The 1,153,433-nt window shown below is 43.5% G+C and overlaps 4 protein-coding genes and 2 pseudogenes across 26 annotated transcripts; 2 read left to right on the top strand and 4 right to left on the bottom strand.

Moving 5' to 3' along the window:
• Positions 1 to 30,138: 30,138 nt before the first annotated feature.
• On the bottom strand, positions 30,139 to 77,381 carry PROSER2 (proline and serine rich 2). The gene is given in 5 exon segments (XM_010366576.2): positions 30,139 to 31,452; positions 33,815 to 33,929; positions 33,931 to 34,068; positions 48,951 to 49,169; positions 77,206 to 77,381. Coding segments are annotated over 4 exon segments (1,308 nt in total). The 5' UTR covers positions 49,089 to 49,169; positions 77,206 to 77,381; the 3' UTR covers positions 30,139 to 30,535.
• A 63,893-nt stretch (positions 77,382 to 141,274) lies between these two features.
• On the bottom strand, positions 141,275 to 164,225 carry ECHDC3 (enoyl-CoA hydratase domain containing 3). Of its 2 annotated transcripts, none has more exons than XM_010366578.2 (5): positions 163,831 to 164,225; positions 158,155 to 158,276; positions 156,027 to 156,124; positions 149,705 to 149,905; positions 141,275 to 142,131 (listed from the first exon to the last, which is right to left on the bottom strand). In XM_010366578.2, the coding sequence occupies exons 1-5, from the start codon at positions 163,998 to 164,000 to the stop codon at positions 141,811 to 141,813; spliced, it is 912 nt and encodes a 303-aa protein (XP_010364880.2). In that variant the 5' UTR covers positions 164,001 to 164,225; the 3' UTR covers positions 141,275 to 141,810. The 2 variants fall into 2 exon arrangements, with proteins under 2 accessions (XP_010364880.2, XP_010364881.2); XM_010366579.2 differs by lacking the exon at positions 163,831 to 164,225 and adding an exon at positions 160,480 to 161,421.
• Positions 164,226 to 296,128: 131,903 nt separating this feature from the next.
• LOC115900429 lies at positions 296,129 to 296,766 on the bottom strand (annotated as a pseudogene).
• Positions 296,470 to 455,585, top strand: USP6NL (USP6 N-terminal like). Its single transcript, XM_030941165.1, has 15 exons — positions 296,470 to 296,652; positions 309,015 to 309,101; positions 378,068 to 378,135; positions 380,143 to 380,225; positions 387,198 to 387,237; positions 396,166 to 396,246; positions 404,295 to 404,402; positions 414,710 to 414,819; positions 417,049 to 417,097; positions 418,697 to 418,817; positions 428,440 to 428,534; positions 429,125 to 429,190; positions 429,289 to 429,388; positions 432,307 to 432,459; positions 452,267 to 455,585. The coding sequence occupies exons 2-15, from the start codon at positions 309,098 to 309,100 to the stop codon at positions 453,673 to 453,675; spliced, it is 2,487 nt and encodes an 828-aa protein (XP_030797025.1). The 5' UTR covers positions 296,470 to 296,652; positions 309,015 to 309,097; the 3' UTR covers positions 453,676 to 455,585.
• Positions 455,586 to 577,360: 121,775 nt separating this feature from the next.
• On the bottom strand, positions 577,361 to 1,121,214 carry CELF2 (CUGBP Elav-like family member 2). 22 transcript variants are annotated; one of them, XM_030940451.1, is made up of 15 exons: positions 1,121,029 to 1,121,214; positions 995,336 to 995,371; positions 747,478 to 747,674; positions 695,000 to 695,082; positions 664,275 to 664,323; positions 655,710 to 655,844; positions 646,902 to 646,981; positions 642,701 to 642,859; positions 638,415 to 638,478; positions 625,417 to 625,551; positions 599,883 to 600,014; positions 592,791 to 592,970; positions 587,894 to 588,037; positions 584,751 to 584,922; positions 577,362 to 583,398 (listed from the first exon to the last, which is right to left on the bottom strand). In XM_030940451.1, the coding sequence occupies exons 1-14, from the start codon at positions 1,121,079 to 1,121,081 to the stop codon at positions 584,795 to 584,797; spliced, it is 1,575 nt and encodes a 524-aa protein (XP_030796311.1). In that variant the 5' UTR covers positions 1,121,082 to 1,121,214; the 3' UTR covers positions 577,362 to 583,398; positions 584,751 to 584,794. The 22 variants fall into 22 exon arrangements, with proteins under 22 accessions (XP_030796313.1, XP_030796320.1, XP_030796319.1 ...); XM_030940449.1 differs by having other exon boundaries at positions 592,791 to 592,988; positions 599,895 to 600,014; XM_030940455.1 differs by having other exon boundaries at positions 599,895 to 600,014.
• A 16,491-nt stretch (positions 1,121,215 to 1,137,705) lies between these two features.
• On the top strand, positions 1,137,706 to 1,144,303 carry LOC115900315 (annotated as a pseudogene).
• Positions 1,144,304 to 1,153,433: the final 9,130 nt, after the last annotated feature.

Below are 1,153,433 nucleotides of genomic sequence, written 5' to 3'. Positions count from 1 at the left end.
GACGGTTGAGTTGGGAGACGTGGACAGTAGGCTTCATTCTGCAGGCACTGGGCTCACTCAGGAAATGAGTCTTTAAGAACTGAATGGCCGGCTGGCATGGTGGTTCATGCCTGTAATCCCAGTACTCTGGGAGGCCGAAGCGGGTGGAGCATGGGGTCAGGAGATCGAGACCATCCTGGCCAACATGATGAAACCCTGTCTCTACTGAAAATACAAAAATTAGCTGGGCGTGGTGGCGGCATGCACCTGTGGTCCCAGCTACTCAGGAGGCTGAGGCAGGAGAATTGCTTGAACCCAGGAGGCGGAGGTTGCAGTGAGCTGAGATAGCGCTACTGTATTCCAGCCTGGCAACAGAGCAAGACTCCATCTCAAAAAAAAAAAAAAAAAAAGAACCGAATGGTCTTGTAGAAGGCAGCCTATCTCTCTCCTGGTGCGGCAGGATCTGCTCCTGTTCTTAGGATGGACTTGCCGTGGATGTGGGCTCCATGCGGATGCTTTAGGACTTGCAGGCTCCCGTGAGTCCCTGAGTCTTCACCTCCCTGTTGGGGTGCTGGCTGCAGGTCACGGGCTGTGACGGTGGAGAGCGGGATGGCTTCTCATCACCTCTTCAGTGCCCTGCCCAGATGAGCACAGGGCATGTGGACGATTCCAGGGACCCCGCTGTCTGGGCTGGGCAGTGGCCATGCGGCTCACCAATGCAGTGGGCTTCAGCCTACCGCGTGGCCCCGAGGCATGCTTGCTGCACCTGGCTGGCTCTAGATGGTCTAGATGGGGTGGGGCACAGTAGAGTGGGGCCCCTGGTTTGTGCCTTCTCTCTGTGGCCTCTGACCTTCAGCTTCTTCATCCTGCAGCCATAACAATGGGAGCTACTTCATAAACTTGTCATGCGAATGAATTGGTAATTAGCATACGGCCCTAGGCGAGGTGACTGTTGCATAGAGGCCCACATGTGTTTGCCCCTATTGACTGTCAGTCTTGAGCCTCCCTCTTTGCCCATCCTGAGGTGGAGTTCCGCCGGAGGGGGTACCAGAGGCCGTCCCAGAGGCCCGCTGTTTTCCTTGGTGATGAAAACAGTGAGTGTGCATTGACTGGGGCTGTTGGATGTGAGGGGGCCACAATGTCTTGTCAAGTTGAGTCACACGGACTTGGCTTTGTCACCATCTTACCTTACCGAGAGCTTCATTTTCCCTAAGGGATAAACACAGCTTGAATCTGTGGACTCCATGGCCACAACTTCAGCAGACAGAGGCCGTGTGGCGTTAGGGAAAGCCCACCAGTTCCCCACAGGCTCAAAGACGCCCTCGGCCGAATGCTCCCCAGGGTCTCGGCTGCTCTCAACTCAGACAAACCCTGGGCAGAGCCTGTTTGACCCACTTCCCTAAGACGCCTCCAAACAGAATGCAGACAGCCCCCAGGGAGGTGCCGGGGGCGGGCAGAGGTGATGCCGGTGCACAGATAGGGGAGACACACTCGGGCTTCCCCTCCTCCAGGCCTTAGTGGGTCTTGGTGTCTGGGCCTTGGATAAGGTGAGGATGGGAGTGGGAGACCACGAATTCACAAGGCCAGTGACCATGATGCCATTTCCGGCCTGGCCTGTAAGTCACCTCCTGGTGCCCCATCCTAGGGCCTCTTCCTCTCCCAAGGTGGAGTCCAGGCAGCTGTTGGGGTTGGACTGAGGAGCCGAAGAGCCTGGAGAAGGCAGATGAGAGATAAAGGCAGCCCTCAGAGGAAGCCGCCCAGCCGGGTGATTACAGTGGCACGAACTCCCGCCAGGTCCCAGTGGGGTCTCTGTCTCCCTGGGGCTTCATTCCCGGCCAGAGAATGCAGTCCTTTCCCGGCAACGGGACTCGGAATGGAATGTTGTGGAACCAACAGGTGTGTAATGAGTGCTACAAATGCTTACTCAGTGAGGTCAGAGCTGGCCCTGGGCCAGGCGCACACAGGTGAAGGCTGAGTTTGCTAATCCCAGCTTTTTCCCTCCCTTTCATCTGCTGCTGCCCTCACTCATCCTGGTCTTTCTCCTCTCCCCTCATCTCAAACCTTTCTTTAGGAAAGGGGGTGCGTTTAGACTGTAGTGTAAATGACTGGCAGCACTTCGCTGCTCTGCCATCCCTTTTCTTGTTCTTTTAACAAGCTTGACATGGCCTTTGTCTTGGGCTTCTGAAACTAGGATCACAAATCTCTAGGGTTACCTGGTGATGTGCTGGGGGCTAGAAAAAGCCATAGGATACCATGGTGCACCTTTCTGAACATCAATTTTATTAGGTAAGACAACAGTTATCAAAACAAACACAAGCAGGTTATAGAGGAGAGAGAAGTTGCTATCATCATAAAGACAAAACAAAGTCTTCTCTCTGTATGCCGGTTAAATCTGCTTCCTCCAGGCTGGGAGGAACACAGCTCCCCGACGATTACTCCAGATCATGTCAACCCCTGATGGGTAGAAGTATCCTCTGATCCTATGACAATCCCCTAGGTCACTTATAATGTTTTTTTTTTGAGACAGAGTTTCGCTCTTGTCGCCCAGGCTGGAGTCCAGTGGTGCCACCTCTGCTCACTGTAACCTCCGCCTCCCAGGTTCAGGTGATTTTCCTGCCTCAGCCTCCCAAGTGGCTGGGACTACAGGCGTGCACCACCATGCCCAGCTAATTTTTGTATTTTTAGTAGAGACGGGGTTTCACCATCTTGGCCAGGCTGGTCTTGACCTCCTGACCTCAGGTGATTTGCCTGCTTCAGCCTCCCAAAGTTCTTGAATTAGAGGTGATGGTTTGGTAGCGACTGCTGGTATACCAGACATAACGTTTTTCTAAACACTAACATCATATTTTTGAAATTAAGGTTAAAATTTCTTTTTAAAATTAATTAAATTTTTTTTTTTTTGCTTACCTCACAGTAAACGAAGATCAAATGTTAGAATTTCTATCAGTGTTACCACCCCATGTTACTCATTATGAACCTAACCCGAAGCAAAGGGCATTCAGCAGAATGTTCTGCATGCCTTTACCTAAAAGATTCAAAGTTTTAAGAAGTAAAGACAGGACTGAACCAAGTATAAAACTCTGAGAAATCACAAGAAAAAGTCAATGAAATATACTGGGGGAGAACCCAGGCTACAAGGACGAAATTTTACAAAGACTGTAGAGTGGGACTAAGAATATTTTATTAAAAAAAAAAAAAATGCCTGGAAGCCAGGAGAAATGCACATCAGATAGGTCACGCCCAGGAGCTAATGGGAGGGTCCAGCAGCTGTCACAGACACTGTGGAGCCCGCTTCACCACCAGGGACCCTGTGCTGACCCTTGCTTGAGGCCTCATTCTGCACCCTTATCTGCTCCAAGCTACTTCTCATATTTAGAAGGAGAAATAAACGGGCAGAGGTCACAAAGAGGCGCTTCTCAAAAGAACACACACATGCGGCCAACACATATAAGAAAAAATGCTCAACAGAGAAATGCCAATCATAACCACAATGAGATACCATCTCATACCAGTCGGAAGACCTATTATTAAAAAGCCAAAAAATGACATGCTGGGGAGGTTATGGAGAAAAGCGTACACGTATACACTGCTGGTGGGAATGCAAACTCGTTTAGTTACTATGGAAAGCAGATTAAAAATTTCACAAAGAATTTAAAGCAGAGCTACCATTCGACCCAGCAATCCCATTACTGGGTATATACCCAAAGGAATATAAATCCATCTGCCAAAAGACATGCAGCCACGGGCAGTGGCTCACACCTGTAATCCCAGCACTTTGGGAGGCTGAGGTGTGTGGCTCACCTGAGGCCAGGAGTTTGAGACAAGCCTGGCCAACATGGTGAAACTCTGTCTCTACTAAAAGCACAGAAAATTAGCTGGGCATGGTAGTGGTTACCTGTAGTCCCAGCTACTTGGGAGGGTGAAGCAGGAGAATGGCTTCAACCCGGGAGGTGGAGGTTGCAGCGAGCCAAGGTTGTGCCACAGCACTCCAGCCTGGGCAACGAGTGAAACTCGGTCTCAAAAAGAAAAAAAAAAAAGAGGTCAGGCACGGCGGCTCATGCCTGTAATCCTAGCACTTGGGGAGGCCAAGGCAGGTGGATCACGAGGTCAGGAGATCAAGACCACCCTGGCTAACATGGTGAAACCCCGTCTCCACTAAAACTACAAAAAAAATTAGCCGGGCGTGGTAGTGGACGCCTGTAGTCCCAGCAACTCGGAAGGCTGAGGCAGGAGAGTGGCGTGAACCCGCGAGGCGGAGCTTGCAGTGAGCCGTGATCGCGCCACTGCACTCTAGCCTGGGCAACAGAGCGAAACTGTCTCTAAAAAAAAAAAAAAAAAAAAACCCAGATGCACACTTGCTCTCATCGCAGCAGTATTCACAATAGCAGGGACTTGGAATCCACTTAAATGCCCATCAATGGTGGACTGGATAAAGAACATGCAGTACATATATGCCATGGAATACTATGCAGCCATAAAAAGAATGGAGTCCTGTCCTTTGCAGCAACGTGGTTGGAGGTGGAGGCCATTATCCTAAGTGAATAACACAGGAACACAGGAAGGGGAAAAACCAAATACTGCATGTTCTCACTTATAAGTGGGAGCTAAATGATGAGAACACATGGACGCAAAGAAGGGAACAGCAGACACTAGGGATTACTTAAGGGTGGAGGGTGGGAGGAGGGAGAGGATCGAGAAACTATCGGGTACCATCGGGTACCATGCTCTTACCTGGGTGACAAAATTATCTGTGCACCTAATTCCCATGTAACAAGCCCACACATTTAACCCCTGAACCTAAAATAACATTTGAAAAGAAAATACATAAAAATAAAAACACAAAGGTCCTTAATGTCTGATAGTATCAAAGACACCTCAACAGACTTTTGACAGAATCAGCTTCTGTTTTCTGAGACTTCCATTTGCTGTTAGGCAGTTGTCTCTTGCTCTGAGACCTCAGACCCCACAGTTCCTAACTGTACCCTGGACTGTGAGCTGAGCAGTGATGGGGAATAGCGGGCCAGACGCGCTGTGGCTTTGCTGGGGATCCCGCCTCTCGCTGGTCATGGGGGCCCTGTTTCTGGAAGGTGGCCAGTCACTGGACCATTGCTATATAGGGTGACTGTTGTGTTATCCTTTTGAATTCTCCTTCCCCTGTAAGTCCCCTAGCTTCTTGAGGTGCTCCTTCTTTCTGGACATGCTCCCCACTTCTGGTGGGTGTGCTCCTCCCCATTGCCCCGTTTTGGCGGCATCCTCTCCCTTCTGGCTGGTGTGCTCCGCTTTCCGGCGGGTATGCCCCGCCTTACCCCACTTTCTGCTGGGCCTCCTCCCTCCCTTCCAGTGGGCATGCTCCCCTCACTTCTGGCAGGCCTTCTCCCCCTCTTTCCAGCAGGTGTGCTCTCCCCATTTCCAGCGGGCCTCCTCGCCAGCTTTCTGAACGACAAGCTCCCCCCTCTTCCGGTGGGCATCCTCCCCCACTTCCGGTGGGCGGCCTCCTCCTCCTTCCGGCGGACTGCCTGCATCCCCTTACGCTAAAGTGCTCCCTGCTTCCGGTGCGCCTCAGTCGCATGCAGGACAGCACCACGTGCAGTTGCTGGGGTGGTGTCCTCCTGCTGTGCCGGCCCTCCAGTGCCAGAAGCCTTTGCCGTTAGCACGGAGGGCGGCGCCGTGCCTCGGCCTTTCGGCTCTGCCTCCCCTGCCCGTCACGGCGGGTCACGACATCGGCCAGGGCCCAGCAGAAGGGACAAGACACGCAAAGAGGATGGCGCAGCCACCTCGGCACCGAAGGCCAGTGCGACCTCCCGGGAGCAGGCGGGCCAGCGCGGGCCTCCCCGCTGGAGACAGCTAAGCCGAGACCTGGGACCGCAGAGGAGCAGCAAGGAGGAGGCAGGCGGGGCCCGGTGTCCTCGTCTGCCTTGCTGGGTGGACAGTCCGCTTACCTGTCTGCGTGAGGAAACTGAGGCACAGAGATGCGCTATGCCAGCGGCGGGTGTAGCAAGGGCTCCCTCCGTGCCACGTGTTGCCATCCACCACACAGGAACGACCGTTTCCGTGTCATACATGGGAAACCAGGACGTGTAGGTATCAGGTAACTCGCCCGTCACCACAAGCTACCCAGTCTGGTGACTCGGACACTGAAGCCCTGTGTTATCACCAGGCTCCGTGGCCCCTTCCAGGCCTCAGAGCTGTTAGATGCGTGGGCTGAGTTCCCTGTCCCTGCCTCCTGCTGAAGCTGCCAGAATACCCAGGCCACATGGCCCCTCCTGTGGGCCCTGGAGCTGCTTTAAGCCGGCTGGGTTGAAAGGAGCCGCAGGGATGCCGCTGCCAGCCACGCGTGCAGCCTGACTACTGGAGGACCCTATCCCAGTCTCTCGGGACTCCAGCATTGGGTCTGCTGGCGGGCATGGGGCATTTTTGCCTTTTGTCTCAGGCTAGGCCTGCAGCCCGGGCCGCCCTCGCCTCCGCGTCTGTAGGTAATACTAAGGCTGGTTGATGAGCTTGAAAATTCACCTTAGCCAGGGGAGCCTTGGTTCTCCTGGGGGCCCACTGCTTCTTCCTGCCCCCATTTCTCATCCTCCCTGGCCAGACTGAGGCTCACTGTGTAGAGGTGGATGCCCAGGAGCGTGACTCCCCAGTGACAGAGCAGGAGGCTGGGAGGCCTGATCCTCCAGCAGAAGGGACGGACCCAGCCAACAGGCAAGAGAGTGTGGAATAGTAGATTCTGGGCCAGGTGCGGCAGCGGCTCACACCTGTAATCCTGGTACTTCGGGAGGCTGAGGCGGGCGAATCATCTGAGGTCAGGAGTTCGAGACTAGCCTGTGCAGCATGACGAAAACCCTTGTCTCCTAAAACTACAAAAATTAGCCAGATGTGCTGATAGGCGCCTGTAATCCCAGCTACTCAGGAGGCTGAGGCCAGAGAATTGCTTGAACGTGGGAGGCGGAGGTTGCAGTGAGCCGAGATCATGTCACTACACTCCAGTCCAGGAAACAGACTTTTTTTTTTTTTTTAATTAAAAAAAAAAAAAAGATTGAAGAGAGTTCGAGGGGACGCTCTGGTCTAGTCTGGCTCAGGTCCAGCGTGCGCTTCTTAGCCAAGAAAATTGGCTCCAGTTTAGACCTGGTTGTGCTAGGGTGGCAGAAAAAGAAGTTCTTGATGCTAAGAGCTAAAATGCACAACCCAGCCAGGGCGCGGTGGCTCACGCCTGTAATCCCAGCACTCTGGGAGGCCAAGGTGGGCAGATCATGAGGTCAGGAGATCGAGACCATCCTGGCTAACACGGTGAAACCCCGTTTCTACTAAAAATACGAAAAATTAGCCAGGCATGGTGGCGGGAGCCTGTAGTCCCCACTACTCCGAAGGCGGAGGCAGGAGAATGGTGTGAACCCGGGAGGCGGAGCTTGCAGTGAGCGCCCAGCCTGGGCGACAGAGCAAGACTCTGTCTCAAAATAAATAAGTAAATAAAATGCACAGCTCTTGTGCTGGAATTTGCTAACTGATGCCCTACTGTGCATTTGTTTTCCTTCTTTTTTTTTTTTTTTTTTTTTTTTGAGAGATGGAGTCTTGCTCTGCCGCCCAGGCTGGAGTGCAGTGGCGCGATCTCGGCTCACTGCAAGCTCTGTCTCCCGGGTTCCCGCCATTCTCCTGCCTCAGCCTCCCGAGTAGCTGGGGCTACAGGCGCCGCCACCTCACCCGGCTAATTTTTTGTATTTTTAATAGAGACGGGATTTCACCGTGTTAGTCAGGATGGTCTCGATCTCCTGACCTCGTGATCCACCCGTCTCGGCCTCCCAAAGTGCTGGGATTACAGGCGTGAGCCACCGCGCCCGGCTAGAGATGGGGTTTCACCGTGTTAGCCAGGATGGTCTCGATCTCCTGACCTCCTGATCCACCTGCCTTGGCCTCTCAGAGTGCTGGGATTACAGGCGTGAGCCACCACGCCCGGTTCTGCTGTGCATTTTCACCTTTTCACTTAGTACTAGAGTTGCTAGGTGCCCAGCCTCATCTTTCGCTGGCCGTGACTATGTGACGGAAATCCTGGCTCATGGAGTAGGAATGAAAACAAGACGTGTACGAATTCTAGGTTGTGTGTTTGAAAGGAAGTGGTGTGCCTTCACCTTTTTCCAGGCTGCTTTCCTTTTGGCTCTACTGTGAATATGATGACAGGAACTGGAACAGCTATTTTGGGTCCCAACATGGAAGTTCGTGTTGAGGATGGCAGAGAAAATAAGGTCACACCTCACTTAATGACGAAGATACGTTCTGAGAAATGAGTCACCAGGCGATCTTCTTGCTGTGAGGACATCATAGAATGTATTTACACACGTAGACCGGGGAGCCTGCTACACACCCAGGCTATATGGCGGAGTATTGCTCTTGGGCTCAAAACCTGGGCAGTGTGTGACTGCACTGAATACCGGAGGCAGTTGTAACACAGTGGTGTTTGTGTATCTAGACATAGAAAAGGTACAGTAAAAATACGGTATTCTCATGTTAGGGGACCTCCGTTGTATATGCAGTCTGTCGCCAGTGTGCCATCGGTATGCAGCCCATGACTGTAATTTGAGGGGCTCTGAGTCCCTGGTGGCTGTGGAGCTGCCATACTGGCTCTGTCCACCATTGGAACTTCGGCATGGCCGCGGTACCGATTCTGTCTAAGCCAGTGTTGTTCGGGTCTGTTTATTACAGAGGTTAGTTGATGCTACTACTGCAGCTCAGGGCTCAGCGGGGCTCCCTATGTCCACCCTTTGGGTGCGATGGTTTTGTAATTCCTCATGCATATGGAACACCATGCTACAGGGCTCAGCATACGCTGGGCCTCACCCGCCTGGGGTCACAGGGACTACATCTTGGGGTTAGTTTGTAGGAAAACAGAAAAGAAAGCTACTCCAGGCAGCCTCCTTCCTTGCAGGCCTGTGGCCACTTGAAGGTGGGCATACTAGCCAATACTTCTAGAAAGGGGAACTGATCCTGGTTATTTCATTCAGACTGAGGGCAGGGGGAAAAGATTCTGTTCACCAGTCACGGAGGGAGTGGCTCTAGACCGGTTTCCCTGTTTGTAAAAACACATGTCACTGTCCTTCCATAATGCTCTGTCACCCCAGGAACCTTGGGGAAACTTTTAAATTCAAGTCTGTGGTGGATTGCATTTCTCAGAGATGGCGACCATCTTTGATTTGATGTCTCGTAGTTTGACTTAAGTGGAAAATCACCCAGTTGGCATCACTTCTGTGTCCCAAGGGACAGCCCGACACAGTCCTGGAGCCAGCCTGCCTACGCTTAGGCCCTGGTGCTGCCACACACCCACCAGGGAGCTTGGCACCTTTCATGACTTCTCACCTTAGTGATGAGCTTGGCCTTCTAGTGTCCGGCTGGGCCTGGGCTGTGCTGTAGGGGGCGGGTGGGTGGTCCCCTGGGGCCTGACCTGTCCAGACACAGACGAAAGCATCTCGCATGACCTTCAAGGGCAAGAATAAGGGCTGCTTCTGCTTCCCACAGAACTCCTGCTCTTACCTTCCATTTCTTCATCTTCGCATCTTTGAGCAAGGGACCCGCTCCCTTAAAATGAATGTTTTTGTCTCATCGTCCTTTCACGAGTGGCCGCTGCCCGTCTCCTGGGGAAAGCTTACTTGTGAATTCCTTCTCCACCTGCCCTGCCCTCTCCCCTCAGGGGACCTGAAGGGGCTTCGAGGGAGGATTTTGTTGTTGAGAGGACTTTATAAATGGACGGGCCCAGCTATCCCAGTTTAGCTCTGATCATCAAGTCCATGCCTAACACTCGATGGCTTTTTCTTTTCTGCGTGGGATGGCATTGAATTTTTTTTTTTTTTTTTTTTTTTTTGAGACAAAATTTCACTGTTGCCAAGGTTGGAGAGCAGTGGCACAGTCTTGGCTCACTGCAACCTCCACCTCCTGGATTCAAGCGATTCTCCTGCTTCAGCCTCCTGAGTAGCTGGGATTACAGGCATGCACCACCACACCTGGCTCATTTTTGTATTTTTAGTACAGACAGGGTTTCGCCATGTTGGCCAGGCTGGTCTCGATCTCCTGACCTCAGGTGATCTACCCGCCTCGGCTTCCCAGAATGCTGGGATTACAGGCATGAGCCACCGTGCCCGGCCAGCATTGATCTTTCAAGGTGGAAATGACCTAATTGGGAATGGCCTCCACTGCAGAAGCACCAGGTCCTGGTGGGAGGTGTACCTGCAGAGGGCTAGCTGGGAACCTGTGCTGCTCTATGCCAGGCTCCTGCCAGCTCCACCTTCAGCCCACTTATTAAATAGGTGGCCAAAGGCCTGCTGCATTACCCACTCTGTCTCAACAATCTCTCCTGTAAAATGGGAATAACAAAACCCTTCCATGCCCGAAGGTTCTCCTGAGTTCCCGGCCATCTCTGAGACCTAGAATTTGATGGGAGACTGATAGATGGATTTAGAAACAACCTCGGAACTTTTACAGAGAAGTTACAAGTACAGCGAACATTCCCTCACCCCCCAATCATTTGGGAAATAATTGCTGAAATGGTGCCTCAGCACCTCCAACTATTTTGGTGTGTTTTTTCTACAAAGAAGGACATTCTGTAGAACCACAATACCAGTATAAAAACCGACAGAAATGGTGGGCGCCTGGAGGGAACACAATCAGGACGTAACAGCACTTGCTGCTGTTCCTACCAGAGACAAAACCTGTGCTGTCGTGCTTGGAGGCAGGTTTTGTCTTTGGTAGGAAGTTAGTGTTGCTCGATCACCAGCACTCCTCACAGCCTAGTCAAGGTTCCCCAATCTTCTCCATGATGTCCTTTGTCACAACAGAATCCACTGTAGAAAACCTGTTGCCTATAGTTTCATGTAGATGTATCTCCTTAGACGCCTTCAGTCTGGGAGAGGGCGCCAGTCTGTTATTAACTTGGATGATATTTTTTTTATTATTATTTTTATTTTGTTTTTTGAGATGGAGTCTCACTCTGTTGCCCAGGCTGGAGTGCAGTGGTGCAATCTCAGCTCACTACAGCCGCTGCCTCCTGGGTTCAAGCAATTCGCCTGCCTCAGCCTACCAAGTAGCTGGGATTATAGGTGCACACCACCACGTCCAGCTAATATTCAAATTTTTTTTTTTTCTTTTTTTTTTTAGTAGAGACGGGGTTTTACCATGTTGGTCAGGCTGGTCTTGAACTCCTAACCCCAGGTGAGATGCCTGCCTTAGCCATCCAAAGTGCTGAGATTACAGTCATGAGCCACCACGCCCAGCCAACTTGCATGATCTTATTCTAAAGCTTTGCAGATTTGGGTGTTGATGGGATGCCCCTCAAGTGGGTTTTTCTGGGGTCTTCTCGTGCTTGGAGGCAGGTTTCGTCTGTGGTAGGAATAGCAGGAAGTGCTGTTGTCATGGTGCTCTCTCCATGGGCACACCATTTTTTTTTTTTTTTTTTTTTTTTTTGAGACAGTCTGGCTCTGTCACCCAGGCTGGAGTGCAGTGGCGTGATCTCTGCTCACTGCAAGCTCCACCTCCTGGGTTCACGCCATTCTCCTGCCTCAGCCTCCTGAGTAGCTGGGACTACAGACGCCTGCCACCACGCCTGGCTAATTTTTTGTATTTTTAGTAGAGACAGGGTTTCACCGTGTTAGCCAGGATGGTCTCAATCTCCTGACCTCGTGATCCACCCGCCTCGGCCTCCCAAAATGCTGGGATTATAGGCATGAGCCACCATGCCTGGCCAGGCACACCATTTTCATCTGCCCCTTCTCTGGTGTCAATTGAGTCACTTGATGAAGGTAGAATTGGCCAGGCTTCTCCAGGTGAGGTGATTTTTCCTTTGTAATTAAATATTTCAAGAAGAGTTGCTCTGGAACTATATAAATATCTCATTACTCATGAAATAATTATAGTTAATATAACTAATGGATATAATTAATACAGGTGTGGCCTTATGTGGTTTCCCATTTTCAATGGGTTGTAATGGGTTACAATCTATTTGTATTATATTATTTATGTTATGCTCAAATTAGGCCAGATTTGGTTAGTGAGGGTCCCTTCAAGCTGACTTCTGTGTTATTTTGACCTGTCTCCATCATTCTTTGAGCACTTCCTTACCTGTGGCCCAAAAATATATGTCCCAGGCTCATCTTGTCATTTCCCTGCCTAAGCTCTGGAGTCAGCCATCTCTCTCGGGAGCTATGATTCTTTTCATTTTAATTTTATATTTATTCAGAGACAGGGTCTTGTTCTGTTGCCCAGGCTGGAGTGCAGTGGTGCAATCCTGGGCTCAAGCAATCCTCCTACTTCAGCCTCCGAAGTCGCTGGGACTGTAGGTGTACACCACTATGCCCGGCTAATTTCTTCATCTTTTATAGAGATGGAGTCCCACTGTATTGCCCTGCTGGTCTCAAACTCCTAGGTTCAAGTGATCCTCCTGTCTCGGCCTCCCAAAGTGCTGGGATGACAGGCATGAGCCACCACGCCTGGCCTCCATGACTCTTTTTTTAGTGGGGAATGGAAATTCAGAAGTTAGTGTTTGGGTGCTGTTTGTGCTCGTGGATGTTGGGTATCCCAGCCCTCAGCCCTGAGTGGACTGAGCTGGGGATACACATGCATGTACGTGCTTTACATCCATGCTTGCTTCTGTATCTATCAGTGTCCCACCTGTAGCTGGGACTGCAGGTGTGCACCATCACGCCCAGCTAATTTTTCATTTTTTTGTGTGTTTGTTTTTTTGTGAAGACAGGATTTCTCCATGTTGGCCAGGCTGGTCTCAAACTTCTGAGTTCAAGCGATCCCTCCGTCTCAGCCTTCCAGAGTGCTGGGATGACAGGCGTGAGCGGCTGCTGCACCCGGTGAGCTCATTGGTTCTTCTGGACGTGTTGGGTCCCTCCCTTCATCTGTGACTGGCCTCATCCCATGCTGCCTCCTCCCTGGGAGCACTGCCTTCCCCCCACTGCCCCCAGCTCTGAGACTCAGCATCAGGCCCCCTGCTGCCCAGTAGCTCTCCTCACCCCACCTGGACTCTGCCACGCCGCCCCGGGCCTCTGGACCCAGGACGCAGGCTTCCCTCACTTGGGCCCTGATGCCTTCCTCTGCAGAGGCCACCCTGCCCCACAGACCTCAGCCTTGCCCAGCTGTCTTGTTAGGGAAGCAAGAGGGGCGTGGCCAGTGAGGGGCCTTCGATGGCAGAGAACATTCTCTGTAGTCGGTGGTTCTGGTGGTGTTTGAATCTTCGAAACCCAAGATAGGGCCTGCAGCGGACTGGTCCCTCCACACCCAGACATCTCCCTGGGGCCGTCTGTGTCCCTGTCTATGCCTCTTAAAAGGGAAAAGCCATTGGCGGTGCCAGGAAGGAAATGGGCCCTTTTCTCCTGCAGGGCTTCTGCTTTGGCTTCAGGCCATGTTCCTGACCCTGGGTGGGTTAAACTTCAATGCTCGCACCGGTTTCGGGTCCGGTCAGGGGGTTTTCCACATCTTGCCCTGGTTACTGAAGCGTCTGAGGGCAGGCGGGCTGCCAGGGCCTCCCCTGAATCAGTCGGCATCTGGGCCCCACCCGGGAGTCAGCCTCAGTGGTGCGTGACAAGAGGCCGGGCTGCTTGTGAATTTCCCCTCAGACCCTTCCTGCGGGGCTTTCGGGACATGGCTTCTCTTGCCTGGAGGAGAAAGGGCTCCAGGAAGCCCTGGCGTAGATCATCGGGGACGTCCTCTGGGGCAGGGCCCATCCACCACGAGGCTCGAGAAGCCTCCAGCTCTGCCTCCCTGGCTGGCCCGGGCCGCTTTGAAGCCTGAGCTCTTCACAGTCACCGTTTTATAGTCTTTACCTTAAGAGGTGTCTCTCGAAGCATCTAAGCTGTGTGCCCTGTGACCTGGGCCGGCTGTGGCTCTGATGTCACATACGGTGTAACTTCCAGGCTCCAAGTTCCCACAGTGGCAGGAAAGGACCGAGAACAAGGCCCTTGTGCAGGGGTCGGCTCAGCGTCGCAGCTGAGAGAGGGGCAGCCTGGGTCCATGTCGCAGCTGTGACATTCATCAGCTACGGGATCTGGAAGTTACCCACCTGCTCCGTGCCTCCGTTTCCTGCAGTAGAACCTACTCCACAGGCTCAAGGTGAAGATGAAATAACCTGATACTGATATTCAAAGAGGGGGTCTTCAGAGCAGCACTTAGCTGTATTCTGTTTCTCTCTTTATAAAATGCTGTCATCCAAGGCAACTGCCCCGTATCCTGGAGAGCTCTCGACCTTCTCGTCTTTCAAGGCCAAAGACTGTTCCCTAGCTCCTTTGCCTTGTTGAGCCAAAGTTTGAAAGCCTGGAAAAGATTTCAGAACATTTGGGTTTGGGGATCTTCTGTCTTTGGCTGGTTTGCCAGAGTGGCTTGGTTTTGGACGCCACACACGGGTGTGTTTGCACGTTGGCAGCGGAGGAAGGGCCTGCTGGCCTGGTCCTGGCTCTGTCCTCCAGGAGATGGGCCAGCTATGCCCTGTCCCCACTGCGGGGAAAAGGAGGCCCAGAGAGATTCGGGATTTGGGCGTTTGGGAGGCTGCTGGTTGGGGGAGAGAGTGATGGGAACTGGCTGTTGGAACAACCCCACCCCCTTGCCAGTCTCTGAGGGGATGCTTAAGCCGGGGCACTCCGGCTGAGACCTAGGAGCCCCAGGCCTCCCACAGGTAGGGGATTCTGACCCCATCCTGCCATCTCCTCCCATGTGTTGGAAAGCTAGGTGCGAAGCGCTTGAACTTTGTGTGCATTTTTTTTCTTGTTCCCTTGCCAGCTTTGTGAGGCCAACAATGAATGACAGACACCCTAGTTGATCAGGGACGGGGGGCACCCTTGTTCCCCTGGAGAAGCCGCCCACCCAGCCCCTGGCTCTGGAGACAGCTGAGTTCAGCTTCTTGTAATGGAACTCTCCCTGGCACCAGCGGCTGGCTCCCAGTGCCTTCCCTTATTCCAGTTTCCCAGAAAGTGCCTGCCACGCTTGTTACCACCTTTTCCTTCCCTTGGCTCCCTCCATCTCCACCTACTCCTGCCCTCCCGGCCCGGCCTCCTCCATCTCCACCCACTCCTGGCCCCCTCAGCTCAGCCTCTTCCATCTCCCCCCACCCCTGCCCTCCCAGCCTGGCCTCCTCCATCTGCACTCACCTCTGCCCTCCCAGCCTGTCCTCCATCTGCACTCACCCCTGCCCTCCCAGCCTGGCCTTCTCCATCTGCACTCACCCCTGCCCTCCCAGCCTGGCCTCCTCCATCTGCACTCACCCCTGCCCTCCCAGCCTGTCCTCCATCTGCACTCACCCCTGCCCTCCCAGCCTGTCCTCCATCTGCACTCACCCCTGCCCTCCCAGCCTGGCCTTCTCCATCTGCACTCACCCCTGCCCTCCCAGCCTGGCCTCCTCCATCTGCACTCACCCCTGCCCTCCCAGCCTGGCCTCCTCCATCTGCACTCACCTCTGCCCTCCCAGCCTGTCCTCCATCTGCACTCACCCCTGCCCTCCCAGCCTGGCCTTCTCCATCTGCACTCACCCCTGCCCTCCCAGCCTGGCCTCCTCCATCTGCACTCACCCCTGCCCTCCCAGCCTGTCCTCCATCTGCACTCACCCCTGCCCTCCCAGCCTGTCCTCCATCTGCACTCACCCCTGCCCTCCCAGCCTGGCCTCCTCCATCTGCACTCACCTCTGCCCTCCCAGCCTGTCCTCCATCTGCACTCACCCCTGCCCTCCCAGCCTGGCCTCCTCCATCTGCACTCACCCCTGCCCTCCCAGCCTGGCCTTCTCCATCTGCACTCACCCCTGCCCTCCCAGCCTGGCCTCTGCTCACCAGCCCTGCCCACCCCAGTTCTTTAGCCAGTTCTAGGGACCCACAGGGCCATGGCTCTGCAAGTGTCACAAGGAAAGTATGTAATGTCCACCCTAAACAGGTGCTTTTGAAACTAAAATGGGCTGGGGGACACCAAGCATCACCAGGACTGCCCTGGCCAGTCTGTGGTAGGCTGTGTGGTCACCCTGTTCAACCCTGTTCAAGCCTGGGACATTTTGCCCTTCAGCTTAGTCCTGGCTGCTGGCTCTGCACTGGCCTGCCTTTTCCTTCTGGAATCACTAACTCCAAGGCATCCAGTCACTCAGTGTAGGCTGGGCCCTGTCTTCTCTGACTGCTGGAGCTGGCTTGTCCAGGCTAGCCAGACTGATGGGTACAATTTCAGGAATTTTACAAGCCAGGTGTTAAACACAGCCATCATTTTAAAATTAGGCAAACGTACAATCACATAAGACAAAGGTAATAAGTACTCTAAATTCATGACTTCCTAATCATACCACTTTTTTTTCTTTCTTCTTTTTTTTTGCAATGCAGTCTCCCTCTGTTGCCCAGGCTGGAGTGCAATGGTGTGATCTCGGCTCACTGCAGCCTCCACGTCCTGGGTTCAAACAATTCTCCTACCTCAGCTTCCTGAGTAGCTGGGATTACAGGTGTGCACCACCACACCCGGCTAATTTTTATGTATTTTTAGCGGAGATGGGGTTTCACCATGTTGGACAGGCTGGTTTTTTTTTTTTTTTTTTTTTTTTTTTTTTTTTTTTTTTTTTTGAGACGGAGTCTCGCTCTGTCGCCCGGGCTGGAGTGCAGTGGCCGGATCTCAGCTCACTGCAAGCTCTGCCTCCCAGGTTTACGCCATTCTCCTGCCTCAGCCTCCCGAGTAGCTGGGACTACAGACGCCCGCCACCTCGCCCGGCTAGTTTTTTTGTATTTTTTAGTAGAGACGGGGTTTCACCGTGTTAGCCAGGATGGTCTCGATCTCCTGACCTCGTGATCCGCCCGTCTCGGCCTCCCAAAGTGCTGGGATTACAGGCTTGAGCCACCGTGCCCGGCCCAGGCTGGTCTTAAACTCCTGACCTCAAGTGATCTGCCTGCCTTGGCTTCCCAAAGTGCTGGGATTATAGGCGTGAGCCACCGTGCCTGGCTCATATCACTATTTTTTATACTTTTGATGTTATTTATGTCCACTGTGTCTGTATGGAGGGAGACCACCATGTGACAGTTTGCTCATGCGTGTTTCTTTCCGACTCGGAGCTCGACACCGTCAGATTGGTAGCTGGAAATGGGCCGTGGTGGGAATATTTGCACCATTGCAATTGGCAAATGCTATAAATCAAGGCTTGATTTATGGTTCTGTTGATTATTCTTCGCAGTGATGTTAGTAATACAGATTAAACTTAACAGTGCATTGTACCTGAAACCATTCCATTGTGAATAACACAAAAAGTGGAGGAAATATTTTTCTCGCATTTGGAAATTATTCTGTGATTCAGCAAAGAAGCTGCTCGTGTCATTGACAAGTTCAGAAATACATGCTGCCAAAGCCAAAAAGAGGCTTCCGTTTAATACAAATAACCCGAAGGGGAGAAATGGTTTACCACCTGTTCACTTACTGGATTTAAGGACACTTGTTGGGGAAAGAGCAGAGTAAGATGCAACTCTGTCAAATCATGGCTGAATACGTTTGGCAAAAAATCAGTAAAAACTCTGAGCATCAGTCTGTTATGTAAAATGGAATGTTCTAACATTATTTGTAAGTTGTGTGCTCTGTGTCCTTTGTATCATTAGAATTCATAAATTTATAAGGAAACATGTACACATTACATGTTTCTTCAGAGAGCCAGTTGCCGAACAGCACACCGCTGCCCACCTTCTTTGCCTGGGCTGGGTCGGTGCCTCTCTTTGCTGCTCCCACAGAAACCTGTCCAGAACTCAAATGCGACACCTCTTCATGTGTCTCACTTACCGAACTTCTTGAGGACAGAGTGGTCTTTGTGGCTCCAGCACTTAACATGATGCCTGGCACATACTAGGTGCCTTCCCCAAACTGAGTGAATAAAGGGGTTGAACAGTTGAGTGGGGGAGGACTGGATCATGCTTTCCTCATGGCATTGCTGCTTCCTGGAGAGGTGGCTGCATTTCCTGGTCCCTCTGCAGTGGGTGTGGCCATGTGGTGAGTGATACGTGGAAGGAGGATGTCAGTCAGCTTCAGGCCTGCCCTCTAGTGAATCCATGAGACCCTCCAGATCCCTCTACTTCCCTGCAGCCTCTGGGAGCGTCAGGGGCCACCTGTTCCTACTAGTGTAGCTACAGGGTAGAAAAGGGATGCCTGGCCCACAAAGTGTGAGTAAAATAAGCTTATTTTGTTAAGCCACTGCATAGCCTCACGCATCCTGACTCATCTGATGAGGATGCTGAAGCCCAGCCATAGAGGTGATTGGGCCAGGCTGTGCCTTCTGTGAAGTGGCAGGCCCAGCCCAGAGCCCATCTTCATTGTCACTCTACCTCCTACCTCTGCTCATTTCTTCCCTCCTGAACACTTCTTTGGAAATACAGAATAAAGTGTGAATCTGAGGTGGGTTTTGTTCTAAGCCCTATTTGAGACAATACCTGGTTAGGACCCACGCATGGTGACGTCTCCAATGGCAGCCAACCCAGGAGGCACACTCACCACACAGCCTGTCATTAGAGGATCAGCCGGGGCGGCTGATGTCTGGGATTCAGGCTCCCGTTCAGTGTTACTAGCCTTAGCCTCGGTGTGGTTTCACCCACAAGCAACCTCCCCGGCCTCATCATTTCCCACTTCCTTTGGCTTATCGAGACCAGATCTGGTACTTGGGCAGATGGAAAACCAGCTTTGGATGCGACACTCTCGGGCCCCAAATGCCAAGCAGGACAAACGGCTCCTTACTCTCAGCTGAAAAAAAACCTCAGCATAGTTGCACGAACATTTCAATGTGGATTATGAGTCGGGCATTAGGCTGTTTACTGTAGTACAGTACATACAGTGTAGCCTAGTATAGGGCAATGTGTGTAGCATAATTATAGTATAAGTCTAATACATGTCCAGTATAATGTCATGGATCAGTACAATGTGCATAATATTCATGGTATGATATGACGGTACAGTATAATAAGCATAATAACACATAGTCTTCTCTGTCTTGTTCCTTCCTCTCCTGAAAGCCTGGCTACCTTCCCATTGATTGCAAACGGGGAGGCTGAAACCATCAGGTTGAAGTCACAGAGGCCAGACTGTGACTTGGGTGAGGTGGCACATTCCTAACTCCTGATTACCTGGTGATGACACCGGCCTTCAACTTCCTTGGCCCCACTCAGTCTCTCCAGGGCAGAGATTCCATCCATGACTTCTGCTTGACCCTGAAACACCATTCTTGGCTTTGCTTTCTGTCTTTACCACGAGAGTCTGCAAGCTCCAGAGGAGAAGAGTCTCGCTTCATGTTTTGCTTTTGTTATACTGTATCCCTAGTGTCTAGGATGGTGCCCGAGTGTTTGTTGAATGACTGCTAGACTGCAAGGCCTATGTGGGCAGCGTGCCCCCACTCATGGCACAGTGCTCTATCCAGGGACTGTGGAGACTGACAGCGCCACATGGGAGCCCCCCGACTGCCTTCCTCACACCTCTGACTCCTAACTGGCTCTAGGTCTCTGCACAGGCTGTGCCCTCTGCCTAGAATATTCCCCTTGGCGTCCTTCCAGCCTTCCCTGACTACTGCCCCATACTCAGTCTCCCAGCCCCATGTCTCCCCTGTCACAGTGCTGCCACAACCTTCTTGCAAGTAGCTTGATCGCTTGCCTGTCCTCTGCCCTCCCCTGGACTGCGAGCCTGGGGAGTGTGGGGCTGTGTCTGTCCTGCTCCCCACCGTATCCTCAGGACGGCCACAGACACGCATACGCATAACAGGTGCCACATGCTAGAAGGATGAATCGAGGAATAGCTGGCCACAGCCTTGTGAGCTACTTGAGGGACACCTGGAGGTCATGTGCGGGGATGCAGGAGGTGTGGCCTGGCTCTGTGTCAGGGTGAAGCTGCCGCGGTCATTGGCGGTCGTGCTCAGGACCAAGAAAGTGGCCTGGGTCTACTATTCTCTTATCTGAGCTGGACTCCCTGCTTCCTAAATTGTGACATACACTCATGGTGATGCTTCTGAGCCACTCCTGTTTATCAGTGTTCACACAGTGATTCACTTTAAAAGCTACTTATTAAACACCTGCTGTGTGCCAGATGCCCTGCTAGGTACTGGGGGTGCAGAGATTAGCACTGTGGGGCCCCACCTCCAGGAGGTCATAGCCCCATGCCTGTGCTGCGCCTGAGCGAGCATCTCCTATTGTGCACCTCAGGGCAGCGTGCCGGATTCTGTTTGCCAGCCCAGTACGTTGAGATCCCACCTCCCTGGGGCCCACCCCAGAGTTTCTGATCCATCAGGCGTGAGGCAAGTGTGATCATGTGTGTGTCTCACAGATTCCCCGGTGCGTGCTCTGCCGTCAGGGGCCTGCACTCAGAAGCCCTGCCCTAGACTGTCCTAGGCTGGCAGTTTTCACGAGTCCTGCACATCCATGACCTCATCATTTAGTCTTTCAGCCTCCCTCTTCTCGGGAACTTCAGTGCACACAGCAGGGGAGAGTCGGCGTTGTGTCTCGGGCCCAGGTCTTCCTGTTGGACGCTGCCCTCTCCTAGTGGCACCGGCTGGTACAGGAACAGTTTCCGGTGCCATCGGAGTTCTAGGAGAGCTGCGGGGCCCGGCCAGGGGAAGCTGTGGGGAATTGGTGGAGGCTTTCTGGAGAAAGGCCAGAGGAGGCCATGTCTGGGAGGCAGGGTGGCGGGTCGCCTTTCCGTTCTGGAAGGAGACTGGCTTGGCAGGATGGGCGGAGGCAGAGCAGCTGGTGGGCGGGGCCCCAGGCCCCTACCTAGAAGGCAGAGGAGGGGCAGGTGGTGTTCCTTCCTGGGCGGGCCTCCTCTCCCTCGGCAGTTGGGACTTGGGCCTCAGTCATCCCACCTCCGTACAGGCCCCAGCGGGAGGTCAGGGCAGCCTTGGCCTGAGAGTGCTGTGCGTGATGGCCAGGCTGGGGTCTGTGGCCCTGCAGTTCACGCAATCATCCCCTCTGTGTCAGCCCAGGTGGCCATGGGACTCTGGGCCTCATAGTTTCCAGTGTCCCTGGACTGGGTCAGGCTAGTCCGGGTTCAGTGCTGTCTCATTAGAAGGAGGCTGGGAGGGAGGCGCAGGGAGGGGCCGGCTCCAAGAAGAGCTCCATATTTCCACGGGCAAGGAAGAGAACGTGGAAAAACCTGCGCTGGGGTGAGCTGCTTCCTCCACGTGTTGTCTCTGAGCACGAAGCCAGGCCTGCCCAGCCCCGGGGAAGGAAAATAAACTCTAGACACGTATTTGTAGAAAGTGAGAAAGCCCTGTTTCTCAGGGGGCGGTGAAAATTTAAATGTAAAACTGGCTGCTCTGCTGAAGTCCCCACTGACTATCAGGGAGGGGCTCAGGATGCAGTAGTGGCCGGGGTGGCTTGTACCTGGTTGGGGCTGCCTGTCCCTGGTAGGAGCTGCCTGTTCTGGTGGGGGCTGGTTGGTTGTCTCTGGTTGGAGCTGGTGGGTTCTCCCTGGTCCGGGCTGGTTGGCTGTGCCTGGCTGGGGCTGGTGGGTTGTCCCTGGCTGGGGCTGGTGGGTTGTCCCTGGCTGGGGCTGGTTTCGTCCCTGGCTAGGGCTGGTTGGTTGTGCCTGGCTGGGGCTGGTCGGTTGTGCCTGGCTGGGGCTGGTTTTGTCCCTGGCTGGGGCTGGTTGGTTGTCCCTGGCTGGGGCTGGTTGGTTGTCCCTGGCTGGGGCTGGTTTTGTCCCTGGCTGGAGCTGGTTGGTTGTGCCTGGCTGGGGCTGATTGGTTGTCCCTCGCTGGGGCTGCCAGGCCTGTGGGCTTTCCCTCCTGTATCTGGTCTTGCTCCTGAGTTCCCAGGGCCATGTAAGAATTCCCTGCGGTGATGACGGGGATGAGGAAGGTGTGAGCCAGCCACATGCCAAGCACCTGACACTGGTGTCGCTAAGGCCCGTCCTTGATGACAGTCTCTCTCCCCAGCTCTGGCCCTGCCTCTGCACACCATGGGGAGGGGAGACCATGTTCTTATGAATATCTCTTTCCATCCCAGGCAGTCTGAGTGCTCTACAGTTCCCCGGACTGAGTCAAAATCTCTCCACCTGTCCTCTCTGTGGCCACACAGAATGATCTAGCATGACGGCCCCTCAGCCTTTAGAACCTCCCAGCTGTCTGTACTTCCTGGGTCAGTGTGCTCCATGCTTTCCACCGGCTCTGGGCTCCTCTGGAAGCTGCAGGCTTCGATGTGGAATTGAAAATCTAGCAGGGTACACTTACAGCAAAATGTACCTTTGAAATCTGGTACATTTTGGAGGATCTGGTTTTTAGAAACAGCAAGCAGTCCCTTGGAATCAAAACTGTATGAGGTGGATGAGTGAGCTGAGAAAAAAACAAAAATCTGGTTCAAAAGGAAAACTTGAGTGATTTTAAAAACCTGGCCTAGCCGGCGCGGTGGCTCACGCCTGTAATCCCAGCACTTTGGGAGGCCAAGGCAGGCGGATCAAGAGGTCAGAAGATGGAGACCATCCTGGCTAACAAGGTGAAACCCTGTCTCTACTAAAAATACAAAAATTAGCCTAGGCATGGTGGCAGGCACCTATTAGTACCAGCTACTCAGGAGACGGAGGCAGGAGAAGGGCGTGAACCCGGGAGGCGGAGCTTGCAGTGAGCCAAGATCGCGCCACTGCACTCCAGCCTGGGCGACAGAGCGAGACTCCGTCTCAAAAACAAAACAAAAACAAAACAAAATTAAAAACCTGGCCTAAACTGGCACTGAAAGTAGTTATTCCTAGATAAATTTACAAAAGATAATTGAAATGATAGCAAGGTTACCAAAGTGTGGGGACTCCCAAGGCAAGGAGACCTCAGTTCCTTGAGAGCCGGCACACCCAATAAACAGAGACAAAAATGTCAGCAGTGCCACTGAGGAATATTGGCAGAATTGTGATAATTTGTGACAGGGCAGGAGGGGCCAACAGTTTGTAGGGTACCTGTGTCACAATGGAGCTGCAGCTGGAAACGTGTAAGGCGAAATACCACCTGGTCCCTGCTGTTCCCTGTGCTGGGGCCGGGGTGGAGGTGGAGGCAGGCCTGGGCAGCACAGTGCTGCCCAGATGCTGGGTTGGAGCCAGGCCCCTGGACTTTCCACGGAAGCCTCCTTGCCTTTCTAGCAACAACCATGGCTTCAAAGGCCTGCCAAGGAGCGGATTGGGCAACCCCAGGAGCTTGTGTAGCCATGTTGTGTGTAGCAGTCCTGCACGTCAGGGCGCTGGAAACTCCTACAGGCAATTCTAGGTTCTAGAACCAGCTCCTAAGTGGGGGAAGGGAGACAGGGCCATCAAAGGACCTGCCTGGAGCTGGGAGCTGGATCCCCAAGGTCAAGGTCACAGGCACCAGATTCAAGGACCCCCCCATCCGCTGTCTTGGAGGCCCTTCTCAGGCCCAGACTCACCATCCACCTCCCTTTCCTCATGGAAGCTGCCCTTTGCCCCTGCTCCCTCTTCCTGCCAAGCCTGCCCTCAACTGGCCCAGCCTTCAGTTGCCTTTTCTTGTCACCCCTCTAAGTGGCCATGTCCCTATTATTATGCCTCTGAAGCCTATCTAAGGAGGAGCCATGGGGAGAAGGGGGCCAAGTTCGTTGAGGAAGTGACTGTGGGTGGCAAGGAAAGAAGGCAAGCAAGAGGGCAGGACACACTGGAGGGAGCAGCCTGGCTGCTAGGGCAGGCCACCTGCGGCAGCCCCCAGAGGCCCCCGAGGAGAGAAGCGAAGCCTCCCTGTTCCATGTGTAAGCTGCTGGGACAGCCCCACCTGTCAGGTGGCCGTAGGGAGAAAGGAGCTACCATCTAGCACCACACAGTGTCGGCATATGGCAGGGACACAAAGATTGGTTGAATGCGTGAATGAATGAATGAGACTCTCATATCTGGCACCTCCCCACTGCCATCAACCGTTTTACATGATAGATGTTTAAATTCAGTTCTTGTGGCTTTTAAGATTAGACTGAAGGGCCAGGCACAGTGGCTCACACCTATAATCCCAGCACTTTGGGAGGCCGAGGCGGGTGAATCACCTGAGGTCAGGAGTTCGAGACAAGCCTGGCCAACATGGTGAAACCCCGTCTCTACTAAAAATACAAAAATTAGCTGGGCGTGGTGGCGGGCACCTGGAGTCCCAGCTACTAGGGAGGCTGAGGCAGAATTGCTTGAACCCAGGAGGCAGAGGTTGTAGTGAGCTGAGATGGTGCCACTGTGCTCCAGCCTGCACGGCAGAGCGAAACTCCATCTCAAAAAGAAAAGAAAAGAAAAAAGATTGGACTGACGAATGAAGAGCCTCACAGAAAGCTTTACAGTCACATGGTGATGAATTAGGGAAGTCACGGTCATGTGAGCCCCTCAGCCCTGAGTTGGGAAGGCGGGCGCAGGAGATGGGGCACCTCGGCTGCTCCGACATCTGGGCACGGCCAGGGCTTCTTAAGACTTCTTACTCTTTGAAAACCGTCTTTCCAAGCAGAGGTTATTTTCCCCAAATTCAGAACGCCAGACGCCAAGTGAATAGTCACGTAAAAGGGATACAGTCTGTCTGATTTCAAGGACCAGGAAACTTGTAGAGTCCAAGAACCGGTTGGAAACTGAAGGTGGCCAGGTGGCATTGCTGGCTCCATAATCTGTCAGGGACATGGGTTGTATGAGGACTTAGGCCATTGCATAAGGGCCACAGAGGGCCAGGGCATCTTCAGAAACAAGGGCAGGTCCCTTGCTGCCATCCTCACACTCAGGCAGTTCATGGGGGGAAACGCGCCAGCCCCGCAGTCAAAGGGGCCTGGGCCTGAATGGGAGCTGTCGTTGAGTCGTGTGCACAGGCTGTGCAGGCCCGGCATGCAGCTCCCTTGTTCATTCAGCCCCACCCCTGAAAGGCATTTCCAGAATTTAGGTCACTACTGTTGGCAGTGTTGCTTCATGTACAAACACTCTGAGGTTAAAGTTTATGAAGGGTGACCTGTTTATCAACCACTGAGTTCCAGCAGCCTCCGCTTGCAAATGTGAATTCTTATCTGGGGTTGGGGTGGGCTGGTCATAGTGACTGCTCTGACTGTAGCAGGGGACGTGGGGGTGGGGATCGCATGCTGGCCTGGGGTTCCTGCCATCTGCCCAGCCCGCAGCAGAGAGGCCTGGGGCTTTGAGCATGCTTACAGCGGGTTGCACTTCCAGATGCTCCTGAACCTCAGAAGCAAGGGGCAGTGAGGAACAGGGTGACCAGGGCTTTAAAGCAGCCTCAGGAGCCAGGAAAACCGGCATGAAACCTAAGCAGTGAAGCAGGAGGGGACCCAGCCCGACCCCGCCTTGCTCCAGATCCTCCTGGGCCCAGGACAGAGGGCTCTGGCTGTGGACCCCACACTCAGATCTGGGGATTGCAGTGGGATCCAGGCAATGCTGGGGCACTGCGACCCCGCTGCACTCTGCAGGGTGTTTTGGGTGCTTCTCTCATAGGCTGGAGTTTGCCGTTTAGGTCATTACTGGGAGTCACCATGAAGCTCCTTCTTAGCTGGTTGTTGCATAGGAAGCTCCTACAGTCTACATAAGAAGCAAGCCTGGGCCGGGCGCAGTGGCTCAAGCCTGTAATTCCAGCACTTTGGGAGGCCGAGGCGGGCGGATCATGAGGTCAGGAGATCAAGACCATCCTGGCTAACACGGTGAAACCCTGTGTCTACTAAAAATACAAAAAAATTAGCCAGGCGTGGTGGCGGGCACCTGTAGTCCCAGCTACTCGGGAGGCTGAGGCAGGAGAATGGCGTGAACCCGGGAGGCGGAGCTTGCAGTGAGCCGAGATCGTGCCACTGCACTCCAGCCTGGGCGACAGAGCGAGACTCCGTCTCAAAAAAAAAAAAAAAAAAAGCAGGCCTGGAGGGCACCCTTTCGGGCTCCTGGGTGTTGGCTTCCCCCCTCCCCCAAGGACAATACCCAGGAGGAAGCACGAAGCCTGCTTTGCTGAGTGATGGGCATTTCATAAGTCTTGTGAATGTGGAATGCAGAGGGCTGAGTTCTGCTGTCTTGTTTGGAAGAGGCCTTTCAGAAAGCCTTCATCTGTCAAACTCCAGGGCGGACTGTTGCCATGGTGAAAAGTGTGGGGTGGGAGGGCCCCTGGGCCTTTTCTTCTGTGGATGGCTGGATCCCCCCACAAGGCTTTCATGCCGAGAGAAAGTGGTGATTCTGGCAGTGAGGGAGAAGCCCCAGAGGCCTGGGGGAGGTGGGGGAGGTGGACCACGTGGAGTTGGGTTCCCAGCCACGCCTCCGCTTCACATTCAATGACAGAGCACGTGATTTCCCAGAGCGGCTTGCAGCTCCCTCTTCTTTCCTCAGCTATTTGAAAGCGGGGCTCGTCCAACTAGCAGATTAGAAAAGGAGATGGGACTTGTTCCCCCTACTTAAAAGCAGGGGAGAAAAGCCTTGTGAAGAGAAGACACAAAACCTGTTTGGTGACTTGTTTCAATGAAAACACAAGCCTCTCCAGGTGAGCACTCCCAACTCCTCCCCTTCCTCCTCCCCCAGCAGCCCTGGCAGGGACCACAGGCATGATGAGAACAAACAAGAAAAACGAGGCCACTGCTCACTCAGAGTTCACCATTCTTTGATGGCAGAAGTTTAAACCCAAGGAAGCAGGTTAGGGGAAAACAAGTTTATTAATCTCGCCACGTCACAGCGAGAAATACACGCAGAGAAAGTGCCTTCCTGAGGGAAGTCGCCATCAGGAAGACAGCACAGCAGTTAGGAGTTTCTTGATAAGTAAACTGTTGTCATATTTTATCTTTCTCTTTCATTCCTCTTTATTAGCCATTAAATAACTAATTTCCTTAGATTACCTATTGTATATTAAAAAAAAACACCAAATCACTCTGACAAGTCAGAATCCTCACAGCCAGAGGTGTGGACATTTAAAGAGAATCCTTTTCTTTTTCTTTTTTTGAGAAAAGGGCTCGCTCTGTTGCCCGGGTTGGAGTGCAGTGGCAAGATCTCGGCTAACTGCAACCTTGACCTCCCAGACTCAAGCGATACTGCCACCTCTGCCTCCTGAGTAACTGGGACTACAGGTGCATGCCACCTGGCCAGGCTATTTTTTTTTTTTTTTGTAGAGATAGGGACTCACTATATAGCCCAGGCTGGTCTCGAGCTCCTGGACTCAATTGATCCCCCCACCTTAACCTCCCAAAGTTCTGGCATGAGCCACCAGCCAAGAGAATATATTTCCGATTTTTTGTTTTTTAATAAGACAGTCAGTCCTAAGGTTTCCGTAAGGCCTTGCTCATCACCTCTGCTCAGCTCTTTACAATAGCTAGTTTCAGATGGGCATCCTACAGTGGAACTCTGCACCAGGAATTTTGAGTGAGGGATCCCAGATTCAGAAAACAGCTTGTATAGCCCAGGAGGTGCTGAAGAGCAGGCAGGCAGCGTAGGCTGTGAGCACCATGCCTGGGGCCGCCCTCAGATGCCTGTGAGTTTGGTCAAAATGCATGAAGCCGAGGGCTCTATCATTAAACATGTGGAGAAGACGTCCTCCAAATTCTTGATGAAAGCATCCCAGGATTGGTGTCTCTGTCTTTCCTGTCCCTTCTCTCCTCAGCCAGCCTTATAGGAGAATGCGGGCAGGGGAGAAGCAAAGATCAACATTTCTGCCAATCTCGTGAAGTTGGGTATGCATGCTAGGAACCAAGTATCAGAAAGGGGAGGAGGAGGAGGAGAGGACTGCAGCAGATGCTGTGATCCTGTGTTTGGTGTTGCCATCCGCCCACAGGACTCTGGTTTGGTCATTTGCACACAGCTTTTGGAATGCAAAGGATATGACTGGGGTAGTGGCTCACGCCTGTAATCCCAGCACTTTGGGAGGCCGAGGCGGGTGGATCACATGAGGTCAGGAGTTCGAGACCAGCCTGGCTAACATAGTGAAACCCCATCTCTACTAAAAATACAAAAATTAGCCCGGCATGGTGGCGCGTTCCTTTAATCCCAGCTACTCGGGAGGCGGAGGTTGCAGTGAGCTGAGATCACGCCACTGCATTCCAGCCTGGGCGAAGGTTATTCTCTCTCTCAGTTCTTGGGAAAAGGGAGACAAGACTGTCTCGAAAAGAAAAGGATAATTTTTTTTTTTTCGGATTTAAGCATTAAGATAAATAGTTTTGTAAAAGTGGAGAATGATTTACAAGCATCACTTGGGGGAAAAAGTGGGGCATTTAGGATTCATCTTTCCATTACGATTTTGCTTTGAGGTATGTTTGGTCCTTCAAATTACCGTGAACCAGATGACCTTTAAGAAATCACATCATATAATTACGGCAAGGAAACTAATGCCTCTCCACAAACTGGGTTTGCCAACATAAGTACACCTACGGGTTAGTTTAGCAGCAGCTACAATTTGAACTTTGTACAAAACATGGCTTTAATTAGTAGGGTTTCAGACACAAGAAATGACCAGAGTGATAGTGTAACCATGAACAAACAGAAGAAATTATGAATAAATAGAAGGAAAGAGTATAACCATTTAAAAGAAAGTAACTGAGAATATAGCATGCAATGCAAAAACAAGCTTAAGAAAAAACTCTTAAATTTATTTTTCAAAAATGGGATTATGGCAACGAATAAACTAATATGCAGTCCAGTTCACCCTACTCACAGTGAAATCATGGGGTCAGTGAAAAATACACCGTCCTCATCTATAGAGTATTTAAAATGCCGGATGTATCAGGACCTTCTGTTACTGAACACTGTATGGCATCTCGCTTTGTAAAGAGGAAACACGGCCCTTATAAATCCTTTAAACCAACACAGCATTAACAGGAGTAAAATTTACAGTTTAACTACTTTTGAAAATTGTAAAATTAAAGCACCTATTTAAATTAAGATCATCAAGAATCGATGAGGTTTTTTTTTTTTTTTTGAGACGGAGTCTCGCTCTGTCGCCCGGGCTGGAGTGCAGTGGCCAGATCTCAGCTCACTGCAAGCTCCACCTCCCGGGTTTACGCCATTCTCCTGCCTCAGCCTCCCGAGTAGCTGGGACTACAGGCGCCGCCACCTCGCCCGGCTAGTTTTTGTTTTGTATTTTTAGTAGAGACGGGGTTTCACCGTGTTAGCCAGGATGGTCTCGATCTCCTGACCTCGTGATCCGCCCGTCTCGGCCTCCCAAAGTGCTGGGATTACAGGCTTGAGCCACCGCGCCCGGCCGAATCTATGAGGTTATTATTCATGAGAATAAGAGCTGGATGAGACTAAATATTGCATTTCTAAGGAAAAAATTATAATCATGCACTTTATGTAATTTACAAGGCAAATGGAATCCTATGAAAAATGCCCTCCACAGCACATTTAAGTCTGAATTTAAGTAATACTCAATGGGAAAGAAACAGGCGCTGTTACGGTGCTGGCGGAGACATAAAAACACAAGGGTGTGACTGCTCAGGGCAGCCCGTCCTGTCTATTTTTAGAGGTCTAGGACTCCAGCCTTAAATAGTTTTGATAATAACGCTTGTGGCATAACTCAGCGTGTAAGACACAGTCTGGGAGGAAACCGGTTCTTTTCCTGCTAACCTCCGTCACTGGTTTTTCCCTATTAATTCTGAGGTCTTGCTTGTGGAACATGACAGTCGGGTGGATCTCGAAGAATCTTTTCCTTCCTTCTGTTGACCTCAGAACTCGCAAAACTAAAAGTAGATGATAAAGGAGATTAGTTTTCTAAAAAGTTCCATCTTTAGTGAACAGTCTTGCTTACTTGGAAGCAGGGAATATTACTTTAATTGGGAACTGAGGAACATTTTGTTTAGGAAAAAGCACTTTGGGTTCACCAAATATCATGGAGACGTGCCCTTAAGACACTTCCATACTAGGAAGTAAGTTTCTTGTATCATCAGTCAGGATGCTGAGGTGGCTCTGTCTGCCCAAGAATAGGAAGCGCTGGTATCCTGTAGTGACTTAGAAGGGTGTTCAGAAGTTTCTATTTAATAATGATGCATGTGGACACACAGGATACCTATGCATGTATATGCTGACACATATGTATCTAAAAACATACACACAGGCTCGGGCAAACATGTCCCAAACCGCAGAGTCTGATGAGACTTGCTTTCTTAAAATTACCCTTCCATTTCACTCCCCAAACTCGAAAGGTTTCATTGCAGCTTTCAGTAAAAAACAAAACTGGGCAGACTAAATTACGTGAAGAAACAAAAGCAAAATACCATGATGCCTCACCCTTCGAAAACAAAAGCAAGTATATTAAGACATGACAAAATGTAACAAGCATTTTTTTTTTAATTATTATTTTCTTAGAAAAGGCGGGGAGAATCCTGAGTGGAAGGGATCTGAACTGACTTTCACGTCATGTACTTCGAGAAAAGAGTAGATGAGACTCAAGAATGATAATCAGACCAGTCCTGCTCCTCCCAACCCCCAAAAGATGGCATTTACACATCACGGAAACCCCTGGGTCTAAGGTTCTTGGGTTCTCAGTTCTTGGGAAAAGGGAGACAAGCCCCCGGCCAGATGCACCTCCAGACTCTGATGCGCCGCAGAGGGCAGGGGGTCCCCTGCCACTTCCGTTTTAGGCCAAACAGCTCCTGCGTGCAGCGACTCTCACCCTCTCTTCAGGGTGGGGAGAAACAGTGGCCCGGAGCCCGCGCGGCCCTCACGAGCTCTCCCTGAGCAGCCCCAGCTTCCGCAGGGCCTCCCTGCGCGCCGCCTCCGAGGAGCCGCGGCCTGCGAACTGCACGGTGACGCCCTGCGGCCGGGGCAGGGAGTCCGCGAGGCGCCAGTCCGGGACCCCGTCGGGCTGCCGGGGCCCGGGGAAGCTCTGGCGGGCCCGGGCGCTGGGCAGGGCCGGGCCGGGGCGGAAGCAGAGGGACTTCCCGGTGGGCACGAAGGCGCTGGGTGCGCTCTTCAGGGCCTCGTGCGCACTCGGGAAGCCGTTGGCCAGCGCCGGGCCCCGCGGAGCCTGACCCCCTGCCCGGAGACTCTCAGCGGGCCCCGGCAGGCCCTGGCCACGTGCCACCTGCTCCGGGGAGGAGCCGCCCCCCGGGGCCCCCTCGCCCACATCCCCTGCGGCGGGGAAGGCGCCAGGGTGGCCGTGGATGGTGGCCAGCACCTGCGCCCTGCGCTCCTGCACGCTGACGGCCGCCCTGGACAGGGTCCTGCGGGGCTCCCGGGCCGCGCCGTTGGTGACGATGATGTTGCTGGGGAAGCGGGGGGCCTTGGGCTGCGCCGGGCGACTGGGCCCCGGGCCGGGGTCTCTGCTGCGGGGCCCCCAGGCGGCCGGTGTCCTCCACTCCTCAGGCCGGCCCTCCCTGGACGGGGAGGTGGGCGAGAGGGCTTCGTTTCCCCCCAACCTCTCAGAAATCTTCTGCGCAATAACGAGGGGCGTGGGAACGGAGCGCAGGAGTCTGGGGTGCTCCGCTGGCGGGGAAGGGGCGCGCAGCTCCCTCCTGGGGGGGTCAGGGATGCTGGGCACGGGCGGTGGTGCAGGAAGGGTCTCGGGAGCTGGGGGGTCCGGAGGTGGAGGAGTCTCAGAATCTTGTTTCCTGTGCTCCTTCCCGGCAGGTGCAGGCCCTGGAAGACGAGGGAGGAGTCTGTGAGCTACCAGCCCACGTGAAAGTAAATGCATGAAGTTCCCTCTCGCTGAACCTGGACCTGACACCAACTTCCCCAGTGCTGCCTGTGAGTCAACTCCTCTCTCCCTGTTCCCGGGACTAGGGAAGCAGAAGGTGGTATGTCATGCGCATGACCTCGCTTTGAGAAGGGACAAATCACGATAGCCCTGCGAGTCAGACTGTCGGCACCTAGGAGACATCCCCTCCATGTGGGCTGCTGAGGCTCCAGCCCCTGAGGCGAGGACAGGACCCAAGTAGTGACCAACTCATCAGGGGAGTTTACAAAGGGGAAGCTGAGGCTAGAAAGTGTGTGGCACACACTGACACCAGCAGGTCTTTCTGGATGAAGGACATGTAACTGTGTCGCTTTCCTCTACGACAGAGAACTTAGCAGGCCTGCCTCTGAGTCCTTACATAGCATGTATCAATCACAGATCACCTGGCACTGCCGTACTTACACACCTCCCAATACAACACTGGGCCGGGTGCAGTAGCTCATACCTGTAATCCCAGCACTTTGGGAGGCCGAGGCAGGTGGATCACTTGAGGCCAGAAGTTCAAGACCATCCTGGCCAATGTGGTGAAACCCTGTCTCTACTAAAAATACAACAATTAGCGGGGCGTGGTGGTGTGTGCCTATAGTCCCAGCTACTCCGGAGGCTGAGGCAGGAGAATCACTTGAACCTGGGAGGTGGAGGCTGCAGTGAGCTGAGATGGCACCACTGAACTCTAGCCTGAGCAACACAGTGAGACTCTGTCTCAGGAAAAAAACAAAACAAAACAAAAAAACACCCTGAAATTCATAACTTGTTATGTTCATATCTTCAGAATCTCACAATGTATACTCTGTGGGCACTTACAATTGTTATGAATATGCCAGGTGAGGTGGCTCACACCTGTAATCCCAGCAATCTGGGAGTCTGAGGTGGGAGGATCACTTGAGCCCAAGAGTTCGAGACCAGCCTGGGCTGGATAGTGAGACCCCATCACTATAAAAAAAAATTAGCCAGTCATGGTGGCACACACCTGTAGTGCCAGCTACTTGGGAGGCTGAGGTGGGAGGATCATCTGAACCCAGGAGTTGGAGGGTGCGGAGAGCCAGGACTGTGCCATTGCACTCCAGCCTGGGTGACAGAGTGAGTTCCTGTCCCACAAAAACGAAAGAAAAATTGTTATGAAAATATAATGTTAGAGAACTGATGGATAGGTGTAGCTGATTTTTCAAAGAGTGTTTTCCTTGGCATGACTATGTGATCTCACATTTTATACAGTAAAAATGTACAGTACATTACTTCTCTTCTCTGAAGAGATGGCTGCAAACCAAGCTCCGTATTTACATGGAATCCATAACTGTAGTATATGAAGTTCTGAGTAATACATAGCCTTGCTTAAAAGACGTATGGGTACACATGTGCACACAATTTATTTCTAGTGGCTTAAGACAAATGACAGTATTTTACCCTTACCAGAGCAAAAATAATTTTTTCCTCATCCCTTCCAACGTTAACCTCTTGGCCACATTTGTTTCCAGTATCCTTTCCAATCAGGGAAAAAAAACTGGAAGATATTTTTCTCTGCCCATTTCCCTGCAGCTCAGGGATCCCCAACACCCCTGGTACTGGTCTGTGGCCTGTTAGGAACTGGGGCGCACAGCAGGATGTGAGCAGTGAGCGAGGGAAGCTTCATTTGTATTTAGAGCCACTCCCCATGGCTCGCATTACCAAGCTCCACCTCCAGCCACGTCAGCAGTGGTATTAGATTCTCTTTCTGTTTTTGAGACAGGGTCTTGCTCTGCCACCCAGGCTGGAGTGCAGTGGCACAGTCTCGGCTCACTGCAACCTCTGCTTCCTGGTTCAAGCGATTCTCGTGCCTCAGCCTCCGGACCAGCTGGGACTACAGGCGGGCGCCACCACGCCCAGCGGACTTTTCTATTTTTAGTAGAGATGAGGTTTCACCATGTTGGCCAGGCTGGTCTTGAATTCCTGGCCTCAAGTGATCCCCGGTGCCCAGCCTGTAAAATAGAATAATTACCTGGAAGCCATTTCCAGTTTTCCTTCTTTCTGTGCGTGTGTATGCATTGTGTATTAAAAAAAAAAGTAAACTCCGCTCATGTGCCCAGTTCATTCCATTCTTTATTCTAGTCCTTCTGGCATTTCCCTTTGCTGGACAACGAAACTGCCGAGGATTCTTTTCCCCTGTAAGAATCTGGTAAGACTCAACAGCTTCTACTGGCAAGCATAGGGGAACACAAAAGAAGTATCTCTGGGTCTCACAGACACCAGCAAACTATGTTCCAGGGCTGGCCTGTGCTTCCCCCTCACCTGCTGCCTGCGTCTCCTCTGGGAGGCCCTTGGCTTCCCCGGCGCCAGGTGCTGGCTGCACTAAGTCGATGACATCTTCAGGTTCGGAGGGACTGGAGGTGCTCTCCTCCAGAGACTGGAGAGCAGAGGCAGCACACTCCCCCATCACACAGCACTGGCTCCTCAAAGTCCTCGTCCAGGGAGTCAATTGTCTCCTCAAAAAACAGGAGGACGTCCTTTTCCTCGTGGGTGAGGTACTTCAGGCTCTCATCATCCTAGAGTACAGGTTTGGGGATTGGGAACAGAAGAGAGAAAAACAAACAGTGGCTTCACTAAAGAGACAAAAGCCGAAGCAAAGTTGGGATCGGTCCGTAGCCCAGGGTGGAACTCACTGTGTCCTGAGAATGCCCTGCCATGCGGGGTGCCCCTGCCACACAGTGCCTGCATGTGCCTCTCCATCGCCCAGACAGAAGAGAACGCGCTCCGAAAGGCAGAGCAAATAACCGCCACAAAGCTGTTAGAACGGGCCCTCCCCTTGCGGTTCCTAGCAAGTCAATGACAAAAAGCAGCCGTTCGGGGCACACTGGAGAGCTGCTGTCAGCCTACTGCTATCCCACACACTTGCTTTTCCATAACACGGGAAACCTCTGCTTAAACATGGTGGACTGAACTCACATATTTATCTCCTTTCTCACCAGAAACCTTACTAAAACAAAGGGATTTTTTTTTTTTAAAGGCACAAATCACAACGACAAAATAACAGGAAGAGAGATGGTGGAGCACGCGTCATCTTTGGGGAATCTGAAGAATTCAAGAGCCAAAAGCAGAGCAGGTGGAGGGCAGGACAGGTGGAAACTGACTGAGAAGGCCCAGGAAAGCCAGTGACCCACCTGCTGTGTCCCACAGAACTGCCCAGAAGCTCAGGTCCTGGAGGTGCTGAGCAGCTCTGGAAGTGTGGGCAAGGTGATGGTGAAGACAGCCCAACTGTTTGAAAGTCTCTTTCAGAAGCAGCAAGCTCATCCTGGCACAAAACTAGCCACTTACTCTCGAAAAAGGTGACAGAGGAACCCTGAAGTGGGGCCATGGAGCAAAGCTGACGGTGCAACGCCGTGTTAACAGTGTGGGCCATGGGTGCAGCCAGGTGACCACCCTCCAGATGGAGGACTGTGCACAGCATCTCTGGGGAACCTGAGGAATCCAAGAGCCAAAAAAGGCTGATCCCAAGGGTTCCCCAGCAAGGTCAATCCACAGGTAAAGACTACAGTCAACGAATCCCAATGGAGAATTGCTCAGCAGTTTCTGACTGTCCTACTCTGGAGTATGTGCAGATATCTAATAACCACCGAGCATCTGAGGAAAACTGACCGTGAAAGAGCTACCAAAACCAAAGGACAAAAAAGCAACTTACAGGAAACGAACTATGTGGAGGGATGGAAAACTTCAAAAAGGCTATCGTCATCAGTTGTCAGGTAAGAGGGGATACTGATTCCATACACAGCATGATGTTTTCTTTACAGGACAAAAGAAGACTGTTAGAAATTAAAAAAAAAAATACAGCAGAGAACAATGAAAAACTAAATAAAAGCCTAAAAGATAAAGTTGTGAAATCAGAAAACTACGAAAAGAAGGGGTAAGAAAATCAAAGGATAGATCTGGGAGGGCCACTATGTGAATAATGAGAGTTCCAGAAAGAGAAATCAGCGAAAATGAGAGGAAGAAATTATAAAATAAACAAAATAATTAAGGGGGCCGGGCGCGGTGGCTCAAGCCTGTAATCCCAGCACTTTGGGAGGCCGAGACGGGCGGATCACGAAGTCAGGAGATCAAGACCATCCTGACTAACATGGTGAAACCCCGTCTCTACTAAAAATACAAAAAAAAACTAGCCGGGCGAGGTGGTGGGCGCCTGTAGTCCCAGCTACTCGGGAGGCTGCGGCAGGAGAACTGGCATAAACCCGGGAGGCGGAGCTTGCAGTGAGCTGAGATCCGGCCACCGTACTCCAGTCCGGGTGACAGAGCGAGACTCTGCCTCAAAAAAAAAAAAAAAAAAAAAATTCAGGGAAACGCCCCTAAAGAGGAGCACACAAGTTTCCAAATTGAAAGGGGTCCTTAGTGTACAAACTAATGAATAAAATCAAACAGACCCACGCGGAGGTATGCATCATTGTGACATTTCAGAATATTGAAAGCCAAGAAAAGATCGGGGAAGCTTCCCCAAGTGAAAAAGCAGGTCATATACAGAAGATCAGAAATCAGAGGCCAGGTGCGGTGGCTTACACCTGTAATCCCCGTACTGTGGGAGGCTGAGGTGGGTGGATCACTCGAGCTCAGGAGTTCAAGACCAGGCTGGCTAACATGGTGAAACCCTGTCTCTACTAAAAATACAAAAATTAGCTGCACCCGTAATCCCAGCTACTCAGGAGGCTGAGGCAGGAGAATCACTAGAACCTGGGAGGCAGAGGTTGCAGTGAGCCAAGATGGCACCACTGCACTCCAGCCTGGGTGACAGAGCAAGACTCTATCTCAAAAAAAGAAAAAAATCAGAAATCAGAATTTGATAACTCCCTGTGTAAGTTATGTAAGAGAATATCCTTGTTTTTAAAATGTACTTCAGTATTAAGGGGAGCATTATGTAGCAACTACATTCAAATGGTTCAGAAAAAAAGTGTGTGTATGTGTGGAGAGAGCGCATGTTAAAATGTGGAAAAAATTTAAAAATTGGTGAATCTGGCCGGGCGCTGTGGCTCAAGCCTGTAATCCCAGCACTTTGGGAGGCCGAGGCGGGTGGATCACGAGGTCAGGAGATCGAAACCATCCTGGCTAACACGGTGAAACCCCGTCTCTACTAAAAATACAAAAAACTAGCCAGGCAAGGTGGTGGGCGCCTGTAGTCCCAGCTACTCGGGAGGCTGAGGCAGGAGAATGGCGTGAACCTGGGAGGCGGGGCTCGCAGTGAGCCGAGATGGTGCCACTGCACTCCAGCCTGGGCGACAGAGCGTGACTCCTCCTCAAAAAAACAAAAAAAAAAAAAACAAAAAAAAACACATGCAAGGTCTACAATCTGATCTCCCATGCCAGCCTTTCTGAGGAAGCCACTGCAGGGTAGTCAGGAAGGGTAGCTGTTCGTCTCAACATGGAGTAAACCCAGACAGAAGTCACAGAGCCAGGTAACAGGAGCATCCATATGAGAAAGCTGCAGGGAATCCCAGAATAATGGGGGGTCCCTGGGAAGCCACCTGTGCACTCAGCAAGTAGTCCAGTTCACAGCAAGCCTGAGGGCAACACAGGAAACCACGCAAGCAAAGAAAACTGAAACCACGATCAACCACAGAAAAACTAATGTGAGAGAAAGCATTATCATCTATGTACAGCAATATACACACCTATACCATAACCGAGTTGTCTCAGATTAAAATTATGCATACTTAATACACACGAAAAAAGAAAACTGAAAGGATATACAGCAATATGTCAATAGTGGAGTTAAATAACAAATTAGGTAGAGTTAAGAGTTGTTACCTCCCGTGAGTATGAAATGGAGGTGGTACATGTGGACTGATGCTTTTATAAACCTTAGAGACTATTTGACTCTCTAATACTAGGAGCGTGGACTCTGCTTCTGCTGTGTTGCTTTTGTTTTGTTTTGTTTTTGTAGGGGGATGGTTTCACTCCTGCTGCCAGGCTGTTGAGTGCAGTGGCACGATCTTGACTCACTGCAACCTCTGCCCCAGGGCTCAAGCGATTCTCCGGCCTCAGCCTCCTGAGTAGCCGGGACTACAGGTGCACGTCTGTGTCCTACTAATGTATTTTTTTGTCTTATCAAAAATGATTAAGAGCTGATCCATGTGGTGTAGACTGATGCTTTCCACACTGTGATCTGCGAGATACTCAAATGCCCACCTACCCAAAGCATCTAACTCCCAGGCCCATACAGAGCCTGTGGTCTATACAATTTCAGAGGCTGTAGTTGAAGGCATAGTATACTGTTGTTCTGGGGATGAAAACACAAGAACACATGCAAATTTCTCAAGCTAGCCTGGTCTTATTAGCTTACTCCTGAGAGAAGGATGGCTCAGGAAAAGGAGAAATACCTAGGCACGGCAGGCAGGCCAAACACTGTAGGTAGGCAGGCAGAACATTAGGTAGGCAGGCAGAACATTGCTAGGGAGGATAAGCAATGCGCACCTGTTGGATATAAACCTACGCACAATCGCTGGGTCTGAAGACGTGTGTCTGCCTGGGTGGGCGGACACAGCTTTCTGAAGTGGTTGTACTGACTGACACTTGCTTTCAGCAGGGCTGGTTGCTCTAGCGCCCCAAAGGAGAGACATGCAGTCATATTTCACTGGGATTTTCAATGTCATTTCCATGAAGACTAATGATGTGGAACTTTTTTTTCTCCATAATACAGGTGAGTACTCCTCCTCTAAAATGCTTGGGATAAGAAGTGTTCTGAAGTTTTTCACATTTTGACATATTTGCATATACATAATGAAATATTTATGTTTCACATATGCCTTTTGTTGATTTTTTGGAGACCACGTTTTGCTCTGTTGCCCGAGCTACAGTGCAGTGGCATGGTCATGGCTCACTTCAGCCTCGGTCTCCCCAGCTCAACTGATCCTCCCACCTTAGCCTCCCCAGTAGCTGGAACTACAGGCAAACACTGCCATGCCCAGCTAATACATATATATTTTTTGTAGAGACAAAGTCTCACTCTATTGCCCAGGCTGGTCTTGAACTCCTGGGCTCAGGCGATCCTCTGGCCTCAGCTTCCCAAAGTGGTGTTATTGTAGGCATAAGCCACTGTGCCCAGTCTATAATAAGTCTTGATATCGGGCAAAGTTCTCCAGTTTTGTTGGAGTTCTTAAAGTCTTCCTTCTTTAAGTCTGTTCAGCTTTCTTAGTCCTTTTTTATTTCCATATAAATTTTAGTATCAGCTTGTCAATTTCCATATTCACATAAACACACACATACCCCTGTTATGACTTTAATTGGGATTTGCATAGAAGTTTCTCAAATTGGAGAGAACTGATGTCTTTGCAATCTTTTCTTGATCCATGAATATGGCACATGGCTTCATTTATTTAGATGTGTGGTTCTCAGCGTGTGGTCTTTGGACCAGCAGCAGCATCTGTGAACTTGTCAGAAACATTCTTGGGTCCAATCCCAGATCTGCTGCATTAGGAACCCTCAGGCACTGGGCCTGTCAGTCTGTGTTGGACGCAGCCTCCTGGGAGTCTGATGCGCTGACGTTTCAGATGCACAGATCTGGCCCTTTAATTTCTCTCAATGATTTCTCATAGTTTCCAGCATAGACATCTTGCACGTTTTCTGCCCTATGTCTTCCTAGGTATTTGCTATGGCTCCGCCTACCCTTCACAGTTAACTTTCCACCATTCTCTCCTTTATATTCCTCGGGAGGCATGGCCAACTCTTTGGTAAAGGGTCAGGTAATAAATATTCTGGGCTGTGCAGGCTTTAGGGTAGCAACTACTCAACTCTACCAAGGTGAGGAATGAGCCTCACTTTTGTTACATTGAACTTTATTTATAAAAGCAAGGAGTGGGGGCAGCTATGGGCCACAGGCTATGGTTTGTCGCTTCTTGCTCCCTGCTCAGGTCCATCACTGGCTCTTCCTAGGTCAGCTTCTAAGGCAGCGACGCCCACCTGTGCACGGCTGCATCTCACCTACTTTCACGGCTGGATTTCAAACCTTAGCCCACCCCCACGGCATCCCCTGAATCACAGCCACACACATGCACCTGCTAAGCACACAACCCAATACAACAGTATAAATCATGCTCCTGCTGTCTACAGCTTACCACCCAACGAGGGCTTCAGGTAAGAACATCAGCAACTGCCCTAGAGTGTGGAACTCCTACGACAAGGTAAGCCTGGGGTGTGATGGAAACACAGCGTGTATGGTTACCAAGCCACACTTCCGGGGAAAGGGGTCTGTGCAGGAAAAAATTCAGAGAGGAAATGACATGTCAGTCAATAACCTGGAAGAAGTGGATGAGAGTTAAGAAGGAACAATGCACAGTCATCCACGCAGCATTTTGGAACGATCATGTTGGTTATAGTGCAGAAAATACTGAATATGGGAAACAATTTATTATTATTATTTTTAGGAGTCTCGCTGTCGCCCAGGCTGGAGTGCAGTGGCACGATCTCAGCTCACTGCAGCCTCCACCTCCTAGGTTCAAGCAATTCTCCTGCCTCAGCCTCTGGGGTAGGTGGGACTACAGGTGCATACCACCATGCCTGGCTAATTTTTGTATTTTTAGTAGAGATAGGATTTCGCCATGTTGGCCAGCCTGGTCTCGAACTCCTGACCTCAAGTGATTCACCCACCTTGGCCTCCCAAAGTGCTGGGATTATAAGCATGAGCCACTGTGCCTGGCCTCAACCCAGCCGCATACTTGTTTTTGGTTTTGCTCTGTTGTTTCCCATCACACACTAACACACATCAATGGACCCTTGCTTGGTTCCCCACGCAGGCCTCATACATTTCATCCCAGAGTTCCTCCGCTCACAGTCTCACCTCAGGGTTCTTTCTGCCTCTGCTTACTTATTATTTGTATAAAACGAGACAAAAATCCATTTTCTTTTTTTTTTTTTGCGACAGAGTCTCACTCTGTCACCCAGGCTGGAGTGCAGTGGCATGATCTTGGCTCACTGCAATCTCCACCTCCTGGGTTCAAGCAGTTCTCTGCCTCAGGATCCCAAGTAGCTGGGATTACAGGTGTCCGCCACCACACCTGGCTAATTTTTGTATTTTTAGTAGAGGTGGGGTTTCACCATGTTGGCCAGGCTGGTCTCGAACTCCTGACCTTGTGATCCACCCACCTTGGCCTCCCAAAGTGCTGGGATTACAGGTGTGAGCCACCGCACCCGGCCCAAAAATCCATTTTCACTGAGCCAGTCGGTGAGCAACTTCCCAGGTCCTGGGAGGCTGAGATTCTCACATCCTCAACCTACCCGAGCCCCTCTACGATGAGGGGCTGGAGTGAGTGCTGGGCACCTGGTGTGTATCCCAAGCACCTTCTCTGTGGTCAGCCTGGCCCTGTGCCCTGAGTCCTGAGGCAGGGCCAGCCATGCTGTGGGCTCCGTCTGCTGCCTAATCCTGGGGGACACGAAGCTGCCCTCCACAGTGAACCTGGATCTGCCTTCTCTGGGAGGGGTGGAGAGGAGAGGCAGAAGCAGACCGAGCTGGTGGGGAAGGGATCAGGGCCTCAGGGTCAGAAAGGAGGCTTGTAGCCCTTGGCAGGGAGATGCCTGGAAGAAAGAGATGGCCTGGGGGAGCAGGTCACGGTGGCGAGGGCAGGGATGGGCGGTGACTGCAAATGGGTAAGGATTTCTGTTCAGGAGATGAAAACATTCTAAAATTGACTGTGCTGATGTTAATACACTAAATGCCATTGAATATATAATTTAAACAGGTGAACTGTATGCTATGTGACTTATATCCCGATAAAGCTGTTATAGTAAAAAACCCCAAAGCACAAGGCATCGCCTGGTGGTCCGCAGAGGTGGCAGAGAGCTGGAGCCCGCAGTGGAGGCTCCGGCAGGACTGGGTGCTACTGGAAGAGGTGTTTGCTAATGACTCAGGTCCTTAAGAACTACGTATATAGGAAATGAGGAAAAGCAAAAATAGCCGCTTTCCTGGGCAAGAGTGAGTTGGAGAAAGCATAAGTTTGTCCCTACTAGTTGGAAAGGTAGAAGAAGGCTGAGAGCAGAAAATTCCCTTCTCAAAAAAAAAAAATTTTTTTTTGAGATGGAGTCTCACTCTGTAGCCCAGGTTGGAGTGCAGTGGTGTGATCTTGGCTCACTGCAACCTCCACCTCCTGGTTCATGTGATTCTCCTACCTCAGCCTCCCAAGTCGCTGGGATTACAGGCTGCACCACCACACTCGGCATTTTTTTTTTTTTTTTTGGTATTTTTAGCAGAGATGGGGTTTCACCATGTTGGCCAAGCTGGTCTCAAGCTCCTGCCCTCAGATGGTCTGCCCGCCTCAGCCTCCCAGAGTACTGGGATTACGGGCATGAGCCACCGTGCTTGGCCCAAATGACGTTTTTAATGTACTGGTCTGGGCTGTGGAGTAAATGGCAGTCCTTTAAGGCTACAAATCTTCAGATGTTAAAAGAACAGGCTAGAAAACCATCCCTCACTTTTTTTTTTTTGAGAGGGAGTCTCACTCTGTTGCCCAGGCTGGAGTGCAGTGGTGCAATCTCGGCTCACTGCAACCTCCACTTCCCGGGTTCAAGCGGTTCTCCTGCCTCAGCTTCCTGAGTAGCTGAGACTATAGGTGCCTGCCAACATTCCCGGCTAACTTTTTTTAGTAGAGACGGCGTTTCACCACATTGGCCAGGCTGGTCTCGAACTCCTGAACTTGTGATCTGCCTGCCTCAGCCTCCCAAAGTGCTGGGATAATAGGCGTGAGCCACTGCGCCCGGCCCATTCCTCACATATTCTATCCTACCATGCTGACTTCAACAAATGACAAGTCTCTGAAGGAAATATTGCTTTGCTTCGAGAATGTGAACAATGTATTTTTACCCTAATATGTATGTTATGATTTTGAAGAGATAATTTCTAGCGCATTCGAACCAGAAAATTCAAAATGCTGAACATACTAAGGTAATTATAATTAATGCACCAGAACAAGCCCCCACGAAGAGAACAAAGTCCCAGTCTAGCTGATCTCTGTTGACTCCTGCACAGAGATAACAGAAAAAAGGTCTATCCAAGCTCCATTCAACCTCTGAGGGCAGCAGCCCAATAAAAAGCTAGATGATAATTTTTTAAAAAACTGCTAGCAACAGGTCCAAAAGTCAACAATCCTAGCTATTCCTATGCCAGCACAGATTTGGGACAGGAGTTTTGTTTTTAGAGAAACGGTAGAATAAAATCTTTGGTTGGTTGAACAAAAATGCTGAGAAGGCTTAAAATACGTGTACTGAAGTAACCTCTACCTAAAAAACAGCTGAATCGGCCAGGCGTGGTGGCTCATGCCTGTAATCCCAGCACTTTGAGAGGCCAAATCACTTGAGGCCAAGAGTTCGAGACCAGCCTGGCCAACATGGCGAAACCCCGTTTCTACTAAAAATACAAAAATATTAGCCAGACGTGATGGCATGCACCTGTAATCCCAGCTACTCCGGAGTCTGAGGCAGGATAATTGCTGGAACACAGGAGGCAGAGGTTGCATTGAGCTGAGACTGTGCCATTACACTCCAGCTCTGGGTAACAGAGCAACACTCCGTCCTGGGGGGGAAAAAAATTGCCGGGCGCAGTGGCTCATGCCTGTAATCCCAGCACTTCGGGAGGCCGAGGCAGGTGGATCACCTGAGGTCAGGAGTTCGAGACCAGCCTCAACATGGAGAAACCCCGTCTCTACTAAAAATACAAAATTAGCCGGGCATGGTGGTGCATGCCTGTAATCTCAGCTACTCGGGAGGCTGAGGCAGGAGAACTGCTTGAACCTGGGAGGCGGAGGTTGCAGTGAGCACCACTGCACTCCAGCCTAGGCAACAAGAGCGAAACGCCATCTAAAAAAAAAAGAAATTTGGTTTAACTGCAGACTAAGACAATTGTGGTGACTCTTTGTGAGGGATTAAAAAAAAATGAGCAGCAGAACTCATCTTGAGTCTAGACCAAAAAAATGATAAAAAAGCTGCTGATGGCTAAGAAAATGTCTGGAGATGAGCCAGGCGTCTCTGAACCCCCCATGTCCTTGGTCAGCAGTCTGGGCTAGCTGGTACTGGGGTATTGGGCAGACTGTGATCTGATGTCTTCTTACAAACACTACAGTTGGCTCTCTGACACTCGAGCAATACTTTATTGATTTAATAATCCAGCCTGATGAGAGCTGAAACCCCCTCGGAGGTGAGACAGAATAGGGACAGAGAGAAGAAAATGCAGGCAGCTGCTTCCTGCGCAGCTTTGAGTGCCGCGCCCGCTTCGGCAACCTCAGAAAGAGACTGGAAGTGCAGGTGGAGCGTTCCACGGTTTTGGGACAAAGGTTTTATTGTGTGTGTGTGGGTTTTTTTTGTTTTTTTTAGATGGAGTCTCCCTCTGTCGCCCAGGCTGGTGTGCAGTGGTGCGATCTTGGCTCACTGCAACCTCTGCCTCCCGGGTTCAAGTGATTTTCCTGCCTCAGCCTCCGGAGCAGCTGGGATTATAATAGGCACGCGTCACCATGCCTGGCTAATTTTTGTATTTTTCGTAGAGACAGGGTTTTACCACGTTGGCCAGGCTGGTCTCCAAATCTTGACCTCAGGTGATCCACCCACCTGAGCCTCCCAAAGTGCTGGGATGACAGGCGTGAGCCACCGCGCCTGGCCAATTATGGTTATTTCTAGCTAGACCCTGTTGTCGTGTTTGAAGATGGCTCACTTAAACCTGTACTTCTGGCAGGAGAGAGACACAAATCCGTGAAGAATGAGATGCGTGTCCAGTTTTGACTATAAAACCAAAGAATAATGGCTTCAAAAGATGACAGCTGGGCTCCGGGGCCGCCTTACATGTCTTTAAACTGGTAATACAGATCTTGCTCTCTTCTCTCTCTCTCTCATAGAGAGATCTTGACTGAGACAGACACACCCCAAGTGTGCGGCATTTGAGGCGCTCCGAGACCCTCATGAGCTCGGGTCCTCCATGGCTGCCTCGCCACTATATTGTGAGTTCCTGAAAGGGGGCAAACTGAGTCTTATCCCATCACCTCTCAGTTCTTATATGCAGTAGGCATTTATGACATGTTGACTGAATTGGCCTTTTAGAAAAGCTACTGAGTTATGTTTTAAAGCAGTTGTTTGACCTGGATCATTTGGATTCCAGCTGGGTGAGACGGCAGGATGAAAGGGCGGGATTATCGCTGACCGGGTGGCTTCTCCCTCCTGGCTCCTTTGGTTTAGTGTCCCCTCCTGAAGTCACAGAGCAAACAGCACACTGGATTTCTAGTGCACTCCTCAGACTTTGCTCCAGCCCGGCCATGTGGGAAGTCCCCCAGTGTTTGCCACGCCTTCTTAGCCCATGAGCCATGTGTGGGGCCAAAGGTGTCAAGTGCTGTGGAGGAACAGGGTGGCTCAGAAGCTGTCGGCAGATGCCTGGTCACAGACCACTGTGTGACTTCAGCGCCACAGCACTTGTTCATCAAATATTAAATCCTAAAAACTCATAAATTTGGATCATTGTTTTTGCCCAAGCCAGAGGTAAAAACGAGTAAGAGGCAGACTTGGGATCCCCAGCCACCCTCACAAAAGCAACCATGGTGTTGGAGCTCCGCTCCTTGGGAATGGTGCCAATGGAGAGCTCTCTGCCCTTTCCGAGCAGCCAAATCCTATTTTCTTCTAGAGGAAGCTTCGGGATGCGTGAAGGCAGACCCGACTTCAGGACCTCATTCAGAGCGAGAGCCTGGGAACACTGGTGTGAGGCAGCCCCGTGCCCTCGCCGTGCACCCAGGGGGTTTTGTGAGACGAGGTGAGCCCTGGAGACACTGGCCTTAGAGGGTGACGTTGGTAACCAAACACCCAGAGCCGCCTACAGGAGCCACGGAGAGGAGAGCTGCCACATATGGACGTCTCCAGCCCTTCTCGGGCCTTTTATTTTGTGCCTGCATCACCTCTCGAGGTAGGAATCTCCACAAGCACGCTCCCGACGTTGTAAGGAAGCACCGCCTTGTGCACACATCAAAGCCACCCTCTTACGTTTCAAAGGAAAAGACATAATTCAAGGGACACATTCGTAGCCACATATTGTAGGATTTGGACAACTAATTCTAGTTCTACCTATACCTTTCATTAAAAAAAGTTCACAGGCAGGATTCTTTACCAAAAAAATGCACGCACACGACCAGCCTCTTGAGAAATAAAGACTTCATGTTCACTGCCCTCTTACAGCAGCCTCAGTCATAACTGTGGCCATACGGATAGCCTCAACAATCCTATTTAAGTGGCTATTTTAACTTTAAAAAATATTTGAGATCATCTTCTAGAATTTGTTTTATGTAGAAATAGGGGTCTTGCTGTGTTGCCCAGGCTGGCCTTTAACTCCTGGGCTGAAGTGATCCTGCTGCCTCAGGCCTCCCAAGTAGCTAGGACTACAGTTGTACATCACCAAACCTAGACACGTTTTAAATTTTTAACTTGCACTGTCTCAGGAGAAAAGTTTCTAATAAGCAAAGATCTGTTATATACCAGGTGACACTCCAACTAGCACTGAAAACTTCAGGGTACTCTCAATTCAAATCAGGTGTTCATCTTTTATCCTCTTTTAAGAATAACGTTTGCTAAAAAAAAAAAAATCCTCTATAAATGAGAACGAGGTTTTCTTTCTTTCTTAAGAAACCCACGGACTAACTAGGTTATGTTTTACTTAAAGAGCCCTTTAAGAGGTGCATTTACATGTCGTACAGCCTAGAGGCCTAAAAACGCTGTTGACTGACTTATCTTTCATGACCTTGGAAATTAAAGGACACCGCTTAATTAAGAAACCGCTATGGTTGATTTTTGTTTTAAAGAGAAAAGTCACATTAGAAAAAAAGACCCGATGAGTTAGAATAAAATTTACAGCTCCTCTTAGAATTTACACTTCCAAAAAAGTGGAGTATGACATTTAAAGACGCTGTAATGCTGTGATAGGGACTGGCTGCTAAGTGCGGCTCTGTGAAAAGTGTCATGTGACTGTTTAAGAAACTTTAGTAGGAAAAACACAAAAATTAGTCGGGGATGGTGGCACATGCCTGTAATCCCAGCTACTTGGTGGCTGAGGCAGGAAAATCGCTTGAACCGGGGAGGCGGAGGTTGAAAAAAAAAAAAAAAAAACTTTTAGTAGGCTGGGCGTGGCGGCTCATGCCTATGATCCCAGCACTTGGGAAGGCTGAGGCAGGAGGATTGTTTGAGGTCAGGAATTCTAAAACAGCCTGTTCAACATAGCAAGACCTCATCTCTACAAAAAAATTTTAAAAATTAGCCAGGTGCGGTGCTGCCGCACCCGTTATCCCAGCTACTTGGGAGGCTGAGGCAGGAGGCTCACTTGAGCCTAGGAGGTCACGGCCGCAGTGAGCTATGATTGTGCCACTGCACTCCCACCTGGGTAACAGAGCAAGACCTTGTCTTAAAAACAAAAATCCACTTTAGTTGTCATTTAAAGTTAAATGCCATATTCTCTCATTTTGCTAGTTCTAAAAGGAAGTGCACAACTGTGCAATGACAAACTTAGCTCAATAACTGTCCCTGGAGGAAAACGCCTGAAAACAGTTAACAGGCCTGAGGGAAAGGCAAGGAAACACGACCAGAACATTCCTCCAACATCCGGAGGAGAACAGATCTAAGGCAGGATACAGCAGAATTGTGTGATCCCAAACACACACCATGCAGACGTAACTTCATTATGAGTGGGCTTTACAATGCTGTTTCCATTATTCTACCCTATGATATACAGGGACAGGCACGGCAGGGAACAGAACATCACATATACCACAGGAGTGCGACTGGATGATTTAACGGATAGGAAAGAACTGGGTAGAACAGGAATCCTTTAATTTAAAATCAAACTCATGCCCATAAAACTGACAGAATTAAGAAATGTGTGCAATACAGAGGAGGAAGGAATGTTTCCTGTTAACACCTCACCTTTAGCGATCAAAGAACCTCTACAAAGAAGAGAAGGAGGCGGAAGGAGGAGCTCGGATCCAAACAGGATGGGGCGGCAGGATGAAGGGGAATGGCGCCCCCCGTGGACACTAACAGGACACCAGGGAAGGAGAAGCCGGCACCAGCGCTGCTCAGGGTGCTGGGCATTTCTTTGAGACAGAGTCTTGTTCTGTCACTCAAGCTGGAGTGTGGTGGTGCGATCTCAGCTCACTACAACTTCCACTTCCTGGTTCAAGTGATTCTCCTGCCTCAGCCTCCTGAGTAGCTGGGATTACAGGTGTGCACCACCACACCCAGCTAATTTTTGTATTTTTAGTAGAGATGGGGTTTTGCCATGTTGGCTGGGCTGGTCTCCAACTCCTGACCTCAGGTGATCCACCCGCCTTGGCCTCCCAAAGTGCTGGGATTACAGGCGTGAGCCACCGTGCCTGGCCAATCAAATAATATTTATCGCATATTACCATAATGGTTTTAAAAAAGAAAATATGTAAGTGGGGGTCTAGAAAATTCCGTCATTACTAGTAACTACCCCATACCAAGTATATCTAGCTTCAGCATAACTGGGGCTAATTTTATGGCACAGTGTATCTGAGGGAAACTGGTGCTCCCACTGGAGGAGAGGACCCAAGAGGCGCCCCCAGTGGTTCCTAGTGAGGCCCGGGGGGTCGATTCTCTCCTGTGTTCCTCCCTCTAGGAGTGAGTGTCATGGTCTCCCCTCTCCTGAAAGATGAATGTCCTCACCATGGAAAGTACGAGATCCTCTCAACTTTACAAACTCTTTTTGTAAAGTTCCCAAAGCTATGCAAGGGTCTGGATTCTGAGAAGGATACAAAAGCATCTTTACTTGCACAGAAGTGAAACATCTGCTTGAGCGGGCCGGGCGTGGTGGCTCAACGCCTGTAATCCCAGCACTTTGAGAAGCCAAGGCAGGCAGATCACCTGAGGTCAGGAGTTCAAGATCAGCCTGGCCAACATGGTGAAACCCTGCCTCTACTAAAAATACAAAAAAAAAAAAAAACAATTAGCCAGATGTGGTGGCACGTGCCTGTAATCCCAGCTACTCGGGAGGCTGAGGCAGGAGAATTGCTTGAACTTGGGAAGCAGAGGTTACAGTGAGCCAAGATCGTGCCACTGGACGACAGAGCGAGACTCTGTCTCAAACAAACAAACAAAAAAAGAGTGAACTGTGTTTATCTTGTGAGCTCTTGACCAGCACTCCTGCCTGGGTTGGTTTCTGCCTGGGGCCTGGTCCTGCCTAGGTCTAAGCAGCCATGAGTTACTGACCATAGCGAGGGATTTGCCCCATGACTATAGGTAATGCTCTGTATTTGTGCAAAATTTAAGATGATTAAAAATAACCATTTCACAAAGAAGTATTCCCAAACATCAAGCTATTGACCCAAAAAGATCTGTTAAGATATTCCCTCAAGGGAGAGGGACTGAGGCAAAATCCACCAACCGAGGCGCAAGAAAGCATGAAAAAAAAACTGTCACTCACCAAAGTGAAGCTTCTGGAGCGAGAGCTGCTGCTTCGACTCTCCAGGCTGCCGCCTCTGCTGAAGGCTCGGAGCCTGCAGCTGGGGGACGTGTCCGAGTTCATGTCAGATGCGTCTGATTTCTGGTGGGTTACAGGCATCTCCACAGAGTCATCAGGGCTGGCTCGATCACAGGAAGCAGGGCAGGAGCCAGCAGCCCGTTCTGCGGCAACAGCTCACTCCTAGAGACACCAAACACGAATGACAATGGTCAGTGAGCCTAGACTGGAAAACGTCTCCATCCCTCAAAACCATGGCTTAGATGCATCTCCACTCTCAGACTCAACCATTAGGGTAAAGGGGATTGGGAAACGCGAAGTCAACCAGTTTGAGGATGCTGACTGCCACTTCTCTTTTATATTAACCATTCTGAAGACAGAAGAATAATTTTTAAAAAATTTTTTTTCAGAGATAGTCTTGCTATGTTGTCCAGGCTGGCATTGAACTCCTCGGCTCCAATGATCCTCCTGCCTTGGCCTCCTGAGTAGCTGGGATTACAGGCACGAGTCACCATGCCCAGCCAGAATAATCTGAAGGAAAGATGGGTGTATTCAAGATGACTTTGCTGCTGGAAATATGACAGAATAATGCGGCATCTTCCTCTGCACTTCCAAGCTCTTTCACACTCAGGAACTCCCTGGCTTCTGTCTCAGACACCATAAACTGTGGTTGCTTCTCCAGCTCCATTACAGTTCAGACTTGAGGGGAGGTGACAAGAGCTAACGTGTTACCACTGGGAGCCTGGCTGACATCTCCGAAACTGAAGACTCGACAGAAACCTCATGCTATTGCAATGTTTTCAGAATAAGTAAAGTACCCCAGGTTAATACTGTGAGGAATTCACATCTTTACTTCCAGGAGCAAAGACACTGAAACTGTCCCCTGTAAGCCGCTTAATTTCATGTAGTCCTCTGACCGCTCCCCAACCGCAGCTACCTTTTTTTTGAGATAAGGTCTTACTCTGCCAACCAGGCTGGAGTGCAGTGGTAAAATCACAACACACTGCAGCCTTGACCTCATGGGCTCAAGCAGTCTTCCCACCTCAGCCTCCTGGGTAGCTGGGACTACAGGCATGCACGACCACACCCAGCTTATTTTTTGTAGAGGCAGGGTTTTGTCATGTTGCCCAGGTTGGTTTTGAGCTCCTGAGCTTAAGTGATCCACCTGCCTTGGCCTCATACAGGCGTGAGCCACCAGGCCTGGTCCTCTGACCCTTTTAGCAGGAAATCCAGCCCAGCCCCTGAATGGCATGTTAAGACAGTTCAACAGAACCTTCTAGAAGAGCAAAGAAGACTCATAGGAATAAGCCTCTTGCTGATTAATAGAAACATGACCATTTGTGGAGAAAGTGCAATCTGCATTGAACACTTTTAGGGGACCCTGTCATTTAAGACTTCAAGCATTACCATGAAAACCTCCTCTGAGAAACCTTACAGACAACTCTGTAAAACAGATTAAAAAAGAAACACATTTCTGCTCAATCGGTACACATCAAATGGCAGTTAAGAGCAAGGCTAGGAAACCAGAAGATGATATGCATATACATAAATTTGCCACTACTCCAAATAGTAAAAAAAAAAAAAAAAAAAAAAAAAAAAGATAAAATCAATGGTCCTAGGAGAGCTGGTGGGCTGTGGAGCCAGGAGAGAAAGGCAGCTCCCTTCCTTCATCTTCTCCGTACATTCCCAGAGGCCCTGGAATGACCTAGATGGTGTCACACACAACGCCCTCCTTTCCCCATCCCACCACTGGGATGGGAGCAAACGGCCACACTCGGGTGTACAGAGCAGCTCAAGTAAACAGGTCTTTCTGCCATTCCCCTGAAAGGGCTGGTTTTGCCAAACGCCAGAGCCACATTATGTTAATCAGCGCCCATCCCTAGACACAGGGGCTTGCAGCCTCGTCACACAAATGAGCCATGGAGACATCTCCGATGCCTCCCCTCCCTGCCACTCACAGGCGCCCAGCTGCTGAGCCCTGCAGACTCTTCCTTTAACAACGTCAGTTGTACCCACTTCCCTTCTGGTCGCACATCCAAGTTCAGGACCATTTTAGCACACGCCTACGTGATTGCCACAGCCATTGTCTTCATCTGTTTTGTGCTGCTGTACAAGAAACAAACTTATTTGGCTTGTGGTTTGGGAGGTTGGGAAATCCAAGATCCAGGGCCACATCTGCTGAAGGCCTTCCTGCTATGTCCTGCTGTACCCTAACATAACGGAAGGCATCACTGGAGACAGCACAAGAAAGGGCCAAACTGGCTTTTATAGTGAACCCACTCCTGCAATAACAACGTGAAAATGTTCATCACCTCTTCCTGTCCCCGCCCCTTAACATGGCCATGCTGGGGATTAAGTTTCCAACACATGAGCTTTGGGATACACATTCCCACTACAGCTGCCACCTGCTCTCCTCCTTACCTTCTCCCTCTTCTCTACACTTCTGCCGGATTCTCCAGTTGGATTAATCTTGAAACACCACTTAATTGTTACCACTCTCCCAAAAGCAGTCAACTTTAACCCATTCCCAACAGGCTTGAGAACGAAAGTTTCAGCCTATCAGTCATCACCTGCTTCCATCTGAACCCTATCTTCCTTTCTAGCCTAAGCATATTCTTTGATGCTTACTGTCTTCCTACCTCACCTTGGGGAGATTCCAGGTACTAGAGAAAGGCAGATGAATCAGGCTTCCCTTCCTGATAGAGGAGCCCATCTATGCACTGATGCTTCACCCAGGCAATGGATCAGAAGCTCTTTGGGACTCAGACCCAGACCTACAGAATACATTTATGGGGGTAAAGGCTGGGAGTGTGTGTTTAAGGAGTTCCACAAGTGATTCTGCCACATAGCACCAACTCTAAGGGAAGACAGATACATAACAATGTTCGGTGCCATTACAGGGGGTCCAGGAGTGCCCAGGAAGGAGTGCCCATGGCTCCAGGGAGGGTTCAGAGACTTCACAGCAAAGGTGACAACTCAGCCAAGCCCTAAGATTGAAGGAGACGGCTAACTTTTTTTTTTTTTTTTTTTTTTTTTGGAGACAGAGTTGTGCTGTGTTGTCCAGGCTGAAGTGCAATGATGCAATCTTGGCTTACTACAACCTCTGCCTCCTGGGTTCAAGTGATTCTCCTGCCTCAGCCGCCCGAGTAGCTGGGATTATAGGTGCCTGCCACCACGCCCGGCTAATTTTTGTATTTTTTTTTTTTTTTTTTTTTGAGACGGAGTCTCGCTCTGTTGCCAGGCTGGAGTGCAGTGGCACGATCTTGGCTCACTGCAACCTCTACCTCCCAGGTTCAAGCGATCCTCCTGCCTCAGCCTCCCAAGTAGCTGGGACTACAGGCGTGCGCCACCACTCTCAGCTAATTTTTTTTATCTTCAGTAGAGACGGGGTTTCACCATGCTGGCCAGGATGGTCTTGATCTCTTGACCTTGTGATCCACCTGCCTCGGCTTCCCTAAGTGCTGGAATTACAGGTGTGAGCCACCGTGCCCAGCCTAATTTTTGCATTTTTTAGCAGAGACGGGGTGTCACCATGTTGTTGGTCAGGCTGGTCTCAAACTCCTGACCTCAGGTGATCCACCCGCCTCGGCCTCCCAAAGTGCTGCGATTACAGGCATGAGCCACCGCGCCTAGCCCATTAAACAAACTCTTGAAACAACACTTTGACATCGCCCACTCCTCTGGGCATTCCTAACAGAGAAAAAACAATCAACAAAGATGTGGAAATGGCCGGGCGCGGTGGCTCAAGCCTGTAATCCCAGCACTTTGGGAGGCCGAGGCGGGCGGATCACGAGGTCAGGAGATCGAGACTATCCTGGCTAACACGGTGAAACCCCGTCTCTACTAAAAAAATACAAAAAACTAGCCGGGCGAGGTGGCGGGCGCCTGTAGTCCCAGCTACTCGGGAGGCTGAGGCAGGAGAATGGCGTAAACCCGGGAGGCGGAGTTTGCAGTGAGCTGAGATCTGGCCACTGCACTCCAGCCTGGGTGACAGAGCGAGACTCCGTCTCAAAAAAAAAAAAAAAAAAAAAAAAAAAAAGATGTGGAAATATACGCCTGTTTGAAAAATGGTGAGTGCTCAGGAGAAAGCAGTGAACTCAGCTCAAGCTCAAGATACAACACGGGTTGCAAAACAGGTAGAGAGAGGTGCACACTGGGGGGATGAGGTCAACTGGACCCCAGCAAATGCAGCTTTGATTTCTGAACTTTGCCTACAGGTGGGGGGCACCAAGGGAGTTTTACACCCCACAGAGGGACAGAATCCACTTACAGTTTAGAAAGGCGACTCTGGCCATGGTCTGAAGCGTGGGCAGAACCAGGAGAAGGCCTTGAAAGCAGTGAGGCTAACTGAACACCACACACTGTTTAAAAAAGAATGAGGTGGCCCTTCCATCTCCATGACATTCTGTGAGTGGAAAAAAGCAAGGGAAAGAACAGAGTGGGGGGCCGGGCGCGGTGGCTCACGCCTGTAACCCCAGCACTCTGGGAGGCCGAGGCGGGCAGATCACTTGACATCAGGAGTTTCAGACCAGCCTGGCCAACATGGTGAAAACCCGTCTCTACTAAAAACACAAAAAATTAGCCGGGTGTGGTGGCAGGCACCCGTAATGCTAGTTACTTGGGAGGCTGAGGCAGGAGAATCGCTTGAATGTGGGAGGCAGAGGTTGCAGTGAGCCGAGGTGGCGCCATTGCACTCCAGCCTGGGTGACAGAGCAAGACTCCGGCTCAAAACAACAACAAACCAGAATAAAGACTAAAAACCAGCCACTGACTCCATCAACTAAGGTGACCTTGTGAAGGCGGGTTAGAAATCACAATACAGTGGGCTGTGCCGGGAACAGCAATCCTGGAAGCAGATGGTTAGTGGTTTCTGAATTTGGGTTAAAAAGAGAAACAGAAAAGAGACGAGCCAATAGCTGTAGAGGAAAATGGGGTTAAAGAAAAGCATTTTGGAGTCTATATATATATATATATATATATTTTCTTTTTTTTTTCTTTAAGAATAGGAGATACTTAAGCCTAGTCATGAGCTACAGGAAAAAGTAGGGGACAAGGGAAGGTAAAACCCTGGAAAGGCTGGGAGTGGTGGCTCACACCTGTAACCCCAACACTTTGGGAGGCTGATGTGGGAGGACTGCTTCAGGCCAGGAGTTTGAGACCAGCCTGGGCAACACAGAGGTACCCCTCTCAACCCCAACTCTACCAAAAATAGCAAAATTAGCCAGGCGTCGTGGTGTATGCCTGTATTCTCGTGAGGTGGGTAGATGGCTCGAGCCCAGGAATCTGAGGCTGTAGTGAGCTATGATTACACAACTGCACTCCGGCCTGCGTGACACAGCTGGCTATCTCTAAAACAAACAGAACAAAATCAAATCCCAGAAACCTTCCTCTCTGGCAGTTAGATAGACTCCATAGCCTGGCCAGAGTCTATCTAACTGTTCAAAGCTGTTTCGGTGCTGGATGAAATATAAAACACCTGTGACTGCCCACGTCCAGGGACAGGCAGGAGGAAATGCTATCATCCTAAAAAATAACCAGAGTAATGTGGAAACCAACCAAATAGAACTTTTTAGGAAGAAAAAATTGATAACAAACTTGACAGACGGGGTAAACAGAAGATCAAATATTCAAATATAGCTAGACAGAGAATGTAAGAAAGAAAGTGATCTGAAGAAACCTATCATTGGTCCAGACTGTAGCACAGAGAGATGTGAAAACCAATGAGAGGTTAAGAGACCCAGCATAGGTTGAGAAGGGTTATGTCTACGTCTAAGGTTTGTGTTTAACTGGAATTTCTCAGAGGGGAGGACAGCAGATGGGGCGGAAGTAATGTTCGAGGCCGGGTGCGGAGGCTCACGCCTGTAATGCCAGCACTTTGGGAGGCCGAGGCAGGCGAATCACTTGAGGTCAGGATTTCGAGACCACCTGGCCAACATGGTAAAACCTCGTCTCTACTAAAAATACAAAAATTAGCCAGGCGTAGGCATGCCTGTAATCCCAGCTACTTGGGAGGTTGAGGCAGGAGAGTGGCTTGAACCCGGGAAGTGGAGGATGCAGTGAGCTGAGATCGTGCCACTGCACTCCAGCCTGGGCAACAGAGTGAGAATCCATCTTCAGAATGAATGAATGAATGACTAAGGTAATGTTCAAGGAGACAACGGCTAAGCGTGTTTTGCAACGGATGAAAGACACTGTGTGGTACAGCTTCAGTCTGAGAGTCCCCCCATCAGAACCATTCTCCATCTTTCTCCAGCCTCACTCTCCTGGCTCAGGAGCAGGAAGGTATCAGCTGGGCACCCTTGCTGTGGGGCTGCCAGTTCAGTCCAGCCAATGAGACCCCGGCATGAAAGGCAGGCTGCCAGCTCCCTGTAGGCCGGTGGGTCCTGCCGAGGACCCCAGCCTCTGCCCTTCCTCTCAGCTCCCTCCCCAGGTTCCACGGCTCCCTCCCTTTCCCCCAGGGCCCAGGGGTGCTAACAGCTACTGAGTGTCGCTGTCCTCTAGGTACCAAACCATCCTCTGCTGCTTTCCCTAACCCTGCCTATATTTTTTGTAAATAATCTATTAATTAAACTTTCCTAAATTATTCATTTCTGTGTGTATCCTCTGTATCCCGCTGACTGACATCAATCCACAGACAGAGGAATTCTCATGAATCCCACACAGAATAAAAATTTGAAATGTACTATTAGACAATCACAATTAGACCACAGAACACCGAAAACAAGAAACAGTTAAAAGCAGCTACAAATCTCGAAAGCAGTCTCGAAACAGCCAGTTACAAGGCTGTGGGGAAACAAGACGCTCTGAGGCTCCGCTGGTGGGAGTGTAAACAGGCAGAACCCTCCGGGGGCAACGGCACAATATCTATCAAAATGTAAAACATATTCCCACGCACCTAGCAAGTCCATTTGGGGAAATTTATCCTGCTGAGAAATTGCACACACACAGGGACATATGTATTAGGTTGCTAAAAAAGTAATCAGGTTTTTTTCCGTTATTTTCAATGGCAAAAGTCATGATTACTTTTGCACCAACCTTATAACGTTACTCACTGTAGAACTGTCTGTAATAACAAAAATCCCCAAAATAACCTAAGTGTCTAACATAAGGGGCTGGTTAAATAGAGTACATCCATGTAACTGAATACTAATCAGCTGTATGAAGAACAGGGAAGGTTGGGCGTGGTAGCTCACGCCTGTAATCCCAGAACTTTGGGAGGCCCAGGTGGGTGGATCACTTGAGGTCAGGAGTTTGAGACCAGCCTGGCCAACATGGTGAAATCCTGACTCTAGTAAAAACACAAGTGTTAGCCGGACGTGGTGGCTCATGCCTGTAATCCCAGCTACAGGAGAGGCTGGGGTGGGAGAATCGCTTGAACCCGGGAGGCAGAGGATGCAGTGAGCTGAGATCATGCCACTGCACTGCAGCCTGGGTGACAGAGCGAGACTCCGTCCCAAAAAAAAAAAGAGGAAGCTCTCCATGTACTGAGAGTAAAGATCTCTGGGTATATTACTGAGCAAAAAAATACAAAGTCTAGGACTATATATAAAATATTCTGCATTGTGTAAAACCAAGAGATTACAGATTAAGAATGTATATTTGTATTTGTTGTTATATGCATAAGAAAGTTTGGAAGGATATACAAGTCAACAACAATTGTTGGGTGTGAGGGGTAGAAGTGAATTAAGGACAAGAGTTAAATGGAGAATTTTTAGAAATATAATATCCTTTTCTTTCTTAACCATATGAATGTATTACCTTTTGAAAAACTTAAAGATATTGTAACAATATGCAAAGTGGCTGGGTGCAGTGGCTCATACCTGTAATCCCGGTGCTTTGGGAGGCTGAGGTGGGAGCATTTCTTGAGGTTGGGAGTTGAAGACCAGCCTGGGCAGCACAGTGAGACCTTATCTCTATAAGAAATTTTAAAAATAGCCAGGCATGGCGGCACATGCCTGTAGTCCTAGCTGCTGGGGAGGCTGCGGTGGAAGGATCACTTGAGCCCAGGAGTTGGAGGTGGCAGTGAGCTGTGATCATGCCACTGGACTCCAACCTGGGTGGCAGGGCAAAGACCCTGTCTCAAACAATTAAATGCACTCAAAGAAAAGACAGATTATTTTCAAAGAAGTGATAATTAGACTGACTTATTCAAACAGCAGCAATGGAAACAATAATATTGCAAAAAATAAAAATAAAAAACCCTCAACCTAAACCTGTATGTACTATAAAAACATTCTTTTTTTTGGGATGGAGTCTCGCTCTGTCGCCCAGGCTAGAGTGCAGTGGCATGATCTTGGCTCACTGCAACCTCTGCCTCCCAGGTTCAAGCGATTCCCCTGCCTTGGCCTTCTGAGTAGCTGGGATTACAGGAGCCCACCACCGCAGCAGGCTAATTTTTTTTTTTTTTTTTTTTTTTTGAGACGGAGTCTTGCTCTGTCGCCCAGGCTGGAGTGCAGTGGCTGGATCTCAGCTCACTGCAACCTCCGCCTCCCGGGTTCACGCCATTCTCCCGCCTCAGCCTCCTGAGTAGCTGGGACGACAGGCGCCGCCACCTCGCCCGGCTAATTTTTTGTATTTTTAGTAGAGACGGGGTTTCGCCATGTTAGCCAGGATGGTCTCGATCTCCTGACCTCGTGATCCGCCCGTCTCGGCCTCCCAAAGTGCTGGGATTACAGGCCTGAGCCACCGCGCCCGGCCAGCAGGCTAATTTTTAAAAATTTTTTTTCATCTTTTTTTTTTTCTGTTGCCCAGGCTGGAGTGCGGTGGTGTGATCTCGGCTCACAGCAACCTCCGTCTCCCAGGTTCAAGCGATTCTCCTGCCTCAGCCTCCCGAGTAGCTGGGACTACAGGCATGTGCTACCATGCCCAGCTAATTTTTGTATCTTTAGTAGAGATGGGGTTTCACCATGTTAGCCAGGCTGGTCTTGAACTCCTGACCTCAGGTGATCTGCCCACCTCCGCCTCCCGACGTGCTGGGATTACAGGCGTGAGCCACCGCACCTGGCCTATAAAAATACTCTTTCAAGAACGATGGCAAAATAGTATAGAAAATGCAAATTTCTAGAAGTTCGTTTCATCTGAAACCAAGACAGGCTGAAAAACACACACATTGACACACATATAGGTATATGTATAAAAACATATATTCATGAAAAATTGCTAAAGGTTTTAACTGCTGAAAACCTGTACCTCAGATTAAAAAAATGTTTGTGGAAAAAAAGACCAAGGGAAAATGTTATAAATTTCTATATAAATAAAAACAGAGTTTTAAAAAGGCTCTATTTCAGGGAGGAAAGATGTGGACTAAATAGGCGAGTAAATGTCAACAAACACTGAGTGTATCAAACAGTCCTGTTTTCTACGACAAGGCAGAGCTGAAACACGCCACAGTGACAGCACACACGGGAGGGAGGGGATCAGAGTTCTGAAGGAAGTTAAAATATTGACCAACTTTAAAATTGTATAAGCATTCATGTTAAAATTTCTAGAGAAGGCCGGGCGCGGTGGCTCAAGCCTGTAATCCCAGCACTTTGGGAGGCCAAGACGGGCGGATCACGAGGTCAGGAGATCGAGACCATCCTGGCTAACACGGTGAAACCCCGTCTCTACTAAAAATACAAAAAATTAGCCGGGCGAGGTGGCGGGCGCCTGTGGTCCCAGCTACTCGGGAGGCTGAGGCAGGAGAATGGCGTGAACCCGGGAGGCGGAGGCGGAGGTTGCAGTGAGCTGAGATCCGGCCACTGCACTCCAGCCTGGGCGACAGAGCAAGACTCCGTCTCAAAAAAAAAAAAAAAAAAAAAAAAAAAGAAAATGAATCAGCAGATAAAAGTCTTTCAACAGTGAAGAGCCAATCAGAAAGTTTTGCTGGAGAGTTCTACCAAACATTCAAGGAACAAATAACTCCAACCTTAAACTTTTCCAGAGAAGAGAAAAAGAAGAAACAACCCCCACCATCATATATATATATATATATTTTTTTTAAGACAGTCTCACTCTGATGCCCAGGCTGGAGTGCAGTGGTACAATCTTGGCTCACTGTAACCTCTGCCTCCCAGGTTCAAGCGATTCTCCTGCCTCAGCCTCCCAAGTAGCTGGGATTACAGGTGTGAGCCACCGCACCTGGCTAATTTTTGTATTTTTAGTAGAGACAGGTTTCGCCATGTTGGCCAGGCTGGTCTCAAACCCCTGACCTCACGGTGATCCAGCTGCCTTGGCCTCCCAAAGTGCTAGGATTATAGGTGTGAACCACCGCACCCGGCCCCCGCTATCTAATTTTGAGGCTACTAAAACCTTGACACCAAAACCCAAAGAACATATGAGAAAGAAAAAATGACAAGCCAGTCATTTCAGAATGCAGACGCAAAAAGTCCCAAATAAAATTATTAGTAAACTGGGTCTATAAACCAAATAATGACAAAGAAGAGTTAATCCCAAGATTGTAAGGCTGGCATCACATTAATTTTCCAATGTGATGTACGACATTAACAGGTTAAATGAGAAAAGCCATTCAATCGTCTCAAAAGATGATGAAAGAAGCATTTGAGAAACTTAAAACTATGCAGAAGTGTGTTTAAAACTTCACAAATTAGGAGGAATTTTTTTTTGTTAACTAAATAGAGTTTTTTTTAAATGACAGCAAATGATGATGGGTGTGGTGGCTCACACCTATAATCCCAGCACTTTGGGAGGCCAAGACAGGAGGATCACCTGAGGACAGGCTTTTGAAACCAGCCTGGCAAACATGGCGAAACCCCATCTCTACTAAAAATACAAAAATTAGCCAGGCATGTAGGAGTGCGCCTATAGTCCCAGCTACTTGGGAGGCTGAAGCAGGAGAATCGCTTGAGACTGGGAGGCAGAGGTTGCAGCGAGCTGAAATTGTGGCCACTGTACTCCAGCCTGGAAGGCAGAGCTAGACCTTGTCTCAAAATAAATAAATAAATAAATAAATAAATAAATAAATAAATAAATAAATTGAAAATAAAAATAAATGACAGCTAACACCATACTTAATGGAAAATATTAAAAACCATTTCTGTTTTCACCACTGCTATTGCATATTTTTTTTTTTTTTTTTGAGAGCGGAGTCTCGCTGTGTTGCCCAGGCTGGAGTGCGGTGGCGCCATCTCAGCTCACTGCAAGCTCCGCCTCCCGGGTTCCCGCCATTCTCCTGCCTCAGCCTCCTGAGTAGCTGGGACTACAGGCGCCCGCCTCGTCGCCCGGCTAGTTTTTTGTATTTTTTAGTAGAGACGGGGTTTCACCATGTTAGCCAGGATGGTCTCGATCTCCTGACCTCGTGATCCGCCCGTCTCGGCCTCCCAAAGTTCTGGGATTACAGGCTTGAGCCACCGCGCCCGGCCGCATATTGTATTTTAAGTCTTTTTTTTTTTTTTTTTTTGAGACAGAGTCTCACTCTGTTGCCCAGGCTGGACTGCAGTGGCATGATCTCAGCTCACTGCAACCTCTGCCTCCCAGGTTCAAGCGATTCTTCTGCCTCAGCCTCCCAAGTAGCTGGGATTACAGGTGCCCCCCACCACACCTAGCTAATTTTTGTGTTTTTAGTAGAGATGGGGTTTCGCCATGTTGCCCACGCTGGTCTTGAACTTCTGACCTCATGATCCGCTCACCTTGGCCTTTCAAAGTGCTGGGATTACAGGCGTGAGCCACCACACCCAGTCAAGGAGTTAATATATAGTAGTACGTAAAACACAAGGCACTGGTACTAGGATAGACAGAGCAATGAAACAGACTGGAAAGTTTTATTTCTATCCTACAGAAATCATTTGATATAAATTGCAAGTATTTTTTTTTTAATTTGTAATACAACCTAAAGAATTTATTTTTATGTAGTTGAATTGATCAATCTTTTTGTTTATAGCTCGTGTTTTTGCAAATTTAGGCCTTTCCTATTCTAAGAATATAGAACACACCTCTCGAATTTCTACTAGCATTTTTATGGTTTCATTTTTCATATTTAAATATCTGATCTGCCTTGGATTTATGTCAGTGTCATGTGTGGAGCAGAGACCTGTTCCCTGCCCTCAAGCCAAGGTTACCTGACAGCTCCAGTGCCAAGTACTGAAGGATCCATCTCTTACCACTATTTTGAAATACTAATGTTATTTGTACTAAATGTTTATATGATTTTGGTTCTATTTCTGAATTTCCTATTTTGCTCTATTAATCTTTCTATTCATTAGGACTCAAAAAATACAAGTTATAAGATGAAAATTTCAATGCATCTGTCTACATAAAAATTAAGGACGCCATAGACAATATTAAGAGAAAAGCTGCCAGCTGGTAGAAGATATGTACTATGTCTAATACGCATAAGGAACTGATAGCTAGAATGTAAGAAAATCTTCTAAATTAATAAGAAACTCAGAAAAAAAAATGAACAAGGAATATGATTAGACAGTGTACAAAAGAGAAAACCAGATGATGACAAAGTACCAGACCGATGTTCAACCTCACTAGTGAACAAAAAAAGTGCAAAATTTAAGCGAAAACTACAATTCATTTTTTCATACCTACTGGAGCGGCAAAAATTAGACAAACAATAACAAGTGTCAGCAAGAACATGGGGCAACCTTTGTGAACCTGCTGGGAGTGAATTCACACAACCGTTCTGTAGGGCAACTGGGCAGTACTTAGAGAAACTAAGTGTGTCCTGTGAGCCACACATCCCACTGCTCAGCCTTCACTCCAGGGGAGCTCTCTACTAGGAACAAATGGAAACACTTGCTGGGATGGGTATACAGTGTTGCTTGCTGTTGAGAAGAGTTGGTGGCAGTCCAGGTTCTTCGCCTACCATGAACTTTCTATAAGTAGAGACGTGGTAAATGCTTACTATGGAATCCTGCACATCAGTTAGATCAGCGGGATGAGGCCATGCACAGACCTTCAAAGCACTCAAGGAAAAGTCAGAGTTAGATTCTTAGCACAATTCTATTCATGTACATTTAAAACCCAGCGCTGTGTTTCACACACATATCCAGGCTCCCACGCCAGTGGTGAGTTGGGGGGTGAGTGTGGGGGGGGGAAGACCTGATTGTTCCAAAACAGACACCTGCCCGCCTCACTCACCGGAGGCACCCGTGTGTGTCCTTCAGGCCGCTGAGTCTGGCTGCCACCAACACAGAAAAGGAAGGTTTCCTGGAGGCTAAAGAAATGATTTATCAGGTCATTTTGGCACCTTGGAGCCTTTGAAAGACCCACTATGTCAGGAGATGACACAGGCAGATAAGTTATGGTTTAATGACCGCCTAGAAACCCCAGGGCAATTCAGGAGGGAAGCCCAAAGACGGCAAGGGTGTAGCAACAGAAGAGGAAAAACCCCAAAGGCAGTAACCTTTTCTACCACCACAGTGCAGCTCAAAACTAACCAGGGAAAGGTTAACCCGATGCACTTTACTGAAGAATATAAGCTGGAACAAATAACATGAAGTTTCCCACATTCCACTATCAGGTTTTGCACCGAGTAAATGTGGGGGAAGGAAATCGTGTCGTGTAAGGCTTGGATTCCCTACAGACAGCTTCAACCAAATCACAAGGTAATTACTGTCTCTGGTAGTTCTGAACGCGAATGGAAAAAGCATTCTCCTCAGTCAAGTCACGTAGAACCAATCTTGCTTAGCGAGTCTATGTTACAGAGACTGTCTATGTTAAGAGAACTGTCCCAACTCATTGCCATTGCAAACACTTCACAAAAACAGGTCCAGGCTGGGTCTGAAGACTCAACCCCATGCGCCTGTATTGCTGCAGTTCTCCTTTATCTGAGGGGGTATGTTCCAAGAGCAACAGTGGATGCTTGAAACTGCAGACAGCACCAATCCCAACCCATCTGCCAGCAATCGGAGCTTGTTTGTGTTCATGTCTTCTACCTACAAAGGTAACTAAGCACTTGTCACACAGTGGCCATAACTTGTACAGTATGAAGTGTGACAGCAGAACTAATATAAATTTCTTTTTCCTTCTGCACCACTGATAGAAGATCATGTGTTCTTACAGTAGGTCTTAGCAACCTCAGCATTTGATTTTTTTTTCTTCTCTAAGTTGAGAACTCTCACCCTTTTCAGTTAAAGGAAGCACTGGGTAGCTTCTTTACAGCATATACAAATTGCCAGCCAGCATCATGCCTCTTCTGCTTCAGGGCCATTACTCAATAAAAGTGACTTGAACATAAGCACTGTGACACAGAGAGCTGACCTGAGAACTGAGGTGGCTACTAAGTAAGTGACGGGCAGGTGAGGACGCCCGGCAAAGGAGGATTCGCATGCAGGAGGCGATGGATCAGAACGACATTTCATCCCACTACTCAGAATGGTGCACAATTTAAAACTTATGAAGGATTTATTTCTGGAATTTTCCATCGAATATTTCTGTACCACGGTTGACTGCAAATAACTGAAACCATGGAAAGCAAAACCGTGTGTAAGAGAGGACGACTTTGGTATAGGTTTATAGACTCTCCTACCTTGTCTAGACACCCACCATTAACCAGCACTTTTAAGATACAGTCAAGACAAGCACAGGTGAGCTGGGAAAGAGGTAGAAATGAGCTTCTAAAAGACGTCCCCCTTCCTGTGTCAGGATATGCAGTAGGGCAGAGGTCAGTGGGCACACTTACACACTACAGCAGGGTTGAAGTGCACATCTACACACTAGGAAGGGGCTGGCGTGCACACCATGAGTTATGTAAAGATTTGTTCCAAAATAGAGAATAAACATATCTTAGGCAAGAAATTGTCTTTAAAGCTATATCCTGGCCAGGCGCGGTGGCTCACGCCTATAATCCCAGCACTTTGGGAGGCCGAGGTGGAAGGATCACCTGAGGCCAGGAGTTCGAGACCAGCCTGGCTAACATGGTGAAACCCCGTCTCTACCAAAAATACAAAAATTAGCCAGACATGGTGGTATGAGCCTGTAATCCCAACTACTGGGGAAGCTGAGATGGGAGAATCACTTGAACCTGGAAGGTGGAGGCTGCAGTGAGCGGAGATCACACCACTGTACACCAGCCTGGCCAACAGAGTGAGACTCTGTCTCAAAAAAATAAACAAAAAAAAATTAGCCGGGCATAGTGGTGGACGCCTATAATCCCAACTACTCGGGAGACTGAGGCAGGAGAATCGCTTGAACCCGGAAGGCAGAGGTTGCAGTGAGCCAAGATCGTGCTACTGCACTGCAGCCTGGGCAACAGAGCGAGACTCCATCTCTAAATAAATAAATAAATAAAGCCACATCCCTAAAAAATCCCTATATGGTGACTTAACAGCGAAGCCCTTTTCAAAAAGCTGTGTTTTCCTTGACCTTCAAGAGCACCATGAATGAGAGCGTGTCACAGTGGGAAGTCTTTCTGGATCACCCCGCTCATCACCATGAGTGGGCTTCTTCATACGGGTAAGTGGTGGGTGAAAATAAAGATCGTAAACACAAAACAGCCATTGTTGGCCCTAATGCTAGTGGCTCTTGACAACACTCATCCATGTGAACAGGCATCAGTGTCTTTTATGTGATAGGCACTTTGCTTTGATTTTACTCAAACGAAGAAGAGAGTCCTGCTTTTTCATCGTTTCTATCTGGTTCTGTGTTACTTCCTATTTTTATGTAATTGTGTATTAACAAAAATGAGTTTTATAATAAGAAACGTACTAGAAGAGGAAGCAATGAATGATGTCAAGACTCTTCTATGGTTTTTTAAAATCAATTCATAAATTAAAGGAAACTGAGTCCATACATTCTATTTTCTATTATTCAACTTAAGTAGGGCTTTAAAAAACAAACTCTTAGACTAAAGTAACCATTTCCTTTTCACTCTGAAAATAATGTATAGACTACTTTCGTAAAAATAGGATTTTACCCCAGTTATCGTGACACACCAGAGAGCTCTGAGCACAGGCCTGGTTCCTCCTCTACGTTCACACACCAAGCCCAATGTCCATGTCATCCCTGTCCCTGCCGCACCAAAGCTGCACATTCAAACACGAGTGCACAGAGCCGACCTCAGGCAGAGGTAAGAGGAAAAGGGGCTCCTACAGCGTTTTCTTCCTCCAAGGTCAAAAGAAACCAACACTCATATCACACTCACCTGTAAACTGCCAGATATTTTAATAACTAACATTTCTTTTCTTTTCTTTCTTTCTTTTTTTTTTTTAAGACAGATTCTCACTCTGTTGCCCAGGCTGGAGTGCACTGGCACCATCTTAGCTCACTGCAACTTCTGCCTCCCGGGTTCAAACGATTCTCCTGCCTCAGCCTCCCAAGTAGCTGAGACTATAGGCGGCCACCACCATGCCTGGCTAATTTTTGTGTTTTTAGTAGAGACAGGGTTTCACCATGTTGGCCAGGCTGGTCTCGAACTCCTGACCTCAGGTGATCCTCCCACCTCGGCCTCACAAAGTGCTGGGATTGATTATAGGAGTAAGCCACGGCATCCAGCCTCGATAACTAACATTTCTAAAATCCCAGTTTACCCTTGATACCACAGGCTAGGCAAGGTGGCCGAGTGTTATTTATATATTTTTTTGAGAAGAAATCTTGCTCTGTCACCTAGACTGGAGTGCAATGGTGCGATCTCGGGTCACTGCAACCTCCACCACCCGGGTTCAAGTGATTCTCCTGCCTCAGCTTCCTGAGTAGCTGGGATTACAGGCACCCGCCACCATGCCCAGCTAAGTTTGGTATTTTTAGTAGAGATGGGGTTTCACCAGGTTGGCCAGGCTGGTCTCAGCCTCAGGTGATCCACCAGCCTCATCAGCCTCCCAAAGTGCTGAGATTACAGACGTGAGCCACCGCGCCCTGCCAGCTGACCGAGTTTTCATTCTCCTCATCTGTACCGCCAAGGAGCCGATCTGTAAGAAGGTGAGGCTTTAAAAAGTATCTCTCTAGAATCTGGCCTAGCCTTGTCTCCTCCACATTCCTTTCCACAATTTGAACCAGGTCTCCTACGAAAGTGCTATTCATGGCCGGGCGTGGTGGCTCACGCCTATAATTCCAGCACTTTGGGACCCGAGATGGGTGGGTCATGAGGTCAAGAGATCTAAATCATTCTGGCTAACATGGTGAAATCCCGTCTCTACTAAAAATACAAAAATTAGCTGGGCATGGTGGCGGGTGCCTGTAGTCCCAGCTACTTGGGAGCCTGAGGCAGGAGAATCGCTTGAACCCGAGAAGCAGAGGTTGCAGTGAGCTGAGATCGCACCACCGCACTCCAGCCTGGGAGACAGAGCGAGACTCTGTCTCAAAAAAAAAAAACAAAATGCTACTCACTTGGGAACCCCTTCCCACTGCCTCCCTGCTGCCCTCCTCCCAGGCTTCAAAAGCTTAGCTCAAAAGTGCTACCGAACCCAGTCAAGCCTTCGTGACTCCCTCATCACTGGCCTCCCCGCTGGACTCCCGTGCCTGCTGTTGATTCCCGCTGCTGGTTCACTCTGTGCGCCATTTTTCCCATTTGGGTACAATTGATCCCGTAAGATTTCTGTATATAATTCTTATTTTCCTCCATTAGATGATACACTCCTTGTAGGCAAAGCATTTTTTTTTTTTTTTGAGATGGAGTCTCACTCTTGTCACCCAGGCTGGAGTGCAATGGCATGATCTCGGCTCACTACAACCTCCGCCTCCCGGGTTCAAGCGATTCTCCTGCCTCACCCTCCAGAGTAACTGGGATTATAGACGCCAGCCACCACACCTGGCTAATTTTTGTATTTTGAATAGCGATGGGGTTTCACCACGTTGGCCAGGCTAGTCTCAAATTCCTGATCTTGGCCTCCCAAAGTGCTAGGATTACAGGCATGAGCCACCGCACCCAGCCAGCAAAGCTTTTTTCTTTTTTTTTTTTTTTCTTTTTTTTTTTTTTTTGAGACGGAGTCTTGCTCTGCCACCCAGGCTGGAGTGCAGTGGCCGGATCTCAGCTCACTGCAAGCTCCGCCTCCCGGGTTTTGTACGCCATTCTCCTGCCTCAGCCTCCCGAGTAGCTGGGACTACAGGCACCCACCTCGTCGCCCAGCTAGTTTTTTTTGTATTTTTAAGTAGAGACAGGGTTTCACCATATTAGCCAGGATGGTCTCGATCTCCTGACCTCGTGATCCGCCCGTCTCGGCCTCCCAAAGTGCTGGGATTACAGGCTTGAGCCACCGCGCCCGGCCAGCTTTTTTCATTAAAAAAATTTTTTTTGGAGATGGGGGTCTCACTATGTTACCCAGGCTGGCCTGGACCACCTGGACTCAAACAATCCTCCTGCCTCAGCCTCCTGAGTTGGGACTACAGGTGTGAGCCACTGTACCCAGCAAAGACTTAAAAAAAAAAGAAAGCCACAACATTTTGTATAATACTTGTCACACAAAATACAGACTTATTCACTATTTATTACTTAACCAAAACTCGTATTTAAAAACTCTAAAACCAGCCAGGCACTTTGGGAGGCTGAGGTGGGCGGATCACCTGAGGTCAGGAGTTTGAGACCAGCCTGGCCAACATGGTGAAACCTGTCTCTACGAAAAAATACAAAAATTAGCCGGGTATGGTGGCGTGTGCCTGTAATCCCAGCTACTCAGGAGGCTGAGGCAGGAGAATCACTTGAACCCGGGAGGTAGAGGATGCCCTAAGCAAAGACCCAGCCACTGCACTCCAGCCTGGGTGACAGAGTGACACCCTGTCTCAAAAACAAAACAAAACTCTAAAACCATCTTATAAAAAAAAAAAAAAAAAAGATAGAGTACCCTAAAAACAGACCTTGGACCTAAAAGAAAAGCTTAAATACTTGAGTAGTTTCAAACATATTAACATCAGTGTGGTTATCATCCTTCCCCCTCCACCATATTTATAGATCAAATCCTTCCAATTTAAGATAAATTAATCTCATCCAATCTGTACATTTACATCGGGAAATGGGGCAGATGAGGGGAGTGACTTTAAACACAGCAGTAGAAAGGATGCTCAACCCAGCTTCATAAATAACGATGTATTCAAAAGCTGACATCAATACACATTACACACGCTAACCCAGTAACACCTCCCAATATTAACAGGTAATCCATGTCAATATGAATGTGTATGCATCTACGAGTGTAATCCATGACCAAAATTAATCTTAAAAATGGGCCTCCACAGAAATACAGAGGCTGCAGTAAAATAAATACGAAGCACATGAAGAAGCAACTACTCTTTAGTCTGCGCTACTTCTCAATTTCAAGAAAAAAAACCTTGGAAAGAAAAGAATGCTTCCAAAACTTCTCCCTAAGTAAACTAGGACTGTATCCCAGCACTGAAGATCAAAGAAAGATCCAGGTGGAAGCTGGCTCCTGGGAGTGTAGGCAGTTTTGTTTTGGAGTTTGAAAACGTTGATGCGGTCACGGTTTAGCACCCTTTTCATATGACTCTGCTTTTCCTCCGAACTGGGATTTCCCTTACTTCTGAAATGCCTTACGTAAGAACTTAGAACCTGAAACACAGATTTAAAAAGCCTAGTAATTCTACTTCCTGGAAGATTAATCATGCTTTCACTTAGTTTTTCTTTTTTTTTTTTTTAAAGTTATTTCTGAACAACTCTTTCTGAACAACAGAAACAAGGTTGATTTCAAACTGTCTCTGTTGTGAATAGTTTCAGCTGTGTTAATAGGAGCAGTGATTTACTCCCAGCCACACATCACATGGAAGTAATTGATTCGCCCACACTTAAAGCAAACAAGTTCACCAGGTCGCCTTACCTAGAGAGGCTGGGTTAACAGGCCCTGAGGGAAAACGTTTCCTACTGCCAGTTCACCATCGCTGAAGAAGATACCAAAACCAGATGCTCCTCAAGTGAAATCTCACCTGAACACAATCTTGACCAGATGTCTGATTGGGTCCTAGTAACAAAAAGGAATGACCCAGAACGCAGGCGAGGGGAGGTCAACCAGAGCAAAGTCTAGCTGGGGGAACAGTTCTAGCTGACGCAATGTTTGCAAACTGGTATCCATCTCCAAGGTTTTGGAAAATAATGAAAACTGAAAAAAATGTTTGTGAAGACAGACACTGCACATTTTTACTCAGTTCATTTTTGAAAAACGGACAGTTGGCGTGTCTATTACGTTTCTGGATTCCTGAGCAAATTATTTATGGATAGAAGAAAATTCCAGTTGAAGTGATTCTTCTTTTGTGACACAAGCTTGTGTGCTTTGTCTTTATTTGCTTAGCAAATATTACCGAGCACCCAACATGTGCTTCACTAATGAGATAAATGTAGTACTTCTTGCTAGGAAGGAATTGTTACACCTTATTGTTTTACAGGGTTCTATAGTGCCCTCCCAACACCCCCACCCCAAGAAGCTCAAAATTCTTGGCTGAATTTTTCATCCATGCTCCCAGTGAAAAGAAAACTGGCTTAGAGCATGTTCATTTAGCACTGGTATTTATAACACCTGGTTAGACTGGCAGCCGGGGTCTGATTTACATATCTTATCTCAAGTTGAACAGATTTAAATCTACAACAGGGTGGAACAAGCTCACACAAGACCTCCTGCTGGGAATCCAACGCATGAAACTTTTAACCTCATCTTCCAAAGTCCCTTTGCGAGCCGGATGATGGATGATGTTAGTAAGGTAAGGCGAGTAACAACCTCCTCCCTGCGAAGGAGCTAGAGGCTGCTTCTCCTCCCGCTCTTCCTACACCTCCGGGGAACCTGCTCGCAAATTCCTCAAGTCAATCCTAGTCTGTGGGCACAAAGGCATTTCCCAGTTTTAACAGGGCGGGGAGAAACAAGGGGTTTTTAGCACATTTTTAAGCAATGGGGACCACCAAATGTTTGTTGAAAAACCTAGAAGACTCCAACTAACAGTTTCCATGTTACTATTTTCAGAAGTCCAAGGAATGCCTATGAACCTCTCTCAGAGAATTCAGGATGCCTTTAAGTAGCTCAAGGGTAGCGTCTGCTATGGAAGACAGATGGAGATGTCTCAGGGACTAAATAGTAGAGTCAGCTATGGAAAACAAATGGAGATTTCTAAACCTAGAACTACCACTGGACCCAGCAATCTCACTGCTGGTTATCTACCTACAGGGAGAGAAATGATTACTTCAAAAGTAATCATTTACTTGCACCTCTACCGTGGCGCTGCTCGCACTTGCACCTCTACCGTGGCGCCGTTTGCACTTGCATCTTCACCGTGATGCTGTTCGCACTTGCACCTTCACCGCGGCGCTGTTCACAGTAACCATCACGGAATCAATCTAGCGGTCCATCGAGAGATGACAGGATAAAGAAAACGTGATATATAAACACCGCGGATGACTACTCAGCCATAAAAATGAATGCAATCATGTCTTTTGCAGCAACGTGGATGGAACTGAAGGCATTATCCTAAGTGAAAGTCTAACTCTGAAAGTCAAATGCTGCATGTTCTCACAAGTGGGAACTAAATGATGGGTCTCACAAGTGGGAACATAAATGCACAGAGTGAAATAATGGACACGGGAGACTCCAAAAGGTGGGAAGGTCCATGGAGAGGGGATAGGAGGGCTGAAAAACTGCCTATTGCGGCTGGCACAGTGGCTCACATCTGTAATCCCAGCACTTTGGGAGGCTGAGGTAAGGGGATTGCTTGAGCTCAGGAGTTCGAGGCCAACATGGCAAAACCCTGTCTCTACTAAATGCAAAAATTAGCCAGGCATGGAGGCACATGCCTGTAGTCCCAGATACTCCAGAGGCTGAAGTGGGAGAACTGCTTGAGCCCAGGAGGTGAAGGCTGCGGTGCGCCAAGATCACGCCACTGCACTCCAGCCGGGTGACAGAGCGAGACTCGGTTAAAAAAAAAAAATCAGGAGTCAAGAAAAATAAAGAAAATTAACAGAGCAGACTCACCTCATGTACATTTTGGTGCCACCTCATTCTTAAAGTAATATTGCTGGCATTAGCAGGAGCTCATGCAACAAATTCATTGGTTACCTAGTGTAGATGGAGGGCAATTTGTGGCATATGAAGAAACTGAGGTACAGCACCTCTAAGTCAGTTTGGCAAGTCTGACAGAGCTGGTTCTAGTTTTCTACTCTAGCACAATACTTTATTTATTTATTTATTTTTGAGACAGAGTCTCGGTCTGTCTTCTAGGCTAGAGTGCAGCGGCACTATCTCGGCTCACTGCAGCCTCAACCTCCTGGGCTCAAGCAATTCTCCTGCCTCAGCCTCCTGCATAGCTGGGTCTACAGGTACATACTACCACACCTGGCTAATTCTTACATTTTTTGTAGATGGGGGTCTCCCTATGTTGCCCAGGCTGGTCTCAAACTCCTGGGTTCAAGCAATCCTCCCACCTTGGCCTCCCAAAGTGTTGGGATTACAGGCATGATCTAGCATGCCTGGGTATGTAATACTTTTAAAAAACTTTTTTTTTGCACCTAAAATTCAATTCGACAATTGACATCCCTGGTGTCTTCCCCTTGTTCACATCATCTTATATCTTCCTATTTCTATGCTGCCTGCCTCAGTCCCTAATATCCTGTTCAACTTCAAGTTAATCCCTCCATGTGTAAATGTCTCCTCTACGGGAGAGCCGAGAAACAAGATCTACCACTGCAACCTACTCAGCAACCTTCGCTGGCCCATGCCCCCAGCTGGAAGGCTAATCCCTTTTAGCGTAATAACTGACTCCTCAATTCTACCGTGTTGGCCTAAATTTTCCCCTATGCTGCCCTTGTCGGCCCAGCTCAAATGCTACGTTCTCCAGCTGGTGGTTCCGACACCCCTGACAGAAAGACTCTCTCTGCTCTGCTCCCAAAACACCTGTGGGTCTCTGTTATCAATTCACATTGGACAGTGAATGTCTCCTTTACCCAAGCAAAGCTTCATGGGAGCAGGGTCCACGCTGCCTTAGTCACCACTGTATTCCCAGCGTGTTAGGAACTCAAATCTTCACTACAACTCTTAACATTCTCTGCATGTTTGTTTGTTTATTTTGGAGACAGGGTCTCGCTGTGTTGTCCAGGCTGGAGTGCAGTGGTGCACTCTCAGCTCACTGCAACCTCCGCCTCCCGAGTTCAAGTGATTCACCTGCTTCAGCCTCCCAGGTAGCTGGAATTACAGGCACGCACCACTGTGCCCAGCTAATTTTTTGTATTTTTAGTAGAGATGGGGTTTCACCATGTTGACCAGGGTGGTCTAGAACTCCTGACCTCAGGTGATCCACTCGCCTTGGCCTCCCAAAGTGCTGGGATTACAGGTGTGAGCCACCGTGCCTGGCCAAAATGCTCTGAATATTTATAGAAAATGCCAAATGCACCATTTTTAGAGGCAGCATTAGACCCAACTCAACTGTTTATAGTCTAGTACAAAAGAGTATAGACATATATATATATTTTTTCACACAGAGAGTTCCTTTAAGTAATATGTGCAAACTAAATGGTTTGAAATACGCTCAGAATCAGGTTTGTAAAGGAAAGCTATGGTGAATCTCCAGTTTCAAGGTCTGAGAAGGGCCTGAGAAGTCATTCAGTCTTACCCCACATTTTACAGACCAGGAGACCGAGTTCCAGAAGGGAGAAGGGTGAACCTTGAGGCCACACAGCTATCGGGGGCTGAAACCTGATGCAGATCCCCCTAAATTCCAGTGTAGTACCGTTCTTTCCCCCTATATGCCCATTAACCTAATTTTAAAAAATAAAATGTAATCTGTGTACATCACAAAAAGACATATATCAAAAAGAGAAGGTGGCTCATGCCTGTAATCCCAGCATTTTAGGGGGCTAAGGTTGGGGGACTGCTTGAACCCAGGAGTTCAAGACCATCCTGTGCAACACAGCAAGACCTATCTCTATCAAAAATACAAAAATTAGCCAGGCATGGTGGCATGCACCTGTAGTCCCAGCTACTCTGGAGGCTGAGGTGGGAGGATCATCTGAGCCTGGGAGGTTGAGGCTGCAGTGAGCTGTGATTGTGCCACTGCACTCCAGTCTGGGTGACAGAGTGAGACCATGTCTCAAAAAAAAAAAAAAAAAAAAGGAGGACTTCCATGTGTGTATGTACAATGACCAGCCCAACAGCTTGGCACATTGTACAGGATCAATCCAGAAATACTGTACTGCCAGACAAACTGATCAATACCCCAGGCTTGGGGGCAAGAACTACCACAGTCAGAAGATTAAAAATGTCAAGGCCCAAGTCAGACAACTGGCTTCCCAGGAGAAGGAGAAGCAGCTGAAAGACAAAGCAAAAGCAGGAAAAACCCCACAACAGAATGAAGCATTGGGAAGGAACCTAAATATACAAACCAAGCCCTATACACATAACCGCACTTACGGCACATGCAAAATTTCACAATACAAAAATAACACAAAAAGAGAATCAAGTTCTCGCCAGACATTTCTCTAAAGATGTGGCCAATAAGCATCTGAAGAGATGTCCAGAATTGAAGTCGTTCGGGAAATGCACCAAAACCACCGCGAGATACTACTTCATACCCACTAGGAGGACCGGGATTTTTTTCTTTTCTTTTTTTTTTTTGTAAAGGAAGGTCAAGTGTGGTCACTCATGCCTGTAATACCAGCACTTTGGAAGGCAGATGTGGGCAGATCGCTTGAGCCCAGGAGTTTGAGACTAGCCTGGGTAACATGGCAAAACCCAGTCTCTACAAAAAACACAAAAACACAGCTGGACGTGGTGGCACATGCCTGTAGTCCTACCTACCTTGGAGGCTGAGGTGGGAGGATCACTTGAGCTTGGAAGGTGGAGGCTGCAGTGAGCTGAGATCATGCCATTGCACTCCAGCCTGGGCAAGAGAGTGAAATCCTGTCTCAGACAAAAAAAAAAAAAAAAAAAAAAAAAAAAAAGGCCAGGTGTGGTGGCTCATGCCTATAATCCCAGCACTTTGGGAGGCCGAGGCAGGTGGATCACGAGGTCAGGAGATCCAGACCATCCTGGCTAACACGGTGAAACCCTGTCTCTAACTAAAAATACAAAATATTAGCTGGGCGTGGTGGCGAGTGTCTGTGGTCCCAGCTATGGGGGAGGCTGAAGCGGGAGAATGGCGTGAACCTGGGAGGTGGAGCTTGCAGTGAGCCGAGATCGCACCACTGCACTCCAGCCTGGGTGACAGAGTGAGACTCCGTCTCAAAAAAAATAAATAAATAAAAATAAAAATAAATAAATAAATAAATAAAAAGGTGGGGAGAAATAACAAGTGGTTGACAAGGATGTCGACAAACTGGAACCTTCACACATTGCTAGTGGGAACACAAAATGGCACAGCTGCTATCGAAGACAGTTGGAAGCTCCTCAGCAAGTTAATCACAGAATTACCATATGACCCGGGGAATTCTACTTTCAGATACAGACCCAAAAGAATGACAACAGGTGTTCAAACAAAAACTTGTACACAACGGTTCATAGCAGTACTATTCACAATAGCCAAAAGGTGGAAAGAACCCAAAGTCATTCATCTGATGAATGGGCGAATAGAATGCGATCTGTCCACACAATGGAACATTATTCAGCCATCAAAAGGAGGGAAGCAACGATGCACGCCGCGACATGGACAGACCTTGAAAACATTGTGCTAAGTCAAAGACACCAGACACAAGAGGCCACAGATTTTAAGATTCCACGTGTATAAACATCCAGAAGGCGCAAGTCTACCAAGACAGAAGGAGATCAGTGGTTGCCAGGGCTTGGGAGAGGGGAACGGGAATCGTCTGCTTAATGGGTTTCCTTTTGGAGGGATGAAAAAGTTCTGGAACTCGACAGTGGTGATGATTGCCTAACATTGGGAATGGAATGTACTTAATGCCACTGATTTGTGCACTTTAAAGTGGTAAATTTTATGTTCTATGTATTTGACTATAATAAAAAAGATAAACAGCATCAAGTCTTCACAGTGCTAGAGTTTCTGGCAATAGCCAGTCCGAAGACACACGTTCACGAAGGGCTCTCCCATCCCCGTCCCACAAGGCAGAATGCTCTCCCCATATGGTCCTTTCCTGCCCATCCTGAATGCACAAATTAGAAACCCAGCACCAACTTTCTTAAAATACTCTTGGTTTGCAAGATGAATGCTGCCAGTCTAGAAAGGGGACAAGGGCATTATGGACAGGGGCGGCTTCACTGTGGGTTCCGCAGACAGAGGCTGTTGTTGCCACTGGCTGGACATAACCTGTGCAGAGGGCAGCGCCTCCGTGAACACAGGCTTTCCTATGGTGGCCAGGAGACCCCTAAGAGTGGAGCAGGGATGGCTGCAGTCTATCAGGGGCGGAGTTGCAAGGCCCTCTTCTCAGAGCACACAGGGAGCTAGGAAGCCACCAAGTGCAAAGGAAGGTGAAACGCAGCGATGGCCTTCACCGTCAAAGGAAAGAGCTCGAGTTCCGGGATGCTCCTAGGGTTCCCCTGGCACCTCCCAAATGGCCTCTGTGCCACTGGCAGCCGTCCCACAACACTGCAGATAAGATGCACTTGAACTTCTAGTTCTAGAGGCTCCCCTGTTCTCAGCTCTGCTCTACCCAGGCCCTTCCTCTCTCCCCCTTCAGGTTTCCAGGCTCCACTCCTGGAGTTATCTGAGATGATCTTTCAAATCAACACACAGTGCCAACTCTGGGCGCCTCGGGTGTCTGAGAACTTTGGAACCAAGGCCAGGTATCTCTTCAGCTGCTGATGAAGGCTTGCTTGATCTGGTTTTAATCAGTTTGGGCCATGTGGCTGTTATCTAGAAATGACTGTATGCTGGATGACCAGTCATGGCTCTGCGCGCTGTAAGTGGTCAGTCTACAAATATTCCTGAATGAATTAACGAGCAAATCCCCCCGTGACACCCCCTCCCCCGGCAACCACAGATTGAAACACGCTCAAACTTTCCTAAAAGCATCGCTCCTCTTTCCAGCTTTCGCTCCACTATCACTCTAATTTTGGATTTCTGATTTCTAGTAATGCAGAAAATGTGTTACTTTTAAATCATCAGCATCTAAAATTTTCAAAGAAAGCTCATCTGAAGTGCTGTTACCAAGGGATATAATCCAATCGCATTAAAATGGCTATTACTAGTCTGGACAAGAAAACACACAAGATTCCATACATACGCTGTCAACTTTGGCAAGAAAGATTTTAGACAACTTCCATCCTTCCCACCCAATCCCAAGTCAATAGGGCATTTGTTTGTATTTCCACATTGGCTTCATGAACGAAAATACCTCCTCCACCTAGAAAAACAACCAGTAAAATTCAGACCCAGAACTTGGAGGGCAAACTTTTTAGTGCATGCTGGGACACTTTTATGTAGTGTTTTAAAAAAATAACGTAGAAAAGTATTTTTAATAAAGTTTTCTCCTATGAGTATTTCCCTCAAGTTTCCACATATGCCTGGTTTGGTCTTTTGATACCTTTCAGAAATACAGATTTTTAAAAATGTTCTCCGTTAAAACTGGAGCCAGAAAGAACCTTCTTCCCACAGATCTGAACGTTTTACTCTGTTTAGGGTGGAAAAAGACACACACAGTCATTTTCCTTCAATCACTTTTAACTTTTCTGCTCTGCACGCACTAGGTTCTGGTAAAGAGTTAAAAGTTTTCTGAGGTTAGTTCCTGCGGTTAAGGAAAAAAAAAATACACCAAACAACTAGATGCTTAAATTTAGACTCCATAAAACAATACTGGGAAACTTTCAAAGCCTTGGAGAAATACTGGAGTTTATTTTACTGCCTTTTGTTCAATTTCATCACACGGGTCACATTTTCTCCTCTATTTTAGTCCCTCCCGCCGGCTGGGTTGGGCAGACCCTGCACATTCCCGCGTGATTCCAGGACCTGGGGGCCCGGGTGGAACAGGTGGCTCCGCCTGCCGTGTCGGACCCGCACCCTCTCCGCGAGGCCGCATGGGGGTCCCACAGCGCAAGGGATAGGGGTCCCGGGCAGGGGGACAGGCGTTGGGGACAGCGGGGACGCTCTGCGCCCAAGGCTGGGAAACCCGCCGCCACCCCTGCGCCCCCAGGACAGCCCCAGACTCGGAACCCAGCGCGCTTCCCGCCGCGCCCCGACTCAGAGGTCCCCGAGGAGGCAGCGACGCCCCGGGGTCAGGGTTCGGGCACTGGGTGGCCTCTGCGGCGGCGCCGGGCTCCCCTAGTCGGAGCGAGGAGCGCGCAAGGCAGGGTCCGGCGCCCCCTCTGCCCGAGCCGCCGGCGTCCCAGCCAGACCCCAGTGCCGCCACCGCCGCCAGGACGCCCTCCCGTCGTTCCAGCCCTGCCCGGAGTCCTAGGGCCGCACTCACCTCGCGGGAGAGCCCTACTCCGGGACTCAGGTGTCCACGCCGCCAGCGACCCGGAGCCCTCACGCCGCCGCCCGTCCGGCGCAGATTGTCTCTGGCCGCCCCGCCGCGCGCTCTCCCCCGTGCGCGCCCACCCGTGCGCGCTCCACCGCCCACCGCGCGCTCGCGCCGCCGGGACTTGCGATCCTCAGGCACGCACTGCGCGCCCCCGCGGCGCTTAAAGGGCCAGGCCCCGCCGCCCTGCGGGACCCCGCGGCCGCCTCCCGGGTGCCCTCGGTCAAGGTGTGAAGTTCGAGTTGGGGGACATCACCGTGAAAATCCCCAACCCCATCGCCGAGCAACCCAGGCGCAGAAAAGCAATAGGGATGTGTGTTTGAAACTTGCAAGAGATGGGACATTAATTTAACCTAATTTTTCTTGAGACAGGGTCTTGCTATGTTGCCCAGGCTGGAGTGCACGTTGTGCGATCTTGGCTTACTGCAACCTCAACCTCCCAAGCTCAAGTGATCCTCCCAACTCAGCCTCCCAAGTAACTGGTAGCACAGGTGCACGCCACCACATCCAGCTAATTTTAAAATTTTTTGTAGAGATGGGTGGGGGGGGGGGTCTCATTATATTGCCCAGGCTGGTCTCGAACTCCTGGGCTCAAGCGATCCTTTCACTTCAGCCTCCCAAAGTGCTGGGATTACAGGCCTGAGCCACTGCACTTGGCCTTTAATTTTTTCTTTTCTTTTTTATTATCATCAGCTTGGAGAGGCTATTTTATACTTAATAATGCTGATGCAATTTATTGCATATCTGTACCCTCAGACACAGCATTTAATGTGCATACACCAAATACATTATTTCATCTAATCCTTAAAATGTTTTTCTGGTTCTTAACCCCATTTTACAGAGCAGGAAAGCTGAGGTTCAGACAGCTGAAGAAACTCATGGGAGAATTTTTGACCCCATGGTTCATTGCATTTTCTTCTTTAGGCTATCACTGTGGAAATATCTCCCAAGGTTAATAGCTGGTTGTGGAAGGCTTTTGTAAGTTGATGGAAGTTAATGTTACTGGGTTTAATTCAGTAGGCAGGGAGAAAGCAAGGGTTATGGGGTTGTATTAATTGTAGGGTTTGTTATATACTCAAATGGCAAATGTTAAAACAATCTAGATTCCCAAAATGTTTGTGTTGACTCCCATTTTACAGAAAACTAAGAAGGAAGTGGTTGCACAGAATGACTGAGTCACTGGCCCCACTCAGGGTTGAGCCCCAATGCCTTAGTCCTGAGGTCATTTCTTTGCCCTCCCCAGAAAGAGATACCTGATTAAAGGGAAGAAAACTTTTCCTCTAATAACACATTGGCCTCACCTAACTCCCTGCATCTTTAATTAATGTTTACAAAGCACTTTAATCTACCCAACATGCTACTTAATTGGGTCAATATTATTATCCTATCTTTCTGAACAAAATCCAGGAGACAATCAACTCTGACAGTCCTTAATCCTCAGTGGATAATAAACCTAAGCTTTCTGGTTATGTTCTTCTATTTTCCTTCTCACATTTTTGTCTCATGTTGTGTTAAATATGAACGCATTTGTCATGAAGTGACATAATAAATGATAATATTAAACACCTACCTATAGGTGACAGGTAATATGGCAGCTGCTGTCTTTAAGGAATTTATTTTATTTTATTTTTTGAGACAGGGCCTTATTCTGTTGCCCAGACTAGAGTGCAGTGGCGAGATTGTAGCTTACTGCAGCCTCCAACTCCTGGGCTGAAGTGATTCTCCTGCCTCAGCCTCCCAAGCTGGGACTACTGGCACAAACCATTATGCCTGGCTAATTTTTTATTTTTCTTTTTGTAGAGATAGGGTCTCACTCCCACAGTAGTCTCAAACTTCTGGACTCAAGCGTTCCTCTCCCCTGGGCCGCTCAAACTGCTGGGATTAAAAGCATGAGCCACCACACCCGGCCCTTTAAGGAAATCAGATCAAGAGAAAAAAACTTTTTTTCCCTTGATTTTGGTAAATGATAAATAATTTTGATAAATGTTGATAAATGCTTCCTAGAATTATTTTTCTTTTTATTATTATTCTTTTTGCTTGGTTAAACTTTTATGGTGCCTTTTTTCACAGGTGAAAAATGAGAAGGATGAGACTGAAGGATGAGGGGGTTAGAAAGGAAGAAGGGGAAAAGAAAAAGGCAGAAAAATAGCAGAAAATGAACAAGGAAGAAAATGAGACTGAGAAGGCTTCAACCAACAGGCAGTTAGGGACGTGAGGCCAGCCCCTGCTAGCATGTCCCAAATCTTTATCAGAATCATGGTCAGGTGGCCCTCGGGTGGCCTGGCACAGACCTGGCCAGAAAGTTAACTCAGGCTGCCCTACCGCCCTGATGCTCCCCTGGCCTAGGCACCTTTGTGACAACTGAACACACAAAGGGACTAAAAAGTGAGAAAGGACAGTGAAGCCAGGTCAGAGGAAAAGAAATAGTTTACAGGGGAAATTTAAAGATGGTTATTTGGCCGGGTACAGTGGCTCATGCCTGTAATCCCATCACTTTGGAGAGGCCAAGGTAAGCAGATCGCCCAAGGTCAGGAGTTTGAGACCAGCCTGGCCAACACAGCAAAATCCCATCTCTATCAAAAATACAAAAATTAACTGGGCATGGTGGCACATGCCTGTAATACCAGCTCCTCAGGAGGCTGAGTTAGGAGAGTTGCTTGAACCCAGGAGGTGGAGGTTGCAGTGAGCCGAGATTGCGCCACTGCACTCCAGACTAGGTGACAGGGACTGTCTCAAAAATAACTAAATAAAGATAGTTATTTGTGAAAGTACTTAGATAATGTCCATAGGAAAAGAAATGAATAAAGAAATATCTGGAGGGTCTTTGTACTGTTACAGTTTTAAAACCTATGAAATTTTAAAAATTTCACTGTAATGTCACTTGACTTTTTCATAAATGTTTTCTGAGGCTGGTCTTTGCTCAGAAAATCTGATAATACATAACCCCCAAATATTAAAGAAATATTAATGAACTTTATATAGGTTAAAAATTTTAAAGTAAGCTAAAAAATAAGCTAGGTCTTTTTATGTTATAAAGGAGTATATTAATTACTGTATAAAATTGACTTCAGGGCCGGGTGCAGTGGCTCACGCCTATAATCCCAGCACTTTGGGAGGCCCAGGCGGGCGGATCACGAGGTCAGGAGATCGAGACCATCCTGGCTAACACGGTGAAACCCCTTCTCTACTAAAAATACAAAAAATTAGCTGGGCGTGGTGGTGGGCGCCTGTAGTCCCAGCTACTCCGGAGGCTGAGGCAGAAGAATGGTGTGAACCCAGGAGGCGCAGCTTGCAGTGAGCAGAGATTGCGCCACTGCACTCCAGCCTGGGCAACAGAGCGAGACTCCATCTCAAAAAAAAAAAAAAAAAAAAAAATTGACTTCAGAAACTGTAATATATTGTAATATTTATCATGACCACTAGAGGGAGGCAGGCAGGAAAGGAGAAAGAAAAGTAAGAAAATTTCATAACTTTACTAAAAAGTCAACAGCAATTTGGATCTGACAAGGGAGATGTAAAAGACATGATTTGTTATTACCTTAAGCTGTTTATCCTTTTTGAGTCTCAGTTCCTCATCCATATAATGAGGCTATTAACACCTACCCTATAAGACCAAAATAAAATTATTTTAAAGTGTGTCTGAACAAATTGAACAAATAATAGGCAAGAAAAGTTAACAAAATTAAGAAAATGAAGAAAAATATGGGAAATTGGCCCACTTATTATTGAAGCATAGTCTAAGGCTATACTGATGAAATGTATCATAATAGAACAATATAACCCAGGAAAAGCTAGTGTACACTTTCATATGTGATAAAAGTCATCAAAAATAAATGAAAAAGAGATGGAGTCTCAATAAATGGAGGTAAGAAATGTAGTAATTTGAAAAGATAATCAAGTTAAGCCCTTACCTATCATTATATGCTGAAAGATGTTCTAGCTACATTACATAATTTTAAGGTTGATCGGGGTATCTCGCGCCTGTAATCCCAGCACTTTGGGAGGCTGAGGCAGGAGGATTGCTTGAGCCCAGAAATTCAAGACCAGCTTGAGCAACATAGTGAGACCCCCGTTTCTACAAAAAATACAAAAATTAGCCAGTGTGGTAGTGCATATCTGTAGTCTCAGCAGCTCACAAGGCTGAGATGGGAGGATCACCTAAGCCTGAGGGGGTTGAGGCTGCAGTGAGCTGTGATCGCACCACTGCACTCCAGCTTGGAGGTACAGAGAGACCCTGTCTCAAAAAAACAACAACAAAAAAAATTTTTAAGTTAGGGGAACATATAGGCAAATATTTATGTGATCTCAAGGTGAGCAAAGAAAAGAAATGGAATACTAAGAAAGGAAATGACCATTAGACTAGGTTGCATAAAATTTAAAAAATTCTGGTAACTAAAAATATTGCAAACAGAATCCTAAAAGACAAAAAAAATCTGAAACGATAAAACTCTGCATAACAAATCCAAGAGTTAATTTCATCTTCAGGAGCACACATAGATTGATAAGAAAACCCTAATAACTCTGTGGGGAAATTTCCTCAAAGAGAAAATTAAAGTGGTTAGTAATTAGCCATGTGTATATCTGTGTAAGTGTGGGTTATTATATTTTAAAGGGTTTTGGTTACCTAGTAATTTCAAAAATAAAAAATGTTAAATAATATACAATATTTTCACCTTATAAATTAGAAAATATATTTTAGGTTCTAATATTCAATGCTGGCAGGAGTGCAAAGAAATGGGCAATTTTATTTATTTATTTATTTAGAGATGGAGTCTTGCTCTGTTGCCCAGGCTGGAGTGCAATAGTGCCATCTCAGCTCACTACAACCTCGGCCTCCCAGGTTCAAGTGATTCTTCTGTCTCAGCCTCCCAAGTAGCTGGGACGACAGGCATGCACCACCACGCCCGGCTAATTTTTTGTATTTTTAGTAGAGATGGGGTTTCACCATGTTGGCTAGGCTGGTCTTGAACTCCTAACCTCAAGTGATCCGCCTGCCTCAGCCTCCCAAAGTGCTCGGATTACAGGTGTGAGCCACAATGCCTAGCCAATGGGCAATTTTATTTCTTTTTATTTATTTATTTGTAGATGGAGTCTTGCTCTGTCGCCCAGGCTGGAAAGCAGTGGCATGATCTTGGCTCACTGCAACCTCCGCCTCTCAAGTTCAAGCTATTCTCCTGCCTCAGTCTCCCGAGTAGCTGGGACTATAGGCACGTGCCACCACGCCTGGCTAATTTTTTGTATTTTTAGTAGAGATGGGGTTTTACCATGTTAGCTAGGATGGTTTCAATCTCCTGACCTCGTGATTCGCCCACCTTGGCCTCCCAAAGTGCTGGGATTACAGGCATGAGCCACCGCGCCCGGCTCCAGTGGGTAATTTTACATACAATTAGTGGGAACATAAGTTGATATAACTTTACTGAAAAGCAATTTTGTAAAATATTTCAAGAGCTTAAAATGTTTATGTTTTGACCCTATAATTCCATATCTAGGGCTTCTATGGAAAAAATAAAAAATGATCACAAAGATTTATGCATAAATATATATATATACACTGTCTCCATTTTCTATACTATCAGGAAATTAGAGACAAACCAAAATATCCCAGATCAGGGAGAAGTTTAAATAAATATTATGCAGCTGTTAAAATGAGGAATTTTGGCCGGGCATGGTGGCTCACGCCTGTAATCCCAGCACTTTGGGAGGCTGAGGCGGGCATATCACCTGAGGTCAGGAGTTCAAGCCCAGCCTGGCCAACATGGTGAAACCCCATCTCTGGTAAAAATACAAAATTTAGCCAGGTGTGGTGGCAGGTGCCTGTAGTCCCAGTTACTCAGGAGGCTGAGACAGGAAAATCTCTAGAACCTGGGAGGTGGAGGTTGCAGTGAGCTGAGATTGCACCACTGCACTCCAGTCTGGGCAACAGAGTGAAACTCTGTCGGAAAAAAAAAAAAAAAGGAATTTTTTATGAACTACAGGAAAAAACCTAAATGTATTATTAAGAGAGAAAAAAGAACATTACGAAATTGAATGTAAATTATTACTTCAGCTATGGAAAACGCATGTATATACAGAAAACCCAGACAGAAATATCTTAAGAGGGTAACAGTCACTCTTTCTGGATGTAATTATGTGTAATTCTTATTTATAGCATTGTGTGTGTTTCAGACTTCCTATTGTGACTTCACATTCTTTCTGTTTTTCTTTTTTGACACAGTTTTGCTCTTGTTGCCCAGGCTGGCTGGCAATGGTGTGATCTCAGCTCACTGCAGCCTCTGCCCCCTGGATTCCAGCAATTCTCCTGCCTCAGCCTCCCAAGTAGCCGGGATTACAGGCATGCACCACCACACCCAGCTAATTTTGTACGTTTAGTAGAGACAGGGTTTCACCATGTTGGTCAAGCTAGTCTTGAACTCCTGACCTCAGGTAATCTGTCCACCTTGGCCTCCCAAAGTGCTGGGATTATAGGCGTGAGCCACCACTCCAGCTTCATAGTCTTTTTATAATGAACAAACACTAATATATTTCATTTTTTTAGATGAGACAATAAATGCCAGTGTGCACAACACAGAATCTGGCGTACTAGCAAACTTTTTTTTTTTTTTTTTTTTTTTTTTTTTGGCAAAGTCTCACTCTGTGCCCCAAGCTGGAGTACAGTGGGGGGATCATGGCTCACTGCAGCCTCTGTCCCCTGGGCTTAGGTGGTCCTCCCACCTCAGTCTCCTGAACAGCTAGGATTACAGGCAAGTGGCACCACGCCCAGTCACAAACTTCCAATAAATATTTAGTAGGTGTATGGAAGGAAGAGGAGATTGATGCATCTCAGGGATAACTCAGTGAAGTTTCCTGATAAAAAAATAAAAATAAAAAAATAAAAAACCAGGTAAGGTGGCTCACGCCTATAATCCTAGCACTTTAGGAGGCCAAGGCAGGAGGATAACCTGAGATCAGGAGTTTGGGACCAGCCTGGCCAACATGGAGAAACCCCGTTCCTACTAAAAATACAAAAATCAGCCAGGCATAGTGGTGGACGCCTGCAATCCCAGCTACTCTGGAGGCTGAGGCAGGAGAGTCACTTGAACCCAGGAGGTGGAGGTTGCAGTGAGCCGAGATCAAGCCACTGCACTCCAGCCTGGGCGACAGAGCCAGAGCAAAACTCCGTCTCAAAAAACAAACAAAAAGCAAGTTAAAAAGTTATTCTATTTCGGCCGGGCGCGGTGGCTCAAGCCTGTAATCCCAGCACTTTGGGAGGCCGAGATGGGCGGATCACGAGGTCAGGAGATCGAGACCAGCCTGTCTAACACGGTGAAACCCCGTCTCTACTAAAAATACAAAAAAACTAGCCGGGCGAGGTGGCGGCGCCTGTAGTCCCAGCTACTCGGGAGGCTGAGGCAGGAGAATGGCGGGAACCCGGGAGGGGGAGCTTGCAGTGAGCTGAGATCCGGCCACTGCACTCCAGCCTGGGCGACAGAGCGAGACTCCATCTCAAAAAAAAAAAAAAAAAAGTTATTCTATTTCTACAGATGAGGAAATTATGACCTGGAGACTTTTTGGTGACAAGTTTAGAGAAAAGCTATGAAAAGATAAACTAGTTTCACACACCCAACAAAAGAGTGATGTGCCGCCTTGTCCATATTCCAGGCCGATATTTTGAAAGAGAAACACATTTCTTGTTTAGTTTGACTGTGGAAGAAAATAGTGAGTGATGTCTAAGGTTGATGATAAGGGATCTGAAAGAGAAGCAGGTCTCCCAGTGGTCTCTGGTAAGAAACAAGTGTTGTTTGTGGAAACTTCAGGAACTGCAAGTGACTGATCCAGACAGGACCAAGGGTATATGGCACCCATTTATTCTTTATTCAAAAATGATTTGTGAGGACAGGCATGGTGGCTCATGACTGTAATCTAGCACTCTGGGAGGCCAAGGTGGGTGGATCACTTGAGGCCAGGAGTTCGAGATCAGCCTGGCCAACATGGTGAAACCCTGTCTGTAATTAAAAAAAAAAAAAAAAATTAGCTGGGCATGGTGGTGCACCCCTGTAATCCCAGCTACTTGGGAGGCTGAGGCAGGAGAATCACTTGAACTCAGGAATCAGAGGTTGCAGTGAGCTAAGATCGTGCCATTGCCGCCGAGCCTAGATAACAAGAGTGAGACTCTAAAAAAAAAAAAAAATTGCGGTCTGTTCTGTGATGTTTGTGCGTAAGGTCCGAGAGATGCCACCATGAGCAGCAGAGATAAACTCTCTTGCCTGCATGGAACTTATAGTCCAGGAGGGGTTGGGGGCTATAGGCAAGAATCAGATGGGAAGCCATTCACGGCTAACAATGAATTAATCCACAGATAGAATGTAAGTGATTCTGCAAATGAAGCAACAGGTAGGATGATTTCCCTGAAGATAAACCTGAGAAGTGACTGGAGTTAAAATATTGCTGAGGACAACATGTCTTGCTTCTGCTGACCTCTGGCTAGTTTTCAGTTTGCAGATGGAGCAGGCCACTCTGGCAGGATGGTGAGACTGGCTTGGGAACCCTGCAGTATCTGGGGAGACCAAGGTAAGGCAGCTGCTGAGAGAAAGTGAGGCTTGCTTTTACTGATTGATTGGTTGATTGAGATGGAGTCTCAGTCTGTGCCCCAGGCTGGAGTGCAGTGGTGCGATCTTGGCTCACTGCAACCTCTGCCTCCTGTGTTGGAGCAATTCTCCTGCCTCAGCCTCCCGAGTAGCTGGGATTATGGGTGTGTACCACCATGCCTGGCTAATTTTTGTATTTTTAGTAGAGATGAGGTTTCACCATGTTGGCCAGGCTAGTCTTGAACTCCTGACCTCAGGTGATCCACCCACCTCAGCCTCCTAGACTGCTGGGATTACAGGCGTGAGCCACCGCGCTTGGCCAAGGCTTTCTTTTAAAGAAGAGCTTCAGGAAGTTTCCTAGGTAAGGCATCCTTTAACCTCCAGCTTCCCGCCAAACCTCCAGTAAAACCTACATTCCCCCTGAGTGCTTTGCGGGTGAACTTTGTTTTCAGGAGATTTGAATATGAGTGACATTGGCCTCAGGTGAGTGCCAGGTAACAGCAGGGATCCCCCCTGAGACCCAGTCCTGTTCATGTTACCGACACAGGAGGCGGCCCGTTGGACAGGGAAGATGGGCACTGTATGGAGAGGACCTGGTGCATGCTAGGAGCTGGTGTTACCCTTCTGCGAAGTTGATTGTTGTCGAGCCTTTTCAGTTCGGGTGTTTAATAATACCAGATTTCTAATCTTCCCATGCGATGAATTCAGTGGTGACTCATCACTTCCTTTCCCATCTGCCCCTGAACTGAAGGGTGTTCATTTCCTGAATTCTGAATTCTGAATTGAGCTCTTTATCCCACTTGCAGGGACAGGATAGAGGAGTCAGCAGCAGGAGAGCTGCCCGCCTAGTGTGGCAGCAGACCCAGCTGTGTCCCTGAGCCTTACAGATCCAACGCGGGGTTCTGGGGAGGGGCCCTTAGATTGAGCGGGCTCTCAGGCACGCGGTCTCCGTGGTATTTCCGGGTTGCAAGGTTGGTGGAGGGAGGACTGGAGGACCCTCACTGACAATTCCTGGAAACACTTAACATATTTTATTTCAATTTCTAAATTGGTAAGTAGGATTAAAAAACAAAAACAAAAACAAAACAAAAAAACTCTTCCTACAGAGAACTACAACAGGAAAAGAAAGGAGAAACACACCAAATGCTGCCATCCACTGTCTGTCATAAAATGTGAAGTGGGATGTTTCCCGTTGTCCTAAAATTGCAACACAGGTCCAAACCTCAGGGCCAAAGGTTCTCATTAGCTCTTACAGTCCAAGTTCAAGATGTCACCAGGAGCTTACCGCATCTCAGGGCTTCCTGAGATCTACAGGCCTGAACTGACTCTACCACCAATGACACCCCAACCCCACCCCCATTTCCACACTAAGGAGGTTTTCGGGTCCTAAGCCATGTGGAGGTCCAGTCAGTGTTCCTGGTGACAGGAGCCGAGAAGGAGGTATTCCTCCTTGTCCATCTACCCAGGGCAATCTCCCTTCTGACGGTCACACAGTCAGCTGAATAGGACTTCACATCCTTGCTATCCCTTGGCCAGGTGATGTAATATCATCATGGAAGCGAAATCCATTACGGATATTCACAGGCTCCTTCCACACTCAAGGGGAAGGATTATATGATTATACCAGGGTGGGGAGTGGGGATCGTGAAGACTCTCTTAGAATTCTTCCTAACACAAAGGAGAAGGGGTCCCTTCAGTCCCTGAATCTAAGTAAGGAGCTGTGTCCTGAGACAATAACTCACAAAGAGTTCAGCAAGATGGGGCTCCAGCATCTCTCTCCAGCTGGACTCTTGCTAAGATGCAGATGCTACAGATGTTCCCAGGTCACACAGAGCCGGTCCTGGTAAGAGACGTTCAGCGCAAATGCTCTGGGATCTAGGAAGATGGTGCCATGTCTGGTTCTGTCCCTCTCCCACTGAGGTTAGGGGCAGACCTGTAAGACTTGTGCCCATCTCCAGGCTGTGGAGTTCATGGAGTGATCTGTTCCTTTGAGGTCTGAAGGGCTGGAAGCTCAGTGAATCTGGGAAGAGGATGGCACAGCTCTACCCACCCCAGTTCTCCAAGTCCCTCCAAGGAAATGGAAGGGGATCCTTCGCTTCCCAGGGCTCTACATGGAAGAGCACAGAAAGTTCTGGTGGGAGGGGCAGAGCGAGAAGGTGAGGGGCTGATGGGCGGGCAGTTGAGTTTGAGATGGAAGCTCTCAAATGCCTAGGACTGAATCTTTAAATTTTGTTTTATTGTGGTAAAATACACATAACATAGAATATACTATTTTACCCATGTTTCAGGATACAATTCAGTGGCATTGAGTGCATTCACAATGGTGTGCGACCGTCGCCACCACCCATCTCTAGGACTTTTTCAACTTCCCCAGCTGAGGCTCCTGCACCCTTAAACACTAACTCCCCATTATCCCCTCTGACAGCCCCTGACATCCACTGTTCTACTTTGTCTATGAATTTGCCTATTTTAGGCAACTTACCTTTTGTGATTGGCTGCTTTTTCTTCTGCCTTTTTCTTTTTTTGAGACAGTCTTGCTCTGTTGCCCAGACTGGAGTGCAGTGGCACAATTTTGGCTCACTGCAACCTGGGCCTCCTGGGTTCAAGCAATTCTCCTGCCTCAGCCTCCCGAGTAGCTGGGATTACAGGTGCACGCCACCACACCCTGCTGATTTTTGTATTTTTAGTAGAGACAGGGTTTCTCTATGTTGGCCAGGCTGGTCTTGAACTCCCGACCTCAGGTGATCCGCCCGCCTTGGCCTCCCAAAGTGCTGGGATTACAGGCGTGAGCCCCTGCACCTGGCCTGTGACTGGCTTCTTTCACTTAGCCTAATGTTTTCAAGGTTCATTCACACTGTAACATGTAGCAGGATCTCATGTTTTAAAACTGAATACGATCCCACTGTCTGTAGAGATCTCATTTTGTTTGTCCATTCTTCTGCCAATGGACATTGCAGTTGTGGCCACCTTTTGGTATTGCGAATAATGCTGCTATGAACACAAGTGTGCAAATATCTGTTTGAGTCCCTGCTTTCAGTGGTTTGGGGTATTCATCCAGAAGCAGAATTGCTGAATTCAATGCTAATTCTGTAAGAATTCTATGTTGAACTTTTTGGGAAACCACCATACTGTCTTCCACAGTGGGTGTACTATCTGATAGATATTCCCACCAGCAATGTATGAAGGTCCCAGCTTCTCCACTTCTTTGCCAACATTTGTTATTTTCCTTTAAAAAAAAAAAAATAGGCCGGGCGCGGTGGCTCAAGCCTGTAATCCCAGCACTTTGGGAGGCCGACACGGGCGGATCACGAGGTCAGGAGATCGAGACCATCCTGGCGAACATGGTGAAACCTCGTCTCTACTAAAAAATACAAAAAACTAGCCAGGCGAGGTGGCGGGCGCCTGTAGTCCCAGCTATTCGGGAGGCTGAGGCAGGAGAATGGCGTGAACCCGGGAGATGGAGCTTGCAGTGAGCTGAGATCCGGCCACTGCACTCCAGCCTGGGTGACAGAGCGAGACCCCGTCTCAAAAAATAAATAAATAAATAAATAAATAAATAAATAAATAAATAAATAAAAATAAGTAGGGGCCAGGCACAGTGACTCACGCCTGTAATCCCAGCACTTTGGGAGGCTGAGGCAGGTGGATCACTTGAGGTCAGGACCAGCCTGACCAACATGGTGAAACTCCGTTTCTACTAAAAATACAAAATTAGGCATGGTGGCAGGTACCTGTAATCCCAGCTACTGGGGAGGCTGAGGCAGGAGAATTGCTTGAACCCGGGAGGCGGAGGTTGCAGTGAGCCAAGATTGCACCACTGCACTTCAGCCTGGGCGACAGAGTGAGACTTCATCTCAAAAAAAAAAAAAAAAAAAAAAAGGACTGAATCTTAGCTATAAAAATGAGACTGGTTATTAGGCTAGTATAATTTAATTTGATTGTTAAGTAAAAAATGTTAGATGTTAGGAAAATTATTCAATCTGGCCCATCTGATCACTGATGTACTGCCACTCTGTGGAAAATGGAAATGCAACGAAGAAGCACTGGGGACAGATACTGACGGCAATAAAACCATTTCATGTTTATACCCCATTAAGTTGAGAGTCCTGAATAAACCAGTTACGGGAATATAAAGCAATAAGTAAAAGAGAGTTTTTTTCTCCTTGGCTTTTCTTAAAATGCTTCCTAACTTTCAAAATGGTTCACATGAGATTGCAGCCGGCCAAATCTATTTATTGCCTTCACTATCTCATCTCTCATTTATTTTCTAAACGCTTGGTGTCTCGGTTCTATTCCCACCACGATTCTAAAGCTGTATTCTCGTACATCTTATCCACTTCTCAGGCATCTGGCTGTTTTGGATGATTCATTAAATGTAAGTATTTTTCCCAAAATTGAATCTTCAGCCCAGGGTTCAGACAGCTCTCCTTCGGCAAAAGATTCATCATCCTGGCCTCAAATATTACCTTGATGATGATGACCTGAGAAATCACCACCGCTGGGCATTATTTGTTTTGTTTAACAAGCTGAGCACTGACTCTGGTTCCACTCGGGAACCTTGTTTTAAACCATCTGCTGGGCATCTCACTTATTAAATGCGTTCATCCATCCATCACCTCTATCTGATTGTGAAAGGCCAGGTTCTCTTTTCGGAGTGCTTGAGATGGGAGAGTATAAACAAAAAAGGAGTTAAATCACTGCCTGATACAGAAACAGGAGTGATCCACTGGAGTCTCAGAGGGGGACTGGGGCCCTGAAGACGGAAACAGAAGGGTCTATGGGGGGAAGGGGAGGGAGGGCTACGTGGCAATGTGATAGGAGACCAGGATCTATGTATGGAGAGACGTGGAAGTAAAGCGTTCTCTATGTGGGAAATGACCTGGACGTTAACAGAGTGATGATGTCGGGCGTTCACTTTGAAGTGTTTGCAAATCGTGTGGTCATTCAGCACTCCCAGAGCTTCAGTGACACCAGCCTGGTGCTAGCAGGTCTTAGGTCACATCCTATCATTTCCAGGAAAGCACGTGGAGGCTGAAATAGAGTTGAGCGTGATGGTTTGGAGGAATGCAAAGATGTCGGTGATTATGAGTAAGAAAACAAAGCCAACTGGGTGTGGTGGCTCATTCCTGTAATCCCAGCACCTTCAGAGGCCAAGGTGGGTGGATTGCATGAGCTCAGGAATTTGAGAGCAGCCTGGGCAATGTGGTGAAACCTCGCCTCTAACAAAAATTACAAAAATAAGCTGGGCGTGGTGGCATGCACCTGTAGCCCCAGCTACTTGGGAGGCTGAGGTGGAAGGATCGCTTGAGCTTGGGAGGTTGAGGCTGCAGTGAGCCATGTTTGTGCCATTGCACTCCAGCCTTGGTGACAGATCGAGACCCTGTCTCAACAACAACAACAACAACAACCAAAGCAAACCCCCTTGCTCTTGAATATGTTAAAGAAACAGGCCGGGCGCGGTGGTTCAAGCCTGTAATCCCAGCACTTTGGGAGGCTGAGACGGGCGGATCACGAGGTCAGGAGATCGAGACCATCCTGGCTAACACGGTGAAACCCCGTCTCTACTAAAAAAATACAAAAAACTAGCCGGGCGAGGTGGCGGGCGCCTGTAGTCCCAGCCACTCGGGAGGCTGAGGCAGGAGAATGGCGTGAACCCGGGAGGCGGAGCTTGCAGTGAGCTGAGATCTGGCCACTGCACTCCAGCCTGGGCAACACAGCGAGACTCCGTCTCAAAAAAAAAAAAAAAAAAAAAAAGGAACAGGAGTGAGTGTTCTAGATGCTCCTATTATAACTACTTAAGGCATTTTATTTTGATGTTAAATAAAATAGTGACCTCAAGAAGTTGGAGATCAGCTGGGGATGGTGGCTCACACCTGTAATCCCAGTACTTTGGGAGGCCGAGGTGGGTGGATCATGAGGGCAGGAGATCGAGACCATCCTGGCTAGCATGGTGAAACCCCGTCTCTACTAAAAATACAAAAAATTAGCCGGGTGAGGTGGCAGGTGCCTGTGGTCACAGCTGCTCAGGAGGCTGAGGCAGGAGAATGGCATGAATCCGGGAGGCAGAGCTTGCAGTGAGCTGAGATCACGCCACTGCACTCCAGCCTGGGCGACAGAGCAACACTCCATCTCAAAAAAAAAAAAAAAAAAAAAAGTTGGAGATCATGGAGATGCTTGAATTATATATTCACGTACATGGCCGGGTGCAGTGGTCCATGCCTGTAATTCCACACTTAGGGAGGCCAAGGCAGGTGGATCACTTGAGGTCTGGAGTTTGAGACCAGCCTGGCTAACATGGTGAAACCCATCTCTACTAAAAATACAAAATTAGGTGGGCGTGGTGGTGGGCGCCTGTAATCCCAGCTACTCGGGAGGCTGAGGCATGAGAATCACTTGAAACCAGGAGGTGGAGGTTGCAGTGAGCCAAGATCATGCCACTGTACTCCAGCCTAGGCGATAGAGCGAGACTCAGTCTCAAAAAAAAAAAAAAAAAAAAAAAAAAAAAAAAAAAAAAATTCATGTGCATGCCATTGCCCTGTGGCACTAGGTGCTTAGTCTCCATATATGTGAGAGAACTCATCAGGTAAATATGTTTACTATTGTAAAGTGCTGGGTCCTCACCTTCCCTTTGGGCTCATCATCTTCTGTCTCAGCCTCTGCCCCGTCCTCTTCCTTAAGCTCTTTAAAAAGCCTAGACACCCTCTTTCTCATATTTCAGGTGTATAAATAATACCACCTTATATCTTTATACCATTTCATAGCCTCCAAAACTGATTCACACACGTTTCATTGTCACGACAGCCTTGCAAGGTGTTGTTATTCCCATTGCATAGATGAGGAAACTGAGGCTCAAAAGGATTCAATGTTTTGCTCTATCTCACTCATGTAGGAAGTGGCAGAGTGATCATTCTAGGTCTACTGCTGTCTCCTTTTCACCGGGGCTGCTGTTCCCGAGTTTCTGGTTGCCTGGTGTAGCAGGACCTCTTCCATGAATTTGCTCTCCATAAAGCCAACTAAGGAACTTATGCTCACATTGTTGACCATTTTCAAGGTTATTAAATTAGTATTGGGGAAAAGCACAACCTTTATGAGAGTTTAAGGAATTGTAATAAACATGAGTAATGTGGAAATCTCATTAGAAATGTGGAAATCTCACCTTATTAAATATTCATCTAAGTAGAGAGACCTGATAGATATGAAGAGGGAGGGCTACAGGGAGAATAATAACAAAATAGAAGCTGTGTTTCCTAGCAAAAGGTTGAAAACTTCATAAAAATCCATTAAGCGTTTGATGGAATGCATCAAAATCTTTCTCAAGTGCCCATAAAGAATTACTAAATGCCAACCACAAAGTGCTGTTTTAGGCATATGAAAAGATTCGGTGCTTCCATATATCAACGAAACCCCAAACAGAAGAATGCCATGGGCACAGCGGACATAGATTAAAGCATCATCTCTGCCGGAGACAGACAAAAGCCCTACATCCAAGCAAAACTTAGAAGCCAAAAAGAGATCATGCCATGCGATTCATACTACACAGACGTCGTTATTTTGCACATTGTCACGTCGTTCTTCCGTCTTCTTTGGAAGCCTTTAGCTAGAATTGTCAGAAGTGACAGAGGAAAGTCAAGGCCATACAGGTGAGAGGCCGACCTGGCCACAGGATACAGGCTGCTCCTCTCTCTGACACCCCCAGGCGGAGCAGATGGGCCATCCTTGTAAACTGTGTATTATGCTGGGGGAATAATTATTGTCAGTGGGGTTTTTCCATATGCCCATTTTCAAGCAACTATGTCAGGAGAGCAGGGATAATTGATATACAGACATAATTCCATAATAGGTTTGAGCTTCATCTTTCATGAGTCTGTTTCCCAAGTCTACTAACGATAACAAAATTAACTCTAATTTTCATTGACTTTCTGTTCTCCTTCCTCTCCTGGGAAGAAGTGTTTACAAGCTCCAAAGAGGAACAGGTCTGGTTAGATTCAGCAATTGAACAGACTAAGCAATTAAGATCTGACGCTCACACACACTATGATATATGAGCAAGAAGTCATCTAATTTAATAAGTAGAATTACAGAATGAAGAAGTCATTCTAGCTTACATTGCATTAAAAGTTGTTCTGGCCGGGCGCGGTGGCTCACACTTGTAATCCCAGCACTTTGGGAGGCCAAGGTGGGCGGATCATGAGGTCAAGGAGATGGAGACCATCCTGGCTAACACAGTGAAACCCCGTCTCTACTAAAAATACAAAAAATTAGTCGGGCATGGCAGCGGGCGCCTGTCGTCCCAGCTATTTGGGAGGCTGAGGCAGGAGAATGGTGTGAACCCGGGAGGTGGAGCTTGCAGTGAGCCGAGATCACGCCACTGCACTCCAGCCTGGGCAATGAAGCGAGACTCCATCTCAAAAAAAAAAAAAAAAAAAAAAAGTTATTCTAAGAAAACACAAAAGTTTGAAGTGTTTCTAAGAGGGCAAAATAATTCTTCATTTCATAAATGCATTTGCTAAAAGGTATCTTTCAATAGTGAGCTCCTTTGGTATTCAGGTTACAGCTGGGCATGGTGGCTCACACCTGTAATCTCAGCAATTTGGGAGGCCGAGGGGGGTGAATCACCTGAGGTCAGGAGTTTGAGACCAGCCTGGCCAACATAGTGAAACCCCGTCTCTACTAAAAATAAAAAAAATTAGCTGGACATGGTGGCGGGCACCTGTAATCCCAGCTACTTCAGAGGCTGAGGCAGGAGAATTGCTTGAATCCAGGAGGTGGAGGTTGCAGTGAGCTGAGATTGTGCCATTGCACTCCAGCCTGGGTGACAAGAGCGAACTCAGTCAAGAAGGAGGAGGAGGAGGAGGAGGAGGAGGAAGAGGACAAGGAGGAGGAGAAGGAGGAGAAGGAAATTCCGGTTACACACAACTCTGAAGGAATGCTTCTTTCTGTTGTTTAAGCTTAGCTATAATCTGTAGCTCTAGGCTGGGTGTGGTGGCTCATACCTGTAATGCTACCACTTTGGGAGGCCAAGGTGGGAGGATGGCTTGAGTCCAGGAGTTCAAGACCAGCCCAGACAACATGGCAAAACTCTATCTCTACCAAAAAATACAAAAAAAATTAGTCGGGCGTGGTGGTGCATGCCTGTGGTCCCAGCTACTTGGGAGGCTGAGGTGGGAGGATCACTTGAGCCCAGAAGGGTGAGGTTGCAGTGAGCTGTGATCACACCACTGCACTCCACCCTGAGGGTCAGAGTGAGACCCTGTCTCAACAACAACAACAACAACAACAACAACAACAACAACAACAAGATTAGCTATAATCTGTAGCTCTGGAACTAGAGTATTTTCAAGCTTGGGTCTCAAAATAAAACATTATATATCCCACTTTCAAAAGGAGAAACTAAAGACCCAGGAGAACCAGGAGAAGGTTTTGACCTTCAGGAGAAAGTTCCTGATCCCAGTTTGCAGCTTTTTTTTTTTTTTTTCCGTTTTGAGATGGAGTTTTGTTCTTGTTGCCCAGGCTGCAGTGCAATGGCATGATCTCGGCTCACCACAACCTCCGCCTCCCAGGTTCAGGCGATTCTCCTGCCTCAGCCTCCCAAGTAGCTGGGATTACAGGCATGCACCACCACACCCGGCTAATTTTACGTATTTTTAGTAGAGACGGGGTTTCTCCATGTTCGTCAGGCTAGTCCTGAACTCCCGACCTCAGGTGATCTGCCCGCCTTGGCCTCCTAAAGTGCTGGGATTATAGGCGTGAGCCACCGTGCCCGGCCCCCAGTCTGTAGTTTTTTTCAATAAAACACCTTTTCAGTCCAGGTATAGTGGCTCATGCCTGTAATTCGGCACTTCAGGAGGTTGGGGCAGGAGGATCGCTTGAGGCTGGGAGGTTGAAACCAACCTGGGCAACATATTGAGATGAAGTCTTTACAAAAAGTTTAAAAATTAGTTGGGTGTTATGGCATGTCCCTGGAGTCACAGCTACTTGGGAGGCTGAGGTGGGAGAATGGCTTGAGCCTAGTAGATGGGGGCTTCAGGGAGCTATAATCACATCAGTGCACTCCAGCCTGGGCAACACAGCGAGACCCTGTCTATAAAAAAGAAAAAAAAAAAGACTTTTCCACATTTAGCAATACTGACAGGTAGGGTAGGTAGGGTTGCTATGAAAGCAGTGTATTATCAAAACAAGACAGGCCAGGCATGGTGGCTCATGCCTGTAATTTCAGCACTTTGGGAGGCCAAGGCAGGTAGATCACCTGAGGTCAGGAGTTTGAGACCAGCCTGGCCAACATGCTGAGACCCTGTCTCTACCAAAAATACAAAAATTATCCAGGTGTGGTGGCGCGTGCCTGAAACCCCAGCTACTTGGGAGGCTGAGGCAGAGTCACTCAAACCCGGGAGGTGGAGGTTGCGGTGAGCTGAGGTCACACCACTGCACTCCAGCCTGGGTGACAGAGCGAGACTCCATCCCCTACCCCCCTAGAAAAATCAGCTGGGCACAGTGCTCACGCCTGTAATCCCAGCACTTTGGGAGGCTGAGGCAGACAGATCACCTGAGGTCAGGAGTTCGAGACCAACCTGGCCAACACAGTGAAACCGTGTCTCTACTAAAAATACAAAAATTAGCTGGGCATGGTGGCGGGCACCTGTAATCCCAGCTACTTGGGAGGCTGAGGCAGGAGAATCGCTTGACCCCAGGAGGTGGAAGGTCAGTGAGCTGAGATCATGCCGTTGCACTCCAGCCTGGGCGGCAGAGTGAGACTCCTTCTCAAACAAAACAAAACAAAACAAGGCAGTGGTGGAATAACACTATGATTTTTTATTTATTTATTTATTTTTTTTTTAGCAAAATAGTTTTCAGTTATTTGAAAAAAAGCCATCAACATTGGATCGGGGGAAAATATTTAAATATATTTTGTAAACCTATAGGCTTTCTTTTCTTGCCCGTCGAAGAGATGTCGTAGGGTGGCTTTGGCCAGATATCTTTAAATAAGTGAAAAAGTATCTCGTAACTGAAACAGGAGGATGGGCATGCGCCAGGGCAGTGTGACATTTCAGCACTAGCCTGACCACCCTCTCCAGGGTCTGATCACTATCTGCAGACAGCATTGTGTGCTATCTCCAAGGCCTTCATTTCACCTGGGCTTGCTGCAGGTACTCTGGAGAAGGAGCCTTCTTGGCAGGCATTTCCAGATGGTTTTGTGATGACCCAGTTCTCACAATAAAAGCCACACTGCGAGAGAGCAGAAGCTGAGAGGTCGAAGTGGGAAGCCCAGGTTCCTTTAATCCTGCTGGAGCAGCTTCTGAATTTCAGAGAGGGGCAGAGCTGTGACCTGTCCTTCACCCCAAGGTTTGATTTGTTGGTTAGCACATTTGAGAAGGAAAGAGGTCAGTTTGTCAAGCTTTATTCGCGGGAGGCTCAAAGTGGAAACTTCTGATGCTTTTCACATTAAGGCTCTGAAATCAATTACTGCTGATGAGGCTGTTGAGTTCTTTTTCCTTCATTAGTGGAAAAGGTCCGGGAGGCTTGGCATATGTGAATTTCAGAGACACGTTGCAGCCGTAATAATGACTCCATTCCTTTGTTGCTAGTAAGTGGGAAAGTAGGAATTGAGCCCGTTTCTAGGTGTTGGGGTGCCTGAGAAACCCCTCCCAGCCAAGTCCTACTCAAAAACACTCAATGGCTTCCCAAATTCAGCCCCTCCAGTGCTGTATTCTTCCACCTGGCCCCCAAATGACCACCTGCCCCCTAGTCCCTTGCTGTTTCTCTTGCTTTAATAATTGCAGTTCTGTTGTTTCCTGAACACTTTCTGTACTTCCCGGTCCTGCGTCTTTGCTTGGGTTGTCCCCTGCCCTGGTAAAAATCTGGCTGCTCCTTGAAGCTCAGCTTCAACTTCAGTTTTTTCATGAAGGTTTTCAAGTGTCCCCAACTATTTCTCATGCCTCCTTCTTTCTCTCTTTCTTAAAACAATAGTTTTAAAGACAGGGACTTGTGCTGTCACCCATGCTGGAGTGCAGTGGTGCGATCATAGCTCACTGCAGCCTTGACCTCCTGGGCTCAAGTGAACCTCCAGCTTCAGCCTCTTGAGTAGCTGGGATGACAAGTGCACGCCCCTGCACCCCGCTGGTATTGCTCATCTATGTATGTATGCATGTAGGTATATATGCATGTATTTGAGACAGGGTCGCACTTTCACCCAGGCTGGAGTGTAGTGGTGTGATCATAGCTTATTTCAGCCCCAAACTCCTGGGCTCAAGTGATCTTCCTGCCTCAGCCTCCCAAGTAGCTGGGATGACAGGCATGCACCACCACGCCCAACTATGTTGCTCCCCAACGGGGCTCACGGAAACTCAAGGAACACTCCAGATGGCCCAGAGGATTCACATCTCAGAGAAGACAGCACAACCCATGGGTCCCTCCGAGCACAGCACATGGGCCCTATTCCCAGGGCAGCTCAATCTTAATTTTAGTTGGGTGGGGAAAATGTCAAAGTGCTCAGGGCCGTCCTGACCTAGGGGTATGGCTGGTGGCCAGTCCACCCTGTTGAGATGACCAGTGCCACTCAGACCACTCAGCACGGGACTGAGTGGGGCAGCGGACAGCACTGGTTGGCGGAGACGTTTCTCTGGGCAGTTCTCCAGCTCTAATAGATGCACTTCTCACTTATTTTTAGAAATTGCCAGAAAAGGAGGTCTCATTCTTTTCTTGCATGGGGAAAGGGAGAGAGCATGGGTTAGCAAAGGGTGCGTCTGGGAAACTCTGGAAACTGTTTTTTGGGAGGGCCCTGATGTGAAGAAGGCGTCCTGGAGGGCTGCTCCGTCCTGGTTCTGCAGGCGTCGGGCAGGAAAAGGGGGAAGGGACACTCCAGCTTGCTGCGGCCACCAAGGGCAGGTGATCGCGTGCATAGGGTACCCTGCGCTTTCTGGACTCGGAGAAAAGCCCAGTGTCGAGGGTGGTGGGTGAGGAAAGGGGTGGGGTGTTGCAGGGGGCAGCGGGGACGTCTCCCATTTCAGCGCTGAGGGCTGAACTCTGCGGTTCCCAGAATCAGGGTATAAGTCAGGTGGCTGGGGAAGGTTCCCAGAATGAGGCTGTAAGTCACAAGCCAGGGAAAGAGGGGATGGAAGGCCCTGCGTTGCCGGGCGGAGTGGGGCCTCGGAGTGACGCGTGTGGGGAGAGCCAGGAGGGTTCCGCACAGACCCTGACCACCGGCCACCCTTTCGGGAAGGTGCGCACGGCCGATGATGAAACCTGCACGGGGGCCTGGAGGGCTGCCTGCATCACAGATGCCGCCACGGCTGCCAAGACGGGCCTTCTCCAACCCCCGGGATCCAGCCAGGAGAGGAAACAAGGACTTGGGTTTTGATGGCTGTGGGGGGTGTCATTTTTTCCCTTTAATTCTGAGATGCTTTAACTGAGAGTTGGCTGCATAGGTTGGCGGCTCCTCCCAGGGCCTGGAGTCGCTCAGGAAATCCAGGAGAAGTCACTCCCGGGGGCCTTGCAAGGTGCCCCACTCTGCGCACAGAACCCATTCCCGCCCTCCAACATCGAACTCCAAGTTCTTCAGCTTTTGGACTCTTGGGCTTACACCAGCGATCTGCCGGGGGCTCTCGGGCCTTCAGCCACAGACTGAAGGCTGCACTGTCAGCTTCCCTGCTTTTGGGGTTTGGGGACTGGGACTGGCTTCCTTGCTCCTCAGCTTGCAGACAGCCTATTGTGGGACTTCACCTTGTGATCGTGTGAGTCAGTGTCCTTAATATACTCCCCGATGAACATATATCTATCCTATTAGTTCTGCCCCTCTAGAGAACCCTAATACAAGAATTACTAGAATATGTAAGATAGCACATTTTCTGGTGACAGAATCAATACACAATGTCAACTGTATTTCTCTACACCAGCAACCAACAGAAATTCAGTTTTTTATATATATACATATATATATATAAGTAACAATGACAAAAAATAGGGTACTAAGGATACATCTAAATAAAAGACCTTTATGGAGAAAATTATTAAATTATTTGTAAGACATTAAAGAAAGCTCAAATAGATACCATGTTTATAAAAAGAAATACTTAATGTCATAAAGATGTCCTTTCTTAACTTATAGATTTAATGTAATTTCTTTTGAAGTTTCAGTAAGAATTTTTTCTGAAATTGGACAAGATGAATCTCAAATTTAAAATAGAAGGGAAAAGTGCCAAGAATAATCTAAACAAAGGGTCCCCAACCCCTGGTACTGCTCCATGGCCTGTTAGGGACCGGGCCTCACAGCAGGAGGTGAGTGGCAGGTGACTGGGTGAAGCTTCCTTTGTACTCTCAGCCGTGCCTCATCACTCTCATCATCACCTGAGCTCCGCCTTCCCTCAGATCAGCAGCGGCATTAGATTCTCATAGGAGTGAGCCCTATTGTGAACTCTGCATGCTGGAGATCTGGGTTGCAGGCTCCTTATGAGAATCTAATGCCTGATGATCTGTCACCGTCTCCCATCACACCCAGGTGGGACCATCTAGTTGCAGGAAAACAAACTCAGGGTCCCACTGATTCTACATTATGGCGAGTTGTATAATTATTTCCTCACATATTACAATGCAATAATAATGGAAATAAAGTGCACAATAAATGTAATGCACTGGAACCACCCCAAAACCATCCCCCACCCTCCTCCCTAGAAAAATTGTCTTCCATGAAACTGGTCCCTGGTGCCAAAAATGTTGGGGACCACTGGTCTAGACCTCTTCTTCCGCAAAGGAAATACTCAGGCAGGGGCCACACTCTGGAGAACAAGACTTATGACAGAGCCGTAGTCAATTAGAGCTGTGGAATTAGCCAGGTGGTGCGGTGGCTCACACCTGTAACCCCCGCACTTTGGGAGGCCAAGGCAGGCGGATCTTTTGAGGTTAGGAGTTTGAGACCAGCCTGGACAATATGGCGAAACCCCATCTCTACTCAAGATACAAAAATTAGTCAGGCATGGTGGCGGGTGGCTATAATCCCAGTTACTCGGGAAGGTGAGGCAGGAGAGTCGCTGGAACCTGGGAGGCGGAGGTTGCAGTGAGCTGAGATTGCGCCACTGCACTCCTTCTGTTCATCAAAAAGTGCATAAAGAGGGCAGAAAGACTAGGCATGCACTTGGAGAGATATTCGCATACACATACCTGTCAGTGGGTTAGAATCTAGGACATACGAACTCCTAAAAAGTAATGCAAAAGTCTCAAACAACATGCATAGGCATTTCTAAGAAGGAAAACAAGTGACTCATAAACAAATGAATATACGATCTGTGATCAGCGTCATCAATAATCAGAAAAATGCAGCTTGAAACCACCATGAGAGACCTTTCACCTCCACCCAGTTGGCAAAAACGGACGAATCACTTGGAGAAGGTGCGGAGCCGCTGGAATGCATGTGGATTGCGGGAAGGAGATGGCTCAGTTTGGCTTAGCTGCCACAACAAAGCACCTCGGACCACATAGCTTAAACAATAGATATGTGTTGTCTCACAGTTCTGGAAGCTAAGAAATCTGAGATGATGGTGTTGGCAGTGCTGGCTTCTCCTGAGGCCTCTCTCCTTCTGTAGTTGGCTGCCTTTGCCCTGTGACTTCCCATGGCCTTCCCTCCGTGTCTGTGTTTTTTTAGGAGGACACTCGTCCTATTGGCTTAGGGCCACCCTAAGACCTCTCTTTAACGACCTCTTTATTAGGTTGGTGCAAAAGTAACTGCAGTTTTGACATTTTAAATGGCAATTACTTTTGCACCAACCCAATATTTTAGTACTTATTTATTTTTAAATGTTATTCTATTTATTGAATATATATTTTTTTATTTCAATAGCTTTTGGAATACAACTGGTTTCTGGTTACACAGGTGAACTGTCTCGTGGTGAAGTCTGAGATCTTAGTGCACCCATCACCTGAGGGGCATACATTGTACCCAGTAGATAGTTTGTTCACCCACCTCGCACGGTCCCTCCTTCTGAGTCTCCAGTGTCCACTGTCCCACTCCATAGGCCTTTGCGTTCCACGGCTTAGCGCCCACTTCTAAGTGAGAACGTGCGGTATTCGCTTTTCATTCCTGAGTTACTTCACTTAGGATAATGGGCTCCAGCTCCATCCAAGTTGCTGCAAAAGACATAATTTCATTCTTTTTCATGGCTGGGTAGTATTCCGTGGTGTTTATGATGTACCACATTTTCTTAACCCACTCATTGCATGATGGGCACTTTAGTTGGTTCCATATCTCTGCATCAATTACCTCTTTAAAGGCTTATCTCCAGCCGGGAGCCATGGTTCACACCTGTAATCCCAGTACTTTGGGAGGCTGAGGCGGGTGGATCACCTGAAATGTGGTGCTTGAGACCAGCCTGACCAACATGGTGAAACCTGGTCTCTACTAAAAATTCAAAATTAGCCGGGCATGGTGATGCATGCCTGTAATCCCAGCTACTCGGGAGGCTGAGGCAGGAGAATCACTTGGACCTGGGAAGCAGAGGTTATAGTGAGCCAAGATCGCGCCATTGCACACCAGCCTGTCAACAAGAGTGAAACTCATCTCAAAAAAAAAAAAAAAAGGTCACATCCCGAGGTCCTGGAGATGAGGGTTTCAACATATGACTTTTGGGGAGACTAATTCCACCCACAAGAGGAGGGTACATTTGTACTGTCACTTTGGACTTTTGGGCATTAGCTATAAACCTGAGCTCTAAAAATTCCATTCCCACAGAAGTCTTGCCTTGTGGACCAGGACACATTCAAACTACGTGTATGGCACTATTATTTGTAATAATAAGGGGGAAAAGCTAGAAATGGGAACAGATAAACTGACTTATATTCATAAATACAATACTACAGGAGTGGAAATGAACCGCAGCTGCATGCTTCAATATGGGTGAAACATAATTCTCAAAAACTTAAGAATTGATTGTATATAGAAGTTAGAGAAAAATGAACACAATATCATTCCAGTTATAGAAAGTTCAAAAATAGGCAAGACTAAGAGCTGGGCATGGTGTGCAGGACTATAGTCCCAGCTACTCGGGAGGCTGGGGTGGGAGGATCACTTGAGCCCAGGAGTTCGAGTTTAACCTGGGCAGAGTGAGACCCTGCCTCTAAATAAAAAAGGCCAGGCTCGGTGGCTCACATCTGTAATCCCAGCACTTTGGGAGGCTGAAGCAGGCCTCCTTCACGAAGTCAGGAGTTCAATACCAGCCTGGCCAACATAGTGAAACCCTGTCTCTACTAAAAATACAAAAAATTAGCTGGGCATGGTGGCAGGAGCCTGTAATCCCAGCTACTTGGGAGGCTGAGGCGGGAGAATCGCTTGAACCTGGGAGGTGGAGGCTGCAGTGAGCCAAAATCGGGCCACTGCATTGCAGCCTGGGTGACAGTGCAAGTCTCTATCAAAAAAAAAAAAAAAAAAAGCAAGACTCAGTTCCTGCAGCAGTTGGATGTACAATGTAGAATTCAGGGAACACCCGTCAGTGTTTAGAGTAGCTTCGTTCAGCTTTACCATTGGTTATCCTATCAGTGACTGGTGGAAAAGAAAAAAAATAGTAAGGAAAATGGATGAAAACTTTATAATTACCAAGGGTCTTTCCTACAATGCCCAAAACATAGTGCCTCTAATACTTCAAAGGCAGCTGCCTCAAGTGGACCCATTTTGTATTTGATCAGGGAACGGTGCCACTGGGGGAGAGAAAATGGATGTGAGAGAAACTCTGAGAAGCACTCCTGGTGTGGTACGACTCAAACCGAGCTGCCACACTGCGGGCTTCGGCAAGCCTGTCCACAGCCAAAAGCACAGGCCTGGGCACACAGGGTGGTTGGCTGCGTTGGATTTTGTCTTCTCCAAAGTCCTTTCAGTGCTATAGAGTCCATCCTCTGCGTCTGATGCCATCGTCCCTGCTGAGTGACTTGGGGGCTCATAAACACGGCAGTGGCATCGAGAGATGATAATAGTCACAGCCTGTGACTGTGGAATGTGAGAGTTGCCAGCCTGGGTGCTTGGTAACCCTGGTAACCTAGGTCTCTCCATCCTCTTGCTCCAGGCGGCATAAGCACATTAAGCATGAGGCCAGCCAGTTGAGGTGGCTCATGCCTGTAATCCCAGCACTCTGGGAGGCCAAGGTGGGGGGGGGGCCGACAGCTTGAGCCTAGGAGTTGGAGAGCAGCTTGGGCAACACAGAGAAACCCCTCTCTACAAAAAATACAAAAATTAGCCGGGCATGGTGGCGCACGCCTGTAATCCCAGCTACAGGGAGGCTGAGGTGGGAGGATCACTTGAGCCCAGGAGGTTGAAGCTGAAAGACCCTGTTGGCCACTGGGCCCTGCCTCTTCTATCCTTGGCACAGGTGCCTGTCAGGCACGTTGCTACCTTAGCCCCGCTGGGGCTGCTTCTTGGTAAAATGCTTTAATTTCAAAATGAACACCAAACACAAATGTTTTAGAAGTTCAAATAAAAATGCTCACTCATCCTGGGTGGATTCCTTCTCCACCTTCCGAGAGAGAGCATAAGAAAGAGGCCCGCCTGAGAGAGCTTCAATAACTCCTCCATGATCTCCAAGGGCCCTTCCTATGCAGGGATTAAGGACTCCCTGGAGGCACACAGGAAACATCCCCTGTACTTTTGCATTCAAATTAGCTAATGAGATAAGCCTCCTGCTTCAGCTTCCTGTCTTTGGTTATAATTGGTCTTGCAGGCTTGTTAATCATTTCCTGCAGTTTTTCCTTCTTTGGCTATGATAAATATGAATGCCTTTAATCTGCCATTACTTCTTCAGGCCTGGGATTCTGTTAAGAGTGACATTTTCTTGTTTTCTAGTCTGCCTTTCTTAGTGTGGAACCATTTTGTTTTCTTTTTTTTTTTATTTTAGTTTTTGAGACAGAGTCTCTCTCTCCCACCCAGGCTGGAATGCAGTGGCGTGATCTCGGCTCACTGCAACCTCCGTCTCCCAGGTTCAAGCGATTCTCCTGCCTCAGCCTCCCAAGTAGCTGGGATTACAGGCTCCCACCACCATGCCCGGCTAATTTTTTGTAGTTTAGTAGAGATGGTTTTCACCATTTTGGCTAGGCTGGTCTCAAACTCCTGATCTCAAGTGATCTGTCCAACTCGGCCTCCCAAAATGCTGGGATTACAGGTGTGAGCCACTGCACCCAGCTCCTTTTTGTTTTCTGTAACACATTTGTAGGTCTAGTTTTTTTGTTTTGTTTTGTTTTGTTTGAGACAGTGTCTTGCTTTGTTGCCTAGGCTGGAGTGCAGTGGCGCAATCTTGGCTTACCTGCAGCCTTGAACTCCTGAGCTCAAGCGATCCTCCCACATCACCCTCTGGAGTAGCTGGGATTATAGGCATGCACCAGCACCACCCGACTAATTTTTAAATTTTGTGTTTTTTGTAGAGGCAGGTTCTTGATATGTTGCTCAGTCTGGTCTCGAACTCCTAGGCTCGAGTGATCCTCCTGCTTCGGCCTCCTAAAGTGCTGGGATTACAGGCGTGAGCCACCATGCTCAGCTGTATGTCTAGTTTGTAATCCAAACGTTCACTTTTCTCCCTCTGACTGTTCTAAAAGGAATGAGAAGCCCGCTGGCAGAGCCGAATCCTAGAATCCAAAGCCCCCTGTGGTCTCTTTTTCTGTGTTTGCCCTTGAGAGTCCTTAACGTGGGTTTCTGAGTGGTGCCGGTTCCCTGAGGTTGTGCACAGCATTTTGTATGTAGGGGAGAACGTGACTTTTTCCGAGATCAATGTCATAACTTTCATCAGGTTTTCAAAACAGTACACTAAAATAAATGTTAAAACGTTCAGCTTCCCCATTCTGGGGATTAGCTGCTTTGGGACACTCTGGGTGTCCAAGCTTGCCCACACGTGGTAACATCAAAGGTCATCATATGGCTCGGCGCAGTGGCTTACATCTGTAATCCCAGCACTTTGGGAGGCCAAGGCGGGTGGATCACTTGGAACCAGCTTGGCCAAGATGGAGAAATCCCATCTCTACTAAAAATATAAAAATTAACTGGGCGTGGTAGCCTGCACCTGTAGTCCCAGCTACTTGGGAGGCTGAGGCAAGAGAATTGCTTGAACCCGGGAGGTGGAGGCTGCAGTGGGCCGAAATTGCGCCATTGCACTCCAGCCTGGGTGACAGTGAAACCGTGTCTCAAAAAAAAAAAAAGGATCATCGTATCTTCTAGGGACCGTATGATGCAGCAAAAAGGTTACCTTCTGCTCCCTAAGAACACAGAGTATTTGAACTAAAAACGATTTCCTCTTTCCCCACCTCTTCCTTATTCTTTTCTAAAAAATTTATTTAGTTATTTTAAAGACAGGGTCTGACTCCATTGTCCAGGTTGGAGTGCAGTCCTGCAATCACGGCTCATTGCAACCTTGAACTCCTGGGCTCAAGCATTCCTCCCGCCTCAACCTCTCAAGTAGCTGGGACTACAGGCACTTACCACCATACATACCAGTTAATTTACGTTTTGTACAGAGGGTGGGTGGTTGGGGGGTGTCTTGAAATGTTCCCCAGTCTGGTGTAACTATCCAACAGGTTCTTCCTGCCCACTGCACAAATAAAGACCACGGCATTGACGTAAAGAAAGAGCTTAATTGATGTGGGCCGGGAGATGGAGCTATTAATCAAATCAACTCACTGAAGGCTCGTAGGTTAGGTGTTTTTCAAAGGCAGTTTGGGGCTGGGTGTGGTGGCTCAGGCTTGTAATCCCAGCACTTTGAGAGCCCAAGGCAGGTGGATCGCTTGAGCTCAGGAGTCTGAGACCAGCCAGCCTGGGCAACATGGTGAGACCCCGTTTCTGCAAAAAAAAAAAAAAAAAATTAGCTGGCTGTTGGGGTGCACGCCTGTGGTCCCAGATCACTTTACCCCAGGGGCTGAAGGTTGCAGTGAGCTGTGACTGTGGCACTGTACTCCCTCCAGCCTGGGCAACAGAGTGAGACCCTATCACACACAAAAAATAAAAATACAAATAAAAGCAAAGGCAGTTTGGGGGAAGGGGTGGGAGTGGTTAGGCCTTGCTGCTGATTGGTTGGGGTGGAGATGAAATCATAGGGGTCAAAGCTGTCCTCCAACCTGGACCTCCCAAAGTGCTGGGATTACAGGCAGGAGCCACTACACTTGGCCTCACCTCTTCCTTATTGTACAGATGCAAAAGCTGATTTCTCAGAACGGTAGATGATCTGCTCAAAGTCAGGTAGCATCATCGTGGCAGTGCTAGGACCAAACCCCACGTCTTTGGGTTCTCGATCCAGTATTCTTTTCACTCTCTACCTTCAACCAACAAGATGCCGTCTAGCCGTCCAGAGCATTCCGCACCTCAAATTCTCTCTTTTGTAGGATGCACCTATTTATTTTCTCTAACGGAAGCGATATCATCCCACGTGTTTAAGTACCTAATTCATGTTTAGTATTTGGAAAGGAACCTTCCAAGCCATTCGCAGGGTCTGTACGTATTCACCGGAAGAATCTCATCCTTCCCCACCCACAGAGAACACACGTGTGCCGACCACACGCTGCAGGCATTGCACTCAGTTATGGCTATGTGTTCCCGCCCCTCATTTCCCCCAGAATTTCAGAGGCCTTGAAGACAAGGATCTTCTATGCTTTTCTCTGTGCGGGGATCTAGCACAAAGGCCTTGGAGAATGGTGGATGTTCGTGGAAGGATTATCGCTAATTTCAAATTCCAGTACAGTTTTTTTTTTTTTTTTTTTTTTTTTTTTGAGACGGAGTCTCGCTCTGTCGCCCAGGCTGGAGTGCAATGGCCAGATCTCGGCTCACTGCAAGCTCCGCCTCCCGGGTTCACGCCATTCTCCTGCCTCAGCCTCCGAAGTAGCTGGGACTACAGGCACCGCCACCTCGCCCGGCTAGTTTTTTGTATTTTTTAAATAGAGACGGGGTTTCACCGTGTTAGCCAGGATGGTCTCGATCTCCTGACCTCGTGATCCACCCGTCTCGGCCTCCCAAAGTGCTGGGATTACAGGCTTGAACCACTGCGCCCGGCCTCCAGTAGAGTTTTAAGACAATGTCCTGGTGCTGCTCCTGTCGGCCACGGTTCAGAAGCTCAAAAGCCTTCCAGGGCCGGGCAGGTAATGTACATTAAAGATGCAAGACAAGGGTAGTGCCAGAGGGGTGGTGGAAACAGTGAAAAACTGGGAAGTTCATGCCTGATCACATTAAAAAATGTAGAAAGCCCACCAGCTGCAGTGGCTCACACCTGTGACCCCAGTGCTTTGGGAGGCCAAGGCAGGAGGATCGCTGAAGCCCTGGAGTTCAAGACCAGCTTGGGCAACATAGTGAGACCCCATGTCTACAAAATGTTTTTAAAAAATTAGTTGGACATGGTGGTGCATGTCTGTGGTCCCAGCTACTCTGGAGGCTGAGGTGGGAGGATCACTTGAGCCCTGGAGGTTGAGGTTGCAGTGAGCTATGATCACGCCATTGCACTCCAGCCTGGGTGACAGCGTCAGACCTCTCCACCCTAAAATAAAAAAAAAACCCTTAGCAGCCAAATATACAGCTATGGAGACATGAAAATGTCAGCAAGTCCTTCCCCCTTCCCCAAAAAGACTAGGATCAAATTGCAAAAAAAAAAAAAAAAAAAAAAAAAGTCCAAAACGACCATTTCAGGGTTTTGGAGATTGGCCAAAAGCAGAAAACAAATTGAGAAGCGTTTACTCATGAAAACGAGCTCAAGCTTCAGGCGGGGGCAGCAGGAGTCTGCAGCCTTTGCTCTGCTCTGTTCCTAGCCCCTCCCTCTTCCCCGGTTCTGGCAGTGGTTTTATTAGCAAGGGGCTGACCTGGAAAAAAGTACCAACTTTGCTGCTGAAGGGGGCACATTGATTTGGGGCACAGTGTTGACAGTGAAAGAGAGGACTCAGTAGGAAACAAGCAGGAGGAGCCCATGGCTCTGGGAGTCTGCTCTTGGGGGAGTCAGTGGTGGGCCAGCCATACATTTAACAGAACCTCCTGGGATGAAGGGGCCTCCAGGGGACCGAGGGGGCTCTCCCCACATCCTTGTGTGCTGGTACTGTCATAACGGTGGTGGCTGGGGCTGCTAAAGAACTTAATTCCCAATATTCAAACTAGTTTTGAAGTTCAGCTCTTTTTTGGGGAGAGGGTGCGGAGATACAGTGTCTCATTCTGTTGCCCAGGCTGGATTGCAGTGGTAAGATCACAGCTCACTGAAGCCTCCAACTCCTGGGCTCAAGCAATCCTCCTGCCTCAGCCTTCCCAGCAGGTGGAACCAGAGGCATGCCACCACACCTGGCTAACTTTTTTGCACAGATGGGCTCTTCCTATGTTGCCCAGCCTAGTCTCAAACTCCTGGGCTCAAGTGATCCTCCCTGCTCAGCCTCCCAAAGGGCTGAGATTACAGGTGTGGGCCACCTTGCCTGGCCTCAGCTCTTTTCTTGAGTTCACTGAGCCATGGTAGAAATGAATAGGAGCCCATCACCTGAGTACCAAATTATTTCCCTGAAATGTGATGAAATTCCCTCGAGCAACTCTCAGTCATGGCCTGATCCCACCTACATGCATCACTGAACTTGTTTGGTGTGATGTTGAGTACATATGTGTGAGCATCTGTGTGAGCATCTGTGTGTGTGTGTTGTGTATGTGGGCATGTAGGTGGGTGTGTATGTGTGAGCGTGTGTGGGTGCCTGTGTGCGTGCAAATGGGTGCGTGTCACTGTGCACATATGTGAGTGCATGTGTGTGTATGTATGTGGGTGTGTGTGCATATGTGGGTTTGTGTGTGCGTATGTGTGTGCGTATGTGGGTGTGTGTGCATATGTGGGTTCGTGTGTGTAGGTGGATATGTGTGTATGTGGGTGCGTGTGTGTGCGTATGTGTGCGTGTATGTGGGTGCGTATGTGGGTGCATGCGTGCACGCCTGTGATGCGCATGTGTGCACGTGTATGCGCATATGTGTGCGCGAGTGAGCATGTGTGGGTTTGTGTGTGTGCGTATGTGGGGATGTGTGTATGTGGGTATGTGTGTAAGTGGGTGCCTGTGTGTGTGCATATGTGAGTGTATGTGTGCACGTGAGTGCGCACATGTGGGTGCGTGTGTGGGTGCGTCTGTGTGTGCATATGTGGGTGCATATGTAGGGTGAGTGGGTGGGAGGGAGTTATCTGCCAAGAGTAATCTGATTTCATGACTAGATGAGCGATCTGCCTTGGAAGCTGAGAGACTGGGCATTTCACTGCCTTCCTAACCCTCAGTCCCATACAAACACAGCGATGACAGACCTGTAGAACCGGCTACATAATTTGTGGGGCCCAGTGCAAAATGCAAATGCTGAGCCTCTTGTTCAAAATTGATTACTGGCCGGGTGCAGTGTGGCTCATGCCCATAGTCCCAGCACTTTGGGAGGCCAAGGCGGAAGGATCACCTGAGGCCAGGAGTTGGAGCCCAGCCTGGGCAACATGGTGAGACCCCATCTCTGCAAATACTAAATAACTAGCCAGGTGTGGTGGTGCACGCCTGTAGTCCCAGCTACTCGTGAGGCTGAGGCAGGAGAATAGTTTGAGCCTGGGAGGTCGAGGCTGTAGTGAGCTGTGATCACGCCACTGCACTCCAGCCTGGGTATTGAGCAAGACCCTGTGTTTAAAAACAAACAAAATGACTGATTACTTCAAGATGACAACAGCAGACTATTAAACCAAGCTTGAGGCCCTGTGACTGCGTGGGTCACAAGCCCCTGAAACCGGCCCTTGGAACCCGCTAGTGCCCCTCCAGGGCTAAGACTGAAGAGGACCTCTCTTGGTTCATTATCACTCCTCTCCTAGATGACTAACGAGTCTTCATTAACCTCTAGTTATCATCAAGCCTTTTCTCAACTGGCTTTGGCAGAGACTTCCTCCGTGCTCTCAGGAAGCTCCGACTTCAGGCTCTGCCATTATTCTTTTTTTTTTAATTTTTGAGTTGGAGTCTTGCTCTTGTCGCTCAGGCTGGAGTGCAGTGGCACGATCTCCACTCACTGCAACCTCTGCCTCCAGGGTTCAAGCAGATTCTCCTGCCTCAGTCTCCCAAGTAGCTGGGACTAAGGGTGCCCGCCACTATGCCCAGCTAATTTTTTTTTATTTTTAGTAAAGACAGGGTTTCACCATATTGGCCAGGCCAGGAGTCTCAAACTCCACCCGCCTCAGCCTGCCAAAGTGCTGCTGACATTATTCTTGTCAGTTTGCCCAGCGCTGGGGAGGGACAGGGGAGGCTTGGCTCAGGGGTCACAGTTCACGCGCTCTGGCATCGCTTCTCCCACCTGGCTCTTCTCGGAGGCTCACAGCCTTCTTGGCCCCTGCTGGTTGTAGGACAGTGGTCAGTGACACCTCTGGAATGTTATCATTCCAGCAGGGAGGACAGTCATTCTCTCTGGAGGGAGAATGACTCTCAGGCACACCCACCAAGGCATGCAGGAATTCCTGGTGCATGTATCTTTAGTCGGAAGCCCCTTGCGTTTCCTCTTGAATTCATCCTTGTTGGCCTAGTGGGCTCTGAAGTGTGACGGAGGTGACTCAGCTGGGTGGTGCTGGATGCCAGCCCTTCACTGCTCCTGGGAGCCCTGGCCTGTCCCTGCAGCCTCCCTGATCCTGGTATCAGACAGACCCACGGACACCAGCGGCCCAGCCTGCCTTCCTCTTCCCATCCTGATTCCTGTGTTTGCTGATTTCTGATCAACACAAGTGGTGGGGATTTGTACCAAGCCTTGGGGTTGTGAAAGGAAAATAAATCTTGGACCCGTCATCACTAAGCCAAAGGGAAACTGTCAAGCTGGGAACTGCAGTCAGGCAAACCTGCCTCTCATTTTATTTCTAAAGGAGGTAGCTACAGAAGAAGGAGAAGGAGAAGGAGGAGAAGGAGAAGGAGAAGGAGAAGGAGGAGAAGGAGGAGAAGGAGAAGGAGGAGAAGGAGAAGGAGGAGAAGAAGCTGCCTACCTCTCTCACAGTTTGCCCACTAGAAATCCCCCGTGGCCCCGAGGTCTTCACCCTGAAACAGTTGTTTTCACCCTGATCATGTAAATGGATAGCTTATCTACACAGGTGTGGGACAAAGGACTGAACTCAAAGTCATGCCCCTGCTCATCCGAGACAAACGCATATCTGATTGCTTCCTCTGCCCTGTTTATTTTATAATCTCTTATGTAAAAATGCAGATTCACTGAGCTAGATGAATGCCTAAGACTGTTCCTCTATCCCTCCTCACATGTGAATGGCTGACCAAAGACCCCCCAAAATGCAACCATTTGCCTCTTGTCTACCCACATTTTTTAAAAGTTCTTACTCTTTCCCCAATATACACCCTTTTTCCTTTAAATATATATATGTTGAGACAGTCTTGCTCTGTCACCCAGGCTAGAGTGCAGTGGCATGATCTCGGCTCACTGCCTCCTGGGTTCAAGCTCTTCTCCTGCCTCAGCCTCCTGAGTAGCTGGGATTACAGGCACCCGCCAACACGCACAGCTAATTTTTGAATTTTTAGTAGAGGTGGGGTTTCACCATGTTGGCCAGGTTGGTCTGAAACTCCTGACGTCAAGTGATCCGCCTGCGTCGATCTCCCAAAGTGCTGGGATTACACATGTGAGCCACCTTGCCCGGCCCCCTTTAAATATTGAAACCCTCAAAATCATCTTTGGAGAAAGGCACAGTCCTGCTTCCTGAGCACGTGTCTTTAACCTCAGTAAAACAAACATGCAAACTGATTGAGACCTGTCTCAGACACTTTTTCATTTACAGGCTGCACTCAGGGACTCATGGACACTGGGGTGGTTCGTCCCCCCTTCCCTAGGTTCCCAAGAAGTCACCAGCAGGTGAGCAGCACTTGCTTCATTCCTGGATACAAAGTCTTCACCCTAACCCTTCTCAGTGGATCACCAAGATGCACTCTGACCCCAAGGGGCAAACCCCCCTGCCTTCTGAGGAGTTAGGTAATATGGGGCGGGGTGGGTGCTATGGAGTCTCTGGCGGTACATGCACTACACACAATCCAAACCACCGCTTCAAGGGGCGATTCTCTGCTGCTGTCTCTGAGCCACAGAGGTGACCTTGAACTCCGAGGGGCCCAAGACGACAAATGGGGCAGTGAGGACCTGAGAGCCGTAGGGATACCTGGGTTGGGGGCCAACAGACCTGGATTCTGGTTCTACGTGGTAAGCAGAGTAACGGTTCCCTGAAGATGCCGATGTCCCAATTCCCAAAACCCGTGAGTAGCTTGACTCACGTAGCCAAAGGCTCTCTGCACACGTGATTAAGTGAAGGCTCGTCAGCTGGGGGAAATTGCTTGGATTTGCCAGGTGAATTCAATGGAATCACCAGCGCCATTGCAAGAGGGAGGCAGAGAGCCAGAGAACAAGCAGCTGTGAGTGAGGAGAACACTGGCTGGGACCACAGGTCAAAACCACCTGGGCAGCAGCAGGAAGCTGGTAGAGACGAGGAAACAGGTTCTCCCCTCGAGCTTCCAGAAGGAATGCAGCCCCGCCAACACCTTGATTTTAGCCCATTTGGAGACCCATTTTGGATTTCTGTTTTTTGAGATGAGGTCTCACTCTTGTTGCCCAGGCTAGAGTGCGGTGGTGCAATCATAGCTCACTGCATCCTCGACCTCCTGGGCTCAAGTGATCTTCCCATCTCAGCCTCCCAGGTAGCTGGGACCATAGGCGTGCACCACCATACCTGCCTAATTTTTTGTAAAGCTGGAGTCTATGATGGTCAGGCTGGTCTCGAACTCCCGACCTCAGGTGATCTGCCCAGCTTGGCCTCCCAAAGTGCCGGGATTGCAGGCATGAGCCACTGAGCCTGGCCCCATTTTCGGCTTCTGATCTCCAAAGCTGTTAGGTACCACATCTGCATTGCTGGAAGCCACTGCATGGGTGGTAATTTGTTACAAGAACCCTGGGAAGCTAACAAGTCCCACCTCTGACATGGATGAGCTGCGTGACCCCTGGGCAGGTCATTCTTCTTGGCCTAAGATGCTCCTCTTTACTCTGGAAAGTGCTACACACAATGGCTTTCAAACTTTTCCTTTTTTTTTTTTTTTTGAGCCGGAGTCTCGTTCTGTGGCCCAGGCTGGAGTGCAGTGGCCGGATCTCAGCTCACTGCAAGCTCCGCCTTTCAGGTTCACGCCATTCTCCTGCCTCAGCCTCCCGAGTAGCTGGGACTACAGGCGCCCGCCGCCTCGCCCGGCTAGTTTTTTCCGTTTTTTATAGAGACGGGGTTTCACTGTGTTCGCCAGGATGGTCTCCATCTCCTGCCCTCGTGATCCGCCCGTCTCGGCCTCCCAAAGTGCAGGGATTACAGGCTTGAGCCACCGCGCCCGGCCCACTTTTCCTTCTTTTGAGACGGGTTCTCATCCCCATTGTCTAGGCTGGAGCGCAGTAGCACAATCATAGCTCACTGCAGCCTCTACCTCCCGGGCTCAAGCCATCCTCTTGCCTCATTTTTTGATTTTTTTTGTAGAGACAAGGTCTCACTATGTTGCCCAGGCTGGTCTTGAAGTCCTGGGCTCAAGTGATCCTCTCACCTTGGCCTCCCAAAGTGCTGGGATTACAGGAATGAGCCACGGGACCTGGTTGGCTTTCAAATATTTAAGAAAATTGAAAGCAGCAGGATGCTTCCATCAGCGGAAATCACTTGTGGAAGTCCAACGTGAAGCAGAGGAAAGCGGGGGTTCGTTGAAGCTGGGGATCCGCTGCTGAGCAGAGCAGGCAGGGGCGGCACTGGCAGAGGTGGGGCTGGGTTCCCAGGCTATTGCTGCCAGCTTTCTTTTTGAGAGGGAAGGTGGGCACGGCGTATTTGATTGCTTGGCACCTTCTGGCCCACAAAGAGTCCATTGGAACGGAGTAGAATTTAATCTGCTGTTCTTAGGAATGAGGCTTTATCGGTGCATTTTATTTGGGGTGTTCTACACAACTCCTAGGAATGGACCTCATCTTCAAGACATTTATGTTGTTTCCAGGATGTTCTTTTCATGTCTCTTTGCCTCTGGGAGCTTAAGCAGGGAGGCAGCGTTCCTGTCTCTCGCGGACAGCCACGAATACCGCAAGCTGGTTTTAACATCTAGCAAGATCCAGATGTTATTGAAAATGACTTTCATAGCTCCTTGAGACCTCAAAGTGTCCTTGGTGAAGGTCCTCTTTGCATGGACTTTTCCTTTTGATTTTCTCCTGTTGCTCTTGAAGTCTAGCCAGGGTGTAGACTCACGGATCTCTACACAGCTCTGAGTTCAGATGTCTGAAGCTGAGGACATCCTAAGACATCCTGCTCACATCATCCAAGGGTAAAATAAGGAGGGCGGCAGACACCCAGATTTTCTTATTGGCACTAAAATTCTCTGGGAGGATGCCAAGGGTAACATCAAGCCAGCCTGCCTGAGAAATCAAAGCATCGTTTATAAAACAAATAAGCTCAATGGGCTAGGATCACTACTCCCTTATTAAAAGCAACTTTAGGACTAGACAAAACAAACTCAGAACTGGAGGAGGATTATTAAATGTGAATTTGTGCTGTACAGGAAAGTTTTTTTTCCTTGCTCACTTCGTGAAGGATTGCATAGAGCAAAATGAAAGGATATGTATGTGTGTGTGTATATATACATATATATATATATAGTTTCTCCTTAGTGCTAATGTACTAAGCATCAAGGAAGAGCTTGTTAAAAATGCAAATGCCGGTATTTCTCCAAACCCAGAGATTCTACTGCAGCAGAGCAGGCCTGAGACTTTCCAGCTGGTTCTAATACGAATGGTTCCAGAGAGAAATTTTGAAAAGCACTGAGGCTTGTATTTGAGCTGCCAAAGTGAAGACAGGAGTATTCCAGGGACTTAATGCTTTTTATTTTCTGCAATGCCTTCCCTCCACAAAGTTTTATGAAGTTAATACATAATCGTTCTCTCATCACAACAAAAGTAATTATTGTTAGTGTTGTGTAGTGTTATGTGGCGTTAGCTCTCAACATATTGTAATCCAATTAAATCATTTATTTCTGAAATTAATAAGCCCTCTGTTTTCTCTGCCTGTATCAAATTGCTTGAGGAGGGCTGGGCGTGATTGCTCACGCCTGTAATCCCAACACTTTGGGAGGCCGAGGTGCGAGGGTTGCTTGCATTCAAAAGTTTGAGACCACCATGGGCAATATAGTAAAATCCTGTCTCTACAAAAAGTCAAAAAGTCAAAAAAAAAAAAAAAAAAAAAACAAAAGCCAGGTGTGGTGGCACGTGCCTGTAGTCCTAGCTACTCAGGAGACTGAGGTGGGGGGATCATTAGGGTCTCGGAGGTTGAGGCTGCAGGGAGCTGTGATCGTGCCACTGTACTCCAGTGTGGGCAACAAAGTCAGACTATCTCCAAAACGAATGAATAAAAATAAAAATTGCTTGAGGAGTCACAGGTTCACATATTTCTCAGATGCCAGCATAGGTGAGGTTGAGAGGACAGTCAGATTTTTCACTTGTCCTTTGACTATTCCAGAGCCTCTCCTCCCATGGCTCCTTCATGTCCTCCCGCAGCCCACCCTACGCAGGGTGGCCGGAACTTGACCACTGGTGCACCAGGCTGCACGGGACACATTCTGAGTTTGCAGCAAGTGGCTTACGTTCTGGTAATAAACCTTGGTCTCTCCAGGCTTACGCCCCCTGCCCCCCCATTACTCACCCTCTCCAGCCCGGGAGCTCTTTTCGTTCGGCGTCTTCTCTGGCTCCTCTTGCTGTCAGTCCCCCATGTCTGTGGGGTTCTCCATGTTGCTGGGTTACATGGAGGAAGCGGCTGGTGTTGCAGAGCTGACCCACTGGGCAAAGGCCCTGGGCTCGCGGCATTCCCTCCTCTGAGCAGGTGCAGCTCTGTGCCAGGGCGCGAGATCGGCTGGAGCGGCAGGTGGGACCTGTCTCTGTGTCCCTCTATCTCTGTCTTTCAGAGCCAGGTGCACCTGGGCAGGGCACACACCACACTGCCCCAGCCTTGCTGCCTCCCAGCCCTGTCCATGCACTCAGCCTCTTTCTCTGCAGTCTTTCTTACATTCTGTTGGAATAACTAATCAGTGGGCTGAGACTGAGGCTGCACCAGGGCCCTGGGTTCCTATGTCAGCAAACCCAAAACCAACTCAGCATTCAGGGCTGTGTTCTAGGCCCATCAGAAACTGCCTGCTGCCCCGTAACTAGGGACTGTGCGCTGGGACGCTTGTATAAGGCTCCGCTCTGCTGTGATCAATCAATATACTCTTTGCTTCTGTGTTCAACTCAGGGAACCTTTCCTGTGCGCTCCTTCCTCAGACCTCAAACCACTTGCCGTCTGGGGCTGCCCGATTCACGAATCACCATTTGCTCAAATAATCTCTTTAATATTTTCATGGGCCTCAGTTTACCTTCTGGCAGTTCCCATGCTAATTCTGGGCTCGCTCCACCTTCCTGGTAGGAAAGAAACTCCCTTCTTCCCTGCGGATGGGCTCCCCATCCAGCCCTTCAACAAGGAGAAGGGGTTGCTTCCCCACCTTGGGGTCCAGGAAAAGGGAACTGGGGTTCTCCCATCTTCATGATCACTTCGAAAGCATTCCTTTTATTTTTTATTATTTTTTATTTTTTTGAGATGGAGTCTCACTCTGTCACCCAGGCTGGAGAGCAGTGGCGCCATCCTGGAGTCTTGCTTTGTCATTCCTTTTATATTAAAAAAAAAAAAATTGAACATCTTTCTTTGTAACATGTGGCTTCGGCATGTGATGAGATGCAGGAGGTCTCTGTCTTCCTCCTCTGCCTTCTCCCCACAGGATGCTTCCTGCTTCACCCCAAGATTCTTCCGCCTGCTCAGCTGTCCTTTTTTTTTTTTTTTTTTTTTTTTTTTTTGAGACAGAGTGTTGCTCTGTTGCCCAGGCTGGAGTGCAGTGGCGCAATCTCTGCTCACTGCAAACTCCTCCTGGGTTCAAGCGATTCTCCTGCCTCAGCCTCCTAACTGGAATTACAAGCATGCGCCACCACACCCGGCTAATTTTTGTGTTTTTAGTAGAGATGGGGTTTCACCATGTTGGTCAGGCTGGTCTCGAACTCCTGACCTTGTGATCCGCCCAGCTCAGCCTCCCAAAGTGCTGGGATTACAGGAGTGAGCCACCGCGCCCGGCCCATCAGCCGTCCTCTTTCATGGGGACCCGATTCATTCTTTCCACTTCTGCTCCTGCCATAGTCCTAGGAGCCCATCTGCAAAGGCAGCCCAGTTCATAACCCTGAACTCCTTATCCCCAAAGACCTTCATGTCCACACCACTTCCCAGTCACACCCAGAATCCCACCATCTCCTAGACCTTCTATTCCACCTGAGAAATTCAAATTACCACCACCCTAAGCTGGTCCCATGGTTCTGTGGTCCCGGCTGTCCTGGACCTAATGAGTGAAAAATGTGATGGGAGTGGGCAGGGCGCGCGGTGGGTCACACCTGTAATCCCAGCACTTTGGGAGGCTGAGGTAGGCGGATCGCCTAAGGTCAGGAGTTCGAGACCAACCTGGCCCAGCATGGTGAAACCCCATCTCTATTAAAAATACAAAAATTAGCCACGAGTGGAGGCGTGCGCCTGTAATCCCAGCTATTCGGGAGACTGAGGCAGGAGAATTGCTTTCACTTGAACTCAGGAGGCGGAGCTTGCAGTGAGCCAAGATCGAGCCATTGCACTCCAGCCTGGGCAACAGAGTGAAACTCCGTCCCCCCCCGCCAAAAAAAGAAAAATGTGATGGGGTGACCAAATGATTTTACACTGGGCCACTAGGCAAGCAAGGGCTGTCCCAGATTAAATATCTGAGCTCTGAATGTCAAGAAATCATGAACACGAATATTGGAAGGCAGAGGGTTTTCAGGCAAGAGGGAAGATGTGCTCAGGGGATAGAAATTCAAGATCCAACCAAACATAATGTAATTAGCAGTATAGTTTTGTGCCCTGCCAAATAGATTTTTAAGAAATGTTATTATTCATATCTTCACTCAATGGACTATTTAAAATCAGAGTCGACTGTGGAGAGATACAGCTTAGGGGTGACAGACGGGACTGAGGGATGTTAAGCTGCTGAATGGAAGAGTCAGCGCAGATGACATTTCTTTCCTAGGCAATTAATTTGCCATCGAGGGTGGGTGAGGCCTGTAATCTCAGCACTTCGGGAGGCCAAAGTGGGCAGATCACCTGAGGTCAGGAGTTCAAGATCAGCCTGGCCAACATGGTGAAACACAGTCTCTACCGAAAATACAAAAAGCTATCCAGGCTTGGTGGTGTGCACCTGTAATCCCAGCTACTCAGGATGCTGAAGCAGGAGAATTGCTTGAACCTGGGAGGCAGAGGATACAGTGAGCCAAGATCACGCCACTGCACTTCAGCCTGGGTGACAGAGCAAGACTGTCTCAAAAAAACAAAAAAAAAACCTTGCCATCTTCTCCAGGCAGGAATCATTCCTCTTCCTATTCTCAGGGTAGGAAAGAAGAAGAAAAAACCAAACGCATCAAATCCAAACTAAGAAACTGAACCAAACTCCAAATATCCACCTCACCTCAAACAAATAACCACTGTTACTCACCCGTTCCAGCTATTAGAGGAGCAATGGCCATCAGGCTATCACGTCATCATAGTCTGCAGTCACTGGAGCAAAAGATCAACGAGGAGGTGAGGTCTAGGAATGAATACTCACAGGACTCCACCCTTCCTCCTTGATTGTTTTTTCAGACCAGCCTTGCAATTAAAGGCTAAAAATATGCCATTGTTTGGCCAACTCACCTTCTATGGACTGAATTGTGTCCTGCCCCAAATTCATAAGTTGAAGCCATGACCCCTCATGTGGCTGTGTTGGAAATGGGGCCTTTCAGGAGATGGTTATGGTTAAATGAGGTCAAAAGAGTGGAGCATTGATCCCATAAAACTGCTATCCCTATGAAAAGAGGAAGAGCATCAATGAACTCTCTACCACGTGAAGACACACGGGGAAGGTGGCTGTCTGCAAGCCTACGTGAGAGCCCTCACCAGAAGCCAACCATGCTGGCACCTTGATCTTGGACTTCCAGCCTCTAGAACTGTGAGAAAATAAATGTCTGTTGTTTTAGTGACGTAGTCTATGGTATTTTGTTTTGACAGCCCAAGCTGACTAAGATGTCACCTCATCTCTAGTTGTCACAGAGAGGCTGCAGTAAGATGAGGAAAGAAAGGAGCTTGATTTCTTCCCTCACCTCCAAATCCAGTGTGGGAAAAGTAGCTGTGGTGGCTTAAGGATTTAACATAGAATTAAAAACAATTCTCCCTTTTTCATGATTTGGAATTAAGGTATTATTTAAACCCAAAGTTGAGCAATATATTTAAAATTTTTATCTTTTTTCTTTCATGTATACCTGGCTATTTGAATGTTTGATGAGTGAATAAATGAATATATGGAAATGATGCAATGGACCCCGTAACAGAGAAGACCTGTGCTTTGCCAGTTTTCCCTGGTGTTGAGGTTAGCTCTATATTTAACCAATCAAGACTGGGCCTGTATGAAGTGTGTGTGTAACACCTAGACCCTCACCCAAAAGGCAGTGCAGCACAGTTATCAGGGCTGAAGGGTGACTTTAGTGGGCCTTGGGAACCTTTGCCTTTAAGGGCTCCTTCCTCCATTAAAAAAATTAAAAATGATCTTCTGACGACTGCATTCTTCTGATTGGAAAAGAAACATGAAAACGTCTTCAGGCCGGGCGCGGTGGCTCAAGCCTGTAATCCCAGCACTTTGGGAGGCCGAGACGGGCGGATCACGAGGTCAGGAGATCGAGACCATCCTGGTGAACACGGTGAAACCCCGTCTCTACTAAAAAATACAAAAAAACTAGCCGGGCGAGGTGGCGGGCGCCTGTAGTCCTAGCTACTCCGGAGGCTGAGGCAGGAGAATGGCGTGAACCCGGGAGGCGGAGCTTGTAGTGAGCTGAGATCCGGCCACTGCACTCCAGCCCGGGCGACAGAGCAAGACTCCGTCTCAAAAAAAAAAAAAACAAAAAAACAAAAAAAAACGTCTTCAGGAGCCCATGAAAGTATCAGGAGCCCTGGGCACTGTGCCTCAGGGCCTGCGGGGAGGTCGACCCAGCCAGAGGTCAGCTCCCTGCTTCTGGGGCCTGAGTCCTGCTTGAAATCATAGCAGGATCCGGCATTATGCGTTGCCTGTGAGATGTGGGGACAATCACTTAGTATTCTTAGCTATAAAAAATGACAGAAATGCAGCAAAACACACTTGAGAGAGCCTCCTTGTTAGCCAGAAACTTCTTTGAATGAGGGGGGAGCTTGCTAAGCTTCTTAAGATGGGATGTGCCCGAGGAACACGAGGGTGGCTTGTGGGCGGGGCAGGGTGAGCAGGGTCTGAAGGAAGGTGGTCGAATTCCTCCACCCCGCCCTGCCAGAGGCTGGGCGGAATCGTGGGCGTTGAGAACAGAAATGTACGAGGGAGAATCTTATTAAGAGGCCTCTCTCCTGTCCCAGGACATCCTGAGTCATACACCCGTTGCTTCCTGAGAGTGGGGTCTTCTCAGCGAAGCTTCCAGGTGCTGATTCTGCCCTGAGGTGGCCTTGGGTCTAGAACACATGTGATTGATTGCACCTGAGTTTTGTGAGCAGCTCTTGGCTCAGGGCTTGAGAACTCCCCAAAACAGCCCAAGGCAGGAATACAGCGGGACTCCAGCAACACCTGCGTGTTCTATGCAATGTTTAACAGTAAACTCACCTGCCCAGATAATCATCTAGGACAGTGGTCTCACCTGCGGGGGAGCCTTTCTCTCCTAGGGGACGTATCTCAATGTCTGGAGACATTTGTGGCTGTCATGGCTGGTGAGGGGAGAGGCCAGGGGCGCTGCTCAGCATCCTGCCAGGCCTGGGACAGCCCCCACAACAAGCAACCATCCGGCCTAAAAGGTCCACGGGGCCAAGGTTGAGAAACCCTGCCCTGGAGCCCAGGACTGAGCAATCAGCGATTTCATAGCAGGCTAGGAGGTCAGCCGGCTCTATTTCAAAAAATAAAAAGCAAACAATTATATTTATGAACTTCTTTCTCCCCGCTGACTCAGCTGAACTGACATCTAACTAACTTTGCTGTGTAAGTTGCTAAACGAGTTACTTTTAGTTTCAGGGCTGAAAAGCCAGTATCATTTTACAGTCAAAGGAACCAGCAGCTAACTTTACACAGCTAACTTTTTTATCTAGAGATAAATACCTATTGCCCTCTGCTGGAGAATTTTATAACTGCTGCATTAAGTGTTGAGAAAAGAAAGAATTGTTCCAGATCATTCTAACTTAACAGAATGTCTGGGACCACTGACTTTTTCCTTTGAACATGTGATTGATTACAAGGGTGGGGAGTACATTGGCTTATATGACCAATTTCCTTCTGTTGTGGTACCCTATACATTCAGAGGTTATTCGATAATGATGAGTTATTCCTGTTCCTTCTCTATAAGCACAGAAGTCATGAAACAAGAGCAAAGCTTAATGAGAGAAACAACAGAAGCAGATCCTAGGCAGTGCTTTTTAGATTTTTGATTACTTAGGAATTATGGGCCATGGTGGGTGTGGTGGCTCACGCCTGTAACCCCTCACTTTGGGAGGCCAAGGCGGGCAGATCACCTGCAGTCAGGAGTTCGAGCCCAGCCTGGTCAACATGGCGAAACCCCGTCTTTACTAAAATACAAAAATTAGCCAGGCATGGTGGCAGCAGCCTGCAATCCCAGCTACTCAGGAGGCTGAGGCAGGAGAATTGCTTGAACCTGGGGGCAGAGGTTTCAGTGAATTAAGATTATGCCACTGCACTCCAGCCTGGGCGACAGAGCAAAACTCAGTCTTAAAAAAAGTATAGACCAGGCACAGTGGACAGTGACTCATGCCTGTAATCCAGCACCTTTGGGAGGCTGAGGTGGGAGGATCGTTTGAGGCCACCCCAGGATACAAAGTGAGACCCCTGTCTCTAAAAAAGTTTTTAAAAAAATTAGCCGGGAGTGGTAGCTCACTCCTATAGTCCCAGCTACTCTGGAGGCTGAGTCAGGAGGAATGCTTGAGCCCAGGAGTTTGAGGCTACATTGAGCTATGATCCCACCACTGCACTCTAGACCGGGTGACAGAGCAAGACCCCATCTCTAAAATATAAATAAATAAATAAATAAATAAAATTATGGAATATATTTTGTATGATTTTTAAGACTTTGTTTCACATCATCATTATTGTACTATAGATAAACATGTGCTCTGCTGGCCAGGCATGGTGGTGGCTCACACCTGTAATCCCAGCACTTTGGGAGGCTGAGGTGGGTGGACCACCCGAGGTCAGGAGTTCGAGACCAGCTTGGGCAACATGGTGAAACCCCCATCTCTACTAAAAATACAAAAATTTAGCCGGGTGTGGTGGCGGGCACCTGTAGTCCCAGCTACTCAGGAGGCTGAGGCAGGAGAATCACTTGAACCCAGGAGGCAGAGGTTGCACTGAACGGAGATCACACCATTGCACTTGAGCCTGGGCGACAGAATGAGACACCGTCTCCTCACCGCGGCCAAAAAAATATGTGTTCTTGTTTTTCTCTCTAACCTTCTCTCCATGTTATCATGGGCATTCTTTTGTTACTTTGAGGGGTGCACTGATGCCTTTTAGGGGAGGACTTGTGAGCCCAGCTGCTGCCTCAGCTGCCACCCCTCAGGGATTATCTCCGTGCCACAGAGGCCGGGGATGGAGGCCTGGTCATTCCGGCCCAATATGGAGGCATTCCAATGGGCCGTTTCAGCTCCAGCACTCAGGGGTGCGCTTCCCAGAGGTGAGCGCCACTATCTATCTTGTGTGACTCTTTCCAGAGCTTGGCTGTGCCTCTCCCAGCATGGATACTGTGCCAGTTCATTTTATGTGACAACTTGACTGTGCCACAGGATGCCCAGCAACAAGCTGGGCTCACTGCAACCTCCACCTCCCGAGTTCAAGTGATTCTTGTGCCTCAGCCTCCCGAACACCTGGGATTACAGATTTCTAAGTGTGTCTGGGAGGGTGTTTCTGGAAGTGCTTGGCATTTGAATCAGTGAGCTCCTAAAGCAGAGGGCCCTCCCCACTGCGGCTGGGTGTCATGCAATCCACTGAGGGCCTGAAAGGAACAAAAAGGCAGAGGATGGAGGAACTTGCTCTCTGCCTGGCTGCTGAAGCTGGGACATGGATCTTTTGCTTCAGTTCTCCTGGTTCCCAGACACTCAGACCCCAACTGGAATCTACACCATAGGCTCTCAGGCCTGTAAATGACACTGCTGGCTTTTCTGGGTCTCTAGTTTGCGGATGGCAGATTGTGAGATTTCTCTGCTCCTATAATCCCATTTTTTTGGGGTATTTGTTAGAGAGATGAGGTCTTGCTATGTTGCCCAGGCTGGTCTTGGACTCCTGGGCTCAAGCCATCCACCCGCTTTGGCCTCCTATAGTGCTGGGATTATAGGTGTGAGCCACCACGCCCGGCCTCACACATCACTTTTAGTGGCTGCGTGGTAATTGGTAATACCCCTTCCAGTAGATGTCCTGGAATCGCCCCTACACTTGTGTTGGACTCAAAGCAGTACTGCTTTTATCTTCTTCTTTTGAGACAGAGTCTCGCTCTGTTGCCCAGGCTGGAATGCACTGGTGTAATCTTGGCTCACTGTAACCTCCACCTCCCAGGTTCAAGTGATTCTTGTGCCTCAGCCTCCCGAATAGCTGGGATTACAGGTACCTGCCACCATGCCTGGCTAATTTTTGTATTTTCAGTAGAGACAGGGTTTCACCATGTTGGCCAGGCTGGCCTCGAACTCCTGACCTCAGGTGATCTGCCCATCTTGGCCTGCTAAAGTGCTGGGATTACAGGTGAAAACAGTACTTCTTTTAAAATTTGATAAAAGAAAAAATTTAAGAGACTGTCTCCCCATATTGCCCAGGCTGGGGACAGTGGTACGATCATAGCTTGCTGCACCCTTGAACTCCTGGACTCAAGTGATTGTCCCACCGCAGGCTCCTGAGTGGCAGGGACGAGAGGCGCATGCCACCACAACTGGCTGTTTTTTAATGTTTATTTTATAGAGATGGGGGTCTCACTATGTTGCCCAGACGGAATTACTGTCTTTTTTTGAGACAGAGTCTCACTCTGTCGCCTAGCATGGAGTGCAGTGGCGTGATCTCGGTTCACTGCAACCTCTGCCTCCTGGGTTCAAGCGATTCTTCTGCCTCAGCCTCCCAAGAAGCTGGGACTACAAGTGTGCGCTACCACGCCCAGCTAATTTTTGTATTTTTTAGTAGAGACAGGGTTTCAGCATATTGGCCAGGCTGGTCTTGAACTCCTGACCTTATGATCCGCCCACCTCGGCCTCCCAAAGTGCTGGGATTACAGGCGTGAGCCACCGTGCCCAACCTTTTTTTTTTTTTTAATGCTAATAAAATATTACCTGATTCAGTTTTTTGTGAAGTTCTCTCTCAATTTCAGATTCTTTCCTAAGAGTACGGAGGACAGCCACTTTTAAGTCTACTGATTTATGTGACCAGATCTCTCTCCTACAGAGCTGGGCCTTCCACCAGGAGCACATCCCCGGGCCGCCTTGTCGGCAGGATGATCTTTGGTTCAGCCTAAATAGGTCGTGTGCTATTCTAGTCCCCTTTCCCCGCCGCCTCTCAGGACAACCCTCCACAAGCTCAGTTATGTCCGATGTCAAATCTGCGAGTGTCTGTTTATTTCTTGGAGACATCTCCTGGCCTCCCTCTTCCTCCTTCCGGGGCTGGTCACTGTCCAAGCCTCCTGCCCCAGGGCCACCCTTTGCCCCTCTCCCGGGTTGGTACCTGATATGGTTTGGCTGTGTCCCCACCCAAGTCTCACCTTGAATTGTAATAATCCTCACGTGTCAAGGGTGGTGACAGGTGGAGATAATTGAGTCATGGGTGCTGTTTCCACCATACTGTTCTCGTGGTAGTAAACAAGTCTCATGAGATTTCATGGTTTCATAAATGGGAGTTCCCCACACAAGTTCTCTTGCCTGCCACCATGTAAGACATGCCTTCTGTCATGATTGTAAGGCCTCCCTGGCCATTTGGAACTGTGAGTTCATTGAACTTCTTTTCTTTATGCATTACTCAGTCTCAGGTATGATGTGGCCTTGCTGTGAGTCAGTGTTTTGTTTTTGTTTTTGTTTTGGTAGAGTTTCACTCTTGTTGCCCAGGCTAGAGTGCAATGGTGTGGTCTCAGCTCACTGCAACCTCCGCCTCCTAGGTTCAAGCAGTTCTCCTGCTTCAGCCTCCCAAGTAGCTGGGATTACAGGCATGCGCCACCACACCTGGCTAATTTTCCTATTTTTATTAGAGATGGAGTTTCACCATGTTGGCCAGGCTGATCTCGAACTCCTGACCTCAGGGGATTCACCCACCTCGGCCTCCCAAAGTGCTGAGATTACAGGCGTGAGCCACCAGGCCTGGCCCATGAGCCCCTTTCATCTGGAAACACCTTTCTGTTCTGAGACATTTCCTTGAATTATTTCATTAATGCTTTCTTCCCTTCTCTTTTCTCCGCTCTTTCTTCTGGGAATTCCTGTTATTTAGCCGTTGGTTCTCTTGATCTCGTTCTTTAAAATACTTCTCTTCCGTGGTGTCTGTTTCTGCTTTATTTTCTAGGAGATTTTCCTCAGTTTTAACACAAATTCCTTTATTGAGTTTATGCCCTAAAAGCTCTTTGTTTGTATATGTACATACATATATTATATATAACAGATAACATATGAAATGTATTATATGTAACTTATACGATTATATATACATACATATGCATACTCATGTGTATGGTCACACATATGTGTATGTCAACCTGTTCGTGTTTCATGAATGCCATTTCTTATATCTTTGAGAATATTCCAATGATAGTTGTTTTTTAAGTTTACACTGGGTGCAGTGGCTCATGCCTGTAATTCCAGTGCTTTGGGAGGCAATGCAGGAGGATCGTTTGAGCTCAGGAGTTCAAGACCAGCCTGGGCAACACAGTGAGACCCTGTCTCTACAAAAAGTAAAAAATTAGCTGAGCATGGTGGTGCGCACCTGTAGTCTCAGCTACTTGTGAGGCTGACGGGGGAGGACTGTTTGCGCCTAGGAGTTCAAGGGTGCAGTGAGCTGTGATTGTGCCACTGCGTGAGCCCCTGTCTCTGAAAAGAAAAGGTTCTTTTTTCCTTGTGTAGTTTCTGCTTCTTCCAGATCACTTTGTTTTGATACCTACCTTCCACGTTAGAGACTTTCCTCAAATGTCTGGCAATTCTTGGTTGACTGGGACCCTCGGAGTCCTTGAGAAATGAAGGAAAGTATCATAGAATACTGTATAATGTGTAACGTACAGTAATGTGTGTTTCAATATGTAACTGATTGCATATGACTAGAGGAGAAATGACGTAGTCAGATGCTATTCCTACATGGACTATCCCTGTGAATCTAGAACTACAAACGCAGATGGGTGGGATGTTTTAGGTGAAACACACTTTAGCAGGAAAGGCATGTCTCAATGAAGCAGTAGTACTGCTTGCTAAATAAACAGCTTAGGCAAGAAGTATTCTATGAATCAAGAGGGGGCCTGGTGTAGTGGCTCATATCTGTAATCCCAGCACTGTGTGGGGTGGAGGCAGGTGGATCGCTTGAGCTCAGGGGTTCAAGACCAGCCTGGGCAACATAGTGAAACCCCGTCTCTACCAAAAATACAAAAATTAGCCAGGTGTGGTGGTGCATGCTTGTAGCTACTTGGGAGGCTAAGGTGGGAGGATCGCTTGAGCCTGGAAGGCAGAGGTTGCAGTGAGCCGAGATTGCACCACTGCAGTCCAGCCTGGGTGACAGAGTGAGACTCTGCCCGTAGCTCCCCACCCCGCCCACCAAAAAAAAAAAAAAAAAAAGAAGAGGAAAAAAATATGCGTTTGACTCAGTGAGCAGAAGCTTTTGGGGACACAGTTTTCCAAATGGTGAACAATTCTTGGTCAAGTTCTGAACAACAAGAAGAACCATTTTCTTTCAACTTATGGAGTTAAATTGCTGAAACATTTTTGTACAGCACAACTGTGCAAATACACATTGTGTTTATTTGCCAAATGGAGTGACTTTCTAGGCTTACGTCATTATAAGCAGGTTTTCGTCTACCTGAGTACACAGTCCTGTAGAATGTGAGATACTCACGTTTGCAGAACTGTCTCATGGCTTATGAGACATCTGACATTCCTGGCCCCTGACTGCTAAGTGCCCGCAGTGTTTCCAATTCTTTTTGACCATAAATAATGCTCCCACAAAGTTTCAAAATGGCCCCTAGCATTGGTATTCCCCCAGCAAGAACTCTGGGTATCAGATCTGGTAGATAAAAATGAAGCCTACCTCTCAGGGCGCTGATGGCACAGGTAAAGTTCTAATTGGATGTTATTGATGTGGATCTCCTTAGGTATAAAAGGAGACAATGTCACTTGGGAGAGAAACCATGATTAGACTGGGTCTGTTCATCAACCTCATCCTCATAGGGCTGAGAAACCAGGGCAGGTAATAGGATTATTACTTAAAGCTGCTTGAGTGGAAAATAAACTGTCTTTGCTGAAAACTCTTTGACCTACATCTTTAGGGTCCTGAATCTTTCAGTTGCTGACCTATAAAACATAACTTATCTGGGTTCCTGGCCGAAGGAGTCCCCCAGGTCCTCAGCCAAAATTATTGTCCAAACAATGACATAATTTGAATGTCTCAAGGCCTCCACAGGCAGCCCTGTGGGAAACTGTTTCTGGTAGAGACTTATTGTTAAGCTGTACTCGAAGAGTGGTAAAGAGTTAGTTTCCTCTTATAACTAACATTAAGATGTCATCTGGGATTCACTTCAAAATAGTCTAGAGAGTGAGGAGGCGTGGACCGGTGGGGCAGATGAACCCAGATTGGCCATAAATTGATAATTGTTCAAGCTGGGTAATGTATAAGTGGTTATTACACTTTTGAATTTCCCATATTTTTAAAATTGTTTACAATAAAAAGTCTTTGAAAATGTGCCATTCTAGGCTGAGCGCGGTGGCTCATGCCTGTAATCCCAACACTTTAGGAGGCCAAGGTGGGTGGATCACTTGAGGCTAGGAGTTCGAAACCAGCCTGGCCAACATGGGGAAACCTCATGTCTACCAAAAATACAAAAATTAGCTGGGCATGCTGGCACATGCCTGTAATCCTAGCTACTTGGGAAGCTGAGGCAGAAGAATCACTTGAACCCAGAAAGCAGAGATTGCAGTGAGCCGAGATCGCACCACTGCACTACAGCCTGGATGACAGAGTGACATTCTGTCTCAAAAAAAAAAAAAAAAAGTGTCATTCTAGGTTATATTCCTTTGTCTGATGTCAAGGTGGAGGAGGGCATATTAATTGATATGATGCTAAAGAATTGGCCGGGTGCAGTGGTTCACACCTGTAATCCCGACACTTGGGGAGGCTGAGGCAGGCAGATCACCTGAGGTCGGGAGTTTGAGACCAGCCTGACCAACATGGAAAAACCCCGTCTCTACTAAAAATACAAAATTAACCAGGCGTGGTGGCGCATGCCTGTAATCCCAGCTACTCAGGGGGCTGAGACAGGAGAATCACTTGAACCCGGGAGGCGGAGGTTGTGGTGAGCCGAGATCGCGCCATTGCACTCCAGCCTGGGCAACAAGAGCAAAACTCTGTCTCAAAAAAAAAAAAAAAAAAAAAAAAAAAGAAGGAAAGAATTGATGATACCTGTAATGCGAGCACTTTGGGAGGCTGAAGTGGGTGGATCGCTTGAGCCCAGCAGTTTGAGACCAGCCTAGGCAACATGGTGAAACTCCATCTCTACAAAAAATAAGAATATGAGTGGGGCATGGTAGTGTGCATCTGCAGTCTCAGCTACTCAGGAGGCTGAGGTGGGAGGATCACTTGAGCCTGGGAGGTTGAGGCTACAGTTATTATGCCACTGCAGTCCAGCCTGGGCGACAAAGCAAGACCCTGTCTCCAAAACAAAAAGAAAGAATTGATGATATTGAGAAGAGTTGACATTGATGCTAAAGATGCTAATAACTTCAGGATACCCTCTATACACTCTCTGTACCATAGCTGTTTTAAGACAGTGCATCTGAGAGCTGAAATAAACAGCCCATTAAGGCAACTGGACATGTCCTTCCAGTACCTGCTAGCTCCAGACTCTTCCAAGGCAGGCTTGTCATTTGTCATAAGCATCTGTCATCTCTAAAAAGTAAGTTTTAGCGATTACTTCACCAACAAGTTCCCTATAACTTATTTTAAAAAGAAACAGAATCAAACTTGAAATAGGTCTTTAAAGGAACAGCGCTGCACACTGCCTGCCGACAAGCCCTTCATTAGGGTCCTGCATCTGTCTGAGCACTCAGTGTGTGCCCCAGGGCAGCTGTCGGAGCAGGAGTATTGGAGTGGGATTATCTGGGCCTTTGCTGTTGTGAAGATGAATGGTTTCTAAGTGGAACCTCTTCTCCTCACAGTGACCAGGCATGATATTGAGTAAAATAATGGTCAGAAAGAACATCACCAGGCCCCTAATGAGAAGCTGTTGACAGAAAAATTGCTCTAACATTCATCAAAAAGCCAATAAATGCCAAAGAAGGAAACAGAGATGCAGCGGCTCATAAATCCCTTCTCCAGGCACCTCTGCAGGGGAGTTTTTGGGAAATGCACCTGCTCGGCCTATTCCCTGAATGCTGCTAAATGCAATTCCGGAAATCCTAGAACATATATGGGGCGGCTCATGCAGGGAGTTGTTGGGGAGTGTCAATAGAGGCCACTCCAGCCTTTGGTCAGGGCGGCCTGGGCTTGGTACCAGGACTGGCTGGGTCTAAGTCTTTCTAGTCATTTTCCACTCTGTAGTGTCTCAATTTGTAAGTTAACTGAGAGCTGAGATCCGCAATGGCTTAAAAAGTCAAAGCTTTCCATGGATGGTGCCATTTGCTTGCTAATGAGCCAAAATGGATTTTTCCCCTCTTGATTCCTGCAATACTTACGGCCTGTGCTCTTCACTTAGCAACCAATCCCGTCACTTCATGGGAGCATCTTCTGCGGCTAAAGCTTGTTTCACTTCTTTGCTGAGGCAGGGGATGTCTACTGAGTGCCAAATGCGAACCAGTGTCTCCACTTAGTTTGGGTTCCCCGAACAGCAGACATTGGATGGAGGACTGGTGGGAAGGTGGTTAATTTGGAAAGTGGGATGGGGGGAAGGAAGGGAAGGAGGAAAGCCAGTCAAGCCTGCATGCACCAACAGGTCATGGCTGTGGGCGAAGAGGCTTGGTCCTGCTGGGGACCTTCTGAGAAAACACAAGCAACACCTCAGTGTTGCTCCCTCAGCGCACTGGAGGCAGGGCGCCATCCATGGACGCTGTCTTCTGCTGCCTGGGGGTGCCCCTGGGGGCCTCACCTCCTCCCTCCGCTGAGTGGGCCTGGTCTGAAGCCCTGCAAGGAACACAAAACACCTTTCAGAGTCAGAAAGACAGAAGCTCAGAGGAGGAAGAGCTGCCACCTGGGGAAGGTGCAGGTGAACTTGGATGTGGCCAAGGAGCTCTGAGCAGGTCACCAACATCTGCTACACATATCACTTCATCTTGTCTCATTTAACCCTCACACCCGCTTAGGAGAGAGGCATTACCATCATCCAGAGTGCAACTGTGAAGAGGCTGAGACGCAGAGAGGGTCAACGACTCACCCCACGTCACACAGCTAGTCCTTAGCACAGGCTTGGAGGGTAATCCTGTCTCTGTCTCAGGACGACTGTTTTGAATTTGAATTTGAATGTGGGCATGATTTATTTCGCCTACTCAACTATGTTCTGGAGGGTCGGAATTGTCTTATACTTAAAAACAAAACAAAACAAACAAAAAAAACCATCCCATAGTGCCCAGCACATTGCTTTGCAATGTAGTAGACACTCCATAAATATGTGGTTTTACATTTGAAAAATCGTCTCGGGACTGTTTCTTTTGGAAACAGACCAGAAAAAAAAAAAATTGCATGTAACGAACATAAAGGAAATTAAATTTGCTTTCATGGGAACATAACAGCCCGTGGGTCACAGGTCCCCAATGGGGTCAGCAGGGGGAGGGGAGTGAGGGCCCCTGTGGGGTGAAGGCTGAGGTGGGGAGCACAAAGACCCAGGCAGGCCGGGCACGGTGGCTCCAGCCTGTAATCCCAGCACTTTGGGAGGCCGAGACGGGCGGATCATGAGGTCAGGAGATCGAGACCATCCTGGCTAATACGGTGAAACCCCGTCTCTACTAAAAAATACAAAAAACTAGCCGGGCGAGGTGGCGGGCGCCTGTAGTCCCAGCTACTCGGGAGGCTGAGGCAGGAGAATGGCGTAAACCCGGGGGGCGGAGCTTGCAGTGAGCTGAGATCTGGCCACTGCACTCCAGCCTGGGCGACAGAGCAAGACTCCATCTCAAAAAAAAAAAAAAAAAAAAAAAAAAAGACCCAGGCAACTGTCCATCCCTTGGGCCTTAAAGACTTGGTGAGCTGGCTGGGCGCGGTGGCTCACACCTGGAACCTCAGCAGTTTGGGAGGCCGAGGCAGGTGGATCACTTGAGGTCAGGAGTTCGAGGCCAACATGGAAACCCCATCTCTACTAAAAATTTAAAAAATCAGTAGGGTGTGATGGTGCATGCCTGTAGTCTCAGCCACTTGGGAGGCAGAGGCACTAGAATCCCTTGAACCCCGGGGGCGGAGGTTGCAGTGAGCCAGGATCGCATCGTTGCACTCCAGCTTGGGCGACAGACTGTCTCAAAAAAAAAAGACTAAGGTGAGATTCAAGGATCCTTTATTAAAATACTATCCCAGGGACAGTGTTTCTCAAACTTCAGGTCTTTGCATGCCACCTTCATCATATTTTGGTCATATCTATGTAATGCTTATATATATATGCGCATATATATATATATATATATTTTTTTTTTTTTTTTTGAGACAGAGTCTAGCTCTGTCGCCCAGGCTGGAGTGCAGTGGTGCAATCTCGGCTCACTGCAAGCCGCCTCCTGGGTTTACGCCATTCTCCTGCCTCAGCCTCTTGAGTAGCTGGGACTACAGGGGCCCATCACCATGCCCGGCTAGTTTTTTTGTATTTTTTGTAGAGATGGGATTTCACCGTGTTAGCCGGGGTGGTCTCGATCTCCTGACCTCGTGATCTGCCCGTCTCGGCCTCCCAAAGTGCTGGGATTACAGGCATGAGCCACTGCGCCCAGCCTTATATTTTTATTTATAATATTTTTTCCTTAAATTGACCCACTTATAAAAGCTTCATTTGCAAGAAATTAGAGCTGTATAATCATGAGTTTGATGTGTTAGTTGATTTTTCTGATTGTGTTAAAATAATTAGAAAATGTTTTATAAAAAGATTCTCCTCTGTGCCACCTAAGGTTGTTGTGTGCCTCAGAGTTGGAACCCCAGGCTGGGAAACACTGGCCTGAGAGATGTGGGTATATTATCAGATGGTACCCAGTTTTCAGCTTCAATCTGCAAATATTTGGCTTTTAGTTGTTAACTATTTAATTCATCCACGATTCCTCTTGGTCTTTACCTTCCCTGAGCATTCTGGAGCTTTGATACCATCAAAAAATACTGTAAAAAACAGTCTGGGTGGGCTGGGCGCGGTGGCTCACGCCTGTAATCCCAGCACTTTGGGAGGCCCAGGCCGGCGGATCACAAGGTCAGGAGATCAAGACCATCTTGGCTAACATGGTGAAACCCCGTCTCTACTAAAAATACAAAAAATTAGCTGGGCGTGGTGGCGGGCGCCTGTAGTCCCAGCTACTTGGGAGGCTGAGGCAGGAGAATGGTGTGAACCCGGGAGGCAGAGCCTGCAGTGAGTCAAGATCGTGCCACTGCACTCCAGCCTGGGCGACAGAGCGAGACTCCATCTCAAAAACAACAACAACAGCAACAACAACAAACAGCCTGGGTGTAGAAATGGTATCTATTTAATTTAAGAAAAATGTAAACATTTGAGCACATAAAGAAAATAAAAAGCACCAGCGCAGCCACTTTGGAAAACAGTCTGGCGTCTCCTCAAAATGTTAAACATGGAGTCACCCTATGACAATGAATCCTCTCCTAGGCATTTACCCAAGAGAAAGCAGAACTTACATCCACACAGAAACCTATGCATGAGTGTTCACGGCAGCATTACTCATAGGAGGCAAAAAATGGAAACAACCCAAATGTCCATCAACCGATTAATAACGAAATCTGGAATAGCCATGCAATCAAATAGGATTTGGCAATAAAAAGGAATGAACTGTGGATTCATGCTCCAACATGGATGAATCTTGAGCACTATGCCAAGTGAAAGAAGCCAGACACACAAGGACATGTACGGCATGATCCTGTTTATGTGAAATGTCCAGAAGAGGTAAATTTAGAGAGACAGGGAGTAGATGAATGGTTGCCTGGGGCTGGGCGGCTTGGGAGGAAATGGGGAGCGACTGACTGCTCGTGGGTAGAGAGTTTCATCTGGGGGTGATGACAATGTTCTAATTTTTTGTTGTTGTTATTGAGACAGAATCTCCCTCTGTCACCCAGGCTGGAGTGCAGTGGCACAATTCCAGCTCACCACAACCTCTGCCTCGGGTTCAAGTAATTCTCCTGCTTCAGCCTCCCAGGTAGCTGGGACTACAGACGTGCACCACTACACCTGGCTAATTTTTGTATTTTTAGCAGAGATGGGGTTTCACCATGCTGGCCAGGCTGGTCTTGAACTCCTGACCTCAGTTGTTCTACCTGCCTTGGCCTCCCAAAGTGCTAGGATTATAGGTGTGAGTCACTGTGCCCGGTAGTAATGTTCTAAAATTGATTGTGGTAAATCACATAGCTCCACAAATAAACTAAAAACCACTGAATTGTATACCTCAGGTGGGTACATTGTATGGTATTTGAATTATATCTCAATAAAGCTATTATTTTGAAAAAAAAAAAGCACCAGTAATTCCTTCACCCAGAGTAATCCCATCACCCAAATGATAGTAGTTAAAACCCTTTTCTCCACCCATATCCCCACTCTCTTACCCAGAGATAGTACCAACATATTGCAGTAAATTACATGACCTGATTTTATAAACAATCCTTTCATTCATAAGGCAAACCTGGCGCCTGTCTTCACATGAGATTCTAGTTCATCATGTGCTCTTGCCTGTTTGTTTCATAAAGGTTTTCTAGAACTTACTGTTAAGACAAGCGAGGCCTCATGTGTTTTGCATCACTTTGACACACTTTTCTTCTGTGATATTGGTCTATTTATATTTTCTAATTCTTCTTGTACCACCAAAATTAGAATTTATTCCCCTAGGAAAGCATCTGTTTCATTCAGATTATCAAATATATACATACATATATATATACACACACACACACATACATAATTTGAGATGGAGTCTCGCTCTGTTGCCTAGGCTGGAGTGCAGTGGCACAATCTCGGCTCACTGCAACCCCCGTCTCCTGGGTTTAAGCGATTCTTCTGCCTCAGCCTCCCAAGTAGCTGGGACTATAGTCTAGCTACCACCATGCCCGGCTGATTTGTTGTATTTTTAGTAGAGATGGGGTGTCAGCATGCTGGCAAGGCTCGTCTCCAACTCCTGACCTCAGACACTTTTTATTTCAAAATGATGAAGCCATAAGCCTCCTGTCTGTTGGGTTGAGGGAAAGTAGTCCTCCTCTCAAACACTGAGATTCCCACCTTTTGATTCCAACTCATTAACAAATCTCAGGCAGCTCCCTACTACTTAGCAGTTGGCTTCAACTCCCTGGCTTTTGCCTTGGAAATCTGGCCCCAGTGTAATTTTTTCTCACTGCCCATCGTGTATCAAACACACCAGCAACCCCTTCTCACCTCTGTCTTCCATGGCCTTCTTCCCTTGGAACATCCTTTCACATCTTCCCTCATCTAGACTTACCTTTTCTTTTTTTTTTTTTTTTTGAGACGGAGTCTCGCTCTGTCGCCCAGGCTGGAGTGCAGTGGCCGGATCTCAGCTCACTGCAAGCTCCGCCTCCTGGGTTCACGCCATTCTCCTGCCTCAGCCTCCTGAGTAGCTGGGACTACAGGCGTCCGCCAGGTCGCCCGGCTAGATTTTTGTATTTTTAGTAGAGACGGGGTTTCACCATGTTAGCCAGGATGGTCTTGATCTCCTGACCTCGTGATCCGCCCGTCTCGGCCTCCCAAAGTGCTGGGATTACAGGCTTGAGCCACCGCGCCCGGCCTAGACTTACCTTTTCTTCAAAATGTCCTTCATGAAGTTTCTTCTGGCTCTCCAGCTGGAAGGAAACTCCTCCTTGTCTGGACTCAGACAGCACTGTGTACCTCTTTGCATCTGAGGACATTCTAATGGGTTCATTAGTTATTTATTATTTTATTACCTCCACCAAAATCATCTATGATAGAAAATGCTTTACGTTGAAAATACAAAAAACGCCATTCAAAATGGCTTAAGCCATAAGGATTATCTCATGTAATTAGGAGTCCAAAGATAGAGTGGTTTAGTCACATTATCAAAGACCTGGCTTCTTTCCATCTTTCCACTCTGCCATCTTCATTGGGAAGGCTTTTGCCCTCTGCCTTGTCTTCTTTTGAGTACAGATGTCTGCAGCCACAACTCCAGAGAGAAGCCATTACTTCTATAGAGGACAGCGTCTAAGGTGGGCTTCATGAGCTCTTGAATCATCCCTTGTTGTGATGATGCTCTTGGCATCATCCCTTGTTGTGATATGGAACCTGTGACTTGCTTCTCATCAGTGGAATATGGCAAAGGTGATGGGCTCTCTGCGATTACACACATGTGCTCATGATACATACAATTGTAACAGCCATGTCACTAGGAGACCCTCTCTCTCCCTTGCTGGCTTTGGTGAAGCAGCTTCTATGTTGTGAGCTGCCACATGGAGAGAGTCACATGTCAGGGAACTGAGTGTGGCTTCTGCTCAGCAGCCAGTGTGACACTGAGGCCTCAGTCTGGCAGCCTGCAAGGAACTGAATGCTGCCCACGGCCATGTGAGACTGGAATTGAGCCCTTCCTCAGTCAAGTCTTGGATGAGACTGTCGCATTGGCTGACCCTGGGATTCCATCTTTGTGAGACCCTGAAGCAGAGGATCCAGCTAAGCTCTCCCTGGACTCCCGATCCCCAAAAATTGTAAGATTAAAGAACTGGTGGGGCCGGGTGCAGTGGCTCACGTCTGTAATCCCAGCACTTCGGGAGGCTGAGGCGGGCAGATAATGAGGTCAGATGATCAAGACCATCCTGGCTAACACGGTGAAACCCTGTCTCTACTAAAAATACAAAAAATTAGCCAGGCTTGGTGGCTCGCACCTGTAGTCCCAGCTACTCAGGAGGCTGAGGCAGGAGAATCGCTTGAACCTGGGAGGTGGAGGTTGCAGTGAGCCGAGATCGCACCATTGCACTTCAGCCTGGGTGACAGAGCAAGACTCTGTCTCAACAAAACCCAAAAACCAAAAACCCAGTCTCACATGGCCGTGGGCTGCATTCAGTTCCTTGCAGGCTGCCAGACTGAGGGCCTCAGTGTCACACTGGCTGCTGAGCAGAAGCCACACTCAGTGCAATCTTTGCTCACTGCAGCCTTCGTCTCCTGGACTCAAGCAATCCTCCTGCCTCAGCCTCCCAGGTAGCAGGGACCACAGGTATGCACCACCACACCCAGGTAATTTTTTTTTCATGTTTTTTGTAGAGACGGGGTTTTGCCACGGTGCAAAACGGCACTCATCCCTCCCATGTTGCCCAAACTGGGAGTAATTTTTTCAAGAAGCCTCCCAGTCATCTTTTTGGAATTATATCATGTGGTCATTCTTAATCTAACCACTGGGAAAGGGAATAGAATTACCGAATTTGGCATAAATGAATCAAGGTTTACTTCTAAAAATAAATACATAGGGAAAATAGTTAAGTGTTACTATGACAAATAGGCAAATCCAAAAACTTGTACATTTACAAAACAACTGGCCTGGTCACTTTAAATAGCCAATATCATTGAAAAAGTGAATTGGACTCTTCTGAATTTTTTAACACTAACACATTTTTTAAAAGGTACTTAACAACCAAATGCAATGTGTGGACCTTGATTGAATCTTGGTTCAAAAATCTAGCATAAAGTCTATTTCAGGAACAATTGGAGAAATTTGAACAAGGATTAGATAATTAATATTAAGGAACTATTTTAAATTTTCGTAGTTGAGACAGAAGTATTACAGCTATGTGAGAGAACATCCTTATACTTTAGAAGATGTATACTGAAGTATTTAGGACTAAGGCATCGTGATTTCAACAACTTATTTTTGAATAGTTTAGCCAAAAACGATTTCAACACACACACAGAAAGATTAGAGCAAATATGGAAAAATGTTAAATGTTAACTGACTCTAGATGGTGGCTATGGTTGACAGTTGCACTATTTTTTTTTCAACCTTTCTAACATTTTTGATCATAAAAATGTGGACACAGACTCACCTCCTGGGGCTGGTATCTTGGTCTATAGATTCAATGCAATCCCAATCAACATCCCAGCAAGTTACTGTGTGGATATCAACAAACTGATTCTAGGGTGGGCACAGTGGCTCACACCTGTAATCCCAGCACCATGGGAGGCTGAGGCAGGAGGATTGCTTGAGCTCAGGAGTTTGAGACCAGCCTGGGCAACACAGTGAGACCTTGTCTTTACTAAAAATAAAAAATTAGCCAGGCGTGGTGGCATGCACCTGTAGTCCCAACTACTTGGGAGGTTGAAGTGGGAGGATCACTTGAGCCTAGGAGGTGGAGGTTACAGTGAACTATGATCATGACACTGCACTCCAAATTGGGTGACAGAGCAAGACCCTGTCTCAAAAATAAATAAATAAATAAATAAAAATAAAAAAAAAAGAAGGCGGCCAGGTGTGGTGGCTCACGCCTGTAATCCCAGCACTTTGGGAGGCTGAGGCGGGCAGATCACGAGGTCAGGAGATCAAGACCATCCTGGCTAACACAGTGAAAACCCGTCTCTACCGAAAATACAAAAACGTAGCCGGGAGTGGCAGCGGGCGCCTGTAGTCCCAGCTACTGGGGAGGCTGAGGCAGGAGAATGGCATAAACCCGGGAGGCGGAGCTTGCAGTGAGCTGAGATCATGCCACTGTACTCCAGCCTGGGCGACAGAGCGAGACTCCGTCTCAAAAAAAAAAAAAAAAAAGAAGACCACCTACTAGGCCTACTTCCTAGGGCTGCCTGGATAGTTTCAGGCTCACTCAATCACCATGTGCTTTTGCCTGGTAACCGACCTCAAGTCACTGGTGTACAATTGGTCAGGGAGCTGGTGTTCTCTCATTCGCTGCGTCTATGTTTTCCAGGGTCAAGCCAGCTCTCCAAGGATCTTTCAGCCAGGGCGGACAGAAACGAATACCCATGTCACCACGTAGCCCCTGAACCTGCTGGGGTATGACCTGCTGGATGGAGCTCAGCTCAGCTACCCCAAGGAGTAAACAGCGCAGAGGGAAAGATAAACACTAGGCTTTCCAAAAGCAATTATCATGTGTGGTTATTAGAAAACTTGTAGTCACTATCCCGGGGGAAGGAAGCAGAGATACAAATAAACCCAGAATTGACATTTGCCTGGGGATAAATTATATGACATTGCAGAGTGGGGAGCAGATTTTGTTTCTGGATTACTTTCTGCACAGGCAGCCATTAAAATGTATAGCTAGTCCCTGAGTGCGCATCAGCTTGGGGCCGGGAAGCCAAACTGGAGGCCAGGGGAGTTCACGGTTTGAGGGCACAGCGCTCATAAGGAAACGGGAAAGTCAACTTTTGATTTTCTTTTGTCACGTGTTTGAGAAGAGTTTGTTACTTTCTCCAAGGCCCTGAGAGGTGATATCACCCTCTCCCCTACGTGGTGTGAGCTGGCAACCACGAGGTGGTGACTTCCATAGCAGATCCCCTGAAGGGGAACAGACAGCGGGTGGCCCCACGGACCCGCAGGGTTCTTGAGCTGCCCACGACAGCCAGTGTATCACGTCCTCGTCTAGAAGCTGCAGCCGGGTGTCTACGAGCTTAGCAGTAAAAACTCCACTGGTGGTCTGAGGATAAGCAAAGTTGGTGCCCCTTCCCTTGCACACTGGCAGTGTTCTGTTGCAAGGGGTTCAGTGCTGAGGCCATTCCTTTCTCTTGGGAAACTGTCACGGGTAGGGCGGCCATTTCTTCAGGCTCGCTGACCCCAGGCTAGCCTCACACCAGCCCAGCGGCCCCCTTCGGCGCAGTGTGGCCGGGGGAAGATTATCTGTGGCTTTATCAGACAGATGGTGTCTGGAATCCGCAATCTACCATCTCAGCTGTTTGACCTTGGACAAAGGTGGCCTCAACTACTCGCCCATGAGCTGGAGGTCACTGCGGTACCTACGGCACTGGGCTGTCATGAGGATGAAATGAGAATGTACAGAGGGTACCCAGCACACAGCGATCGTCCAGGAAGTGGCAGCGCTCATAGTTTTCTGCACGTGAGTAGCGGTAACAAACTCCTCTTTTTCAAGAGCACACTTTGTGGTTTCTAAAATCTAGGAATGAAAGAAATTGCCTTTCTCAGCAGAAACCTGTGAAAACAACTCAGGGACACCCATACCATGAGACCCTTGTCCCGGCTATTTGAATAAGCGCAGGTTAGAGCCTTACAGCTCATCATCCCCAGCGTGGTACTACTCATCCCGTGAATGGGCACGTTCTACTTGCAGGTGAAATAAACTGGTTTTAAACAATCAGCCTTACGACAATCTTGAGGACAAGAGATTTGGGACATTTCTTGGGCCGCATTAGACCTGAAGCCAGCAGGTCATAGACTTAGGACCCAAGTCAAACCCTTGCTCAGGTGGGAAACCTGTGCACCTGGTTCTGGTCTGTGATCTCTCCTGGAAGCCGAGCATCATTTGCAAGTGTGTCCGTAGGAGGTGTTGCTTTTTTGGTGGTTGTTGTTGAGGCAGAGTCTTGCTCTATTGCCCCAGAGCTGGAGTGCAGTGGCACCATCTTGGCTCACTGCAACCTCCTCCTCCCGGGTTCAAGCGATTCTCCTGCCTCAGCCTCCTAAGTATCGGGGATTACAGGCACGTGCCACTGCACCTGGCTAATTTTTGTATTTTTAGTAGAGATGGGGTTTCACCATATTGGCCAGGCTGGTCTTGAACTCCTGACCTCAGGTGATCCACCTGCCTCAGCCCCCCAGAGTGCTGGGATTATAGGCAGGAGCCACCACCCAGCCAGGAGGAGGTGCTCTTAATGCGTAGGACGTGTCCACTGCCTCCCGCCTCCTCTTCCCAGTGTTTTCATCCTCAGGTTGAGCCTGGAGTCTGGGTTTCACAGAAACGTGGATAACAACGACATTGGTTATAGAAACAGGAGGCACCTACTCTATGTCCATCAGCGTGAGCATATAAAAACAGTTGATTTTTTTTTTCTTTTCTTAGACAGTTTGCAGTATAGCTTGGGAGATAAAACATACCAGTCTCTGTAAAGATTACATTTATTTAAATCACATAAGATTATTCAAAGCCATAGGCATGATTACATCGCTATAGAATCAAGAAGATTTTCTGCGTGGAGAATATCTCATGGAGATTTGAAATGTGTTGCCTCTTCTGAGCAGCCAGGATTAACTCCGCCTAGGAGGAGGTTTTGGATAAGGGTCAGGCTGGTGTCCTTCTTTCCTGCCTCCATGGGTTGTCACCTTCTTATATGTCAGGGGGGTCGCTTGCGTAAGATGTTGTAAGGAGCACCCCAAATGCCAGGCTTCCCGCCATAGCTGGCCCGCTGCAGGGCTCACCAGCCTTGCACTGAGGTCAACAGCTCAGTCACTCCCCCTTTTGTCTTTCACCATGAAAGCGTGGCTTTTAATGTAGGCCAAATGCTGTGACACCAGTATCAAGTCACAAAAGCCGCTCGTCTGTTGCCTGTTGAAGCTGAGAGGCAGTGTGGGGTTGGGGTCAGAGGGGAGGGTGGGGTCCTGGGCGCTGCCCATGGGCCTCATTCCTCTGCCTCCGCTCACGCGGGCTCGTGTGACCAGATGGGTTTTCTCTTCTGGAGGAAGGCCGTGATGCCCTCCTGCCCGTCCCGCAGGGCCAGGTTGTCCACCATGGCCTGCGAGGTGAGGTAGTAAGCCGTCCCCAGGTCCTGGGGCAGCTGCTTGTAGAAGGTGGCTTTGCCCAGGGACACCACTGGGCGGCTCAATGACGCGATCTTCCTCGCGATCCGCATGGTCTCCTCCTGCAGCTCTGCCTCTGGCACCACTTTGCTGAGCAGCCCGTGGAGCAGGGCCTGCTGGGCAGAAATGGGCTCTCCAGTAAAGAGCATCTCCAAGGCCACCTACGGGGAGACACGGGAGGTCACTGAGGTGCTCTCCTGTGATTCACCCCCCCCCCAACCTGAGTCCCACCTCAGCTCAATGACCTGCTTCCTCAAATACCACGTCACCTGCCAGCCCTGATGTCTTCAGCGCCCTAACTCCTGCCTGGGAGGAGAGCGGATCTTTCCAAGAGCGAAGAAACCACACCAGCCCCAGGGGCAGTGACTGTCCGGTGTTGTCTTGCTCCTGCACAGATCTGGTCACTGAGCCCTGCCATGGCTGGGGATTTTGTCTACCTCTTTTGAGGGCCAAGCACAGGATGGAATCCACATCAGCTGGGATGACCCACAGACACTGCAGCGTGGGGGTGATGGGGGCGGAGTGGGGGTTCCAGTACCTCTCAGAACCCACTGGGGCCACTTCCCACAAGCACTCACGGGGCTGCCACCTCGGCTTGATTGGAGAGAGCAGCCCCGGCCTCCTGGAGAAGTGAGGATTTACAGACAATGTCTTCAGGGACCAGACGTAGAGCCCAGCGTGGTTTTAACTCACCAATGGGTAAGAAGTGGCAAGGAGAGGCTGCCCTCTCCCCTCCTACAACTCTCCCCCGAGGTTCCAGGGCTGGTGAAAAGCGGGGAGCCCAGCTCCCTCCCTCCCCACTGTGTCCCCTGCTTCAACAACGCTGCACCAACCAATTCGGTTGCGCTAGCAAGCCGGCTCCTCTAAAGTCAAATTTACGATGGAAAAGAGGGATCCCCAGGGGCACAAGGACCCACAGGCAGGGGCCTTCCCTCCCCCACCCCTCACTCAGGCTCTCACAGTCCTGGTGGCATCCCTGATGTGCCTCAAACACGCCGGTGCGCAGTCACCTCAGGGTCCTCGCACTCGCTGGTCCCTCTGCCTGGAGTGACTTTTCCCTGGCTGTTCTCCTGGCACACGCCCTCACCGCAGGCCTCTAGTCCTGCGTCCCTATCACTGAGGTCTTCCATGGCCGCCCTGCTCCAAGTGTAAAACAAACTCTGAAGCGACCCCGCCTGGTTACATTTTAAATCATTTGCGCTTCTCTCCATTTAACACCCTATATATTTCATGTTTGTTTACAGTATATGTCCTTTGTAGCACATAAAGTCCAGTAGGACAGGATTTCTTTTTTTTCCCCAAGATGGCGTCTCACTATATTACGCTGGCTGGTCATGAACTCCTGGGCACAAGTGACCCTCCAGCCTTGGCCTCTCAAAGTGCTAGGATTACAGGCATGAGCCACCATGCCTGGCCATATTTTTAGTCTTCTGTTGATTTCTCCAGCACTGGAAGACTATCTTGCACATAGCAAGCAACCTATTAAATGTTTATGAAGGAGGGAAGAGAGGGAAGAAGAGAGGGAGGAAAGCAGGTAGGCAGGAAAATAGAGTACAGCACAAGTGGCAGGCTGGTTCCTTTGAGAAGAGGGCAAGGAGGTGATACAGCTTCCCGCTGGCTGTGTCTCTTGCTCTTGGGACCTGGCCTCCATGCTATGAGGAAGCCCAAGCCACACTGAGAGGCCAGGTGCGGTGTGCTGCCAACCACCCTTTGGGGGGCCCAGCTCAGAGGCAGCCTCCACAGCCAGACACGTGAGCAAGCAGCCTTCAGATGAGTCCCCAGCTGAGGCTGCTGATCCTGTGGAGCAGAGAGAAGCCTTCCTCACTGAGCCCTGTCCAAATTGCAAATTCTGTTGTCTTTTGCTATGATACTGTGGGTGACCTGTTGCCTGGTAATAGATAGCTGCACTAGCTGGAGACAGACACAGGAGAGGCATCAGCATGTAGAGTAGGGTTTCTCAATCCTGGTGATACTGACGTTCGGATAACTTTTTTTGGGTGGGGGGCTGAGGGCTGTCCTGTGTATTGCAGGACGTTTTGCAGCATCCTTGACCTCCACCCTCTAGTTATCGGTAGTACCCATGCCCCCATACCAAGCTGTGACAATCAAGAATGTCTGCAGGTATCGCCACATATCCCTGGGCCAATACTGCTCTCAGTTTAGAACCATGGATCTAGAAGGTTTTTAAGTCATAGGACTAGATTGGATCCCCCTGGATTGAGCTTGGATAAAGGAGAGACCAGACGCCTGGCCTGAGGCCCCTCCTGCCACCATGGGTGGAGATGGAGCCCACAGGCACTGGGCTGGCAGCCAGGGACAGGTGATGCAGAGCTTCCTTTTCTCCTCTCTAAAGTTAAAGGCATGGACTAAATCGTCACCTCTGTTTTGGAACTGTACTGATTTTACGTTGGAGGGAGCAGGAATATGACAGCTATGGGGGTTTCAGGGCAGACCATTTTTAGTTGACCAGGAAGAGCACTTCACGCCAAAGTGTGTCTGAAGCCCTGGTTGAACCAGGAGCTAAAAAGCAGATCCTGTTGTGAACAGCTGTGAAATAGGACCCTGCTGAAGACACCTAGCGGGTCACAGCATGGGGCCAGGAAGGTGCTCTGCTCCATCTCTGCCCCTGAACCGCATGTCAGCTGGGATCAGAAGCCAAGGTGGAGACGGTGTCACGGCTCCTCCCAGCCACTTTCCCTCTACTGATACAGGCAGCCCTTGGGGAACTCACAGGGACCAAATGTCAGGAAGTGGCCAAGCCTGAAAAACTGATGCAGCATGAAAAAACAAAAGCCACCCAAGTCAACCTTATCGATCTCTTTGTCACTTGCAATGATCAAGTCCTAGATGACTTTCAGAGTTGTTAAGAATGGAGTCAGAGCTGGAAGGAGGAAAGAGTAAATCCAAAGTAGTAAATGTTCCTTCCTGGCCGGCTCAGCAGATGGACATGTATTCATCCCAGGTGGGGGACTTGCGGCCTGGGCCGGCGGTGTGTGGGTGCAGAACTGCATGGAATTCCAAATGCCCCAGATGTTTTGGGGCCAACTCCTTTGGAGTTCAAGCTTCACAGGCGGGGCCTGGTCCCAGGCCTGCTGGGCACTGGTCCTCCTGGGACCAGTTTCTCACCTCTCACTTCTGCAGCCAGCATGCTCAGGTACAAATGACTGTCACCAAGGGACACAGCGAAGAAGCCACTAACTACTGACAGCTGGGGACACATTGAGTACAATGGAAAGGCTGGGGAAAAAATGGTCCATCTGAGCCAGACATAAATCAGGGAAGTCACTATGAAGATTTTGCTTGCAGAAGAAAAGCTCAGGGACCTGGTTTGAGCTCAAGGGACCTGGCTGAGCCAGATGTACCTGAGTTCCAACCCCAGCTCTGCCACTTACTAACCACAAGACCTTCAACTATTTAATGCCTTGGAGTTAGTTTCATCTGGAAAACAAAAATGAGCATCTCCTGCAGTATTGCAAGGATTAGAGATAGCAGGTGCGAGGCTCGTATAGTAACAGTCCTGGGCACTCAGTAGGCACCTAGTGAATGCAATGCCTATTTTTAACACACCTAGGCCAACTACAGATGGTTCATGATCTCTAATGCTGGCTTTTAAATGGTCACCCCAGCCTTGGAATGGGGGCGATTATTTAAAGCAGAGGGGTCTTCTGGATCTCACAGGCCACCCAAGTGGCAAGAACCGTGTGCCACAGCCCACAGGGGACTCTCCCCACGTCATGCCCCTTTGCATGGGTGTGCTGTCTTAGTCCATTCAGCCTGCTGGAACACAGCACCGTAGCCCAGTGGCTTATGAACAACAGACATTTATATCTCACAGTTCTGGAGGCTGCAAAATCCAAGGTGAGGGTGCCAGCTCTGCGACTGCTGAGGGCCCGCTTCCTGGTTCATAAACGGGGCCTTCTAGCTGTGTCCTCACATGGAGGAAAAGGGTTGCGGCAGCTCTCTGGGGCCGTTTTTCTGATTTTTGTTGTTGTTCTTTTTGAGATGGAGTTTCGCTCTTGTTGCCCAGGCCGGAGTGCAATGGCACGATCTCGGCTCACTGCTACCCCCACCTCCCGGGTTCAAGGGATTCTCCTGCTTCAACCTCCCAAGTAGCTGGGATTACAGGCATGCGCCACCATACCCAGCTCATTTCTGTATTTTTAGTAGAGACGGGGTTTCGCCATGTTGGCCAGGTTGGTCTCGAACTCCTGACCTCAGGTGATCCGCCTGCCTCGGCCTCCCACAGTGCTGGGATTACAGGCATAAGACACCACGCCCAGCCTGGGGCTGTTTTTATGAAGTCACTGATCCCATTCACAAGGGCTCCATGCTCATGATCTCATCACCCCCAGAGGCCCCACCTTCCAACACCATCACCTTGGGGGTGAGGATTCAACACAGGAATTTGGGGAGGACACAGCATTGAGACCGCAGCACACGGCATCTGTCTCCCAGGGAGCACCAGCAGCAGGGTGAAGAGCTGCAGGAGGAGCACTATGGAAAGAGTCAGGCCGGAGCAGAACCCATGGCGTTCTTGTGCACACACATCATCGAGGCACCGGCAGGGTCTGTCCCTGGGGCTGCCACGTGGCCAGGCTCTGAGGGAAGCACACTGGAGTGAGGGTCATGGGTCCCATCTCACTGGCCGGACACAGGACACAAGGCCCTGAAACTCCCAGGCCCTCTTGCAAACTGGGTGTGGAACTGCGCTTCCTCTAAAACTGCACTCCCAACCTCTGGCCACACAAATCACTGCTAAAACACAGCCCGTCTGGGGCAGGCTGGAGACCCAGCCTTTCTCCCAGGCTCTCTAACGTCTGCACCAGTTTGAGCAGCGGGCTTTAACCATCTTTCCAGCTTAGAAACCCCACTCTGTTCTCATTAGCTGATTGGAAATCAGAGTCCGCCTGCCTCAGCAAAATGACTGTTCTGGGAGGAGGGGCTTCTCATTTCCCACGTGCTCTCCAGTGAGGCCGGCTGCTTGAGGCACTGGCTTGGGGTCTGAGCAAGGCCAGCTCTGCCTGGGAACGGAGCAGCTGCACCAGGCAGGGTGTTTTATAGGGTGCTGGGAACATGCATTATTTAGAGCATGCCCAAGGAGAGAAGCTATTTACAAATGGGGAATATTATTCATGTCCAGACTTGGTCTGGAATGAAGAGACAGGCTTGATTCCATTGTTTCTGCCTGTCTCCAGCACAGTCAAGCAGGTCCCTGTGGCGGCCGGGAGAGGGCACTAGTGACCCACACATGTTGTCTTAGCCAGCGTGAGACAAGCCCAACTTCCTGTCCAGGCCAGTTTGCAGAAGTACCTGCTAGCTTCCCTATAGGTGTACGAGGAACACGCACCCATCCCCAAAATACTCGGTGGGCCTGTGCATGGATGTCCACGGATGGGTTCACATGCACGCAATCGGCAAAGACAACGGGCAGGTGGTTTGGGTCAGGTTTATTAGATTGTTATGAATCCTAGTTTTTCCTCCTAAAGCAGGCCCACACAATTAGATCTGCAAATCCAGAAACCTAACAAAGGCCTTAAGTTCCAAAAGACTTTTTCTTCCTACAAAATTCCCTTCATCAGTACTGTGATTTCTGCTTTTCAGTGTTGACCCCAAACCACGTTCCTGAGTCATGGCTCCGAGTGGCCCAGCATTAATAAGCCCAGCATGCAAGGACTTGTTGACAGAACTCTGAACCGCTTTCAGGCACCTGATTAGAAAAAACTGGCGAGTCTCCAGTCGAGTGATTTAGAGGCCTTCTGGGGGTCAGAACATGAGAACAGAGACCAGGAACCTGAGCAGGGCCGTCCGGAGATTTTTTGCCCCATTTTCTGAGGTCTGTCCTTGGGAGGTAAAAGCTACTTTGGTTCATCCAACTAGGCGATTATGAAATGGGGTTTCTGAAGACTGGACTTCCTTGGAACTTAAGGCCTCTTTTTTGTCATATTTTCCCCTTTTTCTTCTCAAAAACTTTAAATTTTATCAATTTAAAACTTGATAAATATAGTCTAGCATTAAGTTTCTAGGAATCAAATCTAATAAGCCTTGATTTCAAAAGTTTAAGAGAGAATGGGTTCTTATCCAGACAGTAGGGCTGACTTCAAGGTTTCAAGTGCTTTACTGTGGAACCTTCCAGCATGTCAAGTGTTGAAGAGGACAAGCAGCTGTCAGCACAGCTGTCTTTTATTAAACAAAGGCCTTGTGATTTGATTTGCACAGTTATAAGATAGTTTATGAACAAGCTCTGACAATCAATTTGTAATACACAAAGTAGAGTCTTAAGAAATATTTACTGAATGGTGGCTCACACCTGTAATTCCAGCATTTTGGGAGGCCGAGGGGGATGGATCACTTGAGGTCAGGAGTTTGAGGCCAGCCTGGCTAACATGGTGAAACACCATCTCTACTAAAAATACAAAATTAGCCGGGCATGGTGGCACGTGCCTGTAATCCCAGTTACTATGGAGGCTGAGGCAGGAGAATCCCTTGAACGTTGCAGTAAGCTGAGATTGCGCTTCTGTACTCCAGCCTGGGTGACAGAGCGAGACTCCCGTCTCAAAAAAAAAAAAAAAAAAAAAAAAAAAAAAAAAAAATTACTGAATGAGTTTAACGTAAGTGTCGATCTTGACAGAGTCGAAAACATCCTCTTAGTCTGAAGACACTTTAGCCAGCCGTCACCTACTGTAGTGCGGAGCCCACTTCCAGCCCACTGTCCTAAGTGTGTGTGTTCACAAGTATCTGTCTTCTTCACAATTTCCCCACAAACACACATATCTGCAAAAACTAACAAAGGGGCACTGCAAAAGAAAGGAATACTTCCCTAAACTTCTTCGTCCTACTACTGGATTTCCCTTGGATCTTATTTCTCTTGCGTCGTAGGCATGTGAGCAACTGCTAATTTTCATAGTTGATGCTAAAGTAGATCATATACATTAGAAAGCAATAGCTTCTTTACTTGGTGTGGTCTAAGACTCTGCCCCCCTTTTTACAGATTTCCAATTAAGAACAAGGAGGCACTTTTTCTGCAACAAGAACACTGTTGGTTTACACTTAAGGAAGGCTTAGGAGATATTATTTTATGATGTTACAGGAAGGAAGAAAGTTTTGTGACAGAAACAGACTTCACTGTAGTTAACAAAACCACTTTGCAACACGGCTCCTTCTTGGGCAGATTCAACATACCACGCACAGGAGATTCATGTTCTTGAAATGCAACCATTGTAAACCCAAGACACTCCAAAAATCACCTACTCTAAATCCGTTCTAGAACAAGACAGACTGTTGACAAGGAGTGAGCCAGCGACACTACTATCCTAGGCTCTTGATACTGGCATTATGTCAGCACGCTATTCTATCTCACGGGCAACCATTCAGTGCAACAAAACTGAGTCTCAATTGTGTTTCAAATAAGATTACAAAATATGTGCCATTAGGAAGACAAACAAAACCAATCGGCAAACCTACCCAGTGGTACTGAGGGTACACATGATGGAAATGCAGTGATTTCACAAATTGACGCCCTGCGTCAGAAGCTACAGAGGAACAGGCAGGCGGTTGGCTCTTCCCTCCCTGCCATTAGAGGGAAAGTCATGGCCCATTTAGCCAGAGGCGCTCTGGGCAGAACGTCCTAATATGAAAGGCCCTTTTAACAAGTGGGATCTTGAATCCTCGCATGCATTGGAGGAGGAACTCCAGAGAAGGCTGGGAGGCAGAGGTGGGTGGGGGAAGTTAAATTACCTTTCTAGGCACTGCTCTTGCCAAGGCAACCCCAGGGGTAGAACAGAAGAGCCCGATGTTCACTCCAGGAGTGGCAAAAGAGGACTTGTCGCTGGCCACGGCAATGTCGCAGCTGGCAACCAGTTGACAGCCGGCAGCTGTGGCCAGGCCATTGACCATGGCAATGACGGGGACAGGGTGGTTCCGGATGAGCATCATGACCTGCGGGACAAACACACCCACTTCACTTCCACCCAGAGGGAGGCACGACATTAATGCCTATCTCTTTTTAGACAGAGTCTCGCTCTGTTGCCCAGGAAGGAGTGCAGTGGTGAGATCTTGGCTCACTGCAACCTCCTCCTCCCGGGTTCAAGCGATCCTCCTGCCTCAGTCTCCTGAGTATCTGGGACTACAGGCATGGGCCACCACACCCAGCTAAATTTTTTTGGTACTTTTAGTAAAGATGGGGTTTTACTATGTTGGCCAGGCTGGTCTGGAATTCTTGACCTCAAGTGATCCACCCACCTTGGCCTCCCAAAGTGCTCAGATCACAGGCGTGAGCCACCACGCCCAGCCAACGCCTATCCTTTTATATGACTTTCCTGTTTCCAGAGCACTTTTCATATGTGTGAGTTTATCAGATTCTATGGAAAAAGGGTCAGAAAAGGCACAGAAAGCACTAACTCCTATTAAATATCTACTCTGAACCAGGCAGTGTCATTTGGTCTTTCTGAGAGCCTCATGGAGACAGAGCCCTATTGCACAACAAGGACACGAAGCTTGGTGGGGGCTGCTGCAGGGGGTGGCCCCAAGCTTAGCTCTTGAGAAGTGACAGACTCCCACCTGCCTTCCTGGCAAACGTGCTGAAGAACAGTGTGGATGTTTATCTCTGGGGAGCAAATCGAACCCTTCAGAGACAGTTCTGTTTTCACCGCGCCTGTGTGAGGCTCTTGTGTTCAAAGTCTGAAGCTGGTATTTGGTGCTTCCTTGAAAAATTAAGGTGGAAAGGACCCTTGAAGGCAGTTTTCTTAATAATTACTTCTCAAATTACCACCATGAAGACTCTCTGAATTCTATTAAAATGGGGACGGGGGGACTCTGCTGTCATCAAAGTAAACAAAATTCCTAAAATAGAGCCATTGGCACAGAGAGGAGAGACAGAAATGTGCTAATATGACCCCTCCAACCAATACATTTCCAGAACTTTAACTTATTTTTGCAGCTTATGTTTTCATGCCACAGAGTGTGTTGCTATGGTAACTGCAATTTCTAAAGTGCTGCTCTTTGAACCTTGGCAGGGAGAGAGGATGGGAATGAAATTTGGGTTCCTTTCCCCAAGGCCGGGATTCAAAGACAAGCGACCTTCATTGATTTGAAGACTCTGTCTAAGAAGCTTATCTTTTATATCCATAAACATTTGATATTCGTTAGCTTTCTTCTAAAATAACCAATTGTATATTTAAGGCTATGGTATCCTATCCTATAGTAGTGCTTTTTGACTTTTTTGGGGGGAGGTTTCCTTTAGAGAACCTGATAAACACTAATGACATTCCCTAGGATAAATGAGGAAATGCATCCTCCTCAGAAGAACACAGACGGGTGGATCACCTGAGGTCAAGAGTTTGAGACCAGCCTGGCCAATATCATGAAACCCTGTCTCTACTAAAAAAAAAAATACAAAAATTAGCTCGGCGTGGTGGCGTGTGCCGGTAATCCCAGCCTACTTGGGAGGCTGAGGCAGGAGAATTGCTTGAACTTGGGAAGTGGAGGTTGCAGTGAGCTGAGATCGCACCATTGCACTGTAGCCTGGGTGACACAGTGAGACTCTGTCTCAAAAAAAAAAAAAAAAAAAAAAAAGAAAAAGAAGAAGCAGAAGAAGAATGCACAGATAAGTAAACACCTGTACACAACACTGTTCGTGGATTTAGGGGGTTCATGCACTGTAAGGTGAGGCTGGGGATGGGCCAGCGAGTGCTCATTACCAGTGAATTGGAATGAATAAAAAGGGGAAGAACTCCCAAGAACTTCTAAAGTCCTGCTGCAAAGAAAGAAAAGATTTTGTTTTTGTTCTGAGCATTGTTGCACCACTCAAGGAACTGAAGTTACTGATGAAAAGCCAATTGACTGGGATTAGAGGTGAACAGTCTACCTGTCCTGTCCACCATCTGTGAATGGCTAGGATTTCATAAAACTTGGCAGAAAAATAGGTAATACAGTATATATTCAGCATAAAAAACACATATAATTATTAATATTTTTTTTTGAAACAGAGACTCGTTCTGTCAAGCTGGAGTGCAGTGGCGCGATCCTGGCTCACTGCAACCTCCGCCTCCCGGGTTCAAGTGACTCTCCTGCCTCAGCCTCCCAAGTACCTGGGGTTACAAGTGTGCACCACCACATCCAGCTAACTTTTTTGTATTTTTAGTAGAGAGAGAGTTTCACCATGTTGGCCAGGTTGGTCTCAAACTCCTGACCTCAAGTGATCCGCCCGCCTCGGCCTCCCAAAGTGCTGGGATTACAGATGTGAGTCACCGCGTCCGGCCTAAAAATGCATATTCACCTTTGATCTAGGAATTCTACTTCTAAGAAATAATGTGAAATAGGTAAAAAGCTCTATGCCAAAGATGCTCACCAAATCATTATAATAGTAAAAAAAACTATAAATAATATAAATACACAAAATAAATAAATGGCAATGGAAACTAAACTACATCCATTGACTAGGATGCTGTATTGTCACCGAAATGAAAATTTCCAAGAGAAATACCAGCATAGCACTCTGGAGCTTATGCAGTGGTCTGAAACCAGGCTGCCAGGGTTTGACGCTCAGTCTGTCACTTACTCACTGCGTAATCCTGGACAAGTCATTTAACCCCTCAGTTTTCACATCTGTAAAATGGGCATGGTAACAGCACCATCCTTATAGAACATGACAGTTATATCAATTAACATATCTAAAGTACTTAAAATATTACCTGGCATATAGTAAGCATTCAATGCTATAATCACATTATATAATTTTATACTGTAATCTCATCTATATATGATTATTTAGGAAAACAGGTTCACATGAAAAAATGATCTAAAAGGAAATATAGCAAAATATTAATCACAGTTCTCTCTGGGAGGTATGAATATGGTATAACATAGGTAATCCTTTATTTTTCTAGACTTTCAAAACTGTTTATAAGTACTTATTACTTTCATGATTAAGACTGTGTTAGGCCGGGCACTGTGGCTCATGCCTGTAATCCTAGCACTTTGGGAGGCCAAGGTGGGCGGATCATTTTGAGGTCAGGAGTTTGAGACCAGCCTGGGCAACATGGTGCAACCCCGTTTCTACTAAAAAAACATAAAACCAAAAAAAGTTAGCCAGGCATGGTGGCGCATGCCTGTAGTCCCAGCTACTCGGGAGGCTGAGGCAGGAGAATTGCTTGAACCCGGGAGGCAGAGGTTGCAGTAAGCCGAGATCGGGCCACTGCACTCTAGCCTGGGCGACAGAGCGAGACTCTATCTCAAGAAAAAAAAAAAAAAAAAAAAAAAAGACTATTTAAAATATAAAGTTAGAGAGAAGTTCAGAAAATACAAAGGGAATTTAAATAATCAACAGGTTAGAATAATCAAACACTTGATGGTCAAGAACTGATTATACCTATTTGACTTGCCTGAATTAGGTACTGTTTTGGGTCTGCTGACCCCAAAATGTGACATAAATAGGACTCTGCCCTAACCTCCTTTAACAGCATCGCTAAGGGTTTCGCGTTATTTCCCAAAGCAAGAAACCTTGTCCCATTGTCACGTGATTGACAGGGTATGACAGCAAAGAGCAGACTCTTCTCCTGAAATAGAGTTCCATCTCCAAACTTCCACAGGATATAAGCAGAGAGACAAAGAAGAAGTCTCTAATATGAGCGCCATGGAAGGTCATTTTCACTCTTCCAGAGTCAAGTTCTTCTCATTCTCATTCTACTCATTCTTAATTTGCCCTGCTCCTGATTTGTATATAATTAACTATCATGCAGTACTTGTGGTCTGTAACAAATTGGTATAGTTTTTAGATGCTTAGCTAATTCAGATACCTCTATCCTCCTTTCTAAAATCAAATTTTCTCATGCATGAACTGAACAATGAAATATCTAGCTCATTCTGTTCCAATCTACCTGTTGATTTCACTTGGAAATTGAAATCTTGCACAAGTCCATGACACTCATATTTAGCCAACACAATGTGATTTTCTTAGAAATGGTTTACAGAAATCAGTACACTTTCAGTCCTATTTTACTACTTTGGGGTAGGCCCTGTTTATGCACTGAGTCTTTTTCAGGAAGTCAGAGGCCTCCAAGGGTTAGGGGCTTCCAAGAAATCTGGGCTTTATCCTCTGAAGAAGGCCTGCTCCCCTGTGGCCCATGGCTACGCTGTTTAGATCCCAGTTCATGAAGTTGCCAGAGCAGAGTGATAAAAGCAGACCCTTAGGGAGGATAACAGGGCTTTACTGGTTCTCTTTGATGCTTTTCAACTTTAGCCAAACATACTGGGTACTGGTAGAAAAAAACTTTTTTTTTTTTTTTGAGACGGAGTCTGGCTCTGTCTCTCAGGCTGGAGTGCAGTGGTCGGATCTCAGCTCACTGCAAGCTCCGCCTCCCGGGTCTACGCCATTCTCCTGCCTCAGCCTCCCGAATAGCTGGGACTACAGGCGCCCGCCACCTCGCCCGGCTAGTTTTTTGTATTTTTAGTAGAGACGGGGTTTCACCGTGTTAGCCAGGATGGTCTCGATCTCCTGACCTCGTGATCCGCCCGTCTCGGCCTCCCAAAGTGCTGGGATTACAGGCTGGAGCCACCGTGCCCGGCCGAAAAAAACTTTTAAAGCACCAAGCCTTGGCAAACCTAAGAGTGGAATGTTACATAAACATCATTAATGTAGGAAACAAAAGACCCAGGTCTCGGCTCTAACTTGCTCCCACTTCCCCATGAAGCTTCAAGTAAATTGCTTTTCCTGTTTGTCCTTCCATGGAGTGAGAAAAATATAACCTGATCTCTTTATGGGTTTCTGGAAGGGCAAGGAAAACAAATGGGGATGTCTTCATCATCTTCCCATTCACATCCCTGTTGCTCACTTGTGTCTTGTATCATTAAATATCTGTGAAATCATTAATGACCAAATACATGAATGAGTAAGTCGATGAATGAATACAAAGTTAGGTTAAACCATCTTAGAGGCAGGTTATGAAATCGTTTTATAGGTGTCGTTTCCCAAACAGATTTTCAGTTTCAGTTCGGCAGAAAGCAATTTTTTCTTATGTTTCCCTCAACGCCTCGCAGGTATTATAATAGGTGCTCAATAAACGGTCATTAGATGAACAATGTATTACTTAAAGCTGGATTCTCTATTCAATTTTTCATTACCCAAGGGGTTGATTTCATGCATTTATAAATCATCCAGAACTTTTTGTACCTCTTCTTCCTCTGTGGCTGTTGCTATTTTTCCTCCTTAATATGGTGAAAGAGGCAGAAAAGAAGCAACAACGAAGAGGTTAATTTTCCTACTTGGAGGTGGTGATTATAAAGGCTGGTTGAAAGAAGCATTTGAAAACAATTTAAAAAACCATCATTGTTATTCCACTTATTAATATTCTTTCCCATTTAACAGAGTTGTTTTAGTTTAAATTTTTAAAAAAATTATTATAATCTTAGATTATTCCTCTCTAAAGACACACATTTTCACCTTTTTCCTCTTACTCCAAACTTCTACATGAAGACATACTCCCACAATGCTAGACATGGCAACCATGAGTACCATCCTATATTCCACTTTCTTTGGTACAAAACAAAATCAATAGCAAATTATAGTCGCTTCTTAAAAGTCTAAACTAGGCCGTGCACGGTGGCTCACGTCCGTAATCCCAGCGCTTTGGAAGGTCGAGGCGGGAGGATCACCTGAGATCAGGAGTTTGAGACCTGCCTGGCCAATATGGTGAAACCTCATCTCTACTAAAAACACAAAAATTAGCCAGGTGTGGTGGCGCATGCCTGCTAGTCCCAGCTACTCAAGAAGCTGAGGCAGGAGAATCGCTTGAACCTGGGAGGCAGAGGTTGCAGTGAGCCAAGATTGCACCACTGCACTTCAGCCTGGGTGACAGAGAGAGACTCTGTCTGGAAAAAAAAAAAAAAAAGGTCTAAACCAAATAATTGCTTGGATAAATGATCTGATGACCAAACAGTTTCCAGTTGCTCTGGGTGGTTGGGTCTCATGGATAAAATCTTATCCATAAGCTAGAAGGCGAACTCAACATTTAATATAATGATCATTTGCAGGTTTGCACTGTCGACTGTCGTCCCGGCTTACCTTGGAACAGGTCTGAAATACTTCGGCATGGTAATCACAGCCTTGTTCCTCTGTCAGCTCCTTTAAATCATGCCCAGAAGAAAACACAGGCCCCTCAGCTGCAAATGTTTCCAGTTGAGAAAAGAAAACAAAAAGATGTAAACACCCAGAGTTGGACAGTTAGTTCCCTTCCTTGTCTACTGAATAACTTCAGCAAACTTTCACTTAGAGCAAGTTAATGGCCTAATTTTGAGAAGAATAATTCCAGTTTGATTGAAAAGTTCCAGCCAGAATTTTGTGATGAAAAATGCAAGGTGAGGCCTTTTTTAGGTGCCTCTGTGTCCTAAAAGTCCTTGATGGAAAATGATAGAAATACACAATTACATAAGGAGAAGGTTCAGTTACCAAGGCAAAGATATTTTATACAGAGCCTTTATTTGGGGACTCGCTCTGGCCTGAGTGTATTGAGTCACACAAGCTCATCAAAATCCCCCATGCCGAAGGCAGTGTCCAAGTCATTTCGTCTACAAGTGGTGGCCAACCATCATGGCTGAACTGGGAAGGTGAGGGTAGGGGAGACCTCGGAAGCCTTCTGGTCTTCATTTTACAGATGAGGGATCATAGGATGTGGCTGCTATCACTGCTGTCATCAACAAGAAAATGTCATCCTACTGATGAGCTGATAACATTTCCTCATACTTCCCTTTTGTTGCTATTGTTGTTGCAGGAGACAGAGTCTTGCTCTGTTGCCCAGGCTGGAGTACGGAGGCAAGATCTTGGCTCACTGCAACCTCTGCCTCCTGGGTTCAAGCAATTCTTGTGCCTCAGCCTCCTGAGTAGCTGGGATTACAGGCGCCTGCCACCACGCCTGGCTAATTTTTGTAGTTTTAGTACAGATGGAGTTTTGCCACGTTGGCCAGGCTGGTCTCGAACTCTTAGCCTCAAGTGATCTGCATGCCTTGGCCTCCCAAAGTGCTGGGATTACAAGCATGAGCCACCATGCCTGGCTGTTGTAGTTACCTTGATTGATAGGCAATATTATTGTCTTTTTGTAAGTGAGGTAATTGTGTAGTTAAGAAGCTATAGTGAGACCCTGTCTCTGCAAAACAAAACCTTAAAAATTAGCCAGGCACAGTGGTGGCAGTGTTGCTTGAAGCTAGGAGTTCGAGACCAGCCTGGGCAACATAGCAAGTCGCTAGCTCCACAAAAAATAAAAAATTAGCTGAGTGTAGCGGCACATACCTATAGTCCCAGCTACTCAGGGGACTGAGGCTGGAGATCACTTGAGCCCAGAAGTTTGAGGCTGCAGTGAGCTATAATCATGCCACTGCACTCCAGCCTGGGCAACAGAGCAAGACTATGTGTCAAAAAAAAAAAAAAAAAAAAAAAAAGAAGTTAACTGCCTTTGTTGTATCCAGGTGACATCCCACATGGCTGCTGGATTGTACTAGTTCTAATTTCTTTTCTCTTCACCATATAAAACAGTTGAACACTTCTGATTAACCATGGATAAGATGGTAACATTCTGAGTTTCTGCCTCCGGAAACCCTGATGCTTGATTTGTCAAACAAACATAGCATCACAGAGTATCATTGTCATATTTTTTTGTGCACACTTTAAAATGCTAATATTACTAATATTCATACCAGTCCCATCATCACAAGAAAAAATAATTCTGTAAAAATTCTTTTCGGAGCAAGCAAACAAATGAGCAGAATATGGCATCCTTTCCAGCACCATTAAAGGCACTGCAGATATCAGTTCAAAAGCTTGGTAAGAAAAGAAAAGTCAAACCAATCAAATGCCCCAAAGGATTAGTGGTTAAAGCCATTTTATAAGGTCCATGAAGAAATCAATTCTCTGACTTTGAGGGGAAGACCAGTATAGCCAAGAATAGAAATGTTTTAGTATCTAACAAAAAGGAAAAGACAGATTTTCACTGAACAGTCACCTCTGCTATATATTCTGCAGTTAATAGTGTTAGGACCAAATCACCAACTACACAGGTGTTTTCTATAATTAATGTTCTTGTAAAGGAGCTTCAAAACAATTCTCCAGTTAAATGAAGGGATGCCCCAGTTAACTAAAGACTCTCAAGAAAGCTCTTCTGGGCACTGCAGAATACTAAGGACAGATATCAGATACATACCCGAGATGATAATGACTTTCAGATCGTTGCTGTCAGCGTCATGAAGAATGTCACTCTGCAGAGACTTCAGCATTGCAAGTGACAACGCGTTCCTCTTCTTGGGATTGCTCAAGATGATGTTCCTGTGAAGCACATTTTACAATCACAGGGTCACGCACCAGTCAAAACAAGTGAGGACCCCTGCGACTCCTGTCTAATTTAGGAGCTACTTTTAAAAGGCAAGAAAAGAGAATTGCTGGGGCTTAGTGCCAATTTAGAGGGTCTGTCAACTCTCTGGAGTTATAGCCAAGTCAAAACAAGAAAAAGGCGACCTGAAATGCAGGCTGGGTTTCCTCCCTCTTCCCTTGATTTGTTTCTCTTTTTCTCCATGTTTGCTGTCAGAAACATGACTGCCACCTCCACAGAGAGGGCAACGCACAGCAGTTCCAAAATCAACACCACCCAGAGACGCTGCAAGCTTAGCATGACAGCAGCAGGCGCCGGAGAAATCTGACAAACAGTGGCTACCTTCCACTGCTTTCTTTCCCTTGTTTCTTAGAAAAAAGTTAGAAAAGAAACCCAGAATGAAAATAACGTCCCAGATCTCGGCTCATTGCAACCTCCACCTCCCGGGTTGAAGCGAGTCTCCTGCTTCGGTGTCCCGAATAGCTGGGACTACAGGCGCCCACCACCATGCCCAGCTAATTTTGTATCTTTAGTAGAGATGAGGTTTCACCATGTTGGCTAGGCTGGTCTTGAACTCCTGATCTCAGGTGATCCGCTTGCCTCAGCCTCCCAAAGTGTTGGGATTCTATAATCATGGCATGAGCCACCGTGTCTGACCCAATATTTTATATTTAATTTTTGTGAGTACATATAGTAGGTGTATATATATTTATGGGGTACCTGGGATGTTTTGGCACAGGCAAGCAATGCGCAATGATCACATCATGGAAAATGGGGTATCCATCCCCTCAAGCATTTATCCTTTGTGGATAACAAAGGATAAATCAACAATCCAATGATACTCTTTTAGTTAGTTTCAAATCTACAATTAAATTATTATTGACTATAGTCACCTTGTTGTGCTATAGAATTGTCAGTCTTATTCATTCATTCAATTTTTCTGTACCCAGTCCATCTTTTTTTTTTTTTTTGAGATGGAGTTTCACTCTTGCTGCCCAGGCTGGAATACAATGGCATAATCTCGGCTCACTGCAACCTCTGCCTCCTGGGTTCAAGTGATTCTTTTGCCTCAGGCTCCCAAGTAGCTGGGATTGCAGGTGTGTGCCACCACACCCAGCTAATTTTTGTATTTTTAGTAGAGCTGAGGTTTCACTATGTTGGCCAGGCTGGTCTCGAACTCTTGACCTCAGGTGATCCACCTGCCTTGGCCTCCCAAAGTGCTGGGATTACAGACGTAAGCTACTGCGCCTAGGCCCATCTTTTCTTACAGTGGCATCCTGTAAGTCTACAAAACAATTCGTGCTGTCTGCGAATGGGATAATACATGAAGAATAAAAGTACAAGTCACACAGCAAGAGGGCTCTTCTGGACATATCCTGTCACAAAAAGCTGCTGTCCAAAGGGTCTGCTCGCTCTTTTGAGGCATCCCATGTGCTGAATAAAATAATCTGTATTGTCATCTTGCTGCCTGTACACAGAAATGTCTTATTTTTGGCTGCTATAAGAAATGGGCAAAGAGCCAAACACCAGATTGTTATTATGTATTTTATGTGTTTCCTATCAGTTTTCACCTACATGTTTCCTGCCTTCCTCAATCTTTTTTGAATCTGATATTCCTTCCACGGTACAGCCAACTTGGATCTTCCATAAATAGTATTCTGTGTCATGTTTCTCTGGAAAACAACTTTGATGACTGAATTTATTTCAATAAGAATAACCACTTTCTTTGGAATACCGTTTCAAGGTTGCTGCAGTCTTCAGGTGGCTGCGCTATTCATCTTGTTTCTTATAAACATTGTTCTCTCCTAAGTACAAAATTACTTGTGCTGATTTGCTGATAGACTTCAAAACTTATATTTGGTGGGGGTGGTGGGAGAACGGCTTATAAACCTCTCCATGAAATAATGAGGGTGCTTCTTGTAGCAAATATAAAAAGCTGCCATCCCATCGGTGACATATGCTTAAACTAAATGCTAAGGTCTCAGGCAAAATTGTATAAAAAGATTCCAGCCCCCAAGGCCATCGTGCACTGCGGAATCTGTTCATGCATCCCGTTAGCTGTTTGACTCCAACACTGTGAGTGTTCTAAACCGCAGAGTCCACTCTCCAACCCAGAGGAACCAGGCTCAACTCCTCCCGCTCCACCCAAGCTCTTCTCACCGACCGTCTCCTAATTGCCAGATCCAAATCCACTGGCCATCTCGATCATTCCCTCCTTCTGGAGACAGACTTCTTCTCTCCTGGTTGTTTTGTACTTCTCTGGCCGGTCCTTCTTTGTAGGGTCCAGCCCCACAGAGTCGGTGGGTTTTTCTCCCCATGTGCGGAGAGGAGAGATTGTAGGAATAAAGACACAAGACAAAGAGATAAAAGAAAAGACAGCTGGGCCCGGGGGACCACCACCACCAAGACGCGGAGACCAGTAGTGCCCTGAATGCCAGGCCGTGCTGTTATTTATTGAGTACAAGGCAAAAGGGGCAGGGTAAGGAGTGTGAGTTATCTCCAATGATTGACACGGTCACATCAATCACGTGTCCACTGGACAGGGGGCCCTTCCCTGTTTGGCAGCCGAGGTGGAGAGACAGAGAGAGAGAGGACACAGCCTATGCCATTATTTCTTCATATCAGAGGTTTTTAGTACTTTCACTAATTTGCTACTGCTATCTAGAAGGCAGAGCCAGGTGTACAGGATGGAACATGAAGGCGGACTAGGAGCGTGACCGCTGAAGCACAGCATCACAGTGAGATGGTCAGGCCTCCGGATAACTGTGGGAGGGCCTGACTGATGTCACGCCCTCCACAAGAGGTGGAGGAGTAGGGTTTTCTCTGAACTACTCTGGGGAAAGGGAGACTCCCTTCCCCAGTTGGCTAAGTAGCGGGTGTTTTTCCTTGACACTGACGCTACTGCTAGACCATGGTCTGCTTGGCAATGGGCATCTTCCCAGACGCTGGCGTTACCGCTAGACCAAGGAGCCCTCTGGTGGCCCTACCCGCGCATAGGCTCACACTCTAGTCTTCTGGTCACTTCTCACTATGTCCCCTCAGCTCCTATCTCTGTATGGCTTGGTTTTTCCTAGGTTATAATTATAGAGCAAGGATAATTATAATATTGGAATAAAGAGTAATTGCTACAAGCTAATGATTAATGATATTCATATATAATCATATCTATTATCTATATCTAGTATAACTATTCTTATTTTATATATTTTATTACACTGGAAGAGCTCGTGTCCTCGATCTCTTGCCTCGGCACCTGGGTAGCTTGACGCCCACACTTCTTGATTTCTTTCGTGGGCTACTAGCCCTCTGTTAACCCCTGAATGCCAGCCATCCTGAATTCTGTCCTCCGCACTCTTCCCAGGCAACTTCACCAATGACCTTGACGTCAACAGCCACCTCTGAGCTGAGCTCCAGGTGCACACGTTCATCCCGATGTCCACTGGCCTTCTCCATCTAGGTGTCCTTGGGCATCCCACCATTCTCAAACCTGCCCCTCTTATCTCTTCCTTATTTGAGTGGTGTCACTCAGCTGCCTGAATCAGAGAAAAAGTCATTCTAGTTTTTTATCTCTTCCTAATTCAACTGGCACCAAAGCCTGTTAATAATACCTCCTAAAAAATCTCATCACTGAACCCTCCCAACGGCCATCTTGGTTCAAAACATGTGGTGTCTTGCATTGAGAGCTTCACCAGTATCACCTATCCGAAGAGGAAAATTTTAAGAATGAGGTTACCACCAGAGCATGTGATAAGTATCAAGGTAAGAGATGGTCCTTATAAATGCCCCCATGAGCTGTCTGAAGATCATTACCGTAAACCACAAGAAGGTCCCTGAAGTGAGGGACTGTCATGTTCTCACACAGAGAAGACACTCAATATCTGTTCTAATGACAAAAAATAGCATTTCTATTTTTTCACAGCCAATTCCACCGAATGCAGTGGAATGACATTGCATCCAGTTTTTTTGCCATCTCTTTTCAAACCAAGTGGTGAGTAGAAACAGAGTAGAAACCACTTTGGGGCAGAGGGACCTCTCTCAACCCTGGTGAGACCTACTGGCTGTGTGGCCCTGAACAGGCTGTCACCTCTCTGAACTTGCTTCCTCACTGTAAAGTGGGCATAAAATTATCCACCTTGCAGGCCATTGCTAAGAATTAGGGATCATAGATGCCGGGAGCCCAGCACAGAGCTGGCCCTGGGTCCATGACAGCAGTGCTGCTGGGAGGAGCATGGAAAAGGGACACCTGAAGAGTGACGCGTGCTCAAGTTCTTGCACAAGTTGACCTGCTTAGTGCCTAACATAGTGCTGCTTTAATGCTTGGTTAATAAGTTTCCTTTCCTACTAAACAACCCCTAGCATTCGTGCGAGAGTGTTTCAGTCACCACCTTTGCTGATTCATGTTTAATTCTTGAGAACGCGACCAGCCTCCTTTTTGTCATCTGGCCTGCCCAGAAGTCAGGCTTCCAACCAGATGTGACCTGATTTACAGAAGCGGAAACTTAGCAATGGGCAAGAAAGGCCCTGGCCTGGGCCCTGCTCTGGCCTGTGCTCCTGTAGATGATGAGCAAGGGGTCCACAGGGAAGGGAACCATCCCCTTTCTAAACCCTGGGGCCATTACTGAGACCCTAGAATTCCCTGGCCATGCTGTGGGCACCCCAAGCCCAAAGGCGGCCAAGAGCAGTTGTCTTGGGGACAGACAATCCGGGCATGCAAGGGTGTCTGCAGATCTGTGCACCCAGTCCCCTGCAGAGCAGCAGAAAGGATGGGTGCAAAGGTGGGAAAGGATGAGAGGAGGGTGAGGAGAAAAGGAAAACGCTGAAGCCAGGGGCTGGCTCTCCACCCCTGCGGGAAACCACCCGGTCATCTGATTATCAGTTCACCCGTGGCCTTCTAGGTCTTCTTCAGAAGGTAAACATCTCAGGGTAGGAGAAAACGACGTTTTATTTAACAGCTTGATTTAGAACTGAAATATGCTGAAACATGGTACTCAGGCCTCCCTTTGCACCCTTGCCCGGGCCAGGCAAGCACCCGGCTCAGGCCTGAAGTGGGCAGGGCCCTCCACCTTCATGGCTCTATCGCCCAGTTTCCAGTTGGCACACAAGCACATTTTTAAGAGTTTTGGGCCTGTAGCCACAAGGGCAGCGCTCAGGACGCTGTGTCCTTAGTACTATTTACTGTCCCGCCTCCAGCCCCGCGCCTCTGGGTGAGGGCCAAGGAGCAGCTCGGCCGTGCCCACACTCCCCCTGGAGCCGGGTCTGGGGCCCAGAGCCCTCCTCTCCAGACCTCTCCGCAGGCCCAGCGGCTGGAGGCCCAGTGATCCCGCAGGCGGCCCTGAGGGCTTCGGAGCCCCGGGCAGTCCCACCGACTCGCTGCCAGGCCCGGGTCCGGGACACGGGGGGTTCCCTCCCCAGGGGCGTAAACGGGGCTCCGGCTCCCCGAGTCCTCGCGGCGTCAGTGGCGGCACCCCGACCCGGCCCCAACGCGAGGAGCCCGTGCGGCCCGGGGCTGACCTTATGCCGTCCAGCTGCCGCGCGCTGGTGGGCCGCGGCTCCGACTCCCGCCGCCCCGCTCCGGCCGGGTCCCGGCTGCAGAAGCGGGCGGACAGCTGGGCCCAGGGACCGCGCCGGAGACACATGGGCCCCCTCGCCCCGAAGGCCCGCAAGACGGCGACGGCTGCCATGGCATCCGGGACGGCCAGGCGCCGCAGGATCGCGCTGTCTGACCGGCCGCAGGTGCTGGGCGCTCCGAGGGCGCTGCTGTGAGCAGAGCCGGGACGAAACTCGACGGAACTCGACTGTGGCCGAGACCCGGGCGGAACCGCCTGACAGGCCCAGGCTTCGCGAGGACGTCCCAGGCCGGGCCTAGTCCCCACTACGCTCCGCCCCGGCACGCCCCGCCCCCACGAGGCCCTCCCCCGGCTCGCCCCGCCCCCACGACGCCCCGCCCCGGCACGCCCCGTCCCTACTACGCCACGCCCCGGCACGCCACGCCCCCACGAGGCCCTACCCCGGCTCGCCCCGCCCCCCAGGGTGAAAGGCGCGCATTGAAAACCCGCAGGCCGGCTCCTGGGGTTGTTTGACATGGCCTGTGGGAAAGTTTAAGCGAGGGGAGAAGTAGGATGATTTCTTTTTGCACCAACACCAGGAATGTGGCGTTTGCCTGCATTGGGAAAACGAGCATCAGGGTGAGTGGCGCTGCACTGTTAGCAACCGCTCCCCTACCTGCCTAGGAAACGCCTGGGGCCTGGAGGGCGAGCAGGTGGGGGGCCTGGCTGCCCCGACGTTGACTTTTTAATGCTTTGTATCCTCTCATGCAGACGCTGGGGTCCACACTTTCAGTTTCTGCCACCAGGTGGCTGCAAATGGAAAATAAGTTCATAAACAAAATAAAGTTAAATTTCTAGAACACCTGAGCCTGACCTCGCAGTCATGCCAAGTGCCACCAAAGAGGCCAAGCACGGGGGTCGCAGAGCCTGGTCAAAGTGACCGCCCTCAGGGCCTAGGGTTACCGCTGGTCTCTTACCGAGATGACTTTCGCTAGCTAGGAGGAGATGAGGAGGCCCCGCTCCACAGGGGAGCTGGCGCAAGAGGGAACTGATACACGGGGTTTGGGGAAGACCAGAGCACTCCAAACCTGGACTGCGCAGATGAAAATGGAAAGGCGGCCGGGCCCGGTGGCTCACGCCTGTAATCCCAACACCTTGGGAGGTCGAGGCAGGTGGATCACCTGAGGTCAGGAGTTCGGGAACAGCCTGACCAACATGGTGAAACCCGTCTCTAGTAAAAACATAAAAAATTAGCTGGGCGTGGTGGCGGGCGCCTGTAGTCCAAGCTACTCGAGAGGCTCAGACACGAGAATCGCTTGAACCCGGGAGGCGGAGCTTGCAGTGAGCCGAGATTGTGCCACTGCACTCCAGCCTGGGCGACAGAGCGAGACTCCGTCTCCAAAAAAAAAATGGAAAGGCTCAGAGGCCACTTCCACCTGCTGCTTCATATGATTTAATAATAACAGGTCACTCTATGGAGCCCCAGTCTGCCAGTGCCTGTACCTATGCTGTCTCTTTCAACGTTCAGGGTAGTCCAGGCAGGTATTATTTTTCCAGTTCCCACCAATTTCACCAGCCCTGTTTGCACCAGGCCCAGAGTCAGGACGGGGTGGAGGTCAGATGAAGGACGGCACTGTGGATGGAGGGTACCCTCTCATCTGAAGTCCTAGGCCTGCGTTCCCATTCCTTTCATGTCTGGCTGCTCCCTGGATTTCTTTCAGAGCCTGCAGCCCCAGTTTGAGCATGGTTAGCAAAGAGGGACATGCAGGTGGACGGCCACCGCGTTACCCGGGTAGAAGTCGATATAACTTACTGAATCTTGAGTCCTTCCTCAAGCAGTGCAGGACTCTTTCCAAATTCAGGCTGCTTTTCAAATTCTGGCCTCCTCTGCTTCTAATGAACTTTTGTAGGGGCTGCCTTTCTTTCCTCTCTCTTGTTCACTGCCCTTCTAATCTATTTTCCACGCAGGCCTTCTCCCTGACACAATTTGATTTCCAGGTGGCTAGCAGGCTTCTCTCTGGCTTTGATTTGTGCACTTCTTTCCTGTGCCACATGTCTTTGCTGCACAGATGCGTCTTTGCTACCTTTTCACATTTCCTTTAAAGACCCGCAGATGCCTGATGGAACATTGCAGAAATAATGCAGGATGAAAACACGGTTCTGGGGAGGCTGGTGTCTCAGGCTTGATGTGGGAATGAATGAAGGAAGACTTAGACCCCCTCAGGGCTCAGGGAAAGAAATGTGAAGTACAGATTTTCAGCTTCTTATGGAGTGGTTACTTTTATTTATTTATTTACTTTTTACTACTTTTTTAAAATTTTATTTTAGGCCCTTCTAAAGTAGACATGTAATGACATGGTTCAGCGGTGCAATGGGGAAGATGGAGGGGCTTACTTTCAGTGAGAGCCCTGGGGCATGTAACATGATCAAATTCCAGCTTCCCACCCTCATCCTCCACTCCACATCTGTCCCCCCAAGCCCCGCAAAGCCAAAGGAGGATCAAGTACCCATAAACCAGAAAGGTTTCACATTTTCATTGGTCCACACAGCTGCAGATGCTTGGCCATGTCCTGGTTTTATTATTCTGTATTTTATTAATAATCCACCAGTCATTACCCAAGTGCCTCTTGCAAACTTAAATGTCTTCACAAGGAGTTGGGTGAAAATTAGTTTAGAAGCTAAATGGAGGTGTGGGGGTGAAATGAACGTCCTTTGCTCCCCACTTGGCATGGAGTTTTGAGTTTACTCATATCCCTTAAACAAAACAGACTCGGCCGGGTGTGGTGGCTCACACCTGTAATCCCAGCACTTTGGGAGGCTGAGGTGGGCGGATCACCTGAGGTCAGGAATTCGAGAACAGCCTGGCCAACATGGTGAAACCCCGACTCTACTAAAAACACAAAAATTAGCCATGTGTGGGGGCCCGCGCTTGTAATCCCAGCTACTTGGGAGGCTGAGGCAGGAGAATCGCTTGAACCTGGGAGGCAGAGGTTGCAGTGAGCCGAGATTGCGCCACTGCGCTCCAGCCTAAGTGACAGTGCAAGACTCTGTCTCAAGAAAAAAAAAAAAAATCAAAACAGTAACTTCAGGTAAGGTCTGGAAGAGCTGTGTAAACTGATGAAGAGGTACACGTTTCATGGGATCCTGGTTACAGATAACACTTTAAATGAGCTTGGAAAGTTAAAGGATGTTGATAGTGATAGTGATAGAGACTGTCCTGGGGGCAAACAAGTCGCTTGGCAGAGGAATGTTTAATGTTGGATTCATTAACTGCTGTTAAAGAAGGACAGCTGTGGGGCAGCTGCAGAAACCAGACCGCTAATCACCATTCATGGTCCCTCAATGAGGACAGAGTAGGAGACCAAGGATCAAGCCAAGTCCCAAAGCCACAGCAGGGGCTGGTACCCACTCACCCCTATCTTCTGCACCTCCTGCATCTGCATCTGATGTGATTTCGCTCTATGTCTCCACCCAATCTCATCTTGAATTGTTGCTCCCATAATTCCCATGTGTTGTGGGAGGGACCCAGTGGGAGATAATTGAATCATGGGGGCAGTTCCCTCATACTGTTCTCATGTTAGTGAATAAGTCTCACAAGATCTGATGGTTTTATAAGGGGAAACCCCTTTTGCTTGGTTCTCATTCTCTCTTGTCTGCCACCATGTAAGATGTGCCTTTTGCCTTCTGACATGATTGTGAGGCCTCTCCAGCCACGTGGAATTGTGAGTCCATTAAACCTCTTTTTGTTTATAAATTACCCATTCTTGGGCATATCTTCATTAGCAGCATGAAAACAGACTAATACAGCATCTTAGCTACATGCCCCACATCTCATAATAATTTTAATCCTGCAACACAAAGAGAAGGTTCAGTTACATTTCAATAATTCAGGAAGAGGCCACACATGATGGCTCACACCTGTAATCCCAGTGCTTCAGGAGTGTCAGGAGGGAGGCTCACTTGATGCCAGGAGTTTGAGACCAGCCTGGGCAATACAGCAAGACCCCAACTCTACAAAATACAAAAAAAAATTTGCTGGGCATGGTGGCCTGTGCCTGTAATACCACCTACTTGGGAGGCTGTGTGAGGAGGATGGCTTGAGCCCAGGAGTTTGAGGTTACAGTGAGCTGTGATTGTGCCACTGCACTCCAGCCTGGGTGACAGAGCAAGGCCCTATCTCTAAAAAATAATAATTCAAGAAGAAAGGACAAGTAGTTGCCATTCTGACATTGATCAGGTTAACCTTCAGTCAAATGGAACATTCCACCATAAAGAGTGATACTTGCTTGAACATTCCAGAGAGCCTCTTCAGAAGAGTTCCTGTAGTGGTGGTGGGGTGGGGAGATGGGAGGGGATTTTGCTTGACTGGAAGGAGGGGAATGACTTCATACTTGGTCAGTGAGAGAAGGGGATGGGACAGGTTCAGCTCTTGGTAGTTACTATATTGCTAGGTTGATGACCTTAGCACGTTACCTCTGAGCCTGTTGCCTTGTCTGTCAAATGAGAATAAAAATACTATCATTCATTTCAAAGAATATTTCTTGAGCCTATTATGTGCCAGGTACAGATCTACACACTGGGGTTATTGCAGGGACAAAAACAAGTCCTTGCTCTCAGAAGGCTTGAGTTCTAGTGCAGGGAAGCAGAAAATAAGCAGAGTGGATGATGTGTCGGATGGTGAGGGATGCTCTGAAGAACCATGGAGCAGGTCAGGGGCACAGGGAGGGGGATGCGACCCTATTGCAAGGTGGGGGAGTTGGGGAAGTGTTGATAAATTGATGGCTGAGCAGAGACCAGAGGAAGCAAGGGAGTGAGTCACACAAGTATCTAGGGCCAGAGCCACCCAAGCAGCAGGAAGGAGCACAGATGCTGAGAAGCAGGAGGACTCAGTAAGGTCAGGGAACAGCGAGAGGTCAGGGTGGGTGAGCAGAGGGAAGGAGGATGGGTATTTGACCTGTTCACTCTGAGCAAGAGAGGGAACTACAGGAAGTTTTAGCAAGGGTGGGACATGACCCGACTTAACATGTTCAAATTATTCTCCTGAATGCCTTGTTAAAAATAAACTGTAGGTGGCAAAGAGCTGAAACCAAGAGACGATCTGCACGGAAATGGCACTCATCCACATGACAGTTGATGGTCTTGGATAGAGTGGCATTGGTGGGGTGCATGTGAGTAGTCGATTCTAGATATACTTTGAAGGTGGAGTCGACAGGATTTGTAGATGGATTGGGTCTAGAGTGGAAGGAGAGGAGTCAAGGATGGACTCTAAGTATTTTGACCTGAGCTACTTATTTTTGCCACAGGATCCTTGGGGTGTTGCTTTGCCATCCAGAAACCTCTGTGGCAAGTGACACCTTTGCCTGAGTTTTTCTCAGGCCTGCAGAGCTCTTTCTGCTCACTCAGCCTGGCAGGCTGCACTCAGCTCATGCTACTGGCCTGGATCCCACACCTGCCAAGGGCAGTCCAGGTGTGAAGCAGCAAGGGGTGCATGAACGAGCATGCACAGGGTCCGGCCATTGTGCACAGCCAAGCACGCTGGCTACTGCAGTGGGGTGGGCAGCTCCAGGCACCAGCACAGGTGCCAGCTCCCTGTGAGGCTGTGGCTAGACTAGGCGTAACATAGGTGGCTTCCACTGTAAGCATCAGGAAACATGGTGGCATCTGGAAGCTTGGAGACACCAGGAACTGCAGAGCCCCAAGGAGGATATCACAGCCCCGGCCTAGGGAGCTCCTAGGTCTGAGCTTCCTGAAGGGCCGCAGATGGTCTCACCTTCTTTCGTCTCTCCTTCTTGTTGCCTGCAATATGGTGAACGGGAGTACGGGGGCAGCAGGGGTGTGTGTTTCAGCCTTGTTTGTGTCACAGCTCTTTCAGTCCTGCCATTCAGTGGGTCCTGAGTTCTTGTCTCGTGCTCAGGAAGAGTGAGGTACGTGGACAACTAGAGGGTGAACAAAGCAAAGAGGTGCTTTATTGAGCATCAGTATACCTCTCAGGAGACTTGAAGTGGGTAGCTCCTTTCCGCAGACAGGTTAACCCGTTGTTTGTGAAGCTCTCAGCAGAGAGGAGACCTGGAGTGAGTAGCTCCTATCTGCAGGAAGATTGTCCTGTGATCTGCTGGGGCCTGGCTGAGTCTGGGGTTTTTATGGACTTCAGAGGGGAGGAAGTGTGTGCTGAGTGGTCCATGGGCGGCCACGGGTAGGCCCAGAAAAAGCACCATAAGTTCTCACTCCCATCCACAGAACGGATAGCCTGGGCCCCAGGCTTTAGGCCATCCCTGGCTTGAAAGTGGGGTTTCACCAGGGACCCACTCATTTCCACCCAGGAACCTGCCTGTCTCCTGCTGCCATCAACCTGCCATCCATTGCATCCACAACACCCCGACTGTTTGTGCTAAGGGGCGCCTGCCAGCCTGCATTGAGCTGCCCTCAGCCCTCCTTAGCCTCCTTCCCAAACCCTGTCAGTGCTCAAAGTCTGGAGGAGGCTGAGGTGGCAGGAGGCTGGCATGTCAGCACTGCCCTGAGCACTCACACACTTGGCCAGGTCATGACAGTGCCTGGGCTTGGTCTCAACTTTGCTCCAAAATTGAAGTGGGCACCAGGAGCAGGGAAAAGCCAGGCAGCAGCAGCAGGCACTTTTGAGCCTGCGGGAGCAGGGAGCTTCCCAGGCTCCTGAGAGCACAGGGATGCCTGGGTCTGCAGCTGTGGCTGGGCAGATGCAGCTGTGCCCAGGAGGGCAGGGCCCTTGCCCCTTCAGCTTGGAAGGGGGCGTGGCTCCCACCTGTTCCCAGCTCCCGCTGGCTCTGTGGAGCATGCAGGCCCAGCTGCACATCCCCTGCTGCAGCCAGCATCTTAGCAGCAGCTGCTCCAGGTGGGCCGCTGCTGCCATCATTTTTATACCAAGAGTTACGATTATTATATGATGTGTAAAGTGAGATAGAATCGTGTTGATGAGCCAGGCTCAGATCCTGGCCTCACCATTTAGTTGCTTTGTGATCTTGAGCATTTTACTTAACCTCTCTGTCTCAGGTTTTTTTGCCTGTAAGATGGTGATAGTAACACCACCTACCTCATGAGTGAGTTAATAAATGTAAGTAGCTTAGAACTGTGCCAGGGCAAGTTCGATAGAAATGTTTGCTATCGTAACCTAACCCATGTTGGTCTGCTTACTGCTCAAAAGCCAGACTCGAGAGACAAGGGTTGGTGGGGGGAAAGGCAGGTTTATTCAGAGAGCCAGCAAAATCAAGAAGATGGTGGACTAGCGTCCTAAAGTACCATCTTAAGTCAGTGCAACTTTGGGGCTCTTTTTATGTTAAGGGCAGAGGGAAGAGGAAGGGGTTGGTACCAAGGTGTGACTGACAACCACAGACATCTGGGTATAAGCAAGGGTCCCAGGAGGTTGGGAACTTCTTTGTCCTTGGTCAGGTCACAATGCTCCTATAAATTTTTAATAAAACTTAGTTGTTTATGACCTTTCCCTTTAATTTCAGTGTTAGTTTCGAAAACAACATGACTGCTGTTTTTGCATATTATCTCAGTGCTTCAAAATCATCCTAGACTATGTGCAGGAAAGGATGAAGGCCTGTTAAACAAAGTAGAGTTAGTTATGTTAGCTCTTTCGCTGTTTCACTGTTATGCTATTGTTATATTAAATGTTACATAATGTATGCATGTACATTGATATAGTTTGGATATTTGTCCCCACCCAAATCTCATGTTGAAATGTAATACCCGGCCGGGCGCGGTGGCTCATGCCTGTAATCCCAGCACTTTGGGAGGCCGAGGCGGGCAGATCACGAGGTCAGGAGATCGAGACCATCCTGGCTAACACGGTGAAACCCCGTCTCTCCTAAAAATACAAAAAGTTGGCCGGGCGCGGTGGCTCAAGCCTGCAATCCCAGCACTTTGGGAGGCCGAGGCGGGCAGATCACGAGGTCAGGAGATCGAGACCATCCTGGCTAACACGGTGAAACCCTGTCTCTACTAAAAATACAAAAACTTAGCTAGGCCTGGTGGCGGGCGCTTATAGTCCCAGCTACTTGGGAGGCCGAGGCAGGAGAATGGCGTGAACCCGGGAGGCGGAGCTTGCAGTGAGCCGAGATCCGGCCACTGCACTCCAGCCTGGGCGATAGAGCAAGATTCAGTCTCAAAAAAAAAAAGAAATGTAATACCCAATGTGGGAGGTGGGACCATGGTGTGGGTCCCTCACGAATGGCTTGGGCCATCCCCTTGGTGATGCGTGAGCTCTCACTCAGAGTTCACACAAGAATGGGTTGTTTAAAAGCGTGTGGCACCTCCTCCCCAAGTCTCTCTCTCTTGCTTCTGCTTTCACCAGGTGACATGCCTACTCTCCCTCACCTTCTGCCATGATTGGAAGCTTCCTGAGGCCTCCCTAGAAGCTGAGCAGATGCCAGCATCATGCTTCCTGTACAGCCTGCAGAACGGTGAGCCAATTAAACCTCTTTTCTTCACAAAATACCCTACCGCGGGTATTTCTTTATTGCAGTGCAAGAACAGCCTAGTACATACATGGATACATAATATGAGTTGGCACATCAAAGAAACTGAGAAAATGTTTATCTGTTATTATGATGATTATAAAACAATTTAATACAGTGTCGAAACAGGTAGAAGTTGTTTTAGGTAACCTCCCTGTGCATTTCTGTGTGTCTTAGTTGGAACTTCCCTGGGCTCTGGATGACTTTATGTTGCATTTCCCCTCCTCAATCCCCTCCCCACCCCCAGTGATATCCTCAGTCCTTCCTCTGCAGCCCCACCCCAGCAGGGGCGTCTTCTCTTCCATTCCCCAAGTGAAATGCAGCTTGGTCGGGAGTTGGAGAATCGCAGTCTAATGAACCCCTGCGTCTGGACTGAGTTCTTCCTCCTGCATTTCTCTGTCTGAGTCATGTCTTTACTCCCCAAAGTTGAGAGGTCCCAGTGCAAACCCACCCTCTGGCCTCACCTGTTCACACTTTGATCCTGTGGTCAGCTAAAGCCATGCAGGCTCAAAGCTTTTGTGTCCCCCTGAGTGCCTTTCTGACTCATGCCTTCCCCCTCAACAGGGGGGGCCTCACCACCCTAGGAGTTGGCTGGGGTGTTTTCCAAACAACATGCGGCCCTCCTTCCTTCTAGTGTCTCGCTTCTGTATCCCATTAAGACAATTGCCATGGCCTCCTAATTTGGCCTCTCTGTGTCCAGCCTCTCTCCTCGAAGCCCTGCTGTGACCACATTCACCTTCTGGGAGCATTTCTCTCCCCCCCATTGATGCCTGCCTTGCTGCAGCCACCACAGTCTCACCTGGCAGCTGCAGAAGCCTCTTGATGGATATCCCAGAGCTACCCTTGTCCCCTCCAGGGCATCCTCCGTGCTGTGCCCAGAGTGTTGTTTCTAAATTGCAGATGGGATCAAGTTGTTCCCTAGCCCCCTACGGCACTGAACGCCCAGGCTCCTTGCCATGCACGTGACAGGGGCCCTTTTGTCTCTGAGCATCCCCTGCCACCCTCTTCCTTGCTCCTACCCTCTCCCCTTACACCAGCCTTCTTCTAGTCCTTTTTTTTTTTTTTTGGCTTTATTGAGATATAATTGACAAACAAAAATGACACAGATTCAAGGAGTACAGTGTGTGTGTGCGTTTTTTTTTTGGCAGGGTCTCACTCTGTCACCCAGGCTGGAGTGCAGGGATTGCAATTTCAGCTCACTGCAACTTCTACCTCCCGGGTTCAAACAATCCTCCCACCTCAGCCTCCAGAGTAGCTGGGACCACAGGCATATGCCACCACGCCTGGCTAATTTTTGTATTTTTTGTAGAGATGGAGTCTTGCTATGTTGCCCAGGCTGGTCTCAAACTCCTGGCCTCAAGCAATCCACCTGCTTCGGCCTCCCAAAATGCTGGGATTATAGGTATGAGCCACCGCACCCAGCCACAGTGTGACATTTTGATAAATTGTATAACCACAATCAGGCTAATTAACATACCCATCACCTTGTGTAGTTGCTATGTTTTGTGTGTTATGAGAACACTTAAGATCTCTTCTCTTAGCAAATTTCAAGTGTACCATTCAATATTATTCACTGTGGTCACTGGGCTGCATGTTAGATCTTCAGAACTTATTCATCCTGTGTAACTGGGACTTTGTACCCTTTGACCAACATCTCCCAACCCCTCGTTCCTAGCTCCTGGCAACAATTTCCAGTCTTCTGAGCTCTGCATACTCCTTCCTTCTTCAGGGCCTTCACACAAGCAGGGAAGGTTCATCTCCCAAGACTTTACTCCACATCACTCATGTACCTTTTGGGTCTCAGTTCCAATGTCATTTTCTTGGCGAGGACTTCTCTAACTTCCAATCTCAATTAAGTTCCCAGCCCCTCATTATTCCCTAATAGGATTCTGGTTTTTTTTTCCTTCCTCTGTCTAATTATTATTTTAAAACAGGTATTAATTTTTTTTTTTTTTTGAGATGGAGTTTCACTTTTGTCGCCCAGGCTGGAGTGCAGTGGCTCAATCTCGGCCCACTGCAACCTCTGCCTCCCGGGTTCAAGCCATTCTGCTACCTCAGTCTCCCGAGTAGCTGGGACTACGGGAACCCACCACCATGCTTGGCTAATTTTTTGTATTTTTAGTAGAGATGGGGTTCACCATGTTGGCCAGGCTGGTCTTGAACTCCTGACCTCAGGTGATCCACCCATCTTGGCCTGCCAAAGTGCCGGGATTACAGGCGTGAGCCACTGTGCGCTGCCAGGTATTGCTTTGTATGTGTGCATATTTCTTTATCGTCTGTCTCCTGACTCTGCTGTAAGTTCTGTGGCAGCAGGACCCATGTGTGTTTTTCTCACCACTGTGTACCCAACGCCTTGCACCTGGCACAGATAGCCACACTCCTACGTGTTGAATGACACTGTTGAATACATAAAAGAATATGTGGGCAGGGCACGGTGGCTCAAGCCTGTAATCCCAGCACTTTGGGAGGCCGAGACGGGCGGATCACGAGGTTAGGAGATCGAGACCATCCTGGCTAACACGGTGAAACCCCGTCTCTACTAAAAAAAATACAAAAAGCTAGCTGGGCAAGGTGGCGGGCGCCTGTACTACTTGGGAGGTTGAGGCAGGAGAATGGCATAAACCTGGGAGGCGGAGCTTGCAGTGAGCCGAGATCTGGCCACTGCACTCCAGCCTGGGTGACAGAGCGAGACTCCGTCTCAAAAAAAAAAAAAAAAAAAAACGTGAGCTCACTTCTCTGCTCAAACACCCTCTCTGGCTCCTGCTATGTCACCTGGAGAAGCACAGATTGTTTAGTTTGATACACAAGGCCCCCACCTTTCTTTCAAATCCAGATTCACATTATCACCCTTCACAGCTCCCCGCTTCGGAAACACAAACCTCCTTATATTTTATCTGTAGGTCCTGCACTTTTCTGCCTTGATGACATGATTTTGCTGCTGCTTAAACTATTTCATGAATGAATGAATGGCCCTAAATCAGGCCCAGTGTTCAGCCCACATCAAACGCCACATCCAGGGAGCCTCTTCAGACGCTCTCCCTGCTGGAATTAATTCTACCTTCTTCCCCGTTCCTAACACGTTTGCTGTGGCAAGGAAAGGCATTTGTTGCTTTCTGCCATCTTTACGTTTCTTTCTGCATGTCTCTTCTTCCCTGTTAAACCACAAGTTTCTTGAGGGCAGGATCAATGCTCTAGTCACTTTTGTGTCTGCCACCGCGGTGCTTCAGACGCAGCAGGTGCTGTTTGTAAGTAGACAAAAATTGCTTATGCAGTGTGGATTCAAAGTGATAGTGATGTTTCAAAGACCTGAAATAGTAGTTCCCTCTAGAGACACACGGGGGTGGCCTAAACAAGCAAGCTGCATTGGACTCTACCCGTGTGGATTCATGTCTAAGCTGTTTTGAAGATGATGGGGCCTCTTTGAATTCTGTCTCACTGGTCGTACTGACCAGCTGTGGATGACACAGGAAAGAAATGTAAAGGATGATTTAATGGGCCACATAAGAGAGTAAGTACCTCAAATGCAGAGACAATCTCCGTTCAGAGAGAAAAGGCAACACGTGCTTTCTCTGAGCCAGGGCCCTGTGACCACAGATGTGGATGTAGTACTGCAATCCTGGACCTCCCAGGGAGGAAGGGCTGGAGGAGGAAGGGCTGGAGGAGGAAGGGCTGGGGGCCGCAGGGCGTGCCTTTCCAGCTCTCCCCGCCGACCCTATTCGCGGAGAAATTGCCATTCAGATGAGAACATGCTGACATGTATGTTGGGAACAGGCAATAGGATTTCAATTCCCCCATCAGATCCTCTGATTTTTTTTTTTTTTCTTAAAAGTACATGTGGTATTTTGAAGATATGTCTTACATGTAATAAAAACTCTTACCGGCCGGGCGCAGTGACTCAGCACTTTGGGAGGCCCAGGCGGATGGATCACCAGGTCAGGAGATCGAGACCATCCTGGCTCACACGGTGAAACCCGGTATCTACTAAAAATACAGACATTAGCCGGGCGAGATGGCGGGCACCTGGAGTCCCAGCTACTCGGGAGGCTGAGGCAGGAGAATGGCATAAACCCAGGAGGCAGAGCTTGCAGTGAGCTGAGATCCGGCCACTGCACTCCAGCCTGGGCGACAGAGCGAGACTCCGTCTCAAAAACAAAAACAAAAACAAAAGCAAACAAACAAACAATCTCTTACCATTCTCTTTTAATTGCAGGTGGGTTGGTGGCAAATCTCTTTCATTGGTCTGCTTGAATTAGAGTTTTATTTCTTTTTTTTTTTTTTTTGAGATGGAGTCTCGCTCTGTGGCCCAGGCTGGAGTGCAGTGGCGTGATCTTGGCTCACTGCAAGCTCCGCCTCCCGGGTTCAAGCGATTCTCCTGCCTCAGCCTCCCGAGTAGCTGGGACTACAGGCGCCCGCCACCTCGCCAGGCCAGGTTTTTGTATTTTTTAGTAGAGACGGGGTTTCACTGGGTTAGCCAGGATGGTCTCGATCTCCTGACCTCATGATCCGCCCATCTCGGCCTCCCAAAGTGCTGGGATTACAGGCTTGAGCCACCTTAGAGTTTTCTTTCTATTTTTGAATGTAATCTTTCTTTGTTTCTTTTTTTGTTCGTTTGTTTTTGGAGACAGGGTCTCATTCCGTCGCCCAGGTTGGAGTGCAGTGGCATGATCATGGCTCACTGCAGCCTTGACCTCCTGGACTCAGGTGATCCTCCCACCTCAGCCTCCTGAGTAACTGGGGCTATAGGCATTGACCACCATGCCTCGCTAATTTTTAAATTATTTTTGCAGAGAGGAGATTCTCACTATGTTGCCCAGGCAAGTCTCGAACTCCTGGGCTTAAGCAATCCTGTCATCTCAGCCTCCCAAAGTGCTGGGATTACAAGCATGAGCCACTGCGCCCGGTCATCTTTCTCTTTGTAATGATGGGACATTATGTGGGAAATGGGCTGTGACAGCTTCATCAGCTGGGCTAAATGGAGTTTTAAAAATTCTCGGTCTAAATTTGCAAAGCAGTAAATATAATTAACACAAGGCTGTCTGTACAACAGTAGCCACATATGCTGCTACCTGGGGCACTCTGACAGGCTGAATTTACATGTGTCAAGCCATGACTTTCCTGACACCTGTTTGCTTTCCTGCGCTCCTGTAAGACATTTACATTTTAGAATTTCCATGTTTATTCATTTGAACAAACTGAAACTTCGTGTCAAATAAACTGAAGAAGTTGGCGAAATTCAAAGGCATGTAGTGAACAAGTGTAAGGTGAAATTTCAAGTGGCTTACAGGGTTGAAATATAAACTCCTTCTTTCTTTTCTCCACCTGTCCACCCACTCAGATGCTTCGTGCTTGAGTGTGTGTGTCTGTACATAATCGTATATTTGTGTAAGTTAAAGACGGGGCTGAGTTTTATGTCTCGGTCAACACAGTACAGCCATAATAACGTGTCTTCTCTCCAATCCCCACACGTGCAAATCATGGGCATCCCCAGAAAGTCTTTGAACTTGCACAATCCAGGGAATTGATCAGGAGGGATGGACCAAGTATAACTAGATTTGGAAAACAGAGAGGCTCCAGTTTCGATGTAAATTCCACATATGTTCTAAATGTATATATTTTATAACATATAATATAAATGTGGAATAAATTCCACATATGTTCTGAAAGTACATATTTTATAACATATAATATAAACGTGGAATAAGATAGCATAGTGCTTTGTAACCTGCTTTTCCCCCAGTGCATTATTAATCCTTCCATGACACTAAATGGTACAACTGTGTGATAAAATAGTGTGATGCCTTTCAGGACATTTGTAGGAAATATTTCCTACCTCAGTGGACAAACTGTTACATAAATCTCTCTGCACGTCTCTGATCTTTCTCTTGGATGAATTCCTGGAAGTGGTGTTGCTGGGTAAAAGGATAGGAACACAGTTGATAGCTTCTAAGTGTTTTTAAGAGAAAAGGTGTGACTGGCTTAGAAATTACCTATTGGGCGGGTGTGATGGCTCACACTTGTAATCCTAGCACTTTGGGAGGCTGAGGTAGGAGGATCACTTGAACCCAGAAGTTCGAGACCAGCCTTGGCAACATGGCGAAACCTTGACTGCATAAAAAAATACAAAAATTAGCCGGATATGATGCATGCACCTGTGCTCCCAGCTACCCAGGAGGCTGAGGTGGGAGAATCACCTGAAACCAGGGAGGTCGAGGCTGTAGTGAGCTGTGATCGTGCCACTGCACTCCAGGTTGGGTGACAGAGTGAGATCTTGTTTCAAAAAATAAAATAACCTATTGATGTGGTTGAATTTGCTCCATGAAGATGTCAGTACCCACCGGATGCCTTACACTGTACACGCACGCACAGCCTTTACAATGAACAGCTTTTCAGGCAATTTCAAGACCTCCTCTGCATTTGCAATTATAACTAAGGGAAATGTGGCTACATTAGTCAGGGTTCTCCAGAGAAACAACCAATAGGAAATGTTGGTATAAAAATATCAAAATATGTTACAAATGTAGAGAAGGAGATTTATTATGGGGAATGTGTTCATGTGATTATGGAAGCTGAGAAATCCCCCAACTGGCCATGTGGGAGCTGGAGACCCAGGCAGACTGGTACCGGCGTTCAGCCCAGGTCCAAAGGCCTGAGGGAGCCGGTGGCCTAAGTCCCAGTGGGGGAAATTCCAGGCCGAGGGCAGGAGGAGAGGAAAGAGGACAGCCCAGTTCAAGAAGTGAGGCAGGAAACAAGGGGTGCGTTTTTTCTTCCTCTGTTCTATTTAGGTCCTCAACAGATTGGACGAGGCCCGCCCACGTCGGGGAGACAAATCTAGTTTCCTGAGCCCACTGACTTAAATGCTGGTTTCTTCCAGAAATATCCTCGCAGACACACCCAGAAATAGTGTCAAATCTGGGCACCTAGGCCCAGTCAAACTTATACGTAAAATTAACCATCACGTGGCAGAGATGAGGATGGGCAGAGGGAACAGAACAGGAGAATCTCAGAATCACTGCAGCAGTGCTGGGCTGGTTAACCTTTCCCGGCACTCCACAGATTGGTGAGCAACAACTCCAGCGAAAGACCCATGCATGGCAACACTAAGGTCAGATCACCAATGAATTGAGAAATAGCACCTTACAAAATGCCTCTTTCAGTATTATCCAATCTCAGTTCATTTAAGTCCTTTCATAACATAAGAAATGCGGTCTGTAATCCCAACATTTTGGGAGGTCAAGGCAGGAGGATCTTTTAGCCCAGGAGTTAAAGACCAGCCTGGACAATGTAGTAAGACCTCATCTCTATAGAAAATAAAAAAGATAACTTGGCGTAGTGGTGCATACCTGTGACCCCAGCTACCTGGGAGGCTGAGGTGGGAGGATCACTTGAGCCCAGGAGGTAGAGGCTGCAGTGAGCTATGATCATGCCACTGTACTCCAGCCTGGGGGACAGAGTGAGACCCTGTGTCTCTCTCTCTCTCTCACACACACACAGACACACACACACACACACACACACACTCAGAAATATGTTCCTCTTGTCCAAGGGACTGAAGCAGAACGTGGTGTCATCTCCCCTCTCCCAGCTCGGAAGAAAGAGGTCTCCTTGCTTGGTTTGCACTATCCTTTGTCTATGAGGAAACTACCTCTGACCTCCATCAGTTAGAAACACCTGCCCTTTTTTCTTTCAGAAGTGTTGCTCATATCCCTCTTTTGCACTGCATCTGTCTTCCTGCCTGCCCACCTTGATTCCCTCATCACCACCACCATCACTGGACCATATAGTGAGATCTCGCCTCTACCAATGACTCTGCCATTCTTGGCATGGAGGAAGGGGAAATGAACTGAGCCTGGAATCCAGACATCTAGATCTGTCTAGATTTGTCTAGAATTGTCTCTAGATTTGTCTACTCACCTGTCAAATGGGAGAGTTAAGCTTCTTGAGATGTTTTCACACAGTGTGAAGTCCTGGGGCTTCTAAGGAGAAGGCTTAGAACCATGAATTGGAAGGAGGTGGTGCTAAGAGGCCCGAAGGGACAGGTGCCAACCTCAGAGCTGGCCTCAACAGTCCGCCCCTTACCTTTCTGATATATTGAGTTCTGTCCATTTTTTTTTTTTTTTTTGAGATGGGGGTCTCGCTATGTTGCTCAAGCTGGTCTCAAACTCCTGGCCTCAGACAATCCTCCTGACTCAGCCTCCCAAGTAGCTGGAATCACAGGCACACACCACCACACTGTCCAAAATTTGTTTGAAGCCTGAGTTCTACCAATTAAATACAAACCAATTTTGAAGGTCATTAAACAAGAAGTGTGGCAGAGGTGGAGGAAGGGCTTTTAGATACAACATTTTAAGATTTTGCGTCAGCCTAAAGAAAGCGAAGAGCTTAATTTTTCACCCAGGGAACTTCTCATGAGGAGGAAGGAGAGATTTTATGAATGACAGAAACTTACTACGCTGAGTCACTTCTTTCTTTTGTCAGAGATGCATCCTTCAAGGAGAGCTTTCAGCGCTTGTGCACAGCCACGGCTGCGGCTTGGTGTCTGAACGCGTCTCCCCCACTTCCCAGTGATCAGTATTCACTGCCACTCCTGACTTCGCATTTTGGGGCATTCGTCCTCTGTGGGAGGCCCTGATTATTCATCCATTTCCACGACACATGGTGTAGTATGATTAGTGCCTGTTCCGCAGAAGCGGAAACTGGGGCGCAGAAAGGATGAGCCACTGACCTCAAATGGCCCACATTGTCTCTCTGAGCCAGTGCATCAGGATCTGAGCTTCCTAAAAGCAGTTCCCTTCTGCCAAGTGCTCCCCTGCCACAGAGAGACTTAGTTCTCTTTTCTGATCTCTTGGTGGCCCCCGGACTGCTTCTTTCTCTTTCTGTTTTCTTTTTCTGGGAAACCAGTGCATTATCATTTGTCAGGCTGTGGGCTGGGAAAGGCGGGGCCTCCGAGTCCAAAGCCCACCTTGTGGGTGCAGGTGAGAGGGTGAGGACACCAGTCCTGTGCGGCTGGAGAAAATGAGGAGGCGGTTGTTAAGGTTCACCCTTGTTGCCTGACCCGCATCTCATCGAGCCTAGAGCCCTTTGTTGCCCTGGGGCGTCCATATGTTGAAGCAAATGGCATAAAGAATGTTACAGAATAATCTAGGAAGAACAAAGCAGGCAGTTGAGTTTCAAGATAATATTTAAACCTATAGGAGAGTTCACGACGTGCTAGCCCAGGTCTATTTCATTTGCAAGACTTGAGCTTTTAGGAAAGGAAAAGGATTTTCAAGTTCCAGAGTCTTAACTCTGAATGCTAATAGGGAAAGGCCGCCCAAAGCTTATACCATAAGCCGAGCTTCCCAGCCGAGGGGCGATGACAGCACCGCGTTTGTCAAGCACACCGAGTCACGCTCTGCCTCCACCCAGGGTGAGTGTCCACTGTGCCCTGCCTGGCCACCTGAGGCTGAAGGGGTCAACATCCTTGTTGCTACTCAACATGGTGTAGTTCTGTCAAATAAACCACAAAATGCAAAGAATCCACGATGTGAGAGCTGTGTTTCCCATAAATAAGAGATAAAAATACCATCTAGGCTGGGCCCGGTGGCTCATACTTGTAATCCCAGCACTTTGGGAGGCCGAGGGGGCAGGTTGCTTGAGGTCAGGAGTTTGAGAGCAGCCTGGCCAACATGGTGAAACTCCATCTCTACTAAAAATACAAAAATTAGCTAGGTGTGGTGGCGCATGCCTATAATCCCAGTTACTCGGGAGGCTGAGGCAGAAGAATAGCTTGAACCTGGAAGGTGGAGGTTTTAGTGAGCTAAGACTGTGCCACTGCACTTAAGCCTGGGTGACAGAGTGAGACTCCATCTCAAAAAATAAACATTAAAAAACTTTTAGACTGCAGAGAACAGAGCGAGACTCTGATGTGGATACCCTACAAAGGGCTTTTCCTCTGGTAGAGTCTGGAAGGGACTAGAAATAAATTTTTAAAAAATTCAAGATAGAATCGTGATGAGAAGCCGCTGCACACTCATGAGGATGGTTACTACCAAAAAGACAGAAAATAACAAGTGTTGGTGAGGAAGCAGAGAAACTGGAACTCTCACGCAGTGGTGTTGGGAAGGTAAAATAGTGCAGCCCCTGTGGAAAACAGCACAGCTCTTCCTCAGAAAACTGCACATGGAATTACCACGTGATCCAGCAATTCCGCTTCTGGGTATGGACCCAAAAGAACTGAAAGCAGAGACTCAAAGGGATATTTGTGCCCTGATGTTCATAGCAGCATTATCTACAATAGTGAAAAGGTGAAGGCAACCCAAATGTTCATTGACAGATGAATGGATAAACAAGCTGTGGTCTAGCCATACAATGGAATATGATTCAACTTTAGAAGAGGAAGAAATTCTGCCTCGTGTTACAGCATGGATGAACCCTGAGGACATTATGCTAAGTGAAATAAGCCAACACAAAAAGACAAATGCTATACCATTCCACTTACTGGTTCCCATTCTTGTGGCTGTACCTAAAGTGGTCAAATTCATAGAAACAGAAAGTAGAATGGTGTTGGCCAGCGGCTGTGGGCGGGGGAAATGGAGAGTTGTAGTTTGTTTTTGATGGAGGAGTTTCGCTCTTGTTGCCCAGGCTGGAGTGCGATGGCGCAACCTTGGCCCACTGCAACCTCTGCCTCCCAGGTTCAAGCCATCCTCCTGCCTCAGCCTCCTGAGTAGCTGGAATTACAGGCGCCCGCCACCATGCCCAGCTAATTTTTGTATTTGTAGTAGAGACGGGGTTTCACCATATTGGCCAGGCTGGTCTCAAACTCCTGACCTCAGGTGATCCGCCTGCCTCATCCTCCCAAAGTGCTGGGATTACAGGCGTGAGCCACTGCGTCCAGCCAAGAGTTGTAGTTTAATGGGTACAGAGTTTCGGTTTTGCAAGATGAAAAGTTTCTGGAGATGGGTGATGGCGAAGGCGGCACCACGGTGTGAATGTGCTTCGTGCCACTGAACTGTAGACCTCAAAATGGCTGAGATGGTAAATTTTATGCACTATGTGCATTTTACCACAATTTAAAAACAATTCAACACTTACGATTTTTAAAAATTTCAAAAGAGATTTGGGAGGATCTGGGAAAAGCTCAAGTCTTGGAGAAGTCACCTCTGCCACAGCCAGTGGCATCTGTGCAGATGCCTGGAGGACAGAAGATGGCCCCTCCTCACCCCACCCCTGCAGCAATGACTTGCCCTTCTGGGAGAGAAGTGGGGACAGGAAAACCCTGATCTGACTAATTCAAAATGACTGGGAAGTCAGTAATATGACTTGGGTTTTCCTGGAAGTGACAAGATTAATTTCTGCTGTCAAGACAGAAATGACATTATCATTTCTACATCTGCATGCTTGAGGTTTGTGACCATAAAACTCACACTCCAGGAGAAAATAGAAGAACACAGAACTGTGGAAACAGTATGGCTTTTCCTCAAACAATTAAACAGAATTACTATATGATCCAGCAACTCCACTTCTGGGTACAGACAGAGAAGAATTGAAAGTAGAGGGTCAAGGAGATATTTGTACCCTGATGTTCATAGCAGCATTATTCACAGTAGCCAAAAGGCGGAAGCAACCCAGATGTTCATTGACAGATGAACGGATAAACAAAATGTGGTCTATCCTTACAATGCACTATTACTCAACCTTAAAAAAGAAGGAAATTCTGCCACATGCTACACCATGGACGATCATAAAACCCACACTTCAGGAGAAACAGAACACATACCAGAAGACAGAGCCACGGCTGGATTTGCCCCCAGCACTCAGGCTTCCTCACAAGATGGCGGCAGCTCAGCCATCTGGCCACTACTTTGAGAGTCACTTCCTTTCTTCAGCTGGTCTCACCCAGGCTGACTTCCTCAGGAAAGCTAACTGGTAAAAAGGAGGTCAGTGCAAACAACGTTCTGAGTCACCTGCCAGTACAGACCCTTCCGCATTTTACAGGGTTCAAGTGTTGTAGATTTATCTGTGATGGATCCTGACATAAAGTTTGAGAGTTTTTGAAATTTGGTCAGAATGTAAGTTTTAAAAAACGTATTGTATTTGACTGTATTGCTCGTCCCCTCGTCCCCTCTCCTGTTCCTTCTGAAACAAATCATCCTGTTTGTTACTGCAACTGTATCCCACTTATCACTGAGTGGGGCCGCATGTATGTTCATACTGACACTGCTGCTTGGCTATGTTTTTATCTTGCTTTACTATAAAAGTAAGTAAGCCCCTTTCCTGGGGTCACCTCCTGAGTGTTTCTGGGACTATTCAAGGATGCCAGTGTGTCTCACACCCCTATCCTGGCTGTTGCTCACCCTGCTGTTTGCTCCAGCACTCTGAGGTGTGCCTTGGCCACGACCAGCCACGGCTCCCTCCCCTTCCCGTGGGAATGCCTCCCACAGTTTCTGGAACAAGGAATTCCAGGGCTCTCGCCCAAGTGTGGGCACGGTTCAAGTCAGTGGTAACTTTCAGTGAGACTTTATTTTTAAGAGAATGTTCCACAGAGAATGACAGCACAGAGACTGGCCCGGAGCAGTGCTGGGTAAATATTTGCTGAATAAATGAACTACGCTGTCAGCCCACAGGCCTAGAGTGAATGACTCTTTGTCTATCAGGCTTCTGTGAGGCAAGAACCAACTCACCCTTGAACTGTCCTAACTTTGACCTAGCAGTTCAGCTCCACTTTCTCACCTGGCGGGGACCAGAAGAAGGAAACTGTTTTGCTGTTTCTCTTCCTCCCACCTCCCTCTCTGCCTTTGCTTCCTAGCCCCAGCATGGGTCTCTTCTAGAATGATAGATGGGGAAGGGCCACCCCTTACTCATGACCAGTGGGCTGCCAAGTAGACACTAAGAGGATTCAGTGGCCCAAACTTGGCCCATTCCAAGTAATTCACTTGTGTGCACACCGTGGCACCTGCCAGCCAGGCACGGCCAGCCCAGGAGCTTCCACAGACTCCGGGGTAGCAGGAGGTGAGGCTCCTTCCCCCAGGGAGAATCAACAACTCACATAACAAAACTCATCGCAACAACAACAACAAACAGAAATGACCTCCTCCCCCATTCATCACCAAAACATTGTGCTTTGGTTCCTGCCAAGTGTCCTTCAAACCCAGGCAAAGAAAAGAGGCACTCTTGGAGACTCAGAGCCTCAGAGAACCCTCTGAAGTTTTAAACCACGAAAGTCAGCTTCTCAGCGAACAGCATCTCCCAAACAAGGGGGCATGTTTTAGCTTTAGACAGTTTTCTTTTGTATAGAGATCGGGGGGTGGGAGGGGCAGGGGTTCTTGCCTTGTTCCCCAGGCTGGTCTCGAACTCCTGACCTCAGGTGATCTGATCCTCCCGCCACAGCCTCCCAAAGTGCTGATTGCAGGCGTGAGCCACCATGTTGACTGAGCTTCCCACTTTGCATACCAGGCACCACAAGGTGATTTTCCCAAAGCAGAGGCAGTTCTGCCTGGAAGGGAGGATTCCATTGTCTCTCCAGGATGTTCAGTGACAGTTTAGCCCTCACTGGGCCCCTTCTTTCTCCCTCTTTCCCTCCTGTGGGCACTTTGCTGCTGTCTTTGTGCGGTGGGGTGCAGGCACACTGCAGAGAAGCTGCAGCTCCCTGTCTGGTCCCGTGAAGTGGGCCCTGCTGTGTCTTTGATCTTGACTGGCTCCTCCTACCCCAGTTCCCCAGATCAGTTCAGCTCAGGGTCCAGATTGAGCTATGACCTGCCCCTCTCACTGGCTCCCCGCAACTCCTGCCTGCCTTCCCTCCATTCTGATGGGACCTCCATGTCCTCTGCACCTGACACACTCTCTTGCATCCAGCCTGTTCTTTCTGGGCACGGGTGTCAACAACATCCCCCTACTTTTTTTTGAAACAGAGTCTTACTCTTTCGCCTGGGCCGGAGTGCAGTGGTATGATCTCGGCTCACTACAACCTCTACCTCCTGGATTCAAGTGATGCTCTTGCCTCAGCCTCCTGGTAGCTGGGATTACAGGCATGCACCACCACGCCCAGCTAACTTTTGTATTTTTAGTAGAGACAGGATTTCGCCATGCTGGCCCAGCTGGTCTAGAACTCCTGACTCCTTGGTCTCCCAAAGTGAACAGCCCCTTTCTTAATCTGGGCTCCATCCACTGTCTGGAGTTTTCTCTGCAGGCGTCCTGTGTGGTTCCAACCACTCTCCTGAACCAGCTGGAGAGAGAAAACAAGTTATTTGCCATATATTTTCCCTTTCCTGTCCATCTTTCCCAGTCCCTTTCTTTCTCTCTCTCTCTGAGGTGGGACAAGTAGCTTCCAGCAGGCTGAATGCATCTTTTGCATTGAAACAGACAGCGTGCATTGCTGCTGTGAGTTTGGATGGCCGAGGTCCCAAGCAGCCTCCCCTTTCGCTTCTCGTAGGCTCTGACCCTTGGTCAGCCTGTCCCACAAGGGAGGGAAACAGGGTCCCCGGGGGAGGTGACGGATACAAAGATGGCCCTTCTGTCCAGCCAGACATTCTGGGCCTGCTGGCAGCAGGGATTGGAGCATAGAGGTCCCTCCCTGTCCTCAGCGCCAGCGGGGCTTTTGCCTCCCTCGCCCCCCTCGCTCCCTGCCGTGTTTATAAAAGGACAGTTCTTCATTCAGGTCCAAATGTCGCTTCCACTTCACCCATCCTCAGAGGCGCTTCTTAGTCTCGAGCATGTCTGTGATGCAAAGGCATCACCCCCGTAGCTGTGGGTGAATTTTCAAGCACATTTGCAGGGGGGACTGGGACCAGAGCCCGGGGTTCTGCATGGCTTCTGTCCTTGAACTGAGGTTTCCTCCTGGGGACGGGCGCTCGGTGCTGGGCTGAGGCTGGCCTTACCAGCCCCTATGTTTGGGATTCCAGAGAAGGCTTTCCAGACTTTCCGGGGCCATCATGGCAGAGGAGAAGATCTGCCCCGTGTCATTCAGAGGCTGGGACATAAGGCTCCTGATGAATCAGCATCTTTATTCTCTAAAACTCCCCCCTCCTGAACTGGCCCCTGCAAAACCCAGCAGGGATTTTTCCCAATCAAGACCTTCAAGTCTTTCAAAACGTCCATACTTTCTTTCTCCACCACACCCAATAGTAGATGCCTGCTGTCTCCTGTGACTTTTGCAACAGTTCCTCATGAGGATAAGGGAATTCCAGAGGGCTAAGAACAGGCTTGGGGTGCCCACGCCTTATCCCAGGCAAACACCCTTGGCTCTCTGGGTTCCCTTCTCCCCAGGCGTGGCTGGAGTCTGGCAGATTCTTCGAAACATGCGTGTGGTCCTGGTGCACGGGAGTGCGTGGGAATGCATGGGCGTCCTTTTATCTAGATTGCCATGGCTACCCAGGTTTCCTTTCACTCATGCATGTACACTCAGCGAGAGAGAGTTCAAACACATCCCCTCCCAGCTGAGGCTTCTCGCCAATTCCACTTCTGTTTCTTGTGATTTCATACAAGCAGGGCGCATACTGGCTCTTTGTGCCTGGAGTTCTGGAAACACCCACACCTTCACCATAGTAGACTTCTCATGGGAGTTCAGCAGAGAGAAAGAACCGGAGCTGCAGGGTGCCTGGGGATGCCCCAAATGAGAGATGTTTCTCAAAGGCAACAAAAGCAGCAAGGATTCTGTGAGTTTAAGGTGTCTTTTTGGGATGAAAGGAAACATATGTTGATGTTTATAGTGATTCAGTGGCGGAGATGCCTCCATGCAAATGGAAAAAAAATGCACGAACACAGCCTTGTCCCACGTGTTCTTGGAGTTACACTGAAGTGGGTGAGAAAGTGACCAGCCTCCTGGGAGAGCCCCGAGGTCCTGATTGGAGCAGACCCTCCCTCGTAAGGGACAAACCGCATGGTGCTGGCCTCTCTGCTGGAGCAGCTCTGGGTGTGGGATGCAGAGAAGCTGTTCATGTTCAGAGATCTCCTAAGACGTTCCTAAGGGTCTCCCCAGACATAGGTGGATCCACGAGCTGCCCTGCCCACCGCTCTACACCTGCCTTTCTTTCTCGGGGTGTCAGAATCCACTCTTACCTCCCACCCCTCACCCCTGCAGAAAATGTGGGGGCAGGGAGATGGTGACTGTGGAACACCAAGGGGCCTCTGTATAGGAGTCACAGGACTCCATCATACTAACAAGATGTGATGACACAGTGGACAACTTTTCTTCCAGCTGGTGCAGGTTTGGGGGATCAGGAGTTCTCCCTGGGGGTCCCAGCAGTCCTGAGACTTTTCCTCTGATCCTCAGGTGTCTTAGTCCACTTCGTGTTGCCGTAAAGGAATGCCTGAGACTGGGCACTTTAGAAGGAAAAGAGGTGTATTTTTGGCTCACAGCTCTGCAGGCTGTACGAGAAGCATGGCGCCAACATCTGCTTCTGAGGAGGCCTCAGGAGGCTTTTACTCAGGGTGGAAGGCGAAGGGGAAGCCGTAACTTCGTGGTGAGACAGGGAGCGAGAGAGAGAGAGAGAGCGCGCGAGGTGGGGGGTACATTCCAGACTCATTCAATCTCATGGTAACTGATTACTAGTGGGGGATAAAAGGGTGGGGACACCAAGCCATTCATGAGGAATTGGGCCCCATCAGACCCCACCTTCAACACTGGGGATTACACTTCAACATGAGACTTGGAGAAGACAGACATCCAAACCATGTCACCAGGGCAGGCTTCTGCTGTGGAGTTCCCCTCTCTCGTGTCCTCTTTTCTCCCACCATAAATAATAACGATAGCAGAGATTTTTCTCTCACTGGGTGGATACTGAGTGATGACTTGCTAGGCACCAGGGACGGCCTACGTCTGGGATGTGTCAGTCACCTTGTATGTGTAGCGTGCCTTCCAGTTTACAAAGCACTTGCTGTTCAACCGCCTCAGCTTTTTTTGTTGTGGTTAAAAAAAAAAAACACATGAAATTTGCCAGCTTAGGCCAGGCATGATGGCTCACACCTGTAATCTCAGCACTTTCGGAGGTGGAGGCAGGAGGATCACTCGAGCTCAGGAGTTCTAGACCAGCCTCGGCAACATGGCGAAACCCCATCTCTACTAAAAATACAAAAAATTAGCTGGGCGTGGTGGTGGGCGCCTATAGTCCCAGTTACTTGGGAGGCTGAGGTAGGAGGATCACTGGAACCCAGGAGGTACAGATTGCACCACCATACTCAAGCCTGGGTAGACAGAGAAAGATTGTGTCTTAAAAAAACAAAAAAATGCCAGCTTAACCTTTCTTTTTTTTTGAGACAGAGTCTTACTCTGTTGCCCAGGCTGGAGTGCAGTGACATGATCTCAGCTCACTGTAGCCTCCACCTTCCAGGTTCCAGTGATTCTCCTGCCTCAGCCTCCTGGGTAGCTGAGATTACAGGCATGTGCCATCATGCTCAGCTAATTTTTGTATTTTTAGTAGAAACAGGGTTTCACCATGTTGTCCAGGCTGGTCTTGAACTCCTGGCCTCAGGTGATCCACCCGCCTCAGCCTCCCAAAGTGCTAGGATTACAGGCATGAGCCACCATGCCCTGCCGGGCTTAACCATTTTTAAGTGTACAGTTCAGTAGTGTTAAGCACATTCACATTGCAAACAATCTCTACAAGTTTTTCAAAAAAACTGAAAAACTTGCAAAACTGAAACTTTATACCCACTAAGTGGTAACTCCCCATTCTAGTGGTTACCCTAGCCCCTGGTAACCACCATTCTCCTTTCTGTTTCTGTGAATTTGACTACTCTGGGAAGCTTAGATAAGGGAAATCATACAGTTCTTGTTTTTTTGTGGCTAGCTTCTTTCACAGCATGATGTCTAAGGTTCATCCCCATAGTACCATGTGATCCTAATGTTTTTAAACCTCTACAGCAACATTTTCAAGTTAGAGTTCACATTTTACAGGTGAGAAAATAGAGACTCAAAAAGAAAAAGCAATTGTCCATAGGTAGTGTCGTGGGTTGACACTAGCTTTGAAGGTTGGTCCCCACCTCCAAAGACATGTCCAAGTCCCAAGTCCCAGTACCGTGAATGTGGCGTTATGTGGAAATAGGTCTTTGCAGATGTAATTAAGTTATGGATCTCGATATGAGATCTTCCTGAGTTTGGGGTGGACTCTAAATTTTATGACTGATGTCCTCATAAGAGAAGGGAGGGGGAGGTCAGGCGCCGTGGCTCACACCTGTAATCCCAGCACTTTGGGAGGCTGAGGCGGGCAGATCACCTGAGGTCGGGAGTTTGAGACCAGCCTTACCAACATGGAGAAACCCCGTCTCTACTAAAAATTCAAAATTAGCTGGGTGTGGTGGGGCATGCCCGTAGTCCCAGCTACTCAGGACACTGAGGCAGGAGAATTGCTTGAACCCTGGAGGCGGAGGTTTCGGTGAGCCAAGATCGCACCATTGAACTCCAGCCTGGGCAACAAGAGCGAAACTCTATCGCAGGAAAAAAATAAATAAATAGAAAAAGAGAGAAGGGAGGGGGAGATTTGAGATACCTTGACAAAGTTTTTCAGGGAAGGAGAGCATGTGGTTATAGAGGTAAGTTATGCTACCATCAGCCAAGGACTAGCATGGTCCACTAGAAGCTGGAAGCGCCAGGAAACATCCTCCCCTGAAGCCCTGGGAGGGAGCCTGGCCCTGCTCATGCCTTGATTTCAGACTTCTGCCCTCTAGAACCATGAGACCACACATTTCGGTTGTTTTAAGCCTCCCAGTGTGTGAGAATTTGCGACGGCAGCCCAAGCAGAAGAACACAGCGAGCAGGTTGGGCACAGAGGCTCGCACCTGTAATCTCAGCATTTGGGGAGGCCAAGGTGGGAGGATTGCTTGAGCCCAGGAGTTTGAGACCAGCCTGGGCAATATAGGAAGACCCTGATTCAATCAATCAATAAGTAAAAGTAAAGAGCGCAGCTAGTGAGCTGAAAAAAAAAAAAAAAAAAAAAAAAGACTAAAATCCATATGCTGCGACTTCTAGTCTAGAGTTCTTTCTATGAACGTGGGTCAGGAGAGAACTCTGGCTGGGGTACGAGGGTTCCTGCAAGATCATGTTTGTAGGAGAGAAAACAACTAGTTTGTGAGACTGTTCCTCCCAGCTCCCATCTCCCTTCCATACCCAGCCATCCTCCTCTCTTTTCCCCACGCTTCCTAAACTTGCAGGGGCTCCAGAATTTAAGCTGTGTGAAAGTACCACGTGCCAGACAGCTTTTGTCTGCGCCTGCAGACCCCTCTCTCCCTTGTCCACCAGGATCTCTGAAATGAGCAACAGACTCTCTGGCCTGCTGGCTTCCAGGTGAGGCCAAGGAGTGTGAGGTCAGGGGGCTTATTACTCCAGCTGGCTCCCCTCCTAGCAGGGGATGTCTTTGGGTAGTCTGGGTCCCTTAGCTGGAGGCCACCGCTCCTCTGAGCCTTTTCCCGGGGTCCCTAAGCAGTCCCTGCCTTCTCCCTTGCACCTTGGCAGATAATCCTTTCATCATTCCTACTGGGCACGTACAGCTATTTCTTGCTGGAATCCACTGGAATGTAAACCCCACGGGAGCACCGATGTTGGTCTATTTTTGTTTACTGCTGTATCCCTGGTGCTTAGAATAGTTCCTAGAAAATATTTCAACAGGAAATATTTGTTGGGGCTGGGTGTGGTGGCTCACACCTGTAATCCCAGCACTTTGAGAGGCCAAGGCAGGTGGATCACTTGAGATCAGGAGTTCAAAACCAGCCTGGCCAACATAGTGCAACCCCATCTCTACTAAAAAAATAAAATAAAATAAAATAAAATACAAAAATTAGCCAGGCATGGTGGCAGGTGCCTGTAATCCCAGCTACTTAGCTACTTGGGAGGCTGAAGCATGAGAATTGCTTGAACCTGGGAGGCAGAGGTTGCAGTGAGCAGAGATTGCACCACTGCAATCCAGCCTGGGTGACAGAGCGAGACTCTGTCTAAAAAAAAAAAAAAAAAGAAAAAAGAAAAAGAGAAATATTTGTTGAATAAATGGAATGAAATACCCAGGTAGGCTCTAGGTCTGTCTGTGTTATCAATTCCTAGCATTAATTTTTCTCTTCACCGAGATAACACTTTTAGGCAACCACCAATTAAAAATATTACTTAAGTATTGTTTTTCTATTATTATGAATGATTACTCATCAACTGTAAGGTCATTTTGTGAGGCTCCTCCACCTCACCCCACATTTGGGTCAGACAGCAGGACCCACAAGAAACCTGGTGGGTCCATATCATTTGTCTGGAGAACATTGGGCATCTCCCTAATATGAAAACAATCTGCCCCTCTGCCTTCTGCCCTTGTCTCTTCTTCCTCTGCAGCCGGAGCGGATGGCATCGGCTATGCTTGTCACCTCTCTGCCCTTTCCTCAATGTCCTTCCTGTTTCCACGCTCGGCAGCAGCAACGTCTTCTGCTTCCAAAGGTCACAGATGGTGCCTTTATTGGCAGAGCCAGCCAGCTGTCTTCCTCCGCCCCCTCCCCCTGAGCCGGGTGTTCACCGTCGATCCACTTTCCACTTCTTGGACAGCTCTGTTCGATGAGCTTCCTTCAGGCTCTGCTCCTGGTCCAGGTGCTGCAGCTGCAGCCGGCAAAGACATCAGACAGACACAAACCACCTGCTGGCCAAGAAGCAGCTGGCGTTTCCTGGGCACCCCCGCCCCTCTAGCAGGGTCTGATTTCCTAGGCAATGCCAGAGATGGGTATTCCTTCTGGCTCTCCTCCCCGCTCTGCCGTGTTCCTCCCGGTTTCACGTTGCTGCAGGCTGGTCCCCCCCCTGAACCCTACTCTTTGACTTTGTTTCATCTCCCATGCATAAGCGAATCATCCAGGCACTGTCTGGCGCCCCGATACTGATCCAACTCTCATGATCACTTCCAATATCTGCCTTCCTCCTCCGTGCTGATTGAGAGCCTGACCCTGCCCTGGCCTTAAGGAATTCATGATCAATGCTAATTTCACTGTCTGCCCTCTTTGGAAGAGCTGCAGGAACCCAGGGAGGCTGAGGCAGGAGGATTGCTTGAGCCCAGGAATTTGAGGCTGCAGTGAGCTATGATCACACCACTGCACTTCAGCCTGGGTGACAGAGTAAGGTGAAACCCTGTCTGTAAAAAAATAAAAAATAAAAATAAATGAATAAATAAAATGAGATGTGACCATACGCACACACCAGGAGGAGCACCTCCTGCTGGCCACACAGCGTCGGACCTGCCTGGGTATGTCTGTGTCTGGTAGCTGCCTCTGAAACCGGACGTTCTGCACACCTGTTTCTGCGACCACCTTATTGTTGAGTCCTAAATTCTGCAGATCTATGAGATCTGAGAGTGCAGATCAGGGAAGGAAGGTCCTGCACTTTCTTTTCTCGGGCGGCCATGGGAACTGTGGTTCAAATTTGTTTCCATTCCTGATGCAGAAGCCACGTGCAGTGCTCTCTGGGATGAGGGACAGGGAGCGCCAGCAGTGTTTTGTGTTTTGCTTTTGTTTATTTTTTGGCAGTCTGCAACTAGTCCAGCACAGCATTTTCCAAAGCGTGTCCTTGTTCTATGAATAGATCTAGCTCCTCAGACTGTCACTGTTTCTCAGGAAAAGTGATATGGTTTGGCTGTGTCCCCACCCAAATCTCAAATCGTAGCTCCCATAATTCCCATGTGTTGTGGGAGGGACCTGGTGGGAGATAATTGAATCATGGGGGTGGGTCTTTCCTGTGCTGTTCTCTGATAGTAAGTCTCATGAGAGCTGAAGGTTTTTTATTTTCTTTTCTGTTTTTGAGACGGAGTCTTGCTCTGTTGCCAGGCTGGAGTGCAGTCGCACAATCTCAGCTCACTGCAACCTCCAACTCCCGGGTTCAAGTGATTCTCCTGCCTCAGCCTCCCGAGTAGCTGGGACTACAGGCACACACCACCACACCCAGCTAATTTTTCTATTTTTAGTAAAGGCGGGGTTTCCCCATGTTGGCCAGGATGGTCTCGATTTCTTGACCTCATGGTCTGCCCTCCTTGACCTCCCAAAGTGCTGGGATTACAGGTGTGAGCCACCATGCCCGGCACCCGGTTTTATACAGGGGAGTACCCCTGCACATGCTCTCTTGCCTGCCACCATGTAAGATGTGCCTTTGCTTCTTTGCCTTCCACTATGATTGTGAGGCCTCCCCAGCCATGTGGAACGGTGAGCCCATTAAACCTCTTTTCTTTATGAATTACCCAGTCTCAGGTATGTCTTTATTAGCAGTGTGAGAACAGACTAATACAAAAAAGTGTATTAGTAAGTCTGGGAAGTGTTAAGTCTGGGAAATGTGAAATTAAAGCAAAGTTACGTAGGCTTTACTTTTTTTTTTTTTTGAGATAGGGTCTTGCAGTGGTGCAATCATAGTTTACTGCAGTGTTGAATTCCTGGCCTCAAGCCATCCTCCTGTCTCAGCTTCCCAAAGCACCAGGATCATGGGCATAAGCCACCAGCACTGCCCTCTTGCAGAACTTCTTTCAGTCCTTAATATGCAAGTTCAGCCATCAAATCAGCACGCATTGATGAACTGCCTGCTGTATGCATAGTACTCTTGGGGTGCTGGGAACAGAGGCATGGGAAAGATGTGGCTCCAGCCTGGAGTTTATAAGTTAGCAGCAGATGGACATTAACAACTAAGTACTCATTAATGATGCAATTATATGTGCTCCAAAAGAGAAAGCGGGTGTTGAGGGAACATTCATCATTAGGTCCTGCTCAAGTCTGGGGAATCACAAATGGCTTTTCTGGGGAAATGATGTTCAAGTTCAGATCTGAAGAAGAGAGCCATGTTTCCTAAGTGAAAGGGGCATGGATTTGAAGGATTTCAGGCAGGGGGACAGTGCATGCAAAGGCCCTGAAAAGGAAAGTTTTTGGAGTCTCTGCTCTGTTTCTAACCAGGAAACCCTTTCCTCATACCCCTTCCAAGTCTCCAGCCTGTTGGGGAACTAGAATTTGGCTTTGGTATCATAGAAAAACCTGCGCAGGGACTTGAGACTGTCACTGATTGTCTGGGTGACAATGGAGCTGCATTTTTTGAGCCTTGTTTTTCTTATCAGTAAAACTAGGGGTAGACAACAGTAAGATGGCTAAGACTCCCTCCAGCTGCGGCAGGCTAGGATTTCATGCGAATCCTCTTCCATTTCTTAGGGTAGGGAGAGGGAAGTAGATCTAATTGTAAACGGGAATTTTTAGTCTGGAAGGGAAGTAATTCAGCTCGCGGAGGGTGGGGTAGAAAAATGCAGTGTGGCTGCCATCCTAAAGCCTTAGGTGACCCAGTTAGAAGCTGTGTATTCACGGCGTCCGCACATCAATACACAGTTACTCACCAGCTGTTATTGACTAAGAGCTAAGGGCAGGGGACTTGGGGCTCCTGCCCCGAGCCCGGCAAGAAACCTGGAGACAGCACCCCACACTGAAGTTGCTCTCTCCTTTCGAAGACAGGACTTCCAGGGCCTGGAGCCTCAAGGCCTCTGCGGAGGGGACAAAGGGCTCTTGAGGTCACTGGAGAGGTCAGAAGGTGGCTCTTTAAGTGGCTGGCATCACTTTCTGCAACCCCTGCCCCGTTTTAGGGACACAGAGTAGGGACAGCAGCCTGGAATCTTGGAGAACCCAGAGGACACTCGCTGGAATATAGGACCCCTTCAGAGGCACATTGATTTTATAAAGTAACTCGCTCGCTCAGAATACCAACAAAAGGTCCTATGTTTGAAAGTCCTGCAAGTAGAGAAAAGAAGACCCCCGCCCCGCATAGCCAGCCAGTAAGTTAGGAACAAATAATGAATGAAAACTATTATCTCCTGAGATCCCAGGTTCTCCCCCTGCTTTTTTTTTTTTTTCTTTCTTTTTTTTTTTTTGAGACGGAGTCTCGCTCTGTCACCCGGGCTAGAGTGCAGTGGCCGGATCTCAGCTCACTGCAAGCTCCGTCTCCTGGGTTCAAGTGATTCTCCTGCCTCAGCCTCCCGAGTAGCTGGGATTACAGGCACGTGCCACCACGCCCAGCTGATTTTTGTGTTTTTAGTAGAGACGGCATTTCCCCATACTGGCCAGGCTGGTCTTGAACTCCTGACCTCATGTCATCCGCCCACACTGGCCTCCCAAAGGGCTGGAATTATAGGCATGAACCACCATGCCTGGCTGCTATTAGGTTTTTGCCCTCAAACATGTTGCTATAGACCATTCTAGTTCATTCCTTTTGTCACCTACATAGTATTCTGTCGCATGGCCATGCTACATTTTACTTACCCATTCCCCTACTGATGGACACATAGGTTACTCCAAACTCTTTGTTACCATGAATGGCACTGCAAGGATCATCCTTAGACAGGCCACCTGTGCCTGTGTGCAAAGCTTCTCTGGGGACAGATAACCTTTGCACCATCCTCACAGTCATCAGCCATTGCCTCTCCCTATATCTCTTCCAAAATATTTAGTGACCCAGTCAGTGTTGTCCCAGAAAATACATGCAGGAGTAAGATCTGAAGCCAACACTCCCTGTTTTCTTCATAACATGTTATTTCATCTTGTGGCCTGTGAGTTTAATAAGTGGAAGAAGATAGTCACTTTCTCACTTCGTCCTCACATGATCTTTCCTCTGTGTGTGCCCCTGGTGTCTCTGTGTGTCCAAATTCTCTTCTTATAAGGACACCAGACTGGATTAGGGCCCACCCTAACTGCCCCATATTAACTTTATCCCCTCTGTAAAGGCCCTGGCTCCAAATACAGTCACATTCTAATGTACTGGGGTTTAGGACTCTAACATATGAATTTTGGGGAGACATAGTTCAATCCATAACAGCCTTTTGCTTTTTTTTTTTTTTTTGAGACAGAGTCTCACTCTGTTGCCCAGGGTGGAGTTCAGTGGTGCAATCTTGGCTCACTGCAACCTCCACCTCCCGGGTTCAAGTGAATCTCCTGCCTCAGCCTCCTGAGTAGCTGGGGTTACGGGCACCACCATCAGGCCCGGCTAATATTTGTATTGTTGGTAGACACAGGGTCTGGTCATGTTGCCCAGGCTGGTCTTGAACTCCTGACTTCAGGTGATCGGTCCGCCTCAGCCTCCCAAAGTGCTGTGATTACAGGTGTGAGCCACTGCACCAAGGCACGCCTCTTGCTTTTGATCCTCTTCCCGTCTGGTATCTCTGGGTTAGAGCTTGAACTTGTCTGCAAACAAAAGACTTCTAAAAGGTGAGTGGTTAGGCCATGTGGTCCCTCCAGTTTCAGTGTGGGCTCCCGGGAGCCCAACCCCGTATCATCTGCTGTCTCGTGCCTCAGAGGCCAAGGGCATGGTAGTTAAAATATAACAAGCTCTGGAGTCCAACAATCTGAGGTAGTGTCTCTGATCCTGACATTTATTCACGTATGACCCTGGCGAGTTTATCTCACTGAGCCTTTTTTTCCCATCAGCAAATTGAGATGATCGGCTACCTTGTAGCGTTGTTTTAAAAATTAAATTAAGGAACTAGAAGAACAAGACTACTTCCCTGCTCGATGCCACTTCTGGACAGAGGACTGGAGGGAAGATGACCCTCCAGGAACTCTCAAGTTACTCCGACCCTTACAAAGAAGTACTTCTACATTTTAGCAGAATATCCTAGTCTGGCTGCATCTAATCCAGTAGTCACTAAGCCTGTTCTTGATGTGTAGCAGGTACAGGAGCTTGATTGACATGGAGTGGGGAAGAAATAGAATGTGTGCCCTGCTCCAGTGTGAAGGGCAATACTGCAAATTACGGATGCCATTAGGAAAATGTCACTTCCTCATTGTGAGTTTACACATATTACTTCTGAGAATTAATATTTGTCATTAGGGATGTGTTTGGGTAAAACCCTGATTGTCAACGCAAGCTGCACATGAAAATAACCTAGGAAGTGTAAAGAAAAAGATACTGATGTTCAGACCTCACTACCAGATATTCTATTTGTTACTGTCCTTGAGATCAGGGTTTTGTTTTGTTTTGTTTCGAGACAGGGTCACGCTCTGTCACGGGCTGGAGTGCAATGGTATGATCACAGCTCATTGCAGTCTTGACCTCCCTGGCTCAAGCAATCCTCCTGCCTTGACCTTCCAAAATGTTGAGATTACAGGCATGAGCCACCATGCCTGGCCTGAAGTTAGTTTAAAAAAAATTCATTTGACTGGGCATGATGGCTCATGCCTGTAATCCCAGCATTTTGGGAGGCTGAGATGGGAGGATCAGTTGAGCCCAGGAGTTCAAGACCAACCTGGGTAACCCATCCAGACTCCATCTCTACATAAAAATAATTTTCCTAGGTGATGGCGCTGTGTAGCTAGGGCTAGAGAACCGTTCATCCTAGGTTCATACCAACAGCTTCCCATACATTCAGTAACTCAGCCAACAAATACTTATTGTGTGCCTACTGTGTGCCAGGCACGGTTCTGGGCTCTGGGATACAGTAGTGAATATGTCAGGCAAAATCCTTATCTTTATGGAGGACTTACTAGAATTTAAGAGGAGATCCTCAATAAACAAAACAAGTACATGACGTGGCATGTTATATACTTTCCAAATGATGAGTGCTTAGAAAAAAATTAAGTGGGAAAAGGCTCTTTGTGCCTGGAGTTCTGGAAACACCCACACCTTCACCATAGTAGACTTCTCATGGGAGTTCAGCAGAGAGAAAGAACCGGAGCTGCAGGGTGCCTGGGGATGCCCCAAATGAGAGATGTTTCTCAAAGGCAACAAAAGCAGCAAGGATTCTGTGAGTTTAAGGTGTCTTTTTGGGATGAAAGGAAACATATGTTGATGTTTATAGTGATTCAGTGGCGGAGATGCCTCCATGCAAATGGAAAAAAAATGCACGAACACAGCCTTGTCCCACGTGTTCTTGGAGTTACACTGAAGTGGGTGAGAAAGTGACCAGCCTCCTGGGAGAGCCCCGAGGTCCTGATTGGAGCAGACCCTCCCTCGTAAGGGACAAACCGCATGGTGCTGGCCTCTCTGCTGGAGCAGCTCTGGGTGTGGGATGCAGAGAAGCTGTTCATGTTCAGAGATCTCCTAAGACGTTCCTAAGGGTCTCCCCAGACATAGGTGGATCCACGAGCTGCCCTGCCCACCGCTCTACACCTGCCTTTCTTTCTCGGGGTGTCAGAATCCACTCTTACCTCCCACCCCTCACCCCTGCAGAAAATGTGGGGGCAGGGAGATGGTGACTGTGGAACACCAAGGGGCCTCTGTATAGGAGTCACAGGACTCCATCATACTAACAAGATGTGATGACACAGTGGACAACTTTTCTTCCAGCTGGTGCAGGTTTGGGGGATCAGGAGTTCTCCCTGGGGGTCCCAGCAGTCCTGAGACTTTTCCTCTGATCCTCAGGTGTCTTAGTCCACTTCGTGTTGCCGTAAAGGAATGCCTGAGACTGGGCACTTTAGAAGGAAAAGAGGTGTATTTTTGGCTCACAGCTCTGCAGGCTGTACGAGAAGCATGGCGCCAACATCTGCTTCTGAGGAGGCCTCAGGAGGCTTTTACTCAGGGTGGAAGGCGAAGGGGAAGCCGTAACTTCGTGGTGAGACAGGGAGCGAGAGAGAGAGAGAGAGCGCGCGAGGTGGGGGGTACATTCCAGACTCATTCAATCTCATGGTAACTGATTACTAGTGGGGGATAAAAGGGTGGGGACACCAAGCCATTCATGAGGAATTGGGCCCCATCAGACCCCACCTTCAACACTGGGGATTACACTTCAACATGAGACTTGGAGAAGACAGACATCCAAACCATGTCACCAGGGCAGGCTTCTGCTGTGGAGTTCCCCTCTCTCGTGTCCTCTTTTCTCCCACCATAAATAATAACGATAGCAGAGATTTTTCTCTCACTGGGTGGATACTGAGTGATGACTTGCTAGGCACCAGGGACGGCCTACGTCTGGGATGTGTCAGTCACCTTGTATGTGTAGCGTGCCTTCCAGTTTACAAAGCACTTGCTGTTCAACCGCCTCAGCTTTTTTTGTTGTGGTTAAAAAAAAAAAACACATGAAATTTGCCAGCTTAGGCCAGGCATGATGGCTCACACCTGTAATCTCAGCACTTTCGGAGGTGGAGGCAGGAGGATCACTCGAGCTCAGGAGTTCTAGACCAGCCTCGGCAACATGGCGAAACCCCATCTCTACTAAAAATACAAAAAATTAGCTGGGCGTGGTGGTGGGCGCCTATAGTCCCAGTTACTTGGGAGGCTGAGGTAGGAGGATCACTGGAACCCAGGAGGTACAGATTGCACCACCATACTCAAGCCTGGGTAGACAGAGAAAGATTGTGTCTTAAAAAAACAAAAAAATGCCAGCTTAACCTTTCTTTTTTTTTGAGACAGAGTCTTACTCTGTTGCCCAGGCTGGAGTGCAGTGACATGATCTCAGCTCACTGTAGCCTCCACCTTCCAGGTTCCAGTGATTCTCCTGCCTCAGCCTCCTGGGTAGCTGAGATTACAGGCATGTGCCATCATGCTCAGCTAATTTTTGTATTTTTAGTAGAAACAGGGTTTCACCATGTTGTCCAGGCTGGTCTTGAACTCCTGGCCTCAGGTGATCCACCCGCCTCAGCCTCCCAAAGTGCTAGGATTACAGGCATGAGCCACCATGCCCTGCCGGGCTTAACCATTTTTAAGTGTACAGTTCAGTAGTGTTAAGCACATTCACATTGCAAACAATCTCTACAAGTTTTTCAAAAAAACTGAAAAACTTGCAAAACTGAAACTTTATACCCACTAAGTGGTAACTCCCCATTCTAGTGGTTACCCTAGCCCCTGGTAACCACCATTCTCCTTTCTGTTTCTGTGAATTTGACTACTCTGGGAAGCTTAGATAAGGGAAATCATACAGTTCTTGTTTTTTTGTGGCTAGCTTCTTTCACAGCATGATGTCTAAGGTTCATCCCCATAGTACCATGTGATCCTAATGTTTTTAAACCTCTACAGCAACATTTTCAAGTTAGAGTTCACATTTTACAGGTGAGAAAATAGAGACTCAAAAAGAAAAAGCAATTGTCCATAGGTAGTGTCGTGGGTTGACACTAGCTTTGAAGGTTGGTCCCCACCTCCAAAGACATGTCCAAGTCCCAAGTCCCAGTACCGTGAATGTGGCGTTATGTGGAAATAGGTCTTTGCAGATGTAATTAAGTTATGGATCTCGATATGAGATCTTCCTGAGTTTGGGGTGGACTCTAAATTTTATGACTGATGTCCTCATAAGAGAAGGGAGGGGGAGGTCAGGCGCCGTGGCTCACACCTGTAATCCCAGCACTTTGGGAGGCTGAGGCGGGCAGATCACCTGAGGTCGGGAGTTTGAGACCAGCCTTACCAACATGGAGAAACCCCGTCTCTACTAAAAATTCAAAATTAGCTGGGTGTGGTGGGGCATGCCCGTAGTCCCAGCTACTCAGGACACTGAGGCAGGAGAATTGCTTGAACCCTGGAGGCGGAGGTTTCGGTGAGCCAAGATCGCACCATTGAACTCCAGCCTGGGCAACAAGAGCGAAACTCTATCGCAGGAAAAAAATAAATAAATAGAAAAAGAGAGAAGGGAGGGGGAGATTTGAGATACCTTGACAAAGTTTTTCAGGGAAGGAGAGCATGTGGTTATAGAGGTAAGTTATGCTACCATCAGCCAAGGACTAGCATGGTCCACTAGAAGCTGGAAGCGCCAGGAAACATCCTCCCCTGAAGCCCTGGGAGGGAGCCTGGCCCTGCTCATGCCTTGATTTCAGACTTCTGCCCTCTAGAACCATGAGACCACACATTTCGGTTGTTTTAAGCCTCCCAGTGTGTGAGAATTTGCGACGGCAGCCCAAGCAGAAGAACACAGCGAGCAGGTTGGGCACAGAGGCTCGCACCTGTAATCTCAGCATTTGGGGAGGCCAAGGTGGGAGGATTGCTTGAGCCCAGGAGTTTGAGACCAGCCTGGGCAATATAGGAAGACCCTGATTCAATCAATCAATAAGTAAAAGTAAAGAGCGCAGCTAGTGAGCTGAAAAAAAAAAAAAAAAAAAAAAAGACTAAAATCCATATGCTGCGACTTCTAGTCTAGAGTTCTTTCTATGAACGTGGGTCAGGAGAGAACTCTGGCTGGGGTACGAGGGTTCCTGCAAGATCATGTTTGTAGGAGAGAAAACAACTAGTTTGTGAGACTGTTCCTCCCAGCTCCCATCTCCCTTCCATACCCAGCCATCCTCCTCTCTTTTCCCCACGCTTCCTAAACTTGCAGGGGCTCCAGAATTTAAGCTGTGTGAAAGTACCACGTGCCAGACAGCTTTTGTCTGCGCCTGCAGACCCCTCTCTCCCTTGTCCACCAGGATCTCTGAAATGAGCAACAGACTCTCTGGCCTGCTGGCTTCCAGGTGAGGCCAAGGAGTGTGAGGTCAGGGGGCTTATTACTCCAGCTGGCTCCCCTCCTAGCAGGGGATGTCTTTGGGTAGTCTGGGTCCCTTAGCTGGAGGCCACCGCTCCTCTGAGCCTTTTCCCGGGGTCCCTAAGCAGTCCCTGCCTTCTCCCTTGCACCTTGGCAGATAATCCTTTCATCATTCCTACTGGGCACGTACAGCTATTTCTTGCTGGAATCCACTGGAATGTAAACCCCACGGGAGCACCGATGTTGGTCTATTTTTGTTTACTGCTGTATCCCTGGTGCTTAGAATAGTTCCTAGAAAATATTTCAACAGGAAATATTTGTTGGGGCTGGGTGTGGTGGCTCACACCTGTAATCCCAGCACTTTGAGAGGCCAAGGCAGGTGGATCACTTGAGATCAGGAGTTCAAAACCAGCCTGGCCAACATAGTGCAACCCCATCTCTACTAAAAAAATAAAATAAAATAAAATAAAATACAAAAATTAGCCAGGCATGGTGGCAGGTGCCTGTAATCCCAGCTACTTAGCTACTTGGGAGGCTGAAGCATGAGAATTGCTTGAACCTGGGAGGCAGAGGTTGCAGTGAGCAGAGATTGCACCACTGCAATCCAGCCTGGGTGACAGAGCGAGACTCTGTCTAAAAAAAAAAAAAAAAAGAAAAAAGAAAAAGAGAAATATTTGTTGAATAAATGGAATGAAATACCCAGGTAGGCTCTAGGTCTGTCTGTGTTATCAATTCCTAGCATTAATTTTTCTCTTCACCGAGATAACACTTTTAGGCAACCACCAATTAAAAATATTACTTAAGTATTGTTTTTCTATTATTATGAATGATTACTCATCAACTGTAAGGTCATTTTGTGAGGCTCCTCCACCTCACCCCACATTTGGGTCAGACAGCAGGACCCACAAGAAACCTGGTGGGTCCATATCATTTGTCTGGAGAACATTGGGCATCTCCCTAATATGAAAACAATCTGCCCCTCTGCCTTCTGCCCTTGTCTCTTCTTCCTCTGCAGCCGGAGCGGATGGCATCGGCTATGCTTGTCACCTCTCTGCCCTTTCCTCAATGTCCTTCCTGTTTCCACGCTCGGCAGCAGCAACGTCTTCTGCTTCCAAAGGTCACAGATGGTGCCTTTATTGGCAGAGCCAGCCAGCTGTCTTCCTCCGCCCCCTCCCCCTGAGCCGGGTGTTCACCGTCGATCCACTTTCCACTTCTTGGACAAGCTCTGTTCGATGAGCTTCCTTCAGGCTCTGCTCCTGGTCCAGGTGCTGCAGCTGCAGCCGGCAAAGACATCAGACAGACACAAACCACCTGCTGGCCAAGAAGCAGCTGGCGTTTCCTGGGCACCCCCGCCCCTCTAGCAGGGTCTGATTTCCTAGGCAATGCCAGAGATGGGTATTCCTTCTGGCTCTCCTCCCCGCTCTGCCGTGTTCCTCCCGGTTTCACGTTGCTGCAGGCTGGTCCCCCCCCTGAACCCTACTCTTTGACTTTGTTTCATCTCCCATGCATAAGCGAATCATCCAGGCACTGTCTGGCGCCCCGATACTGATCCAACTCTCATGATCACTTCCAATATCTGCCTTCCTCCTCCGTGCTGATTGAGAGCCTGACCCTGCCCTGGCCTTAAGGAATTCATGATCAATGCTAATTTCACTGTCTGCCCTCTTTGGAAGAGCTGCAGGAACCCAGGGAGGCTGAGGCTCCAGGAGGATTGCTTGAGCCCAGGAATTTGAGGCTGCAGTGAGCTATGATCACACCACTGCACTTCAGCCTGGGTGACAGAGTAAGGTGAAACCCTGTCTGTAAAAAAATAAAAAATAAAAATAAATGAATAAATAAAATGAGATGTGACCATACGCACACACCAGGAGGAGCACCTCCTGCTGGCCACACAACGTCGGACCTGCCTGGGTATGTCTGTGTCTGGTAGCTGCCTCTGAAACCGGACGTTCTGCACACCTGTTTCTGCGACCACCTTATTGTTGAGTCCTAAATTCTGCAGATCTATGAGATCTGAGAGTGCAGATCAGGGAAGGAAGGTCCTGCACTTTCTTTTCTCGGGCGGCCATGGGAACTGTGGTTCAAATTTGTTTCCATTCCTGATGCAGAAGCCACGTGCAGTGCTCTCTGGGATGAGGGACAGGGAGCGCCAGCAGTGTTTTGTGTTTTGCTTTTGTTTATTTTTTGGCAGTCTGCAACTAGTCCAGCACAGCATTTTCCAAAGCGTGTCCTTGTTCTATGAATAGATCTAGCTCCTCAGACTGTCACTGTTTCTCAGGAAAAGTGATATGGTTTGGCTGTGTCCCCACCCAAATCTCAAATCGTAGCTCCCATAATTCCCATGTGTTGTGGGAGGGACCTGGTGGGAGATAATTGAATCATGGGGGTGGGTCTTTCCTGTGCTGTTCTCTGATAGTAAGTCTCATGAGAGCTGAAGGTTTTTTATTTTCTTTTCTGTTTTTGAGACGGAGTCTTGCTCTGTTGCCAGGCTGGAGTGCAGTCGCACAATCTCAGCTCACTGCAACCTCCAACTCCCGGGTTCAAGTGATTCTCCTGCCTCAGCCTCCCGAGTAGCTGGGACTACAGGCACACACCACCACACCCAGCTAATTTTTCTATTTTTAGTAAAGGCGGGGTTTCCCCATGTTGGCCAGGATGGTCTCGATTTCTTGACCTCATGGTCTGCCCTCCTTGACCTCCCAAAGTGCTGGGATTACAGGTGTGAGCCACCATGCCCGGCACCCGGTTTTATACAGGGGAGTACCCCTGCACATGCTCTCTTGCCTGCCACCATGTAAGATGTGCCTTTGCTTCTTTGCCTTCCACTATGATTGTGAGGCCTCCCCAGCCATGTGGAACGGTGAGCCCATTAAACCTCTTTTCTTTATGAATTACCCAGTCTCAGGTATGTCTTTATTAGCAGTGTGAGAACAGACTAATACAAAAAAGTGTATTAGTAAGTCTGGGAAGTGTTAAGTCTGGGAAATGTGAAATTAAAGCAAAGTTACGTAGGCTTTACTTTTTTTTTTTTTTGAGATAGGGTCTTGCAGTGGTGCAATCATAGTTTACTGCAGTGTTGAATTCCTGGCCTCAAGCCATCCTCCTGTCTCAGCTTCCCAAAGCACCAGGATCATGGGCATAAGCCACCAGCACTGCCCTCTTGCAGAACTTCTTTCAGTCCTTAATATGCAAGTTCAGCCATCAAATCAGCACGCATTGATGAACTGCCTGCTGTATGCATAGTACTCTTGGGGTGCTGGGAACAGAGGCATGGGAAAGATGTGGCTCCAGCCTGGAGTTTATAAGTTAGCAGCAGATGGACATTAACAACTAAGTACTCATTAATGATGCAATTATATGTGCTCCAAAAGAGAAAGCGGGTGTTGAGGGAACATTCATCATTAGGTCCTGCTCAAGTCTGGGGAATCACAAATGGCTTTTCTGGGGAAATGATGTTCAAGTTCAGATCTGAAGAAGAGAGCCATGTTTCCTAAGTGAAAGGGGCATGGATTTGAAGGATTTCAGGCAGGGGGACAGTGCATGCAAAGGCCCTGAAAAGGAAAGTTTTTGGAGTCTCTGCTCTGTTTCTAACCAGGAAACCCTTTCCTCATACCCCTTCCAAGTCTCCAGCCTGTTGGGGAACTAGAATTTGGCTTTGGTATCATAGAAAAACCTGCGCAGGGACTTGAGACTGTCACTGATTGTCTGGGTGACAATGGAGCTGCATTTTTTGAGCCTTGTTTTTCTTATCAGTAAAACTAGGGGTAGACAACAGTAAGATGGCTAAGACTCCCTCCAGCTGCGGCAGGCTAGGATTTCATGCGAATCCTCTTCCATTTCTTAGGGTAGGGAGAGGGAAGTAGATCTAATTGTAAACGGGAATTTTTAGTCTGGAAGGGAAGTAATTCAGCTCGCGGAGGGTGGGGTAGAAAAATGCAGTGTGGCTGCCATCCTAAAGCCTTAGGTGACCCAGTTAGAAGCTGTGTATTCACGGCGTCCGCACATCAATACACAGTTACTCACCAGCTGTTATTGACTAAGAGCTAAGGGCAGGGGACTTGGGGCTCCTGCCCCGAGCCCGGCAAGAAACCTGGAGACAGCACCCCACACTGAAGTTGCTCTCTCCTTTCGAAGACAGGACTTCCAGGGCCTGGAGCCTCAAGGCCTCTGCGGAGGGGACAAAGGGCTCTTGAGGTCACTGGAGAGGTCAGAAGGTGGCTCTTTAAGTGGCTGGCATCACTTTCTGCAACCCCTGCCCCGTTTTAGGGACACAGAGTAGGGACAGCAGCCTGGAATCTTGGAGAACCCAGAGGACACTCGCTGGAATATAGGACCCCTTCAGAGGCACATTGATTTTATAAAGTAACTCGCTCGCTCAGAATACCAACAAAAGGTCCTATGTTTGAAAGTCCTGCAAGTAGAGAAAAGAAGACCCCCGCCCCGCATAGCCAGCCAGTAAGTTAGGAACAAATAATGAATGAAAACTATTATCTCCTGAGATCCCAGGTTCTCCCCCTGCTTTTTTTTTTTTTTCTTTCTTTTTTTTTTTTTGAGACGGAGTCTCGCTCTGTCACCCGGGCTAGAGTGCAGTGGCCGGATCTCAGCTCACTGCAAGCTCCGTCTCCTGGGTTCAAGTGATTCTCCTGCCTCAGCCTCCCGAGTAGCTGGGATTACAGGCACGTGCCACCACGCCCAGCTGATTTTTGTGTTTTTAGTAGAGACGGCATTTCCCCATACTGGCCAGGCTGGTCTTGAACTCCTGACCTCATGTCATCCGCCCACACTGGCCTCCCAAAGGGCTGGAATTATAGGCATGAACCACCATGCCTGGCTGCTATTAGGTTTTTGCCCTCAAACATGTTGCTATAGACCATTCTAGTTCATTCCTTTTGTCACCTACATAGTATTCTGTCGCATGGCCATGCTACATTTTACTTACCCATTCCCCTACTGATGGACACATAGGTTACTCCAAACTCTTTGTTACCATGAATGGCACTGCAAGGATCATCCTTAGACAGGCCACCTGTGCCTGTGTGCAAAGCTTCTCTGGGGACAGATAACCTTTGCACCATCCTCACAGTCATCAGCCATTGCCTCTCCCTATATCTCTTCCAAAATATTTAGTGACCCAGTCAGTGTTGTCCCAGAAAATACATGCAGGAGTAAGATCTGAAGCCAACACTCCCTGTTTTCTTCATAACATGTTATTTCATCTTGTGGCCTGTGAGTTTAATAAGTGGAAGAAGATAGTCACTTTCTCACTTCGTCCTCACATGATCTTTCCTCTGTGTGTGCCCCTGGTGTCTCTGTGTGTCCAAATCTTCTCTTCTTATAAGGACACCAGACTGGATTAGGGCCCACCCTAACTGCCCCATATTAACTTTATCCCCTCTGTAAAGGCCCTGGCTCCAAATACAGTCACATTCTAATGTACTGGGGTTTAGGACTCTAACATATGAATTTTGGGGAGACATAGTTCAATCCATAACAGCCTTTTGCTTTTTTTTTTTTTTTTTGAGACAGAGTCTCACTCTGTTGCCCAGGGTGGAGTTCAGTGGTGCAATCTTGGCTCACTGCAACCTCCACCTCCCGGGTTCAAGTGAATCTCCTGCCTCAGCCTCCTGAGTAGCTGGGGTTACGGGCACCACCATCAGGCCCGGCTAATATTTGTATTGTTGGTAGACACAGGGTCTGGTCATGTTGCCCAGGCTGGTCTTGAACTCCTGACTTCAGGTGATCGGTCCGCCTCAGCCTCCCAAAGTGCTGTGATTACAGGTGTGAGCCACTGCACCAAGGCACGCCTCTTGCTTTTGATCCTCTTCCCGTCTGGTATCTCTGGGTTAGAGCTTGAACTTGTCTGCAAACAAAAGACTTCTAAAAGGTGAGTGGTTAGGCCATGTGGTCCCTCCAGTTTCAGTGTGGGCTCCCGGGAGCCCAACCCCGTATCATCTGCTGTCTCGTGCCTCAGAGGCCAAGGGCATGGTAGTTAAAATATAACAAGCTCTGGAGTCCAACAATCTGAGGTAGTGTCTCTGATCCTGACATTTATTCACGTATGACCCTGGCGAGTTTATCTCACTGAGCCTTTTTTTCCCATCAGCAAATTGAGATGATCGGCTACCTTGTAGCGTTGTTTTAAAAATTAAATTAAGGAACTAGAAGAACAAGACTACTTCCCTGCTCGATGCCACTTCTGGACAGAGGACTGGAGGGAAGATGACCCTCCAGGAACTCTCAAGTTACTCCGACCCTTACAAAGAAGTACTTCTACATTTTAGCAGAATATCCTAGTCTGGCTGCATCTAATCCAGTAGTCACTAAGCCTGTTCTTGATGTGTAGCAGGTACAGGAGCTTGATTGACATGGAGTGGGGAAGAAATAGAATGTGTGCCCTGCTCCAGTGTGAAGGGCAATACTGCAAATTACGGATGCCATTAGGAAAATGTCACTTCCTCATTGTGAGTTTACACATATTACTTCTGAGAATTAATATTTGTCATTAGGGATGTGTTTGGGTAAAACCCTGATTGTCAACGCAAGCTGCACATGAAAATAACCTAGGAAGTGTAAAGAAAAAGATACTGATGTTCAGACCTCACTACCAGATATTCTATTTGTTACTGTCCTTGAGATCAGGGTTTTGTTTTGTTTTGTTTCGAGACAGGGTCACGCTCTGTCACGGGCTGGAGTGCAATGGTATGATCACAGCTCATTGCAGTCTTGACCTCCCTGGCTCAAGCAATCCTCCTGCCTTGACCTTCCAAAATGTTGAGATTACAGGCATGAGCCACCATGCCTGGCCTGAAGTTAGTTTAAAAAAAATTCATTTGACTGGGCATGATGGCTCATGCCTGTAATCCCAGCATTTTGGGAGGCTGAGATGGGAGGATCAGTTGAGCCCAGGAGTTCAAGACCAACCTGGGTAACCCATCCAGACTCCATCTCTACATAAAAATAATTTTCCTAGGTGATGGCGCTGTGTAGCTAGGGCTAGAGAACCGTTCATCCTAGGTTCATACCAACAGCTTCCCATACATTCAGTAACTCAGCCAACAAATACTTATTGTGTGCCTACTGTGTGCCAGGCACGGTTCTGGGCTCTGGGATACAGTAGTGAATATGTCAGGCAAAATCCTTATCTTTATGGAGGACTTACTAGAATTTAAGAGGAGATCCTCAATAAACAAAACAAGTACATGACGTGGCATGTTATATACTTTCCAAATGATGAGTGCTTAGAAAAAAATTAAGTGGGAAAAGGAGATAGGGAGTCGGGTGGGGGCACCCAGGTGCCAACTAAGCAGAGGCTAGCAGGTGAGATGAAGTCATACAGCCATCTAGAGGAAGACAGGGAGTCCCAGGCAGAGGGCACTGCCCGTGCAAAGGTCCCGAGGTCAGCATGCATCCTGTGTGTTTGAGTGACGCAAGGAGGCCACTGTGGATAAAAAGAGGGAGCCGGGGCAGCAGAGCAGATGAGTTCGTGATAGTGTGACTGGATTTTACTCTAAGGGAGCTGAGAAGCCACTGGCAGATGCGGGCAGAGCAGTGAGAAGTTCTGACCTGCATTTTCAAAGGATTGCTCTGGCAGTTTTGTTGAAAATGAACTTAGGAGGGAAAAGCTGGAAGGAAGCAGGGAGACCAGTAAAGAGGCTGTTGCACATTTCGCTAAGGGAAATTAGCCAGACGCAAAAGGTCAACTATTGCACGATTCCGTTTACATGAGGTGTGTACCCAGAACAGGCCAATCCATGGAGATAGAAAGCAGAAGCTACGTTACCAGGGCATGGGGAGGGGAGAATGGGAGGTTAATGTTTAATGGGTACAGAGTTTCTGTTTGAAAAGATGAGAAAGTTCTGGAAACAGGAATGATGTTTGCCCAATACTGTGAATGCACTTAATGCTACTAAACTGTATACTTCAAAACGGCTACAATTATAAATTTTATGTTATTTTACTGCAATAAAAAATTAAATTAAAAAAAGAGCACTGGGTGCGGTGACTCATGCCTGTAATCACAACACTTTGGGAGGCCAAGGTGAGCGGATCACTTGAGGTCAGGAGTTTGAGACCAGCCTTGCCAACATGGCAAAACCCCGACTCTACTAAAAATACAAAAAAATGAGCCGGGCGTGGGACAGGCACCTGTAATCCCAGCTACTTAAGAGGCTGAGGCAGGAGAATTACTTGAACCCGGGAGGCAGAGGTTGCAGATCGAGCCACTGCACTCCAGCCTAGGAGACAGAGTGAGACTCAAAAAAAAAAAAAAAAAAAAAAAAAAAGGGACTATTGCAACTATCCAAGTGAGAGATTATGAAGGCTTGGAACAGGATGTTGGCAAGAAGCCGGAGGTGGTGGGGGTGATAGACGTGGTAAGGGTACAGCTGTGTTTTGTAGGCAGCACACACAGAATTTGCTGATGCATTGGAGGCAGGGTGTGGGGGAGAGGAGTCAAGTTCAAGGCCAAGGTTTTGGAGCTGAACAACCAGAAGGATGAAGGGTACATTCACTGAGAAAAGTAAGGCTGGGAGCACAGCAGGTGTCATTGGTGGCGAGATGAGGAGTCTGGTCTTGGCCGTGGTCAGCTTGCGATGTCAGGTTCACCATCCGCATGGACAGGCTGGAGTGGCAACTGAGCCCTGGGTAGAGGCTGGCTGGAGGCATTCTTTGGGGAGTGACCTGTGTGTGGATGGTGTTCTAGGCATAGAAGGACTCTCAAGCATTAGGCTCTGGGGATAGTCCTAAGATACAGGGAGGAGAGAAATTAGCAAGGACAGAAGGATGGGGTAGAGAGAGAAAGGTGAAGACAGAGAGTGTAGTGGCCTGGGAGTCAACTGTAGAAAGTATTTCAGGCAGGGCGCGGTGGCTTAAGCCTGTAATCCCAGCACTTTGGGAGGCTGAGGCTGGCAGATCACTTGAGGTCAGGAGTTGGAGACCAGCCTGGCCAATATGGTGAAACCCCGTCTCTACTAAGAATACAAAAATTACCTGGGCATGCTGGCATGAGCCTGTAATCCCAGCTACTTGGGAGGCTGAGGCAAGAGAATTGCTTGAATCCAAGAGGCGGAGGTTGCAGTGAGCCGAGATCGTGCCACTGCACTCCAGCCTGGGTGACAGAGTCAGACTCTGTTTCAAAAAAAACAAAAGAAAGTGTTTCAAGGATCTATTGGGTGAAACGCTGCGGATAGGCCAAGTAAGATGAAGACTGAGAATTCACCATTGGTTCTGCAACCAGGAGGTTGCAGTTTAAATGACGTGCAGAGCAGGTGAGGGCAGAGCCTGGCTGGAGTGGGCATAGTAGACAATTGTAAGAATAATGAAGTGTGTTGGGGTCCACACTCATGGAAAGATCCCAAAGGGTACAGGACAAAGTGGCCTATGGCCACTCTGGACTGTTCTGGCTTGGAATGTCTTGCTGGAGGCTGGGGTATTATTAAAAATGGAGTAACTCTTATTTGAGGAAATTATACTAGATTGGAGGATGCTGAACCCAGAAGACCATTGTGCATTGGTGGAGTGGGGAGGGTTTTACCAAGCAGGGCAGAAGGGTCATACGCTGGAATCTGTGAGAAGAGGGTCCTCTTGTAGAAAGGGCCCCTGCCAGTAGGCAACAAGCCAGAACTGCAGCCCAGGGAGGCATGTTCATTTCTTCTGGCTCTGTAACGAATTACCACAGGTTTAGTGGCTTCAAACAACACTCATTTATAACTCTGTAGGTCAGAAGTCCACACAGCTGGGCTGGATGGGTGGCTGAGGGTCTCCCAGGCTGAAATCAAGGTGTTGACTGTGCTGGGCTTTAATCTGAAGGCTATGGGGAGAAGCTACTTCCAGGCTCATTGCAATTCTTGGCAGAATTCAATTCTGTGCAACTGTGGAAGCGAAACCCCCATCTTGGTTTGCTGTCAGCCTAGGTAGGGCCAGTCTCCGCACCAAGAGGCCACCTGTGTTCCTTCTCGTGTGGACTCTTCCATTCTAAAGCTAGCAGAGGCACATCCAGGCCTTCTTGTGCTTTGAATTTCTCTGATTTCCTCTTCTGCCTCTGCTTATCTGGGTGGGCCAGTATAACACAACAACGTAACATTAACATAACATACTGGGCCCGCCCGGATAATCCAGGATAATCTCCCTATTTGAAGTTCAACTGATTACATCTGCAAAGTCCCTTTTGCCCCATTAAAGTAACATGTTCAGGGGCACCATAGCATATGGACAGTCCCAGAAATTAGGGCGTGGAATTTCCTTGGCGGGGGCCATACTTCTGGCCACAACAAGGGTATTCCTTAAAGCATCTCCCCCTGGATCACCGGACAAGGCATATTTTACATACATACAATTTTCCTTTCATGTTGTCATTAGACTTTGTTTGCTCCACCCCTCCCCCCAACGAAATCTCGTAACTCGTGTGGTGAACGACAAAGCTGAGCTCCCGACATCTGTGTCAAGTTGCTTCGTGGCGCAAGTCTTCAAGCAATCACGTGGTTCTGGGTGGGGCGGAGATTCTACCGCCACCCTCCAGCTCCAGAAAGGGGTCCTTGTTTTTCTGAGTCATTGGGGTGGTCCCACCTTATCCACAGCCACACTGATTGGTTCAGAGATGAACATGTGACCAAAGATGGTCCAATCAGAGGCATGCATGCTGAGGACTGCTGACCCAGACGGGAGAAGGCTATTCTAGCTTAATCAACAAGACGCCAGCGGCCATCTTGTAACCAAAGACGGGAGAGAGCCTTTGTAGGAAACCAATACCAGGAAAACAGGGACAAGAGATGGAAAGAAAGGTGAATTCCTATCCCACTATCCATGATGCGATTATTACTCATTGCATCCCTGTATCAAAAGCAACTCATGTCGGCCTGGCGCAGCGGCTCACCCCTGTAGTCCCAGCACTCTGGGAGGCCGACACAGGTGGATCACCTGAGGTCAGGAGTGACCAGCCTGGCCAATATGGCCAAACCCCGTCTCTACAAAAAAAGTTAGCCGGGCATGATAGCGGGTGCCTGTAATCCCAGCTACTCGGGAGGCTGAGGTGGGAGAATGGCTTCAATCCGGGAGGTGGAGGTTGCAGTGAGCAGAGATTCCACCACTGCACTCCAGCCTGGGTGACACAGCGAGACTGTCTCAAACAAACAAACAAAACCTCATGTGCCCCACGAATATATATACCTACAATGTACCTACAAAAATTAATTAATTAATTTTTTTTTTTTTTAGATGGAGCCTCGCTCTGTTGCCCAGGCTGGAGTGCAGTGGCCCGATCTTGGCTCACTGCAACCTCCGCCCCTCCAGGTTTAAGCAATTCTCTGCCTCAGCCTCTGGAGTAGCTGGGATTACAGGCACGTGCCACCACGCCCGGCTAATTTTTTTGTATTTTTAGTAGAGACGGGGTTTCACCATCTTGGCCAGGCTGGTTTTGAACTCCTGACCTCAGGTGATCCACCTGCATCGGCCTCCCAAAGTGCTGGGATTACAGGCGTGAGCCACCGTGCCCAGCCAAAAAAACATTAATTTTTTTAAAAAAAGCAAATGGAGCAAAGATTTGTAGTTGATGAAAAAAATAGTTTTTCGGCCGGACGCGGTGGCTCAAGCCTGTAATCCCAGCACTTTGGGAGGCTGAGACGGGCGGATCACGAGGTCAGGAGATCGAGACCATCCTGGCTAACATGGTGAAACCCCTTCTCTACTAAAAATACAAAAAACTAGCCGGGCGAGGTGGCAGGCGCCTGTAGTCCCAGCTACTTGGGAGGCTGAGGCAGGAGAATGGCGTGAACCCGGGAGGCGGAGCTTGCAGTGAGCGGAGATTGCACCACTGCACTCCAGTCTGGGCGACAGAGCGAGACTCCGTCTCAAAAAAAGAAAAAAAGTTTTTCATCAATAAATAATACTTTTTAAAATGTGAAGATTAAAGACATTTTCACATAAGAAAAGTGAGTTCCAAGTGGCATTGTTGAACAGCTGGATCAACCCTTGCCTAAAGCCCACTCCATCTGCAGGCTTTTCATTTATGTCAGCCAATACATTCCTCTTATTATTGAAGCCATTTTGACTTTGATTTGCTCTTACTTGCCACCAAAATTACCCCAACAGACAGAACTTGTTTAACAAGGTGATGATTTTACAGAGCGGAGTCATGGATGGGGCCACAAAGACAGGTGTGGTCTGCCCTATATCCACCTCCCCCTCTGCAAAGCCTTCTAAAAAAGCAGGCATATGGTACTAAGAGGACTTCAGCCCAGGGTTTCTCTGGATCATGGTCAACAGCAAAGCGAAGAGTGGCCCTGGCAGAGCAGGAGGAACAACTGGTGTGAGGAGGAGTGGTAAGATAGGGACCTTGGGAACAGTTGTGGGAAAACCTATCGCCCTTTCTCAAACACACTGAAGAGAGGTGACATGTAAGAGGGGAGGAAAGACTGATGTTGGTGAATATATGCGAAGTGCTGAACAGTGGCTGGTGCATGGTAGCCCTTGGTACAGAGTGCCACTTCGCACCCAGGCCCTTCAAGGTGGGAAGGAACCCCAGGATGGGAGATGAATCACTAGAGGATAAATGTGTGTTTCTTCTCTTCTTTAGCAAAGGCTGTGCTTGAAAATAACCTTCACTCATTGTTATGGCCTGAACTGGCTCCCACCTAAATTCGTAGATTGAGGTCCTAACCCCCTAGCACCTCAGAATGTGACTTTATTTGGAGGTAGGGTCTTTACAGAGGTAATCAAGTTATACTGACATCGTTAGGCTGGACCCTTGTTCAACATGACTGGTGTCCTTATAAGAAGAGGAAATGTTTGCTGGGTACAGTGGCTCACACGTGTAGTCCCAGCACTTTGGGAGGCTGAGGCAGGAGAATCACTTGCTAATTTCTCTCCTCCCTGTATCTTAGGACTATCCCCAGAGCCTAATGCTTGAGAGTCCTTTTATGCCTAGAACACCATCCACACACAGGTCACTCCTCAAAAAATGCCTCCAGCCAGCCTCTACCCAGGGCTCAGTTGCCACTCCAGCTGGTCCATGCGGATGGTCAACTTGACATCGCAAGCTGACCACGGCCAAGACCAGACTCCTCATCTCGCCACCAATGACACCTGCTGTGCTCCCAGCCTTACTTTTCTCAGTGAATGTACCCTTCATCCTTCTGGTTGTTCAGCTCCAAAACCTTGGCCTTGAACTTGACTCCTCTCCCCCACACCCTGCCTCCAGTGCATCAGCAAATTCTGTATGTGCTGCCTACCAGCCTGGCCAACATGGCAAGACTCCATCTCTATAAATAATTAAAAAATTAGCAGGGGCATGGTGGCGTGCACCTATAGTCCCAGCTACTCAGGAGGCTGAGGTGGGAGGATCACTTGTGCCCAGGAGAGTGAATCTGCAGTGAGCCATGACTGCGCCACTGCACTCCTGTCTGGGTGATAGAGCAAGACCCCGTCTCTTAAAAAAGAGAGAGAGAGAGAGAATTCGAGCAGACAGAGGCAGCAGGGGCACACACCCACAGAGCCCACAGAGGAAAGGCCACGCGAGGACACAGGGAGAAGGTGACAACCCGCAAGACAAAGAAGAAACCAAGTCTGCCAACACCTTGATGGTGGACTTTTCACTTCCAGAACTGCGAAAAGATAAATGTCTGTTATTTAAGCCCTCCAGTCTGTGGCATTTTGTCACAGCAGCCTGAACAGACTGGGACGCCTGGGTTCAGTGGCGCCCCTTCCTGAAAGATCTGTCCACCAGCACTTGTGAATGGTCCCTGATTGGGAACAAGTGTCTTTGCAGATGTAATTACATTTAGGATCTGGAGATGAGAGCATTCTGGGTGAACTGAGTGGGCCTTAAACTCAATGACAACTATCCATGTAAGACACAGAAGAGAAGAGAAGAAACAGAGAAGGCCAGGTGAGGAGGGAGGCTGAAACTGAAATGAGGAAGATCGCCAGTGGCCGCCAGAAGCCAGGATAGAGGCACAGGATGGAGCCTCCTCAGAGCCCCCAGAAGGGGCCGGCCCTGCCCACATCTTAATTCCACACCTCTGGCCTTAAGAACTGCAAAAAATTAATTTCTGTTGTTTTGGCCGGGCACAGTGGCTCGCACCTGTAATCCCAGCACTTTGTGAGGCCGAGGCAGGTGGATCACCTGAGATCAGGAGCTCAAGACCAGCCTGGCCAACATCTCTACTAAAAACACAAAAATTACCCAGGCCTGGTGGCAGGTGCCTGTGATCCCAGCTACTCGGGAGGCTGAGGCAGGAGAATCGCTTGAACCAGGGAGGCAGAAGTTGTAGTGAGCCGAGATCGCGCCACTGCACTCCAGCCTGGGTGACAGAGCAAGACCCTGTCTCTAAAAAATACAAAATAAAAATAAAGTGAAATGTGACCACATGCGCATGCTGGAAGGAGCATCTCCTACTGGCCGCACAGGGCTGGACCTGCCGAGATATGTCTGTGTCTGGCAGGGCCGAAACTGCCGGGATATGTCTGTGTCAGGCAGCTGCCTCTGAAAGTGGAGATTCTGCATATTTCTGTTTCTGCGACCACCTCTCAGACAAAGCCTTATTCCAATGCAGGAATTCTGTTGTTTAAAATAAAACAGTTATAATTTCAGCCAGAGATGGAGCGGTGGAATACAGTGGTGTCCCCTCCCCCAGCCCCCACAGCACGTGCCCTCCCTGAGAGCCCTGAGCCCCGAACCCCACACATACCACATGTGCAGAGCCAGGTGGCTCCCAGGGCAGCAGGTGGAGGAGCCATGGCTTGTTACAGGAGCACCTGTGGTGGCGAGTCGGGTGAGGAATTCCTTCCATCTCTGGCAGACAGGAGTGGGGTTGCCAAATAGCGGCTCTCCTTCCTCCTAGCCTTCCCTCTGGCTCCCAGAGCATGACAGCCCCAGGTCTGTTCAGCACATTCTTCCTTGGCTGTCTCTGCTCCCATTTCCAATTTGGGAATCCGCGATAAGCCTCCAGAAGCGGAGGCCTGGTGCCCAGAAAGGCTGGCGCCGACCCAGCCACACACAGGAGTAAGCCGAGAGCCTTCCTTGGAAAGTGGAAAGTCCAAATCAGGACAGGGATACTGTGTTTTGCCGCAGTACGCCACACTGTAGAGGGGGCTGAGTTTTGAAAGCGATTTTCAAAGACTGTGCATAGTTGTCAGTTGACTCCCAAAGAAATACCCTACCATGCTTCTCCCCATCCTGTCCCCACCCTGAGGGGAGCTCTCTGGTAGGGGTGGCAAGGGAACCCCTGTCCCCGAGTCAGCCACTTTGGATGTCAGGGTGCTTGAAAAGCGTTGTGCCCGTGCAGGGGCCACTCACACCTCCCCATGCTCTTCAACGGACTCGAGGGACTCTTTAACTCTTTGTTTTGTTTTGTTTGTTTGCTTGTTTTTGATTTTTGAGATGGAGTCTTGTTCTGTCGACCAGGCTGGAGTGCAGTGGCACAATCTCAGTTCACTGCAACCTCTGCCTCCCGGGTTCAAATGCTGCTTCTGCCTCAGCCTTCCGAATAGCTTGGATTACAGGCACCCACCACCCTGCCCGGCTAATTTTTGTATTTTTTAGTAGAGATAGGGTTTTACCATGTTGTCCAGGTTGGTCTCGAAGTCCTGACCTCAAGTGATCTGCCCACCTCGGCCTCCCAAAGTGCTGGGATTACAGGCATGAGCCACCGTGCCCAGCCACTCTTTATTTATGTTCAGACACAGGGTCTTGCTCTGTCGCCCAGGCTGGAGTGCAGTGGAGTGGAGTAGAATGCAGTGGCGCAGTCATGACTCACTGCAGCCTCAAACTCTCAGACTACCTTCCCACCTCAGCTTCCTGAGTAGCTGGTACTACAGGTGTGCACCACCACGCCCAGCTAACTTTCTAAATTTTTCGTAGAGATAAGGGTCTTGCTCTTTTGCCCAGGCTGGTTTTGAATTCCTGACCCCAAGCAATCATCCCACCTCGGCCTCCCAAAGCACTAAGATTACAGATGTGAGCCACTGCACCTGGCCCCCAAAGGTACTCTTCATATTCCTACCCCTAGACACCAAAGTCGGGAGTTACTGTCTTAGGAAAGGATTCTGAGAGGAGATAGACTCCTGAGTGCCTGGAGAAGGGAATGGCAGAGGAATCGGGGAATGTGGGTTCCTCACAAGGTCACACTGAGGGGATGGCCAGTGAAGTCATTCCTGTGGGTAGAGTGTGTGCAGAGAGATCAGTGGCCAGGGCAGAGGCTTCTGAAAGAAATGGAGGGACTTCTTATTCTCCAATGTCAATTCCATCGAAAACTGGGCCTGTATCTTCTGGCTCTGGCTGGGGGCGAAGTCCAAGGCTATCTCCAGGTTGGGGAGGAAAGGCTCGTGAAGGAGTTATGTGGATGGCTGAGCTGCTCGCTCCTCCAGAACCACGAGGCAACCCCACAGCCTGCTGCTGCCCACACCCTACCAGGCAACGCTGGCTGCTGTATCCATGGGTCTGTATTTTCTCAAGAGTAAATAACGCCAGAGCACAGCTCTCTCTCTCCCCAAAGCCTAATAAATTCAGCAAAACATGGTCATGTCCAGCAAAGAAGATCACTGTCAACGGCCGAACGTGGAAACAAGTACAAGTCCACATTAAAAATGTTGAAAATCGGTCTAGTGCGGTGGCTCACACCTGTAATCCCAGCACTTTGGGAAGCCAAGGTGGGAGGATCACTTGAGCCCAGGAGTTTGAGACCAGCCTGGGCAACATGGTGAAACCCCGTCTACAAAAATTACAAAATATTAGCTGGGCATGGTGGTACACACCTGTAGTTCCAGCTACTCATGGGGCTGAGGCAAGAGCATTGCTTGAGTCCAGGAGGTCGAGGCTGCAGTGGGCTATGTTTGTGCCACTGCCCTCCAGCCTGGGTGACAAAACGAGATCTTGTCTCAAAAAAAAAAAAAAAAAAAAAATTGAAAAGTGTTGTCGAAGAAAGAAACACGATTCTGGCATAACCCAGAGTGGCTCTGGACTCCACTTTCATTAGCCCCCTCCAATAAAGCAGGGCTATATATAGGAAGGTTAAACCCCCACTCCAATAAAGGAAGATTAATCCATAAAATCCTGAGATTTCTCACGAACTCTCTGGAACAAATGAAGCAGCCTCATGAGATAGGAAATGTCATAGGATAAAAGCTCTGACATACCCCCAGGCTGTCAGGATCCTGGCCCCTTTTCAGAGTTCCACAAAGTGTAAAGCAATGACTGGAAGACTTGAGGCCTCCATATGGCAGTAAGAATGCCCTAATTAAGTAGAGTGAAATCTGGAACAAGACATTTCACAAAGTCTCAGCCGGAAAGGCAGGACGCAGCTTCTCCAGCAAAGGCAACGCCAGCCTCCAGTCGAATCTCTCTGAGATTTCTTCCTGCCAAGTTACTAGGTAGAGGAAAGTTCAAAATCCCTGTCCCCCAACTGTCGTTCAGAAGGGTAGGCACAACAGCAACAAGATAAGGAGTGAAGTATGTCAAGGAGAATCCAACTTCCCTCTAAGACAGAAACAGAAGATTGGGACCCCACTGCAGACCTGCAGGCATAATAATGAGAAAAAGGGCCGGTGCGGGGACTCATGCCTGTAATCCCAGCACTTTGAGTGGCCGAGGCCGGTGGATCACTTGAGCCCAGGGGTTTGAGATCAGCCTGGCCAACATGACGAAACTCCATCTCTACTAAAAATACAAAAATTAGCCAGATGTGGCGGTGGGCATCTGTAATCTCAGATACTCAGAAGGCTGATGCAGGAAAATCTCTTGCGCCCAGGAGGCGGAGGGTGCAGTGAGCCGAGATTGTGCCACTGCACAACAGAGTGAGACTCTGTTGGAAGGAAGGGAGGGAAGGAGGGAGGGAGGGAGGAGGGAGGGAGGGAAAAAGGAAGGAAGAAAGAAACACCCATGCCAGTGACAGATGCAGAAACCTGCCTGAAGGAAAACCTGACCCTGAAGTCACTTGCAGTGCAGTGCCCTATGGCGTGTCATGCTGCCACAGATACTGCTGACCCCCAGAGCTCCTTGGACAGACAGCATCGCTACTGACAACTTAGCTGCCCACCTGCCTGGGAGGCATCCCTGCCACAGGGACATTCTGCAGCCAAGGATGGCTGAGGGCAGACGGCTGGCCGCTGGCCCTAAGGTGGGACTGAGCCTCCAGCATGGCTCAGGCCCTAAGTGCTAACTTTTGGGGTCTGCAACTTGGGGAACCACTTTGTGAGCAAGCTAGAGGAGGAAATGGAAAAGATTGTCCCTACAGCTCATCTATTTTGCATTCTTTCCCCATCCAAGATAAAATATTTCAGAGGCCTTGGTGTGGCTGTCCAGGGAGGCATTTCTGCCCAGGAATTGGGTCTCACTGAGGCTTTTCCTGGGCCTGCCCTCCAAACAACTGCAAGCAGTGGGCAGGTGGAACTGGTTCTCCAGGCAAGGCTGGTGATGAGACATCTTCCTGTGTGTTTACATGGCACAAGCCCAGAACACCTGCAGACGGGGCCACGTTGGGTGCCTTCTGATGGCGTTTTCTATCCCCAAATACTCCCCTTGACCCTATGTCTGGATTGTTTTTGGAGGGAAGAGTTCTCTTCTGTGAGTCAGAACCCCCCGCTTCCAACCTGAGGCCACATCGGAAGAGCTGGCAGCGGTCGGGGTCACTCTTGTCCACTAGATAAGTAGTCAGTCAAAGGGGTTTAAGGAGACAGATCCATGGTCTTGAACAGCGGTTTCTCCTGAGCAACTGGTCTACCCCCTGCACTGGCCTGGTCTCACATTAGGCCGCACTGTGACTTCATTCTGTTACCTTTCTTCCCCATCAAAAGGTGAGGTTTTGCCCAGTGCCTCCCTTTCTTCTGACATCTGAAATTCCAGTTAGAGCGCATTCCATGTCCTGAAGTAGCAAGATGCAGCTGCTGCTCAGAGAGGCATGGCCACATTCCTCCTCAGTGTCTGGCTTCTAGGAGGACGCAGGACTGGGAGGACCTGTGGGAAGAAGGAAAGAGTGAGACAGCGACCAGGGAGGGAAGGCTGAGGAAGCTAAGGGTCGCTTTATCTGCTTTACAGTTTGGCCCTGGGCTTTCATCCTGCTTTGGGCCAGATATGGGAAAGAGGGTGACTAGAAACAGGGGTCCACAAGGACCCTCTGCTCCTCTTTCTCTGCCTATGCCAAGTCTAAACCTCACTTTAAATATTAGATCAAAATAAGACTAGACTCTGTGGAGTCTAGTCAGATGCATAGAAGCAGGGTGTCAAATGGTGGTCACCGGGGGTGGGGCAATGGCTAAATGATACAAAGCTTCAGTTATGCAACATAAACAAGTTCTAGGGATTTACTATACAGTATAGTTCCTAGAGCTAACCCTCCTGTATTGCATACATAAATGTGCAGAGGGTAGATCTTAAGTTGCGTTCTTTTTTTTTTTTGAGATGGAGTCTCTCTCTGTCAGCAGGCTGGAGTGCAGTGGCGCAATCTCGGCTCACTGCAACCTCTGCCTCTCGGGTTTAAGTGATTCCCCTGCCTCAGCCTCCTGAGTAGCTGGGACTACAGGCGCCCACCACCATGTCCAGCTAATTTTTGTATTTTTAGTAGAGATGGGGTTTCACCATGTTGGCCAGGGTGGTCTTGATCTCTTGACCTTGTGATCCATCCGCCTTGGCCTCCCAAAGTGCTGGGATTACAGGCCTGAGCCACTGCACGTGGCCCTGTGTTCTTTCCTTTTTGGAGACAGGGTCTTGCTTGGTTGCCTAGGCTGGAGTACAGTGGTGCAGTCATAGCTCACTGCAGTCTGGAACTCTTGGGCTCAAGCGATCCTCCCATCTCAGCCTCCTGAGTAGCTGGGACTACATGTGTGCACCACCATGTCCAGCTAATTTTTATATATTTTTTCGTAGAAATAGGATGTTGTCCAGGCATGTCTTGAACCCCTGAGCTCAAGCGATCTTCCCATCTCAGCCTCCCGAGTAGCTGGGACTACCTGTGTGCACCACCATGTCCAGCTAATTTTTATATATTTTTTCGTAGAAATAGGATGTTGTCCAGGCAGGTCTCGAACCCCTGAGCTCAAGTGATCCTCCCACCTCGGGCTCCCAAAGTACTGAGATTACAGGCATGTAATCACTGCGCCCAGTCTTGCGCTGTGCTTTTAACACAGAGATGTGTGCACACAAAATAATAATAAACAGGGCAGGAGGAGTCTTTGGGAGGTGATGGATGTGTTCATAGATTTGAGGTGGTATTGGTTTCACCATTGTATACTTTATCCCCAAACTTGTGTTGAAATGTAGACATGAAATACATACAGCTTTTTTTTTCTTTTTTAACATGCCAACCAGACTTCAGTAAAGTGGTTTTAAAAAATAAGATCAACCCAGTGGTAAACGTGGTGAACCCAACCCCCGCCTCTCCAGCTTGCTGAGCTATGAAAGAGGAAGAAGCCAGGAGCACAGCCGCTGTTGGCTCTGTGCCTAATGACTGAAGCCTTCTATGAGTTGGGTTTGTTATCATGTTTGGCTCCTGGACTGGATTGTTTTCTTTCCTTTCTAAGACATTTGAAGTCCTTTGATGAGCTGGTGTTTATAGTTCATGTTCTTTCATGCCAAACGAGCACTTATTATTATCTAGAATTACAAAAGCATTTGGTGTTTTCCAAGCTTAGGTGGCCAGCTTCAGAATCCAAGAAGGGATGACTTTATACCGTACAGGGGGGTTGGAAAAAGTCAGAAGTAAATCAGACTTCTGACAGTTTAGTCATATTTAAAATTTATTAGAGAAGAGACCAAAAGGAAACTTCTGATGAATTTTCTTTCTTTTTTTTTCTTGGTAAAATGAAATCATTCACATTCTGCCATGAGTATAATTGCCTCTATTCTAGGCAATTTCTGTATTGTAAATTGAGATTTTGTGTTGGTGATTTTAGAATAAGGCATGCCTGTAACATAAATGAATACTTGCTTTGGATCCTCTGCCTAGTTTTCCTGTCTTTTCCTTCGATTATTTTTCCTTGGCCACTTTTATTTTAATTGGACAGTGACTCATAAAGCAAGTGCATTCGAAGCTAGACCAAGATATTCAGGGACTGTCCCAAGAAACCCGGGGCTGGCAGCCTCCCCAGCTGTAGGGGAAGCCATCGGTTTCCTCAACCAGTCCAACTGGCAAAAGGTAATGATAGTCTGCAGTGCTTTTTACGCAGTGGCGCGGTGAGAACGGGTTGTACGTCCCTTTGTTGCCAGCCCCCAGCAAATGAAACGATCTCTGCTCACAGCCTCATCCTACAGAGCATTCAGAAACCACTTCCCCCAGAGATCTTTAAAAATAGACCTGAAAACAGGCCTCTACTGCCTTGAGGGCTTTGGGGTGGGTCCTGCCCGGAAGCTGAGGAGGACCTGACCGAGCGGGGGCTTCTCTATCTTGGACAGCAGTCTCAGAACTCTCCCTTCAAGATACCATCAGATCCTGAGGGCAGCTGGAGCCACCGAATCCTGAATGACTTGGCCGGGAAGAAGCGATGACTCGATGACACTCCATCGTAAGATTAGGCAGGACTTAAATGTGTGAGGCTGTTGGCTCATTGAGATGAAAGGTAGCCTCCTTCTGTCTCCCTTGAGAGGTTTCACGTGGGCCTCCCTTGCCCAGAAGAACTAGGTGCACCGGCTGTAGATCTGGCTTTCATGCTGCTTGCGCAAATGGCCAGGCAGGGCCACTCCCAGGTCTTGGGGCCCAGCCCTCCCCGCATGCTTGTCCCGATGGTCACTAAGGATGTGCATCTCCAACTATAAGGCAGGCCTGGAATATCAAGGGCAGATTTTTTTTTTTTTGGTTTTTCTTTAAAGTAATATGTACAGGATGTGCAGGTTTGTTACGTAGGTACACAAACATATGTCATGGTTGTTTGCTGCACCTAATGACCTAGGTATGAAGCCCGGCATGCATTAGCTCTTTTCCCTAATGCTCTCCCCTGCCCTGCCCTCCCGCAACGGGCCCCAGTGTGTGATGTTCCCCTCCCTGTGTCCATGTGTTCTCATTGTTCAGCTCCCACTTATAAGAGAACATGCGGTGTTTAGCTTCCTGTTCCTGGGTTGGTTGGCTGAGGATAATGGCTTCCAGCTTCATCCATGTCCCTGCAAAGGACATGATCTCCTTCCTTTTTATGGCTGCGTGATATGCCATAGTGTATATGTACGATAGTTTCTTCATCTAGTCTATCATTGACGGGCATTTGGGTTGATTCCATGTCTTTGGTATTGTGAATAGTGCTGCAGTGAACCTACGTGTGCATGTCTCTGTGGCGATTCCTCGAAGGCTGAGAATCGGAAATACCATTTGACCCAGCAATCCCATTACTGGGTATATACCCCAGGGCAGATTCCTTTCCTTATGTGATTCTGGGAGGTGCCAAGCAGAGGGGCTCTGATCGGAGGGTTCTAGAAGTGAGAGGGCTTCTGGATTTCCACGCAGGACATGAATATGAAGGAAGGCTTACCAGGGACCCCATTCTGGAGACGGGACATTTTGGGTCCTGGGATCCAACTTTCCCCACCTTCCTAGCCCACCACTCCTTAGTGTTTATCTTCTACCATTCATGTTCTTGTCTCCACATTTCCAGGGCCCCACTGAGAAAGGCAGGGGCCACTCCAACAGCAAATTCACAATTAAAGGGGAACCGAAGTTCACATTCCTGTTCAGAGGTGGATGTCTTTTCTGCTTCTCTGTGCATTGTCATCCATGGATGCATTTACTCAACAAACAGCTATTAAACACCTACTGTGTGTACAGCCCAGACTCTGGGAGGGCGGCTGGGAGTCCACACCCCTGCCACTGGATGTGTGCGTGTGTGTCCGTCTGTCTGTCTGTCTGAGAGAGAGAGGAGAGAGGAGGGGTGTGCAATAAATGCACCATTTGAATCTGGTTTTAGAGGCAGTGGGTGCTGCCTACAAATAGTGTGGGTTCAATAAGTCCCCCTGGGCACATCCCTTCCTTGGCTGACCATTGAAGTTGAAGGTCGCCATAGATACCGCTGCCTTTGGAAAGGAAGAAGTCCCTGAAGGACGCGGTATATTTACAAGTCGCATGTGGAACACAGTGGGGCGGTGAGAGTTCTTTAAGGATTTATTGTACAAATTTACCTACCTAGGTCCGTGTACATGTTTCTGTATGTACACCGAGCTCTAAAGGAGTCTTTCTCAGTAGCAATAAATAGCAACACCTCCCTGTTTAGTCCCAGGGCCTCCAGGATCCCCTGGAAGGGAGGCCGGAGTGGGGCTAAGGGAACAGAGCTCTGTCCTGAGAACAGAGCTTGTTCCATCTGGCTGTGACGTACGTTTTAATAGCTCTGTTTCCTGCTGTCCTCAATCCGGTAGGTTAGGCTTCCCCTGTGGGCTGCCTGTCCTACATGGAAGCGCCTTGTACCTCGTTCTCGGCGGTATTTCAGGCTGAAGTATCACCCTTCGCAAAGAATGTAAATGCTAGCATGAGAGGACGCAGAGTTAGACAGATTGTGGATTTAAGTAGTGATTATACCACTTCTCAGAAATGCCTGCGCAATGATTAGTACCACATATATATTGTATGGGGGTGGCTTAAATCTCTTGGGAAGAGAGACTTCAAATGCGGCGGCACTGGTTTTCGAACAAGATTAGTTTAATGTCTGAGGGCCCATTCTAGCACTGGGAAGTCAAAGCTATTGTGACATGGATTGAACCATTTAACCCTGAAGTCATGGGCAGACACTTTTTCTGTTTCTAGAATGATTGAAAAGGAGGAGGAGGAGGTGGTGGAGGAGGAGAAGAGGAGGGGGAGGAGGAGGAAGAAGAAGAAAGAGAGAAGAAAAATCATACAAGGCCCTGCGACTGTTTTGCCAGGAGGAAAGAACTTCCCTTGGCCTCTTTATACCCTCTAGTTGAGCCCAGAAGAGACAGAGCTCTCCGGAACTGGAGTTTTTTGTGGCTGGGCCAGCCCTGCTAGGGTCCTCTGTGCTGGCTCACATTTTGTTTAAAGTCCCACCCCAGCTGGGATTTGATTTGCAACGTGTGTCGCCCCTAATGTGATAATAAACACCCCAAAGTCATAACAACTGTTCCCACGATATTTGTTTTCTCCGTTCTTTTTTTTTTTTTTTCTTTTCCTGAGACAGAGTCTTGCTCTGTCACCCAGGCTGGAGTGCAATGATGCATTCACAGCTCACTGCAACCTCTGCATGCCAGGCTCAAGCCATCCTCCCACCCTGGGCCTCCCGAGTAGCTGGGACCACAGGCGCACATCACCACATCTGGCTATATTTTTTGGTATTTTTGCTAGAGACAGGATCTTGCTATATTGCCCAGGCTGGTCTCGAACTCCTGAGCTCAAGCAATCCACCCACCTTGGCCTCCCGAAGTGCTGGGATTATAGGCATGAACCACCGTGCCTGGCCTTCCCCTGCATTCTTTATTCTGCCTGGTGTCTGCCTTAGGAAGTTCACCGACTAATGGAACAAACATGCACAATCATACAAGGAAGCTGGGGGTGCCAGGAGGGCTGCACTAAGGCCTTGAGGCCCCCCACATCGGGAGTCTGCCCAGACCCTGCATGGCCTCCGACTGGGTGGGTAAATCCAATCTGGGGTTGGTATTAGGAAACCACTTGTTTGCAAGTATTGTATGCCGTATTCTCCAATATCAATTTTGTAAAGAATAGAGCTGATGCATTTGGTCTCCATCTGTCTAGATTCTTTGTCTCATCTCTCAGTGGGCTCAGAACTTAAAATGGCAGGGTGCTCTTTTGGGGGCCACATTGAACTCCAGTAGTGACAGTTAGGTCAGCCCTGAAGTCTGACAGTTAAAAGAAAAGGAATGTCAGGCCAATGCAATGTATCCAAAATGGCGGCCTCCGAAGTTGGGAAACGGTGGGTGAACTTTCCTGGCACAGGGAACCGAAAACACAGAGGCTTAGAAGTGGGAAGGCACAAGAGTGTTTGAAGACTATGAAACCCTGAAGCTGCTGGAATACCAGGTGAGGAAAGAGGGGTTGAGAAGAAGCTGGAGAAATAGCCAGACCAATTCACGCAGGGATTGCAAGGCCACAGAAAAGTTTGCACTGTATTCTAAGTGCTATGGGAAGTCACTGAAGGATCTTAAGCAGGGCAATGATGTGGGTTTATTCACTCCTTCAGAAGTCATTCTTTTTAACTCTGTAGAGAATGGTCTGGCTGTGGGCCTTGAGAATAGACGAAGAGAGAACACTCAGGAGACTTTTGCAGTAGTCCAGGGCAAGTCTAGATGATGCTAATACAGACTATGATAGCCGGAATGAACCACTACAGGGAAATCCTCAGACGGGAGAGATCACTGGGAGAGCGAAGGCCCAGAATCTGCTGATGAATTGGATGTCAGGGGAGAGGGAAGAACTGGGGATGAATCCTAAGTTCTGGCTTGATGAGTGGATGGATGTTGATGCCATTGATAGGGATGTGAAGACAGGGAGAAGCCTGGGGAAGACCTTTACATTTCAGGCGTTCTAAGACTTCTTGGAGGCAAGGTCAGGTAAGCAGTTGGATACAGGAGCCGACACTCAGGGGGTCTTGAGGAACCTTGGCATTGAGAGGCATGTGTGGGAGGACACCCACGCAGAGGGGACAAGTGACCACATCCATGTCATCCTGCCTGGACAGTCATTTGGCTAGAGGACACTAATGACGCAGCTATTGTGTATTATTCAGCAGGGCTTGGGGCTGGATGGTATAGACAGCTTCCTTTGGAAAATTCTGTCTAGCAAGCCTAGCATTATAAAGGATTATTGCATGATTTCATTTTGGGGAAATTTTTATAACTTCTAGGATATTTTTCCTTCTCTGTACCATAAGTAGTTGTCAATCATTTTCTCATTGAGGGCAAAAGTCGTGGAAGGCTTTTTATTCATTATAATTAATGTCCTTTGAGAAAAGACCCTTTAATTAATATTCCTATCGGGCACAGAGCTTTTTAAAGACCCATTCCCTCCCTAACACACACACAGCTGTGTTTTATAGTCTAATTGTCACCTAGCCAAGGGACCCCACAGGGATCTGCAATTTGTCCCACCTCTGCCCTGCCACGCTTCCCTGCAGCGCTCCTAACTGCTGAATCCCATTCAGCCCCATGAAAGGGGTGGCCGATATTTAAAGTTCATTTCAGGAAGGTTTCATAATAAGAACTGGGGAAAATAACATAATCTCGTTTTAAAACATTTCCTTCCTCTGTTCTGCTGATAGAATCAAACAATCCAGAGTTCCATCTGTCCTGTCACAGGTCCAGATTTTAGGATGTGGTTTTGAAGTTATTTGTTTTCTTTGTTTCTGGGCCCCTCTGGTGGGATTCCCTCCCCTTCTGGATGGGCACAGGCTGTACCACTTGACCCTTGGATTTACAATTCCAGGAGGAAAATAATGAGCCAGCACTGTCGGAAAATGTCACTCTGTCCCAATGATCAGTCCCTAAGACTGGAGAGGGAAGTCAAGCTTGAAACAGCAGAGTGGATTTTCTCTTCAAGGAGCACTTTCAAAGGTAATAGAGGCCGGGCACTGTGGTTCATGCCTGTAATCCCAGCACTTTGGGAGGCCGAGGCAGGTGGATTGCTTGAGGTCAGGAGTTTGAGACCAGCCTGACCAATATGGTGAAACCCCATCTCTACTAAAAATACAGTAATTAGCCAGGCATGGTGGCACGCGTCTGTGATCCTAGCTACTCAGGAGGCTGAGGCAGGAGAATCGCTTGAACCTGGGAGGCAGAGGTTGCAGTAAGCTGAGATCACACCACTTCACTCCACTCCAGCCTGGGTGACAGAGCAAGACTCCATCTCAAAATAAATAAATAAATAAATAAATAAATAAATAAATAAATAAATGTAATAAGGAAACACACAAACATACAATGAAGCAACAACCATAATAAAAATCAAAATGTGCCAAATCTGTAAGTAACGTGCCAACGTGCACTGCGGTTCGTTGGTCTTACCATACAAAAGCCTTACCAGGGCTTTTGTATGACGTGATCTCAGTGCTGGGTGAAGGTGGGAAGGGATTGCCCCCTGCAGCTCTGTCAATTGCTCCTTTCCTGGTTTCCAACAAGCCCATCTCTTTCCCTCCTGCTTTCAGTGCAAGGGTAGGCACACTTTTTCTGAAAGGAGCCAGATAGAAAATACTTTATTTTGTTTTATTTTGAGACAGGGTCTCACTGTATCACCCCGACTGGAGTGCAGTGGCACAATCACAGCTCACTGCAGCCTCAACCGTGGGGTGTGAGCCATCCTCTCAACTCAGTCCTCTGTGTAGCTGGGATTACAGGAATGCACCACCATGCCCAGCTAATTAAAAGATTTTTTTTGTCCAGCCTGGCCAACATGGCAAAACCCCATCTCTACTAAAAATACAAGAATAGCTGGGCGTGGTCGCGCGCACCTGTAGTCCCTGCTACTTGGGAGGCTGAGGCAGGAGAATCACTTGAACCCAGGAGACAGAGGCTGCAGTGAGCTGAGATTGCACCACTGCACTCCAGCCTGGGTGACAGAGCAAGACTCTGTCTCCAAAAAAAAAAAAAAAAGAAGAAGAAGGCTGGGTGTGGTGGCTCATGCCTGAAATCCCAGCACTTTGGGAGGCCCAGGTGGGTGGATCACGAGGTCAAGAGATCGAGACCATCCTGGCCAACATTGGGAAACGCTGCCTGCTATTTTTCGTATGCTCCTAATTTTGTACTAAAAGTATAAAAATTAGCTGGGCATGGTGGTGGGTGCCTGTAGTCCCAGCTACTTAAGAGGCTAAGGCAGAAGAATCACTTGAACACTGGAGGCAGAGGTTGCAGTGAGTTGAGATCACGCCATTGCACTCTGGCCTGGCGACAGAGCAAGACTTCATCTCAAAAAAAATTTTTCTTTTTTTGTAGAGACGAAGTCTTGCTGTGTTGCCCAGGCTGGTCTCGAACTCCTGGGCTGAAATGATCCTCCCTCCTCAGTCTCCCAAAGTGCTTAGATTACAGGTGTGAGCCATGGCGCCCGGCCAGGAAATATTTTAGACTCTGTGGACCACACGGTCTCTTTCACGCTGACTCAACTCCGTCCTGCAGCCAGAAAGCAGCCACAGACAATATGTGAACAGCTGAGGGTGACTGCGCTCCAGTGAAACTATTTCTGGGTGTTGAAATTTGAATTTCAAATAATTTTCACATGTCATGAAGTAGTGTTCTTCTTTTGGTTTTTTTTTTAACCATTTCAAAATGTAAAAACATTCTTAGCCCATGTGTTGCACAAAACCGGGCAGCAGGCGGGATGGATCTGGCTCACGGGCTGCGGTTTCCCGACTCTTCCTTTTTTTTTTTTTTTTTGAGACAGAGTCTCGCTCTGTCACCCAGGCTGGAATGCAGTGGCGCGATCTCAGCTCCCTGCAATCCCGCCTCCCGGGTTCAAGCCATTCTCCTGTCTCAGCCTCCTGAGTAGCTGGGATTATAGGTGCGCGCCACCGCACCTGGTTAATTTTTGTATTTTTAGTAGAAACAGGGTTTCACCATGTTGGCCAGGCTGGTGTCAAACTCCTGGCCTCAAGTGATCCTCCTGTCTCGGCCTCCCAAAATGCTGGGATTACAGGCGTGGGCCACCGCGCCTGGTCTTGACACTTCTTAGTTTGTGGCTTTTGTGCAAATTTCCCCCTGGCAATTGGGATCTTGTGGCTTCATCTTTGCCACCCTGATCAAAATCCCCTCTCTACCAGAGTCTCACTCTGTTGCCCAGGCTGGAGTGCAGTGGCACAATCTCGGCTTACCGCAGCCTCTGCCTCCCGGGTTCAAGCAGGGATACGAGTGCCAGTTTCTACCAGAGTGTGATAGAAAGTGGGGAGGACCCTTCTCATTCCTATTTTTTTATTTGTCACTGATTTTCCTCCACTGCTTCTGCCTCTGTGCTCATCTCCTCTGCTAGATGTTGACTTCCTAAGGTTCCACTTTCTTTCATATGCTCCATCATCCCTGTGAGCAATAAATGCCTTTACAAGTGTCTCGTCAGATCTCATGGTTGGCCGGGCTTTGTGGCTCAGGCCTGTTATCCCAGCACTTGGGAGGCCAACGTAGGAGGACTGCTTGAGGCAGGAGTTTGAGACCAGCCTGGGCAACATAGTGAGACCTCATCGCTACAAAAATTATAGCCAGGTGTGGTGGTGCACACCTCTGGCCCCAGCTACTTGGGAGGCTGAGGCAGGCAGATCCCTTGAGCCCAGGGGTTTGAGGCTGCAGTGAGCCATGATTGTGCCACCGCACTCCAGCCTGGGCAACAGAGTGAGATTCTGTCTCTAAAAAACAAACAAACAAAAGAACTCACAGTTTTGTTCCCACCATGTCTCAAACCCATGGTGGCCAAATGCAACCCAAACTGTCTGTGGGACACAGGTTTGCAGCAAAATGAGAAACATGGGGATGACGGAGGAAGTTTTCCATAAGGCTAAATTTATTCTCTTTAAAGGAGTACCTTTTATTCTAAGATGATGCCTTTTATACCTTTTGGGAATTACAGTGTCTGATTCTTCATGAAAGTGGATGGTGGTAATTCACAAACAAAAAAGTCACTTGTGCAAACTGCCTTTTTTCTTTTGAGAATTTTACTAAATTTTGAAATCCAAAAGACTGAGAACATCGTTCTGATTATGACTTCCAAGCCTGCATTTCCAACCTCAACTTCTCTCCTGGATTCCAGACCCATAGATCTTAACTACCCAGTGGACATCTTACCTGGATACGTGGTAAGCACCTCCAATGCAGCATAGCTAACTGGAAATGTTTTATCTTCCTGGTCCTCCTTCCTCTCATCTCTCCTTCCCACCCCTCCTTGAAGTAAGCCCAGATTTCTGCCTTCTACCTGTATCCCCCAGCAAAGTCCAGAATATTCCTCTGCCCATAATCACTCAGGCTAGAACCGTGGAGTTCCATTTCACTCTTTCTGCTTTCTCTCCATGTCTGATCGGTTGTGGAGTTGTGTTGATTTGACCTCAGATGAGTCTATTGTATGTGTTCTCTCCCCTGTATCTCCACCACCTGTTCCTCTTTCAGTGTTTAATGGTTTCTTCCCAAGTGCTCTCTGCTCTATCAGCATTCTCTCCGGCGCCCAATCCACTATCATCAGTAGTCATTGTTCTTGCGCTGCTATAAAGAAATACCTGAGACTGGGTAATTTATAAGAAGAGAAGTTTAATTGGCTCACGGTTCTGCAGCCTGTACAGGAAGCATGGCAGCATCTGCTTCTGGTGAGGCCTCAGGAAGCTTCCAATCACGGTGGAAGGAAAATGGGGAGCCAGCACTTCACATGGCCGGAACAGGAGGAAGAGAGCGAGGCAGGAGGTGCCACACTCTTTTAAACAGCCAGATCTCATGAAAACTCATTGACTATCACCAAGACAATCCCCAAGAGGGTAGCACTAGAACATTCATGAGAAATCTGCCCCCACGATCCAGTTACCTCCCACCAGGCCCCGCCTCTGGCATTGGGGATTACATTTCAACATGAGATTTGAGGGGGGACACAGATCCAAACCATATCAGTCGTCTTCCTAAAAGAGACTTGATATGTCAATCACCTGCTCAAAGAAACCATCAAGTTCGATAGAATGGAGCTATGGGTTCCTCATCCTAGTACTCAAGGCCTTCTGTGATTCTCCCCCAGCCACCTTGCTATGCTCATTTTAGATTCCTCCTCCGCTGACTTTCCGTATTCCTGTCATTCAAGATGCTTTCATCGTTTGAATATCCTTGGCTGCCATCTTTCTTCCTTAGCTAATGTATTTCTCTTATTTAGAATTCCCTTACTCTCTCCAAGTAACTGAATCCTTCTCCATCTTCAAGACCTAACCTAAATGTCAGTGTTCCTTGAATTTGTCCAGACCTGTCTCTTCCCCGAGCAACAATCAAAGCAATCTTTTCCCAGTACTAAGTGGAGTATTTCTTGCCTTGTCTTGAAGCCCTGTACTGGCTGCCCATTGCTCTTATAATAAAGATAAACACTCTCAGCATTGCCTGCAAGGCCCTGGTACATCTGCCCACATTGCACTTTCCAACCTCATTCCTCACCACCCCTGTGATGGTTAATTTTTTGTGTCAACTTGACTGGGCCTGGATATTTGATCAAACATGATTTCTGGTGTGCCTGCAAGGGTGTTTTTGCATGAGATTAATTTTTTTTTTTTTTTGAGACAGAATCTTGCTCTGTCTCCCAGGCTAGAGTGCAGTGGTGGGATCTCAGCTCATTGCAACCTCTGCCTCCTGGGTTCAAGTGATTCTCCTGCTTCAGCTTCCTAAGTAGCTGGGATTACAGGCACCAGCCACCATGCCTGGTTAACTTTGTATTTTTAATAGAGATGGGGTTTCACTGTGTTAGCCAGGCTGGTCTTTAACTCTTGGCCTCAGGTGATCCACCCACCTCAGCCTCCCAAAGTGCTGGGATTACAGGCATGAGCTACCGTGCCTGGCCTGAAATTACATTTTTAATGCCTGTGTCCCTTTCCAGACTCTAAACTTCTTGAGGGCAGAGTCCTTGACTGTCTTGTTCCTCCCTGTAGCCTCAGCACATAGCACAGGGCCATGAATGTGATTCAAGGATTTTTGCTCCTTAGTTCAGCTTAATCCGAGTTCTTGTCTCACAGCCTGCAGACACACTGAAGGGTGAGGAGGGGCGGAATTGATTAAGCAAAAGGAAAGCTCTCAGTCAAGGAGGGGTCCTGCCTGCAGGCTTCCGCCTCACAAATTAAATACCAGGCTGCCACCCAGGACTTCTAAAGGCCAGGCTCCTCCCCTGCTTAAGGGGAATTCCTGGTGGGTCCACCCCATTCTTCCAGTGGGCAGGTGGGCCCTTAGTCTGCGCCACTCCTCATGGTTTATTTCCCTTACTGCGCAGGAGTGAAGGGATGGAATTTTTCACCGTGGGCATGTTTAGATAAGCCCCCTGTGCACAATGACCTGTGCAGGTCGGGGGTTCTCTGGAGACCCTTCCCTATTGGCCTGGCCATTTGACTGTCTCCTGCCTCTATCAAATGGCGGAACGAATGAGTGACTAGATCCTGTGCTTGTGGCTGGAATGACACTGAAGTGATTACTTTCTGCAGAAGATAACAAAATCGTCAGGGTCAGAAAAGAAGTCTACTGCCTGCCTGCTGTCATCTGTGTTAAGAAATGTCAGTCCTGAAGAAAAAGATGTTTTTCATCTTTTCCTTCCAGTTAAAAAAAAAAAATCACTATTACTGTATCACAGCTAAGATAAAATTCAATCTAATTAAGGCGACAAGGTGTTTCCGGTTGGGTAATCTTGCTTGTCGTGGTTCTTAAAGTGTGTGCCCAGCTGGATGGTAATAAATGACTAAGAATCAGGGCAGATGAAATCCTAATTTTCGTTTCTTCATGTCTATTTGTCTCCCACTTTCCATAATGACTTCCATATGGTGATAAACATGATTTATAGCTGTGTTTTTTAGTTAAATGTGCGAATTGTGGCTCTCTGACATGCCTCCTTGTTTTTACTTGGCAATTTTCATAGGAAGCAGGTTGTTCTCCGGCACTGAGCGCCCCCCGAACGCTGGGCAAAATGAAGCTGAATTCACAGCCGCTGAGTTTCCCACAGGCTCCGAAAGACCTTGAAGTTCCCTCCTTCCACCTCCTCCACTTCTTACCTTCCTTCTTCCTCCCACACGCTGACTTGGCCAGTCTCCATCAGAGGTTTGGAATGGGATATTTCTCTCATTCACCTACGGCGTAAGAAGTTCCGTTTGCAGTATTACAAAGGACACCGGAGGAACTTAACTGCAGAAGTGGGTCCCCATATAGGAGGCTTTGTTCCTCCCTGTAGCCTCAGCACACAGCACAGGGCCACATAGGAGGCCATCGATTTGTTGACAAATGTATCTTGTGGGTCTTCTTGAGATCTGTGCTGTGGTAGATGCTAGAGAGCTACAGAGGCACAGCATCGTCTGTCTGTTTCTAATGAATGAATATTTAGTGGATACTTGTCATGTGCAATGCAGAAGACAGCCGAGGGAGCTGGAAAAGTCATCCATTGAAGTGGGGCATATTGGGAAGAAAGGGAGGAAGGAAGGAAGAAAGGGAGGAAGGAAGGAAGGAAGAAAGGGAGGAAGGAAGGAAGGAAGAAAGGGAGGAAGGAAGGAAGGAAGAAAGGAAGGAAGGAGGGAGGGAGGGAGGGAAGGAAGGAGGGAGGCAGAGAAGCCAGGTAGGAAACTTGCTGTTTTCTGGTGTGAGTATGCAGTGTCCACATTGATAAATTGTAAAGAAAACACAAAACCCTCACAGGACCCTTTTCTGCTTGGGGTCCCTGTGCCTGGCTGCCCAGATGTCTGGGGTAGCACTGTTCCGCCAGTATCTTCAGTGCCTACTCCCTTACCTTCTTCAAGTCTTTCCTCAAATATTACCTCCTCCATGAAGCCTCTCTGATTATGCTATTTAAAATTGCAATCCAGCTGGGCATGGTGGCTCACGCCTGTGATCCCAGCACTTTGGGAGGCCGAGGTGGGCAGATCGCTTGAGGCCAGGAGTTCAAGATCAGTCTGACCAACATGGTGAAACACTGTCCCTTCTAAAAGTACAAAAATCAGCCAGGCGCGGTGGTGTGCACCTGTAGTCCCAGCTACTCAGGAGACTGAGGCAGGAGAATCGCTTGATCCCAGGAGGCGGAGGCTGCAGTGAGCCGAGATCGTGCCACTGCACTCCACCCTGGGTGAAGAGCGAGACTCCATCTAAAAAAAAGAAAAAAATTGCAATCCCCACCCCAAAACGTGTCCTGCTTTGCATTTGCAAATCCTCTTTGACCTTCCCAACTGTTTCTTCTTTTATAGACTTACCATCTTCCCACATACTACAGGCACACTTAGTTTTTTTTTTTTTTTTTTTGAGACAGAGTCTCGCTCTGTCACCCAGGCTGGAGTGCAGTGGCACGATCTCGACTCACTGCAACCTCTACCTCCTGGGTTCAAGCAATTCTCCTGCCTCAGCCTCCCTCATACCTGGGATTATAGGCACATGCCACCATGCCCGGCTAATTTTTTGTATTTTAGTAGAGACAGGGTTTCACTGTGTTGCCCAGGCTGGTCTCGAACTCCTGAGCTTAGGCAATCTGCCCACCTCAGCCTCCCAAAGTTCTGGGATTACAGGTGTGAGCCACTGCGCCCCGCCAGGCCCACCTTGTTTTACTGTGCGTCCCTTTATTGTGCTTTTCAGATATTGTACTTTTTACAAATGGAAGGTTTGTGGCAATCCTGCATGGAGCGAGCCTATTGGTGCCGTTTTTCCAAGACCCATGTGCTCACTTCGTGTCCCTGTGTCCCATTTTGGTAATTGTCACGATATTTTAAGCTTTTTCATCATCGTTATATCTGTAATGGTGATGTGTGATCTCTGCTGTGACTATCGTAATTGTTTCGGGGCACCAAGAATCGTGCTCATAAAATGGGGAACTTAATCGATACATGGTGTGTGTGTTCTGACTGTCCCACTGATGGCCGCTCCCTGTCTGTCTCCCTCTCCTTACACCTGCCTATTCCTGAGATACAGAAAAATTGAATCAGGCCAGTTAGTACCCTACGATGACCTCTAAGTGTTCAAGTGAAAGGAAGAGCGTTGCATATCTGTCACTTTAAATCGCAAGCTGGACATGATGAAGCGTAGTGAGGAAGGCATGTCCAAAGCCAAGATAGGCTGAAAGCTAGGCCTCTTGAACCAGTGAGCTGAGTTATGCATGAAAAAAGTTTATGGGGTTGGGTGCGATGGCTCACGCCTGTAACCCCAGCACTTTGGGAGGCCGAGGTGGCCTTGAGGCCAGGAGTTTGAGACCAGCCTAGCCAACATAGTGAAACCCCCATCTCTACTAAAAATACAAAAATTAGCTGGGCATAGTGACACATGCCTATAGTCCCAGCTACTCAGGAGGCTGAGGCAGGAAGATTGCTTGAATCTGGAAGGCAGAGGCTGCAGTGAACCAAGATTGCGCCACTGCACTCCAGCCTGGGCGACAGAGTAAGACTCCGTCTCAAAAAAAAAAAAAAAAAGTTCTTGAAGGAAATTAAAAGTGCTACTCCAGTGAACCCATGAGTGATCAGAAAGCAAAACAACCTTACTGCGGATTATGGAGAAATCAGTGATCAGTCAGTAGCCGTCAACATCGAGGCACAGCCCTCCTTGCTGAAGGTTTAGATGATGGTTAGCATTTTTTTTTTTTTTTTTTTTTTTTTTTTTTAGCAGTAAGTTATTTTAAAAATTAAGATAGGGCCAGGCGTGGTGGTTCACGCCTGTAATCCCTTTGGGATTTGGGAGGCCTTTGGGAGGCCGAGGCGGGCGGATCACGAGGTCAGGAGATCGAGACCATCCTGGCTAACATGGTGGAACCACGTCTCTACTAAAAAATACAAAAAATTAGCCTGGCGTGGGTGGCAGGCGCCTGTAGTCCCAGCTACTTGGGAGGCTGAGGCAGGAGAATGGCGTTAACCCAGGAGGCAGAGCTTGCAGTGAGTAAAATTGCGCCACTGCACTCCAGCCTGGGCAACACAGCGAGACTCCATCTCAAAAAAAAAAAAAAAAAGTTAAGATAGTATGTATATTGTTTTTTAGACATAATACTATTGCACACTTAATAGATGCTAGTAAAGCATCAACATGATTCTTATATGCACTGGGAAACCAAAAAAATTGAGTGGCTTGCTTTATCATGATACTCACTTTAATACAGTGACCTAGAACTGCAATATCTCCGAGGTCTGCTTGTATATAATACACTTATTTATTGTGGATATGAGTTATGTTTGTTCCCATCCCCACTAGAGTGTAAGCTCTGCAAAGGTTTATCTGTCTTATTCGCTGGTGTATCTTAAGTGCCTAGAACAGTGCCTGGCATGTGATAGATGCCATTTGCATCCAAGTGGCAGGAGTTTGGATGATTGTGGTCTGGGCTTCCCATGCTGAAATCAGGGAATGAATGGAGGAAGTGAGACTCTGGCTGGAACAGGAGTAGGTCAAATTTAGACAACGGAAGGGCATAGGGATGCATACCCGCAGTGGGGTACCCTACAGGCAGAGGTGCAAATAAAATGTAGGAGAGAAGCCCAGCCCATGGGTCCTGGAGAACTAGATTGAAGTGGGAGGGAAGGGGCGGGAGGCTGAGAACCGGGAAAGCTGGGGAAAGGCGTGCGGACTCTTTGTGGTGAGCTGCGAAGAGACTTGGGAATGGCAGGATAAAAGCTTTGTTTTAGAAGAGCTATGCAGCTGCTAAATATAGGCTGGACTGCAAAGTGGAGTCAGAGAAAGCCAGAGATGTCTGCTGGGAAGTTGTTAGCCAGAGGCCAGAGAAGGTCTGAACAAGGTGATCATAAAAGATCATCTGAAATAGATTTTGGAAGAAGCAACAGATTTTTTTTCTAACTTTTTATTATGAAAAGTTTCAAGCATACAAGAATATGTAATAGTTACCACCATTCATATCCATATGTACGTATATACATACGTGTGTGTGATTCAATAGCTCCAACAACTGAATTTTAATTGGATTTTGCTTCATTTACCAAGAACCTACAAATGGTGGGTCACAGTAGGTACATTCTATCTACAGAAAACATTTGTCCAATTGTTACAAGACCTAGGATTCAACATCGGATCATATTTTCTTATTATAATTTCAGTAGAGTCAAGACTATAACAGCATTTTAAGCATTCTAGGTCCTTGAATACAAAACTCTGTGCAAAGGCACCATTCATTAAATTACTGATTAAGGGAATGGGATGCTGTTTGGCTTAGTGTGCCTGTGATTGTAATTTTTGCCAGCAAAACAGGTTTTGTTGGTTGGTTTTTGAGATAGGGTCTCTGCTTGTCACCCAAGCTGGCGTGCAATGGCACCATCTTAGCTCAGTTTAGCCTCCACCTCCCGGGCTCGAGGGATCCTCCTACCGCAGCCTGCTGAATAGCTGGGAACACAGGCACTCACCATCATGCCGGCTGATTTTGTTTATTTTTTGCAGAGATGAGGTCTCACTATATTGCCTAGGCTGGTCTTGAGTGCCTGAGCTCAAGCGATCCTCCCACCTCAGCCTCCCAAAGTGCTGGGATTACAGGCAGGAGCCGCTGCACCTGGCCACAGCTACTGCGCTCGGCCAAGCAAAATAGTTTTTAAACATTCATGTTTGCTGCAGAGAGATGAAAAAATACTGTTTTGTTCCCCTTTACAGAAAACAAAAGCTTCTGTGATCAATATTTTATGCCAAACATTCTCTGAGGATGAAGAGCCCTTCTATGCTTCCCCATTCTCACCTCTCATTTGGAAAAGGAAAAAGGTGAAAGAGTGAAATTGAAGGCGAAACTACTGAGGAAAATGATACTTAGCCTGATGTGTTGTTACTTTGTATTTCCGGCTTTCTTCCTTTCTCTAGTTTTCTGGTTTTTTTGTTTGTTTGTTTGGTTTCTCAGCCTGACCCAGTGTTCTTTCTATGTCAATTCTAGGCCCGGGAGAAGCTGCGTTTCTCCTGGATGACTTGTTCAGAAGCCAATTCAGTAAATTCAAACTGTTCCAGAGTCCCTGTTTTAAAACCGCAGATGCCGTGGACCCACTAGGGTTGAGCTGTGCTGTAGTAAAGTGCTTTGTGTTCTTTGCATAATGAAACTCCCCAGATAAACGACTTGGCATTGAGCTTTTGAACTATAGATGGTCGTGTTCCAGTGAGGATCCTGGCCACTTAGTTCCCAGAATCCTTGACCCTGGGCTTGTGAATTCCTCATTCTGAGAGGGTCTGGATGGTGTTTGTGAGTACTACGCTGTTTCCAAGTAGATGGCTGGAGCCTCCAGCTAATAGACCCAAAGGGCCAAACGGTCTGAAAGTGGAGTGCGTGAGGGAGAGGACTGGCCCATTCTTTGGGAAGATGTTCCATCCTTCTTCACTTACGATCCCTCATTCTATTTATTTGTCTGGCTCATGAGAGGACAGATGTTCTTGTTCCTTTTTCCCATTCTTTTAAAATTCATTTTTAATGGAACGTTTAACACATGAATACACTCTCGTTGTAAAAAAAATTCAATCAGATAAAGACAAAAATCTCCCTTGATTCTTGCTGTAGTCTGAAACTGTCCCCCAAGGTTCTTCTTCTTCTTTTTTTTTTTTATAGGATCTCAGAATTGAAAGGGCCTTGAGAATTATTTAGTCTTTCTTTCTTTTTTTTTTTGCATATTATTATTATTATTATTATTTTTTGAGACGGAGTCTCGCTCTGTCACCCAGGCTGGAGTGCAGTGGCCGGATCTCAGCTCACTGCAAGCTCCGCCTCCCGGGTTCACGCCATTCTCCTGCCTCAGCCTCCCAAGTAGCTGGGACTATAGGCGCCCACCACCATGCCCAGCTAATTTTTTTTTGTATTTTAGTAGAGACGGGGTTTCACCGTGTTAGCCAGGATGGTCTCGATCTCCTGACCTCGTGATCCGACCGTCTCGGCCTCCCAAAGTGCTGGGATTACAGGCTTGAGCCACCGCACCCAGCCTTTTATTATTATACTTTAAGTTCTAGGGTACATATGTACAACGTGCAGATTTGTTACATATGTATACATGTGCCATGTTGGTGTGCTGCACCCATTAACTCGTCATTTACATTAGGTATATCTCCTAATGCTATCCCTCCTCCCTCCCCCCTCCCCACAATAGGACCAGGTGTGTGATGTTCCCCTTCCTGTGTCCAAGTGATCTCATTGTTCAGTTCCCACCTATGAGTGAGAACATGCGGTATTTGGTTTTCTGTTCTTGCGATAGTTTGCTGAGAATGATGGTTTCCAGCTGCATCCATGTCCCTACAAAGGACACAATCTCATCCTTTTTTATGGCTGCATAGTATTCCATGGTGTATATGTGCCACATTTTCTTAATCCAGTCTGTCACTGATGGACATTTGGGTTGATTCCAAGTCTTTGCTATTGTGAATAGTGCCACAATAAACATACGTGTGCATGTGTCTTTATAGCAGCATGACTTATAATCCTTTGGGTATATCCCCAGTAATGGGATGGCTGGGTCAAATGGTATTTCTATTCTAGATCCTTGAGGAATTGCCACACTGTTTTCCATAACGGTTGAACTAGTTTACAGTCCCACCAACAGTGTAAAAGTGTTCCTATTTCTCCACATCCTCTCCAGCACCTGTTGCTTCCTGATTTTTTAATGATTGCCATTCTAACTGGTGTGAGATGGTATCTCTCTGTGGTTTTGATTTGCATTTCTCTGATGGCCAGTGATGATGAGCATTTTTTCATGTGTCTGTTTGCTGTATGAATGTCTTCTTTTGAGAAGTGTCTGTTCATATCCTTTGCCCACTTTTTGATGGGGTTATTTGTTTTTTCTTGTAACAAGGTTCTTATGTAGAATCTTTTCTTTTTTTTTTTGAGACAAGGTCTTGCTCTGTTGCCCAGGCTGGAATGCAGTGGCTCAATCACAGCTCAGTACAGCCTTGAACTGGGCTCAAGCAATCTTTCCACCTTTGCCTCCCAAGTAGCTGGGACCACAGGCATGCACCACATGGTGCGTGGGTAATTTTTAAAATTTTCTGTAGAGACAGGGTCTCCCTATATTACCCAGGCTGGTCTCAGCAGTCCTCCTGCCTCAGCCTCCCAAAGTGCTGGGATTACAGCACTCATGACCACTGTGCTCATGTCTTATGTAGACACTTACTAGCCAATGTGATAGTATTAAAGAATGGTGCCTTTAGGAGGTGATCTGATCATTTAGGGCCCTTAGAAAAGGGTGTGAAGGAGTGGATTCATTCCCTTTTCCATCCCTTCCTCCCAGTGAGGATGCAGTGTTTGTCCCCTCCAGGAGACACAGTGTTCAAGGTGCCATCTTGGAAGCAGAGACCAAGCCCTTGCCATACTAAACTGGCTAGCACTGTGATCTTGGACTTGCCAGCCTCCACAACGGTGAGAAATAAATTTCTATTGTTTATAATTTACCCATTCTGTGGTATTTTGCTCTAGCAGCTCAAATGGACTTAGACACTTCCCCAGCTACCAGCTCACTTCCTCCTAATTCTATTTTCAGTTTGGTATAATCTGTCCAGATTTTCTTGTCTGCATTTACATGACCATATTTATATACAGATGTATATAGTTTTGTGCAGACATTTGCATAAATAATGTCATGCTTTCTGTGGTGTTCTACAACTTACAGTTTTCAGTTAACAGTATGTCTTTCCCTAAAACCATTTATGTGGTCTTTTCCATATATATCTTCATTCTTTTTTTTTTTTTTTACACAGAGTCTCCCTCTGTCATCAGGCTGGAGTGCAGTGGCACAATCTCGGATCCCTGCAACCTCTGCCTCCCAAGTTCAAGCGATTCTCCTGTCTCAGCCTCCCAAGTAGCTGGGACTATAGGTGCACACCACCACACTCAGCTAAATTTTGTAATTTTAGTAGGGACGGGGTTTCACCATGTTGGCCAGGATGGTCTCGATCTCTTGATCTCGTGATCTGCCTGCCTCAGCCTCCCAAAGTGCAGGGATTACAGGCGTGAGCCACCATGCCTGGCCTAAATTTTCATTCTTTATTTTACTGCTGGAATTTAACCAGTCTCCCTAATGGTGGCTATGTAAGTTGTTTCTATTTTTGTTTGTATTTTAAACATTGTTGTAATAAACATTTTTTGCTGGTTTGTGCACACACCTGAGTAGTTCTCTAGGACAGATGGAAACCAGGACAGATACCTGGCAGTGAATTGCTGGTTAAAGGCATAGACTTTTAATAAAGATGGATAGTGCCCAGTTGCCATCCAAAACAAGTGATATAAGTATAGACCAACAGTGCATAGGAGAGAGCATATTTCTCTACCTTGGATATGGACAATGTTGAAATCTTTACCCCTCTGTTTTGCACAAACATCATATCCCATTATTTACTATAATTGGAATTTCCGTAGGAATTAGTGGGATTGAACAACTTCATTCACCATTAGTATTTTGTCGTGTGAATTGCCATGATGTTCTTAAATCTGTGTTGACTTTCAAAACACATCCCCTCTATCTTTTATTTCTCACTAAGATTGCCTGTTTTTTTATTTCAGCAAATATATGCGTGCATAATTGCAGAAATATGTGTGTTGTTTGAGGGAGTTGGAATGGAAATGCTTCTAGGACCAGCCCCCTCCTAAAAGGGGCTTTTTCCCTGGGTGTCTCACCGAGGGTAAATTCTGACGGGGCCAGCCTACAGGCTGAGGGCATGTTTCATTTAGACCTGATGCCTCTTTTTTGGGGTCTAGACTACAGTGGAACTGGGGGCCTGTCCCTGATCTAAAATGGTTTGGAAAGCTTGTAGTCATTAACCAAGAAATGGGATGACTTTTGCTGTCCTTTTTCTCTTTGTTTTTCCGTTTGGGAGGTTTCTATCACCGTGTCCTGAAGTTCAGAGATTCTTTCCTTGGCTGTGTCCATTCTACTCATGAACCCATCCAAGCAGTCTTCGTGTCTGTTTTGGTGTCTTTGATCTCTAGCATTTCTTTTTGGCGGTTTTCCAGATTTTTCCATCTCTCTGCTTGCATTACCGTCTGTTCTTCCACTTTGCCTACTTTTTTCCATTAGAGCCCTTTGCATATTAATCCTGGTGGTTTTAAATTCCTGGTCTGATAATTCCAACATCACTGCCATATCTGACTCTGGTTCTGTTGCTTATTCAGTCTCTTCAGGCTGTGTTTGTTTGTTTGTTGGATCTTTTGGGATGCCTCATAATTCTTGGTTGAGAGGTGGACGTGATGTAAAGGAACATGGATAAACGGGCATTTAGTAATGCAATGGTGTTAAAGAGGGGAAGTGGTCATATGGTCCTGTATGGGGTCTTGGTCTTTTGGTGAGCCTGTGCCCCTGGACTTTACAAGTGTTTTTCAGTTTGGGTTGTTCCCCCAACCTTAGAGGGGACAGGATGGCTAGAAGGGGCTGGAGTTGGGTATTTCCCTTCCTCTAGGTAGGTTAGGCTCTGGCTATCTAGTTTCTTCTAAGGGCAGATGTTGTTAAGAACAGAACACAGCTGGGTATGGTGGCTCATACCTATAATCCTTGCATTTTGGGTGGCCGAGGCAGGAGGGTCGCTTGAGGCCTGGAGTTTGAGACCAGCTGGGGCAACATAATCAGACCCCATTTCTTTAAAAAAGTTAAAAAATTAGCTAGGCTTGGAGGTGCATGCCTGTGGTCCCAGCTACCTGGGAGGCTAAGGTGAGAAGATTCCTTGAGCCCAGGATATTGAGGCTGCAGTGAGCGATGATAAAGAGCCAGACCTCGTCTGAAGGAAGAAGAAGAAGAAGGAGAAGGAGAGGAAGAAAGAAGAAGAAAGAAGAAGAGGGAGAAGGAGAAGAAGGAGAAAGAAGCAGGAAGAAGAAGGAATAAGGAAGAAGGAAGAAGAAAGAAGCAGAAGGAGAAGAAGGAGAAGAAGGAGGAGGAGGAGAAGGCCGGGCGCCGTGGCTCACACCTGTAATCCCAGCACTTTGGGAGGCTGAGGTGGGTGGATCACAAGGTCAGGAGTTGAGAGACCAGCCTGGCCAACATGCTGAAACCCCGTCTTTACTAAAAATACAAAATTAGCCAGGCGTGGTGGTACGTGCCTGTAAATCCCAGCTACTCAGGAGGCTGAGGCAGGAGAGTTGCTTGAACCTGGGAGGTGGAGATTGCAGTGAGCCAAGATCACGCCATTGCACTCAAGCCGGGGCGATAGAGTGAGACTCCGTCCCAAAAAAATAAGCAGAAAAAAAAAAAAAAAAAAAAAAAGGCAGAGGAGGAGGAAGAAGAAGGGCAAGAAGGGGAAGAAGAAGAAGTGGCAGCTCTGTTGTGTTTATGACTCCTTTCTCCCTCTCCCTCCTGGAAGCATGCGGAAATTTTCTCCAGTATTCCCCGTGAGAACCTGGCCACGCTCCAGGAAGTAAACTCACAAAAGTGTGGGGATTCCCCTGGGACCGGGTCCCCAGAGCTTGAACCCTTAGGCTTGTCCATGCCGAGCCTCCAGCAATTCATCCATCGCAGTTTCGGTTTTCCTGCTTCTGCTCCTGGGCTTCCGCAGTGGTCAGTTGCAATTCTCTGTATTCTCCTGTCTCTCCAATTGTGGGGCAGTGGTTTGCCCTGCGACCTTACTTTTCTTACAGATCTAAGAAGAGCTGCTGCTTTTTTGATGGCTTTTTAATGACAGAATTCCTTTTTGCTTTTGAGGCAGGATGATGGTAAGTCAGGTTTCACCACTCGCCCCAATCGCTTTTACAAGGCCTGATTCTAAAGGAAAGTCAGTGCGCTGCTCAGCAGCAGTTCAGAGCATTCGGGTTCCCTTCTGTGTGGTTTTCATTCATCTGCAGAAATGCCAAGGGCTTCCCTGAGGTCTTCTCCTCCAGAGCAGATCTAAGGATGTGTTCTCCCCTGTGCCTCTGATACTGTCGTTTGCCAGCCCTCCCTCTGCGCAGGACGGGCCGTCATGCTCTGCCCTCTTGTTTTCCAGTCGGAATGTTTTCACCCTTACCTAGACCCTCTGCTCCCCACTCACACCAAGCATCAGTCTTCCAGAACCCACTTATGTCTCCGAGCACCATGGGACGGCTTGAGAAAGCCCTTGGGTTGGAGGCTAGGGCGGGGCTGCCCACAACAGCTGCCCTCCACGCTGTCCCCTTTCTGTCTCCTGGGCAAGGGCCATCTCTGCTTGCTGTTCTCTCCTGGCCACACCCTTGCCACCTGCCCTCTGCCTCCCCCCACTCCAGTCCAGCTGTTTACCCCTAAGCCTCCTCCCTCCTTTCTGCAACCTAACCCCCCACCGCAGCCTTCCCTGCCTGGGGATCTTCCCAGAGGCGTGGGGAGTACTGTGCTTGAGCCCAAGCGGCCCTAGGAAACCCAGCAGCTACTCCTGTGTTCTTCCCTGGCTCCCCATCCTGAAATGCTCTGACATTGATCAGGTAAACGCTTCAGTGTCTAGTCACTGGGATGCTTTAAGTCCCCATATGTTCTCGTTATGTCCTGAACCTGTTTGTCCAGGTGACTGTTGTCTGTCTTACAAGGGAGGGTCTTGAAAGCCACAGAGAGAGAGACTGAGACCAGTTCTACGCAGTTCTATTTCTACAGTGATTAGCACAGAACCATGAGCAATTAGGTACCTAATAAATGCTTCCTGGTGGTGTAATACGACAGGAAATCATTCCTTCATGTGTTTCTGGTACTTATGCCTTGAACTTGGTGAAAGATGGATGGAGTAGGGGTGAGATTAAATTGAAAGTATTTTTTAAAACCTTTCCAGAAGTTGAATGTTTACTTTTTCATGGGCATGATTCCTTAGGGGATCTGAGTTGATGGAGAGTGCTGGAAATGCAGATCCTATTTACAAAGCCAGGTAGGTCACTGTGAGTCCTCTATGAGTTGCCATGGCACATATCTGAATGAATAGGAGTGAAGTCACCCCTTTAGTGGTGTCGAGTCATCACAGTTCTGTTTGGGAGACTTGTCATCCAAAACCAAATAAAACATTAAGAATGAAGAGTCTTTTCCCATCCCTGGGCCCTCCTGGACTCTCAGAAGTCTTTATATGGCCAGTGCACCTTGCCTCATGTCAGAGTTTTCTTTTAAAAGGTGAATTTACACCATTTAGAGTTCCTTTGTAAGAAAAAAGTCTGGGCCGGGCGCGGTGGCTCATGCCTATAATCCCGGCACTTTGGGAGGCTGATGCAGGAGGATCACTTGAGGTCAGGAGTTTGAGACCAGCCTGGCCAACATGAGGAAACCCCCATCTCAACTAAAAATTCCAAAAAAAAAAAAAAAAAAAAAAAAAATTAGCCAGGCACGGTGTCACTGGCGTGCACCTGTGATCCCAGCTACTGGGGAGGCTGAGGCAGGAGAATTGCTTGAACCCAGGAGGCAGAGGTTGCAGTAAGCCAAGATGGCGCCACAGCACTCCAGCCTGGGCAACAGAGCCAGACTCCATCTCACACACAAAAAAGCAAAGCTGAGTAGACAATTATGTTACCTTTTGTAGCCTGATGTTCTTCCTCCAAGCCCTTCACAAGGCACTATCAAAGTGTCACCCTGACAATTCCCCTGTGTCTATTTGATAAGGCCTGGGTCAGGGGGCTGGCTGAGACGTAGGCTCTCCACTCGACCTGACCCAGGCACTCACTTTGTGACTGGGAGATTCTGGAGACAAGGACACGTGGGGTTCCCCGTTCAAGTTTAAGCATCATAAGATGGGAATCCGCCCCAGTGAGCATGAGGTCTGCCGGGCTGAGCAACCCAGAAGAAAAAGTTGCTGCATGAATACAGATGGGAAGTAGGCCCTGGGTTTAGAGGATCTGCCCCAGACCACATGTCAGAGCTGAAAAATAGAGCTCAGACTTCCTGCTCAGGGTCTCGGGCCCCAGCCAGCTGTGTTGGGGGCAGGAGGGAGGAAGTGGAAGAAGCCGGCTTCAAGACACTGTCTGTCTTTGTAAGTCACCGAGTGGCCTATGCCAAGGAGCTTTTCCCAGTAGCACTGTGAAGGTTTCCTCTCTCTCTCTCTCTCTCTCTCTCTCTCTCTCTCTCTCTCTCTCTCTCTCTCTCTCTCTCTCTCTCTCTTTCTTTCTTAGAAGGAATCTCTCTCTGTCACCCAGGCTGGAGTGTAGTGCGCAATCTCTTTGTTTTGTTTTGTTTTGTTTTTAGTAGACATGGGGTTTCACCATGTTGACCAGGCTGCTCTTAAACTCCTGACCTCAGGTGATCCACCGGCATCAGCCTCCCAAAGTGTTGGGATTACAGGCATGAGCCACTGTGCCCGGCAATTTTTTTTTTTTTGGATACCTAGTCTCGCTCTGTCAGCCAGAGTGCAGTGGGGCAATCTCAGCTCACTGCAACCTCTGCCTCTCAGGTTCAAGCGATTCTCCTGCTTCAGCCTCTCAAGTAGCTGGGATCACAGGTGCGCATCACCATACCCAGCTGTTTTTTTTTTTTTTTTTTTTTTTTTGATTTTTAGTAGAGACGGGGTTTTGCCATGGAAGGTGCTTTCTTGCTGACTGCATCCATGAGTCGCCCTGTCTTTGGACTGCTGGCCCTTCTGGCGGGGTGCTGGGACAGGTGCTGAGTGCTGGTGGTGGTGGAAGCTTGTGCCAGTCCCTAGGGCCGCTGCTGACCCGCTGTATGGGTTCCCGGGGCTGTCATGTCCTGAGCCTGTCAGTCAGAACAGGGGAGGTGGGCTCTCTGGGAAGACTGCTTGGGTGGTCCCTGGTGGACAGCAAGGGTCAGGGCCAGAATAGGGGTAATGAGGGCAGAGAGAGAATGGAGGAGAGGAGAGGGGAAGAGGCTTGTGTGTACTGGGAAGGAAAAAAAGGGGAGGCCAGGAGAAAGAGAGTGGGCTCCCTCATCCTGTTTCATTTTTATTTCAAAATGATTTTCCTGCCCCTCTGTCCCTGGCTGCTTCTGCTCTGCTTCCTGGTGCTTGACGGCTCACTCTGGTGTGTTTGATTTCATTGTTGGCTCTGCCCTTTGTCCATGTTCTACTTTTCCAGCATTGAGCACTGAGCTAGGCTTTCCTATTTCCCCCCTGCTCCTGCTGGTTCCTGCCATTTCCAGAATACACTTTAGACACAGCTCTCTTCTTAGGAATTGGGTGGGAAGCCTTATTTTTACAAGAACATTTTTTCCCTTTTTCTGAAAAATATCCCTTTCTCTGCTTTCTCTAGGTCTCACGGTTTATTTCCTCTTCCCACCGACTTCTTCCTTTCCCTCTTTCCCCTCAGCCAGAGGTATTTTTGTGTGTAACAGTTTTTTTGAGATAAAAGTCACATACCTTATATTCACCCATTTAAAGTGCACTATTCGACTGGTGTGGTGGCTCACATCTGTGATCCCAGCGCTTTGGGAGGCCGAAGCAGGCAGATCGCTTGAGGTCAGGAGTTTGAGAATAGCCTGGCCAACATGACGAAACCCCATCTTTACTAAAAATACAAAAAAAATTAGCTGGGCATGGTGGTAGGCATCTGTAATTCCAGCTACTCGGGGGTCTGATTGCAGGAGAATCATTTGAACCCATGAGGCGGAGGTTGCAGTGAGTTGAGATCACCCCGCTGCACTCTAGCCCGGGCATCAGAGTGAGACTCCATCTCAAAAAAAAAAAAAAAAAAAAAAAAAAAAAGGCTGGGCGCGGTGGCTCACGCCTGTAATCCCAGCACTTTGGGAGGCTGAGACAGGCGGATCACGAGGTCAGGAGATCGAGACCATCCTGGCTAACATGGTGAAACCCCGTCTCTACTAAAAATACAAAAAACTAGCCGGGCGAGGTGGCGGACGCCTGTAGTCCCAGCTACTCAGGAGGCTGAGGCAGGAGAATGGCGTAAACCCAGGAGGCGGAGCTTGCAGTGAGCTGAGATCCGGCCACTGCACTCCAGCCCGGTCGACAGAGCAAGACTCCGTCTCAAAAAAAAAAAAAAAAAAAAGATAAAGTCTGTAATTAATGGTTTTACTGTATTCACAAGATTGTGCAACCATCATCACAATCAATTTTAGAACATTTTTATCAACCCAAAAAGGCATCTTCTCCCCATTAGCAGTCATCTTCCCATTCCTCCCCTCCCCAAGCCCCTGGCAACTGCCAATCTGTTTTCTGCCTCTATGGATTTGCCCATTCTGGACATTTCATATCAATGGGATCATATAATATTGAGTCTTTTGTGTCTGCCTTCTTTCACATAGTCTAATGTTTGCAAGAGTCATGGTGTTGCAGCGTATGCCAGTATGCCAGTCCTTTTTATTAAGAAAACCTGGAGATTTTGTGTGTTCAGAAGCACAGATCCGGGTTGGGGCAGGAGGCAGATGTGATGAACAGGAGCATGTGGCACATAGAGAATGATGCAAAGTGATATGTTATTGAAATACAATGTGGTGTTTTTGCCACAATAGCACTGCAATCATACTGAAGAGCATTAGCCACACCTTGGAGGAGACATTGCAAATCTGGAATTCAGGAGGATCCCCGTCCAGGAAGTTCCTTCTATGCAAAACTCAATGGCCCCGTACACTGTCCGCTTGTCTCAGTCTCCTTCCTTCCTCTAGTCTCCCTGTGGAAGGAGCAGCTCCATCCTGTGTGAAGTGGTGTGCTTGGATACCATGCCCATTAGGTTGAGCCCAGGCGTGAGTATTTCAGTGTTTGAGTCTTGGTCAACAAGGAGGGAAATAATTTCATTATTGGAAATTTACAACAGTCCAAGTGAGAAAGTAAGAGGCAAGAAGTAAATGGAGTTGGCTTTTTAAAACTAAAAAAGGCCGGGCACAGTGGCTCAAGCCTGTAATCCCAGCACTTTGGGAGGCCGAGACGGGTGGATCGCGAACTCAGGAGATCGAGACCATCCTGGCTAACACGGTGAAACCCCGTCTCTACTAAAAAAATACAAAAAACTAGCCGGGCGAGGTGGCGGGCGCCTGTAGTCCCAGCTACTCGGGAGGCTGAGGCAGGAGAATGGCATGAACCCGGGAGGCGGAGCTTGCAGTGAGCTGAGATCCGGCCACTGCACTCCAGCCTGGGCGACAGAGCGAGACTCCGTCTCAAAAAAAAAAAAAAAAAGATATTGTCAAGTCAGCAGGAGATGAAAAGAGCTCCAAGTCATTGATAAGAGAGAGCTTTGAGACTAATTGACATTGAAGCCTGATGCTGTAACAAAATCAGAGGAGAGCCAGCAAGCACAGACATCAGGAGTGCATTTGGGTACAGTGTGTGTGGTGAGGGGATCATAATTAGGGTCTCTAAGTTTGCCTTCATTATCCCAACAGAGGTCAGAAACCTTCCTGAGTGCCTACTGGATACCACTCATTTTGCAAACCAGGTAGTGATATTACAACAGAAACAGCTGACTGTGTTTGAGGTCAAGAATTATAAACCACTGGCATCAACATGAACCATGAGCTAAGAAAGGAATACCTGAGTGGAATGGAAAGTTCTCCTCTTGCAAAGATATCTCAAGAATTAGATTAATAGTTACAAAATCCATTAAAGTTAAATATGGTGAATTTGATGAACGCAGCTCCAAAATACGAATATAGGAAAATGGAGAAAAGTCATTGCAGAACTTCAAAATGGCTGACATTAGGATAGACTGAGGTAGTCGGAAGGACAAGAAAGCCAGAGAATGCTTTGCCATGGCCCACAACCAAGGGGATTTGCTGCTGTGAATTCTGAAGTTCTGAGACAAAAGTGAAACCTGAATAGCCGTCATCTCCCTGGTATGTTCTCTAAAGGTTGTAAAGCAGTGTTGCCTATGCCCTCGAGTCTTACAGAATTCACAGCAGCAGTTATTTTATTTACAATCTTCTATAACCCTAAGATCCAGACACGTTTCCACGGGGCTAGATAGAAACATACTATGCTGAACTCAGACTCTATCCATTCATTCAAATACTGGACGAACAGGTATGACTGCCCGGGTGATGAAGCTGGGTACTGGTGACAAAGCCATGCATCCAATAGCCACGATCCTGCTCATGGAGTTTTCAGTCTATGGGCGAACAGGTATCACATGTATTTATTTGTGATGGCAGAAGTGCTGTGAAGATTTTAAAAGTGTTTGAGGGTGTATCACAGGAGACCCTGTGTGAATTGGAAAATCGCTCTGATCCTCTGAGCAAGACTTTGTTCCTTTATCAGGCTCCTGGTACCTGCATCTTTCTTCCTTTAAAAATGAGTTCTCAGCCCTTTTGCAAATAAACCTCTTTCAGGCCACCACACCATTTTTCCAGGTCTGCCCAATATGCCCCGTCACAGGACATGGTCATAGTCTGAACTCAAGCTGAGATCCCTTCATTGTGACAGGAATTTCAAAACCTTTTTCTTTTTCTTTTCTCTTTATCTTGAGACAGGGTCCTGCTCTGTCACCCAGGCTGGAGTGCAGTGGCAGGATCTCAGCTCACTGCAACCTCCCCATCTCAGGCTCAAGTGATCCCCCACCCCAGCCTCCCGAGTAGCTGGGCTCACAGGCATGCACCACCATGCCCAGATAATTTTTGTGTTTTTTGTAGAGCTGGGGTTTCGCCGTATTGCCTGGGCTGGTCTTGAACTCTGGGCTCAATCTACCTTCCTTAGCTCCTCAAAGTGCTGGGATTACAGGCACCAAGCCTGGCCTTTTTTTCTTTTTTATTGTGATAAATATATTATGCAAAATATAAATGTACTAAAATTCACCATCTTAGTCTTTTTTTTTTGAGACAAGTGATTCTCCTGCCTCAGCTTCCTGAGTAGCTGGGACTATAGTCGTGCATCACTATGCCTGGATAATTTTTAGTATTTTTAGTAGAGATAGGGCATTGCCATTTTGGCTAGGCTGGTCTCGAACTCCTGACCTCAGGTGATCCACCCGCCCTGACCTCCCAATGTGCTAGCATTACAGGTGTGAGCCACCATGCCCAGCCTCCACCAGACAAAGGTTCTGCTGTTCTTTGTGGCTGGCCTCTTTTTTGCTGGCGTGGATGCTCATTGAGTCTTACTGGACACACATACACAGCAAACTCATGGTGGGAAGGATTAAAAGACCGGCCTTCTGGCAATAGACAATACCCACAGACACAGGCCTTCCAATCTCAGGCACTTGTAACAGGCACTTGAATGTTTTCACAGCTGAAAGAACACCGTCAGGCATTTCTGACAAGAGCGCAAAATGGTGCAGCTTCTATGGAGGAGAACTTGGCAATAGTTAACAAAACAAATGCAAATGAGTCTCACTGGACTAAAATCAAGGGGTCAGTAGGATTGTATTCCTTTTGATTCTGCAATCCAATTTCAATTATTATTATTATTATTATTTGAGATGGAGTTTTGTTCTTGTCACCCAGGCTGCAGTGCAGCGGGACCATCTTGACTCACTGCAACCTCTGCCTCCTGGATTCAAGCAATTCTCCTTCCTCAGCTTCCTGAGTAGCTGGGATTACAGGTGTCCACCACCACGCCCAGCTAATTTTTGTATTTTTAGTAGAGATGGGGTTTCAGCATGTTGGCCAGGCTGGTCTTGAAATCCTGACCTCAGGGGATCCACCTGCCTTGGCCTCCCAAAGTGCTGGGATTACAGGCGTGAACCACCGTGCCTGGCCTCAGTGAATTTATTATAAAGAAATGCCCTCGGCCGGGTGCAGTGGCTCACGCCTGTAATCCCAGCACTTTGGGAGGCCGAGACGGGCGGATCATGAGGTCAGGAGATCGAGACCATCCTGGCTAACACGGTGAAACCCCGTCTCTACTAAAAAATACAAAAAACTAGCCGGGCGTGGTGGCGGGCGCCTGTAGTCCCAGCTACTCTGGAGGCTGAGGCAGGAGAATGGTGTGAACCCGGGAGGCGGAGCTTGCAGTGAGCCGAGATTGGGCCACAGCACTCCAGCCTGGGAGACAGAGCGAGACTCGGCGTCTCAAAAAAAAAAAAAAAAAAAAGCCCTCTAAAATGCAAAACAATATCTCAAAAAGCTGACTGATAAGACATTTTAAAAATTTTTTTTTTTTTTTTTTTTTTTTTTTTTTTTTTGAGACAGGAGAGCATGAAGCCAAGTAGAAAGTTTTCCTAAGTGCAGGATGTTGTGCCTTTGCACGGGGTCACAAGCCCATGAAGCTAGTCCTGATGACAGGAGATGTGTTAAAAGTTCAGAGGAGGCAGGCTGGGTGCAGTGGCTCACGCCTGTAAACCCAACACTTTGGGAGGCCAAGGCAGGCAGATCACTTGAGGCCATGAGTTCAAGACCAACCTGGCCAACACAGAGACACCCTGTCTCTACTAAAAATACAAAAAATTATTTTGGTGTGGTGGTGCACACCTATAATCCCAGCTACTCGGGAGTCTGAGACTCTGAGGCACGAGAATCACTTGAACCCAGGAGGCAGAGATTGCAGTGAGGCAGAGATTGCAGTGAGCCGAGATCACGCCTCTGCACTCCAGCCTGGGCGACAGAGCGAGACTTTGTCTCAACGACAACAACCACAAAAGTTCAGAGGAGCCTGCTTGTGGGACTCCGCTGGCTAATTGTGGTACAATTTGATCACCAAAAAAGAATAAATGACAGTGGTTTATAACACACTGAATAAAACAGGGATTCCTGAGTTTCTAGGGATACGGTTTATAGTGATACTACACCACTATAGATACTATGTAGTAATACTTAAAAAAAATTAATAATAAAAAAAAAACCTTTTTTTTTTTTGAGACAATTTAGCAAGTGGCATGATCTCAGCTCTTTGCAACCTCTGCTTCCCAGGTTCAAGCGATTCTCCTGCCTCAGCTTCCTGTTTATATATATACACTTTTTAAAATCACTTTTTCCCCCTTTTCCCACAGAAAGAACTTAATAGTAATGCTTTATAAAAGTAGGTATGCAGGGGAGGGAAAACTTCTTTATGAAGAGTGCTAGCTAATGAATGTAGACAGAATGGTAGAATTAGAAAAATTACATTTTGCAGCCATTTAGTAATAACGACAAAACCACTGGCAATATTTAACAAAACAAGCGCAAATGAGTCTCACTGGACTAAAATCAAGGTGTCAGTAGGGAAGATTGCTGGGAAATAGGACAGTCACGTGATTTATAAAGTCTTACTTTATCACTCAAGTGATCTTGGCATGACCGAGGCAGTCTGTTATTGTGTGCTCCCTGCTGTGACAGAGTGGGAAGCACACTGTGTCGTATTTTGCCAAAAATGTTTAACTCATATCTAGACATGAGGAAACAATCAGACAAATATGGATTCCGGGGGGCGTTCTACAAGGCAGCTGGCCGAAACTCTTCCAAAATATCATTTAAAAAACAAAAAAGAAAAAGGGAGAATGTTTTAGATAAAAGAAAGCTAAAGAAACATGAGAACCAAATGAGTTGTAAGACCCTTGATTGGTCTCAGATTGAAAAAGACCATGAGAAACATTTAGTGGACAACGAAGGAAGCTGGAATTTGGACTTCTTGTTAGGTAGTGTCACTGTACCGTGTTCGTTGTCTTGGATGTGATGGTGTTGGTGATGGTTTTGGGCAGGGTTTTGTAGGAGAACCTCTTTGTTTTCAGAAGATACAGGCAAAAGGTTACAGGGTGAAATACCCTGGTGTCTTGCAACTTAGTTTCAAATGTGGAGGTGGAGAGAGGGTGGGGGTGGGGGGGAAGGGAAGGAACAAATGACACACAATGATAACAATTATTTGAACCTGGATGAGGGTATACAGCTATCCTTGTACGATGTTTCTTTCTTTTTTTTTTTGAGACGGAATTTCCCTATCCCAGTCTGGGGTGCAATGGCGAGATCTCCCTTGCTCACTGCAACCTCTGCCTCCCGAGTTGAAGCGATTCTCGTTTCTCAGCCTCCCAAGTAGCTGGGATTACGGGCGCACACCACCACACCCGGCTAATTTCTGTAGTTTAGTGGAGATGGGGTTTCACCATGTTGGCCAGGCTGGTCTCAAAACTCCTGTCCTCAGGTGATCTGCCCACCGCAGCCTCCTAAAGTGCTGAGATTATAGGCGTGAGCCACCGTGCCTGGCCCCTTGTACTATTCTTCAGCTTCTCTCTAGGAAAGCCATTTTAAAAAAACAAAAAGGTAGCGGGGAGAAAAAAAAGTTTTCCTAGCTAAAATCACGTGTCAAGGAGTCATGCAGTGGCACATGAAAGCAGACAAGCCTCTCGGGCTGATTGGCAGTTCCCCCGGAGCAGCAGAGATGCCACCTGGCACTTCAACATCGTTAGCTCCATGTCCCTGTCTGTGTGTACCGCACAATCCATCATGGTGAGCACAGCAGCCAGCAGGCACCGCAGTGTGAGATTGGCGCCTGTCCTGGTGCGGCATAAAGAGAAGAGCTGAGACCAGGATTCATGGAGCAGCTAGCCAGGCGCTGAGGTTTCCTCTGTACTAAGAGAAGGCAGGGAGTTTGGTGTCAGTTCAGGCCTGGACAACTTCTGTGGGTCTTATTTGAAAACGGGGGAACATATACCTGGCTTTATTTATGCAATAGAGGTCAAATATTATATGAGACAGTATCGTTATTTTGTGGATATGTCTCACTTTATAGATGATCTCATTATATTTTATGTAGTAATATTCTGAAAATAGAGATAGGTGTTTTCACATATGAGCTGTTACAGATGTACTTGCTGTTGGTAGTTCTACTAGTGTCCTATAAACCCAGAATTTAGAATGAGTCTGTTTCTTATTATTACCATCAAAAGAGAGAGAGAGAAAAAGCAGTGCATCTGAAATGGTCTCTGCTGTGTTACTGAGTACTTCTGACACGAGAGGACTTCTTTTCTTATTGGGCTTCAGTGAAAACTGATTGCACATCTCCCTCCCTCCCTCCCTCCCTCCTTCCCTCCTTCCCTCCTTCTCTCTCTTCCCTCCTTCCTTCCCTCCCTCCCTCCTTCCTTCCCTTCCCTCCCTCCCTCACCTCCCTCCTTCCTTCCCTCCTTTCCTCCCTTCCCTCCCTCCCTCCTTCCCTCCCTTTCCTCCTTCCCTCCCTCCTTCCCTCACCTCCCTCCTTCCCTCCCTTCCCTCCCTCCTTCCTTCCTTCCTTACCTCCCTCCCTCCTTCCTTACCTCCCTCCCTCCTTCCCTCCTTACTTACCTCCCTCCTTCCCTCCCTTCCCTCCCTCCCTCACCTCCCTCCTTCCCTCCTTCCCTCCCTTCCTCCTTCCCTCCTTTCTTCCCTCCTTCCCTCCCTCCTTCCCTCCTTTCCTCCCTTCCCTCCCTCCCTTTCCTCATTCCCTCCCTCCCTTCTTCCTTCCTTCCCTTCTTCCCTCCCTCCTTCCCTCCCTCCTTTCTCCCTTCTTCTTCCCTCCCTCCCTCCTTCCCACCTTCCCTCCCTTCCTTCCCTCCCTCCTTCCCTCCCTCCCTCCTTCCCTCCCTTCCCTCCTTCCTTCCCTCCTTCCCTCCCTCCTTCCTTCCTTCCTCCTTCCTTCCCTCCTTCCCTCCCTCCTTCCTCCTTCCTTCCCTCCCTCCCTCCCTCCTTCCATCCTTCCTTCCCTCCCTCCCTCCTTCCCTCCTTCTATCCTTCCCTCCCTCCCTCCTTCCCTCTCTCCCTCCCTCCCTCCTTCCCTCTCTCCCTCCCTCCTTCCCTCTTTCCCTCCTTCCTCCCTTTCTCCCTCCTCCCTCCCTCCCCTTCCCTCCCTCCCTCCCTCCCTCCCTCCCTCCCTCCCTCCCTCCCTCCCTCCCTCCTTCCTTCCTTCCTTCCTTCCTTCCTTCCTTCCTTCCTTCCTTCCTTCCTTCCTTCCTTCCTCCCTTTCTTCCTTCCTCTTCTCCTCCTCCTTTTTCTTCTTCTTCTGTTAGAGATGGGATCTTACTATGTTACCCAGGCTGGTCTCCAACTCCTGGCTTCAAGCAGTCCTCCCCACCCAGCCTCCCAAAGTGCTGGGATTACCACCACTTTGGGAGCCACTGCACTTGGCCTCATTGCACATTTCACACTTGCTTTTCTTCCACTCCCTGAATCTCTTTGGCCCTGGGTGCAATAGGTCACGTCATGGCATGACACGCCTTCTGGTCCTGCACCCTTGTGTCACAAAGCAGGGTGCATCACCTTCATGCACAGTAGGGACATTTCTGGAAGACATTCCTACACCAGGATGGCTGGTGGTAACCATAGACAGAGGGATTGCAAACCATGTGGATACATGTGGCCAAACACAGTAAGATACATCCCTAACTTTTAACTTGCCCTTAGCTGGAATCCAAAATGACACAGCCATTCCAGTGGTACCTGTTCCAGGGGAAGTATGATGGAGGGAAAATCCGAGGGGAAAGAGACAGCAGTCTGTAATTAAAATATCCACTTTTGCAAAACAAGAGGGAAAAAAAAAAGAAGGGACAGAGGGAGGGAGGGAGAGGGAATGGATTCTAGTGCTTTTTAGGAGCCAGTTCAAGGGCGGAGGGTGGGGGCTGAAGCTTAGGTAGGCTCTGTTAGCATCACGAGAAATCTGCCAGGAGGTAGAGATGACCATTGGACAATCAGAATTGTAGGTTTGAAGAAGTGGTGGGCGCTGTTGTAGAGATCAGGGAGTCATTCCACAATAATTACAGCTGTGTGAGCAGATGAGTTCCCCTAAAGGAAAGTGCAAAAGGTGGAAGAAAAGAGGGCGGGGCGGGGCGGCTCCCTCCTGCAATTCCAGCCCTTGGGGTGGCAGAGTGGGCGGATCACTTGAGCCCAGGAGTTTGAGACCAGCCTGGGCAACATGGCGAAACCCCACCTCTACAAAAAATTTAGCTGGGCATAGTGGTGTGCACCTATAGGCCTAGCTACTTGGGAGACTTGGGAGGCTTAGGTGGGAGGATTGCCTGAGCCTAAGGAGGTCGAGGCTTCAGTGAGCCATGATTGCACCACTGCACTCCAGCTTGAATCTCAAAAAAAAGAAAAGAAAAAGAAAAAAAAGAAAAGAAAAGAGGACTGAGAACAGAATCTTGGGTAATATTTAGCTATGGGGTTTAGGTAAGGAGATGGCTACAAAGTTTTAGGTCAAGCAACTGATTAGAGCCAGGATACAAAGGTGGGATGTGAGGGATGACCACAACCAGGTTGGTTTGAGATTTTTGTCACTTAAAACTGAAAGAATTCTGATAATACCTGTATTTAAATATTTAAAACCAGATATAAGCTTAGACTTGTAGCTCTTGTACAACTGTAAAATCAAAACATATTAAGTACCAGCAAAATTGTAAAACTCATAAAATAGAAATTAGCATTTAGTGTGACAGATGGTATTGTTTTGCTGAAATAAAATCACTTCTATTGGCATTTATAGTAGAAAAAATTATTTCTGTGGTTGAGACTTCACTTGCTGGTTTGGTGATTTTGATTTTGAGTACTGTGTCCATCATAATGCTTGTCATTATCTCTGTTGATAAGTTTCCTTTTTAGCAAAGATGATTTTATATCATCTATCCATTATGTAGAAGAGACCGTCTAATAGTACATTCCAAATATGATAGCAAAAAGCTTAAAACACATCATTTGACAGGGCGCAGTGGCTCACGCCTGTAATCCCAGCACTTTGGGAGGCCGAGGTAGGTGGATCACTTGAGGTCGGGAGTTCGAGACCATCCTGGCCAACATGGTGAAACACTGTCTGTGCTAAAAATACAAAAATTAGCCAGGCGAGGTGGCGGCGCCTGTAGTCCCAGCTACTCGGGAGGCTGAGGCAGGAGAATCACTTGAACCGGGGAGGCAGAGGTTGCAGTGAGCCGAGATCACACCACTGCACTTCAGCCTGGGCGACAGAGCGAGACTCTGTCTCAAAAAAAAAAGAAAAAAAAAATCATTTAACAAAGTTTGTTAATTGATTGTTGGCTGCGCCCATTCATGATCTGCTGCAAGCTGCTGTGTGTTCCCACCCTGGGATTCTTACACTACACTCACTCACATGTGAGTGTGGATTTGAAGGGTAGAACACACTCTTTTGAGTTTTGTATGCTTGTACCACCCTGTGTATTTTGATAATGCAATTTCCCACCTTTTTTCTCCAATCAGACTCCTGCAAGGGCTTTATTTCTATGCTGCAATTTCAAATGACCTACAAATTCTTAGAAGTATAAAGAATTAAAAATATGTAACCAACTAAAATTGGGTTGTGGGAGGCTGGAGAAAGGAGAGAGAGACTGATTCACCATTGCTCAAAATAAGGTGTCAATACTGTCTAAAAAACGTACTCTCTGAACTTTTCACATCAAACTTTTTTGGGATGCAGTGCGATGTGGTACAGAGTAACGGGTTTTGGATTCCGATGGCTCTGAGTTGGTTGACACTCTTACTAGCTTGGACATTGCAAAGTTATTTAATCACTTATTTTCCTCATCTGTAGAGAAAGGTTATGGTAGTGAAATGAGATCATGAAGCTAAAATGCCCAAAGGTAGGCCTGGGGCACAGTTGGTTATCAGTAATAATAGTTATTATCAGTTGTAGAAACTTAGGAGAACTAAAATAAATAGGGAACTCAATATCCTAGTAGATGAGTAAGAGAGAGTTTGCAGACCTTGTGGGTGTGAACGTAGGGAGGGTTATGTGGAATCAGACCAACCAAACAAAGGGAGGTGGCATTTGGGGTCAGTCAGATTTTGTGCAGCCAGGTTACTGCTGGCTCTGGATGGTTGACACACAGTGTGATGTTCCACTGCATTTGTATCAAGATAATGCCCCAACTGTCCCCCCAAAATCCAGCATTATTCATAATTGCATCTTTCATTATCAATTTGGGGAAGGTCTTAGGTACACAGTCAGTTCCTGGGGATGAAAATGATGATTTCTTCCTTTTTTTTTTGAGATGGAGTTTTGCTCTTGTTGCCCAGGCTGAAGAGCAGTGGCGCAATATCAACTCCACACAACCTCCGCCTCCCAGGTTCAAGCAGTTCTCCTGCCTTAGCCTCTCCAGTAGCTGGGATTACAGGCATGCGCCACCATGCCCAGCTAATTTTGTATTTTTTTAGTAGAGAGAGGTTTCTCCATGTTGGTCAGACTGGTCTCAAACTCCCGACCTCAGGTGATCCGCCCACCTAAGCCTCCCAAAGTGCTGGGATTACAGGTGTGAGCCACTGCGCCTGGCCGATTTCTTCCATTTTCGAGTATTCAAAAAAATTTTTTTTTTTCTGTTTGTGATGGCGTCTCACTCTATTGCCCAGGCTGGAGTGTAATGGTGAGATCTTGGCTCACTGCAACCTCTGCCACCCAGTTCAAGCTATTCTCCTGTCTCAGCCTCCTGAGTAGCTGGAATTACAGGCATGAGCCACCACACTTCCTATTTTTCTGTTTGAAATTTTCACGCCGGGCACAGTGGCTCACGCCTGTAATCCCAACACTTTGGGAGGCCAAGGCAGCTGGATCATCTGAAGTCAGGAGTTCAAGCCCAGCCTGGCCGATGTGGTGAAACCCTGTCTCTACTAAAAATACAAAAAATTAGCTAGGCGTGGTGGCAGGCACCTGTAATCCCAGCTACTCGGGAGGCTGAAGCAGGAGAATCACATGAACCTGAGAGGTCTGGAGGCTGCGGTGAGCTGAGATTGCACCACTGCACTCCAGCCTGAGCGACAGAGTGAGACTGCATCTCAAAAAAAAAAAAAAAGAAAGAAATAACAGTAGAATGATTTACCTCAAACTCATCACAGTAAATTCCTGTGGGAGAAGGGAGCTGTGTTCTTTCAGCCTGTAACTAAAGTGGGGTCTTAACGTTTCATTCTTCACACCACTGTATTGTTTGACAGTAAGCATATTCTAAATTATTACATCTGGTGATGTTGGTAACATCCTGTGTCCTTTCAGTGCCACTGTTGCTGTGTCTTACTTAACACTCAAGGTGGGGGTAAATATCCCACGGCTTATGTCTCTGGTTTGATAAGATGGAATTAGGATGTGAAACCAGGGCATGCTGGTGGCAGAGGACAGCGGGCAGGAGTGAGGAAATGAGTGAGAAGCGTTTCTCATCTGGGCCCCAGGCCCAGCAGTCCTGTGAGCTCACACTTCAAAAAAGGGCCCACCACCGGCTGACCTGAGAACTAGAGAAGTAACTGTCAGTCCAGAGATGGAGTTGGGGACACTTGGACCTAAGAGGTCCTGGAGACCCTCAGCTTCCTCTTCCCTTTCCCTTTAAGATAGAAGCTGTTCTTCTGCACCCCACCCTGCCATCATTTCCAAATGAAAGTGGAGTCAAAGGCTTCAAGTGTGAAATACAACTTTTTTTTTTGAGACGGAGTTTGCTTTTGTTGCCCAGGCTGGAGTGCAATGGCGTGATCTTGGTTCACTGCAATCTCCGCCTCCTCAATTCAAGGGATCCTCCTGCCTCAGCCTCCCAAGTAACTGGGATTACAGGCGTGCGCCACCATGCCGGGTTTTAGTATTTTTGGTAGAGATGGGGTTTCACCATGTTAGCCAGGCTGTTCTCAAACTCCTCACCTCAAGTGATCCACCCGCCTCAGCCTCCCAAAGTGCTGGGATTACAGGCGTGAGCCACTGTGCCCGGACGAATATACAACTTTAAATTGGTTCACCTGGAATGTGTCCATCCTCTTATTCAAAGCCCACCTCCCCTCATTCATTGACTGGCTGCGCTTTTACCTTTGTAGGCCTCTGTCAGATAAAACATGTAACAGAATAGGCTTCATTCACCATCAACCAGCAAAGGCTTAGAGTTCTGCATCCATATCTCAACAATGTACAAACAATGGAGATGAATATGAGAGTAACACATATGATGAAGGAAATGGAAAGTTTGATGTGTGCATAAAACAATGAACTGTACAGATATATAATAAACTGTACAGAAATAATAAACAAGATCCAAAGACTACAAACAGAAAAACAGGCCGGGTGTGGTGGCTCATGCCTGTAATCCCAGCACTTTGGGAGGCCAAGGCAGGCAGATCACGAGTCAAGAGATCGAGACCATCCTGGCCAACATGGTGAAACCCCATCTCTGCTAAAAATACAAAAATTAGCTGGGCGTGGTGGCACACGCCTGTAGTCCCACCTACTCGGGAGGCTGAGGCAGGAGAATCACTTGAACCCGGGAGGCAGAGGTTGCAGTTAGCCAAGATCACGCCACTGCACTCCAGCCTGGCGACAGAGAGAGACTGTTTCAAAAAAAAATAAAATCAAAAATAAAGAAACTAAAGCAAAAAGAAAAAAAGAGAGGGAGAGGAAAGAAGCAGATTTTTAAAGACTTGGTTGATCACGGCCGGGTGTAGTGGCTCACACCTGTAATCCCAGCACTTTGGGAGGCCAAGGCAGGTGAATCACGAGGCCAGGAGTTCAAGACCAACCTGGCTAAATGGTGAAACCCCATCTCTACTAAAAATACAAAAAAATTAGCCAGGTGCGGTGGCAGGTGCCTGTAGTCCCAGCTACTCGGGAGGCTGAGGCAGGAGAATTGCTTGAACCCGGGCGGAAGAGGTTGCCGTGAGCTGAGATCGTGCCACTGCACTCCAGCCTGGATGACAGAGACTCTGTCTCAAAAAAAAAAAAAAAAAAGACTTGGTTGATCACTTGCCTGTCATATTTGTAAAATATCACACTTTATATTTATGTTGTATGGAAACTCAAACTACTATCAAGATGCCCTTTTGTTTGGGGGTTTGTTACAAACAACATTTGTTCAAGATTTAGCCTGAGAGATTGCTTTTTCCTCTCAATCTACAAACATGTTGCTTAGGGCAGGAAATGTACATTCAACGAATAACTCTGTTGAAAATACAATGCATAAAAGAATAGACACGCTTTACTTTTTTTCTCTTTTGTGTAGAATTAAATCGCTGGAAGGAAGCCAAGGAAGTTACACATCTAACCTCCTGTTTCTGGCAGAACAGCCCTTAATTTGTTGATATTTGGTAATCAAGTTCTTTTGGACCTTAGATGTTATGGATTGATTTATTTTCCAGCCAACCAATTTTAATTGTTTTCATATTTCCATAAGGAAAGGAGATAAAGTGCTTTTATATAGATTATAAATGTATTCTACTTTTTGTTAAAACCTGTGAATAAATATTCTTTTTTATTATCTACCTGAACATCAGTGTACCTCCTGCATAGGCATATGTTGATTTTTATTTAAGTCTTTTCTGTCCAACCAAGTCATGGCACGGAATGAATCATTTGTTTCTTTCGTGTTTTTTGGAATGTAGTAGAATTTTAATTTTACTGAGTCTTAGTTTCTTCATCTGTAACATACAAGCATTTGCTGTACGAGTCACATGTATACATTATATACATTATCCTATAAACACACACGTACAGAGATGAAAACGCTTTGTCTATAAAGTGCCAGAAAAATGTTAGCTACTTTGTTCCCAATTCAATATAAGGGGTTGAATTTTTTTTTCAAAATATAGGTTAGGATAAGTGTGTACATATAAGAAACATATGCAGCCAGGCGCGGTGGCTCACGCCTGTAATCCCAGCACTTTGGGAGGCCGAGGTGGGTGGATCACCTGAAGTCAGGAGCTTGAAAACAGCCTGGCCAACATGGTAAAACCCCATCTCTACTAAAAATACAAAAGTTAGCCAGGTGTGGTGGCGCACACCTGTAATCCCAGTTACTCCAGAGGCTGAGGCAGCAGAATCGATTGAACCCGGGAGGCAGACGTTGCAGTGAGCTGAGATCGTGCCACTGCACTCCAGCCTGGGAGACAGAGCAAGACTCTGTCTCAACCAAAAAAAAAAAAAAAAAAAGAAGAAAGAAAGAAAGCATGTCCATTCTAACTCAGAAAAGTGGAAAGTGAAGATGTTGAATGGCCAGTTGGATGTGTGGCTGTTAGACTCAGGATAGAGGTCTGAGCTGGAGAAAAGAGATTTGGGAGTTATCAGCCTATCTATGGAATTGAAGCCGAAGGTATGGATCAAGTCACATAAGGACAGTGTGGAGAAGTAGAAGCGATGAAGAGGACCTGGAGCTGAATCTGAACACATACTAGCTGTTTAAGGCAGAGGCCTTGACACTGGGGTCAAGCGCTGTAGGCATGTCTGAAGACTGCAAGGCATATGTGAGCATGCAGGTTTTAAGAATCCATTTTGAGATTCTCACTTCCGTTTGTAACTTCCCTCCACTTGCTCTGCCTGAGAGCACGCCTGTGCTGGGGAGGTGGGGAGTGGGCTGGTGTCTCTGTTCTTATCTATTCACTATTGTCTTTCTTCCACTTTCCAAGAGAAAGGTAATACTCTTCGTAGCACCATATTGCGTTTTATTGGACTGTGGAAAACCGCTGGGGCCCCAAACAAAGCGGCAATTAGGAACATTGATATTGGTTCTGAGACAGCAAATGAGTCCAGCGCCAGGTGACAGACCCTCTGTCAGCCAAGTGGCCTCCAGCTCTGCGTTCAACAAAGCTGAAGTAGGACCTTACTGAATTGTCAGCTGTTAAATCCCTATACATTGCTTGTGCTCATAAATCACTCTGTGATTTTTGGCTTAAACTCAAAAGGAGTTCAAACAATCGAAAGAAATTGCTATTAAAAAGATCTTCCTTTCCCTTCCACCATTTATGTGAATAAAGTATCTCAGAGCTTCCATCTATAAAAATGAAAAAATAGGAATAAAATGGATGCCGAATCCTGCTTCACTCTAGCAAAAGGTCATATTTACCAACAGATAACTAAACGATAAGGGAAAAGACATATATATTTCCAGCCTCATCTATTAAATGATACATTTCCCGTAAAAATTTTTTATGGCAAGACGATAGTGACAGAAACCAGATCAGTGATTGCTCGGAACTAGGTATTAGGGGATTGCTTGCAAAGAGGCAAAAGGAAAATTTGGGGTTGAGGAAATGTTTTATATCTTGTTTTTTTTTTTTTTTTCTTTGAGACAGAGTCTCACTCTGTATCCCAGGCTGGAGTGCAATGGCATGATCTCAGCCCACTGCAAACTCCGTCTCCGGAGTTCAAGTGATTCTCCTGCCTCAGCCTCCCAAGTGGCGGGGATTGCAAGCATGTGCCAACATGCCTGGCTAATTTTTGTACTTTTTGTAGAAAAGGGTTTTGCCGTGTAGGCCAGGCTGGTCTGAAACTCCTGACCTCAAGTGATCTGCCTGCCTTGGCTTCTCAAAGGGCTGGGATTACAGGCACAAGCTACTGTGCCCAGCAAATATCTTAATCTTGATTGTGGTTTTGGTTATATAACTGAACACAGTTGCCCATATTCACCAAAATGTGCACTTAAAATGGGTGAATTTGGGGGTGATGTAAATTACACCTCAATAAAGCTGAGGGGAAGGCTTTTTTAATAATTATGTATCAAATTTATATTTAATCGTGTACCAGTGATCATTGTAATAATACAATCCAGAGGAAATCTTTAATACTTAGAGGCCTGTAGCTATGGGAAATGCAGACAATTTTAATTTATACCTATTTTCAGAGAAGTAAAGATAGTGAACGATAAAAGACTATAAAGTATAAAACATATTTCATAAAGGTTCAATTCTGTGGGAAAATAAATGGGATATCAAAGAGAAAAATAAACTATATATTAATAAAATGCCAACTGTTAAAAACGTTTTTAAAATATGCAGTAGGCTATAACAAACCACCGTGTATTTTAGATTTCATTAGATCTATTTTGAAGAACGATATGATAGTTTTATTTTAAATATTGGTACTGACCAGGCACAGTGGCTCATGCTTGTCGTTCCAATGCTTGGGGAGGCTGAGGCAGGAGGATCGCTTGAGCCCAGGAGTTTGAGACCAGCCTAGGCAACATACTCAACAACAAAAAGCTGGGCATGGTGGTGCATGTCTGTAGTCCCATCTCTTTGGGAGGCTGAGGAGCACATGAGCTCAAGAGTATGAGGCTGTAGTGAGCTATGATCACACCACTGCACACCAGTTGCAGTGGTGTGATCATAGCTCACTACAGCCTCATACTCTTGCTGGGCAACACAGCAAGACCCTGTCTTTAAAATGAAATAAAATAAAACAGAATATTGATACTTATAATATACTATAAAATTTATTCTTTGCAGCTATTTAGACTTAGGTTGCTTTTTTATGTCAACTTAGAAAATGTACAAGGAGAATACATATTTGTTCAAAATATTTTTGGGAATAAAAAAAAAAGCGGTCTAAGAAAGAATACCAGAAAGAGGCCAGGTGCAGTGGCTCTCACCTGTAATCCCAGCACTTTGAGAGGCCGAGGTGGGTGGGTCACAAGGTCAGGAGTTCGAGACCAGCCTGGCCAACCCATGGTGAAACCCCGTCTCTAATAAAAATACAAAAATTAACTGGGCGTGGTGGCAGGCACCTATAATCCCAGCTGCTCGGAAGGCTGAGGCAGGAGAATCGCTTGAACCTGGGAGGTGGAGGTTGCAGTGAGCCAAGATAGCACCATTGTACTCCAGTCTGGGCGACAGAGTGAGACTCTGTCTCAAAAAAGAAAAAAAAAAAAATTAAAATAACCAGAAAGAAAGAAAGAAAACGATCTCAGAGAGAATGTTCATATAATTCTAAGAAGAGGAGCTGCGCAGTGAAGGTACATTGTTTCAAGCCTCAGAGAGATCAAGGTAGAGCCCCAAGGTAACCTACTGAGGCTTTAATTTATGAGCGAATGTGTTGGGAGAGATATTCTCACCTTTCCCCAGACCAAGAAGAGATTTTGAGTTTGGAGATGAAAGATTCCCTTGGCCTCTGGGACCTCAAAAAAAAAAAAAAAAAAAGGCTGAGTTGCTTCAAGGCAAAAAAGGTGTCCAAGGAGATTGCAAAATTGTGAGTGAGATAGTGAGAGAAGTGTTTTAAAGAATGGGGAACTGGCCGGGTGCAGTGGCTTGCACCTGTAATCCCAGCACTTTAGGAGGCAGAGGTGGGCGGATCCTTTGAGGTTAGGAGTTGGAGAACAGCCTGGCCAACGTGGTGAAACCCTGCCTCTACCAAAAATACAAAAATCAGCCGGGCATGGTGGTGGATGCCTGTAATCCCAGCTACTGGGGAGGTTGAGGCAGGAGAATTGCTTGAACCCAGGAGGCAGAGGTTGCAGTGAGCTGAGATTGCACCACTGCACTCCAGCCTGGGTCACAGAGCATGACTCCGTCTCAAAAAAAAAAAAAAGAATGTGGAAATGAATGGAGGCCTGTGGATTCTCCTGATAACCCCCTGGGTAGGTGGCAGTGCTGCGTCTATCCAGGGAGGCGTCAGGTTTTCCAGCCTATGTAGATACTGGCTTAGAACAGATGAAGGAGAGCCACTCACTTCCAAGGGAAGCAAATGGCTGGACAAGAAGCGTATCACTCCAGCCTTCAAGCACCAAAGACCCAGCAGCCTACGATGTTCCATGCCGTCTAAAGCCTTCCTGAAACTTGCACGGCCCTGGGCCTGGGACAAAAGCCCCAGTAATGGCTAAGATGGGATTTCCTCCTTACCCAGAGGGACAGGAAGCTCGGAAGCAGATGAATGTTTTAAGAAACATAGAAATGTAATATTTTTTGAAGTCTGTTGTTGCATATTAAAAGCCACTCCATAAGGAATGAAAAGTGTTAGGTTGGATTTGATAGCCGGGAGGTCATAGGCGCAGTTTCAGTAGGGTGTGGGGCATGATCTGGATTCTATGAAGCGAGGAATGAGTGGGAGAAGAGGAAGTGGAGAAATACATGCAGACTGCTATTTCAAGAAGCTTGGCTATGAATAGAAGGTGAGATGAAGGGCAGATACAGAGTGGAAGATTCAGCCGGGGCTGCTTGACAGCAATGTTGTGATGTGCAAGGCTGCACCGGAGACCAACCTGTTTGGTCATCTTTTGGTTGTTTTCTTGGTATTTATAAAGGTAATTGCAAAGTAAGGCAAGCCATTGCAATAGTTGAACTCCCAAATCTCAGCGGCTGTGTGCCACACAAGAGAGTTTGATTTCTCATGAAGATAAGGTCCGAGTGGTTGATCCTACTCGGTGAGCACGTTCAGCAGCAGAGATACGGAGACCCAGGCTCATCCCATCCGTGCCATCTTCCAAACGTGGCTCCCAAAGTTGCTCTGGAAAGGGGAAAGAGCACAGAGAATGGCCTTTGGGAGGTTTACCTGGGTGTGGACTGGAAGTGGTGCTCATCACTTCCGCCCACTTTGAGTAGAACTCAGTCCCATGACCACACCTGCCTGCAAAGGAGCTGGAAATGAAACGTAACTGTGCAGCCGGTCAGGACAGGAGGTGTATCTGATGGATGCATAGCTAGTCTGTGCCACATCGTTCTACCCACTCGTTACTATGACCCGATTAGCTTGTATCTTAGCCTGGAGACCCCACCATCAGTTTAGATGGTATCTTGACTATGTTACTGCTCAAATACCTGTTCTAAGCTGTTTCCTGCCTGATCTATTCAAGTCTGGACTTCTAGAGACTGTAAGGGAACCATCCCTGTTTATGACACAAGTCACAAAACCCCTAAATTCTTAGCTTGGGAAGGATCAGAGGGGAAGGTTTAGGGGGTTGGGGGTATGGCAAGCAATAGGATCAGTCTCCCTGAAACACTTCTTTCTTGGGGTTTTCCTTTGGGGTTCTCCACTGTGATGACCATTGGCCCCAGGGACTTTCTCCAGTAACAATGTACCCCCAGTGTAAACAAAGTGTCCCTCTCACATCTGTGCAGGATGGCATTTTCAAAAAGACTGAGTTCTAAGGAAGGACAAATGAAAAATTAAGAAGTATTATATGTAAGCCAGAGGACCCTTAGTCACACATAGCCATAGAATTCCTCACTGTTAGCCAGGCGCGGTGGCTCACACCTGTAATCCCGGCACTTTGGGAGGTCGAGGCAGGCGGATCACCTGAGGTCAGGAGTTCCAGACCAGCCTGGTCAACGTGGTGAGACCCCGTTTCTACTAAAAATACAAAAAAAAAAAAACTGGCAGGGTGTGATGGCTCACGCCTGTAGTCCCGGCACTTTGGGAGGCTGAGGCGGGCAGATCAGGAATTCAAGAGTTTGAAACCATCCTGGCCAAGCCAACATGGTGAAACCCTGTCTCTACTAAAAATACAAAAATTAGCTGGGTGTGGTGGCGCGTGCCTGCAGTCCCAGCCAGTTGGAAGGCTGAGGCAGGAAAATCACTTGAACCTGGGAGGTGGAGGTTGCAGTGAGCTGAGATCGCACCACTGTACTCTAGCCTAGGCAACAAAACAAGACTCTGTCTCATTAAAAAAAAAAAAATTACTCCCTGTCTACTGTCTCTCTTTTTTTTTGAGACAGAGTCTCAGTCTGTCACCCAGGCTGGAGTGCAGTGACACGATCTTGTCTCACTGCAGCCTTCGCCCGCTGGGTTCAAATGATTCTCGTGCCTCAGCCTCCCGAGCAAGTGGGATTACAGGCACACACACCACCACACCCAGCTAATTTTTTGGTATTTTTAGTAGAGACAGGTTTCACCATGTTGGCCAGGCTGCTCTTGAACTCCTGACCTTAGGTGATCCACCTGCCTTGGCCTCCTAAACTGTTGGGATTACAGGCGTGAGCCACTGCTCCCAGCTTGTCTCCTTTTTAAGTGCTGCAGGACTTCTTAATGTGGACAGCTGGGTTTATCCCTGACCTGAGACAGTCTTCTAGACTTGGATATCTGACTCTTTGTCTCAGTGTTGTATCAGCTTGGCTTACTGATGTGCCATCTTGCTTAGTCAGTTTGGACTGCCTCTGATGCCCTGGGTTTTGGAATGTGTTTCTTGGCCCTGGGCCTTGGTGTGTGTTTGTATGTGGATGTGTATTTGTGATAGTTCCAATCTGGACTATGTTTTCTGCTTTGGCCACTGAGCCTGTACCATGGTTAGACTTACCCGGTGCCTCAAGCCTCATTGTGTTCCTCCAAGTTACTCTTTTGACAGCCTGTCTACAGACACCACAGCAGGACCCAACCCCCGTTCCCTCTCCTGTACTTTTAGTTCCTGAGTGACCCAGTTCTATCTTGGGTAATTAGCAGACCAGGGACTGACCTCAACCTTCAAATGAGCTTAATCTCTCTATAACGAGGGTGTAGAATTATGCAACGTTTGAACAACACACACAAATTGTGTTTACCCTGGTATTTAGCAAGCCCACAAGAGAGCCAGAAATCCACAAGGAAAGTTATCTTAATGGAAGGGGGAGTCAAAGGGCACATGGTGGTCAAAGACAATGGGTGCTAGGAATTGAATGTTTGTGTCCCTCACAAATTCATATGTTGAAGTCCTTACCCTTAATTGATGGTCTTAGGAGATGGGGCCTTTGGGAGACAATTAGGTCATGAAGACGGAGCTCTCATGAATAGGAGTAGTGTCCTTATAAAAGGGACCCCAGAGAGCTCTCTCTGCACTTTTTGGCACCTGAGGACAGAACAAGAAGGTGGCCATATGCAACGCGGAAGAGAGTCCTCGCTAGAACCCAATGATGCTGCTGCCCTGATCTTGGATTTCCGGCCTCCAGAACTGTGAGGAAGAAGTTTCTGTTGTTTATAAGTCACCCAGTCTATGATACTCTGTTAGAGCAGCCCACCCTAACACACTGGGCAAGCGGGGGTGACTCCTGTGCTCATCACCTTGCCTCTGGCTTGGCTCTCAGAGATTCCATTTTTAAGACAGAGTTTTGCTCTTGTTGCCTAGGCTGGAGTGCAATGGCACGATCTTGGCTCACCACAGCCTCTGCCTCTGGGGTTCAAGGGGTTCTCCTGCCTCAGTCTCCTGAGTAGCTGGGATTGCAGACATGAACCACCATGCCCAGCTAATTTTTTTGCACTTTTAATAGTGACGGAGTTTCTCCATTTTGGTCAGGCTGATCTCAAACTCCCGATCTCAGGTGATCCGCCCACCTTGGCCTCCCAAAGTGCTGAGATTACAGGCGTGAGCCACCATGCCCAGCTGGCTCTCAAGAGATTCTTGCTTGGGCCCTAAGGAGAAGGGACTCTAATAAAAAAGCAACAATAAAAGGAGTCTTTTACAAAATTTCCTTGGGTCATTAGGGGGCCCAGGTGACACTTCAGGGGAGAGATAAGCCAAGTGAGCTAGACCCTAGGAGGAATATGGTGGGTACCAGGCTATAGATGAAAGAGGATAAGACATGAGGGACTGGTGCCATTTGGGGAGGGCTGGAGTTTCTGTAATTCTGAGTGACGTGGCTTGTGGAGATATGGGTTGCACATATCCTAGTAGGCACATCTGCACACACATGTTGCTACATACAGGACTTTAAAAGGAGAGGCAGCAGAATGCTATTCTGGAAGCTTTTTTCCCTCTGTATTACCCAAGCCAGAACAGAATTCTGGAACGTCATCATGAAGATTTCATCCAGATTAAGCAAGATAACAATATTAAGAGTAAACAGATAAACAGAAACTTGAATTAGAATAAGAATATGATCAAGGTGTGAGGTTTTCTTACAGGAAATACTTTTCTGTTTTATGAAAAATATTAATAAGTGATCTAAATGTATAAGGTCTTAACCTATGAATATGAGAGGGACAGACAGAATCTTTCCATTGAAGAATCTCCCAAGCTACATGAAAAAATCAAGATAATGCTTGTATGAGCTTTAAAAAAGTCAACTTGTACACAAGAACTTGAAATGAAAACCAAGCTCTGGAATCCATTTCTCCATACCTTACTGGCCCATCTTCTACTATTTCTAGTATTTTTTTTTCCCATAGCTCTAAATAATATGCATATACAGTGATTTCTTGATTTATAAATGTTAGGCACTGTATTTTAACTTCCTTATATCATAGTGGAGTATGTAACTTAAGATTAGCATCCTCTCCCATTTTCTTTCCAGTACAGTTAGAAAAAAACTTCCATTTATCTCTTAATTTCTATTTCCAAGCTAAAAAATGATACCCAACCCTCCATTTTTATTTTATAGATGGTATCTTTCAATTCCTCACTTAGGCAGACGAAAATCTTGCCTCTTCCTCTCTTTTCTTTACTACTCATCAGCATCATCATCCTTTTCTTCTTCCCATCTCTATCAGCTGCATCTTTATTTTTTTATTGTGAATGCTAATATTTAAAGTCTGATCAAGTTAACTGCAGTTAACTTTCCTATGATTTGTTGATAGATTGATTTTAAAAGTTGATAATCAATGTGCAGTCAATTTTCTGCTATCTAGAACTTGAAATTTTTCATATATTTGAGGCATTTTCCACCTAATCAGTCCTGGGGGAGGCAGAGCTCTTCTACTATTACAGGAAATAGAAAATGCAAATACTTTTAGCCTCCCAGCTCCCCTTGCTGGTATTGGGTAGGCATTTAACCCAGGCAGAGCCAATCTTATGCATCAGTATGTTTTAAATTGGGAGCAGCTCATGAAAAGAGTCATGGATATTGAGAATTTCTGGGCAGTGGTGGTGGTAGCAATGACATCCAGGTTCAGGGGCAGGAGAATGATGGGGAAGGGACTCAGTGGTGCCGTACAACACCCACTGTCCAATGTGATTGGTTGGACAGCATCAACTATGTCATCTGTTGCTTAGCAATGGTGGTAATAGTGGGATTCTCCCTGGACAGCCTCATTGTGGCTGTGGGCCCCACTGGGTAACTAATGAGCCTCCAGCAGTTCCCAGAGTCACTGATACCTTTCAAGAAATTCATTTTCTGTTCAAATCAGTTAGGGTTGATTTTCATAGTTTCTGATTAAGAGTCTTGATTAATGAGCAATTGAAGAACTATCTTCTTATGTTTGTGAAAGTGTTATTCACTGTCAATTCATGTTCTTTTTTGTTTATGAATTTAATATTACATATCTATGTCATTCTATAGAGAAAGTTCCAGTTATGAAGTTCAAATGCATTTTCTGGCTGGCCACAGTGGCTCATGCCTACAGTCCCAGCACTTTGGTAGGCTAAGGCGGGACAATCACTTGAGCCCGAGAATTTGAGACCAGTCTGGGCAACATAGTGAGATTGCATCTTTACTAAAAATAAAAAATCAGGTGTGCTGGTGTGCACCTGTGATGCCAGCTATTTGGGGAGCTGAGGTTGGAAGATCACTTGAGCCTGGGAGGTCAAGGCTGCAGTGAGCTGTGATCATGACACTGCACTCCAACCTGAGTGATAGATCGTGACCCTGTCTCAAGCAACAGCAACAACAACAACAACAACACAAATGCATATCCTCAAGTATATCCAAACTTGAAGTCTCCCGTCTATTCCATCCTCTCCCTTCTACTGTCAAGGACTTGCCCTGTGGGAACTTGGCTTGTTTGTCCTCAGGCTGCTTGCTCCCCAGGTCTGTGGAACAGCTCTGAGCCTGCACCTCCCATTCACTGTCCCCTGATTTGGATTCACCATTTCTAGATCCTGCATTTCTCTCTTTCTTGGTTTCCTTCTTCACGTGATTGAATTTCATCTTCAATTAGTTTCCTAAGAGAGAGTACATGGAAATAAAAATTCTTTCTTGAATTTTTATTTGATTGAATGTCCATTTGATTGATAGTTTTACTGTAGATAGAATTCTAGAATGTGGCAGTTATTCATGCAATCCATTTTCTTCTCTTCCTAGGCTCACAGTTAGACTACATTCCTAGCCTCCTGAAGAGTTAGGTACGGCTGTGTGACTGAATTCCTGCCAATGAAATGTGGTGAGAACCACTTTCAAGCCTGGCCCACAAAAACCTCCCATAGACAATTCTTCATTCTCTTCCTTTTGCATCAGGCCTGATACAGAAGAGCATGGTAACTTTGGAACCCCTGTGTGGAAAGTGGAGAGGCCACAAGTTGAGGAGCCTCTAGATTCTTCTAGCAGTCTTTCCAATTTTAGCTCTAGATTTTGTTCAAATGAGAAACAAATCCCAACATTTACAAAGCAGTAATATTGTACAATCATAGGTCATTCCAAAATCACAGGGAAAAGCAACATCTTTCCAAAAATTAAGAAAGTCTGCTAGGCCACAAAACAATTAGTTTGGAAGGTTTCCTTCCTGTTCAATTTTTTTGCAGAGTTTGAGGAGAATTGGTGTTAATTCTTCTTTAACTGTTTGGTTGAATTCACCAGCGAAGGCATTTGGTCCTGGACTTTTCTTTTTGGGGAGGTTTTTTGATACTGATGCAATCTCTTTATTAAGGTCTGTTCACATTTTCTGTGTATTCATTATTCAGTCTTGATAGGTTGTGTGTTTCTAGAATTTATCCATTTCATTCAGGTTATTGAAATTTTTGGCACACAGTTGATCACAGTATGCTCTTAAAAGACTGTCTATCTCTGTAAGATTGGTTATAATGTCCCTCTTTCATTTCTGATTTAGTCATTTGAGTCTTCTCTCTCTTTTTTTTTTTTCTAAGTTAATGTAGATAAAGGTTGGTCAATTTTGTTGATTTTTTTCAGAGAAAAGACTCTTGGTTTCATTCATTTTCTCTATTGTTTTTCTAGTCTCTACTTGCTTACCTCTGTCCTAGTCTCATTATTTCCTTCCTTCTGCTAGCTTTGAGGTTAGTTTGTTCTTCTTTCTCTAGATCTATAAGGTGTAAAGTGAACTTGTGGTCTTCCTTTTTGAAGCTGAATAATATTTCATTGTATGAATAGATCACATTTTGTTTTATCTGTTCATCTGTCAACGGCCATTTGGGTTTTATCCACCTTTTGGCTATTGTGAATAATGTTGCTATGGGCCGGGCGCAGTGGCTGATGCCTGAAATCCCAACACTTTGGGAGGCTGAGGCAGGCAGATCACTCAAAGTCAGGAGTTCGAGGCCAGGCTGGCCAACATGGTGAAACCCTGTCCCTACTAAAAATACAAAAATTAGCCGGGTGTGGTCATGCATGCCTGTAGTCGCAGCTACTTGGGAGGCTGAGGCAGGGGGATCACTTGAACCCGGGAGGCAGAGGTTGCAGTGAGCCTAGATCGCACCACAGCACTCCAGCCACAGTGATAGAGCAAGACTCCATCTCAATAATAATAATAATAATAATAATAATAATAATGCTATGAAGTTGACTGTACAAATATCTGCTCGACACCCTACTTTCAATTCTTTGCTGGATGGTATGGTAATTTTATTTTTAATTTTGTGAGGATCCACCATAGTGTTTTCCATAGTAGCTGCACCATTTTACATTTCCACCAACAATGCACAGTCTTCCAGTTTCCCCACATCCTTTGCCAACACTTATTTCTATTTTTTTTCATAGTGTCCTTCCTCACGGGTATGAGGTGGCATCTCATGTTTTGTTTTGACGGAGTCTCGCTCTGTTGCCAGGCTGGAGTGTGGTGGCGTGATCTCAGCTCACTGCAAACTCTGCCTCCCAGATTCAAGTGATTCTCCTCCCTCACCCTCCTGAGTAGCTGGGACTATAGGCGCCCGCCACCATGCCCGGCTAAATTTTGTATTTTTAGTAGAGATGGGGTTTCACCATGTTGGCCAGGCTGGTCTCAAACTCCTGACTTCAAATGATCCACCCACCTCAGCCTCCCAAAGTGCTGGGATTACAGGTGTGAGCTACCGCACCTGGCCTCTTCCTCTTCTTATAAGGACATCAGTCCTAAGCTGGACACAGTGGCTCATGCCTATAATCCCAGCTGACAATGATTTCTTGGCTGTGACATCAACATCACAGGCAACAAAAGAAAAAACAGATGAATTAGATCCATCAAAATAAAAAACCTTCTGTTTATCAAATAAACCAACAAAAAAACCCCCAAACTGCTAGAACTTATAAACAAATTTTAAAAAGTAGCAAGATACAACATCAACACACACAATAACATTGTTTTTCTATGCAGGAACAATGAACAATCTGAAAAGAAAATTAAGAAAATGGTTCTAGAAATAGTCATATCGAATCTGATGTCATGGATGTTTTTCCCTATGCTTTCTCCTGAGAGTTTTATAATTTTTTTTTTTTTTTTTTTTTTGAGGCGGAGTCTCGCTCTGTCGCCCGGACTGGAGTGCAGTGGCCGGATCTCAGCTCACTGCAAGCTCCGCCTCCCGGGTTTACGCCATTCTCCTGCCTCAGCCTCCCGAGTAGCTGGGACTACAGGCGCCGCCACCTCGCCCGGCTGGTTTTTGTATTTTTTTAGTAGAGACGGGGTTTCACCGGGTTAGACAGGCTGGTCTCGATCTCCTGACCTCGTGATCCGCCCGTCTCGGCCTCCCAAAGTGCTGGGATTACAGGCTTGAGCCCCCGCGCCCGGCCGAGAGTTTTATAATTTAAGCCCTTATATTAAGGTCTTTGATCCATTTTGAGTTAATTTTTGTGTATGGTGTGAGGTAAGGGTCCAACTTCATTATTTTGCAAGCAGATACCCAGTTTCCTGCACTATTTGTTGAAAAAGTTGTCCTTTCCGTTGAATGATCTTGGCACTCTTCTCAAAAGCCATTCGGCTATACATGCAAGGATTTATTTCTGGGCTCTCTATTCTATTGGTCCATGTGTCTGTCTTTATGCCAGTACCACACTGTTTTAATTACTGTTGTTTTGTAATAAAATTTGAATTCAGGAATTGTGAGACCTACAGCTGTTTTTTTTTCAAGATTGTTTTGGCTATTTGGGGTCCCCTGACATTCCATATTAATTGTAGAATGGACTTTTCTATTTCTGAAAAAATATATATTTGGGATTTTGATAGGGATTACATCAAAAATAATAAAATACGCAGGAATAAGCTTCTCCAAAGAGGCAAATGACTTGCACACTGAAAACTACAAAATATTGCTGAAAGAAATTTAAAAACACACAAAAAAGGAAAGGTGTCTCATGTTCTGGACTGGAAGACTTAATAGCATTTAGATGTCAATACTACTTAAAAAGAAAACAGACACATGGACACATGATTCTATTAAAATATATGGTTAATCTACTTCACTGTCTAAATTCAAGCCTCCATCACTTAAAAAGCAGAAATTCTTACAGCTTTAAAATGGTCGTTTTCCAGTTGTGGAAAGTCAAAGAGCCCATCCTCAGCTAACGTATGCTGCCACAAAGGCATTTTACAAAGTTACTAAATAATTTATATATCTTGAACCTTTACTAATAGATCTTAAATGTTACTAAAATGCGAACAAATATGTTGCAGTTTAAAAGTATATATCAAAACACTAAACCCAAGTTTAAATAATTGTATCTGAACGGAGGAAATGAGCTCTGGAAATATTTTTAAGCAAAAAGGTGGCATAGACCTAGTAATGGAATTGTAAGCAACTTAATCATGAGCAGCAGCCATCTACCCCTGGCCTTGTTATCTAAGGAAAAGCTGCTGTTTTTATTTGTCACTATTAATGGGAGAGTCAAAAGCTTTCGTAACTGATACAGAGCCACCTCACCTAATCAAGTTCCCTTTGGGTACTGGGATTTGTCCTCATATACTCAATTTTTTCAGTTCACTCAGGAGTGACTGAGGGCTTATGAGTAGAAAAATGAGTAACTGACACCATTGTATCCATGAGCAGGTATTTTTATTAACTTAAAATGCAAATAGAAGGTCTTTAATGATTTAAAATTTTTTGTCTTCCATTCAAAGTACTTCTTTTGGTGAGAATTTCTCTCAGAAGCCTAATTAATAGCAACCAGGAAGTTGGAGACTGTGGAGTCAGAGTAAAGGGAGTTTAAGAATTTTTTTTTCTTTTTTCAAGACGGAGTCTCACTCTGTCGCCCAGGCTGGAGTGCAGTGGCGCAGTCTCAGCTCACTGAAACCTCTGCCTCCTGGGTTCAAGTGATTCTCCTGCCTCAGCCTCCCGAGTAGCTGGGATTACAGGTGTAATCCCACTATGCCCAGCTAAGTTTTTGTATTTTTAGTAGATATGGGGTTTTACCATATTGTCCAGGCTGGTCTCAAATTCCTGACCTCGTGATTCACCACTGCACCTGGCGGAGTTTAAGAATTTCTAGTGATGGTTCATCCAGGCCATGATAGGATTTGGAGAATCATCTCTGTAGGACAAGGAAGCATACCTTTTGCTTGTAGAAATACTCATGTCTACTAGGTGCAGCGTTTCCTTTTGATGAAAAGGGTTGGACAATGACAAATTCTTGTCATTTGACTCTTCTTCAAGACTTGATGGAGACTACTTCCGTTGTATTTTGAGGACTCTTTGTCTATTAAATGGTAACTTAGTTTGGATTGGTTACATTTAGTCAACTTGAGATTTAGCTCGCACTCTAACTTCCACAGTATTGCTTTGGGTAAGTTAATATTTCTGGGAAGCTATTTCCTTTTATATTTTTCCTTCTAATGTTTTTGAGATATGAATCACAAAATTTAAAATCCACTTTTTTGAAGTGGCTTATAGTATATTCACAAGTTGGTGCGACCATCACCACTGTGTCATTCTAGAACACTTTCATCATTTTTAAAGGAAACCCCTATGGATTTGCCTATTCTGGATATGTCACATAAATGGGACCACACAATACGTGGTCTTTAGCATTTGGTGTTTTTCAATTAGCATCATGTTCAGTCCTCTTTATGGCTGAATAATATTCCATTGTATGAATAGATCACATTTTGTTTATTGATTCATCAGCTGATGGACATTTGTGTCGTTTCCACCATCTGGCTATTATGAACAGTGCTGCGATGAACATTCACATACAAGTTGTCGTGTGGACATTTGTTTTTATTTCTTTTGGGCATATACCCAAGGGGTGAAATTGCTGGGTCACGTGGTAACTCTATGCTTAACTTTTTTAGAAACCACCAGCCTGTTTTCCAAAGTGGCTGCACCATTTTATGTTTCTATCAGCAATGCACAAAGATTCCAGTTTTTTCATGTCCTGGCTAACACTATTTTCTGTTTTTTTTTTTTTTTTTTTTTTTAATTTTATTTTGGTTGTGGTTTTTATTTGCATTTTCATTCTAAATCTCGTGGCTCTGGGGAAGCTTCAAATCACAGAAGCCAAATTCTGACCACCGAGGTGAGAATGTTAACTAAGCAGAGCCCATCAAAGTCTTTTCTGATTTTTATTTTCAAAATTGGAACTATAGAGAAAGGAGGTCTTCTTAGATTGTGAATCTGGGAAGAGAAGAGTCTGGACTTAAGGGTATAGTTTACTGGAGAAAGCATAAAAAAGTGAAGTCAACATATCAGGAAAAACAAAGAGAAGAAGAAAAAGGAGAAAGAGATGGAGGAGGAGGAAAGGAAGAAAAATGAGGAGAAGGAGGAAAAGAACAATAATGAGGCCGGGCACTATGGCTTACACCTGTAATCCCAGCACTTTAGAGGCTGAGGCAGGCAGATCGCCTGAGGTCAGGATTTTGAGACCAGCCTGGCCAACATGGTGAAACCCTGTCTCTACTGAAAATACAAAAAAAAAAAAAAAAAAAAAAAAAAAAAAAAAAAATGACTGGGTATGGTGACGCATGCTTGTAGTCCCAGCTACTCAGGAGGCTGAGATGGGAGGATCACTTGAACCTGGGAGGCAGAGGCTGCAGTGAGCTGAGATCGCTCCACTGCACTCCAGCCTGGGTGACAGAGGGAGACTCTGTCTCGGAAAAAAAAAAAAAAAAAAAAAAAGCCAGGTGTAGTGGCTCAGGCCTGTAATCCTAGTACTTTGGGAGGCTGAGGCGGGTGGATCACTGAGGTCAGGAGTTCAAGACTAGCCTGAACAACATGGAGAAACCCCATCTCTACTAAAAATACAAAATTAGCTGGGTGTGGTGGCGCATGCCTGTAATCCCAGCTGCTTGGGAGGCTGAGGCAAGAGAATTGCTTGAAACTAGGAGGCGGAGGTTGCAGTGAGCCGAGATCACACCATTGCACTTCAGCCTGGGTAACAAGAACGAAACTCCTTCTCAATAGTAATAATAATAATAATAAGATAAGTGGGGGGGCAGGGGAGAGGAGTTGGAAGACAGTGAGGAATTGCTTTCTTACCATAGTGTGAAGTTGGACGAGCAGGAGCTCCTGGGGGGTGGGGAGTGGTAAATGTGGTCCTTCATCGGAGCTAGATGAGGAGTTGGGAAGGAAAGACCCTGGGTGCTGCCAGGCATACGTCAATCACTTGGGGTTAGAGTTTAGGTGTGGCAAGAGACAGGGGGGACTAGGGTCCTGAGAGTAGCTACTTAGGACAAGGGTCCGAGCTTTGTACTTAGATAACAACCACGTTTGATAATAACAATCTGTTGATATATGCTTTACCAACTGAATCTAACCATGACAGAACCTCAAACGAATCTAAATTAAGGGAACTTTCTACAAAATAACAAGCCTGTACTCTTCAATAATGTCATTGTCGTAAAAGATAAAGCAAGGCTCAGCAACGATTCCAGATGAAAAAGACCAAAGGGACAGAACCACTAAATGCATTGTGTGATTATGGATTGAGTCATGAGTTAGGGAATTTTGCCATAAAAGGCATTATTGGGACAATTGACAAAATTTGAATTTGTTTCTTGATTTTTATAATCATCTCATGGTTATGTTCAAGCACGTGCTTACGTTCATGTATTTGAGACAAGAGGAACGTGATATTTACAGATTACTGTCAACTGGTTCAGAGAGAGAGAGGGAGAATGATAAAGGTAACATGCTAAAACATGAACGATGGTGAATCTGGGTAAAATGTATGTAGGAGTTCTTTGTGCTTTTTTCTGCAGATTTTCTGTAAGTTTGAAATTATATAAAAATAAATAGTTAAAAAAATAATATTGGCAGGGCACAGTGGCTCATGCCTGTTACCCCAGTACTTTGAGAGACTGCAGCAGGTGGATCGCTTGAGGCCAGGAGTTCGAGCCCAGTCTGGTCAACATGGCGAATCTCCATCTCTATTAAAAATACAAAAATTAGCCGGGTGTGGTGGAACATGCTTGTAAACCCAGCTACTTGGGAGGCTGAGGCCGAAGAATCACTTGAACCTGGGAGGTGGAGGTTGCAGTGAGCCATGATTACACCACTGCACTCCAGCCTGGGCGACATAGCAAGACACTGTCTCAAAAATAAAAAATGATAAGAATAATATTTAGGGAGGACCTACTATGTGCCAGAGACTGCTTTAAGCACTTGAGCACTGAATATCTGCTTATTTTAAAATTTGTAGTTCAAGTGCTTTGCTTAAAATGCCTTTTCGGACTTTTAATGTTTTTTTTTTTTTTTTTTTTTTTTTGAGACAGGGTCTCACTCCATTACTCTGTGTAACAAACACACTTTGATGTTACAATTTTTTGCCTTCAAGGGGTTTACGTTCTAGTAGGGTAGAGGAAGACAGAATACATGAAATAAGGAAAATATATTGTAGATTGGATGGTGAGGCAGGAAAATAAGCAGGGTAGGAGGATGAGAAATTCCACAGTGAGGTGTTTGCAATTTCTCTCTCTCTCTCTCTCTTTCTTTTCGTTTCTTTTTTTTTTTTTTTTTTTTTTTTTGACACAGTCTTGTTCTCTCACCCAGGCTGGAATGCAATGGAGTGATCTCAGCTCCCTGCAACCTCTGCCTCCCAGGTTCAAGCAATTCTCCTGCCTCAGCCTCTCGAGTAGCTGGGATTACAGGTGCCCACCACCACGCCCAGCTGATTCTTCATATTTTTAGTAGAGACAGGATTTTGCCATATTGGCCAGGCTGGTCTTGAACTCCTAACCTCAGGTAATCTGCCTGCCTCGGCCTCCCAAAGTGCTGGGATTATAGGCGTGAGCCACCGCGCCTGACCAATGCTTGCAATTTTAAACAGGTGGTGGGCTGGACGCCTCTTTTGTATGCTTCAGTCCTCAGCCTCACCTGTCACTTATTGCAGACATCAATAAGGTAAAAAGTTGACTCTGACCAGCTTGACGTAGGTGCAACCTGAGTGCACCCCATGCCTTTCGGCTCCCATCTCGGGGCTCTTCTGGAGATGACAAGGTGTGGGCCACACCTCTCAGTGCCACTGCCTGTGCAACCCAGAAGTGCAGGTCACCTGACACCTCCCTGAGGCTAACCTGTGGCCAGTGTGGGACAGGAGCTGACATGCCTCCTCCTTCCTCCTCCCATCTGCCTTTACATGGAGTATATTTTGAAAGGTTTCTCCATGGGTCCTGTGGGACCAGTCACCCCCTTCCTAATGCCACCTCACATCCTTGGTAGGCTCTTCCATCTCCCCTGTACTGCTCTCCTTCTCCCTCCCTTCTGGTCCCTCTCATGAACTCACACATAAACATTTGACTCGGATTCTGTTTTCTGGGGAACTGAAGCTAAGACAGTGGGCAGTTAAGAGCTCATCAAGAAGAATACGTTTCAAATGGAGATTTATTGGGCATTTAAAACAATGCAGTGGGATGGGTTCCATTATTATCATCTCTCTTTTCATTGTTAAGGAAGTGAGTTTTGGGGAGATGGTGTAACTTGCCCAAGATCACGCAGTGTAGAAGGGGCAGAACCCAGTTAGTCTGATTCCTGCTTATTCTCCAAGCCTGTGCTCTCTTAGCCTCCCGTCTCTCCTCGTATTTATTAACGCCATTTTGAAAGTTCCAGTGTCTATCAGCCATGGCAACGGACACTTAAGAAAGGGTTTTTATTGTCAATGTTGGGGTCTCCGTGTTAAGAGAAGGTTAATAACTAGGGTCCTGGTGCTGGTGATACTATTCTTACTGTATCAGTCAGAACAGGCTAGGTTTTGCTGCTCTAACAAACAGTCACAATGTTTCAGTGGCAAAAAATAAGACATAGTTCTTGCCATTGCTACATTTCCACTGCCAGACAATGGGGGGTTTCTACTTCACAGTAATCCAGGCTGATGGAGCAGGCACCGCCAGGAACATGGCTGGTTGTCGTGGCAGAGGAATGAAAAGGTGCTCTGCACGGTCTCACACCAGCAGCTTAGTGCTCTACTCTGCACAGAAGTTACCAATGCCACATTTGGTCATTGGATTACCCCACCCAACCCAAGGGGGCGAGGAAGCAATCCCACCATACGTCTGGAAGGCAGAAAGCCAGAAATATTCTGTTGAGCAGCACAGATGACTGTCACACCCCCTGGGAAAACCCCAAGGGGAAATGAAACTCAGGTGACAGAGGCAAATTCTCTATGGTCAACATCTTGTCCTTGTACAGAAAATCTCTTAGATTTGAGAGAGACAGAGTATCTCTTAGTGTGTGTTTATACATATATATATATGTCTTTTTTTTTTTTTTTTTTTTTTTTTTGAGGCAGGGTCTCTCTCTGTCGCCCAGACTGGAGTGCAGTGGCACCATCTCAGCTCACCACAACCTCCACCTCCCAGGCTCAAGCTAGTCTCCTGCCTCAGCATTTCAAGTAGCTGGCCACCCACACCTGGCTAATCTTTATATTTTTAGTAGAGATGGAGTTTCACCATGTTGGCCAGGCTGGTCTTGAGCTCCTGACTCCAAATGATCCATTTGCCTCAGCCTCCCAAAGTACTGAGATTATAGGTGTGAGCCACCATGTCTGGCCATAAATGTACTTTTTAACTGAATATTTGCTTATTTTTAAAATTGTCATCCAAGTATTTTGCTTAAAATGCCTTTTCAGACTTTTATTTTATTTTATTTTTTGAGACAGGGTCTTACTCTGTCGCCCAGGCTGGAGAGCAGTGGCACAATCTTGGTTTACCACAACCTCCACCTCCTGAGTTCAAGGGATTCTCGTGCCTCAGCTTCCCGAGTAGCTGGGATTACAGGCTTGCACCACCACACCTGGCTAATATTTGTATTTTTGGTAGAGACTGGGTTTCCCCATGTTGGTCAGGCTGGTCTCGAACTCCTGGCCCCAAGTAATCCACCTCCCTTGGTCTCCCAAAGTGCTGGGATTACAGGTGTGAACCACCAAGCCCAGTCTAGACTTTTAATTATTTTTTTAGGAAGGGTGGCAATAACTCCAAGATTGAAAACACAGGCTTGAACACTGCCTAAATAAATGTTGACATTCTTTTTGATGTCAACATACTTTTATTCGTGTTTCCCCCATTTACTATAAGACACAGTTTACACATTACCTAAATAAGAACACAATGTGAAAGGGTCACCACTAGCCATTATCTATACTATCAAATGCTGGCTTAAGTCTGTCCACCAGCACAAATTTTGTTATATTTTAGTCCACTGATACCATGAAAATGAAAAGAGGGTTCTTGTATTGACTTGCTTCTTTGCTCTAGATTTTGCAACTTCAGAAAAGGTGAACCCTAAAATTTTATTTGTCAAAAAAAGTATATTTCCTATTCTCTGAGAAATGCCTTGATACTGGTATGACACATATGTCTGAAATTGGCCATTCTTCAACTGGACTGCATCCTCCCAGGTTATTGATGATAACATCACATTGGAATCTTTATTGAAGAGAATAGAGGATAGCTTTTGCCTTCTTCTTATCAGCATTGTCTGATATTTTGTTATAGAAGGAAATTCACTTGCTCCTGCAGAGTTTGCTCCTTTCAAAGCTCTGCTAGCTGCCCTTCAGTACTTTAAATTTTGTTCCTCTGGTTACTTGGGAGGGAATTATTTCATAGTTTATCTTAGTATCTCCGGGGTAGCAGAGTTAAATGGATGATATGTAATCACCACAGCTGTCTTTTATTTTTCCACTTTAAAAGTGCCCCCTTCCCAGTCTTAGGCACTATGGGTCCTCCAGAAATGCCACAAAATTCCACAGTGACCTTATAATATATACCAGTCCCCCCCCTTTAGCTGCTTGTTGCCAGATAGTAAAAATATGAACAAAGTCATATGTAACAAAACCTAAGAAAAGCACTAACAGCCAAGAGACACATGCATTGAGTCTTTGCCTGAAGACCAACAGGGGTTAGGGGATTATAAAAAATGATGATTAACCCACAGTTATCCTGGATTGGGAAGGGACCAGCAATCTCACTCTAAATCCAATCATTCATTTGTTGTCTGTCAATCATTTGTTGTGTACTTACCATGGACTGTATTTTGAAGTTCTGAATGGACAGGTAAATGACACAGTCAGATTTAAGTTTTAGGAAAATCATGTTGTTAATAGTGGGAGCACAGCTATGTATGACCCAGAGGAGCAGATTGGAGATAAGAAAAAAATCTGTAGCAATCCAAACGTGAAGGGATAAGAGATTAAATTAAAACAGTGGTAGTGGGGCTGATGGGGAGGAAACACATTCAAGAGCTATCTGGGGATAGAATTTACACGTGCTGATTTGTTGGATGTGGGCAGAGATGAGAAGGAGGCACTAGAAGGTGTCCAGGTAGTTATTCCTCAGTATTATTGTCCACTGAGAGAGGGAATACCTTCCTTGAGGAAGGGCGGTGTGTGTGGTGTTAAGCTAGTAGTGAAGGTATTGCTGAGAGGGATATGATGAATTAATTATGTAGGTCTGGAGGTCAGAGAAAATTTTATTTATTTATTTATTTTTGAGACAGAGTTTCACTCTGTCACCCGGGCTGGAGTGCAGTGGTACAATCTCAGTTCACTGCAACCTTCACCTCCTGCCAGGTTCAAGCAATTATCCTGCCTCAGCCTCCTGTGTAGCTGGGACTTCAGGCATGCATCACCATGCCCAGCTAATTTTTATGTTTTTAGTAGAGACAGAGTTTCACCATGTTGGCCAGGCTGGTCTTGAACTCATGACCTTGAGTGACCTGCCCGTCTCGGCCTCCTAAAGTCCTGGGAATACAGGTGTGAGCCACTGTGCCTGGTCAAACATAATTTTTAAGGGCCATTTTTTTTTTTTTTTGAGACAGTGTCTTGCTCTGTTGCCCAGACTATAGTGTGGTGGTATGACCGTGGCTCACTGTAGCCTCCACCTCCTGGGTTCGAGTGATCTTCTCACCTCAGCCTCCTGAGTAGCTGGGATTATGGGTATGTACCACCATGCCTGGCTAATCTTTTATTTTTATTTTTGCAGAGACCAGGTTTCACCACGTTTCCCGGCTGGTCTCGAACTCCTGGACTCAAGTGATCCTCCAGCCTTGGCCTCCCAAAGTGCTGGGACTACAGGAATGAGCCACTGCACCTGGCCTTGAATTCCATTAAATGGACTACTCTAATTTAACTAATACTTTATTGACAGGTATGTTGCTTCCAATTTTTTTATCTTGTAAACAAGGATGTGGCAAACAGAGTTATCATAGACCTTTGGGCTTTTTGGTATTATTTGCTTAGAAAACACTCCTAGAAATTAAATTACCAAATCGAAGTACTTACATTATAAAGTCTAGTTCATATTACCAAACTGCTCTTTAGTTAAATTCTACCAATTTATACTCCTGTTGTTACCGGGGTCCTTGCTCCCAGAGCTCCCAAGATGGTGGCTGACTGCTTCCAAAATGGTGGCGGGCCACTTCCAAGATGGTGGCAAGCCTCATGTTCTCTGACTTGGGGTTCTTGGCCTCAGGGATTCCAAGGAATGGAATCTTGGGCCATGCGGTGAGTGTTATAGCTCTGCTAGAAGCTGTGGGTCATGGAAGAGAACCGTGGAACCCAGTGACTGGTGTTCATCTCGATTAGGACGAACCTAGGCCTTAGCCATGTAGGAACAATGGCAAACCTTTAGTCCGATTGGGAGCAGCAATGGGCGCCTCACTGGATCAGGAGCACAGCGGACACCCTGCCGGATCTGGAGGGATGGAAGTCAGCAGTGGGTCTGCTACAGCGGCAAACGGCAGCAGTGGATAGCCAGCGAAAGCTCAGCTCCAGCCGTAACATTCATGGACCAGAAGAGTGCAGGTGCAAGATTTAATAGAGCGAAATAGAGTGAAGACAGAGCTCCCATAGAAGGGGAGGGGACCCAAAGGGGGTTGCTGTAGCCGGCTCAAATGCCTGGATTTATATCCTGATCCTTGTCCCTACCACTGTGCTCTCAGTCAATAGATGATTGGCTATTTCTTTACCTCCTGTTTTTGCCTAATTAGCATTTTAGTGAGCTCTCTGATTGGTCGGGTGTGAGCTAAGTTGCAAGCCCCGTGTTTAAAGGTGGAAGCGGTCATCTTCCCAGCTAGGCTTAGGGATTCTTAGTCAGCCTAGGAAATCCAGCTAGTCCTGTCTCTCACTGTTAGTAATGTATGGTAGTGCCTGTTTCACCACATTTTGGGTGTTAATTGATCTTTCCAAAAATACCTAATGTACTTTATTTACCTTCTTTTTAAAATGTTACTGTGGTAAGAACTGTTAACATGCTATCTACCCTCTTGGCAGATTTTCATATGTACGATACAGGGACGTGACTAAATTTTTAAATCTTTGACAATGACAGATGAATAATTATATTCCACTGGCCTTCACTGAGATTCATTTGATTATTTATGAAGCTGAACAGATGTTTATCACTTGTATTTGTATTTTTCGTAAACTTCCTTGTCATGAACTTTGGTAGTTGTCTGGTTTTCTTTTGGAGTTTTTAAAGCAAAACAATATATTAAGACAGGACAACAACTATTACTGTTATTAATATTATTATTTTGAGACAGAGTCTCCCTCTATTGCCCAGGCTGGAGTGCAGGGGCGTGATCTCGGCTCACCGCAACGTCTGCCTCCCGGGTTCAAGCAATTTTCCTGCATCAGCCTCCTGAGTAGCTGGGACTACAGGCGCCCACTACCATGCCCAGGTAATTCTTGTATTTTTAGTAGAGACAGGGTTTCACTATATTGACCAGGTCTTGAACTCCTGACCTCGTGATCCACCCACCTTGGTCTCCCAAAGTGATGGGATTACAGGGGTGAGCCATCACGCCTGGCCAACTTTGTTTTCATAGAACTTACTATAGACTTCCCACTGGTATATAGGAATAATATACTAATAAACATACAAATGTATTTATATGTTGCTGTAGAGTCTAGTACAGTGGTTTTTTCCACAGTCTGGCTAAAGAAACTCATTTATTAAAGAAAATGAGTCTTTTGAGGGTAGGTCGATTTCAGTGATTATAGAGTTAACCTGGGTCAATAAATCTAGCTTATTTCTATGGAAATTTTATAGTATAGTTACTTTCATCTTCCATTTATGCAGCAAAACAGTTTTGTGATTTGCATTATACTTTATGATGCAAAATTTCCTCTTCATTTACACAGAAATGTGAGTCAACTTAAAGAAAAACAATAAACAATAATATAAATGGTTATGAAGATTTGGGGGGGAAGTGGAACTCGGATGATTAAATAGGACACACTGACATAAAAAAAAGTACACCCTAGATTTGAGATATGAGGATCTAAGTCTCTTGCCAGTCTTGCAACTTTGAGCTACAGTTCCTGCCTACCTCACAGAGCTTTTATGGAAAGTGCTATACAATGTAAATTACTATTATTATGAAATGACTATTTGTTTAGGGTGTTATGTGTATCACAGAGGCTGGGAGGCCTGGAGCTGCATTTCCCAGAGTCTCCTCCCAGCACAGTTCCGATAAGGTTTAGTTGTGCTGGTGAGGTGCACTCAAGCATTTGGAAGACGCAAGGAGCATGTCATTCTTCCTGTGACAGGGGCAGCTGACACAAGGGGTTTGACAAATAGAAACTTTTTTTTTTTTTGAGACAGAGTCTCGCTCTGTTGCACAGGCTGGAGTGCGGTGGTGTGATCTTGGCTCACTGCAACCGCTCCTCCTGGGTTCAAGCAATTCTCTTGCCTCAGCCTCCCGAGTAGCTGGGATTATAGGCACACGCTGCCATACCTGGCTAGTTTTTTAGTAGAGACAGGGTTTCACCGTGTTGCCCAGGCTGGTCACGAACTCCTGAGCTCAGGCAATCTGCCCACCTTGGCTTGTGAAAGTGCTAGGATTACAGGCATGAGCCACCGAGCCTAACCAACCAGTATAAACTTTGGTAGTGAGGCTAGACCCCAAAGACCATCCCTGGCTGTCCCCAGCTTCTGAGCTGCAAGGAGAGCAGTTGTGACATGGACAGTGATTGATTACCTGTCATTTATTGCAATTTCTGCTCTCTGGGTACAGCAGCTTCCTGACATTGGCTCCACAGCTGATGTGGAATAACCTGAAATTAGTAGTGCTACCTTCTCAACTTTTGCCTATTCACTCCTTCCAAATACTTTGTATACATCTGATTCCCTATATTGAATATCTTCCTGTTGGTGATGCCTTGAGTAGTTTTTCTTTTTTCCTGTCTGAACTCTCATTTAAATATTATTTGTTTCATTGAATTTACAAAATACTGACATTTTTTCTGCGTCCATTGGCTCATTCTTGTAATCCTAGCACTTTGGGCGGCCAAAGTGTGAAGATTGCTTGAGGCCAGGAGTTTGAGACTAGTCTGAGCAATAAAGCAAGACCCAATTTCTACCAAAAAAAAAAAAAATAAATAAAATAAAAATAAATAAATAAATTGCCAGGCATGGTGGCACACACCTGTACTCCTAGCTACTTGGCAGGCTGAGGCAGGAGGATTGTTTGAGCCCAGGAGTTTGAGATGACAGTGAGCTTCAGTGTACTCCAGTCAGGGCAACAGAGTGAGACCATGTCTCTAAAAGCAAAAACAAAAACAAAAATGAACAACTGACATTTTAATAATAATACGATAATAATGTTTGTTGAATGTTTACTAACTATTAGTTATTGCGCTAAGCATTTTATATGCATAATCTCATTTGGTTCTCATAAGAACCCTATGAAGTCATTTCTTTTACTCTATTTTGCAGAAGAATAAACTGAGGTAGAGGGTTTTGCAACCAATCCAAGTGTCAGAGCTGGCAAGCCGCAGATCCAGGATTTCACCTCTGGTGGTCTAATTCCAGAGACTGCTTGATTACTCTACACTCTACTGTCCTCCCTGTACAATAAAGTTCACTTCAGGTCTATGATAGAGTCTTCTTTAGGTCTAAACCAGAAGTGTCTCAGATATCAGAAGTTTTGATTTTTAGGAGGGTGACACAGCACATGCACTGTATACTGTTTACAGGTGTCATAAGTGGGATCTGTGCCAGCAGCTTGTCATGAAACAAAGACTTCTGCAACAAAATGAGTGTTCATATTAAATAAGATAAAGACCCTAAATAGCCAAAGGAAAGTTCCATTGCTACCAAAATAGTTTAGGTGCCCAGCTTATGAAAAACACTTTTGGTTTTCAGAGTTTTGTGGATGAGGAATTGCGGACCTGTCATTTTTGTGAAGTGTAAACAAACAGAAAAGCAAAGCTGAGCATATACCTATGCATATATATATTCTCATCTATTGTCTCATTTTCATTGATTCTTTAGCCTGGCTACTTGTGACCACCACTTCTTTCCCTTTTTTAGCCAAAGTATGTGGGCAAGGACTTATTTCATATCAAAGTCAAATGCAATTTCAAGTATATTTACTTTACAGACTCCAAGAGATGGAAGTCATTATGTTGTTTCACAAAGTGTTGACCCCCTCAAAGAAAAGACTTAGACAAAAGTAGCAATTTAGTGGAAAAAAAATGCCCTTGAATACCCTAGGATCTGCTACACTTCACTCCATTCTTCTATAACTTGACATTTTTATACATCACTTCTGTTAATTTTGATTAAATTATTTACTGAAGTTTTAGCTAAACCATGCTAAAGGCCTTAGCATTGTATTTTTAATCAATGCATTCCAGTTGTCTGCAGGTGTGTAACAAACCACCCTAAGCTCAGAAGCCTCACACGGCAATTTATTATGACATTCATGGTTCCACGGGGTTGACTGGGCTCACCTGAGACATCCTCACTTGGGATTTCTCATGGGGTCACACAGCTGGGGCTTGAGGTATCTGAAGACTTAATTGTGCTGGACATTCAGGATGCCCAACAGCAGTGAATGCTGGTTGTTGGCTGAGGACTCAGCTGAGGTTGTCATCCAGACCAGCTACACGTGGCTTCTCCATGTGACTTGGGCTTCTTTCAGTATGGCACCTGAGTTGCTGGAGTGAGTGCACTAAGTGTTTCAGAGGCCCAGGTGGAAGCCACAAAACTTAGGATCTAGCCTTAGAAATCACTCAGCATCGCTTCCCCCACAATCTTGTGAAAAATGAGTCACAGAGCTGGCCCAGATTCAAGAGGAGGGTGATGTAAAAGCGGGTGAATATTGGAAGGCACAGTTCACTGGGAGGCCATTCGTGAAAACTGTTGCCACACAATTTATAAAGACTTATGAGCACAAGGGTTTAAAGGTTAATTCAAAGGTCATATACACAGAGGCAAGAGTTTTATCCCTCTAAAACAGAGACAAAAATGCCATCAACTTCTACTTCATTTTTAAAGTATCTTATAATACTTTTTAGTACAACTCTGCTTGATTAGACTTAACAAAAAATAAATAAATGGCATGACGTCTAAGAGATGGCCAAATGGATGGTTGTAGAATGGTAACTGTAAGTTGAGCAGGCAGAAGAAATCCTTTAAAGCTGTAAAAACATATGGAGACACTTTTTAAACGATACAACATCATTACAGATTTCTGGCAAACCATGATGACTATTTTGGTATGTAATGAGGAACAGGGTGTCTTGTGAGCAAAAGAGCAGAGGAGAGCACGAGAGGCAGCTTTTGTAGTTGAAAAGCAGTCAGTCCTTTTTTTTTTTTTTTTTTTTTTTTTTTGAGTCACAGACCCCTCTGAGCATATGAAAAAGTTAGGAACTTTCTGCCTAGAAAACATACATGTTTGCATATTTTTGTTCTTTCCTTCTTTCAGTCATTCTTTCCTCCCTCCTTCCTTCCTTCTTTCCCTCCCTTTTACCTTCCTTCCTTTCATTTTTTCTAGAAATATTTATAGGGAGCTAATTCTGTATTAGATACTGATCTGGACCAAGGAATAGAGAAGGCAGAAGACAGATAAGCTTCCCAGTCTCCTGGAATGTACATTCTAAAGACAGGAGTCAGAAAGAAACTCAGCCCACCAATAAATAATACAACCTCAGAGTTACAGGTAACAAACTGTGTTATTTACAATGTTAAGGGGTTCACAGTTCTTCACGGGTTCCTCTTTTTCACACTGCAATCAATAACGTCTCTTTTAAACTAAAGGCTTTGGGCCAGGCGCGGTGGCTCACGCCTGTAATCCCAGCACTTTGGGAGGCCGAGGTGGATGAATCACCTGAGGTCAGGAGTTCCAGACCAGCCTAGCCAACATAGTGAAACCCTGTCTCTACTAAAAATACAAAAAATTAGCCAGGCAGGATGGCACACGCCTGTAGTCTCAGCTACTTGGGAGGCTGAAACAGAAGAATCGCTTGAACTCAGGAGGCAGAGGTTGCAATGTGCCCAGATTGTGCCACTGCACTCCAGCCTGGGTGACAGAGCGAGACTCTATTAAAAAAAACAAACAAAAACCCCCCAAAACCCCAAAAAGCTTTGTGTATGAGCAGTGTGGATGTGGCTATTGGTTACCCATTGTTTTTTCACTTATACACAGATGTTGACTGATCTTTTTTTTTTAACCTTAAAGAATAGTTATATGCAGTGTCATTGGAGCTGACTTTTCTAGTCAATAGAAGAGCATTGGCTTCTCATGAGATTTCAGAAATTACCATGGCTGGTGAGCATGAATATGAGCATTGCAATGCTTTCCACAGCCTTATTTAAAATAAAAAAATATCCCTCCCTTAGGGAACTACCTCTCTTTAAAAAATTAAATGGATCAAATGGCCATGGATTCACATTTCAAAGTCTCAATTTACAGGAGACTCAAAGAACTGACCCTTTCATCCATATTTTGAAGATGACAGTGAAGGATATGGATAATTTGCTTTGGAGAATTTTTTTCCTCCATGTTCTATGTTCGTATGTCCGCACCACAAATTGTACTTCTGGCCTTAGTTATTATGGGAGCCTGTGGGGGATTTAAACCTGTACTTTTACCACTGGCAACATTTTAAATATTGTCATTAGCATAACACATAACTTTTGCAAAAATGAAATGCAAATATCCATCTCTCTTATTCCATGATGATGGATGAGAGGTGGTCCTAACCTTTGGTATTGTGAAATATTTTAAATGGTAACACAAATCATTAGACCACACTTCTTTTTACTTTTTGGTACGTTCCTGCTATACAGCTTTCACCCTCCCTTCAGTTGAAGGGTATTTTAATATCTGGCATGTCATGTTAGAGTAAATATAATCAGAGAGTGAATATAATCTAGCTATAATTGTTTAGAGCAGGGATTGACGAAGTACAAGTGAGGTGACACTGTTGACACTTTGACTTGGGGAAAAAAATTGGGGTATTTCTGAATATGTAATAATACCATAGAGTCAGAGTGCTATTATGAAAGTATAAAATTGAGACGGGGGTGCTCATAATGAAGTCCAAAACAGTGTTTTTAAAATTAGCCATATAATTTATGGAAAAAATGTATCCAAAATTTCCAGTTTATTTTGCCAAGTAAGCCTGGGGCCAGGGTTGTTGGGGTTCTCATCCATGATGTTTGCAATCGTGTCCCTTGACTGATGTCTTTTTTTTTTTTTTTTGAGACAGGGTCTCTCTCTGTCACTCAGGCTGGCGTGCAGGGGTGCGATCTCAGCTCACTGCACTGTAGCCTCTGCCTCCCAGGTTCAAGTGATTCTCCCATCACAGCCTCCTGAGTAGCTGGGACTACAGGGACACATCACCACCCCCAGCTAATTTTTGTATTTTTTGGTAGAGACGGGGTTTCGCCATGTTGTCCAGGCTGGTCTTGAACTCCTGACCTCAAGTGATCCGCCCACCTTGGCCTCCCAAGATTGATGTCTCTTGAGCATCTCTGTGGTTCCAAGGTCTCCTTTAGTGATGGGAGACCACAATCATAGCAATTTCATTCAGTAAGCATTTGCTGAGGACTTTCTATGTGCAAAGCAATCTGCTGGGTCCAGCAGGGGCTACAAAGAGATACGAGTGAGGGCTCTTTCCTGTCAGGAATTGAGAATAGTCCAATCTAGGTGACTGCTAATCTGGGAGTCCTATAACTTTTGGAAAGTATTTGGTTGTTGAAAATAACTAGTCTGCTTTTAGCCCCTCAATTCATATGTTAAATGAGTTATGCCATTTTTGTATCAGGATCATAAAAATAAATACTAGTCTTTACAAACCCGCTTTAAATGAGTGAAAGAAGCCCCAAAGGGAAGTATACATTTGTATTTTCGTAAACAGCGTATACACAGTCATGTGCCATGTCACAACGTTTTGATCAACGATGGACTGACTGCACATACAATGGTGGTCCCACAAGGTTATAATGGAGCTGGCCTAGTGATGTCATAGCCATTGTAACATTATAGCCCAATGTGTTACCTTGTCTATGTTGAAATACACAAATTCTTCCCATTGTGTTGCACTTGCCTACAGTATTCAGTATAGTCACATGCTGAACAGGTTTGTAGCCCAGGAGCGATAAGTCACACCTTATGGCCTAGGTGTGTAGGAGGCTTTACTATCTAGGTTTGTGTAAATGTACTCTATGATGTTCACACAATGACGAAATTGCCTAAGGATGAATTTCTCAGACTGTATTGCTGGGTATCCCTGTGGTCAAGTTTACCACACTTGAGAGCTAGAAGGAGCCTTAGAGACCAACTAAAACCTAATCTGAGTCACAGTTCCTAAAGTTTGGGTGCTAGCAAAGGGCCTGTGACCCTGTCTCCTCCTTCCACCCCTCCTGTGAGATACTGGGCACAGCATTCAGTGTCTTCGTGTCAGTTTTCACCAGCTGGAAAAGAGAGAAAAGGCACAGTGCAGGGTTGCCAGGTTCAGTAATTCTAGTTCCTGGAATCAAGGACAGGAAGCCTTTTAGTTACTTGCACACCCTAACTTTTCTAGCTTCGATTGAATCAATCATTTAACTGTCAGCTAATTACGGCTTTGGGAAGTTTACATCATATATCTTTTTATGGCACCCCTTAATGGGAGGCTTTGGAGATTAAAACTCTTGACAATTTCCACGATGTAAAAAAGGAAAGTTGACCTACAGAAAGATGGGACAGTGATGAACATTTGAGAAGCTTGAAGCAGCAATGGGATCTACACAGTAGCCTACTTAAAGTAGTGCTGATGTGAACGCTTAGCCTAAGTTCCTGAAAAATGACAGCAGTGAGACCTGTGTCCGTAGCAATGGCACTTTATTGAGCAGATGATTGCTTTGCACTTACTACCAAGCACTCGCTTGTTCCAGGACAGCCCCATGAAGCAGGTCCTATTATCATTCCACTTAACAGATGAAGAAACTGAGGCATAGAGAAACGTGTCCAAGGGCTGACACCTGGTAAGCAGTTGAGTCAGAAATGAAGAAAAAAAAAAAATGCCAGGCTGGCTGCGCAATCCTGTCGCTCCCTACTCAGCTGACCTCCCTACGTCTCTGCTATCCTCTGACCTGCCGGCTGGGCACGCCAATGTCGCTCGTTTGCGTGCCTCGAAACCCCGCTTTGGCTCCCGGGCTTCCAGCGCCCGCTTCCCGCCGAGTGGCTCCGGGCACCTGCAGTCCTGGGAGCGCGTCCCCGAGGCGGGCGGGAGCGCGCACGGCGGGAGGGCGGGAGCGGCGCGCACGTGCCGCCAGGAAGGGGCCGCGCCAAGATGGCGGCGGCCGCGGCCGCTGTGGTGACGGTTGGCGGCGGCCGGTGAGGCGGGCGGGGCCGGCGACGCGGAGGCGGGGTCCCGGGCGAGCCGCCCTGGGAGGCGGGGGCCGTTTCCATAGCGGCGGCAGGAGGTGTCGCGCCGGGGAACTTCCTGGTTCCCGGGCTCGGCTTCGCCGGGATCCTCCTGGAAGGGAAACAATGGGGCGGAGGGCACTGCGGTAGCCGCTGCCGCCGCGCTGGACCTGCTCGGCCGCCCGGGACCTCCCGCTCTGCCCGCTGCCTACAGCCTCGCAGTCGGGACCGTACTGAGGTAACTTCCATTCCTCAGCTCCCGCCGCGAGGGGCTGGCGGCGGCGGCGGGCTCCGCGGGCGTCCTCCCCGGGCCGGGACTCGGAGTTGGCCCCGGGGAGCCGGACGCCGCCATTCCCGGCCCCGGGAGGAGGGGACGCGGCTGCGGTTCGCGGCTCGGCCCTGGGGGGCGGCTCGGGCACAGTGCGGGGGCTGCCCGTGTGTCCCCGCGCCCGGAGCGTGGGGTCCGCGGGGCGATGGGCGGGCTGGGGGCGCCGCGCAGGGTGTGGGGCGGCCCGGGGGTGGAACCCGGCGACGGCCTCCCAGAGCGAGCCGCGGTCCCGGCCAGGCGCGTCTCCCTCGCAAGTTTCAGTCGCGTCTCCCGAGCCCCAGGGGGCAGGACCCGAGCAAACTTCGTGCCTTTAAATGACTGCCTTGATGCCGCGGAACTTTGTTCGGACCAGGCGAGGGGAGGATGGGGCGAATGAGGGGTTTGCAAGTCTTGAAAATCCGTGCGCCTTTGCAAAGTTTGCAAAATAGTTTGGCGCTCACAACCGTAGGCTGGTGCGGCATTTGTACTGCGTGAGAACGGTTCCTCGCAGGTGTTTCACTGCCAGAAAATGCGGGAAGCGTATGAATCCATGGGTGCACGTTTCTGTAATTTGAAAATGTTGTTTTTCCCCACCCCCCACCCTTATCCCTTTCTTTCCTGACATTTAATCCGCAGATAGATGCTTTTTGGACAGTAGACTTCAGCATGCTTCCTTTGGACTGGGGGGAAGGCTTGTTGAACTGGGGCCATACCTAGTCATTGGAAATAATGCAAGACGAATGGAAAAAAAAAGTGAGGACGCCGTCTTAAGTATGTTGCTTGTTGGAAGAAAATGGTTTCAATCCTATATTAATCCTTTTAAAAAAATAATTACATCTTTGGGATATTTAATATTTCAGAGCTTAGGAAAGTTACACAGAACTTTAGAGATCACCCTGGCCAACTCCCTCCCATATTGAGTCTCTGGGAAGTTCCTTCAGGGGGAAGTCAGTGTTCTTTTTTCTTTCCTGAAGTCATCTTAATAGGAATAAATTAGCCAACAGCAAGTGAACGGTGGTTTATTTGCTTTTGTTTCTGGTTCAGTCATACCCTAAAATTAACAAAAATATTTCGTGGCTTGTCATTCTTTTATAACAACATTTGTAAACATAGTGTAGTTCATTACTTAAAATGGATGTTGATGCCATGTTGTATTCTACATAGGCAATTACAATATGTCCAAACAGAAAAAAAAATTACACTAATGAAAGTATAAGTTAACTTTTAAAGGAAGAAATGCTAATTGCAAGTACAAGTATCCTTAGTTAACAGAAATTCCTTTGCTGATTTTATATATATATATATATATATATATTATATACACAATGAGTTGTTGCAAAGGCACTCAAAGAAACATCGTTTGCCAATTATTAAGAATTTGGGCCCTGAGCCTCAGTTTTGGTGCCTACTTAGTTTTTAGCTATGCAGCCAGACTTTCTGTTGTATTTGTTTCTGGTAAGACTAGTCCATTACCAGTTTTAATAGTGTTTTGACATGCAAATAGCTCCCATTGGGGACTGACTTTGGTTAAACAAGCCAGTAAGTAGAAGTGTCAGATTTGGCACTGTCTGTTAGTTTTGTTTAATCATCTTCTAGCATTATAGGGAACCAAGGGAACTATCCAGCCCAGCAGATCCAGCCTGAGTCCCCAATGCCAACCAAGCGTTGCCTTGGTCCATCTTCGCCACTGTGTGCGCATCTGTGTCAAGTTCTTGTTACATTTTGTAGCTATCTAAGATGGGTGAAACAGAGGCCAATGAGTTCAAGCTAGTAGCAAATTGAAAACAAACAAAATTACTCTGATTGGAAAGTGGGAGGAATGTTAATGTAGAATAGGATAGCTTTGGGAATTGCTACTTTAGGTAGAGAGAACGAGACAAGTGATTGCAATTCTGGTGTATGTTCACAATTTCACTGTAACGATTTTTTTTTTTTTAACCACTCTTTCTTTGTAACCAGTGCAATGCAGACCTCTAATTACCAGAAAGTTATAGTTTGTTCCTTCAATGTGATTTTCGGAAAGCATAGACTGGCGGGTTGCAGTGGCTCATGCCTGTAATCTCAGCACTTTGGGAGGCCGAGGCGGGTGGATCATTTGAGGTCAGGAGTTCAAGACCAACCTGGCCAATATGCTGAAACCCCCGTTTCTACTAAAAATACAAAAATTAGCTGGGCGGTAGTGGTGCATGACTGTAATTCCAGCTACCCGGGGGCTGAGACAGGAGAATCATTTGAGCCTGGGAGGCAGATGCTGCAGTGAGCGGAGATCGCGCCACTGCACTCCAGCCTGGGCGACAGAGTGAGACTCTGTCTCAAAAAAAAAGGAAAAAAAAAAAAAAAAGCATAGTTCATTTTCAGATATGATTTCATTATATTGAGAGACTCATTTTTCCCCTGAAAAGATGATGCCTGTATTTACAGTGGAAGTCACTATAAGAATAATATTTGGAAAGAAATCCAACTTGTAGCCCACGTCCATGTAGTACATGAGATTTAAGCATGGAAATTGGAGCCACAGAGACTTGGATTCTCAGCTGGTCTATGCCAGTTTCAGGTTGTATCACCTCATGCAAATGACTCAATTTTTAAAAAGCTCATTTCTTTGTAAAATTGGGGAGGATCGTAAATTCAAACATGTTTAGTCAACCATTATTTTTTGAGTGCCTTCTGTGTACCCCAGGACTTTGTGTTAGGTACTTCGTTTTCAGCACGTGGGATGAGTCCTTTGATGTGAAGTACAGGGAGCTATAAAACCCATACCTAGGGAACCTGACTTGGTTTTGAGGGAGTCAGGGCAAGTTCCCTGAGGAAGCGACTTGTAAGACCTGAAGATGAGGAGGAGATAGCTGGCTGAAAAAAAGAGGCAGGTGTGTGGGAAGCTTTGAGGGTGGTGGAAGAACTTGCTCACAGTCTCTGAAGAGATTGGGAAGGTTAAATAAGATGCTTCTGTATGAGTTCCCTCCATAGCACATGAGCAGTCGCTGTTGGTTATGTAGAGAAGGCTCTCGGCACTGTTCTTGGATCATCTGAATGAAGCAGCTCAGCTTCGTTCCATAGCCATTAGAGAAGGGGAGTCATTCTACTTCTGTGTCCATACCAGACCTGCAAGTGACTCTTGACACACTTTGATGTCCACTTTTGTAACTCTACATTGGATTACTTGTTAGTTTCGATAGCTGTAAGACTGGGATTAAATGTTAAATGAAATATTCTTTGATTTACTTACAGGTATGCTTTGTAATATCAGGATAGTCTTGGTTTCATTTTGATTCTATTTTCTCTTTGAAGAGCTTGGACCACCTCTCACAAAACTGTAGTAGCAATCTACCCTAAAATACAAATCTTCAGTAAGTGGCAGGTAATTTTCATTTGCTTACAGAAAGATCAAGAGTTACTCTGGAGTTTCATATGTTGGTTTTAAGTGTTCTTAGCTCTAAAGAGATTATTTAGTTATTCTGTGATAGAGGTACACATTGCACCTGGGTCTTGCTGACATGAGTGTAGAAAAACTTACAATATTATCTTGGAATTTTCCTTTCATTGAGTCAGCCAGTGAATTAAAAATTTAAATTAACATTTTAAATGAACTAAATGAAAGAATATTATTTTTGATCTTCTTAATGTATTAGTTTTGCTGTTAGTAATGTTATGTAGATCAGTGATGGCAAATTATTATTATTATTATTTTTTCCTTTTCCTGAGACAGGGTTTCGCCCTGTCACCCAGGTTGGCCTGCGGTAGAGCAGTCTCAGCTCACTGCAGCCTTCGCTTTCCAGGCTCAAGCAATTCTCCCACCTCAGCCTCCCAAGTAACTGGGACTACAGGCATGTGCCACCATGAATAGATGTGCAGGCTAAAATTTATAAAAGTTAGGTATATATGTATGAGCTAAATGCTTTTTGTGTATTTTCCTGTTGCCCATATTAAAAATTAATGAATTGGCTTATAATAACTTTATTGACAATAGTGCTTAAAAATTAATTTTGGCCAGGTGTGATAGCTCACTCCTATAATCCCAGCACTTTGGAGGCCCAGGTGGGTGGATCACATGAGGCCAGGAGTTTGAGGCCAGCCTGGCCAACTTGGTGAAACCCCATGTCTACCAGAAATGCAAAAATTAGTGGGGCATGGTGGTATACGCCTGTGGTCCCAGTTACTCCAGAGGCTGAGGCACAAGAATCACTTGAACTCGGGAAGTGGAGGTTGCACTGAGCTGAGATCGTGCCACTGCACTCCAGCCTGGCAACAGAGCAAACTCTGTGTCAAAAAAAAAAAAAAAAAAAAATTTCAAAATCTATTTGTCTTCACCTCTTCTATGTTCGTTTTTAATTTTTTAGCTTTATTTTGAATTGATTTCTTAAAAATAAGTTTTCTGTTTTTTCATTTTTTAGCTTGGGATTACATATTCTTGTACTATTCCTTTAGTGTTTACTTAAATTTCAGTATATATTCTTGATTTATCAAAGTGTAATGTTGAGACTTTTACCCTTTTTCTAGATAATGCAATAAATAATGCAAGACCTTTAAAAACATTTACATTCAATTTCCTTTCTTATTTCATTATTGCCTTGTTTTAAGATGCATGTGTATTTTAAACCCCACAGATGTATTTCTGTTGTTTTATGCTGTTATTATTTAATTAGACTTACTGCATTTCATTTTCCTCATATTTTCTTACATTACCTGACCTTCCATCTGAAATAATTATCTTTCTGCCTAAAGATACCATTTAGTGTTTCTTCAGAGTGGATCTAGTATTGACAAGTTTTCTAACTTGTTTGTTTGAGAGTATCTTTATTTCACCTACATTCTTGAAAGATATATTTTGCTGGATGTAGAATTGTAGATAAGTTTTCTGGAGAGATCCTTTAATATTTTGGCTTGTTTCTATTCAGAAGTCAGCTGCAGTTTATTCCTTCTTTGTTGGTCGTTTGTTTCTTTCTCAGGCTGTTTTTATGGTTTTCATTTTGTCTTTGGCTTTTAGATGATTGTCTGTCTCTTTCTGTTTCTATTTTCCTCCTTCTCTTCCTCTTGCACCATTTCTTGTTTGGGGTATATAGGGCATTTTCATACTGTGACTTGATGTCTTTAGTCAGTTTTGACAAGTTCTCTGCCACTCTCTTCAGATACTGCTTTTCCCTATTCTCTTGCTTAATCTTTCTGGGAGCTCAGTTACACAACGTTAGATTTTCTCCCTGAATCCTCTGTGTATTTTGCCTCTCTGGTGTTTTTTTCATCTTTTTGTATCTTTTTTGTTCTGAATATTTTCTTCAGGCTACCTTCCAGAACTAAGTTAGTCTTCATTTCTAATCTGTTCTTCCCTGGGTTTTAAATTTTTGTTATTAGATTTTTCATTTTTATTTAGACTTTCAATTTAGTTATTTTTCAGATATGCTTTGCCACTTTTCTAGTTTCTAGTTCCCTATCAAAAGTTTTAGATTTTGCATATATTTCTTTGGATGCAGTAAGCATAGTGACTATACCCCAGAGTGCTATAACATTTTTATGGTCTGTTTTATTTCTCAAGGAGTTTCATCTCCTTGTATGCCTGCTTATCTTTGATTTTGTGCTGGTCATTGTGTTTGAAAAAGTGTTTATAGCAGTCATTATAGGTTAGGCAAGGATTTTTTTCATTGCTTTTGCCAGACACTTGGGATCACTTTTATTTAAATAAAAAGTCGAGAGTCTATGCAAGAATTGGTTTAGTTTACTTCTATGTTTTTCTTTCTCATGGGATTCAGTTTTTTGCTTATTCTGAAGCAGAGATGGCTCCCTTGGTGGATCTTGTACTCTGGCATTTTGTCTTCCTAGCCTTCAAGGGTGCCAAAGTGCGGTTTAGACTCTTAGGCACCTCTTTGATTAGGCAAACATTTACCTGAAGAATCCCCAAGGTGCCTTGCTTTCTAGTTCAGATTTCTGTCTTTTCTTTGGATGGTGGCTGGTAATTTCTCACTGTCTTGTTATCTTCCTCCTTTTATTAAATAAGGAATACAAATATAATGTACACTAATTTTAAATGTATACTCTGAAGAATTTTTATAAATGTAATTGACTGTGTAATCACTCACATAACATACAGTAGTCCTCCTTATCTGCAGTTTCACTTTCCTTGGTTTCAGTTACTGCAATATAGTATGAGAAGATATTTTGAGAAACAGAGAGACTACCTTTTATTACAGCATATTATTATTTATTTTATTTTATTTTATTTTATTTTTTTTGAGATGGAGTTTCACTTTTGTTGCCCAGGCTGGAGTGCAATGGCACAATCTCGGCTCACTGCAACCTCCGCCTCCCAGGTTCAAGCAATTCTCCTGCCTCAGCCTCCCTAGTAGCTGGGATTATAGGCATGTGCCACCATGCCCAGCTAATTTTGTATTTTTTTTAGTAGAGATGGGGTTTCTCCATGTTGATCAGGCTGGTCTCAAACTCCTGACCTCAGGTGATCCACCCGCCTTGGCCTCCCAAAGGGCTGGGATTATAGGCGTGAGCCACCGCACCCGGCTACAGCATATTATTATAATTATTTTATTAGTTATTATTTATCTCTTAGGTAGAAGGGTCTGATTGTGAAGCAGTACACTACTTTTTAAAGCAGAATTTTAGAATACGTTTTCAAAGTAGTGCTAAGATTCTGTTGCTCTGATTGCTGAAGATAAATTTCTGGGATTTTTTTAGACATTGTTTTTTTGAGATACTGAGTTATATGCCTTATCAATTTATATCACGTTTTGATCCAGTGTTTTATTATCAGTTTGAATTCTGAGCTCATTCACCAGACTTGCTTGGGAAACATTTTATCTGACTACTACAAAAAAGTTTTTTCCTCCAAGAGTTGATGATTTGCCCTCAGTGAGGCTTGCGAAAAGAATGCCATCCAGATTCTCCCCTGAAACTGAGGGTTACCTGTGACTATTTCACTGTCAGCAGTCACTTTGACATTCTTTTAAGTGATAGTTGGATCTGCTCCATTAAAAAATACATATAACCAACATTTTATACCAGCTTGTTTTAGCTGGTTTACTGTAATGATTTAGGTTGATATTACTTATACCGCTAAGGAAATTAGAATCTAAGTTACCCATTGAATTAAAATTAGTTTTAAGATAATAAATCATACAGTGCTAGAAAGAGAACTTAAAAATTGTATTTCAGTTTTCTTATTTTATGAGACCAAAAATGGATCAGTACGAGCATGTGTGAACCAATTAAGATATTTAGTTTACCAACACACTCTTTTATGCATAATTCCACAGCAACTCTGAGTGGTAGGTAGGCTGAAAATTTTAACTCTCATTTTACACACAAAGAAACTGAGGGTCAGGGAAGTGAAGTGTCTTGGTCTGAATTCCTAGAGCTGGTTAATGGCAGAGTTGTAACACATTTACATTGAGGACTTCCTATGTGGTGAGTGATTTCCCTGCAAGGCTTATAGTCCACCATTGTATTGCTGAATTCCAGTTTTATTGACATCCTACAGGAATTTTCCTCTCTTCACCTGTGTGTATTTACACCTCTTGGTCCATGAGTTTTCCCATTTTAACTAAGCACAGGGCCTTTGAATGAGCTATAGCCTTGGCTGTCACTCTGGTTGCCCTTAGCACTTTTATTCTGAATATATTCTGTTAGTTACACATGGCTGGAACCAAGCTTGTCTTGATTGTTTTATCCCAAGGCCCTTGAGCAGTTTTTGCATGTTGCGGAGCTGAATTAATATCTATTAAATGAATAGATGAATACATTCTTATATTTAGAATCCAATTAGATATAGATTTTTGAAGATAGGGCCTGGAGTTTTTACTGTTTTCTTTATAATTCTTCATGGTGTCTGCTATAGTGCTTATTGTTATGGTTGGCAGTCTGGAATTTTTAACTGACTTTTAAAATGATGTCGGACTCCGGAAAACCAGATATATTGTATCCTTCATTTTGACTTTTATCTGTAGAGCACAGGCATTATGTGCAGTTCTGATATGATGTATCAAGTACATTAGACACATATACCATGTAAACAAATTATAGGTCATTTTTGAAAGGCCCTGACTCTGATGGAAGTAGGGAAGACTTTGAATGGACATTTGTTTTCCTAAATACCTGGAAGTTGTCATGTTGACCAGTATAAACCTACTAGAATTTGATAAGTCTGTCTGGAAACCTACCTGTGGAAGGGGAAATTTGACCTCATTCTTATCTCATGACTCATTAACATACAAGTGTAAAGAAACTGATGAAACCAAATGATTGCTCATTTTGCTCTTAGGCCCATCTCATTCTTTGATCTTATTAGCAGGAAGTACTTTGTTGATTTAGTGAGTAGGATAAACAAACCTCCTTTCTCTCCAGCAATGACAGAAGATTTGCTTTACTTTTGTGCAGAGAAAATACTTAAAGCTGTAGAAATGTGAGGTTGTGTTTCACGGGGTTGCAGCAAGAGCATTCTTCAGGGAAAGCATAAGAACTGTGAAAGTACAGTGTAGAGACTTTCTGTCTTAGTGAATAATGACTTTAATGTTAACTGAAGTCATTTCTAATGAGAAGATATGACAGGTTGAGTATCTCTTACCTAAAATGCTTGGGACCAGAAGCAATGTGTAATGGGACACACATTACATGTGTATATCTCTTAACAACATATTGTTAATTTTACATATTTTGGACAGTTATGTAAGTGGTATCTTTACATGTGTGTATATATGTGTGTACAGTATATATAGTATGTCAATACTTGTGATATTTGTTGATGTGCACACCCATATTTCATTCTTTTCACCACTTCATAGTACGTGATTGTATAAACATGATATCATTACCTACCCTTTTGTTGATGGAAATTTCGGTTTTCTTGCTATTATGAATAGCATTGCTATAAACATTTTTCAGTATATCTCTTAGCACACATGAAAGACTTTCTGTAGCCACATATCTCTCCTTTGGTTAGTGTTTGCCTGATAAGCCTTTTTTTTTTTTGAGATGGAGTCTTGCTCTGTCGCCCAAGCTGGAGTGCAGTGGCGTGATCTTGGCTCACTGCAGCCTCCACCTCCCAGGCTGAAGCGATTCTCTTGCCTCAGCCCCGCTAGTGGTTGTCATTACAGACGCCCGCCACCACACCCAGCTAATTTTTATATTTTTAGTAGAGACAGAGTTTCACCATGTTGGCCAGGCTGGTCTTGAACTCCTGACCTTGTGATCCACCTGCCTCGGCCTCCCAAAGTGCTGAGATTACAGGCGTGAGCCACCGTGCCCCGCCTGATAAACATTTTTAGTGCTTATTTTGTGCCTTTATGTGTTCTGCTGATTTAGGTGTATTTCTTATGAAATGTGGCTAGGCTTTTAAAATACAGTCTTTTTAACTTGAAAATTTTTAAATTTGGATTTAAAATTACTATCTTTACTGTCTGTATTAATCATCTTTGGTTGTAATAATGCTGTGTAACGACTGCAAACTTTCAGCGCACAACAGATGTTTCTTTCTAGCTCATGGGTCTGCACTCTGTTGAGTTTGGCTGGGTTTGACTGTAAGCTGCAGGTTGGCTTCAGTTACATGTCAGGTATTTATTCATCGTGGACCACCGCTACATGGGGCATATGTTTCTTGTGCTGCACGTAGGTGCACAAGGGAAGGCAGGTTGCCTAAGTGCTCCTCAAGCCTCCAGTTAGAACCATTCCAGCAAGTCAGAGGCCACACTCTTAGAGTAACTGGAAAATGAGATGAAAGGCCAGTTTTTGCAGAAATATCCCAGTATAATTTGATGTGAAATTGTGGGTTTAAGACATTACTTTTTCCCTGTTGGATGGTGTGAAAAACAGAAAGTAAGGTTTTTCTTCTTTCACTTCTGTATGTTTAGTGCAAAGGTAGCATTTAGGGGAGGAGAGAGGGAGTCTGAACATCTTATCCTGTGTGGTGCTCAACTACCTTGTTGCATATAGAATTGGTAGACTCCTTACTTTGAAAGTAGGTCGGAGGGACCGGGTGTGGTGGCTCATGCCTGTAATCCCAGCACTTTGGGAGGCCGAGGCGGGCGGATCAGGAGGTCAGGAGATTGAGACCATTCTGGCTAACATGGTGAAACGCTGTCTCTACGAAAAATACAGAAAATTAGCCAGGCTTGGTGGCAGGTGCCTGTAGTCCCAGCTAATTGGGAGGCTGAGGCAGGGGAACGGCGTGAACCCGGGAGGTGGAGCTTGCAGTGAGCAGAGATGGCGCCACTGTACTCCAGCCTGGGTGACAGAGCGAGACTCTGTCTCAAAAAAAAAAAAAAAAAAAAAAAAAAAGAAGGTCAGAGGATCTACATTTTAAAGCTATGATTAGTGTAAATAAAGAATCCTGAATGTGTGACTTCAGTTATGTCATTTATAAATGTTTCTAAGAACTACTCCATGACATTAATTCCAAAACATTCATATAACTGTATAGTTTTGTAAACTATAAAATTTGTGTACATTTATTACCTCAGATGGTAAGATTGTAAGTCTAGTGTTTTTAGGTTTTATTATACTGGTGTTTTTGAGGTTGCTATTTTTGGTGCTGAGAAAACTCTTGATGTCTTAAGAGCTGAAATCCTTGAATAAGTATTTCTTTGGCTCCTTTTGGTTATAGGCAGGAGGCAGGGTGCTACATAGCACAAGGTGCTTTAATGTTACCATTTAGGAGTTTTAAATTTAAGATTAAAAAATTTATATAAACATAAGGAGAAAAGTCCCTGGTCAAAGAGACTAGACTCTACAAGTATAAATTTAAGTGGACTCTAGGGTCATATGTGAACATTTAATCCTGCTTTATTTGTAACACGGTACTGTCTTTCCTTGTCAGCGGTCAGCATGCTCTGGGTCCACATGTCCTACCTCAGAGTTTCCTAGGCAGGAAAACAAATCTAAATAGAGTCAGTTAAGCATCATTAAGAAAGTATATTTCTTGTGAGAAACTTTCAGTTTAGAATACATTTCATGTATTCTAAAACTTAACATGTGGGTTATATGTTTTAGATTTTCCATACAACTTCTCATTTCCTTTGGGATAATTGCATTTTCTGGAAATGGAAATCACTTAAGTGGACAGATAAAGAGGAAAGCATGTGGAATGGGGTCCAGGGTATTAAATGGCAGCACTGTGATTCTATGTCATGCCAATTACAGTGTGCGGGCCATGCTGCGCACATAAGTGCTGATACAATCTGTTTTCATTCTGCAAATGAAATACTTCCTCACGTAAAATGACACAAGTACGGTATATAGATGTGGCAAGCAGTATTTCTTCAAAAAGTATTTCCCTAACTTTGATTCTAAAGCAGAGGTCTCTAGTAGTAGTATACTGTTTTCTTAATTGATTTAGAAAATAACCATTACCTATTGTGATTGGAAGAAGTAGCTTATTTGTTTATGAAGCTACATATGAGGTAGCACAGGTGTACATTTTGTATTGAGTCGGATCTTATCTGTGGAATTTTTGTTAGATTTAGGTAGGCATTTGTGCATCCATGGTTGTTTAAATATAGCATTAATATTTATGCCTATATTGATATTTTAGAAATACAGTAATTAAGAGAAGAAGATTTATAATGTAAATCTTAGCAAAGGGTTAAATTTGTATTAATACTAACACAAGTTGATCTTTTATGTTTTACTCTTAAGTGGAAAGGAACAAGTACAAAATTTTATATGTAGTATCAAGTATATTTTTAAAATACTTAGAAAAAAATGGCTTGAAAGGAAATATGTCCCAAATGATTGGGTAGATGTAGGGGTAAGGATAATGTATTATGAGAGAAGTTTACCTTATTGTTACTCTTTTTTTTTTAAACAATGAACCCATATTTTATAATGAAGAAAATATTCATTACTAGAGAAAGTCTATAGCAATAACTTTGCTGATCCTTATTTGATGTCTTACATTAATCATTTATGTGCAATCAAAATATACTCAGCAGGTATGATGTGGGCTGTATTTACCCTAGATGGATTGCTTTCTACCTATGATTTAGTTGGGAATGGGGAAGAACTGTTTTTAGTGTTGAAGACAAAGGACACCTGTTAGTAAGTTTCTCCATGATGATTACTTAATACATATCGTTTACATTTGAAGTAACTTATTTCAAAAAAGGAAAACATGAATTCAACAGGATGTTCTAGAGGTTGATTAATGATCTTTTATATTTAATAGGTGATCACAGGAGTTCTTTTGGACATAGTAGAACATTTTTGAAACAAAATGATTTTCTTTATTTTCTTTAAGAAAACTTTATTTTAAATATTGACCTATAGAAAATACTATTTCTTTCTCTTTGTTTCCTGACTAGGACATGTATTCCTCTGAGAAACCTTGGACAGCAGATTTTGGTTTAATATCTGATTGGGACAACATTCAGCGCCATTTCCAGTCATGAGTAAGTGCGCTGCTTCCTTTCCTTCCAGCCATCTCAGGAGCGTTTGCAGTATTGTGCTTAGAAAAAGAAAAACGGTTACTGAATAAATTGGAATTATGTCACTTATTCAGAGATTGAATAATCTGGTTCCACTCAGCACTCTGCGCTTATGTGTATTAAGACAAGGAGATACTTTCTGATGTTTGATTTATTCTAACAAGTTTCATGTGATGAGGAAATCTGGTCATTAACTCCTTGGCTGATTTAGTTCTGTTATCTAAAATTTTATATTGACTTGCCATTGGAAAATGGTTCTTCAGAAATATGAATAGGGAACATTGCAGTTGACCATAATTAGTAGAGGTTTTATAGTGAACATTGCAGCTGACCATAATTAGTAGAGGTTTTATTGTGTGAAATGTAATCATTGAGTAACATGGGTTACATTGTATTTAAGGGAAAAAACTCTCTAACAATCTATCAATGTCTCTGATAGAACAAAGAACCAAGGCTATCCTGGGCTTAACCACATTTGATAATTTTATCTTCTTAGTTGTAAGGGGATAGTATGTGTAATATTTTCTCTCTATTCCTATATACTTCTGCTTGTGAATAAGAGAACTGGATTTTATTTTTTTGTGTTAACTGTTTCCTTTTAGAGGGTGGGAAAAGAATTGAGATTTTACCCTAACTGGGATTATATGGAGGTTTGAAGTACAGATTTCCTGACTATGGAATCTTTGGGATGGAATGAGCATTTTCTTATTGGAAGATAATATTAGAGTTTAAATGTTTTCACATATTATTTGTATTGATTATATTTACCTTAATATGAAATAGGGCAGCTTTTCTCATCAACAATTCAAATAATTAGGCAGTTGATAAGTGAAAATGAAGCTGCTATTGTAAAATCTTGGAGTGCTTTCTACTAAGAATAATATCGTAAGGAATGGTCTTTGATTTTCGACTTTTCAGTGCTATACTTTTTGGTAGTGTACTTTGAAGAAACAAGGATAGTGGCTAGATGCGTTCAATACAGATTAAGAAAGAGTTTTTTTTTTGTTTGTTTTTGAGAGGGAGTCGCGCTCTGTTGCCCAGGCTGGAGTGCAGTGGTGCCATCTCCGCTCACTGCAAGCTCTGCCTCCCAGATTCATGCCATTCTCCTGCCTCAGCCTTGCAAGTAGCTGGGACTACAGGCGCCGGCCACCACACCCAACAAATATTTTTTTGTATTTTTAGTAGATATGGGGTTTCGCGTGTTAGTCAGGATGCTCTCGATCTCCTGACCTCGTGATCCGCCCACCCCTGCCTCCCATAGTGCTAGGATTACAGGTGTGAGCCACTGCGCCCGGCCAAGAAAGAGCTTTTGTTGTTTCAGCTTCAATCATGACATTTTGTGAGAATGTTTATCTAATGTAAAGTGCTAACTCTATTGAAGATGATAATTAGTTCACAAAAATTAAAATAAATGGCAAGCATTTTAACTTAAAAACGGTTACATTTTTGGAAAGTAAAATGAATTTCCTTCTACTTTGCAATTTTTGGGTTCTGTTAGGATCAGTGTTGCAGATGCAAGTTTTTTTGAAGACAGGTAGCCTGTGCCTTTCATGTTTGAATCTCGGTGTTTGACAGTGTCTTGTACACTGCTTACCCTACAAAACAAAGATCACAGTCCTGTGAGGATGAAGGCAGAGGGGAGGAGTGGCTTGTCAAGCACCTAATAGTATTTGAACCACATAACATTTTTCATCTTTAAATTACAATGTTTATATTTTATTTGCAAGATTTTTAACTGGTTCTTCTTTATATCCACTAATAATTTTCCATTTCTACTTAAAACAATTGGTTCTGTCATTCTTCTGTCTCTTTGTGGATCTTTTACATGCTTATTTTAAAGTCTTTTTCAGATCATTTGATAATTTAAAAATTTTGTCTTCGGTGAATTTATGTTGTGATTGTTGATGTTTTCATCATGTTTTGTAATTTGCAGGCACATTCCAATGGAAGTTTTTTTTGCTCCTATGTCTCTCTCTCTTTTTGTGATTTTTGTTTTTTTCCTGCTAGTCTAGCAGATTCACAGTTGTCTCTGCCTGGCTTTGGAGTTCCCAGATCAGAATCAGGTCTGTGTTAGTGGGTCAGAGCCCTGGTCTCATGGTGACGTTAGGGACATCACAGATTCAGTCACTCAGTCAGCTGGCATTAGGTCAGCAACTTCCTGTAAGCCGTAGCCTCAACACAGTTAGCAGAAACATTTTCAATCTAGTTTCATAATTAAGGAAGAGTGCCACCCCAGTCTCTGGCTTTAGGCACAGAGCCTGACTCTTGACCCTGATTCCTAGGGAAATCTTTTCTTTACAGTTACCCCACAGGACAAAACTTCCTGCTGCTTTGTCCTACTCTGGGCCCAGAGTCCGGCTGACCTTGTGCCTTCAGTGTGCCTCACACTTTACGCTCCTGTTAGATTTCTGAACTGTGGAGATGTTTGGGGCATAGCTATGCCATTTTAGTGACTTGTGCTTCTCTTTCATCTGTTATTTCTGTGTGTTTGTGTGAAGAAGGGGAAGCTACAGAGAAAGAACAATGCCATTGGGGACTTAACACCTTACTTCACACTTCAGATTCTTTTTAAAAAAAATCAGCTTCTAAGTAGTCTGCTAGTTCCTAGAGCCACTGCCTGTCACCCACATAGCACTCCAGCTGGTAGGTGAGCCCTGTGTGCTGCTTCTCCATAGCACTCTGCCTGCCTCGTTCTGGGACCCATGAAGCTGTATTCAAATCATCTGCTTATTTGCTTGTATCTTTCTCTAATCTGTGTGCTCCTGGAGGGGCAAAGATGATTCATTCCTAGAGCCAAACACTGTTCCTGGCACTTAATAGGTGTTCAATAAATATTGCACTACCTTGGGTGTTTGTAAGTAATGTCCTTAGTATGCAGGAGCTATTCTGTGTTTTATTATTATTATTTTTATATTATGTTTTATTATTATTATTTTTTATTATTATTTTTAGGTGAAATTAGAGCTGTTGCCATGAGAAGAGTGTATGTGTAGAGTTTCGCCTGAGACAAAGCATTCCAGGCTGGTGGAGCAGTGTGAGAAAGGTGTGATGTTCTGACTCCACATAGGTGTTGCTAGCGAATTGAACATTCTGGAGTCTAGAGATAGGAAGGGGGATTGTAAAGGTGGAGGAGACGAAATTGGGGTCCAGGTCATTTACGTTCTAGGAAGTTTGGACTTGATCCTATAGGGCTTAAGGAGCTATTAAAGGATTTCAGTTAGAGGAGCAACTTAATGAGTTTTAATTCTGGAAAAAATTACCCTGACAAACATATTTTGTTAGATGTCAGTTAAAAAGATTGGTTACACAGACAGTATTCACCCTTTCTTGCCTTGTTTTTAGTTTTCAGTTCTTTCCAAGTTCCCTTTGAATCAGACTGAGTTACATTTCTTTTTCTTGTCAATTTGATGATTTTCTCCAGCAAAAGAAATTGTTCTTGAGTAGACCACTGTACCAAAGGGTAGGGAATATTAGAGCGATCTGTCTTGTGCTGCAGTTTCTAGGGGGTTGTAAGTCTTCCAAATGGTCGTGATCAAGTGTGTCAGAGTTCTTGTTTTTGAAAAAAAAAAAATTATGGATGCATGGTACAGGCTAAAAAATAGCAATATATGTCATTGAAGTTTAGATAGAATTTCCAAACTTAGATTTGGGTGGGAATGATGGGTTAACTTTTTCCCCCCAATATTTTTCTGGAGATTAAAATAAAGATTGGATATTTGTGTGTCTGGGTAGGTTTATCTATGCAGTATTTCCCAGCCCTTTCCATGTTATCAAGAGCTAGAACATGGTCGGCCGGGCGCGGTGGCTCAAGCCTGTAATCCCAGCACTTTGGGAGGCCGAGGCGGGCGGATCACAAGGTCAGGAGATCATCCAGGCTAACACGGTGAAACCCCGTCTCTACTAAAAAATACAAAAAACTAGCTGGGCGAGGTGGCGGGCGCCTGTAGTCCCAGCTACTCGGGAGGCTGAGGCAGGAGAATGGCGTGAACCCGGGAGGCGGAGCTTGCAGTGAGCTGAGATCCGGCCACTGCACTCCAGCCTGGGCGACAGAGCGAGACTCCGTCTCAAAAAAAAAAAAAAAAAAAAAAAAAAGAGCTAGAACATGGTCATAGCTATACATCACGTGGGATAAACTGAAGAAACTGTTTAGGGTGTAGAGGCACCTGGCTCTAATGTCTCAGCCCAGGCAGCCAGGCATGGCTTGCTGCCATGGCACCCTCTTGGCACAGTAGTTGGAATGCCCTATCTAGAATCTTCATGATGTTTTTCAGCTTTTATCTGGTGGATATATAGGCTATCACGTTCTGAGGCTGAATATCTATTTTGTGGAAAATGTACTATATGATGCTATTATGATGTGTATTTCATTGTGGATTGTACTTAGTTACAATCCACAAAAAGCCTTTTGATTTTTAGTACATAAATTTTTGTTGTTTTTCTGTATTTACATATTTAACATTTATCGTACTTGCCTATTTGGTTTTTCTCGGATGGTACCAAATATTAAATTAAGTTGTTATACTCAGACTGTGACTATGATTTGAAAAGGAGCTCTCAGGATCCATAATATAAAGGGTCACAAGAGAAACTTGTACGCCAGGCACAAAGTAGTGATTATTTTGGTAGAATATGTTAAAAAAAAAAAAAAAAAACTAAGTGAAAACACCACAACACAAAAGTAATTAGAGTATTACTTAATTTCCTTTTCCAAAGCTTTAAGTAAAAACAAAAACCAAAAACAAAACAAAAACAACACTTAACTAGCTTATTTGCTCTGTTTTAAAATTTTTATGTTCTGTATTTTATTTCAGTTTCTTCAGGCAAGTTTTGCTCTGCGACTAATTACGTGATAGGTTTCCTAAGAGTTTTTCTCTTCTGGCTAGGTAATACAGGAGTGAATCTATGACATTGGAGGTGTTTGATTCTGCCCTTTGTTCTGAATAATGAAATGAGTTTTTTGAGGTCATTTTTCGATATGAAATGTTTCTCTTTCACCTGAGGAAGAGTAATGGCAGTGAGTAATTTGTGGGGTAGTGTATTTGTGGTTTTCTAGTAGTGTAGGAGTAAAGATCTTCATTCACTGGAGCAGGGAACTAAGCGTTCATGCTGAAGTGAAGAACAATTTGTTTGAACATTTGTTAGAGCAGATAATATTATAAATTATTGAATAGATTACTAAATCTCTCGGTGGTAGTAGAAGGATCCTTTTGAGTCTTACTAAGTAAAAAAATTGTGCTCCAAGTAGCAGAAAACTTCCCATAAGTACTGGCTAAAACTCTCTAGGACAGTAGCCTATCTAGGTAGATAAACTGTGGAATAGCTGTGTGCTTCCGAAGTTGGGTAGAAGTTAAAAGAAAATTTAAGTTGAATTGTATTTGAAATGCCAGCATGTCTGTTATTTAATGGAATCTTAAATCCCTTTACAAAGTTTAACAGGTATCCTTTTGTTATATTAAGACTCATTTATGTTTGATAAATTTAGATTTGGGAATATAAAGTTCTAAATGTTAGTTATTCTTAAAATGTATATATAAACAGTGTTTCTTAATGGAGGAGAGGGATTTGGAAATGTATGGAGACTTTGTGGAGACTTTGTGGCTGACAGTTACTGGGGAACCTGATGGCATTTAGTGGGCCGGGGTCACTGTCAGACCTGTGACAGCCTTCAACTGTAGTCCGTTGGTGAAGGATGCCAGCAGAAATTGCTTCTCAGAAAATGTGTGTGATCAATTTCTTAGTTTAGTGAATTTCGTTGTTGTTAATACTGACTATTTAAAGTGGAATATACTGTGCTTTTAGCTAATTTATCATCTTTTGACCACTTGCTGTAGAAAAGTGATTCTGAGGCCGAGTGTGGTGGCTCATGGCTGTAATCCCAGCACTTTGGGAGGCTGAGGTGGGCGGATCACCTGAGGTCAGGAGTTGAAGACCAGCCTGGCCAACATGGTGAAACCCCGTCTCTACTAAAAATACTAAAAAATTAGCTGGGCATGGTGGCAGGTGCCTGTAATTTCAACAACTCGGGAGGCTGAGGCAGGAGAATAGCTTGAACCAGGAAGGTGGAGGTTGCAGTGAGCTGAGATTGAGCCACTGCACTCCAGCCCAGGTGACAGAGTGAGCCTGTCTCAAAAAAATAAAAAGAGTAAGTCTTGGTTTGATACTATGGGAAATTAAATATGAATTTAATATAGGCTTTTCTTATTTATAGAGTATATTTTAATATTTTAAGTTAAAACTTTTTGGGAGGTGGTTTACATTTTTTCTTATATATTTTCTTTTGATATTTTTTCAAACTTACAACAAGAAAAGTTGTAAAAATAGTACTCCAAATTTCCACATACCTTTTGGTCAGATTTATCAAATATTTACATTTTGCCCATTTGATTTTCCCTCTCCCTTTCCCTCTCTCACACACATCTCTATCAAGAAATTAAAATGTTTAAACAAAACATTTTCTGTGAAAGTCTGTTTTCCTTTTATTAAGTGATTTAATTTTTTGCATAAATGTAAATTACTGTAGTAGTATAAGCTTAGTAAAGCTTCTAAATGGTTTTTACTAGTTAAATCTTAAAATTTCAAATTATATACCTACTATTATATTTTTAATTCTTCAAAAGCTGTATCTATCTAGTTTTTATAGACCTGTTATTAAACATTTTCTTTTAAATCTACAACGTATTACATAATATAGATAAATTTTATATGTAAACCAACTTTAATGAAATTTTTTTTAGTACAACACAAACCAGTGTGCTCCAAATGACTTCTTTATAATAGTTTCAAGATACTCCATTCTTAAGAGAACTATTTAGAATTCCATTCTGAAAGCAGTAAGTTTTCCAATGGCAGGCCTCTTTATGTTCCCAGAGTCCCAGAGACTTGAGTTGGAACCCTGGCTTTGCTGCTGGTAGCCACGTTATTATGTATGGCCAGTGGCTTGACTTCTTTAACCGCCTCCCCACACATCCTTTACTCATTTGTAAATGTAGGTACCAGATAGATCATCTGGAAGCCTTCTTCTAACTCTTAAAATTTACTGTTAAGTCAGTGAGAAAATTTTCATTTCTTATTTTGCCTTATAGGCGTACATCTATTGGGTAAAACAAGGAATTCCTGTATTAGTTATGCAATATCCTAAATTACAAGAAATGCACTTTTCAGGGTTTGGGGGCCTGCTATGTTGCTCTGAGTCGGATTTTCCGAAGTACCATCGTTCCAAATGTAGGCGCGTGCTCTCTGCTTCCTTCTGCTTGTTCTCCTGACAGCCAGAGTTCAGAGGGGAATTATGTTTCAAATTGATGCTCTTAAATATTCGTCTTGTTATCTCTTTCATTAATTTTAGAAAATAGAGCTTGATTTTTACAGTTTTCTTCTTGAATCTGTGTTATTAGAATTGATGTACCGGTTGGAAAAAATCTATATCTCTTTTACATTAACTTCTCCAAAACTGGATTTCTATATGAAAATATTATATGTATGATTTTTAATATTTTTTATTTGTGAAAAGACATAGTGGAAAGCACAGCTTAGTGAGATTTGTTACATGGTCTGAATAAAATTCCACCTAATTAACATCCAGTTTTTACAGTGGTATCTGGACAACTATATATTATCATGTTTTGCATTAAACACAAATAGACGTCTTCTACTAAGGGAATTTGAGGCTATCAGTGTATGTGATGGGTGCCATTGTACAGAAATCTCATTTCCTGGAGTGAGAAATTGATATTAGAAATTTTCAAGCCTCTGTCTCTCTTCCTCAAAATTGATCTAAAATAGTATTTTGGTGTGACTTTTTTTTGGAGATAGACAAGGTGACTGTGAAAGTAATTCTTTTCAGCTTCTCTTTAAAGCTATGGGTTAGAAAGGTCAGACCTAGAGTGAAAATATCTTCCCAGTTCCTCCCCTTATCCCAGTCTCCCACTCCTACTTTTAAGCACTGAGCTATAAATTAATTCTTTTTTAAAACTGAAATGCATTGTATGTTTGTATCATGAATGTGGCCCAGAAGTTAGGAGGTCAGGTGAAAACGAAAACTTCTCCTATGGGTTATTCTTATTCATGTTCAGAGATAGTGGTCGTTGTACAGGCAGTTAGTAGTAGAGTGCTGTCTTTTCCCTCTGACTTTAGAAACTGACTTCCCCTGGCATTGCCTTGGAAGCATACCTGGAGCGGCACTGGTTTGATTTTGTTCTCACACATTAGTACCATTCAGGTGTTAAACTTTAAACAATAAAATATAAAAAGATTATAGTCAGCGACTAATAGATATTCATTAACATTTATATTAAGTTGTGGGGCATATGGAGTCACAATGTCTTTTTAAAACTACAGTTGCCTGTTTTAGATGTTAAACGAATGGAATAGAAATGGAATTTATAAAATGCATTAGTAAAGGTTTGGACACTGTACAGTAAACCACCATGATCTCTTCACTGGTAAACCTTGTTATGTTCTAGTACTTGCAAGGTAAGGGAGAATATATTTGCTTGATTATAACTTGAGAGAAATTTGTAAAAGCTAACATGTATATATGTATTAAGTTTTTATGTAAATTATAATTGTTGGTCTTGTGTGTTTTCTTTTGGTAACAATTATACATTATTGTCTTTCTATGATATGTGATGCAGGTGATGTGTGAAGTGTTCAGGATTAGAAGAGGAGGAACCAGCTATTACCAGTGTTGGAAGAGCATTGCAAACTATTTACTTTTGACAATTATGGTACAGCAGAGATTGAATTTAATTTTCAAACCTGCTTAAATTTGTTGTTTTAACTAACATAACAGCAATTTACATGCTAAGTGGTTAATTCAGGCCACTATAATATGACTACTAGAATGTATTTTTTGGCATGCTTTATTATAAAAAATATTTCTGCTGATAGATGTGACCTAGAAGCTATGTAAAGCAGGTTGTCTTACTGCTATTGGGAAACCTTTACTGCTGTTACAGTGTCTCCTCTGGATAAGAAAAGGCGCTTCTCCATTGCCATTATCTTATCCGGGTTTCCATACATGGGGGCAATGGGGCCATTGTAGTTTTTTAAAAAATCAGTCTTAATGAGACCTTGTATAGAAACTTTGTACCTATAGGTATATTATATACATCTGTACATGGGGGTCTTTGCACAGAACAGAAGAAAAACTCTACTTCTACTATCTGGGTATCTAAACTGACTTTGTTAAAAGGAATTTGATTCTTACATGATTCCTTACCAGTATCTCTGTGCTTAAAAACGAAAGCTACTTAAAAATGTTTGATTTGTATTATAAAAATGGAGTTATTACTCTTTTCCCCACAGTGTGATGTAAAAATTGTTAGACACCAGACATTTTATTCTAACTGAAAAGATATGCTTTTCTAGCTCAGTGCTGGCTGCATTCTGATGAAATATAATAATGTCTAGATCTACAGTTTTCCTTCATTGTTTTTTCTTTCATTAGTGTGTATCTCTTCTCAGCAGATGAAATTCTTACATCTACTCCTTGCCAACCAGTCCAACTTTATTTTTTCAGTAGTATCAATTCTTTATTTTTAAATATTATTTCTGAAAATGTATTTAAAAATACCACTGATTTATTTTTGAACAATTTGAGAGTAGGTTGCATGTATCAAGCTCCTTTTCCCGTATGTACTTCAGTGTGTGGTTCCGAAAAACAATGCCATTCTCTTGCATAACCACAGTAAAATAATCACATAAATGAATTAGACTTATCTAATATATGATCTTTATTCCAGTGTTGACAGTTTCCCCAATGATGTGCTTTACAGCATTTTGCTCCTCCGATACAGGATTCACCTGAGTGTTATTCACACATTGCCTTTAGTCTTCCAGTCTCTTTAATCTCCTCTAATCTGGAATAGTTCCTCAGATTTTCTTTACCTTTTGTGATATGGATGTTTTTGAAGACAACAGACCAGTTGTTTTATAGACTGTTCCTCAGATGATGGATGATGGAGGGTTCCTGTAATGGGATCTGACCTAACAGGTGTGACTGGTTAGGGGCCATTCTGTCAGGAAGCCTGCCTTGAAGAGAAAGGAAGACTGCTTGGTGAGCTCTAGATTTCCTTCACGTTTAGCTGTTTAGTAGAAAATTCCCCATTTCTACTTGAATTGAAATAGGATTCAAATCTTTTGCATAAGTACAGGATTTATTGTTCTGCTTTACTAGTTTCTATTTTACTTTTATTACAAAGGCTTGAGAAAAAAATGATAATGAAATATTTTCTAGAATATGAGATGGCCGTGAAATGAGACAGCCTTTGCCTTTTATGGAGAGATCCCTTTTTAGCAGAATTCCTGTTCTGAATTATCTGATAAAATCTCAAGATGCTACTGAACAAATACAATGAAGGTATAAAGTATAGCAGTATTGATTTTAATTGTTTTATAATAATAAAACAGCTATAGCTATTCATATATAAATCAAGATTGCTTCACTAAAGATTAGCTGTTCTCATAACCTGGTGCCTCTTTTGTCCTGATACATTTTCTTTAGCCAAAAATAGAATAAATGAACATTTCAGGACTCTGATTCTCATTAGGCTGTAGAGATTTATGGGTCATATTAGATTTTAATATGAAATGTCAGAATACTTATCATCTTATAGTTATGACTGTTAAAAGTTTAATAATTGCAAGGTATAGTGAAAGCTAGAAGATTAACTTGGAATATTGCAAAGGATAGGAAATTCAAAGTTAGACAACTTTGAGACACATGATACTATAAATTAATTTCTTAAAATATTTTAGGGGTCATAGTGTTTGAATCTTTGATTTTAAAACACGTTTTAAGAAAGAAAATTGTAATTTTGAATAAATAATAATTGTTTTAATTTTAGTATGAACAGATACTTAATGAGCCCCTATGTATGTACTGCTTCTGTGGTGGTCTTTGATGATACAGCCAAGAACAAGACAGACAGGGCCCTTGGCCTTGTATAGCATAGAACTGGTGGGGAGGCCAGACATTCAGCAAGTAGTACATTCTTAGTAATACCAAAAGGGACATCCAGGGAGTCTTTGCTCCTACAGGAGCAAGGGAATCTGTCCTCACAGGGAGATTGGGAGGAACACTTTAAGGAAATGTTCCAGCTGAGACCTAGTGAAGAGGAAGAGGAGAGTGTTCTAAACAGAAAGAACAACGTATGTGAAGACCCAGCATTGAGAGATTGAGACTGACATTAAGAAATTAGGGAAAGCTTGGTATTGGGAGAACAGGTGGGTTAGAGGGGGTTTTAAGTTTAGTTTAGGTAAGCACTCCCCTCTTGCCTCTATTTATACTTTTGTTTAAATTCATTTAAACTAATCAGGTTTCTTCATTTTCCACAACCCCCTTTTCTTGTTGTTAACCACAACATTAAAATAAATATATTTTGAAAATGGGGGAAAAAGATTACTGGTAACCTCACTATGTTAAAGAAGCCATTTACATTTCTGCTTATGATCTTCTAGTACTGTTTAGTTTTTTTTTTTATATATAATCACATTCATAGTGTATATGCAATTTTATGTTTGGCTTTCTAACATTGAATTGTATTTAAAACAGATTTCTTATTGTTTTCATGGTTAGAATTCACAATTATATTCCTTAAAGGTAATGATGCATCATAACTTATTTAACCATTTCCTTTTTTTTTTTGGTCATTTAAGATGGCTCAGTTTTTAAAAATGTTTATAGAATGAGTGTCACTGATGAATTTGCCGTTTTTTTCATTAAACTGGAATTAATTCCACAGGCTAGATTTATAATGTAGAACTTTTTATGCCTAATTCTTTTGCCTTTCTGGAAAAGATTGCACCCATTTACAATTACTCTGGTAATTGTATACAAGGATATCAGTTTCACCATAACTAGCCTAGTAGGCTCAAAATGACATCACATAGTTGCTATCTGTTGTATTATTTGATTTCTAGACAGGATAACTTAAAAAATTATGGTAAAATACACATACCATTTACCGTCTTAGCCATTTTAAGTGTGTAGTTCAGTAGTGTTAAGTACATTCGTATTGTTGTGCAACCTTGAATCTCTTCACCTCCTTTCATTTTGAAAAACTGGAGGCTGTGTACCCATTAAACACTAAATGCTCTTATTTCTTCCTCTTCCCGGCCTCTTGCTACTCTAGGTACCTCATACAAGTGGAATAATTCAGTGTTTGTATTTTTGTAACTGGTTTATTTAACTCAGCACAGTGTCTTCAAGGCTCATCCATGTTGTAGCATGTGTCAGAATCGCCTTCCTTTTTTTTTTTTTTTTTTTTTTGAGACGGAGTCTCGCTCTGTCGCCCAGGCTCTGGAGTGCAGTGGCGCAATCTCGGCTCACTGGAAGCTCCGCCTCCCAGGTTTACGCCATTCTCCTGCCTCAGCCTCCCGAGAAGCTGGGACTACAGGCGTCCGCCATCTCGCCCGGCTAGTTTTTTGTATTTTTTAGTAGAGACGGGGTTTCACCGTGTAGACCAGGATGGTCTCGATCTCCTGACCTCGTGATCCACCCGTCTCGGCCTCCCAAAGTGCTGGGATTACAGGCTTGAGCCACCGCGCCCGGCCACGCCTTCCTTTTTAAGGCGGAGTAATATTCCCTTGTATGTCTAGAACACGTTTTGTTTATCCATTCTTTTGTCAGTGGACACTTGGGTTGCTTCCACCTTTTGGCTGTTGTGAATTATGCTGCTGTGAACAGGGGTGTACAAATACGTCTTCGGAACCCTGCTTTCAATTCTTCTGGGTCTATACCAAGAAGTGGAGTTGATGGATCATATGGTAACTCTTTTTGTAATTTTGCAAGAAACTGCCATACTGTTTTCCATAGCGGTTGCACCAGCTTACATTGTGCAAGGATTCCATTTTCTCCACATCCTCCTAGCCCTTATTATTTTCTGTTTCATTGATAGTAGCCATCCTAGTGAGGTGGTATTTCCTCGTTAGACAAGGTAACTTTTTCATGGACTCACTGTTTACATTTTCTCTTTCATCATATCCTTCTAAAACAGTCTTTTCTTCCGAAATGATTATTGAAAAGTCACAGATTTTAACTTTGAATGCTTCTTTTGCACCTTCCAAAAATTTTATTATGAAGCAGTGTAGCATTTATATATTTACTGGAGTTTCATATGGTTTTTTGTTTGTTTCTTTGATTTTTTGAGACAGGGGTCTTGCTGTGTCATCCAGGCTGGAGTGCAGTGGCACAATCTTGGCTCACTACAGCCTCTGCCTCCCGGGCTCAAGCGATTCTCCCACCTCAGCCTCTCGTGTAGCTGGGACTACAGGTGTGTTCCACCACACCCGGCCAATTTTTGTCTTTTTTTGTAGAGGTGGGGTTTTGCCATGTTGGCCAGGCTGGTCTTGAACTCCTGGGCTCAAGTGATCTGCCCACCTCGGCCTCCCAGAGTGCTGGGATTACAGTTTGTGAGCTGCTGTGCCCAGCCTCATATGGTTTTATTTTGAGACATGGACCATTTTGTGATGGTCAAAGGAGAGATAATGTATAATATACCAAAAAAGCAGAAGTAGTAAAAGGTTTCAGAAAGGGAGGAAGAATGGAGAATAATAAGTACCAAAGATGAGTTTTGCCTAAGGTACTGTTCCGTCAAGGACACTGTTGGCAGCCTTCCATCACTGTTGTAATTAATGTGTCATGTTGATTACAGATTTCATACTGGGGGAAATCTCTACAAAAATCTCTTTGAATGTTAGAGGGACATCTGTGTTTAAATACTCAAGTGCTTCTGTGAATTCTTTGGCAATACGTTTGTCTTTATATTTACGTGTTTTATGTGTATGTGCACATATGAACCTTTTATCTTAATTGTGATGTTATGTTGAATTAACATTTATTCCAAGGCTATACACATAGAGCTAAATGTGTTTTTTTGGAGACAGGGTCTTGCTCTGTCACCCAGGCGGGAGTGCAGGGGCGTGGTCTTGGCTCACTGAAATTCCTCCTGGGCTCAAGTGGTGATCCTCCCACCTCAGCCTCCTGAGTAGCTGGGACTACAGGCACCCGCCACCACACTTGGCTGATTTTTGTAATTTTAGTAGTTTCTGGGGTTTTGCCATGTTGGCCAGGCTGGTCTCAAACTCCTGACCTCAGTGGATCTGCCCGCTTCAGCCTCCCAAAGTACTGGGATTACAGGCATGAGTCACTGTGCCTGGCCAATAATGAATTTTTTAAAACTAATAATGTTATTTGATAGCTTTGTTGGAATCTAGAGTAGGTCAAAATTAGTTGAATGCTCTGTTTTCTTGAATTTTTGATTTTGAAAATGAAGTCATATTTAAATTTCCATATTATGACTAAATCTCTTTTCTTCCATATTTCTGTGTCCATTTGCACGTGGCTTTGCAAAGTTAAAAGAAAAGTTAGTTCTACGCAACGGGAGACTTCCTTAAAAAATTGAAAATGTAATGTGTAAATTAGAATATGTTCAGTTATAGTATATTATGTATGGCTTTTAATTAACACTGTTTTTCCATATAAGGGCACAACTCTCCTGTCATCCTTTACTTGCAAGAGTCACCTCAATTGTAATTTAATCATTAATTTTGTAATTATTTATTTAATGCCAGTTTCTCTTTGTAGAATGGAAGGAGGTTGATTACCTCTGTAGAACAGCAGTTGACATGGTACCTCTTACATACTAGGTACATAAGAAACCTTGTATGAATGAACAGGATTTTATTGCCTTTAGAATACACTTTGTATAGTCAGTAGATTAAGAGTTTCTCAATGTTGTGAAGATGAATTGGAATAATATATTTTTATTTCCCATGTTTGTGAAAGCTTTGAACATGTTTATGGTAGTGTCCACTGAGCTAGTTTCTTGTCTGCTGTTTATAAGCAAAATGAATTATCATTTGATAAAGTATTTTTAAAGACTGATTTTCAATGAATTGCTAAGTTAATTCTATTAATACAAATACTTCTGTTCAAAAACAATTACTATCATATAATCTGCCTTGAAATTATATGAGAGAAGGATAATGTTGTCATCCACAAACACATATTCTGTGGCTCTTTCCACATCTGCCAATTTCAAGTTGTCAATGAGTTTTTATTTTTTGTAATAATGTGCTGTGTTTTATATTGTAGAAGTTTGTAGAGGTTGATTTTCTACATTCTAGAATGAAGTGACTGTATTTTTCCTCCTTTAAAACTTAAGTAGAGGCTGGGTGTGGTGGCTCACACCTGTAATTCCAGCACTTTGGGAGACTGAGGCGGGCGGATCACCTGAGGTCCAGAGTTCGAGACTAACCTGGCCAACATGGCGAAACCCTGTCTCTATTAAAAATACAAAAATTGTCTGGGCGTGTTGGCTCCTGCCTGTAATCCCACCACTTTGGGAGGCCGAGGCAGGCAGATCACTTGAGGTCAGGAGTTGGAGAACAACCTGGCCAACATGGTGAAACCCTGTCTCTACCAAAAATACAAAAATTAGCTGGGCATGGTGGCGGGCACCTGTAATTCCAGCTACTCAGGAGGCAGGACAGTTGCTTGAACCCAGGAGGCGGAGGTTGTGGTGAGCCGAGATTGCGCCACTGTACTCCAGCTTGGGAGACAAGAGCGAAACTCCATCTCAAAAACAGCAACAACAACAACAACAGCAACCACCACCAAAAATTAGCCGGGCAGGGTGGCGGGCGCCTGTAATCCCATCTACTGGGAAGGCTGAGGCAGGGAAGGTTGCTTGAACCTGGGAAGCGGAGGTTGCATGAGCTGAGATCGAGCCACCGCACTCCAGCCTGGGCGACAGAGTGAGACTCTGTCTCAAAAAAACACAAAACAAAACAAAACAACTCAAAAACAAACCAAACTTAAGTAGAATGACAAATAAATGAAGGAAGCTGATTTCTTAACCCAAAAAAGAGAGAAGAGTTAGAAATGGTTTATAGTTTAATATCCTACAGTCTTTTTATATTTTCAGGCCAGTGGACATCTTGAATATTTACAGATTATGTTTGTCACAATAAAATTATCTCTCACGTTTTTTTCATCTCATTTATCTCCATGTTCTGAAAAGGATGACAGTAGTTCAATTCTGAAATGTATTTCCAGGAAAGCCAAAAAAGTTTTCTGAAAAGTGGGTTAAAAAAAGTCTGAATCATTGCCAAGAATGAAAAGATGCTGCTGGGTTGTTATTCGTATGATCAAAAGAATTTGTAGGCTTAGAGCACAGTCCAAATATTCTTCTCTATGTTTTTTGCATAAAAATGATGTTGATGACACATATGAAAGTGTGAAAACATGTTAGTTCCAAAAAATATGCATAATAGTACCTCATTTTTGTAAAATGAGTAACAAAAAAGTACAAAGTAAGTCTAAAAGATTGTCAGTAGTGCTTATCTCTATATGTGGGACCTAAGACAGATTTTTATTTTCTTTTGGCTTAGTTTTAGATTCTTGTTTTTCTATACTGAACATGCATTATTATTATTATAATAAGAAAAACTATTAAAGATGTGTATTGACAAAAAGAAGAAAATAGAGACCTATTAGTTTGTAATTCTTTAAGAGTCTAGGGTGTTGGTTTGAATTACTTATAACATTATTTGCTCTGAATAGCAGTATAATTTTGCTTTAGAATTATACCAGTTCTCTTGTACTTTTTATATTTAGGGCCAAACAAGATTTTGATATTTTTCCTTTGTGTGCCTCCCCCATCCATCCATCCATCCATCCATCCATCCATCCATCCATCCATCCATCCATCATCTATCCGTTTGTCATTCATCCATTCATCCCTCCATCATCGATCCATCCATCCGACAAGAGTGAAATCATGATATTTTATACCGTTCATGTTTACATAGTCATTTATAGTTAGCTTTTCCTATGTCATTCTTCTAGAACGGTGGTTCTGAACCATGGCTGAAGGATCATTTAGGGAAGCTTTTAAACTTTGTGGTGCCCAGGCTGCACCCTAGCACAATGCAGTCACAGTCCCTGTGGATGGGTTCAGGTATCAGTCCTCTTTGAAACTCCCCAGGTGATTTCACTGCAGATTGACAATCACTCGTCTAGAGTCCAGTTTTTTTAATGCTATCTAGTATTCCATGGTGTGCACTCACTGAAACTTCATTAAGTTCTTATTGTCGGACTTTTCGATTATTTCCCTTTTTTTTTTTTTTTGCAATTACAAACAATACACATTGCAAACATCCTTGTAACTAAATTTGTGTGCATGACTATATTTGTTAATATAAAATTCCTGTCATAATGTTACTGTTCAGATAGTATGCAAAAGGTTAAGGCTTTTGATTCTTTCTGCCACAATGGATATCATGATTTTGATTTGTCTAATTCGGAAATTTTTAGAAATTCTATTGTTTAACTATTCATATACCCAAATATTTATTAAATAACAACTAATGAGTCTAAAGCTATAATAGGAAAGCTTCAGATGTTACTTAAGACAAGGTCACTATCCATGAGGAACATGGTCTGGGGCAGGGTTTGTCAACTCATCACTACTGACTTTTGGGACTAGATAATTCTTGTGGAGGTTGTTCTATAAATTGTAGGATGTTAGCCAGCATCTTTGGCTTCTATGCACTAGATGCCATAGTATTCCACCTCCTCTTGTGACAATCAAAAATGTCTTTAGACATTGCTGCCTCCCCAACCCCCATTGGTGGTTTGTAGTCTGCAAACTACAGCTTGTGGGTCATATTTGGACACACATTCACGTGTGTATTGTCTGTGTGTATTGTACAATAGCAGAGTTGAGTAGTTACGACAGTGACCACGTGATGGCTTACAAAATAGAAAACATTTACTATCTAGCTTTTATAGAAAATGTTTGCAGACCATAGATCCAGTCTATCTCCGCCATGAGGGACATGGTCTGGGGCAGGAAAGTAACTTGTAAATAGCTAAAATTCACTGGGATAAGGGTTCTGATAGATTTAGGTATGTATAGGGTGTTGTAGGTATGGGAAGAGAGGGAACAGCTAATTAATGCCCTGAGAAGATTGGGAAGACCTCTCTAAGGAGATAACAAAAATTAGGTCTTGAAAATCTTGAGTAGAGAAAAATGGGGAAGTTCCTGTAGGCAGGGGGCATGGAATATACAAAGGCAATGGTGTTGTATTCAGGGAATGGAGGAAAGTGTCATGCGCCTACTGCGTGTAATTGAAGTAGTACTGGCAAGAAACTTCAGGAATCGTATCTGCAGTGATAGATGGGGACTAAATTATAAATGAGGCTATACTCTATGCTAAGGAATTTAGACTTATCTGTGTGCAAATGGAAAGCCATTAATGTTTTTAGACAGGGGAGTGATTATCAATTTGTGATTGGAAAGATTTTTTCATATGGTATTCTGATGTTACATTCCCTGGTTCCTGATGCTCTATTGAAACCTGCCCTGCCAACTCAAAATTGGTTTTAGCGCTACTTTGCCACTTAGCACATTCTTCTTGGTTATGAGCGTCTTAAGTCTCTAATTCCCAGTGCCTACCTAGCACATAGTAAATATTCAATGAATGCTTGTCGAATGAATGTAAATATTACTTACAGGATCTTCAAACTCTTTCTCCCCCTGCACCTAGCATTGTGCCGGTAAATGTTTAACAACCAGCTGCTGGGCAGTGTGGGAGGGAGAAAACCCTGATTGTAGTGTTTGCTAATTTCTGTGGTATAAAAACACCCACCACAGCCAATTTTAAAACTTCAAGCTACCAGTGAGATGGTACAAACGAGATGTAGCTCATCACTGCATGTACCTAGCAAGTACCTAGTAAAATGAGATGAAGTGATCCCTTGCGTTTTTAAGTTGAAATAGAAAGATTTTTATTGTAAGTTTTGAATTCTGTAGTTACAAAAGATGATATTTTCATATATTGTAAGTATTGACATTTAAAAATAATATTCTCAAATCACTCTTCTAAATCAGGAATGGAAGGGGATTTCCCTAACCTGATGAAGGGTATCTATATCTGAATTCTTTAAAAATGCTAAAATTTTTTTTTTTTTTTTTAAGAGATGAAGTCTCACTCTGTTGCCCAGGCTAGAGCTGGAGTGCAGTGGTACAATCATAGCTCATTGTAGACTCAAACTCCTGGGCTCAAGGGATCCTTCCGCCTTAGCCTCTTGAGTGGCCTGATAGAGTATCTATAAAAGGCTTAAAGCAAGCATCATCTTAAATTGGAAAATGTTGAAAGCATCCCTTTAAAGTTAAAAAAGTAGAAAAGTATGCTGGTTAGAACCACTTCTATTAAATATTGTGTTGATGGTCTTAGCCAGTGCAGTAAAACAAGAAAAATGGATTAGAAGTATAAGGATTGGAAGGAAGCAATGAAGTGTTCATTTCAGATGAGGTTGGGTATGGTGGCTCATGCTTATAATCCCAGCACTTTGGGAGGCTAAGGTGGGCGGATTGCTTCAGCTCAGGGGTTCGAGACCAGCCTCAGCAACATAGTGAAACCCTGTCTCTATAAAGAATATAAAAAATTAGCTGTGCGTGGTGGCACACCCTGAGTAGCTGGTGGTCCCAGCTACTTGGGAGGCTGAGGTGGGAGGATCACTTGAGCCTGGGAGGCAGAGATTGCAGTGAGGATTGTGCCACGGCACTCTAGCCTGGGCGACAGAAAATAAAAAAGAAAAAAAAATACAAATGATATTATTATTAGGTAGAGAAAACCAGAAGAATTTACAGATAAATTGTTAGAAATAAGGAAGATGTTAACAGTGTAGCTACAGGTACTAAGGTACAAGGCCAGGCATGGTGGCTCATGCCTGTGACCTAGCACTTTGGCCTGGTGGCTCACACCTGTAATCCCAGTAATTTGGGGGGCGGAGGCAGGTGGATCACCTGAGGTCAGGAGTTTGAGACCAGCCTGGCCAACCAACATGGTGAAACCCTGTCTTTACTAAAAATACAAAGATTAGGTGTGGTGGCAAGGCACCTATAATCCCAGCTACTCGAGAGGCTGAGGCAGGAGAATTGCTTGAACCCAGGAGGCAGAGGTTGCGGTGAGCTGAGATCGTGCCATTGCCCTCCAGCTTGGCTGACAGAGGGAGACTCTGTCCCCCCGCAAGACAAACAAACAAAAAAACAACTAATGTACAGAAGTTAGTTGCATGCTTATGTATCAGCAGTTAAAAGTAATTAAGAGACTCCGTTTTCAATAGTATCAGAAAAAATAGAAATAAATCTAAGGAAAGATGTGTAAGAATTCTAAGCTGGGCGTGGTGGTTTACGCCTGTAATCCCAGCACTTTGGGAGGCCGAGGTGGGTGGATCACGAGGTCAGGAGATCGAGACCATCCTGACTAACATGGTGAAACCTGACTAACATGGTGAAACCTCATCTCTAATAAAAATACAAAAAAATCAGCCTGGCGTGGTGGTGGGCGCCGGTAGTCCCAGCTACCTGGGAGGCTGAGGCAGGAGAAGGGCGTGAACCCGGGAGGCGGAGCTTGCAGTGAGCTGAGATCCTGCCGCTGTACTCCAGCCTGGGCGACAGAGCGAGACTCCATCTCAAAAAGAAAACAAACAAACAAAAAAGAATGCTAAGGGAAAATCATAAAGTTTTAAAAAAGGATATTAGGAGGACCTAGAAATAGGGAAATATGCTATGTTTTTGTACAGGAAAACTTTGTATCAGAAAAATATCATTTCTCCCTAGTTGACATATAAGACCAATGAAATTCAAATCGTATCACAATCAGGCTTACTAGGGAACTTATTAGGTGATTTTAAATTTTATATGGAAAGAATGGAAAGGTAAAGAGCCAAAAGTAGCTAGGACATTTCCAAATAATATCAGAGAGGGAGGATTTTTTTTTCTGTCAGATATCAGGACTTATTATGAAGTTACAGTCAAATTAACCAATGGGATGTAGCACTTGTGTTATTCTATTTGGGCTGCTCTAACGAAATATCATAAGCTGGATGGCTTACAAACAATAGAAATTTATTTTTTTGCAGTTCTGGAGCTGGGAAGTCCAAGATAAGGCATATTTAATGTCTGTTGGGGGCCTGCTTTCTGGTTCATAGATGGTGCCTTCTGGCTTCTCACGTGGTAGAAAGTCAGGGCAGCTCTGTGGGATTATCTCTTACAAGGGCACTAAGCCCATTAATGAAAGCTGTGCCCCCATGATTTAATCAACTCTCAAAGGCCCTGCTTCATGATACCATCACCTTGGGGGTTAGGTTTAACACAAGAATTTTGGGGGAACTTAGATATTCAGATCATGGCATGGAGGAAATTGACCAGTGGGATATATTGAAGTGAGAAGACCCACCTGTGTTGTCCCACAGCTCCACCGTGCCTCTTTTGGATGGATACATTCCGTAGAGTGAGTGAGTCAGGATCTAATTTTTTATTTTGAAATAATTTCCGACTTAAGAAAATGTTGCAAGAATAGTATAGACAATTCTCATATTTTTTTACCTGGATTTCCCAAGTGTTAACATTTTATGACATTTGTTTTCTCATCCTGTGTTAATAGTATTGCTTTTTTTTTTTTTTTCTGAAGTGTTAGTGAGTTGAAGTATTTACCCTTAACTATTTTAGAGTATAGATCCTAAAATCCAAAATGTTCTGTTACATAACTACAGTGCAGTGGTCATAATCAGGAAATTAACTGATAAATCTATAGACCATGTTCATATTTCACCACTTCTCCCAAAATGTCCCATATTTCCCCTCAACCCTTTTTGGCCACTATGTAATCTGGGATCCTGTGTTGCATTTTGTTATCCTGACTCGACTCTCCTCTAACCTGTAACATTTCTTCAGTCTGTCTTTGTCTTCTATGACTTTGGCATTTTAAAGAGTTCAGCTCAGTTATATGTATCAGAGTATGTGATCAAATATTTTTACTAATGCAATGTGTGATGAAAAATGAGGAAAGAAACAAGAAAAAGCTATTGATTGCTTAGCAGAAGCTAAGCATTGACAGTAGTGAACCAGTGTGTTCAAAGTGATTGCTATGTGATTTTCATTTTCAAAACCAGTGAGATAATACCAGTGAGATAAGGAAGATGAAGATTGAAATTTATGAGACATGAATTTAGATATGCCTCCATGCCTGGCCAGGTATGGAGGAAAAGTTGTCCTGCATACCTCCTTCCTTGCGGAACCAGAGAGACTGGGAGAGAGGAAAGCTAATGGAAAGTTACGTGTCAAAACAGTACCTTCCGAAGATCTTCTCCAGAAGAGAGGAAGTAATTTCTCAAGAGCTGGAAACATGATTGGAAAACAAAGGCAGCAGATGCTTAACACTTACTACGTGTCCCAAACTGCCCTAGGAATTGGGATGAGGCACAGAAAGAATTGGGGAAACTTGAATTGAGGAGTTAGATTTCCACCTTTATTTGTTTAAATTTACATCTTCAGAGGGATTCATTCAAGATCACAGTTTTGGCTTGAGGTTTAAAACTTGGTCTTTGACCCATCTGAACTCTTACTTCAATTTAGGTTGTGAGTACAAACATGTTCTTTAAAGATAATAGGGAATTAGGAGAGTGGTCCTTTTTTGTCCTCCCTTTCCAAGTGTTTTCTCACTGTCATGGCTTGGAGCACTGATTTCTGAACCTAACACCCATATGGAGCATACATTATGGGTGATATATATGTACATGTTGTAGCATGTCGTGTCTGAAGAGCTGAAAACGTCACCTTGAATTTTAAAACTAGACATTTGTACAGTGGGCGCTTGCTGGAGAGAAAGCAGAAGGCTGAGTTTTGGATCAGTTTTCTTATAACCTTGGTTGATTCACTGTGCTCAGTTGTCCAGCTGAAAAATGGGAAAATAACAAATAAGCCTTTAACTGTCTGAAGGCAAAGGAACTGCCTCTGACTTACTCTGGGATCTAATATTTTATGATATGTTAAAAATGTCAAAATAATTCATGGGAAGGAAAGAAAAATAGGAGAGGAAAATTGGCAGTACAGTAAGAGGAACAAATTGCTGGTGGAGAATCAGTTTAATAAACATAGCATTTAGCCATGTTCACCTGAATATCATTTTTCTCTTTTAGTTAACTCTGTAGGTTTACTTTGAGAAGGGCTGCTGTGGGATAAATAGAACATATAACAAAGGTATTAAATATTAATTCATCATTTGTTAAAACTTGGCTATTAAAAATCATATGGAAGGATTAGTGGTTATACTTGTTTTGAAATTATCTGGTCCATGCCGCTGGATGTTGAGACCATTGAATTTACAGACTCTTATGGGAATTTCTAGTATGCATGTGAATTTAGACTTCTATTCATGGACTGGGATGTCAGAGGTGTATATGTGAGGAGGAGGACAAGGAATTTATAGGATATTTTTGAGGCACCATATCTTTTATGCAAATCTGGGAGCTTAGAGTTAGCAAGATAGATTTTATTTTTATCCACATTTTATTTTCTGTTTCAAATATAAGGTTTTTGAGAAATTGGAAAAAAGTATTAAGGCTTTCGACAGTGCAGGGTATTTTGGTTGACTACTTAAAAACTTGCACATAGCATCTGTGATGCACTGTGTGAGAATTTATAGCAGAGCACTTTATTTTTTCTGTCATGGCTTTTGTGAGAAAATGTTTTCACTTTGCTTAGTGATTTACGGAAGATTTACCCACATTTTGTTTTGTTTTGTTTATAACTAGTTAAGGCTGTGCATAGTAATACATTTTGGACTTTGAGGATGGGGCTTTCACATGTGCTGAAATCACTTTGAATCCATCATTTCAAGAAGATACAGCCTATCCTTTCGTTGTTTCTTATTAACTGCTTCAGAGCCTTCGTGGATAGCTAGGCAAAGCATTCATTTCTCTGAAGTTCAACTGTGTTCGTGCTTGAGCTTTCTGAAAGCAGAAATGAGCTTCTGGTGATGAAACCTGTTGGATTTCTAGAGGAAGCAGCTGGAGTCTTTGGCTTGTTAACTAGCAATGATTCAAGTCTTGCAGATTGTAAAGGAGCTGGTGACACCATCAAGGCAAAAAGCAGCCACAGTGAAGGAAGGTAGGATCGTTAGCAGAATGAACAATCAAGCACTTTCAAGGCACTCAGATTTTGCTAAGTATCGACCTAAGGATGTGCTATAAAAAGGGGTTTTGAGTTTCTGGGTTTGCTTTTGCATTTCTGATATATTATGGTATCTGAAAAGGATCAGGTAATGGCATAATTGTTAACATGCCTCATTATTACTGTTTTTGAACAAAAATTAGGGGCATATTATTAAGAGGTACAGAGAGTAAGGAGAGGTTATTGCATTGCTGCTGTAATAGTACTTTTCACGTTGTAAGATCCTCTTGCATTATGTATTTTGGAGGTTGAAGAATAATTTTTGTAATCCTCATTCCTTTTAATTTTAAAATATAAATATTCATAGCAGACATCAGAAGAGAACAAGCTAGGATTCTGCCTATGGCAGAACATAAGAACTACATGATTTTTATTTGTGTGAATAGCTGATAAAATAATAGTTATAAATATGAATTTAGCCAGTGAAAAGTAGATTTTATTGCCTTTTTAAGTAAATAATTCTGTTTATGATTATATGCTTAATGTTATTTATATTAAAAACAGTCATGTTCATAGCATGTGTCTAGAATGTGCTGAAATACATTTTTGAAAACATTTTAAAATTGCATGTCTAACTTATAGATCTTAAATGAGCTAATGTAGATACATCTTTAAAGATAGACTTGTATATTTTACTTTTTAAGCATTTAAAATAGTACATTTCTAAAATGATAATTAGGAATTGATTTTCAAAAATCACAGGCCACCAACTCAGTTGATTATATTGGCAATTTCACTAAATTATGGTTTAAAATCAGTTGGTAAATTGATATATCAGCCTTTTCACATGTAAGCACGTGTATTAAACATTCTATCTTTATATGATTTGAAGAGTGTACATATAACTCAGATGATATAAAATGTAGATTATTTTATATTTTTTCTTTAATGTGATATAATCTTTGTTTTAAAGTAAAGCTTATGAGATTCCGTAAGTCTTATGTAAAATGATTTAGCATGATAGTATGAGTTGTGATACATAAAATAGTCAACCATATAAAGAATATTAGAGCTGAAAGAAATCTTAGCATCTCGTCTTTTTTTTTTTTTTTTTTCATTTTGTGGAAGAATGTGGTATTTAATGATTGAACAGATATGCATCTCAAAAAGAGAGACTGTTGTCATTTACCTTTAAAAATGTGGCAGTATTATTTAGGATACTTTACAGTTATTTACCTCCTGCTTTCTACTTTATTTCTGCTCCCCTTCTGAAATAGAAAACTACATTCCCGTCTCTAAGTAGCAGGATTCTAACTATTAGGTGTCTAAAGACAATACTGCTTTTACTATTTCAGGAGAATATAAATTAGTTAATTTAATCCCATCTGTTTGAAAATGTCAGATTTATGTAGTTTGACCTTTACAGTCAGAATTTTTTATTGGAAATTTTTTTTAGTTTTTGTTTTCATTCACAATCACAGTTACTTGGAATATACCCAGGGAGAAGAAGGATATTTTTTGTGCCTTTTCAAATACACATATATAGATATATCTCATATATTACAGGAAACATGAGATATAAAAAATACTGCCAAAAGATACTTATATATTAAATAAGATACTTATATTAAAGTAGTAGTAGCAGTATATTAAAGTAGTAGAATGGCTTTTGTTCTCAGACTTTTGTTTAAAATTTTTCAGACATAATTTTTTTTTGTGACAAGCAGGAAGTATATACATACATTTTTTTTCTTAGAAGCTTGCTTTTTCAAACCTCTTCTTATAGTGTTCTTAATCATTAACCAATTTACTATTTTATCCTTTTGCAGAATATTGTTACATTTTACCAATTTTTCATATTGACAGACTCCTTGAAAAAAACAAAGTCATTCAGACAAATATAAAACACTGACCCCTAAGAAGAGAGTTTTTTTAATCAGTTATTTAAAATATAATATGAATTTGGATGGATGTAGAGAGAATGCAGCATTTCTAAGTATTGTATTCATATTAATATTATAGATAGTATGAAATTTATTTGTGAAGAGAAAATTATCCAGAAGTATCAAAGTTTGGGATAAAATTACGATAAATGGTTTGAGAGAAGTTTTTATCAAATAGTTTTCCTTGGTATGAGATAGAAACAAACTTATGCTAAGTAAGAGTCAAGGATATGGTTAAAAATTATTTTGGGGGCCAGGTGCGGTGGCTCATGCCTGTAATCCCAGCACTTTGGGAGGCCGAGGTAGGCAGATCACCTGAGGTAGGGAGTTCGAGACCAGCCTGACCAACATGAAGAAACCATGTCTCTACTAAAAAAAAATACAAAATTAGCTGGGTGTGGTGGCACATGCCTGTAATCCCAGCTACTCGGGAGGCTGAGGTGGGAGAACTGCTTGAACCCGGGAGGCAGAGGTTGCCGTGAGCTGAGATTGCACCATTGTATTCCAGCCTGGGCAGAAGAGTGAAACTTTGTCTCAAAAAAAAAAAAAAAAAAAAAAAAAAATATATATATATATATATATATATATATATAGATAGATAGATATATTTATTTATTTATTTTGGGTAGGGAGGGAAATTATAAAATGAATGAAAGAATAGATGAATGGTGTAACATGCGTTCGTTAAGACAGTCTTGTCTAATAAGTGTTTGTGTAGTTAGGCAACATAGTCTAGTGGGTTAGTGTGTTTTGACATGTGGCTGTCATGGGCAGAGTTAAGACAATGTAACCTGGTGGACCAGGGAAAAGGATGGGATGAGTGATAACTATGCAAATTGGAAAAACAAACTTTCACAGTTTTCCCTTCAAATGTCCTCACTGGCCTGCATCTCTAGGGCCACGCTCCACTAGATGGGCAAGGTGAGACACCACTGAGCCGACTGAAAAGTAAAGCTGCACCATCTCTTCAGATGTGTATAAGGCGTAAGTGTAAGCATAAGAGCTGTGTGTTACTAAAGATCCTGGTTTTCTCCTTTAAAAGCCTCATGTTTATTTGAATTAAAAAAACTTTTGAAAAACAGTGCATGTTTCTCTATCTTGTTAAACAGAAGTGTGCTGAGTATGATTGAATTTTTCTTAATAATTCAAATTCTTCATTTTGCACTTTTTGTAGGTTAGAGAACTTGATGACCAAGGTTATTAAAATTAATTCTAAAGTAAGAGTAGATTTGGAATAAGGGCCTTGAAGGTCTTTCTTGTTATTAAGACATACGAGCTTTGGTATCTGTCCTGACCTTTTCATTCCCATGTTCATTCCTTCATACTTTTCCTTTAGATTATGACAGTGGCCTCCCCATTCATTTTATTCAATAAACATACATTGAATACTTGCCACATCTTAGATTCAAGGGTGTAGAGATGTATCCTCAAGGAGCTCAGATGCAAGTGGTCAGAGACAAAAGTCAGTGATTACAGTGGTATGACAGGCGTTGTAATAGACAAGGTTATGGAACCTCGAGCGGGGAGGTCCTTAACTGACCCTCTTAACTTTCCCTCATTTGGTGATGAGAGGACTGAAGGAATTAAATTGTTCGTTGAGGTGACTGATGCTGTCAGTTGAGCCAAGTCTGAAGGCATGCATAAAGGCTAGCTAGCGTAGGGAAAAAGAGAGTTTGTGTGAGCATGCTGAAGAAAGAGTCATGAAGGTAAGAGAGGGCACAAAATGTTGGGAAACTGCAAATTGTTACGTACGGCAAGAAAATAGGTGAAGGAGGTGCGCAAACGTGAAGAATCCTCTTACGGTGATGGGGGAGGATGCGTGAAGAAGCCTGATCATTTAACTCTGTGTGCCACCCTTCCACTGCTGTCTGAAATAGCTTTCTGAAACAATTTGCCATAAAACCTAGAATTTGGGCTTAACCTATGTGGTATTTCTGGCTGTATCACTAAATCTCTCCATGCATCCTCTGTGCCAGCTACATCAGAATACTTGCTGCTTCCCAAATGTGCTGCTCCATCTGGATGGCGAGTTTTTCCCTCCTTCTCCAGCAGTCACACTCCTTATCAGATCAGCCTTCAGGTTCCAGTACCACACCTGCCAAAAAGCATGTTCCCTGACTTGTTCTCCCCTCACTTCTCTGGGTTAGACTGAATCATTTCTTTCTTTATATTCTCTTAGCATTTTTGCTTTTGCTTCTATTACTACACTTTAAAAATTCTATACATGAAGATTATATTTATTAAATTGATCAATAAATGTTAATTGCAATACATTTGTTGGTTTGACTTACTGAACATTTCTACTTCCATTCTGTTTTTTTAGTTGTGTTTTAGATGGTTAAGATTGTCATAATATGGTCTTAGATAAGCAAAATATTGTAACTAGTAACTTAAGCAATGGACAGATAAATACATAAATGAACCCTTTCAGATTATTTTGTAGATATTTCAGATATATTAGATATTTTATAGATGGATAATCGTTTTCAGCTTGTTATTTAAAATGTACTCATTTTGCTATATATGTTGACAATTTAAGCTTATGAAACTAAAGTTATAACATCTAATTTATTTAGTTGTAGGTTTGTAGTTCTTTATGATTTACAAAGGTTTCATGCACTTGACCAAAAAAGAAGATACCACGACAAGAATTATTGAATGAGAACTTGAGAAGTGGCTGCTTGTGACAGTGTTCATTGTCCACCCAATCTCCATTCTCTCGTTTAGAGTGTTAGTGCCCTCAGTTAAAAAACAAACCAGCAAATGAACTCTCTTTCTTAAGATGTAAGCAAAAGCCTTGCTGAGGATTTCTGGAAAGGTTTTACCTTCTGAGACAGTTGTCACCTCTGCTTTTCTGTTACATCCTTCTTTCTACCTGGAATGTGAGTGCAATTCGTGGAGTTATAGCAGCCATGATGTGACCATAAGGACAAAAGCAATATGGGGTAGAAGAAATAGAGAAGGCTAGTCTTTTGTGACACCAGTGACACTAAGGAACCTTTGTACCAACCCCTAGTTACCTTTAGACTTTTTTGGCCTGTTACTTGTAGTCAAACTGATCCTCACTAGTATGGTATCTAATGTGATAAAGAATAAGACTAGAAGTAAAAGCATGTCATTTAAATATATAACTTAAACACTGTTACAAAGTACTTCGTTCTGTACTGGGATTTGGCAGTCTTATTTAGAAGTAGCATATATCCTAAGGTGAAACGTGGATATGGCTATTAGAATGTGGTGAGAGGGATATTGATTTGGGAGCTGGAAGACCTGCGATCTAGTTTTACTACCATATGACTTTAAGTAAGTCAGTGAATGTCTTTGTGTCATGGTGTTTACTATCTATTATGTGATTAGATGTTCTCTAAGATCTTACAGAACATTGACATTCATATTCTAATTAGTTTCTTGAAGGCATTTTTGTTTTTTATGGTAACCTCTTGAATTACAATGTCAATTCATAATGCCTACCTATGTTTACTCTTTGCATACAAGCGCGCACGCGCACACACACACGCACACACAACTACCCCCCGACATACACATTGATACATCAGGTAACAGTAGTCTTAGAAAGTTGTGCATTCGACTTAGTTATGACTAACTTTTAGAGATTTTCATGTGACCACTAGGCTGATCCACAGTTACGTGAGTGATTTAATGAAGAGGAAAGGCAGCAAGAGGTGGTTAGCTAAGAGTGTGGGAGTTAATCAGAGGTCTTGATCCTGGATTTGCTCACTCATTTGCTGTGTAACCTTGAGCAAGTTATGGAACTTCCCTGTGCACTAGATTCTTTATCTGAAAAGTAGAGATAATAATAGTGTGTATTTCCCCAGGCGTTATAAGGGCTGTGTGAGATCATGTGTATGAGGGACTCACACAATGCCTACCACACTGTAAGGAATAAAGGTAAGCTGCTGTTGATGTTTTTGTTATTTTTATTGTTGTTGTTATTCTATTGCTGATGTTGCTCTTCTTACCTCTTAGATGGCTAATAATTTGTTTGTAGGTGTTTATGTCTGGAACAGAATACAGGGCTCTGTGGATAGCAGTCTGCTTCAATATAGTGATGTTTGTTAATTTTTATAACAGTGTTCCCTCATTTGTACTTGGAAAACTATAAGCAGTGTATTTATTCCTTAAATTTAGATATGTCATATTTGAAGTCAAAATTGTGTGTGTATTGTGGGTAGAGTTGATGAAAGTTTTGTCAGGACTTTGTTTTAGTGAGGAGATATGTTTAGTACAGATTGTAATTAGTTTAATAATGTTTTAAAGAAAACTGAGTCCATTTTATTTAGCTCGTTGACCCAGTGTACCATTGTCTTAACTATGGAAAGGAGTTTTTGAAGTAAGTTGGTAAATTTTACAGTCAGTTGTTACTTGAAACTTGAAATGACCTTGAAAGGTTTTCTTTGAATTATTTAAACCATTAAATTTGTAAACATATACAATTATTTGTCAATTAAAAATAAAATGAAATTTAAAGAATAAAATTGACTACAATGGACTATTTAAGCACCATTCCTTCCCCTCCCCCATTTTAAAATTTTTGAGACAAGGTCAGGCTCTGTCAGCCAGGCTGGAGTATAGTGGTGAGATCATAGCTCACTGCAGCCTTGAACTCCTGGGCTCAAGTGATTCTCCTGCCTTGGCCTCCCAAGTAGCTGGGACTACAGGCATGTGCCACCATGCCTGGCTAACTTTTTTTTATATTTGGTAGAGATGAAGTCTTACTGTGTTGCCCAGGCTGGTCTCAAATGCCTGAGTTCAAGCAGTCCTCCTGCCTTGGCCTCCCAAAGTTTTGGAATTACAGGCGTGAGCCACTGTGCCCCGCACCATTCCTCTCTTGCTTGTCACTGAGTCTCTTAGTAAAGCAGGACTGTGTATTAAGTAAGAATATGGTCTGAACTCTCCAGCGTGGTGGCCAGTAGCCACATGTGGTTGAATAATTAACATTAAGTAAAATAAAAAATTTAGTTCCTCATTCTAGCCACATATTAAGTGCTCCCTAACCACATTGCAGCAAGCTCTATCGGACAGTATTGGATAGATTGTGTAGCCAGATTGCCTGAGTTCAGCTCTCGAATCCACTACTTACTAGTCTTATGACCTTGAGCAACTTAGTTTCTCTGTGCCTCAGTTTCTTCATATGTAAAATTAGATTAATAACCTCAGACAAAAGTTCTCATAAGTTTGTGAATGTGGATTAAAGGAGGCAGCATTTGTAAAGTGCTTAGAATGGCCCCTATTTAAGCACATGGTAAATATGTGGTGTTTGGTAAATAAACAAATGTGCGTGGTGTTCAGATTTATTATGCTTTGTAGGTGTACTGATTTTTTTTGTCCTTTCTGTATCTTTTATTGCCCTTTGAGAAACTATTTATATATGCCAACCTGCTGAATGCATTTTTCATATTTCTCTTTTACCACAATTTAGACTCATGTTTCTGCCACACACTCTAGCTTAAAAATGTATTATGAGTGCTCACTGCTTTCAGGGTGAAGCACAGCCTACTTCATCAGGCATCTCGAAGAGTACAGCCTGCCCTTCCCAGCTCATTTTCGCAGCTATCCGGCTCTAGCCCTGTGTTTTATTCTTCCATTAATCACTGCCTTTGTTGTTAAAAATATTTAGTGGTGATGACCATCTCTTCCAATGGCATATAAACTCTCGTGGCATGTGGAGCGCTATTATCTGTGCATATGATAAATGCTCGACATATGCTGGTTGAAGAAAAGACTCTTCAATATTTGAATTGCAATCAGTATTGCTATTAATATCAAAACTACATTTGTTCAAGTAATCTCTGAAGTAAAGGGAATCCAAAACCCATTCTGCCATCTGTGATGTCAGCATCAGAAATGTGCTACTCCTTACCAGCCTCTCCACTTCTGTGCATAGTGGCCTCAATGGTGAGGGGCTGGATAGTAGCTCTGATCACTGCAGTTTACTACCCTACACCATGGTGACATGTAAATCACCATTGCAGATGCTTTCTGGATGATACATTCTCTTTTTTTTTTTTTTTTTTGAGACGAAGTCTTGCTCTGTCGCCCAGGCTGGAGTACAGTGGCACGATCTCGGCTCGCTGCAAGTTCCGCCTCCTGGGTTGATGCCATTCTCCTGTCTCAGGCTCCCAAGTAACTGGGACTACAGGCACTGGCCACCAAGCCCGGCTCATTTTTCTGTATATGTAATAGAGATGGGGTTTCACCATGTTAGCCAGGATGGTGTCGATCTCCTGACCTCGTGATCTGCCCGCCTCGGCCTCCCAAAGTACTGGGATTACAGGCATGAGCCACCGCGCCTGTCCTGGATGATACATTCTTAAAGAATGCTGATTTTATCTTGGTTTCTTGCTTCTTTAAATTATCTCCCATGTTCTTTGATTTGCTCCATGTTGCTTCTTTCTGCGGTCTTCCTGGGTATACTCAAGTGCGTATCGCATATGTTTAACAAAGGAAAAATAGTGTTAAAAGAAAAAATACCACCTAATATAAGAAGCAAAACATAGTTTTTATGTTTCTGTGATAATGACATCCAGGTATGATTTAGGTTATTTTTCACTTTAAATGAGCTATTAACTTCACATGAAAAAAAACCTGTAGAAACGTTAACTCCTGTAAAATGATGTCTATTTGTGGTGTAGTAAGATCATACTGCTTCTCTACTTGTTACTGTGAGTTGCTTAATAAACGGCAGTACAAGTGGCAAATCCGTAATTAGTCAGTAGCAAGAGCTGCATTTTGGATTGCATGTACTATCCCAAATATATGTTGTGCAAGTTACCTTGTATCATGATAATGGAGAAAAGAGTGGATACTATAAAATCAGCAATATGAATCAAATTTATATGTGGTCCTGCAGTGTAATTGAAGGTACTCAGTATTCTCAGACACTGGTGCAATATCTTGTGTTGCTTTCTCATATTTTTTAGAAGTATCATAGGGAATAGCTGGGAACTGGTAGAGCAGAGGTACTAAGTTCCACTTGGAAATGATTTAGAGTAGCTCTTTGAATATATCTTTACTTGCTATCTTACAGCATATGTGTATATGATTATTTTCTAGAGGGTTGTACCCTTTATTAAGCTGCCAGCTTCTTGAGGGCAGGGACTGCAATTTATTAATCATTTTGGAGAAAAGTGAAAAACTCTGAAGAATTTGGTGGTTCATGAGCTTGCCTGGTATTTGTTTCTGTATGGCTTATCATCTAAGTGAGATAACAGATAGTATATAATTGATAAATTTAATCAATTACCTAATTACTGAGAGGATTCAATTCTTGCTTTGTATTATTACTGAAACAGACTGCCCAGTAAACATTATGAATGTTCTCTAGAGAACAATTAGGTTTGCAATGAGTTATTTTATTGAGAATGCTACTTGGAATTAAATGTTTATACCACTATCTTGATATAATTTAAATGTAATTTAAATGTGCTGAAGTATCTTCATTCAGATAACTTGTTACTCCACAAAAGGCTGCTGAGTATTGTTCCTCTCCCATTTGGCAGACACCATATGCAGTGATTAATAAAAGGTCATTATGCTACTTAGTCATGGAGAGCCTTTAATGACTGTTACCTGAACATCTGCTAGATTCATGACAGCAGTTAACAGATACATCTAACAAAATATACATGCTGTGCTTTGAAAATCTGGCTTGGACTAATCTAAATGACTACCTAAGAACATTTGAATATTCCCTTAAGTTTTATATAATTGTGAGAAAGCCCTTATCTTTCTGTAATGTGAACAATCCAAAATGCCAACAAAATGCTGTTTTGGAATGGCTGTCCTTGGTAATCCCAGCTTCCTGAGGGCTGCATGCTCAGGGACTGGGAGTCGTCTGTGCCGAATCGATGGAGGCAGTGGCTCTCTTGCACTTCTGATTATCATGTTAAGCCTCGCCTTGGAAATGTGGGACTGGAGTTGAGCTGAAAAGAGGGAAAAACTTTACCTAGACTCTGCAGGGAGCAAGTTGAAAAGCAGAGAATGGGTATATAAATTACGGGTTTTTTGAAAACAGCACCAAGTACTTTTTAGAAAAACGTATTTTGAAATAATTATGGATTCATAGGAAGTTGCAAAACAGTACAGAGAGATCCCATGTACTTTATACTCAGTTTCCTCCATTTTTACATAACTTTTAGTTAAATATCAAACCAGGATATTGACATTGGTACAATCCACAGACTTTATTCAGATTTCATTAGTTTTACATGCATGTGTGTGGTGTGTGTGTGACAGGCATGTGTGCATGTGTGTGTGTGTGTGGTGGGTCCTCAGCAATTTTATGTGTAGATTTGTGTAACCATCATCAGAGCCAAGGTTACAGAACAGTTTCATCACCCCAGGTTTCCCTAATGCTACGCCCTTTCTATCATGCCTTTCCCCACACCTCCCTGTCCTTCCCTAACCCCTTGCAACCAATTTGTTCTCCATCTCTTTAATTTTATCATCTTGAGAATGCTATATAAATGGAATCATAGATTATATTATCTTTGGGGATTTTTAAAAACTTAGTATCCTTGAAATTGTTTCATATATCAATGGTTTGTCTCTTTTTTATTGATTAGTAGTATTCCACAGTATAGATGTACCCAGTTGGTTTAACCATTTACACACTGAAGGATATTTGGATTGTTTCAGGTTTTTTATTTATTTTATTTTTAATTTTTTTTACTATTACAAATAAAGCTACTATGAACATTGAGATTTTTGTGTAGACATAAATAGAAATTTTTATTTCTCTGGGATAGATACCCAGGAATGTGATTCATAGATTGCATGATAAATGGATGTCTACTTTTTCAAGAAACTACCAAAAGACCCTTACTGTTATTCTTCCAAAACTTATTTACTAATGCCTAATAAAACTAGAATACTGAGAAATTAGTCAATTCATATATGATTGTACTGTGTGGAATTCCATGCTTTTAGATCAAGAAACAAGTGAAAATTTGGCAGATGAAATAGACAAGACACAGAAATGCGAATTGCTAATAACATATGAATGTTGAGTGTCATAAATAATCAGAGAACTGTTCAGTGTTAGAATTACATTTAGATGCAAGTAATTTAAAACCTGGCTGAGTGGCTGAAACAGTCCAGGCTAGCTAGACTCAAGAGTAGTCACGGTGGCCAAGCAATGTCTTGAGTGATCCAGCTCTTCTCACTTTTCTCCTCAGCCACACTTAGTCCTTGTCCTCAAAGATACGTGATGACGGCTGCATCTTCATCCTTAGGTCTAAGAGCCAAGCCAGAAGAAAAAGGAAAAGGGGAAATCTGAAGTGGGTGTCACCTGTGTAAGGAAATCAAAAGCTTTTCCTTAAGCCATCAGCTGGAACTGTGTCACATGGCTGCTGCTAGCTGCAAGCGGTCCTGGGAATGCATTTTTTTTTTTTTTGGACTCAGAACATTTTTGCTAAAAAGATCTGGCATTCTCTTAGGAAGATGGGCAAATACTGGATAGGAACTTGCATTGTTTGAGAATGCATATATAAGCAATAATGAAATACTGTTTCAAAACTGGCTAAAATTAATAAATGGGACCAATGTTCAGTGTGATGAAAAAGGTGCTCACACATTGTTGGTAAGAGAACAAATCGGTATTCTTTATCAAAATTAAAAGTTGTGTTTCATCTGGCCTACTAATTCTAGTCTGCAAGTCAGTGTTCTATAGAAATACCATTTCTGCACCTGGGCAAAAGATAACATGCACAAAGATCTTCACTGTAGCATTGTTTACAATACCCAAACCAGTAGAACTTACCTGTCAGTAGAAGAAAGGTTGGTACATTATGGCAAATCCATATGGTGAAGTATAATAGTATTAAAAAGAATAAGTTTGATTTATCTGAAAAGACCTGAAAAAATGTCTATGAAATATATTTGAGTAGAAAAATAATTGCAAAACAATGTGCGTAGTATGGTTCTGTTGCGTGCCCTCTTATAAATACGTGTGTGTTCATGTATGTTCTTGTGCATGTATGCACATGTGTATGTGTATGGCATGATTAAATCTGTTTTAGAATGTGCAGAGGAGAAAGACTTTATGGAAACACACCAAAAAAGTTAGCATTAGAGAGTTCATTTGGGAAGGGGTGTAGAGGAAGAGAGTTCACTTTTCTTAATGCGTTTCTGTATTGCTTGAATATTTTATAAGCATGTAATAAGTGTTCAGTTAGGAAATGAGGTATTCTACAATGTGAATTTTTTTGGATGTATAAAGCACAAACATATTTTAGCTATTCTGCATGAAACTACTTAAAATGTAATTTTACCGTCTTATGATTTAGAGTATACTAAATGTTTTTTCTTTGCAACTCAGGGCCTAATGAGATATTCAGGGCTGCTTGAGTGTGCTCAAAATAGATGTAGATTAACTATTTTAATTCTTCCTATATACATTTCTTTAAACTTTCTTACTCCTTAGGTTGGCAGTTACTTCTTGTACATTATTAGTGTATCTGCTTTTAATAGCTCTTTTCCTATTTCAAATTTTCTGCTTCTAGTCTTCCTTGACTTGGGAATGAAGCAACCATCAACCTGGTTTTAATTGTATCTAAAAATTGTTCTTAATAAAAACAGGATAAATTAGTTCTGAGTAAAGATTTTGAGAGACTTGATTATGGATAAAATAATGAACTTTATTGTTGTTTGAATATATATATATATTTTACTGTTTAGAGGCCTTTTTTCCTTCTTTGTTTACTTTTGAGTCTCATCTGTGTTGTAGTTACTTGAGTCAGTGATGTATTGCCAAATCTAGGAATCTTTTAAAAACAGATAACCCAAAAGTGTTGCTTCCTCTTTTAGAGAAATTTTTGATGGTACTAAGGAAAGGAGGGGTAGCGTGTTTTAGGCTAGAGTTATATAAGAAAAAAAAGCCCTGAGCCTTAAAATATTCTGCTCCTTAGTAGTAAGATGATTCTTGACTTTGCTGACAAGTTGGTCATTAACCCTGAGTAATGTGGTGTGTAAAGCATGCAAGTTAGACTGGGATTTGAATCCTGGTGTCGTCTTGTACCTGCTGAGTGACGTTTCTGATCCTTGGTTTTCTTATGTTTAAAAGCTTATTTTGCTTAATATTCGTACGTGTTTTATAATTGCCTAGATGGCACTTTCAGAAATTGCTATGAACATTAAGTGGAGATAGTTTATGTAATATATCTGGCATAGAGCAAGTACTCAGTGACTATTATTATAGAAGATAATGGGAAATTAGGAATTTGCAATGTATTGTGCTTTTTTGAATGAAATGAGACTTTATTATTTTATTTTTATGGAATTATTATTCTCAGTGTAGAAAACTTGGACAACATAGAACAAGTAAGGTTAAGATTTTTTAAAAAAATCCTTTATAATCGCCTTATTCAGAGAAGACCTCTGTTAATATTTTATTGCCTGATCAATCTTTTTTTCATGTACAAATACTACTTGCTGTATAGCCTCCAACCTAAATCCTTAAAACAAGACTTATATGGTGTGATGGTATCCCAGTTTTGTAAATAGGGTAAATGAAGCTTAGAGAAGTTAAGGTCAAAGAGTTAACAAGTTGTAGGACTAGTAGTCATCATCAGCGTGCACCATTGGAACAAAACGGGACACTCCTTCCCAAGCAGTTGAAAGCAGCCATCTATCTCCATGATCAGTTAACAACAATTTATGTTTGGAAGATGTTAGATCCAGGCTTAGGTTGTACTTTGTGATTGTTTAAGAAAGCGAAGTAGGTTTGGGCTTAGTGCATTGCTTTTCCATTTATTACTGTAGTATAATGTTACTTAGATTTTATGTATGTATATGTTTGGAGCTCCATAAATGTTAAATTTCAATAATAAAGGCCAAATGAGACTATATACGATCCTAAAGTGATTATAACTCTCCAAGCTATACTGTCTTACTAGTGTGCGTGGGTACCCTGCGTGTAAATTTTGGGTGTTAAATCACTTAATAGTTTGGAAAGTGACCTTAAAGTTGCTGTTTTGTTTGTACTAAAAAATGACGAAGTAGACTACATCCTTATTTTTATGATATTTTTGAAATTCTAATTTTTCTGTTTATATGACTTCAAGGTGAGAAGTAGAAATTGTTATTTAGGTCAATAAATATTACCTTTAAACATCCTAAAGCATTTACACATTTATTTATAATCTTCAGAACCTCCCGGAGAAACTAGTTTGTATATCATACATACTGCATATGTAGTACCTGGGTACACACACACCCCTACCTGGTTTTAGAAAAGACTTACCTTTGTTGCTCTGTTACACAACCTGGACCTGTAGCTTAGAGAATTTTGCAGGGTCTCATTTCTGATATTTTGAAAATTGTATTGTCATGATTATAGAAATCTGTAACCAAACTGGACTTAATGGCTTATACTGCTTTTCAATGTTTTGTTTTTCAAAAGTAGGTTAAAAATTGTTAGCAGTTAATCTAAATATATCATCTAGGCAGTTACCAAATATGTACTAATATTAAGCAAAGTAAACTATGGTTAGTTGTTATTATACTTCCATATTGGCATTGTCAAAAACTCCAGGAAAAAAAAATCCCTGTATTTGCTCTTTGTAGCAAAGGAGGGATGGATCTGTTTGAGTTCTTTAGATATTTATATGTAATTTCAGTATGAGTTTACTTTAAATTTGATTAGGATTAAATGGATATAGTTTATATTGAGGTAAATAGATGTGATAATCTTTAGAGGCATGGAGGTTTTAAGGAGCCAAGTGTGTTTGAGGAAAAAGTACAGTGTGGTTTGATTATGGGTTCCATGGATGGGGAGTGGTAGGAGATATGTTTGGAATTCTGCAACCACGAATGAGGGCCAGACCATCAAGGGTTGTTTTGACACATTTGGATTTATCCTGTAGGTATTCAGGTGTAGACATCCAGATTAGCAGTCAGGGAATATAAGGGTAGAGGGACATATTAAATAGATAAAGGATTCACCATTTTGGGAATGGATGTAATCACTCATGGGAGAACTTGTTGACAAGGAGAGAAAACTGGAGGAACTCTTTTTAGGAAGGGCCAGAACTTCGGAATATTGCTGTGGAATGATGGTCCTGAGATGATGGTGTCATGGGCATTTTGGAGATTAGTGTGTATACTTGTTGCACATACTTGTAGGAGTGGCATTTAGTTGGGAGTCAAAGAAGCAGGGAAGAAGAGGCTAGGGCTCTAAAGTTGTTTTGGACCCACCTGTCACTGTTTTGGTACCACCTGTCACTTCTCAAATAGGGTCTTGTCAACTTTACAGCCGCTTTGTACCTGTGCATGTGAATGTGACTGGAGAATTCTCCACAACCTTCCTTTAAATTCGAGATTGTGAACCTCAGGTAGGCTTTTGATGCTACCTGACAGTCATACTGTATACTTCATTCATTTAGATGACTGTTTCAGTTTTCCCTTTTTTCTCAGACCTTCAGCGTTTCTTCTCCATACCTATTCTCAGCTGGTTATCTTGCTTCTGTATGGAGAAACTTGAAGCCAATGGCCTCATGGACCAGCAGACTAATACTGTTGGAGCTCCCTGCGTTTCATCAACTGAACCCATGTATTCTACCTGTTCCAGCTACAGTTGAGCCCGCCCGTGTAGTATCCCGTGTGTGCACTGCCCTGTGTGGCGCCAGCCTCTTTCCTCGTGCACTAGAGTCTCTGTGCTCTCATGCCCTCATGAACATTGCTTACTCAGCTGTCTCGTTCTTTCTTTTGTGTCATCAGTGTTCTCCCCTAATGGGTCATTCCTGTCATTATACAAAATGCTGTTATTTCTCCCATAAAATATAAAAATACTTCATTGGACCCTACTTCCCTTGTCAGCCACTATTTGATTTGTCTTCTCCCCTTTGCAATATTGTTTCTTCAAGGAGTTGTCTATACTCACTCCAATTCTTTCTCTTCCATTGTCCTGTAAATCCACTCTAGTCAGGTTTCAGCCCCATGACTCTGATTTAATGTTGGAGATAATCCAATTTAAAATTTGTGCTTAAAGTCATGTAATCTTTGAACTAAAGTATGTTATTCACACTGCTTTCTGTGGTAAGTATATTTGGAAAAATACGTAGATCCTACTGTCCATCTGTAGTTGTGGTTTTATCGTAAAAAGGCACTAAAAATGGTAACAAATCTTAATTGCTATTAACTGTTGGGTATTGTACTTGCTTCCTTTGCTGTATTGGGCTCTATTTGTCTCTTTTTATGACTATCCCTTAATCCTTTCTATTAATAAGAAGTTATCTAGTTTTAATTAAGCAGACAGTTTCAAGTTCTCTAATATGTTGAATAAAATGGTGATTGAATGAGCTGATTGAGCATGAAAACAGCACGTAGAAATTTAGAGGTTTAGACAGCAAAATATCCAGCAAAGTTAATCTGATGTATAATTAATGACATTTATAATTAATAATAAATTGTATGCTTTAGCTTTTAGTGATCTATTAAAAATGCTGTTGAGGATATGGAGTTGTTCTAGACTTCTTCTGAAATTCTCTGTGATCCAAAGCGAAGTGGTCGGTGGGCTTTTCATCTGTGCATCAAGGAATACAAAAAAAACAGGTCCTCAGTTGGCTGGTACCCTTGAAATTGAGAGCCAGATTGATAGACTGAAAAGATTGGATGTGATTGATTTGTTGTTAGAGGTCTAAGTGTCTCTCTGACTTCTCTATATATTACAATCTCCCATTATGGTATGAACTTGTCTACTTTTTCTTTTAATTTTGCCAATTTTTGCTTTATGTGTGTTGAAACTATGTTACTAGGTCCATACTTAGGTCTTCCTCATGGGTTGATTGTTTTGTTGCAATAAAATGTTGCTTTATATGTCTTATAATGATTATTGCCTAAGTCTGCTTTTTCTAAGTACAGTGTTATCAGATCTCTTTAGTTTCATGCTTACTTGGTATATATCTTTCCCATTCTTTTACTTTCAAATTTGCTGAATGATTGTATTTATGATCTCTTTTCTAAATAGCATAAGTGTATTTTTTTTACGTTTAATCTGATTGCCTTTGTCTTTTACTTGGTGTGTTTAGTCTGTTTACATATGTTATTGTCATGTTTGGGTCTAAATCTGACTTTCTGTTTTTATCTTTCTACATGTTTTAAATTCTTTTTCTCCTGTAATTTCTTGTCATCTTTTGGATTATTAGAATAGTTTTTATTATGTATTCTCATACCTGTTATAAATCATTTTGTTATTATTTAGTGTTACCCTAGATTACATTATTAATCCCTTTATAACAGATTAGTACTGATATCTGTTTTCCAGAAAAATGTAAGAACCTCAAGGTAGTTAACTCTATTTGTGCCCTGTCTGCCTTTAGGGTTGTTGTTGCTTTATGTTTTAATTGTATGTAGATAGTAAACCCCATGTGTTTAGTATCCATACATTTACCCTTTCCTTTTCTCTGTGTTTCTTCCTTCGTGACTGTTTGTCCATCAGTGCTCATGTTTTTCTTCTCGTAGAACCCCTTTTATTATTTTATTGTATGTGTACTCACCATTAAATATCTCAGGCATTATCTGGAAATGTCTTTATTTTTGCCTTCAGTTTTGAAGGAAACTTTCAGAATGTCTTGAAATCCTAAGTTGCTGGTTATTTTAGCATTTTAAGAGTGTAATTTCATTATCTTCTGACTCTCAAAGTTTCTGTTTAGAAATTTGCAGTTGATCTTACTGCTGCCCATTTGAAGGTTATCTTTTTCTCGGACTGCTATTTTAAGATTTCTTCTTTGTTTTTAATTTTAGGAAGTTTTACTCTGACATGTCCAGGTACGTTTTTCTTATATTCTGCTTGGGGTTTGTTGTGCCTCTTGAACTGGTGAGCTCCCCTTCTTGCTTATTAGCTGTTCAGAATCTGCTTCTGTACCAGTCTGTCTGTCCTCTCTTTCTAGGACTCTTAACTGCATGCACATTAGACCATTTCCTTGTGTTTCATATGTCTCCTAAGCTCTTTCATGTATTTTCTATCTTTTATTCCTCTTCTGTGTGTGTGTGTGTGTGTGTGTGTGTGTGTGTATATATATATATATATATATTTTTTTTTTTTCCAAGACTGAGTTTCGCTCTTGTTGCCCCAGGCTGGAGTGCAGTGGCACAATCTCGGCTTACTGCAACCTCCACTTCCTGTGTTCAATCTATTCTCCTGCCTCAGCCTCCTGAGTAGCTGGGATTACAGGTGCCTGCCACCAGGCCCGGCTAATCTTTTGTACTTTTAGTAGAGATGGGGTTTCTCCATCTTGGCGAGGCTGGTCTCAAACTGGTGATCCACCCTCCTTGGCCTCCCAAAGTGCTGGGATTACAGCCGTGGGCACAGCACCTGGCCTCATATGATTCTTGAAAAAAAAAAAAAAAACAAAAACAAAAAAAAAAACAGGCCCCGTGCAGTGGCTCATGACTGTAATCACAGCACTTTGGGAGGCCAAGGCGGGCGGGTCAGGAGGTCGAGACCATCCTGGCTAACATGGTGAAACCCCGTCTCTACTAAAAATACAAAAAAAAAAATTAGCAGGGCGTGGTGGCGGGTGCCTGTAGTCCCAGCTACTGGGGAGGCTGAGGCAGGAGAATAGCGTGAACTGGGGAGGCGGAGCTTGCAGTGAGTGGAGATCACGCCACTACACTCCAGCCTGGGCGACAGAGCGAGATTCTGCCTCAAAAAAAAAAAAAAAAAAAAAACAAAAAACAAAAAAACAAAAAAACTATCTTACCTTGTGGGTCTATCTCTGTATCCTTTTTCCTTTTTCTTTTTTTTCTTGGTATTATGTCTTCATATGCCCAGTACTTTTTTATTGAACATCAGCTAGTACGTATGAAAAACTTGTAGAGGTTTTGGATAAGCTGTTAACTTCTTGCAGGTAGCAAAATAAAAGGCAAAACAACTTAGTCCAATCATGTTTGAGCTGTCTGAATTTCAGTATTTATAAGGCTTTGCTTATTTCTGGTTCTCTGTTGATCCTAGGGCATAGTCATTCAGGGGCTTGAACTGGAGTCTGGGTGCTTACCAGGTTCCTGCCCCTTTAGTGGATCCTGAACTCTGATTTTTATTTTCTCAGGACTGTCAGAAGTTCTGTTTAGCTTTTACATTTTTTGTTGCTACTTTCTGCCTGGTTTCTCTCAGTCTGTGATGCTTGTGAATGGGCAGATGCTTTGAGGAGTTAAGGGGCTCAGATTTTGGGTTCTGCTTTCTTTCTCTGTGGGATCTTTGTCCCTCATGCTTTGTGCCCTGAGCTCTAGTTTTGTCTCCCAGCCACGTGAAACTGAAAACTCTTGAATTTACTTCCTCTGAGCAGTTTCTTTTTGGGGCAGCATCGTTGCTCTTCTGTGTGTACTCTGCTCTCTTGCACCCGCCTTCCTTCACTCCTGCTGTCTGCAGTACAAATGTGATGGCTGGAGAACCAGCAACTGCCTTTACCTAATGAGGTGGCTTTAAGAATGGAGGCCTTCAAGAGGATAGAGGAGAAGAAGATGGAAGGAGCCTAGATCTTTGTAGACTCTAGAGTCCCCATATCATACCTGGATGAATTGCATCTAGATTTCTTAGACATCAGGAGAGACATAAACATCTTGTCTTGTTTTAATCTTGCCTTTTTTTTTTTTTTTTTTTTTGGGATGGAGTCTCACTCTGTCACCCAGGCTGGAGTGCAATCTCACTGCAACCTCTGCCTCCCGGGTTTGAGTGATTCTCTTGCCTCAGCCTCCTGAGTCGTTGGGATTACAGGCACCCACCACCATGCCTGGCTAATTTCTGTATTTTTAGTAGAGACGGGGTTTCATCATGTTGGTCAGGCTGCTCTCAAACTCCTGACCTCAGATGATCCACCCACCTCGGCCTCCTCAAGTACTGGGATTACAGGTGTGAGCCACCGTGCCCGGCCTAGTCTTTCTGTTTTTTGTTATACTGAGACAAATCTAATACTGATGAATGGAGTGGGGGTTCAATGAACGGATGTAAGTATATATTCCCATAATATGTGAAGGAACATTGATTTTCAGCCGTTTATTTAGTTGTGGCATACATAACAGGTCACCTGAGTGAATAGTCTCATGAATGAATTATATATTATTTCTGGTATACTTGCTGAAATGTCATCTGTACAAGGAAACGTGGAAGCTGAAGTTAGTGAGAGGAGTATTATTTTAGAGAAAGATTTGAATTTCAGTGTTGTTAGTTGTCATTATTAGCAAGTTACTTGTGACATGGCTACCAAATGATCCCAATAGACCACACTTGGGATTATTGTACACTGTCTTAAAACAGCTTTTTCTTTTCATTCAACAATGCAGTAGCCAAAATATGGTTGTGGACTAATGTGGTAGTGGAGCAAATGAAAAAGGAAGGGATGATTGAAAAGAATATTAAAAACTTAGTGAGAAATTACAGGTAGAGGGGTGAAGGAAAAATAAAGTGTTAAAAATGATGCCAATGTTCTCATTTATAAGTAGGAGTGAAATAATAGGTACACATGGACGTACTGAGTGGAACAGGCATTGGAGACTCCAAAAGGTGGGAGGTGGGAAGGGGGTGAGGTTTGAAAATTACCTGTTGGATACAGTGTCCTTTACTGGGGTAAAGCATACACCAAAAGCCCAGACTTCACCACTACACAATATATCCATGTAACAAAACTGTGCTTCAACCGCCCCCCCCCCCCCCCCGCCAAATCTATAAAAAAAAATTATAAAGCTGCAAAGCTTTTGAAGTTAAGGCCTGAGATAGTGTGATGGTGTTGGTAGAAACAGGTAAATTAGAAAGGGGTTCCTTGTAAGGAAATAAGTGTTTCATTACTTAAAGCTAAGAATATGTTTAGTGGACATGTTTCCCATTGGTGCGTATGAATCTTCTGCAAAATGTGAATTGTGTTACACCAATATAAAAGAGTTTCCTTGATCTTATTCGCACCCTAAAGGATGTTATAGACCTTCACGAAACCTGTGGTTGCAGTTAGTTACACTCTTACACGTTCCACAGCCACCCCTATCCATGGGCAGGATTTCAAGGACTAATCTTAAAACCACTTATCAGTTATTATGCATGTGACAAAACTATGACCGCATTGAAAACAGGAATTCAACATAAAGCAGCTTTATTTCCTGATTTTGAAAAGGATTATCATTAACATTGTAGGACTTAGGGTAGTATCTGTTCACATTTTTGAGGCATGCACTGAAGGATGACTCACTATCCTGACTCACTTGTTTAAGTTCACTGTCATTCAGAAGCTCTTTCATTCTGCTTTTCTTTTTCTGGTTTTCATTTTTTCCCCCAATGAATAGAATTATTGTAGTAAGTCTCACATGCTGAATATAACCTTTGTTTTTTCTTAATTGGTGTGTGTATGCCACGCCTCTAAGCACATTCAAATCTTTTACTAAAGATGGCTGTCACTTCAATGTTTAGTCTTGGCAGGAAGTATAGCATAGTGAGAGTTAGTAATGTTTAAGAGTAGTGAAACAGCAGACTTTCTTGTTAGTAAGATGAATATATAAATACTGTATTATTTACTTTAGTGGAAATATGCACCTGTTACTTAGGTATGTGCTATAAATTTAGTTGTAACCAACCAACTAAAGCCCATTTTAGGAAGTACCATCAGGCCTAGTAACTATCTCTGCTTTACAAAACAATTGAGCTGACCCAACTATTTCAAAGAATTATTTGATAAAAAATGACAGTGAAATAATTGGAATAGTCCTTAAAATTTATGATGGAATCTGACCACTAACTTAAGATCCTAGGTGAATCAACTTTAAGTTGTAGAATGTCAGTGAGCTTTGCTTCACTATATAGACATTAAACATAGTTAAGTGAACAGGACTTGGAGTCAGAGAGGCCTGAGTTTGATCTGTGGCACCCCTACTCAGTAGCCATATAATCTTGGGCCAACATTGATCTCTCTAAGTCTCAGTTTTCTCATGCTATGACGGTATCTATATCACTACGGTTGTGATTAGGATTAAACTAGATAATTCTTGTTCATTCAGTCTTTTAGTAAGTTTATCGAGCTACCAATTAGGTGTCAGGCACTATCCTGAGCACTGGTTACAGTGGTAAATAAAATGACATGGACTGATCTGTGGGTCCAGTGGACCAAAATAAGCAAGTAAGCAAACATATATTTTCTAGCATTTCATAGAAATGAAGTTCTACAGTATGAGGTCTTTTATGTTTGACTTCTTTTATTTACATTGTTCCGTGTTATCAGCAGTTTTTTTCCTTTTTGTTATTGAATAGTATTCCAAAGTATGAATTAACCAAAATTTGCTTACCTTTTCACCAATTGCTGGATATTTAGGTTGTTTCTAGTTTTGAGCCGTATGAACTTTCACATAAAAATTTTTATAAATAAATGTTTTTGTTTCTTTTGGGTAAATACCTAGGAGTGAGATTGCTGGTCAGTATGATACAGTTTTATATCTAGCTTTATAACATACATGCTCTCTTTTCTAACATGGCTGTACCATTTTGTATTTTCATGCATGCTGCAGGAGAGTTCTAGATGTTCCGTATCCTTAGCAGCACTTGATGTTTTCAGTATTTTTAACTTTGACCATAGTGGGACCTCAGTCTTGGTATCTCAGTGTGATTTTAATTTACATTTCTCTAATTATTAGTGGTTTTGGGCATCTTGTAGTGTATTTTCTGGCCATTCATATATCCATGTGTCTTTTGTGAAGTGTCTGTTCAAATCTCTTGTCTGTTTTTTTTTTTTTTTTTTTTTTTGGGGAGACAGAGTCTCACTCTGTTGCCTAGGCTGGAGTGCAGTGGTGCAATCACAGCTCACTGCATCTCCGCCTCCAAGGTTCAGGGGATTCTCCTGCCTCAGCCTCCCTGAGTAGCTGGGACTACAGGTGTGTGCCATCACACCTGGCTACTTTTTGTATTTTTAGTAGAGATGGGGTTTCACCATGTTGGCTGGCTGGTCTTGAACTCCTGACCTCAGGTGAGCTGCCCACCTTGGCCTCCCAAAGTGCTGGGATTACAGGCGTGAGCCACAGCACCCGGCCTCTTTTGCTCTTTTTTTTTTTAAATAAAAAACACAAAACAGGCTGTTTGTTTTCTTCTTACTGGGTTGTAAGAATTCTTTAATCTGGATATAAACCTTCTGTCCGATACATATTTTACAGATTTTTCTCCCAGTCTTGCCTTTTCATTTTCTTATTTATATCCCTTGAAGAGCAAGAGTGTTTAATTTTGATGAGCTCATTTTTGTCAGCTTTTCTAGTTTGTGCTTATTTTTGGTTATAACAAATATTTGGCTAACACAGTATCATTGAGATTATCTCCTATATTTTCTTCTAAATAGTTTTTACACTTTCATATGTGTTTGTGGTTTATTTCAAGTTAATTTTTGAATACTGTTGAGGTAAAGGCCAAGGTTTAATATAGATATAGATACCATATAGATACCTAGTTATTTCAGCACCATTTGTTTAAAAGACTATCTTTTCCCCCTTCAATTATGTTGACAACTTTGAGCCTATGAAATCTTGCTATCATTTGTAACCATCATTTTTTCAGCAAGAATCTAAGGGCAACAACAGAGCTTATTCAAATATAAATAAATCCATTTTATAATCTCACTGTTGAGTACTATATATTTTAGGAGGTTGCGGCAATAATGAAGGGAACTGCTTTTGGGGGCTAATTCTAACTAATAAAGAGGTATGTGTTGGTAAAGTAGAAGAGATGGTATCTACAAGTAGAAATTCTAGGTATCTTCGTAGTATTTCTACTTGTAAAGGAAGAAAATTTCATACCCAGTTAGTGATATGTGATTTACTTTAGCATATTAAATGTAGGCTTGATTACCACAGACTGAAAGGAAATTTGGATCGATAGAAGAAAAATCTGCAGCAACTACTTATACTCATGAGAAAGAAAAGGTAAAGAACTGTACATAAAATAAAGTAGCTGCTTAGGGTGCTCTTTGAGTTCACATTTAAAAAGAGTTTGGGTGAAAAGTGGGAGAAAATGCTTATCATGAACAGGGAGTGAAAAAAGTATTAGATACTTGAACATAGCATCAGGAAAAGTCAAGACTGAATGAGTTGACATCTGTGAATAGTGTGGAGTCTGATAAAACACCTTCAAAAGCTTATTTTGGATTCTACAGATCAGTAATAACTAGATAGGCTTGCTGTTTGGAACATATCATATAATGTAAACATAAAGAAAGCATATATATCCTGGACTGTTTTGCTTCCATCTGTTTTTGTTGTTGCTGTTGTTCTTTTTATAGTAGAATTATAAACAGAAAAGAGAATGGACAGAAATGAGAGGTCATTGAAGCTCAAGGTCGGTTAGGAGATTATAAACCATTTAAATTTAGGTCTTTAGGATTAGATGAGCTGTTGTCTTAGACTGTCTATTTTGGAGTAATTTAATAGTCTTTTAAGGGTAGTAAAACATGGAAAAGGTACCAGAAGACAAGACTCCGAAGAGAAGCATGGAGATAAGTTTTATTTGGGTATTAGAAAGGTATTTATGTCTTCTATGATCCTACCGTAGACTAGAAGAAGAAATGATGGTTGGAGGATTTAGATTTTATAATTGATTGATAGACCATAGTTAAACTAATTTGTTGATGTTTATCAGAATGAGTCTTTGCCGGTGGGTCCTAGGATCTTAGCTTATTCAGCAGTTTTTCAGTGGCTAGGGTGAAAGTTTAGTTATTGGATTTATGAAGGGAAGGAGAAAGGTACAAAGTTGATAGAGATAGCTAAAGTAAGGTTATGAAATTAAGATTTACAAATATCTTTATAGGATAGTCATGGACCAAAATGAAAAATGAGTTAATTAAAAATAATAAAATATCAAGTTCTGTATTGAGATTGAGAAAGCTTCTAAGAGAGGTGTGAGAGATTTTAATTAAGTGTATGCTAATATGAACTCATTAAGTTGACTTAACAGCCAGAAAATAAAAGTGGATATTTGCAGATCAAAGGAGGTAATAGTGCTGCTGTTCTTCCACCAAACTTTTTCTGGGGTATCATGTTGAATTTGGGGCATCAAATTTCAAAGGGGATTTTAGTAAATGTCATGTGTTGGACAGTGTGAATATGTAAGAGATTTGTATTTACAGGCCTCTCATGTGGAAAAGCCTGATTTTGTTTAGAACTAAAAGGAGGACATTTCTAAAAATAATTAGAACACTTCAAGCTGGAATGAGTTGACTTGCGAGATTTTCATTTCTGGAAGCCTTAAGGAGAAATTGAGTGACGACTTATTAAGAGATGTTATTGAGGGGACATCATCATTTATGAGAGGTTGAGCTTTAAGTTTCCTTCCAATTTTTTAACTTTTTAAAAATTAATTTTTAAAATTATTTTTTAACTTTAACTTTTTAAAAATCCAGTCAGTCTTGTCCTTAAGACTTTGCTCCTAACAAATACCTTATATTTATATAGCACTTAAAAGTTTTAAAATGCTTTATGAGCTTGATTAAATGTGATCTTCACAAGAATTTTATGAGCTGGGCAGGAAATATTTTATAATTATCAGGCAGCTGTAGCATAATGATTTTGAGAATGGGTTCTGGATCTCAACTGTGTTCACATCCCACTCTGCCGCCTGCTGTGAGACATTTGGAAACTTCAGAGCGCCTCCCTATCCTCATCTGTAATTTGGCAACAATAATAGTGACTACATCATAGGGTTGTTTGAGTTTACATATGATAATATGCTTGAGAAAATATGCTTAGAACACTCCAGCCTGCTCCAAACAGTGCCTGACTCAGTGGACATTGAGCCCCTGTGAGTTCATGCTCTTATGATGTTGTCATCATGTTTCTTTTTTAGATGATGAGACTGAAACTTGTGCAGGTTGTGACGTGCCCAAGTTTACATCAATAATAAGTGGTAGAGAAGTTATTAGGAATTCTTTTGAATCAAACAAAAACAAAATGGAGTAAAGTTAATGGTATATGGAATAATTTTGTGAAACAGTATTGATTTGTTAAATGAATCAGTCAGATTGTGAAATTATTGACTGTTGATTTCGGGAAAGCTAAAGTTTGCATGTGTTTACAGATATCTACACATTCCAGACATAATTTGTTAGAAAAGTTGTTTCTAAAGCATATATCAATAAAGAAACCACATTTTCCAAAAGATTTTTGGTGCTTTATAGTGTTCAAAAGGAAGTAGACAATTAACTTTGGCTTCTGTTTGCATTCCATCATACTTGCCAGGCAGTTTAAGCTTCTGATTTCTAGATATGGTTAGATTTCTAGAAGAACAGAAAGCCAACTGAAGGCAAGTCCTTTAAGAAAAATCCAAATTGCTTTGGGAGGCCTAACTGGACGGATCATGAGGTTAGGTGTTCGAGACCAGCCTGGGCAATATGATGAAACCCTGTCTTTACTAAACAAACAAACAATAAATAGTCCGGTGTGGTGGCACCCTCCTGTAGTCCCAGCTACTTGGGAAGCTGAGGCAGAAGAATCGCTTGAACCTGGAAAGCGGAGGTTGCAGTGAGCCTAGATTGTGCCACTTCACTTCAGCCTAGGCGACACAGTAAGACTCTGTCTCAAAAAAATAAAATAAAAATACAGATTAGCTTTTATTTATGATATTACAATAAACAAAGAATGATCTTGCTGAAATTCTGTCCTTACTTCAGATAATCACCTTTTCTAATTAAGTCATTAATTGCTCTTTAGTTTTCTATTCATGTTAGAAACAGTTTGCAGTTTACCTTTCTCTCACTGCTCGTATGGTCCTGTGGTGAACACATCTCTTATGGTAAGGATTTAAAAATTCATTTGCGAGGTTATAAGCATCTTGAAGGCATATCTTGTCTTGATAAACTGTTTCTCAGTACTTAAAAAGAGCCTTGCACATAGAGAGTTTGTGAAATTGTAAAGTGTTGATGGTTTTAGTGGAAAGCAAAGGATCTACCCGATCGATGGTATTAAAAATGGTCAATTAAAGTAATTTACTGTTCACAAGGATAGTAATGTAAGCAGTTTGTCAGTAAGTTTATTAAAGTCTTTTGTGTATGTTAATCCCTCATCAATCTTGGAAGTTATGTTCTTGAAAAGGACTATTGGGCAAAGTGTCGCTGGCAAAAGTATAGTCAGCAAGATCAGTGTCATATTCAAATACAAGTTCACAGGAGAAGATACCCTCTAAGAGGCTTTACAAGCATTTTTAAAAACACAATAAATGAACGTCCTACAAGACGTTCATTTCAAAACAGTCCAGATTTGTTAGCAATAAAAAAACTCATCTGGTAGGTACATTGATCAGGAAAGTTGTAGTATGGTGTACTGAGGCAGATTCTTCTGTACATTTTGTTACTTGTATTTATATTTTTAAAGATATTTGAGCCAGTTCTGAAAAGCATAAAATGTAATGCCTTTAGCGTTTGTATTATCCTTTATTTAAGTTTTGCAGCTCTCAGCACAATGCTGACCCTTTTACAGATTACTGTGGTGGTAAAGAGTATGTTTCTCTGGGCTGGTCTGCTATTCACGTGTGGAGAAGGTGGAACACAGCAGCTTCACCTCTTTTCGCTCAGCACCCCTACTTGCATGGCCTGCTGGGGGAGAAAGTGTTAATTAGTTTTCTTTTGGCCACAGGAGAGTAGTATTAGCTCTTTGGATAACTTTTCTTTTAGAGCAGTGAAGAAGCTAGAGGACCTTCTCCCCAGAAAGGCTGAGGGGACCTTACCCCAAAACCTCCCAACTGTCAGATCACTGGAGGCTGAGGGAGGGTGGGGCAGAGAAGGGAGGATTTGCCTGTGTGGGAGAAGCTGTGTTGCAGTGGTCTTTTCCTTAGGAGGGATTTTTTTGCTAACGTTAATTATATTTACAATTGTTTAAAAATTTATGTTTGTATTCTGACAAGGTGGTATGTGTACGTAACAAAAAGTTCAAGGTGTACTAAATATGATAGAGTGAAAAATAAGTGTCCTTGCTGTTCAGCCACCTTGATTTAATCTCCCCAGGACAACCACTGTTAACTGTGTGTAACTATTCTGAGCCTCGCCCTGTGTTTTTTGTTTACTTTAGTTTAGTTTTTGCTTACAATATATCTTGGAGACTAATCGAAATCAGTACATATAATTTTGCTTCATGATTTTTAATAACTGAATTGATGGACTTCTATGCTGCATTGTGAAGTTGGTCCTGCTTACCTACTTAGAAAATTTAGATTACTGGCCAGGTGCAGTGGCTCACACCTGTAATCCCAGCACTTTGGGAGGCTGAGGTGGGCGGATCACCTGAGGTCAGGAGTTCGAGACCAGCCTGGCCAACATGGCGAAACCCCATCTCTACTAAAAATACAAAAGATTAGCCAGGTATGGTGGCAGGTGCCTGTAATCCCAGCTACTTGGGAGGCTGAGGCAGGAGAATGGCTTGAACCTGGGAGGTCGAGGTTGCAGTGAGCCGAGATCGTGCAGCTACACTTAAGCCTGGGTGACAAGAGTGAAATTCTGTTACTTACACACACACACACACACACACACACACACACACACACACACAAAGAGAAAATTTGGATTACTGTTATAAATGGATTCTGTAATTTCAGGTAGTTTACTGAATGACTTCAAGATAATGCTTTCTAAGAAATATTTTCCACAGTGAGAAGGATGGCAGATCTTTCATGTAAAATGTTTTTATAGTCAGTCTCCATTGAGTGTGTTGGTATTTTATGTGGAAATTGTCATAAATCATAAAGGGCAGCATTGGGGAAGAGGCTCCCCTCCCCTTGTGACTTCTTAATAGAGTTTAACTCTTTGACTGCTATGTAAAAAATCCATTTATGATCTGATTGAACTTGTGTTTAAGGTTTTGGCCAGGTGAATTGAGGGTGGGACATTGGGTTGGGTTACAGTAAAGAAACCTAAGTATTTTTCAGGATCCCCCAGACAATATGTTACCTGGAGCCCAGTAGCAGCCCCTTTCCCTTTTTCTCACGAATCAGTTGTATTTAAGAGTATTGTTTCTTTTAATATCTGGAACGTGATTGTGCAAGTTTCTCTGGAAATTTACATTCTACTACTGTTATTTTTCTCATATATATTCACTATTAGGAGGGTAATATATATTTGGTAGATTACATAGATGTTTCTTTTTTAAATTTTTAAAATTTTATTTTTTTATTTTTTGAGATAGAGTCTCGCTCTGTCGGCTAAGCACGGTCTCAGCTCACTGCAAGCTCCGCCTCCCGGGTTCACGCCATTCTCCTGCCTCAACCTCCTGAGTAGCTGGGACTACAGGTGCCCGCCATCACGCCTGGCTAATTTTTTGTGTTTTTTAGTAGAGACGGGGTTTCACTGTGTTAGCCAGGATGGTCTAGATCTCCTGACCTCATGCTCCACCCGCCTTGGCCTCCCAAAGTGGTGGGATTACAGGCGTGAGCCACTGTGCCTGGCCAATTATATAGATGTTTCTTAATATTGAAGAAATAAGTATTTGGATGTGATTAGATTTGGTTTTAAAATTTGCTTTTTGAGTAAAATTTGCATAATTAAAAAAGCTTACAGTTACCCTTATTTTGGTCATTGAAATATGAATGACCTAGGTAATAATGATTGAATACCTAGGTAATAATGATACGTTAGTAGTATCAAAATATTAATTAAACTTTTACTAAGTTATTTAGCTTTCTTGATGACCTCAAACTAATTTCTAATCTCTAAATATTTTTCTTGTTTTCCTATATATACTTCTGCTTCTGGGGTGGATTATCCAGTTGTTGGGGGTGAGTATTGTGAAAAAGGAGGTGAAGGAGATATGTTAGAAGTTTGGGGCCCTGTCTTTGCTACACCACGTTACTGTTGATGTAGCTGCTGTTGAAATAGCCGTTCCTGTTGCTGGGAGCCTCTGGCTATTTATTGTGACATTGTAGCTTTCTCTCCTTGTCCACATGGTGAGTTTCTACCATGCTTTTGTTTTATTATTACTATTTTTTGAGACAAGAGTCTCATTCTGTTGTCCAGGCTGGAGTGCAGTGGCCTGATGTCAGCTCCTTGCAACCTCAGTCTTCCGGGTTCAAGCAGTTCTCCCGCCTCTGCCTCCTGACTAGCTGGGACTACAGGCACCCATCACCATGCCTGGCTAACTTTTGTATTTTTAGTAGACACGGAGTTTCGCCATGTTGGCTATGCTGGTCTCAAACTCCTGGCCTTAAGTGATCCATCTCCCTTGGCCTCCCAAAGTGCTGGGATTACAGGCATGAGCCACTGTGCCCAGCCTCTACCATGCTTTTAGGACCTGGATCAAATGTCATTTTGTACCTAAAACTTTTTTCTGACTTTGCTTTTTTTCTATCAGCTTTTTTGTAGCATTTAAAAAGCACATCTATTGAAGAGCATTTATCACATGATTTACAGTTGGTCTTTATGTGTCTGATTCCCTCAAGAATGTGATCTTTTTGAGAAACTGTTTTATCTGTATTTGTATTAATGATAGCTAGGTACAGTGGCAGTAAATGGTGTTCAGTACTTTCTGAATTAATGAATATTAGAAAGTTTAATTCATCTCATTTCTCCAAGGAAAAGCTGGTTTTTATATTATTCATCTGATTGTCATTCACTTAATGATTGGCTACTTGGTATTCCAAGTGGAACTTTTAGGTATCCATAGAGATGGGGCAGAATTATTTTGATTATATGATTTTCTTTAAAAATTGTCCTACAGCTTTCCATCTGAAACCTTATAAGACCACTGAGGAGGAAGTTTTCCGTTCTAGTCACAATACTGTGTTATAGAAAAGGTAAAAATGTATTTGGAAAATTAAAAAAAAATTTTTTTTCTAACTTACAGTATCAGTGTCATCTGTCTTTAGTGCATTTCATTCCAGTGTTTCTTCTGTCTGTGGCTTTTGTTGTTTAATTTTGTTTTGTTTTCCACAGTAGATAGATGATTTATTGTTTGGTATTGGAGTAACTTTAGGCTTCACATGGCGCAGTTCTGGTGAAATCCATTATTTCAGATCTGTGCACATCTAGGGAGGTTGCTGTGTCTTACAGTGGTGAAACACTGACGGCTTTCTATTGACTTGAAGGCATTTCCTTGCCTCTTGCCCTTTTTTAATGCTAGAGGATCCTTGTTGACAGATTCTCTTGATAAGCTTTTGTTCATTTGCTTGCCATTTTATTTATTCAAAGCCTTCTTGCATTGTTCCAAGTGCCACTTCTCTAACTGAAGAACTGTGTGATCTTTGCAGTTAACCTACCAGTGTTCTCATTTGTTTGATGAGCAATAATGATACCTACCTCATAGTTTTGATGTGGGGAGAATAAATGAGATAATATACATAAAGCATTTAGATTGTACAGAATAAATGCTAGTTACGACTTAGAGTCGGGTTCTTAGTTGCTACTTAATTCATCTGATTGCCTGAAGAGTGACTACCATATATATATATAGCACTATTGATGTTTGTTATATAAAATGAATCTTATTATATGTTACCCTAACACAACATTATTAGCACAATAACAGTAACAGAATGTAAGGAATATATATTAAACACATATGCATACATGAGATATTTACATATAATGCCGTTTAGGATTTGTTAAGTGAAATGTGTGGAATGCAACTGTGTCTTGTGAGAATTCTGTGATTCTGTGCTTGGAGTTTAGGGTACTTTAAAAAAATGATTGAATGAGTGACAGTTTTAATGTGATATGAGCACTTTTACTTAAATCTCATTCAGTGTTACCAAATTGCTGGCTTTTGATGGCCTTGTGGTCAAATTTGAACCCAAGGGCCATTCAGGGACCCAGTATTACTTACATAACTCAAAAGATGATAATAGAGTTCTTCCTGTGTGCTTCTCAGTTGTTCTAGGCAATATCTCGTTCTTGTTTTTGAGTGTCATTTTAGGCACAGTTTGGCTTTTGCACATCATTTTTTATTTAAAGGGTAGCAATGTTACCATTGGGTTGACCATTATCACTGTCTGTGGCATTAGTTATTAATCATCAGAGTGGGCAGTATATGAGTTATCTTCTTGTATCTGGTCTGCAAGAATTTGTTGTAATTAGAACATTTCTTGTTAATGCCTATTGGGCCAAATTCAACACAAACTTTTATTGTAGTGCACATAACTGCACATACTTGCAATTCTGAATGAGCTGGGAAAAAAGCTGTTAAAACTAAGTGAATAAAGTAGATTCAGTAGAGCCCTTTCCATAATCATGGGAATTAATCGTGAAGGCAGCTGCTTTAGTAACACTAAAGCATAAAGTGTTTTAGTAAAGTTCAGTATCATTTGGTGATTATTGTGTCAAATTTTTACATATTTCTTGATCATTTCTTGTTATTATCCTAAAACACACAACTTAAAACATAATATAGCAGGTCCAGTTGCTTATGAAAACAAAGAATATTTCATATAAATTGTTCTTGGATTCTTCAAAACACCATTCATCTCCATTTTGCACAAATAATTGACAATTTCATGTCATGAGATTAGAAGACTACTAGAATCCAGAAAATACAGCTGTTAAGAATTCACAGGAATCACATAGATTTGTTTCTGTGGGAAGAAATGTAAGGACTAGCAGAAGTGAGCAGAAATGTAGTAAGATCATCTATTAATACTTACACTTCAACAAAAGCGCTTGGTGGTTAGAAACATGGCTTTGAAGTTGAAATTGGACAGCCTGGCTTTTAAGTCCTGCTCTGTCACTTACTTCCCATGTGGCCTGAATTGCTTAACCTTTCCATACCTCAGTCTCCACGTATGTAAAGTGGGGATAGTCATAAAACTAACATAGGCTTTTGTGAGGTTTATTATGCATGTTAAATGCTCAGCACAGTGTCTGGCACATAGTAACCTCTCAATAAAGAGTTTATAAAATATCCATAAGCAAGGAGTTGTTACAAATCAGTCTTGTGTCATCTGTTGAAACAATTATACTGCTGCAAAAGCAGCTAAAATATAATCTTGACTTTGTCAGCAACTGTAGGCGGGTTGAAGTGAGTAAAATGACTCATTATGTTTGTCTTGGTTCTAAATATCTGTTGTTGGCAATTTTGTCATTCAACCCTGTCCCCAAATGTGGGATTGCACTCATATGCAACAGCTAGTAATTATGTTTCTCTTCAGTAGTAATGGTATTTTAAATATTGTTACATCACTTCATATCCTTTTAAGCTGTGACTCATCTTACACATAAATGTAGGAGTTACTAGTCTGATTTGGGGGATTCCAGGGAGTCACTGATACTGTTTCTTTTCCTTGAGAAGTAAGGCACATGGAGATCAAATTCTCTCCTCTGTTGGCTGATTGGAGGACATGGCGTCAGATCTGGAGTGAAAAGGGCTTATTAGCCTGCTTGACTTAGACCTGCCCACTGGGTGACTGACACAGCCAACAAGCCTGGGTGTCAAAGGGCACCTTCCTCCATGGAGAGCCCTTTAGAGAGACCAGACCAGGGGACACCCAGGGACAGAAGGCTGCACCCAGGGACAGGGGTTGAGAGAGAGCAGGAGGTGATCCTGTCTTGCCCAGGTGCTTCTTTCAGAGCATTGACTCCTACATGTCCTTCGGCACCTTGGAGAGGAGAGTTGGAGAGTTCAGGAGCACTGCCCTCGCTGCATTTCCTCCATGTGACTTGAAGCGTGATGGAAGCACACCCAGCCACATGAGCAGAGCCTTTCCACAATGAAAGGGAGCCTGTGCAACTCTGCTAGTAGAAGGAGAGATGAAGAGCAGAGTGAAGAGAGGGTTGGAGCACGCTAAACACGGCAGACGAGTCTCTTGAGCCCTTCATCTTCCCGGAGCCCTCTATATTATTTAAAATGCAGGTGAAGGACTTTTAGATAACCAGAAGCACAAATTTAGATAGATTGTGACTTCTCATGTCTGAATTTTAGTCTTCATAAAAATTTAAATGCTATCTTGAAATGGAATAAATGGAATAAATATGTAAGAGAAAGCTAAGAATCTTCAGCAAAAGTATACTTTTTTGTAGTGAAGGTGTATATGAAAATTAGCTTGTGAGTCTGATTTTCAGCATACATTGATAAATTTTTAATTGGTTGGATAATTCACTTTAGTAATTAATTTTTAGTAATTTTTTTATGCTTCTCAAGAAATATTTAATGAGCATCTACCGTGGGCTAGGCACTGATAGATACCAGAGATACCAGGATGGATGAGAAACTGTCCTCTTTTGATGGAAATCATAGTTTAGTAGAAGAGACATGTAATACATATATTCAGTAAAGAATTACAGGTAACAGATGTGGAAACACAGTAGGTCAGAAGCAGCAGTGGCTAGTTCTGGCTTACTGGCGGTAAGATGGGGCATATACAAGCAGCCTACAATTCTAGTTTTGATTAAATTTGAGAAAAAAAAATCTTCTCTGTTACAATGAAATCTTGTCAGCATTTGTTTCTAGGACTTTGAAATTGTTTTGTTTCCTATCTTTCTAGAAATTAGGAAGCAAGTAATAGAAGCCTACCCAGGATTTGGTGTGAGAAAAAATTTTAACTTAATTAAAACCATAATTTAAATATTTTATTAGTTATAGAAATATTAAGTATCTCCCTGATGCAAGGTGCTCTATGTATAAAAGACTGGCAATTTGTCCTGTTCCCAATGATCTTGAAAATATGTGCTTACAAAACAAAACAACCTACCAATTATATAGACACTGTTGATCTTTTTATTTGCAGAATCAGGGGCAAGCCATGGAGAATCATGGGGACTCCCTGAAGGGAGGCTGAGTGGCAACTGGGAAGGGAAGTTATTTGGGCAATAGCATTACAAGTGGGCACACCCAGAGGCCGGCAGGTGCAGTGTGTGTGCCTGGTCCTTCCACCCCGGCAATGCTCACCATAGGGAGAGGGGAGGCCAAGCTAGCAGAGCTTTGCTGCATCCTCCGCAGCCCCATTCACCCTACTTGCTTGGCAATTGGGCATTTATGGAATTTGTTTGAATGTATTCTGGAAATTTAATGAAAAAAATAAAAAAGTATTACTTTGAAGCATGATACAGTGGAAATAATGGTAATAATGCTATTGACGATGTAAGAAATATTTTGAGTGGGAAGGTATAAATCATATTTGTGCTGATAATGAAAAGTTAAAATTGAAGAACATTTAGGTTTATTTCTTTTGAACACTTTTATTGTATCAGGTAATGCATACTTAAACTGGAGGAGTAGGCCGGGCTTTGTGACTCATGCCTATAATCCTAGCACTTTGGGAGGCCAAGGCGGGTGGGTTACCCCAGCCCAGGGGTTCAAGACCATCCAGGGCAACTTGGCAAAATCCTGTCTCAACAAAAAATACAAATATTAGCTAGACATGGTGGCATGCACCTGTAGTCCCAGCTACTTAGGACTCAGGAGGCTGTGGTGGGAGGATCACCTGAGCCCTGGGAGATTGACGCTGCAGTGAACTGTGATTGTGCTACTGCACTCCAGTTGGGGTGGCTGAGTGAGACAGTCTCAAAACAAACAAAACCCCCCAAAAACAAAGCCTGGAGGAATATGAAGATATATGTGGAACTTGTGTGGCTCTTTTGAAGAGAAACTCTGGGCATTTTTGAGGACTTTGTGGGTTGATGGCACTGTGTCTTTCGTGTATATTGCTTTCACTGGCTGTCCCTTTCCTTGTTCCTTGATGGTGATTATTTATACTGTTCTATAATTGTGGCTGTGTTCTGTCTCTTTTCTTGTTGTTCCCAAGTAAACATAAGAAAGAGGGAAGGAAGCCAAATGATTTTTCTAAGATTATATGCTAATAGGGGGAGCAAGAGGGAGATAAATGGGTTTTTGAGGTTGTGCAGTTTTTGAAGAGACATTTGTTTAATGTGGAATTAATGTAGTTATGAGAGATGCAAGTGGGATTGGGTTGGACCACAGGGAAGTATAGGATTGGACTGTCAACCTTAAATAACGGAAATATGATTAAATAGAGTTAATTTGAGTCCAGAGCTTGAGGATGGCCACCCGGGTGCATAGATTCAAGTTGCCCTGAATATACACTCCATTTAGCAACAGTTACAAGCGGGCTTTTAAGAAAAAAAGAAGGGACCATTTCTAAGATTTTACCAAGAATTTGCATCAAAATAACATAAGCTATTGATTGTCTAAACCTTGTGCTTTGTGTCACAAATTCCAAGAACATGAAGATAGTGGAAGGCAGCTAGCCAGGCACAAAATGCCCGTCAGTGGTTTTCCCCAGGCATGGCAGGATCCATAACTGAAGTCCCATATGCACATCTCTCTGGGCCTGATAGATTTTGTGGACCTCACAGAGGTCAGACTGCTCCAGGCTATTTTTCTTAGGATTCCAGGTGATCTCCCAATAAAGGGAAATAAAGGGGTCAGGAGGAGGTACTGGAGCACTTCTTCCCACGGGACCACCAGTGATAGGGTGGCTTAGGCTATCTGAGGGTGCTATTTCAGAACAAGCTGTTTTAGGGGGAGAGCTGGTATATGTAGCCTTTAGGTTCCCATATTTCATCTTGACCAGAGTGACCAGTCAGAGTAAGTGGTATTTCAGACTCTTGTTACAGATGTACCGTCCTTTATTTTTTGTGTTTTTAGTTGTGCTTTGATGTTAATTTGCTTCACTGCTCATTCCTCCTCTGAGCATTCCTTCCAGCCTTGGATTTAGAGCATGGCAAAATTATAATGACATTTTTATCAATGGTGTTTATTAAGATTTCCAAATGTAAAATAATCTTTATTCTTAATATATCTTAGTCTATGGTACAGTGAAGAAGTGATCACAAATATGTTTATTAAGATTTCAGCATTTAAAAATAATCTTTTTTCTTGATGTATCTTAGTCCATGGTTCAGTGAGAAAGTGATCACAACTAAAACCGTAACTAAGAGGCACCAGTGAATCTGGTTGAAAGACACAAATAATTTATTCAGATTATTTTAAGGAAGGAAGAACATTTGCTGTCTGAATCCATTATACTAGAAATGAAAGCCATCAGGAACTGAAGCATGAAGCAGCTTCGGGGTGGGCTATTCAGTCTCTTTTGGGCTAAAAGGTCTCTGGTGGTGACTGCTTTGTTCTGCATCTCAGGTGCTGTTTCCTTCTTTGTACCAGCTACTTTTCTCTGCTTACTGGTAGTTTTTGCTTCCTCATTTTTTCAGCTTACCTTTGGTCATCATTGCCTATTAAGCCCTTTATTGCATGGCGCTTCATCTTTAACTTCCATTGCAGATTGATCCATTTTTTAAGTTTCTCTTAGTTCATTCCCACAGAGAAGGGCTCGTTGAATAAATTATACTCATACTTTAGGATGCTGTAAAGCTGTGGAAAAGGTTGGGGTAGATCCACTGGAGTACTGGAGAAACTGCGTTCAGTGACATCACTTTGGCAGCTTGGAAACTGGCCACCATAGCATGAGTATTTGCCACATGGAAATCTGCAGATGCCACAAATGGGGCCCATTGTCTCTGCCTCTTCCTGCAGAAATGGTTGTTAACTTTTAGGGGCACTGCCGGGTAGATCTATAGGTGTTAACAGTACAAGATGTACTGTTAAGTGAAAAAGAGGTGTATATTTTAGAACGATCCTAGTTTTTTAATAAAATGGAAGATTTAATATTTGTGGGTGTTCATGAATACATGCAGATTCTTGAATAGTGTGGAGAATATTTTTGGCAGCTAACAGTGATTGCTTCTAGAAAGTGGGGGCTTAGGTTTGGAGTGGGGAGTGTGTGTGCAGATCAGGGTTCAGTTTTAGACATTGTCTATATTTTATTGTGAACATTAATAGCCAATACAATTCTTACATAATCATAATAGTGTCAATATCATTTACTTCAATTTCAAGTATTATGATGAGGTATGTAGGGAAGGAAACATAATCCTAATGTTGAAGATGTCAAGGTCAAATGAATTCACTTTTCTCATATACTATCAAGGTCACAGCCATGTCCCTTTGTATATTTTATGTCATATCACACTGACTTTTCTCACTCTATTAATTGCTTGTCTTCAGATTTCTAATAGCCCCCTTACACTCTGTTTGATGTCTTTATGTGTAAGCTTTTACTGTATCACTACTATACTCATGATCTATGTGTTGCCTGGAATCCACTTTCTTCTAAGACACCTTATGTTTCTTGCTCTAATGTAGACAGGTTGCTCTCTATGCAGCTACACAGTTGGCATTTGGAAATGTCTAATTTTGGCCTGCGGCAATGTTACAGATCCTGTTTTTGCCTCTCTTTCTTATTTTGTTTAAAAGAATTATTCTGACTCTTGCTGAAAAGAGAAAGTGGACTTTATTCAGGACCATTGCAGTCGGTATCAGGACTATTAAAATAGTGGAGAGTTCAGGCTCAACTCTGCACGCACCAAGGACAAGTGGAGATGGATAGCCAATGGGCGGAGCAAGAAGGTAGGTGATGGAAAATCACTAAGAGGAGAGACGTCAAGTGTAGGGGGATTCTGGCTCAACCGACATAACGAGATTCTTGCTGAAGACCGGCCAGGGTGACCAGATATCAAGGGTGAGGGATGAGGAATCTGTTCAGATATCTAGGCTAATCAGATATGAAGGGTGGGGGGATTCTTGCTAAACTGACTTAGCAGGATTCTTGCTACAGCTGGGCTAGGCAGGCTGAAGACAGGACAAGGCTGACGTAGAGGCCTAGTCAAGAAGAGGGCTCAAAGGAGCCTGCCCAAAGTTTGGTCAAGGAGCGTCTTTGTTAGTTCTTCCTGTTGCTGTTTTGTTTTTCTATAGAAACTCTCAAATTCTTTTTCAAGAGACATTTCATGGGCAATAAACTTGAATCCTTGTGTTTTCCTGCCGCTGTAACAGCTTACTACAAACTCGGTGGCTTAAACAGCACAGATGTATCATTTAATGGGTTCTGGAGGTCAGAAGTCTGAAATGAAGTTTCTCTGGGCCAAAGTCAGCAGGGCTGGTTCCTTCTGGAGCCGCTAGGGGAGAATCCATTTCCTTGCCTTTTCTTGCTTCTGAAGGCTGCCTGCTTTCCTTAGCTGGTGGCGTCTGGCTTCCACCATCACACGGCCTGCCCCTCCTTTAACCACCTTGCTTCCTGTTCAGAAGGATTCTTGTGACCGCACTGGGCCCACTTGCATGATCCAGGGCAATCTCCTAAACTCAAGATCCTTAGCTGAATTATATCTGTAATCACTTTTGCAATCTGAGGCAACATTTACAGGATTCCAGGGGTTAGGATGCAGACATCCTTGGCGGGGCAGAAGGTCAGTCTTCAGCTACCACACCTTGTGATATCTAAATTTTTTTTTATTTTTTCTCATGATTGGTATAGAATTCCAAGTACATAATTTTTTGCTCATAACTTTGGAAATAGTGTTTCATTATCTTCTAACTGATTAGAAGTTTGACACCAGTCTAATTCTTATTCCTTGTTATATGGCTTGAGAAATTTTCCCCCTCTAAACTTCTGAGATCTTTTGCTTTAGTTGAATGTTACACCTGGCTTAAGCTGAGCATAAACTTAATTTATTAGTGTCCAGTTAAGTGTGATTAATGTTCATAGGCATGCCTCTAACGGGGATGTTACTTTTGCAAAATGGTTTCCAAATTGTATACCCATTTAAGAGAAAGGGAGAAACAATGAAAGGAAGAAGGAAGGAATAAATAAAACAGAATGGAAAAATTCATAGTGCCATCTTCCAGTACTTGTAGTACATATTGTTTCATGAAACATTTGTTTTACTTGTATGTGTGTGTGGTTTGTTAAAAATGTCCAAAACCACTACTTTAGCATGTATTTTGCTTCCTGTCTGAAATAAGGGCTGAAACAGAGGCTACAATTTTTACATTAAGAATTATTATTAAAAATTACATTAAGATATAAAATGTATTTGAGGAGAGGAGCATTTCTGGTTAGCTTTAGTTTAATGTTTTAAATAAAATTTTTTTTGTTGCTCTATGACAGGTTTTATTTTTAATAAGAAATAAGAAAGTGGCTAATATTGAGACACAAGATGAAGGCACATTATGAAGCTGCTTGTTTCAAGCCGCTGTTTGTTAATCAGATGGAATGCTGGTGTAGGCTGGTGTGCCTCATAGTTGGGATGTAGCCTGAAAGGCGTATTTTCACCCTCAACAATGATCAGCTTTGTTTGAAAATATATAGTCTGTGTAACCACAGCAAGGTTTTTTTTCTCCCTTAGAAGAAGACAGAATGCATCTCAAACTTTTTCTTCTTGTGCTTGTTTCACAGATAGTTTAAAGTAGAGCTGCCTCTGCCTTTCTTTGTTTTAATTAGTTGCAGAATGTGTGAGGTACCACCTAGCAGCACTCTTGGTGTGTTCGAGAACTATAAAATAATAATGAAATCTTGGAATAGATAAGTTACTCTATGAGGACTGAAGCTGTTGTTAACTCCCAGGGCCAGACTGATTATCTCACAAAGGGTAAAGTACTTTAAAAATTGATGTTGTTTATATTTTTAACATTCATCTGTCAAAATGTACTCTAGGAAAAATGGTCTGCTGTAAATTTTGTTTTATTGGAAATGAAATTTAGTAACTTTGTATGAATTTTTTCATTGCAACTTTGGTGTTAATTTAGTGACATTAAGATACAATGCCTGCTTTTAAAGCATATAATTCAGGAGGATACTGGATTCTTAAAAGTTGTTGGCAGATTAAATGGAAAAAGAGGTCATATTAGAATTGTATAGTTGTGAATTTTTAAAATGCTTCTTAAAAAATGTGATTATTTTCTCCCATAAATTGTGCTGAGATATTTTCCTGTATACTTGAGTATTTCCTGCACATTTGAGTATCCAAGTATCTTCTGATCCTTATTGCTTAAAATATGCCTCTTTTACTTTGAAACTTTGTTACATTACATATAAAAATCATAAAAATATTTTGATTTAATTTGGCTTGGATAATGTAATTTTTTTTTTTTTTTTTAAACAAACATCCTGGTGAAATGAGGGGACTGATATTTAAAGCAGTTAATCTAAGCCGGGTGCGGTGGCTCACTCCAGTAATCTCAGCACTTTGGGAGGCTGAGGTGGGTGGATCACCTGAGGTCAAGAGCTTGAGACCAGCCTGGCCAACATGGTGAAACCCCATGTTGTACTAAAAATACAAAATTTAGTTAGGTGAGTGGCTCACGCCTGTAGTCCCAGCTGCTTGAGAGGCTGAGGCAGGAGAATCGCTTGAACCCGGGAGGTGGAGGTTGCAGTGAGCTGAGATCATACCACTGCATTCCAGTCTGGGTAACAGAGTGAGAAAAGAAAAAAAAAAAAAAAAAAAAAAAAAAAAAAAGAAAAGAAAAAAATAAAATAGTTGATCTACATATTTCTGCACATGGTTTTATTTTTAATAATAGGAACTTTTTCTTCAGCTACAATTATTTTAACACTCATTACTCTTTAATTACTGTAATATTTTGGCAACAAGTGGTATTGTATTTCAAACCACATTTTTCCAAGTAAACTTTTATTTATGGATTTATCATACAAACTTTTATTTATGGATTTATCATACAAACTTTTATTTATGGATTTATCATACAAGGAGAGCGTAAACATGGGGTGTGAATTGTTGGGATAATGTCCTGATTAAATTTTTATTTGATAATGATGTGACGTAAGTACCAACCAACACAGCTGCCGTTGTTTATAGGTGCCTGGAACTTTGTTCACATTTGCACACAGACACAAGACAACTTTTGATAATCATTTGCAGTCACTGTTTTGGGGCACACTGTTGACTCTTTCAACAGAATTTCTAAATAAGTAATCAGAATGAAACCAAAGGAAGTATTCTAGTGTAATTCTTAATAAACTTCAGACCGGATAGTATAAGCCACAATTATAGCAAACCCTACCTAAGGATATTGCTTATTACTGTGTGCCTTGCAATGCAGATTTTAAAATAATGTCTCTAAACTGAATATTGGCTAAGATTAACATTTTCATTTAGTTTCCTCAAAGAAACAGATTTGGCTATATTTTCTAAACTGCGTTTGGCTTTAAATTCACTCTCCTTTTAGAATACATACATTAATATTATAAAATTTTCTCCCCATGGGAAAACTCAGGGATAAGAAATTTCTAAGGGAGTTTAAAGATTGAGAATTTATTTATTTGCTTTAGAGTTAACTGTTCTGATCATTTTAAAGTACATCATACTTCTCCCAAAAAATCAGGATACAATTTCATCCGATTCCAATAAGAAGTCCAGTATTTCCGGAAGTCTCTATAGACTGACAGTGATCTATGTAAAGCTTTATATTTTATAGTTTGCCACAATGACATTTTCTTGGGATATGTTGTGTCTTCACCTCCCAAGCCCAGCCCTTGCCTTTACACTTTTAAACTTTTCATTGTTATGTTGGAAATATACTTGTGATGCCTAGGACTGGTAGCAGGAATAAGAGACTGGTATAAAAGACATTTCAGTAAAGCATTCATCTATTGAATTTGGCCTAATTACCAAAGAAATTAATGCTTTGCAGTTCTGATAATAGAAATGGAGTTTCATAAGTAGTCAGATTCTCTTAATTTGAATTTAATTTTTTTTTTTTTTTTTTTTTTTTGAGCCAGGGTTTCATTCTGTCACCCAGGCTGGAGTGCAGTGGCACGATCTCAGCTCATTGCAACCTCTGCCTCCTGGGTTCAGGCGATTCTCCTGCCTCAGCCTCCCAACTAGCTGGGACCACAGGCAGGCATCACTATGCCCAGCTAATTTTTGTAGTTTTAGTAGAGACGAGGTTTCGCCATGTAGGCCAGGCTGGTCTCAAACTCCTGGCCTCAAGTGTTCTCCCTGCCATGGGATTACAGGTGTGAGCCACCACACCCAGCTTGATTTTAATTTCTGTTAATTTGCTTTCCCCATGCTTTGGTAGATGTGTGAGTATCATGTTTTAAAATTGGGCAACAGAAGAGGAAAAAAGGAATTGACAAAGGCTTGTAAGTCTAAAGTAGGATAGTGAATGTGTATGTAATTGAGTTGATTATCTCAGACTTCTGTTTGCATTAATTCACGGTGAAAATCTGAATAACTCATCTGTATTTTTCTTTTACTGAATCACTCTGTTTAGTTATCCACATATCCCCCCAAAGGAAAGCATATTCACATTTTGTAGTTTAACTGGGAAAAGCAGTGACATAAACATTTTTTTTTCAAATAAGCTTTTACAAATTTACAACTTCCCACTCTGCTATTTTTGCTATTATAAACAACCTTGTGCTTGTTTGATGATCTCATTGGCATAAATCTATAGAGGCGGTAGTGCTGGCTTAAGGATATGTCTGTTTTCAGATTTTTTTATACTTATCACATTACTTTCCAGAAAGATTTTATATATTTATATGTTTATCTTCATTGTAAGGAACTGCGATGTCCTCACATTGTTGTCAACATTGAGTATTATCAGTGCATTTTTTGGTTAGTCTGAATAGGTGCAAAGTGATATTTTGAAACTTGTATTTCTTTAGTTATTAATGAGGTTGATTTTTTTTCTATGTCTTGATTTCATTTTAGATTTTATTTTTATCAGACCGATATTTGGCTTAAAGATTCAGCAATCTGTAAGACTTACTTTGAAAATAGCAGACTCCTGTATTTTTCACTGCCTGCTCCATAGAAGTAAGCACTCTCCACTGCCCTGGCTGATTCTTTTCCTGTGTGCCTCCATTGCACTAGGTAACATGCCAGTATTGCTGCTTTGTGCATCTTCTGTTTTTGGCATTTCTGTTGGTTTCCTGCTTTGGAGAATGAGGATTTGGTTTTCCACCCTGCACCTGGCTCTGCTACACACATGCATGTCCCTTCAACTTTAAGGGATTTGACTTCCTTTACTCAGCTCCCTTGGTTTTAACCCCACCTCTCCTTAGGAACCACCATTTGCTTTGAGGAGGGGATTTCAAGAATCCCTATAGTTGCCATTTTAGTGGGGTTTTAGGAGAAATGGAGGTAAAAGCATGTGTTCCATCTGCCATCTGTAACTGGAAGTCCTTTTTCATGTAATCATATTTATAAAGTAGTAATTAAAATTGTGGGCTGTGGAGTCAAGACTGTCTGGATTTGAAAACTGTCTTTGCTGTTTACTAGCTTTATGCCTGTGGACAAGTTGCTTAAAATCTCTAAGCCTCTTTTTTATCATTGGTGTAGGATTCATAATGATGCCTACCTTAGAGTGTCATGTGATAAGGCAGGGTAAAGTGCTTAGCACAGTATTTGCCGCCTGGCAGCATCTTACTGTCTACCAGGCACTTAATAAGAATGCAATATAGTTGCTACAGTTGTTACTGCTGTTGCTACTTTTGGGAATTTCTTGCTCATAACCTTTGCCTAATTTTCTCTTAGAATGCTTTTTTTTTTTTTTGGTAAGAGATGCCTTTTATGTAGTCTGTTATTGATCTTTTTAAAAAGCTTATGGTATATATTCATACTATTTCATGTTACGATCTAGACTTTTGTTGTCAGATTTATGTTTTTGAAAGTCTCCTAGTGTTAATAAGGATGAAGGGTGTGTGTGTGTGTCTGTGTGTGTGTACACACACATGATAAAACCAGAGGCCTAGAGACCGGTTAGGAGATTGTTATAGCAGTTGAGGCTGTTGATAAAGAGAACTAAAAGGCCAAAGACATATTTGATTCATGTAAAATAAATATTGTATCTTGTGCTAATTTATTTTGTGGAGATCCAATTTCCTTTACTTTTTAAAAGCCTTTTTGAATGTTCGTCTCTTCTACCCAAGTGGGCTTCATCTGAAAACTTAGAGCTTTCAGTTTCAGTTTCTACTTAACATCAATTTCTATGAAATTTTAGATCCAGTATTGATTCATGAAGGATAAGATTTATCGTGTGCCAAGTTTATGCCTTAATAAACTTGCTTTTTTATTGAATATTACATGTATTGCTATTACAAAGTTGTAGTTACAAATACTTAACTTATCCTTTTATTTGATTTTGTTGATTTGTCATTTTAGGCAGTATTCATTTTTTGTTTTATTTTTATTATGTCTTAGTTTCATAATTAATTAGCTTTATGATTCTTTCAATAACAGTTCATCTAAATTTGATGTCTTCTCTGCAGATTCAGACCAGGATGTAGCACTCAAACTTGCCCAGGAGCGAGCTGAAATAGTTGCTAAATATGACAGAGTAAGTATCCATATTTACACTTTGAGTGAGTTTTATTAGAAAAACCATATAAATAGAAATGGATTTGCTTTTTGGAGAGCTTAAATTACAGAAGCAGTTTGTTTACTTCATGGGGACATAGAAGTCATCTTTCTTCTCTGACTTCATCTCCTTTCTTCCACCTTTTTCCACTTCAGTTTGTTGCTGTTCCTCCAGCACACCAGGCTTGCTCCTCCTGCCTCAAGGCCTTTGCACTGGCTGTTGCCTCTGCCTCTGACACTTGTGTCCCAGATATCCTCATGCCTCATTGCCTCACATCTTTCGGATCTTCACCCAGATGCTACTGTCTTACTGAGATCTCTGACCTCCCACCTCCCTGTTTAATGCCCCTGAACCCCAGCACTCTGTACACCTGCCAAGACTCTACATTCTAGGCAGGAATTTCTTTTGTTTGATTTACTTTTGTATCCTAAATGCCTAGGACATTACCTGATTTACACTAGGCACTTAATAAATACTTGACTAAGTTAAGTGTATGGAATTACATATCCATTGCGTTCATAATTTACATCTATTATAAATTTGCCATGGATCTTAGATTTATACAAGCATGTAGAATTTCCTTTAGCATTTTATCCTTATGTTGGTATGGAATCTGTTTTTTGATATTATAGAAAATCACAGTTATTGACAATTGACATACCTCCTTATAACTTACCTCCTGAGGTTTATAATGAGTCCTAGCAGTGATTTATAAATGTCATGTTTTGTATTTGTTTCACTTGCTTGTAATTATATATTTGTTCCTTTTGATTATTTGTGAGGATAACAGGAGATTAAATCATAGAAAGCCACCTGCACTGTGCCCTGCTTCCATGAGGCATACAGGTGGTGCTCAGCAGTTATGTTCCCAGAGTTCATTTTTGGAACATCAAACACAGTTTCCTTCATTGTGATGAGGTTTTATTTTAGTCCATGAAAAACTTAGTTAACTTATTTAACTGCTTCACTCATTTAGAACCAGTGTCACTGTCATTCAAATGCTTGTGTGCAGTTTTTTCCCCACACAGTTAACACAGGCCAGGCATCATGCTAGGCCTTGGGGATTCATAGAAGTGAGTGGCAGCACTCCTTGCCTTGCCTACAGGATGCTCACAGTGTACTGAGAGGAGAACACACAAGCAGACAGATGGAGGTGTCCACAAGACAGTTGGGAGTTTGAGTCTGAAATTTGAGGGACTTGTATAGATAGTTATATTTGGGGTTTCTGCACTGATCAGTGTTAGTTAATAGTCTAAGAGTAAATGATACCTTGATTAAGAAGAGCAGCAGGCTGTGGACTGAACTCTGAGCACACCATCAATGACGAGTTACCCATGAAAAAGCCATTAGAAGAGTTGGCGGGGCACGAGGAGACTGTGAGAGCACGACGTCACAGGAGTTGGGAAGAGGGAGTGAGCGACACTGACAAGTACGCTTCAGAGATCCATTAGATGAGGCTTGAAGAGCGTCCAGCAGATCTGACAGCTGGAAGGTCATTTTTGACCTTGGCAAGAGTAGTTTCAGGCTGGCATAGCTGTGAAGTAAAGAAATAGACGAGGAGCTTCTCTGCCTGCTTCTCTGGGGAGTTGACATAAAAAGGCCAAAAAAAAAAAAAAAATCTCTTTTTCTGAGACGTTTGGTCTAGAACCGTAAGGTTCGGCAGTTTCTTCTTGAGTGGCTTCTCATCCCCATCGCTCTTCTTTCCTCATCAGCTTCCCCAAGGAACCCTGGCCTGATCCCGGCTCAGCTCCGCATCAGCTGCTGCTGACACACAGCACCTTCCAGAGTCATAACTAGGAAATAGTGTTTATCTTGTCAAAAATAGTTGGGTTTAAAGGGGGGAAGAAGTTAAGGCTTGTAATGCCTCACTTCCAACTCTTATTTTTAATAATACGTTAAAAATAGCTTTTATTTCTTCGTCCTTTTATTTTAAAAAATTATACAGTTTTGTAAACTGATTAACACCTATTTTGTGCCTTATTTTAGGGACGAGAAGGTGCAGAGATTGAACCTTGGGAAGATGCTGATTACCTTGTTTACAAAGTCACAGATAGATTTGGCTTTTTACAGTAAGTCGCATAGATTGAAAGCTTGCTTTTTTGATTATAATGTTTCTGTGGTCACCTATTATACTGATTTTCTTTATTTTTAATATAATTGCTGTGAATAAGGAATAGTCTTACAATATGCTTTTTGGTACTAAATTCCTGGGTTTTTAAACAACTCTGTGATTAAAATTTAACTATGTTTAAGAATATAATTTTTAATATTTTTTGCAATTTAGTAAGAACATTAAGTGCAGTAGATGATATTAATAATTCAACAGAGTTAAATGCAAATGGATAATTTGTATTTAAAAATAATTATAAAACATTTCATTCTGTACCAGTGCATTTTAAAAATAAATAGCAATTCGAACTTTAGTGTTATGCAGCCTAAAAATTAGCCTTGTAAAGAAATGCCATTCGTCTTCCTTATAGTTATAAATGTATTCATAATATTGCTTCTGAAAATTAATTCCATTCATCCTGCATATGTTGTATAAAGAGTTGAGAGAGGCCTAGATCACATAAAGGAAAGCAGTTAAAATAATTTGGATCCTTAAAAACATCCTGCACATGATATGAATCTGTCTGTTCTGGTTCTGGTATTGTTTAATCAGATTCCTACAGGCTAGAGACTTCTAGTCATCTTTATACTTTGGTTCCATACAATTTAAAGATTAACTAAATTTTCATTCAACTGTGCTCTTTTCCAATTTCATTTATTATCAATAGGAAAAAAAAGCCAGGGCTGCTTATTTTATACTAAATAATTAAAGTTTGAAGGAAAAACATTCATTTTTTTGTATAGTTCACAGTAATGTACAGTCCTCTGACCTTATTTTCTCCTTTTTTTTTTCTTTGAGTCTAGAATTTATTTTGTTGTATTATGTTTTTCTGACAGTAAAACCAACCAGCCAACAAACAGAAACAGTTCCTGGAGCTGGAGAATGTGTGCTCTTCTTGTGGCTTTACTGTTTTCTGGTCATGTAGCCATTTTGTGCTTCATTTTTAAAACAGGAATTAGTTTATATACCTTTTTTTATGTACCTTCAGGTGTACTTGAGGCTTTGAAAAAGTAAAATATAAGAATACTTTATAAAGTTCTGGACAAATATTAAGTGTTATTATACCTAATGACATTAGCTATCTGAAATGTTCTTCTGAGTAGTTATAATCAGAAAACTTTGTTTTATTTTTGTAGAGACAGGTCTCGCCCTGTTTCTCAAACTCCTGGCCTCAAGCAATCCTCCCACCTCTATAATCAGAAGGCTTTGAACTTCACTAGACTAACAGCAATATTTAACTGTGATGGAAATACTGTTCTTAAATTAAACCTCCACCCCTACTTTTTTAAAAAATCAAACTTGGCTACAAATGTGACAAGAAATGATTGCATATTTGTGTGGGTTAGTGTTTAGATCTGGGGTATGAAGACAATTTAAGCGTTAAGACTAGTAACACCAGTGGGTCCCAGACTTGCCTGCACATTAGAATCAGCTGAGAAATTGTTTAAATAGATTTCCAGGTCTTTCCTAGATTTTGATTCAAAAGATAGGAGACACCTCAGCTGATTTTGACCTTCCCAAGTGATTTTGTTGGGAATGAACAACTATACCAGATTTTTTATTTTTATTTTTTAAATCGTAAGATGGTCCAGTATGGTTTAAAATACATATGGAAACCCGTGCATTCCAAAAAGGATCTATTAATTACCTAACTTTTCTTTTCTTAATTGCTTAAAACAACATGAGCTGGGCCCTAGAAACAAGAGGTAGTTTTTTTTTTTTTTTTTAACTGGCAAATGCTATATTTGGCTTTTTAGCATTCTGGATTCCAATGTAAAATTCTAATTGCACAAGTACATTATTAACATTTAAACACACCCATGTGATCACACATACACAGTCCATTAATTTGGGGGAATTGAAAACATACCATCAAGTTAAAATGAATTTTAAGAAAAAACTGCATTCACAAATCTGAAAGGCATACAAAAATGAAATTGTAAGATAATGAATATAGGTGCCGGTGAAATTTCATGAAATATGCCTGCAAATGTGGATCCACTGATTTGTCCACACTTGTGATAGTTGGGTGGGAAGACATTCCCCAGTGAAAGCATCCGGTCTCTCTGACTCTTGTCTACTGAGAAGCATTTCTGGGTATAAAACCGTATTTGAACTATTACAATCGTGAAATAAGTGGTTCTGACCCAGGAGCCTAGTCTGTATTTGGCAATCTGAATATTGCAGTCAGTTCTTTTGTATTTGTTTTTTCACTGTCTGTGCTAAGGTCCATTTGGGTCTAGTGGGGAAAAAGTGCTAATATTTATTGTACACTTACCGTGTGCTGAGCACTGTTCTGTGCTCTTTACATGGAATAATTCAGTTATTCCCCTGAAAAGCTCTTTGGGGTAGGTACTGTTTTTGTCTTCCTCTTTTTAGGTGATGAAACTGAAGCACAGAGTTCAAGTAACTTGCCCACGTTGTATTGACAGTGAGTGTCAGCTCTAGGGTGTGGACCTTGGCAGTCTTCCTGCAGAGCTTGCGTTCTGAACTGCTACAGTATGCTGCCTGTTGCTGCTTTCTTGTATTTTAAATAAGAGAAATACAGAACAAGTGCTTTGAAATTCCTAGAAAGAAAGTTAAAGGGGGAAAACGAGGGAAAAAGAGAAGGATGCTGTTTGAAATGAACACTGCTATTGAGATATGCACTAAGATAGCTAAGCTCACTGCTTTTTTAAAAATAAAGTAGATTGGTACTCGTTCTTATACTATCACACTAATTTAATTTACTCCCTGATGTGGTCCTAAAACAGGCAACACAAATGAACATAATGAAGCATAGAAATAGATATTAGGGTAATATCAAGCCTTAATACATTTCACCAAAATCAGTGATTTTTAGTACAATGAGTAGTTTAAGTAAAACATTTTCTCCAGATACTGTTACTAGTGGTTTTTATTGCTTGTCACCACAGACTGGAGTTTTATGCACTATTGAATAAAATCACTTGGTGTAAGCATTTAGATATTATTCCCTGTCACACCTTGATCAAAAGAGCATTTTTTCCCTACTGTCTTAGTTCTTTGGACTTTTTGATTCATTCTGCAATGAAATTGGGTTTTAAGTGTCAATGTTAATACAATAAAATGGCAAAAATAACTTTGTAATATTTGTTGCCTGAGTTTATATCTAATTACAGTTTTAGAAGCTTAAATTACCTGTTATTATATGTGGAGTGACAGTAATTAACAAATATAGAACAACTTGGTTTTGGAATAGATTACACAATAAATATGAAGGCTGTTACCAAACCAACTGAGCTCTGCTAGATGAGCAACCTGTTTGTTTAGTACTCAACAGTGAGGCGTTCTCCCCAGTGTGTGCCATGATGGAGGTAAAGCTGGAGAATGGAGAAACAGAGCTTGTTTAAGGAAGAAGTTGGAGAACTAACATTTTAATCAAAAATAGTCACTGCTAGTCTACTTAACAAAGAATGTTTGGTATGTGGATGATGAAAGATAATGTATTTAGATCACAAATTATTAATAGAAGAATTAGAAGGAAGTCATACCAGAAATAAAGAAGATAAAAATTAATACCAAACTTCAGATTTTCAGCTACTTATCAAAATGTGTATATTTATAAAATATAAATGTAGTTTACTATGACTGTATAAAATGACTGTATATGATATGCAGAATAAAGTTGTGTTTGTTTTTAAAGAATATCATTGGCCGGGCACGGTGACTCACGCCTGTAATCCCAGCACTTTGGGAGGCTAAGGCAGGCAGATCACGAGATCAGGAGTTCGAGACCAGCCTGGCCAACATGGTGAAACCCCGTCTCTACTAAGAATACAAAAAATTAGCCGGGCGTGGTGGCACACGCTTGTAATCCCAGCTACTTGGAAGGCTGAGGCAGGAGAGTCACATGAACCCAGGAGATGGAGGTTGTGGTGAGCGGAGATTGTACCATTGCACTCCAGCCTGGGTGACAGAGCAAGGCTCCGTCTAAAAAAAAAAAAAAAAAAAAATATATATATATATATATATAATTTTGATTACAAAGACTTGAGAACTCTTTCTACCAATCCTAAAAATTTTGACTGGGTTAAATTTAAACTTAGATAAAATTTACTTTAAAAACAAAAATAAAATTTAGTCAATATAGCAATATAGTCAACTTATTAATTTTAACAAGTTAACTTTTATGTTTCCCAATGAAAGTTCATCTTATAGTTAACATGAATACTCCACCTAGCTGTTGAGAGGTTATAGGCACATAAACTCTAATTAGTAATACTTTCAAAGTTTAAGAGTAGATAAACAATGTATCTAGTTAAGGTCTCTCTCTTTCTAGGGATGACTGTCTTATGGTTTTCCCTTACTGTATTTCTTTTTTTTTTTTTTTTTTTAAGAGACGGAGTCTCGCTCTGTCACCCGGGCTGGAGTGCAGTGGCCGGATCTCAGCTCACTGCAAGCTCCGCCTCCTGGGTTCACGCCATTCTCCTGCCTCAGCCTCCCGAGTAGCTGGGACTACAGGCGGCCGCCACCTCGCCCGGCTAGTTTTTTGTATTTCTGTGAGATATAGGTACTTGCTATCAGCTTGGTGTTTTCTTAAAGCAGCCTTTAGGTGCCCTTAAGCTCTTGTTCTCTAAGGCAGGGTTTGTCAAACATTTTCTGTAAAGAGCCAGATATGAAGAATCTTTGGCTTTGTAGGTCATACAGTCTTTGTCACAACTGCTCGACTCTGCTGTTGCAGCATGAAAACAACCAGAGACAACACATTCATGGCCGAATGTGACAACGTTCCATTAAAACTTTACAAAAACACACAGTGGGCCAGATTTGGCCTATGCACCATAGTTTGCTGACCTAAAGGAATTCTGTGCATTCGCCCAGATTGTGGTCCTTCTTTTTTCTCCTTCACTTGGAGGATATTTAGGAGGCACGGTAAGGATGCATCCATGCCTGCAGGCATGTGTTCATCCTCCTGTTCATACCTTCATTCAGCACCATTTACTGAACTCTTCCCGCATGCCAACGTGCGTGTTCTGGACATTACAGGGAGCTCTTGGTAAGCAGCAGCAGTGTCGTCCTCAGAAGGGTGTGAAAGTTAAGCCTGTGCTGGCGCAGAGTCTTGAGGGGGAAAAGCTCTGTGGAGATTGGTATGCACACAGCAGATTCTTCACGAAAAGTTTTAGACATGGAGAAATCATGCCAGAACATCTATATAGGAAAGCTGGACCACATACTTACTCTGTCATCCATCTATGAGGTCTGAAGACTTTTTTATTTTTAATCAGTTTTGTTTCTTCTTGAGAATTGTTTTCTCAGCCTCCATCCCTTTTCTTCATATACTTCTGCATGGTCTAAGATCTTGTCTGTCTGAAGTTGAACCCACTGAATTAGTGCTAAACATCTCTCTGTTAGGCTGAGTGACTAAGTGAAAATATTAGTTTTACTATCTGTGAAATGAGAGATTTGGACTCTCTAAGATCTCTTTTGGCTGTTACTCTTTTTTGTTAGTTTTGTGGCAGTTGTAATCGTTCACCTAAGGACTCCTCATAGTAGAAAAAGAATGCCTTTGAAAATACCGAACTGGTGAATACTGCTGTATCATGCTCTTCAAGGTAGTATATTATTTGATCTCACGAGAAACTAAGGCAAGAATATAAACATAGTGTTGCCAAAACAGTACTACTGAGAAGGCTACTCAAAGTGCATAGCTTTGTTTGTGAATAGCATGTGGTTTTTATATTACTGACAGTTAATACAAGAATCTCAGAATATTTTATATTAGAGATAATATCACAAATATATCAGAAATGAATTTGATCTTTTAGTGTATATTTAAAAAATAATCTCTTGAAATTTTGACAGTGAAGCATTCTTCTTCCTTTTTTTTTTTTTTTTTTTTTTTTTTTTTTGAGATCGAATTTTGCTCTTCTTGCCCAGGCTGGAGTGCAGTGTGCGCGGTCTCAGCTCACTGCAACCTCCACCTTCTGGGTTCAAGCGATTCTCCTGTCTCGGTCTCCCAGGTAGCTGGGAATACAGGTACCTGCCACCATGCCTGTTTAATTTTTGTATTTTTAGCAGGGATGGTGTTTCACCATATTGGGCAGGTTGGTCTTGAACTTCTGACCTCAAGTGATCCGCCTGCCTCAGCCTCCCAAAGTGTTGGGATTACAGGTGTGAGCCACCACACCCAGCCAAGCCTTCTTTATTGTACTGAATAAAGTTTTCTCTTTAAATTCACAAGTCTATTGGAGGCAGTTTGTTCCTTATGCTATTTTTTTAAACAATCATTGGTTATAGACCGTAGTTTGAACCAAGAGTGGAGGTGGTGGTCTAAAGCAGAGGGTGGCAAGCTGTGGCCTGTGGACCAGATCCAGCTCACCACCTATTTTTGTAAAAGTTTTGTGGGAACAGGGCCACACTTGATTTACGTAGAGTCTGTGGTTGCTTTTGTACTATGACATCAGAGCTGAATAGTTGTGAAAAAGATGGTATGGCCCAGAAAGCCTCAAATACTTACTGTTTAAATATTTATCCTGCTAGAAGAAGTTTGCTCACTCCTAGTCTGGAGCATTGCTGTCCAGTGGACCTTTCTGCAGTGATGGAAATGTTCTATATCTGTACTGTTCAATATGGTAGCTTTTAGCTACGTGACATTCATGCACTTGAACTGTGCCTAGTGAGACTAACTCAGTGTTAAAGTAAATTAAATTTTAATGTTAGTTTTTTCTTTTATTAATAAATGTGTCTTGTGGCTACTGTATTTGACAGTTCAGCGCTGGATTTTGAAGATGGGGGTGCCCTGTGGTTCTAGAGTAGCTATTGTTTCATAATGAATTCAGCGAATGGAAACTTATGTACCTCTTGTGATGACAAATAAGTATTGTATATCTTATATACCTATAAGTGTATGAGCTTTTAAAAGTTTGTTTTGATTTCAACAATTTCATATAATACTGTTTTTCCTCTGCAGTGAGGAGGCGCTCCCAGATCATAATGCAGCTGTGGAACGGGTAAGTCCCGCTCTTGATTTATTTACAGTTACTGGTGAATTGCCTTTGTTAGAAGAATAGAATTGACCACGTTTGTGATTTTAAGTGCCATATTATATGGAAATGGTACAGTCATTGTTAGATTTTGGACCTCATTATGTCACTGTAAGATAGTAATAATGGTAAAATAATTTTAGGAGATTTTAGGAGATTCTGATAGGTGCTTGAAAGACTTCATTCTAGACTGGCAGGTCCCAATCTAGGTGTGCTTCAGAACAGAGAGGCTTTGAGGGCACAGCTGGCCAGGTCCCCCCTCAGTCTATGAAATCAGCCTCTCTGGGGAGGAGCCTCTCAGTAGGTAATTTTTAAAGGCTTCACAAGTGATTCTCATGTACCCTGTGGCAAATAAAGCACCATTCTAGACCAGCAGCTCTTTGAAACATGACTGTTCGATGAGATTGTAGTAAATTTCTTACAAGAACCAAAATCATTTTCTGTGGGTCAGTATTTTAGTATTTTAAGTACTTAGAGAAGTGTTACATAGTAAACTTGTCAACATTTTAAAATCTTTCCTTGTTATACATAGCAAGGAACTGGTTTCACACCCAGGCATGCCTTTGAAGTAGTGACAGAATGTTTTAAGGTTGCTTGAAATCTCCCTTCTTCTCCCCACTTTTTCTGTACCAAAAAATGAACTGTAGAATGAAAGTGGGGGTATTGACTGGGATTTTTATCAGTTCATATATGTTTGATAAGGACAAGGGGCTGAATTTCAGATAATGAAGGTGAAATTGGAATTGGAATTTGAAAAATATTTTAGAAAATCTTCCTGATATCAAACTTTTCTGAAAATCAAAACTGTAGCAAAACCTTAAGATGTAGATGAAATTGCCATTTTACGTATATAGAGAACCCTATAGGCAGACCTGCAGTTGAATTCTTTTGTGACTGCTTGGTTCTCTCTCAGTATCATGACCTAGAGGTTTCAGCAAATGAATATCTTTCTTTTAATATCTACATTATTGAATAGCAACTGTGTATCAAGCACTGGCCTAGTTCTGTATAGAATGCTAGGATTAAATAAGACATAGTTTCTGCCTTGGAGAAGCTCACATCCAGTGACTACAGGAAAATCCAGTATGACAACAGGTAGGAGATGACTGGTGGCTTGGTGGGGCCATAGTATATGTGAAATGCAGTGGTAGTGCAGGTGGAGGGGAAAGGCAGATTCTTTGTTGCTGAGGAATGACTGAGAAGGAAGTAATGACTAAGGGTGAGAACTTAGTAATGCTGCCCCTGTGAACTTTGTGGCAGTCCACCTTGAATAGGAACATAAGGATTTGTTCCCACCCTCTGACTGTGATCTCTCTTTTGGGCTGAATTAATGTAATGAATTCTTTATAAAACTAAATATATTGACATAAAGACTGCCAGAGATTGTCCCTTCAAGTGTTACAGTGTCTTTTATTTGAGAAATCAGGAAGAGTTGGAAGATATCTTTAACAAAAGATATCCACATTTGGCAAAATAAAAATCTGGCAATCCAGTATTGACTTCTCTCTCCAACACTCCCCTCCCCCTTTTGTGATTTCCTGGTCCAGAAAGTTTGAAAGTCTTCAGATCAGTGATTTAAATGATTCAATAAATGCGGCAGTAAAGAAAAGAAGAAATACCAGACACAGAAGGATGCAAGCTTGAGGAATATTGTTTTTCAAAATTTTTTATTAGTTTTTTAAGAGACGTGCCTATACAGTAAATGACCTCTTAATGCAGTTAGTCTTATAATTAATTGATTGTTTTCTCCAAAAAGTTTAATTTAATGAGAAATCACTAAAAAATGATCTATGCATACCTTAGTAATTTATTTTAAAATAAGATATAACTTTATATTCACTTATCAATCTTTTATTTGGGGGTGGGGACAGGATTCAGAGGCTGTTGATTGGGTTTCCCTAAGGCCTTTTGTATGGAAACTGCACTAATATGACATACTGCCTTTTACAATTTCAGTTTCTTTAAAGTGGAATGAGAACTTAGCCACATGCAAAACAGTCTAAGACTGGAAACCTCTTAGTTTATCAGGATTTCCCCCAAGTTCTTCAGGTTTGAGTTAAGTTCTTGTGTTCTATGGTGACTGCCTAGTCCTAGTAGCCAAGTTCTGCTATTTCCAGGAAATGAATTAAAAAAAAGTTTACATTTTAAAAATGGAATAAAATCTAGAAATGATAGTCTTGCTGCATTCAAGTGTATGCTCTTGAAGCATGCTCTTATTTCCATTGGGGAAGACTTGTACACTAGTACATAGTCGGGTAATCACAGCTTTCCTTCCAGCTTTGCCAATGTGTTATTTTACATAAGGCAGTTCTCTGTTTAAAATAAGAAGAGTAGTATACAGTCCTTCCTAAGAGGATTAGTATTGGTGTTTACTAAGTGCTTTGGTTTCCCCCAAACAGGCACTTAAGCACATAAACAAACATTATATTTACTCTGTAGAGAACAGTATTAATAATGGATTATATTGTTTCATTGAGCTTATTGATGATTTTAATAAGGAGGAACAGATACGTAAAACTATGTATTTTCATAGATTCAGCTATCCCTTCATGTAGTGCAATCTTTTGCATTGTGTATAGAATATTGGAACCTATTTATATCTTAAAAAAATCTTAATATAATGTAATATGAAATCTTATTCAAGATACGTGACTGACAGACTTTCCAATGTCAGGGTGTTCTGTAAAAACAGACACATTTCTTTTTGTGCTTCCTGTCTTCTTCTGACCTCTGCTGGTGAGGTCTAGGCATGCCTGACTCCCATCAACTTTGTCCTCACTCACGAGTCCTAACTGAAACAAAAAACAAACTGTAAGATAGGGAAAAACCAAACTGTTTTTCCTACTCTCATACTTGACACAGCACAGAATACTTCTGGTTACCAAGATATGTGTTGGTTTTTCCCCAAGTGTACATAAATGTATTTTCTACAATTTAACTCAATTCTGCCACTAACCAGAGTAGGTGCAGATCTCACAGGTTAAGAGCTCACTTCCGTAAGATTGCCTGTCACATCCGAAGCCAGTTGAAAGCCTCAGGTTATCACCTGTGAGGGGCTATAAATTAGAGGTTCCCACGACCTCCAAGAGGGAACTGGGGTAGAGATCATATAGTTCTTATTATATCGCAATACACACTAATGTTCAAATAGATCCATTAAAGCATCTGAAGACTTGAATCTGAGCAAATCCCAAGATTTCTTATTCTACAGAGAAGGCTATGTAATATCCATCCATGAATTGTGTATGTGCCTAGCCTTTACTATCTGAATTATTAGCCATGTTAATAGTGGGAAGGGCCTGGGACCAGATAGAAGACAAAGCCATGTAGATGATTCAACAAACAATTATTGAGTACTTACTGTTCAGCTGGTCCTGTACAGGGTTGAAAATGTAGTTTCGGATCACTGGAGGTTGAGAGGTAACAAAGAAGATATTGGTCCCAGTTTTAATCCTTCCACCCTCCTTGCCCCAGTAGGAGAGGCCAGTTCTGACTTAGAGGCAACATCAACTTAAGACAATAGGGTATGATATCATAAACTTTAAACAGAAGTTGAGCTCTTCCCTGGAATCAGCTCATGTGAAGAAAAGTATACAGCAGTGTAGCATGTTCTTAGCCAGAAGAGGTAATGGAGAGATAGCAGAGGGAGTAGAGTGGAGATGATGGCCTTTGCATTATTTTCCTTGGCTGTGTGTTAGCTCTGACATTCTGAGAGAAGTAGAACTTTCTTATGTCAGGATCTTCTATACAATTTTAAAAATTTCATTGGTGAGAAGCACATCCAGTGCGCAAAATTTAGTTTTGAACATCCTCTCCACTAAAGGGAATCCCAGATTCTTGAACTGATGGCTGATTCCAGGTTGAGATAGGGAGAGTATAAGGTGGGCCAAAAATCATTTTGTACCAGAACACTAAAAACTGATAAAAGACAGATAGGGCATATCAAAAGGACAAATTTGAAGGGGAGAAATTACCACTCAGACGGGAAGTAGTCTAACCCACCTCCCAGGGGACAGTTTGAGGTTCAAAAAGAATAATAATGATAATGGATTATAATACATGAAATCAAATAATTCTTTAGACTATAGCGATATTGAAAGGGGAGAAGCTAGAAAAGAAACTTTTTAATGTCCAAAGTTAATAATGTCATTTAATAATATAGAAGGAGTGATAGAAAAAAAACCCAAACACCATTTTACCACCATCACAGTCATAATTGATTCAGGTAGGGATCATCAATGGATGATGAGACCATTGGGTAGAGTTGTTAAGGAACACGACATGCACCCTGTCTCAAAGTATATCACATGGATTATTTATTAGCTACAAAAGGGAATTTCTCTATTAATGGAAAAATTGGGCAAATACCTTTACTGAATGATGAAACTGGAGCATCATCATTGAAAGTGGTACAGCTTGGCATCATGTGCATCTGATATGATGTGGTGGGAAAGACAACATAATTGGGTGATAATCCTGCTAAAATCCAGAGGAGCCAATCACACCACGCCAGATAGTGTGGCCTGGACTCTTCAAAACGTCAGTGTCATCGAAGACAAAGGCCAGGGCACTTTGGGGACATGGCAGCAAAGGCAATGCAGAATGCATGATTGGATTCCGAGTTGCCCACACCACAGAAAAAAACAGCTTACTGTAAAGGACAGTCTTGGGACAAGTGGGGAGTTTGGTGTATGGGCTCTTTATGAGGTAATAATCAGTTTTAAATTTCTTGGGTATAATGGTACTGGAATCATGTAGGGATAATGTGTTTTCGTTCTTAGGCAATACGTACTTGAAATATTTAGGGATGAACTTCATGTCGTGATTTTCTAATGATCAGTTACTCCTAAAAACCCAAACAGTATAAATGAAATCTAGCAAAAGGTTAATAATCTGTGAATCTCATGAAGCATTTATAAGTATGTGACATGCTATTCTCTCAACTTTTCTGTAGGTTTGAAATATTTCAAAATACAAATTGAGAGAAGTAAGATGTTTGTGTATGAAGCCAACAGAATTATTTAATATCAGTTTCACATAGGCTGTTAACATCAGCAGCTCTGCCTTTTGGCAACACTTTGAAAAGTGTTACCCACATGATGGAATAATTCCATTTCTACCGTTCTGCCACATACGGGATATTATTAACTTCTGGTTACTTCTGTATTACAGCGATCACATTGCTATCAGAAATAACATTCTGGCTTCAATCTGTCTGTTCATATTCATTCTACTTCCCACCCCTCCACCTTGAGACCACAGAATGTTATTAATTCCTTCATAGTGTTCAGTTTTTTTTTCTTATGTAAATTCTGTTTAATTTTTAAATGTTTAACTTTTCTTATATAACAACCACTGTATTAGGTGATAAAAACACGAACATACCCAGTCTCTATAGTCAAGGAGTTCATACATTGATAATACAGTTTGGGCATTTAGGCCAACTAGAACACAGATGTTAGGTGCTGTAACAATGATCAAAATAATTCTCATTTTATAGATGAGACAATTAAGGTGCAGAAGGATTAAGTAGTTTGCCCCCAAATGAAACAGCATGGGACAGAACTCAGATTTGAACCCAGGTCGTCTGGGTCTTGAATCCATGCCATGGAATGCTAAGGGAACAGTTGGTTTTGTTCCTTGGAACATGCTTGGAACATGGGGAGAACTGGGAATGTTTCCAGGCATTGGACATTTGACCTAGGTCTTGAGAGGATGCGTAGGATTTTACCAAATGATGGTGAGAAAATCACAGGGAGACAAATAGGAAACATTTGTCACAAAAGCTGAAAATGCATTGTGTATGGGAATGACAAATAGTTCAGGGTGGCCAGATCACAGAAGTAGCAGGAGATAGAACTAGAAGGTAAATTGGGGCTACATTCTGAAAGGCTACTCATATGTGCTATGCTAAGAAATTTGAACTTTACTTCTAGAAAATGGGTAGCCATTGAAGGGTTGTGGGACATGTGTGAAGGGTTGTGGTAGCGGTGTGGAAGCCGGAGTGAAGACAAGGATCCCAGCAGGGAGTTTCTGTTTTCATCTGGGAACTCTGATTACCTGAACGGGGCAGAGGACAGGATGGAAGCAGGAGACACAACATGGACCCAGCAGAGTGTGATTTGGGGGTGGGAAGTGAGAGAAAAGGAGGACTTATTGGGTAGTGATGGTGTTAGTTCATGTCAGGGACAGAAGCATACTAGCAGCATGTTTGGGAAAATAGTTTCAGTTACTGTCGACTTTAAAGTCTCTGTTGAACTTGAAGTGGAGTTTCTAATACGCTATTATATTCCAGTTTTGTCTTGTTGTGATTGAGTCTGTGGCAAGATGACATTTCTTAGCTTATTTTTCTGGGGCACTTAAGTTCACATTTGTCACATGTAAATATGTTTTCAGTTACTTCTTCAAAATAGTTGCTAGAATAGTTAGCTTCAACATCTTTGGTGAGAAAGTATATTTCATCTATGAATTATAGATTCATGGTTGGGGGAAAAAGACTGTCATGTGCATTCAAGTTTGGTATTGTTAAATGGACAACATTATGGAGTTAACACTTAAATTTGATTGAATACTGATACATAATTTTAGAATTCTGTAGCTTCCCAAGGGGTGTGTGTGTATATATATAATATATATTTTATGTATTATATATTATATCATATATTTCATATAAGATATATATAATTATATATAATATATAAGATACAATTATATATAATATATAGATATTATATGTAATATGTATTATATATTATATAATATATATATTATTTTATTTTATTTTATTTTTTTCCTGTAGGGGAAAGAAAGCATACTTAATGATCCTTAAATTTTTTTTTTGTATGTGTGTGTTTTGTTCTTGCAGTGTGGGAATGTATAGCATTTAAAGTAATCTGTATATATAATAATCATCAGAATGCAAAAGTGTGCCTTTAAAAAAATGACTACTTCCTAAAGTTATTCATTGGTAATTCATGGTCATAGAAATGAAGGATAGTAAGAGACCTACAAGATCTCAGCAGGGTTGTTCCTGGCAAAGTGTATGTTATTATACTCTTGGGTTGGCTTGAACTATTTGGTGTTTTCCTGTTGGTGGAAAAAAGGATTATGCTTTGAAGAAGTCAGGGGAGAAAGTGCAGAAGAACAAAAAATACCAAATGGCAATTTAGATCAATCTTAATTTTTCACAGCTTGGCCTTCTCTAAAGTCACATTTAGCAGAAACATTAATTAGATTTCAGTGCCCTACTGAGTTTTAAAATTAAACATATTTCTGGAACCATCTGCAACATTTTATCACTAATAATATAATGAGGAATATGCTTAGCCTTTTGAAAAATGTGAATTCTAAAATAATATCTTTTGCTCATGAGTGCTCATCTTTTGTGAGAAACCCATAAAAAATTGTAAAAAAGAGATAATTTAAGAGTTTTAAGAATATGCCTAAAATTGAAATTCTATAAAAATGTTCTCATTGGTGAGATACTTTTCCTAAATTCAGGATTTTCTTTGGAATTTTCTGCTGCTTTTAGGTCTAAAAATATTAGTGGTGAGGCATATATGCCATCTGCCAGCATAATGCCTGCCTGTTTGAGGCTGGATTGCAGACAGTCAGTAAGGAGCTGCTGCTTCCATCCAGGAATGATGATTGCCTGAACTAGGGCAGAGGACAGGATGGGAGCCAGAGATGTGGTGGCTCGGAGTGTATGTCCTGGAGCCAGGCTGTCTGGCTTTGAATCCGTCTTCTGCCACTTACTAGAGGGGTGACTTGGGACAAATCCCTTAAGCCCTTTGTGCCTCTGTTTCCTCATTGTACAATGGTGACGATCATACCTACCTCGTGGGGTGGCAGTGAGCGTGCATCCTTGAGCATAAAATGATTTCCTTTTCTGGGTAGACTTGTATTTCCATTGCTTTTTATTCATATACTTACTACACTCTTGGGCCCAGGTACTTAGGAAAAAATATTCCTTCTCTTGGAAGCCAAAGAAGTGAAGAGCGAGCATTTTCCATCTCACTTTCCCTGTTCCTCAGCCTTGCCCCTGAATTTCACTTGAGTGGGCACACAAGAGACCTCCCCCAAGTTTGGCAGCCTGGTGTCCTGATGCTTTTGTAAACCGTTTGGAGCTGCTGTCAGCCCCTGCTGTCTCAAAAATACACGCATTCTCATGGCCGCCTAGAACATTCTTTCGCACATTGCATTTGATTAAAAATCCTAATAATCTCTCTGTTCCTCATTTTGGGATCATTTTCTCTGGCATGCCTAGGTGGATTTGACTGCCCCTTCTGCGTGGCCCTTCCTGCCAGTACCAGTGCCTGCTACAATGCAGCGTGTTCCTTGTCCATTGTCCTTAGCACCTGGTCAAATTTCCTTAGGGCAGCAACTAGTACTTAGTATTTTTTTAATAGTTTTCCTTTAGCATAAGGCTCGTTACACATTAATCTTTCCATAAATAAATAAACAACCACTTTTGCTTTTAAAAAACTAACTCTCACTAAAAACATCAATATACTAGAGTTCAGTAAAATAAGATAGAGAATTAAATTTCAAAGTTGTATTTTTGTTCCTTTGTAAAATATTTCAAAACATTAAAAAAATTTTTTTTGTTTAAATTTGTAGAATACACAGTATTTTGGTTACTTTTAAAGTCTTGGAAAATTTAAATAATATCTTTATCTTTTTACCTAGATAGAGCATTTCCTATTAATCTTAACTTTAGCTATGGACTAGTATTGATACAGTTCTGAGATTATCCAACTTTTTAAAAGTTAGATAAGGTATCTGCTAATATAGCGTAACTTTTTAGTTCTTTTTTTAGCAGCATTTTCTTTGAAGTGTTTTATAATTTGTAAGTAAAGAAACGAACCACAACAATGAATTTCAATTTTATTTTAGCAAAAGCACCTGGAAATTGAAAGAACTACCAAATGGCTGAAAATGCTGAAAGGATGGGAAAAATACAAGAACACTGAAAAGGTAATTTAAAATAATGTTATTTCCATATGAAACTATATAAACTCAATGTGGATTTTCCTAGTAGAAGTTCTTCTTTAATTATAGGAGTATTACATTCATACTTGGTTTTGAAATTTTGGTTTAATTTAGCAGTATGCCTCAAATTAGGAGTTTTTATATTGTAAGTAACATAATACCCGATTCAAATTGGTTTCAACATTTGAGAGTGTGTATTGGATGGTTCAGAGGTGGGATGGGTTTCAGGAGTGATTTAATTCAGCTGCTTATTGAAGTTGCCTGTGCCATAATTTCTTCCATCTCTTCTCTGCCTTCTGCACTGTCAGCTCTATCTTGAGGTTGGCTTCCCTTTGAGGTCAGAATCATTGGAGCAGTTCCAGGCTTTATATCCACAGGTCATACTGCTCAGAAAGAGAGAGGGTTAGCCTCTGGAAGCATTCCCTCAAGTAGAAGCAATCTTCTTTTTCAAAAGCTTCTAGCGAACCTCCCTTTTAATCTTTCTGTCTTGCATTGAGTTTGTGCTAAGTTAATTAGAGAAAATTACTGACATATATTAATATCACCAGGCGTCTCATCAGAAAAGTCTTTAAACAGTGGGAAGATGTCAAGCTCCTGGTGGTGGAAGTTTTCCAAAGCTGTAAGTTTTATTTGAAAGGTCAGATATCATCAGTGGCAGTAAATACTCTTATCAGTTATCTTCCTTCAAGTGACAGGCTCATTTAAGATATTTTTGAGAAAATGCCTGCCAAATACCCAATGCTGAGTGACAGTTGCTTAGTTATTCTTTCAAGTAATAACAGTGTTTTGTGAAAATGTTCATGATTCAAACAATTTCATCGTAAGCGCTTTTTCTTGAGACAATCATTGCACTTGGTTGTGCAGCACAGAGCTCCGTATGCACCTCCCGTGTCATCACTCCTCGTTATGTTAATGAGACCTCTATCAAAGGTTGATATTTAATCAAGTTAACACTTTTTACTGCATCATCGAAGGCATTCTTAATTTAAACTGATTTTTTAAAACATGGAGTGGGGAATCACTGATTCTATAGTACAGCATTACTGCTGCCTTCATTTGTGCCAAGAGCTGGCAGTTTTTACCACCATAGCTTTTCTATGATCAGTGCAAAAGTTTCACCATAGCTTTTTTATGATCAGTGCGAAAGCCAGCACTGTAAAAAGAAATAGTTTTATTATGAAAATCGTTTTTATTTCATGGGCTGTATTTTAACACTGACATCTAAGCCTCAGTTTCCTCATCTGCAGAATGGAGATAATAGTGTCCCATTTCAAAGGGACAAAAAGATTTCATGATTTAATGCATGTAAAGCACTTAGCATTGTACCTTACATAGAATAAGCATTCAGTAAATGTTAACTACCCCTATTAATTTCTCAAAGGAAGGGCTGAACAATAAAAACATTTTAAAGGAAAAAAAGAAATCTTACTTAGTCCTGCCAGCAAAACACAACTGAGTTAACTGTTGGGATTTTTGTCCATTTCCTCACACTTTTTTCAATGTAATCCTTTCTTTTCCCTTTTTGTATAGGTACAAATTATCTTATGTCAACATTTGCCAATAAGAATTCCAAGGAGCATGAGTTTCTTGGGTTCTGCTAGTTCAACAGAAGCAGTAGTATAGCCTGATGGTGAAGAGGCAAATTCTGGAGGCAGACTATCACGGGTCAAACCCCAGCTCTGCTACTTCCTAGCCACGTGACATTGGGAAAGGCATTTAACTTTTTTCTGCTCTACTACCTACCCCATTAGGCTTGTTGTGAGGATTAAATAAATTAGTTTATGTAGAGCATAGAATAGTGCTAGGCACTTAGTATGCAGTCAGTATGTGTTGCTTATTATTAAATGAGGAAAGGGCTCTCTGGTTAAATAAAGTTGGGAAAACCTGAGCTAAACAAAATTAAGCGACATTTCTTTCTTTACTGTAGGATTATTTGGTCTTTAATATGAGGTATGAATTTTTAAGAGGGATCTTAAATCACATGAAACTTAACCATGGGAATCTTTTTGACATGGGTATCTTACAGAGCTAATGAACCTTTTCTTTTTGAGCATACTAAATATCCTTAGTCAGGCTCTTATTACTTTATTTTCGTCAGGAGTGAGTTCATTTGGGGTTGTTGATTTTATTAACTGGCTGTTATTAGCATAAGGTTTGAACTCAGGATGTTTCTAAGGACTGGGTTCAAAGTAGAATATTAGTTACAACATCTGTTCTCTTGTTTAATATTTTGCAGTCTCACATTGGCCTACATTTGACAACTACTTTACATCTTTGTGGAAAGATTGCTCAAGTGGTAATTACAGGGTAGATTTCAATGCATTGCACCTATCCTTTAATCTCACATTCATTCTAATAAAATATTTGTAGAATTATATGGCTTTATGTTCTTCTCTGGTATACATATGCCTATGAAAGTATGTAAGCCTCTCTAAAAATGAGCAATTCTACTGGGCTGTTATTCTGACAGCAGCTCTGGCTAATGCAGTTCCCATTAAGAGAGATTTTAGCAGTGCCATTTCTTTGAAGTATAATTTTGAAGCACTCTCCCATAACTATAATGCTAGAATCATTTGATGATATATATGGCCCAATTTGGTGTGAAACAGAATGAACCTTCTAAAAGAATTACTGCTTTCAATTCACACCTAGTTTTAAATTGCATTCAAGTAAAAAAACTAGCATTTTTTTCCTTGTCTTTCAAGGAGAAGTGTGTTTTCTCTCCACAGATTACTTACTTATATAGTAGTAATACAGAGAAATTCTAAAAACATTTGAAATAAAAATATAGCTCTGGTAGGGAATATTTGGATTTTTAGAACCCAAGCTTTAATGAAAAAAAAAAAAAATTCCATTAAGGTTGTTTATGTTGCCCCTGTTCTCACAGTGACTGCCTCCCTATGTACAGTAGTATTGTATTGTTAATTTTTTGTTTGTTTGTTTGTTTGTTTTTGAGAGACAGGGTCTCTGTTGCCCAGGCTGGGGTGCAGTTGCGCAATTACAGTTCTCTGCAGCCTGCAGCTCCTGGGCGTAAGTGATTGTCCTACCTCAGCCTCCCAAGTAGCTGGGACCATAGGCAAGCACCACCATGCCTGCTAATTGGAAAAAAAAAAAGTTTTTTATTTGTTTGTTTGTTTTGTGGAGACAGAGTCTTGCTATGTTGCTCAAGCCGGTCTCAAATTCCTGGCGTCAAATGATTATCCTGCCTCAGCCTCCAAAAGCATTGGAATTACAGGCAGGAGCCACTGTGCCCAGCCTGTATTTTAAAAATACAGTCTATGAAGTGAAGTTATCTCTGTTAAGTGGAGACCATTATGATTTAACTGGTCATGATATACTTGAAATGGAGGCATATTGCTTAGAAATAAATTTCTTAAGGTTACACAGCTTGTTAGCAACAAGCAAAAGAATGTCCAGGCTTAGAACTTATTTAACTGTACCATCTTTTGTGCCAGATTTCCCTTTTGGTGTCTGTCAGGGAAGTAGAATGTAGTTAACACAGTAGGGCCTTGTGGATGGTTTAAAACTTTTTTAGATGCAGATTTGGGAGACTTGTTGCTGTTTGAAGGCAGAAACAAAGGAGCCAGTGGAGCAGGGATGATTAGAGAAAATGGAGAGGCAGTAAAAGGCATAAGCAGCTCGAGTGAGCCTCTGTTTCATGGCGCACACTCGCACAAAACTCAGCCAGACTTGCTGGGCTGAAAAGTTTACTCACTGGCAGTCATAATGATGTGGATTGCACGCTTGTCACTGAATCACCAAGGTTTAGAAAAAGGTACTGAAAACATTAGTCATTTGTTGGAATTTTTTTTTAAGTTGATAGATTTTTAAATGTTTCTGGGAGACTACTGTAGACTTTTTAAAGATTTTATGTATCATATCTATGAAATAAATTTGTAGAAGAATCTTAAAAGTAATACTTTTCAAATTGGAATACTGAAATGTTGTTACAATTCAATATGTAGAAGTTCTTTATCATGGTTGTTAAGAGTATGGATTCTGAAGTCAGACTCAGACTGAATTTGAGTCCTTGTGATGCAGTTTCTTTTGAGCTAGTTACCTAACCTTTCTATGTCTTAATTTTTTCATTTGTGAAATGGATATGTAAATAATAGTACCTACCTCTTTAGGGATGCAGTAATATTACAATGAATAAATTAATTTAGAAACACATAGCATAGTGTCAGCTCATAATAAATAAAGTGTTCTTTAACTATTGTTATTATTACTGTTGGACTCATCATTATCCACATCCCTGCTCCCACCCCCACTTTTCCCTTCCTGGCACATTCTTATTCAGTTTTGAGTTTATTGTCATTTTCTCTAAAGGAAATCCTTTCCACCTCTCACAGGATTAGTTCCTCCTTTCTTCTGTTATCTCTACGATAGGCTCAGGATGACAGTGCCTGTGTTGGACCCATAAGAAGTGATCATCACAGCAGATTCATGGCGCTCACCCCAGCAACTTTGTCCCTAACCTTTTTCTAGTTCTCTCTTTGAATTGTATGTATCCTTTTGTAGAAGGGCTAGCCACTCCCTGATAGCTTCTCTCGCAGATCCAGACAGTGTGATGCCCACCATTCTTCTTTGAACACTCAGGCTCACTGGGGAGTCTGTCTCTACCACCACCTCCTCCGTCAGCACTATTAGCAGTTCATGCATGTGACTGTATTTTATGATAAAAGATTCTCTGTTTAAGTTAAATTATCAGCTTATGTATTTCTCTTCCCACTACACTGTGAGCTCCACAGATCTTTTTCATGTTTGTAGCCACAGGACCTCGTAAGCGTTGGCCGCAAAGCAGGCATTCATTATAAGTATCATTTTAGAATGAATGAATGAATGACGTTCGTTTATGAGTTGAGGACAACCAGCTATCACTTTTTACTGATAAATTCTGCCACTTTAATAAAGCAGTAATTTTTAGAAGACAGTGTGATTTGGCAGAAAGTCCCCGAATTTGTAATAAGATGGAACTTTTTGACCTAGGGCAGATACTTTTTTTCTCTATCTTGTTTTACTTCCATTGTAAGTGGAACCTGTGCACTGAACCTACATTATGGGGCTGATGTGGAGAAGATGAAATGCCGCTCTGTAGTTGAAGGATTATCAACAACTGTAAACTGGACTACTGTTCTGAGGAATAAGCAGATTTCATCCAAACTGTTGTGCTTCTATGATAGTTGAAAATTTGTGAAGAAAGATGTGTAGCTGTAATAAGTTAGTAATAGTACAAGTATTTGAAAAACAATCAGCATAATTAGAAAATTTTTATTTTAGGGTCTTATAATTTCTTTTTCTGCTATATGTGATTTTGTGTACATATTTTGTTTTGTCACCTCCTACTGCTTGGATTCCAAAGACATCCTTTTTATATTCCTTTTAAGTTTTTGGTGTAATTATATTATCATTATTTTAGTGCTTTCTGCTCTTGGGCTTTCTTAACACTTTCCTGTTCACTATTCCATGTATTTCAGTAAGTCCAGTGGGGCAAAACCATGTACCATGTACACAGGGAGATGATCTTTGTTCCATGTGCGGTGGACACAGGGAGATGGTCTTTGTTCCATGTGCCATGGACATTGGGAGATGGTCCTTGTTTTTTTATGAACTGTAAAATCAGTCATCTTTTATAACATCTTATGCTTATTACTTTTGGGCAAGTTATTTAACCTCTTTGTGATTCACTTTCTCCATCGGTAAAATTGAGTTGTTGGTATAATTAAAGTTATAGAATTGTTGGTATAATTAAATGAGGTAAATATCCATATATAGCTTAAAGGGAAGGGATAAAATAAAAGTTTAACTAGTTAAATAGTTTCTTATTTAAATGGTTGTTAAATAGTTTCTAATAGTTGTTAAATAGTTTCTTAAAATAGTTTCTTGTGCATGGGAAATGCCCAGTAAAAGTTTGGGTTAATTGTTGCCATGGGTGATAATAATGACACTGTATCAGTGTTTTTTTCTTAGCCTTTCCCATATGTGCTTGATTTTTAATTTTAGCTCTGTACTAGTATAGGGGCCATTAATTTTTTATTTCTACCCCCAAATTTCCTACTTTTTAGTGTAATCACATCTATTTGATGGAGTTTTTTTCCTAAATCTAGATTTAACTTTAGGATAAATGGTGGACAGTAACTTAGGTGCAATTATTGAGTACAGAATTGAGCAATAGCAACAGAATAATGTCTGAAGGCTTTTCAAGTAATATAGCTTAAGAAGTGTCAGAGCTCTTATGTTACTCATTAAAAATGTCATTTTACTTGTTCGGTCATATTACGCTTTCCTATTAAATTTTACTTTTAGCATTTGCAGTGATTTCTACACTTTCTGATACTCAAATCAGTTGCCTGTGGTATAACATCTTTACTCTAGAAATTTAGAAGATAATTTGAAGTGACTTTTTGTGGATGATGTTACTTTAAAATCACAGTTTACTATAATTGTGAAGTGGTATAGATCATAAACTTCCTTTGGGAAAACAAGTCTTAAATTCACTTGTTTTTAACCACACTCAGTTTGCAATTAATGGTTGTAAATGTCGAGCACGTGGCAAATGTTTCGAGTCTAGTTTTATCATCAGCATGAAGCCTTCCTGTACATACTCCTCCAGTTAAAGTGATCGCCTGGGATTAAAATTTATATGACTGTAGTCACTATCAGCTGAAATTTCAAATTTGAAGCATACTGTATTTATAACAAAAGAACAAAACAAATTTTATAAGTCCTTATTTGAATCAACTTTACAGTATTCACTGTTTTTTAATAAAAGTTGTTCGACTTTGTCACTCACCTTCAACCACGTGATTGAAGTTTCTTAAAGCTGCCTAATGACTTAGTCACTAAAGCTTTAGTTTAAAAAAATCTAAGTAGTGTAATAGAAGTTAAAGCCTTGTGTACTGGTTATTGTAGCTCTTCAATATTTCAGTTATTAGAACTGGCATCTTATTTTCTGAGCCATAACATTCAACTATGTTATGGTGATAATAAGAGTACCAATTCTTACCTGAAGGGCTTCTGCTGTAATTTATTTAATTACTTCCCTGTTTGGACATCTATTTTTAAGTTTCAAAGTGTTATGCATAACATTGTGATGACCGTAATAGGTTTTATGTTATTCTGAGTAATTAGACTTGAGGAAAAAATTAATTACAAGAAGATGGAGAGGTATATTGAACTTAAGATTCTTAGGGCAATAGCAGTACACTTTCAAGGATGGAGGGAGTTGATGATACTGTTGTTTTATGCCTAATTTCATTCAAAAGTGATGTCTTTATGGAGATTTATCATTTTTGTCTTATCAGATAGCATCAGTGTCATTTAAGAAAAAGAAAAAGGTTTTCCTGAAGAAATAGCAAGAACTGAAAAGAGGAGAGAAAAGAAGGAGAAAGGGCAGCCGGTGGTAGGGGGGGAGGTGTGTGTGTGTGTGGCGGGGGTGGGGTGGGGGATGAGAGTGTCTGAGAGAGAGAGAGAACACTGAAGATTGCCGATAGGATTAACTGAGGTTTCAGATAGATGAGGAGAAGCTTGGTATCTTCTAGAGAGACCAGTGAGAAGGTGGTAGGAAAGAGATTAGGACTTAGCACTCTACATTCCATGAAGACATTTTGGGGACAAGGCAACCCTTTTGCTGTTTGGAGCATCTTTTAGGTGTGTGGGATAAAAGGAAGAAAGTGTGTAAGAAGTTAATTATACCATCAGGGAATGTGTAAATCAGATGTTCACACCTTTAAAAAGAGCAGTGACTACTTTCGTGCCACTTAAGGGACACTTCCGTAATGGCCTGAACATGCTCATGCATTGGGCATTCTTAACAATTTCTTGTTATACTCTCTCCTTCTTTGTCTGTGTCTCCTGTTAGAATCTTAAAAATAGAGATGACAGTATCTCAGTGTGCCATGTTGAAATGTATTAATTAATTGCCATAAATGCTTTGGAAATACAATGTTAACAAATATTAGCAAGATTGACTATAGAGACTAGTCTAAGTTTTTGTCAGTTTGTAACCTTCAATTTATTTTTCTTTTAATAAGTTTCATAGGCGAATTTACAAAGGAATACCACTCCAGCTCAGAGGTGAAGTCTGGGCCCTCCTTCTTGAGATCCCTAAAATGAAAGAAGAAACGAGGGACCTGTATAGTGTGAGTAGCTAAAGCTAACTTGTTATTTTGAAATTAAAAAGTAAAATCCATTTCTTTTAGCATTCAAGGTGACATGAGATATTCATATGATCACTTAAAATTATATTAAAATTAAATTGCATTGGAGGTTTTGGAGGTCTGTTTGTTTTCTGGATTGCAGAATACTTCTTAAATTTTAAATAGATACTTCAGTAAAAATGTTATTGTTTGTATCAGTAAGTATCAAGTGCTTTTCAAATACATAAATCAATTAAAGTAATTAAATGATCAATGTTGGGACATGATTGCATGGAAAATGGACTAACACCTGATTATAGCTGCTTGTTTGCCACATGGTGTTAATGAAGTGATTTGCGGCATCACTTTGAGAGTTTGTGGGAAACAGCAGCAGAGTTCAGTTTAACCAACACCTGCTGTGTACGATTCTTTTCTTCTAGCATGAAAAAAAGATGACTTTGCCCCAAGATTATTAGGGTATCTCTAGGTTGTTAAACTTTTGAGTGAGTAATAATTTTTTTCTTAAATTAGGTAATGCATTAAATGTTATCTCCTTGTCATCTTGCAGCTATACCCTTTCTGAACCTAAATTTTCTGTTAACCTTTGAAAGGAGTAAAAGATTTACATCTAAGAATCTTAGACTCATAGATTTTGAAATATGTTTCTTAGGAAATATGTACAAAAAAATTAATATGGAATAAATGGGAAAAAATTAAAATTGCTATCTTTTTGGGAAGGTCAACACTTTGTTTTTTCTTCAACTTTTATTTTAAGTTCAGGGGTACACCTGTGCGAGACTTGCAGATTTGTTACATGGGTAAATGTGTGCCATGGTGGTTTGCTGTGTAGATCATCCCATCACCTAGGTATTCAGCCTTAGCACCCATTGGCTATTCTTCCTGATGCTCTTCCCTCCCACCACCACCCCTTGCTGACATGCCCCACTGTGTTTTGTTCCTCCTCATGTGCCCGTGTAGTCTCATCATTCAGCTCCCATTTATAAGCGAGAACATGCAGTATCTGGTTTTCTGTTCTTGTGTTGGTTTGCTGAGGATAATGGCTTCCAAGTCCATCCATGTCCTGGCAAAGGACATGATCTTGTTCCTTTTTATGGCTGCGTAGTATTCCGTGATGTCTATGTACCACATTTTCTTTATTCAGTCTATCTGTCTATCATTGATGGGCATTTAGGTTGATTCCATGTCTTTGCTATTGTAAATAGTGAATGTGTGCATGCATGTATCTTTATAACAGAATGATTTATATTCCTGTGGGTATGTATCCAGTAATGAGATTGCTGAGTCAAATGGTATTTCTGCCTCTAGGTCTTTGAGGAATCGTCACACTGTCTCCACAATGGGTGAACTAATTTATGCTCCCACCAACAGCGTTAAAGCATTCCTTTTTTTTCTGCAACCTTGCCAGTATCTGTTGTTTTTTGACTTTTGAATAATCGCCATCAAAGATGGTATCTTGTGGTTTTGATTTGCATTTCTCTAATCAGTGTTGTTGAGTTTTGTTTCATATGTTTGTTGGCCTCATGTATGTCTTCCTTTGAGAAGCATCTGTTCATGTCCTTTGCCCTCTTTTTTAATGGTATTTTTTTTTTCTTGTAAATTTGTTTAAGTTCCCTGTAGACTTTGGATATTAGACTTGTCAGATGGATAGATTGCAAAAATTGTCTCCCATTCTGTAGGCTCTCTGTTCACTCTAATGATAGTTTCTTTTGCTGTGCAGAAGTGCTTTAGTTTAATTAGATCCCATTTGACAATTTTTGCTTTTGTTGCAATTGCTTTTGGTGTTTTCGTCATGAAAACTTTGCCTGTGCCTATGTCCTGAAAGGTATTGCCTAGATTTTCTTCTAGAATTTTTATAGTTTTGGGTTTTATATTTAAGTCTTTAATCCATCTTGAGTTAATTTTTATATAGTTTTCATATAAAAATGTATATAGTATAAGGAAGGGGATCCAGTTTCAGTTTTCTGCACATGGCTAGCCAATTAATCCCAGCACCATTTGTTAAATAGGGAGTCCTTTCCCCATTGCTCGTTTTTGTCAAGTTTGTCAAAGATCAGATGGTTGTAGGTGTGTGGTCTTATATTTGAGTTCTCTGTTCTGTTCCATTGGTCTGTGTGTCTGTTCTTATACCAGTACCATGCTGTTTTGGTTATTGTAGCCTTGTAGTAAAGTTTGAAGTCGGGTAGTGTGATGCCTCCAGCTTTGTTCTTTTTCCTTAGGATTGTCTTGACTTTTCGGGCTTTTTTGTTATTGTTCCATATGAATTAAAATATATATCTTTTAATTCTATTAAGAATATCAGTGGTAGTTTAATAGGAATAGCATTGAATCTATAAATTACTCAGGCAGTATGGCCATTTTCACGATATTGACTCTTCTTATCCATGAGCATGGAATGTTTCTCCTTTTGTTTGTTCCTCTCTGATTTCTTTGAGCAGTGGTTTGTAGTTCTCCTTGAAGAGGTCCTTAACTTGCTTGTTAACTTATTCCTAGGTATTTTACTCTTTTTGTAGCAATTGTGAATGGGAATTCATTCATGATTTGGCTCTCTGCTTGCCTGTTGTTGGGATATAGGAGTGCTAGTGGTTTTTGCGCACTGATTTTTATATCCTGAGACTTTGCTGAAGTTGCTTATCATCTAAAGAAGCTTTTGGGGGATCTCAAGTTAACAACTTAACATCTCAACTAAAAGAACTAGAGAATCAAGAGCAAACAAACCCCAAAGCTAGCAGAAGACAAGAAATAACCAAGATCAGAGCTGAACCGAACAAGACAGAGACATGTAAAACTCTTCAAAAAATCAATGAATCCAGGAGCTGGTTTGTTGAAAAAATTAATAAAATAGACCACTAGCTAGACTAATAAAGAAGAAAAGAGAGAAGAATCAAATACAATCAGAAATGATAAGGAAGATATCACCACTGACCCCACAGAAATACAACCAACCACCAGAGAATGTTAGAAACACCTCTGTGCACATAAACTAGAAGATCTAGAAGAAATGGATATATCCTTGGACACATACATCCTCCCAAGACTGAACCAGGAAGAAATTGAATCTCTGAATAGGCAAATAATGAGTTCTGAAATTGAGATAGTAATAACTAGCCTACGAACCAATAAAAGCCCAGGACCAGATGGATGCACAGCTGAATTCTACCAGAGGTACAAAGAAGAGCTGGTACCATTTCTACTAAAACTATTCTAAAAAATTAAAAAGGAGGGATTCCTCCTTGACTTATTCTATGAGGCCAGCATCATCCAATACCAAAACCTGGCATCGATACAACCAACAAAGAAAACTTCAGGCCAATATCCTTGATCAATGCAAAAACTCTCAATGAAGTACTGGCAAACTGAATCCAGCAGCACATGCAAAAGCTTAGTTACCACAGTCCAGTTGGCTTCATCCTCGGGATGCAAGATTGGTTCAACATACATACATGGATCAATAAATGTGATTCATCACATAAACAGAACTAAAGACAAAAATCACTTGATTATCTCAATAGATGCAGAAAAGGCCTTTGGTAAAATTCAGCATCCCTTCATGTTAAAAACTCTCAATAAACTCGGCACTAAAGGAACATACCTCAAAATATATGACAAACCTACAGCCGATATCATACTGAATGGGCAAAAGCTGGAAGCATTCCCCTTGAAAACTGGCACAAGACAAGGATGTTCTGGAACATCCTCTGAAAGTTCTGACCAGGGCAATCAGGCAAGAGAAAGAAATCAAGGATATTCAAGTAGGAAGAGAGGAAGTTAAATTACTTTTGTTTGCAGATAACATGATCCTATATCCAGAAATAAAAATTATTTATGGTTTAAACCTAAAGCCTATTCTAAAAGGTACTTTGGTGCTCTTTTGATTGTTTTTTCATATATATATATATAATTGTGTGTGTGTGTGTGTGTATGTGTATGTGTATGCATTCAGGTAAAATTTCATCCAGATGACAAGGAAACCTACTGGATAATTTAAAGAGTTAATTCATTTTAAATGTAGCCATTCAGACCCTACACAGAGTTTATATTTCAGGATTTTAGCGTTCCAAATTATTTTAGACTGTTGATTAGCTATTTGCTCTTAGTGTCATAGTTTTACAGTGTTCAAAATGATGTCTGAGAGAACATAATATGAAATATAACCCCAGCACCTACTACAGTGTGCCTAGCATATGGTAGGTGCTCTGTTAGTATTTGTTTAAATAATGAAAGTAGAAAATGAAAGAAAAAGCAATTTACATGTTGTATTCATTTCCTAGGGCTGCTGTAACCAAGTACCACAAACTAAGTGGCTTAAAACAACAGAACTGTCTCTCTCACAGTTTTCAAGGACAGAAGTCCAAAACTAAGGTGTCAGCAGGACAACACTTTCTCTCAGGGCTCTAAGGAAGCATCCTTCCTGGCCTCTTCCAGCCTCCAGTGGTAGCCTGCCATCCTTAGTGCATCTTGGCATCACTCTGTCCCTGTCTTCCTTACCACCTGGCCGTCCTCCCTTCTATGAGTGTGTGTCTCTCTTTCCTGATAGGGACAATAGTTACTGCATGTAGGGTCCACCCTTATCCAGGATGACCTCATCTTAACTTGATTACCCCGGCAGAGGCCCTATTTCCAGATGAGGTCACATTCACAGGTTCTTGGTAGACATGAGTTTTGGAGGGATACTATTCAACCCAGCTTGCCTGCTAATAGGACTCTAGTTTTCATGTTATATTTTAGACTTTTTCTATGTAGAGTAAAATTATCAGATGGCCAGTTAATACGGGAGAACCATTTAGTAAAAACTGACAGCAACTACAACAAAAGAATGACTTGCCTGCTGGTGCCTTCAAGCCTGTAATTTTCAACACTCATCAATATTATTTTTACTATTTGAATTTCCCCCAGCATCATTATTTAGCCAACTTTTTTTTCCTTTCTCATCCACTCTTTCGCTCTCTCTCCACACATCCTCCATGAACTGGAACTTCAGTAGGAATAAAACTACGACTTTCTCTTAATCTGCCGAGCCTTTTCTCAGATGGGTGAAATTATTTGGACCCAGCATATTATGAGCATTCAGTCCTTCAAGTTCCCCGGTGGCCTGTTTGTCCTTTCTTGTCCCCATAAAGCTCTGTGGGTGGTATTGAAGAACGTTTGAAGATGAATAGGTACAGTGGCAAGAATCTTTTCTTCTAGGTTGGAGGAGTTGTGGTTGCATAGAAATATTTAATAATAGTCTGTGATAAATACTGTAAAAGTAGGAGTGGAAAAGAAGGTAAAAAAAGAAATCACCTTTATGATCCAGGAAGAAGACTTCATGGAGTAGGAGGTGTCTTGGTGGGGCTTTGTTTCCCACAGGCAGGAAGAAGATTAGTGAGTTTCAAAGCACATTGCAAAGACCTTCCCTGATCTCCTCCCTCCAACTTGGATCTGATTAGTTTTAACTTGAGGCTTCATGTTGCCGTATTTTAAAAATAAAGTACCTACTTTACCATGAGGAGAGCTGACATTGTTTGAGTACTTTTATGTCTAAGTGCTCTATGGGAATTACCTCATTTAATTCCTACAACAATGCCAAGATGCAGGTTTTGTCATTATTATTGTATTTATCTTACACATGAGGAAACTGAGCTTAGCGAGGCTAAGTGACTTTTCACCCCAGGGTTAGCAAGTGGCAGGGGTAGGATTTATGATCGAAGTTGTCTTGGCTGCTCTCATCTAATATGTTTTTCTCTTCTTTTATCTCATTTTTATTTTTCTCTCTTGCATTTAGCAGTGTAACTTACAGGTGGTATAGGATCAGACCATAGTGGAAAACAGCCTCATCCACAGCCTTAGTGTGGCTCAGTAATCTCGTAGACCAAACTCACAATGATAATGCTTTTTTTTTTTTTTTTTTTTTTTTTTGAGACGGAGTGTCACTCTGTTGCCCAGGCTGGAGTGCAGTGGTGTGATCTTGGCTCACTGCAACCTCCACCTCCTGGGTTCAAGCAGTTCTCTGCTTCAACCTACTGAGTAGCTGGGATTACAGGTGCCCACCACCATGCCCTGCTAATTTTTGTATTTTTAGTAGAGATGGGGTTTCACCGTGCTGGCCAGGCTAGTCTTGAACTCCCTGACCTCGTGATCCACCTGCCTTGGCCTCCCAAAGTGCTGGGATTACAGGCGTGAGCCACCGTGCCTGGCCAATAATGCTAATTTTTAATCTAAATGCTTTCCACTGTACTTCTGCCCTCAGGTTTATGGGTTCATTTGATCTCAATTTTTAAAATAAAATTTTATCTTTATATTACTGTGACACTCATAGATCTCAACCCACCTAATCTCAGAGGTAACTAGAAACTGTTTACCTCTTTTCATTCAGGAGTAAAAAAATATGTTTGATTCCTGCATTCCATGCATTAGCTTATTTCTGACCTGTTGTTGTTTACATACTTACCCAGGCTTTTCTTCCATCACGAGGCCTTTTTTATGATAGATTTTCTTGTCCTCTGGAGGAACTGATATTATAGATGCGTTTGCATCTTTTCTGCCTTCCTGTTAACTTTTAAGGCATTTTCTTTTATCATATCTTGTCAAACATTTTCTTCTTTGTTTTGACATCCCATCTTTTACAAGGAGGCCTGTAGAACAATAATTTAAACCTCTTTACTTGCCCATTATCTTTTTTTTTTTTTTTTTTTGAGACAGTCTTGCTCTGTCGCCCAGGCTGTAGTGCTGTGGCTCTATCTTGGCTCACTGCAAGCTCCGCCTCCTGGGTTCATGCCATTCTCCTGCCTCAGCTTCCTGAGTAGCTGGGACTACAGGTGCCTGCCACCATGCCAAGCTATTTTTTTTTTTTTTAATATTGTTAGTAGAGACAGGGTTTCACCGTGTTAGCCAGGATGATGCTGATCTCCTGACCTTGTGATTCCCCCGCCTCGGCCTCCCAAAGTGCTGGGATTACAGGCGTGAGCCACTGTGCCTGGCCTTGCCCATTATCTTTAAAAAAAAAAAAAAAGATGGAAGAGAACAAATATGTACAGATTTATTTTTCAAGCTAAATTTTTATAATATCTTCTGAACCACCTTTTTCAGAAATAACATACGATGATGTTTTAGTGGCCGTATGATTCTAATACGATACTCTAAATGTCTTCCTCTCTCTTGAGAATTCTGAAGCATACTGTGGCTGCTCTTCCTGTTTTAAAAAGCTGCAGAAGCCCCTTCTCTGAACTTCAATACACAAAAATACACAGACTCATAAAACACTTAACACACACACTTATTCTAGACATGCCCAGATAGCCTTCTTTCCACTTCTAGCTGAAGTCAGGAACAGTTATGTTTTTATATATATTTATTGGAATTGATTCAAGCAGAAGTCCATATCACCAGTACATGGTAAATGGGTCAATATAACGTAGTATATAAATTGTTATTTATATTAAACATGGTTAAATTTTAATCTCCCATCTGTTTAAACATGGGAGATTCAAGATACTCATTTAGCTCCCTTTCCCTTGAAATGCCACTAAATTGACAGAGTTTTTATCATAAAAAGGCAAACCCACAGAAATGAGAAAATGGGAGATGCTTAACAGCTACCAGTTTTGGAAAACGAGATTGCAGACAGACATTTAGTAAACTTAGCAAGCCTGAGGAAGCTCAGTCCTAGGCTGGCAGTGGGAATTGAAGAAGCAACCTGATTAACAGCTCAGAATCTCCGTAAGGCTTGGTAATTGCCAACTGCAGGAAACTCTGGAAGTGGAGGTGAAGCTAAACACAGAAGTGGTTGAAAGTCTGTTTCAGAAGCAGTTAGAGCTCCTTAGGCCCCTCAGTGCTGGCCCAAGACTGGAGGTTTGTTATTTGGCGAGGATGAAACAGAGGGCCTCTGGACTGGGGAAAACACAGACCTTGCTGCGGGTGAACTGCTGTCATGAAAGCAGAGGAGTTGAGTAGTTCAGATTTTGGACAGTCCAGCCTTTTTCCTCAACTCACCTCCCAGATCACTGGCAGCCAGGTGCTTGTCTTCCTGACAGGAGATTGGAAGAGCCTTCTCTGGGGGATGTGATCAGCATAAGAAAATAAGCTCAAAGGTACTGACTTCAGGGAACCCTAGTCCAGCTGCCTGGCCAGATCCCTCCACAAGCAGGATCACAGTCAGGAAGCCTTACCCAGGCATGCAACTTTTTTGTGTCCCACTTTTAAGTAAAAACAGAAAACGAAGTATCGCCATTCATTTGAAGAAGGGAGCTAACGTGAAAGACAAGCTGAAGCAAACGAAGAAAGCAGCTTATAAGAAACAGATTATAGTGTAAAGAAGAGAAACTAAAAAACAAATTTTTTTTTTTTGAGACAGAGTCTCACTCTGTTGCCCAGGCTGGAGTGCAGTGGCGCGATCTCGGCTCACTGCAAGCTCCGCCTCCCAGGCTCATGCCATTCTCCTGGCTCAGCCTCCCGAGTAGCTGGGACTACAGGCGCCCGCCACCACGCCTGGCTAATTTTTTGTATTTTTAGTAGAGACGAGGTTTCACTGTATTAACCAGGATGTTCTCCATCTCCTGACCTTGTGATCCGCCTGCCTCGGCCTCCCAAAGTGCGGGGATTACAGGCATGAGCCACTGCGCCTGGCCTAAAAAACTGTTGTTTTTTTTTTTTTTTTTTTTTGAGACGAAGTCTCGCTCTGTCACCCGGGCTGGAGTGCAGTGGCCGGATCTCAGCTCACTGCAAGCTCCGCCTCCCGGGTTTATGCCATTCTTCTGCCTCAGCCTCCTGAGTAGCTGGGACTACAGGCGCCTGCCACCTCGCCCGGCTAGTTTTTTGTGTTTTTTAGTAGAGACGGGGTTTCACCATGTTAGCCAGGATGGTCTCGATCTCCTGACCTCGTGATCCGCCCGTGTCGGCCTCCCAAAGTGCTGGGATTACAGGCTTGAGCCACCGCGCCTGGCCCTAAAAAACTATTTTTAATATCTTCAGAGAAAAATAGATACTGCATCCATAAAACAAGTATAGAATGCTATGAAAAGGAACACTCAAAAACAACAGAGCTTATGAATACAAAAATACTAGAAACGAAAAACTTAATTGAAAATGACAATTGAGGAAATTCCCAGAATATCAGTTATAAAAGCAAAGAGATACAAAATAATACAGAAAAATACAAGAAAAGTAGATGATAGCCTAGGAGTTCCCAGACTGTAATAATAAGAGTTTCAGAAAAAGAAAATGGGAATAGAGGGAGGGGAAGATGAAGAAATTGACAAATGAATTGTTGAAGATGTCTGAGAGCTGAAAGATGTAGGTAGGAGTTTTTAAAATTGGAAGGATTCACTAAGTGCCCAACCCTGTGGATAAAAATAGATCCAAACCCAGTACTGAAATGTGAAGTTTCAAAACATGAGATAGAAACTCCTTCAAGCTTCTAGAGAGAAAAAGCAGATTGCACGTAAAGAAACACAAATTAGAATAGCAACACTGGAAGCCAGAAGACAGTGAAGCTGTGCCTTTTGAGCAAAAATATTTTCCAGCTTAGAATTCTAAAACAGCCAAACAGTTAAATAAGAGGGTAGAATGATCAGATATTCAAAGTTTCAAAAACTTTATCTTCCATACAGCCTTTCACAGGAGCTACTAAAGAATGTGTTCCTGCAGAGCAAGGGAAGAACCTGAGAAAAAAAGATATGAGATCAGGAAACAGGGGGCCCAACATGGGAGATAACCACCCCAGCAGGTGGAGAAGGGAGGCTCCAGGACCTAGGCTGTGCAGCAGGCCCAGAGGTCAGGCCGCACAGGCAGGAGCAGCAGACAGCAAGATGAAGCTGGTGGAACACCTACTCTACTTGAACATCACCTGAGGAGATTATACCATTTATAGTGAGCTTGGGATTGAATTAGCTGGGAAACGAAGCACATTGAGAAACAAGGCAATGATTAGCTTCAAGGGAAACAAAAGCATCATCATGGAAAGAAACAAGAAATCATAACAGACTGCATGGCTTAGCCATGAAGAGCTTTCACATAGTTCAGTAGTGCAAACTCTGAAAAGTTCTCTATCCTAAATTAAAATCTAACTAGATAGGATGGAAGAGAAGGAAGGTAGGGGAAGAAGGAGAAGCAGGGAGTAGGAGAAATGGGGGAATGGAGGGGAGGGAAAGTTTCTATTCTGTACCTTTTTATATATATAGTTTTGATTTTTTTAACCATTGAGTGATTTTTTTAAACCAAAAAGTTTTTAATGAGAATTATTTTATTATTTGTCATAGACTTTTCAACAACTAATTTCCATAAAAATCTGTTCTCCTGTCTCTTTTTTTCTTCAGAAATTAAAACACAGAGCACGGGGCTGTTCACCTGACATCAGACAAATAGACCTGGATGTCAACCGCACGTTTCGGGACCACATTATGTTTAGAGACAGATATGGTGTTAAGTAAGCAAAGTTTAATATTATGAAATGTTAATCGCATTTATAAATAGTCTTTATTAACTTAAAATTAGAGTGCCTTATAGACTGTGATTTCGATTTAGGTCCTAAAGGTTTAAGCTTTTGCAGATCATTTGCGTCCATGTTGTGTGAAACTTAAGATCTAATATAACTTAAAATTTTTAACCTTTGACACAGCATGTGCTATAAAATTGGTAAAGACTCACTTTATAATCTGGGAATTCTTAGAAATTTAGTAGATACTTTCATTAGAAGTCATAGAAGAATGACAGTGTGTAAAAACTTCGTCAGTGATAAATATATCTCTATAACCTTGACCCCCACGCATAAATGAAACTTTTTTTTAAAAAAGGGAAATGAAATGAAATGAGAAATTAATGAATTGATTTATCATTGCTATGACAACTTATAAATGAAAAGTACAGTTTTTGCTGATCTCTATGTCAGTCAGAGAGTCTCACCAGGAAACAGAAACCAGTAGGAGATATATGCTAGGGCATTTCAAGGTATTGACTTCTCCAGCTGTCGGGGGTGATTAGGCCAGGCCAAAATCCACAGGGCAGGCCATCGGAAAGGACAGCCTGGGCCTCGGGCATGAGCTGAAGCTGCTGGCCACAGGCAGAGATGCCCCTTCAGAAAAGCCTCAAATCTGCCCTTACGGCCTTTCAACGGATTGAATGAGGCCTGCCCAGGTCTTCTAGGATAATCTCTCCTACTTAAAGATGACAGATCATGGATTTTCATCAATCTACAAAATACGTTCCCAGTGACACCTAGATTAGTGTTTTGGATATCTGGGGATTGTTGTTTAGCCAAGTTGACACCCAGAGCCAACCACTGCAGTCCATCCTTGGCAACTTGGCACTCACACACACCACATTAAAAAATTTCCAGGTAAGATAGTAACCAAGTCTTCCTTCCACCTAACATGATACCACTATTCTGCTCACAACTGAGATGTTCGAATTCTTTCCCCACATGAGGATGCCAAGTCCTTGGGAGATGATCACACTTCTGCTTTAGTATCCTGTAACTTACACACTGTGGTATAAAGTTGACTATTATTAAGATACCTTATGTTAGATGATAAGGGAAAAGAGAAGGAAGAAGAAAATATTTGTTGGTATATATACAAACATATTTACACCAAAATAAGGAAGAAATACTCATAACAATTGTAGTGATCATTTCTGTGACTGGTCCTGTGGTCACAGGTGGTATTTTTAATGGCCCATTTCACTGCCCATTCTATATTCCCTTTGCCCTCAGCAAGCACCTTAGATGGTTGTGGTTCTTTACCTAGAGGGATGGCTCAAACCTTCCTTCCTGAAAATCTGGCCTTAGCGGTTCTGCCTGAATTGGTAGTTTTCCATTGACTTTCATCACAGGGCTCAGTAATACTAGTAAGAGATGCCCCAAGTCTTCTGCATTCCAAGTGTACTCCTCCTTGTGTCTGTTGTGTCATAACAACCCATGTTCCCCTTAGTAATCAGGAGAATCCCCCCAGCCCGCACAGCCACGTCCTTCTTTGCCTGTTGGTTCAGAGGCATAAGGAGCCCAAAGTGGTTGGGTGGTGGTTTCAGCTTCCAGGTCAGTGGAATCACTGTTATGTCTCATGGTGGAAGCATTCTTCCTTTTGGAACTAAGATCTCTAGACCAGCAGAACTCAAGCTTGGAAGGGCAAGAAGCAAACGCTTTGCTAGTGGATCTTTAGCGAGAATGATGAGTGGAGCCACTCCTACTTCCAGCCTTTGAATCTTGGACCCCTGAATCCTGGCTTTGGGAAAAACAGCACCTCGTATTGGAGCCTGGTATGGAGCATATTCAGCATCCCAAGGACATCGCCCCAGCCCTGCGGGGTATTGTACCTTGCTGGCAGTGTCACTGAGCCCTCAAAAGGACGTTCCACCATTCTGTCAAGCCAGCTGCTTCTGTCAGAAGGGTCTCAAAGTGAGATAGATCAGCAAAAGAGGGCAGCACATTTAAGGAATGTTGAAGTCTTTTGTGTTTTCTTGGTATAAACCCTTTCAGAATGAATATTATCTAGTCTTGAATTTAGACTTTTTAGAGTCTTTGAATTTGAACTTGGGATAATTTATTACATTACTAATTTTATCTGGATTATCTGTTTTCAGTCTTTATTTTTTTAAGTTTGTCATGTTTAAAATATGTGAAATTACTATATTGTATTTAATGTAAATATTTTTTCTCTAGGCAACAATCCTTATTCCATGTTCTTGCTGCCTATTCTATTTATAATACGGTAAGTTGGGGCCTGCCCGCCCAAGGTCTTTGATTTGTATTCTGAGGCCCTCCCTACCTAACAGGGCCCTGTGGGCACATTTCTGTATCTCAGAGCTAGGTGGTTCCACAGTCTCTTTAGCTCTATGGATCTTTTTAAGCTGAAACGCTGCGATAACCCTAGGGCCTTAGAGCAGAGCTGATTCTGAAGTGGAAGAACCTAAATATGACCACAGTATGCCAGTGAGTCTCACCTTTTCTCTTTCCCTCCATATTGTTTTGCTTGGTAATGTTTTGTGTTGTTTTGTTTTTATTTTTAAGCAGACATACAGGGTAGAAGGACAGGAAGTGGGTGGCTTGGTTAATTTTTGTTTGACTTTTTATAACTCTCTTTGCTCTTGGGAGGTTACCTTTCACAATCACATTTATCTGTTAGGTGAGGTCCAAACAAGATAACTGTGCCCTTACTGGCTATACCCCGGAGGAGGCTAAACTCCTTGGTAATAGACATGCTCTTCTTAAGGCATTCAGCATTGTTGGGAAGAAGATAATCTGGGATAGATTAATTTGTGTTGGACTTAATGTGGGTGTTAAATGAATACTTGCGGACTAGGTCCCAGGGAGGACCTTTGAACCTTGGGATGTATAATTTCTATTGTAGTTAAAACCTTTAAATTAAAAGAACAGAAATTCACTCAAACTAGGAAAAGTTAAAAAGGGGTTATTAAAGGGACATCTCATAAGAAGGAAGCACTAGTTAGGCCTCATTGGAATTGGAGCTGGAAGGTGGGAAGCGTCTGGTGAGAAGGGAAACTGCACCTTCCATCTCTCTCATTCTGGGGTCGCTCAGTATCCCAGATGATCTCTGTGAACTGTTCAGTTCACTGTTTCTCTCTCCAGGTGGCTTCCTTTGCCTACTGGCCACTTACTCTTTGGCTCAAATTGCACGCACAGACTCAGTGTGAGCATTCTGTTCCAGTACATAGCCCCATCTGATTACAGTCTCTGGCTTTGTTCACATTTCCTAGAGAAAGTGTCTGATGAGTCAGTGCAACCAACTAACTCTTCCCCTGGGGTCAGCTCTCCTCTTCTGGTCCATTAGCTGTGGTTCCTGTGGCACAAGCATGAATCCCTAAGGCCACATCATAAGCAGGGACTATGGGGAGAGTGGGTATTTCTTAGAGAGGAGGCATAGACTGTGCATGGGCATCCCAAAGTGTGTCTGCTTAAGGGTTCAGAAATCTAGAGGAGACAAGACAGCATACTGGGTATTGTAGGAGGAGAGACTTTGCCAGCCACTGAGCAAAGAAGAGATATAGTGAGCTAAGAATCATACATAAAGTGAAATAAATATTAACACTCTTTAAAGGAAGTGTGACAGTGTTGAACAGAGTCCAATAAAAGTATGTAGCAATTTACACTTTGTACCTGTACATTTATTTTTGAGCACAATTTTATTATGTGGCATAATACTGTAAAGAGTATAGTATTTGTCTCTAGAATGGACTATTAAATGATGTGTGTAGGAATTTTCTGGTTTTTATAGAGTAGCTTTTTCTCTGTACATATGTATGTAATTCGGCTAAACTCCCCAGCTTCTGTGTTCCTCTTTGCTCCCCAGGAAGTCGGGTATTGTCAGGGGATGAGCCAGATCACAGCTTTACTCCTCATGTATATGAACGAGGAAGACGCCTTCTGGGCCCTGGTCAAACTCTTCTCAGGCCCTAAACATGCCATGCATGGTAAGAAAACCCTGTGCTTTATCTAAACAATCAAGGTAGGGAAAAAGGTAGATTAAAACAAAACCAAAGATGCTTGCAAGAGTTACATACAACAAATTTAATGTCTCAGGGCTCGTTGAGTTCATTAGTATTTGTTACTAGTTTCTTCTTTCATTTTTCATTATTGAACTTTTCTAAAATGTTTACATTTATTTTCCTTTGTCTTTATTCCAAAGTATATTGTTGGCATTTTGAAATTCTTTCTTACTTGCCCTTGGTCAAAAGAAACTAATTTAGGATTGGAGGAATTTAAGAACAGGTATATTATTGGGAGAAATAAAATATGCCTTTTAATCAGAACTTTTCGATGGTCATGAAATTATCATTTCAGTGAAATGTTTACCATTGACCGGATATTGTGATGTATAACACCTTGTCAAAAAACAGTCATTGAGAAATGGCACTTAGGTTTTTAAAGGAAAGGTAATAATTAAGTAGTTTTATATTTCAAGTGTAGTTTTTAGTTTTTTCGCATAAAATTGGTTCCACTTTAAATAAAAGGTTGATAACATGTTCTAGGCACTCGATTATTTAATATCTCAGAACCTGCTGATTTTTTGGTTTTCAAGTTAACACTGTTTATAATAACTTTTTCTTTGTTTTTGCCAAATTAAGCATGTTTATAATAACTTTTTCTTTGTTTTTGCCAAATTAAGCAATAGACTTTATTTCGGAGAATTTAGATTACAACTGTTGAGACAGGGTCTTGCTCTGTCACCCAAGCTGGAGTGCAGTGGCATGATTGTGACTTATTGCAGTCTTGACCTCCTGAGCAAAGAAGAGATATAGTGAGCTAAGAATCATACATAAAGTGAAATAAATATTAACACTCTTTAAAGGAAGTGTGACAGTGTTGAACAGAGTCCAATAAAAGTATGTAGCAATTTACACTTTGTACCTGTACATTTATTTTTGAGATAAAGCCTGGGATCAAGCCATCCTCCCGCCTCATTAGCCTCTCTAGATTCTGGAACCACACAGGCATGTGCCTCCATGCCTGGCTAATTTTTTAAATTTTTTGTAGAGATGAGGTCTCCTTATGTTGACTAGGCTGGTCTCAGTCTCCTGGACTCAAGTGAACCTCCCACCTCAGCCTCTCAAAATACTGGGATTACAGGTGTGAGCCACAGCCCCCGCCCTTAGATCAAAACTTATCTTGGAAATAAAAGTGGCATTTGTTCATATAATGCAAAATTATTTTCCCAGTGCCATCAAATTTAAATAATTTTAACACTAGTTATTCTAAGTTAATATCAAATTTAAAATAATTTTAACACTAGCTATTCTAAGAATGAATCTTCCAAGTTCAGTTTGTGAATAAGCTTTGTGTGGTGGGGAACCTGCTGTATATTCAAAATACTGTTGTAATATTTTCAAAATTATGACTTTCTATAGCTCATTGTTACTGAAATCTCACACTCTGACCATGTGAGGATATTATGTGTGTGTGGAAGAGTGAGGGGGGTATGTATGTGTTTGCATTTGTCTTTCTCCCTTAGTGTTCCTTGCCAATTACTTAACAAATATCATCTGCATGTTAACTGGGTCTGGGCACTTTGCATCTAGTAAATAGACTCTTTTTAAAAGTAAGACATGTTATTATATTGAGTTACCTTCCAGTAGGTAGTACCATTCCAAAAGGCATCTTGAAGAAAGCCGCTCTTCCCTGTCAGTCTTTATTTTGCTTTCCCATGGGGTTGTGTTGCTGATCTGTCTTGAGGTACAATAGAATGCAGATTTAAGTGGTATGTAATTATGTGCAAGACTGTCCAATTTTAGGAAATGGTCATTTAAACCTATTTGATAGCTTACCTTCAGCAATTATTGTCACTAGACTAATCTATAAAATAATATTAATTCTACTATCCTAACATTTACACTTAGAATGCAGTTTGGCTCATTATTAAGGGTAAGTTTATACTCAGAGATGTTTGTTTCTGTGTCTGCCTGTGAGATTTGATAACTAAAGTTACCTCAGTACTTTGCATTTCCAGTGTGAACACGGTGGTTTCACTTATAAATGTATGGAATTGAAGCTAAGGCTGGAAATATAAAATATGAGATCTGGAACATCAGTGGAAAATGAAGAAATGTTAGGCTTCTTAGCATTCTTGAGCTAGTTATTACTGAACTGTATTGACTTTTTCGAAATCAGACTTCCTATCCTATCCTACCAAATTGGCCATGAAAGTAGCACTGATAGAGAGAGATGGATTTTTTTTTTCCTTTCTTTCTTTTTTTTTTTATTATACTTTAAGTTCTAGGGTACATGTGCATAACGTGCAGGTTTGTTACATATGTATATTTGTGCCATGTTGGTGTGCTGCACCCATCAACTCGTCAGCACCCATCAATTCATCATTTATATCATGTATAACTCCCCAGTGCAATCCCTCCCCCCTCCCCCCTCCCCATGATAGGCCCCAGTGTGTGATGTTCCCCTTCCCGAGTCCAAGTGATCTCATTGTTCAGTTCCCACCTATGAGTGAGAACATGCGGTGTTTGGTTTTCTCTTCTTGTGATAGTTTGCTAAGAATGATGGTTTCCAGCTGCATCCATGTCCCTACAAAGGACGCAAACTCATCCTTTTTTATGGCTGCATAGTATTCCATGGTGTATATGTGCCACATTTTCTTAATCCAGTCTGTCACTGATGGACATTTGGGTTGATTCCAAGTCTTTGCTATTGTGAATAGTGCCGCAATAAACATACGTGTGCATGTGTCTTTGTAGTAGACTAATTTATAATCCTTTGGGTATATACCCAGTAGTGGGATGGCTGGGTCGTATGGTACATCTAGTTCTAGATCCTTGAGGAATTGCCATACTGTTCTCCATAATGGTTGAACTAGTTTACAATCCCACCAACAGTGTAAAAGTGTTCCTATTTCTCCACATACTCTCCAACAACTGTTGTTTCCTGACTTCTTAATGATTGCCATTCTAACTGGTGTGAGATGGTATCTCATTGTGGTTTTGATTTGCATTTCTCTGATGGCGAGTGATGATGAGCATTTTTTCATGTGTCTGTTGGCTGTATGAATGTCTTCTTTTGAGAAATGTCTGTTCATATCCTTTCCCCACTTTTTGATGGGGTTGTTTGTTTTTTTCTTGTATATTTGTTTGAGTTCTTTGTAGATTCTGGATATTAGCCCTTTGTCAGATGAGTAGATTGCAAAAATTTTCTCCCATTCTGTAGGTTGCCTGTTCACTCTGATGGTAGTTTCTTTTGCTGTGCAGAAGCTCTTTAGTTTAATTAGATCTCATTTGTCAATTTTGGCTTTTGCTGCCGTTGCTTTTGGTGTTTTAGACATGAAGTCCTTGCCCATGCCTATGTCCTGAATGGTACTACCTAGATTTTCTTCTAGGGTTTTTATGGTATTAGGTCTAACATTTAAGTCTCTAATCCATCTTGAATTAATCTTCGTATAAGGAGTAAGGAAAGGATCCAGTTTCAGCTTTCTACTTATGGCTAGCCAATTTTCCCAGCACCATTTATTAAATAGGGAATCCTTTCCCCATTTCTTGTTTCTCTCAGGTTTGTCAAAGATCAGATGGCTGTAGATGTGTGGTATTATTTCTGAGGACTCTGTTCTGTTCCATTGGTCTATAGCTCTGTTTTGGTACCAGTACCATGCTGTTTTGGTTACTGTAGCCTTGTAGCATAGTTTGAAGTCAGGTAGCGTGACGCCTCCAGCTTTGTCCTTTTGACTTAGGATTGTCTTGGCAATGTGGGCTCTTTTTTGGTTCCATATGAACTTTAAAGCAGTTTTTTCCAATTCTGTGAAGAAACTCATTGGTAGCTTGATGGGGATGGCATTGAATCTATAAATAACCTTGGGCAGTATGGGCATTTTCACGATATTGATTCTTCCTATCCATGAGCATGGTATGTTCTTCCATTTGTTTGTGTCCTCTTTGATTTCACTGAGCAGTGGTTTGTAGTTCTCCTTGAAGAGGTCCTTTACATCCCTTGTAAGTTGGATTCCTAGGTATTTGATTCTCTTTGAAGCAATTGTGAATGGAAGTTCATTCCTGATTTGGCTCTCTGCTTGTCTGTTACTGGTGTATAAGAATGCTTGTGATTTTTGCACATTAATTTTGTATCCTGAGACTTTGCTGAAGTTGCTTATCAGCTTAAGGAGATTTTGGGCTGAGACGATGGGGTTTTCTAAATATACAATCATGTCATCTGCAAACAGGGACAATTTGACTTCTTCTTTTCCTAACTGGATACCCTTGATTTCTTTCTCTTGCCTGATTGCCCTAGCCAGAACTTCCAACACTATGTTGAATAGGAGTGGTGAGAGAGGGCATCCCTGTCTTGTACCAGTTTTCAAAGGGAATTTTTCCAGTTTTTGCCCATTCAGTATGATATTAGCTGTGGGTTTGTCGTAAATAGCTCTTATTATTTTGAGGTACGTTCCATCAATACCGAATTTATTGAGCGTTTTTAGCATGAAGGGCTGTTGAATTTTGTCAAAAGCCTTTTCTGCATCTATTGAGATAATCATGTGGTTCTTGACTTTGGTTCTGTTTATATGCTGGATTACATTTATTGATTTGCGAATGTTGAACCAGCCTTGCATCCCAGGGATGAAGCCCACTTGATCATGGTGGATAAGCTTTTTGATGTGCTGCTGAATCCGGTTTGCCAGTATTTTATTGAGGATTTTTGCATCGATGTTCATCAGGGATATTGGTCTAAAATTCTCTTTTTTTGTTGTGTCTCTGCCAGGTTTTGGTATCAGGATGATGTTGGCCTCATAAAATGAGTTAGGGAGGATTCCCTCTTTTTCTATTGATTGGAGTAGTTTCAGAAGGAATGGTACCAGCTCCTCCTTGTACCTCTGGTAGAATTCAGCTGTGAATCCATCTGGTCCTGGACTTTTTTTGGTGGGTAGGCTATTAATTGTTGCCTCAATTTCAGAGCCTGCTATTGGTCTATTCAGGGATTCAACTTCTTCCTGGTTTAGCCTTGGGAGAGTGTAAGTGTCCAGGAAATTATCCATTTCTTCTAGATTTTCTAGTTGATTTGCGTAGAGGTGTTTATAGTATTCTCTGATGGTAGTTTATATTTCTGTGGGGTCGGTGGTGATATCCCCTTTATCATTTTTTATTGAATCTATTTGATTCCTCTCTCTTTTCTTCTTTATTAGTCTTGCTAGCGGTCTGTCAATTTTGTTGATCTTTTCAAAAAACCAACTCCTGGATTCATTGATTTTTTGGAGGGTTTTTTGTGTCTCTATCTCCTTCAGTTCTGCTCTGATCTTAGTTATTTCTTGCCTTCTGCTAGCTTTTGAATGTGTTTGCTCTTGCCTCTCTAGTTCTTTTAATTGTGATGTTAGAGTGTCAATTTTAGATCTTTCCTGCTTTCTCTTGTGGGCATTTAGTGCTATAAATTTCTCTCTACACACTGCTTTAAATGTGTCCCAGAGATTCTGGTATGTTGTATCTTTGTTCTCATTGGTTTCAAAGAACATCTTTATTTCTGCCTTCATTTCATTATGTACCCAGTAGTCATTCAGGAGCAGGTTGTTCAGTTTCCATGTAGTTGAGCGGTTTTGATTGAGTTTCTTAGTCCTGAGTTCTAGTTTGATTGCACTGTGGTCTGAGAGACAGTTTGTTATAATTTCTGTTCTTGTACATTTGCTGAGGAGTGCTTTACTTCCAATTATGTGGTCAATTTTGGAATAAGTGCGATGTGGTGCTGAGAAGAATGTATATTCTGTTGATTTGGGTTGGAGAGTTCTATAGATGTCTATTAGGTCCGCTTGGTGCAGAGATGAGTTCAATTCCTGGATATCCTTGTTAACTTTCTGTCTCGTTGATCTGTCTAATGTTGACAGTGGAGTGTTGAAGTCTCCCATTATTATTGTATGGGAGTCTAAGTCTCTTTGTAAGTCTCTAAGGACTTGCTTTATGAATCTGGGTGCTCCTGTATTGGGTGCATATATATTTAGGAGAGTTAGCTCTTCCTGTTGAATTGATCCCTTTACCATTATGTAATGGCCTTCTTTGTCTCTTTTGATCTTTGATGGTTTAAAGTCTGTTTTATCAGAGACTAGGATTGCAACGCCTGCTTTTTTTTTGTTCTCCATTTGCTTGGTAGATCTTCCTCCATCCCTTTATTTTGAGCCTATGTATGTCTGCATGTAAGATGGGTCTCCTGAATACAGCAGACTGATGGGTCTTGACTCTTTATCCAGTTTGCCAGTCTGTGTCTTTTAATTGGAGCATTTAGTCCATTTACATTGAAGGTTAATATTGTTATGTGTGAACTTGAGCCTGCCATTATGATATTAACTGGTTATTTTGCTCGTTAGTTGATGCAGTTTCTTCCTAGCCTCGATGGTCTTTACATTTTGGCATGTTTTTGCAATGGCTGGTACCGGTTGTTCCTTTCCATGTTTAGGGCTTCCTTCAGGGTCTCTTGTAAGGCAGGCCTGGTGGTGACAAAATCTCTAAGCATTTGCTTATCTGTAAAGGATTTTATTTCTCCTTCACTTATGAAACATAGTTTGGCTGGATATGAAATTCTGGGTTGAAAATTCTTTTCTTTAAGAACGTTGAATATTGGCCCCCACTCTCTTCTGGCTTGTAGAGTTTCTGCCGAGAGATCTGCTGTTAGTCTGATGGGCTTCCCTTTGTGGGTAACCCGACCTTTCTCTCTGGTTGCCCTTAAGATTTTTTCCTTCATTTCAACTTTGGTGAATCTGGCAATTATGTGTCTTGGAGTTGCTCTTCTGGAGGAGTATCTTTGTGGCGTTCTCTGTATTTCCTGAATTTGAATGTTGGCCTGCCCTACTAGGTTGGGGAAGTTCTCCTGGATGATATCCTGAAGAGTGTTTTCCAACTTGGATCCATTTTCCCCCTCACTTTCAGGCACCCCAATCAGACGTAGATTTGGTCTTTTTACATAATCCCATACTTCTTGCAGGCTTTGTTCATTTCTTTTTCTTCTTTTTTCTTTTGGTTTCTCTTCTCGCTTCATTTCATTCATTTGATCCTCAATCGCTGATACTCTTTCTTCCAGTTGATCGAGTCGGTTACTGAAGCTTGTGGATTTGTCACGTATTTCTCGTGTCATGGTTTTCATCTCTGTCATTTCGTTTATGACCTTCTCTGCATTAATTAGTCTAGCTGTCAATTCTTCCACTCTGTTTTCAAGATTTTTAGTTTCTTTGCGCTGGGTACGTAACTCCTCCTTTATCTCTGAGAAGTTTGATGGACTGAAGCCTTCTTCTCTCATCTCCTCAAAGTCATTCTCTGACCAGCTTCGATCCGTTGCTGGCGATGGGCTGCGCTCCTTTGCAGGGGGAGATGCGCTCTTATTTTTTGAATTTCCAGCTTTTCTGCCCTGCTTTTTCCCCATCTTTGTGGTTTTATCTGTCTCTGGTCTTTGATGATGGTGACGTACTGATGGGGTTTTGGTATAGGTGTCCTTCCTGTTTGATAGTTTTCCTTCTGACAGTCAGGACCCTCAGCTATAGGTCTGTTGGAGATTGCTTGAGGTCCACTCCAGACCCTGTTTGCCTGGGTATCAGCAGCAGAGGTTGCAGAAGATAGAATATTGCTGAACAGCGAGTGTACCTGTCTGATTCTTACTTTGGGAGCTTCCTCTCAGGGGTGTACTCCACCCTGTGAGGTGTGGGGTGTCAGACTGCCCCTAGTGGGGGATGTCTCCCAGCTAGGCTACTCAGGGGTCAGTGACCCACTTGAGCAGGCAGTCTGTCCGTTCTCAGATCTCAGCCTCCGTGTTGGGAGATCCACTGCTCTCTTCAAAGCTGTCAGAGTGGTTCCTGTCTGCTCAGGCCTTTGCTGCTTCCCCAGTTGTTTTTTTAGCTGAGCCCTGTCCCCAGAGGTGGAGTCTATCGAGACAGGCAGGTTTCCTTGAGCTGCTGTGAGCTCCACCCAGTTCGAGCTTCCCAGCGGCTTTGTTTACCTACTTAAGCCTCAGCAATGGCGGGCGCCCCTCCCCCAGCCTCCCTGCTGCCTTGCGGTTAGATCGCAGCAGACTGCTGTGTTAACAATGAGGGAGGCTCCGTGGGCCTGGGACCCTCCTGGCCAGGTGAGGGATACATTCTTCTGGTGTGCCCGTTTGCTTAAAGCGCGGTATTGGGGTGGGAGTTACCCGATTTTCCAGGTGTTGTGTGTCTCAGGTCCCCTGGTTAGGAAAAGGGATTCCCTTCCCCCTTGCACTTCCCAGGTGAGGCGATGCCTCGCCCTGCTTCAGCTCTCGCTGGTCAGGCTGCAGCAGCTGACCAGCACCGATTGTCCGGCACTCCCTAGTGAGATGACCCCAGTACCTCAGTTGAAAATGCAGAAATCACCAGTCTTCTGTGTCGCTCCCGCTGGGAGTTGGAGACTGGAGCTGTTCCTATTCGGCCATCTTGCTCCGCCCCCCCCCCCCCCCTTTTTTTTAATGAAACAATTTCACTGAAAAACACTACTAAAGTAGGAGTAGAACCTCTGTCTGTCTCTGGAAATTTTTACACACACCCTAGAAAACTGAGAACTAGTTAAGAAATAATCCTGCCCAGTAGATTGTAAAGCACCACTGCCCAATAGCGTGCGCCTCAGGTTCTTGGTGGAACAGAGTTTCATTTTGGGGCAACAGACTTTCTAGGGGGAATGTGGCCTCCAAAATCACATAAGTGTGGGAGACTGAGTGAAAGAAAAACAAGTTTCATTAAGTCTAAAAGGCAAGAAGATTAATAAGCTAAAATGCCTCATGAATATCTAAGGATATAAATGTGTCCTCTGGTTTCTTTTTGAAAAGCGTAGAACGTCTATAGAACGTCTATTAACATCTTTCAAAGTTGCATGGAACCTCGGTTAGAAAATCCTAATGTAGAAGAATCATCAAGTCTGTTGAGTGGACTTTCTTTTTAATGGATTATATAGAATACCAGGAAGAAAAATACATGTAAAGTTCAGTGAGTTAAATATACAAAATTAATGCTAACCATTTGTAATTTGTTACTTCTTAGATATAGATTATATTGTGTAGTCACTCGGGATAAAATACCATTTTTGATACAACATTGATCATCTAGCACCTGTATTTTTAGCAGATATTAAATACAGCTTTTTCGGAAAGGATTAAAAGGCGATTTAAAACTTTGGAAATGTTATACTAATGAAATTCTTATCGAGTAAGCCTGAAAAAAGTAATAAATTGTTTGTTAGCGTATTAAGAGTAAAACAAAATAACTAGTCAGGGTTGGAATAAAATGTTAAAAATATATGCATTTAAGATATGGCCCAATATCTTAAAAGAACAGATAATCTTGATAAATGGCTTCAGTGTCCTTTTTTTTTTTTTTTTTAAGGTTTCCCTTTAAATTCAAAAATACAAAGTTATAGAAGATCTTTAGCAAACAAATCCTAGGCTCAAAGTTTCATTACCGAAAGCTTATATACAGTTACTTCCTGGGTGGGGAGAAAAAATATTTTGGTAACTACTGGATGTTTCTTTTTATTTTTGACAGTTACAAATGAAAGAAATATGTTGCATTTTAAGATTGGAGGGTTTTGTTGGTATTGTTTATGAAGTGTTGTTTTTATGTTTGTATTCTAGGCTTTTTTGTCCAAGGTTTTCCTAAACTCTTAAGGTTTCAAGAACATCATGAAAAAATACTGAACAAATTTCTGTCCAAGCTTAAGCAACACTTGGTAGGTAGATGTGACACTGACTTACACCCACCTACCCCCCCCCCCCCCAAAAAAGCTGGGATATTAAATTGTCTTTGGTCCCAATTACCTTATTAATTTATAGTGTCATCCATTTCATTTACTATGCAGTTATAATTCCCAGTTGTTTACAAAACATTAGATTTGTAAAATTTAATATTGATAGGCTATCACAGTTCCTACTGAGGGATTTGAATTTCTTTGAAGCTAATAATACAAACAATGTGATAATTTAAAGATACAAGATCTCCCTGTTGTTTTGGAGGTTTTTTCATTATACAGAAAGTATTTTTTTCAGGGTCACAGAAACTCATTGTTAGTGAACTATATGTATGCCTTACTATAAAACACAGTAGTTTAGTAAAAGAAAGATAGCTCACTGTAAAATATATTAAAGAGAATCTAAGTGTTGTATTAGAGTCCCGTATAAGAGGAATTTATTCTTGGAGTGATTTTGAGAAGTAAATATATTTAGCTTTGATAGCTGCACCCAACAGCCTTCGTAACTTCGTATTATTTTGTTAAATTTAGTTTACTACAATCCGGAAATTGTGAGCTCTTTGTTTTTTCAGGATTCTCAAGAAATCTACACAAGTTTTTACACAATGAAGTGGTTTTTTCAGTGTTTCCTTGATCGTGTAAGTATTTATTTACAAAACTCAGTCATAAAATTATAAATACAAGGTGAGGGGAAGCTGTTAACCTTATTTTTGTTTTGTTTTGCTTTTAATTATAGACTCCCTTTACACTAAACCTCAGAATATGGGATATCTACATCTTTGAAGGAGAACGAGTTCTTACTGCTATGTCTTACACAATCTTAAAATTACACAAAAGTAAGAAAATGCTTAAACTCTAAAATTTCATAAAAAATTGAGGCTTATTTAACCTTGATTTCTCATTCCGCACCCTACTTCAAATTCATTGTTTTTTAATAGTGGTTTAAATTTTTTTTGAAAATCACTGGAGAAATTATCATCAATTGGTCACATACTTTTATAAGTTCTTTCTCATGACTAGAAGCTTACTTCACTGCAAAGGTCTTTGGTTCTTTTCTGTTTATATCAGTGTCATTTTCACACTTTTTACAGAGTGCAGTTAGTTGGTTTCACTAGTAATATTTTTCGTCAAGTATTTGTTTCCACTGGGACCCCTTGTTCTTTTCATCAGTCTGAATCTCAAGTTTGCAGTAAGAGAAGGAAGACCAAAGAAACCAGGTCTCTTAGTTCAAAGGGCTGGAGGAAACATTTTCTATTACTGTTTCCTTCACCCAGGGAGAAGAGCACCCAGCTCTGAACTGTGGGCGGGAGCACACAGACCCATTTCTCTGCCTGAGTGCATTATGGCCTCTGGGGCAAGTTCAGCCAGTGTCTTTAGGCAGATAAATGCAGCAAGGTTTAAAAAAAAAAAAATTGGAAAATTTTTAGTCTTCAGTTGCAATATTTTCAGGGCTCTATAAATTTGATATGTTATGCCTTACTTTAAAATAAAGACATGAGGTTTTTTTCGTGAAGAACCTTATTCATCTTTAAAGTCTCAATTCAGCCTTAAAAATCATGTGACTTCTCTTGTAGCTATGCAGAAAAGAAAACCATTGAAAGCTCTAGAGCTTCATATAGTACGTACTTCTAATCTAGGTCATACCACATAGTTTCATGTTCATTGTACACTCAACTCTCTTATGTTATTGAATGATCTGTCCCACTTCCCAACTAAATTATAAACTAATTGAGTGCACAGGGTCTTGTTTGTAGTTTTTCTCTCTGCTGTGCTTGGCATTGTTCTAAGTACGTGTTACGGACTTTACTATAAGATTGTTTGGTTGCTTACTTGAAAAGCATGGACTGTAGGAGTGCCAGATTATCCATACTTTAGATAGGAATGAAAATGCCCTTTAGAAGCACTTTTGTTATGTTTAGTTTTTTCAAGAAAAGGACTCAGAATTGTTGTGGTTCACTTCCCTTATACTCAGTTCTTCTTTCCCCAACTAGTGCACCAAAACAAAACAATTGACTATGAATTATCTTCCAGGATTCAAGTCTGTCATCTGATCTTGTGAAATCTCTTTTCCTTCCTCCCTGCACCTGCCCCCTACACTGCCTTTCGCCTCCCTGCCCCTCTTCCCCTCTCCTCCTGTCCCCCTCTCTCCCTCTCTCTCTCCCTGTCCTCCCTCCGACTTTCTTTCTGGATTGTTAATGGATCAAAATAGAGAACAGAAGTACATTTTAATTAAGAGATATTAGCTTAATGTTCCCTCAAGAATGAGGAAGTCGAAACATAATGTATTTCTTTGTAGCTCTCATCTCCTTCTTAAGCTGTTACTTATATGACCCTTGATTAATTCTGACAAGTAAAAAGTTTCTTCACCCTTGTAAATAAACGTTAAGCATAGCAACTACTTTACGTTCTACCGTATCATTGGACTAAATGAGCTGTGGACAAATCTGTCTGCTGCTGTGTATTTTTCTTGGTTAGAGAGACAAAGCTCAAGTGAAGTTCCATCCCCACCATATAAAGCTTCCGAAATGGAAGGATAGCTGCAGGATGGGAGGAGATGCTGGTTCAAGTTTCAGTTAGACAGGAAGAATAAGTTCTGGAGAGCTATCGTACAGCATGGTGACTATAATTTATAATAATATACCGTATACTTGAAAATTGCTGAGAGCTTAAATGTTCTCACTACAAAAAGATAAGTATGTGAGGTAATGATGTGTCAATTAGCTTGATTTAGTCATTCCACAGTGTATACATGTATCAAAACATATTGTCTACCACAGATATATACAATTTGTCATTAGCCAATTAAAAAAAAAAGAAAAACTCTGGGCATATTAATCAATAGTTAGCTAAAGCTCATAATAAGTTTTTTCCTTCCTTTTTCTTTTTTTTCTTACTGATTGTCTTAAAAATATGTTGTTACTGGAGGTTCATCACAGTGGTTTTAAATAATAAAAAATAAAAACCACCTAAATGGCCATTACTAGAAGACTAATTAAGTCAATTATAATGCATACATATAGTACACTCTTCTACAGCTGTTAATGATGATGTAAAATCATATTTGTTGAAATGAGGTATCAGCGATACATTATTAAATGGAAAAAAAAAGCAAAAAGGGGAATAACTTGAAAAGTATAATTTGGATTCTTCAATTGATATACATAAACACTTGTAAATACCCGGATCTATCTGTAGGGTATTATGTAATGAGATCTTAGCAGATTTTCACTTTCTGCTTTGTGTTCATATTTAATTTGAATGTCTTTTTCCAAGAAAATGAATTTCATAAGTAGAAATAAAACTCACAAAATTAAAATCCAGATGTTCTGGGAAATTCTGAAGCAGTAAGAAGTACAGACTTAAAATGGGGCTTGCGTATAGCAGTTGGAGCTCCATATCAATAAAAGAAAGGCCTCATGCTGGCTGAGATAGTCTTTCTGTCTCTGTCTCTAAGAAGCTCTTGCCCTGGGGTAATACTAATGCCTAGGTGTAGTTATTCCAATGAGTAAGTATTAGGCAGTATTCTCCTCCTTTCCTTTCTCTCAGTGAACTTTCCTACTTTTCTGTGTGGCTGCTTTAATATCAGGCAGTATTTTTGTCTTACTGAGTTTTAATGATATCCTCAATGCCATATGTAAGTTGTATGCTGTTTGTACCCTTTTTAATGCCCTTTTACACTACACCTGAATATAACAGAATATCTTCCCACCTAAAGTATTGACTTGGCATTTTCATTTCTCTTATCCTTTCTTAGAACATCTAATGAAATTGTCCATGGAAGAACTTGTAGAATTTTTTCAGGAGACCCTGGCAAAGGATTTTTTCTTTGAAGATGATTTTGTGATAGAGCAACTTCAGATTTCTATGGCAGAACTAAAGCGGGCAAAGTTAGACCTTCCAGAACCTGGTAAGAATTACCCCAATACTTTATATCTACATTGTGATTAAGATTGGAAGACATGGCACAATTAACATGGGCTGTTTCTTGCCCACAGCGTAAGCATTATACTTGTGATGACATAACCTGGATGAGCCTTACTAGCTCAGCTGCTTTGGCTCTTTTCTTATTTTAGGAAAAGGCAAGTAAACATATTAATCATATCTGCCTCTCCTAATTAGATGACTGTACTATTCCTGCTTACATTTAGAAATTTGGTTGGCAAATACTATTGTTCAACAGAAGTAGCCATGGTGCTTTAAACTAGCATAACAATAAGCTTTTTTTGCTTTCTTCATCTCATTTCGTGAAACTATATATAATAGTAAGTAGAGCAAGTAAAAGCCCCATCTTATAGATGAGGAAATTGATACTTAAGTGCCTTAAATATGAAGCCACAGAACCACCAAATAGCATTACTGAGACTGGAGGCCAGTTTTTCTGACTACTAGCCCAGGGCTCTTTGCACTGTGCTGCAGTATAGATAATATATTTTATTCCCTTACTGTAAGACATTTTTCAGCACCTACTAATAGGTTTTCTGCTAGGTACTACTTTGCTGGGGATTTAAGAACCGAAGAGAAAGATGAGAGCAAGCTCTCAGGGTGTGCACTGGAGAGCTAGAATGTATGAGAATGATAACAGAGGGTAAATGGGGCATTACTAGAGCTAGCTGCAGGGTAAATGGGAGAGGGGCAGAGGAAGGGAGGAAGGGGAGTGCAGGAAGGGGAGTGCAGGGAAGAAAATGAAAATGTCAAAAGATCACAGGAGGAATAACTTTCAGTTTCGACCAGATAGTACTTGACCATGTATGTCTTGAGAAAAAGTTACTTTTGCTTTTCTTCTTTCTTACCTTTGTTTTAGTGGATGGGTGTAGTAAGAGGCTAGGGAGGTGGAAGGTCATGGGCGAGAGATGAAAAGTAAAGAAAGTCAGTTATGTATGCCTTCAGGTAGAGGTGAATTTGGCGTTTCCCAGTCAGTGTGTCAGGTTGGCTATGTCTGTACAGAAGGACAAACAGTACTTTCATGGATAAACTATGAAAGTACTTTTGATAAAAACCAAGATGCTTGCTTTTATTTGCTTAATTGAGAAGGGTCTAATCAGCGCTGCTCCGAGGTTTGCTCAAGGACATCCAGGTTCCTAGGAAGCATCCCTCACAGCAGTAATGGGGTGTGGGCCTAGGCCTTGTGGAGCCGTTGCCTTTGTTAAGTGAGGTCAGCCCTCTCCTGTTCAGTGTAATGACGTCCGTTTTCTACTATCATTTATATTTTTTTATTTATTTTATTCTATCATTTATTTTTAAATATCTTGCCTCCTAAAAAGAGTTCAAGGCAAATTTTAGTAAAAGTCAAATGTAGAAGAAAAAATATAGAACTATTTAAACATGAGATAATTCAAAACCTGTGTCATGGATTGCGATGGTGGTGACTTAGCATCTAATTAGCAGCTAATATTTATTGGATGTTTACTGTGTGCCACATACCACAGGTGCTGTCTCATTTAATCTCTAAAAATAACTCATAAAAGTGCTCATCTACATTGTGCAGATAGGGAAACCTAGTAGTAGTAGTCTGTAAGATCGTTTTACCAGGAAATGATAGAATGGGGACAGAGAATGGGGCAGGGGAGAAAAGAGGAGGAATAAATAATAGCAGAATCATGCTCTGATCCTACTGGCGGTGAAGGTAGAATGGATAAGGTATCTCTACATTTTGTAGCACGACCATCTGCCTTTCATCGCTTGCCTGTCATTCTCTTTAAATTGTTGTGAACTGTATATGGAACACTAAGATAATTAAATGAACATCATACCAAGAAATTTCCTTGGCACATCTATCCTTTTAAAAACCTACATAAGGCCGGGCACAGTGGCTCACGCCTGTAATCCCAACACTTTGGGAGGCCGAGAGGGCGGATCACGAGGTCAGGAGATCGAGACCATCCTGGCTATCACGGTGAAACCCCATCTCAACTAAAAATATAACAAATTAGCCAGGCGTGATGGCGGCGCCTGTAGTCCCAGCTACTCGGGAGGCTGAGGCAGGAGAATGGTGTGAACCCGGGAGGCGGAGCTTGTAGTGAGCTAGATGGCCACTGCACTCCAGCCTGGGCGACAGAGCAAGACTCCGACTCAAATAAATAAATAAATAAATAAATAAATAAATAAATAAATAAATACATACATACATACATACATACATACCCTACATGAACATGCCACTTCCTTTTGACTCCTTACATAACTGTGGCAGTGTGAACTCCCCTGAGTCATGTGTGATGACGCCTGTTTTCCTATGCCCACATGAAAACATGGCGCTGTTATGTTTTAAAATGTTTGCTGATTGAATAGAGTCTTCCATTGTTGTTCGATTGGTAGTTCTTTGAGTATCTTTCTTAGATATCTTTGGGGCATCCTTCTTTTTTTTCTGTGAACTTCCCTGTTCATCTGTTGCCCATTTTTCTATTGGTCTGTTCATACAGGCTCTTGTTAAGGAGACTGGCCAGTTTATTATGTGTTGCAGGCATCTTCCATACAGCTTTCCCTATGGCTTCTTGCTTTTGTGTTTTTTTGTAAAGAATTTTCCACATGCTGGATGAAGTGTTTTTTCTTAAGTACCCATATTTCTCTTCTAACATTTATTTTTTTTAATGCTTATGGGTACAACTTCATTGAGATATAATTGAGTATGATTAAATCTTTAGCTCATCTAGAATTTACTTTTTGTTATGGAGTAAGAACTCAGCTCTGCTTATTTTCCAAACCATTAGTCATGTGGATTAGTGGCATTTATTAAATGACATTTTGGCACTCTATTCTGTTCCACTGCTCTCTGCTTTTCCAATTACACTTTTTAAATATGAGACAGGGTCTCACTCTGTTGCCCAGGCTGAAGTGTAATGGCACAGTCATGGCTCACTACAGCCTTGACTTCATCGGCTCAAGTGATCCTCCCACCTGAGTCTCCCCAGGTAGCTGGGACTACAGGCGCATGCCACCACTCCTGGGTAATTTTTGTAGTTTTTGTAGAGACAGGGTTTTGCCATGTTGCCCAGGTCTCAGACTCCTGGACTCAAGCAATATGCCCACCTCAACCTCCCAAAGTGCTAGGATTACAGGAGTATCCGGCCTCCAGTTACCCTTTGAATATCTGTTAGGGCAGATGTTCCGTCATTATTTTGTATTATTTTGTCAAGTTATAAAAAATAATCCACTACCATTTTAGTGTTATTCAGATATATTATTTTATTAGTATTGAGATTGCACTGAAATTAAGGATTTTTGAGAGAAAACTGGTATTTTAAAAATTGAGTTTTTCTAAGTAAAAGCTTTTATTTTGCAGTCGAGGTTTGTTTTCTTCATGTGACTGTGAGACATTTCTGGTCTCACATTCCGCCTCCCACTCATGTACCATATAAAACGTGGCTGTCAGCAGGTGGTCACTGGACAACCCCAGGTGTGCTGCAGACCTGCCATTTCCGCACAGGATCAGGTGTGTGGACGTTACCGCTGCCACTGGCGTTGGAGCCTAAGCAGGGGCTCTGCAGAAGAGACCCAAACAGTGAAGGCAGGGGTGCCAAGTCCTACGGGGGATAGTTGTATCTTTTATTGCTATTGCAAGTTGAAGCTTTTCTTCCATTTCTTTCTAACTGGTTTGGAAAACTCTCCATATCCTTTTAATATTATTTTTGTAGCCAATATATTTGATCAATTATCTTAGATTTTCTAAGATTTAAGATATACAGTCTTATCTTCAACAAATAATCATTCTTCCTCTTCCTTTTCAGTATTCATGCATCCTATCTCTTTTTTAGAAAATAGCTAGAAAGTATTCAGCTATTATTGTTTTTAAGTTTTCTTGAAAAATCAAAGTGCATGTTCAGTTTTTTTGAATGCCTTTTGAACACAAATGAGTTAATTATTTTTTTACTTTAAAACCTTTTTACATGAATCATTTTGTTAATATACTTCCTAGTGGTGAAACATTCATTGCAATTCTTGGATAAACTTCACTTGGTTATTACAAGTTATTCCTTTATAGTACTGCTGATTTATACTCTCTAATATTTTACTTAACACTTAAAGTGGTTATTCCTGAGATTTCATTGCAGTTAACCAAAATGGCTGTGTGTTGTCAGGTTATGCTGTCCTCATAATTTGGAAGCTTTCCTTCTTTCTCTGTGTTCTGGAACTTTAACATAGTATTAAAATTATTCCTTAACAACTCAAGAATACATTTGTGAAACTATTTCCGTCTAATATAATTGTTTTGGGGGTTAATGTTTTGATTTGTTTTGTCTTCTAAGGTCAATGTGGGTCATTTGGTGATTTATGTTTTCCTCGAAAGCTGTTCATTTCTAGTTTCTTAATATATTTATGTAAGGTTTTGCAAAGTATCTTATGCTTCTTTTATCATATATCTGTAACAGTCCTACATTTTCATTTCTCACTTTCTTTGTACCTTCTCCCGCTCTTTGATAAAATTATCCAGAATTTAGTCTTTATTAATTGGATTGTATCAAGAATCAACTCTTGAATTCGTTAATTCTGATTTTCTTAGTTTATTTCTTCTTTTTTCCATAAAGTCGAATGCTTGGCTGGGTGCGGTGGCTCACACCTGTAATACCAGCACTTTGGGAGTCTGAGGCAGGCAGATCACTTGAGGTTAGGAGCTCGAGACCAGCCTGGCCAACATGATGAAACCCTGTCTCTACTAAAAATACAAAAATTAGTGGGGCGTGGTGGCAGGTGCCTGTAATCCCAGCTACTCGGGAGGCTGAGGCAGAAGGATTGCTTGAACCCAGGAGGCGGAGGTTGCAGTGAGTCGAGATTGCACCACTGTACTCCAGCCTGGGTGACAGAGCAAGATTCCATCTTGAAAAAAAAAAAATAAAATAATAAAAGTCAAATGCTTATTTATTTCATAGTATGGGGGTGGTTTGTGAAAGTGTTGAAAGGCATGGCTTTTCTTTTGCTGTATTCATGTCTATGTTTTTGACGTGTAGTTTTTATCATTGTTATAGTCTACAGTGTCTACCATTTAAATGTTTGGTTTTTATTAACTAGATTTGTGTGAGAAGGAGTTTGTGGGTTTGTGTGTGGGTTTAGTGTCTTTTCTTTTAACTTTACTTAGGAAAGCTATCAAAAATACAGAGAAATATGATTAAAAAATTACAAATGATTACCCGCACGCCACCTCATAGATTTAACTGTTAGCATTTTTGTACCTTTATTTTATCTCTGTGTGTTTTGTAGTTGCTGTTGAAACATTTTTTAAAACTTTTTATTGTGAAGCTTTTTGAACATATTCAGAAGTAAGGAAATGTATAATGACCTCCTTCCAGGTACCCATTGCCCAGCTTATTGAACAATTTTAAAGTGAAAATAAGGACATCGGGATACTTCACCTCAAATACTTGTCTCTGTAGCCAAGAAACAAGGACCTTTCCCCAGCCAACCACAATGCCATTGCTCCACTAACAAGTGTAACAGTGTGACTACAGTGTGATTCCTCAGCATGATCTCATGCCAGCTCCATGTGGGAATATTTCCAGTTGTCCCTTAGGCTGCCTTTTAAGCTGTTTTTCTTACCAGCACTTAGTCAGGGCTACATTTTGTATTTGTCTCACGGGCTTAAGTCACTTGTCAGGGAGCAGTACTCCTTTCCTCTTCCCCCCTCTTTAACCCCCCTTTTGTTTTCCTGTGAATGACACTGACCTGCTGAAGAGCGTAGTCCCGCTCTTCTGTGGAATGTCCCACACTCAGTAGTTGTCTGGTTTTTCTTTCCTGGTGTACTAGAAGCTAGATGTAGCAGTTTAATAAGATTTAGATTAGACAGGAGTCCCACAGTGACTACTGTTTTCTTAATATTGGAGATGCTGAGTTTGGTGATGATAATCATATCTTTTTGATTTAAAATAAAAGTTTTTTTAACTAAAAAAAAATCTTTTCAATTAGCAGGTAATCTGTGGATGATGTCTTGACACTGTATGGAGGTGTCCAGTTTCCCTTTAACACTCTCCCTCATGCTTTTTAGCTTCCGTTGATAATCCTTGCCTATATCAAATTTCTTCAGAGGTTGCAAAATAGTGATTTTCAAATTCAGTGATTTCTTTCATTTTTTTTTTTTTTTTGAGACAGAGTTTTGCTCTTGTTGCCCAGGCTGGAGTGCGGTGGCGCGATCTCGGCTCACTGCACCCTCTGCCTCCCAGGTTCAAGCAATTCTTCTGCCTCAGCCTCCCAAGTAGCTGGGATTACAGGCATGTGCCACCACTTCTGGCTAATTTTGTATTTTTTTTAAAGTAGAGATGGGATTTCTCTGTGTTGGTCAGGCTGGTCTCAAACTCCTGACCTCGGGTGATCCCAAAGTGCTGGGACTACAGGCGTGAGCCACCGCGCCAGCCTCTTTTACATTTTTTTTTTTTTTGGGGGCAAACTTTCTTCTGTAACAAAGAGCTTTTCCTCCCTTGTCAAGAGAGTTACCTTAAATGTAACTCTTTGGTTACCTTAAAATATAGTTACTACTGAAAAGGTGGAATAAATGCTTACTGTTTTTCTGTTTACTGGTTTTCCCCTATGCTGTCTTCTATTCAGATGAAGCCATTTGGCAGCACTTCTCGTCGATTAACGAAAGTCATTCTGGTTAGAAAGCCTATTTTAATCCACTGTGTCTGCCAGTTTAGCCAGATTTATAGTTTATGACCTAGATAGAAGAATCAAAGAAGATTTTTCTCAGAATAGTTAACAGAGCCATTTTAGTCTTAGTAAATGGCCAGAGCCTTTGGGGTACTTCAGTGCTTGCGGGAGAACATCCACACTCCTTAGTGTGACACACTTTCTCTCCTGTCTGTGGTTTCTACACTTCACATCCCGCCTCCCCGGCCACTTTTGAGTCACCTAATAGTAATGATAACAGCAAACTTTGAGTCTTCTATGATAGACTTTTGCTAAATGCTTTGTATTCACATATTAACTTATTATTTTCCAGCAGCCCTTTGCAGGAGGCATTTGTTGATGCAAGTTTTTTAAAAAAATCCTTAACTCAAGGACAAGTTTTCCATGCACATGATTATTTAGGTTTTAAAAATTAGTATTTATTAAAGTTACAAATTAAGAAACGTTTTTCTTCCTTGTATTAATTCAGTTTACAGAAGTTAGTATAGTATTTTTAAATCTGGCAAATTTTAGCATTCTCGTCTAATGGAACTTTAGTTAATGTTTGGTTTCACTTATAAACTCCTACAAACGTTTTTAATTCCCTTTATAAATGTAATATATCCAGTTTCCTTTAAATGTATCAAATTTCAATTTAAAAATAAAATGTTTCCTAGTTCTAAAAAACGTACAAATCTAATTAATTCAACCTTAAGAATATGCTGAACCTTAAGTCTCTTAATTGTTTCAGTATACTGTTTATAAGTTTAAATAATCAAAAGTTCAAATCAGTGACTCATTTGCATATTTTAAAATTGGCATAAGAAGGCCAACTTGGCCAGATTCTCTGAAATATAAATATGTGAAACACAGAAAATTCTAAATGCAAACAGATTCCTTAATGCAAAAAACTACAGAATTAATCACGTTTGATTCTGTTAAGCTTTGGCATTTATTTCTAGATTTTCAGGAATGAAGACTTTTTTCCCAGGTAAATTTGGGGTGTGCCTTCTCAGTCAGCTGAATCATGAGCTGGAACTGTGAGTGAGTTCCATCGGGCAGCACCGCCTTCATTATCTCAACAGTGGTGCCCACGAGATGGCTTTGTCACATAGTCCGGATTCCTAAGACCCTGTTCGTCCACCACCTCATTTTTCCTTCTCCTCCTGGTCTGCCCCTTTCCACCCAGAAGATCTTGACTTTTTACTTTTAGAGATCTTTGAACCTGATGGAATCCTCTGTTCTTTTCATTTGTTCCTGCTTTAGTAGGTCAATAATTTGTAATTAACTGGTATTTTAATTTTGAATAGTTTTCATGGGGAGTTTGCCATCAGTATTATTATTAGTAGCTTACTGATGAGGAAACTTGGGCTTCAGGGTACCTGCCCGAGGTCAGACAGTTGGGAATGAGAGTTCTGTCAGCTGACTCCAGAGCTGTGCATTACACCCACCAAGCCTGCTCTTTCACTTTGCATTGGAATACTTTGCATTTTTTGCAATACTTTGCATACTTTTTTGCAATACTTTGCATATTTTTTTGCAATACTTTGCATAATTTGCAATACTTTGCATTGGAATACTTTGCACTTTGCATTGGAATACGCTCCTCCTCCAAGAGTGCCCCTGACCATTCCTCAAATGCCTCTGTCCTCATCCATTCTGCCGAGTGTCACGACTTGGTTTAAGCATCGCCTGAAGCCTCAGCGGGTCCCCAGCCTCCCCAAACCCACAGAAGTTGATCACCTGCACCTGTTTTGTGTCTGGCCCATCCACTACACATGCTTTTGTCCTCACACTTTCAGTGCCTCTGTCAGATGTGTCTCTGTTAGACAGAAAGTTCCCTGGGACAGTGACCGGCTCCTGCCTCACCAGCACCTAATAACACTGTGTGGCTGTAGCTGTGGCTGTATTAGGTACTTCTATTGAATAAATGAAATTCTAATGTATTTTTTAGATAATAAACTGTCTACAAAAGGTTAGCATGAGGCAGTTTTTTGGGCATAGGAAACCATTCTTTAGCTTGACTGCATGCACATAGAAGCGAAGCAGTTTTATTGGATGCCAGTTTAGAAATTGCCCCACTTTTTGAGGATTGGAGTGGGTTTTCACTTTTATTTTTTCATATAATGTAAAATGATATTACACTTAAACGTTTTTCATGTGTGTAAAAATTGAAACTCTAGGAAACAAAGCGTAGGGTTTTAAAGTTACTTAACAGAGACCTCTTGCATTTGTGTGGCATTAAATAGGTGTATAGTGAGAGATGTGTGTTTACATAATAGGCTCTTTTTCCTTTACCTTTCAAGTTTAATCTGCTGGGAAAAAAAAGTCAAGCCTAGGAACCTAACTATAAAAATTTTTTGAACTTAAAAAAAAATTACAGCCATAATTTAGAAAGCAAATTCTGTTTCTTTTCATCACATTATTGAAAGCTACAAGTGTTTGAATTGTATATTTTGGATAATATTACATTAAACAGAAATAATGTCATTTGATTTTTCAGGTAATTGGACTTACTGTTTGATCTGGAAGGGGATAACTCTTTCCTAGAATAATAGAATTATTTTCCTGAGAGTGACCCCCCACCGATTCTTCCTGAAAACTGTTAGAACAGTCAGAGTACGTGTATTCTGCTGCTGAAAGCATAAAGGTAGAATGCTGGTCACAGAGCAAGCACTTAAAGCGCTTTGCTGCAATGATGCGCCTGTTGTTGGGTGCGAAAACCTGCTAACTCCTCGGAGGCCGTTGATGGGCGAGGCTTGTAGTTGAGTGTGGCGTCCACTGGGGGGTGACAGAGACCAGTGTAATAATCAAGCAGGGACAAGCCTGAAGGGCCTGAGAGGGACTCTCCCTTACTTTTTAGGGACTATTAGAATATTCTTTTGTTGGCTTCTTTTAAAAAAAAAAAAAAGTTACTTAAGAAAATAATAAACATTTTTGCCTTTTTCTAAAATGTGTCAAGTTACATTCCTTTTTGTTGGAGCAGATTATTCTAATTGTTAGCACTGCCATAAAAATACCACTTAGGCAAACACCAGTGAGAAATATCAATAACGCAGTATTTTCACAAAAATATTCCCTACTGTATCTGTTAGGAGTTGTGGTGCCTCCTTACTTTTTAAGGAGTAGGGCAGTAAGTCTTTATTCCAATTCCTGTGTTTGTGTTTTTTTGTTTGTTTTTTGTGACGCAGTCTCGCTCTGTCGCCCAGGCTGGAGTGCAGTGGCCGGATCTCAGCTCACTGCAAGCTCTGCCTCCCGGGTTCATGCCATTCTCCTGCCTCAGCCTCCCAAGTAGCTGGGACTACAGGTGCCCGCCACCATGCCCGGCTGATTTTTTGTATTTTTAGTAGAGACGGGGTTTCACCATGTTAGCCAGGATGGTCTCGATCTCCTGACCTTGTAATCCACCCGCCTTGGCCTCCCAAAGTGCTGGGATTACAGGCATGAGCCACCGCACCTGGCCTCCAATTCCTGTGTTTTTAGGGAGAAGAAAGGGAAAATAAAATTTTAGGCACGAGGCTATAGTGGAGTGAGCAAAAACACGATTCTGTCTATTGAAAAGAAGCCCAGAATGCAAGCATGGATAATAAATATGAACGCTTGTTGCCTATATATAGCTTTCTGTTTTGACATCAATTATGCTTGAATCTTTTAGTTACAGTTAGTTGCTTAGGGGTGAAAGGAGTTATTTAAACCAAACAACGACAAGTAAAGCAGTGTTTGTGTGGTGGGGCTAGGGGTGGTAGTTCAAGCAGGCTGAGATAGCTCTGAAAATAGATCACACCAAAATGTAGGATGCTTTATTTGGATGTACTTCTGTGAAGAAGAGTAGAGAATACTAATTGGCATATAAAAATGTTACTGGTGATGGCATTCGTCCTTCTTACAGGGTCTACATGATGTGTTTTCAGTTCAGTGGAGGTTGAATAATTCCTTTCGCTAGAAAGGAACCACCTCTGTAATGAAGTCAAGGAGATTTTCCTCTTCATCATGGTAGAGGTCAGATCCTGGCATGGCGTCCTTGGGTTCCGTATTGCTGGTGGAGCTGAGGCCTCTGTCCCTACAGAGGTTGTGAAAAGCCAGTGAGTCCCCGTGGGCCTTCCATGAAGTTTCCTGTGGCTGCCTCCATCCTCCACCTTCTCCATCCTCACACCCTCTGCGCTCCTGGCTGCTTCTCTGGTCCTCTCCATTACTCGCTTTCTGTGACCTCCCCGCCACCTCTTCCTTCTTCCCCACCTCTCCTTCGCTGTCTCCGCCCCTTCTCGCTTCTCCTCCTCAGGAGAGGCACAGTGTTACCACCTCCGCAGTGCTGCCCCAGGGGCCTGAGGGCCTCCCTTGAAATGTAAGCTGTATATACACTGCTCATTGTGGAATTTCTGAGACTATTACACTATTCAGAGGTTAGGCAGCTGTGGGAGAAATGTGTAGATGGCATAATTGCAGCGTTAGCATTAGCAAATGTTCATGGGAGATGGACATTGGTGCAGGTATCATGAGCGTGCACGGGCTACACTTGTTAGTATTGAGCCTGCTCCCTGGCCATGGATCACTTTAGAAAGCAGGAGTGAGCTGGCACTGTTTAAAGTGAAGCAAACCCCAGCCCCGTAGTCTGGTCCAGGCACCTGGGAATACCCTTCACCCACTGTGTGGGGCCTCCAGCCTCACTTGCTTTATTGTCTTTAAAATGTGGAGGAATGGGATTTTCAGCACCTGTATTTGAAAGGCTTTCTTATATCCCTGTCTACTGCCTTTTGCATCCTTATTGAAAATCTCGGGAGAGCAAAGAGGCCATAACCTCTAAATGTTTTTATACAGTCGAGGTATTTGCCATATTCCTCTTAAACAGTAGTTCCTAAAGAGAGGTTATCATTTAGGAATTGATTAGAGGCAGTGTTATTTTGTCTGTACTGGATTTGTTTTTCCCCAAACCCTGCTACATCTAGTTTCTTAGCCATGTGGATCTTGGATATTTATAACCCTCAGGTTTCTGCCTGTGTATATGGACAGTGTGTCATTACTCTAACTCATGAATATTTGAATGAACGAACATTTGTCAACACCTTCCTTGTGATTGTATTATGATGTTAGATACTATGGGAAGGAATACAAAAGAAGTAAGATTATAGTCTACTGGGGGAGGGAAAATACGTTAGGGACTACCATGAAAGAACTTTAAGATGCTACTTTTTGGACATTTCAGAGCAGTCACAGATTTTTTTCCCAGTGTGCATTTTGGCCTCTTGCCCATTCAGTAAATGGAGCGTGTTAAACTTTTCCTTTAATTCTAATATGATGCATAGATGTATGATATATAGACTATTAGGCACTCTTCCTTAGACAGGGACATTTCTGTGTTGACTGGAATATAAAGTAGAATTAATTATAAGGTAAATATTTTTCTTACTCCTTATATTAAACAATAAAATCTCCTACGTATGCAAGGCACATACCTTTGCATTTTGTTTTGTGCCTGAAGTTACCACCTCAGTCTTTCCATTACTTCTCAGTTGGTTTCTTATTTCTCCTAAGAAACACATGCCTTATATTGGTAATTCTACATTTTACTATGTGTCCAGCTCAGTCTTTACTGATATGTGCCTCCTATGTGTCTAAAGGATTCCAGAATGAAAATCTGTGAATATCACAACATAGGAGTAGACCATGCCATGGCAACATTTTCCTCAAAGGTATTCAGCTTTTTTTCCCACACCTCCTCCCTTCCACTCCCACTCTACAGTTTGTTGTCTCCTGCACCACACTGGTATTTTATGAAACCGTCTTGCTGCTGTCCTTGACCTCTCTTCCCTACCCTGTCCTTGTAACACCAGCCAAGGGACTTTCTGTATTTAAATGAGAACTAGGGGAAGGATAGGACCACTCCTCTGAGCGAGGGATGTAGGCACTAGTCCAGTAATGTTTCACTTCCATGTTTTCAGTAAAAAAGAGGTTTTAGAATGAGAACATTTGAATAAGTATTGATAGGACGAACTTGAAGCCAAGTGCGGCCAAGCTGTGACTAAGAGACCCTGGAACATACCATTCAACTGAGCGAACTGTGATTGATAGTCATCTGGGAAAAACTGTGGAGCCAAACAAGTGCCTGAAGGACAGCGATAAGAAACATGTAGTTCCACTTTTTACAGAGGATAAAAGTTGAATAATGTAAGTCACAGACAAGTAAACATGATGTCTGTCTGAGGCAAGAATCAATAAATGGATTAATTAAAAATGGAGTTTTGAGCACTCAGAAAGCAAAGAAGGTGATCACTAATCTGACTCCATCAAGCAATGCCATACTTGATTAATCTGACTTTGTTTTTGGTAAGATTGCTCATTTAATGAATTGGAAGAATGCCATCAACCTAGTATACATAGGTAAAAGTAAAGTGTTTGGCAAAGTCTTAAAATACTTTTTTGGATAAGCTAAAAATATTTCTTACAAGTCATACAGCAAAACTGCAGATTAATATCATCCTACCTGTAGAACAGTATTCTGTGCTTTTAAACTTTATACTTCTCTGTTACTCAGATTAATACTCAGCAGAAAAAATATGTAGTACTTAAGGAAAAATAATAATTCAGTCTAAGAGCATTTAAAAACTGTATTAACCCCTACTAGTGTTTATTTTTTTAGTCATTTTTGTAGACATATATATTGATTTATGTCTCTATGTCATTCATAGTAAATGAGATTATACTACACATATTGTTTATAACTTTCTTTTTAACTAATGTTAAAAATACATTAATATGGCAGTAGGCTGCTACAAGTTTATATTCTATACCTTATTTCACCATATTTTTGTTTCATAATTGTTACTGAATTTCACAAATCCTCTATGTTGAGGATATAACTTTTCTAAAAGAATGCAGTTTTGAACATCCTTATAGCACACATTTTACATATCCCTTAATTATCTTAGGATAAATTCTCAGAGGTGGAATTCCTAGATCAAAAATATTCAATATGTCAAATTGGAGAATTTGTTTCTCCAAGCCCACAGTAGTGAGATATACCAATTTAGAAGTATTTTAATTTGCATTTTTCTGATTACTTGTGATATATTTACCTGCTCTTTTCTTCTTTGAGTTTCCTGTTCGTATTCTTTATTTAATTTTCTATATAGGGCATCCTCCATTTCCTTTGAGAGTTCTTTACCTTTTAGAGAAGTTAGGGTGCTCCATTTTTGTTCTTACTCTGAGTGTTCAGTACTTGTTACCAGTCACTTGGATGAAAGCATTGGTAGCATGGTGTTCAGATTTGTGGATGGCATCACATGGGGAGGTATAATTAATGTAAAATTCCAGGGAGATCCCAGATTGAAATGATGAGTCTAAATAAGATAAACTGAGATAGGAATCAATATAAAGCACTTTGAACCTGTCTAAAAACAGCTACCCTCATGAGGTGCATAATGAACTTCAGTCAACAGTGGACTACATACAGGATGCTGGCCCTGTGAGACGAAAATACCATATTTTCACTGTCCTGTTTCTATCTTTAGATACATAAATACCTACCCTTATGTTCCACTGACCCTGCAGTATTGAGTACAGTAACATGCTATATGTGTTTGTAGCTGAGGAGGAGTACTAGGCTGTATCATAGAGCCTCGGTGGGCAGTAGGCTGTGCCATCTAGGTTGTATAAATGCACTCTTGTTGCAGGAAGTCAGGGACCTCGAACGGAGGGACCGACTGGAGCCACGGCAGAGGAACATAAATTGTGAAGATTTCATGGACATTTATCAGTTCCCAAATAATACTTTTATAATTTCTTAGGCCTGTCTTACTTCAATGTCTTAATCCTGTTATCTTTGTAAGCTGAGGATGTATGTCACCTCAGGACCACTGTGATAATTGCGTTAACTGTACAAATTGATTGTAAAACACGTGTGTTTGAACAATATGAAATCAGTGCACCTTAGAACAGAATAACAGCGATTTTTAGGGAACAAGGGAAGACAACCATAAGGTCTGACTGCCTGTGGGGTGGGCAAAAAGAACCGTATTTTTCTTCTTGCAGAGAGCCTATAAACAGATGTGCAAGTAGGGAAGATACCACTAAATTCTTTTCCTAGCAAGGAATGTTAGTATTAATACTCTGGGAAAGGAATTCATTCCTAGGGGGAGGTCTATAAACGGCCGCTCTGGGAATGTCTGTCCTATATGGTTGAGATAAGGACTGAGATACACCCTGGTCTCCTGCTCTACCCTCAGGCTTACTAGGATTGGGAAATTCCATCCTGGTAAATTTTTGGTCAGACCAGTTCTCTGCTCTCGATCTCTGTTTTCTGTTAAGATGTTTATCAAGACAGTATGTGCACTGCTGAACATAGACCCTTATCAGAAGTTCTGCCTTTTGCCCTTTGTCCTATTTCCTCAGAAGCATGTGATCTTTGTTCTGCTTTTTGCCCTTTGAAGCATGTGATCTTTGTGACCTACTCCCTGTTTGTACATCCCCTCCTCTTTTGAAATCCTTAATAAAAACCTGCTGGTTTTGAGGCTCAGGTGGGCATCACGGTCCTACCGATATGTGATGTCACCCCCGGTGACCCAGCTGTAAAATTCCTCTCTTTGTACTCTTTCTCTTTATTTCTCAGCCGGCTGACACTTACGGAAAATAGAAAGAACGTACATTGAAATACTGGGGGCGGGTTCCCCCGCTACACTCTGATGTTCACGTGATGATGAAATTGCCTGACAACTTTTTTCTCAGAACATATGCCTGTCATTAAGTGATGCATGACTGTATAGAATAATAGCAGCTACCAGTTCCTAAGCATCTTCTATATGTCAGGAAATATGCTAGAGTTTTCTTTATATAGTAACTCTTATAACCAATCTATAAAATAGATATTGCCATTTTAATTTATAGATGAGAATTCTGAGACTCCCAAGTTCACACAGCTTATTGTGGCAGATTCAAATTCAGGTCACTTGTTCCTGTTGGCCCTGCTGTTTCCACTGTACCTTGGAGACATACAACTTAACATTTGGGAAACATTCTCTCTAAAGGAAGGGCAGTACAGTGTGACTGCCAGACAGCTATACACTTTCCACTACAGTGTTCAGGATAAGGGAAGTAATAAGCCATCTTAGTTAGTTCAGACCTAGAAATGGCTTAAATTCTGGGTTACCACACTTGAAAGGGGTACTATTGTGCTTGATTATCATCAATAAATAGCAATAGCTGAGTGTCTAGGGAAAAACTTTGGAAGTCAAACCCACGTTAACCATTCTCAGGAATAAATTGGTTACCACAAGACATAGAAAACTACTTACAGAAATCTGCAAAGTATTGGAACTCTAAATTCTCCTATAGGGTTGTTACTGCCTGTGTCTACCTTCCACATTTGCTTTGCCCAGTTTTTTTTGATGGGATTGTATAAAAAACGTTTTATTATAATCACTGTAATTTGTTTCATTACATTATTGACATTGAAAATGTGCTAGGACCATGAAAGCAAATGATCACAAATAATGAAGTAGGTGAGTTTTTGCTAACAGAAAAAGGCATCCCTAGAATTTATTTAAAACAATCCAGTTTTGAGAGTGGGGTTATAGAGCTACGGGTAGCTGCCCTTCGAAATGCCGCATGTCAGGTGAATTGAGTTTTCACTAATTGAGAATTCATGCAGACTGAAACATGGAAATCAGAATCTGGGCACCTGCAGGCAGCGCTGAGAGCAGCTTGGGTGCTTCCACTGCCAGCGCGATGTTGGGGAGAGCGCACGCAGGCGCAGCAGCAGCAGCAGACCAGCTGGGAATCTCTTCCTTTTTTGGTTTTGTTTTTTTTTAAATACTGCTATGGAGAATCTTGAAAGACATTTTAAATTATTTCGTGTGAGCTAAAAAGTTGGTGGCTCTCTGCAGGCTGCCAAAAGCCAGTGAGTGGTGGAGAAGCTTCCAGGGCTCAGTGTGACAGTCTCTGCAGTGAATCCAGTTTTGCCCCTGTGACAGCGCATCTTCAGGCGTGCATTCACCACTCTGGGCGTCACCGTTTTCCTTTTCTTTAATGGTTATGTTTGTCATCACATTTCTTCTTACTAACCTGAGAAGGATGTTTTGATGATTGGCTGATACTATCTAATGGAATCTCATCCAGCCACTGAATTAGCCAATCAGATTACTGTGTTCTGCCCGTAGGAAATTGTCAGACAGTGGGGACTAGAGGACAGTTTATAAATTCAGTTTTTCTATTATATATGTCTTTATATCTTATTGATAATTTGTGTTTGTTGGGATTATTTGCCTACAGGGAAGAAGGCATTCATATATTTGGGAGTAAATGGATGACTATTTGTAGAGCTGATAGGAAAAAACTTTTGGAGGATTCTGGATAGATTTTAATTTAATTTTTATTGCTGCTTTTTAACCTGATGTGCTGAATAACTACTTGGAGTATTCTTGACTTGCTAGTATTTAAAGTCTGCTTTCTCCATTCCTGGCATTTCAAGTTTATTTCACATATACATTCATAAAGCAAATAAAACTTTTCTGAATTACAAGCATTTTAAAGTTTGGGTTGTCAATGAAAATAATTGGTCCACATATTATAAAATATATTTCTTACTAAAAGGTTTAAGAACAACAGTGGGTTCTGCCAGCTGTTCCAGAATAGGATCTGCCTGTGGCTGTCTCAGGCCAGGAGTTATGCTGTGCGCTGCTTGCTCTTTCACAGTTCACATCTAACCCATGGAGCAGGTGTGCAGACACTGCCTGAACAATCACCCAGGAAGCAACTTCTTCTCACTGCCTCCATGGTGGTATAGTGTAGGAGGAGGAGCAGAGGTGCTGCAATCAGCTCAGGGTTTGAATTCTGGACCTGTGACTTGCTAGTGGTGAGCCTTTGAGCAAGTTAGTTTCTGCCTCCATTTTCCATTAAAATATGGGAAAATTGTAAAGCCCTGCACTCTCTGCCTACCACAGGCCTTACAGGTACAGCTTTCTGAGCAGAGGCCAGCACACAGTGAGTGCCTAGTGAGTATCAGCCATTAGTGTCATCATCAATCAGTATTACCACAATTGAAATCCCAGCCACCATTAAAGTGATCTAAGATAAACATGAGATTGTGTAATTCTGCTGAAAAGCCTCTAGTATTTTATAGTTAACTTGGAATAAAATCCAAATTCCTCGCCGCATTCTTCAAGGCCCCATGTGTGCCTGCCTGTCCCCAACTCAAGGCCCATGCTCAGAGGGCCGCCTCCTTGCTGGCACTCTGCTGCTCTGCCCTGTCCAGCTCCCAATCATTTTAGTTCCTTTTTCCTAGTTTAATTTTCTTCAGGGCACTTTGTATAACTAGAATATAGGCTCCAGAAGGACAGGGACATCACTTTTCTCATTCCATCCCTGTATTGTGGACAACCAGAACAGTGTCTGCTGCATAGTAGTTGCTTTGTGTATTTGCTGAATGGATGAATGAGTTGAAACAAACTGTAATTGCCAATTCTAACACTTTTTATTCTTTCATATGTATAAAATAAGAAGCTTGCATAAACATTGTCAAAGTAAATTTCCATTGAAACCATCAAAAATTTCTCTGGCACTTCATGAAAACGGCACAGGGGAAGAGAAGAGTGAACTGAGAATGAAAACACTGGGTTTTCACTGGGTTCCTGCCACTGTGAGATCACTTGGCTTCTCCTAGACTCTGCTTTCCCTGTAGAAAACGCAGGGAGGACTCGATGTCTCTGGAACCCTCGGGCCCTTCAGAGCTGCCCAGAAGAGGGAAGAGGAAAATGGAGGAAAAGAGGTTTCATTGGGAGGAGCCCTGGTCCTACCCCAGCCCCGACTTTAACTACAGCAGCTTTGAGTATATTTTCTTTTCTATATGGGGGTTTCATATGAAATTTGGCATAAAAAAAAGTCTGCTTTTTATTTAAAAACTACTGAATCAGAAGAGCACAAAAGTTGTTTTAGCTCAATTATTCTGATCCTGATAGCTTAATTATTTAAAGGATATTGTTTCTTCATAATTCTCTGTTCCCTCCTCTCACGCCAAAAAGATCACTGAATATTTTTTGGAAATATCCTAAAGAAAATTATAATGTGCATAAGTGACAAAATTATCATCATCAAGACTGTAAGCTACGTGAAAAAAAAGACCACGTCTTATTCCTACCACTCAGCACAGTGCCTGACACTCCAACAGGCTTACTCAGTAAATATTTCTAGATGGGTGGATGGGTGGATATTTGAAAAGAGCAAAAATGCATTTTTAAATGACAGTACATTATTTTGTAAAAACAGGTGAAAAACATGGAATTTTAAGTGAAGTCTGTTGTTTCTTCAAGATGATGTTTATTAGATACACATATTATAAAAGATAATTTTTAAACACTGTTTGTTAAATGGCCAATCTGTTACACCTTCCTTTAATTCCTCGTGAATTTTCTGCTAATTATTTAAAATACAAAACTGATAGTATCCAATACGACTTTCTTTTTTTTTAAATTCCTTTTCTTTTTCGCATTTAAAGTAGGATTCTTTTAGAATGTTAGATTTCAGATAGAGAGTACTTTTTCTTTTGATCAGGAAATCGTACTGTGGGAGTATTTAATAATAATAATCTATTTGAGGACAACTTTGAGACCACAGTTAGTCATCAGTTGAGTTTTAAATTTTGCAGACCTGCTTGGCATTGATAGAAGTTGAACTGAGATTTCAAAACCATCATAGCTGAGGAAGGTTAAAGTGAAAGTAATATAGTATTGAGACACTGAACTACTAACCTGCCTGTTAGGAATAGAAATGAGAGTATCAGCTTTGCAGGCTTGAAAAAGCATTAACAACTTGTCAGCAAAATATAAGAATTGTGTTATATACAATCGTATGAAACTTATGCATAAAATTACAAAATATTCCCACCCACAATACATTTGGCCTAATATAATTGTGAGTGTTGGTATGTTTTAGTATCAGTCTCTAAAAAACACCTCTCATCAGCTACCAACCTTCTGTGGTATAAACAGTGTGTGTGTGTGGTATAAAGTGTGTGGTATGTTAGCGTGTATCTGCGCACAGATGAAAAGCATGACATTATTACCAATGGATTGCTTCTATTGGGTACTGTTTCCTCGTGTATCCTCGTGTATTATCTTAGCCTTTCTCTTTCTTTTTAGGTAAAGAGGATGAATATCCAAAGAAGCCCTTGGGACAGCTTCCGCCTGAACTTCAGTCTGGGGGCGTCCATCACCTGAGCAACGGACAGAGGAGCGTGGGCCGGCCGAGCCCGCAGGTCAGTGGCAGGAGGGAGAGCGCGGCGCCCCACAGGAGGCACGAGCACTCCCCGCACCCCCAGAGCAGGACCGGGACACCCGAGAGAGCACAGCCCCCAAGACGGAAATCGGTGGAGGAGGAGAGCAAAAAGCTTAAAGATGAGGTAGATTTTCAAAGAAAACTCCCATCGGGTCCACAGGACAGTTCCAGGCAATATAATCACGCAGCTGCCAACCAAAATAGCAACGCCACTTCAAATATCAGGAAGGAATTTGTGCCCAAATGGAATAAACCATCAGACGTCTCAGCTACGGAGAGAACTGCCAAATACACCATGGAAAGCAAAGGTCGAGCAGCGCACCCCACGCTCGCACTCACCGCCCCAGGCCCTGCCGAGGTACGGGTGGCAAACGCGCGGCTAAAGATGAAGGCCCTGGATGCTGAGGACGGGAAGCGGGGCTCCACTGCATCGCAGTACGACAACGTGCCGGGCCCGGAGCTGGACAGCGGTGCTTCCATGGAGGAGGCACTGGAAAGGGCTTACTCCCAGAGCCCACGGCATGCCCTTTACCCTCCCAGCCCGAGAAAGCCCGCTGAGCCAAGTTCTAGTCCATCAAAAGTATCCAGCAAGTTTACTTTTAAAGTACAGACGCCAAGTCATGCACGATATCCGTCCCAGCTAGATGGGGAAGCCCGAGGGCTAGCTCATCCCCCCTCCTACGGCAATCCCCCCATTTACCACGGAAACTCACCCAAACACTTCCCTACTGCCAACAGCAGCTTTGCTTCTCCACAGTTTAGCCCTGGGACTCAACTGAATCCTTCCAGGAGACCTCATGGTTCTACTCTTTCCATCAGTGCTTCTCCGGAGAAATCTTACAGCCGCCCAAGTCCCCTTGTACTGCCATCTAGTCGAATAGAAGTCCTCCCTGTTGACATTGGTGCTGGGGGATATTCGGGCAATTCAGGGTCACCAAAGAATGGAAAATTGATCATTCCGCCAGTGGATTATTTGCCAGATAACAGAACATGGTCAGAAGTTAGTTACGCCTACAGACCTGAGACGCAGGGACAATCATGGACCCGAGATGCTAGCCGTGACAATTTACCAAAATACTCAGCCTTTCAGCACGCACCCTTTCAGGACCATGGCCTCCCTGCAGTTTCCGTAGATAGTCCCGTGCGGTATAAAACTTCACCGGCCGCAGAAGATGCCAGTCCATCTGGGTATCCATATTCAGGGCCCCCGCCTCCAGCCTACCACTACAGGAATCGGGACGGGCTTTCCATGCAAGAGTCAGTGTTGCTGTGAGATTTGATGTGTACTTGCTAAAGACAAGAGAGAAACCCCGTGAAACCAACATTGCTATGTTCATAATTGCCAAAGCAGTATTTATACTATTGTAAACAGCTCGCACATCTCTCCTGTCTGTGAGTAGTAAGGATACAGGGAAATGTCTTTAGCCCCACGTAGATGCTGCTTAAGATGAGCATTTAAATTGCATCATCACTGACCTGTTAGAATTTAACCCGGAAACATAGCAATAGCATTTAGGGATGCACGCACAATGGTAATTTATTACTCAGTTCCGTTTATGTTTTTCTCCAAAACCTGAACATTTTTACTCTGTTGGCTCATTCTATTTTGACTAATGTTACAAAGTACTGAAAAAACTGTAGAATAGATATTTTTAACGCTATATGTAGTGTATGTGTCTTTTAATAGATACGGGCATCTATTCATACACGTTTGAACACGGAGCTAAAGAAACATTTTTTAAAAAACTACTTTTAATCCAGATCCATGGAATAATATGTAATTCTTGTTTTCCTTGTCTTTTAGTCCAGTTTTTCTTTTTCCCTCTCCTATTTTTAACCTGGGTCCTAAACTGACTGAAGAGCTTGTCTTGACTTTATTAGCTGCAATCTCACAGAATGCCCATCGTTCTCCTTCAGCTGTTGCCATTCTCTTTCCATCTGAAAATTAAAGACATTGGAGAGAAAGGCTAACCACTTAATGGTGCTTAAAAATTGGGGCAGTTAAAATACGTTTACGGCCAAAGGTGCAGCAGTGCTTATCGTATCCATTTACTAAGAGATCAGTCTTAGTGCGTTTATGCCCTTCGTTCTGGTCTGACTCTTGGGAATCTCAGAGCAGGAGAAGTTGCAGCTTACTGATCCTTCAGTGCTCACAGTGCTCGTGTGGGGCAGCCAAACTAACTGGATTAGCAGTGTGGTTACTTCTCACTTCTGCCCCGACTCACGTGGCTTCTCCCCATGAAAGTCCCAGGGTGGCCATTTACACAATCCATTTCTGACCTCTTTAGGGAATATGGTCGACGAATGTTGCTGCACCTCATCAGGCCATTACATTGTCCATGTTAAAATTATAAAAATCCTAGTTTTTTCATAGGAGTCTAGGATTTTGATCTTTTTAAAAAATACAGTGTGATTTCATGCTTTTGAAAAATTTTTTTTTCATTGAAACAAATTCAGGTTCCTGGTTTAAAAAGAAATTAGTGATGTCTTTAAAAAATATTCTGTGACACTACAGTTACCAAAACACTGACAAAGATATGGGTACTCCAAGAGGGTATGATTTCGTGTTTAATTGGGGAACTTGTTTTCAACATTGCTTATATTTGAATAGTAGAAAACCCGACATTGATGTTTCTTCCTGTTGCAAGGTGGGGCTTTAAGCTTTCAAGGTACAATAGTATGTCTTTTAAAATGAAAGTAACATTTGTTTAGCTAGTGAATGTGACTATTTTTTATGTATATAATGAGTCTAATGTAATTTTAATCAACTCGGTAATGATGTTATTAAATAGCAAAACAAATGCAGTGTATTAAAGCTAAACACTACATTGAAACGCAAACAAAATTCTGATGAAATAACTGGGCTCTTGATTCAGATTAGGTGGAAGCTGAGAAATAAATGTATATAAATATGTAGCTGAGGATATTAATTCCCATTTTAAAACCATGATTCTGTGACTTGTAATAAACCAAGCTGTACAATTTAGTTTATGATAGCAGTATCTGAGCTGCTCAAAAATATATATATCAACAGTGGTAAATACTGTAGATTTATATATATATATATGCAAAAAATATATATATACACACAAGCACTATTTTCTTATGTCATTTATGACATTTTTTATCTGTATACTTTTTTTGATGTGATTGTTTTTTAACATGCTAAAAGTAATAAGTATATTTTGTTTTGTGTCTTTTATGTGCATTTTTTTCATACGGCAAAAATGGTGCACCCCCTGATGCTTTGAAGGCTAATTCTCTTCTAATTGAGTAGCTGTTGCCTAGTATTCACCTGTGTTACCTTGTATATGTCACAGTTCTATGTTTAATGCTTTACTAATTTCCAGTAAGACTATATTTAAAACTACATAACCTTTCCTTATTTTATTTAGTATGACATTGTTAATAGCAATAAGGCAGCATTTCTAGTCTTCCTCATCTCTGTTTTCTAAGTAGGAAAATGTAATTTGAAATTACCTTGCCACCATACAGTTTTACTTTTTCAAATTTATTTTTTAATAAGAGATAATGAAATAATGATAAAAGATAAAGAGATTGGTAAAGTATATTTATGAAAAACCCATTTAGTACAGATTTTCATAGTGCAAAGACTGATTTTACCCTGTAACTGCATGTACATTGTGTATTTTGTCATTAAGTCTTTCATTCATGGCAGTTTTGCGTTAGAAAGTGCTTTGGCATAGTTTCTATTTTATACAATATTTAGTCTGAGAAGTTAAGCTAGACCTAAGATCTCAAAAGTTTTAAAACTTTGACGTTTCATATGTTTGTTTATTAATAGGATTTTTTTTTAAATGAACATCTTTTTAAAGCTGGGAGATGTGTATAAATTCAGGTATCGTTATCAATAATAGACTGTTTCACTGAAAGAATGAAAAGAGGCCAGGCACAGTGGTTCACGCCTGTAATCCCAGCACTCTGGGAGGCCGAGGCGGGCAGATCACCTGAGGTCAGGAAATCGAGACCATCCTGGCCAACATGGTGAAACCCCGTCTCTACTAAAAGTACACAAATGAGTTGGGTGTAGTGGCATGTGCCTGTAATCCCAGCTACTCGGGAGGCTGAGGCAGGAGAATCGCTTGAACCAGGGAGTCAGAGGTTGCGGTGAGCCGACATCATGCCACTGCACTCCAGCCTGGCAACAGAGCAAGATTCCATCTCAAAAAAGTGAAAAGAGATTCAACCAAGAGGACATCTCTGGAGAAGCAAAACAGATGTTTATAGGACATGATTGTTTCACCTTTGTTTTTGCATTGTAAGAAGATTCCAGTACTAAATGTCGCCATACCCCATGGTACTTTTCAAGTAGACTTTCATAGTTGCAGTCACTTCAAGTCTCTGCCTCGGGTGCCCTTAGGATGCAAGCACAAGAACAGACACCTGGTCAGCAAAACCCCTTTCTCTTCACTGTCAAGATGCAAGAAAAGCATGCCATGTCTACCAGTAGGGATCTCTTCACGGAGGACCTACAGCTTCATCTTCTGGATTGAAGATTATTCTTGATTATGTTTTGGAATCAGTCCTTTATCTTAGTATGCACTTGATTATGAGTTTTCAGATTATGGTTTTAGGATTTCTTTTATTTTTTGTCTTTTATTTTAAATTGTTCTTTAATGGATTTTAAATGTCTGTATCTAACGTGGGTATTAATGCTTATTGGCCAAGTGGATTTTAAGAAGTGAAACTTTTTTTTGAGACGGAATTTTGCTCTGTTGCCCAGACTGGAGTACAGTGGCTACATCTCAGCTTGCTGCAACCTCTGCCTCCCAAGTTCAAGCGATTCTCCTGTCTCAGCCTCCCATGTAGCTGGGATTAAAGGTGCCCACCATCACACCTGGCTTTTTTTTTTTTTTTTTGTATTTTTAGTAGAGACAGGGTTTCACTGTGTTGACTAGGCTGGTCTCAAACTCCTGACCTCAAGTGATCCACCTGCCTTGGCTTCCCAAAGTGCTGGGATTACAGGTGTGAGCCACTGTGCCCAGCCCTAACTTTACTTTTAAGATGACCCAAAGTCATGAGAATAGGAAAAAGCAATCTGATTAACATTTATGCATTTTATTTTCAGAAGGACTTTCAGTTATCCATAAATCTAAGCATAACTGCTACCATTTATGCATGAGAAGATGACAGGAACTAATATAAAGAGCAGACGTTGACCCTTGCTGGGTCTTGAGAATAACTATAATTCTTTAGAATTATTGCGTGAACTTTAAAAAAATTTGTCTGCATAGGTTACATCCCAGACCACTTAAATCAGAATATCTTGGATGGAATCCAGACATCAGGTTATTGTATTTTCCCGCATAATTTAAAGTTCAGTCATTAAGCTCTTAAATCCTCCTAAAGTTGATTGTTTTATATTCCCACTATGAGATACCTAAAAGATTCTTAACAGACCAAGAGTTTCAGAGGTTAGAAACTCGAATGTTGGGCAAGTTAGGAAAAATTCCACCAGCAAAATTAACATTACCAGCCATATCTGCAAATGCTCATGAACTGCTGACAGTTACGGCATCAAACGGAAGATGGCAGGCCCTGTCGTTCCACTCAGGTGTTGCTTACAATGGTCCTCAACAGAGGGAGAGCCTCCCTAAGATTTCCATGTTCCTAGACAAAGTCCTAAGCTGTGTGGAAGTCTGTGAGCATTTTCAGTATATGAGGAACCGAGAAAGTGCTGCCTGTCTGGTCCTTCATTTGGCCAGCCAACATTCTGTCGAGCACCTGCATTGTGCTAGGTTCATGCTTCCAGATGTGAGATGTGTGTTCTAATCTGACAATGTATTTTGTAATCTGTCTCTCAATCAGTGTTGGAGATATGCACAGGCTATTATAGGCATATTATAGACATATATAAAGGCCAAATAGTGATCCCAGCCCAAGAGGTTCAGGGAAGTCTTATGAAGGATTTGCCTCAGCTGAGCCTGACAGGACAGGCATGTAGAAGGACAAGAGGGAGAGAGAGCAGGGCATTCTGCAGAGGGGAGCAAGAGCAGCTGCATGGGATATGTGAGGAGATCTGCCACTGGGATGTGTATGTGGGGTAGGCATGGGGGTGGAGAGGGGTGAGGGGGTCCACAGAGACAGGATGGTGGAGGCAATTTTGTGTGCAATTGAACTTGATCCTGTAGTTGGTTTTGGCCTGGTGTGGTCTCTCCATGCTGTGGAGGTGAAATGTGAGGGAACAACCCTGGGGATAGTGAGGGAGACGGGACAAACCTTTCATCTAAAAGGTGGTACAGAGCTTAAGGCCAGGGAAAAAGGTAAGAAGAAAAGGTGATGGAGAACTAATTACCAAGGGAAACTGGCAAGACCTAACTGGGTGAGTGTAATCCGAATGATCATAATGAGACAACAGCTAACACTGAATGCTTGCTGTGTGTTTGGCAGTCTGCTAGACATTTTACTGGTATTAACCGATTTAATCCTCACAATAATGATGAAGTACGTACTACTATAATTGCCAGTTTACAGACGAAAACTAAGGCGCAAAGTTTAACTCGCCCCAAGCGACACAGTGGATAAGTAAAAGGGCGAGGACTGTGCCTCCCTCTCTCCCCTAACAGTTTTAAGGAGATACAATTTACCTGCCACAAAATTTACCCATTTTAGGTTTATACTTAGATGATTTTTTAGTAAGTTCATAGAGTTGTGCAACTATCACAACCAATGTGAGAACAACTCCAAAGAAAGTCTTCCCCGTTTGCAATTAAGCCTCATTTCCATTTCCACACAGCAACTTTCCGTCCTTCAGGTTTGCCGTTTCTGAACATTTCCTGTACATGGAATCAGATGTGGTCTTTTGTGTCTGGCTTCTTTCACTCAGTAATGTTTCTGTCGTGGCATCTACAGTAATTGCTTTCATCTCTATTGCTGAATGCTATTCCATTGTATGGCTGTGTCAGATTGTTCATTGATCAGTTGATAGATTGTTTTCATGCTGCTGTGACCATTTGTGTACAAGTCTTTGTGCAGACATACGTTTAACTTTTTAGGAAATTGCCAAACTGTTATCCAAAGAAGCTGCACCATTTTACATTTGCACCAGCAATGTAGGAGGGTTCCGATATCGCCACATCCTCACCAACACTTGTGATTATGTGTCTTTTAAAATGATAGCCATCCTAGTGGATGTGAAATGGTAACTCATTGTGGCTTTGATTTACATTTCCTTGATAGCTAATGATGTTGAGCATTTTTCATGTGCTTATGAGCCATTTATATATCGTCTTTGGTGAAGTGTCTATTTAAATCTTTTGCTCACTTTTCAGTTGAGTTTTTTTTTTTCTTATTAAATACTAAGAGTTCTTAATATATTCTGGATACAAGTCCTTTTAAGACATGATTTTCAAATATTTTCTCCCAGTCTGTGACTTATCTTTTCCTAATGGTGTCTTTTGAAATGTCCTTGTTTTTAATTTTAATGAAGTTCAATTTATTAGTTTCCTTATACGAGTCATGCTTTTAGTACTGTATCTCTCTGCCTAACTCAAAGTCACAAAGATTTTCTCCTGTGTTTTGTCCTGGAAGTTTTATAGTTTTAGGTCTTAAATTTGGGCTTATGAGCTGTTTTAAATGAATTTTTATATATGGTGTGAGGTAAAGATCTAAATTCCTATGGATATTCAATGGTCTTAGCACGATGTGTTAAAAGGACTGCTTTTCTCCACTGTGCCCCTGTCAAAAATCAACTGAACATATATGTAAGAGTTAAATTTTGAAATTGGGACATATACATTCTCCATTCTTTTTCACATTATTTTGGCTAATCTGGGTCCTCTGCATTTCTGTATAACTTACCAGGTCTGCTTTTTAGTTTTTGCAAGAGGCCTGCTGGGATTTCGATAGGGAATGTTTTGAATCTGCAGATCAGTCAAGGAAGAACTGCCATCTTAACAGTATTGGGGCCGGGCGCGGTGGCTCAAGCCTGTAATCCCAGCACTTTGGGAGGCTGAGACGGGCGGATCACGAGGTCAGGAGATCAAGACCATCCTGGCTAACACAGTGAAACCCCGTCTCTACTAAAAAATACAAAAAAAAAAAAAACTAGCCGGGCGAGGTGGCGGGCGCCTGTAGTCCCAGCTACTCGGGAGGCGGAGGCAGGAGAATGGCGTAAACCCGGGAGGTGGAGCTTGCAGTGAGCTGAGATCCGGCCACTGCACTCCAGCCTGGGCCACAGAGCGAGACTCTGTCTCAAAAACAACAACAACAACAACAACAAAAACACAGTATTGGGTCTTCCAGTCTATAAACATGGAATGCCTCTCCATTTATTTTGATCTTTAATTTCTCTCAGCAGTGTTGTATAATATCAGACTATGTCTTGTACTTCTATGGTTAAAATTATTACTACTTTCTCTTGTGAATGGAGCTGTTTTCTTCAGAGCCTGTGCTCTGAAATATCACACTCCACTGTTATGGGGAAAGGAAGGGTCAAGATGGATTTCTGCAGTTCCTGGGTTGGGCGGTAGGGTGAAGAGTGGGGCCACCGTCTCATAAAAGGAATTCAGAAGGTGCTGGTTTAGGTTTAGTGGGAAAAGGACTTCTGTTTTGACATGTAGAGTTTGAGGATTAGAAGATTGACAGATGATGTCTGACAGATGGTTGGGTGTCCCAGAGAGAGATGGGGACTCCCCAGCATGTAGGGGGCAGAGTCACGAGAGTGCTGGCCTGGGAGATATGCCAGCTGAGGCGGGGCACCTGGGACGACAGCACAGCTGAGCCACAAACACGAAGACATTTGTTAAGTTAGCCACGTCTGCATCACAGATACTACCATTTAGCAAAGTTATCTTTGAAAAGACATCGACATCCCTGTGCATTTGTCAGTCTGGTAGAGGGGACTGGAGGTTGTCAAGTCTGCATTGTAGTCTGAGTGTGCCACACATTAGCAATGTGACCTTGGACCACACACACTCCTCTTCTGGGCCTCACTTTGCTCTGCTGTAAGGTGTGGGCATTTAAGAGGTGCCAGAGGGAAAGGAGCCTCTGAAGGACTTGCAGGGGCAGTTGCAGCTGATGGCGCAGTGTTTGAGTGCCCAGGGATGGGAGTCAGACTGGCTGAGGTTTCAACTTTGCATCCATGGCCAGCCACTGTTCCAGGTCCTATTGAGATCATCATGTAACAGGACAACAAAGTCCCTGTCCTCATGGGGCTTATGTTCTGATCCATTTCCTCACCTATGAAATGAAGATTATAGTTTTTATTTCATAGAGTCATGAAGATTGAGTTAATCTCTGAAATGTCCACACAGCGTTGTCACTCAAGAATGATTTGGAATGTTAGGGATAGTCACACGTCACCGCAGTGCTAGGTTTCAGTGACCAGGAGCGATGTGGAGCCGAGTCTAGTGAGTGTCCAGAGGTAAAGACGCAGTAAGGTCACGTGTGACCCATGAGAGAGGAGGCACAGGCAGGGCAATCTGAGGAGACCGTGCCATGGCTGGAGGAGCAGGGGCTCCAGGAAGGAGGCAGTATCCACGCTGGACATGCAGCAGGAGGGTTCAATGAGGGAGGCCTGGGAAGTCCACTTGGACTTGACAATGAGGAGCTCTCTGCTGTCACCTGCTGTCATTCCTAGAGTCAGAATCAGACTGCAGTGGCCGCAGGCACAAGTGGGAAGTGATGCAGCTCTCCAAGGTTTGGATGAGATGGGATGTGCAGCGATTGCCTCGTAGCTGGAGCAAAGGATGTGTTACATTAGGGATTGGGAGGGTGCATGCATTTACATGGAAAAATAATGCGAATTAGCAATAGGTTGGACTTCAGAATTCTCAAGTACTTCCACAAAGCATCCCTTGGTTTTATTCCAGTTTGTTGCTTTATGTATTCATAAGTATTAAACACCAATTACTAAATTTTCTGTAATTCAGATTTGTCATTTGGAGGAAAGCAGGCAGCACTGAGAAACTTCTACGTATGTGAACATCATTGACTTCGTCGAGCAGTGATTTAAATTCTGTTCTACATGTAAACAAAGAGGAGATGTGATTTAGAAATAGCATATGGGGGGCCAAGCACAGCGGCTCATGCCTGTAATCCCAGCACTTTGGGAGGCCGAGGCTGGTGGATCACCTCAGGTCAGGAGTTTGAAACCAGCCTAACCAACATGGCAAAACCCAGCTCTACTAAATACAAAAAACTAACCTGGCATGGTGGCGCACACTTGTAATCCAGCCTACTCAGGAGGCTGAGGCAGGAGGATCACTTGAACCCCGGAGGTGCAGGTTGCAGCGAGCCGAGATCACGCCATTGCACTCCAGCCTGGGCAACAGAGCTGGAAGGGACAGTGGACCTCAACCCTGCTGCAAAGAAGAATCCCCTGAAGTGCTGCTAAAAATACTGATGTTCAGGCCCACCCAAGACCGACTACATCGAATCACTTGTTTTGTTTTTTGGTTTTTTTAGAGAGAAGCTCTTACTTTGCTACCCAGGCTGGAGTGCAGTGGCACGATCATAGCTCACTGCAGCCCCAAACTCCTGGGCTAAAGCGATCCTCCTGCCCCAGCCTCCTGAGTAGCTGGAACTACAGACATGAGCCACCAAACCCAGCTAATTTTTTTTTTTTTTTAATTGTAGTGATAGGGTCTTGGTATGTTGCCCAGGCTGGTCTTGAACTCTGGGCTCAAGCACTTCTCCCGCCCCAGCCTCCGAAAGTGCTGGGATTATAGGCATGAGCCACCATGCCCAGTCATCTTTCTTGATTCTTCTGACTCCCATATCTTCTATTACTACCAGGAAATACTAGATTTTTTATTTAGAGGTTTTGAGTGGGACCGTGGAAAGAACACAGGCTTGAAAACAAATTTGGAGACAAGTCTCAGCTTCTCTACTAAACTGCATCAGACATCAGGCTCAGGAATGAGACAGGGAAAACGAGTCCTTCCCTGCAGGCTGCTCCAAGGCTTCACCGAGATGATGGACACGTCTTCGGTGCCTGGAACGGACGCTCAAGGAGGGCTAAAGGATGAGTTTAAATGTTTGCATGGGGAAGGGCGAATGCTATTCATATTTAAAAGGCCTTTCTTCCCTTTAGACTTATAAAGTGCCCCCAAATGAAATATGGGCCAAGAACAGTAAAGGAAAATGTAGAAGTGCAAAGTTACTAAACATGTACCACATCATCATTAAACTGAAATTGAAACAATGATTGGCAAAAATAAGGTTGTTCACGCCCTGCTAGGGAGAAAAAAACTGCATTCCAAAAATGCACCACTTTTTAGCCTCAGAATTTATATGAATATTGTTTGGTCCAGCAATCCTACTCCTATGAACAGAAATGTGAGTGAGAAAAGATACATGTAAAAGGATGTTTTTTGCACCTTTTTTTTTTTTTTTTTTTTGAGACAGAGTCTTGCTCTGCTGTCCAGGCTGGAGTGCAGTGGCTCAGTCTCAGCTCACAGCAACCTCTGCCTCCTGGGTTCAAACGATTCTCGTGTTGCAGTTTTTTTTTTTTAATAGAGAAAAACTGGAAATAAGATGAATGTCAGTAGAGGACAGGTTAAATTATGGTACATCCACGTAGAAGAAAACCATTCACCCTGTGAAAACTTGTAGGTCGCTTTCTATGTACTGGCATGGAAAGAAATCTCTCATTTATCACCAAGTGAAGAAGAGCTACAGTGTTCACATCTGCCTCCCCTGCCTATCCATCCTGACGGCCTCTGCCTCCCCTGCCTATCCATCCTGATGGCCTCTGACCAGGCTTGGAGCATTACAGTGCCAGCTGGACAGGAGAGGGGAGTCGTTGACATGACTTGAGGTTCTTCTGGGCCATCAGGAGGTGTGTGAGAGCTTTGTCTGCATGAAGACTGGAGGGCCTCCTGGGACATGAAGATCTCAGGACTGATGGTCAGGCACCTGGGATGTGAGAATCAGCCACAGTGAAGTATGGCAGGGAGCTGTGGGGGGGAGAAAGGGGGCAGAGCCCAGGTAGGTGGGAACAGATGGGAGTGGGACAGGATGCACAGTCCCCACCTGGGCACCACTCAGGTGACAGAGCTATAACCAGCACTGAGAGCTGTGGGTGGAACTCAGCCAGCTTGGTCCCCAGGGAGGGTCTCACAGGGCTATTCCCTCTTCCACAGTCTTGTTCTTTCCGTCTGGGGAGGAGGAAGGGGTGAGAAAAATCAGAGCGGTGACCGGGGTTGCCCTGACACCAGCTGGTGGTCAGAGGCCCGGGAGTCCTGGAAGCCACGGGACACCACCAGAAGCACACGGAGTGCCCACGGCCAGGGCGGCTGGAAGAGGAAGGCGCTTCACTGTGTCCCCCACTGAAGCTGAAGGTCAAAATGATGCTGTGAGTGTGAAAGCTCAACAAGCAATAATCCTAGTTTTTGAAAGGCAGATATCGCAGAGATGGGAAGCCCTCAAAACGTGGAGGGAACCTCAGATCAGACATCTCCTATTCCCTTCCTGCTGAATAAATCGATGCTGGACCTAAAGATTTCTTTTTTAAAGCATGGGAAGTGGCCAACCCTGATCAGAAACAATGAGAAAGTGTTTACTGATACCAGAAAGGAGGTGGAGGAGGTTTGAACCTCCATTTGACCCACCTTTTTAAAATCATTGGGTGATCTGCTAGTCCAGGAGACCCTGTTCTTTTGGATTCCATGAGTTGCTAAAATGCTCTCTGAGATGTGGGGTGTTGTCACAGTTGTCCACTCTTACTTTGTCAAGAGTATTTACTGTGAAACCCTGTCTCTACTAAAAATGCCAAAAAATTAGTCGAGCGTGGTGGCGGGCGCTACTTGGGAGGCTGAGGCAGGAGAATTGCTTGAACCTGGGAGGCGGAGGTTGCAGTGAGCCAAGATCGCACCACTACACTCCAGCCTGGGCAACAGAGCAAGACTCCATCTCAAAAAATAATAATTTTAAAAAATTTAAAAATATACAACAGAGAAGAAAGAAGAAGACCATAAACTCAAAAGCAGTCCTTACATTGAACATATTTACCCTTTAAAAAAAATCCTCTTTACTGACCTATTTTTCTTCCCCTCGTTGCAAACTGGGAACAATTCAATGGACTGGTGCTGTCCACACACGAGCATCTGAGGGCCTCTGAACTTGTGTGTGTTTCAATACCAGATGATATGATTAGAGTGTGTGGTTTGTAGAAAATTAAATTGTTTAGCCAAACCAGCTGCTAAAGCTTCTGCCCGGAATCAATTTACTATTAGAAGTCCTGGAAAGTAATAAACATACTGTAACTATTAATTTTTGAAAGTAACCTCAGAGAAGTAATCCAGGCTTGAAACAAGTTTTGCAGCACCAGATGGAGTGTGTGAGTTTAATCAGCCTCCTGAAAAGGGAACTGCACAATGTATTCTTAAAAATTCACTTTCATCTCTGAGTTAGGCCTTAGAGAAGCCAAAGGAAGTATGGGAAGAATCAAGAACTTAGAAGAAGCTGAGATAAGAAATGACAAACGCAGGGAAGCCCAGAAGTTCTTTTATGATAAAATGTGGTGGCAGCAGTGGGGACAATGGACCCGTCTAGAATCCAGTCACCTGGCCAGCTTCGCCTGAGCCTTTGGCCTCACCTGACCAGTGTCCCACACACAGGGTGGCAGAGTGAAAGGCTGGCTGTCAGTGGACCCTCAGGACGTTCCCATCACACCCGGTGCCAGGAGGCTTCTGCATGTCTCAGTGCAATCCTGAGAACTCGTGTGTGATTGGCAGGTGACCGATGAAGACACAGTCCAGCATCATCTACTGAACTGTCTGTGGTCTTATGACTCAGCAGCATCATCTACTGACCTGTCTGTGGTCTCATGACTCAGCAGCATCATCTACTGATCTGTCTGTGGTCTCATGACTCAGCGGGACCAGACCTCACCCTTCCCAACTCCTGCTCCACCCCAAAGCCGACTAAAGGCGACAAATGAAGAAACAGCCGACACTATGCATACACCCTGCCTGCAGCCGGACAGCCCACAACCTGAGTGAGAGAAGAGGACAGAGGTGAGTTACTAGGTTGGTGCAAAAGTAATAGTTATAAAAATGCAAAACCAACCAACGAACCCAGTCAGGAATATTCAAAAAATGATATTTTGGCCCACTTAATAAGGGTAAAAACAACCCAACAAAACTTAGGTCTCAATGCATTGCTGTATACAGCATATGTTTGATGACGTCCCCATGTCACACATTTGTTCATTGACTGTAACGTCATGGACCATCTACCATGTACCAGTGAGTGTCCAGCAGAATAAAGTTAAATTTTGTTCACTAGGCTCCTAAACAAGACCCTAGGCTGGGCGTGGTGGCTCATGCCTATAATCCCAGCACTTTGGGAGGCAGGCAGGTGCATCACCTGAGGTCAGGAGTTCAAGACCTGGTCAACATGGCGAAACCTCATCTGTACTAAAAATACAAAAATTAGCCTGGGGTGGTGGCAGGTGCCTGTAATCCCAGCTACTCAGGAGGCTGAGGCAGGAGAATCACTTGAAACCGGGAAGTGGAGGTTACAGTGAGCCAAGATCATGCTGCTGCATTCCAGCCTGGGCAATAGAGCAAGACTCCATCTCAAAAACAAACCAAAAACCAAAAAAAAAAAAAAAAAAAAAAAACCCAAAACAAAAACCAAGACCCTAGTGGAAGCCTTCAGTTAACACTTGCTTAGATGATTTCAATAAATTTCTACTCAGTCTATCTCAAATGTTACCCTTAAAACCCAATTTGGGTTATGTCATTTTCCTGCTTAGAAACCTTCAGCGGTTGCCCTGGCCATCAAATTAAATACGCGCCACTCGTTCCACCTGGCTTCTGAGGCCGTTGCAGTATCAGTCGTGAACCTTCTTTGCAGTGGGGTTTTTCTGTGTCTGCTGCCTGGGGCCCCCGGGCCTCCTTGGAAATGACTTGAAGGTGGCGAGTTTGGGGGTAGTGAAATTGGAAGTTTCTGTGCAAATAAGGAGCTTTACTGGCTTAAGAGACCAGCCAAGAGGAACAGCCGGACTCCTAGCCTTGTGGGTTACAGGTTTTCCTGGGTGTATTTTCAAAAGCTTGATCCATGTTCCAGACCCCGCCGTGCCTGCCCTGCAGTGGGAAGAGGACCTTGCCAGTGCGCACAAACTACACCACCCACCTGCCTATGGGCAGAGGTACAAGGCATGGTTCGCCACAAGTGTTTCTGCGTCCTGTCTCTCTCCTCTGTTGCTGTGTACTCCCGTCCCAAATCTAAGACTCTCACCACCTTGTACCACTTATCTTGCAAACTCCAGCATCATATCTCCATTTAAATAAGGGTGTCAAATCTCACATATGGATCTCTCTCCAGTGGCCAAGGTTTTTCATAAAACTCTTCTTACCCAGTTTCAGGTTACACAGAATATTTTAGGAAAGGGTTCATTTGAACTGGAAGTGAAACTATACTATCACCCAGGTCACCGATTCTGAAACTTCAGTGTGCACACAAATCACCTGGGGACCTTGCTCCAATGTGAATTCTGATCCCGTAGGTGTGTGATTTGCTTGGAGACTGTATTTCTCATAAGCTCCCGGGTGCAGTTGATGCTGCAACTCTAGGGACCACACTGTGAGCGAGAAGGATCAATGCCAGGCTCCCCGGAAGAGCAGTCAGGAAGAAGTTCAAGTTCGCCAGCCCCACCCCGGGCCCTAGTGAGCAGGGCAGAGGCCCCAGATGAAGAGGCAGCTGCAGACCACAGTTCCCGGAGCACAGAGTGGCATCCTCCGCAGAGCTCGCGGACATGCATGAGACGGTAGCTGTCTTCCTCCATGTCCCAGCAGACTTCATTTATTTCACAGGCCTAGAACCTTTGAAGGCTCTGGTCTGGCTGTTGGAGATGATGCTTCTCATCCTCAGAAGGCTATTTAGCAAGTCTTGGGGGAAAAGGGTAAATCACTGCCTTTGGGGGTTTCCTGGAGCAGCTTCCAGTGAGGGGATGTAGCACCTGTTGACATTTGCACCCTAACACCTCACTTTTCTTCCCTTCTTGCATGCAGATAGGCCACAGCATGTTAGCGACTGTTCTTGGGCGGACGACACCCGCTTCTCGTTTACTGCACGATGTGCAGTTCCACAGCAAAGGGAGATAATGAAATTTAGCTTAAGCAAGCTGTAGGTTGGAAGTTATAACCTACCTAATTCCTTAATTAAGCTATCAATTAAGGCTGCGTCGGTGCCACCTGCTATGCCTGGGCTTGGTGCCATGTGGCAGTGCCAGCTCCGACAAGCCCCTCCCTGCAGAACCCAGCACTCCTGCCAGTCTTGACTCGCCGCTCCCCTGCTCTCCCCACTGCATCTCCCCAGGACTTTGTAAAGGCCACGTGGAGCCAGGCTGCCCCCCTCATTTCTCATGCCTGTGGGGTGACAGAACATTCGGGGCAGCCAGCAGACCTCAGCTGGGCCTTGGGAGGGCCCTGACTTCCCCCAGGAGAACATGTGTGCTGACTGTCTGCCCAGGAAGGGACATCTGCCTTGCCTTGGAGGCCCTAAGCTTCACCCCAGGGAGCTGCCCACAGAAGAGGGTACAGAGCTCCAAGAGAAAGAAAGAAGGGGTTCAGGGAAGAAAAGAGGGCCCTGGGGGATAAGCTCCATGCACATTTATCTTTGGAATCTAGATGGGATTTCAGTAGCATGTGCTGAGTGAATCCATGAGTGAAAACAGAAGCGAGGAGGAAAGTTATTGAGCTGCTTAAGGCTCTTTCCCTAAACATGCATCGGGGGTGCAGCCAAAACACCTGTAACAACGCCCTCCTGAGAAGGGGGTGGCAGCTCACTCTTTGGGGTCACAGTGGCCTCCTTCAGGTTGCAGTTTGAGGCTCTGGTTGATACCAGAGTCTGGACTAAAACCTTACCCTGGAACCTCCAGCTTCATGCGATTCTAATCTGCAGGCTGTTGGTACATCTGGGCCATACATTTGCCCTGCTGTGAGCAAATGGTGGTGGTGGTGAGTTAGGTAGGAGACCTGCCCCTGACGTGCCAAGGAGCCTCCCAATGAACTGGCATTCCAGAAGGAAGACTTGACCTCCAACCTCGCTCACCTTGGGCAAATATCTTTATCCAAAGAGGTTATCTCTGTTCTCACTTGACCATGCGGACGATCGATGTCTAAGATCAGAGGAAGTATGAGCCATGTACTAATGGTGACTCCACTGCACCCCCACTAAATGGAAGATGAAGGCAGGGCCACCTGGGAGTGAGCGTACTTCCCTCCCCACTGGGGAAGCACCAAAGGTCTCTCCGTTTTAGCTTGGAAACCAAGCGAGGGTACATGATCAGCTTGGATTTTTTTCCAGTCATTTGAGGCAAAATAGTGTGCCATCTCCCTCCCTCCCTCTCTTCCTTCCCTCCTTCCTTCGTTCCCTCCTTCCCTACCTCCCTCCCTGCCTCCCTCCCTCAACATTCACTCCACATTTGCTCTGTGTTTGGCACTGATCCTAGGCACTGCGGATACAGCGGTACATGCCACACCCTTGCAGATCGGAGGGAAACAAGGCAAAGGGAGCCCAAAGCCAGTTAGACCATGGTGAGGGCTGAGGGAGCCATCCCAGACAGAGAAAGCATGGAGAATGCTGGGGGTGGGTGGTGACTTTACTTACGGTGGTCAGGGGCCCAAAGCCAGTTAGACCATGGTGAGGGCTGAGGGAACCATCCCAGACAGAGAAAGCATGGAGAATGCTGGGGGTGGGTGGTGACTTTATTTACGGTGGTCAGGGGCCCAAAGCCAGTTAGACCATGGTGAGGGCTGAGGGAACCATCCCAGACAGAGAAAGCATGGAGAATGCTGGGGATGGGTGGTGACTTTAATTACGGTGGTCAGGGAAGACCTCCCTGAGAAGCTGACCTTTGAGAAGAGACTGGAAACCATCTAGATATTTGGAGAAGATTCAGGCAGTAGGAATAGCAAGTGCACCTGTTCTGAGGCAGGTGTGGGCCTGGCGAGCTCCAGGAAGAGCCCGCAGGCCAGCGAGCCCAGGCCACCATGGGAAGGAAATAGGGAACAGAGGAGCAAAGAGACTCTGACACAGGGAACAGACCACTAGGTCGTGAGATCAGGAGAGGACTGGGCTTTAACCTGAGAAACACGGGAAGCCGCTGGGGGATTCTGAGCAAAACACTGATGTGACTTCCGTGCAAACACAGCTCGTCTGGCTGCTGGTTGAGAGGACTAGGGTGGTGGGAGTGTGTGGGCTGTGCGTGGACGTGCGAGGGGTGCGAAGTCTTGGCTGCAAACCAAGGGAGCGGATAACAGCTGGGTCAGGGCAATGGTGGTGAAATGGGGAACGTGGTCAAAACTGGGTATAGGTTGAAGATAGAAGCAAAAACGTTGCCACTGGGCTGGAGGTAGACTGTGGGGAGGAGGCTTTTTGGGTTTTGGGGTTTGTCTGGCTGAACAAGTAGAAGTGATAAGGTACCATTCACTGGCCTGGGAAGATGGGAGCAGCAGGGGGTGTCAGGAGTGCAGCACGGGACATGTTACACTCGAGATGACGCCTAATGAGAATAGGAATAGCCCACACATGCCGGGCGCGGTGGCTCACGCCTGTAATCCCAGCACTTTGGGAGGTGAGGCAGGTGGATTGCTGAGCCCAGGAGTTCAAGACCAGCCTGTGCAACATAGCGAAACTCCCTCTCTACAAAATTTTTTAAAAAAATTAGCTGGGCATGCTGGTGTGCACTTGTGGTCCCAGCTACTTAGGAGGCTGAGGTGGGAGGATCACCTGAGCCCTGGAAGTCAAAGCTGCAGTGAGGCATGATTGCGCCACTGCACTCCAGCCTGGGCGACAGAGTGAGACCCTGTCTCAAAACAAACAAACAAACAAAAACCGCCCACATTTATGAGGCTCCTGTATGCCAGGCACTATGGAAAACATTCCATACAAATCATCCCATTTGACCCTTACAACAGCATTACTATCTTCTCTATTTGAGAAATAAGAAAATTGGTCGTTTTGCCCATTCACAGTCTTACCAGGCCTCATGCAACAAAAAAATAGATCTTGCCTGTTTACCTTTTCTGTTCTAACCATACGATTTCCCGGTCGGGGCTGGCTCCTCACTGTTAGTGAAGGTGTGAGTTATCGTCCTGCTGAGCAGCAGTGGACATCGGAGGTCTGCCCCTTTGTTCTGCTCTGCGAGCCCGCCCTTCTCCGTCAGCACTCCCGGGAGTCAGCCAGCAGTGAGCAACCTGGAGGCACTCACCCTGCCCGTGGGGGAGGTGACGCAGGTGACCGGGGTGCTCAGGGATGGAATGCAGCCACCCTCCAGATGCACAGTCGCGGGGAGAGCTGAGCCTAATGCACCTGGAGAACAGAGATGTCCAAGGTGGGCACCAGGGAACCCCCTGGGCTTCCTAAGTAGAAACTTCCAGACAGAAAGAGGGGAGAGGAGACAGCAACCCTGAGGGGAGTGGTGGAGCTGGGTGTGTGCATTCAGTTGTGGGGGAGAGGGAGCGGGGTGGGGAGGTGAGTGTTGGAGGAAGCTGGGTGTGCAGGAGGCAGGGATGGGTGGGCTGGGGGTGAGGCTGGAGTGGGGCTGGGGCTGGGAAGGGAGTAGGTGAGTTTGGAGGTGGGGACCAGGACCCCTGGGCTCCTCATCTTGGGGTGTTTCTCTGTGCGTCTTCTGTGGTGGGATATTCCCAGAGTGGCGTCTTCAGGATAGCCACCCTGCTCACCTGGTGGCTCAGGGTTTTAAGCTGAGTCCCCGGGACAGCGAGCCAGCCAGGGGGAGGCAGCCTCCCTTTGCTTCCCTGATCCACTACGAGGAGCCGGCGTCTCTGCCTTGCAGTCCCCTTGTTAGAGGCAAGCACCCACAGCTGGTCCCCATTCAGGGATGCGGGACAGAGACTCGCCCTTCTTCTGGGAGCCAAATCAAAAGAATTTGCTGACATGTTTTCTACCCACAGACAACTGTGACACAGTCTGGAGACCTCCTAACTGGAAAGTCTCCAGGCGCCTGCCAGTGCTGGCCCTTGGTGCTGGGTGTTGGGGCATGCCTGGGGGATGGCAGTCATGACTGACTTGGGGATGGCTGGCCTGCAGCCACATGGCCACCAGGGAAACCGCCTTGTTGTCTGTAGTGGGGATGGCGTGGATCCACCAAGACTGTAGCAGTCACCACCGCCCTCTGCCCCCCAGGAATGCCCAGTCGTGTTAGGAAGGAGGAAACAGTCAGGAGATGGAGCCCTAGACAAGACAATGGCCTTGACTTCGGTTTGCCTTTGGTTTGGGGATACAGCGGCAGAAAACACAGGCCTTGGAAGGACGCAGGTGTCCTGGGTGAACTCTCAAGCCAGAAGCAGCACGACTGGCCCAGCACAGGGTAAGTGGAGACCCGGCCGGCAGAGCCTCCTTCCACGGCCTCAGCGTCAAGGACATGATGTGGGGTGGGGTGCTCCATGTGCAGAAGCTGGACTAGAGGGAGCTGTTTCATTAGAGGGGGATCGGCGGGCAACTGCGCGGTGAGATATTCGCCCCCTGCCTGCTCATTAGGAAAACCCACTCCGCAGCCGGGGGTGGGATAAACCATGTGGCTTCCTGGTGGCTGGAGCTGTCTGATGCAACACGTGGTCTCCTTACACTGAACTGAGTTTATTCTGTGCGCAGACGTTTCCTAACAGCCACGCGGCCCCCACGTGCCAGGCAGTGGCCAAATTGCAGTAACAGTAACAGCTGGGGTTCTTATTCACTGCAGCTAAGCAAATAAAGAGGAAACTGAGTTTCACCTGAAGCGATTTCCGGCACTGCTTGGTGCGCCCGGCACCAGGCATCGCCACCTCGGGCCTGACCCGGACCTTAGGTTTCAGAATTATCAACTTCCTTCTGCCAGGCTGAGCAGGGTCCCATGAGGCCAGGCAAGCATTTCTTGGTGGAATGGGGTTTGGCAAATGTTACAGTGTTACATAAAAATAATGAGTAAACACAAAAAGGGAAAGAAAAAATGACAAATTTGGAAATTGAGCAAAGCAAAGATGAGCAGATTTCCGTTTTTGTTTTAAACAGGACTTCTCAGCGCCTTCAATATACCACCTCGCTGCCCACGGCCAAAAGGGTGCGTGGTGTTTTCCACACCTTATTTGACTGACCCGTGTTTCCATGGTCTTCTTGGGTGAAGAGTGCTCCGGTGATAACATGTCTTAGAGCCACTCAACGCGTGGCCCGTGACCTGGGCCACCTGGGGGACTGCCAGTTACACGTCTGCGAAGAGGTAAGTTCACAAATTGAGTGTACGCTTTTGAGAACTTTTAAAGCATTTGGCAGAGTGATTTTCATATTTTTTAACCGAATCATAAAGTAGGGGGGGTTTGCATTTTTTTGTTTAATGAATCTTGTTTTCCTAGAAATTAATGTTTTGAGTTCTTTAACAAAAAAATCTGTTTGCAACACTCTGAAAATGTAGGTGGTGCCTGACTTGATGATGGTGCTAATGTGAGTCCAAAAAACTCAGACTGTTTCTTTGCTCTCACACCACAGTGATCAACACAGAAGGCCTCTGGGTGGGTGGGGCTTTCTGCCTGCCAGTGAGGGAGCTGTCAGCTCTGCAGCAGACACCGGCTGGGTGTCCTGCAATCTGATTCAATTCTGACGCTATTGACACTAGCCGGAGGTAGCATCAGATCCCACAGACTGAGGACTCAGTCCAGAAGACTGCTCCCACTCCTGCTGCTGATCGCAAGCCGCATGGCTTTACCTGTGCTTCTGAGTGACCGGCTATAAGTCGAGGTTCCCATGACTCCCTTCTTGGGTTCGGTTAATTTGCTAGAGTGGCTCACAGAACTCAGGGCAGCCCTCACTTATTGTTGCTGGTTTACGATAAAGGAAATTACAAAGGATGGTGATGAAGAGATGTCTAGGGCAAAGTATGGGGGAAGGGGCGGAGCTTCCATGCCCTCCCATGGGGCGCCGCCCTCCAGAAACCTCTGCGTTTTCAAGTATCTCAAAACTCTCTGAACCTTATCCTTTTGGGGACTTTTAAACTATTGACCACTGGCGATCACCTTCAGCAATGACAGAGGCTGGGACTTCCAGCACTCCCGCCCCTAATCCTGCCTTGGTCTTTCTTGTGGGCAGCCGCATCCCAAAGCCTTCTTAATACCTAGGGGCTGCCAGCCAGCAGCCCATCATTCACATACAGAAGATATTGCCTTGGAGATTCCAAGGATTTCAAGAGATGTATGTAAGGGAACCGGAAGATCAAATACGTAGAAAGCGATAACGCATTCAGCAGAAACTACTTTGAGTACCCAAGAACCGTTCTGTTTTCCACTCTCAGTTTTCAACACATTCCATAAGCTATTCAACAGTTTATTATAAAACAGGCTTTGTGTGAGCTGATTTTACCCGAAGGCAGGCTAATGGGAGTGTTTAGTGCATGCTTCGGGTAGACCAGGTGGAGCTTTGATGTTGGGTGGGTTAGGCATTTAATTCATTTTTGACTTAAGGTATTTTCAGCCCACAGTGAGTTTATCAGGACAGAACCCCATTGTAAGTAGAGAGAGGATGCGCCCTTCCCCTCATCATTTGAGAATGTCCCCACCAACATCAAACCTCCCGTGGGATCTTTGAAGCATTAGGCTCAGAGGACGCAGGTCATCCCAGACTCCTGGTTCCCTGACGTCCAGTACCCCGACCTCCGCAGCATCCATCGCTGCCTATTACGGCTTCTTCCCCTGTAATTGTCGCGTGAGTGTGGATTCTCAGGTCCTTGTTTCTCGCAAAGGATCATCCACGACAAGGATCCAAGCATCTGGAGCTTGTCTGGAGAGAGCTTCAGAGGAGGATGAAGGGACAGCCATCACCTGGCACCGTGTGCAGCCCCCTCACGTGTCCGTCCCCTCCCGGGCCCTGAGTCTCTGGCTGACAGCTCCGTGAAAACCTCAGAAAGCATGACAGGCTTTTGGGAAGGGTGGCTGCCCACAAAAGGAGGAGGCCTGGGAGGATGGAAGCAGATCGTTGAACACTGCTTGGCTTTTGCTCTCTAATGGCGCAGCTCATGTGGACGGGTTTTTCCTCCTCCTCTCTGAAGTGTTCTCCGATAGAAGACTTCAGTCCTTTAAAAACAGTCATTTCTGTAACAATGGTAATTGCTTTCATTGGAGTTCTTTAAAGGTAGGTCCCTCTCGCCCACCTCCTCCTGAGACGTGGGTGGTGTTCTGATCTAGCCCGCTGCTCTCCAACAGCGTGGTCTTACTTCCTCGTTATCACTATGAATGGGCCATGTAGGGGTATTACCGGAAAGGGGCTGGAATCAGACCCCAAGAGAGTTCCTGGACCTCATGCAGGAAAGAACTGGGGCTGAGTCCATACAGCAAAGTGAAAGCAAGTTTAATAAGAAGGTAAAGGAATAAAAAACGGCTGCTCTCCAAACAGAGCGGCAGCGTGGGCTGGTGGACTGCTTCTGCTTAAAGGTATTTCTTGATTATATGCTGAACAAGGGGTGGATTGGATTATTCCTGAGGTTTCTGGGCAAAGGGGTGGGGATTTCCCAGAACTGAGGATCTCTCCCCTTTGTAGACTCTGTGGGGTAACTTCCCCACGTTGCCACGGCGTTTGTAACTCCATGGCATCGCTGGGAGCGTCTTCAGCATGCTAATGCATCATTATTAGTGTTTCCTGAGCAGTGAGGATGACCAGAGGGCACTTCCGTCATCACCTTGGTTTTGGTGGGTTTTGGTCCACTTTTGACTGCATCCTGTGGGGTCTTTGTGACCTGTATCTTGTGCCCACCTTCTGTCTCATCCTTCCTGTGACTAAGAATGCCCAGCCCTCTGGGAGTGCAGCCCAATAGGTCTCAGCCTCATTTTACCCAGCCCCTATACAAGCAAGATAGTCACTCTGTTTCAATATACTCTAACAGGAAGGAAGCCAAAAAAAAAAAAAAAAAAAAAAAAAAATCTTTCCAAAACGAGCTGGTTTTCGGTTCCAGGTACTAGCGGGTAACCAGCTTTATGTATAGAAAGCAGTGCTTGTTGTATATGGGGGGCCGGATCCGCCTTTGGAACTTTCACACAGGATGAGGACTGAAAGTCCCACCAGGCTCCATTTCACCACAAAAGTGTCTCCTGCCCTCCAGCAGAATCCGTCTGGCACTCACATTTCTGGGGGACTGGCACTGTTATTGATAATGGTTGGCTCTCCATAGGATCTTTCATCCCCAAATAGCCACATTCTTTAGAATAGCTGCTGTTTGGGCCGCTTGACACAGTTAGGGAAGTAGGCATGACCCCCTTCTCTTTCTGTTCGAGGAAGGTGAGGGGCAAAGGAGCCACATTGGAAGGACGTGCTCGGCTGTGAGGGGTGTAGGAGAAGCTCAGGGCTGGCCCGTGGGCCAGCGGCCGCCTCTTATGTTCTGTGTGTCACCATGGGGGACAGAGACAGCACACTCTTTGGTTCTTGGAGTTCTAGTTTATGTCAGGGTTTGCTTCCCAGTTGGTGTCGGGTGACATGGCTAGAAATGTATCTATCACGGATATCTAAAGACGGAAGCTGGGAGCCATTGAATTTTGCTTCTAAAACTCCTCCTTCTGGAGTGTAAAGAGCAAAAGTGAATAATCCGTGTTCTGAGGTTCTCATGCATTCATGTTTTTCTGTCCTTTGTCTGCCCCTTGTCCACATTTTAGGAAGATAATAAAAATGTCCATTCATTTTACCCCTATATGTCTCTATCTACTCATCATCTGTCCTGTGCCTTTATATCTATCAATCAATCACCTGTTCACCCATCCTATACCTCTATTTATTCATTCTATACCTATATGTGTCTACCCATCCGTCCTATATCTCTATATGTTTTGTGTCTTTCCATTCATCCTATATTTAAGTCTTTCTCCATTCATTTGTGGCAAGCCAGGTCTCACTCACGCAGGCTTCCATAAAAACTGTTTCAGCACTGAATATGTGGTTAAATTAAACATTAAAAGCCGATAGACCCAGCGCCCTTATGCGAAGGCTGGAATGTAACTAAAGCCCACCAAGAGTTTTGCCCAGGCCTTTCCTGGGCCTTGAAGCATGACAAGATAACAAAGGAATTCTGAACAGGACCTGTTTAGGATTAAGCAAGCTTACTGGGGTCTGAAGAAACTCCCCAGACTTCCATGATTTAGCAGGAGACAAGATAAGGGTAATCACCCCAGCACCTGGACCCATTTAGATTAAATAAATTTACCGAGGCTCCAGAGGAAGGTTGTCAGGACTCAGACCTTAGTTATAGATTAGAAGCAGTTAATCGCGTAAGTCTTTAGAAGAATGCACAATTACACATAGACGTATAGCTTAGAAGGTATGTAAGCTCTGGAAAACTTCGTAATTTTGAGTTGGTTCTAGTGATAATTTCCAGGCCTTCTCCCTGTACCTGGTTACAGAAATCAACTCTCTTCTTTCCCAGTTCATCTGCATCTTGTTTTTAGGCCGCAAGAATAAGCAGCCCGACCTGTCGGTTTGGTCTGGGAACACATTCATCCATCAGTCCTATACCTATATTTCTATCGATTCATCCTATACCTCCATTCATTCTATACCTATATATCTACCTATCCATCCTATACCCCTAATCTTTCTATCCATTTACCCTATATTATGTCTTTCTCCATCCACTCATCCATCCATCCTATACCTGTATTCCTATCTATTCATTCATCCTATATCTCTCTTTTCTATTATCTATTTATCCACCCTATACTTATCTCTCTCTCCATCCATGCTATACTTGTATCTCTGTTTTCTCTATCCATCCATCCACCCACCCACCCACCAGCCAATCATCTGTCTCATTCATCCATAGCTTGTACATCCAGGCCTCGCCGGTCTGTGACTGCACCTAAACCATGTGTCATCTCTCCATGAATCCCTCAGCCACTCTTTAATCCTGTGAATTGTCCATCCTGGGTCCCCCTCCTCACCCAGGTCTCAGCCCTCCTGAGCTCTCTCGGGAGTCTGAGTTGGCAGTGTGGGTGTCTCGGTGGTACAGCCATCCCTGGCTCAGGCTGCTGCCCCGGCCACACGCTGGCTGTGGCACCCGACACTGCATTTCAAGTGCAGGACTGGCTTCCCTGACATTCCCACGCCATGGCTGAAACCACAGCCTCCTGGAGGCGAGGCACGGAGAAGGGAAGGGAGGTGGGCTCGGGTAACACAGAGGTCTCCTGGATGTGGCTGTCAGAGTTTCCAGGAAGGTCTGTCCTTGAGGATCCCTGCAAGGGACTCCACCTGGCCTCCAGGTGGCCCTTATGTGAAGGAATGGCCCCTCCCTCCTCCCTTTCCAAGGAGAGCTTTGTGTTGTCTCTGATCCGGGGTCCAGCTCAGCTGCCGGGAGGCCCCGAGTAGGAGCCATGGCTCCAGCCTGAGGGGCTGGGCTCCCTGTCTGCATTTCCTGTCCCAGGACCAGCCTCTCCCTGGGTGGCAGAAATGCTCACTGTGCTGGACGGGCACCCTGCCTCAGCCTGGGGGCTGCTCACTTGCTGTTGGTCCCTCGGAACATAATGGACACCCGCTGGGACTCCAGCCTGAGGAAGCAGCAGGCTCAGGGCACAGCCTTCTCTACCCATGAGACACAGGCAGCCCTACCCAGTCCCCTGTGCAGGGCCAAGGAGAGGACAGGGCCTCCTTCCCTTGTCATGGATTCTCCACCCCGGCCCTGGTCTCCTGCAGATGCCCATTCAACGGAGCGAGCACGCACCCTGCACCCCAGAAACAATGCTGTTTGGGGGCAGCCACTGCAGATCCACCCGAGATAAGAGATATTTTTGAGCCCCTTAGTGAATATAATGAGTTATAAACCAAGTCACATTTTTTTTTTCAGAAACAGTTCTGATTCTGCCATTTGCTCCACACAGAAGGTATAGCTTCCCAGGCTAAAACATCCGCCTTCAGACCAGTGGTGTCTAGAACCACAGTGGCTGTTTGCTGTACACTTAGCAAAGACCAGTTTTGGCATTCTTCTCGAAACAAAGACCAGTTTTGGTGTTCTTCTCGAAACAAAGCATCAGTCTGCCCCAGAGGTAAATTTTACATTTCTTCTTTTTCTTATTTCTTTCTTTTTCTTAGATAAATACTGCTTGCAGGTTCTAAATAACTTTTAAGAAAACACAAACTGAAAACCTTAGGGCTTGGAGTTGTATTAATAGTGAAGCATCTGTTTGTCTCCTTAGCTGTGCACTGCCCTTCTTCCTGCCACTTTCCCAGCATCTCACAACCCTGTTTTCCTCTTTTCTTGTTCATTTCTGTCTCCCCTGAGTTGGAGGTTAAAGGGTCCACCTCACACAAGCAGAGTCTGAGCTAGGGAGTCAGCTGCAGGGACCCCCTCTCCTGGAAAGCCGTCAGTCATGTAAGAGGGCTGCCTTCCTCAGTTCCTGGCTTATTAAGAAAAAGGAGGGCCAGGTGCAGTGGCTCCCACCTGTAATCCCAACACTTTGGGAGGCCGAGGTAGGTGGATCCCCTGAGGTCAGGAGTTTGAGATCAGGCTGGCCAACATGGTGAGACCCCCATCTCTAATAAAAATACAAAAAATTTGTTGGGCATGGTGGTGCATGCCTGGAATCCTACCTATTTAGGAGACCGAGGTTGAATCACTTGAACCGGGAGGCAAAGGTTGCTGTGAGCCAAGATCATGCCACTGCACTCCAGCCTGGGCAACAGAGTGAGACTCCATTTCAAAAAGCAAGGAGATAAAAATGCGGGTGTTATGGGGAGCCAGAGGCTACCTCCAACCTTGCCTAACTCTTAGGGGGCTCTTCAGCTGGATCTAGAAACCAAGCTGACATCAGGCTGATTGACAAGGGAGAAGCATGCATGTTTCAGTGGTTTTACACATATGCGGGGATCTTCGTGAGAGACTGAAGTCTGAAGAAGTGGCCAGAGCAAGATGCTTTTAAGACAAAAAAAAAAAAAAAAAAAAAAAAAAAAAGATACGTTTGACAAGAGATGCTCGTGAGAGAGGAGGTACAAAGAAATAGCTAGGTAGATAGTTAGGGCAGAGTCTTTAGCAGAACTTCCCTTCTAACAAAAAGCAGCCCAATAAATTACTTCTTTTCTAACAAACAGCAGCCTGGAAGACCAGGCTACAAATGTAGATAAGGAAGCAGCCCTACACAGAGTGGGAGTTCCTGGGTCCTCAGCAAGCTTCATATGCTGTGGGTCTCAGTAAGCACAGTGGACCTTAGCGCATTCCTTCCCTTTTTTGGAAGCTTGCATAGGGACGGGAGGGGATGCCTGCAACTGCACCAATAGAAAGGGCTCCCTGGGGCCAGGCACATCCACCATGGGGGCTCCACTGCCCCTTTTTTTGCACATGCACAGTAGGAAAGCAACATGGAGTTACTCAGGCAAAGGACCCACCAGCATGATAAAAGGTTGGGGTGGGACCTCCCAGAGATTTGTGCTCTATGCAGCCAGCACACCTGTTCCTAACCGGTTTTTTGCATTCTATATGGATAAGATACCGCCTCCCCACTAGCTCATTTATAAAAACCCTTGCATTTCACTGCTGAATGGCAACCCTTTCTGGGACCCCTCTCTGCAACAGAGGGCTGTTCTCTTTTTCGCCTATCAAACTGCTTCTGCTCTGACCTCACCCTTGGTGTGTCTGCGTCCTTGATTTCCTCAGCTGTGAGACCAAGAACTTCGGGTGTGACCCCAGGCCATTTCACTAGGACAAACAGGATCTGGCTCAGGGAAGTACATTCCCAGGGGAGTCACTAGGAGATCTACGGGAGATGGTGTAAAACTATTGGAAGATAAGGGCTACCATGGGAAGTATATTTAGTCATCTTCCTTATTCAGCCCCCAGTGCCCAGGCTATGGTGATAAGGGCTGTTTTCTTGCCCTACTCTGGCAAGGGTACTCTTCCTGGAGGACTCTTCATGGCTTACTGCATGTAGGGAGAGACAGGTCAGCTCACCCTTTCTGAAATGACAGTTTCTCCAGTGGGTTCAACTCAAATAATCAAGGTGCCAATCTGCCTATTTTGGGATGGTACATCCTTCACTCCTTTGATGGTGTGTCATTTTGATAGAGACAAGAGGCAGCCAAGGCCCCTTCCCACTGCCCCCGCTCCTCGTGAAGCCCTGCCTTCAAGCCTAAAACAGCCTAAAGGCTGAAAAACTGGACTGCCAGTCCAGAGAATCTCCAACTGGCCTGAGCAATGGAAGAATGGAGTGGAGCCACATAAGTTCACGCTGTTTGCAGAGGGGAGGGTCTCAGCTTCTTGAGTCTCTGTGTGGTGGGGTGGGAGCTGGTCCCTCTTGCTCTGCTGAAATTTTTTCTCTTTTTCCTTTTTTACACAATACATTCCATTTTTTTCACCCTTCTATGTGTCCACAAGCCTAATCTTTCCTGGTCGTGTGCCAAGAGCCTGGTTTTTAGCTGAACTGAGAAGAAAGTCCTGCAATAGTTTCAGTGTCAACATGGGCATTGTTCAGTAGGTCTGCCTGAGGTTTATTTAATTATCTCAGGCAATGGTTTGCAACCCTGGGTCCACCAAGGGATGTTTGCAATGTCAGAAGACATTTTTGATGATCATGGCTGGGGCAGGGATGCTGCTGACCACTAGTGGAAAGTCAGTAGAGATGCTGCTAAACATTTCAGAGGTCATGGGACATCATCCAGGACAGGCCCCCACAGCCACACATTATTCCACTCCCTGCTTTCTACTAATTTAAGGTCCCAGAAGTTTTTGGTGAACTCTAGATGTTTGAGCAATAGAGATGAAAAGAATTTCTGTCTGGTAGAAAAGATAACCCCAAAGGTCATGGTTTATTACTCTGCAGAACATTAGCCAGTTTGGGTTATTTGGTATTAATGTAGCACTCAGGTTCTGACAGTCCTTTATTCACTTACCTAAAAATATCAAGTTCCTTAAGTGCCCTTGGAACCGTCTTACTGTTCCTACCAGTAATTAATTGCACAGAATATTTGATGTGGTCATTTAGACACTGTAATAGTTATCTATGGCCATGTGACAGATTATCCCCAAACTTAGTGGCCTGAAGCCGTGCACAGTCTCTGTGGGTCAGGAATGTAAGAGTACATTGCATGCATTCCCAACAAATTCGTGCAAACACCAGGGGCATTCTGTCTGATGAGTGTGAACGACCAGGAGCTCTGAGGGGACTCTGTCCCCATCTAAACCTGAGTCCAGGTGCTTGGGAGAAGCCTGTGACATCCCAGAGGCCACAGCTGCTGCCACCACGGCCACCTCAGCCCTTTCTGCTCCATTACTATGGTCCTTGGAGCCCCATGGCCTGAGCCACCTCTGTGTGTGGCAGTTAGAGGGGGCTGGCTCAAGCCCCTCATGGCTCTGCTGGAAACCAGCTTCCTGCCCCTTCCTGTCTGCAGAAGGGAGTAACCCCTGCACCCTGGCCCCATCTCTCCTCTCTCTGAGAAGACTTGTGTCCAGAGAGGGCCAGTGAGGTGGTGGTTGCTCATTTGCACTGTCTGCTGCTGCCCCCATGGAAGAAAACGTGGCAGCCTGCTGGTGTGCAGCCAGTAAACCTATGAGGGCTTTTTAAAAATTTAAACTTTAATTTTTTAGGGACACCGTCTTGCTCTGTCTTCCAGTCTGCAGTGCAGTGGCGACCATGGCTCACTGCAGCCTCAAACTCCTGGGCTCAAGTGATCCTCCCACTTCATCCTCTCAAGTAGCTGAGACTACAGGTGTGCACCACCACCATGCCCAGCTAATTTTTGTATTTATTTTAGAGATGAGGTCTCACTATGTTGTCCAGTCTGGTCTTGAATTCCTTGGCTCAAGCGATCCTCCCACCTCAGCCTCCCAAAGTGCTGGGATTACAGGTGCGCCCCACTGTGCCTGGCCTCCTACGAGGGGTGCTCTGTTCAACAAACCAAAGATGTCCAAAAATGTAAGTGTCCTTATTTAGGAAGAAAAGTTTTTATTTGGGAAAAGGTAGGGTTGATGGGTGTGAGAAAAAAATTGGATAGCTTGTCTCTGTTAGCTTGATGTAGGAAAAGATATTGCAGGCCTGGCATGGTGGCTCACACCTGTAGTACCAGCACTTTGGGAGGCCGAAGCTGGTGGATCATGAGGGCAGTTGTTCAAGACCAGCCTGGTCAACATAGTGAAACCCTGTCTCTACTAAAAATACAAAAATTAGCTGAGCATGGTGGCGCGTGCCTGTAATCCCAGCTACTTGAGAGGCTGAGGCAGGAGAATTGCTTGAACTGGGACCTGGGAGTTGGAGGTTGCAGTGAGCCGAGATCGCACCACTGCACTCCAGCCTGGGCTACAGAGCGAGACTGTCTCAAAAAAAAAAAAAAAAAAAAAAAAAAAAAAAAAGATTTTGCAGGAGCCCCAAACTTCTATGCCTCCCTAACTCGACAGCAATGCAAGCTGCCTCCCTCCCCCACAGTCTGCTATCAGGCAGTCCTCAGGCCACGTGGCTTGCTTTGTTCCTATGGTGAATTTGAACCCAGATAAAACCAGCGGCTTCCTGACACAATATTCCTGTGATTTAGGACCAGTCACAAGATGTTATCATTTTTTGAAAATGCTGCATGGATTTATTTATTATTTTTTAGGGACGGGGGTCTCAGTTTGTTGTCCAGGCTAGAGTGCAGTGGCACGATCATGGCTTACTGCAGCTTCAACCTCTTGAGCTTAAGCAATCCTCCTGTCTCAGCCTCCCAAGTAGCGAGATTACAGGTGTGCACCACCATGCCCAGTTTTATTACGTTAGTTTTTATAGAGATGGAATCTTGTTCTGTCACCCAGGCTGGAGTGCAGTGGTGTGATCATGGCTCCCTGCAGCCTTGAATTCCTGGGTTCAAGCAATGCTCCCCACTTGGCTTCCCAAGCAGCTGGGACTACAGGCATACACCATCACACCTGGCTAATTTTTAGTTTTAATTTTTTGTAGAGATGGGATCTCACTGTGTTGCCCAGGCTAGTCTGGAATTCCTGGGCTCAAAGGATCCTCTTGACTTGGCCTCCCAAAGTGCTGGGATTACAGGCATAAGCCACTGCGCCCAGCTGGCTACATTTGATTTATTGTGTCTATGCCTCAGTTTCTTTACATGGGAGGTGAAGGATTAGGCTTGTCCCCAGCTGGGCCCTTCTGAGGATAACAGTTCATAGTTCCAAAGGCTTCCTCTGTTGTCTTTTCCTTTGCTCCTGAACGGCGTCCGCCTCCCTCACCCAGTGTGGCACCAGCACATAGTAAGTGCTCAGGAAACCTGGAATGACTCTGCGTGGCTCATTTCTCATCCTGCCTTAGTGTTGTTACGTCTCTCCCTTGCCCAACTGCTGCTGAAATTGAAGCAGAAGTTCCCATTTGCCAAGCTCTGCCTCCTTCCAGTAGCTTCCATCATGCCTCTGTCTGCTCAGCCTCCTCCAGGTCCTGATGAAATGCGTGTTTGGGCACTTAATTGGAAAGGAGTCCTTGCAAATGAAAAAAGAAAACCACCCTCAAATGCAAATTCAACTCTAATTCTATTGCAAATGCTTCCTGAAGTTTCACTGAGCCACAGCCTTGATGGGCAGCCCTGGGAAAGGAGGCTGGTGGGAGAGTCTGTGTCTCCAGCGAAATATCAGGTTCAGCAGGAGAAGCGAGTCAGATTAATTCTGCCCCACATCAAGGGCCTTATTGCAACTCTTTACTGTTCCTGTCTAAAGGTCCATTGGGAAAAGAAGGGTTTTAAATCGAGGACAGAACCTCAGTTACAAGCAGGCTGCGGGGACTGTGGGGTCTTTTTAGCCAGCTCTCGATAGAGAAATCAGCTTTCAAAACCAGACTGTCCCAGGGTAAAGCCTCCCCGCGAGCATCACTGAACACACAGCCCGGACAAATGATCCTTTTTGCCTCGAAGCACTTTGTCCTGTGGCTGAATGTGAGCTTGGTGTGGAGGGCCTGGTGTATCTCTGTCCCCAGACACGGCTGCTTGTCCTTTCCCTCTTCAGAGGAGTGTCCACTGGCCTGCAGCCCTTCAGTGAGGTTGCTATCTGGTTTAGCAATCAATGGCTTCAATTTTGTGGCTGTATGCGAGCTCTGGGAGCTGCTGACTTTGCTCAGGGCTTCTGGAAATGGGGTACCTGGCGAACGGCCGCCCCTGGGCCCGTGGGACCTGCTGTCGGGCCGTGGCGCTTCATGTTGCTTTTCTCTGCATCTGTTGCTCTGGGTCCTTCTGGATGTAGCAATGTCTCAGGGGCAGGGTTTGGGGTTTTATTTATTCATGCATGTGTTCTCAGAGCCCTGTGTCATTGCCAATGGCTTTATGGCCTCTTAAAGTTTCGGAGCCTCTGCTTTTATGACCACTGCTTGTTGGAGAGAAGTGCTGCTTGGGGAAGTGATCCGCTTGCCTTCTGCCTGGATGATGAATGAAGGGTGAGATCGCCGTCTTCCACGGAGAGCTCTGGCACAGCCCGGGTGTGTGCGCTCCGCGCTCCAGTGCCACCAGCTCTCTTGGACGTTTGTGGCTTTGTGCATCTGTGCACAACCTCCCTGGGACCCCCTCTGTGCTGCCCTCAGTGCTGGGCTGGTGCTATGTTCTTGTGATTTGTCATACTGAAGCCAGCAGCTCCAGTGCCTCTCTGAGAACTCCATGATTGGAAAGGAATCCTTTCCAGTCCTTCATGACTGCGGCATGGAGGCCGATGTCTGCATCCTTCACGTGATGATGCAAGTCCTCCCCGGCCTGGCCTGGTCGGACTGTCAGACTCCAGACTGACTCTGTTGGCAGCAGACCTGCTGAATGCCTGTGGTGGGAATCAGGGTGTCTTAGTCCATTTGGACCTCTAGAACACAGAACCATAGACTGGGGGGCTTATAAACAACAAAAATGTATTTCTCACAGTTCTGGAGGCTGGAAGTCCGAGACTAGCGTGCCAGCATGGTTGGGGGCTGGTGAAGGCCTCTTCCTCACAAACAGCCATCGTCTTGCTGTGTGGTCACGTGGTGGAAGTGGGGATGCTGGTCTCTTTAGCCCCTTTTAATGCACTGATCCCATCCCCAAGGGCTCTCCTCTCCTGATTCATCACACCCAAAGGTGACTCCATCACCTTGGGTCCTAGGCATCAGCATGTGAATTTCAGAGGGACACAGACATTCAGTCTCTAGCACAGGGTGACTGTCGTCAAGACGATCAGGTGAAGGGAGCTTGGGAATGGGCAGCCCTGTCTTGGCCCAGTCCTGCCTGTCAAGTTTCAAGGGAGCTACGAGCGTGAGAAACAGGAGCAGATGGGAAACCAGGTGCCACTTTCACATTAGTTGGGCCAGTGCATGACACCACTGTGCAGGTTTATCTCCTGGAACTGGGTGGGTCCTACAGCAGCTTCCCTCTTTCCCCTGCAGCCACAGCCCTGAAACAGGATCTTCCCACCCTCTGACCTGCTGCCCAGTGCTGGAGACCAAGGCCAACCACACTGAGGTACATTGACAGGAAGGAGAAAAGATCACAGTGGCTGGGCTCAGCTATCAACCCTGTTTCACCAGAGACTGAAACATATTGCCCCTGCGTTTCCTCCAAATGAATGGTGACTCACCCACCAGCAAATGCAGCTCATTCTCATGCTGCATGAGACATGGTGGAAATTCCTTATCCTCCGTTCCTCCTGGAATGGTGGGTGGAGAGCAACAGTCCTTCCTCCTGCTTATTACTCTGCCAGTCCCTTATATCCTTGCAAGATTATGGACATGGACATTCATTCAGTTCTTGTGCCTCTCATAGATCAGAATAGGGCATTCGTTAAAGCCAAGAACATACTTTAAGCCAAAATTCATGTCCCCAAGCTCCCTTGTCCACTGGCTTACCAGAGAGTGACACAGTGACCATTTGACAACATCACCCAAATATAGCACCAGAAAAACATCACCCCTCCCATTTTTGTTTCATCAGAGAAAGACCCAACAAATGAAATTCCCTGAGCTTGTGATTGATTTGTCATCTCCCAGCTGCACGTCCATTCTTCACGGCTCTGCCTGTGACCTTGGAGCTGGACCCTGTAAACATTTCTTCTTTGCCAGCTTTGTCTGTGGAAGGCAATAGGTGACCCCACAAGGCGATAACTGCAGAAGGCACTTCCCTTTTGGGTTCTGGTCCAACATTCTTGGATTCTCAAATCCAAGTGCTTTCTTTGCTTTATGGGGGCAAAATAGATGCTATAGTTCCAGATGTCACATCTGGGTTGAAGACAGAAAGAAGGGAGGTGGGAGCAGAACCAGCTATGGTTCAGCTGCATGTCTATAGCTGTTTTTTCAGGATGAGAACTGAGACCAGCCGTGCCCTCTAACAAACTTCTTCAAGTTCCTCATTGGCTTTGGTCTCTTCCCTGGATCTCTTTGAAGAGCTCTGAATCAGCCTTGAGATGGGAACAGGGTCCACCTTCTCTTCCTTAGCTCCTTTCCTATCCGTTCTCCCTCAGCCCAGAGGTAGCACCTGCTGCCTACAGATCCCAGGAAGTCCTCATTCACCCCCTCGAGTAGTTAGTTACCTACCTCCTACTGTTTTGGTTGATGGTTCTTTACATTAAATTTTCCTGATTCAAATTAACCATGGCAGGCTGGGCACAGTGGCTTACATCTATAATTCCAGCACTTTGGGAGGCTGAGGCAGGTGGATCACTTGAGGCCAGGAGTTTTAGACCAGCCTGGCCAACATGGCGAGACCCTGTCTCTACTAGAAATATAAAAATTAGCCATGCGTGGTGGTGCGTGCCTGTAGTCCCAGCTACTCAGGGGACTGAGACAGGAGAATTGCTTTGAACCTGAGAGGTGGAAGTTGCAGTGAGTCAAGACTGCACTACTGTACTCCAGCCTGGGTGATAGAGCATGACTCTGTTTCAAAAAACAAAACAAAACAAAACAAAAATAACCATGGACCTTCTGCCTGGACCTTGAGAGGTTTGTTCCTCCCTTTATTACAAAAAAATAAAGGTCCAAATTTACTCTCTCTCCTTTTCAGACATTAACTCTTCAAAGAAATTATAGTCCCCAATCTCCCTCTCCCTTGTTGCATATTGGGTGTGGTTGAATTGAGCTGATTATTTAGACCACAGGTTATGAAGACACAACTGGGCTGCATCTTTCTGCTGGGGTTATGAGTGAGAAGCATTCAGTTCTAGGGCTGAGAGCTTGTCACCCCATCTGTCTAGACGGATCCAGTGCAGTGGAACCATCAGAGACCTGGAGCTGTAAGAAATGGAAAGCCCTCAGTACCCCATTGTTCAGCCTGACCCTTTCTTCAGTTCCGCAGTTCCACAGGCCAGTAAAGTCCTTCCAGCCCCTGATGAAGATGACTGGTTGGGCTGCATTTCTGGCTGCTGGGAGGGTTGCTCCCTCCCAGATGCAGGTGTCCTGGCTCTGGAAGGGGCTGGCCCTGCACCACCTTCTGGTCCATGATGCTCAGGGGCTCTTGTTGGGTGTCAGTCATCGCCCATTTAACCGGTCAGTTATGGCAAACCCTGGGTCCAGCTGGAAACTGTCACCATCTACCCAGTTTGGGTTTTTGTGTTTGTCCTACAAAGGAGAGACAGTGGAGCGTGGAGGTGGGTGCAGATTCTACTTCTACTCTACTTCGCGTCAGAGACAGCAGAGTTGATGAAAGGTGTGCCAGCATGGTGCTCATTGAGAATTAGATTGAGACTCAAGTCACAGCCCAGTTAAATGGCTGGAACACATACAGGTTTATATTTCTCATACAACCAGATGTTCAAGGTAGACATTTGTTACCTATCACTGGTTCCTTTAGTCTGCAATGCCAACTGCTCTCTACCAAATGTTTGTGTGTCCCCTGAATTCATATGTTAAAACCTTAGCTCCAATGTGATGGGGTGAGGAGGTGGGGGCTTTGGGAGGTGATGAGGTCATGAGTGCAGAATTCTCTTGTGTGTGATTAGTGCCCTTAAAAAAAAGAAAAAGACCATAGAGGCTGGGCGCGGTGGCTCATGCCTATAATCCCAGCACTTTGGGAGGCCGAGGCGGGTGGATCACCTGTGGTCAGGAGATTGAGATCAGCCTGGCCAACATGGTGAAACCCTGTCTCCAATAAAAATACAAAAATTAGCTGGGCGTGGTGGCAGGTGCCTGTAATCCCACCTACTCAGGAGGCTGAGGCAGGAGAATCGTTTGAACCTGGGAGGCAGAGGTTGTGGTGAGCCAAGATTGCACCACTGCACTCCAGCGTGGACAACAGAGGGAGATGCCATCTTAAGGGAAAAAAAAAGACTGCAGGGAGCTCCCTCTCCCCTTCTGTCATGTGAGGACACAGTGAGAAGATGGCATCTATGAATCGAGAATGGGCCCTCCCCAGACACCAGATCTGTTGATGCCTTGACCTTGGACTCCTGGCCTCCAGACTGTGAGATATAAATTTATGTTGTTTATAAACCACCTGATTTATGGTATTTTGTCTGGCAGCCTGAACAGACTAAGACACTTATCCAAGGGCTTTATTTGCTTCATGGTGGCAAAATAGGTGCTACAGCTCCAGACATCACATCTGGGTTGAAGGCAGAAAGAAGGGAGGTGGGAGTAGAACCAGCTATGTCTATCCCTTTAATAAGGAAAGCAAATGTTTTCCCAGGAGTGTCCTCAACCAACTTCCATTTGGTTTCATGGCCGGAAGTGGGTTATATGGCCACTTCTAGTTGCAAGAGAAGTTGGGACAGCAAGGAAGAGGATTGTCATGATTCATTATCTGGCACTGGGTGTGTGGCCACTGGACGTAATGGGGAAAAGGACAGATGGATGTCATGTGGGCAGTTAGCAGGTGGCTTGCCTGAACTTATCTTTGAAACTAATATGGTTTGGCTGTGTCCCCACCCAAATCTCATCTTGAATTGTAGCTCAGATAATTCCCAGATGTTGTGAGAGGGACCCAGTGAGAGGTAATTGAATCGTGGGGACAGATCTTTTCTGTGCTGTTCTTGTGATAGTGAGTAAGTCCCATGCGATCTGATGGTTTTATAGAGGGCAGTTTCCCTGCCCACGCTTTCTGTTGCCTGCTGCCATGTAAGATGTGCCTTGCTCCTCGTTGCCTTCCACCGTGATTGTGAGGCCATGTGGAATCATGTGCAATCCAATCCTCAGCCATGTAGAATCATGAGTTAGTTAAACCTCCTTCTTTTATAGTTGCCCAGTCTCAAGTATGTCTTTATTAGTGTGAACAGAGTAATACAGAGACTCACATCTTCGTGTAGGATACAGATGCACTTCACTTTACTGTGTTCTGCTTTTATTGTACTTTGCAGATATTGTGGTTTTTTGTTTTTGGTTTTTTTACAAATTGAAGGTTCGTGGCAACCTTGTGTTGAGCAAGTCTGTCAGCACCATTTTCCCAACCGCATGTGGTTGCTCTGTGTCAGGCTTTTTTTGTTTTTGTTTTTGTTTTTTAGCAATAAAGTCATTTTGAATTACTGCATGAACATTTTTATGCATAATGCTACTGCACACTTAAGAGATTACAAAACAGTGTAAAAGTAATTTCTTTTTTTTTTTTTTTTTTTTTTTGAGATGGAGTCTTGCTCTGCCGCCCAGGCTGGAGTGCAGTGGCCGGATCTCAGCTCACTGCAAGCTCCGCCTCCCGGGTTTACGCCATTCTCCTGCCTCAGCCTCCCGAGTAGCTGGGACTACAGGCGCCCGCCACCTCGCCCGGCTAGTTTTTTGTATTTTTTAGTAGAGACGGGTTTTCACCATGTTAGCCAGGATGGTCTCGATCTCCTGACCTTGTGATCCGCCCGTCTCGGCCTCCCAAAGTGCTGGGATTACAGGCTTGAGCCACCGCGCCCGGCCGTAAAAGTAATTTCTATATGCATTGGGAAACCAAAAAATTTGTGTGATTCATTTTATTGCAATATCCACATTATTGTGACAGTGTGGGATGCAATCTTCAGTGTCTCCAATGTATGCCTATATTTTAGACAGAGATGCGTTCATGATATCATCTTGAGAGCAAACAGGGTCTTTTCATTGGCTGTCCTGTGTAAACAAAATTGCTTCTGCCAGTGACATTATTAGCATCCCAGCTGAGCAACCCTGTGGTCTGACCTTGGCTTGCCAGTGTAGAGAAACCTGCTGAATACCGTATATCCACCAGCTGTTCCCTTCAAAATGTGTGCGTACTTGGAAAGGAAAGAAAGCAGGTGGGCCTGAGGTTTCAGGATGAAGTTGAAGGCTTCAGGAGGGGAGTCTTGCTTAACAAAGAGTGTCTTTTCAATACCAGTGAAGTGTTTGTTTTTAGGAAGGCCTTAGAGAGCAGAGGGACAAGTGGTGGTTGCCCATGGTAACTGAGGTGAACTTTATTCCTGATTGGATGGAGGGCAGGGGAGGCCTGGCTGCTCTGCTTCTAGGTAGATTTTTTTTTTTTAATTATACAAATGAAAAGAAACAAAGGAGTGAGGGATAAGAGCCCATTACGGAGGGGCTTTTTCTTTTCTCTGTTAATTATTGGTTAGGGAGGCCTCTTTCATGTAAGGCTGATGGAGAGAAGACCTAATACAGGGTGAATATTGTTCCTGCCATTTCCAAAACTGCAAATAATTCAGAAATATTTTGCCACCCCAGATGAAGTTAGGTAGCAATTTATAAGAGGTGGAGTTTTTAGTAAGTTGACACTATAGTCTCATAAATAAAACCTTTCGTAAGTTTCAAATAATATATGTATTTATTTATATCTTTTTTTTTTTTTTAAAGAACTATTAGCTGGCTCCTAAGTTTTCCAATTTTCCCAGCTTTGGAAGCTGGAAAGGGGCTGTCCCTTAGACACTGCAGGCCACCTAGTGGCCACCGCATGCATCATGACGTCCAGAGGGAACTGGGATTTCCTCTAGGATGTCCTTGACAAATGGAGTGTTTCTTTAGTGATAGACACATCAGCTGATTTGTGTGGCTCAGCCTGGCTTGCCCAGAATTCTGATTTTTGTTTTTCTGATTCCATCCTCCTCACTTGACCGAGCCTTTGATTTGCTCCTTCATCATCATTCAGCAGGAAGAGCTGAAGCTTCCCTCCCTGACAGCCGAGGGCGCGTCGTTTCAGCAGAGAGCTGGCAATTTGCAGGGCCGTGAAGCACCACTCCTCCCCCAGATAAGAGCTGGTGGCAAATGGAGCTGAAGCAAATAAAGCAAATTCCAAAAGTGGAGACAATGGGGCGAGATCAACGTGAAACATCAAGGAGCTGAGGATGCTGTCTGTAGACATGGCTGTGGGCTGCACACAGCGCTGCCTCGGATGTGGTGGGGGGGGACTCTTCCCTCCTTCTAGAAGGGCTGGGGCATGAGCATGGCCAGGTCTTTTCCAGGGAAAGACAAGTTGGTCTTGCCAGCCTGTCCATTCAGGGTTCTAGAATGTTCTTTCAGGAACCTGAATTGCGTCTGTTTCTCTCCTAGGCAATCTGGCTTATTTTGATGCATCAGGAAGACTGTATTTTCCCACTGGTTAGCGTAAATGAAGTCGTATTTGCTGCCTTTGACAGAATCACCTCAAGGTGATAGGAAACTGCCCTCCCGTGCTCACTTCCCGCTGGCTGGGCTCATTGTGGCTGTTGGGTCTGTTTGACACCTGCTCAGCCCTAGCGAGGCTGGCTATGTGGTCATGTTTTCTGTTCCCTCCTTCCCATCCCTGACCACAGAATACAAAGTCTCTGTGTGTGTGTGTGTGCTTGTATTTATAAAATGGCATGGAGCCCCAAAATTGTACTTATGGAGGGGACAGGAGAGAAGCTAGATCTCTTCTCTGTTGGGGCACCCTTGGGCCTGGGTAAGCGCAGCGCCTGTCCTAGCCTGCCTCCGGCACCATCTTTCCTCTGGGATGAGGGATCCACGGGGCCGGGGGATATGGAGGTGATGCCTTCCCTTCTAGAACACGGACTCCGGCATTCCCTGCCCAGAAGGCCCAAGTCCAGGGCTAGGACCAGGCAGGACTCATGGTGGGTCCTTCCTCCTGAGGGTGAAGAGCACGATAGGTGGGCATGGCCTCAGACCCGAGGGCTGACACGTCCACACAGGTATGTGTGAGGCACCGGGGGGTGTGGGAGGCGTGAGGAATGAGAAGAGAAGAGGGAGAGGAAGACTGGTGCTCTCCATGCCCTCATGTTCCAACGTGGGATTCTAAAGACCCAAGAATTCAAAACTGGAAACTGGTCTTCCATGCTGATATGAAGTGTTGATGTAAGTAGGAGGACAGGACATTTTCTAGTCAAGAACCTGTTGGGGCCAGGCGTTGTTGCTTATGCCTGTAATCCCAGCACTTTGGGAGGCTGAGGCAGGTAGATACACTTGAGGTCAGGAGTTTGAGACCAGCCTGACCAACATGGTGAAACCCCGTCTCTACTAAAAATATAAGAATTAGCTGTGAGTGGTGGCACATGCCTGTGGTCCCAGCTACTCTGGAGGCTGGAGGCACAAGAATTGCCTGAACCTGGGAGATGGAGGTTGCAGTGAGCCAAGATTGTACCATTGCACTCCAGGCTGGGCAACACAGCAAGACCCTGTCTCCAAAAAAAAAGAACCTGTTGGTTCATTTAGTAACTTTTGAATACATGTACATGCAGGGAATGGTCGTCTGTGACTTTATCCCAGGACCTACAGATGTGAAGTTCGGTCTACTCAGTTCCCCTGGTTTTTGTATATTTGACTTCAGAATCATGTATATGTTTTATAGAAGTAAGAACAAGAATTAGAATTTAAAGAATGATCCCTAAATGTCAAAAGCAAAATGAAACAAATGAACTGATTATCGAGTTGGCCACATAACCACCTAGGAATGAACCATTTCAAGGGGTATTATTTCAAGGGATTTTAAAACAGTAATTTGTTACTACATTCCTAACTGGGCTGGATTTTGAGGAAACTGTAAAATTTTTTAAAAACACTGTATCCAATAATACTATTGTGTGTGATAGTGTTAGGCATTTTCATTCTGAAACAATGTTGTATATATTGTGAAATAAAGCAAATAAGTTCATTTGTTGGCATTATTGAGAACTGTATGATTTGGCATGGAAGGAAGGACAGGTGAGCAACTAATTAGTTAAATAAAAACCCTGTAGGGCCTGAACCGAAATAGGAAGTTTTATTAGGAAGTCATCATGCATTTTATCTTGAAAAACTTTTCATGGTTTTGTCTGATAGAGAGGCTTAGAAACAACGATTAACTCAGAAGCAGTGAACACCCCCAGAACTCAGACTGGGGTGTCTAAATATCTAAAACCATCTCCTAACAATAGGAAACAGCATTGGTTCCAAGTTTGGGTTGGAATGTGTTTAGAATGAGCTCAGACTCTCCTGTCATACTGAAAAGCAAGGATGGTATCGAAGATGCTGACACCACATCAGAAGCACTCAGGAACCAAACCAAAGGGGCCTCCCCTTCCAAGAGGCAACTTTTCTGAGTGTCAGTAAGAATACAGGGCCACAGAAATACTCGTTTCTACTTACACATTATTTTGAAAACTGGTATATAAGAGAATGAAAGGAGTCAACCATTTTTCATGGCTTTCTTTCTTTTTCTTTTCTTTTTTTTTTTTTTTTGAGATGGAGTCTTGCTCTGTCACCTAGGCTGGAGTGCAGTGGCATGATCATGGCTCACTGTAGCCTCAATCTCTTGGCCTCAAGTGATCCCCCTGCCTCAGCCTCCTGAGTAGCTGGGACTACAGGCAGGTGCCACCACACTCAGCTCATTTTTAAATTTTTTATAGAGATGAGATCTCACTATGTTGCCCAGGCTGGTCTCAAACTCCTGAGCTCAAGTGATCCTCCTGCCTCAGCTTCCCAAAGTGCTGTGATTACCAGTGAGAGCCACTGCATGTGGCCTAGAATCAGTTTGTTGATATCCACAAAATCACTTGCTGGGATTTTGGTTGGGATTGGATTGAATCTATAGACCAAGTTAGAAAGAACTGACACCTTGACAGATATTGAGTCCTCCTATCCATAAACATGAAATACCTTCCATTTAATTAGTGCTTCTTTGATTCCATTCATCAGAGTTTCATAGTTTACTTCAGGGATATCTTATGTATTTTGTTAGATTTCTACCTAGATATTTCATTTTTGAGGGTGCTAATGTAAATGATAATGAGTCTTTAATGTCAAATTCCACTTGCTTATTGCTGGTACATAGGAAAGCAATTGACTTGTTTTTGTTTGTTTGTTTTGAGACGGAGTCTCACTCTGTCACCCAGACTGGAGTGCAGTGGCACGATCTGGGCTCACTGCAACCTCCGCCTCCCAGGTTCAAGCAATTCTCCTGCCTCAGCCTCCTGAGTAGCTGGAATTACAGGCATGCGCCACCTTGCCTGGATAATTTTTGTATTTTTAGTAGAGACGAGGTTTCATCATGTTGGTCAGGCTGGTCTTAAACTCCTGACCTCGTGATCCGCCTGACTTTCATATATTAACCTTGTGTTCTACAACTTTCCAATAACCTCGTTAGTTCCAAGAGTTGATTTAAATTATCTCAGATTTTCTACATAGATAATCATTTCATCTGTAGAAAAGGACAATTTTATTTTTTCTTTCCTGGTCTGTATACCTTTTATTTCCTCCTCTTATTGCATTTGCGGACTTCCAGCACCGTGTTGAAATGAGTGGTGACAGGTGACGTCCTTGCCTTGTTCCTGATCTTAGTGGGAATACTTCAAGTTTCTCATCATTAAGTATAATGTTAGCTGTAGGTTTTTGTTGATATTCTTTATCAAGCCGAGGAAGTTCTCCTCTATTCCTAGTTTACTGATAGTTTTTATTAAGGATGGGTGCTAGACTTTGTCAACTGCTTTTTCTGCATCTAACGATATTATTACGTGATTTTAATTATTTAGCTTGTTGATGTGGTATTTGAGTCTTTTTAATGTTAAACCAGCCTTGCAATGCCAGGATATATCACACTTGGTTGTGTATAAATCTTTTTATACCTAGTTGGATTTAATGTGCTAATATTTTGTTGAGGATTTTTACAACTATGTTCATGAAATATATTCTGTAGTTTTCTTTTTTTTGTAATATCTTTGTTTTTTGTTTGTATTAGGGTAGTGCTGGCCTCATAGAATGAGTTAGGAAGTACTCCTTCTGCTTCTATCTTCTGAAAGAGACTGTAGAGAATTTATATACTTTCTTCTGTAAATATTTGGGAGGATTCAAGAGTGAGCCCATCTGGGCCTTGTGCCTTTTATATTGGTTGTTAGTTATTGACTGAACTTTTAATAGATATAGATCTATTCATATCGTCTATTTCTTCCTGTATCAATTTTGGCAGATTGTGTCTTTCAAGGAATTGGTTCATTTCATCTAGGTTATCACATTTGTGGGCATAGAGCTGTTCATACTATTCCTCGGTTATCCTTTAAATGTCCATGGAATCCGCAGTGATGATGCTTCTTTAATTTCTGATATTAGTAATTTGTGTTCTCCTTCTTTCTTAGTTAGCTTAGTAGATTAACAATGTCATCGATCTTTTTTAAAAAACAACTTTGATTTTATTTTCTCTATTGCTATTCTGATTTCATTGATTTCTGCTCTAATCTTTATTACTTGCTTTCCTCTGCTTATTTAGGATTTTGAAATTTACTCTTCTTGTTTCAGTTTTCTAGTGTGGATGCTTGGATGACTGATCATGGAGCTTTCTTCTTTTGTAATATATGCATTCAATGCTATGAATTTCCCTCTAAGTGCTGCTTTCACTGCATTCTATAAATTCTGATGTTATATTTTCATTTTATTTAATTTAAAATATTTTTCAATTTGTTCCTTGAAATTTTGAATTACTCCTGGAAATATTGAAATTTCTGCTTTGACCCATGTGTTATTTAGCAGTGTGTTGTTTAATCCCCAAGTATTTTGGGTTTTTCTATATTTCTGTCATCAATTTCCAGTGTAATCCCATTGTGGCTTAAGAACAGACATTGTATGATTTCTGTTATTTTAAATTTATTAAGCTGTGTTTTATGGCCCAGAATATGGTCTATCTTGGTGAATATTCCATGTAAGCTTTAGAAGAATGAATGGAGTGCTTTTGTTAGATGGAGTAGTCCATAGCTGTCCATTATATCCACTTAATTGGTGGTAGTGTTGAGTTCAACTGTGTTCTAGATGATTTTCTGCCTGCTGGATCTGTCAGTTTCTGAAAGAGAGGTGTTGAAGTCTCCAACTATTATAGTGAATTTCTCTATTTTTTTCTATGGCTCTATCAGGTTTTGCCTCACATATTTTAATATTCTGCTGTTAGGCATATACATATTAAGAATTATTTTATCTTCCTGAAGAATTTATTTCTTTATTATTATATGATACCCTTTTTTATCCCTAATAACTTTCCTTGCTCTAAAGTCTGCTCTGTCTGAAATTAATAGAGCTACTCCTGCTTCCTTTTGATTAGTATTAACATGGTATAACTTTCTCTATCCATTTACTTTTAATCAGATATATCTCTATATTTAAAGTGGATTTCCAAAGGAAAATAAATTGTTCTACCCAAAAGACACATACAACTGTATGTTCATTGCAGCATTTCACAAAAGCAAAGACGTGGAATCTACCTAGGTGCCCATCAACACTGGACTGGATAAAGAAAATGTGGTATATATACCCCATGGAATACTACGCAGCCATGAAAAATAAACAAAATCATGTCCTTTGCAGCAACATGGATGCAGCTGGAAGCCACTATCCTAAGCATATTAACACAGAAACAGAAAACAAAATTCTGCGTGTTTTCGTTTATAAGTGGGAGCTAAACTCTGGGTACACATGGACATGAAGATGAGAACAATAAACACTTGGGACTACAAAAGGGGAGAGAGAGGGAGGAGGACCAGGGTTCAAAAACCACCTGTTGGGTCCTGTGCTCACTATCTGAGTGACAGGTTCAATCATACTCAACCTCAGCAGCATGCAATATCCTCTTATAACAAACCTGCATATGTACCCCCCAAATCTAAAATGAAAGCTGATAAAAAGTGGGGTCCATGTAGACAACATATAGTTGGGTTTTGTTTTATCTGTTCTGATGATCTTTGTCTTTTAATTGGTGCATTTAGACCACTGATGTTCAGAGTGGTTACAGATACACTTGGACTAATATTAACCCGTTTGTTGCTGTTTTCTATTTGTTGCTCTTGTGTTTGACCACTGATGTTCAGAGTGGTTACAGATACACTTGGACTAATATTAACCCGTTTGTTGCTGTTTTCTATTTGTTGCTCTTGTGTTTTGTTACTATTTTTGTCTTCCACTCTTTTTCTGCCTTTTGTTGTTTTAAGTATTTTCTATGATTTCATTTTCTCACTGAACTAACCTAAGTCCACTTCCAAACAACATTCTACTGTTTCACAGTTAGTGTGGGTCCACTAAAATAACAAAAAATCCTAGTTCCTCCCTCCTGTCCCTTGTGTCATTGCTGTTGTTAATTTTTCTTACATAAAAATCTGTATTAGTGTGTATATATACACACAAGCATCCATGATCAAATCTGTTATTGCTGTTATTATTTTGGACAAACTATTATCTATTAGGTCAACTAAAAGTAAGAAAACTAAAAGTTTGGTTGGTCGCGGTGGCTCACGCCTATAATCCCAGCCCTTTGAGGCCAAGGTGGGCAGATCACCTGAGGTCAGGAGTTCGAGACCAGCCTGGCCAACATGGTGAAACCCCGTCTCTACTATAAATACAAAAAATTAGCTGGGCATGGTGACGCGCACCTGTAATCCCAGCTACTCGGGAAGCTGAGGCAGGAGAATCGCTTGAACCTGGGAGGTGGAGGTTGCAGTGAGCCAAGATCACGCCATTGCACTCTAGCTTGGGCAACAAGAGTGAAACTCCATCTCAAAGAAAAATAAGAGTTTTTATTTTACCAGTCAGATGTGGTGGTTCATGCCTGTAATCCCAACACTCTGGGAGGCCGAGATGGGTGGATCATCTGAGGTCAGGATTTCAAGACCAGCCTGGCCAACATGGTAAAACCCTGTCTCTACTAAAAATATAAAAAATTAGCTGGGCGTGGTGGTGGGCGCTTGTAGTCCCAGCTACTCAGGAGGCTGAGGCAGGACAATCGCTTGAACCTGGGTGGCGGGGAGGTTGCAGTGAGCCGAGATTGTATCATTGCACTCCAGCTTAAGCAACAAGAGCAAAAGTCCATCTCAAAAAAAAAAAGATGTTTTAATTTTACCATCACTTATTTCTCCTCCAGTGCTATTTCTTTCTTTACATAGTTCCTAGTTTCTGACCTATATTGTTTTCCTTTTGTTTTTTTTTTTTGTTTTTGTTTTTGTTTTTTTTTGAGATGGAGTCTCACTCTGTCGCCCAGGCTGGAGTGCAGTGGCCGGATCTCAGCTCACTGCAAGCTCCGCCTCCCGGGTTCACGCTATTCTCCTGCCTCAGCCTCCGGAGTAGCTGGGACTACAGGTGCCCACCACCTCGCCCGGCTAGTTTTTTTGTATTTTTTAGTAGAGACGGGGTTTCACCGTGTTAGCCAGAGACGGGGTTTCACCGTGTTAGCCAGGATGGTCTCGATCTCCTGACCTCGTGATCCGCCCGTCTCGGCCTCCCAAAGTGCTGGGATTACAGGCTTGAGCCACCGCGCCCGGCCTGTTTTCCTTTCCTTTAAACAGCTGCTTTTAACATTTCTTGCAAGACAGGTCTACTGGCAACAAATTCCCTCAATTTTTGTTTGAGAAAATCTGTTTCTCCTTCACTTTTCAAGAATGATTTTGCAGAGTACAGCATTTATTTGGGTTCAGTCTTAGCATGTCTATCTCTCTGCTGACATTGGATGTCTGTTCCTAATGCCGTCCACTTGACCCATTAGTGTCCTTAACATCTTTTTTCTTTTTTCTTTTTTTTTGAGATGGAGTCTCGCTCTATTGCCCAGGCTGTAGTGCAATGGTGTGAGCCACAACCCCTGCCTCCTGGGTTCAAGCGATTCTCCTGCCTCAGCCTCCCAAGTAGCTAGGATTATAGGCACCTGCCACCATGCCCGGATAATTTTGCTTTTTTTTTTTTTCCAGTAGAGACGGGATTTCACCATGTTGGGCAGGCTGGTCTTGAACTCCTGACATCAAGTGATCCACCCACCTCAGCCTCCCAAAATGCTGGGATTACAGATGTGAGCCACTGCACTCAGCCCCTTAGCATCTTAATCATAATTGTTTTACATTCCTGGTGTCCTTAGCACATAGTGGTTTAAAGTTTCTGGTCTGATAATTCCAACATTCCTGCCATATCTGAGTCTGGCTCTGATACTTGCTCTGTTTCTTCAAACTGTATTTTTGCATATTAGTATGCCTTGTAATTTTTTCTTGATAGCCAGATGTGATGTACGAGGTATGAGGAACTGTGGTAAATAGGCCATTGGGAATGTGGTAGGAGGCAGGGTGTGGTGGGAAGGCAAACGGGCTGTAGTCCTATGATTAAGTCTCAGGTTTTGAGTGAGCCTAGGCCCCTGGGCTGTGAGCTTCACAAGTGCTTTTGAGTTCCCCTCACTTAGGTGAGATAGGATGGCTTAAGTGGATTGGAGTCGGGTATTTCTCTTCCCTTAGCTTGGTTAGGCTCTGATAAAACCCCAGTAGGTTAGGCTTTGGTTAACTACAGATGTGCCTTGACTTACAACGAGGTTATATCCCGAGAAATCCATCAGAGAGGTGAGAATGCATTTAATACACCTAATCTACTGCATCGTAGCCTAGCCTGCCTTAAACCTGCTCAGAACACTTGTATTCTCCTACAGTTGGGAAATCATCTCACACAAAATCTGTTTTATAATAAAATGTTGAATATCTCATGCAATTTATTGAAAACTGTATAGAAAGTGAAAAACAGAATGGTTGTATGGGTGCTGGAAGTACAGTTTCTGCTGAATGCTCCCACATCAGCTTGAAAATTGTTAAGTGGGGCCGGTCGTGGTGGCTCACACCTGTAATCCCAGCACTTTGGGAGGCTGAGGCGGGTGGATCACCTGCGGTCAAGAGTTCGAGACCAGCCTGACCAACATGGTAAAGTCCCGTCTCTACTAAAAACACAAAAAGTAGTCAGGCATGTTGGTGGGTGCCTGTAATCCCAGCTACTTGGGAGGCTGAGGCAGGAGAATCTCTGGAACCCTGGAGGCAGAGGTTGCAGTGAGCCAAGATCATGCCACTGCACTCCAGCCTGGGTGACAGAGCAAGACTCCATCTCAAAAAACAAACAACCCCAAGAAACCAAAAAAAAAAAAACAATAAAACAAAACTTGTTAAGTCAAACCATCTTAAGCGGGGGACATCTGTAGTTTCTCCTGGGGGGCAGTCCTTAGAAGAACAGAATACTCTAGCATTTTCCAGAATAGTTCCTTTCCCACTCCTACTGTCGGAAGCAGGAAATAATTTTTCTCCAATATTTGCTGTGAGAACCTGGTTGAGCTCCTGGAGGTAAAATCCACAGAAGTGTGGGAGCTCCCTATGGCTGGGTTCCCCTGGAGTTTTAATCTCAGGGTGGTCCACGCTGAGCTTGCAGCAGTTTGCCTGTGAGATCAGGTTCCCACCTGCCACTGGTGCCTGTGGAGTGTTAGGTGCATGGGTTTCTGCCCTTGTAAGTTGTGGCGCTGTGCCCACTGATGTCAGGCATTGTGCTAAATGCTTTATTTAGAACCCACTGAATTCCATATGGAAGGTGCCAGTGGCCTCCTTTTACAAAATGCAGGAAATTAAGGCTCAGTGAACATACATGACCTTCCCAGAGCACAGAACCAGTGGGAGTGGGGTTTGAAGCCAGGGCAGAATGACAGCAAATCCCACATGTTGGAGCCAGCACTGCGCCACTCCCTCGGGAAAAGCGGCCCACAGTGACATAGAGGGGAGCAGTGCTTTTGTGAGAGATTTACCCAGCATGCACTTAGGTGAGCAGCTCCAAGGTTCTCTGGTCTCTGGCAAGTGTTTTGAGACAGATGGGGAAGGGGACTTAAACCCGCTAACTTCAGAATGATTTCCCCTAAAATGGAACTGAAGGACAGACAGAAGACCCGTCTGCTGGTTTGCATTTTTGGGCAGTTTCTCCTGAGCAGCACTTTGCCCTTGGATCAAAGTCAGGAACACAGAGCTCTGCGGCAGAGAACAAAGATTTCACAGAAATCCACCCTGTGATCTTAGTGCGCTAAGTTCCTGGTGACTGTTAACTCTACCTTTGTAACATTTCTTTATTTTTCAACGAGCCTTCGCAGTGATAGTTTTATGTAAGGCTCACAGCTGCTCTGTGAGCCAGGACAATTTCTTATCCTCATTTTCAGGGCAGAAAACCGAGGTTGAGAGGGTCAGTGACTTGTCCAAAATTACAACGGGCATTAGCAATGGAGAAAGGTGAGGATTTAAACCTCTGGACTTCTAGCTCTTTCTCCATGGCAAATGTCATCTACAGTCCTGGGGATCTCTGGTTTATCAGTTAGTGTTCAGGCTAAGCTACTGTGATGAAGAGGCCTCAAAATACAGTGGCTCCAATGAGTTAAGGTCTTGTTTCTTTCTCATATGACATTCCAGGGATGAACAGGAAGCCAGCTTCCTTCTCTCTCCTTGCTATGGCATCCTCTAGGCTGTGGTCTTTGCCTGGTTTGAGGGTTATGTGTACCATCACGTTCAAGTTCCAGTCCACAGGGAGGAAGAAAGAGAGGAAGCCAAGGACAAGCAATTTCCATTAAAAACAAAAAAACTATTGGGAGTTATACCTGATGTAAATGACGAGTTGATGGGTGCTGACGAGTTGATGGGTGCAGCACACCAACATGGCACAAGTATACATATGTAACAAACCTGCACATTATGCACATGTACCCTAGAACTTAAAGTATAAAAAAAAAAAAAAAAAAAAAAAAAAAAAAAACATGATCTGGGCCGGGTGCGGTGGCTCACGCCTGTAATCCCAGCACTTTGGGAGGCTGAGGCAGGTGGACCATGAGGTCAGGAGTTCGAGACCAGCCTGGCCAACATGGCAAAACCTTGTCTCTACTAAAAATACAAAATTAGCTGGGTGTGGTGGTGCACGTCTGTCATCCCAGCTACTCAGGAGGCTGAGGCAGGAGAATCACTTGAACCTGGGAGGCAGAGGTTGCAGTGAGCTGAGATTGCACCATTGCACTCCAGCCTAGGTGACAGAATGAGACTCTGTCTCAAAAAAAAAAAAAAAAAAAAAAAAAAAAGGTAAAACATGATCTGGAAGTTGCACACATTCTTCTGCTTATATCCTACTGGCCAACACTTCATCACATAGTGGCATTAAATTGCAAGGGACGCGAATTGCAAGGGAATCTAGAAGTGTGCCCAGCTGAAACTTGGTGGGAAGAGGTCCTATTACTAAAAGGGGGAAGATGAGAATAGAGAATTGATCCTGTGTGATCATTAGCAGCCTCTGGCTCAGTCAGTCCCCCTGGCCACGCAATTAATCCAGGCAAATGTTTCTTCCCACACAGAGATCACACTCCCCACTCCCCACTTTCCACAAGGCACAGCCCCAAGGCCCATCCAGTTACTCATCCAGCCAAGTGCCCAGGATTTCCGAGTGGTGCACCATCTTTCCCATCAGGCTCCCCATGGTCTGGCAGCCTATAACTGAGTGAGTGGTGAGTTCCCTACCCGCCTCAACCCATACTCAATCGATTTTCCCTGCTGGGGTTGTCACTGGACAGGCTGCCAGTCCAGAGGGAGTTCAGGGACACAGGCAGCTCTGCTCCATAAGATCATCTGTTAGGTCCTGTTTCTGAATTCTCTGAGGCCATCATTTTCTCCCCTCTGAATCCTCCTTTTTCTCTATATCTGTCATAAGAGAATTCCAGTAATCACTGGCGGAGACACATCCTGGCAGTCATGTTTGGAAATGGTTTAGGAGAATACATGAAACACTTGTCCCATCTCAGGGAGGCTGCAGGAAGAGATGCACAGCCCAGGGGTAAATTCTGCAAGGCACCATCTCTCACCTCCTGTGGGACCTCGGGGGCTCACTCTCTGCCTCAGGTACTCCTCTACCAAATGGGGGCTGTGACAGCTCCTGCTCTTGAGACCACTGTGATGATTAAATGAGTGAGTACTCGTAGTCAGGCATCTGTAATCCCAGCTACTCAGGAGGCTGAGGCAGGAGGATCGCTTGAAGCCAGGAGGGAGAGGTTGCAGTGAGCTGAGAACTTGCCACTGCACTCCACCCTGGAAAACAGAGCGAGACCCAGGCTCAAAAAACAAGAGTACTCATAACCGGTGTTTAGTAAATGTTACTGTTACTATTTATCGGATTGCCTATCTCTGCAAGCTAATCACCCTATTTGAGCTGCTTGTTAAATATTTGCTGTTTCAATGAATACATACTTCACTCTAGCCTTCCCTTATGCACAACTGCAAGTTAAAACACTTGCAATAATGCTTACAACTCTCTCTGGATGTTTCAGTCTGGGTCCAATCAGGAGACTGAAATCACATAATAGTTAGAACAAGGGAAGACAAACAGAGAGAACTATTATGCAGTGATAGGAGAGTGACCACAAAGATGGAAAGAGAACTCTAGCAAGTCTCCTAGGGCTGAAGGGAGAATACCCAATGGATGGCAGGCTTGGAGAGGGGGCAGGCATGGAAGAAGTTGTGGCTGAAGATCACTGGATGGCACAGAAGTCCACTGGGTTAACCTGGTTAGAGCCAGCTCATGTTTCCAGGCAGCGGGAAGAGCCCTCCAGGACAAAGGTGAGCAGGAGCAATGGGGAGGCTTCCAGAGGGGTCAGGGGACTGCTGCCAACATGAGTCCTGGAGCTCACCAGTGTCTGCATTGAGGGGCCTGGAGCCCAGGGGTCACCAGGTGGGGCCAGGGCTCTGAGGCTCCTTGTGCTAGGGCAGGGTGCCACTGGATGTCCCCCAGCTGTTCAACACACACATACACACACCACTGACCAGCAATGCAACTGGAGGGAGGAAAAAAAAGCAAAACCCAGCACACTGAAATGAGGATTAGAAATCTACCTCTGCTTGTAATGTTCTCTCACCCTCTACTGACAAAATTTAACATTGCACTTACTCTAAAGGAGAAATGCTTCATCCACCCAATTCTTGCAGAGCAGGTACTGAAGGATGAATTTGGAGTCAACAGGCAATACATTGATAACTGGAACACTGGGTAAAAAAAAAAAAAAAAAAAAAAAAAAAAAATCACAGTATTTATCCACCAAATAGAATAATATGAAATAATTAAAAATTATGTTGTAGAAGACTATTTAATTTGCATTTCCCCGATGATTGGTGATGTGGAACACATTTTCATAAACCTTGTGGCCATTGTATACCTTCTTTGGAGAAATGTTTATTCAAGTCCTTTCCCAATTTTTAAATCAAGTTATTTGGGTTTTTAATTTTTTAATTTTTTTTTTCATTGAGTTGGAGTTTTTCATGTATTTAAATATCAGCTCCTTATCAGATATATGGTTTGTGAATATATGTTTCCCATTCTATAGGTTACTTTTCATTCTGTTGTTTCCTTTGATTGTATTTTCTAGTTTGATGTAGGTTTTTTTTTTTTTTTTTTTTTTTTTTTTTTTTTTTTTAGAGATAGAGTCTTGCTCTGTCACTCAGGCTGGAGTGCAGTGGTGCAATCTCAGCTCACTACAACCTCTGCCTCCTGGGTTCAAGTAATTCTCCTACCTCAGCCTCTCAAATAGCTGGGATTACAGGCACCCACCACCTTGCCTGACTAATTTTTGTATTTTTAATAGAGATGGGGTTTTGCCATGTTGGCCAGGCTGATCTTGAACTCCTGACCTCAAGTGATCCACTTGCCTTGACCTCTCAAAGTGCTGGGAATACAGGTGTGAGCCACCATGCCTGGCCTGATGTAGTTCTACTTGTCTATTTTTTTGCCTTTGTTGCCTGTCCTTTTGTTGTCATATCCAAGAAATTATTGCCAAGACCAGTGTCAAGAAGTTGTCCCCTTATCTTTTCTTCTAGGAGTTTTATAGTTTCATGTCTTACATTTAAATCTTTAATTGATTTTGAGTTGGTTTTGTGTATGTTGAAAGATAGGGATCCAATATCATTCTTTTGCATGTGAATATCCAGTTTTCTCAAGTGTAGTGTTGAAGAGACTGTCCTTTCCCCATTGTACACTCCTGGCACCCTGTTGAAAATCAGTTGACTGTGTATGCATGGGTTTATTTTTGGGCCATTTTATTTCAGTGGGTCAGTACATCTGTCTGTATGCCAGTGTCATGCTGTTTTGATTACTACAGCTTTGTAATATATTTTGAAATCTGGAAGTGTGATGCCTCCAGCTTCATTCTTTTTTCTCAAGATCATTTTGGCTATTCTTAGTCTTCTGTGGTTTCATATACATTTTAGGATTGTTTTTCCATTTCTGTAAAAGATGCCATTGGGATCTTGATGGGGATCGCATTGAATCGGTAGATTGCTTTGGGTTGCATGGAAATTTTAACAATATTGTCTTCCGGTCCATGAAAACCTAGAATTTGTGTCACATTACCTTGGTTGTAGTGATGGTATTTTATAAAAAAGAGTAAAGCTCTTTGTTAACAAACAAATAGATTCCTGAATGTGTTCCCGTCTCCCCCTGCCTTTTACCTCCTTCCATTTTTTCTCCTTACTTAGTGAGAGAAAGGTCTTGAGGGATAGTCACTTTATGTATTAGAGAACTGATGATTTTCACTCCTTTCTTGTCATCTGCCTCATCCCTTGTCCAGGAAGAGTTAGGTGGAATGTGTGTAGTTACCTAAAATTGCAAGTCATAAATACTAATCGGCCACCTTCCCTCTCCTTGCTCTCAAAATTCCCCCAGGGACAATGGGTTGGCCTCTCCTCGGGTTCGGGAGAACTAGAAAGGATTTGTATCCTGGCTTAAGAAAAGGACATGAGAAAATACAATTTCCTGTATTTTTTGCATTTTAGCACACATCTATCTATGGTGAAAACAAGGGTCCCTGGAACTCCAGTGCTGGGGAACCAACATCTAAGGGGTTTCTTTACTGCTGGACTTTGCATGCATTGCGTTTGCATGCACTGCGTTTGCATGCAATGTGTTTGCATGCACTGTGAATCTCTCTATGGTGTGCAGCATTTCTCAGCTTTTGCTTTAATTAGTTTGTTTTGTGCAACACAGTTTAGAAAATGCTGCTAGAGAAAGGTATGAAAGATGTTTATAAATGACCTTTTAAACAATTTAAATATTAAAATGTTTGTGATCTTGTAGCCTCTTTTCTTATATTGGTGATTGCCTTCTGTTATAAACAAGGTGTTTTCTCATGAAAATATCACTGCATACATGTACACAGGTATACACACATGCATATGTATGCATTGACAAAGACTGGAAAATTCTACATCACAGCGGTAGCAGCGCTCTGAAATTATCGACCGTTTATCCCATCTGTGTGATTTGCATTTGTCTCCATTTCTATGAGTCTTTGTTTCTTTTGTATTAAGACAAAAATAACTGTGGAGTGCCTTTTATTATTATTATTATTGCTGTTATGATGGTGATGGCATTTAAAATCATCTGCCAAGTGCCTCTCTGCAGGAGAGCTGGGCGCATCACCTCCCCACCCATCAAGGTGACTGCACAGGGATTGTCACCAACGTCAAGTTTCTTGATGAGGCGGCAACGACGCAAATGTCAGCTGGGGAAGGTTCCCTGACCCACTAATGGGCAGAACCTACTTTCCTCTTCGGGACACTCTCGCATTTTCTCAGCGGGTAAAGCCCTGACCCTCTTCTGACAATTATTACTTTGTGTCAAAAGGTTGCCGTACTGAGCTGTCCAACTGACAACAGAAGACAGAGCAGCCCCTGTCAATCTCTGGGCCATGAGGCTCTGGCAGGGGGTTAAAGGTTCTGGAGTTTTCTGTGGAAAGACATAACATCCTCTTTCCTATGCTCCCTGGCAGCAGCCTCCCATGCGGGACCTCACCAGCCTGCAGCGTCACCTTCGATGCTGGCACTGTCTTGGCGCCTGGCTCCGCACCATGACAGTGTGACAAGGAAGACAGGCTGCCTGCTGACCGTCTTTGGGACAGAGAAGCTTAATATCCTGGGATTTGTTCAAAAAGGAATTGGAAATGGCTTCTCGCTCCCTGTCACGAAAAATGACCTATATAAAACCCAGGCTTTCTGCAGGTGTCAAAAGGGAGAAACAAAGGCCGAGGCAGGAGGGTTGGTTGAGGACAGGAATTTGAGACCAACCTGGGCAGCATAGCAAGAACCCATCTCTATAAAAAATTTAAAAACAAGGCTGAGTGTGGTGGCTCACACCTGTAATCTCAGCACTCTGGGAGGCTGAGGTGGGCAGATTGCTTGAGGACAGGAGTTCAAGACCAGCCCGGGTAAAATAGCAAAACCCAATCTCTACAAAATATTTAAAACTTAGGTCAGCCATGGTGGCTCACACCTGTAATCCCAGCACTCTGAGAGGTTTAGGTGGGCAGATCGCTTGAGGATAGGAGTTTGAGACCAGCCTGGGCAGCATAGCATAATCCCTTCTCTACAAAACATCTAAAAATTAGTTGGGTGTGGTGCTGCGTGCCTATAGTCCCAGCTATTCCAGAGGCTACGCTGGGAGGATCATTTGAGCCCAGGAGTTTCAGGCTTCAGTGAGCTATGATCATGCTGCTATACTCCAGCCCGGGTGACAGAACAAGACACTGTCTCTAAAAGAATAAAAATAAAAATAAATAAAGGGAGGGCCAAGGGCCATCCTTTGACCCCTATACCACGTCCTTCTCATGTAGCTCATGATGCACCCATGGTGTGGTTCCTGTTGCACCTGCCCTTCTTGGAAGGGTTGATTCATCTGTGAGGAAAGTAGGGGGTCCGCGAGTTAGGCCAAGGGTGGCTGAGGGCAGTGGGTCTCCAGAAAGAGGTCACCAAAGTGGGAGGGATCAGCCTGTCTCCAAGAAGCAGCTCCTCTGGGAGGAGCTGGTAGAACTTCCAGGTCCAATTTCAAAAGCACCAGTGACATTAAATTCCACCCTGTCACTTCTCCTGCCCCACTCTGTGTGCACAGCAGCATGGCCCGGAGGAAGTGCAGTGGCTTCCTGGCGATGCTGAGACCCGCTCTCTGTGTGTGAACCCATTTGAGACCCGCTCTCTGGGTGTGAACCCATTTGAGACCCGCTCTGTGTGTGTGAACCCATTTGAGACCCGCTCTCTGTGTGTGAACCCATTTACATGGTGAGTGGAATCAAGGTGGCTGATCACAGCAATGGCTAGTATGACTGGAAGGCTCACTATGTGCCTAAAAGATGCATTTCACATGGATTATTCCATTTCTATCATTCCTTTAGCCCACGCTTGGACACCTGCTGTGTGCTGGCACCATTCTAGCTGCTGCAATATGGCAGTGGATAAAAAAGACCAAGACTCTTGGAGAAACAAAACATGGTCTATCCATGCAATGGGATATTATTAAGCCTTAAAAAGGAAGGAAATTCTGCCCATGCTACAACATAGATGCACCTTGAAGACATTATGCTAAGTGAAACAAGCTAGACATAAAAGGATAAATACTGTATAATTCTCCTTACATGAGTCCCCTAGAGTAGTCCAACACCATAGAGACAAAAGTAGAATAATCGTGGGTGCAGAGGGCTGGAAGGAGAGGGGATGAGGAGTTGGTTAATGGGTGCAGGAGTTTCAGTTTGAGAAGACGAAACAGTTCTGGAGGTGGATGACAATGATGGTTGCATAACAAGGTGAATATGCTTCATGCCCCTTGTATTAGTCTGTTCTCATGCTGCTAATAAAGACATACCCAAGACTGGGTAATTTATAGAGGCAAGAGGTTTAATGGACTCACAGTTCCACATGGCTGGGGAGGCCTCACAATCATGGTGGAAGACAAAGGAAGAGCAAAGGGATGTTTTACATGGCAGCAGGCAAGAGGGCATGTGCAGGGAAACTTCCATTTATAAAACCATCAGATCTCGTGAGACTTACTACCACGAGAACAGTATGGGGGAAACCTCCCCCATGATTTGATTATCTTCACCTGGCCCTGCCCTTGACACATGGTGATTATCACAATTCAAGGTGAGATTTGAGTGGGGACTCAGCCAAACTATACCGCCACTGAGCTATACGCTTAAAAATGGTTCTGATGTAATGTAGTGTAATTTTTAAAGAGACAACATATGTCCTCTAAAGGTCTGTGCTGCTGTGGGGATATCTCTAGTCTAGCAGCTTGTGCTTAACTTGGAAGCTGGAGTGGTGATGAAATGCCTGCAAACCCCAGCAATGGCCAAGGATCCTGGCCCAGAGGGAGAATCACACCCGAGTCTGCCCTGGGAGGGCTTTTGCACCAGGCCTGCTGGCTGTTCACTGAGTGCCCCCACCCCACACAGGCCACGTCTCCCAATCCCTTTGTCTCTTTCCAGGGTGGCATCATCTGACCACTGATTGTTGACCTTGACCACACACTTGACTCAACTGAAGAGCTATAAACATTACTGACATTTGGGTCCCATCCCCTGAGGTTCTGATGTCATGATTTGAGTACCACTTGGGTTATATGGTTTTTAAAAGCTCCTAGGACCTCATAATGTGCAGTCAGGGCCGAGAACATGGCTTCACCAAGGCCAGCTGCCTTTGCCAGGGCACAGTACCTAGGAGCCCTGATACTTGGAAGGGATCACAGAAATACTTTAATCTCCATTTTTTTTTTTTGTTAAATCAGAAGAAAAGAATGAACTCTTAGGATGAAGAAATGTCATAGCTAATATTTTTACATTTGTCTTAGGCTGGGTGCAATGGCTCACACCTGTAATCCCAGTACTTTGGGAGGCCGGATCACTTGAAGTCAGGAGTTTGAGACCAGCCTGGCCGACATGGTGAAACCCCGTCTCTACCAAAAATACAAAAATTAGCCTGGCGTGGCTGCAGGCGTCTGTAATCCCAGCTACTTGGGAGGCTGAGGCAGGAGACTCACTTGAACCTGGGAAGCAGTGCACTCCAGCCTGGCCAAGAGAGCGAGACTCTGTCTCAAAAATAATAATATTTATACGTTTGTCTTTATACCAACACAGTCATGAACTATTTTCATTCTTTTTGGAGGAAGGGCTCATGAAGGTCATGGGGCAGCCATCATCTGCCGTGACCCTGCTGTCCTCAGTGCCCCATTCAGAGCTTTGCAGCCACTAGGCACAGAAACACTAGCCACAGAATGAGTGAAGGGATGCACAGGATGGAATAGCACTAAGGACGATGAAACCCTTCAGGATGGAGGGAGGTGCTGGCATGAAGTCTCATGGAGTGAACCCTGCTAGCGGATTCGGAGAGGTGAGGCTGCGAAGAGTAAGGAGTGAAGGTAAGATTGAGGAGAGAGCTACCTAAGCGTGATACAGAGGGCATCTCACGGGGTGTCCAGTAGTGTCTCTCTGTATCTCTGTCATTCTCTGTCTCTCTTCTCTGTCTCTCTCTCAGTGTGAACTGCAAACTTTGTTCAGTTTGAAGCAGAAGAATTTAGGATGAGTGTAGGGAAGACTCCCAGAACCTACAAATTATCCAACACAAGAAAGGATTAACAGCCTGGGCAGCATAGTGCGATCCCACGTCTACAGAAAATGAGAAAACAGCCAGGCATAGTGGTGCTACCTGTAGTCCCAGCTACTGGGGAGGCTGAGGTAGGAGGATCACTTGAGCCTGGGAGATTGAGGCTGCATGAGCTATGTTTGCATCACTGCACTCCAGACTCTGTCTCCAAAAAATAAGAAAAGGAAAGGATTATTTCCAAGCAGGGCTGGGTCTAGGTGAGTTAGGCCAGGTGTCCAGGTGCACAATCTGAGGAGACCCCCAGACTAGCTTGAGACTTGTGTAGCCCCTCATGTTTGTACCCGGAACACCTCACTGGCCTGCCCTTGTCACTGGTCTGCCCTTGTCACTGGCCTGCCCTGGTCTGGTGATGCTTTCTGGGGTCTTCTGAGTGTGCCTTGGTGTGGATGAAGAGTCTGGATGTGAAAACTCAGTAAGCTCTGTTCCTATGGACAATGGCAGCCTTCCTGAGAACACTGGAGAGGATCTCGGCCCTTGGCTTGTTTCAAAATAATTGGAGTAAACCAGCAAGCTGACGATAAAGAGTCTCCTGGGGCTCCAGCGGGAGCAACCTCAGCTGGCCGTTCTGAGCCTGGATTTCCACGGCGCTCAGTGGGAAGGAATGCTCTAAGAATTCTGCAGTCAGAGCCTCCTGGGAGGCCTGGCTTGGGTGGCACCTGCCTCTTTGCAGTTGCTCGGGTGCCGCGGCTGAGATGCCTGGTAGGGAGCACTGTGCGAGGTGAGCCTGTCTATGTCAGTTGCTCTGGCAAGAAGCACAAAGCCCTTTGTATTTATACGTTGGAATCAAGGTGACTGTCGTGTGTTTTCAGGACATGTGTACCAACATCTGTCACAGTCAGGTCTGTTCCCTGCAGGGTGGGGTGAGGGCAAGACTCCCTTGTACCAGTGGGGAAACTGAGCCTCAGGGCCATGAGGGACTGGGTGCGGGGGTCTCTGGAGTGGTGGGGCTGGCACCTGGGGGAGTGCTGGCGCTCTCAGGAGCCCGTGAAGGAGCAGGGGTCGGCATTAGCATGTGACCTGGGGCTGCGCAGTAGTTAGTGTTATCAGGAGTTGACTCTGTTTCATGCTGCATCCTTGCTGGGAACCTCCTCCTGCTCTCAGCCCCACCAAGCCTGGGGAGTGGTTAACCCATTATGGAAGATCAGTGCTGGGCCACGCATCAGCCGGTTCCAAAGAGCCTCTTCCCCAGTGGCCACTTCCTTTAATCAGTAAACACCTGCACTCCAATTGTCTGCCCCAGTGTTAAAGAAAAAAAATGATTCAGTGACATTTGGTCAAGCACAGGAAGGAAGTCTTCATTCAGGATGTGGTGACAGACACGGAGACTGCCGCAGTGGGGTCGTGCCATGGGGCAGAGAGATCAGGCTCACCTCTGAATGCAGCCTAGGCCAGTGGCGTTTACAGTCACGGAGCAGCGTAAGGGGAGTGGGCGTCAGTGGACGGAGCATTAGTAAGAGGAACATCAGAGGGAAGGGGGATTCTGGCCAAACCCACCTAGCAGGATTCTTTTTTAATTTGATTTTTGTGGGTACTTAGTAGGTGTGCCCACAAGATTTATGGGGTACATGAGATGTTTTTATACCGGCATGCAATGCATAATCATTACATCAAGAAAAATGGGATATCTATCCCTTCAAGCATTTATCCTTTGTGTTATAAACAATCCAGTGATGCTTTATTTTTAAATGTACAGTTGTTATTGACTATAGTCGCCCTGTTGTGCTATTAAGTAGACCTTATTCATTCTCCTATTTTTTTGTAACTATTAACCATCCTCATCTTCCCCCTGCACCTCCTTACTACCCTTTCCAGCCTCTGGTAACCATCCTTCAACTCTCTATCTCCTTGAATTCAACCGTTTTGATTTTTAGATCCCACAAGTAAGTGAGCACATGTGGTATTTGTCTTTCTGTGCTTGGCTTAATTCACTTGACATGATGACCTCCAGTTCTGTGCACAATGTTGCAAATGACAGGATCTCATTCTTTTTCATGGCTGAATAGTACTCCATTGTATATAGGTACCACAGTGTCTCCATCTGATCTGTTCATCTGTTGATGGACACTTAGGTCTTGCAGGGCTCTTGCCGAAAGCAGGCCAGGGTGATCACGCATCACCTAGGGGGTGGTGGAGGATGAGGAAGGACCCTGATCAGATCTCGAGGGTGATCAGATGTCCGGGTGGGGGGTTCTTTCTGAGACTGGATTTTATAAGGAGGTGCACAGATGGGCCTCGGAGAAGGTTCAGGAGCCTGATTACAGTTTAGCCAAGCAAAGTATCTTTGTCATCAGTATGTTCCCAAGTTGAATATACATTTTGGAGGGAGGGTGACTGTTCCTTTAATGTCCTGTAAAGCAAACTGAGACCCCATTGACACTCAGCTGGAGAGAGAGCACAGCCCCTCCCCAGGCATTCGAGGTGCGAGGTGTTTTCCTCTAGAATAACAGGGGATCGACTCCCCACCCTTCCACGATCCATGCTGCAGCCTCCTTTTCTGAGGCTCCTCCCGCCTCAGTTCCTGTGTGGCCAGAGCCCTGGGATGTGGCCCACTTCTTCGTCCCCTGAAGCACACGGGCCAGGGCCTCTTCCTGCTGACTTCAGAGGGGGATTCATTGCCGTGCTGATGGAGACGACTGGAAGTACAGCCGTCTATGTCCTCAGGAGCCCCTCTTCTTGGGGTGCCGTCCTGATTCCTTGTCTTCATTCCAGCACCCTGCTTCCCGGTCCTCCAGGGAAAGATCCAAGTCTTGCTGCTTGAATTGCAGTTCTTTACACGGAGCCTTTCAACCCTGCTTTGACTGAACCCCTTTTATCTGGGTGAGGTGTTTGCGGGGAGGGGCAGGCATGTCTTTTAAACCCAAAAGACCCAAGAAAGCCTATCAAAAGCCCGAGAAAGCCCATTTTTCCCCAAAACAAAAGATCGCCCACCCTGAAGCTCAATTTTGTCACCTCCCAGGAGAGCCGGCAGTTGGGCTTTGTTTGGAAGGCAGTTCGTTTTCCTTTCTGCACAGTAGTCGCTGGGCACTGCCTGTGGACTCAGCCTGGAGACAGGCCCTGGGGAGGGATCCAGGGAGGGCTGTGGGTGGGCATCGCGCCTCGGTTGCCTCTCTGGGTTTTGTGGTGCCCTGTGGCTGAGCGGGGCTGTCCTTTTCCGGGGAGCAGAGGCCATCCCTGCTGAGGGTTTACCCTCGTTGCTGCCCGTGGGCTGGTTCTTTGACCGTAAAGTTCTGCACTGAGGTCAGCTTCGGTTGCCGGCCTGACTGCCACATCTGGGTGGGGAGCTTTCTCTAGTCACTTAATGGCTTTCTCTTTGTGCCAGATGGGGGCCACATCTGGTTTAGAAAGCCGAGAACCCCAGGGAGACCACCATGGGCTCTCTACAAATATCAGGGTCCAGTTGTCCTCCCATGTTCTGGCTGAAGTCTCAGGGAGGGGCAGAGCCTCAGGAATGCTGAGTGATTCTAAGTCAGAGAGGACAGGCTGGGAGACTGGCCGCCTGCAGGGTGTTGGTCGCATGTGCATGTGCACACAGTCACACATCTATGACTATGGACATGCATACACATACATGTGCAAGAACACATAAATGCTTGTGCACACACAGATGTCAGTATGCACACATGGACACATACATGCACACATGCATACGTACCTATATGATCCCTATATGCACAAACATGCATGCACACCCAGGTACACGTGCACCCACAGATACACATATGCACACAAATATAAAGACGTGTACGTGTGCACCAGGTCTGCACACATAAACACACCCGGAAGCTCGCTCTGCCACAGCCACTGTTATGCACATAGATGGGTACCCAGGGTCTGTATGCTGACCATTGCAGCTTCTGAAACAGCAGTTCCTGAAGTGTCTTCTCCCCAGGTGAGTGGGTGTTCGTGAAAATGGCTGTAACAAAGTATGGGTGCCCGGGCAGGTTTTGATGGGATGGGAAGAAGATGAGGTCTGAAGAGGTCAGGGAAATGGAAGGATCTGAGCTGGGTCTTAGGTGGGATTGGAATAAACAGAAGCAGCATGAGGCTGTTAAGACAACGGGGGCTGTGGAAGTGATGGTTGATGAGGAAGTTCGTAACTCAGGTGAGAGCAGGCTGGCTGGGCTGGGGTGGAAGATGCATAGGAGGACAGTCCAGACACAAGACTAGGTGGGTAAGATGGGGCCAGACCAAAGGGGGCCTAAGGGTTTGGGTGATGGGATGGACATTAGGAGCCACTGATCTTTCTTGGAAAGAGAAGGAAGAAGAAAAGGAATGCCTACTGCCATGCTCTTACTCTTTGTTAGTTTCTAAGCTGGATGCTTTAGTAGGCATTTATGAAAATGGCTGCAACAGAGTGTGTGTGCCCAGGGAGGACTTTATAGGATGGGAGAAAAGATGATTTGTTTCATCTTTACCACAGTCCTGTAAGGTGAGACATTATTACTCCTATTTTTACACGAGTTTACTGAAGCTGAGAAAGGTGATGTAACTGGCCAGGGCTACATAAGTTGTCATGGGTTCAGCCAGTTTTCAAACTCAGCTCTCCCAGTTCTGAGGCTTGTGCATGTTCTCTCCCTCCTGAGAAGAGAAACAGAGCTAAAATTAATTTAGAGAAAGATTAATCTAGCTGCAGCAAGGATGCAGACAGCTTGGAGGCTGGGGTCAGGGGACCTGCTGTTGAAATAAACAAGAGCGAGATGAACGTGCAAGAGAAGCCTGGAGCATCTTGTCACACCAGAAAAGCAAGGAGGCTACCAAAGTGGACGTGAAGCCGAAATAGTTTCTACTGGCCGAAGATGAGGCGATTCAAGCACCAGTGAGGACTGTAGCTGCAAGGGATTGGTTACAGTGGATATATTGGTTGCAATTGATATGTTGCATCAGATGTGTTGAAATTCAAGCCTTGATAATGGCACTAAAAATGGCACCCACATCGATCACTTTTGGAAGATGTTGGGAAAACCATTCAGTCTTTGGGGAACTGGTATAAGAAGAGAAAGAATCAAACATTCCTTCTGCTTTTTCCATTATGGAATAAATATTACGTATCTCCAAGTGTCTGTCTTTTAGAAGCACTCTAGCTAATCAAGGAGGAAGGAATTGTAGGGTAAGATCAACACCATTTGACAACCTCAAATGAATGAATGGATCTGGGCAATGATCATCTATGTCTAGTGATAACACAAGAGCTGATCAAATACTATGCACCACCCCGTGGAAGGAACGTCATCACCTTTGAAGTTCCTTAACAAAAAGAGTCATGACCAAATCAGATGAAGCCTCTAGAGTTACACATTAATTTACCAGAAATTCAAGGGACCAAGGAACATCTTAAATGGCATCTTGGGGATGACATCAGCAAAGGCCAGACTGCAGGATCACTGACTGGATACTTGATAATATTCAGAAATGGATATCATTTTTATTTATTTTTTTGAGACAGAGTCTCCCTCTGTCGACCAGGCTGGAGTGCAGTGGCACGATCTCGGCTCACTTCAATCTCCACCTCCCAGGCTCAAGTGATTCTCCTGCCTCAGCTTCCCGAGTAGCTGGGACTACAGGCATGCACCACCATGCCCAGCTAATTTTTGTATTTTTAGTAGACATAGGGTTTCACCATGTTGACCAGGCTGGTCTCGAACTCTTGACCTCAAGTGATCTGCCTGCCTTGGCCTTGCAAAGTGTTGGGATTACAGGCGAGTGCCACCGCGCCCAGCAAGAGATGGATATCATTTTTAAAGGGATGATAATGGTATTGTGGATATGTATTAAGAAAACTCTGATCTTTTCCAGATGCATTTATAAATATTTATGGATGAAACGATATGGTGTCTGGGGTGGAGGTTGGGGAAGTGAAAGGGAGATATGGATGAAACAAGGGTGGCCATGAGTTGGAAATTGTTGACTTTAGGTGATAGAAGTTCCCTGGGTTCTCTTTTCTGTTTCTGTGTATGTTTTACCAAGGGCATCAAGTGGAGAGGTAATGTTGCTGCAGTGAGGCTGGAAAAGCAGTGCATGAGGAAGCATTTCTAGAAGGGAAAGATTAATGAAGCAGAGCTGGGTCCGGGGCATGAAGTCGAGGATGAGGCGCCGTTGAGTCCAAGCCCTGGACATCCGCCCTTCAGGCCTCTGCCGAGAGTGTGGCCTGGCATGACTCAGGTTCCCATGGAGCTAGGCCCTGACTGCGGGCAAGCTCCTCTGCCCTTGGGGAGCTGAGAAATGTTCTCAGCCCAGCTGGGAAGATTGCCTGCCAACTCTTAATGATCTGTTCAATACTCCCAGCTCCAATGTCATCCACTCTGTGAATCCTTCCAGATCCCTCCCAGGCAGAGGCAGTCGTTCCTTCCTCTGGGCTCCTCAGGCACCTCGCTCAGGCCTCCTGTTCCGTGCATTCTGACTTGCATTTCAGTGGCTTGTGTTTAGTCCCTTGTCCCCGGGGCTGGGTGTGCCCCCAGGGTAGGGTCCATGCAGGAGCTGAGAGTCTTCCACACAGGAAGGCTGTGGATTACGACCCTCTTTCCCCTAGCAGGTGAGGACAGCCAGGGATAGACACTGAGGAAAGCGTGCCCCAATGAGGTCTGAAGCTTGCCCCCCTCCCACATGGTCAGGGAGAGGCTCACCAGAATTGAGACCCTGAGCTGTTTCTATGGTCCCCTGAGCTGTGGCTTCTGACTCCCTTTCTCAAAGTCAAGTGCATTGAGGACCTTGGATCAAAATGATCCCAAAGGCCCTTCCCACTGAGGCATTTTCTGGGTCCCTCACATGCTACTCTGTGGTCTCAGAAGATGAGCGCCTCTGTGCCGGCTGCTGGTGGGGGCCAGGCTCGGGTGGTGAAACGGATGGCTGTGTACATCTTGCCTGGGAACCCGCGGAGAAGGTACAGTCGGTGGAGAGAGGTCAGGTGGGGAGCATGACGTGAGAAGGCCCTGGAGCCAGGGACGCGGTCACATGCCACTTTCGGAATCCCCTCTCTGCTCTGATTTTGGGAAGCTGGGCCGTCTCGGATGTCATTTTATACAACTGCTACTGAGTACAAGTGGCCTCCCTGGGAGCATCAGAGTCTTGGATTCATTCCAACCTGTGTGATTGCATTGCGCCTGTTAAACTCCCTCCACAGCCTCCGTCGGATACTGTTGTCATTGAATTTGCTTTTTCATATCAGTTTTTGGAGGGGCATCTGCAGACAGCACGCTACTCAAAGCTGTGTCCCAGTGTGGAGGCCCAGAGAACCCCAGGCTGTGCTGACACAGGTTTCTGGAGCTCCTGGCCATATCCCCACCGCTGGGGACCAGGAGGCCGGGGTGACGGCTGCTGGTGGGCAGGGCTAGGGGGTGCTGGGGGCCTCCCTGCCCATTTGTTCTTATCCAACTCAAGGCAGAATGGCTCATGAAGGGGTCAGAGTGAGTGAGGCTGCAGGGCTGAGCCACACACTCATGGTGTGGGCCCGGCTGGGTGTCAGGGGTCAGGGCTGGCCCTGCTCAGGCTGGCCATGTGACTTTGGGTAGGGGGTGCTGTCCAAGTTAGATATCCCTGAGGTCTCTCCTAATTTTAACAGGATGCCTTTCAGCATCTTGGAATTGTCTCAGTACTGTGATATCAGGCAGCTCCCTCCAGGCCAGCCGGTCCGAGGTGGCCCACTGAGGCTCCCTGGCTCTGTGGCCATCAAGTCGGGGTGTGATGAGGAGACAGGGGCCTCTAGCCTTCCCTAGCCAGAAGGACCAGAAAGCATCCAGTCCAATCACAGTTAGGCCTTCCAGAGCTGCAGGTCCTTCCTGAAACTTTGTAACACAGAGACACGTGGAATGGCTTGGTAGACTCAGTCCCCTGCCTGCCATGGCATTGACTCGTGGGCCTTGGCTGTTGCCTGCAGTGGCAGTTAGGGCTCTGAACATGCGTGAAACCAGGTCCACTCTGTCACCCTCAGGCACATAGACCCGTCTTCGAATCCTGGGGGGAAGGAGGGGACGCCATCAAAACACAGCTTGAATCCATTGACTTCAGTCCATTTCCCTCATTCTGCAAGTGGGAAATTGAGGCTGGAGGTCCCACGGCCTGTCAGAGGGCAGACCAGGACCAGAACCTGGCTCCCACCACCTGTCCCAAGTTTCTCCCGTGGCACAGCCAGCCGTTCTCTGTCTCCTGCAGCAACTGAGAGCTCTGGGAAGGGGAGACTGGGAGATTTCTCACCTGCTTCCCCAGCACCTGCTGCCTCAGGGGACTGTGCAGGTTTGTTGAGTCAAGTGGAGCTAACCGCGTGGCTATGGAATTGTGAGCATGTCAGGAAGGGAGCTGGCTGAGGCACTGAGGTCCAGAGAGGCTAGTCCCCATGTCTGACCTTGGAGTGGGACACCACACCCACCAAGAGAAAGATGGCATTCGTATGCAGGACTCCAGTGAATAGATGGAGGATCTGCTCAGCCACCGTTCTCCTGAGCTGACTGTGCCTGGATCTCTGCAGGCAGCCGGGATGATATCTGCCCCTGAGGACAGCCAGTGGCTGCAGATATGTGGGGCCAGGCCTTGCACACAGGGCTGTACTGGGAGCATGTTGATAAACTTGCATTTTTCCAGTAGTCCAGTCACTGTCAACATTCTTCACCACCCCTGGAGAGGGGAACCTCATCCAGAACCCGTGGTTCTGCGGTACGAGTCTACATAAACCAGGCAACTCCTGGCAGACTTTACTTTCCTGGCCAGCAGCCCCCTGACCCCCACCTACCTTCTACAAGCCTCTTCTGACTCCAGAGGTCTCACACGCCCTTGTCTACAAGTGGGATGAGTGATGGAATCTTCTGGAATGATAGATTCTGGAACTCTGAGCTTCGGTCTCTGGAATGCATGAATGAATGAATGTTCTGTTTACAGGCATGTCCCCCTGAGTCCTCTGGATCTCCCATGGTCAGGAGAAAGTTCTCTCAAAACACTAAAAACTTGGTGGCTTTAGTCCGTGGCCTTTTCCTCCCCATTTCTGTTTAGTGAAGTAGTAGAGGGTCACTTTCCCTTCTAAACTTTCTCATGGGCCATTAGCGGGAGGAGATGCTCTATGGTCTGAGCCCTAATGAGTCCAGGACCTGGAGAGAGAAGGACCTGTGGGGGTGATGTAATCTGAAAGTCAATGGCCCAGGTATTCTAGTGGGCTTTAATCTGGATCCCAGCGCCCACAGAGGGGGTGTCTTGTTGTAGTCAGACATCAGAGTGGTGCCGGGGGCACGGGGACGTGGTGCTGGGAGGCCCAGAGGCAGTGAGGGAGAGACTCTGCACTAAGGCAGCTTCCTGTTGGTTTTGCTCATAACAATCTCCTTCCAATTACCCAGGTCCAGGCAGCAGCTCAGGGGCGTTAATGACACTCCTCCAGCTCTTACAGTTAATTCAGCGTGTTCTGGAGGAAAACTCTGGCTTGCCTGTGGGTAACTCGGTGGCCTGTTTCCATGAAGTAATAGATGGTTCCTGTCTGCTGCTCTAGATACCAAGTAGCCACGGGGCATGGGTGGCCATCTTAGGACAAATCTCATAAAAAGTAACAGCCCGGATTTGGATGTCTATTGCCAAACATGTTGGGTTTTCATTCATTCGTTCATTTATGAATTCATTCATTCAACCTAGACTCAGGATCTACATAAAAGATCCCTCTAAGCATTTCCCCTACCCACCCCCTAAGGGAGTTCCATGGCTCCGATTATGAGCTCTGGTTGCTCTTGTTGGGGGAAGGGCTGTCCCTTCTTGTCCCTGAAGCCTGTGTTCCCTGTCACCTCCTCAGGATCCATGGCTCTGTCACTACTGGTGCATCCTATTTTTTTTTTTTTTTTTTTTGAGACAGAGTCTTATGCAGTCGTCCAGGCTGGAGTGCCGTTGTGCAATCTCGGCTCACTGCTGCAACCTCTGCCTCCCGGGTTTAAGCGATTCTTGTGCCTCAGCCTCCCGAGTAGCTGGGATTACCGGCATGCACCACCGTGCCTAGCTAATATTTGTGTTTTTAGTAGAAACAGCGTTTTACCATGTTGGCCAGGTTGGTCTCGAACTCCTGATCTCAAGTGATCCGTCTGCCTCCGCCTCCTGAAGCGCTGGGATTATAAGTGTGAGCCACTGGAACGCCAAAGATTCTTGCCTTAGCCTCCCCGAAGAATTGGTGTGGTGGCCGCCTGCAGCGAGTCACAGAGACACAGACCAGTAGAGAGAAAAAGCTGCAGGCTTTATTGAGCAGAGTGAAAGTGCAAAGCTTCCACAACATGGAAGGGGTCCCGAACGGATAGCCACTGTTGGTTTTGGGCGATTGCCTTTTAAACTCTATAAGGTGGGAAATACGTGTGGCGGGAAGATGTTACCAGAGTGAGAACCAAAGGCAGTAAATTATTTTGTGACATGTCTCAGATTTTGAGGAAAACCAGAATTGAAACTTAGGTTTTATCTGCTTTATGACCTTGCAGCGGCATGGTAAAGGAGACAGCATCTCACAGGACTGTACAAAGTATGTTCACAAGGAATTGGAATTGGGAGTAGAGATAAGGCCTGCTGGTCACAGAAAAACAGGCAATTAACATTTATTTTACTTTAGTTTCGGGGGAGGGGGAAGGGAGAGAGGGAGAAAGGACACAGGGAAACTTACAGCAAAATTTTCACTGTTTATAGCTTTCTTGGGGAAGCAAACACATGCACAAATCCTGGTGTTAGGAATATTTTAAGCATATATCTTCAATATTATCCATCCAGGACCGAAGGAAGTCCTGATGTGGGAAATGAGTGAGTCTCACAGCTTTCTGAGCTCCTACTCCACCCAGGAAGCCCAGCTGGCCCCTCCTTTCACCACCGAGCCTGGCCTTCTATGTCTTTCATGTGTGTTCATGTCTTTTCTCTCATAAAAGTTCCTTCAGGATTCCTAACTTCTCCCGTTATGTCTCCTCTCTCCTCCCATTCCCAGCCAGGGTTGTTCCCTACCTCCTCTTCCCATGAAAGTTTGGCTTTCAATCCTACATGACCCTGAAATGACTTTCACCCAGACCACCAGTGCCCCCTGTATAGACGCAGGCCACGGGCGCTCCCTTCCTCCGGTGGCCACACCTCTGCGGTGACTACTCCTCTCTGGGAATTCTCCGTCCCCTGCCTCCGGAGGCGCCACACTCTCTGGGTTTCTGCCTCTCTGGTGGCTCCTTCGTGACGTCTCTTCTCAGCCCTTCAGTCCCGTGCTCCCTGGGGCTCTGTCTAGTCTCTTCCTCTCCACATCGCTAGGGCTGCAGTTTCCATTCGTGTCCCAACATCACCCCAACGACAGCCTCTCCCCAGGTCTCCCTCTCCTCCCCAGTGATCTATTTTGGTTATCTCCATTTGAGTCTGTCAAATTTTGCATTTCTCTTGCCATCTCCAAAGATCAGCATCTCCATCCCCATCATGGTTTCCTGTCTTCTTCCCAAATCCCCGCTGAACTTTTCCGTTTCTGGCCTCCATGCCTGCCATCCACTCAGTAACTCAGAGCAACAGATTCCAGTCCCGAGATTCTCTTGTGCATCCAGTCCTCCCACCACACAGGGTGCAGTGCTCTCTCCGGCCCCCGTCACCGGCCGCCTGCACTGCCCGCAGCACTTGGTCTCACGGCACCTGCCGTGCCCCCGCCCCCAGCTCTTTCCCTACCATGTAAATAGAAGGGCCTTTCTACAATGCAGTTTCTCTTGTCACTCTTCTGCTGGAAACCCTTCAACGATTTTAGAGTCACCATTAAGATAAGTCAGGTGAAATATTTCAGACTTTACCAGACCCTTCACGACCACAGTCCGCTCTTCTCCAGCTATTTTTTTCTTTCTAGAACATTTGATATGGTTTGGTTGTGTCCCCACCCAAATCTCATCTTGAATTGTGGCTGCCGTAACTCTCACATGTTGTGGGAGGGTGCTGGTGGGAGATAATTGAATCGTGGGAGTGGTTTCCCCCATACTGTTCTCGTGGTAGTGGATAAGTCTTACAAGATTGGATGTTTTTCTGTTTCTTTTTGTTTTTATTTATTTTTATTTTTTATCTTGAGATGGAGTTTCACTCTTGTTGCCCAGGCTGGAGTGCAATGCTGCGATCTCTGCTCACTGCAACCTCTGCCTCCCAGGTTCAAGTGATTCTCCTGCCTCAGCCTCCCAAGTAGCTACAATCACAGGTGCCTGCCACCATGCCTGGATAATTTTCATATTTTTAGTACAGATGGGGTTTCACCATGTTGGCCAGGCTGGTCTCAAACTCCTGACCTTAGGTGATCTGCCCGCCTCAGCCTCCCAAAGTGCTGGGATTACAGGCATGAGCCACCGTGCCCTGCCAAGATCGGATGGTTTTATAAGAGGTTTCCTCTTTTGTTTGACTCTCATTCTCTCTTGCCTGCCACCATGTAAGACGTGACTTTCACCTTCAGCCATGGTTGTGAGTTCCCCCCAGTCACATGGAACTGTGAGTCCGTAAAACCTTTTTTCCTTTATGAATTACCCAGTCTTGGGTATATAACAGCAGTGTGAAAATGGACTAATATAACATTCTCTTCAGGATCAGTCACCTGGGTAACAACTAATAGCCTTATAGGCTATTTGTGTCCCTCCCAAAATTTATAGGTTGAAGTCCTAACCCACAGCATCTCAGAATGGAACTCTATTTGGAGAGAGAGTCTTTAAAGAGATGATGAAGTTAAAGTGAGGTCATTAAGTGAATCCAGTAGGACTGGTGTCCTTCTAAAAGGGGAGATGAAGACATAGACATGCATAGAGATAAGCCATGTGAGGACACAGGGAGGGGACGGCATCTCCAAGCCAAGGAGAGAGGTCTTAGAAGAACCAGCCCTGCCGACACCTTGACCTTGGACTTCCAGCCTCCAAGATCATTGTGAGAAAATGCATTTGTGTTGTTGAAGCTGCCCATCTGTGGTATTTTGTTACTGCAGCCCAAGCAAACTAAGATGTAGGCTTTTTACATTTCACCTCGTCCAGGAGGCCTTCTTTCTCTCCACACGCTTGACTTCCCTTTTTCAGCTCTTCTTTTTTTTAAAAGTTTTAATTATTTGTGGGTAGATATTAAGTGTATATATATTTATGGGGTACATGAGATGTTTTGATACAGGCTTGCAATTTGTAATGATCACATCATGGAAGATGGGGTATCCAGCTCCTCTCAAGCTTTTATCCTTCATGTTTCAAACAATCCAATGACACTCCTTTATTTTCTTATTTTATTTTTGAGACAGAGTCTCACTCTGTCACCTAGGCTGAAGTGCAGTGGTGTGATCTTGGCTCACTGCAACCTCCGCCTCTCAGGTTCAAGCTATTCTCGTGCCTCAGCCTCCTGAGTAGCTGGGACTACAGGCATGTGCCACCATGGCCAGCTAATTTTTGTATTTTTAGTAGACAAAGGGTTTCACCATATTGTCCAGGCTGGTCTTGAACTCCTGACCTCAAGTGATCTGCCTGCCTCAGCCTCCCAAAATGCTGGGATTACAGGCATGAGCCACTGTGCCCAGCTGCTTTTAGTTGTTTTTAAACATAGAATTAAATCGTTTTTGACTCTAGTTACCCTGTTGTGCTATCAAATACTAGGTCTTATTCTTTCCATTTTTTGTACCTATTAACCATCCCTACTTCCCACCCCCCACGGACTGTCCTCACTTCCTGCCCCACCTCCCACCCTTCCCAGCCTCTGGGAACCATTCTGCTACTCTCTGTCTCCATTGTTTTTATTTTTAGCTCCCACTGCAACACTTCGTATGTGTGGAATCACTTCTTCAGTGTCTGGGTTCCTTGCAAGTCTTTGAGGTTCTGTGAAAGTAGAAACTGGTGCTAGTGCTGATGGCTGTATCTCAGTGCCTCACACATTCCTGCTGTCTGGAATCTTCCAGGCACTATATATGTGTGACTGACTGAGGAAACCAGTGGGCAGCATTGGAAACATCCAGGAAGATCCTTGGAGCTGGAAGACCGCCCACTTCGTGCAGGCTGCGTTGACCACAGAATTGGAGCCCAACTGTTGAGTTCCGGTGAGGGAGACGTAGGGACCAAGGAATAACTTCCCCTTCACCCTCTGAAGGTTCATTGAAAATTACTAGCAAGAGGTAGATTAATAGGAGAAAAGACATACAAATGTATGATCAGTGTGTTCACACGCGAGTCTTCAGAATGAAGAGCCCAAGATACAGGGGGAAGTATCTGTTTTTATGCTTATGTTCAACAAAATATGGAGAGCCACGTGAAAGTATGATCAGATGAAAAAGGTCTGATTTAATGCTAGTAGACAGAGTGAGGACACCTAGCAAAGCCTGTCTCTCTAGATTCTTCATGGCCTCTCTGAGCCACGTTCCTTCCTTCTGGGTATGAGCAGGACCCTCTCTGGAATGGAGATCTTATGACCTACAGTCAGACACAGTAGCTCAGAGAATTTCTTTATGGTCTGCTTTTACAAAGAAATGCAGAGGGATAGTTAGAGTGGATTGTGAGGATTTATGGCTGGCTTTGGGGACAAGGGGTTCTAGAGTCTATGACCCGCTTGTGGAAGAGAGATTCCAGTTTCTATGACTAGCTTTGGAGGAGAATGGGTCTGAGAGACAGGAGGGCAAGATAAGGTAAAAAGAGAAAACTTTTGCATCTGATGCTGCTTCTGAGACCTTCATTTTGGGGTGTCATTTTCTGAGCCCCAACAAAGGCAATGGGAACCTTGATTCCTAGATCTTGTCTATTTCCTTTTCACTGCTGATTGTTCAGGAACAAATGGAAGTGAAAGGAAGATTTGAAAATATCATTAAGAAGAATGGTGTGTGGATTCGGTGATCAGATCCTATGTGGCCTCTTTAATGAGGCCTATTTGGAGAAGGACAGGTAAGAGGAAGGTGTTCACGGTGGGAGGTGAAGTTTGGGGAGGTAGCGAGAGGCTGTCAGGAAGGAAGGGTGTGGTGTGGAGACTGTCCTCACTCAGGGCTCATTTTCCTCCAGGGTCTCCCTAGATAAGGAGGGTCCAACAGCCTGCTCCTGTCAGTAGCTCCTGAGTGAGGCAGGGATGTGGAGGGGAGGATTCCAGAGGCTTCCACGACACACACCTCAGTGTATGTGTGTTTAGACCATTTCTTCCTGCACTGCTTTTTCGTCTTTTCAAACTGAGGGTGCAGGAGACCCCAAGCTTCCTGATAACAGGAAGATAAAAGGCTTCTCTTCCCCTTTGCTCCTTTCCACATTTTCCCTTCCCCTCTTCCTGAATCTTCTCTTACCTCATCTTCTGTGCCATCCCTAGCCCAGGCATGCTCCTCCAGGGGCGGCCTCTGGCCAGGCTGGCATCATGCGACCACTTCCTGCCGGTGTTGGATGGAGGAGGGCGTGTGGACCGACCACATTCTCGCTCTGGGACTCAGGAATGGCCAGGAGGCCCCTGCAGGCAGCTGGATGATGGGAAATGTGCGTCCAGTTTGAAGAACCCCAAGAACCGCAGGGTCTTCGTGCATAGCCACGTGGACTGAGAAGTGGAGCACTGGGCTGTCGGACGGGGAATGAGGCAGAGGTAGGGGAAGAGGGGAGGAAGAGACTGAGAATGGCCTGGGTTTCTGAAGATTTTCTAGTTCCTTCTTCCAGGACTTTCTGGAGGCCTACCTGCGTGAATTTCCTGAGTTACCCCCTCTGGCTTTATCGTATGTACCTCTTTTCTCCTAAGCTGGCTTGAGTTGGTTTCTTTTAATTTTTATTTATGTATTAATTTTTTGAGATGGAGTTTTGTTCTTGTCACCCAGACTGGAGTGCAGTGGCACGATCTTGGCTCACTGCAACCTCCGCCTCCTGGGTTCAAGTGATTCTCCTGCCTCAGCCTCCTGAGTAGCTGGGATTACAGATGCCCTCCATCATGCCCAGTTAATTTTCTGTATTTTTAGTAGAAACGTTTTTTACCATGTTGGTCAGGCTGGTCTCGAACTCCTGACCTCAGGTGATCCACCCGCCTTGGCCTCCCAAAGTGCTGGGATTACAGGCGTGAGCCACTGCGCCCGGCCTGGTTGGTTTCTTTCAATATGACCAAAAGTCCCTGGCCACCTCCCTTCTGTCTCTCCATCTTCTTTTTGTCTCTCTCCTGCCTTCCCTCTCTTCTCTCCTGCCTCCATTTCCTTCCCTTTCTTTCCAGTCATGAGTCTAAAGGGTCAGTGCCAGGAACAGACAGGCCCAGGCAGCAGAGATGGGCTGTCCCCTCCCGGGCTGCTTGTAGGTGCTGCGTTCCACTGCTTTCCTCTTCCGAGGTGTGGAGAGAGGCCTCCCCTGTAGGCTTGGCCAGGCCTGGTAGGTTTTTTTGTTTGGTTTCCTGTAAATCACCTTCCCAAACCGAGATCTACTTCTTTGAGCTGATAAATATCTTTGTCTTGTGTGCCCAAGTTCAAAACCACCACCCTAGCAACGAAAACATACACTTGTTTTAACCTGTTTCTATATGGGGTCACTTCTATGTATATTTTAGAGGCACAGCATTTCCCCCCTAACAGAGAGACTGATTCCTGCAGAAGGTCTCACTGTCCTCCACGGGTAGAAGTGACATAGCACGCGTGTGTGTGTCTACATTAGATATGGAATTGAATCACGGTAGTGCAAGTTTAATGACAGAGGGAGAGAAGAAAACCCTTTAAAATACTTTGCTTGATCAAAATTTCTAGGTCCCATACTTCATATTTGTTAATCCTCCTGGGAGAAAAGTGCTACAGTAATGACTAAAGCATGCTGAGTTTAGCCTCTCTTTATTGAAAAGGAATTTTTTTTAAAGGAGTTTAATTTGAACAGCGGCTTCCGCCAGTCTCGCTGTAATTACAGCCTTCCATTTCGATTGCAAGTTGTATCAAGCTCGGGAGAGCCATAGGGTGATGTGAGGGCTGGAGAGACAGGCAGGGAAGGCTTCTTTCTGGGAGGATTTCTATTGCTTTTATATATAGATATATTCTTTTTTTCTGAGCCTTCACTTAAAATACAGGGTGAACAGACTGTCAGAGCAGGGCTTGGCGTGAAAGCCTATTATTATTAATTTTTTTTTTCATGACAAACTTCCTCTGGGTTTTTGTTGTGTTGGTTTCCTGCCCTCCCCGCATCCCTGCTGGGGTATGAGAATCAAAGCTCATCCCACAAATGGAGAGAAGAGGCAGGTCACAGATCAGCGTGCTGGTGGGTTCCTCCCACTGTCCTCAGGATACGCCGGTCAGTTTGTCCACCCTGCCTCTCCCAGCACCTCCCAGCCCCATCCCCTCCTAAGGGGTGTCTCAGGACCCGGCAGGCTACACTCAGTGCTGGATGATTCATAATCCATCCGCTGGAGCCACATGTCTGCCAACCCTCATCCTCTGGCCCCAGCGCCATGAGAATATCCTCTGTCTTTATCCTGCACCTATGCGGGCACAGAACTCAAAAGCATCCCCTCCCGCGATAGCAGGAGTGAGCAATTGGTGAGAATTTACAGATCTCATAGGGGAGACAGTTACAGGGGATCACGCCACAGCAAGCTACTTCAGGATGCATTTTAGATGTTTTGTTTCTCGGCCGGGTGCGGTGGCCTCATGCCTGTAATCTCAGCACTTTGGGAAGCTGATGGGGAGTAGATCACCTGAGGTCAGGAATTCGAGACCAGCCTGGCCGACATGGCAAAACCCGGTCTCCACTAAAAATACAAAAATTAGTCAGGTATGGTTGTACGTGCCTGTAATCCCAGCTACTTGGGAGGCTAAGGCATTAGAATCACTTGCACTGGGGAGGCGGAGGTTGCAGTGAGCTGAGATCACACCACTGCACTCCAGCCTGGGCGACAGGGTGAGACTCCATCTTAAAAAGAAAAAAAGATGTTTTGTTTCTCTAAAATCTTTTCTCTGAGTGTGTTTCTACTCCCTGTCCCCAGGAAGTACCTAACCTAGGTGGCTGTCCTCTCTTCTTTTATGCAGAGTGAAACCCTTTGTCTCAGCTCCTGGACTTGCACAAAAACCCAGTATGGACCACAGCACAACACAGAGCTGCCGGGTGAACCAGATCCACTTTCCATAAAAGGCAGTTTTATGATTATCTTTGATATAGAAATAGGTCACTCAGCATCAGGGATGGATCAAAATATTTCTCTCCTTTGCCTAAGAGCAATAATTGAATGAACAGCTCTTCTTCGTTATTGAGGTTTTAATCGGTAAAACCTGTCATTGACAAAGCATTGAGGTTTTGTCAATGTTACGTCGCATTTAACACTCATTAGATGCCCTCCCTCTGAATCCGCATCTCCCACTGTCTTTAATTAGTTCAGGAAATTCCTTGCAGTCTCCTCAATGCCAGCACTGGTCTGGTGGAGACAGAACCGGAAGGGAGACCACTCCGGGAAAGTAAGAGGGAGCTACAAAGACACAAATGGGCCCTAACTGCTTTGCCTTCCTGCCTGGCTCGACAGTCTTCCTGTTGCTTCAAGAAAAGTCCACACCTCTCAGCATGGTGTGCAAGGCCCCCCGCAGTCTGACATCCATGGGGCTTCTAAGCCTCCCCTCCTGCCCCTTTTCTCCTTTTTAGCCAGCTGGGTATGCGCTCACCCTGAACAGGGATTCCCACATAATGCTGGTCATGGGTGTTCTTCAATCTCTAGGGCTCTCCAGGGTCTTGTAACTGGAGACCACTCCCCTTCTCACAGCAAAAGTGAACCCACCTTTGCTATTACCCTACTGTACATGGGAGGGTGTAACTGACATGGGAGGGTGGAGTCCTGAGTTGGACCTCAGACTCCCAGTTCTGGGAAGAGGGTGGAGCCCCCCCTGTCCCCACCCTGTTTGGGGGAGCTACTAACCCCTCTCACGTACCATTCTTGGAGGGCAAAGTGTGGGACACTGTCAGAGTCTTGTCCGCTGGGCTCTGTTCTCTGAGTTCTTCCCCACCTGCTGCGCAGAGCTGGAAACTGCAGCCTTACTTGCCAGGCTCTGCGAAGGTGTGCACCAGTAGCCATAGGGACTGGCTGTTGATTCAAGCAGGTTGCTGGAAATAATGGGCTGACACCTGGAATGGGGTCGGATTTGTCCCACTAACCTGGGCCACTTTGCCAGGCCCTAAGGGTGGGCACAACTTCTTCCACCCTCACGCCACCTCGGGCATTCATGGCTCATGACAAGCACCTGAGAGAGGCTCTGTCGTCACCTTGTGTCCAAAGCCTGGCGCTGTCTGCCCTGCAGTAGGATGTGTGTGAGACGTGGCTTGGATAGCACCAGGAAGGAGCATGAACTTATTACCTGACTGATAGGGTTTGCCTGTGTCCCCACCCAAATCTCATCTTGAATTGCAGCTCCCATTATTCCCATGTGTTGTGGGAGGGACCTGGTTGGAGATCATTGAATCGTGGGGGTGGTTTCTCCCATACTGTTCTTGGGGAAGTGAATAAGTCTCACGAGATCTGATGGTTTTATAAGGGGAAACCCCTTTTGCTTGGTTTTCATTCTCTCTTCTCTGCCGCTGCTTAAATGTGCCTTTTGCCTTCCACCATGGTTGTGCGGTCTCCCCAGCCACGTGGAACTGTGAGTCCATTAAACCTCTTTTTCTTTACAAATTACCTGGTCTTGGGTTTATCAGCAGTATGAGAACAGACTAATGCACTGATCCCTGGCACAGCCGGGAGGGATGCCTGCCTGTCTTGAATTTGCACTTGTCTCACCTCTGACCCCATCAGTCAGGGGGTGGGAGCCAAAAGCCAAGGGGCAGCTTTGGTCCTCAGTGAGGGCTGGCCCAGCGGCTCTAATCTATGACCCTAACCTATTTTCTGAATGATCCACATCTTCACCACCGAGGAATATTCCATAGGACATATGCAGCCCATCTTTTCTACTATCCTGCTGGACAGTAGTAACTAACATGGGAGGGTGAAGCCTTGAGTTGGACCTCGGGCTCCCTGTCCTAGGAGGAGGGTGGACCCCCCATTCCCACTCTGTTTGCGGCAGCTGCTAACCTCTCTCTGTAACGATTTCTTTTTTCCTCCCTAAGACTTGAGCTTGCAGTAGTATTCTCTTTCTTTAAGATTTCTATGGCCTCCACTTTCTCCTCTTCCACTGGGGCTAATCACGAAGCTTCTGGAAGGCCCTCAGGCTGTTCACGGAGCCTGAGGTTGTTTGTGAACTGTCAGTTTTTCCAGGCAGACTTCTGGCTGTGTCGTGCTAGGTTTCCTGCCGTGTTTGCCTCCTTCTCCACTGCCTTGCCACAGCTCCCTTCAATCTCACTCCTAATCACGAATCTCTTCACCCTCTTTCCTCCAGGCACTGAGAAACTTAACTTTTCCCAAATTCTCCCAGAACTCTTTATTCCAGCAGATCTGCCTCCTCTTTCGGGAAGCTATATGATATGGACAATGTTCGTGTTCCCTCAAAGTTCATTTGTGGAAGCCTTAACCCCCAAGGTGATGGTATTTGGAGGTGGGGCCTTTGGGAGGTGATTGGGTCCTGACAGTGGAACCCTGATCAATGGGATTAGTGCCCTTATCAGAGACACAAGAGAGATGATCTCTGTCTCCATCATGTGAGGCTATAGCAAGCAGGTGGCATCTGTAAACCAGGAAGAGAGCCCTCACCAGGAACCGAATCAGCTGGTACCTTATCTTGGACTTCCCAGCCTTCAGAACCATCATATATAAATGTTGCATAAGCCACTGGTTTATGGTGTTCTGTTATAGCTCCCCAAGCTAAGACATCATCTATGTTTGAACATTTTGTGCCAGAGCTGGGCACTGTGGTGCATGCCTGGAATCCCAGCACTTTGGGAGGCTGAGACAGGAGGATTGCATGAGGCCAGGAATTTGAGATCAGCCTGGACCCCTGCCTTTACAAGGAAAAAAAGAAACTATTAGCCTGGCATGATGGCATACTTGCAGTTCCAGCTGTTTGAGAAACTGACGTGGGAGGATCTCTTGAGCCCAGGAATTTGAATCCAGCATTGGCAACATAGCAAGATCTCCTCTTTAAAAAAAAAGAGAAGGAAGAAAATAAAATTCTGTGGCAGAAGAGGAGTGTTCACACCACCTCCTAAGAAGATTCCAGAGCCAAGTTCCCAGCTGCGCATTCCAAGTCCTTCTTGCTTTGAGAGGCGATTCCAATCTCCATAACCTTGGCTCTGGATGCCAAACAGCTCTGCAGTGTGGCAGGACTCGGCTCTGACTCCGTGGGACCCTAGATGTGATTCCGGCACAGCTTTGCTTCAAGGTTTGGAGATCCAAGATGGTAGCCTTTCCTCCTTTTCTTCTATAACCCATGCAACAGGCTCCATATCTTTTTGCCCAGGATGTGAGCTAAGAGTGGGAGAAGACAGCCTAATTTTTTCAGCCGTTGAAGGGGGCTCACAGCCCATGCTAAAGATGATTTTCTTGCCTGGGTTGGCTGGAGCTGGGGTTGGGGCTTAGTCTATGCCTGTAGCTGGTGACCAGCTTGGCCACTATCCCCTTAAAGTAAACACACACATGAGCACAGGAGAGACCAGGGTGCTCACATAGATCTTAAGGTCTTTGGTGAGAAGTCTAAGCTTCAGAGGTAGGGGTGGGAAGAGGAGAAGAGTCAAGCAATAGACACTCCTCCTGTGCCTTGCCGTGGTCTAGCAACCTTGTGTCCGTTTTACTGAGAGCATGGCCCTCTGGGTTCAGCCTTTGGGATGGCCCCGGTGTGTGGTGCCCTCTCTGCTTTACTATTTCCTTCCCACCCAGTTTTTCTGCCCTTTGAACTTCCTTTTCCCCGACTCCCCTTCTCCTCTGCCCCACCTCCACCCTCAGACTACCCTGGAATTTGAGAAGTTTCTAGTTTCTTCTGCTGTTTTGTAAGCTTTCCTCACCTCTGGAGACAGTCACGAGCCAGGTACACCCTCCGTTCTGCTGCCTGGTGGATGACAGGGGTGGCGGTGGGGATTTTCTGCTCTCAGTGGCAATTGCCCATTTTTTCTCTTAATTTACTTTAAGTTCCTAACATCAGTCAGATACATCTTACATTGCAAGGGGTTGTTTCTGCCAAAAGTCCTCACTGGTTTTACATTTGAGATTCGGAGCCTCCCTGCTAGCCTAATACCAACCTTATTATGCAATAGGAAGTCCTCCACAGCCCCCGCCCCCAGCACTGCCTTCTGACTGGGTTACCTCAAAGCACTTTCATCCTTCGAGTCAGCTCTAAGGGGTCCCAGGCCTAGCATCTCTCTGGCCACAGGAGGGGGAGAGAATGGGGGCTTGGTTGCGCTGCCACACTTGAGATTGGAGGCCAGGTACGGTGGCGCACACCTGCAATCCTAGCACTTTGGGAGGCTGAGGTGGGAGGGTCACTTGGGCCCAGGAGTTTAAGGCCAGCCTGGGCAACATAGCAAGACTCTGTTTCTGTAAAGTACAAAAATTATCTGGGCATGGTGGTGCATGCCTGTAGTCTCCTACTCAGGAGGCTGGGGCAGGAGGATCACTTGATCCTGGGAGGTCGAGGCTGCCGTGAGCTATGATCTCACCACTGCACTCCAGCCTGAGTGAGAGAGTGAGACCCTCCCTGTCTTAAAAAAAAATTGGAGGTAACTGAGAGGTGGCCTTCTCTGAGACCTGTCACTTTACAGACAAGAAGCCTGAGGCTTCGAGAGGTTAGGTGACTTGCTGAATCCCACTGTCCACAAAGGCGTGGAAGAATTGGGGGTGGAGTTGATCTCCTCTTGGAGGTTGCAGATTGATGCACACTTCCTGGGCTGCCTTGGAGGCATGGGTTGAGGTGGAGTCCAGCCTTCAGTGGCTCTCACGGTTGGCTCCTGGCCTCCACTCCAATACTTTGCTGGGACAGATGTCATCTCCAGAGGCAGCCCACACACTTTTGCTGAACACGTCTTTCCTTCATGGAAATGCAATTAGTCTCTCTGTGGTTTCCACCCCGAGGTCCTGGTTCTTCCTCTCAGAGTCAGTACCCTCCTGCCCTGATAGCAGTGGTCCCGGGAAGTGGCCGTCTGTCTCTCTGCCTTCTCTCCTCCCTGTCCCCCTCCCTCGTGGGAAGCCTCAGGGCTCTGCACGTATGCTCCGGGGGCGCCCCCTTCTAAATAGGAGAAGCACACTGCTTTCTCTGTGCCTCCCACCAGATGTGTGGGAGCTTTTCCCACACCCACCCATTCTCCAACTCTCTGGACACCACCTGGGTGTCTCCAATGCAGCTATGACACTGACCAACTGGATTAGTGCGGGCCCCACAGGCGAAGGGCTCAGTGCCACGAGACTGCCCCCCACCCCGTGTCAGACGTCTGTCACAGCAGTGGGCCCCCAGGTCACCCACACTTCTATTTGACTTGGCTACAAATCAGGGGTTCCCATAACCCCATCCTCAGGTTGGATCATTTGCTATGATGACTGACAGGAGGCAGAAAACTTTGACTGATTTCTTATGAAAGATATGATAGAGGATGCCAATGGGCGGCCAGATGAAGAGCGCACAGGGTGAGGTCCAGAAGGGTCCGGGGCACAGGAATTTCTTCCCCGTGGAGTCGGGGTCTCCCCCGTGGAGTCAGAGTCTCCCACTTTGCTGGCTGGTAGGAATGCTCATCAACCCAGAGGCTCTCCAGACCTTGTCTTCTAGGGATTTTGTGAGGTTTAGGCATGATGGATTATTCTTTTCTTGGAGGGGGACAGGATCTCTCTCTGTTGTCCAGGCTGGAGTACAGTGGTGCAGGCTTGACCTCCAGGGCTCAAACAATCCTCCTTCAGCCTCCCCAGTACCTGGGTCTGCAGGCATGTGCCATCATGCCTGGCTAAATTTTAAATTTTTTGTAGAGATGAGGTTTTCCTAGGTTGCCCAGGCTGATCTCAAACTCCTGGTCTCAAGTGGTCTTCCCACGTTAGCCTCCCAAAGTGTTGGCATTACAGGCGTGAGCTGTAATGCACCTGGCTGGCATTCTCTATTATTAATTCAATCTCCAGCCCTTCTCCCCTCCCCAAGGATGGGCGTGGAAGTTTGAAAGTTCTAATCTTCTAATCCTGGCTTGGTCTTTCTGGTGACCAGCCCCCACCCAGGAGCCCACCAAGAGTTGCTCATTAGAACAAAAGATGCTCCTATCCTTCCAAAGAGTTTAGGAGCTCTGTGTCAGAGACTGGGGTCAAAGACCAAATATTAGAACCAGGGATGTGCTTAGTACTTCTGTCATTCAGGAAATGTTAAGGGTTTTAGGAGCTCTGTGCCAGGAACCAGGGGACAGAGACCAAGGATGGATTTTTTTGGTGACACATCTTCCCTGTCCATTTGTGGGGCTGAGATCCAGGTGTTGTCTGGCAGGCTCAGAGCACACCAGATTGCATGCGTCCCTTCGGTGGGCACATTGCCCTGCCCTCTGCTTTCAGGCGGCCATGTGTGGCTGAGCAGGAAAGAGGCCACAGTGCTGGGAGCCTGATGTAGGGAGCTGTCACCACCTGCCACCGCAGCCCCCCAAGCTGCTCCTGCCAGGCCAGGAGTGCAGCCAGCCAGGGAGTGAGGCTGGAGTCGAACAAAGATGCAGATGCTGCTGCCGGAAGCAGGAGAGGAGGCCGCGGCCAGTGCCTGGCATCCCGATTGGCATCTCGGCCAGCGGGGCTCCGGGGAGGAGTGCTGGGCAGGGGATGGCTCATGAAGCAGGCAGATAAAGAGGTCGTGAGTGGATGGCTCTCCACACGGCCATTAACAAGCAAAGATGGCACCGAGCGGCTATCTCAATTGCGTGGCCAGGGCACTTTGCCATCTGGGGCTCGGGCTCCAGAGGCGGCCAGCAGCACTGTTCCCACAAAAGGTGGAGTCCCTGGAATTTCTGGTTGGAAAGCCAGTTTTTGAAGGATGATTTCTCAGCTCCTCTAATTAATGAGAAGCAGAGATTTCAGGTTGGCAAATGGAGCTCCCTCTGGCCGGATGCACGTTTTCGTGCTCTCTTGCTGCCTGCAAGTCCTTAGAAAATGTTTGGGGGAAAAAAGCCTTTAAATGGGCTCCAATTTTCTAATTTAATGGGAATGTATCGGGCTGGATGGAGCGCCTCCAAAGAGGCCCCCACCCCCACCTTTGGGCAGCACCCAGGCTAGACTCTCTCCTCTGGTTTTCCAGCCTGCAATCATTTTAAACCCTGGGTGGATTATTTCCCTGCTCTCAAAAATCCCATAGAGCCCCCAAATCCCAGTAGAGTAGAATCTAAATGCCCTACGCTGATATCCAAGGTCCCGGTGGCATTCTTCTCTTCCAGGTCAAAATAATTCCAGTTTCTAAAGAGACATTTCCCAAGGGGACAGAGCATGCTCTTCCTCAAACCTCTAGGGGCTGGGTGGAGGCTGTGGGGACCACCTCCCGTGCTGCCATTGTGCTGGCATCCATCCGGGCACAGCCCCGCCCTGAACAGCTGACTCCCCTACTCGGCCCCGCCCTGAACAGCTGACTCCCTTACTTGGCTTCCCTGGCTACCAGCCCTGCCTGGTTCGTTTCCCATGGGCCCAAGCGTCATGGAATGTCAGAGCTTCGTGTGAGCTGGTCACTCTATAAAGGAGTTGCTGAGGCCCAGAGAGGGCAAGGAGCGTGGTTCAGGTCACACAGCCAGTGGCTACTGAGCACAGACTTCCCTGAATTGGGAGAGTGGGGGTCACACCCCGCCCCTCTGCTGTGGGTGACTCTTGAATCTCTGTCAGTGCTGGGCACAGAGTGGCCTGTGTCACAAGTGCCGCTTGGTGGATCCATTTCCTCCTGACTTTTTGTGGTTGTCTCTTTTAACCCATTTATGTCTGAGGTTGCAATTTTTTGGATGTTTGCAATCAGACCCTGGCAATGACCTTGAGCAGTAGGATATAAATAACTCCCGCATGCTTAGCATTCCAATAATGGAACACTGGGCGTAAATGAGAAATGATTCTGGTATGAGTGAATCTTCTTGAAACAGAAGACCCTTGGAGAAGAGGGAGAGGGTTTCTCGCCATCTCCCCAGTGGCCTTTCCCTCTCTTCTAGCTGATTCCAGAGACAGTCCCAATACGGCCTGTCCAGAGGCCTGGCGGGTGGTGGGACCTGCTTTCTGAAGTGTCCCTGGCTGCTGCTCTGGGGATGGTGGGTGGTTGTCTCCCCCATAAGTGGGATGTGTGGCCCCTCATCAGGCAGTGAATCCAAAGCTCAGCAATCTGCCCTCATTTGCAAAAAATCCAGCTCTTCTGTGTCCTGTGGCCCCGTGGAGAGGGTTGTGCAGGGCCATGCTGGCAGTGCCCCTCTTAAAGGAGGAGGTGGCCCAGGATTCATGGCCCTAATTACTCCTCTTTCAGGGTTGATTGTGGAGGCGGCAGGGACAGTGGGTTCCCTCTTCCCTTTTATGTGCTCCCCCAGTAGGAGTTCTCACAAGGAGTTGATTTTGCACTCTCATTAAAAGCAGCACGGGCTGGGCACAGTGGCTCACGCCTGTAATCCCAGCACTTTGGGAGGCTGAGGCGGGTGGATCACGAGGTCAGGAGTTCAAGGCCAGCCTGGCCAACATGATGAAACCCCGTGTCTACTAAAAATACAAAAATTAGCCAGGTGTGGTGATGCGCACCTGTAATCCCAGCGACTGGGGAGGCTGAGGCAGGAGAATTGCTTGAACCCGGGAGGCAGAGGTTGCAGTGAGCCGAGATCCTACCACTGTACTCCAGCCTGGGCCACAGAGAAATACTCCATCTCAAAAACAAAACAAAACCAAGAAAAAAAAACGCAGCACATTAGAGCCAACAAGGTCTGGGGGAGGAATCTGCTGACCTGGGGTCCCCGGGGAAACTGGGTGTTTGTGTGTGGGAAGCCCACAGGCTGAGTGAGAGCCCTGGGGTCTATGTTTTAGGCCCAGGCATATCTCTGACTTGCTGTGGGATCTTGGACAAGTGGTTTGACCTCTTTGATTCTCAGCGTATTCATTTGTGGTCATCTGTGTTTCTATCCTGGCTGTACAGGAACTGCCAGAGCGATGTGGGAGCACTTGTTCATAATAATAGATTCGACTTTGTGCTCAATTTGGGCCAGGCCCTTTAATACAGCCCTGCTAAGAGTCACCACTCTTGTCAACCCCACTTAATAAACGACGAACCTGAAGCTCAGAGAGGTTCAGTAATTGGCCCACGGATGCACAGGTAGTGCATGCAGAGCTGGATCTGAGTCCACAGCAAGGGCTCCTAATACGGGGTTACACTGCCTTCAAGAACTTCTGCTTGCAGCTCTGCCGTTTTCCAAATCAGTACCATGGGGCAATAGTGCCAGTTTCCATCCTCCCCGACACAGATGCTCTGAGGCCTCAGTGGACTTAAAGACTCTGGCAAAAATTCCAAATATCCTCAGTTTTCCCAGCCTCGATGATGATTCCTGTGCCATTGGGTTGCCTGGCGGGGATGGAGCATGGTCCAGACAGTGGCCTGGGACCTGCCGCTGTCTCCGAGTTGGTCCCTGCACAGCTCTTGGTGAATGGAGGAAAACCTTTAAAAGTCCCAGGGCTGATTTCTCGTCTGTAAAATCAGGGGGTTGAACTAGATCAGGGGTTCTCAAGTCCAGCTGCACCTGACAAACATTTGGGGAAGTTTTTAAAAGACATCAATGCCCAGGCCCACCCGAGACCGATTGACTCAGCCCAAGGGGCTGCTGCCACCTTCTCACAGCTCGTGGGAGTGAGGAATGTGATGTGCACCCCAGCCTGGATCCCCCAGCCCAGGCAATCCCCAGGGCCCCCCTCCACCTCTAAACGTCTGTGTCATTAGAATACATTTGAGTGTCTACTCTCATTCCAGACTTGAACTAATTTGTACGATCCGACCTCATATTGAATTAAAATCAACTTTGAGGCCAGGTACAGTGGCTCACACCTGTAATCCCAGCACTTTGGGAGGCCGAGGCAGGCAGATCACTTGAGGCCGGGAGTTTGAGACCAGCCTGGCCAACATGGTGAAACTCTGTCTGTATTAAAAATACAAAAATTAACCGGGTGTGGTGGCACATGCCTGTAATCCCAGCTACTCGGGAGGCTGAGGTGGGAGGATTGCTTGAACCCAGCAGGTGGAGGTTGCAGTGAGATGAGATCACACCACTGCACTCCAGCCTGGGCAACAGAGTGAGTGAGACTCCATCTCAAAAAAAAAAAAAAAAAAAAAAAAAAAAAAATCAACTTTGAGAGTGGAATGGTGGAGGTGGAGTAACTATTACACGAAGGCCAGGGCTTGGGGTCAGGAGATTTTTATTCTGTTCTTGGTCCTGGAGATTTTATTTTATTCTTGCCCTTGGCAAATGGAGACACCAGTTTCCCTCTCACGCCTTCTCCTCATCTGTTAGAGAGCAGGCTGCCTCCTCCACAGAGATTCGCAGCTGCACGTGCTGCATGGGCCGGCGCTGATTTCCCCAGCCAGCCGGCGTGGAGCTGCCTCCCTTTCCCAACCCCCTACCCTCCATCTCTTTAGCAACTCATGCTACCGTTATGGCTGCGATGAATTGAAAATCTGCAAGAGATTTTTATTTTTGGAAAAGCAATTCATGACACCTCATGAAGAAATGAGTCCCTTGGAATATTCTGTCCCATCATTTCCAACCCTTGGGCACGTGCACCCTAGTGGGGAGGAGTATGTCACAGATTGGCAGAAATGCACACATAAGAACTCTGGAGTCCAAAGGCTTGGGTTCATATCCCACATCTGCCATTGAATAGCCATAGGACCTTTGGGATGAGACTTAAACTTCTGAAACCTCTGTCTGCTCTCCGTAGAATGGGGATGAAATGATCTACCTTGCAAGGACTTTGCGAGAAGACAGTGATGGACATGCAATGTCTCCAGCTTTGATGACTCAGGAGGAGGAGGAGGAGATGGAACAGCTCCCCTCAAAAACTCTCAGGGGAGGTCACAGCTGTGTCCCCATCTGGTCCCAGCATGTCCTCAGTGGGAGAATCAAGCAGGTGTAATGTCTCCATGTGTAACGTGATGAACAATGTCTTGTTCTTGAGGCAGGTGGTAGGAATACTGGGTACAGCATTGCTGTGGGTGAATGTTTGTGTCCCCCTGAAATTCATCCACTAAAATCCTTGCCCTCAAGGTGATGGAGGTAGGAGGAGGGTTTTTTGAGAGGTAACTAGGTAATGAGAGGGCAGAGCTTTCATGATGGGACTAGTGAGTTTATAAAAGAGGACCCAGGAAGCTCCTCACCCCTGCCACTGTGTGAGGACGCAGTGAGATCGCTATCCATGTGAGCCCTCATCAGACCCCAGATTTGCTGGTGCCTTAATCTTGGGTTTCCCAGCCACCAGAACTGGAAGAAGTAAATTTCTGCTGTTTATAAGCCACAAGCCACCCAGTCTATGGCATTCTTTTTTTTTTTTTTTTTGGAAGACAAGGTCTTGCATACTGCTCTGTCATCCAGGCTGGAGCTCAGTGGCAATTCACAGGTGTGATCATAGCTCACTCACTACAACCTCGAACTCCTGGGCTCAAGCGATCCTCCCTTCTCAGCCTCCTAAGTAGCTGGGACCACAGCTGCATGCCACCACACCTGACTGGTATTCTGTGATAGCAGCTTGAACACACTAGGACAAGCATAATTTGAGGAGAAAAGTCTCTACATTGGTTTTCTGTGTGACTTTTAGCCATTTATACAACAAATATTTATTGAGAGCCTACTTTGTACCCGGCACTCCTCCAAGTCAGGGGTTAGCATGTTTTTTCTGTAAGGGGCCAGGTGGTGAGTATTTAGGGTGCTGGCCATATGGTACCCATCACAAAACCCTGCTGCCATTGTAATGCACAGCAACACGGACACCACATAAACAAGTAAGTGTGGCTTCCTTCAACAAGACTTTGTTTATGAAAACAGGCTGCAAGTCTGCGCAGTGGTGCATGCCTGTAGTCCCAGCTACCTGGGAGGCTGATCTGGGGAGGATCCTACCCTGGAAACCTCCCAAAGAACCACTGTGCTCCTCTTCCCGCAAGGACTGAGTTCTCATTTTGGGCCGTTTTGGCATATTTGCTTGTCACCATCTCTGCGTCTCTCCCTGTATATCTGTGCCAAGTCTTAGAGGGTGGGATCCATGTCTTCCACTCCTTTGGGCCTGGGAATTTGAGACCAGCCTGGGCAACATTGCAAGACTCTGTCTCTTTTAACCAAAACCCCCCTGAACAGGTTACAGGCCAGATTTGACCTCCAGCTGGAGTTTGCTAACTCTTGCTCTAGGTACCTGGGACCTATCAGGGAATAAAAACCAAAACCAAGCTCAATTAGCCAGTCTCTGTGGAGTTTATATTCAAGTGGGGGAAGGCAGACAATAAGCAATAATATAATCAATAAGTAAATTTCTGCGTCTGTGAGAAGGTGAGATCGTGGTATAGAGAAACATAGCAGGTTCAGCAGCTGGTGCCGGCTGTGCACATCTCTTTGTGGTGAGCTCATGTTGGTCACTGGAAATCTGCCGTGATGGGTGATGGGAGTGCTTACCCCAGAGAGATCAGCTGTGGCTACCCCTCAGGGTTCCCCACTGGGAGCTGGTTGTTAAACATTCGCCAGCACACCACTGCCATCAGGGGATGCGGAGTGCTGTGTTTTAATTTTTGGAAGACGGGTCTGGTAGGTCTTGAGAACGTGACACCTGAACAAAGAATTGAAGGAGGGTGGGGTGATCCCATGGCTTCCAGGGCAAAGGGTGTTCCCTGCGGAGGGAGCAGTGGCGGTGGGAAGTGTTGGACTGCTGGAGGAGCAGCAAGGACGGGGACAGGAGACCAGGACCGTGGATGGTGCAGACCAGGTGAAGCCCTGGCAGGAGGGGAGGCGGGGACGCTGCTCAGAGGCTATGGCAGGAGTCCAGGCATGAAATGATGGCTACTCTGTGCACAGTGGTAACACTGGTGGCATCAGTGTGACATGGTGACACATCAGATGGCAGCTGGGAGAAAAGGAGTCATGTGCTCAGGTGTTTGGACTTAGTAACTAGAGGGAGAAGGTTGGCTTTTTTATTTTGAGATAGAGTCTTGCTCTGTCGCCAAGGCTGGAGTGCAGTGGCGTGAACTTGGCTCACTACAACCTCCGCCTCCCGGGTTCAAGCAATTCTTGTGCCTCAGCCTCCTCAGTAGCTGGGATTATAGGTGTGCACCACCGCACCTGGCTAATTTTTGTAGTTTTAGTAGATAGGGGGTTTTGCCATGTTGGCCAGATTGGTCTCAGACGCCTGGCTTCAAGTGATATGCCCGCCTTGGCCTCCCAAAGTGCTGGGATTACAGGTGTGAACCACCATGCCCAATCTGTTGTTATTAACTAAAAGGAAGGATCAGATATCAAGTTTTGACAGAAGTTTGAAAGGTGGCCGAAATCCTAGTGAAGATGTTGATGAGGAGTTGGACATTCAAGTCTGGACTTTCGAAGAGAGATCTGGCTGGACATGGGGGCAGATGCCTATAATCCCAGCACTTTGGGATTATCCCACCAAGGTGGGAGGATTGCTTGAGGTCCAGAGTTCAAAACCATCCTGGCCAACTTAACAAGACCTTGTCTCTACAAAAAAATTAAAAATTAACAGTGTAGTGGCACATGTCTGTAGTCCCAGCTACTTGGGAGGCTGGGGTGGGAGGATCGCTTGAGGTGAAGGCTGCAATGAACTGTGATGGTACCACCATACTCCAGCTGGGCAACAGAGCAAGACCCTGTCTCAAAAAAGAAAAAAAAAAGAAAGAAAGAAAGAAAAAGGTACCAGCCAGGAGTTGTCTATCTGTGGGTGATTTTTAACTCTTCAGAGGAATGGGTACCAGTGGAGTGTGGAGGAACATTGAGGACTGAGCCCTGGGGTTGCCAGTGTTTGGAAACAGAGAAGATCAAAGGTGCCCACAAAGGGGACAGGAAATGAATGACCAGGTAAGGAAGAAAGAAGTGATTTTAAAGTCTAAGTAGAAACCATTGGAAATCATAATTCAAAATCTAGGTCAGGCCAGGTGCAGTGGCTCACACCTGTAATCCCAGCACTTTGGGAGGCTGAGTGAGGCAGGTGGACCACCTGAGGTCAGGAGTTCTAGACCAGCCTGGCCAACATGGTGAAACCCTGTCTCTACTAAAAATACAAAAATTAGCTGGGCATGGTGCCAGGTACAGGTAATCCCAGCTATTGAGGAGGCTGAGGCAGGAAAATCGCTTGAACTTGGGAGGCAGAGGTTGCAGAGAGCCGAGATCGCACCACTGCACTCCAGTCTGGGCAACAAGAGTGAAATCCTGTCTAAAAAAAATAATAATAAAATAAAATAAAAAATAAAGAAGAATGTCTTTGGCTTTCTGAGGAAAGTCTCAGGGAAGACCCGTAGATTCCCCAACCCTCATCTCACCCAATACCTGAGTCACCTTACAGACAGCACCCATAGGCTCCTGGCTATGGCTCCCTGTTTGGGCAAACCATGTCCTCCCTTTGTTCCTTGGGAAATGTAGGAGATGGTGTGTGGCTTCTTCAAGAGAACAGTAGGGACTCTAGCACTGAACCCAAGGAACGAGGCTGCGTGGTGGTCCCACCTTCTTCCCTGGGGACCCTCCCTGCAGGCTGTTCTCTCCAGCAGCCCAGGTCTCCCTCACACCTTTGCAGGTAGATCCTGAGCCCCTGACCTCATTGCACACACCTGAGATCAGCCACGTGCAGCGGCATTCTCCAGGCTGCAGTCATGGAGAACCACTTTTAATTCTCCCATCAAAGACCATGGTATTCACCCTCGAAGTGAACCCCAAGATGGCAGATGAGGAGTGGGGATGCTTAATAAGTTGCCTGACGCCTTCTGTCACTGGATTTTCTCTGGGCCAACTATGCTGTTAGCTTTTGTCTTTGAGGTTCATTCACATGGCGAGAGAGCTCTAGTCTAGGCCCATTTTCCTTTTGTGTGGTCCCTATGGCCAGGATGCTCCCCGAGAACCACCGTTGTTTCTCTTTCCATGAGGACATAGCCCTAATTTTTTTTTTTATTGTTGTTTATTTTGAGACAGGGTCTCGTTGTGTGGCTCAGGCTGGACTCAGGTGATCCCCGACCTCAGCCTCCCAAGTAGCTGGCACTACAAGTATAACACCACTCCTGGCTAATTTTCTGTACTTTTTTTGTAGAGACAGGGGTTTCATCATGTTGCCCAGGCTGGTCTTGAACTCCTGAGCTCAAGTGATCTGCCCGCCTCCGCCTCCCAAAGTGTTGGGATTACAGGCGTGAGCCACCGCGCCCGGCTTGATTTCTGCACCAAGTCTTTGAGGGCAGGATCGATGTCCTCCATTGTTCTGTAAATCTGTTCTCCATATTGCAGCCAGAGGACTGATCCCTCTTTAAAGATCCAAGGCCATATGCTTTTTCTTAAAACCAGGACTCAAAACAGTGCCCTGCACACGATTGAGCTCAGTGGTGGTTTGATTGAAGAGAACCCTTTGAAAATGCTCTCTCTTTGGCTCCAGCCTCTACAAAGACAAGACCTTTGTGGCCACGACTTTGCCATGGACTTTCTTCTACCTAGCTAGCAGAGGAGGTCTGACTCTTGCAGCCGGCTTCCCTGTGGTTTCTGCTTTCTGTTGTAAGGGCAAAAGGAAGTCCTCGCCTTCACTCTCAGAAGGTTTGCTGAAAAATCAGCTCACAAAAAGCAAGTTAATGGGAGAAAAGGCATATACATTTATTGTCAACATGTGCACAGGAGCCTTCAGAATGAAGACCACCTCCAATGCAGAGGCTTGTATACCATCTTGAAGACCATCCCCATGCAGAAGCTCATATACCATCTGGAAGACCACCCCCAATGCAGAAGCTTGTATACCATCTTGGAGACCATCCCCAATTCAGAAGCTTGTATACCATCTTGGAGACCATCCCCAATTCAGAAGCTTGTATACCATCTTGGAGACTATCCCCAATTCAGAGGCTTGTATACCATCTTGAAGTTACAGAAGGAACGTGGGCTCAGAGTATGGTCAAAGATAGGTTATGGTGGTAAATCAGGTTCTAGTGGCCAGATGGTTATGGAAGGGAGAGAAGTAAAGGCCTGGCTAGCAAAGGCGGTCTTGTTATGTAGATGAAGGCTCGCAGGTAGCAGCCCCCAGAGAGAATAGATGGGAAATGTTTCTTTCCGACGTTTAAAGATCTCAGTCTCTCAGTTCATCTTTCCTAGTTCTGGACAAGGGAAGGTCTGGCTGCATCAGTGCAGACTTTTCTACAGATGCACATTTTCCCCACAAAAGACAGCTTTGCAGGGCTGCTTCATTGAGCTGGCCCTCTGACAGCTATCTCAAAATATGTCAAAGAAATATATTTTGGAGTAGAAAATGTTTTGATTTCTTTCACTGTCATCCAGGTTTATATAATATTCAGTCATTTAGGCTGTACCCTCCTCTTCCCCCAATTCAGACACAGACTCTGGACAAGGCGCATGGTGAGAGAGCTGGGCAGAGCTTGGGCCATTTCCGCTGCTGTGGACACCATCCTGGGAAGGACTACATTTTAGCGACAGCACAGCGGAGTAAGGTGAGCAAGATGCTGGTGACAGACCCAGCACTTGTGTGGTCTCGGGGATTACTCAGTCTCTTCAAGCCTCAGTTGCCCTGTCGAATATTGAAGATAAGAACCATGACTCAAAGTTGATTGGGTGACATAGATAAACATCCGGCATGATGTTGCACATAGTAGGTGTCATGGGTTTGTTACCGGAAAGGGGCCCTGATCCAGACCCCAAGAGTGGATGCTTGGATTTCATGCAAGAAAGACTTGGGGGCAAGCCCATAAAGTGAAAGCTAGTTTGTAAGGAAAACAAAGAAGCAAAAGGCACAGCTACTCCGTAGGCAGAGCAGCATCATGGGCTGCTCAGTGGAGAATGCTTACGGTTGTTTCTTGATCGTTTGTTGAAAAAGGAGTGAAGAAGTGAGGAAGTGAGGAAGCAGGCAGGGCTGAGAAATCTCGAGCCCCATCTAAGCTACCTGAGGCAGCTCCCCCACCTCCTGCCAGGGAAAGAGGCCCGGACCCTGGGTACACATTGTGGTGATGGCAGCCTGGGCTTGGGCCAGCTCCAGCATCTGCCTCCCTTCCCCAGCCTTCCTCCCTGGGGAGTCCCAACTTCACTGCACCCTTCTATCCCTCCTGCCCTCCTGATGAAGTCAGGAGGAGCACGATGGGCAGCAAATCCCCTCTGCAGGGATTCCGAATTTTCTCCTGAAGGCAATGGTAAGCTGGTGAGGAACACTGAGCAGGAGGTGGTATTAGCAGATTCGCCTCTATAAAAATCATCAGAGGCTTGTGAGGAGGATAGATGACCATGGCAGGCCAGGGGAGGGCTGGGTCGGGGTCCTGGGGAGGCCTGGGTAGACAGCAAGCTCGATGGAGATGAGGAGAAGCTGGAGGGATCTGAGCCATTTGCAGAGGTGAGCATGGATGGGAGGCTGAGACTGGAAGTGTGGGGAGGGGAGTGGGGTTCCACACACTGAGCCCCCTGTGTGCTCTTGAATAAACAAGGGCCTGGCACCCTGTGGGCACTGAGTGCACGCTTGTCCCCAGCGCCTCCTGCTGGCCCTCTCTGGAGGCACCGGCACTCCCGTCCATGCCTGGGGTCTGGAGAGGCTGCAGTCATCAAGGCCCCATCAGCCTGTCCACCAGGATGCGCCTGGACTTTCCCTTCCATTGGGAAATCCTGCAGATGTGTCGCTGATCGGCCACACAAGAGCTGTGACTCCCTAAGTCCATGTAATGTGTAATGATAGCAGCACAAGCCTGAAATTACTGAGGACAAGGAGCTGCAGAGTAATTATAGGATGCTTTGTTACTTAGAGGATTTTTTTCTTTTTAAAGCTGATTCCATTAAAAGCACCAGTTGGGTAGCTGGGTGGGGACAGCAGGTGGCCAAGGGACGAGAGAGACTGATGGGTGAGTTCAGCTTCCTCGGGGCTCCAAGACAGGAGAAGTGGCCCAAGATGAGGGAGGGAGATCTGTGTGGCCCCCTCAGTCCCATGTTTGAATGGCTCTCCAACCCCCCTTAGCAAATAGCATCACTGCAGCCTACCAGGGTTGGGGAGGGGGTTGGAGGTGGGGCAGGAGTTGGTAGGAGAAGGGGGAGGGGAATGGCATTCCTAGGCAGCTCTGGGATCACCATGATATAGTGTAATGCAACGGCAACCATACTCCACCCAACCACACCACGACTCAGCTCCTAATCCATGCATGACCCTATACCACAACTCAGCTCCTAATCCATGCATGACCCTACACCACAACTCAGCTCCTAATCCATGCATGACTTTACACCACAACTCAGCTCTTAATCCATGCATGACTTTACACCACAACTCAGCTCTTAATCCATGCATGACTTTACACCACAACTCAGCTCTTAATCCATGCATGATCTTACATCACTACTCAGCTCCTAATCCATGCATGACTTTACACCACAACTCAGCTCCTAATCCATGCATGACTTTACACCGCAACTCAGCTCCTAATCCATGCATGACTTTACACCGCAACTCAGCTCCTAATCCATGCATGACTTTACACCGCAACTCAGCTCCTAATCCATGCATGACTTTACACCGCAACTCAGCTCCTAATCCATGCATGACTTTACACCGCAACTCAGCTCCTAATCCATGCATGACTTTACACCGCAACTCAGCTCCTAATCCATGCATGACTTTACACCGCAACTCAGCTCCTAATTCATGCATGACTTTATACTACAACTCAGCTCCTAATCCGTGCATGACCCTACACCATGACTAAGCTCCTACAAGACACACAACACTACACTACAATATAGCTCCTACCCCATACCCAACACTGCACTCCTGTTATACCTTGCCCCAGTGCAGTAAAACCAGATATCTACACCGAGGTTTGCAGCAGGAGAAAGGAAGCCTTTTTTTTTTTCCGGGTGCCAAGCAAGGAGGACCAGGCAACTCACACTTAAGTCCCAGCCTCCCAGAAGGCTTACAGGTAAGACTTTTTAAAGGCAGGGAGGCAGAGGTTATAGGCAAAGTCATAAATCAGTACAAGGAAGCTATCCATTGCACTGAACTAAAAAGTGGGGACATCTCCAGGCAGGGGAGCCTACAGCCCACAGGTGGGATTTAAGGATTTTCTGATTTGCAATTGGTTAGGGAGACAAAGTTTTGCCTAAAAATTTCAGACCAGCCAGGTGCGATGGCTCACGCCTGTAATCCCAGCAATGTGTGAGGCCGAGGCGGGAGGATCACCTGAGGTCAGGGGTTAGCCTGGCCACCAGCCTGGCCAACATGGTGCAATCCCCCTCTCTACTAAAAATACAAAAAATTAGCTGGGTGTGGTGGGGCACGCCTGTAATCCCAGCTACTTGGGAGGCTGAGGCAGGAGAATCGCTGGAACCTGAGAGGCACAGGTTGCAGTGAGCCAAGATTGTGCCGCTGCACTCCAGCCTGGGAGACAGCCTGAGACTCCATTTCAAAAATAAAAATAAAATAAAAATTTCAGATCAACAGAAAAGAATGTTAGCTCCAGTTCATGGCCTCTCGGGAAGGAATTTAGAACAAAGAACAGGGATCAGAGCTGAGTCCTCTGCTCCCCTTATCTGAGGTCTGTGTGCTAGTGAGTCTGCTTGGTGGGGGTCTGGGTTTCTGTAAAACAACTCAGGAACATATGTTAAGATGTTTAGTCTCTATAGCGAACCACAAACATTTTTTGACTCTAACTTTTTTGGCCATTTTTTTAAGCCACTATTACCTTCTTGTTTATTAAATTGTTTATTTTTTAAGGTTAGCTAGGTACCTGGAATTTTAAGTTGTTTGTTTATTTTTTAGGGCCAGCTAGATACCTGAAATTTTTCTTGAAGGAATGTAAGGTTTTTTTTTTTTTTTTTTTTTTTTTAGATGGAGTCTTGCGCTGTCTCCCAGGCTGGAGTGCAATGGTACAATCTCCGCTCAATGCAACCTCTGCCTCCTGGGTTCAAGCAATTCTCCTGCCTCAGCCTCCTGAGTAGCTGGGATTACAGGCGCCTGCCACCATACCCAGTGAATTTTTTGTATTTAGTAGAGATGAGGTTTCACCATGTTGGTCAGGCTGGTCTTGAACTTCTGACCTCAGGTGATTCACTTGCCTTGACCTCCCAAAGTGCTGGGATTACAGGTGTGAGCCACCGTGCCAGGCCTAAGATTTTTAAAAATGTCCATGCTTGGGTATGGGGAGGGTGTACCCAGCATGCCCTTAACGGGGGGTTCATGCTCCATCTCACTACAACACAGCTCCTGCACCACACTCCACAGTCTGCCGCAACTCAGCTCCTGCACCACACTCCACAGTCCGCCGCAACTCAGCTCCTGCACCACACTCCACAGTCCGCCGCAACTCAGCTCCTGCACCACACTCCACAGTCTGCCACAACTCAGCTCCTACACCATGCACAACGCTATGCGTGACACATAACACCCATGAGGCCACACATAACCATGCCCCAACTGTGACTCGCCTCCTGTGTTGAACTCCACCCACGCCCCCACCCTCTGACCCACCCTCTGCCCCACCCTATCACATGCTTCCCACGGACCCCTTGGCTCTGGCCTTGCAAAGGGCCCCAGGCCAGACATCAGAAGGGGCCCTTAGGAGCAGAGTGGAGGGTGGAGGGTGCTTGCTGTGACCACCAGCCCCGGGTGTATCCGTGACCCTGACAACGTGAAGCTGGAGAGGGCTGTCCTGAGTGCAGCCTTCCTGCGCCAGCATCTGCGCTCTCCCTGGTCACGCTCTGCCTGTGCTCAGTTATTGTTTGTGGCATTGTCATTCTTCTATGCAGAGCTCCCTGGTCCTTGCAGTTGCTCTGCTGGTGACAGCTCCCCCAGGGCTGCTGCAGGGCTCAGCAGTGCCCCATGCCCATTGGCACAGGCACCAAGGGGCCCTCTGCATCTCCTACCTCAAGGTTTTGCACAGTAGGTAGCCAGTAAAGGCTTCCTGGATGGAGTATTGGGCTGAAGTGGGACTTGGCTGTAAGATGCAGGAAATCCACTGAGAGGGGACTGTGTGGTGTCCCCTCATCCTCTGGTGAGTTCCAGGCTGAGAGTGATTACCCAGAGGCTGTCCCCATGCCTCTGAGATTGCTGTGCAGGGGCCACCTCAGTTCTGTCCTTCTCTCACAGGTCCTCATGCTGACTTTGAAATGAAAACTTGTCTGCTCCCTCGCCTCTCTTCAACTTCTGTGCACCATTATTAATTTGCACTTCCTATGGCTGGGCATGGTGGCTCACACCTGTAATCCCAGCACTTTGGGAGCCGAGGTGGGTGGATCACCTGTTGTCAGGAGTTCGAGACCAGCCTGGCCAACATGACGAAATCCCATCTCTACTAAAAATACAAAAAATTAGCCAGGCTTCATGGCGGGTGCCTGTAATCCTAGCTACTCAGGAGGTTGAGGCAGGAGAATCGCTTGAACCCAGGAGGCAGAGGTTGCAGTGAGGTGAGATCGTACCACTGCACTCCAGCCTGGGCGACAAGAGGGAAACTCTGTCTTAATAATAATAATAATAATAATAATTTGCACTTCTTTAACATAATGCTTCTGAAGCATTTCATTTAGCTGCAGCCATGAGTGTCTGTGTGGATCCTTTCCCCTCAATGGGAGTCTGCAGTGGTCTCACCACCATGGGACCTCACCATGCCAGCCAGGGCTCTGTGCTCAGGACCTGTGCCTTGTGAATGTCCCTGGACCGTCATTAATTGGAACCACTTTTGAAAATGCTCTCCCTTGTGCCCACTGTGGCGTGAATTACACAGCAGTGATCCCTTCAAGCAGCTGTGTAATGCTTAGGCCACGTCCATTCGGCCCACTCATGGCATCAGGCAGACCCACACTTAGCAGAGCCCAAAAAGCCAGGCACATTCCTCCCCCCAGGTCCCTTCCTGGTGCTGCGGAGAAGTGATAGGGAATATCTTTGACTTAGACTCCCTTTCAGGAGAGGAAGAGAGAGCTGGGGTCCAAGAAAAGTTTCTCCCAACGTTATTGGTAGCAGGGTGTGTGGGCCAGGTTTGCTAGGGCGATGGAGAGTCACACACCAGAATGGGGTGAGAATGTTTGGCTGGATTTGGGGTATCACAAAAGCAGTTATTTATTTGAATGGCTCAATTGCTTGTTTGATTGAAGTGTAAGATCTGCATTTCTAGGTTTCCAGAAGGAAGGGCAGAAGCCCAGCATTAATGGCATCAATGTGGCAGTTCAAATGGGTTCCCTGTCCACACAGCCGTGGGTCTTTCTTTCTATGGTGGAAGGTGGGTGTTTGGAAGTCTAGAGTCAAAGGCACCTAGAGGATGATCTCCTAAGACGTTGTCTGCTGTTCAGGATCAGAAGAAATCACTTATCAAAGGGGAGGGGAGGAAACCAACACCATGCTTTTAAATTGCTTTTCCCTCAGAACGATAGAGTTTTTCACTCTGTAGTTTTCATGAAAGCCCTCTTCACCCCAGCCCATCCCTGCCCTTCCACAATCCCAGAAATAACCATTGTTAACAGTTGGTATATATACTTCTCCTTTTATCTAGATGCATAGTTAGATGCATAGGGATATATATGTACACACATAATTTAAAAAATCACATAAGCTGGTCCCTACTATACACAGACGTTCCCCAGCTTACAGTGTTTTTATTTTACGATGGTATAAAAGTGATACCCATTTCATAGAAACCGTACTTCCAACACCCATTCTGCTTTCACTTACATTACGCTGTTCAACAAATTCCATGAGATATTCAATATTTTAGTATGAAATAGGCTTTGTACGAGATGATTTTGCCCCACCATAGGCTAATATGTGAGTGTTCTGAGCATGTTTAAGGTAGACCAGGCTGAGATGTTCAGTAGATTAGGCGGACTAAATGTATTTTCAACTTACAATACTTTCACCTTTCAACATGTTTATTGGGACACAACCCCCTGTTAGTCAAGGAGCACCTGGATTGTTCTATTGACTGGCTTGTGTCACTTGACAATGTGACCCAGGGATCTTTCCATGTCACTGTATATGTGTGTGTGTACTTCACCACTACATAGTATTTTATATTGTGGATGGCTCATAATTTATGTTACTACTTCCGTATCAATTATTCCCAAATTTTTTTTTGAGATGGAGTCCCGCTCTGTTGCCCAGGCTGGAGTGCAGTGGCATGATCTCAGCTCACTGCAACCTCCGCCTCCTGGGTTCAAGCGATTCTCCTGCCTCAGCCTCCTGGTAGCTTGGATTACAGGCACCTGACACCACATCTGGCTAATTTTTTGTATTTTTAGTAGAGATGGAGTTTTGCCACGTTGGCCAGGCTGGCCTCGAACTCCTGATCTCAAGTGATCTGCCTACCTTAGCCTCCCAAAGTGTTGGGATTACAGGCATGAGCCACCACACCAGTCCTCCAATTTTTTTGATATTACAAATGATCCTACAGTGTCTGGCAATGCATTTTCCTGCAAGTAATAAACAACCCAATTATAATCTTTCAACATAATTCTTCCCTCCGTCCTTGGATCTTCCTTCCTTCCCACCTCCCTTCTGTCCTTCCTTCTCGTCAGGGTAACAGGACATCTGCAGGTAGACAGTCCAGGGCTGGGGCTGCCGCCAACAGACGTTAGGAAGAAAGCAGCCTCTTTCTGTTCTGCCCTCCTAGGGTGTGGCTTGGTCCTCCTGGTCACGAGACAGCTGCCACATCTTGTGCCACATCTTGGCTGTGCCTGCATTCCAGCCAGGAAGGAAGATGCCCAAAGGTAAGAGTCAAGCCAAACACTTTCTTCTTTTGTGACATTGCATTTGTATGGGTGGGGGTAGGGGGGGTGGGGAGGATGGAGGAAAAGCCCCCTTTGCAGGGACTGTTTCTACTGAAATGGCCAGACCATGCACATGGCCACCCGAGACTTAAAGGAAGCTGGGTGTAGATAGGTATCATTTTATAGGCTCAGCTGTAGGGGAAGACAAGGAAGATCATGGCTGGAATGGTAGATGAACCAGCCCTGAAGTACAACTATCACAGGACATGTGTGAATAGGGGTGTTGGAGAGATTCCTAGAACTGAATTTGTTGTGAACTCCAAGCTGCTTGTCACAGTACTGGAGACACAGTCTCCAGCCTGAGACCTGGAGTCTTACATTCGTCTCTTTCCTACAAGTCCCTCTGACTCAGCCCAGTGTCTTCACTTCTGACCTCTCAGTTGCACCCATGCCTGGACCACACTCTCCTAGCAGGTCCATGCTGCTTCTGTGCAGCTCTACCCTCTGAGGTTCATTCTGTCTTCCATTTTCCCTGGAGCATGTGCTGGCCAGCGTGGTTGGGCAAGTTTTTTCCAAACTTAGAGGCTGCCTGCTTTCACTCTCCTTCTCCCTCCTCTCCCCTTCCCATCTTTCATAGAATGATTCCCAAGGGTCTGTTTGGCTGAGGAACTAAGGAGGAAAACAAATCAACAAAGAAGAGAGAACCAAGGCCACAGGCTAGATTTGGGGCTAGTGCCTCCCACTTGGAGATGCAGAGATCTGTTCTCAATCAAGTCCTCTTGGATTTGTGCCCCCATTCTGGAGAACAGGGGCTTCAAGTAGAAAATGAAAAGGCAATTTCACTGGGAGACCCTGTGGCCCCTCAGCAGTCACTTTTCCAATGAGGGTTACTGTTGGAGCTCCTGGGAGCAGTAGGCAGAGTGGGAATTGGGAGAGGAAGCCACTACAGAGCCCCATGGGGTGACAAATGGGGGTTGTAAGCAGCAGAGGCCTTGGCACAAACATCAGACCCTTGGTGGCAGTTGGCAGGGAGCTGGAGCAGGGGAGGCAGAGAATGGTCTGTCATGGTGTCTCGGAAGACATGCCCACACGCTGAGGTGAGTTATCCTCAGGGGCAGGGTAAGCTGCTAGTTGATGCTGAGGCCCTGGAAGAGCAGATGAGAGGGAGCCAGAAAAATCCTGTTTTATGGCTGTTATGTTCGTCTTCAGCTATTTGAGCTGCTACAACAAAATGCCACAGACTGGGTAGCTTATAAGCCACAGATCTTTATTGCTCACAGTTCTGGGGGCTGGGAAGTCCAAGATCAAGACACCGGCAGCCTGGGCATCTGGTGAGGGCCCATTTCCTGGTTTGTACACGGTCATCTTCTCACCATATCCTCGCATGGCAGAAGGGGTGAGTCAGCTCTCTGGGGCCCCTTTTCTGAGGACACTAATCTTATTCTTGAGGGCTCTACCTTCATGACCTAATCTTCTCCGAAAGGCCCCATCTCCTAATGCTATCATCTCGGGGGTTAGAATTTCAACATATGAATTTTGGAAGACACAGCCATTGAGACTATAGAGATGTTGGTTCTGTCTTTTTTTTTTAGTAGGACAACTTGGATCACGTATGCAGATGTCATCTGCAGCTCTAGACAGGAGGTCCCTGGAGGTCCAGCTCTCACTGTCCTAGCTGCTTCCTTGTCATGGAAGTTGCTTTCTTTGTGACTTCAGCTACATTTTGCAGCAAGATAATTTTGGAGAGTATACCAGGAAGCAGCAGTTCTCAAAGCTGGATATTCTCTGGGTGCTTTGTTTCAACAGTCTGAGAGTATCTTTTGATTAGATATGCCTTCAACTTTTTCCAGGCTAAAATGACCGTATCCCTGCTCTCTAGAGTGGAATTTTGGAGCTTCTGTCTTACATGATTTCCAAATTATTTTCTATGGAGAGTTGGCTTTTTTTTCTTTTTTTCTTTTTTGTATTCCTGTTAAATTTTCTTGAGATAACTATAGGTTTACATGCAGTTTCAAGAAATAATATGAAGAGTATACCCTTTAACCAGTTCCCCCAGTGGTAACATCTTGCAAAACAATGGTACAGGATCATACCCAGGATATTGACATTGACAAAGTCAAGGAAGATACAGAACGGTTCTGTTATCACAGGGATTCCTATGTTGGCGTTTCATAACCACCGTCCAGGTGCTTCTACCCCTCTTTAACTACCAGCAACCACTAATCCGTTCTTCATTTCTGTGATGTCATTTCACCAGTGTCGTATAAATGGAATCATGCCATATATTACCTTTTGGGATTGGCTTTTTTCGGTCTGCATAATTCCCTCTAGATCCATTAAATGGCTGAGCACGTCAGTAGTTCACTCAATTGCATTGGTGAGTAAGAGTGATCTCTTTCAAGTTAACATTGGATCCCATTGCTCCACAGCTTCTGTCTCTCCAGTAGCCCATGGAATGATAGCCAAGCTCCTTGCAAGGGGACTTTGACCCCTGCCTGGCTCTCCAGCCTCAATGCCATCCGTTCGCTGCTGGCTTGCTTTGTTCCAGTCACCTGGGTTTCTTGCCAGTATATAAATTCTCAGTGTTTTTCTGCTTATCCTTCCTCCCCCTAACCTAGTCTTTGACTTTACAGTTTCCTCTCCCTGGAATATAAATAAGAGCAAACATTGACAGGGTCCTCATTGCATGCCAGGCATTGCTATCACTTATTCAGGCCACCTATTTCATCCTCCAGCACCCCTATGAGGCAGATGCCATTATTATGCTGCTGTAGACATGGCAGAGAGGTTCTGTCACTTGCCCAGGGTCACACATAGGTTACACGGCAGAGCAGGACTTGGTTCCAAGTAGTCTAGCCCTGCAGCTGTGCTCTGCAGTCCCAGGGTGTACAGGGGCCTCAGCTCCTGCCCCTATCCCTGCACCCCCAGCCCTTTCCTGTCATTCAAGCATCTCCACAGAAAACTTTCTCTAACCATCAGCCCTAGGCAAGTACGATCTCTCTTGCTGTCATATTTTATTTACTTTCTTCTGTTTTTATATATTTACTACATATTTGTGGGTCCATATGTATATTATGTGGTATTGGGTTTTGTTTAAATAGGCTTTTCAAGCTTTAAGCGAAGGACAACATACTGTATGTATCACTGTGCCACTTGGTTCTTGGCTCAACACTGTTCTTGGAATTTGTGTATGTTGAAGAGGTGGCTCTTATTTGTTTGTTTTATTTAGAGACTTAGGGTCTTGCTTTGTCCCCCAGGCTAGAGTGCAGTGGTGCTATCATAGCTCACTGCAGCTTTGATTTCTTGGACTCAAGCGATCCTCTTGTCTTAGCTACAGGCCTGCGCCACCATTTTCGGTTTTTATTTTTATTTTCTTTTGTAGGGACAGGGTCTCACTATGTTGCCCAGGTTGATCTTGAACTCCCAGCCTCAAGCAATCCTCCCACCTCAGCCTTCCAAAGCATGTACAGGCATTAGCCACCACACCTGGCCTACAATGAACAATCTTGTTTCCAGTTTTGTACTATTATAAACAGCAGTGCAGTGAACAATCTTAGACATTTTTTTTTTTTTTAAAGAAATTGGCATTAAAAAGTACCTACCTTTCTTTCTTTATTTTTTTTGAGACAGAATCTCTCTCTGTCACCCAGGCTGGAGTGCAGTGGCACGATCTCTGCTCACTGCAACCTCTACCTCCTGGGTTCAGGCGATTCTTGTGCTTCAGACTCCTGAGTAGCTGGGACTACAGGTGCCTGCCACCACACCTGGCTAATTTTGGTATTTTTAGTAGAAATGGGGTTTCTCTATGTTGGCCAGGCTGGTCTCAAACTCCTGGCCTCAAATGATCCGCCTGCTTTGGCCTCCCAAGGTGCTGGAATTACAGGCATGAGCCACCGTACCTGGCCTAAAAGGTATCTTTAAATTATGGAAATTATATAAAAAATAGAAGTAAGAGAATATCCAGCTTTACTAAGTAGTGCCAAGTTTCTATCCAAGGAATATCTTAGCAGTTTATTCTTCCATCAGAAGTTTAAGACTTACTTTTTCTCTACATTAAATAATCAGATTTTTGTTTTGAAAAGATTAATTGCAAAGTATGCCTACATCTCAATTTCAGCCCAGTGAGCCCTATTTTACACTTCTGACCTCCAAAATTGTAACATCATAAATTTGTGTTGTCAAGCTGCTAAATTGAGGGTAATTTGTTATAGCAGCAATAGGAAGCTAATACAAGCCTGTATTCATCCGTTCTCACGTGGAGGAATGAGGGGAATGCAGGAAGGGTCCAGGCAAATGGAGAGTTAAGAGCCAGGCCAGGCAAGTTTCTTTCGCTGAAAACTTGCAGTGGAGAACTGTCCCTGCAGCACGATACCGCCTTTTGATGTTTTCCATTATATCGGCATTGTGCGGACAAGAATAGAATTATCTGCTTGTCAAGTGTTATCAATCAAATATCAAATTGTGTGGGAAGCCGAACAGCTATTCTTTGTAGAAAATTATTATTTATTTTTTATTTAACAGAACTCGAGGCTGAGAGGGTGCCCCACGCTGGCCTTCTGTGGCGCTGGTGTTTTCCGTGCTTTGGCTCAGCCTAGGCTGTTTATTATGCAAGTGCTGTATTGCAAATGTGGAACAAATGAAGCTGAGATATCAAATTAATACTGTGATCTGTTTTTCTGTTTTGTTGCCATAACAATCTGCGGCTCTTGAAGCAAAGAGAAAATTAGAATTGTATTAAAGGTGTTTACAGCATGTGCGCCCCATCCTGCATGATTATTTATTGCTATAGGAAGTGTATTTCACATTTGTTTAAGGAGAGTGAACTGCTTTTTCCCTCATGACTTTTCTAATAATCCTTCCAACCTGGCCTTGCTTTTGACCTTGGCTTTATCTCATCGTTCTGAGCAGGACAGAAGAAGGAGGTTCAATCAGATGCCTTTTGGCTTCATGACTCCTATTAATATATACCCCTTCCCTCCTCCCCAATCCTTGGAGCTCTTTAAAGTCAAGAGTCTTGGATAGAAACAAAACAGGACTTGGCGTAAGTTTTCCTTTTTTCTTTGTCCGCTTCCTGACCTCTAAACCTGATTTGGAGGCCTGTCATCCTTTGGGAGAGATGAAAAAAGCTGAGGGGTAAAAGAAAGTATAGTTAGAATAAGAGAAAGGATCATTGGAGTAATTGGAGCCCCAGAAGAAGTGCAGTGGAAATTCACATGGCCAAAGGAGAAACAGGGTGCCGGGCCTGTAAAATTTCCCTCACCTAACTCTGCTGCCAATGTCAAGTACTTAACTGCTCAGAGGCTTCTCTGACTGAGGCCTTTTCTGCCCCAAGCATCCCAGTCCGAGCCACAAGGTGGCTGCAGTGATGGGACTGATGTGGTGTGACCCCGTGACTAAGTAGATCCATTTTCTCAGGTGGGACAGTCCGCTCAGGACTGTCCAGTGCTCTAAGGTCTTTGAAAGCAGGTGTCACTCCTGCTCCTTTTGTCAGCCTGCGATTCCTAGAACAATTCTAGGCACATATGAGAAGCTGAAGAAGTACTTCATGCACTGATTGTTCGGGCCTTTATGATGACATACCTAAAGAACATCCTCTTAGTGAGGGAAGATAGGCTTAAAAAGGCACAACCTTGGGTGAATATGGTCAATTTTTGAGTGTCTATGACTCCAGAGAGAATAGAATGAAGGCCGGCCATGGTGGCTCACACCTGTTATCCCAGCACTCTGGGAGGCCAAGGTGAGCAGATCACTTGAGTCCAGGAGTTCACGACCAGCCGGGCCAACATGGCGAAATCCCATCTCTACTAAAAGTACAAAAAGTTAGTCAGGCATGGTGGTATGCATCTGTAGTCCCAGCTACTCGGGAGGCTGAGGCAGGAGTCTTGCTTGAACCTGGGAGGTGGAGGTTGCAGTGAGCCGAGATTATGCCACTGCACTCCAGCCTGGGCAACAGAGCAAGATCTGTTGCCAAAAAAAAAAAAAAAAAAAAAAAAAAGAGTATTTTGAATCCTTCTTAGAATAGCCTTCAGGGGATTTGTTTCTATTTTCTTTTTCTTCATCAGGAAAGAACATTGGCAGAGGGGGAGGTGTGGGGACCTGTGACCCTCTATGCAAAGAGATCAGAGCCACAGAGGCCCTAGGTGAGAACAGATTCCACAATGTCTTGCTGTTGTACTTTACTGCCCAGGGGACCTGGGCCCGGGTCTAAAGCCCAGAGCCAGATTAAGGCCCTTTTGTATATGAGCCTCTTTGTCAGCAGGAGAAACTCAAACCTGGGATTGTCCCTGGTCATTCCAGTGCTACTGGAAGAAAGAGCCCACGGGGACTAAGAAAAATTCAACCTTTCTCTCAACACCAAATTAATTTACTTTCTCAAATTCTTGTACACAGGCGTGTGCACGCGCGCACACACACACACACTCTCTTAAGAAAGGATAAAGAGTACAAAAATGAGTTTGGAGGTTCAGGTTAGTGGGTGAGTGGTCACAGTGTTACCAGAGGGGGTAGCTGCTTGTGAGTATGGCAACTTCCATCCCGAGAGAGAAGAATGAAATGGAAGGAATATTAATCAGGATGCTGGAGGGAGGATGCTGGGGAAAGGATGGGCGGGGCCAGAGGATATAAGACAGTTGGGCATGGTTGGCTCTGAGCATATCAGGAAAAAGGCAAATGATGTCTTTCAAGTCTCCCACTTCTCACTGCAGAGAATATCCTCATCGTGAGGGAAAATAGGCTTTAAAAGTCATTTTCTAGAAAGTTCTGAGCATATCAGGGGAAAGGCAAATCATATACCTTTGCTGCCACATGTGCTCTGCACATTTTCTTTCTAGAAAATGCCCTTCTGACCTTCTAGAAAATGGGCAGTAACTTCCTGGTCACTGGCACAGAAAGGGGCGGTAACTTCCAGGTCATTGCCATGGCATTTGTAAACTGTCATGGTGCTGGTTGGAGTGTCTTATACTAATGAGCAATGAGGGCAGCTAGGGATGCTTTCCTGCTATCTGCTGGTTCCTGCCAAAGTGCAGAACCCCACTTTTCTGTGCAGAGGCACAGTCCTAGGGCAGTGGTGCCTCTGGAACTAAGGACATGGTAGCAAAAGACAAACACGAGGAAAGCTTCGGTCTTCCCAAACACTGATGTTTTGCTTTTATGAATAACCTGATGACATGTTCCATCTTAATCACTTTCACTGGTGGACATTTTGAGAAGGGTGAATAACTTTAGTTAATTTCTTTTTCTCAATGGATCTAAATTGGTTATAAAGTGGCGCATGTCCTACATCAGTGCAGTCATCCGTTCTGACTCCCAAGTTTACATTATAGTGTGTTTATTTCCACGCCAGTCCTTTCCTGAGGTATAGAGATATGAAGCAACCCATCTAGGTTCACACCGAGAGTAAGTTCACACCAACCAGAGTGTCGGCAGAGCATTTTGCCATTCTGCTTCTTTCAGCAAGCATCAGTGTGTGTGTGAGGAGGGATCTTGGGGGCTTCACTGCACCTCAGTTGAATTCCCTTGTATCCATATGGTCTGACTGTGACTGAAACACAGTCATGAGAGCAGGCTGAGGTTGCTGTCACTCTGAGGAAGGAGACCTGCAGGACTTATTTCCTGATCCTCAAAGGATGAAGTGAAAAAACTGGCAGGAACAGGCAGATGGAATGAAAGGGATCCCTCACTGCCCTCACTGCTCATTAGCATAAGGCAGTCCCAACAGCACCATGACAGTTTACAAACGCCATGGCAACAATGCACAAGTGACTGCCCCTTTCCATGGCAAGGACCTGGAAGATACTGCCCATTTCCTGGAAAGTTCTGAATAACCTGTCCCTCGGTTTGCATTCACCTGGCCTTTAATTTGCACGTAATTGAAAGTGGGTATAAGTGGATATAAATGCAGTTGCCAGCAGCCCACAGGTGTGGCTCTGGGGGCAGGGCACTGCCTTGGAGTTAGCTCTCCTCTGCAAGCAGCAGTGTGCCCTTCAATAAAAGCTTGTTATCTAACAGTGCTGGCTGGCCCTTGAATTCTTTCCTGCATAAAGCCAAAATCCCTCCTGGGTTAAGCCCCAATTTGGGGGCTCACCTTCCTGCATCATCCTGGAAACCACAGAGGGAAGAAGCCAGACAGTGAGACACAGCAATGGTGAGAGACAGCAAGATAGCAAAACTGTGACCTGTGGGACGGTACGAGGTAACAGTCCGTGATTGTTGAGATGGTAAGATGGCGAGATGGCAAAAGGCAGCAGTTGGTGGTTGCTGATGTGGCAAAGCTGTGGAGAGCTGTTGGGACTGCAGAGAGCTGGAACACTAGCCACATGCCTTTTGAAAGCCATGGTCTTTCCTGCAGTTGGTGGAGGCAGAACTGAGTGGATGGGTGAGTGGCCAAGCACTGCCTCGTGTGAGACCCACTACCCTGATTGACTGGACACTGGACTGCATGCTGGTCACATCACAGCAGCCAAGTCTGCCCAAGCTGGGGAAACCTGGGGAGGAGACCTTCACGTGAGCGCCATGTTAGAGAGTGGTTGGCACCACTGTGGCTTCTGCAAACAGGTAAGTGTCCCCTTTGCATCCCCTACCCCCAACAGTATCAGGTGAGCCAGGAAATGAGGCCTTTGGCTAGGGAGTCAATTCAAAGCCCCCCCGCTATTTGGTTGCCCTGGACAGAGGCACACCTGACCTGCCATATCCTTGTCACCCTTTCTCTCCACTGTTTCTCCTCTAATGCCATCCACATAGTTTTTCCATTGGCTATTTCATTTTATTTTCCACCTTGAAATACATTTTTTTTTTTTTTTTTTTTTTGAGATGGAGTGTCTCTCTGCGGCCTAGGCTAGAGTGTAGTGGCGTGATCTTGGCTCACCGCATCCACCGCCTCCTGGGTTTAAGCAATTCTCATGCCTCAGCCTCCCAAGTAGCTGGGACTGCAGTAGTGTACCACTATACCTGGCTAATTTTTGTACTTTTAGTAGAGAGGGGGTTTCGTCATGTTGTCCGGCCTGGTCTTGAAACCCTGACCTCAAGTGTTCCGCCTGGCTCGGCCTCCCAAAGTGTTGGGATTATAGGTGTGAGCCACCATGCCCAGCCTGAAATGCATATTTCATTTGTAGTTTTTGCTTTGGTTCCCTTCTAACTGTGTTTGGGTATCGCTTAAGGCAGGACACTTGGTTGGAGAGGTCTCCTGGTGTGTTGATTCTGGGACACCAGAATCACGTTGTTCTGTGGCCCTACCTGGCCTTTGGGGTTCACTGTTTTCTGGCTTATTGGGTGCTCTAGGGCTTTTGGCATTTGGTGGCGGGATCCTCATTGGCTGATACTTGGGTACTCTGGGTTTTTTTGACATTTGGTATTGTTGGCTGCCCCCAAGATGCTCTGGGGTTTTCAGCATTGACATTCCCTCTAGCATTGTGGGTTGGAGGCCCACCCTAGGGGAGTCTTAGTCTTGCCTTTTCTTTTTTTCTGCCCTAAAGTTCTCATTTTCCATAGAAGCATTTTCGTTTCTTATTGTTACTTTATTTACACTTTCCCTTCTGCACTTTGTATAATAAAAATACTTTTGTAGTGTTTAATTCACTGGCAAACACTTATAATCTACTTTTGTAACACCTTGCTATCTGTATGTACACCTTCTCTACAGGAAGTCGGAATCTGAAAGGAGGAACTGCAAGGGCCCAGTTGCTTTCCCTCTCACTAGCCTTAGAAAAACTTCTTTGTCTGGTGAAGATCCTTCTTAGACAAGGGGACAATGGCGAGCATCCTAAAAGACTTGCCAGCAGGGTGTCTTTAAGGCTTTTGGTGAAAATTGAAATTCGACTTAAAAAGAAACTCATTTTCTATTACAGCGTCATTTGCGCCCAATAAAAATTAGAAAACCAAGAGATGTGGCTTAAACGTGGTTCTTTATACCATAATGCTATTTTATAACTGGACTTACTTGGTTTTTTTAAAAAAAGGAAGGGCCAGGTGCAGTGGCTCCTGCCTTTAATCCCAGCACTTTGGGAGGTCGAGGAGGGAGGATAGCTTGAGGCTAGGAGTTCAAGACCAGTCTGGGCAACATAGCAATACCCCATCTCTACAAAAAATTAAAAAACAAAATAGCTGGGCATGGTGATATGCACCTGTAGTCCTAGCTACTCTGGGAGGTTGAGGCAGGAGGATCATTTGAGCCCAAGGGTTGGAGGCTGCAGTGAGCTGTGATTGTGCCACTGCACTCCAGCCTGCGTGACAGAGCAGAGTCTCAATAAAAAAGGAAAATGGGAAGAGGTCCCTTTGGTACAGGCTTTTATGGCCCTTTACTGGCCTATGCTACTTCCAGGCACCAGGAAGTCGTGCCTAAGGCATTCCCTCCTAGCTGTTCCCCTAGAAGGCCTACACCCTCCCCCAGAGTCTCCTCAGCACCCCCAATTCAGGGGGAGGGTTCCCACCAGGTCTGTAACACAGGATTCCACCCTAAGGTCATCAGGAACCCCTCCCCCTTATCCAACTATCCCCAGCCTATCCCCCCGACTGCTTGAGGAAGTAAACCCAACCAGTACCACCAAAAGTGGAGTCCTGTATCAGCCCCTGAAATCAAATCTGCGTCCATTGTGGGAGGTAGCCAACAGGAATAAAGGAATAATCAGAGTACATGCACCTTTTTCTATGCCTGGCTTGGCTTCATGCAAGGAAAAATCTGGCCAGTTCTTAGAGAATCCAGGAAAGTTTAAAGAAGAGTTTATTAAATTGACCATGTTCTTTGATTTAACTTGGCATGACTTGTAAGTATTGTCATCCACTTTCTGTGCTGCGGAGAAGAAGCAGAGAAAAAGGTGTGTGGTTAAGCCAGTTAATCCTAACAATGTTAACAAAGTAACTTAGGGAAAAATGAAAATCCCATTCTGTTTCAGGGCTGTTTGGATGAGGCACTTAGGAAATATACTAAGGTAAATCCAGACACCCCAGAAGGGGAAGTTGTCTTGGGTATGCATTTTATGACTCAGTCTGCCTCTGACATTAGAAGGAAGCTATAAAAAGCAGCAGTGGGACCCCAAACCCCGATGAGCCAACTCTTGGACTTGGTCCGTAGAGTTTACAATAGGGACAGGGCAAAGCGGGCAGAGAGACCCAAAAGAAATAGTCAAAAAGCACAATTGCTAGTGAATGCTGTAAACCATCTGCCCCCTCAGGGTTACCTATCCCAAGAAAGTATCACTAGATCAGCATCTGGGATACCCAGATGAAAGCCCCTGACTGGCTGGTCCCTGGGCTGGAATCAGCGTGCCTACTATAAGCAAGAGGGCCATTGTCAATGAGAATGTTCTAACCATCCTGGTGAAAGAGGGTAGGGAGAAAGCTACCCGTCAATACTAGAGCTAACCTTCTTCCATTCACTCCCAACCAGCTGCCTCGCTCAAGTAAAATTACTGGGGGTCCTGGGCCCTTGACCTGACTGACAGACATTTTCCCTCTGTGTAGACAAGTGGTCAACTGAGTGTTTCTCTTTGGTGTCTCTGCTGCTGAGTGGACTCTCTGCTGGCTCAGGTCTCTCCTTGAGCAATGGGGTTTGCTCCCTCCCTTCTAGGGGATCCCCTTCCTTGACTCTCCCTGTTTTCCATACCTATCAGGGCAAACAAAATTTGGCCAGGTAGACAGGACCCAATGTTGCAAATAATTTGGATCCAGCGGTCTTGGATAGGTCACTTTGTGTGATGTGTGTTGTGTCTAGTGTGCTATCAAATTGGCTTATAAGTAAAAGATCACTCATAAATTAAACACATAAGACTAATCTAAACTTATTAGTTTAAAGGGAATATTGCATCTTCTAAAATTTAACTTTAAAATTTTTATCTAGGTAAACCACTGATATTTGTAGGCTTTAGAATGATTAAAATGGCTTTAAATGATGAGCTTTTCGTGTGGTTTAAAGTCTTAAAATTATGGAATGGTTCCTTATCTATAAAGTCTCAATATCTGGTAGATAGTTTAGGATTTCTTGCTTCCTAGGTTTATATAAAATATGCCAAAGAAGATGTATCCTTTATTGGGGAAAAGAATAGTTTTTGTCTAAGTCAGAAGTTATTAAAAAGGAAGTTCAAAATATAAAGACACCAGTAAGTAGAAAAGAGAGATGTAAAAAAAAGTTAGTGGTAAGGAAGGATATTAAAGAGTAATTTTCTTTAAAAAAGATTTTATATGATAAATTCTTGTCCTAGGGCAGAATGACTGATTATTTAAATAAGCAGTAGTATTAGACAAGTCAGAAAGTCCAAGCGTGTCAGAGGTGGTCTAAGTTGTGATAAGGTTCGTAAAGGGGAATTTATAAAGGAATTTTGTGTGTAATTAATTTGGCTGTCATTAAAAGAGAATTGTTTCTAATAGTCTTTCTAGAGAACAGTCCCATGTTAAAACAAGGTTTTCCTAAGGTATAGATTTGCTGTTAATAAAATTACAAAAATGTTTGCTTTTCAATTCTATAACTTGTTTCTTTGAAAAACTTCACAGATTCTGATATGTTTAGGCCACGTCCCCCATCAAATCTTGAATTGTAGCTCCCACAGTTCCCACATGTCATAGGAGGAGCTCAGTGGGAGGTAATTGAATCATGGGGGTGGGTCTTTCCTGTGCTGTTCCCGTGATAGTGAATAAGTCTCATGAGATCTGGCAGTTTTAAAAATGGGAGTTTCCCTGAACAAGCTCCCTTTTTGCCTGCTGCCATCCATGTAAGGTGTGACTTGCTCCTCCTTGCCTTCCACCATGATTGTGAGGCCTCCCCAGCCACGTGGAACTATAAGTCCATTAAACCTCTTTCTTTGGTAAATTGCCCAGTCTTGGGTATGTCTTTATCGGTAGCATGAAAATGGGCTAATACAGATTCCTAACTCAAAAGTTCAACTGTTGTGTCAGGCTGCTTTTGGTGCTGTCCCTGTTTGAGAAGGCCTGCAATGGTAACTGTCTCCTTTAGCTTTTTCATCAGTGCCTTTAATATTGTTTCCTCTGGTTCCCACTGTTGTTATGGCCTGATGCTAAAATATTTTATCTTACAGGCCTTTAAAAGCCATGTTTTCCCCTGGTATAACTTGAATCTGTACTCTTGGTTTTTCCTTGATGTATAGGCTTATTTTTGGCTTTTAGGTTTTGACTCTTATATTGCTTAAAAGGGTTTTAAGGGCTAATGAATGCCTGCCTACCTCCATTCCTGTTTGGCCTAGAATGTTTAGTTGGCTGTAAATCCCTTGGCTAAAGAGAATCCCAAAGAAAGCTGAAAAACTCAGGCAATGACAGGAAATAGGGGGTTGGACATGCCTCACTGTGCCTCCCCTTGAAATTTAGGCAAGGTGCAAATGGAAGGATTGCCCTTTCCCACAGAAGAAAAGAATAGCTTCCCCTATTCAACCAGCAGCTTTGCCTTACTGAAAATTTTTAAAAAAGGACTCCCCCACTGCTGGATCAATGACCACTTATCAGGTATTGTAAAGTGTCCTCACTGCTATTAAACTTCAGGGAATCACTAGCTGGGTACACCTGTCCGGGATGAAACCTGTTTCTCTTAAGTCCCCACAGGTATAAGAGGAGGACACCATGACTCACACTTGTGAACCCCTAGAAGACTTAAACCTGCTGTTTCACAAATGCACCAATAAATAACATGACAAGGAAGAGTGTATGCAAAATAAACCGCACCTATTATTCTCACTTTTTTTTTTTTTTTACCTTTCCTAAGACCTCTGACAGCTATTTTATTATTACTAATTTTTGACCCTTGCTTAACTTCTTCTTTTTTTTTTTTTTTTCTGAGACAGAGTTTCGCTCTTATTGCCCAGGCTGGGGTGCAGTGGTGCGATCTCGACTCACCGCAACCTGTGCCTCCTGGGTTCAAGCGATTCTCCTGCCTCAGCCTCCTGAGTAACTGGGATTACAGGCATGCACCACCATGCCTGGCTAATTTTGTATTTTTAGTAGAGATGGGGTTTCTCCATGTTGGTCAGGCTGGTCTCAAACTCCCGACCTCAGGTGATCCATCTGTCTTGGCCTCCCAAAATGCTGGGATTACAGGCATGAGCCACCGCTCCTGACCGCCGTTTAACTTCTTAGTAAAGTCTGTGTCTTCTAGACTATGACAATTCCACGTGAAGATGATGCTGTGCAAGGCTTCCCACCCATCCAGTCGTCTGACTCGGAGAATACAAACATCCTGCTATGGGGCCCCTTAGATCAGGTCCAGAGATTTTACTCCTCCAACACTAGGCAGGGCCTATGCCCATAAAATCAGGAAGAAGTGGTTACAGAAGAAAGACCTCTGCTCTTCTGCTGTCCCCTTAAGAGTAAGGAGCAATATCTAATCTTTGAGAGGGAAATGAGGGAGGAGACCAGCAGGACTTACCTCCCTATCTCCATAGGATGAAGTGAAAAAACAAGCAGGAGCCAGCAGATGGTGACAAAACCAGGTGCCTGGCTGCCCTCATTGCTCATTCACATAAGACACTCCCATCAGTGCCATTTCAGTTTACCAACGTCATGGCAACAACAGGAAGCTACTTACAAGGCAGTGACTCGGAAGTTATTTCTTCTTTCCTAGAAAGTTCTGAATAACCCAACCCTCAATTTGCATGTGATTGAAAGTGGGCACAAGTGGATATAAATGCAGTTGCTAAGAGCCCACAAGTGCAGCTCTGGGCACACTGCCTATGAGTTAGCCTGGCAAGGAGCAGTATGGTTCAATAATAGATTGCTAACACCAGGGGCTCACTCTTGAATTCTTTCCTGGACAAAGTCAAGCAGTTTTGGGGCTTGCCTGCCCTGCATCAATGCTATTTATGGAAACATGTGCATTCTATCTTATGTAATATATGACAACTTTATTTGTTCCAAATAAATACTTGAGAGGATACAACTCCGTGGGTTTGGCAGATAAAATGACCCTATTATGCTTCCTTTAAAAACGTTCATGGGAGGGGTGCCTTTTTGGCATGTGAGGAGATGATTGTGAACTATCAAGGTACTTACCTCCCAGGGACAAACACATGCCTTCTACCCCGTGACACTACCCTGATTGAGGGTACCAGAAGTGGCCTCTGTTTCCCCAAAGTAGGGTTGCCAGATTTAGCAAATAAAACCAGAGGATGCCTAGATAAATTTAAAAATAACAGATAAACAACAGTTTCAGTATGTCCCAAATATTGCATGGACAATATTTACGTTTATTGTTTTCCTGCGACTGAGCGCCCTGTATTTTCTCTGGCATCTCTACCCCAAAGGAGGGTGAAACCAAAAAGACTAAAAAATCCGAAGGACTAAATGCTTGGCTTCCAAGTTTAAGAATTGTAGTCTAGTGTAAAACAGGAAATAGTGGAAAGAATTCTTGCTGGGTTTTATTTTTCTGCCTGGGATGGGAAAAGTTCTGGAGTGCATTAGAAAGTAGCTATGGTGACCGTAGCTGCTCTCTGCCCCTCTTGCCTCAGCTAGCTGCAGCAGGAGGGATAGAGGGCAATAGACTCCGCAGGTGCCGACAGCCAGGGCGTGGGACAGGACGTGGGCGTGGCTTTGAGCGGTTCCGCCCACTCCACCTCACCTGCGTCTGGTCCCAGAGAGCTGTGCGCCAGCAACCGGATGTCCCAGAGTTCCTCGCGGTCTCGCAGGTGCTCCAGGCCGGAAGCAGGCGTGTGCTGCCCTCGAGGGGTGCCCCTAGGTGCGGTGGGACCAACTCCACCTCTGCCGGGGTCGAGGGTCAAGGGTAGGGGCTAGGGCCCACCCACTGAGAAGCAGCACGAGGACGCTGCCGGGAAGGGGAAGAGGGAGTCGGCCGCGCGGGATCCCAATCTAACGCCAGGTAAGCCACGCACCACCCGCGCCCCACTCCCCCACCTCCCGCCGAGGCTTAGGGCCAGGCCTGAGGAAAGCGGGACCAACAGAACCTAATGTCCCAACTCGGGACACCCAAACCGACGGGATGTGAGTGCAAAGGAGCGGTTGTGAGTGGAGAAACCGTTTCTGTCCTCGCTCGTCTGAGTTCGCGGTGTGGGACGCTGGCGCCGGCCCCATTAGACAGTCACGCGCGCCCAGCTAGCGCGGGGAGGCCACGACGCGTGCATGCACTCCGCCAGGGTGTCCCCGGCTCACGGGGGTTGCAGCTAGCATTTGAGGCCAAGGTCAACGAACTAATGGCTGTGACCAGCCCTACCCCGTGTCCTGCGCCCATGGGGGAGCCTCCTTGCCAAGCAGGCTTTCCCATCGACCTGACAGTGGGCTGTGCTCCGGTCGCTACCAGGGCGCATCCAGTGGGAGTGGGATGACCCAGGCTGTCACCACCTGTGCGCCCAGATGGCCGTCAGGGAACTTGTGGAACATAACGCTTATGCTGTGCCGATTAGTGGCTGTTTGGCCTTAGACCGATACTTCACATCTGAACTCGTTTGCTCTCCTACAAAATGGAAATAATGCCCATTTCACTGGGTCACTCTGCTGCGTAAATGATGCACAAAGAGCCCATCCAGCGCCGTGCCTGGCACATAGCAAAGGCGCCATATGCCAGCGTGGTAGAAGTGATTTGTCTCTGGGCAGTCCCCGACCACATCCTGCCACTTCCCTCTGCCAGGCTCTCTGTGTCTCCTAATTCTGTTGGATTAAAATCAGCTTGCCAAGAAGGGCCGTTCAAGTTTCCAGGTGGAACGGTTATTTAACTTTTTCTGGGATCATTCGTTGCGTTTTAGCTTTTTATCTGATGGGGGAATGAAGCCTTTAATTTATCAGTGGAGCTTGTTAGGAAGGAAGTTTTTGGAGCAGAGAGCCCTTCCCGGTTTTGAGGATCATAGCGGATGGCAGGTGCAGCCTGAGAGAGCGAGGTGGCACAACACTGGTCTGGGCCCTGCTGCTGGCACAGGGTGGTGCTCAGGTGTCTCCAGCAGTTGACCAGGAAACGCCTGGATGCCGGGAGCTGTCGGGCAAAACACCAGGTAGCAGCGTACTTCAGGGTCACACTGGCAGGTATGTGTTCTTGGCCAGGGCAATTAGCTTCAAAGTGGAACGTCAGCAGGAAGAGAACGGGGCTTTCACACAGGGCCGGACATGACTGATGTGCTCTGGGTGTGGTTTTCAGCTGCAAGAGAGGAAAGGCAGCTAATTAGATGAGCTAATACTACCTGGAGATTTGGCTGACCCAGGTGGAGATGGAAAGAATCACAGCCTGGGGTAGGAAATTTTGTTTTGGTTTTGTTGCAGCCATCCTGACATAGGACAACAAGAAAAAAGAATTTATTTTTTTAATTTTCAGGTAATGTGTACAGTGGACTGTGCTGGCCCAAAATGCATCCCTGAACTTTATCCTTATCCCTGAGTGAAGCCCAAGGATGTGATTAGGCTGAGGATGTGATTAAGAGCATGAGGGGCGTTAGAGATAGGGTGAGAGTATTTGAGCATCATTGCTGGTAAGAAAATAAATGTTGAAAACACACTAGCCTATAAATTTGGCTATGTCACTATATTCTCATGTCAAGCGGCCATGTCACAATGTAGTTTCATGGGTGCAGATGGAGCTTGGCAATTTTGTGGCCCGTGTGGAAGAGAGAGAAGGGACTAAACCGTCTCCTTTGGATAGACATCCCAGGCACCTGTCAGCAAGTGGGGAAGAGGAGGAAGGTCTCCGGGGGGCAAAATGAGCTCCTGAAAGGGATCTGGACTCCCGATGTTAATGTCTCAGCTCATCCAGAGTACCCCTGTGGAGTCCTTTCTGGGAGGGGAGAAATAAAATGCCATCAGCCTGGATCTTACTAGAAGTGATGCTCGGTCCAAGCCCTTTCCCTGCTCTGACAGTCTTGCAGGGCGGGCCCAGCATTCCCATAACTGCTTCCCGCCCAGTTACTCAAATTGCTCACGTCTTAGCTGGCCCCACCTGGGAAGAAGACCAGGATGGATTTGAACCTGACATGAGCCCAAGTTATCACCCACCGCTTCCCAGGACATGCTGCTGCTACTGCTGTGTCCATCTCGAGGACCTTTGCTACAACCGTGGTTTTCTCCGTTCCCCACTCTGAATGCTGACCTATCCCCCTTTTTTTGGGGGGGGGGGGTCATATCTAAGCTTTCTCTAAATGTCACACCCAATATTTTGCTGTGTTTGAAATACCTCTCAGCCCTTTTTCCCCTTCTCTGGTCTGATTGCCTCTTTCATGTCTGCTTACCGGAACTGGTTTAATTTCCTTGAAACATGTCTCCTTGCCCCTAGTCTTTTCCTCTTCTACTCGGTTCACTTGCGACTCTGATCCTTCCTTGGTTGGCTGGTTGTTTTTGACGTTGGTACTCCTTATTTCCCTGTAGACTGAGATCCCAAGCTCCCTAATTTGGAAACCGGGGCCTGTAACAACCTAGCGTCAGTGCATTTCCAGTGAAGTGCGTTGTCCCGTCTTTCGGCTCCTGTCCACTCTAGTCAAATTGGGTTTCTCGCTGTCCCCAGCCATACTATGCACCTACTTTTTATTTGCCACAGTCATCCTCTACTTTTCTGCTTGGTGAAATCCTGCTCGTGTTTTGGGATTTGTGTCAGTTTGGCTGTAGATTCTTTCCTGTAACCTTCCTCACCATTAGAAATGCAGTTCCTTCCCTTCTTTGGGTTCCAAAGTCCGCACATACTCCTTGGTCGTGACTTAACGTGTTGAGTCATAATTACATACCCTTTCTCCTACCAGTCTGTAATCTTATGGAGAGACGACATCTCTAGAATTCTGTAGGGCTTCCAGTTCTCTATTAGTGTTTCCCAACGTGTGTCTTAGGACACTAGTTCTGCTGGCTGTTCATAAACACCTCTCTAGAGCTTATTGTGTTATAAATGCTGTTAGGAATAGTTCGCACATAGGTAGGTGCTGCTGTTGGTGTCCTGTGTTTCACAGATAAAATTGAGGAACTTAAGGTTCAAGCTAGTAAGTGGCAGAGCCACGGTCAACCCAGGCAGCCTTGTTCCAAAGTCTGCGTGCTTCCCTACCGCACTGCATCATCTCTCTGGTTAATAGGTATCATAGGATGACAGTTTCAAGAAATGAAAGCACACCTTGCACTGGGCTGAACAAGGTGAACTAGATAGGTCTTTGCTGCAGGGTGCAGAGCTGTCCCAGAGCTTTTCTAAGTGACTGCACCTGGGCAGCTTCCAGGAGGATTGGGTTAACAGCACTCCTCACACCTTCTTGGCTGCCGAACTTATTTTTCCCATAGATTATCTTGCAGGGTAATGTCTGTAGAATAGAATTTGGAAAACATTACTTCAGATCAATGTTTCCAAATTCATACCACACTGTAAGTTTGTGAATTATTCAAATTTTAACCTGGATGGTTTTAATTATAGAGGTGTATGACATATATTTATAATCACGTTCATGAATGACAGATCGCCAATATTTCCTTGTCTGGCCAACCTGAGGGGCTGCTTGCCTGGCCCTCTTATCTCAGGGCCAGGGGAGTTGAGTTGGGAACCTCCCCTTCTCTGACACCTGCTCTGCAGAGCGTTGTGTGCCAGGGAATGCAGGCAAGTGGGTACCAACATTTTATTGCTACTGGGCAGAAGTTGAGGCTGCGAATGGGGGTGTGCTGACACTGTGGGAGAGGCTGAAGGGGCACCTCCAGGGGGATGCAGTCAGTGGCGGATAGAAAGCGGGCAGAGCTGGGCCGGCGGGGCATGGGGTCGTGGAGCTCCAGGTGGGTGGTGACTGCAGCGTCAGCACAGCACGGCATTCATTCTTCTCTTGCCAGAGCCCTGCCCCTCAGGCCCACAGCAGCCCTGTCCTCCCTTACATCTCCCCTACCCACCTACCCAGCCTAATTGTGTTCCTTGAGGGGAAGGCGCCCAGCATTTGTTTCAGTTCATAGTTTTTAAAGGTGTGAAGCTGTTGGTTGGATCCCATTTTGTAGATGGGGAAGAATGTGTCATAGTTGGGTGGTTGGGAAGCGTGACTCAGGAGCACTTGGGCCACTTTGGTCAGCTCAGTAAAGACATTGTTGTGTAGAAGCTTTAGGGAGCTTCTTGCCCTGTCTCCCCCTGTCTTTCATCCTCCCCCAGGACAGCCGTTTAAGCTCCAGCAGGGCAATGCTGAGTCTGAGCAACAGTGAGCTCAGCTAAGGCAGAGAGTCCCACAGACAGAACTGTCTCTCTGAGCACGTAATCTGTGTGGGTGCCCTGGGATGCAGTGTCTGCTGTGCAGGGAGAGAGGTTTGCCTGGACCATCCACTTGCTTACCTGTTTTCCCTTGTTTGGCAGAGAAGCTAGTTGTGGCCAAACTCTTAGAGGGAGGGGTATGATGTGTTAACTGTCTGTACCCATGGCCCTACCGGAATGCCTGCCATAGGTAGCTCTTTAATGCGTGTTTTGGACAAATGAATGATTACTGGCGTACGCCCTCGCTCCGTGGTAGCTATTGATGTGTTGGGACACAGAACTAGGATCCAAGCCCGTGTCCTGCATGCCTGCCGCCAAATGGCATCCCTGCAGCAACAGGGACCTTGCGCCTGTCCAAGTCTGTATGAATGGCTCGGTTGTGCTGTGCAGGGCGGGAGCTGGTGTCAGCCCCATCCTGCCTCAGGCACTCACTTGCCAGGCCCAACAGGAGCTGCTGCGGGAGATGGGGGAAAGGGAGTGGATCCGCTTCTCAGGAATGCCTGAGTCAGGCCCCTGTCTCCATGGTTTCGGTTCATGTGGACTTAGTTCTATGGCCCTTCTGATCTCTGAGATGTTATGCTTCTGTTGAGGGGCAGTCCCTAGATAGAAAATGTTCCCAAGTGGGTGCAGAAAGAGATGATAGGACATCTGAGGTGGCTTGACCTCATAGCAGGCAAGTCTTCCACTTGGGGGCCTCTTAGCTGAGGAGCTTTGGGGCCACCAGGTAGAGCTTGCATAGGGGGCTCGCTGCAGTGGTTCTCCCTCATTCCCACTCACGCCCTAGGCCCCCCCGCCATTGTGGCTCCTGACTTTTGCCAGGAGGTCTCCAGTTTCCATCCTCCTGAGCCCATCCACAGTTGAATAAGGAAGCCTTGTCCCCAGCCCCGGCATGCTCACTGCTGCCTCCCAGAGTCTCCTCAACCAGCCAGCATGTTTGAACCCTGACTAGATGGCAGGTACTGTGCAAGGCACGGGGGATCCAGTGATGGATGAGATACAGTCACTTCCTTCAGAGGGCTCATGGTCTAGCTGAGGAGACAGACACATGTGACATGGAAACAGCACACCATATATAGTGAATGCTCTGCTGCATCGCAAAGAATGTGGGAAGATAGAAAGGAGTGGAGAGAGGAGGGAAAGGGAGAATGACTCTGGAGACTGTAACAGTTTGCCACAGGGCTTAGGTAATGGCGAGTCTCTCTTAAGAGTCACCCTCTGCTAAAGCAATTACTTTTCATTTTTGTGCTTTTAGTAGCAAAATAATTTTTCTAAACTGCTGCGTGGATCACCAAATAAAGAAAACAAAAGCATAGCGCCTGTGGTGAATTGGGAGGAGAGTGAGGATGGGGGGTGGGGGTCGGGTGCTCTCTGCCTGGCTGCATCTGTGTGCCTGCCCTTGTTTCAGAAGTCCGGCTTCTGCTCTCCCCGAGGTGGTCATACACCCATTCAGGTTGCTGTTGAGCACCACTTTGCCTTGGAAGGGCCTGGAACCTACAGGCTTGTTATAGACAAATCTACAGGTGACCTTGTCACTCCTGCCTTGGGCCCAAACTGGACAGCTAGGCTTTTCTTTTGGGGAAGTGATGCCTAAATATAATACAGGTAGGAAGGGGTGGATTCGAGTGAGGAATCATTTCCGTATCCTAGCGTGGGATGAATTGGTGACTTCCTGGAGCTGTGTGGTGTGTGAGCCTGTAAAGGGAGGTGCCACTAGAGTGGACAGTGTCTCTGAAGGGGAAAGGCCTGTTCTGGGACTTGTCGGTGCAGAGAGCTCTGCTGGAAGAACTGTACTTTCTGGTCAGACCTTGCCTATAGTTCCCCACGGAACCCAGGGAGCTCTGTGGGGCTCTCTGCAGGTGGCTAAGCGGACACCTGCTGGGAGGTGAGAGGCCAGGCCAGTAGAGGCGAGTTCAGCTGCCCTGTCTGTAGGTGTGGCTGCTCCGATTCACCTGCGGCCCGGCCTCGAGCTCACAGCGCCGTGGACCCTGAGCACATCATTTTCCGTGTATTGGCTTAGTTGATCCTCATGACAACCCCATGCGTTAGGTATTATTTTTACCCTCCTTGTGCTAATGAGGAAATTCAGGCACAGAGGTTCCCTGGGTAATTAGTGGTAGAGCTGGCATTCACTTTGAGGCAGTCTGGCCTCCCAGAGAATGCACCTGAGAACTTTCTATACAGGGCACAGCAGCTTCATGAGCGAAGGATCCTCCAGTGTCTCACAACTGGGGATTCTTATGTGCGGCTTCTGCTGTAAGTGACCAGTTGGAGAACACTGTGTGTGTGCAGTTTGTATTAAACACCCTCCTGATGCAGGCACGTGGAAGCTGGTGCCAGGGTGCTTTGCTGACCAGTAGAGACAGGTTACAAGACATGGAGTGTTCCTCAGAAAGCAGCTCCTGCCCGGCAGATGACTTCCAGCTGCCTCGACCTGTCACTCTGTGCTGGTCTCCCAGCGGGCAGCCCCTGCTTAGGGAGACATGGGGGACTCTGGAATCAGGGCTGCACACCAACAGGGGAATGTGTTGGTCTTATTCCTTCCCTGACTCAGTGCCCTCCTACCCATGATGCCCTCGGCTGTGTGCCCTTTACAGAAGGGGTGTGTTCTAGCTGGGTGCCTGACTGGCAAGGGAGGACTGTGAAGGGCTCCTCACATGCAGGCAGCTCTTCAGCACCCGCACCCAGGTCTCACGAACCGTGGGTCTCCCAATGTTAAGCGCTTCCCGGGTGGCTGCGCAGCACCAGCAGGTGCCCCCTCTCCAGGCCCTTGGCTTTGGCTACCTTTTCCTGCTTCTTGGCTCTTTCTCTGCTCCCTCACTTTCATTAGAAGCTTCTTTTTTTGTGAGAAATTTATGAATAGGAGGAGGTTTGTGGTGGGAGAAGGCAGAGAATGGAAGAATTATTCTGGATTATCTGTGGGTTTTCATTAGCTGCTCTTTCTGTCCCTCATTACCAGGGATGAATAAGATTTGCTTCATAAAGGATCAGGATGCTTGTGCCATTTTGCAAGTAGAAGTTCAGGAGTTTTTCTCAGAATCAAACATTAAGCTAGAAAAACAAATCCAACATAAAACCCTGAAGCAAAAAAGGAATCCAACAGAAAATGCCATTCTGTTCAAACGTATGGCCTGCAGGAAAAATTTCAAAAATATTCCTTCAAAGGACCAAGCAGCAGGCCTCCCGTTTAAGCGCTGCAACTGTTATAGGATGTCTCTCTCTCACATACCGCTTTGAAACATTACCCTTCTCATCCTGCATGATCAAATGCCTTCTCTTGCTGCCTCTCATTCTGCGGTCCTGAATAGGGCGGCTATTGTTCTCCAGCAGGGCATGCTTTCACTGCCACATCATTCTGGCAAAGTATTGACACAAACCAGCATTATTCCTGGATCTGCCTTTCTCTTTGGTGCCCTTTCTTCTGGGCCTAAAGAGATCACATCCAGGAAGGCAGTCAGGTTTTGTAGGTTGGGGCGGACTCTGGGTGCCTCCTAGTGGGCTTTTTGGCCAGGAAGGGACTGCTGTGTTCTGCCCCCCACAGTGGGTGGGTAGAGACTCGCTATGGTCATGAGGCAGGGGGTGGACTTCCAGAGGTCTCTTGGCTCAAATGCACTCCGGAGAACTTTTGTTTCCAAAGTCAATTTATTGAATATTAAGTCATAAAGCCAGTGATATAATTTTAATGAAAAATATCCTGTATCACTCAAGACTTAAAAGAACAAAAATACCCCTTAGAAACACTGCTTTGAAAAATAATCACATGAACTTTACACACAACAGAGTCCTTTCTTAAGCTTTATTTAAGAAATCGAGTACTATATAGTTCAATATATATAAGACACATCCAGTATTGTGTTCCTGATAGCAAGTGCATAGATTTTGTTAAGATATCATTTTCACTCAATAGAAACGTTTCATGGTCACATGAAGATAATATTCCCAGTGATTTGCCCAAGCATGAGAGAACAGAACACAGCAAAAATAGTGAACTACAACAGAGATGAAAAACAACAACAGCAAATTAGCAGAACAGTCGATTCCTGATAAGTGAATAAGCTGATTGTTTGGTCACAATGTTTTATTCACTTATCAGGAACGATTCACAGTACATTTATGTTCACTGTGTGTCCTAGCCTGCCAGCTAAGAGTCCGAGCCCATCGGGTGCGTGCAACTGCTGTGGGCTGGGCAGCGTGTGTGGCTTCCATCAGCAAGGCAGATGTTGATGGTGCTGCAGTATCCCAAGGTGGTCCTTGCATGGCACACGGATTCACCTTGCTCACACTGCAGCGGGGTCATACCGACTCAAAACTATGGGTATGAATTTAAGCAGGGACCAACTTTATAGTCATAAGTGCTTAAAGGAACTAGCATTTTCATCCCCTTCTTTGGAGAATTATTTGTTGCTTTAGAAAAGCAACAAAAACTGGCTTTGTCTTTCTCTTCCTTTGCTTAGCATGAGTATTTTGTCTTGTGCCAAAATGGTGGATCTATGTACTTATAGATTTGAAAAATAAACACTTGCACCTTGGAAATAATTTAATCACCCCCCATACCTCCCAACATCCCCTCCCACCTCCCTAATAAAAAGAATTCACACCCTTAGCCATCCTTTCCCACTAACATAGGCAGTGTGTTTTCAGAGGAGACTGCCGAAGGCTATGAGGAGACTGAAAGCAGAAGTGGTGGCAGGAAGTGAGCTCCATCCGTGCAGGCTGGAGCTGGTGGCATCACCATCACTGAGGCAGCCAGCCCCGGGGAGGGAGCCTCCCTTCCTCCACCTCGCCAGGCCCCTCTGTTGTTGAGCAGACTGGAAAATACAATCTCGGGCCAGAGGGGCTGCTGCAACGAGAGGGTGAAGAGCCTGAGCACCTACTGGGAGAGATTTCACTGGCACCCAGAGGAAGGCTGCCAGGTGCTGGGTGGCCTGAGTCAGAGCTTGTGCGTCTGAAAATACTGGAAGGAGAGATAAGACAGAGGGAGCAAACATTGACGGAATCTTGTAAGAGCACTTTAAGAGCAATCAGATTCCTGAGCAGAGGCAGAACAGGGCCTGCGGCTTCAGTCTTTGAGGGCAGAGAAGGAACAGTTTTTGATAACTGGCCTTGGGGTGACAGTGGGGACGAGACTTAGGTTCATCCAGGAGGGAGTGTGTGGATGCGTATGGCATTATTAGCTTTTGTTTGGAAAAGGACAGTAAACTATGAAGACGACTTGAGTGTGAGAAACTTTACCTCCCCCTGCCTCCACCGGACTGAGTACAGCTTCCATTTGAGCCCTTGGAAATACTTCTTTTCTCTTCCGTTAGTGTTAATAATTAAAGCTGCTCCTGGATTCAATTAGCTTGTAGAAATAAATAATTTAAATGACTTTTCTATACATATCTTTTGAGTGATGGCAACAAATAGACTTAAGTTTAACCCTTTTCACCGGCTAAGTTTATTTTTCTTCCCTGGAGAACTCACCTCTTTTAGAAAGGTGATTGGTGTCTAAGAAGAGTAGGACTGTAATGATGTGGGTTTGGCCTCGTGGGTGTAGAGAGGAAACCCCAGCAGCAGTTTGGAATGTATGTTAAGAACTGTGTGGATAGACTCATGGGGGCGGGGAGAGAAGGGGAAATTAACCTGTGTGGTCAAAAGACCGTAAAACACCTTGGCAAATCCAACCCCGAAGGCAGTTACTGAGGTGAACCGTAGGAAAAAAGTGTATAAATCTTGGAAGCAGGAGTTCACGTGGGCGGTTGTACATAAATCAAAGGTGGCTGGTGTGCAGTTTCCTCTTTACCAAATCAGATATTCACTTAAGTGGAATCGACTGTATCTTTTTACACAACATAGAGAAAAAAACAGATACGTGAAACAGTGAGGTGTGCAGATGTATCACCAACATATAATGACTACCAACAATACAACACGCAGAGAGAGAAACAAGTATTAGGAAAATGGTTTAATATTGGAGACAGAAGCAAAAAACTGCATCACACAGTAACATACATTACAAAAATAAGTTTGACTGTTTCAACTACACGGTTATGTTCACAATGAGGACAGAAGAATCAGAAAAAACTTTGATCTAAACAGCAAAAAAGCAAACCCTAAAGTTTTAACTAATACATTTATCCACTTAAAGTGACTGAGTACTTCTAAATCTAATTACCTTATTGTGTAACTGCACAATACAGAATAAAAAGTGAAACTTACCGCTGTTATTTTAAGACAAAATTCTAATGCTAGGTATAAGCAAAGGGAAAAAAGAAATCAAGCCAAAGTTTTTAATTCTCAAAAGAAAAGCAACTTTCTTTCTATCAACCCGAAATCAAACTTGAAATCAGTCATTGTCAGGGGCCCACCAGAGCAAGCCACAAAAATTTCCATTTTTTTTTTTAATCTCCAGTATAAAAAGTTCCACTGGTACAAAATGCATAAGTACAATCAGTTGTAGAAATAGGAAAGCCTGCGTATGTTTTTTTTTGGCTCAAATTCCATCAAACAACAAAATCCAAATGCATCAATAAAACAAACAATACTCAAATGGTCTTACAGTTTCCACTAGGTTGCATTAACTTTGGCTTTTCTCAGACAATATTTAAAAACTATTTTGTAATTCTAAACAAAATGATTATTAATCTACAAACATCAATTCTCACAGCACAAAAAAACATACATTTTTTGTATGACATTATTCAAAAAGGTAATGAAACTACAGGTTTTTTTAAAATTTTATTTTTTTTTTAATTAGCACTTAAGATAATAAAAACAAACAGTAAAATGATTCCAGAGTAGCACAAGCCAACTATAACCCCTATGGTGAAAGAAAGATGAACTCCTTACGCCTTTGAGGACTGCCATTGTATCACAATTCTCTAATTTAGATTAAAAATGACTATTCTCTACACTTGATTAAAAAAAGCAGTTTCCCTGTGTGTGTTTTCTTCTGGCACAGGCCCTTTGTACCCTTGCAGCTATTTCCTTTTGATAGTAAAAGATAAAGTGGATAGAAGGACAGTTTGTCTCTGTGAAAGGTTTTTTTTTTTTGGAGAAGGGCAAAAAAGGGCTTTCCCACTCATGTCCTTTCTCGGTGACTTGTGAAGAAGGAACACTCGACTCAGAGGGCCCGTCCTGAGCCTCCTGTCCCCTGCCCTCAGTGTTTCCTCCAGGGGAGATGCATGCAGGTGAGTTGAGAGGGAAATGGGGAGGGGAGTCTGCTTCAGGAAAGAAATCAGAATTGTTTTTCATTGAGATTTAGGTAATTGATAAAGAGTTTCTGGATGAAACGGTCTTAGAAATTCAAGTGGTGGGCTCTTGTGTTTCCATGTATGTGTCGAGACACACCGTGTTCTCGGAGAGAGACAGGTGCAATAACGGTTGTTATTAAGCTGATTGCTGCAGGAAGTACAAAATAGCCCTCAGAGGATGAAGGAAGGCCTCAGCAGTAGTAAACACATGTGAGGATAATACAAACCATGTCACTGTAAGTGCATGTGCTATAAGAAGGAAACGTTTGTGTTGCTTTTTGTTTTTTGCATCAGTAGAGGCTAGTCCTTTCTATCCCAGGGCTATCCCATCCACACACACTGATCCTAACAGGGTGCTGAGCGGGGAAGGGGAGCTGAGGCCAAGAAGCTTCCAGGGCATACCGAAGAGGAAGGCTGGAGCTTGTGTTGGGGCTGTAGGCGTGACATTAGGATTTGTCAAGACAGCAAGGTACCTGTTCATAGAAAGTCATATGGCACTTTAAAAAGTGGCAGCAGGAACTGGTGCTAGGTATTGGAACTGGTGCTAGGTATTTGGTCAGTACATTGTGATAAAGAACTGAGCTTAACTTAGATGGTCAGTCCCCTTTAAAAGTGTTCAATTAAAAAAACCAAAAAGGCTGGGAAAGGGCTATGGGCTTCTAACTCCAGACACCTGGTATATTCAGTGGTACCTACTGGGGTCGGAGATGCCCCAGCGTAATGGCTGATTAGAAATATTGTTTAGGAGTATTTAAGAAACAGAAACAAAACCCCTCAAAAGATTATCCTGCCACAAAGTCCGTTTTACTGCAAGGTATATGAAAATATTCTAGACTAGGACATAGCACTAAAAAGCACACAGGATTGTTAGGTGCTGAATCTACCTCCGTTTTCCCTCAGGGTTTATCCAATTACTCGTTAAAACTGAAGAAGGAATTCTAGTAGCACATTAGGAATTCTGTTCCCAAAAATGAGAAATAATCAAAAGTAGTGTAGGATTTTTTCCCTTTAGATTGGCCTCGTGGAATTGTTTTCTTTTGGATCTTAACCAAAGAACAAAGTAGTCAAACCGAAACAACTTAGAGGATAGATGCAGGGGAAAAAAATCCAAATTGGAAACACCCCAAAACAAACTCAAATCGTGATGGTATAAAAAGTTATCAACATTCCAGATAGCTCTGGGTAGAAAGGGTTAAAAGTTCAAAACTTTCTCACCTTAGAGGTTTCCATAGATTATGAAGAAAATACATGGTGAGGTTGCCTTCACAGCACTGATGTGCGGAGTGGTTAAAAAAGTGGGACATGGGCACTTATACAATGTCTTACAAAAAACATCAGAGAGAAATAACAAACAATAACAATTTCAGGCAACAAGACCACAGGATAGCAAGTTAACAAACTTTTTAACCTTTTTTTGTTTTTTGTTTTTTTAAATATTAGGGATTTATACAAAACACATAATAAAATACCCATGTTATCAAATTACTTCTCACAAGAAACACACTGAAGCTCTAGGAAGGAAGTACCTTTGGAATTTGGCACTATATATTTTCACTTTTTTTCTTTAAAAGAAAAAACAGATCACATTTTGCTGAACACAAACACATCTAAATAGTCCACAATTAAAAAAAAATGACATCAATGCTTCACAAGCCAACACAAAACTTATTCTGGAATAGGTTTTTTTTTTTTTTTTCCCTCACATGAAATTTTTTTTAAGCAAACAACTTTTTTTTTTTTTGAAATTCTTTTTTTTTTTGTATTAAGTAAACCAATTCTAAACTTGTCTTATCAACAAAGAACATTAAGACTCATGATGAAACCACAACTTAATTCACAGAAGCACCAACATAACACAGTTTACAGTAACCTTTCTCCTGTACATTGAAACAGTATAAAATATAGGTAATTTCATGTGCATTAAACCATGGATTGTCTAACTGTGAGTTCAGCAAAAGGTGACACAAATAGGTAGCATTTGCCCCAAAACAGGGTAAATATTTTTCTTATACTAATCTACAAAAAGTGGTTCTATATATATATCTTAATGAGAAAGTGAGCCACCTAAAATGGCCTTATCAAAAAACTTTACACTGCCTGAAAAATGTAAAAACTATTACAGACCTCTAGAGACTTAAAATCAGACAGTTTTTTTCTCAAACTGTTTTTGGAAGTAGTCTGTTAGAAACCAACATTCTGTGTCCCTGGACACATATTGCTATTGTTACCAGTGACCGGGAAGAATGCCAATCCCTGTATAATACTTTCAAGTCTGTTTTAGGAAAAGAAAAAAAAAAGAAAGAAACGTTTTTGCCACAGGTTTTTTTTCTATAATGAATTTGTCTAATAATAAATTTCAGTCTTGCATGAATGCAGCAATGTTTTTCACATTGACTTCCCAGAATTCATAGCTAGATGAGGTCACATGCAAATTTCAAAGGTCAAACTAGATCAAAGGTCAGTAGGAGAACCAAATATGATGTGAGGTCAGAAAGACATCAGAAACAATGACGGGACGATGAAACTTTTTTTTGAGACGCCACAGGGACATGCTAGGCAAACGATGAACTAACGGGCATGAAGATGTCTAGGGAAAAAACAAGGAAGAGTAAAAAGTTACACAGAATCTATGCAGCAGCAACAAAATCACTTTTAAGGGTGCAGGAGAAAAACTAATGCAAATCTTAGGTCATTAGGGAGTCTCCGAGCCATTCACATAATTTGCATTTCTTACACTCTTTATCCACAGCACAATGAAACCCCAAGAGAATCCATCTGGAGAGAGTGAAAGGGGATGGATTCCGGGTGTTTTGGGGTGAGGGACAGGGGGAGAGGGTCCAGTTTCAACAAATGTGACATACGGGGAAAGTCAGACGACTGAACTGTAAACTAGATAATGGAAGTTACGAACAAAATCATCAGACAGATACAAACAACGAGAGGATAAAGCATGAACTTTAGGTCTAGGGTTCAACGGTGAAAAAAAGCCCATTCCTAGAACAATTCCTCTAGAGACTACTTCAGAAGGTTCTAGCTAGACAGAGAACTGCTCTTTAGGTACCCAATAAGTTAACAATAGGCAATAAATAACTTCCATTATTTCTGAGGCAGTAAAAATTTTGTATAAAAATAGAAATGCTTTTTTACAAATAAAATTTACAGGCCTGTGGCTTTCTTTTTTATTTATGTATTTATGTATTTATTTATTATTATTAAATTTATCTTTCAAGAAACATCAAGTATTTTCACTCATTTTTATTTTTAAACCCTGTAGCTTTAAGAAACAGATCTCTAAATCTTTTTGTACATTAATCCTTTCTAAAAACTAAAATAAAACAATAACAAAATAGACAACCAGTGTAATCATTTGACCAATAAATGTCATGTTTCTTTGAACCCTAAAATAAAATCCTACTTAGTAAAACAAGCCGATGTAGTGGAAAGACGTGTGGTTGGAGTAAGTGCTTCTCCTGGCTTCTCCCTCTCCTAGGCCACCACGTTAACCTCTAAGCACCGGGCCCTCCCTCCGGGGGCGGGCGCCGGGCAAGGAGGGGTGAATTCTCCAGGCAGTGCTCTCGGGGCACCAGTGGTTTCAGAGTTAGAATTGCACATTAGCGTTTGTTTGCCTTTTAAATTCTCAAGATGCCATTTATTTGTGTATATGCTTCTCTTTAAAAAAGCAAAAATGAAAAAAAAAAAAAAAAAAGGTAAAAGGAGATTCAAATTGCAAAACAAAGGAGAATACAGTGGCACAACTGGAGGAGGAATTTACTCAATAGAAACAAGGTAGCCCAAGTTTTAATTATGGCAAACTGGGTAGGGGAAGTGGGTGGGGACATGGAGGCCTTATTGTAAAAATAACCGTCTCTCTTGGTAAAAGTTGGCAATGTGGTCCTCCTCTGCCTTCCCTGTTGAGACAGGCTGGCTCGTGGGACTTACCCTAAGAAAGCTAAAATGAGAGCAGGGAGCCTCTGGGGTTAGGATCAGTAAGGTTTGCTGTCGTTTTTGGAACGCTTCAGCTGCACCTTCAAGCGTTTCATGCCGATCTGAAAGCCATTCATAGCCTGGATAGCAGCTTGTGCAGAGACTGGATTGTCGTAGCTAACAAAACCTGGAAAATACCGAGAACAGGGAGTCAGGCTGGAGAGGCAGCCCAGGAGAAACCAGAAAAGGGGGCCGGGGCTCTAGGGAGGGCTGAAGAGCCAGCATGAGGCGCCAGCCCCCACGGGCCCAGCACAGCTCCGCCGAACTGATGGTGAGTCCACCATGAATGGCTGATGGAACGTGCCCATTGAGCAGCTGTGGAGCAGCTGGCTGGACTGGAACTGTGGCATCATGGAGCACACACCCCTCCCCAGAACACTGAAACCTCAGTTGTTTGGCTGAATTCAGTTCCACTTACTGAACTCGCTCAAATCATTGTGATTCAAGTCCTTTAGTATCTCTCCAAAAGAACCCCAGGTCCATACATGCTACTCATACAAGCAGTGGTGTAAACATTTAAGGGCTGTGGGGGCCCCTAGGGGCTCACGTGTCCCAGCCAGGTGAGGCCAACAGGCAGGCTTGGGAAGGGAAGGGCTGGGGAACAGCGGATACTGCCAAGCCCCGGCCTCTCACTCCAGCTCTCCATCGTCCGTCACACAGAGCCTACACCTGTTTGGCTGGAGGATGGGTCAATTAGCAAATAAACCCTAGAATAACTCATACTTGATTTTTACCCACTTGGAGTTATTACCAAGGAGACTAGGGAAGTGCTGGGCCTTTCTCCTTATCTCACTTTCCATTTCCAAAGCTCCAGTAAATTCAGCAGAAAGGAAATTGCTCCCTGGCATCTCCCAGAGTCTCGGGGATACACAGTCAACGGCTTAGAGCTTCATCATCTGAAGAGAATTCCCCAGTTCTTACTCTGTGGCAACGACCGCCACCAAAAACAGCAGGGAGGGCAAGCTTTTGAAAAAGAACTGCAAAGACCCAGTGACAAGAGGCTCTCAGTCCCAGAGTCTGTTCCAGCACTGGGGGAGGTCGCAGCAGAGGTACGGCAAGGCTGTAAAGGGTGCTGATGCAAGTGGTGACAGGAAGCTATCGTCCTGATTTACATGTAGGTCTAAACGTCAGCTGTTCAGAAGGTTCTATACTGAGCACCTCTATCCATCTGCTATTAAAGTTAAAGAGAAAATTCCTCTACAAACTAGAGGAGGAAGAAGAGGACGTGACTTTTCTGCACAGTTCTCAGCTGATAAAAATGGGCATGTGGCATAACACTGAGCAGCTTTTCAGAGGCAGGCTGGATTGCAAAGTGGCTGTTTACGTTTTTATTAAGTCTCATTCCCAATAAATGTGATCTGGGATCCCAGAGTTTTGCCCTTTCCTTTCCCTCTGGGTCTTTATCAAAGAACAGCAAGATGGTTACAGAATGGAAGTGGACAAAGGTGAGATGGATAACAAAACCTGGCCAAGAAATAGGAAGGAACAGGGCACCACCTTATGACTGGCAGCCCTAAGCAATGCGGTTGGCTCACCGAGCAACCTGGGCGCCATAGCATTTCACAAAAATGGAAACCAGTCCATCATGCTCAAGAATCATCTGCTGACACTAACAGCTATGGTTTACATCCGTATGAGCACATGGTTAAGGAGGTTGTAGGCTGATAAACAATCTGTTTTCAAGGAAGTAAATATTTTCTCAAATCAAATCATGAAGCAGAATTCCCTTCCAAATAAACCTAGAATATTGTTTAGCTGTGAAAAACACAAAAGTCTGCCTCAAAGCCTTGTAAACCGTGTAGGGGAGCCTCCCTAAAGTAGGCTCCTGCTCAAACACACACCCCCCTATAATGATTTGATTTGCATATCCCTCTCTACTGAACTGTCACAGAGGAGTTTATACAGTTGCCACAGCAGCAGCCTAATGGGTTCCGGCTGACAGCCTTGCCGCTAGGGTAGCGTGGTGACTGTAAGTGGCTGACATGCGGAGTCCTTTAACGGTGCCTTCAGACCTTCCTGGGTGATAGCACAAATTAGACCTTATGATAATAGAGTTTTAGAAGCCAAAACATTCTCTTTGAGCTGGTTCCTCATTGCCAGCCAGTGTTAAGTTTGAGAACCACCCTCCCTTTGCTATTTTCCTTTATAGCACACAATTCTGTGTGTTTCCTCCAGCCCTCACCTAACTAACTGGGATTTATGCTGTTACTATTTCCCATCGGCATGAATTATTAAATCGCAGGAGTGATTAAAGTGAATATTCTAACCCAAACTGGGCCCTGAGCTTGCCAAGTAATATACACTCTGAACATCCTGGCCTGTAATCTGCTTTGGGGGCCAATAGGGTTTGGAAAATGAAGGAAGGAATATATTTAATGAATGCTGTTGTCCTGGTGTAAAACATCCGTCCACTCTGCGAGCATCCCTTACTCCCTAAGGGAGCGAAAAACACCACAGGAGGCAGAGTCCAGACTGCTTGAGGAAAGGGGCATGGCAGCTCAGGCTCTGATAACAGCTGCACACCTCTGGACTTCACATTCATTCCCACAGCCCCCGCCCCAGCCCCTGGACTCCACATCCATTCTCACTCCCCGACTGTGGCCCTTCAGGTCCCGTCATGCAGCTCGCTACATAACTGTGAGATCTGTCAGCCGCTCATCCCGGGCACGTGGAGCTGCGATCATGCAGCAGCCTGAACACATGGGTGTGTGGGTGCTGATGAATGGCTGGCTAGCTGTGAAAATGTCTTTGTGTGCGTGTTACATCAAGGCCAATAAGCCCCCAATACGGTGTTGCCCACCACCATGGTGTCTGAATTGCACTAAACCCAGAGGGGTAAGGAATTAGTGGGAAAGATTAGCTGAATGTGGTTTGATTCCTTAATAATATAGTAAGACTACCTAATGTATGGGCATCGACTTTAATTTCCCAGAGCCTTCCTTTCTTTGCCCAAATCTGCTTACAAGGATCCAGAAAATCAGAGCCCACCACCACGTGGGGAAGGCCCTATCCTGACTGAAATTGTCTCACATTTTCCTTCCCATGACTCTTCACTTGGGAACCTACTGCAATATTCTAGCTTAGTTTCTTTTGCATACCAAAGCACTTGCTCAGATTGGTCTGTTTGTCAATGAAGACTTTAGCAGAGATAACATTTCCAAAAGGCATGAACATCTGCAGAATGTCCTGGTCTCCAAATTCCTGTGGAAGGTGGTAAATAAAGAGGTTTGCCCCCTCTGGACCTAAGGAGGAAAAAAAAAGTCAGAGTAAGGTATCCCTTGAGTCTTAGTTTCCAAAGTCCCTTCTTAGGAATACTTTAACAACAGGTAGGCTAAGCATTTAGCTTTCTTTCCTACAAAGAACAAACAAACAGATGGATAAATGTCAAGTGCTGGAGTGCCTTTCAGGAAAGCAATCATCCTTCAGATTTTCCTGATTTCCAGAGATGCTGGCTACGAACAGCTTCCTTTTCACTGACAGTCTTCTGTGAGTCACAGGTAATACTGCCCCTTGGCATGCATTTCAGTCACCTCTTCATGGGGATGAAGGTGACAGTGGGCAGAATGGGGGCAGATAATGTTGGCATGGGTTTTTCCTGGGTGGCCAGATTTTCTCAGGTACAGACAGACTCTGAGAAGAAAAAAAGGGTGGTGCTGTGTGCATTCTAAGCAAATTGTAACAATTTAGAATGGATGTAGCAGTAATGCTGCTCAGATTTCTCTATCATTTGCCTAGTTATCCAGCCAGTTTTGATTTGCCAAATCTCTTAACACACAGTCTAATAATCATCTTTATTATAAATGACTGGCAATGAGTCAAGACAAGGAAAGAAGGTAGCCTGAGTCCCACGACTTTGAGAAGAATGATGCCCCTGGGCGTTAGCCTTGGAGATGAGTGCAGTCGATGCAGAAGCTAGGCAAAGACCGAGGAAGCCAAGCTCTGCCCGTCCACCTGTCCTTTCCCAGTAAACACAGGCAGCAAGGGCAGCATGGAGATCTTGGCCCCGCTGGCTGGAGAGGTGTGTGCTCCTAAGCTCCCCTCGCTTTTCCTCTCCTGACTCTCCCCCACCCATATGAGCACCATTTGAAAGTTAAAAGCAGCACAAAAGGGGATAAATATGAGCTGAGGGACATGAGGGCTGACTGTTTCTTGGGCATTCCAGGCATGGAGTCTTCCAAGGAGGGGCGCTCACAGAACTGGTGGGGCGACTTCTGCAGCAGGTCGGGAATCCTCAACTGGCCTTCACAGGAGAGGAACGGGCCTGCCTGCCCAACTAGGCAACCCCAGGGGATAGCTGCACTGGGGAACCTAAATGTGGGAAGGGTGTCTGTGTGTGGCATGAAGAAAACTAAAATGGGGATAAAAAGAATTTTGTAAAAATGTCAGACCAAGCTTCTTCCCCTGTCTCCACAAGATATATCACAAGAAAGTATCCTAATGACTGGGACTTTTCACAAAGAAAACTTTTTTTTTTTTTTTAGTTGGAGAAATGGCATACAAATTTATTTAATGTGCACATTATTTAATGTCCAACAGAGTTCAGAAGCTTGTCTACCATCCTGGCAAAACAGATTATGAAAGTGGTGGGATTACAAACTGTTTTCTAATTTTCATTGTGAGTTCTTTCTTAACATGAGTTATGTGGAAATATGTTGCTTAATTTCCAGACATTTGGGGATTCTCTTGTTGATTGATTTCTAATTTAATTTCTCTGTAGTATTAATATGTACAAATATAAATATTATATATATATATACACACACACACTAATATATTACATTCCTCTTTCCCCGTCTCATAATCTGTTTTGCAAAGAAAACTTCTTGAGGCAAACTATGGAAGCCACAGAAATGAAGTATTCCTTTCTCATTTAAAAGTGTGTCTTCGTGACTAACTTCCCATACTGCTTCCATTTCCTTGGACATATCCATATTCTAGAGCATGGGAAGGAGTCTATTTTAAAGGGACACGATTGTAGGGGGGCCTTGGGTCCCCAGATGTTTTCTGGTTTTAAGAGAATCAAAATTTAACATGAAAGGATGCAAAACCCAAATACTGGAAAGGGATGTTCTGAGTGCTGCTGTGTGTGCACATCCTTGGTGATATGTTTGCTGGTCAGATTTGGTGCTACCAGCTTTCATGTTGCTACTGCACAAAAGATCCAAATGCATGAATGAGGGTTACTGGGCCCCAGTTGGAACTGTGAAGTACATCTCACCTCCTGAAGCCGGGGAGAAAATAGTTTCAGTGCACATGACAGATGACGGGGCATGCCTGAGCAATCCTGGCTTTCTAGAACGTTGCTCATGCTGAATGTGTCTATGCCCAGCAAAGAGACCAGTAAACAAACACAAGTAGGTTTTGTCCTTTTGCTCCTGATCTTCCCGAGAAAAAATGTCAGCAGCATCTCTTGAAATAGATCCCCCAATTTTTCCATCACCAAGAAACCGTTTGGTTTTGTATATGCCCTGAGTTTTTAATATTAAAATGGAAAAAAAAAATTTCATATGGAAAACCTCCCTTGTATGCAACTAAGGTGGCTGAGATGAAGAGGAAAACACAAAACACCTTTTTTAAAAATGGGATTCTACCTGTGTGTCATCGCTCTTCCTCTAGAAGTGGGAAACACCTGTTCACAAGTCACCCCTTCATCAGATTTCTCCCGGTGCACGTTACTGTCACTTGTTAGATTCTCTGTTACACTCACTACTGGTCCTGGTTGTTGGGGTGTTCATGTTTTATCTTTCTCACAGGGCACTTGATCTGGCATAAAGCACTGGGGACGTTTGTAGGAACAAAGCTGTACGAGTACACCAGCGTCCCCATTCCTCACGGGACTCGCCTCCTGCAGGTAATGGACAGAGGCGGGCCGTCAGAGGCTCACTTCCTGTCTGGGGAAAAACGCACCAGGTCTTGCAACCTCGGACAGAACTGTGGAGTAGAAAATCTGGAATTCATCGTTGTTATTATTTTTTTGCTCTGCCTGACATCATTTGCTTTTAAATTTATGTTTTACTTAAAGTAATATGAAGATGGTTTAAATTTCTTGAGCACGTATTAACTGGGAGAGAAGGGGATCAGAAGAGAGGTATGAGAAGGTGGGAGATGATTCCAAAGAAACACTGAACAAATCAAAACCCCGAAAGCATGCTACTGAAAATGCACACTCTTAAATCAGGAGTGGACAGTGGTTATTTTGGGCAATTTTATCTTAATCTCAGAAGGGGAATTACTGTGCTAAGTAGTAACCCCTAAAACTCAAGGTGAGAAAGTTGAGGGCAGTGAACTCAGGTGAAACCTCGGAAACATGTTGTTTCATGGCCCAGACTTTATCTCTAAACCGCTCTATAGTTTACTGGAAGGTCCTGCTCTGTAATGGAGAGGTGACCACCATGTGGGGAACTGGCCTTCTGGCCTGTGTGTGAGGATATCATCATCCTACAGGGTCCTGCTCTCTGCCCTCATTTGTCACCATGGTACTCAGACCACAGACAGAGGAACACACACAGGCCTTTCTTGGGGAAGACAAGTGATGTTTATGATGTAGGGGTTCTTTCACAAGCCTGCGGAACCACAGCTGTCTGAACACCTGTGCATGTTTCAAAAGCCTATAATAGTAGCCACAGCTAAGAGTAAAGAGAAAGTTGACATAATGGAAAGTAACTTGCACTTTCATATATTTTTCATTTTAAAAGTGCTCTTCATGTTATTCATACAAATAAAAAACCTTTTCTTTCCTTTTTCAAAAAAAAAAAAAAAAACATAAGTATCTTTTAAGCTGTGTTCTCTTAAAACCCACTTCAGACAAAGCAATTTGGAACTATGGGGTGAGGGTAACAGAGAAGGGAAAGAAACTTAAAAAAATCTCCCTTAGTGCTTCTCTATTCTGGCTTTTTATTCCATATCTAACCAAGTCAGAAAAAAATATCATTGAGCAGATTTTGCTCTAAAGGAGCTTCAATTAAGGAAGAAGGAATCAAAAGGAAGAATGACCGATGATCCTATTTGGTCTTACTCATGAACCATTTCATAATTAGCTTTAATTTATTCTTACCATTAACTTCCTGGAGTTTATTTTGCTTTACTGGCAGAGAAGCAAGGCAATCGATCACTTACTTGCTTTCCCTGAAGACCCCCAGTTAAACAAAGACCAAGGCAATCCTAACCGTGGATTTTATCATTCACCTGAAAACCATCACCTACTGAGAGGCAGCCACACACTCACAGGATGTGTGGACTCGAAAACCCTGGCAAACACAGGACAGAGTGTTTCACCCACAGAAGCCAGTGGCCATCCATCCCCTTCCACCACCAAGTAGTTTCTGTGTAAGGGGAAAAGGTGATGTCTGTGCTGACTTGGGAAAGGGAAGTCCCTGGGAATTTTTTATAGGCAGCAAATATTAAGTAGCTGATGGGAAATTAATAGTTTATAGAACTTAATTATGGGAGGGGGTGAGCAGTGATAGGATATTTGGGGATTCCAAGAAGGGTGGTCAACTTTCCTGGACTTAGATCTGCAGAGATGCCAATAACCCTTCAGAAGATGTAGCTGGGGGAAAAAATTAAAACCATTTATCTACAAAGCCAGACTGGTATATAAATATACAACGGACAAGAACTTCATCTAAAGAGATGGATGAAACATTAAATTCGAAGGTGACTATAAGACCAAGTGAGAAAGACTGAAATAGGATTTTGCTGCTGTTTGAGAGAGAGGGGTCTGTGTTCCCTGAGTGGAGTGCAGTGGCTAGTCACAGGCATGACCATGGCTCACTGCAGCCTCAGCTCCTGGGCTCAAGCGATCCTCCCATCTCAACCTCCCAAGTAGCTGGGACTACAGGTGTATGCCACCACGCCCAGCTTTCAGGTTTGTTAAACACGAATAACACATACAACAGCTGCTTTCTGTTGTGACATGGGTTCAATCCGATACCTTCTAACCGTGCTCTAGAGGCCAGTGCTGCCAGCTGGGCTGGGCCTTGCCTGGGCACCTACCTTCCTTCTGGCTGCCCGCAGCGCTCTGCTGCTGCAGCAGGCTCTGGCTGTACAGAGTGGGCAGCGCGGCGGCTGCGTACTGCTGAATTCCTGAGTAGGCCTGGGTGAGGGCGTCCATGGTGCCAGCCGTGCCATTCGTCAAGCCTGTGGCGCCAAGTCCTCCATTCAGAGCCGCCATACCTGAGAGCATTTGAGCAACTTTACAAAAAACCCAACAATAGAGAAGAGAAACAGCACTTATTCATTAGTGCTTTCCAAAGGAAGTTAGAGAATCATTTGACACAATACAACAGCAAATACATGCAGCTAGCACACAATTACACCGACAGGAAACTCAAAATGAAACCATGAAGAAATCAATCATGACAATGGGGGAAAATGACCTAAGCCATGAAAACCCTCACTCCCTAGGCCAGTGATCCAAATGCACTGTGGCACGAGTGAGACGAGACAGCTCAATGCCATGCAGCGTGCTACTGGCAAGTACCGTTGTTATCTTTTGGAAGTAAACGCCTTTTGCTTCTGGGAACTTAGGAGCATGTTTAAAAAAAAAAAAAAAAAAAAAAAAAAAAAAAACCTTAGTAGCAGAGGCCTGTAAAATATGTACACTGAAATCCATTTATTGGGCTTTTTAAGGAACTATGGGATGGCTTGCAGGGCTGAGGAGGAAAAGATGAAATAAAACTTCTTTCCTTTAGGCCGTGTGATGAGGAAATGGTGGAGAGGACAAGTTCTGTACTCTCAATCAGTGGACCTGCAGTTCCGGGAGTTACAGTGTGGGAAAATGGGCTTTCTAAACAGCTGAATGATGATGCCAGGGACTACGACCTTAGGAATAAGTAGCCTGGCTGATGAAGAATTGAGGCAAAGAAGAAATGTGGACCTTTCCCACAGTCGCAGAGAGCTGAGGCTACTCATTCAGTATCAAAGTGGTTCAGTTTTCAGCAGCAATTAGTTCTTCTGTGCGTGCACCCATGCCCAAGTGGCAACGGGGTTTCGGCCACTGAAAGCTCCAGGTCCTGTTTTTCAGTCAGCCGGAGACAGAGGCGTGTCTACAGGCCGGACCTTGGCTATCACCTGATGGGACTCGATTTCTCCCCTTGTATCCTGGCTGCTCTTTGGCTCTACTGGGGTTGCTGACTGTCACATTCTCCCTGAATACTGAGTCAAAGCCAGCAACACTTTATAGAGTACTAACTTTCATATCAACTCAGGAAATGGAAGAGGGGACATCACAATTGCCTCTGGGTCCCTTTATGATCACAATTCTTTAAGAAAAGATCTGTTTCTGAGAAGAACTTACTGAAAACATGAATGAAAATCTCACTGAAAGTAGGGCTACAGATTGGATATATGAAAACAGCAAGAATGGCTAACTGAAAACATAGGTAAGTCTAATGAGAATGGAGGACAACTAAGGTAAGGCTGCCTGGAAACACCAGGGAATCCGGCAGCAGAGTGACCTCCACACGCCCAGCATGCTCCTGCCCCAACGGAGCAGGTGGGGAATGTTCTGTTTACTCCACTTGTGCTTCTATTTGGCCAACTTCGCCTCTTCAATTAAAAGGACACGTGTAAGATATGAATTAGGCCATGGCTTAACAGTGGAGGACTATCATTGTGCCTCACCTCGGGTATTCCTGTGCTTCTCAGAACAGACACTGAGCAGGGGTGGCGAGGTGAGTGTGAATGGCGTGAGAATGGAGTAGCACCCTCCCGAGTGCAAGCTCAGCTCAGAAGTGTTGCCAGCTGAGGCCCTGCTGTGTCTACTTTTGTTTCTTATTATGAAGGGGTCTATCAAGAAAATCATTGAGATTTTCATTAATGTTTCCATTAATGTTTTCTTTGGGTCATGCAAGTAAAAGCTGTCCAAAGAGCTTGGATGCAGACTGTCCTAATTACTCTAAATGATCCCTCGGACACCGGCATATCACAGCCACCCCCCTGCCACTGTGCTTCCCCTCTGTCCCTGTTACTGTGGCCACCAGAGGGCTGGAGAGTCATTTCTCTCTTCCTCCAGTGCTCTTATTTCATCCTCATCTCCCACTATTTATTTGTGTGATGCAAAGGAACTTCCGTGTTTTTGAGGTAGGTGAGAGGGGTATGTACAATAACTTGGGAAGGGCTGGACACTGCTGATAAATTCTTTTGGTCTCACTTTGGTCAGGCTGTTAACAGGTGCTGTGGATTATAGATGATCGAGCTCTGGGCACAGTCCTTTAGAAATGCAGATGCCTGTGTGGAGGAAATTCTGGCAGGAGAAGAGTGGCGACTCGCCGCTCTGCTTGGATCTCAAGGCATGAGGTTCTGGGTGTGACTCGCAGCCTGCGAAGCCACGCGGGGCCTTGCTGCCAGAGGCGCCTTGTTGCCAGACGAGGACGGGCTGTAGACAGCAGCTCCTCTCTGATGGACGCCTCCAGGTTCCCATGGAGTGGTGGGGAGCATCGCACTGCCATGATGCCTTGTCTGCTGAGGGTGGGAGTTTTCAGGCCCTGTCATGTGAGACCCACAGGGGCTCCTTCCTGCGATTTGCAGCCTCCATGATTTGGCTTCTCCAGAGCGCCAGATACACACGAGGCATTTTATGGCGGTGGTCACTGGGACCCAACTCCCTTCTCTCTACACAGCTGTTTTTTAATTTCCAGGTCAGAAAAATTATCCAACTCTCTTTTGCCAAAAATGTTTTTCTCTTACAACGCAGAAGCAGAATGCATCTCCTGCTCTGGAAATACTGGATGGATGTTTCAGAGGGCATTGTGAGGCTTGGAGCTCCAGCCAGTGACGTTCCAGCCACACCCTTCTTTCCTGGTTCCACTTCACAAAGGCTGGCTGTGTCTCTGGACTACACCTCAGAGCTAATCTGCTTTCCGGAAGGGTCTTTTGTACTTCTGCTGGTGCTGTGCATGTAGGAGACAGCTGTGGCCGGCCCTATTTTCCTGGGGAAGGTGGGGGGTGGCAGAGGCGGTACCATGAGCAAGGGATGCAGATGCTCAAGGGGGAAGAGTCAGGGGACACGGGGAGGGTTTGGCCTCTCCAGCCAGGGGCTCGCCTCCTCCATGGTATAAACATCCATGTGAACAAAAAAGTTCTAAGTACCAGCACACTGAGAATATTTTAAACTACAACTATCATGGAAAATCTGGGAGGGTGGTTCCTAGGTCCAGGGTGGAAAAGTAGCTGAAAACATGGTAGGATTTGAAGAACAATCAGAGGCAGCATTCCACCTCTGAGAATAGTTCCTGTGAGTGACCTGATGTTATTCTAGGTTAATTCTATCAAAGACAGTGTTTGTCAACCCAGCTGTGGGTACCTGATTTCCTCTAAAAAGCTTTGGATAACAGAAGCAGAGCTGTGAAGACAGTTAAGTTGAATAAAATGCTTCCACTTAAAAGAATAGGGCTTTTCCTTGAAATGGCCCAATGGATCAGCCATTTCCTCTCATTTATTATCATCATCTCCATTCCCATGCATGCTATTTAGACGAGGAAGGCTGGAAGCAAGTGACAGGTGTGGCAGTGCTCGGCAGGGAGGCCTCTGCACCTGGCCCGTCGGGAGGGCCAGCACGCAGCCTGACAACTGAGTGCCTTCTGCCTCATTCCTCTCCAGAGGCCCTCAGTCTACGATAGAGACCCAGGAGGTGGGAGATGCTGAATCTGTTAACATGGCACAGAAGGACTAACCCATAAACATGAATGTTTTTTGTTGGGGGCACTAAGGAAATGACACTGAAAAAAGGAGAATCACAAGCCAAGTGCCATAGCAGACCACACTGACTGCAAGCTGCCCTGCTAGGCTTTATCCCAAATCAAAGAAAAAGGGAGAAGGTCTTAATATTCTCACAGATTTGTAACCACTTCACTGGGGTAAGTTTTCTTTTGTATAGATGACAGATGATCCTTCTAAGCTACAAGCTGATAAATGAGAAGCTAAATATAAAATGTCTAGAACCAGGGTAGATGAAGATGTCTCTGTATACACTGGGTGTCACTTATATACCTGCCTGTGTTATTAAGGGCACACACATTGTGTGGGGCTGTGGAAACTATAAATATTAGGAATACAGATTAAAATAGTAATTTCACAATGCAAGGAGTGCCAAGCCACAAAAATATGCCCGGAGCATCTTCTCATGGAAAATATTTCCATAGACGCTTTTCACCAGGCATCTGCAGCTGGTTTTCTTAAAACAATCATAATTTTAAGCACTATATGGTAAGCCATTTGGAAGCCATTCGAATTATGCGATAAAACAAGGAAAAATAAAGATGCCACTTGACATACACTGAAACACATAAAATCAGATACAGACTCTTGGGTGGAAAAAGTATGTTCTTCACCTTAGCTCAGATGTTAATATATAAAACATGCTCAGGGAACCCTGAAAAAATCCAGAGGTGAACACTCTGATGGTGAATCACATGTCTTCTTTCTTCTGATCTTGATGATTCTTACATTTTTAGGGTGCTGTACTGTTTTTTAGCCCTTCGATTCATTAATGTATAAGGGAATAAAAAGGACATCCAACTCAAAACAGTATAATTTAGCTACTTGTCTACTGACTAAAAACTTCATTTTTTTGGGAGAGGTGTTGGGCTCTTGAGCAGGAAAGAGGGTAAAATGTAGGCTCTGGTGAGTCATCTACCTGCTTTCTGGCTGGCTGCTGTGTCAGTGGGAGAGAGTTGGCTCTATTCAGAACACCTGAATACTCTCCATATGGAAACAGATAACGGCTGCTGCAGTGGGGTGGGATTAACAGCGGTGCTACGGAAGCTGCCGTCAACTATTTGAGAAGCTGGCTCTGTCCAGGTAACCACTGCTTGACGACTTTCTTTAGGAATTATCCAGTGGAACTGGTAGCATAATCATCTCTGTTGAGAAGGAATGGTCTGAAAGAGGATACTCTGTCTTGGAAGGTTTTCTGTTGATATTTTGAGACAAGCAGCAAATAGTAGCTCTAGGTCAGTGCTGGAGGTTGTAAAACAGCTCTGCATTAGTAACACTTCCCAGGCACAAGGAATGTATTTTCATTTGTGCCTGGTTTTGGTTTAATTAAATATTTTCTTGGTTCATACTATCTAGTAGGGGTTATGTGAAATGACATTCTTTCTTCATTTTCTATGAACTGTACAGACTGATATTAACCCAATAGCAAAGAATTTTAAAAAGCAAAACAATTTAAACTTGTTGTCCTTGCCAGAAGCAAAATGTGTGTCACACAAGACCCCACACAAGAACTACTCATGGTTTCTCTGCCATTCAACACAGCCCCTCTGCAGTCCCTGACGAGAACGATGGCAAAATCTCAGCAATGCAGAGCAGAGCAGCGTGGACAGGGCGGGACACGGACGAGAGGACACACACACCAGTCATGAGCACGTGCTGAGGAGGACAACCATTCCCACTGGCCTGTTACTCTGCAGACCAAGGACAGGCAGGCGGTCAAATCAAAGTCCTTGTTTTAGGGGAACTAGGTCCTGGGGCAAGAGAAGCAGCATGAGGGGATGTGTGCGAGCACACGCGTCCTCGACCTAGGTGAAGGACAAGGTCAGAGCGAGGAGCTGTACCGGAAACGGGGGTCAAGGCAGTGAGGCTCCTACTTGGCTGCTGGGAAGGTCAAAGCTGGAGGCGGTTCTAACTGGAATACAACATTGCGGCCGCCGCGCGGCTACCAGTTCACGGGCTCCACGCTAACCACGAGCCATCCCATTTGGGAGGTATGGTCAGCTAAAGCTCGGTCCACGCTTTTGCTTCTCCTAGAGCTGCTGCATACAAGGATGTACTAAAACCTGAAAAATGTCCTAATTCTAAAAGTGATCTATTTTCTCAGGATTAAAAAGGTTAATTTTTATTTGGATAAATTTTAGGTTCATTTTCTACCAAGTCCAGTGCAAGGTATTCTGAGTTTTTACAGTATGAAATTACTGGGATTATTTTGCTTTAAAAAATTATACTGCCTGGTCACCCTTTCAAAACAGTCCACTTATTGAAGCATGCCTTAAAATAGGGCAACAACTGTCAAGGACTCCTTCACGAAAAATGAGAACGGGCAGGTGCCGGGGTGCCTGGGCTGCATGGTAGCTAACTGGGCTCCAGTATCAGCAGCTTTGTTGGCTGTCGTGGATCTGCTGGGCTTGGCTACTCTCAGGCAACCAGGGAGTCCGAAACGGAGGGACAGGGAAATTTCGTGTCCCCTCTGTGGGCTGAGGATCAGTTTCCCCACTGCAGGAACCCATACCGAGCAGGAGTCTAAAACATGACTTATCCTCTGGCCGGCACACCGTTCCCCCATCAACCGAGAATGACAGGAACGGGTGGCCTGCGGAGGACAGAACCAGAATTCTCTGGTGAGTCCATCCGTATGTTTCGGAACCAAGTACAATTTTCTAAGTGATTTGCCTCCAGCCTACTTCAACCTGCCACAGCTAAACGCTGTCCCTCTGGATGGTCCCTGATGTAGAGTGACCCATACCTGTGGGTGCTTAATAAATATTCTGATCACGTCAGTTCCGGCAGTGACTCCTCTCCCCTCAGTTTCATCTGCTTCTTTCCAAGGCCTAATTTTCTCCCGTATTTAATTGTCATGAATCTTTGGACTTTGGAGCTGGAGGCTACCTTTAAGAATCATCTGATCCAGAACTTTCCATTCTCAAATGGAGACTCCCAAGCCCAGAGAGGGAGCAGCGTCTGCCTGACTTCCCACAGCTGCCTGGCAGCAGAGCTGGGTTCAGGCTTCCAGCCTTCCAGTCCATTAACTTTTCCCACTGTAACACCCTGCCTCGCAGGACAGAACCGACCGAAACCAAAGCAAACCAAACCAAACTGCTGGAAACTTGAAAATAGCTGCCAGCCACAGAAGCCCATGGATGAGCACACGCGCAGTGCTACACACTGAAGAGAATCTGGGGGTGGAGAGTGGTCAGGGGTTTTCTGAGGCAAAATAAGTGTAGGCAGCTTTTGCCTATCAAAGCATGTGCTCCTCCATCCCAAGTTTTAGTTCTCCCCGTGGCATATCCTTTTTCGGGTCATTTCTGGCTGACCACTTTCTGTGGAGAATTTGGGGGAAGGCTGTCCACCAGAGCAGCAAATACTCACTGTTGATGGTACCTGCTAGTGCATTAATATTATTCAGTCCAACAGTGGCTCCAGCCAGTCCTTGCAGAGTCCCAAGAGAGGTCAAGGAGTTCATGGCTGCACCAGCAGTGGAGTTTGGGGTTGAAGCAGCCACTGAAAAACAAAAGGAAGACAGAGGAAAGGGGAGAAAAGACACGAGGTGAGTGACAGCCAAGAAGACTGGAAATCCTTCTGTCATTATCTCATTGGACGGAGGTGAGGAGCCGTGCTTGTGGCTTTGGGTAAAGGACATAGGGAATTGTACTTGTGGCAATTTTGACAGATTTGGTGGTTAAAAAAAAATCATCATAGCACTGTTTTGCCAATATAGCAAATACACTCACTGCTGGATGGTGGGGAAATCTGTGAATGGGAGGCCTGCCCAGCCAGATTTATACATAACGAAGTTGGCAATCATTCTTTGGCTTCATTATTGGACAATATCTTGCTTAGTTTTTTTTTTTAAACCTATATGCAAGAGTAAAATGGGCCTTTATTTTTCCTTCTTGTACTGTCTTTAGTTTTGCTACCAAGGTTTTGCTAACCTCATACAATGACTGGGAGAGGGTTCCTATTTTTCTGTTCTCTGGAATAGACTCTGTAAGATTAAAATTAATTGTCATTTAAGTGTGCGGTAGCACTTGCCAATTAAATGTTCTGGACTTTCTATTTCTTCATGGGAATATTTTGAAATAACGATTAAATTTCCCTAATAAATAGGATGACTGAACTTTTCTTTTCGTTCCTGAATCAGTTTTATTAAGTTGCTGCTTTCTAGAAATTGCTGTATTTTGTTTTCAACTATATACTGGTATAAAGTTATTCATAATATCTTCAGTAAACTTTCAAAATGGAAAACATTTAAATGTAAGACATTTCTTAGTCTGCCTGATCTGTCAGTTACTGGAAGAAGCATGTGAACGTCTGTCACTCCAACTCCATGTAAACATGCTTATTTTTGGAAATGTATCTTGAAGGTATATTTCTATGCAAGAGGTTCCTACTTGCATAGATTTGGAAATGATCCTATCTTCTGGTGAAATAAACCTTTTTGGGGCAAGCTTTTGTTTCTAATTTTTCCCTGAAGTCTGTTTTGTATGATGTTTGGTGTAAGAAAGCACCAGCTTCTTTGGGTTTTTGCACTGGATATCTTTTGCCATCTTTTCACTTACCTGTTTATATTTTGGCTACATCTCTAACATATAGACAGGTTTAAAAAAACACAGCCTTATAATTTAAGTCTTTTAGTAGGGGCATTTAGATTTTGTCCTATCTGTTCTGCTAATATTACATTTTTTTTTCTCTCCCTTCTTGCTGTCCTTTGAGATGGAGTCTCGCTCTGTCGCCCAGGCTGGAGTGCAGTGGCATGATCTCGGCTCACTGCAACCTCCGCCTCTCAGGTTCAAGTGATTCTCCTGCCTCAGCCTCCCGAGTAACTGGGACTACAGGTGCCTGCAACCATGCCTGGCTAATTTTTGTATTTTTATTAGAGATGGGGTTTCACCATGTTGGCCAGGATGGCCTTGATCTCTTGACCTCGTGATCCGCCCGCCTCGGCCTCCCAAAGTGCTGGGATTAGAGGTGTGAGCCACCAAGCCAGCTAGGTTTGTCTTTCAATTCCATTTCCCCTCTCTACTACTTTGGAAGTCATGCATAGTATTTCTACTCTCTTGTATATGGTCATAAAAACTAAGTCATCTTTAACTTATGAAAAGCAAAGTTACTTATCTTTGCTCTTTGCCAGAACAATTCAAGGATCTGAGAATACTTTAAGGCAGAGGAGCCCCCTCTGAACCCAGGTGTGGGATATTCATGCATTTTACTTGTAGCTTGGTTTTCAGGTTTTTATTCAGCACTTATTCTTCACAGCACACATTTAGATTTGCCCACATATTTACCACTTCCTTTGCTTATTATTCATTCTTCTTTCATCTGGGTTATTTATCCTTTAGTTTGAAGTTATATCCAATACAGCTTTATTTTGTGAGGGTCTATTGGTGAAAAAGTCTTTTAGCTTTAGTTTGTGTGAAAATTATGTCTTTATCCTAGTTCATGAAATATTTCTTTCCTGGATATTCGAGATTGACAGGTTTTTCTAAGCACATTTTATGGCCTTCTGACTTCCATTATTACTGTTGAGATGTCAGGCACTGAGATTTTGTGTTTCTTGGAGGGTGGTTTTTCTCTCTGTTTTAAAGATCTTCTCCTTGTCTTTGGTGTTCTGCATTTATCACTATGGTGCTTCCAAGTTTAGATTGATTTTTATTTTCCCTGCTTGGAATTCATCTGGATCCCTGAATATGTGGATTTTTGTTTCTACCTTTTATCAGTTCTGGAAAGTTCTCGGTTATTAGCTGCTCTTATATTGACTTTCCCCCATCCTCTTTCTCCTTTCCACTAGGAATTTAGCTAGACCTCAGTTAGATCTAGTCCATGTCACTTAACCTCTCATGTTCTGTTTCTCAGTTGGGCATCAACTCCAAAATCTGTGTTCCAGCTCACCACATTCTCTTGCAATTGTATGTAATGTTCTGTTAAACTTACATCTCCAAATTTTACATTTTGGTTATATTTTTTCATTTCTAGAATGTTACCAACACGCTGGATCATTTTTCATAATCAGTTACTTTTTTACTTTTCAAATTCTTTTAATACGTAAACGTATTAGCTATACTTCCTTTCTGTTGTATGCTAATAATGCTAATATCTGAGGTCTAATAATGGTGGTATCTAATAATGTCCCTGTTATTCCTCACTCTTGGTGCTTGGTTTACTTGTATATTTTGTGGGATGTTTTTGGTTGTGAGCTTAACTATCTTGGAACTTTATTTCTAGGAATAATTTGAGGTCTGGGTTGAAGATGGGTTGTTTCAAGAACGACTTAACATTTGATTCTACAAGGTGCTGGAGGAAACTACAAGTTGGGGATACTTTAACTTCATGGCTTAGGATTTTGGGCCACTCAGACACAATCAAACTGGGTTGTAATCTCACGTGAGGGATGGTTTACTGCTATGAATTGTCAGAGGGAAATTCCCCCGGCCCTACCTAGTTCTATGTTTTGAGATAGGCAGTTTTCCTTGTAGTTTTCTAAGGGAGAACATTTTTTGTTCATCTTTACACTGAGAGTTTAGCCTTTTGGGGTTTCAAGCTCGTATGGGGAGGGTCTCCTATTAGATACTGCACAGAAGCCTTGGACTTTCTTGTATTCCTTATGGTTGGGAAAGCTGTGCGAACAGATACTCGAATTTATTCAGTTCACCAAATATCCTTAAGGGGAAGGCCACATTCAATATGCTGCCGCTTCTCTGAGTTTCCTCTTGCACTTAGTCATTGATTTATGAGTATTTTTTGCTAATTGACTACTGATGTCATTAAATATATTTTTAAAAATCTTACTATACATTTCAGGGTTTTTCCCGGTGGGAGGGTCCTTCCAGCAATCTAGTCTGCCTAACTGCCAGAAATAGAAGTCTCTCCTATTTGGGGTATTTCCTAGGGACTGCATCTGATGTCAGTCTACATGTGATGGTCCTTGCCAGATTGCTGTGCTAGTAAGTAGAGTGTTAAAGACCATCCCTAGTATATGTTTGAATTCTAAACCAGCAAAAAAGGCCTGAACATTTTCATACAATTTTAGGGGACACGAGGGAAGTACTTTTAAAACAAGGATATCCGTGGGCCCTCTTTCCAGTGAAACAACCACAACAGATAAAATGATAAAAACCAACCACTTAAAGTCTCTGGAAATTGTCCTAAGTACATACATGAAGAAATAGTTTTTCCCCAGAAGATTTATCAAACATCAGCAAGAACAGCAAGAATCCGTGGCATGTGAGCTACAATCCACAACCTGCTCCCTTTCTTGGTACAAATCCCCTCCTCTGAAGCTCAGCATAAAGGATGCTCTACCCTGGGTGGGTATGGCCAAGAAGATGGGGCTCCCTCTTCCCACAGCTCCAAACACACAGGGTTATGGTTTCTCCCAGGGAGGGAGTGACTACCAACATCGACAATTCACAGCTCCCACCCCTGCCAGCTCTGTGGCAGAATCTCTATTCTAGGCCAAGAAGCAGAGGGGTCCCTTCCTCAGCCCAGCCTTTACTCATGGAGTGGAAGCTCTACACCAGGCATAGCATTCTGAGTATTAGGTCCCATTCAGCCCACCCCATCTCACTCACTGGGTGGAGGTTTTATGCTGGAAAAGGCAAGGAGAGAAGACCAGTTGCTCCTATGCTCACACAGCACTCTTCTTGTAGACCAGAGGTGTCATTCACAGAAAAGCAGGCCACTGTCCCTGCACCACCTCCAGAGCAGGGAGAGATAGGTCACAAGAACAAAGGGCTCTGTAACTTTCCCTAGGGATAACTAATTATTTGGAACAGAGTATGGGAAAGTTCAAGCCTAAGGCACTGTCAGAAACAAGAGAAATTTTGTTGATGAGCAATTAAGAGTAGGCAGTAGCTCCACAATGGCAAAGTAGACCAGCTGAAAGCTTAGCAGAGAGGACAGGGAAAGGGACAGCCAGAAAGAGTCCTCCTGGGGTCACAGCAGGCCTCAGGGACTGCCTGAAAGAGCACTCCTACGAAAGGGCCCAACTGCAATCAGAGCAGACTGTGGGGACAATTTATGCTCCAGGGCCAAAAATAATAGCGCAAACAATTGAAGATTGGTGGAGGCTAACAGCTGGAAGTGAAAACAACAGAGACACAGCAGCCAGAAACTTAACAAGAGATCAGGCAAAGAGGCAGTGAAAGGGAGCTGTCTGGAAGAATTTTGTAATTTAACAAAGGAAAAATAGGAATGTCACTCATAGCTCAAGGCTGTGGCCTCTGAGGAGTGACAGCAGTGGTGCACCACAGGGGAATAGACTTCACTGAATTATTCTTGCTAAATCAATAAGGAAATAAACACAAATGAGAAGCCAGTGGGGAAGGGGTGATGTGCAGTGGGTAAGGAGGATCAGCACCCAGAAGTGCTGTAACATCTACAGTGTCCTGTTGTTAAGAGAAAGCTATGATATGTGCAAGAGAACAAGAACATGCAATCTGTACACGGGAAAAAGCAGACAGCACACAACAGAAACTGTGTGTAAGAGGGCCCAGATGTTAGACTTAACTGGACAAAGACATGAAAGCAGCGATTATAAATAGGATAACAATCTAAAAAACCATGCCTAAAGGATTAAAAGTATAATTACAATGTTTCATCAAATAAAGAATGTCAACAAAAGGCTGAAATTATAAAAAAAAATTGGAAATTATTTTACAAAGTAAATTATTTCCTTCAACATTCATAAATCAACACAGTAAGTGCCAGTAAACAGGACAGAGGCCATTGGCAATTTTAAGAAAATCATACTGCCTAGCATGTGATAGACATCTACCAGGCGAATGGCAAATGGCAGCATTTTAAAATTTAACTTTCAGTAGGAAAGTGATGGAAATAAAAATTAGCCTAGACAGTTCACCATACAAAAACAATTTTAAATGAGGGTAACTGCAGTGAAATAATCTGTAAAATACCTATAAAACTTGAGTAAATAAATGTGACCTGAATTGAACTGACAAGTTTTAATGGGCTATACGTAATTTACTTGTGTCCCGATTTAAAAAATGGAAATTCTGGGGCTAAAAAGTAAAGAACCAAAATGAAAAATTCACCATAGGGCTCCACAGTTGCTTTGAGTTGGCAGAAGAATAAGTGAACTTGAAGATATATTGATAGAGATTTTACAATCTAAAGGAGAGAAAGAAAAAAGAATGGAGAAATGAACAGAGCCTCATAGAAATATGGCACACCATTAAGCACATTAACACACGTGTAAAGTGTGTAATGCATGTACCAAAGTTAAAGACTGGAAAAAAAAAAATTGCAAGACATAGTGGCTGACAATTTCCCAAATCTGATGAAAGACATTAATCTACACATGCAAGAAAACAAACTCCAAGTAGGATAAACGTAAGGAAATCTATACCCATGCACGTAACAGAAATATGTTGAAAGTTTAAGAGAAAATCTTGAATGGAGCAAGAGAAAAATGATTCATCATGGATCCCAGTAAGATTAACAGCTGACTTCTTAGCAGAAACAGTGGACCAGAAGTTAGTAAGATGACATATTAAAAGTGCTAAAAAGAAAAAGCCTATTAACTCAGAATCTTATATCCAGCAAAACACAAGACACAAAACACAAGACAGGCTGTTGCTCTTAGTCTCTGCAGCTTGCACCATGCAGAACGTCATCTTACAGCACAGACTTCACCAGTCTCCACCTTTTTGCACTGTAACTGGGGATGGTCACCTGCCTCTGTGGTGAGCAGGGGAAGGATCATGGAAGTTGGCTGGCATGGGGTATCACTGAGAAAAGCAGGAAAAAGGGTCCTAGCTCAGCCCCATTGCTACTGAAAAATGAAACTATAAATTTTAATAAAGAACACAACTCTATAGTTTCATCAGCTCTTTTCACTGGAATCTTAAAAACAAAACACAAAAAAACTGGAGGCAAAATGGGGTTTCATTAAGCCTGCCTTGGACTCAATCTGTTCCCTTATCTCCCCAAGCTTCTGTTTCATTGTATTTAAACGGAGGAAGAAGGGTACCTAATTCACTGGGTTGTTGTAAAGATCAAATAATCTATGTAATGAATTTGGCACTGTATTTGGCACCATTTTTAGATCATCAGTTATTAGGTAGAGGTTGAACTGAACAGACAAAATGATATAGGATCTATTTTATGAAGCAACGAAAGCAGGTAACACTTTTCTCCACTTTCATCTAAACATCTCCAACTGTTGATGACTGCACAGCCACTGGTCTGGCTTCTGTTGGAGGACCTTCTTCCACCTTGCAGGAAATCACAGGGAGGACCCTGTATGCCAGGCTGTAACCTTTCCCTTCCTATGACATCCACAACTGTGAATTGCTGGCCCAGAGATGCTGCCTGCTGTGCCCCGATCCAGGGGCATCCAGAGGAGGGCCTGTCAGAGCCTGCTTCTAGAGAGTGTTTCGCCCCAGGGCAAGGGAGAAGAGGTGCTGGAGGTCGCCAGGCCTGGCTCATCTTGTGCTCAGGGATGACTTCTCAAATCCTCCCAGTCTCCAAGGTGGGTCTGCAAACAGGTGTGTTGATGCCACACACTGCTCTTGTGTGGATGGCTCCCAGTGGTGATGGCAAACAGTGAGTTGGATAGAGAGCTCCATAGGCACAGACACGCACATAGCCTGTGGGCACGGGGGAAGCCTAGCTCAGGGGGCCACAGGAGAGGTGGAGGCGGCCTAGAAACTCCCTGGGCCACTTTTGTTACTGATGACAATGAATCGATATGCAAATTAGATCTTACACCCTGGCTTCCTATTTAAAAACTGGGAGGCTGGCTACAGTGAACTGGACATAATTTCTCACTTCTTACTACGCTGTTCTTAGGCAGTCCCAGTAGAAAGATGGAGAGAAGGTGAAGAAAAGGAGGGAGAAGAATCAAATATGAGACTAAGAAAAATTAACTAGATGACTTGCCTTAAAGTGGAAAGATGCCCTGTGCACTCTACATCACTGGACAATACTTTGAAAATTCACCCCAACTGGCATCTCAGTTGTAAGAGGATGGTTTTATTGCACATCTAGCCACCTTTAAGAACCTTTTGAATGTTAACAAATAATCTATTTAAAGCATAAGAAAAACTCCAATTTGTCACACAGCCAACCTTGATCAAGTACTTAAAGACTGACCATTCAGCAGATGCACAATCGAGAAAGAGGTCCTAGACAGAGACACACGTGGTGCCACCAACACCCAGACTCTCCATTTCTGTGCTGGCAGACTGGCAAGATGCTGCCTCAGACCACCATCTGCCTTCTTCCCACCTCAAATTCCTTCAGTCTGTGCTGAGAACTGTACCCTACGCTTTCTCACTTAAAAGTTTTACAAGGCCGGGCGCGGTGGCTCAAGCCTGTAATCCCAGCACTTTGGGAGGCCGAGGCGGGCGGATCAGGAGGTCAGGAGATCGAGACCATCCTGGCTAATATGGTGAAACCCCGTCTCTACTAAAAATACAAAAAACTAGCCGGGCGAGGTGGCGGGCGCCTGTAGTCCCAGCTACTCGGGAGGCTGAGGCAGGAGAATGGCGTAAACCCGGGAGGCGGAGCTTGCAGTGAGCTGAGATCCGGCCACTGCACTCCAGCCTGGGTGACAGAGCGAGACTCTGTCTCAATTAAAAAAAAAAAAAAAAAAAAAAAAAAAGTTTTACAAAATGCCAAAGGAGCATCTCAGGAGAGGTGCAGTCTATAAATGTTGGCTCATAATCTCCCAGAGCACCTCTTCAAGCAGAGGCTGCACCATCCAAGCAGGAGGAGGCAGAACAAAGCCAAGAGGATCTCAGACGGAGGCTGCACAGTGCACCTCACCTTGCTTGCACAGTGGCTGCAATAACTTGTATACGTCACATTTTAAGCCTGTTGTACCACTGGTTAAAACCTATCAATCAGGCAATGGACGTTCAGGCCAGCTGGCTTGCCAGGAAAGAAAATGGTCGAGCAGTCAAGGACGGCCTTGGTTTTATCAGCTCATGTGGCAAAGTCTGTGGCATTTTGTGAAAACTGTTTGTGGGGTAGGGTGGGGTGTGGAGAACAGGAAAAGTGAGGTGGTCCAGAGGCCCCGATGGTGAGGATATGCCCCACCTTGGCCCTGGCCACAGAAGTTCTTTGCTTGTTTGACCAGATAAGCTCACTGTTGGAAAACTACAAATTGAGTAATCCCAAACACTAATCCCAACTGAGGGGACAGGATAGGTTCCTTCTCCTCAGAGCTGTGCTAGGTCTGGGATGAACACTACACCCAGAAGAGATTCTTGTCTTAGGTTAACACTGTAGGTCCGAGACCGAGTGCCTAGGTCATTAGGTGCTAGAAGATCACCTTGAATAACTCCCGTATAGTATCTCCAACAGAGCTGAGGGCTGGACCCCCCAACCAGTGCAGGGCCTTCATTCTCTTCTTAATCCCACTGACAATAACAGGTAATAGTACATCTTTCAGACGCATCTTTTACTGCAGTGGGATGCTCCCAGGCAAACTGTGAACTAGAGTCTTTCCTGTGTGTGAAAGATGAAGAAGCAGAGGCCCAGAGTGCTGATGGGACTGGCCCTGGTGTACCCGTGAGGGATGCAGGGTGGGCGCCAGCACCCAGGTGTGGCCACGAGGACTCCACAAGGAGGCCAGTGGCCTTTGCCACTTAGGGATACAGCAGTTGTGGAGGAAGGGCTGTTTGGAAGCTCTCTCAAACCAACGCAAATACATTTCCAGAGAGGCAAGGACCTGAGTCCACTTTCTAGGAAAAAGTTCTTTTCTTGGACCACCTCCCACTAACCCCTCACCAGCCTTGGATTTCCTATGGGAGGAGGGGTGACTAATCAGACTGGTAGAACTGGGAAGGACCTGCATGCACCGGGCCAGGGCTGGGGGAGGGCACCGAGTTGAACCAGAAGATGCCAACATGTGTTTGACAACGGTGTTCCTGTTCTCTCTTCTCTTTCTGTTCCGACAGCGCCATTCCTGGATAGGTAGATTAAGCTTACCTGGGGCCTGAGGGCTATGTTGGGAGCTAATAATTACTATTATGTTCTCTGCTCATCCCCCAGCCAACCCAAGACCTCCATGTCCTAATTTCTGGAACCTGTGAATATGTTAGGTTACACAGCCAAGAGAAATTAAAATTGTAGATGGAATGTGCTGTGGTTTCACTGTGCATTCCCCAAATTCCATGTGTTGGAAACTTTATCCCCGATGTGGCAGGGCCTTTCAGAGGTGATTGGATTGCGAGGGCTCTGCCTTTATGAATGGATTAATCCTTTCATGAAGTAATAGGTTAAGGAATTCATGGGTTATGTAACAGGAGTGGAAGTGGGGCTTTCTAAGAAGAGGAAGAGAGTCCTAAGCAAGCATGTTAGCACACTCAGCCCCCAGCCATGTGATGCCCCGCACTGCCTCAGGACTGCAGAGTCCCTCACCAGATGCACTGCCTTGACCTTGGACTTCTCAGTCTCCAGAGCTGTAAGAAATAATTCCTCTTTAAAATAAGTTATCTACTTTCAGGTCCTCTGTTATAAGCCACAGAAAATGGACTGGGAAGCTTGCTGATCAGCAGACCTTGAGATGGGGGAGATTACTGTGGATGGTCTGGGTGGGTTCTTGTGAATTGAAGAAGGAATGAAACGAGAAAAAACTCAGAGATGACAGCATGAGGACTTGCTGGCTCTGAAGATGGAGGAAGGGACCATGAGCCAAGTAAAGCTGCAGAAGCTGGGGAAGGAAATGGATTTACCCCAAGAACCTCCAGAAGGAACACACCCTGCTGACACCTTGACCCCAGCCCAGTGAGTCTGCTGGGTTCCTCATCTACAGAACTGCAACATAATAAATATGTGTTGTTTCAAGCCACGAGGTTGGTGGTAACTTGTCATTTCAGCAACAGGAAACATTCTCCAGCTCCACCGTACTGGGAAGAACGCTAACAGTGAGCACAGCGAAGGTGTGAGCGCCTGCCACATGCTGCTCATTGCCAAAAGCACGTCACGCGCCTTAGCCCATTAAGTCCTTTACAGTTATCCTGTGAAGTGAAGTGGCATGCAGAAGGTCACACAAGTCTCAGTGGCAGAGCCAGAATTTAAACCCAGGGGTCTGGCTGCAGAGTCAGCATGATGTTGATGTGGAAGTTAAGATTCTATGTCGCCTCTTACATCTATCTAGTGGCTACTGCAGAGATTTACTTACGGAAGCAGTGAACTTGCGCTCACTCAGATTTGCCTTTAATTTTTTGGCTGTGTCCCTTCCAGTCTTTGAGACCTTGGGCCACCTGCTCCATTCAGCTGAGGCTTAGTATTTATGCACGAAATGGGAGTAACGTGCACTGCCTCTGCGGACGGGTGCGACGGTCCGAGAAGGCGGCACTGATGTGTGATACACAGCGGGTGATCAATAAACGTGTGTTCAGTCTGCATCTGAAGAAGGAGAATCCGGGTATTCTGTCCTCAAAAGGGGAACTGCATCTTTTCACTTCATTTGACAGCACTTGCAATGAAGACTGAACATCTTCCTCCCCAGAGAGGCGACTGGATGGATGATGACTAATTTTGCAGCCTTTCTCATTAGTCTGGCCATCAGGAAGGTCAGTCTGTGTGTACAGTTTTGAGAGCGTCCCGAGGAGGGTGACAAGACATGAAAGCTGAGTTGAAAGAGAGTGAGCTGATAAGAGTAAAACTGAGCCTAGAGAGGCGAAGACTAAGGCAAGAAACAGTCTTAGGTCTTGACGTGAGAAAGATATTCTTCGCAGCTCAAGAGATCAAAATTAGGATCAGTGGGTGGAAGCTGTTCAAAGGCAGATTTTAGTTCGATACAGAGGGGAGCCGGCTAGTGAAGAGAAGTCTTCCGCAGCGAGCTGCGCCGCCTCTGAGGCACTCGAGGCCCTGTTTGTGGGGTGAGAAAGCAGATGCCTCCGACGTATATCAAGGGGTTCCTGCAGACCCTAAGGCTAGGCTTGATGGCCACAAGGTCTAAAAAGCCAACTTTTGAAAAGCTCTTCTTGTTGTGCCAAACACACTCCGGCCTCATCTCCTGGCAGAGAAAGAGAGGACTCCGTGAAGGCAGGATTCTAATGCTTCCAGGCAGAACTCTGGTGAAGGCTCCAACTTCCAATGCCCGCAGCACAACGGAACAATGTGAAAATCCCATGTCAATTTAGAGACCCCAGAACAAAGGATCTACATAAATACAAGCCCCATTAAGCTTAAAATGGAAACCGCTTTTACTCCCTCTCCCAGGGAAACCTATACAGCAGCTGCCACACCAAGCACACCTGATTTGATCCTGAATGACCAGATTACAGAGAAAGTCACCAAGAAAAAGTGCAGTTGTGTGGTGTCAACTCCCTCTGGCCCAGGGCGCTGGGCTGCGGATGCTCTGCAGGCCATTTGGTCAGAGTTGTCGTCCCTTCTGCTTATGTGCCAGAAGAAATGGGAAGAGCTTCAGAAACAGAGTGGGTAAAGCCAGTTGCTGCCATGGTACGACTGGGCCAGGGCCAGAGAATCCCTCCGTTCCTCTGAGGCAGCTCAGAAGCAGGGCCGCCGAGGGCCACGCTCAGCTCCCAGGCCGCCACTCTGTGCAGGCAGGAGCGGAGGCCCAGCCCAAGCCCGTCCTGGAGAAGCCCACCTCCCCTCCCCGGAGCAGGAGCGGGGTGGGGAGCGCCAGCAGGGCCTGCAGAGGGGCTCCCGTGGGCTTCTTATTCTTTGTAGAAGGTGGGATGGTGAACAAGACTTTTGATTTGGGGTGAGGCTGCCTGCTGAGGAACTTGGGTATTCCTCCATCCTTCTAAAGATTCCAGAAAAACGGCAATGAGGGGCTTATCCGTCTCTCACACTTGCCAGTTCTTTATTTAAAAGATACTTCCCACATGAATGTTCCCCTTCCCCCTCGTCTGGTATCAGCGTATCTGCAGGGCATGTCTAGCATAAGTCTGTCGCAGAAACCAGCTTGCTTTCCAGGAACACATGCGTTAATGTTCCCATATTAACCCTACTTCCCACTTTTCCTGGATAGCAAAATACTTTTTTTTTTTTTAAGCTACAAGAAAACATTAACAGAAGACAGCAAGAATTTGCCTTCGGTGCACTCATTAAACACTTTTCATAGAACAATTAGACAGTGAAAGCACAGTGGCTTTGTGGTTTAGGAAATAAAATCATTGTAAACACAGAGAAAATTGCCTGCATTGACCAAACATACTCAGGACACTGGAACCCGCGGTTGCCGTTTTGCCTCAAAAGAGCTTGGATGCTGAATTCCAACTGCGCAGGAAAAGATTGTGAGGAAGCAGGATAATTAAGGCATGACACAGGCACTAGCATTATTAGCTAATCACAACCCTGGGGCATTAATACAATACGCCTCTCCTCCCATGGGGCCTAATTATTCCACAATAACCACACCTTTCATTTTAATTTAGTCCCTCAAAGATTGTTTGGGCAGGGAGGGGCGGGGTGACTGAGGAGGGGCGGGGTGACTGAGGAGGGGTGGGGTGACTGAGGAGGGGTGGGGTGACTGAGGGGCGGGGTGACTGAGGGGCGGGGTGACTGAGGAGAGGCGGGGTGACTGAGGAGAGGCGGGGTGACTGAGGAGAGGCGGGGTGACTGAGGGGTGGGGTGACTGAGGGGCGGGGTGACTGAGGGGCGGGGTGATTGAGGAGAGGCGGGGTGACTGAGGGGCGGGGTGACTGAGGAGAGGCGGGGTGACTGAGTAGAGGCGGGGTGACTGAGTAGAGGCGGGGTGACTGAGGGGCGGGGTGACTGAGGAGGGGCGGGTGACTGAGGAGGGGCGGGGTGATTGAGGAGGGGCGGGTGACTGAGGAGGGGCGGGTGACTGAGGAGGGGCGGGGTGACAGGAGGGGCAGGGTGACAGGAGGGGCGGGGTGACTGAGGAGAGGCAGGGTGACTGAGGGGCGGGGTGACTGAGGAGGGGCGGGTGACTGAGGAGGGGCGGGGTGATTGAGGAGGGGCGGGTGACTGAGGGGGGGCGGGGTGACAGGAGGGGCGGGGTGACTGAGGAGGGGCGGGGTGACTGAGGAGAGGCGGGGTGACTGAGAAGGGGTGGGGTGACTGAGGAAGAGGAGGTGGGGTTGGAAAGTGACACTGGGCGCCGCAGTGGTGAGGTGTGACCTCACACTCCCAGCCTGGAAGAGGGCACCTTCCCCAGAGACGTCGGTGTCCCTCTCTTCTGCTGCCAGTTCTGCTTCCCAAGGAAGCTGATGCCACCTGACTTGGTGCAGTGCTGGGCAAGAGTCATCACTACTGGTTCTCAGGAAGACTGGGAAGAGGAAAACTCAGCCTAGAGGGCCGGGTCTGGACTCAGAAGGACTGTTGAAGTTTTATTCCCTGGTGGCGCACACGTGGAAGGCGAGGAAGTGAGGGGCCAGCACCTGCTCCTCATGTCCAGAGCAGCTGTCCTGTTTTCATTGCTTTAATGTTCATCCCCAAAGGCTTGTGGAAGCTCTCTCTAGTGGATCTAAGAAGTCTACTTCATGGGTTGTCAATAAACCAGGGTGCCTTCCTACCCAGCCTAATTTTTAGCATCTGCCCCAGTCCCGTGAAGACGGGCACTCATAAAGGCAGTGTGGGGCCATGAGTTTGGAAGAGTCCATTCATACACGCAGTACACAGGGATCTCCTAAGAACAGGGCAAATGAGAGGGAAAATCAAACCTCTTTTCCCTGCCAATGATATTTTGCCTATGATTTACTGAAACAAAAGCATATACTTTCCCTTTAGCTGGCCCCAGATGTTTGTTTTTACACATGGCCACGGAGAAGGACTGAAAAAAAATGTTGGTGATCTCCTTACAAGGGTGACAATGTGTAAGTGGAGAAACCCAGAAATACGGTTCTGGGATCCCAGCAGTTCCCGCTTAGAATATGGACTCTTTCGTGGTGCAGTGGAGCTGTCATTTCACCTGTCACTAACATCCCGGGCAAACCACTGACACTTGCAGGCCTCTGTTTCCTCACGTGGATCACAAAGAGGCAGTTGGATACAGCAGCTCAGGCCTCTAGAGAGAAAGGGCGAGGACGGGGCTTCTCAGGAAAGCAGGCCCGTGTCACCGTGTCACTGACAGCCCGTCTGAAGTCTGGCCTTCCTGTGGGGGATTGGGGGCAGCTTGTCCAGATGGAGAGAACATTTCTGAGAGGCAGATTTTCCTCTGGGCAACATGACCCCAAGGGTGGCAGGGGGCAAGAGGTCACCTGTGCAGCCCGGGGTCATCACAGCAGGGCTGCAGGCTCGCTGGGGCGCCACGTGAACTCCGTAGGACTGCTGCCCCTGCAAAGGCCTGGTGCAGAGCACATGCCACCTGCTGTGTGGCCCGAGATACAAACCAACAAATCCCCAAGGGCCTCAGGCCTGACCCTCAGTGCGGAAATCCTGTCTGGACACAGCAGTCTTGCTCTGTTTAACCCAGTCATACCATTTTATATTGGGTAAGGAGGGGATGTCGGTTCTAGGAACTCAAGTGGCATTTGTGGTAGGTAGAAAGTTCACCGTTCCCTTTAACCGCAGAGCACAAAAGCAGAAAGGAGCGAGGAAACTGTCTTCTGTGTTTACGTCCTAAGTTTTAAAGGAAAGGGGGGGAAGACACTTGCTTTCCAAAGGCAAGAGATTCAGAGAAAAGTATCGTCGGATCTTATTCTAGTTTTAACCCAGTTAAACATCATCAGCCCTCATTCTAGTTTTAACCTAGTCTTCTGTTCTCTAGAGCTGGGGTATTTCATATCACTCCAAAATAATGAAACAATTTTTCCTATATGATACTTAAAGATCACCTTTTTTAAAAAGCACCAGTATACAGTTATAGAAATATAAATATGTGTGTATATATAAACCTAAATGTTTCCACAAGTGAATATTAGCAATTAATTCTATTTCACAACTGAGAAAATTAAAGAAAGATTACATTACTTGCTCCAATGACTCTTGATCAAGATGTCTACATACTCCAGAAAGACAAGTAAAATTAGAAATCCTCTATTACATCCTGTAGGTTGACTTTTTCTTAAACCTCTGGCCCGGTATGAGTTTTTGTTTCCAGCCCCAGATATATCAGTTCTTGGCCCATATGTGATATAAGTACCCTTCTGTCCTAAATTGTTGGCATCCTCCCCAATCCCGACAGAGGCCGGTGCTCCCTGCCCTCAGGCTGCACCACCTGCTGACTCAGCCCTGATTTGGGTTCGTGCCTGTGGGTTTGTGTGCTAGTACCAGGTTGAGATGGCACCACAAGGCAGGGTGCTGCTGCGGGGGCTCCTCCCAGGGGGAGATGACACGTGACCCCTCAGCAGGCAGCATCCCCCTCCAGCCAGCCCTCCGACTCTAGTCCAGCTTTCAGCTCTCATTGGCCTATTCCTGTTTCCCTTTGTTCTGGTTCTTCTCTTTGGTCTACAAATATGTTTATGTTTTCTCCATCTTAAAACAAAAACATAAAAACTTTCTTCCTCCTAGTGACCCCAGTACTTTTACGGATTTTTTGTTTTCTTTTGTTTTTTTGGGATGGAGCCTTGTCACCTGGGCTGGAGTGCAGTGACGTGATCTCGGCTCACTGCAACCTCCACCTCCTGGGTTCAAGTGATTCCCCTGCCTCAGCCTCCCGAGTAGCTGGCAACTACAGGTGTGCACCGCCATGCTCGGCTAATTTTTGTATTTTCAGTACAGACGGGGTTTCACCATGTTGGTCAGGATGGTCTCGAACTCCTGGCCTCAAGGAGTTCCTCAAGGAACTCCTGCCTCAGCCTCCCAAAGTGCTGGGATTACAGGTGTGAACTGCCATGACCAGCCCCATTATGGATTTTTAAAAATATTCACATTTCATAATGTGTCATGCAGAATTGTGTCCTCTCTCACTGCCTGCAAAACTGTCAACCACTGCAGTGAAGCAGCCACTCTGGGGAGAACCCACTCCCCAAGTCGAACTTGAGTCAGCTCTTTCTGCCTTTTCTTCCTCCAGCCCCGTCGTGTTCGGCCTCTCTGACACTGCCACCCAGAAAGCTCCCTTTCCATCCCCTGGTCCCTGTGTTCCACAGGCACATCCCCCAAGGCTTTCTGCGTCTGGTCCCCGCCTTGTGTTGCTGGTGATTTTGGCCTGATGACCTCACCCCTCCCTGGGCTTAAGGCAGCCCACCTGGCCTCACCCCTCCCTGGGCTTAGGGCAGCCCGCCTGGCCTCACCCCTCCCTGGGCGTAGGGCAGCCCGCCTGGCCTCAGCAGGCCAGTCTCAATCCACTCTGCCGCTCAGGGCTCCGGTCAGCCTGATGGTCACACATTCGACTGCTGCTGGACACATTTCACGGAATGTCCGTTCATGTGCCCTTGAGCTCTGCATGTGTCACGTCCTGTCATTTTGTATGACAGCTTCCTCCTCAACTCCCAGAACTGAACACAGTGCTCCACTGGCCACGCAGGCCCAACACACCAACACCATCTTTCCTCCTTCCCTTTTGTTCTCCCTCACATCAGATGGGGGCCTCAGTCCAGTCTCACAAGAAGTCCATCATTCTTGGGCCTAAAGTCCTGAAATGGCTCTTCACTGCTGACAAGAAGAGTCCCAGCTCCTTCGCCCTGGCTTTCAGGGTCCTCCGTGGGCCTCCTTTTCCATATGTCCATGCTTGTGAAAAATGAGATGAACTTCCATTTGCTGCTTAAATGCTATTTCTGCATTTTCACACATTTGATGTATCTTCCATTCTGTTTCTACTTTTAAAAATCCTACCTACCCTGAACATTTTGGCTCAAATGTCAACTCTTCTACTAAAATTTCCCGTCCTCCCTTGGGGCAGAACCTCTCCCGTCACTGACCCCTGTACCTTACCTGCCTTCCTGCTCTCCACCTGTGCTTTACAGGTTGGTGCATTTTGCTTATGTCTGTAGGTGGCCACTGCATCTAGTTGATGGGGACTGGTTCTCAGGATTAAACCATATCTGAACTAAAAATTTCCATTTTATTGCTTTCAAGTCTGAAGAAATGGAACTTAGTATATACACTTCTAGGAAGTTGTGACTAGAATAAAGCTTTGCTGATTTTCCCACCTAATATAACACAATTAAGCAACACATGCTTTTCACCAGCGCTAGTGGTGATAACATGTTTATATCATACAAGATCACAGATAATTTAGTGGGAATAAAAATCTCAGCCTGAGCTCAAACAGCACAAGGGGATCTGATGTGGATTTGCCACAATACAGATGACGGTGCAAAGCAATATTGAAAAACAAATCACTAACACTTAGCACAAAGTCCAGCGCCACCAACAGCAAAAAGCAAATACATGAAGAATTAGAGTTGATGTCTGCACATATTAAAAAGCCCACTCAAAACAAGGAACAATACGCTTGGTGAGTGGCAGCCCTATGATGCACGTGAGGATCTGTCCACCCCGGGGACGAAGGCACCTGCCAAGGACAGCTCAGGGCACAGGTGGAATCTACTTGGATAAATCCCAGCGTGGGCTCTGTGGTGAACCGTAAATATTTCTACCCCCACAGCTATGCGGCTTTAAGCTTTAAATTGGTTACAGACTATTAAGAGACTCCAGCCTGCTCCAGGTTGGGGCATCACACAAACCGCCTGGAATGTCCATCCACTCACTGGGCAGAAGTTTATTCCAGACCCAAACTCCCCGCACACACAGGGCCCTCAAAACCCCTCTGGGTGGGAGGGGTCTGCATGCTGTCTCCTTTAGAAGCAAGATGATCAATGCCAAATAAAGGACATTTACTAGGAAGACATACTATTCCCAACTACTCTTTTCCCCAACAATATGAGTCTTACATGCCTAAGAACTTTCAAACCACTTGGCTTTCATGTCGTGCTTCTGTCGAGAAGCCACAGAGCAGCCCGAGCAGCAGGGCCGAGTGCTAAACTCTCGCTTTCTGGTTTGGTCACTTGCAGTTCTACCCTAAGGGGGGCCCTACTCCCAGCTCTCTGTTGCACTAAACACAGAGAAAGATGGTACAGCTCGAAGGAGAGGAAGAAAGGAGAGAAAAGAGCTTCCCTCTCCTACTCTTGGTCTCATTCACAAAATTTAACGTAAGATATGCAAAATATTGGTTATGATGTTTTAAGAGTGTAGAAGTTACAATTTATACTTAAAGGCTATTCAAATTGTTTTTACCATGGTGTGAATTCAGTAAAATGACACTTTTTTTGAAAGCTGATGCTAGAAGAGAAAGGACATGCAGGTAGGAATCTTCATCAGCTTTGTCTACTGATGTGTCTCCAGTGCTGGAACAGTCCCAGGCACACAGATGCTTGACACATATTTGTTGAATGAATGAAAAAGAAAATCTATCAAGAGGTGACAGTCACTACAGAGTCATTTTATTTACAGAACATGTTATGTAATGTGTGACTCCATTAACATTAATGAAAATACAGTGAGCCCCATAATGTCAAGAGCAAACAAGACAATTTTCAGAAGAGCAGTGTAAAATGTTGAAACTTGCAGGAAATGAGCAGTGTAAAATGTTGAAACTTGCAGGAAATGAGCAAAGAACGGGAGGTCAATGCTCTTTCCACTGTAGCAATAAGAGGAGTGTAAAGAAGTTTGACTGTCAACACCATAGGAAAGCTAAAATAAAAAATAAAAAGACGTCTGACAGATTTTTTGTTGTTACTGTTGTTGAGAAAGTCTCACTCTGTCGCCCAGGCTGGAGTGCAGTGGTGCAATCTTGGTCACTGCAGCCTATGCTGCCCGGGTTCAAGTGATTCTCCTGCCTGAGCCTCTCAGGTTCAAGTGATTCTCCTGCCTCAGCCTCCAGAGTAGCTGAGACTACAGGCACCTGCCACTGCACCTGACTAACTTCTGTAGTTTTAGTCCAGACTGGGTTTCACCATCTTGGCCAGGCTGGTCTTGAACTCCTGACCTCTCGTGATCCACCTGCCTCGGCCTCCCAAAGTGTTGGGATTACAGGCATGAGCCACCGTGCTTGGCCGTTTGACAGATTGAAACCCACAAATGAAACAGCCCATTTTACCAACTGGCTTGACTCTGCCTGACTGAGACACTTAGCTGCTAGTGGAGGGAAGAATGGTCTGCCTTGAGATTTCCTTCTTTCTCCTAAGAATAAACAACGACAAAAGATGGGGGTAAGGAGAAAAAGAGGACGGTAAAGTCTCAGGCCATCTTCACAGGAGTAACTGGTCCCTGCACTTATAAAACGCCCTGTATTTCGAAAGTGTGGTATAAGTAAAAAATACTCTGCAAAGCTGGACGGGACCTTGCTTTATGTAAGCAGTGTGGGCAGGCACTGGAAGACGACGTGGGGTTAGCGGTGCACACAGAGTTAACAGGCACTTTCTGAGGATGATCTGCCGTGATGTTATCTTTCAAAAGCACACATTAGAGTAGGTGGTTCTTCCGAAGATGAAATGCCCTTCTCGGATACCAGACTTGTACTTATCCTATATCATGACATCAGAACATTTTGAAAGCCACTATTTGTAAAACAAACTGCTCCTGTAATGAAAAGACTGCTTCATATGATTGTTTTGGTATAAGTTAGTATTAGATTTATTCTTCAGAAACCTGTTGGACCTGAGTATTCACCTGTAAGGTGAAACCAAACTGTGGGCTTGGTTCTTGAGGGATCCAGGCAGAGGCACGCCTTACAGGTGAACTGGGTGGGTGTGTTGACCCTGCCAGCGTCACCGTGAGGGACTCAGCTGTCTTAGAGATATGTGAGCTGTACTAGACTGAACAGATGGCCCTTAAACATTTGTCTTTGACAATTTTTGTTCCACTATTCCACTGAATTAAAAAAAACAAAAACAGAAACAAAACACTTGAGGGCCTGTGTCTGATGTGCTGTTCCAGATGCAAGGGGAAATTACAAGTAAATAACACACCGTCCCTACTTTAAAAGAACTCACTGGCTGGAGGGCGAGACAGAAAGCGAGTGCCCACATCACTGTCCTGCAGACAACAGGGTCAGCGTTAGTGGAGGGAGGCCGAGCACGCCCTGGGAGCACAGGAGAGGGGTGGCGTCTGCAGAACGCCTGGCCAGCACCGACACTCCAGCCCTCTCTGTCCCTGGCCTCAAGGAGCCCAACAGCTCCTCAGGAACCGTCTGCACTGCCCCAGGTCTACAATGAGCTAGGTCTTTACTCAGCAATACAGTGTGGAAGTGATCAATCCTAACTACAAGGCTTCATGGTAGAGGTGGCATTTGCATTGATTCATAAAAGTAGTAGGTTACTGAAAACAGTTTTTACCAATTACACCAAAAATGTTACCACAGTTTAAATTACAGAAGCAGCATCAACTATACTTTTTATAATGTGCATTAGAAACGCTTTTATACCCACCCACACTATTCTTCTCAAGAACGAGCACTGCAACACATGAGTGACGTATTAGATTTTTGTGGGAGGAAATGGGGGCGATGTTCTAGGTAGAGAAGCCTGAAAGAATAATGGTGTAAAGGCTGACGGCGGGGCTGGGGTATGGGGGGTGGCCTGATCTGGGCGAGTGTGTGCTGCCCAGATTCTGGAGGGAAGCAGGCGGACCCCGGACACCACACTCAGGAGTTTGTTTCACTCCAGTCTACACCACGATTGCCAGTAGCATGCAAGACAGACAGAGGAAAGGGGCCGAGTTGGAGGCTGTTCTAATAGGACAAGGGGAGAGAAGATGAGGGTCTCTTCCAGGCTCCTGTTGCCTGGGAGGGAAAAGATGCTTCACAGGGAGAACTGAGGGGCTGAGGAGGCGGGCTGATGAGGCACGCAGCTGAGCCAGGGGCCAGCTGCAGCGATCAGTGACCAAGTCACATCAACCACTGGGACAATCCATTTAGCAGGGCGGGGCAGGCAGCGGGAAGGTCTGTGGGGTAAGTTGAGTTCTCCACTCTGAGGTTGTGGGACCACTGCAGCAGTCTTGGGCAGATGGCCACTTTGTCCACCTGTCTGTCCCTTCCTCCTGCCCCCACTCTTTCCCATCTTGTGATACTGCCTTGTGCATGTCACCACTTGGAGGAGGCAGTGCAGGCCCCAACTCATTTTTATGTATTTGCCCTGCATGAACTAGAAGGCTCACAAATATGGGTTAAAGCAGCTTATGCATCACACTTCTTAGCATAATGCAAGTTCTCCTCTAATGCAAATGCAGACATATACTGAAGGTGGTGACAAAGCCTCCTGTCAATGGAAGGGCCACAGGATAACATCAAGGGTGGTTTCTCGTTTGCCACTGCTCATTCAGCTGCTCTGGTGACACAGGTGTGCAAGAACAACAGTCACTGTCCGTCGGTCATGACTATGTGACGCAGTAGGGAATGCCTGAACAACGTCCAAACACCTCCAATTTCTGTTACCCTCAGAGAGTCAAAGAGGAGGTGTCCCCACTTCCTTGAAGATTTGTGTTTGTCACAGCCTTCAAGAAAGCTGGGGATGCCTTCAAGATGGGAAACTACTACCCAGAATTCAAAGTGATAACTCCTTGAAGAGCCAATGGTGGGAATGAAAAAATGCCTCCTAGCACTTTCGAATGCCTGGTACTGTGGGAAGAACCAGTCCATGATCCTGGAATGGGTACTTGGTCAAGTCTGCACTTACAGAAGCATCTGGAGAATTTTATAGCATCCTTTTCTTTAAAAGAAGGAGACAGAAGAAGTTCAGTGGAATAACATGGTATGTGAATGCAATATATTTTAGACCAAAAAAATACCAACAAAATTCATGTGTGGTAACAGTAACAGTCTCTTCAAGCTCTCAAAATTACCAGACAAAATCAACAATCTGCAAGCTGAACGGAAGACAAACATTATCTTCTTTAATACCTAGCTACACCCCTTCTAGACAATTTGCCTCTTACATAAACAGAGTCACAGTCCTCAAAAACAGGTTAAAAACTGGGTAACAATAAATGATCCAAGAATTAATTAACTAAAAAGGAGACTGAGGTAAACAAAGGAAAAATTATCATATCAAAATAAAAGACAAGAAACATGATTAAATTAGGCTTCAAAAGACCCGTGAGAAACTCATAAAAGGCGTAATATGCACTTACCTGGTTTTTATTCTTTCATGATTTAATTTCTGATTTTATTCACTACCATCTGATAATTGCATGAAACACTTATTCTAACCATGGGCAATTTAAACTATTTTAATTTTTATCTCAAGGCCATGAGACAAAGGAAACTATTTATTGCCTAAGGGGATTTTTTTTTAACAAAAATTAAAGCTTAATCTTTCATGTTTTAAAGCCAAGACTGTTCAAAATCATTTATAATAATGCTGTAGGGAGACTTTTCCGGGGTATGCAAAATTGAAATGATAAATTTACAATTATTAAAAAAATTAATAGTTTGGGGGATTGAATTGTCCCTTTGCTTTCTACATGAATTTGTCTGAAGCTTAAGAGACACGTTTAAACACAGGGTAAACCCCAGGCCTGTGGAGGGAGATGGGATGAAGCGTCCCTTCATCTCACGGTGCGAGTGAACTGGCTCATGGTCCAAACAGTATGCCCAGTTTATTATTATTTAAAAAGTAAATAATGGCAATGGCCTTGGGAATGGCTTTCAACCCCTTTTACTTTCTAGGAAATTGCCTTGATGAAGTGGAGATTCATGAATTCTACCAACCACATTTTCTGTGACTTTGAAAAAGTCCCTGATGGAAATTAGACAAATAATTTACTTTCACTTAAACACCAGATTTTTTAGTTACACTTAAGAAAAATAATTGAAATGTAGATTTCAATCACTGCTGCTGCTGCACTTCAGGATTCTAATAAAATACTTTCAGTTATTATGCAAAGCATTCCTCAGTAGAGAAGAGAAAAATCGCTCTCAGTGACACCTAAGTGAGCGGCGCGTTCTGAAGGGCAGGAAGCCTCTTCCAGAGCAGTTAAGGCAAGGACGCGGCGCTGGTGTGGCTTTGACTCCAGCAGGGAGGAAGGCTCATCTCACAACACATTTTCCTTCGCTGCGGTCTCAGGAAAAAACTGAGAATAGTCACATATGTCTAAAATTCCTTTCTGACCAACACCTAGGCCGCCCTAGGCCGCCTGAGTAGTCCACGTTTTAAGAAGGTTGCAACAAGCTCACTACTCCTCCCAACGTCAGCTGGAACAGATGCAGTCCGCCCTGGAGCCCTCACTCCACTCTCCCCCGCCCACTGGCTCTGTCCTCTGCCTCAACACACACCATGGCTTCCATTACGGAACTCAGGTCTCTGCTCAAAGGTCGCCTTTTGAGAGAGGGGTCACCTCCTCCAGTCCCCTTCCCCCTTTTTCAGTGGGATTCTGTCACGGATCTTTCACTCATTGCTTTGCTTCTTGTCCAAGTCTCTGATGGACTGAAGGGCTCATGGAAGTCGGCAGCGCGTCTGTCCTGCCCACACCACACAGCACTTCCGGGATATGATTTTTGAGTTACATTATCTACACTGATCAGCTGACAGCTGCTTCTGCATTTGACTTCTTAAACTGACAAGCCTCCTTCGGACTGAAGATGCACCACAATGCATTCACAGTGCTCCGTGCTATTTTGGGGTAATCATAGTGCTCACAGGAGAGGAAAAAATCTCACTTAAGAAAATACATTTTAATCTGATTTATGAAATCTAAGTTGAGAGGGTCGAATTTTCATTTTTTTTTAAAGGACTTATTTTTATAAAGGGAAAATCCATCATGTTAAAAATGTTTATTTCTCAAAAGGGATCATTACAGGATTTACTAAGTTGATGTGTTGCACTGAAGCTATCACTTAATTTCCTGAAATTAAGGGTGATAAAGTTGATTTTTCAGGAATAGTGTTTATTATATAAGATGAGGCCCTCATCTAGTAATGGTATGTTTTTGAAGACACTGTACGCAGTGAACTCAATACACCTGCCACGAGATTTCAGCACATTATGGGGAAATCCACTAGCTTCTCCTAAACATCTCTCAGACTTCTCTCTCAAAACCGTCCTCCAGGTGAAACGTCTTAGATACATAATGTTTTACGCAGAGACGAAGGGCGACTGCTCTTTCGAGAACTGCCGGTTCTAGGAATGTGCCTCATTCCTCCCTCAAGTCAAAAGCCCTAAAACAGCCAGTGTGGAGCGGGCTGTAGCTTTCGATGTGTGTTTCCTGAAAACACACATGCTATTTTTTCATTAAAGTTTTTTCAACACTTAGCTAATCTTTGGGGCACAGCTGATAGAGGGTCATGGGATTTTGAAAGTTAGAAGGAAGCTTGGAGACTGTCCAGGCTGTCTCCTTCATGTAACAGAAAAGGAGGCGAGATCATCTATCAACGCCTGGAAAACTCAGAGAAGGAAAGTCAGTGAAATATTCGACTTTTTTAAGTTAAAAAAAAAAAAAAAACCAACTCAAATTGTGGTATCTAAGCAATCACATTCTATCTGGCTTGTATGAAAAGACAACTGGCGTCTGCTTTTGAATAAGGCAACAAAATTTGTGAAGAAGAAAAGACTTTAAATGACACAGCCCAGAGCCTGACCAGGAATGAGCCAAGATGTTCCTTGCTGGACTGTGGATTTTAAAATCAAGTGTGATGGATGGAGTTGGTGTGAAATGTAACATGAGAATGATTAGGAATTTTGAAAGAGAATTCTTACATTGTTTTTTTAAAAAAAGGACAGGACAAAGGAAGATTAAGAGACGGAGGCTCTTCATAGTGGTCACAACTTAACTAGTGTTGAATGGACTAGTGTTTAAAACAGAGTGAATGTGAGAGAACGGCTTGCATGGTGGATTCTCTCACTGAAAACTTTTTTTCGTATTATCCATGGAAAATAAAAGACAAATTCGAACTTTGATCATTTTAAAAAATAAAATAACCCAATGACATAAAGCGGCCCAGTATAGTTTCCTGGCTCCATCCTGGACACGTCTAGCCTCGCCCTTTGTACCTGGAGGCATGTAGACCTACCTGCCACTCCTGCTGCATCACCTGCAAGGGAAGAGCACCCCTCTCACTCACCGGGACTCGTGAGGGCTCCCAGGGCGCTGCTCGTGGTAGAGAGAGGGTTTGCATTGGTGCTGGTGGCTGAGGTCTGGGCCGCAGCTGCAGCAGCAGCCAGCGTCGCCAGGTTCTGCAACTGTAAAGCATTCATGCCTGTGGAGAGAAGAGAAAGCTACTTTTAGCAACAGGCCTCACACTTCTACAGTTTCCAAACAAGAGAGGGCTCATCAAATCGTCAGGACACATGATGAGAGCAGACAACCCTGTGCATGGTCACCTGCCTGGGTAGGAGCTGGGCTCTCCAGCCCTCTCCTCCAAGGCTACCTCTCCTTCAGTTCTCTCTGATGCAATAGCTCTTCCTAGAGACCACATACCCAGAAAGGGCTCCTGAATCCCACCCCGTAGTTCTCCCTGGCAGAGCCTGTACTTCTCCCTCGCTAACCAGTATTCTCAGCCCATGGCCCTCCTGCCATGCTGTAGAGATAAGTGGAAAAGAGGAGAGATTTCGGTGCTGACTGGCCAGAGTAGGGCCTTGTGGACTGGCAGCTTCTATGACATAGCTGCCCAGACATGGTGAGCAACAGCTCACATGTTGCCACCAAGACATGTGGCAACAGCTGGAGGAAGGGCTTCAAGGTAAACTCAATCCCTCAAAACGAGGTATTCCAGAAGAAACTACATTTTATTGGAAGCTGAACTGGTATGGGTTCTAAGCCTGTTAATCTATTTCTTGACAGTGAGTGGCAGCATTAACTGAACCCCACCTCAAAGGGTTGTTGTGCAGATTAAGTAAGATGATGAAAGCAAATGACTTTGGCACTATATAAGTGCTCAATGAATGTCACCTTTTATTTTTGTTATTGCTGTTGCCACTGAACTTCTCTCTCCGGATTTAAGCATGAACCCTAAAATGTGTCCATAGGGAGCTCAAATTTCATATTTGATGAATAGAATGACTGAATAGAAATGGCTGTACCTTAATAGTTTTATTTGTAAAATATTTGTATTTACCTTTTAAAGGCATTTATATTTTAAAGAGGGACTTTAACTAGAATAAATGTGTGACTCATGAAAATAATGAAAAAAATAGAAATGAAAATTAGCATGAACATTAAGAGTGGGATTAGCCGAGAGATTTGGGGCAACAATCTAGGGGTAGGCTCAGCCCTGGTGCCTGCACTGGATAGTTAGTTTAACTGTCTTTTCTCCCTGTAGCCCGCTTCCATCTCTCAGTCCAAAGGTTCTCTGATTGGTCAAATTACTTTTCCGTGATTCACTTCACTGGAAGACTGCACATGTGAGAAGCATGAAACAATGGTTCTGTCCCTGCATAGAGGAGCTGCAGATAGAAAGATGGTGGACTTCAGCTTAATTTTACCTTCTTCTCCGGTATTAAGTCCAGATACTTAATCAATATCTATGGAGCAAATTTAGTCTTCTTTAGGGAGAATGCCCTGACAGCTGCTTCTGTAATGTGTGTAGGGGCGTTGGTGGAGGGATGAATGTTCTAGCAACATATATCTGTAAGCCCCCAGCCATGGGGGCAGCTCAGTGCCTGGCTGCTGAGTGCTCTAGACAGCACCCTTCTGACCCTCTGCCCTGGCCTCCTCAACCAGGGTGCATTTCCACTTAGAAAAAAGTTCCTGCTATCTTGGTTGTTAAATGGATTCGCATTTTGTCCAAAGTGATACTCTATCTTCTTCCAGGAGACATCCAGGCCTTTTGGCTTAGGTTGAAAGCCAAGCACCTGCTTTTCAAAACTTACTTATTTCACAGAGATGCTTGAAAGCAGGACAGAAGTATCTGTAATCCTGTGAATTTCTGCAAGACAAGGGCAGACTTCCGGCAACCCTGCTTTATCAAGTGAACACAATCGGAAGAAAGCACTCCCTGGTTTTCTCTCATCAAGGGTCACACGGTGCCATATTCATGAGAACATGGGTGTTGAGAGGCCCTGGTCTCATTTTTCAGTTTTACTTTGGGAAAACGGAGGAAATACGCAAGCTGCCTGGCCCTACTGCAGACCAACATGGTCCCAGCAAGGGGCTCTGTTTCCTACGAACACACGAATACATGTGTGACTTGAACGTGAGGGAGCACCAAGGCTGTGTGAGGTCTTGCAAGGAGTGAGGTACATTCACGCACGTCTGTCCTTGCCCTCTGGCTCTCTCACGATGCGTGCTTCCTCTAACCTGAACCATGACCAGACCACACCACCAACATATGGCTGAGCACACAAGAACAGAGCTTAGCACCAAAATCAAAGCCTACAATATGCATCTGGCACCGATTAACGACAGGCAGAGCTCCCACTGTAGGCTGAGGCCAGCAGGTCCCCCTCCAGGACATAATATGTCCCTTCCAGGTGGAAGCCTCAGTGATGGAGCTGTGTTGATGGCCTGGCTCAGCTGGCCCACTTGGGTCAGAGACATCAGGTCCCTGGCCAAGGCCTCACAGCCAAGGAGGAGACCCTCGTGGGCCTGGGCAGAGCCTTCTGCCCCCATCCCATAGCCTCTTCCTAAGGAGATATGGTTTACATTTAATGCACATACTTTTTGTTAGCTGCAAATTTCTTTATATGTTTGTTTATAACTCTTTTGTGGCTCACATCATACCCTACGTTGACATTATTTGTGTGTATTTCTTGCCCTCCCAACCAGATATCAAGTTCCTTTAGGACAAAAATTTTATCTTACTCATTTTCAAGTCCATGTAAACACACACACACGCGCGCACAGTTGAATATATATAGTATGTGATAAGCAAATCTATGTAAGACAAACAGGGTATCAGACACTTTGACATTTACATAAATTGCTCTAAAGAGTATTGCCTATACAGAGCTAGCCAAGGTTTTAGTTTTCCCCATTCTTTATTAGTTCGTTGGTATTTACAACAGCATCAAATATTGGCTGTTTCCTCTCAATCATTAACTAATCCACTGTGCAAATACTTAATAGGGCCCATGTTTAGTCCTTCTCTCACCCACTGACATTCACTAAAGGTCCTGGAACTGAGCCGACAGCACTCAGGTTCTCTCCACTGCCCGCTTCTTTAGGATCCAGGGCTGAGGGCCTGTGTGTCCTCCTCTACATTTCTCCTCCATACACTTTACCACCCAACAGAGTTTCTGACATTCTGCTAAGCCTTTCCCTGCTGCTGCCTGGGAAGTCCAGGGCAGGTGGCTGAGTCTCTGAGGCACCACACTGAGGCATGGCTAACACTGCTCAACAGCCGGACTGCAAGGAAAGGAAAAACTATGGGTCAAGGAATCTTAGATGAAGAGTGGAAAGGAGGGGACACTGTGATCCCTAGCATCTGAGGGATCTGAGGACCAAAGGAGAGAAGAGTTAGTCAGAACCAATCAAGGAAGAGGATCCATATTTGCTCGTCCATCCATCCACCCATTCATCCATCCATATATCCATCATCCACCCACCCACCCATCCATCCGTCCAACTATCCATCCATCCACCTAACTATCCATCCACAGATCCATTATCCTCCCACCCATCCATCATCCATCTACCCCATCCATCATCCACACACCCATCCATCTCTCATCCACACACCCGTCCATCCCTCATTGTGGGATAGATGCTCCCACCCATCTATCCATCTATCCACACACCTATCATCCACCTATCCATCCATTATTCTCCCACCCATCCATCCATCATCCATCCACCATCCATCCACCTACCATCCATCCACCCACCTACATATCTACCCAACTATCCATCCATCCTCACACCCATCCATCCATTACCCTCCCACCCATCCATTATCCTCCCACCCATCCATCCATCATCCTCCCACCCATCCATCCATCATTCACCCATCATCCATCCACCATCCATCCATCCACCCACCCACATATCTACCCAACTATCCATCCATCCTCCCATCCATCCATCCATCCATCCATCCATTATCCTCCCACCCATCCATCCATCATCCACACAGCCACTCACCCTTCATCAACACACGTATCCATCCCTCATTGTGGTATGGATCCTCCCACCCATCCATCCATCTATCCATCATTCACCCACCATCTATCCATCATCCACCCATCCACTTACCCCTCCGTCCATCATGCTCCCACCCATCCATCCATCATCCACCCACCACACACTCATCCATCATCCACCCACCACACACTCATCCATCATCCACCTATCACACACTCATCCGTCATCCACCCACCCCTCCATCCATCATCCACACACCAGTCATCCCTCATCCACTCCATCCATCATCCACCCACCATCCACCCATCCACTCATCATCTACTCCACATCCATCTATGATCTGGCACTGATAAGGACAAGCAGAGCCACCATTCTAGGCTCAGGCCAGGGGGTCCCCCTCCAGGACATATCTGACCCACCCATCCATCCATCATCCACCCACCCATTATCCACCCAATGTCCATCAACCATGCATCCACCCACCCACTCATCCATTATTCACCCCCCATCCATCATCTACTCACCCATCCATCTACCCACCCACCCATCATCCACCCATCTATCCGTTGACCATCCATCCATCATCACCCACCCACCCATCATCCACCCATCTATCCATTCACCATCCATCCATCATCACCCATCCATCCATTATCCACCCACTCACTCACCCATCATCTACTCATCCATCCATCCATCCATCCATCCATCCATGCAGTAGTTACTGAGTGGTCATGATGGGCTAGACCCTGTGGAAGACACTGAGGATAAAGTAAAAAACATGATAGTCCGTGTACCTGAGCAGATTACTGGATATCAGAGCAGGAAGATGTCAGGGAGTGGGGAAGAAATCCTGCCAGTTCATCAGTTTCTTGAAATAGGCCCAGATTAAGAATGAAATCCTCCCTGAAGTCTTTGATTTGATGGGGATGGTAGAGGAGCATAGGAAAGCACAGCCCAGCTGAGGAGCTGCAGGAGATGTCATCCCTTCCAGCCTATCCCTCTCCTAGTCCTTGTATGCTGACCCATGAGGCTTTCATGGTCCTCCCTATTCTTATTTTCAAAACGAAGTGCTCATGAGCCAGGTATGCTAGCATGTGCCTATAGTTCCAGCTACTCAGGAGGCTGAGGCTAAAGGATCATTCAGGCCCAGTCCAGCCTGGGCAACAGAGTGAGACCCCTTCTCCTAAAGAAAAAAGAAGTGCTTGTATACCAGGGGTGAGGCAGGGCAGCTTACCTGCTCACGTTTCTTGGAACACAAGCTCTACTGGTGACACCACGGACAACAGCAGCAATCACCACCACCTCCAGAAGGCAGTGCAGGCTGGTCAAGAAGAGCTCAGGCCCTGCTCTCACACAACCTGGGCTGAAAGCTGGCTCTGCCTCACCTACCGCCAGCCTGTTACCTGGAGCAAGCTAGTTACTTGTTTGGGGTTTTCAACTATAAAGTGCGACTGAAGTAGAACCCACCTCTTGAGGATTAAGAGATTAAATGGGTCAACACACAGAAAGCTCAAACAACAATGCCTAGTGTAGAGTTAAGCTCAAAAAAGAAGCTCTCAGACTAATAACTGCAATAATTCTGTCCTAAACGATGATGACAACAGAAGCAAGAACAAAGTGCATGCCAGGCAAGCTCCTCCATTCTTTACCTGTGCTCTGCTACTAGGGTTCCTAACACACCCCGTGGTGTGGGCACTGTGACCCTTGTACATGTTACAGAGGAAACGGGCGTGAAGAAGTGAAAACACCATGAGCCATTCTCCAAGGGTCGCTCCCTGAAAGGAGAGCCCCGCCCTTTCCCTGGGTGCCTGTCCTCTCCCTGCCAGCCTGGCCTGCCCATGAGCTACCCTTTGCCCTCTCGGTCCCCATCTGGAGCTCTTCTGACCTCTTCTTCCTTCTCCTCCTGTGCTTTGGCATCCGTTTTATTCCTTACACTTTGCCTCTGAGAGAAGTTTAGAAGGGATAGGGAGGGAGGGATAGGGAGGGAGGAAGAGGAAGGAAAGGGCTGGTCCAGCACAGGGTTTCAAAAGGCAGTGTGGCAGGGGCCCAGAAGTGAACTCCACTCCCCAGGTCCCCATATCCGCTGGGAGTGGCCTTGCTCGCCCCACCACAGTCTGAACAGATGTGAGAGCTGGGGTGGATTCCAGGCTAGCGCTGCTTCACCAGGCAATGCCGCTTCCTGCCCCAGGGTCCAAGAACATTGGGGCCAATATGAATTTCGTGCCTGCCGCCTGAATGCCAGAGGGCTGGGAATGAACTTGTGATCTTGTCTTCACTTGTAGCTAAGAACTAGGTTAACCACTTAACCACTAACGACTTAACTATGTACTACACTTTGCTCTCTCAATCAATTTGGCAATTAACACACATATCTATGTTTTGAGACAGGGTCTTGCTATGTCACCAGGGCAGGAGTGAAATTATGTCTCACTGCAGCCATCATCTCCCAGGTTCAAACGATTCTCCCACCTGAGCCTCCTGAGTAGCTGGGACTACAGGTGCTTGCTACCACACCCAGCTAATTTTTGTAGAGAAGGGTTTTGCTATGTTGTCCAGGCTGGTCTGGAACTCCTGGGCTCAAGAGATCCTTGCCTGCTTCTGCCTCCCAAAGTGCTGGGACTACAGGTGTGAGCCGCCACACCTGGCCTAATTTCTTAACGTGCTTTTCTTCTGCATTCATCGCCAGAATTCCTGATATTACAGACCACTGGCTCTAGCTGCCTCAGTGACCAGACAGACCATCGTCCGCTGCTGCCTCAGTGCTCTTCGTCGTGTTCTTCATCTACTCCACATCAGGCCTCTAAACTTGGTGCTTCTGAGGCAGAGGTCCCTGACAGGGTTTAGGGTCTCTACAAACTCTCTGAAATCTTATGAAAAAGTATGTGTGTGATGTGCATGCAAAACGTGTTTGGTGACAGATCCTCAACAGCTGAAGAATGTCTGACCTCTTTAGACAATCTGAAAGAGATACAAGTGGTAGTGGAAAATCACTTTGTGAGAGCCCGGGGGTGCAGCAGCGACCTGGACCGTCAGGAAGAAATGAGAGCTGAGGAGTGAGGACACAGAGAAGAGGGAGGATGAGGGAGACAGTGCCTCCTCCCAGTCTGAACACATACACATACACTTGTGCACCCAGGCACGCACACGCATACGCACACCAGCATAAGCAGCAGCCAGGTGAGCCCAAGATCCTCTAGTCTTAGCTACCTTCCTGGGCACAGGTGACAATGGGGGAAGACCCAGTGGAGGCTGGAGCCAGGAAGCCCCAGAGAATAGCCCTTGAAGCCCCAGAGAATAGCCCTTGAGACCCCTAGGACTTCCCCTGCCGCCTGGGCGTCTCACTCCAACCAGGACTGAGGCTGGAGGGCAGTGAGGGCACCGTTTCCCCCGCCCAGAGCAGCCTCTGTCCACTCAGCTGGGCAGAGGCTGTGGCCCATGTGTTCTCTGTCTGTCCTGTCCCATGGACATCCCCGCACCTACCGATCTTATAGGCGCTACTGACCGTCTCACGCTCTGTCACACCACAGTAATAACCCGAGGTGAGAAGAGCGTGGGGACTGTCTTGGCCCTGGTATTCCTGGGCCCTTCCCTGGCAACGATGCACATCCCTGGTGGCTGATGTCTTGGTTCCTCCCACCACAGATGGATCCACAGCCACAACGCCATCACCTGGAACGTGGTCATCTCTCCTGCCCGCCTTCCCCTCCTACGTTGGGGATAAGTGGTTTTGGGGAAAGGCACCGGCTCGATGTGCAGACACCAGCCAGGGCAGCTGGGTGAAGACAGATGTTCCCTCTCCCTCCGTAGCCTGACCAGGCTTCTCGGGCACAGGCGTCAGGCGCAGGCCTGCTCCTGGATGGGGCGCGGGGCCTCTCCTGAAACTCCCCTTATTCCTCCCCAGAGCTAACAGCGGGCTTCACTTCGGCTCATCTGGAAGTCGTCTTTCTGGTTCCTCTGTTGCTCTCTTTTTTCTGAGGTACGTGGGTGCCCCGTCCTTTCCTTGTCTCAGCCCCTCTCCCCGGCGCCTCCTCAGTCTGCACCCCAAGTCACACTTTCTCCCACACGCTCATCCTGAAAGGGTACCAGACAGAGAGGCACGGGCACCTGCTTGGCAAATAGTTCCTCTCCGAGAAGAAAAACAGCATTTGACTTTATGAAGCACTCTGCTCAGATGGGCACCTCTCGAACCAGGGGCAATAATCCGGGTGACTGAACATGCAAAACATTTAAGTAAGTTTTAGGAGCTCTAACAACGGGCTACGAAGATGGCAAAGAAAGTTGAGAATACAGGGATTCAACTTTTCATTCAATATTTGGGCAAAAAATCCTCCTCAAAACGAAGAAATTATGTACCAAACAGATGCGCAATATGCCTACTTGAAATTTAAGATTAAAAAAAATATTTATAAGGAGAAGGGCATGAAAATTTAATTTAATGTTCACCTTAGGTAATTTTGTGTCTTATTGTTCATAGCAATTACCATAAATCTGCATATCAATAAGCATGAACAGATGTCAGTTGTTACAAGTGCTTGCCAATCAGGTCTGTTAAAAAGTGACAGATGGGTGGTTATAGAATGTTCTCATAAGGCCTATTAGCACATTCGCAGGAAGCGTCTGCAGTGCGGACTGCTGGAGACTCAGCTTGGGGAGGAACCAAGTTCTGCGTGGGTCTCTGTGGATGTACCAAGCACACTTCACAACTCCGGAAGCGCCTCCAATTTGACATTCTCAGACCTCTGATACACTGTTTTTGCAAATGTCTTCCCTCCTCTCCACTTATGCCAGACACCAAGACAGTCTTCTAAGAGAACAGATCTCAGGTTGATAAAAGAGCTGCTTCATGGTTTTAAGCAAATCTTTGCACTCTACCATTTTACTGTTACCTTCAAAACTTAGACCAGATATTCTGGAAGGGAATTACTACTTGCTTTACTCAGAATCAGAATTGAAACGAAGCCGTTTCCTCCTGTTCATCAAAAGACACTTCCACCGCAGCTTCACAACCTCTGTAACTGGTTTAGTAACAATTCTTTATCCTAGAGAAAAAAATCCCCCTAACAAAGAAAAACTCACTCGTGATAAACTTGAGATGTTTTCCAGGATGGAGGGAGGCAGCTTTCTTGTAACCATCTCTGAAGTGCTTCCTAACAGTATGGGGCGGTGAAACTCACCTGAAGGGGCTGAGACACACAGCATGGTTTGCCAGCCTGGGTTTGCACCGGTGAACGGGACCTGAAGCTTGGTCCTGCCACCTACTAGCTTAGTGCCTTCGGACAAGTCTGCTAACCTCTTTCAGCTTCAGTTGCCCAGTCGTGCAGTGGGTTAGAGTCCCTACTTCATCAGGTTGTTGTGTATTAGGGAATTCTATATCCTAATCCTTGTAAGGTCACTGACTACTGCTGTGGTCTCACATTACTCGTTTAACCTTTTCATCTTCCCTTTTTCCAATTGTAACGTAGTAACAAAGTGGTAGTCATGTCCTCAGCTTGCTATGAGGATAGCCGCATGATTTTTAAAAGGAGCTTTGTTAAAAGCAAAATGGTAAAACACTACCCCTCGTTTTTCTATGATGCTCTTTTGAGTTGATAGTTGTTACAAACAAATTAAAGGCAGAGAAGACATTTTCTCTTATTCCTTTTCTCTTTCAAGAAAAATCCAAGCTCTCAGGCCAAACTCAGACCCCAAGCTTCTGAGATTTCAGAAATTCACTGAACAAGTATCACTGCTGAGTGAGAAATGGACACGTTTTTATTACAAATTTTAAGAGGGAAAATAAAAACCAACCAACTCCAAGCAGGCACAAAAAGTAGATATAAAAGCCGTCAGTTTATCAAGGTATGTTCCTTTTCCATTTTCTGTTTCTAAATTCCGTATTTCGTAAAGGTTCTCTTTGATAAAAACCATAAAGCACACCTGAAGTTATTTTTAGTTTGAGGGGAAAAATGGTAAGATTTTTTGGGAAAGAAAGTATAGCTGACGTCTCATTCAATTTTATTGATGCAACTACTTAGGAACCAGTCATCTCAAATTTCTCTTTTTTTTTTTTTTTTTTTTTTGGTTTTCTCCTGAAACTGAAAATGTTTTACCCATATAAATGTGGCATATTACACTCTAGCTATAAGCCTTATCTCCTGAAGGACACACCGGGATGTCTGAGGGTTGTTCACAACAAAGTATTATTCGTTTCTGAAATCGGTTTTCGCTTTTTGGGGACAGTATTCCAGGCTGGACTGCTTGTATTTTAGATGCAGAGATCATTATACATACATCAATGTAATACAGAAAAATTACATGTGAATTGTTGATGCGCCCACTCTAAGTAGGACACAATATCAGTCACTCAGTAAGTACTGTAACATCAGGTGGTGTCTGGGATAAATAACCTCTCCGCTTTCTTCAATCCCACTACCATATGCTTTCTATTGTATTTGTTATGTTTTATGTTATACAAACTATCCCCCAATCCTCAACAACTCATTTGTAAAGATACTATCATTTGTTTAACGTTCCTTTGGTCTATACATATTGCTGAAGTCATATTTCTTAATTTAAAAACCGGGCATTTAACTTAGGCTCCACTGGGGATTTATGTCTGTTGAGTTAGAAATCTATTCACTCATCCACTCGAGGACACTCATGAGCAGCTCTTAGAGGGGTGAGAGCTGAGTCTGCCGGCCACTGGGTCATGCTCTCCTGGAGCACTGAAGAGTATCCACAGAGTGTCCTGACGCATCCAGGGAGGTGAGGGCAGAGGGAAGGAAGCAAAGGGCTCTGGGGAATTCGGGAGAGAGGCGCCCCTCTCACATTTGGGGGAGCTGGGAAAGCTTCTCCCAGGAAGGAACCTCTATCGCCCATTCACCATGATCACTCCATAACATGGGCACAGACTCATGGCAAGGGCAGAGGTAAGCCCCACTTCTGGGACAAGACAAGAGAGTAGGAGAGGCCATATAAACTTTTCTTCACTGGTGGAAAAAGTACTCCAAACCATAATACTTCAAATACTCAGGAAGAGGAGACCTGACGATCCCTATAAATGCAAGGTATCCTTCACCGAGCCCGACAGCTACACCTTGAAGACTGTGAATATTCCAAAGACTCTGAATACTCCACATGATGGTAGGGAACGGCCTGTCCAGCGTTTGATTTCCTAGCCTATGTGGACTTAGCGTGCTGAATTTCACACATTGAGGATTCAAGAAATTGATAATTTGGGAGGCTCAGAGCACATACGGATTGCCTTTAAATTAGCCATCTGCTCCTCGGCACCTTATGTAGGGTGACTCCCAGATATCCTCAGTTTTCAAATGAGCAGGCAGAGCATGCGGGGGCTGGCATCCTGACCTGCGGCTGGTGCGGCACAGGCACACACATCCTAATGAAAGATGACAGGGCACGCTGTGCACCCGGGACACCACGCTTGGCAGCAGCCTCAGGACCCAGTGACCTTCTCTGCATAATTCAACTGTGGGAGTAGAAAAGCCTGAGGCCACCTCTAAGGAAAGCCCCTAATTTCAGATCCCGGGGAGTCCATACTATGCGAGAAAAGCAAATCTCCCATGGGCTGAAAGTGTGACAAATCTTAGCATTTATTTTAGAGCTTGCAATCAGGAGGTTTTCTCTTTTAAAACACAGAAAATCCCCTGAATATTTTACTTATCTCTCTCCAGCTCCTTTCATAGAATTAAAAATAAATTAACCATTCAATGTGATTCTTAGCTCCAAGGCCAGCTTCCTGAACCATATTGGTAGACACTGCTGAATGATTTAACTATCATTTCAAGTTATGTGTTATTTCTAATAATCCAAAAGCTATGTTACAAGGAACCAGGTGGCGGTGCCGATGGATTTAAAGCCCAACGATGAATTCGGTAGTGTTTTTATTGCGGGTCAAGGAAGACCATCAGCTGATGAGTTTCCAGGAGCCACGGGCCACAACGGCTGGGCTGCCAATCACACACCATGCCCAGGGAGAAGCCCCCTTGAAAGTTTTTCCAGATTCATTCAAAGTGAAACAAGAAAAAACAAACCAACAAAATCCAAGGACACATATTTTAAAAAAGAAACAGCAATATGGAAAAAAGGAGTTTTCATGGTGACAAAGAAAAAACGCTTCGTTCTGCACATGCAGGTTTCATTGCACTGATTCAGGGTGTCCTTGGTTAAAACAAACCGTGCTTGGTTCTAATACGCCAAAAACCTGTTCTTCTCCTTGCCCTCTCCCCCCACCTTTTTGGAATGAAACAAGGAAAAGGCTCTCTGACCCATTCCTCACGGCAGGTTAATGGGCACCTGTGTTCTGATTTATTGCACTTGCTGCCTTCCCTGGCCTCGTGTTAGGTAGGGAAATCGGCATGGAAGGTGGCACGGCAGGAGTGACCTTTTGCTAATCACTGCACCTCAGTTACGACTGGCGCAGCTCATTAGAAGAAGGAATCCTTCAACGAGCTGGCTTTCAAATGCAGTCACACTTTGGTTTTCTCGAGAACAAAGATTCTACTTTCGCATAAAAGCTTCTGATGCATGATTCTGTCAACCGGGGCACTACAGTAAAAAAGCCACCCTGTTAATTGTCTGTCGTTATCAAGGGGCTGCAAACCGCATCAAAGATAGGCCTGCAATCCTGGGTTTCATTACGGAGGTCAGAACATTTTTATTGACTGTCTATTATTAAAATTTTAGAGGGGTGTCAATCATTTGGCTGCCCTAGATATAGGGATCTGGATGGAAAGCCCCCAGTAATCAATCTTATTTATAAAAACAACAAATGACTGGTCATTTGTTGATATAGATGCCAAGCAGGATTTCTCAGCCCCTTCATTCTATAGCTGTCATGCACAGTGAAGGTGGGTGGGTAATCTAAGAGGTAGCAGAGACACTTCAGAGCAGGCTGTTCCAACGTTAACACCAGACAAAAAGCTAACAAGTCTGATCACCGCTCTTGGTTCTCTTCCCCTGCTTCTTCTTTGTCCTAGGAACCAACTCCAAATTCTGACAATGGCATAGTCAAAAAGAGAGGCGTGCTTCCTGACTTACCTGCCATTTGTTGAATGCCGCTGAACGCGCCCAGGTTGCTGGAGGAGGTGGCCTGCTGCAGGAGCTGCGGATGAATGCACAAGGACAGAGTCAGGGCTCGGTGGAGAAGGTGAGAGCAAAGTAACTCCCTCATTAAACTGGGGACAAATTCAGTTTACTTTGCATTTGCAGGGTTGGTTGCTATTGCCTATTGATGGACTGAAGGTCCCCAGAGCTGGGGCTGTAAATCCATATTCATGTCTAATCTCTATTAAGAAACACAGACACTGGAGAAACTCACTAACACTGCTGCCTTTAAACAATTAATCAATTTACTGTTTTTAACAACCAGGTGTTAAATCTATTGAAACCAACATAGCGTGACTAATTATTTCTCTCTGTAGTCTAGCAGTTACCATAACTCATCTCTGTCAATCAGGGTCCATTCCCTCCCTCTCTTCTACTTTCCAGCACTGTTCAGCTTTCTTCATCCTTCATCAGAAGCACATGAGTTCACTGACTTTATGTTGGCACATGGTGCCAACATAAAGATCATCATGGTAACTACGAACATGAATGCATCTATTCACAGCTGTACAGCTGCAGCCACCACTACATGACCAAGCAAATGGGCAGCCGTTTTAAAAGTCCTCGCTGCAGAGTGAAACATACAGCTCGTCAAAACTTAGAACTATCTGGTGCTATGTGCGTCGAAGTCACGCACTGTAAATGTCAATCTTTAAAAACATTAATATACCTGTGAGGAAGTCTGCATTTTCTACTAGTGCCTTCAGGGCTACATTTTTCCTGCCGCGCAGAATGAGTGGGTGCCATGAGATAAAGGCATGGAGCCCCTGGGGTGCTGCTGGACTTGTCCAACTCAGCTGAACCGCAGGTTAACTTAGTGAAAGACTGAGTGTTGGGCTGAACTTACGGATCTTCTTTTTGGTAAGGTAGACCAGTACAGACACAGTTAGCAGTGGCGCCAAGCATATAGTTATCTCCTATATTCAAATGTACTTGGATACCAGAAACATAGATTTACCACATTTATTACTGAAATATTGTTGTCACACTGTGTACTTAGGAGGAACAAGATTAATTCACTGTTTTAAAAACAGCTTTCAGAGCCAAGTGTGGTGGCACACATCTGTAATCACAGGTCTTTGGGAGGCCAAGATGGGGGGATCACTCGAGGTTAAGAGTTCGAGACTAGCCTGGCCAACATGGCAAAACCCCCATCTCCAGTTAAATTACAAAAATTAGCCAGGTGTGGTTGCACATGCCTGTAATCTCAGCTTCTTAGGAGGCTGAGGCATGAGAACTGCTTGAGCCTGGGAGACGGAGGCTGCAGTGAGCAGAGATGGTGCCACAACACTCCAACCTGAGCAACAGAGCGAGACTCTGTCTCAAAAAAAAAAAGCTTTCAGAGTTGATTTGGGGCTCTGTGAAACAAGCTAGAACATTGTTCCTCTGGGGAAGTCCAGGTCTTTCCAGTTTGATACGAAAAACCCTACACATGGATATGGCTCGAAAATGGATCCTAATTGAGGTAACAGCACCAAGCAGTGTGGAATTATCAGTGGCTGATTCCAGCAGTCCCCAACCTTTTTGGCACCAGGGACAAGTTTCGTGGAAGACAATTTTCCCACAGACCAGGGGTTGAGGGGAAGGTTTTGAGATGAAACTGCTCCACCTCAGCTCATCGGGCATTAGATTCTCATAAGGAGCACGCAATCTAGACCCCTCGGCATGTGTACTTTAGAACAGGTTCGTGCTCCTAGGAGATTCTGAGGCTGCTGCTGACCTGATGGGAGGTGGGACTCGGGCAGTAATGCTCACTTCCTGCCGCTCCCCTCCTGCTGGGCAGTCTGGTTCCTAACAGGCTGTGGACTGGTACTGGTACTCAGCCCAGGGGTTGGGGACCCTTGGCTGATTCAACTCAAGCCTCAGGTACAATGATATTATGCGACTTCATACCATCAGGTACTAAAACCAAGAAAAGTCTGTGTTGAGTCACTCCTCTCCATTCCTTGCCCACACACATACTCTCACACACACAGAAAGAGGAAGAGAGCAGGGAAGAGGGGGTGGGAAAAGCTAGGGACTACCCACTGTGATAGTAAGGCCTTATTTTGGTTTCATCTGTTGGGTTTCTCACTCTCTTGCACTTATCAACTCCAATGTCCTCCTCATAGTCAATGATTTTAAGTTTTAAAAATTAAGCTAGCCTTGAAGATGTTTAGAGGAGTTAAAAACACCTATTGAGGTAAGTGGAAATATCTGGAGTGTCATTAAACCACCACCCAGGATTATTGCCACGGATAACCAACCTCTGGGGAGCCACGGTCAGAATCTACCACTCAAGGTAGCTAAGGGCTCTTTGAGAGAAAGGCTTTTCAGCTGAAAGGCAGTAGAACAAACATGGCGAAGAAAGAATCCCCGTGGCAGAGGGAAACGTAGTGAGAGCTTCTAACAACATGTTTCTATAAACGAGGCTGGGATTTACTCTCCTTCACGTACACAAACAATTTGCAGATGTGGTCCCAGAAACATGTGCCAGAGATTTCTGTGAGCCGTGGGGGCACAGGGGATGTGCTAGAAGACAAAGTGGACATGTGTCTCAGTTTTCAGAAATGGTGGATGGGGGAAGCCGGACTCTTAGAAAGTACAAGAAGGTGAATGAGCATGATGTCAGCCTCAGACAAAAATTCTGGTACACAGAATCGTCTGTGAGCATCTGAACAGCACACATTTGTGGAAAAGAAATGTCAAGCTAGACTCATTTCTTTTTTAAAAGCAATTTTTAGACTGATAAATCAAGAAAAAAATGGCAGAGCAAACAGATTTTAGCAAGACAGCTGACAAAATCTCTCATGGTATCTTCATGGACAAAGTAGAGAAATGGACAGAAAGTGATGGGAACTTGAGCCAACGCTTTTGCTAACAGCACAGAGGAAGACAGGAAAAGGATGCTTCTCATTCATTCATCAAATATGTACTGAAGAGTTATTATATACCAGACCCTACTGGGCACTGGGGGTGGGGCAGCTAAAAAGATGAAGGTGGCCCACAGCAGCACCCAGAGTCCTCAAAGAGGCAGTATGGCCAGCCAGCGGGACATGCAGGGCTGAAGCCCCATCGGCCACTAGCAGCTGGTTGATTCTGGGTAATGTTATGTAACGTCTTTGAGTCTCCCTTTCTTCATCTGTCCTACAAGCTGGGTAATCTCACCTTCCAAGGTGGAATAGGGAGGATAATTTGACGCAATAGCACAACTTCTGCTACAAAGTAAAGCTAATGGGTGACAGGATCCCAAGAGGGATAGTTAAAATGTAAAATGACAGAATGAGGACCCAATACATGGAGGGTACGCACACACACACACACACACACACACACACACACACACCCCTCTCTGAGGCTGGAATAAAAGGCCCAAACTCATAATATGAAATTATATTAATAAATGTGAAGTCCAACACTTATGTTCCAAAGCAGAAAAACAGGGTAGAAGAGCACAATTTAGCAGTTATTCACATAAAAATAAAACCTTTGGAGGGCTGGCTGCCTTCCAGCCCGCATCTGCCATGGTTACTACAAATGCCGCTCTCAAGCTCCAGTCAGACGCCCTCAAGTCCACACTAGGGGTTACTACTCTGTCCTGTTCAGATCTCGCTGTGGGGACTGTCTTAAACTCTGGTCACTGTGTTTCAATAAAGATACTGCCAAAGTGGAATGGAGAGCATGAGTAAACAACCAGAAAGCTCAAGTTCAGACACCATGAGATGTAAGGAATGGCTGAAAGAACTGGGTCTGTTGGGGCTTGAAATATAACAGAATTTTGTTGGTTTCAAATAGATGAAGTAAGAAACACTTGATTTCATCAACCCGGTTCCACTGCGAAAAGCCAGGATCGTGGAATGGAAGTTCTGGGAGATTTCACCTGACGTCCTGCTGCGGCAGACCCTGACCTGACAGGGATGAGCCCACCAGCCCAGTGGCCTCCCTCTCGTTACATCATCAGCTGCGTATCTTCTAACTCAGGGCGTTGGGGTACCTTTCAAACACGGGTTAGAAGTTTAACCTGTGGGACTTTGCCCAGCCTACATCAGGCAGGAATTCAATTAGTCCTGTTCTTAACAGAATCATTCTAACTTGGAAAAATATCCTGCATAAATGCTGATTTCAATAATTCCCTGAGACTGAAAATGTACTGAAAACAAATGCCTCAGCATAGGGAGGGGAAAAGTCAGTTTGCAGAGTTTCCGCGGGTGAGGACCACACTGGCATTGCCCAGCACTTACCGCCAGATACTGCGGGGTCAGTCCACCCAGCCCCGTCAGGTTCCCCCAGGTGGCAGTGTTGAGCTGCTGCATCTGCTGAGCGAGCTGCTGCTGGAGGCGCCTTTGCTCTTTGTCCTTCTGAGTGTCAGCAAACTTCACCACGATAGGTGAAGAGCAGCCCTGTGGTCAGACACATTGGAAAGTGGAGAGGGGTTACAGGCTGGCGGAATCCGCTCACCACACTCAGCACCGGAGCTACCTTTCTGCACTAGGCTGGAGCACATGGAATGGGCTGAAATGGTTTGAAATGGTTTAAAATGGTTTGATATTCCTTCTTCTTCTCTGAACAGTGCCATCAACAGAAAATTCCAGATACTGCCAGTGGTTTCTTTGGGGGATCTGGTGGTCGGTGAAGTCACTTGCTTTCTTGCTCTGATTAGTAACTGCCTCTCCTTCTCTCTTCCTGTGTCTTCCTTCAACCTTGCAGGACCTCCTTACAGACAACAGACCCTTCCAAGGTTCTTTAATTGAGCTTCACGGTTTGCTCGTCTTAAAGACAGACTTGGCTTTGTGTGTCTGCCCGTGTCCACAGATGGATAGAGGACAAAGGGGACAATCTGTAATGGGAATGGCCATGTCTCTCATTCATTTATCTTTTACTCTTTCCCATTTTCAGTTATGTACCTGTGAACTTTGGGATCGTGAAAATCCTAGCGACCCAGCAATCATAGGGAAAAGGGCTTCATTTTAGTTATGTGGATGAGGGCAGGAGATACTCAGAGAACACAGGCATTCTCCAAAGTAACCGTTCACGTTTTCAGAGAGTCCTCTTCCCTCAGCACACCTGCTCTACCCTCTACCCGCCATCCCTGGAGCTGGTGCAAACCCAAAAAACAGAAGCACATTCTAGCCAAAGGAGATAGACCGTGAACAGCAGACGGAGGAGTCCACTTGGCTTCTTTCTCTAATGAACCTCACCATTCTAGCAGCTTCTTTCAGTTTTAATTTCCTTTAAAAGGCAAGGAGTAGGGGTAGCGAGAAAGAAATGGCCAAAGGTCACAGAATTCACTTCTGAGCTAGGTAAAATCATCAGGGATAATAAGGGCCTAACACTCCAAGGACGAAGACCTCCTTTCCAAAGCACCTTTGCAACATTTGCCACTTGGTAAGTAACTCAGCAGAAGTCTCCACCTCCTTCCCCAGCCTCTTCTTCTCCTTTGTGTGGCTTGCCTACACATTTCATCACAATTAAAGCTGTTCAATTTTGCTGAGGTATAAATAAATAATTCTACCCAAGTGATTAAAATAAAAACTTTTATTGAAACTCAGTATGATAATAGACCTCTCTCTCTCTCTCTCTCTCCTCTCAGAAATGTTATATTCCTATTTAAATGAGATTCTCTGTTCCATTCCCTTTGGGTCATGTTGCTTTTTTCTGGAAAACAAACGCATTTATTTTTTTCCTTATCACCTTGAGTAGTTATTGGGGTGCAGTTCTGAATACATGAGGATATAATGTCTGTTAATAAAAAAAGTGAGAAAAATGAGATGAATATGTCAGTGTTAAACATCCAGCCTACTGGTCTTCAGCTCTGGTAGGCCGAGTCATGGTACAGAATGTTAAATGTCAGTAAATTGCACAAAAATAGTATTTCCATCATTTAAAAAAAATTTGTAATTCATTTTTCTGTATCTGTTCCATGTTTCAGTACTTCACTTAAAAGAGAGCAACATACTTTGAAGATTACGTAGAGAGGGGGTTTTGCATGGAAAAGGGTTGTCATTGTTCCATCAAATTTGTTCCATAACAAATTATAGCATCTCTCCTAACAGAACATGTATTTTTTTCTTCCTTAAATAGTAAAAAATGATACAAAAGCAGAAAATTAGGCCAATGATTATAGCTTAAAAAATAATTTTTTAAACCATGAAACACAGGGCAGGGATAGAGTGAAGGCAAGTGGAGAAATAAAAGACATGATATAAAATTAATTGTTTTTAAGACCTTGTTCTTTCAACATTCACATCACTGTGAATTAGGTAATACATCTTGGTTAAAGACATATGCCAGAGTCCTGGAAATAATGTAATTAGCTAAAAAATAAACAACGTTAGTCAAACAATTATAATGTGACTGCACAATGTATAACCTCCTATTTAAATGCCAATTTAAAAAAAACTAAACAAGAAATTTAAGTGTCAGAGGGCCCCTCTGTGTAAGCATGAATGTCCGGTTTTAAAAACAAGTACACCAAATTTGGTTTTTAAATAATAGAGATATTAATAATAAAGGATCAAGGGCTTCGGAATAAATATGCCCCAGTGGTCAAACCAACTCTTTCCATGATGGGAACCTACTGTTTCTCAGCCTGGTTCATGCCCAGTTCTGCTTTATGGTCCTGAGTCCTCCTCCTACAGGAACACAGGGTTACATGGTCTCCCGTGGGTTCTCCGTGGCTCTCTGAGCATTACTGGGGGGCTCCAAGGGAAGGGATGGGGATCGCAATGGTTCTAACAGAAACACTGAAGAATTGAGGTTCCAAATTATCTCAGGTGAGACCAATTTGGGTACAAATCACTAAATTACAAGAAATAAAAGTAAGAATGAAACGCGTATATAGAAGATAAATACAAGACTTTTTTTTTTTTTTGCTTCTAACAGCACTTTCATTTTAATCTTCAAACTGAATTGAAGATTAAAATGTGGCTGGAAATCAGGCTAATCCACAGGAATGGAGCAGTCTTGGTAACAGAAAGAGGGAAACAAAACATCATCACATGTGTAACTGCGTGTCAGACAAGATTAGCTTCCTAGACATTCCAAATCCTGCTCATTATCTCCTATCATGCCCGATTTTCACCTGAGCTTGCCGTCAGGTAGGGGGTTGTGAGTGTCTTAAAAATGCATTGCACTGAAAGGAAAACACAGTGATTATATAAGATACGTTAGGAATATCAAAGTCAAGATCAATGTTTGAAAAAGACAATAGGCTTTGCAATGCTGGTATCACAAGTCAGAAAAGTACAGTAAACACTGAATGACAATGCCATGCACACTCCTTCCCCCTCTGCACCCACCTTTCGATTCACTATAAAAGAGTTGCCACAAAACATGACGTATAATGATCACTTAACTCCCAGCATGCTTTGGGAGAGGCAGCATTGCAAAAAACAAACAAAAACAAACAAAAAATAAAACCCCACGAAAATGAGGGGAAACAGAAGCTCAATCAAGAAAAAAGTTTTTTGCATATTAAATAAAATTGAAAATATTCTTTTTTCAAAATGTGAAAACAGCTTCAGATAACACCACAAGGCCACCTCCAGAAAAGATCACCCGTACACAAAGATACAGTATACATAATACAGCAGAACATGCACTCCCAAATGATTCTATCAGACAATACAGAAGAAGTAACGGCATATCACTCTTGGAATGCTTTTGTGCAAAATTCTGAAAGGCCATGACCCAAATCACAGACTAAAAGTACAGAGCCATCTAACTAGGTTCGTAGGTGTGCAGCCACACCAGGGTATTTACCTTCTCCTAAAGCCAGGATCTCTCATTAGGAGACCACATTTGAGCCTTTATTATGTTTCTTTGTTATTGCTCTCTTTGTTTTTTTTTTTTTTTTTTTTTTTTTTTTTTTTTTTTTTTTAAGGAAGGAGACAAATCCTATTTTCCAAATTTGCATTTTCAATGTTAAATGCAGTGGGATAAATATTAACTTTCTCCAACAATCTTGATGTAAAACCACAAGGCTGTTTGACTAGATGGAAGATAACTTGACCCTGTACAAAAGAAAGAACCCTGGGACTTAGCACAGGGCAAGCAGTAATTTGGGGTGGGAGGCTGTTACTGTTTCATCCACACCGACCCCGGGGTGGGGAATGTATTTGATCCTTTGGGTCCGGAATGACACTTGGCTTCAAGTGCTCACCATTTTACATCGCAGGACCGATGCCACTGCAATAAAAGGCTCAAAGAGATAACTGGAGAGCAAGTGGAAGGTTTTACTAAATGCATTTCAAGTCATCAGGGGAAAAATGCATAGAGAAAGAGAGAGAGAGGAAGAGAGAATGAGAATGAATGAATGAAAACTGAGATGGCGAAAGTTTACATCTGCGATTGTCATGTGAACAATCCACACAGGAGAGAATCGCTTTACCATTCCCCATCATTTGCACAAAGAAAACAAAGAAAGGGCAGATGATACAGTACCTCCATGGTCTGAGACTGATGCATGGCTTTGATTGCATTCTGTGCCATTGCCCTTGTAGAAAATGTGACAAACGCACAGCCTGTGGGAAACAAGGGGACAGGGAGCAGGAAAGACAAAAACAACAAAGACAAAAGGGTTGGACGCTTGTTAAACCAACACAGTCTACGAGAACCGCCACAAGACGACACTGTTCTCAGTAGTACATAACAATAAAACAACTTCTCTCTTTGGTTTTATCTTATTCTGCTTTTTATTCACAGCGCTGACTTGCTAATCTGACCAAAGCAGAAAGCTTTATTTATTTATTAGTTTATTTTTTACATGGAAACTAGGGGAGGAGGTTGGGTGCTGTTTTTAGCCACAGGGTTTGAAATCAGCAAGATCTAGTTTGCATTTTCTAAAATAAAAACTTGCTATTTTCCATTTTCTCCTTGACTGGTGATCTTTACTGAGGGCATCCACACATGAAGGCTTTGTATTTCAAGTTTTATCATTGATTTTTGAAGGGGCAAATAAGAAAATCCTCACACCAAGGGCAAATTAGCAAATAAATTTCAAGAGCTCAAAATGTCAGCAAACTAATGTATCTAAATCCCTTCCAGGTAGTTAAAAAAAATATATATATATATATGTATGTATAAATATAAATTGTTGCTATGCAAATACAAACATACCAAATCTGTTACAAACTATTTAGTAATTTTTAATTTTAATAAAAACAAATGCTCCATTACTCCGAGAATATTCAATACTGCTATAAAATGTAAAAAATGTGCATTGTCATTTATTTGCATAAAATCTTCAAGACTTTTGAGACTTGTCAATTTCTGAAACGTATCAAAGATTTGACCTTAAGTCTAACATACACTAGACAATGTACATTTCTCTGAATATCTGCCGGGAGACCAGTGAACTTTTCCGTGCCTATTTTTTCTTTTGCTGTAAAAGAACAGACTCTGCAGTGCCTGTTTCTGCTTCTTGTACCAGCCTTGGCCACCATGCAGGTCACTGCTCCAACTACACGGCTCATTGCCCTTTTCACTAATAAAAACACTGCCTTCTCAAATTTACATTTTATTCATCATGCACCCTTGGGCTTCCTAGAGAAAAAGACTGTGAAATTAATGCAGATTCAGGCTGATTTTATAATAAAACCACAGCACACTAAAAGGTTAGCTAAAGCAACAGACTTATTTCACTTATGATCTCTAATGACTTTAAAAGTGCATTGATTTTCAGCTTCTTCAGCCTTGCACAGTTTGAACTTAGGTATCAGAGAATAATTCAGTGTTCCACTCAATTTCTTCAAAACATTATTATTACTACTTAAAAGATTTCCAAATGAAGCAGATCTAAGCACTGAGGGGCTGAAGTCTATTGTCATTTCAGAGTGAATGCATGAAAAGTGGAATTCTGGCGTCAACAATGCGAGATTGTTGCCCCTGTGGCCAATAAGCAAAATAGAACATTCTGCATTCAAACAACCAGCAGATTGTTTGGTTTATGTAAATCAACTTGTGAGCCATAAAATATAGTTTCTTCTTTTGCTCTGCACGAGTACCTGGTGAGATTATCAAGTCAATACTGTAGTGGCACCTTTTAATCAAACAGCAATAAGAGAAAGCAATGCCTGCCTGTTATCCCCAAAGCACAACGACATCCAGTCATGAAAATAAGTCAATGCATTTTTTTTTGCATCATGCTATAATTTTTAATACACAAAAACTCTGAGTACATGAGAAACTCATCTCACATTCGCCTCCTGGCTAAGCTGGCTTGAAGAAGCCGGAATGAAGTCCAGCTCACGGTGAATGCCGGGCTGTCTCATGTGGTTCTCTGACAGCACGGCAGCAGACGAAGCTTACTATCTGAACACGCTAGCTGTACTAAGACTGACTGTAGCTTCTGTCATCAATAAAAGCAATTTAGTGGCCTTCTCTAAGGCAGCTAGATGATGTAAGTGTGGGACAGAGGACAGGACCTCCACTGGCTTCCATACTGATGCTGAGCTCTGAGATGATCCAAATTTACCATCTGTTTCCAAGTAACATCTCTTCAGAAGCATTTTCATCATCCCTGGCGTTATTAACAGAGGAAATAACACTAAGAGATTTTTATTTTCCCACTTCTTGTGTTGAAACTACAATGGAGGAAAAGGCAAATCATCTACTGGAGACAGATTTGAAACCAAGCGGAGGCTGGGCTAATTCTGCTTTTAATAGTCAGGAAGATTGCTGCATTCACTTCATTTGCTCTTATTATCCAGTACCATGTGCCAAGCTGACAGTTTCCAAATGGAGGGTAAAAATGAATAAGAAACATGTAAAATGTCAACAAAAATCAATAAGGCACAGTTTATGCATTTGCCACAATTTCATATATGCAGAACTTTTTAAAGTTACTTAGTGAGAAAGATACAGCAATAATCAGGCTCAGAAGTATTACCAATAGAACAATACAATTGTTTCTATAAACTCAAATCATTGCCCTCTCCTCTAACAACCATGCAATTAAAAGCCTGACTGATGCTTCTAATTATACAATCCTTACCCCACCCAAAAAAATGGTCTGACACATCTGAGGACTTCTTTAACCTTTTAATTCTATTGGCAGTGGTGCAGTAAGAGAGAAGCTGTCTCCTTAGGGGTTTCTGTCAAGTTCTGCATTGTGTGCTGTGTTCAATTACCTGAGAAAAAAATTACGGTGTCATTTATAAAGTGGGAGTGCCTGTTGAAAAATGTCACTCTGTGTCACTCTGGATGAAGTCAAGCAACTTCAGAGTCAACTGTTTCTTACAATGGTAGCTTGTTAACCATTGCCATTTCTCTAAAACAGGAGGTCACAGAAATCCTATGGATACATTTTAGTTTTCATTTCAACATCACTAAAAACACACAGGTGGCTTTAGGATTAGGCCTCCAATGTATGGGTTTATACTAACACAGCATCACACAAGTCCCTACCATTAAGACTGGCTGCTGGCTTTTTCTCTCAAGCCAACCAGAAGGCTTTCCATTGGACAGAAATAACTTGGGTTGTAACTATCCCCTTTCTACAAAAAATGAGCTTCTGGGTGCAGTGGTGTTCACTGGGTCTTTACAGGACAACTGCTCCGATCCTGTAGGATCAGCCCTTAACTCTTCTAGACTGTTCAATGTTAGGTCTCAGCAATCAGCTCTCTGGTTACTGACCAAAATGCCAGAGAAACAAGGCTGGGGGAAAAATATACAGGTATCAAAATAATGAAGCCTACTTCTTTCTTCTTTGGTGGGGAGGGCGTTTTGGTAAGACAACATGTGTATTACTGTCTGAAAACCTCCACGTATATAGTAGCAAAAAAAATCCAACTGTAAATGTGGCCAACCTGCAATTTTACCTTTGCAATTATTTATTATCTCTACTTTCAGAATGTTAGGGATTGCTAACAGAAATGAAAGGAGCTGCATTCCTCTCATTTCAGTGAGGTTACTTTCTTGCTGCTAAAACAGATAAATGATTGACTGGGGAAAGGTTTCTCAAAGTAATTTCCTCCTACAGACAAGATCTAAGGAAAGCACGTAGCCCTGTCACAGGGAAGATTTTGGAACACATCTATTACACTTGTCATTTCAATTGAAAGGATATCTTAACTCAGGTGTTCCACCTTTTTTTCTCAGCTGCAAGAGAATTGAGAACTAGATGAATTCTTGCTCTGCACCAAAAAGACAAAAAAAAAAAAAAAAAAAAAAAAAGGACAGGCACTTTTAAAAGCATGAACAATGCCAGGGCCTTTTACTTTTGTTACTTCTTTGAAAGAGTACGTGTAGCGCCCACTATACTTCAAGTGAAAGAAGTATAACTTAACTTGTGTAGGACGAAGGAGATTTTAACCTATGGAAAACTTCTTTAGAAGTCCCTAGTCAACCAAAGAAAGATCTTAATGCAGCCAATCTTCCTTGTATCTTTTTAGCAGTGGCAACAACATTAAACATACACTATCAATATAATATTGGGGCCTAAGAATTAATACTCTGATGCGCCATCCCTGAAGCTGGGTTACTTTATTTAAAACTGGCACAGAGACATCACTCATTTATGGCATGTGAGGCTGGGTACAGACTAGGACCTGCTTCATAGCTGGCAAAATCTCATCCCTGAGATAAGATAGGAAGTCTGTATTTGGAACAAGATGGCAAATGCAGTCAGGAGTCAAGGGGGCATGTCGCCAAAGTTCCTACACATCTGAATGTTTAGGTACTGTGTGGGCAGAGCTACAATGTGTGAAAACTGACTCATTTCTGTGGACATGGTTGTTGTTGTTGTTGTTCTGAGACAGCATCTCACTGTGTTTGCCCAGGAGGGTCTTGAACTCCCAGGCTCAAGTGGTCCTCCTGCGTCAGCCTCCCAAGCACTGTGTACATGTTGTAATAGTCAAAAGCCCATCCCTGTATTCTGATCAGATGTGACAAAAACAAATGAGGATTTAATAGCTAAATCCAGTCTGTACTTGCCAACATCCCTGAAAATATTGCCAATTCATTTGTCAAGGGTTTTGGCAGGGGAATGTTGGAACACCATAAACACAGCTGGAATATTCTTAAACAAGCAGAAAGTTACCTTAAATGGCAGTGAAGATTTGCCTACAGTTTGTGGGGGGCGGGGGGAATGAAATAAACTCCTTTACTGTCTCTGGGTTACAGATATTCAACTGCCACAGTGCAGAAAACCCTGTACCTAAATAGCCCAGGCTGACTGTGGGATTGTGGGTAAGTGAGAGCATGTGTATTTTAGGAAATAACATGCTAGGGTGATGCTGTCGCTTAAGTACATTTGGCTTAGAAACTTCAGGCTCTGCTTCTGAGAGCAAACACCTCATTTGAATTGCCACATGTGGGCCCATGGCATCCTGCTCCTTTTCTCCATGAAGGCTCTACAGCAGGCCTGGAGAGGCTGAGCAGCCGCCGCGGAAGGTGCTGAGCATCCTATAGTTGCTTGAAAGCATCTCAGTGTTTTCCACGTTAGAGAGGATGGCAGAATGGGTTACTTCCCCAAAGGGAGAAACGCATACTGAGATACGGCCACGCTGCCTCAAGCCAGGAAGAGTCCTCGGATCTTCGAGAGGCTCCAGGTGCTTGGCAGGTGTTAGGTGCTTTCCACGTAGAGAGTTGTGACAACTTCTTGAGGGTGTCTGCCCTGGAACATGGGCTGGGGCCAGTGAGTACGATGGGATTTTAAAAATATATTTTTTTCTTGCCAAAAGGTAGATCACGACTTAAAAAAAAAAAAAAAAAAAAAAAAAAAGGCAGTGATTCTAACGGAAAGTATAGCACGGCTCGATGGGCACAGCTGTGGGTCAGGGCAGTGTGCCTCTCTGACACGGCGGGGGTATTGGGTCAGCCGGTCTGGCAAAACCTCAGTGTAACGCCTTTTAGGGAGGACCTGAAACTACTGATGTGGCAGGGAAGAAAAGATATCAGAAATCCGCAAGAGCCAGCTAGACTAGTTGCCTCCTTTGTCTTCATCCTCCTAGGTGAACTGGGCAAAAGCAGAAAAAGAAAAGTGAACCGCTCAGCTGCACCTCTCCTTCACCATGATCCAAGAGTGTGATTTTAAAGCTTTCTCACAGAAGAGGGTATAGCCTGGTTTTGTGTTAGAAGGTACTGGGCAGAGCAGCCAAGCTTTGGTTTCACTTAATTTTTATTTATTTGTGAACAGCTGAGCCAGCAATAGACACTGAGAACAGAAATGCTGAATGCCCTTTATCTGCAGGGCCACTAATGGGAGACACCTATTCATATTTGATTGAAAACTGCAATTCTTTAATGAGAGCAAAATGGTAGCATGAAAGTGAATTGTGCTTTTAACAAATACACTGATTCAGGAGCAGGCCCCTGTAGCCAGGAGTCCCTGGGTCCTGCTAATTGAAAAACGTACCACTGTCTGTCTTTCATTCTCAGAATAAATGGTTATAAGTGAGTATTTTTTTTGCAATAGGGAATTCTCATCAGTTCACCAGAAATTACTTTTCTGCTGTTTAAAAAAAAAAAAAAATGATGGGGAGGGAAAAGTTTTCTCCTCTTTCCACTGAGCCGGCATTTGCATAAAATATTGATGAGAGTGCTCCCCGTCACCTGTTGCAGGAACAGCCTGCTTCTGGTGTCAAGTGCTGGTTAATCAACCGAATGGCAGATCAAATTAGCTAAGTTCTCTTGTTAAGTACTGTGTGTCCTGCTCTTTCCCAGGGAGGTTCTGGCTGCTTTAAAACCTGATCTGCAGAAATAGCTGATGTATGCTCAAGGAGCTCTGAACGCTGCAGGCAGCAATGCTGTTCATTACTGTCCCCAGTGGACGGACAGAGAAAGTGTGCCAGAGTCACTGCCTAGATCAGCCAGGCCAGCAGAGGGGGAGCAGAAATCAAGCACACATACTGCCCACCCGGGATCTCTCCACTAACCCATGCAGATGGTATGCTCAGGCGAAAAGCTACCACCCCAGTCATGAATGACCCCCTGCAAGAGAAGCAGGGCAGGTATATTTACCGCTGTCATTTACAAATGGGGAAACCTCAGGACAGAGGTAAGAAAATAAAATGACTAAAGTTCTATTTCATTTCAGTAGAAGTTGTGGGATTGGAACTTGGGGTCATTGGCCCCTAAGCCATTATATATTTCATTATGATTAATTTAATTTGTGCCGTGTCTCCATATCTTGGAGAATGAAAATTCCAATGGTAACACTGAAGTGTGACTGAGAATAACAACAGGAGATAATAGGGATTCTAATTACTAAATTGGCATCAGAAAAGGAATTACAAAAATATGATCACATCTTTCTACATATTTTATTCTTAATTTAGCCAGACTGTCTTTTCTCACGGTATTCTATTTCCTGGTTTGTCTGCTTAAGTGGAGATACATATGATGAAGAAATGGACCACCAGGTGTGATCAGAAGGTTGGCTGGTTTGAGCCGCTAGGAGGACATGCTAGTATCCCTTCGCTGGTGAGGCTGTTTAGGAGCCAGAGGTGATGCGGTCTATCACAGCGATGGATGGCTTTGCTTGCCCCTGACGATGGCACAGGTGAAAAACTGCAGAGGAGCCCCGGATACTGGATCTGCTATTCCAGGATCACACTCAATACAAGGACTAGTTCAGCTTTTAGAGAATCACATCTTCTAAGTGAGTGTTACATAACAAAATTTCAGAATTGTTAGAGAATGCATAAACTGTGATTTCCATGCCGCTTTTTTTTTTTTTTTTTTTTTAAACCACCTTCAGAAGAAAACACATGAATCAAAAGCTTGGCGTGGTTCCACCTCCTCCTAGTTTTCCTGTAGACCACCTCCACACTGGCGCTCTGGAGGCGGCTGTAGGTGGGAACTTTTGTTCTGTCGGTCTTCCATTCTACCAGCTGACATCATTAAGCTTTATGTTTAAAAATCAAAAGAGCAAATGTTCTTCCTCACGTGGTGCTGAAGTCAGGTTAAACTAGTGAGAAGGGTGAAGACTAGTGCTTTCATCCTCATGGGCCAATCTTTTCTTTCAACATGTGGTTTGGGATGCCAGTGCTGGCCCAGAGCCAGAGATTGAGAATGAAATCAAGTTCCTCATTTGCCCCACAGAAACTGCACTGGTAACTTCAGTAATGAGAGAATGAAAACCTCTCCATGTTGCTAAAAATATGGATTTCTTGTAAGAAGTGAAAAACAGGCTGGGTGCGGTGGCTCATGCCTGTAATCCCAGCACTTTGGGAGGCCGAGGTGGGTGGATCACGAGGTCAGGAGATGGAGACCATCCTGGCCAATGTGTTGAAACCCCGTGTCTACTAAAATACAAAAATTAGCCTGGCAAGGTGGCGCGTGCCTGTCGTCCCAGCTCCTTGGGAGGCTGAGGCAGGGAAATAGCTCGAACCCGGGAGGCGGAGGCTGCAGTGAGCTGAGATTGCGCCACTGCACTCTGGCCTGGCGACAGAGCAAAAAGTGAAAAACATATTGTATATATACATTTCCACCTCGGACGGATTCAGGGAACTGCAACCAGATGAATGTCAACCTCCAGCATCAGCCTTTATGAGTGTTTTCAGGAAGGAGGTGTGCAGCATTGTCAAGGGAGAGGCAAACAGGGAAGACAACAGTGATTTCCAACTATTTGGTAAACACCGGCTTATCGTCAAGGCTCTGAGCTACAGCTTTTGTTTCTATCACAGTGGCAAAGAAGAGTCTACAATCTTCTTCAGGGTAAAGTCACTTTTCTGTCACTTAAAGAGTTCCCCTGGCTCAGGACTCCAGTCTTATTCTTTGAAATAAAACTCTAATACCCCAAGACAGGCCCAGTTACCCTGCGTCCCTATCTGCTCTGCACTGTGAACACTGTGCTCTGTGAACACTGACACGCTTTTTTCCTGGTTTGTGTCACTATACTCTTAACATACTCTTAACATTTCTTTCAGGCACAGGCAGGAAGCCCGAGGACTAAGAGGAACGCAACAAATATCCTTTCTCATTTTCTCCCTCTCCTTCTTGCACCTCCCCCCACCAAATCCACTTCAGTTTGAGATTGAAAAGGATGCCTAGCAGTAGGGCGGCCTGTTGGCTGCACACCTGACAGTGATAACTTGAGCTAATATGGTGGCACCAAGGCCTTCTGAATGGGAGAAATCAAAGGTGATCATTTCAGCTATGGTGAAAAGTTCAGGTTAGATAACTTTATCACACGGGATGTATTACAGGGTGACCTCTTGCCGTGTGCGGTGCCTACATCTGTCTCGACTGTGACACACAGCTCCAATGAGCACTGAAGGGGAGAGGCTTTCCAGACAGCACACTCACCTCGACTCAGCCCATCGGGTCCCCGGAGGATCCGGCATTCTTCTATCTGGCCAAATGGAGAGAACATCACCCTGATGTCGTTTTCATTACACTTCTTCGAAACCATTCCTATGAACAATTTTCTGTCTTCCACAGCTAGGAGATAAAAGTGAGGAATGAGCAAAGGCCATTTCATCTTTTTTTCTTGTAATCAATGCTTCATTACCCCATCAAACCGGGCCCCAGCCATGTGAGACCAGGCACGTGTCCCAAGGCCAACTCTGCAGATGTCCAGCCATCCTCCTCCCTCCATGTGCCCACCCTGCCACTCCCTCCCACCTGGCGCTTCCTGAACCCATCCCCCTGTGTGCTTGTGCTCACTAACAAAATGTTTTAATATGACATGGAATGCTGTTAAGTTCTTTTCTCCGATTCAGAAATTAATGGTAATGTGCTAAAATTCCAAAGTATTTGTATAACTGTTCAACAACTACCATTCTCTGGGGATACTTTTGGATACAGATTTTATTCTGGGTTTTTTGTAGATGTTCTTTTAACCTGAACGACAGGGACAGAGAAAGGTCAGGGGACGAAAGACAACAGAGGAAAGACAGCTGGAGCGAAACAGCGCCTGAAACTTGTCACAAAGCATTCGGGGGAAGAAAACATGTTTCTGTTTCAAAACGCTTCATCCCTGCTGATCTAGACAAGAATAAGAGATCAGAGATTCTCACGGCTCTGGGGAGCTAGGAAAGTACCTCCTTCCCACGACACTGGTGATGCAGTGCCCACCAGGTCCCGCACCTAGTTCTAAGCAGCCAGCTTAGTTACGGCTCAACAAGAAGCCGATTCTAGAGAGGAGAACGGCGCTGCTGCTGCTGGAGAAACACCTTGGACGGTCCCGAGCTTCCAGCCCTTCACAAATGATCAAGAAGGAAACAATACTGTGCTAACCACCGAAGGCAAGATTCTCGGGGAATGAAAGTGCATTTGGGGATCATGAGGATGACACGCAAATTCTAACCCGGGCACCTGACGGTGGGGAAGACAAGACCCGCTGTACCTCACGGGACCTGGGAGATTTTCCTCGAAATCTCCAAGCTTGTGCTCAGGACATGTGAACTACTTTCAGCCTGAAAGGCGAGGTTAAAACTGATTTCAAGACAGCGTTGCGAGTCCTTTTTAGGAGAGGTGCCTTTTTTTTTTTTAGGACATCACAGACACCCATGGGGACAAGTCCTGCTTCTTTTCCATCGTTTCATTTCAATCTATTTCTTAGGAAAAAAAAAATCTAGCCAGCTGCAACCACACTGAAGGATGTCCTGGCCTAGAGGGCTCTGCCTTACGTCACTTGTGCATAAATGTTTCTTTTGAATCCGTGTTATCTCGTCATTCCTATTTAATTGGCTTTTCTCTTTTATGCCTCCCCCCGACAGGAAGTGTCTCATTTTCATTTAACCAATGAGCAGTTATCCCAGACTTACTGGAGCCAGTTCCTTCTGGATGCTAAAGCACGTGTCTGTGCTGCAAAGCGGCTGGGGCAGGTGTACTGGTAACAGGTGGGTTCCTCTACTGCAGTGCTGCTGACACAGTGTGGCTGCTGAGCACTTAAAGGGACTGGTGTGATTGAGGAAGTGCTTTTCTAAAACGTACTTTTAATTAAAGAGCCACACATGATTGCTCCATGGGCCAGCACAGCCCTGAAGGGCCTAGAGGAGACAGCTAAAGGCTCCTCTTCATAGAATCCCAGAGCGGAAGGAAGAGACCTAAGGGAGCTTCTGTCTGTCTCCAAAAGATCTCCCAAGGTCCAGTGTGGGAGGGACCAGCCTGGCCCACAGCCTGGAGTCCTCCTCCTAGCCCAGGATTCCTTCCCCTGCTGTGTCTCCTCCAAGTTCAGAGAAGGAGAGGAGGCTTGCAGGGGTGAACAATGGCCGTGCTTAGGCGATCAAGGTTCTAGGTCCAGTGCTGCCATTAGTTTGACATGTGTCCTTGGAAAATAGGCTGACCTCTGAGGACCTCTGGTTTGTCATATGTGGAATGAAGGTTTAAACTCTCCTCTCTCCCAGAAATGGAGAGAAGGCGGCCCATGTCATACTTGGGCTGACCGGGGTTCCTGAGGCGGGGACGGTGAGCGGGGGGTCAGAATTCCTTCCACCCAGCTCTCTCCCCACTGACAGCTCCTGCAACACCTCAGAAACCCTAGTGCACCAAGGAATACAAGTTGAAAAGCACAATTCCACGATACTTGTAAACTATGAATTGTGCACCCAAGTGTATGAGAAAGGCTCGCTGGGGGATGTGGAATTCAAGCTGGACGAAGGGTCTGGAGAGACTGGAGGTGGGAGAGAACGAGGTCCTAACCAGGCAAGGTGCAGAGTGTGGAGTAGTAGGGACTTGGTTTGGGTGGATGGAGGAAAGCAGCCTGACCTCAGGATGGCACGTCCCATCTTCAGCCTCATGTGCAGAGAAGGAGCTCAGCGAAGAAAGCATTAGCTGGCCTGAGCCACTGCTTGTGTTCAGACTCAGAGGAGACACGGGCAACAGGCACCCCGGGATCTAATCCCTGGGAAGGAGACCGCTGAGGACCTGACCTCCTGTACGCCAATGGAAAACTTCCAATTCAAGTTCTTTTTCCTCCCTTCAGAGAAGGCAAAGTAGCATGGATCCGCTATGAACTGGTGAGGCCTGGTCAGTCATGGGCAGCACAGGCCCAACAATGAAGCCAGAGAGACACCAGATACCCTGGGCAAGGAGCTCACCTGCAGGCCATCCACACCACCTGCTGCAGGCTGTCTACATTGCCTGTGCTCACTAACATGTGAGGATTCTGGTGGCGGAGGCCCTGTGGAAATGTGGCATTCCCATGAATGCGAAGGGGAGAGATCGGACAGGAAGGGGAGAGATGAGATGGAAAGGGGGTGGAATAGGGAGAAAAATCACCAGGACTCCCTCCCTCTCATCTCTGAGACTCCTACCCCCAGCAAACTATGGCTGGCATTTTTGTGAGTAAAAATAAAATTCCTGTTACGTTTCTTTTTACCCTGAACAATCTGGTTTTAGTTCTTCTAAACAAAGGCAAATGAAAAATTCCCACCAAGTCCTTGGTTTCGCGGGTAAACCAGTAATTATGGTATTTAGCTACAACAATTTGTAGGTTTTGAGCTTTAGGGGGATGCCACAGTAAATTAAACATGCAGCTCCTGGGTAAGCTTAAAAATGATTTTTTTCCTAAGACGAATATGAAGAAAATGGAAACTACTCATGAAGAAATGCTGACTTCCTAGCCATCACTCAGGGTCAACTCGGCCAGGCAGCAAGAAGGAAGATAACTCCCACTTCTAAAAATAGCAAGTATTAGCCAAGAAAAAAAATGGAAACCTCCGTCACCATGTTATCAAAACGTTAACTTCCATCTGTGTGTGTGGTGTGTGGGCGCACTTGTGCGTGTGCACAGAAGTGCTGGGCTTTGGGAGTCTCTTACCAGCCAATGTTGCTCCGTGGTTTCAACAGTTGGGCTGTGTTTGCTTTAAAGGCAAAATGGGGAATAGTGAGCATGCCCAGCTTTCTTCTGAGTTGTTGTTTTTTTTTTGGTTTTCCAGGGACAAGTTAGTCATACAATTCAGCCCCCGAATTCCCATTCTGAGGGTCCCTAACAGCTCTGTAAACATTCTACAAGAACACAGTTATTTTGAGTTCACTTAACTTTTTAATCAACTTTTGATGACCATCTTGGTGAGTTTTTCCTGAGTATCCATGGGCACTAAGTGTCTCACTTATTTTTTCAACCTACAGGAAAGTCAGCTGTTCAAATGAAATGTACTGTGTTCACAGTGTTCTGCTAGGTGCTATAAGGAATTAAAAAAACAAAAACAAAACAAAAACACTTAAAAAGGTCCCTGCCCTCTAGAGGCAAAGTCATGTTCCATGACAGACACTGAATAAGTGCAGGGAAATGCTTTCACACATGAAGTGCTGCACAGGTGGGGTCCCCCCGGATTAGTAACGATGACCACAGTCAAAAGGGGTTCCACACCAGCAGCCATCTGAAGTCTACCTTCTATGATACGATGAGAATGGGTTAATACTTTAAATACATGGGGTGACTTTTTTAAGTTAGGGGAATAGAAACTTCATTAAAAAAAAAAAAATCCCTAATTGTAAGTCTGTGCTAACACCCGGGTGTACAATCTGTCAAAGTCGCACCTGGATTTGGGGCTGCCTGAATTAATTAACAACTTTTCAATGTGTTAGTGCTAACATATGGCATTTAATTACTGCCTCCAAATCTGTGAGTCTCTCCACTTTGAATTTCAAAATTATTTCTTCATCTTCCAGTGAATCAGAAAGTGACTGGATGGAGCCACTCCATGATCCCTATTTTTAATGGAGGCTTTGCAGGTCTGCACCCTCTGCTGACAATATTTAGTTATCTTGACTCCTGCTAGCTCTGAACTTGACACATGGACACTGGAGGTTTTGGAGGCCTTGAGAGAGAGACACACACAGCAGGCTTAAGTGAGACTTCTGGGTTCTAGGCGTTAAGGAGCCCCAGCAAATTGTGAGGTTGGAGGGTAAAAGCGGGATGGATGGATTTAACGCTATGTAGAGTAAAGACAACAAACAACTCCCCTTGTGGCAAGAGGCAAAGACATCAGATGAGCACAGCTCCAGCCTCTGAGACCTAGAACCAGAAAGAAAGCAGCTTCTGTCTGTATCACTCACTGCCAGCCTAACTTCAGCAACTGCTTGTGACTTTCAGTACTGCACAGCTGGTACCTCGTTGGGCACAGCAACAGAGGATCAAAAGCTGGATGGCACAGAGAATGAAAGAGAGTAAGTACGTTTCTGCTTGTTTATGATGGTGCGTGAAATCCGCACCTCCTCACATACCCTGCCTGTCCCACCATTTGACTTTCTGCAATGGAAAAATAACAAAAAAGGTGGATTCTGTTGAAAGGTGGGTAGTTTCCTCAGTGTGCTCCTCTTAGCAGTCCCAGGAGTTTTTGCTTCTCCAGAGTGGGATTATTTTCCTTCTGGACAACCTGGCCCCGTGGGAGCACGTGGACAGGAAACACAATGCCGTGAGCTTCCATCGGTGTGCCAGAGGCTGCAGCTTAAATCAGAGCCAACTAAAGGGCAGGTTATAAGCCATGGAGACTCGGGGAGTATGCTCAGTGAAATCTCAAAGTGCAGGGCAGATCTGAGCGCAACCTAACGTTTCGGGGCTCACCCTAGAGGTTTCCTCTCTCAGAATCGCTGGATGGACAAAAGCTGCCAAGGATGACTACTTTTCTGGAGTTCACCTGTCCATCACGAATTAATCCATGATTAGCAGCTCCTTCTTGCTCAGCAAATACAAAGTTTTAGAAATCTGAACACAGTGATAATGAAGACAGTAAGTGTCTAACTGTGATGAGTCCTTTGTGCTATCCATAAATGTCAGCAAACTCAATAAAAGTGCAATTAGCGCTCGTTATACTTCTTTCAAAACTATAGGAGCTATTTAGAGCAACTGAGCCAAAGAAATCTTTGTGCTCTTTGAACTTTAGAAGCTATGCTTACCTGTCAAAAATGCCATGTGAAATGAGAAAAGGCTTGCAGCTTTCATCACTCGCTTTAGAAAACTACATATTCCTCCTGATTCCTCAATCGGGTTCAAAGAGGACCTTGAAACTGTTCATGTCTGTGCAAGGTGAGGTTCCATTTGGGCCTCTAGATAGAAAAGCCTTTAAAAGCAGCCTTCAGCACATTTATATTTTTGGACTTTTCTTACTGAAAATTCAGAAAATGAAGGTCTATCCACAAAGCAAAGGGAGAACTGGCTCAACTAGAAGGCTTGGAGGTTTTCATTTGTACATACAGAGCTATGTTTTGGTATAAACAGCCCAGGCCTGGACAGGTCAGCCTCTGCCGCTCAGAATGCACTGGAAAGGCTGCCTCGGTGAGTGGAATAACAGTGTTAACTTAGCACACTGGATACTTACTATGTGCCGGGTGCTATGCTGAGCTCTTTACAGATGTTGACTTATGTAAACCTCAAATAACCTTGTAAGATGGGCATTACAACAAGTGTTCAGATGACACCACTGTAGCCCCCCTCACAGCTGAAGAGACACTGATGCTGACTAAGGTTAAATAACTTGCCCGAGGACAAAACCAACAAGCGTGGAGTCAGGGGTCAAATCCAGGCTTCTTCAAACAGTTCGTAACCTGCTACCCCAGGCTGCTGCTGGAAAAACAGCATTTTCACATAACCGTCTCATCCTAAAATAACGGTGCCCGGTCCTCCTCGGCTTCTGTGATCATGCAACATTGGGTGTGCCCATGACAGTTTTATTATGTGCTGTGATTCTAGACCCAAAGCAAACATGGTTCTCAGGGACCAGGGTGGATGCTGGACAGAAAGAGCGACAAAACACTCTGCAAACTCCTGGCAGCTGCCTGTAGAAAGGGTTCTCTGAGGCAGATGAATACCTGCACAGCAGAAAATGCAAAAGAAAAATATCCCTTTGTGTTTTAGTACTGGGATTTTTCAGGTCAGATGTTTTCAGTTCAGCTAATTTCTCAAGTTTCTACAACTACAACCAAAGGTTCAGAAATGAGACAAAACCTTTTCCACAGACTTTCACTCCATGGTCCTTGTCCCGACACCGTTTAGAGTATTACGGAGCCAAAGGCAGGGAACATTTCTCAGTGGCCACACTCTCTGAGATGACCTGCACCAACAGGATTCATCCCAAAATACAAGGGTCATCTCTCCTCTCTCCCACCAAGGAAGTCAGACTGCAAGCACACACCTCTGGAGCACAAGGGCTGAGAGGAGCCCGCCCGGGTGAAGTGGTCATCTTCCCAGGCCAGCACGCTCCGTGGAGAGCCTGCAGAGGCCAGGAGACCACCTCTGGGTGTCAACAGGAATCAACATTTCGTAGGAGCATTCAATCATTACAGAGACTATTACAAACATCTTATTGGAGTCTTGGGCTGGGGGGAAGCCAACTTAGGTGAGACAGTTACCATGTTTACACATGTGGAGTTACCATGTTTACACATTCCATGTTTACACATGTGGAGATTCAGGTTCAGTGTTTAAGTGACTTCTGGATACTAAAATCAGTAGACTGAATGTCAGTTCTACAAGATCTGAGGCACAGTCTTTTGGGGTCTTTTATTCTTCCTTTTCCTATTCAGTGCTGCAGCCCTGGCCCCTAGCAACGTGCCTGGCACACGGTAACTGATGAATGAACAACTGGTGGCTGCAGGAGCGGCACAGCTCGCTCAAGGGGCCACAGAGCAGCAGCGGATTGGACAACTTCTGGTGCTAAGTGTCATGTTTGTGATAAAGCAGTAGAGAAAAAAAAAAGAATTAACCCTAAGTAAAGTGCAGGGCTGAGGAGACGACAGTGGTTAAAGCACCAAAGCCCCCTCCTAGAGAGAGAAAAGCTATTTTAAAATTTTCTTTATTTATATATCTATGTTGCCTAGGCTGGCCTTGAACTCCTGGGCTCAAGGGATCCTCCTGCCTCGGCCTCCTGAGCAGCTTCGACTACAGGTGTGGGCCACAGTGTTCTGCTGAGAGCCGAGAGAAGAAAGCTCTGACAAGCCGGGTGCTGGCAGCACCATGCTATGACTTGGAATTTTCTCCAAAACTTTCTAGTCTGTGGAGAAGCCAGAAAATGGAATGCACTACAATTAGCAAAAAATACCTTGTGGAGAGATTTAGAACCCAATCATAATTTCCATTTGCAGATATGCAGATCTCTAAGTGCATGGCTTCTGCCCTGATTACTAATTAATGAGGTGCAAAACTGCCTGTTGGAAGGAAACAGTGCTGATTATGTCAGTCTTATGGGACAGAGCTGCTCTCCAGTCTAGGATGGTAGAAGATTCTTTTAACATACATTTCAGTAAATTAAAAGAACAAAACAGGGACAGAAGGTTCGTAGAAATGAAACAAAAACTTATAAAGAGGGAAATGTGGCTATCAACTCTCTCGTGTCTTGAAGTGGCAACACCCAATTATTTATGGACCTCATCAAATGCAGATTTTTGCACCAAGTGTACGTTGATTTAATCAGCAGACTGCACTCTGAATTTGGATGCAAATGCATCAGTGCAATTTAGAGAAGAGTAAAATAAGGCAGTCTCCAAGTCCAAAAAACACATGCAAAAGGTGAAAAAACAAAAACCAACCCCACTCCCCACCCACAGAAAGATAGCCTAATTCTTCATGGGTAACTCCCTTCCTGCAGATGTCCTCTGGATCTCCATGAGATGCCCCTGTACTGCTTTGTTGGAGGAGACAGGAGCCAAACGCTACAGGGTCCCTATACAGGGCAAGTCCCAAACAGAAGGACACAGAAAGCCACTGCTTGTAACATACATCTTTACGCCAGAGATCAACGGGACAGGAGAGAGGAGAGTGGAGAGTGCATTCCTTCAGACATCCCGGTCACAGAGAAGGTTCCTGGCGCAGTGCTCTCTGCCTTCTAGAGAGAAAAGCAGCCGGGCCAGCTTCTCCCGCCCCCAACTGACTTTGTAATTTAAAGCAGCAGATATTATTAAACAAGACAGTTGGTTACCACCTACCGTTTGACTTTTCACTATCTGCAGGTTTCATCTGAATGGGATGATGCATCTAAAAACACAAAAGTGAGAAAGTAAAGGCAGATTGAACAACTGTAAAAATACTCTCAGAAATCTGAAGCAATTCAATTACTGATACTGTTTTTAAGGGCACATAAGTAATAACAAGACTTCTCCCAGGTAATATTAACTATGTTAAAAAGCAAGCCTGTGTTTTCTGTTCAGGAATCAAACCCTTTTAAGTCACGGGACCCTGTAACACAGAACATATTTAAAAGCTTGGGCTCTGCTGTCAGACCTCAGTTTGAAACCTGGTTCTGCCACTCAATATGGTTTCTGCCTCTATGTTATAGACAATTCTGCTTCTGCCGTTTATTACAGCTATGCAGTCTCAAGCAAGTGTCTTAACTTCTCTGAGTTTCGGTCTCCTCATCTGTGAGATGGAGATAACACCTGAATTGTAAGGCTGTCAGAATTAAACGAGAAAATACATGTAAAGTGCTTCATAAGTAGAGGCTAAGATGTGTTGAAAATAACTTAGCTATTGTTATTGTATCATTATAAAGATTATTGTAAAATTAAATCATGCGGGATTTTCTGGCCAGCCTATGTTTGTCACATAGGTTTTTCTTAGGTCTCATGAGTAATTTGAAGATCTAGCAGTTGACTGACATCGGTGCCAGTATATAATTTTTATTAAATGCTAATACAAATACAGAATAGGAACACAGAACCACTGAAGAATGGAATGATGGAAGGAAGGATGGAGAGGAGGAGGGCGGAAGGGAGGGCGACACGCACCTTCCCATCATGTCCAGTACATGACCGGAGTGGAAAGGACTTGAGACAGCGGGGCTGAGGTCCTGAGCTACAGCAGACCCGGGGGCCCTATGGCTCTTCATAAAGTGCCCATCACACCCGGTGCCCCGTCTACAGAGCGTGCTCCAAGTACAGAATGCCGCCACCATTTCCAATTAGAATCCATTCCTCAAACCACCTCCAAAAGGTCCTCCTGCTTTACATTTCATTGCACTCCAAGGAACATAGAAGCCACAGGGTGGATGGAATCACTGGCTGTGCAAATGCTTTTATTATAACGGGTCCCATTCTCTCTGAACCTTTCATTTCCCCAGTGGACTTCCATCGCTTGCAAGCCACAGTTCTGGGTTTTATCTAATTTAAATGAAAGGGAAATGGCACTTGGCTCTGCTACTTTCATCATGGGAAATTATTATCAGGCAGTCAGGATCACGTGCACCTAATGCCAGCCCGGGTCTTCAGAACAGAAGAGGAGGGAGAAGAAAGAGGCTAAGGGAGCTGCCTCTTCAAAAGCAGGACAAGTCACCTGTGGAAAGCCATGAGTTGGGCTGAGGAATGTGACCTCTATCCTACAGTAATGGAGAGAAGGACCAGTAACATGCCAGGGGGAGATGGGCAGTCTTTGAGCAAGCGATCCTTCCAGCATGCATCTGTCTGGTTGTCCAACAAGTATGGAGCAAACAGCTATCGTTTGTCAGGCTCTAGGCCAAAAACCGGGAACAAAGGCCAGTGAAGAAGGTCCTCCCTTCAGGTGCTCAGTGTGGTGGGGGTGGGAAGGCGGGCGGAGAATGGCGGGGGTGGGATGGCGGGAGAGATGCTGAGCCCTCAGCCAGTAAGCACCCTGGCAGGTGCGTGGGGAGAGGCAGGACAGAGCCCACAGAAGTCCAGGGATGTGGGACTTAATCCTGCCTGGTGAGGAAAGCCAAGGCGGCATCTGGGCTGAGTCCTTGGACGTGCCAGCAGCGAAAGGGGACCGCCATGTGAAACCCATGGGGTAGCCCTGCAGTGACCCAGTAAGTGGGAGGGTGACAGTTCCCTCTCACAGGGAGCTCCCAGTGTGAGCATGGAGGACCATGGAGGACCATGGGAAGGGCTGTGAAGGTGGGCAACGCCCAGCTCTCAGAGGGTCTTGCAAGCTAAGGAACTGAAATTTTGTCTGAAAGTATGTGGTCAGGTACAGAAGAAGTAACAAAGGCAACACGATCGAAATTCTAGAAAAGCCATTTTGGCTGCAGCGTGGAGGATGGATTATAGAAGAGAGACACAGGCAGGGAGGACAGTTAAGAAGCTGCTGCCGCAGGCCAGGGAAAACTGGTAGAGGCTGAACTCCATGGTGACTGGCTGGTCGTGGGCATGATGGAGAAGGGGAACTCCAGGTCTGTACAACCAGGTGACGGTGGGATGATTGCCCGAATGGGGAAAACACAGCAAAGAGTTTCAGAGGCGGCTGAAGAGCGCAGGTCTGGACATGCTAAGGTTGATGTGACTGTGGGGTGCACACAGAAGTTGTAATCATGGGGCTCAGGCTCGAGAGAGGGGCCAGGGCCACAGAGAATGTTCCTTAGCGTGGCAGTGAAGCCACAGGTATGCGCAAAGCTGTCAGCGAGGGAAAGAAGGGTGCAAAGAGCTGAGAGCCGAGGACAGAACTGCAGAGAATACCAGGAAAGAGGAGTCCAAGGAGCGCAGAGCAAGGGGCAGAAGGAGCTGCAGGAGCAACTGGGCCCATGGCAGCCACGAGAAGAGAGGAGTTTCCAGAATGAGGGAGTGGCTGGCCACAGCAAACACTGTGAGAGGCCAAAGAATTTGGATTTGACAATAAAAAATTCTTCAGGGGATTTATCAGAAGTAGGTTCTGTGGAGTGGCAGAGAACACCTGGTCATGGGAAGTGGAGGGGAAAGGAGGAGGGTAACAGTGGATATGGTGAATGAGGTCTTCTTCTATTTTGAGATCACCTGCAAAGGGGGTTCAACAGGAAGCTCAGTGGAGGATGGGGGCCACCCATCCGTCCTTTCAAGACAGGAAAGACTTGTACAGGTTTATCTGCTGAGAAGAGTCTGATGAGATTCACAGGTTCAAGATACGGGACAGACGAGGTGAGTGCACCAACATTATGCATGGGACACAAAAATGAAACGAACATGGCTCCTGCCCGCAGGAAGCGTGCAGTCCATCATGGGGGTTGATACGCGTCCACATAAAAAACAGGGACAAACAGAAAAGGAGTGCAAATAGAGCGCTGCGAGCATTCAGATGCATCTGTGAAATGTGTGGACGACGGGAGGTGGAAATTCGGGAGCAGCAAAAACAGAACCCCTGTACTCTAAAGCTGTAAAGGACCCTGGAAGTCAGGCAGTCAGTACTCTCGGCTGACAGGTATGAAGGGAATAAGCGACTGCATAGACACAGGTGGTTAATGACAGAGCTGGGATCACACAAATCTAATATCTCCACTCTTCATCTGGTGATGCCTCCCTTAAACCATACTGCTTCTCCATAAAACGTCCCATGTGGAACTTGGTCATAGGAGCCTTCGATTAAGAACGGGATGCTTCACTCACTGAAGGGGGCAGACACACACTCGTTCGAAGGCACCTGCAATATCCCCTTAAGGGAAAGTAATCTTCCCTTCCCCCTAACTCCTGTAGGACCTGATCTCTGTAGCTGCATGACTCGCATGACACCAAGACTGCACGCTTAGCATTCGTGCAGCTGCTCAGAGAACTGGCTTGTGCTGCCCTAAGACTTTGCAGAAGGCTCAGCAAAGCAGCAGTGGTAATAACTCAGCTACTGCCACTGCACACCTGAACTTTGTTTTGTTCTTTCCTGGGCTCAGCAGGGGAAAAATCAACTTTGCAGAGCCGTGGATGGTCAGACCATCTGAATAGATGGTCACCCCACTTCAGGTATGTTCTGCAGATAAGCTAGATAATGTATGCAAAGCACTGTGACCTTCTTAGAGAAAGGTGTTCAATCAGGACTGTATTAATAATGGTTCATTACCATGAACAGTTCATTTGAGTTACAGATTTCTGATCACATACAAGATGTAAATGTCAAGGAAGACAAAAAAAAAAAAAAAATGGGTGGGAGGAGTCATTCTTATAATACTGTTTCACTTCCTCAAAATCTTCTGACTCCTAGAACTTCGGAAGATTTCTTGAATAGTGAAGTTATTATAAAAGAGTAGACATTGTAGTTGAAAGTTTTAAAGTATAAGGATGGAAAAAGAATTCTTCCTCTGTAACAGAAATGGTTTCAATGATTTGACCCAGTATGATTGCTCGTCTATTCAAGTGTTCGTTTGCACCAGACACTCCATGTTAGATGCTGGGAAGAGGAGGATGAGAAGGGGTTCTCACGGTGATGGAGCTTGCAGTGTGGTAGAAGGGACAGATACAGTAACTACTTCCTGCATCGTGATAAGAGGCATGCTAAGAGCTGTAGGGTGCGAACTCGAAGAGACACCAGGCACAGATGGAGGAAGGACACGCTGGGGAAGGCGTCTCACATGAAGCTATGTCTGCGTTCATTCTCAAAGGATCCTCATGTTAACCAGAAGATGTGGAAAGGACATTTCAGGGAAAAGAACAGTTTATTTGGAGGCACAGAATAAGAGAAAATAGGCCCTACTGTTCATCAAGAACAATGATATGATATCCTAACCAACACAGGAAGCAACGGAAGCTGTTTTTTTTTGTTTGTTGAGACGGAGTCTCACTCTGTCGCTGAGGCTGGAGTGCAGTGGCGCGATGTCAGCTCACTGCAAGCTCCGCCTCCTGGGTTCAAGCCATTCTCCTGTCTCAGCCTCCCAAGTAACTGGAACTACAGGTGCCCACCACCACATCCGGCTATTTTTTTTTTTGTATTTTTAGTAGAGATGGGGGTTCACCATGTTAGCCAGGATGGTCTCAATCTCCTGACCTCGTGATCCTCCCGCCTTTGCTTCCCAAAGTACTGGGATTACAGGCATGAGCCATGGCGCCTGGCCAATGGAAGGTGTTAAAAAGAACATTCACCGAAAACAAGACACCTAACGCACAAGCCTAACAGTGAGGGATATGTTCATGGGCTGGACAATTTCAAGTAAAAAGAAAACAATGCCCATCTACTCACTCCTTAATTAAAACCACCCTAGGTGCTGGGACAGGCAGCCAGCGGCCACACCCTCAGCACCCTCTCAAGAGCTAATGATGAAATCGGTGGGGTCAGAGCCACTGCTTCTCAACTGCTTCCCCATGACTAGGGACCCTGGCCCTCCCCGCTGCCAGAGTTAGATGGGGCTGGAGGCAGGATCTCATGTTGTGCCCTGCACATGCCTGCAGGTCCCAGTAGACAGCAGGAGACCAGGGGAAGGCCCAGGTGATGTGGTGGTCACTAATTCAATCTACCTACTGTATGGCCAGGGTCAGGGCTGAGGCTAGTGGGATCCCAGGGGCTACCTCCTTCCTCTGTCTACAAGGGAGCACACGATCTTCCAGAATTTTTGCAAGGAGTCTCTGAAGAGATGTGTGCTAATTAAACTGAGGCTGCATCTCCGGCCGCACAGAATGGGAAGTTTTAATTCAGGAGTATTTTTTAGACACAGTATGGGCTGTGTCTAAAAAAATCTTCAGTGGTCTGTGCTGTCATGAGCTGTCTATACTGTTCGATGAGTCTAAGAATTTTACAGACACCAGCCTCTGACTTTACAGAGTGGTTGTCCTGAGTCGTGATGAAAGAATTAATAGGTCTATTATGTCTGTTCATCTCAGTTGCACTTGCAGCAAGCTTGTAAGGTGACAGGAGATCTCCGGTCCTCTCACACGAGGCTGCAGCATGCTTGCAGGGATACAGCAGGAGCATGAGTTTGGAAATAGATCTTGTTGACGGGAGTAAATGGGACTTCACACGTTTCTTCAAGTTCACATTGCTCTCAAGAAAGGCTTCTAAACCCACTCATTTGAAGATTTCCTTGATGGTACATGAATTTTTAGAAGTTTTTTTTTTTTTTTTCCCCAGAGTAACACGTTGCCCAAAGCTGCACGTTAAGGTACTGGCTAATGTCTTGGTCTCTATTTAACCCTATTTGTTTAAAAACCAATGAAACATAGCAAAAGGGGAAATTTCAAGGGCTTCTTCTCTTCCTTCCTCCCAGGGAGAAGGGACTAGAGTTAAGTGTGGTCCTGAGAAGGCATCTGCTGAAGCTCTGTTGCTCCTGTGTTGGTGTCCTGTGCACAGTGAAGGTGGAGCCCGTGGAGAGGAGCATCTCGGTACACGGAGGTATGGTCCTTCAGGGGTCTGCTTGGGCTTTCAGTGAGCTGGAGGTTCTTGAGGACAGGCCCCTGTCTCACTGTCCCTTCTACCCCAAAGCTAAGCTTTTGCACCCACGACTGCACACGGTGGCTCGGTTGTTACCCAGCACCAGTTGCCACTGACGCCTCTATCCCTGTCGCCCTGGTAGGAGCCATCTGTTGCTGGCAGACCACACACTTCCGGCATCAGGAGTCCCCCTTCGTCCCACCTCCTGGGGATAAGCGGCTCGTGGTCCTCCCACCTCTTCTCCCTTCCTACACACACAGGGTCCCGGAGTTGAGTGGTCCACCCGGGTCTTCACCCTGGTTAGCCTATGACTGGGCCTGATGCCTCTCACTCCTGAGTACGCTGACCTTCGATTCTTCACACAAGGGCCCAGCTGTGACTCATGAAAATGAAAATGAGAGTATGACTTTGGAGCAAAGCCATTTCTCAAGTCTGAGGGGTAAGTGCATGCACAGAGCGCTGCACACAGCTCTGCCAACAGCTGTCACCACCTGGTGCCGTCGCGAAGCTGGCCACGGAGCAGCCGCACTCAGCAGCCACGCTCTCCGGAGTCGCTGCTATGGACACAGTCTCATGGGGCTCTCTGAAGCCCTCTGCCTTGGTGGGTCTCGGCTGCAGAAAGGGAGGGTTCTGAGCCAGCACAGGCCTAGTCTGGAGACAGAGTCCTGGGGGAAGGAAGCGTCTGTGGGCAGGGGTACAGCTGGTTCCTCACACAGGAGAACTCATGTTGGAACTTGTTTAACCCCAGCCATCACCAACTGATGAGTTAACCACCTTTAACCTGAGATTCAATAAAACATGCCATTTTTAACCTGAACTGGGTTTTTACAGAGTCACTGTTACGCATCTCATTATTAAACCCATGCTGACCCCTTGAGAGAGCAGCCGTGCTAGCACATATTATAAGCCTATTGCCCATAAAATATTTAAAAGTAGAGAAGGGGATGGAAAGAAGTGAATTCGTGAAAGAGCTATGTGCCAAGTGAGAAAATGAAAATATTCTGGCCAGTAAAGACCCACTGGTATTTTTCTTTCATTCCATGACAACACAAAAATCATCCATGGAGAATACTCGTGTCTCGCTTGTATATTAGCTATGAAATGCCAAAGGCACCTGTACTTTCTGAATTTCTCTCTAAAAAAATTTGGGAATGCTAAAAACAAGTTTCAAAAGATTTGCCACCGACGGGAGGCCCATCATCCCCTCAAATGAAAGAGAGCGTGCCCCGCCACGAGACCTTCTATTACATAGGAAGGCGCCCCCAAGCCACACAGGTTTGCCTGTCTCCTTCATGAGTGACTCTAATTCCAGTCACTGTTCTATTATGCTCCTGATAGCAGAGATGGGGAATCATGAAAAACAGCTTTAGGATGGTGACTTAGTTAACATTAATGACCACTAAACAAGAAATTTCACATTCAAAAAAGAAAAAAAAGTCACACTATGGTAAACTTGCCAAGATATCTTTAATAGAAGGACATCTCTGAAAGAATACAGATGACAAAAATAATCTGTCAGATCAATAACAAGCAGCTGGCCCAGCAGGGTGGTTCACGCCTGTAATCCCAGCACTTTGGGAGGCCAAGGTGGGTGGATCACTTCAGGTCAGGAGGTTGAGACCAGCCTGGTTAATATGGCGAAACTCCATCTCTACTAAAAATACAAAAATTAGCTGGGCATGGTGGCACGCACCTGAAATCTCAGCTACTTGGGAGGCTGAGGCAGGAGAATCGCTTGAACCGGGGAGGAAGAGGTTGCAGTGAGCTGAAATTGTGCCACTGCACTCCAGCCTGGGTAAAAGGGCAAGACCCTGTTTCAAAAAAATAAGTAACAAGCAGTTTTTATCACTGGGACAAAAACTGCATCTGGAGGTCATAACTATTCCTGATAAGTAGAATGGAGCCTTTCGACAATTGCTGTTAACACAGAGGAAGCCTCCCCTTCACCTTCATTCTTGAAGCACCTTCACTCTACAGACTCTTTACGCATGGTAATTAACTGAATTCTGACAAGAGCCCCAGAAATCGGTACCTATGAGGAACCAAGGCAGAGAGAGGCTAAATAACTTGGCTGAGTCAGACAGCAAGCAGGTGGCAGAGCAGGGATTTGAACCCAGGTCTGTCAGGTGGGAGTGCAAGCCCGAGGCCTCTACCCCATGCCGCCTCTCATGTGCATCCACATGGTTGTGGTACAAGCAAGTTTGGGGTTTCTAAGAATCTGTAACATTACCATAATTTCTCTTTTCCACAGTACACATGAAGACTGCCTCAATTTACAGGCTTCTTTCCAACGAGAAACTCATACTTTATATGTGTGTGTCGTTAACCTGTGTGTTTTCATACACACATACAATGTTTTAACAATTGGCTCAAGAACAAAAATTATTGTTTGGGTCTTATGAAAAGGGCAGGAAAGAAAGCTTAAAAACATGCAATGAAAATAAAAAATTAAATAGCTTTAGAGTCAGGCCAGGAAAGTGTAGCCCCGGCCAATTTGCCATTTGACTAACAAGGACGGAGTTAAATCTCTGCTCGAACCCAGAGGTTCAAAACTCAACACAGTGGATTAGACTCTGAGGTGTCTTTCACAGGGCCAGCTGTCTGAAATGTTCTACACAGAGGCTGCAAAGCAAACTGAAGAGAAACAAGATTAGGATCAGTCCTTCTGTGAGAGGAAATAATGGTTGTGAATCACTGACATGAATGCTCTTACATTTTGTGGTGTATTCACCAACTGACACTGCCAAAAATACACTGGAATCTATAAAACCAATCAAAGCGAAGACCACTCATTGTTGAGTGAGCCAACATTCATGTCCAAAGGCCCTACTATGTGGCTTTGTGTTAACTGCCTGGATTATGCAAGGTCTATTTATCTGATTTGGAAATTCGGGAAAACACTGGTACCCTCTGAAGATGCCAATTCCATGATGGAGGCAGAATACATGGCATTTACCTAACCTCTGAGTATCAGCGCTATTTCAAGTTGTTCTTTTATGTATCATGATTAACACAGGAGGCATACAGCAAACTTTTTTTTTTTTTTTTTTTTTTTTGAGATGGAGTTTCACTCTCAAAAACTCCACGTTGCCCAGGCTGGAGTGCAATGGTGCTATCTTGGCTCACTGCAACCTCTGCCTCTCGAGTTCAAGTGATTCTCCTGCCTCAGCCTCCCGAGTAGCTGGGATTACAGGCACCCACCACCACACCTGGCTAAGTTTTTGTATTTTTAGTAGAGATGGGGTTTCACCATGTTGGCCAGGTTGGTCTCCAACTCCTCACCTAAGATGATCCACCCACCTTGGCCTCCCAAAGTGCTGGGATTACAGGCATGAGCCACTGTGCCTGGTCAGAAAACTTCCAATCACCATTTGCCGACATAATTTTATAAAAGTGATCTAAGCCAGAAAAAAAAGAAAAAAGCAGGTTTTAATCTGATAACAACAAAGAAACTTAAGTGATCCTTCTCTCATATCCCCTTCTCCCAACCAGGGCAAAAAAGCTACAGTGGAAATAAATCACAACTTTTTCCTGATAGCCATGATATGTGTGACACACTTAAAACACTGAAGGCACAGTAAGTGCCCACTGCAGTTGTCATCGTCCTCGTCTTCATTATTAGTTTGGATCGCATAGGAGTTTCCCTGAGGGGAAGGAGAAAAGGTCCCAACTGAAAGCTAAGAGAACACACTGGAAAGAATGGCCTTTCTCGGTCACCTGGGATATATACAGCTAGCAGTGCTCAACTCCATATGCTAATAATCCAGCGATGGAGAAAAACTACAGACCCCCGTATCTGATTTGGGCTTATCAGGCTCCAAATCAGCCTTTGTGCTGTAAAGTTACCACCTATTTACATTTCCATTGAAATCATACACCAAACGGGGAAAAACCAGCAATATCGCCATTCAGTTCTGGCAAAAAATAAAATAAAATAAAATATTGCAGGAAAACTAGATGACTCTGGGTGGACTTCTGTGAGGGAATGTGGAGTCTGTTATGGTGATGAAGTCATCATTTCTGACAGATGACTCTCATCGGCTGTCAGACAGCATTCCACATCCCCATCTGTAACTTGGCATCCTACTCAGCCTGTGTTACCTTCTGTATATAAAACACATACCAAACCGGAGAAGGTACAGCCTAGCACTTATGACACTCATCAGCTGTGATGAGGTTCTGTGTTTTCATCCTAAATAATAACGCAAGCTTTCATTTTCCTTTATTTAATGTTCAAAGTAGAAGAAAAATGAATGGCTTAAAATAGGAGGCATGGACCATGAATGAAAAATAACGGCTGTGATCAAAGCGTGAGTGTGCCGCTTTCAGAAGCACTGCTACTCAAAAAAAGGGCAATCTTTTCTTAGTATAATTTTTCTTAGAAACACTTTTACTATATTAGTGATAAAGGTGAATAAACTGATGCCGTTTTTTAACCTTCCCATTCAATGTGGCACCCAACCAGCTATTATCTCAGTAGAAGGTATTGTCACTGTGTTCAGCAACGTCATTGTGAACAGGAAATTTCTTTGATAATACTGTAGTTCTTCCCTCTATGCCACTGCACCTTTGTGATATAAGAAACAACGAATCCAGTCAGGTGAGCTCCCACATAAATGCAAAGCAAAACTAGCTTTATTTAAAAGTTTATACCTAGGTTTGTCTAGAGTCCTCTGCTTACATCTATATGTTTTAATAACAAAAAACTAGAGGGTATAAAACAATTTTAAAAATGGAGATAAATGGAAAGATTCAACGTAAGAAAAGCCTTGTAGGATTATAGTGCTGCTAAGGCTGCACGATGACAGCTACAATTACAACGAAAGACCACGAGAATTGTGTGCGACACTCAGAAGATCACAATCACTACTGATTAATGAGCTCAAATTAAGAGAAAGGTAGGTAATAATTTTCCCTTATCACTAAGTGGGAAATACACTGACATCTTCTCAGCCATGATTCCTTTCTGACTTGGGGAACTGTCTTCCGAAGTCAGTGATGGACACTCCAATACTCATTCTTCCAGATGTTCTCCAGATCTTACCCAGGCGCTAAACTAGACAAGATGCCTAACTGACCAATGCAAAATACACACTGAAATGATAATGCCTGACCTGGCCATTAAAGGCGACTAAAGGTGTGGTTTAATGAGCTGGCGGTTCATTTACATTTCCAATCCTAGATTCTATTACGTTGGTACAAAAGTGATTGTGATTTTTACCATTACTTTCAATAATAGATGCCAACAAATAGTATTCTCTCCTATTTTAAGAGAAACGAGTCTGCTTTAACAAGAAATCATCCTTGTGACATTTGTCTCTGCCTGTGATGCTGCCTGTGGCCTCAGTGCTCACTCAGCCTTCGGTGTCCTCCCCAGTGCCAGCTGTTGTCAGGTGGGGCTCACTGTGACTCACTTCTCGACATCCTGGGAATCGGGATGAACAAAGCCCCAAAAGCCAGTGAGAGGCTGACCCCCAGCCTCCCTTGTAATCCTCACCCAGCGTGGACATGCTTGTGGGGCTGAAGCAGCCCTTGCACCTGGGTCCCTAGTGCCCATTTTCTCCTTGAGGACTTGGTACCCGTGCTGGCCTCAAATCGGGAACAAGTCTCCTCACCTAGATCTTCTGAGCCTCTCTGCAGGGCTGGGCTCTGTCGGGGCTGATCTCTCACACTGCTTCCCAGGATGACCCTGCTACTCAGACTCTTCCAGCCACACCTCTGCCTCACCCCATAGGAAATGACCTGAATCTGGCTACCCCACAGAGAACCTGAGAAGCTGGACAGAGACCATGGCTTATGGGGCATCAGCCCCAGGATGGGGGCTGCTCTTCCAGCTTCTCAGACCTCTCACCTAACACTCTGGTGTGGCTCTAAATTTGCTTAATTTTCTACCCCTTGAAATCATCAGTTTAGCTCTCTCTGCTAATTTCTTTCCTTCTCATAGACTTTTCTATTTCCACGGCTACAGCCCTAGTGAGGTTTTCATTCCTGCTCACCTAGATCCCCAAAACAGCCTCCTCACCAGTTCTGGTCATTAAATGGCCTTCCATCTTCTACACCATTGACTTTTTAATCTGTCTAAAACTGAGTCTAGAAATTTTTCTCCCCCACTCAAAAACTTTTACTCATCTGCCAAATTAATATCCAGCTTCTTGGCATGTATTTCAGGGAATTCTATGCTTTGACCCTCAGCTCCCTTTTCAGGCTTGTTTCGCATTATTCCACCATACTCTCTTCTAGTGGAATCAGGCAAACCCCCAGACCATGAACTTCTGCTGTGTGTTTATCCACACAATGGCACAATGACCCTTTTCATGCATGTACACACATATTTCCTTTGCCAATATAACTGTTCTATGTTTATTACACAGAAACATCTATACTTCTAGTTAGGTTGAGTAATTGTTGTGAAATTGCTGTTTTTGTAGTTTTAAAACATGGGTTAATAGTGACCGTTTCATATGGTTCAACCTTATATGCTGCATACCAATGAAACCACATTCTCTTCTTTTTCAGAGAACTCATTAAAAGGTCCAAAAAGTTCCATTTTTGTAGACTCTTTCTTTTTTAAGGTTTGGAGAGCTATCCAGTAATTCATCTGCAGTATTTACTAGTTTCAATTCAAGTTAAATTAAACAGTGACTTGATGACTTAAAACAACACTACCCTCTAAACCAACCATGGAATTGATGAGTGTTTGGTGTACAATGCAAGGCATCCTCCATCCACTCCAGGCAGCTTCAATGCTCTGTTAATGTTATTGATGCTTATCCAGTAATCTCTAGTTTTCTTTGAACTTTAAGACAATCTAAAGCCACCACAAAAATACCCCTCTAACAAGCAAATCCTTAAAATCTCTGGTTCAAAACTAACTTGGAAAATTTAAGCCGACTGTATTTTCTCTTGAACCTTCTGACAGGATACAGGCATTTCATGAAATCAATGGAAAAGCACTATTGAATTTCGTATTCTAATGATCCTCCCATAGCTTAGTTTGTGAGTCCTGAGTTGTCTGAGTTGCTTTGCCAGCCACGTTTATTAATTAGTGTCTAACATTTCCACCTCTCTGCAAGTTGCAACCTCTCATAAAAAATGTATGATTTGATTGGTTTAGGAATGACAACTTCATTTACAACAGACACATAAATACCATACCTCACTTGGCATTCTTTTCCATTCATTTACCTCCATGGCCTTTGGGAGTTGTACTGAGTGAATGAAAACAGATAACTAGGGTAATTTCCCATTCTTACTGACGTCTAAGCAAAAATGATTAAATGTTTTTTTTTTTTCCTTTTAAACAAATGAGGCTGCCTCCCCCACAACCCAAAAAAATTCTCTCCTAAAAATAAATGGCAAGTTTTACAAAATGCCTTAAGGGCTATTTCTTATTAGCCCTGTTTAAAATGCGAATCCATTAAACATCTGAGCAAGACATCAGATACTGTTTTCAGCAGCTACATTTATTCATCTCATCTTCTACAGCAGTACTAACTTTGCTTGGTATTTTGCTAAAGAAAGAGCTCTCCTCCAGTGTTGTTCAGTCTTCATGAGTTGGAGTTTAATTTCACTCATTTTGATTTCTACCTTCTACTCTAATGTATGAGGTCGTTCACCAACTTTGGAAATTACTGGTTGGTAGAGCTGAGGGAAATTATGACTCAGTGCAATTGTTCTATAAATATGCTTTATACTCAAGTTCAATCTTTTAAAGAGTAAATGCAAGGCTTAGGCCTTCAGATACTACCACATGGAACTGAAAGTGAAATGGCAAAGGTAACGCAGACGAGGAATGTGAGACAAGCATGTGGGAGAGATTTTATGTTAAGGAGTAAAGCGAGAACCCTTTATTGACAGCACTTGACCTATGGTGACATAGCTTCTACTTTCATAATTTCTAACAACTGTGGACATGTAGCATTTAATGGGGACTTGCGAAGCTTGGCTCTTTATGTTCGCTTTGTAGTGGAAAGAACACCACAGAATCGTAAGGTCTGAGTTCGAATTTTGACTCTGCCCATTGTAGGTATGTCAGTCAAGTCACCTGACCTCGTTAAAACCTGGTAAACTCATGTTTGAAGCAGGGATTGTATCAGAAAACTCACTGCATCGTTGTGAGGACTGAATCAAAATATATATGAAAATACACAGTAAACTGTAAAGTGCTATAGGATTGTCAACTCTCTTCTTCATTCACTTAAGGATTACAATTAGAGTAAAAAGTGCCTTTTTAACTCTGCATGGCTTCCAATCTCTACTGTGTTTGTTGTGTGTGGAGGGCGGATCTACCTAATGGAAAGGATTGCGATGGGGATGAGGGGATCAAGACCTCCCTCCCTCCTGTCACCCCCACTCAACAGTTTGTAAAAAACTTGAATTTTTTTTATGTTGAAAGAGTGTCTATCAATAAAAGCTGTTCTTGCATTCAGCAAACATTTGTCCAGCACCATCTATGGTATGAGGCATTAGGCCAGGCTCTGACAATGTTCCCTCTCAAGGAGTTTGGACCTCAGAACAGGAGCAGCTGAGACGTCAGCAATGGAGGGGAATGAAGAACAGCAGGTGACAGGATAAACTGAAGCGGGTGACACAGTAGATTACAATGAAGCAATGCTCACCTCTACCTTCCCAGGATAAAACACCAAACACGTGTGTGGTTATCATACAGCTGGGACACAGTGTATGAGCAAAAATGTCCCAGAAGCTGAAGAAAAAGGTAGCGGCACAGTATGGTGTGTGGATCTCACCCTTTAAACTCAGCAGCCACATCTGATTTTTCTGACACAAGATGCAGCAATGTTCACATAAGCCTGTGAGTGTGGGGGGTGATATAGAATTCTGGTACACCCACCTCTCCCATTCCAGAGATCTAGAACACCAGCAAGCATGGTGATTACAGGGATAACCTCCCAAATCCCCTCACCCTTGCTGTGCCTTTATTACCCCTAATGACAACTGGTGAGTCCCAACTTGATAAAGAGGGAGGAATTCTAGAGGTGCCATTAAGGTAGCATCCTGGATATCTTTGCTGTTGGAAGTGGCAGGGTGGAAAGTTGAGGTGTATGTAGGAAGAGGGGATGAGGAAGACCATTTCTTGCTTTTGGCCTTGGCTGACCCACCAATTCACTCAAGATGGGCAATACAAGAGGAAGACCTGGTTAACAGTCATTTTAGTACTGGGATTTCCTGTAGACCATTTGAATGGATCTGTTCAACAGCAGATACTGGATATCTAAGTCTGGGACTTAGCAGAGAAGCCCGATTTTCAGATAAACATTTGGCAGGCAGCAGCCTGTAGAGGTAGCGGAAGCCTGGAGAAGGGATCACTGGGATCTAAAGAAATCATGCGGCGTGAGAAGAAAGCAGTGAAAACAGAACCCGGGGCACGTCAGCATTTAAAGGGCAGTATTTGATCACATCCTTTGCTTGCAATCTCTAAAAAAGTACACCCAAGTTCCTGTAACTGAAGAGAAAGTGTTCATTTCTCCTGTGTGTGAAGGCACATGGCTTAAGGTGTCTATTTCTCTTTTTCCCTCAGTTCTGCTCCAATCCAGCCTCTTCAGCATTCTGAGCTGTAGCCCAGGCCCACTCTGCCCTTTCAAAAATCAATGTTGGGCCTGGATAGCTGGTGAATTTACTCTTTCATTACTTAGAATTTTACTGAATTCTAGGAAGGTTTTCTTTCCCGGTAAAGCTTAATGTACACTGGACATGTTTAATAGCCAAATTACAATGAAACTTAAAAGAGTGTGCCATGTTTAGAGAACAGAGTCAAGATAAAATGCCTATGAACACATCCAAGGAGTCCAAGCTATAGCATCTATTAACCAAATGCTGTCAAGAGGCTGAAGATCAGGATTAAACAAGACGCCGGGATACTGCTGTGGCAATTGGGAACCTGGCATAATTGACTCTGACAGCCTCACGACAGTCCCACCACATATGCAGCATGCCCTGCCATCTTTCTTCTCCCATCCATGAATGTGGGCCATCTCCTATCCATGAATGTGGGCCATCTCCTACGAAGCAGATTATGTAAAAATACACAGCACAGTGTGTCCTTGAAATCCATACCATGCACTTCACCAACATCACCAAGGCACATCTCAGGAGGAACTACAAAGATCACCCCAAGAACTGAAGTATCTTCAGCACTGCTCTTTCCCTTCTTTCTAAGCCATAGGAGATTTTACCATTTGTCAACTGGACTGAGTCCAGAGCTCATTTCCACTAATGAGTGGATGTTGTGATTGTGACCACTCGGTCCTGTGGCTGTGTGAGTTACTCACTTCTGATTCTATTTTTTCCCCCAAGACCAAGGGTGAAGGAGACTCAAGTCAGCTGACTCAGACACAGTTGTCACTGATGAAAAACAATGAGGTTTATGAGTCTCCAAAAATGTGTCACTGAGAGACAGAAGCTATTTTTTAGCTTCAACTATATTAACTCAGCTCTAACCTGATACTGAAACAACAGAAACGAATACAGGAATGTGAGCATGAAAGACAGCAACCATATACAAACTAAGTAGACAGGATTTTTTTTTTTTTTTTTTTTTTTTTTTTTTTTCTGAAGAGTTAATCATTTGGTTGCAATGATTTGGAAAAACAGACACAATGTGTGTGCTTCTGTAAGTTCTGCAGGAACCCTGGTCCTTTTTATCTTCCAGCCCACATACTCCTCTGGATCCCCTTCTCTGCTCAGGGCTGATACTCCATCAAGCTGAAATGATACCCTAGCTTGTCTCCTCCTCCGGGTATATGCTCCCTCTTGTCTTGCCCCACTCTGCTTCCAGTTCCACAAGGATCTTCTAATCACTTCGTTTCTTCTTTGGTCGACTAACTGCAGCTCACTCTCTGATGCTGGTCTATAAGTAGCAGCTGCTGATTTAGGCAAACGCTTAACATGGTAAGTTCAGGTTTTATGCAGCAACAAATGATTTTTGTCCTTACAGACTACAACCCAGGATGTTTGTTGTACCTACAATAATTAGGAATAACCCACAATGTGAAAAACTTCTCCAGATTCACAAGAAGGAAGAATGAAAAAACAGGAACTCAGAACTCATTCAAGGGGAAATCTTACACTGTTTAGGGCAGATGACATTCTTTTTAAGCCTCCCAAATTGCAAAAACATACATAGACCCAGCATCCCTCATTATGCAATAGTATATTCCACTCTAGCATTCATGTGGTAGTTAAATTTTCTTTGTCAGCAAAAGTCTCTCAAGCTGTGGATAGCAAGAGACACAGGGTAATAAATGCTTTGTTTTCCTGGTAAGGAATTTCAAGTCTGTGAATGATGAAACAGTAGGACTCTACACTCCGATGGTTTCTGCAAGGTGGAAATGAGCTGCTGAGTATTACAGATTAACTCTTTGTAGCAGAAAATTGTTCCTCATGCTTTAGAATTAGCTTATTCTGGCCAGAAAAACTGTGCTTAAAATAGCAGCATTTCCATTCATCCCCTTACAGTCTGACACATATTAATTCTACATTAAGTCCCATTCAGAGATTTCCCACAATTTAGAGGGTGGTTGGGAGGGAAAAATCCAGTTGCTCAATTGAGGATGCTGGAAAACCCAGCACGTCCTCACATCTCCGTTAACTTTCTCACCTCCTGTCCTGCAGTCAGGCTGCCCCACTCCACCCCACCTTCAGAATGTCCAGAAGGAAAGAGGGAGGGTGGCAGCCTCTCCAGAGGATCTCTCTTGACTTAGGTACTCAGAGGAGGGAACACAGCAACCCATACTTGCGGGAAGTGTGCGTGCACACACCAACGGGGCTGCCCTACAGTGTACCCTGTGAGGGACTCCTGGGAAAAGAGCATCGGAGAGGCCTTGTTCTCCAGAGCGGCACTTCTCAAACTTTGCTGTGTACCCATGTCACCCAGGATTTAGTGTTTTCAATTTAAAAAGAAATTTTAAATTTTAGTTTTTCAGAGTGAGGTCCTGACATAGACACACTGTGAAATGATGATCACAATCAAGCTAGTTAACGTATCTGTCACCTCACGTGATTATCTCTGTGTGAACGTGTAAGACCCGGGGATCTAGTTCAAATGCAGGTCTTGGGGGAGGGCCTGCAAGGCTGCATTTTGAACACTTTCTCAGATGATGTGACGACTGCTGCTTGAGTACCAAGACTCTGGTGTACCTGTGGGAAGATGATCACCAGGTCAGAGTGAGTACCTGTACATCCAGATGAACAGTGGAAGATGAAAACAAGTTATGTCACCACCACCTAGCCCCTGGGGTCAATGATGATTCATTCTCTTAACAGACGTTCTAAACCTTGCCTGCACACGGGAATCATTTGGGGAGCTGTAAAAATACTAGGCCGGACATGGTGGCTCATGCCTGTAATCCCAGCTGTTTGGGAGGCTGAGGTGGGTGGATCACTTGAGGTTAGGAGTTCAAGACTAGCCTGGCCAACATGGCAAAACCCCGTCTCTGCTAAAAATATAAAAATTAGCTGGATGTGGTGGCACGTGCCTATAATCCCAGATACTTGGGAGGCTGAGGCAGGAGAATTGTGTGAACTGGGGAGGTGGAGGTTGCAGTGAGTTGAGATTACGCTGCTGCACTCCAGCCAACAGAGCGAGACTCTGTCTCAAACAAAAAAAAAAAAAGAAAAAAAAATACTGATGCCAGACTCTCATCCCAAGCGAGTCTTATTTGGCTGTGGTGTGGCCCAGGCATACGTAGTTTTAAAAGCTCCCGAGGGATTCTATTCCTGAGCAGCTGAGGCTGCGAGCCACGGCCGCAGTTTGACATGCAAATAGACTGAAGTACTGAGGACCGCTTTCCTTGGTCTTCATCGGTTCTTTATAAATTCATCTATTTACCATATCATTTTGGGTAAATGGCCAAGAAGAATGTTATTATTAGGTTTCTGGGTCTTTCCCAGAGAATGGAAATTAGAAAAGGAAAACACCAACTTCAACAGCCTCGGGCCATGGAGTGAAATGCTATGGACAGGCTGGAAATTTGATTCTGGATTTCTGATTCTTTAAGGCGACATGCTTGGCATAATCTTGCAGAGAAATCATGGGGGCCTGGTTTGCTGAAAAGAGCAACAGGCTCGGGGTTAGGAGATGTGATCTGCGCTCACCCCAGCATTGACTGGCGTGACCTTCAGCATCTCACCTGTCCTCCCACCTTTCTGGGCTCCAGTTTCCTCATCTACCAAGTGAGGAGCTTGGACAGGACATGCTTCTACAGTCTGTGATCTATAATTCCATCTGGACTACCTTCCTGCACACGTCCTTTCTTCCTCTGTTGACCCACATAACATTCAAAGAAACAGGAGCCAACTGAAATCAGCAACACGATTTCCTGGGCTTTTGAGTCTCTCTTAAGTATTTTCCTTACTGATGACATTTAGTTTTTCTTAGAGACTTACAGAGTTTTTAAAATCTGGGTAACTCTGCCTTAGGAGTGATTTAGGTTAACTCAGTGATTGAGATTCTCAAATGATAAAATGATGGTTCCAAGTTTTTCTTTTTTTTTTTTTTGCAGGGGGTGTGGGTGGGGGCTGTGATTATAGTGCCTCTATGAGCTGCAGAAGACACCAAAGAAATAGTCAAAACCTAGGCTAATGCTCCCACACCTACTTAAATGATACCTTACAAATATTAGTAAACCCTAAGTCAGGTATTAGTAATGTAAGGAAGACAGGATGAGCTTAGCTTCCATCAACTGACAGGTCTCTTTCTTACCATACCTGTATCTAGTTAAGTAGGTAAATTATTACCCAGAAAAGATGCTCACTGATTTATCAAGAGACATGTTCTCTCAGAGGTGTAGCCACTTTAACTCTCTTAAAAGTAGAACAGACTTCTAGTTGAAAAGGCAACCAGGTTAGGAAAACTAATTACTACCTTATTATTTTTTTTACATGAGATCAAGTATATATAAAGTTCTTGGCATAGTTCTGAGGACACAGTAAACACTCAAGAGCTGTTAACTGTTAGTACTACTTTTAATACTTGAACATTTAGTGTCATTAAAATTATTTGAATTCTGAAAGCCACTGACAGATATCCATTATGTAGACAAAACATTTATAAGCCAAAATATGCTAGAAACATCCTGAGATTCTGTGACTACTGTTCTGATATTTACTTAGCATATAACATATACGCAATGATAGCAATTCATTTTCTCTTTCTGAATCCCTGTGACTTCTTGACTACACTGAGCCCCATATGCTACTTAACGTGAACTACCTGCACAGTTTCCTGGCATGTATTTAAATACACACTCTTCTGAGGAAACGATGATACCGTCTATGTGCTGGCAAGTATACAAAGTGTGGAATGTCACTGATTAAAATACAACCGGTGGCCCACAGTCACTCAGTTAAGCCTCCAGGAGAGGAGATGAGTTTGCAGGAGCCTATCCCTTTGTTCTCACTTGGTACCCCCTGTCCCTGATGGGTGACAGTGTTGTAGAAAGTGCCAGCCTAGAGATGGAAGAGAACTACCTGGTCTAACTGCCAGCAGCCACCGTGACATCGTTAGCTCTGACTGTTGTAACTAAGATAGAGGTAGTCTGAGCTTCTGGCTCATGATACATCTATCATTTAGATTCCAGCAGAATCTAACAGCAGGTAACAGCAAAAAGCACAATGTGATGGCTAGACAGAGCCAACCCAGAACTGGCCCTAATATCCCGGTCAGTGCTCAGCCTTTGATCCTAACTGGCCTAGGAATGTCCAAGCTTCCAGCACTTCATGCAGAGGCACCCCTGGCCCCTGTCCTCCTTTGCCTTGACTTTGCCGTGATGGAGAGAGCAGCAGCACTGTCTCATGGGGCCATATTCATCCTGCTGCGTCATCTGTGGCGTGGGCTGCCTGGTTCTACCTCTCAGTGCCCTGGTTTGTGGTGGCGAGTCTGGCCCCTTGTCGGCAGCAGCAGATTCAGAAGCTTAGATGGTTATGCAGACTTGACTGCTTGGACCATCACGTCCTCATTAATAAAACAATAGGGTAGAAGAGTTACTTTCTAAAGGCATCCAGGTGTTTTCAGGGCAGCAGGGTGTGACGATGGCAGGCAGGCTGAGGTTTCCGTTTGTTTCACAACCTCAGTCCCTTGTCCTGCTGCCTAATGCTTGGGGTTGCAGGTAACAGAGTCCTGCTCACTCTTCCAGGGTGAGCCTCCATACTCTGCCCTTCCCCTGTCTGTGGAACACGGAAGCAAAAGCAATGGTGAGGACAGCTGGATGGAGATGGGCATTAAAATGCAGATTGTGGATTGGGACTGAAGGTCTGTGGATGCAGATAAAGAAATGCACCCTAATAACATGAATGTCAATGAGATGATGCTGGTAAAGCTACACTCCTCTGAAGAAAGATGGTGCATTTATAATCACTTTCACAAAGCAGTACCTCTTACAGTAATGACTGTCTTTGATGTACTGCTTTCACTTAGAAAGCTTCATGTTAGTAACCTCACATCCAAAAGTCTCTAGCAAACACCTTGCCTCGCTTGCTGAACGCTGTTCAGGACCTGTGCCTGTGCAAGGGAACATGGCTTCCCGTTTCGGGCAGAGCTGCAACCAGGGGCCCTGATGCTCCTGCTGTGGCAGGGCCAGCTCGTGTGTGTGTGTGTGTGCGTGTGTGTGTGTGTGGCCACTGCCTGCCCGCTGACTTCTAGGTTCATGCTGCTGCACCCTGTCTGCAGGTCCATGCCATCTGACACAGCCACAACTGTCATGGTCCTGCCTTTCCACATCCATGATGAGCTGCAGCAGTGGGGCAGGACTGAGGATTTAGATTTATCTTGTGATAGTGCCCAAGGGGCAAATGTGGTCCTTCTGAGGCTCTCCACCTGCCAGGACCGGCAAGCCTGCACCCAACACACAGCAGAATGGAAAGTTCCTTGGCTTACAGTCCAGACATACTGGTTCTACCCAACTGCCTGTAAAGTCAGGTGCCAGGTGTATAACCCCAAACAAGTTACTCATCTTTGAGTTTCAGCTTCCTTGTCAGTAAAAGAGGGCATACAGCAAGTGTCCTGTGGAGTTGTGAAAATTAAACCACAGCCATGGAGCCTCCCCGTGGCAAGCCGTAAAGAGGAGCTACTTCCTTGACAGTGACCATTCCTGTTGTGCTGTGCTGGCCTCTTAAGCCATGCCCATCCCGCCCTACAATGCAGTGAGCAAGACACCTAAATCCACCACCACAAGGCCAACCCAACCCAGGAGTCCTAGAAACGACGACTTCTAATTCCAGTTCCATCACTGCTTTGCTGAGGGAGCTCAGAGAAGTTAATTTAATCTCTGGCACTTCAGAGATGTCCTCAGTATAACAAGGTGAATGCTATCGATACATCATCTGAAATATTTTTAGAAGGGATAACAAATAAACAACCCCATAAGGCCATTTACAAACACAGAGGAGTCACCTACCCATGTTAGCCGAGGACAGGAATCAAACAGACAGAAAAAATCCACCAGTAATCCTGAAACCTCATTAGGTTAAACACCCTTTCTTGTCAAACCAGGGCTACAAACAAGGAAATAACCGGACTCGTCCGAGTCCATCCCCTTGCCCTCTCTTTTCTGTTTCCTGGTGGAAAAATTCTGAGTACTAAGCTCCCTGTCGGTTCTCAACCACAGAATAATCCAGATTTGTTTACGTAAAGTCCTCTAAAATGACTAACCCATCACAGAACCAAGTCAAATCACAGTATAGAGATTTTTGTTAAATAGGACATGGACAGCAGAGTTTTGCAAGATTGGAAAGAGCCACTCGGTGCAACCATTGTGTTTTGCAGATCAAGTACAGAAGGCATTTCAAGCGCTTTTAAGGCTAGAGGAGGAGGTGATGGCAGCACAAATGTGTGTTTTGAGTGTTAACAGGAAGTAATGACAGGCAGGGACAATGAGGAACGTGAAAGAGAGCCTTTGCCACAGTGTGCCTTTCTGCGATCTCCACACGCGCTGTTTACCGTCTATCCTTTCATCTCTGTGGCCGGCGGGCAGTGAGCTATGAGGGTATGGCCCTGAAATATTCCTTCATTATCAAACCAACTTCAACAGCTTATGTCATAATACTAATGAGACTTCCCAGGCACCTGTGTGCCATGACCATTTACGGCTGAAACGAGGGACAGACGAAGCTTCTTTCCCTCTCCACACCGCCCTCCTGTAACTGTCCAGCGCACTTCCCTGCACAAACCAGACCACATCTGGCAGATCCCTGACTCCCTCTGATCCTGGCCTTGTCTCTCCCCAGGCTCAGCCATTCTCTATTTCCTAGCGTATGGGGGGAAGAACCTTGGTGTTCCTGGGAGAACTCTCTCCACACCTATCCATGCCGTACAGTTTTTGTGTGGCCTGAAGTTCTATGCTCCAAACTCAGGAGCGCATTTCACCTGGATGTCGTCTCCTAAGTTGCGCTCAGCTGATGTCAAAGATTAAAGATCTGTCCAGCCTGATACGACATTCTCAGAGAGGAGTTCTCATGGAAACCCTACACGCTAGCGACAGAATTTGGATAACTTTCTAGGTGTATTTCAAACTTTTCCTTCCATCATTTGATTATCGTAGCTAACTCCTTCCTCTGTAATTCCATGCAGACCTTTAATCAAATTCATGGATCCTCTGCCTCCCTCACAATCTTCTTTTGAAATCCTGTCAACCTTTGGGGAACTACGTAAGTGAACTGCATATTCCCAGTTTAATCTTGTGCTGTCGTAGAGAAATGATTATCTCTGAAATCTAACTATGGCTTCATTTTGCCATTGTACCATCCTACCATCCCCTCACGAGATAATAACGAGATACCAGTATCCCTCAAGCAATGACACGAGGCACTTTTACAAATCTGATCAGGCACCAGTGCCAGCGCGTTAACACACTCTCTCACACAAGCCCTGGCAACAGTCCTATTAATTAGGGATATAGCTGAGACTATGTTGTTTGCAGAACTAAACATTGCCTTCCACTGGGTTCTGAGGCCAAAAATGGTGTGGCGATTCCCCGCTGTAATCCTGTGCTGGCATTTTCAACTGTGCACCACTGAAGAATCATACATTTTCTCTCATACAATTCCTTATACTGAGTAGGCCATGCTTGAAAAGTAACTCATTTTTTATTTTAGTCAAAGCCGTACGCAAATAACTGCCCATCAACATTACTGAATCAACAGACTGCCAGCCAAAAGCAAAACAACCCGCTATTCAGGTAGGGTGTAAAACTTTATGGCGGGTGAAATAGACAATTTGTAATGGCCTTTTATTAAATATTAAAATATACTTTTCCATTTCCCTGGGGCCTGGGCTTGCAGACTCGAACTCACTGGGTCCAGGATTTCCTTCCACCCTCCAACTTCCTCTCCTCGGTCTACACCGCTGAGCTGGGAGCCATCCTGTTGCACCTGGCCGAGCCTGACTTGGGGCTGGGCATACTGCTATGGCTCCTGCAGGGGGAAGGGGCGTCTGTACCCCCAAGGACTCCTCCGGAGCTCCCCCTGCTACTCTCTGTCACAGTCCTTAAAAGGACATCTCCAAGAGAAACAAAGTCCTTATTTCGTTTGTTTGGCTTCTATTTGTATGAGATTTGAGTATTATCTGAAAACGCAGATGGCAGGGAAATGGCTCCTCCTAGGCAGTCCCATGAGGCCAAATTTCTCAGCTCAGGCCAAATTCTGCAAATGGAAATCTGAAGCATCTGCACCTAATGGATGTCCCGACTGACACATTCCACAGAATACATGTGTGGAATACATGTATGTTCCACACGTTTACATGTTGGGGCACTCCACAAGGAGAGTTCACACCTACACAAATGATGAGGCAGACACAGTGCCTTGTGAGGCATGTTTCCTCAGAGCTCAGGAGGCTCCTCAGGCAGTGCCCTGCTCAGCCCCGATGGTGAGGATGCTGGGAAGCAGGGCTCACCATCACTGCACAGCCGTTTCTCAAGCACCCTCTCTAACACGCACCATGAATCTGCCATGATCCAGACTTAAAGCACCCATAAACAAAGAATTATAATTATACCAAGGAACTGAGATCGTTGGTAAAGCCTCAAATAAGAAAGTTCACTACAAAGTCATTGAGACTAGGCTGGGAGGCTGCACAGAGAATGGGGAGGACTTTAAGTTCCATCTTCCTGCATTTATTTGGACTGACATTCACAGGTGTATGTGTGGAAGGTATGTTTACAGGCATATAGACAGATATAGATCCGTGTTAACAATTTGTACCACTAAATGCACATACATGTGATCACATGTCTACATTCACTTATATTTTGGAACATCTGAAATATTTTTAGGCATAATTATCTTTTTTAAGAAAATAAAACTGTAGGCCTTTGGAAATATTTCATTATAAAAACTAACTTATTCGGGCATTCAATATGTAAGAGCTACTTACTAAACACGTACCACGTGTGAACATGGTGGCAGGCTTCGTGTTTTGGTGATTTGGTTATAAAGGGCATGGCTGCTACTACAGTATTCCCTGGTATCTAGAACAATACCTGGCAAACAATAAACGTTCAATACGTGGTTGCTGAATAAAGAAATGCATCAACGCTCTGTGTGCCCCACATGGCACAAGACTTCAAGGACTCAAATCTGTTCATACAGATGTTTCAGTTGTTTTCCATGATAAATTTAAACCAAAGTCATCTGAGAAAAAATACTCTAACTTGGTCCACTTAGGCTTTGATTCCAATGGGATGGTTTCAGGAGAAATTTCTCTGACACAATGAGATGAGGTTTGAGAGATTTTATGGCAAAAGTAATAACGATGATGACAATGATAAAATGATGATAATCATGGCACTGACAACAAAGGCATTAATACCTCTCAGTAAGTAGGAGAGGTGGTTCAAAGAAAATGAACACCTCAAAATGCATTAAAACGGGCAAGCGACATTTGGCCCCAGAGTCAAGCTTTTTTGCTGAAGAGAGTAACAAACGGCAGCACTCCACTAGGAAAGAATACAGGGGCCGATTCCACGGAGAGCAGAGTGAAGCCTGCCTGGGAGGAAGGTGCCTACCCACATGGGTCCATTATCTCTTCCAGGGCAGGCCAGGAAGGGGCCCATTCACTCCACCTGGGTGAACACACTTGTCCCAGGAGGCCATTTCCCTTCCTGCCTCCTCCGATTGGATCAGGCTCATTTGTTTTTCTACCCCAGATCTCCGGCAGTCCTCGCTCACCTTGCATGGGTTATCATAAAACATCTTTCGGCACGCTGCTGCTAAAATGGAGCACTCTAAACAAATGTTCTCTTAGGGCAGTAACTCCTTAATATAAACTGCATTTAATAAAACTGGTGGTGATTGTACAAAGAAATGGGTAAGGCATATTCAGAGAAGATGTCTGGAAGAAATTTGCAATTAATATTTTACAAGACATTTAGATTCCACAGTTTCCTCCTTGCTGTTAAAATTTAAGAGGTTTTTCAAAACTGTATTCCTCTCTGTTATTACATCCTTAATTAAATTAATTTATACAGTGAATGCTCTAATGATACTGCTGTGGATTTCAATCCAAAAGTCTTATTACTAGAGACAATATGTGTTAAGACCTTGAAGAGAGAATGGCACCCAGCACACTGCCGACACCACCAGCACAAGGATATTTGGCCCTGACATCTGATTATTGAAAAGATCTTGGTAGTTTTTCTGGGCCTCAGTTAAGTCTCTATTTTACTTTTTTAATTGAGCTAAATTAGGTCAACAAAAACAAAATGAAAATCTTGCAAGTTGCCTTGATAAGGATGTCCCTCTGGGAAACACAATGGCAGATAATGACATTTCTACTGAAGAAACTACCAGTTAGGTCGTGCCTAGATAAAACCCTCAAGAAGGGATGCTATCTTTAACCACAAGTTGACATATCTTCAAAGCAGGGGCAACCAAAATTAGTCCAAAAACTTAAAAGGCACCAGCAGTGGGAAAAGTCAGCCTAACAAGGCACCAAATCCAAAGGCTTCTCAGGTAGCCCAGCCTGTGCAGATACACTCACAATATTCTCTTCAGGCTACAAAAGGCTCTACTTAGTAGGGATCTCAAGGATGTGTGTGTGTGGTGGAATGGGTATTCCGTCTGCAGCAGAAAAGCGTGAAAACACGAACCATGTAAGTATTAATTACCTGTCTACTGTCCACTCTTCCAGCTAGATTAGCTAGAGGCCCCCTTGGGCTCGATCCCTGCTGCTTCCTGCCAATATCTAGCTTAGAGCTAAGCACACTGTAGGTACTCCATGATCATTTGGGATTAATCTCATGAGCTGTCAGTAATCTATAAGGCACTGTACCTAAAATTTCATCTGCTGCTGAAGCATCCAGCAACCGCTCTAGAGGAGATGCATGATCAAACCAAGGCAATGGCTCCCGGACTCAACCCTTGCTCTGTGCTGAACTGTTGAATTTGCTTCCTTTATGATTGCCATTGTATTTCCAGGGTTTATGTTGAGAATTTCAGGGGATGTAAAACCGAGTGTCTTCTTGGGTTGCTCAGTAAGAGGCAAGTTTGAGAAACGTGTCTTGAATGATTTTGCACTGCTCAGTAAGAGCCCTGATCCTTCACCTCAATCTGGGAGTCGTTCCCCCAGCCCCATGTAAAGGGTTTCCAAAATTCATTCCTGGCATGTAAAGGAGGGTGCCTTTAAATCAAAATCTTACGGCCGACACATTCGATTGCACAACAGACTGTCCTATCAACTTGTTTCTGCCTCCTGACTGACCAAGTTCTTTGTTTCCCTCAAGAAAGAAAGATGGTGCATACAGAGGAAAGCAAACTCCCAACATCAATCAAGCTTGGCTGCATAATAAAAGTTCCCTATGAAACAAAACATCAACTGCAAACGAAAATTACATAGGAAAAAACCCTAGCATTATTTGATCTTATTTTAAATAGAAAGTTTTGAACACTTTAGAAAAAAGGCAGCAAGTGACTTTTTAATGGATTTTATCCACAGGAAAATGATTACAACCAGAAAAGCTTTAAAGTGTCAGCTGGTGATGCATTTTTTTCTTTATCCCTTTTATTTTTATTCAGAAAGAAATTGAAGGCATATGGCAAAGTGCATCATTAATTTCTTATTAATTTCATAATATGAAGGCAACCAGTTAAAATAGTAGTGTACAACTTTAAATTACCGAACTCACTTGGTATTTAATGAGAGATTTAGCGCAGCAGGGTCTCTGTTAAATTAAGTTGTGCCTTCACAGCACAGTGGGAAAACAGGTGTATATTGGTTTAGAATTATGGAAATGTTGACTAATTCCAAGGCTTGCAATCAAACAGCAAGGTACCCTGTAATATTTTTTTCTTCCAAGAATATGCATTAATCTTTTATGTCTGGTCCCATTTCTTTCTGTCCACCAAAGACTCACACAGCTAAAAAGGAAACACTTTCATGTTTTTCCTATAGCTGTTAGGGGTAATGTGTACTGGACAAAGCTGTACACAAACACAAGATGTGAAACTCTATCCTCATTTACCATATTTGAGATGGCAAATGTAGCAAGTGTGTGCACTGGAAAGGCTATCAGCCTTACAAATCAGATCTGACTTTTCAAATTTTCCTTCAACCTGCCTCAAGTAATTTGGCGTATGAAACTAGATAAGGAGAAAACCAAAAATAATCCACCGACCAACTTTTCTAACTCCCTTGACAGTGGGTCGTCCTTGACAGTGGGACTGTAACGTCACCTCCCCTGAATTTTACATGCAGAATTTTTAGGAAGAAAAGAAGTAACATAGGTATAACATTTAAAAACTATAAAACGTGTTGTTTTCTAAGAGTCAATGTAAGAATACCAAACAGAAGCATACTCATAAGTCACTTTTACGCATTTCAACATGCCCCATTCATTATATTCACTCTGGGTTTCTTGAGCGCATCCTCGACTATGAAGTTCACATGCTGGGAGCTGTGTTTCTAGTAGAGGGATAAATACCTATTCACTAAGCTCTGCATTCATTTAAAGTATGATATGACTTGGCATCAAACTACACTATACCTTAAATGCTAAATAAACAACAGCTCACCATCTCAAATAATTTTAAAAAACACACCTAGAAGGGATTCTGCATGCTAATTACTGGAAAGCATTTCTTTTTAAAAGAAGAAATACAAAGTGGTCTTTGGGTCTGATTAAGAGCCTGGGAAATAAAAATTATTTTCATCTATTATTGGCTGAGTCAGTAAATATTTGCCTTGGCTCTTTCATTCCATAACGTGACCCAACACTGCAATCTACTAGAATCTGTGTTAAAAAAATCCATTTACATGAAGAATACAGATAAAATAATACTATTTTTTAAAGTCACTGAGCAAAGCACTTAGACTCAATAAAAGCAGCTTTACTAAGAATCACCTTAGTGGTTTCAGAGAGAAGCAGTGAAACTGGGCGGGACCATTGTGGGGCCACACACCTGCTTTTTCGAACCTTCTGTTCTTTGATTTCCTCGCATACGAAGGGGAATACCAAAGCAGTATGATTCGAGATCAATGTTCATAATTTATGACTTTTGGGTGATGAAGAAGCTCATGTTGTGAGAATCTTTTGCTGAGCTTTTTGCCACTACAATCTTGTATCATGGATGAGTCTAGGATGAATCAAACAAATGCAATCTTTTCTGGGGGCCTGTGGGGGTTCAATGGTTATGTTTGCATGTGTGGATGTGTATAGACACACAGGTGTTTGTGTATGCATTCAGAGACAAGTAAATGACACAAAGGTAGAATTATACCCTGAAAACATTAGGGACATTATCTTATCTTTCTCTTATTCTTATCAAACCAGGTTTCAATAAAATTATTATCCTTGCACTGGTTACCACAGGTGCTTCATTATAACAAATGCATGTCATTATGATCTTGAATGAACTCATCACTGATATGTGGGTCAATGGGGAAAACATTCAAACAGCATCAGGAAATTGCTAATAGCATGAAATATATAAAAGTGCCAGAAAATCCTTTAGAAAGACGGTATTCTGGTGTTCCTACATGCAACATCGGTTCATTTCTGGTGAACTGTGCCAACTATCAAATATTACTGGGAAGGAAACGGAGAAAAAATTGTCAGCTTTGTATTTTCTGTCCTGTATCAACATGAAGCCACAAATTGGGCATTAAAACATTGACTTTGTTAACCACCATTGACTGTTTAGAAACCATTAGGAGGCTTAATATTATGGCTGTACAGGGTACATTTTGTCCTTTCAAAAGAAAATCTAAAGACAAAATTTGAAAAGGAGCTCCTGGTGAATAAAAGCTTTTTCTTTTCCATTTGCTTCTCTTGTGTGTGTTGGGTTTTTTTTTTTTTTTTTTTTCCTTTTAAAATCTTAGCCCACCCAATACTCTTTGGCAGCCGCGGCTGCCCAGTGGGGTCACTCTGATTTTCTAACCAGGGGACGCACTATTGGACAATGCCTCCCGTCAGTGTTAACGCCAGCGCTCCTTTATGGGCTGGCCAGCTGGTGTGGCTGCTGTAGGGAACTGGGGGGTCAGCACACACTCCTCAAAAGACCAAAGTCATTTTTGGCACTAAGAGCCCATAACTAGAACCTTCAGTTGAAAGGACCATTTCAAGCAATAAAGTGATTCTGGTACAAAAGTAAACCGACTCACCCCAGGTAAAGTTTTAATATTGTGCAGTGCATTCTGGGCCTCAAGTGCAGCTTTTCTTGTATAAAATGTTACGAAACAACAACCTACAGAGAGAAATGAAAAGGTTTTAGAAATTTCTGTGAATGCTTTGCTTAGATATAATGGAGACTGTGGCGAACAAATAATCTACTTAAAAGGATGCACAATTTAAAAATAATAAAGCGTATGAGAACAGCAATAACAACATCTCAAGCATTTACACAGTACCTTTTCATCCTAAATCATATTTATTAGCTTTACCCACGTTGGAGATCAATTCCTGACTCCGTGCCTCACATCACTGGAATACAGCTATTCAGGAATGAGGGTGGGAGGTGGTGGAGGAATGGGTGAGGTGTGAAAGGGGCCTGTGTTATAGCGCCTACGTGAAAAGAAGTATTTAATCACAATAACAACAGCACAAGCTTACATTAATTATAATTTTCTTAAAGTGTATCTCCAGAACATCAAGCTTTTGAAAGACTTTCTAAACTCAAAGGTTCAGACAACTGGATTATAAGCTTCTTAAAAGCTGGGACACTGCATTCTTCCTTATCTCTACCACATTACATGATGCAAAGTTCTGTACATATGACCCTCAATACTCGTTTGCCAAAATGGAAGACTGTATTTTAACTGGTTTAGAAATTAAGCTACAATACAGGTGGGTACATGTCCAAACAGATGTTAGTGGACTCTGGCCCATGCATTACATATGGCTGTGGCATACAAACTGGCAACATTTAGATTCCTCCTTTCCAAGAGCCTGTGGGAGTCCCCGGCCCTTCCGGGCAGGCCAGCATATATCCTTTTCCAACCAACCTCCTCCACCAAAGAAAATGGTATGGAAATCCTACACCATTCCCTCTGCGTCCTGGAGGAGGGCTTGCACCTTCTTCAACTTGTAGATAAAGACACTGGCTATTTGTTCATCAATATACAGTTTCTCAGCACAATAAGTTTGGGAAAAGAGGGCAGGACAAAAACTTCTGAAATTTAAGAAACAAAGATGCTAATCTTTGATCTGGGATGTCTTTGGTGAGTGGTTGAGGAAAAAAGTAAAGTGATACACTCACCAAGACTGTAGGTATTTTATCTTGGTTTTACTAAAGGAACGTAATGCACGGAGCCAGACAGGGGCCAGAAGAGCTTTGAGAGGTGCTCCCATTCCAGGGGGAAAATAAAGTATAATCTCATTCATACAAGATTCTGAAAGACATCCAAGATTCTTCCTCATTTGGAAGAGAAACTTGGAACCTCGTCATTTTACACTTGATTTAGTTAGAGTCTACTGACGGTCAATATATACAAAACCTTTGCCTTTTGGACAGGGTAGACTATGACCATAGCATCTTGGCATTTGAAAAACTCCATGCATCCAAGGATCAGAAACTCTTCAAATGTATCACTTGAATGAAGGGAAGTGAACATTATGACATTTCTTTAAAGAATCAAGCTGAAGAGACTGACCATTTTCACGAGCATCTTATTTCAGCTCCTTTGAGGTCTTTGACCATAATCCATTTGGCTCTGCTTCTTGATGGTAGATTTTTTAGTGAACCCATCAACTTCACTAGTGAGTTCAGCTTCACTGGTGCGATGTAAGCCTCAGAAAAGCCATAGGAATTGCTTCATGCCAAGGAATAATTTCCAATAAGAAACTAACATCCCAGCTTCCAGTAACCATGTTTAGAAGAAAAATACCAACCATGTCTCATCAGGCTTGGTATACAAAGAAAAACAGGACAAGCCTTCCTAAATGCTTCTAGCAAACATGGTCTCAGTGAGTTCTCCTTTCCCCGTCCTGGGCTTATGGCATTAGTTTCTGGATAAGGAAGCAATGGAGAAGTTCTGAAATACCATCTCATTTAGTAATCACAGTTTCAAAAAAAAAAAAAAAAAGCAGAATCTGATACTTTTAGGCAGGTAACTTTTGGGGCTGAGATGTTCAAAAAGAGAAGATTTAGGGATGCAGCAGTTTACTGGCTGAAATAAAGGAAATTATGAAAGAGTAAGTTCAGGAGATGAAAAACCGACGCCAGTTTGGCCACGCCAGAGCCAAGAATGAAGAGTTTAGGTTGGCCTGGAAGAACAGTGGTATGACAGGGAACATGAAAATAGAGTACTAAACAATGCTAAGATAAAAGCAACAAGGAACAACGATGATGTAAACGGAGTGAATTGTGTGTACTTCTGTGTGAGCAGCTGTGGAGAGTTTTGACCAACGTACGGCGGTCTCAGGGATAAAGGGAGCACTCCTGCCTCAGACACCCAAGCAAAATCCCTGCCATGGCCCGCTGCCTGAGAGTCCACCAGGAAAGTATAGTCCATTTGCTGTTTACATATTAAAACATGACCCTTGAGGAAGGAGACATTTCATTGTTCCCAGTTATTACAGCTTAGTGTGATTTTAGCTACTTTAAAGGGTCTTCCTCTTGAACAAAGTTCTTAGTGAAAAGAAGGTGGGTGGCTTTGTTTTTCAGAAAGGGAGAGATTGAAGCTGGTATCTGAGCAGGGTGGGATGGCAGTTGAATAGGAGAAAGGAAGGATGAAAGCACTCGAACATACAGAAGAGCAGATGGGAAGATCCCCAAGATCTCAAATGCTTTCTAGTTTCATCCAAGGTTCACCCTGCCTTTACAACTAGTACTATGAAGTCAGCAACTTATCACTACAGATCTTCTTCCAACTACCCATAGTTCTTAAATGTTTCGGTTAAAAGTGTATACTCATCTAAACAAGTATTCTTTAAGATCATGCCAAGAGCAGCTCTAGTTCCAGTGTGACACACAGGAGGATATCCTAGGCAACACTGCTAACATGCCTTACTGCTCATCTGTGTGACCCGAGAGCCGAGCCCCAGCACAGCTCCACAGGTGCCGTGTTTGGCAGGGAAGCCTGGAGCCTTTGTGCCGATTCCAAAAGGGGATCCCATCTCCAGGTGGGCAGAGCTCCTTGCTCCAAGTCCATGGCTTGATAAGCCCATCCCAGCCTGGATTTTTTTTTTTTTTTTTTTTTTTTTTTTTTTTTTTTTTTTGAGACGGAGTCTCGCTCTGTTGCATGGGCTGGAGTGCAGTGGCCGGATCTCAGCTCACTGCAAGCTCCGCCTCCTGGGTTCATGCTATTCTCCTGCCTCAGCCTCCAGAGTAGCTGGGACTACAGGTGCCCGCCACCTCGCCCGGCTAGCTTTTTGTATTTTTTAGTGGAGACGGGTTTCACCGTGTGAACCAGGATGGTTTCGAACTCCTGACCTCGTGATCCGCCCGTCTCGGCCTCCCAAAGTGCTGGGATTACAGGCTTGAGCCACCGCGCCCGGCCTCCCAGCCTGGATTTCTAACTCCATTCACAGCCTCAGCAGGGTACCCTTGCGCAATGAGCAACTTACACAGATGTGGGGTCCTGGGCAGACAAGGAGACTGGGAATATTAACCCCAGGGGCTTCTTTTGGTTTTCTCCATTTAGTTCCTGAATGACTTACTTCCTCAGTACCTTGTATCTTACTTCCTTAGTACCTTAGTTTCATCATTAAAACATTTATTTATTTTTGAGTCAGGATGTCCCTCTGTTGTCCTGGCTGGAATGCAGTGGTGTGATCATAGCTCACTGCAGCCTTGAACTCCTTGGCTCAAGCAGTTCTCTGGCCCCTTCCCTGAGTACCTGGGACTACAGGTGTGTGCTACCATGCCTCACTACTTTTTAAATTTTTGTAGAGATGGGGGTCTCACTATGTTGCCCAGGCTGGTCTTGGACTCCTGGCCTCAAGTGGTCCTCCTGCCTCGGCCTCCCAAAACCCTTAGACTATAGGCATGAGCTACTGTGCCCAGCCTAGTATGATCAGTAAGTAAACACCAGGTCTGCCTAATATCCCCCCACAAAACTATGTGCATATGAAGGCAAAGTCTTTCATTCAGGACCAAAAAAGGGGTCAAAAGCATTCTTTACTTCTATTAGACTAAAGGAAGTCTTACACTTCGTTCAGCATGCCATTGTAATGGTTCACTTCACAAGTACAGTGTTTGGTTTTTATTAAAATTTGCAGGATGAATATAGACCTCCAAATTGGAACAGTCAGCTTAGATTCAGCAATTAGTGTTTTTCCCCAGCAGGACTTTAGTGTGTACCTTTCCAAATACTGGAATGTGTTTGAAAGACTTTCGAGTTTCTCCTAGTTAACAACCATAGTCTTTTTATCTACCTATCACTTAATATGTTCCTGTAAAAATCTTAGATAACCGACCTGCAGACAATATTTCAACAAAGACAAATACCATTATTTTCCCTGAAATGGCAATTATGATGGCAAAAGGTCAAAGAGCTACTACAGATCCCTGAAAACTCATGAAGGCTCAACAAGGATGAAATTTTCTTTCTTGTCAGCCCTAACCAAATATACAGCTGTTAAGGGAACCACCTGTCTCCTAGATTTCCCCATGCCAGCTGTAACTCAGGTCTGAAATGTACTGGATTCCTTTCCAGGTCAGCTGCAGCACCAGATGGCTCAGCAGTCTGATGCAGGGGCAAGGCTCCACCCCTGCAGGCTCTGTTTCCAACATCACATCAGTGTAAGGTGGGTACTCACACATCTACAATATCCAGGGGCTCTTTGATGGTCAGTAGTTGCACCATACATCACAGGGGACAGTCCCTTGGGCTTCAGAATTCATTCTCTGAATCCCCCTTTCCCTACTGTCCATGGAGTGGAGAGAAAGGCCTCTCTCCATGTTAGAGGTGACCAGCCAGGGGGCTCGGCTCTGGGGATCAGCACAGGCTGACGCAGTCTGATGAACCAGGTGCTTCTGCAGGTCTCAGCCCTCCCATTGCTGCTTAATGCTGGTAAATTTCTGCTGCTTCACCTTTTTCCACTTTGCTCATTTGACACTATCTAATAAGCACCTGCACGGGACGATTCATGCCACTGCTTATCTACTCATTCAGGAGCTTCTGCCAGTGGCAGCCGCCTAGTTAGAAAAGACAAACATGGTGTTCCACACCCAGGTGACTTCAGGATATCCCTCGTTTCAACGACCTCAACAATTCATTATAATAATAAAAGCTGTGGTCCTTGAAGCGAAAAAGAAAAACCCCAAAACACAAAAGAACGCCATCCTCCCTCATGTGCAGGTTTATCGAGCCCCGGCCACGACTCCTCACCAGGACTTTTAAAATTCACAGGTCCATCAGGGCCAATGGAAAACTCGGGACAGGTGATCCCAGAACCAAATATCGCAGTCTCAGGTCCATACAGAGCCTAGCAGTCCCACTAGGGATGGCTTCTTCTGGTGACTACAAAAACAGTGTGCCGAGTCTCTGTAACTCAGAGGGGAAATACACTAGATCTTACTGGCCACTAATAACGTCCCTGTGATTCTGCTGTTCACTGTCAACATCTAGCAGGGCCCCTAGGAAGGGAACGTAAGACAGAACCAGCACAGAGGAAAGGTCCAGGGGCACAGAGCCTGTGAAAGCAGGCCCAGGGGGGCCTCACAGGGAGCATCTCGGGTGACCATGCAGCAGCAAGAAGACCCTGGACACCGAGGGAAGGAGACAGGTACGGAAAGCCCTGGTTTCCCATTTCCCACCTGTCACCCTGCCTACCGCCCCAGAGGCCTGCTGCGGGAATGTGGATGCTTTTGACGCCCCGATTCCCAGAAATTGGTAAGTTTAGCAATATAGTTGCCTATGTTCAGCTTGGAAAGCAATCTGTAATCAGTATTATAATTGCGAGCTATGATTATGCCATCATGGATCAGAAGTGGAGAGTGGCAATTCCCAGAGCGGCTGAGTGCGACATACTCCACACAGGGTAGCTGGTGTCTCGCTATATTTTTTCACTAATAGTTTCTGCTGTCATGAAGAGTTCCCTCAGGTATTTTGCCTGCTTAACTGCTCGATAATTTGAGACACTGGTATGAGATTTTTGCTGTTTCCAAAGATAAAGCCCCCAACAAAGGCCAGTGGTAGCCACACACACATTCTCTCTCACACACACACATACACACTCACACACAGTAGTGTATCTAAAATCATAAAGAAACACTCAACTGTACTGAAAGACTTTAATTTTAAATGATCAAGTAGATTTATCCTCAAAGAAACCATCTGGATTATCACAGACCTTTTCAAACCACAGCTGTTTCCCTTGAAAATCTTTACTTGGAAACTCTGGGTAATAATACCCACAAGAAAAAAAAATGTACTGATATATAAAGATAACCAGTTTATATCATGGTTTGCTGTGAATCAAAGAGCAATAATGTATTAACATTTTTCAGTGTGGAGGTAATGTAGACACCACCCTAGACAACGATATCATGAGGTCAGATTTTAAAACTCATTCTGCCCTTAGGAAATTTGACACCATATTCGTTAAGGAAACTTCCTCCGAGGTTTCTAAACCAAGGTTTGATGCTCTGAGACACTGTTTTAAAAAAGGCAGTTTTCTTTAAATCCCTTGACTCTCATATATGGACAAGGCAATTTTTGTTCTAAGAGACAGGATCTCGCTCTGTTCCCCAGGTTAGAGTGCAGTGGTGCAATCGTAGTTCACTATAACTTCGAACTCCCGAGCTAAAGTCATCTTCTCCACTGTAGGCTGCTGAGTATCCAGGACTGCAGGCATGTGCCGTGACGCCAGGCTCATTTTTAAGTTATTTAGTAGAGACTGGGTCATGCTATGTTGCCCAGGCTGTTCTCAAACGCCTGGCCTCAAGTGGTCCTCCTGCCTTGGCCTCCCAAAGTGCTACGATTACAGGCATGAGCCACTGAGCATTCATGTTTTCTTTTAAAAATTGGGATTTTAATTTGTTTTTTATTGACACATAATCTTTGTACATATTTGTGGGGTACATGTGGTATTTTGATACATACATGCAAAGTGCAATGATCAAATCCAAGGCAGGAGGACAGTGACTTGAGCTGTTTTTAATTATTGAAACAGTGGCTCGTCAGCTGCAGGGCAGGAACTCCAGATCACATGCCAACGAGTCACACTGCCAAAGGCAGGAGCTGACCCGTAGCAAGGCTGGTTTTAGTGAGGCATTCCCCATGACTCTTCTGCAGCTACCAGCCTGAAGCGAGGAGAAACTCCCCTGTGAAAGGTGTTCTCTACCATGGCAGGAGGGACCTTTCCGGAAAGTTCTAGTTCTAACTGCTAATTCTTTTCTGATACTACCCTTCAGTAACATCTTATTACAGGGAATTGTGGAGCATTTTCTGGAATACAAAATAACTATACAACTTGAGGGCTAAGGAGAGAAAGTGAAAAATGGTTTCCTGCAATTCTGCGGCAAAAGTGGTCAAATAAAAAGTATTTCCATTTCGGAGCTTACGGGGTTGGGCATGAGAACAGCTGTCTCCCTCCCCTAACTGGACTCTGCCCCAGGGTCAAGATGGGCCTGTCCACATCTTCAAGGCCATTCAACATTTTACATATACGAAAACCTACTGTTTTCTAAATCTAAGCACATAAACACTTGAAAGCAACCTCAGACTGATCATCTGATGACTGAACCCCGTATTTTATTTTTTTATTAAACAACAAAGTAATAGCCCTAGCAGACAACTTCAACTCGAGTTATATTCGAATTCAGGACATCAAAAAAGTCATCATGTTTTAAGTAGGAAATTCCTTTACAGTCTGCCTTTGAATTCTAAGGGGCTGACAGATCAAGGGACGAAGGCCCTGGAAGGCTAAATTAGTGAACTCGCTATTTTTTTTTTTTCCTTTCTGTGAATGAAGCGCTCTTTTGTATGTGCATTTGCAAGCAAAGCAGGTACCTGCTTCACACAAGTCGAATTGCAATTGGGATCTTGGCTTCTTGTCAAGTCAGTAGCATGCAAGCCAGTTTAAGTCAAAAGAGGACATACTCCTCATACTTGATTTCCATTGCCATCTATTTTCTCCCTCAACCTTAGCCACTTGGAAGAGAATTTAATATTTTTTTTTCATAGTCCAAAGGTTATGGATCTAAGAGGGACATTTTGTGCTCAAGCGAATCTGCCATGAGTTATGGTTTCAACTCTCAGTCACTGGCTTTGCCCCTGCCAGGACACCCTACTTTCACTTTCTACAAGGCAGTTAAAGGTAAAACAAAAAAAACAAAAAAAACCATCAAAAATCCCCTGAATTAAAAATTTCAAGACAACTTAGCATTAACCGTAAAAAACAAAACAAAACAAAACAAAACAAAACAAAACAAAAAACAGAGGAGTCCTTTCTCCGTGGTAGAAGGTGATTTATAACCCTAGCATCTTGAGGCAAAAGGCAATGACAAAATGCCATTCTTAGAAAGTACAAGGAGGCCTCAGGACATGATATGAGACCCTAGAGGGTCACCTATGTAGCCCCCCCTTTTTTTTAGCCCAAAATCCAACTACCAAGAAGAACTGGCACTGCTAAGAAACAGTCACATCAGGACACTATGACCAACTCTGGGCCCCATGGTGCTGGGCCCTCGGCGTGAATTCCTGTGGCTGGACCTCCACGCAGTGCCCGCTTTCTAGGAGTGCTAGATACAAGTGAACAAATGATGCCACCGATTTCACGAGCTCCGTCTGAAACCCAGTCCCCTTGCCTCTCAGCTTTCTTATGTAGTCCTGCCTGTAATTTCATGATCGTGGCTCCACTGTACTTGATGCTGAAGGCGGATGGCTGTAATGACATCACCTGAGATATAGGAACCAGAGGCCTGAAAAAAGTACCCAATCACAGCAAAAGTTAGCTAAAGGGAGACCCTCCAGGAAGATCAGACATATCTGTGTTGTACTGCTCCTCCAGCCTTTTACGACTTTAAACTCAACACTATAAAAAATAAAATGAGAAGAAGTCAAGGTAGCGTTGCTTTCTCATGGCTTCCATGCCTTTCCTGTAGAATCACAAAATTTTACAAGTAGCAAATGTTGGGAATCGGGAAGCAGTACTCCAACATAAAGGCCTCACACGAAAAAGTATATCTCTGACCTCCTCCTGCCCTCCTGTCTCTCAGTCCCAGCCTCCCCTAAGCCCAGCCACAGAAACTGGAATCCCTCTCTTTCCCATAGCAGGTCACAGAAGCCAGAACCCCCTTTCCCCAAAGCCAGCCATAAAACTTAAAAAATACTGCTCTAACTTTCCTTCTGTTGTTCTGTATAAAACTGGCCAGAAACAAATTCTCCGACCTACCTTGTTTGACTGTAGGTCGTAAGACCCCCATTCCAGGGAAGGTCCTTCCCACGCCCAGAAGGAAGAATCCTGCTCAGAGAGGCCAGGGAGAATGTGGACAGGCAGGCTTTGCCGAGCGTCCCTGCGCAGTCTATTAGTGTTACATCACGTCATTTTTGTCCAATCACATTACTACATGGCTGACCCTACTTTGTGGAACCTAAGCATGCAAAGGAGCCTAGGCACACTTTGTTGGACCTAAGCATACCATTTCCCCTGTATCTTTGGGTCTGCATCCCGAAGGTGCCTGTGTCACAAAAATTGTAATCTCGGCCGGGCGCGGTGGCTCAAGCCTGTAATCCCAGCACTTTGGGAGGCCGAGATGGGCGGATCACGAGGTCAGGAGATCGAGACCATCCTGGCTAACATGGTGAAACCCCGTCTCTACTAAAAATACAAAAAAACTAGCCGGGCAAGGTGGCGGGCGCCTGTAGTCCCAGCTACTCCAGAGGCTGAGGCAGGAGAACGGCGTAAACCCGGGAGGCGGAGCTTGCAGTGAGCTGAGATCCGGCCACTGCACTCCAGCCCGGGCAACAGAGCAAGACTGTGTCTCAAAAAAAAAAAAAAAAAAAAAAAAATTGTGATCTCATAAACCCATGTGCCTTTTCTCCTTCGGATCTGCCTCTTGTCAGGGATTCTTAGTGAACCTTCATAGGGCCAAGGGGAGGTTTTCTCTTGGCCCCTACACTAGTTCTACCAGCCTAACCCCTCACACCCTCCCATTTTACAGATGGGAAAACACCAGTCCACAGGTTAGCAGGCTGCCCCCAAGTCACAGCAGAAGCCAAGAGCAAAGCCAAAACCATCCCAGCAACCACGGGTCAATGAGCACCCCTCAAAGTCTACGCCTCTCACAGGGAGAATGTCCCGGAACCGCCTCTGATGGGGTCCGCCTCACTCTGAAAGATCTGCTTCACGCTCTGTTCATGTCACCTAAAATGTCTCTTTATAACCGAAACCTCTCATCTGAAATGTCTCTCCAACAGTCACCTAAGACGACCCTTTTGTCCCACCTAAAAGTGGGAATTCCATAGCTAGAGTAGCAGCTATGCAAACACAAACACCTCATCCTGTACAAATCAACTTTTCAGGAAACTGTATCCAATTAGCTTAGTTTTACAGAGTTTGATATAATTGGCACCCTGATGTCAGCAGTATCACCATCTGGCCACTGCCTAGGAAGCTGACAGGCGACACTGCCATCGGGCCTTCCGTATGTGAGTTATGTGGACTCCATGGTTTGGATTACCAAGCGCCATCCCAGGAATTCCCCTGGGAAACTTCCACTGGCAGCATGGGACCCGCACTGCTCTCTGGCCGCCTGAGGCAGTCGTGCGATGCTCCGCCAACATCCTTCCTCACTTTCCCAGCAATATTCCTTGCAGACAGCAAATCTGAGCCACCTTTTCAGCCCGGGAGAGAATGATGATCTCACTGGGCTCCCTGGCAACCCCACATCTTTCCTCCAACTCTCCACCTAACACACTATGACCACCTTTCTGTCAACTGGCCATGAGACCCAGGCCCCTGGCAGTCTCCTGTTGCCCTGGGGACTTCCCCTGGAGGAACCATCTTCTGTTATTTCCATGACCCTATGAAGACTGGCAAGTTCCCTGTGTTTTCTGCGAGGAAAATGGAGTCTCCTTCTTTCCTTTTGACCTAGATTAAATCGACTGCATTTTCAAGCCTCTTGGGAAAGCAAGTGCAGCCTAATGTGCACAGCTATGTGTGTACTGTAACAGTTCCTCACCCACGATTATGTAAATTCCACCAAAGCACAACACAGATAGAAAAGGTATGAAGGGCAAAATTGCTGGAATCTGCTTTTCCCCTTCTCTGGTTCTTTGAAATAAGCCACTTATGTTAAACCATTTCAATTGTCTAATAGCTATGAAAGTATTGGAAGAATTTCAGCATCATCGTTTTTTCCCTGATGGGACAATCATCGTGTTCAGCTGTTTTGTGAACTCTCCCACTCTGCTCTGAGCAGAGGTAGGTGATGTGTGCATTTGTCGAGGCCCCCAGGGGGTGACGTGAAGAAAGCAAGGAGTCTCCTTTGTTAGAGAAAAGGTCACTTGACTATTGGAATGAAAGATAATAAGCTAGCCATAGAATCGATTACGCTTTGTATTTTTCCAATACTAATTCCAAAGTAGTGAGGAGAACTGTATTTTTCTCTGAAGGTAAGGAAGAATGAAAAACTTGAAGTTGAACACAACAAGCCAACTAGAGGGTCCGGCTTCCCTAAAGTGGGTGTAATCGGCCCAACTCCCTGGTCGGCTGGTCTCCCCGGAGTCTTCCCGGTAAGGTGGAGACCAGTGGCTCAGTGGCGGGGAGGCCTTCAGACTCACCAAACCAAGATCACGTCCCATACACCAAGGAGGCATCCCGGGGTTAAACATGGTCGGTATAAGGTCTTGAATCCCAACTAAAGAGGATTTAGTTTCTAAAGTACTGAGGGGCCTCATTAGAAGCAAGTTTCTAATATAAGGTTATTTCATAGAATAGTTTCTCTAGAGGATAGGGTAGCATTATAATTAGGAGGTAGTGGCAATGAGAGGCAGGTTAGAATCACATGTATTTTCCTACGATTCTCAATTCACAGCACACTGGGCTATTAGATGCTTCCAGGCCAGGCGGATCGCTCAAGTCTCCACTTCACTGCCTTGCTTCGACAGTGCATCAGCTTGAATTCCCTGGACTAAGAACACAGGCCCCTTATTGTTAGCCTGAATAAAATACAGCTCAGCTCTGTTCCTGAGCACCTATCAGTGATATTCTAACTTATTACTCAAGTGTTCTAGGTGCCTCTGAACTCTCAAAAGGGTTATTTGCAATCCAAAGCAGACCAAAGGTATTTTTTTCTGGAAACGGAATGGGGAAGTCGTTATCTACTTCCTCACTCTGGTCTTTATAGTCAAAGTGAAATGGACAGGCAAACCCTTTGGCTATAGTTGGCTATAGAAATCCAAGGCTAGGCTGAAGTAAACATTTGTACTTATTGCAGATTTTTTTTATTGTTGGATATGATGCTGGAGAACTAATATTTATGGCCACTATAACCGTCTCCACCCCACTTCGGCAATAACTGAGCCGCATTTCATATGTATGCGGATCAGAGAGGGAGATGTTTCTCCATACTGCCTGGAACAGCGGAAATCATTTAAAAAATTCACTTCTGGGGCCAAGGTGGTCCCTGAGTTCTCATGGCAGACACCATGACAGTTTTCAAAGTGATGCTGGATAGTCTTCTCATGCTCATTCATAATCTTTGTTGGTGAGGCTGGTACGGTCATTTCTGATTAGCATCACAGGCTGATGACCTCACCTCCCTAAGCCTCTGGTTCTTAATAACATGGGGTTAGTGACAGCTATATTATAGATGTACCACATTAAGCCAAACAACGTATGAAAATGTTTAACACAGTTCCTGGCATGTAAAGAAGAGTGCTTAGTAAGTGTTAGCAGCTATTGTCCACTTTAAATTTAACATGTTTCTCCACAGAGCCCTGCGCCCTAACAGACACTAGGCAGGCTCCCTTTGAGGCAGGTAAGGGATAGGGAGCTTTGCAATAGGGAAATGCAGCCGCGACAGGCCTGCCGCAGGCTGCGATGCGGTTGTGCATCCCTGGGAGGAAGGGAGGGCAGGGAGGGTAGGGAAGCCGCCTTTCTAAGTGATGACCATGAGCCCTTTAATAGGGCTTAGAATTGACTGTGTTGTCTTGCTTTCTGAAGTAATTACTTGGAACTAGCAGAATTCACCCATTCGCATGGCCTTTGAATACTCTGAACATCCATTTACGTGGCCTCTAAATAGTCAATCAATTTTAATGTAATCATTTTCATGACTTTCTTATTCAGGGTACAACAAAATTTTCCCCAACCGTATGCTCTATGATATGCCCTCAAGAGGCAAAAAATCCCTCCAACGGTTTGTTATTTAAAATAAAACCTACGGCTAAGGAGCACACCCAGGTTTCACTACTATACGAGTTTAACCACAGATTTGTCACTTCCCTTTATTTGAGCAACAATAGCGGAAGAAAAAACAAAAGCAGTAACGCTGCGCTTCGCAAGAGGATGTGATGTCCTAAACGCCTGCCACGAGGACAGGGAGGAGGAGATGTCCGGCGGAAGCTTGGGGACACAGACCACCATGGGTGTCGGGCACCTCTTGGCCATGGGGTTTCCAGCAGCTGGATTTCATTTTGAGAGTTTCCATCACACGGGGATCAGGTGCAGGAGATCACTGCTGTCTGACTGTGGTTCTGCTGCCACGCTCCCCTTCTCCTAAGGAAGGCAGCTCTCTGCGGGCAGCTGCTACCTCTTAGGCTTCCTGGGTCCTCCCACTGGGCCCCACACGGCAGGGCGTTGTGCTAGGCACTGGAGGTTCCTACTACATACTCAGGGGTTGACTCTCCCCGGGGCATTTTCACACGCCCTTCCCCTATAGCAACACGGTTTTCTTTTTGATTTGGAGTTCCATGAGCCTTTCTGATTCAGGTTCCTACGGGTAAAAATAGTCCATGCAACACTCTACAGCCCATGTCCTGTGAAATGACTCTGGACTTCTAGCCTAAGAGAGATGTGGTTTAATGGCTCGGTAAAATAGATTCTGTTTGAACCATTTAGTAAAATAATGTATACACAGTGCCAAGCCCAGAATCTGGCACAAAGAAAATAATGAACAGAGGTTAGCTTTTTTTCTTCCTTCTACTATACAATTTTAGGGGCAGTATGAAGGGTTTCTTGATAACCAGGATGATCAAATAATCCATTCTCCAAGTGGGGACCCTTTTGAAAGCAGAGAGGATAATGTTAATGATGATTGTGGGACAACAGCAGAACATGGGGCTGATGTGGGCAAAGCCTCCACACCCCTCCTCTTCTGTCCTCTCCCCCGTCTTTTCACTCAGCCTCTGAGCTTCATCCTTTCAGTTGGGGGCTCAGATTCATATTAAAATAAAAATGCCTCAGAAGACACAACACTGCAATCCATTTCCCAACCATTTATGCTGTAGTATCAGTGAATCTTATGGCTCCTGGGATTGATAAGAGTTTCCACAGTGAGAACGTGGGTCATGAGGCAAGAGGGAAGGTCCTAAAAGAAGAAGGATGACCCCCAAAATGGGGATGGCTGGGGAGAAAGTAACAAACTTCAGTCACATTGTAATTCTGAAAACGGTCCATTTTGGATTTGACAGTGATCAACTTTAAACGCCAGACTGAAGAGAGAAAAAAGGTCTTAGCAACCATCTGGTTTAAGTGCTTGCCTCCGGTTAAAGAAGCGGAGGCATGGAGAGGGGGTGTCTTGGCAGAGTCGCCCCTCTGGTTCCTGATAAAGCCTGGCCTGATTCCAGTTAGGTGGACTCATCTTGCCAAACACTGCCCTGCTTCTTCACTGCTCCACGTCTCTAACCAAAGAGAACGTGTGGCTTTCCATTTTTCAGAAAATTAAATAAGTGTACCTGATTATGCACACTCAAAAAAATGTAACACATGGTCCTTGTACTTGATGTGCTTGAAATTTAGCTGCTCACTCATTAGCCGGTAGGAAGAGGATTTATCTTCTTTGCTCAAGAATCTTTCTCTGGAACACCACAGAGGGAAAAGTAAAATATTTCCTTGATTTCAGGATAACAAAAAACTCTCCATACCATTCACTGATGAGCAGCCACTGGGTTTTGTCTGAGGAAGAGCACACTGCCCATCACTCGTTCCCATGCTGCATGCACGATGGAGCAGTATTTGATCTAAAAACTTTCATTTTTCTCAATCACTGCCAATGACACTGATTCTTCTATTAAACCTTCAGAAAAAAGCAAAGAAACATCCTGCAGGCTCCTATTTCTTCCCTGGATGACTGGATGAGGATGGATTTCTGAGTCTTTTTAGCCCTTTGGACTGTAGGGCCACTGCCTGTTTGGATTAGACACACACACACACACACACACAGAGACACACACACAGAGGATGGGGGTGGTGGGAAGGCAGGCATGTGGTAGACCACTCTGCAAGGAGCTAAAACGCTCTAGGCAATGAGATCGTTTATACGATAATGCCTCTACTGCACTCTCCTACTTCCTAATTGTGCAGATAACAAATGATAATAATATTCTTCCACCACTAAGGGTCTCACCGCTAGTTCTAAATTATATTTGATAACAAGAAGATCAATAACTCAGGCAAGTCTAAACAGCGACTACCCCAAACACTTTTCCAACATGTGCTGGAACGCTTTCGATGTTAGTGAGAGGAAGTCTTAGCTCCCTGAATAGAACTGTCACAGGTTCATATTAAAGTCGGTTTGATTCCCTGAGCACATTCCAAACTGTGGAAAAGGACTTGGCCCATGTGACTGACTACTGGGTAGATCAGAGAGGGCAGTCTAGGAAGTCTAGGATCCAAATTTGCTATGAAAAGCTCGACAGATATTCCACATACTGTGTCCATCTCCTTGCAGCTTCAGACACCATCGGGGACAAGTTTTCCATCCTTTCTTTTTGCGATGATAAAGAATTTTTTGTCACATAGATAATTCAGCTGCTGTTCATCCAATATATTTATAAGCTTTTAATTTCCAAGGTGGTAGGTTTCCCAAAGATTCAACATTATGACAGGAGGTGAAAAAAATGCCCCGAAGATTTCATTACTAGTCAATCTTATACAATGACCTATGTGTTCAACAGCTGTCATTAGATGATAAATTCCAAGTAGTTGATACAAACCATAAAATCACCATCTGTCAAAATGAGTGGTAAACTTGGTCAACTCAATGAAACAATCTGCTAATCCAAGAAAAAATCAGGTAGGAACAGATGTCTTAGTGTCACATGGTACAGTCATAATCTTTTCTATGCAGTGAGGCCAAATTAAGACTGAAGAGAGTTAAGCACGGGTGCCAGGAGTTACGTTTCACCACCGAGTCCATCACCGTTCCTTACAACACAGGATTCTCAGCAGAAAACTGCACCAAAGGTACCAAATACCTTTCTACAATCTAATTACCTCTTACAATAGCGTTTCCCAAATGTTCCTGAAGATGATAATCGCCTGGGGCATTGGCAAAAACATGGATTCCTGGAACCAAGCCATGCCCTTTGGCTCAGGCTTTCCAGAGGAAAGGCCCTGGTCACATATAGGGCAGTGTTCCCCGGGATGCTTATCCTCCAGGAAGCCTGGGAAACAACATAGCAAAGGACACCTGTTGCAGAGACTACCAGTGTCCACCGAAGTCCATCCTCTCCTTCCTCAGGGTCAGCACCAGAGCAAAGCTCATGGTGAAATCACATTTGCCCCTTGCCGCATGACTAAAGGCTTCCTAAAGAAACACAAGTGGAAGTGACCTGTGCTGCTTAAGGGCCAGAGCTTTTAACAGAGCAGGTATGAGTCCTCCATATTTTCTTTCTTCTCCTTTTGAATGGATGCAGTTGACAAAAAAAGTAATAAAACAAACACACACACACAAAAACCAAAGAGATGGTAGAGCCACCAGATGGAGAAGCCTGGATCCCTGTATCATCACATGGAGGAAAGCCACACACCAATATCCATAAGGGTTCTGTGTTTAAAAATCCTAATATATTTTTGGGTCTACAAAAATTCTGACAGTTAAACCTATCCTAATATAACACCTAGAGATTAAAACACACACACAAGGAAAATACAGGTGAAACAGTAACAATTCTGCCCACATCAGTGCTGTCTCTGCCTCACACTTCAGGGGACTACCCAAAACAGCTACAAGAAAAATGTACCAGGAGGATCAAAGTGAGTATGTTTTAGAATTTCATTTTGGAAAATTAGAAGTTGGTGAAATACTGTAAAGAAGTCAGGTAGATAAAGCCAGTGAAGCATTGAAACCTACATTTACACTTTCTTGATGAGAACACTTTTTTGAGCAAACCACTTGGTAAAACTGACCAGTGTGAGAAGGGAATATACTTCCCGACAAGAATACCTGACATTTCATCCTCATTGATGAACAATTCTCAAATTTCATTTGCTCACAGGGAAAACAACTTGTACGGTTTGATTCAGCCCACTACAACACAGAAGTTGATTTCTGTCTTTTCTCAACCTTTCCTCCCTTCCTTTTGTTAGTAGGTTTCAAAACGGTGACCCAGTAGCTGAGGCTTATCTCCATTCCCTTGGACTGCTTCTCCAACCTACCAGCAGCATCCAATGACAGGCAGGCCTGTGCAGAGGGGCAAAGAAGTCCCTCTGGGACAAGAAGAGGGGCAAAGAAGACCTGGAAATGTCTTGCAGAAGTCTGCGCCCACTGGGCAAGGAAAAGAGGGAGACTTGCACCATGTTCCTGGGTAAGTCATGAGCCACCAAGTGGCGTTTAAATCCTCTTGGTACCTAGGTAGAATTGCCATCATTTAAAATGCTTTCAAAGGATTCGTGAAAATAAGCACATGTCCACATTCAGCAGAATTTAAGAAATATCAAAGGGATGTGCCATGAAAAGACAGAGAACTGGTATTCGATACATTTAACCAATTCACTTCTTCATCTCCCTTGGTTGGGATTTCATATCTTTGCTGTAAGAAGATGCTCTTAGCCTTTTAGCATTTTGGTACGGGAACAAAGAAAAATTAATAGAATGGAGGCAAAGGTGAGGCTGAATGTGAGATACCTACCTATAAATGTGAATGCAACCCCTAACAATTTCGTAGGCAGACTGAAAATTATGTGGGCAAACTGGTTCTTGAAAACTGTCTGTAAAACTCCTCTAGTGGCCAAAAGAGTTAATATACTCCCCCAAACCTCTTCTCTTCCCATTAAGTTGATCTCTGGAAAGTTTGGGTGAATTTTCACATCATTCATTCTCAACCACGACTAGAAATCCAGACGGTGTTGTCAAAAATATCTGTCCCTGGAAGACTAAAATCTATTCTCTGGAGCACCCTCCCATGACCCAGTTTTGTGACATCAATGCCGGGGCAAATCTGGGTGTTAACTGCTCTGGAAAACTCCCGGGTGAGAAATTCAGGCCATCCAATTAGGACATTTCCAGGTTACCTCTAGCTTAAACACTCTGATTGGTTTTATCTTATTAGTCTTATTAGTCTTCATCACATCCCTGTTCTAGGCTAAGCTTTCCCTCAGCCCTGCTGCTTTGGAGAAACAATGGATAGATTCTGCATAGAATAGAAAAACAAAATTCTGAATTTCCAGCCATCAAGGCTAACTTCTTACCTGTCAGCAGCTTTTAAAATATTGATGGCTTTTTCCTCCTAACAGACAAGCCGAGTGGCCGAGTGGAGTCTGGAGGGACTGCTCTTAACTGTGACTAGAAATGAATTCCATGGAATTTACCACATTTTTCAAGAAATGGCACACTCGGGGGAACGGGTGGTGATAGAGGGCAACATCTGACCAGCCCAGACCCTTCTGATTCAGACTCTACACAGACTGTACCCAACCTGCGAGCCTTCTCTACTCGCAGGCGTGACATCTACTCCCGGCACCTGTGGTCAGGTAGTGATAGCAAGGATGGCCGGGGCTCAAGGAACAACAGAGTGTCTGCCTAGAGGGCTCAAGATTTGTTTGAAAGTTATTAGCTCCACGTTCAAGAGGCAAGAAAAACGGGCCGAAGAAAGAACCGGCAACCAAATCGGGGAGTAGAACATCGCAGAAACAAGGTGATGCATCTCACACTATCTTCTTAACCGAACGGCTTCTAACAAGTCTCCAATTACAGACGTTGGTCCCAGGGATCATGGTCTTGGTTTACAATAAAACTGTTCATTTCTTCCTTGACAATCTCTCACTACTAGAGAATAGTCATACAATGGTATGCCATCCTCCTCTCAGGTCCTACCAACCCCTCCTCCTAAGGTATCTATGGTTACCTGGTAAGTCAACTACTGTTGGTCCATACAAGACCAGGACTGCCCTGCAATAAAATCCACTGTGTTATGTTTTCCCTATTAACTGGAAAGCTCATGTTCTACTTACAGTTTGAAGACAGACTGTGATTTAATGGGCAATCCTTTCTATACAAGATTTTGAGCCTTGGGTCTTCCTCAAAACATCACTAACAGTCTATAGATTGTCAAGAACATCTTTGTAAACAAGAATAATTATCCCTAGAGACTACCTAGTCTATGACAAAAAGTCTACAATGCTTTTCTTTCGGATGAGCTTTGTACAGAATGCAAGTCTGAAGCAAACCACTTGGCCATGACCTTCTGGGTCTCCTTCAACAGTTGGCTGTCAAAGTAGGATGCTAAGAAATGGACACTGGTCTAGACTGCGTTTTAAAACCCACATTCTGTAACTGTGGCTAGGTTCTGATTGCTTTCAGAACAAAAGAAAACTATAAGCATCAACATCCTTATTTTCAAGGGGTCTACCTATGTTCAGATGAGTATGTGAAAGTGTAGTCTAAACAAGTTTACCTACAAATGAAAAATTCAAAATATTAAACAGAAAAAGATGTTGGCAACAGATTAAGTGTTCTGCCTCCCAGGGCCTGCTCTAAGCTTCCAGCCTCCTAAGAGGTCTGACCATCACAACCCATGTTTTCCCTTCAGAAGATAACAAAATAGAACTACCCAATTTGGGAAAGGGCTTGCTGAATGCAGTTTTTATCAGTCACTGCATTCGGCTCCCATGTTAACGACAGCAGAATAATTATTTTTGAGATTGTACACTGCCACATGGTACAGAATAAGCTGGAACACCAGGAGATAATGGACTGATTACACAGCTATCCTTTTAAACATTTCATCAGTCTTAGAACAGCAGATAAAACAACTATTTCATGTGCACCAGTGGGTTCCAGATTAACCCTGCAGCGTTAAAAATCCGTGGAACCACGAATCAGCTGATTCCAATTTAAAACAATAAATCACTGGTGAATGTTGACATAGTTATATGGGGTCTGGTTACCAGGTAACAGTTACTGTAAGTTTTAATCCAACTTCTCTATTGAAAAATACACTACCTTGCAATTGCTTTGAAGTTGCCACAAAAATACATTTTTAGAGGAGTAATAAACAAATATCAAGAAATAGCCTTCATAAAATTGTCAGTATCAAAATGCTACAGAAGAGCCTCCTAAAGAAATGATGTCAGCAGTAAATATACAGCAGCACACTAAGCATGAGGAAATGGAACAGATTTTGTGTACATGCACCCAAAATGAGATCCCCATCTGGGAATAAAGATGGAAGAGTTTCTCCCTCCTCCCTCTGCCACTGACCGTGCAAGTCAAACAGAAGTGAGATTCTGTTCAGCGGATTAGGCGGGGGAGCCCAAAGGACAGCCTGTGTTACTCTGGTGGTGGATTGTTTAACAGAAAAGTGGCTCATTGAGATAGCCCATAAATGCTGCTGCTGCTCTCACTGGAGGTATGAGGCAATCTGGACACTCAACCACATTCCGGAGAGTACCGAAAATGATTTTTGTTCTCTTTTTCCCCTGTGATATTTAAAAAGGGACCATTTGCTACCCTGGTATCTGTTTATTTTACGGGAATTGAAACTTGAGATGAAACTGGATGCTACTTAAGCCACAAAACCTTTTTTTACCCCTATGAATGGACAGGAGAGGAAGGAGTGAGCATCACAATGGGAGGCTCCTGGATTCACCAGTTCCCTGGTATCACAGACAGAGTGCACAGTCACAGAGGGCCGCTTTAGTCCCAGCTGAAGCAAGTCACTGACCACCTTCAACCAGAGATTTCTTTTCTGTGTAAAATGAAGACGCTCATTCCTACCCTGCCTACTGACTCAGCCAACGCAGACAATGAATGCAAGAAACAACGGGAACCTGCCTTTCTTTTTTTTTGAGACGGAGTCTCACTATTGCCCAGGTTGGAGTGCAGTGGCTTGATCTTGGCTAACTGCAACCTCCGCCTCCTGGGTTCAAGCGATTCTCCTGCCTCAGCCCCACGAGTAGCTGGGATCACAGGCGGCTGCCACCACGCCTGGCTAATTTTTGTATTTTTAGTAGAGACGGGGTTTCACCGTGTTGGTCTGGCTGGTCTTGAACTCCTGACCTCGTGATCCACCCGCCTCAGCCTCCCAAAGTGCTGGGATTACAGGTGTGAGCCACTGTGCCTGGCTCTGTGTGTGTGTGTGTGTGTGTGTGTGTGTTTTTTAAGAGAGAGGGTCTTGCTCTGTTGCCCAGGCTGGAGTGCAATATAACCACAAACTCCTGGGCCCATGCCATCCTCCCTCCTCAGTCTCCTGAGTAGCTGGGACCACAGGCATGAACAGTCATGCCTGGCTAATTCTGTTAGTTTTTTGTAGAGATGGGGGTCTTGCTATAATATTGCCCAGGCCGGTCTTGAACTCCTAGGCTTAAGTGATCTTCCAGCCTTGGTCTCCCAAAGTGCTGGGATTACAGGTGTGAGCCGCCACATCGGGCCTCAAAACACCCCGTCAACAGATGAATTATATGCAAACGTAGGTTATTCTTGAACAGGTATCTATGTTCTTTAGTGTAAAAACCCAATCCACCACAGCAGGAGCCTAGGGCCTGCAGCAAGTTACTCCCAATTCTCATTTTCTTCCTCGAGACAGACACTGACACTGCTCACGTGCTTCCCAGGGTTACTGTAGGACGACTGGTCTAAATGACTCCAAATTACATATTCAGGGATTTCTATGATAATACAGCTGCTAGCCAATAAAAATAGCCTAATTATGAATTCAAACTATATGCAAATGCAAAGGATAAAGTAATTCTCAAGGGACCAGTTTTTTTTTTTCTCCCCCCACGAGGTGCTCTTTCACCAGGGACGTGGACAAAGGAGGTTTAACTGAAGACTTTGTTTTGTAATGTTCAAAAAAGAGTATTAATATTTTGTGACTGCATCTGTGAATGAAGACACTCAAAAAGCCATGTTTCCAACTTAGGTTAATAATAAGGCTATTTGTCCACCCACTCTTTGGCACTGCTGCAATATTCCTGGCCTCTAGTGGGAGGCCATGTGGAACAAGGCCTCAGATAACAAAGGACACGCAGCTTCCCTGTGCCAGTTCCTATGAAACACCACCAGGCGGGCCACAGCCTCAACTCAGTGGCTGCGACTCTCCTTTTCCCTTCTTTAGCAAGCATACGGTTTCTGACATCAAGGTCTGCCAAAAGAGCCTGGGTCATGGTACCTAGGTTATGACAAAATAATCTTCCTTCTAATTCCAACCAGATGCCAGTCAAAACTCTGAACACAATTGTGGCCCTGTCCTGTTTTCCTCAGTGACACTGCCTTAGTGACATTGCTTTCCATAAGCATTGCTATCCACCGGGATAGATGTGGAAGGTTTGTGTCCATGATTAGAAACCAGCAAGGGATAAAAGAAACGGTACCTAAACCTGGCTTCGAGGACCTCATGACCTCATGTAGCAAAAGCAGAAGTCAGGAAATACCTCATTTTACTCACTGCCTTTCAGAACAACCCACTGCACACTAAACCTCCTCTTGGTGCCTGCTGTGTTTCTGTTCTCCTTGGCGCAGAAAAATGAGCCAAATAGCAGTTAACACTCTCAGACAGCATTTGGAGGATATTCTCGGAAGAGGACAGTAAAAGTGCCAAGTGTGACATTACTCAGTTGTAGCAGAAGGAGAAATATTATCACACCTAGAGGTGTGATAGGAGTTTAAGTTCATGGTCGAACACTGACGATGAATATCATAGATTTCTATAGCTTCCAAAAGGGCATTCAAAAGCGCCTTCTCCAACACGGAGGGAAAGCCATTACTGTCTCCGCTACACTGAGATGGGACTAGTGCCACAGGATGCTTAAAAGCTGACTGTTAAAAATTCGAATTCAGAACAGAAGCCCCTGAGATGAAGCTCCCCTCTACTCCTTCCTGAGATTCTGGTTTGTCCAACAAAGACTCATCGGGATTTTTGTAACCCAGATGGTACTATAAAATATGACGGATTATTGCTTTCTGTGAAACAGCAAATAAAAATTGAGTTGAACTTCACACTGTTAAGTGCTACTGTGAGCATTCACAAGCAATGTCACTATTTTTCAGATTCAGAAACTGCTATCTGACTCAATTTCTATTACAATTTACCATTATATTCACAGTAAAACAGCCTAATATATTAACATGTCACTGACCTTTGCTGATAATAACCAAAGCGGGGAGGGCTAGCAAGAGCGCATTTGAAGGCTACAGGCCATTTTCCCTTTGCGTAGCTTGCTTTGCCTTTCCTCCTACCCTTCAGTGGTCAATGTTTGGACCCTGAATGTTCAGGACACCTTTGCAGGGAAATGACTTACTGGTTCTACAGGACTGTATGAATGCAAAGGTGCACACATTTTCATTATTGGGCAAAGACCAATTTTTGCATTTCAAAATTTTGAGTTTTCTCATTTTTCATTTCAAAATGAAAACTCAATTTAAAAAATAACAATAGACCAGGTGTCGTGGCTCACGCCTGTAATCCCAGCACTCTGGGAGGCCGAGGCAGGTGGATCACAAGGTCAAGAGATCGAGACCATCCTGGCCAAGATGGTGAAACCCCGTCTTTACTAAAAATACAAAAATTAGCTGGGCGTGGTGGTGTGTGTCTGTGGTCCCAGCTACTCAGGAGGCTGAGGCAGGAGAATTGCTTGAACCCGGGAGGTGGAGGGTGCAGTGAGCTGACATCATGCCACTATACTCCGGCCTGGTGACAGAGTGAGACTCTGTCACAAAAAAAAATAAAAATTTTTTTTTAAACGTAAAAATAATGTGAAATATTCTAAAACATGAAACGCATCAAAATGAGAGTTTTAAGATTGTAAGTCTTGTCCTTGAACTAGCAAATTCCCAGCAATGTGACCACTCTTTAAACTATAATCTCAGTCATCTCATTGGAAAATGATGACTAGACCTCTCTCAGCCTCTCTCCCAGGTTATATTGAGAAACAATACTTCATAAATCTATAAACATGAAGCATCATAGGGGCACATTTCAGAATTACTTGGAAAAGCTATTCCATTTAGAAAATACTATAATCATGCATAAGATCAAACAGTGTCTTCAAAGATCACATTCTTTTGGTTAAACCTGCGTTATTAATGTTCTCACTACAAAACCTATATTGGCCTCTCAAACGGTACTATCCTTCTGCTGTACACCTGCCCCTAGGTGGGTTTACGTCTCTCCCTCCTTCCCACCCACTGGAGTCCTCAGGTGGAACGAATAGGAATTCTGGGCTCAAGACAGCCCCAGCCCAAGATGGAGCAGGGAGGGCATCAGCAGGAACACAGAATTTACCCTTAATTCATGTACATCCCATTGTACAGAACCTTCTTTGGCTAACAGTTCGTGGCGAAATTTTCTTCTGTACTCATTTAAATGTAATTTCTGCACTTGTCACGGTGAAACTTTTGAGTTATTCTCTACACATTCACAGAAACGTGTGATTTCTTACAGACTCCCAATTCTATGGTTTTTGAGACTGCTTTTGATGGGCAAGGTGGTTAATTTCACTCTTTCTCCTCTTGCATTTGGCACCTAGGTGTTTTCCAACCAGGAAGCAACGACAGCCCTGGAGAAGCTTGGCCCAGATCCTCATGGCGCCCGAGAAAACCCCGCTCTCCAAAGGAAGGACTATGATGACATTCCATGAAGTCACCAGAAGCCCCGCGCAAGGCTGAAGATCTGGGGGTGTTTGGGTTCAGGGCTGTGAACTACCATGACTAATTCTTGCTAAATGACCTGGGGTAGTTGTTGGAAACAATGTTAAGAAAAAAAAGTCATAAATATCTTTACATGAAAAACGTTAAAATTCACAGACACTGCCAAAGTGAGTGAAGAATGTAATGACAGTAACACCAAACGAAATTTACCGGAGCACTCTTGCGACGTCCAGCTCGGTCCTTCTCAACCCCCGCTGCAAGTTAGAATCACCTCAATACCTTCAGGTGCCACCTGGGCCCCAGCAGGGGAATTAAATCCAAATTCCTCATGGTGGGGTTGGGACACTGGTATTTCTGTGTTTCAGTTCCTCTAGGTGATTCTAATGCATGCAAGGGGTTAAAACCACAGCATTCCATTTGAGTCCCATGTGAACTCAGTGAAAAGAGCTCTGTGAGGGTGGGCAACTCACCCAGGTCACACAGGAGATGAATACTGTCCAGATCGGATCTCCACATCCCTGACTGCTTTCCAAAATAGCAAGGCTGACTTGTTACTGTCATGAGGCTGCCATGGGGACAGCTGTTATGGGGAGGTGAAGGAGCAGGGTGTCTGACTTCCAAGAAAATCCAGCTCTTGCACAACCAACTCCTTCCATGTGAGCAGCTGACGCTGTGGTCTCCCCTCCATTGGTTGGTCCAGGGTGGCAGGGCTGGGCAGCACTGTGGTGGCACATGGTGCCATACTCAGCATGGGAAAAACGGCTTCCTGGAAGTCAAAACAGCTGGTGCCCTTGAATGACACTAGAATAAAGCAGGCCATGCCTTTGGTCCCTCCAACTAACCACAGCGCTGCCTCCCTCCAGCCTTGCTGGGATCAAGGGGATGCTCCCTTGGGAGGTTGAGCTTCCTCTGCGCCTCTTGAAGTATTTTGGGGCTGTGCTGGAAGATCCCCATCTTAACCATGACCGAACGCAAGCACCCTCCTCAGTAGGCATGAATCTGACAAGATCCCAGCCTGCGGGGCTGTACAGCCAAGCAGGTGGGACAGCTGGCTCCTTAAACCTGATGAGCGTGCTCAGGAAGGGGCTGAATATGGAGAAGAGCAGGTGATACTCCCTCAATACTAACTGGCTATTCTGGGAAAACAGTAATAACCCATAAAATGACACTGACTTGTCAGGAAAATTCCCTGGGTTGTCAGGTTCCTAAGAAGTAGACTCAATACAGGGCAGGGGCCTCTGCATGGGAGGTCAGGGAGGGTAGAGAACAGGCTTGGGATAAACAGCATGAGTGTGCACACGGCCCCTCCCTCCTCCTTCACTGGGTATCCGTTTCTCCTCAGACTTTGGATCATCGCTTTGTTCAGAAATCTAAACACCAATGAGATAAGCATTACATAACTATTTTTCACTATGAAGAAGTTCAGTCTGCCAACTGGGAACAAGCCTCATCTTCTGCAGGGAGGAGGCCAGGGTGTGTAACATCCTGGGAGGCCATAGTTAAATGAAACCCAAGGGCAGGCCAAGGGGCGCCCCAGGCTCCCACTTCCCCTGCTACTCAGTGACTTCAGATTTCAAGGTGGTATCCCTGTTGTATGCCCCCTTGATGGGTCACTTTCCTGAGACCACAGGCTTGGTAGCTGACGCCCCACAGCAAGTCCTGGTCCAGAAGTCTCCTCCCCACTACAACACCAGGAGACACCTCTCTGTTTCATTGCCTGGGGTACCTCCCACATGATAGAGGAAGGGTACACGTGTGATGGAACCCCTTTAAACACCAGGACAGAGGCATCAGCTTCAACTGGCTGAGACAAACAGAGCGCTGCCCCTTCCCACGCTCCCACTCCTGCCCCTTTACTCTTCAAGTCCCATAGCTGGAGAGAACCATTTAAGTAGAAACTCTCTCTCTAAAGCTGAAAAGGGACAGAACTAGATGAATGTCTATGAGTGTCCATTGTTACAGGCACTGAGCCAGGTGCCTTTCAATACATCAGGCCCTATTTACAGATGAGAAAACAGATTCAGAGAGGACCAGCAGCTTGCCCAAACTCAGGGAACTGGAATTTAAACCCCAATTTACTTCTAAGTTTTCTGTACATATGGCCAGGACGTCCATGGAGGCCAGCAGCATTAAATACCTCGATGCTACTGTGCAACTGTAAATCACTGTCCATCTCCAGAACTTTCACATCTCCCCAAACTAAACCTCCATCCCCCTTAAACTCTTACTCCCTATTCCCTCCCGCTCCAGCCCCTGGCAACCACCAACCTATTTTCTGTCTTTTTGAATTTGACTGCTCCAGGTACCTCATAAGTGGAATCATTTCAATACATTTTTTTTTTTAAAGAAAAGAGATACAAAACCCAGCGATTGAGAGTCAGAATTTAGTTTAGAGCTTTCTCCTTTTTTGTATGCTTTCAGTATTTCAGGGAGATTTTCGAGGACAGAAGCTCTCCTTAGCACTTTCAGGGTATAGCCTACTTTGTGAAATTTTTTTTTTAAAAGAACAATTCCTTTGAGAATCCTTCCTACTGGGAGTTACTGCTGTGATTAAACAGCCATTTCTTGAACCAGGTACCATGCTTGGTCGTAGGAATACAAAGAGAGCCAAGTGAAAATCTCTACCTTTAGTGTTCATTTTTTTCAAAGAGAAAAGGGCAGTTCTTGTTTGCAAACTGAGACACAGAGAAGAAAGAGGAGATAAATCTAGCTAAGTAGAGAGTAGTACTGAAACATCCTGCAAACAATTTAATTTCTCCATTGCTTTTAGTCTAAGATATTCTTTATCATTGGGCCCAAATTTCATCAATACCTAATTTGGTGTGCATTCCCAAGATTGCCAGTAAATGCGTACTGAATGGGCATGTATGGATTGCCTGCTGTGTACACACTGTAAATTTCTAAGAGCACGTAAATGAGACATGAATCCCATCCTCAAGGGATTTATAAGTGGTTGGAGGAGATAAGACACGTGCATAAATAAGTTAATATAAGGTAGAAAGTGAAGGCTTGAATCAAAGAGGTGCACATAAATCTTTACAGGAGTTTGCAGAAAGAAGATAATTTCCCACTTGCACATGTGTTAAAAATGTGCAGGAAATGGAGAACCTGAAGAAAGACAAGCTGTCGACAAAAAGAGATGGAAGTACAGAAATTCCAGTTAACAAATCTATAGGAACAGAAATGAAGGTTATGAAGGGAATGAGAGGAGAACAAACAGGATGGTTTACGGAAGACCTGGAAAGCAAGGCCAAGGAATCTGGGCTGTATTTCCGAATCAACATGTGCCACTAAAGGTTTGCATACCATCACTGGTGCTGGAATTCCTCTGGATAAATAGAAGGCACTGTGAGAAAAGAACCAGGGACAGGAAATACAATTAAGAGTTGCAGACTTCTGCCTCTGGCCTAGATGGACAGCCCTCCTGCCTGAAAATAGCTCATGGCCTGAAAGAGTTTTCAGGCCACAGCACAGGGTGCTGGATGCCAGGCAGGGCCCAGTATACTCCCCGAGCTGAGAGAGCAGGGTCCATTAGAATTCACTGGAAAGAGTAGCAAAGAGGGAGGAGCTACAAAGAGAGAACCCCAGGGATCTGCAGAGGTCCCTCTTGAGTATCCAGTGTTGATCAACGCACATGAGTGAAGAAACTACCAGACAAAGAGCCCTCCAAAAAGATGAAAGGCTTGGAATACTGCCTGTCCTTACCAGCCAGACTGAAAATACTCACAATTCATGGTCTTGGGTAGAGGACCAGGAGAGGCCTCACTTTAGAAGTAGAAAATAATCATATAGATGCTAGAATTAGCAGACAAGGACTTCAAAAAGTTATTTATCTCTGTATTTGGTGTGCTCTACAAGATAAGCAGAGACTTGGAAGATCTAAGAAAGATCCGAAACAGACTTCCAGAGATTAAAAACTACAACGTCTGACATGAAGAAAACACTGGATGGGATTAACGGAAGATTAAACAGTGAAGACAAGACGAGTGAACTGTGTTTCAAAATGGAATAGAGAAACAGAGACTTTAAAAAAGGAAGAAAAAAACACACTAGTGAGCTCTAAGGCAACTTCAAATGGCCAAATATACAAGTAATTTGAGTCTCCAAGGAGAGTAGAGAGAAAGGGGACACTAAACATATCTGACAAAAGAAATGGATGGAAGTTTTCCAAATTTGATGAAAACTTTAAGCTCACATGTTCAAAAATCTCAATGAACTCCAAGTACAAGAAATATGAAGAAAACCAAACCAAGGCACATCATAATCAAATTACTGAAACCCAATCACACAAAGAGAAAACGTTAAAAGCAGACTGAGGGAAAAAAACAGAAAGAGAAGGACGACATCAGAAACAATACAAGTGAGAAGACCATGAAGCAATGTCTTTAACATACTGAAAGAAAAGAAAAATCCTATCCACCTAGAAATCTATAGCCACTAAAAATATACTTCAGGCTGGGTGTGGTGACTGACGCCTGTAATCCCAGCACTTTGGGAGGCTGAAGCAGGTGGATCACCTGAGGTTGGGAGTTCAATACCACCCTGACTAACATGGAGAAACCCCGTCTCTATTAAAAATATAAAATTAGCTGGGTGTGGTGGCACATGCCTGTAATCCCAGCTACTCGGGAGGCTGAGGCAGAAGAATTGCTTGAACCCAGGAGGCGGAGGTTGCGGTGAGCTGAGATCCCGCCATTGCATGCCAGCCTGGGCAACAAGAGCGAAACTCTGTCTCCAAATATCTAGATCTAGATACATACTTCCAAAAAGGGGCAAAATGCAAAAGGTGAAAGACACAAAAAAGGTGAAAGGATTTACCACCAGATGACCGGCTGCCCAAGAAATATTAAAAGAAGTCCTTCAGGCAGAAGGAAAATGATACCAGAAGGAAATACGGATCTATACAAAGGAACAAAGCACGGCAGTAGTAACTATGAGCATAAACAGGTGAGACAGTTTTCTTATGACTGAAATATCTACAAAAGAAATTTGGCCAATTAAACAAAATTGTAACAAGGCATTGTGGACATACTTTAACATGTAAAACAGCAACAGCATAAAGTCTGCGAAGGGAGAAATGGAAGCAGATTCTCATGCTATACAAGAAGTTGCATACTATCACTTGAATGATAAAGACTTGTAACAAATACTCTAAAACAATAAAAAAGAGCTATAACTAATAAGCCAATAAAGGAGGTAAAATGAAAAAGTAATTTAAAGTTATAAGAAGAAGCAAAAGGGAAGAACAGATGGTGGGGGGAGGGGGGAAACAGTGAGATTGGAGACCTAAACCAAACTTTATCAGCAATTACATTATATGTTAATTACCTAAACACTCCAAGTAAAAGGTAGAGCTCGTCCAAGTGGATTCAAAAAAATTAAGATCCAACCACCTGCTGTGTATAATAAATGCACTTTATTTATTTTTATTTTTTTATTTTTTTATTTTTATTTTTTGAGACGGAGTCTCGCTCTGTCGCCCAGGCTGAAGTGCAGTGGCCGGTTCTCAGCTCACTGCAAGCTCCACCTCCTGGGTTTACGCCATTCTCCTGCCTCAGCCTCCCGAGTAGCTGGGACTACATTAGCTGGGACTACAGGCGCCCGCCACCTCGCCCGGCTAGTTTTTTGTTTTTTTTTAGTAGAGACGGGGTTTCACCGTGTTAGCCAGGATGGTCTTGATCTCCTGACCTTGTGATCCGCCTGTCTCGGCCTCCCAAAGTGCTGGGATTACAGGCTTGAGCCACCACGCCCGGCAATAAATGCACTTTAAATAGAAAGATACATGTATATGAAGGGAGAGAATGTAAAAATATGTATTATTTAACAGGAGTCAAAGAAAGCTGAAGTGGCTATACGAATATCATAGTAATTTCAAATCAAGGGATAAACCCAGAAATAAAGGTCATTTCAAAACAACCAAGGAGTCAGTTCACAAAGAGAACAAAAAATTCTCAATATCTATTCATCAAAAACCAGAACTTCAAAATCCTTAAGGCAAAAAGATAGAACTCAAAGGAGAAATACACAAATATGTAAGAGATTTCAATAACTTTTCTCAATAATTGATAGAACAAGTATTAATATACAGAAAATCAGTAAAGATACTGAAGATTTGTAGAACACTATTCAATCAAACTCAGTTTTGTAGAATACTCAGTCCAAGAACAACAGGATACCTCTTCTTCTGAGATGCACATGGACTGTTTACCAAGATAAGTCATATTATGGGGCATCAAATAAGTCTCAATGAATTTAAGAGTTCTCAAGCCATACAAGGCATATTCCTTGACCACAAGGAAATTTAACTAGAGATCAGCAACAGAAAAAATTCCCAAACCCCCTGCTCAAATACAGGTTGAGAGCCTTTACTCAAAATGCTTGGGCCCATAAATGTTTTGGATTTTTGCTTTCAGATTTTTGAATATTTGCATTATATTTACTGGTTGAGCATCCCCAAACTGATCCAAAATGCTCTAATGAACATTTCCTTTGAACATCGTATCAGTACTGAAAAAATTTCAGGTTTTAGAGCATTTCAAAGTTTGGATTTTTGGATTAGGGATACTCAATCTGTATTTGGAAATTAAATGACATATTCTGAATAACCCATGGGTCAAAGAAGAAATCAAAAGAGAAATTAGAAAGTATTTTCAACTGAATGAAAATGAAACCACAGCATATCAGAATTTGTGGCTATAGGTAAAATGGTACTTAGGAGGAATTATATACCATTAAATACTTTCATTTGGAAACAAAAAAAGATTTCAAATCAGTAACCTCAGCTTTCAGCTTAAAAATTAGAAAAATAAAAGCAAGTTAGACCCCAAATAAGCAAAAGAATGGAAACAATAAAAATTAAAGTGAAAGCCAAAGAGATAGAGGAAAAAAAAAAAAAAAAAAAAGGAAAGCAACAAAACCAAAGTGTAGTTCTTTAGCAGACAAATAAAACTGAGAACTTTGAGACAAAGGAAAAAGGGAGGCAGGCACAAATTAACAGTATCAGGAGTATCAGGAGAGATGACAAGTAGAACTGTCTTTATGTGTAGATTTTGCAGACATTAAAAGGATATTAAGGGATTATACACAGTTTTATGACAATAAATTTGACAACTTAGGGTAAATGGACATATGATTTGAAAGGAGAAACGCACTCAAGGAAAAAGAGAGAACTTAAATATTCCTATAGATACTAAAGAAATTCAATTTGTAGTTAAAAAACCTTCTTACATAGGTAACTTGAAGCCTGGATGGCTTATTATGTGACGAATTCTACCATACGACTAAGGAAATAATACTTTATACACAGTTTTCCAGGAAACTGAAGAGGAGAGAACACTTTCCAATTCATTCCCTGAGATCAGGATTGCCTTTATACCAAAACCAGCCAAAGAAGTTATAAACGAACTACAGAAAAATATTCTTCCTGAACATAGATGTAAAAATTCTAAACAAAATTTCAGCAAACAGAATCCAACAAAATCATCATGACCAGCCAGGCGTGGCGGCTCATGCTTGTAATCCCAGTACTTTGGGAGGCCGAGGTGGGCAGATCACCTGAGGTCAGGAGTTTGACACCAGCTTGACCAACATGGAGAAACCCCATCTCCACTAAAAATACAAAATCAGCCAGGTATGGTGGCCCATGGCTATAATCCCAGCTACTCCAGAGGCTGAGAAGGAGACTCGTTTGAACCCGGGAGGCGGAGGTTGTGGGGAGCCAAGATTGTGCCATTGAACTCCAGCCTGGGCAACAAGAATGAAACTCCATCTCAGGGAGGGGCGGGGGTGGGGGAAGGGAATCATCATGACCAAGTAGGACTTATCCCAGCAATTCAAGGTTGGCTCAATATCCAAATCAGTCAATACAGCTGGGTGTGGTGAAGTGCACCTGTAATCCCAGCACTTTGGGAGGCTAAGACAAGAGGATCACTTGAGCCCAGGAGTTCGAGGCTGCAGTGAGCTGTGACTGTGTCACTTCACACTAGCATGGGCAACAGAGCGAGACCCTGTCTGAAAAAAAAAAAAAAGTGATTTACCATATTTACAAACAGACAAAAAAACCTGTATGATCATCTCAATAGACTCAGAAAAAAACATAAAAAAAAATCTAGTATCCATTCCTGATGACAATTCTCAGCAAAATAGGAAGACAAGGCAATGTCCTTGATAAAGGGCATCTGTGAAAAACCTATACATTACATCATACTTTTCAGCGTAAAAAACAGTCTTCCCCTAACATCAAGAACATGATAATAATGTCTGCTCTCACTATTTCTATTCACTTCCATACTGGAAGTTTTGGCCAGTGCAAGCAGGCAAGAAAAGACAATACCTAGATGGGAAAAGAAGTGGAACTGTCTTTATGTGCAAATGACTGACCATCCACATAGACAATCTAACAGACTGTTTACAAAAGCTACTAGAATGAGTTCAGCAAGGTTGTAGGATACATAATCAATACACAAAAATCAATTGTATTTCTATATGCTAGCAACAAACAATTGGAAATAGGAGATAGAATAAAATTATTTAGAAGACCATGGAAAATACAAAACACCTAGGGATAAATCTGATAAGGGATATGGAAAGTCCTGTTCATGGCAAACCACAAAACATTTGTGAGAGAAATCAAAGAAGACCGAAATAAGTGGAGAAATACAACACTTCAAGGTTTTGAAGCCTCAATATTGCTAAGACGACAAATTTCTCCAAATTGATGAACAGATCCAATGCATTTCCTATAAAAACTGTAGTAGGCTTTTATTGTAAAAACTGTCCAACTGATCCTAAAATTAATGGGGAGCTACAAAGACTCCAGAATAGCCAAAACAACTTTGAAAATGAGGAACAAAGTTAGAAGACTAACAGTATCTGACTTCAAGACTTGTGATAAAGTTGCAGTAACTAATGCCATGTAATACTGATGCAAAGACAGACAAATAAGATCACTGGAGCAGGTCAGACTGTCTAAATAAACTGACACATGTACAGACAACTGATTTTTGACACATTTGGTACAAAAGCAATCAGTGGAGAAAGGACAAATGGTGCTGGAACAATTGAATATCCACATGCAAAAAGATGAACTTCAATAAATAACTCATGCTGAATATAAAAATTAACTCAAAATAGATCAAAGACTAAAATGTAAAGCCGAAAACTATAACACTTCCAGAAGAAAATATAGAAAAAAACTTTATGACCTTGGGTTAGGTTTTCTTTGATATAAAACCAAAAGCACAATCAGTAAAAGAAGGAATTTATAAATAAGGCTTCATCAAAATTAGAAACTGCTTTTTAAAAAATATGAGGAGATAACAAGAAGCAAACTAGCAGTAAATATTTGCAAAACGTGTATCTAGGGAAGTATTTTGATAAAGAGCATATCCAGAAGTCTCAATACTCAACAATAAGGCAATAACCCAAGTAAAAAATGAGCAAAAGATCTGAACTGAAGATAGATATACACGAATCAAACATATCAAAAGATGCTTAGCATCGTTAGCCATCAGGCAAAGTAAAATTAAGACCATAATGACATACCACTACACACAGATTAGAGGGGGTAAAATTAGGAATACTGATTACACCAAGTGTTGGCGGGAATGTGGAGGGAATGAAACTCTCAGATATTGCTGGTAGGACAGTAAAATGGTACAATCCCTTTAGAAAACAGGCAACTTCTTAAGAAGTTCAGTATAAACCTACTCTATGATACAGCCATTCCACTCTTAAGGTGTCTAGCTGAGCAACAAAAGCACGTGACTTCACAAATACTTGTACATGAATGTTCCCAGCAGTTTTTTGTTTAAAATATCCAGAAATTGACAATAACCCAAATGCTCATCAAGAGGAGAGGTGATGAGCTGAGCTACCTCCATTCTATGGAATGCTACTCAGCAATCAAAAGGAATCAACGAATGACATGGATGAATCAGGTTAAGCAAAGGAAGCCAGATCCAAGAAAGCACATGCTGTATGACTGCAGTTATGTAACATTCTAGGAAATGGAAACCACATACAACAGAAAGTAGGTCAGTAATTGAGGCATGGGGCAGCCAGGACCGAAGGGATTGCCAAGGCGCGGAGGAAGCTTTCAGGGGTGATAGATGTGTTTGTTATTTTGATCGTGGTGATGGTTTCACAGGTGTATACATATGTTAAGATGTACCGAATTGTATACTTTTAAGTACTGTGAAGTTTACCGCATATCAATTATGTCTCCACAGAGCTGTTAAAAAAACCCTTTGATATTCGAAGTGGCACCAATGGTGACGACAATAGCAAATGGACAAAACAGTGGTATTAAAAAAACTCGGCCGGGCGCGGTGGCTCAAGCCTGTAATCCCAGCACTTTGGGAGGCCGAGACGGGCGGATCACAAGGTCAGGAGATCGAGACCATCCTGGCTAACACGGTGAAACCCCGTCTCTACTAAAAATACAAAAACCAGCCGGGCGAGGTGGCGGCGCCTGTAGTCCCAGCTACTCGGGAGGCTGAGGCAGGAGAATGGCGTAAACCCGGGAGGTGGAGCTTGCAGTGAGCTGAGATCTGGCCACTGCACTCCAGTCCGGGCGACAGAGCGAGACTCCGCCTCAAAAAAAAAAAAAAAAAAAAAAAAACAAAAAAAAACTCAAGTTCACAAGATTTGGATGTGAAAGAAAGGAAAGGCAGCAGTCAAGGATAATGCCGAGATTTTGAGACTGGGCAACAATAAGGAACACTGTTCTGTTAACACAATAGGGCCAACCAAAGAGCAGATAATGCGTTTGGTTTTGGACAAGCTGTATGCTGGCAGAATGTCTAATTAAAAGGGGCAACTTAAAACGGGGGGTGGTACGGGAGAGGTGAGAAACACTGGCCTTTGGAACCTCCACTCTAATTTTCTCTTCATATCTCTTCCTCATTATCCTCGACTCGAATTCTTCTCTGATCCCTAAAAATAAATTTTCCTCCATGTTATAATCCAAGTCCTCAAAGGAAGAAAATCCAAGTCTGGAAGAGTTCCATTCACCTACACACGACCTTCAGGGAAGCTCTAGGATCACAACTAGGGGCAAAGTATGTTATTGTCTTAGAGTTCCAAACACGCACTTGGCTAAGTGGAGTTTTCGTAGCCTCATAAAAGGGTTGTATGTCTTGGCACTAAGTGAATAAAGTGATGGATGAAAACTCAAAGGAAAAGGGCAGTGTGCACTACGGGATCTAGGAAAGTAGAGAGGGATAGGACCTATGAAGTCATTTCTGTTTGCTGCCCCGCTCCCCAGTTACATCAGTTCCTGCCAGAATGGAATTGTTCCTGCGAACTGCAGTGTGGTTCTTCACAGTGGAGCCAAAGGAAACATCTGTAAGTCTGGCGGGGTTTCAGGTGAGCACGCTGCTCAGAGGGCTCGGAGCCCTTGCTGGCAAGAGACTCCAATGACAGAGTGAACTGTTTTTCTCCTTCCTTATTTTATTTTAAATGTCAAAGCTTTTCACACTACAGTGACACCCTAAAATGATTCTCTTACTTCCATTGCTTCAGCTGAAACAATATTTTTTCATGCTCCATGGAGTGCCCACCAGCTGATTCAAAACCAGGAATGCAACGGGGTGTTCTATGTCAACGTGCCATGAAAAGGAAAAGAAGAACAAGGCAGGATACAGGCCGGTGGGAAAATAATGTCCTTTTCTCTCGAATGCTATGCATTCTCTCCATCAGCAAATGTTCTTCACTGTTTTAAGGCACCGTAATAAGTTCGATGAGGTCCTATAATGTATACCAATGGACTAAAATAGCCCCAGTGCAAGAAGCTTAGAGCTCGAGATGACAAATGCGTATGCAACTGCAGAATGGCACAAAGTACTGTCCACAGTGACGGGGGTACACAGTGTCACCGGAATTTCAGCAGAGCGGGCCATGACTCTGCTGGGGTGTCCAGGAGGAAGAGCCATTATGGATGCAAAGGCACATGCACCGGATGCTGAAAGACCAGAATGGAAACCACCAGAACCAGGAAGAAGAAATGACACCTCTAGGGAGAGGAAATGGCAAGACTCAGGCATGGGAGCAAGAAATCCAAGGAGCGTTGAAGGAATAATTCAATGCACTTCAACATAAAAAATAAGCACCCATTGGTTACCGCACACTGTGCTAACTGGTACGAATACAGAGACATCAATGACAACTGACAGGTGAGAAGAGTATTCATTTTGAAATGAGAGAGGTAACGTCAGTGTGACAATCACAGCAAGCAGAGAGATGTGCCCAGCTCCATACTACAGAAACCCTGGAACCAGAACAAGGACAATGTCATGGCTACAAGTGGGGATGCTACCAACAAAATATTTAGGTTTAGGGGTACAATGGCTCACCCCTGTAATCCCAGCACTCTGGGAGGCCAAGGTGGGCTGATCACTTGAGGTCAGGAGTTCAAGACCAGCCAGGCCAACATGGTGAAACTCTGCCTCTACTAAAAACACAAAAATTAGCGGGGCGTACTGACGGCTGCCTGTAGTCCCAGTTGTTAGGGAGGCTGAGGCAGAAGAATTGCTTAAACCCCGGAAGCAGAACCTGCAGTGAGCCGAGATCATGTCATTGCACTCCAGCATGGGCAACAGAGCAAGACTTGGTCTCTAAATAAATAAATAAATAAATAAATAAATAAATAAATAAATGAATGAATGAATGAATGAATGCATCCATCCGTCTGTCCCATGTCTGCCACACACTTAGACGTGAAACTATGCTAAGTTTCAGCTTTCTTCTCTGTAAAATGGGCACCACAAGTAGTATTAATCTCACAGGATTATTGTGAGGATATATTTTAACAAGATAACGTACAGGACCTAGCCCATGGCGAATACTCCAGAGAAATACTAGTTATTACTATGATTGTCAATACTAGTGAGAGCTGCTCCTGCTTTCACTGAAAGGCTAATTTGTTCGGATGGCAGGTTATACCCAGAGCAGTCACTGGGAGATAGTGTCAGCCTGGAAGGGCCCCCTTCACACTTCTGGACTCGGGTTTCCTCATCAGGAGGAGCCTGAGTATGGTCTCGGTTTTACCAAGTCCAGACACCGTTGTCACTGCTCTGCTTCCACGACCTCAACGGTTCTGCTCAACAGCCCTGTTCATCCTGCAGATGAGGAAGCAGAGGCGCGGGGAAGTCAATTCCTAGTCTGGGTCACAGAAGCGGTGGTGGAGGAGGGATCTGGAGAGGCACCCAGTCTCCAAGGCCCTGTTTTCAATCACCACCCCACACTGCCTTTTAGGTTCACTGCCTTTCATTCCCGTTGCCGCCTTCTGGGAAGGTGGCATTTGATCTGGTAGCCAAAGGGTAGACAAAAGCTAACCAAGACATGGAGATTCACTGAAACCAGGAAACGCACAGAACCAGACATCATGGCTCAGATGGGTGGGGAGTTTTACAATTCAGAAACTCTTGCACTCTTTTTATTATGTTTTCCTCTTTGGCCCCAAGTGACTGAGGAGTACCAATAGGCTAACAGAACCTCACATTAGAAACACCTCAGCCTTATATATTTGGGTCTGCCGATAGAGAAGACTAGGGGGCTGGGAGGCCGAGTGAACATTTTTTGGTTTAGGACTATTTTGAGAACTAGAGGTGAGTGCGACTGTTACCTGACACCACGTAAGCTTTGCTACTTTAAGACCTGATTTTCAGCAGGCACCTGGCAACACGCTATATGAGCTGGACAACTCTGACCCTCCTTCCCCCGTTTGTACAATGCAATTGTTCTTAACCTTGACAGGATCACAGAGCTTTCGGCAGGGAGGAAAGAAAAGAAGACGGTCACAGGCTGTCTCCCCAACACAGGCACACGCATACCCTCATGTTCCCCACTCCACTCCATCATGTCCTAATAGTCATCTTTGTATCCCTGGGACGCTGCACACTGTGTGGCACATAGGGCTCTCAACACATGTCCTAAAAATGAATAAAAGGATGTCTCTGCTCCACAGAACAGTAACTCTGTAAAAATGGGTGAGTTAGTGGTGAATCAGAGAGAGGTAGCATTTACTTGATTCATTCAATCTGCGGCTAATTCTCAAAGGCTATTCCATGCCAGGCACCGAGCTAGGCGCACGAATTTCAGAGATACAAAAGATATATTCCTTCAGCAAGCGATATAAACTCAAAGGACTTTTGATCTTTATTTGCATAAAGATACTTAAGAAAGTGTCATAAATTCTAAAAGATTTTCAAGGTGTGCATGAAGTTTTGATTTTTTTTTTTTTAACAGAACAGTATTATGTGCCTATTTTTATTTGAATGAATGCCAGGAAAGAAAATGGGAGACTAAGTTGTCTTCTGAACTCCATATACAATATTAGGGCTTAGATTTAAGGTCATATGGAAGACACATGGCTTAGGTAACAGATGCGAAAGCATTAAAAATTACTCCAAAGGATGTGCTGGATTTCGAGACTCGATCAGCAATTTTCCCTGGAGTTATCAGCTTTGCTTAAAATATCACTTAATCTTTGTCTCAGGCTCCTTTTCTGTGAAATGGGGGCAATGTTCCTGGGGGTGTGGAGGAAGTGGCCAGAGGGCAAGAGAGGATGCAGTGTGGTTTAACGGCTTCCTGACTTTAAAGTGTTCTAAAAATACAGCATTTTCATCGCAAACATGTGATGGAGTATGTGTCAGCACAGCATTCTGTGTTGCTAGGGCAGCCCAACCAATGGGTTTTCATAGACTCACGCAGCTCTGCAGCTAATGCAGGGGGAGAAAGCCACAGAGCGATAGGCCCACTCTTATCTCCTGAGCATTCTAGCCGTCTAGAAGACACGTGGCAGGCCCTCCAAAGACTGATTAGTCTAGGTTAAACAATCAAACTCTGCCATTTGACGAAGACTCTTCTTTTCGCCTCTTAAGCTGTCACACATATATTTGCCTTGGAGTTTAAGCTGTGGCATAAAAGCCTGACATGTCCCACTTAAAAAACTGTACTCCTAAGTACAGATTAGAGCACAATTAGGTAGAGAGGAAAGCCTAAAATATACAATTACAAAAGTGTGTCTTTAATTTTTTTCCTTCACATTACCTTTCCCTAAGTCTTTTTCTTCCTTCACAGAGGTTAGAGCAAAGTCTTGGCTCTCGGAAGCACTTCCTTTGCAGGGAGTGGGCCTGGTGGAAGGGCCCCGGGTTTGCCACCTCTAGAGCTGAATACACCCCGTGCTGGACTTGCAGAACAGCTAAGAGCCAGCGCCACCTGGCAGCTGTATGGTGGCCTGTGTAAAAGGGACTGGTGGTCACCATCCAGTTCCCATTAGACAGATGTCCACTTCACAAAGGGAGCATCATACTCAGCAGCCCGGTTGGCAAAGGGGAGCGAGGACTGGGCACAGAATGCGCATCTCCTCTTTGCGTCTAACCAGGTTGCCGACTCCATCATGCTGACACAGGCCAGGGCATGTGGCAGGTAGCATGGCAGCAGCTGTGACCGCAGTGTTTCGTGTGTAGGGATCTGACCCCTCTGCAAACACCTTAAACCCTCCTTTCAGATGTCGTCTCCTTTCTCCTACCAGGCAGTCATGTTGTTCGAATCTAGGCTGCGGCTTACTGAGCCTCACAAGAGCTGTCTTCTAAGGCCACCACCAGGACGTACTGGCTCCACCCAGAGAGTGACGGGCACTGCAACTGCCTACAACCCTCTCCACAGCCTCCACCACGCGGTTAGGGAGAATGCTCTGGGTAGGGCAGGCAGAGAAAGGCCCTCCTCAGCTGTTTCTGAGTTCACGGCATCTTCACCCCAACTCAACAAGCGATTGTTGAATCCTAAACAGAAAGGACAAAATGGTCCCTTATTACAAAACCTAACTTTCTACTGGACAAGCCTTGACTATCTTACAGAGGATTAAAAAACTAAGGCCCCTATTTCCTTCTTTGCTGTTGAGGTGTTTCATTCTGTCTGGAAAGTGAAACCACGCTGGTCTGTTTCTCCCTACCTCATGGGAATGCGAAGGAAAAGTTCATCTCCAGCACTGCAGGGAAGTGTACAAATTAAACAATGGTTCTTCACTGATTTTTCTTAATTCATGCCATCATTTTGGTTCATATCCTCCTTTTAATAACCTAATATTCTTTTTTTTTTTTTTTGAATTCACACATGCAAACATAAGTCAACAAAATACAAACACCCAAGGTAAGCTAACCTGACTTGAAGGAGAATATTTAAGAAGCAGCACAGAAAGTAAAAAAATAAGGACTTTTATTTCTTTCATTATGTTGCATTAACTACATGAGAAGAAACGTACTCAGAATTGCTATTAGTTTTAGCACCTCCCTACTAAACATTCTGTGTAGGGGATGCCTTAGTAATCTGAATTTTTTAGAAAGCAGTGTTTTTTCGAGAGGAGTATTTATGAAAGCTAGTATTAACATGCTTATTTCCTTTCCTAAGTTGCGAGTCTTCTAATAACCATCTTAACAATACTTTGTCCAAATGAGCTACTCTATGTAGGCTTCTGCAACCAGGGGTGATTCCAGGTAGGGTGCAGGGGTGAGAAGGAACCAGCGTCTCATTGAAATAACCTTCCTGCCAATAGTTAGCACAGGATGCTTAGAGATCCTGCATTAAAGTGAGCAAGCTTCGTCCTCCACTGGCCACAGAACACCACTCTAATGCCAACCTACCATCTTTCAGACTGACTGTAGCTTGCAGTAAAAGAGGCTATGGAAAAGAGGATAAAGGAATGGGGATAAACACGGAAAAAATTACCCAAAAGTAATGTCTTGTTGATGGTAGTTTAATCACACTGTCAACTTTGAACAAAGCACACAGAAAGGTCTCTCTGTGGCAAAGAGAACATCTGAAAGTGTCTGCATCTGTACAGTTTTCTGGTCTATCCAGTCTATACCACCTAGCAGCCTTTATTCAATTTCCACTATATGCCAGGCACCATCCTAGGCAACTTACATTCAACATTTTATAAGCAAATGGCAAAGAAACAAATTAACTTTGGGCTATTGCAAAGTTTAAAATACATGTGAGAGTTCTACACACATACATACATGCCTCCTATGATGGTTAACACTATCGGTCACTCCCTGGTGCCAAGGGGATGTGGATCCATCAGGTAGGGGCTGGCGGCTCTTCCTCAGGACCCTACACCAAACACTATTACAAGGAAAAGGGTACGAGGACCAGCCTGATGCAATGCTGATGCCTTCATTATACTAATAAGAGACCTGCACGCTTTCTTTCCTGGCATTTAATGGAGAACCTTCAGAAAGGCTCAGCGCAACTTTAGCCTCTTCTTGTCCTAAACTCCCTATAGGGAGGGGAATCAAATGAAGAAAAAGGGGAAAAAGGGGAAAGAGGAGATTCCGGCATGTCGCTGAAAGGAAAAACGTCAGACGCGTACCATCACATGGCTTTGGTTCCTCTAATGTTCTCTCATTTCATCTTTATTATATGAACAGCACAGGATGGTCATGCTCTCTAGCGCATTCTCTGCTAAACAAAAAACACACGCGCGTGTGTGCAACAGACATGGCTAACCTGAAGCCGGTTTTACATTTCAAGGTAATTGTGGCTCTCCTCTCTTTACTACAGACAATTCTTTCTCTCCTTCTGGGGCAAAGAACATGGTCTGCTCATCTTCATGTTCTCAGCACTAAGAATGATGCCTCGCACACCGTAGGCACCCAGAAGCGTCTACTGCCCCATGACTGGTGCTTTGGTAAACACTGTGTCAGCTGCCGGCCCCACATTTTTCATCGTTTCTGTTCTATATTCAGTTCAACATTAAAAGGGACCCAGGGCTTTGAAGGCTACCCTCACCTTAACTCACTGTTACAAGAGGGCTCTGCATTAAGCCTATGCGAGAGCTGGCCAGAGGCCCCGCCTGGGGACTGCTGAGGGAGCTGCCTCACCATCTGCTTAACTTTCGTAACGTGCTCTAAGTTCACCACCTCTTCTCTGTAAAAGTTTGGCTCAAACTCTACATGTTGCCTGCCGTTCCAACGTTTTAAACAGCAGCAGCAGTATCCCAGGGTTTAGCATTAATTGAAAGAGCTTATCTATATATAGCTTCACTCTGCACTTTAGCGTCTTCAAAACTTCAATCATATTCTCTCTTTTTTTTTTTTGAGAACACAATCCCTCCTTTTAATGTCTTGCTACAGCCTTTCCCCCTTTTCATTCTCATGACTCAATGCTCTCAGGTCTTTTAAGTTAACCTCCTAGACCTTTCCATGTGGGCTCACCTTCCCGGACCTTTGCGATTCATGCTGCTCTCCTTTGGAACTCCCTCCATCTCCTTGATATCCTTCAACAACGTTTCTGAGTATCAGGCACAGTGGCCTAGTTAGGAGCTAAAAAGCTTTTTGTGAAAAGTGGCAGATTACCTGTTCCATAACACTTGGTGTCTGATGCATCATTGGGAACGTTTAGCATTTGAGGGGGGCAGTTCTGACCATTAGCTTGTTGAAGGCCTTGTTTCCTGTGCTCCTCCCCATCCCTGATGTTTGCGCATTTCTTTACTTGACTAGGATGCAGTTCCCATTAAACTATAGTAGTATGGGAAGCATTTTTTCACCTAAAGCTAAAAAGGCAACAAAATAGCAGCAATTCATGAACTTAGTAAATGCAGACAATGCTGGAAGACTACTATGAAGAGACAGGTCTTGACCCACATGCGGGTAAAGCTGCAGAATTTGTCCTACACAAGCAATAAAGCCAACATAGCCCAACATATTTGATAATGATCAAACGCTGGCTCAGTTAAATCGTGTGGTGAGTGAATATTCTCTCGGCCCTTTGATTCTTCTCCCTAATTTCTATTTATGATCCTCCAGTAGAAACAGAGAAATTATATTCCTTTATTCTTCCAACTGATCACTGTCCACAGTGTATCTTATGGGTTTCTCCAGTGTGAATTACTATTGGAATGTGGATACCGGATTAGAAACATGTCTGTCACTTACATACAGAATGAAAAAAAAATGCTGATCCAAAAAACATGGCCTTGCAGTGTTTCCAAGGCCATCCTCACTACCTGACCCACTGGCTTTACCACTGCAGCATTCCCCTGTGTAGCTAACTAGCCCCTTTTTCCATTTACAGCAAAACTCACTTCTCTGCTTGCCATTTGTGTTTGTCTATGTGACTCAGGCTTTGAGAAACTCCTGTACAGCCTAATCCACCAGCTCACACACGCCTTTTTCTTCTTGCATTCCTTTCCCTGTAACAACAACTCATCAAGGAAAATGTAGAAATATTTGAAGACATATTCGAAGACCTTGATTCTTTAATATAGGTAAGAGGTCTAGTTCACTACAAATTTCCTTAGTGTTATACTTAATATACATCACTCAGATAACCTTATGGTTGATTGATTCCCCATGGAATCTCTCAGTATGGGTCGGAACATCTTCAATTCTCCTGTCTCAGAACCCAACACATTACCGTCATCATTTCTATTTTCAGAATATATAAACCCATGTCAATGTGTCGCTAAATCATCTTATTTTAGCCTAGTTTCCACTTTTTCCCTTTTGGTCAATTATCTTTCCATTTCTTCTTAGGTTCTGATGGTTTCAAAGATCATAATGATTATTCTGTACTTATTCATGGCTGCACACCCTCGCATGCCTGTGAGCTGTTCTTGCAAAAGGTTTGGCCCACCCAATATTAGATAATGAAGCAGGAGAATGGATGGCCTCAGAATCAGTGAAATTATGATGAGGTTAGAATCTGGGGCTGTACATCCAAGGACGAAAATTCAGTCTTTTAAGAATCTACTAACATAAGATACAAAAAGCGGTACTAATTATACTAGTAGTGTTTTACATTTCACCATGGTTGGAATTATTCAAGATAATAAACTTCTTCAAAAGGTATGTCATGATTTTTTAATTAATGCTAGAATTCTGAACATTTCTAAAATATAACTTAACTATGGTTAATTTTAAACTTTCATTAGAAGTAGAGCATGAAGGAGGCAGCAAGTAAACCCTTCAACCCGAATGCCTGATTATCTGGGGTCTCTGGAGCGAAAGCGAGGAAGGGCAGGTAGGTCATGCTAAGGCAGCTCTGAGGCAATGTGTGTGTGCTTCAGAGCAACTAACAGCATCACCCTGTTGAGAGCACCTCTCCTTCTGGCCAGGAAACTGGACTTGTCCTCTCCAAAGGACTGGCTGCCTAATGTCCCACGGTATGGTAGCCAGAGTGGTACAACTGGGTGAGTGATGGTAAGGCATCTCTAGTGGGGAGCTATCTTTTTCTTGCTGGGTGCAAATAAAAAGGCAAGTGAGGCTTCTAGACAGGCAACCTAGACATGCACTCAGTGGCAAATGCAAATTGTGAGATCACCTAGACTTTACTTTTTCAATCAACCTGCAATACGTGCTGGAGGGATTCAAACAGAAGCCGCGAAACCCTGGGTTTTCTTTTCATGTCACATTTCTACCAAAGAAGTCTGTTCTCCTTTCATCCAGTGCCTGTTTTCTTTATTCTTCTGCTACTTTAATTCCAGAAAAGCAAAGCTACCGGGGAAAAGATGACTGGGGACTAGATGAAGTCTTAATGTCCCAGACAGAAGAGAAGAAAACAAAATGGTTAAAAGCAGCCATGAGCAATTTCTTTTCTTCTTTGATATTAGCTCGCTCTGTCGGTCTTTTTTGTCTCCCTCCTTCCCCTTCTTCCTCCTCTTCTCTCCAGAGATGTAAGGATCAAAATGTACCCATGAGAGGTATTATCTGCCAGGGTAGACACTGCCCTTTGATAGAAGTCACAGAAATTCAGCACTGTGACTGACGGGCACAGTCTCGGCATCACCAGAGTATGGGGCATTTAAAGGGAATCCTTCTTCCTGTAACTTAAAGGAGGCTTATTTAACCTTTGTCCCTGGCTTTATCTCAATCAGCACAATGGCTAGAGTCAGTATCAGTCAAAATATTTTAAAATTGCATTTCATAAAATGAATTGTTATATCTTTTAGTATAGATGTATGATGTAGGCAGTGAAGCCACCCTTCACAAGGATGCGATAAGGATCCTCCGCTTGCATGAATATAAAAACTCTGACTGCATTTTATGTTTGTCCCATAGGTCGGTCAGCCAACAATGAAAGGATGTCACAGTAAGTGACACAGAGCCTTCTGTTAACGTAACATTAATTCAGGATGAGATGCCCTTCCTGTGGGCCATTGAGGCAGCACCAAAACCGGGGCTGTCCCAGAAAATCTAGGGCAGTGACCCTGATTTTCGAGAAATGTAGGACAGAAATCCTATTCCCTACTTGTATGCATTAAAATGCAGTGTAGGTTCCTCTTCCTGCAGTTTGAATTCTTTCTTAATTCCTGATTTCAAGATAACATTGCTTAAATAAATGGGCTCCCAGGTCCTTCTATTACTTAAGTGAAGTTTCCGACATGTTTTTAGGAAGAAAGGAAAGGTGTGAAACATGAAAATGACCCTCCCCACTCCAGTCCTCCATAAAGCGGCCAAGGGAGTTCCCTACAAACCTTTAACATTTTAAAGAAGAAACAAATGGTTTATAAGATAATCAACCCTCTTTAGACCATGCCAGCAGCACTCACACATTTGTTATCTTAGTGAACATGTAAAGCAACTTGGGAAGTGGGTATTATTTCTACTTCATGGATAAAGAAAGCAAGGCTCATTCTCTGCACAAGGTGGCCATGATAAGTATCAGTACTAAGTCCTTTTCTCCAGGGCCTACCCTCACTCTACCATCGCACAGAAGAAACTTCTGGATTTAGGGCTGCCCTCGGCCCAATTCTGAAATAAGTAAAGTTAGTCTTTGGTGTCTTTATGCTTCTCCTGTTCCTGTTTCCTTCGTCCTGTTCATTCCCCAGCAGTCTAGTCTGATTCTCGAGAAACTTTTCCATTGTACTGAACTAGACAGAGATTGAGACAAATTAAGACTTTACTAATGACCTCCTGAAAACGGAAGTAAAGCCTTTAAGATGGAGAGAAACAACGAATCACCCTATTCTAAGATCAGTTGGGCCAGCCTCAGTGTAACCCTCACTGCAGCCTGACCAAGACGAGGCTGAAACAGCAAGAACATCATAATCCCCACAAAGGCTGCTCTTGTGAAACGTAAGGTAATAACCCTTCCCAAAGGATTCATGAATGCAATTTCTGTTCTATCCAGAAAACTCTGGCTTGCAGCACTGTTGGGCTGCAGGTGCACAGCAGTTATGCCATGACCTCCCAACACACTGCAAGAAAAAAGGAAGTTTTTTCCTTTGGTACGCAGTGATAGTCAACAAAAGCCACTTCCCTTTTCTATTTCTTTTTGAGCTGAGAAGTTGCCAGAAGAGAGCCCAGTAAAATGTGATCAACAAGACATTTGGTTAGGTCTAAGGTGCTGTTCCTACCTTCTAATCTCAAATGCCAAGTGATTTAAATCTATCACTCAGTTTTCATTTCCATAAAATCAGAATGACAGTATCTAACCATTTAAGTTTAGAAAAATTTAAACAGTGTTCATTATAGAACACGCTTTCTCAGGGTGCTATGATCTCGGATTGTAACTTTGATTAACTAACACATTAAGAGAGCGATGATCCAAAGCACATAATTTATCTACTGATTCTAGGTTCCAAGTATGGTCTCGCTGGAACACAATTTCCTTATCTGCCAACTTCTCCCACTGAACCTCAACTGCCAACCCTTCAACTCCTCCTCCTCCTCCTCCTGGACCAGAAGCTATCTTTCAGCATTATCAGCTTCCCTACTTCAGACCTTCGAGAGAACATTCTAGCACATCTGCTACCCTTCCCGGCCTTCTACGATGTCTGCATTGATCAGCTCCAACTCCCGGTTCTCTATGACTGTTTCTTTCCTCACTCAGGGATAAACAGTCCCAGAACCACAACCATCAGGGACCACTCCAGATGGACATGATCTAAGTGCGACCGGCCTCTCCCTGCTCTTCAACAGTTCTACCACTCTCCACCCAATTTCCCAAAGCAGTCATTTTCAACCTTTTCCATTCCTTTTAAGTCTTTAATTCACTGAGACTTCAGAAATTTCCGATTTACTGAGAAGACTGAGGGCAGGTGCCTGTATGAAGTGTCTCCTGTTTCTGAAACTTTGTGTTGTTACTTCCTCCTGAATGCCCCTCTGTCTCAAATGAAGTATCTTTCCACCCTTTCACAGGCCTGAGGCAGAGTCATGGCTACCTCACATTTTCACAATCTCCTTTGCTGTACAACTTATCATTTGCTGAACAAACAAACTGCATGTCTAAGCTTCCTCTCCCTTCATGCCAGACTACTAGAAAGGCACATCTACACTCACAACCCACACATATATCCATGCATTTCCTTTCCCCACAACCTCTACCCTTCTTCTGAAATGCTCTCGGGTCCCCTCAGTCACGAAATCCCATGGTTTTTCTAGGGCGGCATCCTTGACTCTTCTGTGATACTGCAGGCTCAACTCAATAAAAAACTGAACGTAATGCTCCTCTCCTCCATTCCCACCACTGATTACTGTGCTCCCAATTCTCCCAGTTAAGCCAAAGCCTCCTGGTCATCACTGACCCAATTTAGTTATCAAGTCCTCTTCCTTCCACTGTCACATCTGTCCCTCCGCCTCCCCTTCCATTCCCATGACAGAAGACATCCTGACCTCAACCCAAGTCAACACACTGCACCAGCCTCTGAGCCTCTTACTGCGAAAATATTCCTAGAGTCTTGAGAGTCTAACAAGGGAATTTTAAATCCTTCAGCCTGAGAATGAAGGCCTGCTAAGAGCTGCTCTAGCCTATAGCTCTAGGCTTCGTGACCTTCCCTTCCTCTATTTCATGTCATGTATTTCCCATTTCCTCTGAACTGTGGGAGAATTCACAGTTCCCAGAACTTGCCCTGCACTTCCGCACCTGCATGCCTGAAGCAGGCCAGTCCATCCATTTGTAATGTTCATCATGACTACTTACTGAAATCCTACTACTGTTTTCAAGATTTGGTAAAGATGCCATCTTTTTCTTCTCCCATAAGCTGCGAATTATTCATTTCTTCGCTCAATTTCCATGGCTCCAGTAAGCCCATCTCTTTCTTACTCATTTACTCTTAGCTCATGTTCTTTTGTATGAGAGTTACCTGTGGATATGCCTTCTTGTCCCTGCTATGAGTTTTTTTCTTAGAGACATTGATGAAGATAACAACAACTATGATCGTCATGACCGCCCTAACCAGCTCTTATTGTATCCTAGTTCTGTGGAGAGCACATCACCTGATCACACAGCAACATTACAAGGACTGCCTCTACTTTAAGAGGTGATTAAGTAACATGCCCAAGGCCCGTAACAAGGAAGCAGCAGAGCCAGAAATTAAATTTAGGGTTCTCCAATTTCAGAAGCCATGTTCTTAACTCTCTGTGGTATTGCTTACCATCTATAGATGAAACAGATGAACCCTGAATAAAACACACTCTTCCAAAGTCCTCAAGGGGGAGAGAGTTTACTGAGCCAGAGTCCCCAGAGTTACTTAGCCTGCTTGGTCAATACATGCCCCTACAGTGAGAATATAGGGATCTCAGGCTTGACCCCTGAAAGGATGATTTCACAAGTATGACCAAGTTTTTGTGCCTCACAACCAAACAGAAGACGAAATGGAAAGTGAGGGGGAAAATTTAATTCACCAGGATTAGGTAACAGCCTGACTGTCTCTTTGCCTGGGACCATCAACATGGGAAAGGCAATGAATCAAGGCCCCTCCAAAAGCCTTACTCACATAACCCAAACCACCTCCAGTAATTCTAGTTTTTGAGACTCTGACATCAGCTCTGTGAAAACATGATAATTGTACTCTGCTGACAAAGTCTGAATCAAAGTAAATGTGAGGTCTTACTTTACATGTAAACAGGCAAAATAATAATGGCATGCATACATATCAACATGAAGAAAGTGGGGGCTGTCGCTCTCTCTAGGTAAGCGGCTAAGGGCTGTAATCCTCCGAGAGCAATGTCATTATACAGCTCAAATCCCATCACGACAAATACCTTGACAACAGAGATGTCTGTATAACAAAAGCTCTTTCAAGCTTTGGCTGACAGCCCACATACTTTAAGCAATATTTGATGTGAGACTTGGAGTTCACAGTAATGGGAATTGACCTGTATTTCCAAAGGTAAGATTTAAATGATTTCATCTCTAACTCCTACCCCATGATATCATGAGGTGGGACTGATGTACAATCTAAACCCCTGAGTATAGAAACTAAACACAAAGACACAAATGAAATCAACTCATTCTTAAAGAATGAAATTTCTTCCTTTCACTTGGGGAACACTTAAGTAAAGGAGACTGCCCCTGACCCAGCCCTGCAACACAGCACACCAGGGCTGCTCTGCAGTGTCACCTCATGGAGACACAAAATGGTGTAGTCCATGAAGACAGAAGGACCGTTTCCAAATCTCCACTCTGTCACTTCACAGCTGGGCAAACAGGGCTGTATTTCTTAACTTCTTATGAGCCTCAGTTTCCTCATCTGTAAAATGTGACTACCACCACCTACCTTCTGGATTTTGGTAATGACAAAATGAGAACACATGTAAAGCTCCTGACAAAGGGTCTGAGATATACGGCATGTACTCAAAAAAACTTCCCTCATCGGGCCTCCCTTCTCCTTCTGCAGGCCGTGGGCCTCTGTAAACTATTTTCACCAAATTAGTAATCAGATACAGTGAATAGAAGTCAACAAAATGTATAGTCTCAAATATAGGCTGGTAGAAACTGCTGCTCATAGGAACATCTGGGCAAGAGAGAGACAACGAGAGAATAACTAGGCCACACACAGGTACATACTTGACTGGGAAAAAGGCCTTTTTGGCTAAGGTAAGATACATGTATTCCACGGCTGAAAGTCCCGGAAGTAGGCACCGTAACGGTAAGTGAGCTCTGACACTCTGTCAAAGGTAATTTTAAAAAATGCTGATAAACCAACATTTGGAGTCGCATTTTCCTGGTCAAGGATAAATTGTGGTTATTTCTCTAAAGCACAGTTTACTACCTCTGGTCTAATTTTCCCTGGGTGACATTCTGGCTGCTGAGAGAGCCCTTATTTGGTGATTTTTAAATTTATTAATTTTTTTAGGTCTAGTCTATCGTCTTTCCTCAATAGCATACCATGGAAGTATTAAAACAAACTCTAGTCATCTCCATTTGGCAAACATGTAGGTAACCAGTATCAGAATATGTCCAATAAAGGTATTTAATATTGCTCTCATTTGTGAAGTTTAAAAATCTGCAGATTTTCAGTTATCTGATTTTTCTCTGTTTCATATAATGGGACAATCAAGTCTGTGGTGACAATATTCTATGTGCTTTTCGTAACAACCTTGCTACTGTGTTTGGAAAACTAGAGTGTTACAAACACACTCTGAAGACACGCATGTCCACCTTCCTAAAAGGAGTACCGGCCAGGGGCTCCTCAGTTCCTTAAGAGGCTTCCAAAGCCCTGCCAGACCCCGGCAACAACAGGGAACAAGAGGAACAGCCCAACATTTCTCAGAGTCACAGAACGTCAGTCTTAAAGATTTCCTAGTTCCATCCTTTCACCTTGCCAGTAAGGAAAAAGCTTAGAGGAAAAAGTATGTGCCAATGTTCGTTACCCAACCAAAGTGTATACACAAGCCAAGTGATGCTTTCAGAGGTCTTAGGAGAAGCAACATAGAAATAAAATAACATGCCAGACAGAAACACCAAGGCACAGAGCAGAAGAAACCGTGAGGCCCACAGAACAACAGAGGACTCCTCACCAGAGAGACCGAGCGATCAAGAACAGAGAAAGAAAAAAATTTACTAAAGCAAGAAGGTTAAAACAGCAACAGAGACCAAGTGGCAGCAGCAGAGCAGATACGTTAAATTCGGTCTGCGGAGAGCTTACAAAGTAAGACTCCAGGGCACAGGAGCACCACTCCTCACAATGGTTTCTGGGTCTTTATTTCATTAACGGCACCCACTGACCCCCATCACCGTCATCTTAAAATGGAGGCAGTTCACAACTACCAGATCCTATACCTTCATCTCAACACTGATAAGGGTGTAACCCTAAGCATTTGCGAAGGTGTCCTAACTATGTCAGGCCACTAGGGTGCTGCTCCCAGCTCCAAAAGGCAGATTTACCTCATGGTCCCCACCTGACCCCAGGAATGGGTGTCCCTCCTTCAAGGGAGCCTTTTCCCCCTCGCACCAGTGGCATCGTTAACTGTTTATAAGGTACTTCGAGGTCCCCACAGGCTATGGAGAAGCGAAATGCAATTGTAATTACATGGGCAACCCTGGGAACGTAAGGGTGGGAAGAGTTAGGTCCTGACCTACAAGGCTGAGAAACGCGATTCCTCGGAGAGGCAGCCACCCCGCCCAAGCAGAGGCTGCGCTGCCTAGAAAGTGACCTCCCGGGAGCGATCACGCGCCTGGACCGAGCCTCTGCGCTCCCGCCCTGCCTCGGTCCCTCCCTCCCGCCTCCAACCTGTCCCAGCGGGCGGGCGGGCGGGCGGGGGTGCGGGGAGGAGCCGGGAGCAGCCCCTGGAGCACAGGGGCCGCCAGCACCGGCTGCTTCCAGCCCTCCTGCCCGCCCGCCCTCCCTCCAGCAGGCTGGGAGCTCGGGCTGCCCCAGCGCCCCGCGACGCCCACCTGGACGCCTGGCGACCCCCGCCCCGCGCTCTGTACCTTTACTCTGCGGAGGGTTCTGACTCCGATCCCGGAGGACGTTGATCTGGTAGACGGCTCCGTAAGGCTCAAAAAGTTCTTTCAGCTCCTTTTCCGACCACGACCGGGGGATCTGTCCGACAAACATCTTAATGGCATCTGGGTCTGGTTGGTCTGAGTGATCCAAAGCTCCGTTCATCTTGTTGGCTGTGCCGTTACTGTCAAAAACGGAACCGGGAGCTAGAGTTAGGGCGGCACGATGAGGGACAGGAAGAAAAAAATAGTGGGGGTTGGGGGGCGGGGGGGCGGGGAGGCGGAAGGAGGAGGAAGAAGAGCAGTGGCAAAGTGCCTAATGAGTCGTAGAAATCTGATGAACTAAAACAAAGCAGAGGCACCATGAGTTGCTCCTCGGCGGCGGCGAGGCTCTCACTGCGTGCTGCTGTCGAGCGGAGCCGGGGGAGCACAGGGCAGCGCCCCGCCGCCTGTCACCCAGGGCGTGGACATCTTGGAGGCTCGGGAGGCAGCTGCAAGTTAAGTGTAGGTCTAGCTCTGCAAGGCTGCCATCAACGCATCAGTGCATTGTCAGCCCTTCCCTGTCTGTGGCTGGGAAAGAAAGCAGAGCTAGATGTCTGCTGGATTTCTCGCCCTCTCCCTGCCCCGCCCCCCACCCCGCCGCCCTTTTGGGAGGTTTTTGGAAGAGAGGAGAGAGGTGGTAATAATAAAGTCACATGGAAAGAAAATGAAACACTTGGCAGTCCGTCAGGTGACTAATGCAAGATGAGGGTGATGAATTTGCAGAGTGCGCGAGGCATCCATGTGTGCATCAAATTAGTACGTTGTTGCTACTCAGAATGGAAAGCGGTCCAGCTATGCAGCTCTGCGCAGCTGATTGGCTGCCCACGCCGGAGAAAAAGGCCGGAGCTGGGAGGGGGCTCCCCTTTAAAAAGCACATTGTTTATGGGACCCAGGCACAAAGGGTTTAATTCAGAGAGGCAAAGGAGATCTCAGAATTGCCTGCTTTGTGCTGGGTTTAAAAAAAAAAGAAAAAAAAAAAGCAGCCCCAGAAAGTTGAGTTCCCACTAAAAGACACTGAATATTTCAAATCTCTCACACTCCATAAATTGTTCTCTGTATATCTGACTTCCAGATGTTGCACTTGAGTTCTAAACAATCACACGTTTGGGAGAGAAAAAAAGAAAGTCTGCCTTTTCTTCTCCCAGCTTCAGTAAATATTTGGGGCTGACAGAGAGTACAACCATAAGCTTTTGCATATCAGTCCTCCTCAACGCTGTTTCCCAAATCCCCATTTGGAAGAGAATGCTGTATACAGCCTGCACGTCTAGTCACCATCGAGTAATACGATGATGAAGACATGTCTTTTTTTACTTGCCCCCACCCCCTTTGAGCAGGAATAAATAGTAAAGCAAAACCACATACCCTTTTTGTGCTCCCCACCTCCGCCCCAAATATACCCTGAACCCAGCTACTCTGCCAAGTGACAAGGCTGAATGCCTCTGGGCAGCACTCATTTGCAGCACTGCGCGCTTGCTCCAGCTTCTCAGCCTGTGAAAATAGAAGGCGCCCAAACAAAGCAGGCAGACGCTGCCCCTACAGAGCCTCCTCCATGAGTACCCCCACCCCAAGAAGCAGAGAGGTCAGAAAGGGGACATGCTAACTAATACTAAACTGCAAGGGCCAGACATGATTTCACCGTAGCTTCCTGGTACTACTAAGAAGGTAGACAAAGATCTTACAGACAGCTACTTACTTGGTTAAAATGAACCATCAGACAAATACACCATCAGAGCACTTTAAATCTGCTGTGGGTCTAGGATGGTCCTAAGCCTCTAAAAACAACATACTCGTGGCTAAAAAGCCAAAACCCTATGGTAAGGAAAAATCCTGAATGAGATTGAACCTAGAGAGCAAGGTGATGTCAAATACTCTTCACTAGGTCCTGGCTTCAATTTCTACTTCTTCACATCCCCCTATTTTACCACTTTATTTTTTATTCTTGAAATAAACAATCAGACTGTCTAACTTGAAGCACTTTCAGAGCTTGCTCTAATCAACCTTATTGTTATAAAAAATGTTCTGCTGAATAAAATATTGAGTACAAAATCTTCTCTCAACAATTTTGGTGTAATGTAATGCTTGTTTATGTTAGAGCTAGATTGTTTATCTAGTTCTTGTGCACCTATCCTTTTTAAATCGCTCTTTGAGAATTCAATCAACACTTGAACCCTGTGGGTCTGTGGCTGCGGTGGGGCGGAGGCGGAGGAGCCCCTTGCAGTACGGCATGTCATGTTCACACCCTGTCGGGGGTTGAGAGCGTGGCAAGACTTATTTCTGGGACAGGAAAGACTTGTGGTTACTGCTGTTGACAACCAGCTAGAATGAAAAGAGGAAAGTATTGCCACGGGTCTCGGCTAACAGAAAAGAGAAGCTCAAAAAATTGGGCTGCTGCACCTCATCTGCGGAGTGCAGAATGTAACACAATGGAGAACGGAGTGGCACTGTACTAGTTCTAGTGTCTGAACTCAGAATTCTAGAGCAAGCAGTCATCAATGCTTCTGCAAATAAGAGGCCATTTATTCTTTCTTGAAAAATATAAACTCACCAAGATGCATCAAATAAGGGAAATAGAGGAGCTAGCCAATGCCTCATGCCTCTGGGCTGTATGTGGCTAGTGTACATATGTATTTCCTCCCATGAGCCATGCTTCACTGATGCCTGGAGACCTCTCATCTAGAGGCAGTGTGGCACAGGGGCTCTGAGTTCTGGCAGCACCCCTTCCTAAATGTGCTACTCTGGGCTTCAGACTCTTCATCTGTTAAACAGGGATAGCGGACTCCATCTCTTAGACTCATGTGCTTAACACAAGACACGGCACAAAATAAGGGCTCTGTCAGTGTCAGCTATTCCTACTGTTAATTCCTTCTTTGCATCTGTGAAGCATCTGAAATGCATGACCATCAAAAATCTACTTTTCAATTAAAAAATTTTTATAGTATAGACTCAAACACAATTCCTATTCTAAATAATAATAATATGTGTATTTTAGTCATCACTTATATAGCAAATATTGTGATAGGTACTTTACATTTTTTTCAATCGCCCCCCGCCGCCTTTAGGCTACTTTGAAACCCACATTTACTCAGTCACATAGTGTGTCTCCATGTCCGCAGACTGCCTTCTTCTCTAGTCCTACAGAGCCACCCATGAGCACCTCTCATCTCTCTCTACATCCTTGCCAAACTACCTGCCCTTTCAGAAGTAACTTTTCCAAAGATTTGCATCAAGTTCTAAGGCCAGAACAATCTGTTCCTTAAGTAAATCCAATGATGTCCACTTGTTGTACAAGTTAAAATATTACCACCCCCACACCTTCCTGATCGAAAGCAAAATAGGTGGTCCTGTCCCATCAACCACTCTCCTGGCGCTGCTGAAATAGGTGGTCCTGTCCCACCAACCTCTCTCCTGGCACTGCCGAAATAGGTGATCCTGTCCCATTGACCACTCTCCTGGCACTGCCGAAATAGGTGGTTCTCTCCCACCAACTTCTCTCCTGGCGCTGCCAAAATGGGTGGTCCTGTCCCATTGACCACTCTCCTGGCGCTGCTGAATCACGTGCCATGAACCCCGACAGTGCTGCAGCAGCTTGGTTTACTCCCTTCTCATCCACCCAACCGAATCCTGCTCTGGACTCCCAACTCTCTCCCTGGCTGATGCTCCCTTTTAGCGGAGACTCACTGAATTCTTTCATCCTCATGGGGCTGTAGCACTGACACTTCTAAGCAAGCCAGAAATTATGTGTTCAACAATTAAACCTTTGGAGGGACCTGCTCGAAACTATGGAAAGCCAATGTGCTCTTCAAAGATAATTAATTACAGGAATAGACACCCCAAATCTCAGCAAGACCCTTGAGAAGATCTCATAGTTACAAGAACCTCATCTCGGGCTTAGAAAATCAGACTAGCTTGCTTCTCTTCACTCCCTAGCCATTCTCAACACCCAGTACGGTGCCTCTTACAGTCCAATAATTTACATCCAAATTCAAATAATATTTATTGAGGGGCTCCTCTTTGCCAGAAACCTTTGCCAAGTACTCGATATACAATACTCTTCAACGGTTCCCATTGGAATCATTATCTGTTTTGGAGATGAATCCAGTGAGAGTCACAGAGATACACTGACTTTTCCAGTGTCACACAAAAGGTGCCTAGAGAAGGTGGATGCAGTGAGAGGTGAAGGTCAGCTGTCTTTGCTTCATGTTCTGTGAGTTGGGTTTCTCCAGGTTGACGCTTCCCAACTCGGTGACCACTCACAGTCCCCGGACACATGTGCACACATCTCTGCTGGCACCTTGCCTACAAACTGCAATGAGATCCTGAGTGCCAATTCTGTTAGTACCCTTGGCAAGGAGCCAGCTAGAAGGCTCCTCTAAGACAGACGCCATACAGAACAAGACCGCAAGTCTGCAAGCACTACGCCAGTGGGCAGTGGTATTCTCAGTGTCAGACAAGATGAAAATGAAATCATGTTCAGAAAAACGATGAGTGCTTACTTTTTAGTTTTAACCCAGGCACTGACCTACTTCCCTGTTTTAGAGGAAAAAGAACCAGATTAACAGAGTATATGCAAAATCTTCTGAGGTTCCTCTAAGCAGTGGACGATTATAATAATTGATTCAACATATTATTATCTTTACTAGTTTCAGGACAACAAGCTTTTATAAGGACCAGTGATTTGCAGGCTTCCTGTGGAAGAATGCAAACAAAAGAATGGAAATTTCTATTCTTTTATCTTGTTCTGTGGGCGGCTTTCTGTGTTGTATTTCCTTCATTGATATAAAAAGAATAAACTTACAAAATGGCTACGAGAATTGCCAAATGGCTATAAATTATTATACTAATGCTAAAAGACATAAAATGTCATTTTCAGAATGCATACTAAATCAAGAAGTACACAAAAAATGCCTTGTCTTAGAAAAATTGTGTGTAAAGATAGAAAATCGGCCTGGTAGTTATTATTACTCCAACACTTTTTTTTTCTTTTGATCCTTGGGGTAATCCACATCAGTGCTACCCAACCTGGTGTCATGATGGAAATGTTCTGTATTTGCACAGTCCAATATGGTGGCCACTAGCTTCATGTGGCTAATGCGACTAAAAACTGCATTTTTATTTAACTTCAGTTTACCTGCTGTAGGTACCTACAGTTTACCTACTGAAGTTTTATTTAACTTCAGTTTACCTTTATTTACCTTCAGTTTACCTACTTCCGTTTACCTTTGTATAGTTGTAGATGCAAATATACTTGTCCTTTGCTTGGTTTTTACTGATCAGAGTTGAGATTTATCTAAACGTCATTGCATGGGAGGTTTGCTTTGGAAATGCAATATGGGGCCAGGAAAGCCCCATCAGTGCTTGAGACCCTCAACAGTAGGTCAGGGAACAGTGGGCCAGGATGGCCTGAGTTCTTATCCTGGCTCAGCAACCACTTAATTCTGGGATCTGAGGCTAATCATATAACCACTCTGTTGTGCCTCAGTTTTCTCACTTGTAAAACAAAGCAAGAGGATAGGCCCCATTTGGCTCTTCATTTCTATAATCCTATGGCTATGGTCTGGACCCAGAGATTCATGGAAAAGATAATTTAGATAATATAACCAGCTGCCTGAAATCTTGTTGTGATTCCTTGCCTGTGTCCAATTCAGTCCCTCTGGCTCACAGGTGACACAGACTGCAGGCTGGAGAGCTGACAAGGTGTCACTGGCACTGTGGAGAGCAGCCTGGAGGCTCCGACAGGCCACTGAGTGGCTGCTTAATTGGGGTGCTGCCAGAGCCCCATATCTCTCCAGGCATGCTAATGTTCTTCCTAATGTCCTAACTTCAGTCCCATCATTTCTGTAGCTAACAAGCCACTTTTTCAGAGGGCTCAGGAATCATTTTTAAATATCACTTGTACTTAAGTAATAGCACACGAAGAAACAGGCTTTGTTTGGTTATTACAGGAAACTGTCCAAGACTCAGCTGCTTAAGGCAAAAGCAGAAAGAACCTGGCGATGGGCCTGGTGCCTCTGGCGGGTAGCAGGACAGACATGCAATTCATTAATATTAACAATCTCTACATTGTCCATTTTGGTGTTGCCATTATTTAAGACGAGAAATCTCTTCCCAACAGACGGGCAGTGGGGCAACTAAGGTCTAAGCATCAGCTCCTTCCCACACTGCATGCTGGAGAACACATTAGAAACTCAGGCCCCACCCCTGGGAGGCTCCCTGTCCACGCTAAACTTAGTGCAGCCTTTCGATTTAGGAAGAGGAGTCAGTGGTCATCCAACCTGGAGCTCTGTGAATTGCAACTCCCTTTTAAAATGCACTGCTTTACAGTCATCATGAAAAAAGCGTCTGTCTTCCGTGACTGCTTTTTGGCAGGGCAGAGTTTGCCACCATTCTGACGCAGCTATGTCTTAACTGTAGTGGCATCTGGGGTCGCTGGAAACTTTGGGTAAATTTAACAAAATGTTTTGTTTATCAGTTACACCACCAAAAAGATGTGAAAATAATGACACTCCCCTATTTACGTGGAAGGTATTGTTACTATTTATCATGTGCAGCAAAACCTTTTGAGTCAATGCCACATATGTTATGGAATGAGGCCCCAAGTCATCTCTGAGATGGCCACACATTGGCTAGTGAATTCACACAGAAAATTAACCAGAGCAAATACCCTCAACGTTACAAAGCCAAAGCCCTTCTCCAAATGGTCAGATTGTCATTAAATAGCTTGAGCTCCTCTGAAGAAAAGGTTCGGGCTTCCCATATGTACATATACATGTATACCTTATGATCAATCCTGCACTTTGACAAAATTAAAAACATAGTTTCTTAAGAATGTACAGGACATCATTGTTATTCACAGACAACTAAGAAATAATACATTTGTGTTCTTGGGGACAGGCATTCTGCTGGATTACCAAAGGTACTGCTGAACTGTGTTCGGTTGGGGGTCTCAAATGCTTGCCAGAGTAAAATGCATCCAAGACTTGGAGAGAACTATTCCTGCAGAAAAGGTCACAGAACATAGGCATTTGGACTCACCAAGTAAAAGGGAAACCTTATTACCTTATCTCAATGTGACTGCTAGTAAAAGGCAGAAAGCTGAAGAACCCCCACAAAGAAGTAAATTTAGAGACATCTAGGGGGTACCTGATGGCTGAACAGACAATAACCCTCCCTGCGAAGGGAGCAAGGCGGCAGCTTAAGACAGCCCTCACCCAGGCAACTCATTTCCTTCTGTGATTTACCAGAAATAGTTCAGTGGACTTCAGGGCCAAGTAGGAGGCATTCGCACAGGGAGAGGTAGGTGTTTTAGATGAACTTTTAGAAATGGCAACAGGGAAATAATCACCACAAGGAAGATTTATTGAGGGCTTCACATTCCCAAAGTGCTTTAGGGGTGCACACCAATGAATCCTTTCTCCTGCGGCTGAGCTCCGTGTGACTGCCCCTCACTTTACAGACAGGAAATTCCTCCAGGAGCCCCTGCTTCTGTGGCAGGTCTAGGGTATCCTTCCAGTCTGACTTACCTGCCAATGGCTTGATGCTGCTGAAGCCACCTGTTGGCTATGGGCAACTAATTGAAAGTGGCTCTTTGGATGTTTGACAGCAGACTGGTTTGGCCACCAGTTAACTACAAAGAGAATCCTTGTAAAATGATAAGATGAAAACAAATGTAGGGGGAAACTCAACAGGGGCCGGCGCTTCCCAAGATGAAGAATGATTTTTAACACAAATGTTCCCCTGCATCCACAGTCCAACAACAAATGATTAAAGTAAGGGACCCACATCAACAGGGGCAAACCAAAGAGACATGACATCTGATTCCCTGCAGACTAGGTTGCAGTGACTGTGCTTCTCCAGGCAGGCAACTTCTGTTTTTACCACTGAAGACACTTTGCCTGGACTTATTTATGCAAGAGAACATGGTCAGTGCGTATTCACAACCCTCTCCACATGCTTCAGAAATGTGGGTGGCGAAAGCCAATTATTCCCCTTTGCAGAATCTTAAACACAACTGAGGTTTACCCTGAGTCCTTTTCTTTCCTTCTCATTCTCAGTTACTGAATATTTGCTTTATGTCAGGCACAGTGCTAGGTTTGAAGGTGAGAGAGCTGAAAAATAGGTCGTTGATGTCCTTCTGCTGCTCATGGCCAATTAGAAGAGACAGATATGGACACAACATAAAACCAAAACCAATGTGATAAGGCCTATAATAAAGCAATAAATAAAGGCCTGGAGTAAGGTAGAAACAAGTGACTCATTAAGCCAAGGGGATTGGGCATTTGGCATTCTAAACCACGCTGCATCCCTGTGAGCAATATTTAAGTGAAATTTTGCAGGGGGGGGCGGTGGGTGGCTGATATCAAAGCCAAAAGATGATGGGCTGTACCATTTCACTTAGTTGGCAATCAGATTGAAACAAAACAAAAAAATTGGGGAGAAAAACGTGGCTCTAACAAGGAAGGGAGCTGGGAAGGTGGGAAACACGGCCCCAGGGCACAGTTCCTCTCCAACCATATGTGTGAGAGGCGCGGAAGCACCAGCAAAGAGCCTGGAGCCGACGGCAATCAGGTGCATGGCTCACCTTGCACAGGGGACACAGCCTTATCCCCTAACCTGCACTTGAAATGTCACCCCCGGAGCCTGTCCCGCAAAGGTCCTTCCATTTCCACCCTTCACTCTCACACGCAGTGGGAATCCTGTGGAGAGGTCACTTATTCTCAAGTATTTGAAAATAACTGCCCTCATCCTGACCATTAAACTCTAATCTAACAGCACACTCTGGCACCACCTCAAATTCAGGATACCTAAAGTTGATCTCTTCCTGTCTTCTTTTCCTCCAATTAGCTTTTAGGCTCACTCTTCTCTGTCTTTCATACTGGCTCAAACTCCCTTCCCAACTAACAATCCATGACCGGAAATGGTGCTGCACACAGAACATATGCATAATGCGGACTGGCTGCTTGCTCTGGCCTTCCCCTTCTCTGACCGCGGAACCTCAGAAGCAGCTATTCATGGAACCCCCATCAAGGGCATGGTGGAAGCGTGAAATCCTGAAGACAGGGATGTCTCATTCAATCATTCACTTAATCAATATTTATGAAGCGACTCTGACAAATTCAAGGAGCTGGGGATACCGCAATGACTAAAGTGGGGGTAAAACAGTCTTTATGGAGTTATATTCTAGAGTGGGCATGAAATAGGCAAATAACTGTAAGTCTTATAGATTAAAAAGACCGTTTTGACAGAGAAAAATAAAATCTGCAGGGGAGGGGGTTGCTGGGTATTAAATAAGAGGGTTGCAATATTAAATAAGGTGGTCAGGGAAGGCCTCATCTGGAAGGTGAGGATAGTCTCAGCACATCCTCAACACACGTTTACTGAATGAATAGATTTAATACAGCAAGCCAGAAGTCTTCAAAGTTGTAAAATTAAACCACATGTCATGTGATCCGTCGCCACTATTATTAAGAGCCTCATTATCCCGTCCAGTGCTGTTCTGTTAAATTCGAGAGTCAATACACCTATTACTAGTCAGTTACTGAGTCATGCCTATTTTTCTCCAAATGCCCGCTGGGTCCACTTGTTCCTGCACAGCCACTGTCCTGATTCTGGCTATCCTCTTGTTCTCACATTATTATTCATATAAAACTGTTTGGTGGGCTTTCCTAATTTGGACTAAAGGACAAAGGCGTCACTGACCTTTGTGCTTGCCCGGCATCCAGAACTCCACCTACTTTTCTGTTAAATGTTGATTATCTGCCCATTCATTATTCATTTTATCATCTCTCAATGGCAGAATTTAATCTAAGCCTGGTCTCTCCTCAACCTGCTCTTGGCCTACCTGTCTCGGTCGTAAATGATGTGTAATCAAGGAATACAACTGAAATGAAATGCCAGGCTAAGGAAGGCAGCCAGCAGTGTGAGGTTTGATGTGAACGCACTGGAGATTTCGGACGCCACTGTCTCCTTCCACTGATCTGGAAAATCAAAAGCTGACAGTCCATGGGCTATAATTACGTCATATTAATGACAGTAGTTTAGAAAGAAAACAGAACCCACTTGTGAAGACAGATATGTATTTATTACATTCAAGTGTATTTTCTTTTTCCCAAAAATGCCTTCAAACTCCAATATTTGTGAACAGTCAGCATAAAGAAAAAAAATGATCTTAGAGCAGCCAGAAACGTTATGTCACAAAGTTCCCATCCGGATGCTCGTGCACTTTGAGGTCTTTGGAGGACTCTTCAACCCACTCCTCCAAGATCTCTCACGCTGGTTTTCCACAGCCTGTTCAACCCATTCCTCCAAGATCTCTCACGCTGGTTTTCCACAGCCTGATCACCTGCATTTCAAACCCACAGAACACAAGGAGCAAATGAAAGGGAGGCTCTGCAACAGGCAGGCCCAGGTGCTGGTGGGGACAGACACCGGGGTCTGAAATTGCCTTGGGGTGAAAAGCCCACCCGTAGCAAGGACTCAGATGTGTTCCCTAGCCACTCTTAAGGACAGCAGCACAGCGGAATTATTAGTTTGTATAATGACAAGCTTGTTTCATCTAAGGGGTCACATTAAGCTCAATAAATTCTGCTTAAGGAGGCTGGGAAATATATAATTTATTGTAAGAAGCATTCCTTCAAAATGAGACAACAAAGAGAATTGGTGCCTTAAAGGAGAAGCTTTCAACTGTACTGCAAACTTAGTTAATCAGACTGACTCATTCCTCAGGGATGAGCTGAGATGTTACTCTGGTTTTCACACAGCGGCGTATCAAATGTTGAGATTCGTGTACCACATCATAATTTGCTGTCATTAAATGCAACAACTGACTCTGCCTAAACTCTTCGGCTTTGTTTGGGTTAATACTGACTAAGTATTCTGCTGGGTTTTTCTCTACCTGTGATTGTTTTTGTCGTTTTTGTCCAGGAGAAATAAGGGCGATAGGTGGAGTACATGGGAGCTGTAAGTTGTTCCCTTTTGGGAGTTTGTTTTTTCAGTCAATAATGTATCATGAATCCAGAAGTAAACTTTAGTTCTTTCTCTTCAACACATCACAAAAGATGATTGGTGAGGTTTAAAAATTGGATATAAAATGCCCCCAAGAGATGACTGATACCACTAAAGGGACGAGCATACATTTCCTACAATTTTCCTGTCCGGTCACAACAAAAAGCAATCAGATGCACTACAGTGACTGCACTGAATTCCTCGACAGCAGTTCAAAACATGCGCCTCTCTGACAGTCTCAAAGCAATTTGCAAGAAGACTTCCAGAGTTCTCTGCAGGCCACCTCATCCTGCACGTTTCCCTTCCATGCAAATATGCTGGTCTGTCATGCTACAAAACCACATCTCAAAAGGCCAAGTCCAAATGACATTCTACTTTGCTGGTTTTTAAATCCCTAAATTGTATCTTAAGATGAAATCAGTACCAAATACTACATTTTGATTTGGAAATCTACAGATCCTGTCTCTTTGCTGCTTCTCTCTCTCAGCAAGTCATAAATTCCATTTATCATCTTAAATCACCAATTAAAATAGGTTTTGACACTTAATTTGCTTATTTCTTAAAACACACACCATCAGATATAACCCCCTAAACAAGTAAGAGTAAAAGTAGAATTATGTGCTAAATTATAATGGCTGTTATACTAAGAAGCTGAATATCATTACATCAAAATTCCCCATAGTTGATTTTTTTAAAGCCATTTCTTCATTTTTTGACACTACATCTGGCACAATGAATACAGATGATCATGTGTTTATATATCTGTCTAACTGCCTTTCCCAAACACAGCCAGATGGAGTCTTTCAGAATCAAATTAATTTCAGATTAATTCACTCTGGACCCACTCCAGTTTCATGACTCTTTGCTTTGAGGCAGCAACCAAATTGATGTGAAGTCATCAACTTGAAAGAGCACAGGTTCCTCGATATCAAGAGAAAAAAGCTGTACAATTCTGCGGTTGCTCCCCCTACCCAAAAAGAAATCCATTCAGGTACCACAAGATGCCAGTTCCGGGACTGATCAACATTTCACAGTGTCAAAATCACCCAGGAAGAATTTTTCCTCTTGGATCCAAATATGATCACAGTTAATTGTACATCCAATATTCGTAATGCCTTCAGATGAGATAATTCCAGGAAAAATTAGCATCTCCATTAGTAACAACAGAACCAAGGGCGTTAGGGTAAACTTGCCATATAAGCAGAGTCAGGTACGACCTGTGACACAAGAGAGTTAATTCTAAAGGCACAAAGCGCGTGTTCTCTGTCTCTAGCTGTAGCTACTGAAGAAACTATAAACAAATGTAGCTGGGCTTTGCATGCTGTCAATCTTGGTGGATGCCTTTATTATCCTACTTGTTTCAATTGCAATTTGGGTTTCCATGGAGACCCAACAGTCAGCTCTAGAAAATTATAAGATAAATGTCAGACGGTGATAACGGTGTTAATGAAGCTTCGGTGACAAGCAGCTCTGTGCTTCAAATAATAAGCCTATTTTCTATTAGCATATGTATAACCTGTCAAAAAAATACCTGGAAGAGAATATTCAAAAATATCTATCTATATTTAAGAGGGGACAGGTGAAAGCCCCCTCTAGAATGGCTTAAATGTGGTGGGTCAACCTGAGCAACGACAAAAAAATTAAATTGCCAGTTTCTTGGGAAAATTAGGCACGAGCCAACGGCTCTAAATGAGGCTTTAGCTGACATTCAGAAATACCTGACTTCACTTGGTCATAAAAGTTGTTCTTGTAATGTGGTCCAGGGAATCTGTTTTTGTTTCTGGAAACTAAGAGCTCTACTCGCTAAGTCTGACTGTGGATGATTAGGAGCTTTAGAGAAATCAATGCCACAGCCAACCTCATGGTACCTGTATTAACGGAGCCCACCACCTCCCTCGGTGCTAGGTTGCTGGATAACTCTAATGGGATTGCCAGAGTCCACAGCCATCCTTGCCTATTCCACAGCCAAACAGGTGCTACTGAAATTTTAGCAGGTCAGAGAAAATGACAACTGTGACAAGAGTTAACCTAAGTTTGATACATTCTGAAGACACAAGATGAGACTATGGAATTGCGAACTACAGCACAGTTCAAGGAAAGATGCTACAGAAAGTAACTGAAGGAAAAATTTCCTTTTTTGGGAGAAAAGATTACTAAGGAATACAGCAGATTTTAATTTTTTGTTCAAGTACATCCTTTAGGATTCTGAGTTAAAAGGTTAAAACGTGACAATTAAAAGGGTGGGAAGTTAAAAGGGTAATTTTGCAAGTCACAGTCTCTCCAGAAAGACAACACAGACTTGCATAGTTAATGCTATCTGACATCTTGCTATAGTCCCATTATTTAATCCTTCCCACCAGATTTTTTCTTCATTTAACAACTGTTTCCTGAGAACCTACTTGGTGTCACGTACTGTGTTCTGAACACAATGACGAACAATGCGTTGTCACTGCTCTTATATTCCTCATTGTTTAGTAGCTTGTACAACCTAATGTTCAAGGTCTTGAATGAGGTGTCACAAAGTTCTTTTCTCACTGTCCAAGCTTGGTCCAGTTTTGCAGTGACTACATGAGTACGTTTTCACTGGGCATGACAACTCTTTTGGCTGCACCCCTGCATGTGGAACAGCCCCAGTCTTCTCCAATCCACTCACTCCTACCTGACTCCCCGCCAAGCCCATTCTTCAAGAGGAAAATTTACAGGAGTCAAACCTAAGATCTAGGATTTAACTGGGCCATGGTGCTAGGGACAGGACTTTCAGTGTAGCTTTTGAAGAAACTACAGAAATTCTTGTTCCCTGGACAGCATTTCTTTTTCTCTTTATAAAGTTCTCTTCTAACTCTGTAAGGCTTGTGTAGACTGTCCCAGGCCTGCCTCTTACTCAGAGACGGGGCTACTTCTCCCACGTTGCAAGATGGAGCATGACCACAGTGAGACTCAGGGCAGAGTGGGAAAAGAACAAATGGCTTAAACCAGACACCTTTGTTTTTAGGAGAAAGAATATTCTGTTTCCTAAAAGCCCTTACTTACATATTTTTTTTCCTTGACTCAATTCACCATGAGATGTAAAGATCCAGGGACTCAAGCTAGGGTTTAGATCCAGAAACAACAACCTCATTCCTCCTTTTAGTTCAAGACTAAAATGATCTTTTGCTCTCTGTGACCAGGTGGCTCTCTGGAGCCATAGGTTCTACACCAAGGCTCATGGCCATACATAGGGTCCCCTGTGTATACGGTACTGATACATCTGCAGGAATAAGGTGATGGAAGAGTCCAGAGTTCAAAACTCTATCCGCCTCACTCAACTGGAAGGCACATAGCCTTGCCAAAGGACAAAATAAAAACAATACAAAACAAATAATCCATAAACTGTCGACAACAGCAAAATCCTACAATATCATCACTGACTCTCACACTCCCTGGTCTCTTTCCTGGTTATCCTATCCATGGAAAAGATACAGAAGAAAAAACAATTCAAGCACACACAAAGCCTGGGATACTGGCAATACGATTCTTTAATAGGGGCCAAAGTGGTAATCTGAATCCAGGGAATATACAGGAAAAGCCATAAGGTTTAAATTTAATAACTTGATTTGAACTATGGGACCGGAGATGGAAATCTTTCAGTTGTAAATTAAGGCTTAATATTATACTACTAAAAACTGGGTGGGGAAACAGCTGTGGTCATGGAAACAGACTACAAACAGCATGCCTTTCTCATCAACAAGTCTAACCAGTTAAATAGCCTCATTCTTTCTTAATTAGTATTCTTTATTTATTTTGCTCCTGAAATTTTTATGATCTCACAATATTCTTGAAAGGTGTTAGGGAGTTGAATATTTAAGCCAAAAAGTCACCTGTAATCATTGTTGGTATTTTTACACTACTGAAATAATTACTGTTCTTTTTAATAACCACACAAAAGATCTAACTGTAGTTCTTCAGTGTTAAAATGACAGGTCTAGAGTGGGGCCCCAAAATTAATCATAATTTTCCTGAATTCATAATATTTGCTAAATAAACTCCTTGGAGAGATGGGAGTTACATATGTGAGAGAAATAAACAGATTATGATTTAAGCTTTGCACAGCACAGCTTCAAAAGCAAATGCAAAAGCGAAAGCTGAAAACAAATGGCTGCCCAGGTGCCTTGTCTTCTTCCTGCTGGTTGACGTGGGGAGGTTTGGGTACACAAAGGCAGCTCAACTGCTGATCTGAAAGCCAGAGCTCAGTGCAGCCGCTGTTGGTTCAACCATAATCTCCACTTTGAATGGTGTCAAAAGTATCTTTCAGATTTTAGGTTTGTATATTTGTTCTTGCAGACCATTTTATAAGGTCAATCAAACAAAAGAAACTGAATGGGAATTCCCAAATCAATGAAGTCATTCAAGTATGACTATGAAGGAAGTCTTTCCAAAATGAGGTGGATCGCAAGTTCCTCTAAGATACGGCATGCAGAGCTCATGTTTAGATAGCAATGCACACACTTACTATGCTGGGAGGGGCATCACGAAGTAACTAGGTCAAAATAAAGATTATAAACCACAAAAAGCGTGACACCTGTGCTCTTTCCTTCAGCTCTATGTTTTCTTTGAAAATCACAATGTGTGTATTTTCCAGATGACTGATTTAGGGAAAACAGAACTACTTGGAAAGATTTGTGTCTTATGTTGGTAAAGACAACAACGAAACAGATATCACTGATGTTGAAAGCTAAAACCTCACCAAGGACAGGATGATACAGAAATATTAAAAACAACCCATATTACCACAAAAACAATTTTAATTCCCCTCCCAGGGTCATATGGTATCAATTTTGGAAACCACATTTCCCCTGGGAAATTTAACTGTGAGCTTTTCTGTGTCCGTATTATCAGGGATGTATTTAACAGGGGAAAGGCATTAGGGTTTTTGGAGATCAGCTGACAAGTGCTAAATATCTGAAGACAGTATATTTCCATCGGGGCAGATGCAAGATGATAAGGTAGCTTCCTAATTATGGGCTTATAATGACACACACACTTAGTGATCAGCTTGTTTTAGAGGCTTCCATTCAGAGGTTTCATTAGCAACCCGAAGAATCGTTATCTCTGTGGACAGCTTGGAAACGTTCTACCTCAGCACACAGGAACATGAGAAGCCAAAGAAAGTCAGTGAGAGCAGAGCACGGGAGATGCAGCAGTAAGAGGAACACTAAATGTTTCCCAAAGCCCCCCTCACAAAGCGCAAAGCCTCGGGTTTATTTAGTACGCTGCTTCTGGAAATCCCACCTCCTCTGGCCACGGGGCTCATATTTACTTTATAGAAAATATTTCTTCTTGAGGAATTTTCACCTAGATTACACGAAACCCACAGATCTGGGCATTCAGCTGTGTGGAAAGTAAAACTGCATCAGCTGATGAGGATGGGGACATTTCCTTAACATACGTGTCAATAGGTCAGACGTGGTGGCTCATGCCTGTTATCCCAGCACTTTGAGAGGCTGAGGCAGGTGGCTCACCCGAGGTTAGATTCAAGACCAGTTTGGCCAACATGGCAAAACCCTGTCTCCACTAAAAACACAAACGTTAGCTAGGTGTGGTGGCACACACCTGTAGTCCCAGCCACTTAGGAGGCTGAGGCACGAGAATCGCTTGAACACAGGAGGTGGAGGTTGCAGTGACCGAAGATCGCACCACCGCACTCCAGCCTGGGTGACAGAAGGAGACTCTGAGTTGGGAAAGAAAAAAAAAAATCTGTCAATAATGCCAGTGTGGTGGCAGGGACTGGGGAGCACTCACAAGGAGGTTACTCTCCTAAATGGGTTATAACTCAAGACAAATGCGTTCCAGCTCAGAGCCAGGTCCCTAGTGATACCAGAGTGATGAGGTTTATTGAGGCAATTTTTAATACACTAAGTGACCTTTATTGACAGGCTACTGGGCTTGTTTTGTCTGTGTGTGGTTTTTTTTTTTTTTTTTGGTTTGTTTTTAAGATAATAATCGATAACAACAGGGGCAACGAGCTTGGCTGGCTGGAGGCAGATACTGCTCTTTCCCCCTTAATTAACAAAAACATTCCAGAACCCTGACAGAGAAGAGTAATGGTGAAATAAATTATGGAACCACTTATGTATGAAACCATACATTATTAAAACTACTCTAAATGGGTCCTTAATCTAAATAAAGATGGTCATTTTAGGAAGCCAGGCATCTCAAGAATGAGAAAGGACACAATGTTATTGTGACCCAAGATATAAAAGGTGGATCGCTTTGCCAGCAGACAGCGAGACAGCCCTGTATTTCTGTTGGTTAAAGACAGGAGAAAGAAGCATATTGGGCAAAACTCACTACTAATATTTACACTTGGCCTATTCCAGACCAGTCGGCAAAAGCAATACCTTCCACTCCGTGCTGTGTGAAGGCAGCCACAGGCCTCCGCTGGCAAAATCTGAACAATCAGCAATGCCCACAGCATAGGGTTCTCACTGTTGCCCACAATACCAATTTAGTACGGCGCAAATAACTTTTACTCTCTCAACTGTAATACAAGGAACCTTAATCCACACATTTAGAAAAAAACAGAGGAGCCCCTTCCTTATCAAGCCATGCTCTTCTTGCCATACTGGGGTCACTTTCATGGCTGTTCATTTATGCAAATAAACAAGCACCACTCTTGTACTCTTTTAATGTAAAATCTATCTTGCATACGGATACTATACATACCTTCCTCCTTCTGCCCTGTGGCCCTCTAAGGGACAGAGAAGCCTCTTTGCTGCCACTGTGCCATGCCTCCTGCTGGGAGGCAGGAAATCTTGCCTTGTGTGTGAGCCCAGGCAAGGCTCTGCTTGGCAGTTTTACAGACCTGTGGTCAGGTGTTCACAAACATGGATTTGCAAGTGATACAGTAATATGAAATCTCAACTCTATGCCGTGGAGATAATTATCATCAGGACAATTTCCTCCTAACAAAATCGGCAAACCGTGATTATGTGTGTTTCTGTAACTTAAATGCTGCACTAAATACAAGAGGAATCCACTTGCCTTGCATACACTGCCATGTGATTATGAAACACTGAACCAAATCACTTTAAAAGACTCACCCTACTTAACAAAGGCATCCTGGTTTATATGCATAAGAGCCACACTCCAAAAAGCTTATGGGGACAAGCTTTGCACAACCATTTTACTTTTTAATGACCACAGAAGCTCCTGGAGTTCATGGTATTAAAAGAAACAAAAAAGGAGGGAAGCAGCGTTGGTTTTTAATTACTTCTACCTCTAAATCTAACAATCTTAAAGTAAGCGTTCTTTAAATATTTAGAATCAAACTAAAATGCGACCCATTTGACTTGTCCAGACACTGCTTTTGTGTCAGTACCACTACTGCTGGCATCACAATTTCTCACCAACAGTGCAAAGCCAGAGCAAATGAAAAGCTATGATTCTTCTTCCCAAAGTACCGTCCTTCACAAAAACAAAACCCTGAAAATACCAAGTAGCAGTTTTTCTTGAATCCATCACCCCTTTTTCATTCGCTGTGTATCCTGGCACCCAAGCAGAGAGCCTGGCATGTACCAGGGAGTGGGTGGGTGGACGGATCACAGATTGATCAGATAAATAAACAGGACATAGTAATGTGTCTCTTAGTCCAGGCACTGATCTCATTCTAATGACTTCCAGTAATTTTTATTAAGGCATCATGCAATCCGAATGTCAGTTTAGAGAACTACATTGACCAAATCAGCTCCATCTTCTTCTTTCAAATAAACACAACCTTTCTGATGTCACACGCCATGGCTACAGAGTGGCCGCTGAACTGCCTTACTTTTCACCCATGCTATCAGGACGTCCAGGCAAAGATAACACTATGTGGATAAACATACTTGGGGATGGGGCTATGGGTTGCAAATGCAAGATGGGCTTATCTGATGACCATAAGGTGCCTCTGGCCTCATATGGAAAGAATCCTGAAAAGTCCTCTTAGATTATGAGAAAGATTCCATTATTTAGCAATGGTATATAGTAACAAATCACCAACAGAGCACATGAGCGTGTGGCCATTGGGGAATGATGGAATGTGGCTTAGTGACCCCCCGATATTCTTCTCCAATACACTTTGTGAATAATTCCCTTCTACCAACTAAGCATGACCACCCACAGGCCACACAAGGAGTAATAAAATGGAAAGGCAAAACAAAGTTGCTTGTTTAGATTATAACAAAAATATTTCTTCATTACAGAAGTTGGATTGTTTGGACCTGAAACACAGCTATGCTTACATATTATTTTATCCATTTTTTAGGATACGTGTAGAGATACAGATATATTCCGTATGTTCGACAAGATACCCTGGTAGAAAGCTTGATTAATGACACTTTGGGTCCGTTTGGAAAACCCTCACATGAACGTGTGGAAAATACTGCTAATAAGTATCATTATTTGAATAATTCATTCATTCATTAAAATGAATCTCTGTAAAATACTACAAAACATTTGTAGGAAGTGTAGTAAATGGAAAAGAGGGAGGGTTTTCATGCTTCAGACCCAAGTTCAAATCCCAGCTCTTGAAGCTTTCTTGCTATGCAGTCCTGCGCTGGGATCAGAGTGCAATCCTGGGTTGAGATCAGAGTACCAGATCCTCCAGCAACAGAACGAGCACAAGGAGGCCCACCTCTCTGTGCTGTTGTAAGGATTCAGTGGAATGTTTTACACGTCTAGAAGTACCAGAGGAGAGTACAGGTAGGTATTCTCACAATGTTCTTGGATTTTAAGTAGCAGTTAGAAAAAGAAAAATAACAAAGTATACATAAGGAATAATTGTTTCTCATACAATGTAAACAACGTATATAAAATCCACATTTTAAACAGAAGCTACCTGGCCTAACCTGATCCCCAGCACCCAGAACGCTACAGTAGTGCAACCAGTACTGGTAATGACACTAAAAAAGAAAAATAAATGAAACAACTTCGTATCTACCACAGAGGCCTGGCTGGATTTTCTAAAGCATGTCTGGTTTATGTGCAGTGGTTCTACACTCAGCTTGAAGGGAGCCCTGCACAGAGTGTTAAAATCTCTCTGCAGTCACCCACAGCTCACTTCCGCTCTCCACTTCCTGCCTTCAGCGTCCCCACCCTCTTTCAGTAGCTGATTTGAGAATATAGATTTCCTAGAACAATTCTATCCTTTACTATCTCCACCCCACCAACTGGTTCTGTGCGGACAATTTTACCTGATTCCCATATTAAACGCAATCACTCACCAGGCAGTCATGTTTTCAAACGTGGGAGTCCTGCATACAACCTGCTCTTTGCTTGGTCAGCACAAAGCACATTTCAGAGACGCTCCTGAATCCTGACACTCCTGCAAACCCATCTGAAGCTCAGCCAGCTCTTTCAACAACACATAAAAGTATCTCTGCCACACAGATGCCTGAGACTCACTTATAGAGCAATTACAAACCTTGAGCAGCAGTAGTGTTTTACATTTGTTCTGTTCTGTATTTTTAGCCCGGGCTTTTTCCTTTCATGGATTATGGTAAATATAACATTTGCTTCCAGAATGTGGGACTTGCTGGGATCATAAAAGAAAGTGCATAACAAGCAGATTACCTTTGGCTACGGCATTATAGGGAGGAACATAGTTACGCTAAGTGGATGGATTTAGTTATATTCAAATTCTATTAAGCTGCCTTGCCTTCGACATAGAAATAAACAAGAAAGTCTTACTGCTTCATGTATTTTCAACTCTCTACTCCCCAATCAGGGCTTGGCGAGGGGTGCTTTTTTTTTTTTTTTTCCTGTTTCCTGAGACAGGGTCTCCCTCTGTTACCCATGCTGAAGTGCAGTGACACAGTCATGGCTCACTGCAGCCTCAACCTCCTGGGCTCAAGCCATTCTCCCACTTCAACCTCCTGGGTAGCTGGTACTACCGGCGTGCACCACCACGCGTGGCTGATTTTTTATGTCTTGAAGGGATGGGGTCTCCTCATGTTGCCCAGAGTGGTCTTGAACTCCTGGGCTTAAGTGATCCTCTGGCCTCGGCCTCCCAAAGTGCTGAGATTACAGGCGTGAGCCACCGTGCCTGGCCTTGGGGGTGCTTTTTTTTTTTTCTTTGTTTGAATAATACAGTCTGTTTTTGGAAGTTTGTTCCTGAAGTTTCTTTCCTTCACGTAACATTTTCTAACCTGCTTTCTCAACACCAATTCAACACAGGATCATTGGAGAGCCAAGTTAAATAAGCACGATAATTCTGCTGGAAACTACATACAGTCTGTTGTGTAGAAGCGTACAGTACATTCTGCACCTAGCACTGTGTTTCGCCCCCAGCAGATGACATTCCCTATGACTTTATAGCCCATGGCTAAATCAATTAATACAATATCGAGCTACTATTTGTGTATTTTGCCTAATTGCCCAACTACCTAAATCATTATGAGCAAGAGGGACGGCTTTTTCTTCTTACTCACAAGGCTGCTGCTTTTCTGACCTTGCCATGCATTAGCGAGAGAGTAAGTTGTAAATGCAGAGCTGCAAATGTCTTTCAAAGGCAATTACTGTGAAACTTTGTTCTAACATTATGAAATGTGGCATTTTCACTAGATAATGTCCATATTAAGCACACCAACCAGAGGCCTAGAGAGTGAACCCAAAAATGACAAGAAAACGTACCACTAGCAAAGCATTAACTGCAGAAATGCCAAGCAGCTTTCTCAGCCAACTGAGTGGCAGCACTGATACACAACAGTGCTGGGAATATACAATATTTAAAGAGGTGTCTCCTTCAGGTCTGTGCACTTTATCTGTTTCCTTTTTGAAGAATAAAGTGAAGACATTTACCACTCTGAAAAACAATTTAAGTCAGGTATAAACTTTGAAAAGAAATGTATTTTAATAAAAGATGAGAATAAATGCAAATATATGTCTAGAGACTTTCTAACATAGATGCTCGGCAGAGCATTGAAAAGGTTAATGCAAGGTCTATAGTAAGACGGGTGCCTTTGGTAGGGATTTTGAAATAGTGAAATGAGCATAAAATATTGCAGGGCATGTTAAACTGCGTGCGGGCCTGAAGTTCTCAATGTGAGATATGCAAGAAACTACAAATAAGGTAAGAGGAAAGCAGTGGTATGCATAGTAGAAAACATCCAACTAATTCTTCTGGGGTGAAAATCATTCCAAATGCAGATGGAGTCAGGAAGGCAGGAATGGCAAGAACTGTCTGGCCTGGAAGGGTCAGTCAGTCAGACAAAACCAGAACTTGAAGTGAGAGGAAGCACACGCATGGTGATCTTAAGCTGCAATGGTGGAGTCCGTAGGGCCCGAAACAAAGTGAATTTGTTTATCTACAAGTCTCCAGCATTTCAAGGGTTTGCTGATTTCCAACAAACCAGAATCATGATGATTAAAGAACGACAAGATATTTCATTAAACTGGATATCAGAACTGTGAAAAGGTGACAGAAGCTTATTAAGAATTGGTGGGCTAAGGAAGAACATTTTTAGCATCTCCAAAACCCAAGAGATGCGGGAAGGAAAAGTGTCCATTACAGGCACACAAAGGAAAAAGAGGACAACAGGAAGAGAGGAAGAAGCACGAGGGGAGTGAGATTCCCCAGTGGAGGAAGAACAGAAGAATCACTAGGGGAGTGAGTCCCCCAGTGGAGGGAGGACAGATCTTGGCTCTACAAGAATCTCTTCCTAACTACCTGATGTCTTACCTTCCCATTCATTCCATGCACCACTGCAGAGTTCTTTTTCCTAACTACATGTGTGTATTTCTTGGATCCTGTGGTCACTAATCTCTTTACGACAGGCCACTCTGTTTTTTATATTTTTATTTTTTTGAGACAGAGTCTCACTCTGTCACCCAGGCTGGAGTGCAGTGGCCCAATCTCAGCTCACTGCAAGCTCCGCCTCCCGGGTTCATGCCATTCTCCTGCCTCAGCCTCCCGAGTAGCTGGGACTACAGGTGCCCTCCACCACGCCCGGCTATTTTTTGTATTTTTAGTAGAGACGGGGGTTCACCGTGTTAGCCAGGATGGTTTTGATCTCCTGACCTCGTGATCCACCTGCCTTGGCCTCCCAAAGTGCTGGGATTACAGGTGTGAGCCACCGCGCCCAGCCCAGCCCACCCACTTCTAATTGTCATTCTAAAGTTCTTCACCATTGGATCCAACTGATAGCTCCAGTTCTTACCTTATTTCCACCCCCCTCAACCCACCACAAGAACCCTAGGGCACCAACTCTTCGACCCTGTTGTCTGCCTCTGGACACTTCATTCACTTTTGCACCCTAGAATTAGTTTCCAAATCAGAATTTGCTCCCATCAAGAAACAAGTTATCATTCAAGTACAGTGATCAATTCTTCTCCAACGTACCACATTGTTGTCTATGTAAGCCATCTGATGGGCAGTCACATTTTATGCAATCTCACATGTTTTCATCTTGGGCAGCTACCTAGTTACGGTATTATTATTTAACAAGTGGGAAAGTATGATGTAGTGGCAAGACCTCTTGCCGGGGAGTCCAAAGACCTTGTTTGCAGTTGTATCTTCATCACTCATAAAGAGGGCTACAGGACATGGCTTCATCTAAGCTACAGTCTCTCATTAATAATATGTCAGCTGCAATAACATGATAGATTACAGCTGTTTCAAGGATTAAAACAGATACTGTATGTGAAACTACTGTGCATGCTATTGAAACGCTATATACCATACATTATGTTTTTATCTTTCCTCCCAACTAGAATAAATGTCTTGAGGGCAGGAACCAGGTCTAACAGTTCTCTGAATTTTCAACCTTATCTATCAAGGCACATCACCATGAAACAGGAACTAAATAAACATGCAATGATTGATTAGTCCGCACTTCAAAGTCAACAGTGAAGGGCCCGAGGAACTGAGGACTGTTGCTTTTGTATTCTTCCCCACCCCAGGTTGCCTAGTCTAGACCACACAAATGCGTTTTCCATTGTCTCCCCCAGAAAAAATCTTCCAAGAATGTCAATCTGCTTCTGTTGCACCAGGTCCTTAAAATCTTTTAAAGCTCCTGCAGGTACTCTTCAAGCCTTTTAGAATAAGGAAGGCTTTTCAGGAACTGTCTTGTGGATTATTTTATAGCCTCAGTCTTCCCACGCTACCCCTCTGAGTCTCTGCTCCTGACTGCTCTGCCCACTGGTCCTCGAATGTGCTGAACTCATCCTTCCAATGTCCTCCATCGTGGGGACTGCCCCTTGCCTTTATTCATTTTGCCAAATCCTATTTAACTTCACAACACTTCTCAGGGAACTATTCTGCTCCATCCAGTAACCCCAGCATAGGTTAGGAGGCACCGTGCTAGGAACCTTAGCTCCCCATAATGACTTAGACAAGAGTTTCCCAACAAAGGAGTCAAGCATTCAGTTTCACTCCCACTTAGCACAGCGCCCGGCATGTGGTGAGTGTTCGAAAAATTGTATTCAATGAATAACTCTATGAATAAATGAAGAAAAGTTAGCAACTATGGTTTAATTTTTTAAGATAGGTGTCTTCCTCTGTCACCCAGGCTGGAGAGCAGTGGTGTGATCACGGCTCACTGTAGCCTCAACCACCCTCCCCCGCCCCGGCTCAAACGACCTTCCCATGTCAGTCTCCTAAGTAGCTGGAACTACAGGTACACTCCATCATGCCTGGCTAATTTTTTAATTTTTTGTAGAGATGGGTTCTCACTGTGTTGCCCAGGCTGGTCTTGAACTCTTGGGCTCAAGCAGTCCTCCCACCTTGGTCTCCCAAAGTGCTGGGATTACAGGAGTGAGTCACTGTGCCTAGCCCTTATTTTTAATACAAATAAGTGATTGGCACTATCCTAAATATTATTCTAATTTAACAAATGTGAGGGTATTAAATACCGAAATTTATAAGTGACAAAGCAAATACAGTATTTTGAACTTTTTTCCAACATACCAAAACTTTTTCATAATTAAAAATTTACATGCTCATAAAATGCAGTAAGTCTTGTCTACATAAATACAAACACAGAAGAGCTACATGACACTAAAGGTGGATGGATGGGAGACTATTGCACACCTGCAGTATTACACAGAGAAACATACTGGATCGTTGAAATGGGGTACTTAAATGTCTAAAGATGGAGTTGGGCACAGTGACTCACTCCTGTAATCCCAGCTACTTGGGAGGGTGAGATGGAAGGACCACCAGAGCCCAGGAGTTCAAGGCTGCAGTGAGCTATAATTGCGCCACTGCACCGAACCTGGGTGAAAGATTGAGAGCCCATCTCCTAAACAAAACAAAAACAAAAACCAACATCAAAAGATGAAATCTAATATAATTCTTGCCCTTTTGGGTACCTATAATTGGGGAAGAGTAAAAACATACTAACCAGATTTCTTTTAAGGCAAATTTAGTTACTGTTAGGTACTTCGGACTATCTGATTAAGCAGAAGCAGTTTCTCAAAAGGTAAAAGTTGGCTCACCATCTCTCAAAAACTAAAAAGGCGTATTTTACTCTAAATGAAATTCCATGAAACTGTTTCTGGTTTGCACCTCCTGGAAAATAATGCAGGTGAGAAACTGAAGATGGCTTACTCTACCATATAACAGTGGAGACGAAGAGAAAGAGAAATGAGCCAATGATAGAGGCAGAATTGAGAGGTTTGTTGAGATGACTTGAGGGGGTGTTTGTTGAATAAGAAAACAAACCAAACAACTAAATGATGTGGTCTACTTTAGGGTACTGGGAAAGGAAACGGGGAGGGGTAAAGAATGGGTATTTGTGCAACTAAAATTTAGAAGGAGGACAAGGCAAGTCATCAGATAGCAGGTGGTAGGTAAGAAGGAAGAGTTAAAAATCTTTAAAGGTTTTACCTAAAATAGATGAATAAAGGAAAGATGTATACATTAATTGCACTCAACTCACAAGCTTGAGCGATAACCTTCCTTGTAGGTTACATTTTTACATAAAAAGCACATAATCTATATGGAAGTTTTATCCCCCAAAATAACTAAAATATTTATAAGAAAACACTGATATGGCCCCTTTTATTTAGTGCATAATACCATATAAATATTAATGCAAAGCTTTCCAGTTTAAAACGTTCCTCAAAAGTCAATCAACGGCTCAAAAATAATCCTGAATTTTAACAGAATTTATTTCCTCACTCTTTTAAACTACTTAAAACTGTTTTGCAAAGACAAAGTTTATTGAAATTTCATTTAAAATTCTAAATTTACAATGAAAGTGTGGTGATTCATGCAATATAAAAAAGGATTTAAAGATAGTAGCAAGCTATAAAATTCTGAGTTTTCTTCATTGCTTAAAACTACTCATTTCAGCATAAACTCCACATTTATTTATTTCGGTTTCCTTACAAGTAACATTCTCCAGAGCATTACTGTTTGTATAGATATTCTTTATACAGGGTGGCTGAAAAATTCTCAATATGATTATGGTAATTCACTTTCATGACTTAAGTAATTGAGCCTATCTTTGCAGTTATTAATTATAATTACATTATATGTACTTTCCAAAAAAATAGAATATAATCGCCATAACTGTACTGTACAAAACAGTAATTACATATTAACTCCCATCAGTTCAGTCACATAGCACTGCACTTAATACCTTCGTTATGTTCCAGGCTCAAGTTAAATGGTAAGCACCAACTTTCCCACTTACATTTGATAATTTATGGCCGTTTTCAGTCACAGCACCCAAGGTTCCGTCTTACATCATGATAAATTGTTTAGGAGGGAGAACACTGCTCTGTTCAACACACTCAAGAGATGATTTCCTCCTGAACACATGCCATTCATTTTAGCACCTTGGTTTCTTTAAAGAAAAGAGGGTTTGAAATACAATAAACAAAGCCAGTTCATGACACCTGCCCCCAATCTTCTAAAAATAAAAATATGGCAGTATGTCTTCAGGCTAATCTTTACTGTTCAACGATAAATTCTTTGAGAGTCTGCGCCATAGCACCCAGCAGAGTATTCCAATCCTATGTGTGTCATAGCTGTCGGTATGTAAACCAATAAAATAAGAACGAATAAAATAAGTCTGTCAAGGAAGAGACCCAGGACAAGCATAGAAAAACTGTACCGTCTTGAAGAGCAACGGCCACTCAGAAGCTCTCTGTGCTGCAACCAAAGGCCGGGACAGTTGAGAGCTACAGAGAAAATGCCCAGGAAATGTCACACTCTGGGACTTTAATCTGAGCCTGAGGATAAAAAATAATTCCATTTACGTGTCTCAGTTTATTTTTTAGAAATGATCTAATATTTAATATGTAAACATCTCTAAGAAACAGCAGCTGCTGGGAAATGAAAATTCTCTAATCATTACTGTCAGTATTTCAAAGTCTCTTACGGAAATTGCTATATTCTGTTTCCATATAGTTTCACATTGTGCTAATTTTGTTTATTATTTTAATGTGCTAGAAATAACTTTAAATTTGTGTCTAAAAAATATAATTAATTAGGTCTACATTCCAAGCCAAAATTCATCTACCATCTAAATCTGTTTTTCCCCCCCATTTTTATTGGGGTACAATTAACAAACCGTTCAAATTATTTTTACCATCCTAAATTGAACAAACACTGGTTGGTATACATGCTATGAATGACTAAACAATGTACAGTTAGATTCTCCCCTTTGGGTACACATTACAAGGGAACACTTGAAGCTTGGCTCCAAATTCTATAATTTTGAATCACTGAAAGAATATGGATAATTGTTTTTAAACGTTTACACAATTGCTGAGATACACACAGAAATGGTATTTAAAAAGGACAGTAAGTTATTTTGTGGAGCTGAATTTGTCTTACTCTTCAGGGAAAGGCATCACAGTAGGATCTTTGAACTGAGAAAATGATGATGGTGTAAGGAGAGTCAATATTGGAGTGTTTATTGCATGCCAGACTTTGGGTAAGTGCTTAACATCTATTTAACATTTTCTGTATCCCTGTCAGATAAGTACCATTACTCAGGCCATTTTATAGAAGAGAAAACTGAGTCTAAGAAATTTAAGTCCTGTGGCCACACAATAAAGTCAGAGTATAGACAAGAACACAAAACGATCTGACTCTAAAACCAAAGCTCTCACCCACAGCATTGTACTAACATGGCCTCCACCCTCTGGAATTCATACGCATCCAGCTCCCAAAGAATATGCCTTAATTTCCAAGTATTTTAGTCATAGAGTGCTAACTCCAGAAGAGCTACTGAAAAGTATTAAATAGAACATTTCTAACTCTACTCTATTGACTCCAGAATTCCCAAGCAAGGATCTCTGGTCTACTTTGGAAAGCCAACCTACAGCAATCTCTAACATCTCAAATGATTCGAAAAGCTCTTATACTGTAACTTTTCCTTGCTTTATTCTGATATCACATTGTATTTTCCAAGTTATACACTTTTCACAGGTACATGTGGTACACACATAAGTATATACATATATACTCTTACACATATGCCCCAGTCACATATATACATATATGTATGTATTCAAATTAGATAGCATTTTGATAAAGGAAGAAAGTTTATTTTAACTGAATATATTTCTATGTAATTAGAAATTCACCTTTGCTTTATGGCTGGGATAACATTAAGTCAGTAGAATGATATACCATCTGAAGCAGAGGTGGCCTGTGTTTCAAAAATTCCAAATACCTTACGGTAGCAAATTGTAACATCCTAACGGTGATGTTTAAATTATAAATATTAAAATAACAAAATACTAGAAGTAGGATGGAATCAGGATGCAGGAAAACTGAGGTGGAAGGAGATGTTCGGTAAAGAGCTAGTAACACCCAGAACACTGACAGTTATTGTTAGCCTTTTCACTTAGCAATTAACCAGATTTGTCTGCTATCATTTAACTTTTATTTATTTATTTATTTATTTATTTATTTATTTATTTATTTATTTGATGGAGTTTCACTCTTGTTGCCCAGGCTGGAATGCAGTGGAGCGATCTCAGCTCACTGTAACCTCCGCCTCCCAAGTTCAAGCAATTCTCTTGTCTCGGCCTCCTAAGTAACTGGGATTACAGGTGCCTGCCACCCTGCCTGGCTAATATTTTTTATTTTTAGTAGAGATGGGGTTTTGCCACATTGGGCAGGCCGATCTCAACTCCTGACCTCAAGCGATCCACCCCCTTCAGCCTCCCAAAGTGCTGGGATTACAGGCACGAGCTGCCAGGCCTGGCCAAGTTTAACTTTTCAAATGCTGTTTTCCCAGGCAGAATGTAAGATCCTCAGAGCCCAGGAACCATGCTATATCGTCTATCATCTCAAGTACTCAGCATAGTATCTTTCCCCTAAGAACCGAATAAATATTTGCTATTTGGCTAGTTGACTGGAAATGTCAATCCCAGGTTTTCAGTCATCTTTCAGCATATTCAGGTTCCACATCTATTTTTGTACATCCCTTTATTGCCACCATCTAGCCAAGTACCTGTCTATTGTAGTCCATCAATAAATATGTGCTGAATGGATGTAACTATTCTCAAAGGGTCATGAGTTACGCAGGAGCGTGGTCCAAGCGCCAATCCTAGGCTCCACCCCACAGAGTCTGATTCAGCAGGCCTAGAGTGAGATGTTAGAATCTGTACCCTCCCCCACTACCGACCAGGCAATACAGATACTTACAGACCTCAGACCATACTTTGACAAGTGCTAGCCCTATCCCTTTGCCTCTAGGACAGGAAAAATTCATTGGTCAGGGCTGCCATGCAATTTGCCCAAAATGTAGGGGAGCAGTAATGATGGATTTCATAAAGAGAAGATGAGAAAAGGACGAAGTGTAACTCAGAGTACCCCTCGCTCTAGGACTCAAAATTGGCATCCCTCTCTTGAGCAGAAGGCACAAATGACGGTGGCTATTCGGAAGACAATATTTCACAGAAAGGCAAGGGTCTTTCTTGTAGTCTACTTCATAGGCATTGGTACAACTGCTTTAGTTTTTAGAAAATCTGTTTGCTAAGTGTTGAACTAGCGGGGAGTTTAGAGAAAATGCACGTTTCACAGACGTTCAATGATTTTTCGACAAACCAAAAGAAACACAATGCATGAGCCATGCACTTGGCCTGGGCCTCTGCCCTCCACTATTTCATGTCATGTGTGAAAAAAGACTTGTCAGGGAAGGGAGAAATTGCTAAAAAGAGGTGTGCAGGTTAATACAGAGGCTGCGTATAAATTATTATAAAACAACTACTGAGACATCAATGGCACTGCTGGAGAATCCCACGGCAATATTTTAAGTTAAGAGAGGGCATAAAACAGCATCGGCACATGATGCCAGGGCTGGTCAGGACCACAGACTTCTCAGGAGGAAAAACACAGGGAGTTGGGACCAAAGCATCATCTTTTTCCTCAGGGTGTCGCTCAGCCTCTCAGAGCATCAAGTCAACGTAACACCCATCGATCGACAAGACTAACCTTTAAGGATTTTGTGAAGGTGCAGACACTGGTATTTGAGGGCCATGCGAAGACCTAAGATTTCAAACAGCATTGATGCAGTGCATGGACATACTGCAAGGTAGTGGATATTTTCTCAAGCCAGTGGCCACAGCTATCTCAATTATAGAAAAGAAAGTGTTTCAATCAGAATCACAGACAGGTGCCCCTCCTTAGGTTCACTGCGTTTCCCCGCCACTTCTTACCAGGAGGAACTCTAAAATGGTGGAGGCTGAGGAAGGGTAGGATCCCAGGTGTTCCTGGCTCTCTCCTCGTGCCCTGCGTTTCAAATCCCACTGCCAACAGAAGCCCTAATCCTTACAAACAAGTGTGTGTTCATTCACAAGGCAGGAACTTACCGAAGGTCAGTAAGCAGCAGAAGCACCCTTCAAGGTGCTGGAGACAGAGCTAACAGAGAGGCACACAGTCTGTGGCTTCACATAACAGCTCTGGTATGGAAGACAGTCACCTATGGGCACCTCTGAGGACAAGCAGCACTGGAAGGACAAGCACAAGATGCCCAGGGAGAACACAGTGGCCACGTCCAATCACCCAGCAGCTCCAAGGCTTTGATCAGGGAAGACCTAATTCTATTCAAGCCTTCCCTGTGGCTACTGAAGGTTCCCAGGGGGATGAGTCTTCTGAGGTCACACTCCATGTGCCCTTAGCAAATCCGTCACTTTTTACCGTGAGGATGTGCAACCATGGGATCCAAACTCACCTCTCTAAGTAGTAACGTTAGATTCACAAAAAAGGGGGAGAGGCCAGTGTCCCTCCTGCAGGGCACCCCTGTGCCCCCTCAGGCAGATGCTGCCACTGTGTTATTTATCTCCTCTAATCCCTTAGCTTTGCTGCAACAGGTCTTTGCTGGGGATTCATTCAGGCACAAGGAAGGGAATGATGGTGATACTCGTCTCTTTAGAAGAGTACAATTATATTATTAGTAAAATATGTAAATATCGCTATGCTAGGTATTTACAGTCTACACAAAGTATAGAATAATATAGAATTCCAGCCAAAAATACAAAGAACCTATTTGTGACAGAGGAAAGACAACTGTAAAAAAATACAACCAAATTTGCTGGCTAAGGGTCGACAGTTTCAGCCTCTGCTTAGCATCTGCTAAGCTGGGGAGGGGGCAGTCTTCAAAGAGTTCAAAGTCCTTTGCAGGTTCATTCCAAAGGAATTACCTTCTTCTGTAAGAAGCTGTACCTGTTATTAGAACTCCAGGGAAGAGAGCCTGGGTGAGCAGAGACCCCAAAGTCAGGCCAAGGTGATAGGTGTGCAAGGTTGGGAAGGGCCTCGGCAGGAATTTACTCAGCTGTTTTCAGATTCAGATTTCCTCTACAAAGCTGAGTGATACTGACTTGTAGTGAGGATTAAACGAGATTATATGTATCAGATTAGGCTTAATGTGTACTATTCCCCCTTTATTTTTAAGTATTGACGTTTGTGATTTTGTTCAGACATTAGTAACACATTCTCTATCTTGTATACATACGTACAACTTTGCCTTTACAGTGATCACAGTTATTACCACCATTAGTTGCAGGAGCACTGCACAGGCCTCTAAACTGTGAAAAGTAATAAACCACCTCGAATGTTTTGGATGTGCTGTTGGATCAAAAAGATCAATAATTCAACGGGAGAGAGGGCAGTATTTGAATGTCTCTAGCTTTCAGGATTCTCACTGTTTAAAGAATTCCATTCTAAAGTAAGAAACCTAGGTTCTGGACATCTTCAACTCAAGGCTCTAACGATTTGTTACTTTAGCTGGCTGTCCTCTTCTTTAATGGTTCCTTGAAGATTCAAAGATCTCTTCGGGAGAAGTTAGCTGTGTTTGTCTTCTTTCCTAGACTTTTATGTTTTCTGCTTTCCCATTTTATGACGGAATGATGCTAGCATTCTAAAGTAGAGGACACATGTACTACAGCTGTCTTTAAGCTCTTTATAGTTTCATATTTTCAAACATAACAGCAGTATTTAATCAAAGGAATTTTCATGATTCAATCTGACCAAACACTGCTGCCATCCCTGCTCATATTAGTGTAGCTTCTGATACAGATCACCACCACCATCACCTCTTAGACTATCCTGAATCCTTATTTACCCTGTTTCGAGGTCAAGAACTCTATTGGTGCCTAAAACTAAGCCATTTCACTGCACAAATAACTAATATTTGGGGTGCATCATGAGGAAAGGCCTAAGGGTCCATTTAGGTGGCCCTGTTTTGCTTTCTATGACACCCTTTGGACGTGTGATTATGTAACACTGTGTCACTTTTTCTCCTAGGCAGGCATTTAGCATTGCTTTTCATTTAAGTCTTTTGCTGGTGGAGTGATTTTGCTGCTGTCAGACTGCATTATGGATATTAGGTCTTGAATGAGCTGTAACTTCCTGCAATTGAAAATTTATAACACAAAGACAATTTCATTCGGCCCTGTCTTGTTTAATATACAATCCCCTGAGTATTTAGGATCAGGCTGATTTCTAGGATTCTACTTTTATTGCCCACATTTGCTGAATTATGAAGGCTCTTAATTTGTATCCCTTGGCTGTGCTCTTGAGCTAATTTAGCCTTTGCTGTGATGAAAATATGTCTGTGTTTCCTTCCCTTGATATTCTACTCTCTTACATGCTAGGCTTTCCTGAAAGGGCAACCTGCCTTGTAAAAACTGGGACAAATAGAGAAATAACAGTAATTAAAACCCACCTAGAAACTCATTTTAAGTGTGCGATCTTTAGCAAAAAGTAAGTAATTTTTTTTTTTTGAGACGGAGTCTGGACTGCAGTGGCCAGATCTCAGCTCACTGCAAGCTCCGCCTCCTGGGTTTATGCCATTCTCCTGCCTCAGCCTCCCAAAAAAGTTTAAGTATTTTGCAAGAAATAATGCTAATGATCTTTGTTTTATCTTCTTTGCTCCTGACTACACACTGGTAGACATGTGTAATTGGCAGCAAAATTCTTACAAACAACGCATAAGGGAAGGAAGTAAGGGATCTGGGTGACGTGAGGGGATAACCTGAGGAGAGAGTTAAACTGGGCACACATGTGCACAGATATAAAGTGTACTTTCTGCCAAAAATGCTTGAATATTCACAAGTCTTCCACTTTTATAAAATTAAGAATTTTGTTGATGAATGCAGGACTTAATATACACTCAGAGTATCACTCCAAGTCTGCTATGAGTTTTCTCTATGAATTAACAGAAACTCAACTCTTTCATTACATGTTATAATTCAGGAATGCTGGCTTTTATCTCTAACTAGCTGCAATACTAGACCTCTGGGTCAACCTTTTAATGATGTTTTTCACCACCGAACCCTCTCTTTGCCCGAAAAAAGTCACCAAAGCCAACTTATATTGTGAGCTGCAACTAGCTGCAAAGTATATCCTATGGATCACAGTTTATACTTCCCAGTCATTGCAACAGCAGCCCATGGCTAGTGTCACAACATAGATGAGAGCATGTCACCTTCCTCCATGGATCCATACTAACGTAGCACATAAATATGCGAGCGGAAGTGGCCCATGATTGATAGATGTGAAAGATCCTTAGCGCACAAAACGTGTGCTGGCTGTTTAGTGTCTTTGGACCTTACAAACCAGTTATGAAGACTGAGGTCAAAGTCAGCTTTCATAACAGGTTTATCAAGTCCAGGATAATCCCAACAACTAACATGACTCTTCAGCTAGGATGATGAATCCCAGATCTTACAATTGGGCAGAAGTCCTACAAAAACGTCACGGCACCTTTCCTCGAGTGACTAAGTACACAGTGTCCACACTGAGTCCCAGGAGTCCTCGTGCTTCTTGCTCCAGTGTATTCTCACCGAAGCTAAACACATGACAGCCAGTTTCCTGCATGACACTCTTAAGGCCACTGTCATCCTGGAAAATGCCTTCTCCTTGTTAGGCTTTTAAACAATCAAAACCACCCCCAAGTCAATTACTGTCCTGCCAAGTGTTTTGAAGAAATCAAATATTCAAACTTTGAGGTGTATTACTTTCAAGTATTTTCAGTGGAACTTCAATGTAATGCCAGTTATTTGAATTTATTTTACATGATTTTGTGGTTAACAACCACAACGTATGTAACAGAGGTTGGATGTTGGATTCATATTGGATGTTTCGATGAGCATCTCTTTGTTAATATGCAAATGCACTAAAATCTACTTTCAGGGGATTCTCATATCTCTAACTTTGGAGGGACTGGCTTTCTCTTCATCTAATTGTATTATAAACTAGTAGTGAAGTTCCCACATCTGTTGTGTATAAACTGGTAATGAAAAGTGGAGCAGAAAAAGGAATTCTCACATTTAGTGGGCTAATAACAGACTATGTTTCAATAATCTTCATTTACCCAACAATTATTGGCTTAGCATATACTATTTTTTAAGTATACATTTTTAAGTGTATTTTTAAATTCCCCACAACATTACTAGCTGTCGGTAATAAATCAGATAGATTGTGCTTTCAAAAACGTGTCCTCTGGTTAGAAATGGGAAAAACATTTACACTTTAGAACTCGAAGCCATTAATACAAATATGTATTACATACACACATCACAAATCCTCTTCAGATCTCAACAGAGCACTTTTAGTGCAAAGCAGAGAGTGATAAATGCCTTATAAGAATAAAGTGCTATGGGGCATCCCAGCAAGAAAACCAAACTTCCACCCTGCGGTGCAAGCAGGCGCAACATGTGAAGACTTGGTGGAGGCCAGCCCCTACCTGCTCAGGGAACTTGTAAGACAGTTTTGGGACTCTAAGGGTTTAGCATTAGGAAAATGGTGAATTATAACAATGCTGGAACAAAGTAAGTGCCTGCTGAATGAACAGTTTAAACAGAAATCACAACAAACTATTTCTCAGACTGCAATGCAATCAAATTAGAGCTCAGGATTAAGAAACTCGCTCAAAACCACACAACTACCTAGAAACTGAACAACCTGCTCCTGAATGACCACTGGGTAAATAATGAAATAATGAAATGAAGGTAGAAATAAAGATGTTCTTTGAAACTAGTGAGAACCAAGACACAATGTACCAGAATCTCTGGGACACATTTAAAGCAGTGTGTCAAGGGAAATTTACAGCATTAAATGCCCACAAGAGAAAGCAGGAAAGATCTAAAATCAACATCCCAACATCACAATTAAAAGAACTAGAAAAGCAAGAGCAAACAAATTCAAAAGCTAGCAGAAGGCAAGAAATAACTAAGATCAGAGCAGAACTGAAGGAGATAGAGACACAAAAAACCCTTCCAAAAATCAATGAATCCAGGAGCTGGTTTTTTGAAAAGATCAACAAAATTGGTAAACCTCTAGCAAGACTAATAAAGAAGAAAAGAGAGAAGAATCAAATAGACGCAATAAAAAATGATAACGCGGATATCACCACCGACCCCACAGAAATACAAACTACCATCAGAGAATACTATAAACACCTCTATGCAAATAAGCTAGAAAATCTAGAAGAAATGGATAAATTCCTGGACACATACACCCTCGCAAGACTAAACCAGGAAGAAGCTGAATCTCTGAAAAGACCAATAACAGGCTCTGAAATTGAGGCAGTAATAGTCTACCAACCAAAAAAAGGCCAGGACCAGATGGATTCACAGTCGAATTCTACCAAAGCTACAAAGAAGAGCTGGTACCATTCTTTCTGAAACTATTCCAATCAATAGAAAAAGAGGGAATCCTCCCTAACTCATTTTATGAGGCCAACATCATCCTGATACCAAAGCCTGGCAGAGACACAACAAAAAAAGAGAATTTTAGACCAATATCCCTGATGAACATCGATGCAAAAATCCTCAACAAACTACTGGCAAACCGAATCCAGCAGCATATGAAAAAGCTTATCCACCACGATCAAGTCAGCTTCATCCCTGGGATGCAACATATGCATCCCTGGTTCAACATACGCAAATCAAAAAATGTAATCCATCACATAAACAGAACCAATGACAAAAATCACAAGATTATCTCAATAGATGCAGAAAAGGCCTTTGACAATATTCAACAGCCCTTCATGCTAAAAACTCCCAATAAGCTAGGTATTGATGGAACATATCTCAAAATAACAAGAGCTATTTATGACAAACCCACAGCCAATATCATACTGAATGGGCAAAAACTGGAAGCATTCCCTTTGAAAACTGGCACAAGACAGGGATGCCCTCTCTCACCACTCCTATTCGACATAGTGTTGGAAGTTCTGGCCAGGGCAATCAGGCGAGAGAAAGCAATAAAAGGTATTCAATTAGGAAAAGAGGAAGTCAAATTGTCCCTGTTCGCAGATGACATGATTGTATATTTAGAAAACCCCATCATCTCAGCCCAAAATCTCCTTAAGCTGATAACTTCAGCAAAGTCTCAGGATACAAAATCAATGTGCAAAAATCACAAGCATTCCTATACACCAGTAACAGACAAACAGAGAGCCAAATCATGAGTGAACTCCCATTCACAATTGCTTCAAAGAGAATAAAATACCTAGGAATCCAACTTACAAGGGATGTGAAGGACCTCTTTAGAGAGAACTACAAACCACTGCTCAATGAAATAAAAGAGGACACAAACAAATAGAAGAACATTCCATGCTCATGGATAGGAAGGATCAATATCGTGAAAATGGCCATACCGCCCAAGGTAATTTACAGATTCAATGCCATCCCCATCAAGCTACCAATGACTTTCTTCACAGAACTGGAAAAAAAACTACTTTAAAGTCCACACAGAACCAAAAAAGAGCCCACATTGCCAAGACAATCCTAAGCAAAATGAACAAAGCTGGAGGCATCATGCTATGTGACTTCAAACTATACTACAAGGCTACAGTAACCAAAACAGCATGGTACTGTTACCAAAACAGAGATATAGACCAATGGAACAGAACAGAGCCCTCAGAAATAACATCATACATCTACAACCATCTGATCTTTGACAAACCTGACAAAAACAAGAAATGGAGAAAGGATTCCCTATTTAATAAACGGTGCTGGGAAAACCGGCTAGCCATATGTAGAAAGCTGAAACTGCATCCCTTCCTTATACTTTGTACAAAAATTAATTCAAGATGCATTGAAGACTTAAATGTAGGACCTAAAACCATAAAAATCCTAGAAGAAAACCTAAGCAATACCATTCAGAACATAGTCACGAGCAAAGACTTCATGACTAAAACACCAAAAGCAATGGCAACAGAAGCCAAAATAGACAAATGGGATCTAATTAAACTAAAGAGCTTCTGTACAGCAAAAGAAACTACTATCAGAGTGAACAGACAACCTACAGAATGGGAGAAAATTTTTGCAATCTACAAAGATTGCAAAGATACCCAAAAATGGGTATCTGACAAAGGGCTAATATCCAGAATCTACGAAGAACTTAAATAAATTTCCAAGACAAAAAAAACCCCATCAAAAAGTGGGCAAAGGATATGAACAGACAATTCTCAAAAGAAGACATTCATGCAGCCAACAGACATGAAAAAATACTCATGACTGGTCATCAGAAAAACACAAATCAAAACTACAATGATATACCATCTCACACCCCAGTCAGAATGGCAATCATTAAGAAGTCAGTAAACAACAGATGCTGGAGAGGATGTGAAAAAATAGGAACGCTTTTACACTGTTGGTGGGAGTGTAAACTAGTTCAACCATTGTGGAAGAAAATGTGGCGATTCCTCAAGGATCTAGAACCATTTGACCCAGTCATCCCATTACTGAGTATATACCCAAAGGATTATAAATCATGCTACTATGAAGGCACATGCACACGTATGTTTATTGCGGCACTATTCACAATAGTAAAGACTTGGAACCAACCCAGATGTCCATTAATGATAGACTGGATTAGGAAAATATGGCACATATACACCACGGAGTATTATGTAGCCATAAAAAAGGATGAATTTATGTCCTTTGCAGGTACATGGATGCAGCTGCAAACCATCATTCTGAGCAAACTATCATGAGGACAGAAAACCAAACACCACATGTTCTCACTCATAGGTGGGAACTGAACAATGAGAATACATGGACACAGGGCAGGGAACATCACATACTGGGGCCTGTCATGGGGCAGGGGGCTGGTGGACGGATGGCATTAGGAGAGATACCTAATGTAGATGACGAGTTTATGAGTGCAGCAAACCAACATGGCACATGTATACCTATGTAACAAATCTGCACGTTGTGCATACGTACCCTAGAACTTAAAGTATTAAAAAAAAAAAAAAAGACAATAAAGAGGCTGAAGATGAACTAAAAAAAAAAAGGATGAATGACCACAGATGGCTGAAGAGCAACTATATCCCCCGGGGCATGTAATAAACCATGAAGGCAAATGCTCCGATTATTACAAGGCAGTAGGAAATATAAAATGCTAACTACCAGAAATGTATTTATTATGAAATTTATGAAATATCAAAGACTTACTCTGTTATCCACAGATATGACTGTTTTATTCTATATTTTTGAATACATTGTATTTTTGGACACAGCTCTATTAATTAGCTGCAGCCAGAGTGAACCACGGGAAAGGCAATTTTTACCTACATCAACAATGTCTGCATTTTGGGGGAATTATTGAAAATATAATCGCTGTATTCTGATGTAACTATAAATACACACACATATATGTATACTTGTATGTATGATAAATGCCATCTTGGAAACGTCTAGAGATTTGTCAAACCTCTCTCTTATTCCTAGTTTGCTTAATAGTGTAGTCCACCTTGCAAGGGTTGTGTTTATATTTTTGTAGGTATACGGGTCCATTTTTGACACCTTGAAATGTGAGTAGACATATGTGAGAGAAAAGGCAAGAAATGGTTAGCAGATAACAGAAGCGAAAAATGGTTCTGAAATGATTCAGGATTCCCTGGTTATTGCCGAAAGTGCTGTGAAAGGTGGAAAATTAAAAATAAAAACACAAAGAACTGGAAACTTAGGAAAACATTAATCATCAAAAATGAACTGTCCTTACTGGGTCATTTTTTTCCAGACAGCACATCTTGACTACTCAAAGGAGGTGTAAAGTAGCTCAAGTCACCATAGTTGCAGGACATAGTATTTCATGTCAAGTGGACAGAAAGACCTTATTTTGACAGATGGGAAGAAAATTTGAGGAAATACACAGAAAATTATAAGCGTGTGTTGACAGAAAAATGAGATGAGTGGTTTACATTGGTAGAAGCCACACAAACTCAAAAGCTGTGGTTTTAAAAACACAAAATTTAGAGTAAGCGCAGAGTATTACTCCGTTTGAAAAACAGCAGACATATAAATTAAGTTGCCAAGGAAGACATCAAGAACAAACAGTATAAATGAGTTTTAGGAGACAAGTAGACACTTTAATGGGGGCAGTAGGGATTTAAGGCTGTAGTGACAAAGTAAGTGGGCAGGACAGCAAAACTGAGAGGTGACAGCAGTGAGGCAAAATGCTACCATCACCGCTCTAACAGCATGAACCCTGGACCACTGCACCATTGTGAAGTGAATTAAAATGAAGAAAGCATGTTATAATAGATCATTGGTTTATGTATTTATTTTTTTAAAGGGAGTGAATTGAGAGACTTAATCCCCTCAAGAGAGAAGTATTTTCAAAATTTAGTTGTTATGGTTGAGCTCTCCCCTCTGAGCCACTGGTTGCTTGTGTGAAACTCTCATATTTTTATCCAATTACCACCCTAAACCTACCTCTCTTTATCAATGGAGCATATCCAAGGGCTTTCACCCTATGGCCACATTACAAATAACAAAGGCCATTGAATAATCCAGATTCCTAGCTCTGAAAAGTTTAGATTTACATCCAAATTAACAACCAACAAGAGAACTGGCTATTCTTTCACTCCCTGAGCCCTGGGCCTAAGACTGCTCGAGAGTTTGGTTTGGGCGGCCCCTGCTGTTGAATGATCTGCACTCAACTGGGCCCAGAGGTCCTCACACTACATCTGTGTAAGTTCTTGGCCATTTCCACCACTGATTGGGTCAATTTCAAAAGACAGCCTGTTGAACCTGAAACCATCATACTTAATGGTCCAGCTAAGTGGTTCCCATTAGAAAGGAAGCCATATAGATTGAAGTAATGAGTAAAACAATGTCACACAATATTGGGGGCAAATTCTGCCTTATGCCTGTTGGTAATCTACCTGTTGCTCCAGGAAAGAAAATCTCAAAGTCAGCATTTTTTCTCTCCCATCCTGGTCTGTAAGAAAAAAACCTCACACTATAAAAAAATATATATAAGCATGCACGAATCAAAGGGAAATATGCTGTCCATAAGTCATAGAAAGTATAAGAATTTATGAGTATGTACCAAAGGAATTTTCAATCTTTTCAGCATCTTTGGAAATTTCACGTATGACAGACTGTAAGCTCCATGAGATCAGGGACCATGAAAGCTGTGCGTACCAATGTACACTCTGAACTTATTGCAGTGCCTGGCACATGGTAGGTACTTAACAGATGCATGTGGGGCAGATGACTGAATAACGAAATGATAACGCCTTGCTGAACTTCCCATTCACCTGACACAAATGATCTCCAATTTTTGAAAAATTTAAAACATTGCCATTTCATGTTACATTTTAAAATGCTGAATCAGTTTGTTTTAGATCTAAAAAACGTCAAGTTTATTGCATTCATCTTTGTATTGCAATTTATTTTCAATGGAGCCACCTTTACCCCATCCCATGTCCATCTTTGTTAGGAATGAAGAAGCTAAGGGATATTGTCCTTTTCTCAAAAAAGGCTCATGAACAGGTGGAATCAATCTCATTTCATAGGAACATCATCAAGAATAATAACAGCAACTACATTGAGTGTGTAGGTATGTATATGTACACTGATCTCTAATCTTTCATTATCAAGAAAGACAGAGAGAGAGCGCGATATGGTTTGGTTGTGTCTCTACCCAAATCTCACCTTGAATTGTAATGATTCCCATGTGTCAAGGGCAGCACCAGGTGGCGGTAAATGAATCATGTGGCAGTTCTCCCATACTGTTCTCATGATAGTGAGTAAGTCTCATGAGATCTGATGGTTTTATACACACGAATTCCCCTGCACAAGCTCTCCTGCCTGCCGCCGTGTAAGACGTGACTTTGCTCCTCATTCACTTTCAGCCATGATTGTGAGGCCTCCGCAGCCACGTGGAACTATGAGTCCACTGAACCTCTCTTTTTCTTTATAAATTACCCAGTCGTGGGTATGTCTTTATTAGCAGCATGAGAACTGACCAATACAAAGAGACAGGGACACAAGAAACAAGAGACAGTAAGAAAAACAAAAGGTACAGGTCTTCACGTTTCCGTACATATTAGCCTAATATTTTTTTCCTTGTCTTTCATCTTAGCAGGACTTCACTGGATTGTGCCTTATCAGTGTGCTCATCACTAGAGAAGTGATGGCCACTGCACAGCAGGATGGGGGTAGCAGGCTCTTTTCTGCGAAGAGCAAATGTCTCATGCTAAGGAACTGTCCCAACATGGTGTTCAGCCTCAGAGACTCACTAACATCACAGAGGATTATCACCCAACTCTTAACCCTCACGACCTATCAAAACCTTGCCTCAGCCAGGCATGGTGGCTCACACCTATAATCCCAGCACTTTGGAAGGCTGAGGTGGGAGGGTCTCTTGAGCCCAGGAGTTTGAGACCAGCCTGGGGAACACAGCTAGACCCTGTCTCTACAAAAAATAAAATAAATTAGCCAGGGGTGGTGGCATGTGCCTGTAGTCTCAGCAACTCAGGAGGCTGAGGCAGGAGGATCTCTTGAGTCCAGAAGTTTGAGGCTGCAGTGAGCTATGATTGCGTCATGGTATTTCAGCCTGGGCGACACAGCAAGCTTCTGTGTCTAAAAAAAATAAAAATAAAAAACAAAACAAAAAACATACCCTGCCTCAGAATTGGGATCTCCAAACAGTGTCCTTGTAAGCAAGGACTTCAGAAATCACAAATCTTCATGGTTGTGAAAAGTGCTTCCTCCCATCACATCTAGGATTTTACTCCAGACACACAACTGGAGAGCTAGGAGACTGAGGGACCGGGAGGAACTGGAAAACTCTGGATGTGCAATGCTTTTGCCCTTATTTTTCTTCTTTCTGCTACTTTCGGGGACTTATATTCCAAACTGTAAACTGTACTCCCAGATACTGCAACTGCATGACTAGATCTTCAGAGAGATGCTCTCCCGCCTCCTCCAGGGAGCTTCTCTCAAGCCCTGGTCCCACTCTATGGTAGACCTGGTGCCCGACACATATTCCCACAGATCTGCTGTTGATCTCCACAACAGCAACTGCAAACTTGAAAATAATTTCCTAGGTTTCTGTCCAAGAAGGTAAGTTTCCTGAGGAGAAAAACTGAGCTTGGCTATGATTTAAATACTTGATATGCATCAATAAAACTTTAAAGTTACACATAAGAAATTCTTTCACGACTGCTTGTTGTAAGAGGCCTGTACCTCCTAGTGTTAAAGGAACAAATCTAAAAGGAGGGGGAAAGGACCTCAAATCCTAATCACTGCTTATCAAGTGAGGAAGGCTTTTGGAATATGCTCTATCAAGGGCTTACTTTCTCAAGACATTTTGAATCAACACAAATAGGTGGCTCTCTACTGTCACTGTTTGAAGGGTAAAGCTGTTTGAAAAGCAGCACAAAGAATCAACTGATTTTACCATTAGGTTTTTTAACTTTGACAATTTCTGAACATCATAAAAGCCTTTTTAATATGGCTCTGTATTATGTAAAGCGGATGTCCTTGGTTACCAAACTGATTAGTAAGTGGTTTCTATCATTTTAATGGTTGTCATCATTATTGAGAATTTTTAAAAAGTGCACGAGTGAGGCTGCAGAGCAAGGCTGTTCTGCATAGTTTGGGGGGATGACAGGCTGTCATATTAAGAAAGGATCCAGGGATAGAGCCAAGGCCTTGCTGCAGAGATCCATTTTCAAAAATACACTGGTCCAAATCATGAATAGTGCTATGCATTAGAAAAAGAATGTTCCATTCAACAGCTTCTTAAAAACACAATGGAAGGCAGGATAGAAACTGAGATTTGCCAGAGATGCCTTAATTACCTAGTGTACCTGACCTGGGTGTGGAGCATTCCAGATTCTTTAAGATGAACTCATAATCTGCCATCATTCTGGGCTATGCGGTTATCTGGCACACAGAGACAAAATAAAGTCCCTCATCAGTCTACACTGAGCGCTTTCTTTAGGAGCACATTTCCTCAGTTAAATGTACATCATCTCTACTCTCCTCTGTCATCAGAACATTTCTTTGAGCATGCTGGGTTCCATGTATTGAGAATAAGACCTCCTGAAAGACAGTTTCTGCACGAAACACTATGGGGCATCCTTCATTAAGGAACAGACATAGCAAAACCATTTTTTTCCCCACAAATGAAAGTCAAGGACAGTAAAAAAAACATACTAGCCTGTCAGCACTAGACAAACTTACTTGATTGCACTAACCAGAATATTAACTTACATTTATTTTTGTGTTTCATTAGCATCTGTGTCGCTATTTGACCAGGAGCTCCTGAAGGGCATCAACTATTTGTTTTGTTCATCACTGTGTCCCCAGCACAACATGGTACCAACAAGGTATCAACCACATAGTAAAGGCCACAGGGCCTCAAATATTTGTTAAGGGAAGATGAGAAGAAAGGAAAGAAGGAAGGGGCAGCAAGGAGAGAGGGAGAGAGGAATGAAGGCAAAAACAAAAGGTACTGCAAAACAGAAAATGCTGCTTAATGGCTTGGCATTAGAAGAATTTGCCTAATTTCTTTCAAGCAAACAGTCCAGACCTACAAAGACTCCAGCATCTTACGTGTGCTATTTATTCACAAGGCCACAGAGACTAGCTGGCCTCTGAAAACACTAAGATAGGTCTTAAAATTTTTTATCAACCATGCAATTGGACCCATCAAGGAAGAAATTGGTTTTCTATGCCTGGAAATTGGTGGGAATTTTATTATTTCTGAATTTGCAAAATAGTATGTAGTTGAAAAGTCCAATTGCACAGACTTATAAACGTCACAGGCAAGATACAGGTCTAAGGTGGTGATTTCTGTCCCCGACAATAACATGTCTTGGGGTCTAAATAATGGAAACTGTAGACACTGGGCTCATTTACAGGCTACACACCTCCTTTCAAGCTCCTGGCACGTCTGCAAATGGACGCGCTTAAAAGCTGTTGATTTGAGAGGTATGGGGTGGCCAATCCGTGCACTGTTTGAGCTGCACCTGCAGTAATTCTGCACTTCAAGGACTCCAAGCTTCAGGCAGGAGCACTCAAAAAGTATTTGTAAGAGCCTCAGCGCTATCTGTAGTGCTGCGGTAAGTCTCACTATGGCCCTTTTCTGATTTCAGGTAGTAATCTAGGAAATCAAGGGCCCAAACCAGCCACAGTGTGGATGGGTTGCAAGAGTTGGTGAGGGGTGGGGAAGCTGGAGGAGAAATTAAGCACTCCCTAGATGCAGCAAAGGTGACAGCAAAGGCTCTTTCAGGGTTTCACAGCTGAATGCAGCTGTCCTAGATTCTCCTTGGGATTTCTGAAGGGCAACAATGCTCTCTGAGTGGCAGCTGGTACTTCTGGCGGGGCGGGGAAAGGGTCTTTGGAGATGCAGAAATTTCAATTGCATAGATGGTGTGGGTTGTTAGCATGTCTCTAAATAATAACAAGAAGTAAGCTTGAAATCCGATGCTCTCTTGGTTCATTTTCTGTTATTAAACAACGATAGAAACAGGTGAAATTCAACCCTGTTAGAACATTAAAAACTAAGGAGCGAAACACAGCAAAGCTTTTCTCTTTGCTTCTAGTGGGAGGGAGCACAGGGAATGGCACAGTTTTGCTATTTGCTACCAACTATTTGGGGAATATTTGCTCCTTTGGCTAAATATGCATACATTTGTGAGCAAATATCTATCTTTCTGGTACATGAACTCTAAAGACAGTATCCCCCCACACCTGGCGAAGGTGCTTGACACACACGACATGCTCAGAGGATGCCTGCTGACTCAAATGAACTTCTCCTTTCACCTGGAGTATTAGCATTGATCCGACCAAGTTCTGCTTATGTCAGGAAAATTAACAGCTGGAAAATGGAAGCATAAACAAGTAACTAAATGGGTTGGGGCGGAAGCTGCACAATTATTTACGATTATCAAAATTCAAAGTGTACCCATGAAACGATGAATTCTATTATACGCAAATAATATGTCAATAAACCAAAAAGAGGGGGAAAAATCAAGCAGCCAGGCAAATCACCAGTGCCCTTAGGATTTGAACCCAGATATCCCCATCATCTTCGTCACTGTGGTGTTCTAGTCCCTTGATCATTACTGGGGAGAAGAATAAAGGCTTTTTCATGTGTACATTTACAACTTCGATTTCTTTTTCTGTGAAAAGCCTATTTGTATGTTTGTATCCCTCACCCATTTTTTTTCCTAGGGTTTTTGATTTTTTAAAGTAATTTGTGAAAGTTTAAATATTAAAAATAGTCAATTTGTTGGTAAAAAGGAACTAAAGATTTATAGTACAAACATGACATTTCTGAATGACACATTTCTTCTGGAATTGATTAAATAAGTTATTAACGGATAAGCCTATACTAGAGAAAACCATAAATGTGATTACTATAAGACATTATTTTTCTGTTTACAATTTTGTTTAAAGTGCTATGAAAGAAGTTAGGTCTGCTATCCTGAATCCCAGGCAACTCCCCAGCTTCTTTGGAGGTATTGATAGTGGACAGCTACTGTCCTGAGGACACAGGATTGTACCAAAGTAACATGTGACTTTTAGGTTGCCTATCTACTGAATTTCACCAACTAAATTTATTGCTCTATTTTATCAACCTCTCTTAAATATGCTCAAGTTTACGCAAGAAGTCTCAAGTTTCAGGGGGAAAAAATATGCCTTCGGACCCTCCTGCCTTTGTTACTACAGGGACACAGAAGGTGACGTGGTGGCACCGCCTTTCTGGTGCCTCTTCTTGTTGAAGATTCATTAGTCCTGATCTAGTTTCAGCCTTGTTCATGTATCTGGTCAACTGGGTGGTGGCTTGAAAAAGTGCCATAAGCAGGCCATTCTGTCCGAGCATCTCCACTCACCTTTCCTGATGAAGTCACCATTGGAGACAGGCAGGGGAGCAGGGCTCCTCCATCCTCGTTTCACAGAGAGTGACACAGGAGTTAAGTGACTTGCAAAAGGTCACACAAGCAGTCATTGGTCAGGACCAAAATAGAACTGGGGGTTGCTGACCTCTTCGTCTCCTGCTCAAATGATTCAAGGACAAGAGAAGTGACTCCTGAGCTGTAAAATAACACTACAGGCTTTTGATTTTCTCATCCTTGCACAGGATGAGCTAAGACGTTTACTTGCTTTAACATTTCTCTTCAACATACAAATAAGAAGCTGTTGAACTGGTGGGGAAAATCCAAGGCCAAGAACCCCAAAGTCAGTAACTTCAGCTTTTCTGCTGACTAGTTACAACCTTACGCAAAAATCTGAAGTCACTGTACCTCAGTTCTTCTCTCTACAAAATGGAGACATTAGGAACTACTTACTGAATATACTAATCTTTTTTTTTTTTCTTTTTTTAAATGGAGTCTCACTCTGTCGCCCAGGCTGGAATGCAGTGGCATGATCTCGGCTCACTGCAAGCTGCGCCTCCCAGGTTCAAGCGATTCTCCTGCCTCAGCCTCCCGAGTAGCTGGGACTACAGGCACCCACCACCGCACCCAGCTAATTTTTAAAAAAAATTTTTTTTAGTAGAGACAGGGTTTTACCATGTTAGCCAGGATGGTCTTGATCTCCTGACCTCGTGATCCGCCCGCCTCGGCCTCCCAAAGTGCTGGGATTACAGGTGTGAGCCACCGTGCCTGGCCAGAATATACCAATCTTTTCACAGAAGTGACATATTTTTGAGTATTGTTACTCAAAGTTTTGGGGGCAAGGTGCATGGGGGCTCACACTTTGTGCTCACACTCCCAAAGAACTTTGGGAGGCTGAGGCCTGAGGATCACTTGAGACCAGGAGTTCAAGACCAGCCTGGGCAACATGGAGAGACTCCCCATCTCTCTCACATTCATATGAATATGGTTTTTCAGCATGCCACTTAAGAGGAAAACAAAGATCAAGTGGAGGCGACCTACTGAAAACAGTACACTGAGCCTTGAGTTCGGACTACAGAGAACCAGGATGAAGAATCAACACCCATTCAAGTGGGGTTTGCTTATCAAATGGGGTTTCCTTATCATGCAATTGGGCAATGAGCCCTCAGTTGGCACTACTAAAATATATCACCTTCGCTGTGCAAATCAGGCTTGACACAGGGCCTTATTTAATTCACAGACATGCTTATACTTCTGCAAAACTAAAAAAAAAAAAAAAAATAGCTTTTAATTACTATTTGTTGAGCATCTAAGACAATTAAATGCTTCTGATTACCCTTTTGTTTTTTAAAAACATAGAAGCAGAGAACAAACATTTCCACACAGCCATTAGAGCAAAATGCCTTTTGAGGCAGAATGCTTTGAATGCACTCTGCCTTATAAAAAATGTATAAAAGGATAGCGCAGAAAAAGGCTGTGAGGCGTGACAGGGCCTATCATGTTGTGCATGCATGAGTTAGCTTTTACAAGATCAGAACCAGAGGCTCAGATGAATCCTATTCAACCTAAGCCTGATGCTTTGGAAGTTCTGGGGTCAGTGGAAGAGCCACTCAAAGGTACCCTCTCTGAAGAGTCACACATTTTAAAAACACTTGGGTGATCTTGTTATTCTTCACCTAGGAATGGAGACCACCTGCTCCATTTTAATGTCAGCAAGGCTTAAGTTCATGTCATGATACCATCACACACGTGGTTTTTTATTTTATCATAAATATTATGTAACAACACCTCAAGGCGGACCCAGGTCTAAAGGAGGGGCCTCTAGAGCTGCTGCAGAGAATGGGAAAGCTGGAAACACAGGTAGACAGCAAGACCTCTTTAAGCATCCTCATCCCTGGAGAGCCACTGGCTTTTTCGAATGACACCTAACGAATTTCTACAGGGCAAAACATTTTGACTTTTGTGAAATCAGCAGGATTGATATTGTCACACCCATTGAATGAAGAAAGCAACTCAGAAAAGTGACTCTTCCAAAGCCACACAGCCAATGTCAGAACTCAAAGCCCGTTCTTCTAAGTCCACACATTTGGCATTCAACTAAATCCTTTAATGAACCTAAAAGAGGTGAGTAGAGTAGGATGATACAAAGGAATAAAATAGGTTATCACTGTGATTTACAAATCATTGCCTTGTATTACTCAGAAGCAGAGTAGCATAGTGGATTGAACGTGCATTCTGAAGCCAGACCTCTCAGGTTCACATACAAGTTCTGCCGTTACCAGCTGTGTGATCCTGGGCCCAAGACTTAACCATGCCCAAGTTTCCTTATCTCTAAAAAGAGTGTGATCATACTACTTAAATCATATGACTGTCATGTGGATTAAATATATCTGTAAGCCATTCAAAATAGTATCTGCCCTAGTTTAAGTGTTGTGTACGTGTTGGTTAACAATGAATAAATTATTCTACTATGATGAGTGTACTTCTCCAACTGACATAAACAACTTACTGATGAATTTTTAATAGACACCACCCTAATACCCTGGTTCAAAATTTCTTTTGACAAATTCTGATAATTTTCTTGGCTGTGTCATCAAAAGGAGCACAGGGTCTTGTTTTCTTCACTGAATTTAACAAGTGAAGCTACCACCACTGGACATCCAACTTGCTTCGCTGAACTCACCAGGCACTCTTCTCTCCACAGCTTGAAAACCACCAACTGATTTTGCCAAATAATCAGCACACCCAGTTGCAGCACTAGCGCTCAAGACCTGAGACCTGAAGCCTTGCTGGTCAGTTTCTGCTTAGCCTCCAGGCCTCATGTGTATGTTAGTGAACATGTGCTGACTTCTCATACATTTAACTTAGTGAACATGCAGACTTCTCCTACGTGTTAAGTGTGTGAACATGCACTGGCTTCTTGAACATGTAAGTTTGTGAACATGCACAGATTTCTTGTTGAACTAAGTCAACAGACTCAGGCACCTTTGGTGATTAGATTTCAAAAATTAAGTCTAAGAATAGAGTGTTGAAAAGGCTCCACTCTGGATAAGTCGTGGCCTTTCACTGACAGTTACAACTGCAGATGGCTTAGTCTTTTAGTCTTCTGAAGGATGGTTTGTACATTTCTGCGATCTAGTGTTCTTGCAGAGAAGCAATGCAAAATATTAATTTAGAATATTAAATTAAAAGGACTTTATCTAGAAATTAGGAATACTGTCCTGCAGGATTAAGGCCATTTTTAAAACTGTTTGCTGTTTTCCTGCATTTATCACTTGGAAACCAAGATACAGCACCATGCTGGCCGCTACACGGAAAAAGGTCCTTCATGTTTCTTCTTCACATACCCATTGTCAAAGCATAAATGTCAGATATATTTCAAAGGAAGGTGGTATAAGATGTGAAAAATCAGCCTATTTTTCACTCTATGATAGGGCCAAGAGACATGCATAAAATCGATTCCTGTGAAAATTATATTTTTAATACCACTGACAACCAGCAGCACCAAACTGGATTAAAAGTGGTGATGAGTAACTTCAATCTCCCTATGTTTTCATCATGCATTTCAGTATTTTGCTTCTTAGGTCTATTGTTTTTCCTCTGCAACTCTATCAAGCGTCAGCCGTGACTTTTTGAATAGCTTTGAGTAATGGGATCAGCCAATGTTCTGTACATGAAGAAATTCCGTATCATTCGCTTCTCTAAAAATACTGCTGCCTGCCACTGGCACCGATCAACAGTAATGAATGGCGTAAGGGACAAGCAGGTCTCTAAATTTACTTCGTATCTGACAGCCCTTCAGCAGATATGGATAATGGATCCCTATGACTCACAAATACAACTCCCTCCTACTACAAGCAAGCTCTTTCTTTTCCCCACAAGCAAGGGCAAGAATTTCTAATGACCCCCTTCTTCCTTTCCCCTTTTCAACAATCCAAGGAGAGTATGTTAAACGCCTGTAGCATCAGGTTCTTTGCAGCTGCCCGGCCGGATATAAAATGCTGGTGAAAGCACACATTCCTTTTTATCTCTTAAAAGAGCCATTAGTGTGAGTCTTATGACTACATTTGAATCAATGTTACCAATCAAATGAAGCTGAAAAAATCAATTTGTGTAGAGGTGTACATCTCACTACTGTATCTTGCTGACTTCCAGATATTCACGTGCATACTGCATATTAATCTGCATCCTGGACGGTTTGCAACAAGTAGATCCCCACACATTCATGTGGGGCCAATTTTATTGTTCCAGTATTTATTCTTCAAATTCAATTTGAATTCATTCTTGCAAAAATGTTTATTGAGGCCCTACTGTGTGCCAGAAGGTATATACACTACATGTTGGGAAGCCAATGGGGATACTAAAGGGACAGAATTACATACAGAAAATCAGCTATCTACTGAACTGATGACCTCTAAAAAAGAAAATACAATTGTGACGTTTTGGCTGATCAGAACCCAAAATCGTGTGATACATTATCGCATCTTCTGTAGTGGGTGCTGAAAAAGAGGTACTGATCTTTTCAGAGTATAAACATCTTTGTGAAGTTTAATACGTTAGGATACATTTCAATTTCTCAAGTCAAAAATTTAAAGGGCTTGGCCAACCCATTGCAACGCGACAATCACTTAGTAAGAACCCTTTCTTTCTCAAATTCACCATTATCATCCACTCACTCAACCGCCAACAGAGAACAGGTATTTGACTGCATTGAAATTCCAACCATGGGCCTTAACTTCAAATCCTCTTTTGATTTATGACTTGATGAGAGTGTAAGTAAGAACATTAGCAACTTTTAAAGGGTCATTAAGTGGCTTGTGACAAATCCGTATTTGGTGTTATAAAAAGACATGACACAGCATCCAGAACTGTTAAGTTTTCTTCGATACTATGTATTTACTATTATACCAGTTTTATTCATTAATGCTCTTTCACATTTGTTTTGTACTGGCATTGTACATAAATACTATTGACCTATTATGCTTGTGCATATTAAGAAATTATTATTTCTATGTTCAAAACATTCTTAAAGTATTTTGATTACTCATTTCATTGATTGTTTTTACTCTATTTTTAGCACCAGGCCCTTTCTTAGGTTTTAAAATGAGAGAGACAAATGAGAACGAGGAAACCCTAAAATGAGCTATTATATCAAACTTTAAAAAGGTAAGCAGAGGGAGAAATAGGGAGGAACGTAATAATCAAACACAGAAGCGTTTCCCAGAATTGGATTTGTTATGAGCTGTTTTTGCCCAATTACTACTTTAATTGAACCATCCACAATTCCTTCTGCTGATATTTTTAGTCTACAGGAAGCTAGACACAAATCATATATGAAGCCAGAAGCCAGCACATTTTCTGACAGCAGAGACTCCCTAAAGTCTATCAAAATGAACAGAAGAAAGAAAAAATCAAGAAGTGATGGTCCTCGAAAATGACACCTGTCAAATCAAGAACCTTGCTTTTGTTTCTTATGTTCCTAGGCTGGTTGCACAGAGGAGAGCAGCCAGGACCTCAACTCATGTGCAAATCCACACAGGCAGACCCGCTGGGAACCCAGGTCTAGGCAGACTGTCGTATTTAATAAGGGATTCTCAAGAACCTAGCCCCACCAGGACACCAGAGGCCTTTCTCCAATTTAAGGAATGCTTGCTTCTGATACAGGGCATTTATAAAATTCTACTTTCACATCCCATGTATATTTAAAGGGGCAAACATAGAAGACCTTCTCTCCAGCCAGACCTATTTCCACCACCATATTTCCAGCATAGTTTTAATTAGTGAGAAAAGTCCATCATATTTTATCGTCCCCTTTCCTTCACCCTCCGATATGTTTCTATATTCCCTTAACAACCAATTAGTGATAGCATAGAGGAGAACGCCTCCTATAACATTCGGTGCCCCCAATTCCCCATACACCATCTAGTGGTGATAATAATGACATTAATAGCAATGATGATGCTGATGATGCTATCCTCAGTGAATTTAAAACACCTAAAAAGGCCAGTTTAACAGTGAATAAAACACAATCTTGATTTTCCTGTTGGAAACATAAAAAACGAAGTGCTTATATATTATCTTGGCAAGAATCACTGCGACCTCCAGGTTAGAATGCAAGTGAAAGCCACCTATATTTTAAAATAAGAAGATACTGATTCACTCAGTAATTGAAAACTGTGTTTCCTTGTTCATTGGCTTTCCCAATACTGGTAGTAAGACAAAGTGTTTCTGAAGTCAGGACACAAGCTTCGGATATGGGCTACGCGTGTGGAAATGCATTGCGTTTACTCACGGTTCCGTTTCAAAGATAGCTCCCTTCATAAATTAGTTTGCACTTGCCATATCCTTGTCTAAACATCATTTGTGTTGCCCCAACTTCTCGTCTCACAGATGCCTGCATTAAAATTGATCATTACTATTGCTTTTCCCATAAATATCATTGTCTACATTTTATTGCCACTTGAATTTCTTCTCCTAAATAAAATCAAGACATCTTTCGCTATCCACCACATCTACTTCTTCCTTTGCTACCAGAAAACACAGCAATGAAAAAGCGATAGATACAGCCAGCTATCAACCCTTCACTTTCATTACCAGTTGGAAGGCTGAAGCACCACTCCGAGCCTGACCAACGGTTCTAGTCCCTCTCACGTGAATGTGCGTAATAAGAGGTGACACATACTTGCGTACTGTGCGTATGTGTACATATCTATCACTAGGAATGTCAACGTGTCCTCGTCTTTCTCCAACTCCTGCAGTTTCTGACTCCCTTTCCTGTACTGCATAACACATCATCTCAAATTCTTCAAGTGTCCTAGTAAATGTGATCTTGATGGTGCTTTCTACTCCCGAGATACATCTTAAAGAAAGGAAAAAGCTCACTATTCCGAAGGCTGAGATGAAGTATAATATGCAAGAGCCTATAAAGCAGGACTTTCTTGAAAGACATTTGCACCTAGTAAAATGCTGTACGTACAAGAGCATCAGTTCGGGGTCTGCACAGACACAGGCCATTGATAAAGTTCTGCTGTACTATTCCATGTATATGTAAAGGTACAAATATCAAAGACGTCTCCTCAAAAGCCAAAACTGGAGACCAGGAATAAGCCAGTAAGTAGATTTGAAAAGTTACTCTGAGTTATCCATCAAATATGTAGTCTGTTTTCCATACAAAAATCAGGCTGAGCACACAGGTCGCACTGTCAAAAGAATAGGTCTCTCCTCCTCCAAACATTTGATTATTGTAAGTCAACCAAATTCAAAAGATCAAACTTCCACTGCTTATATGAGAAATCTCTAAGACGTATTACTGTCTGAGGTATTGACTTGTTCTCAAATTGCCTGTGGAAACACACTGAGTTTCAGCGCATCCAACATGAACTTGGGGCACTTTGCCTGTAGGACAGACACAGCACAGGAAGATGTACCCACATGATTTCAATCATATTTCATCTCTAACCTCTACGACATCGGGCACATTGCCTATGTGAAAAGAGAGACTGGCTTTGTATCAGACAGACAAGCATTTAGAATCCTCTTCAATCCATACCCAACAACAGTTACCCATTAAGGAAAAAAAAGAAACATAAATCCTCTTTGTGACTGACAATAGGCTTCCTCTAGAACTGGCAGGCTATGCTGGGAGGAAAGAAAATTTCTCAGTCTATGAGACAGATTTTATTGAATGCAGATCAAAGAAAAACTAAGCTTTTTCTTATGAATCATTTTTAACTACATCGGACAAACACTGATCAGTAACAAAGGCCTGGCAAAAGAATCCACTCTATGAAGCTACTTTACTTTAAAATATCACTAGATGACCTACCCAGTGAATAGGGAGGTTGTTCAACAGTTTTGTTTGGTTGATTTGCCTATCTTAATCACAGAAGTTTTTAAAAATAAGTAAAACCATCCAGTGGGAAGAAGATGGAGATTAACACATTAGAAAGCCCAACAAGTCTCTGAGCCCCTGATTTAAAAAGTACTCCATTAACAAATGCTACATATTATTATCTCATCCAAGTATTCCAAATCCCTTCCAAATGACAGCTTCCATTTCAGAGGCAGGCAGCAGAATGGAAAAGGGTAGAGAGTACATCCTAACCGAATGGTACTCGGAGTGGGAGAGGCTGAGCTGATTATCTTCCAACCTTACAATCCTTCTCCCCAAAGGGCCTTGCTAGACGTTCTGTAGTTTCCACAGTTTTGAAAGAACTCAATAAAATGCTCATTGCAGTGCTGCGTTTCCAAGGGCCTTGCTCCTTGTTAGTAGGGTCTAGGCTTCTAAGCTCTCAGGCATGAAATGAGGTGGTGGTTAAGGTCAGGCTTGCAGTTCCTTGACAAGCAGAAACTGCCCCCGGATGAGGCCTCCCGTGGGCACACTGTAATCTGGAATTCCAGAAGAAAGGGGCCTTTGTTGGTGCACTGCTGAGAATGCCAACGACCCCAGAGAGCACTCTCAACGTTACACTGGCTGTCTCACTGCCTTCTCCCCACTCACCAAACAGCAAACAAAATGCCACCCAGGCCTCCTCCTCTCTTCTCCTCTCTGATGCTCTGCCTAGGAACATCATCTCCATTAAAGCTCCTCTGTTTCTACTCCATGTGTTAATGTATTTCGTCAGCCTAGCGGTGTACACCAAACAGAATAATAAGCAGAAGCCTGGTCCCGACTTAGGTAGTAGGAGATGGGAAAAGAAGTACTAAGCATTGGATGGCTTCCTAAAACTTCATCATTTGTTTCACATTTTTTCTGTTCCATTCAATGACGGGGATGAACACTCACACAGAAAAACATACTCTAGGTAATGCATCTAAAGATGTAATGTACCTAGAAAAGAACAAAAAGCAGATTAATTTTTTTTAAGACATGGTCTTGCTCTGTTGCCCAGGCTGGAGTGCAGTAGGACGTTCAGGGTTCCCTGCAGCTTTGACCTCTCAGGCTCAAGTGATCCTCTCGCTTCAGCAGCTGCCCTCCCCTCCTCAAAGTAGCTGGGACTACAGGAACATGCCACCATGCCCAGCTAATTTTTAAAAATTTTTAGTAGCGATGAGGTCTTGCTGTGTTGCCTAAGCTGGTCTCAAACTCCTGAGCTCAAGTCATCCTCCTGCCTCAGCCTCTCAAAGTGCTGGGATTACAAGCATGAGCCACCGCTCCCAGCCCGGGTTCATTTTTTGAGACACAGATTAAAATACGAATCATCAAGAGTCCACTCCTGTCACACTGTTCTCTTACCTGCCTCGACTCCCACCACGGAGTAAACTGCTGTGAATAAATTTCCTTTTGCTACAAAGTTGGGGGGCGGGGAGGAAGAAAGGGAAAACATAAAACATGCGCATGCAGGAGTTAAATAACCGGTCTGCAGAGCACAAACGTTGCTCCTTCAACAAGGTTAAAGAGAAGTAAGGAGAAACTCACAAAACCTCCATAGGCAGGAATAGATTGTGAGGGGTAGAAAGACTGAAAAAATCACTTGCTCTAACCTGGGAAAGGAAAGAGACAGCCCAGGGCAATGAATGCAGAGAGTGCCTAGCTGTGTCGGAGGAAACCTGGGCCACAGTCCTATGTCTGCCATTGGTATGTGGCTATGGGCACTGTGATCTCTCTTTAACTTTCAGATTATTCGTGTGAAAATGATAACATGGGGCAGGCATGATTTAAAGGCTCTTTCTTGCAGCTTTCGAATTCTAGCTAGAAACTCAAGTCCATTCACCATGTACATGAGGCTCCAGTGAGTCCTGGTATCACTGCTTTCTTGGAGGCCTTTACCCATGATGCCCAAGTCTGTTTGCTAATCCAGAAACAAAATCAGGGTCCTAAAACAGATTCATGGACATGTGCCAACTTGTTAAATATATAAAGGTAGCAATACACATTAGAGGAAAGCAGATGGAATACTTAGGATATGGTACTGTAAAAACCAGCTTACTATTGAGAGAAAATGCTGGATCCATAACTTACTGCCACAAAAGCAACAACAGAAACACAAAAATCCCTCCCTTCTGAGGGCTATAAACGTTTACATACGAGGTATACCTACGCAGCTAACAGAATTAAGTGCTGGAGAAAATATCCTTGATAGCTTGGGATGAGGAATAATTTCTTAAACATGACTGAAGTCATCAAGGAGTACACATTGACAGATCCACCTACAAAGGACAGAGTAGACAAAATTGGAAGATGTGTGCCACATCTAAAAGTGAACAGAGGATTAATATCCAGACTATAGAAGAGATCAACAAAAAAGACAAGAAACCCAATAGAAAAATGTGTGATATGAACAGGTAATCGAGAAAAGGGAAATGAATCCAAACGGCTAAGAAGTTTATAAAGAAAAGCTCAATCTAACCAGTAATCAGAGAAATGTAAATGAAAATGACAATGATACAGCTATCAGATTAGAATGAGAAAGTCAACACCAAGTGGAGACGTGGGGAAATAGGAAACTTCATTCACAGCTCCTGGGAGTATGAATGGGTCCAGTCTTCCCAGAAAGGATCTCCCACACTTGGTGAAGTTAAGTGTGCTTGTGCCCTGCAGCCTGAGAACAGAACCAGACAAACCCTCCTGCCAAGCCCTAAGGGGATAAGTGAGTTCACTGCAGCACTATGGGAAGTATCTGGGACTGGGAGGAAGCTGAGGGTGCTGTTACCAGGGGAAGGAACAGGTAACATGCGGGTGATCTATGTTATAGGACCCACGCAGCCAGAAGCAAGGAGTAAGATGCACACCTAGCAACACAGGCAGTTCTGAAGACAGTATAGGCTGAAAAAAAAAAAAAAATCAAACAGTGAACCAGAATCTACAATCCCATTCATGTAGATTATAAAACTAATTCATGCAAGTATCTAATTTTCCAGGATACATACACACCTAAACAAAGGGTTGACACACCCTAATGGTAACCTGTGAAGGGAATGAGCAGGGAGTACGGGCTGTGGGGAAAACAAAATGAGCATCCTCGCATGGACTGAGGGGGAGAATTCTGCCAATCAGCACTGCACATCTGCAGGAGGCAGGAAGGTGGGGGGAGGGGGGAGAGGAGAGGGGAGAGGGGAGGGGAGACGGGGAGGGGGAGACGGGGAGAGGGGAGACGGGGATGGGAGAGATGGGGACGGGGGAGACGGGGATGGGGGAGACGGGGAAGATGGGGACGGGGAGACGGGGACGGGGGAGAGGGGGACGGGGGAGAGGGGGACGGGGGAGAGGGAGGAGGGGGGTGGGGAGAGGGAGGAGGGGGTGGGAAGAGGGAGGAGGGGGGTGGGGAGAGGAGGGGGAGTGGGGAGGGGAGTGGGGGGAGTGGGGAGGGGGAGTGGGGAGGAGGAAGGAGGGGTAGGGGAAGAGGGAAGGCGGAGAGGGGAGGGGGGAAAGGGAAGGGGGAGAGGGAAGGGGGGAGAGGGAAGGGGGAGAGGGAAGGGGGGAGAGGGGAGGGGGAAGTGGGTAACGGGAGGGGAAGAAGGGGAGGGGGAGGGAGAGAAGTGGGGAGGGGATGAAAGAAGGGCAAGGAGAGGGAATGGGGGACAGGAAGCAGAGAGAATGGGAGAAGGGAGGAGATGAGAGAAGGGATGGGGAGAAGGGGGGGAAGAGGAGGGAGGAGGGGAAAGAGGAAAGGGGGAAGGAAGAATGAGATGAAGAGAAAAGGGGAATGAGAGAAAGGATCCAGGAATGATTGAAGGAAGAAGGGGAGAACTGGCTTGACTGCTTCTTTTCAGAAGTGACACGTGGACCCGATTAAGGGTTCAGAAGCCAAACATTAGAGTATAAGACTTTAAAATTGAAGTGAGATATCTTAACTTCTAGAAATACGTTTGATTAAAATATAGCATGGTATTCAATCCCCAAGTATTTGTCAAATACTTGGGACTGCATAAGTGTGAATTCAAACTACAGCTAATCATCCTGTGGACAATGCTGCCATTCCTCCAGTCTTCTGAAGGGTAGCACCTAAGCGGCCAAACTCTACAGACTGCACTCCAAAACATGGAGGTGGCTATTGGTGGATGATAGGATTCCTTCCCAGAAGCTCACAAGTGTGTGGTGTCCATATAAACACACACACACACACACACCCCTGGAATCCACTTCTCTGGGAAAACCAAAGAATTCGGGGCCCACATGCCAGTTTAGCCTGGAGCTGCCCCCCTAGGAGAGGCAGGTATGGCAGGTTTGCCACAGCCCTCCAAGTCCTCTCCCCAAAACCAGCACTGTTCACCAGGCCTCAGGGACACCTGAGTTGGCTGCCTTGCTCCTGCTGCCAAACACTCATTGCTGGGTGGGGACAGCTAGCTAGGCAGCCTCCTGTGCCGCTGAGGAAACCAGTATCCACACAGCTCCCTGAGTATAAATCACGTTAAGTTTTATTTCTTTGTTTTTGTTTTAATATCAGCCATAAGCCCAGTTCAAGTGGGAGGTCTGGAAGGGCTGGGCTCCCTCTGCAATCTGCTGGGTGCCGGCAGGGGATAATGAGGCAGGGAAGGGAAGTCCTGGAGCTCTCTTCTGCAGGCACAGGAGGTGCCCCGACAGCCTTACTGTAGGGAGGTTTAGACAGTAAGCCTAAGCTGAGAAGCAGCCTGCACACTGAAGCGTCACTGTCCCCAAGGACTACACCACTCAAAATCCCATGCTGTGTGTGTAAACAGAAGCACAACTGCAATGCCTGTTTCCATCTCAGGTGTTAGCTCCTTCCATAAAGGCCACAAGTCCAAGTGATGACTGTTTACTCCATGGAGTAGTCATTGTTCTCTTTATGTTAATTTTTCATCCTTGCTTAAAATATCTCCTTCAAATGCTCAGGGAATTCCACCCTGGAGGGTGCTGGGTCCTTGTCCCCATTTCGTAGTTCTACAGAAATGAACATATTGTTCCTGTTTCAAGGCTAATATTAAAAGTGGCAAGATGGGCTGGGCACAGTGGCTCACGCCGATAATCCCAGGGGAGGCTGAGGCGGGCAGATCACTTGAGGTCAGGAGTTCGAGACCAGCCTGGCCAACATGGCAAAACCTTGTCTCTACTAAAAATACAAGAAATAGCTGGGTGTGGTGGCGCATGTCTGTAATCCCAGCTACCTGGGAGACCGAGGCAGGAGAACGGCTTGAACCCCGGAGGTAGAGGCTGCAGTGAGTAGAGATCATGCCACTGCACTGTTCAGCCTAGGTGACACAGCGAGACTCCATCTCAAAAATAAATAAATAAATACAATAAAAGTGCCAAGATGAGTAAGTTCTGGGTTTGGATGTTTTCTGGCTTAAGCTTGTCTGTAAAGTGGGTAATACCTTCGAAAAATGATCAAGGTATATCTGATAACAAGTCCGTGTGGGAACGATACAAACTCTTCATCATTTCTCTGCAATATGAAGCCCTTGTACCCAGTAACCACATTCTATCAGAAGAGCCAAGTGAATACTTGCATAGCTTTGATTTTTTGTTCTCAATACAAAGAATCTGTAAGTGAACCACACACTATATACAGGCAGATAAGTGCCATGAAGAAATCTAAAGAAGGGTATGAGGTGGAGTGTGACTGGGCAGTAGTGGATACTAGAGTAGAATCTCCGTCAGGCGGGGGAGCCTCCAAGCTCTGTGGACATGCAGCGGGGAAAAGCATAGGGAGGATCCCAGAGCAGAGATGTCTGAAGGTGTCTGATGAGCAGCCAGGGTGCCAGAGCAGAAAGCTGCAGAGTGACCTGGCTAAGAGACCACGAGATGGGGAGAACATTTACAGTGAGCTGGGGGAATCAGAGAAGGAATTAGGTTAGGCATACGCAACCCCAAATGGAAACCCAGTGACCACCTCCAGTGGGCAATTGAAAAATTCAAATGATGTCACAAAAGGCAGGGGCTGCAGACACATCCAGGAGTCACCGTTGCCTTGGAGATAATCAAGTCATGGCCAACTCTTCTGGAAGGGTAAGAGCAAGAGCAGTGGGTATGTCTTATTCTGCTCCGGGATCTGTTCTATGATTTTACAAACAAAACCTCCCTTAGTCTCCATAACACCACTTTGGGATAGGTAACTTAATTATTCCATTTTACGGATGAGGAAACTAAACAAACTGATGAATTTAAAGCACAGAAAGCAAACTGATGAATTCAAAACCACACAACCAGGAAGTGAGGTAGATTCCAACCCAGCCAGGCTGGCTCCAGAATCATTACTTTCAATCAGGACTGCAGGTGGTAAAAAAGCACTACTATATTTGTTTTTTCGCTTAGTGAAAAATCAGGAGATATTCTGTTTAATCTGGACTTAAAGTTTTATTTCCCATTGGATAACCCAACTGGTATGTTTTGAATCACTGTTTCAGTTTTGCTAATCAGGAAATCACAGGGTTGGGAAAAAAAAGATGCTTGGCCAAAACTACATCGCAGCTGAACCAGGGTTTTCATTCTGTGACAGTGGACCAGCTTCAGAGAAGGTGATTACACAACTGTAATTGGGAGCTGCTCCTGCAGCTCACTTTTCACACTCAAGAGGTCACCCTCTGCCTGCCGCATGCTATAGGGAGCCGAACTATGCACCACCTATACGCATTGATGCCGAGTCTCTGAACATGCCATTGTTTTCCCAGATGATTCCTATTCTTATCAACTCCTAAGAGTATTATTAGAAAATGAATTGTATCTTGCTTTCAATAACGTTTTACTTTAGTGCATTTGGTGAACATTTTTCTTAGTTCAAGAGTATTTTGTTTTTTTGGAGACAGGGTCTCATTCTGTCACCTAGGCTGGATTGCAGTGGCACAATCACGTCTTAGTGCAGTCTCAACCTCCCAGGCTCAATCCATCCTCCCACCTCAGACTCCCTGGTAGCTGGGTCTATAGGCACACACCACACACCTGGCTCATTTTTGTACTTTTTGTAGGGACAAGCTATTACCCAGGCTGGTCTTGAGCTCCTGGCCTCATGCGATCCTCCTGCCTTGGCCTTCCAAAGTGTTAGGATAACAGGTGTAAGCCACTGTGGTTGGCTCAAGGGTATTTTTTATGGCCCAGTAACCCTGGGAAATACTTTAGGTTCGTAAAGTCAGTTTCTTTTTTTTTTTTTTTTTTTTGAGACGGAGTCTTGCTCTGCCACCCAGGCTGGAGTGCAGTGGCCGGATCTCAGCTCACTGCAAGCTCCGCCTCCCGGGTTTACGCCATTCTCCTGCCTCAGCCTCCCGAGTAGCTGGGACTACAGGCGCCCGCCTCGTCGCCCGGCTAGTTTTTTGTATTTTTAAGTAGAGACAGGGTTTCACCGTATTAGCCAGGATGGTCTCGATCTCCCGACCTCTTGATCCGCCCGTCTCGGCCTCCCAAAGTGCTGGGATTACAGGCTTGAGCCACCGCGCCCGGCCCGTAAAGTCAGTTTCATCAGAGTATTTCGTATGTTATTTGCTGGAAGTTGAAACACATATTTTAAAAATCTCATTATAGAGTTTGATCACCTGATAGACGATTATAATAGATTCTGGCACATAAAAAAATGCAAGTAAATCAGAATGCAAGTAAATATATCTGGCTAACATTCTTTAAAAATCACCTTCCTCCGGCCAGGCACAGTGGCTCACACCTGTAACCCCAGCACTTTGGGAAGCCAAGGCAGGGGGATCACGAGGTCAGGAGATCGAGACCATCCTGTCTAACACAGTGAAACCCCGTCTCTACTAAAAATACAAAAATTAGTCGGGCGTGGTGGCGGGCGCCTGTAGTCCCAGCTACTCCAGGAGGCTGAGGCAGGAGAATGGCGTGAACCCGGGAGATGGAGCTTGCAGTGAGCCGAGATCGCGCCACGGCACTCCAGCCTGGGCCACGGCACTCCAGCCTGGGCTAAAAGTGAGAATCCATCTCCAAAGAAAAAAAAAGAAAAAATTACCTTCCTCCAAATATATAGACTTGTATAATTTGACATAATTTGTGGTATATTAAACATGGTTTAATAGGAACAGCAGTCAACATCAGTGATAATCAGATTAATGCTGGAGACCAAATACTAAGAGCAAAAGGGAGTGTCAGTCTATTTCGTTAAATGAATAGTTTTCATGCTTTGCTGAATAAAAACAGAACAACTGACCATAAAATTATTACCTGCATTTCTCCCATTTCAAGAAAGGGTAAATTTAGGAGTCAGTAAATTCCACTTCCAAATTGTAAAATATGCATAATTTTAGTCTTCCCATCCCAATAACAGTATTATGTCTCAGAAGAGTTTTTACTTTAATCTTTTGGGCTACCTAACTACATCTATATATGAATTCACCCACTTGTTAGCTATTTATTCAGTATTTACTGGGCTTCCACAAGGAACCAGTAATCAGAACTCAATCTTGAGGGAAAGACAAATATAACCAATACCACCCGTGCAACAATAAATCAAACATGAGCCAGGCACAACGTTTAATTGAATGTGTCGAGAGTTGCATGTGGTTTATCTCAGATAATCATGACAACCCTTTGAGAAAGGTACTGTTCCAATTCCCCCCTTTACATATGAGAAAATTGAGGTTCAGAGAAGTCAAGTAACTTGGTTTCACAGTTCACAGTTAAAAAAAAAAATCAGGCTACAAACACAGGTTTATTGGATTCAGAAGCCTATGCTTTTTAAAAAGAGCACTAGGCCATGCAGCCTCTTGTAAAATGTTAATAAAAATGTAAATGAAAATATAAGCTTCTATAACGTTATGGGAATAAAAAAAAGCAAAAAAGAAAAATCCATAATGTACAAGAAAGCATGAGGGTAAAAATTACACCTGAGTTGAATCTTGAATGATGAAAAGAAGCTCTTTCAAGTTGAATCTTGAGAGATGTAAGCATGGTGTGGGGTTGGCTGTGGCAAAGTGTGGATTTTTTTCAAATACTGATAAATGGGTGACTAGCTGGGGTGAAGAGTGTACAGGAATCACTCAACAAGAGGTTGGAAAAGGCAGATGGCAGCCACATTGTGGGGCACCCTCAGCACTTGCTGAGAAGTTGACGCATCACCCGTTAGGCAAAAGAGAGGCACTGGAGAATTCTGAATAGGGAGTAACATGATGAGACTCAGGTTTTACAAACAACAGTAACTTTCGTGTAGAGGTAGCTGGTGGCTGAAGAGGCTGTTCCAACTGTGCAAGGGAGAGGTGGTCTGTCCATAGACGATGAAGAGAAGGGAAAATTTTTAAACTGAGGAAGAAAAAACTGACAGGGCTGAGGGTTTCACGAGCTGCGGGGAGAGAGAGAGGAAAAGGAGTGAGGCATGATTCCGAGGCATGCTTGGGTGGGTTTTATGACTTCCACGGAGAAACAAAATTACTTAAAGGGGGAAATGAGTTCTATTTTACATTGAATTTGGTTGCCTAGGAGGAGATTTCCAATCCAAAATTACTGGCATTCAAGAAAAAAGTAGGGCTTGAGATAAGGATGTAAAAGTCAAGAGTCCTAAGGATGCTGTCTGAAGCCACCAGCATGGCTGAACTTGGTAGTGGGAGAAGAGGGCCCCGAGTTTCAAGGACAAATCACATACATCTCCACGGAAGCTACAGACAATGGTCTGCTTGCGATGCCTGAAGAGAAGTTCAATTTTGGAGCCATGTAACTTACTAAAAGAATCAATAGCATATGCATTTGTTCTATCTTCAGCTATAGCAGAAACTATACAGGAAAAGTTACCTTATCAACTGAATTGCTTAGATGTTTAAATTTGTTTCTTACACAAAGAAGAACCAGGTAATGCCTTTTTCTTTTAATTGATTACTTTAGAATTGGCACAGTCAGGCAAGGATCTTGAAATCCACTGAAGTCCTATTTTTGCCATGGACTGGAAGGAAGGCTTAAGTAAAAGCTACTGCTACTTCTATGAATTTATTTTTGCTTAGGTAATAGATTCACTGCATTACAGTCTGGTCTAAGAGTGTCAACTTCAGAAACTGTTCACCTGTCAATGTGCTAAGTAAAATTGACAGGGACACTATTACACTGGTCAACCACAGTGGCTTATCAAGAGCTCTACCATGCTAATTAGTTCAGTAAAGGCCCATGATGCTTCTATATGAAAGAAAAAAAAAAACACCCTTAAAAACACATTTTTACAATTTGGACTATAACTTTATTATGGGAATTTGATGCTTTCTCCCAGGAAATTGCTTTAAACCAGGATACCTCAGCAATAATGATATTTTCCTGTCATTATCGAAATTGTCAACAAAAGTGCAGATCATTATAATTCCATATAAGATACAAAGAATGGAGCTGTAAACTGGATACATTTCCCACAGGATGATATTAAAGGAAAATTATTCCAGGCAAGGGAGAAATGATGCTTGGTATGCAGAGGTTACAAGTGTTTCCATTGTGCTACAGTGGTAAAAAACTACCAGTCAGCCAGTTAGTAAGGGTGGATCCTTGTGTGTAGAAAGCACAGTCAATTTTCTACAAAGTAGTTTTAGATCATGATGTTGCCAACACCTGACTGTACCTGAATTAGTGGACAAAGTCACTTATGGTATTACCCAGGCTGTCAACTTCTCTGACCTTGAAACCCTCTCATGTCTTGGGTTCTTTGACATTAACACTCTCCTGGTGCTCTATGTCTTGAGAGCTATTCCTCTCTAACTTCTTCACAGTCTCATCTTCCTCTACCCAGCTCAAGAATCACTAAGCCATCTCATTCACACCCATGGCTGAAATTACACCTATATACAGTCACAATTCACATGTTCAACCAAGACCTTTCTTATGACTTAGGGATCTGTGCATCCTATTTTTTTTCTACTCGACACTTCCATTTGGATGTCTCAGAAGTATTGTAACTCACTCCACATATCTGAAGCCTAATGTTGCTGATCATTTCCTCCAAACCTGATTCCCTTTCAGCAACTAGCCCTTTACCACCACCATTCATTCAAGAACACCAGTAAGAAATCCAAGAGTCATCGTTTATACCATCATCTCTCACCCTATCCTATTGATTTCCCCTTCTAAATCTCTCTCAAACACCCAATAAAAGAAACAGGATTCAGAAACAAAATATTTTAGAAACAGCCAAGTCTCAAAATCTAACTAGATAGCCTCAAAGGTGTTTAGTGGAATAAACACCTCTTTGCCTGGTGTTTCAACATTTTGCCATCTGCATCCTAATGTGGATTTTGTTTCACTGAATGAAACCTTCCAATTCACGGAAGTAAGAGAAGAAAATCAGACAGCTGGTATGTGAGATCTCCCTTGACAATAAACACGGAAAGAGAGTTACTTTGCTTTTCCTACCTCCAAGGTACCTGTTCATTGGGATTGCAATGTTAAACATTTTTCTGTGCTTTAAAAACACCTCATATTATAAAATGCTATGGGAACTCTTTGTGGATACGAAAAACCCTGCACATTATTTCATTCGTGGACTTAATGTTTGAATGGTGGGAAGTGGTATGAACTGTGCCAGATGGGTTGAGTATTTTCTTTTCTTTCCAACATAAGAATGAATTGCACAGACTTCTAAAAGTTCCCTTTTCACTTCCTGGAGGGTATAATCCATTCATATTTATTAGGAACTCACATGTGGTCTTGAATGAAGGTGTCCTCTAACTTATGAATAACGTATGTTAAGAACTTATCCATGTAACCAAAACAACCTGTACCCCAAAAACTACTGGAGTAAAAATCTAAAAATAAAAAAAAAAAAATATGTGGACTTCCTAGGAACGGAAAACGGCCAAAAGGATTTTCTAAAATTAGCATCACCCTTAACTGACACTCCACAGCATCAACTTGTTTGCCTTGGGTGACTATGCATTATAAACTTTATTATTTATTTATTTATTTTGAGACAGAATCTCGCTCTGTCACCCAGGCTGGAGTGCAGTGGCGCCATCTCGGCTCACTGCAACCTCCGACTCCTGGGTCCAAGCGATTCTTCTGCCTCAGCCTCCTAGGCAACTGGGATTTTAGAGGAGCCCACCACCATGCCCAGGTATTTTTTGTATTTTTCAGTAGGGATGGGGTTTCGCCATGTTGGCTAGGCTGATCTCAAACTCCTGACCTCAGGAGATCTGCCCATCTCAGCCTCCCAAAGTGCTGGGATTATGGGCATGAGCCAGCTTAAGCTGTTTTCTCTGTTATGTAGAAACAAGAGTTTCCAATAATAGGGATAACTATGTAATGTACAATAAATTCAGAGTTTTACCAATAAAAATAGTAGCAACCTACCACTTTACAAGAAAGATTCTGCAATTTACACAGTAATGTATAGAAATAAAATATTCCACAAAGAAAAGCCAAATATGTAAGAGTAACAAAGAAATTTGTTGAGGAATAATTCTACCCGATTGTGAGTAGCACCAACTACAAAATTTCTGTGAAATTAAGTTACACTGGTGTTAATGGTGTCGCAACTCATCAGAAGTGGAAACAGAAGGAAACTGGAATTCTATGCTCAGGAGCTAGTCTCCTTTTTAATCCATCTCTAAAATGTATTTGTCTAAGGCAAAGACCTAGTAAAGAGCCAATGAACAGAAGAAGAAAAAAATCGAGCCCAAGGTAATTTTAAATGAGAAATAAAATCTGGAGGGAAACCATGCCAGAATTTATTGAAAAACAGATTTTTCTCCTTCAAAAATGTTATTAAAAAATACGAATGTTTTTGTGACTTATTGCCAAGTATATTTTATAAGCTCTCTGCTACTCGGATGTACCATACTGTACAATGTGATGGATGGGGGCTATTAATCACTTTTACTGAAGAGCAGAACAGCCTATGCAACACACACTGGTATTAAAAAAAGGTGAAGGTATTCTAAGAGTACATTCATTTCCTCATAAAATCACATTTCATGTATCCCTTGGTTTTTCAAATAGTTCCTTCCAACTGATTCACGTATTTTGCTGGTCCTGAAAGATGGGATGCTGTGTGGGGCGAAGGGTTGTCTCCCGGCCCCCAGGATGACAGTCCTAATTCACTCTCTGGCCAAACTTTTATCTGAAGTCATCTGTGCATTTATGGCAAAGCTTATTTGCACTTGTCTGTTACCTGCATTTTAAACCAAACCCAGTTTTAAATATTCTCCTGCTGGACTGTGCCCAAACTGAGGGAATGAGAGAGGTTTGGGGAGGCTGCTCTCACGCGTGGCCTGCTGCCCAGGTAGAATTATCACCCGGTGCAGAGCCAAGCCTCGGTCAAATCAGCTGTCCAGCAGTTCACAGAAATTAACCACACAGATACAGGACAAAGTGGCAGCAGTTTACAGAAAAGGATGGCCAGAGATTCTACTGTATCCAGGGCCTTCGTTATTTCTACAGAGAAAACGGTGTGCTCATGACACATTTATACTTATCATGTATTACTTGTCTAAAACGGAAGAAAAGGAGCGTGCTCACTGTGGCTTTCTAAAGGAATATGTGATGATTTCAGTGTCTGTTACCTCTTTGTCGGCCCTCTTCCTTATCCATTTTTTCTCTCATTTCTTCCCTAAGTGCCCCTTCCTCTGTGATCCCTTTTTTAAGGCTGAAGAATTGTTATCCCTCTGCAGTACATGGGGGTTTGAGCTCATGTCAACACTCCTGACCTAAGGGCAAATGGAGCTGAGCAGGAGGGAGAATTAGACACCTGCCTCTACTTGCCACAGCTTGGAGACAGGGTCTATTGCTCTCGGCTGAACCAGGAGAAAGAACACACTGACTCCTGGATCTTCACAGAAGACAAGACGAGGGCTGCCGAGTGCCGGTCGCTGCTCACGGCCCAGAACATCCTACTCCTCAGTCTCTTTGTCCCCGTCCTAAGACTGTCCTTCACTCGGTCCATCCAATCCAAAATACGGGCATATGAAACACACCTCATCCTTCACACACACAACACGCTCAACCTTCGTTAGTCACGTGACTTTCTTTCCAACATCATCCTGAATTTGCTTTTCTGGTGAGTACCTAGGGACAGCCCTGGTTCGGTGATGAGGTCTCACAGCCTGTGGTGAGTGCTCACTGTTTGTCTGGCTGTGACTGGAACACAGTCCCCGCAGGGCAGCATCCAGTGCTCCCTGACGCCATGTGTGAGATGGCATGTGGTCAGTGGCCACATGGGTTAAACCCCAGGAGGCCAGGCCTGGAGGAGAGACCCAGCTCCAGCCCAACTGGGAAGTCCCTGATCAGGGGAGATGACGATGACAGCGGCTGGTTGACCAAAGAGATCTACCATTTGGGGATGTCCCTATCAGGCTGAGTACAGAGTGAGGAAAACCCCATAGAAACTCAGGTACCCAGGAGGATCCTAAAACCAGGAAGGGAAGAACAGAATATGCCATACAAGGACACTTGGTGACAAAGAATACAGACAAAAACTCGGTTTTCAGAAGTACAAGGTCAAAGACAGTTAGTGATGGTGCCCAGCTACCTACTACTATACTGGAGCACTCAATTCCCTGGTCCCAAAGTCAGGGTAGACCAGAACCTTATTATAACCAAAGTGGCTCAAGGCAGAGATAGCACCAAAAGGTGCTCTCATTGGGTATTTCATTTTCCCAGACCGCGTTTCCATCTCTCATGCATATCTCTTCTCCTAAATCCTCCCAACTCAGAAATTCACCTTTCACTCTTCATAACAAGACTGGAAAAAGGGCTTGAAAAGCAAATGGAAACATTTTATGATTAACTACTCCAAGGGAAGACTATATAAATAGTTTTAAAGGCAAGTTTTTAATGTGAATGGTTCAATGAAAAACCTCTCCTATCTTTGTTTTCTTAATTATTGCTACAAACATACCATGAAAATGAACGTGATGGGCAGTTCTACTTTTAGTTGAGATACTTATGGGAAATACAATAAAGCACTAAATTGCATTAACTAAAAAACAATTTGGAAATTGCCCAGGGAAAACCTGAGCAGGAGAACTTTGTGAGGAATTCTGAGCACTACTCTTCCAGCCACATTTTCTGAATCAGTGATAAAAACTCTTCATTTCCTATTGTTTTTCACTTCCATTAGACTGGCACACATTTAAAGACATAAGGAACTAGCAATATATAAAGGAAGGAGGGAGAGGAGGAGGAGTGAGTTAGTAAGAAGCTTCCATCAGACCTCATCAGATTAAGGTCAAGTATAGAAGTCTCATGAGTTTCCAGTTCATTTAAATTTGGGCTCCGGTGATTTGAAGTAACCGCCATCATCCTAGTAGACAGAGGACAAGCGAGCAGGTCTGCAGGGCCACACAGAGAGAGCGACCTGATGCTTCCTAAGTTACAACCAAAAGATACTCAGAATTGCTTCCAAGCCAAGGTTCTTGTTTGATTTGGTTTTGTCATTTTGGTTCCATGGACAAAAGCCTTGCCCATGCCCAGTCTGGCCGTACATCCCAACACAGGCTGCTTCAGTTAGCTCCGCACAACAGACTTGAGAGATTGCAGCGGTTTCCTCGATTCTTTTTTTTTTTTTTTTTTTTGAGACGGAGTCTCGCTCTGTCACCCAGGCTGGAGTGCTATGGCCGGATCTCAGCTCACTGCAAGCTCCGCCTCCCGGGCCCACGCCATTCTCCTGCCTCAGCCTCCTGGGTAGCTGGGACTACAGGCGCCCGCCACCTCGCCTGGCTAGTTTTTTGTATTTTTAGTAGAGACGGGGTTTCACCATGTTAGCCAGGATGGTCTCGATCTCCTGACCTCGTGATCCGCCCGTCTCGGCCTCCCAAAGTGCTGGGATTACAGGCTTGAGTCCACCGCGCCCAAGAGGGCTATTCTAATAGATTACCTTCCTGAAATGCATTACTTAAGCTCTAGTTGTTCAGAGGTAGAAGTAAATGCATTTCCTCTGCATTGGTGCATAATGCGTTTCAAATAAATGCAGGTCAACATGAGGCTACTTGTTTGTTTTTGCAAAATCAGATACCAGTACAAAGGCTGAAGGAGGTAGAAGGAGCTGTTAATACCTATGGATGCGAAGTAGGTGTCCAGACACACTTTCATGATAATGTATAATAAATACGGCAAAATGTTACACTACAAATTCTAAGGATTTTTTTTTAAAAGATAGCTTTGCTTTAAAAATCAGCTAAAATAAATGCATCCTTTTTCACAAGGGAGTTTCACAAGTAGTTTCATCACTTTCTTCCTGATTCTATGTGTTGGCCTCATAATTTGTGAGAATTTCATTTCGAAGTGTCTCCTGTCATGATGATGAATGCCAACACCACCTTCTCCTAGTGGGGAGTGCTGCGTGCCTGCCTCCATCAGTCTCTTTTTCTGGTCGCCAAACAAAAATTCTACCACAACCTCTTTCAAGTTGAAAGGCAACAGGCCTTTTCCCAAGCTGGGACGCTGTTTCCCAGTGACAACTCCATTGTTACAGTTAAAAATATGGGCAAAAGATATGCAAGCTTACATGCCTGTTAAATCTCAGCTGCCCTCCCCCTGCAGGTCGTGGATTTAAAAACATCTCTTAGCTTCATCTTAGCTCCAGGTAAACTCATGAGCTACTGCAGAAAACATGCCGAATGCGGGGGCACTGAGACGGCTACATACAGTCACGGATGGGACTCTGCCACGGTCCTCAGTGACGTCCACCCAAATGACACATTCTGGGATGATGCAGCACACAACCGCCAGCTATCGTGCTACTTCCACCCAAATGCAAGGATGCTCATTCTAATGAAGTCACAAACTCTGCTTAGTAGCCTGCTGACGTGTGTTACATGTGCATGCTTCTCTCAGAAAGAGAGAATCTCAAAGCATTTTGCTAACAATCACAGGAAGAAACTTTGTTTTGTAAACTTCCTGCGCAAAGTATCACGGGGGCCACGCATCAAGGCCATTGCTGATCTGGGTGCCTCGTTAAAAATAAAAACCGACAACGAACATCAATATAATTAAAAGGGATGGATGACTGACAGGAATGATAAACAACTTTCAAGATCAAAAGCAAATCGAATCCAGTTATTACTCTACCAAAAATATCAAAATGTAATTATACTGTTTTCACACATCATTATTTGCCATTTTGGGAAATCAGAATGGACACATTAATTAACGTAGCAAATGATATGCAGTTAAAACAAGTACAGTGTATCCTTCAAGGTTTTGCACTAGAGTTCTCGTCAATGTCCCCTACTGAGGGGATGACACCAAGCAGTCTCATGAGTGTGCTCATCCGATGGCTAAGGTATTTTGTATGTCAGGGAAATATTCTTCCTCATGAAGATTCAGAAACCAAATGACAGACACTCTGACATGGACACATGATGGGCAGCCTCTTTCCCGGAGTGCTTAAAACACTCTGTTCTACCTTTAAAAATAAATCAGCAGATGTATTTAACATATAGACACAGCTCTCACTTCCCTTTTGCTTTTTTCCCCCCCTTCCAAAGAAATTGTTGTCAGGAAAAAGCTGGCTGCTATGGAAGTTTTATTGTCCACCACTTCAGTATGAGAAGGTTGGAAAACATTCAACTATTTCAAGTCACCTGATTTACTAAACATTCCCAAGTTCATTATAATAAGAATGAGGAAGAAGAGACAGACAAGGTAGTTTCAGAGAAACAATGCAGCGCTTTGCCCATAAGTGGACTGCATATCCTAGTAACCAGAACCTCTATAACCACTGCTAATTTGGACAAACTTTTCTTCCAATGCTATGCTTACAACTGCTGGCACTTTAGAAAAATAGCAGATTATTTTGTCTCTAAAATAATACACAGTTCTTGTCACTGTTGTGTACTTCGTGTAAAGTTAATGTTCTGCAATTCAATTCGGTTAGGCAGCTAGGTTGCCAGCAAGTTAATTTGCCACAAAGACACATTTCATAAACACTAGGGCAAATAAAGCACTGCAATACACAGAAAGTGGCTTTATAAACTGGCCTGAAAAATGGAACGGCTTCCAGTACCAGGTGGACATCCGATCTCTGAGAACTCATGTCGACTGTCCTGTGGTTGGTCTGATCTCATCTGTAATGCCATTAGCAGAAACGAACTGTAACCAATTGTAAGTGGCTACTAATTGTCCATGACAATGATGGAAAACACTGACTCAACCTTAGAAGAGTTAATTTCATCTGAGTGGTAGAGATACAATCTGAAGCCATCATAATTATATCACAGGTTGACCTTCTTAGTCAGCCATGCTGGGGTTCTAACTGTAAAACAGAGATCGAAAAATAAGTGGTAGGCTGAGATTACACAGACAATTCAGGCCATGTTAACGGACTTGACTGGCTGATTCAGTTGTAAAAAGGGCCTGGAGAAGGCAAGTAAAAAAAACCGCTCCCTGATGAATCAAAATTGGTGAACTGTTTTATAGTTGTAGATTATATCAAGTTTGTTTAAAGCTTTGCTTGACATATAGGAACAGTTTCACTACGACACTCAATTTGATGACTTGAAGGCAGTAATTTGCTGAAATGATGGAGCTGGGATATGCACAGGGTTATTGATTTGATTTGGTAACACCTTTCTTACTCTTCTTCCTCCTCTTTTCCATCCTTCTCCACATCCCTCGTTTGCATGCCACAGATTTACTTACATAAATAAAAAGTATTATTACTTTAAATTTCACAATACCCTTTGTGAAGACAGAAACACCCTGAGATGTAGCTAAAATAATGTTGGGTGTTAGGACTTTCAAGACTAAGCCTGAACCCTGGGAAGAGTCCACTGGAATTTTCACATTAATTCCCAAACACCAAACTGTGGCCCGAAAAGCACTGTCTGAAGAGGGAACAGACCAAATGTCCCACAAATGATTGACAGCAGCATGAACTTCTTCTTCTTCTGTAGAAGTCAACAGTGGATGCAAAAAAGCTGGAGGAGACAATTACAAGTAACCGCATCACTTTGCATCTATCGGCATGCTAAGTGCCTGACAGAGTAAGAAATTAAGACTGATGCCAATCAAGACGCACAGCCTATTACACAGTGGAGTAGATAGAATTGCCCTGGATAGCATCTGAAATGCCAGGAAAGTTATCTCCCAACAGAGAAGTGCAAAGAAACATTGGGCTGCAAATTTAGAGGTGATAAAGTAAGATATCTGGTTCCTATGGGTGGATGGATTCACTCAGCTGTGGACTGAGTGTTCATTTATCAGTCCAGAATGCTGATGGGGTTCAGGCCATGCTATCCCCAACTGTGGCATCTTGGCATTTGTGAAAACAGCACAGGTAAGAGGGCCACTCTTGCCTTCTTCCCTGAAGTGATCACAAAACCTGGAAATAATTTTCTGGCCTCGTAAAAGAACCTCCCTATCTCTGAAGAAACAGGAACACAGAGAAGTTGAACAAACAAGCCTTGTTAAGTCTCCTTAGTTCAAAACCATGAGATCTACCCTTCTTTCCTCCAATCACACTTCTGCACGACCATTAGAAACACAGTTCTCCCTGTTTCTTTGGCTCTTCATTTCCTTCTGAAGGTGCCCATGTAACGGTAAGTAAACCTGTCTGCTTCTCTCTTCTTAATCTTTTGTTATGAGGGTCTCAGCTGTGAACCTTGCAGTGGGTGAGAAATGTCTTCTCCCCTACAATGCCTGGAATAAGGGGGCCAAGGCCTGAGATCAAGGCTAAAGTGGTATCCGCAAACAACCTCTTGTTTGTGTTTTGATCAGCATCATTATTCTAATAAAGGAAGCTGAAAATTGTACTATATTTCCTAAAACGTGTTTAAAAGTTGATGGGAAAAGCAAAAATTGTGTGATGTTAAGAATAAGTAACACCTACGAATAAGGTAAGGTGGTAGACCGTACCCTTCCACTGTCATACTGGGGCCCTTCAGAGTCCTGTACAGGGATTATTTCATTCTCTCAGAAGGAGGATCTATCTCTGATTTTGCTATTTGGCCTTGGATCAGAAATTATAGATTAAATTCTAGATGTATGTCTAGTTGAAACGATCATCCCAATGGTTATGGTTTTATGACTTTCTAAGATATTGATACTATTATATATAATTGAGAAATTTTATTCTGCTTTTCTAAATGCCTATAAATACCAGGTTCTGCAAATGCTCTTTAAGCCAACATTACCATCTTACTGGTTTCCTCGTGAATGAGTTACATCTCTGACAATTGTCCATTCTGTATCTGATTGAGAGTCATGTGCTTAACTTGGAGAAGATTTTGACAGTGGTAAGTTCATTTCTAGTCATTCAGGGCAATTTTATTGCTTGCCTTTCCCCATTTTTCTGTGGGTTAAATTTTTCTCCCAGTTTCATTTCACAAAATGAGTTCAGAAGCTACTAGGTTGGTAGGGGAAAAAATTCGGGTTCACCTCCATCTTCGATGTAACCTTTCCTTGTATTGCTGTCAATCAGTAGAGAACATTCTCATTTGACTGAGGAAGCCTGCAATGTAGTATTTCCTCACAAGTCTAGTTTACCCTGTCCTTAAAAAATGAGGAAAGGCATTGAAAGAAAAGCCAAAGCACGTGAACTTTCTTTAAGGGATGTGCCATGTACTCAAGGTCTCATCTCTTTTAGGTCCTACGCATGGAGGTCAGTATTTTTTCAAGCCCCAAACAGCTTGATTAACTTCTATAAAGGAGGCCACGTTTCTCACAAAATTTTCATTCCTTTGCTGAACGGTTCCCCAGGGAGAACAGCCTTACCTCCCCTGTCCTGGGAGACCAGCAATTTCACTTAATGTCTTCTACTGAGCTGACTCAATGGCTACTTATGAAAATGATGAAACCTGAATGTAGTGTTTGTCAAGGACTGGGAGGAGCAGCTGTGTCCTAACGTGTTATGTTAGGAAGCTGGTTAGACAAAAAAGGAGAATCAAACATTCATACCACAGGCTTACTGCTTTACATCTTTTTTCTTGAAATCATCCTATTCAAAAGGAATTTCAGAAGGTAACTCATAATTGATGTTTTAGTCTACACATGATCTTGAACACATTAAGGATTATAAGAGTATGATATTCAATACAATGATTACCTGTTTTTAAAAAATAACATCATTTAGGTGACAGAAGAAAACATACAGATTTATTCTTCCAATATAACCATCAGTTATTTCTAGCCTGTATTTTTATTAACAAGTTGTTTACATATGCACATATGATTAACTTAGGTATCAATTTTCACCTAAACATTGATGATAGTATGATCTAACCCTCTTAAAACTCTTCAGGAATTACATTAGATCACTTCTGTCCCAGCCCAGCGCTAGAGAATAGAAAATAATCAGTAAATATTAGCCTTTTCCCTTATCATTCTAATGTTAAATCCCTATAAAGTATTCTACTATGTAGATATACCATAGTATCTTTACCTATTCTCTTATTGCTGGATATTTAGGCTGCCTCTAATTTTTCAAGATTATATATAATACTATAATTTCAATATGTACATTTCCAAATTACAAATCAATCTTTCAGTGTTCTCTCAAGTGAGTCTGTAAAAATGCCTGAGTATTGTAACCTATAAAATCCTTTTCCAATGATTAAACACTAGAAAACAGAAATTCATTTGATTTTTTTTATTAATTGGGAGGGGGGAAAGAAATACGTAAAAGAGGCATATCCAGATTCAGACACGATGTACTCCATATTTTCTGAAGGTCAAAAATAAGAAGTCCTTCAATCTGGGAGGAAAAAACTACCATTTATTCTTTTAAATACATACATATACAAAAATTCTCTCTTTTCCTAAGTCTTCCACAGCTACTTCTTTTACCCCTTGTCTCCCTTCATAGCGTTCAAGGTGCTCCCTAGGCCTACTATTGAGCTGATGGGCACCTGGGCTGACTCCATGTCTTCGCTATTGTGAACAGTGCTGTGATGAACATATGGGGGCATGTATCTTTTTGGTAGGATGACTACTTCTCATGGCTTCTGCCTTCTCTCTACCTCGTTATTCCTTAAGCACTTGCCATCTGGCTTCTGCTTCTACCAGTCACTGAAACCTCTTTCAAAGACCATACACTGACACTCCTTTCTTCACGCCCTTCATTCATCTAGCCACCGTGGCTCAAATGCTCCTCCGCCTGTCCCTCCCCTTCTTGGGTTCCTCATCCTGGTCTTCTAAGTGTCGAGATGCCTGCAGCAGTTACTCTTATCTCTGGCTACCTTGTTTGCTTTTATCTCCTTTCTTAAAAGTCTTCCATGTCTCTAGACTGGTGTGTAACTCCTGTATCTTCAGTTACTACGTCTTTTTCACCTTCAAAATCCTATGCGCACCTCAAACTCAGCAAGTGTTAACTGAATTAGTCATCTTTGCTGCCATCAGCTGCCAACCTCCACTGTGGCCTACTGTGTGTTTCAAAGACGGCTCCGGAAATTATTCCCATCCCACATGCTCTTCTGCAATGTGACCCTGCCATCCCCACTGACAGTGGGAGTCCAATCCTCTCCTCTTGAATCTGGGCTGGCTCTTAGGACTCTTGTCACCAACAGTATGTGGCAGAAGTGGCACTGTTCAACTTTTGAGGCTAGGCTGAAAAGGACTGCACAGCTTTCTCCTGGTTCCATTAGAAGGCTCCCCACTACAGAAGCTCACCTCTCTCAAGGATCATACAGCTTTCTCCTGGTTCTACTGGAAGGCTCCCCGCTACGGAAGCTTGCCTCTCTCAAACCCAGCAGCTGTGCCAATGGCAGCCCAATGCACAGGAGAAGCTCGCATGTGCTTCAGTCAACAGCTCCAGATGAGCCCAGCTTTCCAGTAACACCTCCCACGTGTCAGATGTGCTAGCGAGGACACCTCCAGATGACTCCAGTCCTCAGCCAGCTGAGTCACCTGCCATTTGAATCCTTCCAGTTGAGGCTCCCAGACACTGTCAGACAGAGACAGGCCATCCACCACCTCTGTGCCCTGTCCAAACTCCTAATCCACAGAGTTCATAAGGAAGAGGTTCTATGCCACTAAGTTTGGGATGATGCGTTATACTGCAGTACCCGCCACACCCAACAAAACCACCAGTTCTTCCTGGCTCCCTCTGCCTAAGACGTGTGTTTCTGCACATCCATTCACATGGCTGAGAAGCATCATCATTTGAGAAATCAAGGTGAGCAGGGGTATGCACGCCGGCTCTGCTAGGCTCTTCCTCCTCCTCTAGTCCATTCTATAGATTACTGAATTCATCTTCTTAAACCACAGGTCTAACCATGCCATGCCCTGCTATAAACCCTTTACTAGATCTCTAATGTCTGGAGAACAATGTCCAACCCCTTAGCCCAGCATGCAAAGTTCTCTAAAATTCAGCCTATCACATTCTCTGCCTTATCTCTCATTTTCCACTGATGATGTTCCCATCTGGTTGGATTGGTCACTGTCCTCTAAAGATGTCCAAAGTGTTTCTATGCATATGCCTCACTCATGCTGTTCACTCTTTGCCTCTCATGTCTTTTCCTCTCACAGTGATGGGTACAAACTCGTGCCTCCTTTAATGCATAGCCCTGACTCACCTGAACGTCTTCAGCATTGCTCTTGCCTCCTTTCTGGCACACGTCACCTTTGCTCGCCTGTGGGCATTTGCTTCTGCATCTTACCTCCTCTACCGAACCACAACGTTCATTAAAGGCTCAAATCACATCTTAACACCTGTGTTCCCAATGCCTAACACACTGCCTTCCACCTAAAGGGCATTCGGTGATTCTGCCATGGTGGAGAATGTATCAGAAGAACAGACTTCACGGGCAGGAAAAAAGTTAATCATCTTCTACTCCAATATTTAAGAAACGTGTATAGTATGCGAGGTCCTGAGAAGCAGACCAGCCCTCCTTCTCCTTTGGAAGTTCTGATAAAGCCTAACTACTTCACCGCAGGTAAAAAGAGAAGTCTGAAGTGAAATTTTGACTTTAGGTGCCTGGAGAAGAGGCTATAGAAGAACAGACACTTGCTAGTACTATCCAGCAATGCAAGGGGTTCAAAGGCACGTGTTATGAGACGATGTTTCTGTGGGTATGTGTTGTTGTGATAGGCCGATTATTCTGACTGACTGAATAATATGGAGTCAAATCCTGTCATAAATGTGATGCATCTCATTCTAGGCCTTACTTTAACGCACTGGCATTTTGAGAAGAAAATGATAGACAGCTGCAGCTCGCTGCTGTGTGATAACAGCACCATCTTCTATGTCAGTCGAGGTGCGGTCAGAAGGGCATAATTTAAAAGCAGAAGCCAGTTGCTACTTCCCTTCACCTGGGCAGTTTCAGTTAGAACTCTTTCAGGCACTCCACAGACATAGGTTGTTGGTCCTTGAAAAAGACCTGCGAATCCTAGGACTCTTTAGGTTTACTCTCGTCTAGTGTCACCTGCTTACAACACCAACACTTTATCATCCACACCCCATCCCAATATGTACGAAACACATCTCTCGTCACCTATTCATCTTTTTTCATTGTTCATTCGGTTCGGGAGCTGGTATATGAAGAGCATTCCTGGGGTCATCCACAAACCCTGGGAAGATAAGGGAATTCAAACTCAGCAAACATTCCCAACACCAATGCCATCCTTAGAAGATGTAAGACAGCACTGACGTCACAGTGCTTTGTATTTTGGGAGGAGCGGTCTTCCCAAACACCATCTAGAGACTGGAACTGCACAATTCTGTAGCCTCCTGTGACCCCAAAGTCTCTCAAAACCACCTGACAGCGACAGGGTGGCACACAAGCCAGTGAATGTCTCCAAGAAAATCAGAGAGACCTAATTCTTCCTTCAAACCCAATCCTCAAGGATCAATTTTGCCCTCAGTGGTTCCTCCCCCATCTCCTCCTGCCCCTTTAAGAAAGCAAGAAAACACCTTTCCCTGGAATTTGTAGAAATACATTTTTACATGAAATTTTATTTTGGTCTAACCATGCAGGAAGCTATTACCCATCCATTATCTTTATGTGCGTGATTAGGAATAATAGCTGATTTGTGAAGTTATCTATTACGGGAAATAATCAAGATTAATGAGCCCTGTGGCACTTGCTGAATGCCTCGAGAGATTTATTGCTCAGGCTGTGCATCTCTCTTGTTGTGTTGTTGGTGCTGTCAGGAGTTTTTTCTTTTTTTTAAACAAATGCAAATGGAGACATGGATTCATCGTGGAAGAGGAAAAACGCTGTTTCAGTGTTATCAAATATTTTGGACTGCTCAGCCCCACCTCTCTGAATGATGCCATTTTCCTTTACATAATGACGTTGGAATGTTGGAGTCTAATCCCCATTCCCTATCAGAACTGGGTAGGGAGTGTGCAGCTCACACCCTCCGAAGTGCAGGGAGCAGACACAAAGACGCAGCTCACTTTGGACTCCTGTCCAAAGTCAAGACACAGGCCAGGCGGAGGGAAAAATATGGCTGTTATCGCTGCGAATGCCAGGGGAGTTTAAATCACCTGCTTAACTGGGGAGATTCCGCTCTCTCCTCAGTGGAGCTGCCCTACAGCTGTATGGCTCTTCCAGATGGTACTGCATAATCCTGTTCATTGAAAAACAGTGGGTACCTACAGATTTGAGTCATGGATTAGAACACCGGGAATGAAGAGTCCAGGAGATTGTCAAATACATTTTGACTGCAAATTGTTATTTGGCAATAACAACAATAGCTAACCTTTATGAAGTTCTCCTAAACACTTTCACATGTATTAATTCATTAAATCCATCACAATGGCATTGTTATTGGTACTATTTCCCCAGTTTACAGATGGGCCGTTGAGGCACAGAGAATTGACAGACAAGGTCTGGATTGTTGTGAAGGTCTGGATTAATGCAGGACAGTGCTATGCTCTATGCATTTCTGGAAATGGAGCGGCAACCCAGGATTCAAACGGTGGTATGGTCTATTTTATTAACTGTGTGGTTAATATGACATTATAAAAACTGCTTCTGACACAAGGCAGATGGGGAGGTGGCGACAAAAAACTCCCAATGACTAGATCCCATCTTGGGGAAGCAGATGCAGGCCCTGAACTAGACTGCCTGCTTTTGAATCTCCAATATGTAACTTTAGGCAGCTTCTGTCAACTCTCTGTGCCTCAACGGCCCAGCTGTAAGCTGGGGAAAGCAACAGTACCAATAACAAGGTCATTGTGATGGATTTAATGAATTAATACATGTGAAAGCGCTTAGGAGACCTTCGTAAATGTTAGCTATTGTTGTTATTGCCAAATAACAATTTGCCAATCAAAATGTATTTGACAATCTTCTGGACTCTTCATTCCCGGTGTTCTAATATGCGGGCTCAAATATATAGGTTCCCAATGTTTTTCAATAAACAGGATTATGGTACAAAAAGGTGAACAACAAATTAGGAGTCAAAAGGTCTGGCTCCTAGACCCAGACCAGTCACTGAGCAATGGTGTGCTGCTGACCACGGCACTTTATTACTTTGGGTCTAGTTTTCTCGTCTATAAAGAACTGGAAAATGACTTCCATGTCTTCAATGACAGTATCTACTGAACCTTAAGGTTATACTTCTTCTTTTTTGTTACCTTAGGGGGAAGAACAACATGATAATTAAATATAAAATCACTGCCATATTCTCAACATTTTACATAAATGAAAGGAAAGCCAAACGAGTAAATTCAAATACTGAGAATATCATTGTTTTATCAACTAATAAGGCCACAGAGTATTTGTAAAAATTTTCAGAAACCAAAGCCTTTGAAAAATACAGTAATAGCACAACATCCCAATAGGATACTTTTAATATGTTAGCGCCTAGAATTTCCATAATGATATTAAGAGGATCATTGGGTTTATTTAAAAGCATATATACTGATGACCTTAGCAGTTTGACGATAATGACCTCTTCGTTGTGGGGTTTGTATTCTCTAGACGGTAATTTTCACATTCTCTTGACTGACCTTAGAAAATAACATCGTGGTTTTTTTTTTTTTCTTTTCTTTTATTCTCTTTCCTAGGGACTTGTTGCTAGTCAGGTAGAATCTTAGATTTCTTTATCAATAGTAAATTGACTAGTTTTTTTAAGCAGTATTTTCATTTTCAATTTAAAAGCAGAAATGAGTCCTTGGGAATTATACCAATTGCGCATTTAAGTGCATGACTATCATTTTTCTCGCTCAACTCCACCCTTGACTCTGCCTGTTAATATACTATCCATCTTTCTTTAAGCCCAAGTGAAAATCTGAGACATCATCTTTAGCCTTTCCAAATGACATTAACCACTCAGCACCCCAAAGTCTTTCTATCTCAAATGTAGCATTTTGTACACCACACTTAACTGTGCACTGATGCACACCTTCTTTCAACCCACTAAGGACCTAAGCACAGCATCTACCTCTAACCCACATTTGTTCAAAACTACAGCCAATCTCGTGTCCATGGATTCCTCTGGCTGCCAACAGGACCCTGAACACAAGAACTACATCTTCGCTTGCGTTTGTTTCCATTACCATACCCGGCACACACTATCAACAAAGGTGTTACTCAACCTAAGCTGTGGAACTGAGTTATTTTCCTTCTTGGGGTTACATCCAATCAGAAAACCAGAAAGGAAATTCTTCTGGAGGAAAATGCATCTTCCAAGCGACAGTTTCCTTTCCTTGCCAAAACATTACTTGCTCAGATCACCGGCAACCCGTGTGGACCGGATCTTCACAGTGGGCTGGTAACAGCTGTGAACCTTCGATAGTGGGGTTTGGCCCCCCGGATTGAGGGAGCAGTAAATCGTGTCTGAAACAGTCCATGCCGTGGTTGCTGAGACTGGCAACAGGAAGCACAGAGCGAAGACATGGTCAGTACACGTCAGCCTTGGTTTCAAGGCCCTCTCTGTGCACTTTCTGATCTAATTCTCCCTTATTACTAAATGAAAATGGCATCATCATCCCCTTTCTGATGATGAAGACACTGGGGTATGGAGAGGTCTACTGGCTTGCCCAAGTCAGTGGTGGAACCCAGAGTCCAATTCAAGCTGTCAGACTCCCGAGTCCTTGCTCTCAACCACTCAGCTCTGTGAGAGGGGGCAGCAATTAACTACATGAATCAGCCATTGAAGGAAAAGGGGAAATATGGAATATGCAAAGGAGAAAGCAGGTCAAAGCAGAGGGTTGAACTGAGGTTCCAGAGAGGGTGCCTAACACTATCTTAGTAAAAACTTTCATGGAAGACCCAAGCTATTTTCCATCCTTGATAGGCTTGTCATTTGGTGCCCTGACACCCCTCCATGACAGAAATAGATACCACCATCATCACACTACTCCTAGGCCAGCTGGCTGTGGCCTCTTCCCATCCCTGTTATTTAAACTCAATTACATTTAAAGGGTTCCTTCCTAGAAGCCCCTTTCACAGAGCAGTCAAGAAGCTAAAAAATACACATTTGTTTCCTGTTATTAGGAATTCACCAGTTGGCATGGTCTCCAATCATGGGCATCTGTCAAAGTGATAATGGTCCTTTCACTCCTTTCCCCAGTTCATTTTTATTTTCCCAACAGAGGTGTCAGCTGTCAACAGATTCCGTGGTATGAACAGAAAGGTCACCCTGACCCCTCACCTCACTGCCAGTCAGGATAAGATAACAATCACAGCCGAAGGATGCACTGTGTCCTGGGATGGGACCCAGTGTTACAATCCATCCTCATGGCTGACTCCTTCATGAAGGGAGAGGAGGTATACTATTCTTATATGAATGGAATTTTTTATCTGACATCTATTTATTCAGCTTAGAGATATTAGGAAAAAGTAACTTCACCTCATTCCATTCTAAATGTAAGACACTAGTGATATTACAGCTAGTCTTTGCATGCCAAGGGGCTGCTCCACACACACCATCTGAAGGACAACAAGCTCGGACCAATTTGCTCAAACGTGGCTTCTTTCTCCATCTACAAGAAGTATCTTACAGTCAACAGATTGTTTCTACCACGGATGAAGCAAGCAGGTCATGAAGCACGGCTTATTCACAGACAGCATGCACTTCATGCCAAGAGCTCAAAGAATGTGGTTTTCATCTTAAATTTGGAAATGTGAAACACTGACTCCAGAGATCTGTAATCTGAAAATCATAGCATTTTTAGGACTGGAAGGGATCTCAGAGCTCATCTAAGTAATCCCCTCATTTTACAGATCAGAGAATTGAGAGCCGCAGAAGAGGAGTGATTTACATAGTTACTCTCCACTCAGAGCAAAGTAGGATCTGGAACCAATTTTACGTCTCCTAAGGACTCAGTTTCTGCCCTGCAGGGTGACCTAGCACAGTGCCTCACCCAGGCCAGCCATCAGTACCTTCCTGTTGAACAAACAGCTGAGTGATCTGGAAATACGGAAAAACTAGTGGGAAGAGAGTTTGGAGATAGATACCAGCACTTGGGCAGGTCATACAGCTCATCCTTATCACTGCAACGAAGCAAAGTTCACCCGTTGGCTGCAACTAAACAGACTCTCTTTAGGGTCCTCTGTTGGAAGGAGCTAGAAGCAGGATATCATTTTTTTGCTGTTTTCTTGGAGTTGTAACAGATTTGGATTCTGAGAGAGCCCCTGGAGGTAGAGCAGAGATGGGGCTGTGTGAGGGTGGACAGGGGGTGTCACCTTCTTTACTCCTGCCCTCCACAGGACTCTGGGTCCAAACAGAAGCAAGCGATGCAGCCCCCAGCCTCAGGCCATGGGAACACGGGCCACTCTGTGATAAATTGGCCAAAGTGACAGGCAAATCCGCAAGTCTCTCCAGGGAATGAAAACTAGGCCAGGGTGATGTGTTATCAGACCCAGAATAAAGCTTGTTTTATTTGATTCTCTATGACTTAAAAATGCATGGAAAACAGCACCAATATAATGGGGACATCAGAGTCTGGGGAAAATGCATCCCTAAGTGACGAATGTGTCCTGAAAATCTTACTTTCTTAAGGGAGAGAATATCAAGGAAGCCCAGCTGATACATACTAGCAACCCTTTGCCAATACTTATTTACCAGAGTGGGCAAAAGAATGTGTCAAGTATGCCAGAGAAAAAACAAATCAGTCAAAAACTCCTTGTACAAATTTTCATCTATTTCTGAATCCGTCTCCCATGAGAACCCTTTCAGAGGTTCCAACACGTCAATTTAATGAAATCTCCTATTCTTTATTTTTTTCTATCTCAACTCTTCCAGGTTCTGGCTGGTATCAGATCCCTCAGTGCCAAAACAGTGAAGCAGGCTCCTCAAGCAGAATTTCCATCTTTCCTGGGAAAAATATTCTATCAGAAACAGGAATGCTCTTTCCCTGGTTGTTCAGTCAGTTTTTTCAAACCTGAATTGTCCCAGGTATGACTTAGTGAACTTGGATGTTAAACTTGAGTTTTCAAGAAGCACCCTTTCAATTATGAGACTGGGATTCAGACACCAACTCCTGAAGGCTTCTTTCTTCCTTCCCTCTAGGCTGGTCTTTTTGCCAACCTGGGTAACAGAAAATCCCTTTGTAAAAGCTTCTTCAAAAAAATCTTACTTTCTAGCTGATGCTATTAACTTGAGAACATGTCCCATTTTATAAAAGTCCTTATCTGTTAGAAACAATGTCCATGAGTAAGTCTTCACTTCACTAATGAATTTATTATAAGGCTGGAATTGCCCCCATCCCCAAATAAGCACCATTTAAAGAATATTTTTTTCTAAGTTTTATTTCTATGAAATGGATGCTAGAAGCAACATCTGAGAAATTCAACCAACACTTGCTTTTCAAAGGAACACCAGGCTAATTCATCTGACTGGGCCTACTCAGAAAGTAGAAACGGGAAGGAGGCTGAGACAGACAGCCCTAGCCTGCCTCTAGAAACTGGCAGCTGGCTCAACTTAATTCTAATGCCAACAGACTTGGATCAACTTGTGGTTCATACAATTTTCTTTTCATTAAGTGACTATTAGGACTGACTGAAATTAAAGACTGTCCCTGCAAAGCCCGTGCAGCGTCCTCCTCCACCTCCGGAAGAGGGGCTTATCACAGAAGTCTTAAATTAACCACCCAGATGAGGTTCTCTCTACAACATACAACAAAAATGCCCTTCAATATCCAAGTCAGTATCACGCACCAGTTATATTCTCACAGAATGAGTGTCTGGTAGAGACGAAGGTAATGGTTAATGTAGACAGAAACTTTCATGTCCAACACTGGCTTTGCCTGAAATTTACAGTCTACTTATTTTTATAGATGTCCAGGTAGTCAGTGAATCCATTTTCTGAGTAATCACAGGAAACTGTAAACTGTATGTCCCTAGTCTTAATAGAGGGACTAATAATAGCCACATCCCACTAAACATATGTACTCGCCCACCTGCTCACTCCATGAATGTTCACTAAGAACCCAGCGTGGTCCAGGAACTAGACGCCTGCTAAAAAATTATCCATCCATGACTTTAAAAGACCTGTAAAAATACAGTTCATTTAAACGAAGGAAAAGCAGGGGGAACTAACATTAATGGGGTCTCTACTTAGATCTTTTATATGGCCTCACTTAATTCTCACAATAAACCTCTGTTATTTCCTTTTTTAAAATGAAGAAATTGAGGCTGTGAGAGGTTAAATGATTTGCTCAAGGCGACCCTCAGTAGCAAAATCAGCATTTGAACTAGTATCTGTCAAGCGCAAAGCTCTTTCCTCTCTACTTTACTGACTCTCATAAATACGGCTGAAATATATACAAACTGGAGAGCAATTCACAACAGTTTATAATCTGGATGGTTCAGTTTCATTTTTTCTTAGCGCTATAAGTAGTAAAAATGGTCAGCAGCTAACAAATCCCAGAGTCATCTCGCTTTTTTATTACTAAATGCTATTACTGTTTGCACTGTACTGTGGTAACTCTGATCATATGTGATGACACTGCTAGGTGATGGCAGAAGTTGACGCAAGAGGGAAAGCTGAGTGACAACTTCTCTTTCCATCTTGAATTGCTAGATTCCACGGCCTAAAAAAGTGGGCACTGTATTCGTTCATTCTCACACTGCTATGAAGAAATACCCAAGACTGAGTAATTTATAAAGAAAAGAGGTTTAATTGACTTACAGTTCTGCATCACTGCGGAAGCCTCAGGAAACTTACATCATGGTGGAAGGAACCTCTTCATAGGTAGGCAGGAGTGAGGATGAGTGCCAAGTGAAGGAGGAAGCCCCTCATAAAACCATCACATCTCCTGAGAACTATCACAACAGCAGCGTGGGGGAAATTCCCGATCCCCCATAATTCAGTCATCTTCACCTGGCCCCACCCTTGACACGCAGGGATTATTACAATTCAAGGCAAGAGTTGGGTGGGGACACAGAGCCAAACCATACCATGGGCCGTCTGCGTTTTCCACACGTTTTTGTTGAGGTGACAGTTGTACTTCAACCTAAAAGATGGGTATCTGCTAAAACCAAGGTCTACAGATGGGAACATAAAGCTATTTTTGAATAAGAGTTCATTTAGGTGAGAGGACTTTAGTTCAGGTTAAGTACTAAAAACGTATGAAATTCAGACATTTTCGAAGATACCCCTCTCTTGTCACTCTCAGCAAGTTTGAGAATGTTTTCAGTTTTACTTCCAGGCCAAATAAATGTAAGGAGTCCCCTTAAAACTCCAGAGAGGGTAGGGAGTAAGAGTAAAACAGAGGAGTAAGTATGTTTATACTTTCAGTACATGAAGGAGATACACCCCAACACACCCCAACTGTACACACCAACTCCAAATAGCAATAGCAATAGAAAATGTGAGCTGCTCAAGTGACTTAATCAATTGTAAAACAAATCTCTTTGAGTCCAACAGCATTTGCTTAATTCTTTAATCACATCACATTATGCTGAAGAAGGGAGCAGCATGATTCTCCAAAGCAAAGCAATGGACGTACCCAACAGCGCCATCATTCCCAGACAGCATCCACTGGGCAGCCAAAGGTTTAGAGTCTTTTCTTGCACAGGCCAAGAATACATAATAGGTAAGAGAATACAGAGTGGCAGCCTCGGATTCTTTTATATTTTCTGCAAGTCGTGCACGAAGAGAAAGAACCGCCCACCTTTTTGTAATCTGACATAATTATTCATTCACCCATTATGGTTTTAAATAAGTCCAGTGTTACATCTCTACCTAGCTTTTCTGAGTAGTTAAGTTTGTAGGGAGTACGGATAGACTTTGGAAGGTAGAGAATTTGGAGATGAACAAGGTTCTGGATGAATGAAACCAGTGACTCTAGAAATGGGTCAAGCAGTAAAATGAAGCCAAGGAAAAACACATTTAAGGATTATTTCAACTTGGGATTGTGTTATTCTCTATGGGCACCTGTTATTATAGGTAGAACTCGTTCAGCTCTGGAAAAGCAGTGAATTCATTCCCTTCCCTTGGTAATCATTTTCTCTGAGCAAAGCATAAGTTTATGAAAGGTGAAATCTGTAGCACCCAAGAGAGAAATGTTGAACTCGATTTCCCATCACATTGCATGCATTACCCCCAACACTTCCTTCAGGATAATACAAAGAAGAACAATTACACAGCAACTGGAAGAGGATTTATTTTTTTAAAATAGACTGAATGTCTTAAGGAAGCTCTCAAGTATCTGTATATATTAGACTATGGAATTGTCCTCCAAGGGAAAGCATTCAAAACGAAATGGATGAAACACGAACAGTCGGAGGGAATTATCTCAAACCAGCAGCCAATGGTCTGCTTCAGCCTACCTACATAGGTCACTTCCCAGCTCTCATTTCTATTTTGCATTCCCTTTGGTATGCTTTTCTCAAGGATTATTTTGGGCTTTAGTTGCAAAACTCTTAATATGCTTTTACAGGTGTGACCGTATGTCTAAATCCTGATGTAGCAGTTTGAAAGTCAGACTACTGTCTTTGTCCTACATATTTTTCTTCTACTCGCATAACAATTTCTCAAGCTGTGGGACTAGAGTCCATAAAAGTGAAATTAATTTTATGTTTATGTGCACTGTATGGTTTTGATTATGGGTGAATTGTTCATAATTCATCTGTCAAGAGGCTCACCCCCGTACTTCAATGTATCTCACTTACAGGGCAATGAAATGTTTCACACAACGATAAACGCTAAGTTTCAACCTAATTGCTTTCTGGTTTCAACTTTAAATTTTGCTGATAAAACTAATAATAGGTATTTTTACAAGGCTCAGAGGATTTGCATCATTTTCCAGAAGACAAAAGCATACATATTCAAGGCTCAGTATTTGGAAGACAGAAGTTTCTAACGCCAACACATTGACCTCATTACTTCTGGTATTTTGATCACATTTAGGGCATCAAGTCTCTGGTTATAAAAGCCTTACAATACCTTCACAGTACAGGACTCATCAGAACTGACCCACTTGGGATTATTTCAGATGTTTCCAGAGTCGTGTTTCCTCACTTTCCCTGTACTTGGCTTTAAGAGAGAATTGACTGGCAATGGTAGTCATTATAAAAGCATGCACACTCAAAGCCTTTTGCTGGGGTTTGTTCCGGTGTTGGCACACATTACTCCCAGAGTACACACTTTGTTCTTACAAACCCTCTGTACACTGAAAATCTGGTATTTATAATGATAACCCTCGGCACTGTGTGAACTACTATCACCATGGAGACATTAACTTGTCTCAGAGTTAATGGTTTCCCAAACGGCAAAGGACTTGGGAAATCACCATTTTATAGGGGAGGAAATTGAAGCCCAGAAAAATAAAGTGACTTGCCTAAGGTTACTAAGCAGTCGATGACAGAGCAAGAACTCAAAGCTAAGTATTATCCACAAGTCCAATACTTCGTTCATAACCTCTCTAGTTTATTGTAACCTGCTTTTTTCAAAAGTTACGTGTTATCAATAACCAAGTTACATCTGCAAGACAAGTTCCCCTACAGTCAATCCCTTGTAAGCGTTAAATTATACTACTGACTACCAAAGCCTTGATGTGCAGAGCTAAAACCAGGTGATTTAAATTTTCCTAAGGCTAAGGAAGCTAAAAACAGACCTAAGTCCATAGATCCACCCAAGGCTTCTTCGACTATAAACTTTTACTTAATGAATCCACATCATTTTAGGATGCACCAAAGGAGAGGTTAAACATACAATTTCACCTACAGCCAGCATTGTTTTAAAAAGGCAATGCCAGGTGCTATGTGTTACAGTGGTAACAAGGGGAATTTGAGTTAGCAATCAGTACTTAATTCTGGGCTGTAAAGCATTCTTAGAGGCTTTCACCTGAAAAAACATTCGAGCATTGACAAGTAGCCCTGGATCTGGATCTGTCCACAGATATTAAAGTTAGCAGTGCGCATTTAAAGCCCTCAGGCCACATTTATCCAGCTCTTGTGGTATAACATATCAAGACTATGTCCTTGCAATGCTAATGCACCCCCATAGCAAATGCCTTCTTCTACTCTGTCCCTTTTTGCTTGCTGCTTAATTTGGGCTCTTTGACCATTACTTACAATTCTAAGACAAAGTTCCATATAGTATCCTCCTTATCCTCCAATAACCTTTCTTGAGCAGGAGTAAAGTTGACCTGAGTTAAGCTGGGCATCTGTCCACCAGGCCAGTGCTGTTAACAAGCTTCCCCCATGTATGATCATCAATATTCCATTTGCTCTTTTAACTTCTGCTTGTTCATGTCTACCTGCACTTTAAAAAACAAACAACAACAAAAACCCACAATGGATCTGACTTGGTTTTCCTTCCAAATAATTCGAGAGACTTAAAACAAACTAATGTTCTTAATTGGTATTTTCTCACACTAAAAAAGTATGCTGATGTATCATTTTTCAAATAACTTCTAACAAAACCAGGAAGAAAAAGGAAAGCTTTTTATTTCACTCATTCTGAGATACTGATGTTGGCAGTTTATTAAACGTTTTAGTTAATTGAGATTAATCAGATTACTAGTATTTTGCCCTAATACTGATGGTTTTTTCTTGCCTACAACGTTTCCAACCATCATTCCATAGCACCTGCTTGCCTGGATCCTTTAGGAATCACTCTTCCCTCCTAAGAACCCTGATGGCTGATCACCCCCATTTCATTCTCAACGTCACCTGCTTTGCATTTTATCCCCCAAAGACAAGCCTCTGAGTGAATGCTAAACCAACATTCACTGTAGACCCTGGACATTTAAGTCCATACATACGTTCATAGCATTAATCCACTTGATTTACACAGCAGCCTTCTTTTGAGTTTCTTAGCGCTCTTTGCAGATAGAATAAAACACCTTCAAACTACCGGTTTTGGGAATCCAATTAGCATCTCACAAACTTTATCACATCGTCCATGATCTATATATCAGGACTGCTATCCACACCTTACTGAATAAATAAGGCTGTAAAACAGAATATAATCTTTGTACTGGGCAGTTCTCACATTAACCTTCATTTTCGTTTTTCTGTTTTAGAAGAGACGGGGGCAGGGAGAGAAGAGGGACGCTGAAAGGGCAGGGAAGAGCGCATTATGCTTTTGCTAGTGGTAAAAGCAATACCAACATGCCTTCTGATGACTCCTGAACATCCCTTACAAATGAACGAGCCACAGAGTGGGGCAACTCCCTGCCTTTCCCACTCAGCCAGCCAAGGAAGAAGACGACCGTCAAGCCACAGTTGACAAGCGACAAGACCATTCACTTTCAGGGCCAAGGTGATTAGGACAGAGCAGCATCTTCCCATAGTGACAAGAGGAAACAAGAGAATCAAAAGCATCTTTCAATTCCATTCTGAGTCAAAGAGGTCGTTCTTGCAGCCCAACAGGGAACCTACATGCAAACCAGGTCTATGAGAAAATATGTCCCCAAATTCCAGTGACTAGCTGAAAGTGAACTTTTGACTAATTTGTTATGTGGAGACCAAATTCATTTGTTTTAGCTATTTCAACATAAGAATAACACATAGTTCTATGGCTGGGCAAGACCAGGGAGTACATACAAAGGAAATGGATATTTTCCCAGGTAGAGGCTGGAATAGAGCTGTGTGTCCACGTGCTCAGAGCTGCCATACATGACTTACACCTTTTGTGACACTCAGAATTGCCACCATGCTCTCAGCCGTACTGGATGTATTTTTTGCACCATATCTACTCTGTCTCTGCTCACACAAGTGCTGCCAATAATACCAGTCCACACATAGTGGCAGACATGAATGAAGGGCATCTTTTAGCAAATTTCAAATAGCAGCAGATAATTTATCCCATAGTGAATATTAATTAGGCAAACCAATGGCAATCAGGCACGGGCTATAAATCTTTCCCTTTTACCCCACGGTACTTCTAAGGCAGTACTAAGATATTTGGAAAATGGAAGGGTTCAATTCAGTGATGAAATTTTTCTTTAGGATAAGCTGACACATTTTCTAAGAATAGACCTAGGCTGGAAGCGACAGTCACTAAGTAACTTGCAATCTTGGGCTGTTTTAAAAAAATCCCTTGAGCAGCAGAACAGTCATTCCCAACCCTAATGAATATATTTTTTAAAAAACGTTTTAGCCCCCTCACAGGATAATAGTTGAACTTCTGGTATCCAATGACTGAGAAAAATACAAAAGGATATAAACTCAAAGCTAGTTTGAATTTGGTAATGTGTTTTGAAATTGATATTTTGCTGATCAAAAAAGCAACAAAATAGGTTGAACAGATGTTGTAAGACACACAGACTCACATATGCTTTAGCCTGTAGATAGAACTTGATGTGTCCAAGGATTTAGAACTTCTGACAACTACAGCCCCTCAAGGGCCGTGGCACCAAGGCTAGAAACCACGTATCTAAGGTAGGTTTTCAAATTCCAAGCTTCCAAGTTCTATGGCCATTACAAGAATATTCTCAATTATTTTACATTTGATAACAGTATGAAAACTACTTAAAAATGTATAACCAATCATGAACATAATGAAATTGTGAATTAAACCCTCACTCTGCTTCACAGCACTAGGTAAAACACGAAGGACATTTGTGGGTTTCCCCGCCACCAGCCTGCAGCCACCACCTTACGTTAGCAGCACCCCAGGGAGACCTGGCTTCTCCTCAGTCGGCGTTAGTAAGATCAGCACTCTGTGAGGCCCAAGGCCATTCTGATGCCATGGTCACCGTTAACCAGTGAAGCACTGTTGAGTGAAATAAAAATCATTCCACTTGAAACCAAAGAGTCCACACAAAGTCTTTAGGCACAGTGCCTGACATATAGTAGGTGCCAGCAAATTTGGCTATTTTTATAACTTTCACAAGCCAGTAATTCATTAAGCCTGGATATGAACTAAATTCCAGACTCTCATCCCTCTGTATGTTGCGGTGACGACTGCTAAAGATACCGGCGTGTTTCAGTTCCTGCTGCTACCGCCATTCCTCTTCTTTAAATAAACATGTCGATATTCCTAGAAATCGTTAACTGAAAAGACGAAACCATTAGGGTAAGGGGTGTTGCAGCTGGAGGGCTTAAGTGCCACCAAAATGTAATAAAAAGCCTTCCTAGAAGAAAATGCTACTTAATTTGAAAGTGAATTGTCAAAGCTTAAGGGATAGTTTCTTCTACAATGAGGGCAGTACAGGAGGCCCACTGAGTCACCAGCCAGTGTTACACTCTGTTCTGTCCAGATTTGTGAATGTTGCATAATTCAAGCATTATTGCTAAGATCTGACATGTTAATATTTGGTATAATATTAACGGTACTTCTATTGATCATAATTCTATTTCTAAAATATAACTTGTATTAGTATGTTGTATAATAAGAGTATGATTTGTGTAATAACATGTAATAGGATATTAATATAGTTATTAGTATAATATTAACATTTTAATATAGTTATTAAAAATGTTTTGTTTTAAAAACCAATTTTATTATATTTCAGGGATATCTGCTTCCTATCCTCAGTTAGCATACCTCTGTTTTATAATGTAAAAAGAAAGGGAAATCAGGATTCACCTAAATGAGTAACAAATGGATATTCCACAACTCAAGTGATACCTGTGAACCCGAGGTGTTAGCAAACTTAAGCGTCACCATCTACAGACTCCATAGGGGTGGGAGATACTCTTGTGCTCCTACAGTTGGGGCTGCCTCTCTGTATCTTCTGTTTTAAAATTCAGAGGGAGTGAAATCAGCTCAGGCAATAATGCTGGCTTGTCCCAGAGCCCAGAATCTGGTATGTTACCCGGAGTCCCTTATGCTCACAGAGGCTGTCAAAGAACGGGGTGTGGCTGCTGTGGCCTCCCAGGGGCCAGTGGTCACACTCTAGCCTCACAAAGTGAGCACAGACCGTAGAGGCTCCACTATGTCATGGTCTTAGCAACATGCAGGAAACAATTTCCAACCATTCACTGTCATCTAGGTAAAATACAATTAAACATCAAAGACTTGAGTCTCACATGGTGACATCAAAATCTTTCCCTCAATGCAAAAAAACAACTTGTCACATGCACTTAACAGACATTCTATAAGTTAACATTAGAGAGATGCAGAGAAGGAACAAAACCCTAGGAGAGAAAAATACATAATTCTCTCAAATTAGGGTCTTCCATGGGCTGAAAACATCTATTAAATGGGGACTTTGATCCTAAAGAAAAAAACGACAAAAGAACATTGCTCGACCTCACCTCCATCAACTTTCCTCTGTTTCACTTGGAATGTGTAACTCAGCTGTCCACATCTTTTTTTTTTTTTTTTCCAGATGGAGTTTCTCTCTTGTTGCCCAGGCTGGAGTGCAATGGCGTGACTTCGGCTCATTGCAACCTCCACCTCCCAGGTTCAAGAGATTCTCCTGCCTCAGCCTCCCAGGTAGCTGGGATTACAGGCATGTGCCACCATGCCAGGCTAATTTTGTATTTTTAGTAGAGATGAGGTTTCATCATATTGGTCAGGCTGATCTCAAGCTCCCAACCTCAGATGATCCACCCACCTCGGCCTCCCAAAGTGCTGGGATTACAGGCATGAGCCACCGAGCCCATCCAGCTGTCCACATTTTGGACCACTTGACCATGCTGTGAAATCCTACGGACATAACCCAAAAGGCAACCTCCAAACCCATGGTGTCGCCGCCAATTCGACATATCTATTTTAACGTGGGATCAACTTGTCATGGTCACAACGCTGATGACGACTTCCATCCATTGTTTTCCTTCTATACATGTCCAAACATGTCACCAACTTGACCCCATTGACTCAGGACTTAATAGAGGTGAGATATGAAAGGATTCAGATCCGTTTTGTTCCTGCGTGGGGTCCCAGGTAAGAACTGAGATTACAATCAGTGGGTTGGAGAAGCACCAGAAACAAAATCCTGTACGTGTTTCCGAAGCCCCTGGGAAATAAACTGGTTTTATTATTTTCATTTCTCAGAACTACTTCCAGCAGCAAGACAGTTAAGAGACACGCTGGATGAGGCAACAGTGGGGAAGAAGGGGAGCTGATCTTGAATTGGCTGTGTACTGACAGATTGTATGAATAAAAGCAATAAAAATAAGCCCCCAAATCTGGGTTTTGAGTGGAAAAATCTCTTGTGAAAGGCAGTTTATTTCAACTGTGATGTTATCTTTGTGTCGAAGATAAATCAGGAAATGTGTAGCCTGAGTCACCTGGGTTTGAATCCCAGTTCTCCCTCTTCCTAGATGTTCGACTTTGGCAGGGAAGTAGCCTCCTCTGAATCTTAGTTTTATCATCTGTAAAATGGAGGTAATGAAACCAACCTCATACAGTTGTTGTGAAGAATAAGCTAAGACATGTTGCATGCCTGGCACAATAAAATGTCATGCCCCTGAGCTTGCTCACAAGAACCGGTGCATGTCCCAGCTGGAGGCTTGCTACAAAACGCAGGCCAAGTGGAACTAAAGGAAGCACAACAATTCAAACAGATCAGCAGCTCTTAAGTCGCTCGTGAAGGTAGAAAACTGATCTAAATTACAGCAGAATTAGCCTCGATAAATAAAACATAAACAAGATTAAAAGAAGTAGGTTCACTGCTGTATTTATCTGGCCATTTGATATTACTGTGTCTTTACTCTCCGCCACCTTTAAATAGCCAAATTTCTCAAAATAGTCATCTATATACTATCCCCTTTTTCCTTACCTTCCATTCCATAGCTGGCTGGTTCCAATCCAGCCTATAATCTCATCATTTTACTGGAGTATCTCCCACTAAGGTTACCAAGTATCTTTATGTCGCTAAATTCAAAAACTTTTGTTCTTTAGTCTTCCTCTTATTAGACCCCTTAGCAGCAACTGATGCTATACACCCTTCCTGGAACATTCGCCTCCTCTGTCTTCCTTCACACAATGCCATGTTTTCTTCTATGCCACTGTTCTTCCTCCATCTCCTTCACAAATTCATTGTCTCTTCAGGCCCCAAAGTATTATTGGTCCCAGACACTGGGACTTAGATGTTCTTACCTTATACCCCTCCCCCTAGATGATTTCATCTTTGTTCAAGATTTTCGTGGCTCAAGATGTTCACCTGAACTACACGCAGATGAACCTTAACTCCACACCTCCAGCCGGAAATCTCTTGCCAGGCCCAGTCCTGTATGCACAAGTGCCTGACTCAGAATCACCTCAAATGCCATCATCACTTTTTAAAATCCAAGTGTGATAATGCCTGTCCTCCACTTAATTCCCTTAGATGGCCTCCCTTGCTCTTAGGACAGGGCAGAAATCCTCCTCATGTATACAGGTCCCTGGATCATGGGTGCCCGTGTCCTCTCCAGCCTCACCCCACTGTTGGTGCTCTCCGCATTCCTACCACCTGAGCCTACACTTAGTTCAAGCAAATCCTCTCTCTCCTACTGAGTCCTTTGCATGTGCTGTTCCCTCTACCTGAAATTCTCTTCCCTCCTTTTGCCTGCTAAACCCACTGTATACTAAGAAAAAGGGTCATCACCAATGGACCTCTTTTATTTATTTTTTAACTTTTTGAATGAATTTAAAGAAGGATTTAGAGAATAAAACAAGAGGACGAACATAATTGGATACATTAGTGATAACTTAAACAGCAAACCCAAATTTTTACACCAATTTTCCTGGCTTTGAAGCTATAGATACTCAGAATAGGTAACATCCTTTGAATGCAACTAACTGCTTTTCGACTGTCCTGAATGAAGCTGGAATATATCCACCTTACAAACGCTAACTAGGTTTGAAAGTAGCTCTAATAGGTTCTAGCTCATCATTACTTCTGGTTCTTTTCTGTAGTTGCACCATCAAAACGCAGTATCTTAACATGTGACGGCTCGTAATTTTGCTGATGAAAGGACAGTCATGTTCCTGGCTTAATAAATACAAAACACTTTCATTTCTGGATTTAGTGCAATCAATTAGAGTGACAAGCCAATAATTCTTTTCATTTCTACATCATATATTCCTTCGAACCACCTCTGTACACACACCTGCATTTGTCCACTTATAAATCAGATGAAGTACATTTTCAGTACACAAACATCTTAAAAGATGAAAGAATTTGTCACGTATCCTTCTAGCAAAAACAGAATGCTCCAGGTTTTTGCTGCAAAATGTTGTGTGATGAAGTACTCCCTAATGAATGACAAACTAGATATGAATACTGTATTTCCTTTTCCATCCTTTGAAATGCATTACTGACTCACATGATTCCTGAGCTGAGGAAAATTCATCTGGAATATCTTCATCTGAAGAATCTGAGATTTCACTTACACAATCAATTTCACCATCATCATTAGAGTCTAGAGAACTTCTGTCTTTTGGCATTTATCTTCTGAATCATGGAGTAATCGTGAGAGGTCCTCATCAGTTTCCTCTTCTTTGCTATCATGGCAGAAAATTCTCAATTCTCAACTCTGTTCAACTAGAGATTTTTAATTTAGATAAAAGTATTTCCTGACTTCTTTTATACCTGCTTGAAAGATACAAAAAACTGTGGGCTCATGCAGTAAGAAAACTCAAGGATAATATAATAACACTTCACTATTGCATCAGCCTTAGAGTTGATTCCATCACTCATTGCTTTTCTAATGTTTATTTTAGTATGGTTGGGAATAATTAATAAGCAAGGATGAACAAATTCCTCAGATGATGAAATAGGAAAATGTTTCAAGATACAGAAAAGACCACTAAGATGTTACCATGTGTCTTAGGTGTGCAAGAGGTCCAACAGAGCTAGTGGTAATGCTAAGACAGAATGAGGTGTTTTTGTTTGTTTTGTTTTGCCTTAAAAGAAATAATGTTCTGTTTGTTGCCTGAAAGACCTCTAGGAAAGATTAAATTTATGCAACAGCCATCCATTAAAGCCCTTAAGGCATCTCATAAAAGAAACTCCAAAATTAAAATGGGGTCCAAGAGACCCTGATGGTATACTGAGGGTTGCAGACACCTCCCCACCTTTGAAGATACTGGCGTTGTAGCCATCCTTTTCAGGGAAGATTTTCTGGATCGCCCTGATTAGGTCAAACTTCCCTAGTATGCCGTGTCGTAACATTTTCTTCTCTCTCATAGCACTAACACACTTGCAATCTGACATTTATTGGTCTGATTAGTGTGAGTATTTGGTCAACGTCTGCTCTCTCAATAAAGTTTAAATTAGTGTACAGACTGTGTTTCCTCAGCATCTGGAATCGGACATGGCACACAGTAGGTTCTCAACAAGGGCCTTGGGGAAACGAGTCTAAATTTGGTTCTATCTCCACACTATGTGAAATAACTGTCATAATGGGTAAGAATTGCCCACTATTGCTTCAGAATTTTTTCCTAAGAGATTGTTAACATATTTTAATCCTCCCCCCATTCCCTACTGTGTGATCCTTGTCAACAGTGAAGGAAATATTTACTAAGTACCTACCGGGATAAGGTGGTCTACGTTCAATGTTCTGTTTGAATTCTCAAAAATCTTGCAAACTGACTATTCCATTTTCACTTTACAGATGGGAACGTGGGATTTAGAAGGTTAAATAACTTGCCCAAGGTCTCAGAACAAATAAACAGGAAAAGAGATTTAAATTCATGCCTGATCTGACTCCAACCTGTGTTCTTTCTACTTCATCCACTGAAACACACAAGGGAAGCATGTTCTATTTCTTTTACAACTATCCAGAACACAGAGTTTCTTGCTTGGGAAACAGTGGGCACTAAAAGGTGTTGTCTAAAGAGCTATGATCCAATTTAAATCAATATTTAGACTTGTTCTGTCTTGCATGGGTTTTTTTTTTTTTTTCTAAAGGGCTTGTACTGTCCTTGCCTTGTGTACGGAATCTTATTTAAAAGTAGAATATATGCCACACAGGCACTTAGAAGCATTCTCATTTTCATTGGACAACAGGAAGTCAGCTCCAATGTATTAATAAGAGCAGTGTGTTACAGATATTACACATTTGCAGGCAAGTTTTACTTAGCAAATTCAGAAATAAAGTTCCCTAATGGAGGATCTGTCTTTCACCAGCACTTCAAAAATATATTTCCACTGGCTATCAGAATGCTTGTTGCCATACAGTATCACGACTTAACGTAAGCTCAGTGTTTTTTATCTGTCAAATACGTACACATTTATGTACTCTTTTAAGAAGTTATAATGGCTTCCTCCTTAGAACTCATTTCACTTCATATATTTCTATTACAAGCTGAGGTTCCTCCTTTCAAAATCCAACAGCAAAATCATGAGATGACATCATTAAAAGACATAAAAAAGCTAGAGTGACATTAAAGGACTAATAACTGGATGATGGAGGGAATTGAGAGTGAAGTCAAAGTTGCAAATTCAGGTCCCTTATCATAATTTCTACCTGTAGGCAAGAGTTCTATCATGCCACATGACAGTAATTACATAGTCAAGCAATGTCACCCTGACAGCACCTACACCAGCCGTCTCAGGGTGAGGGAGGAGATGCAGCAGGAGCTGGGGTTCTTGCTTCGATATACACATGCAAGTCTCTTAGCTCCCTCCCCATCCTGGCGCATAGGAAACCATGCTGTAATTGGGAGATGGTAATTGGTAAGTCCTACAGATGAGTCCCCAACAAGCAGCAACCACTTCTCCTCCTTATCCCTGACAGACACACCTCAATCCACACAGTGCAACCCATATGCACACCCCAGCTGACACAGTATCATCCTTTGGGCAACTACGTATGTGAAGTGGAAGAGTTAAAGGGCCTGAGGCTGATGAGTGAGATGCTCATGGGGGTCTGGGAAAGTCTTAGGGTGGGACGGCATGAGTGTTTCACTACTGTGGTTAAGAGTTAAGAGCCCACTGCCTCGGCTCAAATACTGACTCTGCCCTTGAGTGACCCAAGGTCCTCAGGTGAGTCATTTATGCTCTCCGAGTCTCCGTGTCCTCGCCTATAAAACGAAGGTGATAACATGTACTGTTTTTAAAGCGGCTGTGAAGGGTCTCAGGGTTAATCAATGCACAGTGACTGGCAGCATACCCACCACAGCAAGTATGAGCTATTGCTGTTACAATTTTCAGAGAAGGAAAAAAAATGGTGTGGTTCCAGAAAAGATATGAAATTTAAGGAAAAAAAAAGTAGTTATCAAACACCTGATGAATGTCAAGACACATAATGAAGCCAGCTCATTCTGCTCAAATCCCTTCAAAGTTTTACTCCCAGTGTCATGGAAAACCTAATTGCTGACAAGGCCCTGTGTGGCTGGGACTGCACTTCCTGTGCCTGATCTCCTTTTTCCTCCTCCCCAAGCCCTGTCAGCAGCCACAATGGCCTTAGGGTTCCTCCAACACGTCAGGTGCCCTCCAGCTTTACGGGCACTTCCAGTGCAACTGCCTTCTGCCTGGACTGCTCTACCCTGCATAAGCATGTGGCCAAATCCCGCAGCGGCTTCCTGCTTTTCTTTCAATTGCTCCTTCTGGATAAAGCCCACCCTGATGTCCTATTTGAAACTGCAACCTTCCCTGGGGCCCTCCAAATCTGGAGCTCCTAGTTCTCTTTGCCCTGCTCTATTCCTATCCCCAGCCCTGACCATAGCACCTTCTAAGTAAGTTGTTTTATTTATAGCATCTGCATGCCTCACTAGAGTGCACAGCCACAAGGGTAGGGGGCAGGGTCTGTCTGTCTTGTTCACTGAAGCTCCATAAACATGCTTTGAAGGAATAAAGTCCGAACTTCATATTTTAGATTTAAGTTTTTCCCTATTGGTTCAAAGAGGAAAACCACATCCTTGTGGGTTTTTCTCCCTGCCCCATTCTGACATGGATAAATCAAAAACAGTGACTAGAACTCCTTATAATGCCAATGATCCAAGAAACCTCTAACCATTATACTAGATGGTTCAGTGGATAGCAAACGAATTTGTGTATTGCACTTATTTCTACCCTTCTCTTTCCAAAAAGAATCTGAGATCATTTCAGTAGTAAGGAATTTCCCTTTAGCAGTTCAAGAATTTACCTTCAGGTCTACTGAAAGAAATCTGAGGAAACAAGATGATAATCTCACATTTTTGAATATGCATCACTGTAAGACAAATACTTGCATACACAACACCATGCAATAATTTCTAGAACAGGTATTGATGTTTTGATCATGGGAATCATTGTCAAACTCGTGGCCACCAGAAAATCACAAGATACATTGACCACCTCTCCAAAGAGGAGACCTTGTTTAACAGAAGGTGAGCTCCTTAAGTTATCAAAGGAAACTCACCCTTAAGATACATAAATTGCTTAACTGCTTGCGCTTCTTGATTCCTTTGATAGCAAGGAACTTCAGTTCGATAGCAAGCACGTCACACTAATAGAGATGTGCATTACAGGATTACTAGGGACAGTCTAGGTGACAAATGACACACACATCTTGAGAAAGAAACATTCCTGAAATGGAGACTGGGCCTGCAAAGCTTGTGCAGTATTTTTCTACCTGGTCTAATTTTAGATGATTCCCTGACTACCGGAGGGTTTGTACTTATGCCAGGTTTATCCCAGCTCAAGCAACAGATTTTTCTCTCTGACTGCAGGTCACATTATCTCATGAATGAACTGTTATTTAGGTCAGTAAAGAGTCTCTCCCTAATTGAATGTGCCTTTTATTCCTGATGCTCCTGCTCTATATATCAAGATTTTAAATCATATTTGGGGGGCGGGGAAGGGACTGGTATGAGGAAGCAAAAGGGGATTGTGACATTTATACTCTATTTGAAGCAGAACAGGTCAAAATACCTGAATAATCTTAAATCTTTCATTCTTAAATGATGGGTTCACTACGGTTTGACACTAATTGCTTAGCTATTACTTCTTCTACAGTGTTAAACACTTTTTCTCCCTTAACAAGAAATGCTGTTTGATTTTAAATTTGAAGGTTACTGTTCTAGAAAAAAGAAAAGCAATGTATTGTTTCTTTCATCATAATAGGCAAACGAACAGAAATAATTCCTTGGTTGAATAACCACAGACCACTCTGAAGGGAGTGCTGGTAGGACTGGCCTGCTGAAAACAGTCAACTAATCTAAATGTGGAATGTAGTTAAAGAGAAACCCAATCCACAAATCAGAAAAAGCATCAAGCACTGTGAAAACCTAGCCCAGAGCTAAGAATCAGGTTAAATCTGTCAATGAAATGAGATGATCCTGTTAATGGTGCATTTAGACTTTGAGAAGACTCAATCTTTTGCCCAAAACAAAAAGCACAAACTCCAGAAGGAGGGGATCAACTCTCTCCCCAGTAGATGCTGGGAATCATGCCTGATACACAGCAGACCCTTAAAGTATCTGCTGAAGGCACTCAGGAATTAGTTTACTGTAGTTCAACTGAGTGAATGTAACTCCACTGATAAACAGCACTCCAGGAGCTATAAAACTTGAAACTATCCATGCAGAACGCAAAAGGCATGAATCCACTTCCCTCTGGAAGCAAAAACCAAAGATGCTCAGGGTCACACTTTAGAGAGTCCGACTTAATAGGTCAGAGACAGACCTAGGCACAAGTGTCTCTAAAGAATTATTCAGGTGACTCTAATGTGTGGAACAACAACAACAACAACAACAACAAACACCCATCTATCAATACAATACTGAGTTGTTAAATCTAAACATTTTAATATGTCTTATCTACATTACTAATAAAAGCAAAAAAAAAAAAAAAAAAAGTTGTGAAAACAGCGGCCACACTTCTGTAACAATTCAAAAGGATCTGATATTTAAATCTCACATTTAAAATCTGTAACTACATTCTAAGACATTTTATTGAGTATGAAGAAATAAACCTTTTATTTATGATGCTTTAACTTAAAATGTGACCCCAAATTACTTTGAAATAAAAAAATGCTACGCACAGCGCTTAGCATACAGAGATGGTTTCAAACAAAAATTGGCAAGTAAAATTCTCTCATTTCAATATTGACATGTACATGTTTCCATGTGGAGATTTTATAGACAAGTCATGAACGTTTGGTAGTAGTTGCCTGACCATCTTAAATCAGCATCTTTCAACGATTTCAAATCACTTCAGATATCAAATGGGGAATAAGTATTTCACAGGTAGCCCCCTTTTGTATGTGCCATGTTCCTAAATACAGGCATACCTTGAAGATACTGCAGGTTTGGTTCCCGACCACCAAAATAAAGCTAGTATTTCAATGAAGCAAGTCACACGAATTGTTTCGTTTCCCAGGGCATACAGAAATCATCTTTACACTACACTGTAGTAAACCTATGAAGTGTGCCACATTACATCTTCAAAAAACCACGTATCTTAATATTAAAATACGTCATTGCTAAAACTTGCTGTCATCTGAGTCTTCAGCTGGCTGTAATCATTCTGCTGGTCTGGAGGGTCCTGCCTCGATGCTGATGGCTACTGACTGATCAGGGAGGTGGCTGCTGAAGGACGTGGCAATTTCTTAAAACAGGACAACCGTGAAGTGTGCTGCTTTGATTGACTCGGAAAATTTTTCTGCAGCATGCCATGCTGTTTGACAGCATGTTGCCCATGTGAGAAAGTCTTTTAAAATTGGAGTCAATCCTCACAAACCCTGCTACTACTTGATTAATAAAGTTTATGGAATATTATGAATCCTTTGTCATTTCAACAATGTACACAACATCTTCACTAGGTGTCCTCCAGAAACCGATTTCTTTGCTCATCCATACGAAGCAACTGCTCATCTGTCAGGTTTGATCATGACACTGCAGCAATTCAGTACCATCTCCAGGCTCCACCTTGAATTCTCATTCTTTGCTCTCTCCACCCTACCTGCAGTGACTTCCTCCAATGAATCCTTGAACCCCTCAAAATTATCCATGAGGACTGAAATCCACTTCTTCCAAATTCCTGTTAATATTGATATTGTGACCTTCTCCCACGAATCATGAGCATTCTTAATGATCTCTAATACGGCAAATCCTTTCCAGAAGGTTTTCAATTTGCTTTGCACAGATCCATTAAAGGAATCACAATCTATAGCACCCATGGCTTTACGAAATATGTTTCTTTTTATTTTATTGAGTTGGAATCTTGCTGTCCCCCAGGCTGGAGTGCAGTGGCACGATCTCCACTCACTGCAAGCTCCGCCTCCTGGGTTCACGCCATTTTCCTGCCTCAGCCTCCCGAGTAGCGGACTACAGGCTCCCGCCACCACGCCCGGCTAATTTTTTTCATATTTTTAGTAGAGATGGGGTTTCACCACGTTCGCCAGGATGGTCTCAATCTCCCGACCTCGTGATCCACCCACCTTGGCCTCCCAAAGTGCTGGGATTACAGGCGTGAGCCACCATGCCCGGTCAATATTTCTTAAATAAGACTTCAATGTGGAACTTACTTCTTCTCCATGGGCTGCAGAATGGATGCTGTATTAGCAGCATGAAAACATTAATCTCTTTGTACATCTCATGAAAAGTTTTTGGATGACAAAGTACATTGTCAATGAGCACTAATATCTGGAAAGGAATTTTTTTTTTTTTTTTCTGTACAGTAGGTCTCAACAGTGGGCATAAAAAATTCAGTAAACTGGCCAGGCATGGTGGCTCACGCCTGTAATCCCAGCACTTTGGGAGGCTGAGGAAGGCAGACCACCTGAGGTCAGGAGTTGGAGACCAGCCTGGCCAACATGGTGAAACCCCGTCGCTACTAGAAATACAAAACTTACTGGGCTTGGTGGCAGATGCCTATAGTCCCAGCTACTCAGAAGGCCGAGGCAGGAGAACTGCTTGAGCCTAGAAGGCAAAGGTTGCAGTGAGCCGAGATCATGCCACTGCACTCCAGCCTGGGTGACAGAGTGATACTCCGTCTCAATTAAAAAAAAAAAAAAAATTCAGTAAACCATGCTGTAAACAGACGTGCTGTCATCCAGGCTTTGTTGTTCCATTTATAGAGCACTGGAAGAGTAAGTTTAGTATAATTCTTGAGGGTTCAAGGATTTTTGGAGTAGTAAATGAATAATGGTTTAACTGAAATTCACCAGTTGTATTAGTCCCTAATAAGATAATCCATCTGTCCTTTGAAGCCAGGCATTGACTTCTCCTCTTTGGCTATGAAACTTCTCGATGGTATCTTCCAGCACAAGGCTGTTTCATCTACCTTGACAAATCTGTTGTTTAGTATTGCCACCTTCATCAATGATCTCGGATAACTTACTGCAGCTTCTCCATTAGCATTTGCTGCTTCACCTTGTACTTTTATGTTACAGAGACGGCTTCTTTCCTTCAACCTCACCAACCACCCTCTGCTAGCTTCAAACTTCTCTTTTGCAGCTTCCTCACCAATCTCATCCTTCACAGATTTGAAGAGTTAGGGCCTTGCTCTGGATTAAGCTTTGGCTTAAGGAATTGTTGTGGCTGGTTTGATTTTCTATCCAGATCACTTCAATTTTCTCCGTATCAGCAATAAGACCATTCCACTTTATCACTGTTCATGGGAACAGCACTTTCAATCTCCTTCAAGAACTTTTCCTTTGCATTTACAGCTTGGATACCTGCTTGGTGCAAGAGACCCAGCTTTCAGCCTTTCTCAGCTTTTGACATGTCTTTCTCACTGAGCTTTAATTAATCATTTCAAGTTTTTGATTCTTTACTCTTTCACTTGAACAGTTACAGGCCATTGTAGGGTTATTAACTGACATGATTTCAGTTAATTTCAGTTGAAATTTGGGGTACAGAAAAGCCCAAGTGGAGGGACAGAGACGGGGAATGGCAGAACTTCACGCGCAACTTTGATTGAGCTGTCTTCTAGGGGTACTGTTCCATGCACCCCGAAACAATTACAAGAGTAACACCAAAGGTCATGGATCACAGATCACCGTCAACAGTTATAACAAAGCTTGAAATATTGTAAAAAGTACCTAAGTGTGAAACAGAGATGCAAACTGAGCACATTATTGGGAAAATGCTGTTGGGAAATAGCACCAACAGTTTCAGACGGACACAGGGTCGCCACAAACCTTCGATTTGTTAAAAAGGGGGGAAAAAGGCAGTAGCTGAAAAGTACACTCAGGTGAAGTGCAATTAAACAAGGTACACCTGTATTCTATCTCCAAGCACATCAAAGGCTGATGACACTGTACTTCTAAGAGCAGCCAAGGAGAGTTAAAGGCAGTAGCATTGAGGGTATGCAATGCAGGAACTTCGTTAACATTAAGAAACTCCACCATATAAAATATTTCACATACCCCAATTACACTTTTCCTGTAATTAATGATTTCATTGTAATGAGAGAATCTGACATACCTGTACCTTACTCTTCAGAAGTACAAAATGCCCCTGAATCATGAAGGCACCACTGACTATGCCAGGAATGGTGCACGCAGAGCTGTCCTATCCAGGCAGAGTTTTGAGTGTTCACCCATTTCCTAGGGTGAACACTAGGAAATGTATTAAATGACAAAGCGTATTCCATGTTCTTTCAGGTATGAGAATGCAGTAAAACTGCCGCTGGTACCTCCGAGATCATGGGACTGTTCAGTGACTTGGTGAGACAAACTAAACTTCAACTCTTCAAATACTGTGATCTCCATTCCCAAGGGAGTCAAAAGCACCAGCAACTCTCTTACTAGACTTCTCTTCCTCTTGCATTTTGAGCACAAGCCTCTGATTTCAAAGATGAGTGTTTCTGATACACTTTTATCCAAGAAAAAGAACTATGACCAATTCAACGGCTTTTGAGCATCTACTCTGTGCTAAGCTTAAGCATGGGAAAGTTGCAACCTATCCTAATCAGATAAACTCCAGCAATTTAAAGGCAAAGGCTCTATTCCCTCCTTCAGGTGCACTCTTAGGAGATCAAAACTTGCGCATTCCAGGGACTTCAGATACTCAAAAAAATGAGTGTGGGGGAGTCCTTCGAAAGTTCAGTTTCCTTAAGTGAAAGCACTACTCTTCACTCTTCCAGTGCCTGAGGCTGCGTTTCCCTCTGGCTGATACAAATCACTGCATTTTCCATACTCTGTCCTGAGAGCTGCTGTCTCGGAGTCTGCAAGGCTATGGGCTTATTGCAATAGCACAACTCTTTCTTTGGACTCCAAGCCTTCTCTTCAAGGTTTAATATCTTTGATGCACAGAAACAAGAGCAGTCACATGGGATATGTTTTCACCATCTCACCAGAATTCTCCTTCAATCGGCCTTAGCCTTAAAAGAGACCACACTAAGTAAACAAAACACTTTCCTCATGGTGAGAAAGGGGTCCATTTTTCCTGCGAACCAGTTTAGTAAATGGTCTTAAGTTTGCTCCCCACCTTAGTAAAATGGCTCAAACCCTCCCAAATTACCAGGCCAAATTTTTAGGTACAGTATAAAGACAAATATATTCAAGCATAGGCTTTCCACCCTAAAACAGACAATGCAAGTCTAGTCAAATCGAGGCAAAAAGCCAGGGATGAAGGAATAGAATGTGTATGTGAGCTGACTGATGAAAACGGCACCATTATGTGGTGAGCCATGGTGAAGTGAGTCAGAAAGCCCGCGTTCTAGCGGTGGTTCTGTTTACTAGTGTAGGGCACTGAAGGAGTGGTTTGTTAACCTTGTCTGTAGCTTGACTCATACATAAAATAGAAGGACACACGCAATGGTTCACGGCTATAATCCCAGCATTTGGTGAGGACGAGGCAGAAGCATTGCTTGAGCCCAGGAGTTTGAGACCAGACTACACAAGATGGCGAAACTCCCCGCCTCAACAAAAAAAATTAAAAATCAGCCAGACATGGTGATAAATGCTTGTTATCCCAGCTACTCGGGAGATTGTGGCAGAAGGATCGTTTGAGGCCAGGAACTCAAGGTGGTAGTCAGCTATGATTGTGCTACTGCACCCCAGTGTGGGCAACAAAGTGGCATACTATCTCAAAAAAAAAAAAAAAAAAAGCCCGGGCATGGTGGGTCACGCCTGTAATCCCAGCACTTTAGGAGGCCAAGGTCGGTGGATCTCCTGAGGTCAGAGGTTTGAGACCAGCCTGGCCAAAATGGCAAAACCCTTTCTCTACTAAAAATACAAAAATTAGCCAGGCGTGGTGGCGCATGCCTGTAATCCCAGCTACTCGGGAGGCTGAGACAGGAGAATCACTTGAACCCAGGAGGTGGAGGTTGTAGTGAGTTGAGATCACACCACTGCACTCTAGCCTGGGTGACAGAGCAAGACTCCATCTTAAAAAAAAAAAAAAAGTAAACAGTACCTCACCTAATTTGCTTTTATAGGTTGCTGAAAAATAACACGTTATACTTTAACACAGTAAGTTAAAATAAAGCTCTTAAAGCCAGTAGAAGTGAAGTGGGAAGCAAATATAGTGTAACTCCTCAAAATTACTCTTTTCCATTAGAAGCATACACCAGAGCAGTGACAACTGTATACAGGCAGCCTACAGAACAATTCAGACAGTACTTAACATGTCACTACATGGCTGAGCTCAAGTTAAACTCGTTTAGTATTTTATGCCTACTTGTTTGCATTAAATACTGCAACTTGACTGGAACATGCCAGATTCTCCACTGGTTCCAGAAGAGGGGGTTTTAACATTAGATTGCATTTTTCTTTTCCTCTTCAGATAATCTGTTCCCATTTGGTTGAGAGTAAAGTATTTCCATTTTGCTTAGCCTCTTTTTTTTCTTTTCAGGCAATCGAAAAGCTAGACTAAAAAAAAATTAAGAGAAAGAAGAAAAAGCTTCTATTTAATTTAACATGTCCTGCTAACAGTAAAAAGTAGAACTTCTCTTGCTAAATGTAATTGTTCTTTGTGGTAGACCACTAGCAAATGTCAGAATCTTGTTGAATGCAGTATCTTAAAATGCATCTTTTTCTGGTAATATGGGTTAAAGGGATGATGCTGGGGTTTGGGGAAACAGGCTGTTAACCAAAAACATTTTGTGACTCCTGCATTCCCGAAGTCATAATCTGACAATCACCATCCCTACATTATATCCCCATGCTTAAAAAGCCAGCTTCAAGCACTTCATCAGGGGAAAAGAGAGAAAACATACTACGTCAGTGGCTTTGGGCGTATAATCAGTGTTTGTATCCATAAAGGCCAAACATTCTCTTTGGATCAACACTTATTCAAATGGTATCCTCCCCCACAAGGCCATAGCTGAGGCTCCTTTGTGAGAGTTCCATGGTGAGAAGTTGTTTATATCAGGCCACGAACTTGTTTTCCTTTTTCTCCTGCTTTCTCTAGAGATTAACATTTAACAGAATGAAAATCGCCTCCAGGTGTTTACCTGGCTGTATTTCAAGGCATTCTTAAAATTACTGTTTCCTCTGGCAAGGGTCATGCTAGTTGAGCAAAAGCATGTGTTAGTTGGGCTGGACCACGCCCCACCCCATACATCCCCTACCCCTCTAGAGGCCCAGGCACTGCTGTCACAACCAGGCACACCTTGTATGCCCGACACCGGCTCATTAGCTTCTGTGGCATCTCATGGAAGTCGGGTCTGGGACTTCTTGTTCTTTCAGGGGTTGTATCTGCTGCCTCTGGAGATTGACTTTTCATCAGGGCAAACTGTTTCTCTGTTACACAGATGGTACCAAGGCCTCCAGGCACAGCTGCTCACTAATTGCCCCAGCACAGCCTCTCCCCACAGCCCTACAATCTGGAATTCATTTGAGAGCAGGTGACTGGACACCTCACTCGGCTGTTCTTACACACCTGTCCCCCAGAAGCATGTGGTTAGCAGGTTGAACGTGGCGTCAGATTTTCCTCCTGTCGGCCCCGCCCTTCCCTGCACAGACTTCCCCCAGTACTATGACTTCTTTTTCTGGCCTAAGTTTGCAGAGTTATTGCTACTGGACACCTTTTCAGAATGTGATTAGACTTTGATTAGAATGCCTGATCAGATTTGCTTCTGACACTGGCTCTTAGTATCTTCTTCACCTCTTCTAAGATAAGTGGTCCTACTATCTTCATGAAAATGCAACCTTCAATCCTGCTTCATTTTAGATGTTTCACAAGGCTTCTTTCTACCAAGAAATAAAACAATATTCTTTGTAAACATTTCATTCCTACTCGTAAAATTTATAATTCTTGACTCCCTTCTTACACAATTCAAATACCTTCCCTTCCTGCACGAGAATTCCTTCAAGATCCAAGCACATCCATCTTTCTTGCTCTCTGCCTCAGTGCATTTTATGGAAAGTATGCTTATAATTGCATCTTACGATTCTCTTTATCTTTTTTTTTTTTTTTTTGAGACGGAGTCTCGCTCTGTCGCCCAGGCAGGAGTGCAGTGGCCGGATCTCAGCTCACTGCAAGCTCTGCCTCCCGGGTCTACGCCATTCTCCTGCCTCAGCCTCCCAAGTAGCTGGGACTACAGGCGCCAGCCACTTCGCCCGGCTAGTTTTTTTTTTTTTTTTTTTTTTTGTATTTTTTTAGTAGAAACGGGGTTTCACCGTGTTAGCCAGGCTGGTCTCGATCTCCTGACCTCGTGATCCGCCCCTCTCGGCCTCCCAAAGTGCTGGGATTACAGGCTTGAGCCACCGCGCCCGGCCTTCACTTTATCTTATAGTGAAACTATCAGTGTTGAAAAGCTCATGCAAGTGTAATAAGTTATTATCTGATTGATTACCAACTACAGAGCAAGCTATTAGGCACCTATTCCTAGCTCTGCATCTGAGAAAAGGCAGAAGTGACTTATAAAAGCATCTAACCACTCATTTCCTACAGGAACAACAAAGCCCCATTTAAGGAATAACCCCACAAATGTGACTGTCAGAGGGCATATTCTATATGCAGAATGAATTATTCGAACAATTATGAATGCATTTTAAACAGCTTCATAGAACTGTGGAATATAGGGTCCCACAGTGCACAGACAGTTCTACCTGTAACAAAAATCTCCAGCTTCCATCAGAGGGTTTATCTATACATGGGCTCAGTATTCCCATTTTCAACCGACAAACAGGCTGAAACCAATTCTGCTTAAAACAAACAAATGCACTTTCTAAACCCACTTCTTGGATTTAGGCCATTGTCACAAAATCACTACTCTTCTCTGTGGCTCCCCTAGCTGCTTTTAAAGCTTTGTTTTCAAATACAAAAGCAGATTTAAGCATTGCTTGTAGTGAGTGCTGTAGATGGGATTTAAATAATACAGCAGTTGGGACTGAACAGGAACCTTTAGAAATGGCTAGATGGGGGATACTCCAGATGGGGAGAGGGAAAGGAAGAGAAGACTCACATGTTAAGAGCTTTCAAGATGGCGGCCACAGCACTTGCACTCGGCCTATGGAATAGTCGGCCATGCCTTCCAGACGCTATCGAGAGTTTGGGGGAGCAATCGGGATCAAAATTAGGTCACATTTAGCAAAGAACGTCTTTCTACTTCAGAAACCCTTGCACAGAATATCAGGTTTAGAACAATCTTTTTTTTTTTTTGAGACGGAGTCTCGCTCTGCCGTCCAGGCTGGAGTGCAGTGGCCAGATCTCAGCTCACTGCAAGCTCCGTCTCCCGGGTTCCCGTCATTCTCCTGCCTCAGCCTCCCGAGTAAGCTGGGACTACAGGCGCCCGCCACCTCACCCGGCTAGTTTTTTTTTTTTTTTTTTTTTTTTTTTTTTGTATTTTTTAGTAGAGACGGAGTTTCACTGGGTTAGCCTAGAACGAATCTTAAAAACCATCTAAGCCAAGCACATCTATCCCAGTCACTCACAAGTGCATGAAGCATGAGGGCACAGGGATGAGGAAACATTCTGAAAGGAGAAATGCACCTGTGAGCACCTGTGGCACCTGCGTCTCCATTAAAACTATTTCCAGGAAAATGATACTCGGTCAGCCAAATAGTTCCCTTTATTATTCTTTCTCTCAGTCATTCTGACTCAGAAACACAAACAGGAATCTGATCTTGTTCATAAAACGCAGATTCTGAGGAAACTGTAGTACTAGATACAGAATAATGGGTATCAATGTGGACTTGTAAAGGCATTCTACAAAGGTATAGTCTACCTATCTGCTTTGGGTTAATGTATATTTGTCTTTCACCTGGTGAAGTACACCAGGAGAAAATACATGTGAAGTCTCAGTTAATATCTGTCCCATCAGCTTGTTTTCTAGTTATTCTGGACAACTGGAAATATGCATGAATGATACATTAACACACGAAACACAGGTTATAAGCATTACAGTAACGTCTATAATTCAATCAGTTTTCAAAATCTACAACAGCTCAAAACTTTCTCTAAAAGAATACACTAGAAGCCGGGTGCAGTGGCTCAAACCTGTAATCCTAGCCCTTTGGGAGGCTGAGGCAGGTGGATCATCTGAGGTCAGGAGTTCAAGACCAGCCTGGCCAATATGAAGAAATCTCATTTCTACTAAAAACACAAAAAGTAGCTGGGCTTCGTGGCGGGTGCCTGTAATCCCAGCTACTCAGGAGGCTGAGGCAGGAGAATCGCTTGAACCCAGGAGGCAGATGTTGCAGTGAGCCAAGATCGCACACTGCACTTCAGTCTTGGTGACAGAGTGAGACTCCAAAAAAAAAAAAAAAAAAAAAACCATCAGAAAATAAATGTTTTTTTTTCCCCTTAACAATCTTAAGTCTTAACTCTCCTGTCCTGACTTTCATTTGACCTTCATGTTTCACATCAGTCAGTGCCAATCCACAGACTATAGGTCCACCAGAGTGTCCTGGAGCAGGCCACCATGAAATGAGATAAAGACAAGGTTGATTCTTCATAAATTGACATCTAGTTAAAAGACAGTCCTATTAACACACACACACACAGTTGTCTTCTACTTCTTTAAAAAATTATGATGAAAGCTGATGATAGATTTTTAAAAATATCCTTGCCAAAATAAAATCTTAGCACCTTATATATGTTCCTCCAAGTCTAGGAACCATTGCCCTAAATATCAACCGCCTCTTCCTCACGAGACCACAGTAACTATGGGATGATACAGTAAGAGAAAGATGAAAGATCAAAGCTTTGGTGAAGCAAAGATAATGAAATAAAAGACATGGCTGTGTGTCCTGTAACTACCACTATACAAATAGGCATCAACTTCGTAGTAACAACAGAGCATTTATTCTGTACTCTGTATATGCCAGGCTTTTTACTGTTTTATGAACACCATCTCACTCGCCACAGCTTGAGGCTGTAAACTGAATTATTTGTTGCTTACTAAAGACACTGGAAATTATACATCAAAATTCATTTTGGCTATATTTAGATAGTATCAAAAATGGGGTATTTTCCAAAATAAGCAAATACAGTTTTATTACTGGTAATAATATCATTAACAAAAACTATAAACAGAACTGACAAAGGTACATTCAAGAAATATCAGAGTATGCCTACGAATGCCCAAATAAATTCAATCTTTTTTTTTAAATGCGTTTCTTGGAACAATAACAAATTTGTTGATGCAAAAATTCTTTTAGCCTAAAAATGGAAGAGTTAAAGAGAAAAGGTATTTCCTCCTAATCCATTCCCAACACATACTTGAAATTGATTATGACTGTGTTTGAATTCATTTTGATTCCTTAGATATGTCTCTCAGGTGAAAGGACCAATGGCAAGAGGAAGCAGAGGATTCATGCACTAGAAAACACCAAGAGAGATCAGAGTATTCTGTCTACTTCACTGAAGATACGGTCTGTTGAGGGAAAACTAATTAACAGCTGATCCAAGGAACAAAAGAATGCTGCTATGTGACATTTTGTTGGGAAAGTGACTGTAATAATAATAAAACAAATGTCCAGAGAATGTGTCACATAATTACAGTGTTTATGGTTGATAATTTAAAGGCATAAAAGAATTGGATTCTTCTGGTCTCCTTTACCCTGTAAGAATACAACTTACTTTGCTATAACCTTGGTTTTCCAGAAAATAAATTTTAAAGTAATGAACCAATACTACAAGATTAAAGAAGAAAACATTAAAAAAAAAAAAAAACCCTCAGGCTCTAATTAAGAGGGAAGTTAAATAGAATAACATGACATTTCACTCTAAGGACAAGAAGCTCTGAAAAGTTAGTATGGACCAGTTGTGTGATATTGTGGGAAAAACACCACATTTTGACCTGAGAAGCCCTCTACTACATGATTTACTGGTTCCAGCGCCTGAATCCGCTTCCTTCCTCTTCCCAGGATATGGTATCATCCTATACATTCCACCATAATAATGGGGCCATCTACTTACAGAGTTACTGCTTGGATCAAACAAGATAATGAACAAAAAAGAGCTTTCATTGGAAAGGATAAAATCATACAAGGTTACTGTCAGAGAAATGTGTTAAGGATCCACAGATAGTGCCAAGTGAACACAAAACTATTGAAGGATGTAAAGAAAAGCATAGTTCACCACACTGCAGTTAGCTTTTCATTTTTCAAAATGGAACTGCTTGGTTCTGAACAGGACAAAAGTTCATCTTCCAACCCACAGGATATCACCCAAGGACCATGCAACAATGATCATTTAAGGAAACAAGCATCAGCGTCTGAGCCCAAACAACCTACAGGTCAGTAACAGGATAAAGAAGCTTCAATCTCAGGTGTCTGCATCAAGCAACATTGAATCAGAGTAACTAAAAAATGGGTTATCTGAACTAACTTTGGCAATGTCTTTGAAAAAAGGTAATGATCTCTACTGGTTGTTTTCTCAGACTTCCACTAAATGTTCTCTACAGACGCAATTTAGCAAAAGAAGGTATTAACAACAACACCCTAGAATGGTGGCTCATGCATGTCATCTCCACAGTTTGGGAGGCTGAGATGAGCAGATCGCTTGAGCCCAGGAATTCAAGACCAGCCTAGACAACATGGCTAACACCATGCCCAGCTAATTAGACATTTTAGGGCCCATGACAAGACTGTAAAATACCTAATTAGCTGGACATGGTGTTGCGCACCTGTAGCCCCAGCCACTTGGGAGGCTGAGGTGGGAGGAATGCTTGAGCCTGGTAGGTGGAGGTTGCAGTGAGCCAAGATTGCACCACTGTACTCCAGCCTGGGCCACAGAGACCCTGCCTCAAAAAAAAAAAAAAAAAAAAAAAAAAAGTATTAACAACACATACACACAAAAAAACAAAAACTGCCAAAGTCTAGGAAGCAGTTAAGATCATTAGACTGTATGGTTAATCCCACATAGTGGGCAATATGAAGGTATTTTACATGAAGCTCAAACATTTCATCTTCAGTGAAGCCTTCCTTGACCAGCTCCACCACCAGTCAAATCAAATCCCATGTGCATACATTTTAAACTAGCTTGTATCTTTGTGTGATTATCTGATTAACATCTGTCTCCCTCTCAAATTGGAGTTCCATGGAGGCAGTCACCATATATGTTAGAAAACCTTAGCACAGTTTGGTGCCTGGCACTTAGGTGTTCAACATACTCTAAATGAATAAATCCAATGCAATACTTGATTGGGGAGGCATTGGGCTGAGTTTTATAAACATGGGCTGTCTAGGTTGTTGTTACATTTTACGTAAGCCAGACCAGCAAGAGAGGCAAACTCAAAGGCTAAGGATACTGCCAGATTCAAAATATTTTCCATAAATACATAGGTGGATAATCAAAAAAGAACTGTCTATGTTTCAGCTGTTTTCAGTATTTAACATGTAAGGAAGCATTTCACGTGAAATGCAGTAAAAGATGTTTTCAAGATAGCATCCGTATCACTGTCTGGCTCCAATACAACTTTTCTTCCAAGAAAGAACTAAAAAGCTAACCTTTTCAAGAAAGGTTATCTTTCTAAGAAAACCTAGAAACCAAAGACTATAGAGATTGAGCTCACAATCTTTACCCCTCCCAGACCTGTCCCCTCCCACAGGGAAGAAGTGTCCCCATGCTTTCAAGAAGGCAACATTAGATCTGTCAGCTTTCATACGTCTTGATCTAGCTACTAAATATAGAACTAGTCTTGGAAAACACGCGAGGTTCTCTCAGGGTTTGGGGTTTTATTATCGCTCTTTTCCTCACAGTGGAAGCTTGATGGAGGAGGATTCAGGAGGAAAGCAGGGAGGCAGGTAAATAAGAGGCCCACTGGGTGAGTGAAGGGTAGGGGAGGAGAGGGCCTGTGCACAAGCATAGTCTGCAGAGCTCTGCATGCCAGGCAGGGAAGGGCAGCCTCTGGGTATTGAGAAGAGGCACAAACCCATCAGACAGGCCTTAAGAGCTGTCTGGCAATGCAGGGTGGAAGGGATTGGTGACAGAGACAGGAGGCTGTATGATCATCTGGAGACAGAGTAGTGATGTTGGAATGGAAAGGCAAGGACTGATAGAAGATCATGGAAACAGGCCCTACAGAACTAAGTGCTCAACCCAATATGCAAGGAGTAAGAACGTTCAGAAAGCATCTGCATGTAGCTGTGAATCCAAGAGGACTGGCTCCCCACCAGCAGCAGGAGCTGCTACAGTCCAGCAGAACCAAATTAGAACCAACACTCCAAGTTCAAGCGGGGCCAGGTTCCAGTAATACGAATGTCTTCCGCTCTCCATGACTTCTGCCTCTTAGCAGTGTCGTTCATCTCATGCATGTCTCAGAAGTATCTGAAACCCAAGCCCAAATAATGTCCAGACAATGTAGTTTAATGATTTTTAAATGTTGCATTTTCTTTTACCATTTAAAAGAGATCAGTGCAAGCAGGATGTTTTTAAGCCCATTACACTGGATTTCTCTCTGAACACTTCAGAGACAAAGAGTTCAGGACACTAACACTGTTCTCTTCTTAGAATGCCACATTTTCTGTGGCTCATTAATTCTTCTCAGTGCCATTCAGTTCCCTGCCCTTAGCAGGAGGCCAGTTTGTCAGGAAACCCAGAGGGAGCAAGAAAGTTGGGGCTGCCCAGCTGAGCCGCACATCCTGATGAAACTATTTATTATAAACACTGCCTGCCCCCACAGGCCCTCTGAGCACCTGACAGGCCACAGGTGGCATGTGGAAACAGTAGGTGGCATGTGGAACCAGCAGGTGGCATGTGGAACCAGCAGCAAGTGTTCATGGTGCCCCTGAGAATGCACATGGGGAAAGGGGGCCCCGAAGGACATTGCCAGACCTCCACAGTGGTGATGTTCTGAGGATGCATGAATGACACTGTGTTCTCCTCCTCGCAACTGTGTTTTGTAAGCACTGTTACATTTAGCACTCCCCGCCCCAAAAATACCCAGAGTACACATTTAAAAAAAAAAAAAAATAACCACTCTAAGGAGGCAGGCAAGTCATGATGAGTAACCGTATCTCTATGGCCCTTTGTAGTCCAAATTCTCTTAGTATGTACTGGAAGCATGAGGTAGTACAGAAAAGGGGAGATACAGAAACAAAATAACATTCTGAGAAAAAAATTAGTACTTTTTTTTTTTTTTTTCTACTAAAGAAAGAGATAGGAACAAATAAGTTGGGAGAAAAAGGGAACAGGAATGAAGATCAGAGGTCCGGGTTCACACCGTTTTCACAGACTATGTCCTTGTCCTCTTCCCCATCTATTTTTGACATGAAATGATTAGACACAAATAGAGCATCTAAACTAGCACAATCCTGTTGACATTAGAATACAAGAGTAAAATGACACGGGGTTCACCACACCGGACCACACTGTAATCATCTCAGTGATTAAAATATTACTAAAAGTCAGTTTGCTGAGATTCTCACTTGAGGTTTCACTTAGGAAGTTGGAAGGAGAAAGAGAGAGGCAGTTTAAAAAAAAAGATGGTATACTAACGAGTGCAGCTATCAAAAATATCTGGAAAGCTAAACTCACTTTTTTAAGCAAGAAAAAAGTAAAGTTTTTTTTTTTTTTTAATAGAACAGTTTGTTCAAGGTTACATAAGAACATGCAGAAAACAAGTGATTTCCTTCTTGCCAATTTCTCATGGTAATAGGTTACACCCAAGATCCCACTCAATTCTGTACATATTTTGAAGCTCCTCTGGCTTCTAATACACGAAGGCAGCATCCAGAGACAAAGACAGGGCTGTAAAACACCTAATTTCTGTTTCCCTGACAATTCCAACGATGTTGTGCTTCCTGTCACTCATTTAAATTAGGTATTCTGCACTCAGAGTAGTTACATGTAATGCACTTATATGCACACACACTTTGGGAGGTTTTAACCAACTAATTCATACACCTACATTTGTAATTACAGTCAGTGAATAAGAACCTGATTGGCTGAAATGGAAAATGACAGTACTCTGTAATGTATCAAGTTTATAAGTTTGGATTGCCCCTCAAGAAAAGAGGAAGACTGTGTTCTTAGATTTTACCTTAGGTGTTTTATGAATGCGTTTTCACAGCTTAGTGGATCTTACCCAGCGTAATGGTGCTGTCAAAATGAGGGTGGATCTGACTCTTCCCAGGTGTCAATATATTCCTTACATGGGAAGTAGAGGTGGGATAAAACAGAAAACAAGGATTGGTGGCACGGAAACATTTACTGTCACAAATAACTACCCTGGAATTAAAAGTTAAACTACAATACCCTAGGTTCAGGAACCCAACAATTGGATTATCAAGTATATGCCTGGTTCATCTCTCACTACTTTTATATACACAATACTGAGAAAGCTAAAACCACATATTCTGTTCACTGCCAGTTTCTAAAGCAGAGGCAAGAGCCTAAATGCCTATGGGGAAAAAAAGGTCAACTTTTCTATTGTCAAGAGTGTTAATAACCTGCAGCTATAAAACTCTCCCTCTTTCCTTTGACAGTGTCGTAGAGATTAATAACCTCCACAGTTCAAACTATACTTTCTTGACATTTTCTAGTGACTGAGAAAAGCTACATTGCAGGCAGAGGATGGCTAACTGGAATACAGCCTTGGGGAGTGTTGAGGGGACGAGGTGTGGGCCAAACAATGAATCTTAGGAGAGATAAAACTGGCAGGGAACAATTCCTACATTTGGAGACAGGGCTCTAGGGGCTTGTTTAAATTATGAAGGAGTGAATCTTTAAACTGGTATTTGGTTGATTTTTCCATAATTCTGAAAGTTGACATCCAGAAGAGAAAAAAACTTCAGGTTTGTCCCAAAGTATTTCACTTTAGAAGTGCATGTGGCAACAGTAACGTGCTGGATGAATTAGACAAATAAACTTTTGTCTAAATATAGGCAATATAAGAACGAAAATGTCTATATCCCAGAAAAATTTAGCCTGGAATCAGTATTCGGGAAAGGCACTGAGGTCTTCAGTGGTGAAAGAACCACTGAATAAACAAGATCTCATCACGACTTTAAATCTTCTAAAAATAAATTTTTTGCTTCAAAAAGGAGCTGAAATTTTGCCTATTGAATCTACATAGAAAAGAGCAGCTTTAATACCTCTGAGCCTTCTTTAGGAATAAATGATGCTGCTGTACCATAAGGGATTTTCACACGGTACTTCTCAAAATCTGTTCTGCAGAACAGCAGCATCCGAAGAGTCCACGGTCAGAGACTCTCGAAATCTCTCTCTTCCATATCCACAACGCGCGACCGCCATATTGAAGATTCTGACAGTCCTGAATTAATGATACCTGCTTATGTTGCTGAAACCTGACCTCACTAAGCTTGCGTTCTTTTTGCCAGAGAGTAATTTTCATCCACAGAACATCCTCTTAGTGTCCTCCAGGGACTCTACTTTGAAAAACACTCATCTCAAAACTGAACTCACGGCTTGGCTGTGAGTAAAGCACTAAAATTATACTTAGAAATTTAGTGGAAAAGATAGTTACAGGTCTTTAATCTCTTTGGATAGGACTGTATTCCCTGCTAAGTAGCAAGAACTCAGTGGAAATGGAAACTCAGAGATTGTTTTTATCTGTTTTCATGAAGGAAAACATCATTTTCCTCTAAAATGCTTAAACAGGAAGAGTTTAAAGGATGTGCAAAACAACCTCCCACCCCTCCAAAATTCTTTTCCGGTGAAGAAATACCCCAGAGCTCAGACCTAGGAAAATGTGAGGGAAATAAACAATGGGTCTGACAATATAATAATTCCAAACAATCCTTCCTCTACAAGCCCAATTTGTTTTCTATCGCGTCTCTGGAAATTTTCTTCTCCCCAGTGATTCAATCAAACGGTAGCTTAGTTGAGGCAGTTTCGATCAAATTTAAAATTTTAGAAAATAAAGCAACAAGCCAAGGGCTTAAGCTTTGTGTTAACTGGGGTGTTCAGAAAGAGTGAAATGAGATTAAAGACATGGGATTTACACAAACTCTTTGGGAGGGATGAGAGTCCTCATTCCCGTATGAGTCCTGAGGGTTCTGCAGGCTCTTATTAAGCGTCTGTCTGAAATGAGTTAGGAAAAGAAAGGGTAAATGAGGAGAACCTTGGAGTCTATGAAAAAGCTCCTACTTCAGGGACCACAGAAGCCATGAACATTAGCACTGAGCCCACATGCCCAGGACATAAAAGAAATCAGGACAGTCTTAATGAGAATCAGGCAGTATGCCTAATGAGAACCTTGATAGACTTTATCTTTCCTTTGTATTTTATTTTGGTGTCATCAGAGGCAGTGAAAAAACAAGTATTTATTGAGTGCATACTCTGTGCCCAACTCTGGGCCAAGTCTCTGGGGAGATCCAAATGGCACCCAGCAGCAGTTGGCAATCTGTGATTTTCTGACCGGCACATGGACACAGGCATCATAATCACCTGGGAACTCGTTAGAAATGCAAATTCTCAGCCCTACCTTGGACCCGCTGAATCAGAACGTCTGGGGATGGGCCCAGCGTTCGGGGTTGTTAGACAAGCTGTGCCGTGATTTTGAGAACCACTGGCATGCGGCCTCGTTGAGGAAGCAGGAAAACATTCAACAGCAGCAAATAAAAAGGAGCTGGAAGGTGCAGACAGCTCAATGTCAGCTGATCTCCCTGAATGTTCAAACTCTTAATGAGCCAGTTGTTGCCTTTAAAAACAAACCCTGAGCATTTTAAATTTTGTTTCCTTTCTTTCACCTCTACCCCTAGAGGCTTCAGTGAAAAGAGCAGAGAACGTAAGTGAACTCCCATTATTGTAACAATGAAATGAGCACACATTCTAACGGGCACTGTGAGTGTCTTGGCCAGATTAAGTGCCACAGAAAGATCTATTTTTGTTCTTTAAATAGGCTATAAACAGATATGGCACCTTAAGGGGGTCTCTGTGTTATATTTGTTATATTGAGTTCAGCAGTAGGCTCCATTCTCTTTTTCAACAAATGGAATGATCTACAGCTCTGGGGAAGGAAGCAGAGGTCACATATTTGCATTTTATTGCTCTATTTATAGCCCTTTTAACTACTCTTTACCTGCGAGTCATTCCAGCCTCCCTTTGCCAAAGAATATTTCATCACACATAGTGTTCAAATGTTTTAATAGTAATAATAAGTACAGTTAACATTTATTGAGCATTTCATTAGGTACCAGGTATTTTATAGGAATCATCTCATTGAATTCTCATACAAACTTAGAGGGTAGCTACACTTATTCATCCCATTTTACAGGTGAGGACATTGAAGATTGGAAGGTAAAGTCTCACAGTGACATGCTATGTTAAGGTATAAAGTTAATGGCTGGGTACAGTGGCTCACTCCTGTAATCCTAGTGCTTTAGGAGCTTGAAGCGGGAGGACTGCTTGAGGCCAGGAGTTCGAGACCAGCATGAGCAACCTAATGAGACCCCTGTCTCCACAGAAAAACATAAAAAACTAATCCAGCTCTTAGCCTGAGCTCAGGAGCTTGAGGCTGCCGTGAGCCATTATCATGCCAATGCACTCCAGCCTGGGCAACAGAGTGAGATCCTACCTCCAAAATAAAAATAAAGTTAAGACTCAGTCTTAGGTAATCCTGACTGCAGAACCCAAGTTCTTAGTCACTGCATCACATCCTCTTGAATTATTTAGGGTACTGGAAGGCACTGGAACATTATCTTCACCAAAGTTAATATTAGCCTTACTTATTTTTGGCTCTTCTATTAAATGGAATAAACAGGCGAGTAGAGGCCTGGAAGGCACTTGAACAATCTGGAATTTGAGGTAACAACGTGCTGCACAGTAAGAATAAATTAAACTACGAAGGTGCAATTCTAATACATGGACATATTTTGTCAATATCCCTTTTGGTACTGTGGTATCATGGTTTAGGTAAGATTCTCAACACCAGAGTCTCATCCTTGGATATTATAAAACTACAAGAGCTGTATGTGTATATAAGTGAGATCCTCATTAGAACCACAATAATAAGATATTATAACATTACAGTATTATATCCTAGGGTATTGTAATAAAAGACTATTATCGTGTACTTGGCTAACAGGGTCCATACTGCTATAATGTATCAAAACCAGACTGAGTAATAAAAATGACAATATTACCATCATAATCTTGGGTACGTGGTGGGGGGAAACATTTTTCAAATGAGGTCTCAAAGCACCTGCCCAGAATTATTGCAAATTTATATATGAAGAAACTGTGCTATGGAGATTCACACAAATTGGTACATATAGATAGAAGTCTTTTGCAAGATGTAAAAAAAAAAAATTTAAAGCTCACCCAAAATAGGTTGACAACAAAAAGACTGAGTGATGCCAAAAGGAAGAATAAAATAACCTGTTCATTTAACAGTAATTTACTGACTTCCTGTTTTGTGCTAAGAACAGCTCCAGGCTATGCAGATACAACAGTAGGCTCAAGAGACCAAGCCCCTGCTATTTCGGGGCTCCCATCCCAGTAGACAACATGGAAAAGCAACACATAAGCAAGTAAGTATGGAACATTTTGTTAAACAGTAAAAAACACCATGAAGGGGATAAAGTAAGGGAAGAGGACAGAAAGTGATGGGACACTCTATTTGAGACGGTGGTCAGGGACCACCTTCGGAAGAGGCGACCTAAGCAGAATTTTGAAGTGAGGATGCAAGGCCGTACCAACAACTGAGGGAAGAGGGTTCACGGCAGAGGGAAGAGCGAGCACGGACAACCTCAAGAGGACATGCTGGCAACACCACAGGACAGTAAAGAAGCCCATGTGGGTGGAGCAGAGCAAGAAGATGCTGGAACTGCGAGCGGCAGGCGGTCAGAGGCTGTGGGACATTTTAAGGATGCTGGCTTGCTTTCTAGGTATGTGAGGAAGCCATTGGGGGATCTGAGCACAATTGCAAGTCCAGGTGAGAGACGATGGCTGGGTGACCAGCCCAGATGGGAAACATGTGTGCTCAGTCTGGGGCATGAGAAAGCAGTGGCCAGAGCAGGAGCGACTGCGGGTGGATGTGGAACCCACAAGGTTGTGGGTGTCCTGGATGTGGAGAATGTGGGAGAAGCAAAGCCTCTCGGGGTCTGCCTGGAGCAGCTGGCTACCATTTAGTGAGATGGAGAAAGGAAGGAGGCGGGATGAGGAACTTGATTCGGGACATGGAAGTCTGCAACGCAACCACGTAGGCATCCAAGTAGAGAGAGTCCAGCCGGGAGCGGGATATTCAAGTCTGGTGTTCAGGGCAAGGTTGAGGCTAGGGACACACAACTGGACTGCATCAGAGATCATGGAAACCAACTGCTCCATTCCTTCTAATGGAAAAAATGAAAATAAGTAATTCCAGAACAATTAGTATTTTCTCATGTGTTTTTTCTTCAACCAGCTTTCCTGAAATGCAATGTTGCAGTGAATGGTGAGGGTGAGTCAGGAGATACGAATTCTACTAGCCCTGGCCCTGCCTAAGACCCTCCAGGCTTAGTTCTTACTTTCTGTGTCCTACCCTTCTCATTACAAAAGCAAATATAACTGACCGTGATCCTGGGACAGGCAGTAACAAGTGTTGCTGAGGATGCAGTGAGGTTGGAACCTTATACACTGCTGGTGGGAAGGTAAAATGCTGCAGCCACTTTAGACAAACAGTTTGACAGTTCCTCAAAAATTATCGCACGACCAAGCAACTTCACTCCTAGGCATATATACAAGAGGATTAAAAATACGTTTTCACACAAAAACTTGTACTTGAATATTCATAGCAGCATTATTCCTAATAGTCAAACCATCTTAAATGTCCATCAACTGAGGAATGAATTGTGGCACTTATACATAATGAAATATTCAGCCATAAAAATGAGGTCCTGAGATACACTGTGACATGGATAAACCTCTGAAAACATCATAAGTTTAACAAAAGCCAGACACAAGAGGCCACATATTATATGATTACATTTCTGTGAAAGGCACACATAACAGGCAAATCCAGTTAACACAGAAAGGAGTTCAAGAGTTGCTTGAGGCTAGGGGAAATTGGGGTGGGGGAGGTGACCCTTAAGGTGTACGGGGTTTCTTTTTTGGGTGATGAAATTGTCCTGAAAAAGACAGTGGTGATGGCTGCACAACTTTGTGCATTTGATAAAAACCACTCAACTGAAGATTTTAGAAGGGTGACTAGCTTTCATGGTATGTGACAGACAGCCACAGTCAGGCACAGCTTCTCAGATAAAAAGAAAAGATACACCAGGTTAAAATCTTACGTTGTCAGAATAAACATCAATGTGAGTCTATGCTGTTAGAAGAAACATCAATGTGAGTCTTCAAAGGCAAGAGACACTGTTCAATCATCTGTATGCAGGGATAACCAAGATGTCCACCAATTGTATTCTCACTTCCACCTTTACTGTGACCTCTGCTTCCAAAGAACTCTAACCTTTGACTGCCTGGTTTAAAGTTATTCAACATAAAACAGGCTTTAAGAAGCTCTGGATTAAATATACTGTCTACTGTCAAATAATAACAAATTTGAAAGGGAAGGAGATAAATGTAAGTTTCCTTCTATCACAAGAGAAAACCAACCTCTTGGTAATCTCCTGACAAACCAATACAGTGCTAAGCCCCCAGCTTTCCTTTTCATGTTATTACCAAAATTTTCATCACGCAAAAATAGTTCAACACAAATGTTCTAGTCTATCCACCTAAGTCTACCTATAGCTATGTACCCATAATTATGCCTCCAAATGGGTAGATCATATCATTTTAGTACAATTCACATACATGACAATGGAACTAATCACAGTTATCTAGAAATAAGTATGCACCAAATATACGAAAATCCCAATAATCCTGACAATTCTTTCTTATATATATATATAGTAACAGGGTCTGTGAGGACATCCAACTGTATCAGCTTACAGATTGTAAACTCTCCAGGATACATTTAATTCCACAAGGATTAATGTTATGTCCCAATGGAAGGGTTAGAGATCCCACTGGGTTCACAGCATGACAGTGGACCCATCTCTTTATATTACTGTCACAGGAAAATGGTCTGAAAACACAATGAGAAAAGTTCATGTAACCTGACTCATCAGAAATTACAAACGAGTTGAGAACTAAGAAATAGAAATCGTACTGTTAATATGAAGTCTTACCACCCTGATACCATCTATATCTGCACTTTATTTTTTCAGCCTCATTACAAAAGATGGCTTGAGAACTTCCCCTGGTATGACTTTGACTGAACCTGCTCAGAGTTTAAAAGAGGAATCCTGAGGCATGTGTGTTTAGACACCAACACCATTATTCATAGCTAGTGGGTTTCGATACTGTACTACCATTTCCATAAACCTTGCCTTAGGTAGTGCCTCCACCTCTCTCTCGGGATCTTATTCTATATCTTGATACCACCAGTTTGTCATGGACTGTGTCCCCCTAAAATGCGTATGTTAAAGTTCTAACCCCCAACGTGAATGTGTTAGGAGGTGGGGCCTTCGGGAAGTAGTTAGATTGAGTTGTAGTCACAAGGGCAGAGCCCCTGTGATGGGATTAGTGCTCTTGTAAGAAGAAAAAAGGACACTACAATTTTTTCCAACCATGTGAGGGTACAGCGAGAAGGCAGCCCTCTCCAAGCCAGGAAGGGAGTTCTCACCAAGAACCAAATGTGCCAGCACCTTGATCTTGGACTTCCTAGTCTCCAAAACGTTGAGAAATAAACATCAGTTGCTTAAGTCATCCAGTCTGTGGCATTTTGCTACAGCAGCCCAACCAAAGTAAGATATTTGTGGCAGGAGGACATAGAACAGCAGCTGGCCAGAGAACAACCTATCACAGAGATGGAGCTTAACAGAGACTTAATGCAGCCCTGAGTAATGGAAAACCCTGAAAGGAAGGTGAAATCAGTTGGAAGAGGAGAACTTACAAAATCAAAGGAAAATAAAAAATGATCATTTCCATGAATGGGGTTATAACTTTGAGGATGCAGACTTTTCCCCGCACCTAGGATGGTAACGGGCACATAAGCAGGCATTTAAAAGGATTTGCTGAACCAAGGAACAACAACAAAAACCATTACATAGGGAAAACGGAGTGACCAACCAGACCAGAACAACAAGGAACTGCTAGGAAGTGAGTCGCTACATAGAAAATACAACATGAAATAGGTTTCTCCTGGTGGCTCAGAGTTCTAGACTCCATAATTAAAAGTCCATACAAATTATACCTTTAAAGTTTCCATAAACTATTGTTACTTTTATTATATGATGCAGTTTAATAGCTGTGAAAATGTTATTACAGCAGATTAAGAACTTATTAAGCATTAAACATAAGACAGTGTGTTTACAAAAGAGACCTTATTTTGTTTCTTCTCCAAAACACTGTCTATATCTTATTAATGCTTGTTTTGAATTATCTCCGTATTGTGGGAGGCAATTTAGAGAACACAGTGAAGACGGCAGTCAGACACACAAATGAAAGGCCACCCTTTCCTTCTGCTTTGGACTGCCCTGAGAATTCTTGAACTTCCTCCTGTCCTACCTTCCCTTACCATCAACAATGTAGTCGATTAGTGGCATGAAAATTTTAAAGTTTTTCAAAATTTACTATTTTCCTACCAGACACTGAACTCCCTGAAAATAGGAAGTCTCAATTAAAAAATCAATTTATCACAGTCCACATAAAGATAATCAATACATTTTGCTCCTTCAGTCCTTGGGATGGTTTCTGTAAATAATATTAGCTTGACGAAAACAAACAGGAAGATCCCATCCCCAACACATACCACATTCCAATGTTACCTGGAATTAAAATATATACCAACATGCTTCTTTAGGTTACTCTGGCCCATGGTTTCCTCCAGTGGCAATGGAATTTACAAAAATGTAAGATGTAATAGATATATAATTATCTTTTTTTCCTAAATGAAACTAGCCTTAAAAACTGGTACATGATGTTCCTGGTTCAATGACCAAAATTATGAAGCACACTTAACCTATCTTCCATTGAGTGGCTTTAAATGGAACTTTAAACTGTGACTCAAGAACTTGTCTTCAGTAACAGGCATTGGAAGCTTAATACCTAAAATGCGTATGTTTATTCCTTTTGTAAAGCTTACAAAAGGAATAAAATGTGTACGTGGGCAAATACAGAACAAGCAGTGTCTTGTGAAGTAAATAATTAACTCTGAACTCGTTTTAAGGTACTTTGAGTACACACTGTGACCGTGACTACATAGCTCACCACGCTAATAGTATGAATTCACAAAACCAGCATAAGAAATAGGCCGGAGGATTAATCCAAAAAGTACTGTTATTTAATAGCTTTGATGGGCTACATTCGGGATGAGTTTACATCCCAAATTCTGGCATGGGAGGTGTCCCTTGAGAACTGGCTCAGTTCATCTCAGCACCAGCAAAGTGCACTCTCCACTTTTCTTCCGATCTCATTTGATGTGTTTGACCCACTCTGGAGAGCATGAAGGGTTGTGGGCAGAATGCTCCTTGTATCACGGTTTCTGCTCTCAGTGTCCTCCAGGCTAATGGGAGAGCTGACACAGGACTCAGCCGACGTCGCCGTTACACGGTCAATGCCACGAGAGTGGTGTGGATCCAGCGCGCGTGCACACATGTCCAGGATACTGTGGAAGCTCAGGTGCACTTGGCTTAGGGTGGTGGATGGTTGGGGGGATGAAACAAGAAGACTGCTGGCTTTCTACAGGAGGCCCGGCCCCTGCAGAGTCTGTACAACTTTCCATTTTTAACTCCAAAAGCATGTTTAGTAACTTTTCATTGATGCCAGAAGGGTTTTAATAAAAATGAATCCAATCGGTATAACTTAAAATAATTATCATAGTTTAAAGCCCATCTGTGGGGTTCCACATATTTAAATGGTTTTATGTGAGATATTTATACTAATGTTAGAGCGCCATTCAAAATAATAATCCTTGAGTTTTATCCTACCTTCTTTTGTAACATGTGTATGATTTATAAATATATATGTGTAATGTGTATGAAACCAGTGCTGAAATGGATATTCAAATTTTCCTTTCAGAATTCATTTTTATAGTGGTGTACTGCATAGTAGTTGATTAGTAGAAATCCTGTCAGAATTCCTACTGTCCCAGTACCATAACTTCTACTCTTTCGATGTATTTTGGTAGAAGAGTAATCACTTTCTAATAGGATTAACTTCACACCTTGCCTAAGTCAACAACCAACCTGTATCAATTAACTTAATAAGCACTACCATTTGAAATACCATTCAATTTCACACACCACATACCTCTACCAGTACAACTTGGTAATTTAATGCAGCACAAACCACTTTAGATGCACTCTTAGAAGCATTTTTTCTCTTAAGAATATAGGCCAGAGGCTAGGCAAGAGGACTCCACAAAGGGAAGCCAGGCTACAGATAGAAAAAAAGTAAGTCATTTCTCAAATGAGGCTAAAACGTTCACCCCTGGAACACTGACCTCAGCTCCTCATTGCTGGTGTTGCTGGGTCCTCTGAGGCAGCCACCTCCAGGGAACAGTGGGACACAAAGCATTTCCCATGCTAGCTTCAGCTCCTCTGCCTGTTATCACCAGCAGCAACGACAGGTTTATAACTTAACATGGCTACCTACTAGAGTTCCAGGCAGTAAAAAGCATTTCTACAAAGTCTTACAGAAACTATATACTAAAATCACTGTTTTTTTCCATAAATCTTGTCTTCCCCAAAACAAAGAAATCTCAAGCTTTTCACTTTGCCACTGCTCATTCATTCAACCTATAACCCGATTCTATCTTGCTCTCTACCTTTATACATGTTTTAAAACTTAAATTTAAAAACGTAGGACCATGAACTAGGAGCACATCATGACACAGAAATATCATGGAAAATCCATTTCAAAGTGGAGACTGAAGTGTCAGTAAGAAACTCAACAGCCCAAGCTAGGACACGAGGAACCTTCATCTTGTACAATACTGAGTCTAATAAAAGGATGAATAAACAACTCTCACTGTTCTTTCAGTAAATTACAGAAACATTAGTGGGGTTTGTTACACTTTTAATAAACGGTTGAAATGGGGCTGTGGCCAACTTGAGCATTCAGCACGTGTCCATTACCAAGCAGAGAGACTCCACTATCTACCATGGTTGACTCAAAGCCCAGGCTACTGAGACTGAGAAAGAGCTCACCAGGAAAAATCCAGATAAAAATCAAAGATCACAAGTTGAAAAACAGCTTCCCCCTACCTCCACCCCAATCAGCTAAGATACGGTGGTCTATATGGCTTGGCTGTGTCCCCACACAAATCTCACCTTGAATTGTAATGACTCCCATATCTCACGGGAGGGACCCGGTGGGAGGTAATTGAATCATGGGGGTGGGTTTTCCCCACGCTGTTCTTACGACAGTAAGTCTCATGAGATCTGATGGTTTTATAAAAGAGGGCTCCCCTGCACATGCTCTCTTACTTGCACCATGTAAGATAACCCTTTGCTCCTCCTCCATCTTCCACCATGATTGAGGTCTCCCCAGCCATGTGGAACCGTGAGTCCATTAAACCTCTTTCCCTTATAAATCACTCAGTCTTGGGTACGTCTTTATTAGCAGTGTGAGAACGGACTAATACAGCGGGTGAAGATAGAAACTCTCTAAAAAGGAAAGGATGAGAAGGACAAGGTGAGAGCAAAAGAGTGAGAAGGGCAAGACGCCCACAGTCAGGAGGCTGGAAGAAAGGAGGCATGGAGGGGTAATGAAGGATAATCAGAAAAAGCATCACATGTCACACAGGCCAACAGGAATTTTAAGGAGACAAATTGCCAGATACATCAAAGGCATGGAACACATACTTTAATGACATTAAAAAAACAACCAACTTCAGGCCATACTGATGCTTCCTCCCACAGTCACCCATGAGGAACAAGGCTATCTGTAAACCTTCAGCGGGCTCTCAGAGTAAAACTAGCAATGGAACAGTAGATCCAGGGATATCATCTTCCCACAGGAGACTGGTCTGAGGAGGCTCAAAGAGATCAAGACACCACCAGGTGGCAACCCAGAGCCAAGTTTGATTCCCATTTATTTATCTAGGATCTGTAACAACACTGGCTCACAGGAATGCCCAGTATGTCAATGAAATGTCTACTTTCATGTTTAGCAAAAGATAAGATTAGAGAAATAATCAGTCCCCACAGAAAGTAAATATTGAGACTGAAGCAGCCTGTTGCCATTGTATAGAACATACCCTCGATTAGTAACTGTACCTTTACTGAGTCAATGGCTGAAGAAAGTAATTAACGATTAATAGAGGCTGCCCTCAATTTAAAGCCTCGAAGCAAAGTAATTAAATTCAGTAGAAGCTGTAGCCGCTAAACAAAGTTAAATCATATAAACACAAAAGGAAACACAGATTTGAATAATAATTGCAAATTAGGAACAAGGTTTGTCTATAAGCTGTAAAGAAATGATCCTAAAGTTATCCTTCCTAAGAAATTCTCTATTCAAGAGTCAGTTTATGGACCTGTTTTAATCTTGGCAAAGGTCTGACTTGAATCCTGGTTGACGTTTAAGTACAACCTGGCTTTCAGAGTATTTATGCATGCAGATCAGACAGCTTCCTGCAGTCTGAATTAGCTGTACAAGTACCTGTCATATCAGTGCAGATATACTTGATATATACAGTGTCAACATTACTACCAGGGATGGAGATCACAAACATTGCTTTGCTTGTTGGTCATGAAATAAAATTGCCAGGCAGAATTTGTGTAGCTCCAGAGGGTATATTAATGCAGGCAAAACGGTTATCAGCAGTCTTTAGCCTGCCTCTCTAAGCTTCTAACAGAAACATTTAGGGAGAGGAAGCATTACATCTGGCTACAGCTGCACATTACATGGTCCATTGAGACTCAGAGGCTGATGGCTGAACGGAATAACAAACAGCTGGGTATAAATGTAAAAATCAGTTCAAACCAATTTCAAACACACATCATTCAAAAATCCTCTGAAATTCCAGCACTGTAGGAGAAAGAGCAATTAGCCTTACAGAGTGAAAAAGTATCTCGGATTAAAATTCAAAAATATACCTAGGTACCCTGGGGCCATTAAATCTGGGCTGAGCTCTCCCGTGACTCTTTCCCAAAGGGCAGTGTGAGAACAAACAAAGGCAGTATCATCAGACCGTTTTGTGGCTGTGGTCACGCTTCGGCTGAGTCATCTGAAGCATCTGAGCTGCCACTCCGAGCTTTCTAGAATGGGGAAAGTTATTCACAGCACTGAATGGGAAGGTTTCCCCAAATGCCTCATCTTAGGGTCCTCCACATTAAACCCAGGCACCAGGGAAGGGTGTAGATAGGCATCTCCCAGTAGGCCGCTACTGCATTAGAAGCACCAAATAAACTTGTATTAAATTTTAAATACCTTTTCTATGTATAAGGATTTAGGTAAGAAGATAGCTTGGAGAAAGTGAGGTTAGACTTTTTTTTTCCTTAAGGTTTTAAAGTCTTAACCATTTTGGTGGAAAAGTTTGGGTTAATCCTATGCAAAGACTTTTAAACACTGCCACACATTAGTATTTAAGAAAGGCAGTGATAAGGACCAGACAAGAGAAACGGGACCACATAATTTATTATCCAAACTTGGACACTTTTAATTCAAAGGAGGATACTATTAATGATGACGCTAGGGCAAGAGATGGAAGCTGGGAGTATCCCAGCAAACCAGGTCAGCACCCTCTTGAGTACCAAGGGGACAAAACAGAGCCTCAGGCTGGATCTAGAATGTCAATTAAGTGGCTGCAATCCCATCCTCTTAATTTCACTGATCCTCATCTACTTTTTCTCAAGATTCCCAATCCAGGGTAAACTACAGAGCTCTGCTACAGAAGTTTAGGGAGCAAAAGGATAGGCTCGATAAAAATCTAGATGTTACTGCTTACACAATTAATTCCATGGATCATACCAGATTCAGTCTGACCTAACGGAGCAATGCACCACCACCACTGCAGCTTTTCTGAATGGGAAAGAACTGCCACATCACCAGTTTTGATTAATGCTGATTTTCCTCCATCACAAGCTAACTGGATGCTACAGTCCAAATGGCCAAGATCACAGAAGCCCTAGTAGTACTAAAGTATACGCACGTTTCCACCAATCAACTGTTTCTTCCAGTGTTCTCAGTAATAAAGAACACTTGAAATATGTTTAATGCATCTAGGAGGAATCTAGACGCAGCAAAAAAGTAAAAAATAAAGATGAGGCCCTATTATAATATTTACCTCACCTGATCTACAGAATAAGGAATGAAGGTCATAGGATGTTACATTGGTTAATTTCTTTTTTTTTTTTTTTTTTTCTTACAGTTTTACATGGCTGGGGAGGCCTAACAATCATGGCGGAAGGCAAGGAGCAAGTCACATCTTACATGGATGGCCACAGGCAAAGAGAGAAAGAGCTTGTGCAGGGAAACTCCCTTTTTTTTTTTTTTTTTTTTTTATTATACTTTAAGTTCTAGGGTACATGTGCATAACGTGCAGGTTTGTTACATATGTATACTTATGCCATGTTGGTGTGCTGCACCCATCAACTCGTCAGCACCCATCAATTCATCATTTATATCATGTATAACTCCCCAATGCAATCCCTCCCTCCTCCCCCCTCCCCCCTCCCCATGATAGGCCCCAGTGCGTGATGTTCCCCTTCCCGAGTCCAAGTGATCTCATTGTTCAGTTCCCACCTATGAGTGAGAACATGCGGTGTTTGGTTTTCTGTTCTTGTGATAGTTTGCTAAGAATGATGGTTTCCAGCTGCATCCATGTCCCTACAAAGGACGCAAACTCATCCTTTTTTATGGCTGCATAGTATTCCATGGTGTATATGTGCCACATTTTCTTAATCCAGTCTGTCACAGATGGACATTTGGGTTGATTCCAAGTCTTTGCTATTGTGAATAGTGCCGCAATAAACATACGTGTACATGTGTCTTTGTAGTAGAATAATTTATAATCCTTTGGGTATATACCCAGTAGTGGGATGGCTGGGTCATATGGTACATCTAGTTCTAGATCCTTGAGGAATTGCCATACTGTTTTCCATAATGGTTGAACTTGGTTAATTTCTTGTATCTCAACAAGAAATTCCTTTATTAATCCAACACAGACCCAAAACAACACAAAACTGCAGCTCTTTCTTCGTTTTAAACTTGTGTTTCCTTCAAGAAAATACAGGTAAAGTTAACAGGACAAAAGCCCAGAGTCATCAAATATTTAAGCTTGTAATCTAAGAACTATTGTCATACTTTATACAATTTTTGTGATACCTAGAACCTACGCCGGCAGCCACCTAGCACATTATATGAGACTTAGAGACTAAATATTTGTGTTAACAATGCGAAACTGCAACTCTTGTTCACTGGCAGACATTTCAGACTTAGAAAAAGGGAACAGATAGATGGTACAGAAATGTTGAGGTTGTTTCCAAGTGACAACAAAACAACTCATCAGTTCAGTCCAACAATAATGGGTCGCTTGTGACTCACACGTCCTCAGTTCCTCAGCTGTACAACTTAATTTCAAGTTATTATTAACTATTCGATCTGCTGTGCAGACTGTACAATTGCAATGTATTTTCTGACTTACATTGTATTTACAACACCACAGTGGAATCAGCATGCTACTGTAGGGGCTCACAAGAAACCCTGAGAATTAGATAACTTTAAAAGCTGTATTTACTTTGGTTCTAGGGTAATTACCTTTCTTAAAATAAGTTTTGCTGATTGGCTAAGAATCCATGCTATCAAAAGCCCAGGCAGTTAGTCAGATGCATCAACAAATAACCCATCAACTAAATACCGAGGCCGGGGGTGGTGACTCACGCCTGTAATCCCAGCACTTTGGGAGGCTGAAGGGGGCAGATCACCTCAGGTCAGGAGGTCGAGATCAGCCTGACCAACATGGAGAAACCCCAACTCTACTAAAAACACAAAAGTAGCCAGGTGTGGTGGCACATGCCTGTAATCCCAGCTACTTGGGAGGTTGAGGCAGGAGAATCGCTTGAACTTGGGAAGTGGAGGTTGCCCAATGCACTCCAGCCTGGGCAACAAGAGCAAAACTGTCTTAAAAAAAAATGCCCTGAACATTGAGACAGCATTTGTGATTCACAGAAAGAATTCATGAAATGTACAAATTGAGTTGCCCTCACACCTCACCATTAGACAGTGATATTATTTGATGAGGAATGTCTATGCCTCTGAATTTTCAATGTAGAGGTTTTACTTCAAAAGCTGTAACAATCATTGACATAAACAATGAAAAAACCCTTGTCCATGCACTGTATTACTCAAAAGCTTTTCACTTGGACCCCAAAGTTATTTTAACTCCAAGAATGTTAACAATATCTAATTGGTAACCTTCGTATTACAGTACGAAATAGTCTGTCCAAAACTCAACATACGTTTGAGTTTATCATTTATGTTAGAAAAGGTAACACAAAACATACATATTGGGGAACATCTAATTCACTATACATACATTAACTGTTCACAATTTAACTATGACCCAATAAACATTTCTTTGGTGACATATTGTCCTGTCAGACACAGACACCAGAGAATCAGGAATGGTCTATAGGTTTTCAGAGCAACCTTCATCAATTATTTACTCTGCTTCTATTTTGGATAAAGCCATCACGATAATTTTTCTTTAAATTTTCCAGGAGTTTGGACTCTACCGGGGCCTGGAAAGTGAGTTATAACATTGTGAGATACCATGTAGATTATAAATTTCATGCCTTAAAAACAAAACAACGATGCCATCATAAATTCTTCTTCTCATTAGTTTTCCACCCAAAACCAAGGAACATCTATTTCATTAAACAGTTCCCTAGATTTTATATGCGACTCAACAATGAACAAAATACTAAGCTATAACATGTCAGATTCTTTTTTATTTATTTTTTTAGGGACAGGCTGGCCTCAAACTCCTGGCCTCAAGCAATCCCCCCACCTCAGCCTCCTGAGCAGCTGGGATTAAAGGCACTGAGCCATCCCATTCAGCTAGATCCTCTTTAAAAATTTCAAGGGTTTTAAGCTCTTGCTGAAATTAGAAATTGGGTCTCACCTTGTGTCTACAGAGTAAAATTGATCAGGATGGTTTTCTGGTACCACAGCCAGGTTCTAAGGACAAAGAAAGAGCCCATGATGTAGTGGGTACCCCCGGAAGCATTTTTTTTTTTTTTTGGCTGAGACCTATGTGGAGTTGGGGGATATAAAGATGATACACATAATGTCCCAGGGATGCAATCATATCTGCCCCAAGAAGGCATGCACCTCAACCAACGTTCTCAACTTTGCCTATCATGCTTCGATCTAAATCAAATTGTGTTTGTTTCACAGGGTGGAAATAGAGGACTCGTGTGAGGAGGTGCCACTGTGATTGAGTCAACGATGGAGCAAATGAAGCACCGAAAGAGTAATAGCATTTTCCCCAAATTATATGATCATCATTGGAAACCCAGCATTTTGACAAAGTGTTCAAACATCCGAGAATGGAGTTAGTATCATGTAGTTGAGAGCCACAGTACTGAGCCTTATAGTCTGATTTCTGAAAGCCTTATAATGAGGGTGGAGTGGATATACATTCCATTCTTTGGCTGTATTTTTGTTCCACAAAGCCTGCAATTTTCAGTCACTTGAAAATGTAATTATAGATAATGTTTGCATCAGTAGCAAGAATACAATAAGCACACAGGGCATGAAAACTCCACTCAAATCACATCCTCTTAGGTTATGGCGCTTGTGTCCTGCCAAGAGTAAAGGCATTTTGACAAGCTAATGTTCGGTATGAAATGGTTTGTGGGTTAGACCAACCCATGCATGAATTCTACTCTAACTTTTCTATTATCCCTTCCTTTACATTGGGTGTCTAAAAGTAGACAGAAATTTATGATTTGCTGAAAACACAGAATCCCATCAAATGTTTATGCACTTGAACACAAAGCTGTGGAGTAGCTGAAAGTGTAATGATCCTTGAAAAGGACCAGGTACCGCATGCCCGCTGGCCACAGCTGTCCATCATTGAAACTCCATCATTATCTTGCATAGAGACTCATTTATTCTATTGCCTACTTCTGAGGCCTCCTTAAGAAGGAGGGGTAAAAACGGATGTTACTGTAGAAAGGATACTGCATAAGTTCATCAACTGAGGTGGGCTGTGGTGACAAAATGCCACCTGAGAACCATTTTCTAATTCACAAGAAGGCATAGCGCCACCTGAGAAGGCCAAACGTTCATCTAAGTCATATGCAAAAATTTTAAAGTTGGAAGTTAATGGGGGAAAATGCCAGATGTCTAATGAAATCCTCCAAAGAAACCTCATCATAAAATATACCATTATCATAAATGAAGAATAAGTGTCCACCTTAGCTTTCCATGTTAATTGCTTCCTTATCTCGGCAGTGAGAATCTGCCTCAGGCATTAAGAGATCTTGACACCGGTTGGGTGTCCCCATCCACTGACACGTCTCTTACAATGCTCTTGCCTTCCAGCCTCAGAAATTGCTCTATGAAATACAATCAAGGAGAAGCAGTTTATGTGGAAGAGCACCTAAAAAGCAGAAGATTGTTGGGTCATAACTAAGAACCTGTATTTCACACTCAAAACCCACATAGTCAGCAGTCAATGTGCCCACCTACCTAGAACCTCAACCTGTTTACATCAAAAAATCCTCAGGAGACTTGCAGGCAACCTCAGGTTTCGGAAACGAGAAACAGAGGTGTAAACTCAGGCTTTGGAAACAAGAAACAGAGGTGCAACCTCAGGCTTCGGAAACGAGAAACAGAGCTGCAACCTCAGGCTACAGAAAGGAGAAAGGGAGCTGCAACCTCAGGCTACAGAAACGAGAAACAGAGCCGCAACCTCAAGCTTTGGAAAGGAGGAACAGAGGTGCAACCTCAGGCTTTGGAAACGAGGAACAGAGGTGCAACCTCAGGCTTTGGAAACGAGGAACACAGGTGCATTTTGGGGTTTTCAGTACCACCACCTTTCAGAACCTCAATATCCTCATTTGTGAGATGGAAATGACACAAATTACTGAGGAAAATTTTTCTGAGGATTGATAAAATATAAACTCCTTAGCCTGATGGCTGGCTCATGGTATATCCTAAATCAAGAACAACTAATCTCATAAAATAGTTCAGAAAATGTAACCACAGGAAGGCAGCATCCCTTAAAGTATCAGTAATCAGAATTAAAAGAAACACACACCAAAAAGCAGCATATCATTGGCAAGGAATTAGTTTGGTTGACATTAGAAAACATTTTCCGGCTTCTGGGGTCTGCACGATTACTACTTGAGCAGGGATCTGGAAACAAATCTGGATCAAAAGTAGCATGTCCTTAGGAGACCTGAAAAACGAGACAGAGAGAGGCAAGATAAAGTGTGGCCAATCACGTGGCTTCTGAGGTGACAAAAGTCCACTCTTGGTCACTTTTTACAACAGGCAGATTTAAAACCGTTGGCCCAATGGAAAGTCTGCCTATAAAGTTAATCAGATTTCTTTGACATTGATAAGAGAAAAAGTGCTAATTACAAAGTGCCAATTAATTTGTACATAAACATTTGTAGTATCTGTGTGGCTGGCCCCCTTCTCCAAAGATTTCGCCAGCTTTCAGCCACAGACCTAGTTTTCCCTTCCCAACCATCTCAGCAACAACAGTCATCTTTGATATTGCCAAAGTCTCCCCTGCCTCCAGCGAAGTCCCCTGGTTCACCCTAATGCAAAGTGCTGTGTGACGAGAGGCAAGAGTCTGCATTTTGGAGGTCACATTCACAGCCTGGAGAATTTCTCCACAGTCAATATCACACTCTCAGCTACAGTAGGTGCCAAATATTCCCCTGGCCCGTCATGGAGGATATTCCTCAACAATGGCTTCACACACCGAGGCTTTAGGCTTCCAAACAGAATCTGTGCTGTCTGATCTAGGGCATCAAGTCATTGCAGCACTGGGAGCAAACTTATATTCTGTGGAGGCTCTGATCTCTTAGCACTCCAAAGACCCTATCATCGACATCAGAAGAAGTGCCTGTTTATTAACCACCAAAATAACTAGGACACACCCTGCAGCTGGATACCACATAGATGCTGCAGATAACCCACACACCAAACCCCTTGTCTTAACCCTACACCACCACATAAGGCAAAAAAATCACCAATTCCGTGTCTAGGTCATTTCCCCAAGGACTCTCTCCATCGGCATCCTCCAGGCATTCTGTGACCTGAGCACATAATGAGGCCACCCAAGGCTGCAGGATCTACAGTCCTCCCTGCTCCATATTCATATTATCAAAATCGTGTCCTTGGCCAGGCGCAGTGGCTCACGCCTGTAATCCCAACACTTTGGAAGGCCAAGGTGGACTCATCACATGAGGTCAGGAGTTCGAGACTAGCTTGGCCAATATGGTGAAACCCCGTCTCTAGTAAAAGTTCAGAACAATTAGTCAGGTGGGGGCCCGTAATCTCAGCTACTCCAAAGACTGAGGCAGGAGAATCACTTGAACCCAGGAGGCGGAGGTTGCAGTGAGCCAAGATTGTACCACTGCACTCTAGCCTGGGCAATAGAGCAAGATTCCATCCCCCCCTCCCCCCTAAAAAAAAACGCGGGTACGGTGGCTCACACCTGTAATCCCAGCATTTTGGGAGGCCAAGGCAGGCGGATCACGAGGTCAGGAGTTTGAGACCATCCTGGCCAACATGGTGAAACCCCGTCTTTACTAAAAATAGAAAAAATTAGCCGGGCATGGTGGCGGGCACCTGTAATCCCAGCTACTTGGGAGACTGAGGCAAGAGAATCGCTTGAACCTGGGAGGCAGAGGTTGCAGTGAGCTGAGATGGAGCCACTGCACTCCAGCCTGGGTGACAATGCGAAACTCCATCTCAAAAAAAAAAAAAAAAAAAAAAAAGGAAGAAGAAAGGAAAAAATCGTTTCTTTAATGGCTGGGTTTCTGCAAGGGTTGTGATTCCCTTTATGTCAGAACCAGCCTTCATATTGTGTGGCTGATTCTCTTCCCATAAGAAAATCAAAATCTATTTCAGCTGGTGTAGAGAAGGGCTTTTTTCAGAAGGATCACGTGGAGATATTGCTTTCGCGTCACCCCATCCCAGAATGGAAAGGTCTGACCACTAGTTCACAGAGAGAACATGAACTTCATTCTACTTCTCAATCATCACGCAGAAAGGCGAGGGGAAGAAAAAAATCAGTCTTCATGATGTTGTCCTGGGGACTGTGCATTTTCTGAAAGTTCACTTGGGAGCAATAATGCTTTATGGGTCTTTGCCTGAGATTTCAAAGCATGAAGGTTCTGAAGAAGAAAACATTTACTCTTTGGTTGTAATGAAGTTCCATTAGAGTTGATCCTCCTGGGAAATGCAGGGGAACTTGTGGCCAGTTTTAAAGTGCCAGGAAGCTATAAAATATTTAGGTTATCATTTCTTTCCCAACATTAGTCTGACAGTAACACTGTGGGACAGGTAAGCAGCATATTTTATTGTCCTTATTTTCTAGATGAGGAATCTTGACAAGTCAACTGAGACTTGAAGTAGGCATGGAACAGATTAGAAGGCAGGCCAGGCATTCTCATGAGATGGTGGCAAAGGATGCCCAGCCTTGAAGGACACTCTTCCACTCTGGTGCTGGGAAAGGCCCTGATGCCATGTCCCCAGTGGTTCCATTTTATGACATACAGGGCAAGTCGAACAATCCAAGAGGAAGTTACTCCCATGAAAAATTAAAAGGCACACATAGCCAATGGAATTCAAATGGTCTTTGTAGTAAGAAAAAGTATTTCCTCAATTCCTCCCGAGAGAAAGGTAAATTCTGCAACAAGTACTCAACCAAGGGGAAGAAAAAAGAGTACTTGCCTTTCAGTCTCCTTTCCAACACAGGAGAGAGGCCCTTATGTAAGAGGACTCTAAGACACCAGAAGTAAAAACACATTCCCAAGTGCTCTAGGTACCCAGAGGAGGAAGAAACACCGTCGATTTGATGCTGGTGGCAGCTTTTGGACATCAAAGCGTGAAAGAAAAGAGGGAACAAGGAGACAGGAAAACATGAGCTTGTGGTGAAAAGAAAGAAGAATCCCAAATGCACGAGGAGGCAATGTAAGGACGGCTTAATATTAAGAAACTGCTTTGAGACAGAGCTGCCAGCAGCATTCAGCAGCATCCGGGCTTCTCAAATGATTCCTGCGTTCTCCCTCAATCCTGACACCGAGAAAAGATGGCTGGCTGGACAATGGGAGTCACGAGCAAAGATGTTACCAGCATGGACTGAAGTGAGTAATTGCAGTTGGAGGCCTCCTGGTGACAATTTTGAGAAGGCAAACACAGCTGCAGCATAGCCAAATATAGCTGGTCCAGACAAAGACATTCATAAAGTTAATCATTCCGAAACACGCCACCCTTATGCTCAACCCGAAAACTCAACACTCCTCCTATAATGTAGGAAGTCAAAATACAGTTCAATGCGCAGAAACAAGCAGCTGCTCCAGTGGAATTTACAAGTGATGAGCTAGGTATTTGGATACTGCTCTCCTCCCAAGGCTCCAACCCTCAGAACTAAATACCGGACGGATATGGCCCCTTCTCTTGAAACTTAGGAAGCCGCTCAGGAAAAGGATAATAAAACGGGCATTAGAGGAGATTTTTTAAAAATATACACAAATCAGGAAAACATAAGAAAGGCAACAAGAAAACTTCGGAAAAAGCTGTACTGTTTATGACCACACTGAATCTAGGCCAGGGTACAGAGACTCAGGAGTGAAGAGCAAAACAATGAAGTAAATCCACATTAGTCCTCTACCAAATGCTTTCTGTCTTCATGCTTTTGGGTATCATCTTTCCATTATTCCCCTAAGAGTTTTCAAGGACCAAATGATTTCGACCCTGTTTCACTTGATATCCAATGTCTTCCCCCAAGTTCCAAAGAGAAAACACCTGGGTGTGTGTGTGTGTGTGTGCACACGCGCGCACGCGGAGAGGGGGATATTTAAGTTGGTTTACACTAATTTACCCCCTTCCAGGCTTGTGAATCTGCTGTAACGTTCACCTTTTTTAAGTGTTCACTTTATGTGCTGGACTCCCACTAGACAATACAAATTTCAAGGACCCCTTTCAGCAGCAACAGGCGGCCATGGGATCATGACATGGATCATATAAAATGGCAGCAGCAGCCAAGAGGCACGAGGTAGGGGGTGTGGTCCGTGGAGGACCATAAGTATCTGTGCAATAAGACAACATCAGCAAAGGCCCAGCTGTCCAGATTTCTCTGTGAAGAGTCCATTTTTCTTCCTACTCTCACTCTGAAAAGACCTCAGGAGTAGCAACATCTCAATTGCCACTGAGAAACAGAAGAAGCGCCCAGATCCAAGGACTCAGCAGTGAGGAGAAAAGAGGCCCTCAAAAGGGAAAGAGTCTCAGCTTTTCACCCAGTAACATGGCAGGATTGCCAGAGTGAGGTTGTCTTCACCCTTCATGGGAGTTAATCCAAAGTTCTGGGAAGGAGAGTCGAAATACAGTCGCGAGACTTTTTTCTAGCAGTATCACTAATTTGCAGTACATCTCTGGTCACAATGTGAAACTTTTCTGAACATAAAATCTTTCAGTTACAATGGTAATAATCCAAAAACACAAGTATCATGACTTTTGTAACCAAAGACCATTTCATGGCAAATATTTTAAGAAAGTGAAGAACTATGCTGTATTAGTCCATTTTCATACTGCTATTAAGAACTGCCTGAGCCTGGGTAATTTATAAAGAAAATAGTTTTAATTGACTCACAGTTCAGCATGGCTGGGGAGACTTCAGGAAACTTACAGTCATGGCAGAAAGGTAAGGTGAAGCAAGGCACCTTCGTCACAAAGTGGCAACAAGGGAAAGCATTGAACAAAGGGGGAAGGGCCCCTTATAAAACCATCAGATCTTGTGAGAACTCACTACCACGAGGACAGCACATGGGAAACCCTGTAATTCAATTACCTTCACCTGCTCTCTCCCTTGACACGTGGGGATTATGGTGACTACAGTTCAAGATAAGATCTGGGTGAGGACACAAAGCCTAACCGTATGTCCAATAAGATGACTTTCCAGATATATAGTCACATATATATATACATATGCCCCACACACATATTTTAGGCCTACTGACCACATTCAACTAAGTAACAAATTATTTTACTATTTTAGCCTGAAGGACCAACCGATGGTCTTTGTGTCAAATAAATGAGATTCAACTTTCCTGCTACTAGGAGAAAGGAAGACATAATTTGGGGAAAAGGATATAAAATACCACCTTAAAATTTAATGAGTTATAGTCAAACTGTGAACTTTAGAAAAAGCATAAAATCAAGACTTTCAGCATAAAAGCACATGATTTTAGACTTAGTATGTAAATTGAAGTACTTAGGAGTATACTGTTACGGCACCAAAAACAATTTAAGCTGTCCAAAAGCTATGTCAAGATGTCAAACAAATCAGCTGACCTGAATTTCATTCTCCCTGAGTAGTGAGTCACCACCTTCATCTGTGAAAGCAGGAAATCTTCAGTCCTATTGGAGCTTGTAAGTGTCAGACAAAGCAGCCGCGGCGCTGGGGGGACTGGATTTCCATGGTTATGACAGACAGCACCACACAGTCTCACTGAAGAGACAAACTTCTGGGACTTCTTCGTTATTATTATTATTAGAAGAAGAAGAGTCTTGCTCTGTCGCCCACGCTGGAGTGTCATGCTGCGATCTCAGCTCACTGCAACCTCCACCTCCCAGGTTCAGGCGATTCTCCTCCCTCAGCCTTCCAAGTAAGTGGGACTACAGGCATGTGAAACCACAGCAAACTAATTTTTGTATTTTTAGTAGACACAGGTTTTGCCATATTGGCCAGGCTGGTCTCGAACTCCTGACCTCAAGTGATCCGCTTGCCTCGGCCTCCCAACGTGCTGGGATTACAGGTGTGAGCAACCGTGCCTGGCTGACTTCTTTAATTATTGAGATTTAAAATCAAAATATTATATCTAACTCCTACCTTTAAAGCACTATTACTATGAGAGGAATCCTGGTAAATTGGTCAACTACCTAGGTTACTCGTGGGCTGCTGATCTAGACGACACAGACTGTTTAAATGAAGATCTCTTCAGCACACATTTCTTCATTTAAAACCCCACCTTAAGTAAAAGGCCACGTAGCCTGATAGAAAAATACAGAATAATAAAGCCGACCTGATAGTTTAAATACCGCTTAAACTTAATTTACATAAATCTTTAGGAGGAAAAAAAAATGGGTCTAATAATTTGCTGGTTAAGTTGGCTCTGAGGCATTCATTCAAATGGAGTAACAAAATGTAACCAAAATCTGAATTTGTACTCATACATCATTTTGAAAGCCACAGGATTACACACTTACTAGCATTACATTTTAAATTATCAGCTGATTTTAAACCATCACTCTTAGTATCTGAATATAACATACAATCTGTAGTTCATAAAAGAGACCGTTCATAAAACTCCAGGTTGGCACAGCAAATGCGTAAATCTCAAATACGCTCACAAGGCATTTCAGCCACATAACTGGAATTGTATTTCTATAAAAACAGTTGGAGTAATCACTTTCTGTCATGATTTAGAACAAATGGGGAGAGTGAAGCTGTTCAAAATCTCCCTCAATGTCTCCCCCTTTCTTTTAAAAGTCCTTTAGAAGGAGTCTAAAGCTCTCACTAAATGAAAAAGACATTCCCAGGAGGAGGAGGTGGTTTCCATCCCTTCACATCTGGATTCAGAGCATGAGGATATTGGATGGAACAATTACACGGTGATGATGCTAAAGGGGAATAATTATTTTACAATTACCTGAGAGCATCACATTTGCTGCTCTAATTAGTTTTTGTTTCCTACATAGGTTTTTCCCAGGAATGTGCAGCTCCATTTCTCTTAGGTTTAGCAAGAGATGTTTCTTAAGGAAAAATAAAAATACATTTTCTGCACTGCTACACAAGTGGCACACCACTGATACTGGCTTCATTATATGACTTGGCACCTCCCTGGTGGAGGAAACAGGATGCATGAGAACTTGTAGGTGCTAATGAACTGGAAATCATTAGTAGTTTCCAAACCCTCCCTTCTGTGGTTCTCTAAAACAAACATTACACTGACAAACATCTAACTCTTTGTGATGTCCTAATCTGAAAACAAAAAGCAAAAATGTGACCCTCCCCTGAAGAAACAAAATCTCCCAAACAGTAATATTCTAAAGTGGAAATAAGGACCTATTAAGTTTGGGTAAAAGTGCAGCACTGAACATAAACAACATTGATGACTTATTAATTTTGCTCCTTGAATCATGTTGAAAATATAACATTTTCCATTTAAATGTAAATTAGATACGGAATGCTTATAGTATTGCTTAACATTTATGAGAGTTTGTTTTCATGTTTGTTGGTTTCTACAAAAAAATGCAACAATGACATCATATTCCTGTGATAATCTACATATAAGCCTCAACAATGATCGCTACCCTGATTTTTTTGCCCAAGAGCTGGGTCATATTGCGTGCTGGTTGTGTTACACTCAACTGTATCAGATCACTTTGCATGCCAAACATAACCTGTCTTTTTATGCTAAGTAAACGAGTGTTTAACTTTTAATAAAAGCAAGGAAGGGGTAAAGAGAAATGAAGTTTGGGGATTTATGTAAAAAAGGAAAGGATATTGCAGTCTTTTACCACAGGCCAAATATAGTGTTGTTATAGCTGTTAAGGGAGGAAAAAGAAACAAACACTGAGAGGTGGAAAACACTCTAAATGATCCCATGAAATCTTAATTACTAGGTTCATATCTAAAAATCCCATCACCTTTTTATCTTGTCTTTCAAGGGTCTTGTTTCCCCAGCTCACTGCATCTCATCAACAGATGCCAAAGTTATCTCAACCCAGCAAATTACAATTAAACAGCAAGATTTAACAATTAAAATAATACCTCTGCCCAGATCAAAGATAACATCAGTGTTCTAAAAAGCCAATGTGGGATGAATTCTTCGTCTCGGAAAGCAGCTGATAATATGTGCTGTTAACTGAGCAATCTCAACTGAAAAAAATACTTTAAAAATGTTCCTCAAAGAATCATATGCAAAACCTTTTCTTTAGACTTTTCTTATTTTAATTTCCTTTCATGAGCATCATAGTATCAGGTGATAAATGCCAGTTATCTCCGTATTATTTATCTGTATTTTCTAAATAGACTTTAAATGCCCATGGAGAAGAAACACAGAACCCCACTGCTTTTGATCTTCATCTTGCTGGAACCTTGTAAACCAAAAAGATTTTTAATTAAAATATATTCTGCTTAGTTAACAGATACATGGAATAACCGAATTAGAATCAAATTAGAAAGTACACAATGATGCTTCACATACATCAATCCCGATCAGGTGACATACTTATTTCTTATGTTCATTCTCACGTGGCACAGTTTTGATTTTGATAAAATGCTATGTTATATCCTTTAATTCAGTGTTCTTCTCTGCATCAACCCATGAACATGACACGCCAACCCCATACGTGTTCACTTACTTGAAAACCACGGCTTTACCATTTACTGCCTATGTGGCAGGGGCAAGCAGGTCACCTCTTTAAGCCTCATCTGTAAAATGTGGGCAATGTCCACCCTGCAGATTAGAGACAGTGTGAATCAACTATCCTGGGGGCACGGCAGGCACTCAACCAACAACTCACATTTCCTTATTTTGCTGGGAGGCAGTCATTACTTCTTGGACTAGTCACACTGCCCCTCTAACAGTTTCTTAATCTATAAAATGAGGTCTGAGGAGATGGTCTCTAAAGCCCTTTTCAGCTTTAACAATGATGTCCTTAGAACCACCCTTCAGTTTAATTATACGCTGACAGGTACTTTGCCAGTTATCCTAACTTGAAAGGACTTAACCAAAAGCTAGTTCATTAAGCTGATGAATTTACAATCAACATAACTTTTCTCATTTTCAATAACGTTACCTACCAACTGTAAAAAAAATTAAGATTTATTTTTAATTTATTGGTAGACTCTTCTCAGTGTCTTATTCTAACACCTAATGTTTTTAAAGCTGTGTTTGTCAGTCTTTCTAACTGTAATTTCTCATTTCTGAGACATCATTTATTAGTTTGTGTTTAAAAATTCAAGACCATTTACAAACCCTAAATGCAAGTATATGGTCATTAAAAAGGCAAATCAAAGGAGGAAACACTCCCCCCTCCATCCTAATCGAAAACCAACTGTCAGTTTAAAATCAAATTTTTAAAGAATCAGTGCCTGTTTTCATTATGCTGTGTTGCTAATATTGTAGATGATATTCTATAGTAACACAAAGACAATGAAACTTTAATAGCCACGATTATTTAAAATGTCCATTTCCATTTCTAGGTTTGATACTGAATGTTTAAAACCCTAAAACTTTTAAGCATATATTGCAGCAATTCTACACCACTGCAGAGCCTTAAATGATCTGGGCTCTTTAAACAGTGGATAGCTCGTGGGGCCATCAAGCGTAATAATTCATCTCAAAAGCTATTTGTTCATCTGCCTTGAGGACTCAAACATATTACATCTTGCAAACTTATCTAATATATTCATGTGGGAAAACGCCATTGAAAATGTTCTACTGCTTTGGAAAAATCAACAGTAGAAAAGCCCCTATGCTTTAAGTTCCTTTTAGGAATAGGCCAATATCTAGCTGACTGCAATTTAGTCCAAATGGCAATATACCACACATGACAACCAGTCCCAAAAACAATACATCCGCGTGGCTAGCTTCTCAACTGCGTGAATATGGCAATAAAACTCACAACTTAGGCGGATTTCAGGCATTTTCAACTTGTCATATTCTCCCACACACACCTCTACCCCCAGGTACAGTATCTAACATGAGTTAATTATCAACGATATATAAAAGCATGCCATAGTGTTCTCAGGGCTATGGAGACACACAATAGCTATTTTGGAAACAAATAATAAAACTATCATTTACAAATCCTTTTTTCTTCCTTTAGTTCAATTAAGCAACAGCTGACAAACGCTGAGAACAATTTGGGTTTGATTCCAAAGGCTATCATTTGGAAATAACTAACATTTGGAAGAGAAGCGAGGTAGAAGTCACGTTAAGAGAGACTCCATGGCTAAGGCACAAGGGCTCAGTTCAGAGCAAATCGCTTGAACAGGCCACATTCATCCACCAAATGAAAAAGAAATTAAATTTTCATAACTCATAATTTAATTGACAAGAAACTGCATCTTTCTGAGGCCATTAACACTTTAAATTCATAGAGAATTCATCAGCTTAGCTATATTATGGTCACTTAAGTAGTAGGTGACCATAAATTCAAAATCACGATTAGGTGAATTCTTCAGTTCAGCCTGGACCCTCCAGCTTCTAGAGGAGAAAACGCAAAAAACTTTCACACTAGCTCATGTGCAAACATGTATTACGTGTCTATACAGATATCTATTTTACGATGGGGGACAGGAGAGAGGTCTCTTAAAACAAATGTCGTGGAAATGTTACTAACCATGATTCATATCTCGGAGAAAACTACCAAAAAGGAATATTGAAAAGATGAACCTGATCATGTACAAGCAAGTTAACACCCTTAATATTGACTCAAAAGACAATTTGCATAACAGATTCTATCATCCCCTTCCTCCGCCCTCCCCGCTTTCTTTTGGTTCTTGCAGCTCAAATAATTGGCTATTGCAGAGTTTCTCAAGAATCTCTTAACTCATAACACTTAACATGCTAGAAAAAGAATCTAGCATGGCAGGGGAAAGTTAGTTGCCAGGGAAATGGATCATAAAGCCTGGAATAACCTCAATACTGCAGAGTACCATAAGGTGCCAGAAAGAATATGGATGTTAAGTCCTACAGTGGGTAGAACGGGAAACATTTTACACGCACTCTTACCATAGAAATCCTTTTTTCCCCCACTAGATTAGATTAATTACAGCTTAGATCCGCTATCCAATTTCTCGCCTGATGAGAGAGAATCTAAAATGTCTAAAAAGGACACAGACCTTTTGGTCCGCTCTGGCAATCCTTTCTTTTTAGGTTTCCTTTTCCTAACATGCCTGAAATACAAATAGATCCTGCTGACCCTCCCTGAGCTAATTAAAACTTTTCTATCAAGCCAGCTAAAAATTAGACATACTTTCCTTTCTTCAGGAATCCCAGCTCTCTACTTCTTCCAATAAACGCTCTACCCTAGTTTGACGACATGTAAAACAACCAGAATCACATTAATTATTAAATTACAGACTGCATATCAGACAAACCATGGTTACGTAAAAATTACCTCTAATTTCTGCAATAAAGTACACCTGACTAGTTTCAAGCTTTATAATTATCCCCCCGCCCTTCCTTGTCTCCGCTTCCCCTCTCCCACCTTAGGAAAGGCTCTTTGCAAATATCAAGTCAGATGAGCGGGTAATTTGGTAAGAAAGCTCTTTCCCCGGGCCACGAGAGCTCCGTCAGCCCCGCATTTCAAATGACACGAGCGTGCACACTCGCACGCGCGCACCTCGCCCGGACCCCGTGCCCGCTCGCCGGTCCCCGTCACGCCGCGCCCCGCTCAGCCCTCACCCGGACCCCTGGACCCCACCCGGTCCCCGCCCGCCCCACCGGACCCCGGGACTCCGCGCCCGGCTAGCCGGTCCCCACTCGGACCCAAGGACCCCGCCCGGACCCGCCCGGACCCCGGGACGTCGCGCCCGGCTCACCCAGCTCGCGGGTCCTCGCCCCGGCCCGCGGACCCCGCCCGTTCACTCACCCGCGGGGACCCGGGACGCCGCGCCCCGCCCGCTGGTCCTCACTCGGACTCGCGGACCCCGCCCGGTCCCCGGGACGCCGCGCCCCGCTCGCCCCTCCGGCAAGCCCCGCGCCCCGCACCGCCGGCGCTGCTCGTCCGCACCCGCTCCCTCCTCCCGCGTCCCGCGCCGGCCTCCGAAGGCCGAGGGAGGCGGCGGCTCCGAAGCGGCCAAGTCGCGCCCGGGAGCCGCGGGCGCCGCCCGTCCCCTTCGCGCCGCCGACTCTGAGGGGAGGACGCCCGCTCGCCCGGCCTCGGGACGCGGCGCCACTCACATTCTGTCAGGAACGAGCAGGCGGCTCTCGACCATCATGTCCGGGAGGAAATCCAGCTTGAAGGCAGAAGTCATGTTCGCAGGCGCACGCGGCGGCGGCGGCGGGGGGCGGCTCTGCGCGCGTCCGAGCGGCCGCGGGCGGCGCGAGACGGGCAGGGACAGGTGCGCGCGGCCTCCCCCGGCGGCCGCCGAGCCGGCACTTGTCACATTCTCTCCTCGCGCTCCGCCAATCCCCTCCGAAATCCAGCGCCGGGGCGGCCGGCTGCCGAGCGCCAGGTGCGGCGGGCGGGGGCGGAGCTCGCGGGGCGCCCGCCGCCGCTTAACCCCTGCGGGCCCGCCGGCCCAGAGCGCGGCCCCGAACCCGGCCCCGCCCCGCGGGGACCCAGGGCGGGCCGCCGCCGCCGCGCTCACCGCCGGGGCACGGGCAGACTTCTCAGGGTCCCCCGGGCCCCCGAAGGCAAACCCGCTCCCCGCCTGGCTCTGCTCCCCCGCCCGGGGGTCCCTGGCAAGAGGCCGCCGTGGCCGCTCGCAGTAGGTTTAGGGCCACCCGGGCGCCAAAGCCCGCTCCACTTCCAGACTCAAGCCGCGCTCCCAGAGCCCAGCGGCGGGAGGCGAGCAGCCTGAGGGTTCGCTTCCATGCTCCTCGGTGTGGTGTGCCTGCCCGGGCAGGAGCTAACGGCGATCACCGAAAAGGTATAGGAGGTTTAGGCGAGGTAAAGATCAGATATATGACCCAAGTGACATGTAGGGACTTATCGCAGTGCTCTAAGGAAGACAAACCTGCCTCTGCACGATGGCACTGCCTCTTCTGTCATCTTGCAAACACTAAGAAGTATAAGCGGCTGAAAATAGTCATAAATCACGTTTTCTACACAAACGATAAATCATGAATCTGCCATTTCCTAGTATTTAACACAATAATTAGAAACCAGCTCAGTGAATTCACGAGTGTTAGGTCTGTAATGTAAGGGCCATGAAGCTTAAATACCCACTTAAGATTTGTGACTGATTTACTAACAAGAATTGAGAAACATGGCCAAACTCTTAAAAATTAAACTCGCCAGCTTCTGTTTTTTTTCTAAGTGATTTGCATAAATTCTGGAAAATTAATTCGTTTCTAAGGTGACATTCTAATTGATCGTTCTCATTGTTTAGTTGATTATTTGGGTAGCAAACTTTTCACAGTGGAGTCAGAAGTATGTAAGACTTCGTGGCATATTTCACATTCTGAATCAACATCATAAATTGCATACGAAAAGTTTAGTTTACCTCTTAGGGAAACCATGACTGGATTTTGTAATGACATCTTCAACTTTAAGGGCAATGTATGTGTCTATACAGCTATATGCTATATACCTAGACAAACATGCATGCACACACACATTATGGTTTTGTTTGAAATATGTAATTTTCAGTCTTTGTTTTTCTAAAAATCACAACTGTACTAGGAAGCTGGGCTTTCTCCTCACAAATTATGCCTGAGGATACCATCACACAAACCAGAGGGGTAAACAACCAAGTCACAAGTAGTTAAATGTATCAGACATGACATAGAGAAAATATGATTTTAATTTTTTCTCACCAGTTTCTTGTGTGATGACAGCTAACTAGAGGTTATGAAGGCAAATGGATACTTACAGACCAATTTTAAATCCAGGTTTGATGCATTGAGCAATATAAAGTATCAGACCTGGGATAGTCAATTAAGTCCACATGTGCTTAATGGACTTGGTTGCCTTCTTCAGCTGAACAATATATCTGGCTTTTGACCTTCGATTTCCAAGATCGTTAGATGTAGGGCTAAACTAACCTTAATTTTTAAAATACAACCTTACTGGAGGAACCAGGTCTAGGCTTCTAAGGAACTGAGAAATGGTTGCAATCGAGTGAATTTTTATACTCCCAAAGGGCCAAACTTGACCTCAGACTACTAAGCTACATTTATTCCCCAGCTACTGTTCTGCCTTTGAAATTACAGGATTTTAGTTGGTCTTTCAATTATCTTAATAATTAGCTGGATAAACGAAGACAAACCTTGACAGTTCTTGGTTTTCCATATGTTATTTGCATAAATAATGTATAAATATATATAATGAGCTGACTATATAAATATTATTTTAAGGAGCAGAATTGGCCTCCAAAACAGAAGCAACACACAACTGCATTAATCAAAATGAAAAATATTTTCTAATCAGCCATAGCATAAAGTTCCATATATATCTACATTCTATAAGGTAGAACATGTTTCATTAACATGTACGCTTCTGAAATATTTATTTTCTCTTTAATTGCATGTGAATTAGTTGGAAGAAGCTGTAAGGAAGCCCTCTTACTGACTTAAACCTTCTCAGCAGTTTGTTAAATTCTAGCCTCAAATTCCCTGAGCAATAGTAGATTCAAAGCAGCTTTTAATCATACTATGAGGAGGGTGAAGTAGTATGTAAGTAGGTCATAGAGAGAGAATTCCAAGTGCATAGGTTACTGCCTTATTTAACTACTGTGTAACATAGTTTTCAAAGCACATTTGCTTTTGCAGTTTAAAGATATAAGCAAAACCAGGGTCAAATATAAAAGAAAACTCACTCTACATGGGATACGGTGATGTGAACCGAGGAGAGCTTATGGGGTGTATCTGAGTTTAAATACTTCGGCTGACAAATACATAAATAATGTAGTGATTGCATAGGCACTTGAGGTAGGTAACAGAGGGAAATAAAATACTCACACACATCACCCCCCATCATAGGTTATTTACAACAGTCTTCCATTTGTAGCTTTCATTTCTAATATCGAGTCGGTTTCCATGATCACAGCACATACACAAAAGCCATTTGTAAAAATACAAATTTCAAAAGCTCTTGAGAAAACAAAACAAGAACACCCAACCAAATACTACCCGATGAAAAGCTTCAATTTCTCATTTCACTGCTTTGGTAGGAAGAAAAAAAAAATCTAAAAACAACTCAACAGGGCCCCTTTTTTAATTTTCATGCAGTAACGAGCCATCAGGTATCATGTTTTGGCAGGTGGAGTTATTTGGCAGACAGCTCTATGGGGTCGCTGTTGAACGCTCAGGTTCAATGAAGCTATTTTATAGCCAAGGATCTTATCGACAGCAGTGGAGGGGACGACGCCATCAGCTGGCCCCACCTGTGGATGTGAACCGGTTGGTGACACTACCCTGTGTTGCCATCACTGGGGACCAGGCTGTCCTGAACAATGAAGTTTCCTCATAGTTTTAACTGCATTGTAGAAAAACCTTGAGCTCTTCTCTCGCCCCATCCCCCTACCTTCCCTAATTGTCTCCTTTTTTTAATCAACTTGCTATTCATTTCCCAAACAAAAGGCAATTCAAGAATTGGAAGCACTTCAAGGGAAAGTTTCTGAATGACCTCATTTTATATGAGGCCTTCCCAGGCAAGGGAAAGCACTGTGCCGTTTCAGCTCCACTTCCCTCTTGGAACCTCATCTCATACAGAGTTTTGTCCACAGGTCATTGTCTGAACACTGAATTATCACTGGCATTAAAGAAAAAAAACAACACTCAATAGAAACAGTGCTAATAAATGCATTTGTACACAGAGTACAAACTGCTTGAATTGGAATACAAACCCTTTTTCTGCCACCTCACTCAATCAATGAACCAGAATACAGTCCCCTGACTAGACATCTTTCAACATTTTTGTACAAAGTTGCTACTATAATTTAGGGACTGGTACTCGATATATCGTGACCCATGTTTATAACCCAACAGTTAATTTTCTGCTCCTGCAGACAACCCTGTATATCTTGTGACATTTCCATTTTTTATTATTCCTATACAGAGCTTCCCATGGTAGCATCACTTAAAAGACAGTAGCTATCAGCCCTGCAACTACAGAACAAAGATGTACTAGCATTGTTCAGTTAACTCAAAAAGCCACCTTTACTGCAGGATTTCTTTTTCCTTCTCATTTCTGGCTCGTCATGACAAACCAGGATGCAAAACATCTTTCCTCTATCACATTTGCAAATTCAAATTTTATTAGCATAGCTGTTTTAGTTAACAGCAACAGCAAAGAAACAAAAAACAAGTCCAGTGTGCTCACAGCCATTTGGAGCAAGCAATACAGGCCCTGTGAGGGGATATCCTACCATTGCCAGGCAATACATTTGAAATCCACATGAATTTTAAGTACCTGAGAGAGTATCTGACTTTGCGACCATGTGTTTGTTCTTGGCTTACTGCAGTTTCATTAGCAACTTGCAAAAATAAACATTTTTTTAATGTGTTAACAAAAACCCCAAACATATCCTTAAGTGATATATTGTAAGCCTATCTCTTCTTGGTTCCATAATGATATCACTTAAACAATAAATATTTATATCGCCAATTATAAGTTTTAAATGATCACTTATTTTCGCTCTATCTTGATAACTTCTGGAACGGTGACATTATCACATTTCTAAGGTGATTTAAGTAAAAGTAAATGCCAATAAAGATGAAATCGTTCTTAAGCTCATTTTACATTTTTTCAGGGAATAGTAAGTAGTCACCGTTGCTTGAGAATAGCTTCTACTGGTTTCTATTTATTTTTATTTTTTGCAATCTTGTGTTTTTCTGAGGCTGTTTTTCATAGAGCCAAAATACATCATGGTGAATTTATCTCCCTTGTGAAGGGGCCTTCAAGCTGAAGACGGTTCCTTGGATACATACCTTCTCACTCGCAAAGGAGGGACCCCGCTAGCGTGTTCTGCAGCTTCCAATCCAAGGGAATGAAATGTTAGCACTGTGGATCTCTCGCACCCAGAGCCCAACCATCTCATCACTTCCCTCTCTAACTTGCCCTTTCCTTTTTCTCCTTTCTCCATTGTACCAAGCTTGCAGGCCTTTTTCTTTCTTTCTTTCTTAGCTTTCTCTTTCTCCCTTTTTTCCTCCTCTCTCTCAAATGGGAGCCAGACAATGGCAGAAACTTCCTCTCCAGCTGCGTGTCTGAGAAGGTAGGTGGCTACCAAAGTGAAGAGAGGAGCCTTGGGTAGCTCGTCTGCCAGAGAAATCACATTTGACTTGCCTTGACCAAGGTTGATTTCTGAACTAGGAACAGCTGTCTTCGCAGTGAGCACTGGGATTCCTTTCCAGACATTACCAGGAAGAGGAGGGGGGAGGATGGAAGACTGTCCACTGTGAAGGGAGTCAATAGGATGTGAAAATTGGGAAGGAGACGTCTGGGGAAGGGGTGGGCAGAAGAAAAAGGCTTCCTTGTCTAGCACTGTGATTTGCACATGGCAGGCACTCAGAGAGAGAGAAAAAAAAATCCTTTGAAGAAATGTCCCAGTGCCCTCTTGAAGATGCCGAGATTTGTCAAACTATACCGAGTGCCCTTATCTGGTGCCAGCCTGGCGGTAGGAACAAAATTTACACTTATCAGAATGAGGTTTTCATTCCTTCCCAGTCTGCCCCTCACCACCCCCACCCCGACAACATGTTTTCCCCAATTGGCCAGAAGTTCTTATCTTACTGTCAAATGGTGTTAAATTTTAGAAAAAGGAGAAATTACCGCTTGACAAACTACAACAGCTGAACAGCAACAGCTGGGAGGACACAGTTGCGGGCGTAACATTCGGTCCCAGAGAAGGCAGCAACAGGTGGGGTGAAAGGAAGAGAAATGGACGTGGTAAGCTTGAGGGTGGGGTTGTCTGAGACGGATCTTGGCAGGAATCAAATTCTCTACTTCAGAGGGAATCTCTCTGGGCATGACAGCCCCATGTGCCTGAATGTCTGTCCTTTTTCTGAACAAATACATCTTGAAAAAAGAGTGAGGATTAAGAGAGCCAAAGCTTTGGTTTCTGTTAAAATGAAGCACATGAATCTACTTGACTCACTATGGTAACTGATCCCTCCCTAAGAGCTCATGGTCACTGGGATGAGAAGATATCTGATCCAGTACATGCAGATCAGAATCTTCGGGGCAAGTGTTACTTTCAGACTGAGTGAAGACATTGTGAGGCTTAAGAACCAGACCTGTTGGATTCAGCATTTCATTCTGTCAAAGAGTTGACTGACACCGGGAATGAGTCATTTAATTTTCCGATTCATCAGCTAGACCTTTCTCTTAAGTGTGGTCATTCCGTACTTCCTAATAGAGATGAATGGCTGAAAAATCAAAGCCTACCGTGATCCTCAGATAAGAAGTACAATGTGTTAACCTAATTATCACTACAGCAATTATATAACCAAGCTATTAAAGTGACATGTAGGTTGAAAATACATTAAGGTTTTGAGCACAGGAAATTTATTTTTTTTCCCATAATATGGTTCAAATCTCCAGCCATTTTTAGCCAAGGATAGAGGTTTTTGAAAATCCCAAATGACTTTCTATTTAACTTTGCTTTTGATGCTAATTCCCATGAAGTCCATTAGGGGAATTTTTTTTTCTTTCTCTTAAAAGAACTACCCAAAACCTTCAGGAAAAAGTGGTATGGCTATCTAGTCAAGCTGAGTGGAGTATGTTCTATCTTGTCCTACCACTATCGCTGAATACAAAGTGTCATGTGACCTAATCACTTCACCTCTCAATTTCCTCTTTATATGAATTTACATATTTGTATACAAATATGTAAATAGCTACGTATTTGCCCTGTTTCATAGGAATAGGGCAGGTAAGAGAAGAGGAGAGATGTAAATGACTTTAGGGTCTGAGGAAGAAAGGGGATGAAGCTAAGGATTGTATTTTGCTGTCTTTAATAGTAAAAAGGAATTCAGGGTGTCCTAACGACATCTTCCCTCTCCCCCTCACCCACCTCCATCTGCCCATCTTTCAGGGCCCAACTCAACTCCCCTGTCTCTGCGTTGCGCCACTTGATCCCTCCTCATCCACTGTCTACGCTTTCTTCTGTGAGTGTTGTGAGCTGCTTGAGGCCCCAGATGATGTCTTTCATTGAGCACAATGTATGTTTATTGCTTGATTGGTTTTCATTGCAGTGTGACCTGTTTTGGTCCCCTAGAAGCATAAAAATTCACTTTTAAATTTCATAATGCTTTAAAATTGTCTATTGTTCCTTCCAATATCTGTTCCCGTTATACAGATTCAAGCCTAAGAGAAGTGAGGCATGGGATGCTTTAATTCAAAGACCTCCTCAACTGTAAGGTGAACAAATGAGGGTATAGAAGAGACAGTTGTTAGAATCTACATTGCTACTTTCAAAAATGTTTCCTTCCTTACTTGCTAGATGCTTTCTGCATTAGCACCATGCTCCATTTCTTCAGTCCTATGCCATTCCCAAAATTGGCACTGGAAGGTAAGTTTAAAAGAGCTGTAATTTAGGAAGGGCTGAGCAGCTGAAACTATAAACAGTGACCAGGGATTTGACCTCAGATCCTACGTGACGGTTCCTGGCTGAATTGTACAACTTCCCCACTAGTTAAAGCCAGGAGACACAAATCAACGTCTACAGTGGAACCACAGCACCAGAGAAAGAAATGTCTTTAACATGTCAACTATTAAATAGTTATACTGTCAAGGTGGCTCATGTGAGGTGTTTGGCTGAATACAGAGTCACAGTTCCTCCCACTGTGTCTATGGGTCTGTTCCTTTACCTCTCTCTCTTGGGCTCAGTTTTTCCATCTTTGAAATGGGAATAACAACTACCATTAACTCTTGTATATCTGAGGATTAAATTGTACAAGATAAAAGTAACCAGTTAGTGTAGTGCCAGGTATACAGTAGATTGTTAATAAATTTCATTTTTACTCCTTATTTCTATTATAACACCCCCACCCCTATCTTTGTTAAAACCTACAATGGGCAGTTGGAAAGGAAGAGAGAAAGCCAATCCTGATTCGATTGTTCTTTTAGCACTGAGGTTTTCACTGATACTTCTAAGGCCTGTAGCCAGACCCAGAGGGAAGAGGGAGGTTATCGTTTCTGGAGAGCAGGCACCAAACATCCTGAGGCTTGGAATGAGGTCTCCATTCCTTTTTATCAAATCGGTTTTCAAAAACAAGGTCAACATGAGTTTTCATTTACAGACATGATACCTTAAAGGCATCTCCGAATGAGCAGGTCAGCCTTCTCATCGAGCCCAGAGGAGAGCTGGACTCTCAGCCCAGGTTGTTCACAAAGCAAGGCATGAGCAACATTGCAGGGCCTGTTGTCCTGGTGGAACTGAGATGGACAGCCCTACCGGAAGGATGAAAAGCAACTCATCAATTTCCACATAAAGGCACAACTGTGCCCAAGCTAGTCAGTTCATAGACCTGCTAGAAGCCCGTGATGCTGCCAGTAAGCTTCAACACCGAGTTTTCTACTGATTGCAGCTGCAGGCCTTCTGAAGAAGGGGATGAAAACAGCCATGCATATCGAAGGTGTATCAGCATCATAACTTGAAACCTCAAGCTCTTCCTTTCCATGACAACCAACTTTGTGGAACTAAATAGTCTTGCAGGGAAACTCTAGTTTTTATCTTTTTCTGAGGACATGCTGCCAATCCTGCTCCCTAAACTCTAGTGATGCATCACGATCCTGAACAGCCAATCATGGGCGGATCAACCTGGAATGGGCTAAAGTAGCAGGAGTTCAATCTGCCCTCGTAATACATGTCACTGAGGGCTGGTGTCACCCTCTCTCCACAGATGCCGTTTCCTATTAACTTTGATGGTCTTGACATACAAGAAAATGTGCCTGATCGGTCACACAGAAGAAAGCTGTGTGTGTGTGCGGGCGGGGGGGTGGGGGTGGGGTGGAGATAAACACACCTGTACATGATAATTGCTGACGACATTCCATGAAGCAGAATGGTGTGTTTGGGAACAAAGTGTACCTCATCGAAAATCAGGGTTAACCAGCAACATCTCTGAGTTGAATGGAGGTTCCGACACATACACACACACACACACACACACACACACACACACACACACACACACACACAACTTCCATCTTAGTCCGATCTCTATGAATTGGTGCCATTTAATCAGAAAGGTGCTTCAGCTCTAGGACACTTCATTTCAATTCTGAATGGGCTACACCATTAAAACCTCACGCATCCTGTCCCTCCTTGGACACTCTCTTTCCAATGTCAGCCAAGTCAAATGCCACAAATTTTAATCCTCTCCAAACCATTGCCTCGTCTTTCCTACCAAACAAAAGTCACTGTTAGTTCAGAAAAAGACTCCTATATCGAGTAACAATTACAGAAGCAATCAATAGTTTTATGAATCAGGAATTCTCCCCACCCCAGATTCCCCAGGAATTATCAAAATATGCAAAGAAATTCAGTGAGGGCTAATAAAGGTGACCCAAAAAGGCATTATTGCCACTGAATGGACTTGTGATCCTTACTGTTCCAGGAAGTACAGATCAATTCCATGAAGAAGATGATGCCACAAAACAAACTGCATTCTGTTAACGACTGTTACAGAAATCTCTATACAAAGAAATCTAAGTGGGATATTTCTAATACCCACTAATTACTCACTACCATGATGACAAAATCAAGGTATGCTTTTCGTCTATGAATTCTGACACCTTAAATACAGAATGATCATCACCACATAGCACTCTTCCTTGTGCATTTTACTTTCTTTCCATCAATCTGCGTGTTTCCATGGCTGTGCTCAATGAACTTTTTTCAGCCACGTTTTCACCTAATTAACCCCCCTGATTACAATAATTAGTATTGATTCACTCTTTGAATGACTTCCTCAGTCTTCTAGCACAATCTGCATTTGCTACAAAGTTCTAGATATGAATATTAATCAAATGCTCGCATTTGTTTTTCAACCCCAAAAGGAGATTTTTGCAACTGTATACCCTCTTATTTTTAAAAAAGCAAAACTGTCTGGTTTCATTTTAACAAATCAAGGAATATTCATACACAGGGGTTAGAGATCTCAGTACACATCTATATGAATATTCCCAAAGCTCATGCAGAAGGGCTTAGGGTGCAATATTTACTTTCTATGGAAAGAAGTCATTTTCCCAGTTCGAATCTTTTGCTATTCATTTTTCTGCATGTCTGGGCTTAGAATTAAATTTTCCTTCAACATTTGTTGAAGTCACTACCTTGGGAATTATTACATGTAGAGGCTTATGGAAGGATACAGATTACGTATCCCTTTCCTGTTGTGGAAATAGATGTAGACAAGTTTGCCAGCTTCGGGCAACCTCACACCATCCCCATCAGGTGAAAGGAAAAGACATACATATGTCGGATGCTGGAATGGGGGCAGCCTCCAAATTCTGGGAGCTGGTAATAATCCAGCCACCGGAAAAGCAAACAAAGTGAGAAGAAAGTTCCCTCATTCCTGGACCTAACTGTGACTACCCAGGAATTACAGTGACTAGATCACAGACAAATAATTGGTAATTTAGTCAAAAATTCAACGTGGGGGTTTCCAAGTCGTTTCTTTAAGCAGGCCACAGACAAGCAGCTAGGGAGCACAGAAGGCTACTTGCTTCCCAACCCACACAAAATTGACTTGCAACCTTTGTTTTGGATTAAACATTTCCCATGGAAGCAGAATCTGAGTGTGCCATAAACAGTGTGCCAGCTTCAGATATAAAGCTTCACCAATTACCTTTTATGAGCTTATCTTGAAAACAGTTATTGGTATACTTGATGGAATGAGCAGTTCGAATCTCATTGCAAGTAAGACAACATCACAAGCATGCATTTAAAATCTACTCTATTCACAACCGATAACTTAAAAAATATTATTATGCTGCACATACATTTTGAGTGTCCCTACTCTGAAAATATTGTCCATAGAAAAATCTCTACTTCAGAAGGCAATTCTATTTATCCGGTAACATTTATTTTAATAATTCTGTATTAAAATTTTTTAAAACATTTCAACTTCAATTGAAAAGATTGAAATTCATGTCCAAATTCTAAAAAATAGCTCATGTTTCATAACTGTTTTCCTAAGTAATACATCTTGTTTCTTATTTACTGAGAACATCACTAATTTAAACCAAAATATAATCCAATAGGGAATATTTACAACTAAGGTTTAAAAAATTACCCTTTAAAATGATTTCCCCTCTGTTTTTTAAAATGAGGTCCTTAAACTCTCTCCATAAATGTACTAATATATTCTGATATATTGCTGTGGCACAAACAACTAATTAAGCAACACATTAGAATGTTAGATAAGATATATTCTTCATAGAAGTCAACCTTAGTAAAATGATTTTCATGTAAGTCAATTATAATTCACTACTGTAGGGTCAATTCTTTTATTTCTTATGTGGCAATATAAATGGTTTCATTATTTGAGAAGTTTGAAACAGATTTTTCCATTTTCTCTGTCGAAAGCTTCACTGTTCTTACCTTAGAAACCAATGCTTATCTGGTAAAATGAAAGATATTTGAAGATGTGAGAAATGTTTGCCCTGCATAAAAAGGCATTTTATGAGGACATAAGCGTAAATCAAAAATCAATATATTCCACAGAGACCTTGAACTTCACAACTTAATAGGCCATGTAATAATAGTTTGTGACCAAAATTGTAAGGGCAAAAGTTCTCACTTGTCCTTGAATGTCTAAATTGTTTATGTACATAGATGCCAAAGGGAGAAGCAGAGACTAAAAATTGTAATTTACGTAAACATCAAAAATATTCCTCTTCACTCTTTTTCATGCTATGTTTCATAAGTTCACCAAATGAGCAAATTAAAAATCCCCAAGCTTTAAATACCATAGAGGCAGGTCTGATCACAAGGCATTTGCCAGACTGATAATGGTATTACAAGCATTCTCAATCAATAAGTTTTCTTTCAGTAGTTAACAGAGAGGTAAGCAATAAATCTCTAACTTAATCCAACCAACATAGCGGCAGAATGCAAAAAGCTCTATGAACGGTAGATACTAAATTTTTTAAAAGCACAAAACCACAAACAAGCAGTTGCAAAAGCTCTTCATTCTGATAGTCTATACAAACAAGATTATAGGAGATAAAAAGGGTGTTGAAAAAGAAAAAAATAAAGCCCCAGACATGCATTAAGCTAGTTTGACAGCTCCATTGTTCAACCGGTCCCATTGTCAGACCCAAAGATGTATTCAGTGCTACAATGTCTGCTAGCAAATAAACAAAAGACTACATTTTTCAAAGCAGGACGCCAATTCTATCATAATTCTCCCTCTGCTTCCCAAAAGGTCAGTGGTGCCTCCTTCCTGGTATGTGAGAGAACCCCCAACACAGAGGCAGGAAACAAATACTTGCTTTCAATACATGGGGACCCAGGACGCCATGCATGAAAGAGGTCTCCAAACGGGTACACATTTTGGCAAACAGGATAAAGTGATCCAAACCTGGTAACACAGGAGGACTATTTAGGTAGGCTAAGTCCAGATTAGAGCGGTATTTGGAACACAAGTCTAATATGGAGTCTCCTCAGCTCCTTTTTCGGTGATTATTCCATGCAGAGTGCATAAAAATGAAAGAGGCTTAGACATTGCAAAGGAAAAGATGAACCAAGAGCCAGATTCAGAGCCCTTAAAATTATCCACTGGCCACTCACAAATAGCAGTGAGCAAATACATGATATGCTTTCAAAAGGTAACTAGTACAAATAGAACTCACGGCAGTCCTCCGCCTTTCTCTCGCTGGCTCTCTCTTTCTCCCAATCTCTGGGTCTCGATTTCATCTCCCTCTCTCTCTTTAGATTCTTTTCCCCCCCTTCTCTTCTAAGGTAAGGAAGCTACTTGATTCAGAGCATAATTATTGTCTCAGCCAGCTCTAGAAACTAGAAAAGCGTGCATTAAAAACAAAGGACACAACAACATACCTTAAAAGCAGCTCTTCATTTCTCATAGTAACAGCGGATTTGGGACAGCGCATGCTTCTATACTGATAGTCTCAACAAAAGCCAGTTCAGAAGTACGCTCAAACATCAATGCCACAGTCGCTGCTCACTAACGCGCCCTCTCCTCCCTCTCTCTCTCTCTCTCTCTCTCCCTCTCTCTCTCTCTCTCTTCCCACTCTCTTCCCTAGTCAAATGCTGAATAGTAGAGCAAAGGGGCTCCTGCCGATTCACTAAGTAGAAATAATCCTCTCTGACAAGTTATGTTGTCTATGCATATTATTACACTAATACACTGTGCTGCCTATAGGGGTCTTGTCTGCATTCACTCAAGCCTGGCTGGTGTTAGTTCTCCTAGTTACCATCTTTAAAAACTGGAAAAAAAAACAAAAACAAAAACAAAAAAACCAAGGAACTCATTTACCTTTTTCTTATACATTTAATAGCAAAATCAATTTCCCAGTTGCCTTTTGCTATCAAAACTACAAGCAAGCATCGCAGATGACTAACCACCGATTGGGACGGGTCAGTGTGCTAAAAAGGATTTCTGCCTCTCTTTCCTGGGATACTGCATTCACAGTTGGATTCATCTGCTCCTCTTGTCTTGTCCTCAGGAAGAGTGACAAGGTTAAGACCCTTAGCCCCACCCTGGGTCATAGATGCATAGGATAGAGATCGAGGATCTGGAAATATTTTAACTCCGTGCACACCAGCGTTCTCATAAATCAGAGCGTCATTCACCTGGAGGAGGGTATCTAAAGGAGGCAGGCAATGCAAAGATTGTTTGGTGGCACTGGAGTCTTCATCAACACAGGAGCATCATCTGCAAAAGACCAATGAGTTGCTCTTTTCTAAAATAAGAAAAATCTGCTTCCCTACCGGGCTTCGCATGTACAGTTAAGCAGGGAAATACACATTGTACTTCTGTTTACTGGAATTAGAAAAATTCTATGCAGATTAGCCAAGTAAAATAACAAGTTAAACACATACACACACACACAGGAAAGAAGAGATGCTAAGGACTGAGCAATCCGTCATCAAAAGTGCAAGCTAAGGCACTGTTCCAGGAGGTGTGTGCTGACCTGAAGCCAAGAATGCGCTCAGCTTGGATGGAACAGCATAGAACAGCCTCAAACAGACGTGGGTCACTGAATCCTGGTCCCACTCCCATTCTCCATCAGTACCAACATGCACCTCAGTATAATCTGGACTCCAAGCATCAGTGGGGAGAATAATAGAGGAGGAAAGTAATGGTGGACTCTGTTCCCCACCTATTTGAAGATCTGGAACACACTCCAATTTCTTGCTAGGTCTCTGACCTCTGAACTTGGTCTTGATCCACAGCTAGAAAAATGAACATGTTCTCTGGGCAGGGGGAGACGAAGGCTTTTAAGTCTCCACTGCACAGCAATCTTGCATGATGTATCGGCTGGACTATGGCAAGTAAGCGAAGGATAGCACTCACCATCCCTATTTCTAGAGGGCAACAAGAAGGCGTGATGAGTCACTTGACAAAAATCAGATCATGAAATGAGAGCCTTGTCCCTAAAACAACCCCATTTTTTTTGTACATATTCTTGCTTCATTCTAACATATGAAAGTTACAGTGAATATATAAAAATGAACAACCTTGCCAGCAAATGATATCATATAAAATCTAAGATGTTCTTTTGAAGTAAGAAAAGCATCATGTAAATGAGCCTGGAACCAGAGAGATCTTAGGGAGAAAGAGTTTGAGCCCATTTGCCTTGTGACTTGTGCTCGTCGCTGGGGCAGAAGTCTCTTCACCCCTCTGTGACTCTCTTTACTCCAGCGGTTAAATGGGGGCAACAAATGCTAATTTATTTTAAACCATGTGAAGAGCCTGTAGTGAAACTGGGTGTCCAAATATTAATAAAAGTGGGATAACCAGACTGATACCAGCCACGGGTTTTGTCCATTAGAGAAAAATAAAAACATACTGCTCAGACATGAAGCCCTTTTCTGCATATTTCCATACAGTTTCTAATCAGGGCTAAACTATGAGGCAAGCACTAACACACAACAGTAATGCAGTTGTTTATCCAAAGGTAAATTCTTAGCATTGGAAGCCCATGTTGTAATATATGGGGCTGTTCCTACAGTGAAATAAATTGTGGATCCATGGTAGTAAGGACTGGAACTGGACCAAGCCATTCAATATTTTGTACTCTCTCCACTTCGTTTTTAGTCTACGGATGTAAATAATGAGAACGCTATTGAGGTAGAGTTGAGTACCTGTCTAAATGCCACTAAGATGACAGATTGAGGGCTTTACATCCACCATGTGCTAAACCTGGGTTATAAAGATGAGTACATAGGAAGAAAGGATGTGGTTTATACCATGTACATAGTGTATGTATCTTTGGCCTCCCCAACTCCACATTAAATTAATCTTTGCACTTCGTAACGCACCCAATAGAATATTTTTCCCTTATCTGGTAATTAATACATATTTGTTAAATAAAGGAATGAATTTATTTTTAACCACTGGGAATGTGAGGAGAGAACTATTTTATTTTCAAAAAATTTTTAAATGCCATTTCTTTTTTTTTTTTTTATTATACTTTAAGTTCTAGGGTACATGTGCATAACGTGCAGGTTTGTTACATATGCATACTTATTCTTTAACAAATATGTGAAAAAAAATAACCTTGATATTTTGTATTCTAATTCAGGCACTGGTCAGCATAGATGACTACACTGAGATATTCCTTTCATGCTATTGTGTCTTACATTTCAAGACCTTTTCACATTTAGCAGTTCATTTAATCCCCACGACAACATGGTAGGCAGGCAGAGCTGGTTCCTTAACCCTCTTAGTTGCAGAAATTCAAGTGTAGGAAGTGACTGGAGTGACTTACCCAGAGAAGATGCAATAATGACAGAGCTTAGGAGCTCATTCTACCAACTGCTGGGTCTGCGCCTTTCTAGAGCACCACACGCAACTCAGTGCCCCCACTGTGCACAGAGATCCAAATATGCACCCCAGCAAAGCAGAGTTTTTAAGGAGTGCTTAGTGTAATGAATCTTACACTTTCCTAATGTGATAGTAATAACCTTAGAGGATAGTGATATGGTTTGGCTTTGTGTCCTCACCCAAATTTCATCTTGAATTGTAGCTCCCAAAATTCCCACGTGTTGTAGGAGGGACCCGGTGGGAGATAGCTGAATCATGCGGGCGGTTTCCTCCATACAGTTCTCGTGGTAGTGAATAAGTCTTATGGGATCTGTTGGTTTTATAAGGGAGTTCCTCTTTCACTTGGCTCTCATTTTCTCTCTTGCCTGTTGCCATGTAAGATGTGACTTTTGCCTTCTGCCATGATTGTGAGTCCTGCTCATCCATGTGGAACTGTGAGTCCATTAAACCTCTTTTTCTTTATAAATTCCCCAGTCTTGGGTATGTCTGTATCAGCAGTGTGAAAATGGACTAATACAGATAGATAGTAAGTTAATGAAAAATTGCGTAAGAGGTTCTGACTTGGATACTAGTATCAAAGCAATTCCTTTCAAACTTTACTCCAAATGAAGGCTGAGTTAAGCCTAGACAGACGAACAACTTTTGGGGGCAAATTATTCATATTTTTTGAGATCATCTGCAGTAGGAGCCAATTTTTAACAATCCTGATTATTACTATATTTGGCTGGTAGGGAATTTTTTTTCCAAAAAAAAAAAAAAAAAAAAGCAGTAATTAACAAAGAACAACAATAAGAAAATCTTAGATTGTTCTCATGCCCTCTATATCCAAAAAGATGTTTTTGTTATAGAAATTACATTTGTAGCTAATAATGCAAACTTGATGAAGAAAAAAACTAGAAAAGTACTGCAATGTGAGAATATTGGCAGTGAGCTAAGAATCAGCCAGCTTCTTGGCCCTTCCAGATTTGAGCTTTCTAAAAAATTTTAAAAGGTGAAATTATAGGTGCATTTATTTCTGTTATAGGTAATTTCCAGAAGAAAGAACTAAATTTCCAGACACAATTTAATGACTCTCAGTTTTTTCTGCTTTCTGTGCCTTGTTTTTGCATTTTGGCATTTACATTGCAAAAGTAATAGAAAGTATCATTTCAATGGAAGTGTTAATATGAAATATGCTAGAGCCTGACAGAACAGATTCCCTCTTTGATAAGAATGGGACAGCACACAAATCTAGCCTGCCTCTCAAATCCTAAAAGAACAATCCAGGAATGTGGAGGCACCGAGGACATTAAATCTATTTAGCTGCTAGTTTCAGATACTGAGAACTGCCAAGTTTAATTAAGAAACATCCCATATTGCTCTGGAAGATGGAAAGAATACATAGAAAATTTGTTAAGTAAATATGAAGCAATGATCAAGGTCTAAAAGAAATGGATTTTCAGTGTACCAAGTGTGTGATACATAGTAGGAGCTCAGTGAAGTTGACAAATACACATGCAAATGGATGAACATTCTTCTATTCTGCTGATGTCACACTGAAGACACAAAGCTCCTCTGACCCCAATTTATCAACTTCAGAAGAAGAGTCTTTCTCTATGGGTGCAATAGAGGCAAAGCAGTGACATCTGCAAATAGTGGGGGAGCCCAGATCAGTACTGGGGACAGAAGCCAGAAACTGATGGAATATGGTGCAATCCTTCCAGACCCCAGTTCCCCGCTCTGCCTTGCGGGAGAAAAAAACTTCCAAAGCATAAAAGACCCAAGTATCACAATTCACTGCCTGAAACATAAAACTGACAGTGGGTTTAAAGTAAGACCCCAGTAGCATTGCTAAAGAAAGGGTTTGATAGTATCTTGGGAACTTGTTCACATGAGTTGCTTTCACTTGAGCAACTCAAAAATGACCTGTCAGTCACACTGTGGAAGCAGGAGGTGGCCATCCCAGTGACAAATCCAAGGGCCCTAAATTCCAAATGGAAATTCCTCCCACAAAGACTCTTTGCTCATTTTCAAAATGGACCTCTTTGCCAGGATGAGCAGGGCACAGGAATGATTAATGAGCAAGACTAATTGTAAAGCCCCTTATCATGAGAAAGTGTCATAGTTATCAATAGAAATGTATAAATAATAAACCATAAAGTACTTGGAATTCCAAGAAGCCACTTGAAAGTAGATACTAGATAAATTTAAGAGGTATTGTTCTAAAGAGTAATCATGGCTTTCTGCTGTAAATGAAAGCAGACACCGAGAACTGGCTTCAGAGGACTATGTCTGTGTAGGTAAAGAAAGGTCCATTGAAGACCAGAAGAAGAAAGGTAAGAAGAAGAAAGGTAAGAAGAAAGGTAAGGGTTTCCCATTAAAATAAACTATCATGGATAGCGTAGTTGATAAAAAACAAACAAACAAAAATTATCTTTGGTTTGTGAAATCTTACAACTTAGCAGACAACATGTTCACAATGGAGCGGCCATTTTTGGTCTAATGTTTTGCCAAGCACCACTTTCAGGCAGGTGGGAAATCTTAAGAAGGCCACAGGTGAATATTCATCAGTTAGGCATTTAACAGTTATGTGGAAAACGGACCAAGTTTATTCTTGCTGTTTTTAGAGGCGGCAAAGGCACAAGCAACTCCCTTTCTTCCTGCTCAAAATACCAGGTCAGATAAACTATGTAACTCGACCATTATCCAGGCATCCAAACATGAATATGACCTTTGGTGCACTTGGGGATCTTCCTTTCCTAGTGGTTTTGACTCCAGGGAATCCTAAGAAGTAAATCGCACAAGCTTAATAAAGACCACAGTGGCGTGGATCAGCCTTCCTTCCTGGAAGGTGACACCAATATGGTGATTCATATGATCACATGATGGAAATGCAAGAGAAACCCAGATGGTCTAGGGAAGATGAGTTTGAAACTATCATAACACATCCACAGCTCTTTTTAATTGTTTAAACTTTTTCAGAGATAGTGTCTTGCTCTGTTTCCCAGGCTGGAGTGCAGTGGCACAATCATAGCTCCCTGCGGCCTTGAACTCCTGGGCTCAAGTGTTCCTCCCACCTCAGCCTCCCAAGTAGGTAGGACTACAAGTGCATGCTTCCATGTGCCACGCATAGCTCTCATATAATACTCAGGTGCTTTCAATGTTACCTTTCTTTCTATATCACCCTCTGAAATTAAGTTATTTACTTATTAACTTGTTTATTATCTGTTTCCTCCATGTGAACCTAAGTTCCATCAAAACAGGGAGTTTCTCCATTTTATCCCCACTTTAGAACAACGTGTGGTATGTGGTAGACACTTAGGAACATTTGTTCAGAGGATGGATTTCTTCGTGAAGCATTCTTCTTGTGCGTTACCTAGTCTCGGTGGCTTGCAGCTATATCACACAATTTGTGAAATACCACGCTCTATGAGGTGGAGTCATTAAGTTATTCAGCTAGAACGGAGAGAGACAAAAAGATTAGGAAGGGCCTGTTCGTAACTTTAAGGATTTGATACATTCTTTGAGATGGAATGATAAACTTGATGTTTTCATAATTGTTTTTGAATTTTAAAGCACCATTTATGTGGGTACATTGAAAATGAAGTGATAAAACTGTATATTTCCTTCATTACTTTCCATAAATGCTAAAGTTTGGGAGTTCATAAACTGTAGGCAGGTAGAACTGGGCATTGAAGATGAGATTGGAAGACAAGACTTTCAGAATTAAGGGCAACGGGAGCAGGAGGGAGATTTTTGTGGTGGCTTGGCAAAAGCAAGTGTCCTGTGGGCAAGGAACAAGAATCAGAAGTCAGTGTAATTTTTGCTTCATTCATTTTCAGGAGTATTTAATGCTTCAGTTGACTGTGCCGCAGTCCCAGGAGCTGGTGTCACCTCATTTCTTCCCAGGTCAGTCTGCACCCTGCTGACTTCCCACCTCACTGAGATCCCCCAGAGATCAACAGCAAATTACTCTTATGAGTTCTATCCTCTGCCTACTATTAAAAACAATTCACTGGAAGCTATTAAAGGCCCCACACATTTCCTTAAATCAGTTCCTAATGAGATATAGCCTCACTTTTTAAAGTGCATTAAATTTTATTTTACATTGCAGTGGTAGAAAGTAAGCATTACTTTTACTTTCCTAGTCCTTGTAAATATGACAAATGCTCTGAGCACATAACTAAGTTATGAGCTCCAAAAGAAAGTCCCTGGCAGGTTTCTAGAGGCCAAAGGGACAGTGAAGACAAGGCAGAAAGTAGCCTAGGGCTGAGTGAGGAAGGACATTGCATTTCACACTGAAGACTCTGCCAATAGGAAGCCATGAAAGGTTTGAGGCTCTAGAAAGATAACTCAGCATTGTATTAGCCTGTTCTCACACTGCTAATGAAGACATACCTGAGATTAGGTACTTTATAAAGGAAAGAGGCTTAATTGACTCATAGTTTCACATGGCTGGGGAGGCCTCACAATCTCATGGTGGAAGGTGAATAAGGAGCAAAGTCACATCTTACATGGTGGCAGGCAAGAGAGCGTGTGCAGAGGAACTCCCCTTTATAAAACCATCAGATCTCATGAGACTTAGTCACTCTCACGAGAACAGCATGAGAAAATCCAGCCCCCATGATTCAATTACCCCCCACCAGGTCCCTCCCATGACATGTGGGGATTATTACAATTCAAGGTGAGATTTGGGTGGGGATACAGAGCCAAACCATATCAAGCATGAAGCATGGACTCAGAACTTGGAAGAATCTAGAGACAGGAAGGAAGGGCAGTGGGAAGACCACCGTACAAGTGAGAGACTATGAAGCCTGTGAGGGAGGTTCTTCTCTTCGTCAACCACTGCCTACTTGTCCAGCTTGTGCAAGATGCATATAACATTTATGTGGAAGAGGGACCAAGTTTGTTCTTGCAATATTTAGAGGCGGCAAAGGCACAAGCAACTCCCTTTCTTCTTGCTCAAAGTGCTAGGTCAGAGAAACTACGTAACTCAACCATTATCCAGGCATCCAAAATGTAAATGTGGTGTTTGGTACACTTGGGGATCTTCCTTGCCTGGTGGTTTTGATTCCAGGGAATCCTAAGAAGTAAACCGCACAAGCTTAATAAAGACCACAGTGGCGTGGATCAGCCTTCCTTCCTGGAAGGTGACACCAATATGGTGATTCATATGATCACATGACGGAAATGCAAGAGAAACCCAGATGGTCTAGGGAAGATGAGTTTGAAACTATCATAACACATCCACAGCTCTTTTTAATCTTTTATACTTTTTCAGAGATGGTGTCTTGCTCTGTTGCCCAGGCTAGAGTGCAGTGGCACAAAGGCTTGCATCACTCAGCTATCAGAGCCATCCCGTAAATCTGCATTATCACCCACATGACACAGATGAGGAAACGCAAGGGCCTGGGAGATTGAGAATGGCCCAAGCTGACACACGCAGTACGCGGAAGGGATGGGCATCACTATTCCATGTTGCCAGGCAGCAGCTGTAGAGAGAGGAGAGGGGCCAAAGCATATTTTAGCAGTCGAATCACAATGTGAACAACTGAGTGGGTGGAATGAAGAAAACCAAGGATTTGAAGATAATTCTGATGTTTCCAACATGGACAATTTGGCAAATGATGGTACTGTTGACCAAAGGCAACCAAAAAAGGTAAAACAGGGTCATTGGGGAAGATAAGTTACTCTGCTGAGAATACGCTGAGCTTGAGAAGCCTGTGGGCAGCACCTCCCAGGGGAGGAGGAAGTTAGAAATACTGCAGTGGAAGAGACCAGCCCGGAAGAAAGTTGAGGAAAAAAAAAAAAAAAAAAAAAAAAAAAAAAAGGGATGTAGAGGAGGACTAGAACCCCGGGACAAATCCAAACTTGACAGCGGAGACAAAGGAGGATGTTCCAGCAAAAGAGAAGACCAAATGCATTACAAAAGGGTTGAAACCTAGTTGGAGTGAGAAAATATATACATACAAAGTTATGAGTTACCTTGCCATAGATGAGCTCATGAATTATTTATTTGAATGCTAAATAAAAAAAAAAACAAGGCAGTACAAATAAGAGGCAGGAACATGCAGAAAGTTTCAGAAACCAGTTGGGGACTGGGGCAGTAACCCACGAAGGCAGCCTACTTTTAAAACAAAGCAGGCTACTTCTGGGCCTGCACATGCCCTGAGAAAGGAGGCGAGGACAGAGGTAGACCCTAGAGGTCAGATAAAATCCTTGCCTTCACTGACTCTAGCCAAACCTTCAGCTCCTTGCCCTGATTTCTGAAATAGAATCATAAGTGCTCTGCTATTCATCACCATCTCCTTTAACATATAACTAAAAAATAACAGGGCTGCAGGACTGGGCTAGGGGAACTGCAGCCCCACTTTCTGAATAGACAAGCAAAGGAGCAGAACAAGCTCTTATGCTTCCAGTAGGCCTGTTGGGTCCAATATTTCCAGAAAAGCAACAGCACAAGTTGATTTTGAAGATGTCTTTGAATTTGGCAAGATAAGGACTCCAAAAAATTATAAAAAATTAGAAACTCTAGACTTGCATAAAACGTCCTGGGCCAATTGTTTTATACTTTAAATTTTTTTAGTAAAAAGTATTATATACTTACAGGAAAGTTCACATAAGTGTTTAGCTCATGGAATATTCACAGACTGAACATATCCATGCAATTAGCACCCAGATCAAAAGAGCCTTATGTCCATTTTTAATTCCAGAACCAATGCATAATTTGATGAACATAAATATATAGAAACTAGAATGCCCATGAGTTTACATTGTCAGAGACACAACGAGAATCCGTTGATCAACACTTTCTCTAGAAGCACTGACTTCCTCCCATTTCTACTACGTTAGTTGAGCCCATCAGACCTCTTAAGGAATCTCCCTGTCCCTAGTCTCTCTGGCTCTGATCCATGCTACACATTTCAGCCAGAGTTATTTAATACTGAAATATGCTCATAGCTGTTTCCTGTTTAGAACACTTTGAAGGTGTCCCCTGCCCTAAGATGAAGTCCAACCCATGAGACCCACCTATGTTTCCAACTCATCTCTCAGGTATGCTCACTTGGCACACCTGAACTTCTTTCAATTCCTCAAATACACAATTTCTCTTGTGTCTGTGCTTTCATTCGTGCTGTTTTCTACCAATGCAAAACTCTCCAGTGATCCCCACCCTGTGACTGGGTTTATTTCTGTGTATCCTTCAGGACTGAGCTTAAATATCAAAGCACCAAGCATAAAAATAGGCGCTCAAAAATACTGGCTGGCTGAATATATGATTAATTCAATGATATCATCTCAGGAGAAAAGGAGATACAAAGATGTCATAATATGGTCCCAGTTTCAAAAAATAAAAATAAAAAAACTGATGAGCTACGTAAGCCACACGTTTCTTTTTCTGAAGGACTACAGTGTTAGTTATCTAAAGTTGAATTCCTCTAAGGAGGATTCAAAAGAGGCACGGGGCATGGCTCCTGCCCTCAAGGAACTTATAACCAAGTTAGAAAGACACAGCTTAATTTGGGAAACAAAGAAGAATGCAGTGTCTACTACTGTGGGATTTTATGGGCCACAAGAGCTCCAAGGAAGGGCAGGTGCTAAGAGTGTGCTGGAGTCACCAGGGAGACTTTTGCAGAGAGACAAGACTTGGGAGACTCTTGAAGGGTGTGCCTTCACTGGGGTAGGATATGGAGGGAAAGTCCAAGATAGTCCTGCAGAGAAGACTAGCCTGAGGCAGATTACATGAGGGATGGTAAAAACAAGGCCAAATAGAAGAGCTTGTCTTGAAAAAGGTGGAGAAACAGACACTAAGAAGAATGAGGCTGAACTGTGAATCTTATACATCAGCAGTCCCCAACCTTTTTGGCACCCGGAAGGGTGGAGTGTGGGGGTGGGAGGGGGGATGATGGTTTTGGGATGAAACTGTTCCACCTCAGATCATCAGGCATTAGATTCTCATAAGGAGCACACAACCTAGATCCCTTGCATGTGATGTTCACAATAGGGTTTGTGCTGCTTTGAGAATAGAATGCCACTGCTGATCTGACGGGAGGCAGAGCTCAGGTGGTAATGCAAGCAATGAGGAGCAGCTGTAAATACAGATGCAGCTTAGCTGGCTCACCAGCCACTCACCTCCTGCTGTGTGGCCCTGTTCCTAACAGGGCTAGGGACCCCTATTGTAAATCAGGCAAAGGAATCTGCACTCAACATAGTAAACAACGGAGATTCCGTGTAATTTCTGGATCAGTAAATGAGAATCCTCTCTGAATATGTCAATGAGAAAGTGAAAGACAGTTTTGGTGGTGAGCAGTTGACAGGTAGATCATGATGTTCCCAACTAAACATTAACAGCACTCACATAATATAAAAATAATCAGAATTTGAGATCATGGTGGAACAAGAGAAAGAAACAGCCACACTGCAAACATAAAAGTAATGAAATATCCCCTTCTTCCAATTGCTTCTTTACCAGTGACAACTCTAATCCTTCTTTAATCTTCCTGTTGTCTACATAAAAACTACCAAGATATTTGTGTTAGTCAGCTAGGGCTGCTGTGATAATATACCACAAACTCAGTGGCTTAAGCAACAGAAATTTATTTCTCACAGTTCTGGAGGCTGGAAGTCAAGATCAAGGTGACAGCAGGTTTGGTTTCTCATGAGGCTCATCTCCTTCCTTGGCTTGCGCCTTCTCCCTATGCCTTTACATCTCTAGTGTCTTTTTTTTTTTCCTGATAAGGATACCAGTCCTATTCGAATTGGGGCCCCACACCTATGACTGTAATTACTTCCTTAAAGGTTCTATCTCTAAATACATTCACATTTCCAGGCACCAGGGTTAGGACTTCAACATACAAATTTTAGGGAGAAAACAGTTGAGTCCATAATGATATCCAATGCTTTCTGAAAACATCCAATACAGGACTGTTCTCCAGTTCCTGAAAACCCCATTAGAATCATGCAGCACAAGCCCTATGTCTACAAAAAGCTCCTTCCAACTTTCTTTTTCCAAGTTCTCCTGTCATACTCTTGGCATGCATTCTCTTTTGCTGCCACAATTATGTAAATACAGCTTTGACTACAAGTGTGTTCCCAGTGGCTTAGGCTGTCAGACTTCTATACCAGGATCTTCCATATTCCTGAGACTTGCCTTTCTCATGATTGGTGTCTGCCTAAATTGGCATTTCCCCTTCCCAGTTAACTCCTGCTCATCCTTACAGTTGTAGTTCATATATCATCTACCCTGAAAGTGTTTCCTAATTTACTTTCTCTAGTAGTTTCAATTAGATGCCTCTCATGATGGCTTTGAAACGAGTCAAAGCCTTTGTAACGAGTCAAATGTAGTTTGGCCAGGCCAAACTACATTTCCCAAAATTAATTTAAAAATATTACTAGTTAGGGTGAGACACAAGATTCTTGGGAGATCTGCAGGACAGAAGGGAAGCAACAGTTATTTTGTAGCTCATACACCTTGTTACTGATCTGCTGACTCGCCTCTTTGGTGGGAAGCAGCAACTGGTCCTGCAATTGTTCTGCCTTGACCTGGATCCTCCGCCCTCAGTTTCTCTGAATTCTGGGCCAGGCATGTGTTTAGCTCTCTCACCAAGGTCAATGAACCTTACTGAGACAGAGACAACAAGAACATATAAGTATTTCAGCACATCCTCAAGCAGTTCAAGCTGTGGTTGTGGGCTTTAGCCTGCCCTTGATCTCTTCCACTGTACCATCTTTCCTTGTTAACTATTTGGTCTACAGTCTTCAAGTTCCAGCACCGGATATAGAGAAAAAAACCTTACAGAGACTGTTTAACCTACTGCCGCAACTGTGTTGTCAAATTCCTGTAACAAACATCCATTTATCACCTATCATTGAATTACCTATTCATCCACCTTTCTATTTAACTATCAGATTCTGCCTACCTATATATCCATCATCTATTGATCCTGCTAATTCTGTTTCTTTGGCTGAACCCTGACTAATACACCCCTCTTCTGAAATATTTCCCTGTACTTCATCTAAACCTCGAATATACTTCTCTTGTATCATTTATTATACTTCATTGTCACAAATTTTGTGTTACATGGATTATTTTGCCAATTCTTAGTGCCCTCCTTCGATCATATGACCTTATAGTACGATAGAGTGAGTGGCATATGTATGTCCCCACTCCGCTGACATTGGGCTTGATAATGTGACTTGCTTTCATCATTAACATGTTGCCCAACATTAGGTTAAATGTGCTTGTGTGTTTGGGTTTTTCTCTGACATGAGAAAAGCATGCCTGGGGAATCTACTGTTCCTTCCCCCTGGGTCCCAGAATAAACACATGTGGAGATTTGAGCCCAGCTCACAGTTGAAAGCCAACCTCAGCTGACTCACAGTTTGAAAGAGAGCCACCTAGCCTGGATCTGCCAAACCATTGTTGATCTGTAGATTCATAAGTGTAAGAATAAACGTTTATTGCTGCAAACCACTGCACTGTGGGATAATTTGTATGTGGCCTTATTGCAGCAAATGACTAGGAAATTTGTCTTCTTGTCTGGGACCCCATTAGAGTGTTGGCTCCTTGAGCTCAGGTACCATGATGAGAATTTCCATATTTCCCAATGCCTATTAAGATACCTGACACACAGTAGGTACTCAATAAATGTTGGTTGCATAATAGAGTAAAAAATGACCAAATGATTGAAGAACTATAGTGGAGAAAGGCACGGCACAGGGGTGTTTTACAAAGGAGAAACTGATACATGTGTGTAGGATGGAAATAGGGAGTAAGTCTGGAGTCAAGTAATAAACATAATGGGATCTGTGCACAATTATGGGATAAAATGTTGTCTACTTTTTTCAAGAGGCCACAGGGACTCCATGTGATTCCAGTAATCTTTGAAGAGCATTTCCTTCCCTCTTTCAAGTCTTTGGGGGCAGCTGCAGTGCCTTTCTGTAGCAATATTAGAGAAATTGATGAAAGATGAAAAGCCTCAAACTCCTTCGAAAAAAATTGAGAAAACAAAATCCCTGAGAAGTAAAACTTTCCTATTTTTCTTCAGATAACCTTGTCTCGGTGTAACAGTCTAATTTGATATGGGCAGTTTATCACCCCATGGATGCACCGGTGGATTTGTTGGGGACAGGCAGGTGTGACATCACATCTGAAGCTCTCCCAGCTCTTAGCCTGGTTACCAGAGGTCTCTGCAGTGCATTTGTCAGTCTTCTCAGCAGGATCATCCCCACTGAGACTCTTGTCACATCCCCTTGGTGTGTGCCTCATAGGTCTGTCATCAGAATTGCTTCTTAGGAGACAGCTTGAAGGATGCCAAATTCATTAGCTGTTGTCAGCTGAACTTTGCAAACATTTTTCTTACCTTGAACAAACAGCACACACATATACAAGTGTGCACACATGCACACCCAACACCACAAATACCCGCAAGGATTCCACTGCGTTTTGGAGAACAAAGAGAGAGTCTGCATTTTGTTTGGTGTCAATCATAACCTGAGATTAAAGCTGCTGTTTTATGCATCCAAAAGTTACACCCGCCAAACTCAGCCTTTCTCTGCCTAAGCTCTGAACTTCAAAAGGAATACTTTATGGGGGGGAGAAAAACTCACACAAACAAAACAACACATACACACGCGCGCACACACACACACGCAGAAGAAACTCAAAAAGATGCTGCAAGCACTGGAGTGCATTTCATTTTCATTCTTTAAATGAAGGCTCAATGCCAAAATGCCTGCAAAATTATTCTGAGGGCTGTGCAAAGCCACTGAGAACAGATCTTGCCCCAAATGATACCAAAACCATGTTGACTTAATAAAATGTCAGTTGGAGCATTTCTGAGCATCTTATTCAATCCTCTTTCTAGGCTATCTCGGGCAGAAACAAGACTTGTTTTATAACAATTATTTATCTACGAATCTCTGGAAGATCATTCCATGTTTTAGCCTATATTTAGCATCCTGCTACAAATGAAACTTATCTATGAAATATACTGAATTCCCACTGAGCGTATATTATACTATTATACTACTAAAACTTTACCATTGAAAGACTCTTCATTTAGATGCCATTAACTCAGATTTAGTGATAATTTGGACACAGAATGTGATTCTCTTTAAAATAACATTTCTTGTTTTTAATGATTACAAAAGCAATTCCTGCTCATGGTAATGCTCAGAAACACAGATAAGTATAAAGAAGAAAAATTATCTACACCTCAATCTCACTAGATACAAAATTGTTTAACTTTTGGTAATATTTCCTTTTAGTCATTTTCAATCCATGTACTTTATCGCTTTATATAAAACTGTGGTTGTATTGATCAGAATTTTTAATCCTTTCTACACAACATGATATATTTTTCTCGCAAAAGTAATTACTGTTGAAAATATTTTCAAAGGATTATATATTATTTCATTTTATAAATATCCCATAATTTATTTAACCATTCCTCTAAGATTAGATATTAAGGGCATTTGTAAATTTTTACTTTTATATACAGCATTGAGATGAAAATTCTTATGAAAGTGTGTGGATAATTCTGATTTTCTTCAGAGAGAAGATAACTGTTTTACATCTTAACATAAATTACTAAATTGCTTTGCAGATTTGCAATGGACATTCCCCCCATATAAAAGAGTGGCTTGCTATTCTCAAGTGCACCGTTAATTTTAACTTTGTACATATGATGAGTGATGACCTGTTACTTCACTGTTTTATTTGCATGTCTCTGAATACTAGTGAAGATAAATATTTCTCCCAATGTTTATTGTCATTTGTCTACTTTTATCGTCAGCTTATGTGCTTTAGTCATAAATTGTTTTTTTAATCAAGTTGAAATCGTTCTATATTTATTTATGTATTTTAATTCCTAAAAAAAGAATTTTTTCCCCCAAATCATCATTTACTTTTAATGATTAAAAATGTTTTGGTACTGAATTTACAAATTTTCATATAGCCAAAGATTTCAATAATTTGCTTATTCTATTTAACATAAAAAGTCTTACCTACCCTGAGAGTAGATTTTTACCTTTGTGTTTTTTTTTGTTTTCCTTTTTTGCTATTTGATCCATTCAGGATTTATTTTGGTGCACGGTGGAAGGTGAAGATGCAATGTGAATTATTTCTTTTTTTCACGTGGGAAGTTTAACCAATATCATTTATGACACGATCCTCTTCCCTGGGGTTTTGGGGTAAGATGTGTATGTCTACATATCAGATTTCATGCTACTGAATCCGTCCGTCATTTGTTAGGTTGGTACCATGTTGCTTTAATGGTGAAAAACTGGTAGCTATGCTTTCTAACACCTGGTACGGCAAGTTACTCTTAGCATTATGCTTCCTTTTCAAAGGGAACTTCAAGCTGAGATTTAGAATAAATTCAAATCAATTAAAAAAATGCTACTGAAATTTTTATTGGTATTTGTTCTAAACCCTTGGATTTATCCGGGAAAAATTTAATGTATTTAGAGCACTAGCTCTTTCCATCTAGAAGTATAGGCTAACTCTAAATTTATTGAAATCCTAACATTTTCTCTCTGAGAGGACTTAATGTTTTCTTCAGACAGTTCCCACGTGTTAACTACCGATTTAAGGTAAAGCTGTTGCTTAAAAGTTTTCTTCAGTACACTGTCCTTAAATTCACACAGCTCTTAAATTCATACAGATTTTTAGGTTTTTCACTTTTTATTTATCTTTCTTGCAAATGATGAAATTTGGATCTTTTGTGTTTCTAATGAATGTATCTATTTATTTGGGTTCCATGATTTATTGCTATGATCAGAACTTCCAGTACATTATATTGTGAATGTTGACAAATTGTGCCCTTGCTCATCTCTTACCCAATTGTCGGTTTAAGATAGCTGTCTTTTATGAAATTTTAAAAGTTCCTTTGTATTCCTCATTTTTTAAGAGTTTCTTTAGTCTCTTAGGAATAAGGGCTTAATAGTTTTTATATTTTTACTTCAATAGTTTTTGGGGTATAGGTGGGTTTTGGTTACTTGGATAAGTTATTTAGTGGTGATTTCTGAAATTTGAGTGTACCCATCACCCAAGCAGTCTACACTGTGCTTAGTATGTAGTCTTTTATCCCTCACCCCCCTCCCAACTCTCCCCACCAAGTCCCCAAAGTCCTTTATATCATTCTTATGCCTTTGTATCCCTCATAGCTTAGCTCCTACTTATAAGTGAGAATGTATGATACTTGGTTTTCCATTCCTGAGTTACTTCACTTAGAATAATGGCCTCCAGCTCCACCCAAGTTGCTGTAAAAGACATTATTTTGTTCCTTTTTAAGGTTGAGTAGTATTCCATGATATATAAATATATATGTATATGTATGTGTGTGTTTGTATATATATCTCACATTTTCTTTATCCATTCATTGGTTGATGGGCACTTAGGTTGGTTCCATGTCTTGGCAATTGCGAATTGTGCTGCTGTAAACATGTGTGTGCAAATGTCTTTTTCATATGATGACTTCCTTTCCTCTGGGATTGCTGGATCAAATGGTAGATCCACTTTTAATTCTTTAAGGAATCCCCATACTTTTCCATAGTGATTGTACTAATTTACATTCCTACCAGCCCATGTAAAGTGTTCCCTTTTCACCACATCCGTGCCAACATCTACTGTTTTTTGACTTTTTAATTATGGCCCATTCTTGCAGCAGTAAGGTGGTATCTCAGTGTGGTTTTAATTTGTATTTCCCTGATAATCAGCGATGTTGGGCATGTTTTCATACATTTGTTGGCTGTTTGTATATCTTCTTTTGAGAATTGTCTATTCATGTTCTTTGCATACTTTTTGATGGGATTTTTTTTTTCTTGCTGATTTGTTTGAGTTCCTTATAAAGATTCTGGCTGTCATGATTGAGTTCCTATTGAGATTTTTTTTATTGCTCTAATGAGGTAATATGTTATAGTATATTAATATTATAAACTAGAACATCTTTTTATTTTCAAACAAACTACAATTGATTGTGGAGTATAATTCTTTTAATGTGCTCTATCTCTGAACTACATCAAGGGCCCTAAGTTAAAACACAATCTTAACTAGAAGTCCCAAAGAATATGCACCTTTTTTTTTTTTTTGAGTAAAAAGTTAAAAAGTGAACAATGTATCTTGATATTTTAAAGTTCAGGAAACATTTAATACAGCCCTGTTGTGACATATTTATTTTCATTCAACACGCACACACATATATATATGCCTTAGTTTATGATAATATTTACAAAAATAGCTTACATTTGGGAAATTCTCCAATTTTAGGAAAAACTGTTCCGAATTAGTGAGGTTTCAGAGCAATGCCAGAAATGAAAAAAAAAAAAAGATCTCTGGAGAGCTGTTACAATGTTTTCACTACTGACTTACAAGGTATTCTAAAATGATCAATTCTTTTGCTGTTGGAGTTTTGGAATTGAGAGTCTCTGCTGTCTCACCAGTCTTAATTTCTTCCATTAATACCTTGTGACATGATTCAAGCAGTAGGATGCAATTGAGACGGCAGGACTAAAGGTAAAGACGACTCCTGCCAGCTAGTCTATCCATGCCTGACTTTTGGAAAAATCTCTTGATGACTTTTCGTCCCATAAAATAAACAATTTATACACTTGTACAGCAGACTCCACATTTTCATCAGTTGCTGCTTGGACTGTGCCTTCCTCCTGCCACTGAAAGTCCTCAGGGCTGGGGGCCTTCTTCCCTTCTTTTATATAGTCATATCAACCCATTATGTTTGGCAGTGAGAACTCATGACCTTGTAGTGCTGATGCTAATGTTTATCTCACGCATTCCTCCCTGTTAGCCTGGCCACACTGCAGTGTGGCAGACATTGCCCCGTAGAGGGATTCGTGCCATCATCACTTTAAGTGTGGTTTGATCCCCTTGAATTTATTAATTCAATTTAATTTTAAAAACATCACCAAGCAGCTGTCATGCGCATGGAACTATATTCCAATGTAAAGATACTTCATCATCTGATTATACGATACTCCTTTCTTCTTCCCAGATTACAATTTTAATTTCTACTAATTGGGTATCAATACCTAAGTAACTTCCACACTTTACAAGCTACTTAAAAACACCTATCACACGTTTTCACCTTTAATGTAATGCATTTATCTCATATGCAAACCCACAAAATCAGGGTTAAACAATAGAAGGAAGATGTAGTAAAGGAGATAATTCTTTATGAGATTAATCAGACTCACAGGAAACTTGATTATGTCCATGTTATAAAACAGTGTTCTTAGATATTAGAGGGAAAAAAAAAACTCTGTTGGTATTTTGATTTATCCCAGATTCTAGCAAATTATATGAAAATCAATCCTTTGAATTTTTTGCAATTTTAATAGTTTGAAATACAGAGAATACACTTTTTTAAAAAAAGGTTTATACTATATAGATAAGTGCTATTATTAGTGTAGGATGTAGGGAAGTAGACAAGACTGGAAATTAATCTAATCAACTACAGAATTTTCAGAAGCTGCTTGGGAGACAGATAAATGAATGGTTAGAATTCTCTCTCAAATTCAGTGTTTCTCTATTTTGATCTCAACATATAACTATTTTAACTGGCATTTCTATACAGTGAGTCTACAGATTTCCTAGGGATGAGAAAAGAGTCCAGAGTTTACAAACATAGCCCACATGCCTATTCTATGGTTGGACAGGTGACTCCAACGCCCATCAGCTGCCCAGGAATGGGGTCATCATCAGTGTGACTGTCATCAGGCCCACATGCAGACCCAGCTTTGTGAGCACACATTCATGGGTCTTTAGCGAGAAGAAGAAACAAGAGAGGGAAGGAGAGAATGAGAAACCCGGGCTTTCAAAGTGAAAAGCTTTAACTCTATTTTTTATATTATGACCATGGCAAGGTCAATCATTTAAGTATGGCTGTGGCTAATCCCACATTTCAACTAAGGACAGTGTTTCTAGCATGAACCAGACTACCATAGGCAGCATCAAAATCTTCAACAAAAGGAAACTTGTAAAAGATGATTACCAAGCACTTACATGCAGACAATGTGTGCTTTGTGGTCAATTAAAATGCAAGAATAGTCTGTAGTGGGTGTCTTACAAAAGGGCCCTTTCTTCTCAGGATTTTAAGAAAGGCAGATCTATCAAGCTTATGATAATGCATTGCCATGCTGATTTAATTGTCAATTACAAATTACTTAAGTGTAGTCTAAGGATCTATATAAAACCTTATTTTTTTTTTTAACTTCTAATAGCTATTAATGGGTGTTAAAGAAAATGAAACCACTTTACTAAAATGTAATGTGGGGCTCTATTAAGAATAAGTTTTCAAAATGATAAAATATTATCACAAAAATGTGAACCCCTGTACATTTTAATATTCCCAAGTAGGTCAGTCTTCACTGTACCGAACGAACATTTTCTTGAGATGACATGCAATTACAGTTTAAACATCTTCATAGATGTTATACATAGAACGAAGTTTTCCTAATTCCCAGCCAAAATGTTCCTTCGGAAATTGGAAAGGAAGCTGGGGCAACATATTTTTACATTTCCTCGAAAAATTTGAGAAAATGTGAAACATTCGTCAATAGAATAGACTCCACTGACCACACTCACATGCCTGTTTCTCTTCTTCACCGCTCCGGTCCCTGTTTGCTTTTACAATTATTGAAAGAATGAATGAGAAAGAAGCATTTTGTACTCTGTATAAGGACAAACGTTTAATCAATTCAAGGTATGACTATGCTTCACTTAACAGACATATCTCCAAAAACAGGTATAATTCATATTCATATATTAAAATAATATTTTAAATATGCTAGTGAGTCTTGCTAAGGAGACAAAAATGGTGGTGAATCCCCTTAAAAGAGAGTCATTCTGTAGTGAAACCATGATGTACTAGTATATCTGTTTGTCAGCCTGACTTTCCTGCACCGAGTTTCTTTAAAGGGAGAGCGCTTGTGCTACCTGAAGACCGCTTGAGTACACGCAACTGAGGTCATCCTCAAAGTGTACCTTTCCCCATCCTGTAGGATACTCACTAGACAAGGAGCTATTAGGAATAAGAAATCAAATATTATTAGAGTCAGAATCAAACAGCAGCAGGCTTATGTCCACATAACCTAAAGTAATTGAGAGGCTGTACAATTATCCATCTAGCTAGTAACTGTAGATAGTTAAATAAGCCAAGTAGTCAAAGCAAAATAGCTATTTCAGAGTCTTAATTGTCCTACTTGGCTGCCTGCATTGCTCGCATTAAACAACCATCAACACTTCATTTAGTTTTATATTTTATGATGGGATAGGAAGTAAAAAGAAGATGGCTTTTAGAGTAAGATAGGGCTTGGAGTGGATCTCTGACTCGACCATCTGTGTGTCCTTCAGCAAGTTTCTTTTAGGAACCTATTTCCTCATCTGTGAAGTGGGGATAACGCATACCTTTCCTGAATATCACAAAGGTAAAATAAATTAACAGATACTTTGAACCTGGCACATAATAGACACTTAATAAATACTAGCTATTGTTCCATATGATCTTTTCAACACCGAGGTCCTTAAAAAATTGGCAGATTCACATGTGTGGTTATAACTCAGAGGTTACCTGCAAATTACAATGCTGTCTTTTAAATCCTTGAGGGCAAGCATCAAAACCTACATTAATAATAGATATATCAGCTGGGCGTGGTGGCTCATGTCTGTAATCCCAGCACTTTGGGAGGTTGAGGTGGGCGGATCACCTGTCAGGAGTTCAAGACCAGCCTGGCCAACATGGTGAAATCCCGTTTTTACTAAAAATACAAAAATTAGCCAGGTGTGGTGGCAAGTGCCTATAATCCCAGTTACTTGTGAGGCTGACAGGAGAATCGCTTGAACCTGGGAGGTGGAAGTTACAGTGAGTCAAGATTGTGCCACTGCACTCTAGCCTGGGCAACAGAGTGAGACTCTGTCTCAAAAAAATAAAAACAAAAAACAACAACAAAAAGACTCCAGATATATCTTCAGTAGCACCCATCACAGCACAAGACCTTTATCAGGACTCAGTAAAAATTACAGACTGAATTGAGTCCAGTACAAGAACTAGAACTATGTTATATATGTGTTTACTCTTTGCTTCTCAAGGATAATTTTATTTTTTAATAGTCCCTAATCAATTCAATCAAGTAAACAGTTTAAGGGAGATGTGTCAACTTAGATACAGGTCACTAACTGAATACCGTACCCCCAAATGCCCTCAGCCTGTTTTACCAAAATGTGTGTAAATATTGCTATGTGGACATGTGTAGTATTTAAGTAAAAATGTTTGAAATACATAATTCAGATGTATCATGATTTTTATGTAATATTTTCATCTTGTATAAAGTATGTGTCTAAACTTGCCTTCTGAAAAATCGAAAAAATATAATGAAAGAAGAGCTTAAATTATTTTTAAAAATGTAGCACTTCAGCTAATTACTGGATTGAGAAGATGCAAGCTTCAAGTCAGTAAAGGGCTAATTTCCAATTAATATGGCAACATTTCTGCAGGAAGGGGCTCCCTCAGTATATCTTGACAACATCCTTTTTGACAATTTAAATGAATACAAAAGCACAGTAGTCTTAGAAAAATCAAACATGAAAAAAAACACCAGAAAATTTCTAGTAGACCATAAGAAATGCAAGTAACTTCAAAACCAAATTCACTTTAAAAGTGGAAGATTTGAGGGTAGTTATGGGCAAGAACGGGAAAACTGGCAAGTGCTTGATAAATTAATTAGACTTAACATGGGTGGGAGAAAAATGTCATACTCACGTTGCCCAAATGAACATGCCTTAGGTCATAAAACAAATCTAGTTTAGAAGGGAAGCAACTTCTTCCCTTCAGATCAAAGCTGGAACTACAGGGTAATAGGAAGAAAACACTCAGCAGACTTTCTTTAAAATCCTGGGATCTGAGAAGGAGCTCTTTCCTGGACCTCATTCCTGCTTGCTCTGCCCTCACCTCCTTCCTCTGGGGCCTGTAGCCTGGGCTGGGACCCAGATGCTGCTTCGTTAACCTCATCTGTGTCCCCAAGATCTCCAGATTCCTAAATTTTTATAGCAGCTAATTCATTTTCCATGTTATTCTGAAAGCTAGTTTTCTTTTGTCGGTTTAAAAACATTATTATTAAGGACAGGCCTCTGTGGGTTTTGGGGTAACTGTGAGACTTCTACACCGCTACCTATCATTTCTATCTGGCTCCGGGTGCCAGAGGATTTTGATTGTATGGGTGCCAGGAAGTAGAAGAGAGGGTCAGCTGAGCATGGTGGCTCATACCTGTAATCCCAGCAGTTTGGGAGGCTAAGGTGGGTGGATCGCCTGAGGTCAGGAGTTCGAGACTAGCCTGGCCAACATGGTGAAAACATGTCTCTACTAAAAATACAAAAATTAGCCAGCCATGGTGGTGGGCACCCATAATCCCAGCTACTTGGGAGGCTGAGGCAGGAGAATTGCCTGAACCCGGGAAGTAGAGGCTGCAGTGGGCCGAGATTGTGCCATTGCACTCCAGCCTGGGCTCCTAGAGTGAGACTCCATCAAAAATAATAATAATAATAATAATAAAATAAAATTTTTTAAAAAAGGAAAAGGAAGTAGAAGAGAGGGTCTACCAGGCAGTTAGAAGTGGAAGCTTGGAAATCGGACAGACCTGGGTTTATATCCTGACTGTGTAGCCTTTCCAAGCCTCATCTTTAAAATGAGGATTATGTCATTTTACCTGCCTAATTAAGTAGAGGAATTAAATGAGGAAATGCATGAAAAGGGCTTGGCACATAGAAAGTGCACAACAAATGTTACTTACTTGCATTATTTCTATAGGTTCTCAATGGAAAAGGATGAGTGTGAAATGTAATAAAATGAGCAGAGCCCTAGAAAAGGGTGTAACTATGGCAAACACTGTTGGAAAGACCTATTTCCTCTGAGTTTCACTGAAAATAAAGCCTGCATGGATGATAGAACACTAAGTATATACTTTTGTTGTTTCTAAACTAGGTATAAAAACTGTGTATTTTAAAAAATATAGACAATCTAGGAAGTACTTATTGACTTGTACAAATTACTGTCGCTGCAGATTCTTCAACCTTGAATCTATTAGACCATATATGCTGGCCACTTCTTCTGGCTTATTAGTTTTTAGTGCTCTCAAAATGCAGCATCAATAGGGTCTCACTAAGTGTGTGGTAAAAGCCAATAAATGTTTTGACAGGGAGGTACGGTTTAGTAAGCTCATTCCCTACTCAGCCTTTCAACAAATCACATAGTTCAAACTGAAAAGAAAGCCCTTTGATTACAGGTACTGAATAGAAGTCTCTATAATGAAGTGGAATCCAAGTGCAAAGAAAGGAATGAAATAAGTGAGAAACCTTCACTCATTCAGTAATATTTATTGGGCACCTACTCTATACAGACTCTGGGACTTCAGTGGGCATGGCACAAGGGCAAAAGGGCTCTCTCTGGAGCCCCTAATGCATAGCCCCCTGTGCTAGCAGTTTAGGATTTTGTGATAACTTCATTATAAAATGTACACAAATTAATATGTGCTCTCATGCCAGGTAATGAGTGGTGCTATCAAAAGAAATAAAAGGGGCTATGTGTGGTGGTTCATGCCTGTAATCCCAGCACAATGGGAGGCCAAAGTGGGAGGATCACTGAAGACCAGGAGTTCAAGAGCAGCCAGGGCAACATAGCAAGAACCCATCTTCAGGGGAAAAAAGAAAGAAAAATAAAGGAGGGGAAAGAAGGTAGAGGGGATGGAGCTGGATTAAGGGATATTTTATAGATGTTGGTCAAAGAAGGCCTTTCTGATAAAGTGACATCTGAGCAGATACTCGAATAACCTGTGCAGGTGAGAGAGACCGTTAGGAGACCATGTGAGTCCTCAGAAAGGCATCCCAGTTAGTGGGAAGAGCAGGTGCAAAGACTCCCAAGACAGAATCTATTAGGTTGATGCAAAAGCGATTGCCATTAAATGCAAGAAACAGGAGGTTTTTAAGAAATAGCAAGAAGACCAACGCAGCAGAAGCACAGTGAGCTGAGCAGAGTGCGGAAAGCAAGAGAAGGAGGCCATGAGAACGTGGACGTTTGCATCTTAAAACAGAGGCACGGCAGAGTCTAAGAGGTGAGAAGAGCTTCGAAGATAACATTCCTTCTACGATAAAGTGAGCACCATCTCGGGAGGGAAAAGAAAAGTGACATAACTTCTTTTAAATAAACAGGAACATCTGTAAAGATGAAACCGTGTGATCTTGGAAGAAGAACCGTACATGACAAAGTGGAGCACCAGCGGAGACGCTGAAGACAGGAGAAAAGAAATGGAAGAAATGAAGCCAAGACTGACTGCCGGAATGATCTGCTCCTGTGTGTTTACTATTCTTTGACATTTAAAGCTCTGGTGGTTTTTCTTTCTTGTTCCTTGCATTCTTCCTTCTTCCTCTGTTTTCAGCAACTTTTTAGGGAAAAAATGAAGTCTGATGACTCTGAATTGGATTACGTGTGCCGACCTCATGCTGCCTTCTTCCTCACCTTTCATTTTGCTTCTGCAAGTGCTGTCAACATTCTCCCTAAAAACTATGCCCTTGACTTTCTTAAAATAGACATGCTACCAAAAGAGAATCTGTCCTTATCAAAAAGGGACAGGAGAAACAGTTACCACAATCCTTGCAATTACATAGTTTTCCTCTTTCACTTGACTGTGATCAGCATTTCATTCCCCGCCATCTCAGATGTTTTACCAGTTATGTTCTGACTGAGGTCTGCTCTTATGGGCATTGTCAACTTTGATTTGCTCCTTAGCTAGAATCCTTTGTAAATTGTAAGGTTATAAGCCAATGGAATTTTTTTTTGTGTGTTTTTTTTTGTTTGTTTGTTTGTTTTTTTTTTTGGAGACAAGGTCTGGCTCTATCGCCCAGGATGGAGTGCAGTGGCACGATCTTGGCTTACTGCAACCTCCACCTCCCAGGCACAAACCATCCTCCCACCTCAGCCCCCTGCGTAGCTGAGACTACAGGTATGCACCACCACACCCAGTTAATTTTTGTATTTTTTGTAGAGACAGGGTTTCACCATGTTGCCCAGGCTGCTCTTGAACTCCTGGACTCCAGCCGTCCACCGGCCTAGGCCTCCCAAAGTGCTGGGATTACAGGCATGAGGCGTGGCGTCAGGCTTCTGATGTAATCTTTATTAGAATTATTATCACTCATCATTATTTAAGAAATTTCCACCGCTCTCCCCTGTCATTCCTTCTTAGATTTACAATCTGAGGTTTGCCAATCAGCGACTCTTGTGGGCTCCCAGCTGTGTGGTTAGAAGGCACAGGCCTGGCGTCAAGAGAACAGAAATGTTACCACTCATGATACAAAAACGTGGGTGTGCGGGAGGGGCTCCAGATACCCTTCCTCTTTCCTTGTTCTCGGGCTTCCTTTCAATCACTTTCTCTCCTGGAAAATGGTGGCCAAACCTGGGCTCAGAGAGTGAGAGGCGGGGGTGGGATTCTCCGAGAGCAGAGAACTGGCCCTGAAACTGGAGGCTTGGGGAACACTTCTCAGAATTTTAGAAGAAGTCTGAAATCCCGCAAATGGGCTACAAGGTCAACACAGGACAAAACTCTCCAGCTATTAACTTCTAAAAAGGCATGGGATATGCTTCCATCAAGCGATCCCTTGCTTATGAGTATTTTTGTGAATTTTCTTAATATTCATCAGTAATACTGACATTGTTTTGACACCAGGTTTTCAAAAATCTCCTGTTTTCTCCCCTCTTCATATTCAGTCTTGCAACTGAGGGTACTAGCCTACTGTATAATCGGTAGTGGTTGATTCTCGCCAATTGAGTTTTCTCCCTACACTTACCTTAGTGACTGTGAGATACGGCTTCAGTATCCCCCTACAATAGTTCAAGTTGTTTTTATTACTTTCTTGGCACCTGCAGTACAACTTTTGTGTGTTCATTACCAATTATTCTGGACACTGATTAACATGTAGTTGCCAATCTCCTATTACCTTAATGTCTTTAAAAGACACAAACCACATCAGAGACCTAAGCACTATGAAGGATTTGTCTGTTCTTGCCATCTTAATGGGTTACCAATCAAAGACATCAGTAAAAGCATAAATGTAAATGAAAACTCTTGAGCTAGCCCTAGCTCTTAACACCACTTTTTAATGATGGATTCACAGTTGAATAGTTTTCCTTTCTCCACCAAGACTTACATTATTAGAACTGTAAGGGGCAGCGAAAGTGTTAAACAGAGATGGATTGTACAAAGCATTAGGCTAAAACTGGATATTCATTTTCTGCGTAACTGAACAATAGCATAAAACCAGTGTCTTGGGAAGTCTAGAAGAGCAGTCGCTTTGCTTTGATTTTTGAATCACGTAATTTCAGGATGAGTCAAGTACAGTAATTTCATAGATACATTCCTGTAAATCTGTGATCAACTTCTGAAAAGAATTGCCTAATGTTAACCACCTTTCTCTGAAAAAAAAAAAAAAAAAAAACCCAAACCCAAAACACATATAATACTTTTCTTCTTCCTATGTTAACTTCTACATAATAACACAAGAGCAGCTAACATTTACTGTGCCAGGCACTGGTTTCAACTTCCTGTGGATATTATGCTTATTTCTCAAAACAATCCCAGGAGATGGGGACAGTCAAGATGCCCTTTTACTGTGAGCCCCAAATTGTTAAACACACTGCTCAGAACCACACAGCTGTGAATCCAGAATTTGAGCCTAATCCAATTCCGGGGCACATGACAGTGAACTGCCAGCAAGGCAGTTATGTACCAGAATGAATCCAGTGAAGAGAATGTACAAAATGTACCAAATTCTTCCATTTTCCTTTAAAGAAACTGCAAAGATTTCCCCATAATTTTAGAAGGGGATGACATTCAGAAAAATGCTTTCTTTCTCTTTCTGTGTTTCAGAATATCTAAATTGACTCATTCCTAATCTTTAAAATTTGCACATTTCACACCAGGAAAGACAGTCAAAGAAGGGAACATTTTATTCCCAACTGACATTCTGGGTTTAAATATCCTTTGCAACAGTTTTGTTTTGAAAGATCTCAGTGGCTGCATATGAACCTGCCAGATGTCAACAATGTGTCTGCCATGTACAATATCCCCCAAAGACTAAAGATACTTCTTGCTGATATAGTATTTGGAAATAACTGGCAAACATCATGGACCTGCAGCATCGCTAAGTGTCTGTGTAAACACCTTTGAAACAACAGATGTTCTGAATTCTTGTTCCCTTGGAATAACAAAATGACTTGCAGGGAACTGATGTTCCCCTCACTTTTCCAAAACAATTTCATGAAGAATCCATGAGCTCTCAAACTCAGATCAGCTTCAGGTTCTGGAATCCACCTGTGGCTACTGGCAGTTTTTTTTGCAGGTGTTTGCCCTTGGGAAGCTGTCAAGAATTGGTCTAAATCAGGGCAGAGCTCCTGACAGAAAGATATTAACCAGCAGGAACTGTTTTAGGTTTCAGAATTTCTTTCTGGGCCACGGTCATATAGGTGGAATCTGTACTCAAAAATAAGTCAGTGATGGGGACAGCAGAAAAGTCTGTGCTTGAGCCATTTAGGCAGAAGAAGGGTTATCTGGAAATGCACAATGACAGAAACGACACATGACAGGGGCCAAGAGAGGTGCCCCATGGTGCAAGTGAGTCTCATTTTGAGTTACTTCGAGAGAAGAGAGGGGAAATGTCAGGAAGTCAGACCCTAAAAGGTGAAGGAAATGACACTGAACATGAACAAATACAGAATCGTGGTTTGAATTGCAAGCTTAGTCATAATAATGAATATCAATACTTTATAAGCGTTTTGCAATTTCCAAAGCCTTTTTAGCTGCATTGTATCATTTTAACTGATTAGGAACCTGAGACTCAGAAGTGGAACCAGATCTTGAACCCAGAAAAGGGAAGACAAGAAAAAGGAGCAAAATGAAAGGTGATCTTAAGGTCTCCTCTCTGAAACTAAAGGCATGAAAAAAAGAGTAGGGTAAAATGGCTTAACATAAAAAAAAAAAAAAAAAGACCAAGCCTGACATGAGATAAGACATACTAATTTCATGAAGATATACACAGATAGCAACTCTGTCTACAACAGAACCCTGTGGTTCTGAGAACAAGCATGTGATGCAGTCAAAAGACCCACATTCTAGACTTGGCTCAACAAGTCGCCCACTGTGTAACTTTGACAATGTCATTGAATATATCCAAGCTCCAGTTTCCTGATCTGCAGAATTGGAGCGACAGTGAGGTAGGAGATGTGCAGGACCTGTTTTCTGGTCACAACCCTGCTGACCAAAACAGTATCTGGATAAAATGGGATGAAGCTAAGAAAATAGTGGGAACCAGCAGATGTGACAAAAGGCATCCCTAGATGCTCTCATTGCTTATTAGCGTACGACACTCCCACCAGCACCATGACAGTTTACAAATGTCAAGGCAAAGACCCAGAAATTACCACCCCTTTCCAGGGCAAAACAACCTAGAAGTTACCACCCCTTTCCCAGAAAGCTCTAAACAACCTGCCCCTCAATTTGCATTGACCCACCCCTTAATTTGCATGTAACTGAAAGTGGGTTTACATGAGTATAAATACAGTTGCCAAGTAGGAGTTGGTGTGTTGCCTATGAATTAGCTGTGCTCTGCGAGGAGCAGCACTGTTCAATAAAAGATTGCTCTCTCACACCACGGGCTTGCCCTCGATTTCTTTCCTGAATGAAGCCAAGAACCCTCCTGGCTTAAGCCCAGTTTTGGGGTTCACAGTCCTGCATCATCAGCATCGGCCTCCCACCATATATGTGAATGTGCTTAGCACTTAGAAGCTAGGCAAAAATATTAGCTTAAAATGATAATCAGATTCCTCTTAATCAACCACCTACAAGTGTCTGTGAATATTACAAATGCAAGAACTAAGATCTCCATGAATTAGATGGTCCCATTGTAGAAGTAAGGAAGATTAAAACTGAGTGGTCAGTTTGTGGACCTGACAGTGGAAATTAAGTATTTGAACTTCTGATCCCTGGATCTTTCATCAAGGAAAATGAATAATTTAAACAATGTGTTGGCCAGGTGCAGTGGCTCATCCCTGTAATCCCAACACTTTGAGGGAGACCAAGGTGGGAGGATTGAGGCAGGAGGATTACTTGAGCACAGGAGTTTGACACCAGCCCAAGCAACACAGTAAGACTCCGTCTCTACTAAAAATTAAAAGTTAGCAGGGCACAGTGGCTAATGCCTGTGGTCCCAGCTACTCTAGAGGCTGCTGCAGGAGGACTGCTTGAATCTGGGAGGTGGAAGCTGCAGTACGCCATGATTGCACCATTGCACTGCAGACTGGGTGACAGAGCAAGACCACGCCTCAGGAGGAAAAATGTGTTCCAAGTTACATAGCCACAAAGGAGGTGAGAGACAGCATTTGACACTAGGACTATCCAAATCTAAAACCTGGGCTTCTGAGGCTACATCCCTGAAAACTAAGAATTAATGCCATTCTTCTTCAGCCTTTATCTACTGTTGATTACAAGGGACCATTCATTTGCAGACAAATATCACCATGCTGGTCTGCCAATATGGGAAGATAGGTTTTTGAGTCAAAACACTATAAAATCACTCTATGGTTTGCCTTCCTTTGTGGTAAAAACAGAAGTTCACCTCTGCATTGTGTACTGAAAATTAATTTTAGTCTTGGTTCACAAGAATTTGACCAGGCAGGGCTCAATGTGTCTAAGATAGTATATACTTAATTTTGTTACCACAGTTGAGAGGTGGGGCTGGGAAAAACAGCAATATAGCCAGCAAGCATTTCTTCTCCTTTCATTGATAGTAAATTGCTGTACATAATCACATAGCTAGAGGGGATAGCTTAGTGAAGTAAGCTTCAGGTTTGCTAGCCTAGGCTGTTTAAAACCTCAAGTTCTAATCCCGGCAGAGTCAGTGCATGACTCTTCATCTCCTTGAGTTTGATCAATTACATTTCATAGATTTTTTATTATGTAAGAGACTCAAATGAGGCTTTAGAACCCAAATCCAGTCTATCTTATGGAGACACTAAATATCTTGTCCTTTTTATTTATCTAAGTATTGAATTTCAGGCTTACTGTTTCTAACACCTCGCTCTAACTACAGTTAGAGAGAAAATTATGTGAAAACTTTTAATTAAGATGAGAATCTTTTGCTGGGATAAATTCACTGTATCTTTTATATATGTTGATCTGCTAATACTAGTGAAGGAATGGGTCTAGGGAACAGACGAATCTAACATAAAAAAAAGACATTAACCACCATTTATTAAGTAACTACTGTGTGCTCGGCACGCATCATAAATTATCTCATTCAATCCTCCCAGCTCCCTTATAAGGTAGATATTCCTATACTCAGTGTACAGAGGATTCTAAATGCCAAGTCCAAAGTCACCCTAGCTAAAGTGGGAGAGCTGAGATTCTGGTATACATGTGTCTGACCCCAACGTCCATGTTCCATTTATCTATGCTTCCCTGAAGTTACTGTATATCTAATTAGAAAAATTAGAATGATGTGGAGGAAAGGTACCAAAAAATGGAGCTGGAAAGTAAAACCCCAAATCAGGAAGGCAGCAGGATACTGGGGCTCAAAGGAAAACCCGAGTCACATTGGCAAGGCAGGGTGGCTAATGCCTGTAATCCCAGCACTTTGGGAGACTGAGCGGGGGAGGGTAGTTGGGGGGCAGAAGTTCGAGACCAGCCCAGGCAACATAGTGAGATGTCATCTCTACAAAACATAAAAAAATTAGCCAGGTGTGGTGGCACATGCCTGTTACTACTCAGGAGGCTGAGGCGGGAGGATGGCTTAAACCTGGGAGGTAGAGGCTGCAGTGAGCTATGATTGAACTACTGCAGTCCAGCCTGGGCAACTGAGTGAGACTTTCTGGGTCATGCTGTCATATATTACATCAAGGCTATCTTTAAAGAGCTGGCAACTGGTCCTCCCACTCACACCCGGCCTCTTCCACATGGTGAGTAGGCAGGCTTTTAAGCGTGGTCTGCACAAGAACCTGGCATGGGTGGGCGTGAGGGGTATAACACTCTAAAAATGTCACAAAGCTCTTACACTTAGTGGAATCTTCTCTCTGCTGAGGTGGGATGTCAGGCATGGGGGGCTGGGGCCCAGGAGTCACATCCCCCAAGAGTATGTGCTGCTGCCCTCTGCTTTCTTTTTTGTTTGTTTTTTGTTGTTTTGAAACAGAGGCTCCCTCTGTCCCCCAAGCTGGAGTGCAGTGGTGTGGTCTTGGCTCACTGCAACCTCTGCCTCCCGGGCTCAAGTGATTCTCCTGCCTCAGCCTCCCAGGCTCAAGTGATTCTCCTGCCTCAGCCTCCCAGACTACAGGCGCATGCCACCAAGCCTGGCTAATTTTTGTATTTTTAGCAGAGATGAAGTTTTGACATGTTGGCCAGGCTGGTCTCAAATTCCTGACTGCGAGTGATCCGCCCACCTCGGCCTCCCAAAGTGCTGAGATTACAGGCGTGAGCCACCGCGTCCGGCCGCCTTCTGCTTTCTTTAATTATCTCCTCAGGGTTCCACATTCTTTGCCATTAAAAACATCTCCACGCTCCCTTCACATCTTTCCGTCTATCATGTAAGCATCCCATTGTGCCTTCGTTGCAGTGCTGATGATGCAGGGAGGGAAGACACAGGCAAAATCTCTCATGTCCTCATGCTTTCTGGGGAAGGTGGCTCTCTGAGGGCCACTCATGGATATTGTGTATTTTGGAATAGAAACAGATCAAAAAGGAAGGGTGTGAGTGGACATGACCTTGTGAGTTGGAGGCTCGTTGAGTTTGAAGTGCCCCAGGAGCAGCCAGGTGAGGAGGCAGAGGAGAAAACTAGATATGTGCACCTGAAGGACACAGCAAGGTCAGGCATGGAGACTAGGACTGAGAATCATCAATATGTAGGAGATGGTTGAACCCATAACAGAGATGAGCTCACCCAGGGAGCCAATATATGGAAAGAAGAGCAGTGGGTCAAAGCAGAAAGCTGAGCAATACCAAGAGAAAGGAGAATTACAAGGACAGACATAGAGGGAGAACCAGGAGACGAGAGGGGTGGGGAAATCAAGTTGGAAGAGCAGCATTTCCCAGAGGGTATTCATAGTTGTAGATAAGATGAGTTTTCCAGGTTAAAGCAAAACAGCTTGCTAATTTCTATTGTGAATTTTTACAGGGGATGATCATATGTAGAGCTTCCTAAAATCATTTAACCACAGAACTCTTCATTTTCTATAAAATCTATTCATATCCTTCAAAAGTTGTGTTCTTTGGTGCATGCTTTGGGATAACCTAGGTAGTGAGTTTCCCTGAATAGGAAATTGTCTGTGAGATCAGCGCCACAGAGAAATCCAGTATATGAGGACTCCATAAAGGTTAAAGTTTGACAATTGCCAAGACACTGAATTACCTCTATCAACCAGTACTGTTTCAGTGGAGTAGTAAAGACCAACGGACTGAAGAAGAGCAACAGTTCACTAAGAAGAAATGAGGATGGTATATGTGTATCAAAACATCGTGTCATACAGCTTAATTATATACCGATTTTATTTTTCAATTATATCTCAATAAAAAACAAAAAGAAAAGAAGATGTAAAAGCCATGCATGGGTCGGGCATGGTGGCTCACGCCTGTAATCCCAGCACTTTGGGAGATCGAGGTGGGTGGATCACCTGAGGTCAGGAGTTCGAGTCCAGCCTGACCAACATGGTGAAACCCCATCTTTACTAAAAATACAAAAATTAGCCGGGCATGGTGGCGGGTGCCTGTAGTCCCAGCTACTTGGGAGGCTGAGGCAGGAGAATGGCGTGAACCCGGGAGGCACAGGTTGTAGTGAACTGAAATCACACCACTGCACTCCAACCTGGGCGACAGAGCGAGACTCCATCTCAAAACAAAACAAAACAAAACAACAAAAACAAACAAACAACAACAATAACAAAACTATACATGTGGATGACTCTTTCCAGAAACTTGCGTTACCAGGCGCATAGGCTGGTAACTAGGGTGGGTGCAGCATGAATTGGACATCTCAGGATTGGCAGAGCATTGTGCACATTTATATGCTGGATAGAAAAAGCAAGTGAGCGAGCGAGAGAAAGAAAAGCCAAAAATATATAAGGTGAGGGGGGATGAGGTGGAAGGGTAGGTGCTCAACAGAGGCACTGAAGCTATGGAGAGGAACCAAGAGTAAGACAGAACATGGGGTGTGCATGTATAAAAATAAAGTGACTGTCTATGAGAACTCAGAGGAGCAAGGGCTTCACACTAGTTGGGAGGACAGGACAGAGCTCCTTCCAAAAGGCGGCCTTTGACTTGGACCAGGAAGGAGCAGCCAGAGAAGCAGAGGTGAGAAGTAGGCAGGGAATGAAAGCCATTCCAAAGGGATGGGAACCCGAAGAAAAGGAGTTGAGAGGCTAAAAAACAGAGTACACCCCAAAAAGAGTATTTAGGATTGGAATTCTAGCACTTTTCACTTTCAGCTATTCTAGTTCTCCCTTCATTGAATGTCATCAGTTCCATGGGAGAGGATGTCTAATTGACTATGGGATTTTTTTTTTTTTTTTAAATTTTAAAATTACTTGACTCTCTATATCTCAACTTACACAAAGAAAAGAAAACAAAGTTTTCTTTTTCTATTAAAGAAAGAAAAGGAGACTAATGAAACACGTAGTCTACTTTTGGTGAATTGAAGAGTAATTAGACAAGCCAGAACAAACCCAAATCTTGTAGATAAAAAAAATTACATGTTCATTTTGCTAATTTGGAATGAAGAATTGAGTCAAGGATTTCTACAAGACCAGAATCTGGAAATAAAATGAGAATTGTTATCAGTGATTACTGTTTACCATTTAAAGATGTGAAATAATCAGTGCTTTGGGTAATATTTTAGAAACAATTATTTTAAAGGTTTTGCATGACTGTGCAATTCAAAGCAAGAACTCACTGGCCATCTCTTGGTTTTGGAACAAGTGTGAATACTAGGATTTAGATGCATCCGAAGGACATTTCTACAGAACATTTCTGTTCTAAGCAGGCTGCATCAACACAAGCTTTTCAGTGGTTTTCCTCTTTAACATTCCACTTTAATCCTTCAGCCAATCATATTTAAAATAAAAAAAAATCACACTGGCTGGGCATGGTGGCTTACACCTGTAAGCCCAGCACTTTGGGAGGCCGAGGTGGGCGGATCCCTTGAGGCCAAGAGTTCAAGACCAGCTTGGCCAACATGGTGAAACACCGTATCTCTTAAAAGCAAAAATTAGCCAGGCAAGGTGGTACACACCTGTAATCCCAGCTACTCTGGAGACTGGGGCAAAAGAATTGCTTCACCCTGCGAGAAGGAGGTTGTAGTGAGCCAAAATTGCACCACTGCACTCCAGCCTGGATGACACAGTGAGACCCTGTCTCAAGGAAAAAAAAACACACACACACACACAAATGGAAATTACCCAGTTCTAAAGATGTCACTGTAGTTGTTTCCATTAGAAGCTGGCCCCCTCCATGGCTTGGTGAAGCATCCCTGTCTACCCCACCAGAAAGAGAAAGTTCCTCCCCATCCCAAATTAAGTGTTTAAACAAGTACTAGGTAGTACATTGGTAACATATGACACCAGCACCAGCCAACTTCCTATAGATGGAGTAGGACCATTAAATCTACATCTCTTTAATTGCCACAGACATGAGAGATAACCACCTTTATTTATGTGGGAAAGGCTCGGATGGAAATAGAGCTCAAGTAACCACACATGACTTTAGATCTATTCTTTTAGGGAATGCATCTGTATTGGATATATATTCTGAGGCAAAGAAGCATCAAGACCATTCCTTCCTTTATGTGTAGTGCATGAATAAATAAGTGTGCACAGTGACAGAGAATGGGGAAGTGGAGAGGGAGGGGAGGGAAAAGGAGATAGAGAGAAAGAGGGAGAGGGAATGCAGTGTTGCGTGTATCTTTGTGCGCGTAGCACAACGGGAATGTTTATAGTTTATTTGCTATTGGTATGTAAACTAAAGAGATAGACTAATCTACAATTAATCTGCTTAAGGGCTAAGTCTCCATTTCATGTGACAAAATATGCCTTCTCCATCTACTGGAAGCCCCCCCCCCAGTCAGAATTCTTAGAGATCACTCACCCCTGCTGTTTCTCTTGAATGCCTTACCCCCAATGTGTGACTTAGTGGAATTCATTCCATACTTTTTGGGGTTTGCCTAAGTCCCATTTTTTTTTTCAGACTGTTTAAAGTCTTGCTCTGTTGCCCAGGCTGGAGTGCAATGGCACAATCTTGGCTCATTGCAACCGCCATCTCCCAGGTTCAAGTGATTCTCTTGCCTCAGACTCCTAAGTAGCTGGGACTACAGGCACATATCACCACACCCAACTAATTTTTGTATTCCAAGTCCCACATTTTGAAGTTGTCCCCAGATACTCTTATCATAATCATCATCGCAATCATAATCTTAGCTGTTATCCCTATCAGAAAAAGCAAGGTCTTTGTTCATCCCATTTGCACATTATTAGAACTAGTTAATGCATTTTCATTTTGAACAAGAAAAAAAGACTTTTTATTCTTAGAGTCATTATATCTTATTATCCATTTTTGCTCTTGTCATTAGAAATGTATCTCCTTAAACATCATGAATAACAACTTTATCAGTAACCATAATGGTTTGACCTCTAGTCTATGGATTCTTTACCAGGAAAAGTAATATTGAGCATGAAGCAATGGTACCACCCCTGATAAATGAATGTTTTTTTTTTCTTTTCACCACTTTTAGTAAAATCCATTAATATACTCTCATCTTTGTTACACACTAGTTTAAGCCCCCCAGAAGAACACAGAGTGAAGTGCAATACAATTAGAATACAACACACATATGTCCTCACTGGAATCTTTACATTAGTTATGCTTTTCAAAAGTCATCTAAAAGAAACTCTGCTCCCTGTACACTCCCACCTCTCACAGACAACAATAAAATATACAATACTCATTGGGTTTTAGAAACAATAAGTGCTCATTTCTCCATTTTGACATCAGAAGAAACAGAAAGCAAATTATTTACATAATTGAAAATACAGCATGATATATGCATATTTAACTTTGGGAACATGGCTAGGTGGCAGCTGGTATTGTAAACATCATCACGCATTCCACCCAGTGGAATGGAATACAGATTGTTTATAGAAAATGAAAAACTAGGTGCTCCAAATTTACAAGCCAAGAATTTTTTTCTGGGTCAAAACAATAAACCTTTTGGCAATCATGAACAACAACAACAACAAAAAGATGTGCTGTCCATATACACCATGGAATACTATGCAGCCATAAAAAGGGTGAGTTTGTGTCCTTTGTAGGGACATGGATGCAGCTGGAAACCATCATTCTCAGCAAACTATCGCAAGAACAGAAAACCAAACACTGCATGTTCTCACTCATAGGTGGGAACTGAACAATGAGATCACTTGGACTCGGGAAGGGGAACATCACACACTGGGGCCTATCATGGGGAGGGGGGAGGGGGGAGGGATTGCATTGGGGAGTTATACATGATATAAATGATGAATTGATGGGTGCTGACGAGTTGATGGGTGCAGCACACCAACATGGCACAAGTATACATATGTAACAAACCTGCACGCTGTGCACATGTACCCTAGAATTTAAAGTATAATAATAAAAAAAAGAAAAAAAAAGAAAATTATCATGAATCCGAAAAAGTAAAACAAAACAAAACAAAAACCCAAAAAGACGTGCTGTCAATTCTTGACGATTTAGCAGTGATGATTAAGTCGGAGCTCTTTCCCAGCCCTCCCTTATCAACTCTGGTGGCCAACCCTGTGGCATTTTGTTGAGCTTTCTATAACCTCTGAGAAAAAAGTGAGGACTAGACAGTTCCTGTTGCTCCTTCACAGTCCTTAAAACAAATCTAGAGGGGCTGGGTTGAAATTGTAGGCTTAAAGTACAGCTTTCAGGTCCTGTTGGATTTTAATGACTTACACTTTCTTCTCTCTAAGCACTAGAGATAATAAAATGGCGTGTGTGTGTGTGTGTGTGTGTGTGTGTGTGTTTACTTTAATAACTCATATTACAGCATCCCCATTGCAAAGCACAACTGTTCAGTTTACATTTGTCCCAAGACACTTCAGCTCTCTGTCTATGTGGAGGACATACCCTTGGCCGAACTCCAGCTACTGGAGGCATGGCTGACCCAGGGCCCCAGCTGCTGGGCTCTGAAATCCATCAGGGCATTTGCTCCCAGGCCTTGCTTCCTATTGGGAGCTCCCAGCCATTGATTACAGGTGGCAGGAACACTAAGGCAGGACTGTTCAGCCCGAGGCCCCTCCAGCAGCCTTGCTCTATGTTTCTTAGACTGCACTGCAAACTAGGAGGCTGGCGCCCACCTTCCTGCACTCAGGGTCACAACATGTATTGTGGCCTGACCACTCTCCCTGCCTTTTTGGACTCCCACCCCATTTTCTCTTTTTTTTTTTTTTTTTTTTTTGAGACAGAGTCTCGCTCTGTCGCCCAGGCTGGAGTGCAGTGGCCGGATCTCAGCTCACTGCAAGCTCCGCCTCCCGGGTTCACGCCATTCTCCTGCCTCAGCCTCCCGAGTAGCTGGAACTACAGGCGCCGCCACCTCGCCCGGCTACTTTTTTGTATTTTTAGTAGAGACGGGGCTTCACCGTGTTAGCCAGGATGGTCTCGATCTCCTGACCTCATGATCCGCCCGTCTCGGCCTCCCAAAGTGCTGGGATTACAGGCTGGAGCCACCTCGCCCGGCGCATTTTCTCATATAGGCATCTCCCCTGAATGAAATCCTTGCGTGTTTATTTCCCTCTCCATGCCTACTTCTCAAAGTACCAGGACTAACACACTCTGTAATTCTATGCGAAAATCAGGAGTAGGAAGGTGTGCAGTCAAGCCTAGCCTAAAGAGGCCTCCTTATATATTTTAAGTTCAGCCTAAAGGTTTCTCCTATATAGTGACCTCTAACCTAACCAGATGTGTAAACAGACTGGAACCTACTCTTGTACCAATCATTGAGTTTCAGCCAATCCCAGGCAGCCACCTGTTCAGTGTTCAAACAAAGCAAATGCCCAGCTGTCTCTGTGCCTCCCTTCCATGTTCTGTAGGTCATTTTCCTTTTTCTGTCCATAAACACCCTCTGACCACGTAGTGGCACTGGAGTCTCCTTGACCCTACTTTGGTTCATGGGGCTACCCGGTTCTCGAATTGTTCTTTGCTCAATTAAACTCTGTTAAATTTAATTTGTCTTGAATTTTTCTTTTAACAATGGTATGAATCGGTAATCAATGAAATCCATTCAGGCATATCACTTCGAATAGCTCTTCTGGTTCATCCCAAACTATTCCAGTCAAGCGGCTACAGCAATTAGTTTTACTTTCTGGTTTGCCGGTAATGATTGTTTTCTTTGCCTTTCCCTTACCCCACAATGGTAGAGACCTTACTGGCGACCTGGGCTCTGGGGCAGCCCTGGCTGGTTCCTGCAGTCGCGGGGATACAGGACTGCTGGGAACTCACTGACTTACTGCAGTGATTCAGGCCAGCCTCTGGTGTCCTTGTCATGGTCCTCTCATCATTTAATGCCCTATCCCCAGATATTCTTCTCTTTCTCGACATGGAACACCTGCTCAGCTCCAGGCGTTTAGATTTTCCCCAGAAAGGTAGGAAAATGGGTGTCCCAAGCACCATCTTTATCAGCTACGAATCCTTTGCAAATCTTCATAAAAGAGGAAAATGGTAGGGTTGGAGTATAGTAGGAAGCCCAGAGGAGAAGGTGAGAGAGGGAGCAAAGCTGTTGCTGCCGAAGGTTAAAATATCCAAGCAGGCCTGTCCATGCCTGGAACTCCAGAAGCAAGAAAAGGGATTAATAGAGAAAGAGATCAAAAATATTCTCAGCCATTTATATCACAGGGCACACAGCTGTCCCTAAGCTCTTCAGCTCCACTGTACTACACTCATTGACCCAACTCTGGAAGAAAAGCAGCATTGGAGTCTCCCCAGTCACTGGCTAATGAAGGGAGAGGGCAAAGGGAATGTCTGACTGGGCTTTGCAGGAGGCAGGAGTATGCAAGATACACATCCTCAGAGTGCTGCACATGGACGCTGCCTGGATGTGCAACGGAAACTCAAATGTAAGGTGTGCAAACCCAACTCACCATCTTCTCCATCCCAGCTTTCCTATCTGGGTACCCCACCGTAGTGGGTGGTGCTGGATAGCAGTAAATCCTAAAGTTTTCCCTTTGGAAGCACAGTAAGTAGGGCCTGTGGCACTATTAGAAGTATTTTGTGTTAGGGAGACACTTGTGATCATTGCTTGTCACAATCTTTCTATGTATGGCAAAACACACTTGAGTTCCAAACATCAAATTCCAAATATACTGTGGAATATGATCCATTCATAAGTTAGGTAATAACTGTGCTAATGATGTGGGATACAGCCTCATTTAGAAAATTATTAGTATTCTCATTAATCAGTTAGAGTTATTCACTCATAGCCTGATATATTTGGAGCTCAGCTTGCGTTCTTTTAGGTCTTTTAACTTGTGGGTTTAGCATTGAGTTCCTTAACTGTATTTGGTTTTATGAATAATATTTTGTGCTCTTATATCCCAGTTTAAAATGGATAGAAATCTTAAATATCATCAAATAAAATTTGGAGGGGACTAAATATTTATTTGTTCTAATGATTCTCAAAGTGTATTAGCATCACCTGGGAATCATTAGCAATGCAGATTTCAGCCTCATCCCATATTACTACATCAGAAACTCCGGGGTTCAGGCCCAGAATTGAATTTCAACAAGGCGTCTAGGTGATTCTAATCCATACTCAAGTTTGGGATCGAAAGTATCTACTATATTTAGAACAGGAATTATGTCAATTACGGATCAATTAAAGCTGTTTTAAGTGTCCTATATGTAATGGTCCCTGGGGAGAATCCAAAAATAGCTTCAAGAATGAGTTTTGTCTTTAAGAATTTTCAAGCACTTTGGGGAAGCTGACGCACATGAAATTAACAGAAAACTGACAGGACATAAGTAATTAACTTTGTACCAATCAAACCGTACCATAGGATATTCAAGAGAGAGGGCTATATTCATCGGCCTCTATCAATTCAGACATGATTCAACATTTGCCTAACAAATAAATAATATTGATGGAAAGGCAAGATACTCTTCTAGCAAATGAGAAACGAGAGGGAAAAGCCTCTTTTCCCCAGACTCTAAGAAGTGGGTTGGAGTAAATTGAATTGTATATGTAAATATGCTGTTTTAAACATCAAAGACAATGACTGCATGGTTTTTCTCATTAAGCCACGCTAGTATTACTACTGTGAGAGCTAAGAGTTTTTTTTCATGTCCAGCTGAAATCTTTTCCCATTGACCGGAAGAAAGCTCTTCATAGCTAATTCATAATTGGCACCATAAGATCGTGGGATGTGAAAGCATTTTCCATCTTCCAAGTTTAAAATGTTATATAAAAGGTAGATGTTTGCTATTATTATTATTGCTTGGTTTAAAGAGCTGCACTGCTTCTGCATGAGAGCTTTCAGGATTTTGTTCGTTCTAAAGTGGCACTATGAGAAGGTTCACATTCAGTTTAAAATTTTAGAAAATCTGTTTTCTTATTTCTTCTGTAGATGTATCTGGAAATGTACAACAGAAAATCAAAAGCCCCAGGCTTTCTTCTGCTCTCAAAATGATATTTTTTAAGTTGCTAAGATGACATAAAATAAAATCTCTTTGAAAGGTGGATGGCCTCACTTACAATTCCATAGGCCTGACCTTAAAGTGAAAAAGAAAATAATTTGCTCACTTTGGGTGGTCACTAATTCTTTTAAGTTACAAAAGTACCATTTAGCAAATTACCTTTTTGAAGGCACGAAATGATATCTTAAATGTCTGAAAGTGTTAAAACACCTTCAAAAAGTGGTCAGTTTACCCCCTTAATCACTGATCACATCAGTCCAAATAGCTTCAATTTCTTGAGTGCTAGAGTCTGATAAACATAAACACTTTTAGAGGCATGATCAAATTCACCCTTAACACCATGCTGAGGGTGAAAAAGGGGAGCCTGAGAAAAAGATTCCAGAACTTCTCTTGTAAGGTAAAGGAACCCCATGGCTTTCAAAGGAGGTTTTAACTACAAACTTGTCCAATAATTGCAAAATAATATTATCTGAATAGTGCTCTGCTCTTCCTTTTTTATTGACCATGCTTTATAATGCTAATATTGTACTAATATAATATCTACTCTAATGTCTCTCTGATTCAGATTTAAGTTTTCAGACTGAGTGGGAGCACATGGTATTAGATTTAGATTCAAGTTTATGAAAGAATCCTTCTGAATCTTTTTAGACAGCTGTGAATATGGAGAGAACTCAGGAAATGTGTTCCTGAGGCATCTCCATTGAGGACATAGATACACTGGAATGGGAACAGGTTGAAAATCCATTGCTACATCTAGATTTGGATCAACATGGCCACACTGACCATTTCAGGAGGATAAGCCCCTTCTCCTTACATGGGTGGCTTTAACTATGAAGGACCTTAACTCTGACTTCAATTTGGTACTTTTGCTCAAAAGCCGTAAATGAAATCCAGTTAACGTGCTGCTTTTTCATTTTATAGATATCAAATATATGGCAGGATGGACACATAAATACAGGCTCATGCATAGGGGAGCTATGGAAAGACTTCACACTGTCAGGTGAAAGCAGGGCAGCGTGCATTCTCCTCCAATTCTTCACGTACATTTCTCTAGTTTTTAGCCATGTGGATTGTTTGTACACGCACTTCTGACAAATTTCCAGGAAAAGCTCTAACCGTCAGTGGTGAGAGATGTTAAAAGCCCCATTAAGAAGACAGAGTTAAAGATGACAGCCTCAAGTGTGAAAGAGAAGATAATATTTTTTTCAGTGTTGAATAAAACAATGTCCTGGCTGGGTACGGTGGCTCATGCCCATAATCCCAGTACTTTGGGAGGCCAAGGTGGGTGGATCACTTGAGGTCAGGAGTTCAAGACCAGCCTGGCCAACATGGTGAAACCTCATCTCTACTAAAAAGTACAAAAATTAGCTAAGCATGGTGGCGTGTGCCTGTAATCCCAGCTTCTCGGGAGGCTGAGGCAGGAGAGTTGCTTGAACCCCGGAGGCGAAGGGTGCAGGGAGTTGAGATTATGCCACTGCACTCCAGCCTGGGCAACAGAGCAAGACTGCATTTCAAAACAAAACAAAACAAAACAAAACAAAACAAAACAAAACAAAACAGAACAGAACAGAATTTCCTTATAGGGAAGTACAACCCATTTGACTGACCAAGATGGTATTGCACGTTTGATGAAAACATGACCCCTAAAGCACAAGCAATAAATGGCCATGTAGCAAAATGGAATTGACTTCAGCATTGGCTGAGGGTTTGAGTGACCATTGGAAGGCTGGAAGAAATATCACATTTTTTTCTCCTAGTTTTTCCCTATCACCTCCCTTCTTCCTTCATTTCCTCTCTTTAGTTGTTGAAAAAGACATTTAATTTCTTCAGAGACAGTGTCTTGCTCTATCACCCAGGCTGGAATGAAGCAGCCCAGTCATGACTCACTGAAGCTTTAGACTCCCAGGCTCACACCATCTTCCCACCTCAGCCTCCCAAGTAGCTGGGACTACAGGTGTGTGCACCACCACGCCTGGTTAATATTTTTTATTTGTAGAGATGGGGTCTTGCTCTGCTGCTCAGGCTGGTCTTGAACTTCTGGCCTTAAGCAATTATCCGGCCTTGGCCTCCCAAAGTGCTGGGATTATGTGTGTGAGCCACTATGCCTAGCTGAAGAGGAAATTTCTTGTTACAGTATACTTTGTTTGATACTTCAAGCACAAAAGCCCCTTAGGGCAGAATTCTGGTCTTATCCTAAAACAAATACTGGTTCTAAGAGACTTTCAAGGCTTTGTGAGTGGCCACAGAAAGCAGAGGAGACAGGGCAGGGAGACGGTGCTGTACCCGGAATCCCATTTGGTTTTGTCTGAAACCTCTGCCATGCGGTGCTATGGCACCTGTGGGTTAGAAATGAGAGAGGAGAGCCTCCCTCTTTTTTCTTTTCTTTTCTCTTCCTCCTCTCCCTCCCACTCTCCTCCCTTCTCATCTCTTCTTTCCATCCTTCCCTCCCTCCCTTTGTTCCCTCCCTCCCTCCCTCCTTCCCTCCTTCCCTCATTCCCTCCTGCTTTTCTTTTTTGGTAGAGATGGGGTCTCCTATAATGTTGCTCAGGCTGGTCCTGAACTCCTGGCCTCAAGTGATCCTCCTGCCTTGGCCTCCCAAAGTACTGCATTACAAGCATGAGTCACCACACCTGGCCGTAAGAGGACAGCCTTTGTTAACTTGAGATTAGTTTTTTGGTTTTCATTCATACTTAGGTGGGAAAAAAAGATCTGAGGGAAGGAAAAGGAAAATGTATACCCAGGAAGACAATGAAAGATTAACTTCAGAAGCCAAAATTAAATAATGTGGGAAAGATTTCAAACTTTCTTTTTTAATTTTTTATTGTTATTTTTTGACACACAGTCTCGCTCTGTTGCTCAGGGTGCAGTGCAGTGGTGCCATCTTGGCTCACTGCAAGCTCTGCCCTGTCTCTTGGGTTCAAGCCATTCTCATGTCTCAGCCTCCTGAGTAGCTGGGATTATAGGTGCCCACTACCACGCTCAGCTAATTTTGTATTTTTAGTAAAGATGGAGTTTTGCCATGTTGCCCAGGCTGGTATTTTACTCCTGACCTCAAGTGATCTGCTCAACTTGGCCTCCCAAAGGGCTGGGGTTACAGGCATGAGCCACTGCACCTGGCCTACAAACTTTTTTTTTTTTTTTTTTTTTGAGACAGAGTCTCGCTCTGTTGCCCAGGCTGGAGTGCAGTGGCCGGATCTCAGCTCACTGCAAGCTCCGCCTCCCGGGTTTACACCATTCTCCTGCCTCAGCCTCCCGAGTAGCTGGGACTACAGGCGCCCGCCACCACGCCCGGCTAGTTTTTTTTTTTTTGTATGTTTTAGTAGAGACGGGGTTTCACTGTGTTAGCCAGGATGGTCTCGATCTCCTGACCTCGTGATCCGCCTGTCTTGGCCTCCCAAAGTGCTGGGATTACAGGCTTGAGCCACTGCGCCCGGCCCACATTTTTTAAACAAAATCTTCCATGTTACTGAGACCATTGTTTAAATTTGTCAAACAAAGAAATTCACCTGGATGAGAATATCACCCACTCCTTACTTTAATATGGTAACATTTTACAATACATTTTTAGTTTTTCTCTTCAGGAAGTCAATATCACAAACTATAAATACACAGTGTAATCTTCTGCCAATAAAATGAGGTCAGCTTTCCTTTGGGTCTCCTATAAACTTGAAATCATTACTGCATCTTCCTACTCCAAATCCCCTCACCTACTTAAAGAACTTACCACTTCTCTTTTTTTTAGGAAAAAGAACAACAGATGCCTTCCAATTTCAAATTAATTCTTTGGCCTTTTCTGACCTAAAAAATATTACTTGTAAGAAGACCATATCGGAATACAAAGTGCATTGGGCAGCTGGGGGCTGTGCTAATGAAATAGGCAGAAATATTAGAGCAATGACAGCCGTCTCATCCTCATGTCCTCTTTAACCTTTTAGCCAAAGAGAATGCCAGACTTTGAGAAATTTAGGAGCAGAGAGGCGTCTGTCTAGGGGCACGACTAGTTACAATGTGCCTCTAAATGTGCCTATGACGTTGAAATGTACAAAGCTAATGCCCAATTAAAAAGGAAAAAGGAGGCAGATGCTAACGCATACCTATTAGGTTCTCCATAACATATAAGAATCACCCAACTCTGCCTTGAGCTGAACAACCAGCCAGCTCTAATAAGAAGTCTCTACTGTTCTGCTCTGTTAGGAAATGGGATGTCGTGTCAAATCAAATACTGTTTAATACAGTATTATCAAAAATACTGGGTATGCATTAACAATTTGCCAGGTATGCAATACAACAAAATACACTTAACACTAAAACAACACTGAACATATTTTAATCTTTCTCTGATGAGTCAAGACATTTCAGAATTTTTTATGGTCTCTAGGTCACCCTTATGAACCTCAATTTTCACTATGCCCAGTGAAGCATGGTTATATCAATTAATAAAGGTTTCCATTTGACAGAATGTTCTAAAAACTAGCTTTAACAGTATAATGTTTCTACAGGAGGGGTTCTGGACCAAAAATGTGAATACCGGTCCGTTGGGAGGTTTTGCCCTAGGATGGCAGCACATTCAGTTCAATTCCTCAAGAAGAGTGCTGTCTTCAAATGGTTTGAATGATCAAGAAGACTTTTCCTGCCACAAGGGTGGGTTGTGATGAAGAGAGAAGCACAGTTGCTTCAATGCCTCCACCTCTGTTCCTGCAGCACCGTTAATAGAAAGCTCACCAGCTGTAATGAGCGGATCCCTTTTGAGTTCCAGTGTCCCCAGGGAGGGGTCTACCACCAATAAATGGTCGCCTAGGAAGCGTACTATCCGGCTGTAACATCCCAATTGCAATGTAATGCCATCCTGAGTGGCTGGAGAGTTTGAAAGCCTGTAGCAGGAACTCTGAAAGCTCGTGCTTATGTTGATAACCACAGTGCTGGAATAAAAGCATGTTGATGCAAATCTTTTTTCAGTGTTGGTCACACAAGGTGGCGGTGACTGGTGCTAATTGAAAAGGAAAACGATAATTCAATGTTGTAACAGTTCACACCTACCCCATGCCTTCTCATCCAGAAGACATTTTCAAGCAGACAGATTTGTCACAAAGGGAAGTAATCTAAGGTCATTTCTTCTGGGGTATGGGGCATTACGTGTCTCTGAAGAGGCCAGGCAATACTTACATGGTGACAGCACCTTCTGCGGATGGACTAGAAAGATGCAAGGAGGAAAAATAGAATATGCTTTCTGAAAGCATATTCCATGCTTTGGAAGTAGGGCTGTACTAACCAACATGGGCTGGAGATTCAAGAACATCCCTGCCATCCATGTTTGGTTTTCCATGTTGGACAAGTCATCCAGTTGAAACCTTATCTTTCTCCCTTGGAAAATGCATGGAACACTTTTTTTTTTTTTTTAATTGTTTTCTTCTGAGCGGAACTCAAAGTGTTTAAAATGCCGAGTAAACACTTGTGGAAGATGATCAGTCTCTCATTAAAGGGAGTACACCATATATTGAAGCGAGTGGGTCATAATAAAGTCTTCCTTACTTTGATAACTGATAAGCACACATTCCTCATGTGAAGTGCCACAAAAGGTATTAAAATGGATCCAAGACTATTTTTTTTTTTCTCTGAGATGGAGTCTCGCTCTGTTGCCCAGGCTCTGTCGCCTCACTGCAATCTCTGCCTCCCAGGTTCAAGTGATTCTCCTGTCTCAGCCTCCCGAGTAGTTAAGACTACGGGTGCCTGCGACCACGCTCGGCTAATATTTTTGTATTTTTAGTAGAACGGGGTTTCATCATGTTGGTCAGGCTAGTCTTGAACTCCTGACCTCAAATGATCTGCCCACCTCGGCCTCCCAAAGTGCTGGGATTACAGGTGTGAGCCACCATGCCCAGCCTGGATCCAAGACTTCTTGAGACTGAAAAAATGTTTTGCCTTGTCTTGTAAATGTCAGCCAAAGCGCTATACATACATACCTTGCGGTGTTGTTGTGGCCCTGTTCTTCGTTTTGTCTTTTATTTTTTTTGAGACTAGGTCTTGCTGTGTTACCCAGGCTGGAGTGCAGTGGTGTGATCATAGCTCACTGCAGCCTCAAACTCCTGGGCTCAAGCTATTCTCCTGCCTAAGCCTCCTGAGTAGCTGGGACTGACAGGCACATACCACCATGCCTGGCTAATTTTTAAAAAAATTTCTAGAGATGAGGTCTTGCTCTGTTGCCCAGGCTGGTCTTGAATGCCTGGGCTCAAGGGATCCTCCTGCCTTGGCCTCTCAAAGCTCTGAGCCACCATGCCCAGCCATCTTTGTTGGTTTTCTAACAGAGTTGAGAGGCAGAACATGAGAGGATGCCTCCAAATGAGGGCAGAGCAGCAGCTTTCCAACTCAGAGGCCCTCTGTCACTGTTTCTCCATAATGCTCCACATTCCATGTGCTAGCTCTGGAGAATCCCAAGTTGGGGTGCAAAATATCTTGGGCAGATGGCTGGGTTTCTCACTTCCATCTCCCTGACTCCACCGTTTGTTCTATTTTCCCCTTTTAAAATGTGGTTCATTCTAAAAGCAGATGAATTGGGACACACAGGACTTCTGAGGATAGATCCCAGAGAATTCAGCTGCAAAGCCCAGGAAAAGTGATATTTCTGGGAAAAAGCCAAGCACAGATTTCAGCAAAACCTCTCCCTCATGCTTGAGCAAGTTTTTCTTTCTTGTTGAAACTTGTCAGATTCCCTTTATCCACCCTTCTCTCTAGACAGATGGACAGAGAAGAGACCAACACACGCTTTTTTGAGTCTAAACATTTCTTTGATGAAATAGGGCTTTCCGCTAGACTCAGTTACTCCTAAAGAATCACTCACACTTAGTCTGCTTACTTCACCCCCAACCTGGTGAAGACTTCATACATGTTCCTTAAGTCATAGCGCTCCCCTGAAACACGTAACAAAAATGGTGACATAAAATGATTTTCTTCATAACAACTTGAAGTGATTCGAGTGCTTAGTTTCATATCATCTCACCATGGGATGGTGAGAGGATGTAGCAGAGAATGCGATCCCAATTAGGAAGATGGAGAAAACCGACGAAAAACGTGGTTTGTGAGCTAAAGGGCCCGTGTTTGTCCTGACTTTCAAACCAGTTTCTGTTCACCAGCTACCAACTCTTTTGAAGACATGTGACCAAGGAGAAGCTGGAGAATTTGGCCAATTATTAGTCATTTTACTATGTCAGGAGCGCAGAAGTGATCCTGAACGTGTTCTTCAGATAAGAGGTCGCCCACTGACTTTGACCTGTCTGCCCTTTATCTAGGGAGAGAGGAGGGATAGGGAGAAAGAAGGACTGAAGCAATCAATGGAACAAACGCCTGGTGGCCTGATGGTTGTTTAAAGTAGACCCTAGTTAATTCCAGTAGGGTTTCTTCTGGCCTTAACTCACATCGCCTCACAGGTGAATCAATTCATCCTCTTACATTCAAACAGAAGGCATCTGGGATCATTCTTCAGCGAGAGTGAATGAATCCCAGAGGAGACACAGGCACAAAAAGAATGTTAATTCGATCACAGCGCTAATGTACCATTACCTGTAATGTACTTCTTTCAATAACTTTACTGGCACCTGAAGTCATATCTAAATACATAAATCAGTTTGAGTGAATTAGTGGGAAACTGGTTAAATGGTAAAGAGACTAAGACTTATTTGTGGAAATGTCAGGAACTCCAGAGAGGCACAGCAAAGAGAGGATTAGGGGAGAAGGTAGCTGTCTCTAAATACTTCCAGAGCTGCCTTGTGCAAGAGTCTACACGTGATCCTGAAGTCCTTAGATGGCAGAGGGGGGGGCCACTCATGGAGGTTATAGGAAGGCAGAGTTAGGCTCATTCTAAGAGGACCTGAAATCAAGGGCAACACACTTTAAGTATATCACTTTTCTTCCTTCCTTCCTTCCTTCCTTCCTTCCTTCCTTCCTTCCTTCCTTCCTTCCTTCCTTCCTTCCTTCCTTTCTTTCTCTCTCTCTCTTTCTTTCTTTCTCTGTTTCTTTCTTTCTTTTTGACGGTGTCTTGTCTACTGCCCAGGCTGGAGTGCTGCAGTGCAATCAAAGCTCACTGCAGCCTTGACCTCCTGGGCTCAAGTGATCCTCCAGCCTCAGCCTCCCAAATAGCTGGGACTACAGGTGCACAACACTACACCCCAGCTAATTAAATTTTTTTTTCTTTTTGTAGAGATCTTGCTATGTTGCCCAAGCTGGTTTTGAACTCCTGGCTTCAAGCAATCCTCCTACTTGGCCTCCTAAAGCACTGGGATTATAAGCTTGAACCACTGTGCCCGACCAGGAACCCACTTTCATGGGTTCTTTTGCATTTGGTTCCCTGAATCACCTCAAAGACCTGTCTAGCGGATATTATTTAACACTATGGTAGAGAAGTTAACAGTGAGGTTCAGAAAAGGTAAGAAAGTGTTTTGGGTCACACTGCTTAAAGGCAGCAGAAGCAGGATTAGATCCAACTCTGGGCTGCTTCCAAAATTGTGGCCATCTGATGGCTTCCATCCAGGATAAAATAACTGCTAAAAAGGGAGACAAATATGCAAGTCAATAAAGCACCTGGAACACTTCCCACCCGTCACAGGAAAGCATTTTCTCCAGAAAAGCGTTTTAAAGCCCTTACATTTTGATTATGGCACTCTCTTGAAGAAATAGAGCAGAGACGCCATAAGCTTCCATTCTTCTTTCTTTCACTTCTTATTAAGGGTAGTTTTGTGGCAGCAATAAAGGAAAATAACTCAGTATCGACGCTCACTAAGCTCCCCATCAAACTTAGAGGAGAAACAGAAGAAGGATGTTGCTATAAAAATATCTGTAAACAGACCCATCCATATCAGATGAATTGAAAAGCGAGGGCAAATGGATTCTCGGTTGCCCTTTCTTCTCCATTTCTTTGTAACAAGTGTAATCTTTCCTAACTTAGGTCTGAACGATTCCCAGTGATGACTTGATTTGCAGCGATGGACCTAGCGGGAACCGGGGAGACTCAGGTGAGCATTTAAACTATTGTGGTCTTGCATGGGATGCTAGCAAGTCACTTTGCCTCTTGGAGCTTCCGTTTCCTCCTGAGTGACTTGAAGGGACCCCTGTGATGCCTTTGACCTCAACCTGTATGAACACAGAATCTTCCTACGACAATATCCTAGTGTCTGGTTCTTGTCTTATTATTGAAATTGCTGTATATGCGCAGAGTAGGTGGCTAAAAATACAGTATGATGAATCACGGTCCTGGGGGACAGACTATCTGGGCTTAAATTTCAGCCCCAGCTCACTTTACTTGCTGTGTGACCTGGGCACAGTATTCAAACTCTCTAAGCCTGAGCTCCTGCATCCATGAAATGGTTATAGCAACAGTACCTACTCCACACAGGTGGCTGACGGTTGAATGAGTTCATATGTCGAGAGTGTGTGCTATTATGGCTTCACTGGGTAGCAGTGGTTCTGAACTGTGTTTCAGGCTCTCTCAAGGAGCTCTGAGAAAGCCACGTGCAAAAGCTCTATTTCATGGGGTCAGATTCAAGAGATCTGGGTTGAGTCTCAGGAAGCTGCAAAGTCCCTGATGCACAACTAGAGGTGAAAATGCCAGTTATCGGTTCACATGAGGCCCCAAAGGCAGGCGAGGCATACTCGCACTGTGTGGTTGAGCGGGAAGCACACACACTTTAGTTCCAGAAAGACATGAGTTCAAATACTGGCTTTGCAATTTCTTAGCCATGTGGCCTTGACCAAGTTACTTACTGCCTCTGAGTTTGTTTTCTCATCAATAACATGGAGAGAACACCATCTTTCTGGCAGTTGTTGTGAGGTTTAAAGAGAGGTGAATGACAAATTTAAAGCCCTAGCAGGCAATCAATAAATGATACTTTAAAAAATATATATTTAACCTTACACAGATTGCTCAAACCAGAAGGAAAGATCACAGAAATAAAACTGCTAAGCTATTTGGAACCTTTGAAATAGACAGTTGATCTTCTAAGAACTGTGGATTATGATTTATCTTTTTAAAACAACAAATGCATGAGTATATTTTCTTTATCCCTTTGGAACAAAAGATATAGCATATTTACGTATTCTTTGCTATATGCTGCTTTTTAAAAATACTCAATCATATATCTTGTGGAATTTTTTCAAATCAGTAAAGAACATCATTATTTTTACTTTACAAAATTGTAGTATTCCACTGAATTGATGGTTCATAATTTAACAAGTTCCTTATTGACAGGTGTTGAAGATGTTTTCTACCATTTGCTTCTACAAACAGGGCAGGAATAGATAACTTTTAAATAAGTTTTTTTGAACAAATGCGTCTGTAAGATAAATTCCTAGAAGTGGAACTGCTGGATCAGGAAAATGGTACATTTGACATTTAGCTAGAAATTGCCAAATTGACCAGGTGCGGTGGCTCATGCCTGTAATCCCAGCACTTTGGGAGGCTGAAGCAGGCAGATCACAAGGTCAGGAGTTTGGGACCTGCCTGACCAACATGGCGAAATCTCGCCTCTACTAGAAAAATACTAACATTAGCTGGGTATGGTGGCATGCGCCTGTAATTCCAGCTATTCAGGAGGCTGAGGCAGGACAATTCCTTGAACCAGGAAGGCGGAGGGTGCAGTGAGCCAAGATCATGCCACTGCACTCCAGCTTGGGTGACAGAGCAAGACTCCATCTCAAAATAAATAAATAAATAAATAAATAAATTGCCAAATTGCCCTCTATAGATTTTGTGCCAATTTATGCTCCTATCCACAATGGAAGAGGGGAGGCTGTTTCTCACCCCAACACAATCTGTTGTCAAATTTTCTGACTTTGGCCAATCTGATCATCAAAAAGCAGTTTCACGATGGAGTTTAATTTGCATTTGCTTTATTAGCAGTGTGCGATGCATCTTTTCACATGTTTTCAAATAATTTCAATACCTTTTCCAGTAAAATGATTATTCATACCCTTTGCCTGTTTCTCTATTGGTCTACTAGTCTTTGTCATTTTGATTTATAGCAACTCTTGATATATTTTCAATAGCAGGCCTACGAAATGAACTACAAATGTTTTTTTTCTAGTTTGTCATTTATTTTTTTACTTTGCTTATGGTGTTTTTGTTCTGTATGTTAGTTTGCCAAGCAGAATTTTTCAAAATGTAGTTGAATTTATCTAATTTTTCTCTTATGGCTTTTGGGTTTTGTCTGATGGTTTCAAAAAGTCTTCCCCACTCTGATATCATAAAAGAATTCTCCCATGGTTCCTTCTGATAAATTTATTATTTTGTATTTTTTATTTAAGCATTTGATCCATTTGAAATTCATCCTGGTGGAAGGTATGGCTCTAACTTCTTTTTAACTGGATGAATTGTATTTTTTTACACTTAGAGAAGAACAATATACAAGGAAGTGTAGGTAGGATTTATAACAGCAGTCTTGAAGATTTCAAGCAAAGAGAAAATGAACCATTACTCTTGTTAGATAACTTCAACAGCTAAATTTCTTTCGGGTGTGAAAGCACACTCAATATTCTTCTCCCTCTCCTTACTAGTTGTCACTCATTAACCAAAAATATTAATCTGAACAGTGAATTGAGCTAAAAATTATAGATGGTAATTATAGATGGTATAGAGTGAAAGTTTCTGAAGATGACCTGAGTGATGGACTGTATTTTCCTCCCTTGCCACAGAATTCTCTTCTGTGGGCATCCTATCTCCTTGATTTCGAATGCTTTAAAAGCCTCAATGCAATAACAATATAATCATAAAAGCTAATTAGTAAAGATTTTGTGTCTTTTTAATGATGTACAATTGATTGTGGCTCGAGGACAGAACGAGAGTAACCATTCATCCGTGATGAGCATTGCATTTTATCTTCTCACAATGTGAAGGTGATGGCATTTTTACGACTGTGTTTCCATTATGGAGACATCTGAACCAACTCACCAATCTGTTCTGAAGCATCATCTTTTACTAGTAGCAAACCTGAGCCCTTTAAAAATGTAGAGATAATTCTGGATGCCTGATTACGGGAGGAATGAGGAAAATTAATTACATACGGACCAAATGGTGAAAAACAGTCAGGCATCATTTATCTATCCTATCTTTGCTTAATTTCCTTTTTCAACTGCACTTTTCTCCTATAAGCTCATTGGCCATAATTACATTATACAAATGCCTGATTAAAAATAACGTTAAAGCAGCTACTTATTTAACTACAACCCCCCGTCTCTATTTTTTTTCTGGACCATCTCATACTCATTAATTCTCTGTAAATAAATATATGTAGATAGACATAGACACCCACAGATGTTAAAGTATCTATTTGTGTAGAGAAGGAAACACCCTGTGGAGACTCTGGGACTTCCCAGGAAAAGCCACTCTCCAGGAATCTATTCTGCCCTAACTTCCTCTCCTGAGTCCAGTGGCTGGAAGCCTTCATTCCTGACTTCCTTCCCGGCTCACTGCCTTTCTTCTCTTTTCATAATTTCCTCCTCCACCTCAAGAGGCTCCCGCCCTGAAGCCATGCACAACTGTAGCTCCTGTCTTTGGAGTTTGGTCCAATACCCCATTTTTCAAAGGCATAGGAGTTCGGCTCTTTTCAGAGTTGGTCTGGATCACAGAGCTGTGATGAGAAAAGCGCATCATGGGTGTGGAACTTCAGCGAGGAAGGGTAATGAGTTTGTTGTGACGTGGTTCTTTTTTTTTTCTGGGACGGAGTCTCGCTCTGTCGCCCAGGCTGGAGTGAGTGGCGCCATCTCGGCTCCCTGCAAGCTCCGCCTCCCGGGTTCCCGCCATTCTCCTGCCTCAGCCGCCTGAGCAGCTGGAACTACAGGGGCCGCCACCTCGCCCGGCTAATTTTTTGTATTTTTAGTAGAGACGGGGTTTCACCGTGTTAGCCAGGATGGTCTCGATCTCCTGACCTCGTGATCTGCCTGCCTCGGCCTCCCAAAGTGCTGGGATTACAGGCGTGAGCCACCGCGCCCGGCCGTGACGTGGTTCTTTTCTTAGATCGTACAACCGAGGTGCTAATACTGGCATAGTAATTCCCGGTTGCCATTTTCTGACATTTCAAAAGAGCTGAAGATACGCCCCTTGGATGCCTGCAGAGCAGCTCTGGGGCTTCAGTTGATGACTCAGGGTAGCCACTGAACATGGTGCTCATAGCGGGTGCCACCTGGACTCCACTCTCCTCCCTCTCTGGGATCATAGATTCCGAGGTGTTCTGTGGCCTGTCAGCCAATTCCAGCAGCTCAGCATGCAGAAGACCCAGGAGCCATTGGTCCCTGTAGGAGGCGACTGGCATTTTGGAGATGGGATCCAGAGGTCTCTTCACACCGAATGCCTCTTCCCCTCTTGTGCCAGCTTGATGCTGGCTTCATTATGTTTGGACTGGTGGGCCCATAGGAGGAGAAAGGCTGGGCCTGGGTTGGGTAGGTGGATAGAACACAAGGCATCTCTTTATTTCTTCTCCTGTCTTTCTAGGTGAGTAGAGTTTGATTTAAATGGAAAAGCATGAAGCTTTTTCTTTCCTCTTTACTCAAGGGCTGGCTCTAAGGGGCAGATACTAGGTGAAGTGGAAAGACTGAACACCGGGTGAATTGGGAGGGCTGTGGTTTTCAACCTTTAAAATTAGTGTCCTTGGAGGAGTAAAATGGCATGGAGCCACCCTCAGCCACTCAATCACCCTTCCCCTTTGCTGGTGTCTGTTCACCAAACAGAAACTTTTTACAATGAAGGGCTTGAATATTTGATACTATAAAAATCTTTTTTTGTGTGTGTTGGAGAAGGGCCAGGTGCAGTAACTCATGACTGTAATCCCAGTGCTTCAGGAGGCCAAAGCAGGTGGATCACTTGAGTCCAGGAGTTCAAGATTAGCCTGGGCAATGTGGCAAGAACCCTGTCCCTACAAAAATATAGTTGGGTGTGGTGGTGCGTGCCCATGGTCCCAGCTACTCAGAAAGCCAAGGTGGGAAGATGGCTTGAGCCCAAAAGATCAAGGCTGCTGAGAACTATGATCATACCTCCAACCTGGGCAACAGAGCGAGACCCCATCTCTAAAAAGAAAAAAAAAAGGAGGATGGTGCTGAAGTTGAGTTCCTAGTGGTTTGAAGAATTTGTTCTGATGACTTTGGTAGCTGTTTTTTGTAGACACCAAGTGTCTAGCTAAATAACAGATCATGAAATAGAGGGGTTTGAAATTGGGACAGGAGCTATTTTCATGAGTTACCACAATCCTATCATGAGAGAATAGCCACTGCAACATACACACACCACAATGCTCAAATCTGACTGTTCTCAACTTTGATTGCCAAGGTGTTTTCCGTGGAAATTCTCCTTTGGCTCGGCACAGGCCTAGATTTCCGGATGCCACGCATGACACACTTTTTTGCAGTAGAGGCATATTTAATACGTGCTGATAGCTGCTGCTGTTCTGTCTTAGACACTTTAACTGAACTTTCATATTTTGTACTTGTGCCCTGAGGCAATTTAATCAGGAAAGTTGCAATGTGATGTGCAAAAATGATAAATAAGTAAATGATATCTAATTTCCAAAAGACAGCAGCAGCAATGGGGACTCATGGTCCCCAGAGTCCCTCTTCATGTGACCCTCATGAAATCCTTGCAATTCTGCCATTCTTCTATACATCCCTGAGCGAGGCAGTCCCATGGTAAGGTGCTATTAAAGAAATCATACGTATCCCCTCACACACACAGAATAAAATGAACATTAAGAACGGTATCACTTCTTCCTGCAGTTATCACTGTTTATGAGACCATCACACATTTCCTTTGTCTTTATCCAAGTCCCCATGTGAAATCCTGACTCTTTGGAGCCTTTTGCCCTATTCGTTTGTTCAGACCCAGCCTTTGCTGGGACCACAGAGAGAAGCCTATGAGAGTGGTCATTCTCTCACCTGCACCTCCCGTCCTCAAACACATATACTACACTGGGTTCTTCTCCTTCTTCCCTTTTTTTTTTTTGACAGAGTCTTGCTCTGTTGCCCAGGCTGGAGTGTGGTGGTGCGATCTCGGCTCACTGCAAGCTCCGCCTCCCAGGTTCATACCATTCTGCCTCAGCCTCCCGAGTAGCTGGGACTACAGGTGTCCACCACCAGGCCCGGCTAATTTTTTGTATTTTTAGTAGAGACGAGGTTTCACCGTGTTAACCAGGATGCCCTCGTCTCGATCTCCTGACCTCGTGATCCACCCGCCTCGGCCTCTCAAAATGCTGGGATTACAGGTGTGAGCCACCGCGCCCGGCCTGGGTTCTTCTTAGTAATGACCTCTGGGACTCTAGCAACTCCAAGATTCAGAAATGCTCAGAACCACGGTTCAGGCCCTGGCCCTTTCCCAGTGCAAACTTCCTGCCTCTCTTCAAGAAGGCAAGGTCAAGGTAGAGAACCCAGGGAAGCTGCACACCCTCAACTCACCTCCTGCAGCCAGGGGATAAACTCAGGAAGCAGGAGAGGGAGGCGTGATGATATATGGCCCCAGACATTGCCAAGGTAATCAGAGAAGACTGTCAAGCAACCAAGTGTTAGAAAAGGGATGCTGTGCCCTTTTAGCATTGAAAAAGGCAAAGTCCCATCAACCTGAAAAGAATGTGAATGTCTCAGGTAGGCCAAATAAGGGTTTTCAGCCAAAACTGATCCAAGTCATGTAAAGTGAGTCTGAATTTGTAGGTGAGCTTGTGTGTGTATATGTGTGTGTGTGTGTTTTGTTTTGTTTTGAGACACAGTCTCACTCTGTCACCCAGGTTGGAATGCAGTGGGTGTGATCTTGGCTCAATGCAACCTTTGCCTCCCAGCTTCAAATGGTTCTCACACCTCAGCCTCCCAAGTAGCTGGGACTGCAGGTGCCTGCCACCAATCCTGGCTAATTTTTTTTTTTTTTTTTGGTATTTTTAGTAGAGATGGGGTTTTGCTGTGTTGGCCAGGCTGGTCTTGAACTCCTGGCCTCAAGTGATCCACCTGCCTCGGCCTCCCAAAGTGCTGAGATTACAGGCATGAACCACCGCGCCTGGCCTCTGGGTGAGGTTTTTAAAAGACAAAACAAAACTTAATGCATTCCTGCTTGAGAAGTTTCTGCCACCCTCCTCTGTGGCATGATGGCCTCCACCATGGCACTGGGTGTCCCATCTCTCTTATCCACAGTGGTGATGCCAGGCCTGGGGAGATCGCCTAGAGGCGTGTCATCCACATGACATGAGTGGGGTCTGGGGACTGATACGTTGCTCTAGAAAGTACAGGGGCTTTGGGAGCGGCACAGGGATGAAAGGAGAGAGAATATGGGAAGGGGATGCGATGGAGAAAGCTGAGAGGAGGTGGCCCTGGAGAACGAGGGAACACATGTATAGAGGACTCCCTCAAACTCCATGAAGTGAGACTTCACATGCAAATATTTTCACCCTAAATTTCCCTTCTCTCCCTCAGAGGTCCCCTCACCTCCTCCAATTCTCTCTGAGTAAATACTGCTGTCACCTGCTGTTTGTGTGTGCATGTTCATTTGGGGGAACCTGTGTCCAGGCAGTGTCTGGAACACGTGAAGGAGTTGCTCCTCCTTCTCCACAGTCAGGAGCAGGAAACTCACCTTTTAGATGGGTACAGAGACAGGTAAGTGTTTTTGCAGGAAGCCAGAGCCAGCCAATGCCAGCAGCGGAGGAATTCAGACAGGGGTTTGATCATGCTAAGAAGGACCATGGAGAGTTTGAAAGACCCTAAGATTTAGAATGTAAAAACATGACAGCCCCTGTGCAAGAGGGTCTGCCCATCCTAGGGATGTGGATAGGTAGAGAATGAAGAGGAAGTGCTCAGAGGTTCTGACTACTGTGCAGAAAGGAAGCTATGCAGCTTCATGCAGAGAAGCACCCTCCACCCTAGGGGGGTTTCATGTAGCCTTGGCTTCCTGAACATTCTCAAATCCTTCTAAAATGTTCAGAAAACAACCAATTTAGCCAAAGGTTAAATTGAAGACCACAAATTTATATAAAGCTTGATCAAACACAAGAACATCAAGTCTTAGGTCCAACACAGAAGGTGTCATCGCAAGACAGGGTGTGACTTGGACAGCAGCCCCCAAATTTAGAAGCCATCCAAACCTTCCCTTCCGGGGCAGGACGCTCTGGGCCTAGCTCGCAGGGCGTGCTCCTGAGGCTAGCTATTTTTCTGCTACTCCCCTGGCTACGAGAGACATGTAAGGGCTGGATGTAAACTCCCAGAGGGCATCTCCTGGGCTGCAGAAGGTGCAGCGTGAGGTCAGGTGGGAAGCAAGGTTTATACTGAGTTATTGAATAGAGGACCAAGAATACAGAACTGGAGGACTGTGGGTGAAGAAGGTGCAGACCAGGCTGTATTATGGAAGTGGTTTCCATCCATCTCTCCATCCAGGTGAACTTGCCCACTGTCCAGCTGTGTGATCTGCTGAGCCCAGGTTTCTGGCAAAATACAGAGGCCCAGACCCTCTGGAATGTTTGAATTTCTGAATTAAGAAAAGTGGGCACCCATACAATGTGTCCAACCCTACATCCAGCTTTCTCATTCCCTTGCATGATCTGTACATATCTCATACCCCAAGGGCAATTCTTTGTGATTTTTCTACCATACTTGGACGTTCTTGCCTCAAACTCCTACAGGGTCCCACCTCTCCTCTGCTGGCTTGCTCCAATACACTCTTCATGAAAACTTTCCTATGGCCCCAAACTGGAAGCATTTTTCTCTCTCCTCAAATGCCGTATTTTTCTTTTGTGGTGAAGATGTGTGTATTTGTCTTCTTACGCTACTCATGACCTTGAAAGCAGAAAGCTGAAGGTATTCGGGTGTCTAGCGGAGACTACACAGCAGGTGCTCACTCCCTCATACATTTCTTGATTCTACAAACTTGAAAGCCAGGGACTGTTCTAGGCACTGAGGACACAGAGGTAATAGGACACCATTTCCCTCTTTCGTATGCTTGTTAGGAGTTCAACACAACATGAAATAATCGACAAATTCGGGAAATGGTAATCTGACCATCCCCAGTTACAAATGATGTTTCATGCTACCTTCTATTCCTGCCCTCATAAATCAAGGTAATTACTTAGCAATCTGACTATGCCTTGTAAGGCAAAAGAGCTGTTCATTTCTTGTGTCAAATGGTGAACAGGGAGGGGGAGGAAAATGGTAAATAACCCTGCCTCCCATCTGTGCCCAATCAGCTCTAAATCTTCAGGAAAAAATGCACTCAGGATCGCCAGAGAAATGTCCTTCCAACCATGCATGGAAAGGTAGGATTTTTTGTAGCAGGTAAGGGACTGGCTAGAGTAAGTGTGCGCTGAGCTTTTGTGTTTGAAAATGAGTCTGTGCGCTTCTAACGGACTGAAAGGTTTCCTTGCCTTCTCCGATCCTACAGCAAGGACAGCAAAGCCTTCCAGGCCTGCCTGTGACATGCTTTGCACATTCTAAAGATGTCTGTGCAATGGAAAACACCACTGTCTGCTCCAGCACAGCTGCCATTCTTCCATCTTATCGACCTTAATTCAACAACTCCTCATGGGCAGAGATTTTAAAATGTGTTCTTGTCAGAAGACAGACTCAAAGATGGGACACACGGATCATTTAAATGCCTGTTAAAATGGAAACGGACGCAGTATAGTCAGAGGACTGTGACAGCTAAGAACATAGTCTCTGGAGCAAATCTGCATGGGTGGCAACCCCAAGCGCATGAGGTCCTAGTTGGATGAACTTAGGTAAGTACAGAGGGTTCGTACTTCTCTATACCTCATCTCTAAATGGAGTCAATAAAATAACTTACCTTAGAAGTATTATTGTATTAAATGAATTAACATTTGTAAGGGGCTTAGAATAGTGCCTGGCAGTCACCATGTGAGTGCTTATTAAATTAAAAAAAAAAATCAAACCTAAAATTTTATCTCTTTAGGAAAAGAGAACATATATCCCCCAACCTTTTGATTTCCAACAGTCTACTGAGAGCCAACATTATTTGCAGGGAAAGAAAAGGGGTAAGTTTTATCATATACAGTACATTTTTATGTTTACTGCTCTCTTAAACTGAAGGAAAACATCCGAAGCGGGAAAAGGGAGTCTTCCCCGAAGGCCACTTAAATAAAACCCGAATAAATGAAAGCTCTGTAGGTAATCTAACCCTCTGGATAGAATGGCACAATTTCTACACCCTTAATGAGTATCACGTGCGTTCCTGTGGGGAGAGAAATTCCCCAAATTGGTCCTCTTTATACCTTGTTTCCTTCTTGATGTGCAATTTCATCTTTCTGGGGCCTATATAAATCTCTCCCAGCCTGTATTATCTTCCCATTATGAGCCAGAGGCCATAATGACAGCCACCTGTTTTAATGACAGAGCCAGGATGGCATGGTTTTCAGTGGAGTGTTGTTAATCTGGGTAACCTTTCCCTTCAGGAATGCCATCCCCACCCTCTCACAGCTACGTGCCAGTTCCAGAGCACCTGTTCCCCTCTACTTTGAAAAGGTAAATTCCTCCCCAAGGGGGCTCCCCTGCCTACAGCCCAATCCCCTGCTACACAATTTGTATAAATCTTGCACTTTTGGTCGCTATGGTTTTCTCAATCAAAGCAGCAGGGGGAAAACGTGGGAGGTGGAAACATATTGTTTGAGGGTATGCATTAACATCCCATAATAGCCCAGCCAGAAATTTGTCAACATCATTAACAGCCCCTTTCCCGGGGCTTCTATCCTGGAATGGCTGCTGATGGGCCCTCGCTGTGACTCCTCCAGGACATTAGGTGTGTGGGATCAACGGCACCGCAGGGTTCATGCCAGTGACTGCCAGTGACACCATTCACTGCTCAAATACACCCAGAGAGGGGCTCCCAGAGCTCTGGCTGCCTCCACTGAGCCCCAGTGACATTCCCAGGCTCCCTGATACTGACTAGGCAGCTAAACATGGATTTCACCTTCAAAGCTGTGCTGGCAAGCCCACCTAAGTCAGGCCCAGGTAGCTCTTGGCTTGTGTCCGGGCCTGGGCACACAGCGTGGTGTAAACTGGAAATCAGATGGCCTTGGTGCAGGGCTGGCTCTTCCTCTTACAAGCTGGAAGACTGCAGGTGGGGCTTGTCACTTCCCTAACAAAATGCTGTGGTGCCTATAGGTGGCATATGCTGGGGTCTGATCAAGAGCAGGTACTCAGGGCAAGTTACCTGCTTTCCTCCCTCCCATGATACCTAAGACCTGCTCATCTGCCGAGGCCCAAGGCTACTGCATGAGGCCAAAGGAGGGAAATGCTGTCAGCTTACCCCTCCACCAAATAACCTTGTTCCCCCTGCCTCTATGCTGGGTCCCCTGGCAGCGTCCCCACTCCTGGGTTAGCACCTACTGCTCCCATCCGTTCTTAGGCTGAATGTCTAAGACTCTCTGATGTCCCAGTCCCACACACCGCTCTGAATCCACACACTGCTTTCCTGCTTCCATCCTTGTTCAGGGTGATCCTCTCAGGCTGATCCCGTCTGTGCCCTGGATCCCATGCCCTCTTGCCTTCTCAGGGACTCTGCCTCCTTCCTCCCTCTCCTGGTGCCTTCTATGTATTTAGATGAGTAAGTTTCTCCTCTCTTTAAGAAACATCTGGCTGGGTGCAGGGACGCATGCCTATAATTCCAGCAGTTTGGGAGGCCGAGGCAGGTGGCTCACCTGAGGTCAGCTGTTCGAGACCAGCCTGGCCAACATGGCAAAACCCCTTTTCTACTAAAAATACAAAAAAAATACTCAGGTGTGGTGGTGCACACCTGTAATCCCAGCTACTCGGGAGGCTGAGGCAGGAGAATCACTTGAACCTGGGAAGTAGAGGTTGCAGTGAGCTGAGATCATGCCACTGCACTCCAGTCTGGGTGACAGAGTGGGACTCTGTCTCAAAAAAAAAAAAAAAAAAAAAAAGGAAAAGAGCATGTTGGGTAGCTGATATAGCTAGTTCTTCAAGAACAGTGTTTTGCCTCAGGCTCCAGAGTCCTTCTAGAGCATCTCAATCTTTCCTAGCACATGCCTAGATCATAAGACTGATTCCCTACCCTAATCTGCTCGTCCTCGTAAGAAATATGCACTTGAGTTTCTACTCCTCCCATTGTATGTAGCTCTCGGGTCCACGTGACTTTTTCCTTTCAGAGCTCAACTAACTCACTCTTCCTTCGGCCCCATGTGGGATTTCTGCCCCTCACAGGTAGCAACTTGATAGGGATACTCTTACCAAATGCCAGAGGTTCAGTCTAGGCTTCATTGCTGGCTGCACAGAAAGCCAATCACTGAGACAAGTATCGCCAGGAAGAAGACCTTATTCAGGTGACATCAGTTGGAGAGATGGGAGACAAACTCCAAATCTCTCCCCTCCACAGTGACAAAGTTAATGGTTTATATAGCCAGGAAGGACAGGAGGGGCAAGGAAGAGGAGTTGGTTAACAGGCAGCAGGTGCATTTCATTGTACAAATATAAGTTTCTGCAGCTTCAGTTCTATGGGCACCCCAGCTTGTTGGAAAATGGTTCAATACTTGTGGATCCTGCCCTGAGCTTCCACTTGGCTTGAACTCTGGTTTGTTTCTGGCCACAAAGGGACAGTTTCCAATTATCCAAGAAATAGTTAATCTGATCATATTTTCTTGACCCTATGATTTAGTCTTCATTCTCAAGGTATTAGTCCACATCACCACAAAGAATTAAGAATTTGTCCTAGAACATAGCGTGTATTGGATCAAAATAACTCTCCATCATATAGCAATTTCAGAATCAAATCTACATATAAAGCATTTAAAATGGTCCCCAGTGATCCCTACCTCTTGGTATTCATGTCCTTGGATAATCTCTCCTTTGAGTATGGGCTGAACCTCATGACTCATTTATAATGAAGAGAGTACAGTAACAGGGATGGCATGTCAGTAGATTGGGTTGTAAAATGACTGTGACTTCCATCTTGTGGCTGGATCTTATTCTCTCTCTTGTTTGCTACAATAGAAGCCAGCTTTCCTATGGAAAGACCCAAATGGCAAAGAAGTGATGGCGGTTCCAGGCAACAGAAAGGCAGGGACTAAGGCCCTTAGTCCAATAGCCCATAAGAAATGGAATCCTTCCAACAACCATACAAGTGAGCCTGAAAGCAGATCCATCCACAATCAAGTTTTCATATGAGATTGCAGCCCCCTTGACTGCAGCTTTGTGAGAGGCAGCGAGGCACAAGTGCCCACCAAAGCTGTGCCCAATTTCCTGACCCCAAGAAGCCGAGATAACAAATGTCTGTTGTTTCAAGCAGCTAACTTTTGGAATCATTTTAATACATAAACAGATAACCAATATTGCATCTAAGCTAACCCTTTCGCATGATCCAATAGTAAAGAATCACATCCAAGAGATTTTTTTTCCTGAGGCCCAAATCAAAATGAAGACAGAAAACTATGTTGTTCAAATTTAAGCATGATACATGATAAGGATCATGATGTTATGAAGATTATTGACTTTTGATTTTTTTTTTTTTTTTGAGACAGAGTCTCACTCTGTCACCCAGGCTGGAGTGAAGTGGTGTGATCGTGGTTCACCACAACCTCTACTTCCTGGGTTCAATCAACCCTTCTGCCCTAGCCTCCCCAGTGGCTGGGATTACAGGCACCTGCCACCACACCTGGCTAATTTTTGTTCTGTTTTTTGTTTTTGAGATGGAGTCTCACTCTGTTGCTCAGGCTGGAGTACAGTGGCGTAATCTCCGCTCACTGCAAGCTCCGCCTCCCGGGTTCAGGCCATTCTCCTGCCTCAGCCTCCTGAGTAGCTGGGACTACAGGTGCCCACCACCACGCCCAGCTAATTTTTTGTATTTTTTAGTAGAGATGGGGTTTCACCGTGTTAGCCAGGATGGTCTCGATCTCCTGACCTTGTGATCCACCCGCCTTGGCCTCCCAATTTTTGTATTTTTAGTAGAAAAGGGAGTTTCACTATGTTGGCCAGCCTGGTCTCAAACTCCTGACCTCAAGTGATCCACCCTCCTAGGCCTCCCAAAGTGCTGGGATTATAGGTGTGAGCCACTGCGCCTGGTTGACTTTTGATTTCTAAGGTTAACTATTAAGAGGAAAGTAACACGCATATCCTTCCATTACTTCCAACTGAGTAAATGGAAGAAACAAGTCTTTGTTGCTTGCTGGGTGTCACTTGGCTGTTGTTTTCTCTAGCTGATTTGGGCAGATGCAAAGTGGCTCTAGGATCCAAGTGCAGTGTTAGCATTAGTGAATTCCCAAAATATCTTGTTTTCCTAGGGTAAATTTACTTTATAACTACTACCACTGCCAACCAGAAATTAAATCAATAAATCAGTATGAGGAAATTGTCAAGAGGAGCTGGGAGTCCTGCTAGAAGAAACCAAGGGTTTATGGACTGAATTCCCACACTCCTCTGTAGCTGGCCTGCCACCCAGTTCCAGGGTCATGGGAGGCCTAGAGAGGGGGATGGCATCAGGACACTGGGGGCAGGAAAACACTCCAGCACTCTTGGTCCAAGTTGGCTATGGTGTCTCCGTAGCACATTTCTTAACTCCTCCAGAAAAAAAGAGAAAGTAATCATTGCCAAGCTCCTTCTGCTCTTGTTTCTTGCAGGGAATATGTATTTCTAACTTATTAACCCTTTGCAGATACTTTCCATTTCTGCATGCTCAATGCTGCTTTTCTGTGAGCCCCCTTTCCCTCTAGTGTTGTTTCTCTAGAACAACATCACTCAGGACCCCGTGAAGAAGACAAAAGATCACCCTGACTATAAGTCCTGAAGTTAACACAGTTGGCATACTTAGATGTTTGCTAGAGAAATGGCCCTTTTGAGGTTTTACATTAGTACTATAGGGTCATTCACTGAATCATGTAGAAATTGTGATTGCCACAAAAGTTACAGATGATCAAAACCAGCAAATAAGCCAAAAATATACATATTTTTGAAAGGAACAGCTCTCTGCAACCCTTCTTCTCCCTACCCTTCATGCCACACATACATACACTTCACATACAAACACATTGAGATTTATACTTGGCCAGACAGGCACACTCTCAGGTTACAACTACTATCTACATAATGAGAACTACCAGAATAATAAATGAAAGCAATCCGATGCGATTCCTAGATATTTCTATGTTTAGTGCCATGCATTTAAAATATCCGTGAGTTACTGAATTTTGTATACTTCATTCAAATATGTTAGTAGAATATAAACAGAGTCATTTGTATGAAACGGAACCTCTTGATATCTGTAAATGTCCAAGTGACTAAAGCAATTTTTTCATTTTTGTCTGGATGCTGGACATCGTCCTTACCTCAAACCTGCACTCCTCAGTCCACACTACTCCTTTCCCCACATGCCAAAGGAGCAAGTGAGCTGCCTTTGTGGGACTTAGCAGGGATTATCTACAGTTCTTCAATGATTCATTGAGAACTGTGAACTGCCCAGAACGCTGGGAACTTGATTTATCTTGAATAATCAAAGATAAACATACTGCTAATCTTTTAAAAAACAAACAGAACAAAACAAAACAAAAAATCCAGGTATAACTATTGATGTCAAAAGTGTAATTCCCCCAAGTGCCACCCTTTAGAGTTAAGGTAGTTGACATATAGGGCTATGTGCTCTCTCATGCCAACCCTTCTGTTTATTTTCCCACCTCTGCATGCATAATACATCTGGCAAGCATAAAATTTAGATATTAGGTTGGGGACCTAAATCAGAAGTAAAATGCTATTTTCAAAAACTATCTCTAATCGTTGATCTGTCTATGGATGCTGCCTGACATGTTGCCAATGCTGGCTTTTCTGATTCTATTTGAGTCATTCATTTTTCTCCCTCCCTCCCTTCATTGAATAAACACTTATTAAGAATTTGCTAATTATCAGCTGAGTAGGGTGGCTCACACCTGTAATCCCAGCAGTCTGGGAGGCCAAGGTGGGTGGATCACCTGCAATCAGGAGTTTGAGATCAGCCTGGCCAACATGGTGAAACCCCATCTCTTCTAAAAATATAAAAAATAGCTAGGCATGGTGGCTCATACCTGTAATCCCAGCTACTCGGGAGGCTGAGGCAGGAGAATCGCTTGAACCTGGGAGGGAGAGGTTGCAGTGAGCCGAGATCACACTACTGCACTCCAGCCTGGGTAACAGGCAAGACTCTGTCTCAAAAAGAACACCACCACTACCACCACCACCACCACCACCAAAGAACTTGCTAATTATCAAGCACTACAGCCCAGGTGAGGAGGTTACAACAGTGGCCACACTGATAAGGTGGAGACTGTCAGGGCCCTGCCTGTATGACCTCAGCCTGCCCTGAAGGTCGCCTGCAGAACCCTCCCCAAGAAGCCTGTGGATCTCAGGCTTTCTGACTTTCAGAGAGGGCTTTTCCTGCTGCAGGAGTGCTTGGCCTAGGCATGGAGAAAGACAGATGTACACAAGAGCAAACACCCCTGGGGTGACTTCAACTAGCGAGAGGCAGGACAGATGGAAAAAGACAGCAGTTTCTTCGTCCCTTGGTGGGGCAATGCTTTACGGGGTCCCCAGTAGGCTCAAACCCGAGTTGCCCAGGCAGTAACCCACCTACACTCAGCTTTGCTGACCTCCCCCATTCCTGTCTCACATCTCCCTCCCTCATGTCCTTAGACTCAAATTCTTGTCTTAGGATCTTCTTTGGGGAAATCCAGTGAACCTACAAACTCACTTGGGAGACAAAGAAAAGGACCTCCAAATTGTCATCAACTCCTGTTTTCCCCCAAGTAATTCAAATAGAATGCTAAAATAATTCAAGTTGAGAATCCTCTAAACCCGAGTTGCCTGACATGTTTGCAATGGTATTTTAACATATCCCTCAGTATCACAAAAATCCATAAAGTGTTCATTCAAATGAAATTTGAAGGACGCAGAAAACGCAGGCATATTCTCTGAAATAATTATTATCTGATGCCCAAAATACAATGCTGTCACATTTCTCATTCTCTAAACTTAAAGATAATCCTTTGGTATTTGGGTCTTTGGACTGGCTGCTCCGTTCAGCTCTTTGTTAAATCTAAATAACATTTCCTATACTGCAAAATAACATAATATCTTGAATCAAACCAATTGTACTTGGTAAACTTTACTTGAATGTTATTTTTCATCAACATCACATGCCCATTAGAAAACAAAGAACAGCTGGCTTTTCACTAAAGTGATTAGTTTTCTATGATTGAATTCTGCATATTCAGTATTACCTATCTTCCCTCTATCTCTCTTGAATTATTCCAAATTAGATTTCTATATCTAAGACACCTCAGTTTACTTTAGTGGAGGGGATAGACTGAATGGGAATAGAGTCAAAAGTAGAGAAGAATTTTGCTTCTCTAATACTTTTCAGTTCATATGGGGTAAATAAAACAAAAAGACAATTTTAACACCCATGCAGTAAATAAATGTCAGTTTCCAGGAATCAATTTCAAAACTATGGTTAATTCATAGTCCCTCTTTCTCTCCCTCTCTATATATATACATTCACACACTATCATGCTACCTAGACTTACACTGTCTGCAGCCACTGATACAGAATGAGAACATCTAGGAACTCAATTACTTGACACAAATAACACTTCATATTGGTAAAATAAACATTTTCTAATACAAAAACTACTTTCATTCCGTCAATTATAGCTACTCATCACAAACTCAGAATTGAAAGTCAGATCTTGATTGATATTATATCCAAAGCTCATATGATACTGTGTCCTAAGCTTAATAACAGAATATTACCTTTCTCAAGTTCTTTTCAATCCACAGGCTTCCACAGCTGTTTTATGGTAATCCAGAGTTTGAAGAGAAATTTTTCCTGCAGTACCAGTTTCCAAAATGCTTTGTAGCATCTTCTCAAAAAGCAAATTGGAAGAAGCCAATCAGAAATAAGGTAGAATTGGCCAGGTGTGGTGGCTCACACCTGTAATCCAGGACTTTGGGAGGCCAAGGAAGGCGGATCACCTGAGGTCAGGGGTTTGAGACCAGCCTGGTCAACATGGGAAACCCCGTCTCTGCTAAAAATATAAAAATCAGCCAGGCATGGTGGCACTTGCCTATAATCCCAGCTACTTGGGAGGCTGAGGCAAAAGAATCACTTGAACTTGGGAGGTAGAGGTTGCAGTGAGCCAAGAATGCACCACTGCAGTCCAGCCTGGGTAACAGAGAGAGACTCCGTCTCAAAAAAAAAAAAAAAAAAAAAAAAAAAAAAAAAAGAAAGAAAGAAAGAAAGAAAGATAATGAAGGTAGAATAAATAAAAATATCACATTCATTCATTCAATTTTATTGAGATGTAATTAAAGCCTAAGCATTATATTCTTAAAGCTCTGGATGGGAGACTTGGCAAGTGTCAGTTACTTCTATCAAAGATGAGACTGGTGGCTGTGTAGTCGTTTGCTCCTCAAAGGATGGTCTGAGGACCAGAATCCTCAGAAACCCTGTGGGAGCTTGTCAGAAATGCAGAATTTCAGGTTTCACCCCAGACCAGCTGAATCAGAACATGCATTTAAACACAATCCTCAGGTCACTTCCATGGGCCACCTAAATTTGAGGAGCAGCTTTCTATGCTGTGATATGCCAGTATCAACACTTGTTTCAGCACTTTGCTTTTGCTTGTTTCAGCACCAGAGCAAGGTTATGGTGGAAAACACTAGAAATGAAGATTCTGTCCCCAGGGATGGGGGATGCAAGTTACCAAAGAAGTGGCAAGAAAAGGTACAGACAACCAGAATGTAGTTAAAAGGGTTCCTGACTCTTCTGCCCCCAAGAACAGGCCCTGCAATGATAACTGGACTCCATCCAACCCAACAAATGTTAGCTTGTCCAGTGATCCCACATAGTGTTGTCATGAGGACTTGCTTTTCATTGTCCGATCTTCAGCCTATTCAGCTGTAGAACAAGGAGATAGCGCAAAACAGATTCCATGGAGCTCTAAGGTTCTACTAGGATTATAGATTTAAAAAAAAACTAATAGGCTGATTATATACTGCGGGGAGAACAGTCGCGTAACATGAGAATTTTTGCACAGTTATGCAAATTACTTTGTGATCGTGGACAATCTTTATGTCAAAATGTGATTATTGCTCCATTGAAAGTAACCATTTCTTTACCTTCTTTCTAACCTCTGCAGGACTTATTGTTTCTTTCTTCTCTCTCTCTCTTTTTTTTTTTTTTGTGAGATGGAGTCTCACTCTGTCACTCAGGCTGGAGTGCAGTGGCACAATCTTGGCTCACTGCAACCTCTGCCTCCTGGGTTTAAGCGATTATCTCACCTCAGCTTCCTGAGTAGCTGGGACTACAGGTGTGTGCCACCATGCCTGGCTATTTTTTTTTTTTTCTGTATTTTTAGTAGAGACGGGGTTTCACCATGTTGGCCAGGCTGATCTTGACCTCCTGACCTCAGGTGATCCACCTGCCTCGGCCTCCCAAAGTGTTGGGATTACAGGCGTGATCCAAGAACTTATTATTTCTTTCCACTTTACAAAAGTCAACTAGAAGGCACATGCATATCAGAGAAGGGAAAAAATCTATGAGAGAGTGGAAGAGAGAAAGGATGAAGAACATAAGAAATATTTGCAGAAACACTGGATTATGAGAATTCCTAAAAACCAAAGTGACCCCATCTTGCTCTCCAGAGCTTAATTTCTTTTGCAGTGTTTCATTTCCCAATTATAAAGTAGGATTGTTCTTTATTACTGCTAGAAATGGGAGCATATCTTTGTTAACCTCCCAGGCATCCCTGCATGATGTTTGAGTGGCCACACACATTAACAAACAAAATGTGAAATCCTTGTGGCTCGGCCGGGCGCGGTGACTCAAGCCTGTAATCCCAGCACTTTGGGAGGCCGAGACGGGCAGATCACGAGGTCAGGAGATCGAGACCATCCTGGCTAACACGGTGAAACCCCGTCTCTACTAAAAAAACACAAAAAACTAGCTCGGCAAGGTGGCGGGCGCCTGTAGTCCCAGCTACACGGGAGGCTAAGGCAGGAGAATGGCGTAAAACCTGGGAGGCGGAGCTTGCAGTGAGCTAAGATCTGGCCACTGCACTCCAGCCCAGGCGACAGAGCAAGACTGTCTCAAAAAAAAAAAAAAAAAAGGAAATCCCTGTGGCTAAACAACCCTTGGGATGGTATACCATATTAGCTACCAGCCACTGTATGACCTATTTTCCCTTACTTGTTATGCCCAAGTTTCTCTCAAAGCACTGTCTCAAACTCATCTCTGCTCTTTTATAGGAAATTCTAATTTAGGATACTTAGGCCATACTGAAGAAAGGTGACAAAATGAATAGCTACAATGTCTCATGAATCTTGGGTTTCCATTCACCCTGGTAGTCAAGAGAAATTCTTGCATTATGGAAGTTGAAGTTGGATAGGACTTTCTCAGCTGAACACTGTCATCTGCCAGAGCTTCAGGCAAGAACCCAGAAAAGATGAAACTCCAGACATGACAAAATAAGCCAAGGAATACCAGGCCAAGATGTGAAAGGCCAGATGAGAACAAGCAGCGTACACGATTCTGTTGCCAACAGATCTCCCCTAACAGTGTTGTGCACCAAATTTTCATAGTGAATGTCAGCAAAAATGCCAGTTGAGGTGGGTGGTCAAAAGAGAAGCACAGTCTATGACAAAGTCACCCCAGAGAAGTCCTTTTTCCTTTTACTCCCGAGAAATTACTAGAAGAAGTTAAAATCCTTTTGAGTATTGCATGTATCTTTGCAGTAATATTATTTGTTCTTAAGGAATCTCTATCAAATTTGCATCTTGTCTAATTTAGCAAGGAATGTCACCAGGATAAGACAACAGCAAAATCCTTTAGGGTGTGCAAAATGGCTTCAACTGAACCTCCATGCAAACAACGTACAAGATGCTTTCTTACTAAACACCCAAACGTTGAGTTCTATGTGCATAACTGCCCTTCAACCCTCACCCTCTCAAACTCAGTACAAAACAACCCTCGTTCTAGCTCTGCATTTCCAATGAATGCCTCTTCCTCCAGACATCCCTCATTTTTGTTCATGATACTATGACATTCCTAAACTGGAAACATGAGAATCATGTGGACTGCTCGCTCCCTCCTTTGTTGCCTGAGTTTAAGCAAATAATATTGATTAGTTTTTCCCAATATTTTCTGTAATCAACTATTTCATTTTTGTTTCTACAATGATCAGTCTAGTTCATGCACCTGTTATGCTCACTTCCACCATTCAGAAAGATTCTTAGCTCCCATTTACTCATGAGTTCATCTGATGCATATTTGAACACCTGTTGTGTGCTGGAGGCACTATGCTAGGTGTTGAGGATAGAAAGGTGAGCACAGTAGATGTGGGGCCACTCCTCGAGGAGTTTACAAGCTGCTGGCTCTTCCCACCATGATAGATTTTACAGATTACCGTCAGATTAACCCTGCTAACATGCTCTTTGAATTATATTTTTAACCCTGTTGCAATACCCCTACTGGTAGTGAAAACAAAACAAAGCAAATCACAATGAGGTATCACCTCACCCCAATTAAAATGGCTATTGTCAAAAAGACACAAAATAAGAAATGCTGGCACTGACTGGAGAAAGGGAACCCTTATATACTGTTTGTGGGAATTCACATTAGCATAGCCATTACAGAAATCAGTATGGAAGTTCCCCCAAAATCTAAAAATAGAGCTGCCATATGATGTAGCAATCCCACTATTGGGTATACGTGCAAAGGAATTAAAATCAATATGTCAGGACATATCTGCACTCCCGTGTTTATGGCACCATTATCCACAATAGCCAAGATATGGAATCAACCTAAGCGTCCATCCACAGATGAACAGATAAAGAAAATGTGGCATATATACACAATAGAATATTCTTTGGCCATAAAAAAGTCAAAATCTGTCATTTTCAACAATATGGATGAACTTGAAGAACATGTCAACTGAGATAAGCTAGGCACAGAAAGACAAATACCGTATCACCTTACTCATATGTGGAATCTAAAGAGGCTGATATGATAGAAGTAGAGAGCAGAATAGTGGTTACCAGGGGATGGGGTCGGGTGGGGATGAGAGGAGGGCACTGGGAGAGAAGGTCAATGGTTATAGTTACCATTAGATACTAAGCTCTGTTGCTCTATTGTATAATAGGGTGACTGTGGTTATAATAATATAAAATTACAATATGTTATATGTTTCAAAACAGGTAATTTTAAATGCTCTCACAACAAAGAAATGATAATTATATGAGATGACAGATATGCTAAATACCCTGATTTGATTTTTGCACAATGTATTCAGGTGTAGAAATATCATACTGTACCACATAAATATGTATAACTATTATGTGTCAAAATTTGTTTTATATATGGTTATAATCTGTCACCTAGGCTAGAGTGCAGTGGTGCCATCATGACTGACCGCAGCCTCAACCTCCCAGGTTCAAGCGATCCTCCCACCTCAGCCTCCTGAGTAGCTGGGACTACAGTCGTGTGCCACCGTGCCTGGCTAACTTTTGTACTTTTTTTTTTTTATAGAGACTTGGTTTTGCCATGTTGCCCAGGCTGGTCTTGAACTCCTGGGCTCAAGCATCCCTCCTGCCTCAGCCTCCCAAAGTGCTGGGATTATAGGCATGAGCCACTGCACCTGGCCTTGGGTCAATTTTTTTTTTTAAAAAGTAAACCACTTCTATAATTCTAAAGCTTTACAATCTGGCTTCTGTCTACTTCTCTAATTCATATTTCATTATTCTCTTAACAAACCATCTGGGTGAAACCAGCTGGCTGGGTCTCCATCTCAAGACACTCTACGTTCCTTGCACTCTGCTTTATTTTTGACCTTTCTGGCTGCAGAAGGAATATTCCCTCCAATGATATTCTTTCATTTGCCATATGAAAAATGTTCTGTCTTCTCTGCACTTAATTGTTTAGTCCAGGTATATGTTACTTAATGTATTTTATACATATATATATATATGTACTTTATCACATAAGAGACATTTTGCTAAGAAAGAACATGCTTTCCCCTACTAAAATTGATTCCTACTTTTAGAACCATCTGGTTCTTTTATTTAATTAACTAATTTATTAGTTTAATTTATAATTGACAAGGTAAAACTTTCCCATATTTATGGGGTACATTGTGATGTCTTGATGTACATATACATACACTGTGGAATGTTTAAATCAAATAATTACATATCTATCACTTCACATATTGATCATTTTTTTTTTTGTGATGAGAACATTTAAAATCTACCTTCCTAGCAATTTTCCAGTATACATACATTAATTGTAGTCATCATGCTGTACAATAGACCTCTGAAAGTCATTCCTCCTGTCCAGTGAAATTCTGTACCCTTTGACCAACATCTCCCCACTCCCAACTGCATCCTTTGTCCAGCCCCCATGCTACTCTGCTTCTATGAGTTTGATTTTTTTTTTTAGTAGAATCTTTTGGTTCTTAAGGGCAGGGATCATTGTACCTTGCATCCCCCATAGGACCTCATGTATTTCCTTGATCAAAGATGTCATTAGTAATGATACTGCCTGATATGTTTTGGCTGTGTCCCCACCCAAATCTCATCTTGAACTCCCACACGTTGTGGGAGGGACCTGGTGGGAGGTAACTGAATCATGGGGGCAGGTCTTTCCCATGCTGTTCTCATGATAGTGAATACGATTCATGAGATGTGATGGTTTTATAAAGAGCAGTTCCCCTGTGCAAGTTCTCTTGCTGGCCACCATGTAAGACGTGACTTTGATTCTCATTCACCTTCTGCCATAGTTGTGAGGCCTCCCCAGCCATGTGGAACTGTGAGTCCATTAAACCTCTTTTCTTTATAAATTACTCCATTGTGGGTATGCCTTTATTAGCAGCGTGAGAAAAGACTAATGTACTGCTATTATCAAGAGATTCATTTTAAGGTTTCATTGTGGTGTCCGTAAGCATCTCCATTATTAATTAGGTATATATTTTAAAAACTTGTAAACCATATGCAGAAACCTATTACATTGAAAGCCTAATTTGGAAATAAATTTTCTTTACTTTGGAAGGGGTGCCGTGGTGCCCAGTGATGAATTAGGGGCCACCAGGTGTCACTATGTCGATGCTAGCCTGAGTTCCACAGGTTGGGATCTGGGTGAGGGAGGGTCTCAAATTCTGTACTGTGGTGGTAAACGGAGTTTCCACTTACTCACCAGATAATCATGTTTCCAATATGAGTTTCTCTTCAGAATCCTTTATGGAGCCTGGCCTTATTCCTTAAAGCTACACTCCCCACCCCCAGCCAGCATGACAAGTAGAGGTTTAAGGATGAATAGTCAGGTCTAATGGGGAATTTATTTTCTCTGTTGGCTCATGTCACTGCCTCAGCTTGGTTTTATATAGTGTTTTGTGAGTCTAATGTTGCTTATTTGAAAAATGAACACAATATAGGATGCTTGAGTGGTTTGAGTCCAAAAAGAAAACTGCGTATTTGCCAGAAAGAAGGAAAAGGAAAATACATAATAGAAACATTTACAAAATCTAATCCGAAAAGAAAGGTTTACAAGGTTTAAAACTATCTACGTATACATACGAATAAATTTTATTAATTTATAAGTTCTTGGTAGCTTGACAATCCCAAACATCAGTGGAAGCCAATATTTAAGAAGGTATAAAAAGCAAATCAACCTTGGGCAGGCACAGAAACTCTCCAACCTGTTTTGTTTTTGTCAAAGCTCATTGGACAGCAAAATCTGAAATCCTTTAGAGGAAAAAGAAAGGCTTTTAAACTAACATGGGTGTGCTTTATATTACAAAAGTTATTAAAGAGGAGAATATTGTGTTTAATATAGAATGTTATTATATCTTGGAAATGCCCCCTTAAATACAGAAGAAAATGAATAGCAAAAGGTTATGGAAAACAATTATTCACCCAAGGGACCAGTAACGTTTAGGTAGCAAATGAGGAATTCTAACCGCAAAACTGTATCTTCCATGGAAGCTATTTTCTACCCCTTTGCTCTATAAACTCTGAAGATATGAATGCTTCCACAAACAGAATGAATAAATCTCCAATTCTCTATGGTGACAAATCCAGAAAATGGCAGGTTTTATCTTAAAGAAGCTCCACTGCTGCACAAAAGCTCTCATGCACAAATAATGGAATTCTCAAATTGGGATAAATGTGCTTTTAAGAATTTTTATTTTGATCATTTATTTCAGGAAACACTTGTGGATCATGCAACATAGCTTTGAATTACAGAGCAGATAAGGAAAATCTAAAAGGAAAAAAAAAATTAGGGCAGGCCTTTATTAATTTTTAAAGTATGTCTTTGCTATACTCTTATAAAGAGCCAAATAGGGTAGCCGAATCTCTGGAGATCACCAGTATAATTTCTTTATCATGTTCCATTTAAAATTTAATTATGCAGTCTACCACAAGAAGAATCTGAGAAGTCTAAATAGGTCACACAGCGAGTAACTTAACAATATTCTAAAGTTTTCCTCGTAAAGATCATTCCTTTGATAGTCTGTTACACACCAGAACACTATATTACAAAACAAGTGTAATTTAATTCACTCACTACGGATTCTTATACGCATCTATAAAGAATTTGGAGAATTAATGAACAGCACATTTGCGTTGGAACTGCCTGTGATAGGTGGGCAGTATTTGCATATATACTTCCTTTAAGCGACTGTTATTTTCATGTTTTACAGCAAGGTCAGGGGACTTTTACATTTAATGCTTTGGGTATTCTCTTTTAAATCATCAACAATAACTCATAGCAAGGCAACAATCTAGGCACTGCATAATTAAAATCTGAATTACAGGGTTATATGCCCGATGGCTTGATGCACTCTCATCTCCACCTCAAATTTCAACTAACAGGTAACTTTAATTTCCTTATAATAAGATAAACAGCAAACACTGTTTTAAGCACTTTACATGTATCATGTCACTTACTTCTCAGAACAGCTGACCCTATGATTACCCATTTTACAGATGAAGAAACTGAGGCAGACAGAGGCGAAGAAACTTGCACAAGGTCAAAGACCAAGTAAGTGGCTGAACTGGGATTTTAACATAAGCCGGAGTTTGGCTCTAGATCATATGCACTGCATCACTTTGCTGGGCTGCTCCTTATAATGTAATACAGTATCTTTTCTTAGATTTGAACACACCTAAGCACTGGTAAAATAATTAGCATAATCCTCTCTTTCAGCAAACTGAGATAACAGCTACCATGTATTGATTGCTATGCGGCAGGCATTGAGCTAAATACTTTACATGGGTTATCTCCACACAGTGATACTATGAGATGGGTATTATAATTCTTCCAATGTTATAAATGAAAGACTGAGGCAGAGAGAATAACTATAATAACTTGTTTAAGTTCACATGATTAAGAAATGGCAGACACAAGATTCAAGCATTTCTGAGCCCAAAGCCTGACCTCTTAGCCTCCATGTTAACATGGCCTCGAAAGCAACAGCTCTGTGCAGCTTGGCAACAACCGGATTTAGGTTAATAACTTTCCAGCCAATTAGATGAATTTTTCCAGGTGCAAAAATCTACGGAGCAGTGAGAAGAGTGAGAAGGGTGAGAGAAGGCAGAAATCATACATCTTGTCTACCCCTGGTTCTTTAGGAGAAGGTTTCCTCAATCCTTCCTCCCTCCTTTCCTAATTCAAACATTTATTCATTGATTCAAACATTTATTAATCCACTCAAACACTTATTAATTCATTTAAACATCTATTCAGATGGTCAAACACTTATGCAAATATTTATTCAGTGCCTACTATGTTCCAGGCACTGCTAGGCACTGGGGACAAAAAATGAATAGTAATAAGGTTTTAGTGTGTTTCCTACTTAGTGGAGAAGGTGTAAAAGTCCTCTAGTCAATTACATTATTGGGTGACACAGATGGTAGGATAGAGGCTAAAACTGGGGTCTTTGGGAACCAATAGAAGGAACGTAAAACTCTTCAGGGCAGAGAAGGTATCAAAGAAACCTAGGATGTGTCTAGAACAGTGGTCAGCAAACCTTTCTATAAAAGTAAACAGTAAATATTTTCAGTTTGGGGGCTATACCATCTCTGCCACAACCACTCAACTGTGATGTTATAGCACAAAAATGGTACAGACAACACATAAATAGATGTTATGGCTGGATCTAGAAGAAATCTGGATCTAGAAGAAAAAGTGGTAGAGAATTTGATAGGGGAGAAAAAGAGCAGAGTGATGACACAGGACTTCCAAATAGAAGGAAGAACACGTGCAAAGTCTAGGAGACCAGATGTCAGTTTTCTTATCTCTGGAATGGAGGCTCATACAGTCATTCAAAACATTTATTGACTGCCAGTTCTGTTCAGGGGCCTACAAATACAGGAATAAACCAGACAGGCAAGGGAAACATTGTTCTGGAGCTAAGGGGAAGGGAACAGATCATATATAAATCAATGAAGAAAAACAGATGACAATAAATATGACAAGAAGTGTGTTGGGGGGTTACTTAATAGGGTGGTGAAAGGAGAATTTTCTGTGGAAGTAAGTGGGGAGAAAGGCCAGTGTGTCAGAAGCAAAGTAAATGAGAAAGAAAGTAGCAGGCGATGAGGCTGCGGAGGTAGACAAAAGCAGCCCTTGGAACCAAAGTACATTGTGCTGATTTTATTCTAAGCAATAGGACACTCTTACATGATTTTATGAAGAAAACAATATTTTGATGGATGACTTTTCAGAGATCATTTGGACTTCTATGTAGAGAATGAATTGCAAAAGAGGAAGTGGGAAGGACAATTTGGAAGGCCGTTTAACAGTTCAGGTGGGAGTTTACAGTGGCTTGGAAAGAGATAGAGAAAGTAGACAAATTGAAGATAAATTTTAGGCTGGGCATGGTACCCCATGCCTGTAATCCCAGCATTTTAGGAGGCCAAGGTGGGAGAGCTTCTTGAGGCCCAGAGTTTGAGACCAGCTTGGGTAACATACCAAGACTGCATCTCCACAAAAAATGTTCAGAATTAGCCCAGTGTGGTGATGTGCACCTGTGGTCCCAGCTACTTGGGAGTCTGAGGCAGGATGATCACTTGAGCCCAGGAGTTGGAGGCTGCAGTGTGCTATGATCATGCTACTGAACTTTCATCTGGGCAACAGAGTGAGACCCATTTCAAAAGAAATAAATAAATAAAGATACATTTTGGAAGCTGAGCTAACAAGTTATCTGCTAAGTCTGAAAACAGAAAAAGGTGGTGTTTGTTTATTTTTTTAAATGTCCCTAGGTTCTCCTTTGAGTGTTGGGTGTATGATGATAAGGTGGGCTGAAGTAGGGTTCAAGAGTTCTTTTCCAGCCACATCAAGTTTAAGGTTACACTTCCAAGTAGAGAGTCACATTCGCAGCTGGGTATTCAGCTTTGAAGCTCAAGGAAGAAGTCAGGGCTAGAGATCTACAAATGAGAACCATCTGCATAAAGATGATCTTTAAAATCACGGAGCTAGATGAAATCTCTGTCCACTCCCTTCCCACAGGGGAACAGAGCAATGCCCAGGGCACCCTGGCACACCTCAACCTGCAGAGGCCAGTCAAGCTGGCAAGGAATAACAGAAGACTGATGAAGAATGGCCAGCGAGAGAGGAGGGAAACCTGGAGGGCTTGATGTCTCTACAATGAAGAGAGCACTTCATGGAGGAGGAAGTCGTCCCTAGGTTGAATGCGGCTGAGGGGCTAAATAGGATCACAGCTAAATGGCCATTGGGTTTACCCAGACGGAGAAGAAGAAGAGCACCTACCTGACATGGATGCCATTCTTTAAGCACTTACAATCGATTCTCCCCTTACCCTGACTCCTACCTTTCTCCTTGCTGACAGAACAGGCCTTCCATTACAAAGGCTGAGAATCCCAGAAATCCAATGTCCCCTCCCTAGGGGATCAGGCATGGAAAAGGGATTCCTCCCCTAAAAAACAGTCCCATGGAAGAAGTTGGACGTGGTCCCCATGTGATGGCTGGAGTTGCTGTGAGCATGAGGTGCACGTTATCAACATGATGAAGATGGCAGACGGTATACCAGGGTGCTGGCTGTAGTCCGTTTTGTGCTGTTATAACAGAATCACACAGACTGAGTAATTGACAAAGAACACAGATTCATTTCTCACAGTTCTGGAGGCTGGGAAGTCCAAGCTCAAAACACCAACATCGGTGTGAGCCTTCTTACGGTGTCCTCACATGGCAGATGGCAGAAGAGCAAGAGAAGACAAACATTGGGTCCTCACGTGGCAGAAGAGTGAGAAAGCGAGTGAATCTGCCCCTACAAGCCCTTTTCACAGTGGCATTGATCTGCTCATGACATCAGAGCCCTCATGACCTCACCACCTCCCATTCATTCCCACCACCCCAGAGTTACATTGAGGATTAGGCTTTCAGCACATGAATTCTGGGGGACACCTTCAGACCAATGAGGCTCTGAATTCACCCTGGGCCTTCTCTGACCTCTTGAACCACAGCTACAAACTCAACCTGCATTTTTAGCCTGCTATAACTACAGAGTCTTTTCAATGGATTCAACTTGAGAAAAATAATAAAGAAGGACATTGTAAGAGAAAGGTTTGTGCAGCACAGACTATGAGTGGTAGATGCATTAGAAAAGGTGAGCAAGTAGGGGCTGGGGCAGGGAGGAAGAGATAGCACACCTCACCACCTGCAGCTGTGATCACAGAGTCTGGGTACCTTGTGATGGTTGGGCACTGGGAGGAGAAAGTTGGGTTGTGAAAGGTATGGAAACCAGCCACTTAAGCCAGTGTGTTTGTTTTGTATTGTGAGCCAGGTAGTGAATCTGAAAGAAGAGGGTTTGGAGGGTGGCAAGGTCTGGGGACTCCGTGGGCTATCCCCTGGCCTGTGCTCACCCACTCTGACCTACCCACTCCAGTCCTGCTCAGAAGGTTGATTCAGGATTCTGTCCTTACTGCCTCTGATCAGAACTAGCCGATCTCGCTGCTGAAATCCTTTGGGTTTTTTGTTTGCTTTGATGTTTTCCTAGTTCTTTATGGGTTAAACCCTTCCCCATAGCACTGGGATGATTGCTACCTTCTTCATGCCACTGAACCACTTCAGAGAAGAGATGGTGTCCTGTCTGTTTTCTCCCACAACCAAGGTACAGCACGTACTAAGTATATGCTAAGCCTACAACCATGCTTGACATATACTTAGTGCATGCTGTACCTTGGTTGAATTAACGATAGAGGATGAACTATGTCAATACGGAACAGTGCCAGGCATGGGCCCCAGGAGAGCTGGGGGAGCTGCTGTTTCTTAGGGATTATAAAGAAGACAGGAAGTATCCATCCATCGACTCTAGAGGTTGGCCTGGAAGTACCAGCGTATTTATCTCCCAGTTTCTGTGAGTCTTTCAGAAGATGGCACTGTGTACCGAGGACAGCGAGAAATAGGAGGTCTTGTTACCTATCAAAGCCCTCCATGTAGAAAGGTGAGCTCTCAGAGATGATCTGAATTCTCTTTGTTTCCACTGTTTCTGCCTATTGCTCCCTGATCTGTCACATCCATGACTGAGAAATATATGGTCAACTGGAGAGGTAAGTCTCGCCCGTCCATTAAACGGGATCTGTTCAGTTCAAATTTCAGATAACAAAGATCTATGACTTAAGACCAGAATTTCACATGCAAAACGGCAGTATAATGGCTTTTGTCTCTGACAGTCATGCAAACCAGGCAGTTCTGTCTTCTTGGTAGAGGCTCTCAAACAGTGATCCTATGGTATACGCCAGTGTTCTAGGTATTGGGGGCTCCCCAATTGCTTAGATTGAATTGTTTCCTAACGGCCTCACAGAAGGCAAAAAAAAGAGATCAAGTTACTGGATTAATATACAAGGGAAAAGTCTACATTTTTCTTTCGTAACTTTACTTTAACTTTTGGCCCCTGCTTTCACTGGTTTATACTAAAATCTGGTACAAGATGACATCTGATTTATATTCCGAATTATTTTAAGCTTCATTGACGAATACTTCATGGTCCTCAGAGAACATCCTGACTTTTTGGTGCTGTGTATAAGAATCAGCATGTGAATCTCTACTGCAGTACTTAAGATACTTCTGTTAAGCTCTGTTATATCCCTTCATTTTCTAAACTGTTTAGTTTATGTTGAATAACAGTGGACTCTGTTAACAAGGAATTAAAATGCTCCCTTTTTACCAAAAACAGCAGCTCACAGTAAAACAGTAAAACCTCTGTTATATCAACCTCTGTTGATATAAACCTTGTTTAGATATTTACTCTGCTATCCAAAATAAACTTTTCTCTCTTTATAGGCATTTATATTGAAACCTCATTCCATTTGAACACGTTGGGTTTCACCACGATTTAATTAAAACACATCTACTGAAACGCAACTGCCTTCATCCTAAAAACCAGATCTTGAAAATATGATTGTAATGGGGAAAACAATTGCTCAGATTGCTAAATTGTCCTTTGCTACAAGCAAAAATAAAAGCAAGGAGTCATTTATAAGATTGAAAATGATTGTGTTCACAGTTCAAGAAATGGTTCCATACATCCCGTTTCCAGGACACTTCAAGATAAAGAGATCGGCATGAATAGTACATGTAGCCAGTTTAAATGTTTGTTTTAATCCTGACAAGATCATTGGTTTTAATATTTATAATATAATTACAATGCTTAGTGCATGTTGCTCATATAATCCAATTTTTTTCTGGTGACTTATTACTACCAGGCTTTAATTTCAGCAATGGCAAGAATTCAAAAACACATTTAGGTTATCATCAGTAATGAAAAACAAACCTAGTGCCTGTTCAAGCACCTTGGGCACATATCTCATTTAGACTTCAAAGCATTTTTAACTACCCAGATGCAATCCACTGCTACAGGATGTGCACATTTTCACAGAATATTATCCACCAGTGGCCAGGGTACTTTAAATTAGTACCATGTAAGGTAATGACAGTGGAAATACTCCACCCTTATGCAACCAGTGTAAATGGCCTTTCGGAACATTTCAAGACAGTCATGGCCAATGAAAACCAAACCATAAAACTGTTCTCAAATGCCACTGTCTTCCTTCCCAGCCACATATCACTAGTTAGCCATTGCCTGAGTTGCAATTTTCCATTTTTCCTAGACGTCACAGCGTAAGCGCACTTTTATGACTAAATGCAGAAAAAACTCAAAGTGTCATGTTCCACTAATCATTAGCCTACAAACACACAAAATAACTACAGGTGCCTTGTTTTCCACAGCACCGAGGTATTTCGGGGCTAATTTGTACTTTCCTTGTGACAGGCTGAAGAAATCTGAAAAAAGGCTGAAAGCTGAAACAACCAATGGAATTCTACGAGACTGTACAAACAAACAAACACTAGCAAAAGAAATAATCTGGACGCAAGGGAAGGATTCATCATCAAATAATCACATTATTTCATGTTAATGTGGGGAAGGGAAATACCTGTCAATGGCTACATCTCAAACTGCCCCTGGAGAAGTCAAAAGAATACCTGAAGCTGTATATTAGAAGCACGATTGTGAAATCACTGACGTATATTTCTCACTTCTTTATTGCCAGGCAGTGCGGTGACTGCAAATTGCAGTTAGAATGGGCATGTTGGCATGTTGTTTATTTTCTACATGACTCGACATTAGAATAACAAAAATTCCTGAAGAAAAATAAGTAGGCTCATTACCAAAATACCACCCACCAAACTTAAGGAGAGAGCAGCCTCTCCCTTGAGTAATAAACCAGCTACAAAAGATCGTTCCTGGGGAATAAATGCATTGCTGCTTGGTATTCAAAATACAGCGCTACTTAATAGAATTCTGGGTGTTGACGGTGATTTCTCAGACATCTGAGTAATTTTCATCTGTGTGATTATAGCACGGAGTGGGTCTCTTCTGACAACACAGAGGTGGTCCACTCCTTAGCTGCTCTACAAAAGTTTGGAAGTCATTCCTCATTCCATTATTTCAGGATTAACTTCCTCAGCACAAATGTGCGTAGACACATAACACTCTCTCTCCCCACACATGATGGGATGCTCAGGTCTTCAGGGTGGACTTTTTCCAGAGTGAAAGCACAAAGACAAACAAACTCAGCAGGGAGACACAGACCAGAACACTCGGACAGTTTTAACCCTGAAAACTGGCACACGATGGAAATGTTTCTTTGGGACGTTATCCAAAGAATGAAGACATATAGTAATTTAAATATTTGGATCACAGTAAACAGTTTTTTTTGGCAATATTAATCATGATCCTATAAGCAAAGATTTTCTTTACATAAAAAAAGCAACCAAATGTGCTTATCTCCGGTAACAGATGGCAACAATTTGTATTTTCCCCTGTTCTCCAGCGCTGTTCATGACAACACTGTGCTCACTCTGCTTTTCGTGTTCTTGAGATTCTCTGGATTTCTACTTCCAACAGTTTCTAGGCAATATCCTAGGACATATTAATACATTCACGCATGATTATCGAGTACCTTCAAAAACTAAAGCACGAGACAGGCGCGGGGGCTCACGCCTGTAATCCCATCCATGCTTAGGTAGAAGGTCTAAGACTCCCTGAGGCCCCAGTCCCACACAGCACTCTGAATCCACGCAGCCCTTTCCTGCTTCCATCCTTGTTCAGATGGAAGCCTGAGCTCTCCTCTCAGGCTAATCCCATCTGTGCCCTGGATCCCGTGCCCTCTTGCCTTCTCAAGGACTCCACTTCCTTCCCCCCTCTCCTGATGTCTTGTACGCATGTAGATGAGTAAGTTTCTCCTCTCTTTAAGAAACATCCGACCTGACTGGGCACGGTGGCTCACACTTGTAATCCCAGCACTTTGGGAGGCCGAAGCAGGTGGATCACCTGAGGTCAGGAGTTTGAGACCAGCTGGCCAACATGGTGAAACCCCATCTCTACTAAAAATACAAAAATTAGCCAGGCGTGGTGGTGCACGCCTGTAATCCCAGCTATTCAGGAGGCTAAGGCAGGAGAATCGCTTGAACCCAGCAGCGGAATTTGCAGTGAGCCAAGATCATGCCACTGTGCTCCAGCCTGGGTGACAGAAGGAGACTCCAGCTAAAACAAACAAACAAAAACAAACAAAAAACAAAGAAACACCTGGCTGGGCACAGTGGTTCATGCCTGTAATCCTAGCATTTTGGGAGGCTAAGACAGGTGGATCACCTGAGGTCAGGAATGAGACCAGCCTGGTCAACATGGCCAAACCCCATCTCTACTAAAAATACAAAAATTAGCCAGGTGCGGTGGCAGTCTCCTGTAATCCCAGCTACCCAGAAGGCTGAGGCAGGAGAATCACTTGAACCTGGGAGGCGGGGGTTGCAGTGAGTTGAGACTGCACCACTGCACACCAGCCTGGGTGACAGAGCGAGATTGTGTCTCAAAAAATAACAACAACAACAACAACAAGAACAAACAAAGGCATGATCCTTGGTGCTCAGGAGAGATTCTAGATACATGCAATGCCCAGTAAAATACCGCTTAAATTATTGCCCCTTCCTCTCTCCCTCCCTCCCTCCCTTTCTTCCTTTCTTCTTCCCTCCCCAGTCTTCCCTCCCCCATCCCCTCTCCCTCCCTTCCTCTCTTCCTTCGTCCTTTCTTCCTGTCTTCCCAGTCTTACTCCCATCTCCTCTCCTGTCCTCCCTTCCTCCTTCCTTCCTTCTTTTCTCCATTTCTCCCTCTCTTCCATTAAATGCTGGTAATCATCCTTGATGGCTAGTTATCTAGAGCTTGCATTCTGTTAATCATGTCTTATGTAATTATTGACATAAATATCAAAAACATATAAACCACATTAATACATTACATATAAAACACATTGATCAATTGCATATTAATTTCTTTCTATGATATAATATTACTAAGTATTTATTTCGATGACAATGAGAATTCCACCGCACTTATGCCATCAATACTATGATGTGAGCTCTTCAGGGGAAGCTCGGGATTCTTTCATAAATCTCTAAGTCCCCGAACACAGTAACAGTAATGAATATATTGAAGAAAAAATCAATTCAATATGTTTTTCGATTGCCAATTCCCATGAGCATAATAAAGGAAGCAGCATGTTTATGATTTCTATGGCATATCTAGCTCATATATACATCTCCAAATATACTATATGACTTCAAAGGAATATGAATAATCTCTCTAAGTCATTTATGAACATGAGCCTCATTACTTCTTGGTTACATCATGTATTTGTGACTCATGCATAATTTTTGGCATTTACATAGTGATGTATGAGGTATCAAAATCTGACACAAGGAAGACAAAATGAGAAGACCCTCTTACAGAGGACATGGCACAGTACCTCTCTTTGTGGTTATAAGAAATCAGGCATAGAATAAGTAAAGCCAGCGTGCTCACCTTGGTAGACTCCCAGCTAACTCTGTGGCCGTCTCTCTGCAGGAAGGAGAAAAAGAAGATTAAGCGTGATTCAGTTCGTTTTGGTGAATTACAAAAATATATTCATTCACATAATAAGTATTATGGTACCAGGTATAAAGAAGATACCATACATGCAGGTGGTTAGAAAGTTAAAATTGACTAATTGCATTTCTGGTTAATTCCCATTAATCATTCCAATGGTTACTTTCAATGGAAATTTTATACACGTGCAAAATATCTGCCTCTACTTTCTGGTAGTTGAATGCAACTGAGTTCAAAACATTAAAATGTAAAAATGTACAACATTCAGAAGGATAATAGAAGGAGAAACAAATCCCAAACCACCTTGTAGACATTTACATGTTAAACAAAGCACCCATGATCTCTCTCCAAGAATCTCTGAGAAACGTATTCCTTTTGGGATGTTGCTTCATGTTGACCTCTGTCACCCAAAGCTTATGAAGGAACACAGACAGCACAAAATGGAATTCTTTTAGCAGCAAATTGCTGTTTTTCATTTCTTTGTTATAAAGTTCTACCACTGGGGACTGTTGAAGGTAGATACTATAATTCAAATGGCACAAAAGAAAAGTCACTAAAGAAAGACTCTATAGCATATTAATAAAAATGACCAGGGACAAATTTCAGAACTAACTTTGTCCTAATTGCCATCTCTTGTCTTTCGTTTTCTTTTTTTATTTTCCAGACAGTGTCTCTCTCTGTTGCCCAGGCTGCGGTACACTGGCGTGATCTCGGCTCACTGCAACCTCTGCCTCCTGGGTTCCAGCGATTCTCGTGCCTCAGCCTCCTGAGTAGCTGGGATTACAGGTGTGTGCCACCATGTCCAGCTAACTTTTGTATTTTTAGTAGAGATGGGGTTTCTCCATGTTGGCCAGGCTAGTCTTGAGCTCCTGACCTCAAGTGATCTGACAGCCTACCAAAGTGCTGGGATTTGAACCACCGCACCCAGCCCATCTCTTGTCTTTCAATCAGAAATGTATTTTTGGAAAGAGAAGGGAACAATGAGTAGAAGGAGGAGATAAAGGCTTTATGTTGAACTCCTTTAAAAGGAGACAAGGGCTCAACTTTAGACCAAAGGATTAAAGGTGTAATTCTTAGCAACAATGGTGTAAAATCTCCTTAGTGTCATATAACTCCTTTAAGAATCTCATGAAAGATACAAACACCTTATATAGAGAAAATAACAATACATACACACACACACACTGTGGTACACACTTGTAGATGGTTCATCGGCCTCCTGAATCTAATGTGTCAATCCTGGTTAAGACCCTCAGCTTTAAATGAACATTTTCTTTTCCTACTGTGTCAATTCAAACAAAGGACTTCCTTCTCAACAAAGGACATTCCCTGACCCTCCCAGCTATTAGAACTCGCTCTTCCTATTTAATCCCTGTGAAAACACCTGGGTAGTTTGGAGAAGTGGTGGTTCCCACAGAGCCATACTTCCTTAAGAAATGAATAAGTTTAGTTTCTATAAAAATATTATTTCCTAAGTAATCATATAATATTAAACAATCAGGTTTTATTGCTACAAAAATCGGCTTTGGGGAGAAAGTTTTCATTCCTTCAGCAAAACCAGAGTTGAAGGCATTGTCCACTATGCCACTGAAAGGTCACACATGTTCATCTCTTTGAAGAATTTAGTGTCTACATAAAAAATTTTTATTTCCAAACAGAATCTGGAATTGTGGATACCCCAGCTAAAAAACAACCCTCCCTTTAGCCTTCCCTTAGGACATTTATTACAACAGAAGTATCTTTTAAATGTTTGTTTTATCCTTTATCTTTCTGTCATTTGAGACCAACATATATACTCAATAAATATTTATTAATCCTATCAGGAATGAATGAACTTTTCTGGCCTCATTGACCTTGAGGGTGAGATTCATGTTTACAGCTTGATCATAGTAACACTAACAGCACAGAGTTAAGATACAACTAAATTTCTTTTAGTCTAATCTTTTAACTTTTTATTTTTGCTTTCCAGACTATACATATTTTAATATGATGAGTCCCCTGGTATCTTTTAAAACAATGTTGTTCATACATTATAATAAATCCATTTAAATCACAGTGGAGCAGCATTTCTCAACCTTGACATTATTTTGAGCTAGATAATCTTTTGTTTTGGACATTGTTTTACCTTGGACATTGAGAAATGTTTAATAGCACCCCTGTCATCTACCCACTGATGCTGGTAGTACCGCTCCCCACCCGCCCCGTTATAACTCCCAAACATGTCCTCAGACAATGCTAAATGTCCTCTGGTGACAAAGCTGTCATCAACTGAGACCACTGCAGTAAGGTCAAGCACAGCGGCTTACACCTGTGATCCTAGCACTTTGGGAGGCTGAGGCAGGAGGATGGCTTGAGCCCAGGAGTTTGAGACCAGCCAGGGCAACACAGTGAGACCCTGTCTTTACCAAACATTTTAAAAATTAGCTGGGTATCATGGTGCCTGCTTGTAATCCTAGCTACTTGGGAGGCTGAAGCGGGAGGACTGCTTGAGCCCAGGAGGTCAAGGCTATAGTGAGTCATGATTGTGCCACACCACTCCACTCCATCTGGGCAACAGAGTGACATTCTCTCTTAAAAACAAAACAAAACAAAACAACAATCCACTGCAATAGAAATGTCCACAATTGACCTCTGTTTCAAAAGCTTGCTTGATTGACCAACATCCTTTACTCGCATGGGAAAACACAGAGGCTGAAGCCTCCTAAGAGCACCTGCTTTGCTTTGGCTCCAGCTGCTTCAGTCTCCAAGCTTAGCAAGAGTATGTTGTGTTCGTTCCCCAACCCGCTTATGGTATTGGTAATCACTGTAATTTTTAAATTTAATTAAGCATGATGTAAAATTGATGAAATACAAGTGTGGAAAAATTCTTGTTTCTGTAAAAACTAAGTTGGAAACTTTGAAAAGATAAAACATGACAAGTCGCTTAAGAAAAACTGGTGTTGAATTAGATACAAATGTCTCGAAGTTCTTTTCCTTTAAAAAAAAAAAAAAAAAAGAAGAAGAAGGAAATTCCAGTCCAGGTGCAGTGGCTCATGACTATAATCCCAGCACTTTGGGAGGCTGAGGTGGGTGGATCACTTGAGGCCAGGAGTCCAAGACCAGCCTGACCAGTATGGTCAAACCCCATCTCTACTAAAAATACAAAAATTAGCCAGGTGTGGTGGCACAAGCCTGTAATCCCAGCTATTTGGGAGGCTGAGGCAGGAGAATTGTTTGAACCAGGGAGGCAGAGGTTGCAGTGAGCAGTGATAGTGCCACTGCCCTCCACTCTGGACAACTGAGCAAAACTCTGTCTCTAAACAACAACAACAACAAAAATGAAATTCCAAATAGTGGAGTATGGGTGGATTTACGCACAAAAGACAACGCAGAACTTTATTCAGTGAAGCACACATTCAAAGACAAAGGTGTTGGCCCTACCTTGAAAGCAAAAGACAGATGCTAGGGGAAAGTCATGTTCATCACGTATTAAGTTCCAGCAGGAGAAAACTATGCCTTACACAGTCATGTGCTAAAAACTTACATGAGAGTTACAGATATTACTTGATGTCCATGATTACTGAAAACCTGATGACTTCATTGGCGCATGTAGCTCTAAGAGTTAACAAGACAAAACAAAGAAAAAACCCCACTGTATCTGTCTGCAGTAATGTAGCTAGGACTCGTCATCCAGTCACCCTTCTTTAGATCAGCAAATCAACAAACACTGGAGCTTTTCAGGTGACCATTTATTTGTTTTTATCTGTTTACTCCTGTTAAACAGTCATCTGAATTAGTCACATGTTTTCATGAATTTATACCTTTTGTAAAGAAACCCTTGAGCGAAATAAATTGAGCAGAATATCCCATGCTTCTTCTAGATTATGCTCTGTCATAAGTCAGTAGAGGGGATTTAAAGCAGGTGACGTAAAGACCATGCATTCTTCATTGAACTTTTATAGGCACAATGTCCATTATTAGCATTGCTTCCTAAGTGTAAATCATCTTTATTTGCTGACTAATGTTTATTCATGCAACATATTCATTAGCACTTAATCTACGTTCAGCCCAGGCGATGCTGGATGTTTTGAGAGGCACTAAGATGAATTTAGATCCTGATCCTTCTTGCCAAGTGTTTACATTCCAGTGAAAGAAACTGTAACTGCATCAGGTACCAAGTAATGAATATGTTTCATTTTTCTACTATTGAAAACTCCCCTAAGGGCCGGGTACGCCTATAATCCCAGCACTTTGGGAGGCTGAGGTAGGAGGATTGCTTGAGCCCAGGAGTACAAAACCAGTCTAGGCCACACAGCAAGACCCCATTCCTACAAACAAACAAACAAAAAACAAAACAGATGAGGTGGGCATGGTAACATGCACCTATAATCCTAGCTACGTTGGAGGCTGAGGTGGGAGAAGCACTTCAGCCCAGGGGCTCACGGTTGCAGTGAGCTACGTTCCTTCTACTGCTCTCCAGCCTGGGTGACAGAGCAAGATCTTATGTCAAAAACAACAACAGAAAGGCTACTCTAAGTCAAAGATCACATCTCGTATATAATTTTGAATACTCAGTGCCTGGCACACACCAAACACTCAATAAATATGAGTGTAATAGACATTTTCTACTGGCTGGTAATTCTACTCTCTTAAGTTCATTTTCAAAAAAATGCCTGATATAGTTATAGCAGTATTTGGAGTTTAATTGTACTAATTTCCTTTCCTTAGTGATCATTACGAAGATGATCTGATTTCAAGTGAAAAGCAGAACACGAAAAAGTCATTTATTTATTTATTTATTTTTTAAATGAAGTTTCACCCTGTCACCCAGGCTGGAGTGCAATGGCGTGATCTTGGCTCACTCTAACCTCCGCCTCCCAGGATCAAGCAGTTCTCTTGCCTCAGTCTCCCGAGTCGCTGCGATTACAGGCACGTGCCACCACACTCTGCTAATTTTTTTTGTATTTTTTCGTAGAGACGCGGTTTCACCATGTTGGTCAGGCTGGTCTCCAACTCTTGACCTGAGGTGATCCACCCGCCTCAGCCTCCCAAAGTGCTGGGATGAGAGGTGTGAGCCATCACGCCTGGCTCAGATCACTAAAAATTGAATGAAAACAAGGATGCAAAAAACTACAAAGTGCAATTATATGTTCAGAGAAAAAGAACTGTCCCAGCAACTAAGAAGTAGACGGAGGTGATGGGAGGTGCTGGTTCTGGTAAGTTGTGTATCCTTGGGCAAGTCATTTGACCTCTTCAGGGTCTCTGTGTCCCAGATGTCAAAGTAACACCACACCATCGTTGATGTGATCATCAGCCTGAACCAACAGGAAAGCTCTCCGCAAATTTGAAGTTGCAGCATAAATTCAGTTTTATTGAAGGGAAAAATTCCCAGAAAAGATAGCAGACAAGTGTCCCCTGTGTCTGACACAGTTTTGGTAGATTATTTAGCATTCCTTAAAAAAATCGTTTAATTTTAAATATGTAGAGTATTCATCAGTGCATAGCGTGATGCCAGCTTTTATCAGCTGTCTGCAGTAACATTCCCTCGTCATCTCCTGTCCTTCCCCGTTCCTGAACTATGCGAACAGTTCTTTTTTAGGAAGTGTTGAAGCAAGAGCACACCATCTATTTCTGTGCAGCTGCCAGTTTCCAAAATTAGCTGACAACTGTAAAACAGAAGACATGAGCCCCCATGCTAATTGTGTGTCAGCAAGATAAATATTTTTAAGACCTGGAATGTTTTTCTGCAATGGTATCTTTAATTTTTTCTCCCAAAAGTACAGAGACCTTTTTTTAAAAAAAAGGTAAAATAGATTTTATTTTTATTGTCTGTCCTACAAATGATTTAATGTTCTAGTTGTAGGTGTGAGGTTTTCTTTATTGTAATTAAGAGTGAAAGTATTACAACCAAGCAGATTTTTCCCCTCCCCTCCCTTCCCCTTCCCTTTTTCCTTCCATCCTCCCTCCCTCCCTTCCTTCCTTCCCTCCCTCCCTCCTTCCTCCCCTCCTTCCCTCCCTCTCTTTCTCTCTTTATCTCTCTCCTTCTCTGCTTCGCTCTTTCTCTCTTTTGTCAGCTTGAGGCAAACAGTGGACATTTTTAATTTGGATCCATTTTCAAATAAAACATAAACAAGAACTTAGCTTAAAGAATCATTACAGGCTGGGTGCAGTGGCTCACACCTGTAATCACAACACTTTGGTAGCCTGAGGTGGGTGGATCACCTGAGGTCAGGAGTTTGAGACCAGCCTGGCCAACACGGTGAAAACCCATCTCTACTGAAAATACAAAAATTAGCTGGACGTAGTGGTGCCTGCCTGTGATCCCAGCCATTTGGGAGGCTGAGGCAGGAGAATTGCTTGAACCTGGGAGGCAGAGGTTGCAGTAAGCTGAGATCGCACCACTGCTCTCTAGCCTGGGCGAAAAGAGCGAGACTCCATTTCCAAAAAAAAAAAAAAAAAAAAAAAAAGACATCATTACAAAGGCATATATTGATTCAGGACAGTTAATTTTTTCTTGTGTGGTAAACCTTAGCACTGGAAAATCCCAAACACCTTAGAGATAAAAGTTTCTTCTCTGTTAAAAAAAATCTAAAGACACTGTTCTTTCCCCTCACTCTGATTTTCCCTCCAGTCATTCATCGCTGTTTTCATGCTTTTTGGCCTTTATATCTTCTCTCCTACTTTTATTCCTTCTTGATTTTCACTCACATGATTAAAACATCAAAATATGTGTCTCTGTGTGTGTGTGTATCTGTATATAAACACAAGTAATTATTCTTACACGGTGACATCTACAATTGCACACATTCGTGCAACTGTTCACACCAACCGGAATCTTCTTTAACACAAGCCACTATTCCAGGCCATTTACAGGCATCCACTCACTTAATCCTTATAAAAGCCTCACGAAGTAGTTATTGTCACTAAACCATGGTTAGGATGAGAAAAATGAGACAAAAAAATGTTATGTAACTTCCCAAGGCCGTGCAGGCACTGACGGATAGAGTCAGGATTTGAACACAGCCCAAGCATCCTGCCTCTGGAGCACATGCTTTTCATTAGGATGTGAACAACAGAGGAGTATGCATAAGCCACAGATACATTATCTATGCCGTATACTTGTGCACCCCTTCTGGCTTCTGCTACAGCAAATGAACCATAGCAACAAAAAAAAGCCCCATTGGCCGGGTGCAGTGGTACACACCTATAATCCCAGCACTTTGGGAGGCCAAGGCAGGGAGATCACAAGGTCAAGAGATCGAGAACCTCCTGGCCAATATGGTGAAACCCCATCTCTACTAAAAATACAAAAATTAGCTCGACATAGTGGTGCACACCTGTAGTCCCAGCTACTTGGGAGGCTGAAGCAGGAGAATCACTTGAACCCAGGAGGTGGAGGTTGCAGTGAGCCAATATCATGTCACTGCACTCCAGCCTGGCAACAGAGCATCTCAAAAAAAAAAAAAAAAAAAAAAAAAAAAAAAAAAAAAAAAAAAAAAAAAAAAACAAAAAAAAGCCCCATTGTTAGGAACTTCACATTCTAGAAGTGGGAGACAGACAAAAACCAGACAAGCAAATGAATATTGATTCCTACATTACATAGTATATGTTACGAAGGATGAAGCAAGGTAGCGGGGTGAGAGGCTGTAATTTTATACAGGGTGGTCCTGGAAGACCTCTCTGATGAGGTGACTCTGTGAATATGTGATTGCATTAAATGCAACTGCTTCCATCCCCACCTCCTTTTCTTATGCTCATTTATTTCCTTTGCACTATTATATTTCTTTCTTCTTCTCAAGATTTATGGGGTACCTGCTGTATGAGGCAGGTGATACTAGCTATTGTTGTAATTTAAGAGAAAAGATGGGCATCCCATGTTTGTACATTCAAAATGCCTTAAATAAACTCACCACATCACTTAGAAAACCGTAGGGTTCGACAAGAGATACTTTACATCACTACAGAGGCCAGCCTCTCAGATCTACTCCTGGGTGGAAATGATTGCAATATGAGCCAGCTACATTTGCAGATGTGGTTCTGCTTTCAGAACAGCTTCCCAAGAGCGCTCCTCTAAGTTCCTTCTGCCTAGCCTGCGTTCATAGGAACGAACCTTTCTCTAACTCTCAGGTTCCAAGATAAAGTCCAGGAGGTGGAGTTTCGCTTTAAATCACTCCATACACTCTTGGGATTTCACTGCGTGGATGGAGGTCCGGACAGGCCCCAGGGCCAGGCTTGCCGAGAGGCGCTGCCATGGGGAAACCGGTCTTCCATGCACAAATCCCTTAGTCAACACTCAGGAATGCACTGCACGGTGCTCAGAACAAGCCACTTCCATCTGCTAGTAGGCAGGTCTGCAGTCTGAGTTGTCAGAGGCATCGTTGCAGTTGAGATTCATTGAATCTAATCACTGACACATACAGCCTCTTCCTGATCATCTTTCATTTTCCCTTGGGGAGTCCTGTTCAGAGTCCTTGCTATGATTTTATTTGGCTCACAATTTACTCGTATTATTTTAGTATTCTTTCTATAAAAGAGCCACAAGTGTGTGCCTTTGTCCCTGCCCTTGTGCTCAAATGCCTCAAAAATCAAACTGCCAAAGGTTTCTCTTAATCACCTCCGCAGAGGAGCCCATCTGGTCCTGGCTGGCGTCTGCAAGGGAAGCCAGTGTGCACATGGCACTGGTGTCCCCTCCATCATTTCGAGATAGTGTGAAGGGCTTCTGTTTGCTTTTCTTTCAGAAATGTGCTCTTCAGCCGCAACTCAGAAATCCACCTAAGAAGAGGAGGCCTGTCTTGGACACTGCTAGTAGCATTATGAGGATGTTCCCCATGCAGGCTTGGGGTTGTATGTTAATCATCATACACTTTATGCTCTGTAATTCTACCACAGTTAAATAACGTGAGCCACTGACTTGGCTGTTAGTAACAATTCCTGCTCATTGAAAGTCACTCATTCAGACTTTAGCAGTTGCAAATGTAACCAGCCCTTGAAGACAGTCTCAGAGCCTAGAAATGTCACATGAAGTTTCATTTACCAACTTGTACTCCCAGAAACAAAAAGCAAAAGTCAAAGCAAAAATAAAAAAAAAAAACAGACAATGCCCATGTGAGATATATACTTGCGTATCTTTTTCTTTTTTTCTTTTTTTTTTCTGAGACAGATTCTCACTCTGTAGCCCAGGCTAGAGAGTGCAGTGGTGCGATCTCAGCTCACTACAACCTCTGCCTCCCAGGTTCAAGCGATTCGCTTGCCTTGGCCTCCCAGGTAGCTAGCTGAGATTACAGATGCATGCCACCATGCCTGGCTAATTTTTGTATTTTTTAGTAGAGACGGGGTTTCACTATGTTGGCCAGGCTGGTCTCAAATGCATGAACTCAAATCATCTGCCCACCTTGGTCTCTCAAAGTGTTCGGATTACAGGCATGAACCACTGCACTGGCCTGTGTTTCTTTAAAGCTTTGTGAACAAAATGATTTCTCTCCAAAACAAACCAAAAGGAGTGTATTTTTTTTTAAGTCCTATGCTTGTGCAAGTGGGAGAAGATCAATTTATTAAAGAACTCTGCAGTTAATATTGTTGAATTATTGTGCTCTAAACTGCACTGCAATTCATACACGGCTTCTTAAGGAAAAACACACCAAAATAATTATTAATCAAAAGTAAAAATTTTATGTAAGTTTGTTTAAAAGGATGCCTATTTTGCAATAATGCCTAATTTTTCTCTATTAGTTCCCAGGGGCATAATACCACTAATAAGTCCTCTTAATTAGAGAAAATCTTCTCTACTCTTGATAATTTCTGGATCAAAGAGGGATCTGCAAATACCAGCCTGAATTGTGATGTTTGACTAATGGTCTAATCCATCAACCACCAAGTATTGGTATTGAATCCATTAGCATTTATTCATTTGTTCAACACACATTTCTATACTTCCTACTGTGTGTCCATCTCTACATGCTGGAAATTAGACAGGAAGCTTTATAAACACGAGCTCCCTCTTTCATGAGGCTGTCTGTCTCCTGGGGAAGACACGGCCACAAATACTTACACAAATGAATACATAATGATAAGTCATGGGAGGAGATTTTTATCTACCTCATCCCACCGATTCCCTTTCGGGGAGGGAAGAAAGGGAGTTTTTGCTGAAACAAATATCAAGGGACTTCATTCACCTAACAGCCAATGCCAATATTGGTGACTGAAAAAGGAGATAACATGGACAAGAGGAAGAAGATTTTTGTCTCAGAGATGCTCCTTCTGTTTCTGAGAATGGAAAATGCAAAAGCCACGGCCTTCAAAGAGGAGTCTGTGTGAGAGCTACCAGGGCAGAAGGAACACGGGAGGTTCTGGTGGAGAGAGAAACCAGGGAGAAGAACAAGCAGCTTTGTGATAGCCACAGAAAGACTCCATCCAGGATGAAGTGGTTTGATGGAAACGATGAAGAGATAAGCTACCCTAGCCCCTGGACTTCTACTGCCTGTGATGAAGTAGGGGCCACATTATTTCCTCCTACCAGGTACTATGAAGACTTTGACGGACACAAGCCATTTCTAAGGACACAGCCTCTCTTGCCTCCCCCAGACACCGTGAAGTAAGGAACAGATTTGCTCCCATTTAGGGAGCAGTGTGGCTGCGGTGACCTTGGTCAAAAGCACAGCCCCTCAGAGGACCTCCCTCTCCCTGGGCCTACCTCCAACCCACAGTCAGAAATGGGGCTCCCCTCAGTTAAATGCATTATTTTTCTCTTTAAAAAATGCACCAGTGGGCAGGCACGGTGGCTCTTGCCTGTAATTCTAGCACTTTGGGAGGCTGCGGCAGGAGAATCAACTGACTCCGGGAGGTGGATGGTGAAGTGAGCCAAGATGGCACCACTGCACTCCAGCCTGGGTGACAGAGCGAGACTCCATCTCAAAAAAAAAAAAAAAAAAAAAAAAAAAAAAAAAAAAAAAAAAAAATACCAGCAATTGCATCAAAGGTATCTCTGGCTATGAGGTTGAAAACTCTTAGCAGCCACTTATGGAAATAGCAAAGAAATAAAGGTTGTTCTGATATGATTTGAAAGAATCTTTTTGTTGTTGTTGTTAACGTTGGTTTTTATTTTTTAATTTTCTGAACAACGGCTATAAACACATAATAAAATGCTTCTTTCTCCTGAAGCTAAAGAACCTATTTCCTTTCTCCAACAGTGTATTTATTTATGTTTAAAAATATCCCCTCATACAGTCTTTGACAAGGAACAGGGTAGTGTTATCAGCCCTCATTTTGCAAACTAGCAAAGTGAGGTTCCCTGAGGGTCAGAAGGCAACTCAGAGCCAAACATCCACCCTCTGACGGTATGGGCAGGCTGGGCAGCAGCAGTATGGGCAGAAACAGAACTTGATTGGAGTCCTGAGCATAAAGGACAGAGAGCGAGATGAACATTTTTCCATTCATGGGGCATTTTACCCATTTGAAGTAACACTACTCTGAGAGCTTTCTGCAGAGGGGTAGCTCATGCTACCAGGTTGCTTCTTGGACCATGCTGGGCAAATTAAATGTGGTATTCATCATTACCTCTGAAAATGCAAATCTGGGTATTCAGTGTATTCAACCATGATGGGGTCATGTGCAAATCTCTCATTTTAACAATCTCCAATATATCTTTTCTCTGTAGCAATGGGAATTTTGAACCAACCCCAGATAAAATTTACAACCTTCAATACATTCACAGATGACAATTATATCTCTATAATCACTAAAAAATTAAAATAAAACCAACAGAAGTGGAATCAACAGTAAAAGAGCTAAATTATAGATAACAGAATATTCATAAAACGATACCTCATCTCATGAGTGTGGGTGCACTGCCTGCATGCCAGGATTTCTTTAGCCATTGGTGATATTCAGCATATTGCAATTGAGTGCAATTACAGTTAGCTATAATTAAGAACAATTACAGCTTTTATTTCTCTACTTGTTCTTTAAAAGCACATTTGTAATAAAACTTTTTTTAAAAGGTGAAGAATATAATTATACATCCTTATAACGTCTCAAATAATTAGTTTGACTAAAGTTTCTTCTGGAACAATTTTCATTTTAACTGTCAAATCTGCCATTTATAGTCAATGAAACATACTTAAAAAAATTCCATCATTAACCTTTTTCACCCCATATAGCTGTATATGAATTACCGGTACAAATTAAAGGTTTCGGTATTTAAATCTCTAGGGCCTGCTGCAAGCTGTATGAATTTTTTCCCTTCTAGTTACGTGTGTGCATGCGTGTGTGTGTGTGTGTGTATGTGTGTCTTTGAACAAAAAGGAAATGCTATATTTGTAGAGTATGTTTTCTTGATCAAGATTTTCAGAAAAGATTTCTTATGTTAGAAAGATATGTTCTCGTGGCTCACGCCTGTAATCCCAGCACTCTGGGAGGCTGAGGAGGGTGGATCACGAGGTCAAGAAATCTAGACTATCCTGGCCAACATGGTAAAACGCCATCTCTACTAAAAATACAAAAATTAGCTGGGTATGGTGTCATGTGCCTGTAGTCCCAGCTACTCAGAAGGCTGAGGCAGGAGAATCACTTGAACCCAGGAGGTGGAGGTTGCAGTGAGCCGAGATTGCGCCACTGCACTCCAGCCTGACGACAGAGCAAGACTCCATTTCAAAAAAAAAAAAAAAAAAAAAAAAAAAAAAGAAAAAGAAAAGGAAAAAGAAAGGTATGTTCTGGTATGTTCTCTGCTTTACCTATTACAAAACACTCTACCCTCTTTGTTTATTTACTGTATATTTTTATAGCATCAAAACTAAGAAGTCCCTGGATTGTGACAGGTCTGCCTCTCAGTTTAGTAGTTCATGGAGCACATGGTCAATATCAGCTTACTTAGGACTAGTGAAATGCTTTCTTCTCATAATCTAGATTCTGACTCAATGCTACTTCATTCCTGCTTGTCTCCTGTGCTGGACTGTAGATTCCATGAGGGCAGCAGCTTGGGTGCTTTTGTAACATCTCCATCATGAACACTTAGGACAGTGAGTGGCTGGTGCAAAGTGCTGGGTAAATTGAACACACTGCATCAGCAAAGACAGCTTTTTTTCAGGTCTTTCCCAGTTATGTTGGGGATAATTAAAAATTTTATCACCTGAATGACTTTGAAGATAGAAGAAAACTAGGTAGTACAACTCTGGAAATTAAGAATATTTTCACCATGTATCCTGTTGAATTAGCAGACCTGGGAAATAAATGGTGAGACAGCCTACGCATGTTGGGAATGAGGAGTTGGGACAGATCATCTTTTAAGATCTTTTACAACTTTCATCTCTTTTTTGAGACAGTCTGGCTCTATCGCCCAGGCTGGAGTGCAGTGGCACCATCTGAGCCTCTTGAGTTGAAGCAATTCTCCTGCCTCAGGCGCCCCAATAGCTGGGACTACAGGTGCATGCCACCACACCCAGCTAAGTCTTTTTTTTCTTTTTTTAGTAGGGATGGGGTTTCACCATGTTGGCAAGGCTGGTCTTGAACTCCTGGCCTCGAGTGATCCTCGCATGTTGGCTTCCCTAAGTGCTGGGATTATGGGTGTGAGCTACCATGCCCAGCCTCAAATTTTACATTACTAGTAATTTATCAAACTTAGACTAAACTCAAATGGCAATTTAACAAAAGGTTAAAATGGGTATGTGTAATTGAGTGGCAGTGAATAAATAGTACTTTCATTCCTATGAAAGACAACGAGTGACAAAGATACGAATATACCAAAAAAATGCTATTGCTAAAAATACCCTCAATATTCAAAATACCGAAATTACTGGATATACTTTATTTTGTAAACTTTACCAATTATTCCGTAACAGCCACCAATTATTACATATTATGTTTTAATCATTTTGCTTAGCACTTCACATACATTCCATAGGTCGACAACACTGTTAGTTATTAATTATCATGTCCATTCTTCAGATACAGAAACTTGAGGCTCAGAGAAGTCAAATCAGTTTGAACCCAGGCCTGTCCAAGTCTAACGTGAACAGTTAAAACAAGCAAATGAAACAAAACATAGCTAATCATGATCAAGAGACATCCAAACAGGATGATAATCTGGGTGGATCCTTATCTAAAGGCTGAAATGAGAGAAACAGGCATCTAAGAAAAAAGTCCCACTCCCCAATTTTACTTGTTGATCCTGAAGTGTTTTTCCAACTGCTTCTCAGGAATTGATGCTTTCTATGACAAAGGTGTATATACACATATTAGAAGTTTTGAAAGCAGTTATGAGGTAAAATGGTATTTATCAAGGGTATGGGGGTGAAACTGTATTTCTCAGGAGTAGGGGGTTAAAGTTCAGTTTAAACCCTCCCCAACTGTACCAAAGGCAAGTGCATGGACATTAATCACAGCGATGTCTGCAACAGAAACAACCTAAATGCCCACGAATAAGCCCATGGCTACGTAAACTGTGCTATGGATGTTGTGTGCAATTTAGGGAGTGGTTAGAAAGAATGAGGTAGACTTCCATATTCTAATATAGAGCGGGATGGACACAGTGGCTCATACCCATGATCCCAACACTTTGGGAGGCTGAGGTGGGAGGATGGCTTGAGGCCAGGAGTTCATGACCAGTCCAGGCAACATATTGAGACTCTGTCTTTACAAAAAATAAAAATAAAAATATTATCCAGGCATGGTGACACATGCCGGTAGTCCCAGCTACTTGGGAGGTAGAGGTGGGAGGATTGCTTGAGCCCAGGAGATGCAGGCTTCAGGGAGCTATGATCACACCACTGCACTCTAGCCTGGGTGACAGTAGGGGACCCTGTCTCTAAACAAAAAAAATTAAAAATAGATAAAATTACAAGGCATGTTGATTGACAGAAATAATAAGATACAGAATAATATGGTTTAGTTTAAGGATGTTTGTGTTTAAAAATAAAAGACACAGATGAATAAAATATTCCATGGGTACATTCAAGTCTGGACATGGATGGCAACGGTCCTGGAAGGGAACACAGCAGCGTGATCCATGGTGGACTCTGTAGAGAGGAGACGGCAGGTGGCTGGCACAGAGTGCTGGGTGCCTCCTATCCCAGGCACTAGCACCAGGGATGCCCTTAACTCACCATACCCATAGCCGGGCCAGGTCCAGCCACATCAGTGAGTCTTTTATGCTATGCAGGCATGCATGACCTGGCAATCAGCTGGCTTCCCCAATGACTGCATGTGGGCCTCCTGTCCTCTAGGGGCACTACGGAAAAGCCTGAGGCCCCTGTGCAGGTGGCTCTGCATCATTCCTAAGCACAGCTGCACTCCACTATCCCTGACGCCCTTCACTCACCACCAGCAGGAAATGGGGGTTTAGGACAGGGTGGATACTCAGCACCATGGAGGCCCTTCTGAAAACAAGGGCAGTTTATAAAACTCATTTCACTTGGTCAGGTTGGCCTAATAGTATGTAGTTAGATTCCTGAAATATGTACAGTCAATTTTTACACATTGACTCATCTTTAGACTCCCTATAGAAGCTTTCTTACTTCAAGTGGCCCTTTTGGACTCTTTTTGTAAGAAATATGATCCATTTCTTCTTTATCTGTTTTATACATTTGTATTTTCATCAATTGGGTTTGCTTATTGGAAAGTTCCATCATTAATAGAATTCTCCACAGTGAGGGGTAAGTAGAAAGTAAGGAGGTATGTGTACTAACAAAAACTCTGTCCTAGATGACAAATGTGGCTGAGTTGTATATAGCCATCACCGTTTTCATCTGACATCTGGGAGCAGATAGGTCAGATTTTTCTGGGACAGTGGACTGGTAGAACCCTCATGTCTCACAGATATTGCAGGGGCATTATACAAAATAAATGGAAATGGAATAATGTGAGCTAGTATTCCGGTGGAACATGTCACTTAGCTGATACGCATAGTCAGGGCCAGTCTTACTGAGATTAGGAAATGGTATTGAGGAGCTCCAAAGAAATCTCACTTTCCTCTCACTAACCTAAGCTCCTAGACCAGTTCTCTGATAGCTGAAATTTCCCTTCTTTCGCATTCTCTCCTTTCTTTCTTCCTCTCTTTCCTCTCCTTTCTCCCTCCCTTCTTCTCATCTTCCCTCCCTCCCTTCCTTCCTTCTTCCCTCCTTCTTTCCCTCTTCTCCCTCCCTACCTCTTTTCCCTCCCTCCCTTCTTCCCTCTCTCTCCTGTCCATATTCGCTTCCTCTTCTTCTTTCCTCTCCTCCCTCCCTTTCTTTCTCTCTCTCCTCTCCATCTTCCCTTCCTCTCCTTCCTTCCTCACTTCCTCTCTTCCCCTCCCCACCTTCCCTCCTTTCCTGAGCTTTACTAAGGTATAACTGACAGATGATCAACTACACCCACTTAACGTACAGGACTTCATAAATTTACACCCATGAAGCTATTGCCATAACCAACATAGTAAACACACCTAACAACTCCAAAGGTTTCCTTCTGCCCCTTTGTAATCCTTTCCTCCCATCCCTTCCCTGTCCCCAAGTAACCACTGATCTGCCTTCCTTCACTCTCAGTAAGTTTCCATTTCCTGGAATTGTATATAAATAGAATCCTATGGTACGTACCCATTTTTTGGCCTGGCTTCTTTTACTTAGCACAGTTATTACAGGATTCATTGCTGAGTAGCATTCAATTGTATGAGTAGACCATGAGGCTTATGTGTCGATATTTTTCTTGAGGAACATGTGGGTTCCTTTTTGTTGACTCTTACAAATAGAGTTGCTATGAACATTCATGTACACATCTATCAAAACTGTATTATTTCCTTGCTTTTGAGTAAACATCTAGGAGTAGAATAGCTGTATCAAATGGTAGATGTGTATTTAACTTTTTAAGAAACAGCTGAACTGTTTTCTAAAGCAAAGGTGAGAGTGTACTATTTTACATTCCTACCAACAGTGTGTGAGAGTATATGAGAACTCTAGTACTTCCGCTCTCACTATGACTTGGTATTTTTAATTTTAGTCATTCAAAACTGGGGATAGTGGTAGCTCACTGTACATTTAATCTGCATTTTACTAATAACTAATGATATTGAGAATCTTTCTGCGTGCTTATTTGACATTTGTGTATCTTTGGTGAAACGCCTATTCAAATCTTTTGCCCAATTACAAAAAAATGGGTTGCTTGTTTTCTTATTGTTGAATTGTCAGGGTTTCTTTATAGCTGAAAGTATTCTTTATACATTGAAAGTAATGGCAAAAACCCTTATACATATAGTTGAAAGGATTCTTTATACATTGAAAGTAAAGGCAAAAACTGCAATTATTTTAGCACAAACCTAACATGTTCTGGACACAATTCCTTCATCGGATATATAAATGTAGTAATATTTTCTCCTAGTCTGTAACTTCTCTTTTCGTTCTCTTATTGATGTCTCTCAAATAAAATGAGTTTTAAAAAACTTTAGTGAAGTCCGGTGCACTAGCTGTTGAATCACGCTTTTAGAGCTGTATCTGAGAACTCTTTGCCTACTCAAAGTCACAAAAATTTTTCTCCAATGTTTTCTTCTAAATGTTTTATAATGTGAAGCCTTATATTAGGTCTGTGGCCATATTGAGTTAATATTAAAGTGATGCAAGGATTAAAGTTTATTTGTATGTGGATGTCTAATTGGTTCACTGTCATATGTTGAAAAATTCATTCTTTTCCCACTTCATTGGCTTTGCACCTTTGTGGGAAATCAGTTGTCCAGATATGTAAGGTCTCTTTGCTTGATATATGTAGGTTTTCTATTCTGCTGCCTTGATTAATCTATCTTTGTGTCAAGACCACACTGTCCTGATCACTGCAACTTGATAAAACATCTTGAAATCATACACTGTTAGCCTCCCAACTTTGTTCTTCTCTGTCAAAGCTATTTGATTATTTTAGGTCCTATGTCCACATGAATTTATCAGAAAATTCGACCAAAAAGTCCTTGGGGTGTTGACCGGTATTGCATTCAATCTATAGATCTTTTTTTTTTTGTGGAGAATTCATGTGTTAACACTATTGAGTCTTCTGACCCATAAATTCAGTGTGTCCATTTATTTAGGTCTTCTCTAATTTCTCTCCAATGTTTTGTGTTTTCAGTGTACAGATTTTCACCTCTTTTGTCAGATTTATCCCCCAATACTTAAAACTTTTGAAGGAATAACAGGTACAGTATACAGAAATACTATTTACTTCTATTTATATATCTTGTACCTTGCCAACTTGTGAAACTTAACTTATTAGTTCTAGTAGCTTTTTTATTAAGATTTTTTTTTCAATTTTCTACATCGACAATCATGCTGTCTGCAGAAAGACAGTTTAATTTCTTTCTTTTCGATGTAAGTGTCTTTTATGTCGTATTTTATATTGCATTCTTTCTGACCATGCTGGCTACAACCTGCAATAGAATATTGAATGGGAGTGGAGAGGGCAGACTCATTGTCTTGTTCCTGATCTTGGAGAAAAAAGACTCAGTCTTTCCCTATTAAACTCTATAGCAGCAGGGAATTTTCTGCTACTAGATTAAGGAAGTTTCAGGTTGAGAACTTTCCCTTCTATTCCTAGTTTGCTGATAATTTTTATCACGAATGAATGTAGAGTTTTGTCAAATCCTTTTCTCCATCTATTGAGATGATTATGTGGTTTTTCTCCTTTAGCTTATTAATGTGATAAATTATATAAATTGCTTTTGGAATGTTATACAAATCAGACCCCTAATGATTATGATGAATGTCACTTTCTATAAATTGTTGGATTCAATTTACTAAACTTTTGTTTAGAATTTTACATCTATGTTCACCAGGGATACTGATCTTTAGCTTTCTTTTCTTGTAGCACCTTTGCTTGTGCTAACAGGGTGATGCTTATCTCATAGAATGAATTGGAAAGCATTCCCTCTTTTAATTTTCTGGAGGAGTTTGTGTAGAATTGGTATCATTTCTTTTTTTAAATATTTGTAGAATTTATCAGTGAAATACTCTGGTTTGTAGTTTCCTTTGTGAGAAAATTTAAAATTCAATTTTTTTTTTATTATACTTTAAGTTCTAGGGTACATGTGCATAACGTGCAGGTTTGTTACATATGTATATTTGTGCCATGTTGGTGTGCTGCACCCATCAACTCGTCAGCACCCATCAATTCATCATTTATATCATGTATAACTCCCCAATGCAATCCCTCCCCCCTCCCACCTCCCCATGATAGGCCCCAGTGTGTGATGTTCCCCTTCCCGAGTCCAAGTGATCTCATTGTTCAGTTCCCACCTATGAGTGCGAACATGCGGTGTTTGGTTTTCTCTTCTTGTGATAGTTTGCTAAGAATGATGGTTTCCAGCTGCATCCATGTCCCTACAAAGGAAACAAACTCATCCTTTTTTATGGCTGCATAGTATTCCATGGTGTATATGTGCCACATTTTCTTAATCCAGTCTGTCACAGATGGACATTTGGGTTGATTCCAAGTCTTTGCTATTGTGAATAGTGCCGCAATAAACATACGTGTGCATGTGTCTTTCTAGTAGAATAATTTATAATCCTTTGGGTATATACCCAGTAGTGGGATGGCTGGGTCATATGGTACATCTAGTTCTAGATCCTTGAGGAATTGCCATACTGTTTTCCATAATGGTTGAACTAGTTTACAATCCCACCAACAGTGTAAAAGTGTTCCTATTTCTCCACATCCTCTCCAACACCTGTTGTTTCCTGACTTTTTAATGATTGCCATTCTAACTGGTGTGAGATGGTATCTCATTGTGGTTTTGATTTGCATTCCTCTGATGGCGAGTGATGATGAGCATTTTTTCATGTGTCTGTTGGCTGTATGAATGTCTTCTTTTGAGAAATGTCTGTTCATATCCTTTCCCCACTTTTTGATGGGGTTGTTTGTTTTTTTCTTGTATATTTGTTTGAGTTCTTTGTAGATTCTGGATATTAGCCCTTTGTCAGATGAGTAGATTGCAAAAATTTTCTCCCATTCTGTAGGTTGCCTGTTCACTCTGATGGTAGTTTCTTTTGCTGTGCAGAAGCTCTTTAGTTTAATGAGATCCCATTTGTCAATTTTGGCTTTTGCTGCCGTTGCTTTTGGTGTTTTAGACATGAAGTCCTTGCCCATGCCTATGTCCTGAATGGTACTACCTAGATTTTCTTCTAGGGTTTTTATGGTATTAGGTCTAACATTTAAGTCTCTAATCCACCTTGAATTAATCTTCGTATAAGGAGTAAGGAAAGGATCCAGTTTCAGCTTTCTACTTATGGCTAACCGATTTTCCCAGCACCATTTATTAAATAGGGAATCCTTTCCCCATTTCTTGTTTCTCTCAGGTTTGTCAACGATCAGATGGCTGCAATATCCCTGATGAACATCGATGCAAAAATCCTCAAGAAAATACTGGCAAACCGGATTCAGCAGCACATCAAAAAGCTTATCCACCATGATCAAGTGGACTTCATCCCTGGGATGCAAGGCTGGTTCAACATTCGCAAATCAATAAACATAATCCAGCATATAAACAGAACCAAAGTCAAGAACCACATGATTATCTCAATAGATGCAGAAAAGGCTTTTGACAAAATTCAACAGCCCTTCATGCTAAAAACGCTCAATAAATTCGGTATTGATGGAACGTACCTCAAAATAATAAGAGCTATTTATGACAAACCCACAGCTAATATCATACTGAATGGGCAAAAACTGGAAAAATTCCCTTTGAAAACTGGTACAAGACAGGGATGCCCTCTCTCACCACTCCTATTCAACATAGTGTTGGAAGTTCTGGCTAGGGCAATCAGGCAAGAGAAAGAAATCAAGGGTATTCAGTTAGGAAAAGAAGAAGTCAAATTGTCCCTGTTTGCAGATGACATGATTGTATATTTAGAAAACCCCATCGTCTCAGCCCAAAATCTCCTTAAGCTGATAAGCAACTTCAGCAAAGTCTCAGGATACAAAATTAATGTGCAAAAATCACAAGCATTCTTATACACCAGTAACAGACAAGCAGAGAGTCAAATCAGGAATGAACTTCCATTCACAATTGCTTCAAAGAGAATCAAATACCTAGGAATCCAACTTACAAGGGATGTAAAGGACCTCTTCAAGGAGAACTACAAACCACTGCTCAGTGAAATAAAAGAGGACACAAACAAATGGAAGAACATACCATGCTCATGGATAGGAAGAATCAATATCATGAAAATGGCCATACTGCCCAAGGTTATTTATAGATTCAATGCCATCCCCATCAAGCTACCAATGAGTTTCTTCACAGAATTGGAAAAAACTGCTTTAAAGTTCATATGGAACCAAAAAAGAGCCCGCATTGCCAAGACAATCCTAAGCCAAAAGGACAAAGCTGGAGGCGTCACGCTACCTGACTTCAAACTATACTACAAGGCTACAGTAACCAAAACAGCATGGTACTGTTACCAAAACAGAGATATAGACCAATGGAACAGAACAGAGTCCTCAGAAATAAAATCCAATTTCTTATTCGATATGGAAAGTCAGGTTATATATTTCTTGTTGAGTGAGTTCTGAAAACTTGTATCTTACAAGGAATTTGTCTATTTCATTTAAGACAAGGGTTGGCTCTTAGTCTGGGACATGGTTTTGGTCTGTGTCCCCACCCAAATCTCACATCAAATTGTAATCCCCAATGTTGGAGGTAGAGCCTGGTGGGAGGTGACTGGATCACAGGGGCAGATTTCCCTTTAGTGCTGTTCTCGTGACAGTGAGTGGGTTATTGTGAGATTTGGTCCTTTAAAAGTGCGTAGCACCTCCCCACCTCCTCTTCCTCCTGCTCTAGCTTCCTGGTCACTTTCTACCATAACCATAAGTTACCTGGGGCCTCCCCAGCTATGCTTCCTGTACAGCCTGCAGAACCATGAGCCAATTAAACCTCTTTTCTTTATAAATTACCCAGTCTCAGGTATTTCTTTACAGCAGTGTGAGAAAGGACTAGTACAGTCTGTAAGCTAAGAATTTTTTTACATTTTTAAAGGTTGGGAGAAAAAAAACATGACATAGACCACTTGTGGTTGTAAAAGCCAAAAATACTATCTAGTCCTCTACAGACAAAGCTTGCTCATCCCTGATCTAGGCTGTCAAATCTATTGGCATAAAGTTGTCATAATACCCATGATTATCTTTTTAATGCCCGTATAATCTCTAATGATATCACCTCTTTCATTTTCTATATTCATAAACTGTGCTTTTTTTCCCCCACCCCACTCCATAAATCTGTTTGGCAATTTTATCAGTCTTCTCAAAGAATCAGCATTTAGTTTCATCAATTTTCTGTTTTCAGTTCCACTTTGACTTTCATTATATCCTTTCTTTCACTTATTTTCTGTTTAATTAGCTCTTCTTTTTGTAGTTTCTTAATGTGGAAGCTGAAGTAATTGATTTGAGACTTTTTTTGTTTCTAACCATAGAGGTTTAGAGCTAACAGGTCCCCCACAATACTGCTTTAGGGGCATTCTTTGGCTGTGCTGTATTTCTTTATCTATTCAGTTAAAATAATTTCTAATGACCATTTGATGTATTTGACCCATTCGTTATGCAGAAATGTTTTATTTTTAGCTTCAAATATTTGGAGATGTCCTACTGATTTATAATTCAATATTTTTATCATTTACATATCTTGCATCACTTTAATATTTTTAAATTCATTGAGACTTGTTTTATGGGCCAGGGTATGAACTATTCTGCTAAATGTTCTATGTGCACTTAAAAAGAATGTGAATTCTGTTGTTGGGTGTGATGCTTCATAAATGTCAATTAGGTCAGGTTGTTTCACGGGTTGTTCAAATCTTTTATATCCTTACTGATTTCCTGTCTATTTGTTCTATCAATTATTGAAGAGGAATGTTGAAAACTCTATGGTGGATTTGTCTGTTTCTCCTATCAGTGTTTGTTCCACGTATTTTGAAAATATGTTATTAGAGGCACTATAATTTAGAATGATGATATATTCTTGATTAGCTGATGAACTGACCATTTTATGATTATCAGATGACCCTCTTTATCCCTGGAAATAGTCTTTGCTCTGAAACTAACTTTGTCTACTACTAATAGAGCCGCTCAAGCTTACTTTTGATTTGGGTATTAGTTTCTTAAGACTGATATAAGAAATTATCAGAAAATAGGTGGCTTAAGCAATATAAATTTATTCTCTCAAATTTCTGGAGGCCAGAAGTCCAAAATCAAGCTATTGGCCTACACATGCTCCCTCTGAAGAGCATCAGCTCAAAAGGTTCCAAATAGCATCATATAATTCACATAAATAAGTTTTGGTGAGACAATGTGTATGATCCAAAGTGGGAAAATTCTCATCTGTCTGTGGACCTGTGATACTAGAAAACAAGTTATCTGCTTCCAACATACAATGGTGGGTCAGGCATACAATAGACTTTCCCATTCTAAAAGGGAGAAAATTGAAGAAATAAGGGGTTACTGGTCTAAAGTAGGTTTGAACCCCAACAGAGAAGGTTCCATTAATCTTTAGGGCCAGATAATATTCTTTGTGGCTTGATCCACCCTCTAAGCCCACGAAGACTGAACCAGTCACTGTTTCTGGACCTACAGAGACCACATTGGCCTCTCATTTATGTCCACTTTTCTAGCCTCTGCCTCTGGATGTCTTTCTTTTCTTTTTCTAGAAAGGTAGAACATGTTTGTAGTTGAGCAGTTCTATCAGCCTGTTTTCTGCCTGTAGAAACCTACAAGTTCAACCTCCTTCTTTCATTTCATTCTGCTCTGTTCCCTTCAGTACAAGCAGTCAGTGTTTCTGCTGATATAATGTTCTCAGAAAGCTTGTTGCTCTCCTGTGCCTGCTGTGAGGTCCATACCATTACACAAGAAGATTCTGCACGGATCCTTCCTGGATGACCCATCTCTATTGCTGGCCTCTGCTGAGATGGTTGCTTGGGTCCATGAGTCATAGGCCTCATCTCCTCAGCAAAGGTTTGTCCAGCCACACCCTTGACCACATTGTCTCGAGCATATTTTCTGGATAGGTTGAGAATTTTCCAAATCAAGTGCCGTCCTTCTTTGTTTAATAGTTACTCCCTCAATAATTTTTTCCATTCTCTCTCATTCTGCCATAAGCAATAAGGAGAAAACAGCCCACATTTTCTACATTTTTCTTGGAAATCTCTTCAGCTAAATTCCCAAGTTTGTTGCTACAATTTCTACTTTCCACCAAACCCTAGAAGGTAATTCAGCTACATTTTCTATCACTTTCTAAAAAGCATCTCCTTTCCTCTCATGCCTGATAACATATTTCTTTTGAGACCTCACCAGAAGCACCTGAAATATTCTAATTTCTGCCAACAATCTGTTCATGATGATATAGGCATTCTCTAAAATGATAGATGCTTTCTCTACCATGGTCTTCACTTCTTACTGAGCCTTCACCAGAAACATCTTTAGTGCCTGTATTTCTACCAACAATGTCTTCAAGGAATTCTGGTCTTTTTCTCTCATGGTATCTTAAAATTCTTCCAGCCTTTACCCATTACCCAATTTCACAGCCACTTTCACATTATTAGGTATTTGCACAATAGCACCCCATTTCCCAGTACAAAAATCAACATTAGTTTCCTAAGACTATCATTACTAATTACAGATGGTCCCAGTCTGATGGTGGTTCAACTTACAATTGTTCAACTTCAGAATGGGTTAATCAGGATGGAACCCTGTCCTAAGTCAAGGGGCATCTGTACCAGAAACAAAGTGCCTTCAAACAACAGAAATTTATTCTCTCACAATTCTAGAAGCTTAAAGTTTGAGACTGAATGTTGGTAGGGTCATCCTCTGGTCTGAAGATTCCAGGGAGTAACATCTTGCCTCTTCCTACCTTCTGGTGTTTGCTGAGAACCCTTGGTATTCCTTGGCTGGCAGCTTCATCTCTAGAGTCTCTGCCTCTGTTGTCACCTGTCCTTTTATGTGTGTTGTCTGTGCCTCTGTGTCTCCTCTTTTCTTCTTATAAGAATACCAGCCATATTGGATTTAGGGCCCATCCTAATCTAGTGTGCCCCTATCTTAACTAATTATATCTCCAAAGACCCTATTTCCAAATAAGGTCATATTCGAGATTCTGGGTAGACATGAATTCTTCACAGACACTATTCAACCCAGTACACATAGTGTATCTTTTTTTATCCTTTCCCTTGTAATCTGTTTATATTTTTATATTGGCAGTGCACTTCTTGCAAGCAGCATATAATTGGATCTTGCTTAATTAATGGCTTATGACCTCCATTGTGGACGCAAGACCCTTCTATGTGCTGTACCCACTGCCCTGTGGATATTGAGGTGTTCCTGTCTGACTGATGGGAATGGGCACTATTTTCAGCCCTGTGTGACTAGCAGTCACTGTTAACTTTAATCCTTTCAAGTGGTTATCTCCCCAGCTTCCAGTAGTTTCTTTACATACATACATCAGTCAGTACGAAGCTAAGTCCTAAAGGGGGACTTTCTACAGATCTCTGAAGTTTTCACACTACATAGCTCTCAGCTCTCTAGTACTCTCCTGTGAATTCTAGCCACCTTAATCTTCTTGGACTCTCTGCTTTGTTTCCTTAACTAATGGAGTCTACCAGCCTCCTTCTTCCCCTTCCAAATACCTTAAGCCATAGCCTGGAAACTCTCCCAAAGCAGCAAGCCTGGGGAGCTTAGAGTTCATCCCATTTGTTTCCCATCTCTGAAAGATCACTGCCCTTCATTGCCTGTCGTCGAGTGCCTTGCAAACTATTTTTTTCCCAAAAGTATAATTTATTAATATATGTTAAAAATGTATTTAATATATTTTGCTCATGTTTTTGGTTTTTCATCAGACAGGAGAATAAATCTAGTCCATGATACTCCATCTAGGTCAGAAGCAGATACCCTGCAGTTGAATTTTTTGGGACTGGAAAATAAATTGTGAAATTGAAATTTTCTTGAACTGGAAAAGATTTGTCCAGCCACACCCTTGGCCACATTGTCTGGAGCATATTATCTGAATAGGTTGAAAATTTTCCAAATCAACTACTGGTCCTTCTTTGTTTCATAGTTCTTCCTCGTTTTTTCTGTTTCTGCTCTCATTTTGTTATAAGCAACAAGGTGAAAACAGGCCATACTTTCTACATTTTTTCTTGGAAATCTCTTCAGCTAGATTCTCAGGTTTGTTGCTCACAATTTCTACTTTCCATCAAACCCTAGAATGCATTTAAGCTACATCTTCTGCTCAATTCCAGGTAAGGTCAAAAATGTATAGGGTGGATAATACAGTCAAATTCACATCAAGATGGTGAATATTTCTTTCTTGGGAAAATATCTTTATGGGGTAAGTCCATAAAGGACATCAGGAGGCAGCTGGGCTCAGGGGTTTGATATCCTGGGTCCAAATCTTGGTTCTCTAACATACCAATCAGCTGTGCAACTTCAGCCAGGTTATGTCACCTTTGCATCTCAGTATCTCCTCTGTGAAATGCAGGTAAATCTGGACTCTCGTAAGGATTTAATGTGATATCACTCAGTACAGTGCCAGGCATATAGTAGCTAGCACATTTGGTTCTTATTGAATACGGACTCATATTATGATAAGTTTCACTTCATAATATTACCTGGAGACCACAAGTGGAGCAATGTAAGAGAAAGTATTTGCAAACACAGTACTGGGAGTTTTAAAAGGACATTTTCCAGTTTATAAACAGAGTATGAAATCATATTAGATTTCTGGTGTGCCCATCAACAGAGTGAATTCACCACAAGGTAGAAACCTACTGCCCTGCACTCTAAGTTTACGAATGGGATTAGCACCATTTATAAATATGATGCCTGACAGGCTGCCTGTGCTCAATTCATTTTTTTTTCTTTCAGGTGGCACATTTTATAGTCAATCATAGTAGACCCCTCTTTCCAGTTAATTGTACATTTCCTAAGTTCAGACAAATTTTATTATCAACTGCCTAAAATTCCATCCTACTGGTGTGATTGAAACCAGGGCCTGGAATGTCTGTGTGCTAAAGGAATTTTCACATTATCTTTTCAACTGTGCCTTGTATCTGTGGCTTTGATAAAGTGGATCCACTTCAGAACAATGCCAGCCAAATCAAGTTACTCAGAATCTCATCTCACGATGTGGTCAGGCTACTTACAATATCAAAGCTTAGTCATTTTAGACATTACATTAAAACCATCAAGTTGGTGCCCTTGAGCTGGTGAGAGGATTCATCATCAGAAATCCAGTAACATGTTACCAACTCCCAGACCCCAATTTTATTCTATTTGACTCTTTATAATTCATTTTAAAGTTCACATTATACCTCCTCTCTGCACTTCAAATGTTGGCCTCTCGCCCAAAGTGGTAAACTTCTGAGATTACTTCCAACTCTTTTTTTGCCCAAAATGAAAAATCTATCACTTGGCTTTTTTTTTTTTGGCCTATAAGAATCAGGTTAAAAACTTTTTTTGTTATTGTAATTGTCTGCTGTCATTAAAAATGTCTCACGTTCATTTCTGTTATGGTTAACACAGTCATTCTACTCCAAGAACTCTGATTCCAGAAACCATGAAGAGTACCCAGTGCTTGCCTTCTGATATGGTTTGGATCCGTGTCCCCACCCAAATCTCATGTTCAGTTGTAATCCCCAGTGTTGGAGGTGGGGCCTGGTGGGAGGTGATTAGATCATGGGGGAGGTTTCTCATGAATGGTTTAGCACCATCCCCTTGCTGCTGTTCTTGTGATAGTGAGTGAGCTCTCATGAGATCTGGTTGTTTAAAAGTGTATACCACCTCCCTCATTTATCTCTTGCTCCTGCTTCCACCTTGTGAGGTGTCCCACTCCCTTTTTGCCTTCTGCCATGATTGAAAGCTTCCTAAGGTCTTCTCGGAAGCAGAAGCCACTATGATTCCCATACAGCCTGGAGAACCATGAGCCAATTATACCACTTTTCTTTATAAATTACCCAGTCTCAGGTATTTCTTTATAGCAATGTGGGTACGGATGAATACACCTTCCTAGACTGGGTTTGCTCTGGGAACCTTGTACAGTAGACAAGGCCATAGTTTTAGGTCCTGCAGCCCCACACAAGTCCACAGTGGTGACTTGTAAATCTTGCATCCTACTCCTGCCTGACTCCTGGGTTTAAGCTGTTGACCTCATGAGAGTTGATCTGGAAACCACTTGGATGGCAAAGGAACTGTTGGAAGCCTCATGTATAATGGCACTTCGATAATCTTAGGGCTCAGATAATTAAGTTCTTTCTCTATGTGTAATTACAGTCAAGCTGCTTAGTAACTTGCTGTGTGGCCTTGAGTGAGTAATCCACCCTCTCTTGTGTCTCTGTGTGAAATGCCCTGCCTCTGCAAAATAAGAAGAATTTTATTGACCGCCCTCATTGGGATTTGGGCTGGATTAATTTCTTGCTGTATTTTAAAGGGCAGTTAATTCCAATTCTCACTTCAAAGCAAAGTGTTAGAATGTTCTGCTCTAAAGTTATCCAGGGAGTCCACAAGGAGCCAGTGTTAGGAAGGATACAATGAAGAGAAAACAACCATAAGAAAAGAAGGATGACAAAAAAAAAAGATATCAACATTTTCCTCTTTCTTCGTTTGACTTTCAAGTCCTATCACCTCCACCCAAATGTAAGGAATAACCAAGCTCCATCCTCCTTGACAAACACATTTTCCTGAGTTAGCTTTACACAATAACAACAAAAATCATCTCTATGTGCTTTTTCTCCTCTGTGTCAATACCCAATGTCTTCCTCCATGGTAGATTTACAAAACTTAGGAGTGAGGCTGGAAGTTTTCCAGTGAATTGAAACAACATGTAGAGCCTGGCAGTAGACCTGACACATTGTCCAAGTTCACTGCATGTCCCAGATAGTTCAAATCACAATGGGAACTTATTTTCCATTACTACAGAAGGCAAATAACAACAATGAAAGCTTCACTAATGAGAATGAATGCAGAATGGGACATTTTGATAAACGGAGATTTCTATTTGTAGACTTTGTGGTTGAAACTCTTACGTGTGAAGCAATTCACTGAGTTGGCTCAGTCTACAGGAACAAAAAAGGGTGCCTTCCGTTTGTGGATGGAGGCAATCTGAAGAACTCTCTTGCTGAACATGAATGTGTGCTCCAGATCAGGCCAAGGAGATGAGGAGCTCTGGGGGATGAGGTAGAAAGACCAACCACAGGGTAGAGCATCGGAACTTGGGCCCGGGTGGGTGAGTGACCTTGGCTAAGTAACTGGACATCTCTAGTCTCTAAGGAAGCTTCCTGCCTAAACCTGATTGTGACCCTAAAATATTCTAGACGTTGTTTGGGTTTTTAGCAAATCTATGCTTACCTCTATGCTTCTTTTCTTACTTATGTCTTACTTTCTTAATTATTTCTTGCTCTCAAAAGTGGAGTTCAAGAAAGCAACCTGAAACAAGAGTTTCTATTTATGTGGGCTCTAATTATATAAAGGTTTTTTTTTTTGCATATCATTGCTTGTGCTACTTGATGAATGTTTATGTCTTGAAATAATAGAAAATCATTAAGGCAAACATATTTTAAAGAATAAGCCTTGCAAGCAGTGCCGCTCAAGAGAGAATGGTTGTCAGACGTTAGATTTTTCTAGCACTCAATATATACTGTGTCATTTGCTCCTCCCAATGATCCTGCAAGGATTGACGGCCCAATTTAACACTTTACAGATGAGACAACAGACTTAGAGTGATTAACAGACTCTTCCAAGATCACAGAGGTAATAAGTGACAGAATCGAGACCAGAAGCCAGAGGTGATCTGACCTTGAGGCCTGTTGCTCTGTAAATCCATCCTGTCTGCCCGTGCAGCTAATAAACAGTGAAGCAGCTACATTGAGTCATGGAATGAACCGAGGCCTGAAGTCAAGTCTGGGTTGAAGTCCAGCTCTGCCTCTTAAAAGCTCATGTCTGAGTCATGTCAACATCTGAGCAGCTGTTTGTTCATTTGAAAAATGAGAAATATGACACATACCTCTCAGGGTTGTTGCAAGGATGAAATTATAAGCTCTAATGTTTGTAAGTATTTAGTGTTCCATCTGGCACAGAGAAGAAATTCAGTAAAAGGTGCTGCTACTGATGATGACAATAATGATGATGATGACAGAGAAATCTTTGAGATTTTGGTATGTACAATAATAAGAGCTATTCTTTCAACTTTGTCTTGGAGGAAGGAACAGCATTTCTTCCATAGAGTTTGCCTATCAGGGTAAGTTAGTGTTGCTTGCTCCCCAGATGCCCTTATTTGGCTAAGGATTTATATGAGAGAGAGTGAACAGCAGTCTATTCCCAGTTGCTTACATTAATATATGGGAAGGCAGTACAAATAATCCTAAACAGATAATCCAAAAATTACTTACATTTGTTCTCACCTGGAGTCTATATGTCTAATCGTCTGGAAATAACTTTAAACATATGAAAAAAATTACACTGAATACTATGCTGTTTTTTTGAGATGAAGTCTCCTTCTTGTCTCCCAGGGTGGAGTGCAATGCCGCAATTTCGTCTCACTGCAATCTCTACCTCCCAGGTTCAAGCGATTCTTCTGCCTCAGCCTCCCGAGTAGCTGGAATTAAAGGCACTGCCATCATGCCCAGCTGATTTTTGTATTTTTAGTAAAGAAGGGGTTTCACCATGTTGGTCAGGCTAGTCTTGAACTCCTGACCTCAGGCGATCCGCCCACTTTGGCCTCCCAAAGTGCTGGGATTACAGGTGTGAGCCACAGTGCCCAGCCTATGCTGGTCTCTTTAATCACTTTCCCATCTCTTCTCTGTTGTGGAAATGGAAGAAACACTTTGCACACAGATATGGAGAACAACTAAAACCAGCTTCACCTCTCAGCGAAAGTGCTACCTTCCAAGGCAGAGAGGTGCTTAGTGGTCCACACAAAGTTTACTTTCAAGAAATGGGCAAATCCTAAACAACCCTAAATTTCATCCATGTCCATCAGACTATGGGGAAAATCAGTAAAATTATAAAGTAATCATTTCAATAATTGTAATAACGCACAACTGAATTTTATACTATGCTTTGTAGTTGACAAAGCATTTTTTTGCCATGACATTTTGCAAAGCTCAGTCACTCTTGTAAGTTGGTCTAGACCAGCAGCTGGTGAGGGGTGGGGGGGGCACGCATTCCCATGTCCTTAATTCTGAGTCTGTGGACCTTCCTTTCTACCTTACTGTCCGTGATGTAGACAATTCACCCTTGAGCAATCCATGCCTAGATATAAAGCTATATGGAAATACCCCTGATTTCCACAAAGCTGGCCAATACCTGTGTAGATCATCTTCAAACCTGACAGGTCATTATTCTCCTTCTCTTTGGCTGTTGATTTTACTCTTACTTTGAACTAAAGAGAAAAAAGTCATGAGAACTCACCATATCCACGTGCCACTAAAATTCTATCAGTTGCAGTTTGGGGGAAAAAAACCCTCCTCCTTGTGACCCTGACCCCATTGTTTCCATCTCAGGAAACTGTATACTTTTGATTTTAGCATAGAAGATAAAGATGAATGGTGATCCACATTGGTATAGGACTCTCCTCGTGTACATTCCCCACATTTATCATGCACAGGAAAGACTGTACACTCTTCCAGGAAGAGAAATGGTCCCTGAAGATTCCAGATGGGCTATGACTTTTCTTAGAATCAGAGTGCTACTTTGGAAGACTCTCCTATGCAATACTCTTGTGTAATGCTCCCCTCCTAGGGCCGGGGCAGGAGGAAGGATACTTTATGTTTTCTTGACCAGCACGTATATGCTTGGAGGTGGCAGAATTAAGTTCTTAATATCAGTGCTCAAGCCAGGCTAGATCTGCACATTTGCTCATGAGTTTTGTTACAAAGCAAAAGTCAGACTGACATGGGCCAGAGACTGCTAGAGGTCTTTTGAGAGAAAATGTATCACCTGAATCTTGCATGTTTCTGGTGATCAGACATTCTCCAGTTCTGATAGAGTATGTTTAAAACCTCTGATTTTAATGAAGAAACTACTCACAATAATATATACTTGCTTAGGGACAGCAAAAAAATTTTATTTTAAAAGGTATTACCTTCAGTGACAAACATCAGCCTATTTATCACTGTTTTGTATCATGCTGCCTAGAAAAGAAAAATCTCAGAGCCCCATAAGTGGGGTACAGTATATGATTTCTTTGAAACTTCATTAGGTGTAGGTTAACCCCTGTGAAATGCCTCCATCACACGGCGTTACTGGGAAGAGGTGAAAACAACAAGAAAGCAAATCCATGGATTTCAGAGTGAAAATCCCTTAGGCTTAGTTTCTTCTCTGTTGGATCTACCCACATGAACATTTTATATTACAGGATTTTAAGTTTCACAACCTCTTCTGCTTTCTTCATCACAGAAGGTTTTACGTTAAGACTTTTGCATGTTTGACAAGAGAAGAAATCAAAGGAGGGTGATGGGGTGTCTCTTGGACTGGTTGGTGTTCCTTCTCTGGGCACAAATTCATTCAATTATTTAATAAGCACTAAGAGTCTATGATTTGCTTGGGTAGGGCAGGAAGACAAAGATGAGAGGGATATGGTCCCCACTCCAAGAAGCCTCTTATCTACTGGAGGAGACAGACCGCGTTGTAGATAAATAACGAATCAGTTATAAAAGATACATGTACAACGTGCTGAAAGGTTTCAGAAAAGAAGTCACTCACTAATTTTGGTGAGAGATGGTAACAACTGTTTGCTCTGGGTCTTGAAGGGCAAGCCCAAGGTTACTAGAAAAAAAGAGTGTTTGAGGTAGAGAGAATAGATCAGGTGAAGGCATGGAGGTATGAAAACATTGTTCAAGCCTGGGGCATGCAGACTTTCCCAGAAGGCTTCAGCCCTAGGCTCAGGGAACACAGAGTTTCTGAATGAGGCTGGATAAGGTATGTCTTGCTTTTTTCTTTACCTACAAACAATCTTTTATGTAAAACAGAGTCTCTGTTTTCCATTTGTTAGTCTCAGAAATATCCAAATTCACTGATCTAACTGGTCCTTATAATTGAATACTGCTCTATAACCACATGGTAATTTTTAGCTATGCTTAAAGTTATGGTGTGAGATGAAACTGTTCCCCCAACTCATCCCCCAAGAGAATTCAGTCTACAGGGGTGCCTGCGCCATGCTCTTCCCATGCTGCGCACACATTTAAATTTCCTTCGGAATGTGTCCAGTAAGCAAGTCATACCTGGAAGGAATGTTTACGTTCTTTCTGCTCCCATCTAACCCAAGGTGATTTTTCACCATTTACATCTCTTGTCATTTAGAAATTCAGTAATGTAAATCATTTGCTATGTTATTCATAAATCTTATGCACATGTACATCTTGACATCCTAAACCCTCCCCCATGTATGGTTTGTGCATCAAAAGTCTACAAAGGCTGGGTGCGGTGGCTCATGCCTGTAATCCCAGCACAGCACTTCAAAAAGCCAAGGCAACCAGAGGTCAGGGGTTTGAGACCAGCCTTGCCAACATAGTGAAACCCCATCTCTACTAAAAATACAAAAAATTAGCCAGACATGGTGGCGTATGCCAGTAATTCCAGCTACTCAGGAGATTGAGGCAGGAGAATCGCTTGAACTTGGGAGGCGGAGGTTGCAGTGAGCGGAGATTGTGGCACTGCACTACAGCCTGGTGACAGAGCGAGAATCTGCCTCAAAAAAAAAAAAAAAGGTCTACATGGAACAATTGCATTTTCCTCTTCCCTCTTCAAAGTTTCCCAGACAATTTTAAATGTTTTGTTTCAGTGTTCCACCAGAAGCTTTGATGTATGAATTTCTAAGGAAAGAAAAGACAACTAGACAATTTTTTTCCAAGTGTGCATAATATTCTAAAAGTGGTTATAAAAAATAGACCAACAACCAAACAGATAATCTCTATCATGCAAACATGGGTTTTGGTACTATTAGTATTTGTTTTCCCCACTCAACAGAAGCAAAATCAATTGGACAAGCGGCCTAGTCGATTCAAATGAACTTTGCAAACTGTCACCCTGTCATAATAACATGCACTGAAACGCCTGCCCGAACTGCTTACATAACACGGTTCTTATCACATGAGATTTATCAGCAACTGCATTTTTCTTAGTAGGCTGCAGCTCAGTGAAGTCAATGGTGAAAGAGTCCTATTAATCACAGTTGAACTTCGCGTGCTATCTGTGATACCTTGTAAAAAGAAGGGTGATAAAAAAGATGCATAGTGACACTGACTGTCAGAAATGCTTACGGGATGATGTGCCTGTATCAGATGGCTTTGCAAGTTGGATTGGCATTCAACATTCTACAAGTGGAGCTTAGGAAAAAAAAATAACAATGCTACAAATCTGGGAAGGAATAGCTCCAGGCTTCTGCCAGTCCCTGGTTATTTTAGACCTGGCGACAGGGAGTGAATGTATGAGAGACTGCCAAGGCAGCCATTTGAAACTGCAAATTCAGGAGGCTGTGACACCCAGGCAAAAATCTGTCTCCCCCTCCCACTCTACTCCCCAAACCTCGCCGCATCTAGAAATGCAATTTCTGTGAGAGTCCCTTGCTTGGCATACCAAAAACAGCTTATAAATGTCAGCATCTCGCTCATTAATTTTGTTTTTTGTTTTTTTCTGAGACATGGTCTCACTCTGTCATCCAGGTTGGAGTGCAGTGGTGTGATCACAGCTCCCTGCCACCTTGACCTCCCAGGCTCGAGAAATCTTCTTACCTCAGCTTTCCAGGTAGCTGGGACCACAGGCGTGCACCCACATGCTTGGCTAATTTTTTATTTTTTGCACAGATGGTGTCTCACTATATTGCCTAGGCTGGTCTTGAACTTCTGGGCTCAAGCCATCCTCCTGCTTTGGCCTCCTAAAGGGGTGCGATTACAGGCATGCGTCACCATGCCCAGCTTCATTTCCTTTTTTAATGCACATGCACATTCAGGCTGTTGTTCAGTTGTTAGACTCTTCTTCATGTATCTGTGCAACAGTCTCATTTGTCAAAAACGTAAATATCTGGAGGGCAGCCCCTCTGTTGGCATGTTGCCTATATTCTGCATGTCTCAGTGTTCGGTGAGAGTTCTAAAATAATGAGGCTCAAACTTGTTTATGAAAGGCTGTTATATTATATTATATTATCATTTTGGGTGACGGTCTTCTCCGAATAGCTTTGTCTTGAAGCAACAGCTAAAGGGGTAATAGATGGTCAAGTGAGTTATGCAGGTATAACTAACAGGCTAAAAACAGTGCCTGATACACAGACTCAGTAAAAACTTACAAAAAGAGAGGAAGGAAGGAAGGAAGGAAGGAAGGAAGGAAGGAAGGAAGGAAGGAAGGAAGGAAGGAGGGAAGGAAGGAGGGAGGGGTAGAAATGAAGGAAGGCAAGAATGAAGCAAGGAAAGAAAATGACCCTGGATAGAACATTAATTTAAAATATAAAAGACCACCCATCCAGATTATTAGAATACCTGGGAAAGATGAGTTCTTTCTGCTATCATGAGATGTGGTAGGCAGACTCATGTTCTTCCAAAAACATCCACAGTTTAATCCCTGGAACTTGTGAAAATATTATTTTATATGGCAAAAGGGGTTTGCAGATGTGATTAAATTAAGGATCTTAAACTGGAGAGAATATCCTGCATTATCCAGGTGAACCCAATGTATGCACAAAAATCTTTATAAGAGAAAGAGGGAGGCAGGAGAGTGAGGGTCAGTGGAGGAGACTGGGAGACAGGAGATGGGAAGCAGAGGTCAAAAAGAAGAGATCTGAATGTTACACTGCTGGCTTTGAAGATGGAAGAAGAGGCTGGGAGCCAAGGAGTGCAGGTGACCTGTGGAAGCTGGGAGAGACACATCAATGAATTCTTTCTAGGGCTTCTGGAAGAAATTCTGAACCATAAGATAATAAATTTATGTTGTTTCATGCCACTACATTTGCAGCAATTGGTTACAGCAGCAACAGGAAAGGATTACATAAGATTTCCATTTTGTTTACCAGGGGCTTATGGAGACATTTTTGTGTAATTTTTAAAAAAAACTGTTCTGTGAGCTTGCTTCCTTTATGTAAGCATTTTTATAAACTTCAGGAAGTCAGAGGAGGTTTGTTATACAGTTCATCACGATAAAATTCTTGTCTTCTGCTTGTTTCCTGTTAATCTACAAGCCTAGATTCTAGATTTAGACTAGAACTGCACTTATATTTCTCATGTAATTTTTAGGAACAACCATCTACCATTTGATAACTTTTCTTCTAGAAAGCATGTTTCTCCAGCATATACACTAGTGTGAAGCACATACCTACATACAGTCTGTAAAGACTTATTGTTTTATCTTTTTTTTCTTTTTGAGACAGAGTCTCACCCTGTCACCCAGGTTGGAGTACAATGGCACAATGTTGGCTCACTGCAACCTTCACCAAGTGATTCTCCTGCCTCAGCCTCCCGAGTAGCTGGGATTACAGACAAACACCACCAAGCTCAGCTAATTTTTTGTATCTTTAGTAGAGACAGGGTTTCACCATGTTGGCCAGGCTAGTCTCAAACTCCTGACCTCATGATCCACTGTCCTCAGCCTCCCAAAGTGCTAGGATTACAGGCGTGAGCCACCGTGCCCAGCCAACCTATCATTTAATCTTAAAAATCACTTACGAAGTGCTTAGCATGTGCTAGATAAGTGCCATTGCAGAGAAGGCCACAGTAAACATGCCATAATGAGCATGCATGTACACAGAATAATCACTCAACACAAAAAGACCAAGTGGCCCAAAGTCATACACAGTGGCACTGTATAGAAGTGCAAAGGCTTGGACAGATGATATTTATTGAGAAATCCTTCTCAATAAATAAAACAGAATTTCATCTGGGCCCTAGTTTGTTCAGATTTCCTCAAGTTCAGGAAAACAGTATGAGTAAGGAATTGTGGTCATGTAAGTATAAGACATATTCTAGAAATGGCAAGAAGTCAAGGATGGTTCAAGCACAGTGTATGAGTGTGTCTGGGTCTTGAATGTATGGGTAGGCAAAAGAGCAGTACACATGAAACACATAAAGGGTAGGATAAGTTCTGTTCATAGTTTTAAAAGTCCTGTTAAAGAATGTGGACTTTCTTTTGTATATAATGAAATAAAAAATTAGGGAAATCTGGGAGTGCAGTGTCATTCAGTTTTGTGTGAACTCATACTTTAACTTTTGACATTTAAAAGCAGGCTTAGCAATGGGAAATGGTTAAGTTCAAAATTGGGGTGAGAAACATCACACAATACCTTCCAGATTGTCCAAACCACTTCTGACTGTGGCTGGCAGGCACAGGTTCTACTTTCCCAAAGCCAGGCTCTAGAAAATACACAGCTCCCTCATTTAGGAAAACCCCATTTAGTTACAGCTGTTCTTCAAAGAGTCACTGTTACAGAGCTTTGAAACTGGAAAAAGACCTTCAAGATGATTGTTTACTCACTCTTGGCTGTTTTTATTTAGTGGTGGTAGTGTTCTTTTTTCTTTCCATTTAGATGCAAACAAAAGGAGAGCAAGAAAGAAGATTGCGAGGTTCCTTGTGGATTCCTAAATCATATTCCCAAACAGCTCCTGACAAGGAGGAGGAAGACAAAGAGGAAGAGTAGGAGGGAGGGGAGGAGAAGGAAGAGGTGTAGAGAGAGAAGGACAAGAGTAAGAAGGAGGAGATAAAGAGGATGAGGAGGAGAAGGAGGAGGAAGAGGAAGAGGAGAAGGAGGAAGAAAAAAATTACGAGAATGCCTAGCCCTCATCATCTGTTCAATACTAGTAGCAGGAGGGAAACGTATTAGGCAAAACCATATGAAACTGCCATTTCTGTGGGTAAATATGGTCAAATATCAGCAAGTGGCCTTGGCTGTACCCGTCTTTCTCCCCCTCTTTCCACGCTTGAGATGAGTTTCTCCTCACAACTGCAGGACTCCGCACCATCTTGGTACAGCAGATGAGTCCAACAAGAGCACTGGCTGTGGATCCTGTCCCCTTCACAACGTCACTTTGGCCAGGGACAGCATGAGGAGCACACAGCTACACTCCCCATAACCTAAAAATGCCATTCCGGGTGGCGGCATCCATGATGACTGTTGGGATCATAGAGCGAAAAAATCAAGAGGGCAGTTTCTGTAGAGAACACACATTTAAATGAAGAATCTGTTAGAGCTGCTATTGGATTGCAACATGACTGCTTGAATAAAACATTCTTTTCCTTATACAGGATAGAAAATTTTGGAACATGAAAAACGCTGTACTTCTCAAATGTTATTGCTTAAATGCTCAATTTATGTAAGGAATTTTAAAGCTAAAAGTAAATACAATGTAGCTCAGTTAACATTTAGCCTCATTATTTTTCTGTAGGTTTTTAAACATGTACATATTTGCTCCTCTAGTCAATGTGTTAATTTGCCAAGATCTATAAAGATATTTCTCTTGAAAAGTAAAATGGATATACATGGGTTTGTTACTAGATTAGCAGAATGACAGAGTATTGTTGAGTATTGTGTAATGGCCTGTTAAAATACAATAGCAATGAAAGTAAACTATTAGTCTTGCTCTTGGTGCTACCTTATCTTAATTAATAAGTGTGGAACTAACATTTCAAGAGACAGGAAGAATGACAATAAGCCCCTTTGCCATCTTATCATGCCCAGAGCTTATAAACCAGGGGAAAGTGAACTTTACTATTTAGTCATGACAAGATCATATTATTATAACAGAAGACTCCTAGTCTGAGGGTGCTTTATGGGGACAGGCAAAGAGATCAAAGGTTACAAATGTACCCAGAAGTTGATTTTTTAAAATATGATATTTTAAATTTTGGAATAATAGAATAAAATAATGGGAGCAAAATAATAAAATGCACCTTATTTATCAAGGGCCCAAATCACAAGAAAACCTTAAGGGAGAAAATTCACATGAGGCAAATTGTCATTAAGTATGATATTTTCCCTCTCTTAATATAGAGTTTCTCTCATCAATGAAGCAATTGCTTTTTAGAGCAATAAAACCCCATGGAATAATTCAATTTGTTCATGTTAGCAGAGGGATTTTCCAATAATGAATTGAGTTTCATGAGAAAGACAGGCTACATTTTCATAGCTATGAATGAGGATTAAACCAATAGAAACTTCCTTCCCTGTTCAGACAAGTAATATAGTGACAACAGAACACTTTCCCTTTGTGGTCAAGTCATGACAGAATGGAGATACATTTAAGAAAACAAACTATGAGGGAAACCACATTTCACTTCTGCTCTTGGATGGCAATTTAAGCCAGAGGAGGCCACTCTGGGGATTCCCTGCTTGCTTTCTTCTTCCCTTACTTCCTTTCTTCATTGAGGTCTTTCGACTTCACTTTTCTTGTCAATTGCATCATGTTATAAGAATGAAATCATGAGTCACAAGATGCAAGCCAATAGCAATCTAAACAGTGTTGATAAGCATTCTGTGGGAAATGGGAAAACCAGCCAAATACATGGATATGGTAATGATGGCATTTTCAGAGTTATGATGGCAATCTGCTGGCTTTGCCAGATTCACTCTCTGCCCATTTCTCCTGAAGTGTCCTTAAAAACATGTTAAAAGATGCCAAAGGGCAGTAATACTACATAAGAAAGTGTCAGTTGAAATATTACTAATATTTGGGAGAAATTGCCCCAATCTCAAAACAAGATGTATCATATTGAAGATGGAATAATATCCAGTCATGCCTAGACTTTGGAAACTTGATAAGTGGAATAATGTTGGGTGAATGACTGTTAGGCAGCAGCAGTTTTGTCTGGCATCTGCATAACTAACAACTTGCTCTTAAGTTCCACATCTGAAAAAAGGGATTCTAGCAGCACCGGGTGGACTCTGAGAGATGACTCTTTCAGTATAAGACACATACCTATACACATATCAAGACTTTAAAAACGTCAAGACTAAAGCAAAATATTCACATCAAAAGTCAGATTGGGAATTTAGCTGACTTGTAACATTTCATTTCTTAGAAAAAAAAAAAAGAAAAGAGATCTGAGTTACATATGAAAAATGTTTCATGATGCTAAATCTTGATGGTGGGTTTACCTTTGTCTAATGCTCCCAATCTTTGGACAGAGGCATTAAGTTTGAAATATCTCATATTTTACCAACAGCTGGTTTCCCTAGCCAGACTCTCTTTCACAGCTTTAAACTTCAGAAAAAAATGAAGTTAAAAATTTCTTTTTATTCTGAAGGAAATAGGTAGTTACTCATGAATTCCGTACGCAGCCAGATGGCTTTCAGATTTTAAGGCAACTGTAAGTCTTGCTTGGACATGCGAGGTCTCTCAAAATATACCATCCATGCGCCAGTTCTGAAAATGTATGTAAATATATTCCAGTGATAAGTGAGATGAATCAAAGGCAAGAACTTACGCATGGCAGGCAAGTCTAAGGACAAAAGGACAATGGTGAGCAACTGACCAAGGTGAGCCCACAGAATCACGTCCTAGTAACAGTTGTAAGTGAAGTTGCAAAGTTAAACATGCATGTTAAACAATAGTTTTTGGAAGAATCTATTTACTGTAGCAATCATCAGGGTCTGGAATTCTATGTGACACAAAGATTAGTCAGAAGGTGTGTGGGGAAAACGAAATGCCCTAAATTTCTCACTAAAAATAAGGAAGAATAAAAAATGGTGGTCCTTGAATTAAGTCATTTGAGTACCCAAGACTACTTTTTTACCTTTCAGAAGTATACCTTCCTCATCACCGGGAAAAATAAAAGCAGAAAATAAGACAAAGAATTCTAGAAAAAGGCACAAACATAGAATGTACAAAATATGGCAGACATTAGCTCAACTATTTTGGTTAAGACAAAAAACATCGTCTTTCCAGAAATTTGCTTCCACTTCACTCTGTCTAAACAGAGACGCTTATTCTACTTCTGCTGGCTTTGGCCTAGTTGCTTGGTCTTTCCTTTTTGTGTTTCCCAGTCTGTTCACTTCTTAGCTTCAGAAATTATGTCTTCCTGTAAAATCCATATGCTCAACACATTTTACTCATAGAGGCTGAAGCCAGTATCCTTAACACCCCAAATCTCACTCGAAGGATTCTCAGGTGAGAGTCAGTCCTAAAAGGATGTGGTTAAGGCTCCTTAGCACCCTTCCCTATTTGACCATCCTAAGGAACGAAGTCAGAGAATTTCCAGAGTACACTGATCACCCCTATTTTCTTTCTGCTCAGAATATTCAGACCTCCAAATCATGGTACATTTATCTTTTCAGCCACTTGTAAGTTCAAAGACAGCAGAAACTATAACATAGGCCTCATAACAGCAGGCATGGGAAAAAAATCTAAGTCTTCCCAAACCCAAATTTCATGTTTCTCCTCCCTGGTAGACCCAGCCCCTCACAGTTTCTGTAGGATTTGCAGGAACCAATCTTTTGTCAAGAAACAAGGAACAGTCTCCACTTGTGCTATCTCTCAAATCATGGCTGTGTTCTTTTATTTAGTGATTTCCAGAGTTAAGATTTATGCTCCTTGAAGACAGAAACCATTTCTTACCGTTCCTGATTCCCATTAGATTGGGCACATTTTCTTCTACTTAGAAGGTTGAATAAATATTTGCTAAATGGATTTAAACTTGAAAATTGAACTGCTTGAGTTCACCCTGTAGATTACTCAAGAGGTTAGATGTCAGGTTTTATAATTAGGAAGATGGTCACCTCCGTGATGCCATTACCGTCAGACTAGACAAGAAGATTCAGAAAGTGTATGTGGTGAGTGGCAGGTGTGGAGTTGGGGGAGCAGCGAAACTATTTGAAAATACTGGAATTATTCCACCCAAGGAAGAGAAGGATTAAGAACAGGATGGCGGGATAGCAAGGTGCGCTGGAGAGAGAAAGCATTGATTTCACGTGGAAGGCACAATCATACTAGGTAACAATTACATTTGATGGGGCCAAAGGAAGGATTTCTTAATTCAGTGTTAAACAATTTAGACAGGGGCCCTGCAGACTCTTTTTCTAGAGAGCTTTCAAAATGGAATTTCTATCTATCCCTTCCAAATTTTTTAATCATGGGGCTTTCTGGGAAGGTATGCGTAAATTCAACACTGTATTTTATTTGTAATTCTGAGAATGTGTGGTATGAACAACATCAAACGTGAGCTTTGCAACAACTCAACTCTGAACAATTTGATTTTCTTTATGATTTTCTTGTATTTAAAAAATACATTGGCTGGAGTCAAGTTCTGTATCAAGTCTTTAGTGTGGATTTAACCAGGTTGCGTTTGAAAATACTAGCCAGTGCGTGGCACTGCACATTGTATACGCTGGAGAAATGTCCAGGAGTGGGCGCTCTGGGAGACACAGGAGCAGCCAGGGAGGTTTTCTGTCTTTGTCAAATGCAATGAATTGCATTCACCAGGCCCCTTGTTTAAATGTGTTATGAAAGTGACACAGTGTTTACTTTCCATTATGAGAAAGTACATTGCCGTGCAGGCTTGGAATTAACTGTTTTCATTTGATTACCTAAAGTATAACTCCCTGGGATGTGAGTACAGTCATCCCAGTTATTCTCCTGGATACAAAGAGACAGGTAATTAATGGCCCCTTGTGCATCCCAGCAAAGACAAAAAAGGAACAGGAATGGCCCTGGGAGTGAGGAGTGTGAAAAGTAACGGATAAAATCTTAGTTTAATTTTCTAGACAATGCATCTGAGGGAGGTGGGAGAGAGTCAACCGCAAAGCAGTCATAGTTCTTCATTTCCCCGACCCTGATCTTCACCCAGAGCGTGGCGGAGACGAGAAGATGCTGGAACAACGCTGTCATGAGGACAGCTGCTTTCTTCTGTGTGTTTGTGGAAAAGAAAATCATGTTTCTGTCGCAAACAATTATGTGATCTCAATTTGAATTGGAAACAAACACTGTCTCCTTCACAAGCAGTGATGCATTGTCACTCAGAAAACCCTCCACTCACTAAGATGAGGACAGATTTCTCAGCACAAATGACCAACTTGAGAGGACTGGGGCTGAAGTGGAGGGCATTTGTATGACCCCTTGTCTAGGCCTGCCCACTTGGACATGCGTATACAAGATCTTTACCTATCATCTTATTCAAAGAGCAGACAGAAGCCCCCCAGTCTCAGGCTTGAGGAAGTGAGCAGACAGTGGCATCGTGGCACAGAAGCGCAGGTTAAACCCAAGGTTTCATGGAAGAAAACAGGGTTCACACACAAAGCAAGTGTTTGCTCTGTGTCTTGTCCAGGAAAGTAACCCCCTGTGCTCAGAGACTCACAGAAAGGCCTGTTTGTTTTTTCCCATCTGAGGTTGGTCACCAGATTCGCTCAGGGAGATGGCCCCTCAACCGAGCAAAGGAAAGAGTGGCCCTTGGGTTCAAGCTAGTTGACACTGGAATCAATACCTTTCCTTCTAGTGGAGAGTGAAGGATTCTATTAGAGTCATACTGTGGCCTCTGGGATCCTCACGTTGGAAGGTGTAGTGGGTGGTGCTCATTTCCTGGTCTAGCTGGGAAATTCCTGCTGGCAGGTGAGCAATCCCAAGCTTTTTAATTGCCTCAGCTTCTGGTAGAGGCAGGGAGGTCCACTTGCCCTCTCCATTGGTCTTTTTTCTATCAGCCATCCCCCACTTGGTTTATGAATTTTCTTTTTTGGAAGAGTTGGAAGAGTGCATCTTCATTGGCTTGTTGTGGGTTAGGCTGCTAGAAAATTAGATCCTATCTGGATGAATGAATAAAAGAGATGTATGCTGTCAACTACAGGAGGTCAGAGGCTACACCAGGCCTGCTGAATATAATATGCAAGAAGTAGAATTATTGAATAAATAAAGGAAGGAAGAAAGGAAGGAAAGAAGGAATGTATTCAGCCTCCTCTAAGGATGGCAGTAAAATGGTTCCCTCCCACCCAACTCGTCCTACTCACTCATTATCTTGCAGCCTTACCAATTCGTTCTCCAGATTTCAGGTTGCTGAGAAAAATCTTTCATCGATTCAATTGTGAAAGGAAAATAAATCTTGGGGACCCCAAATCACTAAGCTAAAGAAAAAAGTCAAGCAGGGAACTGCTCAGGGCAAAACTGCCTTTCATTCTACTCAAAGTCACTCCCCTGCTCACTGGCATAAATGCATATCTGATTGCCTCCTTTGGAGAGGCTCATCGGAAACAAAAGAATGCAACCATTTGTCTTGAATCTACCTATGACCTGGAAGCGCTCTCCCCATTTCTAGTTGTCCCGCCTTTCCGGGCTGAACCAATGTTCATCTTACCTATGATGATTGATGTCTCATGCCTCCCTAAAATGTATAAAACCAAACTGTGCTCTGACCACCTTGGGCACGTGTCATCAGGGCCTCCTGAGGCTGTGTCAGGGGTGTGTGTCTTTGACTTTGGCAAAACAAATTATCTAAATCAACTGAGATTTGTCTCAGATATTTGGGGTTCACACAGGAAACTGTCAGTCATAATGCCCTGATGATTAAGTTGAAGGAAAGTTGAATTACTGCTTGCCCAGATCACCGCAGTGGCCTCTACTTGTTTAAGGCAAGTCTACTTTAGTTGCTTACCTTTATGGAGCCACATCTTTAGATGCCTCCTGCAATGGGACTCTTGTAGAAGGAAGCTAACACTGCCAGTACTCTAGAGGAGTACAAATAAGCCTTCTGGGTGGCATTCAGCTGAGGAAATGTGAGCTTAGGAATTTCAGGTATGGATCTGAATCTCCATCCTACATACATGCAACCATGTGTGCGCACACACACACACACACAGACCACACACACATTGCATGTGCACAAACGTTGCTCCATTTAAACAAGCATCTCTTAACTTTTATCTGAAATGTCACTCTCATCTGAAGGAGAGCATGATGATGCTTTCTTGGTTTTAAAGACGGGAGAAAGGAGAACAGAAGAGACATAATCCCGTAAGTGGAGAGGCATTCTGGAGAGCAGGAAAACCAACACATATAGGGAGAGCAGGGGTCAGTGAAGAGGCATTTCCACGTTGCACATCTTTGTCCTGCAGACATCAAAAAATCAGAGCCGTCACACTGCATTAAACGTAATCGGCCTCCTAAAATGCAGCACTGTTCACTACATCTCATTAGAAGACACACTTGTCCAAGTGTGTGAGAGTCTCTGGCAGGTGAGAGTAAAGAGGCAAAGAGGTCATATATTATGTACATAATTCTGATCAGTGGCAGGGCATTTTTGGATTCTTTGTGTCTGAGAAGACAATGGCAGTTTAGCACAGAAGTGCAGGTTAAACATAAGGTTAACCCAAACTTAACTGTGAGAGTGGAATGCTCCCTCACCAGAGCATAGCACAATGGGAAAGCTCTCTTCCTCCTAAACATAACTCTGCTTCTTCCCACCTCCCATTTTCCTAACATATTTACGGGAGAAGGTATTTCCCCAGTTGGTATCCAAATGGAAGCTGACATTGGGTTTGTAGCGTTTTTATGTGGTCCTTTGCACAAACCCAGGGATTAGAATAAGCCTCAACATAAGCCATAGGGAAGGAGCATAAAAAATGATTCTAAACTTCACCTCTGCCCAGCTGACACCTGTAAGGCACAATTGTGTTTTAAAGATAACACTTTGGAATGGCTCAGGTACATATAACGCCATATGCAAGGCTTTCAGATGGTGGCAAATGCCATCAGTACTTACGATCCCTGTAGGCAGGTTTTCTCTTGCTGTGTTCAAGTTTGAATGGAATATAAATGCACCATTAAGGCTGCCCTAGAAGTACAGAGAGCAGTTGTTGCATAGTTAAGAGAAAAGGCAGCATTTTATGTCTGATAGAGCAGTCATCTTGCAAACAGCACATTGGTAGAGAGAGGCAGGGGGAAGAGATGTATGGAGAGTAACCTCAACAGGAGAGGGAGACGGAAGTTGCAAGTTCCTTTGAAATAACATACTGTACCTTATCAAGCTTTTAGAGAAAAAAAATGCAGATTATTTTCTAGGCTTACAAGTAAGGTGCTTATCCCTCATCCTCCCACCCCAGCACAGGCAGGAAAGCCACTGTGATCACCACCACCATTGTTAGTAAGAAAGGGGGAAGAGGAGAAACAACCTTCCTTCACTACAGTAAACAAAGCGAGTTTAGCCCGTCACAGTGAATGATGAATGGCTACCCATCACTTTCCCAGGGAGAGAGAAACCCAAGATTGTGTATCAATTTTTATAATTTTAAGGCTGAAAGATAATAACTCTGCAGAAATGGAGCAGACTATATAAAATCCCCTCTGAAAATGTGATTACACGTAAAAATCCATAAAAATGTACAAAGTGATAGATGAACCAAAACTAAACAAATGCAGTTTTTTATCCTTTTGGAACTGAGCAGAAATAGCATATGTAGAGAGAATGATTTTATTTTGTATTTTTTAAAAGAAATATTTGGAACTTAATTGAATTATCCTTCTGGTGGGAATTGAAATTTTCAGACGGAATATCGGATTGTATTTTAAATTGAATTCCATATTGGAGAGATGAAGAACGGACCATCAGTGAAATATTAACAATAAAGTTGACACATTTCAATAAACAACTAAAAGAAGCTGAGCATAATATAAGCTAGCACAGCTTTTTCCTACATTCTCCTAAACCCCCAAAGGGTCTACATTAACTATTCTTGATAATTTGGATAAGGAAATCATCTTTGGTCAATTTTAATTAAATCTGGTTTACATTTATATTTATTTCTAGAGATTCTTAGAACAGATCAAAATTAAATCCTTTTCCTGTGGTCGCCCTGCTGAATAGACTGTTTCCCTTATACCTTCAACTTCATACTATTAGTGAATCTCGACCAGGTATTGAAATGCTTGTGTCATTCTGCATATCCCTCAGAAGTGACCAACTTAATCCTGGATTCTACATACTCCATTTTTCCAATATATATTATTTGTATTAAATTATTTTGTTTGAGTCGAGACTTCAGGAATTTCACGACTCCCCATTAGGTAAATTTAACCAGCATCAATATATATAATGAAATGTGCTTACATTTTTTGCATTTACGAATCACACTAACAATTTGTTTGATAATTAGGGTTGATGAGAAAAACGGCTTTCTTCTCTCAACTTTGAAAATCTTGCATCAGAAGTCCTTAGAGATCTATTTATAAATTTTTAACTTATAGTTATCAGCTAGTATGGACACCCCTGTACAGTACAATCAATGTTTTTCTTTTTTACCATTTTCCCTGGAATCTGGGTAAAGTGTTTTGTAAATATAGTGGGTTCTCTTCCTTCCCTTCCCTTCCCTTCCTTCCCTGAGACAGAGTCTCTTTGTCACTACTCTTTAAGAGACAGAGTCACTTTGTCACTACTCAGGTCACTCAGGGTGAAGTGCAGTGGTGCAATCATGGCTCACTGCAATCTTTAACTCCTGGGCTCAAGCACTTCTCCTGCCTCAGCCTCCCAAGTAGTTAGGATTAAGGCATGTGCCGCCATGTCTGGCTAATTTACAAAAACATTTTTTTTGAGAGGCAGGGTCTTGCTACATTGTCCTGGCTGATGTCAAACTCCCGGGCTCAAGCGAGCCTGGCTGCCTCTGCCTCCTGAAGTGCTGGGATTATAGGCGTGAGCCGCTGCACCTGACCAGAATCATTTTAATACACAATTTCAGCACATTATTTACATCGACTAGATTTAGGGCAAATACAGAGACTAAGTTAGCAGCATCCCAATCAAAGCTGTATTTTTAAATGGCTGTAAGGAAGAGCAATGTGCCACCTGTCCACATCAGCTTTGCTTACAGGAAGCTGTTTCCTCCACATCCCCAGAAAGAAGACTGGACAAAGGGGTGAAGGTCTGGAAACCGACAAGGAGGACTCAGAGAAGGGACAGGGAGAACCGGATAGTGAGGACAGGTTGGAAAAATAAATTCCAGAGCAAGGATGAGTTGGAGAGATGAACAGACCTTCGATTTATTGCTAATTTCGTTAATATAGGATGACTCTGCAACCTTGGTTAAAAACCCATTCAAGTTGTGTAAACTTCCGCCCTTCAACAGCCCCAATTTCGAATAGGAGAGCCTTGGTAGGAGCTAACGATATGCTCGGGGCACTGATGTGCCTGTTATCAACAGTATGAACCGCAATTCATCTTACTAAACACCTTGGACAGAATCCAGCTTGAGACTCAGAAAGCTCTTTGGGATAAAAGATGTTGTCACTAAAGAAACCCTGTTTGCTTATCAAAACAAAGGCAATCAATTAATAGTTTTATCACTAATACTATAACCCCGAGGGCTAAAATTAGGTTTATTTATTTATTTTAAGTTCAACATTCTAAATTCCACCCTAATGCACAACAAGGTACAGCTCGTGTTACAAATGAACAACTTAATTAAAAAACATTGATTTTGCTCATTGACTGCTGCAAATTTTATTAAATATTAATGATAACATTTTGTATTTTTTATACTAGTCATGAAAGTTTTATGCACTCTTTCCCCTACAGCAGCCTTAGATTTCATGACAAAATCTTAGGTAGCTCAAAGTACAAACATAAATATTGCATTGGCCAGCTTGGTACAATATATGTGCGTACATAAGCCGATACAAGGATGTGTGTACATTTACCCAAATTGAGTGAGTGAGGAAAGCTGATATAAGGCATGCAAGGGAGAAACTTGAATGGTGAAAGTTCATGTTTTATTTTAACCACCAAGAAAGGTCACCCAGAAAAAAAGTCGTGGAACCAGTGTCCCAGGAGACAAGACCTCAGAACCTCTCACCACGTGTGTCCTTTCCCCAGATTCTGCATATGGAATTCAAGGCACAAAACACTGCTCCATAAACCAGACGATTTTACGGGTTTCAAGTCTATGGCAAGAGGTTTCACTAGAAGGACAAAATTCTCCTCTTCCTCACCCCACGGGTGCAAAAAAAAAAAAAAAAAAAAAAAAATTCAATAAAAGTCACCAGGCAATGGGAGAGCCTTTAACATTTTTGCAGTTTTGTTTGTTTGTTTGTTTGTTTTGTTTTGTTTTGCTTCTGTGGGTTTATTTTACATGTTTATATTACAGTCTGCATAGCCTTGCGTTGTTATCTATCTAGATGGACTAGAGGTCACCCTTACCTGGTTTTCTCCAAGCTTTTTTTTTTTTTTTTTCATTCTGACATTTATTGTACAGTCATGATGTATTAGGAACCATGCATGAGGCACTAAGGTGGTTACAAAGATGAACAAGACATGATCTTTGTTCTAGAGAAGAATGGGAAAAGAGTGCCTTAAAAACAACGTATGACATTACAATCTATTAAGGACTACAAAAGTGGTAATGTGCAGTGTCTTAATACATTGGTAAAATAAGTCAATGTCCAATTTCTTCCAGTGCTGTGTGAAATTCTGAAAATCAAATTTACTTATATAAGCAATATGGACCCACAACAAAATAAATGTAAAGTTATGCAGCGAATAAATGGCAAAGCTAAGATTTAGAGCCAGGTTAAGCAGACTTACCTGTCTAGTTTCCTTCCACTAAAATCTGGGTTCTTGGCCAGAAGTTCCAGTAAAAATAATGAGTGAAATAAGATACTGGACATCAGGTGACATCAGGATAAAAAAGATCTTCAGGATAATGTCTCCAAGCTTTTAATGGGAAGCATAAATGTTTGGGATCAGCTAACAGCTGTGTGCAGTGAATCAGGCAACACCATGATTTGGAATGTTTTTCTATTATTTGGAAAATTGTACTTAAAAAAGTCCGTAAAGCACTCAGTAGAATGTCGTTTCTTTGAACTTCAGCAGTGGCTGATTTTTTTTTTTTCCTCCTTTGTATCTCAAAGTCATTTAGAAACAAGTGAGAAGTTAATTTGTTGAGGTCATTTCCTCAGATCACCTCCCAGGTCAGAAAGACAGCTCTGGCCTCTGCATTACATAGTCTTTCCAAAACGTAACCAACTTCCTTAGGGATACAATCATAGCAACTCAGACTTGAAAACAAAGCTGGAGTCTGATTAAGCACTTGCCAAAGAGATTCCAGCCATAGTCTACATAGTTTGCAAATACCCATGTAGGGAAAATTGAGGGAGAGAGGAAGGGAAGGAGAGGAGCTTTCCAAAGGAAATATTTCACATGGAAAACATCAAGCATTTTGTAAAATGAGTAATAAAAGACAGAATGGAATATTTTTAAGATATAAGCTTCTTTGAAATGCAAAATAGAAATTTTTGTCAAATAGACAATGGAAGATAATATGTGAAAATCAATGTACTCAATATCAAAGTTCCTACAATAGGAGACTTAGGGACCTGAGTATATGTTTGCGTGTTTCAGCACTGTATTGGTGTGGGCTGAGTTACCAAGTTTCTGGCGATGTTTGCCTCTTTTCACTACTTCCTCTCTCTTTCAGCTATCAGTGGCCGCTGGAAAGCCCATTTCTCCCCTTGCTCCTGGATCCTCGTGCTGCTGGTGGTCTCAGGTTCTTTTACATCCCCTAGTTCCACCCGGAAAGTTCTTCCTAGAAGTCTTTTGAAACACCCGATTTGGGATTTCTTTCTTTTCTTCCTTCCTTCCCTCCTCCTTTTCCTCCTTCCCCTTTTTCCATTGTTTCCCTGCTAAGTTTCTAACACAAGCAAAGAAGTGGTAGCGTCTACGAGGTTTCCTTTACAGACTGTGTGATGCAAAACAACTCCAGACATCAAGTCACAGGTGGCTTTAAAAAAGAAATCTTCTGAAGAAAATAAACAAGGTAGAAACCATGACATTAGATTTGGCACATAGATTTTTAGTGAATTTAGAGATATGCAAAACGCCAGCCAGTTACACCAGTATCATTTCCCTTTCTGTTGTGGAATGAAGTTTCTTTTCCTAATGAGGAATGCTCAGGGAAACAGAACAAAGCTAAAAAGAAAAGAATCCTTCTTTGCAATGGCATTTGACACTGGACCCCGGGGCATGCGCTCTGTAAGTTTGACACATTTTGAAAGTACCAGTGTCCCCAGCTCAGCTTGACTGTGAACCGGGTCTACATAGCCACCTTTAGTTCTCCCAGGGAATAAATTAAATCTGCATCTTGACTGTGTTGCCTGGAAGAGACTGTTCAATTATTTATGGCGCAATAGCAGGGAGTTGCTCTTCTCTGCAAGTTGGGGGGTGGGGGTGGGAGTGTACACTGCCTCTTGTCTACTTCAGGCCACTGTGTTAGTGTGTCCAGTAATGTCTAGAGAAAATAACAAGGCTGGAGGCAACCAAGATATATTAACGAAAAAGAGGCAGTAAATCACTTTTTACTGTTTGGAGACTGTGCTCAGGCCAGTGCGACTGCCACCGTGCTCTGCTACTGCCTGGAACGTGGCAGATGTGCACTGATGCCTGACCGCAGAAGGCTGGGTGGGCGGTGGGTTAAAGACCACACGGATTTAAGGTTGATGTTTTAAAAATGGAAATAAGAAGAAACTCAAGAATGTGTAACTAGAGATTTTACTAATTGGAGACTTCTGCTTCCCATTTTTGGTCCTAATTCACAGACTCAGTGTCATAATAGCTTCACGTTGAGAGTCAGAAGACCCAGCTCTGGGTCTCAGAGGGCTGACTTCCTGAAAGTTTTTGCTATTTACTGGCATTTTGGAAATCACTGGAGCACAGAGTCACTTGGAGAGCCACACCAGTATTTCTATGAGGGTGAGTATTTGCTGTGGAGACTTAGTCCCTGGTCCCTGCTGTCCAAATTGTTTCAACATGGAAAAAAAATAAATAAAACTACTGTATAATTATTGAGAAGATTTAAATACATATACCCCGAGATACGCAATACATTTACATGTCAAAGTGAAATAATTTCAATGACTTATGGCCTTTTATTTTTAATATACCAAATGTCCCTAAATTTAATGTACGTATCTTTTAAAGTATATTTATTAAATTCTATTCCTTTTCTTGAAGTAACCTTTAATAAAAATGTTAAAGATAGATGTCATTCCTGATTTTTCTTAAGAATTCATAAAAATACATGAATATTGTGGTTTCTTGGTTATTATTATGTTAACCATCTCCTATTTCTCAGCAAGTAAGTTCTTAAATTTTAGATTTTAACATAGTAGATAGGGCTGAGGTCTGGCATAATATAAGATATAGGTAATCACAATGGCAATATAATAAACCATTTACAATTGGGCATTACTTTTTTTTGAGATAAGGTCTCACTGTTGCTGTGACTGATCCTCAGACTCCCGGGCTCAAGCAATCCTCTCAGCCTCTAGAGTAGCTGGGACCAAAGAAGCACGCCACTGCACTCAGTTGTTTAATTTTTGTAATGACTCATGGCTGATTTTCTAAATGACTCCTTATGTTGATAAGGTGTGAGGAGAGAATGCAACACGGCAGAGGGGTGCAGAGGAAGTAGACACCATACCAAAGTGAAGTTGGAGGATCACAAAGGCTGCCTATTTTGTAATTTTTCATAAAACCAGGGATTAGAAAATGTTGTGTCTTAGTTGTTGGGACAGAGCAGAAATCCTATCCTAAAATATACATGCAGGACTTTCGTTGTTTCCATTTTTTTTTTTTTTCCCCCAAATGAATTCTCACTCTGTCACCCAGGCTGGAGTGTGGTGGCATGGTGATCTTGGTTCACTGCAACTTCCGCCTTCCGGGTTCAAGGGATTCTCCTGCCCCAGCCTCCCAAGTAGCTGGGATTACAGACATGTACCACCACACCCAGCTAATTTTTGTATTTTTAGTAGAGATGGGATTTTACCATGTTGGCCAGGCTGGTCTCGAACTCTTGACTTTGTGATCTGCCCACCTTGGCCTCCCAAAGTGCTGGGATTACAGACATGAGCCATGCGCCCCACCTGTTATTTTAGTTTCTAAGAGATATTATTTAACCTAACTTCATTGGAAGGATAATAGAAATCAAATACGTGATATTTACATGGACTTTTTCTCTTCTGACAACTCGAGACTTTTTTTAGACCTATCTAATTCCTCCAGTATCCAAGTTAAGAGCCCAGTTTATTACATCATTTTGCTATTAAAAAAAGTAAGACATGGAAAAAAAAGTTTTTGCTTTCTAGACAGATAGATAGAAATAGATATACGCATTAGTTTGGTTTGTCCTAATATTAGCACGTGTTACTATAACATTCTTTTACATGTGTGGTACACATTAATTAGTTCTCTAGTCGAGAAAGAAATGTGCTAGGATTGGGGACATACCTACCATTGAAATTAGCATCAAAAATAAATTCTATGAAGACCTACATATTTGGTAGCAGTGAGCCACAAATTCTTCCCTTTTTCTACCACGTTTAAACTTTTTATTGAACTATAATATACATAGAAAAAAGTATACATATCACAAATGATATATCCACTGATTTCTATACCTTTTTCTTTGAACAACATAGTGATAAGAACATGCTCACAGGTTAAAGCAGGAGAGCAGCCAGTAGGAAGGAAGGAGATGAAAACTAGGAGAGTTTCCGCATGTCGGTGGCAGACGGTAGATCCCAAAGACAGCTGCAATATCTCCCATCCCATCTGCTCTTCTGCCATGTGACCTTTCTACTCCCCCACCCAGGGCTAGAGTTTATTTCTTTACCCACTGGCACCTGGTTAGGCTCTGTAATTGCTTTGACCAATAGAATATAGCAGACATGAAACCTTGCCATTTCTTGGCACAAATCTTTAACTGGCTTGGGACCTTCTTCCTGCCTCTTGGAGTATTTGTTCTCAGTATGCCCTTTAATAAACCCAAGCCACACGGAGGGGCCTTGTGTAGGTATTCTAGTCACACCCACCTGAGCTCCCAGCCAGCATCAACTTCCAACCTTGCGTGTGAGTCATCTTGCATCTCTGGTCCAGTCAAGGCCATAACTGCAGCCCTAGCCAACATCTGACTTCAAGTGCTCAAGAGAGCCCAATAAGAAATGTCCACCTGAGCCCAGTCAATGCACAGAACCATGAGAGATCATCAATTATCATTTTACAGCCACTGATTCTGGGGGTGGTGCGCTAAACAGGAACAGATAACTGGGACAGGTACCAAAACAGAGATCTAGGAATGTGACTTTTGGATAGAGGAGGAAGGCAGAAAAGAAACAAGAATAAGCAAGATAGTAGATATATTTTCAGATTGTATGGGTGGGAAATTATAGGTGAGAATCTGGATACAATATCATTTGGTAAGAAAGAAAGAAGAATGGGAGAGTAGGTTTAAGAAAGGGACAAATATTTGGACTATCGGATATGTGGAAATGAAGACAGAACCCAGTAAAAAGGTCACTACATACTTGAAGGCCATGCTGATGTTTAAGCTGTAAATCTGAAGAATACCATCTGCCTGGGGCTGGGATTTTCTCCATCTGTGCTCAGTTATGCAAGTCAAGAGAAGACAAAGAATATGAATGGACTGATCTTGCATTGCAGGTTTAAAGAGTAGATGAGGAAGGAAGAGAGAATGAGATAGCTGTGGGTTCTGGTAGACTGGAGTTGAAGGCATGGCCCATGGGTTTTGGCCTGTGCAGGGAAAGAAAGTAAAGCTGGGAGAGATGTGATAATAGAAATGAAAAAAATGAAAGAAAAAATAGATGCAGAAGTTTGAGGCCAATAAGATTAGCAATATGAAAAAAGAGAATGAGAAAGCTGGAGAGATAGGTTGTGCTCCAAAGACAGAATATTACAGAATCCGTTGATGTGTTTGCATCTTTTTATGACATCGCTAGTAATTAAGAGTTTTACCTAGAAAATATTTAAAACCTAATTTAATAAATCAGTTAGTATTTCCACTTGTCAGTAATTTGTGAAATTTCTGGTTGGGAAGATGGTTCACAATGGAGGGTGAGATTGAATATTTGTCCACACTCATTGGTGTGTTGGAGCTGGCTCACACCCACCTGAGGCAGCCCACTGTGTGCACCTTTTTCCATATCTGCACTCAGTGACATTATGTTGGTAACTGGAAATTGGCCATGGTAGAAATACTTACGCCACAGAAATATGCAGACAGTATAAATCAGTTTTGTTTCCCAGAGAGTAGGTTGTTGAACATTTATCAGCACACCACCACCCACAATCTCCCTATACTCTATTTACAATCAGCAAGATAATTTAATTTTGTCCATTTCTTATCAATATAGATGTATTTACTTATGCCTTAATCTGCATAATTACATCCAAAGGACACAAAAGAAGAGTACTTTACCACACTTTTTTTTTTTTTTTTTTGAGAAGGAGTTTCGCTCTTGTCAACCAGGTTGGAGTGCAATGGTGCGATCTCAGCTTACTGCAACCTCTGCCTCACGGGTTCAAGTGATTCTCCTGCCTCAGCCTCCCGGATAGCTGGGATTACAGGCGCTTGCCATCATGCCCAGCTAATTTTTTGTATTTTTAGTAGAGATGGGGTTTTACCATGTTGGCCAGGCTGGTCTCAAACTCCTGACCTCAGGTGATCTGCCCACCTTGGCCTCCCAAAGTGTTGGAATTACAGGCATGAGCCACCATGCCCAGCCCTCACCACACTTTTATTAGCTGCATGAAACCTGATTGCTGGATTCACAGTAAGTGATTTCTTTTTTTTTCTTTTCTTTTCTTTTTTTTTTTTTTTGAGACAAAAGAGTCTTGCTCCATCGCCCAGGCTGGAGTGCAGTGGCATGATTTCGGCTCACTGCAACCTCCACCTCCCGGGTTCAAGCGATTCTGCTCCCTCAGTGTCCATCATAACTGGGACTACAGGCATGTGTCACTACGCCTGGCTAGTTTTTGTATTTTTAGTAGAGACGGGGTTTCACCATGTTGGCCAGGCTGGTCTCAAACTCCTAGCCTCAAGAGATCCGCCTGCCTCAGCCTCCCAAAGTGCTGAGATTATAGGCATGAGCCATTGCACCTGGCACAGTAAGTGATTTCTTACTTGTGAAGACTCACAGCTCCCCTTTCCCTACACCAGGGCATTCCACGACGGAAGGAAAAAGGCAACCAAACAAGCTGAAGTCAGCGGTGTGAAGATGTAGGCCTTGTCCAGACGTGTGGAATGGAAGAAAGGAGTACCTGTGAATTGATTATTCTGAGAGGGAAAAGCGGGTGCACTTTGACCTCGTTTCTTGGTGAGCTTGAGGGAAAGAGAAATGGAAGACAGGCCGCAGCTCTTCCTGGACCAGTGTGAATACGCCTACCAACAACGCATGAAAGCCCAAGGACCAGGAATCTACCCCAAAACACACACCTCCCTTCTGCTGTTACTTTACAAACAGTATAACACTGTCACTGGAAATGGTGCTAAATAATTGATCACTTAGAACAAAATTATTTAACCGCCCCAATTTGCCCAATGATGTAACGGCTTTATTAATGATCTAGGGCTCAGACAGGTTTATCCTCCCACTTCAAGAAAAAAAATCTTTTTTTTTTTTTCCAGTTCAGTTTTCACATAGTGCCTGCATTCTTCTTTCTCTCTCATTTTGCTTTGAATAGTAACAAAAATGGATGAACAGCACAACAGAAAGGGAAGGTTACTGGGAATATGAATGAAAATCTAATCCTCAGAGGATTTCAACCTAGTGGGTTTGAAATAAGACACACAATTTTTACCTGCTAGGCAGAGCAAATCTGAGAATTTGAAGCTGTTACTTAGTATAATGAACTATATTAATTTTTTTTCCATTCAGGCAATAAAAACTGAGAATGACTTAGATGTGACTATGATAAAAACTCGTTGTGACTAATAAAACTAATAAAACTAATAAAACTCGTTGTGACTCACTCTCAGAATTACAACATAGACTTAAAAGGCTTCATTATAATTAGAAGCATATTGGCTTGGTCTGTTTTTATTAAACAGGAGCACATTCACGTATTTTGGGGAAAATTCTAAAAGATGAATATGTAATGAATATGTAATAACTAGTGTTGAAACACAGGTTGATATTTTTACGAGAAGAAAAAGCACTAACGAAACCTCCACACCACTTGAACTCTGTTTTGTGACATTTTTTATCCTGGTGGCTTCAGAGATAATCCCATTAGGCATTTGCAGGTGTTATGGTAGTCACTAGATGGTTTCCTTCCATACTTTTTGTTAAATACAATAGGAAGCAGACCATATTTCCTACTGAGAGCAGGAGAAAAGTGACGCGAGTGGTGAATTCTGTTTAACGGTGATTCTGTTTAGTGAATGAAACTTATCTAACTGGAAAAAATAATTTTCCTCATTTTTCCTTCCAAGGGCACTAAGATAGATTTTTAAATGAATATACAGTGATACAGCAAATTAAGTCTGCTGTATCCAAACAACAACACACCACAAGATTTTGAAAATACCCAAGGTTCTTTTCTTTCATATGAGGTGAAACTCTTATATTGTGGAGATTATATATATATATTTATTTATTTATTTAATTATCTCTAGATGATAGTATTTGGGGACAAGAAGGGGTTTTACAATTTCAACAAGCCTTTCCTGAAGGAAAAATGACACATGAAGTAGTGTGAATATGGGGATGAAAGCTGGTCAGTTATGAACTGAATGTTTGTGTCTCTCTAAAATTCTTATCTTGGAGCTCTAACATCTAAGACAATTATATTTGGAGATGGATCCTTTGAGAGATGATTTAGGTTTAGAAGAGGTAAGGAGAGTGGAGTTCTTACGATGGAATCAGTGCCCTTATAAGAAGAGAGATCTGAGCCAGAAGGCTTCCCCCAGAAGGTGGCCTTCTGCAAACCAGGAAGAGAGCCCTCACCTGGAACTGAATCAATAGATACCTTGATCTTGGACTTCCACTATCCAGAACTGTGAGAGATAACTGTCTGCTGTTTAAGCCACTTAGCCTGTGGTATTTTGTCATGGCAGCCTGAGCTGATTAATACATAGTCCCTCCCTTCAAAGAGCTCAGTCAAGAGTGGCAAAGAAATATACTAAAGATTTTGGTAAGATAAGTACTATCACAGGGATATGCCCGGGTTGCTCATGGCATGCACTGGAGAAATAATGTAGTTTTTTTCCTGAGATTTAATAGGTGAATAAATGAAAAAAAAAAAAATGCCCTGATGTTAAAGTGATTTGCTTAGGGTCAAAAGTTGGTTGGTGGCAGAGCTGGGATATTAACCGACATTTTATGTGTGTATGTCCGTATATATATATTTTTAAGCCATTCACTCAGTGCATTTTTACTAAGCCCCTATTATATGCTAATTATAATAAGCATGTTAAAACCATAAACTGAGGCATAATAAATTTTAAAAAGTTTGTTCGAACAAGCAGCACTTCATGAATTAGGAAGCTCCAAACTAGAAGTGGTTTGGGGTTCTATCAAAGCAGCTTAAGGGACAATCTTTTATAGAGCTAATGTGAAAGTAATACAAACAAAGTATTTGATTGGTTACGGTTATAAATTTGCCTTATTTGGTTTGTCCTGCTGGAAAGTCCTAGTTAAATAAGTTAGTTGGCTGCTTTCAACCAGAGGGTAAGTCCTGTTTTTCTTCAATACAGGCGCTTATAAGAAATGGCTCAAGCTAAGTTTCACTTACGTTTGCATATAACGAAAGGTTTAAGGCACTTATGAGGACTGATTGGCTTTGTCGACCAGGGAATCTTCAGGTCTGGTCTCCATTAAAAGTAACGGCAAAAAAACTGCAATTATTTTTGCATCAACCTAATACTTTGAAAATGTTTCTATGAATTATTTTATCCTTACAACCCCCTAGTCCCATTTGATAGATGAGACAACCAAGGTTTAGAGAGATTGGGTGCAAAAGTAACTGCGGTTTTTGCCATTAGAAGTAACAGCAAAAACTGCAATTTCTTTTGCATCAACCTAATACTTTAAAAGCGTTTCCATGAATTATTTTATCCTTTCAACACCCTAGTCCCATTTGATAGATGAGACAACCAAGGTTTAGAGAGATTTGCTAACTTTGCCCAAGGTCACATAGCTCGTCAACAGCAGAGCTGGGTTTTGAACCCAGAAACTTGAAACAATGTTTTTGATAGATAACAAATGTAAAAGCGCTTGGAAGAAATTAAATAGTAAATGAGTGTTGATTGGTAGGATCTCTAGTGCCTTCTCACGTGCTACACACACATATGAAAACATACACCTTGTATAATTTTAATGATACCTTCCTCATAGGGTTAATTTGAGGATTAATGTGATAATGGAATGAATGCTCCTAGGGACTCTAATAAAGAAAATTATCTCTCTTAGCCTGGGCAGCGTAGCTGGGAGGAGGACTGGGGTCTTTCCTGTTTATCCTTGCTTCCTCCAGTCCACTGTAAGCTTTTTGCTTCCATGAGGCTTGCAGCCTCTGGCTACACCAGCCTCTTAGCACAACTGGTGGAATCATGTTTTGGTTCTTCAACTGTTGCCATCATTTTAAGGAAATGTGAAGTCTCTGTAGATGACACATCCAACCCCCTGGCTCTGCAGATCTTGTCTGATCACCTCCTTTACTCCATGTTGCCACTCACTCTGCCTTTATTCCTATTACCACATAGAGCAGAACCCTACTGAGAGAATTAAAAGAAGAATTCTTAATATAAACTGTTTTTGTGTCATCATGAATATTTTTAATTAGAATAGAGATATAATGAATTTTACTGATATTCCATAGTCTTCATGGAAAACAGTTTTTCTGCATTTGAAAATATAAAAGCAGGTATTCTCAACATTACATGGTATGTTGATTTTAAAGCATGTCTGCAAATGATTGAACATGGCTCCTGTTGAAAGGCAGGTCCCATGTGCCTTCCTCTTGAATCTGGGCTGACCATAATGACACACTTGTAACCATCAGATTACAATGGAAGTGATGTTGAATAACTTCTGAGGCTGGCTCAGAAGTGGCCAAGTAGCTTCTGCCTAACTCTGCTACAATGTTTATTCTGGGGTGGACAAATCAGGTGCCACCTAAGAAGCTTGAAGTGGTCATATTGGAAAGTCCACATACAGGCATTATGATTGACAGCCCAACTGAGTTCCAGCTGACAACCAGCATCAACCACCAACCAGGAGAGTGAGCCAAATTGAAAACACACCCCAGTAGAGCCTTCAGATCATTGCAGCCCAGCCCATATGTGACTGCAGCTGCATGAGAGACCCTAAGTGACAACCACCCAGCCACATCCTTATTGAATGCCTGACCTACAAAAGTGTAAGCAAAATAAAAGGACTGTTTTAAGCCACTGGGCTTGGTGATAATTTGTTACACAGCCAGTAACCACGACACATGGACATTAGGGCCTCTACATACTTTAATGTCTTCTATTCATTACCATTTGGTTTAACTTACAGCCTTGCAAATGATACATTAATATTTCTAAAGAAGTTTACTTTCACAGGTAACAGTCATATGTTAATACAAAGAGCTAGATTCATTTCCATTTAAATGCCCCCAAGAACCTTGTCTGTAAGCATTTTGGAGAGCTGGACACAATGGGAATAAAAAAGAAAATAGGTTGACTCTGCCATTGCCTTTTATTAGAACTATTGTTTTTAAAAGATTATTTCTAATTATATAATGGTTAGAAAGTCAAGGGCCTTTGTCTAACTTTGAGCATATTAATTATCTTCTGTCTTAGTTTCACAAACTCAAGGATGTGAATAATTTTTATCTGCCTTAATCATATCATCTAGGGGAATCAGAATTTTTAAGAGATAAACTTTGAACACTTTTACTTAAAAAAATTTAAAATGATTTCTAAAACAGGAATATCCAATTCTTGAAAGACATTTAAAATGTACAATTTAGGAGTGGGGTTGGAAAGGCATAGAGTTGTTGGGTGGTGGTTAAAATGGCTGGAAGTTAACTCCTCTGGTGGATTTACCGAAAGCCCCTTTCACAGATGAGAAATTGTCTAGGGATCATTCATTTTTATAAAACAATGTAAATATATTTTCACTTAAAAAATGTGTTGTTAAACTAATTTTTCTGAGGCTGCCTCCATCCTACGAGTTTCTATGCAGCAAAATGCAACCTAACTTAGTAAGTAAATCCACTGCAACCTAATTTAAGAATACATTTTTGGCCAGCCACCGTGGTTCATGCCTGTAATCTTAGTGCTTTGGGAAGTTGAGGCAGGAGGATCACTTGAGCCCAGGAGTTTGAGACAAGCCTGGGCAATATAGTGAGATTCCATCTCTACAAGAAGTTAAAAAAACTAGCTGAGTGTGCTGGGATGCACCTGTAGTCCAAGCTACTTGGGATACTGAGATGGGAGGATCACTTGAGCCCGAGGCAGAGGTTGCAGTGAGCTGAGATTGTGCTACTCCAGCCTGGGTGACAGAGTGAGATCTTGTCTCAAACAACCATTCTTAGCTGGGTATGGTAGGGTACACCTGGAGTCCCATCTTCTCAGGGGGCTGAAGCAGGAAGACTGCTTGAGCCCAGGAGTTCAAGGCTGTAGTGTGCAATGAAGAGCCACTGTCCTCCAGTCTGGGTAACATAGTGAGATTACAGTCATATATATATATGTGTGTGTGTATATATATAGACACATATATATACACATATATATACACGCACATATATATACACATATATACACACACATATATACATATATATACACACACATATATAATACATTCTTGTAACAAGTAGCTGAGTCTCAGGCAATCACAGCAGCCAAGCTTTTAGCAAATCACAGGCTGTCAACTAATCAGACCATGATCATATACGGCAAATACCTCATCACACCATAACCAAATAAGGCAAACTCATAGCTGTAACCAATCAAGCTGTCTCTGTACGTCACTTCCTTTTCTTGTCTATAAATACTGCCTGCCATGTTGTTGGGTGAAGCCCAACCTCTCCTGGTTGTGCGTGCTGCTCAATTCATAAATTGTTCTTTGCTCAAACAAACTCTGCTAAATTTAATTTGTCTAAAGTTTTCCTTTTAGCAGCATCGAATATCATTGTATAAAAAGTTATTGACTGCACTTTGGGAGGCCGAGACAGGCGGATCACGAGGTCAGGAGATCGAGACCATCCTGGCTAACACAGTGAAACCCCGTCTCTACTAAAAAAATACAAAAATCTAGCCGGGTGAGGTGGCGGGCGCCTGTAGTCCCAGTTACTCGGGAGGCTGAGGCAGGAGAATGGCGTAAACCCGGGAGGCGGAGCTTGCAGTGAGCTGAGATCCGGCCACTGCACTCCAGCCCAGGTGACAGAGCGAGACTCCGTCTCAAAAAAAAAAAAAAAAAAAAGTTATTGACTGAATTAAAGTTGAGTTTTGCCATGGGAAAAAATGAAATGAAATTGACTTTTTTCTCTTATACTTATGATAACTTTGCATTTTAATGAGTCATAGAATTTCCATCAGATGACTCTAGTCAGAGAGAGTTATTCAAACAAGTTAGGACAGGCATTCTGACCCACAGGTGGCCTGAGGACATCTGGGACACATTGGTGGCCTGTGGACGCCTGTGAGTCCCAGAGACCCTTTCAGGAGGTCTGTGAAGTCAAAACTATTTTCAAATGACGTTATGACATTATTCACCATTTTTAATCCTGTTCTCTCAAATGCACTGTGGAGTTTTCTAGAGGCTGGATGGTGTGAGATATTGCACAGATCCAATGCACAAGTATACGTGAGAACCCAGCTCTCCCATTATATGAGATATTAAAATGATTTACAAAAGTGCAAACTAATGGCACTTCTCTATGTTTTGGTTCTGTATAGCTATCTTATAAAATTATTAATAAATGATACACTTTCATAAAAAGGTATGTTAACATATAATGGATTTATTATATTTAGTGAATTAATATGTATTTTTCCCAGTTTTATTTTCTAAGGCAAATATTGATAGACCTAAAATATATAAACAAACACTCTTTGATATCCCCAATTTTTTAAAAAAAATGTAAAAGAGGACTGACATCAAAACATTGGAGAACTGCCAGGCTAGGAATTTATCTGAGGAAATAAACTTTATTTTACTGATGATAACTATATAATTTATATTGATATAAGTAGGTGTTCCTAGGTACACTGAAAACTAAAGCTTCTAAATCTACATTTTGCTTCAAATCTCAAAAATTCTAGTAAAAGTCAGAAAACCTAGTGGCATAATGTGTGGCCTGACTGCTATATCTTCGAATAAATCAGTTATTTGAAACTCTTTGAATCAAAACTCCAGCTACTATAAAAAGGTTTGTGTGCATATGTGTGTGTGTGATTATTTAATACGATGACAGATTAACAGGAAAACTTTTTTCTACATGAAATACTATTAATTGAAAATTCAGTTATGTTCTATCTAAATCTCTCTTCTCCCCTCTTTTCACCAGTTAACAGTCATACTGTGGTGGCTATTTCCCATTACTTTGTTTGCTTAGGAAAATAAGCAATACAAGAAAAAAATCAGATCTTTCTGTTCCGAAGGATTGTTAAGACTCACTTCATTTAGCCTCTTCTTAACCAACAAAATGAATCACTTTTGATTAAGAAGTCCTGAAATTAGATTCTAATTAGGATAATAAAAATTAACTATCTTGACCAACCTGAGCCTTCAACCAAGCCTTGGTCTGATTAAGTTTTGAGGGAATGAGCAATTTTTTTTTTTTTTTATTGTTTAATGACTTGTTTTCAGGTCTTTATAATTACATCATTACATCATTATAATTACATCAGAAACAAGTGAATAAGAATGCAAGAAAGGAAAACAAAAACAAAAATCATTAATACGAATACTTAAAAAAAGTTCTTACAGCAGCTACTAATCATTTCGAATTTGTCCTCTGAAAGTCAGTCCTTCAAAGAAAAATATGTACTTATTATCATCTTCTAGTTGTTGAACCAATTGTGGGTATCTAAAAATTGTACAAAAGATAAAGAGACCACATTGTCCTAGTGTTAATTTATACCTGTGTACATAGTGCTTTATCAAGAGTTGTGAGAAAAGTTAAAATCCTCCTTACTTTTCAAACTCTTCTGGCTTTCCGAATCTTCTGAATACACCAAAGGAATAATGTTATTTAATTGTTCTACTGAAAATGTGCATGTTTCCTAGATTTTTTTTTTAGGAAATTCATCTCTTCCTGGATACTTTCATTCATTCAACAACATACTTTCATTCATTCAACAATTTACTGATCAAGTACTATGTGCTGGCACTGAATAATGAATGGACTGCAAAAGGGAGAATTTCATGAATTTTATATTCTAATGGAGTAGATACATTAACATTTAATAGAACTCAAGTACTTATTGAAGGTAGGCAGAAAAATAAAACAAGAATATAAAGTGTGATGGGATGTGGAAAGGGGTATTTAGATAGGATGATCAATAAGACTTCTCTGATGGGTAGGTTACAAATGGTCACACATTCTTTCTATCTCATTATGCCTGTCTCTCTGAATCTGGCCTAGGTCATGTGACGTGCTATGCCACTGGAACATTAGAAAATAGGACAGAAGCAGTCATGAAAAGTAGTTAGACATTGGGGTATTCTCTCTCTTGGTACTCCTTTTAACATGTAAATAAAGCAGGACTACTCCACTGGGTGATGAGAGGCCACAGAGGGGCCTCAGGCACCCCTCAGGCAACATTTTCCATCCCTGCTTGGTGTTTGTGAAATTCTTGGACCTGTGGGTTTGTAGTTTTCATCATATTTTGATAAACTTTGGTCATTATTTCAGTAACTATTTATTCTGTCCTCAAACCTTTCTGGGACTCTAAATCATGTTTAAAGGCACTAAAATTTAGCCTATTGCTTATTGGAGCTGTGTTCATTTCTTTTTCCATCTTTATTATCTCTGAATTTCTGACTTCAGATAATTTAGATATCTATTCATTGATATTCACTCTGCAGTTTCTAAACTGCAGTTAAGCCCATCTAGTGACTAAAATTTAGTGTATGTACAAATTTTACAAATTCCCTATGGTTTTGTTTTATATTTCTATTACTTCATTGTGTGTTCATGTTTACCTTTAAATGCTTGTGTATATTTCTAATTGCTGTTTTAAAGTCATTTTTTTACTAGTTTCATCATGACTCATTACTGGGTCTTTTTCTATTGACTGATTTTTCTTTTGGATATGGATTACATTTTCCTGCTTCTTTGTACATCTAGCATTTTTTTTTTGTTTTATTGAGGTAAATACATACACACATACACACACACACGGACACTACATACATGTAGTTTACCATATATATAGATAGTTCACCATCTTTATAATTTTAAAATGTACAGTTCAGTACATCCAGTAATGTTTGACTGAGTATTTGACATTTTAAATATCACATTGTTGTCTTCCTTTAAAGAGTGCTTTGGCAGGCAGTTAAGTTACTTGTGGGGCAGCTTGAGCCCTTCTGAGATTTATTTTTAAGCTTTGTTGGGGTGATTCTACATTAGCCTTTACTCCAAGGCTAGTTTAGTCCCACTACTGAGAAGTAACTCTTTGCGGTCTCTACTAACTGGTCTGCTGTTCGACAAGGTCTTTTCACTGCATCTGGTTGGAACTGAATCTTCTCCCACCTCTCTGAAAGCTCTGGAAGCTTTTTAGCTTGTAGAATCCCTGGTTGTTCTTTTCCCGCACTTGTGAAGATGCCCCCAGCGCATGAGAAGCTAAGCCGTCAGTCAACGACCAAGGCAATGTCATAAATTTCTGGAGCTCTTTCTCTGCAAAGCTACTGCAGCTTCTCCAAACTCAAATCTTGGTCTACTCAACTCATTAGCAAACTATTGTTCTCTGCTTGGGTTTCCCCTCCCTTTGCTATTGTCCAGAAAGTATCAGAAAGCTGGGACGATTATGGAACTTACCTCACTTATATCCTTTCTCTAAAAGATCAGAATTCTATGCTTCCTTGTTGTCCAATGTCCCAACAAACTTGTTTCATGCATTTTGTCCAACTGCCTAGTCGTTAATGGTGGGAAAGCAAGACCGGTACTAATTTCCCTATCAAGTATGAAAGTGAAAGTTCAGAAGATTAATTTCTGTTTGTTTGAAGATGGAAGATACTACAGCAATGTTAAAAGCCAATGGGAATCACCCAATCAATTAGATAAGTCTGGTGACGCTTATGAGAAATGATATTTTGGAAGTAAATCCATTGAGAATGTGAGAACGGATGTAAATGAGTGCATGAGTAGAAGGCTTGGCATTATTTAGGAGAATGGGAATTGTGTCTAGTGACTCAGCATTTAACAAAGATGCTAATGAAGACAGAATAATAAAGTAAAAACTATTATGCAATGGGAAGACTATTTCTTCCATTGTTTATTATCTGATCAAATGATTTCAGTAAGCAGAAGAATATGATAAAGCATTTGTTCGTTACCTTTGGCCAAAATGCAGTCATTTTTTTCCTCCAAAATTACAAGTCTTTAAATATGTGATCTCTCTGTTCTACTTTGCAGAGGTTTTATTTGAGGATTTCCATATCCAGAGAGATCAAACATTTTTAAAAATATTACATGTGAGTGAGTCATTGTGGATGAATTCTGGGTTTTGGTGCTGGTCAAGTTTTTAAAAATTAAACATTTGCATTATATTGTTTTCCACTCAGGAAAACAATGCAATCTTGTGTGAAAATGCAATTAGTAACTACATAACAGAGTTAGTGTCAGGATTAAAGTAAAATATAGTTAATATGCCAGCCACGGTTGTGACTGAAATAACAACTTCCTTATTTTCTCCTTCCAAGGAAGTAGAAGCTCTGGCTCATTCAGTCTTCCACTTACACATTTTTAAGTTCTCTGGAAAGATCAACTAGGAAGAAAACATAAGACACCATCCATGAAAAGTATCATAAATTTAGTTCTTTTTTTCCCAAATACCTTTCCTAGATCTTAGATCTGGTTTCCCCAAACTGACAGCTCTTTGCTGCCTTTCTTGCTTTTTATTTCTTTTGTCATTGTGGGATCTCTGGGCCTAGAATCATAGCACATAGTAGACACCGAGTATCTACTATGTTACATACCTAATATCCACTACGTGCTGGAAGGTTGCAAAACCAGTGCCGGTTTTACTGGCACATAGTAGATACCCAGTAAATATGACTTATGTTGGAATTCATGCTGACTATGAGTACCTATGAATACCTCCAAGGATCCTCGTATTCCATAGCACACATTTTGGGAACTGCTATCATGGAGAAAAAATTGGTTTAAGTTAACTACCCTGACCCTCTTCTTCACTGTTGAGACCTTCTGCAGCAGAGTGAATGGGAAACTCTTTCTTTGTGGATGTCAGAAACAGGCTGTAAAATAAGTCTGGTAGCTAAGCCTTTTAAAGTCACAATCTGTGTAGGATTTATGTGCCAGTGATATGAAAGGATTAAATCTGTCTATGCTCCGCTAGCCTTTGGTGACAGGGCACTGTATTTCTGTTATCAGAGCCTCTGTCCTTGGTTTTCACACCAGTGCCAATGGATTTAGACATGCAGGCTGGGCCTCACTGTTGTGTGTACACATGTCAGCTGCAGGAAGCCCATCCTAGGCGACAGCAATGTCACTTTGGTACCACATCCTCTTTTACACCTGATCACACTTGCGGATGGGAATGCCAGAAGCACCTCTGAGTTGCAAGACTGGAGGGAGTGACAGCAGGACGAGGTGCCAGATGGACATCTTGACATGCAGAAGGGCCTGCAGACCCCCAGTGTGAGCACTGAGAAGACTGACCAAGCTTGTGTGTCCCATGCAGATTCTCAATGGGACTGGAACCCAATGGCACAAAGTGGTGACAATCCAGGAACCAGAGAGAGGCAGGTGGACCCAGTGCTTGGCAGTGACCCAAAGATGAAGTTCCCAGCAGGTGAAGATTGACTTTGACTGACTTCTGTGTGTTGGGCAGAGTTACACCCTCATCGTGTTGGAAATCTGAACTTGCTCATCCAGGCTTGACAGGTGGATGCTGGCTCAGATTTTCCTCCCCTGGAGCCCACTTTCTGCCCGCTTGGGTGGATTCAATCCTGGTATGACTCAATCAGCTAGGGGGTTAGAACAGGGGGTGGGAGAATGATGGTGACTTGGAGAGGGGTCCCTGCATTCAGATATTTTAATATTTATACATATAAGTGAAAACAATTAGTTTACCACAAGACAGGGGTGAGAATTTTGGATTGCGAGTTGGAATTTGGAGGAAGACAGAGGGAGCTTACAGCTTTGCTATGTGCTGGAGAGGCAGTAAGCAGAGAAATGGGGAAAGAGAGATTTGGGGGAATGCTGTGGGTTGTGAATTGAACACAGTTCAGTTAATCCTGTTTTGGGAAATACCAATGAAGCTGGAATCATTTTTGCCAGAAATTATTTTTGGATCCTGGACTGGGTTCCTCGGGTCAGGTCATGGCGGAATAGAATCACTGTCTTATCTGTGACCACTGAGCTGACAGATGCCTGTAAACTCACTTTGAGAATAAACGGCCATTCAGAAGGAGACCTTGGTAGGTTTGGCGAAACCTCTTGCTTGTGGTCACACCACATACATAACTTGACTTCTCATTCTGCCTGCCTTTGCCACTTTTCACAGCTTGGGGTCGACAACAACTGCAATAAACACCCTACCCCCAAATCGTTCCTTAGGTTGGTTCAGCTCTAGGAAAAACTAGAGCAGACACAGACTCCTTTGACACTTCCATATTCCAGGTTCGATTCTTATGTTGACACAGAGTCCTCATGAGTGTCCTCCAGACATATCTGATATTCATATTTAGGTATTCATGACTTGGCATTTTGCAAGTAAGGTGTAATATACATATTTACACCAGGAAAATGTGCATTTTAAATGGACTCTCCAATGAGAGTTCATGTTTAACAGGAAAATATTTCTAGACGATGGAATTGGAGAAACTACACAAAGAAGGTATACGGGGGTAGAAAAGTTGAGTCCGGAGCACTCTTTAAACACCACACTCCTTGACTTTTGTACTTGCAAAGTCTTGCTCTCCCTTTTAATTTCCTTGTTTAGGTGGACATTCATCGTCACCTGGCCAGCCGACATCCACTGCCCCTTTCTAGTGGCTTCATGATTTTCTTGGAGGAGCCCACCCCTCCTACACTGCACGTAGTTCAGTGTGATGCTCAAATCTGGCATCTGCCTCACACCAAGAAGAACCAAGAGGCCAGCTCCTCACTCTCAATATCTCCATGTGGCCAGGAGGAAGGCAGGTGACCTAAGTCTAGCAATGAGAGGGCTTTTTTTTTTTCTATTGGACTTTCACTCATGAGCAAGTGACATTAACACCAAAAAATGGTTGGTGTACATTATTCCCAGCCACCATGTTTCCCCAGCCTCCTGTTCCTACCAGGAGACCATTCTACTAATGTTTCCTAGACCTCGAGAGATGCTCTTCTTTATGTTCATTTCCAAAACTGGTTTCTAACCTTCCAGAGGATTCTCTGAATTTCCTAGATTTTTTTACTAAGTGCACCACTCCTCCCCAACCGCCCCCATCTTTTTTTTTTTTTTTTTTTTCTTATAGTAGCCTGCTAATTGAGCCAGTTATTATAGCAACCAAGAATCCTCGACAGACAAACTTGGAAAAGACATAGTTAAAATAATGATTAATAGGCCGGGTGCAGTGGCTCACACCTATAATCCCAGCACTTTCGGAGGCCACGGTGGGCAGATTGCCTCAGGTCAGGAGTTCAGGACCAGCCTGGCCAACATGGTGAAACCCTATCTCTAATAAAAATACAAAAAAATTAGCCAGGCATGGTGGTGTGCACCTGTAGTTTCAGTTACTCGGGAGGCAGAGACAGGAGACTCACTTAAACCTAGGAGGTGGAGGCTGTAGTGAGCCGAGACTGCACCACTGCACTCCAGCCTAAGTGACAGAGCGAGACTCTGTGTCAATAATAATAATAATAATGATTAATAGTTGAATAATATATACAGAAACCCTACCACGCTCAAGGAAGATTGAATGTTAATCCTGTGTTCTAAAAGGCACACATAAAAATAAATTATGATTCTCCTGTTCTGCCTCCAAATTCAGCTTCTGAAAATTAATAAGGGCATCTTATCTCACGCTGTTGTCTTGGTGTGTGTGTGTTTAAAGTTTTCTTTTTGAGACAACTGTATATTCACATTGAATTAAAGGAGATAACACAGACAGATCATGTGAATGCTTTGCCCATCTCTCCTAAGGGTAACATCTTGCAAAAGTGTTCCAGTATGATATCACAACCGTGATGTTAACATTGATTCAATCCATGGATCTTATTCAGATCTCCCCAGTTTTGTATGCTTTCAGTGGTGTCTGTGTGTGTTTATGTCCTTGCAATTTTATCACATGTGTAGTGTTGTGTATCTACCACCCAGTCAAGATACGCAACAATTCTACTATCACAAGCATTCCTCATGCTGTCCTTGTGTAACCGCACACCTTTCTCCCATGCCCCTTCCATCCCCAACTCCAGCAACTACTGATCCATTCTCTGTTTTAATAAATAACTTTGTCATTTCAACAATTTTCTACGAATGAAGTCATGTAGCACATAAGCTTTTGGAATTGGCTTTTCTTCATTCAGTATAATCCCCCTGAGATCCATCCAAGTTGTCGCATAAATCAGTAGTTTGTTTCCTCGTTGCTGGGTAGTAGTCCATTGTATGGATGTACCACATTGGTGTAACCATCCACCTGCTGAAGGACATCTGGGTTGCTTCCAGTTTGGGCTAATAGAGATAACGCCCTATGGACATACTATACACATATTTGTATAGAAATATAAATTCTTCTGTCTTGAGTAGACACCAAGGAGTTAAACGGTTACATCATATGATAGATACCTATTTAACTTTTTGAGAAACTGTAAAACTGTTTTCTAAAGTAACTGCAGCATTTTACATTCCCACCAGCAGTGTATGAGCTTTCCAGTCCCTCCCCATGCTTGGCAACACTTGATATAGTCAGTTGTTTAATTTTAGCCATTGTAATAGGTGTGCAGGAATAGCTCGCTATAGTTTCCATTTTCATTTCTGTAATGACTGATGTAGTTAGGAATCTCTTTATACGCTTATTGGTCATCTAGACGCCTTCTTTGGTAACAAGCCTGCTCAAATCTGTTGCTCACTTAAAGAAAATTGGCTAGTTTGCTTTCCTATTATTGAGTTATGAGGGTTATTTGTATGTATTCTGGATACAATTCATTGATCACAGATAGGATTTATAACTATTTTCTCCCAGTCTGTGGTTTGTCTTTTCATTCTTTTAATGATGTCTTTCACAGAGAAAACACATTTTTTTGTTTGATGTTTTGTTTCCATGAGGTCCAATTTACCAACTTTTGGATCACAGTATTAGCTTCATAGCTATGAAATCTTTGCCTACACAAGGTCACAAACATTTTCTCTAGTGCTTTCTTCTAAAAGTTTTATAGTTTTAAGTTTTATATTTAGGTCTGTAATCTTGCCGAGTTAATTTTTAAAAGATGGTGTGAGAATCGAAGTTAATGTTTTTGCAGATGGATGTCTAATTGTTCCATCATCATTTGTTGTTTATGGTGGGAGGGCAAGCCTAGTACCAAAAAGCTGCTCCGAACATTTGTTGTGAGAAATGAAGTGTTCTCTGGGATAAATGCCCAAGAATGTAATTGCTTAATTTCATAAGAAATGGCCAAACTATTTTCCAACATGTGTTTTGAAAAAGAAAGATGTAAGAGTTAAGAACTCATATGGATTCTGCCTCTGCTTCTTCCTTGTTAGTCATCGTGGACAACGTACAAAATATCTATGTCTCAGTTTCTTGCCGGGCACAGTGGTTCACACCTGTAATCCCAGCACTTTGGGAGGCCAAGACAGGTGAATCACTTGAAGTCAGGAGTTTGAGACCAGCCTGGCCAACATGGCGAAACCCCGTCTCTACTAAAAATAGAAAAATTAGCCAGGCATGGTGGTGGGCACCTGTAATCCCAGCTCTTCAGGAGGATGAGGCAGGAGAATCACTTGAACCCAGGAGGCAGAGGTAGCAGTGAGCCGAGATCATGCCACTGCACTCTAGCCTGGGTGACAGAGCAGAGACTCTGTCTCAAAAACTAAAACTAAAACTAAATAAATAAATATCTATGTCTCAGTTTTCTTATTGGTAAACTTGGGACAACAATATTGTGCACCCCATTAGGTTATTGTGAAGATTAAAAGCATTAATAAAAGTATTTAAAAGAATGCCTAATGCATAAGGCGTGATCAATAAATGTTATCTGTTACTGTTTGCAACTGATGTTGCTACTATTATCTTTTGTGGCTCTCCAACATATTCAAACAGCCTTCCTACAGTCTGATATTTCTTGTATTATGAGATCCAAGGAGAAAGCTGGAACACTTGCATTTCCAGATTCTTTGTAGTTAAAGTAGAGGCATGTGTGTCCTAGGTTCCCAGTCGGCGTAGCTCTGAAAGCCTTGGATTCAGAAATGAGCAATACTTGAGGGCCATGTCTCGGCAATTCATTCTTCCAAAGAACTGTGAGACTCAGCAGTGGTCGAGTGTTAGGATTCGGTCCCAGCTGACATAGGTACCACGCAGTGATATCACCTTCTTACTGGAGAAAATCCTGCCACATGTTTGGGCATTTTTTCTAGTTGTGTAGCTTCAGAGTGTTGTGTTGCTGTCTAGCCTTTCTGGAGATTATTAAACTACCAAATATAATTTAATAACTTCCTGTGCCACTTATATTGGCCAATTTATTTTTTATGTTTGAGATGGAGTCTCCCACTGTTACCTGGTTGGAGTGCAGTGGCACGATCTCAGCTCACTGCAACCTCCGCCTCCCAGGTTCAAGCAATACTCCTTGCCTCAGCCTGCCAAGTAGCTGAGATTACAGGCACCCACCACCATTCCTGGCTAATTTTTTTTTTTTTTTTGTATTTTTAATAGAGATGGGGTTTTACTATTTTAGTCAGGTTGGTCTCGAACTCCTGACCTTGTAATCCGCCCGCCTTGGCCTCCCAAAGTACTGGGATTACAGGCATGAGCCACCACACCTGGCCAGCCAATTGTTTTTAAAAGCAATTGCTTGTGTATATCCTAACTGAATAAATTTTTATCCATATCCATATACACGTGCACACATATAGAAACTATTTTGTCATGATATACACACACACACGTATGATAAAATACATTATCAAGACAATTGGAGAGTGAGCCAGATTGTGTCATAATACCATAACATGTTAATTTCCTGATTTTGATAATTGTACTGTTGTTATGTAAGGGAATATCCTTGTTTTTAGGAAACATACACCTAAGAACTTAGGCATAAATAAAGGGGCATCAGATCTGTAACTTAGTCTCAAATGATTCAGAAGGTAATATGTATGGAAAGAATGATGAAGCAAACATGGCAAAATGTTGAGAACAGGAAATCTGGGGAAAGAGTATATAGTATTCTTTTCGTTGCATTGCTCTTACAGTTTCCTTTTCTTTTCTTTTCTTTTTCTTTTTGGATACGGAGTCTTGCTCTGTCACCCAGTCTGGAGTGCAGTGGCATGATCTCTGCTCACTGCAACCTCCACCTCCTGGTTCGTGATTCTTCTGCCTCGTCCTCCAAAGTAGCTGGGACTACAGGTCCTGCCTGTAGTACAGGGACTACAGCTGCTGCCATGCCTAGCTAATTTTTTTTTTTTTTTTTTTTTTTTGTATTTTCAGTAGTAGAGATAGGGTTTCACCATTTTGGCCAGGCTGGTCTCAAACTCCTGACTTCAAGTGATCTGCCTGCCACAGCCTTCCAAACTGCTAGAATTACAGACGTGAGCCACCGTGCCCAACCTGTTCTTACAGTTTTTCTACAAGTTTGAAATAACTAAAAAAAAGAAAGATAAAGAAAATTAACCAAAATGGATTTTATTGTTTGTAATTAAGAAGCTTATGATTTCAGAAGAAGGATAGGGGAGTCCAGGATAGTGAGAGAGGCTGTTGTCTGATTTTTTTTCCCCTTCACCCTGGTACCTGGACCATGTGAGAACAGCCAAAAGTCATGGGCTTTAGAAGGGAGATGTTCCTTCAGCATGGGACTCCAATCCCACCTAAAACACGGCAGCATCCCCTAGCAGACTCCCCTTACAACCCTGTGCTCTAATATCCGTTTTCTAGATGGTTGAAGAAACCATATTTCATGGTTAGAGGCCGCGATCGGAACCTCTTCTGTTGATGTCTCTTCTTCATCTCGCACCTTGACCTGGGAGAAAGATCCAGGGCCCCACAACAGCCAAAACAAACATTTCCCCTCTGAAGCTGAAAGGGAAGATATCAGCACAACTCCACAAAATCATGAGCGCCCTCAGGGGCACGAGCCTTCTGTTATGGGTGGCTCTGAACTACTTTAAAGAGTTCTGTCTTAATTCCATTCATAAACATAAACCCATCTTTAATTTCCCCAGAAGTGGTCTTCTGGTCAAAAGCAATGTTCCTAAGCTTTAGCAGTTTTTTAAGTTTCACGGGTCATGCTTTTAAAGAGTGGGATCCATAAAATGATGCCACGCCCATGTTCAAGGCACTGTTGCCATTTTTCAAGGCTAAAGTACAAACAGGGGAAAGCAGCCAGCATAAACTTTAGATGGGTAAAACAGCTCTATTCCCTAAGTCAAGAGCTTTCAAACTTATTCAAGACCACACAATTTTTATTGCGATAAAGGGGTACTGAACACATCAACTAGAAGAGCTTTTACCTAAAATGTACTTGTTTAAAAGGCCAATTTCTTATAGGAAAAGGAAATGAAATTTCCTCCAGAGGATTTAGTCTGAACTGATATGCACAATATAGCGGGAAATTGTCATCTCCAGTTATCTGATGGACTTGTAGACCTTGAGGGGAAGAGAAAGGAGAGAGGGGGAGAGGGAGGGGAAAAAAAGAGAAGGGAGACCATCTTCTATGTGTGCTTTGATAATCTCCTGTATGGTGAAATTAAATGTACTTTAACTCACAGTATGTTCTTGGATGTAGTCATTCAAATACAGTCATTTTTGCTGTGTGTGCAGCCAATGTTGTACCTTCACATTTGCAGATAATGTTCTAAAATCTGGCTGTCCATTAGCATCTCCAGGGAGCTTAAAACCAAAACCGCAGCTAAGCCTCATCTCAGACCAAATGAATCAGAAGCTCTGGGGTAGGGCCCAGGTGATTCTGCAGAACAATGAGAGCTGAGAGCCACTGCTTTAAAACAGACACTCTGCTCTGCACAATAAACATGTTCTTGCAGACAGAAACCTTTTAAAATACACTAGAACTTGCTATTGAAAGTCATTCTGTAATGATGCTTTTCAGGCAAGAAAGCCACCCTTCCTCATGGGAGGACATGAATCTGAATTGTTATGCATTGTGCTTGCCTCCAATCGTGTGAATGTTTACAGAGTGAGGAGGTCTGATGCAGAACGAGCATGCATTTTTTCATGCATGTGCATCGCACGGGAGCCACCCGGACTTTACATTTAAATTCTTCTTCCTATAGCATTTTCACATTTGAAGCTATAAAGGAAGTAGGTCAGATGATATCATCACTGTTTTACAGATTGACAAAGAAACAGGGAGAATGGAAATGACATTCTAAAATTATCTTTGATACAGGACGAGAATACAGGTTTCTTTGCACCTAATGTAGGCCATTTCATCCTCCACTTTTGTTTATAGATGTGTGTGTATATATATGCATATATATAAAACTTACATATTATACATTACCTATTGTGTATATATATACCTAATATAAATAGATGTTACTATATCCTCTAATTTTATGTGTGTTTCCCACAAATAAAAATATTAAGCTACTGCTTAACTTATTTTACAGTACCCTCTTCAAGGTTAATAATGGGCTTAGCTCTATCAAAATTACATATCAAGTCTGTAAGTAATAAAAGACATCACATCAGAGACATCTATCTTTCTTAACCTTAGGCCGGCAGGTATGAGAAAATTGCAAGAAGGAATTACAAACAGAAAACCAAAACCTGCAATCACATGAAAGTGTTCAAATCTTATTTAAACAGCATGTACAATAGATTGGTACCAAACTCAATTTTTATTTTTGGAAAACGTAACTTTTCCTTAGATGGTTTTCTGACCTCATTTCAGCAAAATGGAGCTCGATTTCCAGATTCAGATGTGCTGCACTCTGCTTGCAGGCATACCAGCAAGGGCATCGTTCCGCTCAGCGTTAAACGTGAACTCTAGGTAGAAAGCATCCCTTACAGATCTGAGCCATTCCATGCTTCACATTGGCTTTGCATGGTATGCTCAACTCAAAAGGCAATTACTGCTTTCTCTTGCAATTTATGGAACCCTTCTAAATCTTTATCCCTGGTGATAAAAACATCAAAATGAAGACAAGTTCTTGAAAAGAAAGTGACAGGGAAAGGATCACATACATAGATTCTTCTGGGATTTTTTTGAAAGTTATTTGCTTATTTCAATATTATTTGTCAAGATGAAAAGACACCAGTGGATTCCTCAGGCTCTCAGTGTCCAGGCAGCAGCTGCTGCTCTGTTGATAGAGGGAACATCTGTGAAAGATTCTGGGCAGTGACGGGGAAGATTTCATTGTCAGCAAAAATAAAGCTTTAGGAAAAACCAGGCCCTGGGAAGCATGAAGCAGCTTGGAAAAAACACTGAAACCTAGCATATGAGAAGGCCATATTGTATATAATTAATCATAAAAATGCCAAGTCTTAGCAGAAGGGGAGGAAGGGATGGATTCCTTACTGTGAATAGTTAGGTTCCCAAATATCATCAAAGGAAATGCTTGTTCCTGTTTGAACTCTGGGAGTACAGAAGGATCTGATCAAATCACAAAAGTCTACAATGAAAGGGGGTTCACAGGTTAATGAGTCATTTTATAGATGCCGAAGCTGAGACACACAGATGCACTTACGTCTTGATGTAATTGAATTAATAATGTGCTCATTATATATTAATAATTTGTAATTGAATTAATAATTTGCTCATTATGGAACCAAACAGTTACATAATACTGAGTTTTTTTCTTAGTTTCCTTTTGTTTTTCAGCTTTAATCAAAGAAATCATATCAGATATATCTATCTTTCTTAATCTTAATCCAGCAGGTATGGGGAATTGAAAGAGGACGTTCCAGACAGAAAACCCAAACCTGCTGTCACATGAAAGTGCTCAGATCTTATTTAAACAGCATGTACAACAGTTTGGTAATGAATCTTATTTTTTCGTATAACTGATACATAAAAATTGTAGATGCATGTGATATACATGTGATATTCTGAGACATGTATGCAATGTGAAATGATTAAATTAAGCTAATTATCCTAACCAGATAATACTGAATTTTATCTTCTGCTTTCAGAATCTCTCTTTGATATCTTTGCACAGATACTGTCTTTTTCTTGGAAGAGATAGCTCAGAAATGCCTTGCAGACTTCTAGCTATGACTAGAAGACACACACACAGAGTGTGTGTATATGTTTTGTTTTGCTTTATTGTTTTATTACATTTTCTGTTTTATTGTAAAGTTTTAGGGAGTTTCCACAGATACTATCCCAAGAACATAGGGACATAGGGTTATTTGCCAAAACAGCTCCCAGTTTTTTTTTTTTTTTTTGGAACAATGAACTGAAGGCTAACGGACAGGAAACTGAGACTGTGTTTTCTTTATTTCTCCCTTTAAGAAATTTGCCCTTGGAAACATGCTTAATACAGATCTCCCATTCGAGGCCCTCGAAGAATAAGCCTACCATCTCAGAGACACTGATTACTCAAGCAAGAAAATGGCCACAGCAATTTCTCATCTATGATGGCAAAAGCCATTCATCATTAAATACAACATTTAAGCAGTAATTTAAATATTACAGGCTGTGAAACTGCTCAGGCAGTGAATAGGAACCGGAATTAGAAGCCCATTCCTGTCCTTGAGCAAATAATTAAAACTTTGCTGTTTCTCACACTTTTCTACAAAAATGGAATGAAAATGCTGGTCATTCATCCATCTCACATGAAGCTCTGAGAGCTCATGAATAGTTACAAGGTTCTTTCTCAAAGGGAGATCCTTGTGGAAGAGGTGAGGAATAAACAGCAGATATTCTTTCCTGAGTTTTCCCTGATAATTCTGATTTCAAATTTTCTGTTCCTTTCCCAGGGCATATGTCAATCTTTTTGCCAGGTTTCTCTGCTAATCCCAATCAAAACCCCTTTCTCATGGTCCTCAGACACAGTTAAAACCTCCTGAAGTTAGAGAATCCCAAGAAAACTCAAAGACTCACTAGAGAGAAAAGGCTTAAGTAATTTTTTTAGTATTAGCATAAGGCATTTGTTAATTTGCATGACGGATTTACAAACGTCAGAAAAGAGCCCTTTGTTAGTTTCCCCACACTCTTCATTTTTCTGGGATAAGACGGCAAATAGTACAGCAAGCCCTTCCTGGACTCTCTCTCCCCACTTAGAGGAATCTTCTGTACTATCCAAGTTCATGTGTCTTAAAGAGTTCATTTTTTTTTTCTTACGATTTTATTCCAGGGGAAGGCAGCAAAAGGATCACTGTTTTGGCCAGAACTATTAATAAATACTCCTTATTTTTCTCCAGCTTTTTCAGACTCAATACTTTATCTGGCTCACATAGGGGTAGAGATTGCTTTCCCCTTGGTCTGAATGTTTTGAGAAAGGAACTTCGTGGGACAGGATGATTTCAGGAAAGACATTTGACACAATAGGTTCCCCACGAAGTATACTCTCATATATTGGTCAGAGGTCACAAATTAGGTCTTATTTAACAGATAAGCTCTATTTGTGAGGACAAAAATAGCAGGACTGTGAGGCGGTAACAAAGACAGGAGCAAGGAGGTAGAAAAGTCAAGTAAAAAATATCACCAAGAGAATTCAGAAGCAACCGAGGTAGGACAGATTCCCAGAGGTCAAAGGATCTTAGGAATCATTTAACTCATTTTTCCCTTATTCATGATTCCCTTCCATAATATCTTACATAAGTGGTTTCTCAATCTTTTTCATACCACTAACGAAAAAAAAAAAAAACTCTTAGTAATTCTAAGACATTTACTACCATCAGTTTTCAAGGATACCCACTTTCATAATTTGCAAAAGGACAGCTGGGGCAGATCCAGAACGTATTCGGTGTTGGGGGGTGATTTTGTTTCAAAGGTCAAAATGTCGCCACTGCTTTAATACCCTTCTATCAGTAGATCAAGTAGGCAGAACATCAGTAAGGATATCAATGATCTGAACAGCATGGTCAACTTTATGTAACTGAATATATAGAATACTTCACCCAAACACAGCAGAATATACATTTTTCTCAAAATCCCATTGAACACTCCCAAGATGGACCCCATGATGAGCCATAAAACACACCTCAAAAATTTCGACAAATGGAGACCATACAAAGTATGTTTTCAGGCCATAAAATAATTGTAGGTCAATAACAGAAAGATAGCTGGAAAAATCTGTGACATGCAGCAAAAGCAGTGCTTAGAGGGAAATACGTAGCATTATCTGCATATATTAGAAAAGAAGAAAGATCAATAATCTGACTGTAGCTTATGAAATTAAACTTAAAAAAGAACAATTTCAACCTGATACAGGTACAAGAAAAGAAATAAAGAATTAGAGGAGAAGCCAATGATTGAAAACAGAAAAACAACAAAGAAAATCAATAAAACAAAAAGCCGGTTATTTGAAAACATGAATAACCACTTTTTTGTTGTATTGATTTTCTTTGTTGTTTTCCTGTTGTTTTTCTTTGTGGAGACACAAATTGCCGATACCAGATATGAAACCTGGGTCATTATTACTAATCCTACGGACATTGAAAGGACATGAACAACCTTATAACTACAAACTGGATTACTTAGATGAAATGGACTGACTCCTTAAAAAACACAAACTACCAAAACTTACAGGAGAAACAGATAATCTGAATAGCCCTATGTTTATTATAGAAATTAATAATTAACCTTTCTCCCCCCACCTCCCAGAGAAGTGTACCAGGCTGAGATGGTTCCGCTGGTGAATCCACCAACAATTTACTAAAGGAATAATGCCAGTTCTCCACATTTTCTTCCAGAAAATGGAAGCAAAAGGAGTGCTTCCTAAATCATTCTATGAGGCCAGCATTATTCTAATATCAAAGCCAAATGAACACATTATAAGAAAGGAAAATGACAGTCTAATATCTCTCATGAACATATATGTAAAAATCCTCAATAAAATATTAGCAAATACAATTCAATAATCTGTAAAAAAAATTATACACTATGATCAAGTAGGATTTATTCAAGTATGCAAGGCTAGTTTGACATTAAAAAATGAATTAATGTAATCTACCACATCAACAGGCTAAAGCAGGAAACTCATATGACCATATCAATTGATGCAGAAAAGGCATTTGAAAAATTCTAACACCCATTCATAAGAAAAAAAAAACTCTCAAAAAAGGAATATACAGAAACTTCCTCAATTTGATAAAGAACATATATTTTAAAATCTATTGCTATTACCATTCTTATTAGTGATAATCTTGAACACTTTCCCCCTAAGATCACGAATAAGGCAAAGATGTCCTTTCTTATCACTCTGATTCAGCATCATACTGGAAGTCCTACTTAATAGAAAAAAATACAAGAAAAAGAAGTAAAAGCTATACAGATTGGAACAAAAGAAATACAACTGTCTTTATTTTAGATGACATAATTGGCAATGTAGAAATAATAAAGAATCTACAAAAATATGCTGGAACTAATCAGTAACTTTAGCAAGATTACAAGATACAAAGTCAATATACAAGTTAATTTTTCACCATATACAGCAATGAACAATTGGAATCTTCCAATTTGAAATGAAAAATACCATTTACAATCGTATCAGAAAAAATGAGAAATATTTAGATATAAATCTAACAAAATATTTATAGGACCCATATACAGAAAACTTCACAACACTGGTGAGAGAAATCAAAGAGAATTTAAATAAACGGGAAATAGTCTGGGCTCATTTTGAAAGTCTTAATATTGTTAAAATGTCAGTTGTTCCCAATTTGATTTATAGATTCAATGCAATCTCAGTAAGAATCCCAGCAAGTTATTTTGTGGGTATCAGCAAAGTTATTTTGTGGATATCAGCAAACTGATTCTAAAGTTTAAATGTAAACACAAGAGACCAAGAAGATCCAAAACAATACTGAAGAGGAAAAACAAATGTGGAGGATTCACACTACCTAAATTCAAGACTTACTATTAAGCTATACTCATAATAATCAAGACAGTCAAAGAATAGACATAAAGATCAACGTATCAGAATACAAAGCACAAATATGGAGAAACACAAATAGAGGCCATAGATCAAAAAAGAAAAAAAAAGGTGCAAAGGGAATTCAATAGGGAAAGAACGGTCTTTTCAACAAACAGTGCTCTAACAATTGGATATCCATATACATAAAAATGAACCTAGACACAGACCTACACCTTCCATAAAATTAACTCAAATATAAAACTATGAAACTTCCAAAGAAAATCTATATATAACTTTGGGTTTGGTGATGAAGAGGATTTTTATACTGTATCAAATTCATGATACGTGAAAGAAAAAAATTGACAGTTTGGACCTTTTAGAATTAAAAGCTTAGTTTTGAGAAAGACACTTTTAAGGGAATCAGAACCAGAAATACCATTTGACCCAGCAATCCCATTACTGGATATATATCCAAAAGATTATAAATCATGCTATTATAAAGACACATGCACATGTATGTTTATTGCAGCACTATTTACAGTATCAAAGACTTGGAATCAACCCAAATGCCCATCAATGATAGACTGGATAAAGAAAATGTGGCATATATACAATGTGGAATACTATGCAGTCATAAAAAAGAATGAGTTCATGTCCTTTGCAGGGACATGGATGAAGCTGGAAGCCATCATTCTCAGCAAACTAACACAGGAACAGAAAACCAAACTAAGCATGTTCCCACTCATAAGTGGGCGCTGAACAATGAGAACATATGGACATAGGGAGGGGAACATCACACGCTGGGGCCTGTTGGGGGTTGAGGGACAAGGGGAGCGAGAGAATTAGGACAAATACCTAATGCATGCAGGGCTTAAAACCTATATGACAGGTTGATGGATGCAGCAAACCACCATGGCACATGTATACCTATGTAACAAATCTCTATGTTTTGCATGTGTATTCCAGAACTTAAAGTAAAATTTTAAAAAAGAGAGAGAATCAAAAAAGATAAGCCACAGTCTGGAAAAAATACATTTGCAAAATATGTATCTGATAAAGAACATGGATCCAAAATATACAAAGAACTCTTACAACTCAGCAATAAAACAAGCCAATTAAAAAATAGGCAAAATATCTGAATGATATAAAAGAAGATACATGCATGGCAAGTAAGTATATAAAAAGATATCCAATATCATTTGTCACTTGGGAAATGACTATTTAAACAACAATGAGATACCACTAAATATCTACCACAATGACTTACATAAAAAAATTGGCAATGCTAATTGCTGGTGAGGATGCAGAGCAACAAAAACTCTCATTCACTGCTGGTGAAACACAAAATAATATACCCACTTTGGAAGACAGTTTGCCAGTTTCTCACAAAGCTAAACAGAGTCTTAACTTACGCCGCAGCAATCAGGCTCCTGGGTTATTTACCCAACTGATTTGAAAACTTATGCCCACACAAAAACCTGTGCATGAATATTTATAGCAGATTTATTCATAATTGCCAAAACTGGAAACAACCAAGATGTCCTTCAATAGGTGAATGAAGGAACCAACAAACTAGTACATCCAGACAAAGGAACACTATTCAGTGGTAGAAAGGAATGAACTATCTAGCCATGCAAATACATAGATAAAACTCCGTGAAGTAGAAGCCACTCTGAAAAGGCTACATACTATATGATTCCACATATATCACATTCTGCATAAACCAAAATTACAACAACAGTTAAATATATCAGTGGTTGCCAGAGTTTAGGGCGAAGAGCTTGAATAGGTAAAGCACAGAGGAATTTTTAGGGCAGTGAAACTATTCTCTATGATAATATAATGGTGGACATGTGCCATTGCATTTGTCATTCAAACCCTTAGAGCCTTATAGCACAAAGAGTGAACCTTAATTTGTGCAAATTTCAAAAAACATAATTCATAAGGTCTAGGAATCCCAGGGTAGATTTCAGAATGTCAAAAGAAAAGTCTGACTCTATTACAAACATTTGAAACAACCTCACCAAAGGGTATGAAGGAAAAATACTCTTACTCAAGTAACTTTTGAAACAAGTGAAACATGTAAGACCAAGGACTAAAGACACTGTACATAGCACTGCACTCTAGTTGATAAAGTTGTTTCTCAGTGGGGTGTAGGTATGACTTAACATTCTGAAACCACTATACATGTGAAATTGAATGTCTACGTAAATGGATGGCATAAAGTGAGAGCCAGGTGTCTCACTGTTAGAGTGGGAGTTTCCAGATAACAGGGAGAGAAGGTAATGGAATAGAGCTGAAGACATCAGTATGGACTTATGTTAGCTTACTATTGATACAGAGGGTTACATGTAGAGATATTTAGGGATACATGTATATGCGTGGGTTAATATATACAAATATTTCCTTGCTCTGTCAGCTGAGAGGGCCTAGATGCAATGACAACCCAGTAGCAATGAGCACACCTCGTGTCCAGGTCTTGGTTTCTAACATAATTTTTGTTTTTTGAGACAAGTCTTGCTCTGTCGCCCATGCTGGAGTGCAGTGGCAGGACGTCGGCTCATTGCAACATCTGCCTCCCGGTTTAAGCAATTATCCTGCCTCAGCCTACTGAGTAGCTGGGACTACAGGCACCCACCACCACACCCAGCTAATATTTTTGTATTTTTGTATTTTTTTTTTTTTTTTAGTAGAGACGAGTTTTCACTGTGTTAGGCAGGATGATCTCGATCTCCTGACCTTCGTGATCTGCCTGCCTTGGCCTCCCAAAGTGCTGGGATTACAGGCATGAGCCACCACGCCTGGCCTATTTTCTAATAAATAGAACCAAGACTCCCTAGAGAAATGGCTGATTCTAGGACAGGGGAAAGAAAAATACAAGATGTGCATCAAACATCTTGTTTTTGAGCAGGTAAGTAGTCAAAATATAACAAAACAAATAAAATCCACATGAGAATGTGTCAAAGGACACATACATAGGAGACAACTGAATGAGAGCATCCCATGGCCAATGACAGAACAATTCAAGCAACACAATTAAGGAGTAATGAATTACAATCCAAAGTATGAAATTAATAGAAATTTGTGAGTCCATCTGATATAAATAAATAATTTAATACCAAAACAAATGGGAAATAAGAGACAAAGCTTCCATGCAGAAGAATTCCAAATACTTCTTGTAGATATCCTGCCTTTAAGTAGGTGGAGCATAATTCCCCAGTCCTTAAGTGTTGGCTGCACATTGTGACTTCTTCCCAAAAAGTGCAGTATGGGAAGAGGTGGGAGAAAGAATAACTTTGCAGTGGAGAAATGTGATCAATACCAGATGACCAAGGTGGATGTCAACCATGAGAAGCCATGTTGACAGTATGTACACTCGATATAATGGGATGGGAATGGCAGTCCTTCACCTCTGTGCTCTTCCTCCCCTAAACCCACAATCCCAGTCTAGTCATGAGAGGAACATCAGACAAATCCCAATTGAGGAGCATTTGACAAAATATCTAAGCAGTCCTGCTCAAAACTATCAAGGTCATCAAAAGCAAGGGAGATCTAAGCAACTGTCCCAACCAAGAAGAACCTAAGGAAATATGACACTAAATGTAGTGTGACATCCTGGATGGGATCGGGAACGGAAAAAGGACATCAGGTAAAAAGTAAGGAAAACAGAATACTATATAGATATTGGGTAATTAATATTGTATCAATATTGGTTCATTAATTGTGATAAATATACTATACTAACACAAGATATTAGCAATAGGGGAAATTGGATGTGGGGTTGACAGAAATTCTCTCTGCTATCTTTTCCACTTTTCTGTAAATCTACAACTATTCTAAAGTGGGGAAAAAAAAAGTCTACTAAAAGCAAAACAAAACATGACCATTGGGTCAGGATCTTGCACTTTGCCAGTACTTTTCCTGGGGATGGCATTTAGGGAGGTGTCTGAGGGGTCTGTTTTCCTTGACAATGACTCCGAAGCTGGGAATAATTGAGCAGAGAATGTCACCACTAGTCAGACCATTAATACTTTGAACTAATATGCATAAGATTTCGTGTTGGGAAAATGCCAAGTATAAGGTCCGTTATAGTCTAACCTTCATTGAGACATGAAAGATACACGAATAAAAGCAGTATCTCATAAATGCCACTACAGGGGTGATGGAAGGTACAATAAAAATTTTGAGGATGAAAAGATCACAGCAGTTGTATTAGTCTGTTTTCACACTGCTGATAAAGATACACCTGAGACTGGGTCATTTATAAAGAAAAAGAGGTTTAATGGACTCATGGTTCCACAAGGCTGGGGAGGCCTCACAATCATGCAAAAGGTGAAAGGCATGTCTTACATGGCAACAGGCAAGAGAGAAAATGAGAGCCAAGTGAAAGGGGAAACCCTTTAAAAATATCATTAGATCTCATGAGACTTGTTCACAACCACCAGAACAGTATGGAGGAAACCACACCCATGATTCAATTATCTCCCACCAGGTCCCTCCCACAACATGTGGGAATGATGGGAGCTATAATTCAAAATGAGATTTGGGTGGGGACACAGCCAAGCCATATCAGCAGTCATGAATGACAATGTAGGAGTGGGGCACAAACGAGTGAGTGGAGAATTCCTGGTGTAACGGTTCTTGTAGGCAAAGGTGCAGAGGTAAGAAATATTTAGGATTAGTTCAATTTAACCAAACCAGTGTATTCATATGGTCAAGTTAAAATTGAGGCTACAGGCCAGACGTGGTGGCTGAAGCCTGTAATATCAGCACTTTGGGAGGATAAGGCAGGTGAATCATGAGGTCAGGAGGTCAAGACCATTCTAACACGGTGAAACCCATCTCTATTAAAAATACAAAAAAATTAGCCAAGCATGGTGACACATGCCTGTAGTCCCAGTTACTCAGGAAGCTGAAGCAGGAGATCAATTGAACCTGGGAGGCGGAGGCTTCAGTGAGCCAAGATCATGTCATTGCACTCCAGCCTGGGCGACAGAGACTCCAGCGCAAATAAATAAATAAATAAATAAAAATGAAAATAAGGCTAGATTCTATGTGACAGGCAAAAGGGAGTTTTCTATAATTTCTCAGTAAGAAAATCACAGACTTAAATAAAAATTTTGAGTAGTGATTTGCCTGCATACATTGCCTCTCTCCCTTTCAGTCCAATCCAGAAAGGCTTCATCAGCCTGGTCACCAATGCATTGGTTGTTATTGTTATCTACTTCAGTGTTGTCATATCAAATAGATACACTTGCAGTTTTATCTCTAGTCTCTCAGCTGAATTTAACACCTGCTATTGATTGCTTTCCCTTGAAACAATGTTTTCTATCAGTGTCTGTAACACCACCCTTCCTGGATTTTCCGCTTCTCTCTCTGGCTACTCTTCTTTTGGCTGGTTCTTCTTTCTCTCTCCACCCTCTAGGTGATGTGGTTCTTCAGGTCCCTCCTCCTCCTTTCTCCTTTTCTTTTCCTATGTTTCTCCCTAGTTGACCTCATTTATCCCCATGGCTTGGTCTATTTCCATCAGTTTGATTTTTTTATTCCACAATTTATATGTCAAGCCCAGAATTCTTCTCTAAGTTCCACTCTTACAGATACAGCTGTCTATGGGACACCTATTCTTGGATGTCTAAGAATTATGGAAGAACTATCTCAACGCTGACATGTCCAAAATTGGACTTTCAACTTCCCCTCCCTCCACTTCAAATCATCCCCTAATCTTTCACATTTTTCCTAAATGGTGCTACTTAGTTCCGTACAGAAAACTAAAAGTCATCCTTGATTCTGCCCTTGGCCTCACTGTCCCCACACCCCACCATCCAATCCAGCTCTGTGGTCTGACCGTTATGCATTTCTTCACACATTTTCATCTATGTCCCCCACGAGATCATCAACTCCAGAAGGATAAGCTATGCCTCTTTTCCTACTGTGGCACACAAACTCAGGGGCTGATACACAATAACCATGTGGACATTTAAAAATCAATCTGCTGGGCTGGGCGTGGTGGCTCACACCTGTAATCCCATCAGTATAGGAGGCTGAAGGGGGCGGATCACCTGAGGTCAGGAGTTTGAGACCAGTCTGGCCAACATGGTGAAACCCCCCATGTCTGCTAAAAATACAAAAATTAGCTGTGTGTGGTGATGGGCATCTGTAGTCCCTAGCTACTGAGAAGGCTGAGGGAGGAGAATCACTCGAACCTGGGAGGAGAGGTTGTAGTATACCGAGATCGCACCACTGCACTCTAGCCTGGGTGACAGAGTAAAATTTCGTATCAGGAAAAAAAAAAAAAAAATCAATCTGCTGGAGCCTGTAATCCCAGCTACTCGGAAGACTGAGGCCACAGGGCTACTTGAGGCCAGGAGTTCGAAGTCAGCCAGCGCAACATGGCAAGACCACATCTTTACAATAATAATAATAATAATAAAATAATTAGCTGAGCACAGAGGCTGAAGTGAGCTAGGATTGCACTACCACACTCCATCCTGTAAGACAGAGGGAGATCCTTGTCTCTAAAAATAACAATACATTAAAAAATTCCATCTGGCCACAAGGTGTACTGGCAGTTTCAAGATGCAAAGCTTAGTGAGGAGGCTAATGCTCCAGTCAGGCACCATGTCCCTAATTTATACTCCAGCCTCCTACGTAAGAAAAATGGGAGGTAGAAAGAGCACAAATGTGAGAGACATTAAGAAGGTAGGAGAGACAGTATTTTGTTACTGCTTTGATAAGAAAGGAGAGGGGAGAGGAGAGGGAACAAAGATGGTTCAAAGGTGTGGAGCTTGGGGAGACAGATCCACAAATCACTGAGAAAGGCGAGCCGGGAGAGGCAGCATCGGACAAGCACCATGAAGGCTGCCTGCTGGGAGCCTGTGCCATACATGAGTCTGGCTTCCTCTCGTGCTGTTAATGACTTTTATAATTTTATTTTCTATCACATCAAATCAAAGTTTTGTCTGAAGTGGGATGTTGATTTCTGGTGAGGTTCCTCATTGTTATGCAGAGGAAAGGCTTTTGGGGTCAGGTGAAAAATTGGGTTTGATATGCAGGATGGTCCCTGCTAGGCATCTCTCGTAACAATGGTCGTTAACCTCTGCAGTCTTGGAATCTTCTGTAAAATGGGAATAACTACTTCATTCAGTTGTGAGAATTCTAGGGAATACACATGGTCTGGTCTGGGCTGGCGTCTGTCCTGTGTTTTTGAGCCCAGCTCACCCCTCATTCTTTTTTTTTTTCAGTTCAGGGGTAACTGTGCAGGTTTGCTATATAGGTAAACTTGTGTTATGGGGGTTTATTGTACAGATTATTTCGTCATCCAGGTGTTAAGCTTAGTACCCATTAGTTATTTTTCCCGAGGCTCTCTCTCCTCCCACCTTCCACCCTCCGACAGGCCCCAGTGTGTGCTGTTCCCCTCTATGTGTCCTTGTGTTCTCATCATTTAGCTCCCACTTATACATGAGAACATGCAGTATTTGGTTTTCTGTTTCTGAGTTAGTTCACTAAGGATGATGGCCTCCAGCTCCACCTATGTCCCTGCAAAGGACACCATCTCATTTTTTATGGCTGCATAGTATTCCACGGTGTATACGTACCACATTTTCCTTATCCAGTCCACCCCTGACGGACATTTCGGTTGATTCCATGTCTTTGCTATTGTGAACAGTGCTGCGATGAACATACACGTGCAAGTGTCTTCATGGTAGAATGATTTACATTCTTTTGGGTATATACCCAGGAATGGGATTGCTAGGTTGAATGGTAGTTCTGTTTTTAAGTCTTTTAGGAATTTCCACACTGTTTTCCACAATGATTGAGCTAATTTATACTTCCACCAACAGTGTACGGACATTCCCTTTTCTCTGCAACCTCGCCAGCATCTGTTATTTTTTGACTTTTTAATAATAGCCATTCTGACTGGTGTGAGATGGTATCTCACTGTGATTTTGATTTGCATTTCTCTAGTGATCAGCGATGCTGAGCTTTTTTTTTTCATATGCTTGTTGGCTGCATGTATGTCTTCTTTTGAAAAGCTCGTGTTCATGTCCACTTTTAAATTCCTCATCATTTCTAACATGGGGCTGTGCACACACTGTTCTTATCACCACGATTCACAATCCTTGATTATATTCCAACCTAGTTTCAAGGCACAGTGTGGGAATAAATGAGATAATGCTGTCTACCGCTAATTATCTACTTTATAGATGATTTGTGGTAAGGTCTTACTCTTGGCCTGGCCTCACCCTGACCCAAGGAGATATCAGACAGCTTCTCTGTACTGTCAATTAGTGTGTGCTATAGAAAAGGAGTTCACCTTAAGCATCAGTTTAATGAACACAATTGGTAAGGAAAAATACCAGGTACATTCCCAAATCAAGCATAGGTGCCTTTGAACATTACCTGTGGTTTTGAACTGAATCTGCTATTGCTCCATTTACATTAACCAGGTTGATGAGAATGGGCTATGTGCCATAATGCTAACAGGGCATAAAGTTCTTTGGAGAGATGATAAGCCATAAACACAAGGCGTTGTCACAAAAGTTTTATGTGTGAGAATGAATCCTCAAAAGTCTGAAAGGTAAGAAATGACCTCCTTTCTCTGTGCTACATTTTTTCCTTCATAGAGCTCACTTTAAAAATACACAAACATACACATGTGTGCACACAATCTCACACACATACACACACACAGAGTCTTCTGTGTCTGCAGGAGGTTCAAAAAACTTCAAAAATTGCCGGTTAGTACACCTGGCATTCAGAGCTCTAAAACGCTGTCCTAGGGTGATTCCTGGATATCTGAGAAAGCCGGTTTTCATAACAGAAGCATCTTATTCTCTACTGCTTGTAGCGATAGGCCAATTTTGCATTCTCTCCCCTCCGATTCCAGTGTAATGAATGCATGTTCTCAGGGGTTATTTATGCAAGTATTTCCATTTTAAAAACAAGACACCGGGGAAGAGAGAAGCAACTTTGAGACTACCACTAAGGACCCTAGGGAAAAGGTCCTGTAAATGGATCCAGGATGGGATTTCCACCCTGAATCATGACTGTTTAGTCAATTGATTTGATCGTCAATGTTTTATTGAACCAACTCACCTGCACACCCTTCACAAAGCTATAATCACTCTTCAAAAGGGTTATTCTCTCCTTTGTGCTGCTATAAACATGGCACTTGTCCAGAAGTTGAGGTCCAGTGTGAAATGCAGCAGAACCTCGGCTATTTCCTGGCTTTTAAAAGTGATTCTTGTGCTGTGGGTGATCCTACTTGTTTCTATATCTGGGATCTTCAGACAGGCCCTGGGGATATTCAGTTCTACCTGTGAGTAGCTCTAGAATATCTGTGTTAAGACCATTTCCACAAAGTTCTCCAAATTGTTCTCTTGGCAAATATTTACTTATTTACTTATTTATTTATTTTTATTTTTATTTTTTTGAGATGGAGTCTCACTCTGTTGCTCAGGCTGGAGTGCAGTGGCATGATCTTGGCTCACTGGAACCTCTGCCTCCTGGGTCCAAGTGATTCTCCTGCCTTAGCCTCCTGATTGGCTGGGACTACAGGCACCCACCACCACTCTCGGCTAATTTTTGTATTTTTAATAGATACAGGGTTTTACCACATTGGCCAGGATAGTCTCGAACTCCTGACCTCAGGCAATCTGCCTGCCTCAGCCTCTCAAAATGCTGAAATTATAGGTGTGAGCCACCACGTCTGGCCTTATTTTTTTGAGATGGAGTCTCGTTCTGTCACCCAGGCTGGAGTGCACTAGTGCAATCTCAGTTCACTGCAACCTCTGCCTCCCAGGTTCAAGCGATTCTCATGCCTCAGCCTCCCCAGTAGCTGGGATTACAGGTGCATACCACCACACCTGGCTAATTTTTATATTTTTAGTAGAGACAGGGTTTCACCATATTGGCCAGGCTGGTCTCAAACTCCTAACCTCAAGTGATCCACCCGTCTTGGCCTCCCAAAGTGCTGGGTTTATAGGCATGAGCCACCTTGCTCGACTGTAGTAAATATTTATTAAATGCCTACCATGTACCAGGCATTGTACTGGTTTCCCTTAGGGGAACATTGAGTTGGGAACAGGTTGATCAGGTAGAGATAAGGCTGCAAGTTGATGTCAGGGGCCCCCTTGTCCATAGTAGAATGATGGCTGTCTCATATTCCTGGGGACAAGTCCAGAAACATTGATCTTGCCATCACATTCTCATCCCTGTTCTCAACACATTCCCTGAGGATTTATTGGCTCACCTGTTTAGGCTGAGGGCCTTCATAGGAAGCTGATACACAACAGTCTGATGTAGGAAGGGAAGCGTGGCTTTGGAAACCTTGTTCCAGAAGTGTCCTAGCTGCCCTTAGTGTGAGTCACAACCTTCAGCCAACCCTGAGGGAGTAAACACCAGGAAATCTGGGGTCATATTCAAGTGTCTCAGAACACTCATGACACCATCTGAAGTCAACACTGGGTGACTCGTGGTTATTTAATGCTAACATACTTGAAACGCCCAACTGGAAATCCAATTCACCTCAGAATGTAAGAGCACTCCTTTCTTTGTTCTACAGGCTTCAGGAAGAAAACAAAAAGTTCTATGATTCCACCATTTCCCATTTCCAGCACTTTTTGGTTTAATGTAGGCAACTCTCTCTTCCAGTCTCACACAAACCCAACATTCAAGCTAGTTTGAAGATCAAATGCAGAGTTAAGCAAGGCTGAAGTAATCAGAAACGGGGAATTGGATATGGTGACATCTATTTTTTTAATGCATTGGACAAAAAGTTACAAGAGTGGATTCATTGACAGATGTGTACCACTGTGATAAAAACACAGTTTTGCAATATATTTGTGTTTTGCAGCTAGGCAACCAAAAATGACTAACACACAAGAAGTATGCAGTTGTGTGCTTCTTCCAGCCAAATTATGGAAATTATAAATCTCTTATTTTCTTTACATGAATGCTCTCTGTGTAAAAGGAAAAAAAAAGATAAAGAAATACAGCCCCTTGAGTTTCGTGGGCTTGTTTTTGACTGACTTCTCTCCCACAGCCCTTTCATTTTCTTTCCTTAGTCTTTCCCACAGGGTAAGGAGTAGGAAGTTTTGCAAAAAGAAAAGAAGGGAGTGAATTGTAAGTTATTAATTTTTTTTTTAAATCCTCCAAGGACCTAAGGAAGAGTAACACAAAAAGAGGAATCAAACTTGGCTTCATTATGAGGTGACATATTATACGAACTACGTTATATTTTTTAAGCTTTTAGGAAATAGACTGGTATTAAGGTAAAGACTATTGCTATAAAATAGCTATGATTACATTGCAACTCAGATTCTAACAATCTGCTATAAATACTGTTTGAATTATTACTATAATTCTACAGTATCCTTCTGTTGGCTTCTTTTTTTTTTTTTTTAAAGGAACTCCATGGCACTCAATAGCTCATGGTTTGTATTGCCCTTTGGAAATCTTTTCACAGCCTAAACAATTGCTTATAGAGAGCTAAGTGGGGAAACTTTCATTACAGTACACCAGCCAGGCACTTTCAAAGAGGAGTCTTATAAAACTTTTCAACAGAAATTGCTGCCTCTTGACCCTTGACTGGCTATTGTTTAACCTTTCTACATGGATACAGTCATGCCAGGTAGGCAAAGAGGTAAATATCACAGAGGATTGAAGAAATGGTGATGGTGGGGTTGGTGGGGGAACTTGGCCAGGGGGTTATAGGTTGCTCCTGCCTGGATTTTAGAAAAGGTAGTTGTGTGCTAAAAATGAGATGACACGAGTTCCAAAAATTAGCAAACTGCTGAAACATTGAGAAGCTCCCTTAGAACATATGCACCCCGTAACACAGAAGTCAACCCCTGGACGAGCTGAGAGTCACCATCTCAGTTCGGCCAGGCCACTGAGTGTGTCCCAGTCACCCCATCCTGTTTTGCTTCTTATCTCTGGGGGTGTTGGCTGGCTTGCGGCCTAGAGGGAGAAGAACATGCTAAAGCTTTCACTAGAAAGGAACTCAGAAAGAAAACCTTGCACCTTATGTCCCAAAGCCTGCTGTGCCTACAAATCTGATAGAGCAATTCCCTTGGAATAACGCCTGGGAAGGAATAAAGATATTTAAGTCCAAATTCCATAGAATGATTCCATAAAATTATGGCACAAATTGATTGAATTGATCAGAATCTCAAATTCATAAATTTATAGGAAGTCATCCTTGGAAAGACCCTTCTCTGAAGTCTAGATACGTAATAGATCATGAGTCTCAGGGGGTGATATAGCCAATCAAGGTCCACAGCTTGTTAACAATTTAGGTTGGGTTGGAAGAAAGATGCAGGGTTCCTAACTCCTGGATTATGGATTGATTTCTAATCAAAAGTACTTTTAAGCTATTCTGTGTTTTTTTTTTTTTAACGTTTGAAACTTGTTTTATTTGATTCTTGATCAATAACACTCCAAATTCAGTAAACAATATTTGAGAGCTTACCAAAATCCATATTCCCAGGCCCACATTCATTTATTCTGATTCATGAGAGCTGGGGTGAGGCCCTCACAAGCTATTCCAATGCACGTTGTCAGAAGACTCCACTTTCAGAAACACTGATCTATATACAATGATCTCAAAACATGTTTCCCTTTTATCATATACCACTGTTAGTAAACATCTTTTGGCATTTCCTTCAACATATATATATTTACATTTGAAATGTAACCACTTAGCACCATCAACTCATATTTTTAATGTAAGTAGAGCTTATCTTTTTTTTTTTATTATACTTTAAGTTCTAGGGTCCATGTGCATAACGTGCAGGTTTGTTACATATGTATATTTGTGCCATGTTGGTGTGCTGCACCCATCAACTCGTCAGCACCCATCAATTCGTCATTTATATCAGGTATAACTCCCCAGTGCAATCCCTCCCCCCTCCCCCCTTCCCATGATAGGCCCCGGTGTGTGATGTTCCCCTTCCCGAGTCCAAGTGATCTCATTGTTCAGTTCCCACCTATGAGTGAGAACATGCGGTGTTTGGTTTTCTGTTCTTGTGATAGTTTGCTAAGAATGATGGTTTCCGACTGCATCCATGTCCCTACAAAGGACGCAAACTCATCCTTTTTTATGGCTGCATAGTATTCCATGGTGTATATGTGCCACATTTTCTTAATCCAGTCTGTCACAGATGGACATTTGGGTTGATTCCAAGTCTTTGCTATTGTGAATAGTGCCGCAATAAACATACGTGTGCATGTGTCTTTCTAGTAGAATAATTTATAATCCTTTGGGTATATACCCAGTAGTGGGATGGCTGGGTCATATGGTACATCTAGTTCTAGATCCTTGAGGAATTGCCATACTGTTTTCCATAATGGTTGAACTAGTTTACAATCCCACCAACACTGTAAAAGTGTTCCTATTTCTCCACATCCTCTCCAACACCTGTTGTTTCCTGACTTTTTAATGATTGCCATTCTAACTGGTGTATTCTGTTTTTAATATATGAATAATTGTGTGTGTTTTCCTGTATCATATCATGCTTTGCCTATTTCAGCTTTCACCAGAAAGGGACCAAAAGTGGACAAGAGGGACAGGTGTGCAAGTCAATATTCAAGAAACGTATCAGTCCATAGGACACTGACAAGGTAACAATGGTGAGAAGACAAGATTGATGATAATAAACCATTCCTCAACACAGGAGATCATCTTTGTGGGTTTATTCTGTGTGTTATAACTTCTAAATCTATATTACACATTTTCTCCTTTCCATTTGATCCCCTCTTCTAAACTCTGATCTTGGACACATGTGCTGTTTTTCATTTTGTGTTTTGGTGGACAATTTTGGAAGGTCAATTTGCAGCAAGTGTCACTACTTCTCCTTTTGCCTGTGACAGAAATGACCAACCAGCCTCAGCGTCACTTTCAGTGGGATCATGCATTCCTTCACCCATTCCTTATTCAATTCATTCCTGTCCTTCCACGAATGTTTTTTGAATGCTTACTAAAGTATTTCAGAATATCAGTCTTAGCCCTGGACATTCTTTGTGTAACATACTATTTGGAACATAAATATTGGTTTTATAAATGAGTGATCAAATCAATTTTATCTGTTGATTTCTTTGTAATTATGATAATAAACATAACATAAAAATGACCATTTTAAGTGCATAGTTCAGTATCATTAAGTACATTCACACTGCTGTGTAACTAATCTTCAGAACTCTTTTCATCCCAAACTGAAATTCTGTCCCCATTAAACAGCTCCCCATTCTCCCTACACACAGTGCCTGACCGTCACCACTCTACTTTCTGTCTTTAAGAATCTGACTATCCCGAGTACCTCACATAAGTGGAATGATACAGTGTTTGTCTTTTTATTGACTGGCTCCTTTCACTTACTATAATGCTCACAAGGTCCATCCATGTTGTGGCATGAGTGAGAATTCTCCTTTTTTTTGAGGTTGAATAATATTCCATTATACGTATATTCCCCATTTTGTTTATCTATTCAATTGTTGATGGCTACTTGAGTTGCCTCTGACTTTTGGCTGTCGTGAATAATGCTGCTGTGAACACTGGTGTACAAACACCTCTTTGAGACCCAGCTTTTAATTCCTTTGGGTACGTACCCAGAAGTAGAATTGCTGGATCACATGGTAATTCTGTTCGCAGTTTTTTGAGAAACCATCATACTGTTTTCTATAGCAACTGCACTGTTTCACATTCCCACCAACACTGTACCAAAACTTGTTATTTTCTGCTTTTTTTTCTTTCTTTCTTTTTTTTTTTTAAGACTAGCCATCCTGATGGGTGTGAGGTGGTATCTTGCAGTTTTGATTTGCATTCATTTGTGGTTTTGATTGATTCCCTAATCCAAATTAGTTTCATTTTTAAAGAAGGTGTTTTATTCTACTCTCCAGTGAAAAATGAGATTTATAACTTACACTTCTCCACTCAAGATTTGCATTATTTGCTTTATTTTATTTTTGTAATGAAACACACATGCTTTCTCTCTCCTACATATACATGTCTGTCTAACGATATTCTTTGCATAGAGAAAAATCAAGTCAATGCCAGATATGACACACAAGTACTTTTAAGAAGTGTTGTAGGGAGTAACTATCCTGGACACCTGAATCACAAGCATAATTCAGCTCCCTGGTGACACCTTAGGGAATATGAATACTTTCCAAGGCTAGAGGAGGGACTAATATAATTAGTCTACTCTAGGTCATCCTTGGTAGCTAGGGTGAAGTATATGATCAATTACTGAAAGTCGATGGATGAACCCTGTTTCGCTATGTCTTTACACTCTTTTTTCTTCCCTGATGCTTTTCCAAAGTAGTCTGTTCTCAGGTTGCAAAGATAAATTATTTGCATTTTACATTTTTCCTATTTCCCCTACCTATCCTCAGAAGGAGACATGATGGAGAGGTGAGAGTGTTAGCAGTGAAATAATTCTTAACAGAGTTAATAAAATGAAAGAGGACAGACAAAAATTCCTGAGTAACCCATTATTGAGATGTTTACCTTCTGCATACTCTTGGGTGGAGACTATCATGTGCTCATGGGGATGTGAAAATATTTGTAAAATGCAGAAGAATAAGTCCTTCAGTACCCCAGCGATCTGGGTCAAAATATCAGAATTTCCTTCTTAACTACTGCAAAAACAACAACAACAACAACAACAACAAACCCCAAAAAACTCTTTGATCTCAATAAAATTTCCAGGATTACTTAGTCCTACCTGATTAATTCTATCCTATCTAGAGCATTCCTTCACACCTCATTCCCTGAAAGATCCCAGGGAAGGAAGTCACATCACTAAATTTTAGTCCCAACCAATCATGACTCTGTGCACAGTTCACGTCCTCATCTCCTCATCTGTATGTTAAGACATCTACATCTCTAGATTCTAAAGTCCTCCCACTGCCCTACATGGAAATTCTATAATTCTGCTTCTCTTGATTACTTTGCACAAACAGCAATGCAAATTCTGGACCCCAGAGACAAAAATGCAAAATAGAGTCCCTAGAACAAAGCATTCTTTAACTTCAAAGGCGACTCAGGCGTTCTCATGGGTACTTCCATTTTCACTGTATCTACTGTTTCAATTTCATCATCTGGATTTCAAACTTCTCAGAGATAGGACCTTCTGCCCACTCACGGTATTTAGTAAAGCACAGAGATGCAGCTTCCATCACTGGGTTCTGTCATAGACAGTATTGTCAGATAAAAATACAGGATGCCCAGTTACATTTGAGTTTCAGATAAATGACAAGTGATTTTTTTTTTTTTTTTAGTATAAGCCTGGCCCATGCAATATTTGAGACATACTTACACTCAATAATTATTCATTGCTTATCTGAAATTCAAATTTAACTGGATGTCCTGTATTTTTATTTGATAAATCCCAGAACCCTAGTCATAGACCATTGTGTCTGAGACTATGAGTCATGGACACTGGTATATGTGAATGTGAAGTCCGTCTTGACCACAGCTAGATGAATAACAGCAGGTTACACAGCCTCCATGATCCTTGATTTACTCATCAGCTGAATGCGAATAATATTCAAAGGAGAGCCATATCCAGAGAAATGGGCATCCTGGAAAAACTAAGGATTTTTGTTTTTTGCCCCATCTAATCATTATTAGCTAAATATTGGCATGATATTTATTTAGCGAAAATAGGAATAATATATTAGAATTCAACCTTCTGATGGTTTGATTACCCTGGCATTTGTTTGACTCTACAGCCCCTTTATCTGACTCTGTTCCTTGTCCTGCTGTAAGGATTAATATCAGAGATTTAAAGTCTTAGTACAGCTCCTGGCAGAGAGTATACATGCATTGGATACAGATAATATTATTGTTATTCTTTAAATATCTATGTCTGAGTAACCTACTCATGAAGATAATCTTTGGAGATGGCTTCACAAGCATCTTTTAATCACAGCTTCAGATCTGAGAGATAATCTGGTCTAATTTTATCATTTTACAGATAAGGAAACTGAGGCCTTGGGAGAGAAAGGAATTTACTCAGAGTCCTCTAGGCAGGTGGGGACACAGCCTAGGAGGCTCAGGGCTCTTTGCTGCTGTATTACTTTGCAAAGAAGTCCACCAACACTCCAGATACCTAGATGGCTGCTGACCCAATCCAGAAAAGACTGACCCCAACAAAGCAAAAATGCCAGGCACATTTAAGCATGTGTGCAAATATTAGCTTTACCACTATGAAAGTTTATGGGAACACAGGAATCTTGCTATCACCATTGGACACTTAAAATACCGGTATCCAGTTGGGTGCGGTGGCTCATTCCTATAATCCCAGCACTTTGGGAGGATGAGGTGGGTGGATCACAAGGTCAGGAGATCGAGACCATCCTGGATAACATGATGAAACCCCGTCTCTACTAAAAAATACAAAAAATTAGCCGGGCGTGGTTGTGGGCTCCTGTATTCCCAGCTACTCAGGAGGCTGAAGCAGGAGAACGGCATGAACCTGGGAGGTGGAGCTTGCAGTGAGCTGAGATCGCACCACTGCACTCCAGCCTGGGTGATAGAGCGAGACTACTTCCAAAAAAAAAAAAAAAAAAAAAAAAAAAAATTGGTATCCTTCCCTCCAAAACCCCACTCAAATCAGACAGGGAGGCTGGAGCCCAGCATCCTACTATAGTCATCTCCAAATAAACAACAATTTCCCATTGTGAAACAGCCCCAATGAGTCTCCAAATATCTTTGGAAACTATTAAGATGCTTGTGTAGATTATAATTACAAACGCTTATTAAAACAGTATGCCCCGGGAAACAGAGAGGACAAACAATGACAAACACAAAGGTCACTGCCTGATGAAATATTTCCATTAGGTGGCCCAGGTCCATGTTATTTCCCTGGTTTTCCTTCTTAATCAGAGGCTAAAAGAGGTGTCAATGAGTGCTGGAGAGTTAACGTTCCATGAGAGTTGAAAGCTTCAACTTAACAATTCATTGTTCTAAATATTTCTTATGTTTTTTGGCAGCTTGAACGTGCAAGCACATATCTGAGCTGACCTCTGGCTGCAATTCATGCACAGTCTGTGCGGCAACAGAGACTAAATATTTCTGACATTGCTTAAGAAAGGAGTCACTTTAAGTGGGTTTACACTTTGCATTCTTACCAAAAGTATGGCTCAACACTGATAGGGTTAAAGCTCCAGTTAGAGAATGTGCATAATTATGATCCAAGAGCCAGGGGGGTAAAGAAAGGGGAAAATCTCAGGTGGGCACTGAAGGATGGTTTGACAAAGATCTCAAACATCGTCAAGTTTTATTTCATTTTATTCTTTTCTCTGCAGAGTCTTGGTTGAAGATGTCAGGTTCCAGATATGCATTTGAATTTGGGGGGATTTTTTTTGGATAAAACTGAGAGGCGAGAGGTACTGTGAGATGAGACAAATGGAAAATTCTAGGAAACTCTGTCTTTGCTGGCCAAATAAATAAATAAATTTTAAAAATCACACACTATTAATAGCATTCTTGGGCATGGTTGGCTCAGACAACACAGCTCATTATTTGGAAGAGAAAACAGAGGGCTTTCGTAAAGTTCTTGCATAGATTTTAATATACTAGACTTTCTATTCTTAAACTTTAATGGCTAAAATTTGTTGTATAATAGAAACAAATTCCGAATGGTATTAGAAGGGAAAATGAACTTTTATCTCTCAGTTGTGGCTAGCTTTGATTCTACCTTCTGTAAAACAAACATCTCTCTCTCTCTTATCTGTCATCTATCTATCTATCTATCTATCTGTCTATCTATCTATCTATCTATCTATGTCTCTCTCTCTCTATCATCTGCTAGATCTATCTATCCATTCATCCATTCAGCTATCTACCCATCTATCTACACACACACACACACACACACACGATCTGAAACAATCATACATAAACATTAATGGCGTGTTTAAACAAGTTTTGTGCTTTTTCTCATATATAAAATGGGTATAAGCATAATACTTGCTTTACAGGGTTGTTGCAAGAATTAAGCTCATGGATGTCAAATGTTTAGAACATTGCTTGGCTTGCAATGATCATTTAAATAGCAGGTGAGATCATACTTATAAAAATTTATAATACTATTATCTCTGCCACATTTAGCTTAGTATTTTAAATGAATAAAAATTATTTTGATGGTTTTTACATTTAACATAATTCAGTCATTCCATTTCTTTTTGTCTGTAGAAAAACATGCATACACAGATACACATACAGACACAGCTCAGATAACAAAAGCCCTTATGTTTTTTCTCTCTGCTACAGTTTAAAAAGCATTGTATGCCAATTTGAGGGAATCCTTGAACTTGAAAGGTCACACAGTGTGTAAGGAATTGCCATTCCTACAGCCAGATCCCAATTTCCATTCCTGCGAGTGCCCAGATCTTTACTCTCAGCTCATCCCATAACCCCGGGAACGCCTGCAAATGCAGAGTCAGCAACCAAGATGCTGTGAGACAGTGTTCAGATACTGAATTTTTACTTAATTAATATGTGATATTCAACTACAGACTCACTATGCATTCATAACTAGAGCACTAGAAGGTACAGCCCACACCTATATTTTTTCTCTGTTTCTTTCTATGCACATAAAAAAGCTTTTTAAAAAGTCCTTTCTAATTGTGATTTTTTTCAAAAAGAGAACTACAGAAGAATTAAATTACATATGCCATTTTAAGGGTCTTTTTTGCTCCATTTCAAGAAAACATTGTATTCTCAATAACCCACATATATCCAAACACCTAATAAAATAAGTAAACTATTTCTACAAAATCGATTTTGGACTTATCTGATCAATTTAACCTTGCCTCACAAGTGAAAATTTTAGATCTGTACAGAAGTGGTCTTTATAAGTAGATTCTTTGGAATGCATTAGTCCTGGGTAAGCTATTAGGGCCAGCCAGCTGCTTTCCAATCAAGACAAGAAGTATAAAATCTATAATAAGTAAATAATCCAATTTTCTTTACTCCAAATGTCTAGGTTTTGAAACATGTTCAAAAACATGTTCTCTCTCTCCTTTTCTCCCCCCTCTTTCTCTCTGTTTCTGACATATGAAAAGAAAGTAAGCAAAGAACCTAAGTAGGAGAAAAATAGAAAATCAGGTCTATATATTAAAAGTGCAGGTAGTTAATTGCTTAAAAAGACGTCTTTTCCCTGGAGGTTCTTCAAACTGAAGGTTGAACTTCTGGCCGAACACATATAATTAATCTGTGGAATGCAATCCAAGGGGTTTTGAGGGCATTTTATTTTGAGTAAAAATAATATCATGCCTCAACTAGCGAAGCAGCTTTGCCGACTTATAAACACATGACTGCATATGCATTACTATTATTTCTTCTAAGCACTGTTTAAGTAACTCCTCTCCTTGGTGCAGGGAAATCTCTCCCTTTACTGCAGAAATTGCCTCTGAGATAGCCAAGAGGCAATGACTTTCTGTCTATTAATACATTTGTACAGAAGCAAAGGGAGGCAGAAACAGCCAGATAGCAGCTGAGGTCACAGGGCGGCATGGCCCCTGCAGACTGGTCCCCTTCCAGGCTTTGGGGATGCAGAGGTGGCAACATCCAATCCAGAGCACACTGCGTCACAGCTGCAGAGGAAACACAGGCTCTAGAACAAGCAGCCACAGCACAACGTGGTACCTGCCAGGCTTCCACATCAACAGGTAGTTGTGATAGAACAGAAAGGGAAGGAGTGGCTGTATTGTGTGTAGTCTGTGTGCCAGCTCAAACTGTCCACTTCCCACTGGCCACAGATGCCCCAAGTCTTCTCAGTAGGGGAGAAACAAAATCATCCTTGCCTTTTAATAAAGTAATCCCTAGCAGGGCATGGTGGCTCCCAACACTTTGGAAGGCCAAGGCAGGAGGATTGCTTGAGCCCCAGAATTTGAGATCAGCCTGGTCCACAAAGCAAGACCTCATTTCTACAAAAAAAATAAATAAAAAATTAGCTGGGCATGGTGCATCACCACGTAGTCCCACCTACTCAGGAGGCTGAGGCAAGAGGATTGCTTGAGTCTGGCAGCATGAGGCTGCAGTGAGCTATGATCATGCCACTCCAGCCTGGGCAACAGAGCAAGACCCAATCCTTAAAAAAACAAACAAACAAACAAAAAAATAAGGAAACCCCTGTAGCAACTGTGGTAGGCCCTGGAGCTGGAAGAGAGGGTCAGGAAGCCCTGTTAGAGGCTTTCAGGACATTGCAGTGGAATGATGGAGGCCTCAAGCCAGGCGTAAGCAGGAAGACAAGACGGACTTTAACCCTGGAGGGGTTTCCAAGGAGAACATGAAATAACTTAATGATAATTAAATACCCATGGCAAGGAGAGGTGCTGACCCATTGGTGACTTCAAACCTCTGTCCCTGGTACTCTGCCCTTTTCCATGCCAAGAACCAGTGGCTCGGCTCTGTGCCCGCCCACACACATGCACCCAGCTTCCAAGTGTGCCTTCAGCAGCCTCCTCTACACACGTCAGGTCTAGAAAGATTTCTCCAGCCATTCCCTTGGAATTCCAGAGCCAGACAGTCACCTGGAAGCTCTCTTTGACATATTCGAGGTAGCCTGGACACAAGATGTCCAAAGTCAACCCCAAACCTGGTTGCCTGGCAGGATTCAATCCAAGTAAATGACACTGTCCCCCCCGCCCCCGCTATATCAGAAACCTCGGCAGCCTCCTGGACACTTTCTTTCCCTGCAGCCCCACAACCAGTCACTGCAATCACTTAGGTTTGCCTTCCTTGATATCATTTGATTCTGTCTACTTTTCTCTAGCCTTATTGCTCTTGTCGCAACCCAAACTACTGTCATCTCTGGCCGGGACATCTTCAATAACCCCCAGAATGCTCCCCCACAGTCACTCTGCTTCCCTTCAAAGGCATCCTCCCTACTGTTGTCAGAATGAACTTCCAGAAATGCAGATGTCTTAGCGGTGCTCTGTCTCCAGAAACGCAGACGTCTTAATGGTGCTCTGTCTCCAGAAATGCAGATGTCTTAGTGGTGCTCTGTCTCCAGAAATGCAGATGTCTTAGTGGTGCTCCTTCTGATTGAAGGTATAAACAGTTTCCATTGCTCTTACAATGAGAGAACCAAATCTTCAATGTGGCCTTGAATGTGGCTTAATCCTCTTTCCTGTCCTCACTGGTTGACTCCCATATGGTGCTCTGATCTCAGTGTGATCAGCGATTCCTCAGGAGCTCCTTTCTTGATTTCCCTGAATGAGAGATCTGTGTGTTGTCCTCACAGCACTCTGTACCTCTCTGTCCACCCCTTAGCACAGGTGTGATTTTGTATTTATTTTTGTGTTATTTCACTAATGCTTTTCTGACTAGGCAGTAAATTCCATGAGGCAGGGGCCATGCCTGTTTATACTAACCAATGAATTCTCCTCCTGGGACATATTAGATACTCAATAAATACTTGAATAAAAACAGATGGAATAAGTCCATGGTTTCTAACATGGAAGAACGGGGAGATGGAGGAAGTCACTGATCAAAGTTGAGAAGAGTTGGACGATGCAGAGAGTTGGAGCAATGAATTCTGTTCAGGACAAGTTACAGATTCTTCCCCCTTAAAATGATTTCTCCAGGATACCCATAGAAAAGTGTACTGTATTAGTTCATTTTAATGCTGCTGATAAAGACATACCCAAAACTGGGAACAAAAAGAGATTTAATTGAACTTAGAGTTCCACATGGCTGGCGAGGCCTCAGAATCACCGCAGGAGGCGAAAGGCACTTCTTACATGGCGGTGGCAAGAGAAAAATGAGGAGGAAGCAAAAGTGGAAACCCCCTATAAACCCATCAGATTCCATGACACTTATTTGCTATCACAAGAATAGCACAGGAAAGACTGGCTCCCATGATTCAATTACTGCCCTCCCCTGGATCCCTCCCACAATACATGGGAATTCTGGGAGATATAATTCAAGTTGAGATTTGGTGGGGACAAAGCCAAACAGTATCAGGTACAGAGAAGGGATGCAAGCTCAAATGCCTATAGGGACCACCCAGATAAGGTACAATAAGGGAGGCCGTGAAATGGTAAAGTCTGAGGCAGTTGACAATAGGTGAGAACTGAAGGTGCATGCAAAATCAGACCCAACCCAAGACATTCTATTAGCAAAACAAAACACTTCTGCAAGCTACAGTCAGCCCTCTAGGAGAGCTGCTTGACATCTTGGAGAGCAGAGGAAAAGAAGGTCAAAGATAAAGGCCTAGGTATGAGAGGGGGAGGTGGCAGAGGGGAAGGAGGAGTGAGCACAGATGTAGGAGAGAACTGGTGGACGTTCTCTCTCCAGTCTCATGAAAGCTATGAGAGGAAACTTCTCAAAGAGAAAGGGGTGAGTCAACAATGTCAATGTTTTGAGAGTTCCAGAACAATGAGGGTTAAAAGTAGGCCACTGGATCTGGTTATTAAGATTTGGCATTGGTAACCTTGGCAAAAGCAGTTTCACACTAAACTCATGCTAAAATTCGTAGTTTCTGGCTCTAAAACCAGGTTGATTTCAGCGCTTCCTCTTCAAAGAGGGTTATCCCAGAGCACTGTGTCTGACCTTAGTTGACTCAGGTTCCCTTTCCATCAACATCAGTATCTCACATTCCCCTTAAATGTTATCTTTTTAATTAAAATAAAATTAAAATGTAACTAAAACTACATGAAAGCAAGGATAACTTAGCATAGGCTTTATAGTTTCATAATTCAAATACCCAACACCGTGAGAGGTATACTGAACAGTTATCATTCCCATTATAGAGACGAGACTACAGAAACTCAGGCAGGTCAAGAATTGACCCAGAATTAATAACCAGGTAAATGCAATTACAATCAGCCCAAGTCTGGGCTCATCCCATGTCTGTGCCAAGTGCTTCCTGGTTAGTCTACTTGGTGAGATACTATTAAGTTTCAGCTGCCCATACCTCTGCTACAGGACACACACACCCAAGAAGCCCAGTTAAGAGTGGCTCAGACATTCAACTTTCTGTAGGAAATATGCCATGCTGTCTGGGCATGGTGAGTCACGCCTGTAATCCCACCCCTTTGGGAGGCCAAGGCAGGCAGATTATTTGAGGTTAGGAGTTTGAGACCAGCCTGGCCAATATGGTGAAACCCCATCTCTACTAAAAAATACAAAAATTGGCCAGGCATGATGGCGTGCACCTGTAATCCCAGCTACTCAGGAGGCTGAGGCATGACAATCACTTGAACCTGGGAGGTGGAGGTTGCAGTGAGCTGAGATTGTACCACTGCACTCCAGCCTGGGTGACAGAGAGTGAGACTCTGTCTCAAGAAAAAAAAAAAAAAAAAGGAAATATTTAATGCTGCTTGTTGGAACCACTGAAGGCTGAGATCTTTGGCCCCCAGAAATGAGGCTCTCTGCTTTTTCTTTATCAGCTTCTGTAAGTGAGGTCATACAACCGGGATCTGTAATTATGATCACTTCTCTAATGGAAGCAGAACGTCATCTAATGAAAAAAAACTTTATTTTGGATTTTACTACTTCAGTGGCTAGATAGCTGGATCTGCTTGGGTCCTCTGCTTTTGGAGTTTGGTGCATGTGACTGATACACTCATGCCAGCCACAGAGCTATCTTGTCCTGGCAGAGCAGATGGGTAGATCACCAGAGGAGTTCCTGGAGGTCTCGTGAATGTGTACTGACACAAAAACCAATGGCATATAGTACCTCTTAGAGATTATAGCCCCAAAATATAGTTTCTGAATAGATGCTGCCTAGATAATTTTATTGACCCCAATTAAATACCCTCGGGGATCAGAAATATTTGGCTTTATGTACAAGTGATATTAGCAGCAACATCAGTTTGTTTAATGAGTGGGTGGTGAGTACTACGTGCTAGGTGCTTTGCAAGGTCGGCTACCTCAGAGATCCGATACTTACCTAAGGTCCTACAGTTATGAAGTGGCAGACTGGATTTGAATTCAGGTCTATTTTGCACAAAAGCCAACTGTCTTACTATTCACTGGGCCTCAAACACAAATTAGATCAAGCAATGGTAGTAAGGGAGCGAGTTCAGTAACCTTATTACTTTACCACGTCATAATGTTATTGCCTCTGTGTTTGTTGCAGCACTGTTTACAATAGCTAAGATTTGGAAGCCACCTAACTGTTCATCAACAGGTGAATGGATAAAGAAAATGTGGTATGTGGGAGGCCGAGACGGGCCGATCACGAAGTCAGGAGAGCAAGACCATCCTGGCTAACACGGTGAAACCCCGTCTCTACTAAAAAATACATAAAACTAGCCGGGCGAGGTGGCGGGCACCTGTAGTCCCAGCTACTCGGGAGGCTGAGGCAGGAGAATGGCATAAACCCGGGAGGCGGACCTTGCAGTGAGCTGAGATCCGGCTGCTGCACTCCAGCCTGGGTGACAGAGTGAGACTCTGTCTCATAAAAAAAAAAAAAAAAAGAAAACGTGGTACGTATACACAATGGAGTACTATTCAGCCATAAAAACTGAGATCCGGTTGTTTGCAACAACATGGATGGAACTGGAGATAAGTGAAGTAAGAGAACATTAAGTGAAGTAAGCAAGGCACAGGAAGACAAACACCATATATTCTCACTTACTGGTGGGAGCTAAAAATCAAAACAATTGAACTCATGGACAAAGAGAGTAGAAGGATGGTTACCAGAGGCTGAGAAGCATAATAGGGGGATAGGGGGAAGGTGGGGATGGTTAATGTCACCAAAAAATAGAAAGAATGAGTAAGACCTACTACTTGGTAGCACAGCGAGAATGACTAGAGTCAACAACAACTGAATTGTACATTTTAAAATAATTTAAGGAGTGCTATTGGCTTGTTTGTAACTCAAAGGGTAAATGTTTGAGGGGATATGATTATACATTGCATGCCTGTATCAGATCATCTCATGTACCTCATAAATATGTACACCTACTATGTACCCACAAAATTTAAAAAAGAAAAAAAAAAAAAAACAATGTTAATGCCCTAAACTTAGGACAATGAAAGCCTAATATAGACAGATGTGTCTATTCCTTTTCTTCTCACTTTGATTCCATGTAAAGTATCAAGTCTCTCGCACACTCTCTCATCCTCCACTGCCTGCCATGTTGGTTGTGTACCATCTAGAAACTTCCAGGCTCAGCTTCCAAGTCAGCTGTTGGAATCACTGACACCACATCATCTGACCTGTAGGTTCCTAATTTTCTTTTCCAACTTCCAGTAATTTTCTTTCTTAAGGAAGGATCAGAGTAGTGCATATTTGCATATTTTATCTTTCATATACAAGAGGTTTTCATGTTGAAGACTCCAGTACAGCCTACGGTTACAAGCTGTCTTTTTAAAAGAGTATCTGCTTAACTTTAATCCATTACCTGAACCTGGACCATACTAAACCAAATTGTTAGTTGGAATCACCTGTGGAGAATTTAATGGCAAAGCAAGGAAGCAAATTAGTACCACATGATTAGCTTGAGTAATACTAAATTTGTTTACCCTCTGAAGAATGGATTGTATTTTTAAGATATGACTTGTTTTCCATATCTGCACAGAAGCATGTCTCCAGTTAACCGGACATTTAATTTTCCACATATTCATCTTTCTTCTTACAGCTCTATGGCTATTCAGTATGTACATAATACAGATAAAAATAATTATAGGAAAAAGGACACAGAGAATGTCACAATTAAACTATGCATTAGCAAAATACACTCAATATACCCAAAACATCTTGATTGCTGTAATCAGGTAGATTAGATTTTCAGCAAATACTTTTTTACAGAGGTTTATCTAAAGCCAGAAGCAGAAGGCAGCTCCTAGAATCACCCTGTAACACAAAGTTAACTGAATGTGCCTTTGATTATTTTTTAAAAATCAGATATAAAGAGAAATAAAAATGTAAATCAATGGATTTATGGAACACAGGGTCTCTTCAGCCACTTTCCAGGACTAGCTGATTTGACTCTTGTCTGAACTCTCTTTACTAAAATCTTCTGTGCTTACCAACGACAAATATAGAAACTTATGGTCTCAAGATGTGATTTAAACTTACATGTTACAGGTTGGAGATTAAAGTTGAGACCAAATACAATTGCAAGGGTCAATAAAAGTAAAAGGTCTACGTGGGAGGATGGTGTTACCACAAGTTAGAAAACATTCACTGTTCTCACAAAGAGAAAACATTGCCAAAAAATAAGAAATGATGATCAAAAGGGATTTAGGCCAATTTATGGGGCAAAAAAAGACCACACCAAACCCCAAGCTATGAAATATAGTGTCAAGTAGAGTCAAGGAATGCAAATCCTCTTACTCTCACTTTCTCTATGGTGTTTGAAGTTTATATGCAAAATGTTTAGCTCTGTTCCCCATCTAACTAACAGGCTGACTGAGGGTGTTCTGGGTCTGCTCATTTACTGAATGGTGAGCCACAGAGAGTATGCAAAAGACAAGGAAGCTAATTTCATGGCTACCAAAAAAATTAACTAGAGAATTACAGCTTAATATAGTTTTATCCTCTGGAGAGAGCTGCTTGATTGCAGACAGAGCTTAAAACCAGGATTGCAAAGCACAACAAACTAGTTTTGTTAGAAGGGCTTTGCCCAAGATATGCTCAATAAATGGAAAACCACATTTGCTGACTGTCTTCTGTAATGAGGGAAGTAGCAGAACAGGGCTAGTCTGGGAACTAGGCAAACAGGTTTTATTCTCTAACTCAGTTACTAGTTTTTAGGAAACGAAACCCAAGTTCTCAGGAGCTGATTTTCTCAAACACTCCCCTCTTTCAATGATATAAATAACACCCTTTCCTCCTTTCCTGCAGAAATATTAATGGAGCAAATTATGCCTTAAGCAGCACTGTTCTTTCCTGCCACCGTCGGCATGAGGCCAGTTGCCCAAAGGTAAAATCTACCTCCTGCTCTACACGGGGAGAGAGGAGCAAAGAAGAGTACACTGGTGACACGCTGGGAGGAAACCCGATTAGAATCTGGGCCAGGGCAGGGGCTCCAGAGGGTTTTACACCCACCAGGAAGAAGTCATAAATGCAATTAAATCTTTAAGAGAAATTCTGCCTCAAACCGCTTCCCTCTCCAGTGATCTCAAAGCCCCATTCTTGTATAATTCTCACTCTTTGACAAGGCAGACTGACACTTTCAATCTAGTAATTGAAGGGCAATTGATTGTGAAGTGGTAATTTATTAAGGAAGAGGGGAGAGAGCTATCCTAATCAGGAAGGAACTCAACCCAACTCAGGTCTCCACGCCCCAGGTGCTCTAGACGGAACCTATGGTGTTTGATCTCAGGGATACTGAAAGCCTCACCAAACTTCGAATTCCTGAGTTCTTCTGTTCCCACCTCCCATCTCATGTTCCATAATTGGAGATAGTTCCTAAAATGCAAATCCCCTGACATCATAATACCTGGATTTAACTTCAAGGTAAGCTGTAACTGATTGAGCTCTTTGAAGAGCCTCACTACAGGAGGAAACTGGAGGGCCATGTTACCTCATTTGGCCCAGGGCCAGCTCAAAATCTTAAATCTCTTCAAAAACAGTGTTCTCATTCTCTAGTGTTGGAGATGCATGGCCTGTCCTGGAGGGGCCCAAGAGGCACGAGTTGGTAGTGGGAAATGTGGGCTTCTCTGGGATGCTACGGTGCTGCTGTGCTTGCCTGAAGGCCTGATCATGCATGCATTCAATCTAGCATCCAAGCCATGAGTGAACTTTATTTTTGTTTAAAAATAAAATGTGGGGTGGCCACATCCAAAAGAAGAGGTTGGATTTTGTGGCGATGAAGACAGCAATCGTGGACACAGACCAAGGCAAATAGAGTCAAGTTCTCTTTCTTCTCAAGTCATCTTCTGGCTCTTTTGGGCAACAAATGATCCCAGCTGCCTTTCTTCCCAGAGTCCTACAGTCCCTTTAGGGCAACTGTTTTTTTTTTTTTTTTTTTTTTTTTTTTTAAGGAATCTTCTTTCCCTTTCTTCCTTCTCTTGGTCCCATTTCATATTTCATGATCTGTCGTCCTTCTCCAAAGGGATAAGTGCCTGCTATGGAAGGATGTGGCTCCAGGCCATTGAAATGTATATTTGCTAGAAAGTAAAGGTGCTGAGCCTTCCTTAAAAGACAAAGTGTGCATTGCTGTTTTGCCTCAATATAGCCAAACTGAAAGGAGATCCTGGGTCTGAAAAAACCCAGCTCACTCTCTCTCATCTCTTGTACACTCTTTTTCCCAGGAGCTAAAGCCCAGGACAGCTTAGCTCAGCACACAGTGCCAGGGGAAGCATATTCTCTCTTGATCCTTCTTGTGGTTCAGTCTCCCTGTTGCTATCAAAGTTACCGTGGATCTCAAAGCTTCTAAAACTCAATGGAGTTAGTAAACCATGGCCCATGGCCCAAATCCAGCCCAACGCCTGTTTTCATAAAACTGTAAGTTTTATTGCAATACAGCCATTTGGAATAAACTGTTTAAATAGAGTTTAAAGGAAGATTTACTGGAATAAACTTTTAAAATAAAGACCATGTGCTACGATGGAGAAAGGGAAAAGCATCCCAGGTTTGGAGAACTCGATAATATATGTTATGTTCAATAACGACAATAATAATGGCAGCCAATGAAGGACACGTGCAAAGTCTCAGAGCTGTCATTACATGCTATTTACAAATAACAAACCTCAGTGAGGGCCACATCTTTCCAGTGTACAAAATCTTTCACTTTAGCCACCAGGAAATATGATCAAATGTATAAAACTGCCATTTCCACAGTCCTCTTACAATTCTTTCTGGCTTGGACATTTGCATCTGTAAGAATGAAAAACTAGTGCAACGCAAAACCAAAATGGAGTTCTACAGCATGGTTAGCTGAAACACCTGCACCCCGGATGGATTGCAATCTTCAGCCCTGCAGGGCCAGTCACATGATCGCTAATGTCAGTCTGTGTCAGCAGAACGCATCCCCAAACAGCTGATTCACATTAGAGCTCCAGCTCAGAGACAGCACATCTGAAAACAGATTTGTAGTTTCGTCCATCAGCTCTACAGAAGGAGTGGGAATAAAAGAGCCTTGAAAGAAAGTGAGGATCAATATAAAGAGAATTGCTTTGCTGTGAGAAAAACTTGGCAGTATAGGAGATGGATTCATGATATCACTCAGAGGTGGGATTCAGGATCCGATGGGAAGGTACTTCCCTGTTCTATCTTACGTCAATCATACAGTTTTATAGGTGGGCAATCCTGGTTCAATATCTCATCAGAGAAATGAGGAATATGTGGGTTTCCATCCAAACACTCAGATAAACGCAGTGCCTGATGATATAAGGGATACAAGAGGACATCAGGTTTAATCAGACAGTGACCCTACCTATCTTCCAGACATTGACACCCTTTTAATGGAATTACTACACAAACACTACAAGGTAGAAAATATGCATTTGTGGATCTGAGGTTTAGATTCAGTGCTATGAACATTCAGAAGAAGAAAATCTTATTTCCACTTGAGGGTGGACAGGCAGGGAGGGGGCTTAGTGAGAAGTTCTCAGGTAAAATTAGAAAGCATGAAACCTGGGTTCTGAATATAGGACCAGGCACTGCTGAGGACACAGTGCTGAACAGACAGTCCCTATCCTCCTAAATAATATGGTATTTGGGGAGTGGAGACTTATTTTTACATAGACATGAAGAGATCACCAAAAAATTGATCTCTCAGGTGCGCTCTCTGTTACACTAAAGTCGAGAGTGGTGGTGATAGGTTTGGTTGTGTCCTCACCCAAATCTCATCTTCATTTGTAGCTCCCATAATTCCCACATGTTGTGGGAAGGACTCAGTGGGAGGTAATTGAAACATGGGGGCGGTTTCACCCACACTGTTCTCATGATAGTGTATAAGTCTCAAGAGATCCGATGGTTTTATAAGGAGATTCCCCTTTTGCTTGGCTCTCATTCTCTCTTGCCTGCCACCATGTAAGACATGCTTTTGCCTTCCACCATGATTGTGAGGCCTTCTCAGCCCCATGGAACTGTGAGTTCATTAAACCTATTTTTCTTTATAACTCACCCAGTCTCAGGTACGTCTTGGTCAGCAGCATGAGAATGGACTAATATAGGTGAGAAATACAGCAGCTCTGCATGAGAACAGACAGGACCCTGCCTGCGGATTATTCTCTTTACTGTGGACTGGACAGTATATGATCCTATGATTCTGGGACTTTTAGCCAAAACACATTATCTGGTACAGGAGGGGAGATGAGCGGCACATGGTGATTTTCTGTTTCCTAACAACACTCTCTCTGGGACCAAACTCCTTACAGCCCTCTTCTCAACCAGGTCTCCACCTTGAGCTATAAAAACCACAGACTTAACATAAATGATTTCATCAGTCCCTCATGACACATTTGAAGACACAGTTTCTAACAGCTCAAGGCCACATCCCCAGGGTGATCCCATTCCCCTTAAAGTGCCTGCCTCAGAAAGCTCCAGGCTGCTAAAAGAATTGACCCCGTGTTCCAGCCAACACCTGACACAGGCCCCTGCCCTCCCTTTATTAGGTCATTGAATACATAGAGCTTATAATGGTGATCCCTTCCTCCATCCCTTTGAGATGTGCATGTATCCCCTACAACTCAGGAGGGTCTTTCTCAAGGACCTGAAAGCTGTTTCTTTACAATGTGACCACGAGGAAGACCAGGGCCCGTGTCCTCCCATCTCTGTGGGAGAACTGAGTCCTAACATCTACAGCCGGCAGTGCACACACCCAGCTGCCTAATCACATTGCCCACATGTGCAATTTTTCACTTCCTGACTCTATGGCGCCCCTGCTTTCTGGCCTTCCACTCCATTCTCCCTTTGAAAAACCTGGTCATCCCTATAAAGCTGAGCCCTGTGGATGCTGGAAGTGCATTCCTACTGCAATAATTTATTGGTAATTAAAATCTGTCCTGACCACTTAATTTATAGAAAAAGAAAACTTTATATTTGACCACTATCTGGTGCTGTGACTCAGATCTGGATCTGCTGCCATGAGACCCTTGAACAGGACAACTCTGCCTGCACAGAGACTTTTGTGTCCTCTGGGTCTTTGGTGTGAGCCTGACTCTCCTGATCCAAGGCTCCGAATGCATGTCAGTGGGAGCACAGCGAGGATACACTTTGATACTGATGGCTCTGCGCATACTCTCTGAAGCTGGAAGAGAGTCCCAGGCTTCTTTCAAAGGAAACCTTCTGGGCTGCAAGTGTTTCTTCTGAGTGTTGATCCACTCAGATCCTTATTCTGAGTGGGGATTCACTCCCTGATGCCTGAGTTGGAAATCATTTTTCTTCCTGCCCATCCCATAGGAACTTCTCAGTCATGTGAAAGCCCCTTTTCGAACTCCTGCTGACTGTGAGTTCCACCATGATGGCACTCACTCTGCCCACTTCTTGTTGGCATGACTTGATGAAGGATGATTGGGAACTTTAGTGGTTTGTTTGGGAAACAGGGTCTCCCTAAACTGGCTCCTCTAAGACCTCTCCCCTCCATTACCTCCTTCCTCCTTCCACCAGTCTCCATCTTCCCTTTCACTCCCCCGCATTCTTTGATATAAGCCCTTTTCAGCCCCTGGCTCCTCCTCTTCTCTCTTCACCTCTGCTGAAACCTTCCCTTCCCATTCCAGCCCCTCAATTACTGACAGTTACTGAAACCTGAGGCCAGCTGCCCCTGCTGGGGGACTCTTAAGGGACTTAGGGATCCCAAAAGCAGCTACCTGAGGCTGAAAAGAAAAACTAATTGGAAACAGATATTCAGTTCACCTCCCCCATGAGATGATCTATCAAGGTAAAAAATTCTCAAAGGCCTCGTCCACAAATATTAGTGGTAAATTTTAGCTTTCACATTCAGCAGGTGAATGTTAGCTGCTCCATCTGCCAGAAACACAAATTGGATTAAAAAAACCAAATGGAGTAAAGATGAGAACTAACTCTTCCATACACGATTGAATTTTGTATTATTGTATTTATGCCTGACTCATGGCTAATATTAAAAATGAAAGCCATAGGTTTCTATTTATGTCTATCTGTGTGTTTATGTATGTATGTTAGATACCCTCCCTCCAGATGGCATTGCCAAATTAATTTACAAAATCCTTTAAAAGGGTTCTATCCTAATTGGCTTAGAGAGAAATATGCACTTATGTAAATTAAATATTTCTAAAACTGTCAGAAATACAGAAACCAACTCAAATGTTTATGTAATTTGAACAAATTCTTGGTAAGATTAGTTTAATATTGTTGGTTTAATAAAAAAGGTACGTTTTCAGAATTGTCAACATTAAATATAATGTGAGAATAAATTTTTGTTTTTCTTGAGTTTACTAGTCACATAAAGTAATATTTTCTAGATATTTAAGATTATAAAAATGATAATTTGATTTGAAGTAAATTAAATCATTATTTTGACAAACTTTAGTTCAACAATAATTGTTTCATAATGTTTGCCCAAGAAGAGCTTCCAAAATCTTTTCAGTTACTTGCAAACTTAGAAGTATGCTAAATTAAATAATCGATATTCATTAAATATCTAAATAATTTTCAAATAAGATAAAGTACTAAAACATTAATTATTAAACGTTAGCTTAAGTTTATATATGTTTGACTTATTGTCATATGGTGCAGAGTGGTTGAAGATTGTTAGGGTCTGCTAAGGAAAAGAGAAGAGTAATTTTGTCCAAAAGTGACTGGTTGTTCCAGAATGAGAAAGATGGGAAGTATAAGATGAAACCTGAATGGAAGTAGAAAGTCATAGAAAGTTTAAGGAAAGGAATATTATGTTGCGATTAGTCTGCGCAGACCACCATAATGAAATACCACAGACTGAATGACTTAAACAGTAGAAATGTATTTTCTCACAATTCTGGAAGCTAGAAGTCTGAGATCAAAGTCCCAGCACGGTTCTAATGAGGGCTTTCTTCCTGGCTTGCAGTGAGCATCTTCTTGCTGTGCCCTTACATGATAGAGACAGAGACAGAGAGACAGAGAGAAAGAGAGTGAGGCAGAGAGGGAGAGAAAGAGAATGCACAAGCATGAGTGAACTATGGCATCTCTTCTTTTTAAGGACACTAATCCCATCACGTTGGCCTCACTTCCATAAATTCATCTAAACCTAATTATTTCCCCATGCCTCATCTCCAAATACCACCATATTGGGGGTTAGGGCCTCAACATGTGAATTCTGGAGAGACACATTTCAGTTCACAGTAAATGTCAAGACTTGCTAAGATTAAATGGATTTATGCATAAAATTTTAAAAAATGAGTTTCAATATCAATAGTGTATTGATTCAAAACTAGTTTGGTTTGGTTTTCTCTTTCTGCAAATGAGAATGTTTCTTGAATTAGTGGTATGCTCTTGATAAGAGACTGTAAAAGGTTTTTCTCTACTTTTTAGTAATCTTCCTAGGACAGAAAGATTCTGCATCTCATAAAAATAATTTTCTGTGTTTCATGTTGCCTTTACCATGTCTCTGATTTGTCAAGAGAACCATGTGTTCTCACTTTAAAAAGAACTCAGGTTTTTAAAACAATGATCTTACCTCCTATATTTACTTTAAATTCTTTCATTGTCACATTGGTTAGATACTTAACTAAGGATTGTTTCACAGTGACCTGTGATCCTATTTTGTCAAGTAATCAAACCTTTTGACATATTTGACAGGTTTGCCTTCCTAAAATCAAACTCTAAATGAAGCCTTCATGATCTCAAACTGACTTTGAGATTTCCCAAGGGCCTCTGAAAAATCTCAAAGGGTTTGTTCTTTCACCTGGTTAAAAAAAAGAGATGTTAAAATCACTGAATTTACTTGCGAGGTGGAAATTCATGAAAAGCATTATTAATAAAAAGAAATCTTGAACCTTCCCCAGGTTATATTTGTACAGGTAAATGCGATATTTCAAAAGTTACAGAAGTTCCTAGAAATTTGTCAATGCCCTTAGTGTCCAGGATCTATCTCAATGCTGCTTTGCCTGATATTAGACAACAATAGTGTAATGTCATCAGTCATAATTCCAGCAATTATTTTAAAATGTTTTATGTCACAGAAACAACCACATTTTCTTGTCAATGGTGTTATTTTTATCATGAACGCCCATCAGATCGTTAACCACGGCCGTCTTCAGTATTTTGTCATCCAGAAATAGTGACTGTTTTACTCTGCTCATGCAAACAGCTCAAGCCAAATAACTTTGTCTTTAACAAAAAGAAACTGTCTCAGAGACCTATGGAAATAACTGTCTGTGACAGGTACTCTGGGGTGCAAGCTTCTGATGTCATTGCTTACATAACCTTGATACCGTCCTAATGAACTGAGTCAGGTTTTCCATAACTCTAGCAGAGAAGCTGACAGCTTCACAAAACTGCTAACTCAAGATCAAGCAGAACAAAATTAATTATTTAATATATTGGACTTGGTAAAGTGATAAGGAATGATTATTATGTTTTATGGCTTTTGTTTGGAATATTGCTGGCTCTTTAATACTCTATTTTCTGGATAGCAGGAAATTCCTTTTCCTTTCGTCTTAAGCTATCTACCATCCAAAAAAATCTACTAAATTATACTTTCGTAAACAAAACAGAAACATTTATCTTTTTTTCCCTACCTGATCTCTTGAGAATTCAGAATTTGTTCTTGGGTATTCTTATTTGCATGACAATAGTTATTTGCACAGGTGCAAAAAAATTCTGTCTCCGTTATAATAGAACATAATCAGGAAACATTGGTTTATATGTTCAAGGCTTTGAATGGAATGGCCTATTTGAGAATGACACATAAAATCTGATATGACCAGACATGTTTAAGGATCCAAGGTGGACATTATGGAGCGAATGTGTACAGATCCCTCTTGGAAGAACTAGGCTGATACCTGGCTTACAGGATTTCCCGACATATAGGTGAGTAAGAATGGTCATGTCCTGGCAAGCCTAAGAACATTAAAATATTTTGGGGACCTCAAAAGAAAAGGAATTTACCCAAACCTACAGGTATTGAAGGTGAAGTCTGACGGAAAGTTCTTGGCTTGGCTTGCTAGAAATGTGGAGGCTTTTAAAAGTTCAACAGGAGATTCTTCATTTTCTAGCAAAGCAAACTTAAAAAGATCTATGTGCTCAATTAGTATTTTTGCTGTACTTATATAAATATCATCTGGCCCAGTTTAATGAGACAAGAAACATTTTTTAAACAAGAATAGTCTTTGATCAAAAAGTTTGATCAAAAAGGGGGGTAACTGTGGACAGAAATCTTAGGTTTCAATAGAAAACTGTAACATATCCTTGTGGGTGATCAGATTCTAGTCCTGTTCCTTGTTTTGGGGGATTTATATCATTTACCTGTAAACTGGACTGGATCCTTCCATCTTACACATACGGTCACCCCTTACCAAATACTCTTCTAGTTTTCCTCAATGGGTGACTGTAACTCTCCAAGTTAATGTTTTCATTTTTTTTCTCCCTTCCACCTGGCTTGTCATCAATGAGAACTAAAACCTGATGACCAAGATCCTTATCGTGACTCAGTGTTGTCTTGTAGCTGCTGTTTGGCCCCATGATCTGATACAGTACTGCACACTGAAGCCAGACAAGTGGGTCTACACGTCCAGAAAGTCATTACCACAATAAATCATGTAGGAGCAACCATTACACCCAGAGCTGCTGCTATCAGGGCCACTCAGAAAGTCCACTGGAGGCTGGGCGTGGTGGCTTATGCCTGTAATCCCAAAACTTTGGGGGACCAAGGCAGACAGGATGACGAGGTCAGAGAGATCGAGACCATCCTGGCCAAAGTGGTGAAGCCTGTTTCTACTAAAAATACAAAAATTAGCTGGGCGTGGTGGCACATGCCTGTAATCACAGCTACTTGGGAAGCTGAGGCAGGAGAATCGCTTGAATCAGGGAGTCAGAGGTTGCAGTGAACCAAGATCATGCTACTGCACTCCAGCCTAGCGACAGAGCGAGACTCCATCTGAAGAAAGAAGAAGAAGAAGAGGAAGAGGAGGAAGAAGAGGAAAGAAGAGGAAAGGAGAGGAAAGGAGAAGAAGGGAGAAGAAGGGAGAAGAAGGGAGAAGAAGGGAGAAGGGAGAAGGGGAAGAAGAAGAAGAAGAAGGAGGAGGAGGAGGAGGAGGAGGAGGAGGAAGAAGAAGAAGAAGAAAAAGAAGAAGAAGAAGAAGAGGAAGAGGAGGAGGAGGAGGAGGAGGAGGGGGAGGAGGAGGAGGGGGAGGAGGAAGAAGAAGAAGAAACACTTGAACCCCTGTGTCTCCCATGCTCTCCTCCAGGAAATACTCTTGGTGGTGACATTAATGTCTAGACCATCATGACAAAAATCCAGGCCATAAACCAGGAAATCTGTCTGACTGCCATTGCCCTTCTCACTTCACCATCTAAAGATGCTTAGAGCTCAGTGTCCAGAGATCTTCTCAAGTGACTGTCCTCTGGCCTCAGACACTGAGTTTATAGTCAGCTCCAACCATTACTTTTGATTTTTCTTTTTGTTTCCATAGAAAGGCCCCTCATTAAATGCCTGATGGCTCCCCCATCCAGCAGATGTCCTCGACTACCAAGTCTCAACAGATGGTTTAGCTGGTCCTTAATGAACACAAGGCGATCAAATGGAAAGTGGACTTAGATTGTTCAAAGCAATGTACACTGTCTCTTTTTTCCTTGAGCAAGAAGAGGACTCATAAAGACTCTATGATCAAACTCCAGCCGGCTCCTCTGAGTTCTTCTCAACTAGGCCTCTACCTTGAGCTATAAAACTTACAAACTCAACACAAATGATTTCATCCATCCATCTCCCCCCTCATTAAAAATCTTGAAGAAACACTGACATAGTTTCTAACAGCTCAAGGCCACATCCCTAGGATGACCCCATTCCATTCCCCTTCAAGTGCCTGTTTTGGAAAGCTCCAGGCTGCCAAAAGAATTGACAATGCATTCCAGCCAACACCTCTTCCTGCTGCTTTGCAAAAAAAATTTTTTAAGTACTGAGTAGTAACTGAGTCATGATTCTTCAAACATTCCTAAGGGAAAAGGAAAAATTACGTGGTGCAAATTTTTCCTCTCAGAGGTGTAGTAAAGATAACATACTTTGCGATGGTTATCAATTTATCAAGGAAAAGTAGTAACTAGATCAGAAAAGTATGTGGCGTCACTGTTTAATTGCTCTAGCTCAGGGTTAGCAATACCCAAATCCACACTGGGGTTCCACACCTACTGTATGTGTGTGTTTGGATAAGTGACTGGAACTTTTTAAGTATCGCTTTCTTCTAAATAAAGGCGAAAGAACCACTACCTACTTCACAGGGCTATTACAAAGATAAAATGAGAAATTATATGAAAAACACTTAGCATAATGCATGGCCTGTAGAAAGCACTAATAATTCTTCTATATTATCATCTAAGAATATAAATTTCTGATCTTCAGATGGCCAGACTGCCCACAAGAAATACCAGCAGAGCATCCATGCAACCTTTTCCGGCTCTATACATCTTTAAGATGTCGTGTGACATGAACTGAAGGGTATCTACACATGACATTCCTCCAAACTTACACAGCATGCTCTCCTCTGTGAATCTGGGATGTGTCTTAGGAGATGTCCCAGGCATGTGAAAGAGAAACGTACACTAAATGAGCTAGAGACAGCAATGAAAAAGAAAGAACCAAGGCCAAGCAGTGACTTACATTTCAGGGTCTGTTCTATGTTTCCCGTCAACGTGTGCAGTTTTAATTAATGGGAGGTTCTCACATACTTCGTAAGGGAACAGGCAAATGTGTAGTTTATTATAGCTTTAAGGCTCATTCGAACATTTAAGGGATGCAGTAAACCATACATTTTCCCCAGACATTCATCATCTTTGTGAGATCAAGTGCTCATAACCCAAAACATCTCTGACCTTTGAAATATCTCCAAGACTCCTCTGAAGTTTTTTCCTAATAGCAAGACTAGTTTTTGATATTTGCCTTGTCATACGAGATTTGAAAGCATCCCTCTGACTATCTGTGAAAGCCACTTCTTTTTTCCTGCTGCTCAGATCATTAGTCGAGATCATGGACCACGTTAGACTATGGGCCCTGGGCCATATCCAGCCCACTGTTTAAAGAAAGTCTGTTTAAATAAAGTCTTATTATGTCACAGCCAAGCTGTTCACACACCATCTATGGCTGCTCTCAGGCTAACATAGCAAAGTTGTATAGTTGTGACAGAAACTATATGGTTAGCAAAACCTGATATATTCCTCATCTGACCCTTGATGAAGAAATTTGTCAGCATCTGTTCTGGATCATTCTCTTGTTTAGAAAGAATAAATTCCACCTGAATATTACATATAGATCAGATTCTCAGAGAGGATTTTAGAATTTTCCATGTTACCATATTAAACACTTTTCTGATTGGCACAGAAATAAGCAACTGAAGATAGAATTACTCAACTAGGTGTTAGGAGTCATTAAGTCATCAGTTAATTCATTCATTCCACATAATAACATAGTATCACAGTGGTAAATACTAGGGGTGGGATGTGAATGAAATATACAAAGCCCCTGGCCCCATGGAGTGAGTATAAAGTAGGATAAGAGAGACAAAGAGTGACTCCTTCACTCATTCATTCATTCATTCATTGTCATGTGCTAGGAAATCTTTTAGATACTGGGTATATAACAGTTAAATACACAAACCATGCATTCTAATACGAGAGAGAGATAATCAGTAAACAAATATATATGCAGATGGCAGATACTAGCAATGCTGTGATGAGAATATTAGCTGAACCATATGAAGTGAACGTTTTTATAAGTCAAACATAGTTGAATACTGGCTGTTGCCTATGATTCAATCTATCAGGGAGATGTGCTAGAGATTGATTTTTGGCTTTAAACTAGGAGGTCAGGGAAGGGCTCACTGAGGAGATGACATGGGAGCTAAGGCTTGAATGAGGAGCAGCCTCTGCCCCGCCAATAGCTAAGGAAAGATTGCCAGGCAGGGAGAGGGAGTAGCTAATGAAAATCAAGCCAAAATAGCCTGGCTGCATAACTGAGAAAGAGAAAGACCAGCAGGACTGGAGCAATGTGAGCTGTGGGGAGAGAGGGAGGAGATTCAGGCGGAGAGGTTCATAAGGGTCAGGCCAGATGGGGCCTTGCAGGTTAAAATAAGGATACCGGCTTTGACTCTGAGAGTAAAGGGGAAGTTTTAGTAGGGAAGTCACAGGATCTGATTTATGGCATTTGTAATGCTTTCATTCCTCCACATGCGAAATTGTTTAAGAGAGCAAGAGTGAAGCAGGGAGACTGGTTAGGGGGTAGCATTCTTAGCAAAACGAGATGTTATCAATGGAAGGTGGAAAAAAGTGGAGAGAGAGTCCCTAGGTGCTTAGGAGTCTAACTCAGTAGGAGCTGGCAATAGTTTGAATGTAAATTAAGAGGGAAAATGGGGGATTAGGGAGACTATCTTTCCAGTTTGAGTACCTGGCTAGATCACTGTGATTCATAAACCTACTAGAGCTGGAAACCAATGAGTTCTTGGGGGGACATTATAGATAGAGTTTATAACCTGTTGAGCTTTTGACATCTTTAAGGCATGCAACTGGGCTGAGCTGTCTGAAAGCTGAAGGAGAAAGGGAAACAGAAGTGGAGGTGGGGAAGGACATTCCTCAGGAGAGAGGATAGAGTTGGAAGAGGAGTTGGCAACAGCTTGCACGGCTAATGAGTTCTGTGACTTCTTTTAGTCAATTCGTCGATTCTCTTATCTCTAAATGGAAGAGTTAAACTCGATTTGGGGGTTTTTAATCCTTCCCCAGAGGTGACTTAGGGCTTATGCATGGGTAAAGGAGACAACAGATATTCTGGATCCCACTCCCTGCTTAATCTTCCTATAAACTTTTTTACTCTCAAGTCATATCTATAAACATCTCATCTTGCACTCAGCATATTTTCAAGTTTATTTTATTCTTTTTTTTTTTTTTTTTGAGACGGAGTCTCACTGTGTCACCCAGGCTGGAGTGTAGTGACACGATCTCAGCTCACTGCAACCTCTGTCTCCCAGGTTCAAGCAATTCTCCTACCTTAGCCTCCCGAGTAGCTGGGACTACAGGCGCATGCCACCACACCCAGCTAACTTTTGCATTTTTAGTAGAGACAGGGTTCCCCCATGTTAGCCAGGATGGCCTCGATCTCTTGACCTCATGATCCGCCCGCCTCGGCCTCCCAAAGTGCTGAGATTAAGGCATGAGCCACCGCACCCGGCCTATTTTATTCTTTTAGTCATAGGTGTAATACAGTGTCCACTTTTTTCTTCTGTGTACCAAGAATACTTTATTTAACTTTTGCATTTTTTTCTTTGAATGCAGCTGGAGTGTTTGTACTTTCCCAGGGGTCAAATGGGAGAATGTTGAAAATTATTGGTATGTCTTTTGGTGAAAATTAGGTTTCTTTTATGTCCCTCGGGTTAGACAGTCATTAAAACACAGGCAGTAGCACTACGACCACCCTTGGTTTCTCCATGTAACAAAATGGAATAAGGATGGAGCGATTTCAAATAGAAAGTTCTTGAAAAACGCTTATAACCTGAAACTGTGCCCTGCAAACAGACCATCTCCTAAAACACTATATTGTGGCTGTAAGCAGGTTTTAAAATTGTGCCTTGTGATGACTTTTTACGAGCAACAAGTTTGGCAGAACTCTAGGCTGAGCTCCTGGACCAAACACATGAAGATATTCTGGGTTATGCAGGTTTAAAGGCCTTTTTGCCTCGTAATATGCTTTACATATCAAATGTTCTTCTCATTTGTTAATCAGATGAGGACAGTAACTGCTCTTTCTCTTTACCAGAACGTGGCCTCTCACTTTATTCTCTGGATTTCTAAAGCATTTTATTGACATAACTCAGATCACAGACAATCCTGCTATGTGGCGTTAGAGTACACACCTCATTCTCCTGCTAGATCACCCATTTATCAGGTTGTGTTTCATTTTTGCTTCTTCCACATATTATAGGCAGAGACTTATTGGTGGTGCGTAAACCGTTCAGTGAAGCAAAATTAGCCAAAAGGATGCCTTGTTGTAAACAATTAAGGAATTTAAAATGCAATTTATAAATTCTATCCCTTTATGGTTCCTGACTTTAGAAAAGGATTACACACAGTTAAAAAGCCAGTGGGATAATGCTTGCCAAGAAGAGATGTGGACAGAATGAACTTGGTATAGCCAAAGGAGTCAATGTAAAAATGTTTCTCTTTTCCAGGTCTCGCCAGTCCAAGTTTCTGAAAGTTCACTTACTCTTCACTTAACTAAGCTTCACTTAAATTTGGGGCATGTTTAGGGGAAAGACAACATTCTCACTGATTTTTTAAAAATGAGTTAAGACTTGAGATCATTATCTAAAAAGGCCTTTGGGGGGATACATGTTTCAAAATCTATAACCATAGTCATATACATTCTTAGAGCTAGAGCCTGCCTTATCCACTGGTGTAATAATATTCAGTTAATCGCCTGAGAAAAATTGTTTGAAAGCACTTGTAGGAAGTGTTTCAGTTTTAGAGACAGGTTAGTAATCCAGTTAAAAAAAAAAGGAAAGCATAATTTATTCTAATAGATGTATCCTAAGAACATTTACAGAAGTACTTTACCATTTTTCAATAATTAAAGTTTAAAAATGCAAACAGAAAAAAAATCACTGAAGGACTCATGAAAAGGTAACTTTCATCAAGAAATCCTGGCAATTATTTAATGAAAGTAAAAAGCTGGGTACACAAAGATGTTCATTATGTTGTTGTTAGTACGAATTAAGGAGTGGAAACAATCTAAATTTTCAACAAAGAGGGTGTATCACCTGAGGTCAGGAGTTTGAGACCAGCCTGGGAAACATGGTGAAACCCATCTCTACTAAAAATACAAAAAATTAGCCAGGTGTGATGGTGGGCACCCGTAATCCCAGCTACTTGGGAGGCTGAGGTAGGAGAATTGCTTGAACCTGGGAGGTGGAGGTTGCAGTGAGCAGAGGCCATGCCATTGCACTTCAGCCTGGGCAACAGAGCGGGACTCCTTCTCAAAAAAAATTTTACATTAATATTATGGTGCTTTATTTAGCCATTAAAATGGTGGTTATGAAAGTTAGGCGGAAACATGAAAACATGTTTGATATGTTAGCTGGAAACAGCAGATTATAAAGTAGCACATACTACCTGATGTGCAAAAAGCATCCATGGAAAGTTCTAGAAAATGACATGCAGTACTTTTTAAAAACAGAATAATTAAGATGGATATTGGCAATTTTAAATTTGCTCTTTTCTATAATCTTGTTCTTAAAAATAACAGAATCAGACAAACATGAAGACAGAAGTCATGAATAGGAAATAAAAGATTAGCAAATTAGTACAACATAAATGTCAGGAAAAAGAAGTTCCAGTAACATCTGCACATTTCTCCTCATTTGTATTTCTTATTTGGGTTCTGATCTAGCTCCTATGAAGCCATGTTTTGGGGTAGGTATTTGGAAGACATGACACTGTGCAGAACCACTTTTTAAAAAAATCCCTCAATTGAACATTTTCATATTTCAAAAATTGCCAAAAATGCTTTTGCTAGGAAATACCATTTAGAGTCAGTGAAGCCCAAGAATTAACTCTGCCAAGGGGGTCAGTTTAGAGAAGATGCATGAACTTTGCCCTTTCTAGCTCCTTGTGTTCTAATTTTTCTGGGCCTCTGAGAGATGAGGAGGTCAGAGTTCACTTTTTTAGGAGCATTCAGAGAAAGAGTTTATGTCACACATTCTGCCCATTCAGTTTCATCATTAGGTGAGGCCTGGGGGTGGGGGTGGGGGTAGGGGAGAGGTCAGAGGAGGAGACCAAGTTTCCCTTGACCCTTCAAGGACCCTAATAAGGCTTTCTGGAAAAGTTTGCTTTTCTTTTCTTTTTTTCTTTTTTTTTATTTTTTGAGATGGAGTCTTACTCTGTTGCCCAGGCTGGAGTGCACTGGTGTGATCTCTGCTCATTGCAACCTCCACTTCCCAGGTTCAAGCGATTCTTCTGACTCAGCCTCCCAAGTAGCTGGGACTATAGGCACCCACCACCACGCCTGGCTAATTTCTGTATTCTTAGTAGAGACAGGGTTTTTGCCATGTTGGCCAGGCTGGTCTCAAACTCCTGACCTCAAAGGGATCCATCCACCTTGGCCTCCCAAAGTGCTGGGATTATAGACGTGAGCCACCACACCTGGCCAAATTTCACTTTTCTATCTGAAGTCCCAGAAAGTTGACCACATTCCATCTCACACCTTTAATGCCCCTCTGAAACCCCAAAATTCAATATGAGGACTCCTTCCAGTGAGTTGGCTGGTGTCATTTAAATAAGACTGTCCTCCCTCATTGCCAAGGCATCCCCACCTCCCTCCTGGGGTGAAACTGGAGGACCTCACGTTCACAGGCCACTCCTTACACATCTGCCTCTGAACAGTCTTCCCACTAGCAGATCTGCTCATGCCTGAACCCCACAAGGTGCATTTCAAGCAACCCCAACCACTTCTGCACAGGGGTGGGGCGGGGGCAGGGCCTTGGCTATGAACTCAAACCAGGATGGGAGAGAAAGCAAAGCAGGCCTACCTTAAAACTTTCCAGTTTTTCAGAGGATCCAAGTCAGAGACCAAGGAAACCATTGTCTAGGAGCCGGCTGAGGGCGAGTCCGGAGAGGAGGAGGCGGGGATGGGGTGCTGGGGAACAGACGGAGGATTCTGGACCCAGGCCGGGCCCTGGCGCCCCGCGGCTCCCTCCTTCCCGGGCTGACACGCACTTTTCCTGACTTCTCTCCACCCCGCAAATCAATCCTGCGCTCTCCTCCGTCCCACACCCGACTCCCAGCTCCACACCCCAGCTCCACACCACCTTTTAAAGCCCCGGTAATCTGCTCCAACTGATCAAATTTGACCTTTTTGTAGGCCACTTTATTCCAAGCACAGCTCTCACTTAAATCTCTCTTTATTAACACCGTCCTCCTCGGCTTTCTCTGGGAACAAACACAGATCAAGCCTGAAGCCTCTGGACTTTACCAGCAATCATTCACAGATTACTGCAAGCTGCAGCCTTCGCCTCCTTGGGGGTATTTCTCCTGCCTCGGAGATTTTGCTTTTCTTATTCCTGGCAGGAGACTGGTTAGGTTTCTTTCCTCCTTTTTTCGTGGCTTAGGCTCTGGGACTCTGACATTGGGCTTAGAGCTACCCTCAGAGGCTGTAACTACGTTACTGTTAGGATTTGTTTTTTAAAAATAATTTGGAACAGGGCTGCTAACAAGCTAGACTTTACTGTGTGTTTTCTGGCAGAGATTTTTTGCTACACTGCTCCCCCACCCTTTGCTGGCTTTCTTGTGTTTTTAAATAACATGAAGGAGGAAATGCAGAATCTCTTTAAACATGAAGAGAAAAGGGTAGGGGCTCCCCCCAACCCACCCCCCACCACCTTGTGTATCTTTTGTCATTTATTGAAAACCAAACATCCTTCCAATAATTATTTGAAATTGTACATGAGAGATGTTTTAAAATATCTGGGCAGTATTGCTTTCCTGTACTGTTTGTTCATAGTTTGTCTCCTTATCCCTCTGCCCTTCTATGGGTTCTTTGGGACTGTACTGATTTCTTATTTTCATAAGTATTGCCTCTTAAGCAGAGGCTTCTAGGCTTGGAGGGTCCTGGTTGAAACTAAGACCTCTGTAGCTGAAGCTCCTCCTCCTGTCCTCAGGATCCTGGAAGGAGCCGCCCTTGAAATCATCTGGTCCAGTGGCTTCCGGACCTTGGCTGGCCAGTCCGTCAAGATTTCTACTGCAGCTGCCTGCAACACGAGCTTTACTTGATAGTCTTTCTTTATATGAAATTCCTCTTTTTCTTACACTTATTTTAAAAGGGATTTTTAAAGTCATTCCCATAAATGGAAAATCAGCTTCACTGGTCTTTGGTAGAAAGCAAATGCAGGGAATAAGTAAAATAAAACAATTACTATTATGCCCAGACACTAAGACCAGCTAAAGGCTCTGATTTAGGTCTTTTTTTTTCCCTCTGTGTTGCAAAGAGAGTTTATGCAATGGTAAGAGTGTTAAGAATATACCTGCTCCAGCCAAAGACTTCTCTGAGAAGGAAGAGGGAAGACTGCAAGGAAACATGTTGTGGTTCAGTGCTTTGTCATGTCCTTGTTACTTGAAAGCATCAGCCCGGAGGAAGGGTCCCAACTTCTTCCCTTCAAGCAGAGCCTTCTAAGAAAGGGAGTCTCTGTTCTTTCCTGAGGGGAAGATGCTCCCACATCTTTTGGAAGCAGGTTGCTTTTACTGTCAGAAAGTTTTTGCCACTCCAAATGCCTATCCCAGCATTTTAAATCCCTTTCTTACCACACTGTTCTCCATGGACCCGTGGATCTTAAAATATGCAGCTAACCCTCTGTTTAGATTTGTTTTCTCTTTAGCAGTCATGGACACTTTCCTTAATGGCTGTGAATGACTTTCTTGAGAAGTGCAACTGTCTTTAGACTAAAATTAAAAGAGAATTTCATACCTTGTACAAAAATCATTGCCTTTCTGGGACTTCAGGCTTCTTCCTGGGCTGTCTATGTTGTCCCACCATGAATCTTAGACCACAGCGTAATCATGTGTAAACATTTACATAACACTTTTAATCCCCAAATACTTCATCAAATGTGGGTGATAATAACTCAGTTTATATGGAGTTGTACCTCCCAAAGGGTTCTGGGTGCTTTGATAATTAATGAAATGTTTTTCCCTTTAGAAATTAGCAAGAGAGTAACAAAAGATAATAATGAAATAGTTTCTACAACTATAATGACATCATCCTCATCCTTATCCCTTGGCACCATGGAGATTCAGGTCTGGGGAAGGGAGGGAAATGAGTTCTTAATGCTTAGAGTTCAGGGTTAATGGAGGAAAGGGGGTGGGATTTGACTTCTGGCCAAAGGACAAAAGGAGAAACCCATTTTCATAAATTATGAAATACCATTTTAAAGCAATTGTCTTTTCAAAAACTTTTTAAAGGTAGTCAGTAGAATGTTCCCTCAAATAAAATCTTGTACCAAGCCCAAGTACAGAAACAGATACAGTAGTAGCTAAAGTTCATTATTAGGGACTAGGAACAGTTCTAATTTCATTAGGTGTGTTGACTCATTCACTCCTCATAACCAACTTGTTTATGAGGTAAGTTATGAGTTGTACTCCCCATTTGTTAATGTAAATGAAGACATTTAGGTGTGGAGAAATTAAGGAAATGGTCAGAGCTCTCAGGGCACTGAACTTAGAAGGGATGCCTGTGGACCTGGCGAGTAACCGCCACACAGCACTTCTTTCTTCAAAGGGATTTTTAAAGTCATTTCCATAAATGGAAAATCAGCTTCACTGGTCTTTGGTAGAAGGCAACTGCAGGGAACAACTAAAATAAAACAATTATTGTTATGTCCAGACACTGGGGTGGGGACGGGATTGGGGTTAGAATCAGGATAGGGATGGGTAAGAGGAATCCCCTGAGTCTCACAGATTTACTCCTAAGACCCTATAGAGAAACCCTAGAGTTTAGGAGGATAACGTTTGGAACCCACTTCCCAAAAGTATTTAGAGAGGAAGGAGAGAAATTAACTTTTTTTTTTGAGACGGAGTCTTGCTCTGTCACCCAGGCTGGAGTGCAGTGGCCGGATCTTGGCTCACTGCAAGCTCCGCCTCCCGGGTTCATGCCATTCTCCTGCCTCAGCCTTCTGAGTAGCTGGGACTACAGGCACCCGCCACCTCACCCGGCTAGTTTTTTGTATTTTTTTTAGTAGAGACGGGGTTTCACCGTGTTAGCCAGGATGGTCTCGATCTCCTGACCTCGTGATCCGCCCGTCTCGGCCTCCCAAAGTGCTGGGATTACAGGTTTGAGACACCACACCCGGCCAAAATTAACTTTTAAAGGATGTGTTGAGTCCAAGAAGGGCAGAATATTTTGCCTTTTTCTTTTTCTTAATTTCAAGGTCCAGGTGTGTGTTTATGTTTACATGTACTGGAGATTAATTCCATGCTATCACATGCTGCAAATTTCTTTTTTCCTTTTCCCTAAGTATTTCATTCCTGATTTCAATGGATCACACACCTAATGGATCTGTTTCCTACTAAGAAATAGGCCATCAAGATGATTAATTCATCTTCAACAATGAGGGTGCTTCCTAAAAACAAACAAACAAACAAACAGAAATGTCGCCTTGTTCAAAACTGGGCCAACTATTTATCTGTAACACAGAAAGGCAGCAGTAAATTTTCTATTTATAAAAATAAGAGTTAAGTTCAGCCTTAATAAACTTTGGCCCTGAATTATAGGTTTCCACCACGTCAGTCTATAAACTGTAAGAGTTCATTCTCTTTGTCTTCTTTTTCACAATTTTGATACAGTTACTCCTTTACATCAAAAAAAATTTTTTTTGCGTTCGTAATGATTCTTGGAGTCACCTCTCCTGAGAGTTCCCTATCTGTTAAAAAAAAAAAGTTTGATCCATGTAACACAACATTCATGATTGTCCTGATAGTACCAGCAACAAGGCTCGTCACTTTCCTTTTCATAGAGCTAACATTTCTGTGATCGCCTTCCCCCTTCCTTTGGTTTCTTCAGTAGAGAAGCCAAAACCACAACCCAATTCCAAACAAAAATAAAGCCCACTGTTTGTACCTCCTTCATCCAAGCAAGCCCAACCCTCTGAGCCTGTGGTTTCCACATGTACTGAGGTTAGAGCCATGAGAAAGTGTGGGAAAATGTGGAGTATCAGTCAGGAGGCAACACTAGGAGCCGAGTAATCTGCATTTCTATCAGACCTTGGCAGAGAGTGCCCTGGGAAATGCAGATATAGAAGGTCAGGAGAACGTCTCTCCTGGTTATACAGTATCTCAGGTGGGGTTTCATGTGGTTGAGGATAATATCATTAGCACCAAAGGTGAAAAACCATGGAAGCTCATCTTATTTTAGCAGAAGAGTAGGATGGGCCTCGTGGCATCATGAGTAAGCCAAACAAGGAAAAAGGCATTCACCATCAACTGTAGGTAAAGCCAACCATTTAATCAGGCTCTGGAAAGACAGACGTGGTGTCTTAGTAAGTTGCTGTCCCACAAAATGTCTAACTTCCTGATAGGGACTTACAAAAAAAACAACAACTGGTTTGTTAGGGAAGAAATACAACATTTTCTTTGTCATTTTTTTCATTTGTCTTTCTATGGGTGTCTCCGTTTCTTATAAACTACAGTTTTCTTGCTAAGGATCTGATTATCCTAAACATTTTTTGTTTTTGTTGTTGTTTTGGAGAGGCTTGCTTTAAACTTATTTATTTGTAATTATGTTACTTCCTGGTTAAAATTCTTTTCCTTTCTGGTTTTCTTAGTTTTTTTTTTTTTTTTTTTTTCCTCTTCTTATTTTTGCTGGCTCTTACTGTCTTCTCAGGTGGGTAGGCTCTCTCTCTCCTCTGAAGAAAGTGAAATGACTAATAAATGCATTCTACTGCTGCAAAAGAAGATTTCCCGATCTTGTCAATGTGCCAAAATTTTAAGGTTAGCAGATGGAGTGAGCTAAGAAACCCCAGCACTTGCCCTGGACCCCAGAAATAGGACCCGGCTTTCCACGCTTTTCATAGCAAACCACAGTGTGGCAACAATGATAGGCAAGGGTTCCAAGATAAAATACAGCACACCCAGTGTACATCAGATTTCAGAGAAACGACAAATAATTTTTTAGTATAAGTATGGCCCTAACCATTGCATGGGATATACTTATACAAAATAAATAAATAAATAAAAATAAAAATAAAAATAAATCATTGTCTTTTTATCTGCAATTCTACTTTGTGTTCCTCTGTTTTTATTTTCTAAATCTGGCAATCCTCTGCTAAATGGACTTTTAAATAAAAATTACCAACATCACTGTGGTGATTATTTTTTATTTATGCAGGTAGGTAATGGTACCTTTGACTTTATTGACTAGACATCAAAATAAATTTATTTGTTCTTCAAGCTTTATATTGTTTTAGTTATTTAAGCCAAACATAAAACAGGTCTTTTTGAGGTTGCTTTTTGAACAAAGCAGTGATAGGATCAAAATATGTCTATTTCTTGAAGTATTGAAAATTAGGAAATTCCACAGTCTTCTTGTCCTAAGATTGGCTAGTTGAACGCATTTTAAGTGTTGGTAATATTGATGTGTTGAGAAGCATTGAAACTGATGTTCTGTAAAACATGGGGGCATGTCTATATTATATTTATTTCATGCAGCACAGTAACTTGGCAGTTAATGTAGTGGCTATGTTTTCTTATTCTTTTTTCCCAAGCATCAGCTCCCACTGTAAAAAATCTGCACCTGAATAGTAAGCCATTAATCTTGAGTTACGTAAAATATGTTTTGTACATATCCTTACTTTAATGATGTCTATAGAGACAAACTTCCAAAGATGGCTTTTTTCTTTCTCTTTTTTAGATAAATGAATGTAATTTTAATGGAATTTCAAGTGCTTTCGTGTTTTGCTCACAAAACCTGATACAATGAAAAGTCTATGAACAAAGATATGTGTTTTGGTCCTTCATCAATGACAGGAATTGCTATTATGTGTCATTTGGTAAGCTAAAAAAAAAAAAAAATATTCTGAAGGGCCTCTAAAGAGACAGCTTCAAAACCTGCTACATACATGCGAAAGACCCAGTGCATTATTCGGGGTCCACATATGTGTCTGACATTCTGCTGGTGCTAAGGCTCTCCTAACAATTGGGAAGGAATGCTTTTTTCATTTGGAATCTTGGTCAGCTGAACAGGAGGGTAAAATGGATTAAAGCCAGGGGAAGGGGAATGTTGGATCTCTGCCAGGCATATTTTAAAGTGAGAAAGGAAGAGAGGAAGGAGACTCACACCCAGCCAGCTGCTTTTCATACCATTCAAAGGAATCACAGGCCAAATTTGGTACATACAGTTGGGGGGGTGGGGGGAAGAGCTTTAACTCCTATACTGCCATGGGAGATGAGATTTTCAAAGCTGCATCATGTTCTTCTTTTAATTTCCAGTCTGCCTTTGTTAGCACACAGGGCTCACACCCACAGGGACAATGGAAATGCCCAAAGGAAAAATGTGTGGCTCAGATAGTCTCCATATCATAGGCCAGGGAATCAAACCTGAAACATTGATCTTACAGTCTTTTTTGGTTTTGTTTTTCTTTGAATGGCAGCTTCAGACTGTTCTGGTTTTTGTATGCTTACAAACAAGACTCCTCATCTGTTTTTAAGAGGGAAATCTGAGTTTTCAAGGGAAAGCCAAATACAGTTGCCAAGTTGCCAGTCAAAGAAACAATGTCAACACCTGCTTATAGGATGGAATTCCTAACCCGGAATATTGCCCTTGAATTACTATGAGAAAAATGTTAGCCTTCCATTATTACCCACTCCCCACTCCCCCGCAAAAACTCCAGCAGACGTAAGTAAAGTTAAAATGTACGACAAATTCCCTTGAAGACAGATCTAAACACTAACTTGTTAATTTAATTCAAGGTGGTAACCGCTGCACACAAATATTGATTGATTATTGATTGATTACATAAAGCATTTGTTGAGCAATCAAATGATCCATTTAGCATGTCAAAACATTTTCCGACTTGGCTACAGGTAAGGCAGTACTTCCCACTGTGGTGAGAAACCTCTCTCCCCCCCTCCCTCCTTCCCTCCCTCCCTCCCTCCCTTCCTTCCTTTCTTCCTTCCTACTTCCCTCCCTCTCTCCTTCCTTCCTGTCTCCCTCCCTTCCTTCCTTTCTTCCTTCCTTCTTCCCTCCCTCCTTCCTCCCTCCCTCCCTTCTTTCCTTCCTTCCTTCTTCCCGCCCTTCCTCCTTCCTTCCTTCCTTTCTTCCTTCCTTCCTCCCTCCTTCCTCCCTCCCTCCTTTCCTTTCTTCCTTCCTTCTTCCCGCCCTTCCTCCTTCCTTCCTTCCTTCCTTTCTTCCTTCCTTCCTCCCTCCCTCTCTCCCTCCCTCCTTCCTCCCTCCTTCCTCCCTTTCCCTCCTTCCTTCTCCCTTCCTCCTTTCCTTCTCCCTTCCTTCTCCTTTCCTTCTCCCTTCCCTTCCTCCTTCTCTCCTTCCTTCTTTCCTTCAAAGTTTTTGATTCATTGTAGACCAGTACTTTTGTTAAATACAAATAAAATCGAGCTATTAGAAAAACAATATAAACCCCATTAAGAAAAGTATGGGATTAACAGCCATAAAATTACTTCTGTCAAATTGCTATGCATTTCCAAATTCTTACTCCTAATCATCGTAAACTGTAACAAACAATCCACAGACCAGCTCTGGTCTCCTTTCGACACCCTGGGGAGCCCTGATAAAACATATTCCCCAACAATAAGAAAACAATTCACAGAGATGTTTCAAGAGTCATTTTAGGATCTATACTGAACTAGAAGCTTTATAATCTAAGGTGAACAGAAACTATATCCATTTATACTATTGATGAAAAGAAAAAAATACACTATTCTAGTAAAAAATGAAAAGTTTACCTCAATGATCTCAGTAGTCACTTGATACCAAACATTTCTAAAGTCATAACTTAATGAGAAATTTAAAACTCATTTATAATTACATGAATGATTTAAAAGTTGGGACATGAGTCCATTGAAAATACATCTTTGTTTACCGGCAAAGTTGGAAATTGGTAGCTGTGCTCCGGCTCCAACTGGTTTCTTGAATTCCTATTTTTTTTTTTTTTTTTTGCCACATTAAAGAGAGGAAAACAAAGCTCACCTGCTAGTTAACCACACTTTAAGGTATCTCAATCTGTAAAAATCTCAATGACCTTCTCCCAGAAAGCTATGTAGACTATAAAATATTTTAGAGTGTTTCTAACATAATTTCTGCTATTGTACTTCAACATTTTTTTAGATCACTAAACAATTGAGATGGAGTTGTAAGTAGAAGGATCTAAAATGAAAATAGAGAATTTTATTAAATGAACACATAAAATTTAGTATGTATCAGGGTGTGTTCTAAAGGCTTTACAAAAACTAGCCCATTAAATACTCATAACAATCTCTGAGGTATGCTCTATTTTAATCTTCATTTTATAGGTGAGGAAACTAAGCACAGAGAGGGTAAAGGATGATTGTAGTTTGTGGGTGTCAGAGGCCAAATTTGAAGCCAGGAGATCTAGCTTGAGAGTCCTACTTAACTCTTCACAGAAAGGGCATCTTCTAACTGACAATCAGAAAGAAGGATAAATAAAGTGTCTTTAGAATCATACGGATCATTCAGTTGGACGATTGAATGAACACTGTGATTTAAATAAATATTTTCCACGAACATATTTAATTCATAGAACATGGTAGACGGCAGAAACTATAGGTTTAACCTTAGATCACTGAAGATTCATTGGTAATCCTTTCACCATTCAGCCCTCCTTTTAAAAACCAAATCTCTGTCCTTTGAGCAAGACAGCTGTAGTAATATCATGACCACTTGCTTGCCGTCATACTTTGCTTTGTAAACGTCCATCCCTAATTTGTCCTTTATAAAGGAAAATAATTCCCACTTTAGCTCTCATATATGCATCATGTAATATACCCTATCAGAATTTATAAAAAGATCAATGGCTTTTCAGGTATAGGCAAAAGAAACTATGCAAGCATTTCCAGAACCAGGGGAAGGATTAGTATTGTCATACATAAATCAAAGCCTGCATACATATAAGTACTATTATGAGGGAGACATTCCCAAGGGGTAAAGGACAGAGCTAGACAACAATAATTGTAGTAGGGTTCTGTTAGCATAAACTTTAACAAATGCATAACGGGAATATAAAAACTTGAATATAAAATATATTCTTGAATATAAAATCTAATAGATGATTTTAAAAAACTCTAACAGAGAAACTGGAATAAGTAGTCAACTAATGTCATAGGAAATATTATGAGAATGCTGTGGAGGTAAAAGGATTAGATCTTCAATTCATATTCAAAACCAAAATAAATAACAGACAGAAAAGTTAAATATACAAAGTGAAGCCATAGAAAATTAGAGAAAAACATAAGGAAGGCAAATTTTTGTCTTGATAATTTCTTTTCTTGCTTTTATGTGAAAGCATTTATAAATTACAATTTTAAATAAAATGCAATTATTAAAAATATAAAGAAAAGTTCACATTTGAGTTCATAAAATCCGTTTATCAAAAACATCATATATAACAGTAAAAATGAAAGACAAATTAAGAAATATATATGGATCTGTTAACGAGCAAAACCCTGTGGATACAATAATGGATAATATGTATGCAAAAGCCCAAGTCAGAAAATGTATGGAGGAAGAAATTCAAATGAAACAATGCATATAAAAACTATCTCTGTAAGAATCAAGAAATGTAAGTTAAAACAAAACGCAATATAGCATTTTACCCATCAAACTGGTAAATGCCTTTAACTGATTATATGTAATGACACAATGAGGTACAATGAAATAGGCCCACTCATATGTGGCTGGTGTATGTTTCAATTGCTGTTCAGAAAGCAGTTTGGTAGCATGTATCAAAACTTAAAGGCAACGTTATATTTGACACAGGATTTTTATTTCTAAAAGTTTTCTTCTTAAAGGTTTATGTGCAGGATATTCATAGTAGTATTAATTATATTAATAAGCTATCAGAAGCAACTTAATGTCTAATAATTTAATGTGGGTTAAATATATATGCATATGACATATCTATAAAACTGGATATTATGGAACAATCAAAAACATGTTTTGGTGGAATGACTTTAAAAGACTTTTGAAATGAAATAACTGATCAAAGGGCACAAAATGGTACACAGAATGTGATATCAATAGTTTGTATTGCTACCAGGACTGCAAACTCAACTGCCCATAGTCCCCGGGGAGGAACCATAGAGGTACTGTGGACAGGGAAGTTGTCTATTAAAATGCAACAGTATTTTTTTCTCTTGCTTTTCTAGAAACATTCAGCCTTCTTGGTCTAGCTTTCTCTTTTGCAATGATCTTTCCTCCCCACACCACCCATATTTCTTTCCTCTCACTCTAATTGAAGACCGGCCACAGGAAAATCTCTAGGGTAAGACAGCATAATAACTGGCAAGACAACTCGGTACCAACAAAGGGCAAGTAGGGGCGGGTGTGGCAAGAGGAGAGAGGAGCTCTCCGAAGATAGGGGCCCTAACCCAGCTCCAATTTTTCCATGCCACCGCAGACCGGAGCCCAGACAAAACGCAGTTTTTGACTTCCAACATTCATACTTATATGTGCAAATGGAAAAAAATACTGGAAAGAGGCCGGGCGGCATGGCTCATGCCTGTAATCCTAGCACTTCGGAGGCTAAGGCGGGCAGATCACCTGAGGTCAGGAGTTCGAGATCAGCCTGGCCAACGTGGCGAAACCCCATCTGTACTAAAAATAGAAAAATTAGCCGGGCGTGGTGGTGCGTGCCTGTGATCCCAGCTACTCGGGAAGGTGAGGCACGAGAATCGCTTAAATCTGCGAGGCAGAGGTTGCAGTGAGCCAAGACTGCAGCATTGCACTCCAGCTCGGGTGACAAAGCGAGAATCTGTCTAAAAAAAAAAAAAAAAAAAAAAAAGATGGAAAGAAATATACAAAAGTGATACAATTATTGGTACAATGTCAATCATTTAATTTTATTTTCTTTATACCTTTCCTTATTTACTAAGTTCTTTCCATATATTTCTTTCTATAATCAGAAAACCAGGACCATTCTCATATTCTATTTAGTCACCCTTTTTGAGGTACAAAGTAGTTTTAGAAAAAAAACGTTCCTATTTTGAAGTTTGCCTCTGACCTTCTATTTTGAAATATATCCACACAGCTACATTCTTATAGACTGCTGTTATTTGTACAAACATTTCTTACTCGTCTGAAGCTTCTTTGAAAAGCAGGGCTTCAAACATGTGTCTAATTTTTCTCCCTTATGGCTTGCACTAATCATTTTTGGCCTCATTTTCAGCAAATCATATCTACTGTCCTCAAGTATTTCCAGGTGATGTTAAGCAACTTTCTAATCTAGTGGTAGAGTTTATTGATGATACAATTTTGACAGTTCACTGGCCAAAGTGTTTTTTATTATATAAAATATTAGGACATCCCGTAATGATTTGAACCAGCATGGCTTTGGAAGCAGAAAAGAAGGCTTTAAGGTTTACGCTAGCACTGCCATGCCATCTCTGGGACACATGCTCCTCTGGATAGTCACCTTACAAATGGGGATTAAAAAAAGAAAGGGGAATATAGAATGTAGCCAACCAGTGCAGTACTCCATCTAGGAAAAAAGAATGTAACAAGCTCAGCTGATTGAGGGTAATGATAAAATAACTGGGACGAACTACAGAGCCCTGTTTTTATGTAGGGACAAAGAATGCTTTTCACAAAGCTCAAAATGAATTAATTACAGAAGCACTGCTGTACATGGACAATAATCTTTATATACCTCCGCCTCCGGGTGTCTTCTATTTAAAGGCTAAGGTTTCCTGAAAAACAAGCTTGTTCTGACCATTTCTCTCCTGTTTATAAAGCTTGCGTTTCATGAAATTTGGGAAACCAGAGAGAAAAAGCCTGAGTTCACTTTTAACTAGCCGTTGTTTTTTTCTAATTTCTCTGCTTTACTCTAAGCATGTTCTGTTTTTAAAAGTATTAAATGAAAAACAAAAATGAAAATTGATGATAGCACAAAAACAACTGTATCCTAGCTGTTAGGCCAGCATTACTGGACCAGAAAACATTATAATTCAGTTTCAAAAAAGGCTTCATATAACCTTTAAAATAAGAATTTGTGTGTGTGTGTGTATGTGTGTGTGATATCAAACCTTAAGGCTTTCTTCCCACTGAAGCATTAAAAAGTGAGAATTCTGATTTCTAGTTGACAATGTTTCAATGAATATGTCACTTTATAATTACAAATGCAAAGGAGGAACTTTTTGTAACTGAATACTTAACACGTATTAAAGTTCTAACACACGCCACATAATTTTTGTCTGAGATTGTCTCTGAAGTGGGTATCTCAAATCATTCACGTGAAAAGTCAAAATAATTTTCTGAGATGAGTTCACTATGAAAACAGGGCTATGACCCGCTGCTCTGTAGCTTTTCCTTCCCTCCACTCCTGTGTGTATGTGTGTGTGTGTGTGTGTGTCTATGTGTGTGTTTTCATAACATAATCCTTATAGGCAAATAAAGATCAAAAGGAGTAGACGGTAAATATTTCCTATAGAGGCAGGAGGTAGAGAATGGTTAAATTCACTGTCTTTCAAATTTTCACTTTGCTTAATTCTAGAACACTTCTTATTCCTGTGGCACCTCTTCCAGTGAGATGGCAGACCACCTCAGGATGGAAATGTATTTCTTCACCCCTTTCTCTTCTTCCCTGTGACCTCCTGCAAATAAGGTGAGGCTGTTTATTTTCTCACTTGATTTCCCTTCTTTGAGTTGAATCACAGAATGTAGCAAACTTGTAATAGCAGATTGAGAAATATGGAACTATTTCAAGGGTTTCTGGTTTATAACTTCCTTTTGAAAGAATTAACCCTTTCTAGGAATTCTTTTTTTTTTCAAATGGATCACAAGGTGATCCTGATCTGTATTATGATTGGCCTATTGGGTGCCTTTCTGATACGGTAGCCCAGGGTCATTTTTTATTGCCTCCTGTAGATACTCAAGACCAGAAATCTATAGGTATAGAGAGTCCAAAGGAGATTTCTCTTCATGATAACCCTTAACGCGGGCATTATCTCATGTAATGCTCACAGAAGCACGATGAGGCATGTATTGTCTCTGTGTCACTGACGAAATGAACACATAGCTAAAGTAGCCCTGCTGGTAGGCGGTGGCGCAATTGTGAGCAATTCCAGCTCTTGCGTGGCTCGCTCCAGAGCCAGTGCTTTACCAGAGGTTTTCAATCTTGGTCTAGAGCTTTTGTTTTATTTATTTATTTTTCCAGTTTTGGAGGTTCCACTTGCAGAAAACATTTCTTTTTACATTAGTTTTTTTTTTTCTAATTGACAAATAAACATGATATATATTTATGACGTACATCCTGATGTTTTGATATATGTATGCATTGTGGAATGGCTAAATCAAGCCCATTAACATATCTATTGCTTCACATGCTTTGCACTCTTTTATGGTGAGAACACTTAAATCCTACACTTTCTGCAGTTTTCCAGTGTAAGATACATTGAATACATTTACTATAGTCACCACGTTGTGCAATGAACCTCTTGAACTTCTTTCTCCTAACTGCAGTTTTGTGTCCTTTGATGAACTTCTCTCCAATTTCTTCCCCCATCCCTCCTATTCTCTAGTAACCACCCTTCTACTCTCTGCTTCTATGAGATGGTTTTCTGTGGATTCCACATATAAGGGAGACCATGCAGTGTCTTTCTGTGCTGGCTTACTTCACTTAACATAATGTCCTCCAGGTTCATCCATGTTGTCACAAAGGACAGGATCTCCTTCTTTTTTTAACGTTAAATAGTATTCCCGTGTGTGTGTGTGTGTGTGTGTGTGTGTGTGTGTGTATGCCACATTTTAAAAATCCATTTATCTGTTGTCTGACATTGAGGTTGACTCCATATCTTGGCTATTGTGCATTGAGCTGAAATGAACATGGGAGAGCAGATCTCTCTTCAACATATTGATTTTATTTCCTTTGGATATATACCCAGTAGTGGGATTGCTGGATCATATCATAATGCTGTCTGGGCTGGGAGCTTTTAAAATGCCAATACCCATGGCACACTCCAGACAATATTGGGAGTCAATCTCAGAGGCTGGCACCCAGACATCAGTATTATTTAAAACTTCCAGGTGATGCTGATGTAAAGGGTGGGTTGAGTGCCACCACATTACATGCATTCCTTATTCCTTATTGATTACCATGAAGAATCAAGATGAGGATTGGCTGTAACTCAAACTTGGGTGAAATGCATATGGATGGAATTTTATGCATATTCATCTTACATTTGACAGTAATCTTTCATAATGCAAATGTAGTGGAATTTGACTTGTAAAAGGTAAAACTATATAATTAGGCACTTTCAACTGTAGCATTTTCTATTGTAACTGAGCACTTTGGTTGTAGATATTCATGGATCCAAGCCTACCTATGGGAAGTCTGGCAGTAGAGGTGAGGCCATGTGGAAGGCAGGTTGCAAACTCTGTCAGCCTCCTGTACAGGTGATGATATGGACAGGAGATAGGGAAATACCAGGTAGAAGAGGGCAGTTACTCAGCAAAGGCCCCACCCTCAAAACAGGAATCCTGTGGCCCTAAATGGGAACAGGCATTCCTGTTTTTGTGCCCAAAAGTTGCCTTTTGACCCACCACACCTCCCTATCCTGTCCTTATATAAACCCTAAACTGCTGGTTCCACTAGGAGACACCAACAGAAGAGCAGAATAACAGCACAATCATGTGGCAGAGAGAAGAGAAGGAGTGTCTGAATGTTGACAAGAGTTTGGCTGGGGATGGGCAGAAAGGAGATTAGCTGCTAGATGGTCACACTGTAGGGGAAGATTGTTTTCCCACTCCATCTCCCTTCCAGCTCCCCATCCATCTCACCAAGAGCCAACTCCACCACTCAATAAAACCTTATATTCATTTTTCATCAAGTCTGTGTGTGACCTGATTCTTCCTGGATGCTGGACAAGGACTTGGATATCAAGAGGACACTGAGCTGGTTAACACTTAAGCTGTTCATGGACAACACGGCTAGCACTGTAACACACCCACTGGGGCTTCGGGAGTCATAGACACCCACCCCTAGATGCTGCCATGGGGCTGGAACCAGGGGTGCTCATCCCGGCTCTTACACCTGCCCATCCGTGTGCTCCCCAACCTGCAAGGAGTTTAAGCACACACAGCGCCAGAACAATTGAGCCACATCCATTGCTCATCCTGCAAGAGGGTTCAGGGAACTCTCCCGTTTCAGTGAGATGGGTTGAAATGTGATTAGTTGAATCTATCTGGAGCCATCTAAACTTAAGAAATAAAACCCCAATTGACTCAAAGTCAGCAAGTTAGAGGTCATGACCTCCAGTTTTTTTTTTTTTCTTTTTTTTCTTTTCTTTTTTTTTTTTTTTTTGAGACGGAGTCTTGCTCTGTTGCCAGGCTGGAGTGCAGTGGCCCGATCTCGGTGCACTATAAGCTCCGCCTCCTGGGTTTAAGCGATTCTCCTGCCTCAGCCTCCTGAGTAGCTGGGACTAGAGGTGTGTGCCACCACACCCAGCTACTTTTTTTCATATTTTTAGTAGAGACAGGGTTTCACCATGTTGCCAGGTTGGTCTCAATCTCTTGACGCCATGATCCGCCCACCTCGGCCTCCCAAAGTGCTGGGATGACAGGCATGAGCCACTGCGCCCAGCCCCATGACCTGCAGTTCTTATTTTGTTTGAGAGCACCCGTGCTTGGAGCCTGAAGATTGTTGCTTAGAACTTCAACTGCAGAACATTCAGGATTTCTGGAAATAATATTGCATTCATTTCCTGGGGCCGCTGTCACAAAGTCCCGCAAACTGATTGCCTTGAAAACAGAATTTTACTGTCTCATAGTTCTGGAGGCTGGAAGTCTAAGATCAAGGTGTCGGTACTGGCAAGATTGGTTCCTTCTGAGGCTGTGAGGGAGAATCTGTTCTGCCATTCTCTGAGCTTCCGGTAGCCTCAAACATCCCTTGGTTTGTAGATGGTCATCTCCTCCATGGGTTCTCCCTCTGTACTTTCCCTTTGTATCTTCCTGTGCCTGTACCTGCCTCTGTGTTCAAATTCTCCCTTTTGCTAAGGACACAGTCATTGGATTAGGGCTCATCCTAATAACCTCAACTCGTGCATCTGCAAAGACTCTATTTCAAATAAGCTCACATGCACAGATACTGTGAGTTAGGACTCAATAGCATCCTGGAGTACTCATTTCAGCCCATAACAAATCTTTTCTGCCACTCGAAAGAATTCAGGACTAACCAGGAAGAGTGAAAACCCTTCCTCATGAGAGGAAATTTCTTAAGGTTTCTGATAAAAGAGATACATCCTACCTTAAACCTATATAGGATTTTACAGACTATAAAACACATTCATGATCCTCATAGTAGCCTTTCAAATCTACTAAATACATTTATAGTCAGAACGTTTAATTGGACACTTTGAGGTCACATTCATAAGGGAGGGTCCATGGCTGAACTTTAGTCATACAATCCCATTCATGTTTACTGCTCTCCCCAAATAAATGAGCAGTCCAGTCTGACTCATCACAGACCAGGGGCACGATGGCTGAGAAACCTCAGACTAACCTAGCTGACATCACAAAGAACCTGAAAGGTCTGCTCACAAGAAAGCAAAGGAAGGGGAATAAATCCTCCTTCAGAAAGTGGCACATTCAGGATGAGATGCTGAGGAAGAAAGGAAAACGCAATGCTACCACTTGGTGGGCTTCCCATAAAGATTGTTTATTGGCAAGTGGGGAAAGGACACTGTGATGGTTAATTTTGTGTTAACTAGACTGGGCTATGGGGTGCCCAGATTAAACATTGTTTTGGGTACATTTGTGAAGGTGTTTCCAGATGAGCTTAGCATTTGAATGAGTGAACTTGATTCAAAGCAGATGGCCCTCCCCAGTGTATATGGTCATCATCCAGTCCATTGAAGGCCCGACTAGAACAAAAAGGCAGAGGAAGGAGGAATTTGCCCCCTTTCTTTCTGCCTGACTGATTGAGCTGGGACGTCTCATCTTCTCTTCTGCCACACACTGGGATTTATACCAACAGCTCTCCCAGGTTCTCTGTCCTCGAACTGAATTTAACTTTCCTCAAAACCACCAGCATTCCTGGGATGCCAGCTCACTGCTGGCAGATCTTGGGACTTCTCTGTCTTTGTAATTGCATTAACCAATTTCTCATAATAAATCTCTTCCTATATACAGTTGTCCCTTGGGATCCACGGGGGATTAGTTCCAGGACCCCCATGAATACCAAAACTGGAGGATGCTGAAATTCCTTCCGTAAAATGGCATAATATTTTCATATAAGTTACGTAATCCTCCCTTATACTTTAAATCATCTCTCAATTACTTAAAATACCGAATACAATGTAAATGCTATGTAAATAGTTGTTAAACTATTGCTTTTAAAATGTGTATTATTTTTATTGCTACATTATTACTTTTTATTTTAATCATTTTAGAATGTTTTTGATTCATGGTTGCTTGAATCCACAGTTGTAGTATGGATACAGAGAGGTGACTGTATACAGGCGTGTGTCACTTAATGATGGGGATACGTTCTGAGAAGGGTGTCTGTACGTGATTTCATCATTGTGGGACCAGCACAGAGTATACTTACACAAACCTAGATGGTAGAGCCTAATACACACCTAGGCTACGGATATGGTTTGGTTGTGTCCCCACCCAAATCTCATCTTGAATTGTAGTTCCCATAATCCCCATGTGTCATGGGAGGGGCCTGGTGGGAGGTAACTGAATCATGGAGGCAGGTTTTTCTTGTGCTGTTGTCATGATAGTGAGTAAGTCTCATGAGATCTGATGGTTTTACAAAGGGCAGTTCCCCTGCACACACTCTCTAGCCTCCATGCCTCCATGTAAGATGTGCCTTTGCTCCTCCTTCACCTTCTGCCATGATTGTGAGGCCTCTCCAGCCATGTGGAACTGTGAGTCCATTAAACCTTCTTTCCTTTATAAATTACCCAGTCTTGGGTATGTCTTTATTTGCAGCATGAGAACAGACTAATACAGCTACAACCTGTATAAAATGTTACTGTACCAAATACTATAGGCAACTGTAACACAATGCTAAGTATATGTGTATCTAAATGTATTTAAACATAGAAAAGGTAAAAACACGGCATCATAATGTGATGGGGTCACTCATATATGTGGTCTGTTGTTGACCAAAATGCTATTATGTGGTGCATGACTGTATGTACTACTGCTTCTCTTTCACTGGAGATCACTGATTAATACAGACGCTGAAGACCACTGCTTTGTTGGTAAGTGGGTTCATTTTTACAACGTGCTTTCTTTGTGCAATTATTTGCTTTCTTAGCATTTCTGTGATGACTTAAAAAGAGTAGAATGTTTTATCAACAAGGCATGTTGCTTTTTGAAACCCACTGAGCCCCAAGTGAAGTAGTTGCTCAGTCTGTAATAAACCCAACTTAATACTCATTGGCATGTTAATTAGAGTTGTGCTGATGTGTAGGATTCTAGACAATGATGTCAAATACAAACCCCTGCAAATACCAGAGGCTGTAACTATACAAGCCCCTTGGCTTTAGAAGTGTTTCCCTCTGTTTGCCAGGCGCGGTGGTTCACGCCTGTAATCCCAGCACTTTGGGAGGCCAAGGCAGGTGGATCACAAGGTCGAGACCATCCTGGACAACGTGGTGAAACCCCGTCTCTACTAAAAATACAAAAATTAGCTGGGCATGGTGGCAGGTGCCTGTAATCCCAGCTACTCGGGAGGCTGAGGCAGAAGAATCGCTTGAATCCAGGAGGTGGAGGTTGCAGTGAGCTGAGATAGTGCCACTGCACTCCAGCCCGGAGACAGAGCGAGGCTCCGTCTCAAAACAAACAAACAAACAAACAAAGAAGTGTTTCCCTCTGTTATCACTGTCACAGATCAGGATGGAAAGAGGTCTCTTGAATTTACCAGGATGTACGGCTAATCTGGCAACACCAAGAAGCACTGAGCACTTATCTTCTTCTTTAAAATGCCTAGATTAAGTGCCTCCAGGAATCCTTAATTCTTATTCTTGCCAAATAGTCATATGCACAGAATTGAGGGAGATTGGGAAGCTCTATAAAATTGTTATTTGGCTCTGACTCCATATTAAAACAATATAAAACAACCAGAGAATTCGAATCACATCAGATGTCCAAGTATATGATTGAAAATGTACTTTTTTCAAAGAAAGTGTGGGCTATTCCTGTTAGGAAAAACACAATAATACACAACACAAAACTCTCTACTGTCAAAAATATCAGAACTTAAAGTGAACAGAAAAGTTATTAGAACCTACTAGTCTATCTCTCCCTTTCCATGTTACCTGCAATACATCCCTAACCCCCATCACTTTGAACTCCCAGTCCCACCCAAACCTTTCTACAGTGATCCATCCACTGATCTGATATGTCTTTAGGTCTCTGGGAGATATTTCATACCTAGGAAGTTTTTTTTTTTTTTTTTTTTTTTTTTTTTTTTTTTTTAATAGCTTTCAGGCCAATGAGTTCATTTTATAGAAAAAGAAATTAAGATATGGAGGGGACATTTAGATCTGTGATTCTCAATACTGACTGCACTTTAGAATTTCTTGGGGAAGCATTTTAAAAATACTAGTGCCTGGGCTGCATCCCAGAATATTTGATTTCAGATCTCTTGAGATGAGGCCATGAGCATCTCCTTTAAAAAATATCTCCTCAGATGAATATGATGCAGATCGAGGCAGAAAAACCCTTTGCTGGGTGTTCATGGTCATCAGAACTAGAGCTAATGTTCGATAGCTAGAAAGTTTTCCACAGCCACAGGGAGTGAGGGAGATGGAGCCAGGAGAAAGGAGAAAAGGAAGAGAAAAAAAAAAAAAAAAAGAGGAAGGAGAAGGAAGGGTGGAGAATCAGGAAGGTTTGTCAAGGTGCAATCATTGGGGCCCAAGAAAGAAGACATTTGCTGCTCCTCTGATCGGGCCCTGGCTTGAGTAAGGATTTTACATGTGCAAAGTGCAGGGTCCTCATATTTTGTCCTTACACCACACCAACCATATGTTGCATTAAGTGATGGTGCACAACAAGCCTGTGTTAGGGAAAGTAGGGTAAAGCTAGCTTGAAATTTCTGGCTCCTGAGTTTTGAAACTATTTTTTAAACCTTAGAGATATGCTGTTACATAAGAGGGTCAAATGAACACAGTGTGTGAGCTGTAATCCATTCTGCAAACGTAAGTCATGGAGAGATGATAAGGAGGCGGGAAAGGGCGAATGGGAAAAGACCAACTCACACTTGGTCAAATGCCCACTACCTATTAGGTTCTTTGTAAATACCTTCCCCTAAGGCCCCCATTTTTGTTCTTTTTCTGTTGGCCTTCAGGGGAGATAGTGTATCAATTCATTAGTTACGCCTGATTGCGGGATCCAAATGGGTGTCACGACCTGCTGTCTACCTCCACATCTAAGTTCAAATGTCACATCCTCCATGCCTTCCTAGACTCCCACTGCAAATTTTAGTTGTTTCTTCCTGCAGTCCCGTTGCACCATATATGTACCTGGACTGCAACCCACTATTCCCTAATTACCTGTGCCCAGCAGACTGAGATTCTCAGAGTCCTTAATTATGGCAAATTCTTGGTCTTAAAAATGTATTCATTTTTTACATATATTTATCGATCATTCATTATTAACCAGAATCAATGCTATTAGCCAGCAGAAAGTATGTCACCATAAGGCACTTAGAGAGTCTTCTTAGAGGCAGACAGGTAAACAGGTGATGACTCTTCAGGGTAATAAGCAGGGCAATATAAATCTCAGTTCACAACTCTGAACTCTAAGTAATACATCTCTATTTTTCTTCAGTTTGACTTTATTTAGCTCCCATGTCACCAGGGAAGTTCAGTTATTTCTCAGTTAAGTCATCATTTTTCTCTCTTTTCCATGGCTTGGCCTAAGTTCTGGGAACATATCAATTTGCCAAGGTTTTGTAGGCAGGAGAGTCAATGGATATTTGAGCCCTGTGCACAATGCATGCATCTGCTTAGACATCCATGCAGAAAGGCATTGAGATGCTTCATATCCTTGCTAATCTGGCCCCTCCAGGTTATAAAGGTCCCTCTCTTGGGTCATCAGATCTGTGTTAAGATCCCTGTCAAATCTTCCCCACCTTCACTACGCCCAAGAAAGTGGGCCTTCCAACATCCTTTGTTCCATTTCTGGACTTTTAAATTCAACTACAGTTTTGTTGTCATGACACTGGACTCTTTCCAAAATATGGTGTACAGGGCCCCCATCTTCTGAACCGAACTGCACCAGTGTCTGTACTTAACAGGAGACATGATTTGTTTGTTTGTTTTTAAGAGTTCTTGAAGGAGGTAACTCTAGGATGAGACCTGAAGTTGTCAAGTAGAAAAGGGGTGCGGCTGAAGAACTGCTGCAGAGGCAGAGAGAACAGCTCTGCAGGAAGTGACAGCAAGGTGGGTAAGAAACTGCTGAGAGTTTATTAGGGTTGGGTTTAGGGTAAGGGCCAGGTAGTGATAAGAAATCCGTTGGAGAGAGAGGTAGGTAAGGGCCAGATCATGAAGAGCTATGGAGTCAGGTTTGGGATTTCAGTTCATCCTCAAAGCAAAGGGGGCTAGCATAGAGGACCACATACAGATTTCAGCAGAGGAGCAAATAATTATTTGCAGTGTAGAAACATCACCCTAGCTGCACGGGAAACATAGACTAGAATGAAGAAAAACTGGAGGTGGGGAGACAAGTTGACCAAGGCTTTGACCCAAGCAGCAGAGGAGAAAGGATCTGAGTCAAGGCAGGGACAGGAGAAGAGGAGAGAAGAGTGAACAGAAAGATATCGCAAAGGCTGGACTGAGTGGCTGATGGGATGTTGAGGATGAAGGAGAGAGAGGGGTGAGGCATGTTAGCTAGGATTCCAGCTTGGATAGCTTGTAACATGTGATTGCATCGTTCAAAACAGAAAGCAGATAAGGGGAAGCTGCTTTCACAAGATGATTATGAATTCAGTCTGGAAAGTATTTGTTGAATTTGTAGCACCTGGGACATGCGTGTGAGGATGCACCAGGGCCAAGGTTATACATAGGCCCAGAGCATGGGACAGAGATCTGGACGGAGGCGACAATGTGGGGATCAATCGGGCAGAGGTGTATCTAAAGCCAGTGGAGTGGAAGAGGTTTCCCTGGTGTGGTCAGAGTGTAAAGTCAGGAGAAGTTAGCTCCAAGAACACAATGCTGAGAGATACGCTGACCACAGGGGGTGCATGGACAAGAAAGGCCACGCAAGAGATGCTGCAATCGGGAAGTGGGTGGGGCATGTGAATGAAAACCTGGAGAGATGGAGACCATGGAACTCCAGGAAAGAGAATATTTATAAAAGAAGGGAGTGAGTGAGTGGGTCGCATGGCATAGATGAGGTGGGAAGAGAATGCAGAGGGCGTGGCCTCCCAGAGGACATGTTGACCTTTGTAGGTCAAGAGTGACAGCAGGAAGCCAGGTGGCTGCTGGCCAACAGGTAAAATAAGGCCTGAAGAAGCTGCCTTCAGATCATTTAGTGTCCCTGCTTAGAACTCCTCCCTGGGCTTCCACAAGCTGAGGGCTAGAAGGCCAAGGGCATGAGGCGATGGGAGCTGTTGCTGCCAGGGTGGTCTTGCTCTATGCATGCAGCTGGGAGTGAGGACATGGAGTAAACGTGAATGTTGGGGTGGCCTGCAGTGAAGTGAATCCAAACACCCATGTAGTGAACAGCCAGAGCCTGTGGCTGACACATGCGTTGGGCTCCTATTGTCTTACTCAGCATTCCTTCTTCCGTGTTCTCATTGCTTAGACCTTAACAAATATTATACATAATCTGGGGATGAATGGATTTTTCCACGCTTGAAAGGAACGCCTTTGGAAACTCCTGACCAGGGTAAAGCAAGGCTCCTAACACACTGAGAACAACTGGGTGATGGAGTACCATTTACATCTTCACGGAAGTTTTTCACCGTTTCTCCAATCATTCTGCATTTTCCAGCAAGTTTCTATAGAAGTATGATCCAACTCACTCCATCGTAAGCACAGCTTCTCTCCTGAGTATGCTAAGCTCCCCAAATGCCACAATGACACGGTGCTCTGATCTTTGGAATTAATAAGCAGTGAAACATTTGACACTGAACAAAAATTTTTATAGCTACTGAATTTCCTGTAAGGAAGGCATGGTGAGTAAACTGCACTCTTTCTGTAATACTGTGAAATGGGAGGTATTTACATTGGAGGGCCGATTGCTGGCTCTTCATATGATGTTTTGAAGTGCAGGTTTCTATTAATGATGCCTCTGTCGAGCACATCTGGTATATTTCTGAAGAGACGCTTTGTAAACACATTGGGCAGGCCCAGCTTATAAGTGACAAGGCAACACAGTGAGGGCGCAGTGGAGAAATCCAAGGAAATAAGGGATTTGTAAGAAACTAGGACTAGCTTAAGTTATAATGAATGGGTATCATGTTAGAAAAAGAACATTTCCATCCTTCAGTCACCATCAGTTAAAGCAGACGTACATGGAAAGCAGAATGATCTCTTTACAAGGTTATTAAAGATTGTTTTTATTAGCATAAAAACACTCCTCATTGTTCTCCTATCTCCGATTCAATGTTTAGAATCTAATTAGGAATTCTTACCATGCCCTAGGAGGCCCCGGATACTCTGCCCCCGGTCTGTTTCTATGTCTCTGTCCCCTCCTTTTTTTTTTTTTTTTTTTTTTTTTGAGACAGAGTCTCTCCCTGTCATGCAGTGGCACCATCTCAGCTCACTGCAGCCTCTGCCTGCTGGGTTCAAGCGATTCTCCTGTCTCAGTCTTCCAAGTTGGGATTTACAGGTGTGCACATGCCCAGCTAATTTTTGTATTTTTAGTAGAGACTGGGTTTTACCATCTTGGCCAGGCTGGTCCTAAATTCCTGATCTCCAGTGATCACCTGCCTTGGCCTTGCAAGCTGCTGGGATTACAGGTGTGAGCCACCGCACCTGGCCTCCATCTCCTACTTTCTCTCTGTACCATCCCAGAGCCCCAGTGCCTTCTTGCTGTGCCTCAGACAGGCCAAGGTTGTTCCTCTGTCAGGGACTTTGCAGTGGCCATTCCTTTCCCCAGATATTTCCAAGACCCTCTCCTCATATTCCAGGTCTTAACTAAAAAAATGACCTCCTTTGGGAGGCCGAGGCAGGCAGACCATGAGGTCCGGAGATCAAGACCATCCTGTCTAACATGGTGAAACCCCGTCTCTACTAAAAATACAAAAAATAGCCAGGTGTGGTGGCGAGTGCCTGTAGTCCCAGATACTTGGGAGGCTGAGGCTGGAAAATGGTGTGAACCTGGGAGGCGGAGCTTGCAGTGAGCCAAGATCGCGCCACTGCATTGCACTCCAGCTTGGGCGACAGAGCGAGACTCTATCTCAAACAAACAAACAAACAAACAAACAAACAAACAAACAAAAACCTCACGCTGGGCACAGTGGCTCACACCTGTAATCCCAGTACTTTGGGAGGCCGAGGCAGGTAGGTCACCTGAGATCAGGAGACCAAGAACAGCCTAGCCTAGCCAACATGGTGAAACCTGTCTCTACTAAAAATACAAAAATTAGCTGGCATGGTGGTGCACACCTGTGATCCCAGCTACTCGGAAGGCTGAGGCAGGAGAATTGCTTGAACCTGGTAGGTGGAGGTTGCAGTTAGCCAAGATGGCACCACTGCACTCCAGCTTGGGTAACAGAGTGAGACTCTGACTCAAAAAAAAAAAAAAAAAAAAGAAAAAAGAAATTAAATTAAATTTAAATAAATAAAATAAATAAATAAATACCACCTCTTCTGAGAGAGGCCTTCCCTGGGCATTCTAGAGAAAATGCCACCAGTGCCCTAAACCTGCTGGTCCCTTCTCACCACACCATCCTATTTGTATTAGTTCATTCTCACACTGCCATAACAAAATACCTGAGGCTGCACTGTTTATAAATAAAAGAAGTTTAATTGGCTCAGGGTTCCTCAGGCTGTGCGGGAAGCACTGGGCCATCTGCTTGGCTTCTGGGGAGGCCACGGGAAACTTACAATCATCGTGGAAGGCAAGGGGAAGCCAGCACATCTCATAAGGCAGGAGCGAGCAGGGCAGGGGGGAAGGAAGGTGCCACACACTTTTAAACAGCCAGATCTCATGAGAACTCTATCGTGAGAATGGCACCAAAGGGATGGTGCTGAACCATTCATGAAGGATCCACCCCCATGATCCATTCACCTCCCACCAGGTCCCACCTCCAACATTGGGGATTACAACTGAACATGAGGTTTGGGTGGAAACACAGATCCAAACCATATCCCCCATACCACCCTGTTTTAGCTTCTTCATAGTGCACGGCTGCCCATACATGTGCACATTCACTGATTTGTCTCTGTTTGCCATGTGCTTCCCTCTATCCGTGAAGGCTCCTTGAAGTCAAGGGCCCCATCTCTCGTGTTTGGAATTGTATTTCCAGTACCTAGAACACTGATGAGTGAATGCTCAATACATATTTCTCTGCTGATGGAAAGAAATCCTTTACAGAAATCTCTTAAGGAAGTCACCAGGCAGCATAAAGGGCCTGATTCAGATTTGGGACGAGTCTCCAGCAGCAACAATCCTGGCCTTTTCTCTCCATGATGGTAGAAAATATCAAGTATGGAAGTGGTGGGGAATTGTTTTGCTGTGAATATTGGGAAGATAATGATGGGAGGATAATGATGAACCTCTCACTCATTGACTCAGATCCTAACTTGCAAATATTCACATTGCAACTAGGCAGCAGTGTTTATCGCAAAGGTTTGCTTAGCAAATTAAAAGGAAGGAGCAGTGGGTCTGGGCCATGGGAAGAAGGAAGGGAAGGGAGAACCTTCAGAGACAGGGAAAAGGTCAAGGTTGAGAGATTAAAAAATCCCAGAACTGTGGAGCAAGGAGGACTGGGCTTTGAAAAATACCCCCAGAGTTTCCAGTTTATCTGGTCTAAAGGATTTGCATTTCTAGAAAAGTCCCGCAGGTAATTCTAACTTACAGCCAGGGTTGAAATACCACTCAAATCAAAGAACAAATGTAGTCAGATATACCCAGTTAAAGCTCAGCATGTGTGTCAAATAGTCAGTCTTATATTCTTTTCCAGTGGCTTATTTTTACCCATACAACATGCTAAGCTTTAAATCAAAGGACTGTGCTAATATACGTATAAATGCCTATAGGAATTTTGAATGTTATAATTAAATCAAACCACTGCAAATAATGTTGGAGCCTAAACCACAACATGAAGCAAAAGGATTTCAGTTGACGTGTTTAGGTTTGAAAAGTTACAGAAGAATTTCTCATTTTCAGTTTTCAAAGCTTTTTCTTTGTGTCTATATCAATGCCTACAGTGATGGGATATTTAGACAGTCATGCTCGGGCACATGTAACACAATAATCCCCTTGAAAAATCTTAAAAGGTGGGTCAATATAAAAGGTGGGGGGTTATTTTTCCCTCCCCTGTTTCATACCCCTCCTTAGAAATCAACACCATATTTGTGTTTAAAGAGATGTCCTATATGTTTTTACTCCAAGTGGCAGATCCCGTTTACTGAGTAAGTGCTAAATCAGCATGTCAGGGAGTTGAAATTAACTTATGCTGTCCCCCAATTCAAATGTGACAACACACATCTTTAAAGGTATACATTTAAAGGAAATGTTATTCATGCACTAAATTTTCTTCTACTGTATAGAAATTAAAAGCAACATTTCTCCGGCCTAGAGCTAAGATTTTATGACTCCCCTGGTATTCTCTTTTTTATCTTGATTTTTAAAGATGTGCAAATACGTGAGTTTTCTTTTTATTTGACACATTTTCACATATGTTTCCATGACCTTTTACCCATATGGGAGCCTTCCTAGGAAACAAAGGATCTGTATTTAACTATCTCATGGGGACAATTTAAAGGGGAATCTTGAGTTTCTCCTCTATAGCTCTGCCTTAAGGGGGAATAAGAAGAAATGGTGAACCTACAGCTTTTGGCTGTTGATGGAGCTTTCTCACCGTTCGCTCTGTGATAGCACCAAGCCCACCTGTTCACTTGGGCACATCCCAAGCTCAATGACTCAGGCCCTAACTTGCAAATATTCACATTGCAACTAGGCAGCAGTGTTTATCGAAAAGGTTTGCTTAGCAAATTAAAAATTACGAAAAAGTAGAAGACACAGCGTTGAAATGGAAACCAACAAACTTTATGTAACTTGAAACATTTGAAAAAGTATCCATTTACGCTGAACAATTGAAAGTTGACTTTTAAAAATCTAGAGTCACAAAATCTACACTTTACAGTTGAAACTAGGCTTAGAGAGCTCAAAAGATTCACCTCAAGATCATATAGCTGAACAGTGTCAAGACTGCGGTTAGACTGCAAGTCCAAATTCCCTCCCATGTGCCTCTGCCTTCTGAACTCTATTAAAAACAGGTCCTTGGTCAGGTGCGGTGGCTCACACCTGTAATCCCAGCCCTTTGGGAGGCCGAGGAGGGTGGATCACAAGGTCAGGAGATCGAGACCATCCTGGCAGACATGGTGAAACCCTGTCTCTACTAAAAATACAAAAAATTAGCTGGGCGTGGTGGTGCGCGCCTGTAGTCCCAGCTACTCAGGAGACTGAGGCAGGAGAATGGTGTGAACCCGGGAGGCGGAGCTTGCAGTGAACCGAGATTGTGCCACTGCACTCCAGCCTGGGTGAGAGAGCGAGACTCTGAATCAAAAAAAAAAAAAAAAAAAGAAAAGAAAAGAAAAGAAAACAAACAAACAAACAAACAAAAAAACCAGGTCCTCAGAACAGTCTTAAGCCAGTTCATTTTTTTTTCCTTGAATATAATACTTCTGGTAAGGTACATTCTACAATCTACATTTTTTCTCTAAATCAAACTGGTCTTTCTGTACAATAGGCACAGTAATGAAGCTCTACTCCATTCTACTATCGTCTAAGGCATGGAATTGCCTAAGGTTTTCATATACATTCAGATGAATGAACCTAGAGAAATGAATAGCAGGTTGATGTACTCAGGAAAAACTTGCCTGATGTCTTTATATTAATCAGAACTTTTTCAGTTGTGACTGAAATCTATGTTGTTGCCTCTGATAGCTGGAAAGGATACTGGGACATTGTGCAGGTGTATTAGTCCGTTTTCACACTGCTGATAAAGACATACCCAAGACCTGGCAATTTACAAAAGAAAGAGGTTTAATTGGACTTATAGTTTCCATGTGGCTGGAGAAGCCTCACAGTCATGGTGGAAGTCATGGTGGAAGGCAAGGAGGAGCAAGTCCCTTCTTATGTGGAAGGCAGCAGGCAAAGAGAGAATGAGGAAGACGCAAAAGCAGAAACCCCTGATAAAACCTTCAAATCTCGTGAGACTTATTCACTACCACGAGAACAGTATGGGAGAAACTGCCCCAATGATTCAATTATCTCTCACCAGGTCCCTCCCACAATACATAGGAATTATGGGAGCACAATTCAAGATTTGGGTGGGGACACAGCCAAACTGTATCAGCAGGATTGAAGGAAGAACCTCAGAAACCAGAATCAGGGACAGGGACTCAACCAGGCACTTACGCCATGCTTGCTTACCTCTGCTTGGCTTTGTTCTGCAGACAGGCTTCTACCAGCATCTGGGAAGATGGCACCACTAACCTGAGCTTTACATCACACTGGCAATATCACCGTAAACTATGGCTTCCAGATCTATTTCTCAATCTCAGAGAAAGTCTCCAGTTGACTCTGCTTAGGTCATGTCTCCCACTGGGTCCAGAGGGAAAGGTCACCTTGGCTGCCTAGGGATATTGCAAGTTGGGTCAGGGATGGATGCAAAATCAAAATATGGGGAATAGAAAAGCTTCAGGGACAGGCAAAAGCAGTAATTGCCAACGTCAATTATATATGGAAGTTATTGATTTGAGCAACTGGAAGAACACTCATCTACTCCCTCATCTCTTTCCCATGGAGCTGTCTCTTTAACGGAAGAATCTGCAAAAATACAAATGCCCAGTGCTCATTCCAGGGCCTCTGAATCAGGATTTCATAAGGTGAAGCCCAGAGAGGCTTAGTATTTAAACAGCACCACAGGTGACTCTGACACATCCCTAGATAAGAAAACTGTTTTAAGTAATTATCATTAGGAGTCTATTTTCTGGGATGGATAACATATCAAGCATTCATCAGTCATCAACATCTTGTGAATTAAACAGATTAGCCGAATTCACTTAGCAGGATTTTAAAATCATGAGATATAGAATGAATACAATTTGATGAGGAAGAAAAGAGGAATTGGGGCTGGTATTAAATGGGCTCTGGGGTAGGGAGTGGGGGGTGGGGTGGCATTGCAGTGAGGGCTCTGTGCAGTTAAGAGTAATCTGAACCTCATATTTTACTTTCTGGCCACAATCTATGATTCCACCTCTCTCAGATTCCTCCTTCCTATTTAATAATTTCCCTTCAGTCTCATACTACTAGTTCATGATTCCTGAGTTTGCTCTAATTTTCTGCTGGCCCTCTCCCCCAGCTGCTTCAAATACCCTGAAACCTCATTCTCCCAGTGCCTCCACCCCAGCAGACCTCAGCCCAGGTCAGTCCGACAGTTGGCCTTCTCCCCTCCTGCTTGCTGGCTGTTTGATTGATTGATTGATTGAGATGGAGTCTCGCCTTAAATATTAGACCTAAAACCATAAAAACCCTAGAAGAAAACCTAGGTAATACCATTCAGGACATAGGCATGGGCAAGGACTTCATGTCTAAAACACCAAAAGCAATGGCAACAAAAGCTAAAATTGACAAATGGGATCTAATTAAACTGAAGAGCTTCTGCACAGCAAAAGAAACTACCATCAGAGTGAACAGGCAACCTACAGAATGGGAGAAAATTTTCGCAATCTACTCATCTGACAAAGGGCTAATATTCAGAACCTATAAAGAACTCAGTCAAATTTACAAGAAAAAAACAACCCCATCAAAAAGTGGGCAAAGGATATGAACAGACACTTCTTAAAAGAAGACATTCATACAGCCAACAGACACATGAAAAAATGCTCATCATCACTCGCCATCAGAGATATGCAAATCGAAACCACAATGAGATACCATCTCACACCAGTTAGAATGGCAATCATTAAAAAGTCAGGAAACAACAGGTGCTGGAGAGGATGTGGAGAAATAGGAACACTTCTACGCTGTTGGTGGGACTGTAAACTAATACAACCACTGTGGAAAACAGTGTGGCGATTCCTCAAGGATCTAGAACTAGAAATACCATTTGACCCAACCATCCCACTACTGGGTATATACCCAAAGGATTATAAGTCATGCTGCTATAAAGACACATGCACACGTATGTTTATTGTGGCACTATTCACAATAGCAAAAACTTGGAATCAACCCAAATGTCCATCAGTGACAGACTGGATTAAGAAAATGTGGCACATATACACCATGGAATACTATGCAGCCATAAAAAGGAGGAATTCATGTCCTTTGTAGGGTTATGGATGCAGCTGGAAACCATCATTCTCAGCAAACTATCACAAGAACAGAAAACCAAATACCGCATGTTCTCACTCATAGGTGGGAACTGAACAATGAGATCACTTGGACACAGGAAAGGGATCATCACACATCGGGTCCTATTGTGGGGAGGGGCGGGGAGGGATAGCATTAGGAGATATATCTAATGTAAATGATGAGTTAATGGGTGCAGCACACCAACATGGCACATGTATACATATGTAAAAAACCTGCACGTTGTGCACATGTACCCTAGAACTTAAAGTATAATAATAATAATAAAAAAAACGAAATTGAGGCAAAAAAAAAAAAAAAAAAAGAGATGGAGTCTCGTTCTGTCGCCCAGGCTGGAGTGGCAGTGGCACGACCTGGGCTCACTGCAACTTCAGCCTTCCGGGTCCACTTGAATGTTCTATGATATGTCAATATTAACATATCCAAAACTAATCATGCCATCTTTTCTGCCAAGGCTCTATACCTCCTCTTGTATCCTCAATGCCAGCTAATCACACCACATTCACCTAGAAGCTCTCATCAGAAACCTTCCAGTTTTCTAATAAACCCCTGTTGACATCAATCTCTATATCCAATTGACTACGAAATCCTACTTATGTCCCCATGTACTTACAATATCTCTAAACTATTTCTTTCTACCCCTCATCACCATGTAACTTGTTCAGACCTTCATCATCCTTTGGTTGGACAACTCCAGTGGTACAGCAATTAAGTCTAGTCTCCCTACTGCTATAAACTGATCTTCTACTTTTTAGCCAGAGTCATGTATTTAGGAGGTAATTCTAAATTATCCTTTCTGTTTAAAATTTTAAAGTGAATTAGCATCACCTACTGAATAAAGAGATGATTTTTTTTTTTTTTTTTTTTTTGGAGTTGGAGTCTTGCTTTGTTGCCCAGGCTGGAGTGCAGTGGTGTGATCTCAGCTCACTGTAACCGCCGCCTCCTGGGTTCAAGCGATTCTCCTGCCTCAGCCCCCCGAGTATCTGGGACTACAGGCAATGCACCACTATGCCTGGCTAATTTTTGTATTTTTTAGTAGAGATGGGGTTTCACTATGTTGGCCAGGCTGGTCTTGATCTCCAGACCTCAGGTGGCCCGCCTCAGCCTCCCAAAGTGCTGGGATTATAGGCATGAGTCGCGATGCCTGGCCTACAGAGCTGATTTCTTATTATGATATGAAAAATCCCATGTGATCTACCAGCCACTAACCTCTCGCTGCAGAACGTTTTATGCAAGTAACCCAGAACTGACTGCAGTTCTCTCCATTCACTGCTCTAGCCCCTGTCCCTCCATCAGGTGATTCTCTCTACTTGGAAGGCCTTTCCCATCATTCATTGATGGACCAATCTCTACTCATTCTTTAAGACAGGAAAACATGGATGGGAGAAATGCCCACTTTTGTTTTCTCTCTCCTGATAGACTTTGAGTTTATCAGGAAAAGGGCCACATCTTTAATCTCTGCATTCTCATTCTGTAGCACAGTACCAAGTTCATAAAAAGCATATAATAAATATCTGTTGTACTGAGCTGAGACCTATCTTGGGGAGACAATCTCAAAACGATGAAGAGAAGAAAGAAAAATAGGAAATGAGAAGAGGACAAAAACTCTCTTTGCTTATAATTTTGTTTTTGGTAGATAATATATTTGGCAGGTAGAAGGAAGGACAGAGGGAGCATGCATTACCAGCACTGCAAATG

The sequence above is a fragment of the Rhinopithecus roxellana genome, chromosome 11 (genome assembly GCF_007565055.1).
Source record: "Rhinopithecus roxellana isolate Shanxi Qingling chromosome 11, ASM756505v1, whole genome shotgun sequence".
NCBI lineage: Eukaryota > Metazoa > Chordata > Mammalia > Primates > Cercopithecidae > Rhinopithecus > Rhinopithecus roxellana.
Note: the sequence above shows the minus strand (reverse complement) of the source record. Positions and strands in the feature narration are given on the sequence as shown.

Bases quoted from the DNA above. Each gene is read 5' to 3' on its own strand.
- ECHDC3 (XM_010366578.2), bottom strand. From the start codon at position 164,000: ATGGCAGCCGTCGCCGTCTTGCGGGCCTTCGGGGCGAGGGGGCCCATG. The intron at 158,277-163,830 runs GTCAGCCCCGGG...TGTGCTTCACAG, and splicing joins CGGCAGCTGGACGGCATAAG to GAACATCATCTTGAGCAATC. The intron at 142,132-149,704 runs GTAATTTAACTT...GTCTCCCCGTAG, and splicing joins CAAGAGCAGTGCCTAGAAAG to GTGGCCTTGGAGATGCTCTT.
- USP6NL (XM_030941165.1), top strand. The intron at 396,247-404,294 runs GTAATTTAAAAT...TCTTTTAATAAG, and splicing joins AATACAAGAACACTGAAAAG to TTTCATAGGCGAATTTACAA. The intron at 428,535-429,124 runs GTAGGTAGATGT...TTGTTTTTTCAG, and splicing joins CCAAGCTTAAGCAACACTTG to GATTCTCAAGAAATCTACAC.
- CELF2 (XM_030940448.1), bottom strand. From the start codon at position 1,121,081: ATGGTTTCCTTGGTCTCTGACTTGGATCCTCTGAAAAACTGGAAAGTT. The intron at 664,324-694,999 runs GTGAGTCGGTTT...TTGTGTTTTTAG, and splicing joins ATATTAAAACTTTACCTGGG to ATGCATCATCCCATTCAGAT. The intron at 646,982-655,709 runs GTGAGTGTGCTG...TGTTTCCCACAG, and splicing joins ACCCGATGGGCTGAGTCGAG to GCTGTGCGTTTGTCACATTT.